This window comes from Brugia malayi, assembly GCF_000002995.4.
Source record: "Brugia malayi strain FR3 genome assembly, contig: Bm_v4_Chr3_scaffold_001, whole genome shotgun sequence".
Classification (NCBI taxonomy): domain Eukaryota; kingdom Metazoa; phylum Nematoda; class Chromadorea; order Rhabditida; family Onchocercidae; genus Brugia; species Brugia malayi.
Window position 1 is genome coordinate 12,723,654 of NW_025062477.1, and position 1,153,433 is coordinate 13,877,086.

General features: G+C 29.2%; 172 protein-coding genes, 3 non-coding genes and 4 further genes across 237 annotated transcripts in view; 83 read left to right on the top strand and 96 right to left on the bottom strand.

Moving 5' to 3' along the window:
- Positions 1–385: 385 nt before the first annotated feature.
- Positions 386–16,641, top strand: Bma-fhod-1 (Formin Homology 2 Domain containing protein; the record flags this gene model as incomplete). The annotated part of the gene is made up of 25 exons (XM_043080978.1): positions 386–2,211; positions 2,966–3,024; positions 3,195–3,262; positions 3,396–3,501; positions 4,240–4,334; positions 6,904–7,015; positions 7,295–7,413; positions 7,760–7,932; positions 8,467–8,607; positions 9,051–9,198; positions 9,351–9,473; positions 9,859–10,002; positions 10,327–10,479; positions 10,711–10,876; positions 11,207–11,329; positions 11,493–11,677; positions 12,619–12,738; positions 12,869–13,093; positions 13,413–13,532; positions 13,835–13,996; positions 14,201–14,391; positions 14,861–15,137; positions 15,741–15,861; positions 16,176–16,332; positions 16,596–16,641. 25 exons carry the CDS (start codon positions 386–388, stop codon positions 16,639–16,641), a joined length of 5,160 nt encoding a protein of 1,719 aa, XP_042936912.1.
- Positions 16,642–18,905: 2,264 nt separating this feature from the next.
- Positions 18,906–21,297, bottom strand: Bma-eaf-1 (testosterone regulated apoptosis inducer and tumor suppressor, putative; the record flags this gene model as incomplete). Its single annotated transcript, XM_043080979.1, has 6 exons — positions 18,906–19,069; positions 19,351–19,513; positions 19,755–19,854; positions 20,454–20,608; positions 20,868–20,941; positions 21,198–21,297. The coding sequence occupies 6 exons, from the start codon at positions 21,295–21,297 to the stop codon at positions 18,906–18,908; spliced, it is 756 nt and encodes a 251-aa protein (XP_042936913.1).
- Positions 21,298–22,703: 1,406 nt separating this feature from the next.
- Positions 22,704–28,336, top strand: Bma-sac-1 (Recessive suppressor of secretory defect, putative; the record flags this gene model as incomplete). The annotated part of the gene is made up of 16 exons (XM_043080980.1): positions 22,704–22,741; positions 23,080–23,189; positions 23,293–23,376; positions 23,560–23,687; positions 23,898–24,050; positions 24,363–24,532; positions 25,022–25,154; positions 25,319–25,462; positions 25,911–26,005; positions 26,164–26,262; positions 26,473–26,590; positions 26,929–27,022; positions 27,103–27,161; positions 27,398–27,505; positions 27,638–27,794; positions 28,227–28,336. The coding sequence occupies 16 exons, from the start codon at positions 22,704–22,706 to the stop codon at positions 28,334–28,336; spliced, it is 1,800 nt and encodes a 599-aa protein (XP_042936914.1).
- A 5,405-nt stretch (positions 28,337–33,741) lies between these two features.
- Bm17684 (Uncharacterized protein) lies at positions 33,742–35,341 on the bottom strand (the record flags this gene model as incomplete). The annotated part of the gene is made up of 6 exons (XM_043080981.1): positions 33,742–33,832; positions 33,948–34,140; positions 34,240–34,317; positions 34,574–34,705; positions 34,830–35,103; positions 35,243–35,341. 6 exons carry the CDS (start codon positions 35,339–35,341, stop codon positions 33,742–33,744), a joined length of 867 nt encoding a protein of 288 aa, XP_042936915.1.
- Positions 35,342–37,187: 1,846 nt separating this feature from the next.
- Bm9088 (Uncharacterized protein) lies at positions 37,188–38,090 on the bottom strand (the record flags this gene model as incomplete). Its single annotated transcript, XM_043080982.1, has 4 exons — positions 37,188–37,277; positions 37,385–37,622; positions 37,710–37,870; positions 38,073–38,090. The coding sequence occupies 4 exons, from the start codon at positions 38,088–38,090 to the stop codon at positions 37,188–37,190; spliced, it is 507 nt and encodes a 168-aa protein (XP_042936916.1).
- A 2,547-nt stretch (positions 38,091–40,637) lies between these two features.
- Bm293 (uncharacterized protein) lies at positions 40,638–41,449 on the bottom strand (the record flags this gene model as incomplete). Its single annotated transcript, XM_001896143.2, has 4 exons — positions 40,638–40,782; positions 40,914–41,000; positions 41,119–41,192; positions 41,375–41,449. 4 exons carry the CDS (start codon positions 41,447–41,449, stop codon positions 40,638–40,640), a joined length of 381 nt encoding a protein of 126 aa, XP_001896178.1.
- A 2,305-nt stretch (positions 41,450–43,754) lies between these two features.
- Bm1202 (uncharacterized protein) lies at positions 43,755–44,724 on the top strand (the record flags this gene model as incomplete). Its single annotated transcript, XM_001896144.2, has 4 exons — positions 43,755–43,829; positions 44,009–44,082; positions 44,191–44,277; positions 44,580–44,724. 4 exons carry the CDS (start codon positions 43,755–43,757, stop codon positions 44,722–44,724), a joined length of 381 nt encoding a protein of 126 aa, XP_001896179.2.
- Positions 44,725–46,950: 2,226 nt separating this feature from the next.
- Bm1201 (Uncharacterized protein) lies at positions 46,951–48,610 on the bottom strand (the record flags this gene model as incomplete). The annotated part of the gene is made up of 4 exons (XM_043080983.1): positions 46,951–47,065; positions 47,441–47,527; positions 47,946–48,019; positions 48,548–48,610. 4 exons carry the CDS (start codon positions 48,608–48,610, stop codon positions 46,951–46,953), a joined length of 339 nt encoding a protein of 112 aa, XP_042936917.1.
- Positions 48,611–55,600: 6,990 nt separating this feature from the next.
- Bma-copa-1 (coatomer alpha subunit, putative) lies at positions 55,601–65,363 on the bottom strand (the record flags this gene model as incomplete). Its single annotated transcript, XM_001892648.2, has 28 exons — positions 55,601–55,732; positions 56,063–56,137; positions 56,509–56,585; positions 56,682–56,781; positions 57,257–57,409; positions 57,594–57,837; positions 58,031–58,150; positions 58,364–58,485; positions 58,757–58,876; positions 59,016–59,156; positions 59,342–59,508; positions 59,623–59,683; positions 60,093–60,209; positions 60,388–60,474; positions 60,644–60,790; positions 60,951–61,032; positions 61,272–61,462; positions 61,662–61,748; positions 62,036–62,206; positions 62,306–62,422; positions 62,646–62,787; positions 63,013–63,195; positions 63,355–63,494; positions 63,604–63,707; positions 63,964–64,200; positions 64,363–64,531; positions 64,722–64,909; positions 65,318–65,363. 28 exons carry the CDS (start codon positions 65,361–65,363, stop codon positions 55,601–55,603), a joined length of 3,720 nt encoding a protein of 1,239 aa, XP_001892683.2.
- A 3,305-nt stretch (positions 65,364–68,668) lies between these two features.
- On the bottom strand, positions 68,669–70,840 carry Bm9087 (Uncharacterized protein; the record flags this gene model as incomplete). 2 transcript variants are annotated; one of them, XM_043080984.1, is made up of 4 exons in its annotated part: positions 68,669–69,094; positions 69,203–69,403; positions 69,605–69,709; positions 70,670–70,840. In XM_043080984.1, the coding sequence occupies 4 exons, from the start codon at positions 70,838–70,840 to the stop codon at positions 68,669–68,671; spliced, it is 903 nt and encodes a 300-aa protein (XP_042936918.1). The 2 variants fall into 2 exon arrangements, with proteins under 2 accessions (XP_042936918.1, XP_042936919.1); XM_043080985.1 differs by lacking the exon at positions 70,670–70,840 and adding an exon at positions 69,991–70,041.
- Positions 70,841–76,488: 5,648 nt separating this feature from the next.
- Positions 76,489–76,586, top strand: Bm15592. The gene has a single exon (XR_006227977.1). The product of XR_006227977.1 is annotated as a pre-microRNA Bm15592 (primary transcript).
- A 3,885-nt stretch (positions 76,587–80,471) lies between these two features.
- Bma-goa-1 (guanine nucleotide-binding protein G(o), alpha subunit, putative) lies at positions 80,472–87,367 on the bottom strand (the record flags this gene model as incomplete). The annotated part of the gene is made up of 8 exons (XM_043080986.1): positions 80,472–80,659; positions 81,052–81,205; positions 81,991–82,120; positions 82,721–82,849; positions 83,607–83,767; positions 86,016–86,157; positions 86,905–86,947; positions 87,250–87,367. 8 exons carry the CDS (start codon positions 87,365–87,367, stop codon positions 80,472–80,474), a joined length of 1,065 nt encoding a protein of 354 aa, XP_042936920.1.
- A 4,373-nt stretch (positions 87,368–91,740) lies between these two features.
- On the top strand, positions 91,741–91,877 carry Bm15615. Its single transcript, XR_006227997.1, has one exon. The product of XR_006227997.1 is annotated as a pre-microRNA Bm15615 (primary transcript).
- A 16,890-nt stretch (positions 91,878–108,767) lies between these two features.
- On the bottom strand, positions 108,768–110,202 carry Bm13375 (Uncharacterized protein; the record flags this gene model as incomplete). Its single annotated transcript, XM_043080987.1, has 4 exons — positions 108,768–108,980; positions 109,180–109,325; positions 109,480–109,597; positions 110,008–110,202. The coding sequence occupies 4 exons, from the start codon at positions 110,200–110,202 to the stop codon at positions 108,768–108,770; spliced, it is 672 nt and encodes a 223-aa protein (XP_042936921.1).
- A 1,278-nt stretch (positions 110,203–111,480) lies between these two features.
- On the top strand, positions 111,481–120,210 carry Bm3470 (Uncharacterized protein; the record flags this gene model as incomplete). Its single annotated transcript, XM_043080988.1, has 24 exons — positions 111,481–111,518; positions 111,812–111,921; positions 112,125–112,402; positions 112,541–112,673; positions 112,816–112,952; positions 113,680–113,751; positions 113,828–113,911; positions 114,196–114,328; positions 114,541–114,676; positions 115,186–115,321; positions 115,430–115,513; positions 115,620–115,838; positions 115,924–116,048; positions 116,372–116,438; positions 116,703–116,842; positions 116,938–117,114; positions 117,338–117,514; positions 117,592–117,701; positions 117,805–117,878; positions 118,075–118,197; positions 118,374–118,533; positions 119,154–119,249; positions 119,491–119,681; positions 120,079–120,210. The coding sequence occupies 24 exons, from the start codon at positions 111,481–111,483 to the stop codon at positions 120,208–120,210; spliced, it is 3,132 nt and encodes a 1,043-aa protein (XP_042936922.1).
- A 1,556-nt stretch (positions 120,211–121,766) lies between these two features.
- Bma-mir-5838.1 lies at positions 121,767–121,874 on the bottom strand. The gene has a single exon (XR_006228188.1). It is a non-coding gene; the product is annotated as a pre-microRNA Bma-mir-5838.1 (primary transcript).
- Positions 121,875–124,229: 2,355 nt separating this feature from the next.
- On the top strand, positions 124,230–125,475 carry Bm14130 (Uncharacterized protein; the record flags this gene model as incomplete). The annotated part of the gene is made up of 3 exons (XM_043080989.1): positions 124,230–124,254; positions 124,554–124,654; positions 125,383–125,475. 3 exons carry the CDS (start codon positions 124,230–124,232, stop codon positions 125,473–125,475), a joined length of 219 nt encoding a protein of 72 aa, XP_042936923.1.
- Positions 125,476–127,249: 1,774 nt separating this feature from the next.
- Positions 127,250–129,728, bottom strand: Bm8753 (Uncharacterized protein; the record flags this gene model as incomplete). The annotated part of the gene is made up of 4 exons (XM_043080990.1): positions 127,250–127,385; positions 127,784–128,076; positions 128,365–128,536; positions 129,661–129,728. The coding sequence occupies 4 exons, from the start codon at positions 129,726–129,728 to the stop codon at positions 127,250–127,252; spliced, it is 669 nt and encodes a 222-aa protein (XP_042936924.1).
- Positions 129,729–135,995: 6,267 nt separating this feature from the next.
- Bma-drag-1 (Uncharacterized protein) lies at positions 135,996–140,497 on the bottom strand (the record flags this gene model as incomplete). Its single annotated transcript, XM_043080991.1, has 7 exons — positions 135,996–136,336; positions 136,762–136,906; positions 137,475–137,738; positions 138,322–138,520; positions 138,885–139,045; positions 139,958–140,052; positions 140,428–140,497. The coding sequence occupies 7 exons, from the start codon at positions 140,495–140,497 to the stop codon at positions 135,996–135,998; spliced, it is 1,275 nt and encodes a 424-aa protein (XP_042936925.1).
- Positions 140,498–170,555: 30,058 nt separating this feature from the next.
- Positions 170,556–171,087, top strand: Bm13061 (Uncharacterized protein; the record flags this gene model as incomplete). The annotated part of the gene is made up of 2 exons (XM_043080992.1): positions 170,556–170,654; positions 171,067–171,087. The coding sequence occupies 2 exons, from the start codon at positions 170,556–170,558 to the stop codon at positions 171,085–171,087; spliced, it is 120 nt and encodes a 39-aa protein (XP_042936926.1).
- Positions 171,088–171,191: 104 nt separating this feature from the next.
- Positions 171,192–176,021, top strand: Bm7033 (zrfp1-pending-prov protein, putative; the record flags this gene model as incomplete). Its single annotated transcript, XM_001893754.2, has 7 exons — positions 171,192–171,227; positions 172,434–172,547; positions 173,246–173,346; positions 173,632–173,717; positions 174,964–175,071; positions 175,254–175,359; positions 175,961–176,021. The coding sequence occupies 7 exons, from the start codon at positions 171,192–171,194 to the stop codon at positions 176,019–176,021; spliced, it is 612 nt and encodes a 203-aa protein (XP_001893789.1).
- Positions 176,022–178,143: 2,122 nt separating this feature from the next.
- Bm7388 (putative 30.1 kDa protein ZC434.4 in chromosome I, putative) lies at positions 178,144–180,909 on the bottom strand (the record flags this gene model as incomplete). The annotated part of the gene is made up of 9 exons (XM_001893753.2): positions 178,144–178,229; positions 178,457–178,508; positions 178,670–178,749; positions 178,857–178,926; positions 179,051–179,148; positions 179,330–179,459; positions 179,552–179,647; positions 179,773–179,888; positions 180,708–180,909. 9 exons carry the CDS (start codon positions 180,907–180,909, stop codon positions 178,144–178,146), a joined length of 930 nt encoding a protein of 309 aa, XP_001893788.1.
- Positions 180,910–181,505: 596 nt separating this feature from the next.
- On the top strand, positions 181,506–185,998 carry Bma-adsl-1 (adenylosuccinate lyase, putative; the record flags this gene model as incomplete). The annotated part of the gene is made up of 12 exons (XM_043080993.1): positions 181,506–181,607; positions 181,856–181,921; positions 182,216–182,338; positions 182,478–182,587; positions 182,806–182,959; positions 183,373–183,471; positions 183,846–183,932; positions 184,196–184,273; positions 184,431–184,559; positions 184,886–185,005; positions 185,175–185,402; positions 185,843–185,998. The coding sequence occupies 12 exons, from the start codon at positions 181,506–181,508 to the stop codon at positions 185,996–185,998; spliced, it is 1,452 nt and encodes a 483-aa protein (XP_042936927.1).
- Positions 185,999–189,429: 3,431 nt separating this feature from the next.
- Bma-rad-8 lies at positions 189,430–192,530 on the bottom strand (the record flags this gene model as incomplete). Of its 2 annotated transcripts, none has more annotated exons than XM_001893750.2 (8): positions 189,430–189,543; positions 189,705–189,800; positions 190,129–190,189; positions 190,650–190,856; positions 191,379–191,518; positions 191,594–191,749; positions 192,024–192,215; positions 192,333–192,530. In XM_001893750.2, the coding sequence occupies 8 exons, from the start codon at positions 192,528–192,530 to the stop codon at positions 189,430–189,432; spliced, it is 1,164 nt and encodes a 387-aa protein (XP_001893785.2). The 2 variants fall into 2 exon arrangements, with proteins under 2 accessions (XP_001893785.2, XP_042936928.1); XM_043080994.1 differs by having other exon boundaries at positions 192,333–192,434.
- A 1,064-nt stretch (positions 192,531–193,594) lies between these two features.
- On the bottom strand, positions 193,595–194,569 carry Bma-frh-1 (Frataxin-like domain containing protein; the record flags this gene model as incomplete). Its single annotated transcript, XM_001893749.1, has 3 exons — positions 193,595–193,718; positions 194,105–194,351; positions 194,515–194,569. The coding sequence occupies 3 exons, from the start codon at positions 194,567–194,569 to the stop codon at positions 193,595–193,597; spliced, it is 426 nt and encodes a 141-aa protein (XP_001893784.1).
- A 742-nt stretch (positions 194,570–195,311) lies between these two features.
- Bm9448 (Uncharacterized protein) lies at positions 195,312–196,103 on the top strand (the record flags this gene model as incomplete). The annotated part of the gene is made up of 3 exons (XM_001893748.2): positions 195,312–195,329; positions 195,490–195,621; positions 195,933–196,103. 3 exons carry the CDS (start codon positions 195,312–195,314, stop codon positions 196,101–196,103), a joined length of 321 nt encoding a protein of 106 aa, XP_001893783.2.
- A 316-nt stretch (positions 196,104–196,419) lies between these two features.
- On the bottom strand, positions 196,420–198,374 carry Bma-mrpl-13 (39S ribosomal protein L13, mitochondrial, putative; the record flags this gene model as incomplete). The annotated part of the gene is made up of 4 exons (XM_001893747.2): positions 196,420–196,608; positions 196,831–197,019; positions 197,408–197,572; positions 198,294–198,374. 4 exons carry the CDS (start codon positions 198,372–198,374, stop codon positions 196,420–196,422), a joined length of 624 nt encoding a protein of 207 aa, XP_001893782.1.
- A 913-nt stretch (positions 198,375–199,287) lies between these two features.
- Bm3352 (Ribosomal protein L13 containing protein) lies at positions 199,288–202,305 on the bottom strand (the record flags this gene model as incomplete). Its single annotated transcript, XM_001893746.2, has 8 exons — positions 199,288–199,476; positions 199,748–199,866; positions 199,968–200,086; positions 200,639–200,762; positions 200,934–201,029; positions 201,312–201,438; positions 201,802–202,008; positions 202,276–202,305. The coding sequence occupies 8 exons, from the start codon at positions 202,303–202,305 to the stop codon at positions 199,288–199,290; spliced, it is 1,011 nt and encodes a 336-aa protein (XP_001893781.1).
- A 769-nt stretch (positions 202,306–203,074) lies between these two features.
- On the bottom strand, positions 203,075–206,604 carry Bma-rpt-5 (26S protease regulatory subunit 6A, putative; the record flags this gene model as incomplete). Its single annotated transcript, XM_001893745.2, has 9 exons — positions 203,075–203,185; positions 203,630–203,711; positions 204,231–204,376; positions 204,478–204,584; positions 204,925–205,110; positions 205,336–205,558; positions 205,685–205,900; positions 206,073–206,237; positions 206,521–206,604. 9 exons carry the CDS (start codon positions 206,602–206,604, stop codon positions 203,075–203,077), a joined length of 1,320 nt encoding a protein of 439 aa, XP_001893780.1.
- A 2,526-nt stretch (positions 206,605–209,130) lies between these two features.
- On the top strand, positions 209,131–212,485 carry Bm11292 (Uncharacterized protein; the record flags this gene model as incomplete). Its single annotated transcript, XM_001893744.2, has 6 exons — positions 209,131–209,406; positions 209,702–209,884; positions 210,418–210,525; positions 210,832–211,061; positions 211,608–211,786; positions 212,322–212,485. 6 exons carry the CDS (start codon positions 209,131–209,133, stop codon positions 212,483–212,485), a joined length of 1,140 nt encoding a protein of 379 aa, XP_001893779.2.
- Positions 212,486–214,485: 2,000 nt separating this feature from the next.
- Bma-mrpl-24 (KOW motif family protein) lies at positions 214,486–216,622 on the bottom strand (the record flags this gene model as incomplete). The annotated part of the gene is made up of 6 exons (XM_001893743.1): positions 214,486–214,625; positions 214,814–214,953; positions 215,186–215,298; positions 215,491–215,644; positions 216,259–216,384; positions 216,462–216,622. 6 exons carry the CDS (start codon positions 216,620–216,622, stop codon positions 214,486–214,488), a joined length of 834 nt encoding a protein of 277 aa, XP_001893778.1.
- A 1,390-nt stretch (positions 216,623–218,012) lies between these two features.
- Positions 218,013–218,838, bottom strand: Bm864 (Uncharacterized protein; the record flags this gene model as incomplete). The annotated part of the gene is made up of 2 exons (XM_001893742.2): positions 218,013–218,039; positions 218,611–218,838. The coding sequence occupies 2 exons, from the start codon at positions 218,836–218,838 to the stop codon at positions 218,013–218,015; spliced, it is 255 nt and encodes an 84-aa protein (XP_001893777.2).
- A 938-nt stretch (positions 218,839–219,776) lies between these two features.
- On the top strand, positions 219,777–221,066 carry Bm5108 (ubiquitin-conjugating enzyme E2-17 kDa, putative; the record flags this gene model as incomplete). The annotated part of the gene is made up of 3 exons (XM_001893741.2): positions 219,777–219,915; positions 220,271–220,529; positions 221,021–221,066. The coding sequence occupies 3 exons, from the start codon at positions 219,777–219,779 to the stop codon at positions 221,064–221,066; spliced, it is 444 nt and encodes a 147-aa protein (XP_001893776.1).
- Positions 221,067–224,107: 3,041 nt separating this feature from the next.
- Bma-zipt-11 (ZIP Zinc transporter family protein) lies at positions 224,108–227,679 on the bottom strand (the record flags this gene model as incomplete). Its single annotated transcript, XM_043080995.1, has 6 exons — positions 224,108–224,328; positions 224,800–224,958; positions 225,443–225,660; positions 226,496–226,642; positions 226,944–227,118; positions 227,559–227,679. 6 exons carry the CDS (start codon positions 227,677–227,679, stop codon positions 224,108–224,110), a joined length of 1,041 nt encoding a protein of 346 aa, XP_042936929.1.
- Positions 227,680–232,775: 5,096 nt separating this feature from the next.
- Positions 232,776–234,546, top strand: Bma-did-2 (the record flags this gene model as incomplete). 2 transcript variants are annotated; one of them, XM_043080996.1, is made up of 5 exons in its annotated part: positions 232,776–232,788; positions 233,037–233,152; positions 233,297–233,413; positions 233,686–233,927; positions 234,432–234,546. In XM_043080996.1, the coding sequence occupies 5 exons, from the start codon at positions 232,776–232,778 to the stop codon at positions 234,544–234,546; spliced, it is 603 nt and encodes a 200-aa protein (XP_042936930.1). The 2 variants fall into 2 exon arrangements, with proteins under 2 accessions (XP_042936930.1, XP_001896640.2); XM_001896605.2 differs by having other exon boundaries at positions 233,046–233,152.
- Positions 234,547–236,381: 1,835 nt separating this feature from the next.
- Positions 236,382–238,811, bottom strand: Bm1384 (Uncharacterized protein; the record flags this gene model as incomplete). Of its 2 annotated transcripts, none has more annotated exons than XM_043080997.1 (6): positions 236,382–236,465; positions 236,674–236,766; positions 236,975–237,049; positions 237,291–237,467; positions 238,184–238,279; positions 238,761–238,811. In XM_043080997.1, 6 exons carry the CDS (start codon positions 238,809–238,811, stop codon positions 236,382–236,384), a joined length of 576 nt encoding a protein of 191 aa, XP_042936931.1. The 2 variants fall into 2 exon arrangements, with proteins under 2 accessions (XP_042936931.1, XP_042936932.1); XM_043080998.1 differs by having other exon boundaries at positions 236,431–236,465; positions 236,691–236,766.
- A 6,611-nt stretch (positions 238,812–245,422) lies between these two features.
- Bma-ahr-1 (aryl hydrocarbon receptor AHR-1, putative) lies at positions 245,423–256,844 on the top strand (the record flags this gene model as incomplete). Its single annotated transcript, XM_043080999.1, has 19 exons — positions 245,423–245,469; positions 245,829–245,951; positions 246,338–246,402; positions 250,459–250,637; positions 250,884–250,973; positions 251,346–251,475; positions 251,567–251,640; positions 251,836–251,954; positions 252,109–252,216; positions 252,317–252,414; positions 252,970–253,114; positions 253,638–253,768; positions 253,997–254,096; positions 254,571–254,790; positions 254,993–255,142; positions 255,240–255,408; positions 255,798–255,908; positions 256,217–256,359; positions 256,698–256,844. 19 exons carry the CDS (start codon positions 245,423–245,425, stop codon positions 256,842–256,844), a joined length of 2,349 nt encoding a protein of 782 aa, XP_042936933.1.
- Positions 253,866–253,936, top strand: Bm14580. Its single transcript has one exon. It is a non-coding gene; the product is annotated as a tRNA-Gly (tRNA).
- Positions 256,845–259,802: 2,958 nt separating the features above from the next.
- Bma-gras-1 (Uncharacterized protein) lies at positions 259,803–262,524 on the bottom strand (the record flags this gene model as incomplete). The annotated part of the gene is made up of 6 exons (XM_043081000.1): positions 259,803–260,572; positions 260,804–261,028; positions 261,165–261,267; positions 261,432–261,551; positions 261,798–261,939; positions 262,472–262,524. The coding sequence occupies 6 exons, from the start codon at positions 262,522–262,524 to the stop codon at positions 259,803–259,805; spliced, it is 1,413 nt and encodes a 470-aa protein (XP_042936934.1).
- A 16,460-nt stretch (positions 262,525–278,984) lies between these two features.
- Bm9451 (Uncharacterized protein) lies at positions 278,985–280,271 on the top strand (the record flags this gene model as incomplete). The annotated part of the gene is made up of 4 exons (XM_043081001.1): positions 278,985–279,242; positions 279,409–279,554; positions 279,770–279,971; positions 280,143–280,271. The coding sequence occupies 4 exons, from the start codon at positions 278,985–278,987 to the stop codon at positions 280,269–280,271; spliced, it is 735 nt and encodes a 244-aa protein (XP_042936935.1).
- Positions 280,272–281,790: 1,519 nt separating this feature from the next.
- Bm6191 (Ras association) lies at positions 281,791–283,872 on the bottom strand (the record flags this gene model as incomplete). Its single annotated transcript, XM_001898553.2, has 4 exons — positions 281,791–282,003; positions 282,334–282,477; positions 282,905–283,087; positions 283,666–283,872. The coding sequence occupies 4 exons, from the start codon at positions 283,870–283,872 to the stop codon at positions 281,791–281,793; spliced, it is 747 nt and encodes a 248-aa protein (XP_001898588.2).
- Positions 283,873–291,392: 7,520 nt separating this feature from the next.
- Bm9452 (Uncharacterized protein) lies at positions 291,393–294,224 on the bottom strand (the record flags this gene model as incomplete). Of its 2 annotated transcripts, XM_043081002.1 has the most annotated exons (7): positions 291,393–291,455; positions 291,825–292,039; positions 292,448–292,623; positions 293,048–293,181; positions 293,338–293,448; positions 293,677–293,851; positions 294,109–294,224. In XM_043081002.1, 7 exons carry the CDS (start codon positions 294,222–294,224, stop codon positions 291,393–291,395), a joined length of 990 nt encoding a protein of 329 aa, XP_042936936.1. The 2 variants fall into 2 exon arrangements, with proteins under 2 accessions (XP_042936936.1, XP_042936937.1); XM_043081003.1 differs by lacking the exon at positions 294,109–294,224 and having other exon boundaries at positions 293,677–293,760.
- Positions 294,225–295,516: 1,292 nt separating this feature from the next.
- Positions 295,517–298,893, bottom strand: Bma-mfb-1 (Uncharacterized protein; the record flags this gene model as incomplete). Of its 2 annotated transcripts, none has more annotated exons than XM_043081004.1 (8): positions 295,517–295,603; positions 295,832–296,087; positions 296,501–296,732; positions 296,883–296,976; positions 297,119–297,211; positions 297,584–297,636; positions 297,866–297,989; positions 298,795–298,893. In XM_043081004.1, the coding sequence occupies 8 exons, from the start codon at positions 298,891–298,893 to the stop codon at positions 295,517–295,519; spliced, it is 1,038 nt and encodes a 345-aa protein (XP_042936938.1). The 2 variants fall into 2 exon arrangements, with proteins under 2 accessions (XP_042936938.1, XP_042936939.1); XM_043081005.1 differs by having other exon boundaries at positions 297,584–297,642.
- A 17-nt stretch (positions 298,894–298,910) lies between these two features.
- Positions 298,911–299,087, top strand: Bm14168 (Uncharacterized protein; the record flags this gene model as incomplete). The annotated part of the gene is made up of 1 exon (XM_043081006.1): positions 298,911–299,087. A coding segment is annotated over one exon (177 nt), but the record flags the coding sequence as incomplete, so codon positions are not given.
- Positions 299,088–301,557: 2,470 nt separating this feature from the next.
- Bm6285 (uncharacterized protein) lies at positions 301,558–317,980 on the bottom strand (the record flags this gene model as incomplete). Its single annotated transcript, XM_043081007.1, has 42 exons — positions 301,558–301,665; positions 301,777–301,857; positions 302,065–302,233; positions 302,416–302,561; positions 302,870–303,109; positions 303,315–303,468; positions 303,671–303,751; positions 303,857–303,923; positions 304,191–304,309; positions 304,753–305,038; positions 306,019–306,097; positions 306,346–306,537; positions 306,863–307,057; positions 307,293–307,500; positions 307,589–307,636; positions 308,317–308,499; positions 308,777–308,979; positions 309,199–309,322; positions 309,619–309,728; positions 309,839–310,025; positions 310,125–310,199; positions 310,288–310,430; positions 310,577–310,672; positions 310,938–311,141; positions 311,320–311,362; positions 311,470–311,576; positions 311,686–311,865; positions 312,168–312,308; positions 312,386–312,497; positions 312,591–312,714; positions 312,810–312,897; positions 313,148–313,228; positions 313,346–313,475; positions 313,548–313,648; positions 313,746–313,820; positions 313,922–314,122; positions 314,301–314,456; positions 314,567–314,688; positions 314,875–315,032; positions 317,192–317,302; positions 317,470–317,561; positions 317,780–317,980. The coding sequence occupies 42 exons, from the start codon at positions 317,978–317,980 to the stop codon at positions 301,558–301,560; spliced, it is 5,721 nt and encodes a 1,906-aa protein (XP_042936941.1).
- Positions 317,981–319,386: 1,406 nt separating this feature from the next.
- On the bottom strand, positions 319,387–325,175 carry Bma-dpf-3 (prolyl oligopeptidase family protein; the record flags this gene model as incomplete). Of its 2 annotated transcripts, XM_043081008.1 has the most annotated exons (16): positions 319,387–319,530; positions 319,810–319,921; positions 320,044–320,336; positions 320,502–320,613; positions 320,874–321,066; positions 321,257–321,456; positions 321,646–321,714; positions 321,831–321,972; positions 322,062–322,176; positions 322,312–322,453; positions 322,628–322,719; positions 322,851–323,127; positions 323,245–323,363; positions 323,506–323,646; positions 324,656–324,851; positions 325,084–325,175. In XM_043081008.1, the coding sequence occupies 16 exons, from the start codon at positions 325,173–325,175 to the stop codon at positions 319,387–319,389; spliced, it is 2,439 nt and encodes an 812-aa protein (XP_042936942.1). The 2 variants fall into 2 exon arrangements, with proteins under 2 accessions (XP_042936942.1, XP_042936943.1); XM_043081009.1 differs by lacking the exon at positions 325,084–325,175 and having other exon boundaries at positions 324,656–324,844.
- A 416-nt stretch (positions 325,176–325,591) lies between these two features.
- Positions 325,592–328,247, top strand: Bma-coq-1 (the record flags this gene model as incomplete). 2 transcript variants are annotated; one of them, XM_043081010.1, is made up of 8 exons in its annotated part: positions 325,592–325,681; positions 326,145–326,279; positions 326,378–326,571; positions 326,817–326,982; positions 327,296–327,539; positions 327,663–327,803; positions 327,869–328,050; positions 328,167–328,247. In XM_043081010.1, 8 exons carry the CDS (start codon positions 325,592–325,594, stop codon positions 328,245–328,247), a joined length of 1,233 nt encoding a protein of 410 aa, XP_042936944.1. The 2 variants fall into 2 exon arrangements, with proteins under 2 accessions (XP_042936944.1, XP_001898591.2); XM_001898556.2 differs by lacking the exons at positions 325,592–325,681; positions 326,145–326,279 and having other exon boundaries at positions 326,387–326,571.
- Positions 328,248–329,300: 1,053 nt separating this feature from the next.
- Positions 329,301–331,070, bottom strand: Bm9453 (Rlip, putative; the record flags this gene model as incomplete). Of its 2 annotated transcripts, XM_043081011.1 has the most annotated exons (4): positions 329,301–329,501; positions 329,993–330,175; positions 330,487–330,579; positions 330,909–331,070. In XM_043081011.1, the coding sequence occupies 4 exons, from the start codon at positions 331,068–331,070 to the stop codon at positions 329,301–329,303; spliced, it is 639 nt and encodes a 212-aa protein (XP_042936945.1). The 2 variants fall into 2 exon arrangements, with proteins under 2 accessions (XP_042936945.1, XP_042936946.1); XM_043081012.1 differs by lacking the exon at positions 330,909–331,070 and having other exon boundaries at positions 330,487–330,501.
- Positions 331,071–332,168: 1,098 nt separating this feature from the next.
- On the top strand, positions 332,169–336,345 carry Bma-lron-9 (Leucine Rich Repeat family protein; the record flags this gene model as incomplete). Its single annotated transcript, XM_043081013.1, has 12 exons — positions 332,169–332,444; positions 332,720–332,810; positions 332,927–333,135; positions 333,358–333,510; positions 333,679–333,828; positions 333,959–334,210; positions 334,363–334,470; positions 334,708–334,906; positions 335,129–335,388; positions 335,619–335,825; positions 336,027–336,079; positions 336,279–336,345. 12 exons carry the CDS (start codon positions 332,169–332,171, stop codon positions 336,343–336,345), a joined length of 2,025 nt encoding a protein of 674 aa, XP_042936947.1.
- Positions 336,346–336,357: 12 nt separating this feature from the next.
- Bma-rlbp-1.2 (RhoGAP domain containing protein) lies at positions 336,358–338,355 on the bottom strand (the record flags this gene model as incomplete). 2 transcript variants are annotated; one of them, XM_043081014.1, is made up of 7 exons in its annotated part: positions 336,358–336,396; positions 336,692–336,963; positions 337,070–337,270; positions 337,425–337,541; positions 337,767–337,879; positions 338,028–338,095; positions 338,299–338,355. In XM_043081014.1, the coding sequence occupies 7 exons, from the start codon at positions 338,353–338,355 to the stop codon at positions 336,358–336,360; spliced, it is 867 nt and encodes a 288-aa protein (XP_042936948.1). The 2 variants fall into 2 exon arrangements, with proteins under 2 accessions (XP_042936948.1, XP_042936949.1); XM_043081015.1 differs by lacking the exon at positions 338,299–338,355 and having other exon boundaries at positions 338,028–338,077.
- Positions 338,356–338,910: 555 nt separating this feature from the next.
- On the bottom strand, positions 338,911–340,732 carry Bm5969 (RhoGAP domain containing protein; the record flags this gene model as incomplete). 2 transcript variants are annotated; one of them, XM_043081016.1, is made up of 6 exons in its annotated part: positions 338,911–339,218; positions 339,363–339,468; positions 339,663–339,771; positions 340,193–340,320; positions 340,399–340,493; positions 340,618–340,732. In XM_043081016.1, 6 exons carry the CDS (start codon positions 340,730–340,732, stop codon positions 338,911–338,913), a joined length of 861 nt encoding a protein of 286 aa, XP_042936950.1. The 2 variants fall into 2 exon arrangements, with proteins under 2 accessions (XP_042936950.1, XP_001898594.2); XM_001898559.2 differs by lacking the exons at positions 338,911–339,218; positions 339,363–339,468; positions 339,663–339,771 and adding an exon at positions 339,819–339,906.
- Positions 340,733–341,421: 689 nt separating this feature from the next.
- Bma-rlbp-1.1 (Golgi autoantigen, golgin subfamily A member 5, putative) lies at positions 341,422–345,731 on the bottom strand (the record flags this gene model as incomplete). Of its 2 annotated transcripts, XM_001898560.2 has the most annotated exons (11): positions 341,422–341,548; positions 341,946–342,115; positions 342,386–342,628; positions 342,810–342,938; positions 343,164–343,295; positions 343,577–343,690; positions 343,788–344,090; positions 344,201–344,325; positions 344,561–344,712; positions 345,184–345,320; positions 345,651–345,731. In XM_001898560.2, 11 exons carry the CDS (start codon positions 345,729–345,731, stop codon positions 341,422–341,424), a joined length of 1,713 nt encoding a protein of 570 aa, XP_001898595.1. The 2 variants fall into 2 exon arrangements, with proteins under 2 accessions (XP_001898595.1, XP_042936951.1); XM_043081017.1 differs by lacking the exons at positions 341,422–341,548; positions 341,946–342,115 and having other exon boundaries at positions 342,597–342,628; positions 342,806–342,938.
- Positions 345,732–346,257: 526 nt separating this feature from the next.
- On the bottom strand, positions 346,258–348,620 carry Bma-cpn-1 (CPN-1, putative; the record flags this gene model as incomplete). The annotated part of the gene is made up of 6 exons (XM_043081018.1): positions 346,258–346,360; positions 346,531–346,582; positions 346,726–346,840; positions 347,188–347,249; positions 347,852–348,096; positions 348,433–348,620. 6 exons carry the CDS (start codon positions 348,618–348,620, stop codon positions 346,258–346,260), a joined length of 765 nt encoding a protein of 254 aa, XP_042936952.1.
- A 3,670-nt stretch (positions 348,621–352,290) lies between these two features.
- Positions 352,291–358,965, bottom strand: Bm4429 (Steroid receptor seven-up type 2, putative; the record flags this gene model as incomplete). The annotated part of the gene is made up of 9 exons (XM_043081019.1): positions 352,291–352,482; positions 352,574–352,671; positions 354,127–354,208; positions 354,515–354,682; positions 354,968–355,092; positions 356,665–356,823; positions 357,636–357,763; positions 358,473–358,675; positions 358,834–358,965. The coding sequence occupies 9 exons, from the start codon at positions 358,963–358,965 to the stop codon at positions 352,291–352,293; spliced, it is 1,287 nt and encodes a 428-aa protein (XP_042936953.1).
- Positions 358,966–368,672: 9,707 nt separating this feature from the next.
- Bma-mat-1.2 (MAT-1, putative) lies at positions 368,673–369,402 on the top strand (the record flags this gene model as incomplete). Its single annotated transcript, XM_001898563.1, has 2 exons — positions 368,673–368,822; positions 369,238–369,402. 2 exons carry the CDS (start codon positions 368,673–368,675, stop codon positions 369,400–369,402), a joined length of 315 nt encoding a protein of 104 aa, XP_001898598.1.
- Positions 369,403–372,553: 3,151 nt separating this feature from the next.
- On the top strand, positions 372,554–376,473 carry Bma-ztf-4 (hnrpc-prov protein, putative; the record flags this gene model as incomplete). The annotated part of the gene is made up of 8 exons (XM_001898564.2): positions 372,554–372,602; positions 372,807–372,858; positions 373,154–373,243; positions 374,563–374,759; positions 375,143–375,209; positions 375,651–375,802; positions 376,098–376,202; positions 376,343–376,473. The coding sequence occupies 8 exons, from the start codon at positions 372,554–372,556 to the stop codon at positions 376,471–376,473; spliced, it is 843 nt and encodes a 280-aa protein (XP_001898599.2).
- Positions 376,474–378,360: 1,887 nt separating this feature from the next.
- On the bottom strand, positions 378,361–384,981 carry Bma-mat-1.1 (TPR Domain containing protein; the record flags this gene model as incomplete). 2 transcript variants are annotated; one of them, XM_043081020.1, is made up of 14 exons in its annotated part: positions 378,361–378,525; positions 378,941–379,093; positions 379,676–379,862; positions 380,168–380,430; positions 380,773–381,005; positions 381,297–381,513; positions 382,124–382,355; positions 382,506–382,717; positions 382,814–382,934; positions 383,299–383,484; positions 383,647–383,760; positions 384,213–384,360; positions 384,664–384,739; positions 384,925–384,981. In XM_043081020.1, 14 exons carry the CDS (start codon positions 384,979–384,981, stop codon positions 378,361–378,363), a joined length of 2,364 nt encoding a protein of 787 aa, XP_042936954.1. The 2 variants fall into 2 exon arrangements, with proteins under 2 accessions (XP_042936954.1, XP_001898600.2); XM_001898565.2 differs by lacking the exons at positions 383,299–383,484; positions 383,647–383,760; positions 384,213–384,360; positions 384,664–384,739; positions 384,925–384,981 and having other exon boundaries at positions 380,123–380,430; positions 382,814–382,933.
- A 1,355-nt stretch (positions 384,982–386,336) lies between these two features.
- Positions 386,337–388,066, top strand: Bma-oaz-1 (Ornithine decarboxylase antizyme, putative; the record flags this gene model as incomplete). The annotated part of the gene is made up of 5 exons (XM_043081021.1): positions 386,337–386,361; positions 386,572–386,586; positions 387,148–387,249; positions 387,511–387,695; positions 387,962–388,066. The coding sequence occupies 5 exons, from the start codon at positions 386,337–386,339 to the stop codon at positions 388,064–388,066; spliced, it is 432 nt and encodes a 143-aa protein (XP_042936955.1).
- A 1,215-nt stretch (positions 388,067–389,281) lies between these two features.
- Positions 389,282–391,217, top strand: Bm7042 (putative 44.2 kDa protein in RME1-TFC4 intergenic region, putative; the record flags this gene model as incomplete). 2 transcript variants are annotated; one of them, XM_001898567.2, is made up of 6 exons in its annotated part: positions 389,282–389,587; positions 389,775–389,945; positions 390,096–390,314; positions 390,527–390,635; positions 390,717–390,836; positions 391,144–391,217. In XM_001898567.2, 6 exons carry the CDS (start codon positions 389,282–389,284, stop codon positions 391,215–391,217), a joined length of 999 nt encoding a protein of 332 aa, XP_001898602.2. The 2 variants fall into 2 exon arrangements, with proteins under 2 accessions (XP_001898602.2, XP_042936956.1); XM_043081022.1 differs by lacking the exon at positions 390,717–390,836.
- Positions 391,218–391,802: 585 nt separating this feature from the next.
- Bm4223 (C730027E14Rik protein, putative) lies at positions 391,803–393,769 on the bottom strand (the record flags this gene model as incomplete). Of its 2 annotated transcripts, XM_001898568.1 has the most annotated exons (4): positions 391,803–392,060; positions 392,339–392,428; positions 392,559–392,718; positions 393,636–393,769. In XM_001898568.1, 4 exons carry the CDS (start codon positions 393,767–393,769, stop codon positions 391,803–391,805), a joined length of 642 nt encoding a protein of 213 aa, XP_001898603.1. The 2 variants fall into 2 exon arrangements, with proteins under 2 accessions (XP_001898603.1, XP_042936957.1); XM_043081023.1 differs by lacking the exons at positions 392,339–392,428; positions 392,559–392,718; positions 393,636–393,769 and having other exon boundaries at positions 391,803–392,054.
- Positions 393,770–394,321: 552 nt separating this feature from the next.
- On the top strand, positions 394,322–398,423 carry Bm4224 (Uncharacterized protein; the record flags this gene model as incomplete). Its single annotated transcript, XM_001898569.2, has 12 exons — positions 394,322–394,404; positions 394,566–394,686; positions 394,879–395,001; positions 395,066–395,191; positions 395,330–395,517; positions 395,891–396,329; positions 396,491–396,631; positions 396,772–396,909; positions 397,059–397,193; positions 397,317–397,581; positions 397,788–397,912; positions 398,166–398,423. The coding sequence occupies 12 exons, from the start codon at positions 394,322–394,324 to the stop codon at positions 398,421–398,423; spliced, it is 2,142 nt and encodes a 713-aa protein (XP_001898604.1).
- A 3,785-nt stretch (positions 398,424–402,208) lies between these two features.
- On the bottom strand, positions 402,209–403,480 carry Bm13416 (Uncharacterized protein; the record flags this gene model as incomplete). Its single annotated transcript, XM_043081024.1, has 3 exons — positions 402,209–402,407; positions 402,742–402,888; positions 403,425–403,480. 3 exons carry the CDS (start codon positions 403,478–403,480, stop codon positions 402,209–402,211), a joined length of 402 nt encoding a protein of 133 aa, XP_042936958.1.
- Positions 403,481–413,970: 10,490 nt separating this feature from the next.
- On the bottom strand, positions 413,971–414,833 carry Bm9458 (Uncharacterized protein; the record flags this gene model as incomplete). The annotated part of the gene is made up of 4 exons (XM_043081025.1): positions 413,971–414,058; positions 414,161–414,384; positions 414,473–414,647; positions 414,760–414,833. 4 exons carry the CDS (start codon positions 414,831–414,833, stop codon positions 413,971–413,973), a joined length of 561 nt encoding a protein of 186 aa, XP_042936959.1.
- Positions 414,834–418,388: 3,555 nt separating this feature from the next.
- Positions 418,389–418,498, top strand: Bma-mir-5846.1. Its single transcript, XR_006228045.1, has one exon. It is a non-coding gene; the product is annotated as a pre-microRNA Bma-mir-5846.1 (primary transcript).
- Positions 418,499–420,673: 2,175 nt separating this feature from the next.
- On the top strand, positions 420,674–423,836 carry Bma-pqn-44 (Prion-like-, putative; the record flags this gene model as incomplete). Its single annotated transcript, XM_001898570.2, has 5 exons — positions 420,674–420,739; positions 421,186–421,440; positions 421,945–422,259; positions 422,962–423,201; positions 423,606–423,836. The coding sequence occupies 5 exons, from the start codon at positions 420,674–420,676 to the stop codon at positions 423,834–423,836; spliced, it is 1,107 nt and encodes a 368-aa protein (XP_001898605.1).
- Positions 423,837–428,590: 4,754 nt separating this feature from the next.
- Positions 428,591–431,478, bottom strand: Bma-bckd-1B (2-oxoisovalerate dehydrogenase beta subunit, mitochondrial precursor, putative; the record flags this gene model as incomplete). Its single annotated transcript, XM_043081026.1, has 8 exons — positions 428,591–428,737; positions 428,973–429,059; positions 429,193–429,338; positions 429,609–429,780; positions 430,043–430,198; positions 430,399–430,532; positions 431,068–431,214; positions 431,367–431,478. 8 exons carry the CDS (start codon positions 431,476–431,478, stop codon positions 428,591–428,593), a joined length of 1,101 nt encoding a protein of 366 aa, XP_042936960.1.
- A 4,352-nt stretch (positions 431,479–435,830) lies between these two features.
- Bma-ces-2 (Cell death specification protein 2, putative) lies at positions 435,831–438,170 on the bottom strand (the record flags this gene model as incomplete). Its single annotated transcript, XM_043081027.1, has 4 exons — positions 435,831–436,022; positions 436,112–436,225; positions 437,418–437,805; positions 438,100–438,170. 4 exons carry the CDS (start codon positions 438,168–438,170, stop codon positions 435,831–435,833), a joined length of 765 nt encoding a protein of 254 aa, XP_042936961.1.
- Positions 438,171–442,163: 3,993 nt separating this feature from the next.
- Positions 442,164–445,468, bottom strand: Bm17686 (Uncharacterized protein; the record flags this gene model as incomplete). Its single annotated transcript, XM_043081028.1, has 5 exons — positions 442,164–442,264; positions 442,636–442,733; positions 443,080–443,177; positions 443,775–443,864; positions 445,418–445,468. The coding sequence occupies 5 exons, from the start codon at positions 445,466–445,468 to the stop codon at positions 442,164–442,166; spliced, it is 438 nt and encodes a 145-aa protein (XP_042936962.1).
- Positions 445,469–447,253: 1,785 nt separating this feature from the next.
- Bma-gnrr-1 (GnHR receptor homolog, putative) lies at positions 447,254–451,183 on the top strand (the record flags this gene model as incomplete). Its single annotated transcript, XM_043081029.1, has 8 exons — positions 447,254–447,393; positions 447,475–447,610; positions 447,925–448,110; positions 448,371–448,496; positions 449,494–449,605; positions 449,967–450,135; positions 450,414–450,599; positions 451,054–451,183. 8 exons carry the CDS (start codon positions 447,254–447,256, stop codon positions 451,181–451,183), a joined length of 1,185 nt encoding a protein of 394 aa, XP_042936963.1.
- Positions 451,184–452,216: 1,033 nt separating this feature from the next.
- Positions 452,217–454,467, bottom strand: Bma-let-381 (Fork head domain containing protein; the record flags this gene model as incomplete). The annotated part of the gene is made up of 4 exons (XM_001898572.2): positions 452,217–452,624; positions 452,772–452,986; positions 453,285–453,481; positions 454,388–454,467. The coding sequence occupies 4 exons, from the start codon at positions 454,465–454,467 to the stop codon at positions 452,217–452,219; spliced, it is 900 nt and encodes a 299-aa protein (XP_001898607.2).
- A 4,262-nt stretch (positions 454,468–458,729) lies between these two features.
- Positions 458,730–467,967, top strand: Bm3646 (Doublecortin family protein; the record flags this gene model as incomplete). The annotated part of the gene is made up of 25 exons (XM_001898573.2): positions 458,730–458,768; positions 459,063–459,257; positions 459,448–459,608; positions 460,393–460,525; positions 460,649–460,714; positions 461,044–461,154; positions 461,371–461,575; positions 461,710–461,868; positions 461,964–462,254; positions 462,358–462,543; positions 462,780–462,901; positions 463,277–463,385; positions 463,503–463,682; positions 463,964–464,124; positions 464,347–464,572; positions 464,746–464,891; positions 465,051–465,129; positions 465,275–465,514; positions 465,613–465,803; positions 466,137–466,262; positions 466,369–466,489; positions 466,748–466,887; positions 467,034–467,108; positions 467,632–467,711; positions 467,904–467,967. 25 exons carry the CDS (start codon positions 458,730–458,732, stop codon positions 467,965–467,967), a joined length of 3,606 nt encoding a protein of 1,201 aa, XP_001898608.2.
- A 10,089-nt stretch (positions 467,968–478,056) lies between these two features.
- Positions 478,057–482,384, top strand: Bm5218 (Uncharacterized protein; the record flags this gene model as incomplete). 2 transcript variants are annotated; one of them, XM_043081030.1, is made up of 7 exons in its annotated part: positions 478,057–478,146; positions 480,363–480,464; positions 480,662–480,832; positions 480,909–481,062; positions 481,322–481,394; positions 481,707–481,841; positions 482,006–482,384. In XM_043081030.1, 7 exons carry the CDS (start codon positions 478,057–478,059, stop codon positions 482,382–482,384), a joined length of 1,104 nt encoding a protein of 367 aa, XP_042936964.1. The 2 variants fall into 2 exon arrangements, with proteins under 2 accessions (XP_042936964.1, XP_001898609.1); XM_001898574.2 differs by lacking the exon at positions 478,057–478,146 and having other exon boundaries at positions 480,426–480,464.
- A 1,573-nt stretch (positions 482,385–483,957) lies between these two features.
- On the bottom strand, positions 483,958–486,797 carry Bma-fkb-7 (the record flags this gene model as incomplete). 3 transcript variants are annotated; one of them, XM_043081031.1, is made up of 7 exons in its annotated part: positions 483,958–484,032; positions 484,151–484,328; positions 484,516–484,610; positions 484,863–484,996; positions 485,739–485,991; positions 486,286–486,461; positions 486,743–486,797. In XM_043081031.1, 7 exons carry the CDS (start codon positions 486,795–486,797, stop codon positions 483,958–483,960), a joined length of 966 nt encoding a protein of 321 aa, XP_042936965.1. The 3 variants fall into 3 exon arrangements, with proteins under 3 accessions (XP_042936965.1, XP_001898610.1, XP_042936966.1); XM_001898575.2 differs by lacking the exon at positions 486,743–486,797 and having other exon boundaries at positions 486,286–486,423; XM_043081032.1 differs by lacking the exons at positions 486,286–486,461; positions 486,743–486,797 and having other exon boundaries at positions 485,739–485,841.
- Positions 486,798–492,850: 6,053 nt separating this feature from the next.
- Positions 492,851–497,298, top strand: Bm2093 (putative transporter C09D4.1, putative; the record flags this gene model as incomplete). Its single annotated transcript, XM_001898576.2, has 12 exons — positions 492,851–493,107; positions 493,365–493,462; positions 493,669–493,814; positions 494,024–494,162; positions 494,492–494,629; positions 495,080–495,166; positions 495,281–495,365; positions 495,769–495,879; positions 496,481–496,586; positions 496,714–496,825; positions 496,963–497,024; positions 497,275–497,298. The coding sequence occupies 12 exons, from the start codon at positions 492,851–492,853 to the stop codon at positions 497,296–497,298; spliced, it is 1,365 nt and encodes a 454-aa protein (XP_001898611.2).
- Positions 497,299–498,833: 1,535 nt separating this feature from the next.
- Bma-hlh-15 (Helix-loop-helix protein 1, putative) lies at positions 498,834–499,306 on the top strand (the record flags this gene model as incomplete). Its single annotated transcript, XM_001898578.1, has 2 exons — positions 498,834–498,940; positions 499,159–499,306. The coding sequence occupies 2 exons, from the start codon at positions 498,834–498,836 to the stop codon at positions 499,304–499,306; spliced, it is 255 nt and encodes an 84-aa protein (XP_001898613.1).
- Positions 499,307–502,819: 3,513 nt separating this feature from the next.
- Positions 502,820–516,048, bottom strand: Bm9460 (Zinc finger, C2H2 type family protein; the record flags this gene model as incomplete). Of its 2 annotated transcripts, XM_043081033.1 has the most annotated exons (10): positions 502,820–503,135; positions 503,278–503,431; positions 503,624–503,819; positions 507,640–507,833; positions 508,003–508,119; positions 508,233–508,265; positions 508,557–508,717; positions 509,109–509,263; positions 515,366–515,587; positions 515,839–516,048. In XM_043081033.1, 10 exons carry the CDS (start codon positions 516,046–516,048, stop codon positions 502,820–502,822), a joined length of 1,758 nt encoding a protein of 585 aa, XP_042936967.1. The 2 variants fall into 2 exon arrangements, with proteins under 2 accessions (XP_042936967.1, XP_042936968.1); XM_043081034.1 differs by lacking the exon at positions 508,003–508,119.
- A 2,356-nt stretch (positions 516,049–518,404) lies between these two features.
- Bm5001 (uncharacterized protein) lies at positions 518,405–520,489 on the bottom strand (the record flags this gene model as incomplete). Its single annotated transcript, XM_001902815.2, has 6 exons — positions 518,405–518,656; positions 518,876–519,103; positions 519,253–519,445; positions 519,594–519,747; positions 519,948–520,236; positions 520,325–520,489. The coding sequence occupies 6 exons, from the start codon at positions 520,487–520,489 to the stop codon at positions 518,405–518,407; spliced, it is 1,281 nt and encodes a 426-aa protein (XP_001902850.1).
- Positions 520,490–522,150: 1,661 nt separating this feature from the next.
- Bma-unc-101 (Clathrin coat assembly protein AP47, putative) lies at positions 522,151–525,156 on the bottom strand (the record flags this gene model as incomplete). Its single annotated transcript, XM_043081035.1, has 9 exons — positions 522,151–522,249; positions 522,570–522,694; positions 522,813–522,972; positions 523,197–523,411; positions 523,564–523,690; positions 524,000–524,144; positions 524,229–524,427; positions 524,705–524,861; positions 525,115–525,156. 9 exons carry the CDS (start codon positions 525,154–525,156, stop codon positions 522,151–522,153), a joined length of 1,269 nt encoding a protein of 422 aa, XP_042936969.1.
- Positions 525,157–525,750: 594 nt separating this feature from the next.
- Positions 525,751–526,091, top strand: Bm1243 (Uncharacterized protein; the record flags this gene model as incomplete). Its single annotated transcript, XM_043081036.1, has 2 exons — positions 525,751–525,763; positions 525,964–526,091. The coding sequence occupies 2 exons, from the start codon at positions 525,751–525,753 to the stop codon at positions 526,089–526,091; spliced, it is 141 nt and encodes a 46-aa protein (XP_042936970.1).
- Positions 526,092–526,114: 23 nt separating this feature from the next.
- Positions 526,115–526,448, top strand: Bm13062 (Uncharacterized protein; the record flags this gene model as incomplete). Its single annotated transcript, XM_043081037.1, has 2 exons — positions 526,115–526,194; positions 526,265–526,448. 2 exons carry the CDS (start codon positions 526,115–526,117, stop codon positions 526,446–526,448), a joined length of 264 nt encoding a protein of 87 aa, XP_042936971.1.
- Positions 526,449–527,870: 1,422 nt separating this feature from the next.
- Bm17687 (Uncharacterized protein) lies at positions 527,871–530,641 on the top strand (the record flags this gene model as incomplete). Its single annotated transcript, XM_001898582.2, has 6 exons — positions 527,871–527,921; positions 528,291–528,497; positions 528,986–529,067; positions 529,565–529,869; positions 530,182–530,298; positions 530,537–530,641. 6 exons carry the CDS (start codon positions 527,871–527,873, stop codon positions 530,639–530,641), a joined length of 867 nt encoding a protein of 288 aa, XP_001898617.2.
- Positions 530,642–531,593: 952 nt separating this feature from the next.
- On the top strand, positions 531,594–532,609 carry Bm10219 (Uncharacterized protein; the record flags this gene model as incomplete). The annotated part of the gene is made up of 3 exons (XM_001898583.2): positions 531,594–531,675; positions 531,889–532,166; positions 532,361–532,609. The coding sequence occupies 3 exons, from the start codon at positions 531,594–531,596 to the stop codon at positions 532,607–532,609; spliced, it is 609 nt and encodes a 202-aa protein (XP_001898618.2).
- A 1,171-nt stretch (positions 532,610–533,780) lies between these two features.
- On the top strand, positions 533,781–538,870 carry Bm4805 (the record flags this gene model as incomplete). Of its 2 annotated transcripts, XM_001898584.2 has the most annotated exons (15): positions 533,781–533,839; positions 533,998–534,139; positions 534,267–534,370; positions 534,482–534,560; positions 534,715–534,849; positions 535,163–535,286; positions 535,628–535,867; positions 536,271–536,415; positions 536,728–536,846; positions 537,054–537,173; positions 537,400–537,495; positions 537,672–537,782; positions 537,951–538,050; positions 538,192–538,333; positions 538,775–538,870. In XM_001898584.2, 15 exons carry the CDS (start codon positions 533,781–533,783, stop codon positions 538,868–538,870), a joined length of 1,812 nt encoding a protein of 603 aa, XP_001898619.2. The 2 variants fall into 2 exon arrangements, with proteins under 2 accessions (XP_001898619.2, XP_042936972.1); XM_043081038.1 differs by lacking the exon at positions 537,400–537,495.
- A 745-nt stretch (positions 538,871–539,615) lies between these two features.
- Positions 539,616–541,938, top strand: Bm2694 (TGF-beta induced apoptosis protein 2, putative; the record flags this gene model as incomplete). The annotated part of the gene is made up of 7 exons (XM_001898585.2): positions 539,616–539,725; positions 540,116–540,213; positions 540,386–540,459; positions 540,686–540,961; positions 541,045–541,161; positions 541,352–541,471; positions 541,765–541,938. The coding sequence occupies 7 exons, from the start codon at positions 539,616–539,618 to the stop codon at positions 541,936–541,938; spliced, it is 969 nt and encodes a 322-aa protein (XP_001898620.2).
- Positions 541,939–544,712: 2,774 nt separating this feature from the next.
- Bma-pghm-1 (Copper type II ascorbate-dependent monooxygenase, C-terminal domain containing protein) lies at positions 544,713–548,406 on the top strand (the record flags this gene model as incomplete). Its single annotated transcript, XM_043081039.1, has 9 exons — positions 544,713–544,991; positions 545,703–545,760; positions 545,900–545,987; positions 546,115–546,233; positions 546,845–547,027; positions 547,189–547,277; positions 547,472–547,603; positions 547,859–547,950; positions 548,325–548,406. The coding sequence occupies 9 exons, from the start codon at positions 544,713–544,715 to the stop codon at positions 548,404–548,406; spliced, it is 1,122 nt and encodes a 373-aa protein (XP_042936973.1).
- Positions 548,407–550,397: 1,991 nt separating this feature from the next.
- Positions 550,398–557,937, bottom strand: Bma-rde-1 (Piwi domain containing protein; the record flags this gene model as incomplete). The annotated part of the gene is made up of 21 exons (XM_043081040.1): positions 550,398–550,494; positions 550,919–551,037; positions 551,266–551,334; positions 551,601–551,697; positions 552,030–552,191; positions 552,433–552,564; positions 552,706–552,837; positions 553,054–553,231; positions 553,316–553,539; positions 553,626–553,747; positions 554,028–554,213; positions 554,703–554,854; positions 555,006–555,076; positions 555,219–555,294; positions 555,642–555,806; positions 555,990–556,153; positions 556,320–556,459; positions 556,635–556,809; positions 557,152–557,324; positions 557,478–557,566; positions 557,868–557,937. The coding sequence occupies 21 exons, from the start codon at positions 557,935–557,937 to the stop codon at positions 550,398–550,400; spliced, it is 2,793 nt and encodes a 930-aa protein (XP_042936974.1).
- A 1,355-nt stretch (positions 557,938–559,292) lies between these two features.
- Positions 559,293–561,006, top strand: Bm7438 (the record flags this gene model as incomplete). 2 transcript variants are annotated; one of them, XM_001898589.2, is made up of 5 exons in its annotated part: positions 559,293–559,478; positions 559,685–559,975; positions 560,171–560,290; positions 560,381–560,587; positions 560,764–561,006. In XM_001898589.2, 5 exons carry the CDS (start codon positions 559,293–559,295, stop codon positions 561,004–561,006), a joined length of 1,047 nt encoding a protein of 348 aa, XP_001898624.1. The 2 variants fall into 2 exon arrangements, with proteins under 2 accessions (XP_001898624.1, XP_042936975.1); XM_043081041.1 differs by having other exon boundaries at positions 559,383–559,478.
- A 1,385-nt stretch (positions 561,007–562,391) lies between these two features.
- On the bottom strand, positions 562,392–567,238 carry Bma-unc-29 (nicotinic acetylcholine receptor beta-1 chain precursor, putative; the record flags this gene model as incomplete). The annotated part of the gene is made up of 11 exons (XM_043081042.1): positions 562,392–562,577; positions 562,868–563,030; positions 563,101–563,264; positions 563,699–563,934; positions 564,080–564,174; positions 564,546–564,694; positions 565,080–565,245; positions 565,491–565,600; positions 565,835–565,879; positions 566,127–566,275; positions 567,175–567,238. The coding sequence occupies 11 exons, from the start codon at positions 567,236–567,238 to the stop codon at positions 562,392–562,394; spliced, it is 1,527 nt and encodes a 508-aa protein (XP_042936976.1).
- A 6,368-nt stretch (positions 567,239–573,606) lies between these two features.
- Positions 573,607–578,026, bottom strand: Bma-pyk-2.2 (Pyruvate kinase, muscle isozyme, putative; the record flags this gene model as incomplete). Its single annotated transcript, XM_001898591.2, has 13 exons — positions 573,607–573,650; positions 573,849–573,974; positions 574,124–574,242; positions 574,414–574,580; positions 574,698–574,804; positions 574,996–575,192; positions 575,371–575,501; positions 575,572–575,711; positions 575,906–576,092; positions 576,389–576,508; positions 576,646–576,737; positions 576,973–577,070; positions 578,022–578,026. 13 exons carry the CDS (start codon positions 578,024–578,026, stop codon positions 573,607–573,609), a joined length of 1,533 nt encoding a protein of 510 aa, XP_001898626.2.
- A 266-nt stretch (positions 578,027–578,292) lies between these two features.
- Bm14809 (Uncharacterized protein) lies at positions 578,293–579,337 on the bottom strand (the record flags this gene model as incomplete). The annotated part of the gene is made up of 4 exons (XM_001898592.2): positions 578,293–578,452; positions 578,753–578,827; positions 579,136–579,254; positions 579,332–579,337. The coding sequence occupies 4 exons, from the start codon at positions 579,335–579,337 to the stop codon at positions 578,293–578,295; spliced, it is 360 nt and encodes a 119-aa protein (XP_001898627.2).
- Positions 579,338–585,924: 6,587 nt separating this feature from the next.
- On the top strand, positions 585,925–587,927 carry Bm8377 (Uncharacterized protein; the record flags this gene model as incomplete). Its single annotated transcript, XM_043081043.1, has 4 exons — positions 585,925–586,077; positions 586,330–586,575; positions 586,942–587,085; positions 587,298–587,927. 4 exons carry the CDS (start codon positions 585,925–585,927, stop codon positions 587,925–587,927), a joined length of 1,173 nt encoding a protein of 390 aa, XP_042936977.1.
- Positions 587,928–596,845: 8,918 nt separating this feature from the next.
- Bma-pyk-1 (Pyruvate kinase, M2 isozyme, putative) lies at positions 596,846–602,816 on the top strand (the record flags this gene model as incomplete). The annotated part of the gene is made up of 13 exons (XM_043081044.1): positions 596,846–596,970; positions 599,241–599,356; positions 599,438–599,529; positions 599,667–599,786; positions 599,884–600,070; positions 600,476–600,615; positions 600,808–600,938; positions 601,088–601,284; positions 601,449–601,555; positions 601,777–601,943; positions 602,205–602,323; positions 602,425–602,550; positions 602,773–602,816. 13 exons carry the CDS (start codon positions 596,846–596,848, stop codon positions 602,814–602,816), a joined length of 1,671 nt encoding a protein of 556 aa, XP_042936978.1.
- A 2,192-nt stretch (positions 602,817–605,008) lies between these two features.
- On the top strand, positions 605,009–605,609 carry Bma-pyk-2.3 (pyruvate kinase, putative; the record flags this gene model as incomplete). Its single annotated transcript, XM_001898595.1, has 2 exons — positions 605,009–605,130; positions 605,309–605,609. The coding sequence occupies 2 exons, from the start codon at positions 605,009–605,011 to the stop codon at positions 605,607–605,609; spliced, it is 423 nt and encodes a 140-aa protein (XP_001898630.1).
- A 1,393-nt stretch (positions 605,610–607,002) lies between these two features.
- On the bottom strand, positions 607,003–607,832 carry Bm10223 (Uncharacterized protein; the record flags this gene model as incomplete). The annotated part of the gene is made up of 3 exons (XM_001898596.2): positions 607,003–607,162; positions 607,380–607,445; positions 607,747–607,832. The coding sequence occupies 3 exons, from the start codon at positions 607,830–607,832 to the stop codon at positions 607,003–607,005; spliced, it is 312 nt and encodes a 103-aa protein (XP_001898631.1).
- Positions 607,833–608,112: 280 nt separating this feature from the next.
- On the top strand, positions 608,113–608,908 carry Bm10224 (RE55111p, putative; the record flags this gene model as incomplete). Its single annotated transcript, XM_001898597.2, has 3 exons — positions 608,113–608,220; positions 608,295–608,435; positions 608,810–608,908. The coding sequence occupies 3 exons, from the start codon at positions 608,113–608,115 to the stop codon at positions 608,906–608,908; spliced, it is 348 nt and encodes a 115-aa protein (XP_001898632.1).
- A 475-nt stretch (positions 608,909–609,383) lies between these two features.
- Bma-kel-20 lies at positions 609,384–612,779 on the bottom strand (the record flags this gene model as incomplete). Of its 2 annotated transcripts, XM_001898598.1 has the most annotated exons (10): positions 609,384–609,620; positions 609,999–610,200; positions 610,326–610,466; positions 610,612–610,755; positions 611,012–611,236; positions 611,343–611,512; positions 611,600–611,761; positions 611,907–612,038; positions 612,124–612,266; positions 612,467–612,779. In XM_001898598.1, the coding sequence occupies 10 exons, from the start codon at positions 612,777–612,779 to the stop codon at positions 609,384–609,386; spliced, it is 1,869 nt and encodes a 622-aa protein (XP_001898633.1). The 2 variants fall into 2 exon arrangements, with proteins under 2 accessions (XP_001898633.1, XP_042936979.1); XM_043081045.1 differs by lacking the exon at positions 612,467–612,779 and having other exon boundaries at positions 612,124–612,255.
- Positions 612,780–614,609: 1,830 nt separating this feature from the next.
- Positions 614,610–616,616, bottom strand: Bma-lron-5 (Leucine Rich Repeat family protein; the record flags this gene model as incomplete). The annotated part of the gene is made up of 1 exon (XM_001898599.2): positions 614,610–616,616. The coding sequence occupies one exon, from the start codon at positions 616,614–616,616 to the stop codon at positions 614,610–614,612; it is 2,007 nt and encodes a 668-aa protein (XP_001898634.2).
- A 2,057-nt stretch (positions 616,617–618,673) lies between these two features.
- On the bottom strand, positions 618,674–619,203 carry Bma-ddp-1 (Tim10/DDP family zinc finger containing protein; the record flags this gene model as incomplete). The annotated part of the gene is made up of 2 exons (XM_001898600.2): positions 618,674–618,847; positions 619,096–619,203. 2 exons carry the CDS (start codon positions 619,201–619,203, stop codon positions 618,674–618,676), a joined length of 282 nt encoding a protein of 93 aa, XP_001898635.1.
- A 2,314-nt stretch (positions 619,204–621,517) lies between these two features.
- On the top strand, positions 621,518–630,757 carry Bma-csnk-1 (Protein kinase domain containing protein; the record flags this gene model as incomplete). Of its 3 annotated transcripts, XM_043081046.1 has the most annotated exons (11): positions 621,518–621,582; positions 626,343–626,440; positions 626,835–626,956; positions 627,826–627,982; positions 628,294–628,442; positions 628,724–628,877; positions 629,116–629,367; positions 629,749–629,903; positions 630,172–630,315; positions 630,474–630,565; positions 630,709–630,757. In XM_043081046.1, 11 exons carry the CDS (start codon positions 621,518–621,520, stop codon positions 630,755–630,757), a joined length of 1,437 nt encoding a protein of 478 aa, XP_042936980.1. The 3 variants fall into 3 exon arrangements, with proteins under 3 accessions (XP_042936980.1, XP_042936981.1, XP_001898636.2); XM_043081047.1 differs by lacking the exons at positions 621,518–621,582; positions 626,343–626,440 and having other exon boundaries at positions 626,870–626,956; XM_001898601.2 differs by lacking the exons at positions 621,518–621,582; positions 626,343–626,440; positions 626,835–626,956; ... (1 more) ...; positions 628,294–628,442; positions 628,724–628,877 and having other exon boundaries at positions 629,169–629,367.
- A 1,598-nt stretch (positions 630,758–632,355) lies between these two features.
- On the top strand, positions 632,356–634,973 carry Bma-tufm-2 (Elongation factor Tu C-terminal domain containing protein; the record flags this gene model as incomplete). 3 transcript variants are annotated; one of them, XM_001898602.1, is made up of 8 exons in its annotated part: positions 632,356–632,566; positions 632,777–632,971; positions 633,220–633,396; positions 633,570–633,688; positions 633,892–634,074; positions 634,341–634,454; positions 634,558–634,653; positions 634,743–634,973. In XM_001898602.1, the coding sequence occupies 8 exons, from the start codon at positions 632,356–632,358 to the stop codon at positions 634,971–634,973; spliced, it is 1,326 nt and encodes a 441-aa protein (XP_001898637.1). The 3 variants fall into 3 exon arrangements, with proteins under 3 accessions (XP_001898637.1, XP_042936982.1, XP_042936983.1); XM_043081048.1 differs by lacking the exon at positions 632,356–632,566 and having other exon boundaries at positions 632,932–632,971; XM_043081049.1 differs by lacking the exons at positions 632,356–632,566; positions 632,777–632,971; positions 633,220–633,396; positions 633,570–633,688; positions 633,892–634,074 and having other exon boundaries at positions 634,407–634,454.
- A 756-nt stretch (positions 634,974–635,729) lies between these two features.
- Bma-cogc-5 (Conserved hypothetical protein, putative) lies at positions 635,730–638,832 on the top strand (the record flags this gene model as incomplete). The annotated part of the gene is made up of 8 exons (XM_001898603.2): positions 635,730–635,882; positions 635,991–636,205; positions 636,284–636,425; positions 636,544–636,675; positions 636,888–637,001; positions 637,162–637,452; positions 637,544–637,717; positions 638,092–638,832. 8 exons carry the CDS (start codon positions 635,730–635,732, stop codon positions 638,830–638,832), a joined length of 1,962 nt encoding a protein of 653 aa, XP_001898638.2.
- A 412-nt stretch (positions 638,833–639,244) lies between these two features.
- Positions 639,245–641,434, top strand: Bm16949 (the record flags this gene model as incomplete). 2 transcript variants are annotated; one of them, XM_043081050.1, is made up of 5 exons in its annotated part: positions 639,245–639,266; positions 639,405–639,714; positions 640,090–640,231; positions 641,018–641,111; positions 641,400–641,434. In XM_043081050.1, 5 exons carry the CDS (start codon positions 639,245–639,247, stop codon positions 641,432–641,434), a joined length of 603 nt encoding a protein of 200 aa, XP_042936984.1. The 2 variants fall into 2 exon arrangements, with proteins under 2 accessions (XP_042936984.1, XP_001898639.1); XM_001898604.1 differs by lacking the exons at positions 641,018–641,111; positions 641,400–641,434 and having other exon boundaries at positions 640,090–640,354.
- An 803-nt stretch (positions 641,435–642,237) lies between these two features.
- Positions 642,238–654,581, top strand: Bma-met-1 (SET domain containing protein; the record flags this gene model as incomplete). The annotated part of the gene is made up of 25 exons (XM_001898605.2): positions 642,238–642,309; positions 643,176–644,840; positions 645,008–645,154; positions 645,252–645,328; positions 645,524–645,592; positions 645,671–645,806; positions 646,640–646,737; positions 647,004–647,235; positions 647,324–647,489; positions 647,665–647,837; positions 647,910–648,077; positions 648,180–648,269; positions 648,385–648,517; positions 648,668–649,101; positions 649,232–649,381; positions 649,485–649,678; positions 649,982–650,162; positions 650,636–650,763; positions 652,143–652,348; positions 652,691–653,259; positions 653,368–653,445; positions 653,667–653,809; positions 653,891–654,016; positions 654,085–654,178; positions 654,306–654,581. The coding sequence occupies 25 exons, from the start codon at positions 642,238–642,240 to the stop codon at positions 654,579–654,581; spliced, it is 5,805 nt and encodes a 1,934-aa protein (XP_001898640.2).
- Positions 654,582–654,725: 144 nt separating this feature from the next.
- Bm2721 (60S ribosome subunit biogenesis protein NIP7, putative) lies at positions 654,726–655,789 on the bottom strand (the record flags this gene model as incomplete). The annotated part of the gene is made up of 4 exons (XM_001898607.2): positions 654,726–654,824; positions 655,125–655,286; positions 655,447–655,605; positions 655,667–655,789. 4 exons carry the CDS (start codon positions 655,787–655,789, stop codon positions 654,726–654,728), a joined length of 543 nt encoding a protein of 180 aa, XP_001898642.1.
- A 467-nt stretch (positions 655,790–656,256) lies between these two features.
- On the bottom strand, positions 656,257–658,887 carry Bma-cdc-6 (Cdc6-related protein, putative; the record flags this gene model as incomplete). Its single annotated transcript, XM_001898608.1, has 8 exons — positions 656,257–656,489; positions 656,948–657,120; positions 657,262–657,356; positions 657,468–657,589; positions 657,889–657,992; positions 658,164–658,319; positions 658,505–658,676; positions 658,773–658,887. 8 exons carry the CDS (start codon positions 658,885–658,887, stop codon positions 656,257–656,259), a joined length of 1,170 nt encoding a protein of 389 aa, XP_001898643.1.
- A 424-nt stretch (positions 658,888–659,311) lies between these two features.
- Positions 659,312–662,828, top strand: Bma-scpl-3 (NLI interacting factor-like phosphatase family protein; the record flags this gene model as incomplete). Of its 2 annotated transcripts, XM_043081051.1 has the most annotated exons (7): positions 659,312–659,383; positions 659,982–660,184; positions 660,686–660,797; positions 660,975–661,061; positions 661,789–661,899; positions 662,278–662,532; positions 662,745–662,828. In XM_043081051.1, 7 exons carry the CDS (start codon positions 659,312–659,314, stop codon positions 662,826–662,828), a joined length of 924 nt encoding a protein of 307 aa, XP_042936985.1. The 2 variants fall into 2 exon arrangements, with proteins under 2 accessions (XP_042936985.1, XP_042936986.1); XM_043081052.1 differs by lacking the exons at positions 659,312–659,383; positions 659,982–660,184 and having other exon boundaries at positions 660,726–660,797.
- A 1,477-nt stretch (positions 662,829–664,305) lies between these two features.
- Positions 664,306–669,025, top strand: Bma-mans-1 (the record flags this gene model as incomplete). 2 transcript variants are annotated; one of them, XM_043081053.1, is made up of 11 exons in its annotated part: positions 664,306–664,409; positions 664,747–664,903; positions 665,563–665,781; positions 666,374–666,454; positions 666,755–666,973; positions 667,274–667,367; positions 667,570–667,743; positions 667,966–668,133; positions 668,206–668,300; positions 668,392–668,501; positions 668,848–669,025. In XM_043081053.1, the coding sequence occupies 11 exons, from the start codon at positions 664,306–664,308 to the stop codon at positions 669,023–669,025; spliced, it is 1,599 nt and encodes a 532-aa protein (XP_042936987.1). The 2 variants fall into 2 exon arrangements, with proteins under 2 accessions (XP_042936987.1, XP_001898645.1); XM_001898610.2 differs by having other exon boundaries at positions 665,563–665,775.
- Positions 669,026–669,681: 656 nt separating this feature from the next.
- Bma-snx-1 lies at positions 669,682–672,239 on the bottom strand (the record flags this gene model as incomplete). 2 transcript variants are annotated; one of them, XM_001898611.1, is made up of 7 exons in its annotated part: positions 669,682–669,891; positions 670,135–670,278; positions 670,559–670,834; positions 670,991–671,243; positions 671,320–671,513; positions 671,603–671,812; positions 672,186–672,239. In XM_001898611.1, 7 exons carry the CDS (start codon positions 672,237–672,239, stop codon positions 669,682–669,684), a joined length of 1,341 nt encoding a protein of 446 aa, XP_001898646.1. The 2 variants fall into 2 exon arrangements, with proteins under 2 accessions (XP_001898646.1, XP_042936988.1); XM_043081054.1 differs by lacking the exon at positions 672,186–672,239 and having other exon boundaries at positions 671,603–671,800.
- A 388-nt stretch (positions 672,240–672,627) lies between these two features.
- Bm4341 (Protein dom-3, putative) lies at positions 672,628–674,488 on the top strand (the record flags this gene model as incomplete). Its single annotated transcript, XM_043081055.1, has 5 exons — positions 672,628–672,915; positions 673,249–673,488; positions 673,591–673,720; positions 673,999–674,136; positions 674,229–674,488. 5 exons carry the CDS (start codon positions 672,628–672,630, stop codon positions 674,486–674,488), a joined length of 1,056 nt encoding a protein of 351 aa, XP_042936989.1.
- Positions 674,489–675,152: 664 nt separating this feature from the next.
- Positions 675,153–681,182, bottom strand: Bm7705 (uncharacterized protein; the record flags this gene model as incomplete). 2 transcript variants are annotated; one of them, XM_043081057.1, is made up of 17 exons in its annotated part: positions 675,153–675,254; positions 675,378–675,494; positions 676,559–676,657; positions 676,867–676,954; positions 677,030–677,088; positions 677,192–677,317; positions 677,573–677,680; positions 677,783–677,851; positions 678,049–678,145; positions 678,527–678,630; positions 678,802–678,892; positions 679,038–679,120; positions 679,450–679,564; positions 679,651–679,826; positions 679,979–680,171; positions 680,591–680,728; positions 681,037–681,182. In XM_043081057.1, the coding sequence occupies 17 exons, from the start codon at positions 681,180–681,182 to the stop codon at positions 675,153–675,155; spliced, it is 1,911 nt and encodes a 636-aa protein (XP_042936991.1). The 2 variants fall into 2 exon arrangements, with proteins under 2 accessions (XP_042936991.1, XP_042936990.1); XM_043081056.1 differs by having other exon boundaries at positions 679,450–679,567.
- A 1,729-nt stretch (positions 681,183–682,911) lies between these two features.
- Bm17072 (Uncharacterized protein) lies at positions 682,912–687,329 on the bottom strand (the record flags this gene model as incomplete). The annotated part of the gene is made up of 16 exons (XM_043081058.1): positions 682,912–682,980; positions 683,074–683,149; positions 683,312–683,408; positions 683,499–683,643; positions 683,764–683,976; positions 684,124–684,267; positions 684,558–684,618; positions 684,891–684,989; positions 685,082–685,186; positions 685,397–685,611; positions 685,737–685,867; positions 686,067–686,238; positions 686,376–686,591; positions 686,676–686,837; positions 687,097–687,214; positions 687,277–687,329. The coding sequence occupies 16 exons, from the start codon at positions 687,327–687,329 to the stop codon at positions 682,912–682,914; spliced, it is 2,076 nt and encodes a 691-aa protein (XP_042936992.1).
- Positions 687,330–689,796: 2,467 nt separating this feature from the next.
- Positions 689,797–694,343, top strand: Bma-vacl-14 (SD04925p, putative; the record flags this gene model as incomplete). Its single annotated transcript, XM_043081059.1, has 15 exons — positions 689,797–689,897; positions 690,042–690,189; positions 690,316–690,405; positions 690,667–690,744; positions 690,845–690,907; positions 690,971–691,078; positions 691,243–691,413; positions 691,478–691,664; positions 692,080–692,246; positions 692,678–692,848; positions 692,985–693,088; positions 693,178–693,352; positions 693,531–693,729; positions 693,864–694,008; positions 694,211–694,343. 15 exons carry the CDS (start codon positions 689,797–689,799, stop codon positions 694,341–694,343), a joined length of 2,040 nt encoding a protein of 679 aa, XP_042936993.1.
- A 1,188-nt stretch (positions 694,344–695,531) lies between these two features.
- Bma-unc-57 (BAR domain containing protein, putative) lies at positions 695,532–698,758 on the bottom strand (the record flags this gene model as incomplete). Its single annotated transcript, XM_043081060.1, has 10 exons — positions 695,532–695,901; positions 696,248–696,325; positions 696,419–696,522; positions 696,664–696,749; positions 697,174–697,240; positions 697,329–697,456; positions 697,776–697,925; positions 698,036–698,108; positions 698,281–698,349; positions 698,714–698,758. The coding sequence occupies 10 exons, from the start codon at positions 698,756–698,758 to the stop codon at positions 695,532–695,534; spliced, it is 1,170 nt and encodes a 389-aa protein (XP_042936994.1).
- A 3,406-nt stretch (positions 698,759–702,164) lies between these two features.
- Positions 702,165–704,560, bottom strand: Bma-idha-1 (putative isocitrate dehydrogenase, putative; the record flags this gene model as incomplete). The annotated part of the gene is made up of 8 exons (XM_043081061.1): positions 702,165–702,278; positions 702,433–702,522; positions 702,665–702,844; positions 702,951–703,187; positions 703,574–703,703; positions 703,780–703,878; positions 704,109–704,241; positions 704,464–704,560. The coding sequence occupies 8 exons, from the start codon at positions 704,558–704,560 to the stop codon at positions 702,165–702,167; spliced, it is 1,080 nt and encodes a 359-aa protein (XP_042936995.1).
- A 794-nt stretch (positions 704,561–705,354) lies between these two features.
- Bma-lmd-1 (LysM domain containing protein) lies at positions 705,355–706,585 on the top strand (the record flags this gene model as incomplete). 2 transcript variants are annotated; one of them, XM_001894112.1, is made up of 5 exons in its annotated part: positions 705,355–705,477; positions 705,562–705,630; positions 705,744–705,919; positions 706,033–706,192; positions 706,463–706,585. In XM_001894112.1, the coding sequence occupies 5 exons, from the start codon at positions 705,355–705,357 to the stop codon at positions 706,583–706,585; spliced, it is 651 nt and encodes a 216-aa protein (XP_001894147.1). The 2 variants fall into 2 exon arrangements, with proteins under 2 accessions (XP_001894147.1, XP_042936996.1); XM_043081062.1 differs by lacking the exon at positions 706,463–706,585 and adding an exon at positions 706,298–706,414.
- A 1,152-nt stretch (positions 706,586–707,737) lies between these two features.
- Bma-src-1 (SRC-1, putative) lies at positions 707,738–711,004 on the top strand (the record flags this gene model as incomplete). Its single annotated transcript, XM_001898620.1, has 12 exons — positions 707,738–707,909; positions 708,011–708,119; positions 708,239–708,334; positions 708,527–708,703; positions 708,926–709,005; positions 709,163–709,251; positions 709,372–709,523; positions 709,686–709,866; positions 710,020–710,127; positions 710,212–710,404; positions 710,610–710,722; positions 710,906–711,004. 12 exons carry the CDS (start codon positions 707,738–707,740, stop codon positions 711,002–711,004), a joined length of 1,569 nt encoding a protein of 522 aa, XP_001898655.1.
- A 1,201-nt stretch (positions 711,005–712,205) lies between these two features.
- Positions 712,206–714,890, top strand: Bma-let-607 (bZIP transcription factor family protein; the record flags this gene model as incomplete). The annotated part of the gene is made up of 9 exons (XM_001898621.2): positions 712,206–712,479; positions 712,632–712,714; positions 712,834–712,912; positions 712,978–713,100; positions 713,282–713,460; positions 713,534–713,602; positions 713,786–714,029; positions 714,346–714,445; positions 714,539–714,890. 9 exons carry the CDS (start codon positions 712,206–712,208, stop codon positions 714,888–714,890), a joined length of 1,503 nt encoding a protein of 500 aa, XP_001898656.1.
- Positions 714,891–720,460: 5,570 nt separating this feature from the next.
- Bm526 (Uncharacterized protein) lies at positions 720,461–720,943 on the top strand (the record flags this gene model as incomplete). The annotated part of the gene is made up of 2 exons (XM_043081063.1): positions 720,461–720,585; positions 720,796–720,943. The coding sequence occupies 2 exons, from the start codon at positions 720,461–720,463 to the stop codon at positions 720,941–720,943; spliced, it is 273 nt and encodes a 90-aa protein (XP_042936997.1).
- Positions 720,944–721,947: 1,004 nt separating this feature from the next.
- Positions 721,948–722,935, bottom strand: Bm10232 (uncharacterized protein; the record flags this gene model as incomplete). Its single annotated transcript, XM_043081064.1, has 3 exons — positions 721,948–722,072; positions 722,255–722,510; positions 722,885–722,935. The coding sequence occupies 3 exons, from the start codon at positions 722,933–722,935 to the stop codon at positions 721,948–721,950; spliced, it is 432 nt and encodes a 143-aa protein (XP_042936998.1).
- A 1,281-nt stretch (positions 722,936–724,216) lies between these two features.
- On the bottom strand, positions 724,217–728,334 carry Bma-hxk-1.3 (uncharacterized protein; the record flags this gene model as incomplete). The annotated part of the gene is made up of 10 exons (XM_043081065.1): positions 724,217–724,306; positions 724,510–724,669; positions 724,955–725,074; positions 725,291–725,443; positions 725,570–725,682; positions 725,803–725,994; positions 726,129–726,347; positions 727,614–727,804; positions 728,002–728,104; positions 728,269–728,334. The coding sequence occupies 10 exons, from the start codon at positions 728,332–728,334 to the stop codon at positions 724,217–724,219; spliced, it is 1,407 nt and encodes a 468-aa protein (XP_042936999.1).
- A 1,686-nt stretch (positions 728,335–730,020) lies between these two features.
- Positions 730,021–732,581, bottom strand: Bma-rpn-8 (uncharacterized protein; the record flags this gene model as incomplete). The annotated part of the gene is made up of 9 exons (XM_001898624.2): positions 730,021–730,173; positions 730,276–730,419; positions 730,702–730,864; positions 730,940–731,031; positions 731,150–731,278; positions 731,638–731,694; positions 731,826–731,911; positions 732,024–732,168; positions 732,471–732,581. The coding sequence occupies 9 exons, from the start codon at positions 732,579–732,581 to the stop codon at positions 730,021–730,023; spliced, it is 1,080 nt and encodes a 359-aa protein (XP_001898659.2).
- Positions 732,280–732,350, bottom strand: Bm16845. Its single transcript, XR_006228118.1, has one exon. The product of XR_006228118.1 is annotated as a pre-microRNA Bm16845 (primary transcript).
- Positions 732,582–733,104: 523 nt separating the features above from the next.
- Positions 733,105–736,798, top strand: Bm10228 (the record flags this gene model as incomplete). The annotated part of the gene is made up of 12 exons (XM_043081066.1): positions 733,105–733,174; positions 733,308–733,410; positions 733,775–733,869; positions 733,987–734,133; positions 734,365–734,462; positions 734,893–734,986; positions 735,102–735,195; positions 735,383–735,472; positions 735,544–735,637; positions 736,050–736,184; positions 736,534–736,606; positions 736,701–736,798. The coding sequence occupies 12 exons, from the start codon at positions 733,105–733,107 to the stop codon at positions 736,796–736,798; spliced, it is 1,191 nt and encodes a 396-aa protein (XP_042937000.1).
- A 416-nt stretch (positions 736,799–737,214) lies between these two features.
- Positions 737,215–738,026, bottom strand: Bm3278 (D10Ertd718e protein, putative; the record flags this gene model as incomplete). The annotated part of the gene is made up of 3 exons (XM_001898626.2): positions 737,215–737,386; positions 737,625–737,799; positions 737,876–738,026. The coding sequence occupies 3 exons, from the start codon at positions 738,024–738,026 to the stop codon at positions 737,215–737,217; spliced, it is 498 nt and encodes a 165-aa protein (XP_001898661.1).
- A 325-nt stretch (positions 738,027–738,351) lies between these two features.
- On the bottom strand, positions 738,352–739,005 carry Bm18574 (Uncharacterized protein; the record flags this gene model as incomplete). The annotated part of the gene is made up of 2 exons (XM_001898627.2): positions 738,352–738,604; positions 738,920–739,005. 2 exons carry the CDS (start codon positions 739,003–739,005, stop codon positions 738,352–738,354), a joined length of 339 nt encoding a protein of 112 aa, XP_001898662.1.
- A 766-nt stretch (positions 739,006–739,771) lies between these two features.
- Bm10229 (Uncharacterized protein) lies at positions 739,772–745,962 on the top strand (the record flags this gene model as incomplete). Of its 6 annotated transcripts, XM_043081067.1 has the most annotated exons (17): positions 739,772–739,825; positions 739,909–739,987; positions 740,065–740,244; positions 740,332–740,454; positions 740,542–740,711; positions 740,789–740,915; positions 741,028–741,083; positions 741,194–741,316; positions 741,521–741,643; positions 742,061–742,315; positions 742,460–742,621; positions 743,782–743,952; positions 744,228–744,440; positions 744,534–744,689; positions 744,971–745,155; positions 745,375–745,555; positions 745,750–745,962. In XM_043081067.1, the coding sequence occupies 17 exons, from the start codon at positions 739,772–739,774 to the stop codon at positions 745,960–745,962; spliced, it is 2,571 nt and encodes an 856-aa protein (XP_042937001.1). The 6 variants fall into 6 exon arrangements, with proteins under 6 accessions (XP_042937001.1, XP_001898663.1, XP_042937002.1 ...); XM_001898628.2 differs by lacking the exon at positions 745,750–745,962 and having other exon boundaries at positions 745,375–745,570; XM_043081069.1 differs by lacking the exons at positions 739,772–739,825; positions 739,909–739,987; positions 740,065–740,244; positions 740,332–740,454; positions 740,542–740,711 and having other exon boundaries at positions 740,888–740,915.
- A 1,793-nt stretch (positions 745,963–747,755) lies between these two features.
- Positions 747,756–754,012, top strand: Bma-ppk-1 (uncharacterized protein; the record flags this gene model as incomplete). 2 transcript variants are annotated; one of them, XM_043081072.1, is made up of 15 exons in its annotated part: positions 747,756–747,858; positions 748,024–748,100; positions 748,385–748,530; positions 748,778–748,895; positions 749,059–749,211; positions 749,340–749,399; positions 749,490–749,729; positions 749,811–749,927; positions 750,071–750,141; positions 750,272–750,404; positions 750,490–750,574; positions 750,874–750,933; positions 751,712–751,826; positions 752,397–752,499; positions 754,001–754,012. In XM_043081072.1, the coding sequence occupies 15 exons, from the start codon at positions 747,756–747,758 to the stop codon at positions 754,010–754,012; spliced, it is 1,593 nt and encodes a 530-aa protein (XP_042937006.1). The 2 variants fall into 2 exon arrangements, with proteins under 2 accessions (XP_042937006.1, XP_042937007.1); XM_043081073.1 differs by lacking the exon at positions 754,001–754,012 and adding an exon at positions 752,955–752,966.
- Positions 754,013–756,963: 2,951 nt separating this feature from the next.
- Positions 756,964–759,855, top strand: Bma-snt-4 (C2 domain containing protein; the record flags this gene model as incomplete). Its single annotated transcript, XM_001896743.2, has 6 exons — positions 756,964–757,141; positions 757,792–758,156; positions 758,392–758,610; positions 758,800–759,052; positions 759,322–759,518; positions 759,754–759,855. The coding sequence occupies 6 exons, from the start codon at positions 756,964–756,966 to the stop codon at positions 759,853–759,855; spliced, it is 1,314 nt and encodes a 437-aa protein (XP_001896778.1).
- Positions 759,856–760,969: 1,114 nt separating this feature from the next.
- Bm13845 (Beta-ketoacyl synthase, N-terminal domain containing protein) lies at positions 760,970–763,127 on the bottom strand (the record flags this gene model as incomplete). Of its 4 annotated transcripts, XM_043081074.1 has the most annotated exons (6): positions 760,970–761,218; positions 761,437–761,642; positions 761,840–761,985; positions 762,243–762,413; positions 762,549–762,771; positions 762,920–763,127. In XM_043081074.1, the coding sequence occupies 6 exons, from the start codon at positions 763,125–763,127 to the stop codon at positions 760,970–760,972; spliced, it is 1,203 nt and encodes a 400-aa protein (XP_042937008.1). The 4 variants fall into 4 exon arrangements, with proteins under 4 accessions (XP_042937008.1, XP_042937009.1, XP_042937010.1 ...); XM_043081075.1 differs by lacking the exon at positions 762,920–763,127 and having other exon boundaries at positions 762,549–762,706; XM_043081076.1 differs by lacking the exons at positions 762,243–762,413; positions 762,549–762,771; positions 762,920–763,127 and having other exon boundaries at positions 761,840–761,975.
- A 491-nt stretch (positions 763,128–763,618) lies between these two features.
- Bma-nubp-1 (Mrp-family putative nucleotide-binding protein F10G8.6, putative) lies at positions 763,619–765,567 on the bottom strand (the record flags this gene model as incomplete). Its single annotated transcript, XM_001898633.1, has 5 exons — positions 763,619–763,900; positions 764,004–764,168; positions 764,540–764,755; positions 764,997–765,200; positions 765,502–765,567. The coding sequence occupies 5 exons, from the start codon at positions 765,565–765,567 to the stop codon at positions 763,619–763,621; spliced, it is 933 nt and encodes a 310-aa protein (XP_001898668.1).
- Positions 765,568–766,109: 542 nt separating this feature from the next.
- On the bottom strand, positions 766,110–767,443 carry Bma-ercc-1 (Helix-hairpin-helix motif family protein; the record flags this gene model as incomplete). Of its 2 annotated transcripts, XM_043081078.1 has the most annotated exons (5): positions 766,110–766,298; positions 766,554–766,787; positions 766,968–767,087; positions 767,164–767,267; positions 767,410–767,443. In XM_043081078.1, 5 exons carry the CDS (start codon positions 767,441–767,443, stop codon positions 766,110–766,112), a joined length of 681 nt encoding a protein of 226 aa, XP_042937012.1. The 2 variants fall into 2 exon arrangements, with proteins under 2 accessions (XP_042937012.1, XP_042937013.1); XM_043081079.1 differs by lacking the exons at positions 767,164–767,267; positions 767,410–767,443 and having other exon boundaries at positions 766,968–767,063.
- A 563-nt stretch (positions 767,444–768,006) lies between these two features.
- On the bottom strand, positions 768,007–770,379 carry Bma-mei-1 (ATPase, AAA family protein; the record flags this gene model as incomplete). The annotated part of the gene is made up of 7 exons (XM_001898635.2): positions 768,007–768,258; positions 768,425–768,615; positions 768,796–768,922; positions 768,998–769,177; positions 769,243–769,431; positions 769,581–769,949; positions 770,218–770,379. 7 exons carry the CDS (start codon positions 770,377–770,379, stop codon positions 768,007–768,009), a joined length of 1,470 nt encoding a protein of 489 aa, XP_001898670.1.
- A 1,739-nt stretch (positions 770,380–772,118) lies between these two features.
- Bma-ncs-2 (Neuronal calcium sensor 2, putative) lies at positions 772,119–775,396 on the top strand (the record flags this gene model as incomplete). Of its 2 annotated transcripts, XM_001898636.2 has the most annotated exons (4): positions 772,119–772,229; positions 773,386–773,658; positions 774,584–774,688; positions 775,313–775,396. In XM_001898636.2, 4 exons carry the CDS (start codon positions 772,119–772,121, stop codon positions 775,394–775,396), a joined length of 573 nt encoding a protein of 190 aa, XP_001898671.1. The 2 variants fall into 2 exon arrangements, with proteins under 2 accessions (XP_001898671.1, XP_042937014.1); XM_043081080.1 differs by lacking the exons at positions 772,119–772,229; positions 773,386–773,658 and having other exon boundaries at positions 774,596–774,688.
- Positions 775,397–779,555: 4,159 nt separating this feature from the next.
- Positions 779,556–782,729, bottom strand: Bma-rae-1 (putative 41.4 kDa Trp-Asp repeats containing protein F10G8.3 inchromosome I, putative; the record flags this gene model as incomplete). Of its 2 annotated transcripts, XM_001898637.2 has the most annotated exons (9): positions 779,556–779,645; positions 779,874–780,068; positions 780,417–780,596; positions 780,698–780,760; positions 780,932–781,058; positions 781,290–781,375; positions 781,477–781,563; positions 782,087–782,278; positions 782,634–782,729. In XM_001898637.2, the coding sequence occupies 9 exons, from the start codon at positions 782,727–782,729 to the stop codon at positions 779,556–779,558; spliced, it is 1,116 nt and encodes a 371-aa protein (XP_001898672.1). The 2 variants fall into 2 exon arrangements, with proteins under 2 accessions (XP_001898672.1, XP_042937015.1); XM_043081081.1 differs by lacking the exons at positions 779,556–779,645; positions 779,874–780,068; positions 780,417–780,596; ... (2 more) ...; positions 781,290–781,375; positions 781,477–781,563 and having other exon boundaries at positions 781,997–782,278.
- A 1,429-nt stretch (positions 782,730–784,158) lies between these two features.
- Positions 784,159–786,577, bottom strand: Bma-ptp-4 (Uncharacterized protein; the record flags this gene model as incomplete). Of its 4 annotated transcripts, XM_001898638.2 has the most annotated exons (8): positions 784,159–784,318; positions 784,585–784,955; positions 785,211–785,362; positions 785,458–785,672; positions 785,794–785,897; positions 785,972–786,081; positions 786,309–786,417; positions 786,506–786,577. In XM_001898638.2, 8 exons carry the CDS (start codon positions 786,575–786,577, stop codon positions 784,159–784,161), a joined length of 1,293 nt encoding a protein of 430 aa, XP_001898673.2. The 4 variants fall into 4 exon arrangements, with proteins under 4 accessions (XP_001898673.2, XP_042937016.1, XP_042937017.1 ...); XM_043081083.1 differs by lacking the exons at positions 784,159–784,318; positions 784,585–784,955; positions 785,211–785,362; positions 785,458–785,672 and having other exon boundaries at positions 785,878–785,897; positions 785,992–786,081; XM_043081084.1 differs by lacking the exons at positions 784,159–784,318; positions 784,585–784,955; positions 785,211–785,362; positions 785,458–785,672; positions 785,794–785,897 and having other exon boundaries at positions 785,954–786,081; positions 786,506–786,571.
- Positions 786,578–787,554: 977 nt separating this feature from the next.
- On the top strand, positions 787,555–789,398 carry Bm4332 (MGC82625 protein, putative; the record flags this gene model as incomplete). The annotated part of the gene is made up of 5 exons (XM_001898640.2): positions 787,555–787,748; positions 788,382–788,472; positions 788,725–788,850; positions 789,052–789,177; positions 789,306–789,398. The coding sequence occupies 5 exons, from the start codon at positions 787,555–787,557 to the stop codon at positions 789,396–789,398; spliced, it is 630 nt and encodes a 209-aa protein (XP_001898675.2).
- Positions 789,399–789,815: 417 nt separating this feature from the next.
- Positions 789,816–791,945, bottom strand: Bm6498 (WW domain containing protein; the record flags this gene model as incomplete). Its single annotated transcript, XM_001898641.1, has 4 exons — positions 789,816–790,080; positions 790,354–790,576; positions 791,411–791,609; positions 791,850–791,945. 4 exons carry the CDS (start codon positions 791,943–791,945, stop codon positions 789,816–789,818), a joined length of 783 nt encoding a protein of 260 aa, XP_001898676.1.
- Positions 791,946–794,732: 2,787 nt separating this feature from the next.
- Positions 794,733–795,788, bottom strand: Bm10234 (Uncharacterized protein; the record flags this gene model as incomplete). The annotated part of the gene is made up of 3 exons (XM_001898642.2): positions 794,733–794,833; positions 795,268–795,347; positions 795,655–795,788. The coding sequence occupies 3 exons, from the start codon at positions 795,786–795,788 to the stop codon at positions 794,733–794,735; spliced, it is 315 nt and encodes a 104-aa protein (XP_001898677.2).
- Bm180 (Uncharacterized protein) lies at positions 794,754–794,864 on the top strand (the record flags this gene model as incomplete). Its single annotated transcript, XM_043081085.1, has 1 exon — positions 794,754–794,864. A coding segment is annotated over one exon (111 nt), but the record flags the coding sequence as incomplete, so codon positions are not given.
- Positions 795,789–796,048: 260 nt separating the features above from the next.
- Positions 796,049–810,845, top strand: Bma-sym-2 (fusilli, putative; the record flags this gene model as incomplete). Its single annotated transcript, XM_043081086.1, has 11 exons — positions 796,049–796,279; positions 797,127–797,349; positions 799,951–800,011; positions 800,808–800,918; positions 804,172–804,347; positions 805,936–806,036; positions 806,373–806,557; positions 807,871–808,048; positions 809,360–809,543; positions 809,852–810,039; positions 810,681–810,845. The coding sequence occupies 11 exons, from the start codon at positions 796,049–796,051 to the stop codon at positions 810,843–810,845; spliced, it is 1,803 nt and encodes a 600-aa protein (XP_042937020.1).
- Positions 810,846–814,981: 4,136 nt separating this feature from the next.
- On the top strand, positions 814,982–824,201 carry Bma-noah-1 (PAN domain containing protein; the record flags this gene model as incomplete). Of its 3 annotated transcripts, XM_043081087.1 has the most annotated exons (22): positions 814,982–815,084; positions 816,670–816,803; positions 816,880–816,990; positions 817,319–817,393; positions 817,717–817,921; positions 818,196–818,329; positions 818,691–818,835; positions 819,011–819,134; positions 819,408–819,543; positions 819,784–819,944; positions 820,141–820,289; positions 820,777–820,915; positions 821,214–821,448; positions 821,579–821,791; positions 821,906–822,181; positions 822,333–822,487; positions 822,621–822,720; positions 822,831–822,973; positions 823,197–823,356; positions 823,504–823,582; positions 823,827–823,957; positions 824,037–824,201. In XM_043081087.1, 22 exons carry the CDS (start codon positions 814,982–814,984, stop codon positions 824,199–824,201), a joined length of 3,273 nt encoding a protein of 1,090 aa, XP_042937021.1. The 3 variants fall into 3 exon arrangements, with proteins under 3 accessions (XP_042937021.1, XP_001898680.2, XP_042937022.1); XM_001898645.2 differs by lacking the exons at positions 814,982–815,084; positions 816,670–816,803; positions 816,880–816,990; ... (1 more) ...; positions 817,717–817,921; positions 818,196–818,329 and having other exon boundaries at positions 818,718–818,835; XM_043081088.1 differs by lacking the exons at positions 814,982–815,084; positions 816,670–816,803; positions 816,880–816,990; ... (10 more) ...; positions 821,579–821,791; positions 821,906–822,181 and having other exon boundaries at positions 822,405–822,487.
- A 737-nt stretch (positions 824,202–824,938) lies between these two features.
- On the bottom strand, positions 824,939–829,139 carry Bm13748 (bop1-prov protein, putative; the record flags this gene model as incomplete). The annotated part of the gene is made up of 12 exons (XM_001898646.1): positions 824,939–825,161; positions 825,781–826,085; positions 826,192–826,302; positions 826,544–826,783; positions 827,123–827,251; positions 827,340–827,420; positions 827,623–827,769; positions 827,841–828,008; positions 828,098–828,165; positions 828,297–828,520; positions 828,786–828,937; positions 829,059–829,139. 12 exons carry the CDS (start codon positions 829,137–829,139, stop codon positions 824,939–824,941), a joined length of 1,929 nt encoding a protein of 642 aa, XP_001898681.1.
- Positions 829,140–829,546: 407 nt separating this feature from the next.
- On the top strand, positions 829,547–832,450 carry Bma-uba-5 (CG1749-PA, putative; the record flags this gene model as incomplete). The annotated part of the gene is made up of 11 exons (XM_001898647.2): positions 829,547–829,676; positions 829,936–830,135; positions 830,417–830,502; positions 830,600–830,686; positions 831,067–831,148; positions 831,240–831,344; positions 831,503–831,630; positions 831,697–831,832; positions 831,997–832,072; positions 832,143–832,243; positions 832,376–832,450. 11 exons carry the CDS (start codon positions 829,547–829,549, stop codon positions 832,448–832,450), a joined length of 1,206 nt encoding a protein of 401 aa, XP_001898682.1.
- A 362-nt stretch (positions 832,451–832,812) lies between these two features.
- Bm5512 (putative 23.7 kDa protein in CYR1-OST1 intergenic region, putative) lies at positions 832,813–833,835 on the bottom strand (the record flags this gene model as incomplete). The annotated part of the gene is made up of 2 exons (XM_001898648.2): positions 832,813–833,100; positions 833,680–833,835. The coding sequence occupies 2 exons, from the start codon at positions 833,833–833,835 to the stop codon at positions 832,813–832,815; spliced, it is 444 nt and encodes a 147-aa protein (XP_001898683.1).
- Positions 833,836–834,581: 746 nt separating this feature from the next.
- On the top strand, positions 834,582–837,790 carry Bm10236 (ring finger-H2 protein, putative; the record flags this gene model as incomplete). Of its 2 annotated transcripts, none has more annotated exons than XM_001898649.2 (10): positions 834,582–834,619; positions 834,998–835,109; positions 835,525–835,719; positions 835,941–836,178; positions 836,305–836,384; positions 836,497–836,702; positions 836,776–836,964; positions 837,082–837,295; positions 837,373–837,540; positions 837,626–837,790. In XM_001898649.2, 10 exons carry the CDS (start codon positions 834,582–834,584, stop codon positions 837,788–837,790), a joined length of 1,605 nt encoding a protein of 534 aa, XP_001898684.2. The 2 variants fall into 2 exon arrangements, with proteins under 2 accessions (XP_001898684.2, XP_042937023.1); XM_043081089.1 differs by having other exon boundaries at positions 835,561–835,719.
- A 6,639-nt stretch (positions 837,791–844,429) lies between these two features.
- Bm3638 (uncharacterized protein) lies at positions 844,430–849,006 on the top strand (the record flags this gene model as incomplete). Its single annotated transcript, XM_001898650.2, has 13 exons — positions 844,430–844,499; positions 844,838–844,907; positions 845,087–845,212; positions 845,664–845,764; positions 846,983–847,064; positions 847,166–847,362; positions 847,447–847,729; positions 847,813–847,991; positions 848,067–848,205; positions 848,294–848,414; positions 848,549–848,686; positions 848,778–848,854; positions 848,991–849,006. The coding sequence occupies 13 exons, from the start codon at positions 844,430–844,432 to the stop codon at positions 849,004–849,006; spliced, it is 1,599 nt and encodes a 532-aa protein (XP_001898685.2).
- Positions 849,007–849,046: 40 nt separating this feature from the next.
- Positions 849,047–849,488, top strand: Bm528 (Uncharacterized protein; the record flags this gene model as incomplete). The annotated part of the gene is made up of 2 exons (XM_043081090.1): positions 849,047–849,099; positions 849,272–849,488. The coding sequence occupies 2 exons, from the start codon at positions 849,047–849,049 to the stop codon at positions 849,486–849,488; spliced, it is 270 nt and encodes an 89-aa protein (XP_042937024.1).
- A 669-nt stretch (positions 849,489–850,157) lies between these two features.
- Positions 850,158–852,077, bottom strand: Bma-pfd-3 (Prefoldin subunit family protein; the record flags this gene model as incomplete). The annotated part of the gene is made up of 6 exons (XM_043081091.1): positions 850,158–850,279; positions 850,528–850,609; positions 850,703–850,783; positions 850,921–850,987; positions 851,537–851,661; positions 852,012–852,077. The coding sequence occupies 6 exons, from the start codon at positions 852,075–852,077 to the stop codon at positions 850,158–850,160; spliced, it is 543 nt and encodes a 180-aa protein (XP_042937025.1).
- Positions 852,078–853,501: 1,424 nt separating this feature from the next.
- Bm3639 (Cytidylyltransferase family protein) lies at positions 853,502–854,649 on the bottom strand (the record flags this gene model as incomplete). The annotated part of the gene is made up of 3 exons (XM_001898652.2): positions 853,502–853,758; positions 853,904–854,163; positions 854,453–854,649. 3 exons carry the CDS (start codon positions 854,647–854,649, stop codon positions 853,502–853,504), a joined length of 714 nt encoding a protein of 237 aa, XP_001898687.1.
- A 651-nt stretch (positions 854,650–855,300) lies between these two features.
- Bm10237 (Ubiquitin-conjugating enzyme family protein) lies at positions 855,301–856,810 on the bottom strand (the record flags this gene model as incomplete). The annotated part of the gene is made up of 5 exons (XM_001898653.1): positions 855,301–855,398; positions 855,637–855,784; positions 855,892–856,062; positions 856,146–856,250; positions 856,745–856,810. The coding sequence occupies 5 exons, from the start codon at positions 856,808–856,810 to the stop codon at positions 855,301–855,303; spliced, it is 588 nt and encodes a 195-aa protein (XP_001898688.1).
- Positions 856,811–858,166: 1,356 nt separating this feature from the next.
- Bma-rab-5.1 (Ras-related protein Rab-5B, putative) lies at positions 858,167–860,158 on the bottom strand (the record flags this gene model as incomplete). The annotated part of the gene is made up of 6 exons (XM_001898654.1): positions 858,167–858,288; positions 858,385–858,478; positions 858,779–858,901; positions 859,361–859,433; positions 859,776–859,923; positions 860,065–860,158. The coding sequence occupies 6 exons, from the start codon at positions 860,156–860,158 to the stop codon at positions 858,167–858,169; spliced, it is 654 nt and encodes a 217-aa protein (XP_001898689.1).
- A 4,755-nt stretch (positions 860,159–864,913) lies between these two features.
- On the top strand, positions 864,914–871,878 carry Bm9832 (Low-density lipoprotein receptor repeat class B containing protein; the record flags this gene model as incomplete). Its single annotated transcript, XM_043081092.1, has 13 exons — positions 864,914–864,994; positions 865,455–865,574; positions 865,824–867,837; positions 868,098–868,196; positions 868,588–868,725; positions 868,899–869,026; positions 869,165–869,301; positions 869,662–869,784; positions 870,154–870,324; positions 870,468–870,697; positions 870,843–871,008; positions 871,512–871,582; positions 871,724–871,878. 13 exons carry the CDS (start codon positions 864,914–864,916, stop codon positions 871,876–871,878), a joined length of 3,633 nt encoding a protein of 1,210 aa, XP_042937026.1.
- A 2,523-nt stretch (positions 871,879–874,401) lies between these two features.
- Bma-nars-1.8 (Uncharacterized protein) lies at positions 874,402–878,374 on the bottom strand (the record flags this gene model as incomplete). Its single annotated transcript, XM_043081093.1, has 11 exons — positions 874,402–874,605; positions 874,726–874,869; positions 875,133–875,294; positions 875,644–875,818; positions 876,268–876,401; positions 876,478–876,665; positions 877,146–877,296; positions 877,432–877,502; positions 877,641–877,821; positions 878,011–878,179; positions 878,307–878,374. The coding sequence occupies 11 exons, from the start codon at positions 878,372–878,374 to the stop codon at positions 874,402–874,404; spliced, it is 1,647 nt and encodes a 548-aa protein (XP_042937027.1).
- A 915-nt stretch (positions 878,375–879,289) lies between these two features.
- Bma-rab-5.2 (Ras-related protein Rab-5B, putative) lies at positions 879,290–881,281 on the bottom strand (the record flags this gene model as incomplete). Its single annotated transcript, XM_043081094.1, has 6 exons — positions 879,290–879,411; positions 879,508–879,601; positions 879,902–880,024; positions 880,484–880,556; positions 880,899–881,046; positions 881,188–881,281. The coding sequence occupies 6 exons, from the start codon at positions 881,279–881,281 to the stop codon at positions 879,290–879,292; spliced, it is 654 nt and encodes a 217-aa protein (XP_042937028.1).
- Positions 881,282–886,038: 4,757 nt separating this feature from the next.
- Bm17688 (Uncharacterized protein) lies at positions 886,039–891,995 on the top strand (the record flags this gene model as incomplete). The annotated part of the gene is made up of 13 exons (XM_043081095.1): positions 886,039–886,119; positions 886,583–886,702; positions 886,952–887,957; positions 888,218–888,316; positions 888,708–888,845; positions 889,018–889,145; positions 889,284–889,420; positions 889,781–889,903; positions 890,273–890,443; positions 890,587–890,816; positions 890,962–891,127; positions 891,629–891,699; positions 891,841–891,995. 13 exons carry the CDS (start codon positions 886,039–886,041, stop codon positions 891,993–891,995), a joined length of 2,625 nt encoding a protein of 874 aa, XP_042937029.1.
- A 3,974-nt stretch (positions 891,996–895,969) lies between these two features.
- Bma-nars-1.5 (Uncharacterized protein) lies at positions 895,970–899,931 on the bottom strand (the record flags this gene model as incomplete). Its single annotated transcript, XM_043081096.1, has 11 exons — positions 895,970–896,173; positions 896,293–896,436; positions 896,696–896,857; positions 897,207–897,381; positions 897,831–897,964; positions 898,041–898,228; positions 898,709–898,859; positions 898,995–899,065; positions 899,205–899,385; positions 899,568–899,736; positions 899,864–899,931. 11 exons carry the CDS (start codon positions 899,929–899,931, stop codon positions 895,970–895,972), a joined length of 1,647 nt encoding a protein of 548 aa, XP_042937030.1.
- Positions 899,932–903,281: 3,350 nt separating this feature from the next.
- On the bottom strand, positions 903,282–905,493 carry Bm9834 (Uncharacterized protein; the record flags this gene model as incomplete). Its single annotated transcript, XM_001898661.2, has 7 exons — positions 903,282–903,352; positions 903,446–903,534; positions 903,777–903,845; positions 903,906–904,017; positions 904,385–904,612; positions 905,116–905,234; positions 905,453–905,493. The coding sequence occupies 7 exons, from the start codon at positions 905,491–905,493 to the stop codon at positions 903,282–903,284; spliced, it is 729 nt and encodes a 242-aa protein (XP_001898696.2).
- A 4,556-nt stretch (positions 905,494–910,049) lies between these two features.
- Bm17690 (Uncharacterized protein) lies at positions 910,050–910,484 on the bottom strand (the record flags this gene model as incomplete). Its single annotated transcript, XM_001898662.1, has 2 exons — positions 910,050–910,277; positions 910,365–910,484. The coding sequence occupies 2 exons, from the start codon at positions 910,482–910,484 to the stop codon at positions 910,050–910,052; spliced, it is 348 nt and encodes a 115-aa protein (XP_001898697.1).
- A 2,002-nt stretch (positions 910,485–912,486) lies between these two features.
- On the bottom strand, positions 912,487–913,973 carry Bma-cpl-1.2 (fibroinase precursor, putative; the record flags this gene model as incomplete). Its single annotated transcript, XM_001898663.2, has 4 exons — positions 912,487–912,616; positions 912,855–912,972; positions 913,089–913,314; positions 913,917–913,973. 4 exons carry the CDS (start codon positions 913,971–913,973, stop codon positions 912,487–912,489), a joined length of 531 nt encoding a protein of 176 aa, XP_001898698.2.
- Positions 913,974–915,812: 1,839 nt separating this feature from the next.
- On the top strand, positions 915,813–916,860 carry Bma-moag-4 (EDRK rich factor, identical; the record flags this gene model as incomplete). Its single annotated transcript, XM_001898664.2, has 3 exons — positions 915,813–915,819; positions 916,288–916,367; positions 916,714–916,860. 3 exons carry the CDS (start codon positions 915,813–915,815, stop codon positions 916,858–916,860), a joined length of 234 nt encoding a protein of 77 aa, XP_001898699.1.
- Positions 916,861–917,703: 843 nt separating this feature from the next.
- On the bottom strand, positions 917,704–921,839 carry Bma-smn-1 (uncharacterized protein; the record flags this gene model as incomplete). 2 transcript variants are annotated; one of them, XM_001898665.2, is made up of 8 exons in its annotated part: positions 917,704–917,745; positions 918,149–918,274; positions 918,463–918,613; positions 919,120–919,440; positions 920,545–920,699; positions 921,088–921,159; positions 921,497–921,583; positions 921,795–921,839. In XM_001898665.2, the coding sequence occupies 8 exons, from the start codon at positions 921,837–921,839 to the stop codon at positions 917,704–917,706; spliced, it is 999 nt and encodes a 332-aa protein (XP_001898700.2). The 2 variants fall into 2 exon arrangements, with proteins under 2 accessions (XP_001898700.2, XP_042937031.1); XM_043081097.1 differs by lacking the exon at positions 919,120–919,440.
- Positions 921,840–922,706: 867 nt separating this feature from the next.
- On the bottom strand, positions 922,707–924,563 carry Bm2700 (TspO/MBR family protein; the record flags this gene model as incomplete). The annotated part of the gene is made up of 7 exons (XM_043081098.1): positions 922,707–922,746; positions 923,150–923,186; positions 923,255–923,270; positions 923,438–923,500; positions 923,656–923,759; positions 924,113–924,227; positions 924,423–924,563. 7 exons carry the CDS (start codon positions 924,561–924,563, stop codon positions 922,707–922,709), a joined length of 516 nt encoding a protein of 171 aa, XP_042937032.1.
- Positions 924,564–934,052: 9,489 nt separating this feature from the next.
- Positions 934,053–936,727, bottom strand: Bm9837 (Uncharacterized protein; the record flags this gene model as incomplete). The annotated part of the gene is made up of 6 exons (XM_043081099.1): positions 934,053–934,166; positions 934,673–934,735; positions 935,117–935,220; positions 935,718–935,832; positions 936,211–936,377; positions 936,682–936,727. The coding sequence occupies 6 exons, from the start codon at positions 936,725–936,727 to the stop codon at positions 934,053–934,055; spliced, it is 609 nt and encodes a 202-aa protein (XP_042937033.1).
- Positions 936,728–942,639: 5,912 nt separating this feature from the next.
- Positions 942,640–944,185, top strand: Bm17691 (Uncharacterized protein; the record flags this gene model as incomplete). The annotated part of the gene is made up of 6 exons (XM_043081100.1): positions 942,640–942,738; positions 942,878–943,185; positions 943,284–943,459; positions 943,688–943,765; positions 943,865–944,056; positions 944,178–944,185. The coding sequence occupies 6 exons, from the start codon at positions 942,640–942,642 to the stop codon at positions 944,183–944,185; spliced, it is 861 nt and encodes a 286-aa protein (XP_042937034.1).
- A 7,475-nt stretch (positions 944,186–951,660) lies between these two features.
- On the bottom strand, positions 951,661–958,172 carry Bm9838 (Uncharacterized protein; the record flags this gene model as incomplete). Its single annotated transcript, XM_043081101.1, has 13 exons — positions 951,661–951,751; positions 952,288–952,400; positions 953,035–953,190; positions 953,345–953,410; positions 953,542–953,698; positions 953,871–953,956; positions 954,283–954,362; positions 954,875–955,004; positions 955,209–955,325; positions 955,807–955,930; positions 956,550–956,668; positions 956,837–956,926; positions 957,873–958,172. 13 exons carry the CDS (start codon positions 958,170–958,172, stop codon positions 951,661–951,663), a joined length of 1,629 nt encoding a protein of 542 aa, XP_042937035.1.
- A 13,318-nt stretch (positions 958,173–971,490) lies between these two features.
- Positions 971,491–976,588, top strand: Bma-ada-2 (Uncharacterized protein; the record flags this gene model as incomplete). The annotated part of the gene is made up of 14 exons (XM_043081102.1): positions 971,491–971,619; positions 972,197–972,363; positions 972,768–972,884; positions 973,269–973,369; positions 973,446–973,678; positions 973,850–973,903; positions 973,987–974,131; positions 974,368–974,474; positions 974,772–974,960; positions 975,212–975,299; positions 975,668–975,780; positions 975,996–976,143; positions 976,318–976,389; positions 976,575–976,588. 14 exons carry the CDS (start codon positions 971,491–971,493, stop codon positions 976,586–976,588), a joined length of 1,677 nt encoding a protein of 558 aa, XP_042937036.1.
- A 9,468-nt stretch (positions 976,589–986,056) lies between these two features.
- Bma-lin-59 (SET domain containing protein) lies at positions 986,057–996,127 on the bottom strand (the record flags this gene model as incomplete). Of its 2 annotated transcripts, XM_001892429.2 has the most annotated exons (19): positions 986,057–986,275; positions 986,461–986,601; positions 986,846–986,965; positions 987,267–987,515; positions 987,685–987,867; positions 988,046–988,231; positions 988,420–988,871; positions 989,231–989,496; positions 989,752–989,945; positions 990,525–990,684; positions 990,801–990,891; positions 991,101–991,174; positions 991,520–991,636; positions 991,947–993,265; positions 993,490–993,651; positions 993,892–994,128; positions 994,609–994,743; positions 994,911–995,285; positions 995,999–996,127. In XM_001892429.2, the coding sequence occupies 19 exons, from the start codon at positions 996,125–996,127 to the stop codon at positions 986,057–986,059; spliced, it is 4,809 nt and encodes a 1,602-aa protein (XP_001892464.2). The 2 variants fall into 2 exon arrangements, with proteins under 2 accessions (XP_001892464.2, XP_042937037.1); XM_043081103.1 differs by lacking the exons at positions 994,911–995,285; positions 995,999–996,127 and having other exon boundaries at positions 994,609–994,731.
- A 2,417-nt stretch (positions 996,128–998,544) lies between these two features.
- On the top strand, positions 998,545–998,767 carry Bm16763. Its single transcript, XR_006228086.1, has one exon. The product of XR_006228086.1 is annotated as a pre-microRNA Bm16763 (primary transcript).
- Positions 998,768–1,019,513: 20,746 nt separating this feature from the next.
- On the top strand, positions 1,019,514–1,020,550 carry Bm8500 (Calsequestrin, skeletal muscle isoform precursor, putative; the record flags this gene model as incomplete). Its single annotated transcript, XM_043081104.1, has 4 exons — positions 1,019,514–1,019,595; positions 1,019,953–1,020,116; positions 1,020,212–1,020,317; positions 1,020,432–1,020,550. 4 exons carry the CDS (start codon positions 1,019,514–1,019,516, stop codon positions 1,020,548–1,020,550), a joined length of 471 nt encoding a protein of 156 aa, XP_042937038.1.
- Positions 1,020,551–1,021,426: 876 nt separating this feature from the next.
- Bma-hmp-1 (Vinculin family protein) lies at positions 1,021,427–1,029,053 on the bottom strand (the record flags this gene model as incomplete). Its single annotated transcript, XM_001892585.2, has 17 exons — positions 1,021,427–1,021,609; positions 1,023,092–1,023,232; positions 1,023,404–1,023,596; positions 1,023,823–1,023,938; positions 1,024,064–1,024,188; positions 1,024,260–1,024,478; positions 1,024,649–1,024,811; positions 1,024,903–1,025,004; positions 1,025,100–1,025,189; positions 1,025,761–1,025,853; positions 1,026,097–1,026,330; positions 1,026,474–1,026,677; positions 1,026,776–1,026,958; positions 1,027,179–1,027,388; positions 1,027,787–1,027,953; positions 1,028,421–1,028,619; positions 1,028,961–1,029,053. 17 exons carry the CDS (start codon positions 1,029,051–1,029,053, stop codon positions 1,021,427–1,021,429), a joined length of 2,715 nt encoding a protein of 904 aa, XP_001892620.2.
- Positions 1,029,054–1,032,526: 3,473 nt separating this feature from the next.
- Bma-hpo-27 (uncharacterized protein) lies at positions 1,032,527–1,048,384 on the bottom strand (the record flags this gene model as incomplete). Its single annotated transcript, XM_043081105.1, has 37 exons — positions 1,032,527–1,032,612; positions 1,033,142–1,033,310; positions 1,033,583–1,033,720; positions 1,033,963–1,034,112; positions 1,034,380–1,034,493; positions 1,034,644–1,034,766; positions 1,034,841–1,034,940; positions 1,035,069–1,035,211; positions 1,035,465–1,035,643; positions 1,035,763–1,035,880; positions 1,036,211–1,036,424; positions 1,036,689–1,036,846; positions 1,037,000–1,037,152; positions 1,037,337–1,037,461; positions 1,037,561–1,037,696; positions 1,037,959–1,038,072; positions 1,038,518–1,038,634; positions 1,039,003–1,039,105; positions 1,039,360–1,039,439; positions 1,039,600–1,039,725; positions 1,040,108–1,040,202; positions 1,040,312–1,040,384; positions 1,040,607–1,040,849; positions 1,041,208–1,041,416; positions 1,041,566–1,041,757; positions 1,041,955–1,042,099; positions 1,042,478–1,042,594; positions 1,043,175–1,043,386; positions 1,043,980–1,044,093; positions 1,045,203–1,045,380; positions 1,045,611–1,045,754; positions 1,045,975–1,046,088; positions 1,046,290–1,046,498; positions 1,046,682–1,046,853; positions 1,047,301–1,047,438; positions 1,047,794–1,047,945; positions 1,048,366–1,048,384. 37 exons carry the CDS (start codon positions 1,048,382–1,048,384, stop codon positions 1,032,527–1,032,529), a joined length of 5,172 nt encoding a protein of 1,723 aa, XP_042937039.1.
- Positions 1,048,385–1,052,171: 3,787 nt separating this feature from the next.
- Bm17692 (Uncharacterized protein) lies at positions 1,052,172–1,053,589 on the top strand (the record flags this gene model as incomplete). Its single annotated transcript, XM_043081106.1, has 3 exons — positions 1,052,172–1,052,342; positions 1,052,934–1,053,020; positions 1,053,389–1,053,589. 3 exons carry the CDS (start codon positions 1,052,172–1,052,174, stop codon positions 1,053,587–1,053,589), a joined length of 459 nt encoding a protein of 152 aa, XP_042937040.1.
- Positions 1,053,590–1,055,901: 2,312 nt separating this feature from the next.
- On the top strand, positions 1,055,902–1,057,646 carry Bm8327 (Uncharacterized protein; the record flags this gene model as incomplete). The annotated part of the gene is made up of 3 exons (XM_043081107.1): positions 1,055,902–1,055,982; positions 1,056,338–1,056,409; positions 1,056,741–1,057,646. The coding sequence occupies 3 exons, from the start codon at positions 1,055,902–1,055,904 to the stop codon at positions 1,057,644–1,057,646; spliced, it is 1,059 nt and encodes a 352-aa protein (XP_042937041.1).
- Positions 1,057,647–1,059,789: 2,143 nt separating this feature from the next.
- On the bottom strand, positions 1,059,790–1,064,177 carry Bm8328 (Uncharacterized protein; the record flags this gene model as incomplete). Its single annotated transcript, XM_043081108.1, has 9 exons — positions 1,059,790–1,060,002; positions 1,060,191–1,060,332; positions 1,060,959–1,061,151; positions 1,061,434–1,061,524; positions 1,061,823–1,061,974; positions 1,062,397–1,062,602; positions 1,062,789–1,062,920; positions 1,063,404–1,063,522; positions 1,064,046–1,064,177. 9 exons carry the CDS (start codon positions 1,064,175–1,064,177, stop codon positions 1,059,790–1,059,792), a joined length of 1,380 nt encoding a protein of 459 aa, XP_042937042.1.
- An 11,994-nt stretch (positions 1,064,178–1,076,171) lies between these two features.
- Positions 1,076,172–1,077,209, top strand: Bm8329 (Uncharacterized protein; the record flags this gene model as incomplete). Its single annotated transcript, XM_043081109.1, has 2 exons — positions 1,076,172–1,076,696; positions 1,077,180–1,077,209. 2 exons carry the CDS (start codon positions 1,076,172–1,076,174, stop codon positions 1,077,207–1,077,209), a joined length of 555 nt encoding a protein of 184 aa, XP_042937043.1.
- Positions 1,077,210–1,089,006: 11,797 nt separating this feature from the next.
- Bma-cle-1 (Uncharacterized protein) lies at positions 1,089,007–1,092,399 on the top strand (the record flags this gene model as incomplete). Its single annotated transcript, XM_043081110.1, has 8 exons — positions 1,089,007–1,089,187; positions 1,089,487–1,089,594; positions 1,090,162–1,090,324; positions 1,090,673–1,090,845; positions 1,090,936–1,091,082; positions 1,091,230–1,091,361; positions 1,091,827–1,091,948; positions 1,092,217–1,092,399. The coding sequence occupies 8 exons, from the start codon at positions 1,089,007–1,089,009 to the stop codon at positions 1,092,397–1,092,399; spliced, it is 1,209 nt and encodes a 402-aa protein (XP_042937044.1).
- Positions 1,092,400–1,103,905: 11,506 nt separating this feature from the next.
- Positions 1,103,906–1,114,791, top strand: Bm11680 (Uncharacterized protein; the record flags this gene model as incomplete). The annotated part of the gene is made up of 6 exons (XM_043081111.1): positions 1,103,906–1,104,005; positions 1,111,704–1,111,813; positions 1,112,228–1,112,399; positions 1,112,658–1,112,836; positions 1,113,575–1,113,664; positions 1,114,600–1,114,791. 6 exons carry the CDS (start codon positions 1,103,906–1,103,908, stop codon positions 1,114,789–1,114,791), a joined length of 843 nt encoding a protein of 280 aa, XP_042937045.1.
- A 14,160-nt stretch (positions 1,114,792–1,128,951) lies between these two features.
- On the top strand, positions 1,128,952–1,140,906 carry Bm8092 (Collagenase NC10 and Endostatin family protein; the record flags this gene model as incomplete). 2 transcript variants are annotated; one of them, XM_043081112.1, is made up of 16 exons in its annotated part: positions 1,128,952–1,130,223; positions 1,131,085–1,131,124; positions 1,131,567–1,131,638; positions 1,133,045–1,133,118; positions 1,133,210–1,133,411; positions 1,133,484–1,133,614; positions 1,133,738–1,133,849; positions 1,133,935–1,134,110; positions 1,134,545–1,134,673; positions 1,134,855–1,134,896; positions 1,137,169–1,137,831; positions 1,138,668–1,138,787; positions 1,138,938–1,139,075; positions 1,139,593–1,139,756; positions 1,139,968–1,140,157; positions 1,140,844–1,140,906. In XM_043081112.1, 16 exons carry the CDS (start codon positions 1,128,952–1,128,954, stop codon positions 1,140,904–1,140,906), a joined length of 3,588 nt encoding a protein of 1,195 aa, XP_042937046.1. The 2 variants fall into 2 exon arrangements, with proteins under 2 accessions (XP_042937046.1, XP_042937047.1); XM_043081113.1 differs by lacking the exon at positions 1,128,952–1,130,223 and adding an exon at positions 1,130,293–1,130,346.
- Positions 1,140,907–1,147,103: 6,197 nt separating this feature from the next.
- Positions 1,147,104–1,153,433, bottom strand: part of Bm7246 — a gene marked incomplete at both ends in the record, with an annotated part of 11,407 nt that continues 5,077 nt past the window's right edge. For 2 of the 6 annotated variants that reach the window (XM_043081116.1, XM_043081117.1), the window contains 5 exons: positions 1,148,013–1,148,095; positions 1,148,562–1,148,631; positions 1,148,903–1,149,041; positions 1,150,817–1,150,887; positions 1,152,230–1,152,347. In XM_043081116.1, the coding sequence (XP_042937050.1) occupies positions 1,148,013–1,148,095; positions 1,148,562–1,148,631; positions 1,148,903–1,149,041; positions 1,150,817–1,150,887; positions 1,152,230–1,152,347 (481 nt within the window). Of the gene's footprint in view, positions 1,147,187–1,148,012; positions 1,148,096–1,148,532; positions 1,148,632–1,148,902; positions 1,149,042–1,149,950; positions 1,150,126–1,150,816; positions 1,150,888–1,152,229; positions 1,152,348–1,153,433 lie in introns of those variants that run through there. The other 4 variants (XM_043081114.1, XM_043081115.1, XM_043081118.1 and 1 more) reach the window with 4 other exon arrangements.

Genomic DNA, 1,153,433 nt, shown 5'->3' on the forward strand with positions numbered 1-1,153,433 from the left:
AACCATTTAAATTTTTTTTTTTTAAAGTTTAACTTATATATAACTTTCAACGTATAAATCTCGTATAACTTATTTTGAGTAAAAATTTTAAAATGATTGAAAATTTTTGAAGTATTGAAATATTATTATTTACGTCAAATGTTTTTTTTTTTTTTTCCTTCCAAACGTTTCTTTTTTTACGTTTTATTTTTTTGTTTGTTTGTTTGTTTTTCAATGACTATTCTATATGTTTTTATTTTATTAATAGCTGGTGATATTAATTTCGAAAAAATATTCACTTCTAAACAGTCATACCTATATTTATTCAATTCAAATTTAAACGATTGCTGTTCTATTCATTCAAATAGCTATTAATGATTAATTGTCAACAACAACAACAACAATAATGACAAATAAATTAAATCACTATACTTCATCATATCCTAATCAACAATCAGTATTTAAAACTGAATTATCTGAAATTACCGATCAAAAAAGGCAAAATATTTTAAAGCCTTATGCTAATAGCAAATATCATCATTGTTTGACAAATTCATCATCGCATACTTTACGAAATTCTATTTTAAAAAATAAAAGTCAAAATATTGCAATTTCTGAAGCTGATGCATATCGTCCATGTGGTACTACTACTAATACTAATACTACTACTACCACTAATACTATTATCACTGATAATTTATCAACTATCAATACTACTCGATTACCATTAGCTGTGAAACCTTTACGTCAATATCAATTGAAAACGGAAAATTTGCATACTTCTGAAGAATATCAATGTAATAATACTGGTGCTACCATCTTATCATCATCATCATCATCACCATTATCATTATTATCATCACCATTATCAACACTATCATCATCATCATCATTACCACGAATAGCAAAAACTGTCCCATCATCATTATCAAAAAATCTATGCAAAACATTATCTGATAATTTTAGGCAAAATTCACAAACAATTTCCTCAAATGATATTATCAAGTCGAAATACAAATATGAAACACTGAATGATAATAATAACAATATTAATAGTAATAATGCACTGATGACGAAATTTTCACCTGAAATTAATTTCAATTCATTTAGCAATATGACAACATGTATAGCACGACCTATTTATTGTGATAATGAGATGATGAATGATAATGCAGGTGATAACACTGTATCATCATTACAAAAAGCAACAAATAATGTTCATCAAAGAACAATGAATGAAAATGAACCAAAATTAATGAAACATTTATTATCAAATGATCAATTCAATAATGATAATAATTCAATGATTGATATTAAATGGGAGAAAGGAAATTATGAAAATATAAAAAAAGAAATAAAAAATGATACAAATAAGAATTCAACTGTAAAATCAATTGTAAAAATTATTAAGCCAAGACGACGATTAACAATTGCATCTTCAACAATAAATGATTGGCCAATGATAAAAAATGTAGCATTTGAAAAAAATATTACAAATGGTTTAAATATAAATGAAAATAATCATTCATTCAAAAATAAAAATAGCCGAAGAGAATTACCAAAAAAACAGTGGTTTAGCTCATCAGTTGATGGACCACCAATTAAATCACAACAAATTAATGAAACTATAATTGATGATAATTTAACATGTAAACAACAATTTCATACAGCACATTTATCATCAGATAATAAGTTAGCAACAAATTCAATTCAAAAATCTATTATGTTAAAATATGATAGTAAACAAATTTCTAATAAACAAATGATTAAAACATCACCATCATCATCATCATCATCATTATCACAATTATCACAGCCATCACAGTTATCACAATTACCACCACCAAAACCCTCCAGAACTTATGAGGAAATGTTTACTAATTTATCACAAATGGAAAAATCAAAAGATAGCATAAAATTAGTTAAAAAATCAATGCGGAAAACTTGTCCAATTATTATGGGTAATACAAAAATGATTCCTCCCAAAATTTATCCTAGTAATTCAAGTAATGATGATAATGATAATGATAATCAGAATGATAATGATAATGATAATAGTAGTACTTTTGGTTTTGATGTTAATTTACATAAAAAAACGACTGATGCAGTAAAAAGTGATTCAAATGTTGAAACATCCGGTAAATGGCTTCAAACTCTTCATTTGCCGTGTGATTCATATTGTCCTCCGATAGATGAGGATGATTTGGCATTGTCAAACAATTATCACATAAGGTTTCTCTCTCTCTCTCTCTCTCTCTTTCTTTTTTGGCAATTTTTGAAATTTCACTTTATTTATTAATTTTTCTTTCTTTTTTTTTTATTTTAATTATTGTAATTGTTGTCTTTTTTATAATGCATATTATTTTATTAGCTGTTAATCTCTTAAATAGTCTTCCTAATCTGTATAAAGCAAGAAAAACGAAAAAATTTTTTATTTTCATATTTTAATTTGGTAGTAATGATTAATAGGGCATAAAATAAACAAATTTAAATATGTAAAGTAAAATGGAATACCTTCAAAGCATGTGATTTTTTTTTTCTTTTTTAATTTAACAGTTTTTTTTTTTTTTTTTTTTTTTTTGTATCGAATAAAATTAGCTAATAATTTATAATTTTATTAATAAATGGATTTTGTATAAATGTTATTGATAATACGATAAATTCGAATGATATGTAATAAATATTCTAGCATGTTTACTTGAAATAAGTTTAAAGAGTGGACAAATGAGGGGAGAAAAAAATGGAAGCAAAATAAGCATTTTAAGTTGAAACAATTTAAAATGTTTTAAAAACTTTTTCAAAGAAGTGAAAAATCTTTTTTTTTTTTTTTCTGAATAGAATTAAATGATTGATATTAATTGGATTAGATTTATTTTGTATTTAAAAATTTTAATCAGAAAAAAAATTATTTGAAATTTAATAAATAATTTACTTTATTTAAGAATTTTTATTTTTTCTTTTTTCTTTTCTTTCAAATACATTTCAGAAGGCGAAATAGTTTAGTGGTACGAACACAAACAGGTCTCAGAGTTAAAACAATAATTGGTATGAAGATTGATTTTGTTTTTTTTTTTTTTTTTCTTTTTCAATGTGAATTAATTTTAAAATTTTTTCAAATTTTTTAACCCAAATTTTTTGACCTAATAAATTTTTAAATTTTCTCAATTTATACAATGAAAAACAAAGAGCAAAGAAAAAGCAGTAATAATTTGCAGATAAATTGCTTAATTCAAATGGACGTGAACAACGAAGAGCTCTATTTTCATTGAAGCAAATTTTTCAAGTATTATTAAAATTTTCCTTTTTTTTTTCCAAAATTTGTAAATTTCTTTTTTTTGGAAAAGAAAAAAAATTTTTTTTTGAAAAATATTTTGTACTTTTATTTTTACTTAATATAATTAATAATTATTTTTAAGGATGATAAAGATTTGGTACATGAATTCGTACAAAATGGTGGTTTAGAATGTATGATTAAGCTTGGAAGGAAAGCTGATCAAAATCATCAAAATTACATCCTAAGAGGTAAAACTTATTTTGTATAAATATTTCAATCGCAGTAATTACTATTTGATATTAAATTTTAAATTAATATTTAACTAATTAATCGATAAGGATTTATTTATTATTATATTTAATAAATCATTATTGTTGTTATTATTAATTACTACTTATTATTATTGTTGTTATTATCACCATTATCAGTTATTGTCATTATCATTATCTAAATTAATTATCCAATGAATTATTAGTATTGCAATCTAATAAATCTAATATAATAAAATAAATTACCAATTAATATTTGAATTAATTAATACTATACTGTTTGTTGGAATTGAAAATACAGTAGCTTGCATTGTTCATTAAAGTTAGATTTTATTTTGTTTAAGGAATAATTAATTATAAATTTATTCTGAATATTAATCATGATGAAATCATAATTACAATTAAAATTATAATGCATGGACTTGTCAAATTCAAAAAAAAAAGAAATAAAAAAGGAAAATTTTCGAAAAGAAGCATAATTAATTGAAATAACTTTAAATTGATTTTTTTTTGATTAAACTTTTTTTCCTCTATCCTATTCTAATATATTTTGAATTTAACAGAATGGAATAAATTGAAGAAAAAAAAAAACGAAAAAGGAATTCTGGGAGAGAGTGAAAAAGATGAATAAATTTGACCTTTGAATTTTATGTTACTTTAATTTTACTTCAATGTCAAAGTTCAAGGATTCAAAGGTACACGTACGTTTAATTGTAGCATTAGGTCAAGTGATGTTGTACGTGGATGGTATGAATGGTATCATTGCTCATATTGAAACAATTCAATGGCTTTATGAATTACTTGATTCACCGGTTAGTCTCTCTAATACTTCAATTTTTTATTTTTTTTATTTTTTATCAAGAAAAAGTAAAAGTGAATTTTTTTTTTTAAGTTTTAAAAATAATCAATTAATTATTTCTAAATTTTATAAATTGCTAACTTTTTATGTAACAAATATTATTATAACAAATATTAGACGTATTTGTAAGATCAAAAATAAAAGAAACAAATAAAAAAAAATAAAAAATTATATTGCTTAAAATTTTTTTACAAAATCGTATTGTTAAAAATTTATTTTACCTAGGTAATGAATTCTGGGAGAGTGGAAAAGTTGAATAAATTTGACTTTTGAATTTTAAGATTTATTATAAAAAGCATTTAATTTTCTAAATTAATATTATTCTTTCCATTTATTCCTTCGAATAGCAAAATCAATATGACAAATAAATGAAAATTCTCTTTTTTCCATTATAAATAATAAATTAAAATGAATTAAAAAGAAAGTTGAAAAAAAATTTTGTTAATTTTTGCACTAACAAAATATTTGCACCTTTAACTTTTCACTAATTTTGATATTATTTTTTAAAATAAATAGTTGTGACTTATTGAAATAGATGAAGTTTAAATTTTTGATTAATAAGGGATTTAAAATCTTTTTCAAAATTTTCCTTTTGGTACTTTGATTAATATTTATTTATTCATCTTGCTTCAATAAATTTGACATGGTAAGGATTTGTTCAAAATTTTTTTTTTTTGAAAAATTTTTAAATCCTTTAAATATATGAAAATAAGTTATTATATGCTTAATTTCCTTCTTTTTTGATTTCTTTTGTCTATTCTATATTAATTTTAAAATTAATTCTAGTATAAGCGATGTTTAAATCGTTTTTAAATATTTTGTTTGCTCCTAAAAATCATTGTCCTTTTTTGTTTAGTTTGAAATAATTTTAGGAAAAATATTTGCTCGTCAAATATTTTTTAATAATTCGATTTGTATTTTTTAATTCATTAAAATTCGAAAATTCATGTTTTATATTTATAATTCTCTTCTAAATGTTGCTTGTTTGTTGATTTATAAATTGAATTTGTGAAAATTACAAAAGATAACATTTTATCATTAATGAAGATGAAAGAGAGATGCTAACAATCCCATTAATTATGTTAATGTTACAAATTTTAATAAATTAATAAATAAATTATATGACATATATAAGTGACAATAATTTATCACAAATGTATTTTCATAATAATTTATAAATTTTATTAATTTATTTCAAAAGAAACTTTGAATTATTTTATCTCTTTAAATCGTTGTTTTCTTCGTTATAATTTGTGTTGCTTCATTAATTAGCCAATTTATAATTCCATTTATTTGTAATTCATTTTAGTATGTCATAAACTGCTTAAAAATATAGAAATTCTGAAAATTTATTCTAAAAAAAAAAAAAACGAAAGTAAGTATTGAAATAAATATGGAGAAAAAAAAAGAATAAATAATGAATTAGAAACAAATTAATTATGCCTTTATTTTTATTCATTTTATTATCACATAATTTTGTTTTTTGTTTTTTTTTTTTTTTTTAAATTTATTTTTCTTTTAGGTTTTAAATTACTTTATTTTTTTGTTATTATAATTTTAAAAAAAAGAAAAAGAAAAATGAATGTTTGCAGAATATTATTATTAACCCATTTGTTATGCTCTGAAATGAATTTCATTTCGAGCCGATTGGGTAAGCAATATGTTCACATATGATGGCGCTTTTGTCAATTTTATTAAATTTTATTATTCTCTCTTTTCCTTTTCACCTTTCTCTCTACCTCTCTCTCTCTCTCTCTCCCTCTCTTCTTTATTTTCATGTTAAATTTTTTATTGTTTCCTGTTTTTTCTTGAATGAAATTATTGCATGTTCTTTTCATTCGTTTTTTTCCTTATTTTGTTTGTTTGATAAATATCAAAATTAAAATTATAAGTGACAAAATTATTAAAATAACCAAAAAATTGTTAACATTTTTTTTTCCTTTGCTTTCTTTAATAATTAATTTTAGTTTGAAAATGATTAAAAATGAAAAAGTAAGTTTTACAATTTCAAATGCAATTGTTTAAAAATTTGAAGATTTGAATTTTTTTCAAAATATACAAAAAACAATTATTATTTTTCATAATTAATAAATTATTATTTATTAATAATTTCCACATATTTCAATGCTAGCACTTAAATCTTTTAAATTCAGTGAAAAGTAACAAATATTACGAATAACAATTCTTTTTTTTACAAATCTTTAAATTTATTCTAATGCAATAAGAAAACGAAATACAATTCTCGCAAGCATTGCTTCCTTAATTACTTTTAGTCATTTTTTTAAAAAAAAAAAAAAAGACAGAAAGTTTAAAAATTCTTTTCTGATTTGATTTCTAAATAATAATAATATTTAATTAGATTTAAATAAAAATAAAAAGTTAGCATAAGTTGACTGATATAGTAAAAATGGAGTTTATTTGAAAATAATGCAGTGCTAATTTGTTTTTCTTTATTATTTTGCTTATCAGATATGATTATTTTGAATCATTTTTATCACTTTAATAATTCAAATTAATTTCAGTATCGATTGGTGGTGAAAACAGCATTAAAATTATTATTGGTATTTATTGAATATACTGATCATAATGCACTTCTGTTAATGACTGCTGTTACAAATATCGACAAAGCTAATAGTATTTTTATTTTTGTTAAAATTATTAACCATAAATTCTTAGAAATAAATTAATTTTTATTAATTTTTAGTCTAAATTAGTAGGATAAAAATAATCATAAATTAATTAATAACATAAATTTCTCTATTTTTTCTTACTTCCATTTGAAATTTTCTTTAATGATACTTCTTTTGTTTTCTTTTTTGAAAATTTAAATTTAATTAAGCCTTTTTCTTTTTCTTTTTTTTTTTTTTTTTTTTTTTTTTTGTTTCAAAAATTAACATTTTTATTTGAAATTAGATCGACCAGATTGGTATGCATTAATGAGAGTACTTAATGAAAAAGATGCTAATGATGTTGAAATGCTTACATATGGTATGACTGTTATTAATAAAACACTAAATGGTGTCGCTGATCAGGTAAATTAAATTACATATATAATTAAAATTGAAATTAAATTATATTTTTCTTTTGAAATTAGAAATTAAAAGTGAAATTTTTGTTGAATTGAAATGAGAAAGAAGAAAAAATAACATTGTATTCTAAATGAAATAAAAAAAAACAAACAAACAAACCGAACATAAAAGCAAATATTTGCGAAAACTTTCGTTTTTTTTTATTAAATTTTCTTAGTGCATTAAATCAAATTTAAAAAAATGAATCAAAAAATTGATCGTGATTAAATTGCATGAAATAATTAAAAGATATAATTAGAAAAAAAAAAAAAAGGGGTGGAAAATTATTAAAATATTGATTTAATTTTAGGATACATATTATGATCTCGTTGATTCGCTTGAATCACAAGGTTTAGAAGATTCAATGCGACATATGCTAAAATTTGATCATAAAGATCTCAAAGATCAATGTAAATTATATGAAAAAGTATTGAAGCAAGAAGATGAAGCAGAAAGTAGTGATGAAAGTATTGTTAAAATGAGGTATCAATTAAATTTTATCTTTTTTTTTTCAATTTATTTATTATAGTTCTAGTTTTTTATTTTTTTTTTTTTCTTTATGTGTTAATATAGTGAAATTTTATTTTATTGTATTATTTTTGCTGGAATTGAATAAATAAATTTGAATAAATTTTATTAGTTATATTCAACTTTTATTACTCAAATAATTTGATATAAGATTTAATTATTGTGAGAATTATGAGAATTTTTTCTTTTCTTTCCTTTTCCATATTACTAAGCAATTTTTTAGTGCATTAATTTGTCTGCTTTTTTTTTTTCTCTCCAATGTATAAGATATAATAATCGTAATAATATCTAAATAGTTGTATTAATTATTGTACCCTCATTATTATTACCATTATTATTTATTACCAATATTATTATTATTATGATTATTACCATTATTATTTATTACTATTATTATTATTATTTATTCTTGTTATTATTATTATTATTACTGCTGTTATTACTATATTATTATTATTATTAATTATTTGATAAAAATCGTTGTTTTAGGGCGCAAACAGCATCACCGATTGTTGTTGATCGTAGAACAGCAATGCGCCGTCGACATCAGGAATCATTAGCCCGGCAACAGGAACATTATAATTTTCATAAGATTAACTCTGTAAATAATAATGTTGAAAAATTTGAATTGTAAGTTTTTGAAAATAAGCTTTTTCTTAGGCAAAAAAAATTTTATCAAATTTCAAAAATAAAATTTTATCAAATTTCAAAAATAAAAAAAATAAAAAAAACAAAAAATAAAAAAAGTCAGGTTTTGTCGATAGTTTAGCTTATAATATAAATAAATGATGCTAAAATTACAATTTAATTTTCTAAAAATTAAACAATTATTTATTAAAGCTAGCACAAAGATAAATCATATTGAGTTTATGGTCCAATTTTTCATTGGTTTCCTTTTTTTATGTTTATATCTCAATGTTGTTTTCATTAATTCATTTTAACAATGTTTTTTCTTTTTCTTTTGTTTGTTTAATTTACTACTGGCGCAATTGTCCAAAAAAAAAAAAGCAGAAAAGGAAAAAAAAACTTGCCATGCATTTATAATAATTTCTTTTTTTTTTTTTTTTTTACAGATCTAAAACAAATACTACTGATAAAATTGTTAATGGTACTAATGGTACAACAAATGATATTATTAATATTGAAACATCAAAAGTAATACCACCATGGCGAAGGAAAGTTTATGAAGTTGAATCAAAGCTGAAAAATAATAATAATACAGTCAGTTACTGGTAAAACTTTCATCAAAAAAAAAAAAAAAAAATGGGCAAAATTAATGGGGAAAATTTTCCTTTTTTTATTTTTTTTTTTTCGTTTACAAATTTAAGTTTTATTCTATGTATAATTAATAGTAAACAATTTATCCTTTCTAGAATGTAACGGTAAATGAGATGAGCGAACAATTATCAATAAAACAATCTCCAATGGCATCAATAAATTTGATTGAAAAAAATTTAACGAATAATGATGAAAATGTAAAACCTGACGAGAAACCGGTTTGACATTTCCTTTTTTTTTTATCTTTTTTTTTTTTTTTCTTTTAATGAAAGAGTTATTAATAATAAAACTTTGCAATTCTCAGTAATTAAATATGATAAATTGCTATTAATGTACTATTTTTTTTTTTTTTTTTTTACATATATAATTAATTACCTTCAAGAAAAAAAATCAATTTTTCTAAAAATTGAAAATATTGGAGAATAATAATATTAGAAATACCATAATTGAGTTTAACTCAATATACGTGTAAAGAATTAAACGTACGTTAAAGCAGATAAGATGAAAAGTTTTGAAATGTTGAATAAATTTAAATATAAGTTTTTTAAATGAAAAAACTTAATAATATTACATAAATAATATAATTAGTTAGTTGTTTTTTAGGTTCGAGCACCTCCACCATCATTTCCTTCTACACTTTTCTCACCAACCGAAAATAAAACAATGGAATTTCCGGAACCAACTAAAAATGAACCAGAAAAAATATCAGAATCAAAAAGGATAGTATCGTCACCTACAAAAGCAAAAGTATGAAATTTTTTAATATCTATAAAAAAATTTTGAAATAAAATTTTTAAAACATCACACTTTGGAATTTTTTTCAAAAAGAAAAAAAAAAGGAATCTTTTCAAAATAATTTTTATTACAAAATATGTGAATAATTAATGATTTAAAATAAAACAGAAAAAAGGAAAAGAGAAACAAGAAAAAAAAGAAAAAATTATATTTTAACTTCATACAACTACTGTTAATTTTGTATAAAATTTTAAATTAAAACTACAAGAATTGTTATTATTCATCAATAAATTATACTTTACCTTAAATAATTATATATAAATTAATTAATTTTAGGTAATCAATGATAATGATGATGATGATAATGATGATGCTACAACTGGTGGTAATGTATTTGCGGCACAGTTACGTCGTCGTGCGCTTAAACGTGAACAAAACGCTGCATTATTTGAGCCAAAACAGGATGAAGCAGAAATACAATGGAAAAAAGTTTGCTTTTTTTAAATTAAATAAAATTTTAAATCAAAAAAAAAAAAAAAAGAAATCTCTTTGATAAGACATTTTTGAGTTAATAGTGATATGAATTTGTAAATATATTAATTAAAGGAAATTTAATTTTACAGTTAACTTTTTAAAATTTTAATTATGGTAAATTATTTAAAAGGTATAATGAATTGTTTTATTACTCTTATATTTCTCTCTTCCTTTCTTCTTTTCTAGGCTGCTGAAAATTTTAAATCGAAACCATTAATTATCAATGATTTGGATTTTTCGGAATTTCATAAAGATGAATTTGAGCAAGATCCATTAGTAATGGCTCGTTTAGCAGCAATAGCTCAGGAGAAAGGCCTAATTCCAGGTGCTAGCAGTAGTAGCATTCCACCAGGTAATAAATTATCATATCAATTTGAAATTTAATTTTTAACTTAACAATCCATTTTGTGATTAATGAAATTAAAAAAAAACCTTAAAATTTTATTCTTGTTAAGATGTTGAAGATACTTTATAGAAGATAACGGAATATATTTATATTGTAAGCCTTTATTTTAACCTAAATTTAATTTATAACATGCTAATCTTTAGACAATCATTCTAAGAAATAAAATTCTACTTCGAAATTCACAGTTTTTTTGTGCGAATTAACTTAATCTCTTCACTTTTTAAAAATTATGAGATTTTTTAATTTAATTTAGTTGTAATTCAATTTATTTTTTAGCACCTGAAAGAGGACCACCGCCAGCACCACCTTTATTACCTGGTGCACCAGGTGCACCTCCACCACCACCTTTTTTGTCACCAAATGGTGGTCTAAATCAAAAAGGTCGTGATCCAAGTCCAGGTGAATAATTTTTTTTTAATTTAAAATTTTTGAAATAATTTTAGTGTATAAATATTCACTTCAGATTAATGTAGTCAATAAACTCACAAATGGAAATTTTCAAAAAAAAAAAAAAAAATAATTTTTGAACTATCAAAATTAGTTCACATGAATGAATATTTAGTACCACCGGTATCAAAAACTGGTACACTAAAATTACATTGGAAACCTGCACAAGCTGAACTACCACCGGTACCATCATTGAGAAATAAGGGAACATTCTGGCATAAACTTGATTTACCACAAATTGATGCCAAAAAGTTGGTTCAATTATTCGAGCAAAAAACCAAGGAAATTCCTGCTGTTAAGGTAAACTTTATTTAAAATTTAACTCTTTAATTATTTCATTTTCTTATGTTCTCAAATACTTCTAATGGTAATTATATAACAAATAATAACAGTGAATGATTGCAAAAAAAAAAAAAAATCAAATGAAAATTTTTCTCCAAATATTTTATATAATTTAAAATTTTTCATTCATTTTCTTCAATGGATATATTTTTAAATTTTGTTCAATCCTTATAATATATCAAAAAATTTAATTACATTTAAATTTTGTCAGCTTTTTTTTCACTAACTTTTATTTCTTCCTTAATTTGTTTATGATGACTTTTTTTTCTTGCTTAGCTGATAGCATTCAAATTTTGTGATTTTTTCAAAAAAAGAAAAAAACCCTTAGGATGTCCTAGATTTTCGGCATTTATGATTGTATCTTCCGGTTCAATAACGAATATAGTTTGCGCAATATTATGGATCGAATAATGAATATAGGTGCGGAGTGTCACGATTGAATAGTAAATATAGTTACATGGAGTATTCCGCTTAAATAATGAATATAGTTCTGCGGAGTATTTCTGTTGTATAATAAATGTAATTAGTCGTGCGGAGTGTCACGGTAGAATAATAGCACTGTTGTGCGGAATATTACGTTGAATAATGAATATAATTAGTCGTGCGGAGTGTCACAGTTGAATAGTTGCACGATCGTGCGGAATATTACATTTAATAATGAACGTATTTCATATTTTTCCGTTCTTATTTTAAAGAAGAAGTTAGCAAATGTTGATACATTTTCCGCTTCCTCTCTACTTCTATTTATTACGTTTTATATTTCCTTCTTTCTCTCTACTATTTTGTTATGTTCTATAAATAATAACAAAAAAAAAATTTCATGAATTTTTACTACAATTTTAATAAGAAATAATTGGAAGAATGATTTTTAAATAATGTTTGTTTAAATTTTTTTTTAGCGGCTCAATGGTGAACATCGGGCGCAAATTCTTCAAGTGCTACCTTTAAAACGATCACAAGCAATCAATATTGGTTTAACTAAATTACCACCAATAAGTGTTATTCCAACTGCTATTATGGTAATAATACCAAACATTTATCATTTCTTATCTTACTTTTATCAACTTTTTTGTTTTTCCAAAAAATTAAAATAAAAGTTGAAAATAAATAAATAATAAAATGAGCATAAATATTAATGAAAACTTTTAGAAATTCGATTCACTGGTACTAAATAAAGAGGGTATTGAAAAAATTCTTACTACAATGATGCCAAATCCAGCGGAAATTGAGCAAATTGAGTTAAAAGTTGCGGAACATCCGGATATGCCGCTAGGTCAAGCGGAACAATTTCTTCTTAAACTTGCGCAAATACCATGCTTGTTGGAAAGGCTGAGACTTTGGATTTTTACATTGGACTATAAAAATTGTGAAAAAGTGCGAGAAATTTTGTGTTTCTTCTTTTTTTTGCTTTTCTTCATAAAATTTATTAGAAATTTGAAATTTTAGGAACTTAAATTTCTTTTGAAATTTAAAACTTTTTTACTTAATGACAAGTTAGCATAATGTTAATTAAATGATTCGTGATAATATTTATGTTTTATCCTTCTTTTTTTTTGGCAATTTTTAATCTAATTTACTTTTCCTTTCCTTTTTTTTTTGGCTTTTTTCATTCATTAATTATAAATTCAAGAATAATTTTGTATTATCAAAATGAAATTTCTCTGATATCTTTTTTTGATTTTTCTTTTTTAAGGATATCGCAGAACCATTAATGGATTTACAATTAGCAATGAAAGAAGTTGAAGAATCGAAAACATTTCGTACTGCTATGGGAATGTTATTAATAATTGGAAATACATTGAATGGAACTAATGTAATTTATTTTGAATGAAATAAATTAAAGTGAATTATGAAAATGGATTAAGTGGAAAACTTGAAAAGAAATAATTCAAATTTTCTAATCGTATTTTTATTTGTTTTAAAAATTTCTTTGCTAAAAAAAATTTTTTTAATTGAAAGTATTTACAATATTTTTATTTTATTTTTTATTTTTAAAGATATTTATTTCATAACTTTAGCATTATTCATATTCTTTTAAATTTCACATGTAAAAATATCAAATTTTTTTTTTTTAATTTTATTTGAAATTAAAACTTTGGTTATTTTTTTTTACAGATTAAAGGTTTTCAATTGGATTATTTAAGTAAAGCATCTGAAGTAAAGGATCCGGTTTATAAGCATACGTTAACATATCATTTAGCCGAATATATGATTGAGCATTGTTCAGATGGAACCGATTTATATTCCGAATTTGGTGCTGTTGCACGTACTGCTAGGGTGAAATTTTTATTTTTTTTTTGTCTCCCTCTCTCTCTCTCTGTCTCTCTCTATTTGTTTTAAAATTTTCAATTTGATCGAAAATTTAGTCAAATTAAAATTATTTATAATTTATAAAGAGTAATATAAATATATGCATGATATAATGTTTTAATTTAAATTGAAATCAAATTTAAACCTTTTTTTTTCCTTCTTTGTTTTTAGTTCGATTACGATGAATTGGAGTCAAATTTAAAGAAATTAGAGCATGATTGTAAAGCATCATGGGGTTATTTAGCTAAAATTAGCAAAAATGATAGCTCATCATCAATGAAACAAAAGATAAATGATTATTTAAATGATGTAGCACAACGAATTCATCAACTTAAAGCAATTTATCGAATTGCTTTTAACAGGTTAGTAATCAACGGAAATATTTTTTGTATTTTTTTTATTTTATAATTTAACATAATTGATATTTATTAATAATTTTTCTATGCATTTCTATCTTGCTTTTTATCTTATCATTGCATGCTAAAATGAATTTTGCAAGTTTTTTTTTTTTTTTTTACGATTTATTAAAATTTTTCGATGTCTTATCAAAGAAAAAAACGAAATTTTGGTATCTTATCGAAATTTCATTTATCATGTTAAATTATTAAAATAAAAGAATAAATTTTATAATTATCATCTTGTCAAAAATTTTTACAAATATTTTTAATTAAAAAAAAAATGTTATTTACAAAATTTTTGTAAATTATACAAATGATTTTCTTTTCTTTTTTTTTTTTTTTTGAAATTTTTTTTTAAGAAATTCTTTGTTTTATTTCTTTTTTTAATTAATTATTTAATTGATTAAAACAAAAAATTTCGCTAATTTTATAGATGGCATGCATTTTTGCTCTTTTTTGGCTATAGTATTCATGAAGTACCAACATTAAAGCCAATGAATGTTTTCAAAATGGTTAACGAATTTGCGCTAGAATATCGTACCACACGTGATAAAATTTTACAACAACGGAAACGATTAGCTGATAAACGTGAACGTAATAAAACACGTGGTAAGATATGGGCATTAGAAAATGGTCAAAATGATAATAAAGATGGCATGGAATTGAATGGTAACTTAAAGCGTACACCAATACAAATGAATGCTGAACAGGTTAGTTAGTAATAATTAAAAATTATTTTAATTATGTACTACATTTTTATGTTTTAAAAATTAAAATTAATCCAAAATTTATATGACATTTTTCTCTTTTTTTTTTTTTTTTTTATTTACAATTTATTTTGTGACAGATTAATAATGATTAAAAACATTTTACATATTGGAATTGTATGCTACATGCTGCATTTTTATGCTTGAAATAATCCAAAATTTTATTTTCCTTTCATAATTTACAATTTATCTTTATTAGACTTATTTCATTATTTAATGCAACTAATGGGATTTATATTAATTAGTACCAAATCATGCATTTATTTATTAATCAATTTATTCTATTAATTAGATCTAATCGATTAGGCATTAAATTTTTTTGCTACTAGTATGATAACTTTTAGTTTCTCTTTTACTTTTGTTTTTTTTAGAAAAAAAAAAAGATTTTTAACTTTATGTTTGTTAGCTATTTATGTAGGAATAAATTGCTCGATATCAAAAAGCATTTGATTTTCTTGCTATCAGTTTTTGCTACAGAATTTTAAAATATATGTGAAGTATTGATTGATTTAAATTATCAGTTAAGTTTTTTGTTTATAATTTAAGCGACATGAAGCAATGTCACGTATGCTAACTGGCGGAAACAATGATGATACATTAAAAAGGACACGAGGAAAGCCTACAGTTGAACGATCACCTGCTGATATCATTTCAAGTCAACGAGAAAGTATGCTTTTTTTTATGCTAATTTATTAATTTTAAAAATACGATACACATTGATAGTTGGAGAATTTTTTCATATCACTATTTAATCAGTAATAAATATCGATTAATTAAAAAGATAAATGAATTAAAAGTAATAATGTCTCTTATATTAATAATAAAATATTTTTATATTGATGGAATGTAAAAATAAGATATATTATTTATAAAATTAATAGTAAGAATTAGTAAAATAAAATACATTAATAGTAAAATAATAAAACAAAAAAAAAAAAAAAATAGGAAGTAAAATACGATTATAATTTCGAGTATTTATAGTGCTAAGATCAGTTGGACGTTTAACTGATTCCGGAAGTCCTGGCCAGGAATCACCGGATGATGAAATTCTTGATGGTCTTGTAAAAGCAGCAACAATTCAAACGGAACCACGTGATCATCGTCGTAGAGCTAGGCAATTTAATCGCAAATCTTGCAAGTTTTTTTTTTTTTCTTTCTAGAAAATAACTTCAAAGATTTTTAATTATTCTCAACAAATGTTATGAAATTTTCAAATATTTTATCATTAATAAATTTTACTGATTAAAAAAAAGAAAAACATTTTTAATTTAACTATATGAAACTATTCAATCATGATTATTTTATTTAATTTAATTGCAATTTAATTATAATTATTAAGTTTTAATTTTGATCGAATCATACACATATAATATATAATTATAAAATTTTAATTAATTGCAGATTTGATCATGAAACTTCTTATGCTTCATTTGCTAGGGTGAATTGAAAAATTAAAAGATACATATTATTATTTCAATTTTTTTATTTTTATTCAATTACTATTATTCAATTTTCGAATTATATTATATGAACTTACTTTATTCCAATGTGTAATTAAACAATGATATATAAAAATATATAATATATAAAATATAAGTATAAAGCTCTAATTAACCACAAATTTAAATTCCAATTAACTACAAATAATTAAACTATGAGTGTAAATCTTTTTTTCGTTCATTTTCAATTATCTATCCACTTATTTTCAGTGAGGCGTACTCGAACACTAAAACTTGTTGATGATCAATCTAGTAGCACAGTTACAACTGTCTAAAATTTGAAATGTTTAAATTTTATTTCACATTAAATCATTATTGCTCCCTATTTACAGATAATTTTTTTTTTCTTCTGCTCGAAAAAAAAAGTGATAATTCGAAAACGAAAATAATACTTGAAATTTGCTATTATCAATTATCACTGTTTGTATATCATCATCAATTAGAATCCAAATTTTAAACACTAGCAATATTGATTAGCAGTAAATAGTTGTCAGCAACAACTTTTTCATGTTTAAAAATTAGCACTGATTAATTTAAGCAAAGAATAAAAATTTAACTAATATATGTAAAAAGAAAATGATCATTTTCTAATTTTAAGAAAATATCTGTCTATTGCAATTATTTGCATTCTGTTAAAACTTACTTCTCCTCGTTGAATTAGTTTAAATGTAGAAACATAAGAGTAAAATTAAATTTAATGCCATTCCTTCTAACAGAGCAATTGCGCCTATCGTTTTTCTTTCCTTTTTTTTTTTTTTTCTTTTGAATGCTTTCTTTTCAACAAACAAATTAGAAAAAGAAAAAATTCCTGGAATAAATTCCCGAAGCAAACGGGTCTTTTCTCTTGCGCCTTCTCTTTTACTATAATTTTCCCGTATGTTTCTCGAAATTAAATACCAAATGACTTTTCCTCTTTTTTTTTGCATATGTTTTGCTGTATGTAAATTGCTATATATGTTGTAGCTGTTTTTGATATATAATATCGTTTAAATCTTTTTTTTTTTTTTTTTTTTTTTTTTTGTTGATATTTTTCAACTTAACTCATTATAAAATTATTTATGCATGTAATTGTGATAAAATGATAAATCCTTTCAATCAAATGATATGATATAGTAGTTCTGATTAAAAAAATATTACAATTACCATTTCTGAGATCAATATTTGCATTCTTGAAGACACGTACAGAAAAAAGTGAAAAAATAGAATCCATTTTTAGAAAAAAAAAAATGATTGAATATATTAAATAATTGAATGAAATTACAGAATGTTAGATTAGAATACATAATGTCATCTTGTTGACAATTAAGATTAACTATCAGATATTGGATATTATGAAGTCAACAGATGGATGATTCACATATTGTCCTCATTTCCTATTTTACCATTTATTTTAATTTGAAGTATAAAGTTAAGATATTGATAGAATAAATATATGTTATTATAATTTTATATAGTGTCATCCTATTACCTTCTTATCTTGTATATTCATTAAATTTAAATTATAACCATTAATGAAAATGAACGTACTGTGGCTCATTCATTCATTTTAGTTTGTGTATTTTGATATACATATGAATTCATGTGATAGATAAGTTTTTTGATCATAACTTTGCAATCTAAACAGCGATTCAGTCATCAATCAATGCTATAAAACAATAATATATAAGTATAAAGAACAAAAAAATGATCTGATTAACGAATTAAACAAGTTACTCAATAGCTTATTTCAACAATATACAAAACTTCAAATGTGAATATAAATATAAAATGTTTACCTTTGATATGCTGTATAAGTGATTCAAAGAATAAAGGCAAAATTCAAAAATGTTCGTAAAATTTACTGAAATATCGGAAAAAGAATACAAGTAATCAGATCTGCAATTTTTTTTCAGAGAATAAAATATTACAGTGATTCAAGATAAGCATATTTTATTGAAACTTCCAAGATAACTCAGTTATCAAGTACATTGTATCTGCTAACATTGGTACAATGTATATCTAATAGAACGATATAAGAAATTTCTAAAGCCGAAAATGCCAGTTGTCAAATTGTTCTTTTTCATTACTTAAATTTTTAATTGTGACAGTTAATCCAATCTCTTTCCATTTTCTCAAAAAATAATCTTAAAACATAAAATAAATCTAAAAGAACTTTTCACAGCAAATTTAAACGAAAGAAAAAAAGAACATCTAAAAGCATATAAAAAAATCATTAATCTTCATCCGAACTTTCACTTAGCTGTAAATCATCATGCAATAATTTCTTCGTATTACTATTAACCGGAAACGGTGGTGGAGGATAAGATTTGATTTGTTTTTGTTTTGTTTCTTCAATTGCTGGCATTGATTGTGAACGTAGTTGTTGTTCCAACGCTTCTGAAAATGCTCACACATATAAAAAGAAAGAGCAACAATTTGACGATTTTCTTAATTAGCATCATTTTATGAACTAAGGATAATAAGTAGCTTTATAATATATACATGTGATTGAATCATTTATCATACATGAAAATAAATTAGTATCTTGAGAAGTATGATTAAAATAGCTAATCATATATAATAATATAGAAAGGTAATTCTTATTTCCTTCTTCAATAGCTACTACCTTAGTTTATAGCTGCATCGGATTAAAAAACAAAAAATAAAGAGAAAACAACCTTGTAAATCGTCATCATCACCAGTATCACTACTCCTACTTCTAGAATCATCACTACTGCGCATACTTTTTGATACCACAGATGCTGATTTCCTATCTCCGTCGTCACATTCTGAATCTGAATCACCCGATTCAGATGATACGGCGGATGAACCACTTGAACTCTAAAAACACAAAACTAATAGTGCCAACAAACCGAAAAGAATGCAATAAAAAAAAACTAATCGTCGTGTTATTTCGTTAACCTTTGCTTGTTCTAATAATATTTTCTTTGGAAAGATTCGAAGAAAAAAAGCAAAAGTCATAAATTCAATAAAATGTGAACTTATTACAGGTATTTATTGAAGTTTAATATAACTATTAAGCAAGCTAACAAAATTATGAAAATGAAGTCAAGAAATAAACCTTAGTATCATCCATTTCATCATCTGACTTTTCGCCACTTTCTTTCCGTAATCGTTCAATTTCGGATCGTAATCTTACCGAAGCACTATCTTCGTTACCCCTGGAATATACTACTATAACTAGCCTGATATAAAACATCCTCAATCAAATTTATGTATTAATTAACGACACTGCTATGATAAATGATTAATTCCAAAAAAATTTCCATTTTTAATAATGTCCAGAAGCTCTGGAAGCTTTTTTTTTCGTATCAAAATGCTTTTGCAACCAATTTTATTTTAAACTGTTCCTTTAATAAGCTGTATTGAAGTAATTTTAAAAATAAAAAAAAAAAAAGCATTTTGATTCAACAATCACAGAAATGAGCATAGTTGATCATTCGATCTTTAAACAAAACAAAAAATGAGTCTCAATATTATAATTTCTCATTGAAATATCAATGCATGTAGTAGCAGCACGACAAATTATTGCGCAACGTTATTAGATTAATTCACTGATTAAACTTTTAGGCAATCTCGCTATCACTTCTAAACAAGTGATGAAATTTTCTTAAAATAACTGTAACTTCTAAAAAATATTTTAACTATCATAATTGCCTAAATATTACTATCTATTACAATTACTATGTAATATGGTAAAATATTTTGATTTTTAGGCAAATTTAAATTTGATCATTTTAACAACACAGGAAAATGATACCTTGTTTTCTTTACAGACATTATAGATGAAAGCTTTTCAATTCTCATCTCACCGGTCAAGTGATCAAAAAACAACAAACATTCTTTCTCCCCTTTCACTGGCTTTTGTGCTCCTTTAAATACCGTTAAAGCATCACCTTCACCTGGTACTGCTACCTGTAAATAGAAAAGAAAACAAGTGGCACATCAAATATATTCACAAAATTTTTTCCTTCAATTCCAAAAAAAAAGTGCGTTTGAGAGGTGAAAATCTCACAAGAAAATATAACTAGGAACATTGTTATTTAGTATTTGATACTGTTAAATTCATCGCAGTATTACTTTACTTCAAAATTTTGAAAAAAAAATTTTTTTTCTTCAAAAGATTTCAAAAGAAAAAAGTCACCAAAATAAAATGAGAAAAAAAAAAAACAACCTGTACATCACCATTTCCACCAAATACTATGAATGTTTCTTTTTCTCCGGCTAATGATTTTGGCTTGAAATCAACTGCAAACATATTTTTCTTTTTTTAATTATTCAAGAGAACAAGAAAAACTTTTTGATTTGGATATAAGTACAATCCATTCGTGTTCGATTATCCTATTTATTGTTTTAATTACATTAAAAAAATGTTATAGAATGTTACATATTCTTTGCTTTTTGACAATTAAATGTAAATTTTCCACTATATTTCATTGATTTTTACATTAATACTAATAAAATACTTGAATATACTAATTAATTAATAGTTGGAATAACTTACATTGAAGTGTATGATAGATAGGTTTTTCTCCTCGTTCATGGAATGATTCGCCAAATTTTAGATTATACGTTCCGGATGGTATTTCACGTACTTCTGTCATTCTGTAATAAAATTCTTTTTTCTCTATAAATTCCTTCGTGAATAAATCAGGAATTAGTTCAATTACACTACACTACTACCTGAAAATATCTTAATTTCATGACAATATTCCATACTATAAACCCTAACATCTCTTCTTTCACTCATCAGATTAGAAAAATGTTACGAGAGAATTTAGAGGAACATAAGCGAGCATTTAAATAAACGTATGACCTTTGAACTCAAATTAAAATATATCAATTAAATCTTCATTGCAATTTATAATTTTAACAATTACGTAAGTAAAACTTCAACATCCTTTAACATTTCTATTTATGAAATAAAAAAAAAGAAAAAAAAAATACTGCAATTTAATCGATAATATGATAAAAATATCAATGAAATAAATTTCTTTCAAACACTTTTCTTCTTGCTTTGTTGTTTTCATTTTATAATCAATTGTTATGCGAAAGAAATTAACACACGTACTAATATACGTAACCAATATGTAAACAGCGTAAAAATACATACGTAAAACAAATTTACGTAAAAATACGCATGTAAAAATACATACGTATTAGATATAAAATATATAAGAAATAGAATGTTAAAGAATGTTGAAAATTTTTTAACATTTGAGATTTTTTTAAATAGATAAAAAAAGAAAAGAAAGAAAATTTAATGATAAGAAAGAAAATAATTGATGATAAGAAATGATTCGTTCAGAAAAAAAGAGAAAAAAAGGATGCTGAAGCAATTTAATCAATAAACATAGGAATAAATTGCTTGTAAAATTGTCAACTGGTTAGGTTATTGACTAAATTGCGATTAAAAGCATTTATCAGTCTACGTTGTTGCGTGAAATTGCGCTACGCTTTAGTTAAATATTTAAGTAAATTGTTGAAATTATAAATGCAACGAAAATTTAAGTAATAATTGTATGAATTACTGAAATATTACTGATGAATTGTGCAGGGTTTTTTTTTTTTTTTTTTGTTTTATATATTGAGGAAAGATTTTTCCTCTTTTTTGAATGAGTAATTTCAAATTGTGACTTGATGGTATGAGGAAAAAAATTTTTTTTAGCTTATAAATTGTTTCTAACTTAATATTTATTGCAGGAAGAGAGAAAGAAAACAAATAAACAAAGGAAGAATAAAAAAATTTATGCTATAATTATGGTAAAGTTTATGGTATAATGTTAATAATAATTAATTTTTAATATCAGCAAATTTTTGCAAAAATTCGATGGATAGTAAATTTTTAATTTCTAATTATTATGTAATTTAAATAAATCTTTCATTATTGTTTATTGCTCATTCATATTTATAATATTTATTAATGATTAATGTAGAATAGTAAAGAATATTTATGAACATATTTTATTTTCCGGGACCAATTAAATCACGATTTGATCATTTGAAGCCTATGGATGGACCAACAGAGATTTATGAGCAGCTTAATTTGTAAGCTTTTTGGAAATATTTTTAGTTATTTTTCTTTCATTACTTAAGACTTCCTGAATCATTACATTATTACAGATATTTGTTAACGTTTATTTCATAGTTGTAAATGTATTTTCGATGTCAAACTGCAAATAACCACTATAATTGCAGTATAATTATGCTGTAATTATTGATAAATATCAGTGAAGGAATGATTATTCATGATAGCATAAAAAAAACTTATAGTAATTAATTTGAATGAACTGCTGTATTCATATTTTTTAATCAAACTTAATTTTTTTGATAAGTAAAAGTTTTCTTATTTAAACTTTTTTTTCATTTTACATATGTTCATTTAGATGTATATTTCCGGAGAGATTTTGTTTGGAACCAAGAGGACGAGACGGTGGATTAGTTTCAGATACGTATTTAGAAATTGATCGTAATACGGGAAAGCTTGGTTTGATAAGTCAGTTCGTTTTCATTCGTTATGTATAAAATTATTAACTTACTACATTCCCGGTGTTCTTTCTCTTCATATTCTTTGAAAATAAATCATCGTATTTATGTAGGAAATAACGATAAGCCAATACTTATACATGATGCTGAAGTAAAAGTTATTCATGGAATTGTTGGCATCATTAAGCTTGTATCAGGTTTGTTATGTATTTTGACTGTTACTGTTTTATTATTTTATGATTTATATGCACAAATGTGAAGTAACATATTTTGATTAGCTTTTGTGTTTATTTAAATATTTATTTTTTTTAGCGAAAAAATAGAGATTTTACTGTAGTTCTATCCTGAAATTACATTTTATGAAATATATTTTTTTTCAGGTAATGCTTTGATAACTATAACCAAAGCTAATCTTAAAGGTGTTTTAACTGGTCATGAAATATGGACGATAACTGAAACGGAAATTATACCGTATGAAAAGACAGCATTACATCTAACAGAAAAACAGGTTACTTATTTCCTTTAACTTTTCTTATTTCTAAATGCTTAAATATGATTAGAATTAATAATGAAAAAGTTGTATCACAAATATAAAAATGAAATTTCATAGATTTTAAAGTGACATAGTTCAAAAATAAATGATTTTTTTCCCTCATTGCATATGAGGGCACAAAAAAAGTTGAAGTAAGTAATTTTAAATAAAATAGTGGCATTGCAGATTTGGTATAATCGACATTTTACTGATATGATCCAACTTGTATTATCAACTGGTGGATTTTATTTCTCACGCACTTTTGATTTGTCACATTCAGCACAATGGTTAGCAGAAAATGCTACACCTCTATTCAAAAGACTTCCAATGATGGGCCGAGTTCGTTGTTTCTGCTTCTTTATTATTATTGTCTTGAACAGATATTCCCTGTTTTTAAATTTAATCATGAAATTTGCCTTTTTGTAGGGATTGTAATTTTTTTGCTATATTTGGTCTGAAGCATGTGCCGTATCGTGGTTGTGCTTCTTCGTAGCTGCACTACATCGAATATTTAGCGATTAAGTTCAATAGAAACTAAGGAAAAGTACTATTTGAATTTTGTTGTCTCCTAAAGTATGCATTACATAGAATAAATGGTGTTTTGTTTTTGAAATTTTGTTTTTTATCTTTTATTTTTTTATGCATTTTTAGTCGGATGAACGTTTTGTGTGGAATCGATATTTGTCAGCTCCTCTTACAGCTATTCCCGAATTATTTCGATACGTGCTTCCTATAATACATGGTTTTTTTGATATAAGTCGTTGTATTGTTAATGGTCATATTTTCCAACTTTGTCTTATTTCTCGGAGATCTATTTATAGGTTTGAATTATTTTCATTTAATGTTGATGTTCTTTTTGATATATTCATGACTGCAAAATAGGATTCGTAATTATTGCTGCTGTACTGTTGTCATACCTGAAAGTATTTTGCTTAAAGGAACACATAATTTGACAGTTACTTTCAAAAGGTCTTTCAGTGATTTGAATATAAATATGAAATAAATTTTTTTCTTCGAATCTTACAATTATATGAAATATCTAAATTTGAGCTGTTCATTCTAAGAAATTGCAATAGAATTTATCTCTCTCTCTCTCTCTCTCTCTCTCTCTCTCTCTCTCTCGAATGTCCCATTACAGCAAATGAATATTGAATTTCTCAACTTGTGCATAGGAAATCAAATTTTGTTAGATCTTGAAATGTTATTGAAAAAATGTTTAAAGCAGCACAAAATTTTATGTCCATTAAATGATTTGTTTGTGGATGTTAAAACAATGTTCTTAAATGTAATTGAAGATTAAAAAATTTTAGAGCAGGTACAAGATTTTATATGCGTGGCGTCAGTACTATTGGACATTCAGCAAACTATGTAGAAACTGAACAATTGGTGGAATATGATAAGGATAGTGATCCGAAACAACGTTGCTTAACATCATTTGTACAGGTTAGCATAGAAAATTTTACAAAAATTTTGTTAATTAAATTTGCTATTAGCAATGGGTACTTCTTTTCTTTTTTTTTCTTTAAAATTTCATTTTTTTTTTTTTTTTTTTTTTTTTTTTTTGGGAAGTCCTAATTTTTAGAATGTAAAATATATACAATTTATAGATAAGAGGATCAATACCATTATTTTGGTCCCAGAGACCAAATCTTCATTGGCAACCTGAACCGTTGCTAAATCCAATTGATGATCAAACGGAAGCTTTTAAACGACATATGATAATGCAACGGAATATTTATGGAGGAAAACATGCTAGTAGTTTCATGAATAATTTTTTTCAACTTCTTAATAGTAGTTTTGTTTGATAAAAGAGTTAATCTATTGATATTGCTTAAATTTGGATAGAGCAAAATAGTAATTATTTAAGTATTTATAGATTCGACAAGTATCGAGTAGATTGAGATTTTGTTTGTACTATTATATGCAGTTAAAACTGTAGTAATAACTTTTACCGAATAGCAAAAAAAAGAAAAAGGAAAAAGAAATTGGCGTTATGAATATGGGGCATTTCAAATTTGTATACATAATAGCATACGTGGAATTTAAACTGATCAATAGCATAAGCTATTTTTAATCTTATTGAAATGAATGTAAAAATATGAAAGCTAGGAAATTTTTCGATGACTTAAGAAAATACTGAATGTACCCGACTCGGAAAATTTATTTTGCCAAACTGTAAATTCACTACCCTTCTTTTAGGTAATTGTAAATTTGGTAAATCAGAAAGGACGTGAAAAACGTGTTGGTGGAGAGCTTGATCGAGTTGTTTTACGTACAAATCTAGACTTCGTCAGGTAAATCGATATAAGATGCACTTACAGAAGTAAAGAAAGGTAAATCAGAGAAAGAATTGAAGTGGAATGGTTTATTTCAGGTATTAATATTTGATGCTTTGATTTTATATTTAATAACATTATTATTATTATTTTTTTTTTTTCTTTTTTTTTTTTAGGCTCAACGCGTTTGATTTCCACAAAGAATGTCGCACATTAGATTGGGGTCGATTGGATATGCTCAAAAAACAACTTAGAAGCGAAATTACAGAATTTGGGTATGTCTGTCACTACTAATTAAAAATTATCATTCATGGCAATGCTATTTTGTAATTCATAGAAAGAGCATCATTTCACATTTCAGTGCATTAAGATTTTATATTCAAGAAGCTAGAAACTTAAACCAATGGATCAAAATAGTTGAAAGAAAGAAACAATTATCTATAAAAATTTCAACTTAACATAGTTTAAATAGTACTTCTTTGCAGATTTTTCTCATCATTTTTAAACTCTACAGAACACATGCACAAACAAAAAGGTTTTTTCCGTACAAATTGTATGGATTGTTTAGATAGAACTAATGTTGCTCAATCAATGTTGGCTAAGGTATTCTATGCTAAAATAATTTTTTATTCTTTTTAAACTTTCTTATTGGTTTAATTTTCTGGTCAAGTTGATGCCATTGATTGGTTCTTGTCCCTTGGAATATTATCCCATATATGATATGTTTCGAAACTATGATTACTGAACATATTTTCATATATATGTGAGAGGATGATTCATATTGCTGAGGTAATTATACTAACGTTAGCTTAGCTATCTCATTCTTATCTGAATGCAAGAATATTCATACAACGCTAGCAATTTTATTTTGAAAAGAATTGAAATGATAGTCGTTTTCAAGCATTTATCTTTTGATTGTAATCATCTCAAATGCATTTGAGGAATCACTAAAAGATCAATTATCTTATATGAAGATTATTGGTAATGGTTTTGAAGTGGACAGTTATCCAGAGTTATCTGCTACTTTTAAAAGGAGTAAGCGCTTTACTGGATGTTATGCATAAATATGTGACCTGATGTATTATCAACTGAAATTTATCAGTATTGTTTTATAGTTTGGGCTGATAATGGTGATGAATGCAGTCGTCAGTATGCAGGAACAGGTGCACTAAAGGTTTAATGGTTTATTTATTGAATGAAAGAAAAATTTGATGCAATCCTTTTGATGAATTTATCTTTGACATGTAGCAATTGAATATAATATAATGGTTGTAATATTAGTTTTTTATTCATTCTTATTTACATTAATAATGCAGTAAATCTTTTGTCAACTATGTTTTCATGTAATTAATGTGACTTGTTGATTTTTTTTTAAGTAGTTTATTACCTGATTTTTTTTCTTTTTTATAGGCTGATTATACACGTTTTGGTAAGCGAACTTTTTCGGGAGCATGGAATGATTGCATAAATGCTTTCACACGTTATTTTCGTAACAATTTTGCGGATGGTTACAGACAGGTTACTTTGAATATTTCTAGGCTTTGTGCTGTTTCCTAATTTATGTCATATGGATATCAAAAGTTTTGTACAGTAACAAAATGAGATTTCATTGCTATTTGTCGAAACATAATTTGGTAGGGAATATTTCAGGATGCAATCAATCTTTTTCTTGGTAATTTTCGGGTTGATCCAAGCAATTTGCCAGCCACTTTTGAAACTACAGTGCTCAGTTTTGATTATCATGGTGGTGCTATTGTCGGTGCAATTTTTGCAGCTGCAATGATTATTCTTTGTATATTAGTAGCAGGTAAGCATTTGCAAATATGATTATCGTCTATGAATTCTCAATTCGAATGATTCCAAAAAATAATAATCAAAATTGAACCTGTATGTATGGATTCCAAAAAAAATAATAATTAAAAAAATTGAAATTAATCTCTCCCATTAAAGTTAAAGGTTGAAAATTAAAGTTATAACTATTTTTTAAAGTGTGATTGAATTATCACTAGGTAATTCCTAATTCAGAAAGAAAAAGGAAAAAGAATAAGCTATTCTATATTGTGATTTATTCAAATTCAAATATTTTTGAATTGCTTATGTTGATTCAAATGTTACTTTATAGGTGTGTATGCTTAAGCGTTTATATATAAATGTATAATAGCAATGAAAAAAGAAGGTTTAAATCATGAATAGCTGTTGGAGGGTTACTGATTTTAAGCTTTGCAAATTTAAATTTCAGAAAATATGACAGCAACTATATTTTGGTTTGTAGTTTTTATGGCATTGATGTTATTCATATTTGTCAATGGTGAAGAATTTGTAAACAAACCTCGATTGAAAATGGACTAAAACTCTCGATTCAATCAGCTTTGATTTTAAAATTAGCAGAAATTGATTAGTGAATATTCGTTGTTAATTTTTCGTGTCGCATACCTCATAAATCCCTTTGAAATATTAAAGTTTTCTCTTTTTCATCTCAATTTCTGATATCTCCAACATTTGCTAAAACCTAGTGAATATAATTTTGTGATATTGCCACATATTATTGAACAATTGTTTAATAAGCAATGCAATATATTTTGGGATTCTAAAAAGTTTCCTTTGTTTCTGCAATTATCAATAAGTAAAAAATAAATAAGACAAAATGAAGTTAAACGTATCGTGAATACTAATAAATAATCATTATCAGAGAAGCCATTACTAAGTATTGCTTGATAAAAGTTTAAGTAATTTTTCAAACATTAGGTGTGAGAATTCAGAATTTGAAAGTTGAACGATCTGAAAATATATTTTATAATATCATTTATTTCTATATTTTTTTGTAGTATTAGATTTTCATATTTCAATTATAATTTAGTTTCATTCATTTAATTATAATGTCGCTCCAGCTTCTATAATTTCAGTATTTCTGGTAATATTGGAACTTTTTTTCATATCCCAGTCCAACTCCGAACTTGATTTCTTTATTGAAATACTTTAATCAATAAATAAATAAATCAATTTCATGAGATATTTATTTTAGCTAAAAGTATAACTCTCTAACATAGGCATTTGTTACCTATTCTGTGATAATATTCTCATTCGGTTAAATTCAGTGTTTTTTTCTCTTTTTCTGCTGATTTTTTTCTTACAGTGATATGCTCATTAATTTTTTTTTACCTTTGTAATTGATAATTACCAATTGCATTTTCAATTTCCACTTGCCATATTCCCTGAATGAACCTTAAAATTCTATTCGAACTTTCTTTTAAACAATTGACACTATTGCATATGTTAGCTGTTTAAACATAACATCTCGTCATATTCTCTTTCTAAAAGATAACTAAAGAATGAAAGGAAATTGTTTTAACTTTTATTTATTTGGATTGTTTTTCTCGGCTAGTCTTTTTTCATTTGTACTATTTCTGTTCTACAACCATACTTTTAGTTAATGAATGTGTATTATATTGAAATAATGATCAAAAGATATGAGATTTTTTTCTGCTATTTCTAAGTTTTTTTTTTTTTCTTGAGTATATTCTATTTCTCATTTTTCATTATAATCCGAGGTTAGGGATTGGAGATGTAATTGATTATTCACTGATCACATATAATGATTAGCAAAATTCATTATATATGTATATATTAAAATGAGCAGTTTGGGCATCATTTAGCAGTATATGTAGGAAGGCAAATTTTTTAAATAAAATTAATTAATTAATTAGTTGGATGGAAAAATTTATAGCAGTAATGATTATGTTATCAATAGATGTGTCAATTAATAAATATGCATTAGAAAAATCCATGCATAATATTTATGAAAGTATTTATGTTAAGTATTAAAAATAGTGAAAAGAAAATGTTCAATAATTTCAAATCTTACAAACAATAAAACAACTATTAACAACTGATAATAATTTTTTTAACTGATAAATTTGAAATGAGTTAAATGATTGCATTTTCAATTAGGAAAAAGTGCACTTAATTACAAACAAGCAACATGTTATTAAAACGAATTCTATTTTAAAGAGAACAAAAATTAAAAAAAAAGCTCATCTATTTCATTTGACATTTTTGCATAATCTCGCAATGTTGATATTAGAACTTATTTCCTAGTTTAATATACAAAAACTCTTATAAATTGTAGGATTTTCATAAAAATCAATATTTAAATCTGAAATAAAAATTAGTTTTTATTGTGAAAATGGATTAAAACCATGACTAATTAAAAATTTTTTTAATTTTATTACTGAACTATTATTCAAAACATAATTATTAAAGTTTATTATTTAAGCTGTCAAATGACTATACCGTGCATGACTATATCCAAGATATTTTAACATATAAAATAATCAATTAAATTGAAAATATCGATTGCTTTTAATGAAATGACATTTTTTAATAGTTTTAACACCTAATTATTTGATAATACTAAAATCTATTTCCTAGTTTAATATACAAAAAATCTTACAATTTGTAGGATTTTCATAAAAATCAACATTTAAATTTGAAAAAAAAAATTAGTTATAATTATGAAGATGAAATAAAGCCATGACTAATTAAAAATTTTATTAATTTCGCCACTGAATTATTATTCAAAACTTTAATAATTAAGTTTTTCTTAAAGTTCATTTTATTATTTTTCTGTGAAATGACCAAACCGCACATGACCGGTACCCAAGAAATGCATATAAAATAATTAATTAAGTTGTAAATATAAAATTTGATAATATTAGAACCTTTTTCCTTGTTTAATATACAAAAACTTTCACAAATTGTACGGTTTTCTATAAAAATCAATATCTAAATTTGAATTTAAAACTAATTTTAACTGTAAAAATGAATTAGTACCATAACTAATAAAAAATTTTATTAACTTCGCTACCCAAATTGTTAAAAACTTAATTATAAAAGTTTATTAATCTATCAAATGACCACACCGTTTGTGACCAGTGCCATGCAATGCATATAAAAAGATCAATTAAGTTGAAAATATTTTTTTTTTCTTTAATGAATTGATATTTTTTAATACTCCACATTATTCCAAGCGTCAGAAGAATTCTCCTCGCTGAATCTAAGATCGATGACAACACCAACTCACGACTATTCACCGAGATCTCAGTTATACTTGCAGCAAAAACGACCCCAAATTCAAAGATTTAAAAGAAGAAGAATTCATAAATAGAGCTTTTTTTGGTTTTTTATGATTGAAAATATGTCAAAAAAGCTTACCTTCTAATCATTTGATGCAATTTGTTTAAAAAATTTGACCTGCAAATTGAATGACATCAAAAGGTACTGAGTAGAAATAAAATTAAATTGCATGCAGAAAACAAATTAGCAAAGTGATACAACAAATTAATAACACTATTTAATAAAACACGATTATTTAATAAATAACAAAAAGGTATAAAACATGCAAAAATATGAAAAACTTTACTGTGGATTAAATGCAAGTCAGAAATGATAAGTTAAATAAAGATGCAGTAGTAAAAAACATGCAGTAAATATAAAAAAAAAAAGCATGCAATAAGTTAGAAATATTAGAAGAGATCACACAAAAAGTAAAATCAAAAACTGCACAGTTAATAAAATAAATACATCAATAGAACTAGTAGAAAAAATTTTGTATTAATTAAAATTAGCATAATATCAAGACAACAAGAAAAATTCGAAAATCCAAGTTATATAAAATATTATCTAATAATGTAAATAAGTGAAATGAATAAAAACGCCATGCAATTAGTAGAATTACAAAATAGGCATGCATCAGCAGAAAGAAGTAGTGCTATAAAAGCACGCAATAAGCTAGAAGCAACAAACGTAATAAATGCAAAACAATGCTAACAAAAAAGAGCTACCAATAGCAAGTGAAACCAACAAAAAAGGCGTGTAAGTAGACTACAAAAAACATGGATCAAAGAATCAAAAAAGGCATGCAATTAGTAAAGTTAACAATTAATAAAGAACATGCAGTAAATTAAAAGTAATCAAAAGTGAGTGAAAAAATGCTAACAAAAAGAAATTCGAAAACTAGAACTGATCGTAAATACGAATCAGAGTAACAAAAAAAGCATGCAGTTATTAAAGTTACAAACGACATGACTAATTAAAACATGCAGTAAATTAAGAGCAACCAAAAGTAATCTCCAATAATGAATGAGAATAATAAGAGAAATTGTTAACAAAAAAAGCATGCAATTGGTAAGGTTGTAAAAAAGATATTTGAACAATTAATAAAGGGCATGCAACAGTTTAAAAACAAACAAAAATGATTGTTATCAAAAAAGAAAGATTTGAAAACTACAATTAATTTCTAACAGCAAGTGAGAGTGATAATAAAAAAAAAAAAACATACAATTGTTGAACTAAAAAATGAAATCAAAAAAATTGAAAAATCAAAAAATTGTAAACTAAAAACTATATCAAAAATCGAATAAAAAAAGATCAAAGAAAAAAATGAAGTCTAAGGAATAGCATAAATAAAATAAGATTAAATTAAGAGATTAGTCAAAAAAAAAATTAATGAATGATAAATGAATTAATCTAATGAATGAAAAAAAAAAACGAATAATTCGAGAAGTTACCAAAAATTTTTTAGAGTCCCAATATTTTATTGATTTAAAAGAATATTTCAAATATTGAGAAAAATGATCATAGATTTGGAAATTTATTCTAGATTACAGAAAATTCTCTCTCAGAATTTTATGAGCACACATTTTACCCATAAATTATAAGCAAATATAATTCTGTACCTTTCTTCGATCTTCCCCACCAAAAACGTAATTAAAAAGCTGGGTACCAACTCGTGATCAGCGCAAAAAATATTAAAATAAAAAATTAAGACATTATTAAATTGACCAATAATATCATAAATTTCTCAACTCACTAACATTAAACCAAAAATCTGAACATAAGGAATAAGTTTTGAAAATTACTCAGTGCCTTAAAAAATATATTCAAATATGGAAATTTGCGCGTGTAACTATCTAACGGTTAAAAAACGAAAACATCTTATAACGGAGCATGAGTAAATGTAACTAATAAAACTAAAGAATCTACTGCAAGTTAAAAATACAAAATTAAATCGAAGCTGGTACCCAATACATATAGCATATAAGTTAAGCAATATTAAAGAAGCGAAAAAATCAGCAGTAAGAAAATAAATAATACAAACAATAGTTGTGAGAAAATTAAGAAGCAAAAAAGATGAAAGTTGTTAGTAAAAAGTACAAAACCATTAGAAACACTAAATTAAACACAAATTACTACAAAAGAAATAAATAAATTGCAACAATAAATATTTAGTAAAATTGAAAAGCAAAGCTAGTAAAAAAATTGAAAAAAAAAAAAAAAAATGAAAAAGAAAAACAACCGAATTCGAAGAGTTAAGCTAACAATATTCAATTTTGTGATAGCAAAAAAATCCCTTTTTTTGACAGTGCCGCTAAAAACTGTAAATGTTGTATAAAAATATAAAATGATTACAAAATCCCAAAATTTTCCATATTTTGAATTCAGTTGTTTTCACATCACAATTATTCTAACAGCAAATTTTTTTTTTTAAATTTTTTTAGTTTTTTATTTTTTTGTTTTTTCTCAATTCTTATTCTTTTTCCTTTTTTTAATTTTTTTTTTTTGATTTTTTTTATTTTTTTGTTTTTTTTAATTTTTTTTATTTTTTTTGATTTTTTTGATGTTTTTGTTTTTTTTTTTTTGTTTTTTAATTTTTTTTGCTTTTTATTTTTTTTTTTTATTAATTCAATTCCAATAACTCAACTTGCCGTATTTCGTGGAAGAGACTGGAGAGATGGGGCAGGCAGCGACAGGTTGGCCGCGTGGGAAAAGCCTGTTGTTATTATTGGCCTGAAAAAAAAGTTACTGATTAATGATTAGATAAACTATTTACCTTAGGAGTATTTTGTTTTTATAACATCTGGATCTTTTTCTCTTAAATTCTGCAATATTACTAATTTATTACCTGGAATGAACAAATGATCCTCTTCTCTTCCCACAAGATCCAATCTGCGCTTCACCTGTCTTTCGCCAATTACGGCCGCACAAGCCCTCGGGCACCCACCAATCAAGGGCATGAAGCTCCACCGCTGCCGTTCTCTGTGCGGCCGTAAATCCAGGTGGCAGCAAGAGGTTGTGCCCACAACGAGCACAAAAACCTGGAATATGCATATAAAATAATTTGTTGCTTCCTAGATGAATCAAATCCAGGTACATTTTTAAAAACTAAAATGAAAATTTCACTTCGAAATTCTTACCTTCTTGCCTGTGCATCCTAGAAGCGTGAATGCGCCACCCCTTCAGCGTATCGAACTGCCTACCGCAGAAGCCGCACACTGAAAATAGAAATGATTTAAAAAATATCGTTGCAATAAATTATTGTTAAAACATCGATATGGAAATTTTGCAACTATTTTGGTGTATTATAAATATTATAAAGGATGAAGTGATTTCATTCGCAAGCATGATTATACTAGGATGAGGTCAAAATATGATTATATCCTTTCATAAATAACAGGTATATAGTCATTCTCAGTGTTATTGAAACAATAAATCATTACCGATTTTGTTATTTCTTTCTCCTTGCGTCACCGTGTATGGTTCCGCCTGCGGCACTTGCAACTCCATTCGGAAGATCCCCTAAATCAGCGGGATTCTTCCGGTACTGCCGTAGCCATTTCTTCCTGCGTGGCAAGAACCGGGATGCGAATCGTCCTCGTGCGTCTGGAATAGGTTTAAAGTTGATGCAAATTACTTAAAAGATGATGCTAATAATTGTTCTATTGCTTTACTATATAGTTGCTTCAAAAATCATAACTTACAGGACGAGTTCTCGAACTGATTCAACCGATGCCACTCGTCTCCATTGGTGCCACCGGTGCCTCAGGTTCATTTTCTTCCTCTTCTTCATCATATGGCAGAGGCGTCCACTCTGCTTCGCATGGCCAATTCTCGGCCTCTTCACTACTTTCAGGCAGAGGAGTCCGCTCTGCTTCTTCTTCGTCAAATTCCGGCTCCTGAGGCACCGGATTCTCTTCCATTACTTCGTGGGCATTTTGCCCCACCAATCCCTCCAACCTCCGCCCTGCCTCCATCATACCTTCTATGAGCGAGCGCTCGAACTGAAAAGGCTGATTTTAACATTTCACGATTTAAATTTAAGCAATTAGAAGTTCTGCAGCTCTTACTTCATGCTGCCATCAATTCATAAAATAAACGAAAAAAAGAAAGAAGGGAAAAGAAAAACAAAATTAAAAATACCTGAAGCGTCTCGCTCACAAATCGTTGCAAAATTCGATACATTTCTGGCTCCCGTTTCAAGTACTCAAAAACTATTTTGATATCTTCCATGGAAGCCATAATTCTATAAAATTAGCAAATTTACCAAATATCCCGCAAGTATAAAATACGTGACGTAACCATTATTTACTTTTTATGAAAAAATACCAAGTTCCAATGTATGCACAGTCTAATACTAACTATGCTAATCATTAAACATCCCATACTTTCTTCTGTTATAATTCTGATTTAAGAAAGAAATGACAAGAAAAAAAAATGACGAAAATGAACATCCATGATAGTATTTCCGTGCATTCTCCCGCATTCATGAAGATATATACTTTTGAAGATATATACTTTTATTTCTGCGGAATTTTTTTCGATTACTTGTTTTGTTATTCGATCGAGATTGCTATCATATATTAAGTGATAGATGTAGTGATCTCCAGTGATGATTTCAGATTTACTGTATGATGGTTTCCTTTTTCATTGAAAATTTTATTTCATCAATTGCTGATTTGTTTCTAATTTGTAAGCAAACCGAATGTTGATTCAAAACTTGCAAATATTTTCTTCCTTGAATATTAAATATACATTTATACTTTTAATACTCATTCCTAATTAGTTCTTGCTGCTGAATTTTACTTTTAGTTTTCAATGTTTGTATACTGCTATCAAGTTCAAATTTTTATTATTTTTTGACTTCATACGTTTCTGTTACCAAATGAAATGAGTCTCACAGCAATTTGTTATCATTATTATGTTAAACTTTTCAAATATCCATTGTAATAAATCAACCGATGAAGAATTTACATTAAAGCGTGTTTTCATTTCACAATTTGTGATCTTTCGTAAGCTATTTGAAATGAATTTGCATTCATTCGTACTATCTCCATTAAACGCTTAGATACAATAAGTCGTCCTTGGTATTTATCTAAAAGTCATTATTTTTTGTTTTTATTGTTGGAAAAAAAAAGGTTAAAATCTTTTCAACATTTATCACATCCTAACTGCAAACACAATCTTATCTAATCTTATTAATGTATCACTGTATTGTATTTTGGTGTCTTCATGTAAGTTTTATCAGTTTTAGATTATTATCGTTTAAAAAATGAAGTCTAAGGAATAGAGGTCAACCAATAGATATCGCGTATTTACAGGAGGGAATAGAAGTCATTTATTAAAAATGAAGAAAAAAACAAATGCAATTTTGTTGATTGCTGTCCTTCCTCATTTAATAAATCTAATAAAAAAAATTATTTTAGAATGTGTATAACTATATTATATATATGTAATCATCTAACTAAAATATTTAAGAAAATAACTAAAGTAACTAAAACATATATTTTTCTAAAACCTTTTTAGAATAAATTTTTACTGTTTGAAAAAGACAATATAAAATTAATAGATTTTATATTGTCTTTTTCACAATGATGATAGCTTATAAATTATAAAAAAAAACTTAAAACTTAAATTATAACGATGTGACTACGAAGATGTAACTTCTGCTTTTAAATCATTAAATGATGTAGCAATCTCGAATTACTCGAACAAATAATAGATTATCTTATCTAATCTTATTAATGTATCACTGTATTGTATTTTGGTGTCTTCATGTAAGTTTTATCAATTTTAGATTATCATCGCTTACACAACGGTCGTAATTCAGCTATAGCATTGCATTACAAAAGAAAGTGTAAATTATATGAAATTTATTAAAATGTAATAATTCTGAATAAAATAAAATGTTCATTTAAAAATCAAACAAAACAACTTTGTATATTGCACAAAGCATAAAGTAACAAGTGGAGTGACCAATGAATTTTCAAAAATAACGTACAGATGCTCAATATGCACAAAATACTAGATAAGCAAATCAATATAAATATAGCATTTAATTTAATTATTATTTAAATACATTTCGTCCTCAACCTCGATGCATTCCCTCTCTTCCAGGCCTATACCTTGCTTCATGAATTGGTCCATTGCACAGGATGAAATCGGTTCCACTTTCGTCCTATAAAATTTATCAATGATCTGAACAATCTTCATTAATTAATTCAAGCTGTCACGGAAAATAACATTAAAAACTATTATATTTGAATATAATCAAATAATTCCTACCACATTTGGATCAGGAACAAAAGCATAAGTTGGTGAATGTGAATTGCAACACTCTTCATTGATAATTTCCTCAATCATCCGCAAAGCTTTGCGGATATTATGCTCATATCCGTTGATTGTGAACGTGGAACTCTGAAATCGGCGTGGTAACATGAATTCTGTTTCAGTTTGGAACGCTATTAGAAGCGCCCGTTGATCCTCCACTCCAAGCAATAAATCGATCAGTTCAGTGGGGATCCTAAATAATGGAAATAGATTCAAATGACTGAAATTTGATTTTGAAACACTGCAAAATAGATGAAATTAGACTAAAACTTTTATTCACCTGAAACTTACGGCAGCTAATGTTGAGCATTCTATTTCCTGCTGCCGTTTTTGTTCCTCATAGCGAATCCGTTCCGCTATAAGGCGTGTTACTAAACTGGAATCCTCCTCCGATTGGAGTATCATTTCAATTTGTTGCGGAGAAGACTCAGTTTTCTGCTGCTAGAAAGATTAATATTACATTTGAATTTCATTGCCCGAGAAAACCAATAATGTAGCATACAATGAAATCTAAGTTTTAAAAACATTTTCATTCCAGAAATTCCAATGCATATGGATTTGTATATTGGTTAAGAAATTAATTTAGATGATAACAGTGGAATAAGTCGAAGAGAGAAAAAAAAATTTAATTCTATAAACTTACTCGGAGATGCTCCTCCATACTTTTTTGAAATTTTGAAAAATTGAGTGAAATACTCATTGTTTCCAACGGACTGAAAAATAAAGTATATGATTCTTTTATGTTTTATTTCTAACTGAACAGAAAATAGTGATAAAAATAATTTGGGAAATAGGTCCTACAGATAATTTAAAGCGATCGCCATATTACTTCAGAGATTTCAAAAGAAAGCAATTTTTGGGCATAAATGGAGAGAGATTAAGACGATGTCGACTTTGTATGCAATCTTTTTGACAATGACAAGTTGAAGAGTGAAAGTGCGTTTATATACTTCTAAATAGGCTCTGATTGACCTCATCAACACTGTGTTCTTTGTTGACTTCATCAGTTTTATGGATTAACTGAGGTGTGGGCGGGTCTCTTTGAAGATACCTCTGCTTCGGTTACTTTCCTTCCCAAAAGTTTTTGTTTCGACAAAGAAAGAAAATCTAAACATTTTATAATTTGCGATTGCAAGAGATTGCACAAATTGATTGCAACTTAGAAGCAATCTTGTTGAGTCACTCAAAATTTACTACGCAAAAATTATTCAAAATTTTAACGAATTTATCTTACATACTTATTTCAATGTCGCATACTCTGCGAATATTGCACTGTTTTCGATTCGTACAGAAATAATTTATGATCCATCTATTGGCATATAATAAAAATTCCCCTGCACTCTTCATATATTTTTTTATAATTATCATCAGCATATAATGAAGCAAAATGACCACTATAAATAGTAAAAAGAAATAAGAATGATGCAATTAAGTGATAATAAGAATCATTTGAATTTAAAAATTATACTTCTTAACCATTTAAATAAACCAATATTTGGTAATATTCTGTTGTTTGCAACTTAATTGTTCTTTATAATTTCATACCACAAAAAATTTATCTTTTAAAGTATATGAAATGCCTTCAAAAGAATGTACCGAAGTGTTTCATTTTTTTCTTTCACAGTAAAAGCATTCAATTTTATGTATAATCGATCGAATTGGCGCTCAATCATTAATTTGCGGTTACAATTAAAACTGTTGAAATAGATTCCCACCACATATTTCGTAACTTCTATTTAAATTTAAATAGAATGAAGGGGTCAACCAACAACGTACTTTGTTATTCGGGGTCAATTACAACATATCTCTGAAGAGGTCAACCAATAGATATCGCGCATTTACAGGAGGGAATAGAAGTCATTTCATTTATTAAAAATGACAGAAAAAAACAAATGCAATTTTGTTGATTGCTGTCCTTCCTCATCTAATAAAAGTAAACAGATTATATTGATAGGAAAAGTATATAGTGGTATAGCTAATATTATACTGATAAACTTATCCACCATAACTAGCATATATTTATCATTATGTTTATCTGTTCAATATTTTCAAATTCAGCAGGCATTCATACTCGAACTTCAATATATTTAATGTATCCAATGATGGAAGCCATTCTGCATTCAAAAATTTTTAAACGAACTCTGATGGTCAATACATCTCACAATTGTATTGTTCGAAAGCATGACAAACAAAATTGGATTGATATTATCATCACAAAAGCTAATTAATTACAAGGATAATATTAGAAAGCAAACAAAGATTTCTACCAATCTGAAATTTTAATTTGAAAGAATTAATAAGCTTAATTTCGAATGATGCCAAAAAAGCGAAAATTTTATGAATAACTCTTTTGTTACATCTGGATTTCTTAAGCCTTAACAAGTGCTAATAAAACAGTTGGGATTAGCTCGGATTGCTTGAATAAAACAGTTCTTTCAAATGAAGAAATATTTTTGGATTATAATGACAAGGTTTAAAAAAGTTATGAAAAAAGACTGAAAGTTTAGAGCATTATAATGTGTAACCATGCAAGTTGGCAGTTAATTATTGTTAATTATTTTAAGAAGTGATTCAGTAGTAGGAAGACGGTGTAAGTGAGCCTTCACTACATGAAGAGAAGTGTGCTCAACAAATTAAAACTGAAGCGATTTAATGATAGCAAATCGACACCACATTAAAAAAATTCCCATTTAATCATTGTTTGTTTCGATGTGTTAATCAGTGTGTTTAAAAAAAAATTCCAGATGAAATCGAACTGATAATTAAAAGAGTAATTTTCACTGATAAAAAAATCAATAATCGTTTCACTTTGCTGTAAATTCTCTTGAAATAACGAATATTTAAGTAAAGAAACTACTCGCAGCAATTTTGTACGATAATAAACAATGATGAAAGTTAGTTTTTTTTGTGAACAATAATATGATCATCCTTTAATGGTATTTTATTAATGAAATTTAGTGATGTGTATATTTTAATTAGATTAGAAGCGATGACATTGGTACGTTACGTAAAGCAGACAACTTCGTTCTCATTTCCTGTTGAGATGGAAACATTACTGAAATTTACCATAAAGTATACCAAACTGCGACGTACAAAGCGCTATTCCATTTCACATTTATTAAAATCTCACTAACACTTACGCAAAAATTTCCGAACTTTTTAGCACTTAAATGATTCTTAGAAAAAAAAATAAATAGTTGGATGAAATTTATAGATATTGAAGAGGTGGACAATTCCAAAAAGCTCGCGGTGTACAGTATGCGTAGTTGCGGATTTTACTCGCTGGACCGAGATCAGTCATCCGCTCAATAATGCATGCTCTCAGAACTGAATCACAATAACAGCCCTTTTCTCTGAATATTATTTCATTAAATTTCACAGCTTCTTCTATAATTCTTATCAGGAATTGAAGAAAATTTTAAATTTAATCTGTTTCTAACTTGTTTTTCATTGACTTTGAACTATTTATATACAAACAACTAACGTCCAATGCTGATTTCTTTTCAAGCGACACCAATAAATAGGTTCCCGCATATCATAACAGTCAGCATGGGAGGTACACAGTTTCTGTCTAAAATGAATGCTCAAAAGTTTTCAGAAGTTTTGTCAAAGTTTCGAATAAAATGGAAAACTTTTACAATATATCTTAAATGAATAAATGATTTGGTAGTGACATGAAAAATGCTTACATCCCATCAGTGTTTATGAATGTTGCACCGTAATAATTTCTTGGCATTTTATTGTCAAGACTGTACGTATTGTCCTGAAAAACTTCATATAAATCGTTCAGGAAAAGGATCATTGATTGGAAATTTTATTCTTTCTGTCTCTAAAAGATAAATCTTAAACGGCAATATCATATCAATGAATTGTCAAACAAAAAATACTCCTTTGATAAATTGCAGTTATAAAAATCAATCAATATTGCTATATTTCAATACTCACCAAATTTAGTATTTGCAATTTTGTAACCTGAAAGGTTAAGCTGAACACAAGCAGAAGTTCGATTAAGATTTTCATAGAAACTGTAATTTAAGAATTCGTATTCGTATTAATTTTCTTTCTAATAAATAAGACGTTCACATAATTAGCTCCATAATAAAGATATGATCCATCGGAATACTTATCTATCTCATTTTTCACACTGCTGTGAAATGATGAACATTAAGAATTCTTTACCTTCAATTTTTCAATCTTAGTACTATTTTCACCAGATGGTACCAAAAATTGAATACATTATTTTGATACGACCAGTAAAATAAACCATTCAAACAATCATTTTTTCTAGTACCTCGAATAATCGATTCTAACACATACTGAAAACGTTTCTGATTGACAAACTGTATAAAATTTTAGCCGTTTTCACATTGCTATAATATTGCAAAATTTCTGTTTTATTACATTTTTTGAATTATTATTTCGTATTCAAACCATTTTCATTTGCATAATATTAGCTGTAACTGTTAAGAGACAAGGGAATTTCAAATTTTTGTAAAATCAACAAATTTTAAAATATATCAAACTATTTCTGAGTCACTTTTTTCAAGAAATTGTAATCTATTTAATAATATATCTTGTCACTGTCGTTAAAATAAGTTAAACCAGAACCAGAAATTATTGAATCAACTGCTTACGGTTTTTTCATTCTATCCTTAGTGCATAAGTTTATTGCTTCTTGTGTATGTTTACCTTTAAAAAACAAAATTTGATGAATTTAGATGAAATTCTGTTTAAGCTAACTTTTGACATATTCCGATATTAGTTTTCGGTCAATTCCTCAAGTCTTCAGCTTATAAATTTACATTAGTATTTGTCAGCAGATTTTCACGTTGAAAAAGCATTGGAATTCGAAATCAGAATTGAAGTTTACTTTTGCCCTTTTATTGTTGATTTTTCAATTTTTATTTATTACAGATCACTAGAGTGTAAAAACAAAAAAGGAAGAAAGCTTTCGAAGTTCAACGAAAAAGCCAACTTAATCAGTGTACATTTCAAGTCTTTTATCAGTCAGATATGACAATAACAATTTTATGAAATTAAGAAAGGTAATTTTTTCATGTCGTTGAAACGTTTAAGAAAATCCGAAAATATTAATTAAAATGATTGAAATCAAAAATATTAGCTATGTATCTGAAATAATGAAATATTTGAAAATTCATTGTGCCAAATATTCATCTTTGCTTAAAAGAATAGCAAATTTTGGGACAAATGTTAAAATGACTTATATATAGTTGATGAAGAAGATAACCAAGGATAGAAATATAGAAAGAAATCATTAGTAGGTTTATTTGATCCACCTCATTTTATTGGAAAGTAAAGAAATAAAAATAATGATATCAAATTTTTTAACAATCTCGAGATAAATATGAAAACGGTGAAATTTATTTTTTACATTCAGCATTTCGAAGATTTGTAACTTTGAATCAATTTATTCTTCAAAAACATAAAATTGAACATGCATGAATTTCAGTCTTTTCATTCTACATAAAATTTTTTTGTTTTATATGAATTTCAATTTGTTGATTTTACTTGCATGAAAGTTGTTGGTAAAATGATAAATAAGGATTGATAATTCATGCTTAAGACAAATTTAAAAAACTATCAATTTAAAAAGTTTTCAAAACGTAAATTTAGTTCTGGTTGATTTAGTTTTAGATGAATAATTTTCGTTGAAAAGATTTCAATCCATAAAAAGTCAGTAAAGTTTTTGAAACACAAATAATCGCACACGATACCTGCACACAATTAAAGTTTTTGTTTTGTAGATACTTTTGACAAAAATTCAGCAATGGATTCCAGTATCCAAAAGAAAGAGAGTCAGGAATAGTCTTATTTGGAGTAAAATTTGTCATCTTTTGAAAGGTTTTACAATTTATTTATTTATTTGCTTATCCTCAGTTATATGTATGGCACGTGAAGTTGACTGATATAATATAAAAGAATATTCCATAAATATAATAAAAGTGCTGCAATGTTATTGCAGTGTTGTTGTTGCATAAAAAAGATTTAAGGAGCCGTCAATCAGAAATGTTTTCAGTGACTGTTAGCAGAGATTGTCAAAGGTAAGTTATGTTACATTGATTGGTAAGCACAAATACCATTTATTCCGCTTTGTACTTAAAATAATTTATTCACAATTTCTGGTAATATAAGTTTTAAAGACTCGTCATTTCACAATCGTACAAAATAAAAAAAGATAAAAAGAAAAACAAATAGTTCAAATATTTCGAATGTACACTATTGCTACACGAACTAACTAATTATGTGAATGAATATTTTCGTTAACAGAAAGAAAATTAACATAAATTCTCAAATTATAGGTTCTATGAAAATTCTATTCCAATTTCTACTTGTCTTTAGCCTCTGTCTTCTCATTGCTGCATTGCGAAAAATCAATATGGTAAGTTACAATAGTTAATTTATCGATAAATATCATTAAAGAAGTATTGTTGGCTTGCTAATAAGTTTGAAACTTACATTTTAAAAGAAAAAGCGTAAAATTTTTAATTGATATTTCTCATTCTCTCTCTCCCTCTTTCCCTCTGATTCTTCATATCGAATGAGACAGAAGCATTGTAGGCTGTCACATTCAGTCCTGATAATGAGATGCCAGCAAATTATTACGGTGCAACATTCATAAACACCGATGGAATGTAAGCATTTTTCATGCCACTGCCAAACATTTATGCTTACAGTTAAAGTATATAATAAAAGTTTTTCAAATTTTTAACGCTTTAAAAAATTTCAAACATTTATTTTAGATTAGAGTCGTGCACTTCCAATGCTGATTGTTACAATATGCGAGAGCCAATTTTTTGGTGTCGCTTGGCCGAAATTCAAGACTGGACGTTAGTTATTGCAATATTCAAATTTAAACAAAAATCAAAAAAAAAAAATTTACTTTAATTCAATAGATAAGATTTTTCCCATTTAGAAAAGTTGTAACACACTTTTTATCCTTCTTTCTTGTGCTATCAAAAAACGAATAATTTGAAATGTCTTTTGGGCTCAAATTTCTTTAATAATTTTTCTTAACTGAATGTTTGATATGATTTGCCCATTTATCCATCTCAACAAATATTCCGTTTCCACTTCAAATTAAATAATAATTATGTCAAATCAAATGAAAAATTAGTTAAATTTTATTTAGTGACAAAGGGTGCTATTGTGATTCGGTCGTGAAAGCATGCATCATTGAACGGATAACTAAACTCGGTCCGATAACTGTGATCCGGAACTATGCACTCTGTACCTGGAAAGAATTGTGGGAATGTCCACCTTTTAAAAATACATAAATTTCATCCAACTATTTATTTTTTTTTTTTTTTTTTCTAAGAATCATTTAAGTGCTAAAAAGTTCGGAAATTTTTGCGTAAGTGTTAGTGAGATTTTAATAAATGTGAAATGGAATAGCGCTTTGTACGTCGCAGTTTGGTATACTTTATGGTAAATTTCAGTAATGTTTCCATCTCAACAGGAAATGAGAACGAAGTTGTCTGCTTTACGTAACGTACCAATGTCATCGCTTCTAATCTAATTAAAATATACACATAACTAAATTTCATTAATAAAATACCATTAAAGGATGATCATATTATTGTTCACAAAAAAAACTAACTTTCATCATTGTTTATTATCGTACAAAATTGCTGCGAGTAGTTTCTTTACTTAAATATTCGTTATTTCAAGAGAATTTACAGCAAAGTGAAACGATTATTGATTTTTTTATCAGTGAAAATTACTCTTTTAATTATCAGTTCGATTTCATCTGGAATTTTTTTTTTAAACACACTGATTAACACATCGAAACAAACAATGATTAAATGGGAATTTTTTTAATGTGGTGTCGATTTGCTATCATTAAATCGCTTCAGTTTTAATTTGTTGAGCACACTTCTCTTCATGTAGTGAAGGCTCACTTACACCGTCTTCCTACTACTGAATCACTTCTTAAAATAATTAACAATAATTAACTGCCAACTTGCATGGTTACACATTATAATGCTCTAAACTTTCAGTCTTTTTTCATAACTTTTTTAAACCTTGTCATTATAATCCAAAAATATTTCTTCATTTGAAAGAACTGTTTTATTCAAGCAATCCGAGCTAATCCCAACTGTTTTATTAGCACTTGTTAAGGCTTAAGAAATCCAGATGTAACAAAAGAGCTATTCATAAAATTTTCGCTTTTTTGGCATCATTCGAAATTAAGCTTGTTAATTCTTTCAAATTAAAATTTCAGATTGGTAGAAATCTTTGTTTGCTTTCTAATATTATCCTTGTAATTAATTAGCTTTTGTGATGATAATATCAATCCAATTTTGTTTGTCATGCTTTCGAACAATACATTTTATCCGGAATTATTAAATTGAATTTAGCATTTATATTAACCAATTTCATCCTATCTTCAACACTTATTTTTGCTTTTTAATTTTTTAAACATTTCAAAAAACATTTTAACTTTATTCCTGCTGAATGTATGCAAAACTCTAAAACATATTGAAATTTAATTGAAAATAATATTAATACAATCAAATCATTTCGATCTTACAAATTTGATCATCATTTGATCATCGTTGCATTATTGTTAAGCATCTCTTTTATTGATTTTACTAAATGATAATTTACTGATAATTTTTTCATTATTCGAGAAAAAAATCATTTTCATTTACTGATAAATAATCGCTGCTAAGTAAATCTAAGATGTATATGACTGGAAATTAAATTGGAATAAAGTGAACATAGGATTCATGAAATACAATTATATTACTTGCAGTTTAATAAACCTTTTTACAACTTTATAGGGTTGGTTTTTTTTTTTTTTTTTTTTTTGTCAATTCAAAGCAACTGAATGTTATAATTAAAGAAAATGCTGAAATAGAAAGCTTAAAATGATTTACTTAACCAGTTTAAAAAAAAAAAAGTTTCATATTAATGTGTTTGATTCAGTCAAATGAGAAATGGCAAAAAAAATCATACTTATATATTTATTTCAAATAAATTTCTGTTGTCATAATAAAAGTTCAAAGTATGCATGAATGAATAAAATTTGAATTTAATTGACTTATCAGTTGCAAAAAGTTCACACAATGCAACTACTATACTTCAATCTCGATATGAATGAATGTTCGATCTCGACTCAATCTCGATGTGAATGAATGAATGAATGAATCCTTCCTTGAATATTCAAAGGAAGGTGGAATGAATAATAGTGAAAACTTTGAATATTAAAAAAAAAAATGTTAAAATGTTTTTTTCTAGAAATTATGTTTAAATTTTAGAGAAATTATAAAATCTACATCAGAATTATGTCTTTGTTTGAAAGTATTTTTTCTCTATTTGCAAATTCATGAAATATTTATTACGAAATAAAGAAAGAAACAATGGAATAAATATTAAAATAATGGGAAATGGTATGAATAATTTGAATTTGAATACAATGACAATTGGAATAATTTAAAAAAGACTATTATTTGGCAGTATTTTTTGAGGTTTCATAGATGAAAAGATGAAATAATTTATTAAGGACAGTACCAATTGAACGCTGAACGACAATGAGTGTATTCCAAACGACCGTATGATTGACGATTAATTATGCATGAATGAAGTTTTAAATCACAATGACAACCATCTTTCCTGCAAACAAATTATTTATATAATTATTTGAATAATTATTAAATAACATAAATTCAAAAAAAAAAAAAAAAAAACAAAGTATATATATTATAATATTCAATTCAAATAACTGTTTGAATTAAAATATCACTTGATTATTTGTAAGCAAAAAAAAAAAAAACAAAATTTCAACTTTTAGAATAGAAAATTCTGAAATCTTTTAGAGCAATAGCTACTTTAAAGAATTATTTTGCTCATTATAATGCTTGCATACATTTTATATAAATGCTTACAAATAATCAAAGATTTTAAAACAATTATTTGTTGATTCACCGAAGTAACAAAAAAAAAATTTATTTGCGTCATAATTTCATTTGAGGATCTATAAAAATTCACATCCATTTTTGTTCAGGATTAGGTCGACACCAAAGTATTGGTTCCCGATAGTCATAGCAATCTTTATGCTCGATACATTGCTGTATTCTGGAACAATTTTTAGTCATACTGGAAGAAAACTCAATTCAAATGATTTTAAATTTCAATTTTTGTCCAGAAATGTAAAATACTCCCAATTTTTCCAAGAAAAAAAATTTTTAAAAACTTTAAAATTTTTCAAAATTCAAATTTTATAAGCAAAGACTTGAAGAAAAAAAAATATTAACTAAAATCTCAAATTTTTTTTCTATAAGCCTAAGCCAGCTAATGTGAACTATTGAAACCAAACAGTCTTGTCTATTTTATCAAGTCAGAATACATTCTAAAATTGATATATGATATATTATCGTTAATATTTGCACTGCTGTGTTAAGTTTTTATCAGAGAAAAGTCTAATTTCTTTACTTTATTTTCTTACAAATTTGAAATTTTTAATTCTTTTAGACAAAATTTGTTATGAACAGACTTTCCATCAGTTTGAACGAAATATGCTCCAATACAATCAGTGTTTGGATCATCACTTGATTTACAGTGTGATGTCTGAAAGTATTAAAATCTCATTTGCTCTTATCAAATGCCAATTCCTTTTGTTTTCATCATCCGATCAGTGTCATTTCAATGATTGATGTTGTTGATGGAAAAAACTTAGAAAAGATTTTGAAAATAATATTTTGAAACCTACAAATCCGTAAAAATGCCTTTTACCCTCTTCAATTAATTTATTAAAATATAGCATTAGCACAAAGGAAGAAAAAAAAAACAAAAAACAAAGTGTAGTAGTAAAAATTATCACACCATTTATATTCTTAAAATTTTAATATATTTTATTGAAAAGTTTCAGTTTGTTATTGGAAATAAAATAAGACTTTGAAGAGTTATTTTTTGAAAATAGAATTTTTAAAGAATATTCAGCAGATTAGCAGCAAAATATTTCCTTCTGTTTCTTTTTGGATAAAATAATGAATAAAATTTGTTTAAAATGCTTATGATAAAAAGAAAGAATGAAAAACGAAATCACCAAAAATAATAATTTGTTATATTTATCGTTAAAAAATTATAAAAACTAACTGAACTGCCAAATGAAGAATGTGTGAAACACAAAGTAACAACTAATATGAGCAATGACCACATGGAGAAAAGAAAGATAAATTAATTGCTTTTGTAACAATTCGTTCTAAGGTTTCCTGAAAAAAAAAAAAAAAAAAAAAAAAAAGAAATTTTGGATTTCAGTAGCAAACTGTAATTAATACCTGAAAAAATAAGGTTAAGTAGAAAAAAGTAACGTTACTCTCAGACCGGAAAAATTCGATCATATGATATTTATCCATGACAAAAATTGTCAGTACTTATTTCAAGTATTAGTATAATTAATTGTTAAATTAATTAGAGAGTGAAAAATTAAGTTTGTAAAATTTTGTGATTGTTTGATGTTAAGTAAAACAAACCAATGATTGAAGAATTTTTTCATTGTGACCTTCAAATGCAAAATTATATCATGCATTTTCTAATTTAAATAAATCTAATTTACAAGTAAACAACTGTAATCTTTCGATTTGTTCAAGTCAAACTTCAAAAATTATCTACTGTTAATCAGCAAAGTGAACGATTTAACTTTCTCAGTGGCTTATCAGAAATGCTAGTATCTTCCATAATAAATAGATTCGAATACAAATTTATTCGTGAAATTCATAAATGTGACTGTCTGTCCAATAATATGATATCATTCCTTTCCTATTTGCTTTCTTTAAATTTGCAAAAATTAATGTTAAATAAATTTGCATCTTTCTATTCTTTTTGCTATTCTTTTTTAGATTTAACAAAAATTTTCACATTGTTGAAACGATCTTAATTGAAAAAAATATATTTAAAAAAATAATTTTTTTGGGATTTTAATTTTCCAACAGAGTTTTTATTTTTTCAGTTTTTTTCTGAACCATTATTTGTTGGAACTTGCGATAAAAATTTAGCAAAAGAAAATGAGTAGAATTTTCTTGAATTTCAGAGTTTAATTCTTTGTTGAAAATTTGTTTGAAGAATAATATGCTTTGTGGTAATGATTGAACTGAAATGTTTACATTATAAATTGTAAAAATGATAGAATAGAGAAGGATTTGTTTTACTAAATATTCAATTTGTTAAATAATTTATTAGCATTAACTTTGCTAGTCCATTCACCAAAAATTTGCTATGCTAATATTTGCATAAATAAAGTTCTATCATAACTTTGAGCAAAATCGCTTAATTTAAAGTGAATAAACAAATTGAAGTGATTATTATTTCAGTCTAATATGATAAACTAGTTTGCACTTACTTAAACTTCAACATGCTAAGGTTATTAAATTGTCAGTGCTAAAAGTCTTGTTAAAATAGCACAATTCGAAAAAAAAAAAACTTTATAAACCATGGAACATAAAATAAAGTTTTAATGAATTCCAATTCATAAATGATAACAAAGAAAATTTATGATTAATCTTTCGAGTAGTTGTAATTTTTATTCCAAAGTTAATGCTTTTCTGTACGCTGCAAATTTTTAAATTTTAAAAACTTCTGAAACTGCTAATCAATGTACAAATGGTGATCATTCATTTTTCTTTCCGTCTCTAATGTGAACTAAATAGGTGCTAAACTTAGAAATAACTAAATAGGTGCTAAACTTAGAAATAATTAAAATGAGAGACTTCTAATGAACAAATGATTGATTGGTGTATTAATTTTGTAATTTGTAAAATTAAAAAAAAAAGTTTCTTATTTTTCTTTGATTTCAAAATCTGAAATTTCAAATTTACGTTTTGAAAAATGGTCTGATTTGTTGCATTTTTTTCTTCTTATAGACAATGCTTTTTGCAGCACAGCTGTTGATGAATTAAATTCAAATAATTCTGAAATAAAAGCCATCTTTGAGTAAAGAAATAGTCGTTAAACTACTTTAATAACTAATTTTAACTGAACGTATCATTAAGTTAAAAAATTTCTAATTCCTTTCTATTTGCAAAAATATATTTCTTTATAATTTGTATATCTGCGATCAATTATTAATGTAGAATTACATCCATAATTTCACATTTATAACTAATTTTTAACAATATAATATACTACTAGAAATAGAATTTAAGCAGAAATATTTGGATGAAAATTCATAAATCACAAATTTACAAAAGCAGTAATTTGTTCTCATTAATAAAAACAACGATCACAAGAAAGAAACGCCAAAACTGTCCATTTATATTTCTTTTTAAATTTTCTCCTCGAGAAATTTGAAATAGATGATATACACTTTGCTAGTGAAATGTGTTCTATGATTCTTTATTTCTTTCTTTTTTCACATTCACCTTGTTTTGCAAAAGTTGATTTTAAGTATTTGATGTGCTGAATAAAAAGGAAAAAATGAAATTAAGTATGCACAAAGGTCTAAGAAAAGTTAGTATAAGTTTTTATAAAAGCACAATAAAATGATAATTTATGAAGAAAAGTCATTTTATCAGTTTTCCTTTTTTTCTTGTTTTCAGATCTAATTCTAATCATATCAGTTGCATTTCTAAAAATGAATGGACAATATAATTATAATAAAAAATATTATTTCAATGTCATTTAAGCATTGCTTTTTTGTATCATCTTTTTTCAGCTTTATTCATTCTATCTGTGACTTAAATTGGACAGTTTGAAGTTCGATATTAGCAATTGTTACTTGAGAGGAACTGAACTTCATTACTCATTGTTATTTGATATAAATTGGACTTATTTCTTATACTTTTGTAAATTAATTCATCATCAAATCAAATTTTGAAAATGAAAAAGTCTCACTTTGCTTAAAATTTCAGTTATTTCTTTTTGATTTATTCATTTAAGGGATAATTTCAAGTCAAAACAAAATAAAAAAAAAAAAAAATTAAAGAAAATTAAGGGAGAAAGAATTTCTCTTTTATGCTTAAATAGCAATTTAAACAAAGCAAAGCAAAACTAATTTGTTATCAAATTTTCATTATTCTTATAAACCAAAACGAAATATTTCAAAACAGAAAATTTTCGTCTCTATCTTTCATATTTTTGCTTCGTTCATCTTTGTATTCTCTAATGGAAGAGAATTGCAAAATTCAAAACATAGAAATAAATGGAATGACGATGAATTGTTTTGGTAGTACTATAAATTGTTAAAGGTGGAATTTTCTGCGCCTTTTTTTAGCTGAAATTATTAGCATGAAAAATTGAATGAATGAATGAATGAATTTTTCACTGCTTATATTTTCTTTTTAAATGCTTAAAAGCATACTTTTTTATTTTTCTTTTTGCCAAATTAGAGGAAATTGAGAATTGAGAATTGGAATTCTCAAACATTTTGAAGAAAAAAAAAGTTATTCAACCACTTAGTATAAATCTCAAAATCATTCTTTGTTAATGTTATTTGCGATGAACATTTCTGGAAAAAGCAAATAATCATTCATTGAATATTTGATAGACTGGAACAATCTATCAATTTAAAATGAATTTTTTATTGATAATTGAAATTCCATTGTCCAGTGAGGATAGAAAATTCAATATTATGATAGCTGGGTTAATTTCAAGATCTAGAAAAGATGAGAAATAAGATTATAGAGCAGTTAGAACATTGAATATTGATTAGGCTTTGTTAATTCTTCTTTTTTATTGCTAGTAAAGACTATTATTAAAAATAAATCTCTAAAAATTTTCAAAATTTTTTAAAACATAAATCTGAGTAATATTTTTGATTTTTGCTTTCTTTCTTCTGAAATTCGACATTAATTTGAGCTTGAATTTTGATATTTTGAAATTCAGTGTCAGTTTCATTTTCTTTTGGGGATTTCAGTATTATTTTTATTCAATACAACTTCTTGAATTAATATCAGAAGTTTCAAACAAAATTCAATAAAAAAAACTCAAAAGTATATTCAGTGTTCAATAAAAAAATTTAACTCATGCTAACCAAAAGTTCTTTGATAGCAAAATAATTCTGCAAAAATGCATTTTCTAATTAAATAAAAATTCAAAATTTTGCTCAAACGAAAGAAAAAAAAAATGAAACCAATTTACAAAAGAATAACTATCAAAAATTGGTTTTCTTCATTTTTTTTCTATAATCAGAAAAAAGATAAACGAATGTAATTGAACTACTAAAACTTTTCAATAAAACGAAATTCTTTAAAAGAAAAATTACAGAGGAAAGATTAATATTCGGAGAAGCTATGAAAAATAAAGAGACTTCTGCTTAGAGACTATTAAAATTGTTATTGTTAAGACCTGAAATTTATTTTTAGAATTTTTAGCTATTCGAGGGCTCACGAAAAATAAATAGATAGATTTAAAAGATAAATAAGTTAATTTGCAAAAACAGTAAATGAAATTCATTAATTCACTGTATAATGAATATTTGTGTGAAACTTCAAATAAAGTTGAATATTTTTTGTACTGAAATTTAAAAAAGAGATAGCAAATAGAAATTAATTTAGAAGTTTTATAAGCTTTTTACAAAGTTTGAATTCGGCCAAGAAAAGATTATTTACAGTGATTCTTTTGTCTCGGCCAATTATCATTAAGTCTAATATGCTTATCAATGGCGATCTTATTCTAATCTGGATAAAATAGAAAATTCTCATTTGTAAAACGTTCTTATCGCATAAATTTTCCCAAAAATTTGGCAGGAAAAATAAATAAATAAATTGAGCAATTAATTAATAACGATGATAGTAATAATAGAAATAATAATAATAATAAATAATGATGGTAAATACTTATTTACTTTCTCATTTTTAAATAGTCATGCAAAATTAATAGAAATTTTTTTATTTTTCTCATCAAGACAAACTATTCTGCCGTTGTTCGCCAGTAGAGCTTACAATTTCTCGAAGTTCTCGAAACTTTAATTATCGCATTTTTTCTTAGCGTTATTTTCATTCTAGACTTACACTACACTCTTTCTGATAATTTCATTATTGCACTGAAACATTTAGTCTATTAATTATTGGAGTTCAATTTAATTTAATTTAATGCTTGTTCGTGCATAAATATTTTGTTTTCAAAATATTTTTAAAAAATTGAACAAATTATCGGCACCTGTGATAACAGTTAATCGAAAACATGAAATGTTTTGAGTATCAAAAAATACATATATACGACAATTAGCTAAGCAAATATTAGTTATATTAAATATTCTATTGCAATAATAATCGATTATTTGTCACATTATTGATCAGTTATTGTAATATTCCGAGCAAATAAGTAAACCGATCGATCCAATAATGATAACAATATCATAAATGATATAATATCCAAAAGTGCTCAAATATCTGATAACAATGCAAATTTCAAACAAGTTAAGATTTTTATAATTTTTAATAATCAATACCGTCAAAACTTCAAAACAAATTCCAGGCAAAATTCAGAAAATAATTCCAGGATTTGTAACAATTTGTAAAATTTTTTCATTCAGAAAAATATGCTAAATGGTGTTCAAATGAGATTAAATTTAAAGCAATATTGATTTTTTAATAATCATATTAAATTCAGTTATTAATTTTTAATACTGAATTTAGTGATTAATTTTCGTTTAGCAGTTTTTTTCTTATTAAATTATGCTAATCTTTCCTTTTGCTTTTGCCAAAAAAAAAAAACGCTCCAATACAAAAGGTAAAACATTACATTCGATTAAAAAAAAAGTCTTTTCAAAGTACACAAAGAAATGAGTTGAATGCAAATTATCGTATTTTTACATCAAAAAAAAAAAAAAAAAAGGAAGAAATAACATTTTGGATAGATTAAATTTTTCTATCACTTTAAATAGTAGTGGTAAAGGGGTGGGCGAGAAAAAACAAAAATCATAAGTACATCTAAACATTTTAGCTAATTGTGCTTATTGCGCATCTAACAATTTATGAATAATAAAATAGCATTATGATATGTTTGCATAAAATAAAGACGATCTTAAAAGTGATTTCTTCTTTCTGTATGGATACTATAATGTTGAATTTATATAGAATACCGAGTTCTGTTCTTAACTTATTGGAGTTACATGTTAAATGCTTATATTCAATCATAATTTAGGTAGTTTAAAAGAGAGTTCCGAATTCATCTTAACATGCAGCTCTAATTGGGTACAATTCATAATGGCTTAGTTTTGGAGTAAATGATTATATTCATTTATATCTCCACAATTTCAGTATGGTAATTTTTGAAAAAAAAAAAAAAAAGTAATTTGAAAAAAGAAAAAAGGTATAAACCATAGGTAATAATTCCAACATCTATCATTGCCAGATAATACTAGCAATTTGAAATGGTGGCTTTTAGTTCTACTCTTTACACAATCTATTATTAATCGAAAAGAAAAAGGATAAAAGGATAGGATTATAAAAATATTTGGTTTTTTCTTCATCGTTTTCTCTCGCTATTAAATTTAAAGATTTCCCCAGATGATAAAAGAAGCTTCTAAAAAAAATTTTGCTTAGATTTTTTTCGTGCTGCTTTCGCTAGATTTCAAAGATTTCCCTAGATGATAAAAAAAAAAAATTAAGAAAATAAGAATTAAATACCATATGTGAAATAAACAATCATTATCATTATCAGCATTATGTGCAACATTATTTGTTAATGCTAACATATTATGCTAATTCATAGTAAAAACTGTCACCGATATCACGGAAACCTCTGTGTTGCTTTACTAATGATTAGTTTGCACCCTGATTTCATGATACAAGTGATGATTATGTTAAAATTGTGATGTATAAAAAATTTATTTAAAAAAAAATGTTCAAAAGAGAGTGTTTATCACAGAATATAACAATTATAATATATTTATAACGAACGATTTAATAAACGAATAAATGCGGCTCAAAGAATCCATCACCAGTCATAAGAAACAATGGGAATGCACATGAAGTCTTTCTCAATTTCAAAATTTTTAATTTAAGAACTCCGAATGAAATGCAGTTCAAGTAAATCGACTATTTTACTGCTCCTTTTCTCATTTTACAAAGAAGAAGGAAGAAGATTTCGATCTTTTCTTTTATTCCTACTTCCTCAAAATCCTTCCATTAGCTTGTGATAGCAAAAACCTAAATATATGAAAGTATATTGTATTGCCTCAAAAGTCATAGATGAAAAATTGGGAAATTCTTATCGGCCACTTTGAATAGTGCAAATTTTCAAACCAGTTGCATCACGACCTACTTCAGCTACTTGACAAACATCACATATATCACCAGTAATATCAGGTGAGTATGATGCACCACAGAACGGACATTTTACCTGAAAGGATAGGTAAATGAAAAAATAAAGGTAGACTTGCACCGAAACTTAATGATTTGACTTTCACATCAGCAAATAACAATATCGTATATTCAATGTACACCAATTCCTGCCCGCAGTCTACTGCTTACCCAATCCGAATTAAATATCCATCTTCCAAGGATGCTTATTAAATAACCGTTACTTCAATTTACATTACGAATTATATAACCCATAAGATCTAAAATGTTGCACAGATAAAGTGTTGCATTACTATTTTTCTTTTACCATTTTCCCAAAAACTATTAAACGACTTCTACACAAAAAAAAAAAAAATTCCTAAAAGACAACCTGAGGCTTTCCACGATACAAAGGTTTGAATTTTCTCGAGCAAACAACAAATGGATTGTGTTCGTCGTATTGTAGCTGCAAACCATAAATGTATTAGGTATTAGTGCTTGTGAAAACATAATAATTATTTATATATATATGAGCATTAATTCTTGAAAAAACCTTAAATATATTGATCAAACATAAAATATCATTACCCAGTACTTGAAAGAAAAAAGAAAAAAAAAAAAACTGTCCAATCAATTACTATGTATGCGTTCCACATTACCTTAGTCACAAATTCCTTTACAAAAAGTCTTACCCGTAACAAACAGAAAATATAGTAAACTGAAACATAAATCACGTAACGTCAGCCGAGATGAAGCTCATATCAATTTTTGACAAAGCTTTTTCTATAGAATTTATTCAATTTTGTACAAGAAAATTTATTCCAAACAAAGAAAAACCTCATGCGTGTCATTTGGTTCTTTTTCAGCAACTGCCAATACCTTCCGTATTTGTGCAGCAACTTCTGCTTTCGGTCCTACAAACGACAAAAAAAAAATACTGGAACAAAGTAAAGCTGAAAGAAATGAAACAAAACTTTCGTCTTTTTTTTAAAAAACTTTTGACAACTTACCTAATTCCAACAAACGTTTACAGAAGGATGCACAAGTTTTCATTTGCTTCAGCTTAAAAAATAAATTCACCGCTGTTCGAAGCGTTAATATTTGATGTACCTGGAACAAAGCTGCATTCCACAAAGTTACAAAAAAAATCGCAATTTGAAAATAATCAAAAATTTACGTGAGATAACACTGAGTACAGTGACTAATTTATCATTTAATGCCCTTTTTAGTCATTGAATGCGGAAAGACTTGCCTTCTATTCTGAAGCATCCCCACTCAAGCAATTCAAACTAAATCTTTTTTTAACTAGAAAAAGTCGATATAGCCCACATCTTATTTACTTAGTCAAGGTGTTACTCAGTTTTTGCGTCCGGAAACGCAGCTCCCATTTTCCAATTTATTCTACTACCCTCCATTTCTCATTCAATAATATTTTGCTTCTGAATATTTATTTTGCGGTATTTGGGTCGTGAAAAAATTGAACACTAAAGATTGAAACACAATTTATTTCGCATATTCTTCACCCACTATCATTAAGCTAATGTTATTTAATGAACAAACTGATAGCCATTCGAAAAAAATATACCGGCTGAAGTTGACAGTGTGTAAAATATGCAGCCATTTCAGCATTTCGTTTTGCATTTTCAACTACTTTTGGTAAATCTTTTCGTGCGATTTCCATCAATAAACCCACCAAATATTCACGGCAAATATCAACTAGTTGCTGAGCTTCTGCCATCTGCAAAACTCCAGAAAGACTTTTTTCTAAAATATTTGGAACTAAAATAAAAAGAGAAAAAACTCTCTACAAACACTATATGATCTAAAATATTTTATTTGCAAGTTCTTCAAAAATGAATAATTAAATTGTTACAAACACAGATAAGATCATGTGAAGTGCAAAGAAAGGAATGGCAACCAACTTCTTGCTTTGAATCCACAACCAGTAACGGAACAGAGAGCAATAGCTGACGTAACTTCTCAACAGCTTCACTGAATTTACCACTGGTTGTAAGATGATAGCACGTTTGAAGACGTGTAGCTAAATCGCTAAGTTGTAAGTTAACAGCTGGTAATCCACTTCGACCACCACCATCTTGCCAGTTACGCAACCGATAAACAAAGTTTGGACCAGCACTTGGTAGACCTTCATATGTGGCGCGTGATCTGGAATAAAATTATCAACGCACATCATTCCTGAAAAGTTACTTTAACATTGCATATAATCGCCTCCATCATATTCGTTATTTGGAAATTAACTGCACCCTCTGACAAAATAAATTTATATATGTTAGACTGCACAAAATAAACTGAACTTCAATGACATTTCAACAGAATAACCATCATATTGCTAACTAACCTTGCATAAGCCGTTAAAAAAAGTTGTTTGAACGGTTCAATGTGGGTAATACCAAGCTGATCACGTAACAACCGTGCAGCACTATCAAAAGCACCTGACGCAACGTGATCTGCAACCAACCTAAAACGCATTTAATGAGTGAAAACCTATCTCATTGCAAATACCAATAAATAATTAAAATAATAGTGAACTGTAGAAAATGGATAAAGAAATGTGAAGCATTTAATGGTAAAAAGTGCCTGAGTCATGCAAATAGCAGATATTCATCATTCCACATATTACTGCAACTCTGAGACAAAACGAATCTGAGAGGAAAAGACTTATTCTTATCACCTGGAATTGTTTGGCCAATAAACTGACGGTGGCTGTCCACGTGATGGTGCCGTATAAAAATTGTCATTACCTCCTCCAGATTTTATGTCAACATCGGCCGGGAGAGCTAGATCATCATCTACCTAGAATTGCAATAACAAAAAACTTAAACGCATCATAAAAACATCTGCTGCATTGATAACGACAGTCTTATTGAAGCACTGCACAGCCTCAAGTCATCCCCTTTATGTCGGATTACCCGCTCCGACCAACTAATATAGTTAAATATATATTTAGATATGCATGACATAATAAACAATTTCTAATAAAAAACGAAAACACAGCTTGATAATTATATGTCCGTTCCAACCTTAATTTGAATGTACACTGAGGGAAAACAAAATCAGCACTTACATCCCAGCCACTTTCTTTATCGTCTTTCTCACTTGCAACGCTGTGCATTTCATCTTCATCGATATCCGGATTACCTTCCTCATCCAACATTATGTCATCACTGCCCCAAGCATCACCAGCCTGAAAACCCGATTAACTTTAAACATCAAGCAAAATTTGCCTTTTTTGAACAAAACAAAGAAAACTTCAGACCTATTTTAAAAAGTCACCTCCTCAATACAATTGGAAATTAAACCAGAATTTAGCAAATATTTCTCACCAAATCAACGTCATCATTGGCGTGTGCAAATGCAGCAGCTGCTCGAGATGCTTTATCACCAACACTTGCTAGATTTCCTGTGATAAGATGTGCATCAAACGGACCACGTAGCATCGTCAGCAACGGCCAGTTATCCTCCATCTCAAATAAGAATTATATTATGGTAAATGAAACATATATAACTAAAAAAAAACTAATTTCTCAAGTGGAAAAATGATACATTTAATATAGGAACAAGAAATTCTTTGAGAAATGAGTCAGATTAAACATGAAATATGATTTAAAAATTATCAGAAAACTCATAAACAAAAAAATCGGACACAAACCTGCTTGATTGGTGGTGGTGGAATCAACAAGCGAGCATTCGGATCAACTGGTGGTAAGTTTTGTCCTCTTGCTAAAAGTTCCTCTTCCAACTGTTTAGCTTCTTCGCTGAATCCATGTGTTGCCGCAGTCAGATATGCCAAAGAAATCTGTCCAACATCTTTCAAAACTAAAACCAGTCTTTGGAATTTAAAAATAATAATAGTTTTGGCTTTCGAAAAGTTCATGAAATTCCCAAATATTTTCCCAACTATTCACCACTGGTGGAAATAATGAACCATACTTTTAATACGCTCGCCAACATCACCAAGAAGAAGTGCGGTTTGATAATGTCCACTTATATCCTTAAAATATCATTTTCAATAAACTGGATGTGATAACAAGGTAAAAAAAGGTAATTAAAATCTCAGATGCTAACCAAACAGAACTTGTTCAGCACTTATGCAAGATATTTTCTTATTAGATAGTCTAATCTTTAGACTTGTTCAGATTTTAAATAGTCATATGAGACAGACCTACAGTTACGGTGATATTCAAATTATTTTTATAAATTATGTAAGGATGAGCAAAAATGACCGAGTAAAAATATCAATATGAAAAAACAATTATAACTATGCAGTTATATAAAGCATGCGCTCTTTAGAATTACGAAATTCTAAATGTTTCTATGATAAAACCCAATTCTTGATGGTTGATTAAATCCATGTAGGATCAATTTGCTTTCCATAATTTTATTTTGAAAATGATCCATACTTTGCGAATTTGCGCAATTTTCATCATTTTTTGCAGTTTCTCCATATTACCAGTGATTAAGTACAGAAATGAAAGTTTTTCGAAATCTTTTGTGCGCTGATATGCCATTTCGACAATCTGTAAAAAATCGGAAATAATGAAAATTGCAAGTTTCCACAAAATTTGAGATTTCCAAAGCAACCGCATAATTTCTAGTAATACGCATATCTAGTTCTTGACACAAAAACTGTACCCTTTCAGATAAATATTAGAAATCTTTGTATTCAAAAAGAGATAAATTTAAGCTTTCAGTTACCTGATGATTACCCTGTATTAAGGCAGCTTCAGCAAGAGCCTGCCAAACTGCCTTATCATCGAGTACTTTAGCTGATTCAAGAGCAACCTAAATTAGAAAATCATTAGGGCCAATCATTATCACAGCAATAGCTCACTTCTGTCTTATTTAACTTCATCTCCTCTTAATCTTTTTTAGTACTTTATTTCCTAATTTCTTCGTCTTCTGTATATTTTCTAGAGATTTTCGTTGAAAGTCACTCTATTTTAAAATGCACCTCAAGATTACCACATTCAAGCGCTAAGCCAAATCGAGTTTTTTCATCTTTCACAAAATGTAGGGCAACTTCCGGATAACCTTTCTTCTGCAAATATGCTATAATTGACTGACCAACTAGATTTGCCGAGCGCACCATATTTAATACCTGAAGTAAACATTTAGTGAAAAGCTCTAGTATAAATGTTATGTATAATTATAAAGCTTATTTCGTAAGTACGCATTTCTCAACAGCAGTACCAAATTTTAAAACAAATAACTTTTTTTAATTCTTGGTCATCATTAATATTTAATTGAATTCTAGTAACCTCATCATAACGACGATTTATCAACGCTAATTTAAATCGGTACTCTGTTGGATCAATAGGTACTTCGACTGGTGCAGCTTCGCTGAAAATATAAAAATTTCGAAATCTCCTGCATAAAATTTATGTAACATTTCTTGCTTTATCCTTCTCATTCCTTGTTCTGCTTTCAGCAAACCTTATATCTCTTAAACTAATTCAGTTTTTCCTTTCATCAACTTTTCCTTCAATCAAAATCTGCATTGACAACGCAAAAAAACTTTCATAAAAAAAAATGTCGAATATTTTTTGAAGATTTCTAAAAATAAAGAAACAAAGACCTACCGATTCAAGCAATACAAATTTTCACCACGAACTGCAAGCACATATACCGGTACATCCAACGTTCTAATTATGCCGTGATCACCTACTACTAATGCATATTTGATATGATTACTGGTAGTGTAGAGGAAAACACCTTCTTCTTCCCAAGCACCGCTTTTTAAACGAGTTGACTCTTGCACTGTGCATAAAATCTGAAAGTCATATTGCGATATACTGCATAATACACATCAATCTAACTAAAAATGCTTAGAGTTATCTTTCAGTAGTATTGAATTTTTAAAAATTCTTACGAGCTTCAAGATAATTGCAAATTAATATATGAAAAAAAATAAATATGAAAAATAATTGAAAATTAATATAAGTTTCAAGGTAAAAAACGTCAGTAATTACTTGTAATTTACGTGACACCAAAGTTAAAGTATGCTTGCTAAGTAAAGCTGCATATTCCAAATTCTTCGACCAAATCACATATTTCACCTATAATTTGAGTGTACATATACATTGCAAGCAATCAGAATCGAGCACTTCTAAATCGAGCAATAAATTCAGTTAATTGTAAAACATATGATTAGACTGAATTATTTATGATTAAAGAAACTGAGCTTACGACAAGACTTGCCTAATAATTTTTCATTAAAAAAACTTGAATAGTACTATCATTTTGCGACAGTCATTTCGGAATTAAGGAGGAATTTTTTCTTTGCAAATTTGAATTTCCCCATTGAATTGTGCAATTTCGTGCAGTTTTAGCAACCTTGACCAACCTTAGGAACCTTTGCTGAAGCCAGAGTGCGCTTTTGTTGGATATCAAATAGCTGAATACCTTCGCTATTTTTCAGAAGCAAAAGTCCAGTTCCAGCATAGAAAATATCATCAATTGGAACGCTCTGTTCAATCTTTCGATTTTCACGATTTGACAAATCTCTGATTGTAATCTGAAATGATAAACTTGATTCCAAAAATAGTAAATATATGAAAGAAACACCTTTTAACTTTAATACTACAGATTAAATATATTGGTCGTTTAGACAAACTTGCTGATTTTTGTCCAGGACAGCAAAACGATTGCGTGCTACCCAGATCGCAGCCACACCCGGAGAACGCTTACCTTCCGAAGCCTCACCACTACTATCGGATGCATCTTTTGATACCTGTAGTAGGTTATTTTAACTATTTTTTTTTTTTTTTTTGATTTTGCATGTCTGTAAAGATATAAGATGACATAAGGAAAAAAAATGCGTATAAGAAAGATTATGTTGTTGTATGTAATGGTGTTGAGTCCATGATAATAATATCACTAAAGATTTGATGCAAAAGCAATAATTACATTCAAGAAAGGAAGGGAAGAAAAATAAAGTTGATATTAACACTCACCTTATACATATCGTATGTACAATATTCAAGCATAGGCGAGCGTGTAATCAAAAGGAATGAATTTTCAGCCGGATTGTAATGCAATGAATAATACGGTTGCATAAGTTTACTGCCACGAAGTTGAACTAATGCTACATCTTTACTGAAAACTTCTCAGTATGAAACGAGTTATGGTCTCCAAAACTTTAGACTTTGAACACTCTATTTAATTTTAATTTTGAATAAATATTCCTCAAATATAATTCCCGTGCAAATCTCTCCGCATATGTTCTTATTGTCTCTTCTATATTTTACCAGACATAATATACGTACTACACATATGATATGTTTCCCACACATCTATGAAACTTTTTTTTTGAAAACCCACTTATTCGTTAAATCCAAACGTCTCAGCTGACGATCCTTTACATAAAACACTAAATTTTCATGTACAGAATATGCTGGACGTTCACGTTCAATTTTGAACACCATCATTCCACTATCATGACCTGCTGCGAACATATTCAGTGTTGGATGGGCAGCCAAAACCCAAAATCGATCGTTATCATGCCTGTAAATTATGCCATTAAAAATCAGTCACACTTTCAAAAACTGCTTCCTTTCAGAAATTTTCATAACTAGATTTCAATTCCCAGACCATGCATAAAATTATGCAAATTAAAGTTAATATAAGGCAAAACTGTTTTAAGCTTCATTTTTGAAAGTATACCTAAACGTATGTAAGCATGTGCGTTTTTGCATGTCCCAAACACGAATACTTTTGTCTTCGGAATTACTCAATATCAATTCTGCTTTTGCATGGAACAGTACTGATGATACGTTATTGTAATGCCCTCGGCATGAATCCACCTGTAGAAACATATCATGGATATAAAGATCAATTTTTTCCATCTTTGATAAGCTTTACAAACCTAAAAAACCAATCAACCTAAAACTTAAAATATGAGAATAAGCTAACCTCCCAAGCTTTGCTTTCATTATAACGCCATAATTTTACTTGACGATCGTCTGCACCGGATACCAAAAGTGGCATAGTTGGATGGAACGAAACCCAATTAACTCCTGAATCGATTTTTTTAAATTAAAAATGGTCAAACCTAGAAGCAAACATTCTGCTTGTTGGACAGTGTAAATTATCTGCGGTATTGATGGATAGAAAAAATAAAGAACTTATGTAATTTAGTAATAATTATCCCAGTCATAATATTGGTTGCGTGAGTAAAAAAGACTTCCACCAAATGTTTCATGCAAAAAGAGATTCTAAATAATGAAAATAAGAAATGAAAACGTTTAGCTGCAAGAAATCGTTCCAGCATACCTCTGTCATGCCCTTCCAAAACATGTTTGACCACGACATCGGGTTGTCCAAACAAATCGCCACTAGCTACGCCACTCATTGAACGTACACGTGATATGTCATTACCACTTCCTGGTGAAACATTCTTTTTTCGCAATCCAGATATGTCCCAAATTCGAACAGTTTGGTCTAGAGAAGCCGATGCCACTAGATCCTCCGTTGGATGAAACTGCGCACACATCACATAATGGTTATGACCTAGTAAAGTACGAATTTCGGTATAAAGGTACAAATGTTATCCATAGAAAAGAGATTGCAAATTGCTAATATAGTAAAATTACAATATGTCCCAATTTAATAACCAACTTTTTCTATTCTTATTACTTTAAACTGAGATCGAAATAGTAATATATACATTACCAGTCAAAATGGCAATACTGTGACGACTTTGCCAATTCCAAATTCGTACTGTTTGATCATCCGATGCACTAATAATCCATGGATAGTTGCTGTGAAAAAATGTGGTACGGATATAGTCAAGATGACCGAGTAAAGTGAATATACAACGACGCTGCTTGTAATTCCAAACCTAAAATTCTAATCTTCAAGTAAAATCCATATTACAATTAAAAACATATTCAAGATGCAAAAAAAAAGAAATTTGAAAAAAACTTCATTCCTAAATAAAGTCTGTCAAAAGAACAACGACTTCTGAAATTTCTGCTTCTCAAAAACAAAAAATATTAGTAACAAAAAATTATCACTTCTATAAAATCTACCTTAATTTTGTAATCATCACCGCCAGATACGAAAATCGGTTGCTGACTATGAAATGCAATACCACGTACAGGACCATCATGCTCGTCAAACTTATCCAACATAACACACATTCGATAATCCCATAACTGAATGATACCACTATGCAGTGATGCCAAAACCCATGGCCGAGTCGGATGGAATGAAATCCCTGAATAGATAAATTACAAACACACAATTCGGAATTACAAATTCACAGTTTAAAAAAGTTACGTGTCAAATACAAAAAAAAAAAAAAAAAAAGATGGGAGAAAGAAATTTAACTTTGATATATAACATTGAAAGGGCAAGTAATAAAAAATAAAACTTAATAATAATAGGGAAAAAAATGATCAATGTTATTTTACTTTAAAGTCCAAATAAAAATTCAAATATTATTTTTATTTTAAAGTTCAAATAAAAATGAGTAATTAAAATGGCTAAAATAGAATACATTCAGTAATGGTCATAATTTATTCATTTTAATTTAATACAAGAATGGGTAATAATTTTGTCCATCTTTCTTCCGCTATCGCTTTCATGCTTTCAGGCATGGAAAATATTTTCTACCAAAAACTACCTTTCACTCGTGCCGAACTCGACTCGAACTTTTTCAAAATTGTCATCGTTTGAGAATCTAAAATGAATTTTAACTTTAGCTCTTGAACCATGGAGTATGCATTAAAACTCCTGAAATAAGCAATGGGACGCTTACTCCAATAACACTAAAAACCTTCCACGCTTCAATTACGTGGAATTTGCGACTGACTGAGCAATCCATCAAACCAAATTCACATATGAAAAGAATGATCCCAGAACAGGAAGTAAGAAAAAACGATAAAAATTTTCCCGAATTTTTTGAACAGTCAACTTTTCCAGGTTTTCTTTTAAAAGATTCTGTGGAAATTTTTGTCCTTCGGATGGCTCTTCTCATCTCATATTTTTCCTTTTTAGAAAATTCAATAAAAAATTTTATTCTTCAGATAAGCAAATTTTCTGCATTCTGTCCTCCTTCAGAATATCTTTAAAGAAATTAGATTCTGCGAAACAATCAATTTTATGGGATTCACTTTTCTTTTCTGTTTCAGGAACTCAACTTGAGGTATCGATTTTTTCTGCTATTGTTTTATCTGATTTTGTCATCAAAAATTTTCCGATATTCATAGCACGATATTGCTACCTTTTCTCAGGTAAAGAAAAAAAATATTTCTAGGAAGTTTACTTCTATTTTTTTATTTTTTGCAAATGTCTTAGAGAAGTAAGAGGATGAACTTAAATTTTTGTTGCCCTTCTTGAGCAGGGAGAGGGAAAGAGAGAAGAGAAAAAAGAAAATACATTATTCGAATTTGTCACTTAAAGTATATTAGAATGCTTGGATACATTTCACCCATAGGTTAAACATTCCTAATGAATGAAATTATATTTCTTGGGCAGAGTCATTTATTAATTACTTGAAGTTTAAAAAAGTGAAATGCATCCGTTATATCTGTCTGTAAGAAGCAATTTCGCAAAATCAGATTTAAAAGGATAATTATGTATTCTGTTCAAGTTAAAGCAGATTTGCTTTATTTAATTTGGGCCAACCAAAATGATTCTAATTAATAATTTTTATTAAGTACCAAAGATGTGGTCGAGTGATATATCATAATTAATAATAATAATTGCAATTTATGACAGTCATGCACATTGCAGATGATAATTCAGTAGAAGTAATACTCACTATCGAATGAACTTGTCATATAGATTCAAAATAATAGCAATAGTTTGCCGCTCGTAATTATCATCCATATCACCAGACCTATCACAACTGCTATCCATATCACCAGACCTATCACAACTGCTATCCATATCACCAGACCTATCACAACTGCTATCCATATCACCAGACCTATCACAACTGCTATCCATATCACCAGACCTATCACAACTGCTATCCATATCACCAGACCTATCACAACTGCTATCCATATCACCAGACCTATCACAACTGCTATCCATATCACCAGACCTATCACAACTGCTATCCATATTACTAGGCCCATCACAACTGTTACCCATATCACTAGGCCTATCACAACTGTCATATCAATTGGCATCCATTATCATCTATGTAATTATCAATTAATAACAAGAATCGCAATTATCTATGCAAGCAACGTAATGCTATCAATATCCTATGGTATTGGAAATTAATTTCTTGATTCTTTAATATTTATTTCTTATAAGTTTATCTGAATATTTCTTTCAATGAATTATGAGACATACCTTCTTTTAGAAATGTATATATAGCCATATATGTATATTTCTTGTAAACAAAAGCGACAAAAAACATACTCTTGTAATTTCATACGTAAGGCGAAAATTAATTAGCAACACGAAAAAAATTGGAAAATAATTTAGCAGTAATTGTATGATGGAGATTACAATGACAATCATTGTAATAATAGAGATTACTATTCTTTTATTTTTCTTATTTTTTTAAGCGATATTTTATGATCTATAGTGAAAGAAAAAAAAATTCCAGGAAGTTAAGCTTTTTTTGTTTCTTTGAATTTCTAATTTTATAAACTGTAAAGCAGAGAGAATAAAATAGAATTAATACAGATAATTATGCTCTAATAATTCTTCGAATAATAAAAAAATTGAAAAATAACGATTGCAATGAACCAGTGATTCATAGAATTACTACAATAAGGTCAAGGAATCAAATGGTCATAGCGATAACAAATAAATTAGAGTATAATTTATCCATATAAACACTTGCTAACACTTCACTTTCATTTTTAAAAATGTCATGAAAGCTAACAATTATAAGTTTTATGGAATATCAAATGTAAAATAATTAACCTTATGCCTTCTTGTCTTGTCAAAATGATGATAATTTAACTGTTTCTTTTATACGGTCATTAATAACCCAAAAGCTTGAGTTAGTTAAACAATTGAAAATAAAATAAAACAGAAAAAATTCCTTTGGCTCTTCATCTGAATTTTTCCCTATAATAAAATTTGTGTACAAAATTCATTTGAAATTCGGAAAGAAGACGAAATGGAATTAGCAATTCTGATTTCTATCTCATTTTCATTGCCATTTTATTTCATCCAAAAGAACAGCATTTATCTATCATGAGATTCCAGGAAATGTCATAGAAAAAAATAAGCAACAATAATTCAAAAATTTAGCAAACAATAAAAATAATAAGCAATAATTCAAAAATTTAGCAAAAAAAAAAAAATAAATAAATAAGCAATTAATGTAAGTAAAATTTAAAATTGTAAGTAAAATTACTGTAAATTGTACAAGATAACGAGAAACAAAAGAGAAAAGAAAATAAATTCTGAATGAAAGAAGTGAATTTTATAAATGTAAAACGTGAAGACCATTTGATATACAAAGAAAACTTTCCTGAATACTTCTTTCTTCTGCAAAAAGGTAATTAATTGTTTTCATGGACAAAAATTTTTGCCAAATTTTATGAAATCAAAATATTGGAAATTCTTTCCTAAATTGCCGTTATTCTTGTAGCAAAGACAACAGCTTGCATTAACTAGAAATAGCAGCAAGCTATTGTTTTTCTTTAATAAATTACTCCAAAAAAAAAGAATTCATCTCTCTTTTTTCTAACAAAATTTGTTGTTAAGAAAAAAAGAATAAGAAAGTTTAATTTTGATGGAAAAAAAAAGTATATTCATATTAGAGAAATATACAATCAAATCAACAAATGATTTATAGTTTAGACAAACATGACTGCAATTGATACTTTCAAGGATAGCAAATGAAAAGAAGCAAATCAGATAAAAATATAGCAGTGAATACTTGATTTCGAACTTTATTACTACAAAAGATTATTTCCTCTCAATAATATATATTTCTTGTGATTACCACAATATTTGGTATAGCACTCTTTACATTCTTATATGTTCTAGCAATTACTTAAACAAATTCAATAAGTGGCTCTAGAACTGGTTGAAATTTCTTTGTTACTGAAGACTTCCTTCGAGAAATACGCGATTTTCGATTGGATATTAGCGAAGTACATAATCCGGTTGAGCTTCCGCTCGCTTCTTCAGCAACCGTATCAGTGATGCATTTAGCGCTTCCGGTGGTAATTGTCGCTGATCGATAAGTATTACTGTCTTGTTCATTGGTGAATTCATTATTGTTTCCATTAAGTAAAGACTGCTGTTGTAATGTTTCATTAAATTTTGACCCTTCCGTAATGCTTAACATATTAGCTTGCTGAAGTTGTAGATTCCTTTTACAACGTAAAAGATATTTCCGATAAACATCCGGCACCAAAATGGCTGGATTATTTTGATCTCGTACAATTTTTACCGAACTCATACGTTGCTTAACATCCTAAAAAAGTATTAATAGTAATAAATAAAGATTTAAAATTTCCAATTTTTCTTTTCTAATTTTTTTTTTTTTTTTTTTTTCAAAAAAACATTTAGTGTGATGTATTACCTGTTCAAATGAGATGAGCTGTCGCCAAAAACCAATATTTGGTTCCACTTTTGGTCGTACGGAAGCCAAATGCATGTAAGCATCACGCAATGTTTTAAATTTATATTTGGTAAGAAAAGCAAGGCAAATTGTTGCGCAACGTGATACGCCTTGTACCGAATGAATGAGAACTTTACCACCTCTGGCTATCACTTTTAGCATCTCAAAAAATTATGACATTTTTATATGCTGCCTAGTTGATGATTTTCATTTTTAATAATAAATGCTTGGGAAAATGCACAAAAAAATCCATTCATTTTCAACAATTTGAACTTCATATAAAATTTAGAATTGAATTTCTTAAAGGGAAGAAAAAAATTCTAAGTTCTGAAAATTCTTAGCAGTAATATATTAATAGCAAACCTTATCACATACAAAATCCAGATATGACAGAGCCCATGATTCTTGAGTATCTTCCAACCAAAGTTTGATTCTTGGCAATGTACCTAATGAAGCTGAATTTGGCACCTATAAAACAGCAAAATGTTTTCATCAATATCTCAATTTTATTCACTCATCTTTTTTAAGAGGAAAAATTCTTAATTCGTCCACCAAAGGTTGGGAGATGTTAGGTTTCCATACTGTTCAACCTCCACGTGATAAAATGAGCCTAGAAGGATAGGTGACCGGTAAACCAAACCCACAAAACAATTTGTTCCAATTTTCATTCAGTGTTTAGTTTTTTTTTTTTTTTTTTTTTTCTTTTTTCTTTTAAAAAAAAAAAAGATAAAAAAGCGAATTAAAAAAACCCTTTGGCCATGTGTAATTGTTCCTGTTTGAAAGTTGAATACTGGTACCATAAAATCAGGAACAAGAGGTGTGTTTCCATGAAATCAATCGTGTGGTACTCCTATTCGCAGAAGTAGCCATTATCAGGTGGGGGAAAGGCTCGTACGTGGAGAAATATACCACTGTAACCATTATCCTAATCAATTTATTAAATGAATTGAAACCAAAAAAGGAAAAGAAAGAGAGAGAGGGAGAGAGAGAGGGAGAGAAGGAGGGAGACAATCATAGTGAACAAGTCATTTTTTTTTTTTTTTCATTGTAAACCATATTAAGGGCAAAAAAGTAAGTGAAAAAAAAGCGAAAAAGTTAAAGTATACAAAAAAATTTTTTCTTTAGTCCAAATTTAAAAAAAAAAAAAAAAAAAATAAAATCAAACTTTGTTTGATTCATTTTCCATAATGTTTTCCCATGCGAAAACATAAAATAAACAAAGAAATTCTGAAAAGTTACCGCAGTATGGCTATTAAAAATTTCTTTCCTTTTTTCTTTTCATCTTATAATATTCCAAACTAAAAAAAAAAAAAAGAAATTTGTTTTTTTTTTTTTTTGGAAATCTAGATTTTGACAAATATGCCAATTTTAAATTATTGGAAATCCTTCCCCATACGTTTTTTTCTGTTTCCTTTTGCCATATCTTACCTCACTGGTAGCATTGACGATCATCGTAATGTTGTATTCCTGAATTGTTGATGCTTTCAGGGCGCAAACACCGCTGATATACAAACCCGGCAGAACTTCCGAAATTCCCGCATGATTGACGTTCAGGACACGGTAATATACTAAACGTCTGGATGATTCATTAGCGGCCATAATTTTTCGTTTTAAGGGAACGAATATAATTTAGTACGTCTCAATGTTTCCTGAAATTTTTGAAATATAAATAAATTTGATTTATTCCTATTTTTAGCAACTTATGTGACACGTAGATACGCATATATATACGTGGAACTTTGAAACAAAAAGCAGAAAACGAAAGACAAGTGATTTTGCAGAATGACAAGGAATGAGTATGAGAGTGAGTGATATGTACTACGGGTTGTCCTTTTGGGTACATTCCGCAAGATGTGACAGAGAAAGATTAGAGCCGCCCGTTCGGGGACACTTCACTAGTTGTCGCCCATTTGGGGACATCTCATGGTGGACACGCCTTCAACGAGCTATTATTGAGTATTGTTGGCATAACTAAAAGCAATAACAATTATGACCATCACTGCAGAATGCACACTTAAGATGCGATGTGAAGTAATGTCGTACAGAGGGAGAGAGAGAGAGAGAGAGGGAGAGAGAGAGACAGGAAAGAGAAAAGAGGAAGTTATTATTACTATTGAAATCATCGCTCAAATTTCCTCTTATTCCTCCAAATAATAATGCAAAGGAAAGGAGGGAATTTGATGAAGTTGACAAATGATAAAAAGTGTGACGTGTGATAATAATGCTGATAACTGATGACTGATAATATCAGCAGCTGATAAACGATATCAGTAACTATCAGGTATCATATTGGTGATATTTGAAAAAAACGAAGATTTGTTCATTCTTTCTAAAATTTGCAAGCCATTTTCTTATGTAAGACAAAATCGACAAAAGGCTCACACAAAGGTAAATTATTCAAAAAGGTATTTGATTAAATATAAAATTATTCCTTCCCTCAATAAAAATTTTATGTTAGATTCATAGTCCTATCAAAATTATAATACTTATTTTAATGAATTTAAAAACTAAAAATAAAAAATAAAAGGACCACATTTACATTTATGTATGTATGTATGCATACATATATACACTACATATATGCAAATTTGTGTGTGTGTGTGTATGTGTGTTATGTATGTGTATGTATTATTATGTCCGTATGCGTATGTGTATGTCTGCATATGTGCATGTGAGTATGTATGCATATGTGTATGTATGTATGCATGTGTGTATGTATGTATGTGTGCGTGTGTGTGTATGTGTATGTTTCCTGCAATTTTGAAAAAGATTGAATCTGTTAGTAAACAGAGAAGTAATAAAAGCAATAAAAAATTGAAAAGTGCTTTCCATTATATTTTAGCAGGAAGTAATCAGAGTTCATCAAGAAATTTAGAAAAAAAAAAAGTGCAATTTGAAATGATCCATTAAATGAAACCATTAGTTTTTTGATTTTCAAATCTTTTCAAAATTCTTTTTACATTCCAAATCAAAAATCAGAATTTTTTTTTCAATTTGTTTAAGATGAAAACCATATATATACATATGATAAACAAATGAAAAATTGATAATTGTATTAGAAATGAGAAAAAAGTAGGCCAATAAGCTAATAAGATGGATGATAATATTTAATGAACGAATTTGTTTAAAGAAAGGAATAAAAGTGACATCACTAGAACTGAACGAGAAATTATTTTTAACATTCAGATTTCAATGTTTATTCTTTTTCTTTTTTTTTTTCGCTAAAACAAAAACAAATAGAAAGGTAAAATCCAGAAGAAAAAAAAATTCTTTTTTAAATAATAACAAATGACTTTAGTTTTAGTAAGTATATAAGAAAAACAATGGTAACAAACAAAAATAATAATTTAGAATATTTTGCAAAAAAAAAAAAATCGAGAAAAAATTTGTATGATAAAGGAGTAATTAAAATTATTAACTCCGAACTGTAAGAAAGGAAAGAATTTTTTTTTTTCTATTTTTGAATTATTTCAATTGATCGATTATCGATTATATTTACACTATAATAGTTAACGAACGAACGATCGATCGATTGATTGATTGATTGAATTCAGTGGACTACGCTGACCACTGACCGTTTAGTTTAGTGGAATAATCTCATTTCAATAACTAATTTCACAACCACTTCTACAACTATTTCTCCCAATACTAATAGTTTCTATCCTTCGTTGCCCACTTTCTTTCCCGCTGCTTTCCCAACATTTCCCCGTCCCACCCCATCTCACTCCCCGCGATCTCTTATTAATGGGATGCACTAATATGCAAAATTTTCTCTCCTTTTTTATTACTCAATTTTTTTCAACAATTTTTTAAATTGCAAATTATGAAAAGAAAAATAAATGTAAGAAAAATCCAATAAATATTAATGAATAAAAATTCCACAAATTTACAAAAATTTATGCGAGAAAAAAAATCGTTTTTTGTGAATTTTTTGTGAATCAATTGGAAAAAATTTTTAACTACTCTTTTTATTTTTCCGCCAAGAGAAAAAAAAAAAAAAAAAACGCAAAAAAAAATTTTTGTTTTATGATTTGTGCACAAAATTTACAAAACTAAGATACAATTTGAAAATGGCTCAAATATGAAATATAAATTTCGTTTTTCTTTTTGACAACAGCTTTACAATGATTATAAATTGAGATGAAAGAATAGTAAGAGTTAAAATAGAGACAGAAATAGTTTTATATTTAAAGACGGTGAAAATATGCTTGAAAACCCCGCGATATATCAAAAAATTTTCATGGCACTTACTTTTTCAGGTAAAGTACATCTATTTATGCCTGTAAATTCTACGATATATTTACGTCTACGGGCAAAACTGGAAACTTTCCGGAAGAATTGAATACAATGGTCGAAGAAAAAGTAAAAAAGACATATTTTACTCATAAACATACATTTTTTTTTTTTTCTTTTTGGATAATTAAAAAATGGAAAAAAGGGACAAAAGTAATAATTATGGGTAATTTACTACTGCATTATTTGTAATTCAATTATTTCCAACAGATATAATAATTTTGTGGAAAAATTTAATTTCGAAGTTTGGAAAGATAAAAAAAAAAGATAATTATGAATTGAAGTGATGAGAAAAATGTGATTCGATAATAATTCTATGATATATTAAAAATGAATTCAACCGGAAAAAGCCGGAAAATGTTATTAAAGGCAAATGAATCGAATTGAGAATTTTTGAGAAAGATTAAATAATAAAAACAGTCGCAATTTATAAAATTTAAAAATCTGTTATTTTAGAAAATGATTTAAATACGGATACTAGAGAAAATCTAAATTCCTCGATATTAAATAAGATTTCATTACCGTTCTTACTACCTTAATTAATTAAATAATTTTTCTTATTATTACCTTTATTAATTATTATTATTGGCTGGCTAGGAAAAAATTTCACTAAGAAATTTTATTTCTTTTTTTAGCAGTAGCAATATGTATATACGATGACAAATATTATTATTATTATTATTATCATACAATTCCTGAATAAACTATGAATTAGTCAAAAATGCAGAAAAAATTAATAATCGAAATATTTTTTTGTTTTTTTTTTTTTTTTTTTTTTTCAGATATTTTGATAAAAAGAAAAAAATAAATAAATAGGAAATTATGAAAAAAGAGAAAACCGTTTGATAAGAATGAAATAAAATAAAATGAATCAAATGTAACTTTAACAGAAAGTTTTCCCTAATTGATTGAACAATAAAAGTGTGAAGGAGAGAAAGACAGAGAGAGACAGGGAAGGAAAGAGAGAGAGAGAGAGAGGGGGAGGGAAAGATGAAAGAAAAAAGGTAAAATTGAACAAATCTGATGTATTTGTGCATGTGAAATTCATACATTTTTTAGCAATAAAATGCAAAAAATTAAATGAAGAGAAACGATTCAAATTTTCTTTTATTTTATCATTTCTCTCTTTTTTTGCAGACTGACAATGATTTTTTCAATTTTTTAAATAATACGAAAACAAGAGGACAAAAAGAAAAAAAAAACAATGAGATGAAGACAAATAAAACTTTTTTCAAATAAATGAAATTTTTGTTTTTTTTTTTTTTTTTTTCTCTGAAAGAGGAATGAATTTAATTAAAAACAAATGTGATAGAATGGATGAAAACTGAAATAATGTGCAAAATAATGTTCAAAAAAAAAAAAAAAAAAGGAGAATAAAAGGAAATTCTCTTTTTTCAATTCGACAATGTATGATATTGGTTTTAAAAGAGTATAAATCTGCCATTTTAAAATAATATTTTTGATACATATTAACATAATTGAATTAATGCTTAATTTTCATCACTCATTGGTATCTTCAAAAATCCTTTGAAATTTACTAAACAACTTTACAATAGTTCAATTAGTCGTAAAATAATAGATAGCAATAAAGTTTAAAGCAGTAAATTTTCAAAGGATGCTAAAAAGTTTATCAAAGTCTTTTATGGAACGAAAAATAGTGAAAAAAAACTAAGACAAATGTTTAAAAATAAAATGAGTCACTCAAATAAAAATAAGAGAAGGTTTATTTTTATTTTTTTTTTTTTTTTTTTTTTTTTTTTTAAATTAACCAATTATGATTCATTCGCAACAAATAAATTTATGAAATATTACAAAAATTATTTTACATTTTAAATCAATAATTTGAGAAATTTTTTTAAACAGACAAATACAAAAGAGCAAAACGTATGCGAAATAACAAAAGAGAAAAAGAAAAGTTAACCAAACATTGCCAAATAAATTAAAAAGACTAGAAATCGTACTAAAAGTCTCAAACATTTCTATCAAAAATAATCAGTGCTATCAGTGCATTCATAACAATGAAAACAAACTTTTATTCATAAATTTAATTTTTATGCAAATTTCACTATGGCAATGACTCTATTGTGTGATTTAGATAATGAAATTGAATTTCAATCCAAATTTAAATATTAAATTTTGTAATTTAGATTAGAACTACATTCAATATATAATTAAATTGGATGTTTAGTAAAAATAACTTCTCTTTGTTTCTTTTTTTGTTAAAAAGTTTCAAAATTAAATTGGCAAAAATATGGTTAATCGCTTATTAGCAATAGCATTAATTTAATTAAACAATTATAGCACTTTTGAAATTTTCATCTCCAACCAAATATAATTAATTGTATCTCCACCAAATTTTTAGTCAGTGATAATGAAGGGATAATTTTGCAACTTTTTTCTTCTTCTTTGAATTATGATTCATTTTTTATGTTAAATTCAATTTCAGCAAAAGTTTCAAATGGAACTTCCTGTAAGCTTTCCCTCTACATTATTCTCTTTTTGTTGTTTACTGTAACGAAATATCTTACTTACTTCATTTACTTACTTACTTTACTTACTATTTACTCCCTTACTTTTTCCTTTTGTCTTTCAAATAAAAACTTCCATACTTAAAAAAAATATGAAAGAAACGAAGGAAAACAGTAAATAAAATGAGCGATTAGATGAACCAACGGAAAAACAATTGAAAAAATATTTGCCACCCACTTTTCCCTCTTTTTCTTTTCCCTCATTTCTCTGTCTCTCGCCCTTTTTCTCTTTTATCACCTTTTTTCCCTCTTTGTTCCTTTTTATATTGTGCTTAAAAACAAAACAAAATAAGGAGGACATTTTCAAAACTCTCCTTCTCACCTCTCTCTCTCTCTCTCTCTTTCTTTCTCTCACTCTCTTTAAAGATGAATTGAATAGGACATATCTAATCAATAGTTTGTCACAACAACAATCTTAACAGAATGTGAAGAAGAGAGAAAAAGGAAAGAGAAGAGAGGTAAGAAGAGAATTTTAGTTGTACTTTCTTTCTTTCCCCCTCTCTCTCCCACTCTTTCCATCCTTTCCTCTTTGTCTCTCCCTGGAAAGAGATAATAGAAATATTTTGTTCAATTTGTCGTCACCGACCGCAATACGATGAACGAATGCCCTTGCTGATAGAATTATTGATGTAAACATGTCATGAACAAAGGTACAGAGAGAGGGAGAGAGAGAGGAGACAAAGATGAATGATGTGAAATGTGAAGGTATTTTGAGAGGGACTGTGTCATCTGTCACCTGTCGATGAGATGCAAAATGATACGTTGAGGGGAAGAAATTTAGCATATATAAATTCTTTGTTGAATTACTGTATATGAAGACAGGGAGAAGAAAATTAGTAGTAAATAATTGGAAACATAGATTAACTAATAAGATATTATATTATTTACTTAGCATAATTATTTTTCTTACAAATACAATTACTTCTTAACATACTACTCATTGTCTTATTGTTTATTGTTTAGCCAACGAATTATTTAATTCTTTTTTATTCGTTTCCTTTTGAGCACTTAATTTGACTATAATTATTAAATAAAAAATTAATATTTTTTTTGTTAGTTGACAGATAAGTATAAACTATAATAATTTTCCTTTATTAAACCATCATTTAAACTATCATTATCTATCATTATCTTGCTATTCTTAATTATTATAATCCATTTCAAAGTAGCATTCATTAAGTTATCGTTATAATGAAAGTTGGTTGCTTTATTATAAAAATAAACGAAGCCTAATGATACGATGAAAATTAAATCAATTTCGTTTAGAAAATAATCTGCGAGAAATATTATCAATATTACCAATAATAATAATAATAATAATAATAATAATAAAAGTATAACAGTAATAATAATAAATATGAAAAATGAAAAGTAATCATATTGATAACAGAAATCTTTCGAAAAATTTGATACAATTTTGTAAAAATTTTGAGAGTGGGCAATCATACTTTTATCTTTTGTACATAATTTTAAGTTTTTATTTGGAAAAGCACATTTTTCACCGGTAATGTTTAACCTGTGGGTAAAATCTGTGGGTAAGCGTTCCAATATACTTTTTATAGTTTTTTACTAATATTTTTTATTGAATATGTTAGTTACAAATTAATTTATTCTCTTCCTTTACTTCTTCATTTTTTTTTCCCTCTCCTTCTCTCTCTCTCTCTCTCTCTCTCTCTCTGTTTTCAAATATGTTTTGATGATTTGAAAAATTGAATCATTAAAATGGTGAACTAAGTTAAACGAATTATTTGCTGCAGCATGCAAGAAATTTCAGAATTTAAACAATTCGGATTAGGTGACATTATCAGTATGTACCTGTGATACGAACCTTTTAAAACATTGGTATTTATGAACATTTATGGGAGTTACCCGGTAAGCAATGCGATATACCCGCAATATAATAAATTTGAAAATATAAATATTCACTAGCATTTATGAATAATCAATTTGATGGATGTATCTAGAACTAACGAATTGGATTAATGATTAAAATAACCACAAATTACTGAAAGTTGCTGAAATTACAGCATTTAAGGAAAATGAATCAAAGGTGATGGTAATTAATTTGTAATTTACAATAAATGGTCATCGCGGAATGCCATAAGAAAATTCGTAAGAGGAAATTTAACCAAGTATTTAATGTAATGTAATATGATAATTAATGTACATTAAAGTGATAACATATTATATATGTGATAAAAATTCGTTTTTATCAATAATTTGCAATAATTGAAATAATAAGTTGTAGTACCAATTTTATGAACGATTTGGAATATTTTCGTTATGAATAAAAAATATTTAAAAGGATTTCTTGAAAAATACTTATATAACTAAATGATTAAAAAATTTGAAAGGAAATGGAGAAATAGGAATACAAATTTTCTGCATGATTAGTAAGATAAACAGTTATTGTATTACGAGAAAATAAAAGGAAAAATGAGAGAAAATACATCCGTTAATGTTTAACGTGGAACATTCCTGATCAGGAAAAATTTTCCATTATTTTAATTGAAATGACTTATTGATGACTAACTGACATCAAGAATTGACTATATCAATACGACCTAATCAGTGACTTTCCGACTCATTTGCAATCATAACAGTTAGGCATTTAAATATTGTGTAGAAAGATATTTAAATGATAGACAGTAAATTTTGAAAAATAATGGAAAAACAATTATAACTAAATGGTCAAAATCCAAATTCATTTCACTACAATTTTTACTGTTCGCTTTTCAAAAATCATAGCTTATTATGCTTCCATTCAATTCCTGTTTTATTTAATTTGAAATTAAATTTTAATTAATTTTAATTAATCAAATCTAATTAACTCCGAATAAATAAATACAAAAAAAAAAAACAAATACATACACGTGTTATCTTTTATTATTTTATTACCTATACCTTTGCTAACTTCAATATCAATAATATTGTTATTATCGATATCATAATCATCAATCATCCTTAGCATCATTACCATAACTTTTATTACTATTATTATTATGATTATCATAATAATCACAGAAATTTAAATATCATAATAGAATATAGAAAGTAGTCATAAAAATTTATTATTACTATTGATAAAATGATGATAAATGAGAAATCATTTCAATACTAAAACAAACAACAATTATTTCATTAAAGAATTATCGTTTTCACAAGTTCTTCCATTTTTTTTTCCACGTTTTTCTTTTTTTGTGACAGAAAAGTACTTTATTTCACGTTAAACAGTATACGGAAAACGTTTCATACGTTAAACGTGAGCATCCTTTAAACTTTCATTTTCTTTTTTTTTTTTTCTTTTTTTTCTTGTTCATATTTGAACTCAACAAAAACGATTATAGCCAAAAAAATTACTGGAAGATAGCAGCGATACACAAAAGCACAATTGAAAGAACTTTCAATTATTTCCCGGAGAAAATTAAATTTAAAAAAAAAACATTCATTTCTTGTTTTCTTCCCTTTTTTCCATTCTACAGGAGAAACAAACTGTTACAAAAGCAATACTAAAATTAAATAAAACTAAAGTAATCATAATATTTGAATAATAAAAATTAGAAAAAAAAGGAAACTTTGAAACAATGGTTATGAATTGTGAATAGTTGAGGGAATAATAGTTAGCTGAAAGATTTAGCTGCAAATTTTACCGTCTTCTTTTGAAGAAAATTGAATTTTATATAGCCAAGAAATTATTGAAAAACTTTTTTATTTAAAAAAAAAAAATGTCACTTTATGGTAAATACAATTTAGATATTTGTAATTACGAAAAAGTTTTCTTGGAATCAATAAATTATATGATAAAGTTTGATTTTACAAATCAAATGACAATTCGATATTTGAAATTGGACAAGAATTGGCTAAACCGATTATTATGCTTCCGATCTGAGAATCATTCAGACTTAATACTTGGCGGGCAAGAATAATTCAAGTTTCATTTTAAATTTGAAAAACTTCAATCTATCAAAATCAAGCAATTCATAATAAAATCAATTATAAAAATGTGAAAATAAATTTTAAAACAAACTTTTTTTTTCTTCTTCAGATGTTTAAAATACAAATATTGAAGAAATTTTGTTTCCCTTCTTTTTTCTTCAAAAATATAAATAAACAATATTATAATAATATGTTGCTCACAGATTAAAAAAAAAAAAAAAACGAATAATCCAGAATTTGAAAAGCAGAGAATCGATAATTTGGAACTTGAAAAACAACGATAAACAATTAATTAATGCATGTAATGAAAAAAAAAAAAAAAAAATTAGAAATAAAACGAAAAACATTTAATACATATAGTGTAAAAATAAAAAAAAAAAAAAAAAAGGAAGAAAAATTGTACTTCAAATTAAAAATAAAAAAAAGGAAAAAGAGATGAAACAGAATTATTGTTGAATTCTTTCTTTTTTGTTTTAATAAAGACCACAACCCCTTAAATTATTGGCAATGATAACATCAGTGACAGCATCAAATACAAATTGAATATTGGTAGTATCGGTTGCACATGTCATGTGACAGTAAATTTCTTTGTTGGCCGATTTATTTTTTGCTTCAAACTGTGCTTGGATATATGCACTGGCTTCGTGATAATCTTGTCGACCTTGAAATATGCAAATCTGTACATATTTAAATTAAATTAATTGCATAAAGATTAGAAAATTAATTTAAAAATGAACATTTAATTTGAGGCATAGATTAAATAACAAAAAAAAAAAAAGAGTGTGATATTTACACATACATTTATATTAGCAATGGGAGATAATTATATCAATTTTAACAAATTGAAAGAAATAGTATTGAAGGTAGAATAGAATTTGATTAACTAAAATACTGGAATAGAATTTGCCGCATTTAAAAAAAAATCATCGTAATTTTTAAATTTGAATTTCCTTGCCTTATTATATTTTGTTCTCTACTAGCCCTAATATCCGATTTGCTCATTCATATCTCTAATATTACATTTACAAAACAATGAAAAGAAAAGAAAAGTACCCGAATATTCCGGAAAACATATTGTTAATGGTGATTTCTTAATTTTTTCCTCAAATAAATCTTTCTTATTCAAGAATAAAATGATTGATGTGTCGGTGAACCATTTATTATTGCAAATTGAATCGAATAATTTCAATGATTCATGCATTCGATTCTGTAAATGAATTATTGCAAATTGAAATGAAAGGAAATGATGTCATAAAAGAAACATGTAAATTTTGAAAAAAAAAAATAAAGTAATAAGCTTAAAATTTAAGAGGAAAGAAAAATTAAAAAGCTTGATAATTTATAAATTGAAGTATGTCATATTAAAGTAGAAATTTAACAAAATTTTGATTTGTTATCACAATTTTGCTATTTTATTTTTATTCATTCGCTTTGGTTTTTTTTTTTTTTTTTTTTCACCTCGTAACACTTCAAATTTCCTTGCGTTTTCACACTTTTTAAATTAAAAATTTGCCAAATAAAAATTCATTCATAGCTTCCCTTAATTTTTCAAATTATTGAAATTTCCGGTTTTTTTTTTTTTAAAAAGCATAGAAAAAAAAGAAGAGAAAAATAAAAGTAATTGCGGAAAAAATGTTCTAAAACTAAAATTATTCAAAATTAATGGTTTCCAAATGATTTCTGATTGAATGAATGCTAATTGTTTTATTTATGGGATTTATTTATCCATCAAATATTCATTTCAATAAATTTTTTTGCGATACATAACTCAATCATATTTTAATTTAAAATTTATTTGTCAAAATAATTATAATATTTCCTTTTTTCTCTGACATTTTTGCAAAAGTATATAATTTTCCACCATTTTGTATAATCACAAATATAGTTATATGCAACGATTAATTATGTTCCAAATCTCTGCAAAAGTAATTTCATAAAAATCTTTATGAAATTACTTTTGCATTTACTTTTGAAATTACTTTACTTAATTACCGTCGTTTCATCTTCATGCAATACTTGATCATACTCAGACATTGCAACACAAAATATAATTGCTGTGACATCCTCAAAGCAATGAATCCATTTCTTTCGCTCTGACCGCTGTCCACCAACATCAAATAATCTAAGAATAGGAAAATTTAGAGACATTATCACTGATCTTATCAATTTCGCCACATAAATACTATCACTTATCATTTATTATTTATTAAAATATTATTCATTCCTAGTTCTATCCTACGTAAATATTATTAACTTTTAGTTTTTTCATATAATATTATTACTTATCATCCTTATTACATAAATACTATTCATTAGATTTATCACATGAATATTATAAGTTATCAGTTTTTTTTTATCACATAAATGACGAAAAGAAGAAAAATTCAATTATATATCGACCTAATATAAATTAGCAATATATTAATAATTTGTTATTTTATAATATTAAATTATCAATATACTGATATTTAATACATTACTAAATAATTGTTGTAATTATTATAATCTACTATTTTATGCTAATTAGTATAATTTATTATTTTACACATTATGATTGAAAAATTTTCAGATATAATCTTTTATCAAAATTATCAAATTATAAAAAAACAATTTGCTGTGCTAATTCAAATCCTTGTCGTTCCCAAAATAATTTATTTCAGATGAGAAGATAAAAAAATGTGCAAAAATCAAATTAAATTGGAAGAAAAAAAGGTTAACTCACTTGAAATTGAGGTTTTTGAAAGTGAAATGCACCTCAACAATACCAGTGGTTTTGACCCGAGTTCGTAAAATATCCTGCTCGGTAGGTTGATAATTTGCTTGACCTAATCGATCCAAATCATCCAAAAAACTGAAAATATTAATATTCTTCTGCCTCTTTTCTCTATTTTTTGATTTTTAATTTAATTTCTTTTTAATTTCAGGTATTTCAAGTTTTAATATTCTTATTCTTATTTTCATTTAATATTCTTATTAATTTAAAAAGAAAAGAAGTATAAAACCAATATCATCAAGGCTCAATATTTACATCTAAGACTAATTATATTAATTTAACTGAAATTTAAAAATCAATAATTTTTCAAAAAACTGCTCCTCACTTTTATTTATTTCGTTTTTCATTAATGAAGTGAAATTATATTCAAATTTTCTTGTCCAAACAGAAAAATGTTTTCAATAAATCTTATGCATCTAATTTATGAGAGTTGCGTTGGATGACTTAATGTGTACTTTTGTATTCCACGTCTCTTTCACACCTCATTTCTCTCTTTTTTTTTCATTTTTCAAATTTTAACGGCTTCATTCGACTACTTTTGCAATTGCTAAAAGATAGTACTTTTGGCTCAAATACCCTAAAATTAATCAAAATCAAAGTTAAGTTGCAACGAAGTCTTGTCTTCTATTATCTACGTGTATATGGATATATATATGTGATGCATGGACGTGTGCACGCAGATGTACGTGTATGCCAGTGACACGTAGAGCTTTGCACACGCAGACGCAAGCGACACGTGAGATTGCGTGTCTGTGCAATCGTATACGTGCAGGTACAGCAGTGTTTCGGTGTATGTGGACGTAGGATCGTGTCGGTCTGTGTGTATGTGACTTACTATTTAGCAGAGTCATTAAGTTGATATTCGTTGGAACGGGCGAAACAATCGAGAACACCGCTATCGGCCCAAAGGCGCTTCATGGCGGACAATAAATCATCACTGAAAGGTTCGGTATCTTCCATCCTTGCTACGACATCCATTACTAACTTTGCATCGATCTGAGCAAAAATTTTATTTTAATTTTAAACTTTCTAACACTTAAATTTTAAATTCAATTGTTAAACATTTATTGATTTTATCACCACATCTGGCTCCTAATTTTGCAAAATATTTGAATTTTAAAATTCTAATAAAACTGAAATTCCAAATATCAATTTTTGTTCATTTCATATCTAAAGTATATACATTTCACCCTTATTTTTCTTCATTTTTATATTTGTTTTTATGTTATATTAATTCTTTATTAAATCTTCATTTATATATTAATTCCGTTTTCCTAACATTCTCACAGATTTAAAATTAAAACGCAGCTTAATTTAAGTTCGAAATGTACAAACTCTATAAATCATTCATTATAATAACATTAATGAATATATTTTTCATTTTTATACTAATTTTGCTTTCTGAAATGAGTTTTTCTAAGAAATGATATAATGTCTGATATGATATAACGTCCTAAATATTAAAGCAAATGAATTTCTTAACCAAAAACAGACAAATAAAGCATCGAAAAGGGAAAAACAAAGAAAAAATGATTATTTGAGAGAAAAAAGAAAATAAAGCAAGTAGGAAAACATATTATAAAATTTAAAATTTCCGCCCAAACTGTACAGATTTCACATTTAAACTTTTTTTTTTTAAAAAAAAAAATTAAACAAAAAGATTAAACTAAAGATTCCAATTTAATTCAAAATTCATTTAAACTTAACTAAAATTGTAGACTTATATTTCACTTTGGAAAAGAAAGAAAGATTAAATAATTAATCATATAATTTTTACAAAAAATGATGTATAAAAAAATTCGTTTAATAATTTAGAAACTTTTTATTTCTTTTCTTTTGCTTCATCTTTCATTCATTGTCGTTTCATTTTATTTCCTTGGTTAAAGTTTTTCTATCTTTCTGTTTACTCTTTTTTCTGGCTTATTGATTACTTTCAAGCTAAAAAAAAGAACAAAAAAAAAAAAAGGAAAGACAATCTAATTACTTGTCATCCTTATGCACATTCTGTGACTAAAAAAGAGGAAAAAAAAAATTTAATTTATGAATGTTTCCTATCGTTTGTTGTCTTTAAAAATTAATTAATTAATGGTTGATTTTAATTAACAAAAAAAAATGAAAAATGACAATAGTAAAGTGAAAAAATTGATTGAAAAAGCAAAAAAAGATTTACTTTTCATTACTTTGCTTGCATTTTAGAAATTTCATATAATTAATCTTTCTCTTTCTCTTTGTCCTTTTTTTTTCTTTTTTTTTTTCTTGTCAATTTATCATTTTTCATTCATTTCCACTTTTGATTCTTTTTTTTCTCTGTCCGATCCTCTCAAATCTTTTTTTTTTCCTTTTCCACGAAATGCAAACAAGGATCGAATTCTTTGAAGGAAAAATTAAAATTTTATTCATTCATTCAAGAAAAAATGAAATTATTCAAGAGTTAATTGACTGATTATACATCCTTTTTCATCTAATCTATCTTATTATTCCATTTTTAGGGAAAAGGAAAATATTGAAATTGCAAAAGGGAAATATTTATATATTATATCGAAAAAAAAAAAAAAGTCAAAAAAGAAAAAATTGATAAAAATGATATGATACGAAGAAAGAAATCGATGATAGCAACAATTACATACACAGTTTGAGTTCAGTTATTAAAAAAAAAAATCAAAAAAAAAAAGTGAAAAACTGACTCATTAATTAATTAATTGATTTATTTTGCATCACTCATGGAAATTAGCAAAATATTTATGTTTCTTTCCTGTTAATTATGTTTTTCACTTATTATAATTATAAAAAAGAATAGAAAAAAACAGATTTTTTTTTTTTTTTTTTTGAAAAAAAAAAGAAATATTATGTTAATGATAAAGAAAAGCAATCATTTGTCGATGATCAGTAGAATATTTAGTTTTGATGAAATAATTAATGAACAGCTAAGGATAAAATGAAATGCAAGCAAATTTAATTTAGTCAACAGAATAGCAAACTTTTTGCAACTTAAACATTACTATGAATTTAATTAAAAGATTTTGAAATCAAAAACAAAAAAAATTAATAAATTTTAGCAATATTATCCAGTTTTGTGCTACCATAATTGATAATGATAAATCGAATTAATAAAATAAGAAATTTCAATAATGACATTAACTTTGAAAAAAAGATATAACAGCCACATACTTTTCAATAAATAAACAGTTAAGATTTATTTATGTTAAATAAAATGAATGAAAGAAAAAAAAAAAAAAACTCATACCTCTCGACTACGATCACCGAATGGTACTAATAAATTACCCATGGCACGAAGTATTGCTACTAATGATTGTACCGTATTACTATATACCACCGGTTTATACTGTTTATAATCTTCGGCTGTGAAACCTGATTCATGAATAATCCTGCAAAATATTCAGCAAATTGTATGATGAATATATATTTTTATATTTGCTTATGTCTTATATTAATAACAATACATTATCAAATAAGTAATATTACAAGTAATATCAATGATTATCAAATATTATTTATATCAGTAATAATGCATCAATAAATATTACTTATATTAATAATAATAATAATAATAATAATACATCATTAAATATTATTTGCATTAATAATAACACATTATCCAACATAACTTATATTAATAATTACTTATTATTATTATTATCATCAATTATTACCATAACTTATCAACTTATTATCAATAATGATAATAATAATTTATTATCAAGTATTAGAATAATTTTGATAAATGATAATTTATTTCATACGACGATAATTTGCATTTTTAACAGTAAATAAAATAAGAATTGAAGCATACGCTTTTCTTTTAATATATATAAAAAATATTCGATAACCAAATTTAAATTAAACAAACTATCATTTAAAAATTTTTTGCTTTTCTCAAAAACGCAACTATTTATTTATGCAAGCATAAATGTTTTTCCTAATATGCAACTGATTAAATAACTGATAAGTTGAATTAGAGAAGCAAGAATTACTGATATAAAATATTTTGTAAAGGTCAAAGTTCAGAAAGGAAAATTTTTTTTTATTTTCAAGTAACAAGCTTCAACCAGTTAAAAAGTTAGTACATAAACTCTGTTAAATTAACAAAATGTCTATTCCGGAAAAGATCATACTTCATTTGCTTAACAATTGTTGATTTACCAGATTCACCAGCACCTAAAATAATATTTCTTTTTTTCTTTTCTCAAATAAAAACTAGCAAACAGAAATGCTAAGTAATATGCAAATTTTGTTTTTCAATTGTCCATAATTAATTCAATCGTAAATAACAAATATAATAACTGATCGAACTAATAATTAGTTAAAAATTGAAATAAACAAGTCAGAAGCAATCATTTTCAATAATAATTAGTGAAGCTAGTCATGATAAATTTTAATTAATTAAGTGAATAAAAATTAATAATTATAACAGATAAATGATATAATCAATTAAACAAACGCAGTAAAAAGCAACAAACCTAAAAGTAATAATTTGATATCTTTGGCAGCCTGTAAACCATCCTCTTTTAAATTTTTTTCAATCATTCGAGATCGTTCGAGAGCAGCCCGTTCCTCTTGGCTCATTGTGCAACCCATTGTTGCGTGTTGAAAGTTTTATTTATTCCAACAACAATTCCTTTCCTTTTCTTTTCGTTAAATCACTTCAAAATAAAAAAAAAAAAAAAAAGTTGGCACTTAAAGAAATTAATAAATTTTACATACATATCTATCAATGCATATTTAGCAAGAAAGAAAAGAAAGATGATAAGAAATTAAATTTAAAAGCAGAAAAAATTTTGTTTAAATTAATTAACTGATCAACTGATCAAAAAACATGTAAGCTTTATCAGATCACTGACTGTTTTTTAATATGCTTCTTCTTGCTAGTTTGAAGTAAAATTTGAAAAATGGATAAAATTTCGAGAACATATTTGAATATTTTACAACAAAAATGAAATGGTATATAAAAAAAAAAAAGATAGAAAATAAAATTTTGCTTTTTTTGAAAAAATTGCTAATAAAAATGTAATGAAAACTTTTAAAATATTACTAAATTTGAGGTGTTACTTGTGTTATAAGTTTGAATTGCTGAATACATTAAAAATGAGTTTCTTTTACATCTTATTTTTGCATTATTTATAATATAAAGAAATAGAAAAGTAAAGTAAACAACTTATTACAGGAGTTGTTGTTTACAGTGCTTACGATATTTATAAAAAAGCATTTTTTATTTTTTCAGCTTTATAATTTTTAAAAGTTTCGAAAAACACGTGAAATAACTGATTCAAAAGTAAAAATGCCTTAATTATATAAACTTTCAGGTAATTCACAAATGTCCAAGTGATTATTTTGGGTAATAGTGAAACTTTTAATTAAACACCATGAAAATCTCAGGTATATTTAACTTTCAATTTAATTGGACAGTTATGAATGTTTGAAAAGGTTAGGATAAATAATGTGGATTAGAATACATTTGTCAAAAAATTTTTCAAAAAAAGGACAATGAAATACTCTTTTAGAGTACTTTTTTTGGTAAATTTTATTTCTAAAATTAAATCCAATTTTCTTTTTTTTCAATTTACATAGAAATTATTATTTATATATATATATATATATATATATATATATATATATATATATATATATATATATATATATATATATCATATTTTCAGTAAATCTTTTTTTTTTTTTCACAAATAAGAAAAAAAACAGAAACAAAAAAAAGTGAAACTTTAATTTATTTTTCTCTACTTTTAATCAATTGAAATTGTCAAATATTTTATTGCAAAAAAAGTTATTATTTCGATCAATGATTATAATTTTTTTCTTTTCATTTTATAACAAAGAATAAAAGGATAAAAAGCAAACAAAACAAAATTCCATTTATATCACTCAGTGAGAAATTAAATCGAAAGTAAATCAACTAAAAATTATAAATCAGTCTAAGCACTAAGCACTAAGCATTAAGCATTAAGCATTAAGCATTAAGCATTAGACCGAAACATTGTTGATACCATTTTTGCATTTCTTTCACTTCGTACCAAAGCAAACAAATAAGAAATGTGTTGTGCTGGGGAAATTCCCCAGATATTCCCATTTATGCTTTGCACTTGTCTTTTCCATTAAAATTTTTTACATAAGAAAGTTTTCAATAAGCTTAGGCTGTTTTTAAAGTTAATAAAAGAAAAGCTCAAAAAATGAGTTAATGTAAAAGAAAACAAAAAGTGTAAGAAGGGAGTAATTATATAAAATGATAATTTATATAAATTAAATAATTTGATTTTATTTAGAAATGAAAAATATTGACAACCGGATTAATTGCTAGGAAAAATGAATGATAAATTTTTGAATTTTTAAAATAATTCGAGAATTATATAAATTTGAAGTATTTGATGGAAGATAATAATTTAATAAAGGTTGAAATTACAATGAACTGTATGTAGAAATAAATATTTTATTAAAAAATTCATCGAAAATAATTTTATATGGGAAATATCAAGAAATAAAATTAATGTATGATGAAAATTATTTATAGTTTGTTAATTTTCTATCCAATTTTAAATAAAATAATTATTGAAAATTTTTCTTAATTGCTAAGAAATTATTTTGAATACCTCATTAATTGAAAAGTAATTGTATTAGTTGAATGTATTATCTTAATTAACGTTAATAAATGTTCGAAATTTTAATATATATTTTATTTTCATGATTATTTAAAGAAAAGCTTACCAAACAAGTAAAACTGATATGTATAAATTATCGTTCCTCAATTCCACTCTTTCTTTCCTTCCGTCCCAAAAGATCGAATTTATTTGTCAACAACACAATAAAATAGGATGAAAGTACCAAATTTGTCAGGAATAAGCAGCTTTTTTTATTTTTTTTTTTTTTTTGTTTTGTATAATAGTATGAATATGAACGAATACAAATAGTAATTGTTACAGTATTTTCTTATTGTTATTGTTGTTGTTATTATAAGACAATTTCACTTTTAGTGTAAAATCTCGACAAAATTGTCGATGTTAGCTTCTGCAGTTGCAATAATTGTCCAAACAATAATATTATTTTTCCTCCCAGAATTGTGCTGAAATGAAAATTTAGTAAATATTAGAAAAAAATTTTTTTTTAAAAAAAAAAAAAAAAAAAAAACTCTTTCGAAGAATTGAAAATTCTATTTTTACATGTTAAACATGCAAAATTATTTTCAATTTCAGCAAAAATAATGAATGACATCAGTAAATAATCAATGTTTGGTTACGCAAATATGCAATAAATTTATAAAACAACTAATTTATTTCTAAATTAACAAATTAATTTATTTATGAACAAGACAAGAAAGATGGAAAAAAAATTAAGTGAAATGAAATTTTTATTGAAATGAAATTATCTGAGATGAATTTTTAGAAGCAAAAATTTTAGTGTAATCAAAAAATTTTTTTAATTGCAGTTAAAAGAGTAATGAAATCGAAATTTACGAATTATATAGGAGCATAATGTAGGAATAAATAAATTAAACAATTAACAAATTTAACGAAAAGATAAACGGAAGCAATCATAAGTTCAATTCGTTTAATTTATTACATAATGGAAGGAATAAATTAATGAAGTAAAATTCAAAATTTGAAAAAATGAAGAAACAAATAAAAAGTATGAAATTTTTATGTAAAAAAAAAAAAAGGAAAAAAGGAGGATAACGTAATAAAGAGTATAAAAACAAAAATTAAAAAAAAAAAGTGATAAAAGATAACAGTAAGATAAAGATGAAAGATAAAAAGATAAGAAATGAAATTAGAATTTACATTTTCCCAATCAGTGTGTGTATTAATAATACTTTTAATAACTTTTCATTTCCAAGGGATTAAGGAGAAAAAAATGGGGAAAAAGGAAAACAAAATAAATTTGACTTTTTCCGTTCCCGACATTTAGTAAATTTTTTCCGGATACAACGATTTAGTTACGTCTTAATATGCATTTAAGACAAAGTATGAGATAATGATACTTTAATCATTTTCATAAACAACATTGTCACACTTGTTGTGTCACTTATCAGTTCATTTCTTTTAACTAATCTCGCTTGCTGAATAATTATTTTTTTTTTTTTTAAATCGATTCAAATTTTGTTTATTTAAATATGATTAAATTAACATAACAACACGAAATGAAAAATCAAATCTAAAAAGAAAAATCGAATAATTATTTTAGAAATTAATATGTCACCTAAAATATAAGAAAAATCAGTGAAATTTCGTAAACAATATTTCTATCCTGAATATGCTGTAATATAAAATCAGTTATTGAAGTTTAACTTAATGAATGATTTGTGAAACAGGGGTAACATAGTGACAAGAAATGACAATTGATGATTGACTTGTTTAAATAGACCTATCTAGTAGCATCACAAATGTTTTGGGCATTTCTGGCATATATTCACGATAATAAAAATCAAAGAAAGGTAAATGAGGAAATTACTTCACTTACAAAAAACTCACTGCAATTACTGATAACTTCTCAGTTCAATCATCATCATTATCTCTATTATCAGCGTATGTGAATTTAACACATTTTTATGATTATGCATCAAAAGTTGGTAATCCAAAAAAATATCACTAATATTATCATTACCTTATCAAAGAACATCCCCAATGACTTCCTAGTTTAATCATTATCATTACTATTACTGCTATATTATTATTTTATCACTATTATCATTATTATTACTCCTATTCACCACTGTTATCATTATTACTATCATTATCATCGTCATTATCATCAGTATCTTATCAGGCATATATTTATGAGAATATATCAACATTCGACATACTACGGTAAAAGAAGAACTTAACATAATTATAGTTTTTATTATTGTTAATATTCTTGAATATTTCGCATTTATATATTTGTTATTTCTATCAAAAAGGGTGAGAATAAGAAATAGTCAATTTTATAATGAACAATAAATGCTTGGGAAAAGAAAGGAAAATGAATGAGAAGGAAGAAGAAGAAGAATGGATGAAGTGAAAAATTCATCTTTACAAATTGTTTTAGCCAACAATTCACTCTCGATCTCGTCTTCTTTTTCTCTCTCTCTCTCTCTCTTTCTTGGTTAAGCAATATGAATCAGTTAGATTAGTTTAAAATTGTATTACTTCATTTTATTATCAAAGAAGTATGTGCACACATATATATATATACATTTATCATTCCACTTAAAATTACATTATTAAGTAATCTTCTGTCATCCACACATATATTTTGCTATTTTAGATGAAATTATTTAAATAAATTTGATATGCTATGCGAAAAATAGAAATAATTAGCTAAAAAATTTCTAAATTATCTTAAAACATTCAATACATGACGATTTTTAATGATTGAAAGATAAGTTAAATTAGATTAAAATTTAATGATAAAGTCCAATTGAGCTGAATAATTTTAAGTGATAATAATTAATTATAAATTCTCATTGATATGTTATAATTGTTTAACAATATATACGGCAAATCTTTTTCCCTTTTCTTTTTTTTTTTGTTTGACTTCAAATTTTCAGCAATATATTCGCACTTGTAGATTGATATATTGTAGAACAACGGAAGATGAAATGATCAAGTGGATTAAGAGATTGAATTGAAATAAATTTTTCTCATAAAATGACGTTTCCTATCAATGAGAGGAAAAAGAGAGAAACGAAAATGAATGAAATGAAATGAAATGAAATGACGAAAGAGAAATAAAATAATTTACCTTTATTTTATTCCAATTTCATCATTTCCTTTATTTATTTATTTTTTTTTTTTTCTTTAAAGAAAAAGAAAAGAAATAGGAAAAGAGAATTTGAAGTATAAATTAATGAAGTTTATTTGTTTATGATAGGAAATGAAAAATAATTAAACAGAATGAGAAGTGCAAGAAATTCAATAAAAGATTAATGAAAAAGAAAAACAAAGAATTGTTACACGCTATGATGAATGCAATAGATTAAAAAGTGATGTGAATTTAAATTTTAGATGTAAATTAATTGCATTTTATTGATAAGTTTAATGCGAGAAACAAAGTTTTAACATTAAAATTTTGAAAATGTAAGCCAAAAGAGATAAAAACATATTGCATTGCGATAAAATTGCATTAATCTCTTGATAGTTTTAACGGAAACGGAATGAATGAATTCTAAAAGAAATACAATTATTTGATTACATATTATTACTGTCAACAGATTTTAATCATTTAAAATGATTCAAATTGAATTATTGATTTTTTTAAGGGAACATTTTAATTTCTTTCATATATTTAAGTTTTCTAATCTAACTAGAAAGCATTTTAAAAAAAAAAAATAAATAATTGCACAAGAAAAAAAGAACATTTTATAAAAGATTTCATTTGATTAAATGAAATTTATTCAGTAATTCTTTAGCAATTCCTTCAATTATAAATATTCTTCAGGAAAGATAACGGAAGAGTTGAGATGTCGCATTCTTTTATTAAAGCATTTGGCTATAACATAGGAAACAATTAGTTTAAGAGAACAGTGAAGGATTTGATGATGACGATGATTTCGGAATGAAACTAATCCGGAATGTTAAAATAAGTGAAACCGGGAAAGCATTTTTTTTTTTTTAAGAAATGATGTAAGTAAATCAATTTAATTGTATTGCTCAAACATTTTCAAACTTATCTTCTTTTTTTCATATTATTTGCAAACTTAATTCAAAAAAAAAGAAAACTAATGGAACTCTAAACCTTATTTACTTTAATTTTCCACAATAAATGATCAAAATGGATGAGCAAAAAATAATAGAAAAAAAAAAAATCGGAAAAAATTCGCATTTTCTTTTCAGAACAAAATCTGTTCATCAAATTGTGCATTTAGGTACAAACGAAATGAGGAAAATATAATAATGTATTTATTTCGTTTGCATGAAATATGAAAATGTCATTGAATATTTAACGTCAATTACGCTTCCAAGACATTATCATACGTAACGTAGACGATTACTTTATTTTTCATCGTATATACTTAAAATATTTGACAAATAATAAAGTTTGTTACATATTTTATATGGATTAATAAAATTAATAAAAATTCGCAAAAATTTTTTTATCTTAAAAAAGGGAAAAAAATTTTTGATTTCAAACAGAAAATTAAATAAAATTTCATTCAGTATAATAGGAAATTTAAAAAATGAAAAAAAAAAAAAAAGATTAACAGTAAAAACAATTTAAGATTTATTATATTATTCTTAGCATGTTAAACACACATACACATACACACACACATGCATTCATATTTATAAATAAATTTTATATTAATATAAGTTTTTCTGGTCCAACTGCTTTATCAATTATAATATAAAAATATGAGTAAACGCATATATACATATGAAATTTAAATATTTGTCTTTTAAATTTGATTATTATTACAAACTGTAATTTATTAATAATGGTAATTATAGCTAAAATGAATAAATTATTATTAATAAGGTAAAAATATTCTCTTAAGTATGAATTGTATTCAAATTTCAATAAAACAAATGTGAAATTTTTCATTTTTTAAAAATTTTTTTTATCGCTTTTTTTTGAAGTAATATAAGAAAATGAAAAGAAAAAGCTTTGCTAATAGCGATAAGAAACAAGAAAAAATTTTTTTTTTTTTTTTTTTTTTTTGTTTGGACAAAAATATTAAAAATTAAAAAAGAAATATTAATTAGAATATTTTGGAAAAATTTAAAGCAATCTGACAAATAAATATATGTAATTTTGTAATGATAACTAATATTGTGAAATGATAAATAATTTGAAAAAATTTTTTTAATATTAATAATAAAAATTCGAGCAAAAATTTTTTGTGTTTAAATATTGATGGAAATCAGAATTAAATAGTAAATGAAACAAAATATCTGATATTTAATTAGGAATAATTGAAAATATCTCACTTTTGTTAAGGAAATAATTTTGAATTTTATTGAAAATTCGAGCGGAGAGAAATATTGCAAAATTCATGCGAAATTCATCCTTTTTTTTTTTGAAAAAAATATATTTCTGTTATAATTTTAATTCTGTGATTCAAATCTCAAAATTTCGATTTTTTTTCCTAAAAAAAAAAATGGTATATCGATGAAAAAATTTTGCTACTTATTTGCATTAGTTAAAATTATGGCAAGCAGTATAATATTGAACAAATAAAATAATTAATATGTTTTTGTTAATTAGAGAGGTCAACCAATCAAGTTATTAATTAATATGTTTTATTTGAAATAGAATTTGCTCGATAAAAATCAAAGACTGAAAAAATATTCAAACAACTGTATTATAAATTCGTTATCATCTTATCACTACATCCAAATTTTAATTATCATTATCACTAAATTTTATAACTTAATTATCATTATCACTATTATTAATGTAAAAAGAAAGGAAAAAGCAAGTAAAAGTCCCATTTGGTTTCATTATTTACTTAGAAAATTTTGGTAATTTTTTTTAATAAATTTCTAAAAAAAAAAATTTCTTTTTGTGTTAAAACACTAATTTTTAGGAAATTTTCTTATTGATTTTTTGGAATAATATTAATGCTATAAATGAAGTTACCTTATATCAAAAATTTTCGAGAAAAAAGAAACGATTGAAATTAACAATTTTATTTTGTTTCGATAGAAATAGTATTAAATAATTAAGCAAATTAATAGAAAGAAAAAGACAAAATGCATGAAATTGATAACAAAAAAAAAAAGGAAAAGATTGAATTTCAGATTTTCGGAATGGACAAAGAAAAGAAAGTGACAACAATCTGAAATAACTAAATATTGTGACTAATGAAAAAAAGGAAAATGTAAAGATAAAGGTAACAAATGTAATTTTTTTTAAATATTTCATTTTGATTTGTCTCAGTTCTTTTTTTCATTTATTTATTTAATTAGCTATTTCGAAAGGTTAAAAAAAAATAAAAGGAAACATACATATGTATTATTAAATTTTTTATATCAAAGAAAAAAAAAAAAGAAGCAGTAAGAAGAGATATGTATTAAAAAAGGAAGCAAACTTTAAATTAAAGGAAAAAAATTAAATGCTGAAAATTTTGACGATTTTAAAATATTAATCTGTTATTATTACTTTTCCTTTTTTTTTTTTTTTTTTTTTTTTTTTTTTTTTACAATTTATGAAATATTTATATTAAATGATAAAACGATCGATTGATAAATTTTGCAATAAATGATCGATGCTGATAATGCATTTGTTATCATTTTGCCTTTTGTCGCTTTTTAACAATTATTACTTCAAATATTTTTATGAGTTCAATTTTCTCGAATACACAAATCATCACAGATTCAGATGTATAATAAATGCATCAGAGTTTGTCATTACTTTTTATCACTACAGACCATTCTTATCACTACTCTTATCATTATTGTTGTTTACATTTACTATTATTATTATTGTACATACAAACGATTTTTTTCTATTTACACCTACACACACACACACACGCACACACACACACAAATCCAAGTAGTCTTTTTTTGAAAACATCTCAGATATACGTACGCATAAACACGTACACTCATATACTTGTACGTAGCCACACAAATACAACATACACGCACGTATATAATACACACTCACATCATATGCTCATGTTAAACATAAATATACTTACAAATACAAATACGCTTACATGCTCACACTTACATACATATTCACATTCATGCACATATGTATAGCCATACACACATACACACATACACACATACACACATACATACATACATATGATATGAACGAATGGAATTCAGAACGGAAAACAGTCAGTCAGTCGGTTAATGCAAAAGACAGTGAGGCAAAAATAAGTAAATATTTGGGAAATACTGGATAGATAAAGAGTGAGTAAACATTGGAAGAATATCGAATAGGAATGAAAGGACTTGAAAGAATGACAGAGCAATTAGATTTCATTTAATATTGGAAGTCTGAATGGGACACATACACAATTCAGACCAGTAAAATCGATGTTTGTGAAGGAGGAAAATGAGTGAATTGACTGGACTTAACTAGGCCAGAACCTAGACTAGTCTCTTCTCTCCATTCTTTTTTTTGAATGAATGAATGAATGAATGGAGTAAGCATACACATACAAACTATTACAAATTTTCATTTTTTATTATCCAAAAAAAAATTATAATAATTTACTATCTTTCTTCTTTCTTGAAATTTTCCTTGAAAAAAAAAAAAAAAATTATCTTTTTGATATATACATTTTTAATTGAAATTTTTCCCACTTTAATTATGAAATATTTTTTGAAACTTTCTTAATTAATAATTTTTGCTCCTCTTTTTCTTTCTTTTCCCTTTTTATTATTTTGTAAAAATGAATGGAAATGAATAAATATAAAATGAAATGAATGAATGAATGAACAATGTAAAGGAAGTAGAAAATTCATGCACTCAATTAAAAATTTAAAGAATTTTTACAAATGTTGTCTCTTTCTCCTGTTTTTTTTTTTTTTTTTCTTTTTTTCGTTTTTTAAACTAATAAAGTATTTTATCCTTTATCATCGACACACGTAAAAACACGTGAAATGGTGAAAACATACGTGTAAAAAGCGAAGGTATGAGTAAAATAATAAAAGCTTTCAATGAAGAAAACGTATATGTAAATAAAAAAAGAAGTGTTTAAAATAATGATAATGATATAAAAAACACGTGCAGAGGAAAGGAAACACACGCGTAAGTAATGATAAGTTTTTGTAAGCAATCGAAATGCATTCATTAAGTCATATAAATAAATATTTATATGAGTAAACAAATGAAATGTAAACATATGTAAGCATAACAAGCATAGCAACAGATATATAAACGATGATAAGTAGAGACAATAAGAAAATATTTTTTTTTTTTTTTTAAATATAGATGTAAATAAAGAGTACAAGTTAAGGTAAATGTGGTAAAGTTGGAGGTTAAAGGTTAAAACTTTTGACACAACTTGCTTAGAAGAAAAAAAAATATGAAAATGACGAAACAATGACTTTTGTTTGGTATGATCATATTACATTATATTAACATGTAAATGTTTTTATTCATGAATGAGCAAATTGGATGTAGGTAAATAAATACTAAACAAATAAACATTGAACAAATTAGCACATAAAAAATTTTTAATTCAATTAATTGCTTAAAATGGAATAAGTTTTAACATAAGTTTGGCTTCTAGCAACTGCAATAAAATGTGCCAACCAAATAATTAACATTTTATTTCTTTTTTGTATAGCAAACTAAAAACATGCATAAATCTAATGTCATCAACAATTTAAATCGAAAAAAAAAAAAAAAAACTAATTCCAAGTGATCGATAAAATTAAGATATCACAAAATATTCAATTAATTATTGATGATCACAAAAACCGCTGCTAATCAGTTCCCATGTGCCATATATCAATTAATAACCTTTTAAAATATTTCATTAGTTTAAATAAGATGAAAAAAAAAAAAAAAAAACAAGCTAATTAAATATAATAAAGTTAATTTATAAGCGAAAAGAAAATGTCACAGAGTTGGATACGAATTTTCATTTTCTTTTTTTGAGAGGTTTTTTTAATACAAAAATTTGCACAGCTTTCAAAAGCAATGAATCATTCATATTGTGTTATACTATTCAAATTTATTGTAATATGTGAAAGTTAAAATAAACGAAAGAGAAAAAATGACGTCACTCTAATAATTTTTGCTAAAAATGATTAGAATAGAATTCAATTTAGCTAAATTTACTTCTTGAAAAGTATTTCCCAAGAGGTAAATGTATTTCAAAAATTTAGTCTTGCTGATAAACAAATTTAAAAGCATTGTATTATTATTATTGTTGCTACTATCATTATAATTGTTATTATTATTATCATTATTCTTATTGTCATTATCACTGTTATTATTATTATTACTTTATTATTACTATTATACTATTATTATTATTATTATTGGTAATATTGATAATATTGATAATATTTCTCGCAGATTATTTTCTAAACGAAATTGATTTAATTTTCATCGTATCATTAGGCTTCGTTTATTTTTATAATAAAGCAACCAACTTTCATTATAACGATAACTTAATGAATGCTACTTTGAAATGGATTATAATAATTAAGAATAGCAAGATAATGATAGATAATGATAGTTTAAATGATGGTTTAATAAAGGAAAATTATTATAGTTTATACTTATCTGTCAACTAACAAAAAAAATATTAATTTTTTATTTAATAATTATAGTCAAATTAAGTGCTCAAAAGGAAACGAATAAAAAAGAATTAAATAATTCGTTGGCTAAACAATAAACAATAAGACAATGAGTAGTATGTTAAGAAGTAATTGTATTTGTAAGAAAAATAATTATGCTAAGTAAATAATATAATATCTTATTAGTTAATCTATGTTTCCAATTATTTACTACTAATTTTCTTCTCCCTGTTTGAAATCTTTCATTAAATTTGATATGAATAAAAAATGTTAGAGTTAGCTCTGTGCAGGTGAAATTTGCTAATTAAGCGCGAAATATTTGATTAATTTTTTAGCTAACAATTAAATTCTAATCAGAAAAGAAAGGGAAAGAAAGAAAAGGAAAGAGAGAGAAAAAAAAGAAAAATGTCAATTGAAACCGCAGCTGTTGTTTTAGTTAGAGCTTTTGCTTTTTATAATTACAAAAAAAAAAAAAAAATAGAAAGAGAGAAGAAAGAGAGAGAGAGAGAGAGGGAGAGGGAGAGAGAGAGAAAGCCCTGCACTTATAATCCTTCATTAAAATCCATTATTCATAACAGCTTATGTGGATTGAGCGAACAATAAAACACTGATGACTAATATTGAGATTTTTTGATAATACAATGATATTTGATGTAGTTAAAATAGCAAAATGACTGATAAAAAGCGGCTAACATTTGAAAACTTTTCCAATTCTAATATTATCAATTTTGATTTACTGTTATTAGATATATTGTTTGAATGTTACTTTCAACTTAAATATTTTATTTAAATTTGATGCATGACGTTAGATATGTGCTGAATACCTTAAGAAATGTTTGACCGGAATTAGTCATCTCGTTACGTTCAGTATTATTTAATTAAATTAAATGTATTCTTATGCGTTGAATATCGCAATACAATGTTTGATTCAATTAAACATATTCCTACATGTTGAATGTCTCAGTAAAATATTTTATTAAATTAAACTGATGTTGATTGTGTATAAATTAAATTATATGTCTCGTAATATATAGAGAGGTATATAGATATATCTATATATTATTGTTAAGTCTTACTCTTTACTTAATAAACTTAAAATACACACAATTTGTAGTAAATATTTATCAGATAAGATTATAGATGAAACATTCGAACTACAGGATAATATAAAATTCTGATTTATATCAGTAATTAATTGTAAAATGATAATAAATAAATAATAATAATAAATGATAATAAAAAATAATATATGTAATATAGTATAATAAATAATAAAATAAATAAATAATAATTAATAGTAACAGTAACAATAATAAATAATAATAACAGTAATAATCATAATAAATATTAATAATAATGATAATAAATATTTGATAATTTCAATAATAATAGCAATAATAATAATAAATATATAGTAATAGTATAGGAAAAATTCGAGTAATACCTTATTTGATTGATTATCAGATATTAATAATAATGACTACTATTGCTGTTTTATTGTAATAGCAACAGTAACGGCAACAACAACAGCAAGCAATAAAAATGACGAGAAAAAAATATATATGACAATAAGAAAATATAAAACAATAGCAATAAGAAACAACAATAACTAGGCCAATTACTACTACTACTACAACAATAACAACAACGTCTAGTGATGAACCAAAAGTCACACTTAAGCATAGCACTCTTTCCACTATTTCCCACTTTCTCTATAACTGACATTATCATCTTACCTTTTCATTCCATTTCAACAGACGCTTTCGTTTCCCTTCCCTTTCACTATCTCAGTTTTACAAGCTATTAAGTTATGTCTAGCTAACACTTAGCCTAAGCCTCGAGTAGGCTCAACATTCGTCTTACTTACCTCTTTTCTATCCTTCTCTTTTCTCTCAATCCTATACAAACTGTCTTATCCCAAAATAGCATTACCAATGCTTAGCTTTGGCTTAGTCATTGCCTCACTAGGCTATACTCAATGATTGTCTCACTAGGCTATACTCAATCATTGCCTTACTAGGCTATACTCAATCATTGCCTTACTAGGCTATACCCCGTCATTTTCTCACTAGGCCATACTTCATCATTGCCTTACTAGGCTACAACTCTTCCTACTCATACATAAGCATATATATAAATATATGCCTAATCATTTTCCTTCTTCTTACACTTTGCATATAACTTTATTTGAAAAAAAAAGCAAAAAAATGGATGCTAAAATGCTAAAAACATGTTTATTAGCATTTTAGGCCATAGTGACACTCAACTAAATTTACACACAAATGCATATGAAGATAACTTAAAAAGGCTTTAACTCTAAGGCTTAAATATACACATATATAGATTTATTTAGCTCCAAAAGGCTTAATGTTTATTTTAAAGTTTAAAAACAAAAACACAAATGTAAGAAGCGCAAAGTGTCACTTTCCTTCTTTCTCTCATTTTATTTTTTATTATTTTTCTCATCATCTCAAATTCGATAACATAGAGACATTTTGTCGAGAATTTTTCAGTCCTTTAATTCATTCTCTTTTCATTCTAATATTTCTTCTTCATTTCCACTTTCATTTTTATCCATACACACACACACATACACATACATACACACATACACATACACACATACACACATACACATACACACATACATTTATGATGATTTAAACCTAACATTACTTAATCTTCTTTTCGTTTCTTCTCTTTCTCTTCTTTTTCCTTCTCTTCTTCCTCCTTCTTCTATCTTCTATCTTCCTGTTCCGAATATCTTTCCTCTCCAAATTCTTCTCTCCCTCTACTTTCACCTTCTTCTTTTCCACTTATCACTTATCCTATCACATCATGAAATAAAGAGATAATTTAAAGAGATAAATTGAAAGGAAGAAATTATATAAATTGATGGATATATTATCGATTAAGTTATTTGTTATTTTGTTATAATGGAATTTTGATTGTGAAATAACATTGAAAATAAAAATGAAAATTATTTAAAATTTTTTGGATATGACAATTGCAATATATCTTAAGAGCTTTTATTTTTTTAAAAGAAAAAGTGACAAAAAGTAACAGAAAATTTATTTGCATCATTTAAAATTTTATTTTAAAAAAAAAAAACTAAAAATTAAATGTTTAACTTAGCAATTGAAAAGTGAAACAAGCCTAACATTATTAAGCTGTACCAACAGCAGCAATAAGAATTGTTTTGAATTGATAAAACTGTAAATTTCTCTTTAACTTTTGAATTGATCAAAGAAAAGTTACTGATCATTTAGATCTTTTTTTAAAGTCTACTTCAATCAAATTATCAGTATGTGCGATGCATTCTAATCAGTAAGTATTTTCTGTTTCTTTCTTAGATATTATCATGCCTTAATTTCATGGAAACATTTAGTCACAAATATATTTCGATATAGTCCACTTATAGTCTTTCTTTTGGAATCTAAAAATTTCTAAGTATCCTCAATCCGTTTTATTTTACTTAAAGGTACTTAAGCCTTTTCTTCCTCTCTCTCTCTCTTTTCCTCCCTCTTTGTTTTCCCTTTTCTTCAAGATGTTTTCATAGAAATTCAAATTAAAGAAAAAAGAAACAAACATTTAAATAATTGTAATAAAGTTTTCAGGCTTAATTTTTTATTGCTTCTAAATTTTAATTAAATTAGCACAGACACATATTGGATTTTAAGGAACTGACAGATAATGGATTAAAATTATCACAATTAATTAATGTTAGAATTATTGTATTATGGAAAATATATAAATAATAAGTTGTAATAATATATTACTGTAAGTTTTATTTCAATTTGCATAGCTGATCAAAAGAATATATATTTCGATTGTCGTTAAAATTGATACATTCATCATAACTAATAAATTTAATACCGAGAAATAGACTGCACGCAAGAAAAAGCAAAGAAGAAGAAATTAGATAAATTATAGGAATAAATTTCTTTTATAAATTTATTTAGTATCAGAAATTTAACACAAAATAACAAATTAATCCGTTTAAAATGTAATAAAAAAGTATCATTAACTGTATGAAAAGTGTAACTTTTCCTAAAAAAGTTTTACATACATCATTGCAATATAATTTTGATAATAACATTTTGAGGAAAAATAGTATTTGAGATGAATAATGGCCTAGTAGTGGACAGGCCAATCAACTATTGGCATGTATGTGTATGTGTGTGTGTGTGTGTGTGTGTGTGTTTATGAATGCAATGAATGAATTGGAAATAGCACTGACAATTCAGTATTGACAATGTCTTCATTCTCAGACATTTCTCTTTTCTTCGCATGAAGATTATTAAGTTATTTATCATTTCCTATTCCATATCTCTTCTAAATCCCAGTTTTTTTCTTATTTTAATTCTACGAAAAAGTGTTCAAATACTGAAGCAAAAATTATTCGTTGAATAGTAATTCAGCAATGCTAATAATAAAAAATAGGAATGATAAATACAAGTAATAATAATAATAATAGCAACAATAATAATGAAAAAAATAATAGCAATAATAATAATAATAATAGCAACAATAATAATAATGATAAAAATAATAGCAATAATAATAATAATAATAATAATAGCAACAATAATAGTACTAATAATAATAAAAAATAATAATTAACATTAATAATGATAATAAATAATATTAATAAATAATATACACGTTATTTACCAATCACTGCTTTGTCCAGTTTTTTATTTTAATTCTAATAAAATCATTTTTTGTTATTTAGTTTATTTATGCATATCATATAATAGTATGATAGCTATCTTCTTCACACCGATCCTTTTATCTTATCCTGAAATAATCAGTTAATATTTTAAAATATTATTTGTTTGAATGTATCAATAAATATGAAAAAAAGTTGTTAAATATAATGTGATAAAATAGAAATGAAAATTTATGGTATTATCTTGTTAGTACTTTCAAGTATACATTGAAATAATAATAACTAATTATTGTTATTATCACTATTATTATTATTATTATTAAATATTTGACTCTGATTAAATGAAATGACAAAAGCTTGGCTTAGCTTAAAATATTTGATTTTAATATATATATATATGCACATAAATGTTGTTATGCATTTTAGATTAAATAAAAATATTTTCTTTTTTCTGCAAAGCAAGAAAGCCTTACGACTATTTTAAGCTACGATCTGAGAGAACTAAGAGTTGAACATGATGATGTGCTACTGTAAAATGATATATTTAAACTGCCATCAAGTAATTAAAAAATTTAAGCAAAAATAGAAAACATGGAATATACATATACTTTTTTCTTCTAATCTGAAGTCATAGACACTTGACATTTATTTGATAAATTATATCATATGACTTGATTATTACTTCATTAAAATGTTTCCGAACAGAAAACAAATATCAATTATCAATTAATTAAGCCGGAAAAAGTTTGTCAAACAAATCTGAATTTAGAAAATCAGTTTGTCTATATAAAAGAGAAAATTTCACCTATTTAAAAAAAAAAGAAAGGAAAAAATAGCACCAAAATAAAATTATATTAAAATGGGGAAAGATAAATAAAGAAAAACTTTTTCGGTTTAAGAAAAAAAATTGATAGAAAAATTGTACTTTATGAAAGGGATAACTGAAAAATAGAAAATAACTAATAGCATTTTAAAAAAAAAAATGATTTATTGTTCTAAACAAGATTTCTTTATAATTTGAAAATGGTTAACAAAAAAAAAAAAAAAATCTGTGTGTATTTTAAAGAAAAAATGGTTAAAAAGCGGTGATCAAATTATATTAAACCGAAATTTAAACATATGCTTTAAAAATAAATTTAAATATATGCTATGAAAAAAAATAATAAGCACATGTGTATAAAAACTTAGGTGTTGTTCATCACTTTATTTATCTGTTTATTTATTTATTTGTTTATCTGTTTATGTATTTATACATGCACGTAAAACGGTGCAAATAGTAAATATAATGTATTTTCAACAAATATATTGGTATATTATGGCTATTTGTCAGCAATGAATGTATTTTCATATTGAATAGATTTTATTTACTCAGTATGAAAACCTTTAAAGAAAAAAATTTTTTTTCAAAAAAAAAAAGAAATAAATGTTATTAGAACTTGGATTACACGATATAAGAATGTACTTAAAAGTGATAATTACTAGCAAAACAATTAATTAATGCACCATTTGCGCTTTGCGTGTTGTAATTTAAATGTAATCATAAGTTACTTAATCAATTGTATAAATATTATTATCATCTGATAAACTGAATTATCTAAGAAATTGAAAAATGAATTCAATTAATTGATTCAACTAATATTCAGATTAATATTTATTTCTGTACACAAAAATATGAACTAGAAATTTGTTATTAAATTGAAATTTAATGTTAATTTAGAAAAAGTGGAATTTTTTTTTAAAAAAAAAATGATATAATATTGATGATAAAATCAGAAGGAGGACAATAGCAGAATTATTTAATAATTTTCCATAATTAAGATTGAAAAATTAAATTAGTTTTAAAAAATAAGAGATGAGAAGAAAGAGAGAGAGAGAGAGAGAGAAATACAATTACAATTATTTTAATTAGCTGCTAGTACACGCACGTTTTGGCTCAATTTGATGACATTCATTCGTTAAAACTTGCTATTTTCATTTTTTCATCTCTTTTTTCCTTTCTACTTAAACAAGGAGAAATAAAGGGGAAAAAATTGCAAAAATAAAAAAATTAAAGCAAAGTGGTCGTTTCGATTAATAAAAGCTGAATTTTAGCTAAATAATTTTATGGAAGGAATATAAAACTTAGAAAGAAATCATTGTTTGCTTCATGAATTTCTTTTTTTAAAGTAAATATAAATTAAATTTCTAAATTTTAATATACAATTAATAATATTTAATTGCAAAACTTTAGAAAAAGCGACATTTATTTAATATGAATTCATTTCTTGCTTCATGAATGTAAATTAAATTTTAATTATTTATTATCCCTGTATAATTATACTCGTATCTCACCTTCGCATTATATAGACTTGTCATAATTTTTGCTTTCGTCTTGTCATAATAATTTTTACTTTTCTGTGCAATTTCGAGAAAAAAAAAACTCGCAAACTTTTTTTCTCTTGGAAATATAATTTTTTCAAATCAAAATTTTTTCTCGTATAAAAAGTAAATATTGTAATCTTCAATGTTACATAAAGTTATTCCTAACATATTCGCTTCTATTTGCATAATAATTTACTTCGTTTTGTATCATTTATCACTTTGCATCACCAAAAGTGCAAATTAAATTTCAATCCTTGCGCTTTTTTCAAGTGTCATTAAAAAAATGAGAAAGAGAGAGGAAACGAGAGAGAGAGAGAGAGAGAGAGAGAGAGAAAGAGTGAAGACAGTACCTATTTTAAAACATTAAAATTGAGTTTTTATTTAAACATACATGTCACTTCCGGCATAAATTTATGATATTTGAAGTAAAGAAAGCAAATTTGAATTATTTATGCTTTAATATTTCAATTCATTGACTTCTGATATAAATTTATAATAACATCAAACTAAATCTTTAAATTAATGCTTCGTTTGCGTTAAAGAAACAATACAGCATTGTAAAATTCGAAAAAAAAGTAACAAATACAAATTAAATTTTCAGTTCAACTAATATGTTTTTAATTCAATTTGATTCATAATTCAGTGACTGAGAAGTTTAAATTTTTAACCAAGTTCGAAATTTTTTATTTACACAATAATCTTTAACCAAACAAATATGATTAAATTAAGAAAACAAAATTTGATCCGTAATTTGTTAAATTCATTGGACTACGATTAATTAGCAATTTGTACTTTGATTAAAAGTAACATTTTCAGTGTATGAGCAAAAAGATTAAAATTGTAATAAAAATTATAATTAGCACTTATCACTTATTTCCTTTACTATCATTCTTCTAACAATTTCAAATAACCAAAGTTTATTTTTGTAGAATTCAACAAAAAAAGAAAAAAAAAATGAAAAATGAAAAAATTTGGAAAATTTCTTGGATGTTTTCCTATAACGTTATATCAATAATTTTTGCTTATTTTGCCTGCAATTCGAGTAAAATTTATTAAATGTATTTTTTGGATTACTTCCAGGGTAAGTCATAATGCATTTATTTATTCAATAAAATTATTTGAAATGTGTTTCATTTACTTTATTAATGTCAAATATTACGGAAAACTTTTTTTTTTTTTTTGTGGAAAACAATTCCTACAAAACACTTACCTTTATTTATGCTACCTTATAATTTTATTAAAAATTAAAATTATAGCGTTGCTATGTAATTCTAAATTCCTTTTGTAATGTAAGTAGCACGTAATGATATCATACTGATAATACTAAATAATAAGACATAACTTTTCATCGTTGATAATATTTATGTGAACATAAATAGTAAAACATACTAAAATGAAAAATGGAGATGGAAATTTTATTAAATTATATTCCGTACGTATGATTAAGTATAAAGTTTAAAATAGCCTTCAATAATTAATTTGAAAACATTTATCAACTACAATTAATTACTTCAACTATCAAATTAACAAAATACTTTGTCTTTTTCTCTTTTTTTCAACAGAAAAAAAATTCTACATATAATGCTTCAAAAAAACATTATATAATTTAAATTATCGCTACGTTAATCATGTAGCTTAATTAAAGAAATGATCCATAATTATTTTATTGTAAGAATCGATTTTATACAAAATTAATTAAGGAAAAATAATTTTTCAATTTTATAATTATTTTTAAAAATATAAAAAAAAATATATTTTATTTTTATTTATAAAATATATTTTTAATAAAATATATTTTATAAACATATGCTAATATTTCTTTTTCTTGTAAAATGTATCTTTTTTTGTTAGAATATAATCTTTATTTTGAATTGAAAAATAATACAAACATTCGTATACTTATATATGTATAAAGAATAAAAGCAAAACGAAGGATAACAAAATATATACTTGAGAAGAAAAAAAAAAGGAAAATTACTTTTTTTAAAAAAAAATCTGGAAGCATATATTTTAGATATTTACTTTGAAAACAAAGTGCATGAAAATAATGATAGCTTCAAGCATCATTAATATCATCTTATCTTAACAAATGCAAGAAACAACACAAATCCCTTTTATTCGTATTGATTTTTTCTTTTTTTTTATAAAAATAAAAAACTTATAAAAGAATTTCTGTATTTTACGATATCGTTATGCTTCTTTTTTCTTTTTACACAATATTTAATTCATATATTGAACCAAAACTGAATTAATGGATTATTATGAAAAGGAAAAATGTATGGAATTTTTTGATTTATAGATTTTTTTGATGAATTCTATATAATCATTTTATGCAATATATTTCCTTTTTTTTTGGATAATTTCTGGCTGAAATATATGAAAGAATTTTAAGCAAACATTGCGAATGATATAGCAATTATTAATAATAATAATTAATAATGGCAATAATAATATTAATAACAATAATGATAATAATGGTAATAACAAATTAATTAATAATTTCCATCACAGAAATAGAAGCAAAAAAATATGTATCTAAGTCTTCAAATTTCATTCGTACCTCCTTATCTTTCATAAATCTCTTAATCAAATTTTTTCAAAAAAAATGCTAAGAAATTTAAAACAATGAAATTGATTTGTTTAATTACTCAGAAAAGCAAGGACGATACATTGTATCTTTTATTATTATTTTAGGAGACTGTAAATTATATAAATTGCCTACATTTTTTTTTTCTTCTTTACTTTATTATCTAACAATTTTAGAAGTGTTAGAGAAAAATTTTCGAATAATAAAAACTTGTACAATCGCTGTGCATAGAATAATAATTGTTTGTATCAATGAAAACATATCAATATTATTGGCATTTTTAATTTGCAAGTGTATATCACGTGTTGATTTCAGTTGTTTTAATGCAAATGCAGATGAAGCTATCATTTCCCTCAAATTGCTTATCGATTCCTGCAATAATTTTTCATTTTAATTTTAAATTTAGAAGGAAAAAATTTTTAGTAACTTTCTATTTGACTATATTGTATGTATGACACTATATAATACTAAAGACCTTAATTATTTCTTTTCTTTCTTTTTTTTTTAATTATAAATATTACAAAATTTTCATTTTTTTTTTTTTCTTATTTTTAATGAATAAATATCTTACGTTCATTTTTTCTGTTGTTTCATGATGTTCTTTTTTAAGTTTGTTAGCTTTATTTTTTGTTCCTCGATGATGAGCATAGATAACCAACATTAAACGTACGTGTCGCGTACCTGTTACGTCTACTTTTGTACAAATTTCATACGTACCTTAAATGATTGCATTTTTTTTTTTTTTTTTTTTTTAAAAATAACAATATAAGATAAGAATGTCAAAATATACTTCTAATTCGATCATAATTTGCATTCTATAAACCGGAATGTTACTTCTATGATTCATCTCTCAAATTCTAAAATCATTGACCTCCTTCTCGTAGCATTCCACTGAATTCCGCTTGATCGATTCCTTCATACCATTTACTAATATTTTTGCTCGGTGATCTAATTCGCATATGTAACAATTGCGATTCAGTATCAACAACCTACAAATGCTTTTCTTTTTCTTGTTAATTCAAAAGTTAATTCAGAAAGGAAAATTTAACAATGATAAGAAAAATAACACTTTTTGTGTCAACTTTGCAAACAATTCAAAATTCTTCTTGTATTCTTTTACAGTACTGAATTTAAACTTTAAAAATTAATAAAAACTTTTATAATTTAAGAAAACAAAAAAAAAAAACTGAAATGGTAAAACAACAACTGCGTAGGCTAAGGTATCAATAAGATAGTTTTTGTCTATATCAGTTTCATTAATTATTATTATTGATATATTTGGAAAAGTAGTAAAAAAAAAAATAATATTACAAAACTTTTCACATTGATTCTTTAACCTAACTTTTTTGTGTTATTTGTATTGTATACTCGTTTTATTCATGCTTCAATTAAAATTTACCCGAGTAGAAATACTTATATCGCTGTATAATAGGAAATCTTCGTAGAAACAATGTAATTCTTTTGAGGAGAAAACATCAAAAAAAAGTTCTGTTATAAAACCATATGTTTGACCACCAGACATAATATATTGCGTGAAACTCGAGCATAACGTTAGTGAAATTGTAAACCATACAGTTGCTACTATCAAATGCATCTAAAAATATTTAAAGTATTAAATTTTCACTAAAAAGAAAATTTTCAAAATTTTTGAAACATATCTATTATACCGATGAATATTTTAAAATTAGTGATGCAAAAAAGTACTTTCATCAATTACTTTGTCACTTTTTTAGTCGTTAAATAAGACATTATCGTTTCAAGTTACACTACTCTGTCTTTTGTAATGACAATATAGATAAATTTATCTTATTTTTTCTTCTGTATTTTAAAAAAAAAAAAAAAAGTGGAAAATTAAAGGATCAATGATTTTTACTTCGCTTTGTTTTGTCAAAAATTTGTGGAAATTTCTGATAATGTCAAATTAGTTAGAAATAATTAATATAAAAAATGAATAAAAGTTTGCAGAATTTCATAAGCAAGAAAGGAAGAAAAAAAAAATGATAATAGGAAGTAAAGAAGCATTTCGGACAGTTCATTAATAGAAAATTCACCAAACTATTTGTATATTCAGGTGTAATAATGCTATATGGATCGATTGGGATGAAATAGCAAGCTGTGATAACAATTTATTAAAGCAGTGATGATAGTAGCAGCGGTAAATTTTATTTTATAATCCTGATAAAGGCTATTGATAAAAGTTCGTCAACAAAAATTATTCACTGATCAAGATTTATCAATGAAAGTAATAACTAAAAATAATTTCTCTTAACAAATTATTTTTAAATTAACTACAACTATCGATATTATTTATGACATATTTTTAAACATTACTGACATTATATCATGCATGCATACATGCATGCAACGTAACAACGCTGCATGCAAAAGGTAAACATGCCCATACAATTTTTCTTTTGCCAAAATTTGTCTCTTTAATATTGTGCAAATTTGACATCCCAACAGTTTGCGGTCATTCGTTGCATGACGTGAAAGTTGGTAACGTGAAACTTTGGTGCCTGTACTTTTACTTTTATGTATTTATTTTCTTTCTGTTTTTTGGTGCTCTTTTTGTAATGGACGTTTGGCGCTTTGCATGACATCTATACATCTCTTTTATTATTTTTATGTGAAATATGTATTGTTTATTCCATCTTTGTAAAATGACACTGCAATAAAATGCTGTAAATTGCAGTATTTATCGAATGGAATAAAATGTGATAATAAGTGATAGAATTTTGAATATACCAGTTTTTGTTATTTTCAGAAAAATAATCAAATTTTCGAGCTGTAATATTTCATACAATATATGCTAAAAGCAACGTGAATTTTGAGTAAAAGAAGTAAACGAAATTTCTTTGGTGAATGAGGAAAAATGTCTTCTGGATCATTTCCGTTTATAATTCCAGAAAGGTTAGAGTCACTAATTTTTATTATAACAATAGAAAGAAAGCTTAAGTAGTATAAATTAAATGTTGCAAAGTTGTAAAACTGTTACAAAAGCAGTTAGGTCTTTTGTTATCGTTAGCTTCAATCCCATTCTGATTTTTTGAAAACCGAAAAATAAATTGTCTATTTTTACCTGGTAATAAATTTGTTCCTAATTCCCCAAGCTTGGTAAGCGATTTTTTTTTTTCTCTTGAAGGAAGACTTAACTGCTTGTTATTAAATTTTATTATTCGGAAAAATATTATCACATATTCCAGTTTACGACCAAAAAAAGCATCAAACCCATCATCGAAATTGTCCGTTATCACACGGAAATCCTATACTCTACCAAGACGTAAAGGATACAACGATTTGGATGATCCACTTGGTTAATTACTAAATTCATTCGGTTTTAATTCATGTCTTTTTTCTTCCATTTTTAAAAAAGTGGTGCGAGCTATGACGCGATTCTAAAAAAAAATTTAGCATGGTATTTGTTAGTGAATGAGCTTAGATGACTGTGGAGCTAACCACTTAGTAATATCTTGGTTTTACCATTTTCCCCGTATTAACTTTTTGATTAAATTTGAGGTCCGTCTTCATCCTCAACATGTCCATCTTCACCATTCAAGCGTTCAGTCGATGTAAGGCTTGCAAGTGGCCGGAATTCCGTAGCACGTGCCGCACGTGTAGTCCGAAAGAGGATGTCATCAACACAACATGCCCAAAATATTTCACAAGATCTGCCTTCAGCAAGTGTAAAACCATCACTTTTTGGAAGTGTACAACTTGGGAAGCGTTTAAACGCATCACTTCGTGGTACCTTACACAGTGGTGTCGATAACAGATTCACTAGCGTAATGCGTACAGTATGTATTTCCGTCGTTTTTCTTTTTTTTTTTTTTTTTCTTTTCGTTATGAAAAGGTATTTTTTGAAGTAAATCTGGTTGCATATTTAATCGTGACAAGTTTCCAAAGCCCTAATTTAATTTTGTTCCATTTGTTAGGTTGAGCCATCAAGGCCGTGGGCACGTGAACCAGCTGTTAAGGAAGAAAATGTTCCAAAGTTGGAACGACATACTGATAATACAAAAGTAGAATCGGTGACTGAAAAAGTGTTGCTGCCAAAGGGCGCAGTCGGTAGATTTTTTAGAATTTATCTGATTAAGCGTGTGCAAAGAAATCACTTCTAAAATATACATTGTGTGATTGTTAATTCTTGTATACTTGCATATTTCATTAATTCTTTATGTTCACAATAATTAAAATTTAACTTCTTTAGCACGACAGTTGAAACGTATGATTGGACGAGTTTGTGAAACTGACTATGATAAATATCAGTTGCTAGACGAACGTGACCGTTTGATGCATAGAGGACGTTTGAAAAGTACCGATGTTGATAATGCAACTGTTATGCAGGTGAATAAATTCTTCAAGGGAGGATTAAGAGTTCTTTATGTTATTCGTTATCCTCATTGTTCAAAGAATAATTATAAAACTGTGATTATATAAATAGAGGGAAGTGCCTTATTTAAAGAGAAAAATGAAATTTTTAAAATTTTGAAGGTAAATTATTTTTTACTACAGTATCACTGAACGGCTACTGTTAGAATATTCAGAGCTCAGGTAGATAAACATTTCCTAAGAGTAAAAAGTAAATTTGATTTTGTGACAAATATAAGCCTATCAGTTATTTCCTATTTAATTTTGTGACAAATATAAGCCTGTCAGTTATTTCCTATTTAATTTTGTGACAAATATAAGCCTGTCAGTTATTTCCTATTTAATTTTGTGACAAATATAAGCCTGTCAGTTATTTCCTACATCTACGGTGATTCCTTTTCTTTCTACTTTCTTCAACGGTTGGTTGAGGATGAATGTTAAAAAAAATTATTTTGGGGTTCTTGCTGTGATATGTGCCCAGAAAAAGAACGCTACATGAGAGTAGTACAAAAGCGTCTCAGTGCTTATGAATGCCATGATGATGGAAGTATTGCACCCGAACTGACTGTGAAAGAATACAGTAGAAGTGCAGCTGATCAGGTAAAAATTATTTTGTTAAATTCTTGAAAATCTTCTGAAAAAATAATTTATTTAGAGTTTCAAGTACCTCTCAGATCATTGAATAAACATGACTGTTTTTTAGGAGGAGCCGCTGCCTCATGAGCTTAGACCGGCAGATGTCCTTCAGCGAACTATGAATTATCTTGTCGGAAAAGTAAGCTATGTTTTTTTTTCCTTAAAAATTTCCAGAAGCCTTCAGTTAAATATGCATTTATATTTAACAATTGCAGATTGCTAACCATGTTCCGGAAACAGATGAGGAATTAGCACAATGGTATGATTTTCTGTGGAATCGAACACGAGCTATCCGAAAGGTCTTTTATCCATTGTTTGAATTTGAAATATTGTTTATTGTTTGGTAGCTTTTTATGGTATTTGATTGATATAATATGAGTGTCATATGACTCGTAACTAATGGACTGACATTGTTAGGTTTTCTCAGTCCCTAAGAGATAAAAATTAGAAGTTTTGACAGCTAAGCATGGTAAAGTTGATGGTTTCAGAAATTTTTTTATGGGAATGAATCAAAAATTATTTGCTTCAAACAGTAGTACTTATTGTTGATGTATTGATGGCAAATAAAAAGAAACGATTTCAGGACATAACGCAGCAAATGATGGTTAACGAAACTGCTGTTACTCTAATCGAACAATGTGTCAGACTGCATATCTTTGCATCCCATCGTCTTTGTGAATTGAATTTCAATGAATTCGATCAAAAAATGAATACGGGTGTTTTCTCTTTCATCGATTTATTAGTTTTTTGGACCTGCAATAATCGTTATTCATTGATTTATCTGTTTACAATTCTATTTCTATATCTTTGAAAATAGAGAACTTTAACCTATAGAGAATAAATAGAAAGATTCACTTTTGTTATTCAGAGTTAAAATGTTCTTAATGTTAAAAACTTCTTATCAAGAAGTCAAATTTTTCAATTGTAGAGAATTTGTCTAAAAGCTTGCAAAGCTTACGTTATTTGTATGATGATTTGGCGAAGAAAGGAGTCCATTATTCCAGTGAAGCAGAATTTCGTGCTTACGAAATTATGCTTAATCTCTCGGATTCCAATGTATTTCGGTAAAAGGATTTGTTTAATTTCAGTATTTAATCATTTTATATTATTTTATTATTTTGATATTTTTGTGCAACTTTAGAAGTTCCAATTTTTTAGGTAATGTGAAATTCTAAAAACATTTGTTAGGAATGGTTTTCGTTCTACTGGCAATTTTCCTTGTCTTTTTATGTGTGAATGACGAACTTTTGATTGCGATAGCTTTTTCGCCTTTTAGTTTTCTTGGCACGTGTCAAATAGTGTCAAAATAAGACGAATATTTTTCCTATGTCTTAGATCACTTTATAAAGGACAAATACAAATTACTATCATCTCAGCCAATAGTGAAGTTAAAAGAAATAGTTTTTTTATGTAGTATGCTGCATTTGCAAAGTTACTTCCTAGGTGCAGTGCAGTTTCAATATCTCTAGGAGATACCTACGAATGCATTCGTCTATTTTTTTAAATTAATTTTTTTTATTAGCTTTACTTCAAGTCCTTGATTTGAAGTTTTAAAACTTAAATAAACTTCCAGACAAGCATTGACATATCGTAGAGAAATTCTAGAAGCAGGTTCAGTCCGATTAGCAATTCGTCTATTTACATGCTTACAGAACCAAAATTATGTTCGCTTTTTCCGATTGCTGAAGAATGATGCCACTTATTTGCAGGTTTAACTTTTAAGTAATAGTAATAATAATAGTTTATTTCTAATAGATAATATTTTATTTGCCACATTATAAGTGGATATGTTTCGATAAAGAATTGCTTTGTTGTAGTGTTGTCTTTGTCACCGATTTTTCAATCGTATGCGTCATCAGGCAATGTATGCTATATCACACTCAATATTCATAATGGGAAAGGTCGGTTTTTATTTTAAATTAATTTAAGTATTTTTAGATGGAAAGTTTTATGGAAAAAATTCTTTCACAAATTTATTAACTTTTTTTATTTTTTGTATTTTTGCAGTATCCAGTGAACAAATTTGTCCAGCTGTTGGGATTTGACGACCGTGACGCATCACTACAGTTTTTGGGTTGCTACAATGTTCGTCGCAATAATGATATGGATACTGGCGAAGAGTTGATGCATATGTCAAAAGCTCAATTAATTGAATCAATTGAAGAACCTCCATCGAAAATTCATTTATGGATTGAGGCGAAACGTGATGGATATTCAATTCCAGAAGTAAATTGTTGAATATCTCTTTGGTTTTCCTTTTTAGGTTCAACTACTTTATTTTCAAACTTAATAAAACAATCGTATCTAATAGGTATTAAGTGGTTGTCAAGATGTTGAAGTTGAAATTGTTACTCCATTGAATTCGTTCGACAGAAATGGTACGTACCTGTTTGATGTCGTTCTCGATAACTATATTAACGAGAATGGAGGGGAACAGTAAGTCTTTTAATTTTGTTTGATGCTATAAGAGTAACTTGTCATTTTGCCTTGTATTTTGATAAGCAGTTTTTTTTTTCTTTTTCACTGAAGTCGTCTTTCCTAATACTTAGTTTATGGTGAGTCTTCTAGACAAGCAATTTCGGAAAATATCATGATGCCAATAAAATCTTCAAAAGATTTGTATTATAGTTAAGCATATATGAAAACATTCATTCAAGGGACTTTCATAATTTTTAGGTCTTACAAGATTATATGTTTGTTGGATTTTTTTGAAACTTAGAATATTTTTTAAATATATATATATATATATATATTTGCAGATTAACGACGGATGAAGATGAGACTGTAACTTTCGCATTTACGTTGCCACAAAAAGAAAATAATGCAGTATGTCATCTTATTTTTTCTTTTATTTTGTAGTATTTTTATTTTGTGTTTACAAATTTCGTGAAGTTTTAACCACTAACATTCCAACGAGTGATATTTGGACAATTGATATAATAGCTTCTTCTGTTAGATTCATTTAAGACGTCTCCAATATATAATAGCCAAAGATGCGTCGTAACGAATGATCGTTTAGCTTGACGTTTTTCTGAGTCTTATCCTATTAATATACCAAATTTATGTTTGTTCTAAAATTGCTATTTCCAGATCAGTGTACTGGCGGAGAAGCTATCAGATGAGATCATAGAAGGAGAAGTTACGAGGTTATGCAAGCTAGTGTATAGTAAATCATTAGCTCATTTGCTGACTACTGTATTATACGATAGTATCTTGGAGGATTGTTTGAAGTTAGTTGACTTTGCAGTATTGGTATTTCAGAGTGGAATTAAATTTTTTTTGATCGAAACAACTATACCAGAAGTTCTAATTTGAGGATTTTTAGGCCATGCTGTCAGGAAGTTATGATCGTTGCTAAATTATTGCATCGTCGTAAATTAGCTGCTGATGTTGCGAAACAAAGAGAGGATGAAATTCGGTTATTGCTTGATTCCCTGAACAAATCAATCTTGGATGAAGTTATTGATACATTTATTCAGGATATCAGTAAGAAATGGATAATGTATGTTTTAACTATTTTATCCTATTAGGTGGAAACTCTGTTACAGATTCATTTTTTTTTTTTCTTTTTAAGAATCCCATCGGTTGATGAGCTGTGTAAATGCAGAAGAAATTTCACTTTTAGATTTTTGATTTTTAAGCAGCTTCCAACAATTCCATAAAATTTTTTCCAATTTTTGTTTTGCTTTTAACCGTTCGTATAATGTTATTAGTATATATTTCAGAAAGTGTCAGCGAGTACATAACGAAGAACTCATAGAGGATATTGGAAAAAGCTTCCTGAACGATTTGTTAGCAGGGGTGTTAATCAAAACAGTCAGGAAAATAGCAGAAAAAGAAATAGAAGAAGGTGTGAACTACGTCAAGCAACGTTTGAAGGATATAAATGAACGACTGGATAAGTAAGTTTTATTGGAAATAAAGTAGTAGGTCTGCATATGGAATTTCAACGTCACAGCATCATTTAAACTAATTTTAGATTATGGCTGAAGCAATTTGTAAATCGTTGGCGAGAACAAATAGCTTACAGAAAAGAACAGGAGCGGAAGAAGCTGGAATTATTAGGGTCATTCCCTGTCATATTACCAGGTAATTTGTATTTGATTTTTCAGAGTTTGAGAAATTATCAACTTATAAGGGATAAGTGCTAATAAATTTTATATTTAATCCTTATTTATCCAACATATTTCAGCTAAATCTGGGTTAATTTTTCGTCGAAGAGACGGCTATTCGTTAGATGAGGCATTACAGCTCGATTGCAGTTCTGTAAGAATTTTTTCATTTGCCTTTTTTCTTCAGTTGCTCAGTTTTTTACCAGATATATGTGATTTAGGTAGTATATTTTTAGGACACTGGAAATTTTTCTGTTCTCGTCTTACAAATACAGTAACAATTAAAAAGAAATTAATCATTTAGAATTAGATTAATAAATACTTTGCTTTTTAAGTAGATCCTATTTCAGCTGCTTTTTGAGCAGAAAATAAACGCTTTTATTAAAAAAAGACATGGAAGAATAGCACGAAAAGTACTAATGAAATGGCGTTTATGGACTCATTTACAAATTGAAAAGCGGGAGTTTTTCACTGTAAGTTTTAAACTAATAGGAAAATTTCCGCATCAAAACTATTACTGTCATATGTTAAATATGTTAAATTTTATCATAATTTTATCATAAAATCGAGCATTTTTAGTGAAATTTTCTAGTGGAAATGATTTTTTCTTATCAAGTCTTTGAATTTAGGAGGATTCACTTTTTTCCAGAGTACATACACAAGTTCACCATTGAAACGGAAAAGGCTGCATTCTAACAATAATAATATTATTGCAAAAGAAAATGATGACATTCGTTTAGCTGCAGCACTTGCTGATATGGAATGCGAACGATTGAAACCGTTTTGGGCAACGAATCAAATTCGCAATGGTTTTTATTTCACAAAAATATCTATTTGTTTCATAGAGTGTAAAAATGTTTTATTAAGTGCTTTAATTGATTGATTTCGAATACTTTTTATTAATTTAAACAAGAACAAATGACATTCATATTTGAATCGATTTCGCAAGAGCGATTTTCTAGAGACTTGTAATTTATATACTGAATCACAAATACTTGTAACGATCAAATATTAGTTACTACAGTAGAAAGTATTACACAAGTATTAATTATTACAGTAGTAAAAAATAACGTTACTTATAGCGGTAGCGATGATAATAATTAGTATTGACAACTATTTTAAAGTGAGAATGAAGTTTGTTCATGGAAGAGTAATCTTTCATAAATTATTTCGTAGTTTAAAAAATCAGATTCATACTTTTTCATGCACCTCATGTTTAATGATCAAGAATGTAAAAGAATTTAAAACATATTTAATTACAAAGCTTTCTCTTGTTATGATTTATGAAAGTGTGGGGTGTTTAAGTTATACAAGGGAAAAAAATAGTATTCTTTCAAAATTTTGTTCTTATTTTTTAATTATAAAATTATATGAAAATAGAGAATTGAAAAATGTGTAGTTTTTTTTTTTTTTGAAATTTAAATTTTAGATTTGGAGGATAAGCGCCAAGTATCTTGGTATGAATCATTAGCTCAACGTTCATCATTATTGCTGAATTTTTTCGATGAACAAACACTTGAAAAAGGTTGAATTTTAAAAGAACATTTGAGTGCTAGTTTTTTTTTTTTTTTTTTTTTTTTTTGGTTCTACATTCAAGTTTTCATGAAGTTCGAAGTGAAAAATAACTGCAACATATTCCCCTTTATCTTTCCCTCTTTCACCTTCTTATTTTGTCCTCATTTCTTAAAAATCAAGATTTTCCAGACCCATATAACTGTATGATGCAGACTTTCTCAGATATATATGGATTGTATTTTTTTTCTCAGGAGTAGAAATAGCGGAACGAAATATTCAACGTACTGATTGCACAGAGAGATGGATGACGAATAAGAACAATCTTGAATGCAATGAAAGTTTAAATAGTCTAACGTACAATCCAAGTCAACAACAGTATTATAAGAAGAATAACGAGTTCAGCGTGCAAAATGAGGGATATTATCTTCCAGCAAAAAGAGAAGTAAGTTTATACTCCGAAGCGTGGGATGTATCATGACATATATGCTTGCATTCTGAGTAACACTTTTCAGCCAATCCTCTCTGTTTGAATGCCATTTTCAGTTTGATGTCCTTATTACTGATTAAATTCCTTTTTTTCATTAGTTAAGAGTAGTTAAATGGATAATTTTTCACCAAAAATTCCATTAAAAAACGTATGTAAGATTTCTTGTGATTCTTGTTTTCTTTAATATTATGTTGATTTATTTATTTTTTTAAATCCGGACTTTCGAAATAGAGTTTCTTGGAAAATGTAGACATAGAAATAGAAATTTTTCGTTTTGAAACTTTCAATTTTGTTTTTTAATAAACTTTTTATCAGACTTTTTGGTTTCTGATTAATTCTAATGCAATTTCAGTGCAAAAATTTGGAAAACTTGGAGAAGCGACTGAAAGATTTCAATAATGATCTGGACGATGCATTCAGGGACATGGAAGAAAGAAATCGACGATACGATGAAATTCTTAAACGTTTAAGTGCCGATCAATAATTATTTAACTTCCTATGCTATATGACTTTTTGATTTTAGTTTTGAAAAAAAAGGAAATAGTTGTCCGATAATTATTGTGATCAATTTCTTAATTGTTAGCTTTTTTCTGTGTGATCTTTTCCCGGTCTGACTAATGAAAAAATCAATGCTGCAGCAGAACTTAATGTTTGTTAAATCTTTTGTACAAATTATTTACTTTTTCAGAGTATTAATTTTCTTGTTTATATTACTTTATTATATAGCGTTAGTATTTATAGTAGTTCTATAAGCTGTTCTCATGCAGTGATTGAAATATTCCGTGCGAAAATTTTTCGTTGTGTTTTTAGTGATTCACTTGTTTAATTATTTGATTATCAAAACTCATTACTTCATGTTTTCAATCTTACCACATGTTTTGATGTAGTCGAAAAATAGCTTTCGAAAAATAGCTTTGATCTGATTTTATCCTGTATTCATGTCACTTATTTTCTTAGACGAATTTTCCAATAATAATAATAATAATATTTCTGCTATATTATCGAATAAATTGACAATTTGAAATAGAAAAATAATTGGAATTACGAATTAATCCTTTGTCTTCTTATTGATTTATATTCTATTAGGTGTTTGTTCTACTTTTTTTTTTTTCTTATTAGTTGTTTATAATTTTTAGGCTGCAACGTGTAAGTAGTAATCAGTTGGACAATTCAATTAGCATAACTATTATAATGTCATGGGATATGTGTAGTACTTCTCGTTGTAATGCCTTAATAATAGATGATCCCAGGAAAAATACTGGATTAAAAGTACTTACAATGGATTTTTTTAATAGTTGGTATATGCATGATTAATTTAAATAATACTTGAATTTAATAATTATTTTTACAAAGTTATTTTTTAATTTCACAAAGTTTGTTATGAAGCTGAGATCATTTTATATAAAATTATCGAGATTCCATGTGTATTTAAGCAAACTAAAGTTAATGTTTTAGAATGTATTAACTTTTTATTAATTTCTAGAAAGTTCATCCATTTTATCTTAATGTAATATTCCATCATGTTTAAAACTTTATTTCTATTCGCTAATTACTCAAGTAGAATTGATTTCCTATCATGGTTTGTTCATGTTGACGATTTTTTTTTATAGACGGGTCCTAGGCATTATTAGTGTCATGCATTTCTTCACCTGTTTATCAAACTTTGCTTATCAATAAATTTTTTTTTTTGCATGAAATTAATTTTATCTTTCAGTGTTCGAAATTCGAAGTATTATTTCACAATTTAATGAAGAAAAGAAATCCAAATGAGAAATATTTATGAAGCTTTTTTTGTGAAGAATATCACCATGGTGGTAACAAGGGATGAGGTAGAGAAGATTCGATTCGGTATATTTTATAAAAGCTAATCAAATCTATGAGATAATGATTCTTGATTGAAATAACAACAACTCCATCAATCATTTGTTTTATTTCCGAACTGATCAATATTAACTTAAATATATCAATCATAAGCAAGGGAAAGGATTTGATTATGAATAATGCTAATTAATTTTCAGATACTATTGGAGGAGTTTGATTATCCGCCATTTGTTCCTGCTAGGATGCGAAACCGAAAATACTCATAGATTATTATTAAAAACATTAGGAGCATTTACGGTTTAGCAACGTAGCCGGACATTTGTTATTTCGGTTTCCATCAAGAAAAAAAAATCAAAACTTGAAGAAAACTTTTTAAAAACGAAGAATTAAACAATAAATACTATGACGAAAGACGGGAAATGAAATTGTAATGAAACGAAGATAGGAAACGTATAAATGAATAATTGTTGATTGAGAAATATTGGAAGAAAATAATTTTTCAGTTTCAAATTTAATTTCATACATAAAGTCAGTGCAAAAAAAAAAAAAATTTGATATGAAAGAACAGAATCGAAAATGATTATATATATTCATAATATTTTATTATACGATGGTTTTCACATTCATAAATTATATGAAATGGATAATCATTGATTAAGTTAGCAGGTTGCTTTGCTTAAAGTGAATGCAAGTAGGTAATGAAATACTTAAATTTAGTACCTAATTCTTGCACTGAATTTTGAAACAAATTTAGTACCTAATTCTTGCACTGAATTTTGAAACAAATTTAGTACCTAATTCTTGCACTGAATTTTGAAACAAATTTAGTACCTAATTCTTGCACTGAATTTTGAAACAAATTTAGTACCTAATTCTTGCACTGAATTTTGAAACAAATAATTAAAACTAAATCAGTGAAAAAAAAAAGAAACAAAATTACAAAACAATAAAGAATACTACTACTAATATTAATAATAATAATAATACAGTTGATTTGTTGAAATGTGACTGGGTTGAGATATATGTTGAAGTGAATAATTTCTTTCATTGCTTCATCGTAAATTTATATCATTTCAACAAATCAGCAAAATTTCCCTTTCTATATATATATATGTGTGTGTGTCTGTGGTGTGTGTATGTGTGTGTGTGTGTGTGTATGTGTGTGTGTATGTGTGTGTATGTGCTTGTAGATTACATTGAACTGTATAAAAGAGTGAAGGAGAGAAAGGTAAAGAGAGAGGATGAGAGAGAGGAAGAGAAAGGAAGGAAAAAGAGAACGATGAAATAACAAAAAAATGGTTTGAATTTATTTTATGCACATTTTTTTTTTTTTTTTTTTTCATATTAAATTCAAAATAACAGCAATTTAGAAAAATTATTATAATAATAGACTATTAATTAATTTTATGATGCATAACAAAAGAAACGAAATAAAAACAAATTTTTTATTTATCTGAAAAGTGTTTTTCTTCTTTCTTTTTATTCTTTTGATTTTTTAAAAAAATAAATTAAATTAAAAGGAAATTATAATAATTTTATTTTTACCTCCTCTCTCTTTCATTTTTTTGTTCAAATCTCTCGTGCTGCTTTTAATAAAATTATTAAAAAAATAAAATAAACAAGTAGGATAATATATGGAGAGAGAGAGAGAGAGAGAGAGAGAGAGAGAAGGAATGAAATGAAATATTTGATATTCTTCCAAGTGAGAAATGAGAACGAATAAAATTTAAATATTTTTTTTTTTTCTTTTTTGTTATATTTGCAGAATAAAGAGTTTAATATTAACAAATTCTCATAAAGATTCAGTTGTTTTTTCACTTTTTTTTTCTTCATTTTTTTTTAAAGTATAAAGTTGTGATTGTATCAGAAATGCATAATGCATATTTTTGCATATTAATTATTATTTATCTAAACTGATAATGAATCATCCATTTTCTATCCTTTTTACTCTCTTATATATCTATATATATATTTATACATCATAATTTCAACATATTATGCTTAATTAATGATGAAAAGCATTAATTTCAATCAAATATGAAATCAATTATTAGCCTTTTCTCGGTGTTTTTATTTAGACTGTAACATTTCTTTATAGATTCACGGCATATTCGTTACAATTGTAGCAAATATCTGAATTATCACTTTAAATTCACAAAATTATATACAATTAAATTTGCAATCATTTTTGTGCAATTTTCTGCTATTTCTTTCTTGATATTTGGAACTATTAATTAATCAAATTTTTCTTCTTCTGAATCGAAAAGTTGTATAAGTGATAATATTTTTTTTAGTTTTCTTTCTCATTTATATATTAAAAAATGAAATGATTAAAAATGATGAATGATATCAGATTATTCTACAATTTTGTCTTATTCAAAAAGCAAAAAAATGTGAATATTCTTTCTTTCTATTTCTTTTTTTTTTTTTTTTTTTTGTTTTTTCAAAAAGTGCAACTGCTGTAATATTTTAATATATCACATTTGTTCCCATATAAATTATCAAATTTCTAATAATACCTAAAATGATGTGAACAATTTGAATAATTTATTGAAAAATTAGGTTAGATAATAAAGGAAGATTGGAATTTATTGGCAAAATTTATTAGAAAATTTGAATCATATATAAAGGTATCTCTTCCTGTACTTAATATTTTCTGTTCATTTCATTTTCATTTTAGCTATGAAATTTTCGCTTTCATTCATTCGTAAGTTTTTCTTTTTTCTAAAAAAAATTGGAAAAATAGGTAAAATTGAATGCTACTAGTAGCTTATGTAATTAAATTTAAATCAATGATAGATATGGTTATCTAACTTTGGTATAAATATTAGTAAATGAATTACATTTTAAAATTTTAATTAGATTTTTACGATGCATTATGTTAGAGATATAACAATGCAAAATAGTGAAATTTTTTTAATTTACAAACTATCATTTTTGCTATATGTCAAATGTAATTTTCATTTTATTATTCTGATAAGTGTTTTAGTTTTCTAAAATTTTAAGTTTTTTTCTTGATGATTACAACATCAATGACATTACGTGGTGCGCTGTTTCGTTCACGTAAAGCTGCACTGGAAAGCATCATTCGAGCTAACACAGGCAGAGTGAGTTATTTTTGAATGAATTTGAAATTCATCTCTTACTTGAATTATAGACTGATAAAAATTACAGATATAACAAGAAAGGTGATTAATTACTGGGCAAAAGCAATGCTCTTAATTACTAATGTGTTTAAATTTAGCTGAATTTGAATTGCTAAAATATATGGTAAAGACAGATTCGAACAGAAACTTTTTTGATTTTCTTGTAACTTTGATTTAATGGAATAAATTGAAATATTAATTGTTGTCAGTTTTCTCTTAATTCATTGCTTATTTTCTAAATTCTGGAATTAAATTAATCCTGATTTTTTGAATTTAAATACAATTAATAGCAAACAGCTATATATACATTTGTTTGTTGCATATTTTCTCGTTTATTTCTTTATTCATTTATTTATATTTTTACTAACTTATTTTCCGTATTGTTATTATTTAACTGATAACATAGAATTTTCCAGAAACATAAACAATTTATATTTTATTGGAGAAAAGAAATTTAAGCAAGATTTTCTACTATTCGGCAGAACTATACCAAAAATTTGTTTAACTAAATTAAAGATATAAAAAAAAAGAAACCAATTTTCTCATATTCTGATTAATCAATTTATTATTTGTGTTTAGAAAAAAAACCACCTTTTTTTGAAATTTATTTTGAAAACAATATTATGTCATTTTTTTTTAAAATTTATTATTCATTAACAATCATTTCTTCTTTCTCTCACTTTTTTAAGCAAGATTTTCTACGATTTGGCAGAACTAATGAAAAGTACAACGATCGACATCTGATAGCATCTGCATTGCTTACTCCAGTCGACTTGAAATAATGTTAAAATTTTATTATTTTACTATTTTTTTCATTTTTTTTTTTTCATCAGTGTTATAAAACAATTATTTCTATGCTAATAGTTACTTAGTTCATTAATAAATTATTATTATATTATCATGTACCGATCGTATTATAAAAAATTATTTAAACTTAATACTAATTAGTAGATTTTGTAATTCACTCTTAAAATATTTGTACTTTCTCTCTCTTTCACTTCTCATATTTATCGCTACGCACTTGCAAATAACTATTAACATTTTTCTCATTTAATTAATAAGTTATTCACTTGATATATGTAGATTTTGTATTTGAAATTATAGCATTGTTTTGCACATGAAATTTGAGAATTTCAAAAATTTTTCTTACGTAATTCTTATTTTCTTAATTTTTATTCAAACTAAATTCAACTAATAATTCAATCAATAATACTGTTAATCATTACACTGTACAAAAAAAAAGAAAGAATTAATATGAAGGAATTGCACCACCTATACTAGTGAATTTTTTGAAATTTAATATCAATTAAATTTAAAATATTATTTAGTAATTTTTTATTCTGTAACAGAAAAACAAATAAACTAAAAAAGCAATGAAGATTTCTCGTCTTTTGTTTGTTAAAAGTAAGCAATTGACGATATTTGCATAGACTGATACGTAGTTTCTGAATTTTAAAACTTTGACGGATGTATTAATTTAAATTATGTTAAATTGAATTATGAAAAATTAATTTAAATCTAATTTTCATGCAAAAGAAAAAGTTAGAATAAACAATTTTAATTTAAAAAAATTATTCTTTATAACAATTTAGTTAATATTTAATGAAATTTGAAAAGATTATGCTTTAATGAGAAGTAATGTGATATGCATAGAGCCAATGAAAAATCGATGAATTATTTTCAAATTTATTTTTAAATCAAAATATTTCGATGAATTTTTTTCATGAAATTTACCTTTTCAAATCAACGATCAATAATTCATAAAAAGCAAAGAGATATAATATTTGAAATATTGAGACTTATAATGATGAAAAATATTATCAATACTGATAATTTTCTATTAATGTATCCAGTGATAATATGAGTGTTAAATAAAGAACGAATATCTATTATCAGTAATGGCAAATATCACTGATTGATATGTTACCGATAATTTATAATCAAGAAATAGTTATCAGTCTCAGTAACAATGATGAGATGGTCTATGAGAAAATAGAAAATACAACTAAATTACAAGAAATTATTTACAAAGTAAATACACAAACGAAAAGGAGCAAGGAAGTAATGCTATACTACTATAGTAATAAAAAAAATTTTTAATTTTGCATTATAAATTTCGACTATAAAAAAATTGCATAATTCTTATCAGTTCTGTAACTTTTGTAATAAATCTAAAAAATATACTTTGGAATTAAAATTTCATTTTCATTATAAAAAATGCCAAAAATTATACGAAAAAATAGGTTGCAAAAAAAAAAAGTCAATGTTTGATTTAAACGATTTTCTTTTTTTCTATAATACATTTCATCAAAGAATTCTTGATCAATTCAATAGTAAATGAATAATTTTGAAGTAATTGTAAAAAAGAAAAAAATTTTTAAAAAATTATGAAATATCACTGATGTTACTATGAACTGAGAGTATCCATTCAAAGAAAAGATGAATTATCAGCAAATGATAAGGTGCAATAGTAATGAATGAACGAGCAAATGATAAAAAAAGCAAAGGAAATTGTAAAATATATATATTTTTCCTCTTTTATTATAATCATATCTATCATTCATAAGTTGGATTAGTTGATGGTAATTGATAAAGGTATTTCTTTGGTATGCTTTCATCATTGGTACGATTAAATTGTAAGCCACGTGCGCGTAAAATTTTCCCAACAAATAGTTCAATTTCAATTTGTTTCCTGAAATAAATTTAATTAAAAATAGTAATGAAATAGCATGCACAATTTTTTTTTAATTTTTTTTGTCCTAATATACTATTATTAATGAATATGTATACGTATTATTTTTGTAAGTTTTGTTAGTGTAAAAAAAATTGTATGACAATACAGTTAATTTGTTGTTAACTAAAATTTATAAATAAATATAAATATTGATAAATTCTTTAAATTACTTTAATTCATGACACTTAAAAGATGTTGTAAATATCTTTTTTATCATTTGATGAAATTAAAATAGATTGAAAAAAAAGTGATATAAGTATTGTAATTTTGATATAAATATAATATGAAAATGATATAGGTCTATAAATATATAAGCATTATAATTTTACAATATTATAAATTAAGTGAAAACTTACGCATCACGGAATTTATCATTCGGTAGAGCGCCTACACGTGGTAAAGCGTTCTTTTTGACAGAAATTGTTAATGAATCACTGATTAGAGGAGAGGTAGAGGATGACGATGAGAAGTTAAAATTATTTGGTAACTTTTGCAATGAATGTGGTGAATAATACTGTAATGAAACAATAAATGGTTTCTGTTCCAAAGGACGAGAATGATTGCAAATGCTAAATTTTGACCAATATACTTCACGTGGGTCAACTATTGGTGGCATTAATATCGCATTGCTGTCAGGAATTGGTGGCAACTAAAGAAAAGAAAAAAGAGTAAAACAAAATGATTTATTTCAACAAATTATAAAAAAAAAAAGCTAAGAATTATATGGTGAATAAATTATAAAAAAGCAAAAGATTCCTTCTTTTTTAGTTTAAAAAAAAAAAAAAAAAAAGTTTTTCTCAGTTTTAACATTTCCTTCTTGTATAATTAAAGAATTCACTGAATGATTTTTTCTTGAAATATTTCTGAAATCTTTTTTAATTTTTAATCTAATTATTGATAAAAAATTCAATCATTTCAAAAATTTAAACTAACTGACAGAACAAATTGCTGATGTTAATGGTCCATGAAACATTGCTGGATGTAACCAATTTGGCCTTTTGTTAGCATTCAAAATTTCATCAACAGCAGTTGCCATACGTTGAAGTAACTGAGTTCGTTGATTTGTACGATTTAATGATGGTTGCCATGGATCAACCAATGAAAAATATCTTTAATACTTTTTTTTTTTTTTTGAGAAAATAAATGAAATTTAAAAATAATAAGAAAATCGAAAGATCTATTCTAATCTATTTCTTTTTTTTCTTAAATTATTTCATTTAAAATTTGTGTATCTGTTGATAATAACTGGAAATTTTTTGTATGTGATTTCGAACGAAGTTTAAAAAGATTTGTTCATTTTAAATTAATACACAAATTCGCAGGACGAATTCACTTGTGAGAAATAAAAATTTTTCTTAACAGAATAGAATTTAAATTTTGTTTTGAAAAAAAAAGTTTCATTTTTTTTTTTTTTTTTTTTTTTGCACATTTTTTGTTTGTTGGAAAATAATGAAAAATTTTAAAAAGAAGAAAAAAAAGAGACAAAAATTCAATGAATCATTTGATTTGATCAAACAATTGCCAAATGGTATTTGGATGAATTCGAACATTCATTCACCGTGGGAATCACTAATCTTATCAAAAGCGAAACACTTCTGATAAGATTCAGAATCAGCTGATATTTTAGGAAAACTATTCTAAGTTTAAGAAGCAACTCAACAGATATCAGAAATGAATAATGCGATCGAATTGTTTTAATGTCTCAGCAATCGAACAAAAATTGAGATTAAAAAGAGAGAAAGGTACTAATTTTACTCAAACATTTCGTTTTTTTGCACAGAAGATTTAGTAAATATATAAAACTTACAAGAAAAAATTCCATCTATCAACAAAAATTATAAAATTATAATTAAATATGTTTGAACAGTTGTTGAAATTAAGAAACTCTTTTTTGCATGAAATATATATATATGATTCAAAAAAATTAGCTGATCCAATTATGGCTAGCAAATTTAAACAACTTTTTGACTTTTCAATTACTATTAATTGTTAACACAAATTCAAATAATGAATTCAATTCAATTTCTTCAGCGATAAAATTAAGATAAAGCAAAAAGTAATTTATTTTTTAATTGTGAAACTTAAGATAGCTTTAATGCAAAAAGATTAGGATTTTTTTTTTTGAAATTTTTGAAATTCTTGAATTTCTTTGAAATTTTTGAAATTTTATTCCCAAAATTTTATTTTATTCTTTTTTTTCACACAAATTGATAAAAGTTTGCAGTTACCGTACTTCATATACAATACATGAAGGTCATGGATAGCGTCATCCACTTTTCGTTCTTCTTTTTCTTGCAACATTTCAATAAATAATAATAACCTAAGCAAATCAAAGGAAAAAAAAAGTTTATTTGTATTTGACAATCAAGAATTTTTCAAATAAAAAAGTTATTTACAGGTTAGGTTAATAAATTATAACTCAAGAAATTTAATTTAATCAGAAGTATTCCTAAAATTTAGTGACATAATTAAATTTTAATTTTATGAATTGTATTTCCGATAAAATAACAATTAAAAGGTGCAAATAATTATTTTCGTAAGGTAACGTTAAGACCTAAGATCAATCAATAAGAAAAATTATTGTTTAAGAAGGAATAAAACAGTATTATCTATCAAATTAAAAATAGTAAGAAAAGTTGGGTCAATAATAACCGATAGAAAGAGCAGAGTTATTTCTTTTGCTTTTCATATTTTTGCACAACATATTGGCGCCATACTTATATTCGTTTTCATTTCATAACTTTTATTCCAATTATTTAATTTTATCAATGTAATTTTAGGAACTAATTATATGGTAATTACCTGAAAATTAAGCAATACTTGAAATTCAATTAGCAAAGAGGAGAATATTTTAATCGAAAAGTATTAAATACTGTTTTAACGTTAGTTTTTTTATCTGTTAAATTTTAATTGATTATGTGGAATTATTTTCTCATAAATTGCCATTTTTATCCTAAACGCTTTCTTGTCATTACAAATGATTACAATGAAATTTCTATGATTTTTTTATATGATTGGAAATATCATTAAATATTTGCCAGTAATTGGCAAATATTGGGAATTTCATGAAGTGAAGCCTCTTTTTTCTTCCTTCAAAAATTCCATTTTATTTTCTTGACAACTGCAAAGTTTAAAGAAATTTGTATTTAACACATTTACAGTTATATGATGAAGTCAAATGATCGTATCGTTCTGACAATTCATTATGCAAAATAATAAGGTCAATTAGGTCATTATTATTGTCTATTATCACTGCTATTATCGTTATTATCAATGTTATTATTATTGCTACTATTATTATTTATGATTAATATCTATTATTACTATTATTATTATTAATCTTTTGTCTTCTCTTCTTCCGGCCTTCTTTTCTTTTGTTTTCTGTTTTTTAAATTGCAAAATTTTGTTCATTTCATTTCGTTTTCTTTTTTCTATTTCCCATCTTCTTTTATTTGTTTATTTATTCTAAAATTCACATTTTAATTCATATTTATATAAATTAAAGAAAAAAAATTTCTTTATTTTCATATCTTAAAACAAGAAGCTTTTTGAAAGTTGAGCAGTAAGAAATTTAGAATGTTGAGACGAGATAGTTATACAAAAAATGCGATGAAGATATCGGTGACGATGTCAACGATGATAAATACTAGATTGGATATATTTCAAAACATAAATAAAGCATTACTTAGTTTTATTGGTAATCTAAAGTTATTATTTTAGTGGCAATATACAAATTAGAAATAAATAATGTGAATAAAATTGTAACTTATTCAGAATCATTCATTAAAAGCATTTTTCTATATAGTAGCAAATAATTAAGATAATAATTAACTAATTAACTGAAGCATTGCTAATGATTAATTTTTGATCGCAAATAGTTCATTACTGTGATAATGAAAAGAAAATGATTGCATATGCCTTTAGTCACTTATAATTATTTAAAATAATTTAATCATTAATTATTTGACGTTTAAATCAGTGAAAATCGACAATTAACTCTTTTATTCACTTAATCCTTATCACTTTTTATCATTTACTATTCGATTAGCTCCATGAAAATTGAATTATTTTACAAATTGAAGAAAAATATAAAGTATTTCCCTTGTTACTTTAAGACTCTGATCTATAATTTTTTTTAATGATCCATTTATAATGTTTATGAAACAGAAATTTGAAATACAACTTTCTGTTTCCCTGAAGAATCCCAAAAATTATTTTTTGATAAAAAGCTTCCAGAATTGTAAAAAAAACTTGATCTATAAAATAATAATTCATTTTTATTTCATTTTTTTTATTTTCTTGTAATATCTGGAGAACTCTTGTCACGTTGAAAAAAAAAAAAGTGAATTTGAATGAATTAAGTTTAACATCTTTTGAGATTTTATGAATTTTTCATTTACTGTTAACTTATACAGATAAATTTGATTTTGAAGAAATGATCATGAAATTCTTTTCATTCTAATTATACTAAGTAAAAAAAAATTATTTATTAGATAAAAAGAATTAATAATCTCTGACTAATTGTATTTCATATCAATAACTCATTACGTATTTTCTATAAAGTTTAATAACTTATAGCAGATTATAGTAGAGCAAATAGAATATTGAAATTTGCCATAATAATATTCCAAGAAAATAACTCTTAGATTATTAGTCAGCAAAAAATGACATATTTTCGAAATTTTTTGAAAATAAATTTCCGTTTTAGATGTGATTTTATATTGAGATGACACCGTTGCCAGTAGTTTACATTTCTATCTAATGCTTTTATCTTTTAATATTAGCATTTCTCATAGTGTGAAAACTATTTAAAGTATTGTTAATCTTATTTTAATGTATTTCTAAAACAGAAATAGTCTTTCAATTCCACCATCTGATACTAAATTTTTAAGATCTTTTGATAATTTTTAAGTTGATATTATATTATGAGAGATTTTTATAGAAGAAGTACAAAATAGGTTAAAAACAGGAGGAGAAAGAGAGAGAGAGAGAGAGAGAGAAAAAAAAAAGAATTATAAAAAAATTTTTTCAATCTTTTTTTGTTTTTGTTTTCATCAATGAAATCAATTCACTGATAACATCCTATCTTTCTTTTCTACCGTACAAAAACGATAATACACCATTAGATTGCTTTGAAATATTTCATATATCAGAGATCCTTTAAAGAATTATATTCACATCCGATTAGAGTTAAAAAATTGCAATCAAAATTTGAAAAAAAAAAAAAAGAATAATTCGTGGGTTTTCGTGTTTCTGTTTAGTACGCTTACTTAAATAGATGAAAGTACAATTGTATTTTTCTTCCATCTCTGATATATTTACATTTCCTTCCTAAATATTATTACTTCTTTTGATGTTATCATAACTTAAATTATGATAAAGCTGTGATAATGAAATGTTGATGTTTATTGTTGATTTCTATTTGTATTATTTTGTGGTTTCAAAGAATTATCATATTTTTTAATTGCTATATTGTGATAATATTGTATACTTTTACTGTTAAAACTCCTTAATATTTTATTAATAGACAAGTCTTAAGATTACTTGTAGAAAATTTTAATATAATTGTAAACTTACAATTCACTACTTTACTATGTCAATCATTTCATTACTTGTAATTATTTTCATAGCACAAACTTCAAATCAGTATAATTTATATTACTATTTAACGCAAATGATAATTACATTACATTTTGCACTTTAATAGTATTATCTAAAATCTCCTAAAAATTTAAACAAATTAAACTGAGGAGAATAGAGTGATAAAGAATTACTTTCTTTTATATTTGTTCAAATATTTCACATATATTCATGAAATCTTTTCTTATTTACTCAAATATTTCACATTTGAGTAAATCAATAAATCATTACCTTTCTATTTTTTCAATTTAAGTTTTTCAATTGTTGGAACATCAGAATAAAATTTTCTAAATCTGCCTAATAAATTATATATATTAAAGCTTTTATTCCACTGAAAACACCTTTGATGCTAAGTATTTGATTTAAATGATATTATTCATTTCTGATATCTGTTGAATTGCTTCTTAAACTTAGAATAGTTTTCCTAAAATATCAGCTGATTCTGAATCTTATCAGAAGTGTTTCACTTTTGATAAGATTAGTGATTCCCACGGTGAATGAATGTTCGAATTCATCCAAATACCATTTGGCAATTGTTTGATCAAATCAAATGATTCATTGAATTTTTGTCTCTTTTTTCTTCTATTTAAAAATTTTTATTATTTTCCAAGAAACAAAAAATCTGCAAAATTTGGCGAATTGCTCAAAAAAAAAAATCAAAATTTTAGTTCCTTTTTGTTAAATTTCGAAAATTTTCAGTTCTCACAACTTTACGAGTGAGTTCGTCCTGTGAATTCGCATACAAACATTTTCTTCCTTCATAATTTTTTTTTATTAATTCGAAATAAACAAAACTTTTAAATTTCGTTCAAAATCACATTCAAATTTTTCACACACTTATAATACAACAGATAAACAAATAAATATTAAATAACTTGAAAGAAAACAAAAAAATTAAACAAAAGGGATAACTTTAAAAATTAACCCGCAAAAGAATAAGTTTTGTTCCTTTTTTCTACTTTTTTTTTTCTTTGAAGTTCATTTCTTTCTATAATAAAAAAAAGGACAATCAATAATCAATAACACGAAAATAAAATAGTGAAAATTGTTGAAAAAGGAAAAATATCACATTTGATGAGATCTCATTTCTAAGACGATCGATAAATTTTTTACAACATCGAGGAAAAAAGAAGGATGTGAGGAATGTTATTGAGGTAACTTTGTCATTTGTTTTGTTTTAGTAACAGTATTTTTTGTAAACTATTGATAATATATCAGTAAGGCAATGTTACTGCTTAAGTTAAAGTAAAAAAGTAGCATTATCATAAACTATAAAGAAGACTAACTGATAGTAATGATAAATAGTTAGTGATCAATCTTGTTATTACAAAAGAGCTGATTAAATGATCACTAAATTAATTGTTTTTGGTATTTTTGTGTTTTGACTACTTCTAAAAGAATAGTAAATTTATCGTCTTTCTGTTAATGAAATTTCACTGAAGAAGACAAATCACTGTAATTTTTTGATAATTTCATTATTTCACTATTTTTTTCACTAATTTCACTATTTGATAATTTCGTAATTAATTAAATATTTCTCATTTCTCGCAAAGGTTTTAATTATAACTGTAATTTAAATAAAATTCCCTCATTATCTAATTCTGTAAAAAATTAAAATTTCAAAGTTACCATTTCCAATAAAAGAAAGAAACAAAAAAGAAAGAAATGACATAAACAATATTTCTCATTTGTATCTCATTTGTTCATTAATTTTTCTATAATTCTCCTTTTAAAGTTTTTTATTTCGAGGTAGTTATCAAATTTGTAATGATATTATTTATCACTTATGCAGGATCTATCATCATTTATTACAACCAAAAATTTTTTAAGTTTACAAAAAAATTTAATTTCATTTGGTTTGATTTTCAAAAGAAAGGATGAATTAAACAGAAAAAATCCAGAAAGTTCATTTTTTTTGTAAGTATACTTTTAATTTGAAATAATTAAACCTTTCTTGAATCTTCAATATACAATAATACAAGAATAAATAACTGAATAAATATATAAAGTAAGTAAGTAAGTAAGATTTAAATATTGCTATCTTCCTATAAGTTATATTTTATTTATTATCAAAAAATAACAGTGATAATAATAATGATTAATAAATAAAATACATGATTGACTTATCATTTTTATTTTATCACTGTTTATTTGATTTTTAAAATAATTTTTGATTAATTTGGAAGCAAAATAAAAAAATGGAAAAAGGGTAAAGGATAAAATAATTATTTTTTACATTAATAAAATTTTAAATTAGCGGAAAAAATCAGTAAATAAAACATCGACTATTTTATTAAAAACCAATAAAACTGAAACTTCGTTGGTAGTAGAATATACCCTGAAATGATATTAACAAATAAATTAATTTGTTTATTGTTTGTTTGTTTCTTTTTTTTAACAACTTATGAATTATATTAAAAAGAATGGACAAACTGAAAGATTTCCTATTATTGTTTATAAAAAAAATCAGAAAAAAAATTTGAAGCTCAAGAGTAAAAAAAAAAAAAAATCTCTATTTTCTTTTTTGCTTCTATTTTCTATCTAATAATAAAAACTGTTCTCAACAATGAAATTAATTGAACTTAAAAAACAAAAAAAAAAAAAAAAAAAAGTAAAACCCAAGCTAACTTTTAGAAAAATTAACTGACTATATTTTATCTTAGTGCTAATCAATCAATTAGTAAATCAATCGATATGACTTTATCCCTATGGCATTAAACACTTAATCAAATATTCGATTAGTAATTGATAACTTTTACATTAAAAAAAATTATATAACAAAGTTACAAGTTACAAGCATTTTTTTTTCCTTACTTAAAAATAATAAGTAAATTATAATAAGATAATATTATCAATACTTAAAATTGAAGTAGAACGAGTAGGAGAGGAGGAGAGAGACTGTAAACAAACAAATAATAATTAAGAAATTTAGAAAATGTTAAATGTAAAAAGTACGATTAGCATAGGTATTACTAATTCATTGATACTACTGTATCGCTGCTGTAGCTTAATTGAACCGGATATTTGTTCGGAATGAATAACGGAAGATTGTCGAATACATTGTTTCCATTTATAGCCAGCTTTTGAATCATACAAAGTTAAATTCTGCCTACCCGTAAAATAATGATGCATATAGGGTGAAAATAAATCGATGATATCATCTTGTGCATCAATAATTTGCGCAATAAACATTTCATCGCCACTAATTAAAAAATCAAATACGCATGCATCAAAAAATGCATCTGTTACATTAGCATGTTTGCATCGTTCTGTAAATTAACTTTGTTTTTTTTTTTAAATGAAATTTGTCAGTGAAAATTAAAAAATTTTGCAATAATTCATTTTAATTAATTTTTTGTAAAGAAAAAAATATTTTAAAAATTTAAAAGATATGCAACAATTAAAAGTATGAATTATCGATTAGTTTTTTTTTTTTTTCCTTTTGTTTTGTTTAATTATATTCTAATGTAAATTATTTAATTATTCCAATGTAAATCAATATAGTTATTAAAAATGATGGTATGAATCATTAGATTTGAATGTTAAAAATTCAAATAATTTTATATTTAATTAGTTGGAAGTGTTAGAGTATCAGTTTTTGTTTAACTAATTGAGTTGAATTGTCACACCAGCGAAAATTTAATTAAAAAATTATTTTTTATTCGTTTATTTTTATAAAATCACAATTACTCACCAATTGCAATTTTAAGAGGTATTTTTATCCGAACTCCATGACATCTGGTAAATGAAATAGGATTTGCTAATGCTTCCTCAATTTTTACCGTTTCACTACGACTACAACCTGATGTACAAATATCAAATTCATTATCGGTTTGCTCCTGAAATAAGTAATTCCATCATTCAATTGTTTCAAAAAAAGAAAAACTTTTTATCTGTATGATTCTAAAAGATTTTTTAATATTTGGGATAAATAATGAATACGAATTTTCGAAGAATAAAGTTTTAAATTGATATAAAATTACATAAGTGGAATTATTGATTGCAAAAAGTTTCATAGTATAAAAAAGAGTGAAAAATGTTTATAATTAATTGAGTAAAGCTACAGGAGGGAAAGTTAAAAATGATTGAAAATCGAATTTGTGTAGCAAAAAAAAAAAAAAGGCAAACAGCTATTTTATTAGAAATTAATAAATCTGAAATGTCTACGTATATTAATATTGTCGACATTCATGTTTAATTATAAATAGATTTGTTTAATTTGCTGTTTGTTTCTCTTCAAAAAAGACGAAAATAATTTGTTTATTACTTCATGAAAATTAAAGATTTTTTAAAAAAATAAAGGAAAGTATTTATTAGAATGAATTATTTTTAGACGATTATAGGACGATAATTTGTGATTACTATGTAAAATGACTTTTCTTTTTTAAATTAAAAGTAAGTAAATACCTGCACTATTCGTTCTGGTATCCTTAAAGCAACCGATAAATATATGCCATGTCGTCGAATATAAATTATTGTTGCTAAATAACGTAATATAATTTCAACATGTGTTTGATTTGTGTTTGATTTAATTTCAACTGCTTTCCGTCCTGAATTACCAACAAATCTGCTACCATCCGTAAATGAATTAGGTAATTGCTCATCATCTGACCCTGCTTCATATTGTTTACGTGTTGTGCAACGGTTATTTTCTTTTATAATTACAGTAACCTGAAAAATGACTCTGAAATTTTGTCTCTTAATTGAATACTATTTTAATAAAAGTTTCACTAACATAATAACTTCAAAAAAAAAGGAACATATACTTTACTTTAATTATTTTAGTACCAATTTTAATTTCATATCTAACTATCTATATGTAAGCATTTCATACTTTATAACACATATTTATATGTCATATAGTATCAAATTGATTTTTTTTTTGACAAGTTTTTAGAAATTAATTAATTAATATAAGTATAGCAATTTTGTGCGTTATTTTTTTTTTCTTTTGTATAATATTTATTATATATATCGAAATATAACGATACACTTAAGTAATGTATTTTTATGGCTATGGAATAGTACTAATTATTTAAGTAAGGCAATACAATCACTATTTATACAGTATTTATAATATTGAAGTGTAATTAAATTTTCTTCAGTGTGTTATTTTAAATAAAAATTCATCCATAATTTCTTTTCTTTAAGGAAAAATCTAACTTTCTATTGTTTATTTTAATTATTGAATGATTAAAATGTGATAATTTTTTTTTTTAATTCGAATGAATTTTTTGAATTGTAAATTATATACCTTAGAAACAGCAGTGGTACCACTCGCGACAAACGAGTGAGTAATTTGTATTAATAAATGTTTGTTATTTATTAATGGATAAGCACCATTACGAGCACATGTTTCAAAATGACCATTTAGTGTGCGCAAATGTCGTGATCCAAAAAGTCCACAGTAACGTTGTATTACATGAGGAGCACTATCAGTCGGAAATGCACATCTTAAATCGTGAATGTTTAAGTGATTTGTATGATTTTTGCAAAACATTCAACTGTAAAATGAAGCGCAAATGTTACAATCCAATGAATTCTGCTTATCTATTGCAGCATTTACTCATCTTTTAATTTAGTTTTTAGATAATAGTAGCATTCAAGTCAGTTAATTAATCATTAATTGAACCAAAGAAAATAGTAATAAAATTTCAAAATATAAATTGAATAATTAAGTTGATTTAAATTAACGTACGAAACAGTTTAACATGTTAAAATTATTCTAGATTTATTGATTTGTTCGTTTTGCTTTTTGTTTTAATTTAAAATTTATAATATTTTCAATTTTTAAGAGTGCAGAAAAATGCTAATCACCCGATAGGTACATAATTACTGGGTTTCATCGCTTCCGGGAATGAATTACAGGAAAATTCACGACGTTGTCGATGAAGCAAAGTTTGCAATGTGTGATATTTGAGATTGCCGCGACATGTGCGATTTGTTTCGCTCAAGCAGTAAATATAATCAGTTATTATCTATAATCAAATAAAAAATGAAAAAAAAAAAGTGGTAGATAAATTAAAACAAATACGTTTTTCTTTTTTAAATAAACAATTTCGATCCTTCATCTTAGTATTTTTTTGAGTTTTTGTAAGCAATTAATTAATTAATCTTATGTTTGATGTTAGAATTTTTTGATTATTCTAATGGTAAGCTTACAGAATGTATTCCTACATGCTTACAAAATACAATAAACAATAACGAACGGAAAATAAAAAAGGGAGAGAAACAATGATATTATCTCTTATTTTCATAATATGATTTAAAAACAAATTAAAATCAAGAATTTTTAATTTAAAAACTGGAATTTCCTTTTTATCTTTTCCTTAATTTATGAAGAAAAATTGTAGATAATAATTAATTATACTTACAACTAACGTGAAATTTTTTTATAATTAATTATACTTACAACGTGAAATTTTTAAAGCATATAAAATTCAGTATCTAATATACCTAAAATGTGATAAAGCAACATTTACTAAATGAAACATTCAAAGCTAAAGGCTAAATATTATTAATGAACTGGAAGAAAAAAGGTTGAAAGAGGCGAAAGATTACACTAAAGTGAATAACATTCAAAAAATTCATATATTATTTTCAAGTTTATTATTTTTCTCCTACTTGTTGAATCTTTAATTTCTAAAATTTTAAATTTTATTTTTTCCAAAAAAAAAACTGTCATTTGGTGACTAAGTAAATTAATTTTATCATAAATAATCTTATTTCAATGAATATAGATTTGATTAATTTAAACTTGTTATCTTAGTCTGAAATTTATGAGGACAGTGTTATATTTCCTTAATTTCGTTTGATAATCAATAAAATATTCTCACCAAATAATCAAAAATGGAAAATAGCATATGAAAAAATTTTTTTAATTATATTACCTGACAATAAGGCGCATTCATACCAATAAGAATGCCACCTTCATCTAATCGTTCTGAATAGATATCAGCGCAATAATCAACCATACAACTGTTTCCTAAAATTTATTGAATTAATTAATTTGGAAATTAACAATTAATTGACTAATTAATTATACAGTTCCATTGACTAGAAGTATTTTATCAGCCAATTTCGAAAACAAAAATTTTTCATCATTCATCTCTGATAATATTGCAAATTTTCATTAAAATCATTTCGGTATTGCTCATATCCGATAAGTTTTCATAACTACAAGAAAATGATAACAAATTAGAAAATGTAAATATCAGTCATAACTTTTTCATTATTCATTATACAATTTTGTGAGAAAATTGTACTTGGATTGGATTTTCATAGCACATAGAATTATTATTATATATTTTCAATTTTAAATTTTGAAAACGAAAATAAAAGTTAAAAAAAAAAAAGATACCGTAACGAAATATAGCAGTTTGTAGTATAGCTATTATAAATGATAATAATTTATGGAAGTCAGTGTTCATGTCACATCATTGCAGCAAATTTGTTTACACTCCACCGACACATAATGCCAAGCAAATAATAATAGTTGGAATGAAAATTAAATTTCCAATTCGCTTATATTTTTTAACTCAAAAATTGTTTCAAATTGATAGGAAATTCCCATATGAAATGGTCACTTTGCTTGTTTCTTCAAAAATCGTATTTAAATTCTATTCAATTATATGCCTTTATGCAAGCAATCTGAAATATAACAAATATTCTATTTAGTTTAAGGAATCAAAAAATATACATATGCATATGTGGATAGTATTATTCATTAAATGGACGTTGTTTCTGAGCAAAAAAATTGTTTTCAAAAATTTCGAAAATTTTATAAAAACATTTGATGAATGAGAGAACATGCATATAAGAAAATGGATAAGCAAATAAATAAACAAATTAAATTGAATGATTAAATTTTTTTAATTAATATATTTGAATATTTGCAATGCGTAAAAATTGCAGAGAATTTGAATTACTCCAGAGAAAAATATAAATTTAATTTTAAAAGAAGAAAATAATTTTAAATTTTCATTAAAAAAAGTTTGTCAGAACTTATGGGAAGTAAATATGAAAGTTTTGCATTCTTCTATAGGAATTAAATGGATTAATGAGATATTTTTATTTTCTGATAAAAAATAAAAGAAAGGAAAAGATAGATAAAAAATAATCATAATTATATTTTGAAATTACGGGTTTAGTGGATTGGTAGCTTTTCTATGAATTTTCATCAGTTATTCAATAAATAAAAATTACATCTCATTAATTTACTATTTAGATTAAGCTATTACTTGAATTCAGAATCATTAAAGTAGGAAAGAGCAGAAGAAAAAAAGTAAATGTACAAAATATAATTGCGATTTTGTCCACATACCTTCCTTCTTTTCCTAATATTAGCAGTAATTTTAACAGAAAAAAAAACATTATAGCTGCTGATAATACTACAACAGTAATAAAGGTGGATCATATTTTGAAGAAAACACTACTGATATCTAAAATGTCTTCAATTTTAATGTGATATAATATTAATTCAGTTTTAATGTAATATCGATTTCATATATCATTAAAATAAAGTCTAATGATTTTCTTATGTGAAAAGCTAAACAAACTTTAGATATCACATAATGTTTACAAAGTCTTTTATTTTACTCAAAAAATTTTTGCCATTTGCCATGCAAAAAGTAAAATTGAAAAAAAAAAAAATAAAATGGAAAAGGAAATGAAAGAGCAAAAAAGAAAGGAAAAAAACTTTTACATTTCTATGCATTGATGCTAATGTACTAAGAATATTATTTTAATTATAAGAAATGATATTATATTATTACTTGGAATAGATAAAAATGATTGCAATACAATCATAGTTTTCTGAATGGAATGAAAAAATTGACATTTAAATATTTACTAAAATATAAATGAATGCATTATTGATTGCAATTATTATCAGCTGGTAAATTTTTGCTTTTTGTATATTTCTCGAGAAATAATAAAAATAGTAGTAATAATTAACAATAATAATAACAAATCATAATTGATAATAATAATAATAATAATAATAATATAGTGAGAATAATCATAAAAGAATCCAAGCTTTAGAATTATTCGGAAATTTATGTTCCATCAGAAAAGATGAAAAATGGTTAGAATCGATTGCAAAAAAAGGAAGTAAACATTCATTCCATTTCACCAAACTGACACTAAATCTCAGTTTAATTAATTAATTAATTAATTGACTAATAATTTCTTACAGTTCGGCACGAAAAAGAGATCCATATATAGTTTTACTCCTAGTATATAGTATATAGTATATATATATATATATATATATATATATATATATATATAACCGTTATTAGAATTTATATCCAACTTTATGTTTAATTAGTTTATTGTATTAAACTTTTGCGATAAGTTTGAATGTTAAATTTATGTCATTTTTCAAAAAATGTAAAAATATGAATGCAACCTTTATGAAAATTAAAAAAAGAAACCTTTTTCTCATTTCTTAAGAAGAAGAAAAAGACGGCGACATGAATGACAAAAGGGTTGATAATGAAATGAAGATGTAGAAATTATCATCAATTACGCTATGCAGTTTTATTGATCTGAGTGACAGTCGTCAAATAACAAAAAGAGAAAGAAAATTAGGCCATAGTCGTTATCATTATTATCAGTAGCAATAGTGATGATAAAATAATACTGAAAGTACCAGAGTTTCAGTTAAAATTGAAAAATGAATTAGAAAGTAGGAAATTGTTGAATTTAATGATAAATGATAAATCATTGCCTTCTTTTGTGAACTATTAGTGATATAAGAGAAAAAGAAGAATGAAGTAAAATAATGAAGAAAGAAGAAGTCATCTTTGTTTCAAATATTTGTCTTTCCTCTTTTTTCCTCTACAATAAAAATTCTTTCCTTTTCAGAAAATTTTTATGAACGAATAAAATATTTTTTGTTTTTTTGTAAACTTTTAAGCAAAAAAAAAAAAAAAAAAAAAAAAATATGCGCCATAAAATATCAAAAGAAAAAGAAAAGAAATGATAAATACCAACGAGAAAAAAGCAAACTAAAAATGGACTGTGAAAAAAAAATTTTTTTTTTTTGCTACATTACATTTATATTACACTGCTAAATTGATAATTACTGGTAATAAAAAATAATTAACACTAATTAATTACATCGATAATTCTATTCTTATTAATATACTACAATTTCATGTCTTTTTAAGTATATATATTATCTGTTTGTATAAATCAAACTTTTTTAGCGAATCAATTAAATTAAATACCTATAATAAATGAAATAAATTACATTCACTTAAAACATTTAATTTGATGATATTACCAATCAGTAAAGAAAATTAATAATTTTCGCTTTTTCTTTTGCTTTTGTTTATTAGCTTATTGTCGCCCAAGAAAAGAAGAAAAAGTAAAGAGAAAGAAAACAACAACAAAAAAAAAAAAAAAAAAAGAAAATATTTTTTAAAATTTGTGTTCAGAAGAAATTTTAGGAAAGAGAATGAAAAATTAATTTTTATTAAGCATCGAGCTAATTTCAAAAAAATGATCACTCCGGAATAGTTCAGGTAGTGAGAATTTCTGAATTAAAAAGACTAAAATAGCAAAATTAATTTCTCTCCCAGTGATATATAAATGTTAGTTAGATGTCGTGGCATTAGTGCAGCACCGATGTAAACATGAACTTATCAATCACTGCTATCAAATCAATAATATCAGTTGATTAATTTAAGAAGGACAAGCATTCCGATGCATTAGTAGTAATTAATTACAATACTAATTTTCTCTTCCTATCAAATTAATTCGTAAGCAAGAAATTTGAAGTTTTTTTGCATTTCAAAACTATCAATTTGAACTGTTTTCAAAATTAAAAAGCTTTTTTTTGTCCTTTTTTTCTGGATGAAAAAGTTAAATTGATTCTATCGTCCTGTCTACAGATAATATTCCATATGTTTCATACCTTTTGCCTAATCTTCAACATTTGATGACTTTATTCGGCTGAAACATTTCAACTGTCAACAAATTTTTTTCTTTAAAAGAAGAACATTCATATTTTTAAAAAATTATTTAACAAACTGTTAGATTCACCTTATAAAATTAAGTAGAATAATTAAGGCTCATATTTTTCTCGCACTGTGAACTATAAAATATTTTATTAATTTGTCAGATGACGACGAATCGCTTAAACTTATAATGTTGACAAGTTTGAATGCAATTGAGTGAAGTGAAAATTATTTTTTAGCCTTTTGATGAAATTTGGTAACGGAATGAAAAGATAAAAAATCAAGAAAAGTGGAAACTTTTACCTTGAAATGTATGACATTAATAAATACTGAAATAGAAAATGAATAAATAACAATTTTCTTTGCAGAAAAGAATTTAATTTATTAAATATTTTCAATTAAATTTTCTTTTTTATTTTCCTTCTTACAACTGAATGCATTTGATTTAACTTTTTTTTCTCATTCTTCCAATATTTACTGTTTTTTTTTTTTTTTTTTTTTTTTTAAATTAGGAAGTAAATGCTGACAATTTAAATTTTGATAACATATTTTGAAGATAAATATAATACTGAAAGAAAAAATGTAAAATTCATACAATGATGCTTGAATAAATAACATTTTATCTTTTTACATTTTAATTTTTTTACACTTTATCTTCCAACATCTTAATCCTTACATCTTTAATTTTACATTTCACATTAAATTTTAACTTAATAATCATCAAATAGTTTAATGTATGTTAAAGTTAGTTTGTTTATGAGCATTTTTAATTTATTCTCTTTTTTATCCCTGTTTATTTCATTTCAGAAAAGGGAAGAAAAAATGAAAATTTTGAAAAAACTCTTGTTGACTGCTTTTTTCCTCATTTAATATCAGGAAAGAAACAAAAAATAACTTCAAAATCTCTCATCAGCAATTAGAATAAGACAAAAGAGGAAAAAAACAAAAATTAATATTCTAAAAATCAATACTTAAAAAACAATATACAAAAATTAACATTATCAAAAATTAATATTTTAAATTATTACATTAGTTCCTTCACGGATAAAATACTAATTCGATAGAGTGAAAAAAAAAAAAAAAATATGAAAAATTCCTTTTGAAATTTCTGCAAATATTAAAATTAAAAAAATAGTAAAATTTATTGCTTCATTTTAAATATTTGAAATTATTTAATTATTTGCTTATTTTAAAAATTATTGTTTTATTATTTTAAATTATTTACTAAAATGATTTCAAATTCCATCATATAAGACCTTTAAACGTATATTTTTAGAATACTAAAGCTTGCATTTAAATTAAAATATTTGTGATTTTGGATAAAGTATAATTAAGAAAAATTAAATAAAATATTTTATATATGAAATATAAATTTTATTATTAGTTAGAAAGAAAAATTCTTAAGGAAATAACGTAGTATATATTACCACTAAATTGCTTAATTAAATTATGCCTAATGCATTCAATTATAATTGCTTTTAATTAATTAAATTATGAAATTTAAGTTTTTAAAAATTTTTCTCTTACGGAATAAATCAGTAGCAAAGTAAGATTTAAAGATGAAAAGAGAGGTAAAAGGGGATTGTGGTGGAAAAAGCATAAAAAGATGGTGAGAACGTGAAGAAACAGAGAGAGAGAGAGAGAGAGAGAGAGAGAGAGAAAATAAAATATTATAAAACTTCAAAAGGTAAAGAATTTTATAATCTGGGAAAGTAAGCAAAAATTGAAATAAACGATAAGTTTTATGATATTAAATTATTTGTAAAAAGATGGAAAAAAAAAAAAAGAAGAAAGAAGAAAATGACAAAAAAGAGAAATAAAAAGGAAAAATAGCAATATTAGCGAAAGAATTATAATTTAAGTTCCTAAATTTATTAATTCATTTATTACACTGACTGAGAAAAACTTCGATATAACTATTCACTTTATTTTTTAAGAAAAAACTCCTTTTTCAATGTTCATCCTAAATGCATTCAAATTGATAAGACCATCACTATATTAAGATTGAAAAAAGAAAGAGATTAGATAAATAAAGTGAAATTAATTATTCCTTAATCTGTTAAGAATAAAAATTTTGTAATAAAAAATCAAATTTAAAAAAAATTTGATGAGCTGTGCTTATGCAGAAATAATCACAGTGTTTTAATTAAATTGAAAATAATTCTATTCAAATGATAATTCTAATTGTATTTTGTAATTTTGTAAGAAATATAATTAGCTTAATTAATGCAAAATAATGCTGTAATTCATAATACTTTCAAAAATAATGAAAATAAAAGATGAATAGACCAAAATTACCGAAAAAAAAAAAAAACTCTGAAAAAAAATTTGAATATTTCGAAAGATTAGAATTGGAAAAAAAAAATTAGCTCAACGTATCTTCCATTAATTTACAAATTTCATAATTATTATCCACTTTTTTCTTATTGAAAAATTTTTTTTTTTTTTTGTAAACAAAATACAACTTTCTTCTTTCAATCATTTAATGATGGACAGTTGGTGAATGTTTAAGTACATTCATTTCAAATTTAGTAATAAGTTCTTTTTTCTACAAGAAAAAAAGAAAGAAATTTTTAAATGCTAATTAGCGAATTCGAGAAATGCTTTCCCAGAATTTCATTTTTTTTTTTTAAAGAGTAATAAACAAGAACAGATAGGAAAATGGTGAATGAAGAAATGATACAAAATATTGACATGCTTAAAATAATGATTAATTAGATGATTTCGGAGGGGGGGGGAAAAGATGAGAGAGAGAGAGAGAGAGAGAGAGAGAGAAAACGGATTTGTAACGACATATGCAATTTATTGGCTAATTCCTGAAAGATAACTATGAAAGTGTTTATTGCGATATCATATTGAAATTTAATAAACGAATTAAAATTAAAACACAACTTTCCATTCACTGTTTCAAATTTTCGTTTTCCCATTACAATAATTTCATTTCAATAAATTAAAAAAATGCACTTCTTCTAGAAATTCTCATAAAATACTAGAAATTAAAAAAAAAAGAGTATATATATAATGGAGAAATTAATTACGGCACTAATTATTTTACCAATAGTTTATTATGTGCCTAAAAATAAATTATATGGCAATTTTTGTAGTTATTTCTGCCGGAATATTTCAATTTACTATCGAAATATCCAAATGTAATTTTTTTTTTTGATATTTTGTAATTTTCATTTTCACTTTTTAATTGCATTAGTTTCAGAAAAATAAAAGAAAAGAAAAACCATAGCAATGCTCAATAAAATTTAGGAGGGAAAGAAGAAAAATGAGAAAATAATGTGCAATAGAATAGGTAGAAAATATACTAAAAGATTTGCAAATCGTTATCAGAAAATTATTTTATCACTTCGTTAAAAGCATTTTAAGCACAAAGTTCAAATGCTAATCTTTCATTAAAAAAGTGACAAATTTCAAATGTAAATTGTTACTGCTATTATTAGTTTCAGCTCAGATCGACTGTTGAATTTTGTAAACGGAACAAAAATATTTTTTTTTTTTTGTGACTTTAAAAATAAAAATTTGTAGATTTAAAAATTATTGACTAAACGATATTTAACTAACTTTAAGTAGGAATTTTCCTACTTTGGAATTTTTCCTAAAGTCCAATTTGAGAAATTATTCATTTCAAATTTTCAAATTTTTCCCATAAGTAAATATAAATTGCATTGATAATGATCAATTCAACGATCACAAAACTTTCTAAAGATGATAGTAGTGATGATAACAATGATTACAATGATAATAATAATGATGATGGTGATGACTATGATAATAACGATAATCTTATTATTTCTTCTTTGTGCTCGATTAATTTTTGTATTGTCTCTATGCTATCAACTTCCTTACAAGATAGTACTGATGATAACAATGATTACAATGATAATGATAATGATGATGGTGATGACTATGATAATAACGATAATCTTATTATTTCTTCTTTGTGCTCGATTAATTTTTGTATTGTCTCTATGCTATCAACTTCCTTACAACTCCTTCATTTTTAGATCGAATATTAGAATTTTCCATTCAAATTACTTCAAAGATTTAAAAATGGTTAGAACAAACTTTAATATTTATTATATTTTGTTGATAATCATTCTATTTTGGTAAAATATGATATGGTAATAGCATCTTTAGCGATAATAGAAAAGCGGCAGTAATGATAATGTTGTGATTATAGTGATAAACAAGGTGGTAATAGAGATAGAAATGATTATGATAGCAAACAAGAATTTGATAATCATGAGGACAGTGTCGTACTAGCAAAAAAATTTGATCAATTTATGAACCAAGATTTGAAGAATTTAAAAAATTCTTAGTTTGTTTCCCTAGCTAACAAAACAAATATTTTCACTTATCACATTTGCAAAAGATAACAATGTGAAAATAGATGATAAAAGTTGGAAATATAAATGTAAATTTTGAAGTTAAATTTTATTAGCAAATAGAATTATGTATGGAATAATGATCGGAAAGATATCATAAATTCATTTCTTTTTTTACTACAATTTAATTTGCTTATTTAATTTTTCGAAGCCATTTATTTTGAACTCAACCATTTTAGTTGTTCAAAATTAATTAGATCCAACTTGACAAGCAAAAAAAAAAAAAAAAAAGACAAAAGATGGATAAACAATAAATTGTAACGAAATCAAAAAATGTAAATTGATTAGTGAGGAACGGATGTGATAAATCAAAATTGCTTTCTTCTTTTCACTAATTATATCAATTGTAAAACATTTCTACTTAAAAGTATTATTAACAACAAAAAGAAAAGGAAAAACTTTTGGTACAAATCAATCACTTTAAAGAGAAAAAGAAAGAAAGAAAAAAGTTTTGTTTCCTTTTTTTTTCCTTCTTTTCGTTTAAAATTAATTAACAAATTTTTGACAAAGAAAAGGAAAAAAGAGAGGAAGAGAGAAAAACAGAATAGAAACAAAGAAAAAATGAAAAATTTTTTGTCATATTACGGATAATTTGAAATTACTTTCCAAAGAAAAGAAAGAATTTACATTTATTTAACTTCCATTCAACGAATCGATCATTTATTCATTGATCGAATAATGAAATATTTATCAACTTATACGGATTTGAAATTAAAAATTACTGATAATTTTAAATCGCTGAAATTTCAACATTTATAGCTTCCAAAATTGAAAGAGAAGAAAATGTAATATAATTTTAGACCAATTTATGATTATTACCAACATTAGAAAATCTCAAAATTTTTGCGATCACATAATTTGTTTAATTTTATTTCACCATAACATTATCTGTTCGATAAAATTCTAGTATCATTAAAATAAAATGTTAGCTAGTAATTCAAATTCTAATAGCATTATAATTTTATTTAATTTAATATAAATTAATACAAACTTTCCTAAATTAATCAAATATAAAGGAGTTTAATAAAAATAATGATGGATGTTTTAAACAGACAAAATTTTATAATAAATCATTTTCGCAAAAATTTTAAATTTCAATAAATGTGGAATAACTACAGATTATATTCTAACTACGGATTACAGGTATAAATAACAGATTGTCTTTTTAATTCATAAAAAAAAACAGGTTTATTTGATTTTGTCCACATTCAAAATTAACTTTGTCCATTTCTCTCTTCCCACATATATGTATTTTTTTGACTGAAAAATTAAACAGAAATTAAATTGTTTAATTATATATATTTTCAATTCTTTTTTTTTTTTTCTTTTTGTTTGTACAGCCAAAAATAATAAACAATGATTGTTTTCCATAGTTGTCGTAAATTTTCTATATATGTTATTGTAAAAGCTAGAGAAAGAGTTGTAAATAGGACAAATTACTAAACTGTAACATGTATGATAAACAAAACAAATGGTAAATTTGAGTAACAAATAATAATGCTAATAATGAATGCAATGATTACAATAATGAGGACGATGATGATGATGATGATGAGAACGACAATGATAACAATGATAATAACGATGAAACAGAGGAGAAAATAACATTTTCACATAATTTATAATCATTTATGACAGATACTATTACTATTAGCATCTTGCATTTGGTCATTATCATCCATCATCCATCATCAATTTCTTCCCTTTTCCCCTTCCCCCGTTACTTCCCCGCTTTTTCACTTCCCTCAGCGGGCAAACATTTATTTATTTATTTATAAATAAAACGAAAAGTAATCCCGAGGTACGAGATGTATTCATTCATGATAAGAATGAACTGATATAACGGAGAAAGGGAGATACGATGATTGCTTCTCACTGATACGAGTTGATGCTTTATCGGAATTAACAATCGCTGTTAGATTCCGATCGATTCAAAACGATTTCTTTTTTTTTTTTTTTTTTTTTTTTTTTTTAATAAGCAAAGAGAAAATCTAAAATAATAATTGTTTTATTGTGGGTTATAACAAGTTTATCATTAAATTACTTTTTGTGAAAGTTTCAACAATTTTTTTTTTAAATTCGAACCAAACTTTTTAAAAAATTTCTTTTTCTGGTACAAATTATTAATTGATTATTCGAACATAGAAGCGAAAACAAAGATAAATAACATATTTAATAATAATTTGCCATAAAATAAGCAATAATAAATTTAATAAATGTAATTTGAAAATATTTATTTAGTATTGAATTTTTGAATCATTGAATATTTATTTAGTATTGAATGTTGAATTGTTTTTTCATTTGTCCATTTATTTATTTTGCTTTTTGCTTCTCAAATTTGTTAACTTTTCTACGCACTTTTTTAAAACGATTGAAATTTCTAAAAATTTCACTAATTTACCTCTTTTTACTTCTTCTCAATGCTCTGATTTTTTGAAGTATTTATGTATGTAAAAAAAGTAATTATTTGTGAAAAATTACTAATTAAATATGAAAATAATCAGCTAATCACTGTGACACAAAAATATTTCTAATAATAAAACATATATGTATTGCACATGCACCTTAAGTATCACATCTTTATCATAATTATTATCATTGCATCGCTAAATTCTTTGCGTTTATCAATTTTATCATCAGCTTGACCATTGTAAATATTCAATATCACTTTACAGCATAAAATTTATATAAATATAAACTATATTATTTGCGAAAATTTTAAATTATTTCTTATTTTAAATCCAAGAAATAATTATTATAAATAAGGAAAAACTAATAATGAATTTGAGAAATTAAATATTTTAAAGCAATCGATGATTAGGCAAAATTTATAACTGATTAGTGATCAAATATGACGTTCATTTGACAGACAAATAAATTTTAAATGATCGATGAATAAGCCTAATTTTTAATTAATTTATAAATTAATAATGAACGCTATAAACTAAAATTACAGGTAAGGTGATCAATTAGTAGTTTTATATATGATTGACAAATTATGGACAATAAACAAATTATGGACAAATTAAAATTGTAGTTTTGGGATTAACGAAACAGAATGCAAATAAAGCCAGCAGGTAGAGCATATTATTCTTTCATAAGCATATAATTGATGAGGTAATTTAATGAAACAAATAAATGCTATGCAAATATGGCTTTCATAATTTGCTACATTAATTCGTCTCTCACTAAATAAATCTACGTAAATTTCTTAAGTAAAAGAATTCATGCTAAAAATTGATACGTGACACGTGTACACGTCAGGTTACGGATGCAAGTACAGAACGAACAGATGATAATCATAGAATATTGTAAAATCAAAAATTAATTTATAATATAGAAATAAAGACAATTAAGCTTTATTGATAGAATAAATTCATATGTTTAGTAATAAGTTAAAAAATCTATTACTAAAATTTAAAGATAACTGAGAAGGAATTAACTGTAAAAACAAAAATATCATTAATTATTTTTTTAAAAAAAAACATTGAAGAGTTTGGTGTCCTCTCATTGAATATTTTGGTTGGTAAAAAAGATTTAAGCAACAAATAAACAAAATAAAATAAATTTTATTAAAATTAAAAGATTAATTAATGAATTATTCAAAATTTCTTCCAAAAATTCCTACAAATATATTATCATATATAAAAAAATTATCCGCAAATAAGAAAACACAACAAATTAAGAAGTCAAAGGCTAAATTCCAAAAATTTTTAGAATGTGCGTAAAGAATAGAGTAAATAAATTAGTAAAATAATATTTTTAAAGTAAATATACATTTGCTATCAAAAAACTTAACTAATTAAATCATACAGAAAGAGGTAAAGCTAAAATTCCTTAAATAAATACAATTATATATTTGGAAAGGTTAAAAGTTAAATATTATACAATTCGCGAAAAATAAAATTATTTTTATATTATACAGCTTAAATTAAAAAATATGTATCCAAATAGTTTTTCCTTTTTAAATCTATAAATTAATAAAATTATAACAAAAAATGAAGTAATGATGATGAAAAAGAGAAAAAACTAAAACTAAGCTAAAACACATTCTTCATTCTTTAAAAATAAAAATAATATAAAAAACAGATTTCTAGATCAAATTTAAAACCCTTCGATAGCATTCAAATATTTTAGTTATGATATAGGCCAAGGTTAAATTTAAACCTATTTTTTCTTCGCCCAATTAAACGATTTTCCATTATTACACTGAAAAACTATATCCTTTTTTCTTCTAATTTCATCGTTTCACAAAAAAAAAAAAAAATTAAAGACAGAAAAAGGTTGAAACTTGTTTTAGGTTGGTTATGTGCCACAATGTCTATCGTATCATTTGCCTTCCTCTCTTACTCAATAAATAACCCTTTGTCTTCTCCGTTCTTGCACTTTGACCTTTTCATTATTTTCAACATCATTTGAATTTGCTAGTAATAAAAAATTATTTTGACCATAAGTTTGTGAAATTTTATGGATCAAATGTTTTGTTGTCAAATAACTTTATATAATCAGACTGTTCGGTGACAATGATTCAAGAAAACAAAAGCAAAATGTAACTATATTAAATGGCAATTTTTGTTGTTTCTTTTTAAAAGTTTGAAAAAAATAATAATAAAACAGAAAAAAAAAACGAAAAAAGTGTATTCAACAGCTCAGCAATTTCTCTTTTGCTATTTTCAAAAAGAAAAAAAAAGAAAAAAGAAGAAAAAAAAACGAAGAAATGTAAACTTTCCCAAAAATTTTCCAGTTCTATTCACAAGTATTTTTAAAAAGTTTTCCATTTCTCCCAAATAAATTTCATATTTTTCTAAATGTCATACTTTTTTCGTTTCTTTCAAGTATAAGCAAAAAAGGCAAAATAAGAAAGATACGAACAGAAATGTCAACTAACATTTCTATACGATTCAAATGAAATGAAGAAGGTAATTTGTTTGTATTAAACACAAAATATTTACTTTCTGACTATCAGTTAAAAGAGAACCAAAATCGGAAACAAAGTTTTTTTTCTTCATTTTGGTTTAAATTTGAAGTTTACAAATATTTTAAGAATTAATTAAGAAAGGAAAGAAATGAAAAGAACAAGCAAAGAGATGTAAAAAATAGACAGAGAAGAGAAGAAAAAAATGAGAGAGAATTTTCACTGGTAAAATTATATCATTTGATATGATGTGATACAACACTATGATACATACTTTAATTCAATTAACTGTAATAATCAGTTTTAATTTAATTTAATTAATCATAATAATCAGTTTTAAAATTAATTTGAAAACTTCGTATGATCTATATTATATTAATTATCTATAATAGATATTAATATATGCGTACCGTTATGAAAGTAAAATATGTTTTTTGATTAGTTTACTATAGCTGTATATGCTTTGTAAAACAAACTTAAATATCGATTTTTAAAAAAAAAAGAAGAAAAAACATAACTATCACTAAAGCAATAATGATTTTTTTTTTTTTTTTTTCTATTCATAATTGCTTTCTCTAACTGATTTAAATTAAAACAGATAGAAAAAAAGTAGCAAATTTAAAATTTAAATAATATAGTTGTTACTTGAGAGGGAAAAAATTTTATTAAACAGCTGTCGGTATGGTAATAATTTTTTTTTTAATTTTGTTTGTACAAATTTTTCACCACCCATTTTCGGCCAATTTCTTTTTTTTTATTCATGTGATATTACGTCAAATTCATTCATTTACTATTGCTATCCTGTAGTTATAACAGTAAAAGCTACTACAATAATAGCTGTTACTAGTACAATAGCAATTACTACTACTATAATAATAGTTACTTATACTACAATAATATCTATAAGTATTGCTGTAGTTATAATAGCTATTTTGTTAATATTTTTGACATTATTATAATTATCAATTTCATCAATTGTATTAATGATAATTGTTATCATTGATGATAAGCATATTGTGCTATTAATACTTATTACTCAGATCAGCTAATATTTATGTAAGAAAAAGAATGCAAAAGCCATCAGATCTATGCTGTATACGAATGAATAATTTCAATCATTAAATCTACTTCTCAGTTAGAAATGGTAATTTAACTGAAATAACTACAATAATTCATAGAATAATCAAATATATTTGATTAGTAATAATTTCAAAAAAAAAAAGAATAATATCATCACATATGTATTTAAATTCAATCTTTAAAAAAAATGAAAGAAAAACTTCGAGAAAATCATATTTTGTATTAATAAATTTGTTATTTAAAAAAAAAAAAAAAAAAAAAAAAGAAGAAAACAGATATGAAAAAAAATGCGGAAATATAAAAAGAGAAATGAGCATGCGAATAGATAAACAAACATAAGCTAACAATACAGTTAAACGACTGGCGAGTAAACAATTTATATTTGCGAAAAAAAAAGAAAGAAAAACGAAGTTAAAAAATACATATAAAAGAGAAAAGGGCTGAGAATGCATTACAAAAGTGCTTCTTCCACCGTCATTTTCGATCATTGCTTGACAACTGTTTAATAAATAATATTTGTATATTTACATTATTGATTTGAAATTATTAATTCAAATTGCAATTCATCCATTCATTCATTCATCCATTCATTCATTCATCCATTCATTCATTCATCCATTCATTCATTCATTCATTCATTCGTTCATTCATTCATTCATTCTCCAATGGTACAAATTGAAATGCCTTTTCTTCCATGTAAACAGTGAATCATAACTGAAGCATTCCAACCTTTCTATGATACCTACACACTCACACACACACGCATACACACACGCACACACACACATACACACGCTACTACATCCACAAATATACCAGTACACATGGATGCCTACATACTTACGTATTCACATCCACGTACGTACGCATATTATGTTTGTTTCAGCATATTTATCAATTTTAAATTTGAGCGAAATTTGTAAGTGTAAACAAAAATCACTGTTATACTTTTTAATATGTTTGTTTTTAAATGAACTGATTTACTTTTGTGTATTTACTTTTCTTGTCGATTCGCATGTATCAACAGCTTTTACATTTGTTTTTTTTTTTTTTTTTGATTTCTTTTTTAAATCATTGACCATTGTATTAATAATAAATTATTAAATATGTACAGTATAAATAGACGGAAAGGGAAGAGTAAATTTTTTTTAGAAAAGCAAGAAGAAAAGAACTCACTGCTTTCAATGAGATTGATCATAAACAAAAGCTCTAAAACAATTCAACCATATTACAACCGGTTATCCTTATCGTTTTCAAACATTTTCGGGAATTCCTCAAAATGAAAAGGAAAAATTTACAGGAAAAAGCCAAAAAATAATAATAATTTTTCGCAGAACATCAAAAAATGAAATTATTATTTTCAAAATGCTATGAGAAACTAATAAATATTAATAGTGCAACAAAAAGAAAGAAGTGGATCAATTTCTTTTTTCCTTTTTAAATTTTTAGGATATTTTACTTTTTTGGGAATATAAGTAAAGTAAAATTTTCTGGAATAAATTTCATGCCAAATAATGCAAACATGTCACTGCTCTGATTCAATTATTTTTCCAATCTTTTTTAAATCAGTGATTAATCAGATAAAATTTTTTTTTTAAAAAAAAAAAAAAAAACAAAAAAAGGAAACTAACTGAGGGAAGTTGAAAAAAAAAAAAAAAAAAAAAAACAGTAGAAAGCTTGAGAATTATATTGGCCTGCCTAAAATGTCTAGAATAAAATCTAAATTTTCTTTAATCATAAATTTAAATTAATTGATAAAAGAGTCAATTCTTCATAAAAAAAAAAAAAAAAATTATTTGAAGAAATCTTTATTTTTCATATGATGAATTTCTAAATTATAGCTAAATTTTGAATGAATAATTTGAAAGCTACAGATATAAGAGAGTTTAAATCAGTTTCTAAATATAATACTTCATCTTACAAATAATTTCAAAATTGTGAGGAAGGTCACAATACCTTATCAATACAAAAATAATTAACTCAAATATTCTGAAAAGAAAAAAGACAAACTAAAAGAAGCAAAACAATGCACAGAATTATTATTTCATATTTTTCAGTTAGCGGTGATATTTGAATGAAATATTTTTTTTTTTTTTTTGTTATTTAATTATTTCTATATTAACTACCATTATTTGAATATATATTATGTCTTCTTGGAAAAGCTATAAAATTATATCCTTACCCATTTTTAGTTTTTTTAAAATATGTTAGAATGTAATTAAAAATACTGATTTAATCAAAGCGAAATAATAATTACAACATTATTTCATTTTTTTTTTTATCAAAAATAGCAACGATAATTAAAATATTGTTGTGATTAAAAAATTAATGATATAACAACAATCTTTCGCTTTTCTTTATGGATAATTTTAGAATGATCTAAATTTCTAAAAAGATTGAAAAAAGATCTAAATCTAGTTGTGATCGAACTTTTTACCAAATGGTCATATTAAAGGTAACTCATTTATCGATGATAAAAACATATTTTCCTACCGTATGCATCCTCCTTAGTTTTCTAAGCAAACAAACATAAAACAAATGATGTTTGAGGTGTATATTGTTCTACGGAACAACAGAGAACAATATATTATATGTATCAATGTCAAAAGCCTATGCCGACATTTGCGCCTTCAACAACCTCCAACTTCTATCGCTTTCATTTCCATCATTTCCGGTTAGTTATCATAAAATAATACGATCTTTATGAGAGTGCATATTCATATCTTTCGTATTTCCGGTTCTTATTAGTCGTCATTTCGGAAGCTTTCTTAATGGAATTTATTAGGATTGATGAAAAGTTAATTAAAATAAATAATTGTAATATATACAGCATCACGATAAAATTGAACATTTTCAAGAAATTCTGAAAAAAAAAGCCCATTTGTAACATATTTCATGATGTTTAATCCATGATAAAATATGTAAAAATGTATTTTGAGATTTATTTATGTAATAATACTCTTATGAGAAAATTTGCTAAAATTAGTTTCAAAATTGACATGATCTAGCTAGCTGCTATCTAATCATTGATCTGAAACTTGAGAGAAACTAACTTTGTAATTGGAAAATGCTAATCTAAAATTAATATAATATTAGTTTACTATCATGGAAATTAATAATAAAATCATGCGTTACTATCAGTTATTTTCATCCAGATCTTCAATCACGTGAATTAAATACTTCTGAAATTTTATTTACATTCGTTCCAAATTAAATATTCTAATTTTGAATGTTTTATAAAGATGATTATCGGCAAACATCAAAGGTCGGTAGGATTAGTAACAGAAGAAGTGAGTGCTAATGGACTCCACTTCTTTTCAATTTTCTTCAAGTTTGTAGCAATCGTTTTCATGGCGACACGTGTGTTCGATGCTGGCGACACAAGTTAATTAGAGCCAGAAAAGAACAGTGATAATTAGCACACTCATCAAAAAGGATACCGATGGTTATTTTAAATGGTGAAATATTAAGGTCAGAGGTGAACTTGTTATAGATGAAATTGTGAAAAGTAATGACGGCATTAATTACTTATGTTGATGTCATTAAGTGAAAGAGTTTAAGAAACAAAAAAATGATTCCAATTGTTGCTTTGCATCAAACAAATATCAAAATTTTTCTAAGTTCCTTTCAAAATAATGACTGAAATTGTTATAAAAGATAAAAATTATAAATGGAAAATATATTTTTATTATTTCAAATTTAAATCCATCTTTTTTTGCCTTCCGCATCTCGTAATACTTTTGCATAAATTAGCAAATTGCTTTATACTTCAATGATGATGTCAATTTTGATTTCTAAATATTTTAGTTCCAAAATAATGTAGATGACGTGAATATACGTTCTCTACACACGTGTGCAAACAATATTAGTTTCAATGCTTATTATTTGGGAAAAGAAAAAAAAAAGAAATTTAAAAAAAGGGCAGTGATTCATGTAGTCATTATTATTTTAATATACAACTGTGTATACCATTTATTAAGTATTAGATTACCTATTATAGTAAAGTTTAAAGTTATAATACATACTTACTATAATTAACTGCTATTTAACTTATTATTATTAAACGCTACTTGACTTATTATTATTTGTAGAGTAATGAGATAGCTAAAAAGTAAGAAATAAATAGCAGATAAGATCTATTACTATTACTAAAACGATAAATCAGTGTAAACGACAAATAAGCAAAAGATTGTTCCAAGCTATCTTATGCTAAGTTGAAGAAACAGCTGTCTCAGTTGTTTCGTATTTCTTAACAAATTAGGCATTATTGATTTACTGCTACAAGTTACAAATGTCACCTGTTCGACAGTGCAGTTATTTCTTCGAATCGGAACAAAAATTAAATTTGATTTTTTTCGTTAAATTTTTCAGAAAAAATTTTTTTTTTTTTTTGTTCTTTAAGACTTTTAAATAATTAATCTAAGATCTTAAGTATTTAAACTTAAATTTAAGAAAAAAAAAAACCGATCAAAATAAGAGAAATACTATTTATACAAAAAAGAAGGATTATTTCTTGCTTAATCCAAAATTCCTAATATTTTAAAAACAGAAATTTGAGAAATTTAATTTCTTTTATTATCTTCCGTTATATCAAAAAAGAAAAAAAAATCACATTTAACTACATATTTTAGCATTATATTCCAATATATATATCATTCCCCCAAATACAAAAGAAAGAATAAAATTCATATTTATTTATAGTGGGAATAATTTTAGCGACAGAATCAGCATATTTTTTTCTCTTTTCTTCTTTTCCTTACATCTAAAATATTAATAATAATATTAAATTGTTATGTTACAAAAGCTTTCCTTTGTTTTTTCCTTGTCGATTTCATCTAATGTCCAATGTCCATTTATTGTCCAATATATGATTCATTTTTGCTTTACATTAACATTTTTTAATTGAAAGAAACAATTTATGTCGCTCACAACATTTGTTAGCGGCTTTGGAAGGCGGAGAATGGAAGTAAGCAGCGCAGAAAGGAACGAGATAAAGGGAATATTTTTATAACAAATATGAGAGTAAGCTATAGCTTAATTTGCATAGTAACAAAAATGATAGTAGTAGTAGTAGCAGTAGTAATAGCAGTAACAACAGCATAGTTTTGATTTTATTTAGAATAAAAAAAAAAAAGAAATGGATAATAGGAAGGAAAAGTAGAATATATGCGCAAATTTATGAAAAAAAAAATCAAATATTTTCATAAGTCTGGCGAAATTAAATCAGATTTTAATTTGAAACTATGATGATTACTTCAGTTATCGTACTATTTTGGACAAAAGATAGAACCGAAATGAGCTGAAATTTTAAACAAGAATTACAACATTTGAATTTTATGTTGTATTTTTATGAGGAGAAAAAGTTTGCTTCAAGATAACTTAATTATTTAAAGATTCATTTGCTAATTAATTTTAATTTAAATCTATTGGTTAATTTGTTGATTAGTCTTCTTCAGTAATCAATCATGCGCTCACTTAATCAATCAATTAATCGAATTATTAAGTAGAATGAATTTAGTGATCTGAAAAAGAAAATTCATAAGTGGATGTGATGATCTAAAAAAGACATCAAATTATTTTTTGTTTGAAATGTTGGTCAAAAAAAAAAAAAAACCAACTTATATTTTCGATATTTCATTATATCACTAATTATATAAGATTACTAAAAAATTCAATCAGAACTATGATTTGTAACAAAAAAAAGGAGTTGAAATAATTAAGTTTAATTAAGATTTTGAAACTCATAAAAAGTTATGAGCACGTCTGATTCCCTAATTATAAGTGCAATTTAAATATAAATTAAATTTTGACATGAAAACTCTAAATAAAACTTTATAATATGAGATAATCATAAACAAGAGATTCACTATTTTGTAAATAACATACACACACATACACACACATACATACATACATATATATATGTATATACGGAGACACATATGTGTATGTACACAGCAGGAATACTTGCAAACAATGAAATAATCTCTTAAGAGTCATCATATTGTAGGGGCGAGCCACCAGCAGCAGTGGGGTACTTCATGTAATAACTCTACTTGTGTGGTACTTACAGTATGGATAATGTCAGCAGAGAAGAAATCAGGAAAAGTTGGATCTGAAATATGAGATAACTGATCTAGTACCGTTTCAAAGTGATTGGAGTAATAGTCGGCTAATAACGGAATAAAATTATTCCAAAATTAATAAGTCGTATACTAAAGTATCAGTTCATCGTTATAGTAGTACTAGTATAAAATGGAATAAATGAATAAAACAAAAGGAATATAATAAACAATTTTGTTGAATAAATTCTGCTCAAAAATCGTTTTAAAATTTTATTAACATATAGTATATTGCATATCTGCTTACTATTATAAAACTAGCTATAAAATTCAATCAATCATTTTCATTTTCACAAAGCAAAAAGGATTCCTTCTTCTTATTTCTCCCATCTTTGTATCGTTTTACAAAAAGAAAAAATGAGAGAAAAAAAAAATGTAAAAATAAAGGGAAAATTCAAAAGAAAAAAAGCACTCATCGATTACATCGTTTTATTATGCAACGAAACATAGTGATAACTTAATATTTTAATAATAGGAAAGGAAAAGAATGAAAGTACAATAAACTTATTTATATTAAATGTAAGAAAGAGAAAAACCGATGAGAGAGAAAAGGAGAGAAGAGTAAATTCTCAGAATGTTTGATTTATTAAAATAAATCAAAGCCAACTGTTAACTCAGTTATGGAATGATAATGAGTAAGGAGAAAGAAGAGGGAATGCTTTTGATAACGATGAATTTAAAAAATAGTAAGATTATAGTCCTTTCTGGAAATAAATACAAAAGAAGTAGGAGAAATAGGTTATTTGGGTCGAAGAGGAAAAAACGATGGTATTAATGACGGTGATGATAATGATGATAATAGTGATGATAATAATGATGATTATGATGACGACGATATCTTGCTGTGAAATTGATGAGATTGGAACAAAGAAGCAGAGGCGGAAGAACAAAGAATTCATTCGTACCATAATTTCAAAACCGTCCGCAACTAAATATATTATAGTACATACGATGATTTTCAATTTTCAATAGGATATTTGGTCAGAAATAAATTGTGTTTAATTTCTGATATTATTATAATTATTATTATTATTTATCATTATTATTGTCATTATTACTTATTATTATTATTGTTGCTATTATTATTTTTACTAATTATTATTAAATAATAATAATAATAATAATAATATTTTTTATTATTATCATTATCAGTATTATTTTTATTGCTATTACCATTATTACTGGTTTTTAAAAACGAAGTTTTTTTTTTTTCAATTTAACTGGTGACAATTATTATATAACTAATTAATTATAATCTTTTTTTATTTTATTTTCCATTTTTTAGTTCTAATTTAGTCATTCCTTTCATCATTTTGATATTTATTATAAATAAATATTGAATTTTTCATATGACAAGATTTTCAAAGAATTTTTATTTCATAATTTGGATTTAAAAATTTGAAATGCAGCGCAATTTTTTTTTTCACTTCTAATTCTGATTAAATTCTAAAGTTAGAAAGAGTGGGAACTCAAATATATGTTTGTCAATATTTTTGTTGGTATAAAAAAAGAAAAAGAATCTTTTTATTATAATAAATAGAAAAAATGAAAAATAAAAAGAAAACCTTGCGACATATTTAATAGAAATTATTCAAAAATCATTGTCCTTAACGAAAATTGCTGGTGATCCAGAAATGATTATTAGTCAAATAATAAAGAAATGAATAAAACTGCTTTTTATGTTTTATATTTTAGTCGGTAAGTTGTACTTCAAGTTCAGATTATGTGTCATTGTCAATTAAATATATAAATATGATTTCCGGACAGCTATATACATTGTGAAACAATAAATGGGATGAAAGAGTAGTTGTAAACAAATGAAATAGAAAAATAAACCGAGGACCACATACGGCGAAGATGGACTCTCTTATAAATATCTAGTGTTATACGTTGACAGTTTAAGTGACAGCACACATATTGCTTGATATTTGCAAAGTAAAAATTTAAAAAATTTTAGGTCAGTTGACAAATTTTAATTTAGTTGAAATTTCCATTTGTTTAAGTAGTCAACTAATTAAATGCTGTAAAATTCATTGGAATGCTAGTAGTTAATGGTAGGGAAAATTAAAATTCAAGAAATTTTAAGGAAAGGGAAGGTAAATTCCTATTTAGTTGAAAACTTAATTTTAAGGAATCAATTGATGGTAATGATGATATTGTAATGTTAATTGTCGACTTGTACATACATTTTCTAAAGTTCATTAAAACAATGTTGAATAACAATTGAAATACTTTCGAGTCATTTTCATCGGAATTAGATTATTATGCTGTTATTATTCTGATACAATATCATTTTTATGCTATTACATTTTATCACTTTTTTGACTATAAGTGATTTAAAAAAATGCTGATTATAAATCATGACAAGTTAATATGATTGAAATCTGAGGTGTAACTGTTTTCAACTACTTTTAGTTCCAATTTTTCTAATTTTCATTTAATTGTTGTGAAGATTTTTGTTCTATCTAGATGGATTATTTTGCAAAAAATTGATATTTGCAATGATTAAAATTTTATTTTTATTATTTTATTACTCAGTAAAATTTTATTACTTTATTACAGGTAAAATTTATTTATTTTTATAAATGAATTTCATGATATTTCATGTTATACCATTAAAATTTCGTAGTGGTTAAGAAAAAGAAGAAAAAGTAAAAGTTCAAATGATGTTTAAGTCAATAATATTTGTTCTATTTAACGTTAGAATGACGCAAACGCATAATATTTTAACGACAACCGTAATTCAGTTGTTGCCAACCAATAATTAAAAATTAGCAATGATATATTAACAGAAATTAATTTGTATTCAATTCATATGAAAACATAATTGTGAGAAATTATTAAAAACAATCAGACATCGGTTTATCTAAAATGATGAAAATAGAAATAACGAAAAGGGTAAAAACACCTTAAATAACTGATTTATTAATTATAAGAGAAGGAAGAAAGAGAGAGGGAGAGGGCAAAGGAACTGAAAGAATGAAACGAAAAACAAGAAAAGTTGTGTCTGGCTAATTTATGTCATAAACTTTTAATTTTTATTATTACTTTTGTACCATCACATTTTAAACAAAATATGATATTTTATTCACTTCATTTCTTTTCAATTTACAAAAAAAAAAAAAAAAAAGTCGAATATTTCTGTCTTTTTTTTGCTAAAATTTCTATAGTGAAGTCAATTTCTTGACTTCACTATAACTGGAGACAATGAAAAAAAAAAAAAACATTTAAAATAAAATTTTGAAAGATAAAATAGAAAAAACAAAAAGAGAGAGAAAAGTGAAAAAAAAATTACATAAAAATTTCTGAATTCTCTTCATTTCATTATGTTATCAAATAAATTAAAAATATAATAATATCAGTGAAGAAAGACAAAATATTAGACAATGTTGCATAAAATTAATTAATTAATTAATTATCACACACATATATATATGCAATAAGAATATGGCAAAAAGTTTCGATAATGTCGAAAAAAGTTTGAATAGGAATAGAAAGAAATCAATGGTCCGTAAATCTTCAGCAATTAAATGATACTTATTAGGAACTGAGTGGCGGATAATGATAATAAGAATAATAATAATACTCACAACAGACAGTAAAGGCGCCATTGGTAGGTATGATTTCTAGATGCAATGGTTAAAAAAAAGTAATCAACAATGAAATCAAAAAAGAAAAGTTGTGAAGTTATTTAAAATTGAATTAGATTTTTAAATTGTAAACGAAGATTAAGTATACTATAAGATATCGATTTCAACTTGTTTGTTCAATAAATGGTAAGTAAAGAATGAATGGAAAATGTTTATATTTGAAAATTTATAGGATTGCTAAAATTTCTTGAAAAATTTTTCTCATTTAAAGTTGAAATTTTATGATATGTTTGGAAAAAAGTATTACAAATTAGATGTTAAAAAGTAACATTTGTTTATAAAATTTATATAGTTCCGTTAAAAAAAAAAACAGATTTCAAATTTTGCAAGCATTTAGGAAAGCTTTTTTTTTATTTTTTATATTATCGTAAATTCTCCTTCGTATTGTTTATCATAACTATTTCGGAGGAAAAAAATATCGCATTTTGAATTAATTTTAAGAAGCTTCATTGAAAATTTCATCGTTCTTTTTTCCTACTACTTTTCAAATTAGTTGAGAAAAAAAAAAAAAAAAAACTGCAAAATGAAAATTAAGTATACGGTAAAATATTTAAGGGAAAAAATAATTTTATTGGATGAGAAAGAGTAAAGAAATGAAGAGAAATTTTCCGGGAATTAGAAAGAGGCTGAGGTAAAAGAAATAAACATACAGGTGGATGACATGACGGCGCCAATCAAACGATCTTTTTAAAATGGATTCGAAAATGAGGTTGAAAAAAAAATGAAAAGAAAAAAACAAGGGGATAAGGGGAGCGAAACGATCGGAAAAGGGAAAAACATGAGAATGAAAATATATATTTGAATCATTTTGATAGAAATCACGATAATTAGCAATGAATAAGCTTATAATTTGATTTTCAGGTTGTAAAAAATGAACATAATGGATGATTTTATATTTTTCTTTTATTTCAACTAAATTTTCATTCATTCTGATTTGAATTAATCAAAATTTTAACATTAGTTACTGTTTGAATCAAATTTGAATTACTATTACTAACGAAATTTTGTTTTATTTATCTTGTTCGATATTAATTTGACTTTGTTAAAGCATTATTTGCATTATGTTTTAAATTTAAATCTTTTTTAAAACTGTGAAAGTTTTATTTTGATAGTTCAGTTTAGTTTGACTTAAATTCGGTGCATTTTAATTTAAATACTGCTACTTTTTTCTTGCGTCTTACACTGAGATAATTTTCATCCCAGTTCATTTGATATTTTAATTCATTTTGAACTAATATCCTGCTTAATTTAGTTTAACTTGATCATTTAATTATGCTTTTTTAAGCTCAGTTTTGATTTGATTTATTTTTCGAAGATTCCCATTTAACATGCACGCCATATGCCTTATCATCAGTATGATAATATTCATAATATATCCTTAAATCTGAAATGTTTAAATAAAATTTAATGGTTATTTCAAAAAATATAACTTATTAGGAAAGGAGGAGAAAGAATGGGAAGGGAAGAATAGAGTGAGAGAAAGGAAAAAGATTGGGAAGTTAAGCAAAGGTAAAACTTTTAAGAGCTTTTCATATATCTTCGTATTATGTTATTTCACAAGTTGCTCTTGAAGTAGGAAATATTATACAATTAATTGCAAATAGTTCTATCCTTTCAGTCTTACATTTTAAAAATGTCAAAAACAGAAACAAAAAAAAAAAAATCTCTTAAAGGTTAGAAAAATCCAAAGGAAGAGATATGAAAAAAGAAAAAGAATAATGGAGAAAAGGAATTTAAGATCGATTTATATTTCATACTTCAACAATTTTGCACTTCATTTCATTTTTTTTCACTATCTTTTATAACGCTAATTTATACATTAGCCTAATTTTTAATACATACTTTAATTTATAGTTCATTAATTTTCTTTTTAAATGATTTTTTTATTTTAATCATATTTTTATTACTAAAATTTCAATAATTTCATAACTTAATTTATATTCTAACAATTCATAATTTTCATACTTTTTCACTTAAGTAATTATGATATTTTGAATCTAATTAAAATTTTTAAATGAAATAGTGAGTATTTACGAACATATACAATTTGTAAGCAAAAAATAAGTGCATAAAAGTGCATGCATGTTTATAGGGAAGATAGATAGTACTGATGCTGGTGACATCAGTTAGTGATAGTTTAAGGAAGATGATAAAGATGTTGAGTTATAATTTTAGTTATAGGAAAAACTGTGGGCGGAGAGGTAGAGAAGAATATTGGTGACATTGCTTCTCCTTTTATGATTTTTTTCTTGGCCTTGTTGAAGGACAGCGACTGATTGGCGCCCCACAATCCAATGCCACCGTAATCACTTCTAATAATCTTTCAATTCAATATTAGCATCATAAATTCTACGGTAAACAATGCTGGTAGGTTAATAAATCATATAATATGGATTAACTTTTTTATTCTTATGTCAACACATCTTTTTAAGTGGCTGAATAAATTGAAGTGGTTTTCTTTTCTTTGAAACACTTTTTTTGTCAATCATTAATTTTGAAATAAACTGTCTAAATGATTGTAATTTTACCAGTGATTTGCTTATTTTTTCATATCATAACCATTCACATTTTGTTGGCATTTTGTCGGCAATTATTATCAATTAATAATTGAAAATGACAAAGTATGTACAAGATGATCAAAGTTAGAACTTTCCGACAATTGATGAAGTCATCTGGTTGTGCGCATATATTCTAAGCGGCACAATTTTCTCCTACTTATTCTTCATTTATCATTTCCTTATCTCTTCTACTTCTCTCTTATAATTCACCTTTTTACTTCCTTATCTGATATATAAAAAATTTTTTCGAATTGTTTAAGGCAAAGAAGGAAAAAGGAAAAACAAATGAATTACTGTAGGAAAAAAATTTTTTTATTGAATTAAATTTGATACAGGAGAAAAGAACGATAGCATTATTACCTTCTTTTTTCTTTTCCTTTTCTTTTTGTCATTTGCTGTATTCTTATCCAATAACAATAAGCAACAGTGATAGCAATAATAACGACAATAATAATAGCAATAACAACGACAGCAATAACAATTATTATTATTAATAAGAATAATATTAATAAAATAGGAACAAAAATAATGATAATATCAGCAACAAAGTATATAGAAGAAATCTAGCAAATTATGTTCTTTTTCTTTCAACCATTTTATGAGTTCATCAAATTTTCCATCATTTAAAAGAGGAATGAGAAAAGGGTAATTTACAACAATCGTTACATTAAGAGGAACAAATAGGCGGTAAAAATCGACATGTCATAAGAAAGGACATGGAAAGAGCGGCAAATTTTTGTAAAAAATGAAATTGTACAAATGAGATGAAATAAAGTGAAAAAGAAATAGAATGAAAAGAAATTTTCTTTGAAAATGAAAATTACCTTTAAGGCCAATATGTATTTTATATACGCACCTTGCTATTAACTTAAGTTTGAAGTTCAATACCCGTATAAAAAGAGGTAAATATATAAACGGGAGAAAAGCTGACTATCTGTAAAAATGATTTTTAACAAGGTGATAGAAGGATAATTTGAGAGATGATAGTAAAATTAAATGTAACAGAAATATTATGGATGAAATAACATTTAATGTATTATATTGTTAGAAATGATAGAAATCTTCAAGTATGAAATGAAAATTTGTTTAATTTTATGAAATTAAATCGACTTCCATCATTTATACCAAAATAAATTGACTTGTAATAAGTATTTATTTATAAAATCAAATTACAGGGTTTATAAAGAAACAAATCTGAACGCTAAATAGATGTTATACTTAATATAAACAATTAATTAATTAATTAACTAAAAATATCGAAGGTTAACTTAAGCTTTTTTATTTTTAGAAATTATGACTAATACTACTATCTATAAACTAACTTTGTTTGTTTGTTTTTTTTTTTTTTTTTTTTTAATTTACATATGAAAAATTGAAACAAAATTAGACGTAGACCACAAAAGTTAAATATTTCGAAAAGTCCTGAAAATCCTAGTTATTTGCAAGCAATCTATAATAGAATGATAGAAATATGGATAAAATTGCTTGTGAAAAAGTTTGCAAAATCCAACAATCTTTAATTATTATATTTAAAAATTTTTACTGTCAGTAACTTTTCATGACTGGATAAAATATTTGTGACAGAAACTTTGCAAGCTAATATTTGGTATCTTATTGCACCATGCATTTCTGTTGTTTATTTCATTTAAAAACGAAATTGATTTAAAAAATAAGTTAGTAATCTTTGACTAAAAAATTGTAAAATCGGTATCGATAGTTTCAGAGTCAATTGATCAAAGAAATCAAACAATAAAAATATGAACTACCTGAATGATTATATGGAAGCAAAATATTGCTACAAATAAGATTCCTATTCATCATGTAAAATAGCATCAAATCAAAAAAAAAAAAATCAAAAAATTAAAAGTAAGGCAGAAAAAAAGTTCAGTAAAGATGGAAAATAAACTGATGTATTGGAATTATTAAGCCACTTAGCAAATTCAATATATATTCGAAATTTTAATTTTTAATTATTAATACTAATTCATTTAAATAATAGCATAATAAAAAACAATTTAGCCAACTAATAAGTGAAATAGGATTGTTAGAAATTGATATCATTAGCTTCATCTATTTTTTTTTTTTTTTTTTTGAATTGATTTCTTTTTACAAATCTATTCAACAATCTTACAGATCAATTCAACATATGATACATGAAATTTGATAACCTCATTGATTGTCATGTGCGATCACATCATCAATTGCGATATATGATTACGTCATTACTAAAAATCAAGGTGAATGATGAAATAATGCATAGTGATTTGACTTCAATATCCTGTAGTGATTTGAATATGCTATCATCAATGTCATCAATAATGATACACTTTGAGATTACCATGATTTAAATTATGTTTATCAATACTGGGAATTAAAGCATAACTGCATCCAGATTAATATTATAAACTCAAATAGCTTTGTTGGTAGTAATTTAAAAGATATGAGTTGATAGATATCATACATATCCTATATCACGAGATTTTTGTTCATGTCAGTTAGTCAATACTTCACATCCTTCATCTTATAAGCGCGTGTATTTTCTAAAATTATTACAATATAGTCATTGTTTACGTTGTTCATAACTATTTGTATACTATTAAGAAAATAAGTTTTTCTTTTCTTTTTTTTAATTCAAAACTTATGTTGTTCTAATTTGTACCACTTAATGTATTGAGTTTTCATTATAGATGATGGTACCAATTGAAGAATCACTTCACAAAAAGAGTATTCCCTAAATTTAGAGTTTTTTGCGAACTTTAAAATATTTCAATAGTAATCAGTTTAATAAGAAAAATTTTCAAAAATCACGAAAATGACTTTTTGCTTTAAGTTCTCCCAAAAAATCGAATATTTTCTTAAAATTGAGGTTAAAAAGTTAGCGGTCCCTGACTAACTAAAAACAATGATTAACAGCACCTCTGCTTCTAATCAATCTCCCCTTTACGCTGCAAAATGCAAACTTGTCAATGTTTAAAAATAGTTACGGAATTATTTTGTATGTAACAGCGCAATATCCACAAAAATTAAAGGTGAGCTGTATTGTTGGTGCTTGCGTCTGTGTGTGTGTGTGTGTGTGTGTATATGTGTGTACGTATGTATGTATGTACGTACGTACGTGTGTTCGTGTGTATTTGCGTACTTATGCATGTTGTGAAGTTTTAGTCGTTGACATTTTTTTCACTTTCATTGCTTATCTACTATTCTTGAAATTTCTCTTCATCGGAACTTTGATTGCTGGACTGCTATCCGAAAGTTATATTGGAAAGTAGTTTTCAAGTCGGATAAGTGAATGTAATATAATTCGCTACAGTCAGCAACTAGAAAATAATGAATTGATTTTTATGTATTTGGAAGTATTCAGTTTTTCTTTTGATATACCTAACTTTATTTGTATACACTTATTTTTATTTTGTATACACTTATTTTTATTTCGATAAACTGTAAACACAAGGCGACAAACAGATATAGATGCGTGCACAAACGTACATATACCTAGAAAGGAATAACACGCACACACATAGTAGGGCCCAAGATGATAATATACAGAAGACAGAAAACCAAATGTTGTTGGATCTTATTTTAATTTTAATAGGAATTTTTTCTGTTGATTTCAAGACACAAAGAGTAGAATTTTGGGGAGGATTTTATCGGAAAGGAATAATTTCATTTTTTAAATTCGGACTTGAAGATGGTGATGATTGCATCAACAGTGAAATACGACGAAGCATATATGTTGAATGTGAGAAGAATCAACTTAGATTCAAGAAAATAGGGAGCCGAATCAACAAACTGATTGAATTGAATGGTTTACGAATGGTATCATTATCATCTCCTCCCCCTATACCTATTTGGCCACATAGATTTGTCGATCAAAATAAGAAACGAATGGTTACGCCTTCAAGTTTGTAATTTTGTTAATTTTCGAAAAAAAAAAAACGACTAAATTACTTCTCGGTATGGCATCATATTATGTTTTAGCTTTTACGTCTTGCTTGAAAGTGCTTTCCTTTGTTCCGTCATGTCAGACTTTCTCGTGTGGTTTGAAATTGATTTTCAGAAGTAACATCACTTATTCTTACTCCTTTGAAATTGCTTTTAAGAATTGGGAGAAGAATTACTTTCTGTTTTTGTACCACTTCTTATGTCTGATTAAAAATTTATTTGATATAACTTAATATATGTTACTTTTACATCAGATTTGGAATTATTCTCTAATAGAGTATTTTTATACGTCTGGTTTTGAAATTACATTCTGATGTTGCGTTATATTAAAATTTTATTTCTGTTTTACAATTCTATTTGTCTATTTGCAGATAAATTACAGCGGCGTGTAGGTACGTCGGGTTTGTATATATTCGGCTTGGTTTACTTCGGGTTTTCTTGGAAAGGAAATTGTATGTTTATGTATATGTGTCTTGATTGATTATCACTAGATCCAATGGGTGGACGCCAATCAGTTCAAACCGATTTACATGTTAGTTTTTGTGAATTTCATAGAAATAATTCGCAGATTAATTGGAACTTTGGATTTTTTCCTGTGTCCGGAAATAGATGCATATTAACACAAAGGACGAATCTTTGATAAAGCTCACAAGATATGTCCTTCCTTAAACAGTTGTTTACTAGATTCTTAAATAGTGACACAAAAATATACTGGAGACAAATATTGTTGATTCGTTTTTTTACGTCTCTCCTTCAATAATTTTCTCTTTTATCCTTTCAAGTTGACATTTTATAGATTTTATATTAAATTGACTCACTTCTATTAATTTGTGAAGCTTCTATTACACTAGAATAAGGTTATAGATTTCTAAATTCAAAGAACGTTGTTAATCATTCAATACATTCAGCGATCACTTAGGTCCGAAAAGTCGTGATTCATTCTCTGACGAATCACTGATACTGCCTCCTGTTCCACGTGCTTTCTTGTGAGATTAAACAAAGTGCGTTTCTATGGAGTGCGAAAATCATAATGTTGCTATTAGATAAGGGCATCACGTGCGTCAGTGTCCAGCTGTTGTTGATTTGGCTAGCAACAACAATATCTTTTCATCAAAAGCCTAATATTATCTATTTAAATTACTTTATACTGCAAAGATATTTTTCTCCAAAAATGCGTTATTTACAGTGAGTCACGTAATTTTTAAAAGTTTGCACACAAATTTTAGTGTTTTAAATACATATTGTAACTATATGCATAGGAGAGCAAATACCTTATTCTGAAGTTGACGAAATTTTGTTTCTCTTTTGAAGCTTTTTTTTCTGATAGCTTTCAAACGTCTATTTCGAAAACTTTCCTGACCGATCGTAGTAAAGATTAGCATAACTGTCCTGTGGCGGAAATAAATCATTTTCTTTTTTTTTTTTAATAGTTTTGTCATGAATAAGACCCATTAGTTTCAAGAGTAGAATAGAATAATTTTTGAATAATTTTTTAGTATCATCCTAGACTTAGTTGTTTATCTGTGTTTTACAGTTGAATTTGTTTTTACGATGCACGATTTGGTTTTCATTTTCAATTTATTAATTTTAAATTAAGTATGGTGGAATTGGGTCGTTTAATTACACTTTTAAATGAGTAATTGTTTTGTTTTTCTGTTTTCGTTCACATATAACAAGTGAAAACCTGTTTGTTTGTTTGTTGTTTGTTTTAATTTTGCACTCAAAAATTTTAATTTAGCGTCGACCTCGATCTAATTCAGTGGCCGATACAACAGCAGTGTCAGCTTCAGCTTCAGCTAATCATCGTAATCCGCATCTGATCACTGGCATTGGTAGTATCAGCAACCTTAGGGTACTACTAAAATTTTTATATGTTATGTGGAATGCGAAATGTAGACTTGCAACCAACACCATGCATGAGTGTATATGTTTGTGTATTGTGTCGTGAGGATTTTTTGTTCCTCTTTTAACCATTAACAAGTATAAATATTATTGGAATTTAAGATTAGCAATTGAAGTATGTGGAAACATATTACAAATTCCGAACAAGATAGAAAAACTATTAGTATATTTTGCTAGCTAAAACTTATCTGTGGAAGATGAAATCTTACTAAAGTGATTAGTGGTCCGCTTTTTTGTTCAAAATTCTTTAAACGATTGATATTAGTGTCTTCTCAGGAAATATAACATAACGCTGGTAAGTTTAACATATGCAATTTTACTAAAGTAGCTTTAAAATCACTAATATCGCATATTTCATTATTTTCATTTCATGATTCTTTGTTCTGAAAGACTTATCTTTTTGTAGAAAATTCTTAATTGCTATTGGGATACATCGTTATTATCTCAAGTAACATTGAATGTGTATTTTATTCCAAAAGTTTTATTTCTTAACCGGCATTACATTGTTTTTCGTCATGCATGAATTGTGAGTGTCCAATTAAGTTTTGCTACAAGAGGCATATTTTCTTTATATCAGAAACCAGGGAGATGTTTTTATTTTAATATTGAAATTGATGAAAGCATTAAGTAAATGTCAGCAGTTTGCAGGGACGGGTTGACAATGAAAGTACATCGGATTCTGATGAAGATGCACCAGGAACAAGTGTTGCATTACACTCTGGGTCTTCGGTTGATACACGACCAGTAGGGTTGGTGGTTTCTTGATTTTATATGTGGGGATTTGTCTGGGAGAAAAACCGATGGCTACAGTTTTTTTTATATGCACTTTCTATTTTTAATAATTAGAATTATTCTTTATAGTATCGAATCTATTACTTTATAAGTTTGTCATTTTCACAATTGCTGTTCATCCGTGAACCTTGAAATTAACTTATGAAAGATAAATGGATCCCATAACTAAGAATTTTTCGAATTAAAGAAATTATTCCTTTCCAATCATCTGTAAAATGTTAGTAAAAATTAAAAAATTTCAGATTCTCTGTTTCACATTTACGAACACATAGAGGCTTACGTGATGCTCCAACACGCCGGTCGATGCCGGTGCTGCAATTTTTGAGTCGTAAGTTTCAACACTTCTTTCTATGTCTGTCAGAATACAGATTATATTCTTTTTTCATTTTGTCAACTGACATTTAAACTTATATAAGGAAGAACAAGAGAGCAACAGAGGCTGGAAGAGTGAAGATTTTCCGTTTTCCTATTATCCAAGTATGGAAGTTCAATATATGAGTTTGAATTTATTATTTGAAAAGAAGGAAGGATAGCTATTATGCTTATTAATGAGGGGGCAAATGGAGTGTAATTATAGAATAATGGCTTACCGCAATTTTGTTTCCTTTTACTGGTACTACTGAATGCTTCATCCGTTAGTGTTGGTATAACTAACCTTTTACTTGGATGTGATAAAAAAAATTATAGGTTGTTTTCATTAAATTCTATTGCTGATTATGAGCTGAACTATTTTACTGTTTTCTGTTCCTGATGACTTTTGTCTTAAATATTAAGCGTCGTAAATGGCGTTAATATCTTTAACGTGAAATAAATAAAGTATTCATAATATATCTTATACATAGCACGAAAAGGAAAGATATTAATTGATAGGGTAAAATTTTGATGTTAAATGGGCGATTAAAAGTAATGATGAAGTGAGATGCCTAGAAGCGAAGCTGCATTTATCACTTAATTTCAGTGTTTATGCTGCAGGTCAAAAAATTTGAATATTTTCATCTTTTTTAGACATATTCCTGGAGACTAAAAATCACTACTTTAGTTCATTTGATGATTAAAGTAAAGCTTAAACTAATTGATGTCATAATCGATAAAGAAATAAGCAATTTTAAAGAAGTATGAAGTGAATTGAAAAACTGTTCAAAAGAATTATCATACGTGATAGCGCACTGTTTTTGAAAATGGAGTCATTATTTGGTAGTTTTTTTAAAAAAAAAGATTTTTTTTTTTCACTATACGTTTTGAGAGTTCTATTCTTTTTGAGGAACTAAAAGTTTAATTTAAAAATCCATTGATTTAATTGATTTCTGTGGGATTTATTCTTCATTTCTCTCTCTTTCTTTCTTAATCATTTAAATAGAAAAACGAAAATATTTGCAGATTTCAGCTACATTAGCATGTGCAACTTGGTTTTAGAAACCTTGCAACAAAATATCTACTTACAATTTGTCATATATTTAGCATTATTGATAATGGATTTATATGTCATAACAAATGAAACTTAAGGATTTCTGAGACTTGAGGATTAAGTGACTTTGTCATTGCAAAACTTATAAAATATTGTAATGTTCTTGCAGGTTTATCGCAGGATATCAAGTGCCCGATTTGCAAGAAAACGGTACCATCCGATGAAGCTGAAATTCATTTAGTTATGTGTTTAACACGCCCTAAAATAACATACAATGGTTTGTACTTGTTTACCAGTTTGGTTTCTTTGGTAGATAGGTCTGATTTGATGCTATAAATCTTTCCAAATTTAACAGTTTTGCATTTTATTTTAAAGTATCAGTCTTTCATCGATTAAGTGAGAAATTTTAATATTTTACGTTTCATACGGTGACAAAAGTAATTCGTTTTTGAACTCCAGAAGATGAATTAAGAGAGGACAAGGGAGAATGTTCGATATGTCTCGAAGAAATGTCCAGTGGTGATCGAATTGCGCGTCTCCCATGTTTATGTATCTATCATAAAAGGTAATATATTTATTCTTTTTATTTGAAATTAACCATCCTAACTAAGCAGTTGTTTCGCTGTTGGAAGCTGCTAAAAACACAATTAACCTATTACCATTAGTGGTAATGACGATATCAAGATGTCGAAAAGATAATAATGATATGATATAGTAGTGACATTCGATCCATTAACTTTATAAAGCATTTTACCCAATTTCGTAGTGTTATGGTTCACTCGTTTTAAAATGAAGCGATAACGTCCGAAATTATTTCATATTACTATTTGCGTTTATTCTTTTCTTTTATTATTAACTGTTGTTAGTGTCTCTAAGCTGTAGGTATTGTTTAGTTAATGTTTTTTATTTTTTGAAATCAAAATTATGAATGAATAAGCAGCTTACGATCCGTTTTTTTTTTTTTTTTTTCTGGGGGAGAGGAGGGAGGTGGAGGATGGGGTTAATTAGCAATCTGCCCTAAAATTATCGGAAGATGGTTTCTGCTCTTGATAATAAGATCATTTTTTACATTTTTTTTTCTACAATTGGCTTAGTTCCATGTTTACATCTGTTCGATTTCTTTTTTGTCTTTTTTTAAATGATGATTAGTACCATTTTTCTTTCAGCTGTATCGATGAATGGTTTACACGCAAGAATTGTTGTCCTGAGCATCCAGGTTATGACTAATACGGAATGTTTTTCTTTTTCATTACTCATCCATATTTTCTCTTTCATATCTTCAATTGAAAAGGAAGCGTAATTTTCAGATGGAAAAAATGAAAACCGACACAATTCGTAAGATAATTGTGTGTGTGTGTGTGTGTGTATGTATGTATGTCCGTGTATGTCTATGTGTATGTGTATGTGTATGTGTGTGTGTATATATATATATTTATGTATGTATATGTGCATCTGTGCAGATCTTTTATATGATTGGAATCTCATCTCCTTGGTTTTTTACAAAATTCTTTCCTTTTTTAAATCCCCTTTGGATGTTTTTGTTATTTTATTCAGTGCTTTATGAATTGAACACAAAATTTATTGAAGAGGAAGAGCTGTGGGCTATTTTTATATGTCCGTGCAGGGAATAAAATTTTACTAGAAAGCTATAATTGGTTTCAATTTGATTAATTAGTATTGGATTTGATGTAACATGTTCAGACGTATAGCTTTTCAATATATATAAGCCTGTATGTATGGATATGTGTTTAAAGCATAAAAACATTAGTTTCCTTTTCCAAAAATCAGAGCAGGGAAATTTAGAAACTTTTTTCTAAGCTACTATCGAACAAAATTGTTGGGTTGAAGTTTCCTACTGCTTGTTCATAATTCGGATTTTTCATCTAAGCTTTGCTTTCGAAACTAAGGAACCAATTAGAATTGATTAATTCAACTTTGTGGTGTGGTCATTTAATCCATCTGAAAATCCGATGCGAGTGATAAAATTTTAAGAACGATTGATTGGTAAAGATTTCACATTAAAAAATGTCAAATAAGGGTTGAACAAGTAAGCAGATTCTTTTTAGAGAAATATGCAAAATTGCCGAGAAATAAATTAGTGTTAACCTGTGTTTTCTGCTTAGGCTCAAATTTCATCCAATAAATCGTTTTCTTGCTTGTTGTATTATTCAGCATTTTTTTTTTTTTTTTTGTTATCCATTGACATCCTCTATTTTTATGATGATCTACGTAAAAAAAAAATTGTTTTTACACCCTTAACTGTTTTTAATCCATTTCCTCCACATTTTATGGTTTCAAGAAAATTTAATACCCACATCTACTTCAATCGTCAGATGTATACATCAACTCAAAAGGGAAACTGTCAACATTTTTATTGGTTTTTTATACGTCTTAGCTTTAATTTCACACCTTTAACATTTGCTCAATTCGAGTTTATACTTTAGTCCCGAGATTTTTTCAAGAAATTGATCCTGCTATTATTGTTATATTGAGCAAAGATTTGGCAAAAGAGGGTCGCCGTTTATATTTTTTTTTTTTTAACTAGTTGGCTGTTTTTTTGTCATGTAACAAAAATGTTCCTCTTTTCAATATTAGGTATTAATAAAGCAGCTATGGAGATCTTTTTCACTGCTGTTAAATTTTACAAAGTTGATAAGAACTTCTTTTCTAACTTTCTTACGCCTCATCATCAAAGCAAATAATTTGGTTTTACTTAAAGACAAAAATAGTAAAAATAAGAAAAAGTTACTGGATTAATTTGCTCGATAAATGCGATGTTTCTATTTATACTCCATTTACAACCATATAATATAATGCATATTGGCTTTATTTATTATTTCTTTCTCAGTGATTTAATTCATATGTGATCTTTTCTGAAGAATTTAACATGCATTCGATCATTAATACTGTTCTATCCGTTCATTGCAGCATGGATATACATGTACATATCATTCGTGGCGATTCATGCATATTGAATTCACCATTTATGATCACATTACGAGTATTTTACCGTCAGATAGCAACTTAAGCATTAATAACACTGCACCTGTATGCAGAGAAGATACGTTTACATGTTAAGAGAATTTCGCTTGATTAGGATTAGAATTACTCCCTTAAAGTAGATGAGAGTTACTATTACCATCGCTGCAATCATAATTTTTGACGTTACTTTTTTACACGTTCGAGAACATTTATTTGTATGAGAGTTGTGCATAATTTTAATTATAACGTTTATTCTCCACTGTAAGTCGTGGTATTTTTCAAACTGTTGTCTCGAACTATGTCGGTCAGCAGTTATATGAAATTGAAATTTTGTTAGCAAAAAAAGAATTACTGAGAACTGGAAACTTCACAATGGGCGGAATTTCCTTGCCGCTTTTGCAATTGCCAGCTTTTTCTTGTCTTCAGCAAATTTTCTTCTCAATTCTTCAAGATCTAAAAGAAATGTGGAGAATTAAGTACCCAATTTTCTAAAATGAAATGTTATTTCAAATCACATCCCCTTCACTTTTGTAAAATTTAGCTTAAAACTGATATCCTAATTTTCAGAGTCCTCTTTTTTCCTTCTTGTAGCTTCTGCTAGAAAAATGAGATGGAATAACTGATGTTTTCTGCACTGTTTAAAAAAGCGAAAATTTATAACAGAAAAAGGAAAGACTTACGTCTCAATTTTGACTGTTTCAATTGGAATGAATAGAAAGCGATGCTTTCTTCCTGAAACTTCAACTTATTCATCTAGGATAACAAAGGTTACCATAAGACTGATTTAATCAAAAATTTCCCCTACTCACCAATTCAGACTGACGTACAGAACAATACTGAATTGCTATCCTTATCAGAAATTGACAAATTTTCCAACAAAACATTAAACGAACCACGCGCTTTTTCTTCTTTGACAATTTAAGCAAATCCTCCTTGTTCTTCACAACAATAGCGCTCGGTACAGGCTTGTAATCTAAAAATCATTTTAGTAGACTTACTAAGCTATTTAAACTAGATTTCAGTAATCGAATTTTGGTAAAATAAATCCTGGAATCTCAACAAAATGTACAAGTAACATACGTGATTTTGTAACAGTTATCCATCCATCCTCATCTGGAACATTAGCCATCTTCTTCGCTTTCCGTTTTTCCTGAAACGTTACAAATGAGATGGACATTTCTTAACATAATACTTACATATGAAAAATTAAAAAAAACCTGAATGCATTAGAAAATTACGTTACATAAATGCTCAATTTTGTATATATGACATACTTCCAGAATCTTGGTGTCATGCTTTTCAATGTACGAATTCACACTTTCCTGTAATTGTGCCATTGTTCGGAAGGAATTGTGATATTCATCGCACGATTCTACAAACAAATAATAACAATGAAATATGAATTTAAACCTGTCATCCTTCATCGACGATAATTGGCATTAAACAATAAATAATCGTTGACATTGCATAATAGATTTGTGAACAAAAGTGAAATAATATGAAGTTGGTGGGCAACAAAAAAAGTGCTATGAAATTTCGCGAATTAAAATTACTTGTTGCTCCATTTTGTGTCAGTTTAATATCGATATTGCTTAAAGAAAGGAATGGAATATTATCACAATTCTGTAGCGCTTGTTCAACAGCAGTTTCCGTTTTCAAACGAGCAGATGCCGTGTAAAAACCCTGAACAATAAAAATACATAAAGTATACAGTAGGAAAATTAGTAATAAAAATTATAAAAGGATAAAATACACAGCAGGAAAAGAAAGAATACCTCCGTAATCTTATCACTGGCCGCTGTACCACGTTGTGCAATTATTTCTTCCGGTCTACCAGAACCGAGTTCAGCCAAAATTCGTCCTAATGCAATCTACAGTTCCATTATTTTTTGGAAAATCTTTTCTCATTGTCAACTTTTTCAATTCTATTTAAGAACAAAAATTTTCAGCATCTTTTGGAGCTCTTTTTCATCTTTTGGAAAATTTTTACACTTACCGGAGTGATATATGGAGGTATATTGGTAATAATTAATGAAAACTGGTTTGTAGGATCTTTCTTTAAAAACAGATGCCTTTCTGAATTGAATTTTTCATTGATTCCATAGCGCAACGCTATAAAAAGTACAGTCTATTGTATCCGTTATCAGCGAATGCCTAATTACTAATTTCAATAAAACAGACAAAGCATAAACTTATATAATATATATTATATATAGATAAATGCTTTGCTGAGAAGTTTGACCAATCTTTATTTTATCGAGATGAAGATTATCGTCGACCGGAGTTACTGAACAATATTAGAAAGTTTGAAAAAGTAGTTGTAGGAAGGCAGTGAATGCCAGATTGCCCAAAAAACCACTTGAACGCTCAGGTACTTTCTTTTCAACTTTTTTTTTAAATACTCAATATAGAGAAAAAACAAAAAGAATTTTATAAAACTTCTAAAATCAAAAAACATACCTTGGTGGAATGTGAAATAAAGTACAAATTACTTAAAAGACAACAGGGAAATCTACTTTTTTTCTAACTACGGGTACAAAACAAAATAGAAGAATGTCAGACGGAAATATCAAAAATTATCAAACAGTATTTTGGTAATTAATGCTACCGTAAATTAATTACGGTATATTTAATATGATCAATAATAATAAGTTCTGAGATGTTTTTGATTTTAGAAGTTCTTAATTATTTAAACATTCCAATAGCTTTATCTGGTAGATAATTCACACTTCTTCCCTCACTTACTTTCACTTCATTTCTTCCATTTTTTGGTAACGAATAAATGACAAGCCTTATTTAATCTTGTACAAAATTTTGCCCGATTTTAGAGTTTAAGTTACTTTTTATTAGGAATACCCATGGTATAGAAGAATTGTTCGAATACTGCATGTTCAATCGTAACTTTTGACTTTCTTCAAAAATGAAGCTAACTTTGCAAAGAGTTATAATAGGTGTTGCATAAAACCGGCACTTTGTCATTTGTGCTGGAACTCGTTGATGGAACTACATTCTTCACTTTTGTTGGTATTTTTCCGGAAATTTTCACTTTCCGGATTTTCTTTCCCTTATTCTTCTTTTCTTCCTTCGTCCTCACTGTTATCGTTTCTTCTCGCTCTTTGTTGGTCGCAACCATAACTACAAGGAAAATTAACTGCAATTTCCATATTATTTGAAAAAACATAATAATGGTTGCTAACCAGTCACATACAAATCATTGTTAACGATCAAATTAGTCACAAATGTTCACAATCAGCAAATAGTGATAATAACCGATGATAATAATGTTAATATTAATATTAATAATAACAGTTAATAAGACCTCATTATGCGTGCTACGTGGAAAACGTTACAGGGAAATATCACGACAATACGCGACAGTGTAAATGAAATGACTTTTCAGATTCAAAATTCAACGGCTGTTTGCAATTCGTCGCTGTGCCCACTGAAATTTTATTAGGCCAGAAGATGCCTCAGACATGTGACACCTGACATCTGTGACATTCTCATTGGTCTTTTTTGTTTTTTGAAGTGTTGGGGAGATCCCCAAAATTTGGTCATTTAAATGTTTATTGTAGGTCATAAACATGGTGGTATTATTATTCGTACTTTTAAATTTTTTTTTTATTGGATCGCTCGAATATTGTTATCAGTTCATTCCATAGTTTTTTTTTTTTTAAAAAAAAGAAAGAATTGATTAAAGATTTGGAGATTCCTCAGGAATTAATAACGATGATCTCTCATATTAACAGTGAAGATAAATTTGAAACGGTGCTTAAGTCACGGTATTGTGGCAAGAGTCCGTTGATGAATATATTGAGCGAAAGAAACAGGGTAAGTTTAGAAAAAGAAACAGTAATTTTGAAAAAAGCTAATTTGAATAAGTTAATTTTATGCTCTTTCATAATTATTAGTCCTCTCTAATTAAATTAAATTCGATAAATTCAATTTCGTTTTTTTAAATAGGTATTTTGAAGGAGACAGTCACTAGTTTTCGACATTTTCCGTCGTTCTAACATTATTTTTAACATAAAAATTTTTTTAACATAGTCTCAGGTTAAGGATGTCTAGTTTATCTTAAGGTTCTGATATGGCGACAAATGTGGATTTGGCTTGCAGAAGGAGAGATGCAACTCGGTTTAAAACAGGTTTTTTTTTTTTTTTTTTTTGGCATGGATCACTGATTTACGTCAAATAATTTATGGGTTTGGTTGTTTAAATTTTCTCTAAAGGAACGATTTTATTATATAATGAATGATGATGTAAAGTTTTCAAGTTTATATATATATATATATATATATATATATATAGGATCACATGGGTGATAAGTGATAAATGAATAGTTAAAGAAGTAATTGTTGTGATATGCTTGACTGCTATGGTATTCTTAGTATAATCAGGAATCAGTATTTCCCGAAAATTTGTTCATCTGTTGATTATAGGTTACTGAAGAGGCTATTGAAGAGATGAAGAAATCAAAGGAAGTGATTGACTGGGGTACAATTAGACGAGAGGAGAAACGTATCAAGCATGATGTCATGGCCCATACTTATGCATTTGGGAAGGTAAAAGTTGTTCTTTATCTGACTTATTTTAACAAAAATCATGTAAAATATGTCCAGAACGCATGCTATTACATTATATTATGTTAAGTAACATGATTTTAAGATTATTTGCAACCGCAGAAGGCTTTTTTTCTTTCAGATGTGTCCAAAAGCAAAAGGAATAATACATTTGGGTGCAACATCATGCTTCGTTCAAGATAATGCCGATTTAATTGTTCAGCGGCAAGCTACCGATTATATATTGAAGAAGTATATGTTCCTCGGAATTTTAGTTTAACTTAAAATATTTTGATATCTCGAGTTTTACTTGCTTAAAGTGCCTCGAATATGCCTTATTCATATGCCTGAATTGATGCCCTTTTGATTTTATTCTGTCCTTTATTTTGACAAGTTGATTATGTTATACAGACGCGTTATGAAGTATTTGGTTCACCGTCAAAATTTGTTGAAAATAGTGGAATTTATAGACTTGCGGTGTGTCTCAGCAGAATGGATGATTTCGCCGAGAAAACGAAGGATATCGTTACCGTTGGACGGACGCATTACCAAACTGCATCATTAGTTACTGTTGGTAAACGTGCCGCAATGTGGGCTCAGGAATTGTTGATGGTTTTTACGAAAGTAAATTAAATAATGCTATTAATTCTATTGTTTCTCTATTATCATTATGTCTCTTAAAACAGCAGGCTTTCTTTGTTCATTATAAGCTAAGGTCGAATAGAAAAACATTCGCCTTGTAACATTTCTAGCTTCTAAACTGACTTTGATATTTATATTCCTATAGAAATAATTTAAAATTTAATTGATTGAGAATATCTTTCAGGACACACATACACGCATACATTCATATGTAGATCATATATAATAATGATAGGAGTATAGCTACATTTGTGCTTGATTTTTTAAATAATTTATAAATGTCAAGTGTAAATTATCTTTATCATACACTACCGTTTTTTTTTTTTTTTTTTTCATATTTTTCCGTAATACTTATTAGTTGTAAATAACTTTAATTTATTTGTGATTAATTACAGCTGGAACATTTCCGAGAAAATATGCGATTTCGAGGAGTAAAAGGTGCAACGGGTACGCAAGATTCATTCATGGCACTATTTCATAACGATGAAGCAAAGGTAACTGTATTTTTAATTACCGGTTTTGAATGGAAGTTTCCAGCTGTTATTCAAGCTTTACTTCTGTAATAAGATCTGCAAATGAGTGGTTGTTGGTTGTCTATGTGTTAGCGAATGTCGTCTACTAGCTAAATTTGAAACTTGAGACGATATCTTTAGTATTGGATGGTTACACCACCATACCAAACAGCATCATTATAACGTTATAAACGTGCCGCTTTAGGCTTAGGAATTATTGGTTTTTGTAAACGTAAATGTCTTTATAAGTTTTGAGAAATTGTGTGAAAGAGGAAAATAGTTATTTTTAAACTAGTTTTTGTTCTGTTATTACTGCTGTCTTATTTCCTCTTGGTTTGTAGAAAATAATTTTTTAGGTAGATAAACTTGACGAATTAATAATGAAAAGTGCTGGTTTTGCTTCTCGCTTCTACATCAGTGGGCAGACATATTCTCGACAGCAGGTACTTTTGTTAAAAATTTTTTGTCAATTTAATTTGCTTGAAGAATAATATTTGATATCAGATTCTGGTAGTATAGTAATTAGAATAATTAAATTAGTTTATGCATTCTCTGTTCTTTTTAATGACTGATGTCTTTAATTAGCAGTTCATTTTTTCCTGTAAGGAAGTGTTAAAGTGGGTACATAAACAGTGGAATATAAAGTCTCATTGTTTACATCAAATCGTCAACAAATATTAATTATAGAACTAATCAGTCATTCTAGGATTGTGACCTTGTCAATATTTTTGCACTTTTGGGTGCTGCAACGAAGAAAATTTGCACAGATATACGAATTTTGCAGGTGTGTTTTCCCTGTTAGTAGATTTTAATCAGTCGTTCTATTTAGGATTTGTTGATCTTTTTGAGATTGAAAATAAGCAGTGCAAAATTTATTAGTTTAACTGTTGAAGTGGTACTATTTTTTAGTTTCATAATTATAAAATTAGAAATGATTTTAGGCTTTTGGTGAAGTATTTGAGCCATTTGAAAGTGAGCAGGTTGGCAGTTCAGCAATGCCTTATAAACGTAATCCAATAAAAAGTGAGCGTGTTAGTAGTCTGGCTCGAAAGCTGATGAGTGCACCTCAGGTGTGTAAATTTTATTCGTTCATTTGCCGGTAAGAGGATGAATCAGCATCAGTGAAAGGTTTTCAAACAATGAGTTACGAAATGCCCGTTAGGCGGTTTTGAAATCTTTTTTTTTTTTTTTTGAATTTGAATACACTTAACATTACACTATGATAAAATTCGGTCTTGCAATGACCGAAACTTTCAGTATGGATCTTTTTAATACAGCACGATAAGTTTGACCGTATAATACTTTAATAATCGTTAGTAATCGTAAATCCGAAATTGTGTCAGTTTCGCTTGGCCATTTTTCTGCTGATTTTATCTAATTTCTTTTTCTGCTACAGGATGCCTTGAATACACTTGGTGATCAAAGTCTTGAAAGAACCCTTGATGACTCCGCTATTCGTCGGATATTAATCCCAGATATGTTTCTACTTGCTGATGCTATTCTCACAATATTTCAAGTAAATAAGCATAATTTCTTATATTTTCAACTTCACTGTTGTTAGGCTTTTTTTTTTTTTATTTTTTGAAAAAATTCTCAAAGGAGATAAAAATGCATAAAGTTCTGCGCTGAAAAACTATGGAAGTAAATTACATATAAGTTGGAAATCATCGAATTTTTCTTTGCAGCACATTGTGGAGGGGTTGACCGTGGATAAAGAAAGAATTGAATACAATGTTCATGCTGATTTGCCATTTTTGGCACTGGAAAAGGCAATGATGTTGCTGACAGAGGAAGGCGCTGATCGACAGGATGCGTATGAGAAAATTCGGGAAGTAACGCTGGCCGCGAAAGAGACACAGAAGCGGGAGCGGGTTGATTTGGAAAGCATACTGGCTAATGTCTTTTTTGATAAGGTATCAAAATATTCTCAAGTTTTTAATATTCAGCAAGTGTCATGATTAACCCCAACGTTCGGTGCCAAAGATTGTAAGACGATGTATCTTCTTATGTTTAGTCACTTTCTCTCCCTTGGTCTTATTATAGCATTAATTTGCATTGATTTTAAGACGAAATTTAAAAAAAGGTATCGATAGAAAATTATATTAAGCTGGACAAGGCAAATTTCTTTTTGTTTTAAAACTTCTTTTGCATCTCTAGCAGCATATGAAGTAGATACTAGTGCTTTTTGGATTTTGTCTCCTTTCTGATCTTCTTTTGTTATTGTAATAATCAATATGACAGATTGGTGACAAAGAAAAACTGAATCTGTAGTGGTTATGGTGAATCTTCACTTCAGTACCATTCAAAGACGAAAAGTAGGGAAACTGATGTAGATAAAAACTTCTACTTTCAGGTTCGTGATCGAATACTACAATTGGCAAAATCACCTCTATGCTTCACAGGACGTTCATCTTCTCAAACCATTCATTTTTTGAATGAGGAATTACGTCCTGCTATAGCAAAATATTTGGATGATGATATGAAAACGAAAGTGCAATTGGACGTCTAAAGATTTGCGTTTTACCGTTTACTATCTCATCATAGTAAAGCTCTATAGTTTACTTATTAATATCAACTTTCCATATAAGGAAGTTTTCTCATCTTTTGTTTTCCTGATTGTGATTACTTTTTAACAGCACAGGTTATTTTCTCTTCTTAATGTAACTTTACTTTTTGTATGGGTTTCGAATCTATCAGATGTTTCACAACTTTAACCTAACGTGGTATATTTTCAAGTTTTAATCATAATTTCACTCATGTAGAGTCTTTTGCAATTTGTAACCGGTGTTCTGATATATGACAGGTGTTTTTCAATTATCACAACTTTAAATTTTTTTAATGTTTTTGTGAAACGAGGTATTAATTGAATTTTACTAAACTGTTGCGTATCGTTGGTTCCAAAATTCTGATTTATTCAATTTCTACCATATGAACACAGTTGAGAACAATTATTTCATCTTATTATTGATTTTAGAATAAAAGAAAGAAGAAAAAAGAAAAAAAGTGAAATTCGTTACTTCATGCTATCATTTCATTTATGAATTAAGTTTACTAAGTAGTTAAGGGCTTCAAAATATTATCGCTTATCTTTATTTACAAAATTTCCCATCTTCATTTACTTCTATTCAAATTCGATTAAACGCTGCAGTTAAAGCTTCCATTTTCGAAATTAATTACATAAATTGAAAGTATGCTTAGTTACTTGTGAGTTCCTCTTGTCCGGATCCGCTCATTATTGTAGTTCGGATATTGGAATGATTTGCAACATTTTTTTAGTTTCTCTTAGCTATCCCTGTTGTTTAATAATGGTAGATTTGCTGTAATTGCTCATTTCCGAAAGGAATAGAATTTTCTTATGTTGTTAAATTATCTATTCAGGAAAATTTGATGCTTATAGCGATTCCAGAATTCGTTTCATTCGCTTAGTTAAATTAAATAAACGTAGAAGAAACTGTGTCTCCGCCTGTGCTATCTATTATACTAATCAAGTTCTTTCGATTTTGATGCACACATACATCTTATGTTTTAATGTCAGCTAAGTCTGAAAAAGCTATACTTTCCGATAGAAATATATTACATGAAGAGGCTAGTAAAAGTCTTCTAGTAATCTTTCTTCTTTGAAGCTTAGTAGCTAGATTTTTTTACACCTAAGTGTTTAATTAATGCTGTTATTAATATAAGCCAGTTAATTGAATATTAGGTAGGAATACAAGATGGTACTGAAAAGTCGACACATACCGCGATTTTCCCTCCTGCCTCCTTTTTCGTAGGTTTCGAAGTGTTTTTCCTTATGTCCGAAAAATGATTAGAAGCTCTACCGAAAAAGCTATACTTTCCGATAGAAATATTGGGAAAATGATCCAATAATCGGTGTTATTAATTACGAAAAGTTCGATGAAGATAGTCTTCGACTTAATAGATCACAGCCACATTTGGTAGCGGTATCAGTTACGATTTTTGTTATTTCTAATTTTCAAGGAATCGATTATTTAGGGATTTCTCCCCCAGTGAACAGCTTCATTCGTGTTGAAAAAGACTTAAATCCGAAGCATTTTTCCTAAGTTTCAAAAGTTAGTTCTTCTAGGCTAATAGGCGAGAATATCGTTTAATTATCATTTTGGTGTTTATCGAATGACTGATTCCAAACCTGTAGGCTGTGGGTAATTTTAATTGTAAGTAGTTTTACTGTGCCACTTTCATTATAATCACCGCATCAATAATAATAATGCATAAAATTTCAAAATATATCTAAAACATTTGAAATATCAGAAAGCTATTTCAATTCAAATATTAAATAGTTTCATAACGGACAAGAAAGATATCATACTTTTAACGTAATATATTCATATGCATTTTTCTCAAATTAAAAGTAATCTCAAATTAAAAATATATAAGTTGAAAGCATAGCATCTTGTACGACTTATCCGGTAAGTTAAGCAAAGGTAGGTTTTTTTTCGGTACTTTTTCATTCTCTTTTTAAATGGCGTTGGTAGCAAACATATTGCTTTGATGTAATACGTTCTGGCTGTTGTATCTTTTGCAACAATTAACCTTTTTTTTTTTTGAATACAAATAACATATGATGTCGAGAAAACCGTACACTAATGGAAATAAACTGTTTCAAATTTGTACTTCATATAAGTAGTAACTCATTTCCCAACTGTAGCTGGAATGTTACACTGTTAATAAGGAATATGTATATTTTATATGTTTATTTATTTTCTTTGTTCTGAATCAAATCTATATAACTTTTTGTTGAAGCCTAGCTATCAGTACATAAAGAGTAAGAATAGTTCTTCCTCACGTTAACGCGCTCGTGCGACAACAGCTCTTAGTTCACATTAATGCGCTTGTTGCAAGTCAATATCTGCTATGTAATAACCTAAACCCCTTATCTGAGTCGGTTTTTTAGTATCAACAATGTTATTCGGCTCATTTATATCCTGAATTCCCTACCAATTTATCTTCCCCTTTATCAATTCATACTTGTAAATCTTGAAGTACTACGAAATTACCAATGTATTGTTGGTATAGATTAATACTTGTGGCGTTAGCAGATAGAGATATCACAACACGATTCTTAACAAATTGTTCTCAACTTCAAATTTCAATCAAAAAAAAATTACTTTGACAAATCCATACTAGTTCTCGACAGACCTGTTTTTGTATTCACTTCTAATCCCTTCGCCTGTTTCCTCTTATAACCGTTTTTCAAACCCTATTTTTCAAAAATAGTACTTTTTCATGAATTTAAATTCCTGATCGTTTTTTTCCGTTATCTTTTACGCCATCTACCAGCTTGTTTTCGTACTGCAGACGTAATAAATCTCTTCAATTCTAATCATTTTTTAATGAATGTTTTAGCGATATCATATATTCATAAAAGTCTACATATATTCGTGTCTGCTTAATTCCATAATAGTGCAGTCTTTCGGTTAAAACTTTAAAAATTTGTATTCCAAGTTTGGGAACCTAGAGTATTTTTCTGATACATCTTAATTAAAAGTACCTAAGTAAACTTGAGCACCACTGTATTTAATCTTGGTTCAGTTCAAATTAAGGTCTTTGAACCTTTTTAAAATTTTTAACTTTCAGGCTGATGTTTTACGTTAGTCGGTAATTAGTAGGTTTTCCAAAGTTCATGGTTTCCCAGAACTTCAAAAAACAACTGCAAAACTGATTTCTGTATTTTACTTGTTGACCAATCCCATTTCTGCTGATTTCGTTATTCTTTAATCTATCAAAGAAAAACCTCTTGAAGCATAACTATTATAAACTGTTATTAAAGGTGTATTAATTTCCGGCTAACGGTATCTAAATGACTGAATAAGCTATTTTATAATTTGAGTTATTTTAATTTATATCAGCGTTTTATAACAGAAATTATTTATAAGTTAAACATAAACAAAAAGGGAATTCTTCGATGGATATGGACAACGGCTAGCTTTCACTCAAATTGATAATCGTTTTGCCTCTTCCTTTTTTCTTCAGTACTTTCTCGTAAGCTATCGGGAGTTCATCATATTCAAAAATTTGATCAATCACTGGTTTCATCTGAAATTTCAAGAACAAATTTTGAAGGAAACAAAACTGAAAGATCAAATATTTTCAAATATGATTAAATTTTCAAAATGAAAACAATGATTGTTAATCTTGTTTTATTTTTTTTTTTCGACCATTGTTAAGAAAATCTTTCTTATTCGACCATTGTTAACCTTGCCGTCCTTTAGAAATTCCGAAATCTGCTGCATACATTCCGGATATGGGGCAAAAAATGCATACGAATACCACTGTCCACGTCGAATTGTTGGCTAAAATGAGGTTTACAAGAAAATTTGAAACAATGAGAAAAAGTGGTCCAGGAGAAGATAGAAATATATCTGGGAATCGGAAATATTGGCATGAGATTCTCAAATTTCACATCTTAATATAGAAGTAGGTCCAACTGAAATTCTAATATATAATTTTATCACAAGAAGTATGAACATCATGGCACAAGGACTTGCTAAGCTTACAAATAGTTTATTAACAAGCACATACATGCTTTTGTATGGCAAAAAAAAAATCATATGCACGCAAAGAAACTTTCATTCTATTAAAATAGAAAAGAAAGTGAATAATGTTATAAGCAAGACAAACCAGTGTTACTCTCAGGAAATACTTTACAGCAGCTGAAGCAATTCCAAATGGTATTCCATATCTGAAAAAAACTTGATCAACAAACAAAAAGGAATGAGAAAGAACCAAAAACCAACAGATTACATGCTTTCTTCCATGACAATCTGCGAGATTAAAACGTAAAGGCCTGATGGTTAACATTTTTGTATTTTGGAAAGTCCACGATAAGGCTCCGCTCAATGTTAGTGATATCACCAAGACGGATACTAACCGAATTATTGGGTAATACTTGAAGAAGTCAAAAGATAAGATGAGGAAATAAATTTGGATTCCTATGCCACAGATAAATAAATAAGCTAAAATTCAACTATAGTGCCAACAGAGGCAAAGTGATGTAATTTTTGCTGAAGCTACTCCATGTATTTTAAATTGACGTTGCTTTCAGTATAAGCTGTAACGAAATTAAAATAAGTTTTTTTTTTTTTTCATTTAAAATAAACCTTTTTTGAATTTTTGTTTTGTTAATTTGTTAATTATTATACCTATCAGTGTCACTGAGAAGTGGGCTCAAAAGAGAAACATGTACACTATTGCGCCATAATCCCATTACTTTACTGCTCCATCCTGCTAATTCCGATTGAACACAATCCAACACTACATCAAATGGTCCTTCACTGATTAACTTTTCCAAAACCCTTGGACTCTTGTAATCTATCGGTATCGCTCCAAGTTCTTGTATCATATTAAAACTAAAACAACATGGAAATAAAAAAAAAATACAAACAATAGAGCAAAGAAAGAACATAAAGAAAGTTCCGAACATAAGTCAGAATTTTGTGAAACTAATTTGCGCAATTTCTTTTTCATCTTAACGGAACTAATTCTCTAAAACTTTAGAAATTTCAAAATGAATTTATATGTTGGAATATTTATAAACCATTTCAACTACTAAATTTAACAATTACTACAAAATCTTGCTCTGATTCTTTTTCGAGATGAGCCGGGTTATCAGTAAAGATAAGGCAGTATAAATTTATGATAAAGTTTCAGTAAAAATGATAAGGTTTCATTTTAAACTTAAAATAATCCTTTATTAAAGTTACCCAGCAGATTAAATAAAGTGATTTGAGAGTCGTACACCGGAAAATTTCCTTATGAGAAATCGACATTAGTTGACGAAGTCTTCCTACATGTTGCTTTTCGTTTCATATATTTCTTTGTTTACTAATAAAAAGTTTTTAAAATCTAAAAATTACGATAAGTTAACTTACCAGTCATTCGAACATGTTACTACCACCTTGCTAATATTCCACGCTTTAAGCATTTGTATTGCTGTTGTTCCTATACCACCAGCACCACCGTGTATCAATACACGTTGTGATGCAGCATTGTATGGATTAATTCGAGCTACCTAAAATTCATGAAAAAATGATTTCTTCTCAAATTCGGAAGCACTTAAACTTCCTTAAAACATCTCTCTCATTACCGAAACTAGTGCTGACCAAGCGGTACAAGCTGTGTATGGGAATGCGGCACCATCAATATACGATATGTTAGTCGGCTTTAAGACACAATTTGATTCGTTTACCACTACAAATTCTGCATGTGTTCCTGAACTGAATGGATCAACAACAGCAATTACCTAAAACAAAATTGATAACATCAGAAGCAAAATGACTTAGAAGTACAGTTAATCAAAGGCGCATCGGTGTTCAATTTATCTTCTCATCAAATTACTGCAGCAAAGTGAATTTTTACAAATTCATGACGAAATTACAAATAAAACTTCAGCATTTATTACAGTTTGATTATTCAAAGAAATTAAAGAGAACTATAAATTAGATGAATTTAGATGATTTCCCTTGTCATCCTTCACTAGAATAATTTTAAAACCTTTAACAAAACTTTGCTTGTACTTCATCATATTTTTTGAATTTCTTCACGTTTCCACCAGTCTGTTCAACAACACCACTACAGTCACGTCCACCAATAAATGGTAATAGTATTGTGGAATCCATTGAACAATTTCGGAGATTTTTTACTGCTGAACACAATTGTCGTCCATATCCTTTTCGCATTACAGTGTCAATTAGATTTACGCTAGCTGCCTATAGTAAAAAGGAAGTGAAAATTTGTACATTACTTTACAGAAATTTTGAGACAAATTTATCGTGTAATCATTAATTTGGAAAAAAAGAAATGGATTTATCAAAAATTAAACAAACCTTAACTTTAAGAAGAAGCTGATTTGGTTTCTCAATAGTGGGGATTGACATTTCAACTTTCTCCATATTATCACCGAATTGTTTTGTAACCCACGTTGACATTCTTTTTCTCCTGCCATTGACTTCCCAGAGAAAATTTCTATTAGCAATGGCAAATCTTAATAACTGTTTCGTGTTATGCAGGGTCATTGTAAGCATGAAAGAAAATTTTCTTAAACATTTTATTTTCACCTGAAATATTAGATTTGGAGAAATGTAGATTGGATAAATGGCGAGTAATTCGTAGCAATCCTCAAAATTGTTAGGACTCGCCCCTGAGTCTAAAAAAAAGAAAAAAAGATTGAGGACTGGCAATAAAAGTACTACGGATACTTCTTATTGGTCATGTTGTTTTTAAAGTAAAGATGGATTACTAAATTCATGCTCCTCCAATTGAACAAACGAATAATTCAAGTTCATTAACTTTTCTCAATTAAGTAGTATGCGCTACAAGCGGTAAAGAAAGTCACTACAAATTACTATAGTAAAACGATAAGCAAATTATGCGACTAAGCTATCGTAATGAAGTAATTAATCCATCACTTATGAGCTACCATAATTAAGTAATAGTTAAGTAATAAGCCTAATTAAAGCAGCATATAGAAATACTGTTCTTAAATTAGTTCAAATTTCAAATTTCTACAACCAAAAATAATGCATTTAAATTCTTTTATTCAAAAAAAAAACAGAATGCACAAAAAGAAGAAAGAAATAGCAATTACTGAATCAATTTCAATCCTATTGCTTACTGTGTTACTAATTCAAAATTTAAACTATCCATCGATTTTAAAACCTGAAACAATTTACTGCTTTGTTCTCTTCTATTTCATTCTGCTACTTTCTGTTCTTACTACTCAAGCAAAATAAAACAAAATTAAAATGACTATTACTTATCATGTAATACAGAGATATACAATATCTGATTCAGTCCATAATTGAACAATCAATCCTCTAGCAAGCTTTTGTATCCCAGAATACCCTACTCAAATCCGTTCGGAATATTTTGTCGCAGTTTAGCTAATATCAGATGATGTCCAATGCACACCAAACTCATCTACAGAATTTCCAGTAAATTCGAGACAAAATGTCATTTATTGGTGAAATAAACTATAAATTTCAGCAGTGTTAGCTTATACAATAAATTGTAACTTATAAGAACATTCTACTGACCCTTTTTGGATGGAACTAGAAGATACACGTTATCCAACTAATCAGGATAGGAATTATAAACATATACTAAAATCAATCTTTTCTGTTTCAAAAATCTTTCGGAATTCATTATTCAGCAAGATATCCAGTGATATATTATCGCGTGTACATATCCATTTTTGATCAACCAGATCAAACCTAAAAATCCATTCAGCAATATTTAAGAACTGTTTGTAGTCATCTGAGCTACTTTGAAATGAGATATTCAGTAATATATCTGTTTTCAGTTTAATAAGATAATATTTAATTAATGTACAAAAATACCAAAACATGTCCTCTTTCATTTCCTAACTTTAAGCAAATCTTTGCAATCTCAACTCTCTGAAATCGATCAGCGTGTGTGTGTGTGTGTGTGTGTAGAAGAAAGAGAGAAGGAGAGAAAGAGAGAATTCAATATTTTTTTATTTGCATTTATTTGCCTTAATAAAATTTTGACTTATTTCAATATTCTCTTAGTTTTTGGTTCACAAAAATGCAACCTATGTCCCCTTCATTTGCAATTAAAAATCTTTTTAAAAATATACCGTTTTGGACCGGACAAAGGTGAAGATAACCAAATTTGTCGATTTGGTGTTTGTTTGTTGATAACATAAGTACCTGCCTTTCGACCTATTTTAGCCGTAACGACACCCATAGACGAGTTTACATCATAATCTCTGTCACAGCTAAATCTGTCGGGAAAAGAATCCAGATAATCTGCTAATTTGTTCAACGTTTCGTTAGCTAATTTTTCATATTCATCTTCTGATAATTCAGAACTCAGATGTCGTTCTAAAAACAAACAAATGAAAATCAAATGTCGAGGTGAAAGCATAAGTAGTGATATTATTAAAGCTAAAATATTTCCTAAAAGTGAAATACGTGATGATACAACATGATGATAAGTCTTGTAGAAAATTAATCAATTTTAGATTTCAAAAAAAAAAATTCCTACCTTTAAGAAAAGGTCGCATATTTACCAATGCCGTGAACAATCGTCGTCTTAACATTTCATTTACATTTGAATCTGACAATAAACACTTATAATGAGAACTTCATAAGCTATAGTCAAATTAAAAATTGGTAATTTAGCTCTACACCACAAAAAAGAGAAACTTTTCTTAAAGGAAGTAAGATCCTCTGTATAGGCGGCTTTTTAATCCACTTGCTGATTTACTTTAAAATTGTTCATTAGATACTAAAGCTAAAATTATTCGATGGAAGATTTCCCGATGACAAAAATAAAACAAAAAGTAAAATCAAATGAAAAACACATGAGCACGTGACAGGCAGAATAGCATAAAATCATGCCAAAGAATTCAAGAAATTTTATTTCGATTGATAAAATTGTTTTTTAAATAAATGAATATCAATTGTCAGACATAAACAAATTAAGGCAAGCAAATAAAAATCGCACCCAACACCTCGAATTGGTAAATCCAGCACCAAAAAACAAAAAAGCTAAATAAAACTTTCATATTACAATTAGACATTCATACTAAATTAAACATTCATACTACACTTTCATACCACAATTCAACAATGAAACAACAACAAATAAACATTTAAAAGAAAAGATCTAAGCAATTCTTGCCGTTTTTTTTTAAAAGAATATGATTCTATTCAATCAATATTCAGACTTAAATTGAGCGATGTTAACCTCAGTCCTAATTGGAAATAAATTTCAGATATTTTATCAATATGTGCATTTTTATTTACTGATATTGTACCGAGTGGTCCACTTTTGTAATAATGTCTTCGACAGGAACTGTACGTAACATTGTCATATTAGGTTGGAACTTCACTTGAAAAGGAAGGAAAATCACAAATTTTCGTAATTCTTTAAACAAATCTTCCAATTCTACTTTTTTCCTTACTTCATTTGATTTTCGTTATGTTCCTTATGCTCAATCTTAAAATCCAATTGCAGACATCAGCAAAAAGAGCCCAAGCGATTAGAATGCATAATGAAGCTACCGTACGCCTGAAAGAATTACGTCAAATTGTTCAGAGTGAAGTAATTGGTTCAGGTCAAGGTACCGATGAAATTATACAGTTACAGGTTAGAATGGAAAATGCTGTTTCATAATGCTACTTTGGAAGTTCCAACGAATGATTTTTGCAAAAAAAAAAAAAAAAGAGAAATATCAGTTAAAGTCATTAAATTTAAAAATGGAATAGAAATACCACAATGTAATCCCACCAATTAATGATAGCATCATGCCTATAAAAGAACATGCGGACATACTGGAAAAAAAAATATATGTCAGTCATCAAGATTAACTGGATTCATTTGTTAATTAAACTATAGCTTGCAACATTTGAATGAGAAAATAATTATCATTGGAAATAGCGTAAGCAATAATATTTCAGGGTGGTGGTGAATTACATTTTGTAAACACAAAAAATACACGTGCATATTACTTGAATCATGAAGAATCATGGCTATATCTAGAACGTGAAAATGATGGTACATCGGGAACATTATATATCGTACGACGACTTCAGGATGGACGACTCGTCACGAAAAGTATGCAAGACTGAGGATAAAATCGCATGCGCTGTTGATAGCAAAAATTGGACTTCCTATTTAGGATATACTGAATTTGAATTAAAACCATTACAAAATTAAAACATTTCAATTTTTAACGAAAATTAACATTCTTAAAATACTCCTAAAAGCTGTCTTTTAATAACAACGATTGTTTTTAAAAGTACATTTAAATCGGCTACGCATCTGACAGCACCTTTAAGGACCAGAAAAAGAATGATATGTCCGAAAAATCCGACCATCTAAAATGATTCAAAATTAGCATTGCATCAATTATCCCATTCTAAAATATTTCTTGATCAGTGAGCATCATGATTTGTTCTGATAATAAGGATTGAACGGAGATCTATCTTTTCCGGTCCACTGGCCAGGATCTTCTACTGGTCGTTCCCAATCAATGAAATGGTTCTCCCCAAATTTAAAGAGTCTTGGAAATTTCGCTCTTTCTTCCGCTGTATATTCATCGGATCGTTTCGCAACACGCTGCACTTGCTCCATCTGTAAACAACAATTAATAGAACGAAAACGAATTCTAAAATAATGAACGAGGGATTCTCATCTTAGTAGCACTTCGGATAATCACTGGATAAAAACAAAATATGCAAGGACTAATGAAGGGAAACAAGGAACCGAAGGTACAAAGTTTCGTCAGTTTTAAAATATGCCACACTGAAAGTTATAAAAATGCAAATACTGAAAAAAAAGAAAAAAAACATCTACCTGATTCCCGATGTTTTTTCGCACAAAAGTTGGGATCTGATCATCCGCAAACAGATGCAATCTTTCGATTAATCGTTTACGGAGTTGATTATGATCAAGACCTTTATACACCGTCATATGCATTATTCTGCACGGATCGAAATCCTGAATTTGCCAAGCTGGATATTCAACCTTTGATTTCGGCATTTCCTAAAAACATTCAAAAAATTCGCTGTACGATACTGATGAAAAAATAATTAGAATTTTTTTACAACTAAAAAAGCAAAAAAAAACTTTGAAGTATTTGTCTCCAACACAGCATCAGTAGTAGCTATTGAAGTATATTTCATGTATTTCTGTTCATATCCATTATGATATCTTCATAAACAAAAATTACTGATATGTTGTAATTGGATATGAAGTGAAACGAAACGATGAAACTGAGAGATGACTATTACCACAAGAATTTAGGCTAAACCTTTAATATGATGTTAATTATAAATGAACTAAGATTAATAGTAAATGAACTATTTGTTACTATTAACCACGTAATCAGTTCAAAACGCCATGCACAATAGCAACTGAAAGTGAAACACACTTTATCAAAGAAAAACCGTTGATTTTTCCAATTGAAACCATGCATTGCAACATTCTTACAATTTATAACCACAACATGATCACCACAATCGGTAAATGGATGGTAAATCGGTTTATGCTTACCAGCTAAAAAATTTGCAACCTTCTTGCCAAGTAACCAAACATCCTGAAATGACAAGCTAATTGAGAAAATTAACAACGAAAAGATTAGTAAAAATTAAGAACCAACTTAGAAGGGAAGCTGTAAAGTATTACGCATTTAAAAGAAGAGTAGCAAGATAAATGATATATAAATATGTCACTATCTCAAAACTATCGTCTAGTTTCTTTTTGAAAGAAAACTGGAAAGATAGAAAAGATACTTCCAAAAAAGAACTAACGTGTAATCTAAGATCAAAACAGTTTGATTAGCTGAATTGAAGCAAAGAATAGTAGGAAGAAAGGTGCAAAAAGTGGATAAACAACAACTAGATAAATGTATGAAAAAATAAAGAAAAAATGAGTTAGAAAGAGAAGTGAGCAAACAAAAAGTTAATCGTCCACTTATAAAAAATGTGTATAAGCAATAAATTGAACTAGCCAATCAGTCAAATGTTCATTTATCCAAAGTAATAAAAAACGATTATCAATAAGGAATGGAGCTAAGATGATAAAACGAACACTTAATTAAATGAAATAAAAGATCGTAATTCTGAGAGATAACGGCATCTTTTGTTAAAAAAGATACTAAATCAGTAGAAAACTTTTAAAATCAGTTCTCCTCAGATCTAAAGGAAACAGGAAATTTTTAATTTAATTAATCTAAAGGAACAAAATTTCAATTTAAAGAGGTATGGCTCAATAATTTCAATAATTTTTAGTTCGCATCAGATAAAAGTGGAAAAAACCTGGCCGGTAGCGTCTACAAGATGCCATTGGCGAGCAAACAATAACCATTGTTGCACTCGACGCATTCGACCAATACCCATCGGGAAATCCTCAAACTTTTTTTGAGCAGGCAGCAACTAATCAATTGCACATTCTACGAAATGAAATTTATATAACTAATAATTTGACAACATTTTGTGTGCAAATAAGCTCAAATATTAAATTTGGAACCTTTTGCCAAATACTTCGGGAAAAAACGAAATCATTTGTTGTTTATTTTTTGAATTTTTTAACCACTATGAAGTATAAAGCAAATGTAAACAAATACGGTACAAAAATGTAATGATATGACTTGCAAAATTAGAATGTGAAACAAAATACTAGTGAAATGAAAAAAAAAAAAAAAACTAAAATAGAACACCGAAGTTGACAAATCCAAACAACTTTTCAGCATCTATCTAAATAACACTAACCTGGAAGATAAGCACGAACTATCCGAAATAACAAAAAAAAAACGCCTATAAGCTGAAAATAGCTCCATGAAAACTCATTTGCATAAACTAACCCTACGTACGACCAGGTCTTAATGACATAAGCAATCCCAAAAGAAAAAGATGAACTATTTTGGATTACAGAAAATAGAGATAATTATGCGATAGAACGATCTCAATAAAATATATTTTCAAATTTATATTACAGCTTACATTATTTCAGAAAGATACATACCATACGTAAAAGATTTGAATTTTCAAAAGAGCATTATTTACGAAAAATTATTACTGTCTGCACAGTGAGGTATACAGACACTGTCTTAAATTAAATTTGATTGATAATGTCTTAAAAAACGAATGTGATGATAAATTATGCCATTAAAAAATAGTAGCTTAAATAATTTTATTGGATCTTCTTCAATACTATTTACAAATTATCTTTGGCTAAGTTCTTATTTCACTGGCAGCCACAATTTTCTATTTAATAGTATTTCGAAAAAAAGATAAACATATATAAAGAATATCACCAAATCACTCGGCCCTGATATTCCGGTAATACGCAAACTTTTTTCAAAGTTTCGTAAACCATCATCGTTGCCGTCGTGTATATACAGCTATTAATCATCCGTGGTAAAAGACCTTTTGTTATTATCCTGTATCTCTCATCGAACCACATCGTTTTAATAGTACCTGCATAGGATGCACGTTGAACCTATAAAAAATAGAATTTAATTATTTGAATTCATAAAATTGAATTTAAAAAACATGTTTGAATATGTTAAGAATTACATTGGAAAATATTTCAAAAATCAGACTCGAAATCAATATTTGGAGAAATTCAATATCGTAACAATCAGAAATTTTGAAACAATTTAGAATTGAAGAAAAATGATTCCCAATGCTGTTGAGGTCATATAATAACCTTTAGATGTACAATTTAGCACTATCAAAAGAAAAAAATAAAAATTTAATGATCCATCAACCTGTGCACGTAATCGCAATATTTCTAAGGGATTTGTTAGCGCTGTCGCTACTATAGAAGATGTCGCTGCAGCTACTCCTTGGTCCAATAAAAGATAAGGATGTCCGTCTTTGTCATATCCTTAATTTTTTTTTTTTTTTTTTTTTTTTTTTAATTCTTAATATTTTATATGCTTCTCTTAATGCTAATGACACAATAAAATGTAAATAATATATGCTCACCAAGTAAACTATGAAGAAATTTTCTCCTACACCATCGAATACTTTCCAGGCATGTATAATATACTGTCCAAAACAATGACCCAGCAGATATTCCCAATGCTGTTGAGGCTATGTAACCTCTAGAAATATCAAAACAAAAACAATAAGAAGTTAAAATGCACAGTTAGAATACAGTTAACCCACTAAACCCACCAACATAGTCTTTCCAATTACGAAAACGAAAACGTTGCCATTCTTCTTTCGGATTTTGAAGAACAGTAAAAAAAGATCTAAAAAAATGCATCAGCTATTTCACCAAAAAATCAATCGAACTTTCTATGTCACAGAACTGTTTACTAATTTTAGATGTATGAATCAATCATACTCGATTAAGTTGTACGCCCAAAAGGTCGTCTGCCAACTTTACAAGAGAAACTGCCAGCATGAACCTTTTGTTTAACTGATAAAGTACTGATGGTTTCAGTTAAGTATGCCTTCTATCATACTAGAACTTTCAAACTTTTAACGTGTTAAAGCATTAAAAGCAGTATAATACTATTAGCTATTAATTACAATTGCTGAAACAACGTTACAGTTGAGTCAATGTTAGTTATAGTTATGCTAGTTATAGTTGTTGCTGAGCTAGTGAGAACTATTATATTTCCTAAACCATTCTTATAATCTTATAATACCTGAAAAAACCACGACAACCATCAACATGATATAAAGCGTTGAGAATTTGAAAAGCAGGTCTCGACGATAATTTAGCCTTATTTCGATGAATGTAGTTCAAGACAGCAGCATGATGAGGTTCACCTGGAACACGTGTTATATATAAGTGAAATTACTGGACGAAATTGGGGTCACAGGATGTATGTACTATTTTCATGCACTGATTATGTATGGATGCAGAATGAAGCCACCTATAAAAGTTGTACATATAAATAGGTTTTTTGAAGTTTTTCTAAAGTTGATATTAAATCATACCAATAAAAGCAGAAGGGTTGTTGTAAATAATCATATATTGAGAAGTAATATCTGTTGGAACAAAGATTATTTGAGTTAAAAGCGATACAGTACCACCTTAAAGTATACTTCGCATATAAAGACATATAAAGATATTTTTATGCATGTTAATAACTGCTTTTCGACTTATGTGAAGAATGGATTTGCATTTAATTCAATATACAAACAAATTTGGGTTACTACTAAGTGAACTGAACAAATGATTTAGCTACGATCGATTCCATGTAAAAGTCATTAATTTATAAAACACCATAAAGATAAATGAACAATTTTGGAAGTTATCACTTATTATTCTTTTCTATATACTTCTCATCACTTTAAGAAATGAATAAAACAAACCGGCTAAGGAAGAAACCAATTTGTCAGATGATAAACCCAGATGAAATTTCAGCGACTCACGTGTTTTCTCGTAAGCATTACAATATATCAATGGCGCAACATTCTGTGGGACTGTCATTAAGTAACCCTTAAATTGGAAGATAATTGCTATTTTAACATTATAAACAATAAGTTTCAATCTATAAAAACCCCAAATTAACCACACTTTTTGCACATCTAAACAGTTGGATAAATAAAGAAAAAAATCGAGACTACTGTTGTGGGATATGTTAGCTAAATAATACCATACAGCGAACTCTTTACATGTGAGTGCAGAATTAGATAACAGGAGTATTGGTCGTGCATAAAATGATCTAAAGTGATTATGAATCATCATTTTGCTTAATTCATTTGTATGTAAGCAAAATAGATGATTAGACAAATCACAAGTGATACAAAAGTAAATCAAATCTTTAAAAGAATCAAAGCAAAGCAAGGAAAAAAAACATACCCTATACAAACCGCGCAAACCCTCATTTTGGATAATGTGCACTAATGCATGTCTCACTCCTCTGTAAACTGTATTTTGCTTTTGCAGTTGCAAACGTGATTTGACAAAATTAAATGGATATATCAAGAATCGTATGCTGCATGATGAGGTAAATATATATGTTGATAAGCTGTATTTATCTAAATGTCTCCACTCGATTATTTCCAACTGAAAATTTTAGGAAAAAACTGAGAATACTTAAAGTAACTGAAAATATTAAGAAAATTTCCGCTGTGGTAAAAATTCTTAAGGTCATATACCAATATTTGCATTCTGATTAATCAAAATCCAACTGGATTCCATACATTAGGATTATTATATAGAAAATATCAACAGTATTTGAATGCCGGAAATTCTATTAACTTAATTTTTAGGCTGAAAACTTCAACTTCCAAAAAACTCTCACATAACATACCCGAAAGAAAGGAAACATACCCCATAATTGGACTGAGCAGTTGGATTCATAAAAAATTAAATACAGCCAACTTGCAGGAGCATACAAAACGCAATGAAATGCAAAACCACACTGCAACAATATCAAAATAATAACGTTTAAAATCTCGACAATGTTAAGAAAACATTACAGCATTCATCCCTGGCACGTCAACTTCACGCTGCATTGCTTATGTATTACAGAAAGCACTCCATTTCTGCCATAACAACCATATTTGCATCCTCAAAATTTCATTTTAACATAACCTAAATGTGCCTTTCAGACACTAAGAGAGATGACTCGGATTCTCTCTACACATTTATCTCTCCATTTTAGTTCATAAGGACTATTTTTCAATTCGCATATACTAATTTAACAATAAGCAAAAATCTGCGATAGTCATAAAACTGCAGGTAAATGCAACAAAAAATGGAAAACGAAACTGCCGAATATGTAAATAGAAAATTCAAATCACCAATTCCTTTATTCAATTGTGTGATAAAAAATCATATACAAAGGATTACATCACGGTAAAATAGATAAAGATGAGGAAATAAAAAGGATCCAGATAATTAAAAACCATTTTGAAAGTACTTCATTCCTTATAGATTTGAACCATGAAACAAGGTTAATTTTACTAGTTAGTTACATTTTCTAGACATATTTAATTCAGCATATTAGTTTTTGGAGAAGGAACTCTTTTTGATTCCAAAATTTCCCTTTCACTTAATATGTTCGCAATCTTCCACAGCAAAAAAACAGGCTCCATAAATAATAGATTAGTATAATATAGAAACGATATTAAGCGTAGTAATACAAGGAAGCTTTCTTCTTTGCTTGGACTTCCAGGATAGCATCCATAAAATCCTCGTGCATCACTTCAACAGCATCACGTCGTAAGGCAATCATACCCTGCAATGCTGATATTAGTATAAGTGAGCAAAATAAGAAATCTACAGTATAAAGTTTTCCGAGAAAATTTTTTTCAAGAAAAAAAAAGTGGAAAATGAAATAAAGTGTAATTCTTAATATTCTTAAATCTTTGCAATACCTCAGATTAGAAAATCACTGTATCAAAATAACTTTGTATAAACAACAGATTCCTTTTGTATATAAAATATTAGTAAGTTAGGCGCTAGCTTCATCTATCAAACTGACTCAAAGTTGGAAAAATAATGTGGAAGAAAAAAATATTACAGATATTAAATACAGATATAATTATTATATATATGTTGTACATGTAGTATCATATCATATACCACTTGCATGTCACAAAATTTAAAATCAAAACAGATAAACATACTACCTTAGATCATTACCCCCCTTTGGCTTTTTAAATCATTAAAGTAAACATACCGCTTCGACGCAGACTGCCTTACACTGTGCTCCATTGAAATCATCTGTACACCGCGCCAATTCTTCAAAATTAACATCTTTGCTGAAAAAGGTGCTACTGTAAAATTTGCTTATTTGACAAAATTTAAGCTCCAATACCAAGCTTTAGCTAACAAATCACAATTATATTATATTAAAATTAGATTTACCTACTTGATACAATTATATTAAAAAAATTAGATTCACCTATTTGGAAATTTATCTTTTAATGTGCACATGAATCAACTGCATCATAAAATATCGAAGTTTGTCAAATCAATACTATTATCATTAAAAATATGTTTTACTTAAACTTCTACTTACAACGTTATAAAACTGTATATCAACAATTTACGATCAGTGTTGTAACTTCAAAAGCTTCATTAATACTTTAGTCTATTATATCACGTCTTTCAAAAATTATATCCATTCAAAAAACTAATTCAAGAACAATAACGATTCCCTTGCGTAAGACGCATAAACAAATAAATCATTATCTCTGTACTCTTTTTTTCGGTGGAAGAGACAAGTTGCAAAAATTCGGACTATTTTGAACAGTATCAGTACTAATTAAAACACTTACTGGACGTTCATTTTACGCGAATGAATTTGCATTATACGAGCACGAGCATCTTCGGTTGGACTTGGAAGTTCAATTTTACGATCCAACCGACCACTTCGTAAAAGAGCCGGATCCAAAACATCGACCCGATTCGTTGCAGCAATCACCTGAACAAGAAAATTCTCAGATTTCAATTCCTGAAAAATTGCCTCTATTTCATGCTTTTCTACAAAAAAAGGTCGAAGTATAAATAAATCATTATTTCTACCTTTATATCATCATTCGGCTGAAAACCATCTAGCTGATTCAATAGTTCTAACATTGTACGTTGGACTTCACGGTCACCAGCTTTTTCAGAATCAAAACGTTTTGTACCTGAAATAACTATGTACTATAGTGAAACATATGTGATACATATATGATGTCCCGAACAATATATGCAATCACTACGTAATACAATAAGTAAGAATTTCCGTTTTTCAACTTCGTTCGACATTACAAATAACTGAACATCATACAATTATCAGGAATACTTTTATATTTGACCTCCACCGAACTTAACTAAAATTAAGTATATGAAAAGCGGAAAAAATCTTCACGGATATATTTAAAGTATATTCTTAAATAGATACAACAAAAGACAATATTATAAGTTTCATTACTGCAGCGATATTATCTAAACTGCAACAAACTTATCACAATTAACAAACATTACCAATGGCATCCAATTCATCAATAAAAATAATTGCTGGAGCCTTTTCCTTCGCTAAAGCAAACGCATCACGGACAAGTTTTGCTCCATCACCGATAAACATTTGCACTAGCTGAGGTCCAGCTAGTTTTAGAAATGTTGATTTTGTTTGTGCAGCTACGGCGCGTGCCATCATTGTTTTACCAGTACCTAAGGTTAAAAAAAAAAACTATTTATAAAATACGATAACTTTCATTCAAGTCACCATTATACCCACATTTCAAAAAACGTAAAATATGATACAAATCTAACTGACTGAAACGAGCGAAACTGTAGGGGTTGTGTGCTAAGTTGGAGTACAAGAAAAGTTGCAAATTAAATGAAAAACCAAGAAACTAAAGGCGGCGGGAGGTAAACAGTTAATGAGAATTTTACCTGGTGGACCATAGAGCAAAACACCTTTTGGTGGATGTATTCCAAGATTTATAAATCGATCCTTATGTGTCATCGGTAAAACAACCGCTTCAATCAATTCCTGGATTTGCTTATCACAGCCACCAATATCGCTATATTGTTCGTTTGGTCTTTCATCAACTTCCATAGCTTTTACTCTCGAATCATATTCTGCGGGTAACTTTTCCAGAACCAAATAGGAATCCTGCAATCTCAGTTTGTCATCATATAAAATACATCAAGGATCAAAAAATATTGAAAGAATTAACTAAGCAATTTAGACAAACTTATCCGGATATGAAAACCTTTTGGGAAAAGTCTAGTAACGAACTTTATTTACTCCAACGAGGTCACCAGGCTTCAGTTCCGATGGATCTACTAAGCCAACCACTGGAAGAAAATATGTCGCACGAGTAGATGTTTTGATTACAGCACATTTCGTTTTATGCGCATCCAAATCGACATTTGCACCCTCGTCTTCCTGTAGCTCCTCCAAAAGTAATAATTCAACAACATTTGATACCAAATATGGCAGCGTTTTGTTCACCTGGAAACAGTAAACATAAAACGGAAATTAGATTTTTTAACTATTAAGTCAACAAACTCAAGAAAAGCATGAGATGTTTGATAACAATATATTTAGCATCCAAATAGACGTTTGCATTCTCATCTTATGCTTCATGCTATCTTTCGGCACAACACAATAAACGTATACCTACCTTGATACGCTCAGTATTTTCTTTGACATGAGATGTCAGTGTATCTATCGCATGACTGATTCGTTGTATTTCGGAACGCATGATGCGAATTTCATTTTCTACCAAATGTGTCCGACTCTTCAAATCATCCGCTGACATTCTTAAAATCTCTTCATCTAACGGTTCCTGTAATAATTAATGCACCAATTTTACCTTTATTAATTACTGTTCGTATGTTTGGGCATAACTAGAACATGATGTTGAACTTTCCCACTTGTCTTATGTATGTAAAATCAATTTTAAGTTTGGTAATAAAAATAATATTTTATATACTCATTACCTGGAGATAAAAAATTTAGTTGCCAAAACCAAAACAAATTTGCAGGAAAAAAACCTTGATAAGTCAACGTAAATGAAGGCAAAATGTGCCACTTCATTTAAGATTGAATAAGTGATAATATGAGCTTACATCTTCAACTTCCATTTGCTCTTTTTTTTCTGTTCCATCAGTCCCCGCTTTGGATGTTTGTTGTTCGCTTTGAGTGGATGACATTTTGTTCAGTCTAAAAATGTAAGATATTACCATTATATATGTCAAAATTTATTATCAGTTGCCAAAAATTAATCACCAAATTATGCAGTATATATACGTAAATGAATTAAACCAAAAGAAACAACTTGATTCAAAACTACCAAGAACTAATTATTACAATTAATATAACATAATGAACCACATGCACTTATAAAATCAACAGGAGGAAGAAAATCATAATACAACACTGCTTTTAGCAACTATCCTACTGTAAATGTCGCATATTCTTTTCGCTTCAACCGTAAATTGGTGCCGACCCGTAAAATATTGTAGCTGTTGCGGAATACGATGACTTCCATTTATTGTAAAAGGGGTTTTGAAAATATATTCGTTTGTGGAGACGTGCGAGACTTAGTAGGCTTAATTATTCGTTATGGGTAACAAACTAGTTGGAGTTTTCTATTGGACTGAATAACTAGGCCAGATAGCTTATCAGAGTCGAATAATTGAGCCAGATACCTTATTAATATTAAATAAATTTTTTTGTAAATTCGACTGAGTAATTTAAAATGTAAATTTGCAACACTGCAAGAGCCTACCATTTAAAAGAGCAGCAGAAGATTAATTATCTGAATTAAATGATTTAAATGGCCTAAACAGCTGAACTTATTGCTCACCAGCAATGGTCAATTGGCTATTGAAGATGAACATTTAATTAAAATTTGTTAGAACTTACAAATATAAATTAACTGCTGAAATGAAATTGTTTAAAATGTCCATTTGAATAGAACTGGTCAAACTAATGAACAAAACTTCATATTTCCAACATATGGTAGTAAATGAAAGAAATGGAAAGATATATACAAAGATTAAAGCTTAATTTTATCATGATAATTCCCTAAAATAGTCTGGAATAAGATAATGGTGTCGTATTTACTAAAAGTAAAGTTTAAGGTGAGACATATTTTTACTTTACATATTGCAAAGGAAAGTATTATTTTTCAAACAAATATAGATGGTCTATTTTGACAAAACAATATTTCAAAAATTTCAACTTAACGAATAAAAATGGGGATAATGCAAAAAGTTTCATGATAGAATCGATCCGTAACATTAATAAATCAGGTTAACAGGTTACTGTTTCACATATCTTCATAGAAGTGACATATCTTCTACGTATTGCTTTAGTTTAGCTATGACATTTTTCTACTTTATATCATGTTTTTTAAAAATTTATAAGATTTCTGAAATAATCGTCAGGATAAGTCAAAATACATTAGGATGAGTGTAAACACTTGATTTCGAAATTTGATATAAAAATATTTTAAAAAGCATCAACCTAAGTGGTTCTAAATGAAACGAACAGAGTGTTAAACTCAAGCAATTTATGGTACAAAGCTTTTTCTAAGAATTCTTACATAATTTCTTCTCTGTACATATCAGTTTCGGATAAGGATTCAATGATATATAAATACGGAAACGGTTATGCACCGGAAAATGTACATGATATGATATAGCTCAGAGAACAGTTTGTAGGATTGGGAATGTTAATCATCCATTATTTAGTATTCATATTCTGTTGTATGATGTAAAAATAGTACTTTCCGAATTAGTGCTCAGTAATTAATATGTTAAAATGCAAAATTCCGGTTGTTGTTAAATGCAAAACGTCTTCCGTTCTCTAACTTCTGAACGTATGTTGTTGATATCCGGTAAAGGATAGCGGTCTCTCACCTGATTTAATTAAAAAAAATTTTCTGAAGTTTATTACTATTTTTTTTTTAATATTTCAATACTCGTGACAGAGAAGATGAAACAGTATGTGAGGAAAAAATGCCACTGAAAGAAGTGGTATGTCAAAGGTCAAGTTAAGCGGTAAACAGAGATATGATTGAGAGTTTTGGTTCTATGATTTATTGCTCATTTTAGTAGTATTGGCACTAGTGAGAGGTTTGTTGGTTCGGTGAAATTATTAGGGATTTTCTTATCAGAGATCAACGATCAGTGTATAGATTTATATACAGATATTTAGTCTTTCGAAACGTTATTGCTACTGTAGAGGTTTGTCGATTTGTTGAAATTAATTCCTAAACTTCCATTTCTAATTTTTCTTCAATTCTTTTATCAATTTCAAATTCTTCTATAAATTTTCAAAAAAGAGAAATAACTTTTTTTTTTTTTATGAGTTATTACTTAATAAAATATATTTGTAATTAAAACTTCGCTTTTTCATTAATGATAAACAAATTTTTTATTCTTCTATGTTTAAAGATATTTTTTATTCTTTCTTAAAACTATGAAATTATTATAGTTATCATGACAAAATGACATAATATGAAATTATTCTATGCAATATTAGTTATTATTTTTGAAAAAAAAAAAAAAAAACAAAAACAAAAACAAGAAACATTCCAAAGTAAAATTAAAGAATTAAAAAAAGTCTTTTCAATATTTCCTAATTTTTGATAGCCTTTGATTTTGATAGTTTCCTTTTTTTCCATTTTTTTATTCTGTAAATTACTTTTATACTAATTAATATCATTTAGAATGGCTCAGGAATCACTAAGAAGTGATCAATTTACAGTTTGGGTAAGGGAGAAAAAAATTGGGTTTCTACGAGAAAGAGCACTGCTATGGCGAGTGAAACATGCAAAACGAATGGGTGAGGACCCTAAGCGACAGATTGCTACGGCGGGTCATCTGGTGGTTGTAAAGAGAAAGGATGCTTTAGGTACCTTAGGACCAGCTATACTTGAAGTTTTATTCAATGAGAATCCACTGGATGAATTAGTTACTGCTTTGAGAGAAGCTAGCACAGAAATGGTAAATATTGATTGAAAACAAAATCATCAATTGATTAACATTTATTAATTTTTCTCTTCCATTTTGTTTTTTTTTTTTTTTTTTTTTTTTTTGGTGCAATTTAAATACTTTTTGTTTTGTTTTTTTTTGAAGATAAAATAATTTTTCTTATGAAATATATCGAACTTTAAAATTTCTTGAAAATTTTTCTTTCCCTAAGTTATCTTATAATGTTTTTGATTTTAAATCCAATTTTTTTAGTGTTTTCAAAATATATATATATTCATAAAAATTTTTTCTATATTTTATATTTTAGGTTCGAGAATTTTTATCCGATTTACGTTATTTGCTTGTAAGTGAATCGGATGCGCAAATTTCAGACATAACATTTTTCTTATCAAATGCATCTCTGTTAACTGCATTTTCCTATAGAAGTCAACAGAAAGGTATTAGTGATGACGATTTTGAAGCTTTATTCCCAGCGTTATCAGATGCACAGGTTTTTTTTTTTTTTTTTTAGTTTTTCATATACTAAATAGATTAATTAAAGTTAGGGCAACATTATGAGTATTAGAAAAGGAATTTTGTTTGATGATGCGATGGCATAGCCAACCTATGATCATATCATGAATTACTCCAAATAATTTGATTAAAAATTTTAATTAATCCTTACATCATTATCATGTATTTGAAGTTTTTCGGAAAAATCTTCCATCATACTTTTATATGATTCAATCATTATTATTATCATCATCTATTGCTACGATTATGATAAGATTTCGAAATGGACTTTTATCAAGTGTCACAGATATTATACAACCATTGATAATTTAAATCATCGGATGGATTCAAAGATTGGTACGACTTTCTCCGGAAGGTTGATACACTGATACATACACAATTGTGCAGTCGTTGACTGATATATCATAATAGACTTTTTTTATTATAATTTGATTTTAAAATAACTGGATAAAATTATTGCTCATAAAAAAAAAAAAAAATCAAACATTGTTTTTTTTAAACGTATTTTAGATTCGATTGATTGATTTAAATGGAAGTTGTCCAACGAAGGAAATTCAACTGATTGTTAAAAATCTGAACGTAAGATTGGTTCGATTTCACAGATATCCTGGTGTAAATGTCAGTTTTATTTGTATGTATGTTAAGGCGTGTGAAAATGTGTGTGTGTGTGTCGTTATATATTTTTTTTCTCTCTGTTTTTAATAATTTACGAAAAAATTTCATGAAAGAGAAACTTTTTCTTAAATTTATTTTAAAAAATTGTTTACCATTAAGGATTTGAATAAGCTCGAAGGAAACTACATTATAAAATAGTTATTTTGTTTCTATTAATACTATTAATTTCTATTAATTTTGTTTCTATTAAATTTTTATAAAAATTATGTTTTCAAATTAATAAAAAGAAAAGTTTTCTTTATATTTCAGGTAGAAACATTCGAGAATACAAAACTGTTGAATTCTGCAGTTGAATTTATTGTTGCACAAGGACTACATCCTAGCATTGAAAATAGTGGAATGAGATTTTTGAGACATTTAAAAAATGTTTTCCCCGCAATAAAACAAATTTTTTGGGATTGGAGTATGATGATGCCAACCTTAACATGCATAGATGCTGAAGTTATGGCTTGTTTAAATGAATTGTTAAATTTGTACAAGTATGTTAATGTTAATAATTAATACATTACGAATATTTGTTGATCTCAAAATTTTTCATTTTCTTCATTTACATTTTTTTTCAAATTAATACATGAAGTAAAATAATAATAATAATATTTATTGTAATATGAATTATGTTATCATGAAAACAATGATTATCTTAGTAATCTATCAAATTACTAACTAAATCCTTGGATGTAATTCCATCAAGATTTATCGGGATCACATGATAAATCAATGGAACGTATTCATTTGATAGCAATAGTCAATATGAATGATTAAGTATCGATACTGTTGAGATCATAGTAATGTTTTTGTGAGCTTTCAATCATCTCTCCTAAAATTATATCTCCTTAAATTATTTGGTATTTTTTTTTTTTTTTTGACTTAGGAGTGATTTCATAGTTACTTTAAATTCTTATATATCACTTAAAAAGTAATAAAGCGAAAAATGGAGATAATTTTTTTCAAAAATTGAATATCTTAATTGTGAGAAAATAAAAACAGTAAAAATGAGAAAAAAATAAATGAAAAGATTAATTCAGAGAAATGGAAATGAATTTATTAGCAATTCTTTTCTTCATGTCAAGCGAAGGAAGTGAGGAATTAATGGAAGTAATTTGGAAACATTTAAAAACATTTCATCTGCCAAATGCGAAGATGAGAAAAGTAATGCGAGATGATAAACCATATTATTGTCCACCGTACATGTTCTTCATTGCTGGTATGATCATTTATGATTTTTCCAAAAAACAGGAAAAATTTTGAAATTGAGAAGCTTAAGTGAAATTCATGGTTATTTATTAGAAAAAGAAAGGATAGATGAACAAACTTAGCAAGGAATACATATCGTAGTCTTCCATGTTCCTAACTTATATCTTTACTACTGAAGTTAATTAGAGTCTTGTTTTCCAAAATAATACTGTTATATCCTTTATAAAAGTATCTGTTTTAAGTTTATGTATTACTTACAATGATAATGATAGTAGTTGACAGCTGACAGAATTTCATCTATTATGGAATTCATCTTGACAGAACCACTTTTTTTCTTTCTTCTCCTTTCTCTCTATTCTAGACACAAGGGAAACTTTTATTAACTGTAAGTTAAAATTTATATTTCGATTGCTTGTAACAGATAAAAATAAATGGAAATTAACAATTCTCACTCATTAAAATAACTGTATTTTAGTAGCTTATATAAATTAAAATGCCATCCTCTATTCTCTTTTTTACTCTTAATTTTTCTTTTCTTATCTCAGGAACATCCGAAAAGATTAGTCGTTTGGAAAAAATTGTTTGCACGGATCGAATTGTTGAACCAGACCTACGACATTTTCTGTATGTTCAAAATCGATCGATAAACATTTACAAAAATGACAACATTTATGAATTTATGGGATTTGATTATGAACGTGATGATTGAATGCATTATATATATATATATATATCATTTATGTGACTATTTTTAATCAGTTGATATTGATGATTTGTCCTTTCTTGTTTTTCCTTTTTTATGATCCTAACGATTTTACAGATATAAGAAAGAATGATATTCTCAAGTGATAGTATTAAACCATTCTGCAAATAGTTTACCAATGCTTAAAATGATTCAAAATTTTGACTAATGTTTGTTTTGCCTTTGTTAAAAATTCAAGAAGAATGAATATGATACTTGATATCGATATAGGATATTTAGAAAAATCAACTTTTTACATGCATGTTTATGAAAATTAAATGCAACAAATATTTCATTATATTCATGTTCATATTCTTTCATAAATTATACTGTTGATTAGAGAAAAAAATATGTGTTGGCATATTCTTGTAAGTTTCCTGAAAAGATAAAGAAAAAAGCAACAGCAAATTTGACTTGGAAGCATTAAAAATTTGAACGGATTGAATGAATGGTCAATCACTTGTAATGTCACAGATGCCAATCCACAACAATGGGATATTGTTTTGAAAATGTTGCAAAATCTTTAGAAAAACATTGATTTGGTGAGTTGTTAAAAGTGAATATAAGCATAATGGTCATCTCTAATCAAATTATTATCCGTATTTTCAAATTAAAGTTTTCATAGTTCCACCACAAAACATTATTGGTTTAAGATTTTTTTTTCGGTTGAAAAGAAAAAATTATGATATTGTACATGCCAAAACGGAAATGTGTCATATGCGTTGTAAGACTATTCGAAAAATACGTCGAAAAAAAAAAAAAAAAAAAAACGGTGTACGTATAGTTTCAGTGTATAATTTCAAACCAAACCAGTTAAGAAACATAATTAGGTAAAGAAATTTTTTATCATACATTTTAACATATTCAAAAAACAATTCCAAAAGACGTAGCTAAATTATTCGTCTAGCTAATCCCTTTTTCTTAACAATAAATTAGAAAAAATATCAAAACCGATTGTCCTAACCATAAATTTATAAGTAACAACAGCAAATACCATATCCATAACGCGAAAATCAAGCATAATTAAATGTTCACTGGCCGAAAGATCTAAGCAGGAAAATTAACCCGAAATTCTGCATAACGATACATTATATTTTAATCCTTCATCACTTAAAAAATGAAACGGTTATGCACAAATCATCATGTTACTCTCGCTTCTTAGTATTAATGATAAAAAAAAATAAACATTATGTGCAACAACCTCCTTAAATTCACATGTAATTACAAAAGTTTACTTCTATTACGTGAAAAGAGGGGAAATTAAAATTAAAAGGCCGATATATGAAATTTTACCTTAATTAATTATAAGGAGATTCTGCAAGCAATAGTAATGCATAGTTTACAATAAAAAAAAAACTATATATACCTACTATGGATAAGTCGAGGAAAATCCGAAATAATGATAGCAGTTTTTTCTTTTTTTTTTATTTGCTTTTTGCAAGATACTTCCACCTTGCTTAAAAATACAAAAATATACTTATTCTTTCGTTATATTGTCAAGTCTTTGTCATGTGATGACTCTATCGGATTCTATGTGGAAGTGAAGCCTATATGTGACAAAGTTTCTATCATTTTATCACTAATTTATACAAGGTATATTCAATCGATGTATATTATGATCGATAAAAACATGATAATAAGTAACCACCAAGTGATTAAGGAGAATATGATTTTCATCAAAATCAAGGAATTGAAAAGACAATTCCTAAATCTGAATGTTTTTCAAACATGAAACAAAAAATATGTCATCTACTGTGAACTAATGCGCAAAACCTTTTCTGTACTTTCAAATAACTGAACCTATAAGTGATAAGCATAATCCAATAAATTTATCGATTGATTTTATTCAGACTCAAATCTACTGCGCTTTTTTTAATTCTATGCGCTTGACCTCTTAATTTAATTTACTGCAATTCTAATCATCAAATATCACAAGTAAAACCTTGCTTTATGATATGCACACGAGATCAATACCAATATGATGGTTGCAATTTACGCTTATCTTGAATACCCATTGCATCTGCAATTTCTTCCTCAAATGATTTGAGTACAGGTTTGTAGGTTTTTTCCAGGACAATTTCTGCAGGTGTATCCTTACCTTCCACTTCTGTAATAGAATCTTGTGATAAACTACTTCAGTAAATATCTTTTCATCACGAGTGACTAGAAATCATCTCATAAGCTGATGTATGGATTCTAGTCTCATATTACAATGGAGCTAGCAGATAAATATTATTCATCTATAACTACATCTTTTCGAATACTTACAATCACTCCAAAACCTAACAAACATACCAACATATCGATCGGGACTCAGGTATTCTGAAGTAACTTGAGCCAATTGTGGCACTGGAATCTGGAATTTGGACTTCTTGCTGATCCTGATATACTCATTCCCTTCCTCATTTAACACCCAGGCTGCTTCGCAAGGTTCACTAAAATAGAAAAATGATGTCATGTCAACCGAATGAATGAATAGAGCAGTAGACAGTTGAATATGTGAATTTTCTTTAACAGCCAATGCAAGCTTATGCGTAACCTACAATAATGTTGAATAATCATATAAAGGAATAATTCCCCGACTAGACAAAAAAAGAGATATCGCATAGACAACTTTAATTAAAAAACAGCTGAACTGAATCACTTAAATTTCGATTGACAACATACTTATCACTTGGGTCGATTAGCTTCACTTGTCCCTTATGAACATATAAAGGTTGCTCAATTTGTCGATAAAGAGGATCCATGTCACTGAAGTTTTCGGAATCGTTGATAAGTTTCTATAAAAAATTTAAATTTATATATATAAAGAACGAAAATCATCGGATTACAGCTCCCCGACTAGACAAAAACAAAAATAAAAAATTACAGGTGAATTTGTAGTAATTATAAATAAAAAGATTAGTAACAGTAAGATTTTTTTTTTAATATTTTATCGATTATTAATGGTAAGAATAGTAATTAAAGCTCACGGTATGTCGTCCTTTCACAAATATAGCATTGGTTTCCTTATTAACACGTGATACAACTCCCGTTTTGCCTTTGTCCTTTCCAATCATCACCTGCACCAAATCACCCGGAAATATTGTCCATTCTTCCGCTGGAATGGCCACCTTTTTTTCATGTCTTAAAATACTGTCAATTATCAGTAGGAAAACAAAATTTTGAGAAAAGAAATAAGACTAATGCCGTCGATGGCATACTGTTTGCTTCTTTGACTAAAATAACGAAGATTTAAATCCAACCTATTATAACACATGTAGCTTATAAACGACAAATGAAAAACTAGATAGACCTTTTGCAAAAAAAATCAACATTTTAGTTGATAAATTATCATAAGCGAAGGCCAAGGTCATAATTACTTTTTTGACATTAATGAGCACTGATGACGACACCGGATAAGGTATATTGATGATTTATAAATCAATATAATCTGATACATCAAACGACATTTTATATCAAACCAAATTTCAAATTCCCAAAAGAAAAAACCCACAGACAATTCGACTAACGTAGTAGCACAGATATGGGAGCCGAAAAATTTTAAATCTCATTTTGAAAGGTTTTGAAAGCATGTTTATAGCAAGAAGGACTTACAGTATTTGCCATTTAACCAATAAAAAGTTCACTGATTAAGGCTCCTATTAGGACATATGTTATGAAAATTATTCAGCTAATTGAAAATAAAGGAAACTCAGTGCCTCTCACTGTTTTTTCGAAAGAAAATGGAAGAAATTTACCTTAGCTCAAAGAATTTATGCATTAATTTGTGTTGGTGATATTCACGTGCTCGTTGTACGTTTTTCTCAAATGTTTCTAATTCCCATGGGCGTCCATCGGATGGTACGTAATCATCGGGATGCAACCTGAAGATATTTTCGTCAAATTTTTGAAGATTTTAAATGTTCAAAAATTTAACTACTCTACATATAAAAAAGCTTACGTCCAACGCACAATATCAGGTGCACCGTATCGATTGGTATAAACTTTTTTAGGAACTGTACGCTTCACTTTTCCCACATATTCTTTTGGCACGTGTTTAGCAAAGTCTAATTCCATATATGTTCGACGTACACTACGCGATAATACGCGAGTTGGCCACATTTATAGTATGATTATCTAAAACATAAGATATGACAAATAAAAGTTACTCAAGTAGGGATTACGGCAATTATTAGTGATTAACATTAATAATAAGTTTAAATCTCAAACCAATGACAAATTACGGAAGAATTATGTTAAAAATCATGACAAACAATATAGATTCACGACAAAGCCAAAGGTAACTAATGAGAACTTTAGCAGTTGGAGAAAAATGAAACCATAACCGAAATAGTCACGATAAAAGTAAAATGCCTTTGAATTCGTCCGGAAAGGATGCCTGTAAGTACCGGAAAGGATGATCTGTTATGTTTCTCGATGTCACTACACTGTTCATCAACTTTGTTGGAGTATCGAAGTGTTTCGGTTCTAAAATGTTGTAATATTTTCTATTAATTCAGTTAGGTTAATTTAATATTTTGGAGGATAAAAACTTAAAATTAGTGTATTTGACAATTTGAATAGAAATATGTATGTTAACTTTTGTAATGTTGATGAGACAGTTAGGAGTTGCTAAGACAGTTAAATGCTTCATTGATATTATCATTATTTTAAATCAAGGTTGAACTAAATTAAAGTTTGCAAATGCTAAATATCAGAATACGAAACCAATTGTGAGAAATTGCAGGTTTTGTTGAAAAAAATTCACACTGATAAAAATTTCAATCGTATAACAAGAATTCGTTTCACTGTGCTAAAAGTTTGCTTTGTGATGGTGAACAAATGAACTGTCATGGAATGTAATCATTTCAAACACATTTTAAAATAAATTTCATTTGAAAATTTCATTAATTTCAAAATGAAGTTAACTTTCGAGACGAAAGCCTGCATGTGGTAATAGGAGAATGTAGATAGATGAATGATGAATGGTAGGAGCGTTTCATTGGTTCATGCGGTGGATTTTAGGTTGCAGTACAGGTTGCGTATCATTTCTTTACATCCGGTAATTCCTTGTTTGATCATTCGTTTTGCAATTGATATTACGGCAGAAAAATGAGGTAGTGGTAGTGGCGAAGTATTTGCACGATGCACTTGCTATTGCGATGAGAGGACTGCACTTTGTACACTTTTCCGGATTTAACATGATATCATGCAGCCTTTTTATTTAGATGATATCATAACCGGTCGGAGAAAGAAGTATTTTCAATTAACCCTGTAGTAATAGTGATTCATCATGTCATCGTATGGTGACGTCATCGTGTCTAGGTGTCCGGATTGTGTGCATAAGAGAAAAAAGAATGAAGAAGGCAGAGCAAGAAATAGTTGAGAATTGATTACTGAATAAGCAAAGGGAGCAACCGTATTTAAGTTTTAATTTCGTTTCCTGCTTTAGACATATTTTTTAATTATAAATTCCGGAACGAATTTTTTCCGTTGTTGGAAGCTTTCATGTCTATTTTCGGAATTTTTTCACTTTGTTCTGAAAATTTTCCATTTTTTGTGATGGGTTTCTCAAAATTTTGATCAAGAAATTTCCTCTTATTTTCTCTCCGACTTTTGTTTTGAAAAATTCTCTCTCAAAAAAAAAAAAAAAAAAAAAATCTCTTTCAGTGTTAACAGAAAGAAAAATGGAATTTTCCACTAAATACCAAATACTCTACAAATTTTTGTATTTTATTATCGCACATTAGCCCGTCACTTCCAACAAGTTATATAACATGGTTAGTAGAATAGAAATTTATGAAACTCTATGGGAACTGGTTTCGAAGCTTAAACCAAAGCTTAAACCAATTTCCCCAATGTTTGGGTTGGGGTTGACATAAGCTAGAAATGGATGTTATCTCCTCGACTTAGCTTCTTTGTAACTGATTTACAATTGTAACGTTAGTTACCTACAGTTCCATATATTTAATTGTTTTATAACTGTCATCAGATGTGCTAATTCTGACAATACTATATTTAGGTTTAGGTTATCCAGCTATATTAATAAATAGTAGTAATAGTATTAGTGCTGGGTAACAAGATTTGTGAGATACAACGGATTGCCATACTTTTCTATGCGTGTACATAGAAGTGGAACTTGTACTTGTACTTGCATTTGCACTTCTGGAAGTGATATAATGCAAACTTGTTCCCTTGATCAGTTCATTATTCCAAGCTAACATAGTCGTATCACTCCACTGTGGCGTTACTTTTAATGTTTTGTTTTTTTCTGCGTTCACTTTTTCCGTTTTTGCTGATTGACAATGATTTCGCTCATTTCGTCCATCTGTTTGCATTTTTGCAGCACATGATACATTTTATATTTACTAGTAGATGTTGATAGTTTAATGTAAGACAACTTGTGATGACATAATTAATGTCAAAAAAAGTGAAATATATTCTTCAATAGATGTTAAATACTAAAGTTTTGTCAAGTCACTCCTTTTAATCCATTAATTTAAGTCACAGTTTGAATTACTCGATCTGTTGAAGTATTTATTGATAGCTGTGGAGTTCCTTGAACCAACCATCTTTCCATCTCTGTCGTGGTAAGATGGTATCCTGATTGAATTTCATCTAAATTGACTCTTTATGATGGGAGCAGTTTATGTATAATATCTCAAGCTTAAAATTTGCATTTGTTGTGATTTCTTCCTAATGAGATGCCAATTTCCCTGTATTGTTTTATGGTTATTGGTTTAATCCAAAATGGAAGTCATTCTTTTTTTTTTCAAGTCCGAAACTAGAAACATATACTTTGAAATAGAGTTGTATGGTTCTTAGTGTTCAGTTTTACTTATCTACTTATTAATTATTTTACTTCACTTGTGCCTTCCCCTTTAAGGTTTAATTTCTCAAAAAATGTTCAAAATACTTGCATAACATTGTCTCAATGTGCTTTCTAGTATATGTCTTGAATTTCGATCTGCCGTTTCATGCTATTTTTGATTTCTATTCTTTAAGACACTTTTTATGTACAACGGATTTTCTGCTTGTTATCACGATTAAATATGTCATTTTAAGACTCATCAGATGTATAGGAGGAGTTGATATTTGCTTTAATTCTAAAAATAAGCCCTAAGAATTGGTAGGGTATCATATCTCATTTCAACTTATTCCTGATGTTGTGACGACTTTTCACTTGTCAACTTTTTTATAAAATAATCTTGAAATTAATTACTAACATTTTATATCTCAGTGTTGGGACCGGTCGAACACATTGCTTCAGTGTAAAATGGCACTTAAGCGAATCCAGAAAGAGCTTCAGGATTTAGGTCGTGATCCGCCAGCGCAATGCAGTGCAGGCCCTGTTGGTGACGACTTGTTTCATTGGCAAGCGACAATAATGGGTCCACCTGAATCACCTTATCAAGGTATATAAATTTTAGATTCATACAGTATACAGAGTGTAGTTTATCAAACTTCTTGTTTCAGATTTCTGTTTAAGCATATTAAACATTCTAAGTTTCTTAAATATTTCGAGTCGTGATATTTATATTAGCTTACGTCGCCATTACAATGCTTAGTTATGATAAGTTGGTCATATAAGTTTCATGCTTAATATATGATAAGTTAATTTGATGTGTGACAAGCTATTCAATCATTAAGTTTTCTAAGAAATAAAAAATCAAAGGATATTTCCTACCTAAAAAATGTCACAGCATTTTTTTTCCAATCAGTTGAAAGTTTGAAAGCTTTTTTGTTTATACTTTTTGAAAAAGAATTTAGGTGGTGTCTTCTTCTTAACAATTCATTTTCCAACGGATTATCCATTCAAACCGCCGAAGGTAGCATTTACAACGCGCATGTATCACCCAAATATCAACAGCAACGGCAGCATTTGCTTGGATATATTGCGTTCTCAATGGTCGCCAGCACTTACTATTTCCAAAGTACTTCTGTCGATTTGTTCGCTTCTTTGCGACCCAAATCCAGATGATCCGCTGGTACCGGAAATTGCTCGCGTTTACAAAACAGATCGTGATAGGTAGGTATTTTTTTTTTTAAGGAACACTATGTAAAAATACGTAAAAAAACTATGTAAACGAAATTTTTAATTATTTTATTCATAATTCTGTGAACATCTCACCCATAAAGATTTTCTCATACTAACGAAAAAAGTAGTAAGATCTGATGATGCCAAGGGGAATTGAAAGTTTTCGGAAAAACTTTAGCCATAATGTTGTTTATTAAATTTGAAGACGTAATATAACTTATATAACTATGGAATGACGACGTCAATTCTGGAATAATCGTATGCATATGCAATCAGCAAATTTAGACGGACTTTTTATATTCAAAGTTCGAGGTGCTGTCGCGGTCTGGTGTTTGGTGTTGTATGTATTATCTACGTTATCCGGATATCAGTTTTGTTAGAAACGAGTAAAATTTAGATTATATCACAGTGACTCTTTTTTTTTTTTATTCTGTTCCGTTAGGTCTATAATTTTGAGAGACTAAACAAGTTGGTCATTGCAGGTATAATCAATTAGCTCGTGAGTGGACTCAGAAATATGCAATGTGAGAAATCAAAAAGTAGCGGGTCACACGCGTTTAGGACACACGTGTACATCATTTGGAATTACCGAACGTGTACATGTTTAATTAGTTTTTTTGTTCAAGACGAAAAAAGTTCTCTCTGTTTGTCACTACAACATAATAACTGTCTTATTAATAGGCAAGCTTTTGACATCTTCATTCAACTATAAAGTTTTACTGTTATAAGTTTCTAATATATTTTATCTCAATCGGTTATTTTTCATATTTTGATGCCTAAAAGGAGGCTGTTTCAGCAATCAACATTCATTCAGTTTAAGCTTTTCCTCCTTAATCTCTCCAGTTCAGTTAGCTTCTGCGATAAAATCATTAAGCTTATTATTTTAATATCTCTAGAAAAGAGATCCTTATTTCTCTACTCTTAATAAACAGAAGAATTCTAAAGTTTTTCTCATGAAATGCAACTGAAATTCCAGTACTATAAATTAGTCTTCGATATCAGTCGTTTATTAATTTTGTTTCTCAATCAGTATGAACCTAATGGGACAAGTGAAACTGAATTGTTTTACAAATCACTATCAATTTTTTCTTTTTTTTCGAGTAAGAAAGCTTTCCACACTTTAAGATTCTTACTCGCCCATTGCACTTAAGGAGGTAGAAAAAAAATAATTTTATACCATATTTTTGCTTGATTTTTCTTCTGCATTTTTGACCGCCTAGTCAATTTTCTTGAAATTGTTATTGGAAAGATCTTGAACTAATTTGCTCATGAAATTTTTGAAATCCTTGATTAACAAATCAAATATTTTATGAATGTGCCACGTAACAGATACATTCAGTGATGACATCTTCAAAACAAATCTAACTATGTTAATAGCTTTACCGTAGATGTTAACAAATTAGTTATCTTCGTACTATTTATCTCAGTACTTTGACGAGACATATGCGCAGTCGGGTGAAAGAAATGAATTGATGGGCCTGTCGTTCCTTGAGTATCTGCTATATTTGCCTACTTTTGTGGACCAAGCAAACAACTGGTGACGTAATCTGTGCGAGAAAAAAATTCGACCCATGTACTTTTGCAAGGAATAGTTTGTATTGTACAGTAGTTGGAGTTACATTTTCAAAACTAAGTGCTGTTAACCTTCAAATACTACCTCTTAAAAAATTTCATGAAATTAAGATCGCTAGCAAGCTGCAATTGTTAAGTATGCTTTTAAATGCGTACGATTTGGTGTAGTCAGCGATTCCCAATTTACTACCTCAATGTTTTAAAAAGAAAAATTTCTTTGACACAAATTGTATGGAAGTACCATTCGCCTCGTTATAAACTGTATCAATTTTGATGCTTAACGCTTTAATCGGTAATAATGATAATCTCAAAGAAATGAAGCATTCAAGACAAAACATCGATTCCTGGAGGTATGGAGGTACAGTTAACGTATCAACCAACGTACGAGATACAAATCATGATTGCGTATTTAATTAAACTCTTCTAGTATATGACATTCTATATAAACTTCATTTATTTCCTATTTGACGGATGCATATATATGCTATAAGTAAAATGATGCGCAATACCTTATATGCAAAGTCATCAATTAGGAAATTGTAATAACGAAGATCAGTTAAGGAATGTTGGGATACTTCCCAAGAGATGTAAAGATTGAAGCATAGGATTTCACTTCATTTCTCAGAGATTTATTACAGCTCTTCTGAAGGCTAGCTCAGTGTCATAGTAGACGCAAAGAAAAAAGAATTCTCAAGTGCGGATGAGCCGTTAGTAATCTTCGTGAGATGTAAAACCTCAATTTCATCTCATGAAAAATATTCCACTAATGACCCAATAATAATGTCTGCAGTTAAACAATTTGATAGTCGGTATTTTACAATCTGCACAATTTAATCATTCTTCCAAAACAATATAAAAGCATCACTATGAAATAAAAGTACTTGTTACTGCCTTCCTTTACCATCAGTTACGCTATACTTTAGTTAGTGCAATTATCACCAACTATAAATACTTCCCTTCAGGCTCTAATATCCTGAATCGATTATATAACTTATACAAAAAAAGAACGAACAATAGGCGTGTAAACCGTATAGAAATGATTTTAAAGTGATAAGAAAAAGTTTTAAAGTAATCTTACTGCTTTAAAGTCACTTCTATACAGTTTGTACGTTCACTGCAAGTAATGAATAAATAAGGCTGATATGTAATAACACTTGACAATGATATATAAGTGAAATATTATGAAAGGAATAATGATAATAATTATTCGAACAACCAATCGAGCTTTAAAAGCGATCGACCTGTTAGTTTATGATAATGAATCGTTTGATTCATATTTTTGAATAAAGGAACATCCCGAGGAATATAAGTTAATACAATTCAGTTATAATAAATAATTAGAAACGTGGCTAATCCACGTCTTCATGTAATTAATACCAGAAATTGAAAACCTGGATAGTGTAACAATTTCAATCGTTTCGAAATACTAATAAGTAATACCATTCAGAAATATCAGAAAGGAGATGAAAAATAAGCAGAACTGAACTTCAAAAAAAAAGTAATTCTTGTAAGACAGTATTAAACACTGCATAAAACTAATGAAATTTCAAAAATAAAGCAATAAATACAACAAATCATTATTGGAGAGAGCCAAATTTCCTGAAATTTTGAACTCAGAAAGCATTGTAACATTTCAAAAATTTTTCTGGTAATTCTATAAAAACATTTCAAATTTTAACTATATTACTTGTTAAAAACATTAGTATCGTTTTTCTAAATTATAGTAACGAACCATGTCTTGATACCTCCTATCTTATTCTCTAAAATCTAATATTATCAGTCCACAATAATCTTATCTACCTTAAATCTTATCCAAAATGTTCGTAAACAGAATCACTACAAGGAAAAGACTAATATTTATAGTTTCTAAACAAAACAAGACTAAGTCACAATTTAAAAGCAAATAAAAAATATGTAAAAAAATGAAACTTTGACAAAATCAACAAAATTGGCAAAAGTAAATTAAGTGAGATTCAAGACTATTGCTAATATTATAATCAACCCAAACCGACATCCAATGCCATCATAATCAAGAAACCAATAACTGAACTTATAGATGCTAATCGACCATTACCATTTCGTTGTGCTTCCGGTATAATATCATCCAGAACAACATAAATCATTGCACCTGCAGCGAAACTTAGCGCATATGGCAAAACTGGCTCCATTAAGATCACGGCAGCTGAACCAGCTAATGCTCCCAATGGCTCTACCATACCTAAAGAAAAAAGCTTTTGAAGCCCTTGGCGAAAGAAAATCGCCCTGAGAAAGGATACTTACATTTTTATACGAATGGAGTAGATTATTTTTACATAATCTGCAGTCATTTAACTTATCTTACAAAAAATTCTACAAAAATCTCGAAAGAAATTAAAATTTCATTAAAAATTAAAAGAGAAATATTTGACTTTATTAGACACAGCCTTACTAAGACCGTTCAAGTATTACCTAGAGTAACTACTATATCGCACACTAAAACATCATCTTCCTGAAGCAGTTTTCGCCATTAAATTGTACCAATAAATCCAGCCGTTATTAAGCCATTATGAAAAATTTTGCCCAGTAAAAGAAGAAAAAAAGGATGATTTTTGATACCAAAACTTTCAAACTTTAATTTTGTTTGCATTTAAAGTTAAACTGCAACTTGAAAAAGAAAAGAAAAACATAGAAAAAGGTTTTAAAAACTAACCGGATAGTTGCCCGTAAAAGAAAGACTTCATTTTAGTATGGCCAAAAGCAGCAAGTGGAAGCGAAACGGCTAATCCTTCCGGGAAATTTTGCAAACCAATACCTAGTGCCAATGCAAAAGCCGATTCGAATGTTGCCTTAGATGTTTTCCCAATAGAACCTAAAATAAGTTTAAAAGTTGATTCTAATATAAGATGAATTGTGAACTGGAAAAAATCAATACATCGGTCATTCTCCCGATAGCATATAAACAAGTTTAATTTTTGTGACAAAATGAAGATTTCAATTGCCAGTTGGTAGAGAATTTGAAGGAATTAGTTTATTCAATATACTTAAACTTCAGTCCATACAAAAGTACAAGATTTTGTTGGATGAGTTCAAATCGGAGATAAGAGAGACAAGCCAAAGCAAACAAGTGAGGAAAAAAATTGTAGAAGAAAATTCCAATAAATAAACTTGGATGAATATTTGATTCTAAATACATAAAAGTAAATTTTTTCCTGAAAGTGTCATGTGGAATTTCCTAGAAATCTCTGGAAAAAAAATATATGAACGTAACACACATAACACGGAAGAATTCTGATTCAAATATAAGAAAGAAACAATGCATTTAAAGAAATGATTCGCATAAAACCAAAGCATACCAAATGCAACACCAACGGCTAAACCTTCCGGAATGTTATGCACCGTAACGGCAATAATTAACAAAAGGATGCGTCGCCACGAGATAGATGTGATAAAAGCTTGTTCCTTATCAACTGCTCGGTTGCCATTTTCCATCACTGCTACTGTTGCTGTCGCATCTGAGGTACTTCCATCCGTGTTGTTAGTAGTAGCTGTGGAATCATTCGTTTGATGAATTCTAAAATAGCAGCATTATTTCGCTCTAGATATAGACTGCAACTGTTCTGATCATTTGGACAAGCCAACCTACATGCAAAGGTTCATAGTAGAGAAATGCTGCGGAAAAATAAGCATCTGGAATAAAATATAATATGACGTCGGCATAAATGGTTAAGTACCAAATTATCAAAATGTGATTTACTGCCAAAACTATGTCAGTTCTCAATTATCCGTGTGTTTTAAGTAATAAAAATAGTAGCGCAGATTTTCCAGATCAAATTTATTCAAGCAATCGGTATCATTGTGGCCCGTTTAAATTTCCCGACATATGTATGTCATATTCCCCATATTCATATATTCTCTGTTAACCACAACAAGACGTAAATCTGAGCTTATTGTACTTTATCAACTATTCACATATAGGTTCAGTTAAACTTGCTTTACATCAGTAATTTTCCTGTCAACTTCAGATCTTGAAACCAAAGGAAGATTTCAACGAAATTCTCTTTTCTTGCCAGTAGCAAACTAAATGTAGCAATGAATAGGTTAATGATTTAAAAAGCAAAAAGAAAATATTCGGAAATGATCTTTTGCGCTAAAACCTGAGAAATACAATTTATTGTGTAATGAGGTTTAAAGAAAAAGAAGGAAAGAGTTGAAATTCTGCATAATTATTTCAGCGCTTTTTAATGCTCAGGAAAGATTTTTGCTATTAAAAAAAAAAATGAAAATTTGTATAAGCATGTTTCAAGCAAGGCCAACTCCATTACGGTAGAGCCAATGGACGCCCACACCTATTTCTGGCAGTTCGCCGACGAATTATTTGACCGGATGTTTTTGCAGTAGACCCATACCGTGCAATATTATCGTTTGTTTCCTTAAGCTTCACCATTGATATGTTTTCTTCAACAATTGCATCCAGCGATTTAACTTCTTTGGGATCGACTACCGTGACATCTTCCTTTAATAGATCCACCACTGATATTTCCGAAAGCACACAACTAAAATTGAATCAAAAAATAATAGCTTTTTTTGTGAAGTCCAAAATTTTTCCCATAAAAAAAAAAAAAAAAAAAAAAGTTTTTTTAAAAATGTTATGTCTCCATCAATCAAATTTTCATATTTCTATTTGAACGGCTAATCAAAAACATTTATGAAAAATATACAAAAATTTTTGAGCCATGAGAGTTTCGAGACTTCAAAAAATTTGATTTCTGAAAAAACTTTTTTGGTTTGATAAAATGAAATGCTGCTGAAATTGTGCACAAAATCATCATGTACAACATCAGTCGACCTACTTACCTTGGCATTATTCGATCAGCAATATATACAAAAGCGGCACCACCAGCAAAACCAACTGCTACTGGAAGAAATGCAAAGGATCCCATCTCTGTTTCTGATAATTCAATTGCCGGTGCCAACAGACTCCAAAATGATGCTGCTATCATAATTCCAGCAGCAAAACCCAAACTTATATCTATAAAACAGAAAAAAAAAAGCTTAATTCGAATCACAATTTTATTCACTTAGTTAGACCAAATAACAAGCAGTTAAACATCTTATTAATTTTAATAAATATTAAATTAAACCTTTGGTGAATCATAATTCCTTTGTCCGATCTCCTAACTTAATCTTTGTAACCAAATCTAAGTTCGTCACTTCACCTTATTAACTTAAATGGAAATAATAGTTGCTAGTGGTCATTCTTTATAGAACCTTAACTTCATTGTCTATACAAATTATTACCCTCATTATTTATTTCGCAAAAAAGAAAAATATTTGGAACTTGTAAAGAAAAGAAAATATTAAATGAAGCTTAACAATTAAGTTCTCTTCAATTCAGATTAAAAAATTTAGAAAATGAAAATTTTTCAATTTTGCAAATTTTTGAAAAAAAAATTGAAAATACACATTTACCAAGTAGCTTTTTACTCGATGGCGGAATAAAGAAAACAACGGCTGCACCAAGAGCAGTAACACCCCATGTAAACAATGAAGCAACAAATGCTTGAGGTATGGTATTCCAACCCCGAATCATTCTTGCAAAATGTACTGAAGAATTAATTATCTACCGTTTGGATTTCGCCCAGAATGCCGGAAATTTTATACCTTAATATGATTTGATTAAATCAATTTAAAAAATCAAACTAAAATTTCGATATTTTGTACACCCTAAATTGATGTAATTATGCCAAACATATGTTTTTCATGCGAACTGAATAGAACAATAGAACGAATTGAACTGTAAATTTTCACTGCTAAAATACGTGAATAAATATCAAAATTAGGCCACTAATATAAAATGAAATAAAGGATAGGATAGAAAACAGTACAAAAAACTCTTGGCGATGTGGAAAATGAATTTCTTTTTTTAACAAGAAAAAAAAATCAAGATATCAAGTCGAAAAAAAGCGAGAAACATGTATCGTCCCAAGTAGTCATTCGGGAATTCTGCATATACACCAATTGCCTTCTCCCCGAGATGTCTCAGAGGAACAAAGGAACTCAAAGAGCGGGAACAATGCGAAAAGCTAAGGAACGTTATGCAACACTCTTCCGTCTCGCCATTTCTGTCTAAACTGTTATGATTATGACAAGTCTGTTGGGAAATAAGTCATTAATTTATCTAAATTTGAAATTAAATTAATAAGTTGAGTGAGCAAAAGTGAAAAATTGTGGATAAAAAATGGTAGAAATTAAGAATGACAATAAAGAAAAATTAAACAAAATGAAGTTTCTTTTAAATCAGCTTAACTGAAGCTAACAAGGTTGATGTATTTCATCTGGATTCCAATCTCCGAGATGTCTTAAATGGATAAATAAATGAGAGGAAATGCAAAATAAGGGGATCGTAGTACAGGAGGTCATCAGAACATTATACTAATGATGACCTTCATTCGCCAAGCGATACGTCCAAATGACCTTCGCGCTCCTTCATATATGCGAAACTGATAAACAAGTGAGCAGAAGAGTTACTGAATGAATTCAAAACTTTCTTTCTGGTTAAAATCAAGGCCAAAGGTGGAATAATTAGTCTTATTACATCAATTTCTAATGTTCAAGATTTTTTTAAATTGAAATTAAACAAAGTATATTGGTTAATATTATTGGCAGACAAGCTAAGTATAAGTTCGATTATATGAATTAAGTAAACATTACAACTGTATTACGCGTAACTGATAATCTGCATTATGAGTCACAACTTGCTACATAAATCATAAGTATAATTTGAAATGATCATGGATAGGATGTTAAAGGAATAGTTAGTTAGACAGTATTCAAGAGTAATCTCACTCCTTCAAAAATACTGATTAAAAAAAAATCAACAGTAAAGAATTGCCATCCAAACTTGAAATCTTTGAATATCTCCGATGGACAAAACATACCAAAGTGGAAGTAAACAAAAGCCACAGCACAGATGGTCGTCACAACGTTACACTGACCTTCATTCTCCATACTTATATCAAAGTGACCTTTGCCCTCACTCATACACATTGCAAAATGACCTTCTCACTCCATCACAAATACTAAATGGACCCAATCTCTCTCAAAATGAACTATCGATTGAATTTAAAATTTTCCTCTAATTTAAAATCAAAAGAAAAGGACCAAACAACTTAAACACTAACAAAATATGTAAATAAATTAAGTTATAAATTAATTCTGGCTAAAATGAATTAATTAACATTTACTAAAAGAGAATGCTTGTCGAGAAACCGAAAGAATTTTATAACATCTTAAAATAATTTTGTATTAAATCTATAAAATAAAAATTTTAAACTGTTTGAATTTGATATCTCAGTTAAGCAATCATTTACCCAACACTCAACTTGCAATTGTAGCAAAGCTTATGTGCACTGTTTAAAATGTTACAATCTGTTGACAAAGAATATGACATTGCTTAACATTTTATAAATTGCGTCCACTTTACTGTCAGGATTTTCCAGTTTGACAGTCAAACTTATATCCGATGGTTAGAAGGTTGCAAGCTGCTTGTTCAATTAGCTTTCTCTCTCATAAACTTAATTACTTGCAATTCGAAATATTGTGAAAGTCGTTCAGTCTGACAGTCACTCTTATAAGCAGTTGACATAATACCATAAAACACTCCGACACTATGTAGGCAGTTAAAATCATCGCTTTAGCTCAGTTTTTTGCATATTGCAAGCTTCGATTCAGTTTGTCTCAATACTTACTCACTCACTCATTTACTTACTTAATTTACTTCCAACAAATGGCTTAGTACAACAGTAATAGTGGCGAGTGACAGTTATAAAGGGAAATTAGTGAACATGTTTGTTGGTATAGTAATATTCACTGTTCATTTCTTATTGTATAAGCCGGTATTGTACAACAACAATAAAGCTATTTCCAAACTGTGGAATTACGGAGAGACAGGAACACATAATGCTAAAACCATCCCCTAATTGCAAATATCAATCTTTTCGAGAGGCTCAGCGAATTCAAAAATAACAATCATCATACCGTTAACAGAATATGCACCATTCAACTGTAAGTGATTAACTTACAAGGGCGAATAAAGGAACTGAAAACAATCAAAGTAATTGATAATCATGTAAGATCTTTTAATAATCGTGCCGTTACATCTGAGGTTTTAACAATCATACCTTAATAAATAAGCCTCCGGGTCATATAATGAAAATTCGAAATTATTAAAAATTCTGAAAATCAAAATTTCCTGAATGATATAAACATTAATATGATTGTAGCAGAACTGCTTCGAGTATAAGAGAAGAAGAAAGGATGTGGAACAAATTTGAAAGCTTTGTTACTAGCAGTGAGACTGCCAAATGCATGTTGTCCCATTGTAGCACCATTGTTGACAAGCAATAACACCGCCACTGCTTTCCAACTATCGAAATGGTACACTCACAATGTCTGGAAAAAGTGTCATTTTCATTTCTAATCGATTTGTATTTTGAAATTATATGCAAAACAAATAACAAACTTAGTGAAATATCCAAATGTATTGAAATTCTTCATAATGCAGTACCGACCGTACAGAGAAAAAAAATTCTCTAACGTCCATTTTCAATTCTAAGGTCACTCAGGTCAGGAGACTTCAGTGCTTTGCGTCCATTTTTCAAATTTATCATGCATGAACATTAAAAACAGCGATGGGAAACAGAAATTCTTCAAACATTCCGCAGATCGATATCCATCGCTCATAGTTATTCCAGCTATAAATTATCTATTATTTCTATTCGCTTAACTAATTATTTTTAAATATTTATTACTGCTTTGTGATATTTATGTATTTCATTGCTCTTTAAAAGATAAATGGAATAAATAAACAACATACATACTTATTATAATAATAAACTTCATAATCTTCCTTCTTCACATAGTTCATTTTAAGGTTTCAAATTTTTACAATTACCTACTGTCTTCATTTTCCAACTGTCTTCCAGTCCTGATAAAGCTTTCCTTAATCCTGCTTTATTTTTATCTATCTATTTATTTATTATTTATTACTATTATTATTATTATTATTATTATTATTATTATTATTATTATTATTATTATTATTATTATTATTATTATTATTATTATTATTATTATTATTATTATTATTTTACTATATAATTATTATTGTTTTTTATTTTTATTGTTGCAAAATATATAAAATCATCGTTATTTTCTTCTGGTAATTACAAAAGTTAGTTGCCAATGAAAACTAAGGGTGATTGAATTATCTGAAATGAGAAATCATTTTAAGAGAATATCAAAGTGTCACACATAAACACTACTACTATCAACCTATGTAAAGTAAACGGAAAATGTAGACGAATGTCAGTTAGTATATTTATTCGTCAAATGCGGGAAAGCATTCTTCTCATTTTGGCAGTTTGGCTGAAGAAACTAATGAGGACAATCATTCATTCCTTTAAATTCATTCTCTTTGCAATTGTGTAATTATTGAAAAAGTATCAAATTTTGTTGCAATTTCTGCTCTTTTCTGTTTTCTTCTTTTTTACACCAAAATGTTTTGTGTTGTGTTCAAATTACAATAATTTGAAAGAAATGAAAGTGTTTTGTTGACTGAATTGAATAAAATTTAAATAAATTATATAAATGTAATGGCTAGCAAAAAATAAATAATCTGTGAAAGGAAAAATACGAAATGTTCGCTCATAAAAAAGAAAGAATAAAGTTGAATGGTGAAGAACAAAAAGAGAGGGAAGGAGGTTAGAAGAAAAGAGAAAAGAAAGGCAAAAAATTTTTAAATGAATTTATTAATAATAGTACGCAGCGACAGAATTATTAATTTAAATCTTAATGATAGCAGTAAACTTATATATATGTCTCATTTATAAAAATAAATATTTTAATCAGTTCCTTTTGGTGTCGAAAACTGACTTTTTGAAAATAAGCTTAAATTAATCAAATTATATTTATAAATTCGGATCAAATCTAGCAACCACTATCATGTGCAAGTTTATTACTATCACTATGGTTTATACAACAACGTATCGTTTAGTACTATTATTACGTGATAATAAATTTACTTAATTTTTTATCTTTTTTTTATGAATGGACTTCGTCAACAACGACATCTTTTCTTTCATAGAGTATATATATTCCTTTATAATAAGTCCATAAATATAAACATTTTCTCGCATACATATTTACAAACTTATCATTTTGGCATATGTTCAATATATTTATTACAAATATGCAAATTTAAACAAAAATAATGTACAAAAAAGATACATAAACATTGTTAAATTATTTCTACTCATTAGTTTTATATAAACAACTTATTTTATTTGTTCAATTGCAATGCATAATAAATGAAATGAAATAAACTAAACAAACAAATATCCATGACAAGCATTAGTTTGAGAAAAGGAATTGCATAGAGTTCCTTAGTGGTTGGCCATGATACATATTTATTGTAATTTTGATTAGTAATTTTGTATTTGTCGGGTCGTTTGCTCACGCAAAACAGTTTTGTATGAGACTTAAGAATAGTTCAAGTGTTTAACTTTTACTTTTTTTTGCTCTCATTTTTAGATTATTTTAAATTATTTATACAAAAATTAAACCAATGTACAAGTTTCAGGCTTCCACGTAACAAATTAGAAGTTTCATCTTATCAACAGTCATAGGATGTCGTTAGATAGTAAGGTTTTATCAGAGATTTTACTATGTCATTATATTTATTTTATTTTCTTGTGCATTTTTTCCCAATGTAAAAAGGAATGAATAAAGAAGAAACTAGAGAAAGTCTATTCTCTAGTTCTTGTAACATACCTTTTCTTTTTCTTATATACAGAAGTTATCGTTCAACTCTACTTATCTATTTAGTCAAACTGTTGGTAGTAGTGTTTATCTGCTTTTCTAATATTTTGTTTATTAAGTTTTGCGCAGAACTTTTAGATCATCTTTTCAATTTGAAGTTTGCTTCGAAAGAACTGCAGCGAAACTCAAAAAAATGTGAAAAAGAGGAAAGAGCAGAGAAGACGAAATTAACAAACGCAATAAAGGTTCTTTTTTTTTCACACGGCATTTCTTTCGATTCCAAGTTATGATATCAGTGAGTTTCACGCATGCACTGATTTTGCTTTTTCTGATTTTTTGTGATACTTTTATCTTCAAAGAATTTCTATTAAATTAACACGTTGTTGCAGAAAGGCAATATGGAAGTAGCGCAGGTACACGCTGAAAATGCAATACGCAAAAAGAATGAAGCCTTGAATTATTTAAGGATGTCGGCACGAATTGATGCAGTAGCAGCACGTGTACAAGTTTGTTTTGTCTTTGTATGCATTAATCAGTTTTTAACATTAAGAAATTAGCAGGCACTATTCGGTTATTTTGTAAAGTATATTTTCAAATACAGTAGTACATTAATATCGCGAAAGTTTTGTACATTATGGTTTTTCTCACTCTTTTATTCACTTCAATTCCCAATACATTTGATGGAAATGAAACATCGTACAGACTGCTTGTGCATTCCATATGAAAAAAAAAAAGGCTTAGGATTATTTGGCATGGTGTAAAATGTTCACTTTCACAGACGGCCGCTACACAAAAGCGTGTAACTCAAAGTATGTCTGGTGTTGTGAAAGCAATGGAATCGGCTTTACGCTCAATGAATTTGGAAAAAGTGCAAAATTTGATGGATCGTTTCGAGAAAGATTTCGAAAATTTAGATGTACAATCTGCTACAATGGAAGGTTCGATGACAGCCACGACAACGTTAAATACACCTCAAGCACAAGTTAATGCTTTAATCCAAGAAGCGGCAGATAAGGCTGGGTACGTTTTCCTTTCCTACTGGTTGTTGGACTTTATCCTTTTTTCACCTTACATGACCAGTTGAAGATTGTAAGATAACTTAACTTGGTATGATAACGTAACTTTTATTAGTATTACTAAATTGCATCTATATACCAAATATAACTTAGGTCATGTTAATCATCCTACCACACGCATCTATTTTTAACCCTAATTCATCGTTCCATCAGATATGTGCAGTATTATTGCTTTGATAGCATAATGGTGTCTTCTTTTTCTTTTCTAATTACTCCACCTTTCTCCTCGACTCTTTTTTTTTTCTTTTTTTTGCTTTTGTTTGTATTTGATATTTCAGCATATCTGATTATTGGTGGGTAAAAAGTTTTGGGGATGATATTCAAATAAAAAATGAAACAACATAATTTTCAAATATTTTTAATCTTTATGTAAACTTAACCGTGAAGAAAAACAAAGAATACTTTTCACGTCATATTTTTTCCTCGATGCAAAAATGTAAAATTACAGTTTGGAACTGAATATGGAAATGCCATCAACAGTATCAGTTGGTGGTAAAGTTTCAACATCGACAGCGGAGAATGATGAGCTAACACAACGTTTAGCAGCACTGAGACAAAATTGACATGAGAAATCTCCTATTATAATGGTTAATGAACTCATACGGTAGTATTGGATTGACGAGACATTTTCACATCTTGAATTATTGAATTATTTCACAAAGTCTGACCTCGTTTTCACTTAAAATCTAATCGATTTTGTAAATAGTCCATTCCAGGTAACAGTGCTTTCTGCTTTCATCTCCAAAAGTGACCTACCTAAAAATTTTTTCTTTTTTTTCATTTTCTTAGGGTAAGTGTAAAGTGAGCGTCCAGACAGTTTCAGCAAGTTGTATCGAATGCGATCAATTTTCAGTTCGTGGAAAAGATTCTGTATGATCGAAATAATGAAATTTGAATTATTGGGAATATTATTTCGAGATAGTTAGGGAGGTCCCTTTTTCGTCTTGTTTGATTTTGAAGATGTATCTCTTCGGTTTCTGTGAAGAGATGATCTTTAATGAAATATATTGATAGCATTTCGCTGTTACGTTCCTTTCAGATGTTGCTTTAGAAATGTATAACTCAATTAACTTGTAAATTATTCTTGTAAATTCCATGCTATTTAAGCTGAACCTAGTAAAATATTTTGCTCTTGATCTGAGTTTTATACGAAATAGTAAAATATTCCCTTAACTCAGCCTTAAATCACTATCGTATATTAAGAATCCAATCGAATTACGAGGAAAAGACTGAGATAGTTATTAAAATGTCGGTGCACGTCAATTTGTTTACATGGGGCTAAAGTCGTTATATTAGAGGACCGGAGATGATTAGCTTACGTTAAGGAATTTGATATGGAGATTCTGATTGTATTTTCGATTGAAATGACCGTCAGTCTAAAAATTCTGGTAATGCGCTTAATTTTTTCTTAAAATTAACTGCAGTTTGCTACTTTTGAAACTTTGAAGCTTCTCTGTATTCCGTAGAATTTTACAGTATGTTCACTAATTCATTCATCCGTCAAAGTTTATGCTTCCAAAACTAGCGTGTTGGCAGTCTGTGTCAGCCTTTTTTTTTTAAAGAAATTTAAAATGTAAAATAGACTAGTCATTTTACAATATCTTTATTTCGGAATTCATAATGGGAGAATGTATATAACATAATTTCTATAATCACTGTTGTTTGCTGTTCAAATCCGAAGTATTGATTATTCTGTGATCTGTAAGAATGAAGAAATACGAAGTAGCGGCAAATTTAGCTCTACTTCATAAAATTTACCACTGTAATAAATTACCTGTTGATGATGCTGTTTTGTCATTGCTGTCATTGCTAGCATGACTTCTTCTTGTTGTATTGAGATATTCAACATTCTCAAATAGAGAGCAATTGAACAAGGGAAAACTAAAAAAGGAAAATAATTTTTTAATTCAATTAAATTGATTACCATAATTTTTTGTTGAATATTATTACATATTGTTAATAACTTTCTTGCTTCATCTATTAAATTATTTTGATCAACATAATTGCCATCAGCAATACACGGTAATCGTTGAACATTTTGCACCGAGTTAGAAATTAGTTGTAATATTTCCATAAACTAAAATTATGAAATTTTTTTTTTTGTAACAAAAGAAATGAATATTATAATATAAATTGTTTCCCAACTTTCAGCACATTGGATAATGATAGTAATATTACTATTTTAATTATTAATTATTCCAACAAATTTCTTTATCTATTGCTAACTTCTAATTAAATCAGTTTTCCAATCCCTGTACATTTCTTGATTTAATCATTTCTCGAGTTTTAAGTCCAAATTGTTCAATCGTAAAAAGATTAATTAATAATTTCTAGTTACGTAAATATATCTAATTTTATCGATTTGGGTTTATAACAGAGATTTCTTTTTTTCAGTTTTCTAATGTACAGTTTCTTTCCATACAGGAGAAACATTGACCTTGTTATCATCAACCGATATTTCTGATGCAAATACGGATGGTACCTATAATTTGCTTTATCAATACATCAACATTATCAAAAAATAAACTCCATAAGTAGCCAACACAATAAAAATTTGTTCAACATTAAATTATTAACTTTTGGTAAATTACATTCCTTTTTTATAAGTTTCATTTCTAATTAAAATCGAAGCGAAAAGAATTGACAAATAAAAGTAGTATTTTCATTTTACGTATTTTAAACTTTTTTACCGGCGATAAAGTAATACCATATGCAATAGAAAGGTTATAATTATTGGCAACAATATTGTCAATTTGAGTAAGATTCTTTTTCGTTTTATGAAGCTACAAATATTTTAAGTGAAGAAGATTGGATAGTCTTAGCTGTGTTGTTAAAATTAATTTTGAAGTCATATTGTAATTTAACAGTGAATGATACTACAGCTTATCATAACGAAAAAAGGAAAGAATTTATTTTGTAAAATTTTTCTCAAAACTATTTTCTTTTGACGATGAATGCTATCTTACGCAGATTAATTAAGTTATAATTAACCGTCTGTTCAATATTATCAAAATAAATTTCCGATAAATAAGATGTCGATGCTTCAATAAGTGATCGTCCAACACACTGGGTGAAAATTTTTCACAGTTTAAAAAATAAAAAGAGACAGTTTCACCTTTTTTAAAAATTTTTAAGAACTTTTAAAGTTAAAATGTTGCTGGAATGGAGAAAATTTAAGTTTTATTCGAGGATATTCAACATTTTTTCTAACTTTCAAGATCTTTTTGAAGTTTAAGCTAGCTCTTTAATTTGTGGAAAAATTAAAAATTTGAAACATTCAATATCAAAAAAGAATTTTAAATCTTACTTGAAGAATAATTATATCCCACTCAAGTTTATTCAATTTCTGCCAAATTTCCATTTCATCAAATGCTAATTCATTCATTCGATGTGATAAGTTATTAGTGTAATGCTGACACATGCTTTTCAAAAATTCAATTCGATTCTTATAATCTCTCTTGATTTTGCAAATTCTATTATACAACTGAATTTGAAGAAAAAATGAAATTCCTATTTGGAAAAATAATGTATTTCAGTTGTGATTTGAATTGTAAAAGTTTATTATTAATTTCGATTGCTTATGCCTACGTTTGCTAATTTCAATGGATTAAACCTCTGAATAAATTTTATTTTAAGTTGTATAGTGTTAATGACCAAATTTTAATTGATCAAATTTTAATTAAATTTCTAATATAAATTTGTTAAAAAATCACATAATTCCATATACAATTGCTTGCTTACTTATGATTATCAGCATTACCTAAGATTGCCCGGTATACACTTACAATTACTCTTGATAATGAGACTTTACACCAGCATATAATTGTAAATCGATAAACGATTACTTATATTACTTAATTCTATTTTTTTAAATGAAATATTAAAATTGTACAAATGTTATAATATTTAAATGATTATAGTAAGAATAAATTATGATTACACACAATCATTTGCTTTGCATATACATCAAAAATTGCATTATTTTCGTATACAATTAAAATTCTAAATGGCTGCTAATTTGAACACTTTAATTATTCTCATATATATCTATTCGATGGTTATTAAATACTTAAATTAAAAATTTCTGTCTAAACTATCACATTTACTAAAATTACATGATTGCCCAAATATTAAAAATAACAGCAAATATATTCAGAATGGAAAGTAAATAAAATTTCTTCCTTCTACAATTAAACTAACTTTATTAAATTCTCGATTGATTTCACTGCTGAAATTTGAAAATTCAGCTTCGATCGCTATATTCACTTCATTTTGACGTTCCAATGACTTACGTGCCTTAATGTTAATGATTAAAAGTTACTTGCGAGCCTTGGTACAAATCATTGGTTAAACAAATTTGATCAAAATTCAAGAGCATCAATTGCTCGAGAAGATGTCAAATTCTTGCTGACAGCTAAATTAATATTCCATTCGTTATTAATTCAGTTAACATTTCAGTTCGCTATCAATTTATATTTATTTGAAAAATAAAATCATATCAGTGCAAGCAAGATTATCTTAAAGTTTTAATTGCTTAGTAAATTACAATATATGTTTAACGTTCTCTTTAGAATTTTTGGGAACTTCATTGTTGCCTAACTTAACGACAATTCTATTATAATGAATGATGAATCAAATTATAAATTTTTATTGAAATTTGTAATCAACAATCATTTATCCCAACAATCAAAAAAACTATCAAACAAAAAAGTGACAGAAATTTTTAGCTTTTATAAATTCCGCAGTTCTAAGGAACATTTTTATTCATATTTATTACTTTTTTAATAATTTCAATGGCATTCTTCAACAGAGCATTCATTTCCTTCATTTTGACTATCCTAAATGACAGCTTACTTAGACATATTAATATAAAAACAATTTAAAAAAAAATTAAATGAAACAACAAATGTCTCTTTTACGAATTAAATTTAAGCACTGTGAACTGTATTACTATCAACAATGAAATCAACCAACTAATTTAAAGAGAAAAGCAACAAAAAAAGAAAATATTTCAATTCTTAGCATCAATTTGTCAATTAGTTTGTCCGTGGTTTATTGTAATTTTAGGAAGTTTATTCACAATTGATTTTTGATATGCAATTCTATTACAATAAGATTTTTATGACAAAATTGATTTAAAACTGAATAAAATGAGTGAAACAGTATTAATTAGTAGCAAATTTATTTGAGTTGTTTTTTTATTTAACATAGGATATAAGTGAACTACTATCATTTAAAAACAAATATAAATTAAGGTATTATCAATAAAATGGGCATATTAAACAAAATATTACGAATGAATAATATTCAATAAATTATAAAAAAACTCCAAGAAATTCAAATGCAACAATGTTTTTTTTTTTTTTTTTTTTTTCTAATAGCTATTTAAAATGTTTTTAAATTAGCACTAGAAATGATTTCTTTGCTTATATTTTCCAAACTTTTATATCCTTAAATATGCAAATTTCTTTTGAATTCATTCTAGATTTATGCATTTTAAAACCATTTAGACAAAAGAATGTGAATGATAAGACATCACATTACAGTGATAAAAAATCAATTGATAGTTTCACAAAAACAGAAAAAAAGATTAAAGCTGTTCATTGAAACGCTTGTTGTTCTCGTTGGCAAAAGTTTTTGCTCATATCTTATACCATTACCATTACCATAATTTTTTCTTGTTTCCTCTTTCATACTATATTGTCTCTTTCTTAATTTTACAAAATACTTAATAAAAAAATGATAAGCAATTTTAAGTACCATTTGTTATGATATGAAAAGTAATAACAATAGTAATGATAAATAGCAATAATAATATGTTAACTAATACAGTTGATAGTTTTCTTTCTTCAATTTATCAATTTGGTAGAATAAAAAATAATTAAATATTATTGATTTACCAGAATAAGTTAGTTTCATGATGATGAATTGTTAACAAACATGCGCCACAATTTCAACCTTTTTGTTCAGTAGGTGAAGTAATACGGTAAGCGATGTCTCTCCGCCCTTTCTTCTGAGGTGATTGACAATGAATAATGAATGTCCTTGAGAAACGAATTGTGGTACCACCCGCCCTCAGTTGCTTTCTGTGTATGATTTAAGTATCATCGGCGCAATAGTCCTTTTTCCTCCTCCTTCAATCGTCCATTTTAGCCACGCCCGATAGAATGCAATATTAGCCACTTAAGGCAATCGTATCAAATGGTTTGCGTGCTGCAAGAAATTCTCTAAAAATTTTCCTCTTAGCATCCTAAAAATGACACGGTGACGTCAATAAAATTGTTTAATTTTATATCAGACTTTTTTCTTATTCACCCAAAAAGTGAAAAAAAAAAAAAAAAGAATAAAAGAAAAAGAAGTTAGTGTAGAGAGTAATAAGAAACAAAAATTAGTACCACTGTCAACTAGTTAATTAAAGCAATATTATCACAACAATAGTTAGCAATAAAACAAAATAATAAGATTAAGAGAAAGAATAGGTGGAACAATATTAAACATTTTTATCCTGAAACAATTATATCAGCAAATTTTCGTCTAATAAAGTAAGTTTATCTCATCATTCCGTTTTTATTTCCTTTTTATCATTTTAACTTTCACTTGGATTTATTATTATTTGGGCAATTAAATATCAACGATTTCTTGAATGAAGTGATAGATATGAAATATTTCAATAATAGCTTTTTTTAGAATGATAGCTTTATTTGCATGTGACACGCGACTGACATTCAACCATATTTATTATCTACAGTTCTTTTTTCTTCTTTGGCATGCAAATAATTTGCGTGTCCATATTATATTGGTAGTAAGAATAATAATGATAGTGAGAGTGATAATGATAATGATAATGATAGTAATAGTGGTAATGTTTAGTAACAAATAATAACACACAATTTTGTATTACGTTTTCACAGTAATTATTGAATATAAAAAACATTTATTATCATTTTAAATTGATCAGAATTACTGCGATCGCTTTGCTTGCAAATTAAGAAGTAGAACATAGCAATGATTTATTAACAGTAATAACGATAATATTTAAGAGGAATAATATAATTTATTTTGAAAATAAAATTAAAATTCAAAGATATCCATGAGGATTTATTAAGCTCAAAAATTAATTAGTAAAGACATTGCAAACGATTAGTATGAATAGTTAATCATAAATAAGAGAAAAGAAACGAATGAATAAAAAGTTGAAATTATTTTATTAACTAGAAAAACTTGAATTGATTAACAAAATGAAGTATTCTGTGGAAAAAAATGCTGCAAAATACCTAATTGATTTCTAACTTATTAAAATCATTGGAATTATTACTTATCTACTTACTCTGTTTTCAATTTTGGATTAATCATAGACAATCACTTTTTGTTCATTCCATTTGAACTAAATAAGTGTTTTGGTGTAAGTGGATCCACAGTAAATAAAGTTTTTACTTGATGAAATCAAATTTTTTGATTTATTCCGAAGAAAATTCCACATTAGTTTATTCATGCAATTATTAATAATCGTTGATGGTATTTGAAAGTATTTAAATTTATTGCATTTCTATTTCATTCATTATGTCTTTTTATCAAGATTAATTCAAATTGAAATTCGATATATTTTTAGATTTTGAACTGTTAATAATGATCAGCAAATATGTATGCCAATAAACGACGACAACGAAATTTTAAACGGTTTGCAGCATTGAATTTTTAATTTTTTCTATTTTTATTTTTTAATTATCATTAGGAAATGATAAACAATACGTAGCATTTTATTTAAATATGAAGCAAAACTGTGTCTTTTTATCTATTATTGATAACACTTATTCCAACCTATAATGCATTTACACGTAATATCTGTTGCAATCGTATAAAAAGTAGTTACTTTCTTTTTAACAATAATAAATTTCAACTCCAAACACTTGCTATAGGTCTGTAAGCATATGACAATAAATACTGTAGCTACCAAACACAATGAGTAATAACAAATACTGTAACTAGTAAATACGGTAGTTGATAACTATACCGTAGCTAGTAGCCATTAGTTTATGAAAATAATATTATGCAATTTTACCAATCAAATAACGAATTGACAAAAAGTTAAGCAAGAAAAAATGGGAAGGAATGAGTGCAATGAAAAATATGGGTAGAAATATTAAGCTTAGATGGTATGATGATTACGAATGGTATATGATAAGTTGTAGATCAGTTGAGAAGAAAGATAAGTAGAACAGTTTTATGATTCAGAGTTGATTATTTAAGAAATGTGACAGCAAAATCATTTTTTATCTTAATAAATAAAACTATGGAATGATATATATATATATATCCAACGAAATATATTACTAGATTTATATCGAATATTTTGTTGTCATTGCTATTGTTTCATTTATGATAATTAAAATGATTTGAAATTAAAAATGAAATCAAAGATGGCATTAGTGATCAAATATAGTAAATGATTATTGAGTGGATATTATTGGGGTGATGGTTAACCGAAGCTCTGAGAAAAAGCGCAAGAGAGTACGTATGACAAAATGATGATGATATGGCGTGCTCAAAATGCAAGAGGAGGTTGGAAAGAGACAGAATTTTTGAACATCACGAAATATTGCCTGACTGAAAAATCTCGAAACGCTCAAGGCAACATTAGTAATTGTAATGGTAGGTTGTTGTAGCAGTAATATTTCTTGTTGTAGCAATGTGCTATTACCAACAATAAAACAACAACATATTTATTAGTTGTTACTGCAATGGATATCATTGCAGTAATTGTTTTTTTTTTTTCTAGTTACTAGTAATAAGTGTTAATAAGTTGTAATTAGTATTAGTATAGTATTAAGTTTTGACGTTGATACAATCCTTACCACTAGTATTGAAGTTTTACACAATTTATGATTGTAGAAGAAATTATTTGACATATATTTTCATATTTTTTATTCTTAATAATGACAATTCAGAAATATTTCATTATTATGTGTTCATTTTTAAATTCTTTCACTATAATTAATCAACAAGTTTACACTGAAATTATAATTTTATTCTTTGCACAATTTACATAATACTGTTTTAAATTACGATTATTGTTTAAATACACCATATATTTGATAAAAATTAATGCAGTATTCAATTTTTGCATAAATTTGAAATTTTTGCTTTCTTAAAAACAAAAATTTAGCACTTTTGTTTCGAAAGCTTTATTGCAATAGATTTAATTGGTCTGAGGAACTTCAAATTCTTAAAAAAAAAAAAAACTCACTAAAATCTAATTCTAAAGTCAAACTTCAATAGATTAAAATTTTTCGATCTTTTGAATTAATTTCTTCATTAATCACAACTGATAGCTATTACTAGTCGTAAAAAATTCTATTTTCAGTAGTAAATTTTTGCAATATGGAAGTTTCTCCTTAAAACAAGCTTAATTAAAATTTGTAAATAATAGATACTAAGCAAATCATTTATCAGTAACATTTTATTCATACAGGTAGTGCATTTTTTAAAGCTGGTTTCACATCTTTATGTCACTTAATTCATTTTGTTTTACTGAAATAGAAACATTTTATTTCATTTTATTTCAAACAAAATTCCCATATATTATCTAAGGATTAAAAATTAATTTTTATTTAATGAGTACAGAAAAATTTGCTGCATAAGTGATTAGAAAAAAGTGATTAAATATTTTAAAATCTAAAGAAATTTACTGATGAATTTATAATTATTATTACAAAAAATCTAATAAATTAAAAAAAAAAAAAACTTAAATTGCATCAGTGTTGAATTCGCATTTTCATTTTTTATGGTTAAATAAAAATTTTTAATCCACATAAATTAAATAATAATAAATAAATAAATGATAATAATAACAATAATCATAATAACAGCAATAATAATGATAATAATAATAATAATGCACTAAATACATGAAAAAATAAAGATAATAATGAAAATATTGCCAATAAATTAATTATGATATTTCATTTGTGATATTGATATTATATAGTTTAAAATATTTCGATTTATTAAATAATTTCACGAAAGATTTTTATTATTTCACATATAATATGCAAAGATTGATGAAAGAAATTATAATAATTGCAACAATAATTACTTTCTCATTCAAGCAAACTAATTATCCAAAAGATTTTCTGCTGTAACTATAGAAGAAAGCTCTTTTAGAATGGTTCTATCATTTTGGTAGCATAATTTTCGGATACTTTCTAAAAAGAAAAAAGAAATTTTTTGTTCTTTCAGAAAAGAAACAAAAGAATCTCACATAATTGTTTACCGTCTGTTAGCTATTAGTACTTCAAATCTATAAAAATAGCAATAATCTATATAGTGATTGTTATTTTTTGCAAATTAATTTGTTAAAATCATTTAATACTTTCAGAAATGATTTCAAAAAAAGGAAATTACTTCGAAAGATAGAAAATAATTATTAAAACAAAAATTCATCCTGTCTTTTATTATTAAAATACTTTAAAAATTCTCAATCCAAAAAAATATTACATTCCTAAAATGTTTGCGATTCATAATTTTTATGAAAACATTAATTTTAATCTATTCGCCCCAATTACTATTTTAGTTAATATCGAAATTGACTATTTCACTAATTTTTTAAGCAGTACTGCTATATGCTTTTTTTCCTTTTTCTATTAGTAATCAAAAATCAATTGCTTAGCTAAAAAAAGTGTTTTTTTTTTTCTAAAAATATAAATTTAAATTGCTTGAAGTAAGATTACTGGAGAGAAATTTTTTCTTCTTCCTCTCTGTCATGAATTTATTTTACTTCTCTTATTTCTCATCATTTCAATTTCTTAACATAGTTAAAATATGTAAAAGAATGGATTTAATTAACTGACGACAATTAAAACAGAAAAAAAAAATATAAAAAGTCTGAAATTTAATTAATTTTATTACAAATTTTACTCATCTTATGCGGTCTTATGCAAGGACAATTTCAACTTACTGTAATTTATTTTATTATTATTTATTTTCATTCTTTTTGATAATTTCTTACGCTCTTTCTTAAGTCTGCAAAAAGAATGAATGGTAATATGTAAATTAATAAATAATCGATTCAGAGATTAATTTTTAATTAATTAATTTCAATTAATTAAAGAAAATTAACTTCATATCCGGAAAATATTTGTACAAATTTTCCGGAAATTCATTACCATTTATGGCGTACTGATTTCAATTTCCCATTCAATTTACGGTTAACACGCTATACTGCATGCATTTTATTACTGCATTTCATGCTTAATTTTCAGCATAAAAGAACGGATGAGAAAATGAAATGGGAATGAATGAGAGTTAAATAGTGGAAAAGAAAACGATATATTAATTAATAATTAATTAACTCAATGCTTGCCATCATCATTTGTACATTTTATTTTATTCATCATTAAAATGCTTCTTCCCTGCTTTTACAATGAAAAGCAGCTGTTGAAAATGTTAGCTACCGTATGCCAAGATAAGTCATCAAATGCCATGAAATAGTAATGATTTTGATGATGAAGACGAGTAAGACATATTTCATGATGATAAAATGTAAATTTAAAAAAAAAAAAAAAAAATGTTAGGGAACGAATCAAATATTCTATCATAAAATTTGCTACCAACAAAGTCATTTCATTTCATTTAACGAATTTTCAAAAAAAACTACTTTTGAAAATTCGTTAAATTTTTAATTTATCAAAATTAAAATAAAAAAAGAAAAAAACAAAGTTTGTCAACAAAAAAACGAAAAAGCAAACATTTATATGCAAAAAAAAAAAAAAAAACATTTTATAAAATTGTGTGCAAATTTTGAATATTAAAAAATTCAAATTTACAAGAACAATTATTTATATTTTAGTATACGTGAAGGAATAAAACCTGGACTTGCTACTAATCCAAGCAAACGACATCGAGAAAGACTGAATAGTGAATTGGAAATTGTTGCTGCATTATTACCGTACGAGCAAAATGTTATTTCAAGGTTAATTTAAGAATTTTAAATTTTATTTGCTGTCAGTAAAATTGTCAAAAAAATATTAAAATTATAAGAAAAAGAAGAGACAATTTTGTTTTAAAAAGATGACGCATAATTAATATTTTGTATCTAACTTATTGCTGTAGTTATTGATCGATTCACAGATGACAAAATTGGGAAATAAGTATTTCTTGATTATTCTGTTCTTCATTTTAAATAATAACATAAAAAAAAAGTATTACTCGAAACAAAATGTATAAAAAATTTTATTTTTTATTTGCTGTTAAGAAAATCATTAAAACTTTTATTATTGTTATTATCATTATTAACAAAGCTTATGCTTCATGTATGAATTAAAAATGTGATAAGAAGTAAATCAGCTAATATTTCAGGTTAGACAAACTTAGTGTATTACGATTAGCTGTGAGTTACCTGCAAATTAAAACACATTTTCAAGGTTAGTATGTTTTATTTCATATTTACCATCCAATCCTTCAAACATAAATAGTAATTTTTAAGAGACGTAAAAATGTAACGTGATAACCGCTGCATCAATGTGATGATACAAAAGTAAAGAATAAGTCATTTGAAATCTTAGCACAAAAAGGAAATTACTTCTTGCAGTGACGTAATTGATGACAACGTATGTTTGTGAGTTCTATTGCTCCTTCTTTTTATTTTGCTTAATTAAGTAAGTAAATACAGGAAAAAAAGTGTCAGTTAATTACTCAATTTCTTCCTTTTCTGTGTTTGCTTCATTACTTTCACTACGAAAACATAATAATACGTAATAATAGTAAGTGTAAATGATGCAATTATGTAAATGTAATATAAAACCATTGTTTACTTATTTTCGGTAGTCTTTTTTGTCAATTAAGTATATATACATATATATAATTCGTTATGTATGTGAGAACTAATTATATGAAAGAAGTCATCACAATGATAAGATAAAAGAAGTGATAATCATTTGCTATTAATTGCAACTTTAACTTATAAAATGATAAAATAATGATTGTTTATATTTTGAAAAATGATGTAATGATTTTATAAAATGAGCACATTTTGTTTGTTTATATTTTAGTTAATTTAAGATTTCTGCTTTAATTATTCAATTCTTTTTTAATCATTGTTGCTTTTTTTAATTTTTTAATTTGATCATCATTTTTTATATCTTATCATAATGATTTCTTCCATAAATTTTACTGTGACCTTTAGTAAAACTAAATTTCTTCCATTTAAATTTATAAATGAGAATGTGTGTATATGTTTACAATTAAAACGTACAACTGTTTTTAGTAATTACAATATAATTTCAAAAACGTAGGCGAAACTTTTGTTTAATGTTCTATAAAGAAAAAAACTCGACACTTATCTACATTATTTATTGTTAATAATAATAATAATAATAATAATAATAATAATAATAATAATAATAATAATAATAATAGTAATGGTTTTATTTTGATTTTATTTTATAATTTTTAGTATTAAAATTTGTTTGAATTCAAAGAATTGATCATTAATTAATAGATTAAAGTGGACAGTTGAACGGAAAATATCAAAGTGTGTATGTGTTTTCCTTAATCTATCAGCTAGAATTTATCCTCAGATCAAATTTTGGTATTTGATGGTAAACACCTGCTTCATAATTCGACTCCTTATAAGTGAGTTGCTCAGCGAAGCATAGGAAAGGTATGATGAGGCTTATATGATCATTTTAGGATATAATTAAGTATTTAATTACTAACTATTGCATAAATTAATCATCCATATTGGCAATTTTTACACATTAATCGTATGAAGCTTACAAAAAAATACAATAATATAAGCAAAAGATAAAATCACATAATCTTTTATTTGGATTTGAAAACATTTTCAAATTGAAATTATCCTTTTTACATATCTTACGACTTTGAGAAATAAATGATAATTGTATAATAGTATTCCACTTTATGCATAATTCAGCGCATCAATTTTTAATTGAAATTTAATAATTAATAAAATTCTGTAATAATAAACTTTTTATTTAGAGAGAAAAAACACAGATTTAAATAAACAAACAAATTTTGAAAATTTTCTTTGTTTTATTGAACAAATTTAATTACTTCCCAAAATTATTGAAAAGTCATAATTTTTTTTTTTCCTTTTCATTTTTTCTAGTCAATTTTGAATAAAAATTTATATGAAAAGAAAAGAGAAAAGGATGAATTTAATAATATATTCGTCTTTCGGTTTATACAAATGGTATATTGTCGAACATATTATTCATTCAATAACCCATTATTAAGTATTCCTTTTTTCAAAAAAATTTTTTTTTTGCAATCTTGTGATTTAATATGAATATATTAGATAGAAAATTTTTTAAAGTAAAAATTTATAAAGATTATAATAAAGTTTATCAGATATTTTACTTCAAATACTTCAAGATTTTTTAAATGCTTTCAATTTGGTTTTTTTTTTTTGAAATTTCTTTAACAATTTGTGGTCATAATAGTTTTTTGATACTAAAATTTTGTTATAAGTAATCATAAATTGAAAATATTTCATTCAGTCAACTTATAAGTGTTCGTTTAAATATTTTTCTCCCTTTGTTTGTTTTTTTTTTTTTTTTTTAAAAAAAACATTCTTAAATATTATTTAAATGTTTCTTTAAAAAAAAAATATTTCATTGTTATCTATACGATTATCAAAAGCTATAAAAAATTACACTTTTGAATTTGAAACAATTAATAAAGGCTATGAATTATTTTAATCCTTCAAATATATTGAAACTCAATCATTACCTGTTCTTTTTTTTTAATTAACCTTAAATAATCATTCTTTCTTAGTGATTCTAAATTGCTTATCTATCACTAATTATTGTTGTTGGTAATTACTTTTTTATCGACTTACTTTTTCCACTTATTGTTAATATTATTACGGTTCATCTCATCTTTAAAGACGAATAATTACTGTTACTTAATTCTTTCAAATCATTTCTACTATTTAATTTTTATTGTTATCTAATGAATTACTTACTATTCATTTCATTTATTTTTTTCAATGTAAAATGAAACAACAATGGATTTGTTTAATTTGTTTACAAAAAATTTCAGTTCTCATCAAATTGATATAAGCATTGCATGTGTGAAAAGTTTTTCATCACATGCGATATGATTTCTTATATGAAATACTGTGACAGATAGTTGACATTTGATTGATGATCAGGAGGAACCGGGAGAGAGCATAAGGTGAAATTTGAACTAAGTATTGTGTTTAACTGACTTAAGAATGGAAAATATCACTGTAGGATGATGATGATAAATCTGTCAATGTGTCAAATAAAAGTTGTCAAAATTGCTGTGATGAACAAACCTTACAATTAAAAATAACTTTGATGACATCCAATGACATTAACTTGGCAAGTATAAGATGATGACTATTTCAACAAATTAAAGCCATATTGCGGGAAAAGAAGAGAGTTTGCTTAATTTTTTGCCAACATTTATTTAAAAAAATGATAATTCATTCAAATTAGAAAAAAACTTTCTTCAATTTCTTTTTTTTTTTTTTTTTTTTTGTCTTTCTAAATTAATTTGGAATATTTGCCCTTCTAATGCTATCATTTCATCTCTTACTCCTTTTTGTCATTTTATGAAAAGTATTTTAAAAACAAAATTTGCAGAAATTATTTATAATGTTAAAAACTAAATTAAAAGCTTTTGAAAAAAAAAAGGTTAATATCTCTCTCTTTCCTTTTTGAATTTCACTGTTTTAAAAATAAAATATTAGTTAATCGATTGAACTGAACAAAAAAAAAAAAGGAAATTTTAATATCATATTATAAATGAAAAAAACTTTTTGTTTTGGCATTTCAATTTCAAAGTGAATTTAAGCATGCTGCTAATGATATTAGTATCGTATAATATAATGACAAATGTTTTTCAATAAATAAATAAAAAATTTTAATGAGTTTTTTTTCTGAAACTGTTGTTTACTACCGTAAAAAAGATTATTTTATAATCAAAATAAAATTTATATATTTAAAGCACGCAATGTGTGCTAGCAGAATTGATTTCTTCTTGAATAAAGTATTTAGAAAATTGAAGAAAGAAATTTCAAATTGTCTTGAAATTACTATTAGCAAGATATGTTTAATAAATATATTAAGGGGGTTGAAAAAATAATATTTTTTGTGAAATTTTGTTTCAAGTCTATTCAGGTTCTATTTAATTATATGTGAATTTTTCAACGTCCATTTGTTTGTAAATTTATAACTCAGATGAAATTCAGTTAATGTATTTTTAAAATAACTAAAATTTTTTAATTTGATAGAAAATTTCCGAAGAAATCAATGAAATATCGTTGAAATTTGCTATTTCTTGCAGTATCATTAGAATTAAATTGAAATTCTTATCAAATTTTTATTTAATATTCTTTAAGTTTACTGTATTTGTTGACTACAAATTATCACTAATTTTTGCAGTACTTTTTTATTTCATGCAAATCAATTAAAATACATAAACTTCAGCATGCTTACATCGATATATTTCAAATTTTCCATTTGCTTTCGCGCATAGTTACCCATTCATTCCAACCAGTGATGCGACAATTTCATACGGTGGCGGTATCCCAACAGCTATTCATCATTGCTCAGGACAATCTTTGATCGATCCAAATGAGTATGATTTCGAAAGTATGGCTCTAAAGGTTAAACTTTTGACATTTTAATTTCAATATTTCTAATGCTAAGATATGTGTTTATTTTTGCTTAACAAATTCTAACCTCATTTTGATAATTTCCTAATTTTAACTTCAATGTATCTAAATTATTCATCTATTGGCTGGTGATAAATTAAATCATTTTAGTTTCTTTTGTTAACTTTGTTATTGATTTTGTGGTGCTGAAATTTATTAAATTTCAAATAAACACTGTTTGACTTGATGGAATTTCAGGCACTTGGTGGTTTTATTTTGATATTGAATGAGAATGGTGATATTTACTATGTATCAGAAAATATTGAAACTTATCTCGGCTTTCATCAAGTAATTAGAAAAAAATTCATAATAGTAAAAAAAGACAAAAAAATTTTATTAAGTTTTAATACCTCATTTCATACTGTGAATGTAATAATTTCTAAATAAATTTTTAAATTAAAATAAAATTTGAACAAATATGAGTTGCATAACTGATAATGATTAATGAGAGTAGTGGAATCGCTATTGCTACTAATTAAGTAAAAGCATAAAATTATAGTGATACTTTATGACTGACCAGAAAAAACATTTTTTGTTATTTGATTAAGAATTATGCACAAGTATTTGATTTTCCTTTAAATTAAAAATAACCTTTTCATCAATTGTATTACTACATTTTCTAACAAAAAATAGATGATAAATTATCAGATGTCTTTTCAGTCAGATATCCTTCATCAATCTTTATTTGAAATGATACATTCGGAAGATCGGGAAGATATCAGATTGCAATTAGCCTGGAATTACAATGTACCACTTCATATAACCTGTTTACAGGATATTCTTACACCCAGTATGAACTAATTATCATTTTAATATCAATATTATATATATACAATAAAATAATTTATATCAATTTGATTACTTTTAAAATTTATTTTCAGATGGTATGCCTTATTTAGAACGAAATGTTAATGCTCGATTTCGTTGTTTATTGGATAACACTTGCGGATTTCTCGTTCGTTTTTTCGTGTTTTGTTGCAAATTTTAATTATCTCTTATTGTAAACATGAAACTAATTTAAATTTATGCAAATCCACAAATATATATAAAATAGTTTAAGCAATTATTTCACGTAAAATAAATTTATAATGTTTGCATTTAACATATCTGTGATAAGAAGTGTTAAGTTAAAATTTTTCATTTTTTATAGAGGATAGATGTACGTGGAAAGCTAATGAGTCTTCATGGTTTGCCGAATTCTTACGTACTGAACAGGATAGAAAATCATTCTTCCGGTAATATGGTTCTTGGCTTAGTTGCCGTTTGCAGGTATACATAATAGCATCCGATTTTATAATATCTGTCATCCGACAAACTTTTTCAATGTGCTGCGAATTTCTTTTCTTTTTATATAGCATTTTCAAATATATATTTTGAAGTTATCATCAAACATTATCAGTTATTTAAATTTCTTCATTTCTAGTCCGTTTGTTCCACCAAATGTTGCCGATCAGCAACAAATGGATGATCCAATCTTGAAAACGAAGCATTCGCTTGATTTTACGCTTGTTTCAACTGATAATCAAATGAAGTTTGCTTCTAATTTTTTTATAAAAATTTAAACAAAAAGAAATTTCATAAAATTTTTCTTTTGCTTTTTTTTCTGTCAATTAATTTGCTGAACATTTCAGAGCATTGTTAGAATTGGATGACAAAAATTTGCCATATAGCTTTTATAATTTAGTTCATGTTGACGATGCAACATGTATTGCTGAAGCACATAAAGAAGGTTTCTTTCATTAATTATCAACCATAATATGAATCAATAAACTGGACAGAATGACCAATGGTCAATTTTATTGACTCCTATGGTCAGTTTTAGATAGCAAGATTCAAAATTTATTAACATTACTAAAAATGTAACAGATGGAATTAATAATAGTTGTTGCTCTTTTTTCCAATTATTTTCTCTTTTTTTTGCTTTCAAAAATTTGTCTAAATGTATCCGTGAGTGAAGAAGAGGATAATTAATGAAAATATTAAAGAAAAGTTCTAATTATAAAGAATAAAATATTGCATAACCATTTAATATATTTCTGAAAATTTCAATTAGCAAAATTAATAAAATTCAGAAACTTTCTAACTCATACTTGAAAAAAATCAATAAAAAATTTGAACACAAAAAAAGAAGAAAGAAGTAATTAATGAAAAAGTATAATTTCAATGAAATATACAATAACAATAAATGTTCATATATATATCATTAAAGCACATTAAACAAATAAAAGGGAAAAAAAAACTGCCAGAAAAAAGTTATATTTTTAAAATTTTTCTAAAATTTCAGTAACAAAAAATAGTGCAAGTGGCATATTAATTTATCGTTTAATAAGTATACGTAGTCAACGTGTATACTGGATTCAAAGCAGTTGCCGAATGTTTTATAAAAATGGTAAACCTGAAACAATTGGTTTAACACATCGACTTTTAACGTAAGTTTATTTTCTATAAAATTATTATTTCTTCTTTTTTTAACTTTCCAAAATTAAAAATTTTAATCGATTTAGCAATCATTGTTATGCTATTATTTGATAAAAAAAATTATGAATGTTTTTTTATTTTCAAATGATCTTTTTTCTTGCTAATTTTTTTCGGATATATTTTACAAATATGTTTTATCAATAAAATAAAATTGAAAAAATTTTCAGATTAATTTTATATCTTTGTTACCATAGCAAAAAAGATATTTGAGTCCTTTTTTTCCGCTTCATATAATTTTTTTTTTTTTTTTGCACCTAATAATTCAAATAAATCCATGTATTTTCATAATAAAGCATTTTAAATATGATCAAAAATGGGAATGCATAAATGTAATTAATTAAATTTATATTAAAAATGCATTTCCTCCCATCATAATAATTTTTATTTTTGAAGTTTTTTTAATCTCCAAAAATTGATTATTTAATTATTAGTAAATTTTCGTTAAAAATGCTTTGCAATTTTGCTTGTTTTTAGTGAAGTTGAAGGGATGATGCTATTTGAAAAGCGCACATCATTAAGAGCTAAATTATTATCCTTTGATGATTCTCTGCTGCAGTCACCCAGCAATCTGCAGTCCACTGCAGCATTACCATCAACCTCCTGTGGTAAAGATAAGTACAATTATATTAATCACAAGAAATTGAAAAATTTTTAATCAAAATTGAGATTTGATTAAGTAACATTAACAGTAGATACGATAGGGCATCGGTGGTTCAGTGGTAGAATGCTCGCCTGCCACGCGGGCGGCCCGGGTTCGATTCCCGGCCGATGCAGCGTTTTTATTAATTTTGTGTCTGCTGAATTTATCTTAAATATGCTTCTTTCTTATACAGGAGATGTCACATCATTATCGCTTTGTATGATTGGTTCAGAGAAGAATCGTTGTTCCACTTCAAAACGACAGAATGCACAATTTGCTGCAATGCCAACAAGGTAAAAATCATTAGTCTTACTTCATTTATTTATCTATCTAATATACTGGAATACTATGGTATCAGAGTATTCTCTTCTTTTCTTTTGATATTTTCTTCATGTAAATATTTCATTTCATCTCACGTCACATATTTTATCAAATAGGTAAGAAAGATTATTTTGAAAAACGTAATTGTTTTTCGAATAAATTTTGCTCTCCTACGTAAATAGACGTTTTTCTTTCCACTTACGTGTGCTTAGTAATTACATTTAACGATCCATAATAAAAAGTATGTATTTAGATGTGCAGGAAATATACGATAATTGCGCATTGTTTACAACTCACAATTATCCGTAAAAAAAAAAATGAAACAACGTTCAATAACCAACTTCCAGTTTTTTTTTTTTTCTTTTTGCAAGAAAAAAAAATTTTTTTCCTTCGATAATTTGCAAGAAATTTCTAAGAAAGAAAAAAGAACTGTAAGAAGTTTTTAGATCGAAACATTCGTTATCAATACCAGTAAACCGGAATATACCAACACAAGTATCAGTGAGAGCAGCGGAAGTTCAGCAGGAGCAACATTTATCAATACGTGGACGTAAACGAAAGAAACAAACCAGTAGCATTAGTGCTAATCAGTCATCCATCTTATCAGTACCTCAGTATTCAACCTTCATGATGCCAACTACAAGTAATAATTTGAAAGAGACACAGGTAAGCTACAAATGTATTTTAAACTTTTTATTTCTTTTAAAACTTTTTTTTACGATTTTTAAAATATTTGAATTTTTGTGAAAATTTGTCATTCTTATTCTGTTGGCTTCAGTTCTGCTCCAAATCATTTTTCTTTCATGATTCCTAAAATATTTTTTCTGCTTTCTTTCTACCCTTTAAAAAAATTGTTGTGCACTTTCAGATGGAAAATGAAGGACAGCAACAAATTTTAGTTGCTACTACAGCAGCTGCCACTCAAAGTGAAAACTTTGCCACTACTGCTACAGTTATCTGCGGTGTATCGGGAACCAACAACCCATCGATGATTCCAGGATTGCTTCAATTACCTCAGGTTTCATCAAATTAATAATTCTCTTTCTTAATTACATTTTCAAACTATTTATGTTATAATTAATCACTTTTAATAGAATTGCACATATCCTTTTGAGGATTTAACCAGCTTTCCGGGATTAACAGCATATTTTTCATCGGATAATACTACCGGTACAACGCGACATGAACAAAGTTATCACTGGTCATCGGCAACAAAATCAAACTATTGGCCATCATCATCGTCCTCTGATTTGTACTACCAAAATTATATGACTAATAATGCCGGTTAGTTGATCGAGATTACGAGAAAAAGAATGCTATCATTTGAAATAATCTCTAATTAATAATTATGATAACGATTTTATCATTAAACTGATAGCATGAAGATCATCCTCATGAAACTTCCTTTTTTTTTTCTTTTCTCAAACAAGATTATAATGATGGAATGTTTTTCAAAACTGAATAATTCGTATTGAAATTTATATCGGATTCATTTTTTAATTTATAACACATTTAAAAGATATTATTTCAGCAAATTGTTATCAAATTATTGTATCCATCACCATATTTCTTATTTAATTACTAATCATTTTCTAGTTCAAAAAGCTAGGAAAAAAAAAATTGTAATTATTGTTTTTTTCTTTTTTTTCTTTTGCTCTTAGTTTATGCTACAGCAATTTCCAATGGATTTTATCAATCACAAATGGAACAAAATAATTTGATAGCTGCAAGGAATCGTATGGAATATCCAACATTCTTTACTTCCAACGATCTAACTTTTACAGGTGTTTCATTTATTAATTTAGTAATTATCTAAGATACAGAAACAGTCTTGTCCTATCTCGAAAAAGACATTTAGTCTTCAAAGAAGGAAGCTGATTTATCTTGAAATGACATTTAAATCATTGGTCTTATCATTAAGTACGTAAGCAAGCAGAATATTCTGAATAATTGAAAATAGCAGAACTCTTATGTCTTATCAATAAAATAATTGCATATTAAATTTGCTTTTATTTATTAAATATAATCAGTCCAATGATTGATAATTTAATCTTATGTGTTGAAAATTTTCAAATTTGAATTTAAAATTTAGGTTCCACTTATACACCAACACCTGCTCAATTGCTCTTATCATCATCTGAATTGTTGCAACCATCAACTGCTGTACAATCTACAAATACAAATTCAATATTCAGATCGACTGTATTTGATACATCGGGACATTCAACGATAGATGTAAGTCCCGCGATGATTTTTCTTCCTAACATAAAATAATCTTTCATTCATGTAAATTTGACCTTAAGTTAATATATTTAATTTGCTAACTTTCAAAACTTAATATTTCACTAAAATTTCTAACTGTGCGATTATTGCATAAATTTTTTTTTTGCGTCACTATCAGCGAAAAGAGAAGATTAAATTGTTGAGGGAATATTTCATTTAAAAAAAAAAAACAACAATGATTTTGTTGAATAAGAAATTCTTTCTCTAAAAATCAAATTAGTTTGAGAAATAAAAAAAAAAAATAGTTTGATGATTTTCTGATGATAACTTATCACTTTTTTCTTCTGCAGACTTTTAGTGCAGCTATCAGTGATTACACTCAATCAATGCAAATGATAACGGGTGATAACGGTGGAGAAGTGACAAATTGTAGCAATACATCAGGTTCGACGGGTTTTAATTTAATCTCAGAAGTAACAAATACACTCCTCGGATAATGCTTCATTTATTTATGATAGTCAATAAATATTTCAAGAAGTGTGTTTAATGCAAAAAAATTACCAAATACACTACCGGGCAAGTAGGACAAGTTTTTTTTTTTTTTTTTTTGCCGATATTACCTCTTGGATTCAGAATGTCTCAAATAAGGTAAGTTTTAAAAATTTGTAAAGTCAAGAAAAAAGTGAAAAAAAAAGGAAAAAAACTTCAACAAATTTAAAACAAAACTAAACTTAAAATGTAAATTTAAAATGAAATTAAAATCAAACGGATTTGAAGTCATGAAATCAATTTTATTTAATGGAAAAACAAAATTATTTTCCGCGAAAATGAAGTGAAATAAAATAAGAGGCATTAAATATATAAAATTTGATATGTTACAGAAAGGAAGAACAAAAAGTTTTCGTTTTCTTTAAAAAAATAGTTGAAAGCATTTTAAAAAAACATTTGTAACCATCGTAGAAATTAAATCTTTTTTTTTTTGTTGTAAAAAGGACTTTATTTCCAATCAAACAATTTATGTAATTGTACTTCCAGCTCAATTTTACTTACACAGAAATTATTAACTTCCTAAATGAGACTGATTTTATAAGTTCAGATAATATTCATTTGATTTCAGTTTCACATAGATATATTTTATATATATATATAAGGGAAGATAATCAAATCATATTTTGATAGTTTTCCCGTTTTTCATTTTTAGTAATTTTAATCGAAATTAGATTTTGCTTAAAATTTGCTAATTTTATCGAAATAAAAATTTTCTACTTCTGTGTCATTTTTTTATTTTTATTGGAAAATTTAAATTGGAATTTTTTCTTTTCCATTCTGACAGAAAACAACAAACTGAGATGCAAGATGAGCGGCGGAAAATGGTAAAGCAGAAAAACGGATTTGTCAGCCTTAACTAGTAAAACGGTCGGAAATGAAAAACGTTTCATGAATAATAAATATGAAATGGATTTCTTTCTCTATTTGTTCCTTCCAGCACATTCATACTTCATTCATCTGTATCGCTTATTATTGACCTTTGAACCCAGTCATTTTTCTTTCTTTCTTTGGTATGCAGCAAAAGACGAGCAACAACAATAACAATTACAATATTCATTTCTTAAATCACAGCATTTATTAAATTTAATGAAAATTAAAATCAAATATTTTTATATATTTATTTGAAATTTTGTTATTTACATAATACTTCGAAAACTTGCACTCATTTTAAATAATTGCTTTTATTGAAACAAGTAAAAAAATAATAAATATTAACTATTTTATGAATAATTGATCGATTAATAATGTTTTGTTATAGCATGTAATATGCAAAAAAAATTTTTTCAATGTTATGTTTAAGTTGTACCAGCATAAAGTGAGATACTATCAGAAATTGATAATGATAATCAGTAAGGACAGAAGTTGGGGCCAATAAAAGGCCCAATAAAATTTAAGGCAGCTAATTGATAACCATTTAAAAAGTGAACTTCACATAAAAGGAATTTAAACATGGATCTTACCCATTTTGTTCTAAATCCTTTAAATTGGAGATTAATTAAAGAACTAAATTTTCGAAGAGTACTTCAAAACGTCAAATTTTGGATTTGATTCATTCAAGAATTTGAATCACAAATTTCTATCAGTGTCTCACTAGCAATTAATTATAATGTGTAATGAGTTTAAAAACATGCAAAAAGAAAAAAAAAGGAAAAACGGAGAAAGAAAAAAAAAAGAATGAAAGAAAATTGAGGACAAATGCAAATTAATTTTAGGGTAAAAATAGGGTAAATTCTGAAAAAATTTGCTTTTCACCTGACATTACCATTATTATTAACGGTAAAATTAACGAATACACAAACTGAAATGATTATGAAGGACAGAAAATAAAACGCAAAATTTTTTAAGATCTGACTAAAATTATAATTCAGACACTAAATAACTATTATGAATACTTTTTCTGAATTGAAAAGAAATTTGTGAAATTATGACTTGAGAAAAAGAAAATTTATTGAGAAAAATTTATATCAAAAAAGAAAAGAATACTAGTCTAAAATTTCAATACTGAAAAACATTTTTAAACTGGGAAGTCCTTGGTAGATAACATTTTTAGGCAATATTCTGCTTTTTCCGGAATAAAATAAACAAACAAAGAAGTAATCTTAAACAACCAATTGTACCTTTTTCGGATTGTAAATGATCCATCTGTTTAGATAATTAGTATGGAGATAAGAAAGGAAGTATCATTCTCTTACATCATTATTTCCATATCTTTTTGGGAATCAAAACAAAGATTTTAAATTTATTTTGTAATTTTATTTCAGAAATAGTTTTCAAATTTTATCATTGATTTATATTATTTTCATTGTGGAAAATTTCGACAACAAAAAAATGTGTTATATATATATATATGGAAAACCGATATACAAAAAATATACTTACTCAAAATTCCTAGAAATTAATATTCTTTAAATTCTTGAAAATTTTCACAGTTTCTATTACAAAAAAAAAAAAATGATATACAAGGAATACATAATGCAAACATTAAAATTATCAGCATATATATATATATATATATAGGAAGGATATTTCGTGGTAAAAAATAGTTATATTTGACAAGTTGGTATGAAATCGTAGAGTAATTCTGAAATATTGAAATCTGGAAAATAATTAAAGTAATAAAGCTAGAAATTCCATAAATTTTACTAATTCTATCTCTTTAATTGGTATGAAAATTTTTTAAAGAATTTCGAGAAATTTAAATGTTGAAGGTAAATGCTAAAATGATTGAGATTTTATCAATTCATGGAAGATAAAAATAAAATGATATGGTTTTGTAATAAGGTATGATGAATAAATGATAACTGATATTTCAATTCGCTTTTATAATTTGCATAATTCCATAAATATTTGACGATTATATTGGAAAATCAACGATATTATTTTAACAGCTAAACCAAAAATTTCATTTATAACTTTAAAACCCTTATTTTATCATTATCATCGTCATCCTCATCGCTAATAACATCATTATCTAACATAATCACATGATTTAAGGCTACAGAATCGAACGTCGATTTTGATAACGGAATTGATATTGTTGCTGTTATTATATTATCCGATGACAAAGCAGGATTAACGATATTAATCCCATCGTTATCAATATCACTCCTGTCAACGTCAACGACAGCAGTAGTATCACGATCACAATCGTTATCACCATCATCACTCTCGATGGTAATGTAACTGCTGCTACCGATAACATTATCAGTATTATCACCACAACAATTATTAAAACAATCAAACGGATTAACAGCTTGTCCCGTATCACAAGACAAAGAACTAGCATGACCAACATTCAAATGAGACTTGCAACAACAAATTCGTTGAACTGCCAAAAATTCCATCCCGTTATTAATAACATTTGAGTCACTGGAATCCGATCGTAAATTATTTGTCAACCATTTAGAGTTGGAAATTTTTAATCGTTCCAGTGTTTGTCTTCTTAATGGATATCTGTTGATTTCAATTACTCCATCAGTTAATGATATAATCGTTGGGACTCGTATAATACTTCGTTTCGCATCATTTGAAATATTTAAAGGTACCGAGCAAACAGATGAAGCGGACGATATTCCAGCTGATGATGATGATGATGATAATGATGATGATAATGATAGCGAATTTGTTAATGAATACTTTGTATTTGTCATTGATGATAATGAACGTAAATAAGCCCCTGTAAAAGCTTAATATTATTAACTGAAAAGTAAATCAAATTAAGTATTCAATATTGTTGTACTTTACATGTATGAGAAGTAAAATATGTATAGTAATCTTCAGAATAATTAAATTAATTACAAGCAAATTTCAAAAGATTGTTACTTTTCCTTTACTTCAAAATACTTTAATTTCAAACTGATAGTTCAGGAGGGAGGAAAAACAAAAAAAAAGAAAACAAAAAACAAACTGTTCAAAATTTTCTGTTCTTCAATATCAATCAAATTTAACTGATACAATTTATCGTTTAAAATTTTCCGAAGTTTAATCGCTCGAGCAACTAATTCGATACGTTGTCGAATATTTTCAAAAATGACAATCATTCGCATCTGATGATATGAGCCAATTAATTCAATCAATTCTTCATGGCTCATTGCTGTCACAACATGTCCATTTATTGAGATGATTACATCACCTACAATTTAAATAAACAATAATATTATATTGTTACTGTACTGCTATTTACTTATTAACAAATTCTCATTTTTTCGAAACTTGACCAAAGATTTTTTCTAATTTAATCAAAATTAAAAAATGAAAAAAAAAAATACCTGCACGAACACCTGCATCAGCAGCTGGACTATCAAGTTGTACATAATCTACATAAGTTATTTTTGATGGCACATCATCACCTTTACGTTTTAATAAATATGTCTGTAAGAAAAACGAAAGTAAGAATTAATTTCAAAAAATTTTTATTTAAGTTTTAGGACAAAGGTTTAATAATTGTAAAGTAATCAACTTCTAATTTATTCGATCTTTACAATTTTCACTTTTTCATCTAACGTTTCTCATATTTATAGTCCTTTTTTTCTTACCTGTAACGTAAAACCAAATGGTTCTCCATTATTTCGAGTAACTATCACCGTACGTCGTCGTCGATTTGAATGTGGGTTTGTAATCACTTTCTGATCCACTGACACTGCATCTAATACTTTCTGAAATAATCCCTTCCATCAATTAATTTTATTGTCGTCCTTATCATAGTATATTAGAATTGTAGCCTATCATTGATGTAATGCATTATGTCGCAGGGCTGTAGCAAAGATACTAAAATATTAAAAGAATGTAAGAAAAAAAAATCGTTTTCTTATTACTAACTACTAAAATTCTTTTTTTGAAAAAAAAAAAAAAAAACATTTAAGAAAAAAAAAAATAAAGGAAACAAATAAATAAATAAATACTTGGACATTTTCCTCATCATCAACATAAAATTTACTCCATAATTTGGTTTTATCAAGTGATGTGAATGAATGATAGAATGGTGAACGAGTAATATTCTCGAGAAATGTTCGACTAAATGATGACGATGTTGACGATGACAATCTATAACTTGAAAAATTGTTACCTTTATAATTTATCTATACAGAAATACATTCCGTACGCACACATACAAAGATCCGCTTATTTCAAATATTTTTGATAATAATTTTGATTTTACACAGCAATAGTAATGACTTATGCAAATTTAAATAATTGAATTTCATGATGAATTTATCGTCTGTGTGCGCATCAATAAATACAATAATCATTGTATATTGTAATTAAGTAAGCTGTAATTAAGTAAACAATGCTATAACAATAACAATGATAGAAAAAATATTTTGTAACTATTTAAAATCTAATTGTATAAGAAAATAATGCACTTATTATTTGTGCATACCTCAGAACAATAAAAGTGATAATTTAGTAGTAATGATAACCAATAATAATACTTATTATTATTTAACAATGACAATAATTATTACTGTTAATAATAACAACAATATTATTATACTATGTAATTAAGCTAATTTTAATTTACAGTAAAACTGCTATTAATGTCATTGAAGAGAGAAAAAGAAAAACGAAAACTTACGATTTGACGGATTTCAAAGTTGTAGAAGAGATGGACAATGACCAGTTAAACATACTAATCCTTTGACCGCTTTTAAATTTATCCACCTATTGCTGAAGTCGTAGTAGCATACTGCCAAATGTGCCATATATAGTAAATGTTGTATATTTATTATATATGTATAGATATATATATATGATATGTCGACCGATGATAAAATATATCAACTGCTAAAGAAGCAATTCATGCTGTAAATTGAATGAAAATATTTAAATCAAAAAGGTCAACTGAAAAGACAAACAATATATTAACGATGACAATAAAGATAAGAAAAGATGATATTAATTAACAATAATTTGATAATAATGATAATAATAACGATGACAGTAATGACAACATACAATATAAATGTGCAATTTTCATTTTATGTTTTAAGAAAAAGAAAAGAATTCCCTTAAAATAACATTTTGAAGTAAAGAAAGAAGAAATTTCTTTGGCATATATATCTTATATACATTACATTACATTACAACTTATATTATCAAGGCAATAGCTAAGACTGATATCGTTTTCATTTCATTTCTTTCTTTTTTTAATTTATATTAATTGAAAAGTACTCTTATTGAAAAGAGAAAAAGAAAATTAATCCATTGATGGAATGATAAAAGGAAAAAAAAAAAAATCATTTCTACTTTCTCCCTTCATCAACTTATTTTTAACGAGATTTAAAAAATTCTATCTTATTCCATATTCGTCTCCTATTTGTCTATCTACTAATATCTGGTGATAAATGAATTACTGTCGTGAGTTAAACATTGATAACGATATTACCCAATGATAAAGTATGAAATGATAAGAGTAAAATAATAGATTTTAAGTAAAAACAGTGTAAAGGTGCCATTGTAGCACATTAAAAAAAAGAGAAATCTGGCAATATTAAATACATAAACTAAGTTATAATGCCACTAAAAAAAAATGAAGTTTTATTAAAATTCATTTTTTAAAAACTCAGAAGTTAAGGAAGAAAAAATTTTCATGTAAGAATTAAAGTGAGAATTTTATTTCCATGTCATGAATATACAACATTCATATTCTAGCATATATGTGTGTATATTGTGCATTTGTGTTTAAATTCTTTTTCAAAAACAGTAATTTGATTAAATTTTCAGTAATCGATAAGAAAACTGACCGACTAACCGACTAACTGATTGACTGACGTATTTACAAAGTAATTAAATTGTATTAAAATGAAACAAACGGTGTAAATGAATATTCGGTTACCAAAAGCATGAAAATTTAAATTTTGACAACTAAATGGCTGCGTATTTAAAAATTTCTTTAATGAATAACAAAAATTATTGCAACTGATTACTTCTAAAAAAAAAATGTTTGCACAAGAAAAGAAAGAAGCCGACCAGCAAAAAGAAAAAAAAAAAGAAAGATATCTCAAAATCGAAGAGAGAAATTTTTTTTTTTTAATTTCATTGGATAAACAATTAAAAACATTTAAAATGAAAATTATGCATAAATTACAAGAGAATAAAATCAGTCTGTGAGTCTAAAATTGAACTATGTCATACATTCAGTGGTAAATTAAAAAGATACGAAAGAAGCGTAATTTCATTTTATTGAAAAATCTGGAAAATAATCAATTAAAAAATTTCAACTGTTTCAGTTTTTTTTTTTTTAAAAAAAGTTTTCTTTTTAGAATTTCAAAAAACAACTTTCCTGGGAAGGAAAAATTCAGAATTCTTAAAATTTCGATGCATTCATAAAAAAAATTATGCTTACTTCAACATATTTCGTCAAGAAATTGAACGATGTTTCATTCTTCTATTTAGCTGAACCAAAAATTCCGGAACTATTTGAAATGCAACTAGACTAAATTAAAACAAAATAATGTTTTATTTTAATGTATCTGGAAATGAAAGAAAGAAAACTGGATAAAAATCCTTCTGGAAATTATCGTCTGCTTTTGAACTCTATTAAAAACGACTGAATGAATAACTAAATTTAGGTTAATAGGAAATATTCGTTTCTTGCAACCAAACGTAAATCAAATTAATTCAAATGTTACTACCTTCTGTTTGATAGTTTTTTTTTTTTTTTAATTGGAAACTGGAATTGCAACAGTCCGGTATGATCGTATCTTAACCGAAGCTATTAGAATGAATCCTAAAAAGCTAAATAAAGCAGCAACCCATACTAGAATATATTTATGAAAAGAACCGCATTAGCATATCCGGAATAAGATCTCAACAATGTCTTGAGGAAGAGCTACGATTTGAGTTACTATCTCAGTTACTATAGCAATGATTCGGTGATCGAAGACGCATCGCAAAGTTATTTCAACGATAAGAATAAAATATACAAAAGTTTAAGACAGGAATAAAATACAAAAGTTTAAATTAAACAACAAAAAGTTTACTTTGGATGTGCTTAATAAATATATTTTAGTTAAATAAAACGATGTTAATGAAGTATGAACAAGGAGTTTGATAACATTTCAAACAAATCGTACAGAAGGACACACACACACACACACACACATATATATATATATATACACACAGACACAGACACACACATAGACACATAATGAGCGATTGCTTAATGCATGTCCAAAACAGTTCTCCAGACGTCAATGGCTTAGTGCTAATGTTTCTGAATATTGGTGCCCTTCACTGATGTATGGATGTGTGTGTGTGTGTGTATGTATATGTGTGTGTGTATGTGTGTGTGTGTGTATGTGTGTGTGTATGTGTGTGTGTGTGTGTGTGTATGTATGTGTGTGTGTGTGTGTGTGTGTGTGTGTGTGTGTGTGTGTGTGTGTGTGTGTGTGTGTGTGTGTGTGTGTGTGTGTGTGTGTGTATTTGAATGGATTTCTAAAATTGGAAAATACAATGTGAGGCAGTGAAACATAAATTAAATGCAACAGATATTTTTTATACTAATATGAAAAACCATAAAAAATATTTATTTTTTCTGACTATTTGCTTATTATTTAATCGTTATTTTGGTTAAAAAAAAAAAAATTGAGACAATATTTAAATTACTGTGTAATTAATTATCATCAAAAATTCTTTCAGCAAACATTTGTGAATTAGTCTTATCTCTCCTTTTTTTTTTTTTCAATTTAATTGACATCATAATTAATCCTAAAGAGATAAATTAAGCATCTTGTTATTACCAATAAAATAGGAAATAATCAACTAAATCATATGATTTAAAAAGCAAGAGAAACTAGAAATTATTGAAAATATATAATAAATAAAGAAGTGAGTGAATTAATGGCGTACATTGAAATTTTTAAATGGTGTATGTTGTTGTTTATAAATATAAATGAAATAGAATGAAAAAAGAAAAAAAAAAATGATACATAACTGTGGATGGGAATTATATTTCATATGCAAAAGGATCAAAGATTGTATGTATTTTAGTATTATCAATTTGAATTAGTCTTTTTTTTTTTTTTATTATTTTACAAGTTTTCCTAAATGCACCACAAATTTTAATGACATTCGAAAGGAAGCTTTACGGAAAAAAACTAACAAAATAGTAAAGATTTTATTGTAATTTTAATTAAAATTTTAATCAAAGAAAAACCGAAATTAAAATAAAAATGCAAATCTCGGTTACAGTCAAGAAAATCTTCACTTAAAAGTGATTCAGAAGTGAATAAGTAAACATTTAGAATAGCTAATAATTTGAAATCAATAAAAAAAATGAAAAAAGGAAAGAAAGAAATATCAACAGCAAATGATTAGTGAATTTTTTTTTTTAAAAAAAAGGAAAAAAATGAACAAATATTGGTTAAAAAATATTTGAAATTTAAATGTTAAAGTTCAATTACATTACAAACCTAGTAAACAGTAAACTAGATTTAATAACTTTAGTAATTATACGACGACAAATGCTAACGTAAACTTTTCTATTTGCTGAATGTTTAATAAGTGACAAATAATAATATTAATAATTAGCAATAATAGTAATAAATAACGATAATAGTAATAAATAATGACAATAATAATAATAATAGTAATAAATAACGATAATAGTAATAAATAATGACAATAATAATAATAGTAAAATATAATAAATAATAACAATAAAAAAATATTATTAATAATAATAATATTGTAAATAAAATAAACGTTGTAAGATAATGTATGTAACACGTGACCCACCGGATAGAAAAGTGGAGGCTTTCACCGCCAAAATCTTTGAAGAACTGTGCATACGTAACCCATATAAAACCCGTACACGTACTTCTCACGCACATCCACTCTTCCTAATTGTAGCAGGTAGATGCCTTTTTGGCTGATTAGTCACGTCACATTACTTCATAACACGTGACCCTTAGTCTTTTACAACAACCTTAATTCATCTTATTTCGCATTCCTTACTTCATATACAGTGACACGTGTACTAAATAAATAAATAAACGTGTATGGATGGATAAGTACGTATATGGTACGTATGTATAGTAGATTCTTCAAAGACTTTGCATTATGAAAGCCTACCTTTCCCATCCAATGAATCATTACTGTATTTCCGTTTCCAAATAAGATGCTTGAAATGAAATGAAGATTATTGAGAAGTGAAACAATCAGTGAATGAATTAAAATAAAGTCTGCAGTTAAAATTAAATTAAATTAAATTGACATAGCTGCGAATCAAACAATCAATGCAATTAAAATGAAATAAATTGAGATCATTGGGAAGTGAAACAAACAATGAGTATAGTAAATTATATTGAAACATTGAAAAAATCTAAGTCAAACAATTTAATTTCTTATCATTTTATCAATGAAACAAATAAGTGTTCAATTTTTAGGAATGAAAATAAGGGAAAAAGCAGTATCGGATGAAAATGTAATGTATGAAATGAAACGTTGATAGCTATGACATTTTAATAAATTTAATGCTTAAAACAAATAAAACACAACTGATGGAAAAATTTTTTCAAAACAATTTTCTTTCAAACATTTTTTGGGGAATATTTTTTGGTAAAAATGTAAAAATGAGATATCAAATAGAAGCATTTATTTCCTTGCAATTTTAAGGAAATAAATTTGATGAAAAAGCAAAAAAAAACACATAAAAATGAATCATTTTTAGGATATTTGGGGAAATAACAAGAATGAGAAACAAATAAAAGATTTTACTGAATTGAAATAAATCTAAAAAGAAAAGGCTAACAGTACTTTAATGGAATTCAAATAAATCAGAAATTTTTCAAAATAATGAATTTACATCATGTCGAAAATAGAAAGAATTTGACAAAACAAAAAAGAAAACAAAAACAAACAGCTTTTTAGTTTTTTATTTATTTTTACATCATTGATAATCATTCCTTACCACTAATTATTAAAATAGAAAAATTCAAAAAAGGAATCATTAAAAGACAATTATTAAAATAAAATGTGTTAACACTTTTCAACAAAGTTGTAAATCACTAATTAACAATTAATCATTCCATCCTTTGTTCCTTTCGGTAAATTAACGCTTAATTTTATTAACAAATATGCTCGAAATCCCACACACACAAAAAAAAAAAAAAAAAAAGAAAAGAAAGCGTAAAACGAAAAGTATTAGACATTAGCGCCCAGTCAAGAATCAAATTTATTTGATGGAACGTTGTAAAACTCAAAAACTGCAACTTGAAAATGAAATAACAAATTACAATTGCAATAAGATGTGAAAACTAGCAGTTGAATTCTTTCCGCCTGAGGTAAAATGAAAAATGTGATGGACCGATATTTAGCAATAAAACATGTAATATCACGATTCTTTGTTAGTCTAAACCAACTCAGAATATAATAATGATTGATCAATAAAAATAAAAATATTTGTAATAATAATAATAATAACAAAATAATGGTGATAATTAATAATAGTAATAATAATAATTAATAATAGCAATAGTAATAATAGTAAAACGATATCATTACAAATGAAATCAAACATACAAATACGACATTTGTTGGCTACTGAAAAGCCATAAAGAAATGTTTGGAATAAAAAAAAAAAAAATTAATTAGAATAAATAAATAGTTCATTGAATGGTGAGGAAAAAGTGAAAAGATGTAATTCATTATGAATTCTAAGTTTTTACAAATGAGATAAAAACAGATTGGTGAGCCATGGTTGAAGAATAGTGCTTAGATTGCATTCTTAATAGTCTCCTATTAATTTCCTTATAATTTTCATTTATTCTTTTGTCCTTTGTTCCTTAAAATCAATTTTTTTTTTTTTTTTTTGTGTCTAAAAATATTTCACTGATGTTAACATTTCAAGTGAAGAAAGCAAAAAATGTTACACTTTGTACAAAATATGGAAAACAAATTCTTCATGCGCTGAAATAAATAATGAACAAATAAACAAATAAAGTAAAATTGATTTCACACCGTTTCATAATATCTATTTGTTGTAGAGATTTTTAGTAATGATCAGTGAAATAATCATTAAATAATTAAGTAATTATCACTTCTGTTTCTTTGAGATAATAAGGAATATTATTGTAAAGATAGTAACACTAATAATAATTGGTATCATTGACTACAATAATTCAAAACGTTTATAGCGATAAATGATATTTAAAATAATATCTAATCGTTAAAAAAAAAAAAAAGAAATTAACGTATGCAAAATTATAAAATTAACGCATAATTAATTAGAATTACTGTACTACGAGAACTTAGTTAACAACAATAACATTACTGCGTAATTATAATAATTTTGATGAAAAGGATGATAACTGATAGGGATAAAAGAATGGTGCAAAAAAAAATAAAAAATAAAAAAAAAATGGTTGACTGCTGTGTAAATTTAGACGTCAACTTAATTTATTATTGAATTGAATTAAAGAATTTAAATTAAAAATTAAACAAACAAATAAATCGTTCATTCTTCCCTTTCCATAATATTACAAAATAAACGAATGGAACTAATTAACAAATAACCCATCTCACTACATTACAATCATTTATTTCCTTTCTTTTTTCTTTTTATTTTTGTCCTTATGTCACAGCACGTCATCAATATTATATTATTTACATGTTTTAAGTAACTATAGCAACCAGTAATAAATAAAAATCTATAACATATAATCAAAGAAAATGAAAAGGAAAAATGAAGGAAGGAAAATGTAACTGAATGATAGTGTAATTTGGGACACAGAAAGGAGAGAGGAAGATGATAATTTAAAAAAAAAAAACCTTTTTCCTTAAATTTATGATTAAATATGGAGATTTCGTTTCATTAAATAATGAAAAAGATTGTGAAGAGAAGAGGAGGAAAAATTAGCACGAATTCCTAATGACATGGAAGGATAGCTGCAGTAGAAGAGAGGAGAAGACAATAATGTTTTAGGATGTCAACAAATCGGTTGACAATTGACATTTGATTAATGAAGAGACGGTTTAATTGTTTCATGATGGGAATGTTTGATCACCATATTTTATGCATCTCAATAAAATTGTTTAAAAGATAGAGCAGATAAGTTGTGGATATATAAAATTGTATCATTATCATTACTTATCGTTATGGAGAGATGATGTGACGGTAATAATGTGATTGAATTCTTGCAATTTCTTAAATGATAAATTCTCCAAAAAAAAAAAAAAAAAAAAAAAAGAAGAAAGAAATAAGTAAAAGAAAATTGATGAAATAATGGATCAATGAATAATTTTTCTTCCCTCCTTTTAATTAACTAATTAATTTAAAAGATGCGCAATTAGATTCATAAATTTTAGACAGCAAAATAAATTAAAATAAACGGAAAGAACTGAATGGCACAACATGAATTGGAAATTAATTTCAAATTAAATTACATATTAGTGGATGAAAAATTAATTAATTAATCAGAAAGTTGCTGACTAGTTAATACTTCAATAATTTTCGTTAAAAACATTTTTGCCATCATTTATATTTTGAAAGTATAATTTTTTTTCTGTCTCAATGAGAAAATTTTTTATTAATTATTTCAAATTGCTGAATATTATAAGTTGGTAATCATTATGGATTGTCTAATTTTTTCTTCAATTTTAATTCGTTTTTTTTTTTTTTTTTTTCAATCTCAAAAACAAATGTGAAATAGATTAAAACGGAGAAGAAAATTGAAAAGGTGAAAAAAATCTGAAATGCTTCTTCTACAGCAATGCTACCATTTTATCGGGATCGTTATCAGTATCATAATGTTTGATGATAAGAGGTGTGGGAAGACGTAAGACAAGAAGAAAAGGTTGAGGAAAGGATAAAAGTCGAAAAAATCAGAATTTGATAATAAAATAATTAACATGAGATGATAAATAAAACAAAAAAAGTTTGAAATTCAATGGTTGTAAGTATGTATAAATGAATCACTGAGTGAAAACAAGTAAGAAAAAAAATGATGCCAATAGGATTATGTGTATAAATTAATTTAACTATTTTTCTTTCCCATCAAAATTGGAACAAATTGTTTAGCAAATTTATCAATCAACGAATGAAAAAAAGATGGAACCCATTAAAAATTTATACCAATTTTTCGTCCTTTTTTTCTTTTATTTTTGTTTAGATTAGAAAACCTTTTTTCGGAATTAAAGAAAAAAGTTTCTTATAACAAAAAAAAAAAAAAAATTTCCATCAAATAGCGTACACATATAAAATACTGTTTAAAAAAAAAGTGAAATAGCAATTATTTGATGGGTTATCACTTTCAGAATAGATTTACTTGTCTTCGTCACTCATTAAATTAGCATCATTACTCCCAAAAAAGAAAAAAAAAAAATGAAATTAAACTAAACATCTAAAAAAAGATTAAAGTCAGTTCAAATTTTTAAATGATTTAGATTAAATTATTTTCTTTTCTTTTTGAATTAAACATTTGCTTACATTTAATTCATTTCACTGCTCGAAATTTAATATTTATAAATAATCGAAAAGGACAAAAATTACTGAATTCTGCTTTATCAGTCAAATGCCCAATGATTTTATCTTATCACAACATGCAATAAGGATGATTACAATGAATTAAGGTGATGATAATTTAGACTGCAACAAAGTAAACAAATGATAAGTTAAATTATAACGAAGAAAATAATTCAACGATTGAAACAGCAATACCAAAACAAAAAGTACATTCATTGAAGAATGACGCTGCTGAACAAATAGCGCCCGAACAACAGCGGCGTTGTGGTGATGAGAATTAGCGAAGTGTGTCTTTGTGTGTAGAATTGTGTATTCATATGTATGTGTGTGTCTGTGTGTGTATGTATGTGTGTATGTATGTGTGTATGTGTGTATGTGTGTATGTATGTGTGTATGTGTGTATGTGTGTATACAAATGGATGAAACGCCAAATAAAAAATTTGGCAATTTATACTTATTATTTATGCATCTGTTTTTATTTACACTTTTTTATTTGCATTTTTTATTTTTTTGTTATATCCTTTCAAACATAATTAATTTTAATTTCATTGAAAATCAAAGTTTTAGGAATATTTGGAATATCTTTTCAAATCTTGATCAAAGATTAATTAATAGTGAATTGAAATTAAAATAAATGATTGTTTATATAAGGATCTGAATAACATTGTAAGAAATGAAGTAAACTAAATGAAACAAGAAATTGAAATTAAAATAGTTAATTTTTTTTTCTTATCAAAGTCTTTTAAATTTTCAGTAATTTAGAGAAGAATGTTTCTGTTATTCATACCACAATTTAATAAAATGCAAACATGAAATGTACTAATTGATAATGATAAAATATTTGAATGACAATATGATATAAATGATATTCCAAGTATAACTAGTTAATTATCTTATCAAATATCAGTAATATATTGAAAATACTTAAGCATACCATACTTTCTTCCCTTAATTCTTTTGTTTCCTCAAATGCATACTTAAACTATCGTTAATCAGACTGTATCATAAGATATTAACCTCGAAATGATCAAAAATCAAATTTCATAAGTAAATAAATGTATGCAAGAACAATGCAATAAACGAACGGACGACACACACACACACACACACACACACACACACACACACACACACACACACACACACACACACACACACACACACACACACACACAAACACACACACATACACACACACACACACACACACACACACACACACACACACACACACACACACACACACACACACACACACACACACACACACACACACACATACATGAATACATACACATACACAAATGTATTCCCATCTTAACGTGAACATACACGCATGTATTTACATCCGTAAAACGCTTTCTTTCATACACAGAAGCTCTCATTCACTGATGTAAAAACTGGGAAACTGTTTGGTACGTACGTGTATGTGCAGTATGTATGTGTCTTTATAAATACTAGCTCAGCTCTGATAAAAGATGCTACTGATAATGAGCATTTTGATAATGATTGCAACTGATAACGATTGGATAATAGTTGATAATATCGATAAATTTTTTTGTCATTGATAAAAATGACAATTTGACCATGTCCAAAATAGTATATCACCGATATTATACTTCGACAAGCTAACTTATTCAATATATAAAAATTTATGAATATTGTAAAACAAAGAGAAACATTTTGTCTGTGAGAAAAATGTATGTGTAATGCAGCGTAATGAGGGTTAGCATGCAGAGTAATGCAAGGTGACATGCAGCGTAGCAATACATCGACTTACTCTTCAATAAATAAATAACTGACATTATTAAAGTGCAACCGATTTAATTCATCTGATTATACCACAATAATAAATTCAATTAGTTAATGAAACATTTAATGTTAGTTTCAACAAAAAAAATTAAAATGAAATAATTTCAATACGATGAAAACTAAAAGTAAAACATTTTTTTTTTTTTTTTTATTTTTATTCATCGGACTAAATTGAATTGAAAAGAACAAACTGGCAATAAATAAAAAGAAAGGCATTTTAATCTGAAGTTCAAAGGTTATATTTAAAAGTTGTAGAAAAAAATTGTTGAAATGGATGAAAAAATGAATTAAAATGGCTTATGTAATTCCTCATTCATTACTACAACTATGTGAAATTCTTTTTAAATTAAATTATATTGTTTTAACTCTCAGTGTGCATTACACAGTTATATCTTTCTACTGCACCTTAATCTTTAAAAATAAAAAATAAATTTAAAAATTAAAAAAAAAAAAGACTTCCTTCCCTTGATTGTATAGTTAATATTAAATTTAATAGCATCTAACTAACAATTTACGTCGATTTTATGCACGCGTACGTGATGCAACAACACTTTATCATCAATTCAACAAGGTAATCATAATATCCGGCAACCAAAATCACGATAAATATCAAGATATCAGCACTAACATATCTCTGCAAATCAGTTCTGATCCTACATCGTTTTTTTTTTCTGATTAAAGCGATAATACAAATAGCTAAAAATTTTAGAAAAATTGAAATAAACTTTTAAACTTGTTTTAAAAAAAAAATTACGAATTTTATGAGAATTATTGTGAAAATTACTTCATTATTTTCAGAGAAACAAACAAAAAAAGTAATAATTAGACAAATCATAATTTTATTTCAAAAAAAAAAAAAAAAGGGTACAGTATAATATAAGAGAATAAATAAGAAATAAAAAAATGACAAAGAAAAATTTGAGAATTTAATTGAAAACTGGTTCAATCATAATATCACTGCATGTATTTAAAATTCTTTTTTTTTGATAAACGAGACAATATTTGAGAGTATTTATTGCACATTCATCAATCTTTCGTTTCATTTTATATTCGTTGGAACACTTCCAATTAGTTTTAAAGCCTAAATATTAAGCTTACATATATTATTTTTTAAATTTCCAGCAAATTATTGATAATCCGAACAAACTCTTTCTTATGCCACTTTTTTTTTATGCATGAAAGTCTGAAGAATGGAACAGACTTTGTTTTTCAATTTCATTTATGATTGTTTATTATTAGATAAAAATTTAATTAGAAATTATTACTACAATATAATTTCGAGGCAAACAATAATTTATATTTTACAATGCATATATATTTCAAAGACAATTAGAAATAGCTCACTTATACTTAAAGTAAATATTCCAACCGTTTCAAAGTAATCAGCAATTTTCCATTACTTCCTGTTTTTATTTGCTTGATGGATCTATTACGGATGAAATCAATTCTTATTTTTTTTTTTTCCTTTTTTTGCATTGGAGAAATAAATGATAGTAATTTTAAGGGATAGTAATTAATTTAATTAACTGGCCAAAGATTATTCCGTAAGTTACTCTATCTGCTTCACCAAACAATGAAAATTTATGACTCATTTCTTTCTTTTCTTTTTTCTTTCTTATGCTTACTAAAAAGAAAAATAAAACTAAAAAAAAAAAAAAATTTCTAAACCTGTTTTTATCGTTCAAATTTATGAAATAACAGTTCTGTCCAATGTAATAGAAATTGAATTAAATTAAAATAACTTAATGCAACAATGGATTATTCTCAAGCAAAAACTAATATTTATATGCAAAAAGTATGCCAAAATTCAATTTATTCTACAATTTTTTTTTCTTTTTTCTTCTGCTAAGGAAAGCAATAAAATTTATTCGTCAGCTCATGTTTGAAATATTTGATAAAAGATACAAAAGTATTTCACTCATTCCTAATATTGCGAGAAAATATTGGCTAATATACAGAAAAAAAATAAAAAAAAAAGAATGGTAAATATATTTTAAAGAAAAAGAAATTTTAAATTGAACAAAATAACAAATCACTTTAAATTAAAATGACATGCAAGAAGAAAAGATTTTGGAAATAAAATATTCATTTTCATAGAAGAATGAAATTAATGATTGGTGCTATCATTATTAATTATAAACCGTGCGATATGATAAAACGAAGGATAGGAAATTTTTATAATCTATTTAAGAATACAGAAATCACTATAATATATTCGCTTTTATTCACAACCAATCGCTATAATGCATTAATGATGATTTTCTGTGATTTTTTTTTTATTCACTAATCCATTTTAACAAATTATTATTCCATTTTTGCATTCAAAGGGATTACAAATCTTAAAAACATATACGAAAATTTAATTACTATATCAATTAATGCAATAAAGTAATATAATTTTGTAGAGTATTTATCAATGTAATATTTCTAATTATTTTTATTCTGCTCCCATAATAGCTTAAAATTATCTAATCATTTATAACATTTACTTTTTATGAAACAATTCATTATCGTTATTCTTGGAATGATAAGTCTCACTATAATTTAATGCCTTTTACAAGATAAATACTATAGTTAAGGGAGTGATATTAGCTAAAATTACAATATGATAAAAAATATTGTTATAATTATGCTTATTGATAATGATATTAGTGTGATCTCAGTAACAGGCTTAAATTATTCAAATAAATTTCAATGAATATTGTTGTAAGTCTACTGTGCCTCTTGTAATAAGCTATACAAACGTTAATTAAATTTTTTGAATGAATCTTTCTGAAGGTAATAATAAATGAATGATTTGAATTGTTAAATTTAATATGCAAAGAAAAAAATTGGGTTAGTATCATACAGCAAATAATAATAATATCAAATTATACGTCATAAATGATTATGATAGTTGCATGAGATATAAATGGTTGTTACATAAATATTCCTAAGGAGATTCAAGTACTAAACATTTCAAAAGTTACAAAAATTAATTTTAAAAACATATGCTCACCAATATTGATAAATCTGAATCAAATCATATGCTCAAGTTTTTTTGTACGCTAAAAAAAATGAGAAGGTTTAGCAAAATATATAACTGGTATCTTTGGCAAATGAATAAAAAAGAACTAATTTAATTAAGATCAATTTTTTTTTTTTCTAAAGTGATTACTTTAATACATGAAATTAAGTATTTGATAAAAAAGAAAAGGCACCAATGACTTCAAAGAATTTGCTAAAGTAATAAAGTTGTAATACTAAATTAATTATTTTAAAAATACCATTTAGTGTTAACTAGTCACATATTATATATTTATCTACAGTTTTTTATTATTAAACATAATATCCGTATATATTTAAATGCTATTTAAAAATATTAGATTAAATCTTCAAAATTACATTCGCTTGTTTCTTAATGAATTTTTTGTTTTCCAAATGCATTAGTCATTCCTTTCAATCTAATGTTTTTTTGCTTTCTAGTGATTTTATCGGTACATAAAGGTATGAATAAATCAAGCTGAAATATTCAATGCAAATGTTTTGTTGACTAAATAATTTTCAAAAATTTAATTTTTATACTTAAAAAAAGCAAATTAATTTGTGTTTTTTATTTGTCGTATATCCGGAAAAAATTATCTAGTACTTAAATAATTTAAATCACTCATTGAGACAAAAAATGAAGCAATAAAGAATATTTACTGACTTAAGACTCTCAGACATTTATCTTCCAATAAATTTTGATCATATCCTTTCAATAATCATACCCTGTTGTTTTTATCAATAACTCAAAAATGGAAATGGCTAGCGAAGTTTAAAAAAGAATTAAAATGTTTACAACAGAAATTAATTTGTTAAGCATTTCATTGTTAAGCAAACTTTTTTTTTTTTAAGGACAAATAGAAGAATTGATAAAAGAACCGTAAATGTAACATAATTTACATATTTTCAATAATATTTTCAATAAATTGAGGGTTAGCAGTATAGGGTAATAATTTCACGACAATAATTAGTCATTGAAATAAACTTTTAAAATAGTTTGATACTGAAGAATGAAATATTTGAAAGTGAAAGACGTGAAGTATATGAAAGCATAATAAGTTGTAATAATGTTCATTCAGCAAGAATATTTGTCAAGAGTATTTCCTTGTCAGTTGAAAATTTCATTTGGTCACTCGTTAAAGTGTATCATTTTAAATTATCACAACAACTTTTTCGTTTACATCTTTCTAGAGGAACATTTTGCAATCCTTAGAATATTAGAAATTTAATAATAATAACCATAGTAATAATAATAGTAATAATCATAGCAATAATCATAATAATGATAACGATAATAATAATAATAATAATTATTATTATTATTATTATTATAAATAACGAATGATAATAATAAAGGCAATCAGCAATGTTTTAGAATGATAAAGGATTAATGTCATCTGCTAATTTCATTTGATGAGAGATTTTTCCTCTTACAAATAAATACTGAAGATGTTGTGAGTAATTTTTATTTGGACTAAAATTAATCGTTACTAATATCGATATTTCATAAATTAGCATTTATAACAAAAAAATTTTACGACTAAAACTTTTTGGTTTGTTAATTAAATAGAAATTAACCCAAATTTTTTAAATTTTCATAACTGAATGATGAAATAATATTCCATTATATAAAAAAGGCAAATAAATGCTAAAAGTCAAGTAAATAGCTGATTAATTAAATTATTGATGAATGAAAGGAGAATGATAGAGGACAAAGGGAAGAAAGGAGTGACAAAATTGGTATTGAAGAAATGATTGTTACACGAATAATTTAAAAAAAAAAAATAAATTTATAATATAAAATCAAACCAATCAATAATATCGTTAATGCGTGTACAATGAAGCATAGTTCATTTTTATGAGAAATTTATGGTTCAGTAGGTGTAATTAATATAATACTCTTTAACAGATGATATAAATTAAAGAGAATAATTTGATCGCTACTAATTTACATTCGTTCAGATTTAAAGCCAAACATTTATACTGTAATTTTCTCACTAAAATCTTTGTTTCTTTTTTAGAACAATTTAAGAACTAAAATTTATTGAAGAACAAATATCTGGGAATCATAAATCAGTAAATTATTCTTTATTTCTTCTTTTTCTGTCTCAATGATTGATTTAATTATTCAAGTAGCAGATAAATTTTTTTCGAATATTCGACAAATTAAAAAGAATAAATTAATTTATTTTCTTTAAGCATGAAAATTAAACTTTTGAAAATTATTTAGTCAACAAGACATTTGCATTGAATATTTCAGCCTGATTTATTCATACATTTACATATCAATAAAAAGCGAACGAACATTAGATTAACTTTTGGAAAAATTTAGTTTATTTTTAGCCCTGAATTTCGGATGTTGTAAAACTTAGACAGCAATCTGAAGATTGTACATTGCAAAGTAACTTTTTTCTATTCTTGCAAATATAATCATATAATCAAAATTTAATACAGTCACATGCTACCACTAATGGATTTGCAAAAACACTTTGTATTCATTAATAATCCGGAATTCCGGATGTTAGGAGACTTGTATAGGGATCTGAATGTTGCAGAGCGTCACAGTTTCTTGTGCTGGTTGGATAGCGCGAAAGTTAAGCAATGGAAGTGTGCTGGGAGCGAAGTGGTTGTTACCCTTTGACCTTTTCTCGTTGATTTTTTTTGTTGATTGGTAGTAAATTGTTATTTGTTTGCTTCATTATATATGATATAGCTGAAATTTTCAGGTGACCAGAAGTTTTCTGCAGTAATATTCACATTGTGAACAGTAGGCAACGTATGAATAATGAGTAATGGTTTCGTTACAAATAATACCCAGAAAGGGATAATTACCCAAACATTAGGCAATTTAATTACTGTCTGGCCACTTAATGTTTATCAGAAAAAGGAACTAGTTTTCCAAGATGTAGCACCAATATCATCACAATATTTGAAACCTGGTGATTGGATTCAAATGGAGGTAGAAGATGGTGACGTAGTTGTTTATCGTGAAAAAATCGAACCTGTACTACAAACAGTGGTTACAGTACGTGGAAATGTACAGGTAGTATTTTTTACCTGTAATTAATTGGATATAGTTATTGACAGAATAATGTTTGCTATTAATTGAATTTACTATTATGGTATGATCAGATGAACGTTCATCATACTTTGTATGAGTAAAAAAAAGTAGTATTTGGTATATGTAATACATGCTTTTAGTAATTTAGTTGAAGACGCGTATATATTTTCCAAATGGAATAAACAAAAACCATGAGCACGTGATCGGTTATTCGGACGATGTAGGAGAAGTGGGTATTTTTTTCCAATGCTCTGAATTGAAAGCTGATTTTTCATATGATGTTTGGGTATCGAGGTTAGTTGATTGGTACGATTTTTTCCATGTTTTATAAAATAAGTGAGATATGAAAAATCTGCAGTGAGAGGAAAATTGACCTGCGATAATAGAATTAAAAAGTAAAAATTTTTATTCATGAGAAAATGAGAATTGAGAACTAGTTTTAAAATCCTTTTTTTTGAAAGTGCAAAAAAAAAATGATTTAATCCTGATAAGCCGTTATTTTTTTTTAGACCTCCAAGAAAACTGGCATCATTAGAAAGGCGATATAATGTGCATTGGTGTCTTGCAAGACAAACAATGATTCCATTAATGAAGGATCATAATGCAGCAAAGTTTTTATGGAAGAATGAATCGCCTGACAGCAATTCCGAGTATTTTAACAATACGTTAACTGAAAGTGATATTAATTCACATGAAATTGATTTTCCTTATGTGAGTTATTTTATTTTCTCAGTTGTTATTTCATGATCAATGAACAAGATACAGTTTAAATCATTGGATTTCTAATAAATATCTTATTCTTATGCTTGTCGTATGTTTCTATTTTTGATGGGGTAAACAGTATTCAGAAATTCTTTCTGATTAATAATGATTTTTTATCAGGCACTAAGTTTTAATGATAATGCTCTAAGAAGATTATACAGTGATCCAAAAGTACGCCAAGCAGTTTACCAGTGCAGTAGCGATTTCGCGCGCTCAATTGAAACTTATCTGACCAGAACGTGTGATTGATTTCTATTGAGATGCTTTCCACTTTTTTCTTGTAAATTTGAAACTCATCATTTACAAAAGCTTTATTTGGAGTGCATTTTATACTTCTAGTATTTTGACATCATCCATAACCATTTATATCTGTTTCCACATGGGTTATTGTTGATAATTATGATGTATCTTTTTTCCACGTGCTGAAACAAATTTATGTCCAGATATCACTATACCGTAATTTGCAATAATTGTTTGCTTTCAATACTGTTTTTTACTGCTGTAGTTACGAAACATTTTATAAACAAAATATATCAAATTAAAAACTGTTTTTTTGAAATTTACAGTTCTTATACTAGGATTAGAATTGCAAAACTTGAACAAGAACACAACTTATCAATAGGAAAGTATATGTGTATGGTGTGATGATTGAAGCAGCTTGTTTAATGACAAAATTCGAGGGTCGACAAAAGATGTTATATATTTTGAATATTATTTTATATATTACCTGATGTGAAAGAAACTCTAGTTATTATTAATAATTAAATAAAAAAAACCTGATTACCGCAGTAAATTAATAATTTAACGGATGTGATAACGTCATATTTTCTTACTACACTTTGTTGTCCATCTTCATATTCGAAATAGTTTGCATGTATAATGTACTGAATTTCACATCGCATTTTGTTTTTAGCTGTGAACCACTCAAACTCGATGTTCTATGTTTCATTAACTCATCGAATGGAATCGTAATTTTTAGTTTAAAATTTTGATTAAGTTACCTTAATTTTAGCCCCTTAACTAATTTTACTTTCGATTTTTTTGCCATATGATTTCTTATGACAAATGATAATGTATACAAATGTTACCACTTCATAACCATTTAAACATACAAGAAATAAAGGAATACACACCAGTAATGTCTTTCGTTTTTATTTCTATCGATTTGTAATTTTAAACAATTTAATTTCCATTATATATTCTAGTCACAGTAATTGTCGAAATAAAATTAAGCAGACATTTTCAAACTGTGAACTTTGAGTAATTCTCGTATTTAATGTGATAAAAGATGTCAAGGAAAGACAAAAGTGTATCAGTTGCATACCAAATTAAAATTCCGGGAAATAGAAAATCTATTTTATTAATCGTTTATTATTTATTATTCATTTGCATTATTACTATCCATTATTGTTTATTGTTTAATTTATTTCGTTTATTTATTTGTTATTTGTTTGCTATTTACTGTTTATTATTTATTAGTTATTTATTTGTTATTATTAATCACTCTGTTGTAAGAAGCAAACTTATCAAGCTGAATTAGCATGTCATTGTGCATGATTTATCGCCAACGTTAAATAGACACCTGTATTATGTACCACCACATGTTCTCTAATCTTTTCTTTTGACATCATGTTGTAAATATATCAAGCAAAATTTTTAATCGTTTCCTAACATGTTCTTGTCGTACTACAACATCATATTTAATAATAGCGCAGATCGTGTCACTTGTGATAACAACGAATTATAAGAGAGACAAATATTTCTCGATTTAGGAGACAGATCTAATTATGATTTTTTGATCTTTAGGTAATACTAAGTACAGATCGGCCAAGGTATCGTTCATATTCAGATCGTTGCCTGTCTCCGATAGGTATAATCGAAAATCAGTTGGTGGTCCAGGCTGTTGGTTCATTGTAAGCAACATAACGATTGCTTCATAACAAGTTGTTCGTGGAGAGATAAACAACGATTTGTAGGTACTCTGTTCAATAATGTTATTTACTAATATACGATTAACTAGTCAGGGGTAATTAATTTAGCTCTATTGTGTCACAGTAATGATCATCTACTGTCGACTTCATAACATTAGCATAATGGCTAACGATTTATCAGGAAACCTATGGCAAGCTTATCAAGTTCGTGATATAGATAATTGTATTTAACAAATGAGATTAGAATTTTGCAAAATAGAATGGAAATTGAAACAAAGGCCATCCTTGTTCTACTTCTCCCTATAGAAAGGTTTTTTTTTTCTCTATTATGGAAGCAATTTAAGAACAAAAAAATTAGGAAGAAGAGATGGTACTGTTACCTCTGAAGAGAGTAAATAATCATATATCCGTACTAAGACACCATTTGTCGACATTGTTATCAGGAATCGTGACATGTGCACAGGATGGCAACGTTGCAGTTCGAGTGGTCGCGCTTCCTGAGGTAGCAGTAGCGGTGTTTTCACCTGAATCATATGATTATATTACTCTAAACTGAACTCAAGTATGAGGTCAAATTGCATATTTTCATAAGAATAATAGCTCCTAAATCTTATTTATCTCTTATTCTAGAAGAAGTTGTAATCGAAAGATGTACCAACATGTTAGAATCTCCTCTCGATGAAAAATGCGCAGATGGTCAGCGGATTGGGAATTTGAATGAATGCCGACAGATAAAAAACATTTAAATAGAACTTATTTGCAACAAATTAATCGTTGAGATATTTCCAACAAAATATTCTCTGATTTTCCCAAATCAAAGTTGAAGAGATACATAAATATCAGTTCTACCAGAACAAATTCGATAGATAAAATAAAAAATACTCTTTTCCACATGCTCTCTTTGATGCTCCAATATTTTAACATATTCACACAAATGAAAAGTATGCATACCTGTTCTCCATTATAGCGAGTCCAAACTTCCATTATAATTTCGAACAAATTCGGATCTTTGCATATTCGGAATTTCGTCAGAATAGTATCAACAATATTTTTCACTGTATGATTGGTTGAAATTTTTAATGTTTTATAATCAGTGCCCTCTTTGATATCGCCAGTATAAATGCGCAGTGTACCCTACAATTATAGCATCACGAAATTTAGATTTTTAAATTGTGTGGTGAAGCTTTTGCATAAAACTTGTCACCAAAATTTTGCCAGAAATTAGCAAGTTTCTAAAATGATTACCTTCATGGCAATCAATAATTCAACAGTTATCAATACCTCAGACCGCCTTAAATAAATTCAAATAAACAGCCATATTTTCAAAGAGGAAAATAAACCGGTTTAACGTATATTGCACATGATATCAGAATAAAGAAATGTCAATTCTTTCGACATCATTAATATTACCAGTTATTATGACGAGTACTTTGAAAATACTTCATCATGCAAAATTAGATTAGTATTCTCTATTCAGTTTTTCTATGAGGAATTTATTGGATATACGGATGCTTTGCTTTGAATTAATTCGAGCAGAAAAAATATAAAAGGATTAACTATCTATTATAAAAGCTTTAGAAGTAGCCAATCAATACAAACATTTCATTATTGAATGGTTTAAAGAAAATGCGAAAAAGATGAACTCCAGATTTTGAGAATGATCTAACTGAAAAAGTCCACAAAAAAGAAAAGAAAAAGGGAAATAAACAAACCCATTCGCTAGCATCACTGCTATCTACGGAACTTAGAGAACTCAAAGAGTTGGACCGATCGCAAATATGAATTGTCTCTTCTAATGATGATGATGATGACGATGGCTTATCAAAGGAATGCGATGAAGTACTGAGACTACTGCTTCGACTTGTTTTACCTTGATATTTGGTGTACACTTTTCTCGATCGTACTTGATACTTTAGCATCTTAAATGAAATAATATATATGTATATATTTATGAATAGAGAGTGAAACAAATCCGTTTGGGAAAAACAACATAATTCAAAATAAATCAAATAATTCTCAAAACGATCTTTTCTAAACTAAATAGAAGTCAAAAGAGCGTCTCGTTTAATCAACTATTCTATAACCAGTTTACTAAGCCATTTATATACATTTTCAGCTTTGTATTCTGTATGCTACACTTTTTCCAACAGATAAACTCGTCAGATCAATAAGTAAGCAATTAATCGAATCCATCAACTTAGTAATTTCAAGAAGATTCTTTTCAGGAAGAATTTCACTAATCGGTGAAAGGAAAGATGTTTTAGAGAAAGATAAAGGAAATAAGAGAATGATTAGATTATACCAAAAAGATAAGGAGTTAGCCTGAGGGAAAATAATATTATCGTGAAAATGCGTTAAGAAAAAGAGTGGATGGAAATGAATGCTGAAGCATTAAATACACTCATAACTAGTCGTTTATAGTACCGTAGTGAATTTGCACTGAAGTAGCCAACAATAACCGGAAAATAACTGCTCCTTGTACATTAGTGAATCAAAATGGAGGTCTAAAATTATGGGAGAGGTTAGTAAAACCAAAAAAATAGAAAATCTTAAAGACATTCATAACACCAGATAAGAGAAAGAAGTGTAAACTTCCCAGAACAAGTGAAAAATGAAAGCAATCGTAATTAGAGAAAGATATTTAACTTTAGCTAAAAATTTGATTGACATAGGCTATGTCAATTCTAGTGAAACATATAAATGTTGTAGTGGATGGATTAAAAAAAAAATAGCATAATTTCAAATTAATATGCTAAAGGGAATAAATCGACGAGATAAAGTGTAAGAATGATATGTGGAGATTTGAAATTGGTAATAAATTACGGAAGAAATATTTCAAATTTGATATAAACCAGAATGAACAACAACTTTGGATACTTCAATACTTTTAACGCATTAAGATTTAAATGAAATTTTTAAAGTTACATTTTTCATACGGTCAAAAAGTTCTAATTTCATATGACAATTAATAGAATTTTGCATAACGTGAAACAATTAATTGAAATTTTAATCTATTTACAATATTAATCTTCAGCTTCAACTAAAACATACAACACAATTTAATTAACATTATACATTTGACAAGCAGAACTTAATAGCAGACAAACTGATTAACCTTTAGCCAATCCATGCCCTCATTTTAAAGTATTTGCAGCACTAAAAGTGATCGTTGTTGGAAGGTTTAGTGCGACGAAGCATATGGTTTCACAAATAAATGAACAAAGAAACAACGAATAGCATTAAAGCATACAGAGTTTTAATGACTTTCAGTCTATCAAAAACAGTTACTTTGTGTAAGCTGAAAGGATGAAACAAGAAATAAAAATAAATGTTTCATTTACTGTACACAGAAACAAACAGTTCAATTTGCTAAAATGTAATTTCATTAATTTTCCCGGTGATCTTCAATTATCGACTATAAAAGAAGAATAAAACGTAACGATTTTCGGATAGTTTCTTATCATTTGTGCTCTTTTCTTTTCTAGCTAGTATACTGGAAATTTAAATAAGATTAAAATAAATAAAAGATTGAAATAAATTAAAATAAGCAAAAATATTTCTTAATGATTTGAAGTTTCTAACAATGATAGAAAAAACGGAAAAAAGTGCAAAAGTCAAATGACATAGAAGATATTGAGTCACTCTCATATTTGATATACAACTTTAGTAATAAAAATTAATAACGATTATTATCACTAATGTATCTTTAGGAATTATTTCATTCATTAAATAATTTTTAAAGTCTGCTAAATCTAAAGGATAATATGTAAAGTACGTAAAAATAAAGAAGCAATATTTGAGAGTACATTTAATATATGTATCGGATATTCGATCTGATGCTGCTTTCTTACGAAACAGAAAGGAGTGAAAAACACAAGCAATCAGCGTCCCACATCAACGACAAATCTTATAATCACTCAGCAAATTCATCTCTAATTTCCCGATCATTCAAAGTTTCAATTCTAAGTCATAAATAAAAATTATTCTGAGCATTGACCTTTCCAGACAATTCCTTTTTTGTTATGCTACAATAATTTTCATAAATAATCATCATCGTCATTTAAAACTTTTTCGTAGATTTTATAGACTCATTACATTTCAACATGAATATAACAGATCCCTAGAATCTTTCGGAAGGAAGAAAATATATTTCGACAAATTATTATTCAATTAGATGGCATACATATGATGAGGACAGTAATAGTAATTTATCGGATCAACATATGGCTCTAAGACCATAAGACAACTCGCCATTTCTCATTACGATAAATCACATTTCTATCCATTCAACTTCGAATATGGCCCATAAATCATTAGCGCAACAATAGTTCCAGTCATATCGGAAACGTTTACTTATAAGATGAGAACTTAATACGATATCTTGGACGTTGGTTCTTTATATCGGCCCACATTTATATTTTCACAAGCATACAATTTTTGAATACTTCAAGTTTTTAAGGGAAAGAAAGTATCATAATCATGATGAATCATGATGTATTTAAGAATTATTTTATCGCTGAAATTATTACAGTCAACAATCAAATGATCCTTCCAAGTGAATTCTCTCAAAATGTAATGAGTTAATATCGCGAAAACCTCACATAATAAAATGACCTATTAATTAAAACTAATTTTTTAGAAGAATAAAGAGAATTTAATAGTTGCAAGACAGTTTCAGATTCATTTCGATACATACGTTAAATCACTGACCAATGGCGGTAATCTAATTAGCCAATTAAATTAAAATAGATTAAAGAGATGCAGTAAACATGACAGCAATAACTTAACACGATTATCTTATAAACAGAAATAATGACAATTAGTTATTACAATTTTCGAAGAGAATAATGTTCAGCAAAAGATGACGAATGATGATTTCGTACTGAAATAACAAATTAGAAAGAAGAATTTTATGCAATTTTCGTTAAATTGTCAAATTTTATTGCTGCAAATAATATCGCCTGTGTGGATGTAAGCATAATGATATGCAGAAATGGGGAAAGGAATGAAATGAGAGGAGCAAGTGGATGAGTGGCTACTTTGTCACACGCCAGTTTGAAGAACCGAAAATGACAACAAATGGGAGACAGAGTGACAAATGTTTGGGGGAGGAATTGATACAACAGCTTTGTTTTGTTTGCGAGAAAGAAATCGGATGAAAAGAGAAACAAATTTTGATCAAAAAAGAAAGTAATAAGTGTATTTATTATCAGAGAGAGCAGTGAAAAAAACATCAAAATGGTCCTACATATTGTTACAAAAAAAAAAAGCGGAAATTGCTTCGTAAGGGAAACAGAGTGAATAATATACCTAGAATGACATTAATGAATATTTAAGGGAATTGATAAAGATTCACCGCAGTTGCATTCTACAGCAAAAGTTGTAATAAGTCTTGCCGATAATATCAACATCGAAAATTGATCCATAAATTGTAAGTACATCGAAGAAGGACATTTCAGTTAGACTGGTGGTATCAAAGATAATAACGATTCAGACGAATGGGATCTCTTCGGTCAAACTGCGGTATTTTTTAGGGATACAGTGAATTAGTAGATAGATGGATAAATTGAAAAGTGTGCAGATCTGCAAAAACCTGTTTTATTTTATCATTAAAGGATAATCCGACTTCTTTCTCTCCGTCTCTCTTTCTCTTTCTCTTTTTCTACCCATAAATCTCCATTTTCCTCTCCTCTAATTTAGATCCACATTACAACTTAACTTTAACACAGACGAACTAATTTAGTCAGTCGAAAAAACGGAGCTTTTTTATTTCTGAAGTGTTAAACAAAGCTTAATATCACTCTCAGACTTGCCATTTGAAAGCTAAAAAAGGAGTTGCAACTAACAAAAGAATCGCAAAGACAGGTTTGAATAAGCCTTGCAATTGAGAAAGTGGCATTATGATTATTATAGTATTATTCTAAGAGGAAATGAAAAATAAGCTAAGTGATAAAAGAAAAAAGTTAAAATGCAACTGTTCGAGTAGGAAAAAGATAAGCAAAGAGCAATGTTTGGTTGGAAAAATTGATGGAAATATGCTGACCAACGTAAAAAGAAATTTGTACATTTTCCAGCTAAACGAAAAAGCTACTAATACTGAAAAATTCATAAAACACAGTGATATTTCATCATATTAGCGATTAATTAAAATCGATCTGCCAATCAGGCAAGTACCAACAAAAACTGAAAAACACTTCAAGGAGATATTCTTGCGAATATCTATTTATTGATATCGATTCTGATTTCTCATCTCGATTACTTTTTCTGTTTATTGTGAGTCTAGAAAATAATTTGTGGTGTAGATAAATTGAGGATGAGACTGTCATCAAAAATGCTTGATGAAAAGCATTCGTCCACTTCAATAGCCATATGTTGAAGTGAAAGAGGATCTCGAAAGTGTAGCTGTAATTTGAGAGGGGAGAGTGATTAGACAGCGATATGAAAGCGAATTAAATAATTTTTCTTGGCTGAGAAGGAAGCGTCCTAAATGATTAAGAAGGAAGATAGGATAAAAATAATTGAGATCAGTAAAAAAGTAAATAAACAGAAAATTTATATGTGGCGTCATAATTAATTACTTCGTAATATGAATGGAGAAATAAATTTAGTTATACAAATTTGTTTCTAAAAATATTACCATAAAACTAATTAGAGGAAGTTAAATTTGCAATGGAAAAGTCAGAAGATAATCGAAGAAATTCTTAGTATTATTCTTTTTTACTGTTGGAAGTAAGTGAGTAATTTAATTAATTAGTGAGTATGCATAAGTTTCATATAAAAGAGACGCGAGGAAGAAGAGCATTCACTCCAGAAGTGGCATCAAACATTCATAAATGTCAGCACTTATTATTATAGATTAATAAAAATGTCTGTGACAACAGCACCAATCGTTTATTACCTTAAATGATTATCATTAATCTCGGAAAATTTGCCTTTGTTGCAATTTCGACAATTGTTTCTACACAACGCACTAATGATTTGTGCAAGAAGGACGAGGTATTTCGCTGACTACATAATAGATAGTAGTTGTATGCGAGAAATAAACAATGTCATGTAGGGATCCGAGATAAATTATTGCAGAAAGCAGTTTGTAGGATCAGTTAGCTACTACTATTACTACTTCTTTCTCCCTAGATTTTAATGATAGATGAAAAGAAAAAAGGAACAAATGGAAGTATCTATTACTTTCGCCATCCTTAATTCCTCTCTTTTTTCTTTTTCTTGGTCAAAATTCAAATATACCACAGCGTTATTTATTAGTTTATTTGCGGTACTATCAATTACATCTGAAACAAAGGAAGAAGAAAAAATTTAGTTTAAAATAATCAAATAGGTTTTTTCTTAGTGAAAATTTTCATTTGCACAGAAAATAAAATTCAGTATGCTGAAACTTACGACTAACATTTTTTATTAGTTATTTTGCGAAAAGAACGAAAAGAAGAAACAGCTTAGTTTTAAGACAAACAACTGAGTTTCAACTAATGGCAAAACTTCGACTGAATAACTAAAGTGATTTCAAAAGTTAAAAGATTTTTGGATTTTTTGATTCACGTTTTTAAACACTATTTACAGAGGTAATATTGATTGCCTCAAATGAAAATAATGAAGTATTATAATTGAAGAAAAAAGAAGTCAATGAAATGAATAAAGGACAAAATATTTCAAATTTCTCATCCTTTTGTCCATCTAATTGAAATGCCCTCGTAAGCATACTCCGCTGTTCTAAAAAGTAGTCGGTGGAGAAATTTCATTTATTTCTTCTTAAACCTCAAAAAAAAAAAAAAAAAAAAGGCAAGAAATGTAAAAGTTCTACCAATACAATTGTTGAAGAGGTATTGCAAATCTCGTCCATTATTGAAAACAAAAGGTATATGCTGTTCACTGATCTCCTATTATAGCTAAAAAAATCGTTATTCTATCTGTCGCCCTTATCACATGACTCTCGTTGATCGTAACAATCCCATCACTCAACTTTCTATCATTTTCCTAAAATTTTTTATCCAAATAAACATACTAAGTTGACACAAACATTCATAATTTCCCATCACTTCGCTTTTTACGTCCAACCTCGATCCTCCTTAGGGGACTGTCCACTCTTTATAGTTAATGCTAACATGATCCCACTGATAATTTTTTTTTTAGATATGAAGTCTTGAAACTGTATTCGAAACATATGAAAAGCTTGTTACTGCAAAAATATAATAAATTGATCATAATTAATATAACAAAGTGAAAATAATTAATTATTACATTAAACTTCAAATACTTTTGGCAGAAGAATGTGACAAGAATTTTAATGATAAAGAGAAAAAAGTGTGCTGTAACTGTTAGAGAAGGAAATACTCTTTCAATTTATCAGACCTTGGATGAGTAAAACAAGAATGCGACAAAGCGAATTAAAATTGAAAAGTTTTAGAAAAAATAAGGCCCAGAAGATGACGTAAACGTATTTCTATTCGTAATACCGAAACCATCCATCTAGATGCTTAAAATGAATTAGATTAGTCAAAGAAGTATAAATTTTGTAATCCAATTGATGAATCGTGTCTCTGGAAATATTTAAAATAAGATTAGCACATTAGAATAAATAAGTGATTTGATAAATGCGAAATAATTAAAGACATGGGCCAAATGTAGAAAACAAGCCTGTTTAAAAGTCTTTCATTTGGAAAGAATTTTCTCGGAGACGTGAGGTCTAATATAATTATGGAAATAGTTGTAAATATAAGCAAATAATCAGAAAGCTAAAAATAATTTTTATAGCTTCCGAATCAAGTTATTATTGTTATTTTTTTTTTTTTTTTTTTACTTAACTTTTCGTTCTCTGTTCAGTTAGTTCACTATAACAGTAATAGATATCACCAATTAACATATATGTTAGTCTGTAGCTAATTAACATACTTTGATTCGACAAAGCATTATGATTCTTCAAATTTCAATCTAATTCCACATTAAATAAACATTATTAGATCTGATAAACGCATTTTTCTTTGGCATATGTGTATCTTTCAATGAATTTAATGAAAAAAAAAAAAAAAAAAAAAAAAAACACTGATTTAACCTTATATATGACTAGTGTAAACAGAAAAGAAATAAAAGTTTAGTTCTTACTGAGATGATTAACTCTTTGAAAATTATTTTCACTTCTTCCTACCGATGATTGTACTAAATTGAAATGGAATAATTGGTTGATCAGAAAATGATTGCATAGTTTAGTTTCAAAAAGTTTCTTGATTAGCATTGCACTAAAAGCCAGGATTTGAGTTTAGTTAAGAAGAAATTCAGTACTTTCAGTGAAATCCAAAGAGAGAAGAAAAATTTATTTCTTTTTTATATATTTGATAATGTTGAGCATTATACTTAAACATTTGATGCTAAGCTTTTATTTAACAATGAAAAAGTAAAATAACTCAAAAAAAATGTACAATGATGCTTCACTTCAAGTTACCAGTTCTTGAAAATCATGAAAATTACGTCCTTGCTTCACCAATTTTTGATACTTCTAACAAATACATCACCAATTATTGTTCAATCATTGAAAAAAAAATTATAAAGGGAAATTTCGTGAGTCACTGTCTAATATACAAACATCCAAGTTTTTTTCTACTTAAAATATCTTTATTCCAGCCATTAAAACAAGTTAGGTTTAGAGAATGCGGATGCCTTCACTAGAAATGACTATAAGTGATCATTCATTATATTTCATAAACTATTAAAATACTTGTTTTTATGTTTTTCTTAATTTACAAAATGTTCCTCATTATTCATAGTTACATCTGTCCATAAAGTAGAAGAGATTTTTTAATTAAGATAAGTGTAGCTTATATAATATTAAAGTTAGATCGTCTCATAAGGATGAAAAATAACAAACTTTAACAATAGTTTGTGGAAATGGCGGCGGAAATGGCAAAATCCATGCGGGAAGTACGGCAGTAGCATCTTCGGCACCACAATCACCGATCATAGCATAACTTGTAGAAGCAATTTGTGAATATAACAAAGTAATGCACTGTATTATGAAATTAAAGACGGAAAAAGCAACAAGCAGAACGATGGACAATCTGCGTTTAACTTCACTGAAACAACCTGAAAACATGGACACTGAAAGAGGATGAAAAGTAATAAACTTTCCACAATCCTACAAAGATGGATGAAAATAGGATCAAATTTTATATAATAAATTCTTTAAAGTTGACGAATTTACTGCCAGGAACGGTGATAATTCAACGCTTCAATAATAAGTGAAATGTTTTAGAAATCATATTAAAGCTGTTGATTTTTTGGACATGAACTAACGACTAATGACGTTAAATTGAATTAGTAATAATTAGCCTGCAACAATTTACCGTTTACCCATCTATGAAATATGATAAGAGATGATACAATTCAACTGCACTTTCTGATGACTATCAGTAGTGTAAACATTATGTAATCACAGCAAATGAGAACTTAAAATATCATAAGTTGTAATATGAGCAGTTGATAAAATCTTACCTGTAAAATAAAACCATTCTTTGGCTGTGTGTTTACCGATTTCTTCGTTTTTTGTATAATTTTGTAGCAGAATTAGTGGAGAACACTTCAACTGACTCCTTACACAACATGAATGTGGCAAATAGCAGCCATTCCTCGTGCAATGAGACCACTGATTCCCATCGGTTATCAGTTGGCTGAAATTTGCAGTTGATTAATTTTAAAATTCGTAATTCTAGAAAGAAATGAAAATTAGATTTGGGTATAACTTGATGGAAATATATGGCAATGGCTGTAGAAAAGTATGTTTATAGGCATGTATTTCTGTTAAATGTTCAAATATAGACTGATTGAATATTTGACTACTGTTAGAATTCAATAAGTTGTCGAAATAAGTATTTGAAAAAATAGTTTTGTAATGTTAGATGTAAAAAAAAAGTTGGGATGAAGATTTTCCTGAAAGAAATTTGAATTAAATCATTGAAGACAATCAGCGGAAATTTGAAATGAATACTAAATAATAAGTATGTAAATGTAGAAAATAATTTAGAAATGAACAGTACAAATTGCTTCATATTAACGTCTCTCCATAAAGCGTTAAAAGAACCAAATCTAACTTACGATTCTAATAAATTATTGTTGGCTGTTAGAGGTAACCAGTCTTCATAACCAAAAACACCACAACATTCGAAAAACCCTTGCAACCAATTCATTTCATGACGATCTGTTGGTTTTGTACTAAAGCGGATCATACGCTAAAAATAGAATAACTTTGTTGATGAATGATATTACTCTTAAATTACTCAAAAAAGAAAAAAAAAAAATCAAAGTCAATATTTAATCCCAGGCTTACTTTCAAGAAGGATTGAAAATAATAATTCTTTACAATATTGCTGAAAAACTTGCTTCACCTTAGTTATCCCAATTTTTAAGAAAGTATCGAAGTTTCGATAATAAATGATGGTGACAACAGTGATGAATAAGGAGAAAATGAGTGAGATCATTAGAACCGATATTAACAGCTGAAATATAAAAGTTCCAATTAACATTTCAGCATTTTCTGTCAATTTCCATGATCTTTTACAAGATTTACAAGTTGCACTGATTCTGTCTGATTCTGTTTCATCAGATAACTTCAGTGAAATTTCATAAGGAGCCTCATAAGAAGAGATTTTGTCATTGAATTCAAAAGGATAATGAATCTTTGATGAAAAGGAAAAAAAATATTCAGCAGAATAAAACAGATTAACCTTAAGATGCTGCGAAGTCCATCTCGAATAAGCTTCTCGTTGTTCGGCAAAAGCAATTATCGAGTAAACATGGACTGCCAACATAAACAATTGCAGTACGGCAGTCACGAAAGGTATTAGGCCTACCAAATAACTAGCCAATTTATGGTGGATAACGAATTGTGTTACACTTTGTCTATAACTTCAAAGTTTTTTGATAATATGAAAACAAACGCAATCTTTCATTTCGGATATGTCTTCAAATCACGCCGATCACGTAAAATGTTAAAAATTACACGCCAATTCCTTGTAGTCAAGTCAAACGCACATTTGATGACGTGTCAGCAAAAAGTTTTATCAAGAAAGCTGTGCCTTCTTTCTGGAATCGAAAGGAAACATGAAAAACGTACAGTTATTATTACCAAACAAGAAATAACGTAAGGAAACACGTACGCCAGTATTGGCAGTACCAAGAAATGGTAGATTTCACTGACAAAAATGAGGAAAGCAGAGATAGCGTGCAAGAAGCATGCTACCAAGGCATATTTCCTGCGTCTTGCGTGATCCATACGCATCAACGGATATATCATTCTTGTCTAAATCATTTAGATATGCCATGAATCATGAGGTTATGGGTCATAAGGCTATCATAAGTTATGTGAGGTTTTCTTTACATTAAAGCATAATGAAATATGATTAATCTCATAAACTGACTCTAATTCAGTTTCATTTTCTAAATATAGTGATTGACATAAACTTCTGACTGACTCGTCCGTCAAACTTCTAAAGTGTTGAGAGTAGTTGAACTCATGTGTAACAGCATGCTAGAATAAGCATAAGCCATGCTTAAGACTATCAGTTCCACGTCTCATCCATACATTCAGTTCAAAGGAATTTCAAATCATTTCTTCGAACCTAATGATAAACTTATTAGCAGTCAGTAATTTGGTCTTTGACCCTTCCATTCTATCTATCAAATAGTTCAGGCACCTATGTTTATCTCTGAATGAATGGCAAGAACGACCATAAACGAATCTTTCGTACGGATACAATAACTGTTTCTGTTTGAATATCTTCCAATAATAACGACAACTGAAGTGCAGCGGCACAGACAAAAATTAGAAAAGTTTGGAAGAAGCAATATGCTGCGTATACTTCACTCACACCAAAAATACAAGGTGGTTTCCTTACCTATTGTTTATTACTGCTAAACATTAGATCCGTAAACTATCGTGTTTGGGACGGAACTGTGTCTGAAAGATGGTCATGAATTCTTCTTATAAAGATTTTCCTTCCTTTTCACACAAATATCATTTTTTAATATTGAAGATACACACAGGTGTTTGAATTACAAAATAATATTTGTATTAAAAGAAAGGAAATTCCCATAACAATTTATAAAAAACTTTTTCAAAATGACTGTGCTTACCTTTTTTACCAATTTCAGAATCTTGAGAAAATTTGCTGGACATGAATTGCTGATGAAAAGTTTTATGACTCGTTATGACGGAGAATTCAAAATACCCAAAAATCGACAAACTATACAAATGTAATGGTGAAAGTTACAAATACTTACAAATCACAAATATACAATGTAGTTTTTAAACCGATTCTCAACGACAGATTTGCGTAAATTGACAAAATTACCTCATATAAAAACCGTATGGTAACCTTTAAAAAACCCTAAAAATGAAATTTGCATTGTTTTTTATGCAGTAAATCTTCTTTTCTTTTAACTCGTAATCAGACTTTTGAATACACTGTAAATACAAATATTGTATAATAAGAAATCAAATAGTATCGCATCGCTGTATATCACAAATAAATTCACACCGATTAGAAAAACCAATCCAGCTTTTTTTTACAGAAGTAGTAACATGTCTACAAATTGTTGAGGAGTAACACGTACCGAAGGTGTATCTTTCGATATACATGGATGTCCATGATCCTGAAGATATACGCCCATGGTTTTTACAACGGGATTTACATTTCAGTATTGTGATTATGCAGTAAAATTAAAATAAAACACATCACGTCACATATCCTATGCTCAGCAAAAAATTTCATTTCTAATCCGAAATCCCCTAGTTAAGAAAAGGAAAATTACATTTTCACAACCGTAAACAAATGTAGAAAAACTTTATTTAAAAATTAACGCCAAAAGTAATAAAAATACCTTCCAAAATATCGCTTTACAGTGGCAACAGAGATGAATTAAATCAGCATAAAATTCTCGCAGTCCACAATGTTTTTTAAGTTCGAAGAACGCATGACGCCAGGAAATCGGGTCTTTCTTAATTTTCGCAGTTTGCTCTTGCGTAAAGTGAAAACTGCATAGAGATGCCCAAAGCTGTTCTTCTTTTTTGACAATGGCATCCAAAACTTCATGTGCTTTAGCAACTTCAAGCAGCGAAACATGATCGGGAAGTTTTCTGTACGAAAAAACATGTTTAATTAACGTAAACATTTAGAAATAGCTTGAAGAAGTGCAATGTGAGAATTCAGAAAAGTATTGAAATTGTAGACCTATTCACTATTAATCTGTTGTATTTGAATGCTTGACTTAACCAAGTAATAGATAACTATAAGAAACAAGAAAATAACTTGAACAGTCCTGTTAAAAACTGGAATAACTATTGCTCCTAAATGACTGTGATTTAAAAGAATCTATACCCCAATAAAGAAAAGAAACAACAATAAACTTTTATGAGTGATCCAAATATTTCGAGTGCTAAAAATTAATCGAAGAATTGATCGATGATATTTTAGTAACTCCACCGCTTTATACAAAATTAGTGATACTATTTCTTTATACCAAGGATTTCTACTTAAAACAAAAACATACCTTAAGATGATTGACAAAATCTCTCGTGGTAAATCCATGAATGTTACTGACTCTTCATCACTATCCGCTAATGTACGTGGTCGTTGTTCGGAAATAAGTTCCAACAAATCGCCAATCATATTTAGCTGCTTCGAAACTAATTGAGGTGAACCATATAAGTGACCCTCAAGACCCGTACCAAAATCACAGACAAGAGATCGTGCTATGGATATGTGGAGGTCCCTCTCGACACCTAAATATTCAAGCAAACGTAAGGATCTTAATATTCGAATGATATTTTCATGTTTTTATTTCTAACCTTTTTCAAATTATTGCAACAGAAGATTTGTACATGATGACCTCAGATTATAAGATACTTTCTTTAAATGAAAATAAAACTAACATATAAGTACAATTGCCTTAATAATGGAAAGAAGAGCTTTTCGAGCAGTAGCACTAAGATTTTGCAACTTCTCCTGAACGAGGATTTGCACAACCTGCAAATGAACTGCATGAGATCTTTAATATTTACACACATATGTATCTTAATATTCACACATATGTATCTTTAATATTTACACATTCCATTCAACGAACAAAAAAAAAAAGTCCTTTAAACCTTCAATATTTAAAACTTACTTTACAGATATAATTGAATCTCCGGACATCGCTCACAGCTCGTGCCAAGTCCAATCGATGAAATGCCTCACTCATACTTGTACATCCAACAAACTGAATAAGGTGAATTGTTGCAAACAAATCTCAACAAGTAAACATACCAAAGGTTCTCCGTTGAATTCCAAATTATTTCTCATTTCACGATATTTTATAACTCTGCATAGTTTTGCTAAACAAACTATTCAAAAAATTCAAGTAAGCACCGCTTTTTCATAATTGTACATGTTTTTAAAATAATTTTAAAATAAAGAATATCTAAAAAATCCAATCATTAGATTGTGAATTGCTGAGAGTGCTCAGAAAGATTTTTGAACACTTCGTATGTGAAATAAAATCAGTAATTTGACTACAAAAGAAACTGGTCTTTCAAAATGTAGCATCCAGTAAGTTACAACAGAAACATTTAAAAAATTCAGTAGTGCTAACTTCCTTGGATTTTCCAGTTTTGACGAAACAGTGTGGAATCCAATCATCACCTTCTGAAACTGGAAATTTCTTTTTGATTAATTTTTCTTTTCATTAAGAAGAAAACTAACAATAGTTAACTATCAGACGCCAACATCAGATCATTTTAATTTTTATCTTGATCATTCTCTCATTAAAGTACATTTAACATATGGTAGCATTGACTTAGCTTATTCAGCAGTCATCCATTAAAATGAATAGTTCAAATCTTAGCTGAAGAAGTAAAGAATAACAAGAAGTTACCGGAATCATCAGTATCCGATCGCTGACAATTTTCATCGTTACTTGATAGCGACATCGAAGAAATATTTTTCACTAGTGAACTAAAAACTGGTGATCGCGTTGTATCAACTGCTTCTTCTACCTGCTACAATTTAAAAATTCAGCATGCATTAAGTTGTTTTTTATTAGTAAGACAATAAAAACAAGTTCGACTTCATAGAGATAAAACCTCTCAGCTTTGTGGAATTCACCTTTCCGTGAAGTTTCGCTACAGTAGTGCTTGTCGGAAAGACATCATTGTACGGAATTTTTTCTCTTCAATATATATTTGCTGAAGAATGAAAATGAAAAAGACTTCTACTTTAAGATTAGGATTCCTTCCCTAAAGAGAATTGGAGTAAAAACAAAGTTGTTGGGATGAATATTCAAAAACAAGGATCATGAACTATCCATCATCTTCTGTTTGAAATATTTTTAAAAGGATGCCATTGATATTTGGAAGTTATATCGACTAATCGATAAAAAATATCCTGTACTTATATTTCCTAAAGTTTCTCATTATCTAACTGGGTCTCGATATAACTTCAAATTTTTCGCTGATGTTTGTTAAAGTGCGATGATTTATTGATACCGCCCGGTATGCACTTAACGCTACATAACAGAGACTGACATGTTTGTCAGTAAAAGAAATTATGCAAACAGTGATTGCTTCTTTCAAATGAAAAAATCAATCATTTTAAGAGTATGGTACTTATTCGACCTAAAATAAATCATCTTTCTAGAAATTTTTTCAGTTACATTTGTAAAGTGTGATACTGGGATCGCACTATTAAGAATACAATAACTTCATAAAGTTTATTTATGAATCACTTTTTCTCATAAAAACGACGGTCCTATTCTCTTCTTTCTATCTGAAAATTTGGACCAAAGGTGAATTCATTAACAATTACCTGAATTGGTCGTAGTTTCACTTGTTCCCATCCATCGGTATTGGAGCACCATACCCAAGTTTCACCGGGTGCTCGCCAGTCCTTCCCGATAAACGGCATTTTCCGTATTTTACAAGATTAAGATGAAGAGAACAGTTGGAAAGAAGGGTACCCCCCTGAGGGTACGTAATTACAAACTTCTTTCTTTCAAACGAGTTGACCCACTCTTCCGAAACGATAATAAAATGTACTGGTCGTTTGAACACGAAATGAATGGAGACGAATCGGAATGGCTTATGATGGCACAAAACTAACCCACCTTTCCTCTCCTATCTCTTCTTTTCTCTCCAACAAGACGAATCCACCTGAAACATAATTAATTGATTGAAAAGATCTTCTCGAACTTCACATTACTGACACTTCACGTTAAACTTTCACAAGATAACGTTGTGGATGGCACGAATAAATCGGCATTTCTTTGTGGTTCACTCTTCACTATCTCGAAACACATCATCTGATTAGCAGAAATGGCAAATAGAAGAAAGTACAAACATTTATCAGTCAGCTGCACATCTCAACAAAATAATGTGGAGAATAAAGCAGATGAACCTATACTGAAAAGGATAATGTGCCAAGAAATACTGCAATTCTCCCTCACTCTTCATCTGAAACCTACTCAATATCATACGACGACATATACATACATCTGTTAATATTAAATAGTGAAAGGATATGTGTGCCTGCATGCAGCATAGCTTAATTTACACGTAATTTAATGTCATGTTGACAGGAAAGCACCACTTAAAGCTTGTACGGATGTGAGAAATCCAGTACTGTTTCAAGGTTTGATATTACTATCTACTTGTTTCACTTCTTCGGCATTATCACAAAATGAAAAGGTTTGTCAGGAAGATTTCCATCAAAAAATGTAAAACTATCAACAAAAAAAAAAAAAAAAAATATAGCCTAATTAACATAGGATACTTACTACATATAAAATTTAATGCTATTTTACACCCTAATGTCCTCTACTAATTACTCTGCTCCTCATTACAGCTTGTATTGTCAAACTGTAGAGGTGCCTTATGACAACGTCCTGAAATGACTACATTCAATGAGAATGACATTTGTTCTATTTTATTTACCTGTATTTCTCTTACATAAATTGCTTTCTAAATGTTTTCCTTCTCTGCTAAAACTTCTATTCTCTGACGGTCTTATCTTTCACAAAATTCATTCATAGATTTATTTATATGATTGAATTTTCACAGGTGATCAGTGGCCGACTCTCAAAGATACCTATCAGAAAAGGAATCTACTCACTTTTCAATCTATAAGCATGTTTAGATTTTACCAACATTTGATCACTACTTGAACACAAGCATTACTTACACTATTTAATCATATGTTATCCTTCCTATTAGACATATTTAATTCAAGTTGTTTTGTCAATAAAGTAAAGGGAATGCAATTTCATGTACACTGCATACCGCGATGAGACGATGAAGAGAAAAGAAGCAATTGACTGCGAAATATATAAAAACAGTTTGCACTGATTTGATGTGTATGAGATGATGGATCTCTGCAGTTAAAATATTACCTACCATTAGCCTTCCTTATAAAGCATCATCGTACGTCGTATAAACAATGTCAAACAGCGCCGTAGCAACAACATCAAAATCAATATATGATCTAAAATTTAGAGAGACGGAGAGAGAGAGGAAAATGAACTACTTCGTTCTATAGTGATTTCTTAACTTAGACTAGTTGTTACGATAGTATTCAGTCTTATATCGTTCCAAACAGAGAAATGAATGATGAATGTTGCAACTTTAGAATTATTAGCTAACATTTGTTTAAATATAATGTGAGTGTCATCTTCACAATTACTGTTTAATAGTTAGTATAGATGTGTACACATAACATTTCACAACCTCAGCTCCTGTCCACCCTACTCGTTTATATCAGTCTTGCTTCCCTCATAACGAAAATAACATATTGGGCTGATAGTGAGAAGGAATCAATAACTTGGAACTAACCACTGAAATGAATTACAAAGTACTCAACAACACAACGAAATTTATTGATATTCTTGTCAATTTGCTATTCTGCTAAATTTGCTAAATATTCTATGCCCAAAGTCTTCGTATAATATTAAGCATATAGTAAGACCACGCCTCCACATACAAATCTGGCGCAAAATTACTAATAAACGGAATCGAAGGTTAAATTTCAGCCTTTGCTGGTGGAAGGATCTAGTTAATCAAATCTACAACAAACTTATGCAGAATCCCCATTCTAGAATCTCGAATACTTTCCAGAATACTCTCTTTCTCCGTTTAAAAAGTAATCAGCCTTCCTATCTGATTTGTCCTTGCACTTATCGAGCAACCAACCATCCGCAGAGTTGTTATATGTGAGATATGTTGTACAGCACACACAAATTTTATGTGCTGTTGAATGCTCAAAACAGACAATCGCTTTGAAAGAAATTTCAGAATGTTTATATCAAAAGTCAGCACTTTTCCAAAGCACTTGCATAGCAGTGGTTGAGTAATTCCTTTTCTATCAATACCAAATATAAGTAAGCGGAACTAGTATAACCAAGTTTATACATACACATGTTTTTATTTTAAAGTCTTCATTGATTTCAAAACATTTCAGCGACAAAATAGATCAGCCTTAACATCCTGCCTCAACAACGATACCGTATCATCTTTTCCTTTCTACATTCCATCTCATATCAAGTCAATGTTCCACTGTAAAAAGAAATATTCCTTCTGGTTATCGTGGTACTGGTTTAAGTCGAATCTTCTTTGTTTCCTGGTCATACACAGCACACAAACCTAATTCTCTCAACAAACCATCTCGTTCTATAATTGCTGATGGTTCCTGTAATGGAAAAAACGTTAGAAATTCAAAAATTTCTGTATAAAACAACACGAAATCAAAAGTTTACATTCTATAATATAGACATACACATAACAAATAGAGAAGTTCTACCTCTGAAAGTTGAGCAAGTCGTAACTGATTTGGTGAATAGCCTAAAACCAAATGTCGCAGAGCAGAAATTGCATAAAGTCTCTGAAACCACAAATCATGACTTTTTTATCCTTATATTTTGCAAATTTCATTTCTTACAGTTTGTTGTGGGTTTTCATTTTGTTAAGAAATAAATCAAGTGTAATAAAATATGAAGTGGATGCAATAGCTCAACCCATTCCCCTAAACAAAGAACTCAGGAAAAAAATTTTTCAAAGAAAAAAAAATAAATACCCAACAATCACAAACCCCAGTCGGATTATGGTCATCGCGTATGCACATGCAATTTAACAGCAATGAGATGCTATCATTTGCTCCAAAGTATTCACGTATCATATCATTTTCGTGACATAGAATGCCAATTAATTCCAGGCACGACAATTTCATGGTTTCAATCAGCTTTACATTACCAAATGTGCTGAATTATAACATCTTTCGTAATTTTAAAGCATTTCTTATGAAAAAAAAAGGACAATCTACATATACAATGCCAACCAGTGATACCGTAGGAACTATAACAAAGATTAATTTCATACTAATGTGATTAATGTTCAGTCGAAACGATCATCACGATATTTAGTAGATTAAAAGAAGAATAACCTTAAAGCTATAGCTAAATTATAGACATAGCCTATATTAGCTGCACTTCTTGGTAACAACTTAAATCCAGGTCGATCGCTGAATTTTTCTTGGGATTTCGAACTGCATGTTTCACTTTGGTATTTGATAAAATCATAGTGCAGTATCTGAAAAACTTAAAATACTTAAGTAATTAACTTAATAAATGCGTTATTTCCTTTTTTCATGTAATCCAAAATCGCTAGACGATTTAGCCGCATGACCAACAGTGATGCTTTTATTAGGAAGAACTGAAACTCAATTTTCGTTCTTACTGAAAGCCCGCCAGAGATTTTCTTAAAACTTTCATCCTTGCCGAAATTCTGATCTTTCATTCTTTGCTTGATCCAAACTCATGCATCCTTAATCCATTAAAGTAATTACTTCAATAAAATTAAAACCACACATAAAATCAGTTTAGAGATGATTAACAAACCCCCTCAATTATATGAAGAATTAATTTCGCAGTTGTTAAATCTGTTTTAAATATTGACTGATATTCTTTCACTGAAACCAATTCCAAAATCATTTCCAGCAAAACATGAATGCGGAAGATGCTATTAAAGTTGTTCATCCCTTTGTATTCTTCCATTTTACTATCTTTTTCAAACGTGCCAAATTTCCTTAGTGCCTTCTCCAAGAATATTAATACATATCTTACATTTCCAGCAGCAAGCTAAAATAAAAGTATAAAGTATGCATAATTGAATATCAATAAGATCTGCAAATATGACCACATTATTAAAACTGCAGGGTATGAAAGACACGCCTATTGATTTCATTTTGGTTGGAAGGGTCTTCAAAATTACCGTAAAAAATGTAAAATTTTGCGTGCAAATACATAATGGATAGAATATAAAAGAAATAAGGACAAAAATAACCTTGACATTACAACCGTTCTTACCAAATTCTATCACAGTATCGATAATGTCAATAAATGTATCAGCAGAAGATGGTTCAATGATTTCACCACACACAGTGAGAAAGTTATCATTAAATTCCAAATACTTGGCAAATACTGCTAATAACCAGGATCTGCATTTATAAATCTAACAATTCTAAGATGACAAAACACAACTGTTCTGCGATGAATTTCATAACTTGTTCTAAAAATCTATCAAATTTTTAGAAACTCTATTTTCAGTCAATAAATTATACACGGAACATCCCTATAATATAATTAAACTGTGTTATACATTAAACTCCCACCAATGCGAGTCAAATCACAATGATCAACCTTTTATCATAAGCTTTTGCCAGGGCATCACAATTTTGAGATTCACTACCATTCTCTGACACCATTTCGTTGTTCTCTAATCTAAAAAATCATGTAACATACAGTAATATGCAGAAATTAAATCATGAAATTAGAATTTTGAGCTTTACCGTAAACTCCTCAGACCTTTTTCTTTAACATACATACCTTTTTATGTCACTGCAAACTTGGTTCCATAAGATACTACATTCAAATGCGAGCTGGTAGTATATCTCTGCAAAAAAGTTTATTAAATTACAACGGATTTAAAATCCTTGAAACTTAACTGCAACCACATACAATGTACTCGATAATTTTGCAACGGAATGACATAACAGAAAGCATATGTAGTTCTTCAACTAATTTCTTAGACTTTTGATTTAATGAGCCTAATGCGAAGAAATACCATAAATATTAAAAGACAGTTTTTGATTTTAAAATGATTATAATTTTAATATAGAATGACGCCTGAGTGTATGGAGTAATTGTGATAAATTATTACCGCCATTTTCAGGCTTTGAAAAATTAATCATGGCAGCAAACGTTTCACTTTGTAACCAATCCAATTTTAGTAATCTTCGGAGACAGTCTTCTGAATACTCATCAGCACATGAACGAAGACTGAATTAAATTATATTAGGATTATTCAGAAAAAAATATATTCGTTGAAGAATTTTCTTTGTTGAGCAAGCTCGATTAACGATGCATGTTTGACGTCTAATTCTAATAATTTTTACCATTTTAATAGTTGCTGATCAAATAAAACAAATGTAACTAGAATTATAAAGTTTCGCTTGAAAAAAAACTAAATCTACTGCATTTCTGAGCCAAGACCAGAGAAGCAGTCATTAAACGACTACCAATTCAGCTTTTCTAACATCAAAGAATGAGAAAAAAGTATGCATTTTACGATTGCGACACAATGTGCAAAAGGCTTCATGTTCATCCTAATTTTGCAGAATGTGATGTCAAACTGATGTCAAACTTCAAATCCTGTCTACTACGCTACCTTTTCGATTAAACAGTGTAAACCGTTACTCCGAATACCAATAAAATATATTTACTTTTCCGAACAATTTCCAGCATTTACAAGGCACTGCATCAGCAACTTGCTCCGTTTCTTTTCCTCAGCACTTATTTCGAAGTCTGCATCGTCTTTATAATTTTTTAATATAGCTTCAAATATTGACCGCATGAATGAACGTAGCTGTTTCACTTCGAAACTATCCATATATGAACCAAAAGCACTCAACACAGTACATCGGCGAAACGACTCGAACCACTCAATATCCAGCTCCTTCGCCCTCTGATCAGTGATATCCAAAAATTTCGCCTCATACATGTAACAATCTGCAAGTTATTATAATAAACCAATAATAAACTCGTTGTCGTCTACCCGAAATGCAAGATAGAAGGAATAGTTTGTCTTAAACTCATTTAAAAACAAAACCGACATAAGACATCCATATTCAGATCGCAAATGCAAGTGCAGAAGAAAACACTTTCAATTATCAAAATTCTAGCACCAATCCAAAAAATTTTTTATTTGTCAAGTTCGCAAAGATTTTAATTTACAGAAATTTCGCATAGTTTTCATGACCCATTTTTTAGTTAGAAATGTGATTTTCACGAATACATCAATTTCCAATTTTTTTAAATCTAATATCGAACCAAAGCCCAAGTCCCAATAAAATCATAAATGACGATACCATTCATGCTGCCTCTTGTTCATAATCCATATCTGAATGTAAATTAGTTACCATCAATGTTTCAAAAAAATCAAATGACAACCTGTGCGACTATACACGAAAACATGACCATTTTAAGATAAGAAGTAAAAAAAAATAACAAAAGATTATGTAACATTAGTGTCATTATTGATTGGATTAAAGTAATACTGTACGACAACCAAACATGAAAAACATTCATTTTTCAATACATTCATTTCTTTTTTCTTTTTTTTTTTTGTTCTTAAATCAAAAATTGAATAGATTATGGAAAAAAAAAAAGAAACTGAATAAGCCGGATATACTGAAAGAGCAGTTTCTACAACGCAAAATAGAATTTGTTGCTGGTTTACTAACAAGTGTAAAATGATTGAAGAAAATGACTAAGCATAACACAAACATAACACAACATTAAATAAATTGGGTTCAATACAGAGCCGAAGGAAAGTAGCAAGTGCACAATATTCAGTAAACAAATTAGTTAAAAACATATTATATGCTAAAACTTTACATGCATCAATTTTTTCACCTGACAATTTGCAGCAATTCAATTTTCAGTACCCGATACGCTTTTATAAAATTTTTGCTACAACGTTTAACAACTTCTAAAATACTCTATTGCATCCGACCAAAACTTTCTTGGAAACCGTGCTGGTTCAGGGAATTGCTCATCCTGAGCAGCCTGAAATTTAATTGTCTTCAATAGCGCATAATGAGAAATTTCTCAGTTTCTCTAATGAATTTAAATTCATCCGTTATTCTGGAAGAAACGACTGACTCCATTCTTATATTCACGGTAAATGTGCTGGCACACGTATTAGTCTCACTGAAATTGAAGTATGTTGACCTACAGCTTTGAAATTATTCAGAAATAACCTGACGAATTCGTTCAAAAATGTAGTACTTTGCTATTCGAAACCGAAAACTAACTTCGAGATATACCGCAAAAGTTTCTGCACTGAGTGATGGTTTGATTAAATCGATCGCCATGGGATTTTGATAGCATATAGCAATAAGAGTTGGTATTAGTATTGCCATTAGTTCACGATTTGAAAAATATCCCAATGGTAGAGAAGCAAGCTGCATTAATAATGAACGCTGCCAGCCAAATACGCAAAACATCTGCAAAACATAGATGGATTTCGGACGCAACTGATTCTCATTTTTATCAGGCATTCTTGCAAATCTGGAAACTTAATGTAGACTACTGATTTCATAACACTAAACAAATATGTTTCATGACGAATTTTATTCCAAACCAAGAAATCATCAAAATGTTTTGTTTCAAATGCATCCAATAAAAGAAATAAACATGCCCTCGATACTATGACTATGAATAATTTTTTAAACAAATCTCTAGGGTGCATGATACCCTTTTTGATTGAACTGCGTTCAAATTTCCAAGACTGGTTCAAATATTTGGATCAAGCAGTCTGGGAAAACTCACTTTAGCACGTTCACTGGCAGTGGCAAAATAACCAATAACTTCAATGAGAAAATGAAGAAAATTTTTAATACGCTGATCCGTAGCTTTCGATTTTGACGAATCCGTATTTGCGAAAATAACTTTCTCAGTTTGAGCCACCATTGTCATAGTAATGTGCATTAATCGTAAACAAAGCTCACTGTCCTCGAGACATTTCTGCAGAGAAGAAACAAATTCACAGAAAACAAGGAAAAATGATATTTTTTGTCATTTCTATTATGAATTATGACTAACAAGATTTAGCGAACAAAACCACTTTAAAAGCGTTCAAAATCCTTATGGCAACAAAAATCTACAAAGTTTCATCTGCAATCTAAGTAAGGAGTAATAAAGCTACTGCGCTATAAAAAGTGCAAAATATTTTAGTATCAAAAATTAACAAAATACATACGATCGCTTCATACGGTTCTTTTTTTAAAAGAAAAAACCAGAGTTGGAATAGAGATGTTGTTAGCAATTGAGTAACGTCAATTTCTTCACGATGATTTCCTATCGATATAACAGATACTCTGGCTGTTGTAGCTGATGAATTGTAGTTTGACGATATTATCGAATAAATTCGAACTGCGAACTGCTGAATTGCCGCGGGAGCCAAACTACTGCAAAATAAAATAGCAGAAATTTCTGGCAGAATTTTATTAATCGCTAGCTCATTATAAAACTTCAAAGTACTTTCAGCAAACTTACGTTATTAGTGACGATTTTTCAGACAGTATTCCTTCTGCTTCATTCCTTCTAAAACATAGTAAGTGATAAGGTCTAGTCAGAAGAAACATTTGAGTTTACTGTAGACTGAAAGAGAAACTTATGAACTTATAAACGTTGCAGTAGTTGGGAATATCATTCGTATCAACACTGCAATGGTTGCAATGATAGGGAATAACAAATTGGTTAGCTCTAGTCCATCAAGACAACTAAAGACGATACCGTCTAAAGTGCTAGAAAAATTACAAACATTTGCACATCTACAACTCTTTAAAACATTGGAAATTCAATGAACTGAAAATAAAAGAACATCTTAAACTGGTTTTGATCTTAGAACTTCAAACGGAACTTCTTTCAAAACGAATATAATCAAAAGGAAACATTTTTAACTTGCATATCTAAGGTACAGTCGACTCAGTTACAAGTTTTTTCCTTTTTTATTCAGCGGTCGTAAGTAGTGATTTTAAAGACACTACATCATATAATCATAAAATGCATTGAATGAATATATACATAAGGAATCCTTCTAAATGCAATATAAGATGGAAATTCGTAAATACTTCCACTTTTTCGAGGTAAATATTTCCATTTTTGAAAAGTTTTCTAACCAAATAAGGTCATTAGGCAAATCCAAATAGCGCGAAATACTAAAACACATTCCAAAAAAGGAGTAATAAATCAAGTTTCCGAAAAAACGTTAACCAGCAAACCTTTTTTTACATCCTAGCAGATAAAGTATTTCACCAACTTCCAAAATTATATCAGTGTAAACCATGATAGGTATCGCAACTGCGTTAGAATCAAGTTGAACTGACCAAGGTAATGCATCGATCATGCCTGTCTGTTTGATCAGGAACAAAAGAGTATCTCCATAGCCATCCAAATTAATTAAGCTACAAAATTAAAGCATTAGTTAGTGCACAAGCTGTTTTTTTCGGGTATAAAAACTTAAAAACAATGAAGTAAACTGATGTTTGGTGTAGCTGAAGAAACTCTAAATTTGGCTACGTAACATAATGACCCTGTTTATTGTTTATTGTTATAATAAACAGGGTCATTATGTTCAGGTTGTTCAAATGATGTGGAAATCTACGTATATTGAAATATTTTTATGGAATGAAAATTACACAAACATAGAAATCAAAAAGTTGAAAGCTATAAAAACAAAACCTCAGTAGCTGTTTTACGTATATATCATCATCTGTGATGCCAAATACGACTGCACTACTTGAAATTTCCCCTTTGACTTTTGTATACAAAGAGTTCATGACACGTAAAAACGTCGAACACAACATAACACATTCAATTAAAAGTCGGTAAGATCCATCGTTAGTCGGCATGTGCGACTCTTTTAGAAATCGCCAAACCATTGACTGCAAAACAAAAATTATGTAAGTACTGAATACGAAATCTTATAATTAACTCAAAAACATTAGATAGTGACTCTGGGGTCGAGCTTAAAAATTACAAGAGCATTACTTTGATGATATATAGCATCAATGCAATGGTTGAAAGCAAATTTCTAATGCATATAAAGCATAATTATAGCCACCAATACGATTAAGAAAAACAATAATTTATAAACAACCTACTTTAGACTTGATGCAATATGCATCTAACAGTGCAAAGACGCGGTTGGAGAAAAAGAACTTTGAAGCAATAAATTTATCGATGGTAACAAGCTCTCCAAAGGTGGACAAAGCTTTACAATATGTTCTGTAAGTTACAAACACAATAAAAACAATAACGACACGAATCTACAGGACTTTCAACCTATGAAACACAACAATGCTGTAAAACTATTCCGAAATTCAGCAAAAAGAAAAATGACAAGCTACAACATCATGCATCCTCTCAAAAAGTAATGCAGTGAACGAATAAGCTAATAGAGATTTAGGAAAAAAACATTTACTCACTCCATTAAAACACTGTCTCTCTGAATCAATACATTACGCACTTCATTTAACGATAGTAAAAGCAAAACTTTGAGTCAAATGATTGTAAATTACAACCTGGAAGGTATAATTGTGTCACCATTAGTTGCACAAGATATCAATGCCGTCAAAATATCTATAAAATCATTCTGAACTACTGTTTTCAAAAGCATTTCACGTTTTTGCAGCTGAAATTAGAGAAGTCAGAATATAAAAAAGTTAAAATTTAATTTAGTTAGATCAAACCAAGAAAAACTTAATTTCTTTTTTGAGCCCAGAAAAAAATTAAGAAACATACGGTATCGGATGCTCGCAATGCTCGTAGAATTTCGGACAATGACCTCTCAAGGATATGTAAATCAGTGCTTGGATAAACTTTATTTTGAAATGACTCCTTCACCAATCCACTGCAGCGATCTTTAATTGCATCCTCCCCCAAAGTTGCTTTTAACACTTTTGCGATATCCCGAAGAGGCCGATCAATACTATAACAATTAAAATTCTATTTTTTACCGGAAATATATACAGTTTGGTTTAATTAACTTATTAGAAACTGTAATAAAAACCTCATTTAATTAGAATACCTCGTCTTTCCGGAAGAAGTTCGGTAAGCATCAGATAAATCACTCTGTCCAATTATCTTATCGTACTCTTTAGCCCTGCAAATTAGATGTAAAAATATCACTCGAAGTTTAGCTTGAAAAAAAAAAAAAAATTGAGCTAATTATAAATTATCTTTTTACCTACCTTGTCTGGATCTTCTGTCGAAGACGGGTCCGACGTTTCTTAGTACTTGTACTTTGTTTCGAAAGTTCACTTTCGCCTCCTAAAGAAAGCTGTCTGGTTGCCTCGACACAAACATCTTCAGCATTCTGATCAATTTGTGTTTTCTAGAAAATGGCCAAATAACTGAAGCTCAATTAGCTTCAGATTTACAAGTCTTGAGTTCGAAAATTTTTTTTCTTTTTTTTTTTTTAAGAGGCAGAACTAATCTTCTACAGATCACACTATAAAGAAATTTAAGAAATTTGCATACCAAACAATCATAATTTAGCTCTTTGATGTTAATGTTTGCCTTCGATAAGTGAGAAGCGCTTAGAAAATGTGATATGATGAAAAAGTCACTGTCAAGCTGAAATACTGAGTATAAGCGAGTTCAGCTTATTCACTATAGTGTAAATTTAAATAGAGAAATCAATAAGGACTGAAATACCACAAACTTTAGAAACAAACTAAGAAAGAATTTCTATTTGGAAATCTATGGAGAGCAGGAAGACATCGCAACTTTTATCCTTCTGAACATTGGAAGGACACAGCTAAATTCATTTCATATATCTGCCTCTGTTCAAATTTTCACGAAATATCAAAGTATTCTTCGAAAAACAGAAAAAACTAACCGGAGTGTCGCAAAGTTTGCATTTTTTCGAGCTCCCACCACCACTCATACCTTCGAGCATTGAAACATACAGAGTTTCTGAAGGTATCTGACTAAAGTCAGCCAAAGAAGCTACTGACTCCGTCGGTCTTGGACTACTTAGTTCAACAGCACGATGTTTCACTTGTGTCAGAGTATTTTCATAACGACGACGTGTTTCTTCCTGCTGAAAAATGAAGATCACAAATTTTTCTGTTATCCATTTCGTCCAATTTCGTCTCTATTCTGTAGTTAAATTATATATACATATGAGAATGTATTAAAATCCAGGATATGTCAATTATTTAAAATAAAAAAGTATTAATCTTTTTTTGGATCTTCTTCATTAACTTTGCACTTTCAACAGCATCCGTTGCTTTCTTTTCCGCGACCCGCTCATTCAACTGCCTAAAGCAATGATAAGAATTCCTGGTGTTATGAATTAGTGATTTAAAAAATATAAGTAAAAATCCAATCTAGGCAATATTTAAACATTTCTGTGTAAGAAACATTACTTATTCCTTTCTCGAACGGCTTCACTTCTTTCCCTTTCCTGTTCGTTACGTTGCGCTTCGAACAGCTCATGCTTCTCGAATTTTTCGCGCATTTTTTGTCTTCTTTGCTAAACGATTGAAATTACGCATGCATTCGATGATTCTCTATTCTGCATTCAATCTTTTTATCGCCTAAAGTGAATTTTAAAAAATTGATTACATTTGTAAAAATATTACATTTGCTGCGATTTTTCGCCGTTCTTCTGCTGCAGCTTCTTTAGCAGCTTTTTCCTCATTTTTTCTAGCGCGTTCGTTTGCAATCGTCTGTACTCTCTGTTCCCATTCCTGGCTACGAATCATAACATCATGTCGCATATTATCTGCTCCTATTGTATTGATGAACTGCACCTCCATAACCTACAAAACGCATTTCATCTTTTCATATTTTAATATCATTTAAAATTAAAGAATCTCTTTAAACATTTGGAAAATGAACATAACCAAATCCAAAAAGTAGAAGGAAAGATATAATTTCATAAAAGCCTTAAGTTTTCCAATCCCTTCCTTAGAACTTTTGCTTACAGTTAAAAATTCTGATATCACAACTTAGAAGAAATAATTATAATCTTTTAAGTTATAATCTTTAAAAAAGCAAGTAACATTCAATCATCTGAATTGTAAAAATATACGAAATTCTAAACTTTAAAACATTATCCAACCTTGACGTCATCGTCGCGTGCTTTTTTCACTTTTTCTTCAATATTTTTCTGACGATTTTCTTCAGCCTTCGCCATTCGCATCTGTAAGTGCTCAAGTTTTCGTTCACTCAGTTCAGCTCTTTTTCGTCTCACTTCTTCCACCTATAATTTTAATGGAGGAAAATTTCATTTGTAACTTTATAACAAATCACATCAACTTTATCAAAATATATACCAACCTTATTGGACAGTTCTTTCAGCCGCTCAGCTTTCTGCTTTTGCAACATTTGGCGTAATTCTTCAGCTCTTCTTTGCCGTTCCTTGTGTCGTTCTGTCGTATTTTCAGTGTTTCTTGAAACAAAACTATAAGGATCCAGAAGATAGAACTGAAAATTAAAAAGAAATATATTTCAGAAATTAATGATTTCAAAAACATTAATTCACCTTTTCCTGCTTGGTGAAGATAATTTTTCATGCCTTTCAACAAATTCTCCCGGCTTACGATAACGAGTGATTTCTTGTTCCACGATTTCGCCCCAACTTATAGATGCATATTCCTCCATTTCCCCTATGAATTGAGCAAATATCAGAGAAAAAAAAAAGAACTAACAAACGGAAAATAAGAAAAAATGCAAGAAGAAACTGAAGCAAATAAAAACAAACGTTTCCAGTTGTTGACGACATCTTGCCATGTCATTGGAGTTTTTTTGTTATTGCATGATTCTGCCTCAGCAGTTTCCTCACATTTATGCTAAAAACGTTGTCTACACAAAAATGAAATTTTTTTTTTCTACGCTCAGTATCTTTTTAGAAGTTTTACAGATCATAGCAAGGGAGCTTTGTTTTATTCATAATTTCAAAGCAATCCACAAGGACTCATTCGAGGAAGCAATTCAGCAAAGCGAGTTACACTACAACTATAATGTAGCAAGACTTAAACTGATTATAATATATTCAAAATAATTAGATAAATTCAAAATAAGATAATTAAATAAAACTACCTCGGTTTCCAATTGTTCCAATGCTGCAGCTTCAGCAGCTACTTGTCGTTCCAGCTCTTCATCAATAGAAATACTTTCTTCCTATACTAACTTTTAGTCCACTGGATTGAACAGTTTGCAAAATGGAACAAATTGTTTTGCGTAAAAAAGTGAAAATTGCCAATAAGAACACAATTCAATATTTCTTCGATTTCATACCTCTTCGATTTCTTTTTTCAAACTTTCTTCTTCTTGCACCAATGATTCCTCTTCTTCTGTCATCGCTCTCCATGCATCGTCTATGTCTATACCATCAGGCAACACCAATTCCGATAATGGTGGTTCAGATCTTGAATGAAACTCTTATTCGGATATTACGAACTTTTTAATGTAATATGAAGCTTTAGTTTTCTTCAGCTACCTGCTGTGAGTAAAATAATCTGAACTGGAGTGAATGACAATCGATCCCTCCAAACCAGCTGGGATATTTTCGCGATCTTCATCATTTTTCGATGGTAATTCCTAAAAAATCACAAAAATAGCTGATTTATTTAATATGACAGGACTGATCATGAATGTTATTAACAAAACAGCAACGAAAAAGAAATGCACCACCTACCTCTATGCGTTCAAAATTTGCCGGTGTACTTCGTTCCTTCACTATTCCAGCAGCACCATTCTTTTTCAATACTTTCTGAAATGATGATTTAAAAAAAAGAAGACATCCACAATAATGGTTTAATATTAAAAAAAGTAAAGCGTAAAACTACTAAGCCGGAAATAAAACAGAAATACCTTCCGATTTTTAAATGCTGTAGCACTACGTGAAACAGCATCTGGGTCAGCGAAATTAATTGCCGAAAGAGCAGGAACGGAACCAGTTTTGCGAGCGCTCTGCAAATCTTGGCGACGTCTACGCTCCATCTTTTCTGCTAAATCCAACTGATGTTTTTTCCACAATAACTGCCGACAATATGCTACTTTTGCCATAGACGCCTGAAACAATATATTCCTTATTATTCATTTAGAGAGCAAAAACTATGACTTTCAGCTTTTTACTTCGCTATTAGTAATAAATTTTGAACGAATTTCACGTATATCGTAGGACAGAAGAAATTATGACATTGACTGATGGAACTCTGACCGAAGAATTTGGTAAAAATTTATAACTAACTTTTGTTTGCGGTAGATCCATAGCACATCTAGGATACATTAAGCCTCGTCCACCTGATTCCGAAAGAAATGGCGTACGAGTCGACAAATTCGGAGGTCGAAGGATGCCAGTTGACAAACGCTCATAAACATTCATAAATGTTCTTTTCGAAGACGCCTGCGCGTTATGCATAATAATATCAACAGTTAAATTATAATTTTTATCAGCTGAAAATAACAGAATTTCCATTCAAATTTGAATCCGAACTTCAAATTCGAAATAAGTACCGTCATTGCAATACTGTGTTCCGTTTCTTTATTGTTAGTGGGGATAGAATCGGGTTCAATACTCTTCCGTCGCCTATGTCGTGTTGTCACTAAGCGCCATCCATCATCACCTTGATCTTCCTCTAGAAAAAAACGACTGCTGTAATGGAAGTAAGTTTCGATTTCTATGAATCATTTGCAAATTTAAAAATAAACTTTCATCATTGAAAAGTAGGTGCAATAAGAATGCAACGGCATGTATTACGACTTCGTGAATTTATTAGCAATGCACTGAAATAAAATGAAATAAACAAAAAAATAAAACTTACTTAATTCAACCCCTTTCTTATGATTGTCTTTATCTAATAGTTCGTTGTGCTGTAGTGTTGTTGTAGTTGAAGATAACACAGATTGCGCCGGTTGTGGTAAATTGGCTTTCAGTTTCTTTTCCGCACTCTGTACAGCCTCATGCGCAACAACTGGTGATCTGCAACGGACTCATTATATAACATATATACAAGAAATATTATTAAAAAATAGAGCTATATGTACATAACAATTCGTCGAGCTTCAAGAAATAAGTGATATAAATTTTATGAAAAGAAGAATACGAGATGGTGGAAAATGAAGATTTTTATAGATCTTCTCAAAGTATGAAATCCGAGAACATTAATGCACTACACAGCTACACTTTTTTTACTATACAGCATTACATACAACAGCACGTCATCAGTTGCTAAATGCCTTGACAAAAAAATGTTTAGTTTCATATTGCAAAATTAAACGATATCAAATGCGACTAAGTAACAGTATCATGACAAAAAAGACGCTTAAAATATCAATAACAAAATCAGCTATTTATAACATAATAAATATTAGAGATTTCAAGTTTTCAAAAAATTTCTGTTAGGTAGCAAAATTCAAAAAGAAAAAAAGGATGATGTACGAAAACAGAACGACATCAGTACCTTCACAAAAAAACGCGCATAATTATCCAAATATGAGAGAAGATGCTCAAAAGCAGTGTTTTACACTAACCTCTGCTGAAAAACACTCATGAAGATCTTTATGATTTTCATAGTATTAATATCCCATACAAAAGGAGTGGATTATTTTCAGCAAAGTAATAATCTCAATGAACTCACGGAATGTTAAGGTCGTATCACCGTTGTAAACGGACCCAAACTAGGGATAAACTTATTGCTTTAAAATATTCCTATAATATTAAAAAAAATTTTTTTTTCTTTATGTAATATTTTAAATTCCAAGCAATGAAATTACCAACCGAAGAAATCGTGGTAGGAACCAATCCAAAGTTATGCGTGAACTGTATCACACTCTAAGTAAGTTATGGGAATTTTGTTGTTCAAGATAACAGAAGAATTGCACGGAAAAAAAACCGATGAGTGGGATTCCCAAGAAAACAAACACGTTATTTTCAACCGCAAAAAAAGAAAGAGATAGCAAGGCAAAGACTGGGTCTGGACAATGATAATTACTATTGTATAAGAAATTGCTCTATGGTAAAGCATTTAAAGATGCTTAACTTCAAAGAGACAAACTTGTATTGAAATATTTCCCGATACTAAAGTAACATGTAACACGACAAAATCAATATTACCAAACAAAAAGCTTTTACTAAATTATTCGAATATCAAAAGAATGCAAAGACTTCAATATCAACTTCTTGCAAGCACCGTAACTAAGCCTACCAAAATGCAGTTCAATTTCCAATCTCAAAAGCAGGTATAAATTTCAATTCATAATTGCGTAGATGACGAAACATATGCTACTTCTACTTTATTTCTAAGTTGAACCTGCACTTATTCAAATAACTTGAATAAAAGCAGAGATTTAATTTCAAAACTTCTTAAGATTGTAAAAGCAAATTTACCAAACATTTAAGCTCATACTTTTTAGTTTGCACCCAAGTTTCTCATACGCCAAGATGTTACAGAAAGCCTTAATAACAAAAACTGTTCGCAAAATGTGATATACATAAAGCAATTTTTTGCATAATAAAAGTTCATTGAACAAGAATAATAAATATAACGAATACTTACGAGTGAAAAGATACCTATCCAACCACTTTCCGTTACTGGTGTATAATCGAAATCATATTACAAAATGAAACATGTTTTGAAGGTTTCAAACATGAACTAACTTCGGAATATTGGAGTAAAATGACGTCCAAAAGTTTCAAGAATTCGAAAAAAGATCACCAGCGGAGAATTAAAAAGAAAAAAGAAGTTCGTTATGATGATGTAAAAGACATAGTGATTGGTGTTAGACAACGAAAAGAGAACATAACACTCCAATTTCATATGAAACTTTTTTCAATTAAGATTTTTTCAGAGCTTACTTTCTTTCATAATTTACTTTACTTTTCCATCCCTGCTCTTTGCTAGCGTAATGAAGTTGTAAGGTATGATATCGCTACCTACCCAAATAGATCATTAGCTATTGGGAGAAATTCCATTCTTTGTTTTAACCTACCACACAAGCACAGATCAGAGAATATTGTATATATGGCTTGCACTTCTGATTTGAAACATATGTTGCGAATGTGAACAAAATCCTATAACTATAAACTTTTTCAGAGTAGAAGGTTATATAATTTTCAGCCAAAGAAAATCAAAGACTTACAGTTTAAGTATATTTATAAGGGTACCAGCACCCTTTTTATCTGGTCCTCCAACAATTGTCTTTCCGGGAGGTGATATTGCTTTTCGAATTTCCCAAGCGACTGCATGTCGTCTATATGACAAATAAAGAAATTAGAAGATTGAATAGTTATAAATTAATTTATAAAAATCAAATGGATTTCAAAAACAACATTGTTCGTACAAACCATACTTGTTGGTAGATTATTCAATGTAAAAAGTATTGGTGTACTAGAAATATAAGTTGGAAAAAGTACATACTTGCTTTTTTCATCCCAACCAACTTCCAGCTGAATTGTTTTGATGAGTGATTCAAAATCGCGAACAGAATTTGAAAGATACATCAACGCTTCCTAAGCAGAAAAAATGTAAAAAACCCAACAGTTTATTATTCGGGTTGTCCTCAAATAATATACAGTCCCTCTCAAATTCCACAGAAAGTTTGCAGAGTGCAGTTAAGGCTCCGACTGTGTATGACTCATTTTTCACTAAGTTTATCATTTATTGGAAATCTCTAAATCGCAATTAACAACTATATATTAATAAATTTGATTGACAGAAAATTAGAAACTTTGCATCCATTAACGGTTTGTTCCTTGTGACATATTTCATAGATGCAGTCAATTGTTCGGTTAAGTGTTTCAATATAATACGTCCATTGTTTGGCTTTTTCTCGACTTCTGCTGGCTTTTTTTTCAGACAATGACGAAGGTTCCTCATAAACTGCATTCGAGATCTGTTCAGGAGCTAAACACGATTTGTCCGTAGACATCTTAGTATGTTCAACAGACTTATCAAACTTCACCTGAAAACTTAACGTATCAATACTAACTGTAAACAAGCCATTACACTCAATGATTCAAATTTGATCAAAGGAAGAAATGACATATTATGTTTCAGATCCCTTAACAATTTTGATAACTTCCAGAAGTTTAAGTATTGAAATTGGATGCCTTAGTATCTACTCGCTGGCACTATTCTCTAAACATCAGGTTTACGGGCATACGAACTGCTGTGCATCTCTTCATAAGTCTCCTTTCATCATGCATACATTACGGAGGAATGCAAAGTGACCGGATTAAGGAATCAACTTCGTTTTATTGTGTGAGAGAAAAAACAGTGTACCCTCACAGTATATTCAAGAACTGAACCTATGCAATTTCCCTTAAATGTCAGAAGAAACCAAATCCAAATCTTTCTCCCCCTCTCCAATATATGACTTAATAACCCACCTCTTTACCACTACACTAAAGCAAACGTGAAACGCGACTCGACCAGCAATTCAGCTGGTCACTTTAGCACACTATGGGACTCGAAGCCATCAGAAATCGATGTGATTAGCATTCCTATATTGCAGGGCTTCTCAGATACATTTTTATCTCAACATTGTTGAATTTTACTATTTTGCCTCTCTATAAATATGTACGAAAAGTTCTACAACAGCCAGTGCTATTCACTTTCATATATTTCAGTAATATTGGATGATAATTCGTCACTGTTCCGAACTTTCAGTCAAATTAGTCACTTCTAGCAAGTTAAGGCGTAAAACGGGAACATTTCGGAAGAGGGAAGTTAATGCAAATTGCATCTGCAATGCAACGCCTAGTAAAAGCTGACTGACTATTATCGGGAAAGTTTACACACATTGTATTCATAACATCACAAACTTTTCGCATATAAGAAAGTGAGACGATATAAAACAAAAACTTAAAAAGGTCTTAAACATATTACCAAAAAAGAGACGAATGTAAAGCATAATGTTATAACAATACTTTGTTACTTATTTTATACATCCGATCTTTAACTGATTAGTTCGCTCAAAGCAAAGAGCAACAATTTTATAAATTATTGCAGTTCAATTCTCCAATTTGAAAACATTAGTCTGTAACTGCATACAGTAATAAATTAGTAAGACAAACAACTTAAACAACAGCTGCCTTTGAAATCGTGAAAAACATAAAGATGTCTGTCAAAACCATTTAAAAAAAACATTAAAAAGATACAAACAAACATAAAATGCACAAAGATCACATTCTCACAAGCTATCAACAACTAAAATTTCAGGATTAATTTTTTTCGAAGACTAATGTAATTAAAAGATCTATTTAACCCAAAAAAAAAAAAAAAACCAAAAATATACGTCTGGTTAACGAAAAAAGAGAATCACTTACAATTTCACTAGAATGACTTATCTGTATTTTTCGTAATATCTGAATGTATACGATCAACGGCAAGAGCACGACACAAAAAGGATAACATAGAAGCATCATGAAATTCGCCTGCCTCGACAGATCGTACACCGTGACGTTCCGATGGAAAAATCTGCAATGATAGAAAAACAAGGGAAACAAATTTTTAGTGGGAAAAACATGGTAATATAAAATTAGTGAACTAAAGTTTCAAATTTCCTCAAAATGTTCATGCTTTAATCACCAACTGCGTGAAACTTGTAACTGTAGTGCTGTTTTGTATTTAGCGTTTTCTTCAAATAAAAAATAAATAAACAAACTATTTAATAAAGCAAATATAATCCTATTGCCTATTTTCGCAGTAGTTTCTACGCGATTGACGACTTTCCATTAAAACACTTTTAAAAAATACCTGCAAGCGATGTGGCTTGCCAGCTGCTATTAAGGCCTCAATTAGACGCTCGGTATGAGAAAAGTGTACATTTTCATCGATTAAACCATGAACAATCAGCAAACGATCAACTCTAAAATAAAAATTTTCATTCACCATGTCGAGATTTAAAACGTGAACAGAAGTGATAAATAAAGATTATCAGCAATTGTAACGCTTACACTAACGTAGTGCAAACAAACAGGAAACACTTACTCATTCGGTAATTGGTTAACATAACTTAGTACTGAAGAATCTTTATAAATAGGATCAGATGGCAAGCCCAAGTAACGTTCTGTATAGGCAGTATCATAAAGCCTCCAACATGTAACTGCACCGCCAGCGATCGCTGCCCTGTATACATTCGGATTTTTAGCGAGGCAGAGCAGTGCCAAATAACCGCCGTAAGACCAACCCATTATCGCTACTCGAGTGAGGTCTAGTAAACCACCAGTTCGTTTCGCTACTTCTCTAAGACCTTCTACTTGATCTTCAATTTCCACAGTTCCCTAAACAAAAATAAGTCAGAAAAGAATGAATCCTTAAAAAAAAAGTGAGTTTCAAAGGAAAACTTCATTTCAACTATGAACTCTTCAAGCATTACACAAATTACAGCGTAAAAGATGAAGCTTGAGTTTCATATTATGAATCTTTACTAATCTCTTTTCACTCACCAGCTTATTTTTTAGAGCAGCCTCAAATGAAATACCACGATTCGATGAACCTCGTCCATCAACCATAAGCACTGCATAACCAAGACTAGCAAATTTTCGAAATCCAACCCATCTAAAAATTAACGACATTATAAATTCAATAAAAAGCAATTTGAAAACAAAAATAGAGAGATTAGATTCCTATCAAGTAATAAACCACTAATCTCGCAACCTTGTTTTGAAACAAAGCATTAGCATATTGCTTGAATACTACGAGAAGCTTCGGAAAGAGTTTGAAGTATAAACATTTCTTTATAATTTCGCCCTTTAGGTTTTAGTGTTTTATTATGAGCTTAAGTTTTAAGATGGCAACAAAAGAGAAACGAAACTGACGTGGACCAAGCATTACGAACAAGTTGCACCCCGGGTCCACCGTAAACAAGTTGAATAACCGGATATTGAAGTCCTCTAATTGCTCCAAATGGCTTCAGTAATAGCGCATAGTGTTTTCGTTTAGAATTTTCTGACTGGTATTCGATTAATTCAGGGTAATCCTTGACTGCAACTTTCGGCACACATATATTTTCTAAAATACTTTTTTTAGCAAGAATTTTTATATAAAAATTGTGAATTTAAATTCTTAAAACTAAGAAAATGCCTTGACTTATAAGTTCTTATACATTTAAATAAATAATTGCAATAGTCAAAAAATAAATAAATAAACTGTCAAAGACGAACCGGCAAAAAATAAACAGTCATAAAAGTGGAAAACAAACCAATCCTTTGGCTTAATTCATTAGCAAGACTTTGCTGAGGCAAATAAATAAAATGTTGTAATGTTGCTGTTGGCAACCGATCACCATTTAAGTGATGCAATCGATAGAATACACATCGTGGTGGCATTTGCAGTGAGCTTTCCCAACAAACAAATCCTATTTCCGGATTCAACTGCAATTCACATTCCATCCGCTCGTATCTGAATGGAATTTGAAATGCAATCTCTCAATTTACAAAACAATTTTCAGCCTACAGGCATGAAAATGGCTTTGAAGCTAGACAATTAGATATCACTAGATAATTTAGATAATATCATCTATTCAAAGGAAAGGGTTTAGAAACAGCTATTTTCACACAGCATTGTGAGAGTACGAAATCAGAAACATGCCTATATGAAAGGCCGATACCACTTAAAATCTTCGAGTCTGTCGATGAATCGCTGTAACACACTACACATCTGCAATTACAATATAACTACTAAAACCTTATTTTGAGAACTGTCAAAACATCATACATACTATGATGACTTAGAAATCTTAGTTATCACTTGTACAAGTTTCATTTGAAACATACAAATTGGAGTCAGACGGATGGTGTTTGTTGGCGACAAAGTAAACATGCTTTCTCTTTTCATCAACAAATAAACCGGGTTCTTTTAGAACCGACCAGTCTCCGGCAGTTACTGGTCGAGATGAGCATGTAGCTGTTACATGAGCTAGAATATGCATCAAAACATTTAAAAACACAAAGTATTTAGTAGATAAATTTTCGTTGATAAAATATCGGTTAAAAAAATAATCCTACCCTCATCAAGTTTAGCAGTATAGTGAAATAAATGAGTATAATCATCACGATCACTTGCATGAATAAACTGCAAAATTCCTCCAACTGGAGTTAGAAATCGAGTTAAATTATCCACCTCAAACAATGATACTGACATCAAATGAATAATCAAAATGATCAAATGAAAAATAAAGTAACAATATTTTTATTATCTTCAGAGTATTATACAAATTTATAATAAGTGCTAAGTAATTCCAAAAACTTTACTTACATTGAACCAAATTTCTGACTGTTCTTGCAATAAAGTCACTACTTGCGCACTACTTTGATTATCTCGTGATCCAAACAGATTCAGTGGTATCAAAACTAATGCATACCGATCTTGCAGTCGACTGAGCAGCAAAGCCCAAATTCTTAAAATAATTAAAAATGATTATTACAGAAAGTCTTATGCGCAATTCTGGCAAACAATCTGTTAAAAAACGTCTCTATATGAAAAAAAAAAAAAAAAAAATGAATTCAAAACACCGTGTGGAATGGTTCCAATATGTGGAAAAAAAAATATGCGAAGATAACCAAAAACATACGCGCTTCCATCAGATAACCAACCAACTCGTGCTAGGTACTCATACCAAGGATAAACTGTTTTAAGTTCTACAGCCAGTTTTTCATCAGTGATCTAAAAAAAAATGGGGTATTAGGTAACGAAATGTTAAGAAACTCATTGGAATTTAATGGTTTCATAAAGGAAAAGATTAAATCCCCTAACCAGTCTCAATAAAAAATGTAAATGAATAAACAATAAATTACTTTGTTTCCATCGATAACAATTAACCGCAATGTAGAAACAGCGTTAGCAGTCCCAGCAACGGGATACTTCATTGGTCGTGCAGGCGAGCAGCCTGGTATAGTAAATTGCAAACTAGTAACAGCTGTTTCGTCAACTTGTTCATATAGCAGCATTTTTCGTGGACCAGGTGACCACCACATTCCTGTAAATCGATCCAACTCCTCTTGGGCAATAAACGAAGAACATCCATTTATAATATTATCTCCAGTTGACGATGAATAAATCACTTCCCCTTTCCTTAAAAATTCGAGCATATGCGGATTTTCTAAACTTCTCATAAACTGATAAATTCTTGAACAAATGGAATGGAAAACTGAGGTTTCTGAACAAATGAAAAATATTTATGAAACATACCAATCAATATGCACGTTGGAATTTGCAACAAATGCTACCAGCGTGTTGTCCACCGGACATAATTGTGCGTGCAAAGGACAACCCTTTATACCATTTCCTATTACGCTTTTTTCTTCCTTCTGAAAATTGACTAACATGATATTAGAAAAATAACTAGGAAGCAAACGGTATAAAAGAAATTCAGATTTCATCAAATCCATTTGATTGTATTATTCGAGCACTACTAGGAACGGCAGAAAAGAAATAATCTGAGTACGATACCTGAATACGATACAAACTGGTAGAATCGGAATACAATAGTGTGAATGAAGTAGGATCAAAGTCATATGACGATATGCCAGATGAAACGGTTGTTCTTTGTCTTTCACATAATGCAGCCAATTCAGCAGGTGGTGGCCCACCCTGAAATTAAAAAGTAAAAAAACCTGACTAATAAAATGCTTGAGCTAAGCAAATAAACTGGAAATGTTAATTGATACATTATATTATTTCCAGAAACTAATTTTTGAAGATTTTTAAGTGCTTAAGATACCAATCAATAGCTAATACACTGCGAAGGTTTAAACTATGCATTCCGTTTTCCTTATAATATTTTGAAACAGCATTGTTTCATCATAAACAGTCAAACACTACTCACTAAACTAGATATTTTTGGATTTCCATATCTCAAAAGCTTCTTGTTTGAAATTTTATGATATCATGAATGTGTAACATAAAAATCTATGTCAAGTTAAACCAGAAAATATAAGTTTTTTGAAACTCTCCACTACTGCTGAAGTTTGAGCTCCTATACACAAAAATTGCTTAGACAAGCACAGAATAAAAAACAATGAATACAGAAGCCATATCATTCACAGAAATTATAAATCGCTAAAAGCATTAACATTCAAAGTTGGGAACCCAAAATAAAATTGCTGCACAAACAGGAACTGTGGAACTCACAGCTTTCTGCAATCCATGAGCTTAAAAAATAGTTGTTGCAAATGCATAAATGAGAGGTAATCTTAGGTTCCTTGATATACAAACTTCAAATTTTCGCACATTGAAAAATATACACTTGTTCGCTCTAATTTTACTTTACCCCCACTAATATCAAAATTAGGTGACAAAAAATTTTTACTATTCATAAGACAGAAAACATCTAGTGAAAAAATTTTTCATCTCAACTACGTTAGTTTTTTACTTTAGAAACATTTTAAAAAAAAAAAGCGAAAAAGGCAAAAAACTCCACAGCAGCCGTTAAGTGGAGAAATTCGGCACATAGTTATGCGAAGCATAAGTAATCTGATATCTAGGACTTTTGTATGATGCCTAATTTTAAGAAAGTCAACGTGTGAGGTACATATCTACAATATCTGCAAAAAGTTTCTATCATCGAAATGGACTACATAATTTAAGAATGAAAGCCAACCTTACTAGGTTTCGTGTCTAAATACGGACATAAAGTTAACTTGGCCACTGAGCTAACCAACGGTGAACGGGTTAATGGAGCAGTATAGATGGTTTCTTGAGGAGACTGCCCTGATCCACCTAGTGCGAGCATTCGTTCCGTACCCGAATGATCAATATACAGTGAAAAATGATGCAGCGTCATATTCATTCGTTTCCTGCAAAAATTCTACAGATTGTGCTCCATTCCTTATTGAATTTCAGTTTAAACTGTAAAACAATGCCTCCTTCAGAACTTTAACTTAATATTTCTTCAACATTTCCACAGAATAAACATTTAAATTCATTTGCTATTTTTGCCTTAGAATTGAAAACTTGAGAACTTATATCTACTTTCTTCACTGTTAACAAACTCCTAACTGATAATAAAAAAGAAATGGTAAATATAACTTTGAAATATTCCGCCATAATCGAGCATGTGAAAGCAATTCACTCCAACTCTTTTCTTCCACCAAATATTGTTCATCATGAGGTGGCATCATGCACTATCTATTAGTGTGTGTCCTGAAAGGAAGCAATTGACCTTTTAATTAAAGAATCGCTTAGTAATAAATGACAGAGAGAGAGAGAGAGAGGGAGAGGGAGAAGGAGAAAGAGTAGCAACGATTCCTCGGACATTTCCGGACGACTGCATGCTCACCCACTATCCCAATGAGTCGGAATCACAATGAGGCACGGTTTAAGAACCGCGGCCCGCCTTGTTAAAACTGAATGTTTGAAGTTCGGTTGTCAAGTGAGAAGCATTGGGTAGAGGTATTTTTAAGGTTATGAGGTAGAGCATAGATGCAGTAAGACACTTGCTGATAGGCTTAGACAGCAGTGAATTAGTCGTTCTACAGCCTTTAACTAAGTCGTAGTTACTGGTAATTGTTCAAGTTTTCAGCTTTCATTTCAATCGATGGACTATATGATATGGCGTGCTAAGAGTTTATATTGTATACATTCCATTTGGAACCGACAGCTTTCCTTTTCACTTCTGCCACAAAATGTAAAATTTTTTCTGATTTGTTTGCATCAAACTCTCAGTGAATTAAATGTTGTATATTGCTAGTGTTGATATGTGTGATGTCTTTAAATCGAATACAAGGGGGAGAAAGGAGGAGTACAGTTTACTAATATAATCCAGTTGTTTGGAACCTTTGTATAAAATTGTACTGAACTTAAAAAGTGTATTATCGTATGCTTTTTTCCTGACGAACTAGTTTTCGTAATTATGCTACTCAGAAAATGATATTACCCGCTTGTCTTGGTTTAAAAATTTCTGTGAAACTCTAGACTTTGTAAAATTTATTCCTTTCATAAATTTACACATCCAAAAGAAAGAGAAATTTTTGCAAAAATAAAAACGGTAAAATTACATTTAAATTGTTTGAAATGATTGTAATGGTACAGTACTATTTCACAGGTAGTCATGATTTTTTTAAATTATACCAAATAATGATTTTGTTTAGCTCATAGTTTTACATCAGACAACATCACCTCAAACCATAAGAACTCGCAAATTTTATCGCTCATATCTGGCTGCCGAAGAAGTCTCTAGTACACGGTTGCCCAGCTTTATCAGAGATAAGCTGAAAGCACTTCAGGTATTTTCGTACATCCATATGTTGATCCTCAGATCGAATAACTGAGCATCGAGTTTGAATTATGCTTCTTTTTACATCAAACTCTCAGTGAATTACAGTCTGAAATTATGGAAACCCTTGTGCGAAATGCAGAAAACAGCCCATCATTATTATCGACATGTTTTTCAAGTTCAGCATTCACGAAAACTTTCCAAGAAATGGCCAAATATTATTTTGATCAAGGCGGAAAACTGTTTCGGCCCACCATTTGTTTGTTGATGGCTAGAGCATGCAACCAGTTTGAGCCTAAATCGTTGGTTTTTTTCCATAACTTAACATAATGACAAGCACTGTCAATATTTTATGTTTTATAGCTCCCAACTTCTGATTTCAAATAACATCGTAGACGTTGTTAAGAACTATGTAGCTTTCAAGATCACGTATAGGACCACTTCATGTTCTTTCCTTTTCGTTCATCTTTGAAGTAATGGCCGTGCCATGCGAAACATCGATTTTAAATCTCAAGACTCAAGAGTACATTGATTGTGTTCTTTTCAGGATGTTAGTAGATTCGGGTCGTGATACAGTAACAAGAAATCAGTACAAAATAGCGGTTATATCAGAAATGATACACACTGCATCATTGGTTCATGATGACGTTATCGATAAGGCTGATATAAGGCGGGGAAGTCGAACTATAAATGCACTTTGGGGCAATAAAATGGTAATCAGTTTCTTCGCTGGACAAAACAAGATACCATCACCTTATTATACACGTCATTTTAATGCGAAAGACTTTAGGCTGGAAGAAATAATGTATTTGATATCTGTCGTTATCGCTAAATTGTTTGGGAATTTAAAATTTTGTAAGACGTAAGTATTTTTTGAGAGAAACTTTGATTGAACTCCTACTTAATTTAATATTTTAATATGGGACTCCATTAAAAACATCAATTTATTGTCTTAGGAATAGACTTCAAGCAAAAAAATTGTGGTGATTAGTTACAATTATTGTCGTTAGAATAAAAATATTTTAGGCTGTATTGGTGGGAGATTTCATTCTGGCTCGTGCAACACAGGTGTTATGCAGCATCGGAAGGCCGTCCGTTATTTCGGTGATGGCAACTATCATTGAAGATTTAGTGAAAGGCGAGTTCATGCAAATGAATGATGGGACAGATTTAAATGCTACACAAAGGTTCAATAAATATATGGCCAAGACTTATTCAAAAACAGCATCTCTTTTCGCGAATAGCTGCAAATCAGCTGCAATGCTTTCAGGTCAGTAATGAATCTCTTAAAACTTTGCACCTGAGTTGGCATTGGTTGTTCTGTTAAATTTACCTTATGCATTTGTATGTGACATGACACTGACTAGTACATAAATAATTTTTTAATTTTAAGATGTGTCAGAGGCAGACGAACTTTCCGCATACGAGTACGGGAAATCTTTAGGCATCGCCTTCCAAATGATTGATGACTTGTTGGATTATGTTTCTACATCATCTGTTACGGGAAAACCGACTGCAAATGATTTGAAGCTGGGTAATTCATTTATAATTCGATAATGATCTAGCTATCTAATTTCTCAGTCAAGTTTGTCATTCCAGGACTTGCAACAGCTCCTGTTCTCTTCGCTGCCGAAGAATACCCTGAGCTAAATAAACTGATAACAAGAAGTTTTTCCAAAGAAGGTGATATAGAATTGGCCTGGGAAATTGTTGGTAACAGCACTGGTCTGCAAAAAACACGAACTGCAGCTCGGGAACATGCTGAACATGCCGTTAAAATGGTATTAATAGCATTTTATAAACCTATTTCTCCATAATTTTCCTATCATGCATAACTAATAAAGAATATTTTAAGTAACCTTTATATCATAACCTAAAAAGTTCTTGATACTTTCAGGTCCGTAATTTCCCAAACGGTGATGGAGTGCGCGATCATTTGATACAAATAGCTTTATCACAAACCGAAAGAAATAGGTAGTCACGAAAATATTAGTGTTCATGTTTTCTTAACATAAGTTGCAAGGTTTTTGACAAATTTTTTTCGGTATCCTACTTAGTTTCTAAACAAGGTAGTAAATTTATCAGAGGAAACGTTTGCGATCTTTTTTAAAAATATGATGTAACACTGCCGTACGAACTAATCGTAAAATTCTTCGCTTATATTTAAGTTTGTTGTTTCCTATATGTTGTTTACATTGTCAGTCAAAGTTTCTTACCTTAATATTTATTTCGTAGATATCAAAATTTATCAAAGTTTGAAATTAGCAGTACTAAAATCCGAAATTTTATTGAAACATAAAATATGGAAAGCGCATCATTCGCATACAAAATGATGAGTTTTCCGAAAGTTTTTCAAGAATAGTACTGCGTGCCAGTTTTCTCAACGTTCTGCTCATTTAACTTTTTCACTTCATCTATCGTAGCTACAGTTTAATGTCTCTTAGGAATTATATAATTTTTCGAATTCAATTCTTAGTGCCTTTCAAGAGATTTGATCTGAAGGTAGAGTTTTTTGACGGCTTTATTTTTACTTTTTCCCTATGTTAAATTACGTTAAATTAGGTGGAATTCATATTGTTTTGTCAATAACAGTATAGAAATATTTTAATATACTCATTAACCACGATCTGCTGAAGGCACTGCATTTCAAATTTATGAAATATTATTTCGCTGTTTTGAAAGAGCATTGGGACTCCTTTGAATTTTTGACCTCTAATTTTATCATGGGAATCTCACTGGACTTTGAATTCCATAGTGAATGATGAGCTAAGGGTTAAAAAAAAAAAAGCATTAGACAGACTTTTCTCTAGTTTGTGCCGTCTTTATTCAATTTTTGGTTAGTATCAATTTTGTATGTTTCGAAATGGTTGTTTTTTCACATTTTGCTTACTTTAGATAACCTTTCGGTTTGTTTCCAGGAAGTCTTTCTCTGTTATATTGTTAATAACAGTAAGATGAAAAAAAAAAAAAGATATGAATGGTAACAAAACATTTCGTTTATACAGTATGTGGGGGGAAAATTTATTTACAGCTAAAATCTTGTAACTAGTAATGTGAGCCTTTTAACAGCATTTAGTTCAATCTGAGCTCGTAACTGGCAACAAGCATTTCGAAGTGAAACTATTTCGGACAACAAATTATCTCGTTCCTTTTCTTCTTTTAAGCATTCATCCCTCCAGTATTCCTCCCCATACTCGTCGTCGATGTTTTTTAAAGTTTCGAAACTTTTGTTCTTAAAATGAATTATTAAGAAAAAATACTAACATCATAATTGTAATAACTCTAATGTATTTAAAAATGTTCAACTCAATATGCTATCTATTATATATATATATTTCATTTAGGAAGAGGTTTTTTGCAAATCTTTTAATGTATGAATTTGGAAAGCATCAGTATAAGCTTTCATCAAACTACATTCTGAATTTGCGAATTCCAGTAAAAAAAAAAATTTCCGAATATTTGAAAGTACAGTTGCCTAGTGATAAGAAAAGAATTGCATATATTCCATATCACCACATATATGAAAGAGCATTACCAACGCTACCGGGAATTCAAACAGTTACATTCTCAACAAAAAATTATTTAAATACTCAGGTGAATTTTCAACTTATATAACTGCAGAATCTATCAAAATGAGCATACATTGTTTCTGACTGTTCGTGTTTCTTAACCAACAAGTGTCGAAGTAGAAATGACCTCGGGCTACCAAGAAAAAAATCTTACTTCCATGGCATTTAAACATTGGTCCAGCGCGATTATTTCTAATTTATGACGAGCGATGTCCTCGCGTAGAGCTGTACAAGCGGCTAGTAATTGCTTCTCTTCAAACATTTCCAATGTTGGAGTTGGACCATCATTTTTTCGTGTTTTGATTTTTCCCGAATTTTCCATACGTATACTTTTGAGCTGAAATGTTATAGGTGGGAAGTATATTTGTTAGATGCGACATTTAAAAATAATGGATAGCTAGTGATAGTTGCATAAGCTGATATGTTTGTTCGAAATAGCAAGGAACTCAAAAGCTCAGAATAACTTGCATATATATATGCAAGTTATTCTGCATATATGACCTCTGCAAGTTATTCTGCATATATGACCTGCTTCAATTCAAAACTTCGTGATAAAAGCATTTGACATGGTTAGACTGATTGCTGTAAAAAGAAAAGATTCTGAGGAAGCATATTTGAGTTTTTGGAGAAATAAAACAAAACATTTACTTTTCTGCTAAGCATTGTGATTGCAGTCTGTACATCCCACAACTCTTCTTCTGTTTGTTTCGTTGGTAAATTTAATTCTCGAAGCTCTTCTATCTGTAAGTTTTAAAAATACTACAATAAAGTGGGTGTCAAGAAAGTGATGAATTTCTGGCCAAAAAAGCAATGAGCTAAAAAAAGATATGAGCTTTTTGAAGTGTTGAAATAGTTTGATTATGATTAAACTTTTTGACTGTAAAATATGCAATCTAAAATTTTTTTACACAGGTTAAAACAAAAAAGAAAAGATACAAAAATTTAAAATATGCATATTGCTTAGGATGGAAAAACGTATCTGCATTTGATAGATGTAATTTTCATGAAAAATATTATCACGTATATTTCCAGTTTTTGTTAATAAAGAAATGTCGCTAATAAAAGCTTACTTGTAGATGAAGCTGCTGCAGACGACTTCGTTGCTTCCGTTCCTCACCACGAAGCCCTTCCTCGGAATCCGACAAATCTCCTTCGCATATAATCTTTGGTGATTTTGGTGCCACATATCTTAAAGTAATATTTTCTTGCAATGGACATGCCAATATGTACATTCAATTCTTAATTAACTTAAAAGCAGCACTCGCTTCATTTCCGAATGAATTTCTCTTCAATGAAAATAATATTCTCGACTTCATGCACACTGGAATTGAGAGGAAGAGCTCAGCAGTGTTATTTGAAAAAAGTACCGAGATAGCCAGAAATTTTTTAAACATGATTAATTGATCTGAATTTGAGAATTAAAGAATAGGACGTAGATCATTTTAAAACCGGCAAGCCATAAATAATAAGTCTCATTCAAATTTTAATATGGTACACATTTAGGACACTGAATTTTTTTAAGTTAAAAGAATAGTTAGGCATCTAAATCTAAAAAACGATAAATCTAAAAATACTAAAAACGATAAACATATCTTATAGGTCGTTATCATGTTGCAAAGTAACAAATCAATAATTACAATATGTTTAAATGAAATCGAATTATGCATAAATGGTGCATATTTTAGGATCATTATTCATAATTTTATCTCTTACTTACATAACAAATTACTTTTAATGTCTTATATGCTGTATAAAATTTAATGAACAAACTGCTGCATAGGATTGTGAAGATAAAAAAGAAACTCGAATCCTAAATTACGATGACGGGTAGAAAAATTAAATTGAAATTGACGAAAATATCGACATGTAGATCAGCGCAAGGAAAGGGGTGAAGGGGTATGACAAAGAAAACCAGAATAATGGTAGCAATGGCAGTACTAGTAGTAAGAACCTCCCTTATACGAGAAAATCTATTATATTTTCTTTAGAAAGATCACATTTTGGGTCGTTTGGTGACTGATACAATATACCATTATCATCTTCAATTTCATCACTATCAAACAACCTCTTCAACGATGACCATTCCACTGACATCAATAACCAGAAACGAAGTCAACAATCCCAAATCAACTTCAGAAACTACAAAAAGGATATCCTATGAATTATTTCCGGCCAACATACTTCACTATCACGAAAGATTCACAAAATTTCTACTTCAACTATTAATTTTTCCCTTTTTTGATACTCCATCTTTGAAATTATTTCTAAACATCACAAAAATTCAACCATGCAAAGCGAGAATTTATCGTTCGGTAGTTATCAAATTCCACATGAAACAAATGCAAATTCAAGATATCTTGATTTATTCGTACTTGCTGTTCACTTTGTTGCTAGTATTTGTAGTGGAAGCGCAGCAACCTGATTTACTCTCCGGCTGTCCTGCTCTTAGCGCAATAGCAAATGTTGATTCTTATAACGGAAGTTTTTGCTTCTGTAATGTTCGGGATAGTGGTCACGTACATATCAATTGTTTGTACAGTTCTACTCTGGAACAATTCAAAAAAGCACTTCTTGCTGTTAGTGCTGCAAAAAAAACCGTCCAACAGGTTCGTTTTTTCTTCAAATCGGAAAAACAAACAGGACTATCAGATAGTTCACCCTGAAAAAGTTTAAATTTTCTGAACCATATTTTTAATCATAACTATCATTTCCCAATTTTAAGACTATATAAGAACTGAAAACTATTGTCAGTTTATAAGTTTGGCAATTTAAAACAAAATTTGATAAGATTTATAGTTCCAATCCAACTATGCTGTAGTTATTTACAGATAATAATTCCTCCACTTCTTTCTATCATTCAACCAAATCATGAATTTTGAAGGTGACATTAAGCCGTGTTAAATTTGACGCTGGTGTACTACCTGGAAAAATTTTCGATAATCCTTATGCACCTATACAAATCATATCCATCGGTTAGCTTATAATTAACAAATTCATTACTTCCTCTATGATTTCCTTATCTGGCATCCAACTACTTTTAAATACACAAGTTTGAATCAATTTTCATATACTTTATTTTGAATTTCAGATAAATGTGCTGAACGCACTCCCTTGAACATTCATGAGGATTCATTCCACGGTCTAGCTGAGCACTTGCAAGAACTTTACATTACCAACTGTAACCTAGAGCAATTTCCACAAAAAGCAATTCAAAACTTAACGAAATTGAGAGTTTTATCATTGGCCTACAACAAGTTAACTAATCTGGTTAGAACGGATTTCCAAACATTACAACATGTGAGTCCTATTAGCAAATTTTTAAGCCTAAAGGTTGCTTTCCGAAATAAACTGCTCTTGAAGAATCTATCTTTTCATTTTAGAACCTTACGAAAATAAAAAATGTTGCCTTTTAATTTAAATTGTTTTTTAGTAGTGATTCTTAATTCATACAACTATTCCAAAGGCTTCAATGGAGATAAATTCAATCCTTTTTTCATCATGTTTAAACGTCATTTTTAGGTGGAAATCTTGAATCTCGAAGGAAATTTTATATCGTCCTTAGAAAATGGGACACTATCGGTACTTCGCAATTCCTTAAAACAGCTTAGTATCGGAAATCACAATTCTCTCAACGATATCTTCGACGAAATCTCACAGCTCAAAGAACTCGAAGTAGGAATTAAATCGTATGAAAATTTAAATGCTTTAGAAAATTTCAAGGGAACGTTTAAAAGAAATATGAAGAGAATTTATATTGCACGGCCTTTTTTTAACCTTAAAATGCGACCCAAAAAATCATCAGATAACAGGTGTGCTTACAAGCCGAAATCGATATACCAGGTTCTAGATATGGGTCGAGCCGATGGTATCACTAATATAACAGATGGAACATTTGGAGAACTGAACAAATTGGAAAAGCTATTACTACCCGAATGTAGTCTAACAGTTATCCACAAGAACACATTCCAAGGTCTTACGAAACTGACAGAGGTAAATGCAGTTTTGATTTGATGAAAGAAAGGTATGAAGAGATGAAGATACATGAAATTAAAGGAGTGAAAGAGAAGTGAATGAATGATTGACAATGATTTAATATACAAATGGTGATGAAAATTTATAGCTCGATTTACGAATCAATTTACTAAATGAAGTGGAATGTGGAAGTTTTGTTTGGACACCAAGTCTACAACGCTTATCACTTGCCGGAAACTATCTAAATGAAAGTTTAGCTTGCTGGTGGGATGGACTAGAACATTTGAAAGAACTCGATCTTGGATGGAATGAGTTTTCATTTCTGGAAAAAAATGCTTTCTACAAACTTGGTCCAACACTTAACTTCCTAAATCTTCGTCACAATAAGCGATTAATGCACGCAAGTTTTAAATCATGGAAGAAAATAAAGTCTAAGTTTTAGATAAACAAGTTTCACTTAATCAAGTGGTACTAATTTGAAAGCATTATTTTAAAAAAGCTGTATGATTTGCCTTCTTTAGTCAGTTTCCGCAAATAAATAGAATTTTGAAGATCGATGAAAATGCTTTCAACGGACTCAGTAATCTCCATCGCTTAAATATGAGTGAAATAAGCATCACAGAATTTAGTAAAATCCTCAAACACCTTTCTTCACTACAGGTAAGCGATCTGAAACTATTTCAGCTGAATTCAAATTATTCAGATTCTGAACAAAAATAAACGGTCTAATTTATTCAAACATTTTAGTTGAGCTTAGATATTCGAAAGGCTAGTGAAATCCAAATCTTGAGATGGTAAGTGAATAAAAGTTTTAAATGAAAGTTAAACCTAAATAAATCCAAGAGGATGAATTCCCTTAATTTTCGAATTTTTTCAAATATAAAGAAAAAATTAAAGGAACTGGACTTGAGCAACGGGAAACTGCAGCAGATCGATGAAAGCGATTTGGAAGCTCAAAATGAAAGGTTGGAAGGACTAATATTACGCAATAACCAACTGACAACATTACCACGAAGTGTACTAGAAAATATGAAAAATTTACGTTTGCTGGACTTATCAAACAACAATTGGCTGTGTGATGAAAATATGGAATCACGTATGCTCTTTTAAATTCTCAATTTCACAGAGCTAACAAAAATGATAAATTTGTTGAAACAGAATCAAAATAAATCAGGGTGAAATAAGTTCAATTTTTAATTAAATATATTTTGGTAGAACTGCTAAAGACGAAGAGTAACAAAAGCTAAAAAATTATAGAACGAACACTGTCAAGGAATTTCTTATAATCTTTTGTCTAACAAATAATACCTAATTTCAGTTGTAGAAGAGATCGAATTGAAGTACAAAGAAGCAGTTTTGCTAGACCAAAATTTCATATTACTGCACGCTAACGAAACAAACTGTAATCGTCCGAAAAGTTTACAAGGACAAGCAATAATGAATGTAATTAAAGATTCATTCAAGATGTATAATTCAAGCAATGATGCCATCTATTCAACGATATCAACAATGCCAACAGTGGATAACGATCTAAAACTAGAAGATATTAGTACAGGCCTTCTCAATAAATTTCTAGCCGTAAGTTGAGACATGCTTTAATTTTTCCGCAGTAGAAATTATTGTTGTTATAACAACCTATACAAACTAATAAAGTAGCGATTAAATAAAAAAATGACGCAGTTATTTCAAAAAAAATAAAGGATTCATTACAACTCTCGTTTGAATACTTCAAATCTATACTTCTCATCTTTCCTCAAAAAAGCTATAGATTTTGTATGACACACACATAAATCCTTAATTCATTCCAGAAAGATGGTTTAATTGGTGATGAAAATGCAAAATCCGAGCATCATCAAAATACATCCTCTATTGTACATGCCCTATACCACTTGGATATGAAAACTGAATTAGTCAGCGAACAAACCAAAACCAATCCCGCACCAATAATTGCTGTTGTTATTACGTTGACGATCATCTCCACTGCTATCATCGTTGCTGTCATCAGACATTTAAGGGTGAGTGTTTTTTTTTTTTTTTTTTATATCATAAAATATTAGAAACCCACATGTTTAGGAAGCACACAAAACTAGAATCAACTAGCGAATACCATTTACTTTCAAATTAAACTACTTATCAAGAGTGTCTCAATTCTTATTAACACAAGTAACGCGATTCTAACAGAAAGTTGTAACCCGAAATATAGAAAAGCTTTACAGAAACAGAAAAGTAGAATGGGGAAGCGAACTACTTTTGAAATGCGTGATAAAGTGTAAGTATTTATAATCCCATTAAAATTAAACCTCAAAAATCGAAAACTTTTTTAGGAATTAAGTTTTGGAATATTTGTGGTTTTGAAATATAAAACTTTTTTAGGAAGTAAAATTTTTGAAAGAAATATAAGAAATGAGTTGAAGATAAAAATTTTTACATCAGAAATCTGTCAGGTAACTGCTACATTTTTATTTCAGAGTAACAAATGATGCAAAACTGAAAGAGCATTCGAATTTGCATGAAGTGATCAAAGATAATGTCTGAAATCAAGAGAACTTACTGTTTAATTTGAACATCTTTGAATAGATATACCATCTGAAATGTAATGCAAGTAATATTATTATTCAAAGCAAAAAAAGTTTTATAAAAAAAAGGAAAACTTTGATCAATACACACACACAAGGAAAAGAGAATTGGTAATGGACTAAAGGTTATATATTTTGTACTATGTTGCTCTGTAGTGGTATATTTGTTCATAGTTTATAATACCACTTAAACAACCCCTCACACGTCAACCGGTGTAGAAAAATATAAATCAACGATTAATTGCAAATTTTGATACAGATGAAGCAATTTTAAGAAATGCAATTCCCTCCAAATGATAACTTACAGAAGGAGAATGATATTTCATTAGAATGACATCGGAAGCGTTAAGCAGGAATATTCGAACAACAGCTTGTGATACATTGAGCGTGGCTTGCAGGATCAAACCAAGTGCAGCCATACCCATTTTATTTTTGCCACTATTTTGCAGTATCATTTGAGAATGTATGAATATATATGCTAATAACATATAATTTTCTTCTGGTAGCGAAATCAGTTGTGCTTTCAACATATCTGCTACCAAACAGCGACATGGTGACAACGTTCCGCATGGACAATCTGAAATATATAAAATTTGAAGCTTAAATACAAAAGCAATAAAAGGAAAATTGTCGAAAAATAAAAAAGGAAAAAACTATAACGGTAGGTTGAAAGCATAACATACTTGAAGCAATTTTTTCAAATACTGGTCGTTTTTCATTAGTTAGGATATGCTCAGGAAGCTGTCGCAGAAATCTTTTCAGTAACCCCGAGGCATCGTGTACATCTTTTAGCTCAATGGAATGTCTCGAATTTACTGCTTCTTCAAGTTTATCCAAATTTGCTTTTGGCGCAGAAATCCGATGAATTCCTTCGACACACAGTCCTCAATAAGGTCTATGTATTTATAACCGCACAAAATTAGCTTACAGGACTTCACTTTTGTAGTTGTTAAAACTTACAAAAACCCTAAATAACTGTTTGCAATGTTGATATTTAATTATGCAATTAAAATGTCAAACGATGAAGAATAATGGTACCTTTTTCATTAATGTAATCGATGCACTGCCTTACAACAACTGGTAGTGGAATTCCATCATGAGAACCCATTCGTAAGACAGCCAAAGAAAGCGGTACAGCGAAAATTGCATGTTCTCCTAAATGTGAAAAAATGGAATCATTTCAAGCTTTCTGTAAACATCCTAAATAACGGGTAAAATTGAAGGTAACTCCGTTTTCAATAGCTGTTACAAATATGATTTTAAGGAATGAATTCGGAGAAAACCTGAAGCATTACTTAATCAAGTCAATCAAAAGTGTTTTTTAATGTAAACATCATTTTAAAGCTTTATTTCTAATAAATGAAACCATATAAACAATACCTGTAAACGGAGACACAAACGGGACCTCTTTCGTAACATGCTGTCCCTTTTTATTCTTTTTATTTTTTGACTTCCTGTTGAATACAATTCCTTTCTTAGACTGTTCCTTTGTTCTAAAAAGAAATCAGTAAACCCAGCACAAACCTAGAAATGTTAACCTCAATTCACCGAAAAAAAGAAATAAAATTTTACATAAAATGTTATGAAAGCTATTTTTCACTTGACGGATTTACAACCGGAATATGTAAATTAAAGATGTACTCTAATGGACGATAATCTTCACGCTTAGCTTTAGTCCTCTTTTTTTCCATATTCTCGCTGCTCGTTACCTGCAACAGGAACTTACAGATCAGATCAATAACATTCAACAGACAGATTTACACTTCCAGCATTAGGATCCTTAATCAAGTCTACATATGAAAAGTCACTCTTAACTACAAGATAATATATCCTAATTTGAGAGGACTAGTACTTACAGACTTCCTTAAAATTTGTTTTGAATTTGTTATATTCTCTTTAAAAGATTCTAAACTTTTTTTCTGAAGAATAGGGTGGTGAAAAATAATTTTAAATCACTCGAAATAATCATCAGCGTTGATTAAGAATTGGATCAAATTCGCATCGGCCACGATTTAACTACATACAACCAGTAATAGGGATGAATAAGGAGAATAAGCGTTTTCTGCATCAAAACTTCTATTAAAGTTAATTCTGAAAACTTTTATTAAAACACGTGAAAATTTGTATATGAATATACAGTAAATTATAAATTACGCTGAATAAAAATAGATCACAATTTAAAAATGATCATAAAAATTAAAGCAGAGACCGATATCCACCTAATGCATCTCACATCTCACACATTTATAGATAGATATCTTTCATAGCGCTGAAATTTTCAAAAAAAGAGTTTCAAAAATAAAATTTCAAAGATTGAAACTGAAAGATCATTTTCCAAACATATTTTAAATGACTGAAACCCATGAAACAAACAAGTCAAGTGACAATGATAACTATAAAAAATTGATAACATAAAATTCCTATCCAAACAAACTAAGCAGTGACAGAAACTAACTTAAGAGCAATGTTGAAAACAAAGAACAATAAAAATTGCAATTCATAAAGATAACATTCCTCAATAATTTCATTTTTTTAAGATTGCAAGTGCTTTCATTAAACTTTCGATAGCCGTCTTAGAATCTTCATAACTCAGTGCACTTACGGCATATTTTGCATACTTCTGAGCTTCCATGTAATCATCCAAGGTTAATCTCCCACTATTCTCACACATTTCTGGCGATGAGTCCTTGGCATCTGAGATGTGTAAGTTTTCACAAGTTTCCAGCACTGAGGCTGAGTCAGAAATTAAATGTGAAGAAGCGATAGGATTTAGCACACTGTTAGGCGGAACGGGTCCATCCATAGTTGACTGAGGCTCTTCTCTCGTTTCAGCTACAAGATATTAATTTCAAGAAAATTTGGACTATTCTACTAAATATTTAGAAAGTTGCTAGAAAAAAAAATAGGTTACATTAGTTTCATCAGAGTCTCAAAATATTGGTAGAAATAAGAGATCATGACGAAAATAAAGCATACTTCGAGGGATTCTCATATTAAAGTCGTTTAGGTCATCGTTATGACTGCCAGCTGATCCAGGTTTCGGAGTCTCTCCATTTTTCATACAACTGTGTATATATGTAGCCTGAAATATGCTCCTGACTTGAAAATTAAAATTTTTCCTGGAATAAAATTTTGAACGAAACTGCATAAGCCAGCTAATATTTAATAATATATGCAACAAAACTCAGAAATCGGACCAAGAGAATACACTGAATGAACATTAAGTGAAGTGGAGATAAAAACGTAGAATTAAAAAAAAAAAAACTGTACTACAACCTTCCACTTAGCGTACTTTCTCGTTGAAATAAGATTTTCATCCAATTCTCCAAAAAGGGACAAGACATCGATTAAGTGCCCAGCCGTATAGAAAGCCCTAATAACACCTCTGAAAATTATGGACAAAACAGAAATATTACAAAATACACAAGAAATCTATGAAATAAGATTTTCATCCAATTCTCCAAAAAGGGACAAGACATCGATTAAGTGCCCAGCCGTATAGAAAGCCCTAATAACACCTCTGAAAATTATGGACAAAACAGAAATATTACAAAATACACAAGAAATCTATTTGTTTTATAAAAGAAAAAAAATTAAATGTATGAAAAATTAAGTATACAAAACCTCTCGAGAGGTGAGAAAAAAAAAAAAAAAAAAAAGGAGAAACAGATAGAGTCTTTCTAACGTACTGATTTATGAAGGCTGCATCTTTTCGCAACTCAGATTCTTAACTAACCACTCTCAACCAAATAGAAAAAACTTCAAAATCGTTACATCGAGATCTGCGAAATTCTATACAAAATTACTTCGTAAAATTCGACTGGCGATCATTTTTGTCGGCATAATCGAACAGCTTCATTGCAAAATTTTCGATGTGAGCTTGGGCTACCAAATCTTGCGTGAGCGCTTCTTCTCCTCCCAATTTCTTCTTCATCTGTAGCTACTAGATTATTAAATTATCTCTTTAAAAATCCGTGTAAATTGAAAGCAAAACATTTCATAAAAAATTTACATCTTCCAATATTGAAAGTAATGACGTAAGATATTGCAGAGCTTCTGGAGACTTCTTGCCTATATCCATCCCACTTTGTACTGCATAAAACAGACCTAAATGGTGGAACTTTTCATTTATTAAATCCAAATCTTCACATAAGTAAAACATAATAATTACAAATCTAAGATTCCTGCAATAAAGTTCTTGTTCATATCCCCAAAAGGACATGAAACTTACACCAATAATGGACGATCGGATCACGATCTGCATTTTCCGCACCTATTTTTACATAATGTGCAATTGAACGTAAAGATTGCGGAATTTGCAACGCAGAAGTTATACTTTCCGACATGCGAACAACACGTTCGACACGCGAACAGTATTTTTACAGCAACCAATTTAGTTTTTGATTCGCACACCTAAAATTTATATAAAGTGAAGGTCGGATCTGTGGCTCTCAAAATAACGCAGCCTAAGAAATGCAATTATGTAAGCATCAACTACCTGAAAATCCAACCATGCTCGCTACTGATTACCTGACTTTCAAATAAAATTCTAATAATCTTCACAAAACCTTCCGTGGCATTTATCCATGTTTGAGTTGTAAAAATACATAATCAGATAACACAACTGCTCCAAAAATTACGCATTCCAATCATTTTATTAATAGATTCTCTATTTTGATAAATATCATAATTACAAAAAAGTATGGCTTCCAAAACCACAGATAAAAAGTCACACTTATTTGTATGATTTACTGAATAATGAAAGAGAAATATTTCAAGCATAAAGAACTGTCTAGACAACCTATGCAAAAATGAGATCAAAACAGTTCAAAGAAGGAAAGAAAGATTTCTTACAGAAGTTCTTTGCATATCACAGTTGATATTTAGGCACAGTATGAAAACGGGAAGCATGTTGCAAGCCAGTCTCAACTTAGTTAGATGTATAAAAATTTGCCTACGCACATAAATGATTTTCGCTATATTAATTCACATTTATGGATAAATTTGACAAACAAAGCCATGAATATCGACGATATCAGAGAGGATGTATTTCAGGTGTATAAGTGAATAGAATAAAGAATACCCATGAGTGTAACAGTAAACAGTATATGAAGAAAAAGAAACGGAACATAGGGCTGCGCATGAATACTGCTAGACGTAACCTGAAAAGAAATTTGTAAATCTCACTCGAATTAGTAAAACTAATGAAAATAATAAAAATAAATAAAAAATGAAAGGTTAGTTTATACTCAAATTTATGAATAAATTAAAATGAATTCATAAACTAAAGACCTCAGGTGTATTATAAATGAACTCAATGAGCAAGAAATACTCATGTGTACAATTTACAACGTGAAAAAAATAACTAAAATATGGAGGAGTACAAATCGAGGACCAAAACTAATCTATAAATTAAACTACTAGCAGGAACACTCCACACTATCAATGTACATAACTCACATACATTACCTTTCGATTAAATGGCAAATAAATAGGTTGGATATATTTCTAAATGCTCTGAAACTTGCTGGAAAGTTAGTAAACTAATAAAATTCTTACCCAATATGATCAAAAATGCAAACTGCAAGTTTAGCAATGCGAATAAGCAGGCTATCCGAATGTGAAACTTTAAATAACGAACAACTTTCAATGTTTGCATTGGCACCACTTCCACGCATTTCAATCGTAACTGCTTTAACTGCAGCTGTCTCAACGTTTCTGCATGCATACTGAAACAATGCAATATTAACAAAACAAAAAAATATCTCATAAATACATACATAGAAAGGAGCTCTATTTGCACAGAAATACTATTGCCCAACTAATTTAAATTTCAAATGGAACTATAAGAAATTCTAAAAAAAAAAAAAAAAAACCTTACAAATATTGACAATCCATTGAATATAGGGTAAAAACATACGTACTATCTAATGTCATTCGACTAAAGTTAGAACACGACATCAAATTAAAATTCAGAAATAGAACACGAGAAAAATAACTTCAGCACGTTCAAGCCGCAATTCGAGTGCTCTTTTTTCGCTTTCAATTCTTTCAATAGCTGTTTGCTTCGAAATCAACTTTTCACTTAAAAGCGAAATTTTTTGCTCCATTTCGCCAGCTCCATATCGTTTGCTCGTTTTTTTTTCCTCCATTAGTTTTGCTAATTCGATATCTTTTTCAGCAAGTTTTCTTTCAACCGCTTCCTCCTGCCTACGCATTTCCGCTTGTAAAAAATCGTATTCCTAAAAAGAAAATTTTGATTGTTGTACAGCCAAGCAGACAATGTGATTTTTGATTGCTGTATTATAAAGGTACACATAAACTATCAAGAAATAAAACCAAAGACTATATTAGTCAACCTATAAAACGTACTGCACAGGAGATTTTCATTAAATAAGTTGTTCAACAAAGGAGAGTACCAACTAGCTGAGTTCTTTCCATCTGCTCCCTGTATTGGTTTGCTTGTGATAAATGGTGATGTATCTGTTTTAAAAGGTTTTCTCTTTGCGCTCCAGAAGCTCGCTGTTCATCACGTAGTCTATTTTCCATTTCCTGAAAAAAATATCTGAGAGAAACATCTGTGTATTCGTTTCCACTGCACTGGGAGTATATGAAATTTACGAAAAAGACAAACTGCAAATCTCAAAAAAATCAAATGGTCTAAGAAAAACCAAAGACCGGGATTAGTATTCCGACATATATTGGACTAAGCAGCTACATTATATCTCCAGATTCAGTTCAAATAGAAATTAAAATGAAAATCAGAATTGCGACTACTTGTATATCTCCCTTAAGATTGTAGATGACAAATTGTGATTGTTGAAGATCATCTTTCAATAGACCAAGTTCACACCGCAATTCTTCCAGTTCGACACTGTTTACTACACCATCTGATCCAGTGGAAGAATTCTACAAATTCTGTCCTTTAAAATTAAAATAAATTTAAAAACTTGTAAAACAAGACTGCAAAACCTAAAACTATTTTTATTCATAATAAACAAATGTTTTTTAATACTGAAACAATTTCATACAAAATTAATAACAGTAGATATAGCAAAACATATAATCTTAATGTATACAAGCTTTAACCAATCATATGTGCTTGAAATCATTATTGCAATAAATAATGCCACTGCCACAATAAATATATAAACAAATGCGAATTATTTGAAGAAATATTTAGATAAAACCTCCTTCAAAGACGTTAAAAGATTTTCTTTTGCAGACAGAATCTTTTGGGCTCTTTGTTTGTATTCATCAAATTCATGTTTGTTCGCTTCTAGATTATACTTCGCAAGTCTTATCTGCAATTTCTTTGAGTGTAAAAAATTATGAAATCATAAACTATTACAAAATTAATCAAACAAATCCCAATTGAAAAAAATAACAAAATTTGCATACCTCTTCCGTCAAATTCTGTTCATTCACTTCCATTTTCAGGATTTTTGCCCTCAGTTCTTGCAGTTCCTTTTCGTTCTCCGAATTTTCATTATTGGCTGATTCCAAACGTTTCACATAACCTTGTTCTCGCTTCTCGAATTCTTCTTTTTTTCTGTTATGCTCACGTTGGAGTTTTTTCAAAGTGGATGAATGATCATTCGTCATGTCGCCATTTCCTGCTTCTAGTTCTTCCTTCATTAACTTCAGCTCTCTCCCGAGTTCCGCTATCTGGGCATCTTTTTTGATATTAGCTTCTTCTGCTTCCTGAAAATGAGTCTAAGAAACCGTTAAGATTATATGAACTAATTATATAGTAACTAATAGTAATAATTATATAGTAACTAATAGTAAATAATTTACGTGTTAAATTTTACCTGGAGTCGAACAGACATCACGGCTATCTGACTTTCTTTCATATGCATACATCTCAAAGTATCTGAATGTTGTATCTTTAGATATTCTTCAGGTGTATATGGTTCGGGTGTTGTTTGAATGGTATCTAAAATTTAAATATGCTTCCATTTGTTACTGCTGTATATTTGAAAAGAAAAAACTCGACTGCTAAAAATCGAAGCACCTCAAATCATCTGTAAAGAAAAAAACATAGAGATGAACAGCGAAAAACGAAGGTGGAAAGGACATGCTTTACATAAGAAGTAGAAAGTTCCCAGAAATTACGCTGAAACAAAAATTACAAATATTTGGAGTGAAGATGAAACATATCGAATTCTAACTTGCAATGTGAGGATTTGGTGCTGAAAAACAGCTTGCTACGGAAGAACAGCGGCTCGATGTCGGTTCATTTGAATTATTCAAATAAGCGATCAAGTCATCATCTTTTTTTTTGTTACGAATTCGGCCTGAGACCGAATATGTATGGCTTGTTCTGGAAAGTTTATTCATAATAAAAAATTTGTGAAATGATTCAAAATTAAAGCAATTATGACTAATACAACAGAGAAAATTGTTGCACTATGTGAACAAGCACTGCTAATAATATCTATCCGACTTCAACTGTTTTACTTTTTAGAAAACCTCAGCAATAAAGCGTCCCGATTTCGAGATATATCTGTTCCAGAAAGCCACATTAAGGATTTTATTCGGTTTGGAATAACGACGAAAACAATTGGCGGGTTAATAAACGAAATTCAGATAAATCACAGAAATTTCCTTGAAAAGACTAACGTCTTATGTGAACTCAAAACTTTGTCAAAGATTTCTCATTTGTAACGTATAAAATTTCTCGAGTTTATTAAGCGAATATTTTGACGCTAATAATTAATGAAAGTATAGCTTAATGACACTTAATGATCATCACTTAATGATCAAATGATACGTTTCTTATAAGCAAACACACCTTATGTGATGCTTAGCTGTTGTTTCCACAATTTCCGATTGAGGTTTTTCCAATTTCTTTGTCCTCTGCTCTTCAATATCAATCAAACCTATTGTTGAATTACACTTACCAGCACCTTTCTTTGTGTTTCTTAATGCCTACAATTATAACATCTCTCAATTCATGAATCTCTTAGATATTATCTCCAATAAATAAAGTAGAAATTTGGAAGAAATCATTCACTTCATAGTTTTGCCTAGCCACTTGTAAGAAACAATTTCTATTCTTAAGTAATGTTCAGTATATGATGATTATTTTCGCTTAACACTAAAAACACTAAGCACCCCCATTGATTAAAATAATTTACAATTGATGTCAATAGTGACTGCAATGTACTGTGTGTTCAGTTGCCTTGTAATTGTATAATATGACAGTTGATTTTCTATTGCTCTTACAAAGAAAAAAGTTGACAACTGAACAAATCTTACAATAGCAGCATTTTGATCAATTTGATTAAGCAAATCTTCGGCACGACCAGCAATATCTGACACTTTTGCAAGCCAAGACATGGAACACTATCACCTGCAATAAGTATCCTCGACAGTATTCATCATTCGCTCCACATACTGAAATAATTCCTTGCATGACCAACCCAGCACTACTCCAAATATAACTTATTTATCTCGTCAGTCTTCCAATCAATATTTTCCGGATATAAACAGCACTGTAATATTTAAAGTAACGAAATGCTACAAAAATCAATGGACTGTCTCGCCAGACGATAAACAAAAACTTCCCTAGCCATCACTATGTTACATTTCTGCTATCACTGCACTGCACCCTGCTACTAGTCTGCCTCGCCCCGACTACCTTTTATGTTCCTTCAAGAAAATTCCTTCAAACACCAAATAAGATAACGCGCACAGCAGCGTAACAATCACAATGCGTAACAGAACACTGTTTATTTGAACGATAAAATTTATTTCGACTGGAGATTCGTCATTAAAGTGAAACACTCAGAAGGACGGAATGCAACAAAAAGACAAACGTGCATTAGTTAGAGTTAACATGCATGTGAGCACCAGCAACAGTTAGTTACATCAGTGTTAAGCAAATCTCCTTTGGCACTTCACCAGGATCACTAGGTGACACTTTGATGCATAACTCAGTGAAAAGGAAGATTAATACTCGATCACATCTTTAAGCATGAATTCCCGTAAAATGCAATGTCTGCTTCTGTCAATGATATACTAATTTATAATAAAATAATACCGCCCCGAGGATATGTGTAAGCTAACTTCCTAATTTTCATAAGTAGAAGTGTCTGAGAAAAACGCTGATAAATTTTGAGATTTCTTTTTATAATACCGTTGCTTTACAACACTTCTTAACATTAAGCTATGCCCTTCAATCAGCCAACCTGAAGACAGTTTTTAAAAACTTTAATTTGAATTTTCCCTTTCTCTCGTTCTCTTCTTCCCTCTTCTCTACTCATTAATTTCTGATGGTGGTGCTCAAACAATATTTTTAGGATTTTACAGCTTTATATATGACGTGTGTTACCCATGTTGATACCGGATGCATTCGCACCTTTGTTTGAACCCATCTGAAGTCCAATAATTGTTTCGCCAGCTCGAAGCTTTTCTTCCGACCATTCACGTTTCTCCCCTTTTGCCTCCTAAAGAAACATCAATGAGTATGAAATTCTTAAATGTTAAGTCAAAAACTTCAATAGCTTAAATGATTGTCATCGCAGTAGTCCAAAATCAACACAGAAAAAATTATTTGATTATTTATAGAAAGTTTTGTTTTGTTAATATAATATTTATTTGTAGTAGTCACACATCACTAAAGCTTGTCCATAAAGTTCAGCTATGAAATACATTCAAGCTAACGGGATAAGTCCGAATTATCGATTAGCAACGCATTTAGGACTTTTTTGATCACATCTCTTTATGAAATATCACAAAATTGTGGGTGCATTTGTATTTTTGCTATCACAGAAAAAGAAATTTTTGAAAATACAGCTGATGAAACATTCAAGTTGAGTTTCATGTATGCTAAAACTGTCATTGATTGCACTCCATCTAAAAAAGAAGTGCTTAAATGCGATGAGTCTGCACTTGCATTTTGCATTATATAAAATCTGCAATTTCTGATTATCGTATATATGAATATTTCTGAAAACGTGACTTAAAATGGCTTGTATTAATGCTCCAAACGTTTTATTGTACTTACCTTTCGTTCTGGACTTCAATGATGTTTCAAACATATGCTTTTTTAATGTTCTGTGAATTTAATTCTCTTAAACAGTTAATCTACTTGCAAACTTATTTGCTAAAGTCAAATCATCAAGAGACAAACTAATATAAATTGGTAAATATATATGGCTCAATTCACATATTCAAGGCAACATGAAACGGCAGAGAGTAAACCGTTGCCAATTGACACTACAGCTTTCTTTAGTATATGTATATAAAAGATGGAGTAATAATGAATCGGAAACAATAAGCAATCTTTCAGAGGAAAGAAGGATATAAATTATGGAACTTGGATGGTCTACAAATAATAATTAGATATAAATACGACCTACTTTTCAGGATCACTAATTAATTTCTTTATTGATTATGCCTATTCTTTAATAGAGTTCACTATTCTTTATTGTCTTTATTTAGAATTAAAATTTCACTTAACTTTGGGCCTAATCCAGGCTTTCCAAACAGTTCCTCAGATTTTCTGGCCAATGATGAAAGGCAAACAACAACTGCATTTGGATCCTGACCTTCGAATAGATCAACTGTTTGGAAAAGTTCTGACTTAGCTATATGTTTCTCGGCGAACGATAAAAAGAATGAAATATTTTCCATTTGTTTGAAAGCCATTGCACTAGTGTTAATCTTCTTCACTGAACCTGGCTGTAAGGCATTTGCAAGGCTGAAACATTTCTTATTTTGTTCTCAAGAAACCAAGTAAACTTCCCAAAATAATGATTTCCTATTCTCTCATGTCCAATTCTCTCATGTCCAATTCTCTCATGAAATTGTGATGCTCCGGTGTTTTTCACTATTTAAAGAAGGTATTCTCGATATTTTCTTTTATTATTTAAGGCAACCGTTCAATTCTTTTTTGAAACAATTTAGACTTCTTAAACTTGACTATATATTTATGAATAAATGCAAACAGTGAATGATTAACTTTTTGATATTAATCTTTTTGGAAGACTAACTTTTTGATAGCTTGTAAACATCTCGAACGAGATTTTTAGTTTACCTGCACAATGCCGTGCCATCTTTGAAGACCCCCAAAAAATTTTTAACATCGCCATCGGTTGAAAAACTTTTTCCGGTGAGCTGGGCAACCCATTCAAGAAGTTGTCCAGCCAATTCACTATCATATTTTTCACGTATTTTACGCTGCGCTTCTAACGCCAAACCAGATTTCGTAGCACGTTCTGTCATTATATCTGAATAACTGAAACCACAAAAACTGCAAAAAAGGGAGAAGTTGAAAATTGACACTGCAACACATATGGTGATGAAAAATTAAATTGTTGGCATTAATTAACAACTTATGAGTTAGACAACATTATTGTTGCTTTAAGCATATGAAGAACAAAACAAAATGCGGTTCTATGGAATAGTATAGATACAAGCTAAATAGCTGTCTTAATTAACAAATTAATTACTAACATTTAATTTGTTTTTTAACACTTAATTCTATGAAAGATCGAAATAGACCCAACAAGAAAGAGAAGAACGGAAAAGAAGCTAGGACCTTGGACAGAAAACCACAAGGAAAAATATTAAAAAAGAAAAGAACAAATGGTATTGGTAAAGAAATACAGTAGTAGAATTAAAAATTAAGAAAACTTATATTAAAAAGAAGAAAAAGGACAGGAATTAATGTAAACGCTGTGCTGTACGATGATATAGCCAAGTTATTAAATATAAAAAGCTTTCGTCATCCGATAACGCCTACCCACTTTGAGATGAAGCGCAAAATGATATCAACATCTGCAACAATGAAAGAAAATCCCTTTCTAGTTGACAGGAAGCATATCATTTCGTCTTCTGCTTTCTAAACGATAGCAAATGAAATAGCTAAATGACAAGAGTCACAGTCCATCCACTTCGAATTTTTCACTATCTTGTAAAATTTGAAGTGTTCAGATCTCTTCTCCAATTGATTTGCTGCCTAAATTTTGGAGCATTGTTCGTTGCTTTGTCATGTCATTTTTTATGACAACAGTGTCCAAACGGCATATCGATTTAACAAATAAAAAGGAAGAGCACAAGCATGTGAATCCTATAATATTAGTTAGTTATCTTATGCTTTAGATTCGAGATTTTAAATAAGTTTTCAAAGGTTAAGAATCAATAAACTATGCTTGAAATATTAATAAAAATCATAGTATACTGTCACCTTTCCAAATATTTCGCAGCAAAACTGGTTGAAAACTAAAAAATGAGGGGAAGATACAGGCATTAAAGCTAAACATACAAAAAAACTATTATCTCTTTATATGCGATAATGTATTTTGAATGATTATGTATAGATACCCTTAGAAGACATTCTCCACTGTACGACACAAGTCAGTAATGCTTGATGTATCTCAAATGACGATTAAAGTTGTAAGTGAAATGAAACAAAACATGACTGAATTGGTATTCCTTGTTAATGGTACTAATGTTGAGAGAGATTAAGTAATAGAAGCGGATATGACGCAATGGATGTTTAATGACAATAGCACCAAGAATTTAAATGAAATGAGAGAAAGAGAGAGAGAGACAAGACCGATACCGCTCAGTTAAGTCAAGACACTCAGCAATCAAAGTGTTCCATACTAACTAACCTCATGCTAAGGTGAAACTTTACTTAGCGTACCAAAAACACTGGGAGGGTCACGTGATGTCACGTAATGCAAAGTTAGAGCAGCGGAATGAAATGGGATGAAATGAGAGTATCACGCATGATCATCACATAACAATCGGCATAAATCGATTCAACTTACAGACTGGGCTCACTTTCTTATTCTATTCCTGTTCTGCTTTCTATTCCATTCTTTTTCTATTCTGACGGAGTCAAACAATGAATGGACATGTCAGGTTGACACGTATGATAAGTTGCAACGCTTGCTGTATCGATTTCCGTAGAAAGACTTCCAATTTCCCATATCTTCTTGGAAATCTTGAGAAAAATAAATTAAACGAACACCCGTCTACTCCCATTTCTTTACTGTTTCGAACCTTGGAAGAACCAGATTAAGCGTAAGTGTTTACTGACACGTGCCGTAGGTTATTACGTGAATTATCAAGAATTACTGAGTTAAAAATATATTCTCTATTGTAACAACTATCGCTAGTTATTCTCAACTCTATATCAAATTATATCATATCTATACATTTCTCAGGAACTCAATCAAAATTAACTTGCTCTCAGAATTCCGTCAAATGGGAAACTTTCATTCCTTTCTACACCGCTTCACCCATCCCAATCTACTTCACTTCTATGAATGAAATTAGTAATATCTATAATAAATACCCATCTTACAGGAAAAATATTATCTGTTTACCCTGCCCTTCAAACATCCTTGGTAATTAGGAACCTTTCTTACTATTCGTTCTACTGTACTTCGCCCTCTCTCATACAAACTGAGAGAGACTTCATCAATCCTTTGCATGCTTCATGGTTTCAGTTTTCGATCTCAGAAATGTAATGACTTTACAACCTTTACTATTTCTAAACAAACAATTAAAAAGACATATTCAACATAAATATTACAAACAATACGAGGAGAAGACAATGAGCATCAAGCCTCCCTTGCATGCTTAAAGTTCAAACGTTGTCTTTTCAATGACTTTTTTATTAGAAAGCGATTAGCCGGGTAATTCAAGCCAAACATAAACTAGAAAAAATTATATGAACCAAAACAACGCATATCGGACCAGGCACGACAAATAATAAAAGTGGAACTGAAAACATGATCAAAGACTAGTGGATTCGCAAATACTAAGGTAGGTTTAAACAATCTATGATACATATGTCACCAAATAAAATTAATTTCCTTTTTTCGCTTTCCTCCCTTCTCAATAGTATATATGACGATAAGTATATATGAAATAATAACCATTTCCATAACCTAAGTATCCACATAAAATGTACAAGAGTAGCTTAAAAAATATTGCACATTCCAAAGCAAAATTACCGCTAAACATAAACGGAAGAAAAAAACCGGTCTGATATCGTATAGAGCAAACTTTGGCTATATTGAAATATAAACAGAAAAAATGACAAATATGAACCAAGAAAGAAATAAGCGAAATTTTTGTGGGACTACAGGAAACACAAAAAGAGTGAAAATGAGGAGTAAATGAGAAATATGCGAAAAAAAAGAAAATAAATTCACATGGAAATGTAAGTAAACCAAAGAAAAAAAAAGTAAAATAGACAAACAAAACACAATTTGGAATTCAAAAAAATTTTATACAAATGAGTTAGGAAAACAAATTTGACACAGAAACTTTGAACAATTGCTTGAATATAAAAGCTGCACGCACATAAAAGAACAACACTGCTTTTGATCGCTTGAGTGAATACCTAATTAATCTTAATAAATCTATTAATGCATACATTTTACTTTTTACAGAAAATAAATGAACTAAAAAGTTGAGTTTTAATCCTTTCAATTTTTTAAACTGAGATATTTCTAACTGCTTATCATTCTCTTCAAAAAAAGTGTCCTTTAGTATATTTTATAATTAAAGCCACTATGTGGAAGAAGTTGCAATATGTTAACTTCAATTTTTCAATCAAAAGTTAATAAGAATAGTGGCTTAGGTATCTCCGGCATTGAGAATCTTTAAACGATCTAACATTTGATTATGACGGAATATTCTTATTTTCGTCGAAGAATTTACAACCAGAAGGAAAAATAACTGTACCCGTCATAGTCTGAAAGACATTGATCTGAATTTACAGAAAATTAAGCAGTACTGAAACTTCATTAGATTTATAAACACTTCTCTCATCTCTACAAAATATTTTTACTGTAAAGTCCAATTATATGCCAGAAAAGTAAACAAAACCTAACAAGCAGGAACTCTTTATAATTATCTGGCGTAAAAAAGATCATGAACGAAGCTGACAAGGCCAAACAAATGGTTTGATAACATTCTCATTTTGTGTTCTAAGCATATCCCTGAGTAGAAATTCGATCGGTGTTTCTCCAACTAATTTCACGAAAAATAACTGTTCAATTACAGATGCACTGATCGATCTTAAACTCGGCAATCGTAACAACAAACGACCGAATCGTCCGACCTAAAATCAATTGAAAATTACAAAAAATAACTAGACAATACCTTATAAAATTCCTTCCTTTTCTTTTTTCCTCCAGCAATTAAAAACAGACTTGTAATTGCTTCTGTGTTCTGCAATATTCCTCCAATGCCGATTGAACCTTTTCTTGTATCGTTTCCACTCGTATAACATCATTCAACCCACAACAGTCTGCAAAAAATTTCGGTCTTGTAAACAACCTAAAAGCTTTAAACTATTAAATTACCTTCTTTTTCCATATTTTCCTATCACCACTTTTCGTCTTATCTGTTTAGATACACAAAAATATTAAGCTCTATATCGTAATAATAGCCTGCACAGAGCCACAGAAAATCCCTGACAGTGGTGTAACGAGTACACAAATAAATCATAAAATTACACACCATCCAATGAGTTCGAAGCGCAGCTGTTTCAAACAATGCTTTTCGAAACAGAAATCAAAACACGCAAATAAGAAAAAAACTGCAACGTATATCACAGTACCGCAGCACATAATGTTATTTTTCCCTGCCTCATTTTATGTGAAACATTAAAAAAGAATTTTGATAGTTTCCCTCCTTTCTCTTTCTTCACATCCTAAATATTTCCGGTGCTATTTCTTAAAAGTGAATTAAAAACAAATAATTCCAATATGCAAAAATGATGACTGATTCATCGAAAGGGAGAAGATACCATTTGTACCAACTGAAGGCTCTAATATTTCTATAGTCATCTACTGCAACTAAATTGAATATTGCAGAAAGCTTTAACAATTAAAACGGACCATCACTATACTACGTGTCATAGATACACGACTGTTGTGCTATGTCAAACGTGAACACAGTAATCAGAATCATACGATTTTCTCTTTTCAAAGATGCGTTATTTCACCCCGTCATTAACTGATAGTTTGTAGCCACAGAATCATTGCACGTACTGCTGAAACTGATACTGGCTAAATTGAAACTGACTAAAATTAGATTGGAAATCCTGTCTTTAAACTTGAAATTCATTTCTATGTGATCGGGTTTTCAATTAAAGTAGTTATGAGTCATTTTTGCAATTCAACTGATGTTGTCATTCCGTCGCAATGATCCATTTGTTTGTTCGCTTTGGTGAAAATATATCTCAATTGTATTGGGTGTAGAGAAATCAGCACTTTATTGACCTATTTACCTCTTTTTTCTAAGGCCTCCTTTCAACATCCTATTTTAAGGCCTTTCACCTTTTCCTTAACGCATTTTCTCAGCCCTTGACATTTTTCCATTGCCAATGTATTTAACACATTACATATAATATATCCCATATTTGAGACCATCAATCAAATTTTTAATAGCAATACATGTCGTTGAAGGCATATCAAATGTCTTCAGTATTCCTTTTTTTTTTAAATCGTATGAAAATGAATGAAGTACTTTTCAAACAAAAATACTGTTATTATCCACGGTGAGTAAAACGTCCAATATGAGAGAAATAATGATTGAAAAGAAAGTCTTTACCAGTGTAAAGTCCTTACATTATCTATGGTCATTCAAGAAAGATCTCTTCCATCGGAATTTCATTCTAAATTGCATGTCCTAAAAACTTAAGATATGAGCACAATTTAAATAAAAAATAGAAACAGAAATAAAACATCAAAATGCTAACCAACACTAAATAATATAACTGCTTTCAGACTACAAAATTCGGCTAGGTCCATCTGCAGTGCCTTTAAACGTTCGATCTGACCCTAAAATAAACCAAAAATCACGTACTATGTGTTTAAAAAACATTAGTTTCTTGATCTGACTGCATATCAATTTGACATCAAACCATAAATAAAGTCACAAAACGACTTTTGGAAGCGAGCAAAGAATTTGTTTTATTTTTCCTCTTTCTACTTCATCAAAATAGACTTATCTAACTCAAAATGATTACAGTGCAGTTTCTATGTGTCTAAAACCTAAACTGAAATAAGGGAACTCCTATATAATAAGTGATATTCACGACATTTGCTTGTTCGAAGTAATAACGACGAAAACAAAGATAAAATAACCTGGAAAACACGTATCCGATCCATGAATACAACTAGTTGATCGGTTGGTAAGGGAGGAGAAGAATGCAAACCAGAAGCAGCAAGTAAAGGTGCAACGTGTACTGGCATACCGAACTGCGCTGCATTTATCACGAACAGCTCAGCCCAACTTGCTCGAAGTAGTGTCAACTATAAAACATTGTTTTTGTAAGAAAAGGAAAAAAGCAAACAACTCAAGTAAAAGATTTGCTATTTCAATAAAAAGTTCTGTAAAATGTTTTAATGTCTTATAATAACTTACTTCCGCCTCTATTTTAACTGTAAATTAAGTATTATAACATAAGAAAATTTCTTTTTTTTTTTTGCAAGAAAAAGAATTGCAAGTGTTGTAACTAGATAGAATAAAAGCTAAGAGATATCTATGCTACTTGCGTTGATTTTGATTTCGATGTAATAAATGACAAAAGAGTGTACCTGATCAGTATCACTGAGCTCATTAAAGAATGGGATATTCTTAGCCCATTCAACGGCAGAAAACAATAACTTGGCACCGAACTCATAGATATTATCCATCCCAATTGAGCTAGACGATGAGCTACCTGGAATAGCTTTAAGAGAGTGTACGAGGAACCCATTCAATTTTGCCAATGAACAAAATCGTATTTTCTTTTAGTAGACTTTATTACACACTTAATATTCACAGTATTTAAAAATCTTGAAAAATAATTGATATTAAGAGAATTTTGTCCCAAAATTTCAACCAACTGTTATAACCATTTCTTTAAGTCTTAAAAATACTACCTACTGACTGGTATAAAAAATTTGATGAAAACAAACGATATCACTTAATACCAAATGATCATCTTCATTTAACATTAGATATACTATGATGTATATTCCACAATATTAACATAGGATTAAGTTCATTTATTGAATTTATTCATTAAGTCATAAGAGGGAATTAAACTAGGAAGTATTAAACGAGTGAATTATGCCTAAGAAACTGAAACTCCTTATATCCTTTAAAATATTAGAAACAAGTTATCTGTTTTATAAAAGTATGTTTCCTAACCATCATCCATTTTTGAGGTGCCCTACCACTATTCAGATTAACAACGATCACTAAGGGTCACCAGCGGCAAAGAATCGCCTCCTTTGAATCTCATATAGTCTCGTCAAATTCTTGCTAAATTTTAACTTCATGTAATTAGTATTTCAGAAAGCTCCTAGAATACTGTTTGTTTAAAATTTATGAGACGGACCATTCACTTTTTTTTTCAAAATCAAAAATGGCCGAGATGAATTGAACTACCTTATATGAATATATGGATTAATTTCAAAAACAAAATATTCAGCTAGGGAAGAAAAGTGTTTATAGAAACTTCTAACTTAACAAAATGTTGAATTTCCAGTATAAGAGAATTCTTTGTGAGAACGCTTTTGTGACACATAACTTTCTGCTGAAAGATTCAACTAAACAGAGTTAATATATAAGCCTTTCTAAACCTCATTTATGCAATTCTGGACTGTGCTTTCTCTTTCTTAATGTATTAATCACGATATTGATATGAGTCTGTTTTAGAAAGGAAAAAAAGGATGCTTCATTAAACAGATCACATAGTAAGAAAACAGCCTTATTTAATGTTAAAGCGATTATATTTGATCGCCCAAGCTAAACCAATATTTAGTAAAAATATTACAATCTTTAATTATTTGTAAATTCTGCATTTAAAACAACTTCTTCAGATTATCGCTGTAAATATATCATTTTTGGTTCAAAAGCTTGATTCTGAGAGTAACTCGACGGAGATCAGATGTTTTTCATTGCTTAGGATAAATTAACTAATAAACATTCAAACAAGTGTTACGTGAAATCATTGTTATGAAATAAGATTTAGTAGCAGATCAAATTCTTTAAGAATTTAATCCTGAGAATGACTTCAAGAACAAAGGAATGATGACATGGAAAACATTAGGCTAAGTAGTTATAAAAGCTTTATCTGAAATATTACGAACTTATACCTCAATAAAACATATCTCTATTAATCAAACAGTCACTGAAAACCTACAATTCTTCCCAAAGAACAGAAACACTAAGATTAAAATCTGAAATGACCTTTACTCTGTCATCATCTGATGAGAATTAATAAATAAATAGTAAAAGCATTTACAAGCGATGGGCGGATATGGTTCAGCGTGTATGAGATGCGTCACAATGGATGAAACATGGGAACCGACACTCTGATTTACTGTCAGCAATTGTTCGCCAAAAAGAACTGTGGAGGAATAAGCATGCTGCGCATTTGGTGGTATCCTTCCGCGTTGCACTGCTGAAAGATTTGTTCGTAAATAGTGCCTGCCTCATTTGACGAGTGTCATTTTTCAACAGGTGCCTCATTCGTTGAATTCCTTTCTGCCACATGAATAGCAAAAACAAAATGTTCAAATACCACATAGCAATCTGATAATATGAAGCTTCCATCTTAAACTGACAATCCTTTACCAAACAGTAGTTAAATATCATCATTTGCATTACACATGAATGATTTAATTAAATGAACAAAGTGAATGGTGACCAAGCAAATGAGGAATAACTTTAACAAAAGAAAAAGAAGTAGACACTGATAAACAGTTTAGGTTCTGAACTTAAGATGCAATTCTTCCTCGCACATATACATTCACTCCTTCAAACTCAAATCTGGTAGCTACCAGATCGCTTATTGTATATAAATGGGGCACAAATAGCGCACTGTTTGAATAAAATAATTTGTTGTGAATCTTTGAAGGTTTTACTTAAATTGAACTTTTAAAAATTAACCTAAAAAGGACATAAATGTTGCTGACAAAAAAATATTTAGAAAAACTTGCCAATTTTTGCTAAATAGGTAAGAAGGTTCCTTAATCACAAAAAATTTATTTGGAAAGCTAGCAAAGTTAAAAGATATTGTGCTGGGCGCAGGATGGCACTTGTGGTATAACAAATTTTCGCGCTGGTAGCTCGACAAGTGGATATTGAAAGTGGTTGACTAATTACTGAACATAAATACGATGTTTTCTTGTAGCAGTGAGGTTAGCGAAAGATTAACTAGACGAACAATTGTTAAATACCAAAAACAAATATTAAATATAAGGCAAGACGAACCCTCCTTGCGCATTCCCATTCTTTCACATTTCTTCAGACGGCAATACTGACACTGATTTCGATGATTCACATCCACTGGACAATTCTTGGAACCGCGACACGTATAATTAAGGCTTCGTCTTATTGATCTGAAGCATGAAACTCATTTTTTCCATGATTTCTAAACTCTTAGAATAACGAAATCATTAAATGAAATGATCAAAGTGCAACAAATGTTAAACATAATAGTGCAATGCACATGGAAAAGCACTTCTCAAAATAACCATTGATAATGGACCTTACTTTCTCATTTTTAATGAGAGCATAAAAGTTGAGTTTCCACTAATTCAAATCGAAAAATATAGGCTTCGCAAATTTTTAAAAATAACACGTACAGATAAGTAATAAGAAAAAAGACTGAACAATGTAAAAATGACATGCTCACGCACATATTATTAATTGCATGCTTAGATTTATTTTCATTTTTTATTTAAGAATAATGACTACATGTCACATCGATGACATGGTTTAACTAAATATTAATCAACTATGAATACGACTAGAAACGTACAAGAAAATCGGAAGTTTTGAATGAAAAGTAAATTTCAAAAATTTTCACCAAACGAAATGATATTAACCATTATTACCCATAAGTACACACTGATTTTTAAATTAGTGATTATATATATGTATATATGTATATCCTCCTTAAATGGAATAACTATATTTTAGTTACACAAGATTTGTTTTCTATCTTTCTCCTATAACGAAAATAAATTTGAAGAGCAAATTATGATACTACAAGCTCATTGTAACAAACATGACACAACTGAGATATTAAAATGGAGGTTGGGATACCTTTTAAAGAATGATTTACATCCTTCGCATGAAAACTGCCCATAATGCTTGCCACTCGATTTATCACCACAAACTACACATTCAGTACCAAGCAATAACTGTTTGTCAATTGGTGAATTGTCCGGATGGACAGCACCGCCGCTACCACTAGCAACACCGCTATTCGAGTCAGAGCTGCTTGCACCAGACGATGATCGTGATTCCTCCAAATTATTTTACACATAATTTCCAAAATTAATTCAAAAAATTTAAGTTGCAGCCAACTACAACACTATAATACTTACTCAATTATAATAAATAATATCAGCTATAATACTTACTACCAGCAACAAAAATACTTCTGGATATGCTAGTAAGTTACCTGGGCGTTAGCATCCGGATTGCTGGTACTTGGATTTTTGATACTGGAATCCATCCAAGAGGAACTGACTACGGGTACGGACATTTCCATGGGGGGAACACGGTGTTCCTCTTTCCATTGCTTTTTCTTCATGCACTTCTTATCGCTTCCTGCACGTTACACTTTTTTATTATGTTGCAAGTGGCGTCCTTCCCGCCAGGTAATCAGGAAACTCGGAAACAATGTTTTTATTTCTAAATTATTAGGTAAAGGTTAAACTGTAAAAACAGGAAGAGGAAGTGACAGCAGCAGAAAGAGCAACAGGGAACGGAAATGGAATGAGAGACAGAAGCTGAACAGATTGTTGGTTGCCGACTTTCTTCTCTTCTTATCTCTTTCTTGGACGACACTTTAGCCTCGGGGCGGGGCAAAGGTCGTGGATCAGAGCTTCTCGGCCTGGGATTCCTCCAATAGGCAACAGCAGTTGAAACGACTCGTAGCTGAACACTTCGAGCCACCACCAACACCACCACCACCAGCAGAACCAGCAGCACCAGCAGAACCACCAACACCACTACCAGCAGCACCAGCAGCAGTAGCAGCGATGAACACGTCGGTTGATCGTTCTCTTCCAGTTTCTTTCTTCGCCTTGCTTCCTGCAAGATCACATCTAATCTGACAATGGTATAGCAAAGTCTGAGTGCCGTATTGATCGAGAATGTAGACGCATCACAAAATACCGTACTCTCGGGAGTGATACTGGAAGCAGCCCACCTCATTTAACTCGGAAGCCAATATAATTATCTCTTCCCTTCCCGAAACCAAAGTATGGAGTAGTAGCTTAATGCATACAATGAAGAATTCCTATTTTTTGATTTACTTCAATTAATTTGAAATAAAATGAGTACTGCCATACCTACTTTTAAAGTATATCGCAATGTATTCAGGAAGATACGACCAAATAATAATATATTTATATTACATTTTAACACAGTCTAGGCTGTTTCTTTAGAGAAATTACAGCCATAGAAAGGAAACTTTTAATTCATAGCTTATAGAAATTGTTATTGAAGGATAGTGCTAATGCAGAGATCGAAGCCAAATTATTTAGTTAATTCAATTTGTTTGGAATTGATGCTCTTTATAATTTAAGAAAACATTTTGCTATAAAATGTATTTATATTCACTTTACATATATTCGTGGCTTTTTTTAAAATAGTTGACATATGTTAGTGAAAATATTACGCTAACTTAAAAATGCCATCATTTCATTCATTTTTTATGCTCTATAGCTTATCGAATTTTACAAAGAACAAAAAAAAAAAAAAAAAAAAACGAATCTGAGATGAGTAAAACGAAATGTGCAAACAATATACTATACATTAGGTTCAGAGAAGAAAATAAGTAAAGTCTCAATTTTGCATATGTCAACTTCAGAGTAGCAATTATCTTTATTTAACGACTACAACATCATATGAGAATTGACGCCATAATTGCATAAATACCACAGCCTGTAAATTTCTAATGTAATTTATCGAATTTTACAAGGAACAAAAAGTCCTGGGATAAGTAAAACGAAATATGCAAACGATATATGACTTCAGTCAACGATTAGAAGATTTCTCCATTTTGTTAGCATCTTTTAAGCTTTTGTTTTTTAAACTTAGCTTGCATAGCATCAATCAGTTACGTTAAATTTGTTTTGTTCCTTTAGGTAAATGTTTCTTTCTTTTCCCTTTCAAAACATGAATTATGAAGAAGCATCCACGAGATGCGTGCGGTATAAGTGCAAACATAAACCTATGCAAATATCCAGATGAAACAACTTTTTGCAACTGTTAAATTTTGATGAAAGAATAAATAAATGGCATTTACTATGCTGCTGGATTACAGGTAGACTGGAAGTTCAATTTTTAGAAAGATTTTAACATTTTGTTAAACCAAATCAATGAATGAATTATGATAAAAAAAAAATTAAAATACAATTAGCCACTGTTGATTTGGACGGATTAATATTTGAATGTTCAAATATTTTTAGTTCAAGCATGGTAACTTACATGATTATTTCATGCCAAATACTGTAAACTAAATTATGTAACACCTTATCTCATGTAAGATGTACTAAATTACATAAACTAAGCTTGTCGCTCTTTATGAGCATTTTCAGCAGGTAATCACAACTTTACACACTTTGTATTCAAATGAAACTTTCACTACACTACGAAATCAAACATAAAAGCTTATGAAAACATCGATAACAGTTACTAAATTTTTATTATTTATAAAGATAGGATACTTAGTTTTGTATTCACTTTAGACTAACTCATTCTAACTAAGAATTCTCATACAACACCTTTCTCATAAAGTAATATTTGGACAATCTTTGTCTAATCAATAGCATTCTTCCATGTTTGTTAAATATATTTTACGAAACTCAGCAAAATCCAAATATTTATAAAAAAGAAGCAATTTGCTTGATAGATTTTTTTTACATAGACTTGCTGGTGATAAATGTGGCCAAAGCTACTATCTCTGATAGTATTCTCGTTTATCATTCTACCTACTTATCTCACTGACATTATTTCATAACACCGAGACTTGATTTGGTGAGTAAATAAAAGCTGAAATTTTAGAATATTAGTTATCAACATGAATTCTAAAGCTTTCTTTTTAAAAAAACCAAAACCCCATCTGGATTAAATTTATGAAGTACTCATGATATTAGGAAATGAATATCTAAGCTTGCAATGGTGCCTCAATCTCAGTCACTGAGATACCGTAGCCTAGAAGCATCTTGCTTCACTCTATGTAGGACTACTCTAATCCTCAAATATAATCCTTTCTTTGATTATCTACTCCAAACATCCAAGCCTTTCGTCCCATTTTACTTTCTTCTGAAAAGCTATTTACATTTCAAATGACGACACAACAACGGTTGGCAATATGGCAAGAAGAAATGATAGCAATGCTGAAGATATCAACTAACAGAATTCTTAGTTATTATCCTTAAGTGCTTAGGACAAGATAGGAAGAACTTTCCGATCAGAGTAGTGCGAAGAAGTAATGAAGCCATATGAGAAGAGTTGATGATGAATGCTACGGTGAGATATAAGAATTAAATTTATGAAAGTTCCTCTCATCCAGGTTGTTCTTTTGGACACTCTCAACAAAATCGTTTCATTAATTGTAAAAAGCGATAGATAGATAGATAGATAGATAGATAGATAGATAGATAGATAGATAGATAGATAGATAGATAGATAGATAGATAGATAGATAGATAGATAGATAGATAGATAGATAGATAGATAGATAGATAGATAGATAGATAGATAGATAGATAAATAGATAGATAGATAGATAGATAGATAGATAGATAGATAGATAGATAGAAGATAGATAGATAGATAGATAGATAGATAGATAGATAGATAGATAGATAGATAGATAGATAGATAAAAGATAGATAGATAGATAGATAGATAGATAGATAGATAGATAGATAGATAGATAGATAGATAGATAGATAGATAGATAGATAGATAGATAGATAGATAGATAGATAGATAGATAATAGATAGATAGATAGATAGATAGATAGATAGATAGATAGATAGATAGATAGATAGATAGATAGATAGATAGATAGATAGATAGATAGATAGATAGATAGATAGATAGATAGATAGATAGATAGATAGATAGATAGATAGATAGATAGATAGATAGATAGATAGATAGATAGATAGATAGATAGATAGATAGATAGATAGATAGATAGATAGATAGATAGATAGATAGATAGATAGATAGATAGATAGATAGATAGATAGATAGATAGATAGATAGATAGATAGATAGATAGATAGATAGATAGATAGATAGATAGATAGAAAGATAGATAGATAGATAGGATAGATAGATAGATAGATAGATAGATAGATAGATAGATAGATAGATAGATTAGATAGATAGATAGATAGATAGATAGATAGATAGATAGATAGATAGATAGATAGATAGATAGATAGATAGATAGATAGATAGATAGATAGATAGATAGATAGATAGATAGATAGATAGATAGATAGATAGATAGATAGATAGATAGATAGATAGATAGATAGATAGATAGATAGATAGATAGATAGATAGATAGATAGATAGATAGATAGATAGATAGGATAGATAGATAGATAGATAGATAGATAGATAGATAGATAGATAGATAGATAGATAGATAGATAGATAGATAGATAGATAGATAGATAGATAGATAGATAGATAGATAGATAGATAGATATGATAGATAGATAGATAGATAGATAGATAGATAGATAGATAGATAGATAGATAGATAGATAGATAGATAGATAGATAGATAGATAGATAGATAGATAGATAGATAGATAGATAGATAGATAGATAGATAGATAGATAGATAGATAGATAGATAGATAGATAGATAGATAGATAGATAGATAGATAGATAGATAGATAGATAGATAGATAGATAGATAGATAGATAGATAGATAGATAGATAGATAGATAGATAGATAGATAGATAGATAGATAGATAGATAGATAGATAGATCATTGAAGCAAAAAACATCAACAGAACCTCAAAATGGCACCCATAAAAAGCCATTCCAACTGCTCGGTGCCCATCTTCAACCGAATAATTAAGTCTTCCGGCGATTACATTAAAGTTACTTCGTTTATATCTATTTCCTTTTTTATTTATTCCATTAATTTTATGCTTAAATTATATATATATATATATATATATATCACTAACGAAGAATAGTTTAATTTGATAAAAAGTGAATTATTTACATCAGTTTAATTTATAATAAATGATTTCACTATCATTTTGCATAAATGCCTGTTCAGTGAATGGAACCGTTAAGCAGGAGAAATCTTTTTTATCGACTCTAAATTAAAGTCTATTGGTTATTGCTAAAATACTGTACAATCTCATGATCCTCAACTAATTTGAGTGAGTTGGATAATCTGTTAAACACGGTTAAATGTGAAATGTAAATTGTTCGAAAATTCGAATCCTACAGGTTAGAAAAATATTAGAAGTAGAATAAAAGCATACGATGGAAAACTTTATGATAATGTCTATTAATGAATAACTTAATACTACTATATTAGTCAAAGGCTGCAAAATCAAAATTAGTGCTAATCAGAGTAAATCAATGAATTCCCTTAGTTCGGCAAAGCTATAATAAAAAATCACATTTGCTTCCCACATAAAAAAACAAGGAAATTAAATGCCACATTCATAATAGTAAAATTTAAATATTTCTATGGGAAGGGAGCGAAGGAGAAGTCTTCAAACGATCTGAATGTTTTCACCCATGCATAGCCACAGCTAGTTGCGCTATTTCATGCTTTCGAAAATCTGAAATTCATAAAATGGTGACCCCTACCGACGACCTAATTCTGAGGGTAACAAGGTAACGAGGAAATGGGGACTTTCGCCCGCATGCTCACCGTCTAAAGAGTTCAGGGTCAATTCAATTCTCTTCCTGCTGCTATTTTTGCTTGATTACCGTAGTCAAGGCACCTACGGTAGTAATACTTCTGTAATGTGATGGTAGCGGTAATAGTAATAGTATCTTTTTTTGAATTTTACTAATCAGTAAAATTTTCATCAAGTGTCTCTCATTACCTACGAAATGCATGAAGTAACTTAATGGCGGTATATTTTGAAACTTTAACATAAATAATTTTGCAAATTCAGCAAAAAGCAAAATTAATTGCAACGAAGTAGTTCACGAGTAATACACAACATTTCTTTGATCCTTTCAAACCTAGTTTTGTCATTAGAAATGCAGTTTATAAAATCGCATACATGTAATCCGCAAAGGTATGAAGGGAATACCGGAACTAGCACAGGATTATCCTCTTTTCATATCGCCATAAGTAATTTGTAATGAATTACAGCAATTCGTTATACTAATTTTAACAGTGTTTAGTGATGCAAATGTCGTATCTTTGACACAAAATATGACTGAAGGCTTTGTTCAGCAAGGGTTTGTCTTCCATCGAAATCTCTATTCCTTCCCCGAGATTCCATCGAAATCTCTATCCCTTCCCTCTAGAATTCTTTGACATGTCATTGACCTCACTCTAAATTCGCATTTAATAAAATAGTAGAATTACAGTTCTGATACTTTCAAAACACATTTTCTAGTTAAATGGCAATTTTAATTACAGTTACCGTAACAACTTGAATATTGCGAACTTTGAATGATATAACTATTGAGATGAGTTTATTCCTTTAAAAAAAATAAAATAATTTAGTAAATTATTAGTGTTTCTTCCTTGCTTGGCTCTAAAATCAATTGTTTGGTAAAAGGTGAAAAGAGATGGTGAAGGGAGGGCGATACTTGTGGATTGTTGCTGATGAATTATAGTGTCGAAGTTGCGGATGATAAATCACACAACAAACGGCATCCATCAACGAACACAAAAGCAAATATTTCTTGGCCAAGAACGCATTTTTGGAGGCTCCTGGAGAACAATAGAAAATGAGTGAAAATATAATGCAAAATTTACTACAGATTTTCGAATATAAATACATTTTCTTTCAACATTTCATTTTCAAAAAAATTAAAAATCACGTCAACGTGGTCAGTTATTCAATCAATAGCCATTTTCAAACAGTGGCCTACTAACCCTTTCTCACTTTCGTTCTACTTCAGTAATTTTTCAATTTTTTTAATCAAAAAAAAAGAAAGCAGAAAGAATAAATGCTAATTACTGATATTCTCCTAATGGTTGTTGAAGCTTATACAGATTAATATGTGAAAAATAGCAAAAATTTCAGTTGTATTTAAGAAATTCATATTGAACTGAAATCAACAGATATCCAGATGATCAAATCAGGCTATAAAGTAGTATAGCTTCTATTTTTAAAAATATACAGCCTGGTACAAGATGATGGTCCAATTGATGTAATATTCTTTTAACAATTATGTAAAGAACACTTTAGTAAATCCTTGACACTGCATTTTGAAGTGGAATTTGGCCTTCTTCAGGGGTATTTACTTCCGATCATCTGAATTACAAAGACAGAGAAGAAATACAATAGTGCTGTTCGAAATTGAAAGTATATTTTATTATAACGATTTGTTTGCCTTATTTATTCCTCCAGTTTTAATGAAAATTTATGCTAGCGTGAGTGACTAGTTTGTCGAATTATGTCCATCATAAAATGCTGACGAATGGTCAAACAATTACATTAATGAAATGTGGATGAATAATCCCAATGAAAGAAAAAGTTTGAAATTTTCTAGAAAAAGTAACTTTCGTGATTTCATTAAATTTGACGTTAACTTCTTTTTTTAGAAATATAGCTTCAAATTTCCTATTCACTTGATATTTTTTTTAGAAAGAAAATTTTAGAAAGTGAAAATGTTTAAAAACGCTGATTAAAATGAATATGGCAAGGCTTTTAGACTTCATTTAAGCGAAAAAATTCCCTCACAGCAGCTAAACAAACGCAAAAGGTAAGTATGTTTGATATATATCACTGATTAAACAGTATCAAATGGCTCTGAATATGAGATGATTCTCGAGATTGAACAAACTACTACTGTTGACGAATGTGTTATGGCTGAGGGCTCACTGAATGACAATGATTGGCTGAGCCTAATGTTGGACCAATCGAAACTTTGTATTGGTCTACTGAATTCATCAATTACACTATTCGTATATTTAGGAGGTGTTATCTTCGGGCAAGTTATAGACTAGAGATGAAGGTATCGTCGTCCTAGTTGTAGTTAGCAGACTGTATACAAGTGATGCCTAGAAAATAACAAACACATTATACGACAAGCAAAACGTATTTCACGAAAAAAAGTTGTGTGCCTTACATTACTGTTAATTGATTGATCAATTAAATTTCGAAGAAAGAATGTGAACAAAATTGGGTATAAAATGCCAGTTATCACCTTGACCTGTATCTTTTCATTGCTATCTGCCCATAAAGACGAATGGAGGGATTCGCCAGGGTAATACTTTCAAGATCTGCAAACTTCCAACAATTTGCAACCCATCTTCTTCAATTAAGATCAATCTATGGCTTTTTTTACACTCACCCTTAAAACAAATAAACTAGTAATTATAGGAAAAGCTTATTTAACAGACGAGAAACGTAATGAAGCATTAAAGATGGCAATTCATATTAATATTAAGGAACACACGTGTTCTGGTGCACACGTAGCATGCGTAGATGTCTCGCAATATGCGTTAAGTACGGGGAAAGATTAACTAGGAAAGATGAGACGTAATGCTCCAATTGCCGCACACTTATAGTTCGAGCAGGACAATCTCGAAATGTGACACCCACCTAGACCGTATATACACTTACAGACATCACCGACAGTTCATTTCAACGGCAACTAACATATATACCAACGAGTTGAATAACACACAGACAAACAAACCGACAACGCTATCTCATAAAATGTCGTGTGTATGTGTGTGTGTGTGTGTGTGTGTGTGTGTGTATGTGTGTGTGTGTGTGTGTGTGCTACGGGGCGTGACAAGGAAGAGGGGGACAGATGCACTTGACCGTGGTGGATGAGTGAAATGAAGGAGAATGAGAGGATACGACCGACCTCCAGCAGTGCCGGGCGGATTTCGAACATTCTTCCGATGCCGTCTCAAACTAACAATTAATCTTGCTGAAATTGTCAATCTGAAAGCCATCTGATGAGACTAAAATGGACGATGATTCACTCAAAAAAATCTCTTGAAGGAGCAGAAAATTATTCCTATAAGAAAGCGAGTAACGATCCATGGAGGACCGTATTTGTAGATTATCTATGTGGATTTGTATGTATGTATGTGTGTGTGTGTGTGTATGCAGGAGGATAGACTAGTTTAGAACATTTGAAATACTCGACAATTACAGTGGATTTCATAGGCAAAAGTACTCTTTCAGGATTTTCCGAATTGCATATTACTAGAAAGGCAGCACTGAATAGTCGTCCTATGATATCATTTACGTCATTAAATACGCACGTGTTCATCTTTGGTCATTAAATGCGTATAGTGACAAAGTATTCTTTCCTACTTTTTAGCATCGAGAATATTATTCTATTAGATAAATACTTAAAGAAATGAAATGATGTCAGAGAGATTTGGCTACGAGCAGCTGATATAATTCTCAGATTTATTCAGGGACAAAGAGAAATACCCATAAATCCCTCATGTATTTACAACTAGCTGTTTCCATGACTAAACCAGAAAAGATTTAGTCACTTAAACTGTATATGATTCAGCCAATCCCGAAATAATCAGATCTTTTCACAAAGTAAACAGATAAGGAAGAAAAGTTGAATTTCTCAGGGAGAGAGGGGGAGTGAAAGAATGAATGATCGCAATATTGTTGTTTCTCAAATGATTGTATGGTGGTCTCGATGTTTTCAATATTTTCTGATGATAATGATTGACGCAAATGACAAGAAAGATAAATACTTTTCATATCAGATAAAAATTTCTTGATTCACAACCAGCTGCTTGTTAGTAATTCAAAAATTTTTACAAAGTCAATATGTATAAGCTGAACAGTTCCTGAAAGTTTAGTTTAGAAAGAAATAGTTGAAAACAACAGCGAAGTTATAATTTGGAAAGATGTTATAGAAGTAATGATTTAATGTTATGCGACATTATTTGTGAAATTTTCCGGAAGGTATAGAAATGGAAAAGAAAGATGAAATCATTAGCATGAAAATATAACACTATTCAATGAATTTAAGGAATGTTATATTGTTGACCTGACGTGAAGTGTGTTACAAGCAGTTGAACTATTAACTTAACATGAAATGCATTACAGGCAATGGAACTATTACAGAATGCGTTAAAGATTTCACCAGACAACGCTGCTTGTAGATTCTATCGTGCTCGTTTGCTGTATGAAATGCATGATTATGCGCGGTGTCTGGAAGAATTAAATGATCTAAAACTTATTGCTCACGATGAAGCACAGGTATGTCATTTTCTTTTAGGATTTGTTTTCACATTTGAATTAAATAAATCATGCTATTTGACCTTTACTCTACTTCTCTGCTTTTAATTTTTTTGCATTCTCGAAAAAAAGTGTGTCGTAATATTAAGTGGATACTAATAACTTTAAACTGAAGTCATATTTTCTACTCCTCTTGTCGATTCTAATGACAGTGAGTTATCAAAACAAACTGTAAATGGTCAAAACAGTTAGTTCATGGCTAAGGCAGCATCATTAGTATTTCCAAATTGAAAATAAAATAGGTAAGACATTCTCTTTTGAGATTTCTACTAAAGGTTAATAATTTGAATATATGAATTCTTATTATTAAAATTATGGATACGGGGTTGCTTGAATTTAAATTCGATTGGTCTTAATTATGAAGAGGAATTTTCAGGTATTTTTCCTCTTGGGTCGCGTGCATAAGAAGCTTGGTGACACACATTTAGCGTTATTAAACTTTAGTTTGGCGGCAGAAATGGATCCTCGTGGAGAGCAGAGTCGCAATAACTTTACCGATGCTCCTTATGATGACGAACCTTCCTCTCCTCCATCTGAATGAAGTAAGATGCGTCTCAAATCAAAATTTCTGTTAACTTTGAAATATTTCATGAGTCGTACAGGATTCACAGTTGATACGGTTTTCTTTTTCCATTAGCATTTAGAAACCTAGTCATGTGTTATATCCTTAATCTGCCACCAGATTTTAGCCGAATTTATCATTTAGCTCATTGTTTAATAACATCTGAGAACCGATTCCAATTACCTAAATCAATTTTATCTTTGAATAATAGTTCCAAAAATTTTTGGGTTATTTCATCTCATCTCCTCGAAATCTTTGATAATTTTTGAACTGTAATTATCAGAATTGTCCTCTAGATAATTGAACCAATTCATTCATTTGTTCATATATTTGAATTTCTTTTTCTTCACTTTTTCCCCGATGTTTTGAAGTACTGAAATACAACTTGTCCTTACCGCTGCAGTCTTGCTTTATAGCTATTTAAAATCCACTAATTTTAATACCCTTAAACCATAGTTGCATCTTAGTGAAATACGAAACACTGCATTAACACATTTCAAACTTTTTATTCTATGCCAATCTTTTCTAGTCCTGGTACCACTATTTTTGGTTAAATGTTTGCAAGCAATCCGAAGAAAGTGTTCTGGACGGACTTTTGTAATCTTTCCGCCAATTTTAGCGACTCCCTTGTATTTCCTTTTGAAATAGATTTTGTTTTCTAAAAGTTGCAACTTGGAGGTGTTAATTCGGATCAATTTTAATTCTCTTTATTTGCTTAAAGAACTATTTCAACAATAGTCTCAATAACCATTCGACGATAGTCTTTCTATGCCGTTTCAATAAATGATTCACTTCCATCTCGTTTTCTGCATCGTTTCTGCTTAATTTTTATTATTCCTATTGTTTAGCACTTGTGATATTCTAACACCACCGTTGTTCATGGTTTCTTTACATTGCCATACTTGCTACTATTCACAAATTTATCTTCATTTTATCGGCTTAAATAAACTCGAGTTTTCTTCGGACTAACGTCTTGCCAGTTCATATTATTAATCGTAAATCTCAACTAAATCTATCTTACTCTCACACTGTTGGGTACTACTGCTAACACAGAAACAGCTGATTGGCACTTAGCTCTTAAAAAATTTACAACTTTGGTATTAAGATAAGCAAATGAGCCAGTCAGAATCCCATCAAGTGCAGGTTGTTTCCGCAGTACTCAAGACTGTCTTTTGCGTGGGAAGCTATAAATGAAATCCAAACTGCAGTATTTCGAGAGATAGTTTAAAATTCAGAGCATGCATGTTTAACGCCATGATTTGAGATCATCTGGAGAAAATACTTATCCAGAACTTTCTCACGAAACTAATAAAATGAACATGTACAATAAAACTGGGACATTTTATCAACCGAAATTTGAAAAACAAATACTAAATTATGGATTACTTAAAACAATCAATACAAAACGAATTATACGGACAACAGAAAAACATGAAAAAGTGAATGATAAACGAATGAAACACTGGAACAAAGAAACGAATGGAACAAATTTTTTAAGAAGCAGTTCAATCGGTGGATCGAACTGCTTTGCCAGGTAAGTTTGACCAGTCTGTCACAAATTTTCAAAAACGAAAAATGGAACATAATCGTGGATAGCTAATTATTTTTGTTTTCAGCAGCAACTTCTCTCCTTATGTTTTACAAAACCAAACTGACGTTACTTAGAAATTTATGCGACGTTATCCGATGGTATGTCGTAGTGTCGCTGGCGAAAAGCATTCTTTTACTGTTGGCCATCCCATATTGCTGGATCGCCGCCTGTAATAATTGTTGCAAGCAAATGAGAGGTCAGAGGATATACCAATGAAATAAACTGTATCATATTCACATCATAATCTACAATATATTTGTTATTGCTGTCCTTTCTAATGAGTTCGCAGAAATGTCGCAGAAGCAAAGAAAAAAAAAAAAAAAATCGAAATGGTTCTTAAAAAAGCCAATTTTAGCCTATGATTGCCTAAAACGAACTCTAATTGATTAAAGATAATAGTGGATGAGCTCTTCCTAATACACATATTTTACTGTTGATCGACTGAAAACTTTTGATATAAATTTCAGTTCCTACGAGATAAATGCATATTAATCACTCTGATTACCACACGATGGTCTCTTCTCAATTTGTTACATTTCTTCGTTAAATTAACAAAAATTTCAATTTTCTTGCTCAATTTGTTAAAATAATCCATCCATTATTAATTTTTAATTCTCTAAAAAAACGCATCTTACCTTTATCAATAAGACACATATTATGCCATACTAACATATTGAACTACTTCAGCTATTCTCTCTAATTACCAAAACTCTGACAACAGGTAAATCTCAGTCATTTAAGAATTACTGTATTTACCTCTCCTATAAAGCAAAGACAACTGTACATTATCATGTGAGTTAGACAGTTGTTTTCATTCCGCGACTATAAGTGTTAACGCGCACGTCGGTGAAGCGTTGCGTTCCGTGCTGGGATAGGGATGAGAGGAAGGAGACGTGGGGACGCTTGCGCGTGGATATCTTGCCATACTTTCGATTTGTTTTCACTGTCAGAACTGAGATGTCCGCTTTAAGTTACGAATTGGCGTTAGCATTTATATTTTCTAGTTACTGACAAAACTTACTTTTGCTTGAACACTTGTGTGTTTCACAAGCTAACATGTTTGCTTGCACTTCCTTAGTGATGATATCCCTCGAATTGAGTGGATAGAGAAGAAATGGGGATCTTGAAGTGTAACCTGCTATACGTCTAGGGTCATGTCTTTTAGTTCCTTACCTCTAGGGAACAGCGATCCTTGGGAGAGTACAGGTGAGCAACCAGTTAGGTAGGTAAGTGCCCACCGCGGGAGTTGGTCAGAAAGACAGATTATCTTGCTGTTGTGGGTTGATTGGCACACCATTCGGTTGGTCAGTTACTAGCTGTAAGGATGTGCGCCGCTACGGTAGCTTCCATATACGATGTTCATCAACTGGTCGATTTTTACAGATTGGCCTACAAAGCGGGTTGGTTGCTTGTCATTCGGTAGAAGTTTATAATTCCTCGCTATCAGTTTGATTTTCATTTTTCATTTCGATCGGAGCTGCTTTTTATTATCCCTTTCTCTATCTGACTGTCCTTTATCCCTTTATCTGTCTTTCTATTATGTTCTCATCGAGTCGATCATTGCGAGGTACTATTCCGCCAGTTACACGTGAGTGAGAATAATTGATTTCATTTCAACTTTTTTTATTTATTAGAAGAGGACGAAACGTCTTTTAGAAGAAAATCCAAGTCAACAGCTATTTGGGTGGATCAATATATTTAGCATAACCTTTCTCCTATTCTGGTAGTTGACTTTTAAAAATACTTAAAACATTTATTGAAATTTTCAAAGTGAATCGATTTGCTTTTGCAGGTTATGGATTTGGAGAAGCTACATCGGGGGCTTACCCACTGGTTAGCGGTGTGTGAGTATTCATTCATTTTCACCAACCTACAAACTTTCATAATTTATTTATTGTATGGCCTTGCACTGTTCAGCCAGCCATAGCGCAAGTGCAAATAACAATAATGACTAAGAAGCGGTCGAAAATAAGAAATTGAAGAGAAATCGAAATTAATGGATCCCTAACGAAATAAAGGGCCACTATATTTGTAATAGATCTTCATTTTGGTCTTATATCGGTTGTTCTTTTTTTTAATTAAACTTTTTTGTATGTCTTTGTTTTGGATTCTTTAGCTTCTTATTCGCTTACGTTTCAGACCTCCAGCAGGCGTTTTTGGTGGTAGTCCAACTTTAAAAGCACGAGATGTTAGTTTCGACACTAGCTCGAAGGAACCTCATCTTGTGAGGTAATTATCAGTTTCTTTTACCATCTCCGCAGATTTCTCAGAATTAGAAATCAGTGATCATGATAAAAGGAAAAAGAACAGCGAAAAAAAAAAATGCAAAACATGGTTATAACTGCTGTCTATTATACTGTAGCACCAGCTTTTGCTAACTCCTATAAAAGATCTTTGCTATAAAGACATGCAGTAAGTCGATGTAACTTACTTGGTTCCAGTGAAATTCCGGCAGTTTACATAACTAGCTCTACATTAAGGATTTGAGGCTTTTCAACTGAATTTCTGAATGCTATAATAAAGATCATACAAGGATGCACATCGTTTTCAGGGAAATGACTGCTGTGATAAAATTACTTAAACTTCTGGTTTAAGTCGTTGTCTACAATTTTTTTTCTTCCCAATAATCTATGTCTTTCCATGAAGCGTGCAATCAGATTCTCTTATGTTAAGAAATGCTGTAGTACTTAACCAACTCGGTTGTCTATATTTTCTGAACTTTAGTATTTAATATTTAACCCTCTGTTGTTTACAGCACAGAAGGGTGTTGTTGAATTCATTCCGTGGATTTTGAGAATATGATTATAATTCCCTAACATCATCTTTGCAGAGAAATTTTTCCATAGTTGAGAAATAATCGACATTTAAGAGATATGTTAAGCCTTTTTTGGTAGAAGAAATTGACTTGGAAATTATTAGTCTTGAGTTTGCTTCATTTTGTTTATAATATGCATGATTTTAAATTTCTCGGCTTTCCTCGTATTCCCTCATTTTCAAAAGTCTTGCATCACGGTATAAGTGGCCTTAAATCTCAATTATCTTTTTGCTTATAGAAGGAAAACCAATCATCTAGCTTGGTGTAAATGTCCTAGCAAAAGGTATAAATTATAAATGATGGTCGGAAATATTATCTGCTTTATAGTGTCTATTTAAATTAATGCAGTAGAAGGAAGTGTTGTTTTCAGTCATTTTTCTTAACCATGAAATTTCTTCCGCTCAGATATGGATACATGATTGATGGCCAGCATAGATTGGAAATTTTTTTATAGCTTAATCGAATACCTTTTGTTTTAAAAGTAGAAAGTTACGATCCTTTTTATTCTGCGACTTTCTTTTCTCATTCATTCATCTTTTTATCTTTTTAAAATTCTGCTAATTAACGTTCTAGTTACGCAGTTCTAATCACACATGATTACAACCCAAGTTAAAAAAAAAATCATTTACTTCACGAACACTGACATATGGCATGACCTTGCTAACAACGTGATATGTTTGGCATGGAATAGCCGAATGTATTTGGAAACTGTGCTCAAATAATCACTGTTTAGGGCTCGTGTGTTCGTTGGTAATATGAACACAAATGTTATCACACGCGACGACATCATCCGACTCTTTAGCGCTTATGGGACTCTTTTGGGTGTCACAGTTTTTAAGGGATATGCTTTCATACAGTATGGTACCTCAACAGAAGCGGATCTTGCAGTAAGCGCTCTTAATGGATACAGCTGGAATGGTTCCATACTTGGTAAGCTGGTGAAATCAGATTTGCTGCTTCTGTAATCATAAACATCGTGGCGCATGCCCTTCGTATCGTACTGCTTGTTTTTAGAGTCATTTATTGTTGCAGGTATACTTGGTTACAGAAAATTGCAACTTTGAAAATGTAACTTATTAATTTCTCCATAGATAGGACTGTTTTTTTCACGTTTTTTTTTCCTTTTTTTTTTTCTTTTTTTTTTTTCTTTTTTTTTTTCAATTTCTCAATTTTTTATCAAAGAGAACTCAGCCGCTTCCATCCATCCAGTTTTTCATTGGCCATATCTTTGTCTATTTTCCTACTTAGGTTACATCACACCGGGAAAATTTTTTTGCTTTTTTTTTTTTCATATTTTTTATAATTTTTCATAGATGTGAAGCTCGCCATTGCTGGAATGAAATCGCACAACGTTACATCGACTGTTTCAACCTCTAACGGGTATTTTTTCCAAAAATTTTTTTGTCGACCGAATAGAGCGGCATTTGTCCCTCACAATGCATTTTAGGCTTTTCTTGTTTTTGACTTTTTGCAGGGCGTTGTCTTCAGCTTCATTTAATGTTTTTATTATAAACCGAGAGGGACAGTTTGAAATCTGGATTGTTTTCTATTTAAGGCTTTTTATGAAATTTTCTGGTTCTGTTAAAGTAAGTCTTTGCTCGCAAATTTTACTTTCACTGAGAATGTGAAACTTCGACACTTAGCTGATAATTTACAAGACAGAGTTCCTTCTGAAGTTTGGTCGCAGTTCTTGGTTTTGCAATTTATTTCGGAATTTCAATAAAAACAGTGTAAAATCTTCTTTGAAAAAGTTCTGAAGGTAAGTTTGGTTTGGTTTTTCTTTTTAAAAAAATCTTGGACTAACTACTTATTTATCTTCAGGGTGAAACGTGGCGCTGAAAACTTTTCCGGTAGCAGTGCAAATGCAAAAAAAGAACGACTTGATGACTATGGGAAGGCGGCAGCGCAGAATAATCGAAATCGGCAAACTGCAGCAACGGATAGTACGGAAAGTCGGAATTTATATGAAACTGGTAAATATAATATCAACTATGAAAAGAAAAAACTAAGATAGTAAAAGGAAAAAGCTACCTGAAGCTTTTGAATATGAGGTGTCACCATTTTGGAAGTGGGATAGTTGTAGTTCTGAAACTGCTAAAAAATATTTTTTTTCTAGAACTCACACTTCTCCCTTTCTTTTTCACTTGAACTTTTAATTCTGCTACAAGTCGAAATTGAAATTGTTGGTACACACTGTTCTAATCTGACTGAAATTCCTGAAAGGATGCGTTCAGTGTTCTGATCTCATTTTGCACAATACATCTGCAGGTATGCCTGATACATTAATATGCGGTGGTTGTCGTTTTGTAACTACTGATTTTGAAGACTTCAGAGAACATCGTAAATCTGCATGCCCCATAAATCATGTCGACGGTTTGTTTTCATTCTATGATTTTTACAGATTTTTCAAAAATAATGGTGAAATGCTAAAGTTTATATGATTCATATTTAAATGGTAAATTGAATCATACCCAGTGGGGTAATCTCTTTGGTAAAGCATCAGATTTTTTCAGGTGAGGTGGAAAATGAAGAAATGAAATGGCAGTGTTCGATGTGTGATGAAGTTTGTGCAAGTGGAGGAGCACTTATTGATCATGCTCTAGACAGACACAATATTCGATTGCTGAAAAATGGCACAGAATAAAACACCCTCTCTTGTGTCTTTTGTGAATTTTAGTGTTTTATTCAAATTCAAGGAATCCATCCTGTTTGTTGTTCCGTACTTCTGACCGTCTTTTCAAGAGTTTTTTCTTTTCATATAAAAATAGGTGATTTATATGTGTACTATCTGTGCTTATGCTTCTGCTCTCAACATTAGGAAAAATCCGGTGTTAAGGAATTTGCACGAGGAAGCAGAAGACTGATACTGTAAAACATAAGGAGAGAAGTTGCTGCTGAAAACAAAAATAATTAGCTATCCACGATTATGTTCCATTTTTCGTTTTTGAAAATTTGTGACAGACTGGTCAAACTTACCTGGCAAAGCAGTTCGATCCACCGATTGAACTGCTTCTTAAAAAATTTGTTCCATTCGTTTCTTTGTTCCAGTGTTTCATTCGTTTATCATTCACTTTTTCATGTTTTTCTGTTGTCCGTATAATTCGTTTTGTATTGATTGTTTTAAGTAATCCATAATTTAGTATTTGTTTTTCAAATTTCGGTTGATAAAATGTCCCAGTTTTATTGTACATGTTCATTTTATTAGTTTCGTGAGAAAGTTCTGGATAAGTATTTTCTCCAGATGATCTCAAATCATGGCGTTAAACATGCATGCTCTGAATTTTAAACTATCTCTCGAAATACTGCAGTTTGGATTTCATTTATAGCTTCCCACGCAAAAGACAGTCTTGAGTACTGCGGAAACAACCTGCACTTGATGGGATTCTGACTGGCTCATTTGCTTATCTTAATACCAAAGTTGTAAATTTTTTAAGAGCTAAGTGCCAATCAGCTGTTTCTGTGTTAGCAGTAGTACCCAACAGTGTGAGAGTAAGATAGATTTAGTTGAGATTTACGATTAATAATATGAACTGGCAAGACGTTAGTCCGAAGAAAACTCGAGTTTATTTAAGCCGATAAAATGAAGATAAATTTGTGAATAGTAGCAAGTATGGCAATGTAAAGAAACCATGAACAACGGTGGTGTTAGAATATCACAAGTGCTAAACAATAGGAATAATAAAAATTAAGCAGAAACGATGCAGAAAACGAGATGGAAGTGAATCATTTATTGAAACGGCATAGAAAGACTATCGTCGAATGGTTATTGAGACTATTGTTGAAATAGTTCTTTAAGCAAATAAAGAGAATTAAAATTGATCCGAATTAACACCTCCAAGTTGCAACTTTTAGAAAACAAAATCTATTTCAAAAGGAAATACAAGGGAGTCGCTAAAATTGGCGGAAAGATTACAAAAGTCCGTCCAGAACACTTTCTTCGGATTGCTTGCAAACATTTAACCAAAAATAGTGGTACCAGGACTAGAAAAGATTGGCATAGAATAAAAAGTTTGAAATGTGTTAATGCAGTGTTTCGTATTTCACTAAGATGCAACTATGGTTTAAGGGTATTAAAATTAGTGGATTTTAAATAGCTATAAAGCAAGACTGCAGCGGTAAGGACAAGTTGTATTTCAGTACTTCAAAACATCGGGGAAAAAGTGAAGAAAAAGAAATTCAAATATATGAACAAATGAATGAATTGGTTCAATTATCTAGAGGACAATTCTGATAATTACAGTTCAAAAATTATCAAAGATTTCGAGGAGATGAGATGAAATAACCCAAAAATTTTTGGAACTATTATTCAAAGATAAAATTGATTTAGGTAATTGGAATCGGTTCTCAGATGTTATTAAACAATGAGCTAAATGATAAATTCGGCTAAAATCTGGTGGCAGATTAAGGATATAACACATGACTAGGTTTCTAAATGCTAATGGAAAAAGAAAACCGTATCAACTGTGAATCCTGTACGACTCATGAAATATTTCAAAGTTAACAGAAATTTTGATTTGAGACGCATCTTACTTCATTCAGATGGAGGAGAGGAAGGTTCGTCATCATAAGGAGCATCGGTAAAGTTATTGCGACTCTGCTCTCCACGAGGATCCATTTCTGCCGCCAAACTAAAGTTTAATAACGCTAAATGTGTGTCACCAAGCTTCTTATGCACGCGACCCAAGAGGAAAAATACCTGAAAATTCCTCTTCATAATTAAGACCAATCGAATTTAAATTCAAGCAACCCCGTATCCATAATTTTAATAATAAGAATTCATATATTCAAATTATTAACCTTTAGTAGAAATCTCAAAAGAGAATGTCTTACCTATTTTATTTTCAATTTGGAAATACTAATGATGCTGCCTTAGCCATGAACTAACTGTTTTGACCATTTACAGTTTGTTTTGATAACTCACTGTCATTAGAATCGACAAGAGGAGTAGAAAATATGACTTCAGTTTAAAGTTATTAGTATCCACTTAATATTACGACACACTTTTTTTCGAGAATGCAAAAAAATTAAAAGCAGAGAAGTAGAGTAAAGGTCAAATAGCATGATTTATTTAATTCAAATGTGAAAACAAATCCTAAAAGAAAATGACATACCTGTGCTTCATCGTGAGCAATAAGTTTTAGATCATTTAATTCTTCCAGACACCGCGCATAATCATGCATTTCATACAGCAAACGAGCACGATAGAATCTACAAGCAGCGTTGTCTGGTGAAATCTTTAACGCATTCTGTAATAGTTCCATTGCCTGTAATGCATTTCATGTTAAGTTAATAGTTCAACTGCTTGTAACACACTTCACGTCAGGTCAACAATATAACATTCCTTAAATTCATTGAATAGTGTTATATTTTCATGCTAATGATTTCATCTTTCTTTTCCATTTCTATACCTTCCGGAAAATTTCACAAATAATGTCGCATAACATTAAATCATTACTTCTATAACATCTTTCCAAATTATAACTTCGCGGTTGTTTTCAACTATTTCTTTCTAAACTAAACTTTCAGGAACTGTTCAGCTTATACATATTGACTTTGTAAAGTTAATAGTTCCACTGCATGTAACACACTCCACGTCAGGTCAACATCATAACATTCCCTAAATTCATACGCCTAACGCTTATTTACCATCACATCACCATGTATTAGCACATATATGCTGTTTGCTAATCATTTTGTTTGCTTTCTCACCTATTCTTATCCATCACTAAAGCAATCCTAAAAAAACTCTGTAAACATTTTATGTCAACAATCTCGCAAAAAAAAAATAATTTCAAATGTTTAAAGTGCGTTTTAGTAACGCCCTATTTATAACAAAATGTTTTTACCGTATCGTTATTATGTAGTGCTTGTTCAACAACTGATAATTGACACAGTAGTACGGAATTAAACGGATTGATTGCTACAGCTCGACTTAAGTGAACGCGAGCAAGGTTCACTTGTTCTTTCTTAAAATGCAATAAACCCAGCCCGAACCAAGCACGGTAATCCGTTGGGCAAAGCAAAAGTGCGCGCCTGCAAAACCGTGATTATTTATTCTCTCAGTCTTACTAATAAACAGTACTAAGCGCGCTCACTAGATTTATAAATGATCAAACAACACGGTAGTGAAATGCAAAATGGATGTTGTGAAATGAAACTGTATAACGATAAAATTTATGTCTACCACATCGAAATATTCATTCCATATCATACTATTTCTTCATATTTTCACCTGTTTAATAAGAAGATTTTATAGCATTTGTTGGTAAATCATATTAACTCGCTGTATAAACTTTCGTGTTGGTTTTGAAAAAGTACTGGAAATTAGAAAATCTTGCCTAAATGCTGCTGCAGCTTTACTCTGATGATCCGAATCCAGCAATTCATGTCCTAACAACGTATAAGCATAAGGAAAACGTGTATTGATAGTGACAGCACGTTCGAAGCATTCAATGGCTGTATCATGTTGCTTTTGTACGCTGAAGCAATTACCAGCTACACACCAACCCTCCGGACAAAACCGACATTCCTCTGTTATCTGCATGGCAAGTACTGACAGTCGACGAACATCTTGCGCATGCCACAATGCAGTTGAAAGAATCTGTAAATAAATCACAATAACTATTGCTTATACCAATATTCTTAAAGTTCAACTAAATTACACTGAAACTAAAAATGAAATAAATTAAGCAAGTTGTCACAAAATTTAATGAAGACTTATCATTGCAAAATAGAGAAACTTATTCAAACTGAGTGCATGAATGCTTCAATTAGAAAAAAATTAAGAAACATTGTCTTATATTGGCTCAAAGAGGATTAAAATCTATTAAAAGAGGATTAAAAAATTAAAAATATTATGAGGATGATCTACAATCACGCAGTTGTATTTAAATAATAAAAATTCACATCGAAAATATGAATTTTAGGTACAGCGATAACAAACCTCCATTCCTGCAACGCGGTGTGGAAATTCTCGACGAAGTTCTTCCAGGATTTCTGTTGCCCTTGTATAATCAAGCTTTTCCAAATACGCTCGAGCCAACAACTCTCTTGCCAAAGCAAATTTCTTACACTTTTCAGGCATCAGGTTATAGCGACCAATTACTGAGTTTGATCTGTATGTCGCCACAGCACATTGAAGCATAGCTAACCAACTAATGTGTTCTACCACTGTTGCTACAAATGTGGATTATGGACTCATATGTTTTTTTATTTAAAGTATGAGATTTGTAAAAAATGGAACAAATGAAAAGCACAAAACGCGTTTGAATGTAAGAAACAGCAAACAATATGACATCTTTGTAGAAAACCGTGAGCAGCTTAAAATTACTTCTTCAATTTCTTATTCTTTTCTCACATATTTTCCCCACGATTTCTTATTCTCTTCGCAATTTTTTCTCTATTGATTTAGTGCTTTTTAATTACACACATATTTTCCCCAAGTAATCCCTTCAAAAAAAAACTTACTGAACAGAGTACCCCAGTCAGCAATAGAGTTTTGAAGACGTTCAATTGATGGTGGTTTTGAAACGAAATTTTGTAAACGTTTCATTATACGCGTACATGTCTCCAATTGAAACTTTTCTCTGCTACGATGTCTGGGTGGTTGGGGTGAACAAGAAGATGTTAATGATACACTGGATGATGAACGCGAGAAAACAATCGAGACACCCAACGATTCCGGCTATAAGAATCAGCTTGTTGTTCTTTTCAAAGAGAAGTCTATTAAAACTTCCTAAATCCTAATATTGTTATTTATACTTCAATATTTTTGAATTCTTTGCTAGTTTCAATTGCGGCTAACTTCTCTAAAAATAAAAATTTTGGAAATAAAAACTGCGTTACTAATTCTAGACTATAAAAATAGCAGAATTTAATTAAGCACCAATTGGTGACCACCATTAAAAATACTATCACACAATGAACATAAAGAAAAGTGCTAATAAAATATGAAGACTACATAACAATAACAAAATGATAACCTAAAATGATAAGCATAGAGTGACAAACAAAGTAAAGTAAAAATTTGTTTTACTACTATGAGACTTATAATAATACCATTTTTTCGCAAAATAGAAGTCATCGACTGGGAAAGGGACTACGAAAAAGCTACGAAAAAGGGAAGGATTGAAAGAAGATGTTAAAACTGAAAATGAAAAGTGGGATTAGAAATGAGTAACTGGGTGGAAAGAAACACATCATGCAGGTTGAACAAAGGAAGAATTGCTTGCGAGAAGTAATATATTAGTTACTAGCTTTTAATATATTCATAATAAGAGAAGAAAAGTGCTAACCTCCTGTTTAAACTGTACAGTATTTTGATCATGTGAAGAAAGAGGAATAACACAAGGCTGAGAGCCTGAACGTGTACGACTTAATGAGCTTTTCTGTGCTTGATGAGCAGATTCATCTTTTAATTTAGGCGCTGTATCTGGAAGGTCATCATTTGATTCTATTAATTTATGAATTGAAGGTATTGGTGGAGGCGTTTTCGACAACTCCATTTCGTTGATACGATTCATTGAGCTGAAAGTTGACCGTTAATATTCATTTATTTGTTCACTTATATTTAGCTCACATGTGAAGTGAAACAAATTTAGCAATCAAAAGCAGTCTTTAGTAAAAATTAAAATAAGTAAGAAGTGTATTCTCATTAGGTCCAAAGTTTTTTTTTACCGCAACTGTTTGTCTTGCAAACTACGTGGTGTTCCACTTGCAGAAAGAACTGCAACACGAGAACGTGTACATGTCCTCACATCCTTTGCAACAGTTTGATTTTCACTATCCTGTGAGACTCCATATGAGCGGGCACTGCGTCGTGTTTCCATGCCTTCCTCGAGCCGTCTTCTGACTATACCTAGTTCCGTATTTCTTTTAGCTGCTATGCCCTGAAAATTTATATCATGAAAGGATTTCAATCAGGATTTCAACTTTATTAAAAAGGAACATCTATCCATGATTTGAATTTTGTAATAAAAATTTACCGTTTTACTTTTTTTTGGTGCAAAACAAGTCACTTTTTGCTCAACTTCTTTACTACCACTTGGCGTTCTTTTCTCGGTATTTTTTGTCAGTTTCTCAGCACTCCTCGTTGCTACGCCCATGCTAGAAGCTTGTAATCAATACTGTAACTTCATATTTTTGTATAAAATAATGAATTCTTATACGGTATGATACATTATTTCTATTCCTCAATGATTTGTAAATTACCATTAGGATACGTATTAAACAATACTTTGAACAGTAATTCAAATGAAAGTACGCACTCCTGAGCTCCGAAAAGAAGCACTTTAGTCATATAAATTCGACAAGGTTGGCAAATAAATTCAATACATTAAGCGTTTGTAGGATGGAATATGAGCCCTCTAATTCCATCTGTTTCTAGATATTTTTTTAGAGAGGAATAATCACCAACAATTCCAATACTACTGAAATGTATTTGACACTCATAACTCAACTTTAAAGATACCTTTTAGAGGTTTTTGGTTTGTCTGATGAACGTGCTTCATTTACACATGTCAACAAACTTGTGTAAATGTTTTCTGGATTACCGACGCCCAAATTACATAATGTTTTCAAACTCGTCCACGAAAATACATTTTGCTTTAGTGCCAACTTACCCTCATCAGCCGCTTCATCTGGTCGACCAGTCTCTCTGAAACAAACAGCTATGAAAATAAAAGCCGCTTTTTAAAAAAAAAAAAACTGTTATAAACAAGTTTTTTGTTTCCTCTTGACATTTAATGAAAAATATTTGTCGTGTAAGCATTTACAACCATTTTTTCTACTTTTTTAATGAAAAGTATTTGCAACCGACACAAAAACTCTGCTGAGCAGACTGTGAGCGAATGATTCCACAGAAGTATTCGTGAAACAGTCATCTAATTTGGGCTGATCGTGTATACGTAAAGCCATTTCAGCTTCTTGATATCTGAAGCAACTCTCATATTTCGAATTAGCTACACAACAAAAACTTATATGGAATAACTTTATACTCGAAACACATGCATAAATATTCTGAATACCTAACACTCTATTCTATTTACTTATAAAACAATACTATTCGGTATACAGAATGATTATGGAATAAAAGTTTGCCGAGAATAACAAGATCTTATTAGCATTTAGTATTCAAGTAGATCGTTTCAACAACATAAATTGCGCAAAAAAATTGTAAGATTATGGTTGCAATTTCTTCAAACTTTGAAACATATTTTTCAAGTGTATTAAATCACTACTGGATTAAATTTTTAACGTAAACAGAATTCTTCAATATGCTTTGCTGTGGGATTCCTTATATCACAGAAGCATTTCGCTTGTAGATATTTAAGAAAATGAATCAATTTCATTGCGGATTTAACAAAAATATAGCAGAATGCATACTTTTCCAGGTGATAACAGCAATGTGCAAACAGATAACGAATTTCCGGAGATGAAAGAAATTTGAGTTTCAATAAATTATATGCTGCCTCCAAACGTTCGGCTCGGGTTAAACAGTAAGCGTATAAATACAACGAATCACTGGTATTCACTGAAAGAACAGAATATTAATTATTAATATAAATTCCATTTTTTAGTAATGAGTTTCTTATGACATGTGTATTTGAGCGATAAGCAATATGTTTTACCAAATCCTTCAAGATTTGTTCAAAGATTTCTTAACATTTCGTGCGAGCATTGCAGTTTCCATCAGAGCAATTAGTTTTCACTATTAATAAAAATTCCATTCCTTAATAATGGCTTTCCTATACAATCTGCGTTTAAGCATTAAGTATTTCTTTATTTTTCAAAAGGAAAACTAATAGTATTGACAAGCAATCCAAAAAAAGGATACCTGTTTCATGATACACCTCAGCTAACATCACCGCATCATCGTATTCAAAATGTTGAAGAGAGCAATGTATAATATTCTAAAGGAAATAATAAACTCATTTAGAAACTGGTAGTATGGAGATCTAAACCATTACTTGAGCAATTCGAGCATAATTACTGGTTGCCTCATAAAGCTTAATTTTACAAACATACATGTAAAAATGTCACAACAAGGTAGAATGTGATTTTAATAGAAGAATAAGAATAAAATTGAAGAATCAACCTCAATTTCTTTACTGCGTGTAGGATCTACATTATCAGAAGGTGTAACTCCACGCATATTGGTACACAAGCACCAGCACTCATACAGCAACCAGTAGATCCGGTCTTGCTATTCTTTCCTACAATACATCTACCGAATTACTTGATCGTCTATTAAATTCCAAATCCAGTCGACGTGGCGGTTTCTGGTTTGATTGAGTGATTAGACAATATGGATTTTTTTGAATCAATAACATGCTTGTTACATAGGAAAGTTTTGTTATTTCATAGTTTTCAACTTACTATGATGAATAAACTCTATGATGAGATCTGTGATCGACCCAAAGTTTGTGGTGACTTGTACCTGAAAAATTAAGAAATAACAAACTATGATGAATAGTACACTACTAATGAAAATAAATGAGAAATAATAAAAAAAAACAAGCTAAGTATACAAAATGGAAAGTTCAAAATAATGTACAAGAGCTTCATTAACAATCTGATATTAGCAGATGTAACCTTATTATATATCTATTATATATTGTTAGGTATCATCTCAAATTTTGATGTGAATTTCAGTAGCCATGCTAAAGATAAGTAGCACACATTTAGTTTTCACTTTGTTATTCTAAAGATTCATCACATATTCACACTTCAACAGTGCTATCTCTTAAGCTTTATAATGCCATATGGAAACAACGAACATTTCCTGGAAAAAATAAAGGGCATGTAAGGGTAAGAAATCTCAATAAAAAGACAAAGAATCTCATCTGAGTATATCTTCCCATCCAAGTTAATTAGAAAAAGAAGTAAACTTTCACCTTTAATCTTTGAAGGATAAGGTCAACTAGTATCCACCGTGAGGCTTCGCAAATTATCTTACTTATCGACAAAAATTGCTATCAGAACAGTGTTACCTCAGCAGTTATCAGTCATATTATTCTGCAAAATGAGTAAATCAATAAATCTACCGTCTCAATCTTTTCTGATGACGAAAAAAGTTGCCATACATTTAGCACTGAAGAAACCAGTGCTTTAGGAAGAAAGGATAATTCCAAGTAAAATGAAATAGACACTATCATAAATGGACTGTAGAAAAGATGACACAGGTATACTTTTATCCTGTGCTTTTCTCTTTTGTCACAGGATTACACATAATGTAACGAAATTAACGCAAGGAACAACTCAAGGTCTGGTGACACAACTGAAGCTAGCTGATGTCACACTGTCTCTGTCACGCTTTTACCCAAACAGTGCTTAGCTAAATGCTAACTAGAAATTCTTCTTCAGTGACTACAATGACTACACTTCACCAGAAACTATGCACCATAAATTCTGAGTTTCAAATTAGCGGGCAAACTACGGTAGAGTCATTCCAAACTTTTATTTGTCGATGATGAGGTGAAGAAAGAAATTTCATTTTAGACTGTAAATATGGGAAGAGTCAGACATGCAGACGGTTGGAGATAGCTTGTGCTAGTGAAGCAGAGAGTTGACAGTGTTGTTATAAAAGTGCGCTAAGGTTGATTGTTCGTGGTGGGAAGGGTTGGTGGTGGTTGTGTGGTAGCGTGGAATACGTGGTGTGACGACGTGTTCTTGTCATTTCAGGTGTTGGCAATACGACAAGACGTGACAAGATGTCAGAGTTAGCTGTTAGCAATTGTTACAGTTTTCTTTGCGGAAAGTAAGTTTTAGCGTTGCTTGCTAAGTTAGAGAAATTTTATGACAGACTAAAGAAAATTTTCTTCAAGCTTTAATTAAACATTGCATTCAGATGAAAGCATTGGAAGTAACAAATGAAGAAATAATTCGCTGTTTAGCTGACATACTTCAATACTTTCTACTCTAACAGAAATTGCACTGTATTTCTTGCTCGAGATAGTTCCTCAGAAAATGAGCATTTAGTGAGGGAGGAATAAAGATGAAGCTAGTATAGTCTCTTTTTATGTTCATTTCTTTCGGAGATGTAAAATGATGCCCTTTTATGATTGTAGTTTTCCTCTCATCTGAATGATCATCCTGAACTCCTCTCTATCCTTATTGCAAACAGTAATGATGAAGCGTATTTTTAGCCTCAGATCTTTTAATGATTTAATTAAACTACTGAGTATTTAGAGGTTGTAAGTTTAGTTTTATTGTTTAGAATCAAAATGAAATCGAAATCTGCTTTTTTTATGAGTTTGTAAGTCTTCCCTTATTTCGTTTTATATTGGCCATAGATGGTTCTGGTAATCTATCTTTTCAGCTGTAAACGTGGCCACGTGGGCCTCGAGTGTTATTCCTGACGTCCCTACTGGTGGTTTATTTAATGACGAACATATTCACTCCTTGGAAAGTTTTGTTAATGGTAGCTCTTTACGCTCTTATTTATCATCAAACTTTTACCAGACTTTTTTCAACTTTAATCATCATCTTGCAACTTTTGCAATATTAATCGATGAAATTTCAAGTAACTAGTGCATGTTAACTTGTCCAGATTTGGAGATGAATAGAGTTAACAAAGAAACTTAGTGTGAGGCTTAAATTTAAAGGATGAGATCTTCGACAAATTCATGAGTGAAAACAAAAAACTCTCAAAGCTATTGCTTATTTATTGCATTATTTCCAGAAGTTTCATCCGATTGGTGTTGTCATTTGGTAGAGGGCAATACGTTAGCAATATTTCTACCTTTTGATCAGCGTACATGGAACTTATCAAAAGGTGCATTTGTTTCGTTATTTGAATTTTGTGAAGACAATTTACCAGTGAAACGTATTTTACTCTGCCTAAACAAAACCAGCGTCGATGAAACGGTACGTTACCCATATTATCTTTCTTCAGAATGTTTTGTTAATGTTCATAACAGATGAGTAGAAAATACCGTTTTAGAAATAGTAAAAAAAAAAAAGTAGAAAATAATGTAACGCAAAGACTTTGAAAAGTAATCTAACTTTTCATTTTTCATTTGATTATTTTGAATGTAATTTGGTCATTGATGGCTTTTTAAGCGCAACGTTTGCCTATTAGGTCAACTAACCTATTCCTCTTAATTCTTTGTATTTAATCAGAATCATTGCAGGTCGCATCTTGCTTCAAGTATCTGGGCTTCAATCCTCTTCATCCTCATTCTTATCCCTCTTGTATTGACCCTCAAGGAGTATTTGCAATGGTTTACAATATATAATTCATTTTTTATTTCTTACAGCTTACATCTGAACAGTTCTGAAGAATGTTACCTTACTTTAAGGAAACCTTTATATCCTGTCAGTAATTTGAAAATGTTTTAGTTTTTCGTGATGAGATATTTTTTACGTTTATTTGAATATTACAGTATATCCATAACTATTTTAATTGCCAAATGATGTTTTCGATTTGTACAATAATCTGCGAATTTTCGTTTTGATTTTGCGATCCGTTTTGTAATGTTACTTCAGAACTAATTTATATACCCATTGCGGTAAAAGGCTTGGAAGTTAAATGATTATATATTTATTTCCGTTCTGCCATTCATTGATGAAATGTATATTCTAAAAATAACCCTACAGACATAAACTAATAGTAGCATAGTTTTCTGGTTTAGTTCGTATTTTTTGTAAACCATTTTTGTAATTAATCATTTATTTAGGATTTAATCATTAACCATTTATGTGGTCCTATTTTGATTCCAATTACTAGACATTTTGATGTGGTTTCAATTTTTGACTTGGTTCAATTTGCTTTGATTTTCTGTCTACAAATAGATACCGATTCCATTTATTATGTTACTTTGAGCAGATCCATTTGGAATAATACTGTAGTTTTTAAGAGATATAAATAGTTTCATACAGAGATTTTGATACGTTTACATTTAAAATCAATATATATATATATATATATATATATATATATATATATATATATATGTATATATCCTCCATACTTTATTTGAAAGACGGACACAAGTAGTTAAACACAAGTATTAGTGCACTTCTAATAAAACCTTCAGTACAATTAATATAATAAGTGTAAAAAATGTAGCGGAAATTGAGATTTGGGATGAATTTTTATGAATTTTATTTCTCAGAATAAGCAGTGGAAAGGTCGCAAAAAAAGGACGGAAATTTTTAGGTTCCTTCTAACTTTGAGATTCTTCTAAATTGTAGAAAGAGATGAAATGCGTTCTCAAAGAAGAAATCTTTCCCTTAAAATTTTTGGAAACATGCTTTGCAGGATTCTTGTTATTCGTATAAATGGTTTGTGGTGGAAAATATTGGAGATATATGGGAATGTAATTCAGTGGAATTTATAGACTGGTCGTATCATTCGTAAAGCAGTGATTAATCTTGGAAGAATCGACAGTGGTTGGAGTTCTCGCAATTAAGACTCCTCGTTACCGGGATTGTCTCGTGACAGTTAGAAGATGGGAGAGTTTCATGAGGATTCGTTGGGTAATAGGAAGCATCTTCTGGACATTTTGCCACTGGATACCGTGGAGTATGCATGTGCCTATGGTTCGGGTGCGGTACCGCAGAAGATTGATGGTACACTCGGGGAAATGGTCGATTTCATTATTGCAACGCGAGATTCAAAACAGTTTCATAAACAGAACTTGAGTATGAATCCGACCCATTACTCTTTATTACGTTTTCTAGGGTGTCAAAAGATTGCGCAAGTTCAAAGGAACTATGCAGCTAGGGTTTATTGTAACACTCGAGTGTCATACCAGGTATGGTTTAAATTCCAACTATTTGAAATTATTTATAACGATTTATTCCACTGGTTTTGGATAGTGCGGTCTTTGGCATCTGATAACCAACCTTATAGCATCCGAATCTATTAGAAACTGGAAAATCGAAATCAAAGAATCTAAATTTCGAACATGTGGCAGTTAGTCAATTTAAAGCTGTTTTTAGGGTTATCTTATAAAGTATTCTGTAATTGATACCGATGATTTGTTACTGGATCTGATCGAGTGGAGGTGGATGTATTTAGCTGGGAGACTGCAAAAACATGTTGTGGACATCATCATTCCTTCACCGAGAATAACCCTGGCTATAGAAAAAAATCGTTATAGTGCTTTACAGGTAATGGAATCCTCGTTTCAAGATTTTAATTTTTTCGATAAAGAAAATTGTTCCACGAAGCCTGAGATTCCGTGTCGACTTTCGGTTTCAAAAAGTTTCCAGACATCATAATTTCTTTTGTTGAAGAATTTGTACTTCTACGTTTTTCAGGCAGCATTATTACTTTTACCGGACAAATTTTCACTTTCACAGTTTTACAACGAGCTAATATCGCTCTCATATCGAGGTGATTTTCGAATGTCATTTGGTGAAGACAAAAATAAGATAGAAAAAATTGCTGACGGAAGCAGGGCTCAACTTAATCAAATCTACGTACCACTCTTGAAAGCTGATGAAGATGTTTTTATCCAAGGACGCACCATCGAACAGGTAACCGTTTTTTTTTTTTTTTTTTTTTTTTTGAGAACAGTACTATATTAATGAACTTCATGCAATTCATGAAAGATTGTTAGCTACTACATTTTTCAGAAATGAATATTAGCTGATCCGAAAATCCAAAAAAAGACTATCCGAAAAAAAATTTTTCCGATTCCTTTTTTTCAGTAGGGTATCTCATTGCTGTACAGCATTCATTCCTTTAGGACAGATGTGATGCCGTATTTTTTAAACGAATTATGGGATTACCATTTAATGTACTATGGAATTTACAACGCATAATCAACAGCAGAAACGGAAAGCAGAATGATATAGGTATCACTTTTTTTTTAATCTCACCTAATAACTATAATAAAGTGACAAGAGACCTGGAAGTCCTAAGTATTATGGTTCAAGAAGAGATTGCTGCTTCGCTGGCACGAAGGTTGGATGGACCAAAACCTGTTGCTGCAGCTATCGAAGATATTGTTTGGAGATCTGCTTTGCAACAAACAGCAAAAAATGCATTTTCTGCAGGTATCATGCGATCAACTGCATATGCTTTTGCGAAAATCGCAAAAATGATGAAATCATTGAAGCATTTATAGCATTTAAATATGATGTAAAATATAGCTTTCCGTCTGCCTTTATAAATAAAAATACAAGAAAAAAATACGGTGTTGAAGGATATTAAGGATTTAAGAATGTTATTTTCTCACTCTCCAGATGTGAAGATTTTGTATTGCTGGAATTGACAAGTTTGCTGCTGATTTTGAGGAACGGTAAACAGTGAATATACTATCTTAGCATCCTAGTTTCATTTCTATCAGTCTCTCCTTTGCAGCTAAAGCAAATAACAGTTACATCACCATTCCAATTGTGCTAAGTCCTAAAATTCAGCACATGCTGATGTATTGAAAGCGAGGAGACGACGAGGCTTAAGTAAATTCTGCTCCATGGGTTTAATAAAGATATTATCGAAAAATCAAATTTTTGCTTTTCGCAAGTAGTATATAATGTCTCAAACAGATCAAGTTTATGAACAGAATTCGTCAAAAATTTTCTAAGTCTTTTTTCCAACCTTAAAGATTAGAAGTGCAGGATTTAACAACACGCAAACATCATTTTTTAATTTTCCTGAATTCTAAAATATTTCAGGAACAAAAAACGAATCGAAAAATTTGTGTGAATTGAATTCTGCCTCTTTTGAAGTGGAATTTAATTCATAAACTGAGTCCAAAAGAGGAAGTGTTGATAAAAGTTGTTTTAAACTGTTGAGATGAATCAACAAATCAAAAGGTTAAAGTGAATAATGAAAATCCATACAGGAACAAAATATTAGAATTATAAAAGCGATTAGTGAAATTTTGTAAGTTGTGGCTTAGATCCACAAAATTTACGAAAATGCACAAACAACAAAATTCACTTTGAAAATGATGAGAAAAGATAAAAGTTCTTAGTACTATGCAATTATTTCACTGTATCTTTTGAAATTGAAGCATTTCAAGGGAGATTCAAAATGTTTTTATCTTCATAAATTTTTTGCAAGCGATAAAAAACTTGTTCTGCAATACTAATAAACCTAGTAATTGCTTGCATGACTTCATATTCATGTCGTGAACTTCTCCCACTTATAATCGCATTCAACATGCAATCTCGAGAAGCAAGCAAATGGGCCGCTACGCCAACAAGTTTCCTAACAATCCAACTATGGTATTTCGATAACGTGCCATCATAGCTTGCCTGACATAACATCGAGATCTGAAATCAAAATGGGAATAATTCCACTTTAGGTTGTAAATAAGTTTCGATGAATTCGCCGTTTCTGTGAAAACATTCCTTTTTATTTTGTTAAAATTCAGAATTAGTGTGTAGTAGGACTGAAATTCATTGCAAATTTCGATACTTCTTTTAAATGAAAATATTAATTTTGGAAATATGCATTAAGGAAGTGGATGATTGCTATCTCCACAATAAGATTCGACATGTATATTGGTGGATTATCTCTAGGATCCTAATTTGAAAAACCCTGAACATACCTGATCTTCTTCACGGGAATCTTTCAAATTCTTCAAGAAGTCAACGATAAATAATAGGGCTCTATGCAGTCGCAGCAGTGTCCTTGAACCCTTCAAAATAGCAACAAAAAATTCAAATGAGATTATGAAATTCAAAATAGGGTTTAAATAAAAGGGTTAACATCTGCTCTGCGACATTTCCTTTATGTTTAATTTATATATAACCAACATAGTTAGTTACTTTTTCGAATGGTGCGCCCAAACGACATTCCCAAGATACCATGCTATTTACAGTATCATAATGAGCAGGGTCAGCTACATGTAACTCATGCAGGATTTTTTCTTTCTCCAGCAAATCTTTCTCAACAAAAGAAAATCCTTTATTGAGGAGTGAGAAAAATCTGGAATAAAACTGCTTTAAAAGATTGAAGTTTATTAATGCGAGAGTCAAAGCTACTAAATCCTGAAAATAACCATGTTTTGTCCTAAAGGAATCTCAATAGTCTAATAATTTGTTTAATTTGTTTACAAGCAAGTAATGAAGCCGCTTGCTGACTTATTAGATTCCTTTTATTAGCACTTATCTGCTCAATCCTCAAACATTGCCGGCTATACAAGAAACTTCCGGATGGGATGTTCTGCTTTTGCAGTTTAAAGGACATTATTGTATATTAAATAAAAGTCGTTGATGTCACTGACAAATAATAAACTGGAATGTCTAACTCATAAAGGTCATTCGAAATCAAGGGTTGACAGTCAAACAAGAAGACGTGTATTGTCAAACAAGAACAAAGATCGATTGACTTGTTTTGAAATTGGTAGAAAGAAATAAGGCCATTAGATTCACTGCTAACAGTTTTCGGTCAATTGAAGCAAGAAATTGAGTTTGACATCCAACTACGACAGTTTCTATCATGACTCCCATCAGCCTTACCTGACTACGCCTTTTGCAGCAAGATAAAAGCCCATACTTATAAGTCAACATTAGCCCCTTGTTTTAGTACAAAGTTTTTGAATATCAAATGGATTAATGCAGTTAGTTTTTTGAATTAATCGATTACAACAACTGTCCCTAAGCTCTCAGTTTTTATTCTCTTGTTTCAAATCCGTAAATCTGGAATATCTGTTCATGCATTATTTTTCGTATGCGGGCAATTTCGGCCAGTGAAGCACTAAATCTACATTTGACCTACATTTTTTTTTAAATGGAGATTTAGCCTAATTTTAAGTTGTTTCAAGCAAATTAAGCAATGAAACTTGTCATTCAAAAAAAGGAAAAAAATTTCTAATGAGAACAGGAAGAAAATTCATTATTTACTTGTTAATTTGTCGGTATGCGTCAATGTATAGCGGCAGACTGACGTCATTGTCACCAAAAAGTGACTTCTCGAATAGCTCAGTCACCAGATCGATATCAAACTCACTTTCTTCTGTCACAGTTCCCTCCGTCATTTCGTTTTTTGTCTGTTTAAGCATAAGGATGAATGATTTAAACAAAAAAAAAAAAAAAGGAAGGGAGGAAAAATGACTTCTCACACATTTGAATTTCAGCAAAAAAGGGATGGATGACAAAGAGGAAGAAAAGGAAAGAAGAAGAGAGAGAATATAAGACCACCTTCCCACTAACTATCTCTACATCATTAAACTGAATCGATCAGCTTAATCATCGAATTAAAAAAAAAAAGTATTCGGTACGTGTAGGTACTCTACGGTTGGGTACACGAGTCTTCTTTCCTTCCTCTTTCTCCTTTTTTTCTGGTCCTTTCTCTTGCGATTTTTGACGAGTATGAAAGTGTAAGTGATTTGCTGACGATTAAAAAGAAGATATTCACATCATCATTCAAGCATCGTAAACGTCACATCCTTTTATTGCGTACGTGAAATGTGCAAATATATGTATGTTAGATTAATATTCCATTAACAAAAGTTACGCAGTTTCGTTCCAAGAATTACATGAAGAATTATAATATATTTTACTGCAGAAATATTTTCCGTATTGATTAAATGGATTGGAACAGTTGGAAAGAATCCAGAAGAACTGGATTTGAAGTCGCTGAAGTCCCTGTAAAATTTAGTTCTGACAACAGGTAATGAGAAGTTGAGTTTTATTCCTGTAAAATATTTTATTTACAGTTTGGTAACCTTGTTTATCAATCAGGGAATGTAAAATATCGGTGATCACATTCAGTGTTATATGTCAGCAGCAACAACTTGTAGATATTATTTCTATAAATAATTTTCGTTACAGACAAGCATTCATTGTTTCCAATAACGATGTAATAGTTGTGGAAGTAAAAAGTGGCCATCGTATACAGCTTCTCACTCATCCTGCAAAGATTGTCACCCTTTACTATACATTTCCAAGCAAAGTAAGTTCTAAAGTTTGTAAAAGATCAAGACCGATCAGTGAAGTTTATTTATTGTGTACAAAATTGACGTCTTGAGTCACAGCATTAACGAAATGATCGCAACACGCTCATCAATTTCTTGTTTACATACTGGAATTATATTAGCAGTTGTGATAAATACAATTCTTATTACATAACATGTAAATGTTTTAGGCAGTAACTTATACCGCTGATGGTACAGAATACATCTGGAGCATTGACACGTGGACTGTTCTGCGCTGTCGTGAATTAAATTGTGCACCGCTTGATGTTTGGCATTCATGTGGAACCACTTTGGTTAGTTCTATTTAAAAATTTAGTCAGGATGCAAATTTATTTTTCACCTTTTGAACTGTTCCAGGTTGTAACTAAAAGTGAAGGTAAGGAATTGGTTATTACCAAGATTAACGGAAATGAAGTTCCGCAAAATGAGGAAATTCTACGAACTGGGCCGCATAATATTGGATGTTCTCAATTTGCTGTCACGGTAAGTAAACTTATTTGCGTTATTTTCGCAAGTATGATTTAACGATAATTTTTCACATATTTTTCATCCCCTAATAATTTCATAGACTTCATACAAAAATATTGAAAATTCGAAAAAACATGATCTTTGCTGTTTTAGGCCAATTACTTTGCTTGTTGTGAGAAGCTCTTTGTATATCTTTACGTTTTTGGCGAAAATGGAGTTAAACGATTCAAATATATTGGTAAAGCTGTTTTCATGGATTCGTCACTACTGGAATTTATAAGTATTACAGCCCTTGGGGACACAATGGCAGCTGCAATATCATTTGGCCGTGTTTTTATATGGTTCGTCAATTAGAAATTATGAAATATAGGAAATTGAAGCGAATGTATATTTTTCAGGATAGGAGAAAGGAATGGAGTAAGGAAGATTTGCTGATGATTTTGTTTTTAATTTTATTTAAAGACAAAAGCCTCAAGCATAGATCTTCGAAATGTGCATTATGTTTTCCCTTATCATTGTGCTTTGTACTTGACATTTTTACTTAGTTTGAACTTATTTCATAAAGATGAATAGAACTCATCTTTTCTTTTAAATATAGCAACAGGTGTTCTGGTATTCCTAATCATTTTGAGTGTTTCATAAAATTCTGTTATATTGAACTGGACTATTAGATTTTGAAACTTATATAAAAATACTTGTTGAATTATTTTTCAGGAATAACGTAAGTCGAAAAGGCATCAATACGTTCAGTCATTCAGTGCATTGGCATAAATGGGCTCCATGCTTAGCTTTATCCGAATCGAATACTTTATTTTCTGCTGGTGATGAAGGTGTTTTAGCGAAATTTTCTCTCTCAGAGTTAAAGTCGATATCTAAGCCACAACTATTACCAAGATTACAAGCACCAGTTCGAAGGCTTAACCTTTCTGAAGATGGTTCCGTTCTGGCTGTTGTACTAGCTGATAATTCGACTCATTTCATTCTCAATTCAACACTTAATGTTCTGTCTTCGATGGAATCAATTTTCTGTTCTCCGAAAAAATCGCTGTTTCCCCTCACTGAGGATCCTCTTTATACAAATTACGTTGTACACAGTGCACGTCCTGGTTTTATGCAGTGGATTGCACCATCTACAATGATCTCCATCGCAACGGTATTTAATTAATATTATATAACTTTCATCTAAACAACATGAATATCTAAGCAATCTTTTTTTTCTTATTGTTCATTTATAAGGAATATCATTGCTGTTGAAACAAAAGGTAATCAAAAAAAGATATAAGTGATGGAAATCACTACTGCTTTATTTTATAGGCTGACGTATCTAGAGAGAATCCAATAGAAGGAGAAAATATATTTTCTGATACTATGGGTTACACGGACGTTTGTGAAGTTGCATTATCACGGACAATGATAGTAACTGCTGATTGTGACATCGGTTTCGATATACCAAATGTAAATTTTTTGTGCTTCATTAGAATACTGTTTCGAATTGTTAATTTAAATGAGAAATTGTAACAAAGACCAGCTTGATTTAAAAATAAAGATTCGTTTTATTTCGTCTAAAGTTTGTTCCTAAAAAGGAAAATTTTCAGAATCGGTTGCAGTTTTGGCGTCGAAATGAAGATTTAGGCTCCTTTGCTTTAGAATACTGCGAGCTATATGTTGGCGGAGTTATAAAATTTATCCGAGCCTGTCTTGACTGTGATTTGTTCGTTACTGCTGATAATAAGGTTGATTGTTTCAAAAATTTTTTTTGGTGAATTAGTTTCAAGTGGATAAAAGATTGATCTATTGTTAAGGAAACACTTGCTTATAACGTCCTTTTTTTTCCAATTAATAATGTTACTATGTTAATTATTTACATATTAAATTATTTCAGGGAGTTCTGTGCACATGGGAAAGAATGAAAAATGATGAGAAAAAGTGGTGTAAGTCGAACGAAGTTCACTGGATGGATGTTCCTATTTTGCATGTTTCAAGGATACAAAAGTCACATTTTGCTGCGATTCATGATGTTTCTTTTTTTCTTCCTTTCAACTCAAAACATTCGAAAATTTGAAATAACTTCTGATGTTTTAACAAGTTCCACCACAAATTGCTTACTAGTTCTTAAATTTACTAATCAGTTCGTTTCCAGATCAGTCTGAAGACTGATGGAGTCGTTGCTCTGTGGTGTGCAGAACAGGAAAAATCTCCACGTGTTGTTTATGTCCATCAGGGTAATGGCAAACTTACAGCAGTAGAATGGGGTCCTCTGAATAATACCAACTTGCTTATAATATCATCTAAAAGTTGTATCTATGCTCTCAATATATGCACGCTTGCACCATTATGGATTGTTTGCGAACCGGATTTGAAACTCGCTGTAACATCGCAGTTTACGGTTGCATATAATAAAAACGGTTCATGTTTCTCTTGAAAAAAAAGATTTCTATTAATTTAGAATTGTTATTAAATTTATTGAAATTAAAATTATTACTAAAATTTGAAGTTATTATTACGGTTAAAAGATTTTAGTAGAACTTCGTATAACAATATAAGGAACTGTGAGAATGAATAATTACAATAAAAATTTGTATTACCGTAGTGATACACGAGGTTTTTGCAGTTGTTTCTGTGATCGATAGCTCTTCCGGTACTTTACTATGTCAAAGGAAATTAAATTCAACTCCAGAAAGTGTTATTGGTATTGGAAAGGACCGAACGTTTACAATAGTTGCTGCTTATGAAAAGGTTTGTATCATTTTTATAAAACATATTTAAGCCAACAAATGTATGTATCACATAGCTTAAGCTGTTATTCTCAAAGTTACCTAAGCTGTTTCTCAAAAAGTCAAAAGTTATCGATCATAAAATGTTTTTACGTTATACTCGGTGAATTAAGCGCAGTGTTGGAGATTTCTCTTCCCATAGTTCTTGTAATGACTTCATTCTATTTTGTAATAATTCCATCGCTTCCTTTTTCTTCCAAAAATAATCATTTCAGGGCTATGGAGTGATTGCAAGGTCGGAATTGCTAGAAGAAGCGCAAAAGCAATTGCATACGAGGAATATAGCATTGAAAAAGACTCCATTTTCAAATTTATTAACTGTTGGTAAAAAAGAAGTTGAAAGTAACGAAGTTCCAGTCGAAACATTGTCCAATTTGGAAATTTTCTCTGGACCATCATATTCACTTGCACCTATGCCATATTTGGCTCAAAAGTTTATTCGTTCCTGTTTTTTATTACCTCAGCAAGTATGATATTAGTGAGAATGTTAGATGTACAATAATTTATGCCGGATTGTTTTAGTTTATCCCATACCCATCCTTTTAAATTATTTATCTTCCTGGTATTTCCAAATTTTTAAGTTCTCTGTTCTTTCCATTCAAATGTATTAACAGTAAAGAAATATTTTTCGAGTACTTTAAATACAGCACTGCTGGAATTAATTGTCGTAATTACTATAACACCGATATTTTCGGCATTATAATAATCCCACAGTGTCACAGTATTGGAACTATTTTACAGTGCATAATGCTAATTCATGATTTCGATTTCTACTTGCATTTAGCAGTATGCATTGAAAACTTGTAAGTTCTATTTCTCATGTTTTTATGGGAGAGTTACGAGTAAATACTCGCAAGTTTATTTCAGAAATTATTCTAGTATGAAATTATTCTGAAAAGGTTTAAAAGAAAGAAAGTATCTGAAATAGTGTGTGTTATTATTTTCTATTTGTTGTGTTTGTTACTCTGTTGTTGATTTTAATGATAAACTGAATTATTCACTGATAATGAAAAAGCAGGGAATTTTATTTCATCGTGAGAGCTCAATATTTCCAAATTGGATACAAAAAATGTTTTGAGTGGTTGTCATGGTGTTTATATCACACCTGATATTGTTTCAACTTCAGTCTGCGTCACCTGGCATTTAATCAGATAACATGAATTGGACGATATGGGTAGAACAATCTTAGCACAATTTTTTCGTGCGAGAGCTCTGTACAATAGTTAGTATTGAGTAGAAGCGCAGCAGACGAAAATAATTGTATTAATGAGATTAGCTAAAATTGTTCTTTGGCAGTGATTAAAGATAAATTCGTTGGATAGCAAATGAACTATTTACAATCTTCTAAAAAAGCTTAAAAAATCATATGGGGAATTTCAACAACATACAAGGGGATAGTCAACTACCTTCCGTGCAAGTTGTTTGTCCAATAAATCAAGGTGATTATAAAACGTTTGGTAGTTTAAGATTTTATCTAAGTAGAGAAAACAATCAGTTTGATATAATGATATGAATGTTTCAATAAGTGGACTTAATTGAAATATGCGATCTCTTCTTTCCTAATTCATTTTGGTTTTTTAATTCACTTTTTTTCTCAGCCAAATATTCCCAGGCTTGTTGCATTGCAATTTAACTGTCAGACATTGATGATATGAAATTCAAAGAGATATATGTGTTTGATTTCAAATAGAATGATGTTACAAAGGACGATGTATGGTCATATTCGTTCCTTGTAGAGTAGCCACGATAAGATATTAACTTCAGTACTGCTCGAACCCTATGCGGTAAATGACTTACAGTCTTTTTGTTTCATATGCATAAAAAATTAATAGAAATGTTAATCTATTTATAAAGCATGCGTCAGGGTTTATTTTTTCTCATTCATGACTTCAGAACAGATCAAATATCCAGTTTACAAAAGGAGTAAAAATTACTATATCTTTTCCGCATTTTCTTTTTTATCAGTAAAAAAGGGATTTCACATTCGAAAATATTTAAATATAGGATCAATCAAATTGTTTCAATGCAGCATCATTTTCTTTTCTGCAGTAGCTTTTGAAGATAGTTATAAGAGAAAATGCTTGCATTTTTTTTCGGAAAATTTTTACTGCAATTGAATCTAATTAATAATTGCTGTAGTTAATTGTTTTCTTGAATTTAAACTTAATGAATGACGTTAAGTGTAGTAGAAATTGATTGCACAAAAGGACAGTTATATTTCAACAAACAGTCTGACATGTCTTTAGTCCATTTGGCAAATGAGTTTTGATTTTAAGTCCATTGTCGGGTTCTTTCAAAGTTTTTTAGTCTATGCAACTAATCAACTTGAAAATCTAAATCTTTTCAATCTTTATTGGTAAAATGGAGCGAACAATTTATATTTTTATAATTTTTAATTGCAAACTTTAATTGAAATTGTAGCAGCAAATATATAAAGAATAAAAAATATTAATTATTAAAATTATAATAGAAATATTGATTCCTCGCCTTGTTTATCAATTTTTTTTTTTTTAAACCGTAAAACAAGTTGGTGTCTATACGCATTCTATTCGCTTAAATTCTCAAAAGTAAATCATATTGTTCAAAATTTCCGGTTTTTTTCCAACCAACTGTTGCCAGTAAAAAAAGACAGTGGAATTCCACATGTTTCTTATTATAATAGAAAGGACAAAATCACAGTGAGTTAGTGAAAGAAATGAAATTTGTTGTAGTTTTTCGAAATTAATCTTTTGTTTTTCTTCGAAATTATTTTTTTCGGAACATTTTTCTCTATTCAAAAATTCTTCATTTAAAATTTGAAATTTGCATTTATTTCTGCTTTCACTGATTGCTCAAATTCTACAGTCATAATTGATAATATGAAATGCGAATGATTAGCGTTATATGAATTTATTTTTTCTTTCAGAGTTGGAAAACATAAATGTGTTGTGAGGGGACAGGTTGATTATAAACTTGCCTCATCATTAACATACATTCTTGTCCTGAAAACTTTTTAACACCTATTTCTGTTTCAGGGATGAGAAAAACTTTGCAAGAATAAATAAATGATTCCAGACCAGTTCTTCTATTTCATTATTTAATACCTTCTTTTATGATACTATGCGAATTCTTGTTCACTTATCTGGCTGACGAAAATTCGAAAATAACAAAAAGCGATTTTTCTTCCTTTCTATTGCTGCGAAACACAAACTATTTATTAAATATTTATATGATTTCGATCTGAATATCCTATTTTGGTATTTTAAAATAGTTACTGCTTAGCATTGACCGGCGGGTTTCACATCTGTAGAAAATGCCAATAAAAAAAAAAGCCTCATAACCTGTTCGACCATTCCTTACGGCCTTTGATGATAAGCAGTGAAGTTAACTAAATACTAGTAAGAATCCCATGTATAAAAATCGTCTGCTAGAAGAACGTCACTTCATTATCTCAGATTGTTGTAGGAAATTTAAATTCTAAGTCGTCTGCCATTTCAAGCGACTACCATCGTGATGGTTTAACATCACGTAAAAAGATTAAGAATGTTATCATTAACACTCTTATCACTAGTACAAATGATCAGTCTGAAAATTTTCTTAAATGAGAACATTTAAGAGAATTTTCAGTAATTTTTAATTTTAATTAAAAAAATAAAATTAATTTTGATTGAAAATAAAAATCTGTTAATATTGCTGGATTTTCTTCGATTGCTAAGTTTCTCAATATGGACTAGTAATGCTGTTAGGACCAACATTGGTCGGTCGTATGAAAGCAATAGGACGATGAATGATTTCATGACTATGATGGTCAAATGGTTAAATAAATGTCATCTTAACTTCTGCCTCTTATGAATTAATTTGAATTCGGATATTTTTAACAGTATAATATCATTGCAGTAAATTCTTTCGCTACTTCATAATGTCTAACATTTCTTAACTTTGATTTATGATTCAAATTCGGGTAACTTCAACCATTATTTTACTGAGTAAATAGTCATAATTGTCAGACGGTCAGTCGATGTTTACATTTATAATAAATACAATAAATAAATGATGACAGAACTGAAAGAAATAGTAGCGATCAGTATTTCAGCCTTACGAGTGAATTAGACTTTCAAATGAATCAGAGATCTGGCTGATATCTTAAAATAAATGTTTCACAATTCTAGAACCGTTTGCATGTGAAATAATTCTGCAAATTGTGATCGCTTTTAAACAAGCTTAATGGAATCAGTGAAGAGGCGGGTGATGCCTGCTCCGCTTCTTCCCTTTTTCTCATTTATTTTTTTTTCAGAAATTTTTTGTGAAAAACAAAAAGGTAACAAGAGAGAATTGTAAATGCATCATCAGCGGAACAGCTCCGATGCTGCGTTGCTATAGTGTACAGCGCTATAGCACCACTACCACAAGCGCCATTACCGCCACCCATCACCACAACTACAACCACAGCCATAACCATCCGTCTCTGCACCACGTCACTGCAAACTTTCAACAAAACATTTTAATTTTCTTTTTCCTTCAATTTCGGAAAATTTTATCCATCTCTGTACTGGTCTTCCCTCTTATAGTTTACCCTTTATTAATTACTGATATCTAAGCTGATTCTTAGTTAAGAAGAAAATGAGAAACTGCGAAGCTTCAGATTTCGCATGACATTGGGATAGGTTAATCATTTTTCCTTTGTATTTTTGGTTCTACGAGTTCTCAAAATTTCGCTTATTACTTATCAATTTGTTTAATTGAACAAGTGAAAACGAAAGTTGGTTGAGAGTAACAGTGAAATGTTTTTAGTGAAAAAAATGAAATTCTTACGCTCTGATATGTGGAAGATTGGGTTCTTTCCTCTTTGAAATGGCAGAAAAATGACATTGCTTGTGAATGGTAGACAGGAGCGCCAACAAAATGTGTTTCTTCAGATCATTAAATATACTTCCAACAAGCTTTTTAATTCCATCCGTACTGTAACATTTGCTTTCTCCTGCAGCTCCGTTGTTAGCACTCTTAAAGAAATTTGAAAGTTAAGTTGGAATTTGATTTTAGGTTTTGATTTGAACAGCTGTCTCTTAAAAGATGGAATGAAATCCTGTTTCTATTCATTTCCGTTACAGGACTGGCTGTTGCTAGACATCCTTGTCGTAGCCATTCCAAGCGTTAAAGAACTTTTTCTCTTTCTCAGTTCATTACGAAAGAAATGGTAAACAAGTAAAGAGAAAACACTATTCATCGTCTATGCACTCAATAGAAGATATTTCTCCCTGAAAAAAAGTCTATTAATTAATGAAGTGAAATTAATCGTGAAAATGAGAAACAACCAATTGTAGCGGTAATAGAATAGTAAATGTTAGTGTAGTAAACGGTGGAGGAAAAGGATGGATAGGAAAAGAGTGGCAGGTAGAAACAGGTAGGTTGGATAGTTCTGGGCCCTTTCGCTCATTCCATTTGATTTCTAAATTCTCCTCCATCTCTCCTCTTTCAAGAGGTATTACTATCATTACTTTGTTATTATTGTCGTTGCTGCTAGTGCTGTTACTGTTGTTGTTGCTGTTGCCATTGTTATTGTTATTACTACTATTGTTTGTTGTTGTTGTTCTTGTTGTTATTGTTTTTTGTTTTTGTTGTTACTTTTGTTTGATCATCATTCCTCGTCGTCTTTGTTCCACTTCTTATTTTTTTCTTCAAGTTTCGCTTCTTTTCCTTCCTGATATCCCTTATCCATCAAATCATGATATCACTTCTAGGCATCATCATCCAGAAACAGAAAAGACATAAATATCCTAACCGACTTTTCTGAACAAGCCATTCAATTGGTTTTGACGACATTTTACTATAAAAACAAATACTGATCTGCTTTATCCATCATTTATTCCTATCCCTGCTATAAGCTGAAACTATTTAAAATTTGCCAAGTGAGGTTTGTTGGTATTTGGTTGAATATCCAAGAATTATGGTTCACAGGAAGCAGTCTTCATGGAAAAAGGTTAGAGCAACTGAGATTTAAATCAAATTAATGATGATTTAAATTATCATTAAATTGGGTGCCCTCAATTTCCATTTACCAATTCAACTTTTCTATACTTCCAAAGGCAAATGTATTATACTGTTGCATACTTTTTGAAGAGTAAATTGCTAAAATTCTTAATCTTTTACATTATAAGTAGTTAGCTAATAAGATAAGAAATATAATTAATTGCTTTTTTTTCGTTCTAATTGGCTAAAAATGAACGAACAGCTTGTGCCTAATTATTATTCGTACCCCAAATATTTTTTGATAAAGAATTTTATGCAAAAAAATTTTCGATTCTTTGAAGAATGCAATCTCCATGATAAATTTGTTAGAAGATTAACTCTTCAATATGATTTTGTTAGCATAAAGTTAACAATTGACTGTTTATCGAAAAAATAATTTCCTGAAGTTTTATGCATATCTTTGATGAGTGGTAATTCACCGACAGAAGAAAACTTCGATTCTCGAGAAATTCCTGGACTCTGGAATCTTTTAACTGGTCTGAAATATTGATGTATTATCATTAACACATTTTATCACAGCCATCTCAAAGAAGAAATAACATTGATTTTGCCATTATGGATCTAATAATTGTGATGGAGAGAAAGAGAGGGTGAGAGAGAGAGGGAGAGGTAGAGCAATTTGGAAAAACTCATCCCAAAGAATTTTGAAAGGACATAAAAAAGGGTACATTTGACTTTGATTTAATCTTATGTCTGAAGTGTAGAAAATTAAATAATAAAATGTCGTTACCATTGTAGTTTTATCTCTAAATTTTAATCTTTTCAAAAGCTTTCTCATTAAATTTTAATCCTTTCAAAAATCCTTAGAAATTTGTCACCAAGATGACGAGAGTGTAGTTTTCATTTTTACTTCGATCTTTATCAGAAATATTGCAAGCAGAAAAAACTTTTACTCAATCTAATCTCCCAGTTATGAGAATATTTTAGCAGTAACTCCAAAAAGTTTAAAAAAAATAAGTGTAAGGCTTCCTTATAATCACGCAAGTTTTTTATAGAAATTAACTGGTTTGAACTGGAAAACTTTGGTCCAAATTTAAAGCATAAATTTCTCTAAATTGTGAATTTTCAAAATCTTTTTCTTATAGTTTTCTTCCTCACATTTATTAGTTTTATTTCAATCAAAATTCTAGATTCTGCGTAGTTTAGACGGAAGATACTTTGCTATGATTCATCTAAATAGTTAATTAATTAATATTTTTTAATTTACTTTTTCTATATTATTATTTGATTGTATTTTCTTCAGAAATTGTACATCGTCAATTGCACGAGAAATGAAGGTTGAATTGAATTACATCTGTACGTATGAGAACATATGTGTAACATCTGATCTCATCAGAATGATGTTTGGATCTAAAAAAAGAGAAATTATTGTGTTTGTCTTACCGGATATGGTGCAAAGTTTTATGATTTTTCAAAAAATCAACTGCGAACACGTTTTTCATTTTAAAGTAAAATAATGTGAATAACTCTTATTTTGAATTTTTTTAATGCTAGAATTTTTACATCCACTAACTAATTCCTATCTGCTGAAAGCGAAAACTGAATGATGAGAAGTTATTTATTATGTAAAAACAGCGTTTACTTCTATCCACTTATGTTCTTTCTTAAAAAATGAAAAATCCAAATTCCATTTTTTATTTTTATTGTTACAAACTTCAGAAATAAGACGGAATAAAAATTATTGAACGAAAAAGAAGATAAGAAAATCTGCGATAATACTATTATTATCAGATTGTCGTAGCATTTGTACCATCTCTGACTTTCGATTGTTCCAAAATCATTGTATTTTACGTTTTTCAATATTTATTTCTTCTTCCAATACTGTTGCGCATTGCTGCAAGTATCGTTTGTCTTAAAGTACTATCAGATTTTATCAATTTCAATTTATTGATAAAGTCGAGTATAAAGTACAACTGAATCTCATTCAATTGTTCAAAATGAAATTAATACGAAATTAAGCATACTTTAGAGAATGATTTATTCCATTCAAATTATTTAATTTGCTCGATTTATTCATCGAATTCATTTGCATAAATGCATACCTCTAAGGTAAGTTGTAGTCTATTATATGAGTGAATTTCGAAATTTTATATTGTAACGATATTTTCTGGAAAACTTTCCAAATTGATTTCGTTTTTTAAGCTATATATTATGTTTTTCCCATTGATGATTTTATCAGTTACTTATTGTAACAAAAACTCTTTCGTTGAGAAATTAATCAAAAATTTTGTAAGAATTTTTTCGTGCGAATAATATGATTAATAACTAGTTTCTCATGGAAATACATATGTTTGTTTAATAAATGAACAGACAAAATAACATTTAATCTGATCTAAGTGAAGTTTTGAATATCTGTTTTACCTGTAGAGAGAGAGAGAGAGAGAGAGAAAGAGGAAGGAAGAAAGAAACATCAATATATTTTATGGTTCATTGTGTTAATTTATGTTATGAAAGAGTGATCACAGCAATAATATCATCATGTTACTCATCTTTTCTGCTTTTTTCATCATTAATCATTAGTGATATAGTGATAATCACACGATCACTATACTCTTTTCACATTACTTACTTAACTGAATTTGCTTTCCCTTTTACTTTCTCAAATAATGAACAGAAATGCTTTTTAAATTGTTCACTTATCATTGTGAACACAGTAATTACACTTTTGCGGAGTATAATACATGAACTTAACTTTATTATCGATTTCTTAAAATCTGTAAAAAGAAAATTTCAGGAAAGAAATATTTAGAATACCCTTTTTTTTATATTTTCAAAATGCCAATACTTTGTTTTTTTTTTTTTTTTTTTTTTTTTTTTTTATGCACAATATTTCATAAAATTCGCTAAATAAGAGACTACTTTTTCTAAAAAGAAAAAAGAAATTGAATTTCACTTTATGAAGATAAGATAAAGTGAGCGAAAGAATTGAATTTACAAAATAACAAAATAAAACAAAACAAAAAAAAAAAAAAAAAAAAGGTGAAAACGATGAAAGGAACAATTAAAAATGTAATGTTAGAAGATAACATTTATTGATTTTTAATAAAGATTCTATAGAAAATCACATATCATAGTTTTTTATTACAAAAATGATTAAAGTGCGTCAATATGTAACGGATTTATACAACGAATAAACATTCTTATGCGTCTCGTCTATTAGAATGCTCTAAAATATTATGTCTTTTCATACTTTTCCATTTCATTTTTGCACAATTTTCAATATTCAGCTTTTTTTTTCTTTTTTCTTTTATTTGTACAAACGAAATATTTTATAGTTTTATAACTTTTGATGACCTTTATGAACAAATAATTAGTCTAAGAATTTGAAATAAAGCTTAAATGAAACAGAGTGAAATAAAAGTTAAAGAAATGTTTTTTTATTAGTCTTTTTTCTTCCTTAAAAAAACTGGTCGCATCATGCTGAACAATTAATTAGAGTAGAAAATAGGAAAACGTATGCTTTTTATTAGAAAAACTTCAAGAAAATTGATAAATATGTAAGAGAGTCAAGTGACACGAGAGAAACTATTTTTAAAGTATTTGAATGAATGTTTTAAAAATATTTCGTGTTGGATACACACCGACTAAGATGGACTGATAATAATGTAATAAAGTATCAATGTTTATTACATTGAAGTATGCTGTTTTATGCTAGAAGAAACTAGAATGTAAGCCAAACATATGAGAGTCCTCTAGAAGCTATCTGGAGAATATTTAAAGAATTTTTTTGATAGCTGAATTTAATATCCTGGAAATAACAATTGATAAGAATTATATTCATTTATTTCGATTTATTTCCATTGTTATTATGAATATTTGATGATATGTAAATGAATGTGCGAGCAAATGGTTGGTCGACTGATCCTTTATTCTTTCTTTTTTTTTTTTTTTCAATACGAAAATTCTCAAACTGTTTCTATTTGAATATTTTTATTTTATAAATTTATGCTCATCGTTGAGCAAAACTTTTCTCAAACTTTTATGTCATATCGTTTGCTTTTATAGCAAAACATATTCATTTTAAAACTACACTTATTAATGATGCAGTGAAGCTAACTGTTTTTTCACAGTTTCACTGAAATACTATCCATTAGGAAATACGAACTGATCTTTCACTTTTCTGCTTTTCTAACTCTTATGATTTTGCTTATTCATTTAATTCGTAGCTTTGTTGAATTTTTTTGTTAAAAGACAAACTAGAAAACTCCCAAAAAATTTGACATATAAGCCATATCAAAAGATATAGAGCTAATGTAATACGCGAAGAATAGATTATATGTCTTGAAACTTTCAGTAAGTTAAGAAATCATTACTGCAAATTCATTAGTCTAAATTGTTGATATCTTATCATAATGAAAAGTTTGTATTGTGAACCTTTCAGGAGAAAAAGAAAAAGAGAGAGAGAGAGAGACATTATGTCTGACCTTGATCTGATTGTTGAAAGAAATCCGATAGTTTTGCAATATAGGTGTACTGCACCCTAGTTGAAAAATTCTAACATTTACTGTCTTTACTTCATAGGCAATAATTACATTTGAAATAGATATAGTGAAAGTAAAATTCGATCCGATTAGTTGAACTTTTTAAAAGTACTGTGTGGAAGAGAAGGTTCTCTGTTGTGATACAAAGTGAAACCAGTTAGCGATGACTCATCTCGACTCATTCTTCTCTCGGAAAAAAAAAATTTCATATATTCTTTTGGAATAAGTGATTTATATGCCAGTTATTAATCGAGCCGTTCATATTTTATGCTGATAATTACGTGAAAAAAAAAAAAAACGGAAGCGAAATGAGAAGTTGCTATCCTTGAATTGTCCTTCCTAATTCAGGAAAAATCTTTTAAGTAAATCGTTTCAATCCATTTGAATTCATGATAATCAGTTGTACCGATCATTGCTGATTGCTAATTGTTAAAAATGACAAACAACAAAGATAACAAAAATGTTTGTCACCATGAACAAATTGAACCGAGGAACATTTTTCTGATTGGGAAAAACATTTTTGCCATTGATAATTTTGATCGACGTAGGATATACCAGTTAATTTGAAATGAAATTCGACTAACTTTATAGCACAGAAATGTCACCTTCGCTAAACAGATCACTGAATTGCTCAATTATCAGCGTGCAGTGAAATGAATCTGAAATTTATTCATAAAACATTCGAGCGCAGTTCTGTTCTGCTTCTATTATAATTCCAGAATGTGAACCTTTTTATGTAAGATTACACGGAAAGAAATACTTAAAACGAGGCGATAACGTTCTCTACTGCTAACAGTGATCTTTAAATTTCGAAAGCTATGCAGAAAAATAACATTTAAAGTTGTTATTGCTGCTAAGCTAAACTAAGCTACCAATCTTCAGTGATGAATTACAACACACACACACACACACACACACACACACACACACACACACACACACACACACACACACACACACACACACACACACACACACACACATATATATATATATATATAACTCACTCACTCACTCATTCAAGCGTTCCTTTCATTTCATTTCTAATTATAACAAATTAAGCGCTACCGTTGTAGCAGTAGCAGCTGCAATATCTTTTGTTTTACATCAATCAGTTTGTTTTTGTTATTTCTTCTTTCCTTCTTGCCTCGCCTCTGTGCTCTTTTTTTTCTTCCATTCAAACATTTTCCATTCTTATATATTTCTCTCTTAATTAAATTTCGTTTACACAGTGAAAATTGCAATCCACTTTTCCTTTTTTTTTTTTTGAGAGTTCAGTTGAAAAATAATTACGGATAGCTTCTATTTTTCACTCAAACAAATTGTCCATGTCATAAAACAGCGCCCTCATGCACATTCCAATTTGTATGGCATTTATGTCATTCAAATAATTATTCATTCATCTTATTGATTTGAAATAAAAGAAAGAATGCCTTCCTTTTATAATAAACAATCGACACTACTGTAGTTGACTAATGTTCCGTTGGTCATCACTGCCTCAATTTTGGTTCTAATTTCAATGGCTGGTTGTGTTTTTTTAAAACTTTATGTAATTTTAAACTAACCGATTATGTCTTGGATATTTTCAACGAAGAGATGAATGCACTGGAAAGTTTTCGTAGGAATTGTTGGTGAGAAAGATTATTTTGTTAATAAATTGAAATTTGTGCTAGAATTGAACTGATTAAGATGAGGGAATTTTAGGGTGAATTTTAATTAAATTAGAAATAATAATCGTAGTTGCCACTACGATTATTATTTCTTTGTGTGTGTGAAATTAAAAACGACTTGTCAAAGTTCGAAATGACCCAATTTATGGAATATTAACTTGAAATTATAACCTATGAATAAAAATTGATTACATATCAGTTATAATAGTCAATTCATTTTACCTCGAAAAATTTGGTTTTTCTCATTTCTGTATATTTAACTAGCTGAATTCCTCAATTATTTGCAAAGCTATTTGTTGAATTAAGTTGTCAAATCTAACTTTTATAACTTCAGTTTATTCGGATGCAATTCATAAATTTATCACATTACATTACAAAGTATTATACTTTGCTCCATTTGACAATTTGTTTGATTCGTATCTTTCGTAAATGAATTTCATTTTTCTCTGAAATGATTTTGAATTTTTGTATAAGAAGCAGTCAATTTGATTTTTAGAACTTTTCGCTGACTAAAAGGCTTGTTTATTCTTCTTAATATAATTTCTTTTTTTTTTTTTTTTTTTTCACTAGCTTATTCTTAATATATATTCTCTTCATTTTTTTAGTGATTATAGGTCCGGTTTTTGTGTGTTACACTCAAACCGTGTTATTTTATCTTTACAAAAACTATCCTGAAAACTACTCAACAATAATATTGAACTATCCATCAGCAACATAGGATGATACATTGATCAGAAATACAATAATGATTTTTTTGTTTGAATTAGTCTTTAGCTGATAAAAGGGGATGTTCTGTTTGATATTATAATTTTCAGTTCGAACTGTTTTTGAAGTATTTCTTCGATCGGTGAAAAGTAGCTTTCGTTTCGTCTGCATGCGTGGTTTTCAGTATTGTTGTAAACATTATTTGAATGTGGGAATGATATTAAGCCTTGTAGGTAAACATACCTGACTGATTTAATTTTGAAAATTCCTGAGATTTAAAGAAAAGATTGAATTTTATATATTATGCCACACGTTACGACGTCTTTTTAGATCAAAATTCACAAAAAAATTTCATTCTAACTTTCTTGTCAGTTTATTATATTTCTCTGCTCATTTTTATTTTCATTATCTTTCCATGCTCTTATTCTTCCGACAGAGTCGAAAATTTTCAGTGCCATTTAAAAGCTAAACTATCCACATCTCAATTCATTACAATGTTCTCTTTCATTTAAACTCATAGCAGTGATCAATCAATGATTTCTCTTCTCATCGGGAAATTATTTGTTTGAGTTTCATTAAAATTATCAAAACTGAGGGAAGTTAGAGAGAGAGAGAGAGAGGTATTGAGAGGACCGATGTGGATCATCATCAACTCCTGATAACCGGTTTATTTTTTTCACTTTTTTTACTTTTTGACACTGTTTGATACTTAATGCAACAAATGAGGTCAATTTGACAGAATCCTTTAACCGGAATTTCAATTTGATGTTAGTAAACTTGTTGTTTGTCACCATTGTTTGATGTTGTAATGGTAATGCCACTTACATTATAATATATGCGTTCGCTACTTAACTCGGAATTCTCTTAATTTCAAATCCATGATTTCAATTTCAGAATGGTAATCATGGATTGAGCCACTTTGTAAAATTTAAGTAAATTGTAAGCAAGAAAGATGTAATAGTCTTTCATATGATTAGCAGGTATACTAATCCATTAAGAATCATCCATTCCTAAAGTATGAAGTTAAGAAATCAATGTTTCAAATAGAATTAAAACAAACTCACATATATATATATTATATCATCGTCATTTATGACGCCATTAACATTATTCACAATGAGAGATATTATTATTTAGGGACTGGAAAGCAATTAGATGAAAAAAAAAAAAAAAAAGAAATAAAACTCAACGAAAATTAACGTTTTCGGGAGAATTGATCTTTGCATTGTTGGCCACAAACAAAAAAAAAAAAAGGGAATCAGCTGTGTAAAAAATAAATAAACTGGCATTGTCTTCATCATTATTATTATAACACCTGAAAATATTTTAACTGCAAACTTTTTTCAAAAATTTATGAGGAAAGCTGTTAATGTTTGTTTAGAAGCTTAGTCATAAAAAAAAACGTAAATAATAATCATAAATTATTACCTAAAAAAAAAAAAAAAAAACATCAATATTCATTTTACCTTCTAAATTGAATCCACAATTTATTTAAGTATGAAATTGAAAAAAAAATTTTTTTTCCGTCTTATCAATGTCACTTTCTTTTGTTCTTGGATGTACACTTTATATTTGTAAAAGGCTCTACCCATGTTTATTACAAACTTGTCGATGACTTAAAAAGCCAATTAAAGGTAGGCTAGTCCTGTTAGAAAGACCGCAAGAAAGTCTCGTGTAGTTCTAACGGACGCTGCTACACGTTGTATTTCCTCTACGTACTTTCTTAAAGATCCATTGAAGAGAGTTCTTATATTTCTGTCCTCTTTAGCTCCTTCTCAAGAAAGTGGTAATCCTCCATTCCTAAGAAATGATCTACCAGAGTAACTGTTTATGTTTCAATACCAGCAATTCCCTTACTCGAGGACAATAGCGCACCGATCATTCTGCAGGATGGATGATGCGGAAGCAACGCTGATGAGAAAGTAATGCTTAATGGATAAGTAAACCTGCTGAATTAACGAAAGCTTAGATGAGTGTAGTTATAGAGTGAAGTTGATAATCTGTCTGTGATGAGAGGTTGATACCGATGCAGTGCAGAACTGCAGCTTCTTAAAAGCATGAAGTTATGCGATGCAAATATTCTTCTGTGTTGGCAATGACGGCGGTAAAGAGCAAGGTACTGAAGGTTGTCTTGTTTCCTACAACTCACAATAAGCTCATGAGATTTAGCGTGAAGTGTTTGGCCTTTATGTCTTTAAATTTCAAATTTCAAGCCCAGGTGTTTTGCTAGATTGCATCTGCTGCATGGCCTTGAGAGTCTCTTCCAAAGAAATCCTAAAATTAATTCGATTAAAATAGCTTACAGCATCTCTTTGACCGATCCTCTTTTATAAGAAAAACAGCTTTTCGTTCTGCTTCCATAAGCTTCAACAGAAACTCCGAGACACCAAGAACAAGGGTGGATCAATCTAAAACAGTAGATTCAACCACGCAAAGACAGAGGACTCTACGAAGTCTTGAAAGTAGTGTTGGACTGATACACTAAGTCCACAGCTTCTTTCTGAGCTCAGATGGCTGCTTCCCTTCTCTTTCTAGGCTTTAGAGTAGTGCTTATGATCGTGAATTGCTCGTATGCACAAAATTCTAGCAAGAGATATCAATTTAAACCATATTTGCTAGTGCTCCTTTCCAGGCTCAGATTTTTTTCGTTTGATATTCAGGTCATCAATGATTATGGTTTTATCATCATTATCACCATCGTTGGAATGACGAAGATATAGATTTTAATTTTTTTTTTTGCCGGATCAGCTCGAAGATTTAGGACATATATACTGAACAAGGCAACATGTTGCTTGTTATTTAGTGGAAGGTGTGTGGAGATAATTTTATTGAAAACGATTAATTTCTTGATTATGAGGCTAACTCCAAGTTGGGTCTCGGGTTTGCCTGATTAGAAGTGTAGTCGGTAATATTCCTTTGAGGCTTCCTTCTTTATGAAGAGGAATTTCACTGAAGATAGCAATGTCGAAGTGGTGACAGCCTGTTGTAATTAAAAGAAAAACGACGTTCGAGAGATTCATTACCCACAATATCAGACATGATTCCTATGTTCTCACATGAAGGTTTTTGATCTTTGATCTTTGAAGGCAGATCTACATTTTGTCTCTTTGTGCAGTTACCTCAGCGGGTGAAACATGGATGACTGAAAAAGTTTCTGATCATCTAGGATGCTGCCTAGCAAGATTGTCATCACCTGGGTTAATCTCGAGTGACCAAAGACCTGAACTATCTGCATGTGGACCAGATCTGCGACTTTCTATCCATCTTTCCCTACTCTTTCATTTACAGGGTTTTTTAAAGGGAAATTTATATCCTTCCTTCACAATACTTTTTTTTTAGTTGAGATACATAATGTGCGGAATTAGACCCATCCTTTTCGTCAGACTGGACAATAAAAGAAGAATCACCAGGCCGCAGATGTGTTGAGGTTCTTTTCTTAGATGTAGAAATGGAGCTAAATGAGCTCCATCTACCCAGGTTTGTGAGTTAAGATCATCTGTCTCTACGATGGCTGCCCAAGTTTTGTCAAGGAGGTGCGACAGGAGAAAATCGAGAAGCATCATTCCATTATCCTACAAAGTTACAGCAGCATCTTACATCGTTTTATCAGACTTTTTCTACCTTCCATCAACAAAAGTAGCATAAAATACAAGGAATGACCATTTGCTTGCCTTCTCGGCTGAAAACTGTTTCGGAGACAATAGCGCCAATTATTCCTTCCCTCTCTATGCCCAGAGCTGTCATCCTTGCGATCGATACTTTTGAGTGAAGGCACTTGTGCGAGGTAGAGCGGAAAAGGCGCTCCAGAACATAAGGCTTCGCATGGACAGGTATTCTGAAAACATTCTCCTAAGAGAGTCTCTTTTCTCGTTTCTCTTCACAGAAAAGGTTTATCATGCTTTTCTAGGAGATGCAACGTTTAGGTGACATTCTGTGATTATCAGTACATCCTAAGTATAGTATCAGTAGGACAGCGTCTTTCCCGTCGTAGTACCCTCGGGGCCTCTTCCTCGCTGATCATTTGTTTTGCGCGATCTCGATGAAACCTTTCTAGAAATTTGAACCATTGTCGCTTGGGAAGAGGCGAGAGAAGGAGATAGAGAAGAGAAAGAGAGGAAGCGAAATAGAAACAAGTGGTAATATCTTAAATTTGTCATCAAATTTAGAATTATTCCTCGCTTTCTACTTTACGACTACTTGCCACTCCTTCTGTCATCCTCATCTCCTGTAGTACCATACAACTACATTTCGTCAAAAAACTTGATGATGAATCTTTGCAGATGTTATTAGCAATTAAGTTTAATTTTAGGACTTAGCAGACATTCAGTTGCCATGGTTGAATAGTCGTTGTCGCTCAAAAACCATAAAATTTCCATTTTTGATATTCTTTTTATCTTACATCTAATTTATGATATTTTAAATTGAGAAAACTATTCTTACATAGTTTATTATTTAAGAAAATAATAAAATTTAGAAGTTATAATGCTTGTTTTCCTTCTTATCTTTGTCCGTCAATTAAAAATTATTACTATCGAAAATAATAGAATTTTACAATAATGTTAAAGTTGGAAGTTTTCATGTTTTACTGTTTGTGAATAGATTACCTATCGCCAAGTTTTTTCACTTTTTCAGAAATTTGGTAAACTTTCCCCTCTACCCAATAAATTATATCTTTGCACATACACTTAGTTTCCTTGTCTGCGCTTTTTCCATTGTTCATATAAAGTATTTTTTTAATTCCTCCACGAGATCGGTTTTGTGCTTCATTTTGGCTTGCCCTCTTGATCGAAATTTGAATTTTTGTTTCTGAGCCATAAATGCTAAATAATAATTGCACAGCTGTCTAACTCTTATCTTCTTGTGATCTTATTTCCCATTCTCTTATATTTATATGTTTAATTGTCCTATTTATCTGTTTACCTGTTTGCACATTCACTGATATGTTACAAGCGTTATTTACTTTGCGTGGCAGTGAAATGGTTTAATTATGAGAGAAATGAAAATAGCAAGTTTCTTTTGCAAATATCTCAAAAATTATTCATTCATTTTTAATTCATTTCGAAAGTACTCATTTTTCCTCTTCTCATCTTTTACTCTAAAAAATTCAAATCGAAAAACATTTAATGAACTTTGACATTTCACTGAAATCAGCAATAGCATAACAAATAATTGGAGATGTATTTGGAATTCTTCATTTCTTTTAGGAGCATTGATTAAAAATGAATTTCCAGAATTTACTGAAAAAAAAGTTATAAATGCGAAAATTATAATTCAAGAGATTAACTTATGAGAAGTTTACTTCTTTTTCGTTCGTATTTAATATTCTGACAAATTAATCTTTTCATATAATTTGTCTAATAAACAAAACTCACGTGTTAGTAACCCAAGCCTTTTATCAGTTATTGTTTGGGCGAAGTTAAAATTGTTCAAATTTTCTGAATAACAAAATATTGCGGTATTGTAGGATTAGCCAAGCGGCATTACATTAAGCTTCTCAAAATGCCTACCATTATCAATTTTATACTGCGGCGAAATGTTAACTGCACTTATTTTAATTAAGAATTATGGATGGCACAGCATATGACAATTGTTTACTAGTTTGATCTTCGCTCTTACTGAAAGTCTAACATAGCAGTTGGCTTCCAATTTTTAAACCTGAAGTTCTGTAAGCAAGAGAAAAAAATAATTCTACTACTTGTACCTTGTTGCAGCTTATATTCCGGTTCAGTTATCAGCGGTTCTGCAGCTTCAACTTAATCCTAATTTCTACAAGTTATAAATATAGAATTGGAATATTCCTTACAATATAATTTTGTTTTTCATATTTTTGCAGGAATCATTTAACAAAGAACAAAACAATCGAAATTTTTTGATGCTAAGCATAATTTCTTTCTCTCTTTCATAAGCATACTTCTGCATAATATACTGATTTTAATATACGAGTTAAATTAATTTAATTGAAATTTAAACAAACTTAAAACTGTTCAAATCTTGCGGTAGTTGTTTGATTATTCAAGTAACATTATATTAAGCTTCGCAAAATGCTACCATTATGAATTTTATACTGCAGCGAAATGTTACTTTTTATGAAAACGGAAAATGAAAATTTCCTACTTCTCGTTTCTTTGTTCTCATCATCCTCCATCTTCGCCAACAACGGATGACAGCCTTGGCAGGGATGCATATCAGAGCGGTGATGATCATCTTAATGATAACAATGACAAAAGATGTAAAAGTGACAGTGATATATATATATATATATATCCTCTGATAGCAAAACTGGACGAGGTATTAAGGAGTGTAGCCTTCTCTGAGTCTTCTCGATGAAACGTTTCGACACATAATTTGAACAAAAAATTGATTTCTAATCATCAATGATTCTATCAGTTACCAGCATATATGATTTGCTGCTGATATTACTTTCTGAATACACAGTTACTTCCACTGATGCTGATATGAGTGATTCTTATAAGAGAAATAAGGTGTTGCTGTTTGTTTCTGCTCTTTCTACTTCTCCTTCACTGCTTACAGCAGTTGTAATTCAATTTGCTTGAGTGCTTTCTTTTCAGTGAACAAATCAAAGCGCCGATCATTGATCATTAAATTGCAATTAATTGTAATCTTATCGAATCAATCTTGTAAATTTGATCAAACCAAAAATTTGTCATCTTATCGAGTTGGAAAAAAGTCAGATGAGTGATGCAACAACTCCTCCACAGGATTAGAAATGTTTAAATTGTCTGCTTAGAATTGCTTATTCAATATTTATTCTTTAGTATAAAACAACATTTTAGAATTTAGTCAAAGCAGTTAAGTTAAATCAAATAGAATGATATCAAAGATATTGCAAAAGTCATTTCAATTCAATTTCTTCTAATATATGGATATGTCTTCTAGCAACCATCTAACATTGTGGACTTCAAAATAATGCCTACAAACATAGAGGGCGATAGAAGTGCATAAACAGAACGTTGATGACGTGATGAGACACGAATCTGATGACGCCATCGATGATGCGTTCTCGAAGCATTTCAAGGATGGCAGTTGTACAGCCTTTGAACCGAAACAGTACAGTGAGGACCGCTTGCCAATACTGCCTTTTGTTTTATTTTGAAATCCCAACTTAACACCAACTAATTTAATTGGTATATTTGTATAGACGAAAAGAAAAAGGGAAAAAGAAAGAGAGAGGGAGGGTTGCTGATAAAACTTGCCAGGTTTCCAAGAATCTTTTGAATAGTCGGCTTGAATTTAATTGACAGAAATATGTGTTTCGCTTTATTAATCTTTAAAATGAGAAAAGAAATATCCAATAAACTAGCAAAGAGAAAGAGAGAGAGAAAGAAAGAAAGAAAGAGAGAGATAGAAGGTGGGCAAATGGACTAAGAATGATATCATTTTGAGAAAGCTAAAAGGATAAAAATGTAGGCCATAGGGCAATCTGATGAAGTTAGTGCCTGTGGGCATTGTTGTTATTCTTCACTTTCTTATGTAAAGAGCAGAGAGGCCAAGCCTTTTCGGTCGACTCTTTAAACAGAAAGTGTTTTTCCATCCCACAAGCGAGCTCTTTGCATGAATTTGATATGAGATGGAAGTGGGTGGATTCTAGCTTATTGCTTAAGCTTGTAAATAGGCACAAAGTTATAGTCCACCCACTTACATCTCACTAATCTCGAAAAATGTGCCTCTGTAAATATGTTTTGATGTGGCAACTTCTTTAATTATTGACGTCATTAGCCTTTTAAGGTGAAAATATTTCAATTTAGTGACGTAATGCAAGAATATAGGCGGCGAAGTCATAGTGTTGATTTCAGCACCTGCAAAGATCGGTTCTGATTGGATCTGAGAAGTGAAATGGGACTTTAGAATGAAGATTCTCTTCCCTCCCCTGAAACTGGAAGCTTGCTATTACTGACATATGTAACTTTATTTGCCGATTTTTTTTTACAGAAAAATTTGCCGGATGAAAATATAAGGAACGGAATGTAGATATTTCATTTGAAAACCGATTTCTTTCAATTATTCGCATTTGTTTTTGCATTTTTAGTGATGAGCGCATCTTATTTGTGTGTTTAATGTATCACAGTAATAGGAGTGTGTCTATAATAGAAAGTCTTTGATCTTTGACAAAATTTCACTTTAATTCATACAATTTTAATCTAATTCTAAATGATATTCGCTGCTTTTTAGGCACATTTCATGAATAGGGAATATTTGTTGCTGACAGTTTTCATATTTGCTGATGGCTTAATACCGTTTATGCAGAAAAATTTTGATAAAAGATGAAATTCTTAATAATAACATTGAAAGTTAGGTATATGTGAGCTTGAATAAATTTCGTATTTTACCGCCCGATCCATTCATGCTTTAGGAAATCAGTGAGGCGTTTATTTTAGCGAATGGAGTTCCATAAGAGGAGGGTATGAAGGAGGAGAAAGGGAAGGTAAGCAAGCAAAAAAAGGTTATTGTCATCGTGTGTTATGTGCATCCCTCATCGGATACTTCGGATTGGCCTATTGGATATTTTTCATTTGAACTTTTCTGTTGTTAGTGCTCCTTATGTCATGAACTTGAAATGGAAATTGAAATTCAACGAGGTCATCCTGTCAAGTCATTTCTTTCTACCCATTCAGAAATAACATATTCAAATAGTGGCAACAGGCAGTAGATGGGTTAATTTCATGAAATGAAATCGTAAACTATCTACCACTATCGTTGGCAAACCTATCCAGAGTGCTGCTTAGCTTTCCCAATCCCGGCTTACAGAGCCAAGAAAAGAGGAGAACCTGTAATGCACCTATAGTTACCGCCTCTCCGACATAAATCAATCCTGAAGCCACCTTCATCTTCATCACATCATATCACACCACACCACACCACACCACATACCATCATACTATCCGTATTTCATCGTTTACATTATTGTATTGCCATTTCTCTTCTTCCTTTATTGCTCTAATAGCAGCAGCAACAGCAGCAGTAGGAGTAGTAGGATCGTGTGAAGGAACTAAGTAACAGTTACGTGGCTCAATTTGCACACAGCTATTGAACTGATCAGCTAAATGGCTTTTAGATTTAGCAATGCTGCTGTGATTATAGCTTGGACAAAGATTATTCAGCCATCACTGAAGCTAACAAAAGGCAAAGATCAGTGTCCGATTGTTTTCTTATCATTCATTCTACATCCTATGCAGCTTTTCTTACTATCACATCACTTTGCACACACACACACACACACTAAATTACAGTTTATTGAATCAGCTCTTTTTGCGCCTTTAAAATTTCGAGCTTCTATTATATAATTTTTTAAAATGAACTTAAGCTTCTACCAGAATATTATCTCTTTAATATTAGAGAATCAGCTATATGCCAAAAAGTAAACTGCAAATAAATAATATGAAATGTAACTCAATTCATTTACTCTTGTTCTTTTTTTTGCTTCATATATGCTTCTGAATGAATTAACACTTTCATATTTGTTTGCATATGTCATTCCTGACAGTATTATTTTTATCACTTCCAGCAGTACTGTATTCTTCATACACCATTGTCAATCTGATATATTGTGAGTGAAATGTATTTATTATAATTATATCTTCCTCAAAATGCCATTTATTTAATTATCATTTGTGATTTAAAATCCAAGACGATATAAATGCAAAATGCTAATCTCTGGTATGGAAATTTCTACTTTGTGCATTAAAAGGCAAAGAAAAATGCTCTATATTTTAATATTTCTGTTCTGATGATACTTTAAAATATGCGTCCGAGAAAATTTGCATAAAATTTCGTTGTTCATCTCTTAACTATGTTTTACATGCATTTCAGTACAGTCCATCGTCAAGTTTGGTTGCTTCAAAAATGACCTCGGAATGTAGCTCTCAAATTTATTCGTTATCAAGCACAACAGAGCTTAATTCAGCACAAGTAATATATTTCTTCTCTTTTCTTTCTTCTTTTTCCACATTTATGTTCCATCTAAAACCAAAGCGTTATTTTGCAAAATTTTGATATTGATTTGGAAAGTTCTGATTATATTATTTGGAGAAGAGCTATATTAAAATTCAAAAATCACTTAAAAATAGCCTTTTTTTTTAAAAAAAAAAAAGAATTATTTCCTTGGTAAGAGATTTTTATGTCATTTTTAACCCAATTTAGAGTCATTCTGAAATATGAAATTGCTTTTTGTGTGCCAGAAAATTATTTGCTGTTTATGATTTCTATAGTTTTCTCAAATCCCACTGTTAAATAAAGTTCGGAAACTTTTACAATAAGTAATTTATACTAAGTAATAAGTAATAATGCTTTTATTATTTTTGAATTTACACTTAGTCACAGTAAATTGTTTTGTTTTGGCATTAAGATTATTTCAGGTGGAACGATTACGCTCAGTGCTCAATGAACAGGTAGAAATTCACGGAAGAGGCAATTTTCCAACGCTCAGCGTACGTCTACATGATTTGATCATCTGTGTACGTGATAGTCTGCGTGCAGCAGGTATTGGTCCAAAAAATGTAAAAATGAACGGTGGTGCTGCATCATACGTCGTGGCAACGGAGGAATTCGCATACTCAGATCTCGACTTGATTTTTCCAATGAGTTTCGAAAGCGAACAAAGCTTCGATAGCGTTAGTCCCAATCTTTTTTTTTTTCCTCGGCTTAAAAATTATACTGTCAAACTTGAAATTGTCAACTGATAACATTAAAATTTTCGAGAATATAAAAATTTATTACTACGAATTCGTCGAATTTAAAAAGTTACTTCAAATATAGAACGAAGTTACGAAGTTTTCATACATCCATTTTCTGTCCTGCACAATCTCATTGAAAATATAAATTTGTTGAATTTTGCTTCTTCAGAAAGATTATTGTATGTGAAAGAAGTGTCGTAACTGATGTCATAACTATCATCTTCAAATAGATTATTGCGATTTATGAAGATTAATTGAAATTTAACATTGTTTACTTTTTGATTACTCTATTTGCTGGATTGCATTTAAGGCAGTAATGTCTATTTACTTTATTCGAGATGAGCAACGTTCCAAAATTTATCACTATTTTGACCTTTCAGATCACTTTCTGTCAGGTAAGTTAACAAATTGGTAAACCAATATGAAGACAGGTAATTTTAGGTAAGATCGGCTGTTTTTGATGCTATGGTGCAATTAATGCCAGAATCGACTAACAAAGAAAAGATATCGGCCAATACCTTGAAGGATATTTATATCCGAAAAATGGTTAAAGTTTCGGATGGTGATCGCTGGTCACTGTTCTCGCTTCACAATGATTTCGGACGGTGTATCGAGTTAAAATTCGTAGACCGAATGCGACGTCAATTCGAATTTAGTGTTGACAGTTTCCAAATTACCTTGGATGTTTTACTGGACCGACCCGACCATCCCAAACCAATCATCACCGCTGAAAGCATGTTTGGTGACATTAACAAGGTTACTTTCTTGTTTCTTTCAAAAGACTCTTTGATTTCATCAGAATTTTGTTATTCTATCGTGTGTTACAATATTATATGAGTATTAGGACTTTTTTTTATGATATCATTTTTTTTTTTTGGAAATGATATATCGAAAAAACGAAACTCAAACGACGGAAACTAGTGTGGCACTAAAGTTTAATTTGATTTAAGATTAAGATTACTTCAAGAATAGAGAAGTAAAGTAAGAGCGATACAAAAGTGATGATACATTATTATCTAACGAAATGCTTCATCATCCCTCCTTGATAACTTTTTTACAGTGCTTTTGAGAATTGCTTCCTTTTCATATCTTCATCCTATTTAAAAAAATAAGGAGAATTAATGTTTCAATTCAGAGGAATAGTAAAATAGACAGTAGCAATAAATAGTTTTCAAAAGGCCTTTTCATCAGGAAAGATGCAAATAAGAGAAATGGTTGGAACGTATAATGAAAGGATTTTATTAATTTCCGGTTTAATTCAATGAAGAACAAAGTTCTCGCATACAAATAAAGTGATTCACTGTAATAATAAAGAAGGCCTGTTACTAGGCGATGGAGTCAGATTATTATGACCTTACCTTAGGACATGAAACTTGATAGAAGAAGAATGTTGTATTTTAGATGGCTTATGACGTAGTATCAACAACTTGCATTCTTTAAAAGAATTTTATTTTTCAGGCATTGCAGCATCTGAACGAACGATTGATTGACACACGAAGGCCTGAGGAGATCCGTGGTGGAGGATTGTTAAAATACTGTCACTTGCTTACTCGCGGTTATAAAGCAGCTAGGCCAAACAAATGCCGTCAGCTCGAGCGGTATATGTGCTCCCGTTTTTTTATTGATTTTCCAGAAGTCAGTAGCCAGGAGGTTAAACTGCGCGCTTATCTTGACAATCATTTCGGTACTGAGGACCAGGTTACTGTTTTGTTAATCATTTTAGGCATTTTAAAAATTTTGACGCATCTTGAAAAAAAAATTAGGCTTTATTCTTTTTTACTGATTGTAAATTTATACCTTTTGTATTTTACGTAACGTTTTAATTCTTATAATATTTGTTATCAATAGATCTATCTCCAAATTTTTCCTTTTACTTTCCCTAAAATTATTCCTTCCATCAGAATGTGTCTTTCTAAAATTCTTCCTTCAAATCTTATGAATTCCACAAATATGCATGAAAAAGTCTCAACTTCTGCGGAAAGATAGGAGCATATTGAAAGATAAAAAGCTAGAAAATGAGCCACTAAAATTGTCTGCAACGGATATCCGGCTAGTGGCAGTTAAATTTAAGCCTTAATTTAAATTCAAAGTTTGTAGTTCAGGATAAGTATGATTACCTGCTGTTATTATATCGAGTAATCAGCGAGAGTACGGTTTGCCTAATGTCACATGAGCGACGACAGACATTATCAATGGTTGACAGGTTGGCTTATCAGTTATCCGTCAATATGTATTACCAACAAAGCTGTATGGGCGGTTTCTGTGGACATACACCTCGTCAGACACTACTGTACTTACCACCAAATGCTTCCTACTGGATACCGGTTGTATAGAAAACAATCGAAACGAAAGCAACGACCGCATCCTGAAATGCAAGTTTGTTTGCCGTGATGGAATGTAATATCTTTTACATAACTTTTCCTTTTGTTTTTTAGAGCGGAAAGGTTGAAAAACTTTTTTAACACAAAACAGCGAATTTAATAGTTATTTTGATCTTCTGCATGTTTTTATGAAGATATTTTCAAATGATCTTATATATTTATTGATAAAACATTCAAAAAAAAAGAAGTTTTGTTCAAGACCTCATTCACCGGTTTCAGTCTAAATCATTTTATTTACGGTTCATGTTGCTGTTTACCTTTTCTACTTGTATTTTTTGTAATTCATTAGAGCATGTTTTGATATATATGTATATTAAAGTCTTTATAAAGCAGCAAAACTGCAACTAGCTTTATTTTTTTTTTCGTTCTACATTATCTTTTATTTCTCCTTGAATGCAGAATTTTTCCACTTGAAAATTCTGCTTTACAAAGAATTGAAGTAGTTATGTAAAAAGATAAAATGTATGTTGTTCTTCTTTATATTAGATCTTTCCTTCAAATCTCTTCTTTTTAACAAATTGATACAACGAAACACTTTTCTTGTTTAAATTGGAAACCTTTCCTTTCCTACATTCTTCATATCATTCCCAAATCAGGTCTCTATAAACTTTAAAATAGCACAACTTATCGACTAAATGTCAGCTTTCAATTGCAATTCAGTAAATGATTTTAAAAAAAGTGAAGACTGAAAGAAATCCGAACTTGTGCTCTTTATGAACAAATCCTTTAAACAATACATATTTCTGTTCATTTAAAGGAATTACTCGGTTAGCAATTAAGCACTACTTTAAAACTTCACCTTCAAGAAGAATGTTTCAAATACTTTTGAACATGTAAAACATTAGCAACACAGTGGCTACTGTGATACAAATGACCTTTATTACGAGTTTTTCTATTTTCATTTGACTTCCTTCGCCTTCTTCCTCAACAAATCCACTTCTGTTTATTTTTTTCTCTACAAATATGAAAGCATGGATTCATTTAAAAAGTGCTAATATCGCCCCTTTAATCCTTACAACTTAAGACGAGCAAATTTAAATTCGTGCCTCTTTATTACTTGAGTAGTGTATTCTATTCAATACTCCATACTGTTCTATTTCTGGTACTCCTGGAATCAAATATTTTTTTCTTCATTTCTGAATTATTTTGAACTTTTGCTGTTTTTTTTCAAGTGCTATGCCGGTATTCTGTTCCTATAACTGTTTCTTGTTTCTAATTTTTTAAGGAACTGGTTGCCTTTGCTATCCACGGCTTTTAAGTGCCTACTTCCCATTCCCGTATCTTTTCTCATCTTTACCGCCATTATCACCAGTATATATCAATTTTAGGCAAAGGCTTATCCAATGAAATTTCCTTAAATCCATATTATCGAAGACAACCACTATGAAAAGTTGCCAGTACATGTGGAAGAATGGCCTCTAAAAAGGAGTTTATTCGTCTTTATTCCTTTAAATTGCTGACAGTCAATTTATGTACGTGCAGTAATCATATACTGATAATTAATCAGTACATGTATGTTTAGTCCAGTTAAGTTCTACTATTTGCTTCACAAAGATTCGACAGAAATTTGACATTGATCTTTTCATTTATTCTTTCTCTCCTTTTCTCTGTACTTTCTAAGTAACTTCAACTTGGGTCCTTACCTCCACCTTTGTCGTTTGCCTATTTTTAGTTCTTTGAAAAATTTCTGCATGAATTCCTGAAGTACAAATAATCCAATTCTCAATTGCACTATTCATGCTTCACAGAAAGCACTTTCCCTCGAACCTTCTTTATTTTTAACTTTTATTACTCGTACAATATGAATGCAAGCGAATCTGTCAATACCGTTCATACGTGATCTGTTTTCCTAATTTATTTCATTTCATTACGCTTAATGACTAATTATCACCAGTATGACAGTGATTTCATTTGAAATATAAATTGTGTTTGAACACAGAGAAATTCATGGAGTGAACATGTCTTGTTTAAATTTTTCCCTACAAATGTAAAATGTTCATTTAATTTATTAGAATGTTTGATTATTATACTATTACGTGGTGAGAAAAGTTTTTATGCGTATGTAGTAGTGGTCTTTTTAGCATCAATGGAAATTATATTTTATTGCTATCATTGACCGTCTGATGTAATTCTTAAGTTTTGCGATTTCTGATGTCAATATATAAAGAATGATGGAGTAAAATGGGCTGATTAGATGCTTATATTGTCAAAAGTTTTTCTTTTTTTTTAATTTAGCATCTGTCTGAAAAGGGAGATTAAAGGAGGATGTAAGGACTTCTCATGAACAGTTTGCGGAATGGAATGTTAGCTGTCGATTACTGATAAGATCAATTAACAGTAACAGGAAAGATGTCAGTGTAAACATAGATGAGAGAAAGAGGAGAGAGAGAGGGAAAGAGAAAATCAGTTTTTCATGAATCGCATTACATTCATATCCGTTGCACTCTATTGAGGAACTATCACACAGCAATGTTTTGATATTGTTCTTCTTCACTAAAAAACTTTGAATTTTTCTGGGAACTTTCCACCTTATTTGATAAAAAAGTAATAAAAAAATTGTAACATCGCTGGTTCACAGTTTATTATGTTGCAATACAATCCAATAAAATAGAGAGTCTGATGTTTGAGATTTATAGAATTGAAAAAAATTGAGAAGTTTTTATATGTTAGAGAAATCTGATTCAGTGTTGTGATAATTAAACTTCAAATCTTAAATTTGCAAAGAGCTCAGAATAATCTATACAAAAGGGAAGGACGTCTTATCACACTAATCGAAATAAGAAACACTCATTACATTTCTAGTCAGAAGGGGGACAGCAAATTTTGCTGATATCTTTATAAGAAAGTGAAATTAAGAGGCATTTGTTTATTTGCTTTCATTATATTTGCGTATTTCTATAAACTTTATCTCAATTGAGAATTGCATGTATCAAGTAAACACGTGGGCGTATTGAATATTCTGAATGAACGGAGAATGCTTGTCTATTTGTGCCCTTGAAGGACTTGGGGAGAGTAAAGAGTAAAATGCCTATTGCTAAGTCCAAGCCTAACATAATATTGGCCAATGACGTATGGCAAAGAGAGCTCTTTCATTAAAAAGTGATTTTTTTTTTTCCTCTTTTGAGAGCAGAAAAAATAAATATAAAAGCTTCATTGCATGAGAGCTTTTATTCACGGATGATTACATCTAGCAAGGGACGGGCGGGTAAGTAAGAGAATGATGTCAACAATTATCACTAACTACACACAGGCAAGAATAAGCTCTGTTTATTTAACCACTACCAAATTCGATCTCTCATTCTTTTTAAAAGAAATGGAAAACTTCCGATGTTTTTCATCTAGAAAGCTTTTCCTTTTTAAGCAACTTTTCATCATTACAAAATTTTAAAAAAAGCCGATGATGACATGTGTAAAATTGCTTGTCCGACTTCCCAAATCATTTCAGCTAAATTTTTGAAAATAAATAGGTGTAAACCTCGCTGGAATATTCCTATACGTTATATTTTTTCCACATGTTTGAATGAAAAATCCGGTCAAATAAGTTGCTTTCCTAGAACTTTCATAAATTTTTGATGAAAATAGAAGTGTGTAGAAATATGAAAGCAAAATTTATTATATATTTTAATTATAAAATGTTAATTCGAAATATTAAGATGAAGTACTGCACTAATAATACTTGAATACATGAACACTGAGTTAAAAATTAATTATTCCTCGGAACGTTCTTCGGAATTTTAAAAAGAATAAGATTGAAGTTTAGATTGGTTTCAATTCTAAAAAAAATGTGATGAATAGATTTTGAATCCTAAATACCGATGTGTTGATAAATAGTTGTGGATGGTTACCATCATTAGCTTACATTGTTACTCATTTTGTCTTATCTCATTATTTTTAAGTCTCATTAAGAACCAAAAAATTGAAATGAATGAAAATGGGTTGGAACAAAATTGAAAAGAAAAAATGCTTTCAACATCAAAACAACTTAAATGACATGTAGTTCTAGCTTATGTTCATTGCTGCGAAAGAAAGACAAATGAATAATACTGGAAGTTTTCTTTTTTTTTTTGAAATAAATGATGAAAAGGAAATGATTTTATGGGATGAATTTGAAGAACAATTAACGGTGATAGTTACAAATATGACAGAGTACTTCAAAAATGAATATAGTAAACAAAATTGAAAAATTACTTTCGAGAAAAATGTTGAAATTTAGCTGAAAAATTAGTTAATACTGAAGATTATCCTTCCTGTTAATTTTAAGTATTTAAACTTTATGTGCCTTTTTAAGCAGTGATTTTGTAGCGACTTTGCAAGACTTTAAATTCTAAAAAAATTAACAGGAAGAATGATGGATTAAATCATTACATCATACAAACAGAACGCAGATGTGATACAAAAAAAAAAGCTATTTCATTTATAACTGAAAGTTATAAATGAAATAGCTAATTCTTAGTGATTAAAATAACAAGAATACGTAGCAAAATATTACTCAAAATTTATCGAATTTAAATGAAAATTTAGACTATGTTTAAACATCAAATACCTCTGAAAAAAAACTTCGTCATCATCCACTCGAAAATCAAGTTCCAAATTAATTGGAACATTTAGAAGTGATTCTCCTTATTATCAATCTTGGATAAGTGAACATTTCAGTAGCAAACAAATCATCGAGATTAACAAAACTTCAATACCGTTGAAAAAAAAAATCAGTGTTGAAAATCGATTAATTTTTTAATTGCTTCTATTATACGCCATTTCGTCGGTAGATAAAAGGGTTCAAAAATATGCGGAAATGGTGTATCCCAGCCGCAAACACGACTAATTGGAGCTTCCAAGTGAAAGAAACATCGTTCCTGAATATTTCAGTGTTACCAGGATTAAAAGTGTTGTGAATCAATCAGCTATTTGCATGATTGATACAAATATGCTTGAAAATTATCTGAATACTCGTTTTCATAAAACTGGAAAAAAGTCCCCAATTATTTGCTAGGAATTTTTGAAATCAAATTTTCAAATGCAACTTTTCAAACAAAAAAGTAATCTGTAACAGATAGTTTGTACAAAAACCTTAACATATAATTTTCCCACCTGAACTTTCGTTGATATTTCGGCTGCGAATCCGGAAGTTATCGGTGCTTCGTGAGTTATTATTAAATGACCAGTTTTTTTAACACTCTAAAGTGAATACAGAGAGATATAAAACCGGCAGCCTATATTTTGAAAAAGGAAAATCAACTGCATTTCATATGCTCAACAACAGTGCAAATAATAAGTGAAACAGATCATAAATTTAAAAAATTCAACAAACCTTTGCAACCGTATCGATATCCCACGGTAAAATGGTTCTCAAATCAATCACCTCACAACTGACACCAATTTCTTCCTCAGCAACTTTCGCAGCATCAAGTGCAACGTGTAACTGAGTACCCCAGCTAACAACTGTTATATCTTTCCCTGAAAATTAAGATACCTTCAATGTATCGTGATATCATATCGTCACATTCGTCATACCTTGGAAAACATTAAATTAAAAAGCAATAAGCAATGTATGAGGTTGATAACCTATATGAAAACAAAAGCAGTTTTACATTTCTAAGAACTAAGTTTCATTTCATGAAGAATGAACAAAAGTTTGTAAAGCATAAAATCGTAACACCGTATAGTGAATAGATCGTTGAACATACTTTTTACGATAATGTATTTAAAAAAAATTTTTTTTCAAACCTTCTTTGACTACTTCAGCTTGTTCAAGTTCAGTCTCATAATCTCCGATCGGAACGTCTTCAACTGCTGCACGATACAGCAATTTTGGCTCAAAAAATATACATGGATTCTCATTTCGAATGCATGATAATAGTAAACCTTTCGCTTGAATCGGTCCACGTGGAACCACCACCTTAAACATAATATAACTCTTTATGTTCTCTCAGTCAAGAAGTTTCTGAAACAAACAAAGTGTAAACTGATACATTTATGCTTAGTAATTCAAATTATTGAAATGCAATACAATGAAGAGAAATGTGAAAATAATTGTTTTGCATTTAAATTATTTACAATATTGACTTTTGAAGTTTTACTTACATTGACAACATCTGAATTATGCTTAATATTAAAGAGAATCATTTTATCACAAAAATAAAGTGGGTGACAATTTATACCTTCAAACCTGGCGTATGCGTGAAATAAGCTTCAGGGCTTTGTGAATGATAGAGACCGCCATGACCTACAGCACCCCACGTTGCTCTTATTGTCAATTTCCCGCAGTTAAACAAATTTCCACTTCTATACCGATACTTGGCTGCTTCGTTCACAATCTAGAAACACAATAATGAAAGGATATCGCTAATTGATAAGTTATCTGCAATGCTTCATAAGTTGATTAATTCAAATTAAATGCGGGAATGAAGCTGCCATCATCATTAGCACAAAGCTTATTGTATCTCTCTCTGTCTTAACAACTTATACTTCTTGAAATGAAAAGAGATTAATTCAGAGTGGAATCAAGGTATATTACCTGGTCGAAAGCTGGGAATATGTAATCAGCAAATTGTATTTCTGCAATAGCTGTCGAACCACAAACTGCTAAACCGATGCCAAAACCAGCTATTCCTTGCTCACAAATAGGTGTATTAAAAACACGATCCTTGCCTGTAAAAGTTAATGTATGCCTTAGATTTGAATCATATGAAATGAAATGAAACACTTTTAAATAACGATTTTTGAAAATAATCATTTCAAAGACATTTTTAAACATTTGTTTTTTAAAAAAGCATTATAATTTTCTACCTAAATATTTCATTGATGCATTACCAACAGCAGAAATTTAAATATATGTATTTTAGAAGTGGTCATATAATCCTGGCAATGTTTTGTGACTTTGGTTTTATGGCAATGCTTTATCTCGGCGCAACGTTTTATTTAATCTTTCATAAAAGGATTAAATAAAAGTTTGCCTTCAATGAAATCAAATACTGTTTTAAAAATTCCTTCAATTTTGCTCCATTTAAATTAGATCTTTTGCATTATTAAAGATAAAATTCCGCTAGTGATCGAACTTTTTAATGCATTAAAAAGTATACAGAAATCCATTGAACTATGTGAAATAAGTTCACTTTCCAGTTCAATTAAGCACTAATCAATAAATAAGATAGTTTGCATTTAATAATAATGCAAACCAACAGACCGTATTTCTCCTGCAAGCCAACGGTACATCGGAAAACACCACCAAATGCAACGTCCTCGCCGAAAAGACATGTGGATGAATCACTTCCCATGGCGATATCTATTGCATTGTTGATCGCTTGGCATAGATTCATCTTGCTTATTTCACCTGAACTTTTGCGTTTACGGAAATAACCGGAATGAAATAACTCAGTGAATTATGGATAATTAAATCTCTTTTTACTACTAGATGAAATATGCATTTGCCAATATGTGAACTAATTCAATCATTTTTGTAAAAATGAGAGAAAGCGACAAAACCAAGTGAAGGATCTGCTTGGCTGGGGACAAATGTAATTCCTGATGCATATCGTATCGAACGGATTTTTATGAGATTTATCAATGATTTGATAACATATCCTGTTGTCGCCATCGTTTTCGATAGCTAAATGAAAAAGGATAATTGTCTTGTCATCTATTATTACACTACGCTACAGCAAAGCATACTCTCACAACATTACGTTTATTTACTATTAAATAAAACAAAAAAAACAAACAATTCAATTGCTCAATTTGGCTTTAAAAATATTAATTACAGTACTATCTGTTTGCAAAACATACTAAATAACCCAATGAAAGTATATGTTTTATTAATCGTTTTAATAAATATTGGCAAATATGTTTTGTTTCTGTTTTCTGAGCAACGTATGAAGCGTACTACAAAAACAGATCACGCAGTTTACGTGGTGAAAGGGATTACTGGGTGCCTATTTCCGATATCAGCTCATGACATTATTATTGCCAGAGAGTCACTGCTTTCAAATGACATAGTTGACATTGTTGTGTTGATAGAAGCGAAAAATCAGTTGACAAAATGAACGATAGACAGGTGAAGGATGCTTGAGAGTTCTACAGAGAAAGCGTCCTCCGAGTGTTTACATGAAAATCAGCGAGAGTAGTGCCATCACTGATTTGTACAGTTTCCGCTCTTTCATTCTTCCATTTGCTTACTCTGTGGGTAAAGAGACAATGCTTGCCCGATGTGCCATGTCGAATGTCATCTGAGGCAAAGCATTAGCATTCATTCGTTGACTTCATCGAACAGACACTGTTGCACGGTTAGACTTTCTATAAAATTACGGCAAAACGTTTCATTTCCCTGGCAACTTTCTGTTTCAATTAGAATTTGTAAAGAATATTACTGAAATGACTTTTTTGTATCTATAAGTGATGTAAGTGAGAAACGTAAGTGATAAGTTTTCCACGTATGACAGTAGCAATGATCTTCAAATAAATTGCTTTTTCATTTTATTAATAAAATATTAATTAGTTATGAAATCAAATGACCATGGATGGAAAACGAAAATTTGTCGAAAATTTTTAAAATGATTGCGGCATATTTACTTATCGTTCGTATTAAAGCGTTATCCCTTAAAGTCTCTGATCTTAGCATCCTTTGCTTCAACGGAATTATACATAATTTGCTGGAGAACTATAGAATATAATTTTTTTTTGTATTTAATTCATTGAATTGGATTGCTAAATTGAACCTACTGCTATGAGTCCAACTATGAAAGGGGTTGGAGGTCATCTATTTTTCCTTTGCTAACTAAATTGTAGAGAATGATGGGACGCTTATTTCCGATTATTTCCGTTCCGCAAATATAACAATGTCTATTGTAAGCAACTTTCCTGAAAATAATGGGAATGTTGCAAGAAAAATAAAATGGGAAGCAGAGAAGTTAATGCAGAAAAGTTAAAATAATGTCGATTCTCGCTAAATTTAAAATAATTGGCAGGATAAATGTCAAAATTTCTAAACGAAGAAAGACGAAAAAATTGTGTGGAAATCAGTAATCACTCAGTTCCAATCAAAAATATGTCTCAAAGTGCCAGTTCATTATTTTACAGTACAAAATATAAATATGGAAAATTCGTAGTACCATCCATTTTTCGAATAGGATAATTCATACAAATTCAATCCAAATGCAGGTGCCATAAAATTTACAAATCAAAGTTAATAATCTATCAAAATAATCATCGGGAGCTTGCTATCACTGAAGAATTAATGATGTAAAGAGTGTTAAGCTTATCACTCTCCTAAGTATGCCTTATCAAAGAAATGTTAATAAAGAACGAAGGAAATAATAGATCAGAACCAAAATGGATAACTTTGGGTCATATTATTCATAATACCACTAAGAGTACCATTAGTTTTAATGTTCTATCAATAAACTTATTTATAAATATTTCAATCACTTGTAATGCTAAATTCGATCCTAAGAACTCGAATACATTTTAATGAATAAAATTTAAAGACTCATATTTTCAAAGAGTTTACTAAGTTATAATGAAAAAATGATTAAAGTTGTTTTGCTTATGACAATAGTAGTGATTAGTGATATTAGCATGAAATGCGCATTTAACCAGTAACCCATAGGAAGATCACTGTTGTAAATTGTTAAATCAGTATGAAATTTTTAAAATGAAAACGCTAAACTTTTTCTAATACCATCAGCAGCCAATTTAATGTTATTTCTCCCCCGCTTTTAAGTCAATAAGTAGTTCTAGCAATTGTTACATCTCTCGGTGTATCTTTTGTTTATTGCAAAAGTTGCTTAAATGGATGGATGGATGATCCCGAAATTGTTTACACCTGTCTAGCAGTGCACTCAACGACTTCATTTGTTACAGCGATTATCCCAATTTCTTCAACACATTACCGATACGTACGACTTACAATTAATGAATCCTTTCTATCATCTTTCAGCAAAAGCTTAATTTACCATGTCAAAGCGCATCCTAAAACATAAAATTCAGTTTTGACCTTCGCAATATCAAAATGCTAAACTATGTTACGAATCAATTTATAGCCAAATAACCCACAACTTGAATAAGTGACAGCAATTTTAAGTTCGTGAACAGGTCATAACTCATCATAACAGATTGTTTACTTAAAAAAAGAGAAGCATTTAATTCTAAAAATTTTGATTTTGTTTTGATTTGCTCCTATTTTTATCCTATTTTGTTTTGATTTGTTAAACAAGAATAGTACTTATCTGTTACCAAGTTGAAATTCCGCATTATTTGTTCTAGCAAAACCAGTCTTTTGGTCTAATGTTTAGTCGAATGGAAGAATATAAAAATTCATCTAACTGCTCTGTTTTGATTTGTTAAGTAAGAAAGTTTATTTCTGATTACAGTGCTAAAATTTTAGAAGGAATCAATGAATGATATTATGATTGTAGTAGAATTTCCAAGAATTTTATTTTAAAGTGATCAAAAAGTTACTACTGGATATTACATCATAACATGATTACAATAACAAAAACAATGTAAAACAATTTTTTCATTTTTCTGTTAAGTTAAACTATGGCTATGAAGAGTTGAGTATGACAGAAGTATGACATTTTCAGGTATTAGAGAATAAGTTTACAAAATCACAATAACATCACAAATGGAAGAATCATTTCGAGTAGATTTGAAGCATATAAGTCTCCTTTAATCTTTTCATACTGAGCGTTGTGTACTTTTTAAATTTGGCAATAAATATAGGTAGCACACTTGTAACAATATGGACAATAAGGGAAGGGTATGAATAAAATACTTTAAGAATTGAAATTTCTAACAAAGAGTGAACTTAGCACTTTGCATCAAGAATTCTCGGAGATAGAACATGAAAATAATTGAAAACAGAGAACAAATAAAGCTATGAAAGGAATGTTGTAAAATTTGTTTGAGCTATACAAATATATGAAATAGCAAATAAAAAGAAATTTAAGAAAAAATATATACAATAAAAAAAAGTTTATAAAAAACAGGAAAGTTAATAACTGAATTTACAATACTGGGATCTTGGCTCATTTTTATACTTGTGCTGATACATTTTATGTTCTAGGTTAGTCTATCATTGGCTGTAAGTAAAAATACTATGGTTTTGCTGATAAATAGGAAACTTAGTATGTGACTAATTAACTTTACTTAAAAATGATTGCCTGAATTGTTAGTTACAAATAAATCAATCAACTTGTTATCAACCAACTAAAAAAAATTATCGATTAACTTAGCACTTTAAACGTAAACGCGTTTTGAAATTGTACGACTTTCAAGAGAACAAAGTGAAATTTTAAACTGACTGTCACCATCTCTTTTTTTTTTTCTTGCCCGTAAAATAATATTGGTAATACCACTGAGTAAGAACAATACGTCTATAAATTATAAAAAAAAAAACAGAAAAATAAATAGAAAAAGAAAGCATTTGTGAAATAAAAATATGATAAAGCATATCAGCACACTAAGCTTCTGAAATCTATTAGCAAAATTCAATCAAGTTGAATTCCCAAATGAATCGATGCATCTTAAAAGAGCATGAAAATCGCTAAAAAAGAAATTAATAAAATTGAAATGGATGGCGATGAAATGGCGATAGCTCACAACAAAGTATGAATTGAGAGTGAACTAAATATGGTAGAATTTGCATTTATTCCATTACCTTTTCTTTGATTTCAAGTTAATGTTCACTCTAGCTGCTACATTGATGCTACATTATCATCTCCTTTAATTGCTATTCAACTTTCAATTTTTCATTCGAAATAAAACAAATATAAATTGAAATCAATGAAGTGAGATGTTGCTAAATACTCAATGAACAGTAAATTCATATTCTAAAACCTAAAAAACCACAGGTAAAAGTGCAACGATTCCAATATTATCGTTTTTATATCAGAGTCTTATTACACCAATAATATGCAAATTTAGAAAAGATCATATACAATTTAATATGCTTCATATTTTTGACTTGCGCGTGGCCAATTCTGGCTGCTGCTGCTGCTGCTGCTCAGAAATGTTGGATTGTGGAGTCTGACTTGCTGATAACATTTTTGGATCCAATAATTCTGGCTTTGAGAAAAGCATTAGTTGTAGCTTTGCTGTTTCATTTTTCAACAAAACAACTTGGCTACGGAGCTGAATGTTTTCCTGAAATTATTATAGTCGAATTAGATGGCTAGAAGTGAAATGCAAAACTACTTTTAATGAGATCAAATAAAAAGATTAAAGTGCAGCACCTGCTCCAGAAATGCTGCTCTCGCTGCAACAGCTTCTTCTTTTTGTCGTCGCGCATCTCTTGATCTCTTTGCTGCATCGTTATTTTTTCGTCGCCGTTCATAGTAGGCTTCATCCTAGAGTAATATTTATAATCTACAAGTTCGATTACGTATTAATTAAAAAGAATTTCAAAATTTTCAAAAACAAATTTGAATTTTGGTCCAAATCCAAAAAAATTGATTTTATTTGTAACTATCAAATCATCTCCTTAATAAATAGTTCTTTATGGGATCCGAAAGCAACCGATCAGTGTTTTCAATATATCCAAGCGAATTCACTGAACCAGAAGAAATCTATAGTATGTTTCACTTTATTGTCCTTCCAATGAATAACAATGACAAAAAATGACAATAAATCTTCCAACCATTGCAAGTCATAGTAGCTATCTCCCGAGAATACCCAAATTAGACCGGCCACTCTCTCTCGCTCTCCCTCTCCCTCTCTCTCTCTCCCTCTCTATTTGTCACCATTTCTATGAAAGGAACTGTTATTCATAATGATGATGACCCCATCTGTTGCCTTTATGGAATTGATATTTTCGGTGAAAACAAAACGCTTGCGTCTCAAACTTTGCATGACTAGATAAATTCACTTGGCAATAAATAAAAGATGCATATATAGGCTTAAAATAGATCAGATCAGGTCAACTAGGTCAACAGTGAGCATACACCCACGTACTCTTTGACCGTTCTTGCAGGGTAGAGTATCACACTTGTTCAGTAGACACATCCGATATTCGGTAAATTGACATTTCGCTATAACTTCTGTTATTTCCGACTTCATAGCTTAATTTGAGTTGTAGCAACAGCAACAGCTGCTTTTCAGAGAGGATGATATGATGGCCTTAAGGGTAACTACTAGCACTGTTGCGCATAGTGTGCCGCATGTCTGCATAAATAATGAGAGCAGAGAACAGTTGCGAGTTGTGTCTCTGGTAGATAAATAAAAAGGACGTACAAAGGTCATCTGCGTAATGTTGCAGACATCTCAAGGGGTCATTACTTTAGCACAACAATAATGAGTATAACACCAGAGCCAATTTGATATCATCGGATAAATCATATTCAAACTATATTTTACTTGGATGTATGCCTCTTATGGGCTTCATAAGAGTAATACTGGCTTTGCAATAATCACTCATTATCTTATCTTTCTGGGAAAAAGTCCAATAACACTAGGAGAGAAGGGAACTCTGTTTGTAAAATGCTTGAATTTTAAACGACTTCATTAAAAAAATTACTCGTTGCAAAACTTTCAAAGACTAACCTTTTTATCGTCAGGTACTGGTGCTGCTTGTTTTCGATGTGGTGATTGCTGAGGACTGCATGATGAGGTTACCGATGAAGAGGAGCAGGATGGTGGACTAGATGCTGATTGCTGTTCTCGATTAGGCCGTTTGAGAGGAGATGGGCCAAGACTGGCAGAGGATATGGCACCTGTAGTTGTGGCAGTTGCAGACAAGAGAGGCGATATTATTGTCGCCGTTTGATAATTCGGCAAACTGGAACGGAGTTGTGAAAATGCAAATAGGGCAGATGGATCCGGAAAGGAAAATGGACCGAAGTGCGGGAATGTTGCTGGGAGAGTTGCTGCTGGCCTTGCTAACAGCGAAAGAGCTGTATTTAAATCCACCGGCAAAGGCGACTTCTCGTTACTGAAAATCTTGCAAAAAAATATGAATTTATTCGAAAAAAATGAAATTTAACTTGATTACCACAAAAAAGTAAGCAAGTGATATGCTACGAAACTAATCATTTAATTCAAACTTAATTAATGTGCAATACTAAGCGAAATTATTATATTGTCATTATAGTGTCATTACTAAAATTCGCTTCCATAACATTTCTTATTTAGAATTTCATTTCACGAATTACTTTTTCAAGAAGTATGTCTTGTTCTAAATGATAAAAAATTCTAAATGATAAAAAAAGAATAAAATTCGATATACTTCTGTATAAGTTGTGGACTGTGAACAGCGCTTAAAGCATTTCTTAAGTGAACAGAGGCTGAACTGTCCATTCCTTGATCGCTACTCACAGCAGTTGCGCCTAGGTAAGTTCAAGAGACTGATAAAATTCAAGGATAGATGGACTGAAGCTGCCGCCGGTGAACAAGAAGAGATTTGGACAACAACTGCAACTGCTGCGGTCACTATAATTCGAAAACAGTAACAGAATAGGACAGAAAAGAGCATAATAGAACTGGAGCTCGAGTCGGAACTTGACCCCGCCCCGAGTTGACCTTTCGAAAGGATCCGCCTCTGTGCAACAGCCTATATATCCCTTATGTCATTTGTTGAGGAAGAGGGATAATGCTCTCGAATTGATTTCTGTTGTCTCTTTTTCTTTGGTCATGAAAGGGCAACCTGTTACTCAACTCATGCGCAAAAGGTCGAAAGGTGGGGTGCAACGTCTATATGCAAATTGCATAACCTTTATTGAGTGACGAAGGAGATAAGATCGTCGTCTGAGCAATGGTCAAACCACTGAACATAAAACATCATACAGCGCTGAGGTCGTCGGGTGTTATCGCTAATGCGCATCATCACCTTTTTGCTGGCAAATTATCACTGAGGTCATTAGTGGTCTTCGGAAAACCATCTGCCGAGAATGAGGGTGTGTAAACATTTTATGTTATTAGTTGGTGAAGATGTTTCATTATGAAAGTGGAAATCAAGGCCGAACTCAGCAATAAAACTTATGACAGCTGATCGATTGGAAACGATCTATTTGTTTGAGATTACTTTATTTCAGTTCACCAATTTTACTTGTAATGAAAATGAATGTTAAACAGTGCAAATTGATTTTCGTTATGAAAAAGTCTGATAATAAAGTTAAAAGACTGAAAGGTTAAATGATTTGTATAGTATAGCTTAGAAGTTTCACTTTGCTCAAAGTTTGCTACTTTTCTATGAATAGTATAATAATTAATATATATTATTTTGTAGGTGCTTTTATAAATGACTCATTCAGTTGTTTTAACAGGAATTCCTGATTTTATTAATTAAAAAATAGAAGCTGAAGAGAGATAAAGAATTCATATCTTTAAAGCATCTTTGAATTTATCGTGTTGTTATTTCCAAGTTTATGCGGGAAATGATATTAATTTTAAACACACATAAAATACTTTTCTCGTCTATGCTTGACAGTCGATCATAAACTCTTTCAAATTATAGGAAATTTTCAGTTGATCTTTTGGTTCTTTTAAAAGAAATGCGCCTATTCGATCAATCAGAATGATTTTATCTTATTTCAATAATGAAACAAATTAAATGAAATTTGTCCACTCGAAAGTATATTTTGTCGTGGACGTTGTTATGCACTTCACATTGCATAGATATTAGGTGAAAATATGAAGGAAAAAAGAAAAGCCTAAGCGAATTATTTCGCTTATATGTCATTGCATTGTCATCACTATATCCTTAAGAAGTAGAGGTCATCCTTCTCTGATTGCAGCAATGGCATGAGGGAAATAAATGGAAGATAAATGAGATAGATGGCTTTTGTTGATAGCTTTGACCTTTCCTTGAAGAGGTCACAGTAATGCCGCTAAAGAGGCTTAAGAACTATCGAGATGCATAATAATGGTAATTCCAGGACATTTTGTGCTCTGTCTGTCAGTTCCACAATGTAATCGTCGCTTACCGCATCTTTTAATTAAAGTGCTACAGCATGGCGGTTTTGTTCCTACCGCCACATTCATTACTACACTTTAGTTTATCTAATGACAGATGTCAAACAGGATGGCGTGAAATTTCACTAAAAAAGAAGAGGTTCGTTTGGTAAGGGTTATTGCAATATTATGCTATCATGACAACATTTTTTGAATAATACTTTTTGGAGATGGATAGTGTAGAATGTTCACTAGAAGATTGACCTGTCCAGTTAATTTGGCGGTGTGCACAATATTGTTAGTACTATTTGCGCACACATAAACATACATATAGACACACAGACACGTACACACACGTGCAATAAGGCATGCAACTGATTCTTCTAATGTTTACATAAAGGACAGAAGAGTCAATAGTTTGTGTTTACACAATTTGTTTATTAATACTGAGACAGGTCACAACTTCGTTTTTACCCAATAATAACATCCTGTAATGTAACCTTCTTGTTCACATCAATTTGAAATCTGTTGGGGAATTCAAAGAAGATTAAATAGTATTGTCCCGAGGTTCAAAGGTCATGTATTTTAGAGGGAGTTTTAATACTGTTACTCTCATACTATGAAAGTATACCATAAATGATGCAAGATAACCCTACTTCCGTACATAGTCTCATTCATCATAATAATAACGAATGACTGTTCTTGCAATAACCATGAGTCAGAATTCCATTGACCTTGCAGCTCAAAGGTCATCCCTTACATCCTTTTTTTGCTTCATCATAAAACACACCTTTTGTGAATTTATTCAACTAATGTATGAACTGAATGTTACTCATATTAGTGAAACATTTCCGAACAATTCCGATCGTCGACTTCTCCACTTTCTTTTTGTTATCTAAGGGTCCTTCCTTTACATTAATCAATCATTTTAGCGCATAAATCATAATGATGGCTAGATAATTCATGGCATGTCAACAGTCCGAACTGTTAAGTGCAGCGGTAGAAGCTTTGATTCTCGTTTGTGACGATGTCTGACCTTCGACATTTCTTTTTTCATTCTTACTGAATTGAATACCGTAGATTCATTCCTAATGGCATACTATTACTATTGGCATAATTGAATTGACCTGCCGGACAACACTGACCAACAATAACAACTTTATCAGTGTTTTCGCCTACATTCACTCCTCAAAACTTGCCCTCCCGAGAACCTCATTACTGGATGTCGTGCTGAGCCTGCGCAGTTTGCATGACTTCGTTGTGCGCTCTTCTCGGTCTTCCAGTGTCACGGTAACACCATTTGAGTGGAAATGAAAAGAACTGGGAATGCTACAACAACATAAATAATAAAAAAAAAAAAGATAGCACAGAGATCAATACAAAAGTGGAAGCATCTGCAAGAAAACAGAAGTGAAACTCAGAACTGATTCACAACTTAAATAACTTCGATTAAATACAATTAAGATAAATTAAATTTTGAAAAAGGGACAATGTCAGCAGCAAAATGAAGAAAAACAAACTGATACATTTGATACATTCCCGACCCAATCTATTTTCATTCTACCAACTGAAACTGACGTGCAGCATTAGCAAGTTAACGTGCCTTGTTTAATTAACTTTACTCTAAATTACTTCTAATAATCACTCTGCATACATTATATAACAACATACATGCTGGTATATCATTTACTTCCTAGAAATACATGTAACACCTGTAACATCTGTTGCGGAATTTTCGAACATATGCCAACATTATTATAAAAAGGGAAATGAACTGTTATTCAAGAAAGTAGGAAGATGTTCTGCGATCGATCTTTTCCAAAATTAATAATATGATTCAAAATGCGATTCATGTTTCGGATAGCTTAGGAATTGATGTGTACGTCTTACGTAGATGCAGTTATATTCAATATGTGACTACATGTTTGCAAAGCTGTTATATAAAAAAGACTGTTGAAAAAGCGCCGCGAAGAAATAAAACGTATCTCTTATCAACTCAGTGAGTAGAATTGTTATCGTTATTTTTTGAGACGGATGGATACATATACTGGTGTTAACTCATCCTAGAATAACGATTTCATATTTTTTACTTCCTAAAATTTAGCTCTTCAATTGATATTTGCACTAAAAAAAATTACGATATGGACATTATATTATGAAGACATGTGCGCTGACCATAAGAACGAACGGTAAAGTAAATACAAAAGATAGCGTGTCAAGAATTAAATCGATCCAGCAGGTAAACCGTAAAAGTTTCGTTTAATAAGACATATCATTAAACTATAAAAGACTTATTAGTATATCGAAGTGTTCATCGACATTGCATGATTGTCGAATTTTATTATCAGTCTTTTCCTGAAGAATTAAGCACATTTTCAACGTACGTCTAAAAATTTGACGTTAAAGTGAACCACTTTTCCTGTCATTTGCACTCAAAGCCATTTGCAATTGCTGGTCACTCTTTCCAACGGCATTTTTCGCTGTTCCGAAATAGAATTTGTCTAAAAATTATTTGTTTGTTCAATCCAGCCAGCTATTTCCTTGTTTATGTTGCATTCGATTATCTATCTGTAGCACTGCTTATTTGTTTAAGGATCCTTCTACACACAAATATCTCATCTCCCCACCTGTTTGCTAACCTTACCTTATTTCATTATTATCGCTTTTCATTTAGGCTCATTTGTTCAAGCATTGTGGAAGACATGACAATTCCGCCCTCGAAAAAAGAAACTTACGGGTAAAATAATGCTTTATGATTGTATATTATACTTAAATGAAAAGAAAACCGAAAAATGATTGAGCAACCTAAATTTTGTTGGAAATATCACCCCAATTGGAATTTATTTAAAGATAAATTAACTAATTTTATTACCTAAAAATGATTGTTCTGTCGATTTGTCGTCGACTTTTGTGTCATCGATAAAATCATTACTTCCTGTTCTTGTTCCATGTCCGTTTCGAAAATTTTTTCTGAATTTTAAGGATAACTTACGTTATAAAAACGACGTACGCTTAAATAGACGGCAAAATCAAAGCTTACTTTTACCAATAATCGAAAGCCATAAACTATAGTAATAGTTTTAGCTATTTATGTGTTAGTTAAAGAACATCGGATATAAATTTTTTGAAGTTGTTTTTCCCTTCTACAATGCTCTAAATCACAATTTGAAAATGAACTTAGAAATTTGCCATTTTGGTTAAAAGCATCGATCTTTGGACGTTCTTCACAGAATTTTATGATTTTTTTACGCTTGATATTAAGTCTTTTTCATATAAAATAAAATTTGAAAATGACGAAAATGTTTTTGAAACGCACTTCTGATTAAAAGCTACTTGAAAGAATATTGAGCTCTCAGCAACTAACGATTCATATTTTAGTTGGATAGCTAACTGCGCCCAAGTAAATAGCACAACCTGCTATGATTTAGTGCTTTTCAAAAAATGCAAAATAACTTTTACCTAAAAATAGTAGTGTCGTCTTTTGATATTTTGATAAAAATAGAAATTTTAATGTTTCACGATCATATTTAATCGAAACAAAGCCAAATCAATTATGATGTCATTTTGGAAAATATAGAAAGCAAAATGGAATGCCATTATGACAAATAAATATATATATTATCATTCTAATATCTTTTCGCACATTACTTTTTTTTTTTTTTGCTACGTCTTTTTTTTTCCATGAAAATTCGTGCTGCATTCGATAATTGAAGCCTATTGAATAGTTATTTATTGTTTACCTAAGTATGTCTCTTTTTTTAATTCATATAAGATATATTGATATATTCATATATTGATTGAAATATTAAAAAAATGCTTTAGTGCAGTTCATGTATATAAAACAATGATCTGTTTTCATAAAATAAAAGAATCAGATAAACTCTCAGCAAACTGGTTTATATTCAGAGGAGAAAAGGGAAGCAAAATGACAATGAAATTATGGATGCATTTGAAATATTTTTGATTGTAACCGATAAATTCGTATAATTTTTAGCTGAATTTGTTGATTACCTCTATGGACATTAGCAATAGATCCGATTGTCTCAATAATTGTAAGTATGTTTTGTATGGAAGACACTCTTTCAGTTTCCATTTGAATGACTTAAAAGCTCATTAAATATTCATTTTAGGTAAATAAATAATTTTTAATCAAAATTAACCTTGACAATCTTCCGTAAGTTTTTTCATTTAATTTTATGAGCTGATTTATAAGCATTGCAACATGAAACAAAATACCACTTCTTAATTTCATACTGCTATTACAATTCAGTTCATTTCAATTCTTTATATTATTCTAAAACTATGAAGCCACCAATACTATGCATATAAATTGACAAATACAAAGTAATTTTCTACAATTTAAGTTGAAAATAAATAACTGATTTATAATCATTTCTTTTATTTTTTGAATATCAAAAAAGAGAATTTAATATGACAGAAAAACATTAAAAGCAGAAATATACTGTTTTCGATGAATAATGATAAATTTGCATTTTACGGAACGCTAGCACGACAATGAATTAATTCACTATCATACATTTCTCATTCAGTACAAGCTTAGTTATTTCAATTAACAAACCTTTCATTTCACAATTCAGTCTTTCAAATAAACAAAATAGATTTCTTTATTTAATCCGAGTATCATCAGACTATAGCACAGATGAACTGGTCAGAACTTAATTTTCTTCCACTCTTATATTTCTTCTTTTCTGTAACTCTCCTACTTCTGCATTTTAATTAGCAAAAAAGAAATGAAATGACTTAACAATGCATCCAGTCCATTTCAAATAATCATTACCGCTACGCTTTTACTCCCATAATTAATTTAGGTAGTAATGAGAACCGAGTTTTTGCATGAGTCTTTTGTGTTTTATAAGCTTCAAAGAAGCTTAAAATCTTTCCGGGCTACTAATAGGAATCTGTCATGAATTGAAAATGCTTTAAATGCTAAATGACAAGAAGATAACGTCTTCTGAAATGATTTTTAGAAGACTTTCGTAGGCTTAAAATGGTTAAATTTTGCTGGCCAGTATTTTCTTCATTCTTTTTTTTTTTTTTTTGTTTTGTCATTTAGATATAATAAGTAGAAGATTAAGGACAAAAAATGTTACCATTTTTATCACATCCAACTATTGCTATTTTTCTCCTATTAAAATCATATTTACAAATAATTTTTGAATCTGTAATTTATGATTAGTGTGTTCGTCTGAAACAAAGATAAAAAAAGGTTTGTATCGAAGTTCTGTAAACAAAAATTTTGTCGAAGCAATGTATGATGATTTTGCTCATAAGCTTCTAAATAAAAAATCAAAAAAATTCTTTCAGTTCAAACTTTTAGCTCCTGATATTGTCGGTATTTCGACGGTTCATGAAGTATTTATCAATAATTCTAATCATTAAACTTTCATAAAATATTAAAGTCATCCATATCCTAGAAATGCATATGAATCATTAAGTATTAAAAATTCAAACAGAACCTTTTCCGGGCTAATGATATGGATGGATGACTTTGTATTAGTTCTATATTTTGCACATTTATTCATCTATTCTCCTATTCATTTACATATTTAAAATTTGTTAGATTTAATTTACACAGTGGTAATGAAAAGCAAACTTCATCTTAGCCTTACTTTGATAATTTCATAAAATTTAACCTTAGATGGCCTCACAGTAATATCGATAAGTTTTGGTCCATGCTGTTCCATTGCGTGATAAGAAATCAAATTGTTGATTATCTATCTTCAAATTCATGCAATGGTAATGAATCATGTAAAGGTCAAAAAAGTCTTACAACTTATTCTTAGACTTTCAATTTTATTTTTTGAAGTCAGGAATGATTGATATATGCTAATTAGAAAGACTGCCAGGGAAATGTGTGTTGTACAAATGAATCCTTTCTTCATTATTGGCTTCGATTTATTTCCTTTTTCAAATGGCACAAAGTGTGCATTAATAGGTGATAATATTAACTTCGACATTTTAATCTTTTTTAGTTCATATCGCTTGCTTAAAGTTGATATTTTTAAAGAAGCATTCGACCAGTTTAACCTGCTAGTATATTACTTTTAATTTAATTTATTTGTTTCTATAAATAAAAGCACCTTACAATTAGCTGAGCTTTCGCATGTCATTGTCTAAGTAGAAAAAATTACTTTAAAATATATATGTACGCATATCCTTGAGATTCTATAAGGTATTTTAAATTTTCATTAAAATCTTTCGCAAATATGTTTAAATAGAAGAAGAAAACCAAAAATTTATATGGCAGCGAAATTGCTTTTTCTGTCTGGTTGCATAGGATTTACGACTTTCATTAAACATGAGAAGAAAGAAATTCAGATGACGTGATCATCAATCAATTCATTCATCGATCTGTTTGACGATTTACCAGTGAAAAGAACCTACCAAATATTTTCTAAGCTTTTCCTTAAAAAAAAAATCGATAATGATATCTACAATTTTTATGCCTTTTATATTATATTTAAGCTCATTTAATAGACCTCAATTTGTATGATTATGCTTTTCCATTTCGAAAACATTTTTAGATAATTTTTTTATGCAAATGGAATGAAGTTAATTAACATCTGCCACAGAAGATGATATGAAGGGATTGTTATGAATGGAAGATAATAGTAATACGACAGGTAGAAAGGACTCGGCATTTTTCCATGTTCAGTTTAAGAAAAGTACTCGCTGAAATGAAAACATATGAAAAGAATACAATGACATTGACAGCAAAAAATACATAAACATGAGAAAACTCTGAAAATACGACAATAGAAATCGTCTCGTTTTCATTTGAAATTTCGGATTGATTCCGAAACTCTGGCTTATCTTATTTTTGTTATTTGCATATGCGATAAAGTTTTACCAGAAATTACCATTTATGCTTCATAAAAGCAGATCATATCTTTGATTGTGAAACAAACGAAAGGAAAAAATCGATAATCAACAAATGACGGTGAAATGGTTGAAAGTAATAAAATGATATTCTGAGAGTACACAGTTTTGTTTTGCTCCCAAATGCAATATGCTAATAAATTCCTATCTTCCTAAGAAGAATCAGTTAAAAAATGCACCTCCAAAATGAAGCATGAAATGAAATGACAAATGAATGCGAATTGGGAAAATGGTGCAATAAACATAACAAATGGAATCGCTCTCTCATCTCATTCTTCTTCCCATTTTTTGGTTACTTGTTGTGAATTCCTGTCAACATTTATTTTAAATAAAATTTTATCTGCAAAAAAGTAATACAAAATTACTTCTACATCATTTTCCTCTCGTTACTTTCTAGATTTCAACAAGAATTTTTTGTGATTTTCTGCCATAATTCTTACTAATTGAGCTATGAATTAGAGCGATACATAACATGACTTGTCAAGATTATTTCGAATTGACAAAATTACTTCTACATCATTTTTTCTCTTGTTACTTCAGAAATTCAAATCACATATCTAGGTAAATAAACGACAAACAACTTGGAAGAGATGACACTGAACTGCTCAGATCCTCGGTCGCATCCGCGGGCAATATTAACCTCCATGCATTATTTTACATTCATTTGTTATTCCATTTGTTTCTGCATCGCATTCATCGGTAATGGCACAATGTTCCTTATTTTGATCAGGTACGTCAGTGTGTCCCACGTTGCAGGTTAAATTAATTGTCACCGTTCTCGAACAACCATTTTAATATAGATACTTTTTAGGAATCAGCGTGTCAAAGTTCGCCGAGTACATACGTTATTATTACATATGAATATTGCACATCTTATTGTTACATTAATTTATATGCCGAAAGAAGTAATACATAGCATAACAGTTGCATGGTGGGGCAGTGATTTCGTTAGTTTTTTGGTTTTAAAGTTTCAAAATCTGATAAGAACTGAAAATGACGTACTTGTGTTGCCGTGAATACCGCTCTTGCCAATAACGCCACCAAAATCAGCAAGCGCTTTTTGTTGTACAGAGGAACAAATAGTACTGCATAATTAACCACTCTCAGAGAATGACAAACGAATATTATTTATTTAGCCTTGGATCAAATTAAGCGTTAAAAGTTACGTTAAAAACTTTACCAAATGAAATGATAAAAAGTAAGTAATGAATACCATCTTTATACTTCGCAAAAATATAAAGCAGCAATTACAACGTTGCAGTTATGCAGAATATGCAAATTTTTTGATAACTTTGGCAACAGTTTAGCGGCTAATATGTTGATATGTATAAGTCTTGATCGATTTTATTCAATATTTTCACCGCTGTATACATTAAATGCTAAAAAATCGATACAAAGGATGATTGCTGTCGCCTGGATTATCAGTTTCGTGATAAGTATTCCAGCGGTATGGTCTTACTTACAAGTAAATCTAAACTGAATTAGCTGAACCTTTAAAATGATATTGTTTTTGCTTATACCATAGCTATTCGATTTTATTTTGCTCAATTAAAGCAATACTATAACATTTTTTGAAAAAGGTGAAATTACTTTTCACAATTTCCTAACGCAAACAAAATTTGGTTAAAATACTTGTTCTTTTAATTTTCTTTAATTAAATTAAAGTAACCAATTTTACAAAAGAATGTTCTGCTTCCTCTATTTTAGGCTGCCTTATTCCGTACGTCATCTCATCCATGCGCAAAATGGTTTATACAATGTGTGTCAGGTGATTTCGTTGGCGCTGTATCACATGATGTTGTTTTTGCTTATACCATAGCCAATCTTACACAGGTTTGCGGTAGGGAAACCACATAACGTTTCAAATTTTATGATTGAGAATTGTACAACTCTTCCTTCCCTACAATGAATCTTTTCAAATTGCAAAAAAAAAAAAAACTAAATAGCAATCAAAGAATACTTCTCCTTCACAGGTTGACATTAAATAAATATTACACTATTGTTCGGCAAGTTATTCAATAATAATTACTTCAGTTCATTACAATTCAGATGTTCTGGTCTAATGCTGTTTGATTGATTGATTCAAATGCACTTCAATTTTGAGCATTGATACTGAATTTAACTGAATTTAAATGCATCTGAAATTGACAAAGACACTTAGCTTGTCTCACTAGACATTCTCATAATTAATACACGAACATATACCAAAAAATGAAGTGTTCTTGTGATAAAAAAAGAAATGAGATATTGAAAGGAAGAAATTTTCACTTAAAATTCAGAATAAGTTAAGTTATTTAAGGTAAGCTTAGTAAAAGTAATAACTTGAAATCGGACTATTTTTATTTTTTTTAAATTAACGTTAAAAGTGTTCGATCATTTGTCTCATTGTTCCAATACGTAAACGAATATAATTTCAATTCATGAATGATTCATTCATATCACTGCTAATTTTTAGGCATTATATGACTTATTGCTGAAGAAAAGCTTCCTAAAAAAAGAAAAATACCATTTATAAATATCATTAGAGAAGGAAGATTCTTCACTGAGAAAAAATGCAAAAAAGAAATCTCTGCTATTTGAGTGACAATAAAAATTTTTCAGCACTAATAATTAACACGCAGTTTATGAGGTTGCATCTGAATTTTAATTAATCATCCAATTAATATTTTTGCATTTTGATTTGTTTAATTCATTTATTTTGTCTTCAGTATTTTATAAATATACTAGTATTATATTTATCACTTCAGCTTATTTGAACTCATTTCAGCTTAATCTAAATTGGCTGACCCATTCAAATTATTTCCCTTTAATTCTAATTCTTTATTTTCAGGTTTCTCTATTGCCGCTTATAATAACGGTTATTTGTTACTCGTTCATACTATATAAAATCTCTTCTAAAAGTGAAACTAAAGTGCTGAGTACCCGACAAGTGAATTCGACAAGTGAATTGTGATTTGAAAATTTATGAAAACGAATATATAATACTGCAAAATGTTGTTAAATGTGACTTCCATGTGGTCACTTCTGATTAATGTATCATCAATCAAACATATAGTTTGTAATTAGTCAATCAAGAAAGGTTGATTGCAATTTCCCTGGTTGAGAATAGTTTGTGATCTTTTTATTTTATAGAGAAATTGAACTACTACATCCTTTCAGCAACTCATCTCACCATCTATAGTGTTTTTAGCCTTCACATAAAAATCAAATAAAAATAATATTCGGTAGGTTTTAGTTGTTTAGTTGTTATCAATCTCATTATTTTTCTTTTTTCCTTTAAATTTCTAAGAAAAAGAATTATAGAATTAAATTTTATTGGTATCTCAACAACGAAGCTGCGAACTTCTGGTGAGACTTATACACGTGCCAAAAGTAAAACGTTGAAGATGACATTTGTCGTGGTATTTGCATTTCTGTTGTGTTGGACACCTTATGCAGTTGCTTCATTGGTTCATTTCACTATAAAACCAAGGTTAACTATCAGTTTCTTTAATTAGATGCTAAAAGCGAACTCTTCTACCTGAAGTATCACATAAAGTTAAACCATGAATCAGCTATATTGCAGTATTTATAATCTCTCGAAAAAAAAAAAAAAGATTTCAATTAAGCCTTCAATGTTTACTATAGGACATTTTAAAAATTCTTTTTTAGGAATTTTCCTTAAAATTTTTTTTGGTTATTTGAAAAAACCCATTAGCTAATAGTTATACAAAAAATAAATTAAAGAAATATAAACAAATGACATTTCAGTCCCATACCGGCTATTATTCGGAAATTGCTATACACATTCGCCGTATTTAATTCTGCAATTTCGCCATACCTTTATGGTTATTTTTCATTTGATCTGAAGAGAGAATTATTATTGCTGGTTAAATGTTCCAATACGGATGCATTCGAGAGAGTACCAGTTATCATTCCTAATTCTGCAGTACCCAAGTATGATTATTCCACAGATTCAAATGTATCAGTTACTCCTTTACTACTCTGACAATGATGCTTGAGTGAAGTAGAGCAGATAGCCTTATTGAAAAAGCAATAATCGATGAAATCGGATAGTTGATGCGCGTAATTTTGCGCAATAATAAGATGTGTGGAAGTTTGAAGAGATTTTCATTGCATTGACCTCTTTCTAGCATTAACAAATTATTATTAACATTTCTACAATCTGATATACTTTCTTGATGATATGTTTGGCTGGTTTTTAAAAAAATTTTTTGAATGGAACTTTTGAGAGGACCGTGTTTTTTTTTTTTTTTTTTTTTAACAGACCAATCTTTTTCGTACATCTGTTAGATTGGTCAGTTTTTTTGTGATTTTTTCATATAAAGTAGTTCGAAGAAATCTGATAATTTGTTGAATTTGATAATATTTTCAACAAATTGAATTTCAGGAGAAGATTGCTGACGCAAGCAACTAATTCATTTCGGCCTTCATCTGATGATCAACCACTTTTAGTTTCAAAAATAAAAGAAGAAAGGTTTACTACAAGCAAAAGAACTTCAACCGTAAAGAATCGTTGAGGATTTGAAATCCGTTCTGAATCCTGAATTGCTGCTTCAATATAGCAATATGATGTCAATAATTTTGCTTCACTGCTTACTTTGTAAACACTCTCTTTCACAGAAAAAATTTCATTTGACTCTAAAAGATACATAGCGAAAATAATTACCTGAATTCAGCGGTTCTATTATGTGTCATTAATAAGTTGATTGAGTTACCTGTTCATCTCCAGGTAAACTGCATGTTTTGCAAGAGCAGTTAGGATATCCTATAAATAAATGCACTGATTCTACGATTTCATACTTTTCGTGCAACTTGACACTGTTGAGCAATGTTACTTTCAGTTGGGCCTATTGTACTTTCACTTCCTTTTCCCTTAAGTTATGAAAATTCAATTTTCTAGGAATAATTTTCTGGTCACTTAATTTTAATCATTTCTTGATATACATAGAAGCAAGAAATACAGCTGCATGATAGTAAGAAATAAAATTTAAAATAATAATGATAATAGACTTGATAATTTCGAACTTTGGATGCATTAAAAAAAAAAGTTTTTTTGTTAATGAATAAAGATAAAGGAAGGAACTATGCGTGAATTTCGTTTTGGTATCAGAAGAAGTTACGATATAATTTCTATCATTACAAAAATAAAGACTGAAATTACTGAAGTAGTGTTGAAGAAAACTTCGTTAATTCAGTTTATAGAGGAATTATCATTCAATAATGACACTGTCATATGTTGTATTAATATTTGAGTTATTAAACTTTTACTGAAATAGGAAAAGGATTTCAGCAGGTTGCATCACGGCTCTTAGTGAGATATTCCACTAAAATAAAGGGAAACCCTTCACTATTGCTACCTTTTGTATTTCATTTCTGAAATTTCTTCGTATAATAAAATGACTTATTGCTGGAAGAATAGCATCCCAAAGCTTTCGATAACATTGGCATACAATTTTATTTCATATGATTGAATATATCACACGGAACGCTCCAAGCTTAAGTGATTATCGACACAATCAATAGTTTCCCATAGTTTAAAAAAAAATAAAATCATGAGTTTTGATGTGGTGATGGTAAATTTGCATACTGATTATAGAGCTGGGAAGAAGTGTCGAACTGTGACAAGTTAACATGCTGTTGTTGTTCGTTGACAAACATATCTGGATCACCAGATAAATCACTTGGTATCATAACCATTGGACAACCTTCCGTATAATCAGTTTGTTGCTGTTGTGCAATTGTTTGCATGTTATCATAGGCAGCATAGCTGTTCACTGTTGATGAAGCTAGTCCATAACTATTTGGCCATTGATTTGCATATTCATAATGAGGCCAGAATGCATTGGCCGTATATTGAGGCAGATAGTTCTGTTGCTGTGTAACGAAATGTGTCCCATCAACGGCGATCATATTGTTGCTAATAGGCACGGTACTGGTTTCGACAAAAATTGGTTCTAACTGAAATACTGGACTGATGCGGAAAATCCAACTTCGCTAAATATTTGGCTGTACCAGCAGTTTGAAAATAAAGTTTGGGACTAGAAAAAGATTCTTTGATCTTTCGACTTGTAGAGAGTCTAAGTAACGATAAATTAATTGGCATACCTGTCCATTTGGATAATCGCAATTTCGTACACGAGCTTTATAACCTCGTGGTCGCCTTCGATACGAGCCTTCTTCAAAGAGAAATTCGCAATTCTGATCGATCGTCCACTGATGTCCTTTACCACTTCGGCCGCCCGAACTTTTTGGTAATTTTATAAAACACTCATTGAGTGATAAGTTATGTCTAATAGAATTCTTCCAACCATTATATTCTCCTGAAAATTTGATGAATAAGTACCACCAACGAGCGATGTCATTGAATGAGTAAAAAATGCTTGATTAAAACATTGGATAATGAATTAGGAAAATAAATGATATTAAAGATTTTTAATCTAATTTAGATTTTTCGGGCAAATCTTTTTTTCGATGTTGTTCAATAAAATTTAGTAAATGAAGGATTAAGATTTCTAAGCAGAATATCCAACTTCTTCTAGCAAGATAATTAAGTGATCGAGATCATTGCGTTAGATTAACTCAAATGATGAAATACACCTCTGAAAAAGTCGAAATTACTCTGAAGGAAAGCGTAAATCTCAGTAAGTGTTGCTTTCCGGTCCGGTTTTGCGTGTATTGCCATAGCGATGAGAGCAATGTAAGAATACGGCGGTTTCTCCTGCCGTTTACCGCTTCGCCGTCGACAGACCACACTTTTCTCATCTTCATCTTCACTTTTAAATTGTAAAGGACCAAGTGAATTGGAGATTGGCTCGCTATAAATATATACGTATAAATAATCAGTGATGGATACACCTATTTTATAAGAAATAATTCTAAAAGTGACAATTTTTTTTTTGAGATCTGCTAATTTACCACTTCTGATTTTGATAAAACTTGAATTTCGAATGCAGAAATTCGAATTTTAGAACAGTTAATTAAAATGCAATGGATATGTTTGATACAGGAATAATTTCATGCAACAACTTTATGATTTCTTATCATCCAAAATCTCTGCTTTCTATTTAAACAATTTAAGTTTCGGAATAATAAATATATTTATTTTTTTTATATTATATTTATTTATATAATAAATATATTTATAAATAGAAAGCAGAGATTTTGGATGATAAGAAATCTGAATTAAAATAAAATAGCGTTTGGCTATGGACAAATTAAGTGATAGTTTCAAATTCAAAAAGACTAGTTGAAATTGTTGAAATATAAAATGTAATTTCGGAATCGTTGTTCTTTGAGGAAAGTGTCAGTAATAAATTCCGATAAATAAATATATTTATTATTCCGAAACTTAAATTGTTTAAATAGAATTTCGACTCAAAAATAGCGATTTAAAGTTCATATCATCAGATCCATTAAAATATTTGATTAAGCTTTTAAGAAGAGTTGAAAGTTGCATTACTTGCAAATTTTTCAAGAAAGTGAAAATTCAAGAAAGTCGAAATTTCAAGAAAGTGAAAATAACTTAAAAAGTGCTTTTGTGGAAATGAGAATGACACTGTTAGGGAACCTAAACAGTTTATCACAAATTGGGAAATAAACACAATTTGAGTTAGAGACTTATATACAAACATAGCTCAAAGGACCACCCATAGTATGCAATCAGCACAGAAGACCTAAACAATATGCGCTTCTGTGTAAATAAATACATACTTTTATCTTACCTCGTGGAAGAGTGTTGCTGAAGATTGGATGAAAGTTTCAATTCTGTTTTTAGTAGGAAAGTTTGTGATTGTTGAGCCATAGAAAAGATAGAAATGAGTTGAGCTGATGCAAAGAATGATCCAAAGAGTTGAATGATTGGAAGTGGCTGGTGATAGTTTAGTTTATGTGAATGTTAGCATGCTGTAACTGAAAACTAATCTCACTGGTATTATGGTAGCTTATGGAGAAGTATTGCAGAGAGAGAAATAAATTGGGAGAGAAATGAAGTGTGAATGGTTTAGAAGTGAACGAGACAAGAGAGAGAGAGAGAGAGAGACATTTCGTAGGGTCTGCCGAAATTTCTTCTTCTGCTTTTACCATCCACCGTATCGCTTCGCTTTCTTGCTAATGTTCTTCATATAAATCCTACTTTGGATTACGGTCTTTCAAAATTTACTTTCAATTAATCCAGAAACTCTTTTATTCAATTTCTACTCAGTCCATGGTCCTTTCCAGAATCACATATAATTTGATATCCAAAAATCCCGTAGTCGAGTGTGAAAAGCGCTGTATGATGCTTCGGAGCATGCGGTAATTCGAAACCATACGACAAAGGTGCTGCTATCTGTTGCCAAATAATGCTGAAAGATTAAATGTCATTGATGGTCATCAGCATAGTTAGACCTCTCTGGTGGTGTGCTAACTTACGTTAAGCTTCCATTGCCCAGAAATATATTACTATTCTATCAGAAATGACCATCTCGAGACATATGTTAATGAGGAGCAATGGAAAGAAATATCATACTTCCTTCTAGCTTAAAAAGTTATTCATAGATTTGACATTTTCCAAAATAGTAAGTATCTATTATGCTCAAACTAAATTTATGAATACTGTGAAAGTAATGTCCTGCATAATTCTTGGCTAATGAACTTTTTGAATGTTAGAACCCAATGAAGAAAATTTGACTAAATTATTGTAGACCAGAAATAATTTTAATTTTCATCTTCTTCTAATATCGTAATCGTAAATCTAAAAAGAAATTACTTTCTTTGATCAACGACTTTCATACTTCTATCGATGATGCAATTAAATGGTAAGAGAAAAGCATAAGAAAGCAAATTCTACCATATTTATGAAAGATCACTTGTTTATCTATCACTTTTAAAGATTAAGCCGGTGACTGAACGATAAGAATATAATATGTTAGAATTTAATTTTTTAATTAAATACTTTCTTTCCTTCTTTAATTTTACTACTGAATATTTTTTATCTTACTTCAAAATTTTCTTTTATGACCAATTCCTAACAGAAGTTTAATATCAATTTGAAATTTATGCTTGAAATTAGTAGTATTAATTTTTTGTCGTACTATTGGCAGTAACAAAAGATTATAGTTCAGTACAAAAATTCTGAATATTTCTGTGTAAAATAGTGATAGTTATAATAGCGATAGTGATGACAAATGATAGTAACAATGATTTACGATTTCAATTTGCATCTCATCGAAGCATACTCTGATTACTTCATATACCGCAGACCAAATGTAACATTAAAATGCCATATTTGATACTGTTAGTTGCAAAAAATGATTTTTAAATCAAATTTCATGTAAAATTTAAATTCTCGAAGCATCATTCTTACACTGATGCTACCTTACTTTATTCACATTAATTTTACATTAACTCTTAATTCGCTTAACAGACTTTTGCATCATTTAGTTTATTCGCAAATAACTGTGACATCGTAAGCAAAGCAATTGGTAATAATTGCATGATTGTATGCTTGACAGGTGACAGCAAATCATTTCAATTATAGAAACTTGACAGCTCGAAGACATTATTTGTAGAGGAAATAAACATTTCATCTTTATTAACAAATATCTAATCAAAATATGTAATTAAATTTAGTTGCTCATAAGTATTATCTCATAAATTACACACCTTTTAATTATCCTTGGGTAATTATTATGGTCTATAATTTAGTACTTTCATTGCGGTAAGCTTTCAGTGATTTTTTTTTTTTTTTTTTTTATAGCTAAGACTTGTCCAAATGATAGTATGAATATGGAACTGTATTGATAATATATTTTACTTGCTAGTAGAACCAATTCAACTGAAGTAAAACAGTGGTATAATGATGTAAACATAAAGTGATCAAGGGATTATCGCATTGACATTCAAAGTTTGATATTATGTAACTTTTTTACATTTCAAGCCACATTTCACAGATTGAGCTTAACTCTGCTACAAAAATCATAGTACGTAGCACATTGTATTCTTTGAAGTGCACCCTTCATTTCATAAATTTTAATTCAAGAAAAAAATGTATTCTTATTTATTTATTATTTTAATTTGCAAGTATAATAATATCTAGACAAGTTTTCAACGGAGTCTAACTAGTTAGTATGTTACAAAGTGCGCTCATTCGCTTCTATCGCGTAAAATGGCGCATATTGCCAAGCTTCATGGAATCATTCATTATCCACTGCAATGAGCAATAATGTCAGAATTTAACATTTAATCTGTGGTATGAAATTTTTATCTCTTAGCTGTTGGATGTTGAAAACATTTGTTTCCATAGGAACGTTAATGAGCAATAAAGACGTATATATGTTTATATGCGTGCCTATATATATAAGTTAGCTTACTCTTGCGTCCAGTAATAGGGAATTTTTAGCTTCAATCCGGAAGGATGTGACGCTGAAATTTAGCAAATGATTAAAGTAGAAGGTTCTCGCCATTTAACTTTCAGAAAACCTCCGATTTTTCAAGCTCATTTAGCACTTTCGTTTCAAGAGAAGATTAATTTACAATTCATTTTTTTTTTTTTTTGCTATATATATGTCAATGATGACATGTAAGTTCAAACCTAAAAGATTAATAGTTTTGCTGTAAAAAACGTGAAATAATAATAAGTTTTCTAATTGCTAACATTTCCTTTTTCTACTGTGTTTTTATTGTAATTTTCTTTTTTTTTGCAGCTATTTTAATAACAATAAGCATTGCTAAGAAAGCCATTAATTTGTTGCAATCGTAATTGTCGCTTTGATTATTTTTATACGTAAAATAAATAAAAATGTGTCGATTGATTAGGATGAAGTATTTCATTGAAAGAGAGAATAAATATAAAAGAATAGATCACAAATAGTTTTAACAACAGTTGACATAAAAATAAAATAAAGTTTTAATTGTACTTCCAACGACCGCTGAAAATGAAATGATTTTGAATGAAAGAAATAACTGAATAATATGAATTGAATAAGCAAACAAGAAGTGATCAGCATATTTCAGCAATGGAATCAGCAGAACGAAATTAATTAACAAATAATAAATTAAATAATGGAAATATACAGACAGAGAAACAATGACATGAAATATTTCAAAGGTAGAATATGTTAGATTGATCAGCCTAACACACTCATTTTATACATGTATTTTCATTTATGTAAATAGAGAATTTATGTTATCAACAACGGAGACTGTAATTTTATTTCTAATTATTTACAATTCTCAATCCATAAACTTTTCGAAATATGCGGGCAATTACTCTTTCTCTATCATTATCATACTCCAGTAAATTTGATGATTGCTTTCTTGTCAGTTTAATCGTGAAAAGATTATTTGTGACAAGCATCACATTGGACAAGTTCCGTTGACACATCTGTTTTTGTGTTATCGAGCGCAAAAAGTATGGTCATCGCTTTTTTTAAAGATTTAGAATTCATATTAGATAATTAATGAGTAAATGAACTTACGGTGAGTTCGTTTAGAGGTTTATATGATGCGAATAATTTGTTGATTAGTCTAATATCACTGCTTTCTGACTTCATGTAACTGTTCCGAGTTAATTTCAGTGCTTTCAATTCTGAATTTCTTATTTCAATAGATCTTTTTCTTTGTGCAAATTCATGATCTGTACTCGTTTTTTTTATTTGTTCTGCTATCAATCTTTAAACAAATTTTTCAAACAATCAATTCTTTAAACTTTATTGTTCAACAAATTAACTCGAATTACATCTCAAAACATAAGTGCAAAATTTGTTTTCGTTTTTTTCTACTAATTTATTTCATTTGTTATTTGTTTATTTGCGTCCTACCGAATTCATTTCATGTTAATTTTCTTTAAATGATATTTCGAATCATTCATTAATTGTTTCTCACTCAAAGATTTTCTCATTTCAAAAATTTCATATAGAATTTTTGCTTATATTTAATTCTTATCCCTTCTCCTTTATTATTCCTCGCGTTTCTAAGCAATATAATTTTTCCAAATTATGCAAATTTCAGAATATCCAGACAAATATGCGTGCAATGATTGGTAAAGCTATTATAATTACTTTAAACTAAGCAAGGGAAAAGAAAATGAGTGATCCAGACAACGGCGATACAACGCTACTTTGGGTCGGTAGTCTTTCATGATTAAAAAAAGTTCAACATTCAAAAACAAATGAGAGCGGGGAGAAATTTATTTGTTTTCCCTTGATATACACCGATGCATTATAACTTAAACTTTTTATTTATTTATTTTTTTTTTTTTGCCAAAAATATTTAATCATCTGAAAATCAGTAAAGCTTGTAAGCTTATCTTCTTAACGAATACAAGGAAATGATAAGATTCAGAATTTGAACTTTAATGTTTGAAAAGTAAATTATCTCTTTGGTCACAGATGATAACAATTTACTACTCAACTTTAGTCTTCATCTCGTTCCACGCTTGATCATCATTCCACTCCTGATATTGGTAATCTTCATGCGTCACCTGCACCATCTAATATACCCAGTCTGGCAAACAGACAAATTCAAAATTATCGCAATTCAAATCGATCCTTCACTCGACCATATTCTACAAAAACAGTATTCTTTTACAAGGAAGGCGACATTTATTTTGCGGTAAGTTACTCGTATTGTATCATAAAAACGGTAATGAACAAAACCGAAGCTTTCAAAAAAAAAAAAAAAAAAGAAAAAAGGATCAAAACATTTGACTTCTTGATTTCTCTAAAATTCAGTGAATTATAAATGAGTTTTTGGATTTTGCTGAAAATGAAGATTTTAATTCATTTTGCTTATTGTTTTGAAGGGACTTCGTGTACCAGTATCAAAAGCTCGATATCGTACTATTGAATCATTATTGGATGATTTGAATAGCAACATTTCGATGCCGTTTGGCGTCCGTCATTTAACTACGCCGCGTGGAAAAACGATTATCAAAAATATTGATCAACTACAGCACCATGGACGGTTAGCTATATTAGTGATGATAAACAATTACATTATCTCCTGGCTCAACAGCTAAACCGGTTTTGTAAGTTATAGAACTGAAACGGAATGTGTCAACGTTGACTGGATGGAAATAAAAAGAGTAATGAACTCACTGATCATATCATATTGTTTATGTAATTTATCAGTTCATATGCAAATATATGAGTATAATTATTAGAATTGACAGCCGTGATAAATAAAAATGATAAGCTTAAGATGAGTGATGTGCTTAACTGATTCAAATATGAGAATGGAAAAGTGCGCTTAACTAAGGATTAGCATTTGATTCTGTAAAAATGTCAGTAAAAATTTTCAGTAAAAATTTTAATTTTAAAAGATGTCAGTAAAAATTTTAATTTCAAATAGGCGGAAAAACATGGAGTGGAATTATTTTAAGTGCCTGCTACATGGTAGTTTGTAATATGGATGGGAATTAATTAACCAAAGCACGCAGAAAGATAAGAGACTAGCAAGTCTACTACTTACTAGTAAACAAAAGGGTGACATTTCAAGTTAGTAGGTATCAAATACATGACACATCACTTAGGTACTACAAAGAAGTATGTATTAAGAAAATGAATTAAAAAGTGTGTCCATCCAATCAGTTACGTTATGTCACGCTACTCAATCTCGTTTATCTTATCATCGAAACTATTAAAAAATATTACGTGTGTATTACAAAAAAATTATGCATATATTGTCATCAAATTCTTATCAAATCAATTGATTATTTTTATCGGTGAATTTAAAACATGCGTTTCAGATATATAGCATCTTCCTTCAAAACACCACGACCGTTGAATTTATTGATGGTTGAGAAAATTCAGAGAATTCGCCAAGCTAATCGAACACATTTGCCTCACTATTATCGAAATAATTGGTTTAATTATCGGAAAGTTAGAATTTCATAAAATGTCTGACACCTCTGATGCACTGCAACTAAAATTTTATCAATTGATATTTCATTAGTTAATTCCTTTTTCTCAGAAAAAAAAGAAAATTTAGGAATTAGTTTGCAGCAAAACAAAAATGGACGTGCAAAGATACCGCTGAAATTATCGTCTGATCCTGCAACATCCAAACAGGTTCATTTCTTTCTTCATTATTCTTTTATAATCAATACTAGTTTTTAATATTTTATAATTTAAATTTCACTAAGATTCGTCTTTTGAAATTTTCATTTTCCTAAAGTATTATTATTTGAAAGCCTTTAATTTGAAGAGTGATGGATAAAATATTTATTCATATAGTTAGTTAGCTATTAGTGTTCTAATTCATTTTATCACCCTGACAACTTTACATCGATCATTTTTTCCCTTAATCATATGGCAAGAAAAAATAATGAATGTACTAAATTTAATCATTCATTCTCACTAAAATAAAATTGTTTATTAAAATTTAATCTTGTGTTTAGCTATTTTTTGTCTTAAATGGCAAACCTTCGCGGATTTATCGAACGCTGCTCAATCCTCTTCGTCAAAGGACCATCGAATCGCTGCTGGAAGAAGTTTCGGAAGGTTTACAGGTGAAACAAAGACTTCTCATTACGATGAAAATTGCTTGATATTATATTATGCAATAGTTAATGAAACATAGGCTTAAGGCACAAGGTGCATCTTAATCCAAATTAAATTATCGTATCTATTAGCTGTGACATTGTTGTTAATTTAAGATTGGAAAACTTAATAAAGCTTTCTGCAGCATCAAATCTTTTGGAACTCCTAAATCAATCGGATTTTAGATGGCAATTTTCAAACTGTATACTTATTCCGGTAAGAGGATTATAAGTATTGATGAAATTTTTTTGTTAAATGAAACTCGACTACTTGCTGTACCAAGGAATGAGCGACCTATGTTTCGGGAAAGTATGTTTCCAATAAGTATACCACAACTACCGCCGATTTCAAAGATGACGTCACCGAGTCTTTTAGGACAGCCTACTATCGGTAACTTTATATTAAATTAAGTTTGTATGTCATATGAAAATAAGATTTCGTTCTTTGATATTACGTAAAATGCATTTCGCATTAAGTACTTTCCCCCGTACGAATGAATTTGTTCAAAGTAAATTATGTTCTAGCTAAGCAAACAGTCCAGTCCGCCTACCGGGAGAACTCAATTGAGAGACCTCAACGGGTGGTAAGCAGTAAAATGATGCCCTTAACTTCGATGTCTCGTTTGAGTAAACGAAATAGCAACGAATCAAAGAATACACCATCGGGAAATAAAATAAACAAATGTTCGTATTTTTCAAAATTACCAAAATTCTTTAAGTGTGAAATTTTGTGATATGCAAATTAGTAATTATCATTAATTTTTCCTCAGAAATTTCAGCTTCCCTGGAAGCTACGCAGCACCTACCAGCTTTGTCACTCTCACAAAAGCCGCCACAAATATATGAGGAAGAGACAATGCTTGAAAATGTGGAAGATTGTAGTGATCAAGTGAACAAGCTTACAGCAAATGATAATCGAAGAGAAGTGTCACGTGGAAGTAAACTGACAGAACCGGACAATGAGAAGGAGACCGAAGACGTAAAAGAAGACAAAGGAAGTGAAGAAGAAAATGAAGCCAATGAGAAGAAAGAGGAAGAGGAAGAAGAGTTGGTACAAAATAATGAAAAAAGTCAGATTTCGGAAAGATTATTTGATTGAATTTTCTTCATTCTGCAGCAATTATAATTGGTTGAGCTTTCATTTTGAGACAAACATAATTGAATGAATTGAAGCGATTGTAATTGAAGATCACGAAAGAGAAGAAAGAAAGGCGAGCGATACAGCCGATACCGGACAGTCCGATTCGGCAAAGGAAGAAGTACCGGAACTGATGCTTGCAACATCTAATGATCAGGCATTTGATAACGATGAAACATTTTCTCCTGAAGCTAATTTTTCACCTAGCACAAAAGAAGATGGTTTGTTTGATATGAATTTAACATACAGCGGTTTGATTTGTTGGACTAAAAAATTTTCATCATTAATGACTTTATCCTGGAATCAGTTAATGCTGTTATCGTTGCACATTCCATCATTCTTAAATTAATTTAATTAATTTACAAATAAGTTTATAGTAATAAATTGGTTTATATTAATTAGTTTGTAATACTATCTAGTATTACTTTATCACGGTTACTAAAAAGATACCTTTCAGGTATGACTTATACAGTATCGGTAATTACTGGAAATCGTTGGGCGGCTGATACAGATCTCGACTTGTTCATTATTTTATATGGTGACTTAAATACAAGCGAGAAACATCTATTGCGACAAGATGTGAGCTGTTTCGTATATCTACGATAGATCAGATCAAGACAGTGCTTGATGGACATTCTAAAGTATTAGCTACAGCCGGTTAATCTACTTATCGGTGTTAACCAAAACAAATTATGAACGAAAACCAATCAGTAGACGGTTTTTTAAACATTATATCTCAATATCATAATAGCAAAATTTATATTGGAAACAAATATATCATTGTCATAAGTCGGAAAAATCAATTGCTAACAAATTCAATCATTTGGTTTTGAAAAATCAATCGATATTGCGATTTTCTAATATTTGATCAATAAGGAAACGAGGAGAGAGTGGGCATTTTTCCAACAATTCTCAATTAAAATGTCATGTTTTCAGTATATAAATTGGTTACAGACAAATGAACCAAAATTTCAACAGAACAGAATGGATTCCTTTCATATTGAGACGACGAAACTTGGATTACTTCAAAAAATTATTATCGGGCATGATCGTACTGGTTACGGTAAGTTCTATTCATACTGCTGTAAGTAAGCATATTTTTTTCTTCGATTTAAAAAGAAATTCGCAAATTTCAATTTGAACTTTTAAAATGTTTTAAAAATTTCCTAATAAAGTTCAGGAGTCGGAGTATATATTGAACGAGTTCTGGTTACCGAAAATATTGCTGATGGACGGCAGTATCTTTTCCAATGTGCCAAATGGTTGGACAGTGGTCAAGTGGATGGGAAAATTGAACGATCACTGAAGACAACGGCTTTTTGCTACCTTACTACTATCTTACACGATTCTAGATCTACAAGTAGGATTCACGATAAAGAATTTAAATCTAAGTTTGCAAACTTACAGATAGATAGTTTAACATTTTTTTTCTTAGATTAACATTTTCTCAAAAATAATCAAATTTTTGTTACGAGCGGCAGTTTGTACAAGTATAAATGCAACAAGTATTGAAAGGCTTTTGATATGCAAATATATTTGACTATGATTACGTGAAGTGACAGGATGACAGTCATCGTAATAAGTTCAAATAATTGCATGAAACATTTGCACAAAGCAAGAATTAGCATCACTTTTTTGTAGGTGGTCGTTGGGAGCTTATCTTGCATTCTGGCAAAGATGATGGTAGCGGTGCAACTACATCAAATCTGAATATAGTGGGTTATGGTAGCCAAAGTAGTTCAATGACAACAAAAATTTATGACAGTCGCATGGCAAAGGTGCCATCTTCTTCACTTGTGCAGGTGAATTTTAATACTTTTTTTCTAATTTCTATTGTGGCGGCGATTTTGGAGATCTTCGAGACAGCGAAAAGTTTTCAAGTAATTATTTTTACTCTTTTCTTACCAAAATTTTCCTCTGAACTTTGAAACCTGCTTTTTATTTCAAAAGAAGTCCTTCGGACAGGACAGTATTTCGAATAACTTCATTTTGATTATTTCAAATAAAAAAAGCACAATTTATAGGTGGATTTCGGTGAAATTGGAGATCTACTAAAAGTGAGAATTGAAATTGATGGAAATGGTGAAATGCCGAATTATTATTTGAATTATGTTGAACTCAGAGATCTGGATACTGAAGAACGCATGGTATCATATGTGAGAAAATGGTTGAAAATAGGTTGTGATGAGAAGAATTCGCAACCATTTCGAGAATTTCCAGTTTTCCGAGCAGCTTTTGAACCTTTAAATGGTAATTTTTAATTTTCTATACCAACATCAATATATTCGAAAAACAATGTATTAGGCTATTACAATGCTGTCATAGAAATTTAAATAGAAATAAAAAAATCGGTGTTCAAAATCATCTTCCATCAAAAAAGTTCTTTTAATTTTGACATATCCCCTTATGTTCTTATTTTGCAGTATTGTCTTACGAAGGGAAAATTAAGTTAAGTTCACGCAAACAGCGATTTCTGGAGAAACCTATCATATATGCAAGAATACTTGGTGAAATTGGTGAAACAGGTTGTTTTCCTGTTGATTTCAGATGTGTTTCGGATTTGAAGCAAGTGAGTTTATTTTATTCTTCTAGGTAAACCTTTATGCTAAATAAAATGTTGTACGATTGATCAGAAAGATTTACTGTATTTTACTTTTTCTTATAAGTTATGATTATTATTCATTATTTTCATAATATTTTTTGTCAACACCTGTAACATATTATTTAGGAACTTTCATTCAAAGCTGAAGCTGTTTCAGTTGGACGTATACAAAGTACGCGATTGTACGTCAAAATGAATGACATTGGTAAATTTATGGTCTCATTTTTGTTTTTGAAAAATTCCTGTAAAAAAATTTCATATTTGAAAGGATAAAATGATGCTAGAAAAAATTGATAAATGCTAGTTATGCTAGTTTTCAATGAAAATATCTTCTTGGATACTTTTTAAAGGAAACGAAATATATGAGGGTATACAAATGTTACAAGATATCTACGATCGACGACATATAAAGGTCTCAATGGCAAATGATTGGATCGCTGAGAAAGTAACCGTTCGTGAATCACATCACGCACCGTATCGTTACGTAATGGCAGTTAACCGCGTGAAAAGTATGGAAGAGGAGAATGAGAAAGTTAAAGAGGATACGTGTGACGATATTGGAGATCTTTTCGTTGAGCTTCTACTTTCTGGTTTCTATTTTTCTGAAGATTTTCTGAAGAAGCATCGTTTTATGGTATATTTTCGATGGAATATCCTAGATTTAGAAATTAATCAAATTTAACAATAGAAATGGAAGGCCTTTCAACCAAAATCAGTAAGAAAAAAGCTTTGTCGAGAAAGCAACCTCAATGGATTCTATCAATGACAATTGGTGAAGGCAGTACTTTAGTCCCAAAAGTAACACTTTGTGCAGAAAATACAAGTGCAGAGATGAATATCGTCGCTACTACTCCCATCGATATGATTATTACTTTTCAGGTACATGGATTTTTGCTTTTTTCGTATTTGTAGTAAGCTTTAAAGTAAAGCTTCATTATTAGATTGAAATTAAATTTAAAAAAGTTCGGATGATAGGGAACAGATTAGAACTTATTGCTCTCGAAGCTGGTAATTGACAGGATTCAGTTATGATCAGGTTTCATGCTAAAATATTGTTTCAATATGCGCTTCAAATTATTTTGAGCATAGTGATCCTCTGACTTGCTTATTTCCTTCCGGCTAAACTATTTCTATACTTATTTGAAGTATACCTAATCAACTTCATTACTTCCAAAAGTTATCCCATATTTATAAAATCAAAGTTTTGTACAGCAGAAAGCAGTAGACATTTCAACGATAATCAAAGTTAGAGTTGGTATCGATGATTCACAATATCTCAACTGTACTTCATCAAATGACGCTCAATTTAATGATGAAAATATCATTGAAATACAGAAGGTTCATGATTAATAATTATCTCTCTACATTTGTAACCTTTCAGTACTTCAAACTTTCAGCTACAACCCAGTACATGTTCTGTTCGGAAAATATTAGTTTATTTCAGATGAAGCTTTACGACTCTGAGAATGGTGATGAACTTCGATTTCCTGCTGTGAATACCATCCTTACATTGGAATCGGTTTATGAATTCCCAGCTGTCTGGCCGGATATCCCACCTATTTCAAGTAAGTTCCAAATAAAGCTCGAGCCAACTCAAAAGTATGTTGCTTGAATGCACGCAAAAAAAAAAAAATTCTTTTTTTGGTTGAATTTTCTGTCTTCAGAAAATTTCCGAAGTTTATGAACTTTGGGATTTAATTTTTTGTTGTATTTCGTTCCACTAATTAGCGAACTTTTTAAACTTTTCTGTCTAACAAAATATTTATGCCTAGTTTTTTGCTTTAAATCATCAAAATAAATTTTTGTTGTTGTTGTTGTTGTAGACGTTGTCTATATAATTACTGTAAATTCTGGTGAATCAAGTGCGGATTTTGATGTTTATCTAACATTAAATGGAACAAAAGGCGATACAGGTTTGAGAAAGCTAATCAATGATGACATCGATCCGTTTCAAGAGAAAAAAGTTCGTTAAATTTAACTTTTAAAATTTCCCACTTATTACCCTTCTTTTTTTTTGTTTATTTATTTCTCTTTTCTTTACTTAATTAATTAATTAACATTAGAAGCTTATCTATTTTCAAAGTTACTGACTTATTTTGTAATTTACAGATGAGTAAATTTGAAGTTGAAGCTGTTTCTATTGGCGAGCTTCTGACTACCTCAATCGTAATAAAGAATGAAAACGTAAGTTTCACATTTTCATCATTTTCATCAAATTTATGCTTAATCGTCATGTTTCGATATGCTAACATGATGCGAATACACGTAGTCTAACGTAAAGAACACACTTCTATTTTCCATTTGCATACGTTTTGTCCTTAGAGATTTCTATCTGCAAAGTGCATATGTCTTCTCTTTCTGATTACTTAGAGACTAAATCAAATCGTTCATTTATATCCTTTCTTTGCTTTTTGTAGATTAGATTATCTTTGTTTTTACTAGTCATTCTTGGCTTGATTACCTGTCTCTATTTCCAAACATTTTTATTTTCAAAAATCGATAAATGCAATCAAATAGATCGACCATTGTTAGTGATCTGATAATTATGTGTCGATCCAAAGCTAAATGCGGCCAAATTCTGTTTTTGTTAGATTATAGCAAAGGGCACTGCTAACTAAACATAGCAATTGAAAAATGTAAGATTTAAATCATACAGTCATACAATTTTTTAGAACCTCATTAATATTGTAAAATTAATATACTTCAGCACAGTTTCAAATGGAAATGCGAACAAGTGCATATTCTTGACAGCGAGACAAATCTCTTTTATATATTCCAATTTAGCAAGTCAGTTCTGTTCATTTCTATTACTTTTAAAAAATGAAAATACTTTACTTGTAATGTAATGGAAACTGACCAGTAATGTGGTAATTCGGAATGCTTTTATATGAGAGGGAGCGAAAAAAGTTTGGAATGAAAAAGACTGAGCTAGATGCTCTGCTTCCTTCTAAATTCATCTACAATGAACTTCATTTTCAGGATGTTTACGGAAGAATTAAAGAGTCAACAGGTAAGCGCTTCTCGATCAACAGACGCCTTATGAAAAAGACACGCGTATTTCTCTGCTCAGCATAATGTAACACAGCTCAAAACTTATTGTGACAATCTTAAAATAACCAATGTGCCTCAATTTTTATTTTATTCTTATTGGTTCAGAAAGTTTGTCAGTTTGTCATTTTCACATCTTTTTTTTTTACTAAACATATCACTTTATTGTTGTAAAAAGAGATTAATACAAAAGGAAGCAATCACTGTTGTTTTAGTATTTAGCTAGAAGGTAGGTGGTAATGATACTACGCTAATTTAAGAAATAATATCTATGTTATTACTTAGTGCATTTAACCATTCTATCTTGAAAGATGCGAATGAAATTAAATTCCTAAATTCTAAATTAATTAAAACTGTAAATGAATCTTAATAGTTCAATTTCAAGTTATTTCATTACTGACCTTGAAAATAAGGTTTCAATAGTGTAATTATATAGACTTTTTGAATTTATATTGAAATCTTAAATTTTAGTTAATATATATATATATATATATATATATAATACAAAACTTTGATTTATATGAAAAAAAATGAGAAAAAATTGGGAATCCCGGAATAATTGATTTTTTTTAAACTAGTGCAGGAAGAATCAGTCACTTACGAAAAAAGCATCTCATAAGAAATGTTAGCAAAATTGATCGAGTGACAGTAAATCAGTGGCCTATTTTTCTCCATGAAAAGTGCAAAGTATTTTGTTATTTCCGCTTCTGAAAAAGATTTGCTGCTATTATTTCAACCACTTCAATCAACATTTAAATGCAACGAAAAATTAACACGTTGCTTCAATAAAGTTCAAATAAAGCTTGTCACAAGAGTGATGAATTTTTATTGATTCGAATATATTAGAAAAAAAGAAAAAAGGACAGTTGTTTATAAAATCCAATGTGAAAGACGATTTTTGTATTGAAAAAAAAACTCATCGTCTTTGAGAATAACTATGAAATATTTTTAACGATAGGTTATTGATTGATCGTATAAGATAAAAATTTTAGTTGACATTTTTGAAAATGATGAAATAGAAATGAGAGGAGAGAATATGACACAGAGAATAAAATTGATTGTGAGAAACGTGCATGGCCTCAAATTCTTCCGTTATTACTTCTGATCGTGGTTTCGTCTTATGTTTTGAATTCAAATATTTTAAAAAATGTTAGCAATGACTGAAGTCAATGTAATACTCTGGATGAGTAGATGAGCGTCTCCAGAGAAGACATACCTGATCATGAAGAGCAAGATATTTTCTTTTGAGAGATTTCTGGATATTTGTGTAGGGATTTCAAGTAAACAAGAGCAAAAACCTAAGATCAAATTTTAAATAAGTTCAAGATATAATAGGTATAGTAGGTAATATCTGTGATAAGTATGATAAGGTAGATAATTGGATGAAAGGTAATGCGGAGTTTGTACAAGGAGAATTAGGGGTTTAGATTTATAACTTTCGAAAACAATTTTCTAGACAATACTTTGGTAGTTTTCCACTCGAACATCATTAACTATGGAAAGAATTTTAACTAATAGTAAAAGTTAAAAGTAATTATAGAAATCTAATCTCATCTCGGTTCAATTCTGCAGTTATTTCCAATGTGCTACTACAATAATACAGTATAATAACACAATCGTATAGTGTATTAAATTATGTGGTTACAGTTTTTATTTCTTTTTCTTCTTCTTATTATTATTATTATTGACATGTTTATTATTATTGTTGTTATTATTATTCTTAAATTATTATTCTTATTATGCTCAAAAATATTTATTATTATTAATTGTTGTTATCACACAAAAAATAAAATTTTTTTTTTATAATACGAGATTATAGTAATGATTATATGGAGTATCAGTGTAATTAGTTATTTACGATAATCAATAATTATAATCATGAAAAAAGAGTAAGAAATCAACAACTCTTAATTTATCGCTTTTCATGTCTCACACAAATTAATATATTGGTGAACAATGAGCTCTACCCACCTTTTTGCTTATAACTTATTGATCGGTTCATTGAAATTGATGTATACCTGAGGAACTGATCGGGTACAGATGAATGACTTGTTGTAGACTCGCTTTTACCTCATTATGTGATGTGTGCATATGGCAATATAAGAGCACGAATTATAAATGGTCCTGTTTTCTCTTGTTCTGTTTAAAAGGTATAACGGTTTTTGCTTGAAAAATGACTGCAAGTGGTCGTTTGATCCAATATGAATGCAAATAACAAATAGATAGACAAGAAGCAGTTGAAGAAAAGGGGAAAAAGTGCTACCAAAGAAGCATTCTAGAATTCCAGGCTCTTTTTCAGTTTGAAAGTGTTATGTTATGAGGACAGCTAAGATAAAAGGACAGAGGAGATAGAAAAACAAAAAGCCTATTCGTAACTTTAAATGCGTATTGGCAGTAAGCACTCATCTATTCCTTTTGGCTCAAGGCTTTCATTTTCACTGAGATTTATAAAGTACTGAAGCTATGCTTGAAATTATGATGTTATGTGAGAGTGTAAGCGTCTTATTGACATCTGATTACAACGTGATTGGTATAACTTATAACGCTTTACTCAATAATAACTTGTTCAATCATTGACTTGTTTTATTTGTGTTTGGAAAGGATTTTATTATTATTTCATTTCTATCTTATTTAATTATTTTCTAGCTGTTTGTAGTATGACTAATAGGTACAATTTGAAAAGTAAAATGAGTTAGTTTCACAGAAGGAATAAAGTCATTGCTTCATTTCTACATATTAGTTGCACTAATTTTGACTTAAACGATCTCTCGGACTTTTCCAGGATCTCAATTTTTGAATTTCTGATTGGAAGATGACTTCATTCAATTATTAGACTTTTATGCTTGTAGTGTTTATCTTTTACTATCTGTTTGCTTCTGTCTATATAAAATGATGTATGTCGTTTTTCTGTATATTATATCTGTAATAACACATCTATCGTTCTTACAGCTATATATTAATTTATCTATTTAATCGTATGATTTAGTAAAGTAATAATATCTAATACTTTTTGATAATAATGATACATTTGCGGTGGACTATCAGATTTTGTTGATGAGAGTCACAGACATATACTTTCATTAATTTAATGCAGCTGAAGAGGTCTAGTACTGATTGATCAGCAGATCGATCACTGAAATGGTCGATAGATGAAGTGCTCAAATATAAATACAATCAAAGCTAAACTACTTTTACAATCTTAAATGGAATAGTGAGAAGTGTGACACTGATGAGAGAAGTGAAATAAAGAATGAAGTAGCCGGTCGAGGAATGTGACACGTCGTGCAATGCAAATTAGCTTCTTATTTATTTCTGTCTATACATTGCACGTCTCTTTTATCGGGAGTTATGCATAGGTGTCTGTGACTGTGTATGCATGTATGTATGTGTATGTTATGTGCGTGTGTGTGTGTGTGTGTGTGTGTATGTGTGTGTGTATGTGTGTGTGTGTGTGTGTGTGTGTGTGTGTGTGTGTGTGTGTGTGTGTGTGTGTGTGTGTGTATGTGTGTGTATGAGCATTTTGCTAAACTGTGCCCGGTTCATTTGATAAACTGGGCTCAATGGAATAGGGTTTCTGGCTAGAATAATGGACTCAGAGAGTGTCTCTAACCATCCGTTACACATCCATAGACATGTCACCTTATAAATTCAAAATTCAGCTTTACCAAGCCTTACTATATATTTTTCTCTGGACTTGTCTAAATGCCACTCCTTATTGCCTTGCCTTACACACTTTTCTACATCCTATGACCATTCATTCAGGCCTTTCTCTCTTATTTGTCATACGGCTTGAAGCAATGTGATACTACCGTGAAGTTGCATCATTCAATTTAATTTTATTTCCCTGTAAATATTTATAATCTGCTCTATAAGTTTCTGTCTGTCTCTATCTGCCTGCTCTAATAGTTCAATTCACAGGAGAATTTCTATGCAGAAATATCTTCTTTGATGTATGAATGGATGATTCAGGATTTTATCAATGATCTCTTCGAGATCTATCTGATCTCCGATCCCAATCCACAAATTATTATATCAATTTTGCAACTATCGAACTGTTTACAAAATTACAACCAGTTTAGCTCTTTTAAAAGACCATTTTTTACGATGAAAATCTCTTCTTCCAGAAAATTTATGATATATCTTTAGCCAACTCCGAGAACAATAATACTTTACTGTGGATTTTAAGGATAATTGTTCCATTGGAGACATCTTTCTGAACAATTAAATGAAAGTACAGAAGAATTCGTTTTTATTCTTCAAAAGAATTAGGACATATACTTAATTTGCTTCTACATCTTAAATTTAAATCTGAAACGATCTTCTTGATAGAGCTATGTGCAACTTTTATTAATGCATTAATACCTCAATGATCACCTCTTCTTTAAATTATTCCCAATTCGTTGATGGTACAATATTCTTAGCAATTTTTTGCTGACTACAAGATTCTCAGGTAAGAAATGAGAAAGTTCACTTTTATATCATTTGCATACACAATGTGTTGCTAGTAGTGGAAAATGTTTGTAGTTTGTTGCTTTTATTATCTTTTTGCTTGAGCAATCACAAAAGAACAGAAAAAAAAAGAAAAAAAAAAGTTGGCATTTTAATTAAAAGAAAATTTTTATTATTAAATAGTTCAAAGATGAATATTGTGTCTTAAATACTCCTATCCTATTAAGAAATAACTTCTAAAATGGAATAAAGATTAAAATATACACGAGATGCCAGAATATGGATTATCAAAGAAAGCTTGCGTGATAATGAAAGTATCACTAATGACAACTGGCACGACTGCTAGTTTAGACAGCATAATTGGGCCACTAATTTTTGGCTCATTGAATTCATTTCTTAATAAAAAAAATTTTTTAGCACAAGAAAAAATGAAATTTTGAAAAGTAATCATTTGATAAATGTTATTAGACGTTTATTTATTTATTTATTTTTTTTTTTGCAAGTATTTGTTAATAGCAATGTTAATGAAGAAAAGATTAAGAAGTGAGCTTTACGTACTTTCCTATTCTCAGCATCCTCCTAAATAAATATTTAATTGCTCTTTCACTTATATCTCACAAAAAGTAAAAAAAAAAAGTTCCATCACATAATACATTACCCTGAATATATATATATACTTACCCTGAATAACTACTGCTTTCCCATTCCTTTCCGTTGCATATGTCAAATGTTACGCTGTTCGATGTATTATTATTATTCATTTATACCAGACAAATACCTGCCTATTCAGCCTTTGATTGAAAAATTAAATCCCTATATTTATATATTTAAATGAGCAGTAATATGTTTTCATTTTGATTGATCTTTTAATATGATTGACCTGATGAACATGTATGCCTTGATCGTTTCAAGTTTTAAATATTCTCCTGAAAAGTTCCTAAAAATAGACGGAATTATAGCTTCAATTTTAAAAATTTTTTCAAAAATATGGAACTGTGTAAAAATACGGATTTCTGTTATCTTGATTTATTTATAGCTTAGTGACTAAACATGCATTTTAGCTACACAGGAGTTAATCTTGTTATTAAGGAAATCTTCAAAGAGTTAATCTATTTGTCAAGGAGATCCTTAAACTGGTGCCGTAGTATCATTATGCTCCATCCTCCACTGCTTCATATGAGTCTTTTGTTTTACGTGTTTACTTCACGTTTGAATAGATAATAAACGGAAACTACTGGATGATTTCTGGCAACCCAAAGCGGCTAACCGGAAGCAATCAATTCTACAGGACACATTATTATTCGTTTGACCGACATACAGTTATTTTTTTATGATACAATGGTTTTTTCCTCTGCACCTTGAATTTGTATTAGTGCTTTAACATGACACCGTGACTCTCAATTCTGATATTGCAGAACAACATTACATGAAGGCTTTAAATATATATAAGTGACAAAGTAAATGTTGCTAAAAGATTTCATAAAGATGTTTTACAGCTTGAAATAATCGTGCTTTACAACTTTTGCTAGTACAGATGCGACCGTCGGTCTAACCAATCTGAAATTTAATTTTACTAGTTTATCAAATGACTGCAACTAATTTACGCTAGTGAGAGAACTGTTAACATTAAAGAAAATCATATCATAAAATTAAATCTGCTTCCTTATCTTTTATCCTGTTCTTATTTCCTCCCATGTAAATACGTAGCATATTTTGAGCACATGACGGACTGCAATAACCTATATGTCAAGCATATCACTTGTAAAATATTTTTAGGATCAGTTACATGCTTCATGACTGAATTTATTACTTAAAACTATATTATTGAACCTATTACGGTTGCATGGTCATATGGAGAAATCAAGGAGTCTACTAAGAAACAACTACTTAAAATGGGATAACCTTTCCATATTTAGCTGCGAAATTCTCTACTCTGAATTCCGGCTACTGGAAAAGCTCTGCAGAGATAATCCACCACAAGGAATATCTGAAATCCACTCTACTTGAAGCTGAAATCTATCATTTTACCCTAGACTGCAAATGTTGGGTACTGCTCGTGGTGTCTCATTAGGTTTGGGGAAAATAAATCTATCAGCCTTGGACACCGGTTTACAAAGTCGGGATGGTTACTTGAGGGCCAGACGAAAACGAGAAAAAGGACGACGCAAAATTACAACCAAGAAGCATGTTCATATTGAGGTAAAACTGCTCAAAATTAATTTGATTTCATTTTAAAAAATTAACTTGATTTTTGTCCAATTCCACAATATGTTATTAATGAAATCAATGTAGTTCTTTGATTTCATTCGCAGTTCGTAGTATTTTCAATAGAATGATCACCTACTGCTCAGCTCCAACTATCTCGTGACAGTGCTATTATCCATCATCTAAGGAAAAATAGGAATCACACATCCTATTTGCCTTTCCCGTCGGTTAAAGTGAACTGCCCAACCCCTACCCAAACTGATACCTACAGTTCATACATCACATATAGCCCTTCTAAATCGATTTAGACACTGTTTCGAACATGTTTGGATCACTCTGAGTCACTATGAAAACTAAGTCCGATGAGTCCGACTATGCAGCGGTGACGGTCTCGAGATGAAAGCCATCTCTTGCATTTCATGAGTTTCAAGAATGTCATGCCAAAGCAGTCCCTTCCGGTCCGGTCTAGTAACTGATCCATTTCACATATGATGTTGCTTCAATTATTCTCAACTGTTCTTGCCTAATTTGAACCGCTTATTCTCTTCACGTCTCTTCACTATACTATCTCTCAGCTAAATAGCTGTACTTATTTGGTTTCTGAGTCATCACTTTCTTGTAAATTGCTCTAATTTCAAGATATAAATTTCACTGATGTTAAAGAGTTCTAAAAACCTCAGTTCAGGAAGGACATCCGGATCACAAAAAGAGGGTAAAAGAATAAGCAGATGCTTTTCTTTCATGAGGAAATCATCCATTTGCTTTCTATCAGTTTCCCTTCAATTCAACTTAAAAGCAATCTTTCATAACTATCTATCCAAAACTATAATCAGATATTGCTTCTATATGAGTGAGTCATTTCCCTTTTTAATTACATTAAAATTATGTGACATCTATTTTCCTCCATTATCTATTTTCCAATCATTAGACGAAGGAAATAGATAGAACTACAGTGAAACAGTAGATGCGAAGAAATGTTTACATGAAATCCTAGGCCTTACTTCCTCTACTTAACATTCATCTGTTCATATTTATTTACTAGTCTAAATGTTCCCTAACATCTGTTCTTCATTTTCATCAAACTTTCGCTAACCATTACTGAACACTGTTAATTCTTCGCAATCCTCTTTACTCATCATTTCTTGTCTACGATCAGCAAATTCTATTAACATCTCACTTATATATATACATAAATACACATCGAGTGAAAATTTAATTTCATCCCATCAAATATGTTTCTCTTTCCTCTCTTTCTTCTCTTTATTCTGTCTGTAGCTGATATCCTACTTAACAGACTTTTTTGTTATCCGGATTAAGTGCCTCCGAATTGTGTCATATTCTTCGAATTTCAGAAATTTCAGAAATCTCATCTCTTTACCTGGCCGCGGATCTCAAACTTGGCTGCTAATAATGTAAAAGTTCTTTTTTTTTTTGGAAGGAATTGAAAATTTTTACTTGTTAATCAACTAAACAATAATTTGTGAAGTGACAAAATTAGCAACAAAATAAAAAGAAATTCAGCTATTTGCTGAAATTTTTGAACAATATCGGTTTCCGAGCGCGATAGTTTTCTTGTTTTTCTCAAAGAACTTAATCAGATCAGTCGTAATAAATAAATTTTGAAGAAATATATGTCTTTTGTTTATATATGTCGTTTAAGGCTTGTAATTTAAAATTTCACTTTTAAAGTTTTTAACTTAAATATCTCATTTTGGCCTGGACCCATTTAATCCGTATTTCCTTCAGTATTCATATTCTCCTTATAAATTAATTAAAAAGGTAAGATAAAGGAATCGTCACATTTTCGAGTGATTTTTTGCGTAATTTCCAAATCTTTCGTTTAACAAAATTAATATATTAATGTGTAGAAATGTTTATGATTATCAGCTGCAAATGCAATTCAGCCTACTTTTAAACTAGTCACAAAGATCCGTTCCTATAGACCGTCTTTCTCATCCATCCAATCCTTTTGATTTCTTCTTCTTCCTTCACCAGCTCTTTCTTCTATTATCATTCCAACACATTCATTGTGAATTCAACTAATCGTTTTGCATGAGATTATTTAAACACTGCCATCTCAAACTACAATAAATTAATTCACTGATGTCCATCTAATGGTCATTATGTCAGTAGTAGTATCGATGACCAAAAAAGATTGACCGCTGGCAATTCTTACTATTACAAGCAATGAAATGAAATATGGCAGCAAACAATTTAACCTTTTTTTGTTGCTGAGAAGAGGACAAGAAGCCAAAGTCTTCAATTTTTCCAACTTTTTCTTATTGCACTATCACCTCCCCATCCATATTCTCATTTCCATTATTTACACTATTTCAATAATGTGTGAATGATGCGTCCATGGGATAGCTACCATTAGCTATTTTAGTATGTAAACTTTTTCCTTCAATACTGAGGAATGAATTGTTGTACTTCTGTTTCATTTTAACACTCTCAATTTAAATGGAAAAAGTGATTTTTAAAATGAAACAAGTAGCTTGAAATTGTCAAATTACAGGGCTACTAGAAGTGAGAGTGTGTATTTTATTTATAATAGTTAATTAAACTTGTTCGTTTATCGGCCTACCATGAGTCCATTGTAAAAATATTATTTTTCGAGACGAGAGATCATGAGAGACATAGTTAAAGAATTTGTTTCGTTGACGCTTGGGATCACACCTGAAAAGAAGCTTAAATCGCTTAAGACATCATGATTTATATATTTTTCTTTCAAAATAATTCATAGGAAGCAGTGGAAAAACTAAGAGTTTAAAGAACGTTTGGGTACGACGAATTCGCCGTTCGATTCATTTCTTTACTTGTTTATTTTGTTATCTTTCTTCAACAATTCTTGTTAATATCTGTTTATCTATCCAGTAATAACTATTCCCTCAATCTCCACATTCACTCTCTTCGCAGTCTTTTTCCCTGTCTGAAGTCCAAAGCCTATACTTTTGTCCCATCCCTTCGAGTAGTTACTACGGTTTCCGCCTTTCAAATTCATTAAAGTAATTAAATTGATCGAAATTACACCAGTTTAACTTCTTTGTACTTTGATAGGGAATTATTTTCGAGTCTATTGCTTTCGTAGTCACATCCATTTTTATCTATTTTGTCTCCTAATATTTTCATTTCTCTGTCATCCTACTTTTCTTTCAACCTCCATTCGACGATATATCGAGTAATTTTATTCTTTTTTGCTTTACCAACAAAATCGAGTTTTCTGATAAGATTCAAATGTTTTTAAAACCTAGACAAACAAATAAATGGTGATCGTTTGCTGATGTCGCTTACTTGATAATCCAATCTATTCTGCTATTTTCGTCAAAAGTCCCAACAACGGAAAAGTGTTTTGTCGAAAACAATTTTTGTCAGAAAATTCTGGGATTTTCTGACATTTTAAAACCAAAGCGACAGCGCAATAGGAGGGCTGATGATCCATCATCCAACCGCCACTGTCATACGACGAAATTTTTATGACAGAAACTACAAATATCATCAAATTAATAAGTCGAAACTTTCGGTATACTTTTTGTTGTTTTCGAAAAAAGGTTAAAGTTATTCTGATAAGGATAAAATGTATGAAATTATAATTAAGATAAAGTCTTCTTATTTACTACATAAAGCTCTGACTTCAGCTCGCCATAGGTATAGTTTGGTAGGTTACTGAATTTACTCTTCGGTTAATCAACATGCAACCTTACACTTTAAATGAGCAATAATGAGAGATAATGTTTAAATATAAGCTAGGGACAAGAAAATTAATGAAAAAATTAGCGGATGTGGGTTTCTTCGATTGAACTACTCATTTAGAAGTTATGTTTTTTAAACTTTATCTAAACTTTTCTAGACTGAACAAGTTATTCATCAGATGATTATGAAAAGAAGACAGCATATAAGTAAAGTAGCAGTCTGAAAAAAATGAAAGAGAAGGAATTGAGGATTCAATTATATTGTCCAGGTTATAGGATAGAGTTAGTTTTAGTTTTATCAGACTATCCTCTGAATTTTTTCTTTTTTTTTTGACGCGACTGTGGATTTGTCATTACTCAGACCTGAAAAACGATCACTTAATGTGCACTTAAAATATGTAGGCAAAAGAATTAGGATAACTATTTGTTTCTCTAAGGGAACTCAGAACAAAGAATTTTAAGTGACTGGCATGACCTGATGGCATTTGAAATAAAGGACTAATTCCTGTCCTATTGTCGATTTCCTTTCTGTGTGACTATTCCAATTTGTTTATTTTCTTATAAAGTTAAAAATTCTTATTTAACGAAATAGTAATCAGTTTTAGTCAGCTTTACCTGTGAAATGTTCATACCCATTGACACTTAATCCTATTCCTTTCTTTTTCCTCTTTTTATTCCACTGCCTTTCACCAATAATTTATATTTATGGAAGTACATTGCTTTGTTTCTAATGCAACTCATTAGCTTATTTTTATAATCGTAATTTGAATTCTGATTAATTTTAATAATTCTTCATATTTTTGAAACCATAATTTAAAGCTATCTACCTTTCTGTTCTTTTTTTTTCAAAATTTTCAAATAAGTCACATGAAGGAACAAAATAATTTATCTAATTTAATTAATTAAAAAATTAAGAATTCAGTAACACAGATGCACTGTTGCATTTATCAACATTCTAACCGAAATATAATTACACCGAAAGATTCAGTGTAACCATGTTTAAAACACGGTGAAAATAGTTTAGTCTAAATTTAAGAGGTAGTGTAAGGAGCACTCACACTTATGTCAAATTAATGGATTGTTGATAGTTGCATGATTTACAGTGAGAGGCGACGACATAATCTTTAGCATTATCCGAAAAGGTATTCATCTCTAACTTACTTTCTTCTCTCTCTCTCTCTCTTCAATACTTTTCTTTCCTGAAAGTTAATCGATTTCAATACTTTTTTCATTTATGCTTGGGAACAGTGTAAATATTAGTTTTATTGAATTGCTCATTGCATTAACTACCCATTCATCGTTCTATATTTTCCCTTGTCAAATTAATGGATTGTCGATAAATGCATGATTTACAGTTGTTTTTTTTTTCTTCTTTTTTATATCTTTTGTGGAAACTGAACTTTAGAACTGAAACGAACACCTGAAGATAATGAAGTGGTAACATCAAATAAGTCATCATTCCATCAAACCAAGATAACTACTTGTTTCTTACATATTTTTTTCTTATGAATACTTTTTAAAAGTTGTATTTAAAAGTTTAAAATTTGTGTGAGTCACTATATTTTTTCGGAATCTTGATGGAAATACCGGTGTTTCACTGCAAGCAATAAATAATAATTATATAATACGTTAGTTAACGAGTAAGATTTAATGAAACACTGTAAACAGTAAGAGATTCAATTGCTTTCACTATATTTATCTTACAATGAAATTTAAATAATTGCTAACACTAATAATCTCATACCATTAAGATCAACCCCCAATCACTTACTACTAAATTTGTTTGACTGCTATGGTTGCCTTTTGAAGTTGCATTAATCTGGTAATGAACCAAATAAGATTTTAAAATAATTCACTTTCACTTTGTTTAGGGAAGAAATGAATGTGTTTGGTAAAAATTCTGAGACTCAGTTAAAATTTTATCACCAGAATTTTACAGATAATTGATCTTTTTTTTAAAAAAAAAAAAAAATCGTCTACCAAATTAATCATAATTATTTGAAAATAGAAAAATTGTAACTTGTTTGAAACAGTTTACTTACTTCAGACGTTGTGGATAGCATGCAGAGCGATTGTTTTTGGTGGTGTTATTATCCTTTTTGGCATTTTGATGACTATTCTTGGTTATTTTGATGTTTATTTATCTCAGGTTTGTACATTTTTATCTACTTTTAGTACATGCTAGTATTTATGCAAATTTATGTCGTTTGTTATTTTATGCAATTTTTAATAACAGTTTCATAAGTATTTTAATAACTCAATAAAATCATCCTTTTTGGTTATTTCAAAATGTTATAAGAATTACTCCTATAATTAATTATTTTTAATTCAAGTGAAACTTTGCAGGAAATCGTACACAGAGGAAATGATGGTACCGATAAATTGTCCACCAACTGGACCAAGCGGTATTTGTTTAAAAGTTTGCAGTATTTCGGACCAGTTGCAATGGGAATTGGTTCATTTATCCTTATCGTAGCCTGTGTTATTACTCTTGAAAGCAGGGATAAGAATACGCAGGTTATCCTTTCCATCCATTAATCGCATACGTCATTTTTTTTGAGTAAAGAGCTCAGTTTTTCGATGATTGTTGCAGGTGCTTCATAACATAGAAGTTAATCCGTGTAAGAAAACATCCTTGTTGCAAAGAGATGTGATACAGCGACATTTGCCAATGACTGACCAAGAGATACGTGAGTGGACACCGTTATACAAAGCTGTCCCATTGTCAAGATGTGATTTCACTCCAAGTAAGTTTCGTTTATTCTTTTTAGCGAAGAAATAACGCTGTCACAATTAATGACTTACTTCATAACACCATTACAACACTACTGATATACAGATACTTGTGTCAATATTTGTTCATAAAAGTGCTCAGCTTTATCACTAATTTTAATAAACAATTCTATTCATCCACTCGTTCATTTTTTCTTTATTTATTTGTTTGTTTATTCATTTACTTATTGATTTGTTTATTAACATTATACTTGCCAATATTTTTATTTTCAGTAATGGATAAACAACGGAAATATCGTTCCACACCATGTATACCTCAAATGCTTCTCGATGATGTTGATAATAGGTTAAGTTTTTTTTTCGAATATTGATGAGATAGTTTTGTGGTAAATGAGAACACATTGAATTCCATCCAATATTAACATTGCTATGGGGGAAAAGGTTGAAATTATTTCAAATCTGCATGTCGGAAATTTTATTCATAATCTTTTGAAATTTTGTCAAATTCTGATTCAAATTTCAATACAATTTCATAAGTTTTTTATATAGTATGGCTTTGCTTAGACCAGCTAAAAGTACTAAGAAATTGCTAGGAATTTGTAATTTTGAAGTAATCTTGGGCAATATTACTGTCATTTTTCTGTAAGTTTAATTACAGGAAATTGTATGGGCGATACCTTGATAGTTATTATTGTGGTATCTTTGACATCGAAAATGATTTAGTATTTGACACACACGATCACAGCCGCGCTTGTACGTCCACAAGTGAACACTGCGATCATGCCTCCCATTGGTATGCTTTTCATAAAAAGCGACTTTGATTTATTTGGCTTTTATGAGGATGCATGACTTTAACTACTGACTACGACTTACCCTCAGTTTTCTCAGTATTCTACCTTATCAGGCTTTTTGAGCTTAAACATTATATGTGCAATAGGGCATTGAAGTAATTTGCAGGCAAGATGTGACTGTTGAAATGCATAGTCCGCCTTCGATGTTAAGTACAGTGAGGTCACCGCCGTCGCAAATTTCTCCAGTCAATTCGCCACAGCAAAATCAGTATGCGTTTGCCGTATGCTGCAGTACCTCCAGGAGAACTAACGATCTCGCTTATATTGAACACAATAGTAGTAATATTGTTGTTACTATTGACCCTTCAGCAACTGCTGATACCGCCGTCGATGTCAGGCCATCCGCTCAGGATAGCGGCAGAAATCCGGACGGATTCGAAAAGCATGCTCCACTCGCATCATTAGATATTGAATTTGGAACTTCGAGCAGCTCTTCCTCATCCAATATGAAAGCTCTGAATGTGGACAGCTCCTTTAATATATGACATCATCCACTCAATATTTCGTCTACGGGTTGGGTCTTTTTTTCTATGTTGCCTTGTCATCTTGTGAGGACAATAGACTTCATCAAATATTTGTATGAAATGTATGAAAAATCTAGTTGTTGTGACAAAGGTACTGATCAAACACTGAAAGCAATCAAATGAATTTTTTGGCTCTATCAGAAATTTTGATTTATTTTATAAAAATAAATAACTCCAAGAAATACATTCCGACGCTAAACAATGCACTGGGGAATTTTACCTGTACTCTGTAATTTTATAAATAGTAAGAGATAAAAACAAAATATTTTGTTTAATTTTTTTAATCGAAATTGGGAACATAGTTTAATTAGTTAATACATTCATCACAGAAGAAATTGAAATTCCCTGTTATAGATGACAGATTTTTTCGTGTTATTTTGAAATATAGTAATACTGTATCAGTGATATAATTATTGGAGCGCCTATTAAAATTAATGCAATAAAATGATAACTTTCCTAATTTTAAAATTGCATTATAGCTTTTTTCAAAGCATTAGAATTGTTTGTATAAAAGGATTAATAAGGCAAATTTGAAATGAATAGCAACTTTTCATTTAAAAGAATTGCGAATTTTTCAAATATAACAGAATTATGATGAATTGCTAAGCACACTGTCCTAAATAAGGAATATTTTATAAAATAATTGTGGCACGTTTCAAATTTTCTTTAAACCTACTGTACAAACAATTCCTATAGTTTATTAATAAATATCGCTTTCAGAAATTTTTTGCAAATTCGGATGAAATTAATACAGTCAGTTGATGTCAAAGGAGATAGATAGTATTTTGAAATAGATAATAACACATTTTAATTGTGAAGCGTTACTGTTAGTATAATCTATATCTAGCATCAAAAACTTAATTCCTAAGTTTATGCTGCAACTTACTTTGCATTCTATTAAATTGACTTCTGACTAATCCAGTAAGCCATTTTATTTAAATATAGATCTAACACGAGCATTTAATCGATCAATTTCCCGCAAATTTAAAACATCTGTAGGAAATGCAAGAAAAAGTTTCACATGTTCTGTTGATGACACATCAATATGATTTGATGCCATCATTGTCTTTTATGATTCCTTTGCTATTGTTTTGATATGATTGTTGGTTGTTGAATTAATTTTTAATGTGCCCATTGCAGTTTGAATAAATGAGAATACTGCTGGAAGTTGACACTGATGAATTACTTCTAATATTGATGAGAGGGAGAAAAGACAATTAAGTTATAAGTTTTTTATATTTCTGGAAAAATTCTGTTGAAAACGCAATCATTTCTATTACATAAATATTCAACAAGTTTCCAAAACTAATTTTAAAACAAATGAAATTCAAGTGAAATCAAATATCACTTCAATTATTTCAGACTTGAATAATATCTAGAAATGGCAAAGATTGAGTAATGTTAAAACATGATAGGGCATAAGTGCATTTCAGAATCTCAAACATATTCGAAAGATTATGTCACTCTCTTCCTGATTTACAAAATCTATTCATATCACGGTAGTAAATCACTTATTTATTTAATGAACCAAATCCTAAAGCTCATCTTTGGCAAATATTGGTAGAACGGCTGGTTCTCCTTGCAATATTTCGTCAGCTCGGTCAATTTCCTGCAATAAAAATTAAAGAAATACTTACAATCGATCGCATCAACTTATTAATTCACAGCTATAATGAAGGCTTTGATTTGTTTAAGATAACTATGAAATAATATTAAGAATAACGTACCGACACAGAAACAATGCCATCATTATTAAAATCTAGAATCCAAGCAATCGATGGATCGCGTTTCCGACCTTCTAGCTTTTTATCACTCGCTACTGCAGCCATTACCGCCATATCTCGTTCCATCACCTGGCGAAATTCCATCGAATCTATCCGTCCGTTTCTATCGACATCGAAATATCTGGAAAAAATTTTCCGTTTTGTTTTTATGAGTTTAGTTCTTGTGACTAATATCATTCGATATTTTTAATTAGATGTGTTTCTTTAGTACAGCTGCATGCAATGGACAGCAGTTGGATGAAATAGCTAACATCTGGATTGTTTAAGGTTTTGTTCAGGGATGAATTTTAAACGTCTGAAACAGCTACCTGATATAATATCTAGCGGCATTCACATAATCAATATTTTCATTTCTCCATGTTTTGCCAAAATTTTTCTTCAGGTTTTCTTGAAATTTAACCAACTAAAACATTATTATAAGACACGTGGTTCAAAAATAAAATTTCTGGAAATAGGACTGATTATTTCCGGTTCTATTCACATCGACAAGAACTTTTAACCATACAGCAAGGCAGTTCTTTAATCAACGCAAATGCAGTTATGAAAAAGTTATCGATTTCATAAATAGTGATTTTTTGTGAAGTAATGAACTGAAATAGATGAAGTAGAAATGATAATTTTTAACATTGATTTACAATAATAATTTAGTTAAAACCTCATTTTCAGTAAGTACTGTATCGTTATTGATATCTAGAAAGTTGAATTGCAAATCGAGTGACCACGGCTCAACAGTAAGCATTTCAATGTTAAAAATAAGCCAGTGCTCATCGTTAGGAATATTTTTCCATACTGAAAAATTAATTTCCAAATATGAGTGGGGACAGAATATTCGTTTGTTGTTAAATACTGGCATAGTCAAGAATATATTTTAATATTTTACACCTTCCGCCGACTCAGTTATCCTTTCTTTGTGCAACTAATGAAAGTTGTTTAATCAGATAATTTCCAGCTGATGAGATTTAAAAACTTTTCGAAAATGAAACACAACAGAATGGCAGGATAATTTTTTCAAAGATTGTAACAATTTGGGAATAATTGCGCATAATGAATAGAGTATTAGGCAGAGGTAACTAAGTAACTATTGAAATGTTCATTATTAAAGTGAATACATCACTTGTCACTTCATATAATATTTGTTTGCACGCAGTAGAAATAGCGCTTGAACGCTTATTTGCCCATAAATTAATAAAGTGATAGAGTAAAGCCTTCTCCATCAACGCGGGTAAACGATGGGAGTAACTATAACGCTTAGGGTAGCCAAATGCCTCCTCGTTTAATTCATGATGCACATGAAGGGATTGACGAGATTCCCACGGTTTCTACTTAATACTTGGCAAAAGCACACCCAAGAAAACGGGCTTGGCAAATACAGTGGGGAGAGAAGACCTTGTTGAGCTCAATAAAGAATTATCTCAACAAGAAGTTCATATATTCAGTTGAATTTAACAAGCACAGATTAAGACAATAAAATTGAATAAACTTCACTAAATTCAAAATCAACTACCCTATTAATAACCGTTATTAAGCTTACCTTTGCTTTTCTTTTTCCTGCTTAACCGATATGGTACATGAATTTTCCTTAATTCAGTGTCGCACATCCCACGCATACCTTTGTCTAATCCAGGTATTATCATGCCTACGCCAAGCTGTATTCGAATCGGTTCATGTCCATATGACTGGTCACACTTTTTATTAGCTTCAGTGAATGCTTTATAGTGGAATGTTATGAAATCTTTACGTTTTGCAGCACGTGGACAGTTCACTGGTCGCCATGTTTTCTCCACCTGAAATTTATGGTAAATTCATCTAGATAAGCAAATTTATAACTTTTAAGTATATAGACTAATATAAATAGAATAGGCAAAAATAGAAAGACTATGCTTTCTTATCATTCATCTGATAATCGACGAATTAAAACAAAGACAAAGGGTTTTCAACAAGAATTCCTTAAAGAGAGGGTGGCATCAACAGAAAAGCAGTAGTGTGAAATGTGAAGAATACGTTAATTTCATATTCGGACATCCTAAACTAAATGAGAATATGCATTTTTCATCTCAAAAAGATTGATCAACTTTGACCTTGATATCAAGTGGGCCACCATTCGCCATTTCTTCAAGCTGTCTTATTTGCGCTGCGGTCATCGGTTGGCCTTCACCACGTATTTCAATTACTGGTATACTGTCTTCAAGTTTTCGTTTCTTTCCGACGTCATACATAATCGGTGTTTCCGTCTCAACAACATCTGAACATAGACCTGAAATTTGAGCATTTTAAAAAAATAAAAGATGAAATAATAAATTCTTTTCCGAGGATGGTCTTCAGTTTCTACAGCAAGAGTGATTTGCAATAATTAGTGGATTGGTAAATACGACATAATGAAACTATCTTTACATTCATCAAAAAGCTCGATAATCTCACTTTGAGTATCATCTCTTCCATTTTCCCTATTTCTTCTAACCTATAATCCATTACACTATAATGGAAACAGACTATGGTATTTTTCTCGCATCATAAATTGCGTGAAAATTGGTTTACCTGGTAAAAATATGAAGGTTATGAGGAAGGCTTGAACAAGTAGAGTCTGGAACATCACATTCGATTGGTGTCCACACAAGGGATGACAGCCGAATGGAGTAACAATAGCGCGAGAGATGAGTGACCTTGATGCGCCAGTAATGAGATCGAATGTGTATGTATGTCATGAAGAAGTGATACGTAACCTCAAAAAGTAAGAGACGGCACATCTTATTTTATTATGCACAAAACTTATCCTTTTCAATTATTCTCGACATCGTGGTCTCCCTCATTGCGATCTTTTCGAGATCGAATAGTCTGAAGTTTTAGAAGACAGATTTCCATCGGAATTTTTTCAAGTTTTCATGGAAAAATACAAAGAAGCATTCTTTCCATTTTTGTAACTTAAATTGTTAGACTTGTGGTAAAGAGCTTATTAAATTTCCATCGATATCTTATCAAGCACTTAAGATTGAAACTGCAATAGTTGTGATCCTAATTGAGTACAGAAGTATTCAAATTTCTACAACCTTTTGTTTTGTTATAACTTTTTAATTTTATGCGTTAATTTTTGTTTGCTTTCTTCAATATTGTTTTGGTTTTTTATCTCATAAATATTTTCATAATAAACCAAAATAAATTTGAATCTCAATAGTGAAAAAACCTTTCAAAAACTCTTCAGAATAGAAAAATGGACGAACAAATTGAAATTCCCTTGGTAATTTGAGAATAGGAAGAATTGAAAAACTAATTCTAGTACATGAGACGAAGTGCCCATAACATTTCCATTAAAAATTTGTCTTTTCACCTTATACCCTTCAAATATATAAGTAAATGCAATACTTCAGAGGTACTCTAACTTCACATACCTAACTGTAATTGCATTAGTTTAACAAAAACAATGCAAACCTCGATAAGCAAATAAAAACTTCAATTTTTCAAGAGTATGTGTGGTCCGATTGACAAAGAACAAATACAGATGATGAATGACACTCTTTTTAAAACTTCGATTTCATAACTTTGGTCCCAGATTTTTTTCGTTAAACATTTATTGCATACCAAAGCAGGTTCTCTCACTGTAATTTCTCGTAATTTTTGGTCGCTATTACCTTGCTTTTCAAGACTAAGTGATAAGTAAGAATTTTAAAATTTGGCTTCTGCAAAAAGGATGCAAAAATTTATGGTCTAACATTTCTGTTAGAAATTGGAAATGTTAAAGCTTGCGGGATAATATCATTGTTCTAAATCTTTGACGAAATTAATTAGCTTTAATTGATATTATCAGTGGTTTACACTGAAAATAATACCCATGTCTTTATCACATCCTACAGTCTTTGCTCTAATTATTGACTATTACTGTTTAAAATAAAAATAAGACTATTAGATAACGAAATATAATAGCTAATTTGAATAGGAATTGTTGACTTAAAAGCCTTGTCAATATTTATGTTGGAATTGAAAACAAAATAGAAATGTTTAGTTTTTGATTTCTCACAATCACCATTGTTTGCTTGTTTATCACATTGTTGCATTACTGGTAACTGTTTAGCGAAGGCTAATTAATTCACTAATTTAACTAATTCTTATCCCTCGAAAAAAGATAAAACATTCGATAATGATCAGCAAATTTTTAAAAAGCGCCGCTAATTTAGTTGTCATTAATAATTAATCAATAATAGAAATATTAACATTAAAATATGTATTATAACTTATTTCTTTTGGCTTGAATTCTGCTTTCATTATACATATGCTTATGTATTAAAAATAATAGGAATTTATTTTACTTTGAACAAATATTTAGAAGCTTTTACAATTGTTACTAACATTTCGTTTCATACTTCTCCGGCATATCATTCCCGATATACTGATTTTCCTTATTTATATTATTAAAGACACGATTGGTTATATACTTTTTTGATATTACAAATTGTAAGTCTATAAGTGCTACATCAAAAAATATTCCTCTTTTCCATTTAAATTTTGAGAAGCAAAAATTGAATGATAAAGAGAATAATGCAAATACCGATGAATATACATGAATACGCTTGAAAATAAAGCATCGAATGAAAAGCGAAAAATGATTTCAATAGAAATGATTGTCTGCTGCTGGCAGTTGTTTTAATAGACATTTTTTTTTAGAACTGAAAAGAATACATAAAATGTGCCAAACGCTTCAACTCGGATATCGATCATAAATAGTTTTATTGGAAATGCAAATAAAACTGCATGGAAAGCTGCGACAATTACAACAAGACAATTACAACAACAACAAGCATTTGATCCAACAAGACTCGATTGAATTAATCAAAGTGTAAGGTGACTAATACATCATTTTTATAACTTTCTTATTTAAAAGCGTAAAAATCGAGCATTTATGAATGGCATAAGATTCGTAACACAGCCATTGTCGTAGCTTGCTGTGTAGTTTTATCTACATTTTCAATTTTCATTACGATAATTGACGATGAATATCCGAACTAAAACATTGGACAAATTGACTGCTACATTTATTAAAATCATTTTTAGCTTTTCCATTCATTCATTCTGACATTCAAATCATTTTATCCAATTGATCTTTTGATCTTCGCACGTTCATTTATTTAAATAAATAAATAAAGGAAATTTCCTTTTATATATTTCTCTAACAACGTTGGAAATTTTCATTTGTTCTGTTTGAGGAAGAAGAATAACTTCAAAAAAAAAAGAAAAAAGGAAAAAAAAAAAAAAAGGAAACCGGAACTGTTTCTCCCGCATAAGAATTGGACGCATTTGTAACACGCATTGTTAACGAATGGCAAATGCGACAGGTGCTTTTCCCCTTTTTTTTCTTGTCAATATTTTGAAATTGAACTTTAATTTTTTTTTTTTTTTTTTTTTTTTTGGGTTTGTTTCAAATTCTTATCTAAGGTGAATGAAATGCTACAGAAAGTAGTGATCAAAGCAAATAAACACTGCTGCATTGAAATGTCATTTCATTTTTCAGCAACTACAATAGCCGTGACATATACCAGATTCCAATTACTCAACCCATTCGTCATTCTCTCCTTTCTTAGAGAAAAAATGAAACGCTCACAGCAGCAAGTGATAGCAAAATTCTGAGTTATTCCTTTGTAACAAAGGTCATGCGACATGCACCGTTCAGTAACGTATCGACTAAGCGTCTACTACTAATCATTTGATGAATTAATTCCCTAATTTCAGAAATAATCAAAATTTCGAAACGTTCCAGATTAATTAGTTGCGTAGTTTCTCTGCTAGTTTATTGCTTTTCTACAAAATTTTCTCATAGCATAGTAGTAGAATATGTATGCATGATCTTCTATTCATGCAGGTATGCAGAAGGTAGGATGTCATTTTATCTGTGTTGTCAACACTAATACTTGCTTTATTGATTTGGTAAGTTAAAAGATGGTGTTTTGCTTAGCAGCAGTAGAATGAATATAGCTATCGACACTCTCTGAATTATGATTTCAGCAGGTAATGATTTTCTCCCTGTCAACACTAGCAGTGCTTTGACATCATTAATTATCACACTTGACACTAAATCTTTTGAAAACATCACGTGACTTCAGTGGTTGAAATAATTTGCCATGCCTCTTAGTCACTACCATTCGTGGTATTAAGAAAAAACTAGTAATGAAGATCCGATTTTACATACCTCCGTTCCAGTGCAAATATTACAGGCCGATCGGTGAATATATTTAACACACATTGCTGCTAATGGTTATTCTTGTCAGTATTTGCCCTCTTAAATGGGAACTGATTTGAAAAAAGAAAAAAAAAAAGTCTTTTTAAATATTAACAATCTCCAAATATTTTCTAAGATTAATATGAGTCTATTAATGTGAGCAACTTTATTTTTTTTACAAAGAAATTTCAAAAAGGTGATCTGATAAGAGAAATAAGTGATAAGTTTAGAATAAGTTACTTCTTATTTGATCTTTACTGTTAACGTATATAAGTTGAAACAATTACTTTTTTTAATAACTTTTTTGCTTTTTTACTTATAATTAAGTTTGTTATTGAATTTATTGATTCTCTCATCTTTTGTCTTACAAACATTCCACAAAATTCGCTGATGGTTTTAAGCTTTATTCGCCCTTTTGCCAATTTCTACGAATTTCTGACATTCTAAGAGAAAGAGGAGAGAGGAAGAGAGTGAAGCACGATGATGAGAGATACACATGAAGTGGAGCAAAGAAGGGTCAGGCAACAGTGTCTCCAACATGACATCATCAGCTTTTGGAATAGATGACAAATGTGTACACACCACCCAGTACCTTCGCTTCAGAAAGCTATCGCAATTCCTTTTCATCCATCCATCCATTCATCCATCCAACCCACCAGCCATCCAACATGTATATTCTTCTCATTATAGCACTGTTGTAGGACAGGTAAAGTGACAGGTACTCTCCAATACTCACTCATTCACGTGGCTCCAATTTTCCTTTGTTTGCATAACTTCATGTTTAAACTTTACTATTATCATTGCAAGGTATCTTCCAACGAAATGCTGTCAACGACATTTAGTATTCTTGTGTACATTGTACTCTTCTTTTACGTCACTAATTAGATTTGAAATTGTCTTACCAATCTTAACAACATTATACAACCATGTGCATATTTTGATTTAAAAAAGAAAGCCTATTATGTAGATAATGAAGCGCAATTTGTCCATCTTTTTAGTCAAAAAATAATTGAAAAATGCTTTTAGAAAGAATCTTAGAATGATAACAGAATATAAAAGGAACATCACTGGGGTTGAACTTTGTTCTTATTTTTTGGATGGCAAATGTCTTTCATGTTTTTGAAATTCTAGATTTCTTCTTCCTAAAGTTGAAGTTATTCAGTTCCTACTACCATTCAAATTGGATGATATTTGTAAAACCCTGACAAATTTTTTTAGAGTTGTGGCTATTAACACAATTGACGTATGAATTCAATTTCAAATTCCTTCAATGATAGCAGATCGAATACATAATTTTAGGACTTTGAGGTCCTAAAGAAAATAACTTAAGGAATTGATTTCCGTGTTGATTCTGTGATTGTTAGGCAACAGAAATCAGTTCGCTTTGAAAGCACTCAGAATTACATTTAACTATTTGCAGCGTAAAGTCTTATTAAAACATTTTAAGATAACAGATAGAGTGCTAGTGCTTTCCATGCAAAAAAACACTTCGCTTCCTGATGATTCAGTATAACAACTGTTGAGGACTTTATAAATGCGTGGAAAGCATTCACCCACAAAATATATGTTATTCTCACAATCCACACTAAAGATGAATAGAAAATTTAGTATGGTTGTTTATTTCTGTGATGATTTAATTTGATGTTCATATCGTTCTGACACATTGTATCAAGTTGTAAAATATTAATGAAGAGAGGAAGTGTTTGAATTAGTTGACACATGTTGACATATTTGAAGAAGATGGAAAAGAGCCATCTTGAATGAAGTAATAAAGATTCTTTTCATATAAACATAATTAATTCCACTTTACTTTCTTCCCTAACATTCATACTGATTTCGATAATATTTTCAAATAGAAAATCCTTCTCTGTTATGTTGACTCATCACCACACATATCTCAAATAAAGTTCATATTATTTGAAGACTTGTTATTCTGTTATTTTTCATTTCCAGTTTGAAATATGATTAGATTTTAGCATTTTTCTTTTTTTTTTTTTTTTTTTTTGGAATCGGTACTAATTTTGGGGGTGATTTGTTTTTTGAGTAAAACAGAAAAGCATGCATGAAAATAGTGAGAGATAGGAAATAAAATTTATGCAAAGTGCCGTATGGTATGATTTGAAATGATAAACAGTCTAATTTCTCATTTCATTCTGTGTGTATGTGTATATGTACAATTCAAGTTTTTTTTTTTCTTGCACCGAAGTGATGAATGTTTGTAAAAAAAAAGTAAAATGATAGCTAAACAAATACGAGATAAGAAGCTTGAGAATATATTTTGATACCTTTTGACTATCTTCGTACTTGACAAATCTTTGAACTACAGTAATATTTCAGTCTTTGTCACATTAGTTATTGTTAACTAGTCTGATAATTTGATGATATACTTTAATCACTTATAGACATTTCCAAACATTCCCAGTTTTTCAGGAAAAAACGAGATGGAGACAGAAGTATCTACAATACAGGGAAGTGGACCGGAGAGTGCATCGAAATCCGAAGAGATTCAGCTGTATAAAAGACGTTATTACATATTATTAGTGTTTGCCTTGCTGTCAGCTTCCAATTCCATGCAATGGATTGAATATTCCGTTATTGCCCATATCGTTGTCGAATTCTACTCGGTGTCTTACGTTGCTGTTAATTGGACTTCAATGATTTACATGCTTACTTATATCATTTTTGTGCTTCCCGCAAGGTTTGGCAGATTTTTCGAGAAATCAGTTTGTCTATTTGTGAAGGAGAAAGAACTTATTCTAACAGTTGCCGAATGAAATTCATAGAGCTATGGATGCCTCAAAGATGATACCTCTATTATTGATAACTGTAACTGTTCTTATTTGTGTTTTCCTATACATACAGATTTCAAAAAAAAAAAATCAAATAATTCATTTATATGATCAACATTAGGTTAAACTAATGCAATTTTGCATTCAAGTGACAATCAGTTTTTAGTTGGGTTCTTGACAAATATGGTTTACGAATATCAATAATACTTGGTTCCAGTGGTAACTGCATTGGAGCATGTATCAAGATGTTTTCAGCAAACCCTGGTTGGTTCTATTTAAATCTCGAAATTAATTATATTATAATTAGACCATAATAATAATTGAAAACAAGAAGACGTGACTAGCTGCTATATAACACAAAACTACGTAAAGTGACTCTTAAAAAAGTGTTCCTCACAAATCTCAGCAAAATAAAATATTATAGGGATTCAAAATTCCTGACAAAAAGAGGATAATTTGTTGTAGTTAAGACGCATTTTGGATCACATTCCTGGGACAAACCATCGTGGGCTTTTCGCAAATGTTTATCTTGGGTATACCGCCGAGGTTAGCTGCTGTATGGTTCGGTCCAGAACAAGTTTCCACAGCATGCGCTATTGGTGTCTTCGGCAATCAAGTATGTTAGTTTATAAGTTATGATCAGATTCAATTTAAAATATAGAAAAAGCAATTTAAAGTAGAAAAGACGGCAAACTTAATAAGACGCTGAGAGGTTAAAAGGACGAATTATTCTCAGTGCAAATAATATAATTTGAAAGATGTGCGAATAGACTTCTATAATTGTTAATTTTTCGAACTATTTTAAAACTTTCAAATTTCTTTCAGTTAGGCATTGCAATTGGATTTGTGCTTCCCCCTTTTCTGGTTCATATGGGTACTACGGATTTTATTGCCTCTGATTTAAACCGATTATTTCTCATTTCAGTCGTTGCTAATACTATCGTTTTCTTGCTAATCATATTTTGTTAGTTTCTACTTTTTTTAAAGTATAAATCAGCCTAGCGATATTCATGATTGCAATTTATATTAGTAATATACGACCGTTTTGTGGCCTCAAAATTATTTTATCAATTTCGGTATTAAGTCATTGATGCCTAATGGTCGGTATTAAGTAACTGATGGCTAATTATCAGTTGATGTCTTGTATATTACTCTCTGCACGATCACTTTAAAATTTAATCATTTGTAAATTCTAGATTTTTCGACTCACTTTTCTTTCCTGATTACTCCATTTTATAATCAAAATCACCTAAGTTAACTTTTTTTTTTTTTTTTTTTTTGTTGCTGTTTTAGCATTTCCAGAGAAACCACCCTTACCACCAAGTTTGGCACAACTACGAGTGCTAGAGGATACCAGCGAGAAAAATTATTACCATTCATTGAAACAACTTATGACAAACCCAAATTTTACACTTCTTTTCATTACTTATGGTATGCATGTCACTATTTTAGTTTGCAAGTTCACATTTTGCAGATTCACATTTAGCAAGATGGAAGATGCACTGCAAGTTGCCCATTGCTACTCATTAAAAATCTGCTTCACTTGCAGGATTCAAATACATAAGTGTTGAAAATTTAAAAAAAAAATAGGCATTTCCAGAGAAACTACCCTTGCCACTAAGTCTGGCACAATTACAAGTGCTAATGCAAAGCATATTCGTTTTAAGCGCGGCTGGTTTTAAGCTAATATTTTAAGTATAATTTTTGTATAACTAATTGTTGATTAGTGGGTTTAAGAATTCTTAATGTTGTAGGATAATTTTAAAGTTTGTGAGATTCATATTTTCGAGGTTTTAAAAAGTTCACTGCGTAACCTTTTTCTCTATCCTTTTAGAGCTTTTCCAAAATGAAATATGTTAGAGTATTATATAAAATTTTAAGGAGTTAATGTTGGTGTATTTTATGCCGTATCAACAGTGCTCAGTCAAATGATACTGATATTTCACCCAAATGAACAAGAAAGTGCAGGTAAATGACAGAGTTAATCAGTAAAATATTATATTTATTAAATGAAAAGTAAGGGCTGTTTTTTGAAATAATTTTTTGATTGATTCGAATGCTATTTCGGTCATAAAATTATAGGAATGATTGGTCTATTACTGGTTCTAGCAGGAATGATTGGTTCAGTGCTATGTGGCTTCATCCTAGACCGTTTCCATCACTTTAAGTAGGTGTTCATTTCTATTCATCAATTAAAGTTTTGTAACTTTGTTCCGTTCTGTCATATCACAACATTTATCTTGTGGATGTCAGCACTGTCAAATATGGCAGCTGGGAAAGAGCTGCCAATGAATATTGTTTTAAATGGTGATTAGTCGATTATCATTTCATTTCCGTTCTCCATTTTAGTATTTTCACACAAAAACTTACCCGTGCTTAATGTGATTTACTACTATAGTTATTCATCAGGCGAATAAATAAGTGAAAGAATGAATGAATGAGTGAATGAAAAAAGTGTTATATGTTAAATCAGAATTTGCCATTTAAAAAAGGAAAAAGTTGGTAAGAACCATAAAGTATTGAGTTTCTTATAAATTATAATTTATTATAAATCACTTTTTTTTTTAAAGATTGACTACACTTGTTGTATATATATTCTGTGCAATGGGCATGCTTTTGTTTACTTTTTTGGTGAATGTCGAACAGATGTGGTACATTTATGCAAGCTCCATACTTCTCGGGTATGATTTGCAAAAGAATTTTGAATGTAGTCAGAAATTTAATCAATACTAGATGAACAAGCTATGGCAAAAATAAAATTAAACTCAACAGGAAAATCGAAGTTGCTGAAAATTCAGATGTAATAAAATGTAGTGATTTAACCACACGTCGAATCTGTCTATCAAAGAAACTTACCTAGTGAATGATTCATTTTGGTCCACTTCTAATAATGAAATTCGGAAGTGAAACCTCTTTGGCCTGGAAATTCAGATGTAATAAAATGTAGTGATTTAACCACACGTCGAAGACATAAAAAATAAATTGAACAACCACTAAGGAGAAATAAATTTGCTTTTTGAAAAGGATTCGCAGTTCTGTTAGAAATTCACACATGTGCAAAATTTGTATGTAGTGATAAAACAAAACAAAGAATTTACACATTATTCCCAGTCTGTTGAAGCTCAAAAATCCTATGAAATTTATTGATTTTTTTGTGCCATAGGACGAAAATGGGCTATAATTTAAGCTTGAAATTTATAAGCGAAAGAAAGGAGACGTAGAAATAACCTGCATTAGTCCTGCAATATCATGCTGAAAAAACTCGTTACCATTTTTTTGCAGCTTTTTCATGACAGGATATTTACCGATTGGTTTCGAATTTGCATCCGAATTAACCTTTCCAGTAGCTGAAGGAACTGCGTCAGGTCTTCTAAATGCTTCTGCTCAGGTTTTTTTTTATTTCCTGGAGATTATTCTTTTTATGTGGTTGAAAAACTTTCACTGCTTCTCAACATTATTCTTTGATGAAAGTAATTCGTTTAGGTAATTTTGATTTACATAATTTTTACTTTCAGATATTTGGTATAGCACTTACTTTATGTGTTGGTTTTATTCTTCAATATGGTAGTGTTTTAGCCAGCAATTTAACACTTACGGGATTTCTAATTTTTGGGACTTTTCTTACTGGTTAGTTTTTATACTCCCATATCTTAATTTATTAAGAATCATAATTCTTAAGAGTCGTGTATAATGCAAAGTAGATATCTTTCTTGCCAATTAGGATTGTTTTATGATAAATGTTTATAATTTTATGGGTTTTCAAGCTCTTATCAAATCTGATTTACGAAGACAAAGAGCTCACGAAAGTATTCCATGCATATTACCGGTGAGTTTTCAGCATTATTCGATGTTGTCGCTTTAAAGTAATCATTTATTTTTATTTTCAAACGATAGAAGAAAACAGCTAATTTACTTTCGGAAGCATGAAGATAGACTGCGTAAAAAAAATAGACTTTTGAAAGAACAATTTAACTCATGACTGGAAGTAATTTCTACGCAAACGCTTATTAGAATATTTCTCTTTCTATTTTTTCATACCGACTTGTCAACATACCTAACGAAATCTTTTCTTGCAGCAGTTGCAGTCCGAATCAGTATAGTTTGCTGAGTCGCTAAGGAACATACTGAATAGCGTCAAGATCACTATTTCACTTACCTATTTTCTTTTTTCCCGTGGGCTTTATTGTGCCAACTGTAATGTGATGTTTTCTTCCGGTTATCTCTATCTCATTGCTTTTTCCATTACCTGTGATTCCCAACTAGCTCTATCTTATTTTTTAGTCAGAATTTTGAAAGAATTCATCACTTTATAACTTGCGTTTATCTTTCAACTATTTAAATTCTACTTTTACCAGCTATTTTAATTTATGCTTCATGCCGTATAAATATCTATATTAAATTTATTGTTCAGCTCATCTATTTTATTAATATATCATTGCTAAAGATTACTTATAGTCCCATATTTACTGTTTGTATGTTAATCAGTCGAATTGTGCAAAGATTTTTGAAATAGACACCTATTCTCACGTAATATTATTACAATGACTTAGATAAGCAATTATGAAATTTCAGTTTTTTGAGTAAGAATTGTATTCTTATTTGGAACCTGCAGATGCCATTCATTATTTCTTACCAAATGCTCTGTTGGAGAGACAAAAGGTCAAGCATGCAAAAGGTGCTGTCAATATTATAGAAATGTTTCTATCCTTTTTAATCCTTTTTCCATTGCATACCCTCCAAACAATATGGTTTTCAAATTTAAAGGAAGGATAAATTAAAAGAAATGCTAGAGAAGCGAAAATTGCGGAATTTGTAAAAAGAAAAAAGAAAAAAAAAAAAAAAGACGTTCCTGTACAGATGTTTTTGCAACAGCCTTCAGAGAACATGATACCAGATTCATTTGAACTACTGAGGATTTTTGAAAGCGTTTGATTTTTCGAGATGTTTTGAATAAATTCATTCTTGGAATGATTAAGTAGCCGAATTGATAACATAACTTTCTACAGAATCACTCAAATGTGGAAAGATCTTGCAATCAATGTTTAAAAATGTATTGTAGCAATCAAAGTCCAACAATCAGTGCAACGCAGATTATCGAATGCGAAAATGTTATCGGAAACAATATCATCCTATGTGATGCATTTAAATAGCATCATATATTGAAATCCGATAGCAATAAGACAATAATTTTATAAAAGTAAATGTGATGATCTTTCTCTTCTCTTACATTAATTAATTAACTCTAGTGAGAAATCAGAGGTGACTTAATTAAATTAATGAAGAAATAAGTGATTATTAAAGTATTTTTTACACATAGCAAAAATTCCGAAAACCTTTGAAAATTTTTAAGTCTGCTAGTAGTAAATAGCCAGTAAGCTTAGCTTATAGACAGCATGTGGTTACTAATTACTTCTATTCCTGCATCCAGACAAAATTAATGAAATTTCCTACCTAGTATACACAGAGAATCGCCAATGAAACAATGGTATAGAAGGGTATGCTGTTGGTGAATGATTCAATTAATCCAAAATCGTCTCTCTTCTTTCCATCCATCCCCTGTTAGTAATAAAATTGACATGCCACCTCCTGGATCCCCCGTCTTGCATTCATTCTTTGCATTCATACATTTCCTGTAATGCATCAGTTATCAGCTATTGAGTTAAAAAAATTGAGCAAAGCGGAACGACGGAAACGACGCCGCGCTACGCCAAAATATCGCAATCTTCATGCCAGTCGAGAGCGGTAATTTTTGGCATTTCTAATTTATCTTTTTACAACCAATTATAATATTAATATCATTAAACTTTTTCCAAATAAACTATTGCAATCAACTATCGTAGAAGTTTGAGAATGAACTAAGCTTCCTAACTCATAAGCAGAATCATAGTTCAAATAATTTAATCTCATTCCTTTTGTCGATTTTTAAGAATGCATTATTCATAGCTATTCACAAGTTACAGCATTCGGGTCGAGTCATTCAATAGTGCATTCGCAAAACTACGAGCGCTACTACCTACACTACCACTTAATAAAAAATTATCGAAAATTGAGATACTACGTCTGTCCATTTCGTATATTTCATATTTGGATAATCTGTTACATTTTTGAATAGTGAAACATGTGTCCAGGTAGAAAAGAATGAAATGAAATGAAATAAATGATGAAGCAGCGATACATTTGATTCCATTCCAGCAGTACATTGTGATTCACAAATTTACCAACTTTATCAATGCAATTTATTTTTTGCACATGATGAACATTTATAATACAATATGAAGAAATGAAGCAACAAAAAGTCCATACCAATATTATCATATCATTGCTTACTTTCACTATTCCGAACTAAGCTTATACGAATTTTGGGAAGCAATCAAGATAATTGAAACAGGTCAAGGAGACATTACTCACGCAACCAACCTAAAAGCAGTTCATCAGTTTACCGATATTTGTGAAGGTTCTACTCACCAAACAGGTTGTCTACTTCAATAAATTCTTTATTATAAACCATTTTATTTCGACCATTTTGCAACCATACAGAACAATTATTTATTCTGGTAATACCCTAACCATACAGACTTGAATGAGTCTAGCATCCAACAATCATTAGCCAATAGCACAACAGTTCAAGGATAATTTAGGTTGAGCCCTGAAATTTTCAACCGGCTACCCGCATATGACCAATAATCGTTTTATGAACCTATAAACATCATTCCAGTTTGCAACGAACTGATGACTGCAGTACAAGTCCAGTCAAACTAAACCATCATTTAGTCATAGTAATCTCTTCAAGTCTACCTGACATAAAATCTTGGTAGTTTGATGTCTTTCAGATTAATATTTCCTAGTTTACCAGGGACATTCGATACGTGTAAACACAAATGTATTTAAGATAAAACGAAAATATCAGCATCCAAACAGTTAAAAATAATTGAAGAACCGAAAACCCAATGACGATACAAAGTGTATTTATTCAACAATATACAAAGTACCCAATTTATTTATTTTCCAGCTGTAGCAGAAGCACAAAAAACTCAAAGAATACATAAACTTATCGTCAACTATTTGAAAGCTAAACAGGACAAGAGAACGGGATGAAATGCGGGGTGAAGGATTGGGGCAGCATATATAAACGAAGTGGTGGACACTTGCGAAGTGCATCCATTTAAATCAGATCTGAAATAACCACAAACTGTACCAAGAATACGTATAATTCATAATGGAAAACATTAAATCTAAGTATTTTAGCCCTTAATTTAACTTTATTTTAAAACGAAAAAATGATGGGTACAACACGTAAAACTATACAGATTTTGAAAAAAAAAAAAAAAAAAAAAAAGAAAAATCCATCTCCACATCTCATTCACAAATAACTGCACTGAAAGGGCAGAAAGGATGAATCACTATTCAGCTCGCATTCTCGCATAGGAAAGTTTGACAAATCGAAAAGGTATTGTAGACTGAAAATCACGGCTTAAACTGTCATTAGAAAAAAGAAAATACGAATTAACATAGAAACACCCATTCGCTCACGTAATGTCGAGTAGTTGAATTTGTGCAATTTATGCGGCAGTCTCAATGCCTCGAAGTGGTGGAAGACCTGTGAATATTGGTGCAAACAGCATATCATCTCGAGAAAGAATACTGAAATCATGGTACACTGTTGCAGAAAAAAGCTTATATCTTTCAGGCTCCAACAAATGATGGATTTGAAACTAGAGAATATCGTGCGCCTTAAATTAGATTTTCTATATTTAATAAGGCTCGAAAGAATAAGGAAAAAGACAGAAATACTTCCAACTTTACAATTTAAAAAATTACAGGACCCGAATGGCAACCGTAATAAAATGTAAGAAAATAAACCGACAAAAACGAACAGACAACAAATTCAATAAAAAAGAACAAAGCTCGGTGAGAATACAATAATTAGGAAATGTGGCAATTATTTAAACCAATGATTGTCTTCTTAGACTAATGTTAAGAATAAATCCAATAATAAACTGAAAAAATCTCGAAGGAGGAATCATCCATAAACAATAACAATAATAGTAATTACGACAATATCAGTGAAAACGGTAATCCGACCCGCAATACCACCAATGTTTCGGAAGAATAAAGTTTCGTTCAATCATTTTACAAGTGCATCGTTTAATAGCAATTATAACAAATATTTAAAAGTATAATTTAATTGAAACACAAATGCACCGAATATCAAATGAACGGATTTTGATTATAAAGTCCAATTAAAATTCTATAAAGTGTAAAATGGAATTCTCGCTTCGATGTGTTGCAGTCGCAATATCGAGAACTGCAATCATAACCATTACAATGTAAAATTTGCTAGGCAAGCTGGTCATTACCCACATAAATCACAACTGTACTCACTTTTGCTTAAAATCTATATTTGATCCTGTCTGATTACAGACCTGGAATGCCTGAGTTAAGAGAATCGGAAAGGCGAAAGAGAGACCTCTCAACACTTATCTTTCAAGAAAAGAAAAAATTCGACGCATATGTGGTAATTGCCAAGGAAAATTCCAAGAAAAAGCAGCTGGAATAGATTTTGAAAACATGAAATAAATGAAACTATCAGGTAAACTAGCAAGAGCAAGGCAAGTATGGAGAAAGTAAAAAAGAGCCAAATAATTTACTGGCCGAGAAAGAGAAAACGAAACGGTATAGGGAAATATATCAAGAAACGGTACTGAATAAAGAGAAGACATAAACACACATGTACACACATGACACACGCATGATAAATACACCGAAGATCTCAAGCTTAATCGTTGGTATTAATTTTCAAGTAGCAAGTATATGTCAAAATATCCAACATTTTGTAAAGAAGCGAGGTTTGCAGATTCATCCAAACTAATTTTAATATCTAATGTGAAAGTAGTTACCTCTGAGTTATAAAAAAAAGATCTATTTAAAAAAAATAAACTGCAGGTCTAGAGAGCCACAAAATATCTGATTCTTCATGGAAATATTCCGTATTAAGGGATCGACAAGCAACTTGTCTTTCCTCAATACTAAGCGGGATTCACTGCATGTTTGAAAACTGATCAATAATCTATAAGTTATTAATAAAATCTCTCCACTGCAACCAACTATATCTGGGATGTAAACTTCCTTTTAAAATATAACCCGAAAAAAAGCAAAAATGAATGAAAGTAATGCTTATGTACCAATAAAATAAATGATTTGTTCAAAATTTTCGAAGTTTGAAAGCTCAATCTCGAACTGCAAAACCCAATAAGACTTATAAACTGCCTCCCAATAATTATGCAACGATATAAACGGGAAACATGGCGTAAAAGAGTATGGTACGAAAAAGCTCAATTTAAAGGACAGAAAAAACATAGAAGGGACACCGATCTAAAAGGATGGATTTTGGCAGTCAATAACATAATAATTCGTCTGAACCAAATAAAAAAATGCTACGATCAAGTTAAACAAGCAAGCGATTATCCACTTGAAAAGACAATTTGAGCGGCGCTACAAAACAAGACATACAGCTCATCGAATCGAGAATACAGCAGTGTGCCCTGGAAAAGCATAGTACATGAAGATAAGATGAAAGTATTGCAAAATGATGCAAAAATGAGGGTCACATTGAGCTTCCGTTCACACTGCACTATTCCTTGCACCGATAGCATCGGCAATAGTCTGCTGAGTACTTTGTGACATCGCCATTCCTTGAGTCTGCTGCTGCTGACTTAATGCTAACAGTGAACTGACTGCACTATGTGCCAATCCAGTACCATTCGGTGACATCAAACTCAAGGTACTGCTCCCCGAACTGTTTAAGCGGTCCTGTTGTGCTGCTACTGCAACCGCTGCTGCGGTAGCTACCGCTGTTACCGCTTGCTGCTGTACAGCTGCACTTCTTTCAACACTGCTGGCATCCCCAGCTGCTGTTTGGCTGCATCCTTGATCGGCACTGCAATCACATGGTATGTCACTTGCTTGTAGCCATAGGTAAAAAGAATTTCATCATATTAAACAATGCATGCATTACCTGCCATGAATTGATACTTGATTCACTCCACAAAATTAATTACAAGGGATAAAACAGAACAAACTTTGCATTTTCAAATTTGATATGATGAGAGCTTGCATGCGGTAAATGCGCACTCATCGAAAGGGGTCCACTGGCATGGGTTGATTCATGTCCAAGCTGTTGAGAACGCTGTCGAAACGCGCGACCACAAAATTGACAAGAAAATGGTTTGGCACCTGAGATACAGTTTCCTTTTTGGATATGAAAAAAGAAGGCATATATACTCAAGAACATTAACACGCCACAATTTTCATCTCTCGACCTCATTCCACTTTACTACACTGTACAAATCTAGGTTTCATCTTCATATAAGAGAAAATGCTCAGGAATCCTACCACCGGCCTGTGTAATCGTAAGGAAATATCAACCAGTATGGATCCTTTCATGCTGATCGACATGTGACTTTTGAGTGAAACGCTTCGGACAAAAACGGCATTGATACGGACGATCGTTCGAATGTATGCGTAAATGCTGCTGCAAACCACCGCGTGCTTTGAAACGTTTACCACATTGTTGACATTCATGCATTCGTAACAATCGACATTCTTCCATATGAACTCGCAGCTAAAAAATTGATTATGCTCACTATCCTTTTTCAACAAGTAAAAAGCAGACCTGAACAAAACTAGTAAAAAATTTAAATTTCCGACGAATTCATCTCATTACCGACAAGAAATATAAAATATAAAGATTTTAATTTTTATTCCTATTTAAAATTACCAATTAATTAGTTTAAACTCCACATTCCTTGTTTTTTACAGCACTAATAGTAAAAATTAGTAGCATTAATTTTCATTATTACCATGATGAGTAGACTAAATTCCGGATATCTGCACTACAGAAAGCATTTATCATGGAACTAAGAAGAAAGTAACATAAAACATCTATGTATTTTCTTTTTAATTGTTAAACTGTGGATTTCGAAATAAAAAAGTGAATCAGCAATCTACTCTATACCCTGCCATTAAGCTCGCTTGCCCAAACAGGCAAAAATTATTCTCTCTACTCATTTTCCCGGTGTCATAGTTCAAAGAATTGGACGAAAAAGAAAGTTTACTGAATGATTTAATTTTAAAAGAAATTTTTTGCATCTATAACGAAGCAAACTGTGAAAGACCAAGATGAATGCAAGTATCACTCCGATAATAAAAATGATATTTCTAACTCATGATAGTCCAACAGAGTGGAAATTAATAAAAAAAGATGTCTCCCAACATGCTGAAATCGATGATAACCATTGGTTGTGGATTCAAAATAACAAGCGGTATTCCGAAAATTTGATTTATATAACCCGACTTTTTTATCTTGTCTACAATTAGGTTGTTTTACTTCAAAATTTATATTTCAAAATCAATATTCTCAGTGCATTATTTTTTTCCATTCAAATCTCACTGAACGAATTTCGGATAGATACAAATATATCTGCATGATATATAAAAATTTAAGCGAGCTGATGGAGATTCTAAAAATCTAAAAATGGCATTGATACAACGCAGGAAATGAAATCATCTAGATGTCATAGATTCAAGCAATACGTATTACTCACTTCAGTATAGAATGTCCCTGCTCTTACCCTTTTAGCATAATTGAACAGCACTGTACTAGTGATATACCGCTTGATCTAGTGATAATTGCACAAACAAAATCCCGGACTACGAGCTTCTGATTTAAAAAGTTTTCAATTTATAAATGACGAAATAATGATAGACCCATAACTTTGAAATGTTCTTGTTATGATGTTGACCCAAATTTCAGGATATAATAGGAATATTCAGTTTAACAAACAATCCTCAAAAATTTAACGCTTCATCAAAACTACCACAAAGCAACGTCGTTTCTAGTAGATTTGATGCACACTAACGATACCAAATGTTTATTGAATCCAAAATATTTCTTTTGTATATCACTATTTTGATGTAGATGATCATTACGTTATATCCATCATATAAGATTCCATTTATACAATATGCTACCAGCATTCTCATGTTTTTTGTCCTCATCTACTATATAAGCTCTAATATTTTAAGATTTCATAGCTATAGTTTCCTCCCAACAATGGATCTTATTAGTGAAATACTCATTCCGTAGAAAATATAACTTATGTAATAATTCAACAGTCACAATACTCAATTACTCCTATTGAGAAAAAAAGAAATTAGTTCTTATAGGTAATTAAAAAACGTTAGAGAACACCAGTTCCTCCTTCAGGATGTCCTGAGATATGAAACGAATTGGCAGAGACTTTGAAATAACGCAAGCAGACAAGCCTTGGATTACATGTTTAGAAGAAATCAATCGCATAAAATATCTATAATCCAAATTTCATATGAAGAAATAATTTACTGATCAAAATGAATGTTTTTGCTGGTCAATACTAAAGCACCAAATGTTCACTGACATAATATTAAATAAAACATTGCTTTACTTCGAGTGACTCAAAAATCTTTTGTCTTTTAGTTTTCAGAATTATTCCATTGGTGAAAACAACAAAAAATTAGTAAGTTTTGTGAATAGAAGAAAAAACTAGGATGGATATCTTAGAAATATATCAGGTACTGGCCGCAAACTTAAAACTGATATCTACATTATATGAGATACAGATAACACTTCGTTCACAACATATGGAAGCAGTGAGTCAAATTTTATTGTAAAAAATTTTTAAGTGGTTTCTATAAAGAATGCATTCTAAATTATAATATACAGTCAACATTTCAAATAACTTTTCAATTGTATCTTTGCTCTAGGGTAGGCGAATATTTTGTATGCAATATAGCAATTGCAGCAAATTAAATTTTGGGTAAGCTTATGTACGTTGAATGTAAAAGTAAAGTTTTCTTTATTTAAACAAAGCAGAACTACCGACTTCAGCTTTTAGAACATTCCCCCCTGACCAACATCATTTCAATGTATATATCATTCATTATAAGGGTATTTTGAACATACAGGAAATGTGTTGCATCTATGGACTAATCTTTCCCATAAACTAAATTGGAAGCATATTATGTTATTTTATCCCTTGATCTCTAAATCTTAACCAAGTTCTTAGTATCAAAGATATCCAAAAAATTAACTCTTCAAGAAGCGAAAATGTTCTACATGAAACTCGAATTATGCTTTAAAAGATTTATATGATTGAGAATTATCATAATAAATCTGAATGATATGACTCGGTCTTTGCAAACAAGAAAAAACATGAGGCAGCGCATCAAAACTATGTAACAATCAGCTTGTAAGTCATAGTTTCATGAAGAACCGTTGTAGAAGTGAAGTTAAAATCACATTAGAGAATGATTACAAGTTCCTTGCAAATCGAAGATCAATAGCAATATTCTCAGCATCATTTTACTGTTGTTTTTTGACGGTGCAACAGCGATAATCAATTATATGCTATGTCAATTCCATATCCGATGACTCAAGAATCATGGCTGATCAAGAAAAACATCCAGTTGTAATACAACCATCAATTACATAAACAATCCCACCGCAGCCTATACTGTGTGTTCTGAGAAAGGATAATAGAGAATATTAAAGACTTAAGTTGGTTTGTTTAACCCACATAGCCATCATTCTGTATGACAACTAAAACTAAAATAATCTGTTCTTTTGCTACACAATGTTAAAAATTTAGTTTAGCAGATGGTGTGAAGCGCACAAAAAGCAATATAAACACAAAAGTAAGACATCATCATCAATAGCTGATAACAATAAAAAAAGCACTAAGAAAATTTGAAGACGATTTTGTATGGAATTGAAAATCCCTGAGAAACCAATAATTTCATATTTTAATGTTTAACATCATTAATGATCAGTCAGTAATCGCGAATAAATTATATTATATTTCTTAGGGTTCTTATTATTCAACAATTACTACTGTTATTCATTTATTGAAATATTTGAAAAAATAAAAAATAAAACAGAATTATAGAAGCTGTAAATATCATCAGAGAACAGTGTAGTGGTAAATAGAGAACTGAACAAAAGCATTGAAAATGCAAGCAGAGAAAGAAAACGAATTCAGAAGAATGAAATAAAGTCACTGCTTTCCGTATAAAAAAATTATTTTCGATTTTTAATTGCTCATATTAAATTGGCCAGTTTGATATTAATTTCTTAGATATGTAGTAAAAATTCAAAAAAGATAACAGCCAGCACATAAATTACATTTTTACGAACGATGAATACTATTCAAAAGCCAAAGAAGGAGAAGGAACTTTACCGTTGCAAGACGTATTTTAAAATATTTGCAATGTCACGAATACCGACTGAAGCCTAGGCTATCCGCCAAACAACATATTTAAAAAAAAAAATCAAAAATCTCACTGATCTCGTATTCCATCATTTTTGAATTACCCATTTATTACCAACTTTTTGTCCAAAAACAAACCACAGCTTGGTCGGCCCACTTTTTAGGGCAATAATGACATTTGATAAGGCCATCGTGATGGCTCGAGCGATGCCTAGAACGAAGCGTTGTAGTACCGCTCTGAATATTGCTTTCTCGTGAATTGCTTGCTTGCTGCTGTTGAGAACTATTACTTGGTCCTAGGCTATGCTGCTGATAAGCAAGACTGAATGAGCCTGAAATTCGTTCGTTCGCACCTCACTGTTTACAATTCGTTACCCTAGTTCGCCAAGAGAGCAATTAAAATATATTTCCTTATATACATTCTTCATTACTTTGATCAATAAAAATCATCAAGGACATCATCGTCTTAGAAAATTCAAAAGAAATAGACGATGTGTTTACCTACTGCAGAGGCCGATGGTGTTAGTTGATTGACAGAAATAAACGGCATTAGATCTCTGTTGCCTAAATTTCCGTTCAAGTGGCTTACAACGAAATAGCCCACATCCATTTCATTTTCTACAACGCTTGTATTTTTTAACATAAATTCATGTCACCCCCTCAGTACATACGATACTAAATGAATATGAATCAGAATACTACGTAAAAATTTAAAAGGAAAAAGGAAATACCTTTCATGAGACTCGTCACATCAACAGGTGATTCTGAAAATGGCAAGTCACTGAGTCTTGATAGATGGTGTACGTTTTTGATAAAAATACTTAATATAAAAGAAAATATTCTCAAATGTTGCACCTCAACTGCTTATTCAAGAGATTGGAGTCTATCAATTCACTGTTTCTATTTCCACACAACTTGACAAGAAAATTTTTTGGAAAACAAATATTTTAACAGAAGTTGCAAGTCGTAAGTATTCTAGGGATTATTAGTTTCATTCATATCTTTTAAAAACAGTACACGAAATTGTTGTGAAAACAATAAATGTTTGCACTAACCATTCCCACTTTTGGGCGCAGTGTCTTCCGGGCCGGGATGTTCGTTATGTGCATGAATTGCAGTACTGGTCCCCCCTTGGGTGCTTTGCAATGTGTCGGATGATGATGGAGAGCATGAAGTTGGTGACATTTCACTTGGTGATGACATATTCTCTCGTGCTCTGCAATTAAACCTATTTTGTTAGTATTTTCAAAAGGAGAGAGACAGATAAATGCAACATTTAAGATATTAAGTGCATGCATACAGATAGATAGTCAAAAACTAGAAAGTCTACGAATAATTGAATAAATACGAGTTTTATTCAATATGTGGGAAATGTCCAGAAAAAGCCTTTAGGGTTTCAAGCTATTTCCCGCACACTGAATGCAAGTTCATACCATATCTCAAAAAAAAAAAATTCTAAGAACTTAAAATTTTACTCGGAAAGAAAATTAATTGAATCTTCAACCAGACGTGGAAATTGTAAAAAATAAAGCAAAAGCAATCTCGCATAATTCGTTATTTTCATAAGGATTACGATAGGCAAAAAATATCGTATTCACGATACATACCCGTTAACTATAACCTGAGTATGTGCGCGACTCGGTATAGCAAAGCCTGCCAAACGACCATGTTCTGCAGTGCTTGATGCTGCGGCTGCTGTATTCATCTTCAGTAGTGCTTGTTCCTTAGCCACTATACTTGCTATCATATCCAAATCTTGAAACTGAAAATATCCCAAAACCTAATTCTGATCTTCATTTTTGATCAAATTATGGAGAAAAAATCCATCAGACACGGCAACCTACCCTGTTTCAGCCCGCCTGTCCGCGTCAACCCATTCTTTCTAGTAAAAACCTTCTGAGTACAGCAGATTCTCCTTTAATGCATAGTACCAGCACCATCCCATTACAGCGTGTCGTTTTGTTACGCTGCACGTCCGATGGTACCACATTACCACATCAACTAATCTTCCGAGGGTTCTGGTCAACATCCCATTTCACACTATCTTAACAACTATCAGCTGGTTAGACTGTTGTCAAGACAATACCCTCTTATTCTGAAAGTTCGTGAAGAATCAAAAGAATAATCAAAAGACATCATCCGAACGAAGTATTTCGAATCGATGAAAGACACCCCTAATGAAGGGAAGAGTTGCAAAACTGAGACTAAGTAAGACCTGCCCAAGAGCTTTTATAGCAAATTTGCATAAAATTTTTAAAAAGAAAATTGTTATTTGTAGGAATAGCAGAAATGGAGTAAGATGTGCAACAGAAGTAGAGAGTGAAGAAAAGATAGGAAAAAGGAAGAGAAGGGGAGAGAAAAAATCTGGAAAAGCTTGCTTTTGTATTGGGGAGCTTTTTGTAGGAGAATGAGGAGAGGGGAGAAAAGGACGAGAAGGGTAAAAAGTGCTATCTCTCGTGCTTGTTTCTCTTTTTTTCTTTTTTTTTGAAAGCAAGCAAAGGAATGAGGAGAGCTGTGGATAGAACAGATGAAACCAGCATGAATGAATTGTGGAAATGAATGGAAAATTTTCCAGCTGTACTGTGGACCGTTATAACATGGAGTCAGTCAGTCTTTTTTGAAACATTTTCAATTGTAAGGAAAAACTTCTCTTCTGATAAGATGGATCAGGCCCTGTTCCATTTACGGTAATAAAAAAAGAAATTTTAAAAAAATATGCCACTAACTACGCCAAGAAGCAAAAACCAGTGACAACAACAACAACAACCATAACAATAGCTTCCAAAATATGAATGAAAAAATTGCAATGACGTTTTTTTTTTAAAAAAACTTTTCCCCACTTTTTCTGAAAAAAAACCCTAACAATCTTTCTATCACTAAAAGCTCAAATTTCAAACAAAATTAAAATTTGTTGCAAAACAAAACCGAGAAAATTCTCATTTCTAAAAATGAATAGGGGAATAAGAAAGAGATCAAAAATTCAAATAAATAATAGATAGATTTTCTATAATAATGTAAGAAAAAAATCTTTCGTGCTTCACAAAGCGTATCAGCAAGCAAACAATATTGATAAACTGAGACAGAAGCCACTTCACAAAATATCGTGGATAAAAGTGAAAAGCACTATCTATACTCCTCTTTTATAAATAAAGTATTCATTCATGGAAGCAAATCGAGATAACGTGACTGCTTGTTCACCACTGTACCGTAAAATTGGTACTTCTGAACTAAAAAAAAATGTAACTAATAAAAAATAAATCAAACATAAGTAACCACTGAGCACAAACTGAGGACAATTGCGAAGTCTTCCGGATTTCACGACACATATTTAAGTGAGGAGAAAAACCCTGCTAGTCCAAATCCATTCAAATATTATTTCAAAAGGTTTTAAATTAAGCATCCCATTTTTACATAAATCAAAAATCATTTTTCCTACAAAACAGTATACAGTCGGAAGCAAGAAATAAAAAAACACATCAGTCATAAGCAGGATGAAGAAACACGCTGAGTTGTACAACAACGGACTACCAGCTATACGAAAACGTACCATTCGGAAATGACCAGTAACTCGGCATAATTATACACCTGGTATCCGTTAGCGTTTACTAATATCAATTGCAATGTATTGAAATCAAGCTGTTCTCGTGACAAATATGACGAGAGGAACATGAAGCAGGCCACATGATGTAGGCAAACAAATAAATTGATTAAAATATTATTTATGTTGTTCTGCAACAATACAGCACAAATCTGATAAATCAGAACAAAGTGTAATCGTTTACATTCTCACCACAGAGTCTCTTAGACGAAGCGCTGCCTTAATTTATACATATGCTAACAATAAAAGAAAAAGGAAACAAAACAAGATGAATAACCCAATCACTCAAAACTAAACTTCAAATTTTTATTTCAGATCATTTTAGCGGTTACACTGGTAGAAAAAAAGTTGAAACGGCTAAGGAATATGAGAAACAGCACATCGTCTGCCATTTATTATACATGGAGACAGTGACCAAATTCTGATAAATTTCGTGCACATATTAATTATACTTTGGAAACTATCTTTCTATAAGCAGCATTAAGAAAATACTTTGCTTTATGACTGACTCATTCCGCCATTTTGAATCAAACTTGGGAGAAAAAGAAATTTTTTAGTAATTTCCAATAATTTAGCGTACTTAGAATTTGAGGAAAAAGAGACTTCAAGAAAAACTGTAGATATAATTGTGAAAAAAGTGCAGGTAAACCATTGATAGTTTTGATTAAGTGCGTATTTAGAATAAAGATAATGAAGCAACAAATATTAATCAAAAGAACATAAAAGGATGTGATAATTTATGAAGCGTAAAACCATATTTCGTCCTTAAAAAATTGACACTGCCTTTATTGAAATTTAAAACAAGGTAATTTTTGCACACTCCGCACAGAAGAAAAAAGCCAACACTTCGTTCCTCTAACTTATGGATCAATAAATCTTTATCTTTTGTTTCCAGCTAATTAAGCATTGGCTGTAGAAGGATAGAAAAGCATAACCACGATTATTTCTTTAAAATCTTCTCGATCCGAAATTTACATGATTTTTACCTAATGCCTCTCTACCAACCTAACCTTTAATAGAGCATATTTAATATGCGAGTATAATAATACAACCGATGAAAATTATGCGGAGCATTCAAAACAAAATAGCAGGAAACTTACTAAAAAATGCTTCCTTGCTTGTACAAAATCTTCAGCAGTTGTTCCCCATTTTTCAGCAACATAGACTCTCTAGCTACATATTCATGATAAATCCTGACTCTTGAAACTATCCGAGAAGTACAACAAATGTTAACAGCTATTGTTGTACTTTATTCTGGACATGAATCCTTTTTTAACAACTCGTTCAAGAAATTTGATTCCAGTGCACTTCCTTGCTACTGTTGTAAACAAACCACCCTCTTTCTTCCTGCGAAAATCAGCAAACTATTGAAACTGCTGATCGGCCAATCGAACTTCTTTCAAACTTTCGCAGTGATAGTTTTTTTTTTACTTCTCCTCCTTTCTCAGCACAAAAAATGGATATTTTCACATAGCGGAGTACAACAGCTAAGAGAAAGAGAAAGACAGAAAGAAGAAAAGAAGAGGGGGAAAAAGAGGAACCTACAACGCTTACATCTTTTATAACCTGTCACAAAACCAACCACATGACAACTATCATTTACTCAGTTCCATCAGACCAAATGATGCATTCTACTTCTATTACTTCTTTTGATCTGCAAAAAAAACAATACAATCAGCAAATTACTTGCGAAGAGTAGGCTGGAAAGGGTACGACCGACCATCTAATCAGCTATTCATACTCAACCCGAAACTGCAGTCCTTATTACATGAAATATATGGAAACGTAATTTGATATAACTAATACGCAAAATACTGAAACAAACATTTTTCTTCAAGTTTAGAAGATATATTAATATCTCAGAAAGGATTAAAATATCCAACAAAAAGTGACAGAGAAATTAAGGATGGGAAAGCCTATTATCATAGGAATCATGAAGATCACAATCGTAAATGTTATAATTGGAGTACACATAAAGTGCACAGTGAAAAGAATGAGATGAAGATAGACGGAAGCTTGAATGTACTCAGACGACAATCTCTCCGAAGAATGCCTAACTGGTTTTCATCATAGTTCTTAACCTACTAAAAAGCGCTGCTTATGCGACCTTCGTTATTATCTATCTACTTATTGATGCAATTTTATGGAGAAAATGTGTATATATCACCAAGCACACTATAAAAAGTAAACGTTGCTTGACATTTCCCTATATCAGCATTTAATGTAGAAAAAAAAATTGGCGAAAAAAGAAAATAAATGGTTGAAAAAAAAAAACAAAAAATGGAAGGCGAACAAAAACTGAATGTTTTGTTCCAATCGCTGTCGCGAAAAAAACGAAGTGGAAGAATGGGTAAAAATATGGGTGTTTCATTTCTTTCGAATATGTGGGATAATGAGTGAAAAAGAGAAACAAAATGTGAATAGAGAGAGCTCGAATAATGAGCATACGCGATATTGCGGATATACACACATTCGAAAACTACGACACTTTTTTCCATTACATTCAACGGTTTCCTTTCATTAGATAATTAGGCCAAAACCGAATCAACTGAAAATATCCCACAACAAAAGTCTGACTGAAAAACGAAAGATCCAATAAAAAGAAAGTAAATAAAAAATCAGAGGACGAAGTAAGGAAATTCTGCCTAGTAACAACAATAATTTTCACATCTTCACTTCTTTTTCTAAATTTCCCGCACAAAAAAAGTATAAATCACGGTGTACTAAAATGCGATGTTAAGACTACTTTCACTCTTATTAAATGCCAAAGAGAACTACAAATTAATAACATGACTCGAACAGCTTAAAAAAATAATTAAGAGAACTACAAATCAGTAACATGACTTAGCTTAAATTGTATTCATGAGAGCATCCCTGTCCCCTATCCACCACTGTGTAAATTCTTAGTCCGGTGGAATAAGAACTGAAAAATCCAGCTATAACAATTTCCAAATTCTTAGAATTTTTGCAGGCGCATTCCTCTTCCATGTTTCTTTTGTTGAAAAATCCGGTTTAAAAAAGTAGTCATAAATTTTTGCACTGGCAGTAACATTCATAGAACTACCTGACGAGTTTTATCAGTAAGATTCAGAATCATGGAATCAAAAATATGTGAGAGAAACGATAACAATGCAGATAATCAAAGACTCATTTTATCAATATTTTCATAGCAATAAAATGGATGTCTTAAACCGAGATCGTATTTTCACTAAAAGAAATCTAAAACTGATTATAGTATTCACCAAAAGAAGCCAACTACAGAAATGGAAAATAATTCTGCCGAAGAAAAATCCTTTCCATTGATAGACAATCACACTTTGATGTCTAATATTTGATTCAATCTTTTTTTTTTGTTGATAATTGCCGTTATTAAGCTATAATGAAAGAACTTCAATTATTTTACAAGCATCAATATTGAAGAATTATCCGAAATAACAGACCAAGAAGATTGACAAATTAAAAATAGTAATCGCGGCACCTAATGACGTGGAATAAATGCTCGTATAGCAGTTCCACTGCATTGATATTATTTAGTAATATGCATGCTGCAGCAGCACGTGGCGTGCCAAATATTCCTTCATAATGTTGGCGAAAGTACAGCGAAAAATGTAGGGATAAGTCTTGTAAAAATTGGAATGTGAACAGGAAAGGCTACGAAGATGTAGCAGTATTTTTTTGAATTTAAATTTAAAATTGCAATTACAATATTCGTAGTAAACCAGCACTCAGGTTTGCGTAACCAAGAAAATATGGAACCTGCTCCCCACTCAAAAGAAAGGAAAATATTTATAACAATTAATCATCCTTCTTTATAAAATTCGAAAACCTTCAGTGTTTTTTATCATCTATTGCAGCAATGATTATGCATCTTTACAGGTATGTTCTCTATAAAAATGCGGGGATAATACAGTTCTGAATAGCTTACGTATTTTGTTATAACCGGTAATCATAACAGACGATGTGTCTAATTGGCATCAGCTAAGGATAATAGAAACTAAGAATATAATGGGCTAACACACTTTTATCCAGCAATGAAAACACCTTTGTACTTAATATATTTCAGAGTTTTTGTAATTTTTTTTCGGAAATATTCCCGATAATCATAAATTACATATAATTATAATAATAATATAATATCGCCTCTCACATAATCTAACTCACGGAATCTGGAAGCCACGGTCATCGCCATACCATGTCCATTCTTTAACTTCGATTCATCATAGCATAAACGTATAAGTATTTGAACACATTAGGGAAAATACTAACTTGATAAAGAGGTGCATTCATCGGATTCATAGGATCCTTCGCAGCAGCAGCAGCAGCAGCAGCAGTTCCATCAAAACTTGAATAACGCATCGCTAATGGATGATTTGTACCTCCAACAACTTCTCGTGTGACGCCTCCCTGCTGCTGGGCTAAATTATGTGGCGGAAGAATAGCCATTGATGCCCAAGGGGGGGTATGAAACAGACTTGCCATGCAACCAGCCTAAAATTTTCTTGAATTGGCATATATTCCGGTAGAAATTCATCAGAATAAATAATTTCTTTTTTAATTTCAGGACTTTTCTAGTGCCACTTTTGCAATAAAATCTTTTAGCATTTAATCATCACTAAATTCAGTGTTGAATAAGTCAAGACTACCGGGTTTTAACAATACTTAAATTCAGTATCGAAGCAAAGCAACACAAACACATTAACTAGAAAAACAGCATTAGGAAATTTGATTTTAAAAACAACCTCATCATGAGTGCTCATGTTAGGTGTATCATTAGTGACTGCACAAACACTGGTAGCAGCAACAATTGACTCCTCCTGCTTCAACTGTCTAGAACCAGTACCACCGCTAAGAAGACGCTGCTGCGAAGCTGCCGTAGTATTACATTCGCTAATCTCGCCACAAACATCAATATAATTTTTAGTGGAAGAAGACGACGACTGATTCAACATTACACCCAAGCTTGATCTATAAGAAAAAAAGTCATGATGCTTCAATTATTTAATATAAAAAGGTGCAACACTTGAGAAACCCATATCAGAATTTTTTAGAAATTCAGAAAACGATTTTTGTCTAATTTATCAGTTGATCTACCTCTTTCCGTATCAATCGCAACTTCCATATTTCAATAAAACAATGTTTTTTTTTTTTTTTTATGTAACAATAAGACTTCCAGACAAATCAAATTATCAATTATGTATTATATCTAAGCTCCGTAAAGCATAAAAAATGCATTTTTCCGGCTGTCACTTTTGCTATGAAGTCATTACGTGGAAACAATGTCCTTAATTCGACTCATCATAATTTCGCGAAATTATAGTATTACATATCCTCCTGTTATCATATGTAAGCTTGCTTCGAAAAATAAACCTTGAACTCTTTTCGCAAGGATTATTTACTTATAATTTAAAGTTTTTTGAAATGATTATTTTAATTTCTATAGCATGCGTAGTGCAAAAAGTCGAAATTTATAGTTCAGTAAGAAATTACCAATAGAAATAATGTGCCAAAAAAATCTTATCCGAAGGACGTAGTTATTCACATACTTAATGCGATTAATTATTCGCTTTTTCCATCAAAAATGCTCATATTGGCCTTACACAAATCGCCAAGTAAAGACAATCCAAATTATTTATCAAAATTGGGAATGGTGAACATACTTCAAATTGAATAGAAAAGAGTGTTGCAAAGGAACGAAAGGTTCCACTTGATAATACTATAATGCTATCCAGTAATACGTTTGATGAAATTCTCCACCCAATTTACCACTAAGTATTCAGTGATTACATCCCTGAAAATTGGGAAAATTGAAGAATTAGGCCCGCAATGATAACTACATATTACAGAACGTTAATCTGCAATTTTTTCTTGAAGCGAAAAGATTACTGCCTTTGCAGTAATCTTTTTGCTTCAAGCTTCCAATGAAATTGAATGGTATACCACATGAATTAATTTAAGCAAATAATTCTGATGAGTCGAGAAATAAAAGAAAGTATAACAACGAATTTATAAAAGAAAGTCATAGGCTTATGTGCCGAGTTAGAATCAAAATTCGCTACTATTTTGGGTACCACTAAATCCTATTTCATCAGTACATTAATAATCTCCAAGTTCCTGAAAAAAAAAGCTTATCCTGCTTTCGCAATTGTTATAATTATCTTTGAAGTTAATATGAAACCATGGAATAATTAGACATTTAGTTAAGAAAATAAACATAAAACGAAATTAATAGAGACTTGAAAAGTTAAATATTAAAGCACTGATTTCTTGTACCCCGTTGGATAATTAGGGACCAAAGTACCCACCTTAATAAATAAAGAGAAAGTTCCAAACGCAACTGGGAGACACTTCAAACCAACTTCGCAAACCGTATCCACACCGAACGACATCGCTAGGAAATCAAATGTAAGGACAACATGATTGAGCGAGGCATCTTCTGCAGATAGAGGTGAAGAAAGTCAGCGAGATGTGCAAGAGAAAAAGTTTAATAGCTGCTGTATGTACGTTAACCCTATACCTCCTTACCACACACATTTCACGACATTATTCCTCCTGCTCAGGAGCTCGAGATAACGGATTTCCTCAATTTACTTACATACATATTAAGACTGTTCCCTTTTAATAGACTTAGAATATCTCAAATGACCTACGCTGTCTCAGAATCCCACAAGATCTTGGTGACAGCCGCTGGTAATAACTGCTTAATGTTTAAATGAATGAACTCCGGTGATAATGGTCTCCCACTCAATCCAGAAAGACTGGAAAGGGAAATTACCCATCCAGCACACCGTCACAGCACCCCGCCAGCCCCACACGTCAAGAAAAACTCGCCTATGTGAAGAATTAGTTCGCCTGAAAGGATAGACCATACAATCGTAAACAGTGACTCCTTTCAAGACTCACTCTACTTGCAGTAGCTTTAAATCCATATCTTACACGACATTTGTTGACTCGAGATATATTCACTGAAATATAAACGATCCTTTCTTTCTTTCTTTCCGGAAATATGTTAGTTGTTTGATAATACTGTTATATAATTAGTGATAATTCTCTACTTGATTTTCGGCATGACACGGATCTCTTATCCTTTTTGTCTTGTTTCGATAGCAGTCTGTGTTTGTTCTTTTGGAAGGAAAGAAAATCTCCTCCTACATAGACTAACTCATGTTGAGAAATCTTATGATTCTGACTCGAAACATCAGACAGTTTACAAAGTGTATCACTCTGGTTTTTGTCCCAGTGACTGATAAAAACAAACCATTTCGGAAGAAAAATAATATGTAAAAGCCCGAGTTAGAATATCTTTTATTAATACCTTTCATTATATAAATCAAACGTTCCAGAATCATTTGGTAGCGCTGATTTCTTCTTGCGTTCTGATTGTTTCCTCATTGATGGCTTGATCCGTTCAAACGGATGCATCTTTCCCTCAGATTCTAACACCCGTCGTTTGTTTTGTAACTCCCTGAATAGGTGCCATTCCTCTAGGGACACAAAACCTACTTTTTTTGCAAATTGTTCCGCACCACTATTCACAATCTTTTTTAGTTTCGGATTTTTCTGAAAACATAGTTTATAGATCAGATAATTAAGACTGATACTTATAAGAAATGAAGTACCATCTAGAGATGTTATGTGTACATAATCAAAATCCACGACGAGTAGTTAGTATGGAACAAATCACGGCATACCCCAAAAATGGTAAGACGTGAGTTGGTAAATCTCCAATATGGAATTATTAAATCTGAAGTCTTCAGTTCAAATTCTGTATAAACAAACCATTTTTAACTGTGGTCTTTTTAGATCTGGAGTTTTATAAGTGCCTGTTTTTAGCAAGAATTCATGTCGATCTATTAATTCCTCCAGTGATATTTGTGCGAGATTCGAGCAGCTTGAAAAATCTTCGCCTTCCATGAGCATATGGCAATAAATATATTCAATTTTATCCTCCGTCTCGTCAGTACTGCCCAGCAAGATCTCTGGACAAGACTTTAACAACGAATAAAACTGAAACAGAGTAGTCGTAAATATCGCTTATTCAGTATTTTTGGGATGAAGCTAGGGTGGTCTAGACAGTTTCCTTATTCCCCCTGAAGGAACAGGGACATCACGCTTATTATATGATACTGATCAATATGTGATCAATAGTCGCAGACCTGATTTTTACTGAAATGAGAAAATAAATTCTCAGCGTTCTGGGCTAGTCTGTTGGATTTATGGGCAAAAAGTAATGCAGGACAGGAACAAATCGCTTTTCCTAATTCTTCATCTTGAAATCCATATGAATCAAGTACATCCATGCATTTTTGAATTTCTTCAGGTCCTGCTGATAGCAGCTCTTCATTATATCTATAAAAGATAATGGATCTTAATTTTCTCAAACAATATTCAAAATGACTGGCTTAACTAACGAGAATAAGCAATGATCAAAATGAATAAGTTAATGAAATATCGAACCAATCTAAAACAACCAGTGGATAAACAACATGAGACCTACGTTGCGAAAATGCGAATGGAATCTTCGTAAGTAAGCCGGCAGAAATCCACAATAAGTTCTATTATCTGAATGCTTGTTTCGCCTTTTTGAGTTAGTGATACAAACAACTGAGGCACAGAAACGCAGGAATCAATAATGAACTCCCGTTGAATCCCTAGTATTTAATAATAGATATCGGATTTAAAAACCGAAAAAACTTGAGAAAATGTTATAATTTCATCAGTTTCGAAGAAAACCAATAGTTTTTGGTGCTACAACTTCCTGCTACACTACAAGTTCCTTCATTATTAAAACTTTATTTTCAACACTCCAAATATTATAAGATTAGGAACAAAAAACTGATATTCACCTTACCGATATCGACAAGAAGTCTGAAAGCTTTTGTGAGGGCTTTCATAGCAGTTACATCATTCATAGGAAGTATAAAGAACTTTCCATTTCTTCGCAGTTCGGCCGTAACCAATTCTACTATTTCCAAACCAGAAACTGATTCTTCAGGCATTACTTTCGGAGTTGTTTGTGCAATTTCTAAGTCCATTCTGTATTTCATTTCAATACATTCAGTCTTTTCTTGATCTTTTTGGATGCTATATTCTGTTCCTTCTACCAGCCACTTGCGCTGCTCGAATTTAAACAGTGAATCCTGAAACTGAAACTTCCAAAGCATTTCAGGAATAAAACGAAGCAGTGAACATACTGGAAAAAATCATTTAAAAAAAAAAAAAACATACATTTAACGAAGACAACAGCAAATGCGAATGTCTTCTATATATATGCCGTTGACCTAAACACCTAGAAATGGGTTGAAGAAATTCACGCCTGAAGCAAGCAATCTCTGATGGAAACATACCAAAACAGCGAAGTGAACTGGCCAAAACCATTTTCCTCAGAATCATTGCTGTAACATAAAAAAACAAGCATCTTCCAACATAAGACTTTAAAATTCACTCTCTCTCCTTCCCTTAATCATAGCGAAACCCAAACTTAATCTCGTGTTCTAATACTTATAGAAAAGTTTGCAGTACCAAAAACTAAAAATGATGAATTAAACATTGACTAAGTCAATAAAGATTATATCAGCTGTCGAAGCATCAAGAAGCTGATATTACAATAGAGCTTCGTATACACTGCATAACTGCATTAAGGCTCATACTGAATTTCTCGATTAACTTGGTAAAAAAGCCTTCATAAGTTATGATATGATAATAATTATAAATAATGAAAAAATGGAATCATTCCCTCCATTTAAAAAAGACTGAACTTTTAAGAAAAATATTACATAACTACTTGATATAAAATATGTACCCTAAACGTAACCACTTTGTCCTAAACAAATTCGGAAAAATATTCGTCTAAATACAAAAAGGCTTTTAATACTTTCGTGAGGAAATTAAGAAATAATTTATTGCAAATAAAAGCAAGAAAATTTTCACAATAGTTGATCTACACTACAGATTCAGACTGCACAAAAAACATTAAAGATTTTCCTGTAATCCCATCGTCCATTGTAATAAGAGTAAAGACGAGATGATCAATACAAAGAACTGTTAAGCAGAAGATTCTTAAAAACCATTACTCTTTGCAACTTAAATAAATCCTATTTTTGGTAATCAAGACCATTCATCCACACTCACTCAATTTCACTTATTTGCAATATTATTTCGCATTTAAGTTATATCTCTGTTATAAACTTAAATATCCACAAACAAAATTAATTATTAACAGCAAAAAAACTTGAGTAATGCATTATGCAACAAGAAATTTAGAAGACAAACTGAAACCATCATTGCAATAGCATGAAAGTAGTAAATACATTTTGGTCATAAGAGATCCATTGTGAATGATGATAAAGTGTATGAAGTCTAAAGAGAGCCATCTACAGTATCATCACCCCAATATAGAAACCCAAATCGAACAAAGCACATAAGAATGACCTAAAATTCAGCAATGATTCCAAACTGTCAAATATATACATGCTCAATGTCTAGACATTTTGAAATTCTTATTTTCAGTATTCCCAGTAAAAAAAAGAAGAGAATAACATAATAATAATAATAACAGATTCCAAAAGAAAAACTAATCATTATAGGAACTAGTAATTTCATTGGGAACAAAATGCAAAGTCGATAAAAATGGAATAATGAAAACGAGATGATCAATTATGATTAATTATATAAAGGAACAAGCATATGAATCATTTTATAAAACTTTGAAAAGTTCAACAAACAAAACCACAATACTAAGAGAATAAGCATAAACATAACTAAAATTGAAAAAAAAAAAAAAACAGCATAACAAAGTATCAAAACGCAAAGCTGCTTTTCAAAAGTAATTCTACATAAAGAAAATCCAAATCAGCAAGAAATAATGATTAAAAATCATATCAATAAAGCTAACTCATGAATAATTCCAATTATGCAGTGAACAACAAAGCAAAGTTAGGAAAGATAAAAACTTTGAAACATTTACATCAAAATATTATGATTCCAAAAAATGGACATAAAGCTCTAATCTACTACTCTGCATAAAATTTCATTAAACCTGCATGTGAGAAAAATCACATCATGCGCAGTTGGTAGTCACCATTTTGCGTAATGTAGCGCACCCACGGTAAAGCTTGATAACCACTTTTTTCAATGATTTTAAGATAACGTACCTGCAAAATAAATTTATAAAGACAAAACCTTTTAATCTCCTGTCCTAGAAATAAGACTAATAAGGCTTTGTGAGCATAATGTGATATTTAAATTTAAATCAAGACCAAAAAGAAAAATGGAAAAATATAGATAATTTTGACTGGGAACGAAAGTGAGTCTGGGACAACTGAGACAGACGATATACCCATTGATTGAAAATAATCTACAGAAAGACGAACAGAACTTATCATTAAAAAATAAAATGAATAAACTGCTACAATGAATACGGTTGAAATACGGTTAGATAAAACACCAAAAATTATCACTCAAAGAAATGAACCTGTATTCCGGAAGTTGTGAAATACGGGATTTCAAATTTTACTTTCATTGGTGGACGACCCTCACGGTCTTCACACTGAACCGATGGTAAGTTGAAATGTGCTCGCATCAAATATTCTTTCCCACCTGCAAATCCATTTAATTAATAAGATTGTTAAAACATCTTTAATCTTTTCGAAATCGAAATTTGACTCAATATAAATTCTTTATCTTTCATGAAATCTTGCTTAGGAATCTCCACAACCTGGAAAACTTTTAATTGTCCAAACAAATGAATTTTGTTCTGGTGTGTATTTTACTGTCCCGATGGAGGTCTTGAATTTGGGCGAATCGGCATCACTTGGCACAGGGATGATAATCTCTACATTATTTGCTGTAGAGCGTCGTTTGAATTGCGATTTCGCCTAAAAGAATGATAAATTTTACTCCTATAATTTTTGAAAAATATAAATCACACTTGTCCGCTGAAACTAAATTAAATAGAAAAAGAACTGAAAGATGGGATATGCAGGAGCCAAAACTGCCAATAATGGTTTCTTAATTGTGGCTTCAAAATCCATGCTGACTGGTTGGTAAAGATATTATAAACAAATTCTAAAAACAAAAAAATTCTGTGGTAACCATTTGCCTTTATCATATATTCGACTCTTGAATGAGTATGTCTTTCAACGACTGCTTCCATCCAAATAAGTGGCTTAACAACAGTCATTAATCTGTAACTCATCAATTCGAATTCACCATCTGGTGGTATAAAACTGATTGTCCGATCATTTTCAAAACGAGAGAGACGAACACACTGATGAAATTTTACATCTTCCAATTCTACTGATCTGTTTTTACCCCCTGAAAAGAAATAAGGGAAATTCCTTCCATAAACTAAAGGCCGAAAGAAATTTCAATACCATTTAATCATGCAGTTTGTTGTCAGAAAGGCTGAAGATATACTCAAAAATAAAGAAGTTCTGTCTGCATGGAAAAAAGTAAAAAAAACTTACTACCACTACTTTCGAACAAAACTTTGTCATTAAGACCCAATCGTAGTTCCGGCATACCTGTTAAATAGACACGCATCTTAACCGAACCAACTATTTCACTCTGTAGAACTACACCATTTGCATTTGCCTATAATGTTTTATACAACTTTACAACTTACAATACAGAAAAAAAAAAGCAAACTTATACAAGTTACAATACAAAAAAAATACACATAAAAACTTCGACACTACGACAAGCTCGAATGAACAATAAAATATATACATATATAATAATTTTATTGTTCAGGTAGATAGAAAAAAAAAAAGAAACTATTACAAAAACTATTATATTTTTATATTTTGGAAATATACTTCCTTATATGAAGAAACATAGTAAAATTAAAATTTTCTGAAAATATATTTTTTCATTTTTGAATTTTCAATAACTTGGACTCACCAGTAAATTAACAGATTCTATGACATCTAAAAATACTTCATTCTTGCGATATTTGAGACCTTCTGAACGCCACGAAACGGCGTTCGTGACAGCCATTGGTGGTCGAGGTGCAGCTTCCAATTTATGTCCTTCTTGTGTAATGAACCTAAATATAACAGTTAGCTACCTATTTAATATTTATGAACAACATCAAGAGATCTCCATAGGTTAAAAATAGGATAAATCTTACTCTTGCAAAATTTTCCCTTCAGTAGTTTGCGGATATCCAAAATCCATCATTTCATCCAGCAATTCATAGATGACTACAAAATTATCACGAATCGATTCTTCCTCGACATCTTTCAAATATTCTCCAAGGACTTCCACTATCTTGTATAGAAATGTAAGCACTAGTGCTACATTTACATTTTTACGTGATGTTGAAACAACTGAAAAGATGTGAATAAACCGTGTAACTAAAGCCAAAAATAACGGCAGAATTTGAAAATAGTTGCCATATCAAAATATAAAATTGTCGCTTCTAAGCCTTGAAAATGAATTCGTTCTGCACCAATACCTTCTATATTAATATTGAATTATTCCAATGAACAATATTTAGATTTTTATGGTAACTCTAAGTACAGCACACCAATATGCAAGAAATTTATGTAAGACCTGAAAAACTAACTCGGCAACAAACAAAATTAAAAGAATCAGAAGACTTGCAATAAAGGTTTGAATGTCTGAAGTAAATGAAGGTAGCTTCAGGATGCTCGAGAGCTGGACTCTGACGACCCTCTTCTTCGCGTTCCAACAGTAAAGGCATAAACTTATCGATGACCGCCATGTCTATATCACCTCGGTAATTCCTTGATATTATCGCCTGTTATAAAAAATAAAAACAGAATCTGTCTAAATATGTATGTAATATCCTAAATAATCTTAGCACTACATCTTCATCTAACTTACTCACTTAACGTGCAACAGTAACTTCTTAAGCGTAAATTATTGTAATCTTGTCAGATTGCCTATTTCAGAACGATTCAACTTCCGAATATTCTACCAATGTCTTACATCTAAACGACTGTACCAAAAAAAGAACACAAAAGAACGTGAGAATTACACTGTTCACTTACTTTGCCTTTAAGATCAAGTATATAGATAGCGGAAGAAGACATCCTTTCCAGCCCTGAAAAGCTATCAGCTGTACGAACTCATCGGAACATCTCTCACGAACCATCAAACTACAAACCAACGCAGTCGCGAATACTATCTGAAGTAGTAGTCCCCCTTCGACACACTTTTGTCTCAAAACATTAACACTGTCAGGCTGAAATGTTTCATGTTACAGTCCCTCTATTTCAGCACAACCTCTTTTGTTGGTTTAAGCTTCTCTAACTCAAGATCGGCTACTCGGGAATCGCACATTTTCCTAAAACGACAGATTTTGCACGTCGTTCTGAATTTGGAGTAAAAAAAAAAAATTGCTTTAGACGGTTCATAAAATTTGATAGCATGGAGTGTTGATTGATTTGATTAGGATCTTTCGGTTACATTTTTTTGCTTTGTGTTTTTCGAATGAAAAGCTATTCTTACTCCTTAATGCATCACAACAGTCCTCATATTATAGCAATAAACTGGGCTTCCGTCCACTTTTTCCTTTTATTCTGTTGCTGAATGATGCAATTGGTACACTCTTGTTTAAGTTTCGATATTATTCAAAGTTGGTAAGCTTAAGGAAAGCTTTATCAGGACTGGAAGACAGTTGGAAAATGAAGACAGTAGGTAATTGTAAAAATTTGAAACCTTAAAATGAACTATGTGAAGAAGGAAGATTATGAAGTTTATTATTATAATAAGTATGTATGTTGTTTATTTATTCTATTTATCTTTTAAAGAGCAATGAAATACATAAATATCACAAAGCAGTAATAAATATTTAAAAATAATTAGTTAAGCGAATAGAAATAATAGATAATTTATAGCTGGAATAACTATGAGCGATGGATATCGATCTGCGGAATGTTTGAAGAATTTCTGTTTCCCATCGCTGTTTTTAATGTTCATGCATGATAAATTTGAAAAATGGACGCAAAGCACTGAAGTCTCCTGACCTGAGTGACCTTAGAATTGAAAATGGACGTTAGAGAATTTTTTTCTCTGTACGGTCGGTACTGCATTATGAAGAATTTCAATACATTTGGATATTTCACTAAGTTTGTTATTTGTTTTGCATATAATTTCAAAATACAAATCGATTAGAAATGAAAATGACACTTTTTCCAGACATTGTGAGTGTACCATTTCGATAGTTGAAAAGCAGTGGCGGTGTTATTGCTTGTCAACAATGATGCTACAATGGGACAACATGCATTTGGCAGTCTCACTGCTAGTAACAAAGCTTTCAAATTTGTTCCACATCCTTTCTTCTTCTCTTATACTCGAAGCAGTTCTGCTACAATCATATTAATGTTTATATCATTCAGGAAATTTTGATTTTCAGAATTTTTAATAATTTCGAATTTTCATTATATGACCCGGAGGCTTATTTATTAAGGTATGATTGTTAAAACCTCAGATGTAACGGCACGATTATTAAAAGATCTTATATGATTATCAATTACTTTGATTGTTTTCAGTTCCTTTATTCGCCCTTGTAAGTTAATCACTTACAGTTGAATGGTGCATATTCTGTTAACGGTATGATTGTTATTTTTGAATTCGCTGAGCCTCTCGAAAAGATTGATATTTGCAATTAGGAGATGGTTTTAGCATTATGTGTTCCTGTCTCTCCGTAATTCCACAGTTTGGAAATAGCTTTATTGTTGTTGTACAATACCGGCTTATACAATAAGAAATGAACAGTGAATATTACTATACCAACAAACATGTTCACTAATTTCCCTTTATAACTGTCACTCGCCACTATTACTGTTGTACTAAGCCATTTGTTGGAAGTAAATTAAGTAAGTAAATGAGTAAGTGAGTGAGTAAGTATTGAGACAAACTGAATCGAAGCTTGCAATATGCAAAAAACTGAGCTAAAGCGATGATTTTAACTGCCTACATAGTGTCGGAGTGTTTTATGGTATTATGTCAACTGCTTATAAGAGTGACTGTCAGACTGAACGACTTTCACAATATTTCGAATTGCAAGTAATTAAGTTTATGAGAGAGAAAGCTAATTGAACAAACAGCTTGCAACCTTCTAACCATCGGATATAAGTTTGACTGTCAGACTGGAAAATCCTGACAGTAAAGTGGACGCAATTTATAAAATGTTAAGCAATGTCATATTCTTTGTCAACAGATTGTAACATTTTAAACAGTGCACATAAGCTTTGCTACAATTGCAAGTTGAGTGTTGGGTAAATGATTTCTTAACTGAGATATCAAATTCAAACAGTTTAAGACGTTGTGTTTTTCTATTCAAATAAGACAGTATTCATATACAAATTTTCATCTTATGGATTTAATATAAAATTATTTTGATTTTTCCAACAAGTCTGTTAATGTATCACCTATTTGTATCACTTCTATAATATTTTTCCTTACAGTCACTGTTCTTTTGTTTTTGTGTCTTGATAACTGAATAAAGTACGAGTAATTTGGAATGAAATATCTGGTATTTTCGTGGTGCTTTTAATATAGTCAATGCTGTAGGAATTTAGATGCATTAAAAAAGTGAAAAATAAAATAAAATTGCAATTCAATATCAGTACAGGTTATATTGAAGGAATCGAATTTGTCGAAGATTAATAAATGGAGCAACACGCAAAATTAAATAAGAAATTTTTATTACTGTGAAATAAATGATGAAAAGGTTAGTCCGGTGAATTGTTCGAAAGCTTTTAGTTTTTCGCATATTTCCATGCGGTTGTTTTATATTTTGATGACAGTCTACTTCGCTGATTCCCATCATCAACTTGGGGTGCAAATAGCGGTGAGTCTTTTGATCATGACCCAAAAGAATCCAATCACTGAAGTGGAGTAAACTTTGCATTTTAAAGCACTATAATAACGAGTCTTATAAATAAACAACACTTTTACATTTAATCGCATTTCCGCAAGGCAATTCGTTGTTGTTCCGAATTACTTCAACAAATCAATATTTTGCGGGACAGGTACTTGTAAAGTATTTACATAAATATTTACAGCAAGAATTATATATTTACAAGTTTATAACTCTTTTTATACTTCAAATAAAAGAGAAAGGTCAGAAGAGAAAAACAAGTCTTAATTTCAGGAGTTTAAAATTCAACAAGTCTTAACGAGAAGTATGAGCCGTCTAAAGATTTCCTGATGTTTGCAGACATTCAGTGGAAAAGAAGTTGAGCAGTGCATATCAAACGAAGGTTATTTCCATAGGAAGAATAACCAATTAACAATTTTGAGTGTAAATGCAGAATGCAATAATCAGTTGATACAAGTTATCCAATACGCTAAAACAGTGCCAGAAGATCTACGTGTACGTGTTATTAATGTTGCTGAAAATTACAAAGAAGCAATGCTTCAACGGGTATGCAAAATGCTTGTTGAATGTTAGATTCCTGAAATTAAGGCTTATGTTTTCCTCCTCTGAGCTTTCTTTTCTATTTGAAGTATAAAAAGGTATAAATTTGTAAATATATAATTCTTGCCATAAATATTTATATAAATACTTTACAAGTACCTGTCCTACAAAATATTGACTTGTTGAAGTAATTCGGGACAACAACGAATTGCCTTGCGGAAATGCGATTAAATGTAAAAGTGTTGTTTATTTATGCTTATAGAAAATTCATTATTATAGTACTTTAAGTGTAAAGTTCACTCCACTTCAATGATTGAATTCTTTTGGGTCATGATCAAAAGACTCACCGCTATTTGCATCCCAAGCTGATGATGGGAATCAGCGAAATATCATCGAAAAGTCATCAAAATATAAAACGACCGCATGGAAACTGGAGATTATAAGAAAAATTTGAAATTGGAGATTGTTAGAAGATTTGACTGATACAATTGCAGCCATATCAACTATGTGATGTAAGTATCGCTAATGATGTAAATGAGGACACTATGAAGTGGCTGTTATTCGACTGTAATGAAAGTAATTATTTTCGATATATTAAATATTCAGGAATATGTACTTTTTTCACCCAAATGTACTCTTCATTTTCCTTGCGAATATTAGCTCTGTTCAGTAATGTGATGTAGTCGTCTATCTGATCTTTAATACCAAATGCGCATGTTGGCAACTTATGCTAGGTAATCCTTTTATCAATCGTTTCATTTAAACGTTATCTATCTTTCGGAAATTCTAGACAGCCATTACTACAACTCATTTGTCATTGATGTAACTTTGGATAAATGATATGATATAATTTTACGTTTGGCATCCTAATTTCCTGAATCCATATTCTTTCTGGAAATGTTAGAAGTGAAACAGTGATCGTTTCATTACCTTAGTACTTCTTTATTAACCAATCATAAAATTACTTCAAACTTCTATTGAGCCATATTCTTTTTTCATTTAAAGCTTGTAAAGATCTTACAGGAAGGATTATTTTATTTCATCGGCTTATTACTTAACTACTATTACTACAGGTAAAAAGAAGGGTAGTACGAAGTCAAAGATCAAATGGCTAATTATATCAATCATCACAGCGGTCACTGTTATCATAGTGGTCGCAATCGCAGCATACTACTATTGCATAAAAGGAAAAAGGCAAAAAAACCGGAAGCAAGAAGAACAAGAGCATGAACAACGACAACAACAAAATCAACAGACATCTTTAAAAACATCTTCCGGAAAATTATATGAAGTGACAGATCGTACAACTCAAGCAAGTGCATCAACCACTCAAATAACAGATTCATCCGATTCCAAGTTGATCCGAAATATCTATCAAGTTTGGTTTTAATCTTTCAATTAACTACAAATCTAAAAGCAAAAAACTAAAACACTCACATTACCCTCACTTTGTAACTTATCAACGGTTAGATAGCATGGGAAATAGTCAATAGGTTAATTTTAATCGTAATATGCTGGGTATAATCACAGGTACAACTCATAAGTGAAGTTTAATTGAAATTGTAGTATTTTGCTCGCATAAGAAGTTCTTGACAAAAGCAAGCGTTTGGTGACTCATTGGATAAATTAGTAGATTTTATTTGTCTTGGCAATTGAGAAATTTTTCAATATTGGTTTTTAATGCATACAGACAAAGGGAAAGGTACGAACAAAACAAAATAAGTTGCAAGACATTAATGAACGGATCAATCGACAAGCTGACGAAGAATTTAAACAAGTAAAGAAGGAATTAATAGCATTTTATAAAGTTAGTTTGCACGAGTTTGTCCCGTAATGTACAGAAAAGAAATATAGAGCGCATGTATGCTTCTCAAATATAACTTAGCAGTATTTCTTCTCAATCTCTTCAATTTTTCCTAGTATTTCTAGAATTTTCAAATGAGCAATTACTTCTATCACTAAATTTAGTTCTTTCTTTAATCAGTTTTGTAAGGTAATTGTCAAATCGAGAAAGATCACTTGACCAGCTATTCCTGCTTTTGTAGCAAGTCAGACAATGCTTCCCAGAGAAAACGGAAAAAACACAACAACAATCCGAAAAGAATCTGGCTTCTGAAGAGGACAACTCAAGTTCATTAAGTAGAAGCTGAAGACCAGTGAAAATGGCCGTTTCATTGTATCACTTAAATTGCCATCTTAATTATGTTATTACTATTTACTGCATTGTAATTTCAAAAATGAATTTATATTTTTCCGTTCTTTGCATTCGAAAAGGTCAATTACGTTCGATTTTTAAAATAATCGATTTTTAAATCACTCTGAGCCTAGACTCTTAATTAATATTCAATATATACTGTAATATCAAATGTAAAATAAGTTCAGAAAATTTCGAAATATTTTGGTCGAGAAATATAATTTAGACTAATTGGAAGATTATTTTTAAAGCGGTGAGAAGAAAGGAATTTTCCGTCCTTTTTCTCCTTTTTTCTCTCTCTTTTTCGTATTGTCGTATTTCTTCTGTTTTTGTCTGATGAGTCGCATTGATAATCAATCAGTTAATGATAGAGCACTTTAACTTGAATGGCTGTCTTGAAACATTTCCCTGTTCCTCTTCTCCATTCCATGCTTATCAACCTCAATCTATTCGTTATTTTTTTATCACATTTCTCATCAATAAAATCGATAAGATCATCTATTTTCAATATTTGTTTCTCTTCCGACACTACACAGTCTTTTTTCTAACTCATGATGAATAATATGTTGTCATACATGGGAAGTGATTCACCATTCCTGCTTCTCCTTCTTGTTTATTTACATGAGAAGTCTTAGCTTGAAAAGGACGGTGACTTACTTAATTTGCATCAATGATGAAATTTCCCTCCTGCATCACTTTTTGTTGAGTGAACAACTATGGCTATGGCTCTCAACATATGATATTTGGTTGCTTTGTTTTGCTTTGTAATTAAAAAGTTTGAATATAATACAGCTGCAGTTTGAGTAATGATTATTGTGTTAATTGATACAGTAACAGTTTATCTTATATGATATGTGCAACTCTGATTGTATTCATCAATCTCTCTCTTTCAGTGAAGTGGGAACTCTATGTTATTTATACTATTCATTTTGTTGCCCAATTTATTTTCGGTTTTATTTGGACGATTTATTGATCGTAATGAAGCCAATGGTTAGCATTTTTCCTTCCTCCTTCATTTGAATCTATTTTTACTTAAACAAAATCTTAGGCAATTTCTTTTCTTATATTGCTATATTAGAGAAATTTTCGGATCAAGTAATTAGTGATTTATTTTTAAAAAAAATGTTGTGAGCATTTTAAATGATATTATACGATAATATAAATGTATAATATAAAATATTATATTTTAATGATACATTACAGATTATGAAAAGAATTGGATAAAGAAATCGAATGGAAATATATTCCCGACTGAAGCACTGTATCGCTCACCGGAACTCGAATATATTAAATATGAAAAAGAACAGAATGTGAAAAGTAGAGATTATGATATCTTACGTCGGATGATACCCGGTATAATGCTAGGAAATTGGATTGAGCCACTAGTCTTAACGATTACTGATCCAGATGAACAGGCCGTTTATTTGCCAATGACGGTGTGGGACAAAAATGAAAATGATAACGACATTCAACAAAATGAAGTAAATTTTCGTATCTTTTCAAAATTTGGAAGATTTCCCATTTTGGAGTGTTTTTGAACTTTCTGTTATTTCGTGCTTATGATCGTAGTCGAGATTTTGTGGAAAATAAAAGTGGTTGGTCTAGAAAAGCATGAGAAATCCCTTAACAAAATTAATTTAAATCGAAATAATTCGAAATAATTTTTAAAATTTAGTCAATGTTCGAAAGGGACATCGTATCGACGACTACTAAGTCTACGATTCAGTTATTCGAACACGCAGCTACAACAAAAAATGATTTGCCAAACGACGGAGAACTGGAAAAAGCTCCAAAATTGAGTAATGAATTAGAACAGCAATCTAGCATGAGCAGGATGTTCGAAGAACTGAATATAACGGAAGTTTATGAAGAACCTTTTGTCCGAGTTTATGTGAAGCCGCTCTGCGAAGGATCTATCTGCTAAAATCAGCTGAATTTAACACTGAATGACAAGTTTAATTGCACCAAGACTTACGATTGAATTTTCTCACACCTTGTTTTATTCTTTTTTAATCAAGAAACCCGAAATTGATATTTGTGTTTTAATATTCATTTTCTAGAAGGAAATTTGGCTGCAAGATAACTTAAATCTGACGTTGTGGCTTAATCAATATTTCGTGTCTCTTTAAAACAATCGTACTGAATAGAACTAGTTATAAGATTGTTCTGTTTTCATCTACGCAATGATCAAGGAATCAAGGAAGGCTCAATTTTGACCTTCAGAAGGTCATAGCGATGTAATCAAGAAGAAAGCTTCACCACATCTGCATTTTGCAGTATTGGTAAGAAAAAGATTTAATCCGATCAAATAGTCTCTTCAGCTGCTGGTATCAGATGTTATTGCACATTGCTGTCGTGAAAAAAGTGATAAATTTCGTTGACCTCTGTGCTATATCTAGAAAGGTTAAATACAATGTTGCCTGGTAAGTTATTATGTTTGAAAAGAATGCACAAACGGAATGTGAATTGTTTTACTGGCAGAAAGTAAAATAAAGGCTATGCGCAGATAGTAACAGCAACCAGTTGAGCTTGTGATAAACAATCGAAAAAACTAAAAATTAGGCAGTTATGAAAAAGAACAGTCAATTCAAGTTGCGACTGCATGAGGGTGTCCATGGCAACATGTCACAAGCTTGCGACACATTTAACTTTCACTACACCATATACTTTTAACTTCGCTCATTTTCCAACAAACATCTAAATAATGCTTCTTTTTTCATTTTACCACCGTTTTTGACATTCATTGGTTGTGCACGGTACAATGATGGGATTTAGATATGTCTTAGAAGCAAATTAGTTAAGCTAATTTGTTGTTAAGCAATGTGTTATCTGCTTCTATCATCTGCTATTGAAAAATCAAGGCCTTTTCTGCAAAAAAATAATAAAAGCTGGAAATTGGGTTTCCAGAAAGAGTTAAAACTAAAACTTTTGCATGGATTAGCTCTTCAACTAGCAAAAGAGAATCCTGATAAATTCTAATCACCTATAATTTAGATTGAAAGATCAAAGTCAATCTCCCGATCATTCTAATGAGATAGTCTGTGGTGTCCGTGAAGACAGTTCTTTTTCATTTCATAGAACGATCTAGAACAAAGATGTCTAAAAGTATGAGTACGAAGAAGCACTTGTCTGACTGCAATGGATCAGGCGAAGCGTACGTATGAAAGTTGACTTTTCATTATAGTTAGTTCTCTTTTAGCAAATTATGATAACAAAACTTAGGTTTAATGGTTGAACTGTGATTGAAGAAGATGAGATGACAATTACGATGACTGAAGGTAGTCTTACGTGTTTTTCACGATTCAATTTAAGATGTGCTTTTGCGATTCCAGAGCTCCCGCGAGGTGAGCTCTTTCGATTCATCCTGTGCAGTTCGTGGGATGATGCCCACTTCATTGGTCTCAACGCTATCGAACTATTTAATACGGCTGGTGAGAGACCACAGATCGACGAAGTAAGGAAATTTCTTCTTTTGATTTCTTTTTCTCAAGACAATCCATTACTCTCGAATGTTCGAATTGACTGATATACTTTGAATAACTCTCAGCAATACTATAAAAAAACGAAAAATGAAGTTGCAGATGAAAACAAATGCGACTATAACGCGTGGTTCTTTGGATAATGTATTCAAGAATGGAGAAGTGAATTTATCTACTAATGATCCATGTAAAATGTGGTCTGCCAGGTATATATACTTTCTTAAAGAAACACAGAAACTCCATGAAAAATGAGAAGCGGAAGTATAGTATGACATAGATCAGAATGCAAAAGTAATATTTTGAGGTAACGGTTTTAGGTACGATAATCTGGCAGAATTACTTCACATTGAAATCCGCCTCAAAAAACAGGAAAGTATTGCGATGATCCGAATTTGGGTATATATTTTTTATTAATCTAGATTAAACGAAATAAACAGCTTATATAATCGAAATAAGTAAGCAAATAATTGCAAAAAACAAGCAAACAAACAAAAAGAACCGTTAAGTTTTCAAATTAAAATTATGAAAAAGCAACGAAGGAATTTTACAGAATTATAACGAATCGCGTGTTCACGCACTGTGCGGTGTGCATGATCTTCGGATCGAATTGGATGGTGTAACAATATTTCAGGGCGAGATATCATGTGCATTTACTTTTGAAAATGAAGAAGAATCCATGGGTGATGTTAGTATTTCCGATACATTTTCTGAAAGGTCTAATTGTCAACACCGGATTTTCAGTAGATACGGAACATACATACTTTCAATATTATTTGCCGTTAGAATTTTACTAATAACGATACATTGTGTAGAACTTGCTTTTAATTTGATTTCACGGTTATAGGCATTTATTGAAATATTTTTGAAATTATAAAGAATGAGGCAAAAAAACATGGCCGAACATGACGAAATCATTGCATGCATGATGAGCATACGGATGATTTCATTTGTATAGTTAGAAGGAGAGATGATTCTGTATTAATCTCAGTATGATTCAGACGATTCTATTTACAACAAATGATGCCATATTGGAACTAATCGCTGAAAACGACAAGTGTTTACGAAGAGATGAAATAATGCGGAGTGCTTTGGATCTTCAAGAACTGGGGAACGACCTTGAAGGTTTTGTTTAAAATAAATATTCTACAAATCTTTGCTTCGATACAATGGTACATGTATAATTTTGATTAAAATAATAACATTGGATGATTTTTTATGGAATTTTTACTTCATTATTTCAAATTACTATTACAGTTGAACGAATGTAGTCATTTTAAATCTTTGTTATTAGATCCGTAAAAATTTTGAATTTGAGATAACTTTAGTATAGTGAAGATAACATCACCAAATGATTGGTAATTACCTTAATGAAAGTTAAATTGACTGTTTATCAGATGTGTTACTTTTTTCAAAAATAATGAAGATAGCAGAGAATAGCAGAGAGATTTCTTTTATAATTGAAGCGCCGTCAAGAACAGAAACAATAAGTGCGCCAAATGCTCTCAGACCATCTACTGGTGATCGACGACCTCGAGTTCGAAGTACAATTCGATCCACTGATCAAAAATCAACAAATATTGATGTCGCTGAAGAAAATATTTCAAAACTATCTGTTCATAGCTGCATTACAGAAAAAGATGATGGAATAGAAAATGATGAGATGAAAGCAGAACAAGAAGATATTGGTCTTTTTTTACTTAAAGGTATTGCAGATTTATGGAGAACTATATAACAACTAGTTAAGTTCTTACATTTAGAAAATGCTTGTTTCAGTGGAAATGACTAAAGTTAATAAATGCTGCTAAAACCAGCTGTAACTATGTTTTCTTGTAGATGAATAATAATAATGATAGTAGTAGCGAATCTTAATGTGACTCGTATCTATTCTCATATATAAATCAGCACTTTAGCATGAAAGATCAAATAAATAGTCCTACTGCATGATCTATTATAAACATGTTTGAGACAATGAAGGAGTGAATTTCTACAATTTTCTTTGCTAACTGTATGACATCTTATTTAATGAAAGAATGGCAACAGCTTTTTTAAAACTTTGATGTCGCTGAAGAAAATATTCCAAATCCTACTTCAGAAATATATTTTTAGTATTTCACATAGAACTTCTGGAAAACTGGGGTGCACCGGATTGCATTGGCTTAACGGGTTTACAATTTCTCGGCCCGCATGGTATCGTTTTGGATCCTTCAGACTGCAGTATAACAACTTCTACTGCCACACAAACTTCTCACAGGTTTTTATCATATTGCTATAAGTGTTAGTAAATATTTATTGAACAAATGTTAAGGATGGTAATGATTGCATGTAATCCTCCGGAAAATCCTCCAATATTTTCAACTATACCGAGAGTAATTGAATGAAGTACTCAGCATAACAGTACTGATTGTTCACTATTTCAAATTAATTATTTCACTTGAAAACTCTTTTGTATCAGAGTTTTGAAATTCGCGAATATTGCATTTTTTCTGTTTGTCCAAATTTATGAATTGCATCTGCGATAATCTGTTTAATGCTAATATTTGTAAGTAAACAAGATTGAATTTAGGTTATTGAATGGGAGAAATTTAACAAGAAACAGGGAAGATATGTGGCTTTCATCGTATTCACGTAATTCACCACCAGTGCGAGTAACGGTGACGTTCGCGGAACCTATTATAGCTTCAGGTGTATTAATTAGTATAAGCATAGCATGGTCTCTGGAACTTCTATAACTACATGCAAACGAATAATCAGACTATGATTATGGCGTTTTATTAAAATCTGAATTTTGAATTTGCAGTCTTTTTTTGAAATGAAAAAAGAATTACAAAGTTATGGAAGAGTAAGTTACCAATGACTTCCATAGATAAATATCAATTTTTTATCCTTTAGGTATCTGCGTATGGAATTACAATGCTTCACCGGAAATGTCATATGCTGGAGTACGTTGCATCCAAATATATGTAAATAGTAAACTGCTTCAAGGTCCCATACTGCTAAGGAAAGCTCCAGGTTTCTCATAATTTTGTTGACAAAGTAACACTTCCTATTGCTACGACTGTTTGAAGTTCTGTCGTAAATTCGTTGAAAATGTCTAAATTATCCTTTTTCTAATAATTGAGCTATTCTCTTTTCACGTCTTATATTATTATGGTTTCAAATTCCTTTAAGTTGGAACTGTCTTTAAACCTTTAAGCTTAGGCATTTGAAAGTTTCTCTTTGCTAATGGAAATTTCAGGATATATTCATTTTGATTACGTACAAGATATCATTTTCAACAAATGCATCCTTTATAAGCCTATATCTAGGCCACAGACACAGTCTATTAACGGATGTTAGTAATAGCGTTCTCAAAATTGTCATTTCAGTAATATTCTCGAATTCTCGAAATTGTTGTTAGTTAATCTTTCTTTCTAAATCATTTATCACCTAAAACGTTGAAGTTTCATAAAATAACATCCTCTGTCATAAATGTTATCTCTTACCTGGAGAACACATTATGTTTTGCAGTTACATATCAGTTACGGTTGCATTGCAGTTGGGGTGATGAATACTACATCGGTCTAAACGGGATCGAATTTTACGATCATCGCGAGGAACTTATCAAACTTCTCCCACAAAGTTTGCTCATACATTACTATTCCAGATTTTTTTTATTCTAAGATATTTTTTTTGATCTAACTTACATGAATGACAGTATGAAAATTTCGTTCTAATCATACCGAAGTAGTCACTTATTCCATGAGCTATTACATTACCACAATTTATAAAAATACAGCGATTTTACAGACTTGGCAGCATATCCGGAGAGTGTGAATGTATTACCGAATGTTAACGATGATCCACGAACAAGCGACAAACTGATTGATGGTTTCAATGATACCGAGAAGTCCGCTTTTCATTTTATCAGATCATACGATTTTATGGCAGTTTAAAAAGCTTAGAATATTTGGACATTAATTTGTGGCATATTTCTGAAGGTTATAAAAGTGTCTTCTTTTACATAAATTAAATCTATTGAGAATTCCAGTCCATCACATATGTGGTTAACACCAATATTGCCTAATCGTTGTGCAAGAGTATTTGTTGTGTTCGACTTTCCAACGTACGTATCACGTATCAATATATATAACTATCGGAAGACAACAGAACGGGGAGCGCGGCTTGTTACTGTTCGTTTCATAGATAATTTTATGAAGAAATAAGGAATTCATTATTATTTAGTCTCTTCTTTGAGAATTTATGAGATCAAGTAGAGAAATAATATTCATGTCCTTATCTTTTAATTTGAAATCTATCCATGTATTTATGATGAAATCCTATTATATATATATATATTTCAAACGTATTTAAACTTTATCTGAAAGTGTATTTGAAATATCTGAAATTTTATTTTATTATTTTTAGTTTAAATATCTGAAAGTACCTATCTGAATATCGATTTTCCAAAAATTTAGATACTTCGATTTACACATTTATATATATATATTTAGATAATAAATATATCTTTGTCCATATATTTTTTTATTTTATTACTACATGACTCTCTTAAAATATATATATATATATATATAATAATAATAATAAAAATTAAAGGCGTTAAATTTTATTAGATATCGGTTGACGATCTGATCGTGTTCAGTGGTGAGGTACCACAAAGTACGTCATACAAAACCGGTGTTTTGTCAATCTCGCTCCGAGAAGAATGACTTACTTGATACATGCTAACCTTTAGTATTCTTTCCTTGTTGATTAAGCATTTAATAAATATGTATGAATTCGTCTTGTTATATAAAACACAGAGCTTGTTGATAAATTTCATTTCGTAAAAGTTCTATATATGTCCTCATTATAAATTGACACTCTTTTAATAGTTGATAAATGAATGTTTTGATTCAGATTTTAGTCCGAATACGAGGAAATGTTAAATAGACAATCTAGAGGGTAAACAAGAGTTGGGTGGGTAAATCGCTATATCATCGAGATTTCCTGTTGCAGCATGCGACTGACTGTGAGCCGTCTAATGCTTCTAGAAAATGGGTAGGGACTTGTAGAGCGGAGAGAGATTCTAGGATGAAGAAGTCAATATTTCTTCAGCCGGAACGTTAATATATTCCTCAGCTAATATTAGAATTGATAACCGAAGTTCTCCCCGAGCATCAGGAAAACCGGAAAGATAGCACAGCTGATGGATAAGCAGTCATTATTACATCGCAAAGAGCATAAGGAAGGGCTTAACTCGAGTCGCAATTGTGGATGGTGCTAGTTTGCAGGAAAATTTTAGCATCGTTGGTTTGGGAAGTTTTCGTGTCGAATTGCCTCCGAATAATCTTTCTGAATCAGATTATATTCTTGGAGAAGTTTTGAATAGGAATTAACATTCTTTTTTGTTGGGTTTCAAGTTCTTTGTTTTGTTTGGTTTTGAGTTTTTCAGCAAGAAAATAACAAATTGGAATGAATGCACAGTATTCACTTTGCAGTGGTCACTCAAATTCCAGTGATAACTCAAACAACACGTCCGGAGATAATAACATAAATAATAGCAGTGCAAATAATAATGGAAGGTGAAATTCTTTTAAATTCCATGATGAAACAAAAAGTTTTGCACTTGTTATGTTTGAAGGGAGATTCTGCGCAAAAGTGGTACTTTTTGTAATAAATAAAATGCGTGTAAATTAACTAAAGTAATTGTTAAACATTGTTTCATTCCAAATAGGTTTTTCTTTCCTCTGTATTATGTCTGATTTAGAGTTCATATTAAATTTCGTTAGATTGTGTGAAGCGGAAATAACGATGAATGGATTGTTTCATCCGAATGATCTGAAAGCATTACAAAATCTCAAAAAAAAAAAAAAAAAAATGCTGCAGTGTGCATAGTTTTCAGTGATCTTCAATGCTTGCATTACGCTATCTTAAGGAAGTTTGTGTCGCAGTGAGAAGGAGATTATTTATAGGCATAAGAAAGGAGTGCGATTTGAAAATGTGAAAATCTACCTTTTCGAGAGAACACAGGGATTTGATGTTGTTCCGTCGTCTGGTGGCTTTGCACTTGGTTTGCTTTTAACTTTTGTGTAACCTTTTTGGATCACCTGAAAATTATCAATGTTTGATCTCGATAATGCGCATGTATGCTCCATGTTTATTTTTATTAGCGGATATCCTTCAATAATTTTCTTGATGGAATTTAATTCCATTTGCTTCATTTTTGTAAATGTTGATTGTAGGAATGCAAAAGAAGCATTTTGATATACGTGAAGTTGCACTCCACAGTAAAATGGCCAGTAATAACATAACTAAGGTTTTTTTTTTGTCGTGTTTTCTTGTTATTGAAGATTACTTCTTCTGATCATTTATTTTCAGACTTTTGATAATGATCCGTCATTTTAGTGTGTCCGATATAAGGACCGTTTAAAGTACAAAAAGTTCTTTATCTGTATATTAACATTAGTTGTTGCTCATTAATGTTTTATTGATTCAGACTTGGGTCTTTGGGTCTTAAAATTTTCTTATCTTATTTCTTTAAGTCTCAAGATAACAAATTGCCTACAAAAAATTTGGTTGAGCAAGTATGCACGGTGTCAGCTAGACGTAAACGAAAGTATTGTAATGCTTTGGACGAAAACTCTGTAGTGACAAAGCGGCTAAGAATTAGTGATGGATCAATGGATCAAACGAAGGCGATTACAAACGACTACAAATTATCGAAAGAAAAAGCGATTGCGAATGAAGATAACGAAGAGTCAAAGATATCTGAAAGGACATCTTCAACAGATATGCCAAAATGTGTGACAAAATATAACGTATGCTTTTTAACGTTAGGGAGAAAATTTGATCGGTAACGGTAATTTTTTTCTTTGCCAATGTGTAAATTTTTTAATTTCAGGCAGAAGAAGAAGGCGAAAAAGATAATATTTACATAGTAAAGAAATATTTTCGTCCACTTAGTCGAAGAATTAGATTACTCAAATTGAGACGTGCAGGGTTTAAAAAATTTGTGAAGGTCAGTCTCTTTTTAAATTCTTATACTGTTTCAATCTTTCTACTTTTTCATGTATTTGATCGCTTTCTAAGTGGACAACAGTTACGAACAAATAATATGTAAAAAGAGTAAAATATCTTTCAGTTATTCGACAAGATTTTTCGGTAAGTTTTTCTAAAAATTTGGTGAAGTAGTCCAAATTTGTTTCAAGGATGACCAAACTATCTGTAATGTTATACGGGAAAGTCGAAAACAATGTGGTTGTTCATGTGGTACCTTACCGTGTTCACCCGAGACTTGCGAGTGTTCTAGAAATGGTATCGAATGCTTGGTAAGGGTTTTTGTTGTTCTACTGTATTGCCATTTGCCCTTTCTATACTGACTTATTAGTTTTGGTCGTATTGAATTGATTAAAACGAAATTGGGAAGAATTGACTTTTATTTCCCTCGATGTTTTTTTTTTTTTTAAATAGCCTATTGTTCATAGTTGTTAATTTTATTCCTTTTACGAACTTTACATTATATTAAACTTTTAAAAAAGTTATCACTGATTGAAGAAAAAAGTTATCACTGAATTAGTACGTGCTGCTAACTGTTGTTTTACTTGTTACAATCGTATTCCAGGTGGATCGACCTTCATTCCCCTGTGCTTGTACAGCTGCAAGTTGCAATAATCCTTTTGGTCGTCGAGAATTCGACGAAACACTTGTTCACGCACATTTCCATTCAACTATTATGCGTACACAAGCAGCTCAAAAACTTATGCATACCAAGCAACCAAATACAGTTGATATATAAGAAGTTAATGGCAGTTGCGAATTATTGGCTTAAGAAGTTTTGGCATCAATTACATTCTCCGTTTTTATGGATGATTGAAATCTCCATTGTTAATAAGCTAATCTGTAAAACTATAAAACTTTAATGTTATTTAGATTTGAAATGTTCAGAAGTATTTCAGAAGTAATTAAGTTTCCAGTGTTATGTGAAATGGGTTTTTGTGGCTTATGTTTTGTCATAATTATAGAAGTGCTAATGGCCTGGTTTTTTGAAATTTTAGCATTATTTAACTTTCTCGATGTTGTTGATGAGAAATGGATTATTGTCGTTTTTCATTTTTTGTCGTAATTGGATTGAGTTGGTATTAGTATTCAGTGTAGTGATTGATATTGTTGTTTCAGTTGTAGAATACAGATTCTTGCTTCGGCCCACAGAAGTGTTCCTACTAATGAAAAAAGCGTTGGGTATTATTGATTTTTATTAGTACTGGAGATATGAAGTTGGTTTGATACTTTGCTTAAACATAGTTTGTCTTTTTGTTGTATAGATTTCCAAAGATGACGGCATGCTGGAAACATTGATAGATGCTGCAAATTGTGTGCAGTATCGATTCATGTTGCATGCAATTTACGAACTCACACAGCCTCGTGGGTTGAAATGTTGAGGAAGTGTTTGTGTAAGACATATCGCTGTACCTCAGTTAAGGTGTGTTGATTTCCAAAAACTCTTGAATTTAATTGGTCAAATTGCACCATTTTCATGTGATGAGGACGACATTTGTTCTTTGAACTTAGCGATTTGATGGAGGATTCGTGATACGTTGGCGTGTTGTAATTTTGGTCATTTCACTATGACACTTTCCAAGAATAATTAGAGCTAGCTAACATACGTACATTTCTCGATGCCGAGAAATGACGTTCTCAACGTGACCAGGAAGCGCAAACGTGTCTGGTACTTCATTATTTATGGTGCAGAGATCAGTGTTTGGTCTTATTAATTTAATTGTGTGATGAGGCCGTAGCGGAAAATGTCTTTTATTAGTGGTATATATTCTTTATGTGAATACTGATATGAAATCTGAAGGAATAGGTTAGTTTGCACTTACCTTTAATTCATCGATATTCTTATTTTCTTTCTGTTATTTAACAAAAGTTCATAAACATGTGTGGCATTCCTATCAGTTATTTTTGATTTGTGCCTAATCTTGTCATTCAGAAATATTGGAAAGTAAATCTGAAAATTCACAATGCAAAAATCTTCAATTTAGATTTAGATAAAAGGAGAAAAGACAGCATGGCTCTGAACCTTCATTTTTTATTCAAAAGTATATATTGTTGATATGTCTGTCATTCAACAAGGGAAGATAAAAAGAATACAAAACGATTTGTAGAGAAATCCCTATTTGTGTATAAATTTATTCTTTTACTATTTGCACAGATAAAGTAACAGGAAAAGAATTGAAATTTTAAGAGAAATATGACCGCTAGCTAATATGACAAAGTTGCATGAAACTGAATGTGAATTTGTGCTTCAGATGAACTATAAGTGAACTTAACTTGAGAATTCAGTCATAATTGTTTCTTGAAATTCAAGATAGGAATATTTTAGAAAGAAAAATAAAGTGTCATTCATTACTCCTTGATAATTCTCAATTTTCATGATAGTTAATGAACTTCAACGGTAGATAATGACTGCTAAGATTAGATGGTTGTCAAAATTACTTGAGAGGTTTATAACTTTAAAAAACTGTAATGCTTTTGAAAAATTCCTGGTTTACAAAAGTTTTAAAAACTCTATTTTTAAAATTTCAAAGAGTTTGAAAAAAAAATAGCATTATATGAGACTTTTGGTCCATAAATAGTCATTAAACAGGAAAGCAAATGATTTGTAAATAATTGCACTAGCCAAGAACGCACTCAAAAAATTTTGAAACTAAAACTTTGTGAGAAGACAATTAATAAAGTCTGATAATTAAGAAGAAAGGGAATGAAATTCAAATTCCTTAGCGAATTAGAAAATGAAAATGTGGATGTAACAAACAAGAAGTTACTTTCCTCTTTCTTCCGTTGGTATACCATCAAATCTAATGGCAATGTTTTTATTTTAATGAGTAAAGCAATAAAATAATACCCAATAAGTTTCCATTATTCTGTAATACTACTTTCATTTTTAAGGAAATATATTTGCTTGCATTTACTGGGCCACCTTACACAACTCTATTGCTGGCCTTTGCCAAAGCTACATACCTTTCCATTTTACTCCCACAATTCACGAACACTTTTGAATTTGTACTCATTTTATTGATAAGGCATATGCAGATCTCAAGAATGTTGGTATTGATATAATATTTGATTATCCAAAATTATCCAAAATGCATGCATTCATTTGAAAATTTTATCAATCTACCATTGCAAGACAGCAAAATTGAAGCTCATTGCAGCAATTAATTCAATCCTTTTGCTTAGATTATTCATTAAGTTTTTTAAAGCACAGCATAAGATAGATACAAGATGGAGAATTTCTGTCTTATTTATTGATTGATGAATCATTCTGAATTTATTTTTCATTTTAGGCATAAAAAATGTAAAGTGATTTTTACAACTCTGGGTGGATAGAATAGAAATTTAAAAGCAATCCAGAAAGATGTAAACTTCATAATCAACAAGGATCATTCCGAAAGTCATTCCAAGGTATTATATTGAGGACAATAACAAAGTGATAAAACATGCAATAAAAGTTTCGCTAATAATAAAGTCTTTCTCGATCAATCATATCCATCCAATCCTTGAAACAATATGGCAGAATTAAGGCTCAGCCTGTACAAATCAATAGTCAAAAGCCCAGCAACAGCAGCAGCAACACCAATAGCCATTGAAGTTATGGTAAATACGCCTCCCCCTCCCTGGCCAACCACAATATTGATCGTTAGGAATTCAGTGGTAAGCAAAATGTTGGCCTTAGGCTGCAAGAAACTCTCATTTTTGTTTCTTTCATTATTATCATTAAATATTTATCAAATAACGAAAGCTAATGAAGTCACCGAGCTACGAATGTCAGGGGCTGAACCAGTTATGGTAAGTAAAATTTGTTTTATACAGTAATCGACAAATGCTATGTATTTTTGACTTGATCTCATCTTGAATGTATTGTTTTGAAACTGAACAACGACTCTTCAATTGTTATCACTCTTCATTTTCTAATTATTATGTTATTCTTATTTGTATTTCAAAAATTGGCCTTAAAAAATCGATTAAAAAAATTTTTTTTTTCCCAACTATTTAATTCATATTTATTTTATTTGCTAAGATACTTCTTGATGTAAAAGCGAATTCTATAACGGCATTTTTTGCAAGAAGTTTTATTTCATAAGATGTCAGTGGTAATTTTATCGGTCAACTTAATATATTTGAAAGTGCTTGAGAAACTTTTTAATTAAATTGAGATTCTCTTTTGATGTCAGAAAATTGTTAAGGGAGAAAGAAGCAAAACATACTAGCCGTTTCTACTAATAAAAGAGTTCCAAGTGAATCTTGAACAGGGAAATTCTTTATAATGTTTGTGTTTTTAAGTGAATCTATGGAACAATGAAAATAAAGAGTTAAGATGCATCAATGGAACTGACCAAGAAATTAGGGCTTACAGAGAGCTAAAAAATGTACAGATGTGAGTATGTGAGAAATATTGAGAGACAGTCAAAGCAATATTTTCCCGATATACACTAGAGCTAACCATTTACCAATTGAGAATTTATGAATCATTTAACTTAACTATTTTTTTTTTTTCAGAATGATTCTTACTTATGTACAGCTATGCCACTCGATTCTAATACGGAACATTACATTGGTCAGTACATTTTATATGTATAAATTCATTGAGTTTTAAATCTTATGCGGGAAACTTGAATTAATCAAAATTTTGATACACTTTTATGTAAATAGCCTTTTAAAAGTAAATGAAATCAATCTAACCACATTATTTTCAGTTGGATATAAACCTTTTGCAACGATGCAAAAAGCTCATCATATGTTACTGTTTGGATGCAGTGGGCCAGGAAGTGACCAGGTCATTTGGTCAGTTTTTTTAATAGTAACTCTATGGCCACAGCATACATCCTTGAAACAAATCATCGAAACAAACCATACCTTATCATTTTGCATGACCAATTTGGATTCCTAATGAAATATGACAACATTTCAGGGATTGTGGAGATATGACAGTGGCTGGCCCACACTTTGAACGAGCACCAATATGTAACGATCAACCGAGCATACTGTATGCGTGGGGTAGGAACGCACCTGAATTGCACCTTCCGGAAGGTTTAACTCATAAACTCAAACTCATCCATTTGCTTATGTGAAAAATTAAGTTAAATTCTGGTATGACTGCATACTGACACTGAGATATACGTTACTGGAGAGGAAATTAATTGGATAAAAGTTTGACTCGTAGAACAAAATTAATTTAGATATTATATGAATAACCTTGTACGATTTGACAATAATGTTTTCACCTGAGCTAAACGAGCTACGATAGCTTCCACCAAGAATTAATGACAATAAAACTGAGGGAGATCTGTTATGGAAGTCAATAATTTGATATCTGTTAGAATGCTTTTTGGGAACACTTTCTGTGCAGAGAAGTTCTGAACTAAAAAGTACTGTCAGTAATGGCTTATTGATTAGATTACCTGGATAGAACATAGTTACTTTTTGGATGTTCCATCAGATAAGAGGGATTCAGGAAGTGGTCAAAAACAATTTTGAATTTTAGTTAGAACTTAATTCCTTGTGAAGAATATTTGGCTTTGCAGCTAAATAAGAATACAGTGGCTTTTATTTGAGAAAAACTAGTATGACAGTCTTTGGTGCAAAGTTTTTAAATACAATAGCAATTGGTTGAAGTGAAGCAGAAAATGACTAATTTGCAGGTGTCGGGTTCAAGGTTGGTGGACAAACGAATATTCAGTATCTTGTACTTCAAGTACACTATAAGGGACAACTCGGACCTGATTATTCTGGTTTAAGTATCGAGTCGACAGTCGAACCATTGACCAAAAGAGCATCCACCTTGCTGATGGTCACTGGCGGAAAGTTACCTCCGAACAAGAGAGGTATCAGGATTGATAAACTTCATATTTCGTCATCCGTTTCCTTTCGAATATAAAAGAAAACGATAGAGTACTGCTAAATTCCGGGAACATTTCTCACAACTCTACATTTGAGTTCGATCTTTGTCTTATCATTGCATATTTATGTACTCACTCAAATTTAGAAACATTTGAAACGGCATGCATAGTCGATGAAGACATTGAAATACATCCCTTTGCATTCCGCACACATACCCATCGACATGGCGAAATGGTTAATTTATTAACTAATTCGTAAGATTTGCACAATTTTGTCCTGTTTCAGTAATAACACTAATAATGGAAGCAAAATTTCACGTTCCCTGGATCTTTTTTAAACTAAATTTCTTTTCTCTCAATTTTTGGATTCGAAATATTCATTTATGCATTTGTCTTCCCGTAGAGGTGAAAAATTAATTATTACCACAGGTTAGCGGATGGGTAGTACGCGAGAATGAGTTTGGTCAGAATGTATGGGAGTTAATTGGCGAACGAAGTCCGCTACTTCCGCAAATGTTTCAATCGGTTAACAAGAACATTACAATTCGGCAAGGTGATGTGGTTAGTTTTCTAAAATTTTTTAATAACTCTGTGAAAAGTGTCTTTGCTTTTCAAATTTCTTAATTTTGATTTCAATGAATAAATAAAGTAATAGGAAATCAGTGAATGTACGGAAAAAACTGTAAGTATGGAAATAAAGATGGAATAAAACTTTTTCATTCATTAACAAAAATACGGAAAAACTATAAAATTCTTTACAGCTTAACAAAATTACAATTCACTCATTATATGAGTAGTAGTTGGGTATTTTTTCAGGTAGCAGCTCGCTGTGTACTAAACAACAAGGAAGATAAGGAATTTACGATGGGCAATACAAGTGACGATGAAATGTGCAACTACTACTTGATGTATTGGGTCTTAGGAGATCGTATTCTCAGGCAAGAAACCTTTTATGTTTTGATTTCAAATTCATATTTGCAACTATCATTTTCGTTGTATTCTAAATTATTCTTTTTCATATTTCAATTTTGCTCTAACAGTGACCTAGTAAATTAAGCAGGAAGAGAGTTATAGATAACTTAATTGACCCATAAGTAAAATATCTTGTCGGAGAGGGTAAGTGGATCGTTTAGCTGCACATTTAGCTGCAGGAAAATATCATGCAGCTAAACTTAATGGCACAAGCAGTTCGACAAGGAAAGCTTCGGATGGTGTCTTCGATACGAGGCGAGGGTTGTCTCATTCCGGTATATCCTTTGCAAATGTAATGTTTCTTCTTTAGAGACAACACATGCTATTCACCTGGGCCACCAGAATATCATTGGACGAGTGAAGCAGAGTTGAATAACATCCCAAAAGTGTGATAAGAAGGAATATGACAGAATCGATTTTTCTAAATTTTCTCTTCTATTATCTGAAACGAGGAACTTCAACAGGACTCTCTGTATCCTTATCGTCTCTTCTGCATCCGTTAAATAAAAATGCTTCATGCAAAATCTGTAAAGAACAATGTGTTCTTACTTCGAACAGGAATTTTTTCTTCCACGCTTTTATAACAGAAGGGTTTTAACCCCTACTTTACAATTCATTGCTTTTATCAACCCGACCATCGGGAAGAACTTTAAAAGAATCGTAAATAGAAGTGTCTCATTTTAATTTAACATCAATATTCTTCGCATAACGATATATTTGTTGTTATTGCTCACTAAGGTTCACAGACTGCACTCGTTAAGAGACAGCACCAAAAGTTTAAGTCGCGCACAAAACAGGAAAATATCCGGAACGTTGAGTTACATTTCCTCCAACTAAAACTTTTTACCGACTGATATCGAACTAGGAACGAAAGAAATGAAAAAGTCAATTACTTCGTGTACCGGTAATATGCTAGTATGCAAAGTATAGTTAATTAGAGAAAGAAAAGTGAACAAGACGTTGCCGAGAACCTACAAAGTATAATTCCAATTTCATTGATAATTTGACTAAATAAATACAAATATTCAATGCTGTGGGCTTGGAAAGTTATTTTCCCCTAACCTTTTATAGCAACTCATTGTTAGACTTCTCCTTATGCTTCTAGAATGGAATTTCTGCTAACGCTACTGACTTAATCCGAAGTTTGACATGCGTGAATTTCGGATGACTTGTCAACCTTGCCATTCTTGCTCATCCGTTAGAAAGAACATCATGATATGATCTATGGCACTTCCTCGATCATGGGAAACTTGAAAGTTTGGCAAATGAATGTCATGGGAACTTTTGATTTGAGCAGTTTGATGCTTCGTAGACCAAAACTGTTGTAACTGTTTGCCGTTTATGGATCAGCAGAAGCAAAAATGAGAAAAGGACTTGGCAATCCCTTATATATAGAGTAATTTACAAAGACGTAAATAATATAATCCTATTGATTACCAAGCAATGTGAACAGAAAAGGAAACTGCGTAGAGAAAGAGCTGGTCATTGCTTAACCCTCGAATATTGGCCATCAGAATGAAAATGCTTACATGTGAATTGGTTTACCATTGAAAATAAGTCTAGTAGTGGGAAACACAGATGAGGATTTGATACATGAACCATTACATTAGACATCGCAACATTCATTTATATTTATTTTATGTGATCAATCAATCATTTGAGAAATATTTCTATTGATATAATTGATTATTTGGACGTATTATAAATTATTTCAGTCTCTCGATAAGAACACCGCATAAGTTGCTGCAAAATAAAGATCATGCACGGGATTTCAAAAATATTTCTCAAAAAAAGCTCACTGAAGGTTAAGTCAGCTTTCTACCAACTTATTTAATAAATTCATTAAGGTAGTTGAGATCAGTGACCATTTACGAAAAGCAAAATCTCCTACTTTTAAACAATAAGAACTAAATGTTTATAAAAAATTTCTTTTATTGAAATAAACAATAAATAAAATAATAAAACATATCAGAATATCGATATACATTCTTGTGTCCAATTTATAATACACTGACGCATTCTGACTTTAAAACAAATTTATTTTGAACAAAATCATACCAGGAATTTATAAACAGAAAAATATATCTTAATTTGTCTGATATTTTTATAGTCACATATCTTATTCAATGTACAATAAACTACTGCAGATGAACTTATTTGTAAAAAACATTTCTTGGAACTCTAAATCAATCCCTGTTCGCAGTTAACTACCTATTATAGAATTTTTTGAATTCTTACTGCACACCCCACCCATCACAACGGATTCAAACAAAAAATTTCTGGTCCTTGGAACATGGAGCACAGAGGGCTAAAACGGGAAATAACTACTTAGCAATTCATTTCAAATTCTTAAAAACACGACACTGATTAAATAAGTACAGCGTTATATAAAGTACATATTCGGAGTATCTGGATTAAGCGCAAAACTTTGTTCAAGGATATGAATATTGGACTCACTTCTTAATGGTTCACTTATTCGTCTGAAATGCGGAAATAATTAAAACCGAAATCTTTTCAGCTCACAGTGTAAATCCTAAGAAATATAGTGTTATATGAAATACCATGAGAGAATGGATTCCAAATGCAAGAATCTTAAATTCAGCATGCAAAACTTTTTGAATTTCCGAAAATTTGCATTTGTTTTATCGTCACAGCGATAAAGGACTTCATTAGTTAACACTGTTATGAAGTCAAAGAGTAATTTTTGACTTCAACTTTTATCTACAATATTTAACATTTGAATCTGCTTCTAGTGAACCTCTTTCCAATGTACAGAAGCAATCGCACACTACGTAAAAAAGGTATATAGGTTTCTTGAAACACTGCAACAGCTTGAACGAACTCTTGTTCATTAAAAATCATCAAAAAAAAAAAAGATTTGCTCTTTTGAATCGGGAAACTTACGTATATTTCAAAAGACGCCTGGCTCGATCGCAAGCTAAGTGGGCATAATAAACAGGGGCTGGTATTGAAACTGACTTGTTGCATCGGGCATATATGTGACATAAAGCATAAATCATTTGCTGCAAAAAAAAAAAAAAAAAAAACATTGATCATCATGCTGACAGATGAATGCAATAAATCATTAATGGAATCCACAAATTTTTTATAAGCATATTAAGAAGGTACAGACTATACAGATTTATCTTCGTTTTTTAAATTGAAGCTTTAGAAATCTCATGAAGACGATGTAAATGTAGTTAGCATAAGATGTAATTTCAAATGTAATTATCAAAAAATTAAGAACGAACTTGCCACTCATCTGCAGATAAAAGCCATGAATCATAGAGAACAGTGTAGTGAGATGGCCTTGATGTTCCCTGAAATACCTATGATTAATGCATTATTGAATTAGTATACTTTTTATGTTATACAGTTTATTAACTAAAATGCACAGTGCCTCTTAGAGGAATACCAATAACTTTTAGAAAACAAAAATCTAAGCATTGCCTTAAAATATTCAATAAATTTGCTAAATCGCATTAGCAGATAATAAAGTGTTGCAATTACTTGAACAATACTTCCAGCTCTTTGATGGCAAGTTAGAAAGGAACATAAACGGTTAATGAAGAAATCAGAAACATACAATAGCACCACGATGTGAGCAAAGGTAGAAGTCAAACCGCAATGGATTTGTTATCGTGCTATCAACGACTGTTCCTGGTGGTATATTTCCTTTGTCTCTGAAGGATAAAAAGAACTTAAAAGGCGTAAAATTAGCTAAACAAAATCATTTTTTGACAAAACTGTTCGATTCAGAAAACATTAAATTTATAAAAGCACTACTATGACATCCGTTTCCATTACGTTTGCAAAAGGACATATGACAACCCAACTACGACTTCAAAGCTTTAAGAAGAAAATTAAGCAAAGGAATAAATAATTATGGATGATTTCATCCCATACTATTAATTCACACAGCTATAACCTTAGCATCTAAATTTGCTCTGGAAACTTATAGCACAAATCCTAAAATCGCTTTGCACCTTTCACTGCATCATAAAATATTTCCCACCTTCTCAACGTTGGTTCAATAAAACGAGTATGATGCCTTTTTTGTACTACAACATAAGAAACTGTTGGACAATAACATCGATCGAGTTGATAAATTGCTGTTTTCAAACATAATAACTCATCGTTCATGACATCTAAGAACTGAGAATCCGAAACACCATCACTAAAGTGCGAAAATAATAAAACAACAGAAATTTCTAAGCGATGTAAAAAAAAAAAAAAAACAGTCGCAATATTTCATATATTTATATATAAGTCATTAATTGTTAAAAGGAAAAATAGAACACAAGGAACTAAAAGAAAAGTTAAAGATTATAAAAGTATTACATTATTAAACCCTTTTATTCTGAGATGAGAAAACCAAAATTTATACTAAAATAGACCAAAATATTCGAACAGCTTACCGAAATAGTACTATATGCTGCGGTTTGCAACCTGCTTGTTCCCCAAACTTTATAATACATGTTCGGAAAGCATCTACAGCATACGTCATTACTTCCACTCCTGGTTGTTGAATTTTCAAAGATGCTGCATATCTAAAAAATAATTATGAAGAAAAAAACAGTACAAAGCAACCGGCTTCCTTAAAAAATATATTAATAAACAAACTACTATATACTAAAAAAATTTTATCCTAACTACCTAAAAGCAAACAATCATAATTTAAATAAACATACTTTGTCGCACTAATATTTAATGATCCAATAATAGAAGCAATTGACGGTGCAGACGTATCACCTGAAGGCGGATGCGTGACGTCGATACCCATGAACAGAGTTGGAGATTCTTTATCAGTAAATTTTTTCCAGCTAAAAAAACGCGTAATGATTCTCAAAATACTTTTCATACATGAAAAATGAAACGGTGTGAACTCCTGTGATTCTCAACTCTTCGAGATAATATAACATCTTAAATTGTTTTTCAGAATAACTTTCACATGAATTAAAATATCCCTATAAATCGCACCAGTATTTAACCTGTATTCAACCTTCATAGTTAAATGCCAAAGTAAGGAATACTATTACTAGTTCTGATTTCTCGCCACTTCGTTGTTAATGCCATCCAATTTAACGTTTATTTTCAAACAAATATTGTGAGACACGGCATTACGCTCTGGATTTCCAAGCATTTTGAGAAATGTTTCGACAAGAATTACTTGACACGCTACACCTTCTTCCTTATCACATGTCACTTTTATTCGCCCTGCAAAGAAGTTAAATGTTGCACCAATACACCAATATCAAAATGTGTTATTACTATGCTATTTAATCAAAACCATCAACATACCATATATGTCATCATTCTTTTCCGGAGTAATAAAGATCATCAGCGGCTTGAGCGCTTCTTCCCTCATTTCATCACACACTTTTTTGAAACTACGTACATAAATGTCAGCTTCTTCCCTACGCGTATCCCATTTATATACTTCAACAGTATCAGCTCCAAAATTTTCCCTCACAAATTTCATACCGAAGAGTTTGCATGCACCGATTAAAGTATTGAATGGTTCTCTGCAATTTTTAATTGTCATGGATATCCAGAATTATTTGTTTATTGAATAAACAATCTAGTTTTGATTGAAAGGTGAAATAAATACCGAAAATTTCGCATATTAATTGCTTGATCAACAAATACAACTGCGAAATGCACATTGCTAGCAGTTTGAAAAAAATCGCCTTTTAAATGCCAAGAACCATTCATCGATGGTAATTCAATTGTCTGCAATTTTCTGTCAAAAGCTTTATAAGAATAAAGAATACTTATATAAATGATAGGTCATCTCATTTTCATTAACTTTGGTAAAACACTATTTTTTTGGAAAAAATTTCAGTTGGTTTCTAACATGCCTCTTCTGCTCGTTCAAACTTACAAATTCGAACAGAAAAAGAATCTCTCACAAGCGATTATCCATAAGGAAGCATAAAGAAAAACTGTAAACAGCTATACGTATCCTCAACATCAAGAATAATTAAGGATAAAAATACCCAAATTAACACACCTTAAATTTGATTACAGGTGAAGGCAAAATTCGACCAAGGATCTGCACCGATTCAGGAACTCCGCTACTATCTGATGAGAAAACGACTCCGAACTGCCGAATGAACTCATCATCGGTAGATATCCTCATTCCCTTTAGAAACCAATCAATTTTTTTGAATCTCTCCAAAGGACTCAATGCCGTACCCTTAAACAAAGAACAAAAAAATATACAATGTACATTGTATATTTTAGTGAATTTTCTTATTTTTTATTTATATATCAGGAAATTTTATTCACTAAGGAAATAACTAATGAATAAAAAAGTCCACAAAACATTTTAAGTTTACTTTTTATGATGAGTAATTTTCATAATAGTGAAGAAGTGAAGAAATACATCTTAGACTGAAGAACCCAACTACATTACTCTATCCGAATTCTCCTCTCTTGCTAATAATAATCTCTGAATTTAATGCGACATTGTTATCATTAACTGTTCAATTAAGTTAGCCTCCCTCTACTACAGTACTTTCGCTATACTATATATTAAGAGATCTAGCTAAATATATTTTCTAAAATAGTTCATTTCCTTCAAACACAAAGTGTTTCCAACATCAAATTTACTCGGATGGATCATGTTTGAAAAAAGAAAAAACGGTATCCATACTGGACATACAGATCATTTCTCTATACTTACTCTGATCAGTTTTGCGATTTGAAATGGTGTCAAACGTCTTTTCACACGTTGCACTTTGTCAGATAATCGCAATAGCTCCATCGGAAAGTAGTCTTTCCTTTTAAGTGTGCCACAGTGTACTACCGGAAGGTTGGGAAATTTCAAACGTATATCTAAACTGCAGAATTTGAGACAATTAATGAAGAAATAAGAAAAGCACCACTACGACTGAGTAATGTAAAATAACTTCAAAAATTAATCTAGATATAAAGTTATCCCACCTAGATCTTACCAAAATATGAAGTTTTAAAAAACATAAGCTACTTTTATAGCGATTGAAATATTCTTCGACAGTCAATTCCTCTACAAAATCTTCACTCCGCTTCATTCGAAATCTGAAATGAAGTAGTCCTCCCTCTTCACAAAAAAAAAACTAAAAAAAATGCAAAAATGCAAAATCCTGAATTATTTCTTTACGAACATATATGAAAGGATGGATGAGGAATAAAATGCATAACAAAACTGAGATAAATCAACCTTTGTGTTCGTGCAGGTAACCCAACATCAATAAACTTGACATGTCTGTTATCATACGTCAGTTTCAGCGTTAAACCTAAAAATTTTTTTGTTCTCACAAAGCCTAGAGACATCAGTTACAATAAAACAATTGGTAATTCAAACATTTAGCAAAGTAGGAATCTTTAATTCATTCATCATGAAGCTAAGTGCAACACCAAGACAACATCACAGCTAATTTCCAAAAAATCGTTTAACACGAATTAAACCTCCACCTATTATACCCTATGTTATAGGAAAAAACGGCTATAAATTGATGGTAATGATGGCTTGAAGTTAACCGCAACTAACGAGGAAAACCTAGTGAACACGTGACTCTAAATTTTCCCTGAAAAAAAAAAAATGTTTGAAAAGTAAACACATCCAAATAAAGTCAAAATTTACCTTTCATTGCATCACTCAACTGCTGCCTTTGATTGGCAGAAAGTGCAAACGTCTCACTTATTGTATCGATGTCGTATGGTCTTCTTCGTCCCACAAATTCATTTAAGACATCCAAATAGAAATCAATTAACCAAATGTCGATTTTATAAAATACTTTTGTGGACACTGAAATGATCAATACATAATTATAAATGCATCTGCAAATCAAAATTTATCTTTAATTTATTATAAATGCATCTGCAAATCAAAATTTATCCAGTAAGCACTCTTTATTATTACAAACAATTCAATACCACTATAATGCTTGTGTTCATTGAATTGTCTAAAAAAGATCAAATACTCACTGACCATCTACATTTAACATGAGTCCTTTTTCACAGCGTTTTACAGCACCGTATAATCCAGTCCATGCTTCCATCCCAGGACCCATATTTAGAACTTGATATGGAATACTTTCACATGGCTTCATATACATACATTGATTAAATGGATAAAAACTTGAAGCCATACTCCTGAATTTATATAAAACAAATCACAACCAATATAGAAGTTGTAGCTTCTATTGCAAGACAAGTTGCACACCAAAAATGCAACAGATGAAGTAGAAATTTAATAGTTGAAATTTTAAAGAGACATCTACTGTGTATAAGTAAATATAACAAACAGGGGAAGACTCACATACAAGGACAGCGCACTTGTTGACTGACCAAACAATCTAAAAACTGCATACTTGCCCGGAAATTCGGTAACTGCTCATCGATAGTGACAGTAAAATAATTAGTGGCCGATATAGAGAGCAAAAATGATACAGAAGGTGGCTGGAAAGCATCAAATTTTTAAATCAGCGGATGATATAAAAAAAAAAGAAATGCACGTACAGCAGCAAAAAAATAAAGTCAAGGTACGAACGTCTTACATTTTACATGTCTATAGTTAAAGAATACAAATAGTTCTGCAACTTTCAGACTTCCAAAATTAATACGAAGTGCATACTTTCAAACAAGGTACTGGTTCTACGAATAATTGAAGTTCCAACGTTGGCTTTTCAGTCTTCAGCTTCTTAAGCGAGTAGAGTGTGTGACAATCATCATATACCAGAGAGTACCCAGTGCCAAATATTTCCTCATTATTTGAAATGACTTTCCAAAATATTTCACGACAAATATCCCTATAACATTCAAGATTTTCTACTTTGTAAGAAATGATAAGATGTGAAAAAGGCACCTTCCATCAATTTACATTATGTTCTGCCTAATACTTTCATTTTCAAATGATTTATAAAAGTTAATTCGATGAAGACAGCAAAGATGTCCAATATTAATCTTCAAATTTTCGAACGAAGAGCAAATATAGGTGGTGCATTCTAACAAAAGTGATTTTGCTGCTGAATGTGAAACATTAACTGAAACAATTTTTTAATGTAGTGCTACAACGTAAGTCAGGAAAGAAAATTATATAACGAACAATTCCGTTAAATGAAAATCAATTAAAAAAAAATTAACTTAAATACCTGTTTTCCACCACAAGTCTGCCATTCTTAGTTATTTTCAAAACATCCACATGGTAGCAATAAATTTGCAGAGAAGGAGGTACTTGCATCAACTTGAAATTAGCCATTAGTTGAATAGACTCACCCAATTTCCCATGGTTTGGTCTAAGCGCCAACTCTTTGATTCGTTCGTGCTAAACTTTCAACTATCTTTACACCCAAACAAATTAAGACGACCAGCAACAATTTCTCCTGTTCTCCTTCATGTATCTTTATATAATGAAAAAAAGAAAAAAAAAACTTTCATTGCAATCTAAATCTCATTAAAAAGTAAAATTAAAGAATACCTGTTCGCCATGTTTCTGCCCAACTTTAACGGATCCACTACTAAAAGTAGCAAATTCCAGTTTTTTGCCGCGTCCATATCCTTTTCCCACTAGAAAACACACCGTTCAATCTACTAGTAAATGTTGCAAATGCACTGACCGACATAATAATGAATAATAAACAAATAAAATAGAATATGTACACGATTTCTACTGCACTGTGGCGTGAAATTATATAACTACCCGAAATGGCTTATTTTTATGGCTGATATTCATTTTAAGATGTTGTCAGTTAGAGATTATGCTGATAATGAATATATAACCTCATAATGTGATTAACATAGTTATCATCCAGTAGACATAAGAGACGTGTAAAATTTACCTTAAAAAGGATAAGAAATAGATGTAAACCTGTGGTGCTAGCGGTGGCTTCGCTTTCAGGTGAGCTTTCTTTCCTTCTTCCTCTTCCTCTTCCTTTCATAACAGTATTATCTATCAGAAAAATCAAATAATACTGGAAAACAGAAGTACACACAGTGAGGAAAGTTCGAAGAAATTCTTCCCATAATGAAAGAGATCGACATTCTTCCCTTAATAAAACACCTACCTTTCTACCCAGTCAAAGCCGAGTCTCAAACTTCCCCTCCTCTTCCCATCTACCAAAACTACCTCCTCTGGTGTTATTGAGACTACCAATTCATGCTACATGGATTGTTTCCCTTTCCCCTCTCTGCTCTGGTCCTGTTTCTATCTCTCCATCTCTCTCTTTCTCTCGAGATATCTTCTGAAGCCATAACGCCTCCACTCTGGCCATTCTTCTTATCTGACATATTTTCTTGCTTCTTCAATAAATGACCTGAAGGAATGAATTAAAGGTTCACCATGAAGTACCAGCCTTACTAGGCCTGGCTATATCCATTCCTGAATGCAACCATTATTCTATATTGATGTTTGCTGTGGAACATTTGCACCGGAAAGCTTTCAGGAAACTTCAAATATTTCTCAAGAGCTTACTTATCTTTACAGTTTCAGGGTAGTATTCAGTTGAATTAGATATTAGTGTTCCAACAAGTAGTGTTCCCATGGTCTGAGATATAGAAGATTTCTTCGTGCTATTTTTTGGACCTCTTTTTCAGTAAGCATTTTAAATTGAAATTTTATTTTCTAGATGGAATGAGAATTTGAATTACACAATTTCAAAAGAATTAAAAAACTATAATTTTATTTCGAAACTGAAACTAATGTACGGTTACACATAATTATATAAGTGAAAAGGAACGAGTTTGTCTCTAATTTTATTCTCGTTGACACATCTTCGCTACCGAATATTTCTACGTACCTTCTTGAAAGCTACTATGAAAATATTTGCAATAAGAAAAGTAATTTATTATAAGGATTATATTATTATTAAATAAATCAGTCTGTGTTGTTGGACAAACTTCTATTTCTCTTACGTTTCCCGTCAGAATACAGTGATTGTCTGAAAACTTAATTAAGAAATTGTGAAACTGTAATTTTTGGAAATCAATCATCTTTTTAGGAGGATTGGAAAAAAATGGTAAAAAAAAGAAAATGAGGGACAGAGAGATTAAAGAAATCACATGGCGCTACTTGATTTTCAGCATTTCAGCAATATTGTAAGGATGACACCGTAATCCATAAGTCATGTTTGATATTCAAATCTATCCATTTTCTTATTTTCTTTACAAAAAATGCTAATGGAAGGAATGCAAGTTAATTCATCTATAAAAGCAAAAAGTGCTGCATTGATATTCATTGTTTGCATCAGATTACTCGTCTACGGTTTAAACTGTGTTCGATCGTTTTCCTGAAGAGATGACAAGGGAATTTGAGGATACTTGGGCGTATAATACAATTGGTTCACCATTTCCAGATAATCCTGTTAGAGTCAAAGGTCAACAGAATATGTATGTTGCATTGTGGTACAAATTTGGAAAACCGATTCATGGACGAGCTTGGAACAATAATGGAAATGTGGAATGTTCATTCCCGTATAGTAAGGTTTGCGTATTTTATGATTAATCCCTAGGAAGCAGAAGAATTGAAATGATATTCAATAGGATTTAGCTTGGACTTCTTTGAATTTTTCGCAGAACTGACTAATTATAAAGGAACTGATTAATTTTCAAAAGCCATATGAAGAAACTTGCAGGGGTATTAAGTTTTTTTCCGCAAGAGAATGTCCAAATTGAAATTGAATTTGGCAGGTGGAATTAACGGGTGCTCGTGATTTGGGTGGGCAAATTCAAATCCTGACATGTAGTGAACAAGATCCTGTGGAACAATTCAAAAAAAGTGGTTTTTGGTATGAATGGCGCCCATACAAAGATCGTGAGAACGATCAGTTGCTGCAATTAGTACGATGCGGTCAGTCAACTCCAGTTTTGATGCCTACGAAGGACGGGAATACTTTTCTTGGATATATCGACATGGGCAAAGATGTCGCAAATGTTGGTTACAAGGGTAAGAATGAAACACTTGCAGGCGGCGAAATCCAGGTAACATCATAAACATATGAAAAATTCATATCATCACATTGTGCAAATTATAGTTAGGTGTATCCAGTCCCAATGACCTTTTATTATAAGGGACAAAAAAGACAGCAATTTGCGTTGTCGTAAATTATTTCATCAGATCCTGGTTTTTCCGATGACCTTTATTGATAGTATATGCTTGTTGGTCCTATTTTGCAGAATTTGTTGGTCCTATTTCGAAATATTAAAGCTCCGCCAACTGGTATTAAGATTTATGAAGACACTTGGATTGATCTCAAGTACCGTGATCCATTTCCGACAGCGAAGAATCCGATTCCTGTAAGTTAAATGAAGCGACTCCTTATTGCTCGTTCTTTTTCCCAGTCTTCTGTTAATTTTTATAACAAAAATTCAATTATTATCGTTCAGGGTGGCGGTCGTAAATTGAAAAACGATGATGGCTCAGAGACATATAGCTATGTAGCGCTGTGGTACAAGCATGGTGAACCGGTGTTCGGACGAGCTTATCCGGATCCTGCCGGGAAAACATTGGCGAGTTTTGGTTGGAATGGCCAAGAAAATGCAGGCGCAGAACTCGGGTCTATGCAAATGATCGTTATCCCGCAGCCCGAAAATGTTAGAGCTGTGAATATCCAAAAAAGAACTCAAATTAGATAATCAATGTTGAATCTTACCGGGAACATGCCTAATTTCATTTTAATTTTCGACACGATTGTACAGAAAAATAAAATTAATTTCAAAAGTTATGGATTAGGCGGTTGATGATATATACCGGAGTAACTTAATTACAGCTTGGTTTCGAATACAAATGGATGTCATACAAAGAAGTCAAGGGTGGCGCTGGTGCCTTTAAACCCTTGCATGTTGGTGATTGCGTACCGTGTGTGCTGAAAACGGCAAAGGGCGCTGAACTACTCGGAAATTTGCATATGAAGATGGAAAAAGCAACAGCTGGCTTCGGTGGCAAGGATTCAGCGGTAGTTGGACCAGCTGTTATGAATTTCCTTGTACTTTGTCGAAACGGGCACAAATGAAGGGAAGTCCTTTCAAAAGAGATTTAGTACTATTACTAGGCTGTGAAATGATAAAGTGATATCTTGATCTTCGGACTGAAAACACCCTTTGTCATTTATCACTCTTACTGCTAATTCTGGGCACAATAAATTAACTGGATGATGCTAACAAAAACCTTACTCAGATTATAGCTTTCATCAAAGTAACATCGAAATTAGTATCTGTCATAATCGAACTGACACTGATAATATGTCCAAATGGATCTTCCTAGTTTGATGTTGAAATGCTCCATTTTTGATGTGAAAAGCATTCTTTAAAAACTTTATTTACATGAAATGAGGCAATAAAATTTCCATATGAACTATTTTAAAAATAACAAGTTTTCTCCCAAATTAAAAAACTGTTATCTTCCGAATTTTGATAAAAACGATACAAAAGAAATTTTATTTTAAAGGATTAATTCCTATAATTTGGACAGATGTTTAATTTTTTATGAGTATCAAAGCTGATCGGCCTCTCCGTATTTTTCTTATCCTTCTGCTATGGAAGAGATCCTTTGTCAATGATCTTTGCCTATCAGTACGATCACATTTCAAACTTATTTCTGAACAGTTTAGGCTAAGATTCTTTTTTATTTTGCGGGTAAAGAATTTTTTTTGTAGATTTTTTTAGACGAGTTAAATAATTTCAACATTTTAAACCACATTTTTTTGCATTCACTGATGGCGATTAATGTTTTAACCCTAAACGAATAGTCATGCCATATCAGTCTAAGGTTTCCAAAATTTACATAGATGTTCAGTGATTATTTCCAATTTTTTAAATACATTTTATTACTGACACTCGACAGCCAAATATAAAATAGAATGGTCTCTAAAGTATCTTTCACTTATCATTTCTGTAATTCAAACTACAAACGCTAGCTTCTGAAATCTTTAAATTTCCTTAGCTAATTATTGATCTCTTATTTAACTAATATTCTAGTCATTAAATTTCCTAAAAAAAATGGGTAAAATAGCATCGATGTTTATCTTTCTTTTTCCCTCCTTTCATATTCAGTTATTTTTCCTCAAGTAATTATTCTTGCAGAAGACTAAAATTATCCTTTAGGGAAAAGAATGGCAGCCCTGAAAACTAACCAAACTCGAATCAATCACTGTGTAAAAAGAATTTTTATAAATTTTATATAATGCGAAGAAAGGAACAATATTAAGAAAACAGCAAAAATCTGCTTCGGGCGCTGCTTACGAGAAATTTTAATTCATATTATTCGTTTTGATTAATACTAATGGCCCGAGAACATATAAAATTACTTCTGCCGACTTCTGGAAGTATTTTTCTGAGGCAATAACTTTTTGTTAAACGTAGCGATTAGTACTGCGGTTTATAACAAGTCTAGACACTTTCAAATTTCGCCACCATTTTTGTACAAATGAATAAGACGTTGTAGTTCAGCTCGTTGATCAACGCCTTGAAAGACATAAGGTGCAGAAAACAATATACCGCAGGTACCACCAACTGTAATACCGAAGAATACGTATAGCAATAGTCTGTCGATGATCATTGCCACATATTTCCAGTCATCGCGATACTATAATTGTTTTTAATCTGTATTACCATGTTAATCAGAAAGAGGCCATGTTTTTATTGCTAATAGAAAGATACTTTTATCTTTCTGTAAACAGCATTACCGCTGTGCTAGATGAATAGATTAGAGGTCAGCAGAAAATTTCATTAAGATCAGAAGTGTGTGGTCATTGTGTATTCCATAATGCCACAGTGACTCCTTGTGCTGGTGATTCTTCTAATCAGACTGCTTTCTCTACCTGCCGGTGATGATATGAATGTCTATCTGCCAAATTAACAAACAATTAATCTGACCATTTTATATTCCTCATCCTGCTTCAAATGATTTGTTATATATTCGATGGCATCAATGGCACGTAAAGCGTCTGGACTGAGTGGATAGTAAGCACTTGTAGATGGGTCTCTTTCCAACTGCTCTATACTGTCAACATGAGTTAATTCTATTGCTGGCGGCTGTCTGAATGAGATAAAACATTTTAAGCGCAAATGACAAATAAGAGCATAAATAATAAGTCATTAATGCGTACCTAATATCAGTATCAGCAGATGGACATAATGGATGATGTATGGATGGATTCAGTTTCAATTCACTGATATCAGGAAATGCGGCGGTAATTGGATGTCCATTCTTTTGAGTAAAGTTACGCAATAACGGTTTTGGTCTTTGCATACACAGCAATTTAGGCATTATCTAAAGAGAGTAATAAATTATAATCACTCAATAATTAGCTGATTTTGTGCGCTATACCGACAAATCAATTCTTTTCCTTTCAAGTAATTTACGTAAAGCTTAATTTAACTCACTTTAGAGCACTTAAAACTTTAATTTATATAAAATAAACCCTATAAAACTTTAATTTTAATAAAATCTATTATTCTGCAGACAAAAAAGAAAACAACTTTTCAACTGCTAAAATTATAGTAACCAAACAAATAATTGCATAAATCGTCTTTTTTTTTTTATTTAAAATTATTCAGACAATAATTTTTATATGTTTAATGGAAATTCCGACATGCTTTATAATATCTTCGACAATAAATTATAAACTAAAAAAATTCTGAAAATGATCAAAGGGATTAGACTGAATTGAAAAATTAATATAATGAATAGTGCAAAGTGTTTACCTGCAAAAAAACAGTTCGTACCCATTTAGGCATCCGATGAGTGGTTGGACCACGAAAATAAACGTTAATTATAATAACAGTGACAAGTATAGTAATAACATTGAGCACGAAAGTGAGCAGTAAATACTTGGCCATTAGTGGGATTGTGGATGAGGTCGGCGGTAAAATTTTGGAGACAAGCAATAGAAAAACAACTATTGAAAGTAATACTGATATAGTAAGTGTCATTTTCTCGCCTAAAATTGTACTTTTTGGGGATATTTGCAAAAGATGATATAATAGGCTTTATAAAGAAATATGTGCCAAACAAATTACTACCTGTTGTGTTTTTAATTAGAATCGCTTTTTACTTTTTAAGCAGAAATAAATAAGTGAGAAAACCTGAGTCAGTTGGAAGAAAGAACACAGCCATACTTAAAAATGCCATTAATACAGTTGGAATGATCAGCACAACAGTATAAAATAGAGTCTTCCTCCTGGAAAACACGTACACCAAAAACTCTACAAATTTGTGGTGGTATAAAATTTTGCCAAAACTTTTTTAGCTTCTTAAATCTAAAAAATATTGAGACAGCTTCAAAGTTATTGTTTCACTTCATCTAATAATTGCTTGTTTCTTTTTTATTTTGATCAAAAATCAAATCAAACAAATTTGCTCATCAGCTGGAAATAATTTATATAAAAATACTTTTTAGAAGTTTGGTAAAACAATACAACAATATGATAAAAATGATAATAAATAACGGAACAAATAACATGAACAGCATATTTAATGAGTAGTAAACAAAAGGAAAAAAGACTAAATTACCATAATTTAAGCTATTTTATATTTTAACTTATATTTTACCTTATCCTAACTTGAAATTCGATGCGTGAACGCTTATTGACTAAAACGGCAGGCGCATCCATAACATCCCAAATTGAACTTGGCGCATATTCAGATAAGTCGACCCATTCCGCTTGCTCGAATTCAAGCTTTATCTCATTTTCATTGTACTACAGATTGTTTACATATAAATCGAAAGTCTCCAGCCAGAAAGATTAGGCTAATCCTAATCTTTTCATTTTTATCAAATATATTTTTAAAATGTTTTATCTTATTTTTTTGTTGACTATCATTCTATAGAAAGCAGTAAGGTTTAAGGCCTAGGAATTAGCTTTTTTACGCTTAAAAATTTAAAAAATTGCTGATATTCTACTTAAACGATAAGCCATGTGAAAAGTAAAGCCTTCGGTGGCTAATATGTTATTAAATGTTTATCAACTATCAGTCAAAGTCTTAAAAAGTCCTTAAAGCTTCAGGAGAGGTCAATTCGATAAAATTTGAATTCTGAATAAGGTAAAAATGAAAATGAAATATTAAAAGTGTATAAAAGCTTACCGTCCATGATCCAAAAATCAAATGACATGTTTGCTCATCGAACGGGAAGAATTCAACATCAATGATACAAGAACTTTTGTAGATGGCTGGTGGTACCCATAGCATTTCACCTTTGTAATTGATCACAACATTACACATAAATGATACTTCATAATTTCCATCAGCGCTGCAATATCACTGCCATATTTTTCATTAAGTATCGAAATATTATCTTTTTGTATAAAAGGTTAGAACAGAAAGGAATTAACAGTCTTATTTAGGGTTCTTTCAGGTCTTATTTTTTTTTTTTTTTGTCTTGAGAGTAACTTTGTACATCTAATAATTCAGAAGAAAAAACATTTTAAATTTTTTAAGATTTATTAAATAACTACATCTATACGGTGTAGCTTTCTTATTCACCATATAACTTACTTATTGAATAAAACGATATCTGGCAGCCAAACTTTGTCCGGTGCAACTCGAATATTTTGAATTTCACCGTAGTCTACCGGATTCCAACGCATTTGAAAATCGTGCCACTTCTAAAATTTCTGATTATATGAAACTTTATTATTACGTACCATTTGCCTGCTACTATGCATTCGCTCTTAAGTAATCTAAATCTATCATCTTTAGGTTTTAGAATAGTTGTTTATTCGATTAAATATTTTTTTTTTTTTTAAAAGAGAATTATTGTCAACTTGAATCAAAAAATTTACAATTAAATGCTTAACTAACTTGAAAGATAACTGAAAATGATGCATTTAATAACTAACCAAAGTAAGCCAAACATTTGTGTGCATAATCTGATCTTTTTCATCCTGAATAAGGAATGTTATGGAATTTGAAAAGATAAAACATTCATTACTAATGAAATATAATTGGATCTATCTTACATGACAATATGACAGGTAGACAAGAGTATAAATAATGTTATTTTTTTTTTTGAGGAACCTTCCATCACATTGCATCATTTGTACTCTCTATAAATAGTTCTAATTTCGTTTTAAAAAATTCGCAAAAAAAATGGAACGTTGATTAAGAAATTTTCAAATCACAGAAACGAACAACATTAATCAGTAGAGCAAGCTGTAAAGCAATTTTAACAATGATCGGAGTTTCGTTCAAATTTCGAACTGGTTGAATGAGTGAATTATACCCTCGGAACACATCCACCATCAAACGTTCTTCTTCATCCGAACATATCACTACCAATCCTCAAATTAGCAATTAAATTGTTGTTTGTTTACACCAGAAAAACTATGATTTCCTTAGAGGTGGGAAATTAGTCATTGTCGTCTGACAAGATGACATTATCAAATCTTATCTAAATCAGCAATACGCAGACAGCGATCTTCAATAGGTAACATTTTTGGACTGCTTTACTTAGCCAAATACATGTAATTTCTTTGCTCGAGCTATTTAGGACTACAGATCTCGTTGATTTTTGCGCTCTTATCACAAGTAACATTTTATAGTCTAGGAAATTGTACTGATCAAGAGATAAGAGTCAAATAATACAGACGATTAAAGAAAACTGTATGCAGTCTTGATACTTACGTCATTTACGTGTTCCGCCTAATTTTCTTTAATGCTTTACTTGATACATGATTGCGTTGCATTCCTTTGCATTTAATACAGATTAGTATTGATTTGATTTCTGCATTACCTACTGGTTTCTTACAATGATAAGTTGGAATTCTCTATTTTGAAACAAGTATTAAATTTATTGGGTAAAACTGTCATCTCGCACTACACATCAAATTATCTCTGATTACTAATTATTATATTACCAGTGCATTTGTAGCGAGTTGCATAAGTAAAATCGGTGAGGAGATTCATTAAAAAATCAATGCCGGGAATTTGAAAACTTCCCAAAATAGCCAGGAATCAAAATATTTTAAACTCCGAAAGTTACGCTAAAGGTAAAGTTACAAGTAAGAAATTGTAAGTGAATTTTTTAAAAAATAGATAATGAAGAGTAATTTTACATAATATATTTATTTATTATTAAATATTTAATTATTACATGAATCGTCCTTAAAAATTATCAAATCTCCTGAACTCCTCTTGTCTCCTACTTGAATCATATCCGAAAATAATATAAGTAACAAACTTTGTTGAGTGATGAATAGTAGTACAATGTAGTAAGTGAGAAAATAAACAGTTGATGAATTCATTGCTTAATTGCATAATAGAATTGGGAATACCGTAACGGCATACTATTATTTGATAGTTTTTGATTGAACTCGATCATACAGCTTTACTGTCAGATATGCATTGCTACAACAGCAAGTATCTTCCAGCATTCTTATCAGAGAGGTATCATAGTCCTGCAACAGGAACTGAAATGCATTTTAATGGAAGTCAAATACTATACGATTTATGTAAGGTTAAGTTATAGCTGTAAACTGAACTGCCATTATTTTCTGATTTTCCCTTTCACATTATTAAATGATATCAAATGTATTTGTTATTGGAATCTTCCATATCATAAGGTTTAAGCAATGAGAAAAAGTTTACGCATCGGAATGTAAAATGGCAAAAGATAGTTGCATCTTCTGTCTTCCAAGAATGCTAAGTTAAATCTTAGCTGTTTCGAAGAAGCAACCGAACAATAAGCAAAAATTTTGGGTTGAACTATTGTTGAAGTGTAAATAAAGATTTTCTATAAAAACCAAAAACGCTTATTCATAATTGCTAAATTTTTTCATCCAACACCGCCCGCAATGTTTGTCATAATCGATACTCAATTATTTGCATCAACTGGGGAACGTTTCACTCAAAGTCACTAGTACTGTAAATCAGAAATTGTCCTTTCTGATCCGGAAAGTCAATAACCTATTTGTATTTGATTATATTTTGGTATTGACATAATGCGAGGAGAAAACTATATATAAATGCAACGTCTAAAAATTCAACAGCTTATTTTATTTCAATTTAAATAACTAATTCTGAACTTTAATTATCATTTTTTTTTTTTCAATATTTGCTTTTATTTATAATTTAAACACACTTCTAATGTTGCTTACTGATTCAAACTCAAATTCAAGGATAAATTTCTCTCTTTATTAAATTATTAAATGTGAAACAATTCTGTCTTTTGGAATATTAGCATTTGCATTGAGCGCATTTTGAATACCACTATTTTCAATATAATACATTTTGTCATGCTTCTTTATTATATCATTCGCTATGTTTATTAAATTTTGAAAGATTATTTTTGTGTCTAAATTAGTAAACTCTTTTAAATGAATGGACACTTTTTCATTTAAAATATTTAGCAAAAAAAAAAAAAGAAGAGCTTTGCAAATTGTTTTCCTACATTTCTTACAAAGTATGACATAAGAATTACAGAATGTATTGAATCAAGAAGAGAGACTTAAGCTTATTTTACTAATAATATCACTGGATTTTTAGACATTCAAAATTTGAATTTGAATCCATTCATAAGAAATGGAAGAAGTGTTCAAATAAGAACAAAGGATTTCACTTGTAATTGTAGATATATTTTGGCAAGCTGATAACAGACATCGAACTATTTTTTGACGTTGCGTCAGATAATATTTCAAGATAATTCAGAAATGAAAAGTAGATTTAGAATTAACTGAGAAAGTCCAATAGCAATTAATTAATGCGATTCATCTATAGAAGCAATATTTTATGATATAAAATATACATAAAATATTATACTCTAAACTCAAAAGAAGGAAAAAATGTTTCACTGAAACGAACTGCTACTCCTTTTTGTCCTAGGCTATATTAATTATAAACAGGCCAAATAAACTCGAGAAAAAAGTATTCTTATGTCTATGCAAAACAATTTGAGCCAAATTTTCTATTATGTAAGTAGAAGAAGGTTTGCAAGGAGAAATTGAAATGAATTCGTATGGAAAGATCTTATTTAGCCGAGCAATGAATGAATGCGAGATGAAAAAAGAATATCGAGAAAGATGGAAAAAAAATGAAATATTTTTCCGATTTATTCCATCTCAACTATAAACGATAATTTTCAGCTTTAGAGAACGTGCTATTCTGATCATTTAATCCTATCATCAATCAAATTTAGGATTTTATTTTATTTCAGTCAGAGACTTATGCATATGATAAAGTTCTATTAGTCCTAGTAGCTCGAAATCAAGTTAATCCGAAAATAAATGATAGCTAAAGTAATATTTGAAGATTTCTGAACTTTAACTAGAATGATTGTCTTCTTTAGAACATACAACAAATAATGTATTTCTTATCACAATTAGAAGCTAATATCAAATTTGTTCACTACTGATTCAGAAATCCTTTTTATTTATTTATTTTTTTGTTTAGCTAATGCAGAAGTGAATAAACTTTGAAAATAAAAGCAACCCAAGCAATATTGACAGAATATTAGGGCGGTAGTGGAATTTGTGAGAGAATAATTAGTGGAAGGATAGAATGACATGTGCCAAAATAGATTTCTGCCTGAGGAGATGGAAGGTCTGAACCATTGCAAAAAGCACAGAGAGAGAATCTGTTGTAAAAAGGGTTGTATTCATCCACTAAGCATTTATTTTCAATAAACAACACTTCGCAATTTTATTTTTCATTCTCGACAAAAAGACGAGAAAAAAAGAAATGAAAAAGAAGAAAGAGTAAATTAAAAGTGTCTGAATGCTTTATTCTGTATAGCATATTTGTCTTTTGTTAATTTACCAGCATTTTAAGCCTGCATTGCACATTTCGAAGAATTTCTCTAACTGTAATACAGACGTAATCTGACAGAACCGAAAATATCGTGAACTGTCCAAGATGAAATCAAATTTTAGTACCACTTTCTGTTTTGAAAAATGGTTTATACTGCAAGCTGCTAAAAGGATATTTATTTCAAAGGTAACTTGTGGCTCACCTGCTTATAATTTAATCAGTTTAAAAGGAGATAAAACCTGCAGAACATTTATGAGAATTTCAAGAAGAATTTTTTTTTTTTAAATCAAAAATAATAGTTTAATAACTTTTATCATTCTTGCGCCATTCTGCTCAAAATTTTTAAAATATAAAAAGGATATAAAAATGATTGAAAAGTAACGAGTAGTAAAGAAGAAAGTTGAATTCGATCTTATCTCCTCTATCCATCCTATCTCTCTCTCCCTCCCCCTCTCTCTTTCTTTCTCTTTTTTTCACATATAAAGAGACTAAGATATTTCAGAAATACCTTAAACATTTAACGTCACATCAACAACTGTTCCTTACTGCTTGATTTATCGGAACATTGCTGAAAGGCCACAACAAGCATCGAATGATAGATATCTAATAAACACAAAACTATCATTAAATGGTTAATTGATTGATTGGTTCATTCGCTCATTCATAAAAACTTCCGTTTTACCAAAAAGAAAAGCTGCAAAGTCTGAAATTCTGAAGTAAATAGGTCAAAATCTATTGAGCACATGACAAAGGACACATTTTCAATTTTCGTTTTCCGGAGTTGCACGCACTTTTTTTCCGATTTTTTGAAAGTACTGAGATGAATAACAATGTTCTTGAAAAAATGTCCTTGAATATCTAAACTTATGATTGTGCAATCAATCTAAACCTCCATTTTTCATTCCTTTACTCTATTCTAAGTGATCATAACGCTTAGTCAAGAACGTTAAACAATGACGTAAAATAGTAAGGAAGAAGTATTTTAAAAATGGTCAACAGGAAATATCTAATCTACATCATAACTAATCAAAAAAAAAAAAAAGGATTTCATTATGATCAGCGTAGTTTGTTTGCCTTTTTCACAGTATTATAACTCACAGAGCATTCGAAATACGACTAATTTTATTTAACATTGAAATCAGTTTTCCATCTTCTTTCTCACTTAAAATTGCTTCAAATTTAAAAGCTTTTCATTTGAAAACTTTTAAAGCATGCATTCTATTTCAAAATGTTTTGGACTAAAATTTATAAAGAATTGAAGTTTATTTCTTAATATTTTATATGGATACAAAACTAATAAAAATTTATTTGAAATAGCTATAAGTGCTTGTGGAAATGGAAGCATTTAGTGATATTTCAAGCTTTCAGGTTGTTGTAAGGAAAGATTAGTGATCTGATCCGGACGGATTAGAGAGAAACTTTCTCTTCTGCAAATAAAACAAAGCGAATATATATATATCAGTATGTACTGCAATACCGATTATTATCATTTTTCTAAAATCCGCCTTATTTCTTCCCTGTATTTCGTCGAAGATTTTGCAAAAACTCTTTAACTTTAAGCTCTTTAACTGAATATCATAATGATAAAAACTTATTACAATTGCATAATATTAAATGTTGTAACTATTATTCATCAAACAATTCATTTTGCATTAATTTTTAAAACATTAATTTTATATCGTTTATTTAACAAAAAGCAATTAACAGAAAATGCAAAATTTTTGATGCGCTGTTAAGCAAAACATTTTTCGAAAAATTTTTTTCTAAATTTTGCAATAATATTTACTATCTCTGCTAACGGAATAGAGCAAAGATTACTGGGTGATTTCTTCTGTAGTTGTAATAAAGAATATAATTGAAACAAAATATTACCCAAAGACGGACTCAAATATCATTCCGTCTTGTCTTAGTGCTGATTTAAAAAAAAAAAAAAGCAATGATAGAAATCTATAGTTAAGCGACAACAAAGTGCTAACAACATAAGAATTAGCTTTCTGGAGAGACAAAACTTATAAGCTTACATCAAAAGACATTCGGAAGAAGGAAAAAAAAAAAAAAAAACATTTCTGGAAACTTTCAGTTTGGGAAGTAACTTAGCACTTTTATAACTTTATTCAACTTTATTTTTAGAAAGCTTGATACACTAACATGAAACTAGCAGAATTAAACCTATAAATTTAGCTGTTCAATACAAAGAAGTGCGGAACTCTACTGATTGGATAGAATGAAAAAAGCATAAAAAACGATAACTTCATTTTATTATATTGTGTAATATTTCAACAATAGTAAAAATCTCACAGATATTCTAGTAATCAAATGTTACAACAAATATTGGATATCATCGAAGGCATTGAATTCATTGCTAAGTATATCGCCAAGAATGAAAATCAATTCATGAAAAAGTGCTCAGTTTTAGCGAATTTACAAACGACTGATAGTGACAATATTTATTCTTTCTTAATATCAAATTTTAATCCATCATTTTCTATTCCAATCACTTTATCAGTAGAGAACGAATGAAAATATGTTTCAGTTCTAATCTGTCAAATCCTTTTTGCTTTAAGTTTTTTTTTTCTTTCCTTTTTTTTTTGCCTAACTGATGATGGAACATTTGAAATTTAAGTCTCTGTACCAAAAGACAGCAGTGAAACTAAAATTATGGAAAGGATTAAATTATTGAGCAGTGATAGCTTTATGCAAGTATTGCAGAAATTAGCAAAAACGTAATATGTATTTTCAATTCAATCAACTGATGTAATTTCTACACATATGGCAAAAGTCTTCCGGTGAAAGAGCGAAATTTTCCGCTTAATGTTATGCATATAAGCAATTGTGGAATGTGGACATTGATTAGAAAACAGTAAAAATGGAAGTAAAAAAAAATTAAGTAAAGGTCTGAAGACTGAATCTATTTTGAAGAACTTAGAAACATCCTTCATTAATTCGATGAAATTTAAATAGAAATAAAAAAAGATCACAAAATTATATGTCCAAATAACAGAACTTATTTGGAGGCATAAATGTTAATTGGAAATATCTCAGAACAAAAAAGCATAAAAATTTCACAGTGTTTTAGGTGCAGTTTTTATTTATATCAATAGTTTAAAAATGGCTGATAATAAAATTCATGCAAGAAATTGAGGAAATTTTGAATGCGAGATTACTACAAGCATGAAAAAATTATTTATTTCTATTCGGTAATATTCGATATATGATCTCTAAAATCTAAGATTATCTTCTGGCATTACTGTGATATGATATGAAGTAAGCGATAAACACCACTTTCCTACATACAAACTTCCCATTATCATCACTAAGATCTAATTGATATCAAACATTAACAATTTAGAAAGTGATTTGTTAAGATTTCATCTATTACATATCTTTAAGCCTTTTACCTATAACTAAATTTTTTGAGAAATGGAGATGGGAAATCTGAGAGTTATCATTTTTAAACTTTTTCTATCACAGAATATGAAATTTACTTTGTTTATCAAAGGTCTAGAAGAATATTCTTTACTATCACTACGCTATTTATTCATTTTCACTTCTTATTTGAAGCATATCACACTAGAAGCAATTCATTCATTATTAGTCTTTGATAAATTGATAGATAACTGATTGAAATCAGTATAAGAAAGTTATCAGTTGTTATAGTCATATCACTTCACATCCTTATAACTGTTTTACTACTTGAAGTGATATCTTTAGATTATGAATCTTTTTCCACTTATTTTCAATCCCATAAATTTAGCAAATTCAATTTAAAAGCAAAAAGCTTCAATAGATCCCTGTTTAATAAGAGAGTTTATTGCTATCATTTGTTTTTAATGACAAATGCCGAAAACATTAGTCAGCTTAGGTCAATTCATGGCACTCTAATAATACGCATTGTGTTCGTATGTCCGGATCCTATAATTTTTCATTAAAAGTATAAGAATTATCAATTGTTTCTCTAAAGATGAAATTTTTCTATTTGAGAAAAAATGAAAACATTTTCTTCTGCCTTTCCACTGATATATATCATTTTCAAATATTACAGATTACTGCATCGGTTGTGATTTAAGATTTTTTCTCATATTTCGAAGTAGCAATAGCAGTCATAAATACCTTTGGACCATCCTGTGATAATGATGATTAAATCATTTGATTTAATAAAACCACAAGCTTTCCCTTCTTTCATACCATGAGCCACTCGCAGATCAATATCAGCCTTCCAATCCTCATTTTTTGGCTCTGCAACAAATACATTCTTCGACTAAAGATCCAATTTTATAAAATTACTTACTTAGCAACATCAAAAATTATTTATAAAAACTCTTTGTTTACCTAATGAAACTAATTACTTGACTAATTAAGCCCCTACATAATGCATGTTAGCAAACCGGTGTAAAGTGTTGGATGGACACCACGAAACAGATGCATTTGTCGGGCGGCTTGCTCTTCTCGAGTTATTGCAATAATTGGTGCCATGGGACGATAACGACTCACCAAACTGGCGGAGCTAAATTTATCATTTAAAAGTTTAATATATGCAAAGCATAATAAAGTTGCTTATTCCTAAAAAAAAAAAGACCACGTTTTTACGTTGAAGTTGCACGTATTTAAGTTGTACTTCCTTTTATCTATGTCTTTTTCAATGTTACAGGGAATTTGAACTTCTGAAAATACTTACTGCCCTGTGGCAGTTAGCACTATGATAGCGCTTGCATTGCATGAAATTGCTGCAGAAGCGGCTGCAATCGCAATCGTGTGTGTGACATCTGGAGGTTTCTTCATGCACAGAAGAGCTTCACGGAATACTTCTTGGTAGTTCACGGTCGATTCGGCTTCCAAGCATAACTGAAGCGCCATTAACTCTTAGAATTTGTTCAGTTTTAATAAGCGCTTGTTATCTTGATGTCATTACCAAGCGCATTTATTTGTCAACGCTTTCCTTTTGGTCCTCTTTCCGCTTACCTTACTCATAGTTAATAGTGTTAATACAGGATAGTCTCCCTTTGCTGTCTCACCGCTTAACATAACACAATCGCTACCATCGAGTACTGCATTTGCTACATCACTACCTGAAGTATTCATTTGTTATATCATTGCTTAAATCACTAATTAATATGCAAAATGTAAAATAAATGAAACACTTCTTGAATATGTAATTAATAATGTAACAAATTGCTACTATTTTTAGCAAAATCCTTAGGCAACAAAAATCTCGCAAAGTATAGCCATTGGATTATGCTATCCCTAATGGTTAACTGACCCTCAGCTCGGGTAGGTCTTGGCTTCTTGGTCATTGATTCAAGCATTTGAGTAGCACATACTACGGGCTTTCCCATTAAGTTACATCGTGCGATTAGCATTTTTTGCGCTGCGAATACTTTCTCAGTGGGAATTTCGATACCCAAATCACCGCGTGCTATCATCAGCCCATCTGCCTCTCTGATTATTTCATCTGCGCTGAAAGCCATAACGACATTTTCTCCTTCATTTATCAACAAAACAATAAACCACATCTTACTGCATTTCAGAATAAACTTGCAACGATAGCTTGCTACTCCGAAGCAACTTATTTTCACTTTTGCAAATTCGATTATCATCTACTACTTATCATTAACTTGCAATAATTAGTTCTCACTTTTCAATGCCTTCCTGATTTTCAATTTTCGCTATAATTTTAATAAATCTTCCTTTCTCGCCAAGAATACGTCGTATTGTACGTACACCTTCAGCGTTTCGAATAAATGATGCAAATATCATATCAACACCCTATGAAAACAAAAATACATTAAAGCTATCTCCTCCAATTTACAGCTGACAACTTTAGAAAAACTGGTACCTGTTCGACACCGAATTTCAGATCTTTAGTGTCTTTGTCTGAAACAGCAGGCAAGTCGCATTTGGTACCAGGAAGGTTGACTCCTTTTTTGCTACCTAATTTGCCCCCATTCTCAATTGTACACATTATGTCCTTGCCCTCTAAAATGATAGAATTATTTGGTCAATGAAACATAAACAAATTAAATTCTTGATCAACGATGACTCAATTTGATATAGTCGACAGGAATTTGAATTTAAAGTTTCAGTCAAATTATGTGCTTTAACCGATCGAACTTTGCAATCTGAAGGCTTTTCAGCTAATCATTATTGAATAACAGAATAAATATCCATACGGATGCTATCCACCACCACTGAAATGAGTCCATCATCGATAAATACGTGTGCTCCAGGATTCAGAATTTTTGGCATGTTCTCATAATCGACGTATAATATATTAGCATTGCATTTTGAAGCCATTGCTTTATCTATCGTGAGCTTGATTTTTGCTCCTTTTTTTAGTTCTATCTCCGCAGTAGCGGACTTGAAAATATCACAGATTTTAAAGTCTAAGTTTTCTTATTTATTTTTATATAGTTGTCTTAGTAATTAGTTTCTATTTAAGCTAATTTTATGATCGATATTATCCATTTTAAAGTTTTCAAATCTAAAATTTAAGAATTTCGATTATTTTGAAAGACTTTAACATTTCTTTAGTCTTCCTAATGCTTTTTTAGCACTACCGCAAGACAAACTTATGTTGTTAATAGAAAACAAAATTATCTGTATTAAGCGATTTTAATTGCTCTTTCATAGTTTTTCCAAGAATTTAACTCTACTCCGTCTATAAGTCCAGTACGAATCTCAGGTCCTTTAGTGTCTAGAGCAATTCCAACTATCGGTTTTTGATGAAAACTTTGCACTGCTTCACGTATGTTTTTGATTGTTGTTGCATGATACTGCCAAAGAAAATTAATTTTAGTTTGGGAATTTTTACAATGGCAATCAAATTAATCATATTGAGAGATAATTGTACGATTAAATTTAAGGCAGAAATTTTTAAATTGTAAGAGATTTTATAATTATTAATACAGACTTCATGAGATCCATGACTAAAATTCAAACGAGCAATATTCATTCCGGATGAAATCATTTCCTTCAGGTTATCCACACTTCCACATGCCGGTCCTGTAATTCTTGCATGAAGTGAAAGATTAAATCGATTGAAAATATCACTTTCTGGTGAACAAACTGATAAGGTGGAAATAGTACTTAATCATACATCAATTAGCGAATTTTGACGTTGAGGTGACAGTCATCTGAATTGATACATTAGAAATATTCGATTTGTTGAGAAGTGGCCAAGCAGTTGGGAAAAGTGAATTAGTTGAAGTTTCAGGTTTAAGAGAGAATTATTTCATACCAATGGTACATATAATTGCCGTTTTTCTTTCGATATGTGGCTGACTTTGAATGTTTATTTTGCTCTTATGCATGAGATTTGTGAATACTTCCTGGCCACTAAATTTGAATTACTTTATTAGACATTGTTAATAAATATATATTTAAAATTAAATCTGCATGCCACTTTATGACTAATTCATTTGCTAACTGGGACTAATTCATTTATGGAACTATTTTGTCCCACAAGTTGTCTTTAAAGTAACAGATTTCCAGATCTTCAGAAATTTTGGTAGGACATCTTCGCATTCATACTTTTCTTCATTCCGATCATTTCAAAATTCTTAAACGTAATTCAGGTAAAAGTACTTTGTTTTGAGTGGATTCCATTTGTATATCATTTAAGCAGAAAATATTAAAAAAAAAAAACTCAATTCACGGACTTTTGTCTTCCTATCATGGCAAGGACTTTTTTTTCAAAAATTTTGGAACTCGATTTAGGCTAGGGAATATGGAAAATACTTTTTCGTTGAAAATTTGTGATCACTTTTTTTAGAACTGAAAAGTAGTCGAATAATTTTGTTCGTATCATATTTTATTGCCCAACACAATTTCAATTATTTCTTGAGACAGAAGTAAAAAGCACTTGTAACACGTCACTTACCTTTTTAATTTCTTCATGAAAGAATAAATTGATTTTCAAATCTAAGTTTTCATTAATATAATGTGATAGCTTAGATTAAATCATTTTAGTCAATTATGTTTGATTTTCTTATCAATTTTCCCTATTAAAAGTCATAAAAGTACTATTTAGATTCTCAATTTGGCTCGATTGTTAGTAAATGTAATTTGTTTCATGACACTCTTCAATAATTTGATAAATTATTATAGCAGTTAGTAATTAGCCACACTTTCTCGTTGTTTTCCTCACCTGTGCTTTTGCTCTATTTGATGACAATATTTCTGTTTCACATTCGAATTTAAGTAATTATAAATGAGTCCATTGATTTTTTGGTCATAAACATTCTGAGAGCACAAAAACCATTCATAATTATGTTAAGTAAAACATACATCATCTTTAGAGTCAGTTGCACACTTTTCCGCACTACCAAAGCTTAGCAAGACACCTCCGCTTGACAGCAGCTATACGGAATAGAAGAATGAAATAAGCTAACATCTTTATTTAAAATAGAAATGATAATTTAAAGTAAAATTTGCATCTTATACCAAATCATTTAAATGTAGAATCTTATGAAATCTAAACTTTTTTAAATTTATATATCAGTGAGCTTTTATATGAGCAAACTTTGTATGGATAACAAGTTACTGAGACACAACTAATTTACAATTGATCTGAGTGATGTGTCGAATCATCTGACTTCTTAATAGGACCATCTAATGGTTTCATCCGTTCAATATATTCATTAATGACTTCTGGCGAATAATATCTGTCAATATAGTCATGCAAGTGATGTTCCACAATTGCCCGTGCTGAGCAATTCCTGAATTAGAAATATCTTTGGGCATCAGAAATAAACATTTCAGTTGATTTAGCTCATTTTCAAATATGTTGGCTTGTCTTTTTTAACTTATATAGATGAACACGTGAAATTTTCATCTACCAGACAAACTGTTTTCAAATAAGCATGAATTCTTTGAAGGAACATTTTTTAGAACAAAAAGGAAATGGAGAACAAAGCATTATAAAATTACAGGCTATTAGTTGCATTTCAAATGCGGAAATATCAATTTTAAAGAGTTCTCTTAACGTTTAAAAACAAAAGAATAGTAAGTAAACTAACGAGATGATATCATCATTGAAGAAAAGAATATAAAGTGATTTCATCTGTTCGTCAAAATACTTTTTAAGAGTAGTCCTATAATTAAAATAATAAGCAGGGAGAAGCCTCTTCCATTCTGATTTGAGCCTAAGACTCAAATTTTTCTACCTTTTGTTTGTGAAGGAAGCACAAGACTCAAAACTAGAGCCATGAAGTGAGATTAAAAAGTAGCCTATTCATTTGTAATCAGCATAGTAATAATTAAATATTCATTTCATTGGTTAAAATCATTCAAAACTGACAAAAAAAATATTAATAATTCCTAAAGCACTGCAAACACAAGCCTAATATAACTTTTCGAGCTTTCCCAGCTTTGGTACAGATTAATGAATTATCAGACATACCGAAAGATGAAATGTGCAGCACTTAGTACTATAATGAAGCCAAGAGCCCAGCGCAGAGAAGTAGTATAGTCTAAGGATGAAGCCATATAGTTTTGTTGTTGTTGGTATTCAGCAGAAGCCTAAAGTAAACAAGTATTTACAGCAAACTTTCAAGAAGCAAAAAAAGAAGTAATTTATGAGAAGTAAACAACCGCACCATCATTTGCAGAAAATAGATTGGACCAAAAATTAAGATAAGAACAATGATATTAATTTTTTCACGAGAAAAATGGAATATTAAGTAATCTTTGACATTTCAATTTGTATGAAAGAAGAAAATGTGCAGAATTGAGGATGTCAGAGGAGAAGAAAGAAAAAAAAAAGTAAAAAGTTATTACTAAGTGGCGCTGTTGGTGAGGAAAATTAGAAAAAAGAACAAAAATGTTTGGATGCTATATTTAAAGCTTTTTATCAGTAACAAACATAAAGGATTTGTACTGATAAAATGTAACAGATTAGGAAATTTGAGAAGAAATTAAGTTAATTAAAGTGAAAATCCGAAAGGGACATATAGTGGAGTTCTATATAATAAGTAAATTTTAGGAATTCAAACCGAAATACTGATGAAATGGCATTGATTCTTCCTTCTCAAGAATAGAAATGAATAAGTTATTACTTTTGATTTTTAATTTCCTTGCGATATTTTAATACAAGCAAAGTAAAGCTACTTTAGATACCTTAAGATTGACAGGTTCGAATATTCTTTCTTATTAAAGAACTTTCATAATATTACATTCGTCGTTGCAATTCTTTTTGTTTTCCTTATCACTTATCAATTAATGACTGCAAACAACTGTGCATGTCTTACATTTGTTGGTATAATCATTTCTAAATTCATTCCAGGTGCTTTTTGTAGGAAGAATGAAAGTGTGACTTTAGAATGACCTCGTGGATCGAAGTCATAATGCCACTCTTTTGAATCAAAAGTGCTTACCCACAAATGATAAGTTCAATGAAATATAATGGAAAGCTCCTTACACAGAACTCGGAGGACTGTCATTTTATTTTGATAGAATTATCTCGGTGATTCTGATACTGTTAGAACGATCATTCATTTCTCATTATGATGTCAAATCTATCGCTTCCTCATTCGTTCAGCGAATATAATTTTTTTTATTAAAATTATATGTATTATTTATTTATTTGTTTATTTAATTATTTGATCTAATGATACGAAAACAATGATAGAAAGATCAAACTAATGTAATTTGGCATAAAAATGCTTCACGTTATCCTATATTATTTCTTGGAAATGTTTCAACGATCTGAATTTTTCCCATGGTTTGGTGAATTTCAGTAATCATAGAGCTTTTTGAAAGTTTATATTAATGGAGCAGAAAAATCTTTTGATAAGCGACAGTTTTAAAAGTTTTTCGCGAATTTCTTTTAATAATTTTGTTTTAATAACTTTTTTTTTTTTTTTTGATTTTTACTGCTTACCGCAGCAAAAATCAAATTTCGCTGATTTTGTCAACAACCAAGCAATTATATAATAATAGAACAAAGTTCAACACTTAGCAGCTTTTCCTTCTGATTTGCACTTTTTTCAGCCTTATTGAATGTCACTTATTTGAAGTTATTTTCTATCAAAATTTCAAATTTTGATGTTTTTTTTACTACAATCATTGAATGATTGAATATAGCAGTTGAAAGTTCCATGTATTACAAACAATGAATTTTTGTAAGATAAATGTTGTTTACGTCAATAACTTTGAACTATTTAGACATGAAATACTATAATCAATAATTCTGAACTATTTATAGCAAAATAGATGTGAAATACTATAAAAGATACCAGGTAAAATAAACTTAAATGATCAAGCATTAAAGAATATTATCGAGATCAAGAAGTTGTTATTGATAAATCTCATGGTAATCAGTTGAGAAGTGATTGTAGTAAGCTTCACTCTGTACATATGGAGAAGCAATATACCATAATACAACTTCATTTTAAAATCAATTATAGCTTGTTTTAAATGACTTATTATCACTAATTACTATACATAATTCATCCTTACTTCAGAGGAAGAAAGAGAGAAGAGAGAGAAAGAAGTCGCTAAGCTCAGCCATTTTCATTTTTCATTCATCAAGCAATATTTTCAGCCTACTTGTTAAATCAAGTTGTCAATGGCAAAAGAATGGCACTCTGGACGAACATTTTTTTTCTTTACAATTATTATTTTTAACTTTTGAACGGAATGACTTCATGCTCTCTTCGAAAGATAAATGAAAGCTATTTTGATTTTATATATTTAGAAGATCAATAAAATTCAAATGGATTTAATTAATCAATCTAATTGAATATATTCTGATATAATTAATATATGTACTACTGTTTACTCTACTACTTCAGCATGAAGGCATGCGTACATGTTTTACTTTATTTTCTGATACATTGTCAGCGATTTATGTTTAGATAATCTCATTGATAACAGTTTCATTCGAAAAGTGATGTCATTATTATCATAATAACCGGAAACCGTACTACATACACAGATAAAGAATGGAAAGGAAAAAGTAAAGATTTTCGTATTGTTTACTTCTTCGGCGGTTTAAACTGTTTATTAGCGACTCGTTGATTGAATTTCTTGTTCAATCCATTTGAAAGATAGAATTTGATGATGAATTATTGGGACACTGGGACTTTCAAACATCTGAAACATACAGAACAGAGTGTTAATCCTAGTGGTGATAGACATTATAGAACTGAGACAAAAGCGCGCAATTGACCAGAAAGCGATGGTTTGGGTTTCAAATTTATCTCACTATATCTTGTGTTTAGTAATCAAGTACTTATATTTCATTGCATTCTTTTTTATTGCCTTCTTATTTACTAAGCAAAATTTTTGTCTTTATAAAAAGTATTTTAGTTATTGATTTCAGTTGTTTCAATATGAACAATTTAGTATATACATAGTGAGTGATATATTAAACTTCTACTGGCTAAAAAAGGATCGAGAATGTCAATCACTTTACTAGTGACGTAATCAAGATTTGTCTAAAATGCAAAAATGAATTTAACGTTTCCAAAACTTCATCTCGAATAATTGAATTCTATCTTAAAACTATTCACAAAACCATTTCTTTGCTATTATTTCTAATAATTATAGCTAAATACTGTCATAACACATTACAGTAATATCGATCTATTTATAAACAAGCAAAGGCTTTTTCAATTTATTTAATTCCGATAATTCATTTAATTTTATTTTTGTTCCATTTTCAGCAATAAATACTTACATTTGGACTGTTTATTTACAAAATCTTAGAAAAACGGCAACATTCCAATGTATATTTGTTCCTAAACAATTATTCCTATAAACAAAATTTTTTTGTCACAACGGAACAATCACTTAAACTTAGGTTTAATGATAACCGAATTCTGAAGAAATTGTCTAAATGTGAATTTCTGATAAACAGTTTATCGTTTTGTTCCACTGTAATCAGAAAAAAAAAAAAAAAAAAAAAAACGTAGTAAAAAAATGTTCAAAAATTGACATCAGTTGTGATTTTTAGGAGACTTACAGTTTTGAGAAAAATGGATTGATTTATTGGAAAAGAAGAAACGAAACTTTTTTGATATGAAAATATCGATGTACGCTAAATTTTACGATATAAAAAAGTATTTCTGATATTGTTTTCAAAACTTCGCAAATATCTAAACATTCAGAAAAATGAAAAATTCGTAGATGAATCAAAAATTGCTACAATATTATATTGTTTTAATTTCATTTATTTCATTTCACTGCAAAAATTTTAATTTTGAAAATACTTTCGTTTCTTTTTATAATAATTTTTGTAGAAATACATAACGTTATGGTAATTTTTGTATAATGTTTTATTACAATTTCAAATAAAAATACAATTTTGTAATGTTTATAAATGAGCCTTTTTGTTTTTTAATTTTGATTTTTGAGTTTATTCTGAATGAGAAAAGAGCTATTGATAAATGTTAAAAATAATAAATCTTAAACTATTTCTGAGTCCAATAATCAAATGACCTTACTGTAAGCTTTATTAATTTTATTGAGCAGTGACAATCATACTTAACAACATACTTCCTTATTAGAAATATATAAATTTGATAAGTATGGTAAAAATAGATGCATCAGTCAGCAACTACTGCATAATATATACTTCGGATTAAATCTGAGTAATTTGTGTCTTTCATTCACTTTTTAGTTCTAATTTTAGTTTCTTCGCTTAATTAGCAATGTGGAATATTAGGAAATCTCAACTATTCGAGTATGAAATGAAACTGTTCCGTTGTTTTTTGTCGATTCTTTACAAATCACAATTTTAATTAATTAAATTAATTGACGAATCCGTTATTTGTTTATTTATTTAATGTTTAATATAAAAATTTGAAGATACTTTTGAATTTGACTATTATTGGAAAGTCATTTCCATATTTTTCCAATTGTAGAATGTATGACCATTATAAAAAGTAAGTAATTATTGATTACTGAATACTTAGCTGATTAGGTATAATAATGACCTACCAGTTTGCAGACATCTTATGTTAGCCTTTGGCCTAGGTATTCTGTAAACTCAAAACTGTAGTGCTTTTTGAATGAGATATTGTTATAATCTTCAAATTGTCTAGCATTTCTACCTTTCTATTGCACAATTTTTTAGTTTAAATTAGAGAGGTGATGTAGTCCTTCATTTGAAATCTTCTTTTCAAACTATGAGTAAATAGCCAAGTGCTGCATGTCGAGGTCGTTTTTTTCTCTCAATTTTCAAATAAATGCTAATGTTTTGGGACTAGTCCATTCTCGTTTATTCCTCAGAGCATATACATCTTTTGCTTGTTAAAAAACACACATCTAAAAGTTGCACTGTTCATTTATTCATGCATTTTATAAATGTTTCAGTTTCCAACTTCACACTTAAAAATTTTTTGATGTAAACGGCATTAGTTAAATAACTGTTCATCATTAATTTCAATTTAATATCAACAATTTAATGCTAATTAAATTGAAAACTGCCTTTTAATTATAGTACTATAATTAAAAAGCAGCCTTAAAAAATTGAAAGTTCTTCTTAGATAATAATAATAAGTTTAATTTTGAAGTTTTAAAATCATATTCATTCGCTTACAGTTATATAATGAAATCAGTGAAAACTATTTTAGCGAATATAAGATGAGCGTGGCTTAGTTTCTTTGCTCTTAAAGTGAGCCAAAACATTCTTGATATAGTAGTATCTTTAACTTACAAATCTTTTAAAGTATATTAGTTATAGGTCAAAAAGCAGTTATCTCTACGTACTAGCAAAAGTACCAAAGTTTATGAATTCAAGTTCTCTGTTAAGAACTCTTCAATTCAAAATCTTTGAAATGAAAGAAATTGTATATAACTTTGTACTGATTCGTAATAGTCTGTAAAAACAGATTGTATAACAAGCATGCTAATGCTTAATTTATTAGTATGCAAGTAAACTTTTGGCTAATGCCCCAAAAAAGGCTAAAAAAAAATTTTTGCTTTGGACCATTAAACATAATACCTCTGAACCACCAATTAGCAGGTGATATCTTATCACGTCAGTCTTGATCTCACTGATATCATCGTGATGGATGAAGATAGAGAACGATTTTAATTATATGATAACTGATCCCTTTCATCTAATTCAATTCCAAAATCTTCCTACTTCGTTTATTTTTTATTGATTGGAATGTATTAGCCTTATTTGATGTATCAATGTAATTCGCATCATTTCATCGTTAATTAATACCAATAAATAAAGTCAAAGTTAATGAACGTCTAGATTAACTTGAAAATGTAATTTATTCCTTAGAAATTTTATTTTAACCAATGTCTTTTTGATAATTTCTAATTCATTCATTTTTTTAGTTTCAAAATCTTTGAATGAATTAATTTGAACAAAATGTTTATTAGTGAATGAACATATTGCATTGTTTTATAATTTAAAAAGACTTTCCTTTGACTTTGACTTGTGTTGATAACTAAGAGAAGAGAAATTTTTTAATCCATTTGAAAATTCGTATCTTCTGACACTTTTCGACATTTTTTTTCTTTGTTTTTGAATGGCACATTTCAGCAGAAATGAATTCCTGTTATCTTTTTACTAAAGCAGCTTGATAATTTTGCTTTCAACACAACTCTGCCAATTAGTTCTAACGACAAGTTTTAGTTTTTTCCAATATATCAATATTTTTTAGATTTCAACTTTTCATGAAGTATTGCCATAGTTCAAAGGTCGAACTAGATACGGTGGTGAAGGTTGAAAAGACACAAAGTAAAATAGAAATGCATCAAAATTGTTAAAAAATCAACCTTTTATGTGCCAATAAAATATGCCCCCAAAATTGTGGGCTATCTTATTCGTAATGAAGAGTTTGGCACTTAACTCATTTATTTACATTTGTTTCCAAGTTGTGTTCGCATTTTTCCTATCCTTGTAATTTCCTGCACCTTGGCGCTACTTTGTTATAATGCGCCACTAATGCTATATCCTATTATTACCTGTTGCTTAGCACCATTGTTAATAAAAACCAGAAAAGTCATCAGCGAGCATAAATTAGTCTAATCGAATTATTGTCGGAAGTGGTAAAGGGTTAAGAAATGTTTAAATAAACCAAGAGCTTGATCAGAATATAAAGATATGAATTGTTTTGATTGCTTTTAACCATTCAGCTATACATGCCACATGTGATGAAGTGAAAGGTGACCTCAACCTGACCTGAAATTACAGGAAAGAATGCAAGATGCAAGCTGATAGCTGCTAATGAAGTTACTGGTGATCCACGATGAAAGTTCCAAAATTTTGGGACATCGCTATCTTAATTCACAAATTTCACTTTATCTCGGTCTACTACAACTTACCATTTGCATTTGGGCTATGGCACAACATTTCTTTTCACTTTTCCGTTACAATCAGGTATCCACGATAGTGCGCAAAGCCATCAAAAATACGTGTACTTATAAGAAAGATAAGAAGCAAGTAAATACGGAATTTTTTATATTCAAACTGAAAATTGAAGACGAAAAGTGAATTAATGTGAAGAAATAAATTTCTTTTTGCTCTAGCCTCTAACACAATGGAACTAATAGTTTCACTGAACTTTGGTGCGAGACAATATCTCTACTGATAGAGTGCAAACTTTCAAAGTTTAATTTAAATCAATTTCAGATACTGTTCTGTGATTTCATCAACGGAACAGAACCCGTTTTACTGGTCGGTGTAGACATCATCATTTTTGACATCGGCTTGTTTCACTCATTATGGGGTATTGACAGTTGCGTAGCACAGCATCTGGATGGTGGATATGGAAGGTTCATGTGGTGTGTTTGTCACATTCTTGCCTTTGCCATATGCCTGCCATTTGCATTCGTATCAAGACCAAGGCCTTACTCATTATGGCCTCTTCTTATCCAGGTAATATTATGCTGGTATACCGAAGAAGTGATCATACCAAATTATTTGCATACGATCTTCGGTCTGGGCCTGTATATAACAGAACTTGTCTTTTTTGAATAAAAAGGTTTTGTATGTGACATCTAAACAATAAACACTTTGAATTGGATTGGGATGTTAAAATATCGATTAAGTTAAAAAAAATAAGAATAGTATAGAGATGACAAGTTCAATGGCCTTAAACTCTTCCTATTATATTTCCCTTTTGGGACACAGTTTCTTCAGCACAACAGTTCATATCATTTTCCTTTTTCCTTTATGCTCTAACAACGCTTAGTTGAAAAATGTCACAAATGCACAATACAAAGGATTCTCATTACTTTTTAGCAAAGTGCCTATGGGGTCGGGTTGCTGATTTTAAGTTTGGCTGCTCTACCGAGGGTCTTGCCGACATTTACCGGTGATCAAAACAGTGCTTCACTTTTATCGGTGTCTATTTATGCTACTGGCGCATCACTGAACTTCTTCCTGGTATTACTTCCCATTATTGCAAGCAGTTCTTTACAACTTGACATTATTAAATTTGGAAAATGAAAAGATAACGCACGTAGAAGTAATTAATTCATTACAAATAAAGCAAATAAAATAGATAAATGTCAAAGTTCAACTCTTCTTCAGTTAGAAATTTTATGAAATTCTTTGGTTTTGGATGACTTTGGTGACTTTTCTAAATTTATTTTCAGTTGTATATCTATTGGCATTGGTACTGGCACGTAGAAGCGATGTGGAATTCAGCACGAAAGCTACGCCTCAATCGCATCAATTCAGTAAGGAAGCGACGCACACGTGGGACATCGCTCGAATGTGTCAACGTTACCGATGACACTGCTCTACAGCACATTCAGCCACAAAACTCACTCTTCCATGTTCAACGTGTCACTTCACGGAAACCTCTAACCGAGTCCTATCAAGAATGCGTTGCTGCCGTTATGTCCGAAAATTTGTTTAAAACAGAGAATTTTGTGAATCACGATAGTAACGAGTATCACGGCTTGCATTCAACAAATAAGTGCCCGAAATCATGTGATAAGCGTAATGACGCACACGTGACAGATTGTGATGACGCAGAAGAGTTGCGCCAAGCTGTTAGTCACAATAGAACAAATTGTTACAAAAAGTTAACAAGCCAGCGTAACCCGTGCAACCATAGGGTTAGAAGCCAAGTAAGGACTTCTGGCCTACAATCACTTTATTTGCTCTCCCACTACACGCCTCTTATGACTGTCCCGTGGCGTCCTTGTCATCCCTCCGTTCAAAATACCAAATTTATACGACATTTCAATGTTTCACAGCGAAGTTCTTTGATAGGTTAGTCCCCGTACCACCTGACGACATTGAGCAGCGCCTTATAAACGCATTCACTGCTTTGTGCTCATCGAAAATTCTTGAAAGTGCACAGTTAATGATGAATGATAGCATTTTAAAGGTGCTATATTTATGGCAATTAATATTTAAATAAAATTGGAAGAGCAATAAATCGGGGAAAATATTAGGAAGAAGAAAAACAAAACATGTTAAAGAATTAAAGTGAAAAATTTTGGTTTAAAAGAATAAACTACTGATTTATTGTTGAAAGTATTAACATTTTCAAGAATCAATACTCAGTGTTTTTTGAATAGGAAGAACTGAAGGAAAATTAGCATTTAAATAATTTTATTCCAAATTTTATTTTGAATGAGCTTTCGCAAGAATTCTAGAATGACTCATCCATTAGTTTAGAAATCCATTAGTTTCTGTTTATTTTTATTTTCATGGGCTCATAAATTGCATATTATTTGAATTATCTATGAAACAGTGTATGTAAATATTTATGTAAAAAGAGTTGGAAGGTCTTCCCGTATTAATTTTCTTGAAGTGAATGGTACCAAAACAAAGTAAACTTTATCTAGACTAAAATGTTATGTTGAGTCAAAGGTCATGAGAGCAATAGTTCGGAAGATTTTTATTTTGAAAAGCACAAAAATATAAGTTGAAAAATGACAGCAACATAACTTTTTTTGAATCTTCTGCCCGAAAACAAAAATGATTAATCAGCTAAATATTCTTCAACCAATAAGTTTCTGCCATGGAACATTTATGTTAGCATTTATGTACTAACTGATTAAGAAATTCTGTTTTTTAAAAAAAATAAAAAACTAAATTATTTTAACTAGAACTATCAAGCAATTTTAAGAACGACACTATATAATATAGGTTAGAAATGTGCGGTAGAATGCAATTTTGTAGCAGTACAATGCGCAGTTGTCATTCACATAGTTTAGCATATATAGTAAAAAAGATGAATTAGAATTGAACAAAAGGGAGAACTATTTTTTATTGCTTTTCAAGTTTTAGCAGTTTATTTATTAATTTGCAGAACTTTAGAAATATAAGCACTACGACTTGTTTAAGTGTAGAACTTTCTAAGATAATAAATAATTTAATAATTAGCCATGTTTACCAAATTTCAAATTCGTGTCAAACTTTACAAACTTTTGAAAATAAGAAAACAAATCGTAAAATATTAATTTTAGAAGGAAAAATTCCCTTTTTCTGTCTAATTCAATGCATTAGTTATTCATGCAACAATGATCAAATGATGAGGCGAATAATTTATTTTTATCGAAAAATTTGTCAAATTTATCTTATTATAACTATCCCAGCGTTCCACAACTTAGCAAATTTCAATACAGTAAATGACTAAGTAACTATCTTTAACTACGAATTATAATCTCGGCCTTAACTCCTTTCTTCTGGCTCACTGCGAATTACAATCTCGGCCTTAACTCCTTTCTTCTGGCTCACTGCGAATTACAATCTCGGCCTTAACTCCTTTCTTCTGGCTCACTGCGAATTACAATCTCGGCCTTAACTCCTTTCTTGTGGCTCACTGCGAATTACAATCTCGGCCTTAACTCCTTTCTTCTGGCTCACTGCGAATTACAATCTCGGCCTTAACTCCTTTCTTCTAGCTTATCAATTGTATTTAATTCACTAAATTGCATAAAGCTGCAAAACAAACGGAAAACTTTTCACCACTTAATAACAAAATGTAAGAGATAAGAAAAGGTTTCGAAACGTTTCTGAAATGTCATATGGAAACGCAATAAAAGTTCTGTTATGTCAATTTTTCATTTTATAATGTTAGCAATAATCTACTGTGGTGCACTTTGACATAATGTAAATTTGCGTGAATTATGGAAAATATAAAATGGAAGTGTAAAAATTTAATTTGGTATTGGAATTCTTGAAGCAATGGTTATAACTGGTGGTTCCTATAATTAACTGAAATGAACTCTTTGTTAACTATCAGCAACGCTGTGCACTTCCGATGATGTCTTATCCTTACGTGGAGCAGTTCCTCGTTTCACTTTATGATGATGAGATACGATCATCTGTGAATTTGTAGATCTTTGAGTTAGGTTAGATATGCTCCAGCAATTCCATCTGCTTCGAATTTGGATTAGTAGACTTGTTTGATGAAAGGCAACGAATTATTTCCTTTTGGCAATTTTTTGGAACTCAGTTCTGTTTTGAAACAAAAATGAATGAAAGTCAGTTAATTCTCATTAAGTCATACAACCAACATTCCAACTGAATTATTTTGTCCTGAACAAAACTATATAGAATTCATAAAAAAGTGATCTCTTGTCCATCACATCCATTCGATAGAGCTCCTAATTTACACGAATAAAAATTACAACGGTTAATTTAATAAGTCGATCTTGATGTTCTCAAAAACCTACAATCTGGCATTTCCTCGATTGTTTAGGATTTCTTTACTATTAGTAAGAAACATTTTATATAAACAGTGCACAGGAACTCTACAATACTGAAATTCGAATTTCAATTTTCATTAACCGATGGCGTTGAAGTATTTATTTGTTCAGTGTTATTCTGATCACTGGGAGACAGAAACGCTCATCAGAAGCTAGCAGCACTTTTCAGAAAATTTAATTCAGTATGAAGCTTTGCAGTAAATTTAATTCAGCATGAGTCTCAGACAATACTTCTGGACTGCTTATTAAGAGTAAAAAGAAGCCTAGCAAGTGACATGTGCTTACTGCTTCCACATTTCAAAATACACCGAGATACTTCCATGTCGTCAAGATCAATCCGGGATACAAGTCAACCACCCAATCAACCAGCATGCATCACCACCCCGTCATCACACCACTACGTTCATATTGATTGCACTGTGCTCACTATGCGTCGAATGCGCCTATTGACTACAGGCGCACATAGTACTACACGACTGCCTGTTTTCGCTTTCCTTTTTGCCTGCCACCTTTTGCTTTCTTACTGTCAAGCAATTTCCATCTATGCGAAGTCACTTCAATCAATAAAGCTTTGATGTTGAAGCATAAAGTGGAATTGAATGAACTGATTTCATTGAGGCGAAATTGGATGCTTGCATAAACAAAGTTAGCCTCATCTTGGCTTGTGGTAAATCGATAGCAATGAGTGAATCCTGTACACTTTGGCTTCAGCTTAGTGCTTTATCCTTTATGATAATTGTTGAGATGTAGTCAAGCAAATATTTTTGTTATTGCTATTGAAATGAGTCGCTTTTTTCTTCCTTGATGGCAAATAAACAATGATGAATTTCAAAAAAGAAAAAAGCCTATGATTAGCTGAAAAATATACAAACAATACTTACATGTGATACGTACGAATAAATAAGCCTAGGGACTGAGAAATATCGAATCATACAATTTTTAATTTACTAATAAGACATATTGTGCTGTTTGACTTTTTCTAAGGGAAATCGATGGTTAGTATATTTACTTAAATGATGAAGTACTAAGTTTACATATGGTTGCCATAAAATTGAAAGCAATCTCAAGAAAAAAATTGCGTACTACTATAACTTTAAGTCATATTAGCAAGTTTATAAAATTCAATAAATTACTAAATTTTTGTTTCAGTTGGCAATATTGTTCATACCTTCTTCTAGTGATAAGTTTTTATCAGTCATACATTTGACACATCATATGAAATTTCTTAAAAAGTTTTTCATGTTTTGATTCTTTAGTAAGATAGAATTAGATGGCACTGAATCATAAAAAAACGTATATTTGTTGAATTGAATTTCTTTCTTGTGTGACATTTATTTCCATCAATTCCATATATTCAGCAGGAATTAAATATTGCAGTTGTTTTAGCACAATAAATCATTTTCAAGATTGCGGAGCTTTGATTAAAATTGGACTTTTTGAACTAAACAAACAAAAAGACAACAATGTCTGATGTACGTCGTTTGTTCACTTTAATTTGAACGGTGGAAGAAGTTAAATTATCTCTAATCATCATTCTCCTATAATAGGTAACTATCGGAAATCTCCAGAGTACATATATGAATATGTAGTTACTATGACAAGGTCATGATCTAAAAGAGGAATTTAATCGTCCGAGATTTTTAATCAATCAGTTCAGCTCCTTGTTAAAACAATTATATCAATACATGACTCAGTGATATGGTTTATTTTGGAAAACGCTTTAAAACTATTTTTTGTTATGTCAAATGAATCCAAAAATGAGTAAGAAACAAGGAACTAAATGCCTTTATGCTTTGTCCTAGCTTTCTCGTAAATTTTACAAAAGCAATGTCACATCTTTTTTGCCAAATCTTTCACATTAAACAAAAATCCAGTTGAATGTTTTAGTTTTTTGACGAAAATCGAAAAAAAAAAATATGATTATATCTAAAAAGTAGCCTAAAACATTTTTAACTTAATTTTAACAATAGAATTACTTTTGTGATTGTCCTAATTCGCATTGTATGCAATATTCACTAGGTTAAAACTGAGCTAACTTAAACATTGATATTTCTAAGGAAGAACAGATGAGATGAAAAATGATACCTTCTTCGGAATCGGTATGATATCTTTCTGATCTCTCATCCTTTCGAGCCACTATATTCCTTGAAAAAATAACTTTTGGAAAATTATTTTTCATCTCCCATCATTCATCGATTAATAATTTTCCATCATGATGTACAACACCAGCTTCAAGTCTCTTTTCATATTTATATTTCCTGTACAGTTATTCGATTTTCATCCAAAGTTCACGCTACTTAGTTCAATTTCTTTACAACTACCACATTTGTTTGCAATTTGTTTCAACTGTTGTGGATCTTAAAAGTTTTAAAGTATTAAATTTTCTAAAATTGAATTTTTTTATTATCCCTTTTCATCGTATTGTTTAGAAGTAGAATTAGCAAAGTTATAAAGTTGGGACTGTCAATCAGTAAATTTTCTTAAAAATCATTAGAAAGTACTAACCAGTAACCAATCTATTAGCCAAGAAAATGAGAACTGCTTGAGAAGGCTTCATTCAAGGTCTAAAATGCATGGAATTTAAATTCAATTATAATCAAAATAGCTTACCTCACTCAAGTTACCCAATTGAAGTTGCATGCGATCAATTTAAAGACTGCTTTTTTTTTCCCTCTTCTAGTGCTCATATCCAATGAAAATATTACAGTTTAATTCATTTCTTTCAATCTGTGTAACACTCCGTCACCAGTCGAAAGTTACTAATTTGTCTCAGTTTTTTCCTTTCTAAACATTAAAACATTAAAAATTGCTGGCATTATATTTTTTATATTTTAATTAATTTATTTCATTGCTTTCTTTTGTTTTTAGCTTTTTGATAAAATGACGCAACGTTTAGAGAAGACCGTCCTTTAGGCTACTTGTGCTCTTCAACTCGATGAACCATCTAACACTTTCGTTAGTTTCTTGGCCTTCATTTTTTTGTTTATATGAGCATTTAGCAATCAAAAACAGCGTTAAATATAAGCCAAATAAATGTTTGAAACCAAAGAAACATTTAACATTTATAAGTAAGTAAGTAGAGCATACTTAGTTGAATTTAATTACTATATAAAAAAAAAAAAAACAAACAAAACAAAAAAAGACATGCATGGCTCATTCGCTTACGAAGCTTTAGGAGAGAATTCGAGAGCTGGGATAGTAAATTATCCCATTTTTATATCAGTAAAAAAGTGTTATATTTTTTTGATCTGTATTTCTACAATTCAAGCAATACTCTTGACAACATTGACCATTTCACTGCTAAAAATAGACAAGTAAATTTTGTTCTTTTCATTAATTAATCTATTATTGGACTCTGTTTTTGTCCAATATTTTCGCTAAATTTTTGATTTATGAAGCTTAGTTCGTTCATCAAACATTTCAGTTGGGTCATCAATTCAATTCATCTATTAGTAAGTTGACAACACTTTATTAATGCTCTGTGAATATATGCAGCTCTCTTAACTCTCAGAAATCCATTTTCCTGCATATATGTACCCCAAATCTATTTTTGCTTATTTGTCAACTAGGATAAAACTTCGTTACTGGTATGCTTCATAGGCAATAGCTATCTAACATATTGTAATCATCGTCTGAAGCAGAAATTCAATAATAGTAGTTGTGATCGATATAATGTTAGTGTTTGGATTTCTTAATTTTGAAATATTAAGTACTCTCTCTATCATCTAATTAAAATTTTACTTCTGATTTTAATAGCTTAAATATGTAATGAATGAATTATTTGGAAATCAATAATTTTAACTGAAATCTTCCTCTAATATCTTTCTTTCTTTTGCAATTTCCCGAATAATATGTTCATATTCTCATCATTTACTGAATTACAATCCTTCATATAGCATTAAAACTTTTCGACAGAAATAAATTTCTGTAGTTCCCTCCTGGAAACTGATTAATCCTCCAATTTTAGCCGATTACTTGAGCCTAGTCCACTGCTTATGCTCAAGTAACCGTTATTTTTGGACAGGAAATTGTTAGTGAAAAAAAGAACCGTTGAATAAGCGAATTTGTTTTGTCATGCAGATGGATTATATTACTAGTGGAGCAGTTGTCATCTGTGTATTTATCCAGGCTTCATTGACTCATCATATGATATTTTAACTTGACCCCCCAGTAATAGTTAAGCAGTAAACATTCACTGCGTTTTACTGCATTTTTTATATTAAACTTTTAAAATGATGCGTAAATTTTCAACTTCCTTTGCTCCTCGAATATAAATAATAAAAAATTTTGCAAATGTTCAAAGTTATTGAAATATAGAAATTTTATTATGTTGAAAAAAGGAAGTAACGAGAAATGCTGCTACATCTCTAGACTTATTCCCCTTCCTTTCTGCTTATTATTACTTCTTTCCAAGCACTTCCATCTCATTTTTTCACGCAAACTTAGTGAAATTTTAGATTGTTTCTTCTTATTTTCCAGCTACCGAAAATTACGTCAGTTTTCGAATTAGAACTCACAATTTTTGTCAAATCATCCACATATTGAGGTTTTTATTGAAATTCAAATTATTTAAGTATGAACTTTGCAAAGTTTTCCTTTCGCTTAAAGTAGTTAAAGAGAGATTCTCTCAGTGTAAGTAGTCTAAAAGGAAATTCTGACATAGAAAATATTGGTTTTCATATTTGGTTCAATAAGAAAATCGTTAAGTTATTGTGAAGTGATTGACATTCCTCGTTCATATCAAAATTTTGAGTAATTGCCTGCCTCTTTTTAGGCGACAAATCGAATGAGCATTTTAGAAAGTAAAGTTAAGTTGATTTTATGGCAGAAATAGTCAAGTGATGCTTATGGAACTGTTCGACTTCACAAACAGTTCCGAAAGAGATCTATCTCCGACCTCTTTCGCTGAAATATTTTTTTTTTCCACCGCAAATTATTTACTTTATTTGGTATATGGACAGACAAAGAGAGATACACACACACACACACACACAAACACACAATGTGTATATGAAAAGGATAGGAGCGCTCCTTATACACTCATTCAGGCGCTCTTTCCCATCATTGTTTACAGCAATAGTGCTGCTTACTTCTGCGACTGCGCTGAATCAAAGGTCTTTGTGTCCTAGTGACACAGTTATTGTCTGAACTATGCTGATGTACGTACTTTAATTGTGCTAGCACACATCGTCTCATCTCATTACTTAGCAATGTTATCTTACCTTGCACTCCAGTTCAGATAAGCAATCTGTTTATTGATTTGTTATGTGCAGAATATGTGAAAATTTGGGAGACAGTTATGCTCTTCCCGCAATGATAGATGAATGTAGAGGAACAGTGACAACAAATGACGATGACCTTTGGAGGAAGAGATGAGTGTAGATATGTTGCGAGAATATTGAGAAGGAATGCAAGTGTGAACTTTCGTTGGAACGGAGAGGGAAACTGGGCGGAGAGTGTATCTCAACGGGTTACGGGCAAAACAGGAAGCAAGTGCATCATCATCCTCAGGTGCTCTCAGTAAATGTATTGATGGGTAAGGAAGTACACCTGTTCGCTCTTCTTTCTCTCTTCCTCTTTCCCTTCATTTATACATTTCCATTGTTTCAATGAAAAATTAGATTGAAAACTGAACAGTGCACTTTGAAAATAACGAATTTCGGCACAACATTTACTTATGTGAGGCACATTTCAATTTCAAACTTTCTGAAGTGGGTATGTGGATTAGGTAGGAGATAGTGTATGAAGTGCTAAGGATTGAAATAATGAAATCCTGAAATTCATAGGTTTATTGTTCCCACGTCATCTTTTGTTTAAACGAAAACGTAAAAAAATATTTCTCTTCTTTCCTGTCTTTTTTTTTTTTATGAAAAGAAGAAAAACTAATTCACATTTAAAGCTTTGTTTGAAAGCAAGAATCGTTTTGCTTCTTGTCATCCTTACAGTTAAACGTATTTTGTTGTGTTAGGAATATTTATTCATTTATTTAGGAATTATTATTAGTTATTTGAAAGTTTTACGACGAGTTTTGTCTTTTGATTTCTCTCTCCAATTTATAGGAATATGAAAGTGTAAAAAAAAAAAAAAATCTTCCAATATAGTATCAGCTGATTCATTTTAATTTGAACTCTTTTCTTTGCAATATGGTACACAAGTTACCATTGAGATAAGACCGATTTTATCATTTTTGCTAGCTTTATTGGGGAATTGTTTCTCTAGGTTATCTTAAAAATGATAAACTGATTATAATTTCTTGATTGCCTGAAAATTATGTGAAAGGCATTTTCCTAGTAATCAATAGTATTATTATTATAAAATTTAATTTTATTAAATTAAGAGATTAGTTACAAAAAAAGTGAGTGAGATCGATATGTTGATAAGGGTCAGAAACATCGACTCGAGAATATTCCTTCGAAAATAAAAAAAGAAAATTGATTACTAATAAAATTTCCCAGGAACAACATTGTAAGAGAATGAAGGAAGAAGACGACGAAGTACACAGCATCAATTTCAAGCAGCCAAAAGGGTTAAGTGTCACTGATGACCAATTGTGGCGTCGAATGACCATCGAAGAAGAACAAAGCGGAGAATATTTCCGGTTCGTTATGATTACACTAATGCTTTTGCTCTCACTGTCCTGTGTTAACAATAGTCTTATTTGATTTCAATTTCTTTTTGAGATTATAACTGGAAGAAATTCAATTGGACTAGCAGTAATTGTATTATAGTTATTTACTTCACTTGTCTTTCATGTTTGTATTAGAGGATGCAAAAGGTTTCTTTTTTTCAAAACATCTAAATTACTAGTTTCTTTAAAGAATGTACTCTCGAAAAATATTGAGGAACTGTGGAATTTCTTTTTATTCCTCAAACATTAGAAGTTTATTAATGCAAGAAGTGAAGTTGACTAATAGTACAGACTGAGAAGTTTAAGATTAGCAACCACAGTACATTTATAAATCATCGTTTTGTTGTTAATGGCATTAAGGGCAAGGAAGAGGAAAACAGAAAAGATGAGAGAAGGAATATTTTATCTTCCAAAGCAATAAGATACTGATGTTAAAAGGTCCTGCAAGCATTTCATTCACATCCTCTTTCTTCAAAAACAGCTATACAGCTATGACTCATATCTTCCAAAGCAATAAGATACAAAAACTTTATAAGTTTTGATTTTAAAAAAAAGAAATATTGCAAAGTTGAAGATCAGCAATAGCAGCAATAAAAGTAACAATTGATATTTACTTTTCTGTTTGACAAACACAAAATTTCGGTTTAATTTCTCATCTCATCTTATCAGAGTTCTGTAAAATGCTAAGGGATAACACTGGTAGGACCACTGAGATTGATAGGAGCTATTAAAGTGACACAAAAATTTGCTATAGTAAGAATAAAGGTATCTCCATTTGATGTAACTTTAATTAGCTGCAGCTTGAAGGGTAAATTAAAATTTTAATAAGATCTAGTTATCAGAGGTATGTCGGTCAGGCATTCAAAAAATAACTAACCAATAAGGAACCGATGGAATTAGTCTAAGGATTAGAGAGCAAAGATCGAAAGAGAACTCAGTTCAAATAAATTCAGATGAGATGGATGGATGATATCAAATTCATTCGTACTATGACTAATGCGTGTATGCGTGACACTCTTCTCCACAGAGTGTGGTAGGTGGGAGGGTTGGAACTGTTTGAATAATTGCAATGATTTGGACATAAAAAAGGGTCTCGCTAGAGTTGCTGGCTCTTCAGAGCAGCTCTTCTTCTTATGGCTTTCAGTGTGTGCTGTGTGACGTGTCAAGTGGAGGAGGAAGAAGGGAGTGTGTTGATTTGTCTTCAAAGGTGCTGTAGATATTTGTGATGGTAGATATTTCAAAGTGTTCCTACTCTGATTCATTCTATTTGTAGCTTCCCCTGTAAGAAAGTTAAGATATGAGACCACCGCAACATAACAATGACGATAAAGAACTCATGTTAAAATATCGCAGTGGTTATGATCGCTTAATTTCGTTAGTTTTTTTTCCTACTGCTTATTTACAGACCGTAACCATCCTGTTGGTCTCCTCTTAATGTTCTTGTTGACAACATTTTGTTGCGTTAAGTTATAATAAAAATCGTAGGTGAAGTGGTCATTTCAACAACTGACAGAACTGTAGAATTCTACAAAATTCTTCAACTGGTGCTAGATATGATTTTGTAGTGCTATTTCGGACTATTTCATCTTTTAACTTCTGTTAGGAACAATCCGTTTTTAACTCAAATAAAGTCTATCTCATTTTGCAAATGATGATAGCATCATGCACTGTTGAGTTGTTTACTTTGTCTCAGATTTGGATGAAAGGAGCTAGCATAGGTGATGTTTCCGTTTTTTGCTTTTCATGTCCATCTAATGCTGGAAAAATGGTTAAATTTAAAATTAACAAAGGTTAGTATATGTCTGGATTAGTACCATCTTATTTATAAGATTTAATAAATAGAATTTCCCGAGAACTGTGTGATGGACTTGCACTGCCAGATGTTACTAAAAGTTTTCTAATTTTCCAACTTTTTGATTTTTTTTCATTTGTTAAATCATTGTTCTTTAAAAAAAATATTTTCTCTGTAAATATACATATTTCATCAACGCAGGTTTTTGATGACTAAGTTAACAAATTTGTTAACTAAACCATTGAATGAACTCAAAACTAATTTTTTATTTGATCCAAACTGATTTCGAGTAATCGATTAATTGGGTTATATTAGCATATCACTAAATTCATGAGTTTGTCACGCCTGTTTTTAAAAAGATGCTTTTGATGTTAATTGTAAAGAAGATTTTATATGATCAGTGATCAATCTTATCGTTACTTATAATAAACTTTAACGTACTTTACAGGCAAGAACAAAAATTGGCACCATTGCCTGAAAGTACAAACTTGGAACATTTATGCAAATTAAATATTCGTGAACAGCCATGTGTGGTTCGAAAAACTGGAATAATTTGTACTATTGGTGAGTATAGATCATCATTTGGCAATCAAATTGTGATATAAAGAAATGTGATATAAGAAGTTAACTTTTAAATGATTGTAGGACCAGCATGCCGAAGCGTGGAGAAATTGCAGGAAATGATTATCAACGGAATGAATATTGCCCGCATGAATTTCAGCCATGGATCATATGAAGTAAGGAGTATGGCCAAAGTCTAATTCTTAACCTCTGCATGTGCAATTTTAAATATTGTAGATGGGAATTCGAATTTTAATAAAAATATTGAGTCAAAAATCAGTTCTGTCCATTTTTTTTTAATTTTTAATTTCAGTACCACGCGGAAACAATAGCAAATGTTCGCTCAGCAGCACACAGTTTCAGCGAGCCACGGTTGGTTGCAATTGCCCTCGATACGAAAGGTCCAGAAATACGTACCGGTCTGCTGAAGGGAGTCCGTCCTTTTTTTTTTTACTAAGTATAAGAATAGCAGTTAATAGCCATGCATCAAAATTAAAGAAATGAAAACTCTCGAAGTCCTTATTATTTAGGGTGCTACTGCAGAAGTAGAACTGGTGAAAGGAAATCGGATCCGATTAACTACTGATCCATCCATGGAAAATGCAGGAACTGCTCAGAACATTTTCGTTGATTATAAGAACATCACTAAAGTTCTGAGTGTTGGCTCACGAGTCTTTATTGATGACGGTCTTATTTCATTAATCGTCAATTCCATCGGTAAATTGTCATTTTCTAATCACACAAAGAAATTGAAATGCTTATAATTTATTGAGCATGAACATATTTAGCGCTGATGGGAATTTTGAGTTTTTGTAAATGAATTTACCATACACATTTTCATGGAAATCACTGTTAAAAAAATCCTTCATAATTTTTGTTGACTTAGATGACATTCCTATACTATGCTATAATGAGAAAAATACAAGTTCAACTGCAAATTCGTATTTTTTTTAACCTGAATTTTTATGTTGCGTTGTTATTTTAGAAGCTTTTGTGTTCGATTCTTCCTTAATCACTCATTATATGAGGTTATTGCACACTTAGTTTTATTAACTGAGTTTATACCTATCTTGAAATGTGAATTCTATTGCATATTCCTTTGAAGATTTATGAGTCTTTTAGAAGATGAAGGTATATTGTGCACCGTTGAAAATGGGGGTATGTTAGGAAGCAGAAAGGGTGTCAATTTGCCCGGTACACCTGTCGATTTACCAGCTGTGTCTGAAAAAGACATCAAGGATTTGCAGTTTGGTGTGGAGCAGGTATTCTTTGTAAATTATCAGGCCAAAAATCAAACGATAGCAGCAAAGAAGTTTACTTTTTTACACAGTAATGGCGCTGAAAATAAAGCATGTGCCATAATTATGTAAGTCCACAAGAAATTTGTTAGCTTATTTGTTTCACGTTATTAACCAGGACTGAGTGAATGAAGCAATTCATTATTAATGTTTCAGAAAGTAGATATTGTTTTTGCTTCATTTATACGCAATGGTAAAGGTGTTAGCACGATAAGGAAGGTGCTTGGTGAAAAAGGAAAATACATAAAAATCATAGCAAAGATTGAAAATCAAGAAGGCGTTGATAAGTAAGTGATTTCTTATCCAACAAGATTATGGAGTGGGAATTTGGAAATTGTATTATTAGTGCCGTAATGTGGAAATAATACAATTTCATGTGTATGAGTCCTTAAAGGTTGTCAGCAAAATTTAGGAGACAGAATGACAATTTTTCTAGAGCCGATGAAATTATTGAAGAAGCAGATGGTGTTATGGTTGCCCGCGGAGATTTGGGTATTGAAATTCCACCTGAAAAAGTATTTTTGGCCCAAAAAATGTTGATTGCTAAATGTAACAAAGCGGGAAAACCGGTCATCTGTGCTACCCAAATGCTTGAATCGATGATAAAAAAGCCGAGACCAACTCGTGCTGAAGGTTACTGGTCTTACATTGCTTTATGAGTTGAAAAAATATATAGGACAGATTTTTAGTAGCACTGATCATTTTTATGCAGTAATAGGTGCATTACTATAAGCATAGTCTTAAAAGTAGTGATATATTTGCGAAGGAATAATTTCAGTTGTTTGAAATCATTTCAGGCAGTGACGTTGCAAACGCAGTTCTGGACGGAGCTGACTGTGTAATGCTTAGTGGTGAAACTGCTAAAGGTGAATACCCATTAGAAGCTCTCAAAATCATGCACGAGGTTAGTTATTCTAGTTATAAACAGTAAATAAATACTCCATCATACCCACTTAGGATTATGATTGTGATAGGATTTTTTTTTATTTTGGGTGACAATAAATATATGTGCATACTTTGTTATGCATCTGCTTTGTTACATCTGATAATTTGTTAGTTTAAATAACATGATCATAAGTTCAAGAATAATGTCAAATGCATTACTTCTAGACAATTCATTTGCAGATCTGCAAAGAAGCGGAAGCAGCGGTGTATCATACGCGATTTTTCGAGGAACTTCTCCACGCAACCCCAAAACCGACGGATATCGCACATACTGTTGCCATTGCAGCAACATCAGCTGCGGCGTCTTGTCATGCCAGTGCAATGATTCTAGTTACTACTACCGGACGGTTCGCTCTAACTGGAAGTCTAAATACATGTTCAGACGATGAGTCCAACAACCTTAAGAACTTTTTTATTTCTTGACTTTAAATCTTACTTCAAATCATAAATCTGACCAAAAACTTTGATATTATTCACGTCCCATACATGCTGTGTTGAAATATTAAAGGTTATATGAGAACATTGTAAGTTAAGCTTGAATAATTACTAATATTTAGTTCTGAATTTCCAATAAAATTCTGCAAAATATAACTGTTTACTTTTATCAGGTCTGCTGATTTGGTATCTCGTTATCGGCCGATGATGCCTGTCTTTGCAATATGCCGGGATGAGCATGTCGCTCGACAGCTTCATCTTTGGCGTGGTATATTTCCGCTTCATTACGGAGGTAAAATTGTTTGCTTCTTTTCCCAAACTATTTCTATTTCTACAGCAAGACATACACTAAAACGTAAATTGGATGAGCCGAAAGATGACTGAATTGTTTAGCAAATCGAGAAAGTGACTGGTCGAGCGATGTCGATGCCCGAATTAATTATGGTATTTCGGTTGGTAAGGACCGTGGTTTTATCAAAAAGAACGACCTGGTGGTTGTCATCACTGGATGGAGACAAGGTTCCTTTGTTCTTATTTTTATAAGCTCAGATGTTTTCATGTCTCGTGTCTTGTGAGCTCTCTTCATCTAAAAATTTTAAAGTCATTTATGTTCGAATACCGAGTTTGAAGCAGTTATGTTTACAACTTAAAAGCAGCTCTAATGAGATGAAATTCAAAATTTCAAATAAATGAATTAATTTTGTGAGGTTATACTATTTGAATAGAAAAGCATTTTTCTAGGCGCTGGACACACGAACACATTACGTATCATCAAGGTACCTTAAAAAATGGTCTGATAGTCGCAGTTCATTTCCAGCTTAGCCTGCTTATTCGCTTAGAAGTCCAGTTCATTTCCAATGTCGATCAATATTATCTCCTATCAACAGCAATCTCTATCCGAATCTCTTCAGATATACTATTTCTAAAAATAAAATTTCTTTTTAGGTAAAATTTTGTAAGCAGATTGTGACTTACCAGATTAATGAATCTGTTTTACGCAGCATTCTTAAATAGGATTATTTACCACGATTTTTTCTAAGTGTGAAGAAGTATTTCTGCTCACAGTCAATGCTATGTTTGCTTAGTATTTAGCTAAATTTTAATAAAACTTGATAAACTTATTAATAGCAATCTTTATGCCTAATAATATTCTTTGTTTTTCCGAAATTTCATACCAGTTTAGGCTTGAGCTCATTAGTTGTTTTCCTTTTACTTTAGTTACTGGAACCGAGATTTATACTGTCACTGAACTTTAATAAAATATGATTACAGTTATTACCGTGTAAAACTTTAATTACAAAAAATCATTTCATGTAAGGAATTCCTTGACTCTTTGACAAGGATTCAGCAATTGGAAAATGCTCTGCTTCGATCTATATTTTTTTTAGAGGATTTTCAGTCAGCAGTAATAAAATGTTCCTGGCAATTCTAATTTCATATGAATTTTGTTTCACTTTTCTAAGCATGTTGTTTCATTTTAGAAATATTGGCATGTGTGCTCAGCAATTTTAAATGTAGGTTGAGTCGGACTACTGTTAACACAATGATTTTGTTTTCTGAGCTTTAAATGTTTGTTTGAATATACATTATGTATTAAGCAGCTCTTGCACACATTTCATATCTTCCACTCTATTTCTCATTCTATTAGAAGTTTTTCAGTAAGTGTTTTTTAATAATTCTGAATGTTATTCTAATGTGGGGCTTAGACTGTTTTTTCTGTTTCCGCTATTTAGGATTAATTAGAGAGTCTTTGCATCCCTTCTTTATATTAAAATGGAATAAGGAGTTCTTCAGTTTGGATTGAGTAGAGTTTTAATAAAGAATTTAATAGCATGTCTTCATTGTAACTAGATACTAAAGAATGAAGATATATTGAAAAAATGCACACGAGATTCACTTCATAGCGATGAAGATCGATCGACGAAGCATTTCAAAAAAGATTCATTGGCGATGAAATGAAGTGCTCAACTGAGTAAAATTGCCAATTACTTCAACCTTCATGACTGCTTTTTTCACATGGTTTAGTCTCAATTTAAGCACAGAGTTCTAGATTTATGTTGGGATTAGCATTGAGATTAACAATGTTATTAATATGAGGGAAGGGTACGTAGTGGGTTTCTAGAAAGTACAAAATCATTTATGCATCTGACCAAAGTTAGGTGCATTTTGTAAAACTTCATATGCTTATGTTTCGTGACTTTCACATACTGAATGAGAGAGTTTCATATTCATATTTTAAAAGATTCGAAAAGAGACAAAAGGTAGTTGTTTCTTTACTTTATAATGTCGAATCTGCTCTGCTGGAATGTAGAAATACTGACAAATCTCGAAAGAATTCACTTAGCAAGTGTTGTTTCAGTTTTTTGTTTAGAGTTGTTAACTTTGAAGGCAAACTTTTAAAGTTTACAGCTACACTTAGGGCATTAGATTAATATTAGAGAGATTACGAAAGGCCGGATGTTAAACACAAAAGTACGATTAGCAACAGTCCTGATGTTCCAGATTTTGGTGTTGGGAATTGCTTTGTCGCGGATTTTTAATATTGCGATACTCTAAAATATATAAAAAGAAATGATTGAGAGTAGAAAATAAGAGTAGGGAATAATGTGTAAATGGTTTACAGCATAAGCATTAGAAAGAGTTTAAGATATACTGTTTTGCGAAGGTTCATGGAATATCCTATCTCTTATTTTCTACTCTCACTCATTTTCTAATATACATGCAATATTTTATAAAAAATAGTTTGCAATATAAAAATACTTCCGACACGGAAGTTCAATAGGGAATTTCGGATGGAGAATTTGAGTTGTTCCTTTCCATTGAAATTTGTTTTAGCCTCGCAGCACTCCTAGTTCGTTGAGCTATGGGTTTCTCTTGTTTATTTATGAGTTTCAACAGGTACCAGTTTTTCTAAAGTTGTCAGCTGTAAATTGGAGGAGATAGCTTTAATGTATTTTTGTTTTCATAGGGTGTTGATATGATATTTGCATCATTTATTCGAAACGCTGAAGGTGTACGTACAATACGACGTATTCTTGGCGAGAAAGGAAGATTTATTAAAATTATAGCGAAAATTGAAAATCAAGAAGGCATTGAAAAGTGAGAACTAATTATTGCAAGTTAATGATAAGTAGTAGATGATAATCGAATTTGCAAAAGTGAAAATAAGTTGCTTCGGACTAGCAAGCTATCGTTGCAAGTTTATTCTGAAATGCAGTAAGATGTGGCTTATTGTTTTGTTGATAAATGAAGGAGAAAATGTCGTTATGGCTTTCAGCGCAGATGAAATAATCAGAGAGGCAGATGGGCTGATGATAGCACGCGGTGATTTGGGTATCGAAATTCCCACTGAGAAAGTATTCGCAGCGCAAAAAATGCTAATCGCACGATGTAACTTAATGGGAAAGCCCGTAGTATGTGCTACTCAAATGCTTGAATCAATGACCAAGAAGCCAAGACCTACCCGAGCTGAGGGTCAGTTAACCATTAGGGATAGCATAATCCAATGGCTATACTTTGCGAGATTTTTGTTGCCTAAGGATTTTGCTAAAAATAGTAGCAATTTGTTACATTATTAATTACATATTCAAGAAGTGTTTCATTTATCAAGCCATACCTGTCATTGTCACTGTAAGAATATCTCAACTGTAGCTTATTGTAAGGAAAGAGCCAATCAATAAAAACACAATTTTTTTATAATTGAATTCGAAATAAAACAAACAATGCACTTTCTTTTTACATTACTATAAGATTTAAAAAAATCAATAAAAACACCCCGAACAGCGAATTTTCTTCTCACAAATTGAAAATTTCAACTGTGCTCTTCTGACAAGAAAAGATCGTCCGACAGGGCTAATTATAACGATTGGTAGTGAAAAGCAGTCCACATGATGATTGCATCTATCGCTAGATACACTACCAATTTTGCGTACATATGAGGCTGCACCCACTTATTATTTCTGTTAAGAAATGGTAGTGCAGCAAAGTATTATTTTTTTTTGTTAATTTGATCATCCGAAGTTCTAACGGTTGGACCTGAACTACAAGAATATAATGGCTTATAGGATTTCCTCCTAACTTATCGAGGAGGAAGCATAAAAGTAGTGGAATAATTATCTTATTCTAACAAATCTTAATTTACGCGTTCAGTGAAGTAGTTTTTCAAACTAGCTTTGAAGTAAACTTTTATTAAAATTAAAAAAAAAATTATTATTACAATTTATTGTCATAGAGCATAATATGTCAAAATCCCAATCAGCAGGGTTGTGATATGTTTTCAGGATCTGTATAAATGGATACGATGAAACTAATGAGAGTTCCTTGCTTCTAAGTCAATTAACACAGTTCATTCCTGAGAAGAAATGAATTACTTTGGTTACTTTGGTATATAAAAATAATTTGCTGACTCAAACTGCTGATCAATTAAGTGAAATAGACATAAAATAGTGATATGCAATGAACATTCATTACATGACAAACAAATACTTTAAAACAAGAAGAGAAAACTGAAATTATTAATGTAGAGAATTAAATATTCACAAATTACCGAAACAAGTTCGCAAACAGCTTATTGTGGATATCGTCAACAAATCAGTAGTGCTAAAATGAAATTTAGAAAAAGGACGAGTTAATTCATTTATATCAATAAAAACTATAAACAAAAACTTTGATGCAAAACAACTGAAGCGCTGGTGATAAAAAACCAATATCGAAAAACAAAGCTGCAACTACATATTTGTCGCTTAATACCGCACTGAACAGAAGAAAAGTAAATAAAGAAAAGGAATTAATAAAAGAAATTTAACAGAAACATGAACATAAATTCATTACTAGACAAATGAATGACTAAAGTAAAGAAAATGGGAAAAGACCAATAATTCATCAGAGGACGATCACAATTTGTGATAAAATATGTATAAAAATACGTATAAATATGTATAAAAATAAAAATACGTACTACTCAAAAATACCTTACTGGAGTATGTTCGCTGGTATAAGATGTCTAATGGAATCACTTCGTACTGGAACAAATAAATCATCATCGCTGTCTTCAGAACCATTATGCTCCGGAACAAGTTGTTTTGCTGACAAAATATCATACCGTCGAGTACGGATTTCGTTTTTCCTAAATCTGCAATGATAAAGGATATAAATATACATCATCAACACTTCTAATTTGTAGTTTCTTTAGTATTTTTCAGTTCGTTTTAGTATTTTCTCATCTAGAAATATGCTTTATTTATAAGCTGCAATAATGTCGCCTTAGAATTTTCATGACAAACGAAACCTCAATAATCACTACAAGACCTATCACCAACAATAATCCGTAATAAATCAACGATAGTTACCTTAGAATTTTCATGACAATCCAAACCCCGATAATCGCTACAAGAAGACCTATCACCAGTAGCGATCTGTAATAAATCAACTGTGAAATCATTTAGCCAACGGACTTACTGCATAACTTTCTTCTATATTTCTAATTACCACCATATAGAAAGGATGAAATTATGCAGTGTGAACTGTCTATCCCACACCAATAATAGTTGCTAATGAATCCTCATATGCAAATAACTGATTAAAACTATATCAGACTGATTGGAATATTCTACAGCCACCACAATGTTTTACTGTTATGTCTGATATGTTAATATCGCTAACAATTGCATTAATAATGGCGGTGTTACAGATCTGATAATGGCTGGTATATAATACCTGTAAATGGCATTACTATCCATATCAAAGGCTCCTTGTTTGTGCAAAGCTGTCGATGTGGATGTATTCACACGTGTTACGTTCATAGCACAAGTATACACTTCACAATCTGAACATCACTTTAGTTCCCACGTCACGTCACGCCATCTACGCCCAGTAAATGCTGCTTCATGTTGACAATGGACATATTCGTGCCACTTTATTAAAAAGTGGTTCTCAACAGCAAATTCATTTGTTGGTGGCTCTGTGTTACATGAAGGGTTTCCCGTTTTGGTTACGAGGATGGTTTAGGGATTATTTTCTGGAAGGGGAGGGGGAAGGGAGGGTTGTCATTGATTACTGACTGATTAATAAAGTGGTTGTAGGATGAGAGAGAGAGAAAAGGATGAGCAAAATGGGGTCGAAGGTCAAACGGATCGAATGCCCAAAGATACATCAAAGAGTAAGGATTGGGCTGCGGCTGATCTTGAAAAGGTTTACTCATGCATTAGTTATTGGTAGAAAATCATTAAATTATAAAAATAATTATAAGAATCATGATTCTACAGGTCACTGATTTCAATGAAGACAGCGACATCGGTCGAGAGGTGTCCAATGAGAAACTTGACAGCTTAATCAGTGGACCTAGCGGACCACTGAGAGAAAGCGGGAAAGTTGTCAATGTAAAGAAAGAGGACGTGCTGCTTATCGTAAGTTATGATACTGATAAATCAATTATACATTTGTGCAAAGGTGCTGGCGCTAGCTGCAGTCATTAATGAGTTGATAACAGCTGATCATTTGCAACTAATGCATGGGCTCGTTTTTCCTATATTTTACTGATGTTGTGTACAGGAAGGGATAAATTTGTAGTGTCCTAAAATATGCAGCACAGTGTGGTGAACCTCAGTCTGGTTGTTCGTTATCGGATAGTTGTATGCATTCTAGCTGTTAAATCAAAGACTGATTTAAAAAAAATTATGCGTTGCAGAAATGGCAAAGACTGTCATAGTCGCGGCTTGATATTTTTTCATTTTCCTTTTTGTTTAGAATCTTCAGTATGCAAAACCTAACAATCTTTAAGATGGATGAATTAGAATTGCCAAGAATTCGAGCGGAGAAAAAGCTGATTGAACATAATGGTGACATCATAGCCGCAACAAAGGATCTCCTAGGCTTTTGATGTTGCCGGATATTTAAGGAAAAACGATGTGGAATAGCTCATTACCTCATCTCGACTGGAATTGATTAAGCTGCAACCAGTTTTGTTCGAATATTTTGGAATGAATCCGTAATTTACATCATATACCACTTTTTAGTAGTGATTATTAGTCTTTTCTCACATCCCAAAAAATCCAATTTATTTGCCCAAGTAGAAGCTTATAAAAACAACTTTCCAATTTTGGTGATGAGTACCTTCTTGGAATTCTCCCAGAAAATCTTAATAAAACGGTCGGATTTACTCCGAAAAATGCATTTTATTACTTCATCTACTTTATGTTCAGCTTTACTTATGTCTTATACGATGAAATACTAATGTAATTTATTATAAGTACACAAAATAACAGCAATGTGACACGAATAGATTACATACACAGCACAGAATCACAGTTCTTGAATCTTCGACTGACTATCAGCTGTGGAAAAATCCCGAAAATTCACATCAAAGGAGGATCATCGAAAGGTGTCAAATCAGGATCCAGACTGAATGGCACATATTGGTCGTGGTCTAGTCGGACCACTCCAACACCGCCACCAAGCCGTCGGTATGTCATACATCCCGACTGACGCCATTGATTTGTTTCTCGATCATAAACTTCTACGGTCTTTAGGTATGTGGTACCATCAAAACCGCCGACTGCATACAACTGATCATTAACTACAGCCAAACCCACCTAAACTTAAATCAGTCAAGAAATTGCTCCTTAAAAATATAGAAAAGATGTCGGGTTTCCAGTGTTTTCTTAATGAAAAATATTAATTTCTTAGTGCGAGTATTATATGCTGATTACCATTCAAAACATAACAGCAAAAAGCATGATTCAAGCTTGTTTACTGTAGTCATATACTGTACATCAGGATGCCCACGTAGTCGCTGATAAAAAATGACAAATAAACTTTAAACTACGAATGTGCATTCCCGCAAATGAACTTACAAACTCGTCATGAATTTCCCCAGATATACAAGGATGCCGAGATAATATGAAAAATATGGGAATGTAGAAGTACCACAATTAAATATCAGTTATCTGAAATGCGATTAAAAAGAATACCCCAGATCTGCGATTGTTCATTGCAACAACATTGACCCATTCATTCGTGTTCGGATCATATTTCTCTGCCGATGATAGTTCACAAGCATTATCTCGACCACCTACGGCATATAAACATCCATCATGCACAGCAGTTCCCAAATGCTTTCGTCTCGTATTCATTGGTTTTACTGTCATCCATTTGTTAATTCTCGAATCATAACTATAACAGTTTTTCACCATTAAGATTCAGTAATTTCAATGTTTGGATCTGTACTAATATTTCCTTTAGACTCAACTGAAGTAACCGGAAAATAAATGGGAAACCCAACAGAAGCAGCAACACACCGTTCAACAGTATTCAGTGGATTCTGTCCATCAGAACCACCCACAGCATACAAACAACCATTTAAAACCGACACCGATACGCCTAATCTGCGTGTACTCATTGGAGCTACTTCAGCCCATTCATTTCGGTGCGCATCATATCTATAACAAAATTTGTTAAAAGCGATACTATCCGTATTACTTCTAAAAATGTAAGAACGTTTTAACTTTAACATGTTGAATCAAAATAATTAACACCTAATTTCTCAGTGTCTTTCCTATCAAACTTGTAAAAGCAAACATGAACCTTTCCACGACATTCAAGCAACAAACTCCATCCTGACCACCAATTGCATAAAGCAAACCACCAAGAACAGCTACGCCAACTGATGTCCTGCAAGTGGATGTCGGTGCAATATCACTACTCCATTGATTTGTTGCTGGGTCATATCTAAATCATATCTAAAATTTATGTGTAATAATCTTTATATCATATTTATGATGAATAACTCTTCTTAAAATTTCTCCTTCCCTACTGGCCCATGAGAAGCATTAAAAACGAGTAACACAAACATATTTTTTATTACAGTTGCCCATAACAGTAAACATGTAGCAACAGTTATCGACTCGTTACTATAAAACCTAACTTTTTAGCATTGAGCTAACATTAACAGCAAGATAAAAAGCAGTATTATATACATGACCACCTTTCAACAGAATTGAGATAACTTTGTCCGTCATGCCCTCCCACAGCATATAATAAATTATCAAGCACGGCTACACCAACACCACATCGTCGTTTGCTCATAGGAGCAACACAACGCCATTCGCCAGTCCGACCATCCATGCGTTCCACCGAAGCAATAGCATCACCGCTACACCAACCGCCTACAGCGTATAGAACTTCACCATAACGTAGTGGTTTCCTACTCCTGAACATTACCAGTTACTGGAACGAAGTCACTGGAATGAAAATAACAGAATTTATTGCAAAATAACAGAAATTTAGAAGAATGTTTTAGAAGGTCTCAAAGATACCTTGTTCTCGGTCCTTGCATGTTCGGTCTTTCCAGAGGCAAGAGAAGATAATTCTTAGCTTCGTCAACCAAATCTCGACACTGTGCATCAATTTTAATTAATGGATCCTCACTTACTACACTAACCAGGAATTTCGCAGGACAAAGAGGTAATCGAATATGCTCCAAAACCTAAAGACACTATAGCTAAGAAAAAAATTTTTCTAACTATGCTTGGATTTAACAGCAAACATATACAAGGAAATGGAAAAAAGAGACCTTCGGCAAAAACTGACGTCGATTGGAAAGATCATGACGGATCCACGCCATTGCAGCTCGGAAAACAACTTCTTCTGACCGAACGTTTAGTTCTTCACTTGATATAATGTTGATTAACTGATCTGCAGGCAGTGATATGAATTCTTCACTTTTCGCAACATCCTGTAGTTTTATCTCTTACTCGAAATTAAAACTTGTAAATTGTCACAAGTTTTTCAATGCTTAGGGTGAATAACTCTAAAATTTAAGACTTTAATGTTAAATGTTAATGTTTTAATATGAAGACATTAATTTCTAAAGGAAAGACCTGAAAATTGTGATGAGTAAATTTATCGGCAATCCTCATCAAATCTCGACAAGCGTGAGTGTCAGCAAATGCCCTTATACCTAAACAATTCGTTGCATCCAACTGCTTTTTCAGAAATTCACAACAAACTTCCTGCAAATACCATGCGTTAACTCTAGACTATCCATTTTAGTTACCGGACAAATAAGCAAAATCAGAATGATACAAATGTAGTGACCTGCACTTCGCCGAGTTGCAATAAGCATGCAGCTGGTAGGATGGATTGGACGTTGAAATCAGCAATCGTTATTTCGCCCGTGTAACAAAAATTAATTAGCCCTTGCAATGTGCGAGGTTCAATATCCACCATCTGAATTTCTTCTAAAAATTGAATATTTCATTGTTTAGCAGGTTTTCCAATCGAAAAAAAGAAAGGAAACGTCAAACACCATTTTTGCTTTCATGAGGAAAATGGCAATAGCAATATGTTTTCCAACGATAAATTGAAAATTCATAACTAAATAATTATATAAATCTTTCTTTTCTGATATTAATAAGGATGAAATGAAAAATAAGCTAACGTTGCCGACTTTCAGCCATTTCTGAGGTGAACATAGCACGAAAGTAGCTGGAACATGAAGCAAGCAGTAGTCGATGAGCATTGATACGGACGGTTCCAACGATCAGGGTCACGTCACACAGAGAACCATCTGACCGCATTTCATTCATCTGCTCAAGTGCCAAACGGGAATGTTTCTGACTTCGATACATCATTGGAGGACACAGTAAAGTTGAACTCGAGCATGGTACTACTCTCTGGTGATGCCGGTGGTGATGATCCTGAGATATGGTACTTTCTGGAGACACATTCCCAATAAAGAAGTTCTCATCCATAAGTATTCTGTACCTGTAATCTTATTATATCAACAGTCCGGATACGATTCATTATCTATACATCATATGATGTGATCTCATCATGAAATCATTTAAAAAGTGGACCCAAAAGAGGTCAAGATATTGCTGAAGTGCAACCAGCAGCATCAGAATAGTTGAAAAAGAAATAGAAGGTCAAAGGGGTCACCAACAACATTGCCAGTCATTAATCTCAATTTCAACAATGCAATGAAGGAGGAGTGGACGGACCCTCGATTATGTCTCTAAATAAAATAAATGATATGCTGGCACGTTGCCAACTCTTTCCAATTTTAATTCTTTGTTCTCTTCGATGGTTCTGCCGGATACGTGAGGACCATTTTATTCGGCCTCCGGCCTGAATGAGTGACTGGCATTATACTCTGTCTACCATCTTACTTTGCCAGAATATCTTCCTCGGATGAGCAAAGAGCAAGGAAGGTCAGAAGGAAAGTGAGGCGAAGCTTCTTATCACAGGTGTGTCACCGTTGACCCTCACTGATTCTCGTCTCTTGCTGGTGACGTAGTTCTGCAATGACATTGCATTGCTGTGACAGCGGTGATGCTCAGAAAAATTTTGTCAAAAGTGATGATTGAAAAGAAGTCGAAAAAAATTTTCCATAGGGAATTAATTGTATTTCATCGCTTTATCCATCACATATCACACAGCAATGGTCCAAAAGCCATTTCAAACATATTTGCAAATTTCTTCTGTTTAATAAAGTGATAGATAGCATGGAAAAGTCACTAATAATGATTTATACTTCTTGATACATCAATTTCGATTATTATGCAGTTTTTCCAAAAAAGTTTTGTTGATATCTATCACTCTTTCAAATTTGCCATATGAATTTAGATTTCAGTAATTGTGTTTGTTTCGGAATACAAAACATACTCAAGGAGGTTGGTGGAGAAAGAGCTTCCTTGAGGAGAAAGTACTTCTTTATGACACCACTAATGGATGAATTAAACAGAAGACTTAATAGCTTGTATTCTGTGCTTCCTCCATAGATTCCATTATTTGATTTCTGTTGTACAGTACCATTATTCTGGGTTTCCTAATATAGCATTATCGCTATAAGGAAATCATTTTGAAAAGAGTAGTGGTAATTATGGTAGAGGAATTCCTTTTCATATAAATAATTCATGTAGAAATGCAATTTGTTTCAAAGCTCATTCTACAGTGATAAGAGTTAGTCCCACCATAACAGGTCAGATGTCAATGTGATGTCATCGATAGTAATGAATCTATTATTGCAAACTTAGTTGAATTTAACCACATTTTTATCTTATTGTCTTTTTTAAGTTGCCATCTATGAATGAAGTGCTTTGTTTGTAGATAAACACATTTTGTTCTATACCTAAGTCTCAATGTATATATTTCGTGCGCTCTGATTACAATCGCGAAGTAAACTTTATTGTACAGTTGTCGGATTTGTTGATAGTACAAAGATCTCAAAACAGAAAATCTGAAATCGAGAATTGTAATGTATTTCCTTACCATCTGAAACAAAATTCTCGCACTGCATAATATCCATTCCATACAATTTTATATGTATTTTCAATTAAGAAATGAAGTCCAACATCCTTTATTAATTTTGCACTTCATAAAAACAATTTACTGGACAATAAAAGCTTTGAAAAAAGCATTAATAGTGTTGCCATTTGGTAATTTGGTAATGATGTACTGTTGAAATAAGAAAAGATATAACATAAAAACATGCTTTTCTATTTTACAATAAATTTCATATAGATTGTCAAAGCAGACAACTGCAGATTGTCGAACATTTTAGATATATCAATTACAATAAATCAAATCTGAACGGCAAATGATGTATCACTTGTACGGAGTGGTTTATAAGCAAATAATAAGCATTCACCACAATGTGACATTCTGTTGCTGTTTGCAACGAAGATGAAAACTGCAAGGATGATGGTGATAGCAAGGATACAGCAAATTATTGTAAATAATGCTGAGAACCAAACAGATCTAGTCGAAAGACATGCAGTTGCACTATCTAAATAGTTTCGCAGAGGATATTGCCAACTCCCGGAAAAGCAGTAATATAAATAATCATTAGTTGAGGTGGAATATGTGTCATTTGGGATCCACTGGATGATTTGCAACAATGTGCAATGACAAATAAGTGGATTTCGTGATATATCCATTTCACGAAGTTCACTGTTCTTCATACAGGTATCATTGAATAAATAATGGATAAGATTTTCACTTACATCCAAGAAGTATAGATTACGAGGTAATAAGGCTCCGTCTAGAGATGATAATCGATTTCTAGATAAATCAAGTTTACGCATTGCTTGAAAACTAGAAAGATCTGGCTGCCATTCTAGATTACAATCTGAAATGTCTAAATCGATAAGATTTCCAAGCTGATTTAGGGACATTATCCAGCACTGAGATATTCCACTACACTTCGAAAATAAACCAACATTTGATTTTAGATAGAAATGTTGGAGGAGAGGAAGTCCTGCTAACAAATAAGAGTCTAAACCTTCAAGAGCATTATTAGAGAGGTCAAGAAGAAGTAGTGACGGTAATATCGGGTGCACGAATCGAGAGAGTTTGTTGTGGGACATGTTGATGGAGCGAATTTGCATTCCAATTATTGGAAATGATTGAGTAGACAAGTTTGCCAAAACATTTTGAGAAATATCGAGGTGCTGAAGTTGTGGATAATAAGCCAAAGCATTTTTGGGTAAATAAGGTATTCTATTGAAGGACAAGGAAAGTGTCAACATATGAGTAAAGGTAGTACCAGGTGGAGGTACAATCCAAGAAGACAAATTGTTCCGTTCTAAAAATAAGGTTTCCAACGAATTAGCACGAATGAAAACCTTATCCAAATGATTATCGTTCGCTTTTAAATAACGAATCTTGCAATGTCTTGGAATAATAAGAGTGCGTAAATTAAGGTGAGATATGTCAAGCCATTCCAGATACTGACTACACCATTCCCAAGAATAATTTGCATTTGGAAGGACGGTAAATGGTATACTTAGATGTCGGACACGACTAGAAATCTGAAGCCAATCAGGAAAAGAGTCAGGAAGTTTGGTTGTGCTGAGATTTAGCACGCTAACATTACTGATAACTGGAAGGAGCGATGGGTGAATTGAAAGCTCTTCCTGAGATGATAAATCTAACGAACGCAGAATGAACCATTGCTGGTTCGAAATGTGCATACTGCGACAAAGTGTCTCTGATACATTGCATCCGATACTGGGCAGAAAAGTTATGGTAGAATCGTTAATTGTTTCCATATTTGTATCCGAAAGATGCAACTGTCGAGCTAAAGGAAACTGAGTACTAACAGAACTAATTTGTATTGGATTACCATCTATACTAAATTGCTCCAGAATATGACTTCTTGGAAGCATTTCACTGATTAGATCTAGGTTACGAATCAGATTTCTTGCCAGATTTATGATCCGCAACTTGGTAAGTTCAAAGAAACATTCCGAAGGTAAATCCGTTAACCGATTATCAGAAAGGTGCAGAGTTTCCAGATTTGGCAGTGAGGTAAGCGACAGCGAATGAATATGTGTCAAACCACAGAAATTAATCCGAAGAATTTTGATATTTTCATTATGAGCAAAATGAGGCAAATGTCGCATAGACATATGGTGGAAATAGAGAATCTTGGCCCAGTGCGGTGCAATTACCGATCGTAACAAAATGTTATATCCCGTACAACTGACAGTACTAGAATATCGATCACAGCGGCAATAATGACATATGTCGACACATGCCAAGAACGGCACTTGTAGAATGAAATACAGTAGTGGTAACTTCGTCATATTACTGTAAATTACACTAATTTCTTGGCCTGGGACGGAAATAAGGTAGTTGAGAGCAGTGAAAATGATTAGGTTAAAAAACTTTCTCCGTCTAATGAGATAGGCTAATTCACAATTTACTGGAATTTCAAGTTTCCTGTAATCGAATGAATGACTAGGAAATGAAATGGAATGGAAAGATGTGACGAACAAGGAAGCCTAACGAATCCAAGTGCATAAGCAAATCACAACAAAAGAAATAACAGCAGTATCAGGACTTTGTTTAGTGGCAGATAATCGCCTTAATCGACTTGGTCCATTAAACAGATGATGATATATTGCTTATGATCAAGGTACCAGAAAAATAATGTTCCGAAAAATGAATAAAATATTCGTCAAGATTCGGAAGAGTCAAAAAAGTGGAAGGAAGAAATCTTGCGTTCCTATCTTGTATCAAAAGAAATGAAGGAAGACTCCGGATCCTGCACATTTCGTCATCCACATTCAAAACAAAATCAGCAGTCCTTGCCCTCTCCAGTCTCAATCCCGTTGGCCAAGATTAATTGGACCCTAACACTGATGGGGATTCTTTTTCTCCAATTCAACTTTAACTAATGCAAAGCTGAAGTTTAAACACGCCACGCCTCGATTTTCCTACTCCGTTCGTGGAACACTTTCAACGCCACAATCTTTTTTATATGGGATGAACAATGTCTTCCGACGAACTTTTGATCAAAAACTTTCAACATATTTTCTGTCACGTTGAAGCATTTCTATAGAACGCCAATAACACTGTCATGGAAATTTAAAGCCTTGATGATTAACTCAAAATTGAATTCAATCTCATCTAAAATTCCTCTCCTAACAATTTCTTCAGACCACATCACATTGACATCACATCAGTCATAGGATCATTACGCTTGGTAATAGTAGTAGTAGCATAGTCAAGAATGGATTAGAGTCTACAAATGAATTATTTAGTATTGTTTAATATGAATTAAACAGTTATTTGTTAGATGAATAAAGTTCAATGCTGATTTCAAAAAACATTTAAGCTTTCCTCTTTAATTATTCAGCACTCATCATTTAAAACAATGTTCCTTTTCGAAAATAACAAGCTAGTGATCAACCATCCACTGACTTTTAAAAAACCAATTATTAAGCAAAGAAATAAAAAGTAACGAAGGTATGCATCCATCTCTATACCAAAGAGCATTGAGTATCATAATATACCAATTCCACTTTTTCCTTTCTTGATTAGCAAGCTTCGATTTCTGTAATCAGCTAAACCGACCAGTAAAATAAACCTTTGAGGAGAGCTAATGTTAACGCTACAGTACATCAGATGATCCACATTTCTACAAAATATACATGTAATATACACATACAATGTTTGCATTCCTGGTTTTTCATAACCTGGGTGACAGTTTTGTGGTGATATACAAGAAGACGGTGAAGGTTACGTCTTCTAGAGAATAGATCATAAGGAATTATGTGTTTAGTGTCTCATATAAAAAGATGAATGGATATCCAAAGATATATTAGATTATGTCAGATTACATCCTTGTTCGTAACAGTCAACTAAAGCCATAAATTTTAAAATTTACTCAAACTTATACTTCTCTATTCGATAGTGAGGACGACGAATACTTGAACTAGACACAAACTAGAACTGAAAAATTCAACTCCAAGAAATCTGCAAAATTCTTACAGATGTGTCTTAGCATTACAACATTTCTTTCTGCACGAAGTATTGTATCAGTAAATATCATTCTTCTTTAAAGCAAAACATAGAAATAAACCCACAATCAAATTCATATGTGTGACCTTATTTATATAAAATGTTCAATGTATCATAACAGTGAATAAGAATTATAGTATAGCAGTATAAGTGTAACGAAAAAAACAGTACGATATTTTGCATCATATGATGAGCCAAGAATATAAGGCGATAGATTTACAGATATCCAGAACAAGCACTTCCGTTAGAAGCAGCAATAAAGAAACATACCAAAATACTTTTAAAGTATTTCAAAAATTTATAGTTCACAGATAATAATAACTGGAATTCGGCCACTTCACCTCATTTCAGTAGCACTCATTTTCTGTAAATGTTCCACCATGAAATTACTGGCGTCGATCATCCTATTCACGCAGTTGTTGATACAATTCTGTGTTTTGCCGTCTAACTTACTTGGTGGTCGATAATCCGAGAAACACACATCCCAACAACGACCTGTCAACGTTTGCACCTGCAAAGCTTCAATGAATAAATTTAAAGATCAAATTTCTTGACAGCTGAATATGACTGACAACTACCAAATCTCAATTCCACTTGTCTAATTAATGGGATCAGCTACTCCACGCAGTTGTTACCTCAGTAAGCGCGCAATCATACATGTCATCCTCTTCATGAGTATCAAAATGTTAAACTTGAATGGATAAAGTTCACATATTATACAAATCATATGCATCTCAGATGCATGAAATCAATGTTCACCTGTTCTGTGAATTTCTGACGTTGATTTTCAGCTTGTAATTGGTGCAAGAAAAGATTCCAATTTGGGTCCGTTGAATTAATGTTTGGGTTCGTTGAACTGATATCCATCCTGTCACTACAATCTTGATAAATTATCATAGCTTATCAAAACAAAACGAACGCATACACAAGAAATATCTATACGAGTTCAAAGACAATTACATAAATGATTCGAAATCCAGATCAGACCAAGTGATATCCATTCCTTTAACCTGCATATCTATTCATCCTTTTCTTGATATTCGCGAACGTTTATCAACCTAAGCAATCCTGACTTCTCGGAAACAAAGGTCTAAACAGATAGAAACAGACGGACCACCTGTTGGTAAACGAAGCATCTGACAGCAACGCGAAGCCAGCCACGAACAAACCAATCAAAGTAGCATACATTGGTTAGGATGCGGAAGCATATCTGATTTCCCTCCTCGTATCAACAGAGACAATTCCGAATTACGGCAGAGTGTGGTGTCGGAATGGATATGTCCGGCAGTGTCCTCACTTTTCTTCGTTTTAACTTTATTCTTATCATACCCCAATTTCTGATAATTTAAAACACAAAATTTAGAAATTACATCTTCAGTAATTCATTCACCCAACTATTCATTGGTCGCGACAAACTCAACTAACTACCCTTACCGCATTCCATTCAGACGCCTCAGTACCTATCGCATTCCATTCAGACGCCTCAGTACCTATCGAGTGCATTACTACGACTAAACTGCAGCATCTTGGACTTGCTCGGAATTCTCTAGTTATCTCGAAAATTCTTTCTTCCTCTCTGATCATCAAATAATTTCCCGTGTCTTTCTGTCCTGACCCAAAGCATACCCATATCTCCCTATTTATTAGTGTATATCTAGTCGGAGCATGTCTAATAGCAACGTACTGGTTGAAAGCTTAATTAGTTTTTTTCTTTTTTCAGGTTAGAACTTTTTACTTTTGTCCCTGGATTGAGAAACATCATTTGACCATTGCACTGGCGATAACATAGCTTGAGCTAGATTAGCTGTTATTTGCTTCCATTTTATATCAGATGGTTTTGGTGGAATATCCCAGATATTTCAGCGGAATTGTTTATTATAATGGATGTGTTGTTGATAAGAAGCCGACGAAAGTAAAGCTCAGTAAGATAGTATTGAAATGAGCCTGAGAGAAGAATGTAGGTGTGAGGGGAAATGGAGAGCGCTGGCTCGAAGAAATCGATTCAATCCAATTCCTTTTCACTCAATTCTAGCTTTCTTTACCTCCATTTATTATTATGGCTCCAGTGTCGCTTTCACGGCAGTTGCAGTGAGAACTACAACTAAGTGCGCTTGTTTTCTCTTTTTTTTTGCTCGAAATCACCAGACTCTGTTGTCTGCATTTCCAGAAACTTAACTGGAATTTACTCACCTGACCATCTACGTTTTTGATTCTTGAAAACTTTGACTCATCATCGTCTACATATGTGTTATGTCATAAATGACTTGAAACAAATAATCAGATTTTTAATTCTACTCAAAAATAAGTAATATTTGTACTTTTTACTGAGTTGCATACTCTCGATATAGTTCTGGATCATTGCGAATCCTCTATTAACACATCATTTGCACTCCACCGGATGTTTTGAGTCGAAATCTAGGAATTATACTGCTTGGGTTTTGAAGGTTACTGGTGTTATGTATGTGACGCGTAAAATCAGTGAGAGAAGAAAGGCGGGTCTTTAACAGTGTTAGAGTAGGGAATATGATTTTTCTATTTATTGCTGCATATCAGTCCTTTGTATATAAATAACATTAAAAGTTATGCTAGATTTTCTGTTGAAAATTTTCAAAAACAGTATATAATTGATAGATCATTTCGTTAGAATTACTTTAAATTGACGTATGGTGAAAACGATATCAATCATTTCTATGTTGATGGTATATTTCAACCTTTCCTAGAAAAGTTAGATTATTTAACAATTAGAACGTAATTCTTTATCTTCTTTAATCCTGTTATTTATAACAGAATTTTGAGGAATTCTGATCTATAAAGTATTTTCTAGTGATATCCATGTCTATAGAAATCACTGATAATACACTGAAGGAAAAAGATTATCAGAATTATTTAGTTTTAAACAGTTTTTTTAATGAATCTATAACATCAGCCAGTAGGTTATATAAGAGTTGAACAGTACTTTACATTCAAAAACTTTTTTCCATAAAACATCCTGAAATAATACGTCAACTCTTTACTGTTTGAGATTCATGTGAGGACTAATGAGACATTTTTACATGGTCTTCGTTGTTTAAGTTTTCGAAAAATTGTTTCTAGTATCATTCGTTGCATTATTTATTTTCAGGTTTTTATCTAATAGTTTCGTTTTGGAAAAATTGTCTGGGAAAGAATTTAGCGAATCAACATGCTACTGCTGCGTATGCAAGACAGGAATGGACGACCAGAACGGGAGTCACAAAACATGGATCGGTACTAGTACCCATATTAGTGTCATCGTTGTCGTTAGATGCTGTCAGTTTGCTGATAATGAATCCTTTACACGGTGTTGTTGATGCTGCTGCTGCTACTGCTTCATATCTTCAAAAAATGGATTCATTCAGTTGTTCATGACGAACCATAAGTAACAATAAAATCTCCATCTTTTCCTTTTAATGGTGGTTTCCTCTATCATTTTATTATTAGGTAAGTTCCATCGTCATCAGAGCCACCCTCATCATAATTTTATCCAGATAGATCTTACTGAATTAGAAGAAAAAAAAAAAAAGCAAAAAGTATTGTTATTAGGCAAAGATAGATTGCAATCAAGTTTTCCATTACTAAAATAGTAATATTAATATTCTTTTATTAAAGCCGTCTTCATCATAGCGATAATGCTAGCACTTAAATGATGGCCTTATTCATTAAGCTGTTAAAAAGGCAAATGCTTTTCCGACATTTCTCTAAAAAAAAAAGGAACAGTGTTAAAATTCAGTACAACTTCTGCTGAAAAACGTGATAGGAATAGTTAAATGATAGTTCCTATATTGTAATTAAATTTATGTGCATCAATCATTTATTTTTTATGGACTTATAAAAAACTGCTAATTGGAAGTCTCCGATTAGCGTTATTTTTCCTTTTCTTATTTTTCGCGAAATAGAGAGTATTTCATATCTAGACTAATAGTTTACTGAAAAAGTTACGACTACCAGATTATTTAGGTATTTATTTATAGTTGAAAAAAAAAAAAAGGAATGTAGTCAAAAGGAATCTGTTCCAGTAGTACAGGTTGTTTTGCTTTTTATATGGTTCACTTTGCAATGCAACGATAATTTGCTTTTTGGTAGTTTCATAAGATTGCTGGAAAAGCAAGTAAGATGGTTTTTATATTAAAAACAAATCTACACAGTAAAACATACAGATTTGTAAAAAATCTGTTAGGACTGAAAGAAATATGGTGTAACATCGCCCTAAATGGTTGATGGGAAGCACTTATAAGAAAGATCTTCCATAAATAGTCTTGGAAGAGCTTACTGTGGTCCTCAGAAAAAGACTAACGAGTTTTACATATGCAAAAAGATTGTCCAAACTTCATTACAGCATAAGACACATCCCTAATATGGCACTAATATTTTGAAAAATAATTTCGAATTTTACTGAAAATTTCTTGATTTGAATTCCTAAGCGACAAATAAGTCTAATTTCTTAATATCATAAAATTGTTTTATACAGAGGAAACAGTTACTTGAAATATGTCTTTGTAGTTCGACCACTCCGTATTATAATTCAATGATTTTCCGATTACAAATACCTAATAGGAAGGCTATTTAATAAGCATCTTTAGTTGCTTTTTTTTCCTGTTATTAAGAAGTTTCCTAAGAATCACACGAAGCTCTTCCAAGACTATATAGTATCTGTCTCATCTTTCTTACAAATGCTTCCCATCAGCCATTTAGGGCGATGTTACCGTATTTTTTTCAGTCTTAACAGATTTTTTGAAATCTTTATGTTTTACTGTATAGATTCTCTTTTTTAATCGTAAACTGGTGAAGAAAAAAGATTTATCAACTTTGGTACTGGATAAGCTTGCAGCAGGATTATCAGCTTTCGGAGATAGTAATTTTATTAACTTTCATCTTGTTTTTTGCGTATCGAGTTTTTCAAGTTTTCTAGCTGCTTGAACTTGAGTTTCAAAAGCACTGAGGTACTGAAACATCTTTTGTCCTTCATCACATTGTCAGAGGTAACTGTAAATAAGAAGTGGAGAGAGTAACATTCCAGCATTTGATTAAGATTATTACGAGACAACTGAATTGTGGCGTGGTATTCATATATATATATATAATAGAATTCTACCGAATAGAAGAATGAGCAAGAAATGCATTCATCCTTTTGTCTTTTTCCACAACCTTAATCGGACCTTATAGCTCTTCCAGATATGCCTCCTTCATTTTTTTACTAACAGGTCATCGTTCCTTCCCGTTAGAGGCTTTATCCCTCTTGATTTGCAAAGCTACTTACTGTACTGTTTGGGATCTATAAGAATGTGTAATTGTAGGGACATGTTGTTTCACATTGTCCTGTGTGGTTGCTGTTCAGTAAGATATATTTGTAATAGTTTATGGGATCGATCGTGAACAGGATTTCGTCGTTGTCGTCATGGAAGTGGTTGATGTTTTGTTTTATTCGCAGTGTTTTACTTCTATCGTAAAGATGTCAAATATGCTTGAATCTACATTTTTTGTTGATGATACATCCTATTATCTACATAACTGTGGTTCGTTCGGTGTGCTGTTGTGTGTGATTTTCAAAATATACCTATCATAACGATCGATTGTGGTGATAATTTCATCGACAGTTGTCAAATGCACTTTCGCCTCTAATGAATGAGCAGTCATTATGGACAGTGAAATTAATGTTGCTTTCTATCACATGACAGTTCTGAGCCTCAGCAGGAGTGTGACAAGCGCACTGCCTACAAACATATAATGATACTAGAATCCTATATTAAATCCTACTTCAAAATGAAAGTATTGTAATATTGCTAAAATGAAGTGGTCAGTTGAGTAAGCAAAACATTATATCAGTAAAGTGCTATGTCGTATTTGCGATTATTATACTTGTTGTAGTGCGAATCTTTAGTATTAAATGAGTGACGTAGAATTATCCTTGTAACTGTCTTCTTTTTTTTTCCAGTACTGAATTACGGTGCGCGGGATATTTTGCTTCGTCATGGTTCCAATAATTTTTAGCGATTGTGGAAGAAAGCCGTTTTGATATTTTTGACAGTTTTTACTAATTGACACATCTGTTTTGAGAACATAAATAATAGGTCCAATGGTATGCTTTTTTGTATTTAAAGCTTTTTGCGATTTGGAAGTGTACGAATACAAATATTCCTTCTATCTCTCACTTATATTCGAATTATGTATTGGAAATGGTGTAGCTTCAGTTTTCAATCGATTACTCAATTTAAGTTGGAACGATGACGTCTCTGTGTCTGTTGTCCTCATTATTGATGTCTATCCAGAAGTCATGCATCGAAATTTAGATTCAGTTCAGTAACTGTAGAAATTATCGATTGATAAATAATCCAAGTAATTTTCAGTTTATAGTGAAGTGCAGAAACACAAAAGTACGAATTTATATTGATAAAGACCTCGATGAACGTCTTTGAGACAGCTCCCAAGAAATATGCATGATATCATGTAATCATTCTTATAAGTGAAAGAGGTTGTATATATATAACTAGAATCCCGAATAAAATCTTGATCATTTCAGCTTTTCAGTTTAGTCCATCTGTCATCTTCTTACTTCACCATCTTCGATATCGAAACGTATTTGTCAAGCACAAAACAAGTGTTGTGTGTATGTCTCTTCATGTCATAAATACATCTCCGTGTCGTCCTGGTATGCTGATTTCTGCGGATAGCGGTAATGAGATGGCTTACTGAGTGGTCGCGCCATCACTACGGTATTAAGGAACGTTCACTTTGCTGCGGAATTTATTGGTTTTTTTGCTGTGATTCAAAAAATTTAATCTTTATAAAATCTATTTTTGACAGTAGATTGAGAGCAAAATTTCTCGGAAGTCAACGTTTAATAACACACTTTTCAGATAGTAGTGGTATTTGAAGCAGTGGTCTTGAAATTATCTAGGTAATATTAGTTTTTAAATTATCAATAGATGTAACTACAAAGTCGACACACAGTTTCCTAATGTTGTTTGGATATTATAAAAGGGATCTGGATTAGATAATAGTTGTCCCAATAATATTGAGCATAGAAAGATATTAATGATTGGTTTGAGCAAAATCTTCTTTTATTTTATGGTGCATTCGCTCACACATTCATCTGATTTATTTTATGTCGAAACATTAAGACAATTAATGGCATTGAGTGAAAAGTGAAAGGTGTCACTTCTGCTGTAACAATTTTCTTTGTATTTCTCAATTTAGCTTACAATTAAAGTTAAAAATATCCGAGAGGAGCAGAAATTCTACAGTGCAATAATGTTGTGGAATTCACTCTCAGGTCAGCGTCCAAACCAGTGACAAGTATCCTGCAGTTTCAAGCAGTGACATTTCTATAATTGACTTGTTTTAGATTGGCTGACTTCTTGAAATTGTTTAGTAATAAAGTGATGTTGCTTCCAATCTTTACTTTCATCCGCAAAAGGAATGTGCTGGAACTTATGCATTCGTTGATGCCTTAATGAAAACGGACTGCATTTTTTTTCTTTGTTTTTTATAGTAGTAAAACACCTAAAATTTATTTCAATAGATATTAACAGTAACGTCTTATACTATCTTGTCTTTCATCTCATTTATTTCGTAGCTAATCCCATTGCTTCTTCCACACCTGAATGCAATTATTCATCACTGCGACTGGAAGAATCGTCCACCAGTTAGGTCATGATGTAAATATTGATTGTATTAAGTGAGATTAGTTTCTAGAATTTTTTCAAAAAAATTATCAAAGGTTGGCAAGCAAAAGCAGAAGTAAGCAAGCAATCTTCTATGGCGGCCGTTTAAGAAAGTTGTGTTTTGTATTTTGCAGACGGTCTAATGAGCTTGATGCAGTACTGAAGTCGTTGTTGTTTTGCATATATGTATGTAGTGTTGCTTGCTTTGCAATTCATTGCTTGATTTATTATTTTTGCCGTACACAATAATGCTTTTCGCTGCGTGCGTCATAAGAATGAAACAGTTTCGTAAGGCATATGTATATCTTATACTTCTATTTCTTTTAGACGGGTGCCAGCACAGCGTCCATCAAAATTATCTGGAGCCGCAGGGCTATCTCCAGGCGGCGGCCAACATTTCGCTCATATTTTGCAGACTTTAGAGGGTTTGTTAATCCTTTCAGTATTTTAACACCGAATTTCTTGAAAATATACTGAATCTCTTTCATCTGTTGTAACGACATTCCTTTTGATTATTTATGCTGTCTCCCACAGAATCTGAGTTCGATTTCTTGTCACGGAGAAGAAATAGCGACGATCTGTCATTATCGAAAACAGCCGAAACAACAGAAAGGTAATTGTAGGACTCGAATATGTTAGGCCATCTAACGCTGAAAGGTCGAAATCATCATTAGCTATTTGGGATAAATTTAGAACGACTAAAACTAATACCCAACTTTTTCTGAAAAAAGTAACGTTTTATACAGAGTATTTGAGCAACCATGTAAAATTTTTGAGACAGCTGTCATTTTCTCAAATGTCTCGTCTTGTGTATTTCAGGTAATAGCTCACAAGTAGCAGCGCAGTCATTTGGTATGACGAACGCGCGAGGGCCAAACTCTTCTGCAACTCCATCCGCAACTGCGTCATCAGGAGTTTTGATGGTCGGACCTAATTTCAAGGTGTGATTGCGCATCATGTTGACTTAATATATTAATATTTTAGTAATTAATTGTATGAACTATGATATCGTTAGCGTCTTGCCAAAGGCTTAGTTTACTTTATTTGAGTAATGTTACTTTTCCTGGTCGTTTAATGGAAAGCTGAAAAATATCTAAACCGCGAACTAAACTTTCTAGATTTAGGATTTTGTACATTTTCACCATATATGACATGTTAAATTAATAAAAGTAATTCTTTTAAAAAAACTGAAAAGTTATAGGGAACTTGACGTTTATCCTTTTCGTTCCTAATTACAGCTCTTTATCTTGCTGATTCTGATTTTGGAAGAGAGATTTTGAAGCAGAATTTTAATAGACATTTAATATTTTAATTTATCCCTACTGATATCAGCAATAGAAAGTTGCGGTCAAACTTGCTATCTTACATAGTGCAGTTCAGCCTTGTGGAACGTGAGTTGAAGAGAAAGATCTGCATCGCTTTGAGATTTTCAAACAGTCATCTTCCCTGTGATTTGTGAGCTGTTGCCATTACCATTCCTTTTAATTCCAGTATAATTAGTGAAGCATTAGATTTAAAAAATATATTTTTTTTTCTTTGTTTGGTGTTTCCTGAACATTTTTAATTCACAATGTAGCGTAGCATTAAAATTTAGATGGACAGGATATTGTTGGGATACATTTCATGATACACAACCGGAAATCTTAAAAAGTTCTGCCGAATGGGTATTATGAAAATGAAAAATGGCATCTGTATGGTTATTTCGCAGGAAATGTTGTCTGGTATTGCAGTAAAAGAGTGCACGCAAAATGCATAGGATAATGCTTATTTAATACTACTTCTGAATGTAAGGATTTAAAGTTCATTTCAGGTAGGAAAAAAAATTGGATGCGGTAATTTTGGAGAACTACGTTTAGGAAAGAATTTATACAATAACGAACATGTGGCTATCAAGTTAGAACCCTTGAAGAGCAAAGCGCCTCAGCTTCATCTCGAATATCGTTTTTACAAACTGCTTGGCCAGCACGGTTTATTTATGTCATTAGCTTCTTTTTCTTTATCTTTTGAATTCCTTTGAACGTTATGGTTAGCATGTTTGTCATATTTATCTTAGAAATCTTAAAAGCATTTACCTTCGCTGTCGACGGATTTCATTTCTGATGAGAAAATTTGAAAAAGATGGAATTCTTCATTGGTTTGCATCTTGCTTTCTCTCCATGTCTTAGATGTTTTGAGATTTATAACTTGGATTTCATTATCCATTTTTAGGTTTAAATTTGTAGGAACCTATTTTTCGTTTTTGTTTAAAGTTTTTTATTTATAGTAGGTGTTTTTACAGAAGGACTGCCGCAAGTGCATTATTTTGGACCATGTGGGAAATACAATGCTTTGGTAATGGAATTATTAGGACATTCTTTAGAAGATCTCTTTGATTTGTGCGATCGGAAATTCTCATTGAAAACTGTTGCAATGATTGCAATGCAGCTGGTATAGTCTGTTTCAAGCTTACTTTTATTATAGTGCAATGCTATTAAGCACAGTTGCGACTTTACCCAACAGTTTATTTGAATAATTCGGGATTCTCTGTGATGAACAATGCTAAGTTTTAGACTACGGACTTTATAATAGGCTATAAGAAGTACTTAATAATGACTATTATAGCAATATGGAAAGCAAAATAGTTCAGCACAATAACTCGATAACCTTGTAAAAACTTAACTTCCCCATATATAATTTATAGCTGAAATATTCTACTTTTTATTTTATAGATGAGGCGCATTGAATATGTACATATGAAGCATCTGATTTATCGAGATGTAAAACCGGAAAATTTCCTAATAGGACGGCATTCTACTAGGAAGCAGCACTTACTTCATATTATCGACTTTGGTCTTGCAAAAGAATACATTGATTGTGATACTGGTAACTTCATTCTGTGTAACGGCGGTATTGATTTTCATGATTTCGGCTATTGGTATGCTGGTTATGTTCAGTCTTTGTACCATTATCCGAACAGTTGCAAGCTGTGCTTTAACTCTATCAATAATTTGATGGTCAAGTAGGAGCAGAGTTGATGGGTAGAAGAAATTCGTTTCGATTTTTTTACAACTTCTGAATGCATTTGAAACAAATGAAATGAAAAAGTCCAAGTCAATTACAGGTAAGCACATTGCATACAGGGAACATAAGTCACTGACAGGCACGGCGAGGTACATGTCAATAAACACACATCTGGGTAAAGAACAGAGTAGAAGGGACGACTTGGAAGCACTTGGGCATATGTTCATGTACTTCTTGCGTGGATCATTGCCTTGGCAAGGTCTTAAGGCGGATACTCTCAAAGAACGGTATCAAAAGATTGGTGATACCAAACGAGCAACTCCAATTGAAGTACTTTGCGAGGGCTTTCCTGGTACGATTTTTCACTACACCTACTTAATTATTAACGCTGTATACCACTACTGAGATTGTATCAGTGACGGTATTTAGAATCAAAGCTAGGCGCCCTGCGTCCTACACAGTTGTCTCTTTATTTCCTATATAATTATCTCTTTTTGAAATCATTCTGAAAAAGTAGATAATACTGTTTGCTGTTTTAGTTCACTATATTGTTTGAGAATTTAAAATAGCTTTAGATGCAAAATCAAGCTGATGAAGCAATATAAATTGTAATTATAACTATAGCTGATTCCCCTGCAAAAAAGAGTTTAGTGTGTTGAATGTTGAGTAATTGGAGCTCGTTATAAATATCTAGAGTAATTATTTGTTGTTATGTATTAGGGTGCAATTACAGAGGAATTTGCTCAGTATTTACGATATGCACGTCGATTAGACTTCTTCGAAGCGCCAGACTACGAATATTGTTATAATCTGTTTAAGTCAGTGCTTGATAGACTTGGTTATACATACGATTACGAGTTTGATTGGACTCCAAAGCTCAATCAAGCGGTATATGAATTTCCTTTTAATTGTTAAGTATGTAAAGACAAAACTTTTTGGATTATATTCTTTGGAACAACTTGCAACTTGATTTCCTTGTCGAAATTTGCAGTGCAGAATTTGGACTAGAATTGGTAGCGATAGAAACTTTATTATGATCAGTTTTGTAGATGCATGTGATGTCTGTGAATCTCACTCTTCCTGCTAATTTAGTAATGTGAAATGGTTTTAATTTGGATGATTTAATAGGCACTATTTTTAACACTTTATACTACAGTCAACTCCTTCGGGTTCTCTTCATGCCGGTGAAGCACACAAAGGAGAGGGAAAACGGGCTGGTATTACGAAAGGACGACAAAATGAAACCCTCAAACCGTCCAATCAAGGCGCTGTACAACAGGGTGGTTTTGGCTCTACCCAAGTAGGTATTTCAAGTAGTATTTTCATGTTGCCGAAGAGTCTGCATAAATGAAATGTTTCTAGCAAGAAAAAAACGCAGTTTAACATCTAATTATTACATTGAAGGACTACTATCTCTATTGTCAAATATGTAGTTATGAAGGAAAGTATGTTTTTGAGGTAATCAATTCAAATGTGGGCGAAGTGATGGAAGACAATGGTGGACGGTCACAACAACCCGTCACACACCTAGAAGATAATAGTGAAGTGAAGTAAATTGATTTTTTCACATTTATTGACACTGTCTATGTAAAGTTTACAAATTTTATTTGTACAAGAACTCTTTCTTGGATTTGATCAGCCAGTGGAAGTTAGCAGCAAGAAACAACGGTACTTCTTTTAAATAATTTTTTAGGTGTTGTTGCTTCCGACGACGAAGACGAAAGACTCCACAGCAAAAATGATGATGCAGTTCCAGTCATTTGTTGGCTTAAAAGGATGCTAAAAAACGAGGTGTTATAAGCATATTTTAACAGTTATTGCATCATACTTTGAAACTCGGCTCGCCTTTTATCGCCTAGTGTCATTTTTTAGTCTTTACCTTGGTTTTTTTTTTTACACTTACTATTGTGATTATTTGTATTTCTAATCTTCTCTCTTGGGGTTTGTTTTTTTTTCACTGCCTTCGCCCCATTTCAGTTATTTTCCATTTAGCAACATTGACATTTTTATAACAAAATCTGAATATTTCGAAATGTTAGTGCTATCAGGTTTTGCTATACCGATTACTTTGTGTGGAATTCAAGAATGCTTTGCAGTGGGACGAGGCAATATTCAAATTCCATGTTATCGGGTGTAGTGAATATAAGGCGTCCTTTGTGTATGTGTTCTTTTGTTTTTGTACATGTTGTTTTTTGGCTTCAAATTTTAAGGTTTATGTTCACTTCAAAGCTTGTACATTTAAAATTTTTATTTGTTATTGCGTTTCACCTTTGTCGATGTTCGTCCATTATGTTTTGCCTGTATTTTTGATTGTCCTGAATTCCATAATCAATTAAGAAAAAATTCGGTTACATCACACATTGCTGTCTGATGACCTCTTTTCGATGCTTTTCCGTTTAAAATTCTAAAAACTTAAACTCTGGAGATAAATTCACCATCGGATATATTATTTACACTGTTCATACTGAGGAAGCAATATAAACAAGATTATTCTCTTAGTTAAAGTTTGTCTGATTTTGAGTTAAAAAGGAAATCTATGGAAGATATTAGACAGTATTTGGGGTAGAAATGTGAGAATGTGTTATGAATGCTTCGGCGGTTTTAAATAGGTTTCTTAAAAATATAGTAAATACTATGTTCTTGAATTAACTATCGGGAAATTACTGTAGCGAGAATTTACAATGACGAATTAATTTTTCTTGTTTGGAAGTGTGTGAAGTACAAACAGTAATGCACTTTTGAAATGTGTAATGATGGTAATGTAATAGGAGGTTAAAGTTTAGGCAATGTATTCTGCCATTCCTCAGTCAGCTGTGTTAGCACCTTGTAAGTCATTTTTGAACTACGAGCAAATACATGTTCGTTATGTTCTAGTGATCCCATCTACTGATGCTACACATTATAAACACGGAAGTAATTATAGTTGACCCCGAAGTAAGGCATAGCTCCCGTGAAGGGGAGCCTTTTACAGCATGAGACACCTCACACCCCAGCTTCACCGGAGACTGGGAATTTAAATGGTATGTGATACAAAGTGGCCTGTGAAACAAACCAGTTCCACAAGTGGTTGTTTTGCAAGAGACAGATCAAAGCTGCAGTGGGAAGGGGTGGGGGGAGGAGGTGAGTATTCTGGATTTTGATTGCTTGGTTAATTTATAATGGTCATGATGCGAATATAAGAAATGAGTAAGACAGTGACTCAGATAGAGTTTTGAAAATTTTGGAACAGGTTCATCTTTTCAAGACAATAAGCAGATATGTGAATTTGAAAAAAGTCAGTGTTATGAAATGGTATTTTTCCTGTTATATGATTTAATATTGATAATTTCTGGGACGCTTTATGACTGTTATGTACTGCCAACTTGAACGATTTTCTGTATTCCGCTCTTCAACATTTTCACTACTTTTCTCGGGTATCACAAGGAATGCAACAAATGCTTCGAATACTGTCAAAATTGTGAAGGAAAATTTGAATGTTGGTACCATAGGTCACGTAGATCACGGAAAGACCACGTTAACTGCCGCTATCACCAAAATTCTGTCCACCAGAGGTAAATTGCCTCCTCAAGTTTTCAATTTGTTGTCGACTAGTTACTGGTTGAACTGATGTGTTGATAATCTCGGGGGCAGGTCACGGAATCCTGTTGACCTTTAAGTTCCAGAAATGGTTTGATCTCAAAACTTCTCAAACGAAAGAGAAGTTTTTTTTCCTTTTTTTAAGAAGGGTGTCAACTAGTTGATAGGGAATACCGTGTGTTTAGGAAAAACAAGATTTGTCAAATTCGAGGAAATTGATAAGGCAAAAGAAGAACAAAGACGGGGCATAACGATAAATATCGCACATATTGGTTATGAAAGTGATATACGGCGGTATGCTCATATTGATTGTCCCGGGCACAGTGATTTTATCAAAAATATGATTTGTGGTGCTACACAGATGGATGTCGCTATTTTAGGTGAATTTCAAAATATTCATAAAGACATTACTAACATCACTTTCTGTTCCATAAAAAATTATGTTTTTTGAGTCATTAAGCTTCACCTCAGCCTGTATATTACGTTAATTGGCAAAAGTTTCGCTTAAATCAGATTTGAAGTGTTTTAAAATTAGCTGATCGACAATGCTTAGCAGAGAAATCATAAAAACATTTGTAGTAGTCCGATTTTAGATTTCTAAAATTTAAAGAAAAATTCTGATATTCAGTGATTGCTGCAACGGATGGTGTTATGACACAAACAAAGGAGCATCTCTTATTAGCTAAACAAGTTGGTGTTTCTAGCATAATTGTATTTATAAATAAGGTGGATTTGGTCGACAGTGACGTCGTTACACTAGTAGAGATTGAGTCACGAGAATTACTAGAGCATCACGGTTACACAGGTGTGTTTTGTATCACTTTTCTTTGTAGTACTGGAGATGTAGTACTGCTTATAAATTGAATTGAATTTATACAGATTTCGGCATTTGTATTTTGCTGTGATGTTGAATGCATTGGAAAGTTAATAAAATTGCAAACCAGTTATTTCAAAAAACTTCTTATTATATTTTTGTAGATGAATCAGTTGTTGTGTTGAAGGGATCAGCATTGCAAGCTTTAGAAGGAAGTGATGGAGAATGCATTGAAAAGTTAATTTCGGCTTTGGATAACATTCCTCTCCCGATGAGGCTGCAAGTTGTTCATTTCTGCTAATAGCTAATTGATTTTTTTATTAATTTCAATGTATTCTGTGGATGGGATTATAAACTAGAACATATTTAGTGCAATCATGTAAAATGTTATCAAAGGGTCGAAAATTTTACTGTTTAACAATTTTTGTTTTTTTGTGAAACAGGTAATTTCTTCTGTTTTCCTTTTATATCATTATTCTTTTACAGGATGGGCCATTTCTGATGCCTATTTCATCGCGAGTATCAATTACTGGGAGGGGAACTGTTGTTGTTGGAACGGTTGAACAAGGAAAAGTCAGGAAAGGTGATAAAGTGGAAATCAAGGGAGAAGATCAATGCCTTCATTCCGTTGTTTCAGATATACAAGTTTTTAAAAAAAGTGTTCTTGAAGTGAGCAAATTTGTATAAATTTTATTATATCTAAAATAAAGTTTACCGAGAGAGATAGAGGGTAAGATCCTTTATATTGGAGATGTCTTCTACAAATTTTTTGTAGGTCTCAATTTTGAAGTTTCTCTTTTAAAGTAAGTATAGAATTGTATATATAATCATATCATGATGTACTCAACTACAGAGATTATCAACTTTTTTAAGTTCACTATAAATTTCTATAAAACTAAATACATACTGCAGTATTAAAAAATTTGATAATTGAGGTTTTTGCTGGAGATCACTGTGGTATTTTATGCCGTGGTGTCAAAGCGAATATAGTGAACAGAGGTATGTGGCTTGGAGCCGTGGATGCGGTTACTACATCAAACTTCTTTAAGGTGTTTTATTCGATTTAAATATCTTTGGTACTTGTGTGATCAAAATAGCCTTCAGAATTTCTTAGAAAAAGGAATTTAGTGCTAGTTATTTCTTAATTTTTAGATTGAGTTGTATTTGTTATCTGAAAAGGAAGGTGGAAGACGTTTGGCGGTGCATTCTGGTTATACTGAAAAGATATTCTGTAGTACATGGGATCAGGTTTGCTTATCTTTTTTTATGATTCATACTTTTGCTTTGTCCCAATAATTGCACTTTAAACTTCTAAATACAGCTAGACTGATTTTCAGGCTGGACGTCTACATCTGGAATCTGATATACTAATGCCTGGGGAACATTGCACGGCTTACTTGGTTCTGCTCAAAAGAATGCCTGTGAAGCAATCACTGCCTTTTACAATCCGAGAAAGCAGCAAAAAAACGATTGCTCGTGGTATAATTCGGGAAGTTTTCCCTCCAATTAATTTGGATTCCTTTAAGGATATCAAGGACAAAGGGTTTGAAAATTTTATCAGACAGTAGCAGTGATGCTCTTTGTATGCTATCATTAAAATTATTATGTATAATTAAAAATTAAATGGTAAGATTTGTGTAGTCTTCGAAGGTTCTGAAATTTTATCACATCATATCAAAGTTCCTTGAATTCATGCAACTGAAATATCAGATTTTATTTTTTGCTCGGATAATCTTAGATAAACATTAATTTGATATTGTGCAGTTAGCACTTCGAAAGTGGTTCTGTATGTCTAAGCATCAGTAACTGTTCGAAAATAGGAATGAATTGCATGAAAAGTTATGTTTTGAGCATATTGTTTCTTGATTTTTATTTAGTCGGTTAAGAGCTAATTATAATTTAAAATTGAAATGATCTTGAAATTTTTTATTGTCGCTACTATTCGGACATAAGATGTTGTATAATCTGATTAAAATTTATGACGTTTGTATTATATTGAATTATATTGAATGAATATTTGTTGAATTGATTTTGAAATGAAGGTGGTTATACAAAACCAGTTATTTTATACTAGGCTAAGTAAGGAAAAGAGAAAAAAGTCTGTTGTGAATTTCTGTCCTATCCTTCAAGCATATAGTAATTGTATATTTTTTTATTGTTTTTAATAATTTTAAAGTTTCATTCAGAATGCTTCATTCAGTTTGTAAATAAGAAATCTAATTAAAGTTGAAAAATTCCGAGAACTAGCTTCTTTAATTTTAGTTATTATATATTAAGTTATCATTGTGATCTTTTAGTTATAATTTTTGATTTTTTTGATGAAAATGGAAGATAGCTTGGAGGATTGCATTTGGGGTAAGTCCGATTGGAATGCATATATTGAGAAACTGGTTCGAGCAGTTAAAATTGATGAAGAAGCTCTTTTGGGGAAAATTGATGTTGTTAAAGAAAATATTGGTCGACAGATCCGGGAAGCTGTAAGTTTTACACTATTTAATGGTATAGATTTGTTTCCCTTTCGAAATGAAGTATTATAGCTCAAATGAAGCGACATTTTTCTATATTTTTCAGTTATAATTTCTCAGGTTGAGCAACATCATCCTCGTTTGGTGGAACAGGCAAGCGCTCTGCAAAATTTGGATCGTGTACAAACAACTATAAACCATGGGATGTCTCATCTTTACAAAAAATGTAAAGAACTGGGTGAAAGATTCCAATTTGAATATGAAAAGTTATGTCATACATCAAGTAGACTTGAACAGCTGTATGCATTAAGGCGGACTTTGGCATCAGCTAACAGGTACGTATAATTAAGTGTCTTGATCTTTATCAGGTGTGGGTGAATATACCAGTCATTAATTTAAAACATCCTTTTAAGATGCCAACAGTTAGTTGGGAAACTTGGAAATACAAACGAATTGGTAAAACGCTCCGAAATAATTTGCCAATTAGAAGCAATTACAACTGAGATGCCATCTTTGAAAGATTTGAGCAGTACGCGTGAAATGGTCTTAGTTTTGGTATGAGTCAGTGCTATGGTTTTCATATTCCATCAGATCTTTAAAATTAAAAAAAAAATTCAATTATAATTGTTTTAATTTATATTTTACAAAAAAAAAAAAAAAAAATCCTTTGCAGATACCAAAACTAATTGCTGAAGCCAGACAAAACACAGCCAGTCATCTAAGATCTTCGCTTGAAAGTCTCAGTGCACCACTTGTTTCTTCTTGCATTCAAGCACTGAATAATCTATCTTTATATGAATCTGAAGTAAGCATTCTATACTGGCTAACTTGGTAGCTCATTAATCAGAATTTGTATATATTTCGTATATGATTTGTATATATTCTAAAATTTGTATATAATTTGAAATTTGTACATAATTTGTATATATTCTAAAAGAATGTAGAAATCTCTTTTTCTATTTGCAAGTGTGGTTCAGTAATTTTGCGAATGAAAATATTGCTTGTTTGGATTTTCAGATCAGTCGCCTTTTAGATGATAATATCAAAAGCCTAGATAATCAGCTTTTACAGCTTAATAGTAGCACTGTAATGGCAGCAAAACTTCTTCCTCAGATAGCAAATCAGATTCAGGTATGCTTTTGTTCACTGTGGTTATGTAAATACTTGTAATCAGTTTGTATTAATTTGTACATTATGGAACTCTTTATAGATTAAGCAGCTAAAAATTGTGTTCTTTTAGTTCAAAGAATTTTAGAATTAGTGTCATATATCAAATGTTTCCATTTTTCAGATGTTACTGGAGCAATATTCTTTGTTAAGCGCGGAAATTATTGTAGAATTCTGTGAAAGGCTTGCAAAAGTCATTTCAAGACGTGTTTCTGAAAACGCTTCATATGCTACTCGTTTTGTACATCATCTGTCCAAAATCGTATCTATGTATCCCGCTAGAACTATGCAACCATTGGATCAAAGTCTTCGGCCTCTACGCAGAGCTATATTGTCTCATTCTCTTAATAGAATGTTTAAAGCAGTTGACAACGCTTTTGAAGAAAATAATCTAGTGAATTTTTCTGTGGAGAGAGTATGTTTAATATATCCATTTTATTACGCTTTTGATCAGTGATGAGATTGGTTAATCTGACTTTTTGCATATCAGAAAAAATTTTCTTAAGATTGATTCCGCTATTAAAGAGGAACTGGGAGGTGTGGAATGGGATGTGCAGCTGAACAAAGAAATGGAGACGAATGTGGCGAAAGTGCTGCAGTATGTTGCACAAAAGATTGAGCAGCATCTTATCTTGGATTTGTCTACGCTTCAAATGAGTGAGCGACTTAGCACTGCGCAGGTGAAAATGAATAGTAGATTATTTATGGAATGGACTTACTTGATCGATTGATCGATACAAACATATCTTTAGTTTGTAAAATATTGTTAAATATCTCAATATATTAGAAAAAAGGATTGTATTTTCTGAATTTTTATACTGAACAGAGTGAATAGTGATTTGGGAGCATTAAGCAGGCATGAAATAAAAGAGTAAATAATATCGGTTTATGCATGTCTTAGTGGCTCTGTATCGACTAGTTTCTGATACAGTAAATTTTTCTGTGAATACAGTATCTCAGCGTAATGATATCCATCCTTTATAATAAGTTCTTTTTTCCCCTTCTGAAAACAAAGTGCAGATAAAAAGAATACTAACCTTACAATTGTTTTTAGGTGCAAAATTATGCTTTAGTCTCTGTGGCCCACATATTAAGTTTATCTTGGCCGGAGCACAACGAATCTCTAATACGAATCTCTCAACAAGTTCGAGAAGCGCTAATGGATGTGGCACGTTCATCTGTTTTCACGATCTTGTTATCAATGCACTACGAAAAGTTAGGTGACCCTTCTCCATATGTGAAGGAACTTTGCAACTATCTTCGGATTTTGCAGTCGCACTCATCTTTTTTGAAGTTTGCTGGTTTTGAAGAAGTTTTCAGTTCGTTTTTGGACTATGTGATTGAGTTATTTTTGATGAATTCATCGCTTCTGCGACCTCTTTGTTCAGATCAGCTTTCACGTTTATCTTTTGATTTGCAATATATTGCCGATCATGGACTTTCGTTATACAGTGTTCCGTCTTCTCTTATGCCTGCTATACCCCAATTTGTTGACGCTTTCAAGCTGTCCGCAGAGCAGCTAGCGCAATCGGAATCATTGCCTTTTTGGTTTGTTGTACAGTTGTTGATAAGTATGAGTGAGGAATCGCTATTGTCGCCGCATATATCAGCCGATTGGTCATTGGAAGAATATTTAAAATGGTGTTTGGGTCACGGTGCAGCAGATCGTTTGGATTTCTTGTCATCTCTTATGCGTTCCTATATTTCATCTGTTATCTCATCTAGCCGTACCGAGTATGTCACCAATTATCCTTTAATTATGAACGTTCTGCAAAAGATTGCCTCCAGGAGCTGATTTTATTGATTTTGAATATTGTTATTCACTGTAAAATAAATGTGGTACAGTGTCTGTCCCAACTGTTGAACTTTTGTGGAGAAATAAACTGTCACTCATGCTCAGACCATTCCTTCATCGTTTGGTAGGTAATTTGGATCAGTATGTGCCATCGACTATTTCAATAATGCATATTTTCAGCGAATGATACATTGCAGATGCTTTAATTCTTTTGTTGAACTGTAGCAGATTATTCCAGTTAATTTTTTTGGTTTCAGTAGGTTTCTCAACAAGGATTTCAAGTTTGTGACCAGTAATCTTAGGAATCAGTCATACCAGCAAAAAGTAATTAATGAACTCAAGAATAAATGTAATTTCAGTAACGTTGGTCAGGAAAGGGACAAGATTTCAGTTGGCAAAAACGCTTACCAACATGTCAGAGATTCGTGGAGAGGGTATTTTTTGGACGAATTCTTTATTGCGTAAAAGAAGATAACTGGTGTACTGGTGTATTGATATACCATAGCGATATTTAATGTGTTTTTTGTAATATGAATTTAGTTCTGATAAAATTTACTACTCGAATCTTTCAGATAAAGACGATAATAAGGCCATAGAACAAGATGAAGAATGGGAATCAAAAACACTGATATTGGAGATTGGTGGTATAATGGATGTAAGCACAGCACGACAGGCTTTGAACCGAAGTGATAGTGCTATACGTCGATGTAACACGGAAAATCCCATACTACAAATTTCAAATTCTCTCTTTACAGCTGAATGGAATTCTACTATAGGCACTGACATGATTTTCAAATTAGAAGAAAAGCAGCTTCGTTTTGTTGAGTGCTCGGATGTTAGATTGAAAGCTGAAAAAGCTTTAATCATTGATAATGATGACAAGTAATAAATGATGTTTTTTCCATATAACTGTTGATGTGTCTGCTGCATCTGGTTTCTTTGCACCTGTATTTCAAGTTTAAAATCTAGATTTATAGAGAACTTTTATTCCAGTTCGATATTCCCGAAAACTTTAAAATATTAGCTGGACGAATGAAATGACCTGAAGATTAGTTCACCTGTTGGGTTAAGAAGGCTTCCAAAAGGTGATGGTAAAATTATAAATGATGAACTTGAATTTTTGAAAAAAAAATTTTTTTTTCTAATGTTGAGTAAATAGATAGCTGTTTCAAGTTATGCTGTTGTGATGTTTTGTGTCTCTGCATCCTCCAAGCATGAATAAGAACAATCTGAATCTCGAGAAATTCTTCCTTTCAGAAGTTTCTCAGTATTTTGTTCTGAAATGAATGTGACAACGTATGGTTGTGGTGACACATATTTCCACGTACACACTTATTGGCTGCCATTAAAAAGTTTACGAAAATACCCAAAACTGAAGCAGCGACAACAGCTTTTCATTGTGCGTCTCTTTCGGAGGAAGGCTTATGTCGTTGGCCTATGTCCGACGTACAATCGATTCGTCTTCAATGAGAGCGTGACAATGGATGATCCATCGGTGCTGGCAACTGGTTATTCTAATTGACGCAGCGGTGAGTTAGTTAGTATCTGTCTTATTAGGAAGTGTTTTTAGTAGGGAAAAGTTAGTATCCTTTTTTTTTATAAGGGACTGTACAGTACCATATAGAAATAAAGTATTTGTTTCATCAGGTTTGATATCATTATACATGACGACGAGCGATCCCTTACCTTTCCAAGACTTATGGCATAATAGCGCACATTTGAGAGAATAGACATTCTCTGCATCTTCGATATTCATGCTAAATGCAACAAGATTCATCTGAGTTTCTTGTTATAGACAACATCCTTGTGTTGGCAACCAAAAAATATGGAATTATAGGGATGACACATACTTGACGACGTGTTTTTTATAAAAGATTCGATTTTAAGTCTTAGGAAATATTTTCATAACAAATAGGTTTGCGAATATAATGACTTTTTAAAAGTGTTTACGAATATGCTTTGAATACCACAATATTGTAGTGTTATTATTAATAAGCATTTATTAATAAGTCAAACTATGCCTTAAATTCATTACTTGGAAAAATCCGAAATTTTACACTACAAGCTATACTATATAAGAATTATCACAGCCTAATATCTGACGAAATAGTTGGATATGTGAATATGTACGGTGCATCTAGTTTGTTGTTCTCTACAGATATAAAACAGAGTGCTGAAATTACAGGATCCTGATAGTCCTGTTGTTAATCGATGTAGTAGAGATCTGAGATTCGCATTTTTCAGACGTCGTGGAATGCATACTGCTAAGTCTGCGAAGGGTTCGTGTTTTTCTTATTTCGTTGAATTTTAAAGAGTTTAAATTCGACATTCGTGAATTTGGAACTTTTCGACCACAAGTCAATCTCTAATTACTCCGAATAATATATTTTGAATAAAAAATGATTTTGACTCTTAATTAGCGGCTTTTGAGATTAAAAATTGAAGTATAATCTCGTACTTCTTGTTGTCAACAAGCAGACGAGTTTTAAACATAATTTCGCTTACTACTTTGTGATATGTACGATACTATCTGCAGTTTACTCTGAATTCACGAGATGTTATTTCAGGAGATATCTGGAGAGAAAAGGGATTAGCTGTATGATGGGATTCGAGTGCAGCTGAAAGGCAACGTAACGCTTAGAGATGGCCGTCGGAGGAGAGATGGAGAGAGAAGAGCAATCGATATGTGCTGTTGATTGGAAGTTGCCCACTTACACTACTGTTTCTGCCTCTCCTGCATCTTCACTTCATGTCTTGTGCAAACACAAAAGGAACAGGAGTACCCTTTCAGCCGACATTAATTTCAGTCGTAAAAGATCCTAAATATTCAGGAAGCCTCTAGGACATTTTTTTCATTCAGGTTTCGCGATGGGAGAGTATTTCTTTGTTTACTTGCTACACCTCTTTCTGGATAACAGTGTTGTAGAGTATTTACTCTGATTTGAAAAATAGATTAAAATTTTTTGAGTTGCAGGAACTGGTGGAAATTCTGCATATTTTTCATATTTTTTTACCTGTAATCCCCTAGAAGAGACCTATCTCTACAAATAGAAATCGTGATTTGGCATCCATATATGTATATATAATAGTCGTGGTTTCAAAGCGGTTGCTCCTTCGGCTTCATTTCTTAGTCCACGTTTTTTCTTTTCTTTTTTTTTCTATATATCTGAATTAATCGCAGTCGTTTGTAACTAGAGCAATATAATAATATACACTAAGAGCCCTGATACCGTTTCACTTTTCTGGATTTGGCGACACCAAATAAGATATACTACTGAAACGATACTGCGTGTGATTACTTATTTTACAAACGAGTTCAAACAGAAAAGTTTATATTTCAGGATCTTGCTGATTTATTGGAAATGTCCCTATAATTTATTATTTTATTGCTGTCGGGAACAAGACATGAGTATCAAATTAATGAAACAACGTTGGCTAGTGAAAGAAGTGGATGACAAAAAAGATTCAACTGAAATAGTAAGTAATTTCAACTTATTTGGAGTAACAGGTTTTTACAGATCATGTTGATAGTTGCTGTAAAAAGGATAGGAGAGCATAGTTTTATATGCAAATTTTTGGGGAAACTTGTTTCTTTACGAAGCAAAAAATTGTTAAGAGTAGAAATTGTTTATCGTCCACTCAATTATGTTGATCAATATTTTGTGTATTTCACATTGATGAGATTACCTTGTGTTTCGGGAGTTTTCTATCGTTTCGTGGACTGATGTATATACACTTTAAATCTTCTTGAAAGTTTGTAATGCAGTTTAAACACGAAGCTAGTTTTTTTAAAAGACTTGTTGAAGTGTTGTATTTTTATTATGAGTTTTGATAAATTGCATGTGGTGAGTTTTTTCATCTTAAATTATGCATGTTTTATGGAAGCACTGCGAAAAATGTTTTTGCTACTACTATTCAGAATAATAACAAAGAAAAAGGGCTGTTAGAGTGGGTTGTAGTTTGTTTATTGCAGTAGAAATCTGTGTCCAATATTTAAGTCAATGATGGTTTTTTTTTTTCTTTTGCTATGTAACCAGTCAACTAGAAATGTGCGAGCGTAGCGCTTCTTGCAGATTTTGTCCGGTATGTGTACAAGTAAATATTACATAGTTAAAAATAATTGACACATGGTTCCTTATTAAAACTAAAAGTTAAGATGGTAGAAATATAAAGGGTTTTTTTTTGGTTTCAATATGAACTTTGTTTGAGATCGACGAAGTACGAAGAATGTCTTAGCAGCAACCCTATGCAAATATAATTAGGAATGGTCAGTTAGTTGCTCTGTTATACTGAGGTTTTTTGTTAAGTTTTTTTATAAATTTTTATTTCAAATCTCTTTCTAGGTCGATATGGATGTCGATGAAAAGGACGAGTATGAAATTATTTCTGAGATGGAAAAACCCTCAAATTTTCTCACGCAAAGAGATGTGGAGAATGAAGAGCCGGAGGCGATTGGAATCAGTATGCATACTCAGGGAAATGTCGCGAGTTTAGAGGTGAAGAGGCCTTCGAGATGGGATGTCGGAGCACCATTCTGTATTCAGTTAAATGATGCTTTGGCGCCAAATACAAGTGACACCATTATGGACAAATGTACTACTAGTTTGGATGAGGCGTTCAATGGATATAATAAAACCACTGGTGAAAATGAAAGAAAAGAGATGTTAACAAATGAGACGACTGCATTCAAAACTTCCAGTACGATAATGGAGAAGTATACTGAGAGTAATGAGATATCCATTGCAACGGAACATGGATATCACCAAGATAGTAGCCTTGTTGATTTGTCGCTGGACAAAATAGCGCTTCCATGTGATCCTTGTGATATAGCTTTGCCGCCTGAACCATCTGAACTTTATGGTAATATTAGTTGTGCACTTCTACCTCGCATTACGGATGATAAGCTTGCTTCCGAAGCAACATTGGACAAGGGGAAAGTAATAATTAAATGGAAGTTCACAAAAACACCAAAAGAACTTTCTACTGGACATGTGAAAATTTGGGAACCGGAGGTTGAAACACGTGAATTACCGAAATTATGTCCTGAAGAAGAGTCAAGATCACAGAGATGTGTAGAAGCTTCATTGAATTCAAGAACTGTTGCTGAACGTTTAGATTCTTATGGAGGCGAAAGTTTGTTGCACACCAAATCTTTACTTCAATATTCCGCAGATGTTGAAGGAGCAGCTCTTTCACCGTGCTCATCAAAGCCGAAGTCAAATGTTCAATTACAAGATAACACTACTTTGTCATCTGAACAGGACCAATCAAATTATGCAATGCATGAAATGGAAATTTTGGAAAATCAATGTGTACAGATGACGGCACTGCAGAAAGCAAGTGAAGAGCAATCAACGTCAAATAAAGATTTAGGATCGATCTACGATAATGTTTCAGAAATTGTATTGTCCTCTTCAAAGCTTCATTACGATCACAATTTGAACACGGATTCGAGAACTCTGTGTGGTAATGAAACTGAGAGAACTGCAGAAACCAGCGTACAAAAACCAGTCACATCGTGGTTTGCGAAGCATTTTCCGCAGGAACCTCACTTAAAAGAAACGAAATTACCATCAGAATCGTTATCTTTTCTTCAACAGCAATGGATAATGAATGTTTCTAAAATTGAAACAAGTGGAGAAGGTGAAAAAGAATCTTCAATATCCTCTGTTTCATCAGCAACATCAGTTTCCATGTATTCCTTCGATTCTACCCCCAAAACACTTCCTTCATCAGATCTTGGCATTTTACGAACTACTGAAGGACGGAAACAGATATCAGAAACCGCTGGTACTGTAAATGTACCTGCTGATTCAACTGGTTCGTCAAATAATGAATCTTTGTTACCGGAACCTGCGTTAGATCTTAATGAGGATGAAGGAGAACTTGATCCATCAACGCTAGAAATTTCCCCTATGATGTTAAAGTCAGCCGGTGAACCTGTGCAGTATGAATATTTGGATGAAAATATTATATTGTGTGATGAAAGTTTAATTAAAGAGGCGAAGGTAGGTAGAATTTTCTTCAGTTTTATCCAGAGTTTGCTTCCAAACTTGCTCAAGTAGGATACCCCAATATTCTGTTCATGGATTAATTCAGTACTTGAAGTTAGATTGTGTTTTTTTCTATTTCGGGAAAAGATAGTTGTAAGAAAACACTTACTTATTTGCTACAGGTTGTGCGTTGTTTTTGTGAACCGACGTCGGTTGAAATAGCAGAAGGTCGTGGTTGCAGTTCCGGTTGCATTAATCGAGAGCTCTATACCGAATGTGGGTCACGATGTCCAAGTGGGGCGGGATGCGCCAATAGGCGGTTTCATAATGTAAGTTATTTAATGTACCATATTCTTTGGTAGTTAAACTTTCTGGTCCAGGATGAAAATTTAAAGTAAGATGAAATCTTTCATGTCTGGTTTCCAGAAACAATATGCGAAAGTGGAAGTATTCAATGCAGGTATAAAAGGTTGGGGATTGAGAGCTGCAGAACCACTTGAGCCGTATGTTTTAACAAATTGTTTTAGTGAGCATTGTTTTTGCCATGTCTGCAATGTTGAAGGTTTATTTCTTGTTAGATCAGAATTTCCTGTTTTACGTTTTGCAAAATATAATCTCTTTCTGATTAGAGTTTTTCAGGCAGGATGGTTGTATTTATTTTGTTTTTGTTAGACTTTCTTAGTTTTGGAAATTTTCAGTGGACGTTTTATCATTGAATATGTTGGTGAGGTTATTGATGCTGAGGAAATGATACGTCGTGGAAGAAGGTTATTTGTTTTCGAATTATAATCATTGGGAACAAAGAGTACTTCCGAAATTAGAGAAAAAAAATTTTGGATTTCCAGGTATGGTAAAGACCCAAAACATGTGCATCACTATCTTATGGCGCTAAAGAATGGTGCTGTGATAGATGCAACTGCGAAAGGGAATGTTTCACGATTCATAAATCATTCTTGTGATCCCAATTGTGAAAGTCAGAAGGTACGTGTTGTTTTTTGTGGTGGTTTATTGGTAGTTGCGACCCATTCAATTTGAGTTTTTTTAGCTTCCATTTCTCTTTCATTTATCTTAAAAGAACTGATTTCAAAGAGATTAAAATTTGTTAATCCCAACTTAAACGTCTTTTTTTCTCTGAAATACCTGTTTAGAAAAGTTTTGGTAGTATTAGAAAATTTCGCATTGTCTTTTTAAATTACAGTTGTCGAATACCGAAGTGCAATGCCAAAGTTGGTGAGTTTTCCTGAAATGCGCTTGCTATGGATTTTGCGAAAAGGCGATCGAAATAGTATGCTGAAATGCACAAGAGTACCGAGACAACTGTAATTTATCAAGATGACTTTTGAAATAAGTAGTTCTAGCTTAATCATAGTGGGTTCAGTTAGTTTCATTATTTGAGTTTTTTGTAAGTTCGCTATTTTCTTTTATCCTGCAAATCTATTTCATCTTTCAACATATTTTTCCTACAAATCCATTTCATCTTTCAACATGATATTAACTTAGCCGTTAGCTTTATATCATAGTTTCACCAATTTGAATTTAATAATTTTCATATATTGTTGCTCATGTGTTGGTTTGGTCTTATCAAAACTTTTTTTCTACTTGTTTATATCTTTATAAAGAAAAAATAAGAGTTTTAGTGTAAACCTACACAGTGTCAAGGTTCTCTAATAAGCTATAACTACATTTTTTTTTTAAATTTATTTTTACATTTCAATAGATTAGACGAATATGTTGAACTGGTAGTATTAATATTTATAAATGTGCTTTGATGAGTAATAGTTATGGAAATTTATTTTTTTTAAAAATGATTGCAGTGGACAGTTAACCGTCAGTTGAGAGTTGGTTTCTTCGTGATCAAGCCAATTGCGTTGGGAGAGGAAATCGTTTTCGACTATCAACTTGAGCGTTACGGGTAATTTTTTATTTCATGTCTAACTCCGTTGGTGTATGGAGTATCTTTTGATGAAGACTGTTGCAAGTTGTGCTAGAATGCTAGATCTCAGTTTCATGCTTCTGCTACTATCCTAGAAAGTTCTTTTGACTGTAATGAAATGAATTGTGTGTGGGTAAATAATCTAATGGGCACTCCATACACCAACGGAATTTGGAATTAAAATGTAATTTGCCAGATTGTACTGATTAAAATGTGGATATTATTTCAAAATTGAATGAATCTAGGCGAAAAGCACAACGATGCTTCTGTGGTGCTGCAAATTGTCGAGGCCGAATAGGTGATGATAGTGAAAGCGAAGAAGAAGACAAAATCAGTGATGAAGCCGAAGTTGAGGGAAGTGGAACGGATGATGAAGTTTTATTGACGAAGCGCAAATTAAAATCAGAAAAAAAGGAAAAAAGTTTGCGCACTGCGAAAAAGCGAAAGAGACAACCATCAGCTCAGCGTTGCAATAAGGTATTTTTTAGCATTTTTTTTTTTTTTAAGATCATATATCTTTTTTTTTCAACAAATTTATTTTGAGTATGTAGTTGCATATGCTTAGGCAATAGTGAATGCTTTGTCACGAGGACCCCCTCGAAATCGCACTCAAGTTCGTGATCTCGTTAGATTAATGGTACAAGTAGAACAAGCACCACAGCGTTCCTCCCTAATACAGTGTGTCCGATTTGCACATCCTGATGTACTACGGCTATTCATTCAAGAAAGTGGTTCGTTTTGTTGACCGTATTTTTTTTAAAGTTTTTCTTAAACCTTTTTTTCAATTAAGTTCTTTGGATTAAACTTTTTTTAAAATATGAAGTTGCGTTTATAAAGTTTTGTTATGTGATGTTTTTTACTCATTATTTGGATCTAGAAAACACTCTAAAAGCTTGATACTTGCAGGTCTGAGGCTTTTATACGTTTTCTTAGCTACCGATTACCCGATTGATGATGAGCAGTCTGTTCTTCAGTTGCAAATCAAATCACTTGATCTGTTGAACGTTATGCCTATTGTGAATAAGAATCAAGTGATAGATAGTCATCTAGCTTCAACTGTGGAAAAAATTACTAGTAAAGTGAGTTTTTGATTGCTCATTTTTCTTCTCTGATTTTTTTTTTTTTTTCATTCAATTTTACTCATTTTGTAGAGAGGTCCAGTAGATGAAATTGTGGAAGATATCGTAAGGAAATTAGAAGATGCGGTGTGTTGTGATATACCTTCAACTTCAAAACATTCGCTTTTAAAAGATCCAGATCCTATAATAGAACGTTTACACTACGAAATGGTTACAAAAGCTGCGAAACTGATGGAAAAGGTTGATGTTATCAAATATATTTTTTTAAAAAAATGAAATATGTTTATCTGTCCTCTTCCTCAAGTTTCTCTTCAAATTGTTAATTTTTATTAAAAATTTAAGTGGAGAAATTTGCGTGAGGAATATCGAATCCCACGTCGGGAACGCACTGATCCTGTTCCAACTCAACATGATATTAGTCGTTATGTACGGGTAAGTTCTGTCTTTTCCATTTTTCAAGTTTGTTGTTTTTACTTTAACTGAGTTTTGAAATGCATTATGTTTTTGCGCATACTGTAAAGTCGCATATGTTTTGCTTCCAATTTAGAAGACTGATGAGGATGAAAGGAACAAACGAGTTATAGTAGATAAGAAGGATGATGGCAGTACACTGTGGAGATTAAGTGGATTTGGACCACCCTCCAAAAAGCGCTGCTTCGACCGACGTCGCCTCCCCAAAAGTAATCTTTTCTGAATCATAGGACATGATATTTTCATACATTTCATATTTTACCTTTTTTCACATTATTCTCATTTGTTTTAAGCAAACTAATTTTAAGAAGGTTTTTTTTCTCTTTTTTAGCGTAGTGAGGAGGTTTGATATATTTTAGCCGATTTGCCAATTTTCGTCAAAGATTTGACGCATCTCGAAAATGAAGATTTCAAGCAATCACCGATAACTGTAACTGATTCACTACGCATTAATGAAGATGATGAAGGAGAAAACAAACCAAAGAAACGTCGTTCGCGGTTTGATATCGTTGGTGAAAGAAATCCGAGTTCAATGTATGAATTGTATGCTGCAGATTGTGATTTCTACGCTCCTCCACCACCAAAGCTTCTTCCGGAAGCATTATTTGCTGCCGGTTTACCAGATTCAGTAAATTTCACATACAATGAGCATTCGTTTCCGGAATTTTTCGATTGGAACACCGTATATGCAAAATATGATCCATCATCCGCTGCCTACCAACAGTTTATTAACTATTATCAGCAGCAACAGTATCCTATGATGGGATTACTACCATGTCCACTAACTCCGCAGGTGATTCGTATTGGCCTCTGAAAGATAATTTCAGTCTACTTTGATGACAAGCGCATTTTTTTTTTTAATTTATTGAAGTAATTTTTTTTTCAACTCTTTTAAATTTGTATAATCAGTTGATTCCTTGCAGAATACCACAGAAATAACAAATATCTTAGAAGCACCTTCTCCGCCACCGCCTAAACGACCCAAAACTCCAGAAGAAAGGCCAAATATGCTTATAATTGGTCCAATCGATGCAGAAAATCCGACAGACGAAGATATTGAAATGCTCGAGAAAGTTAGTCTTTTTTTTAAATTATGCTAATGCTCAGTTTTTCTCCAACTTAGGTAAACTTTCAGTATATGCAAATCCAAACTATCAGATAATAAAACTATTTCAGCATTTGGTAACGCTCAAGGCAAAACGAGCAGAAATCAGAAAACGTTTGCAAGAGGCACAAAGGAAGATTGCACAAGAATCAAATGAAATGAGTGATGTGCCGCCGCCTCCTCCACCTTCACAAACTAAGCAGTCGTTGTGGATACAGGCTACAACAGAGGAAGGAGCTGTTTATTATTACAATAAAGAAACCAGGTGCAGTGGGCATTAGTGTTAACTATTACTTTATTATATCGTGCTCACATTTACAGCTCTATTTTTTTACCATGTCTAGAAATGTTTTCAATCTTTACAAATCACTGCTTGTAAAGAGTGATTTTGAAATTCATAGTTGACAGATATTTAAATGCTCTTGTTTTTCATTTTTCTGTACTATATACTACAAATTTAATGCTTACTAGCAATGAATATAGCTATGAGAAATAGCACATGCAGAGATCGGAGCTCTCAAATTTCTTAAAACTGTGGATTATATCTTTATATATATAATGTTTTTAGGGAATCCGTTTGGACTTTGCCCGATGAATCTGAAGGTGGAAATGCCTCAGCTGACACTACGACTATTGATACGCGTGCAACATTCAAAGCTGAGATAGTGAAGTATGTTGGTGGCATGTTGGAACCAATTCGAAAGCTGAAGTTTGCATCTGCTGATGATTATAAATATGTTTTACGGAAAGTAAGACTCTTTTAGATTTTTAGATAAAGGTTTTAGAACTAAATCTTCTATCCAAACCTCTCTCAGATATACATGTTTTACAATCTTATGTATTGTTTATCGAATGAGCTGTTAACTTTTATGTACGATGGGAAAAATATCATTTGTAAAGAAATGTTCACATATTAAAGAGAATGCAACATCATTGGTAGTTTACACTATTTAAAATCCTGGTCTGTTTTTGTCCTGTTATTTCAGGATAGCTTGATGTAACGGTGCATTTCACTTTTTCTTTTAGTAACGAATGACTGTCTGCTCTGTTGATACTTCAGCAGTGTTTCGTTAATTTTGTAGAAGCATGAATTAATTTTATGCTTTTTCTTCTGCGAAATGCTGTAAACAAATCATATGAGGTGCTGAATAATTTCTCACCAGTATTGATAGTTCATGAAAAATGGTGACACTAATGTTTTCAAAGTGTTTTGGTTTTGTAGCTGACACACACGATATTGGAGAAAGAATTGAAACGGGTCGGTGAGACGGAGCTTAAAGTCACAGAATCAGTGCGAGATAAGGCGCGGAAGTTTGTAGCTGAATATTTGGCGAGGCTTGGAGATGGCCAGTACTCGCGAAAAAATAAAGTTCACAATTCCTACTGATAACTTAAGGTTTGTTATGTAGTGATCGCTGAATTATATTAAGGATGAGTGTAAATTCGTTTATGCAAGAGTCACTGTGCCATCTTTTACGTCCATCTCATAAGTTCCTGAAGAAAGTGTAATCTTCACAGACTTCTTGGAATTCATTTTTCTTTCAATGGTAGTTCATAACTTCCTTATGACTGAAACAGATTCAACAGTAGTTCTGTTTTTGTTCATTAGCTGTTAGACCCGTTTTTAACACTGCTATTTACATGCAAATATTTTGCCACTCTGGGTGTGTGTATGTATGTATGTTGAAGATGTAAAACCCGGTGTGGTCAGTCAATTATACCTCTGTCAATCGGTTCATTGTTTATTTTTGAACCATTTCCTGTTTCGTTTTTCATTCATTTTTATTTTGTGCTGTTTTCCAGCATTTTTTTATCCAAACTGCCTAACAATCTTCAGATTTTTTTCTTTTTCCTTCAGATTTAAAGTTCCTCTTGGTGTTTGCAAAGACCGATAGTATACTCTCACGATTTTCAAAGAACTGTTTCAACTCATGATTACCATTATTCAATTTCTCATTTGATGCTTATTGTTAGAAGACATTTGCACATTGGGTTAAACTGCCAAAGGCTTTCTGCACTTTTATGCAAATCAACATATAACATTTCTATAAAATAATTTGTTAGGGGAATTTAGCAACAAAAAAGAGAGAAAGTATATTGAAAATAACAAATATATAGCGAAGAATTTCGAGATTGCTTCATTTCCACTTCATTTAGAAACTTTACTCGAGTTTATGTATTTTTTCACTTTGTTCAAGTTAAGTTTCCATATGTGCACACAATAATAAACACAACATTAGGTGAGGTGTTCGAATTTTCAGTGCCGCTTGTCATTGTTTCATTCGGTTACGTCTGTTGTTTTCCATTTCTTGTACAGTGACGAGGTAATACAGTGATCTTGCATTTTTCTTCATTGTTGGATTCTTTTAAATAAAATGTTGATTTTTTTTCGGTTCATTTGCATGGAAAGACAAATTTTTGTCGGGATTTTACCCACCAATAGTTCTCAGTTTCTTTAATTTACTTTTGCAGACATCAAAAGTAATGGTGACCCCACTTTTTGTTCTGCCAAAGAAAAATCTGACAGACGCTGTGAACAATGAGTTTCTTCAACCATATGCTTGTTCGAGATGTCCACTAATTCAAATCCAGGGATTTCTTTGTGTATTACAACATATATATTGACTCATGCTGAAAAAAAAAAGGCTTATTTTGTTGAATAATGTTAAAATGCTTCATTGCCAAGGGTTTTTGTGTATTATTGGGTATTGCATCTGCGTGGATTTCAGGCACTTATATAGTGACGAAGCATCTATGAATCGGGTGAAAATACATCGTATTTTTCCACGAAACAGATTTTATGTAGGAATATTATTGGACTGGAAGGAGAGCGTGGACGATCGTAATTTTCGTTCTGTTTTATGCCGAGCATTGATCAGTTTGAGAGCATATCCTTTAGAAATTGCTACATTTACAGATCTCAAAAATATCCGAGGTAATCTGCTTTTTCTTCTTTGTGATATCATGCTCTTTTTTGATTACTGCTGTTGGTTACAAGTCGAAAAAGATAGGCATTAATAGAAGCAGCCGCACAACTGCAATAATAATACATCGTTTTGATCGGTGTAGCCATATATATTCATAGAAAATAAGTCTTTTCAAAAACAGAGAAGATGAAACTGTAGTTAAAATTCGACCAGTTCTTTGATATTCACTGGCATGGTGATATACAAAATAAACGTTGCTGTGTTATGGATCATGTTTTTGCCATTAACTCATAAATTAATGATTATTCAAATGGATTCATTAGTGGTTGTTTGATGTTCGACTATTCCAGGTATTGGTGATCAAATAGCTCGAAAACTTGAAGAAGCGTGGAATGTATTTTGCTCACGAAATTTGACTACACCAAGTTTGAAGCAGATTAATCAGATGAAAAAGGGAGAATTCTTACAATTTTTAAACCATTCAAATCTTCTAGAAAAAAAATCTAGGCTCCCTCGAACTATGGAAACATTATCCGCGGACTGTGTTGATCTTCTCAAATCAAAGGCTGTGGAACATTTGCTTCAACATGTGGATGCTGCGAATGTGAAGCAGAGTCGTAATCACATACGTAAACGTGTTATGAGAACAGTTCAGCCATTACAGTTATCGAAGAAAGTAGCACTGGAAAACGAAGGTACTAGTAATTCATCAGTAACCATAAATGAATCGTACTGTGGTGAAGTACAAGTTATTCGAAGACCTAGTGCGCTGAATGTTAAGATGGTAAACTACGTAACTGATGACGTTGAACTAATTGGTTCTGTTGCCGATGATGATAAAAATGATCATGTTTATACAGTATCACAGGAATATGCTGATAGCATTATCTACCATCCTTCTGCATTTACTAATACTCAAGTATGATTTTACTTTCCAATCCTATTAATGTGAGGATGATAAGTGGGCTGTCTTTAAAATCATGCAGAATTATATAGCATTCTTTGACTACAGTTCGATTTCTTTCAGATAATATTAATTATTGACAATCGAGAAAGTGCTAATACGAGAAAATTTCAGCAAATGTGCAGTTTGTTCCAGAAAAAGGTCAGTAGTAAGCTCCGATTGAGAGGTGTTTGAATTTCTAGCGTTAATGTAAATGGATCCGTAAATTTCTTTTTGAACCACCATTACTATCCACGCCTTCAGCTCAAAAATTTTCAGTTATGAGTCTAGCATGAGCTATTCGGTGAATAAATTCTAATATAAAATTCCTGTAATTGTATAATTTGAGCCGGGAATGTACTAGAAAAATCATCCAATTTTAGGGAATTTTTTACGAGATGCGTTCGTTATCTGTTGGTGATTACTTGTGGGTAATGCGTATGTGTGATGGTACAGAGATGGTGCTTGACACTATTGTTGAACGTAAAACACTTGACGATCTGTGGTCTAGTATAGTACAAAAAAGGTTGTTTTTAGATGATTTCCTAAACATGAAGATATCTTGCGAGAAAAACCACGTCCGTTCTATCAAACTGCTTAATTCCAGGTACGAGGAACAGAAACAACGCTTAATATCAGTTGGTATTCCAAACATAGTTTATATCTTGGAAGGACCCTTAATTTCTGTGCCTTCTCTTGAACAAGCGCTTGTTACTACTCATATAGAAAATCGGTACTTAATTATAAATTTAAATGACTGTTTTCATGCTGCTATGTATATTCATTAAAGGTGAATTGCAGATTTCTGGTTTATCGTACCAGTAGTATGGAGCACACTTCACTTGTTTTATCTAAAATTGGAAAACGACTAGCAAGAAAAGCAATTTCTCAGGAGGTTAGTTGTACTCATCAGGTGTCGTTAGCGTCCTCTTCACAAACCAAATGCTATATAAAGATAGCACAAATACAAGGCGCGGATCAGTGAGACGTCTCAAGAAAGCTAATTCTTCTTTTTGTTTCAGCTAACAGGAATGAGCTTTGAAAAATTCCAAAAAATGTCGAAAAAAACCCAGCGTCGTAGCGTTAAAGATGTCTTCTTGCGGCAACTTGTCGTATGCCCACAGATCAGCATCCAGAAAGCAGCACATATCGTTGATCGGTTTCCATCCTTTGCAGCACTCACAGTTTTTTACTCTTCACTCCCAAAGAATCAACGAGCAACAGCCCTGTCCGAAAATTTTTTGGGTATAACCAAAAGTGTCAGCGCACATATAGCAAAATTTTATTCCGAAGTTTGATTTTTGAATAGGTCGAATCCAATTTAAATGCATCACTGTCAAATTTGCCTGAACTCCATGTCTTTGTATTATCTTTTTAAACGAATTTTTTTTTCAACTTTTCCAAAATAAAAACAAGACAGACATTATTACAGTGGAAATATATTAAGTTAACATAGCTTCATTACGAATATACTCTCCAAGATCCGCCTGATGTAATACAACAATAGATGTTAGATCAGCGCGTCTGCATTCCGCAGTACCCTAAATAAACATCGTTTTCAAATAAAACTATTAGCAGTGGAATTCACTGTCTAATTCTAATTTTCTGTTTTAGAACATCTGACAAACGAACTGTAATTGCAGTCCAACCTCAAAATTTCCAAAAATTGCAAGATAGAAGTAGAGAAAACATTAACATAACGCATCTGGAATTATGAAACGCTTACTTCAGCTCCTCAAGTCATTTATCACAAGCTAATACATATTTAATAAGAGCTAACAAATTATGCTAGGAAATTCGCTTCGGTTTCGAAAAAGAAATTTAAGAAAAATCCATTATACCTTAGCTGTAACTCCAAATCCGAGTGGTAAATCGTTCATGTTATACACAACAGCTCCTTGGTGCGATCCGGCACCCTCTGTCATTCGATTCATTCCCGACTTCAATACATTATTACCATACAAGAACTGTTGCTCTGCACTCGGTTTTACCCAAACTTTACACTAAATAAAGCATTACATTTCTACGGAAAAATCTCTCTAAATTACGCTAAGGTTCGTCTAGTCTTAAAAAAACAAGCAAAGAAATACAAAAAATTTTTTTTCTACACATGTCAGCTCTTTCATGATTATTGGTCTTCATTTAGTTTTTTGTAAAATGTACTTTAGCATAAGGTGCTATATAGTCAAGCGCAGTGATATGCAGTCGAAATTTCTTTGTTTTCGTGAACTTGCCAAGACATGTACCAAAGCTGAGTAATGGTTCTCGCGACACACAAGCTGCTTTCCGCATCAGCGTTTCAGTGCAATAATATACCCGGTCCTTCAAAAATCCACGATTATTTTGCAACCGGAAATTTAGCTTCTCTAGTTTAAAACACCACCTTGTGTAACCTGAAACAGTAAGCGGTATCTCCTCGTTCAACCAGTGATCTCACATTGTCACCAATATAATGCGCCAACTTCCTAAAAACAATTTCTGTTTCTTCATCCGATAATGGTCGCATCTGAAATTTATTATAACTTACATAATCAAGACATTTGTAGGCTGATATGCATTACTTGTTATTGTTATTCTCCTCGAGGTTAAGTGTACTGAAATCTTTGTCAGTTTAATCCGACAAAAAAGATATAAGTACTACTGAACGCGGCCAATTATATATTTCACTCGGAGCCATCATATGCAATCAATTTATTCAGAGAACCGACATGGCAATTCAAAACAAAAAAAAAAAGAAATGGAAAATGCAATAAGGGAAATACAAAGTGGAAAATGAGCGGGCGAAAAAAGATCTGAAAGATTTTTTTGATTGAATGTAATATGGCGAAGATATATCAAAAATTTGCCAGTTTGCACAATATAGACTGTCAACAAATTAAGGAGATTAGACCATGTAAGCCGTATACATGCGCATTATTGCTCCAGTAACAACAAAAAAACAAAAGATGAAAGCATGCTAAATCATAAATACCATTAATTTATGCTATTCTCATCTAAACAAATTGTATTAATCTGTGATAGCAGTGAAGAATCGGCAATTATTTTTCCGGCTACTGTTTTATCAACGAGCAACTGACATGAGGAAGGTTTCAACTTCAAAATCGACTGAGACTCGAGTAATGATAATGCTTCGTGTATTTCATCCATTTCAAGCGATGGTAGTAATAAGAGTTTACATAGTTTCTTGTAAGCCGACAGCAGAGAACCTTTAAAGAGAGGAAAATTTTTAATATACTTTGAAAACAATAATTTGACGGAAGACTATGAAAATACGATCATGCAATACCCTCTCGAAAACCGCGAAATTAAACCATAAGTAATCCGACCTAATTATATTACTACGACTATGAAGAAAAAAAAAAAGCTGCACATGGGATACACTGCCTTATAGAGTGTAGTCTATCGCATCCAAACATTGAGGATCGAAATACCTAATTTTCAACATATTTCAATTATACCGAGAACAACTCACTGTGAACCGAAGAATTTAGGTTTGTATGTAGGTCTCAATAGAGTTATATTAACCAATTTAATATCTCTTAACGATTCTAAAGTATTTAACTAAAGTATATAAACACATTTTATCATTTCATTTAAATCCACTGTTAACTATGTAAATAGTAAATATATCATATACCAGAAAAAAACTCAAAATTTCACGAACCCTTCTCAACTGTTGTGGACGAATTATTACCAGCGAGACGAAGCATCGCTGCCAGAAGTATCTTTTGCTGTAGTGGTATTTTCACTTGCAGCAACGGAGAACCATAAACACTACCTAGCGTTCCAAAGACATTGCGACAAGTATTTCCATTTGCTAAATCTATCGATAGGGAACTAAAATTGGAAAAATAGCTTATCAAAATTGAAAACTAAAATTGAAAAAAAATAGCAGCTTATCATTAAAAGACTAAAATAAGTAAACGAGTAATCAAAACCGCTGATATTTTGCAAAGAATTTATTGAAAAAAAAAATACCGTCGCGCAACCTGCACTGCTTTTCGTGCATCTCCTGTTATCGCAGCTACTTTTCGAGCGCAAAGTTCGATCGCATCCCCATCGTTCTTGGATTTCTAAAATTAAACGAGTTTTAAATGTAAAAAGAAAACATCCTAGAAGACAAGTGCCTTATAATTTTTACGATATGATCAAAATCGTCGTTATGTTTATTATCAAGAACTTACCAATTTCTTTGACAATATAACCTGTAGTTGGACTTCAGTGTACGGAGCAAAAATAATCAGTTCTGGTACAGATTTCAATTTTTGCTTCAATAATTCCATCGTATCTAATGTATTAGCAATACCTGAAATGAACTTTATTCCAGTTTATATTTTAGATTAAAAGTGATAACGAATATGCAAAAATATCGAAACCCCTCACGAGCAAACAGCATATGTTCAGCACTTTGAATTATATAAATTTTCAAAATTATTTTAATAACGAATTTACTAAACAAAAGAAGATGGCTTTTACAAAAAATTACGGACTAATTAAAAAAAAAGGTGTGGAGCCGTCTCCATATCTTTTTTTTTGAATTTATATATAAATATATATATAATTTCATCCATCAATTCGGAGCAAGATTGTCATTCGGACGCTTACCGATAAGTGAAACATTCTCATAAATGAGAGGCCACTGAAACATCGAACAAACAAAATCACGATCTTTCAGTCTTATGCAATCTACTTCATCGAGTACAACAATACTGAAAATTAGTCACGGTGGGTGATTTGATATTTAACATACTGGAAAGTTTTTAATTATGCTAAAATAATTTTTATAACAGAAACAATGTATTCTTTTCCCAAAAAATTAAAATCATATGCTTATGACAAAAAAAAAAAAATAATACGCTACAAGATCGTAAAATACTCACCTATGTTTGTTTATTTTCGCAAGCAACTTGTGAAATTCCATAAGCAATTTTTTCATGGGAAGCCTTTTGCTGCATTTACTATAACCGTTTAACATAGCGGTTAGTATATCCCGTTCAGTATTTTCCGAAGCACAGTTAATATATGTGAAATAAACACTGAAAAAGTTCACGGTAGCATAAATTTTTTCAATCTAGGCGATTTTAAAACTGAGTAACCTAGCAGTTACTAATCTTGTGATTAATGCCTCTCCATATAATAGTCATTGCGGGATAAAAACTTGATGAACATTACACGACACATATCGAAAAAAACATAATGACAAAATCGTAATACTACTTACTGATACTGTGACGACATATGCTGCAGGAGTGTTTTGACAGCCAAAGTTTTACCAGTACCTGGTGGTCCAGAAACAAAGATTGATGCAGGACACCGATTAATTATGCCTTTATGTAAAAACTTTTCTAGCAAAGCCACTTCCTTTTCTCGGCCATATATGGTCTCCAAAACATCTTTAAATTTCAAATCAAGAAATAGCTTTCAAAATTTAGAGATTTATTGGATTTTTTTGAAATATAACTAGAAATTTATTGGAATATAACTCTTACTATTCTTAGGGAGTGAATTCTCGACATCACCTTGATGCAACACCAGTTCACTCTTGAAGCGCTTACTACTGCTCGCAAATTGCTCCGATTCATATCTTTTTCTTCTTTTCACCATCTTTAAACAGTTTCAGCAATAAAAAAGTGAAGAAATGGGCAATCACAACAGAATGATGTAGTTCCTCTCATCTTGCTTCTAGAGCTATAGTTTGAGTTAAAGGACACTAAAGTTCATCGCTACGCCAGAAATTAAACTCCTCACGACTTACACTGACAAAAATGCTAAACTGATGCCGGTAAGAAACACATCAAGACGTCCTAGTATGATCACCCTTGGAAATTAACATTAAACAGTATTGCGTTCTCACAAATTGTCAGTAGTACTGTTGATATCACACGTCAATTCTCGACGCTTTAATGCTCTCATTGGTGCTAACATGGTTCAACGAAAGTTAGAAGTGAATGAAATTAATATGGTTTTCGGTAAATTACCCAGGAGGCGTAAACATTCGTTCAGCCTTACCAGCTTCTTTCTAGTGAGAATGTCAATAAAGGCGGTAAAAGAGCATATCAATTCAGGAGTGGCACTGACGAAACGACATGGAAGTGATGAAGTGTGAACGAGATGAAGGAATACCGATTAGAGTGATATTGCCAGTTGTCAAACATGCAGGCAAGTAAGCATGCAGGCCGGTAAACAGAAATGTCTATATATATATACGTATACATTCGGTAAACATGAAAGAGATGTGTATACTGCTGTGATGGCTGCCACACGGATGCAGGCAGTCATCATGTGTTTCATGTTGATCGATCGATCGATCAACATTTGGTGGATAGCGGAGGCAGCAATATAGCACGGTATGTATACATCGATCGACCGGTGGCTGGGAGAGACTAGTTAAATGATGCGGTTGCAAGAGCCAGCTGACTGCAGCAATCTTTCTCTCTAGAGTGTATGCAAGTCCTTCGAACTTGCAATAATATTACGTCGTTGTGGCTGCTCGAAGTTGCTAGTTGTCGCTCTCTTCTGATGTGTTCCTCTCCCACAACTTAGGCAGGAAAGTGCGGAACAGAACAGAACATGACATATGGTCTCGTTGTCATCCTCTTTTGCGTAATTCGTTATATCATCATCATCATCATCGTCATCATTAATCCCACTCACGGTTGTAATGTCAACGTTGATCATTCATTATTCTGTCATTTCAGATAGCTAAGATAGGAGCTTTGCTGAATTTGAAAGAAGGACGGAAGAGGAGAGGTCCCTCCTCGGAGGGGCTGCACCGAGATTACTCCACTATTAGTATAGGTGAACAACAACAACAGGATGAGGCTACTGATACACCAATTATTTGCACCGCTTCCCAAACTGAGGCATTTCGGCATGTTTATCCAGTCATTGATGCCGATTCGTAAGTTTTTTCTTACCATCTTGTTTATCAAGGTAATCCCACTGTGTAAAAGTTAAAGGAGCGACAATATGGAGTTCAATGACTGTTATTCATCATGCATAATAGAAGACTAATTTAGTCTTGCTATTTCCTTCGCCCATATTCACCACCAGCTCTTATTCTTTTTCACGCACAAACCAAATTCTTGAAGAAAAATCCTTTTTTAATGCAGTCGTAAATGAAATGGTCTATAATCAAGTTATATATAAATTACCGCAACAAACGTTTATGTTACTACCTTTAACATAGTCTCATATTTTTGATATGATTCTGGTCCTCTTTGAGAAGAATCGGGAAGAGGGAGAGATAATACGGAGCTATATTCTTTATTGGGCCAGTTTAAAATTCTCAGCTTACAGACATATTATGGGAAGTCTTATTTTCAGTGATTGTGAAGAAAAGTTCAAGTCAAATGAACTTGCGCTTTTCTCGACTTTTAATATTAAAACTGCTATATTGCAGAATATTCCTGTTACGACACCTACCGCCGCTTAGTGACGAAATGCGTTACCGATGTCCAGCGTTGCCACTCCGCACGCGTTCAACACCAGAATTTTCCCTCGTCCTTGATTTGGTCAGTTTCCCTGTAAATTCTTTTATTCAATAAACTTCGTAGTGGTCACTAACAAATTTGCGTAATATCTCCAAAGCACTACTTTTGACTAAAGTTTCTTAAAATAACGATTAGACAACAATAGATTTAAAGGAACGAATAAACAGTCCTGATTTACGAGAAAAAGATATCTTGCAGGACGAGACATTGGTACACTGCAGTTTAACCGAATTACCTGATGCTTCTTTAACGTTTCCGGTACATTTTCAGGAAAATACCTATCAAGTAAGTAAAATTATTATTGCTCACTAAATCTAAACATTCCGAAAGACAACATTTTTGCACTTTTCAAATTTTTTGCTGCTTTTTGGACAAATATTTACAACTATATTAAAATCTATAATCCTTGCTTCAGAAAAAAATTAGCCTCAAATTTTGCATCAAAATATTTACAAAAATATTGGTTGAGAAAATCTTATTCATTTCTTAAAAGAGAAAAACATGCGTTATTGTTGAGCTTTATCCAGTGGGAAGGATATGAATACTGATTTAAATTTTTCCTGAATGAATATTGGTTAAAATTTCTAACAAATGCAAAGTATGACAGTGAATTAATTCGCTGCTGAATAATTTATCAGCCGTGGCACTTGTGAAACATATCACCATAGAACATTATCACTGTGCTACTATTCTGAATATTGAAACCGCGTGTATCGTTGATATTATCCGCACAAAGGACTATAACGTTTTGTTACTCCTCGTTTTTTTATTTGTTTAGTCGATTCATATCCACATATTGAAAAATACCATACTTTTTAATTGCTAGAGATACATCGCTCTGGAGACTAAATGCATCATCAAAAGTAGTGCAAAATGGTTATCATCAATAATAACAAATACTGATACACTAATAACAAATCGTTAAAATAGGAGTTCTCGAAAAGAAGCTTGGTTTTACGTAGGTCCTGAGAATTGGTTATATCTAAACTTCAGGATTCATAAAACTTTGAAGGTTTACGTTCGTGTACGGCCACATTTGCAAGAATTTTTGGAACGGTTGTCGCGCTCATTTGAAATCATCTTATTCACAGCAAGTAAACGTGTTTATGCTGATAAACTTTTGGTAAGCTGCTTGAGATCCTAAAACAATGTATAAACATTCCAAGATTCTCAGTTTTTTTTTTTTTGTTCGGGCTTTATTGTTCGGGTCATAAAATAGCAAACCTTAAGTATTTGGAAGCATATAAAAGCTCTTGGTATTCTTACATTAGTTGTTAAAATGCAAATGTTTGCATGAAGTTTGATATAAAGAGAAACAAAAGAAAAATGTTTTTAGGTTTGACATCCTATTGGTGATTTGCGTAATAAAATAGTAAGAACATAAAACGAGTCACCATTAAAAAAAAAAATTATATAAATAACAAATATAAAATGAGCTGTTTAGATTATATTTTGTGAAACTTTATAATTGCACCTAAACTCATTCCTAATATTTTTACAGAATCTGCTCGATCCTGGGAAGAGATTAATACGTCATCGACTTTTTCGAGAGCACTGTGTATTCGTGTATGGGAATTACATCAAAGATTTAACCATTTTGGGTAGGGATCTGTCAAAAACAATAATTATCGACAATTCCTTGCAATCATTTGCATATCAAATCGATAACGGTATACCCATCGAAAGCTGGTTTTTCCAACAGGACGATCAAGAATTACTGAAACTAATCCCATTTTTAGAACAGATTACCAATCAGGTAGCAAACTTAGATATATCCTGACAAATTACTACTAACCTTAGATATAGAATGCTTTGAATGAAAATCTTAGATGGTTTTTGCGACACGTTACGTAAAAATAAGCACATTTTTTATTTTATTTCTGAAGAAATATGGTTAAATGCTACCATAATAAAGCGCATCGACCCCTTCTATAATGACTGTGGTTAAAAAAAATTAAAGTCTTTCAGAAAAACGATGTACGTCACATACTACGAGCAAGGTATCGAATACGTGACCTACTGCCTCCTCTTCCATACTGTGATATAACGTGATAAACATGGTAGGATACGATTGTATATAACTGTTTATATGGAATTACTTATCTGGATAGATTTTTGTAGAATTTTGTACAAACTTCGAAAATACCGTTTCTTATAAACATTTCATAGTGCACTTCCTTGTAGAAATTAATACAGTAGTTTGTTCAAAAAATCTCACTAAGACCGGTACTGTTAACGGCATATGCACTACTTATTCTTTTTTGGAACTAAATATTTCAGCAGTTGTTTATTTATCACGAAACACACAACGATCTTTTCACACACTTCAAATACGATGAATTTAAGAGCGTCTAACAAATAAATAAAGTATTAGCTGGGTTAATCTCTAAAAGTCCACGAAAAACGACAAAATTCGATGTGATCTTGAATAGGCATCGAGAAAAAGATCGGAATAACCACAAACCGAATTAGCCCGAAAACAACAATTCAGGTAATTGTAGCAGCTAATACTTTACTTATTTGTTTACATCACAATCTTCCACCAATATACCATATACACAAACACGTCAACTCATTCGAAGACCTAATCATTCTCAAATGCGTTGGAAACGCGGCCCCACCTCATACGCAAAGACCATGATGCTCTTGAACGGATCAGACAATATTCACCATTTGCCAAGATTTTTCTGGGCAATGTGGTAGTCTGTTGGTAAAAATCGTACATACTATGGCCTTTCGTGAGAAGCAGTTTTAAGTATGGTAAGGTCAAAGATTGGTTAGTTCCATAAATTAATTCTAATAACATAATATTCAAGCAACTCGGGAAGTAAAGTAAATGTGGAGCTGATTACAATAGTTAATATACGTGACGTTGTCTTTCAAGTGGGACTTGTTTATCCATCACAAATATTCAGCTGTATTGCTTCTGACTAGATAAAGTAAGCTGTGGATAGTTGACATCTAATAACATAAATCTCTAGTGGACATATTAAAATAGAGATAATTTGCTTTCCCTTTATAATTGTACTACTGTTCACATCTCTTCAGACAAAAGCTGAATAAGGAGTTGAAATCTTGTTCATATGGCATGTATGCAAAATAGTCGCAGGTATGAAAGAAATGCTTCAACTCATGATGGTTAGGAATTAGCGAAAAATTACCAAACGTTCACTGTCACAACAAATTTCATTCTGATTTATCGGGGCAATGGTGACATGACGAAATTTCCAAATTTTTGCAGTGACGCAGTAAAGGAAAGAGAGGAAACTTATGCCACCTGCGTAAATACCAAAAGCCATCCTTTTCGGACTATGTATTTTAGCTTTTAGCCATGTACTGCATGTGGAAAAAATTGGGTATGAAGCCCAGAAGTAAGCTGAATATCTAGCCCAGTTATGTGTTAATGTGATAAACTGCCTGAATACCGTTCTTTCAGACCGACTCGTGATGATAGCTTTCCTGCCACTTTATTTCAATCCACTTGGTTGTTGCTTCAGCAAAATTTTTTGATTTTCAGGACTGATGGAGTATGGTTGTCCGTTACTGGAGAAAATCAGTCCTTATCTCTGTAATCGTATTTTCATTTCTTTTTTCACTCTATTATTTACCATCCAGTGACGACAGCTTCTTCAGGTCATTACTGTGTTTTCTATCCTCATTTTGAGACTCTGGTTGTTTTACCACTCAGCTTATAATACCTTAATGAAATGGAGTGGACATGTCCAGTTTCATATAAATATATTGGAAATGCGTAAAGACGCTGTGCCATATTTTAACTTAATAATTTTGGGCGGGACGAAGTGCTTTATGCTTCATAAATTCGAAAGCAAATATTCAAAGTGCAGCATGGATGATTGTAAGTGAATTGAGCTTCTTGTATTGAGGCCGAATGGCTTAGTAACTCAGTATTTGTTAACTTCAGAAGTCTTTATATTTTTAAGGGCTCAAAGAACACCTCAGTTTTCTTCAGATCCGGACGATTATTTCAAAGTGATAGAAGTCGTTTTTTGGCTCAAGTCCGGCAGCAGAGATTTGAATTAGAGGAACGTCAGTTCGATGAGGAACCGAGGAAGGTGGAAGATGAATCTGACGCCATATCTGTTGAGCGTTGTCAATTCATAATTAATGTATAAATTTTAGAATTTTTTGGGTTCTGAGACGATTATTGGAAACTATAGCAAACAACTTAAAAACAAAAAAATACAATAAAGTGCAAATTTCTGTAATCATTAAGATTCTTCTATACATGAACTTAGCAAATGACTTACCAACCTTTCGATGAATTCATTTGTGGTGTGAGGGCTGTCGTATTTTTGCCTAAGCCCGTGGGCTATGGGCTTAGAACTCGGGATCGTCAGCTTTTTGGCTTTTCCGGTGCTTGTTTCCGGAAACATTTCTCAGAAACACTGGGATTTTTAAGCATTATTACTCCTACTTATTTTAAATTTGCGAAAATTAGTTCTTTGATAAAATCTATGTAATTTATTACTGAATATGATAAAATCTATGTAATTTATTACTGAATATGCATACTTTGCCCAGAAATTTTTTTTGGGTAATTTTTTTGATTTTTTTTTTTTTACTCATTGGTTGTATAGAATGGTACTATAAGGTAGCTAGATGATCCCAGCTTTCAAATTTTTAATATAAATTAGAAAATGGAAAGAGTAGTCAGGATTAGGTATATTTATCCTTTACCCTTTAAGTTAGTCATTCTGTAGTGAATTTGAAGATTTAATTTTTTTTGGTCTAATTTTTTCCCAATTTTTCACATTTCCTATTGCAGATGACCAAATTTGCTTGGGAGAATTATCGGAAATATGCATGGGGTTTCAACGAATTAAAACCTTTATCACGCTCTGAGCATAGTGCATCAGTATTTGGTAACGGAAAACTGGGTGCAACCATTGTGGATGCACTTGATACTTTGTATATTATGGGGCTAAAAGAAGAGTATGAGGAGGGCCGAAACTGGGTGAAAAACTTTTTCGATCTGAAGGTTTCCGTGAGTTTTTTAATGAGTTCTATGATACATCTAAGACATGTATGTTAAGGAATGCAGCATATAATTTATAAAAACGTAGAGGATAAGAAATAAAAGCGTTTAATTTAATAAGCTTTTCTGTCGACCTTCCGTTTCAAGGCAATATGTTGCGACTAAAGAAAACAAATATTTCAAGACGAGATTCTCACAGTTAGTGCTTGAAAATGTAACTTCCTAAAAATAAACTAAACTGGTAAACGTGAAGTAGTGGAAAAATAACGTGAGGAAATAACCTGAAAACAATTCTAAAAACTCAAGGACAGGATTGGATATTTCTCACAATTCTTTGGACTAATGGTCTATCTGAGGAGATTTGTTCACGATCATTGCTATTGCAAAGCCAAGTTGTACTGCGCTTATGATTATGGTGCTATTGTTTTGATTCTGTTAGGCATCTCAATTCTTCATGCAATTTAGAATTAGGAAAAAGACGTTACTGATAATAGCATCTTTCTAAAATAAACTGTCATCATACTGTAACAAATTAAGAGAGAAAGCATCATTATATACTTGATTTATTAATTATTTGTTTTAGATTTTTTTTTATTTTCAGACTGCTGATATATCTGTTTTCGAGACAAATATCCGTTTCATTGGGGGCTTGTTGGCTGCTTATGCGTTAACTGAAGATAAGGTAATTGTTTCATTTCATCACTGATCTAGTTATTTTCGTTATCTGGATCAAAGAACGTAGCAGTGCGATGATAAGTTTTTTCTTTTAAAATAAGCATATTTACAAAAAAAAAGTAGATGGTCATATTTTCTTATATAGTTTTATCATCAGTATTATTAACGTTTTGTCCATGATAATGTAGCTTGAAAGTTGCTATGTGCATTTTAAAGCACGAAGATTTCATTTTTTCTTTATCCACAGTAGATATGATATTCAAAATCTACGGAGTCAGTGAAATTCAAAAAAGCTAAGTTTTTACAGATGTACATACAAAAGGCAACTAATGTCGCAAACATATTGTTACCAGCTTTTGAGACACCAACTGGTATACCTCACGCGCTAGTTAATCCTGTTTCGGGTCGTTCACATAATTGGGCTTGGGCTAATGGCGGTTTTTCAATATTATCGGAATTTGGTTCTTTACAGCTAGAATTAGATTATTTATCTCAGCTCACTCAAAATTCCATATACTCTACCAAGGTTCGTTTTTAAGTTCTTTCACTTTGGTTTTATAAACTGATTTGTTGATTGGATATCATGACTTCGAATTCAGTAAATGGTTGGGGTTGCATACTGAATGTACTTTGCATTACGTTCATTATGCTTAAGTGTATATTGCTTGCATTACTTTCTAGAAAAGATTGGGAAAGACTTAAACAATTACGATTCGGTATTTTTCTTTTAGTGTTCATTGTAAAGATAGAAGTCAGTTTACTAACCTTTCTTTCAGTTACACTATTTGTCTTGACCACGTTTTGGTTTTTTGACTGCGATTTTCAGGTTGCACGTATACGAGAAATAGTGCTTTCTGTAAGGACGGAAGATGGTCTTTATCCGAATTATTTGCATCCAAAATCTGGAAAGTGGGGTCCCAGTAAGTTTTTCTCGTAAAATTCAAATTATTTTCCGCTGTCCTTTTCAATGTTATAGGTCTATAACTCATTATCTTCTGTAACAGTCAGTTAGATGCATACGCTCAGCGCAGTAAAGAAATGACAGTTTAATTGTATTAATCCTTTTGGACTATACTGTAATATGCTACTATAATTCAAAATTTCAATTGCGGCTTCGTTCAGAGCATGTCTCAGTTGGTGCATTGGGTGATAGTTTCTACGAATATCTTTTGAAATCATGGCTTAGATCAAGTAAAAATGATACAGTTTACAAAGAAATGTATGATGCAGCATTAGCAGCAATAAAAAAATATTTGTTACGTTATTCGAGTCAGAATCACCTTGCATATTTTATTGGTTTGTACTTTTGTTTTTTGTTTTTTTATTTGAAAAGAATTAGAGTCTTCGAATTTTAACAGTAACATACATATCCATATCTGATTTCCGTATCCACTTTATCAAAAGTAATCATTTGCGTCGGAAAATCGACTAAAAGTAGTTATGGTTCTCACTGTTGCTGTTTTTACACATTATACAACATTTTACATTTCATGGTGAAAATAGAAGAATATACTTCAGAACTAAAGGGGAAACGTGAAGTGCACAAAATGGATCATTTGGCATGCTTTATTGTTGGTCTGCTTGCTCTGGAAGCTTTAAACGAAAATGATATAAAGAGACGCAATGATGCGTTGAAACTTGCAGAAGAAATTGCCAATACATGTCATGAGTCATACATTAGGACTGGTAATACTTTTGCTTTTCTTTGATGTGTTTAAGACAAACTGTGTTTCATATATAAATATAGTTAGTTTACAGCTACGGGTATTGGTCCTGAGTCGTTTCGATTCACAAAGGAAGTGGAGGTGATGGCGATAAAGGATAGTGAGAAATACTATATTCTTCGACCTGAGGTTAGAATTATTCTTTTCTGTTTTTTCTATTTTCATTAAAATGCACATTCGGGATACTTTAGAAGAATCTTGTTAATTGATTCAGTTTTAGGTGATTGAGGGGTGGTTTTATTTGTGGCGTGTGACGCGAAAAAATAAATACAGAGAGTGGTGTTGGATGGCCGCTAAAAATATTGAGAAATACTGTAGGACAACAGGAGGGTGAGTTCTAATTTTTTGATTGTTGATAGCAACAGGGAAACATTGCGACATATGTTTATATAAAGTTTTTTTACTACCCCTCTATTTCATTCTGCATCTCTGCATTTGAAATGCTTTATGAAATAAATTATAAAGGAACCTGTCCTTTCAGTATACAACATAAATTTCAGTGTTGTGTTCAAAATTATTTATGCAATTTTTACCATTTGCTTGTTTTCTAGAGTATTCAAGAATTGAAATGGAAAGTCAAAATTTAAAGTGTATAAGTGCCTTAAATATATTATAACAGTTTAAGTAACATCAGCTTTCTAAACTTAGGAAAATTACTGTCTCGAATTTTTTTCAGGTACTCTGGCATAAAAAATGTGTACAGTTCAGAAGTAGTACACGATGATGTACAGCAGAGCTTTGTATTTGCAGAAACATTCAAGTATTTATACCTCACTTTTTCGAACGACAGTATCATGCCTTTGAATAAATGGGTATTTAATACTGAAGCTCATGCCTTTCCAATAGTCACATAAATTATGCTTCGATCTTTTTGAATCATAAGTACAACTCACGAGATCCTTCTTTGTTCTTTATCTGAAAACATTGTTACTGGTAAAACTTTCACGTTTTTTCCTTAAATTCTAGTGAAAAAGCTCTCGATTTTTTAGGAAATTATTGATCTTAATAGTTTCTGCTGCACCTTTCCTTTCCTACTTCATACATACTAATTTACTAGGGAAATAGTCAAATCTTACATGTCTGTGTTTTAAGAACTTTTTGCTCAATCATATTAGTTGGGTTTTCGGCTATTTAATAAAAAATAAAGAGTTTTAACACAGGCTCCTATGAGAGGGAATGGATGTAAAACCCATTTGAATGGAGACATTCGGCATGGATTTTATTGCAGAGCATACATTTCTTATACATATGCATATTCATCATAGCACTAACGCAGTCTATGTCAATCACCAAATATGTATTGAAATTATTCAAGAGAAAATCCTTTTATCCACAGAGCTGTTAAATCACAATTACCTCCACTTCGGTATTTTGTTCACAATTGAAATTAACCCTTCTGTTTGTTCTTATTTTTTATTGAAGTTCACGGTTCATGCTTTATTTATAACAAGGAGTACATTAGCAAGCATAAGGACATCACAGCTTGGATAGGGCCCATATGTCCTAAAAATTAGGTCGCTTCGATAGATTGTGTTTCTGGCGCAAATATTTCCCAGCATTTGAGGAATTGTTTCTGCGTTTCAAGCAGTTCTTGAAGATATTGCTTAAACGTATCGTTCATGTCATTTTTACGCTCCACTAAGAATGTTTCATACTCACCACGAATGACTTTGCTTACTTCAGAAAATTCTTTTTCCACTTCATCCACTGCTTTCTCTGCCTGAATATGATAATGAGGTAAATAGGGGAAAATAAAGAGTTAATTATTAGATCACCTGAATGTTTCGATACACAAGCCACACAGGGTTCTCATTTCACTTTGGATATAACGTGGACAAATGTCTAAGAACACTCATTAATTCATTCATCAATGCGCCTATCTGCATTTAGTGTTTTAACACAAGGCTATAAAAATGGAAATAGTGATGCTCAAAAAATGATTATCATAAAAAAAAAAGCATACGCTGTTGAGTTCCGCTATAATTTGATTAGTCCTATCGGTTCGGCCAGAAAGTTCATGACGAGCTTTCATTTCTCGTTTTCTTGTAAGATTTTGTTGTGCAGCTTGCCAATTCTGCCAAATTTTAACACGCTCGAAAAAAAGTTCCTGAAAAGCTGTCTATGACATATGTAATGACTATTTGTGAAGTGGTAGACATGAAATGTGATATGTTTAAACAAATGTCGGCAAGTTTAAACAAGCAATGGTTAGATATTTGAACGACAGCAAATGGGCTACAATAGTCATGAACGAAGACCAAGGAAAGAAACTAAAAGAGATTCGAAATTAATCATTTTTATGCTTGGACGCTACAAAGTTTTGTTTATCAGATTCAATTTAATACTTAAGTTCTAATCACGCTGCTGACATCTGGTACACAACATACTTTTAGCGTGTAGATAATCTGCAACTGTTCACTGATCCCTTCAGCGAGCAGTGCACAATCTTTATCTGACTGCACACCATGCAACTGATCAATATTTTCATATGTTTCGGTTAAATGCGACAAACATCGTGCAAGAGTTGTATTTTCCTCACATGAAGAAAGCATTGAAAGTGCTTTGGAGAACGAATCTGTCCCAGAAATTAATTCACGTCGGTATGAACTCAATGATTCGACTGCTCGGAGTAGTTTGCTTAAGTTCTGTTCCATATCTTCCATCTAAAATGGTTGCATAAATGAAAAAAACAAACATAAAGGAAAAAAAATTAAAATGAAATCATCAAGAATGTGAAGAAATCCACTAAATAAACAAAAGAAAAAGTAAACGATTTAAAGCAACCCTAATCTTCCTTAAAATGTAATAAAAAAATTCACTTGTTGTTGTGCAGCTTCAAACCAACGATCATTTTCATCCATATGGAAAGCCATTTTCGAAAAAACGTCACTAACAGTTTTGAATATTCGCTTAACTCCTGCACCACTTAGAGCCACAGTAGAATTAGCTTTAGGTAATGAAGCAGTCATTGTTAAAAAATCGCGAAAATCACAATCAAGAACTAATTTCGGATGACGTGCTATGCGCCTGCAGAATCTCTGAAGACCTCTAGCGCGACGTTCAGCGAATTCACTGAAAAAGCCTCAGAAAGCAAAATTTAAGGTCTCCATCCCATATTTCATGCATTTTATTCCAAAAATAAACTAACTTGTTGGTATTATCGTCCACGGATGTATTCATTTTTGTTCGTGTAAGAGCGGCGATACTTTTCTCAGGTGCTGCCGGCACTAAATAACCCTTGTAAAAATATTTGTCCACTAATTTTTCATGAAGACCAAGAAAATCACTGAATCGCCTCCAGACAACGTATTCCCGATCTATATAACCTTGCATGTTCTGTGTCTGCAAGCAGCAAGTCTATCAGCCAAATTAAATACAAGTATTTCAAACCAGCTAACTTTCAGTTCTAAACAAGACAAGTTTGTACTTACTGCTGTCACAACTTTATAAACAATATAAGCGCCCATCCCTTCTCCTTTCTTCTCGAACTGTTTAATAACAATTTCAATCTGCGAATCTGAAGAATATGATGAAGGCTCATTTGTATCTGGATTTTCCGTAAACGAAAGCTTAGCAGGTATACTGGGCTGGGGCAAATCGTCTTCCAGATGCAAATCGACTGACGTCATGCCATCCGTGTCCTGAATAACTAGGTATCTTCTGAAGGATTTCACAAGGGCGACAGATGCTAGGAAGTAAAGATAAGAATAAAAGTTTCAAACGAAAAAATTATTATTGAATTCGGATTAGTATTATTAAATTCTCCACTAGTCTTGCTGAATTAGAAGAGAATTCTCGAGTGTTTTATGTATTTGTATTTGGAAGCACACGTAAAATGAAGAATCTTAGAAACAACTTAAAATAGAGGTTCACTTCTGCAATTCTAACAAGATCAAAAATAACAAAAAGATTTATTTAATGTTTTTTGCTGCTATCTGAACAGGAGAACAGTGAAAGTATTTAATCTTAATGATGCATTTTGAATAGATTAGAAAGCTCTGCAAACTAAATTACCTTTACAGAAGTGATATCTTCCGAGTCGTTAAGAGTATCGTCCCCAGCGATCATTCTTCTAGGCTCTAACTGCAAAAGTCTGCATTAACATAAAGCCAATAAATCTAGGACGACCTTTAACCCCTATAACGAAAAAACGCCCCTCAGTTCCCAATTCATTGAGTCCTGTGAGCATACTAATCACATACTTCTCACCGTTAAATCGAAACTAGCAATGCATTTCTTGTCGGTTAGATTTTGTCAGGAATTAGACTGCGACAGGAACACACACACACACACACACAGACACATACATGCAAAGAGAGAGACAGACATGCACATACACATACACATACGTATACAGAGACAGACTATATGAGGAGTATAGAGGTGTGTTTGGTATTTTATAACATCATCTATTGTGGTGAATAATTAGAGGTGATGTTGTGGATTGATTTTCAGAATGGAATCACTGTTGAAAACGGATCCATCACTGTATGAGGGTGCATTTCCATCATTCCATAAACCATCGGTGATTGGAGAAATGTGTCTTACCAAGCAGCATGATGTATTGCCGGGTAGATGTCGGGCAAAATATCTTTACGAGAAAGCTATTGGGCAGCGATGTAATTTTGACTTAAATATTGGTTATTATCAGTTTGAAGGCAAAGACATTTTACACAACGAAAAACTGGACGTATTGTTGAAATGGATACTTATACACAGCGAACCTGGATCTTCTCTGGATAAGGTATTTCTCATTGCTGCTTCCACTTTTTTTTTGCTGTCACTCTGATTCCTCTCTTTTTTTTAATTGCAAAAGTGTAAAATGAGAAAATACATTCATAGAATCATTGCTGTATTATTCGGTGATCAGGCAACAGCTAGAATAAGATTTTACTGTGTATCATCTGCATAATTGACTGAACTAAATTAACTGCTATTTTCAATTAACCTATAGCTTAGAAAATCCCAACTAATGCAGGAATTTATTTGATCATGATAAGGTAATTCCTATTTAAAATGATGCCACTTATTCAACTTTTTTTGAAGTACGTGTAAATTAGATCTGCGTCATTTTAAGGTTTGCCATAGCGCTGATTTTATTTGTTGGCGTGGCACTCTGACACGGATCGCATGCTCACCGTATGAATATCGAGATGGTTGGCGGTTAGCTGCTGTTCGGTATAAATCTGTAATTTTCATATGTGAGTTCCCGACCAATGAAAAAATCCTTCAGTTGAAATCAATGTCTGATCGCGACAAACGAATGACATATTGGGGCTTTAAGTTTGAACAATATATGACAAGTGACTCTTTATCGGTGATCTTTTCTCATGAATTCCTTGAGGTTTCTCAAGTTTATTTTGAAAATTTTGGAGAATTAAATAGAATGTTTAAATGTTACGGTTTAGAATTTTTCCAGAAGGAACCAAATATAAATGAACCAGTGACGAATTTAGAGGAATTTGATGTTGTCGTTAAGGCACGCTTGGGTGGACGAAAGGAAGGATTCCGTATTCTGTATTCTGGCGAGACTGACTGCATTGATGCCGGTAGCTTGTTTTTTCTGATTTTGAAATCTCGAAAATGCATATTAAGAAGGCGACAGATAGAACTAAAAGCTGTTTATGGGTTGTCTATATATTTTGAGACGTAATATTATGATTCTTTAGGTTTACAAGTAGACATATAGAGGTTATAGTAACTGTGCTCAACAGATCAGTAGCTAATTATGAATTCTGCTAAAACTAGTATAAGAAGGGTCAGGAGCACTTTATTGTTACCTGTCTTATCTCAATTCACATTGATTTTATGACGGTTTTATCAATAGACGGCGAATACGTGGAATTGAAGACGCAGTGTAAAGAACTAACAAATAACTTTTGGAAACACAAAGCGATGAAATGGTGGGTGCAATCCTTTCTGATTGGAATAGAAAATATAGTTGTCGGCTATAGAGATAACGATGGTACGTTACAATTCATATTTGACTTTCACAGGATATTTTAGTAGTATTTTTCCATCCCATTGCAGATTTTATGGTCGCAAAGTTTGTTCCAGGTATGGTAACACACACTGAAAGGCTCAAGGTATCACAACTCACAAAAAAAGCTCATCAGTGGTCCGCGAGTGTTACCTTCAACTTCCTTTATGCAACGTTGAGTCGTTTGAAAAAAATGCTGGAAGTTTCTCCAGACCTTATCTACTATGTTTTAGAATTTGATCCTTCCAAACGATGCATAACATATCAGAAATCCCCACCAGCCAGTGCATTCAGTTTCCTTCCGGACTGGTTTCTAGTGCATTTTGATAAGTCCTGAGCTGGGCATTGTCGAAATTATGACAAAAGAAACTGCATTGGGCAACTTCATTCATAAGCGAAGTCTAAGAAAAGTTTTCTCTGCTTTGTTGTTATGAATGTAGACTGAAAATGAATCAGTCTTTAATTCTTTTAGAATCGTTACAAAAAATGCAATTCTATAAATTCATGTCAAAGGCCACTGATTTTTACTGGAATGTTTCACACTGCTTAAGATTAAAAAACCGCAGCGTTTTAGATGAAAAATTCTAAACAGATGCAAACTTACGACTATGAAATTCATATAGGTCAAATGTCACGATTCAATAAACCAAAATAATGGAATGAACTGATAGATTCAATGTATTTTGAGGACATTTTTTGTTAGACAGTTATTTTCAGTTGCCACAGCATACCCCATGAGTCCTAATTAACATGGATGGATGGCATATAGCAACTGACATAATATGGTAATTCGGAGAGACAGCACTCATACAATCTAGATCTCTAGTAACAAGATGGACGCATAATACATTCAGACTTCTCCCAAAATAAAACTGAATCATACATAATGAAAGGGGAAGGTTACACTGACGCAGACTAAGCGCGGTCAAATATATTATTTTAAAAAGTTAGTAATCAAGGGATGCAACATGACAACAATATGATTTATATAGCTGTATGATTCACAGAAGAGTCTTCGCTAAGGATGGAAAATCGTCCGGATTGCTCCACAGCCGACGGCAGTGGGGGCATGTACTGTTTTGTTTGAGCCATTTGATCCCACACTGCAATGAATTCATGAGTAGTCTCCAATATTTTGATGCCGAGGCACATATTACACTCTCTCGAAGTAGCACAAGAATGTTTGGTGCAGAATACTATGTTTAAAACCGAATAAAAGAAATCACCTCATAGTGATAGGAATCGAAACAGGAAGGGCATTGTATTAGTTTATCACCATGTGCCAATGACTGTAAGCAAATTTTACAGTCCTGATTTTCCAAATCCACGGAACGGCGAACGGTCTGAAAGACAAAGTTCAGAGTATCTGCTTCAAACAGGCATTATAAAAGAAACCGGAAACATATAAAAGACAATCACATGGGATGCACATTGGCATATCAACTACCAATAAAAAGTAACAAATTTTTATGGCTTTTATGAAGACAAAAATAATTCTGTCGGAAGCATGAACCTTGAAAAAATTTAAAGAAGCAATTTTTCAGCATAACAAAGTGGAAGTACCTATTTCATTTCATTAAGATACGTCTTTTTCAAAAAAAGACCTCTTACTAAAAGAGTTTTATGACAAGTTTCGTAAGTCGGTCATAAAATTTTTTAAATAGTTCTTTTAATTTTACATTTCGCATGTACATCAACTCAGGAAGGTAAATTTATTAAATGTCTCCCAGCGATGATGAAATCCCTTCTTATTCCGCTTTTTGACATCATTTTCTCATATTAAACCCAAAAGAAAGGTCATGATGACTCATGAATGTACGATGCTAATTTTTTTTTTGCTGCAGTCACAACACAAAACGACCAATACACATCAACAACATGCATATAGCTTGAAGATGATACATCCAACGCCAGTACCCTAATATCAGCTATCTAAAAACAAGGCTAATAAAATTACAGGAAACAAACCGGGATAAAAGAATTATTACGTCGAAAGAAAAAGAATAAAACATTATGCTACACATAAAAAAAACGACACAAAAGGTGTCATTATTTAAAATCGAAATGTAGTTAAAGCTCTAAATAACAGAAAACTACCGAAGAAAAGGTAATGTTTGATAGAGTATCACCCCACATACTATAAATTACCTCAAAGTATGAATGATATGACAAAGTGATGAACGGTGCCTAAAAGAATTTTCACTTTAGGCTTGAGCAACATAAAGTGCTAAAACGTATTTGCCAGAGATCATAACAATCCTTAAATTATAATTCTAAAAGTGAATTAATGGCAGATTAATCATGTTGTATTAAATTTAAGAAAAATGTTATTTGAAGTACTATGATCAAATTAGCACAATAACTGTTCCTCTATATCGATCTTAGTGAAAGGATATGAAAAGGTTACAGATGACTCAGATGATAACGATGTCCAGCATGGTGTGCCTGGTTGACTGCTATTTTTTCCATCACTCGTACCACTTACTTCCATAACTCGTTTTATTACCTGTAACTTCTTACTACAGTAAAGATTAAAAAAAAAAAAAATTATACTCACAATATATGGCAAAGGGACTTATAATTTCAACATATATATAATAAACACACAAAGGCTTAATTTCGAGTTTTTCCAATTACTTTTGTTTCATTATAGCATTTTCTTTTTTTCAAGGAAGAAAAAACCCGAGATGAAAAAATATGACAATAGGGACTTACATGAGAAAGAACAGAAGAAAGAGTTGCATCGGATGCAAACACTAAAGGACGTCGTTCGAGGTCGTTCAATATATTTCTGATCTCTTCCCTGGAAAAAGATTCATAAAAAACATGAAAATTTGAAATCAACTTTAGAACAAGTTGCAGACAACTTAAAACATACGCGCTTAAGTTTGAAGAACTTCCGTAAGTATCCTGGAAATGTTTCAGCGTTTTCTCAACCTATAAACAGTTATGAAATATAATAAAAATGAAAAAGTTCAAGTGAGGTAAACAAATCCTGATATATAATGAATAAAGAAGGTAAAAAAAAAAACGTGCAAACCAATTTATTTATTTGTGCTTCCGTGAATATCTTCCTCTGTGGCGGAGGGGCAGGTTGTCCAATTGCACCAAATCGACCACCTGTTACAGCTTCTTTTTCAAAACCGATCGGAGGACCAATTACTCGCTAAATGATTATTAATAACAGTAATTTTACATGCGAAGAAAGAATAAAATATACTTCAGCTACAATAATAAAATTTTCTGCTATAAGATGGCAGTTAGCCATTCGCACCTCCCGTGTGCCTTAATCATTTGGAAATGATTGAATGACAACATTACTCCGTCCAGCAGCAGAATATCATAAACAAAGTGTCAGAAGAGATTTGCTGCATCATTCACAAACATTTTTTTTCAAATACAAATTTATCTTTTAGCATACAAGCAGTTCCGACGAGGGGTCACTCGAGCTGCACTCGAATTCAAGTTGTTGAAAATACTTCAAAGCATTAGGAGGTAACTGTGGAGCACATGGAATATTATCCGGTGGCTGAAATATATTTTAAAGAATATAGAATAGAATTGCTGGAATAGAACTTCATAAATTTAACAGAATTAAATCATATACGGTAAAAAATGATATAAAACTAACCGACAGAAGGGCCAACTCATCAAAACGATAATTTGAATCTACTTGTGCCTTTTGACCATCTACTATTCTCTAAAATTTTTATTGATTATTATTTGGTTATTGATATATTATTGATATAAGAAGTTCACGAGACATAAAATTTTACAATTTCATAGAAAAAACACAATGTGCTGAAATATGAAATGGACTGATTACTTTAAACTATAGCAGTGTCCATCAGTAAAAAACACAAAACACTGTAATGATATGCTTAACAATATACAAACATCTAAATTAGCATGCCAAGCCTTATAATCCCTGAGGATTTGTTCCCATTGCCTTATCATTTGTTTTATATCTGATTTAACCGTTTCGTCTGCAATCCTGAAAAAATATTGCACAAGTAAAATGCTAAATAAAACATGAAGTCCTGGACGAGATGCATTCCAATGAAGAATGTTTTTCCTTCAAAATCCTTAAATTTTAATTCGTTCAGTCTGAAATAATGGCAGTCCAAAAATATTACCTACATATTAGTTAAAAAAGTTCAGGCTTGCAAGGTATTTTTCCAAATTAAACTTGTGACGAGCAACTCTTAAGTCCAAGAATATTTATCTGCATATTACAATTAATGCAGCATTAACTTTTCCTTACACTCCATTTGTCATTTGCTTGCAGCATCTAATTTAATTACAACTTCCACATGACAAATTATGCAACAGTGAAACAAATGAACTCCTGCAAAAATTTAAAAAAATAATTGACCTGCTATGTATTGCATTAGCGTGTTTTAATGCAAGTTCCGCCTGCCCCATTCTTTTATTTGCTAATGCTTTTGCTTTTCCCAATCGTAAATCTAATATTTCTTTCTGAAAATTATTGGAATGAAAGCATTTAATACCAAATTCAAGTATTATAGATGCAAAAAATAGATGAAACAATGCTTGTATGAACAAGTGAAATTTAAATAATTATTAACGAACTTTAATAAAACCAGTGTCTCCACCGAACAACGGATTAGAAAATGAAAGATTACTTACGTAAGCTTTTTTTAACATTAAAGAAGCGTTAGATAATCTCTCCTCGTATCTTTTTTCCACATCTTTCAATCTCTGTTCTATAAATCTTCTTCTGAAATTTCGGTTATGTAGTTATTTTCACATTTTTGAGCATTAGTACTCCAGTTGAAAATGATAATATATATAGCAAAAACTTCGTACAACTTTTATTGAAAATTAATATGAGAGGAGTAAAAGAAAACTAAAAATGATCTCACTCCAAATGAAACCTCGCATCCTGCAAAAACATCCTCTGATCCACCAGTTCAGTGTTTTGGTCATAAAAAATATCCCCGTTTTGCTGAAAAAGTAACTCATCCTAAATTCAAAAAATAGAAAAACAAAAAATAAAAAACTAAAACTGAAATCCGAAGCAGTCAATAAAAAACGCCCAATTCATAGCAGCTTTATGAAAAAGATTATAAAAATGTAGATGACAAAATATTTCTTTGCTAAAGAGTTAAACTTTAAGAAATGATATTCCTTTTAAACCCCTACGGCCCATCGGAAATTTTTTTCTTCTTTATTCATGATTTGAACCTGACCCCACTCCACAGTCAAGAACATCCAATTGAAAAGTTATCACCGCAGTTTGAGTTTATATAAATAGTAAATTTGAAAAGGATTTACCGCAGATAAACGCTTATGGACCACCGTACTTCCAATAATTTTTTGATGCGAATTAATTATACTGTTAAGTTCTGTTCCCATTGTTCCTGTTCCATTTAAATACCTCTGCGGTAATCTACTAAGAAAATTGAATAAAACGGATATTATCATATTGATTGCTGAATTTCAATTTAATGAACTGAAACGATAATAACCCAGTACTTTGTGAAATCATTTGTAATCGAAGAGAGAGGTTTAGCAGTAGAAGCGTCCGAAGTACTATTCAAAGCACCCTTCATTAGTGTCAATAACTGGTTACTATTATTAACATTAGATAAGGATGAGACAGCTGGTGACAAAGCAGTATCAGAATTAGATAGGTGAAATGGTTCATCAATCTGAAAATACTGATAGTTTTCACTGAACATTTGTTGCAGTTACGACTGAAAATTATGAGATGATTCTGTTTTTTATTGTCCCATCAGCTTTCCTGCCAAAAATTCTGTCCAAACCTATTAAAACATTAAAATATGAGTAAAACTAAACTTGCCATTTGAAGAATCATCTTTGAGCCTTCATATGATATATGAAATATATTCAACTTTTCGAAAAGCTTATATAATTGCGCGTTATTTAAGGAATTAAGCAACTGTTTATATTGCAGTGCAATGTCTGATATTTTCAAGAAATTGATGACTTCTTCTATTTCACAAGCACGACTGCCAACATCATATAAAAATTCCCTAAAATACGAGTTCTTAAATATGACCCTGGTTTTATATTGAAATTATCAATACAGATATAAGATCTGCCTCAAAATTCTATATGTCGTATACATATAAAGCACAAATTTCCGAGTAAAAACAAGTTTTCTTCTTCCTTCTATGTTATAGTAAGAATCAATGTAATATGGTTTTGACGAATAAGGAAATAGCATGTCATCCACCAGAAACTTCGCTCTATTCCAAATTCCATGATCCTCATATTTTTCTTCGTATTGTTACATAATATATTTCAAGCATAAAAGGTTTTTATGACTAGGGAAACTCCTCGCTCTTGTGTCTCATCCTGTATCCTCTAATTTTTACTATTTCTTATCCGGTCGACAACAAAGCCAAAAAGTGTCATTAGAATCCCAAACAAGTAAAAAAATGATGCTTACTGCACAGCATCTCGGATAGTTGGCAAAAGCTGATTAATTACATCAGAACAATCATTCCCCACCGCAGCAGTGTCAGTCGGATATGCGGGAACAAGTTGATGATTGTTTGCGCCATAGCAAATGCTAGATTCATATGATCTGAAATAAGTTCATTTTACTTCCACAGGAAATCTACTTGGACGGTTTTGATTAATCCTTATAAAAAATGGAAAATTCGAAATAAGCTATTAAATAAACAAAACCAACAACGGAAAATGTTACTCTTCGAGCAACAAATTTAAAGTAACAAAATTCAGGCCAGGCGTATTATCGTCCCACAGTTATGGAAGTAAGGAAGACGCAAAAATCACAGAATACCAATGTTTTTTTTTTGACTATTAAAGTTTTTTTTTTTCAAATGAAAAAAAATTTCAGTCTCCAAATATATCAAGACTACAGCAACCCACTGCATTAGCCCACTCGAATGAAGTGGGAAGTCGATTTCCAATGCTCTTCCCTTCGATTTTTTCCGTTTCTTCTTGTCAGCTGATTCACTATCATTCTGATTCATCACTCCATATTTCACATCCAAATCATCTGTCATCAGTGACATTCTCGAACTTAAAGAAAAAAGTGAATACATAAGAGCAGAGCATCTTCACGATGTTTGACTATATTATCTAGCGAATATGGTAAGGGTGCTAAATAATTATATCGTTAGCAATATCTCCTTGAGTTGCTTTTGAGTAAGTAAAAAAAAAAAACCAAAGGTATGATGCCAAGACGACCCCTTCCTTATACCCAACCAATTACAACTACACACATACTCACTTCTCGAATGTCATTCAACTGAGCGGTGTGAAACGCCGGATCTCAGGCTGCTGCTGTTACGATATTGTTCGAATATCTTTTAGCTTTGGCAGACTCCTCAAGTCATCTAAAAATCATCAAAATTAATAAAAAGCAATTCAAGGAACCCGATCTCTAACGAGCTTTCATCCAATAGCGAAGATATAGTGTTTCTTTTGAGTTCAAGCCCATCCTATACCATCTTCAATTTTCCTTCATGATAATACATCGATTGATCATTCTTCCACAAATTCTTCCATGTACTTACCATTAATTTAGTAAATAGCAATCGAAGTTGTGAATTAAATTCGCAAAGTTTAAAAAAACAAAAGGTAAAGCATTTAAGAGGATGCAATATTCAAGATGTATTTCAGCTCCAGCACTATAATGAAAATTAATTTCTCGCAAACGAATATTTATACCGAGAAAGTTTACCGATATTTGCATTGAAAAAAGTAAAACTAATTCGAAAGTTCAATGTATATTAATAGTACACATATTTAGGGTATGATTATAATGATAGCATTTCTTTAACAAGCATGGGAATCCTTTATCCTTAACAGCTGCATGTACGCCGATCAACTGTACACATCCCTTCTTTTACTTTCTCTTTCTTTTTCACACACCATGGCGCTCTTCAATAAATTCAACGTATGTACATAGCATGGGAATTCAATTTGTCTCATGTTTTAAGCAAAACTTGCAGTGTTTGATGTATTATCATATTGTTCAGCATATCAGATCATTGTTTCGTATCATGTTTTCGGCAGTAGCTATTGCTACTTCAGATCAGTTGCTGTAATCTCGCAGCTAGAAGTTTACTCGAGCAAAATATAATTACATGTACCAGTAATATATAGGCATAAAATTGTACTTTGTTACTGAGTTAAAAATAAAGCAATAATATTTCACAAAGACAAACCTTTAATTTTAATAGGATTACAAAATTTTGTCTAGAATGAAGTGTAAAAAAATACATTGGTCAACAGTATATAAGATTGCAAGGGCAGCGTTTCTGAAGTGACACAGACTGAATAACAAATAGCATATACGGCGGCAAAATAAGGCAGTAAATTTCAAAGACTCTAACTATTCATTAAAATTAAAATAACAAGGACCACGGAGAAAATGCTTCTCTTCAAAGCGGAGTAAAATTTTTACAAACCAAAAAATTCTGAATATTTTGAAACAACCACTCAAAGACCTGGATTCATTTCTCATAAAATACAAATTGGAATATCATATATTGGTCTATAAAGATAAGTAATAATAATAATAATAATAAACTATGCAGACGTATAACAATGCGAAAAAATGTACAGTGTATCTAGGTAAGAAATATAAAGATTGAAAACTAAAGTGAATTATGTAAAGTTAGAAGCAGATCATATGAAGCAACCAGCGCTAGAATTGTAACAACCATTCTAATCAAAAACCAAAAAACAATGCAATAATAAATTTAATATGAAGAAATCAAATTTAAACAGATAATCTTAATCCAAATTAAATTCAATCTGGCTTGGAGCAGATTCTACTTCACCCTCATTGATACAACTTGTTTCCTAAAAAGATGAGCTTTTATACCTTCATATAAAAATTGCAAAAAACAATGCACGCTGAAATGTTTATTTTGAGAAACAAAAAAAATGGCAAACCTGCTTATGCGAAGGAATCACTAGGCATTCGGAGATATCTCCACTAAACTCATTGAAGACACATTGCATTCTTATACTGAAAATTTGACTCAGTTTAACTAAGCAACAATCATGAAGAGTAAGACTGATAACGGTGGTCAGTTATGAGCAGAAATACAATATAGACTAGAAAATCTGATTAAACTACTTATACAGATTAAACACAATAGAGACTAGAAAATCTGATTAAACTACTTACACAGATTCCTTTGTTGGATCTAAATCCGTAACAAGAACTTTTTTATGAAGGCCTCTGACTGTTCCACACGGATTACCGTTCACAGTTATCAAATACCCTTAAATAAGTGTTCTCTTGAACTTGGCTTGTTTCGAACTCATTTTGAAATTGAAAGTAAACATTGAAATAGTATAAACACAATACAGACTTGTCGGTTTTTGCGGACGTTGATGATTCTGCCACTGCAGCAATACCTCAGTGTCAGATTTCCGAATGTACTGTAATTCATCGGGAACCGGCAACAGCTTATTCATGAATTGCTTCTGGCGCTCATTACATGTTTCAGAAATTTTCTGCGAAAAAAATATCCAGTCAAAAGAAGATCCCAAATACCCAATCGTAATATACATGAGAATATTACTAAAATTAATTCTGAAACTTCATCATAGCTTAAATAGAATTTTGGAACCTACTGCTAAGCACTGTTCCATCTTCGCAATCTTCATAGCTTGCTCCTCGTTTACAGCTACAATTGTTTCAATATTATACTCCAAATTAGCAAGTTGATTTTTCAGTTTCAATATCATATTTGACTTTTCCCTGAGCAACGTTTCAAAGCGCTGGATACGCTTTTGAAGGAAAGGTACCCGATATAATCGCCGAATCTTCATACCTCTCCACCACGACTAAAATTTGGACTTAGTGATCGAGCAGTAAAAATTATTTAAAAATGACCAAATGCAGAAGTTATAACGAATTGAACTAACAATGTCGAGCTCATACCTTTGCTATTTAAGCACTTTTCTGCATAACTATCTAAAAACAAAACTAACTTGAATAAGTAAAGCAGCTTTCTTCTCTTTTTCGCTATAATTTCGAACTTTGCGAGCACTCACAAATGAAATCTCGATAGAATTTTCTGTAGAACTAAAGCGATAACGTGGATTCTGTGTAACTGATTTGGAAACACCAAAAGCCTGAAACGATGAAATTATTTACCATAATTTGATATGCAACTAACTGATGATATGGACCAATTTTAACATTAAAATTAAATAACTAAAATTAATAATATTGATTAATTAGCAGAAGGAAAATTTAAGTGCTGCTGAGAAGAAATTACATCATAATCCTTAAGTCAGACAATTCTTCGATTATTTTGTGCAACAACTGAGACTTATGTAACACATGTATCATCGTGTTTTGAAGCCAGTATTTTGCTCAGATTGGCAACATTAAAAGATGCATACACATACTAAATTATAACCTTTGGCCAATTAGGTGGAGCTTTGACAATGTTCCTCATCAACGATTTCTGGTGTTTCGCACTAGAAATATAATCACTTTCACGCAATATTTTTTCAGTGATAAGAATCTCACTGCACATGTTTTGAATGAGAAATGAACAGAAATTTTTGATTTTTACGATTATTTTGAAAAAGTGTACAACTGTATTTGTCCATTAATTCTGATCTAAATTAGATTAGATAGTTATGAAACACTCAGTGATGGCATTTCCAAAAAGCGTTTAGTGCAAATAGAAATTTCAACAGAAAATGATAAAAGAAAGTATAAAGAAACAAAAGATATTATTTCAAACCTCCAATTAGAATGATCAACAGTATTGCTCTTTTTTGGTGTGTTATTTGTTGTGAATGAGATTTTGCGAACTTGAACTGGTTTACTTTGCAGTCTTCTTCTACAACTTGTCATCAATGCGAATAGGAAAAAACACCAAGCAAAATAATAAACTGTAAGATAAATTCTGAAGAACTGAAATGTATAACTAACTGAATACGAGATCTCACTGGAGTGGAAGATGACACTGATGGAGCTGATAAAGTAACCGTTGAAGAAGAAGCATTGGAATTTGCAGAAGTTGGAGGTGTGCTGATTCTAGAACATAAACTATGAAGTATTGAACAATTCTTTGAAAATAGTAAAAGAAGCATTTAAAAGGAAATATCTATCAGAATTAAATTATACTGCTTAGGTTATCTATAATCAAAGAAAGATATTTTGGGAAATTTAATGCACAACTTTCTGAAAAAAACTGGAAAACACGAAATGCATACAGGCCATCATAAAATGCAGCGAAGCACATACCGTGCTGACAAGGATGATAAATTATTAAGATCAACCAGAGGAACACAGTTTTCTTTCTGTTGCGTCGTATAACTGTTATATTCAAGACGACTTGGAATAGAGGACACTGATTTAGAAAGCCATTCCCTGTATGGCGAAATGGCTGTTACTGTTGATTCCTCACTTGTCATATCATCCTTAAGTCGTGATGCATGTTCACGTCTTTTTTTCAAAATCTACAAAAAAATGAGTACGTAAAAGATAATCTCTTCAGAAATCTTGCAAAAAAAAAAAAATCATATTCCGAAGTCTTGTAGAGTTTGAAACATTTGATACTGTTGAAGTATTTTAAAATAGTTACCTTCATTAGACGATTGTCATCTGGTGAAAATGTATGATGGCAATCTTCTGGACATTCCTTTTCAAGGTATGCACACAACTGAGCATGTGTTTCCATACGTCGTATTTTTGCATGGGTATGTAATTCTTCACCTTCAACAACTATTCACGAATTAATAGTTATGGCTTTTTTATGCTTTCTACTATATTTAGAATTTTTTTGACATCCATATACCTAATAAAGGCATATCGAATGCCATAAATTTTATTCCAATCATTTGGATGAATGTTTTGTAAATGATACTACGAAACTTTTCCAATTTCTGATAACAAATAATAATAACCAGCATACCTTTAATGATTTCAGTCTCACTAAGTTCTTTTCCGTCAACAATTTGAAGCTGTTCAAGACAACAACAATAAAGATATGGACGATAGCAAAAGGTACGACCTTCCAAACGAACACAAGGATTTCCCGCAAATACTAAAGATCGTATGTTCTTTAAACACGACAAGTGCTGAGCCTAAAAAATTAATCATTACTAAAATTAAAACAAATAATCACTAATGATACATGACTACTTACTTCATTTATATCTGTATAACCATTATATAATCATTACAGTATAAAACACCAATTTATTCTAGTGATAACTATAACCTCTCGTAAATCTGTGATCACATTAGCACCGATATCGAGATCTTGCAGACATTGCGGCATTGTTCGATGAAGATCGTCTAGTGTGCTAATTCCATTGTCATTTAAAATAAGAATTTTTAAAACAGGCAATTTGCTCAAATTCGGTAAAACACTCAGTCGATTACTTGAGACATTCAAATAAGTTAAGTGCGCAAGTCGATCCAGCAATGGAAGAACCTATAAAGATGTTATTTACACCAGATAATCTAATCAAATAGTTCTTTGAGAAATAATCTGTCAAAAGAAAAGAAAAATAAGAACCTGGATATGATTATAAGCTGCATCAAGCCAGACTAGTTGTGTAAGTGCTGCCAAATTATCACAATTACTCAAAGCATTATGTGAAATGTCGAGACGTTTTAAAGCATCAGCAAGAGGTAGAAAGCTCGAAAATCGCTCCAACGCATTAAAGCTAACATTTATCTATAAGAAGAGATTATGGAACGCATACTTCTTATCAAACAACACAGATTTCTAGTTCTCTAGTAAAACAGTTTATTACACCATATAAAGCAATGAAGTAAATGAAATTGGAAAGACTTCTATATATACTGTACCCTTATATATGTTTAAAAAACGTATGGAATAAATAAAACTGACAAAAAAAACCCGCCTCACGACATGCACTGAATTTCGATAAATTATTAATAAACTTGAACTGATTGTGTGATAAGTTTATCACTTCCACCTTTGGATAACTTTGGCGCAAATTTGGCAATTTCTCCAAATGTTTGTTGGATAGATCAATAGAAGTTTGGGTGAACAACTTGTCATAATCGTCTGCACCTCCCGTTGACGAACTGCAATTACGAAGTATAAGTTACAAAAATGTCCAAGTAAATCAAAACAAACGAAGAACAACCTTGTAGCGGTCATACTCTGTACAATTGTGTAATCACTTTCGTCACCATCCATAATGCAGTAAGCATCCAAATTATTTAAATCTGAAAGTCAGCCAAAAATAATTAAGACCTATAAAAATTAAAATGCGCATCTCTTACTCTTCTTTTGTTAAAACGTAATCGGTGAAGTACTCAACTTAAAATAATTAAGGATGTAAACAAAAAGTTTATCAAACACAACCCAAATTACCACCGGATAGTAAATATTTGATGGGAGATGAACAAGAATAATTGTTGACAACCTGAAGTAACCCTCTCCTTTTCAAATGAAGAAACATAACCCTAATAAATATAAACGAAACCCATTGATGCAACACTATCAAAACATTATTCATTCCACCAAGCAATCGCCTAGCATTAAAACGCGGTCGCAAACATACAAGCCGGCTCGGGCGCTCTACTTCCCTTTCTAAGATGGCGATAGTTTGTCCTCATATTTTTTAAGTTTAGTAATCCAGGATGTGTGTGTAGTAGTTCAGCCTGTCACAGATTATGAAGAAAGTCTTTCGTTTCAGTTTCTGTCCCTTCATATCACTACTGCTTGTGATGTGACGTGAACCAGTTTAAACTTCAGCAGGATTGTGTGTTTCGAAATAACTTCCTTGAAATCGTTGCTTTTACAATGGACTGAAAGTGCAGAAACATTAATCCAGTATTTTCCGCACTCTTATTAATTTAGAGTACTCATGTGGGCATGGCAGGCATCTGTTTCTCAAGTGTTCTCATTTTTATATTGACAGCAGTTTGTATTTGCTGTTCTCTTTCTGTGGAAATATCATAAATTATAATCATTTAAATAGATATAATTTAGAAATAATTGATAGTGCATAGCTAATGCTGTGTTCGATTGAAGTATTTTTTATTTTTCGAAGAAATGGATGGAATAAAGTAGTTGAGCAGACAGTTAAAAAATCTGGAAACTATAAAAGAAAACCAAGTGGTCTATTTGATCAAGTTAGAAGAAAAAGCATTTTTAAAAAAAAGTTCCGAGTTGTTTTGCAGAGTTATTTTACCACTAAATTCAATTTTAATTTGCAAGTTATTCATCCATTTTTGCTGGAGGTTTCCTGAATTTTGTTCGCTCGCGAGATAGCTTGCCTAATTTACCCGAACTTGCATTAAGGTCGAATGATAATTATTATGGCTTCGTGGAATTATGACAATTTATTGAGATGATTGAACGTCGGATTTGTACTCATGAGGTGGATTGGTTTGTATATTTTTTTTAATGTTTACTAGCAGGTTTTTCATCATAATTAAATTTGCTATATTCTAATAACAGTGCTTACAAAATAAATCCTACTCATCATGCCGCATTTATTCCCTGAAAATGACGTAAGAATCAGTTGCTACAATTTTTGCAGATTCAGTGCGATGCGCAACATCTTGCCACCTTCATATTACATTATTGTGATTGAACAGATTGAGTACGTTCCTCCACTTTTTCGTATAGAACCGATGTTGAAATTTTGGATCTTCCACTTACTTCCACTGAATAGTCTCCTAAAATACTATTTCAGCTCCATTAATTTCAGTGTGCAGAGCATCGTGGTCTCAGCAGCGCTTTTTATTGCATTTAAATGCACTCATGAAACTGGATACTTTGGATGAATAGGATTCTTTGTATTTTTTTTTTTCTTTAAGATTCTTTCTCAATATTTTGTATCACTTGCATGACGTATTAACATGTTCAAGTTATCGCTAGAATGTGAACTGAAATGATTTCTTGCTACAAAAAGTTAGGTTTTTTTTTTTTTAAACTTGCTTAAAACGAACATTGAGCGAAAAGGAATTATATGACTTCTAAAGATTTTTAATCTTAAGCTGAAGTTGAGATCTTCGGCTTTGCCTAGTCTTGGATTTGCAGAACTTTTTTCTCGAAACTATTTTAGTTTTCATTCTTGATTCTTTATTTCCAAATTTTGCACTTTTCCTATTAAGTTAATCTATGTTCAGTGACATTTTATGAGTTTCACTTCATTTTTCCATGCACATCGTCGGCAATCTCTTATTCATAAAATTCCAGCTCTTTCATTTGTCAGCATTCCGATCTCTGTTTTTTGTTTGGTGCCACTTTAGTCATTGTTTTTTCTAGTTTTTCGATCTTAATTTAGAATGAAATTTGTTATGCAGTTGTTTGTTGTTAAAGTAATTGGTCATCCCAGTTAATAGTATGAATTACAAAGTGGATTACAGTTAATAATATGGATTACAAAAATTAGTTGTTCTATGATGTAGACACACGAAAAAGTATTAGAAGGAAAGGTTCATTCTGTTATTGACTGGTAAAGCTGTGTGGATGGACGTTAAACCGTTTGTCGTTATGCCATAAATCAGTATGATATTACTCATCAGGTGGAAAAATGTAAATTGATTACTCATATGTATAGATTTAGTAATAAAATATTATGACCGACTTACTAGTATCTCGCAGTAGAAAGTAGAAAGTTAAGTAAGCATTGGTCTCCATGAATTTGCAGATGGTTGATGCACAGTATGCACCACTTACTGCGACTTTGGTGAGAACGCTTACTGATAAACTGTACGAGAAGAGGAAAGCTGCTGCGCTTGATATAGAGAAGTTCGATTTATTTCGTCACATCATCTCTTTATATGTAATGATTGTGATTATGGGTTGATGACTGATTCAAGGTTCTTGAAATATATTTTTGTAGTTTGTCCGTCATTTCTTTTGCAACCTTTTACTGTTTATTTATTCGTTCAGACAAGTGCGGGATTTGCTGCAAGCAAACCATTTGGCAGAGCTGAAGAAGTTGCTCACTGTACTAAAGGGATTGACAGCAGCACAAAATGCGCATGCACGAAAGGGTGGTCTAATTGGTCTAGCAGCTGCGGCAATTGCTTTGGGAAAGGTGAGACATAAATGAATTCAAATCAGATGGAATTAAATTTTTTTGATTTTTTTTGATGTCTTCTCTATGGTAATTGTTGATTTTTGTGTTAATTAAAAATGTTATTTTGTGTGAGATATACTACAGAACACTGCTGATTATACTTCGCAGTTGATCGAACCAGTTCTGACTTGTTTTAGTGATCCCGACTCCCGAGTACGATACTATGCTTGTGAAGTAAGCGAAATATTATTTAATCAGTACTCAATATTCAATATTCAAAAGCTGTTTGTGAGGAATTTTTATCTCTTATAGATGTTACAAAGCAAAATAAGCAATTAGATTAACCAGTCATTAATCGGTACATTTATTGATTATGATTTTTATAGAAGTAAAAGGGATTTTAATTCTAAGTTTCTGTTCGTGCATCTAGAGATACTAAAAATTTTTATTTTATATTTGGATTTTCCGATCTACTGAGGAGAAATTTATTTGCAGTCATTGTACAATATTGTGAAAATATGTCGTTCATCTGCGTTATCTCATTTTGACGAACTTTTTGACACTCTTTGGCGAGTAAGTTTATGCGTAACTTTCAAGGACTATCATAGTTTTTAATTTTCTTTGATTCTCACGTTTGCTAGCATGCTGCTGTAAGAATTGGCTGGATTTTCAGTTGTCTGCTGATACAGACTTAAATGTGCGCAGCGGAGCAGAATTATTGGATCGGCTGCTAAAGGTATGAGACTTCTTGTTTCTGAAGGCTTTCAACTTTTCAAAATACTTCGTTTTGCATTTGTAGGATATTGTACTTGCCACAAATTCATTCGAGATCTCGATTTTAATGTCATTGGTCCGTGATAGAATATATTCTCAAAATAGCTCAAATCGAAGATTTGTTGTCTCTTGGGTTTGTTTTCATTAATGTTTGGGATTATTCTTAGTGTGATTGTTTTCTTGACTTTTTAGTTTCGTTTTTTTTATTCTTTTTTTTTATCTTGTAGTTTTTCTTGTAGCATAAAGTAATGTTTTGCTGTTTTTGTTTTTAAATGTTGAATTATTAGAATTTTCCAGCTATCAGCTGTATTGACAGCACCAGAACTTTCCATTTCTGTGTATCTTCCCGAAGTTCTGGATGGCTTATTCCAAATGCTGGGCGATAGTCAGCCGGGAGTCCGAGATGCCACGGAAGCAGTTCTTGGGCAGTTTCTTGAACGATTGCACGAGCAGAAGGATGGTGACAGGGTAATTTTGCTTTGAATTCTCTGGGGACCAATAGAAAAAAAAAAAATCGTTTTGGTTCTTTTAGGCTGAACTAAGTGACATGATCAATGTCCTCATAGTCCATGCTTGTGCTGAAGAAAGTGCTCTCACTCGGATGATTGCTCTTATTTGGCTGAATTGTTTTTTGAAAATGCATTCTGCTGGCCTCCTTCAGTATCTTTCATCTTTTTTGACAGCCGTGCTTCCATGTTTAAATGATTCACAGCTTAAAGGTTTTGATTTATTTTGCATATAAACAATAACGGATTGTTTAGAATAATATGTCTATGTCTTTATTAAAAAGTTATTTGAAATTGAAAAAAACACGTAAGTTATTCGAAACATTCGAATAGCAGTGCTTCCTTGCCCATTTGACCATATCGAAACATTTTGATATAATTAGATATAGTTAGTACTAAAGGCTTATATTTTGTTATTATACTCACGCGAAAGATATTCATGGGATAGTTTGAAAGTTGCATTAAAAATAAATGAAAAGTCCGAAATAAATAGTTTTTTGATAGATATTTGTAAATTTAATCACTTTATTTTAAAGAATTAATTTTACATGTTGTGAAATGAAAAAGTCCCTTTTTGGATCTCTTTAAAATACAGGATTTATTAAATCGTACAGTCGCTTTTTTTCAGCTAAAGAAATCAATACACATTTAATGGAACTGCTATCAGAGAATGCCGATATCGAGTATGATGCTGTTATTAAAGTACTTTTAAAGCATATCAAACACGAATTTCGGGATACAAGGATGGCTGTCTTGAATTGGATTAGTAGAATGCACGTTACTGCACCCGCAAAAGTAGCTTCTTTGGCTTTGTGAATATGTTTTTTGGCGGAATACTGTTTTTTCTTTTTATTGGCTACGATATGTCCGGTTGTAAAAGTTTTTAAAATATATTTTGAATTCTGATGTGTCTTCAAAATTTTTTAGTGTTTTAGCAGTAATTTACGATTTTTTTTATTTTATTCGTGTATTTGAAACGTTTAAAATTCTTACGGTTATATTGTTTATTCACAAGCGAACTTTTTTGGATACTGGATAATTTGCCCTCATGACATTACTACTAACCGTTTAGAATTAGGAGTTTGTCTATAGATTCTTATATACCGTAAATGCGGTAAAGTTATGTTTTTTCTGAAATTAATTAAGAAAAAGCTATGAAATTCATTGAATTTGTGGTAAAAATAATATTCTTCGTACTTTCTAATTAAAAACGAATTCATTTTCAGTTGTTTTCGTACATGGACCGTGTATTCCCAGTACTGCTTTCTCTACTATCCGATACATGTGATGATGTGTTATTGCTGGATTTGCAATTACTTTCCGATATATGCGAAGGCAAAAATACTAGTGGTGTTGAGCTTCAGGAGCTTAATCTTAACGAAAATATCTTGAAACAGGTCTTTGCTTTTGCATTGTAGTTTTATGACTGACTTTTTTTCCTTTTACTAGTCGAATTAGAACTAAGGGAAGGAATCATAAGGGAAATGTTTTCCTTTTGTTTGTATTTTTTAAAAAACTATTTTAATGTTTTAGCTTTCAGGCATATCGCCATATTTAGTGAAATTCACATCAAGCTTATTAGCAATGTTTCGAAGTGATAAGGCCTTGCTCAATGATAGAGGTGTCTTGATCGTCAGGTAACTTTGGGGTTTTTTGGTATATTTCCATTTTGAAGATGGTAAGTTTCATAAGACAATGCTTTTAGAGTTTAAGAATATTTTTGTAGGCAGTTATGTATTCTACTCGGATCCGGATCCATCTATCGCTGTTTGTCAGTTCTTTTACTAAATGATAGTGATACGGGATTCATATCTCAAATGGTTGCTTTACTAAATGGGATACTGCTCACTTCTAGTGAGCTATTCGAGTTAAGGAAGCAATTAAGAACACTGGAATCTGAAGCAAGTCTTTTTTCCTAATCTCTAATTTGATTTTTTTTTTTTTTTTCATAGGTTCCCATATACATCTATGCTACAATTAAGAATAGATCTCACGAAACTTCTCAGGGCAACATGATCATGATCATCGATCATTTAAATGCAAACTTCCTCAAGAGAGCAATAACTTAGAGTTTTAAAGACTTGCATAAATCTCTTCGAATCTTTATATCGTACATGGGCTTTCCAACCTATCGCATTACTTGGCTTGTGTGTGTTATCGCAAAACTACGAACATGCAAGTATACTGGTACGGCATCTATGGAAAGTCGATGTTACGGTTGATGTGCTTATTGAAATTGATCGACTTGTACAGCTTATCGAAAGTCCCATACTTTCATGTATGTTTCGGATCGAAATTTGAAAGTTTTTGTATTATAAAAATTCTGAAAAGCTATTTAAATAAAGTTATTAACTTTAAGCTTGAAGTCTAAATTTTGCTTGAAATTAGGATTAACACGTGAAAGTCCTTCAGATGTACGGCTCGATTTATTGGATGCTAGACACCAACGACCTCTTACAGCCGTTCTTTCAGCTCTTCTAATGATATTGCCTCAAACCGATGCTTTCAATACATTACATAAGCGCATACAGTGCATTCCATCTATCGTTGTTCATGAGTAAGTAGCTATTCTTGTTCGTGATTAGCACATAACATTTACTAGCACAAGTCCGTTAGAAAGCGAGGAGTTGAACCTTTAAAAAGATTGTCAACAGCAGTACTTCAGTAAAGTTTGCTTCAGTTTTTTTTTTTTTTTTTTTGAGTGAGTTATCTTCCCTAAAACAGTTTTTGGCAGTTTATCATAAACTTTTCTACTTGAGGGAAAACGAACAAAATCAGTTGGATGCAAAAGTGGATTTTAAACCTTTGTTGCAACATTTCTTGAGGATCCTTGAAGAACAACAGGAAGTTCTTAGAAGGAAACATCGACAAATGCTGAGTTCAATTGAGTAATAAAGATGAAATCTGTCAAAATTTCATGCCATTTTTAACCTGTTTGACGTTCTATAAAGTCTACTGCATATGTACTTATCATTCACTACATTATTTTAGCATGATTTAAATTCTTACCCACAGAATTGGTCTATCTTTGGATTCTATATATCAATAAAAAGTATTGAAGAAAAAAGCTGGATAAGGATATTTGATCCAAATATGCAGTAAACAACTTTGATGTTGCAAGTTCTGGAATAAATGTGCTACATCTGTATTGGTTTTAATGTATTTAATGTAGAACTCATTGAAGTTAGATCAGTTTAGTCTCCATGCAAAATCAAGAAAATAAAAATTGCAGTCTTTAGCATGGACTTATCGACCGAGCTCAGCAAAAGTACAGTGAAAGGATGTTAGACAAAATACAATTATTTTTGTGCGGAGCTCGCTAGTACTATCTATTCTGCTTTTTACTTAAGCTCTTCTCAGCAAATTCCGAGCGTGTGATTCTTTTTAGCAAACTTTAAAGTGGAGTATCAAGAAGCAGTGCATTTCTCGATATAATTGGACACCATGAACTATTCACAAATATTAGAGGAAAGTAATCTAATAATGGGTCTAGGTACGGCATCGGAAATTTAAGTGAAGCAGTCAATAAATGACAGCCCAGTTGCCAATCTTTTGATATCAAAACTGAAAAAGAACCGAAATGATTGAAGTGCAAACAGATTTGAGGACTACATCCAATAGCTACCAGTACTAAATAACATTAGTGAATACCGAATGTAAATAATTACATTGGTCATTGGTTATAATATGTGCAAAAGATCGCGCATGTAATTAGTACTAATAAAACGCAATGAAATGAAGACGGACAATAATTGAAAAGGGGCAAAAGTGGAAGTATCAAAACATCAAATTATATTCGATAAATTAATGGTGTTGAAGTGATGCTGTGTAACCAGTGTCTTTTTATAACTACATATGATCTTACGCTAGTTATAAAATCCCCTACATGTAAAAAGTTCGTTTTCATTACATAATAAACATTATGAAAATTTCACTTTACAATACTAGCGACGCTTTTTTTGCCATTAAGTTTAAATCGGTACATTAAGTTCCATACTCCCTCACGGTATTCAAATATAAGATATCATTGTAAAGAGAGCTAAATTAAAATCATGAAATGAAAAGCATGAACAAGAAGAATTACAATGGTACAAGTACGTGCACATAAGAGATCGGGAAGTAACCGGTTTTTCCTAGAAGTGAACCTTCATACCAGTTTTCGTCAATTTGTGAAATCAAATTAATAACGTCACCTTCCTTAAAATCCAGTTCAGTTTCATTTTGTGCTTCGAAATCATATAAGGCTCGACAAGACGGCTTAACAGGTTGGGCAGAAGAGGATGGCGCATTCGGACCACCAAAACTAGCCGGTGAGCTGTGAACTTTTGCATTCAAACTCCAATCACCACTATCTGCTACCTGTTTTTGTGGATACATAGGAGGCGATACTGAAGGTGCTTGAAAGTTGGCGTTGTTGACTGATGTCGAATTTTCCGCATGCACTGGCGATCTGTAATACAACTCCGTCAATTAAAACGTCCTTTTACAGAAATTGATGTGACGAAAAGTTTTTTAATTTAGAAATTTATCATGTGCAAAATATTTCACAATCAACTCAATATTATATCCTTATATCATCCACTGATGATTTTTAATAAGTCTCAGCTACTCTGCTCTCACACTACAATGAACTAAATGCAAGATACAACAGAAAACGTTACCAAGTACTCGTCACATTTTTCGAGTATTCATGTCTTTTACCCAAAAATTCAAACATTTGAAAATTCAAACGTATAAAAAAAATTCAAACGAAAATTCAAAAAATTCAAACGAAAATTCAAACGTATAAAACTTGCCGAGAATTAGGTAGTCTATCTGCTAAAACGGGCTTGATGACATGCTCCACACGTAGCCGAGTGCCTGCTTCTGCGACACTAAAATGTGTCATATTTTATGTCAACAATAATTTAATTGGAATAATTTATTGAACGAAATATCCATGCCGAAGTTGTGATATGAAGAAATACCGTTCATTTAGCTGTGTTTTCAAATGTTCCAACACTTGCGTAGTTTGTCGATGAAAATCCAATTGTGCATCTATTAAAGCGCAAAGCTGAGTCACCTGTTCAACCTAAATCTGAGTACATACCACATTTGGTCAAAAAACTATAAACAAATATATCTGTGATAGATTTTTTCCTTTCTTTACAATGAAAATTTCAAGAAGTAGAATCTCATAAAAATGAATTCTGCTGAAAATGTTTCCACATACATCATTGCTTAAAAGATTATACATTGCTTGTTCTGCTAACTGCTTCGACTCTTCTAATTTGTCTTCTGCTTGAATCAATTCCTCATCTGAAAAATCAAAGATCTTAGTTGACAACCGTATTAAGTTGCTCACAGCAAATAATAACATGAAACGGTAGGACGCATCATATAGGCAGTACAAATACGCATTTATATAAGGTGTGTAGCTGGGCTGTTAAGAAAGATCTTATTAGTACCAAGCGGTGCCCTTTAGTTTTTTTCTTTAGTGTCTTTTTATCTTCATACGCCTTCCCATACTGTTGAATGTCACATCACAAAGTATGCAGATCAGAAGTAGAATCCTTGTATACATTTCGCATTAATGCTACTTTTATCATGTGAAGACATAATTACTTGTTCTTCTTTTAATTTCTAATATCAGTAGCAAATAATTCCCATTTAAATATTCGTTTCTACTAATATTCATTAAATTTGAGTTGAGTATTTTTTAGCAAATAATTAAATAATTAACCCCGTGTTTGTTTCCGCTTTTTGCAGTCGTAATCTAGGCGTCGACCCTTAAGTTTTGTTCGATGATGCTGGAACGATAATCTGATAAGAAGCGAGTGACTGAAAACTGCATTTTAAATTAGAATGAAAAACATCCCAAAAAACCAACAAACATACATTAACTTCTTTTAAGTCAGTCTGTTGTAGATGTGCTAATGGATCCAAAAAGTTATGCTTCACATTATCCTCCATTTGATATTTAATATCGGCTAGCTGACGATAAGCTTCCGAAGCATCGATCAAAGCTGAAATAACCATTACATCTACATCCAATGCTGTTCCATATTTTTGAATATCTGCTAGGAGGCCTTCGGTTGCGGATATGCTAGGCTTTCGATATTGCGCGCATTTTTGACAAAGCTCCCACTGTGGCTACTTGTTTGCTAACAACAAATTTTAAATGAAGAATAAAATTATGAATTTAAGGACGAATGGAATTAAAATCCAATAATGGATGAAAAGTTGAGTATTACAAAAAATTTTTTCCTTTACCTGGATTGGGCTGCAATAGCAAACAGAAACTAACAAAATAAAACCATAAAGTGGAATAAGCTCAATTCAAACCTTTTCCAAGATCCGAATCTACACCTAGTGCCGTTCCATATTTTTGCATAGTATCTGCTAGAAGGCCTTCGGTCTGAGGATATGGTTGGGCTTTTGATGTTCCGCGCACTTTTGACAAAGCTCCCATTGTGGCCATTTTTGCCCGGGTTGCTAACAACAAATTTTTAAATAAGAAATAAAATTATGACTATAAGGACCGATGAAATTAAAATTCAATGATGAGTGAAAAGTTGTGCATTACGAAAACTTTTTCCTTTTACCTGGATTGGGCTGCAATAGTTCGTGGGTTCCGGCAATTAACGCACTAATTAGTTCATATGTCAGATCCACTTTCTTAAAAAATGAAGCACCCAAATATTACGATTAACAATTAACAGCTAAATTAATAACTAAAATAAATAATAACTACCATAATAAAAGGTCAAAATTCAAAATAATTTTGCTGCTAAAATAATGCTCGTTAATCATTATCAAGTCAAGATTCAAAAGGATATCTATAACAAACCCGTTCCATTTCATTGTATTGCTCATCGAACTTCGTCGCTTCGGCAGCACCCATGGTTTCACTGAGGTACTATACAAACAACAAATATACAAATGTATAACATTTAGTAATTACTATCAGGTTAAGGAATTTGCACAAAACCTTCATATAGTATCACGCTTGGCATCTTTATATAGTATCATGCTCGAGATTTATGAAAAAACCCCTAGAAATTACTGCCATTATTGTTACAACTGACATAGTTATGCAATTAATTATATTTGTAGTAAACATTATCGATAATATCAAATATACGGAAAATAACTTTTTTTTTTTCTTTTGCAGATCTATGTCTCATGCTAAGTGCTGCATACGGATAAGAAAAAAATTCAACTACAGCAAGCTGAATATGTACTGTTAAAAGGTTGAAAATATATTTTATTAAAAAATGTACCTGATTCGCTTTGTTTAATTGCTTTTTCAAACCAGAGAAAGACATGTTGATTGCAGATTGTCGTTAATTTCAGGAACCGACAGTTTAAACCTAAATCATACAGAATGCCCGTTAATGAACATCATTTGCTATATAATACCTTTGCTTAGATGATCTAATATATTTCGTTACCGATAATACAAGTTAAAAAACAACCATTAAAAAAAATTAAAAAAGTAGCAATCGAAATTAAGAAAAACAAGAAGGTATAGGTGAATTTTGCCACTGATGCAATAAAACATAACTAGTGATAAACATCACAGTTCGGTCCCATATTCCTGAACACATTATCAAGAATGCAACAATTTTTAATGATAAAAAGATTCTTCTTTAAATCTTACGCCTAACATTCACAAATTCTAGTTTTTTTCTGTTGTCAAGAAAATGAGTGTTTAGCTTGATAATGTTTTTAAAGTTTCCTACAATGACATATAAATCTGCTACTATATGAACTTTGGCTTTTCACTGAAGGTGAGATTTTTAAAATACTGAAGAAAAGCTTAGCAAATATTTATATCTGCTATTATTCATTGTCGGTGAAAAATGAAATCTTGAATTTTTATAACACACCATGAAACAATCATTAATTCCACCAATTTCTTGTCAAATGAATGTGCTATATTTAGAAAGCAGCTACTCGATTATATTGAGTGTATGGTTGTGGTACTGAAGCCGAAGCATCTTACTGGTAAGGCTGGTCTAGGAATGAAATCGAGATAAGCATATCTGGAGCAGAGCTAACATAGAAAGCTTTAGCAGATAAATATGGGTGTCAAGGTTAACTGTGTACTTGCACATTAATTCTAAATGTAAGCAAGTTCTATGTCTAGGTTCATGACAGTGTATATAATCTAGTCATGAGCGCCATAAGATCTCTCCAACTAGTTAGTTACCATGTAGTAAAAGATTATCGCAATGAGAGATACGTATATCCGATCAACATATGAATAAATATAGCGGAGAATTTGTCGATCTGTTGCAAATTGCAGCAGCGCTTCTCTCAGCGAATATCAGCCAGCTTCATAGCATGGCGAGAAATCCTAAAGATGAATGAAATGAAAGAAGTGAACAGAAGAGAATGCTTGTAAGTATTACTAAAGATAATAGACAATATGAACAGAAATCAGTGGCATGTTTAATTCTTTTGAATGATTTCTACTGTTTATTTTAAACGGAGAGTTTATGCTCGAAAGGTTCACCATTTATGAGAGGACATTATAACGCAAAAAAAGAGAAAATAATAATGTAATGAATAAAGAAAAAAATTGATGTAAGATACGATGCAAAGTTGTCTCAATAGTAAAAATGATCTCCAAATTTAAATTAATCACATTTACTAATTATTTCACCGAAAGTAGAGTCCAAGTCCAGGAGTACGAAGAATCTAAAGAGTGTAAAAATATCTAGAATAAAATGAGAACTGAGCTGCATTGCCTTTGCAATACTATCTGTACTTCAAAATGGGAAATACAAATTCAGAAAATATAACTTGATAACTTTGATTCTTGACAATTCTTCAAAGATTTCTAATGAATTCCTCATACTTTAGCTTACAATTAATTAACTTATTTTTCTGACTAAATATGCATGATTTGCTGAACCACTAATAAATGTCTCTCATCTTCTTGCCATTAAAATGATCCCTTAATCTATCATACTGTACTTTCTTTATTGGAAGGTTCCTTGATGATACACAAACACAAACACAAACACACACACACACAATAAATTTAATAAAACTCTTATTATAAATATGTAAAGATCAAACTGTCGTCTAAATACACATAGGATAATCAATTAAAGAAATGAAACAGTGTGATTATGCATGACGACATATAAATACGACTGAAATCATGACAAACAGGCCTAAGCCATTTTAGAAAAAGCAATGAACGGCCTAGAGTTCGAGGAGTAATCTATAAGCTGAGCCTTCCTCTATCTATCTCTGCCACTCACATGTGTGTTTGTGCACTAGGCACGGAGAAAATCTATATCCCACTTTCATCAGGAACTAACTCATTGATCGAATTCCTTACCACTTCAAAAATGCATCGAGTGCATTGTAACGAACTGATATCTCATCAAAGCTCATCAGTTATCGCAATCACGGAAATCAAAGTTTCAAAGTTACCCTCAAGTTATTATATCATGCAAAAAGCATCTTAATAAGACGTAGGTTCCGCTAAATTCATCCTAAAATGCCTCATATAGCAGCTACTTTTAAAGCTCAAAAAAAAATGAATGATGGGAATTCATCCACGTCCTCCCATCTATCAAAAATTTTTGTAACAAGATGAAATCATGGCACCATTAATCGTCATATTAAAGCAAAAAAAATTATTCACTCCAGAAATATGCAATTCCAAAAGTAGTGACGCAATTTTAGGAAATATCCAACAAAGGATGATCATTCCAGTAACAATTTCACAACCGTCACACTTTCAAGACATGATCAGAATAAAACTATATGAAATCATCAAAGCGCTCAGTCGAATCCAATTGCATGACCAATTTAAATCCTTATAATCAGAAAACTTCATATAAACAAATCCCTAATATGTTCTGTTATGAAATTTTATGAGAAAAACAGGAAATAAATAGTGACCACGGGGAAATGACGAAGGTATCTACTCAATAATTTTTAGCAATAAAACTTAATGGATAAACCAGAACCAAAAAATTGAGACATTTAGAATATAATAAACGAAATTTAAAAATTGCAAATAAAACCACAAAATTCTAAATTTTGAAACACCTTCTACATTTTCCCAAAGTTCATTATTTAAGAAACATTATTTAACATAGGTTAAATAATAAGTTAAAACATGAATTGTTCCTTGAAGAATGACAGGACAAAATTACTAACGAGCAATTATTAACAGATACAATTCATCGCTTTGGATGATATCTAATGATTCCAGTTTTCTTTTCTTCCGAAAACAATAACTACCAAACAAAAAAAAAAGTGGAATTAAAAATACCAATCCCAGAACAAAGCAAAAATACTGAAATAAATAAAATTTCATGTAGTTACTGCACCAAGCTGTTCGTTTAAAGTTACATAACATCATAAAAATTTTAAGGAAACATACTGCACAAAGTCTTTAAATTACAATGACCGTTTCATATAGCAAGCTTAATGGTGAGATATGGCACGTTTAGACATGTAAATTATGAGAATTTGTAATCATTAATTCATTAGCTATATTTTTTAACAAAATTTGTGTGTATGTAAAAAATAGCTTACAAACAAGACCAAACTAAAAAGAGGTAATGAAACTTTACACTAAAAAACCCTACGTCTAGTGGCTTTGAAAAACTACAAACTTAAATCTTACATTCTTGATATTGAAAACCTTTCTGAGAAAAAAATTTTCTGAAATTCAGTTCATGGACTGGCAATTTCATAAGATCAATCCATGTCTCTTATACGTCTGCAAATTTCATCGGTAAACGAAGAACACGTGCCGTGTCCGCCTAAATCGCCAGTCTTCTCATTGCCTTCTCTAATCGCATCAAAACAGGCCTGGAGAAAAAAGTAATTTCCAAGAAAACCATAATCAAAAAAGTACAATTGTCATTAAGAATAGAGCAATATATCAAATAATTTATTACAGACAGACCACGTGTAATTGCGATATAATATAGTCAAAGTAAGAAAAGAAAAATAATAAATTTACTTTTTCTATCTTATCTGCATATGATATTAATCCCATATAACGTAGCATCATCACTGCTGAAAGAAGTAATGCCGTAGGATTTGCTTTGTTCTGCAATAATTACAAAATAAGAAAAACTTGATTCTTGACTTTTAAAAACATGTTCGCATTCATTTGTTGTCTTCAATAATTTAAAATGTTAATTTTAAATTGTTGGAAATAATGATAATATTAAAATACTGGAAATTATTACCTGTCCAGCTATATCTGGTGCAGTACCGTGAACAGATTCGAAAACGGCAACGTTCTCACCAATATTTCCTGAGGGAGTCACACCAAGACCTCCAATCAAACCTGCGCATAAGTCAGATAATATATCACCATACAGATTTGGCATTACTAACACATCATATTGATTTGGATCTTGAACCATCTAAAATACAAGTTACAAAAATTTTTGTCATCCAGAATCCATATAAATAACTAAATGGTAAATGCTGTAAAAAGAAAGCAGTTGAAAAAAGAATCAAGCAATTCACATTTAAACAAACAGTGTCCAAATAAGCCTCATTGAATTTTATGTCCAAATAGTTTGCGGCTTGTTCACGGCACATATTCAGGAATAGACCATCTGACATACGCATTATATTTGCTTTGTGGACAGCAGTTACTACTTTTCGACCATTTGCTCGTGCATATTCAAATGCGTATTTAGCGATGCGTCTTGATGCATCTTCAGTTATCAGCTTAATGCTCTGGACAACACCATTTACAATCTGAAATAATTAAAATGATTTAAAATAACTTTCAATTTGACAATTTAATGAAGTCAAAGTGATATAATATGGAAAACCACTTGACATGCAAAATAAAATCCTTTATATAGCAAGCATATCGCCTTCAACAAGAAATTCAATAAGAAACACAAGCTCAAATTTGCAGCAATTAAACTGGAAAGATATGAAAAAAAAGAACTGCTGTGTATAAGTAATAGTCTTGCTTATTGAAGACTTAATTTATAAATACAAATGTTCAGATCATTCACAACCTGTACTGCAAACATCGAAATCGTATGGACAATAAATGAAAAATAAAAAAAAAAAAAAAAAAAAAAAGAAAAAGAAAGCGAAATTTAGTTCAGTTCAGATATAAAATATAATACCTCGTGTTCGATTCCAGAATATTCGCCTTCAGTATTTTCTCTAATTGTTACAATATCGACATTATCATAAAGTGTTTTATGACCTGCCAAGGATCTGCAAGGTCGCACATTGGCATAGAGATTGAATTCTCTGCAATTTATGCCATTATCATTCCTTACAATGTCCATTTGATTTATCCAAAGCAAATTCATCTCAAATAACTCACTTCCGGACAGCAAGATTAAGCGAACGATGTCCTTTGCCAATTGGGGTTGCAAGGGGACCTTTCAAGCCAATTTTGTTTATCCTCATTAGCTCAATACATCTGTAACAAAGCCGTAGTAAATTATAAACAGACATGATCATAAACTACTCTTTGTTGATTTTTCGATTTTTTTTATTACGGTTCATCTAGCATGACATTGCTCTGTAAACTCATTCATTCTTCTGATCAACAAGAATAATTTATGACCATAAATGTAAATCTTTGCAAATTTGTGCCAAAGTTCAGAAAAAAATTTGTTCAACAGATCTATCGACAAAATTAAAATGAACTTCGAAGGTATTCGGAAAATTCCGTCGTCTCCTTTGACAGGCGTAACATCCACTGGATCCCACTCGATTGGTGCATTTGCAGCTTCGAATATCTTTTGCACTGAAGAAGATATTTCGGGTCCGATGCCATCTCCTAAAATTTTTGACAAAAAACATACATAATTTCAGCTAATAATTTCAATATCACCAATTTATAGATAATTTATAAGGAAAGGATTTAGATGTTAGTTCACATTCTAAGTTAAATAATGTAACAAAACAACACAAAATGAGTTGCACAAGATAAGCAAAATTATTCAGCTTAAGTTCACGTTGCACCGTATTCAAAAACAGAACAGGAAATACAATGTAATACCTGGAATTAGCGTGACTCTACGGAAGCTATTTGTACTAGCTTTAGCAATATTGGGTGCTAACGCTGTAGCCACTTTTATGCAATGCCGTGCTATCATACTGAAAATGATCAATTCAGTCTCTGATCGGAAGGTACATCACTGATAAGAATTAACAAATCCCTTTAGTAATTAGTCAGTCAGCTAAGCATCCCAGCACCACCACAAAGCATTCAACTGATCACTAAACACACATATGCACACATATGCACACATACACACACATACACATACACACACATACACACACATACACATACACACACATACACATACACACAACAAATCGATCCGCCCCCTCACAGAGTTGTAATTGCATTGCGTGCATTGTCACAGAAACACGTCACGTGTCACGCACGGCATGTTCGCGATATTTTTTATTTCTATTAATGGTTTGAGTAAGTATGTCATAAATGTTCTTCATTGTAGCTTCTAAAAAAATTTACCGATGGTGAAAGATTTTATACGACCTTCCAGTTGTTGTATACTCTTCCCGAGCACAATCAGACTGCCCCTCATTGTTGTAGATTCATGAGAGTCATGAAAGGACTGTTAATATTTTCAGGTCTTATCAAAATGAATAAAAATTACTTAAAGAAATAAAACTAAATTCGAATAAGTGGTACTAATTGTATTATGATAGAAAATGTCCGTATTTCGTCTGTTGTAGTGGATAGATTTGTTCACTGACCTTTTTATTGTCGCATGAACAAGAGTAACTGAACTGTGAAGGTAAATTGTTTACTTATACTGAGTGACTGTTAGACTTAAAAATTAAAAGACTCGTAAATAATAGTTCTTTGAAAATTTCGACGTTTTTGATGTCATCTATTTTTCAATTGTTTTCAGGTGGAATGATCAGTCCACGTGCTGTTGAAGGCAGCAGTACGGAGACGATAGAATTACGGTCGAGGAATGCTAATAAGAACAATGGAGAAAATCGAAATCGATGGGACAAGACAATGAATGGCAATAAAGTTAATTTTGACGACTCTTTTTTTATTTTTTGATTTCATTCATTTTGAACTGTGTATTGCATCAGCAACTTATTTTGGTTACAGATTATTATCGAGAAGAAATTAAGGCCAGGTGATAATTTAAACAAAATTGCCGTGCAGTATTCCGTTTCGGTATGTATTCATTGTCTTGTAAGCAAATATGTTCATCTCTTAACACTGAACAATTTCATTTTGCTTAACTGTCTTACTGATCAACCAAATGAAATGGAATAATTCGCTTGTAGCTGTCGGACTTGAAAAGGGTCAACAACATCGTTTCTGAACAGGATATTTATGCTATGCCATTTGTCAAAATCCCAGTGAGCAAATTCCGAAAGGAACTGGATTTGGAACATGGAAGTCATTTATTAGGTAACAATAGCCGTGGCGAACTGATGGCGGAGGAAATGGCTGATGATAGGTTATTAAAAGCTGCTTTTTAAATATCTTTCTGAAAAAACTGCATATTGAGAAGACATAAGTTTATATATACTCTTCTATTTTTTGTTCATTCTTATTTTTTCCATTTTGCAGGCCTCTTTTGAGTAGAAATGATTTATCTGATAAAAGGGTCGAGGAGTTGTTTGAGAAAACAGATGCTTATGTTGCACAAATACGGGATAATTTGTCAGTTGAAAATACGGATGGTGCTGTTCATTTCGTAGATGCAAGATCTCCTGACACTACTTTTAAGGTGGTTATGACCATTTTTACATTTTTATGTGAGTGGTTTTTTTGGCAGTTGAATTCTGATAGTTATTTTGAAGCCATTTTTATATACTGACCAATAGGTTCACAGATTCCATGGCGGATCGCTTGCAAATTGTCTCATGTGTGTATCATACTTTCAACTGCAACCTGCAACAATCTTTCGTCGTTAATGTATTTTCTTTTTTCTTTAAATGTGTTAAAATAAAGGTCTTAATGTAACATACTTTATGTAAAATCTATCAATTCGTTACAGGGACTTTGGTTCATTGTGGTATTCGTCATTTTCATATTCATCTTTGTACCGCTAATACTGACATTTGTGGAAGAAGAACGAAAGACTTCTCATGTTGCCAAGAAAAATTTTATCAAAAATTGATGACTGCAAGAGATCTTTCTGTGCGCTTTAGGTCTCTCATTTATCACTTTCCAGTTATTCAAATGTGTCATTTCCGGTAAGATTAGGGATCTTTTTTCGTCATTATGGATGTAATATGGAGGACGGTTAATTATATACGTATTATATATATATATCATGGCATCAGTTGAAAAGTTTTAGTTACAGTTTAAATCATATTAATTAATGTATCTGTGAATTTAGGGGTTTCTTTTCAAGGAATTTTCTTGTTTAAAATGTTTTTGTTATGTATAAGAATATTATTTCTGCTTAATGATTTTGATTTTGTATCGAATGTTTTCTCTGATACTATACAAATGATTCCATTTGTAAGACGTGATGTGTTTTTCCGAGCGTTTTATATTCAGCACTATTTGATTTGACTACTTTTTTGATAAAAATTAAAATATTAGTTTGTTAGTCATGTTATCAGGTTGCTTCAGGTGCAGAGTTTGAATTATCTGTTCTATCCTGTATTATATTGTTTATTTATGATGCAAATTTTACATGCAGTAGAAGGCGAAATTTTGATGATAGGAACTGCCATTTAACAAAGAGGGAACAACGACTGGGAGTACTTGATTTTACTTTAGTAGGAATAGCTGTTTAAAAGTTCACTTATTTTTCAAATTTTTCTTGAATTTTATTAAAACACTTTAATTTTCTAGAGAATTATCATACCAGTATATTGAATTCGTCTCAAACGGAGTGATATTTTATTGGGGTAGAATATTGCGGACGAGCTCAGCGAAGGATCAGGCCTATAGTTCGTTTTATAATTTGTAATTTTCCCGAAAAATTTCCTTCACTTTTTTTCCTAAGGATTGTTATTCAACTGACATTTTCATGGCAAAATAATATCAAAATAGCAAACAACAGTTATTATTTTTACTATGGAATAAGTTGTCTATGAGATAATCTCGTGTTGTCACTGCTGTTATAGCTTGGGATGTTTAGTGATTAAAATCTGATTATAGTAAATAAAACATTTAGCTGTGAATCGTTGTCCCTCCTGTTTGAAAAATCTATGTTTTATGTTTTATTATGACATATCTCAGTGAGCTTTCCTTTGCGGAAGTAGCAGTTGCGATGCTCTCTGTTGATATGCTGATATAATGTAAACATTATAGAGATATGGGTAATTGCTTCTCTGGATCACCGCGTCAGTCATCTCCTTCTTCGGATATTCGTAGTGAACGTAATTCTCCGAAATTTTCTGTTGATCGCGGCAGTATCGAGCCATTGAAAGAAGCGAACTGTAGTGATGCACTGACTCCTCGAAGACAAGAAAGTCGTTGCCTGCAAGGTTTTCAAGAGTTTTGGGTTTTAAGATGAACTAAATGAAGTTAAAAAAATATTTAGCGAATAAACAGTGAAAAAAGTATATTTTGCAACTTTGGTTTCCAGATCCAACTTCTGGCAAAGAGGTCTTGGTTGCTTTGTATGCTTATGAATCACGAGCAGATGGCGATCTTAGTTTCAGAAAAGGCGATGTCATGTATTTGTTAGATCACAGGTCTTTTTTCTTTTTTTCACTGCGCAGTAATTAAGTCTTGTTGTTTTCAGTAGGCTTAATTGATTTCATTTCTCTAAGACATTACAAAAGTAGCACTTTCATCCAAATAATAATTTCAGCAACTCAGATTGGTGGTATGTGAGACATTCGAAAGGTGGTACGGGGTACGTTCCGCGGAATTTCGTCGCAAAACAGCAAACAGTAGAGAGTGAAGAGTAAGCTTGTTCTTTACTATCCGACTTTTTTCACTTGCTGTTAGTGATTGTAACCTCCTTTCCACTACAAAATTTTGCGACTTTCAATGTACAGGATTTGTCACATATTTTAACATGTAATAGTCATACTCTATATTTGGAAACTTTTTTATCTCTCATATCAAAATTTTTATCTCAAAAGTTTTATTTCAGATGGTTCGCCGGTCGAATCGCACGCAATCGAGCAGAAAGATTAGTTTTGGCAAGTAATCTTCCGAAAGGGACGTTTCTTATACGTGAACGAGAAGCAGATACACGGGAATATGCACTTACGATTAGGGATTCAGATGATCAGCGTGGAGGTACTGTGAAACATTACAAAATCAAACGGTTCGTATTCTTGCTTAAATTGTTTGTCTCGTTAGAATAAATTTAGTTGATGTAATTCTTTACGGTTTTATAAGCCTTTTCATAAATTATTTCCATTTTTTTTTATTGTTCACTACTAAGTAATGATGAGTAACGATGAATATTGAGTGGAAGTTGCAAAGAAATCGATTTAAAGATTCGAGTGCCACATGTTTATTCTGTTAGCTTCTCTCTTTCGTTTAGACTGGACGGCGATGCTGGTTTCTTTATTACAACTAGAAGGACTTTTGCAACTCTCAGGGATCTCGTTAGCTATTATTCAGGTAAATTAATTTAGTATGTTTTCTTATATAATTTTTTTTATAAGCAGTGGCATTTACTCATGACACTTCATGTCGCTTAATATTCTTAATATTTTGGCGTTAATTCTTTCTAACTGTTTTTTTTTTTTTTTTTTTTTGAGCGATGTTTTTATTACAGAAGTAGCTGATGGCCTTTGTTGTCAGTTATCGTTTCCTGCACCACGTATTGCTCCCACTCGTCCCGATCTTTCCCATGATACACAGCAGGTTGATGTTTTTACTAATTTGCTGTAAGGTGTTTTTTTCGTAACAAAGATTATTGTCAGAAAAGAATGAGTTCATTCTTACTTTTTTCTTGGTGTTAGATGGAAAAATTTACTTTTTCAGAATTGGGAAATCCCACGAAATCAGCTTCAGCTAAAGCGTAAGTTAGGGGATGGAAATTTCGGTGATGTGTGGTACGGTAAATGGCGTGGTATGGTAGAAGTGGCTATCAAAACAATGAAACCTGGGACGATGTCACCAGAAGCATTTCTAGGGTGATTATGCATAACTGTGAATGAAACTCATAGCGTTTAATCAGATTTGAAGCAGCTGCATACTACAAACGAGTGATCCATAAATATAATTATCAAATAAGCAGCAGGAGTTTTCTGTTGTTGTAATATTTTATATTTAAGAAGAAAATTTTGTCATTTCAGCGAGGCCCAAATCATGAAACAGTGTGACCATCCCAACCTTGTTAAATTATATGCTGTTTGCACTAAAGAAGAACCATTTTACATCATAACTGAATATATGGTGAATGGAGCATTGCTTCATTATTTGAGGAGCGAGGGTAGCAGTCTTACTTTACAAGCGCTTGTGGATATGTGTGCACAGGTTGGACTTTATGCACTACTTTTTACAATAATTCTGCTGGAATCTTTTTATGTTTCGTCATTCTTTGCAGGTTTTTATTACCAGTACTGCTTTCCTCGGCTGATGCCAATTTTACTAAAGGTAATAAACTTAATATTATATTGACTTTTTAAGATAGCAAATGGTATGATGTACTTGGAGGAGCGAAAATTAGTACACCGAGATCTTGCTGCAAGAAATGTGTTGGTTGGTGACAAGATTTCTGGTGTCCCTGTTGTTAAAGTATGCAAATTTTATCTTGTTTTCTACTTCCTAGGTATGCTGAGCTGGGTAGCAGTAATGTATTAAACGCTACTTGATTTTTAGGTTGCTGATTTTGGGTTAGCACGAAAGTTAATGGAAGAAGATATCTATGAAGCAAGAACAGGAGCAAAGTTCCCGATAAAATGGACTGCACCAGAGGCAGCAACTTGCGGCAATTTTACCGTGAAGTCTGATGTTTGGTCGTATGGAATTCTGTTGTATGAGATCATTACCAAGGGTCAGGTACCTTATCCAGGTAAGTTAAAACAACGATGGTTACTGTATATTAAGGCGTGACCTACTTTTTTTGATTACTTAATATTTTCCATAGGTACTGTGATTAAGAATTTTATTTTTACTTATTCGTTTTAATCATATGAAAGTGATATATGCTGCACTTTTTAGGCGATAACATAATAGCTTGAATCATGTTAATTTTTATTTTTCTGAAAAATTTTCAGGAATGCATAATCGAGAGGTAATAGAACAAGTGGAATTAGGCTATCGTATGCCAATGCCACGTGGATGCCCCGAGCAAATATACACTGAAGTCATGTTGAAGTGCTGGGATAAGGTACCATACTTGATTGTTAATTGTTATTTATTTGCACTTTCCCAAAAAAAAAATGTTTCAAGTTCTTAAAAATTTGGTGTTTAACATCAATTCTTGAAAATTGATTTGATAACGTTTAACATTTCCGATGTTTTACTTCTTGTTAACATTTTTGTTTTGACATGTTAAGTATTATGATTTCAGGTACCTGATCGAAGACCAACTTTCGATTATCTTTTCCACTTTTTCGACGATTATTTTGTGAGTTCGCAGCCGAGTTATGTACCACCGTCGCAAAATTAATTTTCTAGTGGCATCCGGTTTCATATTGATAATTTCGTTCTTTCACTTCCTGCATTAAGAGCTTTAAATTATTGCTGTCATTTTCAAGACAACACTTTGATTTGTTGTCGCTGGTTCTTTTTCTCAAATTTCGCAGTGGAGGACAGCATTTCTCAAAGAATCAGTCAGATATAAACAGCGAAGAGTTTCTAAGAGTTTGTTTTTAGATCATTTCCATAAAATGTTCCAAATTATACTTTTTTTGTTCCTGTTTACAAAGCGCACTTTAGTTTATTTTTGATTTAATTTTTCTTTTATTGGGAATGTTTTACTTGTCTTTTGTGCTGACCTTTTTTTCTTAAATAGTTTTCTCCTTGCCTCCACGTAGTGTTAAAGTTTTAAATTTGAAATTAAAAAAATGCTGTGAATGCAATTTTTTGAATTTGGAGAAATCTTTCTTCCCCTTCTCTCTTCCTCTTTCTCCCTCTCTCTCTCTCTCCCTCTCTCTCTATGTGTATATATACATATTTGTATACCTCACAAAATCTTGCATGTTCAAGTCATGAAATCTAATTTGTTGTTCCTTGCTTTGATTTTTTGCATTGTTATAATTTCTTTTCCATTATTCTTATTTGATAAATATGTGATCTTGTTAGTTTCTTTTATTCAGTCTGTTAGGAAAGAAAATTGGCAAGTTGAAACTTTGAGATCATCCATTTATATATATTTATTTTTTAATACCATAGTATTACTTATTAATTGCATTTACGAGAGTGTCTCTGCCAGTTTATTTTCTCACTTTGTTTAATTTTCTTATGCCACTTTCATCCATATTGATTTTTTTCATTATACGTTAATACCTAAATTTGATCTATAAACTAAATGAACTGAATTGTCAGAATTTGCTACAATTATCAATCACATTCTCTGTGTTTTTGATGCAAATTGTTCCATTACCAGTAGCCTTTTATATACTGCTAGTTGTTTTTGTATACATTAATCAGTTTTTTGTCCGTTTAGCAAGAAACATTCACATATCAGTATATCAGTAAAATCTCGATGTTTTGCATTTAGAAAAAAGACGGTATCGTTCGTACATACGTGATATTTTAGTGGACTGCCAACTTTTAAATTTCACTTTTCAAAAATATTCGGATGTCTGGAATTGCAGAAAAAGAAAATTTTTAATGCATAAATGTGCAGTATTCTTATTTCAGGTGGGATGGAGAGTACACCATTCGATCTCGATTTGGATAAAATATTAACGGACCCACATACAGACTTGATGTTATCCGGTGGCAACTCCTCAGATGTTTATAATCCATTTTTATCGAATGATGATCCTAATCTTGTCGAAAATAATTCGGAATCTAACGGGTCATACATATCGCCAGTGCCATATTTAGATGGTTCGAACTGTTTGCTGGATAGTTTATGTTTACAGTTAGACGCGCATGAGAATGTTGAAGAGGAACATTCCTATGCGTCCGTACGAAGTAAGTTTTTGTGAGGATGAGTGGGTGAGTTTCACGAGATTTCGTGACTTGTCACTGTCTAATCGTCTTTATGCATGCATCCAGTTGCTGTTGGCTTCCTGAATTATAAAATGAATTTTTGAAATTTGAGACTTACTGTAATTCGTTTTTAGCAGAATCGGCCACATCCTCGATATATGGAGGAAGCAGTTCCATGGCTTCGTTTCTACAGAGTACAGAGTTTGATGTGCTTCAAGTATTTTACTTTTATTCTACTGATTTAGATTTCGTCTTTATTTCCTTACTTTTTTAATAATACTTAACCGGCAATGAAGTGCACGAAACTTACTTCATCCATTTAATTTCGGTATTTAGGAAGCAAGTAGAGAAATCCTTGAAGATTGGAACAGTGAACAAAACTTTTTACCACCACCACAAAGGGAAAATAAAACAGGTATGTTTCCTCTAATGTGTGAATTGAGTATCTTGATAATTGTCAGTGTTCATATATATCTTTAGAGCATACTTTAAAAGCGGTCTGCTCTACTCCTTCGATTGTTTCTACGCATAAAGCGAATCGGTTCAATATAATTGAGATTAACAAGAAGACAAGAACGCCATTTACTCGAGTTGGCTCAGGAGGTATTTTTTTTTGTTGACACTTTCATCTCTTATCATATTAGGACCGTTTATATTCTTTGTTCTTATTGTTTTTTACTATATCCTATATATTGATTATTTGGTATTTTTTAGCACTAAAACAGAGGTTTAAGACAAATAGCGGATCAATGATAATTCAAAGTATAGTTTTAAATATCTTTAGGCAAACGGAAATACTCACCACTTATATTGACCGATGAGGAAAAGAAATTATGTAAAAAGGAAGGGATTCGGTTGCCAGAATATTACCCGTTGACAAAAGCAGAAGAAAGAGAACTGAAGCGTATACGTCGGAAAATTAGAAATAAACATTCAGCTCAAACAAGTCGCAAAAAAAAACAAGTAACTTATTATTGGATCTCTACTTTCTTTCTTCAAGCTTGTTTATATTTTGAATTCATTACGAAGCTTCCAGGACTATATTGAAGCACTAGAGGACCGCGTGGAGAATTGCACTCAGGAGAATGAGGAACTGAAGAAACAGGTATCTTTTTTAACTGTTCCATTTTTCGATTTTTCGTCGCTTATGATCTTGTTAAGTTGTGCTCAAATGAGAAAACGGGAGTTGTACATGCTAAGGATTTCACATATCGACCTTATTCTTTTTTCTTACTTTATAAATGCTTCATTCATTAGAATAACAAAAATGAAGAACAAGCAGTTGCAGGTGGAACATCTGAAAATATTAAATTCAACATATTTATCGCAGTTGCGAAAACTACAAAGCATGGTTGCTAATGGATCGAAACGAAAGGTACATGCTGGTACTTGCCTTGCGGTGTTGATGCTTTCAGTATGCTTACTTGCTGCACCGAACTTGTCACCTTTGTCGAAAAAACGTAGTGAAGAAGAAGCGGAACAGACTATAGCGTCTTCGATTCAGCTATCGAAACGAACTCCTCCACTTGCAGGTCAGTTGTTTATAGTCAATTTGTTTAAGAGAAACAACAGTTGTACAAACGGGAACATTTATTTATTCATTTATTGAAGTGATCAAGAAAAATATTTAATGGAAAATAAAATGATTTGTTATTATTGTTAGGAATGATTATATATATATATGCTAGAAAAAGTGGTAGTTGCCGGTCCGAAGACTATTTTGAGGAATGATGATGTAATTCTTTATTTCATTCAGAGCCATACGAATCAGTGAGCACTTTCTAAGAAGAATTTTCATTACTGAATCGAATTAAAATCGTTGATAATAATAACTAAAAATGTTTTAAGGACGTTCGAGATCGCTTCTGCAGTTTGTGAACTCTGTTACTGACAAATTTGATATTGATTTTTGTGGTGAAGAAGAATATGAAGATGTTTCTGTTGCCAAGTTTGTATTCTTTTTCTTTTGCTAAAATATAGAAGGACAGAAACATCCTATGTTCTATTAAACATCGGATCTCTTTCTAACAATGACATTTAGTTTGGAGGATCAGCGAATGTCATTCAAGAATAATTCACTAAGACGCAGAGAGAAGCGCATTACGTTTTGGAATGATAATGTAACAGTGAGAGCACAGCAACATCCTGTTGAGATGGAAAGCAGAACTCTCCCAAATTATGAATGCGTTAGAATTGGAAGCTACACACGAAAACGAAAAGTCTTACCTCAAGGAAGATTAAATCCAACTTCACCAGACAATAATAAACCATGGATACAGGCAATGAACAGTGAGGAATATAAACATGCAAAACTATCTAATGGCTCTACGCTTCGTGTTTATACAAATCCTGGCAGTTATGTTTCAATGAATTCAAAACGTTTCAAAATATAGCACTATAACTAGATTTTAAACTTTATTAACGAATTGAACGAAAAGAATGAATTTTGAAAGGCTAGAGCTATCAAAGCATAGTCTAATATTAGAATGAATATCTTCCACTAGTGAAACAAAATTTCTCTTGAATGTCCTCAAGAATATTGAGTAAATGGAATAAAAAAATTGTTTATAGTTTTCACTTTTTGAGATCTATATATACGGCACTTCCAATATGACATTTTTAAATAAAATGCGAAAACTTTCCTTAACTTTCATAAATCAGTGAAGATCCATTGGCCATTTGGCCATTTTCCTTTCCAAACTCGTATCAAAGCGACGGTTTTGGAATTTATTTCACATCAAACTTTTGGATGATTACGGACTTCATATTTTGTATTAATTTTGACCAACTCTTCGGTTAATTTTTTCCCTTCATTTTTATTAGTTATATTAAGTAACTCTTCTGGTTTTGTTTAGAATTTTCACTTTTTTTAATATAATATTTTGTTCTCTCATCTGTTTACACTATGTGATATCTTTTCTTTCCCTATGTGAAAACACAAAATGTTTTTTGGGTGATATTTTGGAGTTTTTTTTAATAAAACAATTTTATAAATTTCATTCTATCGCGATTTGTTTCAATTTTGCAAATATGTAAATCGAGGATTGGATGATTTTAGAATTTTTATTACCAATTAGTTGGTAATAAAATTAGTTGTTAGTGGGGGTTTATATGCATGAGTAGGAATATTCGAGACTGTACGTTTATAAGGATTCTTTAACACTTTTGATGCCTTCTGATTTTGGTGTTACTCAGGCTTTCAGATATTAGCTACGTTCTCTGGTCTCAAATAATCAATCTCGATGTGAGTTCACGCTGCATCATCAATTTAATATTGTTGATTATACATCCACTCCAGTTTCCATCCTCAACCTGTCCTATTTTTTATCACTATGCAGGGGAAATGCCCTATAGCGTACCAAACGCTGTTTACAACACAAAAGTATTGTAAACCAAAAATTCAATTTTTTTTTTTTTTTTTTGAGTTATACGTTTAGTCTCCTTTTTTGTCAAATTATTGCAATGAATATTATATAAAACTGGAGATAAAAACTCAGTCTGTTTCACTTCTCCGATGTGACGTAAACATAAACCTCTAAATATTTTGCTAGCGGTAATGTCGGATGTTTCTTGTTTTCCAGTTCGTATAATAATTAAGAAGCAAGTTAAGCGATGTAGTCGAACTAATCTCAGTTATGTTTACTAAAAGATAGGATGTTTCATATCAAATACGATTGAAGTTGACATTTTGATATGGCTTTGATGAATGCTAATCAAACATGAAAGAGTTGCACATGTACTTTAAATGAGATGGGAAAATGCAGCACTTACGTAGTTGTTGCAAATATTTTGTGTTTCTCGAGATACTTTACTGAGAGTTTTCATCTTTTCTAATTTTTGTAGATAAAGCTGGGAATTAGATTGTTTCCCGAGTAAAATGTTTTGAAGAAAAGTCCGCAATTTTTTCAGAAAGTTACTACTCACTGTAGAGGAACATTTTTCTACTGTTTTCAAAGCAAATCCAAATTATTACTCGGTTAAATTTCCGATTATCAAATTCTATGTTTGGAGTCTGTCTATCAATGAATTAATACTGCGGTGCCTTTCATATTTGGTGTCTCTATCTTTTTGTTTGTAAAACTGAATGTCTTTGTCTCTTCAGTAAACGATTTATCATAAACATTAAATAATATCGATGGTAATGGTTGTCTTCTGTAGTAAACTGCAAAATCATTTTCATATGTAAGTGCTGCCTTGTCATCTCAGACCAGGTAATTAAATTCTTTATGAAGTTTGCGGTTGTGCTGCACTGTTGCATCCGCTTAAGACTTTTATGAGAAGCCTTTCTTGCGTTAAAATTTCAAAATAAATTCATTGAACAAATTGATTATTTCTAACATAACATAACATAACATAACAATAGATGTGAGTTTTGTTTGATACGCTTATGAATGTAAACAGAAGGGCAAAAGATGGGATCCATTTACTAAATATATAACAAAAATATAAAAAAAGAATTGCTTACCTAATACATATATCGAAAAATGCTTACATCTACTTAAAGTACTTAAATCGTGGCGTGCTTAAAATTGATTTCGTATATTTTCAAACATATTAATAATGGATATTTTCTTTATTTTTGGACTAATTATAATAATTAAGTGGGATTATTTAAACTAATAACCATTATTACTACTAACTAAATTTATATGTTAAATTTATAGTAATAATAATAATAGAAATTGCGTTAATAATAATAAATTATTATTATTGTAATTTATTATTATTATATATTATTATTATTGTAATTTATTATCATAATAAATTATTATTATTATCGTTATTATTTTATTTTAATATATTACCATCGTTATTATCAATTATTAGTTATCAGTTATTAATTATTACTGATTAAAAAATAAAGAAAAGTGGGTGATGGGGAATGCACTGAGAAAATTAAATGCAGTAATGAATGCTTTCAACGTTTGATTGTCGATCAGTCGAATCGATATGAATCAGTACTGTGGCTTATAAGGAAATGCTTTCACCTTTCAGATACAGCAAGGGTTCCTTTATTACAAAGTGCCCTTCATTGCTTTAATTAAAATATCCCACTTGTCTGCTTAAAATGTTTATTTGTATTTCCACGCCGAATACAAACATCCGTTTGGTTGATTGGCTTCTTTCTTCTCCATACTTTATGATATAATTGAACCATTTCCCAAAATTGATTTCGTTCTGGGTCACGTTTTATTATTGGAAAAAACTATTTGCTTATTAATTAGTGAATTATTCATTCGTTACGTATTTTTTTAGAAATAATCTTACATTTGAGTGAAATGCAGCTGTATCAATTAAGAAGTATAAGGTGGAGATTGCAAGCGGAAAAGACAGTTGTAGCCACTAATTTCAGTACTTATATTTATACGTCTTTTTTTGAGATCTTTTCAAAAATATGATTCATTGTCTTTGAAGTTCCGACTTAGAAGAATGTGAATGAGTTAAAAAAGGAGAATGGGTTTATCAGAATTATTATTATTGATTACAGACATCATGCATATATGTTGCAATGCTGGCATTGATGATTTAAAGTAATTTATAAGAACATATTTGCAGAGAAATATAGCGATACCTTGTGATATGTGGATGATGGGTTGATTATTCTTGCTGATGCAATACCCCTGGAACATCGTTAACGTTGACTGATATCGCAGCGATAACCTAGATCTGCTTTTCTAGGTACACTAGTAGTGATCGCTGTACTCATTCATTCATCGTTATCCTCTTCAAGGAATGGTCCACATTTCATTGCACTAATTTCTCTCTTATTATTTTTTCTCTTAACATTTTTAATTGTTAATATTATTTATTATATATCTCTGATGTTATTAGCAGTGTCTTTTGATTCTGCAGTGATATTTTCCTGATAGAATAGTAATAAAATCTGAAAAAGACTAATGAATAATTTTTGATCAGAAAAAAACGAAAAGACTATTTATAAGTAATTTCAAGGTATGAAATTAAGACAAACCGGCCTTTCCAGATTTCCTTATAATAATTTTGAGACTTTTAGCGAATCTTTAGCGAAGATAATTTGTATTATTGTCAGATAAGATTGGCGCATCATGGAACATTACGGAAGCTCAGAAAAGTTTATCCTTCATCAGCTTCTGACCCTCAATCCATTAGCAGATGGTTAGAAGCCGATAATGGTCAGAGATTTCCATTCTTGAAAAGCGAATGAATAGTTGATTCAAACGAAACAGGGTAGTGCGTAAAGTCGCACAAAAACACATTTTAGCATTGTGTTTGGCTTTTTACTTTCATTCGATACTTAAAATTTTAATCTAGAATTTTTTTCTACTCTTTAAGGTTGGAGAAAATTCCAATTCTAAAGCTAATCAAATTCATCAGGAAAAAACTCATCATTTGCAATCTTTTCCCTTTCTGAAGGTCTGAATCAGTATGCTTTCCATTCCATATTTGTTGTAGTCAAAAGTTCATTTCTTATTTACTTAGCATTCCTCCAAGAAATAGTAATAAATGCTATGGCGTGACATGATATAAACGAATGAGACCATATCCAATATGTCGTCGATACAATCAGGTGAGAAAGACAGTTGATATCTTCGAGTATTAATTTGATAAGTCTGAGCCTTTTCCGTGATACTGTTTTTTTAATAGGTTATGAAAACATATAACATAATGCTGAGAGAACTTGTTCATCTGGAATGTAGTAATAGTTAATAGTATTGATAAATGAATTTCAAAAATTTCGAAAATAGTTTGATTTCTTCAAATTTGACCAGATCAATTACTCTTAAATAGTCAAATTTCATTGTTGTATGTATTATGCACTTTCGATTTTCGTAATAAAGATCAGTTTTTCTTAATCATTTTCTATCCTTTCCTTCTGATGTTTACTTGTTAAATGCTATCATTCATTGTTCAACATGAATTTTGATAGGCTTTTACAACCAAATGTCTCACTTCAAAGCTAATGTGATTTTAAAAATGTCAAACCTGAAATGCGAACTGTTTTGATACTATAAAAGCAATGATCATCTGAATGATAGTTATGTAAGGTAAGGGATTTCTCGCTAATTAGCAATTAATTACCATCATACAGAATAGCAATTTATCAATTTATTTCAATTTTTAAATATCTGTTTCGGCTTCTTAACTTATGTTAGTCGGATTTTCTGAGAATGGACATTTGCAATATTTTAATAATTATTTCTTTCTCCTCGAATTCAAACACTTCTGGGCCATCACTGTTATTATTATATTGCTATTTTTTATTATTTGACGAGTGATATGGTTTCTTCATTTTTTATTATTTGGAAAAAGACAAATTTCTTCTAAAAGTACACTTAAAATCGATCACTTAGCCTGCCGTTTTTCTTGGCTTTTTCTTGGCTGCAAAGAAAGATAAAATATTATTTTACACAAACGAATTTTCCCGATTTATAGAAATGCATCAATGGTTTGCTTCCATCGATAATTGTTGCAAGATGTCTGCGACATGACGCATTAATTTCATTTTGTTGTAGATTCCTACTATTCTGATAACTTCAGATCAATTTTTCTCTGTGTAAATATCTCTCATGCAGTGCAGATCGTTCTGCTAGAATATTTTTTTTTTCTAAGCAATCGGAAAATCCTTCTAGTTCAGTTCAGCCACTCATCCAGGTTAGAAGCAAGTCATAGTTGAATAGTTTGCAATTGAAGCTATTGTGCTGTTCATCGAATTGCTTGGAATTTCACTCAATTTAAATGAATGAAATCGCATTATCTCTCTTCTTTACTTCACGGATATAAAACAAACTTCTTTTTTAATCCAGTGAATAATTAATTTGTTCCTTAATCTTTGTGCCTTGTAAATCAACCTTTTTAGTTCTGACCTTCATTTATAAAAAATTCAACAAGAATTTTAGTAGCCTCAATTCCTTTTTTTGACATGCATTTGTCAATTTTGGAAAATTGTTGAGTGAACAGTAGAAAGCATTGAGGAACACCGTTAATGGAATATGAGGAATTGAAACAATATCTCATCATCGCTGGCACTATTCTACTTCTGTTTACTGTGTTTATTATAATTTATTGTATTTTCAAGAAAACGAGAACATTCTCTATTGTATTCCCCGTGTAAGTTCAATTATTTTTTGTTTTATTTATTGCAGAGTAGCATTGCAATCTCGTTTTGATCCTTTGAGTAAGTAAAAAGCTGGACAAAGATGGAGAAATCTGGAACTAGCGATCATTATAATCTGTTCATCCGATCAGTTCTAATCATTTTCATTAGCTTTTTTTTTTTTTTTTTTTTGAGAACGAGGACAACTGCAATCAAAGTTTTAGGTCAAAGCCGAACAATGGTAAATCTACGTTGCCAGGTATCGATGATAATGCAATGGGTGATGGAAGAAGTATATATATAGAATTGAAAAAGAAAACTATTGGAAATTTAAACGTAGTCACCTTGGAGAATGAAAGCGGACTCATCTGATTCAGTGCATAATTTTCTAATTTGTATTTATATTTTTGAAGAAACGATGATGTAATTAAAGATTTTCAAGTTATGCTAAGATTAAAATATTCAAATGTAGCTTCAGTGATATGGTTTTGATTTTAAGCCAACATAAAATTATATATATACTTCGATTTTAATAGTAATATAAATGTTCACAATGATTAACTGTTCCTCGTGAAATATTTGAAAAGTGACAAGCAGCTTAAGATATTTTGAAAGACGTTTTCATCGTCTATGTGTGTATATGTGTGTGTGTGTGGTAAAATTGCTGAATTCATACTGCATAATTTTATTTTTTAGCGCAAAGAATTGAATCCTTTCTTCCATTTCTCTCTTTGCTCTCTTTCTGAAATTTGAGTAATAATTGCTTTCTATATTATTTTAACTTAACTGTTTCAGCGCCATCAGTAAGAAAATCAAATCATCTGAATAGAATTTTTTCATTTAAACTAAATTTTTCGTGGTTTAAGCAGACTTTGGATTTTCAGGTAAATTTAGGAAATTTCCATTATTTATGATGAACTTAATGACAAAATAATCGGATTATATTCGACTTCATCTACACCTAGCTATTATGAAAAGTTACATGATGTATTCTCAAGTAATTAGGCTGAGAAAGTTAGATGAGCTCACCATAAAGCTTTCAAAGACCACTAACACTTCGAGATGAAAAAGTAGATCGTCTCATGATAATCATTATCTACCAATTAGTTTTTCATTGATAATGAACTCTTATCTTTCTTATGAGATGTTTCTTTCAGTTTATCAAGGAGTATTATTTGTTTTTATCATTGTCAAAGCTTCTTTAATCAACAATTTCACTTAAATATTTTACTTCAAATGAACTTCTATGGCGTAGTTAATAACTTTTATGCATAAAATAAATTAAATTCATTATTTTAACCAATTTCTGTATGAGTATAGTAATATCAATCCGGCATCATTTTTGCCATCGTTGGATTTCTCCATTATCACTTAGATTACTCTTCCTCAGCGTCGTTGGAACTTCGCAGTATCACTCTGGTTGCAGACAGAAGAAAGAATACCAGCGCAAGTGAACACGCAAATAGTGCACCCACTGCTATTCCCACTAATACCGGTTTTTCTTAAAAGAATATCTTCGACTAATTAGTTCTAGTTTGAGTTCTGTAAATTTTAGAAATTGTCAAATATTTCGAAGAGTTAGTTGAAGATCTAACAATCAACTGGGAATTATTTCTTGTAGATTTTCTCAGAAGAAATCTAAAGAAAAAAAAAAATCACTCAAAACATGTAGGAAAAGCTTACCAAAGTTCCTTCTATCTTTACGCTTTGGACCAGGAGGGCCTGGTGGACCAGGTGGACCTTGTTCACCGGGTGGCCCTCTTTCTCCTTGCAGTCCTGGAGGACCTGTGGGACCCGGTGGACCCCGTGGTCCTTTCTTACCTTGTGGACCTTCTACAATATTGTTTGCAAGTTCACGCTTTAATCGTCGAATTCTTTGGCTATCATACGAAGTACTCAGATCAGATGGCTTGATATCTCTCTGACACAGGACACAATGCTAAAAAGTTTTCACATAATTTGCATAGTTTATTATTAATTAAGACTGATTTTAATGCTGGAATTTGGTGGTTCAACAATAATAATGGCTTAAAAAATAATCACTAGGTTATTGAAAATAGCACTGGGTTTTTTGCAAAAACTCAGAAATTTCTACTAAAATATGAATATATTCCCATATAGGAATATGCGAGTCAAATTTAAAAACATTCCCAAATTATTATTTTTTCCTGGATTTTTTAATCGAAGAAAACATAAGCAACCTAAATATAAAACATCAAGAATTGTATAATTTCAATGATTGTTGATGGAAGTTTCTTAAACGCATTTTTAATTATTTCACAGACTTATTGTAATAAACGAGTAAAAACTTACTAATTTAATGAAATAAATTATCAAAATAAGTGAAATAGTTTCCAGTTGCATAAATTTCTTATTGCTGAAAATAATTCATGATAAAATTTGTTTCGTTTCATATAAAATTATGTTATTGATTTTATAAGTCATACAGATAAAATGATACTTATTCCGCTCGATGCTTTAAATATCTTTGAGTAAAACATCGGAACCTTAAAATAACTGCTTATCAGAAGCACAGTAGCACTAAACGTCTTGCAAATTCTATTATGTATAAATGAACCAACCATTGGTTAGAGAATACGATAGCTTTGCATGATAAAAAAACAATGAAAATTTGCATAGCCGAAAGTGAATTTCATGCAGAAAAGTAATATTTTGTTAATGTTATCTTGTAAGTGTATTCCTTGTCTCTCTTGCAATTAATTATAATAGAAGTAAAAGTGTTAATTGCTAACAGTTGCTTCACATAACTAGACTAAGCCAAAGTAAAGTTTGACCATTATTACTGAATATTTCTCTTACTGTTTAGTTCCTCTCTTCACTTTTCTCATTGCTTATATATCTTAAATTGTAAAACGCATCTGATGAAGTGTAGATGAAATGGATATTTTTTTACAAGTTTGCAAAAAAAAAATTGCAAATTGACATGTCTACATGAAAGCATTTCTTGGTGATTAGAGATTTTCATCCCAATTTCTTCATTTCTTATTTCGTTAATCGATTTCACTTTATCTTAATAATTTTAATTTAAATTAATAATTTTAATTATTAAGCTGTACCTTAATAATTTTAATGAGTCTCATCATGTTTCTTTTTTCTTTTTTTTGAATTCATTATATTTTTTTTGTTACATAAAATTGTAAATTTGATGGCAAAGGAAATAAGGGAAATGAGAAGAACAGCTGAGATTAAAGTTTTGTTTTAGTGAGTAATCACTATTATGCTCAAATAATAATATACTGTTAACATTCGTTGTTAATTTAAATTGTTCTTTTTTTTTTTTCAAACATTAATTCACATTAATATTTGTCCATTTGTACATGATGTAAATTCATCGAAGGAGATGAATTTGAATTGTCCTGTGTGAGAGGTATTGTGAAGAGATATAATAAATGAAGTGACCGATGTTCATAGACTAAGATACGAATTAATCAAACAAAAGTATGAAATAATTTGCTGGTTGCAAGAAATCATCAACCAATGAAGAGGTCGCAATCTTATTGATAAAATGTAAGAGTTTATTGGTAGGTCAAAAATTAGTTGTATATTATAAAATATGCTATCAATGTTATCAGTAATCTCGGTGACTGTATTGACAGTATTTTGTTTTAGCAATTATCCGTTGGTTTATTCATGTTCCTTCCTGATCCGATCAGCAACAGCAGCGACAAGTGCTGCTCCACGACCGCTTCCATCTTCCGACAGCATAAGTTGGTACTGGAAAACTTTATTCGGTCAAATTTTTGACAAAATGTAGACTTTAATGGTCATATAACAGAGATGTTCACCACTGCTGCCCCCTTGACTTAATTATTTTGAAAGGCGCTATTTATTATCTAAAAGGAGTCTAAATTGAACTGGGAATTTTATTAAATAAGTTCAGGTTATTAAAACAAAATTTAGCAGAAAATTTGACATACATCAAGATTTTTTGGCAATAAGTCATTGATTTTCGCATCAAGAATTTTGTCGAATTTCGGGTGAAACCGATACACCGATCCATCTACTCCCACTGTTACAAATTTCTTTTGCATACGGGTCAAAATACATGATATGCCAGCTGCAGTGAGATATGCAGCCCTAAAAATGCTTACTCTGTTAAAAGTAATTAATGTGCTAGTAATGAAAACTCAATTTAATTTATCATAAATTTGATTTAACTGATCAACATTTACCAAATTATCAATAATCTCTAGTTTTACTTATTACCAATTTATTCGTTAAAGAGGTATTATCTTTGAATAGAGAATAAAGTTAAAAGAAATGTTAATAAAATGCCACTTAAGATTATATTTTTTTCCTGAAAGGAACCAAAGATAAAACAAGGATGGAAAGATGGCTTCCTAGAACCAAAAATGAAAGTACCGAGTGCTGACCACTTCGCAAACATATGCAACATGAAAGCAATCGCTATCACTTATTTTATTAATTCCGATTTGTTGAAGGATTTGAAGTGTTCTTCGTAAATCGCCGAGACCCTTTTGTCTGAATTAGTCATAAAATAACTGTAGAAAGCATTTTTAAAAATAACTAAGATATTACTAAGAAATTAAGAGTAACAATATAAGAAATCAAGTTTTTGCTAATATTTATTATCCCTATGTTTTACTTTTACCGTCTCTTTTTTGAAAAGCTTGATTCGAATGACATAAAAAACCATTTGACAATTCATAAATGATATCGAAAAGGAAAAAATTGAACTCCTCAATATCGGAGACAAATTTGGTTGGAAAACAATTTGGCTTTGAAATAGCTTCATAATCACCATCGAAGAGCATTTTCTCCTTTGCAAGTTTTACAAGAACAAGGCGCACAATCTCTCCCAAGTACATCCCAGAAATCATCTTTTCAAATCTTCAAATATACCTTATGACTTCTAAATAGTAGTCATATTTTAATAAAATAAATGGAAAATAAACTCTCAATCTTATTTTACTTTATAAGTTTGAACATTCAAGTCTATCAGAAGAGCTAACTTACAGATGTTTACCCGGATTGATAGATCCACCATCGACGTCTCTGTCAAATTCTGTGCGAAGAAAATCTATGCAGCCATTATCACCAAAGGCTCCCCATTCTATGTTTATAATCATCTAAATGTATTTTGATCTATAAACCAGAAAGCAATACATAAGTGTCGGAATTATCTTCAATTGAAATCTAATAAAATGATTAGTTTTCGTTAAATTATTAAATTATATTATCAAACTAACTTCTTTTGGATATTTGTCTCTGTCAAATCCATATTTTTTGAATTTTGGGCAATTGGATAGCTTTTCCATGTAGCAGGCATTTGTGCCAGTTCCAAGGATAACACCGATTTGACAAGTATTGTCTTTAAAGGCACATGCCATCAAAGTGCCAACTGTATCATTAAGTAATGCTACTACATCAATACTTATATCCTAAAATTTCAACTATTTAATACCTGAATTATGCATTAATTTCAGTGAAATAGAAGGTTTAATGAAATGCAGAAAAGCGTTCAGCGATTGAGCAAAGAATAAAATATCACATAGGAAAATGGACAATGTTATACCTTACGTCGATTACACGCATCTCGAAGGAATTGAACGACGTCTTGGCCTTCCACTCCTTTCGCATTGAAACCTTTCGTCCAATTAATTAGTTTGCCAGCGGTAAGGTTTTCTTGTTCCACGGGGAATGAGAATGTGAAACCGAGAGGCAACTCTTTGGATTCTTTTAAATTATGTTCTTCTAGGAAATCCGCTAAGCATTGGCCAATATGATCAAATAGCTATAAATCATAGATGGCCAATCCAATTTATAAATAATTTTTTCTATACACAACTAGACTTGTCTGCTCGTTGCTGGTTTACTTGAAGTTCTTAAAGTAAATATTCCTTCTCTTATAAAGCAAATGCGGAAATGACTGCTTTAGCTTTTACAGCATTAATTAAATTAGTAGGCAATTATTAATCAAATTAGTTTCTTAAATATTTTATGATTCTGGCTAATAATCTAAGGATTTCTCCAAGCCGAATAGTACTGTAAAGAGGAATAGTGTCATCCCGTGACTGTTGCTTAACTTCGTAGTCATATTTCAAAGATGAAGCAATGAAAGAAGAAAACTAGTCAAATCTGGTTAATTTTTCATTGAAATCGTAAATTTAAAGTGCTTCAAATCTATTCAATCATGAAATGGAAGACCATCAATTCACCAAAGCAGGTTATGATTAAATTTTTAGAAATGGCTTTTATATTTGAATTCGTTATAAGCAAAAAAAAAAAAGACAAAATTCTGCTTCCAATACGAATTAAGCAATTATGATTTTGGATAGTTTAAAAGTAAGCTTCACTTGTTCAGTCTGATGAAAATACGATCAGTTATTGAGCGTATTGAAGATAATGAAAATAAAGACTATATGTCTAATTTATCTGACTCTACCGTTAGTAGAAAACAGAACATTTCCGGAATTTACAACTAAAGAAATGTCACCACGAAGTTAATCTGTTGCCACTTTTTTTTGCTTTTCGCAGAATCAAGTTGTTTTTTCGTGATAATATTTTGAATTATTAAGTTATTAATATAATATGGTGACAAAAACTAAGAAATTGAGAGTTCTGATTGTAAGCAACAATACAAGGAGCATAGAATTTGGAAATAAACCGCCAACTTTTATCAAAATTTTATATTTAACTTCTGGATGAAGTATGGTTGTTGTTGAAGTTAGAAAATTTTGGCTATTAAGAAAATAGAAGATATTGTTTTCCTGAAAAACCGAAATCCGTGGAATTTATTAAGTTTCAGTGCCCTCTTTAATTAATAAATCTCTAATTATCTTGGTCTATAAATAAGCAAATTGTTCAGTCTAGTAATCAGTTATTCAGTAGGTTGAAGAATCAGATAATTAGATCAAATAATTTTATGCATCCTAGAAGGGATTAGCAAAAACGTAACTGCAGTATGCAAGCAAGTTCTGCAATTTGTTTGTTTCTGTTTGATTTGAATGCAAGTAAATTGCAAGTATTTCGGAATACTTAAAAAGAATATAAGATATACCGCAGTGCCAACACCTCTCATAATTTCCTCAGGTATACGATATACTTTACCAGTCATCTCAGCTACATCACCCTTCAGTTTAATCAGCAACACTCGAAAATTGGTACCGCCAAGATCAAGTGCCAGGAAATCGCCTCGTTCCGTACCGTTCGGAACTGCCCGAACGAACGATGGCAACATTTTCAGGCAACCTGTAGTAGAGAAATTCGTACGATACCTATTCTTTTCTTGCATTCATAATTTTAAGTTTGAAAATGTTATAAAAAGATTTTTGAGACTTTTGTGTCACATTTCATTTATCTTTTGAGTAGAAATCATCCTGCAACTTTACGCTTTAAATTATTAGCATTACAATCAATACACATTATCATTTATATCAGTGTCTTACTGGACTCGCCCCGCAAGCCCCGGTTCATTTCGTCATCCATGATTTTTGACACTTTCATAAGATTATCATCGGACAACATGAACTTCTCGCATGCTTTTTTGATCTGAAACTCAAACATCAACCAACGAATTTCCATTTATTGTATTACTGATATCTATAGCAATTTCTATGCCTGTAATATTTCAACAAAAAAAGCATGAAATTGATCATCTAGATCATTTTTTTAAAATAAGTTTCTTGTACTACTAAAGTAAGTCATAAATTTACCTCTAAACGAACTTTGTCTGCATCCGGGTTTTTTAAGTCGGGAATACTAAACTGGTTTCTCGGCATTTAATTTCTGAAGGTTACTACCAGGTTAATTTTAGAAATAACAGTGACTGCCACAATTTTTAATTTTTCAGTTCGTCAATGAGCTTTCGAATGCAAACAATTTATTATAACCCTCCCACATTCTAATCCAATCTCAATAATATTTAATATTAAAGTTTCAGCAAATAGGCAACGAACAGTATAAAACTCAGCTAACAACTGCACACCAATATAAAATGAATTACTGCCAATTAACAGAAAATCATCAATTTATAGCTTTTTTTTCAAGCTCATTTAAATAAAAATTCCTTGTGCATTACATTTAGAAAGTGACAAATTAGCTATGAGCTGTACCTGTACTGTATTCTGCTGTATACCCTGCAATAAAATCTTGCATTTCGTCCCAGTTTTCTTTCATTTGCACAAAAATCATTGAGAGCTGAGATTGCAGAGACTAAACATAGTGGTGTGGGAAGACGTAAAATAATTCATTAAAATCTAACAAAATATTTAATACGATTATGACGATGCACTCCACTTCCTTTTGATCTCCGCTATGTAAATTGTTTGAAGCCACAATTTTTGAGATGGAAGGAAATCACATGTGGAAATACTAGCATTTTTAAAAATTGATATTTCTTTTCACAAATTATCTAGATGTAAAATATTGTTAATGGCTCATGTAAAATTTAAAGAACTTATTGTCCTAACTTCAATCAATTATTTGTGGATATGTGGGCAAAATTTTTCAGTACCGCAACCATACGTAGGCTCATTTTTCTCGAATCCTCAAATTGTTTCATTTCTCGTGACTACAAAGTTAATCAAGTAATAAAATTCTGAACACAACAGCTTATTCGACAAATATTTAAAAGTGAATCCACTGAGCTTAACAATGACAGCGACAATGATCTTTATATTTTTGAATGTGAAAGGTAAGCATGATCTCTATCAGTTCCTTTATGATCATTTCTATTTCTCAACGCAACTTGCGTTTTAAATGATAGAAATTAGTATACCGCATTACAGTATGTTCTCCGTACATTGATTATCTCATCGAATATCGAAGCAATATCGCACAAATCGAATAAAATGAAAACTTTAAGATCAACAGGCATCGTTCTTAAGCTAATAATTGCAAAGAATAGCTGAACAACTGGTAATTCGATAATTCCAGCTCTTTAAATCTGGCAATCAAATAGAAAAATCTTTTTTAATACAATCATAACATAGAAGAATATAATTAAGTGATGTGATATCCGGCAAAGTGCAATCACTAAACTCTATAATTCAAACGAACTAACTGTTGTAATAAAAATAAACGAACTGGAGTTGAGAAAAATATCTTGAGTTAACTTTTTTAATTTAAGATGAAATTTGAATGATGAACATTTCGGAAATATTTATCACTCTTCACATTAAATAATAAAGATTAAATTTGATCAGTAATGACAATCAGGATACTCAAAAACAGTGCATGCATTTTCTCAGAATGACAAAGGCACCATACAAAAGTCAATATTGAAAAAAAGACTTGAAGGGATTTCTAACTTCACGAACTTACTAGATGTGATCCTTCAATCACTTATTTCCATCTTTTTCTGCCAATTGCTTTTCATCCTTTTTGGAAAAATTCATAGTACCATAAAAGAACAATCGAGTGATAAATGAAGTCAGCAAAAGAAATGATCATAAAGACTAAAGTAATCACTTTCTAGTTGCTTTCTCTTTATCCTTTTCTTTATCGCCTTCTTTGTCGTCTTTTATCTCCTTATTTTCTTTTTTTTCTTCTTTACTTTCATCTTTCTTTTCTATTCCTTCACCTTTATCTTTATCTTTTTCATTCTTCTGTAGTGAAAGCTGAAAAAAAAAAAAATCATTAAATGAATTCAACGCTTTGAACGTTTGAAAATATGTTTTCAGAAACTTTCTTTATCTATTTATAAAAACTTCAGGAATTACCTTATTATCAATGAGATTATGTAGAGCAATCACAGTTCGTACCAGAGATCCCATATAAACGCACATCAACTGGTCATTTGTCTGCACATTATGTGCTTCAACAAATTGAGGTGATGTGACATCCGGTAAAAGATTCAATACTTCCTCAATACAGAAAAAGACTGTTTGACTGAAGCAATTTTCAAATTGTAAAAGTTAATATAATCAAGTAAAACATGACATATTCTATTCATATTTTTTCCTCCTTATTATTCCATCATAAGATCTTGAATCTCTAATTTTTTGGTCGGATCAACTAAGGGCAGGTGCAGTCATTTGCATCTACGATTGAAAAAAAAAATGGAATTACGATGAAAAACCAAAAGTTTCGATATCAAAATATTCAATAGTATAATGGACTTCACTGCACAGAAATAATAAAAGTACCTGTATATAATAGATAACAGCATGATTGATTGGCAATTTACCCTCGGCTACCTCATGCAAATAAGACTGCAAATCAAGCAACTGCCCATGTAAACCTCTCAATCCCATTAATTGATCAGTGATTCTTTGAGAAAGAGTTCCTGCGGTCTGGTCTTTGATATCCCTGTAAAGTCAGAAATTTAAGTGAAAAGCTATTCCACTTCTTGGGAACTAATACAATCGAAGAGAAAAAACTAACCTCAAAAGATGCTCAACTCCAACTTCTTCGGCTTCTTCGGCACCGATTTCACTTGGAACATGCTCGAAAGTTTTGATTGGTGGTGTACCATCCTAGAAGATAGTCTTAATACAAAAAAAAAAAAAAATGCAGAACGAGTTAAAAATATACCAGTTCAGAGATCATAACTCCTATAAATAATTCTTGTCAAATTACGAAAAATAAACATACATCATGGACTTCTTGCACTTCCACATAAGCTTCCGTTGGTAACCCTAAATCTTTTGGTTCAGCCTGTATAACAACAAGAACAGGGTTACATGTGAAGCGTTTCAATTGCTCGTTGATCACAATGTCATTCTAGAAGTTCATAAAAATAACAAATAAACCGAAGAATATATTAGCCAAAAACTTAATTTCTGGAAAAGGCATAAGCAGAATCAGACCGGGTTTCTTCATTCATCCTATTCAGAGCCCAGTGCTACCCGTTATGATCATCACATTCTGCAAACACGATACAACGAAAGGAATCGAACCACGTCCAATTATTGCAAACCAAAATCGCAACTGCTGCACTATTTCCCATTTTCATTGCCAAGTATTAAATACCCTTCCCCTTTTCGTTTCTATCCAGAATTTAGGTACAATAATGGTAAATTCAGTAATCAGAGAAATTTACGGACATATTACACACATAAATGAATCGAAACTCTGCTAACCTGACAGAGTTTTGGACCAGTATGGTACCATCCAACGATTTTTTCGCGTGCAGCAACCTTAACAGTAGTTCATAAATCATAGGTAAAAAGGAAGACAATATAAAAGCGTCCATATGTAAAAAAAAAAAAAAAAGCCTAACACACCCCCAATAATCTGTTTATTTATTGACAAAAAAAAAAATACTTACTTTGTGGAACATACCATACATGCTCTCTAAATAATCCATGTCGAGGAACCAAGTTTTCTTGTCTCGTTCATCCTCATCAAACGGAACTCAAAACAAATAACTCCAGCAACTAGTGAGAGAGTCAATAATAAAATGTAAATGTAAGAAGGAAAAAGGAAAAAAAAAAATAGATGGAAAACGAAGCAAAAAGGAATCTACCAGCAAAGCTATTAGCAATATCTAGCGTCCTATTCGGTTTCATGCTTCCTAACAAAACGCCAACCACACGTTTCACATTTTGAGTTTTACTCACGCGATTGAAATGATCAACCACAGACAGTAACACAAGCGGATGAACCACAACCTGAGTAATGTCAAACTCTCCATTATTTTACTCTTGCATGAATCTTAACATAGTTTTCTTAGCATAAATATAACATAACTCACTATTTTTAGATGACGAAGCATTTTTATTTCCCTCAGGAAGAAAAGTAAAAAATGTAAGTCAACATTTGACTTACATTTTTTACTTTTTTTACTGAAATATCTATCCAACATTTGGAGAAATATTTCATCCACAACCGCTTGTTAGTCTGGTTTTGATTTTTAACATTTCCTACCCCGAAAAGCAGATAAAAGCGCACTAAAACTTCATAAGCAGCAAACCTTGGAGACATATAAATTAACATGAACATTACTGGCACAGTGGGGTTTGACAGTGTCAACAATCTTTACCACATTATTCACTTCCACTTCATCTTCCTTGTACGGTGCCATTCTGGAAGAAATTATTCAATTTAGAAGAATACGGAAGAAAAATTAACTGGAAAGAAAATACATTCGTTTAAAAATGCATTCAGCACTTCAAAATTTGGTGTCCAAAAATGAACTTGAATTTGAGGAATAAAATATTTCAGCATCGATCAGTTTAAAACTAGTAAGCATGTGAAAGCATCGAACAAGATAAGATTTCCTAGGTTAAAAGGAAAGAGAAAACTAGCAGGCTGAAAAAATGTATAGATAACAACCGAAGGTAATTTTGTTGAAATTAAGAACATTTTAGCCAAAATAATAAATTGGTACACTATTAGCTATTCTTGAAAAGACTATCAGAGATGTAAGGTTTAAATTTATATCGAATGATGAGTGGTAAACAATTAATCAAATGAGACGAGACAGTCCACTCCACTCGCATGCAAAGGAGAATAAACACATTCAGGCTATTTGATGCTGGAGGACGAACCAAAATGCAGTGAAGAACGGTTCGGGCACTGTAAGCCTTAAACGTGTGAATACGTCAATGACAGTTCTAAGTGAGGAAACACCGAGCAGGGAGGAGTGTTTCGTGACCCTTAAAAAGATCCCAAAAGGTTCGTTTTGTCTTTTTAGCATTTGTATGTAAAATACCATCACTCATTTAAAAATTAACAAATATCATATAAAGTGAGTTGTTCTGTTCAAATTTCAGTAGTTTCCACTGATTGATAACTATTTGATTTGTAGTTCATGGACGTGCAATCATCGGTGTATCTTACATACAGGATCCTTATTCATTGGAAGACTACTTAATTACATGCGCACATGATTCCTTGAAAGTATGGCATGTGTGAGTTCCCTTTTCTTATTCTTTTTACAAGTTACAGACCAGTATTTAACTTTTTCATATTTCTAGTCCTTAGATCTGTTTTTTGATAACATAGTTTGAAATATTAAGCTGCACTTATAATTTTTAGCATTACTATAACCGAAATCGTAACAAAGTAATTAAATAAAACAAAACGAGAACTTCATTAGAAGAAAACAATAAATTGAAAAATAGCTATGAAGGGAATATGGCTTAATTTAATAAAAAAACACTTTTTTTTTTTCATAAATCTTTAAATACAGATGTGGATTATAGCATGTTCCTTTGGCGTAATTCTTAAAAGGAAATATGGAAATTTGAAGATAGTGAAAAGCTCATACTTTAGGGATAAAAGTGACCCAGGTTCATTAACTGAGAAGCAAGAAATCAAAGGATGGAGGAGCGGAGCGCAGGATTTTGATGTTACACCTGATGGCGCAAGTACAATTTTTTCTCTTTCGAAACATTTTGAAGCTAAAGTTGGACTTTGTTTTTTTACAAATCAACATGTTTAGTCATCTTTTCATCCTAATTTAAGAATTCCAATATTTGCTTTAGTGATAGCAGTTGTTGGTATCGATTCTTTATTGCATGTGTTTAATTTATCCTTATCTGACTTCACATATAATGGCGATATTTTCAATATGGGATTCATGGAACAGTGGTATGTCAGAATATCACCTTGCCGAACTCGTTATCTTACAGGTTAAATATGTTAATTTTTTTCAATTTCAGAAGTTTGCTTGATACAATGCTTTACTATATTTATTTATTGGCATAAAAGCAGGTAAAGGAGGAAGGATGTTAATTTTAGCTTGGCATTAAAGATCCTGACTACAGTATAGGAAGATTACTTTCTAGATTTGTGAAAGTCTTTCATTGTTTTTGAACTCGCTTACATAGTGTAAATTATTTATGAATTTCTCTGTGCTTTAGTAAGTTTTTCTGGATTTCTGTCGCGGTTATCTCTGAAAGGTGCTGCTGATAATAACCTCAGTTTTCCCGGAGCACGACAGGTTTCTTCGTTATCGTATGTTAGTGTTTTCATTTTTTTTCCTTCTGAATTAAATCGAAGAGATTTTGAGTTTTTACAACTGATTTCAAAAGACAAAATTTGAGTTAGTATAACTGATTCTACTTTTATTAATCAAAACAGTATCATGTCAATCTCTATTAATCAAAAGAGTTTATTTCTTTGTATAGCACAGAAATCCTTGCTCTGGAATTTGAATCAGATTTTGGAAGTATTTCCTATGCCCCGCTGATTGTGAAAGTCTTTTTCATTCGGAAAATTACAGAATGTAACGATTTTTTTTGATTGTCGCTTAGCTCATGCGATATCCAAGGCCAAATTTTTATCTCTTTTAGTTTAAGCTATTAAGAAGTTATGTTTCAGTTCATTTTTTGATTCATTTAAATACTTATGTTGGGACACTTCAAACTGCTATTTTCACTGCATTTTAGAGCCCAGACAATAAAATGATTGCTGTAGCTAACAATGAAGGCATTGTCACGATACTCAATGCACCAAAACTTGAAATTCGGTTTTTTTTTGAAGGTTTGTTGCTAGAATACGAATTTGTATGATCTTTCTTTCCCTGCAGAATGCCAGAAAAGTTCATTTATTGCTGAGTTTATCTATAATTAAATCTATAATTAACTAACATTTCTAGCACATGCAATTAAAGTGAGGGCAACATGTTTTTCTCCTTCATCGGATAGTTTGTTGACTGGCTCAGATGATAAGATCGTCAAACTTTATACGATGTGAGTTTTTCAAGGACTTATCCTCAGTTGAATTTTTGAAAGAATTTCCTTTTTTTTTTAGTTTTTATTCAAATTCCAACTCTGATTAAGATTCACAAAGAGCCAGTTGACCTTTTGTGGAGAGCATAAAAAGTGATTATAATGATTATAATCACTTTTCGTCGTACTCAATAAAAATCTATTTTAGCCGTATAGACAAGGCACAACTGGTTAAAAGTTTTTGTGGTCATCGAAGTTGTATTACGGCAGTCAAATATAACTCTCGAGATCCGCAAATGTATGGACTTTGTTTATTTTTACTTCCTTAATCCGTATATTGTATTTGTATTAAAATCTGATTAGTTAAAGGTTTGCAAGTTCATCGAACGATGGATCTGTAATTCTGTGGAGTACTACACAAGACTCTGCACTTCACGTTTTTCAAGGAGCTCATGAAGGAGTAGTTAGTTTCTGGTCATCCATTTACTTAGCATAATGTGAATTGTTTGTTATAAACCAGGATTAAAAGAGTTTCAGGAAATGACAAAATCTCTTTTTCCCCGAAGTGATAGTTACAAATTACTTTGAAATTATTATGGTTCTGGAAGCTATCTGTAGTAGATTTTGATTCTCAAGTCTTGAGTTTTTTTTTTCTCTTAAAGAAAAGAGAAAGCGAGCATTCCTGGTGCTTTTTTTTTTAATGAGATGGTTACATTGGAACATTTTTTAATTAAAAAAAATTAAATTGTCCTTCCAAATTCACCGTTTCGTATGTTTCCGTAGCCTATCAATTCCGCTCAAATTTTGTATCTTAATTTGTATCTAAGATAACAATAAGAGCTTCAGAAAAACGGTAACAGTGAATGCAATTTAAGGTGAAAAGTCTTTCATTTTCGATAGATGGAACGCATATAGCCAGTGTTGGTGAAGATCGTGCAATTTGTTTACATCGCTTAGGTAACCAAAAATCTGTAGCAGAACTTGCTGAAAGCAGCTGGTCAACCAGTCAGGTGACAAATTGTAATTTCTGTATTTTCATAAGCTTCATTTGAAACTAGCAGTTATAACAAATAGTCACTAAAAGTCTGTAATGACGAATTTCTGGTCGTCTGACGACTAATTTTGTCTGAAAGCTCAGACTCCGACCGTAAAACATTTACGGTAACATATTACGAGATTTACTAGGGCAATTCATGCATGTAGTTTTCTGTCCATTTTTGATTTCTGTGTTTCAAATGAAGTTTTGACGACAACAAGAATTTGCTTGATTTACAATTTTGCTTTCACTTAACTTTTTCCTTTTTCGTTACCGGTTGCCACTATACATAATTTTTGTTAGAAATCTTACTTATTTATTAGGAACTTCAAAATGAATGCAGCCAGCAAAAGGACTATAATGCAACAATTGTAAGCGGGAATTCCATTTTAAGAGGTAAATTCTTTCCAAAAAATTGGTGCTCCTTTTTTCATTCCTTTTATTGTTAAATTTACCGTCATGTGAACTAGGAAAATTTTTCATCTTTTAGCTCCCGAAAATAGGAAAAATGGTGAGGAAGAAGACGAAATTTTAGTAAGAGCGAGGAGAGATTTGGAAGGAATAAGTGACGAAGCATCACCTGAATGATAAAGCATCTTGATGCATAGCAAGTTGAACTTTGTCGTTAATGTTTAATATATTTTTATTAGATCGATAATTAGTTTCTTGGCTGCAAAAAGAATGTACAGTTCTGTGCTCGCTAGATATCTTTTGTTACCGTATCAAGTATTTGGCAAAAAATTGATTCAAGTATTTCACTACTGATTGCAGATTTAAAATTATCCGAAGTGGAGGGCATAGTTCTGAGATACATTTAGACTTATGCGTTCCGAAAAAGTTGACTTGTAAATATCATTATTCTACAATTCATGGAGAAATTAAATTTGAAAATATTAAGAACTAAAGAGGCTGTTGTTGTTGTTATTTCTTTGCTAAATCTTTCAATTATTAAATAAACAAAAAATAAAGTACAATAATTCACAGAGAAGGATCTTGCAAATACATTAATCGCTGCTAGGATGGACTTCTTTACTCTGTACTTGTTGCTGTTGCCCTTCAATTCCTATTTGATGTTGATTTTGTTCATTCCGAGAGAGATATGTACTGTTTCTTGCGAAACGCTTTTTAGCCCCACAGCTAAGGCATGTCCTTATCATCTGCTTCTTTCTGTTGAGTCTGATCAAAATTTTTATTAAAAGTGATAGAACTCTTTCTTGTTATTTTCCATAACAATTTATAAGCGTCTTTTCCAGAATTTTTTAAGACAAAATTTTCTAAATTTAGAGGCCTGCTACATATCCTACATTTATACACATTGGTTTTTTGCTATACTTTATACTAATTGGATCATAAATTTGTTTGAAAAAGCGAAGAACTCAGGTAGACCGATGTCAATTTGAAGTTTAATGATTACCTTACGGTAATCGACTGGGTGCCATCGGGGCGAGCAATAAAAATATTCTTGCATCGCTTACAGATAGTACGACCAAAATCTTTTTCCAGTCGTATCATTTCAACCGAGCATAGTTCTTTCATTTCACGAAGGTAAAGTTTGCTAAGCATTTCTAGACCACTGTTGCCAGAAGATTCTAAAATAATAGTATTCCCATACATTCAGAACTTTTTTGGAGGTCGGAACTGAAATCGAACATACAGGAAACTCACGTGAACAGAGTAGACTTGCTGCCATGTAAAGGTGATTACATCGATAATGGAACTCGTTTGGTTTAGGTGGTCGCGTCTTTCCATCTGTCATGAAGCCATCAATTTTGCCCCTAGAGTGTTCCTGAACAGATCTGAGTTTGTCCAAAGTCATAAACTGAAATTTGCAAGGTACATTTGACTACTGCATTCCTACAGTCAAGAACTGTCTGTAAAATTTAACTGCACGAAATCAAGTGACTGCTTGGTTCATTGTTCATACAAATACTATCAAAACAGTGTACTCTTTAATGCCATCAAAATATGAAAATAAGAGTTGGTTCTACTATTTGCACTATGCAACGAACTTGGAGGATCATTTTTTGAATATTTATTTGAATACTGAACAAAAATCAATCAACAAAAGCAAACAACAATTAATAGAGTAAGATATGAAAACGGAAATGTCTCGGATATAATTTATTGACGGTAAGAGATGATTATGACTTTTGCATCCGTTTTTCAATCTTTTCCAACAAAACTTCTATTTGAGCGTTGAGATTTGGCTGTCCCCGTTTGTTCTTTTTTAATAATGCTTTATTCATCCTTTGTTTAATTGAAGTGTATTCTTCCAAAACTTTTTGCCTCTTCTCTCTTTCCAGTTGACGTTTTTCTTTTTCAGCTTTCCGTTCTGCTGCAATTTTTTGGTAGGTAAGTTGTGCACGTTGATCAGCGTGCAAACGTCTCTTCTTCCTAAAGCATAGTATCATATATAAGAACGCTCTTATTGCAAACTGTGCTTTAAATTTCCAATGTTACTGTAAAATGCTTGTCTACTTGCGCTATAAATCCTGTCGTAATTCTATCGTTAAAGCCTAAATGTTTGCGAAAAGAATAAAATTTGTGCATGGCTTACTTCAGTTGCTATATTACGTTAAATTTTTCATTTCTTTCCCTTTCGTGTTTGCAGCAGATTGCAAAGACAGTATAACACCAGCATTATTGCTATAGAATTAAAAACTATACTAAGGAAGATTGCACTCTAAGGAATTCAAGAAAAAGCTGAACCTTTGAAGAGAACTCGAATGGCATTGATCCATAGTTGGGGAAATCTCGGATGATGGCCCAGCTTCCATACTGCTTCTTGCCATCATATCGTATCTGAAAATAGGAATTGGAATTCTACTGAACAATGTGGACATAGACAGACGTTAAAAAAGGAAGTGATTTCAATGAGTAAGCAGCAGTTCGACAACATGAGATGTTACAGAAAGAAAATATGATATAGACAAGGTCACGCAACATCCGAATTATGTAAGCATCCAACAATTCATCCCATGCAGTTTTCATGTTTGGTCGTATGGTTCTATGCGGCAAGTCCATCTTTTTATGAGCTGCAGAAGGAGTTAGTGAGGAAATGGAGATGTTTTTGTTCTCTCTGATAGGATCACTGATGGCATTCACTTTTGGTTGAAGTAATACGCTAATACAGTAAAAGTCATAAAATACGCATCATTTAGCTATCATAACCGTCATTCCATACTCCATTCCCTTTGCCATACACGCCTTCTCCAAAATCATTGCTCATTTCATTCCCAAATAATTGCCGACTTTTATTATTTCCCTCCCGTCTCCAATCATCGAAATTTCGCTCCTTACTCTTAATCAGAGTTTTCTTACTGCATATCGTAGTTATATGTTAGCTCTCTCACTGCAAGTTCACTTCTATATCCTTGGCAGCACATTATTTTGTTTTCATAGCACGCGTTACTTTCTTCCTGCATGATTATTTCTTTAAGTTTTGTGTATATTAGTTCTCTCACTGCAAGTCTCAATCACGTTATTTTGGAAATGTGAGAGAAGTTATTTTCTTAGAATTCTAGGTACGGCATTACTTTAAGATATTCGAACTATCGCTAAATGGTACTGAAACCGTTTTTGAAGAAACGCAGCGGTATTTCAGGGCGACTTATGGTAAGTTCTCGTACTACTAAACTAATTCTGGATTAAATTATTACCAGCTTATAGCACTGAACTTCTGATCTGACTTATTACAGGAAAAAATACATTATCCAATAAGCATAAATACTGCAGAACAACGGTCAACTTCATCAAATATTTCAAACGATAATGCGAGTAAGTTCAAAAACAGTAGAAATTAGAACGTTTCATTGTGCACAATTGTATGATAAACTTCTGTCACACTTTTTAAGGTAGCAATGAAGCTCAAGATTCAAATCGACCTTACACAGCTGGCACAGCCGACAGCGGTTGTCCGGAAGACGCTTGTTCAGTGGTGCTTAGTCCAAATAGTAACAGAAAAGATGACGGCGTTGAATCAGTGATTATAGACGTTACTGACTGCAGTAACAGGAATTCAGCAGTTTCATCAGGTTCATTATTTTTACTTTTCGGTGATATTGGTGAAATTGCTAGTGATATTTGTTTTTTTTTTGTTTTTTTTTGATGTATTATTTTAGAAGTTCGGGGCAACAGCGGTACGCCATCAGTAATTCATGATTTGAGCAGTTTTTCAACGAACGAAACTAACAATGCATCTGCAACATCGGATAATTTTAATGATGACCACAATGTACAAAAAAGTATTGAATTTTTCAACTGCTGTAAAGTTGTGTTAGTTTCTACCTCCATATTATTTATATTTGTCTAATCAGACAGCTTGATTTCAGTATCTACCAATACAGCAGTAGGAAGTTCGGTTAGAGGGTGTCTTGAGCCTCAAGTGCACGAGGTAATTTCGCCAGGAACCTCCGAAAATTCTCAGGACACTGATGGTACAAGATCGCGCCATTGGCGACAAGTTATCCGAGAGTTTGCATCAGAAGCAAAACAGAAGGCGGTAATTAGATTGAATTGCTGCTAATTCAACTCCTCTATTGACCCGTGATTTAATTAATTGATTTTTCGTTTTACTAGGAGTTACTTCCTTTGGAATCGATCTCTGCAAATGAAGGATCTTTATCAACTGTAAGCTCAAATAAATCGGAACAGATTTCACAAGAAATTCCACATTTCATGGATTGGCACAGGACATCCGAAAAAAGTAACTGCATATTACCTTTATTATTAATTTCGAAATATTTCAAATTCGAAAATTCAGATATACTTATCAGCTGCTATTTTTCTCTCTTAATTAGTAACAAATATCGTTTTAGAAGCACAACGAAAGTCACATACCGCACAAAAAATATTGCCAGCCATTTTTAATGAGGTTAGATTTATTTATTGCTGTAATTTTTTCTTGGTTGTATTTTTTATGAAGTTATTCATTAATAGTTTATGAAACACGAAGCTTTAAAGATTATGTTGAATTATTTGTAGAAAACACAAGATGGTATTTATGCTCATGTAAAGAAGGTTGGAAATAATGTAGAAAAAATAAACACTGTATTATTAGAAACATCTTTGGAAAATCAGCCTTCGGGACATATTCCTGGAAGAAAGGTAACATTAGCATACTAAAAAAAATTATTCTTTTTGATAGGTACTACTTTATAAACAAAACGAAGAAGTTTTTATCTCGCTTCTAAGCGAAATTCTATTATATGTTAGTAAAGATTCTTCATATTAATATGTTTGTTTGTTGGAGTGTTTTGGAGAAATAGATCTTGAAATAAAACCTAATTTTCTCAGTTCAGCTAATTACAGAAAATGCAGCAAAATGAAGCTGTCGAAAGTAGCGTGACGGAACGGAATCTTGCAAAGCAGTTGAGAGATCTCATTGTTCATGTAGACCTTGCAAAAGAATATCGCCACCATGAATATAAAAGAGTATGTACTTACCTTTTAAAACAAAAAAGTGAGGAAGGTATGTTTATTCAGCCTTGCTCAGTGTGAAGTTTTTTAGGTCTTACTATTTTCCTTCTCATACTATTTATCAGTATACATTGATTTTTATACAAGCAATAAGTATTCATTACTTATTTCAGAATGGACATGAATTCATCTGAAAAGTCTATTCCATTGTTGGTGTTTCTTTTTTCCGTTTTATATTGTATTACTGCATTGCTGTGATTCTTTCGATTATAGCACTCTGTGCTTAATTTATGGAAATGGATTATGGTAGAATCTAGCATGAATTTGGATGTTGTCATATTTCTTATGTTATGCATGAAGTGTGTTCTCTGTCAAAATATTTGTCCGTGTAGTAAGCTTTTCAGTTTAGTCTTAAAAGCAGTTAAATTTCAGTTAGAGGAAATTTTCGATCAAGCATTAGAAGAAAAAGAATATTTTCGTCAACAAGTGAATGAATTGAAAAAATATATTGCGCAGTTGGAGGAAGATAAGCAGGCACGGCAAGAAAATCTTGCTGTAAGAAAAGAGACAGAAAAAATATGTAATGCTGATATTGAACGTCTGAGACGAGAAAATGTTGTTTTGAATCGAAAGCAAAAGCAAAACGATGGCAGTGATAGTGCTTTAGTAAATACGCTTAAGGAACAGGTTAGTATATCGATTTATATTAAAATGGAGTTGAGTAAAGTTTGTTTTAACTGCCTATAAGAATAAAAGCATTTTGAAAATATGTATTCGGACAATATTATATAGAATGTTTACTGAATAAAAAAGGCTAAAGCAGTTTTTTAGATAAGCGACCTTCGTATAATGGTGAGGGATTTTGATCGGCAACGCAGTGAGTTAAAGATGCAAATCAGAAAAAGCAATACAGCTTTAAAAGAAAAGAATGAGATTATTGAGCAGTTGAAAGGTGAAAAAACACGCTTGGAAAAACGAATTGCAATCATTACGGTTTGTTACACTACATTAAGTGTTTTAGCATTCTTATTCCTGCAAACTATTTTTTAGAAGCTTAAAAATATATTTCCTTTAATATTTACAAATATTAGATTAATGCAAAAATTATACGACTTCGGACTACAAATTTTGGATTACTCACTATATTTTGGTATTCAATATTAGAAAGCTTTTTATATATCCTACTAATTATGAAAGCGTTTTTCACTCGAGAAATTATTGAAATATTGTGAATTGGTAGACGATGTGGTCGTCTTGAAACCATCCAATTTCTGAAACAATGCTTGCTTGAAATATGGTCAGATGTTGTTGTTAGAGAATTGAACTCTTTCTATTGACTGGAATTTAATCAAAATTTAACTCCTCCCTTCTTCGCCCTCACCCTTTCCATTATTGTTGGTGTATCTGGTGATCTCAGATATAAGATGGAGATTATAATCTTTGGATGATTATCATCGTTTCACTCTTGTTGGATTTTCGTTGATACTCGCCTCTGGATCATACGCAATCCACTTCTCAGATCTCAGTTTAAGAAACAATTCACTATTACATAGAATAAGAAATCACATGAATTAAAACGGTGACTTTCTTAATAATCGGTCATTATGTGCGCACCAAACTTTTAACTCCTTTCCTTGTGTTTTAGATACTGAACAACTACAGAATGATTAGCACTTATTTTAGTAACTTCTCTTGTGGTTCTAAAAAGATGACAATGGTCAACTTTGATAACCGGTCATTATGCTATCCTTTTTTAAGGATAGTACTTCGCAATTTATGACTAATTTTGAACTTATAGAAGAAGCGATTTTGTGTAACTTCATTTGTTTAATCTGAAATAAATGTGAAGTGAGCAATATGTAATAACTCATTATAAAAAAATAAAATAAGGAATAAGCATAAAATGATACGCAGTATACCACATTCGTTTAATATGCCCATTCTTGAACAGCAAGATTAAATAATTTAAAAGTCATTGCTTTTCCAACTTAAAAAAGACTTAAGACACTTGGAAAAGTGTTTCTAGTGATTTGTCTGAAGTGTGTTCAAGAAAACGATAGTTCTCTTGAATTGGTGGCTGAAATAACGAAATGAACACGTTTCTTTCGAACATTTTCTGCAAGCAAGGATTACTTTAAAAATGCCTTTTTCAGAAAAATAAAGCGGCTCTTCGAGGTCGTGTAGCTGAAAATTTTCTTTCTGCTCAGGCAGTTGCTCGAGCATCAAAGAATGCAACTGTTACGACATCCACAAAAGACTTAACTCCTCAGAATAACGAATTTTGCATAATGAATGCAGTAGATAGAGGGCGACATATCAGTCAGGTATCAAGAACAAAAGATTTTCTACTTTTTGTTCTGCTCAATGTTTTACATGTTTCAGCGAGATGAAAAATAAACTTTATAGGGCTTACTTATAGAGCAAGAATTGAAATATTGCATAGCTTAAAATTTAATCTTAGTATAGTGATTATTGGTATTGGAATTTGATATCGGAATTGAGAAAACACAAATACCATGTGTTAAATACCATATGAAAAAAATTTTAATACCATGTGTTGAAAGGATTATCTAACACAAATAAACTTAATGGACTTCAGATTAATAACGCCCCAAATGTGCAGAATACTGTAGATATTGTCGAAAATACGGACACACTAAGCGATAATGAAGATGTCGTAGCTGTTGAAAAAGAAATAACACCGGCACGTTTCGGAAAGAATGTCCGATGGAATGAACCTCTTACAACAATGACTTCTATTTCTCCATCACTTTCAGCGCGCTCTCCTCTCGACTATGCGAATCCTGACATGGTTTATTATTTATTTGCTATTTTTTAGGCGAGGAATATGTTCGCTCAAATATTATTTAAATGAAATGCCTAAAAATAACTTTTCTTTTTATAGAAGTTAATTCTAACTGAAAATAATATGGTTGGAAGAGCATCATTGTATCGCAGTGAGAAAGATTTTACTGTCTATACTCTAACTCATTGTGGTTGTCATTTTTATGAATATAGCAACACAGATACTCGTTGGATACATTCAAGCAAGCTTTATCAGGTCATTTCAGAATGATTTTTATGTGATCTCGTGTTGCGAGTATTCGCAATTTTGTAGTAGAGGCTATTTGTTAAATCTTGCCCTCTAATAACACAGGAATTGAATTAAATCAGCAAGTTTTATGCATTTAAATTTATAGTAATAATGGAAATGCTTCAACGATGAAGATTAATTTTAACTTTGGTTGTTAAAAAAAAATAAAAAATTAACTTCGGTTGTTGAATGACTTCTTAGAATTTTCTTTTCATTATATTATTATTTTAGTTCTATCTCGCTTGCAGGTAAATTATTACGGACAAGCAGGTGCAACCACTGTTGAAATGTGTGAAGGGAAATTGCTTGTTCGACACTTTTTAACTGGTCAGTTGGAAATTTATCGCGGAGGTGGTGAAACCACTTTAATGACACCCGATGGACGACGTATAGAGGTTATCAGAGATAAATCAGGATCAGTGCGAGTTGAAATGTATGTTTTTAGATTCTTAGTAAAACAGTCTTTCGGATTTATATTCGGAAATAGGACAAATGTTTCATGGAAACTTCCTACTCAAGAATTTTCTTTTCATTAATTTTAGTTCTGTTTCGCTGTATTGGAAAAGAACGGGAAGCTTGGTTTGTTTTTTCGATTTTATCTTAGGATCGGTTCATTTTACCCCACTGTTTTTTCTTAAAATCATTGTTTTAGTTATGAACTAGATGGAAGAGTTCGCATTAGAGGACGTGATGAAGCAGAAACAGAACATCGAGCAACGCAAACTTCATGCCACCGCATGGATGGTTCCTACGCTAGTCATATTATTAGTGATGATTCGATGGAATGGCGTTCACCCGATTATACGGCAAGACTGCTAACTTTTTTTGGCTTAGTTTATAGCCTTTGATGATGTTGAATTTGGACCAGGAGTTGTTACTTTGATAAATACTTTTCATTGTATTGTCGATCTTATTGATATTTCTTCTTCCATTGCCTTGCATCTTGATATATACAACAAGTTTTAAAATAATACCCAATTTCAATAACAACTGCCTATGTAATTCTCTTATTATAGGAAATTTTCAGGTGCATCGATTTAAAAATGGTGATACAAAAGTGCGTCTAAATTTAACTGATACGAGCATTACGATGCTCGTCATGGATGTTGGTACAGTGAAGCATTTATCAAATTCTTTGGATCGACGACTGCCGAAATATTGTGTCGAATGGGGTACTGTTGCTAGAAAAAGATCCCGAGTTATTGCTGCCACCCATTCTCGTGTACTTAACCAGTTGTAAATGATTTAACTTCTTTATATAATGTAATTTTCGGTTTAAAAAAAAAAAAAAAAAAAACCTTGAGTTAATTTTCTGTTATGCAAAGAAAATTGGCAACACATTAACGATGTTGATTTTTGTATAAGTTGAATAAAATTCTTTCCTGGTTGCAACTTAATTCTGGGAAAATTCGTATTTATTTTTGAACATTATGGACATAAGGTAGTACTTTTATTAGTAACTCAACAAGTTCTGGAACTTCACTGATTTCATTTCATAATGTGTATTTCTATTTTACTATGAAATAAATTTCAAATTATCATTGGTAGCAGTTGATTTGCTTTTGTTAAAAAATTATTTCATGACATGCTGATCAGCAGACACTTTTGCAACAGATTGGTAAGATGTGTGGAAGTAATAATAACGTGAATTCAATTTTGATGTGAAACTTCAACATATCTGTTTGTAATTTATGTGTGCGCGTGTATGCGAGAGTTGGCTCGCATTTTAATATGGAGGGGATGTCTTTCGGTAGAACAGACAATGCTGTTTGTTGTTGAAATTCTTCAAATGTAGTCTCATTGGGATCGTTTTGTTTGTCAAGATGCATTCATTATGATTTGGATGCCTTCTTTCTTTATCACAGATCTCATGGAGGACATCTCACATTGTTCCAACAGATAGGGGATGCTTGTGTCACCGTGGTGCAACTGCGATACCATCAGGATTCATCACTGGAGTTTGGTTTATGTCGTTCGTTTTGTCACCGGATTGGTTCCGGTATATGTTCGGATGTGGCAGTATGAGTATGAGTCATACGTACTGTGGTGTCGCATATTTCCTGTTTACACTGTTGCGGTCTCGCTGACATGTCTCACCCAAAAGGCCATCATTTCTTCGTTTTCTTCATAGCTAACAAGAAAAACCCTAACACCGGCCTTATCATCTGACTTATCTTTTGTTGAGAATCGCTATAAACACTTTGCAACACTTCTTATTATTAAACACAAGTGCGTTACACTTATCTGTCGGTTGGATAACATAAATTTCAGTTGCCGCAATACATCAAAATATTTAGAAGCGAAAGCTAGTAGCATTATTACCTATCATTTCACCAGATTCATCAATGATCAAATCACCTTTATTTATTAAAATTTAATAAAATATTATGTAAGCTCATTACAAATTAGTTTTAGTGAAAATATGGTTCATTTTTGCAGGTATTCTGACCTGAAATATTAAGGTATTACGGTTTGTTGTTTGGAGTTGTCGATATATTGCGTCCTATTATCAAAGGTATTAAAAATTTGTTTCTTTTAATTTTTTTTCTTTCTTTTGTTTCCCTTAACATGTTTTACAAAAATCATATGCGGACAAGTCTTCGTGCCTATGCATATATTTCTTCGATCTTGAGCGGCTGGAGTTGAAGATAATACGATGAATTCGTATATTTTTTATGCAATAAAATCGTGAAAAATGTTTAGCTTTATGGAATGAAGAGATAAATTTTTATTATTAAAATCCGTTTACTTACTAAAAGTTTTTCTAGTAATTTCCGTGCTACTAGTAAAGACTTTTTGTCAGATCTGAGATATAGGTTTATTTTTTAATGCTGCTTATGAATATCAGAACTGTAAAAAACCATTTTCCTAGACTGATGAAGTCAATGTTTATTAATCCAAAGAATTGACATAAGATTTGTAAGGAAAAAGTTTCAGTAATGTAATTTTAGTGCTAATTTTCTTCAGCAAATCACTGAATTAGTGTGCATCGATCAGCCACGGGCTGAGCTTGTAAAGTGCTAACAGCAGAAAATGGGTTCCAAAAAGGATGAAGTTTCTCCATCTGATATAACTTTGAATATAGATTCCGCAAAACAAATTAATGCCAGGTCATTACGTGCTAACGCTTTTTCTGGTGAGTAAATGATTATGTTGTGATGATGATAATGATAATAATGATAACAGTATTCAACAGTCTTGATTTCTCTTGTTGAGGTTGTTGGAATAAATGTAGAAGTTGAAGTCTGATATATCTTTAATCGAAGAAAAATATAGAAGTTGAAATCTGATATATCTTTAGTCGAAGAAGAGATGCGTAATCAGGAAGAGCACGAAAAGCAGAAAATTGGTCATCGACGCATAGATCGCCAGGGCGAGGTTGTTGCATTTTTAATAATAAAAGTATAAACTTTTGTTTTGGTGTACCATGTGACTATGACCACTCTATTCCATTAGATAGTGCCATCATTTTTAGCAAATATACCATTTATCCAAATCACTACCATAAACAGAGAATGCAACAAATATACATAAAACATACCGTATCGTTTTAAAGCTGTTGATTGTAGTAATAACAACACATATCGTTTTCGTCATCTGTGTCTTTAACCCTGATGAACTTGATTTTATTGATTTTATTACGACATACGAGTCATTTTAAGGTGAGCTACAAACGTGTTCCAAGCAATGCGTTGATGGGAGCAATACAACTGGGTATCGCGAATTCAATAGGTTCACTAGCTTCTATACCAAAGAGAGATCTCCTACTGCAAGATTTTGATGTCGTCCATACTGTTTCTTTTCCATCGTATGTTTTTATATAAATTTTGGCTCTGAAAGAATAATTTTGGGATGGACAGAATTTATTGACTTTATAATTAATTGTGATTTGTTATTTCATTCTTTTGCGCCATGTAATGTAATCGGACATATGTAAACTCATCAGAATTTAGGAAGAGATCTCATCTTATTGTCTGTTTAACATTGTTTAATAATGCAAATACGAACATTTCTCTTGGTGCATTAAATTTTTTGAGTAATAATTTATATTTCAGAAATGGATCACAGTCAACACCGTCTCACAGTTATGGGGATTTTCGATTTCAGACTTATGCGCCGATCGCATTTCGGACTTTTCGTGATCTTTTTGCAATCAAAACTGCTGATTTCTTGGTGAGAAGTCATTAAACAGTTTACAAAATTATTTAAGATTTTTAACTTAGTTTGTTTTGTAGTATTTATCTTTTTGAATAAAATTTTTGACAAACTTTTTGCACTTTTTTCGCATATTTCTCGATTGCACATATTCTCGCTTCATTTCACTTAGTTGTTTCAGCGTTCTGTATGTATGTTTCCATTAAAAGAGCTATCGAATGCAGGAGCATCTGGATCCATATTCTATGTCTCTCATGATGATCAGTTTATAATCAAAACGGTGCAATCTAAAGAAGCTGAATTTCTGAAGAAATTGCTTCCGGGTTATTATATGGTTAGCATATCTTGTGCTTCTAATGCTTTTTTCGCCACACTTTTTTTCTTTCGAAATCTGATGAACACAAATTATTTACGTTTTCATTTGTTAAATTTTCAAACAAACCGCAATGAGAGGTATTTCAGAATTTTAATCAAAATCCGCATACATTGTTGCCAAAATTCTTTGGACTATTTTGTTATCAGGTAACTTATTCTATATTTGGGGTTAGTTTTGAAAATGAAATTCTATAATTACATCGCATAAGATATAATTTTGTCTTTGCTGTGCTTCAGAGTCTGGGCAAAAATATCCGACTGTTACTGATGAATAACCTGTTACCTCAAACAATTATGATGCATGAAAAGTATGATTTAAAAGGATCCACCTATAAAAGGTTGGCATCGAAACACGAACGCGCAAAGGCTTCACCTACACTGAAAGATTTGGATTTCATTTCTGTGCATCCCGATGGACTACTACTTGATGTTGGCGTGCATGATGCCATTATGAAAACTATTAGCCGGGACTGCTTGGTATTTTTTCCAAATAAATGAAATTTAAAAAACACTTTTTTTCCATGATTTCCCAGAGATTAATTCCTGTTCATACTGCAGGTACTTGAAAGTTTCAAAATAATGGATTACAGCCTTCTTGTCGGTATTCACAATAAAAGCACGGCAAAAAATGCAGTTGATGCAGTTGATGGTAACGAACCATCGACTTCAAATCAGGTTTATTTTGCAACTACTTCATTTCATTTATACATTTTATTCATCTCTATGATTCCAGCATCTCTATAATTCCAGTTTCACTCTTTTTGTTTTCAATGGTAACTGAAAATTTCGTCAAGTCTTACAGCTATAAATAATTGCAGAAAACAAAAACTAAAACCGTTCGAGTGAAAAGTGAAAAATTACTCGATTCAGATTATTATAAGCCATATGAGTATGTTTCTCACATTATTTGTTTCAAACAGTTTTATTTTTTGTTGTGATTTATATTACATAAATGAAATGGGATATGTTTCAAAAAGCAAAGCAAGCATGTTTATGTTTTTATTTAAACATTGTTGCAGACAAATATCATTCCCAGCAAGAAATCAACGAGGAGATGACTTATTATTATTTCTTGGTATAATCGATATTCTTCAGAATTATAGGTTATTGAAAAAACTGGAACATACTTGGAAAAGTGTGCTTCACGATGGTGTACGTTTTCCTTTCAAAAATTTGAAGTTTCTCAGCTGATTACACAAACAGTGATGGAATATTTCCACACATTCATAAATTTCAGGATACTATTTCTGTCCATAATCCGACATTTTACGCTCAGCGTTTTATCACTTTTCTCAAATCGCATGTATTTCACATGACAGCAGGTGAGGATCGTTAATTAAACATCATTTACTTCATACTGATTATTTACGTCACATTTTCCAATTTGAATTCATTTTGTTGATGTATGCATGTGGGGAAATCTGGTGAAAGGTTCGTTGATTATTATTTTTTTATTTTCCATTTCAATAAGTATAATTCAGAAAGTAAAAAGGGTGGTTTAATTTTCTGAGGGAACAAATTTTTTGTTTCCCCTTATCGACATTTTCCAAAAAAAAAAACGTCTGATGTATAATTCTTAGCTGAAATCCAAATCACCGTATGTAGTGCATGTTTTTTGCAGCTGAGTTGGTACCCAAAGGCGGTCACACAAAGTTCAAATCGGTCGTTACATCTTATTTGGGTATTTTTAGTATCATTCTTATAGAGGACTTTTGAAAAAAACGAGAAATATTGAAATTTATATAACAACTAGATTGCATTCATAAAGTTAATTTATGAAAAAAAAAAAAAAAATTTTGTATTAACAGTTGTTAAAGTGTTGATATTATTTCTGTTTCAAGAAAACTCGAGTTTGTAGATCTTAAGTTCAAATTCTGACATCTTTTGGCTTTTTCAACACATTATTCCCCATGTGTAGTTTTTAGTTCCCTTGTAACCTCGCCAGCATAAATTTTGTTTTCTTATATAGATGGAAAGTTTTTTTCAAGTGTTGTCTTCAGCTCTGTATTTGATTTAGTTCATTTTATTTTATTTCCACGTGTGCTTGTGATTATTTGTAGTGTTAGTGATCGACACATTTTTTAGTGTTTATACTAGCAGTTAAAGACTAAAGAATGTGAACTGTAACTTTTAATTAATCCATAGTAACATGATTTTGAAACTGATAAAATGCAGTTCATAATTGATTTCTTGAGACTTATCTGACAAATAAACATGCATTTTTATGCTCTGTCATCGATTCTTAAAGGTTATTCGTAGCATGTAGGATAATATATGGGAAGAATTCATCTTACCAAATTTAGGTTGCATTTTCAAAAGTCAGGTGGATGTAGTGCCTATAAAATGGTTACTTTTGATTCAAACTTTGTATAGAAGATCCAAAATCACATACTTAGCACTAGTAAATTTCACGTTATATTGAAAGGCATGCTTTGTATTGATTATTATCCAAATTTCAGCACTTCGACACAGTCCTTCCAAGCGGTACCTCCCTAGGCGAAGTTTAACGGAAAAAGACGAAGGCGAACCAATTACAATAGTGGATACTTCACGACGACTTTTCAATAATCTGCAGTGAGTTTATTTTTTATGTATGCTCTTTTAAAGAGTGTTCATCAACGTTGAGGAAATATCTTCATTGTAAGACCCGAAGTTTTTCTTTTAATTTCGTGCAGACTCATGAAATCATTTTTTAATAATAGCTAGGTTTTTGTGAAAACAATTCTCGTCTTAAAATTTTGTATGGTTAAGAATTAAGAAACATGGAGTATGTTTCTGTTGAACAAACTTCATTGTTATTACAACTTTCAGTATGGCACTAAACTTATATATTGATTCAAATTTAAAATATCCTTTGGATAAACCGTTGTTTTATGCGCTTGATTGAGGATGAAGTAACATAATAAAGAATACTTGTTTGTCTGCCATATCATTTTTAAGTTTGTTTCAATCTAAACTAAAGTTTTAATTACTTTTTTCTAAAGTTTCTAATTACTGTTTCAACAAAAGTGTTTTAACATATATTTCAGTATCTGATGGCTGACGTTCCAGGAGGAGCAGTCGTAATTGAAAAAAGATAGTACATTTTGGGACCATTATGGATCCTTTCATTAATTTTCTTAATTCCCTTTTCAAAAACTTCAGGAAGCCGCGAGAGAAGAAAGTTGAACGTTTATTTGCTCCTGATCCCAACCCTGCGGAACTATCGGAAACCACCAAATTACATTCCTCAGAAGAAGATATTATGGTAAGCTTTTTTGAAAAGATTCGGCAATTTATAATTTTTGGATTTTAGCATAGTTGGAGACACCTTATATCATATTTTTTTTCACGCATGCTTGCTGCAGTTACTTATGTTATCTTTTTTTTTTCTTTTTTTGCTATAATCTATCGCTTTTTTTTTTTTCGAAAAGAATTTATATATCGGGTCAATGAGAAATTGAAGAAAAAAACTGTTTTATAAGCCTTGGGTTTTTCCTAATCAGGCTTTTGGTAGCTTTAATCGTGGTGCATAGACAAATTTTGTCAAATGTCATTGTAAGACACTTAAATGAGCAAGTACCTTATTGTATTTAAAAGTAGCCAGTGTTTTGAGTACAAAGCAGAATTTGCTTCCATTTGAACCAAAATTCAATCTAATATTTTAAATTTAGAGGGAGCGCTCAAGTGAACTTATTTAAAGCTTATTGTAATTATTTTCAGACACACTTTTAAACCAAGGAAACTCTGCGTTAATCTGTCGCTTGCTTCATCTATCAGTGTGTTTATGGTTTATTTTATAATAAGTGGAGGAGAGTTGAAGTATATCATTGTTAAGTGGGGAAATGTGACGGCGCTTTTGGACTATACACCGATTTCACTTTGCTGATTCACTTTTGGGAAGCTATGACTTTCTTTTTATCATCTGCTGAATTTTTTTTACAAAATTCAGATTTCAGTATGCTTATGCACACTAGATAACAGTGCTTTTTTGATTTCAGAGCACTGCAGGAAAATGAAGCTGAATAATAAGAATGTTATAGTTTATACCTATTAAATATCGCTTATTTGCTTTTTTAATAAGATCTGCTAGTAGTATTCGTTTAGCATATAATTATTTTTGAAAACTTGCATGGACCACATTGGCACATTTTTGAACTATGCTTGATTCGTTGTACTTGTTTCTAAATTAATTCATTTCCCAGTTTTCATTATTTTTCTACGTTTCTTGATTAGTGCACTTTGACTTTTTGTACACAACTTCCATCGACTTTATTGTAGTTGGGTCTTATAATTAACAATGCCATAAAGGATAAGTGCAACATGTGGTTGCTATTTATAATGCTTCCTCTTGTTCTCAATGTACATTAATCTTTTTTGTTTTATGAATGGAAAGTTTATGAATTAGCTTGACTAAATTTTATATTTTGTGTTACATTCCAATACTTTTTATAGCAAGCAAAGTCTGTTTTCACAGATATGAAACTGTTTCCTCATATCACTACATGAACTTGTGTTGCTTTTTTACATTTTAAATCTCTTTCACCTTTTTTTCTTTCACCATTTATGCATAATCAGTCGTAGTACTTTCTTTCTTTATTGCGTAGGTTGAATATAGTTTGCAAGGTAAAAGTTTTTAAGAAGTGATTTCGGAGTTTTTTTTTAAGAGGCATTCCAAATATATTTCAAGTAAAGCTTTTGGAGGACAGCGAAGACACTATTTATGAATAGTCTTTTATATTTTTTTTTCAGTTACTTTTTTTTTACAGATGAAATCTTGATGGATAAAGTTGATGGAACAACAATGAATTAATCAATTTCAGCTCCTATGCACATGAAATTCATCGTTACCTTCTCTAGCAAGATATCTTTGTTGAGTACTCCTCAACGAAAGGTTTGTTAAGAAATATAGTTTCATTCAATAGGAAATTTTGAAGAAAAAAACTACTTTAAGTCAGATGTGTCGACATTTTAAATTAAATCTCAAACTCCAGCTTATTTGTGTCTTTTTGCGGATTTATGATTGCTATTGTTTTATATATTATAAGGAGTGAGAGAGAATGTGCTTGAGGTACAGACTGAAAGGTCTGTGAGAAAAGTCTGAGGTGATCTTGTTACCGTTTTAAAGATTGCTATGTTTTAAAAATACATGCTAATTAGTCACTGCTAACTAATGTGTAGTTTGAAAAAACTGAAATTTATGCATATATTCTTGTTGAATAGTTACAGTTTTGTCAAGTGTCTTCCTTGCAATTATTAAATTATTGTTGTCCTGTAATGTATTGTAGATTTGAACACAGTTTGTCCATTCAAATAATGCAGTGTGGTTGTTTTCATGTTTGGTACAATTGATTACTTTTTATTAGTGTATCTCTGTTTATTTATATTAGCTGATTGAGAATTGTTTTGTCATGCAACAATTCGCGACTCTGTTATCTACGAGGTCTACAGGATAAATAGGGCAGACACAGTCGTAGAACTGATAGCTTTTAGGTTTTTTTTTTCGATGTTTTTTCGTTTTTTTCGATCTTAGTGACTGTAAAGTTGAGACTTTTTAAGTGGATGAAGATGAATGATTGACTATAATGTTAACTTTATGAACTCCAAAAACCAATGTAAAAACTAACCGTTTTTCTCCGAATAAGGTTTTTAAAATTTTCAAAATTAATTGATGATGTATTTTCTTCGTCTTATTTATCACTAGCGCACGTATATGATGTCGAGAGGTATTGTGAGATTTTAAGAAGTGTAGTGCATAATGTAATATTAACTACAGGAAGTTATGCTGAATAGGCTTTTTTTACAGATGAAGATATTTCAGTTATTGATCAACAGATCTGATCAAATTATTTCTATACCAAGCCAGTTATTGCTCGGTATGGAATAATAGCAGTACTGAATAACGGTGAAGATAGGATAATATCCATGATCCATTGAAATATAAATTTTAATACTGTAACAGCGTCTTAACGTTATTGGTGGAATTTGATTTCAGATTTGCTACAAGTTTTAATTCAAGAAACGAAGTATGCATTTAAACTGCTCACGCTGCACTGCCTTACCATTTGTTCTTTGCTGCAATTTTCTAAATTTAGGGTTTGGAAATTTGATCCTGCAGCTATTAGAAAAACCATTTTTGTAGAATAATCCTTCCATTTTTGTTTTAACATATTGTTGTGTTGATTGGATTATTGATAAACGTACATAGATATCTGATGATTCATTTGAAATACATTTCACAAATATTTCCATCTAAATTGAGATGAATTTGCTGGATAAAAATTGATACAAAGAATCATGTCTTTAAAGCTATAGAACACTACTCTTTAATGTATCCTCGCTGAATCACCACAAAAGAATACCAGCAAAATGTATGGAGGATTTGAAGTTGCACTGGCAAATGAAATATCTTTTTTGGTCATCCTCCAAAAAACATTTCAAACTGTATGAGCAACTTTGGTTGGACAATGAGCAAAATTTATGCTGCTTTCGCTTGAAGATATTCGATAGAAATAAAGAAAAAATTTTAAAATTGAAATCAATCGGCAAGAGGAGTATTTAATGTCAGAGCCTTTTTTCATTGTCTCAAAATTATTTGTTTGATCATTTGAAATATGAGTAGATAGTTTAGAAGTGGTTTTGCGAAAGCGTAACTCACAACTCACTCATTAACCTTTTTACTACTTTTTGTCAAACATTCAATCACAGTTTTGATTAACTCATTGGTTAACAATTAAAGGAGAAGAGTGATCTTGATGCAAGTCTTTGTTAGTGAGAACAGTGTAGAAATCTAGTTTTCTCCCTCTCTCATATATTTCCATTTCTACTGCTGAGTTTTGCCATGAAAGTTTACAAAAGGACAAAGACGGAGATAATTCATACCAATTATTCAACTTAGAAATTGATAATTCATACCAATTATTCAACTTAGAAATTGATAATTCATACCAATTATTCAACTTAGAAATTGATAATTCATACCAATTATTCAACTTAGAAATTGATAATTCATACCAATTATTCAACTTAGAAATTGATAATTCATACCAATTATTCAACTTAGAAATTGATAATTCATACCAATTATTCAACTTAGAAATTGATAATTCATACCAATTATTCAACTTAGAAATTGATAATTCATACCAATTATTCAACTTAGAAATTGATAATTCATACCAATTATTCAACTTAGAAATTGATAATTCATACCAATTATTCAACTTAGAAATTGATAATTCATACCAATTATTCAACTTAGAAATTGATAATTCATACCAATTATTCAACTTAGAAATTGATAATTCATACCAATTATTCAACTTAGAAATTGATAATTCATACCAATTATTCAACTTAGAAATTGATAATTCATACCAATTATTCAACTTAGAAATTGATAATTCATACCAATTATTCAACTTAGAAATTGATAATTCATACCAATTATTCAACTTAGAAATTAACATTTCAAGCAGTTTACATTTCAACTTAGCAGGCTTTTTTGCTTTCACCGACAGCTCGTAACAAATCAAATAAAAAAAAAAAAAAAAAATCAAAATTAGTAGTGTTTGAAGTTCTATATTAGAAACTGTAAAGGTTTCATTTATGTGTTATGGAGGTGACATTTAGATAAGTAGTTTTTAATTTTAAATGTACTTTCGATTTGCAGCATACTGTTACCTTGGGAATTTGTGAAGGTAAAACTGGATGGGTGTGTGGACTTTTTAAAATGACGTCATTTCAGGCTAGGGAATGCACAGGATTGATTGCAAAATCAATACAGCCTCTGGGCCTAGCAGAGAGGATTCAAGAGGATGAAACAAAGGCCTCTTCTGTCTTGTTGGGCCTCTCTTGTGGTTGTGGGATGGTCGTAGTCAAGCCGTCAACTGCTTTCTACTTTTCTTCCAGTAAGTTACTTTTTTGAAAAGGAAAGAATACTTAACAAATCAGGTATTTAAAAATACAAAACATGGAAACATATTCTGTTATACTAATATCATTTTGATATTAGTATAAAATTACAATTTATAATTTCTACTCAACAGTTGAAAGATACAAACAACTCTCTCATTATCTATCATTCAATCATATGTCACAGAAGTGTTTTAAGATTACAGTAACTAATGAACATGTAAGAGACAGGGATGTTTGAACCCGTCTAACTTATCATGAATTTTATGCACTTCCAAGAAAAATATTCATCTAAATCTCAATTAAGACTTCACAAAGTGGAAAGAATATTCTCTTTTGGCAATTTTCAATTTTGTTTGCTTTATCGAATTTACAAATTTGGGTAAAGAAAATGGATAAGAACAGACAAAGAAAAGACAATTCTTTTTCGTCTTACTGAATAAAGATTACGAACGCTATCAAAAACTATGAATAATATGATAAAAGATGAATAAAAAATTATAAATAACATATTAAATAGTGAAAAAAGTGATTAATTTCCATTCATATTTAATTGCACAACGCTTATTGATTTATCCATCAAATTGTTAAGCTTAATATAACAATAGTGATCTCTCATTTTTCTTCACCAATATACTTATTATAGATGTGATTCTGTATTTAATAATCGGTGGAGCTGGCTTTGTATACTTAGCAATTTTGTCGGTATGCATCCTTCGACGGCAACGATACGCAAGTTTTAAGAGACGTAATGTTTTAATTGAACAGCGCATTGCTGTTGCCTTAAAATATGAGAGTGAAAAGAGTCCGAGAGGTCTGAAAAACTCGCCGTCATCGCTCTCGTCACCGTTTTCCTCTGATAGCTCGATATCTAGTCCTGTCATACCAACAACTCAATCATCCATTATTCCATCACAGCCGTTGAGTCGTTTGTCTTCTTCTGAACTGGGACCAGATCGAGGATTTATCAACTTCACCCTTCATTATACCATTGAGAATTCAACATTACAGGTAAATAGCTGAGACTAGTATGATTTATGGCCTAGTGCAGGACAAACATATTGACTGGCCATTTGTTCTCAGTTATAGAGAACTGAAGATCACTAGGCGTCAAACATAAATAAATGTCTTTAAACTTCATTAATGAGATGATGCACTTGAGAAAATATTGGTTGAAGAATGTCTCTATATTTTCCAATATATTCTATTAAATGAGTCTTATTCAAGTAATTCAAGCTGCTTACAGGTTAATATAATATGTTGTCGGGATTTACCAGAATTAGTAGTGGCATCCGGTGGTCAGTGTCTTCTAGAACCATATGTCAAACTTCAGTTATTACCCGAGAAAGAACATCATGTTAAGACTCGTCTTGTTCGTGCATCCAGAAATCCGCAGTATGATGAAACATTTTCCATGTATGGGTTGGATGCATTACAACTCGCTACAACCAGTATACATTTTGCGGTAAGGAAGACTTTCATTAATTTAAAAACATTAAGGTTAGTGTTACGAAACAATCAGTAGGCTTTACTTTTTCTTGGAATTGATCATTTTTCATGAATAGCTGTTTTACTGGCTTGCTTTGATTTACTTGCCATCTTTATGACAAACACTTTTCCTCCATACTTTTTCCAAATTTATGACACATTTTAGGTGATTGCATTTGATCGTTACAGTCGAGATACACTGTTAGGTGAAGCAGTATATTCACTAAAAGATGCAAATTTGTTGAACAGTGAGATTATCACCGTAGAATTGAAACTAGAAGGTCGTGGAAAAGACGCAAATAATGATAATCGGGGACAAGTACTGTTGTCATTGTGCTATCAGCCAACTACACATAGAATTACGGTTGTATTGCTTAAAGTAAAAGGTTTGCCAAAATTGGATGTCAGTGGAATGGCTGGTAAGCTCAGTTCTTAAACAATTTTTTTGATAGTTTATTTATTCAGGTTACTTTTTACTTATTCATATATCCACTTATTTCTTGACTATTATCAATTTTTGAAGACTGGCAATATTCCTTCTTCTAACATATTGCATATTATACCATAAATTTACGTAATTCGAAATATTCCTTACTATTTCTTAATCCTCGAATCATTTGCTATCTAGTTCACTTTTAGCTTCATAACATTTATTTAAAATTTCTTACCTTCTTTATTTAAATTTCAGACCCATACGTTAAAATTTATTTACTGTATAAAGAGCAGCGAATTTCTAAGAGGAAAAGTCATGTAAAAAAATGTACGCTATCACCGGTTTACAATGAATCGTTTGTTTTCGAGTTCCCGTCTAGCGAAGAACAAGATTTGGATAATATTAAATTTGAAATTGTGGTTATGGACTGGGATCGTCTGACAAAAAACGAGGTATCTTAAACTCTGTTTCGACAGTGTGACTCAAATTACTGATGAAAGAATGCATAATTTCAAGGTGTAGATTGTTGATAGCTTTGGATTCTTCTACTTTTTAATATCAGATTACAGTGTATATTATTTATAAATCAATAAATCCTGCATATGAAACAAACATGTCTTTAATCTTTTTCTTTTTGTAATTGAAGTTAGATCAAACTACATGTTTGATTTGAGACTTTCTTTTCAGGTGATGGGTAAATGTTTTATTGGACCCAATGATAAGCACTGGCTTCAGGTACGGAGTAATCCACGACGACAGATTGCTGAATGGCATCAGTTGTCGGTATGAAATGCAAACTGGGAAATTTAGGAAAAAATGTGTATTATATTTCCGTGATTATTATTACTCCTAACATTTCAAATGAAACAAATATATTCAACGACCGCTGCTGTATTTGATGGAAAAACAATCAATGGTCACTGTAATTTAATGTGATTCCAAAATCTCCGAGCATATATGCACCTGCTGTTAATAAATATGGTAAGAGCACAGCGGCTATTATGGCAATTTTAAAATCTGCAATTCATTTTTAAATCCAAAGCAAACATAAGAAAATAACGAAATATCTTAAAAGGAAATTGTTCTTAAGGCATATGATACTATAAATGATTTTTAATACTTGGGTAGGACTGTTAACACGAATTGGATGGTGAACATTAAACTAATATTGGGTCAATGATAAACTGTTTTAAACATAACCTACTGTTCGTATAAATTTATATCCTTAATCTTATCTGAGTATATATGCACGTACATTTATGGTTTCATGAATCATGACAACGAGTTGTCTGTAATCAAAATGAGGAGTCACTCTTATTATTTATCGAACTACTGGTAAATCTTTTTATCAGAATGATTGATTTAAAAATTAAATAATGAAAATATTTTCCATAAAAATTTTCAAAGTCATTTTAAAGCTAGGAAATTAAACCGTTTCTGACACTAATTTTTTTCAGAACCAAATTCCAAAAATAAAGGTGACCATGTTTGCCATCAGTCCGCATCTTTTTCTCTGTGTACAAAGAGTCATCACAGTTACATCAATAGTAGGGAAGCTATAATTTTCTTTCCTTATTTCGCAGCTTAAATTGTTCGGTTTAAATGCTGTAATAGATAAGAAAACGCTCAATTATCTTCACTAATGGATTACCTAGAAGCTACTTATCTACAGTGTTTTGCTTCGAATGAATTTCTTTCGAAAAATGCAATGCAAAGTGAAAAACTGCTTTAGTTTGGTCCCCTGAGACCGGACACTCTGACACATTATGTAAGGCAAAAAAATATTACTTTTCTACTCGGTCAAACTGCAGGACCATTAAATCGCAAGTCAGAATGAATTTCGAAATAATAAAACGCAACATTTCAATGCACTAATTTCAAAACTTCTTAATACTCATAATTACTAGTAAGAATTTTCCACTGATGATAGGCACAAAGTAGCATGTGACCCACCAAAACCAAAAGAGTTCACCAAGGCCACTCGTTCCTTATCCCACCTTTCTGATTTTTTAAGGAAGTGTAAATTTTCTTTGATATCGCTTTCTTCCAGTTTAGCATTTCCCACTAATTTTCCTTCTTCAATACACATTGCTGTGATAGCGGTTTCAATAGCACCAGCTGCGGCGAGAGTGTGACCTATATGACCTGTAATGTGCAAATTCAGTCGACAGAACAGTGAAATTTACCACTATAAAACTCTTTAAAATTCATTTCAGAGATAATGGAAATGTTTATGAAATACATTTACGAAATTTGTTTCCATCTTGTCTTGATATTTTAAAGTAACATTTAAAGGTTTCATATCTGCAGTAAATCTATGCATATAAATTCAGTGAAGTTCAATAATAAGAAGTGTAACCAATCTTTAATTGACGAAACTGAAACGCCAGGTAAAAGACGAGCAATAGCTCGTGATTCGGAATGATCACCAAGTACTGTTGAAGTTGCGTGGGCATTCACGTAAGTAACTTGCTCTGAATTGATACATGAGTCAGCCAAGCATCGTTCCATACTTAGGAAAGCTCCGATCCCATCTTCTGATGGGGTCGTTAGATGATAAGCATCGCTCGCGACACCTTGAACGTTAAAAAATCAGCAGGTCTCATATCTTCTCACATGTTGGTCAACATATGACGTTTTTCCAGATGAATCTCATTTTGATTATGAATGATTTCAAGAGGTTCATTATCATAGCAAAATGTAAATCACGGTTGTTCAAAAGGTTGTTGCAATGCAATTTAATCCTTAATTTATTAACTAAAAAATAGCTCACCGTATCCTATAATTTCAGCATAGATATTCGCTTTCCGTTTAAATGCTTCTTCCATTTCTTCCAAAACCAAAATTGCAGCACCTTCACTCAACACGAATCCATCACGCCGTTTGTCAAATGGCCGTGAACAAGTCATAGTTAATGCTCTAAATTTTAGCAAAAACACCAAAATCCACTTAACAAATTTATTTCGAAACAGGAAAGAAAGCAGTACTGCTATAAGACCACAATTAAAGATCTCAGTAAAGAAAAAACAGCACGAAAATATGAAAAAAGATGACATGTTTTCAAGCACTTGCATATGAGTATATATATGCACTACTATATATATGCAACAAACATCGGCGCAAGGGGAGAATTTGAATAGGTTAATCAGATATAGTCAATAGAGTAAAATGGAAACCTCATCTGACTGAATCCTGTTATTGCTATATTATTGATGCATGCTTCGGTAGAACCTGCAAGCATGCGTTTTGCTCGACCCATCCTAATGAATGTGGCTGAATCACCAACACTATGCAAACCTGTTGCGCACGCAGTACAGGAGCTTAATTGCGGTCCACGCATACCAAATCTGTAAATGAATGTTATGAATGTTTTTTTGCACAAGGTAAAATAATGAGCCATTTCCACGAGAGTTATAAGTTACTGAAGTCAAAGAATCAAATTTAATAGTATTGTTTTAGAAAAAACAATTTCATGAACCTACTTGATACTTACATGCCCTGCTGGCATGTTGGTCAGTATACGTGGTATAAAAAAAGGTGTTACTCGACGTCCTTTATCTTCTGCAATTTGTTTACCAACTTCATAAATTACCTCCAGATCAGCTATCCCCATCCCAATATTAACACCAGTTTCTTCCATGTGATATCCCTTTAAACCAGCATCTTTCACCGCCTCTTCTGCTGCAACTATCGCTATCACACTACCTAGAATAAAGTAAATCGTTTGTAAAATTAACATAAAGCAGATAAGAAATTCTAAGCCACAACCGGCTAAAAATGAGTTCTAACCAACAATTTTTGAAAATGCATGACCTCACTATACGGACCAGTGGGAAATACCAATAAGAATTACCTCTGCTCATTTGTTTCAACTCTCGAGGAGTCCACAGACTCAAGTCAAGACCATATTTCCCACATTCCGGAATTCGTCCCACAATTATTCTAAGCTTTTCATCACTTCGAAGTGCAACATTGTTAGCTAATAAATTGTCAAAGAGAAGTCTTTTACCAACACCAAATGGACTTACAATACCTATACCTGTTATCACAACTCGTTTCATCAAATCTGAAAGTATTGTGAGAGTACAACTCAAGTATTTCAATCCCAATCCAAGCGTAATGATGCTTACAAAAATACGTCCACAAAATGTATTAATGAGTACTAACATTATAAAAACCGTAATATGCAATAGTAAACTACATCATGTGCAGTGCACATTTTATAATTCAAGTTCAAAGTATTTCCCAAATAGATTCCTTAAATTTTAAACTCTTTGATTCGTTTCGGTTTAAAATAAACCCATGAAATTCAAGTAAAGCTAACCTATATTTGAATTAAGCACTTTGTCTGCTCATAAAAATTAGAAATGAACAGAATGAAAATTTTATGCCACATCTTACAACATCGCAAAAATAAAAAACAAATTAAACGCGACAGACAACATGTCCCTGATCAGAATCGGAAACGCAGTTCCCTAACTTTTCTTTCAATAACGACTTTTAATGAAAAATTCATATTCATTTCCAGTGTTTGCGTAAAATATCTTAATCGTCATTTAGAGATGAGTTGCGCAAGTTTTTCAAATTCTTTAGCTAGAGCAGAATTGTGATATTTTTCAAAGTAATCCTCTCCTGAATCAGCACACTTAGCCATGTGGCTATCGAAAGGTAATAAAGCAAGTAAAGGGACTGATAATTCATTGCACATCATTTCTGCACCACCAGTTGTGCGTGGAAAAAGTTGTGAAACGTTCGAACAACAGGGACAAATGAATGAAGACATGTTTTCGACTATTCCCAATATATTAATTTTTGTTCTCCGACAGAAATTAATCTAAAAAATGAAAAAATATGGTTTCAAATAATCGCAAACATACAAACATGTCGAATAAATTTTGTGCAGAAAATATAATATCAAAGATAAGGAAAACACAAACTTCTTTGCGGACATCAAGTAATGATATTTCTTGAGGTGTGGTTACTATAATCGCACCATCTACAGAACCTGCTTGTAGAAGAAATTGAACAATGGAGATATGCTCGTCCGAGGTGCCGGGAGGTGTATCGATCAACAAGTAATCCAAAGTTCCCCAGTCTACATCCTAAATTTAAATATCATGACACGGCGGTACTCGTTTCCTGTCCAGTGAAAGAAAATATTTTGTTCTGAATATAAACTTTTCACGAAGGAATGAACATACTTCATGATCAGATTAATTACATTTGAAAAAAAAAAGCCTTATTGTTTTTGGAATCATACATCATTAACTCCAGAAAAAATCACGACAAGACTGACTTTTCATTGTCCTAAAATTCTGAAAAATCAAAACTAGATATGCAAACCTAAGGTACACATTTCTCTTCTATGCTGAATTGACTTTTTTCTAAACTGAAGTTTCCTAAATCTGAATTGAGTGATGATACTGCACCATAAAGAATAATTTTTAGATGAAGACATGAACAAGAAGTTAACCTTTAAAAATTGCTTTATCAAAGCATTTTTCCGCGCTCCTCGCCAAATAACTGCTTCGGATCTATTTTGCAATAAGAATGCAATGCTCATTACTATAAGATTATCTTTTACAACAATAGGACACCAACCATCACCACTCTCATGAACGCTTTCTTGTTCAACGCCCAGCATCCGCGCTTGTGATGGTCCGCAAATGTCTATATCCAAAAGTCCAACCTTGAGAGATTTGAAGTTTAAATTATTGAAAGTATAAAAATATAAACCACATGCGATGTTCTACAACGATTACGTTTGATTTTTTGAACTTCCTCTACAGACAAAAATAAGTGCAAACATCAAGACCTACTTATTAAAGTACTTTGATAACAACAACTGTCTGCATCGGCACAAACCAACATCAAAAAAAAAAAAAAAAAAAGAAAAAAAAGTTGATTTCATTTTAAGATTACACTGCTACCTGTATTTTATCGTTCACTGCCAGAGCTCTAGCCAAATTAGCAGCTACAGCACTTTTTCCAACACCACCCTTTCCAGAAAGTATTAGGATCTTGTGTCTAACATTTTTTAAACGATCTGTAACTGCCAAAAGATCACTATCTGGTCTTCTTATTTCACCAGACGCACACAGTGTCTGGTTCGGACAGCCAGTACAAGAAAAAGCCTGCAACTCTCACAAATAATTGCAAATAAATTATTAGAAATTTCAAAATTATGTTCCATATGAGACTGCTAAGCAGCGAAAATTTATTTATAGAAATTAGGCTTATTATCTGAAAAAAAAGTTCAATTGGTCGAAATTTGGAGAATTTTCATCAAATTAACTGGAGAAAAGAAACGAGTAATGAAATAATGTGAATATAAGAATGTCAACATGCTAACATTAAAAAAAAAAAAAAGTGAAGCAAGGAAGTCACTGTGTATCCTATTGAAAAGCTAAAGAATGAAGCAAAACCATGAATCACCTTCCCTGCATCTGCGGATGTTGCGCCGGGGCAATCTTCGTTCGCATTTTCAGGGACATCATTCATCGTTTTTGGTAGTCAAAATAGCTTATGCAACACTTTTAAAAAAGCGGAAGCTAGAAAAAAATGATCTCCATAGCAGTCAAGAACAATTTTCAAATAAAAGTAAAGCCATATATATAATCTTCCAAAAGGAGTTAGAAATAAAAACAAATTAAGTAAGATGAAAATTTTATATAGTTATCTGTTACATTTCAAACAAAGTTTTTTTTAAAATTATCTGAAAAAGAAACCGTTGCTAAACGGATTAAAAAAGTAGCACAAAAAGCCATTATCGAAATTCATTTGACACTTTGACATTTAATAACAATTACATAAATCTTAATTGTCCTAGCACGAAGCAGAAAACAAAATCGAATGTGAAATTTCTACTGTACTACATTTTCAAACTTCCTCTATAAATACAATACACATTATCTGATTGTAATGCATGAAAGAAATAGTACCCTTTTCAGCTATAAATGCTACACTGTAACATACTAAATTATAAGTTCAACTTTTATATAATTTAATTCAATAATTTACATAACAAGTGAAAAAGCTCGGCTTTAAGCCTTCTGAAAAGATGACCGAAAGAATGCATGTATATTTCCTGCTTTTGTAGGACCTAAGCCAGGACATAACAGTAGCCTATCAATATCCGCATTCGCTATTTTCCGGATACTACCAAACGTAGCAATCAAACGCTGAGCATCAGATACTGTCAATGACCGAATAACAGTAAGGAATTTGACCGCCTAAAAAGTGAGACAATGATCTTCAAAAAAGTTCAGAAAGCAGGTAGATCCTCATTTTCAATACCGAAGCTTTGAGCAATATGATATTTTAAGTGCTATATAATTAAAGCAGAGCGTTTACTCGAAACATGTAGGACACTATGCAAGTACAAAGAAGAAAGATAAAAAACTAGTTTGTTGACATGGTTCGTACTGTTGCTAAACTCTACAACAATTTTACAGCAGCAACATCTTAAATATAGATTGATGAATTACCTGATGAAATTCATTGTCTTCATCTGGCAAGCAAAGCCGTTTTTTTTTTCGTTCTTGCATTGCATTAATAGCGCTTTGTTCATTCCTGTTCCTCGAAATATGTAAATTTTCCAAGTATTCTGCAGCTTCTTCAGCGGAATAACAGAGCATAAGCGTCCAACCGGTTCGATAACAAAAGAGATTTAGTTCGCGTAAAATATGACGTGGTTCCACATTCACAAGCACTAATAAGATCTGAAAAAACTCATGTCCTAAATTATATAGTCACGAACTTCGTGAAAATTGATTGATCACTTGCAATTCCAGTTTGTATTGAAGGTTTAATTTAAATAAAAGATGAATATCTTGTAATATCCTCGTAACAAAAAATAGCAAAAAAATAATACTGCTAATCAATGTTCCTTTGGATCATACCTTTATTGCATACCCAGCACCATCACTGTTTATGCGAGTTTCTATATAATTCGGGTGAAGCTTATGCCATTTTAAACTGAGGTACAAAATGCCCATTTCTTTACCAGCTTCAAAATCAGCCTGGAATTTGAACTTTTGATTAAAACAGTCAAAAAGTCTATACTTCACTCATTAGCAAAACAACAGAAAAAGAAACTTTTATTTCAGCCCATTCGAACGGCACATTGCGTATATACTTCAGAACTGGATTTCCTTCTTGACGTTTCCGGTTGATAATCAATCTTGAATTTAGTAACGCTCCTATAAGATATCCGTATCTGTACAACGTTGGTAATTCCAGAGCGAAATTAATTCATGTATTCCTAACTTTAGAGCTGGAGATATACGAGTTAGACAAAAATTGTTCCAGAGGAAATACAACGAAACCAGTATCAAAGCAAACCTGACTGACTGGAGCTAGGAATTTCCATTTCCATACACCAGCACTATGAGTAAAAAGTAAAATTATGCTGAAAAAGAAAAAGTCCACAGAGAGCTTACAAAAGCAGTTCACACCATCAGACCGAAAGCTTACAAAAAGAGCAGACAGAAGACGAATATAATCTGCATAATTTGAAATTAATAAAACGTCCATGATAAAGTTTATTGTCATTTATTGCCAAACACTGAGTGCGCCAATGACAATCAAAAAAATGACGAAAATAAGTAACCTAAGAACACTTTATCGCAGTACCAAACATAAAACGTGAAAAGACATTCCCAAATCTTAATGAGCATTATTTTCTGGAGAAATAACATACATTTCAACAACATTTATACAAGTTACAACACTAGTACTTATTTCCAAAAATGAGAAAATCAAAAATGAATCAAAAATGGCACAAAACATATAGTACAAAAAGATATAAAAACAGAAACGATACAGTTAGAACTAGAAGCATTTAATTCATTACAGTTTTTTTTTCTTTTTTTTTTTAAATAAGTTAAATATTTTCATGTTCCGATAACAAGCTTCACTTTAATCTACTATATGAAGCTTTCATGCCGCACCAAAATCATGTATCCATTTCTCATACTTCTGCACATCAGAGTAGGAAACCGATGGTGATGTATTTTGTATTGCTTGAGAAAAATCATTTGCAGTAATTGGCAAATCAACCTCTTCTTGCGTTAATGCTTTAATCTCTTCAGCTGTCAGATTGGCAATACGTACACGCATACTCATCATTGCTGCTTCACGACAAACATTTGTTATGTCCGCTCCCGAATAACCATCAAGCGAATCAGCCACCTAAAACAAGTGCTTTGCTTAACTCCTTCAGAAAATTTGAGAGAAAAGCAATTGAGTGAAGCCTTCAGAGAGCTTATGGTTGAGTCATGCAATGTTTTCGAGGTCAGGCTACCCCATTTTTCGCTTTATTAAAATATTCATTCAATAACTTTAAACAAAAACTTACAATTTCTAAATTAACTTCTTCATCGATTGAAACTTCAGCTAGAGCCAACTTTAACAGTTGAAATCTATTAGTTTTATCTGGTAGTGGAATATATATTCGTTTCTCAAGACGTCTTCTTAGAGCTTCATCCAGGTCCCAAGGAAAATTTGTAGCAGCCAGCACAAGAACTCGTGAAACATCTGGTGAACAACCTAAGAAGGGAGTTTCTATAGCACCTAACTAGTAACAAGCAAAATTACCAGGTATTTTTAAATCGATTTGGTAAATATATGACCATGGGTCACAAATCAGAAAACAACATAATTGGATTACATGAGGAATGAATGTGTCATGCAGGAATGAATGCTTTTTTTTTGAAAAAAATACATTACCATCCATCTGTGTTAACAGTTCTGACTTAACTCGGCGTGATGCCTCGTGTTCGCTATCAGCACCTCGTCTGCTACACAAACTGTCTATTTCATCGATGAATATCGTTGATGGGGCATAAAAACGAGCCTGGAAATGAAAATAATTTAAAAAAATGAAATAATCATGTCCAAATTGATAATGTAGATCAACAACAGGACTTACCATTTTGAAAAGAAGCTGCACAAGCTTTTCAGAATCTCCACGATATTTTGAAGTTAATGTTGCAGATGACACACAGAAAAATGTCGTTTGACTTTCTGTTGCAACAGCTTTTGCGAGCATAGTTTTACCTGTTCCTGGCGGACCAACCATACAAACACCTCGCCAGGGACGCCGAATACCCTAAAAACAGATTTCTGAACTTGAATTTCTTTTCAAGCAGTGTTACTGAAGGAACAAAATAAAACCTTGAAGAAATTCGGCATAACTGACGGTAAGATGACTGCCTCTTTCAAAAGTTTCTTGGCTTCATCGAGACCAGCAATATCATCCCAGTGAACATCAGGACGTTTCTGCATAATATCACGTTCAATAATTTCTACCAATTCCTTGTCGAATCCTCTGTCATCAAACACTTTCTCACTTCCTCCCTTTTCCTAAAAACATAAGGGAAACAATTTCCACAGAAATGCACTTAGTTCCTGAATAAAGCCACGATTTTAAAATCAAATCATCAATAAGATTACGGGAGTCACACAGATTGAATTAAGTCATTAATTATTAATTAGTGAAATATAGTTCTTACGTTGCTATTACTCTCTCCTTCTTCCTTCGAGGTTATTTCTGATAGTTCATTCACAGATGCACGTCCTAATGAGTTAGCTCTTTTGGTGATGTTGCGACCTCCTGAGTTGATAAAGGGAGATTTCCCTACTAAACCTTTCTTGGTTTTATTATCAACACGAGTATAAGCCTGCTTTTTAGCGCTATTTTTTGGACTCGGAATGGCCGATATCTTCTTCGTTAAAGGCGGCAGTGGCCATACATCAGGATCGCTCGGTGGTGCGTCAACGGGCGATGACGATGTTATCACACCGGCCATTTGTCTCATCTGCGAAACGACATCCGCAATACCACTCATTCGCTCCACATTCAATTTCAAGATCGATTTTACCTGAAAGAATGTTATATGAAGACCAACCATACTAATCGTTAAAAGATGAAAGGTAGTAGTAATCTTATATATTTTAACATTTTATTAATTTAATAAAAGATAAGACTAACTGTTCGCAATAATTAAGCACAAAATAATGGCCACAACATGATCATCGATAATCGGCATCAAACATTCGAAACCTAAGTGCAATACTGCGATGTATAGGTACATTTTCTGTCATAAGTCCACGAACTTTCCTCTTTCCCTTGAAAAAATGATCCCTTACTTTAATAAGTTGGTCTCTATGTGGATCATCAGTTGATATATCATTCAGACGACGTTCAACTAGCGAAAGAGCGGTACGTAAAAACAGCGCTGACTGGTCATACTTGCGGCGTACTGCAGCTTCCTTGGCGGCCCGGTAACTTTCAGAGATCTCCCATTCCATTTTTATGGCTGAAATTGAGTAAAAAATAGGGATGAGTCATCATGACTATTTATTTAACACGTTACTATTTGTTTGGACCATCGACAATCCAGCTGATGTTCAAGGTAGTCACACCATGCCCATCAAACAGAAACAGTTATGAGGGAACCGAAGATAGGAAGTAGACTGGAGAGTTGAATAAGAAATTCACGAGTGAAAATTGACATCCCATTCTGCACAGTTTTGTTAATGTTTATTCTGCACAGATCTGTTTTTTAAAAGTTCTCGGGAGAGAGAGATAAGTGTGGCTACTTAGTTCCCAATTCAAATTCAAGGAAGACTAAAGGAAGGCTGCAACAATTAATCGGACCTGAAGTCGCATTTTAATTTTTCGATATTATGTATATATCATGTAATTTTCCGATATAGGTTTATTTTTTTTTGTGTTGGAAAAGCCTTACTTAAATGTATTTTAATCATACGGCAATTAAGCTTTTTTGATGAAATTGTAAGGTTCGAGTTGGGGAAAAGTAAAGTTCACAAATGAGTATATTACATGAGTGCCGGAATGGGAATGATTTGTAGGTGAGGGAGACCGACTCAAATTTGAATCATTGAAATATGTGGAAGAGTGGAAGTTCTTGCTATTTTCAGTAATGGTCACTGTTTGTTTGTTGAAGATATTTATAATGATAGATTAGAAATTTCAGTAGAGATAGAATTGAGCATGAGATAGTAAATTCAATTCTTGGAAATACCCCTGAGACATAAAACGGGGGAGTGGAATGTATGTATTAGATGAGCCATAACATCCCCTGACATGCCATTTCTTCTCAGTCTGATTTGTTGACATGTTTTTCTGTTCCTGGCGTATTCCCATTCATGGTGGGTCTCTAAGAGACAAGTGTCCCGTCATCACTCTCTTCATCTATACATCACTGCTTATCGTCCCTAATGTGACACATACCTGCATATTGCTGCATACTATACGTGCATGCAAGCAGAGGATCGGTTGTATGTCGAGGAATTAGCCCCTCATTCCATCGTCGAGCAAAAAGCCAATCAGCAATGCCATCTCCTCCCATTTCACCGCAGGCTGGGCCAGTCTATTCCAGCTGACTGCCATCTGTCACCCATCGATCCATCCGTGTATGTGCCTGCCGAGAAGCATGTAACTGCAAGTTAAAGTCAGGAAGCTACGACAGTAGGCAGTGGCGAAACATAATGCCTCATCAGGTTTCCCTTCCGCATTTCTGTCCTCATCTGTAACATCATCATTCATTTCTTTATCTCTTCTCTCTTCTTTTTCTCCCTTACGTACGTTTGCTGGTTTACGTCGTCCGTAGTACGACACAGTGATATAGTAAATGAATCAGTGCTACTTATCTCACGCTTACCTCAGCACGCTGCAGCACTCTCTAATAAAAGCATTATCAGTTTATGGGTCATTTTATCAAGTGCAGCACGCACATCAGTGAAGGCGATTGCTCTAGCCAGCAGTATTCATCCATCCATCCATCCATCTATCCCTTCGTCCATTTGAAACGCGGAAACCCCTAAGGATTTCTCGTTGGCGTTACGGACTACATTTCAGTGATGTCCATTGTAGGTGCTAATGAAGCATTTCTTTTTCGCCTAGATCTTGTGAACGGTGCTGGGAGTGTTGCTGTGATTTGGTCTGTCTTCTTTTTGCCGCATTATCGCGACTAATTGGTCGATTAATTATTGTTCTTCCACTGATTCTACCACTTCCCTCCAAAATGGGTATAAAAAGCTCAAAGCCGAAGCTCTCGAAAGAAGATCTTGACTTCCTGAAAAAGAACACGAGTTTCACCGAAGAGCAAATCAAGGAGTGGTATAAAGGCTTCGTGGTTAGTTTTTCTTTTTCTTCCTTCTTCGAAATTCTGCCACACTGTTTGCAGTGGAGTATTACTTTACTTTTATCAGATGACAAATGGGATCATTGAAGGAATGGTGAATGAACTCACATATGGAAATGCATCATTGCACAGGGTTCCAGTCTTCTACTAGATCTTTTTTAGCATCTCTGATGCTCATATTAATCTATTATTTACTAAATCTATTATGAATGAATTGCTAATTCTGAGTTATCTAATAAAGATTTTCTGCTTGAGATCTTTGAAGTTGCTATTATACAGGAAGGAGAAAATGTAATTTTCACCGCTTTCTCATTGAAATTAATAAATCCTTTAAATGCATGAATCTTTTCAAATAAAGGTATAGATCAGTGATTTTAGGACTTAGTTATCAATTTATAAGAGCTTGGAAATCAAGATTAATTTGTACTTTCCTATGGTGCCTTTTTCACGGAAATTGTGTTTTTAAATATTTTCCCGTCAAAATAGGGAAAGTTTCTTCCTAAATCAGGTTTCATTCTGATATTTGTGAACTGGTAACCTGGGAATTTAGTATATGGGAGAGCGATAAAAGAAAATTTTGTTCCTAAAATAACGAGTACATGCAAGATATTTCAAAGCTGGGAAGAGACATTCCACTGATTGATAAGCATATATATGTTCCCTACAACAATATTCGTCTCTCATTGTGGGTTTAATGAATTGTAACAACAACCGTGGAAGGCCAGTGTTTTTTCTTTCCTAGTTGCCCTTAGGAATCTATTATTCACTGTTATAGCTACTCCGATTGCTTAATTTTTATAACAACATGATGTATGATTTTATAAACTTGATTTCTAGAGTTTTATCGTTTGTCTGTAATCAGTAAATATACCTGCAAGATTTAATAACGAAATTATATTTTCAAATGAGATAATCTAAGAGCTGTTATCACCAGCAATTTTCTTCCTCGCATTAAGGGTTATTTCCAATGAATTTTTGCCTGTCATCGGTTATCTCTAGCGAATCTGCATTCTTAACATATCGTTACCTCTAAGCTTTTCATCATAAATTCTAATACGAAAGATCAAAAATTATGCAAAATATGAGTACTTTCTTCTATATGACTTGCAAATTAAATCATTATTGGTTTGCCAAAGAATTATTTCAGCAAGATTGTCCTAAAGGTCATTTGACGAAGGATCAGTTTATCAAAGTTTACAAGGATTTCTTCCCATCTGGAAGTGCGGAAGGATTTTGTGAGCATGTCTTCCGAACATTTGATACTGATAACAGTGGTTTTATTGATTTCAAAGAATTTTTATTAGCAATAAATGTTACGAGTTCGGGTACACCAGAACAAAAGCTTGAATGGGCGTTCAGGATGTATGATATTGATGGTAATGGTACTATTGATGAGAAAGAAATGATAAAAATTATAGAGGTTCGTTTCTTTGTTTTAAAGATTATTTATGCATGATAACTAAGAATCAGGTGGTGTTAAATCTGCCTCACATGTATTATTTGACTTTATTATACAGTATGGAATTAATTTATGTTTCCTCTCTTGCAAGTGGAATTCTTGTCTGTCACGCACACTTTCAACAGGATTGCATATCAGAAAGGAACGAAGTCATTGTCGAATTTATTAAATCGCTTCTGATTTTTACTTAAATGTTTTTATTGTTAGTTATTCAGAATACGTGGGACTTATTTTTTTTTACTATGGGACAGAAATATAGGATTCCACAATTTATCTTTTGATGTAGTATTTATTACAATGCGTTTCTTTTCGCAAAAAATTTGCTAAAGGCGTAAAATTTGTATATTTTCCCCATATTAATATGATTGAAGGAGGTGATGAGTCACGAAAATTCCTGTGAAATTTATTTTAGTCTTGAAACATGACAAAATGTTCACAGCATCGGTCATTGTTCACTAAAACTGTGTAATATTTTGTACGCTATAAGGTTAGTACAGAGAGTCTAAAAAGGATTTTCCCTAAAAAGGATTTTCTGTTGGAAACTTAATTTACAGTACGAATTATGTCGGGTCTTTAAGATTTTTACTTAATTATTCATGTTTCTCATCTTTTCATATGTGTTATATATATATATATCATTGAACATTACGTTTATTTGATGCTTTATAGTTTTTTCTTTTGCTTTTCCTTCCACTCGTTAGCTTCAAGATTGTTGTTAAATTTGGTGAACACTTAATCAGGGATCAACAACTTCAGTACAATAATTTAAGAATTGTTAGCCCATCAACTAATTTACAGAGGAAATTGCTGCGTTTGAAGCACTGAACATATTTTATTTCAATTTTTATTGAACTGCAGTAGTCTGTCAATTAAATTATCTCTTCAGGCAATCTACGAAATGTTAGGACCAGAAGTCACAAAGTCTGCTGATGATTCACCTCGGAAACGGGCTAAAATGATTTTCGAGAAAATGGATGTCAATAACGATAAGGTAGTTTGTTTTGAAAATTTTAACTTCCTCTTCTCTCCTTTTTCGCCCCTCGTTAAACGATCTTTCCTCACTGTTTTATATTCATTGATGATTTCGTTTTTTATGTGTACTGCATCGTATAGCAATTATATCCTTCAGAAATACAAACTCTTTTGATCATATCTGATTCAGCTAAGACATAAATTCTTGATGTGTATAATTTTCTTTTCCAACTTCTTTGGAGTACTGTGACTCCTCTGAAATATGGAATGATATTAATAGATTACTGTTATCCTAGCTTAGGTCACTTAGGTCTGCGAAAGCAGACTGAAGTCTAGAATTAATTCCCTTCAGATCGAGAATTAATTTTTCTGTTTATTTCCACATATGGTTAAAAATGGGCTTTAGTTTTTTCTTTTTATTTTTTCAAACTGATTTGTAAAGTTTAGATATGAGGACAGGTCAACAGATTAATCAGTACTTATTTTTTATTGTCTAAAGTCTAAAATAGCATTTATTGATACGGCTGCATATCCTTATGTTTCCGTTTTCGGTTGTATTAGGCCAAACTAACTAATTAAATAATTTTATTAAATTAAATTTGCACTTAACATTTGATTATTTAGAAATTAAATTTGATTTTAGGAATTGACGCTAAAAGAGTTTGTGGACGGTTGTTTGGCTGATAAAGAGCTCTTCCAGATTCTAACAAATGAAGTAAAGAAGTGACAGCACAAATGAAGTTTGGCTTGGCTGTTAAGGTATAAAATACTCATGATTTTGTCATCGACATTTTTGCTGATTTACTGTAAAGGAAAATTCGTCGACACTGCCTTGTTGAAATTTTGATGGGAATGGAATCACTGAGTGTATATGAAACGATCACCACACTATCTGTGGTCATTCCATCTTTATTTCGAGGTTTGCCTGTGCGTGTCGCTTTTTGTTTATTTATGGACAGTGATCTTCTAACTTCATTACTCACTGTTGTCACATTATTATAAGTTTTAATTGTAATATTTTTTGCACTGTGTGAGAAAAATATATGCATTTTCGAGGTATATTTATTTTTAAACCTTGTTTTTCTTTCTTTAAATTTTTTATGAGCATGTACTATTGGTCACTTTTGAATGTTCGTGGTTTGTAGCTCACGTTGTTTTAAGACTGTCGAAAGGGATGCTCATTTAGGCAAAGAAAAATTTTTATAGCAGGAATCGAATTTTCTTGCTTAAAGAACTAACAATCTTGAACAAAATGCCAATTTATATTGTGTTATATGAGCAATCCTTTTAAACCCTTTACATTTTTGTATATTTTTACGTGATGATGACAATGATAATGTTCCGTATTTTTAATGGCCTACTCATTACTCCTTCGGGATTCTAAATTCTGACCTCTGCTTGATTTTCACTTGTCAGCAGTGCTGCTTTATAAGCTTCAACAGTAAAAAATACCCTTTAACCTTTAGTCAAATTATAAGGCCACCGTTTTGTTTAATATAATGGATACATTTTCTGGTCTTTGCAGCTTGGACGTTGATGTTGCTTGCATTCAAGATTTGATAATTATGATTAGGCAGATTTAATTCTTTACGAAAACTCGATCCCCAGAATTGTTACAATTGTTTTTTGAATTTAGTTGAAAAATAGTAGAAAATTAATAGGCATGGTATGAAATATGTTACAAGTCGAATGTTGCAAGCTTCCATCAATTAGATGTTGGTAACGCGGAATTGCTAGGATAATTCAAGGATTCAGAGTTTTATTTCAAATCAAAAAAATCAAAACTGCAAATGGGTTATATTCAGACGATATTCAGATAATAATGCTCCAAGTTTATTTGTGGGTTGTTAAACAGGGGACATTATGATCACATTCAATTTATATCCCTGTGACATTCAGAATGGTGGACACAGAGAGAAGAATGAAGTGTATAGTGCCTAATTCTATAGATGTGTCATTTTGGGCTATTTCACTTCACATTAAGGGAGAGCAATGCTGTGAATTTCATCTCCATACCAATTTTAGTTCACGGTTGAATCACTCACTGATCATTTCCCATGAGTATTCAGGATTACTGCATTATAACTGGATGACTAGTATATCTAACCGGAAACCTGTTATTGCTTTCCTCCCCTCACTGAAGCGAAACTGACCACACCTCTGTCTAATCGATGTAGTTGTGTTCCTCCTTTCCCCTGATATTTCAGAAAAAAATTCAAGAAAGGGTGTCCATACATAAATATGCAGAAGAGGTGATATGAAACATATCGACCATAAAATAAAGCTCCCCTATGCATAATTAGCATAATATGTAGGGAAATATCCATTTTACCTCCAACTTTTCTCCAATTCGTCATATCATGGCAGAAAATCTTGGAACTTGCTAAGAAAGTAATTGAAGCCTAATCTAATAAAAACCAGAGAAAATAATGCTTCCCTTGTTATATACTTTAAATAGGTCTTACATCTAAGATTATGAAGATAGGTTCACAGATTCACAAAAAAAAAAAACAATAAATAAAATCATCTATTCATTTCAGTTTTCATCCTAGTATTATTGTCCGCTTTGTTTGTCATCCTGGATAATATCCTCCATATTTGCACTTCATACTTCAATCTAATTAATTTGATTTTCTTAATTTAACCAATCGATCCAATTTTAATTAGTTTCGAATCTATGATAAAGTCGTAATAAGTTTTGTGCTGTAGTACTACGTTTCATTGGGAACGCGAAGTAGAATTTCATTATCTATCCAGAGAAATGGCTGATTAAGAAACTTTTAGCAATTAATTGCTTTATAAAGATATCTTTACAACTTATATAACTATTTGCAACTAAAAGAAACCAATCATTTTTTATAAGTTAATTTAATTTGGAATTCAGAAGTTGGCTTAAAATTACATTTATATTGCTTATTCATACCAAATATTCAAGCAGACTGTAAGAATTTTATCACTAATTGTTCGGAAGAAATTTAAGACCAAATTTATTCCAGCGGTGTTATGCAAGTCTTATGAATTGAAGTAGTAGCTGATGAAAACTGATGAAGGATCGATAACAAGTAATTCTTTCTCTGCAGTGGAAATATTAGAAAATCTAGTACTCTAAACTAAAATATACTCTTCTAGGAACATCAAAACCACTTTTCCTTTTTCCTGCTTGATGGAAATTGAAATATTTCAGAAAAATTCAGTTCTCGAAAATTCGACGGCCTGAACAAGTTCACAAAAAGTGAATAGAAAAATTGGATTCTCCTCAATTTTCCCTCTTAAGATGAGACATGTTATCAAAATGAGTTGTTTGCTCTGCACAAGCACAAAGAAAGCACTTTATTGAAATCGTCAGAACTCATTATTTTGTGCAAAAACTTATTTTGAATTATGATACAAAAAACGTTTTTTCAACTTACTTGTAATTTTTTTTATGACTAACCTGGCAGACCATCACACATGTTCCGAATTTTGGCATTCTGTTAATTTATGGTATTTAACTACTATCTTTAACAATTTCTTGCTGTTTTGTACCTTGACAAAATTTACGTTGTTTTCAAAGATCAAAAATTTGGTATATCCATATCTTTTTAAGATCCAAATTCTTTAAGAACTGAAATTCTAGGTTTGTGTCATAAATCACACTCAAGAACTTTTTTCTTGAAATCAGACCCAAATCAAAATGAATTTCAAAAAGGCAAAACTTTTTCGAAGTTTTCAATTAGAATTCTTGTTATCAACTAGCGTATGTGCAAAATCTCCGTGCCAATTAGCATATCACCAGATTTCAGCGTCACAACTCTCCGGAGTAAGTTTTTATGAAATTCAACAAATTGATATTTCCGAGGTCAAATAGTTAATTTGCAAGCAATTTACAAAGGAAGGCACAGTAACGAAGTTCACGAAGATGAATCAACGCCAGGACCAGTAAATAAATTTCTCCAATAGATTTGACAAAGGAGTGGCGACAAATCGAACATAGAGAATTTGTTGATTGCAAATTAACATCCGCAACTTAAAATCTTATTAAATCAAGTGCGCACATCTTTTCAACACGTTGTTTTTCCTGACAGTTGAAAATGTTCTTAATGCAATACATTTCACCCTCATATTTAGATTTCGAAAGGCAGTCACATATGATACATAGAGGTACAGAATGAACCCAACATCAATCCGAAGCAGTTGAAAAATATTATGATGAAATAATAGAAAGTTACGTAGTATTTCAGAGAAAGATGTGAAAGTAACGCAATTTTTCGAAAACAATTCACAGTTCCTATGCTTTTTATACGATCTTTTATATATAAATGAAATCAAAATTGTTCTTCATGCATTGCTTTTCCGGTAGTCTTCACATCCAAAAATTTTTAGTAGAAAGAGTGAAGAAATGGAGATCATTAATGTTTACAAATATGGAAATAAAAGTATACTGCAATTCACGTAGAAAAATAGCAATTCAATTCCTACAGAAAAAAAAGCGCAGTAGTTTAAAAACAGTCTAACTATCCCATTTTTATTGCCTTAAAGACAGTATTCCAATTTCATTACCAGTCAGCAATTTTTAGCAGTTAAATTAGACCTGCAGCTTGGAACATGAAAATTTATGGAATAGATCAGTTACTATTAGCAACATAAAATTGCACTGTCATTAAAAAATTTATACTTCTTTTTTATTTTGTCACTAATTAAGACTAACTCCTTCTCGATGCTGCTTACTGTTTGCAAAAAAATCTGGAAAGTTTTAAAATAAACGATTTTACGTCTCACTGAAAAACCTGCCAATAATCAATTCCTTCCACTCAGTTATATTACGCAATAGTAAAAGAAAACAAAATAAAATTTTACTTAAAAAACTAACAAGTTTATGAGAAATAATATTAAAGAGTGTTTGAGCATTACTTCTTCTGTTTAGGTTTCATGTCTTCATCACATGCATGCAAAAAGATTTTACTTCCGACAGTTTGAGGATTATATCCCTCATGGCCCTGAAAGAATATCTTTATTTTGGTTTAATGACTAATGACCGTAATTCACGAATAGTTTTTATTACATAAATTTCTATTATATTATTTTGATTCTTAAGCTGTTTTCTTCCCGAAAATTTGGTTAAAATCCTATCTTATTAACAGTAATAGCTAAAGTTATTATAAAACCCATATTCGATATGGATTTAGCAAAAGAGTCTCGGCTTATGAAAAGAATGTAAGTCATACCTTACTCCAATCGTAACCGATAGCATAGGCCATCATCTGTCCTGAAGCATGTATAACACACCGCGTTACAGGTGCTGGTAGTGGATCTGATGTTTTCAATTTTGTTCTTGCATCTTTATCCCAAAATGAAATCCGACCATCAGAACCAACAGTTGCCAGTGTCCCATAACTCGGATGAAATGCGATATCATTCACCTGAAAAACTATATATACAACAAACCCAATCTATTAAAACGTAGGATTACTGAAATTTTGGAATACACGTCATTAACATTTTTTGCAATTCTTCCACCAATTTTCATAATTTTGATTTCTTATTTCTGAGACTGTCTTATTTAACTTTCTCCCTCTATTACTGGGAGAGGAAACAAAACAGCTAAACTTGAAAAGATGCAACCAGCAAAATAAATACGTTAATAAGACTGTCAATGGAAGCATTAAATATTAGAAATTAAAATAAGGGAGATTTAAGTTAATCTGTTACTTTAGATTATCAAAAAGTTCCATATTAAAACATATCAGCATGATGAACTTAAAAAATACGGCATAGATTTCCTGGAATCCATTGATCAATTCTGGAGAGCGATGGCATTTAAATGTGAAATTATCTTTTGGGTTAGCAGCTTCAACGTATTGTATTGCAACTCGACCTTCAATAGATCCAAGAGCATATCCAGTGGGAAGTCCAGTTGTTTTGTCTTTGAAAATTGAAGCACAGCGGCTCTGAAATAAGTTAGGTTCAGAAACTTGATTAGTTAATGCCTTAATATGCATAAAATAATAAAAAAAAATATTTGCTTTTTGTATTATATATTCCAGCTCACCTGATACTTCAACGGAGTCTCGATATCTTTCACTTCGGATGGTTCGTTGTCCAATCTGTAAATCTGCAACAATTCATACAATCCAAGATTTTTATTTAAAATAATTCCTTTTGGACATGAAGATGGATCCTTGCTGTAATAATTATGTATAGTTGAAGAATCACATCGCAACAGATCATTTTATAATACTGCATATGCATACTAAGATAAAATAATTACAAATGATACGCTAACCTTCATACGCCGATTAGCGAGACCAACAATACTCATGGGAAATAACACATCACTACAATAAACACGTTCTCCAAGCTGAACTGTTGCTAAAGATGTTTGCGTAGGCAACTGCCTCATGTCCCAAAACCTACAGTAAATCAAAATTCTTAAAGTTTAAGAAACTATAATAAAAGTATATAATAAAAGTATGAACTATAATAAAAGATCCACAAATCTAAGAGATGCAACTGTATGATTAAGGAATGACTTATGAGCAAAGAATTTATCTGTACATAAAGTTTATGAATGACTCATTTTCCAATCATATGAAAATTTCATAGAACTAAGCGAAAAACAATTACTAGAACAACGAATTAACCGTAAAGTTTTATCCCATGACCCGGTCATTAAACAGCTGTAATTGGGAGCTTTGATCCAGTGACACTTCCTGACAGGTTCATCGTGCTGGAAATAAACAGAAAGAGAAGTACGGTTCCAATACCAGATGAGAGAGAAGTTCACTATAACTTTAGATATTTACAGAGCATATGAGAAAGAAAGCTCACTGTTCCCACGACGACCATCTGATTTGAAGCGAGATCCCAAACTCGTACTTGCTTATCTGCACTTGCAATAAAGATTTTGGTGCCATCCTACAATAGTGCAGACATATATAATCTGTAATACCATCGAATATCGCTCTTAATTTAATAAATTATCCATCTATACTTTGCCATCGTATACTTCGTTTTATTTTATTTAACCAGTGATCCATCATATCAAACAGTGACCGTCGAAGACATTAGTCACTTGACTTAGTTAAAACATCTCAAATTAGCAGCATGCAACACGATTCCTAACATTTCTTTCTTCTTCAGTGAACCCTCTATCAAGTAGCGAGACGCAATACGATGGACTATGTATATTGTTGATTTAAAAGTTATCATCATAATAAAGAATCCCTCAAAAAATCAGAGAAAGCCAGCATAAATGTACCATATTCGAACGAATAATTGTGTTTATAATTCTGTACGTTAGAAGTTTTGGCAGAGAAAAAATATATAAACTCGATCCCTTCTAATTTTCTTAACAAGGCTTCGTATTATAAATTATAAAGCAAGCCAATAACAAGTATGGATCAAGATCTCTGTTGCCTAAAATGATAATCGAACTTACATCAAGCCAGTCAAGATCTAAAACTGGTCCTGTAACATTTTGTTGAGCTTTTGCTTCACACTGACCGCTTTCACTGATCTGCCATACACGAATCACTGAATCCCAACTACCCGAAACAAGCAAAACTGGCTGGCCAGCAATCTGCGGATTGAATTTCAGCGCTTCAACTGTGTCATCGGGTGGTGATGGTACCTAAAAACAAATACATCATCTAAAGGGCTTGCCTTCTAAAAACTTAAAATCTTAAATCCTTCTATTAAATTTACGTAGACAATACTTCATATTAATCACAGAGTAAAGTAAATAATAGTAAATAAGCTACATTACCTAAAATTCTTTTATCGTCACCTTAAAAGACACCAAAAAAAAAATATCTGTAGAAAATCACTCTAAATCGAAAAACCAAGAACACATAGAATTCTGGTATTAAGAAAAGCTGTTAAAATTAATCCGAAGTTGAGAACATCAAATCATTCCTTCCTAAACTGCTTAAGCATCCATGAGAAATGAGATCAATGAAAAGTATGTCCGAAATGGTACAACCTACTTCAATATCGTTCAGTGGATTCTGACTTGTATTGGCTGTGCCGGATGAAAATATGCTGTTCGGTCGTGAGCCAAACGCATTAGTAGTACCAAACATTAAGACAAACCAAAACCAGCAAGAACCTTCGAAACAGTCTTCTCTTCCCACAAAATTGTAGTATTACTAGAATAAAAAAACGAGATTCCATATGCTGTGATAAAAATTTATCCAACTTCACGTTTTTCAAATCAGTCAAACGAAATAGGAAGGCAGATGGTGCGTAGCCGTGAAGTGAACACTTCAACAGTTTTTGGAGACAACTACATTTAAAGAATACTTTTACCCAAATGTATCAGCAAACACGGAAATAACTGAAAATCTTAAATGAGCATCTATTTGACAGTGTTCGATTATAAATTAAGAAAACACTACAGTCGTTGCGCAAAAATTTGGAATCTACATATCTAATGGAGATCCATCTATTACTACTGAAACAATCAAAAAGGCATTGTATATAAGTAGGTGAATAATAGATGTTGAGCAGAGAAAGAAAATGGTATGGAATGATTCAATTAAATTTAAAACATAACATCACTTAAAGATACAACAATAACGCACATTATAAATGGAAAGGTGGAAAAATAAAAAGGAGAGGCACATGAAAAAAAAAAATTCAAAACACTGTTGTTTTTGTTACAGAGCGCAAAATCATAGTTACTAAAAGAAAAAAGTGATTTCAGTGTTACATGTGCCACAGTAAGAAATGATCACAATCCAACAAAGTTCTTATGTGCAGAATCAAGAATTTCCGTCAGCCTGTATTCGCGTTATGTAAAGTTGATGTCTTTGCATTTCCTAAACAAATAAAAGAATATAATCGTGCTATCCCATCAGGGTACTAGAATGAGTGATATTCGAGCAGTACTGACAATACTGCTCGAATTTGCGGATTTATGAATGCCATGAATAAAGGTAAATGATCGTGAACAAAACAATATAAGAAAGCCATTTAACACTCATTCGAAAATTTCTGATAGTAGTTGATTGAAGTTAATCATCTTGCAACTTGAAATCCTCATTCTATAAGTGAAATAGCTGGAAAAAAATCGGAGTGATTCAAATTCATTAACTGATCAAATTATGACAACAAAATGCATAAATTACAAAGAAAAAAATATGATGCTTAGAATATGCCTGACAGAGAAAAAAATCCAATAAAAAAATACAGAACATAAAATACGAAATTGACTTATCGTATGGAGCAGTGACGTGCACACAACGTATAAAAAATATAAAAAACAACAAAAATGCCAATCTTTAAGCACAGTAAAAAATAAACGCGTCCGATATGTATTATTGTTGCCATAAGATCAAAATAAGCCGTCTTAGATTTCGTGAGATTCCAAAATATTCTCCAATACAAAACAATTACAGACCGTTCTCAATGTGTAATGAACAGCCCATTTTTACGAATTTTGCTAATAAGTTTGTCCATTGTACTACATTACCATTGAAATTAAGTCGGAAACAAATGATATCAACGATATCATGAGGTTAAACGATAAATACAATATACAGCAAAGGCAACTGCAACTGCTGCACACGTGCATCCAATACCAGTACGACCCACTACCATACGATGCCATTTTTTATGAGCATCTTCACATTTTAAGAGGCGCGCACGCATCTCTTCTATACGTTTTTTCCTGAATCACTATAATAAATCAATCAAAATAAACGCGAACCGAGAAATCTACAAACGTAAAAAGAACTTTTCCTTTCGATTTTTTTATTTTTTCTTCCCTGATACTCAAGGGACATACTTCTCAATAATTTCAATAGGTTTTCAATTTTTTAAAGACATGTAGTAGCTTTATTACTTTGTATAATAGTCATTACTTACTTCCTTGAGAATTTGAAGTCTAAGATTTCACTGCACTACATCAACCAAAAGAATAAGAATTCAGAATACCTTTTCGAGTGTTTTGTTTCCTTATCTGTTTCGCAAGAGTCCGTGGAAGCTCTTTTTCGAAGAGATGAAAAATCACTACAAGATTTGGAGTGTAAATCAGTAGTCATCTGGTTTGCCTGAGACCTTTCCAAATGTGGCATTTCATCTACTTCGCCATTAATGTGATTGTTGGGTACGGTCAAAAGATCTCTCCCAAATTTATCATTAACAAAATTTTCCTCGTTTTTAGTAATAACTCCCTGTCGTAATGCATCAGCGATGGTCTTCCAGCAAAACTGTAACTGTTGTGGAGTTTGAATCAATCCCATCCTTGACCTTCTCATTTCTACAACCAAACTTGTTACATCTATCTCCTTTACATTTTGTTCAACCTGCAAATTGTTACTAGCTAAAATTCGTGTATGGAAAAGAGAAATTTTGAATTATCAAAAAAAAAAAAAAAAAGAAAGATGAGGGAATAAAAAAGATACATAAAGGAGCAAACCACCAAATTAAAAAAATAAGCAAACAGATAAATAAAAGGACGGAAAAAAATGCCAGTAAAACTTTGGAATTCAATTTATTACTTATTCGGAATTCAATTTTATCAATTTTTTATTCAATTTATTATCTTGTCCATGGAATACCATTGACAAGACTGAGTCTGCTACCACAAACGTTCCACTACGACCAATACCAGCTGAACAATGCACTACAGTAGGTTCCTTGCCGCATAAAAGTCCAGTGCCACGTACTTTTTGCAAGAATCCAATAAACACAGCAGTTGAATGAGGGACACCTAAACAACAACTTAAGTAAAGTACTGTACCAAGAAAGGATTAATGACTCAATTAATTTACCTTTCTGAGAGAAAAGAAAAAAACAACGAATTACCAAAATCTGGCCAACTTGTGAAATGAAAATGTTTGACTATGCGTGAAGGTGGTCTATTAGGATCATCTTTTTCCGATAAAACATCTCCATTTTTCTTCAAGAGCTCCAAATCTCGAATCACATAGTCACCAAAATCTTGCTCGTCTTTCAGAATCACATTAAAAGAATCGAACTTGCGCGTGGGACTGTCCAAAGATGGAAAATAATCATGACATCTAAAAGTATTCGTAACTCCCAAAAATGTAGATAAAACAACTCCGGAAGGTCTTCGGAAAATTACCTCAACTTTTGGGACCAAAGATTTAAAGAATCGTAGTTAAAGAAAGTACAACGTACTTCGGTAATCCTTTCTCTACCAGCTTGTTTAACATAATTATAAGAGTACTATTCTGCTCCCATACCATCTGCCAAAAATCGTTACTAGTCGTTGAAAGTGGTCCCTGAAACAATAAAGGTATTGCTTGAAATAAGCATTCCCATTATGAAACTGCAAGTTCTATAAATTCACAATAACCTGTGTTAAAATATAATTACGTTTGGCAGTTGGAACGATTAGTGGCGAAGCATTAATATAATCAGATCGCTCAGTATTTTCCCGCTTTAATACAACACGACTTGTATCATCTGGAAATTAAAATTACGAAAGGGATACAGTTATAATATAATACGAGAACTGCATTCGTGATATGAATTCTTTATGTATGATACACAAACGACACTTCATAATCCACAACATCATTACTGCTCGACAACTTTAATGGTTCAAAAAATTTTCAAAGTCTAGGAGAAAGCATCCTAAAACATTAAGTAACTCAAGCATAACTTTGGAAGAGAACAAAAGGTAAACTAACATGCTAAGACGTTCCGATAACGGTTCCTTTCCGCATTCTCCCATGAATGCGCAATTTTTGTTGTCAGTTTCAATTTCCTCTCTTGTTTGCAAGATTGCTTATCTATTTCCTAAAACTTATTCATAAATACTACAAGGAGTTGATTCTAAATGGATCATTAAATACAGGTTATGTGAGAGAGGAATAAAATACGATACTTGATAAACAGAATTCCATGAGTGGTTATCTTCGATTTCATTATACATTTCCAGGAGCTGTTCCATTGCCATTTCTCGATCCCACCTTAACTAAAACGCTTAGACATCATTCAGATTTTGTATTTATCCATGCATAGTCAAAATAAGGGCACTAACATGAAATTAATTTATGATTAAGCTACTGCTGACTATGAATTCTCAAAACGCGCATCCTATTTCAGTAGTCAAAATCGTAAAAATGATATATAAAATTTTCCTCTTGATTAATTGGGATTTTGAGGAAGAGAATTTGAAAAAATGAACTGAATGGAAGTATCATAAATAACATAAATAGAAATGTATATGCATAAATTATTGCACAGCTTTAATGGTATTAACAGCAAAAAAGTCGATTTTAGCTATGTCTACTATTTGGCTGGAAATGGAAGTTGTGAAATATTCAGTTGTTGGATTTAAACTTGAAAAGTCTTAAATTTGCCAAAAAATCAGATAATTAGAAGTGTACAGTATATGACATATGAATACAATTTCTGCTGGCTGGCGTATATGCAGAACAGGTCACACACCTGTAGTCAAGCTTCAATAATTCTTCATAGAGCCGTATCTCAGACCAGGTGCACTTGCACTGCGAAGTAACGAAGTACTATACAAACCCAACTGCACCTTACTCCAACCCAATTTAGCAATATCACCCAGACATCGACACGGAAACACACTCCAACAAATCTCTGATTGTCCCGCAATAAATCCGTCTCTCGGCCAGCAAGTATTTCACGGCTAGCACTTGCCTGCACGCGAATGCATGTCTGCTTGAAATCATCAATGAGGAATGTCAGTCATGGGTTTGAATTGAAACGTGTGGAAGTAAAGTTTTACGTGGAATTAGTTCTCAAATATTTCTTATTCTCGAAGTGGCGGCTATCAGTGATATCAGGGGAGCATTTCAGTTGTTGTGCAACGTTTATATTTTAATGGGAGATGTATCATATTTTAAGGAAATGTATCAGTGGAGATATATTTTAACCAAGTGTTACAGATATATATAAGAAATGGGGAAGAAATCGGAAGACGAGCTTAGTGAAACTTTCGATCGATGTCTGGCAGATACAGCAGTGAAGATTGTAAGTGCTGGGAGTGTTGGTTTAATAGCTGCTGCAATATTTAAAAGGCAGTTTCCACTTTGGTTAGGTACTGGCATGGGTTTCGGTATGGGTATTGCTAACTGCCGTCACGATATGAGAAAGTCATTCGGGCACTCTGAACAAGATTCGGAACAGAGATCGAGTCTTAAAATAATCGAAGAATCTGGAAATGTCGAAATTCAGCCTCAATAACTATTGTTTCCGAGATTTCGTTCTGTTAGTGTCGTTTGCTGTGATTATCGAATTGAGAGTTGTATTAATATAAACATTATGGAATTTTTTCTTTTTTTTTTAATAGTCTAGGAGAAAGGATTTATCAGACTTAAAGACGACTCATTATTTCCACATTTCTTATTGCTATTGATAGGTATTAGTTACTTTCTAAATTGGAAATCTTTCGTTCGCTACATACTTTCTGGTTGATTTGCATTGTTTTTGATGTAAAATTCAATAAAACCTTTAAAAAATTTGTTGCAAGAGATGTGTCATTGATACCAACAACGCTTTTTCTTGAAAGCTGTGCTTATACTTTAAAGATTTCGCAGTCCTTTGATATGAAAGTTGTGGATGATCATCTGTTCAGCCGCTTAAACCTTTATTCTTTTTCCAGCTACTTCATAACTGGAGATGATTAAATTGGGTCATTTGAATGTTAAATACTAAGTTTTGACGTCAGTGCGTTGTGAGATTTGTGATGACGGCTCTTTTCTATAATATAGACTTGATGTTTTCAGGTTGATTCTTAGATTTGCTCCTGGAAGCTTGCTTAGCATTGCTTCCATGGATGAGAAACGGGTCGATTGCCTTGATTTGTTAACATTTCAGGTAAGTTTCAGCACTATTGTTTTAATCAAAAAACCGCTTTACGTTTGTGATTTTTCGTGTGCTGACAAAAAAGCATGTGCGAAGTAAATACTGTTGGTGGTTTAAATTATTGAATTATAGTGTAATGAAAAATGATCAAGGATATAACTTATGAGAGATTAAAATTGAGGCATAGTACAGTTCCCTCCAAATTTTTTTAGAATTACGAGCTGATCTACACGTATTCCTCAGCTACAATCGATTGTGTTTCAGGATATGTTGGATAAATTGCGAAAGATCGATGATAAAATATTGTTTGAACTAAACACTGCTCTGCCTAGCGAATCATTTTCTTCCAATATGGACAAAGGCGAAAAATGTCGTTCCATTTATAAGGAGGTGACATATGTCTTAACAGCAGATCTGTATGTTCAAAAAAGTATTTTATATTCTTTATACAGTATGGTAATTTGAGAAAGCTTCATCCAAAAAAAACCTGCTTGCTGATGGTCTCTTTTATTCCTAAATATATTTATTATGTCATCCTAAAATTTCTCTCTCTTTACCTCATTAGTAAAGTTACAAGAAGTACATTTCCAGTTATTAACTATGAGAGTTAAAAGGATGAATTTGATACAACACTGTGTTGATGAAAATCAAACAAACATTTCCCGTTTGCGAAAGGAAAAATCCCCAATAGCAGATATTCGTAGTGCTCAAAATACTGTTAGTTTTCTGTTTGCTTTATTTTCTCTTTACTGAAATTTACATGAAAATCATTACCGATTTTCTTCCACTGTCATGGGATAACTATTACAGTATGATGCTATGCTTGTTAAGCTCAGTTTTTGTAGCTCCGAGTAATCCGATCAGAAATGGATGTAGAAAGCATTGTCAATGACCGGAGTGAAAAAGCTGTGCACGATCGTTGTAGGACCTTCCTATGAGTTTTACTTTTTATTAGTTTTTTTCTTACTTTGGAATCATTGCCATATGTTGCGACGTATTATATTTCCAGTTTGTTTACATATGCTCACTAAAAATTAAATATTTTATAAATTAGATTTATCAAAGGAGAATTATGAACCGTTAAGATATACATATAAATCACCGATGTAAGCCTAATTTCACTGTTCTACTGCCATCATCCACTTACATATCTGCATGAAGTGTATAAAAAAGTGCAAGAAAAGGCAAATATTTACCCATTAGTTATTGCTGTAATTGAAACTCAAGAAATTTAACATATATAATACATGATTTCCTAAATGAACCCATAAAACGCTGTCAAAGATCCATGAGGAAATTCGGGGTAATTCATTAATGTAAAGCTGTAATCTCTCATTACATCTAAAACATGCAAATCATTGATAACTATTCAAAGAAGGAAGTGAAGGAAGTGCAAAACTTGCTTCCAGCTGTCGTTGATGATCTGCGATAAACTGCAACTTTTGTGCTAATAAGGAAGAACGCATTTCAGCAGTTTTTACAAGCGATCCAGCACTTTTTAAATCGCAAGATACATAAATAATTTGCAAGGTAAGACTGTGTGCGGCTGCATCAGCTTTCATTGCACTTTGTTCCCAATCTTCTGTCGGCCACCGACGAGTGGATGTTTGTGCATCTGCTCTGCAATTTTAAAATACAAAATTACCCGTAGTATGTACTAACGGTTCGATTTTCACCACATGCTTGTTTTTAGTAACGTATGTCATAAACTATGATTTATGACATGCTACTTTATTTTTGATGTAGTACTCATCGGTTCACGCAATGTTACTAATAAAGCTGTTAAATGTAAAAAAAAAAAAAAAAAAAAAAAACGAATGATAATTCGTTTTTTTTTATAACCTGATTAATGGAAACACTCCGATCAAGACATATTTTGCCAAAAAAAAAGACCTTAGAAATCGCCGATGCTGTTCTTCAGAAAAAACCACGGGACCAATTGCATCCTCTTCTTTCACTTCAACTTTTGGACGCCTGCCTCTCAAGACTGGCTGGGATGTATCATGCATTTTCATTTTATTCTTCACATCACCATTATTACCAGATGCAGCAGAATCTGCTGAACTGGCCAAATACATTCCTGCAGCATTACTGCTTGGAGCAATACGAGCTCCAGCTGAATTTATTTTTGTTAAAAATATATACTAATTAGCATTTTTGTTAATTCAACATAAGTCGTAAAAAAAACTATGGCATTCAATGTTTTCTAACTATTCAAACTGAACTGTTCTAGATCTGAACTTTCTTATACTTCAACTCGTTACGATCCTGGCCATCAGTATGATGGTGAAACAAGTTTAGTAGCTAGTCCTTTTTTTTTCCTGAGCAGTTAACTCGAATTAGCTCAAGAACAGGTAAGTATGACTACATAAATATTTTAACATAATTAAAGCAGTCGATTAATAATGCTTTAACACTGCTTTTCGACTTATCCTCTCATAGAAAATGAAATATTAAGTAAATGAACACAAAAAAGGCTGAATTTAACCTAAAACTGAAGTTAGAGATAAAACAGCTAGTTATTTAATATATAATTCAAGGGATGGAAACATAACATCAGTTTCACAACTTACTGCGCCATAGAAAATTACTGCTAAGCTGAACACTACTGCTGATCAATCACAGATAAATTTTACAAAAGCAATTATACGAGCCAAAACCGTAGTAGTAGGGATTATTAAGTACGAGTTACAGCTTTTCTTTAAAGATTGATAAATACGACTAAGAGGCATACAACTAGATATAATTTATGGTAGTCGATACAACAAATTTTTATAATTCTCATCGCAGGTGAGAGTATAATTTTCTTTCTAAAGCTAAAAATGGATTTTCGACAACACGACACTTCGATCGCCGAAAATCCAGTAAGTAAATCTATTATTTCGATAATTTCTGGCTATAGTCATATATATTTCTAGAAGAATAACACAACGAGGAATAAAAAACTCACAAGCAGATGAAATAGGACTTTGATTCGCAGCGTTTTCAGACAAAAACTTTTCATATTCTCGCCATTCAGGAGGTTTTTCCCATTGTGACACCTCAGTTTCTCGATTATAAAAGTAGCGCTTCCCCGCTGAACTATATTGCTCTGTCCACGGACCAAATTCTTTCAGCCGTGCATTCGATGACGTTGTCGATTGGCGATCCTCAATTACATACTCTTAAGTTTTTCAGTACAAATAATAACTACTGAATCTTAAATCTTAATGTAAAACCGATTGGTGGAATGCATAACATTCTCGCACCCTTACGAATGCTTCACCTTCCGACACAAGTCAATTCTAATTTTTGGTAACAAAGTTCAGACTCAAGATTTTGAATAAACCTCAAGCTAAATTATTGATTTCACACAAAGCATCAATGAAAGGCAAACAATTAAATCCTACCATCAATGGATATCGGATGACTTTCAGGCAAACATAGAGCACAGAGTAGAAATCACCCACTGAAAACGAAAAAGCCCCAAGCCAGTCAGGATGCATATTGGACTACACAAGAGGCTGCAGTGAAAACGCTGATCCCAGAGGTGCGTTGCGTGGATGGCTTTTATGTCAATATTAGTGAAAGATAGGAATAATCTTCCAAAATTTGAGCTAAAAATTAAATTACTGTTGTAGTATTGTAATAGACACAAATTAAAGTTTGCAGTTACTTTCATCCTCTTTTTTTTGGTAGTAACTACTCACCTATTCTACCTGACATCCCCGGTGACCATTGTCCATTCCATCTTTTAATCGTTGTCAAATAGTTTTCAGTTTTTCTTAGCAGTCTTTCAGTCTTCAGATGATTACATTCCTTTCTGTTCAGGACATCGAAATTCAATTTCTGTATTCTAATATTTTCTAGTCATTCCCGCACGACTATGTAATTATCTGCAATCTGATTCCAGTAATGCTTGCAATTTCATTCTGGAAATTTCCATAACATTTCTTACTTACCCGCATTTTGCTTTTATTGCTATCAGCAAAATCCCAGTATGTGGTCACTTTAATCTGACATCCGGTAATTTTCAATATATAAAGGGGTAGATTCTATAATTGACTATCATAAATTTATGCTTGAAGGTCATAGTTTGGTGTGAATGTTAATATCATTAGCATTAATATCATTAATATTCACTGAAAATACTCAACAGAAGCAATGCAGACCAATAGATAAGTCATCGCTCAATTTAGTGCATGCTGGATTAAACATCAAGTAACCAAAGGAGACAATTGCACTTCGCTTCAGTCTAAAATCTCTTAAGCATGAAGTTTTATATTTCAATTCTAGAATGTCATGATGCTGTTAACCTCATGAATTTGGCAATTTAAACTACGAATGCTTACGTTTGGTTTATGTTTATCAATATTGGCCAGCAATATCGTATCATCGTTGCTAATATCTAATAAAGAATTTTTAAAGGAAACTACTTAAAAAGAACTGGTGACTTTGCAAACATATGATGACAACAATGAAAATAACGATTATAAGTGATCTGCTCACACAACAATAATTAACAGTAATGATATTTAAGATGACAGTAACTAAGTCGAATATGGATTGTCGATTATCGAATACGGATGGGTTCTTCTGTCAAAATGCATCAAATATTTGTAATGTCTTTATTGAAGGATTATTAGCAATTACTTGCTTCAAAATATCCATGAAATTTTCTCTCTTTTTTTTAGTATAATAGCTTATTAAACAAGAACAATTTATGTACACATCTATGGTTTATGCACAATTATTATGTTTTTAGAACTAATTATTTAGTTGTAATTGTAGTCGATTTTCCATGCCAATGACTTTTGTTGTGTTTATTAGTCTACTAGTAGAAATGGATTTGTAAGGAATGCTTGTTGAGGAATGAAACCAGTTCTCCAAGAGTAATGAATTTTATGCAGAAAAACAGGTTTTTTTTTTTTTTTTTTTTTTTTTTTTTTGTATTGAAAATTTTCGCATATTCTGAATTCTAAGTGTTATGGTACTAACATTATTTTCCCTTTGCATCTTTCTCAATGTCCTCTTGTTCGTTCTTTTATGAAGTTCATTTTCTGAACGGAATGGAAAAGATTTTTCAATCCTGGAAATTGATTAAGAGGCGTCACCGCAAAAACTGTTTTATTGATTTACTGACTTTCTTTAAATTTTGAAATTCCAAAAACAGTTTGAAGCTGGAGATTTTAAAACTGACTGATTTGCTAATCAGTCACATTATATGCATATTTATGTTCTTCAAAGTATGAATTCTTCTTTCTGCTCATCATCGACCATCTTGCAAAAGAGAAAACAATGATGGAAGAATCGCTCAGTTATTATTTTGATGTAAAAAATCAACTGTTCGTGATTCATTTTGAGTCACTAATTAAATATGTTTAAACTTAAACGAATTAAAATTTATGAATCTTGTTCTCTTTAGTTTGGAAATTACTTTATCCATTTTCTTCTTTTGTAACAGTTCTGGTAACTCATAAAGAGAACAAACAAGTTATTGAAATTCTTAAAACCATAAAATGTAAAAAAAAATTATGCGTTTTTCCATACATATACATATATCCAAAAACAGAGCTAATTGAAAATGATATCAACGCGGAAAAGGATAGCTCCAAGAGAAATCATGAAAATTGTATTTTTTCTAAAATCTATAAAAAAAATAAATAGAATCTATAAAAAATAAATATTTTTTTTTCTAAAATCTATAAAAATAAATAGAGTCTTTCAAAAAAAATGCTACTCATTTTCTTTCCTATCGCAAGAAGCATAAAATGGAAACAAAATGATGTACGACTTGATCAGCATAAATTAAATGAAAAAAAACCAAAGAAAAAAACAGCATAGCAATTATGTTTCAGGTTTTATTTTTAAGGCAGTGCACTCCTTCCTGTATTATTCATTTCAATTTAAACAGAAAATTTTATAATATAATTTGTACTTTTTCTATAAATGTAATTAGCTCAATCTAACGTCTTTTGTCAGATCTCTCTTAAAATCTTTCCAATTTTATTGTTCTATTACACTGCGTATGATTGCATTTCTTGAAAATGAATCACTTTAGATAAAATTATCGAACAGATCATTGCATCTAATATTGCATGTTGGCCAAAAATATAATTTTAATTATGTTGTGATATTGCTGTAAATCCATGTTTACACTACATGTATATTTATTGTTCACTTGACGATACTATTCCCATTAAATTCAATCTCGAGAAAATGACCATAAGCGAATATTTGGGAATAAAATGAAATGAACACATTTGATTCGATATTTGTTGCAATTGAGAGCATTAGAAAAATGAAATGACAGTATATTGAATAGAGAGAGAGAGAGGGAGAAGGAGAAAAACAGAGAGAGAGAGAGAGAGAGAGAGAGAGAGAGAGAAAAGTCATCTCATCAAAATACTTACTTGTTCAAATAACGACTAACTTTTCATTTAACAAGAAGCAATTGAGTTTAATGGGAGTAGAAAAAATTTTTTTTTTTGTAAGATATAATTAATAATTCTTTTTCTCTTTTATCCCTTATCTTTCTAACATTTCCTTCCATTGAAAAAAAGTGCTAAACAAAAGATCGTTCTTAAAGGTTAGAAAAATTCTGCAATACCTGATAGTTAAGTTCTTGCAACTTCTGATGGTTATATATAATTATAGGTAGTGGCAGATTCGACCATAAACTCAGTGACAACGCATAGTACTGCTAAAGCTATCAGTTTGTTATCAGTACAAAAGTGAATTTGGATACGAGAAAAAAGGGAATTGATAGTTTTTGAGTAGTCATTAACTTATTACTAATATTTTTATTGTGATAAGCTGCAGAAATAACAACCGCAGTAACTAGATGACAGCGAAGCTGGACAAAGAGGCCAATGACGAGAAGTGATCCGCATACACGTTCAAGGACACTGCGTCACGACGTGTTAATGTTGTGGAAAACATCCGAAATGTGATATCGAGAATCGTAAAACCCTCTCTTCATTTCTTGCTGTCCTCTCTTCTCAATGTCACCACTTTACACGATCGTCATATCATCGGTCAACCTTCCTTTGCACGGTCTCTTTTCAGACACGCATATGTAAACTGCCACTATTTGACCTGCCATATTCTTCTCTTTCTTTCTTTCTCTCTCTCTCTCTCTATCTCTCTCCATGTTAAACTTGTCAACTAGTCTTGTTTGTCTAAAAGTTTCATCTTCGGACGCACGAAACATACATTTTGAAAAAGTATTTCGAAAAGATTCGTCGATTCGTTTGCAACCGTTCTCGCGGCTGTCCCTGCCGGCCCTCTTTACGCGGCAATTGCTCGAATTCTTTCTCCACACCTGGCTCTCCCAACCACATTGACATATTTCCGATGCTCACTCCTCTTCACTTCGCCATCCCGATCCATCTGTCCATTCAACCCCGCAACACTTTCCCCTTTCCATATCCCATACCCCAGGGGCAGTACTTTTATCTTTTTACGTATCAATCACCTCAGTACTAACAGTAAGAAATTTTGGTAACTTTGCCGGAGCCATCCCCTGTTCCTTCCTACCTCCGCTTGGTTCTTTTATTATACCCGCCCTGTTCGTATTGAGAAGACACCGACTTAGAAAGCCAATTATATGGCACCCTGTCCACAAGCAAGTTCGGCAGTAACACCGACTTCTCTGATTCCGTTTGCTCTGAGGACATCCGGCTGCAATGCCACTAAGGAACAAGGGTCTGATTCGGCACCTGTACAAACCATTGCCTTTACTATTATTAATCAGCGATACACTAATACCCACAACAAAATCACTACTATCGAAGAATTGGATGTCACTTCTTTAGGACTAGAGGCTGCTCTCCAGAAGGTGAACTTTTTAAAATACATTTTGATCAGAGACAGTTCATCTATATCTTATATAGATTGATAAATAATACGTAACACGTTTTCGCATTACTCCTCTAGTTATCTTCTAAGAATAGTCTGATGAATGGCTTAATGGTACTTATTAGCGAAGTAAAACAAATTTGAAATTCTGCTATGACTTCTATGACCTTGAACAATTCGTCATCCTGTTCTTTAAGTTTCTTAATAGCGTTTTGATAGTACAAAGTTCCATCATTATTATCATTATAGGCATTATATTACATCATACACGACTTCTATCACATATGTTCTTTAATTTTAACAGACATGATTTAAACGAGGATCGCTTATTGCTTTGTTCATGTTTTTTTCTTGTCCCGAAACTTTTGTATGTTATCAAATTAATTCCTAATTTGCACTAAATTGTACGTATCAAGTAAGCTTCGAACTTATAAACTTGAAACAATCGGTAAAAATATTTCTTGTCCTCACCAAAATAATTTAAAACTAAAATTGGAAATATTTATCATTGTAGTTAGGTTCTCGTGCAAATATTTAAAACTTCTAACGATAGATTTATTTGGAAGCAATAGAAATTTTTATATCGAAGTGTTTACGTAATGAGTTTTAAATACGTTACTGAAATACATTACTTACTGGGAACTCTCTTTCCTCGTAATACCTCCTAAGGATAATAATATTTTAACAGTTCTGATTGTTCAGAGTGAATGTTTACTGTTAAATTAGTGATCGTATTAAATCATATCATACATATCATGCTATTAATGAATTATATCAGCTAGTAAAACTCTACTTTTTGTGTTGTCGTAAATTAGATATGATTACAGGTTGAAAATACGGTACCAGATGGTTCAGTGTTAGTAACAAATGGTATTAGTGCTATTAGACAGGTATTACATCCCCTTGCATTACGGTTATCTTTCACACTTTCTCCGCTTTTCCACAAGTTTATCGATATCTCGAGATTCGAAGCTTTACCAGTTGACGGGCAGTGTTCATTAGAGGATGAATTGGGCCTGATATGTAACGGAATTCATTATTTGTGTGAAGGTAAGTGAAGATTTTTTAGTTAAGCTTGTTTTTTATCGATAACCTTTCATCAAGTTGTGTCAACTTTTCTCTGTTGTTCTTTAGTTTTAACCTAATTGAAGCATTTTTTTTCGGTTTAGTGCATTACAAAAGATACATGTTTCTATGATTTTAAATTCTAGCTTAGCGCAACAGCAAAAGCGTTCTAAGATTTAATCTTTCGGTTTCTAAAAGTTTATTTTTAAAAGTTTAAAAAAAACGACCGGTATTTCTTTATTAGCTTTAACAATTTCTTTTCTAAGAAATTGTTGAAGCTGATTCCTCATGCTAATTTGAATGTGTATATGCTTTCATAGTGTAAAAACTGTAATATAAAAGGATTATATTTTACTTTGAACTATTTTAATTCAGTAGTTTTAGCATTCTGTTTTTCATGGGTTTTCTAAAATTTTCTCACTTTAATTAAAAGAGTTCTGGATTTGCAATATTTTATCTAAGCTTCCAATCAAAATTCCAACAATATTCACTTGTCTTAAACTTCGTTTTGTAAATAATACTGTCAACTAAAACTGCGTAAAACAAAGACAAAATTTTTAATTTAGAACAAATGTTCAAATGTTCTACTTCCTCCTCCCGAGAATTGAGGCGAAGTTTGAAATCTGAAGCTAAACTTTGACTCAGATGGTCACTATTATCATCAAGTGACATTGGTCATCGTCCTTCATTAAAAACGAGCTTAGATTAAGAAATCAGTTTTTCTCACATATCCTTGCAGCGAAGTCGACTCGATTTGATAGAATATCACGGAAGGCACTCATTAAACAAAATTTAATTACTTTCATCAAAAATAAGTAAATCAATTGCTTCAAATGAGTAAAAACAGAAATCATTTTAAAGAAAAAACGAAAATTTTGAAAGTAATTAATGATATTTGATCAATTTTAAGACAAAAAAACTAGAGAAATTTAGTGGCTTGAATTCATTTATTTACAGTTTACATGATGGAATACGAATTTAAAGTGATACTACTATAAGGAATTATGAGGAGAGGGAAGTTTGAATTTTCTTCAGATTTATTCCGCATTACGAATTGAAGAAGGTCACCCACTTTTAGAATAACTAAATAGTTTCATTCACGCTCTTATCATAGTTTCACGAAGCCAATGATGCTTCCAAAGGATGACAGTTGTCAAGAAGTTTGCTAAAGCAGAAAGCAGTACAGTATGCTGCAAATTAATGTTTATTCACTTTTATTAACAAACAGGACGAAAAAATCGAATTGTTTCTTAGAGTTTTTCAAAGTGATTACTGTTAAAACAATTCTATTCTCCAATAGCAATGTACCCTCGATACCGTAAATATCCCCGATACCTCGGTACCGGTACCGCACATATACACTCTCCTCGCAGTAGTTCGTCCCGCTATTGCTTATATCACGCTGCCTACAACATGTTTATGGAATCAAAGAATCGTAAATAGTTGTTTCATTCCTGCTAAAAAAATAGACCACTTGCGCACGCTACCTGCTTACCGCTGTGAACAATATAAGTGCGCAATTTTGTCAATATAATATTACCTTAAGATCAAGCAACAGCTCTCTTGTTATTATCGTTGCCTTTTCTTGTATTATTCTCTCAAAAGAGCAGTCTTATGTTCTTTTAAAGAATAACTTAAACCTTACATCTTTTATTTTTTACTTCACTCATCTAGCATCCCAATACCTCTTCAATGTTCATTTGTTCAGGAATTTAAACTAAATCTTATACTAACACATAAATTATAGACACATTAAAAATCAGAGAAATTTCTGATCAGAAGTTTTTTTTTCAAAAACTTCGAAGAAGAAAATTTTCGAATTTAAAGGGTTGATTTTGAGATGCGAATTATGGCAAAATTTTCTAAGAAACTCGGTTGCTGTGATAATCTGATTCAACTTATCAAATTTTCAGAATATATTAAGCAATTTCAATTAGTAAGAACATTTTCTGCACAATCTGCACGACATTTATGAATCAAAATAAAGCAGATTGTCGTAAAAAGTATCCTCAAAGCAGTGTAACTGTTTTGATGGTGTGATCAGTGTACTGTTAAACAGTTGATAACATTAAGCTAATACCATTCCACTGTTAACAAAGCACGTTGCACGAGCTCACCACGAAGCAATAAAAGAAGGAACAAAGAAGAGGAAAATTTAATTTCGTTGTTATCATTCTAATCAGAGAATGTTTCATTTTCTCGTTGAAATAGATTCAATGCAATGTGAGGAGAGAATGGAGAGTGAAAGGAAGATTATGTTTAAGAGGTCTGCGACAAATATCCATATGCCAAGATTTCGGCAACGCTTCTTAAAATGATTTATGATTATCTAGATATCAATAAGAGCAACTAAAAATATTGTGAATTATAGAACTTATATCAAATTAAAGTTTTATGAGATTTATGGTACTTTTATTATGGCAAACAGGACGAATGAATATTTTGGAATTAATCCAATTTTAAAGATTTTTTGTTACTCATTCTGTGGCTAACAAAAAAAATTGAATGTAAATATTAGAAAAGGAAGTCTCGATAAGCTTGAATTTGAAAGCACTTTTATCAATTTCTTTAAAATAATTCTTACAGGAACCAACAATTTAATGGGATCTGTAGAGGACGTAAAAACCGAACTACGCAATGGGATATGGTTCGTTTACTACGAAATGTTTCAATTCTCTCATTTTATAGCATGCTTATTTTGATTAATATTTTTGTAGCTATTGCACTCATTCATTTACTAATGCTAACCACTGAGTGTTTCAAATTTTACAAACACTTAAAAATGTATTCGTTGATTTTCGCTGTAATTCTATTACAGTATTTCTACCGATTTAACCTTTCAGTAGGAACTCGAATCATTCTCGAACTTTTATTCTTGTCTTCACGAACTTTGACTTCTCACATTTTTACAGAAACATATGCTGGCTCAAATTATTTTACCCCTAAAAAATAAGTGGGTGAAAGCTTTTTCTGTATCCAATGCTTTTTGGCCATCGTATTTAAAATGAAAATTGAATAATTGGCAGCTTACTGTTTTTAAATGCATTGTGGCAATAAATACCAACAAGTGCAAACATTTGTAATTGTTTTTAAAATTCGATTTTGTCCTGCCGTCTATTGAAATATCAAAATATTTTCAATCTATAGTCAAAAAGATAAATCATTGGAAAAGGGAAACTAAATTTAAGTTTTGAAAGTGCATCGCTTCAATTTTCATTTTCTTCTAAATTAATCAGCGTAATTGCGTTTCACAACTCTAATTTGGAAGTTTTTATTCAGATTTATTCAGAAAATCAAAAGTTTTTGTAAAATGTCATTGTTTCTTGATATCAACAACTATCGTCTAGATATCAACAGCTACAAAGTGTTAAATTCAGAATTAGAATTAGTCTGCAAAAGATTACACATTTGAAGTTTGCTAATATAGACTTGTCCTACTTCAGTTTACCGGAAACATCGCTGGTCTCAGAAGTGATCGTTCGTACTCGAGGTCTTCCCTGGCAAGCAACCGATCATGATATAGCACAATTTTTCATCGGTTTGAATATTGCCGCGTGAGCATTTTTTTTTTTTTTTTTTTAGTACAGTTGCATTTGAAAATCTTGTCAAACAGCAGAAATCCAAACTAATTATCAATAATTCTCAAAATCAGTTTCTTAATGTTGTTTAAAACTAAAAGAGATTCTTTACTTTAAAGATAGAATAATGAATAGTTTAATGGAGGAATATAAACGAACTTATAAAGGGAATGTAAATCAGAAACTGAAATTGTGAAAAAAAAAAATTAAATTCTAATCAAAACCTTTTGATATCGTATCACTATTAAACAACTCTTTTAAATTTGATTTTTTGATAACATAAGTAATTTAATTACTTTACAAATAGTAGGTGAAAAGAATGACAGAATCTGGAACCTTAAATTAAGGAGCGTACTAAGTAGGCTTGAAGATTACAGCTAACAAATTTGTAAAAAAATATTAAATTCTAGACATCTTTATACTCTTTTTTCTTTAGACTAAGCTTTAAAGAAACAACGCTTACTAAGCGCTAACCAAAATATATAATATATGACATAAAATATATAACTGAAGTGTGTGATTTATTGAAATTATTTTAAAACAAGATTCATCTCAGAAAGTATTATTTTTTCGAAATTTTATTTTTATGAAGATTTGTAAACTCGGCAGTGCTATTTCAAGAATAAGGAAATATTTTATTGACTTAAAAAAAACAAAAGAATTTGTAACAATTCCTTTTTTTGTATTTATGTAAACTGACTTTCTTAATAGAATAGTTTTTCCAAATGACAATGTTTCGAAATAGTATGTACAAAATTTCTTTATTACTTTATATTGCAACAAAAATTCATTGACATATTAGTAACATTGAAAAGTTTGATGTAACTGTCAACGTATTATTAGCAACTAAAAAAGCACACATTGCTGAGATGAAATCAAATAAAATGATGCCAATGCCAAATATGCTAATGAGCCTTACAACATTGCATATGGCATCTTCTCCTTATTATTAACGATCCATTAATGCTAATGTTAATTATTTTTGAATAGTTGCACTTTTAAGATAAGAAATTGCTTATCAATAAAATTTATTTATTTTATTGATAAAATATTTGGTACCAAGTTATAGCCAGATGTATTATTTCCCGGATGTTTTTGTACATTGGCATGATTACAGTAGTCACAGAAGCTGAAGTGTGAAGATTACCTCCTATATTTCTTAGCTAAATAGCTCATTTTTTTTTTTTTTTGAGCTATATCAGCTGTAAGTCATTAATTGAGAGATAATGATAATAATAGTGATAATATCGAGCAACTTATTTCATTTGGCTAACAGAGAGGTTTGTCCGCTAGTGTGAATAGATCTTGCATAGAGCAACGGAAAAAAAATATTTTTTTTTTTCATTTATCATCGGATACTAATCGATAATTATGGTGAAAAAAATTCATTTCATTTATTTTCAAATTTTTGTTTAAACTAGAAAAGTCTTAGATTCTCAAAAAAGAAAAAAAAAAACTTATTCGATACGTCAAGCTTTGCTCTAATGAAAAGGATATTGAATTTCTTATCAGTTGGTCAAGAAAACAAAATATTCCAACAAAAAATATTAGAAGGACTGATAGAAAGGAAAAGACAGATGAACGAAGCGACAATAAACATTGAGCACAAAATTTTCAGTTATATGACACATAAGGTAGATGTATTTTTTTGACGAAAGTGAAGTTTGACTTCTTGCGTGTTTCTTTTAAAGTAATTTACGTACGTAGCTATTTCATTCTCACTTTATCAGCTCTCTTTGATAAATAGTTACTGATTATTAGGAGCAAATTTTGTTGATTTTCTGCAATTAAATTGAAACATTTTAATCGTTACAAAAATAATCACTTTTTCCTGTGTTTATGTACAACGACACAAAACGACAAATGCTCACTTCTGTAATAATATGTTTGTCTTTCTTTTGAGGACATTATTCATATCTTCAAGTTAGGTTTTTGTTTTAAATGATATGCGTTTCATATGCATATATAAAAAGCAAGATAAGGTTAGTCTGAACAAATTCGACATAGCGTATACTTCTATCTAAGCATTTGCAATTTTAATATGCTTGATTTTAGAAGGAATGAGTCTAACTTCTTAGAATCTAATTCAACATCCTTATCACATTAATTAATCAAGTTTTATCAGCAAAAGTTTAAAATGTGATAGAAAAAGTGAGATGAAAAATAGTTAATGAAGTAATTGTGTAATAGTTTTATTTCTAACTAAGTTCACTTGAAAAAAAAAAAAAAAAAGAGAATGAGATAAAGAAGGGAAAATGATGGTTACAATGTGAGGGAGTGACTCGATAGTTTTCATTTCAGTTCTTTAAAATTGAATCATGTTTGAAGCTTAATCGTTTGCGTTTTTTGTCCAACTTTTTGCATAACCAGACGTCTAGATTAGCATTAAAAACAAATATTTAAGAGAATGCTCATTTCATCACTTTCAGTTTATTAAATTATTTCATTGTTTTGGTCTTTCAATTTTCCTTGACAGTCAGATCAGGTGGTTGTGTCGTTCGATAGTAGATGACACCATTGATAACATCTACGAGATGCATCTTTCCTCTTACCCATCTCACTCATATATACGAGCCATAAATGCATAGACACTAGGCTTGACACATCAGAAGCACAAGGGGTTCGGTTCTTGTTATACAGGTATATTATTAATTGTTCTCTAGAAGCAATCCACGGATCTATTGGTTTGAACTTTGTTATTGTCGCATCACTCTAGGCAGCCCATATCTGTTTTTTGTCAAAAAAATTCTGAAATATTAGTGACAGAAATAATAATAAGATTAATAATGAAGATAAAGACAACTAATATAGTTAATAGTGGCAGTATTAATAGTAATAGTTAACAACTAATAATAATAATAATAATAATAATGAGTAATAACAATAACAATGATAACAATAATTAATAGTCAATAACAATACAATAATAATAGTAATAATAAAACAATAATAATAATTTACTTTTTTTAAAAAAAGCTTTTTTTTTTTTCTTCTAACTAAAAAGTAAAAAAAGGTAGTAATAGTTATAAAAAAGCTAGATTCTTTAATTAAGGTTAAATTACGATGTAATAAAGCCTTTTTTTCTTTCCGTAAAGACCATAACATGTTTATTAACCACTGATTGACCACTGATCTGCTATATATTGTTAAAGCCTTGCAATGTCAGAATTTCAGGTATTTGTAAGGGGAGGAAATGAAAGGATTTCATCAATTCATGTTGATTTTGCAGTGGCGGAGTAGCACTTTGCCTCAGTCCGGAAGGTCGACGCAACGGTGAGGCTCTTGTAAGATTTGAAGATTCCGAGCAACGTGAATTAGCCCTCAAAAGGCATCGGCATTTCCTACACAATCGTTACATTGAAGTGTACCGCGCTACAGGAAGCGATTTCCTACAAGTTGCTGCAGGTTAGTAATTCTTGCGGTGATGCCAGGTTCTTCTAGATAAGGTTAAATTAAAGCTGATTACACCGGTGATTACAATTTTTTTTCTTCCCGTAATGATCATTATATGTTTATTGACTACTGATCTTCGTACTGCTGGAACTGGGCCAAGAAATATTCTATAAAACTTTGAAATAGCTTATTCAGACTCTAAAATTTTAGGAACATTTTGAAACGTTTAAAAGGAATTTTATTTTTTTGAAATGGGTGTTATGAAGGGTAGAAGTAATAAATGTATTCTCTTTAGTGCCGCATTGCTGTTTGTGATGTTCTTTAAGTCTCCCATTATTTATTCAAACAGTTATGTGTCGATGTATTGTTTGCATGTGTTTAAGCTCGGCAGATGGGTGTGTTTGTGTGTGTTTCCTTGTTGTGTTTGCTTTTCAAAAATTGTCGATGTTATATACGGCAGTCATAAACAGAAGAGCTAGTACCGATGAAGGAGACTCTTTTTATTTTAGTGTTTGGGAATGTAGCACATTGTTTCATTTCTGAAGATTTCTCCTCAGAGGAGGTCAAGTCGCAGAAACAATCTTTGAATCTTGTAGTATCTCGTATTCACGTAATTTTAAATCAACATTTACTTATCTGCGTTTCCCAGATTGTAAAATTAGCGCACATAAAACTAAAATGATGACCATGTAAGGATAGTTAAGACAAAAGACTAACTTTGAAGTACTACTATTACTTCAGTGGTCACTCATTTCATTTTCTTTATGTTATCACAGTTTGTTATTTAAAATGAGTAAATGTATTATTAGTAAGTAATAGATATTAACAAATAATATTAGTGATTAGCACATGGTATAATAAAATCCGGCCAATTTAAGGATAAGCCTGAGGGTAAGAGCCATAAATCAACCGCCAGTGTACAAGATTACACTTTCGATAACATGCAGTTTGGAAGTACAGTCGTTTGCTAATTTGTTGTGAATTGCTGGAGATGCAATGAATGAATTATAAAATCCCTTTTGAAGGTGTTGTATTAGCAGAAGGAAGGAGTAAGTAGGGAGGCAGAAATCAGAACCATCGTCATAACAGCTATTCAAATTTCATGCAGCATGCATTTATGAAAAATATCATTTTCCCATCCGTCCAGCTGTTATGGCAGTTGGACACCTGAATAAGCTCGACACTCTTCCTATATAATATTATTTGAAAATGATATAGCTAACCGAAGAGAAATAAGTGTGGAAGGGTTACTTACTGGAATAGATGCATTAAAATCAAGCATTTCAGAAGTGCTGGTGGTGCTAATGTTATGACCAGGTTTTTGATTCCTATTGTATTCACCATCCCTTTCTGGTACCTTTCTCCGATCAAGCCCGCATTTCCCTGCAGGTAGATAGGTAGGTAGGTATCCATTCTCATATCTGTCCCTGCCTAACCCGCCAGCGTCAGTGCTCACCCCTATTCCCACCCCTTTCGCATAAATTCACAATTTCATTGAATTTCCCGACTGGCTTCTCCCCTATCCTACCCCACCTGATCTCGCTTTTCGCTTCCATCACTACTACCATCATTTGCATTGCCCTTACCATATACATTGCAGGCTCCAACTCAGAAGCAGTGCGTTTTGTAAGCCGCGGTAGCACAGGTGCCATGATTGTTCGTATGCGGGGTCTTCCTTATGATTGCACCGAAGCGCAAATTGTTAGTTTTCCATCCGCAGTTTTTAAAATCCATTTTGAGGATTGAAAATCTCTTTTCATTTAAATTTAATAGTAAGCCTGATAGCATATTTAAAGTCTGAATAATTACTTCTACAAGACAAATTATAATACCCCTGTATTCTGGCTACATTTCAGAATCTTGCATGAATGAGGTTGATATTGGTAAAATTGGTTACGACTCGGTCTTAATACTGTTTCTATTCGTTCTTTTAATCTAATAATTCCTAAGCGAAGAACTTGCAATCAAAATTGGAAGTGAAAATTTAGGTTGTTCAAGTTTTGCAAGTTTGATGGTCACTATTATCTGATCTTTTAGCTTGAATTTTTCGCGGAAGGTGAAAATGGTTGTAAAGTAACAGATGGCGGTATATTATTTGTGAATAAGAGCGATGGTCGGCCAACCGGTGATGCTTTTGTAATGTTTGATAATGAGGAAGCTGGTCAAAAGGCGCTTACCAAGCATAAACGTACTATTGGCACTCGATATATTGAACTTTTCAGGCAAGTTATTCAATACTTGATTTTTTTTTTTTTTTTTTCAAAAATATGAATTGAAATTTGAGTGAGTGATTAAAAGGTATGAAAACGTGAGTCATCATCTGAATTATGCAACAGTATATTTTATCTGAAAAGTATTATTCTCTCTATTGAAATTATAAATGAATCTTCCGTGAATTTCTCGTAAGCTCAATATAGTAATCATGACAACTGTTATTTTTCCTTGTTTAAACAGTTTTAGAAGTTCAGGAATAAATAGCAGGAGGTAAAGATTGTAATCATAAAATGTAAATTTTCCGTTTTACGCTATTTCGTCTCAGATAACTTTATGTTATATTAATTTTCGCATAGTATAAATTTGAGCTACAATTTACAAAAATGTGAAAGATTGTTAGTGTTGGGTACTATACCATCAGAAAATCTCTTGTTTCTTAGAAGCTGTTTATTAGTTTTTTTTTTTTTTCGTTTGAGAAGCAGTTTTAACATTTCATAAATGTTAAAAACATATTAATGATATGCCAAGTTTTTAAATGAAATCCGAATATTCATTAAAAAGGACCATTGAAAATATATTTATTATAGAGGATGAGGAGCATTTCTTGATTAATATTCTAGAATATTTATAGTCCCACGATTTAGGATCCTATAACTTTAAGAACTTCAGTGTATTTTGTATAACAGGATTCTACACTGAAATGCTACCGCAGAATTCTATCATTAATTGTAGTGAAATTTAGTAGTTTTGATTTTTGTTCAACAACTCACAATGGACACTATTAGCAGCATATTTTCATCTTTCTTTTATTTAAATATGCTTTCCATAAATTTGAATTTCTTAACTTGACCATATTTTCATTTATTGGATGTGTAAGGCCTACATGGTAATATAATGTCATCGAGTTGATTCAACAACTGATAACAGTTCACAGACACCATAGTTCACAATATATGTCATCTGTTAAATGACACTAATAGACGGTTCCATGAGAATTGTGACATATATAAAGTTTCCACTTTCATACCCTTTTATTAAAAAATGTGCAAATTTAATAGATTTCTTTTATAATGTTAGTCAACATTTTTTATTATTATAATTATCTGACCGGACAATTTTCTGCTAAATTGGAAGAAAATTTCTGTCTCCTCTTATCTGATTTTATCCAATTTCTTGATTATTTCCAGCTAAGGTTTTCTTTGAAGTTATGTTATCCGCAATTATTTTTTCAAAAGTTCTTCTTTGTCAGTTTTACATGAAATTCATTCATTGTTTCCTGATATAAACTTGTTGCATGAATTTAAAATCAGCTCAATTATAGATCAACTCAAGCAGAAGTGCAACAAGTGGTTAATCGAAATTTGGAAAGTGATCAACGTATGATGGTTCATGGAAGTAGTAGGAAGGACTGCATCAGATTAAGGGGCCTTCCCTACGAAGCTCATGTAGAAAATATTGTCGAATTTCTGGGCGAAACCGCACGACACATCATGTTTCAGGTAAACAGAACTTGTATTCATTATAGTTAAGTCTGCTTGCTTTCAAGATAACTATTATATTTAGTAAGTAATTGGCTCTTAGTTATTTCAGTTAATTCTGTCATCCAGTTGAAATTAAAAGTGACTTATGCTGTAAATTTGATGTTATCAATAAAAGTTAGAGAATTTTAATTTCGCTGCAGTTTGAAATGATAGATTTCCAATAGAGCTGATAGTTTTTCACGAAATGAATCTTGAATATTGATAATTTTAAGTAAACACTTAAAATTATTAATATTCGCTAATATACTTCACGAATTATTTTAGCTTACAGTATCTTAAATGATGAAAAAATATACATTGAAATTGGTAAGTCTTATTACATTTACCAGCCATTTTTTTAGAATAAAAATGATTCCTTGAGGAATGAAATCTTTGACCCTTACATGTGATGAAATTTTAGAAAATCATAATTTATTAATCTAAAATTAAAATTGTGTATCAGAGAAGAAGATACAATTTGGTGACATATAATCCTCTGATTTGGTTTGCTTTATAGCAAACATAAACACTAATTATCGGTAGTATATCTTTCATGAATCATTCATGAAATGAATTTAAGTATGAATAATATGAAATATAAACTTTCTCTAAGAACATTAATTACAAATAAATGTGTTAAATAAAAGAAAGAATAGATGTGTGCAGTAAAAGAAGAAGGAAGTTGGATTTATTATAATATAATAATTATATTAGATTTTTCAACTTACTTTTTTATCAATGGATTGTTTCCTGGTATAAGCAATATCATATGTAAGCGGTCTTGTCTTTCCTCTTTTATCTTCATATCCTTCCACATTTTATTATCAGTCTTGCTTCTACATCTGTTTGCAAAAACTCTATTCTGTCTGCCAGATATTCCAAACTCATACCCAGGAAGAAAAGTTTAATCGTCGGATTCTTGAACAAATATTACTGTGATAATATTAATTAGCACTTTTCCCTCATCTATTTTGATTTATTCTTTCTATATCTGATTTTGTTTTCTTTATTATATGCCATTTTCCCGCGACTGAATAAAAATATCTCATAAAGAAACGTTTCATATCTTGTTCAAGTATCCGAGTGCTAAACAAGAATTTTGATAAAAGAAACAGTGTGTTTACTTTTTAACTGGTCATAGTAGCAAACAGTGATAATGAGAGTGATAATAATAACAATAATAATAATAATAGGATGACATTAATGATAAATATTATGATGATAATGTTTCATGGAGTGCACATGGTGTACAATGCACAAGGTCATCCAAGCGGAGAGGCGTTCATACAGATGGATTCGGAGATGAGTGCAGCAACCGCTGCTGCATTAGCTCATAACAAGTATATGCAAATAGGGAAGAAACAGCGCTACATTGAAGTGTTCCAGTGCAGTCCGGAAGATATAAATTTGGTTCTGACAAACCCACCATTACCACCGCAATTCATTCTGCAGCCAAGACCGCTCTTCCCACAACGCAAGTCATTTAGACTTGAACTTGAACTAAAACTTACAACATGCACTACTAGTAGTACTTTTGACATTTTAACTTATACGAAATATTTAGGCCTGTTATGATATAAGAATGGAATTTGGATAACAGATAAGACTAGTTTTGATATTATTCATGTAGAGCTAATCTGAGTCGTCTATATGGAAGAGAACAAAGTTAATTCTTTATAGTATTCAAATTTCCTTAAAGTTGTTTTAGAATTATGTGGAGTACCATTGAAGTAATGCTATTTTCAATAGCATTATAATTAAAAACTTAATGCATTATTTCAGAAACTGTTCAAAGTTTGGTACCAGCAATAGTACCACCATTTACACCGTTGTACTGGCCATGTCTTAGTCCACCGGCGTCACCATGTATTTACCCGTTGCAGTCGCAACCTGGTCTAGTTTTGGTTACCGGACTTTGTCCAAATATTACACCACAAGATATTTTGGCATATTTTCAAACCAATCCAGAGGTTGCTCCTTTAGTTTATTATTCCAATTATTTCTGTAGAATTTGAATGAGAATTTAAATGGAAAGGGAAAAACCTTCTTATGAATTGAAGAAAAGAAGTCAATCCCTGTTAATAAAGTAAAATATTGTTGCTAGAGTTAATTCAATAATATATGGGACAAAAATAATAATACGTAAAGGGAGAGTGCAATGATAATTCTGCGCAAGAAGTTATAAGATGATAGAAGCAAAGCAAACGAACTTCCAATTTATTTTGAAGAAGTAACCTTATACTCTTTCAGTAAGGTGGCTTAGTACTTATTATCTTAGAATAAGGTAATCTGGCCTTGATTTGTTAACATAGAATGCCATTATGTTAAGACAAGATACTATGTTTAGTAAAAAATAAGATGCCATGATATATTCGCGGTAGTTTCCCACGAAAGATTCCAAATGATTCGAATGCTCAAATTTAATTTTTTTTTTCTTTTTTTTTTTTTTTTTTTTTTGATGAATAATTTTGACACTATTCTGAAGTATATTAAAATGATATAATGGTTAAAAACTTAGAAGATATAATACTGTGGAAGTCAACTAGAAGTCAAAATTACATTTTGACTTATCTTTTACCATTGTTTCAGAAATCGGAAAGTTGATTTTCAGATAGCTATTGAAAGTGTTCAAATGTTGCGATGGGGAACGACACAATATTCCGGTGAAGCACTGGTGCGCTTCCGCTCACGAATGGATGCGGAGCGAGCGTTGGCAGAACATGTTGGAGCTCCACTTGGTACCATACCACTGAATCTTTCACTTATACATACCTGATTTGATTTAAATTTCTAGTCCACAGTACAAACATTGCTTCATCTTTGCTTGTCATTCATCTAAAGTTTACAATGTTTGCATGTTTATGCAAATTTTTGCCACTTTGGAATTTCTACAATTTAACATTGACATTATTGTTATAAATTTAATCATAACCTATGCATTAGATCATTCATTTTCCTGATTTTCTTTGTGCTATCATTTGGTTTCTTAGATTAAACTAATGTAAGTGATATTACGTTATCTAGCAATATCTGTTAAGCGGAATGAAATTTGCTAATTTTATTTCTATTTAAAATATTACAACTTATATAAAACTTTACATGAGTTTGTTTTGCTCACAAGTTAAATTATTATCTAAATAGTGGCATTACCTTACTTTGTACCTTACTTCTTTTTCCATTAACTTTCCGCCTAATTCATTTGTATTTCAAGTTTTTGAACACCTGTGATTCACAAATGTTCCTTTATTATTAGTCTCTTTTAACTTTGTGATATTATTTACTTATCTTTCTTATGTTTAATTTATTCGTCTAATGACACTTATCTTAGTCACAACTTTTAATGTTTCGATATGCTTCTAAGTGCCAAAAATCATTGTTTCATTGTTTAATATGCTTTTATCATTCAGAAATGTTATACATATATAATATCTTTTTAATTTTTTAGTTTTAAGAGATTACTTCTAGTAAATTATACGGAGAGCAAATCCAGAGATTCAACTGAAAAAGAAAGTTTAACTAAAAACTCTAGAAGCTATGTAAAATATGCTAACATGAGCCTATTTGCTGATAACGCTGTTCATCAGCTTGAATTTGTGATGCGAACTTGTTTCAGTTTATAATGATTACCATTATTTCGCCTTATTATCGCGAGATTTTTTATTCATTAATAGCTGTGATAATTGTGAAAAGTTGAATATTGCCTTGTTGTTCATTTTTGCGATAATTGTACTTCCTCATTTTGTCTGTTTTTTTTAAACACTGGAAAGTTTACTGATATATTGTTATCAGCAAACTTTTGTTTTCATGCAGTAATTAGCAAAAAATTTAACTTTCAAAGAGACTGTCTATAATAAGAGCGAAGAAGTCTACCGCACCAACAATTTAACTTGCAGGAAAAGGAAAATGATAAAGGATGATTTACTTTCGCAGCTGCTCTCGACCAATCCCAAAGTCGTTAGCATAATGTCAGTTTGTGATAATAAGTATTAGTTTATTATACAAGGAGAATTTTTATGAGAGATAGAACTGCTATTTAAATTTGCAATGATAACTTTTTTTTCTTTCAAAGTTTTTGTAAGTTTTATCGAGGCATTGATTTATTATTCATTTATGCTTTTAGAAGCATATTTGCATAACTTGATTCACCTAATAAAGAAGAATACTAATTTGAATTAAATTAATCGCTCAGACTGTTCCGGCAAACTTCGCGGGTAATTTTATTTATACTGTGATGCATTTAGCAATGGAAATAACATTTAAATAGCTGTCAATCTTAAACCGATTAAAAATATTTATGGAAGTTGCTTTATACTTCCAGGTTCCGTTTGTGAACACACAAAAAGGATTTAAGAGAAAGAAAATCAAAGCAGATGATAGTAACCAGTCTATTGATATTACAACGAATAATTCGGAATTCTATGTGAGACAGTTGTAACGTTCGGTTAATGACCGGCAATCATAATGATGTCCTTGATTAATGTCTTAGATGGTAAATTGATCCGCTGGTTCCGTAATTAGTTTTGTACAATTTTAATTCAAATTATATTTCATCTGAAAAGCAAAAGAATGAAGTGAGCTCATTAATTCACTAATTAATTCAGTTTGGAATAATTTGTTTAGTTATATTAAAGAAGAATCAGAATAAGGTTTTCAAGTATGTTAAGGATGACAAAAAATGACATTCAAGTTACTTCAAAGTGAAGTGAGAGGGAACTATTAATAAAACGACAGCATTAAAAGTGTTTATTATTTAGAAGAATTAGCTAATTAAGTTTCAAGTATTCAAAGTTGTTGTAAATACTACACATGTGACGCATTCAAAGAAAAATTCGTCCCTAATTCGAACTTGGAGTTTTTAATTTTTTGAAGAAAAAATGAAATGGTAAAAAAGAATAAATATAACATATATTAAATACGAGCATGTCCGTAGAACTACTATACAATTCATATTTTAAATTAATCAGCAAGAAATTTAACTTTAATCCATAAGTGCCAGATTTTTAAAAATAACTACTTTTATAATTTTGGAAGAATGGAATATGCAATTTTTCATTTCGAAAACATATCCTGTGGACTTGTTAAACTTGTTTTCAATTTTGCTTCGTCTTTGAATCTTCTCTGGATTCTTTCTTCTCTCTCTCTCTCTCTCTCTCTCTCTCTCTCCCTCTTTCAAAAAAAAAAAAAAAAGAAAAACACCCAAAGCAGATTATACGCTTAGTTTGTTTCATAGGTCAACAATACTTGTCAGTAAGTTTAATTCCTCAGAATCCTCAATTCGTCACTCTTTTGTGCTATTTCAGTTAATGCAACACTGAAATGGTACGATAGATGGATGATGATTTGACACATTTGATTATGTGCTCAGTTTTTAAGAGACACAGAAAAAAAGGCAGAATTTTTGATAGGGTAGGGCAATACATTTCCCTTTTAGCTTTGATCCCAATTATATGGGACAAAGAAGCAACAGAAGGGAAACTTATCTTTGTAAGTTTAAAACAACTCAAAATTTTCATTCTCAAACTTACAAAAAAATCAGCAAAAATGATAAAGCAAGAAAAAAAAAAAAAAAAAAGATATAAAAGGACACTGAGAGTGACCTAAATATATATTCACTGTAAGAAAATGTCACCAAATGTGTTTGTCTTCTCCTCATCAAAAAGATCTCTTATATCATGCATCAATATGCTACACATTCTTGTAACCCTTCACGCCTTTATTTCATCTCCTAATTTCAAATTTTTTCCTTGCAAAAATTTGATTGACCTATTTAATGAAAATTAAGCATATATAGTAGTAAAATGATGAAATTTAGGGTGGAATTTGTACTCTGCAAAGGAAATGAGAGAAAATAGCAATTGCAATACAATAATGTTATAAAGAGTAATCAAAATGATATGATATGTGTTTGTGGTGACATAAGAGGAAGTTGAATTAAGGATGGAACGTGAATTGTCGAAGAGTAGTTAATTGTTTCAATTGATAGCTAATGTCATGTCATGTCATGTCATGTATGAAATTCTGCCAACAATTCACTTATGATTTTAGGTTCAATGTATTCGTCCAAGTTATGCATATCATGCCAATTTGCTGAGTTGGCATTTTGTTTTCTGAACTTGTCGAATTTTTTTTTTTTAAGAAATATTAATTGGAAGAATAATAGAAGGTTTCTGTTATCATTTGTATCATTGTGTTAAAGAATCCCGGCACCGGCAATTTAATTCAACCGTCTCAGCAATCGCTTCCGGAAGTGAGTGGATTGAATTTAAACAGAAGCAATGACAGATGCAAAATCACTTTGTGGTTTTAAAAAAATTTCATTTCATTAGAGAAAAACTTAAATAAATCATCCTTAAAGAAGCGCAAAAGTCATAGGTGAGAAATTTTAGTGCCGTTATTTGCCCTGAATTTTTAAGATGCTGTTTAAGTGATGAGAGGGGAGGAGGAGGGGTTCTTATTACAGGATATTTAGGGTAAACGGAGGATCCATAAAACAGTAGAGTGTTACTGTTGTTAATGTAAATGCACAGTTATGTTGATTGATTGAAAGGAAGTAGAAGTGCGGATGAGATAGTGAATTAGAGTTAAACCTTTCGTAACCCTTCATTGCCTAAAATCTTTAAAGAGGTTAAGAAGATGGCCGAAGGGGTAACTGTCATTGACCTCCAAAATGAGATTTGCGCCCTTTCTGATCATCACCATCACAGCCTCTCTCCTACATTAATAGCAGTAACACCAATAATCTGCCTCCTCCTACTTCACCTATCGTTGGATTCCCTGAAAGTAACGGCATTTCTGTTGTTCATTTCTTATCAGACTGTCCCATTCATCATCGTGACCACTACCAGTATTACTTCAGGACAGTAATATTCGGGTAAATTTCGGCTGCTCAATCGGTAGGACCAAACTTCTAATATGCATCTTTCCAACCATGCCTCATCACTTCTGCATTACTATTCACATCTCATCATAATTGCATACTTTTCTGTATTTGCTTCAATCGAAATACAAGAAATTCGTAAGTCTTTTTACCTTAATTTATAAACGTTCTGCTCTACCAATTTTATAATGAATTCTTAAATTATCATAAAATAGTGCAGTACCACAGTCTCCGGAAATTGTTCCATAAAAGAGTATATTAATGATCAAAAATAGTCCGAACAAATTTGTTGATTAATGGGCCACATTTTTTAAACGTTCTAATTAATCTCAACCTTTTATTCCCGATTTTAATTTTAATAAGACTTTAAAAGCAATTAAATAAGGAAAAAGTAACTTAGAACATGAATTTTACCTGCATTAGCGGTAAAAGTTGTGTAGGTAAGTTAAAAAAATTACTTCTGATTTCTGTTTTGATCTTTTTCTTCATCGTCCTGAATTCCGAACTATGGTTGAAAAGCAATGTAGTAATCTTCTCCATCGGATTTGCCAACTTTCTGTATTCATGCATTATCTAAGACATATAAATACTTGGTTACACGATCATTTTAAATCAATTGTTGAGAAATTTAATTTCAAATTTTCTTTTTGAATCTAAAACATGAATCAGTCCTTTACATCTTTTTACCTATTCCAAAAATCATTCATAATAAAATTCAAAATGAGAACTTTTTGAAGCTATTTCAACTATTTCGTTCAAACTTCTTGAAAAATATTTTTTTTTAAGTTTAAGTCATTTCACGGAAGAACAAAAAAAAAAAAAAAAAAATTAAGATTATCAAGATTGTTTCAAAAGGCAAATTCTTTTCTTTCAAATTGATATGAGAATTTTTGTTCATATTGGTGACCTTACCCATATAAATAACAACTTCTGCTGAAAACGAAAGTGAGGACAATATAATAAGTAAATATTTCTGTTTAAAATTGAGATGAAAATATTTCTTTGATTTGCTTCTTCATATGAAATTCCAAATTGTTTTTTAAAAAATTACAATATTTAATGTCGTCATATGAAGTGATTTTTAATTATTTTTCAACATCGTTGAATTGAACCAAAAAAAGATATTCACGAGCTTACTGTCATTTCTGCTGATGTTTGAGTTAAATTAAAATTATCATATTCAGTTTCTTATAAAATTGTCACTTTATGAAGACAACAATGTTTAATCATTTTGCATTAAAGCATTTCTGGAATTCTGATGACACAGTTTCTGCAGAAAAAGTGAAGTGAATTGTCTTATTTTTGAAATTTGACCCGCATTGACGGCACTGATACGTACGGCCTTTTCTTAGAATGATTGTGTCGAGAAAATGAGCGGTGAATAAGCCGTTTCTTACATTTGTAAAAATTGGGTTATTTTTTTAATGTGGAAATTCTTTGCTAATCTTGATCAGAAAAATGAATTTCTCAACTATTGTCGAAAAGTAAGGATTAAAAAATTAAAGAATGCTTCCATTTGTACAGTTTCTTAATTTTGATCGTAGCACTGGAATGCATAATAATGACCTCTGCTTCATGGCTTTATTATCGACTTAATTTTCCTAGAAGTCTATTAATATTATTTGATTACTTTGCAAAGCAATTTTGAAAGAAAAATTTTCTAAAAATTTAAAAATAAAATTTTTTTTTGAAAGTTTTAACAGAAGAGATATTTAAATTACAGCATCATATCCAGCATGTAGCAATGGCGAATCACCTGTCTTTTTACTCCAACACAATGCTACAGCAGGTAATGTTCTGAAGCGAGCTTCAACTTCACATCTGGTCGACTGCACTGACCTTTGTTCAGCTAACGATGTTAGTTCAATTTTCAAAAAACTTTTTTTTTGTTATTTAGACTGTTGCATGGAAGATGATATTAAGCAGATTTCAGGAATGTTTGGCGATAACCTATGAAGATAAAGAATGCAAAATGTTGTCAAGCATTGGAGAATCGACAGGACATTTAAATGATTATGTATTGCTGAGTAAAAATTGTGCTAAAGTAATTTAATGTTTCGTAAATCTAGTAACAACTTTCATAAATAACTTATCAAGTTATGATTAGATGTAATTGAATCTATGAGAGAAACATCCATATTTGCTTATGGAGTGTTTCTCTGATTATTATGATTGAGTGATATATCACAGATAAGTGAAGTTGCGCCGCAGCATTTATATTTCTCTTCTAGTTTTTTTTTATGGAAAAAAGTGAATGATGAAAAGAGAAAAAGGTAACACTTAAAAATAAAAAAAATGCAAATTCATTTTACATTGATGAAATTTCTACTTCTTATTTTATCTTATCATGATTTAATGAATCTAATTGATAGAGTGCGCGGATCTGCTCATCGCCATTTCAATTCGATGTACACAGACAAAAAATTTTGGTTGGGTTTGCTCGCGAGGTTAGTTTTGTATTAAACGTCTTTTGAGATTAGAAAGTTTAGCCAGATGATGATAATCTTAGGGAGGTGTAGGAGAATTCTACACCTCCTTCTTTTATTACAGCGAATTATAATATTAACGAGTCTAGAGATGTTTTAAAATGTTTAACTTCCAAATTCTCAAGTATTTATCGTTTTGAATTAATCTTTTATATAATTGGAGAAAAGTATGCATTTGCTTGGAACTGCTATTTAGCAACTAAAATTTTATGGATTAATTTAAATTCGAGAATTTTTTTTGCATACATTTCCATTCTTCTGTTTTGTGACATTGTCTCTTATAGGTTGTGTCAGCTGATTCATTATCGTTATGTCTATCAGCTTGCTTGAATGCATTTGATTCTTTCGGTTTTGAATGTGAGTCGGTAATGTACTATCCAGTTGATTCAGAATGCATCCTAAACACCGAAGATCGTCTGGATCGACCTGACTTGTTTGTGGATGAATTAGATGATAACGTCATTTATCTGGATAACAACTGTGCTGGATGTATATTACTTTATATCTAATCATTAACATTCTAAGTGAATGCTTTCTATTAAAGCTTAGCACTCAAATGTTTATCACTTTTGAATCGAAATTTCTTACCCGCATTCTCTTTAGTCTTAAAAAGAGCATTTATAAACAGTGAGTTAATTACAAATAGTATTTTCATCAGTGACTCATTGAAGTGAACCTAATGGACAGAACGAAAGGTTATTTCTTTGAGGCCATTGGTTTAACAGCTAATTTATGATTTATGATGAACTGGCATAGATTTCAGCACAGTGTTATGCTCCATACATAACACAATACATTGCCGTCGCAAATCGTCAGCTAGCTAACGAGTTGGACAGACAACTGATCGCTGATCGTGAATCATGCGAGTCGTTATGTACTCAGCGACTGTCTACAACGGTAAACTGAGTAATAACAAGATAAAATAATGATTGATCGAGTTTAAGAGCTAAATTTAAATTCGGAAAATTTAAAAAGTTTCCTACCTGTACACTACCTAATGTAACTTTAAGAAATTTTAGTCTCTTTTCACTTGTTCAGTGTGCTTCTAAATGAAATGATCAATGCAGCTGTAGTTTTAAACAATTCATTTTGGGTGAATTATTCATCGATATTTGCTCATCACCAATATCTTAGTAGAAATATAAGCGTACTGGTATAATTCATTTGATATTTTCGAGAATACGAGAACTCTTCCTTTTTCAAAATGTAAATATAGGCAAACATGTTCAGTCAAACACTGAAGGTAATAATTGTTCAGACAAACGATTTCAACTGTAAATCATTTATGCATAATCCGGAAACTAACGTTTGCATACTTTCTGATGAACGTTCTAAACCACTTGGTCGAGGCAATCTAGTGAAAGCTGACGGTTTCACATATTATGAGAAGAAATGTTTTGCATGTATGTTTTCAAGACAATGAAATTATTTAATGCTTACTCCTATTATTTATAAGATGGATAGAAGTAGCGTTTGATTTTATATCCAAATGAAAATCTCAAATTCAGCTAATCAATTAATATGTGAAATTAAACTTGAAATACCTTCTTTTTCAAAACATATTTTAACAAATTTCAGCACCACGAACATGTCGCAATGTACCGTCGTTTGAGCGCATACCTCAGATGATACTTGTTGGTTTTGCTGCATTTGTTATGGAAAATGTACCTTCAGTAACGATGTGCCTCGATCAGTGCACAAAGTAAGTTAGTGATCTGTTAGTACTGATATCAATGCTTTTATCATTAATGGAACTCCATGTGTGCCCATTATAGATTGACCTTTAACAGAAAAATTCCTGCGATATTTCAAAGTATGTATGTGCATGAACGTGAAACAAAAAATGAAAATGATATTGCAGTTCATTTTTCGAAATAATTTTAATTCCATTACAAAAAACTAAGTTAATTGCTTTAAACGCTTTAAATGACTACGAAAATAGTTTGATAAGAAATAACAAATTTTTCGTTTTCAGTCCTCCACCGGAAACTGGAGAAAATTTCGAATGCAAATCTGTGATGTATTATTATAACGAACAGGAATGTATTTTAAACGCTGAAACACGAGAAAATAAATCGGAATTGTTTATACCGGAGGGAGAAGAATTCCAAGTTCGGATTGCAAAACTAATTCGAGATTATTTACTTCAATACCTAATATTTATACCCGATCCTTCTACCATATTTGTTGCTTATTTTCTTAAAAATTAGAAAACTTCTTATAGCCTGTGATTAAATTTATCATTTGTATTCCTCTTCCATCAGTTTTTTTTTTTTTTATTTCATAAGTACAAAAGAGAAACAATTCAAATCTTTGAGTTCACTGAAAACTGATTAAATTCTTCACTTTAGGTCGATTATTTTGATATCACTTGTCATCTGCGCCCTGAAACATGTCCAAATGGCACAACATTACATACTGTACGTACGGTTAATGCAGCACTCCCTGAAGGCGAAGGATCGATCCATATTTTGCAGTCAGCCGGGAATTCGGTTGCTGATTGCATGACAAAGTTTGTTTTTAGGAAATTAAACTGACCTTTGTCTATCAGCACAAGTTATTAATAAATATTGAATTGTGCTGGTGCTGCATTGATAATAAATGTAGTTGAAATTGTAATGATACCGTTGCATATGCGAGAAAAGAAGAGTATAGCAATGCAGTGATACTTTCAATGAAAATACGGTCGTTGTTGTTGTCGACTTCAGATGTTACGAGATGGCTCCCGAGAAATGTCGCGCATTCAATTTTGATAAGCAGACATCTGACTGTGACCTGCTGTACGTTGATGGGAAGACAACCTTACGACCAGCAGTCCACTCGGGCATTGATCTCTACGACCTTCATTGCCTAGAGCGTAAGAAGCATTCTGGAAATTCTCTTCGTCTATTTGCACCTGTACATTTGTCGAGAGGCATTCACTCACATTCATCACTGAAAAGCATAATACTAGAGGGAGAAGAGAGATAGATGATCAGAACAACAGTAGCGACACTCTATTACAATTTGCTGAATTGGCTTAAGATAAAATTGCTGCATCAGAATTAGCTTTCTAAAGAAGAGAAGCATGTTTTTCGCTACATTTTAATCATCCCAATACTTAATTTCCAAGAAATAGATTATTTGGACAAATCATAAATTTTGATGTTTAGAAATTTTTGACTAAAAAAAATTAAAATTTTGACTTTCGGGAAGTTTTCTAAAAATAATAAAAAAAGTTACAAAAAGTAATGAACGAAAATCATTTTCGAAGCATTTGTTAAGCTATTCAGATGTTATAAATTTAAAAATAATCAGTATCTAAGAATGGCAATACGATCATGACATTGCGATCTGTTTTCCAGAGACAAAAGTTTGCGCTCAGAAAAACAACGTAACACGATTTTCGAGATATTTGTACAGTATATATGATGCAGTGCCATCGCAATTCTACGAAGCAACTGCCCTCACAAATTGTCTTAATCTTTGCGCATATACCGAGCGGTTCATTTTATATTTGTTAATTTCATTCACTTCAATTGCTCATATCTCTTCCGATCTGTTCCATTTCAAAAGAGCCTCATTTTAAATTCAATTGCAGTCCACAACCTTACTACATTTGATTGTTTATTTAGTTATTTATATACAGTGCGTTTAGTTGTGTTCCCTCATATAGTATTCACTACATGCAGTGTACAGCTGACAAGATCCAATGATGCAGTTAAAATTTGGTTTTTATTCTGAAATTCGATTTTGGGAATAATTTTCATCAAGGAATGACTGCAAATTTGATTTGTTTTAGTTGCGAAGGTGTAAATTACAACAGAAGGAATGGTCGTTGTGAATTATTTGATAAGGTCGAAGGAAATGGAAAGCCAAGTGATTTCACGGATTTTTACAAAAATCTTTGTCTGGTGGAAGAAGTAGAATCAGAATATAGCGCCGCAGCTAATGTTCCCAAACATCTCCTTCCGAATGTTTCACATTCTGCAGTTACTCAGAAACAAGAAGCTAAATTACACATTATCTCAGCAAAAGTAAGCTTTTGCAATTACGGATTCTTTATTTGTAATTCTTCATTATTTATAATTAAGAGTGCCTAAGTATTTTCAGCTAATCGATTGAATTAATTAATTAGCTTGGAAATAACTAATAAAGCTCTTTTAGACAAAGCCTTTCCTACGCGAACAGGAAGCACAGCGACGAGCTCCAGAAACAATAACAGCGAAGTCGTCTTCAGCTTCCGGAAAAGTAAGTGGTGAAGCAGGATCATCAACTACATTCAGCATTTCTTCATCCGGAAGGCTTCCAGGGCCAGTAGTACAAATTGCTCCAGATGCAGTGCAAACAGTTTGCAATTATGAAGGCATCAAAGTGCAGGTAATCCTTAATTAAACTGGTAGTATATTTGGGGCAGTAGTACTAGCTTACCATGCAGCTTATTGATTACCTATGCTGTAGTGCATTGAATATACTGAACTCGTGAAATTGCAGGTGAGAAACACAGAAGCATTTTCGGGAGTGATATTTGTTAAAAATAGGTATGAAACCTGTCGAGTAGAGGTTACGGATAGTGAAAGTGCAACACTAGTAATTGGTTTACCACCGAATTTTGGTTCAAAAATGGTAGCTGATGAAAAGGTTGCCGCAAGCGAAGCAAATATTCAACCAGAAATATCCGGAGGCGACAAACTGGATAAACCCGCTGATGAACTGCGCATAAGACGACAAGCTTTAGAGCTACACAGAGATTGCGGAATCCAGGATATGGTGCGTTAGGGCATAAATTCTTTTGTAAGATCTACCATGTCTCTTCAAATTAGGCTGATATTCGTAAATGCATAAACTTGCTAAGTAGTTCTAAATTCGGAAATGGAAGAGATTGTCGAAAAGTTTTCGTTATTAATGATATTGCTTTCAGAACAATGGTACTTATAAATCAACGGTGGTTGTACAAACAAATAACTTGGGTATACCTGGACTGGTAACTTCCATGGATCAGATTTTTGAAGTGAGCTGTGATTATAGTTCAATGCTTGGTGGAAAAGTTACTGCTGGTGCCAATCTCACAATTGAGTAAGTAATCTCTATGGCTTATAATTCAATGTTACTTCAAAAAGCTGAAAAGGTCATCTCTTTTTATATATGGAAAAAAATAAATAAATTCATAGTGTTTTAAGATAACGCCTTAATGATGAAAAAATTTCAGTGGTCCCGAAGCATCTCTTATTCAACCCCGAGGAAAAATCGAACTTGGTAACCCGGTGCTTATGCAGATGTTGAGTGGACAAGGAGAACCTGTCCTACAAGTGCTCGTTTATAAATTTACTTTATAACTAACTTAGAAAACTCATACTCAATAAAATTAATTCTATTAGAAACATCTAAGAAAACATCACAAATTTGTCACTCTTTTCAGGCAAAACTAGGTGACATTCTGCAGCTACGATGGGAAATAATGAGTATGGATGAAGAACTTGACTTCTTCGTTCGAGATTGTTTCGCTGAGCCCGGGACTGCTACTCTGAATGCGGAAGAAAATTTACAGCTCATTGCGAATGGGTGACTTCTTCATTTGTAAAAAAATGTTTAAATTTTTAGTAATATATAATTAGCAAAGAAATGGTAAACTAATCTGTGTTGCGTATGCATTATAATAATGCTATTCCTTTCTTTTTGTTTGAAATTCATTAATTGAAGTTAGTTATTTGAAACATCCATTTTAACGTTGCTGTTTCCTTATCACTCATTAATTACTGCTTTTGTCTAAAAGAATACATTTCAGTTGTCCAACGCCAGCTGTATCACAGAAAATAATGCCTGATCCGATAGAAGTGATGTCCTCTTCAGTAAAGATAGCACATTTGCAAGCATTTCGATTCGATTCTTCCAGTGTAGTCAGAATAACATGTCATTTGGATATCTGTGTAAAGAGTTGTAAAGAGGTAATATTATGTTATAAACTTGTAAGTTCTAGTTAGAATAAATAAATTGGGTGTAAGTTTTTATATTGAACTTTATTTTTTATGGTTCATGAACTTTGTTTTTTGAAAAAATGTGAAATTAAAACTCAACTGGATTTGTTCTTTAAGGTGATGTGTCAACTAGGCAAAGAACAAAAACAATCATGGGGACGAAAGAAGCGCAGTACAGCTAATTCAGTTGCTGACTGTAAGTAAAGACGTTAAAGGAATGATGTTACTGGGAGGCTTAATTCTAGCTTCTCGATATTTTTGAGAACTACACGGTCAAAGGTTTAATGCGAGCACATAATGTAGTTCTGACATACATGAAATGTCACATATTACTACGTTTTGCAAATTAGTACTGCATCAAATGCTTTGTAAATCTACTTCTTCGTCATGTAAAAATCTTTTTTTTTCCACACTTGAACTTTCTATCCTTAATTTTTCAGATGAAACGGAAAGGTATAGAATTCCGAAACGGGCTCAAGCCACAACATCCGTGGTCGTGATAGATCCTCTTCAACAAGTTGTTGAACCAGCAGCCCTTGCACGATCACAAACTTTTGACCTTGTGCAAGAAGTCTGATTTTTTTATTTTTCAATTTCCCAACAAAACTGCATAATACATTTGAAAATTATCGATTGAAAAAGATTTCCAGGAACCGGAGATGACGATAACCACCTCATCAGGACAACTATGCATGGCTAAAATATCATTATTTGGTATATTTGGTCTTCTTTTTATTATCACAGCTGTACAGGCTGTTGTTGTTGCTCATTATGTATTTCAAAGGTTAACAGGAAACTACAAAAAAAAATACTAGAAGTTAAATACTACTCACTTCGCTACTCCTCAAAGTAATTAATCTGAAGCTTTAACTTCACAATAACTGAATAGAGCTATGAACCCGAAGTCACATTAAATCATGACGCAATCTTTCTTATGTAGATAACATTCGTGAGAAAGTGACACAGTACAAACTCATGGCCACAAAATTCCACTTGAATGAAAAATTCATTCAATTTAAATACAGAGATGCCTCAATCAATGCATTTCAAAATTCTTCAGTCGGATTTGACCAGATATAGAAATATTTTGTTAATAGTTTTTTTACCGATTAGTTGTTTCTGTTAAAACATTATTTTTTAGTTCCAGTGTTGTTCATAATGAAATTTATGTTTCTTTTACGACAAAATATTAAACGTCGAAACGTTGATAATTGAGAGTTTGTAACACTTGCATAAAACATAAAAATTAAAAAAAAAAACTTTTAACAATCTTCGATGACGCACGTTATTTTATAATTATTTTAATAGTCTTCCTTTCAAAACTTTATCTTCAAGAACACAACTACGAAGTTAATGGAACTTTAGTTTAAAAAAAAAAAAAAAACATGCCTTCTCAACGAACAAGCTTTCACGGCAGCTACATGCATATTAATCAGTAAAATGACACAACAAATAAATGTCTGCGATACATCATTAAAAAGTGTCACTGGAGCAGAACTTGACAATTAATGATAGGGAAATTAAACTTCCAAAAGTGTACCGTTCAATTAGTTTAAGTGAATAAAGCAATCGAGCCATCAACATGTGCAGTTATCAACCACGGTTGCGAAGGATGAAATATTGCAGCTAGAATTGAAAGACCATTTTTCTGAGCTGTTTGGGTGCGCAACCTTCTTACTGGTACGAATTCATTCTCTTTAAGTGAATCACTGCTGATTCGAGCATAATACACAATTGCAGTTGAATCATCCGATACAGTTGCTATTAATGGACATCTGAAAAATCAGGCAACTTCGCGACGAGCTATCAAAAAATTTGTCCCCAGAATGTCGGAATTGTAAAATTATTACTCATATAACTAAAGAAATTTTTACTTTCTTCTAATGCAACAAATAATTCTTAAAAAAAAAAAAAAGAAAATTAAATATGGGCTTTAGCAAAACCTAACAAATTCAAAATGTTTTGCATAAAGAAAATGACGAGAGGAGAGTTTTTTTTTATATGCTTTAGTTCTATAAATAATTTTTATGAAATAATAATTTTTAGTTTTATGAATAATAATTCGTTTAATGACATTACATCATTCCCACTTCATGGCAAGGGGAACAGATTTTCAAGCCTTTAATATTCCCAGATATAAAACACTGAATTCACGGAGATCCTCCTCATTTCAGTCGACCACCAGGTTAATAAGATAAAGTAGTTTGAAGTACTGAAATATTTCAATAGATGATAAGTACATTCAAGACGCATCAGTAGTAAATAGCAGAATATTTTGAGCATTTTAAGCAATGAACCCAAAAATCTATAAATTAATGAGAATAAGATAGTTATGTCTCAATACATGCATTTGTTATTATTAAAAATAAAAAGTGAGAACAGTCAAGGACAAACCTTGCATGCTGTGTGACTCCTCGAATAGCAGCCGTATGATGTTTGACGCTTTTCCATGGTTTACTAGAAAGTTGTAGGTCGATCCATGAAAAAACTCTATCATGACCACCAACAAACACATTATCTCCTCGAAAATCAACGTGCATGCAGCTCATCCATTGCGAACCGGTTATGATTTTCTTTTTCAACTGACACTTTGCCAGATCATAAATTCGTATATATCTTTGCGTCCCAACAAACAGAAACGGTTCAGATGGATGAAATGATAAAACCGTCATAAGGCCTTTTAAACGAGAAAAAGGTCTCTGAAATCAATAAGGCTATTTCGAAAAATCATTAAGGTGAAACTCAGGAATTTTAAAACTTCAGACGATTAATTTTTATCTTACTCATTGTAAGATCATCGCTCACCTGAGATTTACATTTCGAAAGCTGATGTATATATATAAGTTTCGGTGACTTTGAATTGGCAAACGTCGCAAAGTAATCACCTTTGTGATGCCATACTACTTGACGTGCAATCTAGAGAAGCAAAATGCAATACCGTCTTAATGTAATTGCAAACTGTAATATAAATGTGATTACAATACGAAATATATCGCATCCAATAATTAAGTGTTGTAGCCCTTAATGCTAACCTGAACAACATGGAAATATTCCGAACTTTGCAGAAGGAATAAGAAGACTTTTTATAAAAGTATTCCTTATCCTAAACAAAAATACAGAAACTTACAATTAGAGAAAAATTTTAAGTAAAACTCACATATCCAAGATCAACTGACAATGTGCCCTTTCCTTCATACTTCCATTTTAAAACATCACTTTCTGAAGATTCACACCGAAGTTTTGATAAATATTCTGTAGTAGTTGTAATACGATGGCGATCTCCACAGTACGAATTTGTCAGAATCATTTTATTCGATTCCATTGTAACAGCCAAAAGTGTCCACTTAGCAAGAGGGCAATAAGCCACACTTGTTATCGAACCATCCAAACTTGTCGTCTATAATAATTGCGTTTCCATTATAAAAATGAAAAGTTGAATTTAGTGAAATAGAGACTAGATTATTCAAAATTTATAAAAACAATTTTCATCGTTTTTTATTGCAAATTTTGATGGATTATCACGAAGTGTGTCAGCAATATGGAAACAATTTAAGCAATAATAACAGCAAGAACTCTAGAACAGAACACTAGAACAACTGAAATTTAAAAATCAGTCTACTTATTTCGGGGTTTTGAACTCATTTTTAAATTATTAAACTTGTAAGAAAAATTTGGACCACTTCCTATCAGGATCGCAAAATTAATTTAAAAAATAAAAAAGTACAAAAATCAGTACTTTAAGGCATCTCCCATCACATATGGACCACAGTCGAAGAGTTCCATCCTCACCACCTGACGCGAAGATTTCTGTAGATTCAGGTTCAAATGACAAACTTCTCACTTGCCCGGAATGACCAAGCATAAGCTTTAAATAAATAGAATTAATTCAATAGATTTGAAAACCTATCCCTACTAATACTCTCGATTTCACAAAATAAAAGAATGAAACCTACGAAGCTCTGTGTCGTCGGAAAAGGACGCATATCTGTCAGGTTAGGAAGTTCAGGAAGCAACTCCGTGTGATCAATATTCAACTGAAAAAGAATACATACATATATGAATAAATAAATAGACAAATAAACAAATAAAAATAAATTAATTAACTAATTAAAACAAATGACTGGACAAACAAACAAATTACAAATGAAATAAATAAGTATATATAATTAATAGATAATAATAAATAATTCCTGATAATGGATTAAGTAACTAATGATATAGAACGACTTGAAATACCTTCATTTTTCGTTGTCGTGGTGCCAAATATAAATCAAGACAGCGTTGATAACGATCGTTATAAAAGCGATCATATGCCGGGACTTTTCTCAAACAATCATATTTTTTGGGGATGAAGTCCAATCGTCGATCTTCTGGATCAGTTTCCTAAGAATTATTTATTAGATTAAAAGTTGTGAAGCTGAGTCGGCAAAATACAGATTTTACTAAGAACTAACCTCCCATTTCTTTAGCTCTTCCTCATCACATAAATATTCTGCTGGTGGATTGTAACTTTCAGCATGTCCAGGTAAAGGAACTTTTGGTGCAGGAAAATGCATTCGTATCCTGGCTAATTCAGTTTTCGTTTTTTCGCTGCAGGGATTATCAGCCCATAAGTCATAAACCTGTAACAAATTCAGGAAGATGAAAAAATATTCCAGATCAGTAACAACATCCGTAAAAATTACTAGATGAACAGCTCTTTGAACCATACTCTTTTTTCAATCTGCTTTGGTCGAGATGGTCGCACCCAACCCATTTTGATGGCATGCACCATCTTTCCTGAAAAAGAAGAAATGTTTATAAAAGGCACATGAAACGACAAGTCAAAACAGATTTTGGAATATTCAATTTTAACTTGAGATGACAATCAGTTTGAAGCTATCTTACAATTTCCTAAAAACAAAACTGACCAACAAGACGCTTTTCATCCAATGAAGGAATAAATGAACGTTTGGAATCTGGACGATTGGATATTGGATGAATTTCTGTTTGTGATGAGAAGATGTCCAAGAATGGTTGGTATGGATTATAACCAACCAATGGATATTTTGAAGCATCCAGTGCATTTAACTTCTTTACTTCTTCATCATTTAAAGTAACAAAACCACCACTTTGCCGGTCGTAAACTCTTCTCCTTCAACACAGAGATCACTATACATTAGTTAAGGACAACAAAATTAAAAACTCCGCAAAGGTATTGGAAAGTAAAAATCAGCAGTGCAAACAAGATTTTTTAACTTTTTGCCTTTATTATTCACAAACGATAAACAAGCAATCTATATGGAAGAAGTAGTTTTAAACGCATTCAAAATTAAACATTTTTTATGAAGGATCAGACAGTTATTAATTAGAGTTATTGCTTTCATTGGAATGAGAAAAAGAAAATAAACATAATTAACCAGTAATTGGAGTCATCCATTCGATCCAGAAATTCTTCCATATCATCATTTTTTTTAGCTGATTCGATCTGATTTCCGTCTTTATCATAACCAACATGGCTGAAGTCGTCATACCACGAAATCGGAATGTTACCTATCGTATTTCTGAGATCCTGTAATCAGTCATAATTATTTCGACTACTTTCTTTTATCACTTCTTATAAGACAATAATCTTACGACAAAGAACTGGCAAGAAAACTAAAAAAGTGGAAGGTAAAACCATAACACCGAACCTCTTCATCACTTGAATCATAATCGTCGATCTTCTTGCTTGTTCTTTCCAGCTCAGTTGAATTCATTCTTTTATGAATCATCTGTCGTATCTGAAAAAATCATTGTTGTGGAATGGAAAAGTGTCCACACCACATTCAAGCCTGACAACCTCGGCTTGATAATTAACTCGAACATACTCTCAGCCAGAAAGACCGATTGGCAAAAGCCGACTCGGGTTAAACTCATTGACAAAGCTTTGTTGTGCGAGGGTCTTTCTCATATCTGTTTCATCTTCATATTATTATAAGCTTGCAATAACACATTTGTTCACTGATAACAGATAAAAATTTAGTGAGTTAACTTTTCGTTGTTTTAGAAATAATTAAATTAAAATTTGTTACAGTCTACTCATCACTCATTTAATGTTTGATTATCTAGTGGGTGTTGTATATGCCATTCTCTTCCGTTATCATAAATCCTCTCTCAGCTCTGTTATATTGAAAGGTCGATGTCGAAGAATTTGTCGGAACAGTTGGATGCATTGCACGCTAAACTGTTAGCGATAGGAACTGACTTGATATGTGTGAAGAGAAGTAATGTGCTAGATACGAATGCATCTGTTAAACGACCCAAAATTGGTTAGTTATTATTTCCTGACTTTTTGGTTGTTGCATTTCATTTCAATAAGTATACTACAAAATTGTTTTAATTTTAAGACTTTCCACTGCTCAGAAAACTTTATGCTTTTGTCATTTGTTTTGAGATGTATTTTTACCACTATTTTTTTCCACCGTCATAACTGTCATATTATTAGATGCTGTCCAACAACACTAATAATAAATCGTTTTGTTTTGCATGGTCATTTCATCTCTGATCACTTTATGCTGTATAATACAGATGTAATGAGTGCTGAAGTGAATGATTCTAATCCGTATAGTCGATTGATGGCTTTGAAGAAAATGGGTATTGTGAAAAATTATGATGAAATTCGAAAAAAAACAGTGCTGATAGTAGGTGTTGGTGGTGTGGGAAGTGTTGTTGCCGAAATGTTGACGAGATGTGGTATTGGAAAACTTATTTTGTTTGATTATGATAAGGTATGTATTCCCACTTCTGGTAGTGAAAATCATTTGTTCTCCTTTGAAACAGGAAAGAAATCATTTTTATTTTATGGAATACTTAATTATCTTGATAGCTTTAAATATTTTACGTCATTATTAGGACAAAAATGAGAATCTTTTCCGTCGGCTCTTCATGTAGTCTTCTACAATGCAGAAGTAATGTGATCCAGTAATATTTTTGTTAAACTGCTTTTTTATTATGAAGACCAATACTGTGTATGATGTAGATCTCGAAGGACAAAGTATGCAAATTTTAGGTTGAGCTTGCTAATATGAATCGTTTGTTTTATCAACCACAACATTCTGGTATGAGTAAAGTTGACGCAGCACGGAACACTCTCAGGTGAGTTTACTACTATGCAGTTAACTAGCATGAAGTATGCTATTAGTTATTTATGCAGATATCACCATTTTATCATCTTTTTTGCTTCTGTTTTCAGAGAAATCAATCCCGATGTAGATTTCGAGACGTATAATACGAATATAACGACTGTAGAGAACTATTCTCTATTTGTTGACCGAATTAGGTATTTTCGTTTCTTGTTCAAAGGGATCCAATCATTTGAAAATTGTCCTTTTTTGTATTGAATATTATCATTGGAAATGCTCTTTTAAGTCAAAAAGAGACATATATAATTAGTGAACTTGTTAATGAGAAATCCAGTTACTGATATTGACATCGATTATATGGAACATTCCATTTTTTACGTAGTAAAAATTATTCTCCGGAGACTTTTCAAGCAGAAAATGATGCTTTGTTTTATATCTTCAGGTGTTCTATTTCTTATAACTATATAGTGTCTGGTAATTTACGTACTGAATCATATCTATGATATAGATGTAATTGTAAATTTTCCTTACAAAACATGACTTTCAGTTTTGCTAAAATTTTGCAGATTATTTGTAGGAAAGGAAATCTTACCGGTGAGAAGGTTGAACTCGTCCTCAGTTGTGTGGATAATTTCGAAGCTAGAATGACTATTAACACTGTACGTATAATTACTTTAATTTTCTCAGTATTATAGTTCATCTTTTTCCATTTTTTGGCCATGTTTCTCATTTACACTACTTTTTTTTCAGGCTTGTAACGAAGAGAATCAGATATGGATGGAGTCTGGTGTCAGCGAGAATGCAGTATCTGGTCATGTGCAGTGTATGCGTCCTGGATATAGTGCATGCTTTGCTGTAATATTTTTTACTTTGTTATCAAAAATATTCCAGAGAATATTTTCGGATGAATGTTTGGTATATTTCAATCCACAAACTTTTTTTAAAAATTTATTCATGATCCTTATAGTCTTTCAAGTTATACTTCTCAAATGCTTCATTTGATGTTTTTGCAGTGTGTGCCTCCTTTGGTAGTTGCTTCAAATATTAGTGAACGAACCCTGAAACGTGAAGGGGTTTGTGCTGCGTCATTACCCACCACTATGGCGGTCATTGCCGGTTTTCTAGTACAAAATGCCTTGAAGTATGTAACACTTTTTGGATTTTGCTTCTAAATTTGTTTCAGGCACATGTTAATAGGTTATTTCAGGTTTCTTTTAAATTTTGGTGAAATATCTTACTGCCTGGGGTATAATGCTCTTTGTGATTTCTTTCCTCGACATCAAATGTTACCGAATCCTAGTTGTGAAGATCGTTTCTGTCAACAAAGACAGGAAGAGTGTAAGGTATAAACTTTCGATTTCTTATCGTGTTAATCAACGAAGCAACCTTTTGAAAGCCAAAATACTTCATATTTTTTTTTCACTCATATTTCTAAAAACCTTATAGAAAAGTTTCTCTATAAGATTTCTTTGATGCAATCACTTACCATTATTTTGTATCATTGCAGCAATTTGTAAATGAAAATGAAACTAAAGGCAATGAAAAGACAGAAGACGAGATCACACATGAGGACAACAACTGGGGTAATATTAGTTTCTAGAAAATTCGTGCAAGTGAATCATAATAAACGCCTATTCATGTTCATTCTTGCAGGAATTGAAGTGTTGGATGAATCACTGATTGGCCCTACTAATGGTTGTTGTAGTGGGCCTGGCGAAGGGATACAATTTGCATATGAAGCTCCTATTAAAGAGGTATTTTCTAACATTAACCAGGGGCAAATTTACTAATATCTTAATTGTAAAGACCAATATTTTTATATAATTCACTGTTTTTGACAAAACATATGATTTTAGTAGGCTTAATTTATTAAAGGAAATTTTTAGGATACGGAGAGTAAGGAACAAATATCCGAGATGAAGAACTTGTCAGCACTCATGGCAGAATTAAAAAGCTTATAATGAATGGCTGTGCTAATAAATTATTAATAGAGACGGGAACAAGGGATGTTATTTATAACTAGTTCATATTTATTGTTCCACAGCACTTACCAGAATACATAAAATAAAATATACAAGCCTTGAAATTTTATTTGTCCCATGCATGAGAAGCACTACAATTATACAAATAAAAATGTATGGAACTATTGACTGGAAATACTCCTCATGCAAACATATGACAAAGTTCAATGCATACTCGTAAGTCGGAACTAAATTTACAAAGTCCAAATTCAAGGTGCTAAAACCAGTGAAGTCACTGCATCATCGTAAAAAAATGCTTATGATATAATCAGTAACACTGGAGTATGAAAGAGGCAAGAATGCTATACTTCATATCTTAAAGTGGTTGACAAATGAATATCCCTAGACTCAAGTTGCAAACAAAAATATTCACCCAGTACTGTGCATAAAACAATACTCAAAAGCTGTAATAGCCACCAAAAAACATGCATAGGAATTGATTTATAATACAAAGTAACAGCGATTAAGTGCCAAAAATGTAAAGTACATGTAAAATCCAAACACTGTTTCGAACGTCCAATAACTTTACTCATGATAAGAGAGCATGCTGCAGCTGACAGTAACTGAATGACTGTTCCGTGGAATGAAGCCTGGAATTCAGCATTTATATTACACTTGCTATTGCAATATCCTGTGATGAAGGATTTATAAAAATTCATATGAGAAAACAAATTCCTCGTATATTATTCAGTTGATTTTATATAGAGAATACAAATTTTTGTAGACAGGGATTAAAGCAACAGCTGTTGCTTTCGTTTCATGTTTTTTTCTTTTTTCAAAAAGACATTTCCTTTTAGTGTGGTGTTATATTTATTTTTTTGATCCTTCAAATCATCGTGACAGGACACCAGTACTGATAACTCCACTAAATCATGCATAACCATATAGCATCAAATCCCCATAGTGCATAATAATTTTAAGCTTAAGTATGTAATCAACTGAAATAAGACTAATTCGAGAAGCTCTTTTCGCGGTATAACAAATTTTATTTGATGTTCTTGAAGTTCTTCGAAGGAATTGATGAGGACAGCGATTTTACATAAAGGAAGAAGTGGAGGTAGGGAATACAACATTCTGTCAAAGCCATTAAAAGCACTTCCGAAGGAAGTTATTTGAACAGGAGTGATATAGAAGTTTAAGGAGACAAGAGTGGAAAAAAATCGACAAACCGCTGCTGTAAACACTTGTTCCAACGAAGGATAATAGCTTCCAACGGAGAACATCACTAAAAGAGCACACCAGGCGGTGTAGAACGCTGCTTGCATACATATAATCTGCAAAATAATCAAACCGGGATCCCAGATATATGATCGAAACGAATTCATTTTACCTAGTCAACATCACTGACTGATGACATTTGCTGAGATCAACCTGAAAGATATTCATAACTATTAGTCCTTGCCTTCAAACATTCTTCCGCTTTTAAAGCCTGAATCTGAATCTATCCACTTGTCAGATATTCTTTTTATCGTTGTTCCAAAAATTAATTTTCACTGCTTCAATGATGCACCTGACTGTTTTGAAAACTATGAAGCAACTTTCTGCTTAAAAATATGTGATTGTTACCATCATGTCAGTCTAAGGCAATAAATCAAATAAATATCTTGTGCAGACTTAAGTCTACAAAACTTTAATCCATTACTTTTATTAAGATGATTTTAACGACTCTGGATAAGACAAAGCAGAATATCCGTCACGTAACATGTCCCTTTTGTCAAGCAACCTTTTATGTGTCAAAATATCACTCAAATTATTCATCAAGAATATGATAATATATAGCTCAGTTCAATAAAAAACTCAACTAATCTCATAAGACCAAATAAGTGCTCACAATATTGTTCTAAATTTGAGGCGCTGACGAATATTGCTGAGTGCCCTCGTCTTCCGAATTAGGTCCATGTATTGTTGTTATTCGCGGTATTGGATAATTAGTAGTGTGTGGTGGGATGGGATCGATAATGATCGGTGTGAGATAAGATAAGTGGGGAGTCCTTGAAGGTGGGACTAGAGGTAGTGTGAGTAGTGACAAGGGATGTCTAGGATTGATAAGCCTAGCAAGGTTTGGAGGAAGATGTTAATTGGAGAGGGAAAGAATAGCGAACAGTTATGGTCTGTAGTTGTAAGTGGTGGAGAGTGAGAGATTACTGAAAAGATGAAGAGTTTTCGATCAGAACTACGAAAGTGGATAGTGGTTCAGAGCAGGCCTGTATTTCATTTCTCTGTCAGTCAGTGTAGCTTGTGAATTGCTCAATTTGTAACATCTGAGATCGAAGGTTCAATTACTTGTTACTCAGTTTATACATGCCTGTATAATACCGTGATGCATGAACAGAAAGAGGAAGTCACTCACGGGAATATCATCAAGCTGCTAGAAAATGGAAACATTAAGGAATATTGTTAAGCTACTAGCAAATGCAAATTTTAATTCATTCCATTCGTTGCCCATTCTAGTGTTATTATCTCGCTGATTTATTTATAATTTTGTAGGGTGGTTGCTTCTTTTCGATCTGCTGCCTTGGAAATGTCCCAGACAAAGCAGACAACATCTTCGAGTGGAACGGCACAACGTGTAAACGGATTATCTAGCGAGTTATTAATGGTGAGGGTTCGTTTGACTGAACACTGAGCAATTTATGGAAAGACAAATGTTTATAAGTGTAGAGTTTATTATGGGGATTTATGCTGTGGTAAAAATGAACAAAGTATATCCTGTTTGCTAGGGAAATGGGAAGCTAATAAATATTTGCTTAAAGTATACTTATTATTCCTTTGGGATGAATTGTTCACTAAGTAGAAAGCATTTCTGAGTTAATAGAGTTACCAGTAAGTAACGATCTTTTACCACTGCGCGGTTGCAGATAGTGATATTGGGGCATTGAATCATGCCAGCGCTACGCAGTGTTAACCCAGAGAGATTCCTATGCATTCCTTCTTATGCATCTGTTCAGACAGATTTTACTGCTAGAAATAGAGGGCATTTAAGGATGAAGAAAATTTTCATAATGACACTGCAGGAAGAAAACATCCAGAATCCAAATGGCGTTTTGCAGACGAATGTTATGAATGGTGTGACAAATAGGATTCGAGAGTCTAGTGAAACATCATCACATAACACAGCTCTTTCCTTTGTTTCTGGACCAACCTTTACTGCTGGTTCAGTACCTTCAATGACTTTACAAGGCAGTCCTGCAACATATATTCCAATACAGGTCAGTTCCTCTTTATCAGAATTAAGTCGATGCTGAAATTTTTATACGTCTTCTCAGATTATGATAATGAATTATCTATCATTTTGGTCATTACAAAATTGGAATATCACATTGAAAACACTTCAGACAAACGTTCTAGTATATTACACTGTGACGTGTATTACTTGATTACTTAAAACTTTTATCATTCAACAATTTTAGTTGTATAACAAAAATTTTAGGTTCCTGGTGTGATCGAAACGGCTTTTACTCAAACTCCAGCCTTTGCTACTCCTCCTATTTATCCATCCGCATTAACAGCTGCATATATCGCTGGTCCTACAGCTGCACCTGCTTCACCTTGTACATTCCTATCAGCCGCTACTCCAATAACAGCAGTCTGCCACTGCATCTATGCTCAACCATGTGCACTTCATCATCGTCCAATCACTTATGCTTCACATTCGCTTTCATCTTTGGGTTGGTTCTGTCACAGAAAGTTACATAAGGGGTAGTAGTATTTAATTTATTCATTTATGTTATTCTAGTACTTTAAAATATTCCTTATCCTTCTTCTATGTTTATTACCACATTTCTGTATTTTAGGTGCAGTCCCTGCTACATTGTCGCAAAGCCACTCCCATACTTTACCAGCAACAATAACAAGCAATGTTGCATCTGCTCGCGTGGGTTCAATTAATTTTTTATTTCAGATTTACTGGTGACAGCTTTGACATCATTCAACATCCCAAAAACCTTCTGTATGTGTATGTGTAAAGTATGCACGTTTTTTTATAGGTATCATCTTTGCCGCCTACCTTAGCCTTACCTTCTCTTCGATCCTCAGTGATGCGTCTAAAGCGATCCGGTGAACAGCTTCCTACCAATCATCCTCCGGTAACAAATCCGAATGCTGCAGCGAATATTCGTTTGCAGAAAATACGTCGTGTTGAACCTAATACAGAAGCAACCACTTCATATCTGACTTCTCAACGACATGTCGAGTAAGCACGCACATCTTTATTGTACGATGCGATTAATTCTTTGTTTTCGCTACATTGCATGCTTTATTTCCAGAGCCCGAGGTGACGAGAGAAATGCAATAGATAGTAGGCCAGGTTTAAATTCGGCATTTTGTTGCGATTGCCGCAGTCGTTCTACCTATCAGTGTCCTTATCAGTCCTGTCCATATCACAATCATCATCATATCTGCCCGCGTCATCCGATGTGTTTTTGCCAACGCAACGAATCAGGCAGTAGTTACAGGTAGCTTTTGTATAACAGTTAAATATAATATAGATGGTTTCTTCTTCAGTGCGCAAACCTGTGTGAGATTTTAGTTTATCTTTTTTCCAATAATTTTTATTTATTTTATTTTTTAAGACGTGAAACTGACATGAATCCAGTACATGATTTGTTACTATCATCGCGTGTGGCACAAATCGAACGTCAACAGCAGGCCAACAATTTGTGGTTTCAGCGACACTCTTTAGCATCAAATAGTCTGATTGGTGTTGATATTGTCCCAAGACGTTTAACGTCTCAACCAGTAGTTTTCTTACCGCGTCACCACCAACCCATTATGGAGCTTGCTATGGTATGATTTCTTATTTCATTTTTTAAAACTATTTTTTGGTTTTCTTTTTTATCCATTTGTAAGGAAATTTATTTCAGGTTCTGTTGCAGCCACATGATCCAACGGTTATTTTGGGTGGCAATGTGCCTACTTCTAATGATCCTGTACCAGTCGGCGCAACTGTTGAACAAATCAATCGTTTTTCGACTACCTACAAATATATCAAAGAGAATGATATTCCCGAAAACGAACAAGAACGTTGCACGGTTAGTTTGAACTTTTTATCCTCCATTTATATCAATGCATTTGTTATCACTGATCTTTTCAAAGCCACTTCACAGAATTGTTCAGGTATGCTTGAATGATTTCGAAATGGACGAAGAAGTTCGAGCTCTTCGCTGCAATCATGTATTCCATGTCGTTTGTATCGATCGTTGGTTGGTGTACAATAAAAAATGCCCGGTCTGTCGTTTAGATGTGGATAAAACAAACGTAGTATCAGTGGTATCCCTGTGATTCGTATTAGTAAATGGTCGATGAATTTTTAATATCTTTCAATCTTTCATTATAGGTTAATTTTCTGTTCTTCCAAACTACTTTTTTTTTATTTTCGTATTTCTCATGAATCTGTATATTCCTTTTCAAGTAAGGTCTTCAAAATAAATTGATATTGTGAATGTACTGGTGGGCTAGAAATAGCTAGAAAATTTTTGTCGGTGTTTTGATATTTTTCTCTGAATATTCATTTTCATTTAGTATGAAAGGAAACAAACTCTAATTTCGATTTCTTATATTTGTTATTTCCTGTGCTTTCATTTATTCTTATTCAAATATCGCGGTGATGAAATTTTATACCGTCAACATTTTACACTTCCATTTTCTTTTTTGATTCCTTATCTTTCATTTTTGGTGATACCAAACTAGATATTTTCTTGTTCTCTCACATAGTGTTTGAAACAATTTTAACAGTTCTTTCAATAAATGAAAATTTTTAGATGTGTTTTCTGATAAAGTTTTTTTATGAAATGATAAATCTAGTAGTGTGTGGTACACTGTCAAAAATTTCCAGCATGTCAGCGTCTCTGGTCTTCTTAGAGCTTATCATAAAGATTGATGACTACTTTCTCAAAATACTGCCCCCGATTTTTTAAGAAAATTACTGCTGTGCACGTAGTTTAGCCGCAGTAATCATGGAAAGGAAGTGGCTATTTGTTTTCCGTTATTGTCTGGTCTGATAAAAGTTGTAACTGCGTGTGCTTACAAATGTGGGAGAAAGAGGAATATTAAGTTTGCATAATATAAGCGTGTTTCAGATGTGCTTCAGGTTGATATATTGTTTATTAACTATTTTACCAATTGTACCGTTACCGGTCATCTTTATGCTAAGGTGATCCAGTGGCTATGTGAAATTATGTAGGCTATGGATGCAGAAACTCAGAAGTGATGGGTTGTGGATTTTCCAGTATTGCTTTACTATAACCGAGCGAAACGTTGTTGGTTATAGTTCTTGCACCCGTCAAGGTCTGGAACCGGCCTTATTTCAAAATTATTGTTTATTAGTGTAGTAATAGCTTTGTCAAATTTTTTCCACTTGTATTAGGATTTTATCCTTAGGCTTGTTTAAAGTGTCTATAAGATTTGTTCCAACGTGCTTTGACTTCTCTCTCGGTGTCAGTCAGTACCGTGAGCATGAATTTTATGAAATTCTCTGTTCTGTACATTGCTTTTTTGCCCAAATTTCTGGGTACTTCTGGAGCGATTGAATTATGTCAGCCAGGACAGATCATTTATTTGTTCGTTTTGGACGCTTAGTAGGAAAAGCAATGGTACAAGAGAGACGACAAGCGGGCAACGCTTATACTAAGTACATTTCACCATCATCATGCGAGAATTGCCACAAAACTATTTTTCTGGTGCTTAAAATAAGCCAGCCGTCATACCTTGATATGTGTGCACGTCATAACAGCGCAGGTAATGTGCCACTTCCTTTTCGAGCAACAGCTTCTCTTAACCTTTACCCTCTCTCTCTAAATTTAATTTTCATCCTGTTACTTTATGCAGGCTTTTTTATTCGTTCAGATCTCATTTCCGTACTTATCCGTCACTCATTCCTGCTGTAACTTCCTTTGTCAAATGCTTATCGAACCTTTAGTCGATTCTCTCTCTCCTTTCCTTCAGTGATTAACATTTTCCGCTTCACTTTTATGCATCGCATCTACTGGAATTTGTTGTTCACTTCATTTCATCGCAATAGTGCAAAGAAAAAAAAAAACCAAACAGTGATTTCTTAAAGATTACAATTTCTATTGTTTGCTTGACGATTTCCTGAAGTCCTGAAGCAGATCAGGAATAAGAGAACTGTAAAGCACATAAGGGTTCTGCAGGAAATGTTCTTCCCTAAAAATAATATTATAATTGCAGAAAACAGAATAATTCATAGCAATAAACCAGTGAATCGGTTTCTGTGAGAGATATAAAACATTTAGAGAGAAAATTGATTTAGAGAGATATAAAACATCGATTTTTCTGTTACTGTTATCCTTAAATTTTAGCGATTAGGAAATTCGCTAGTCTTAACTTTGGATTTATTAGTTGGGATTAATAAAGCTTCTTGCTACATGTCCTAATAATATCGGCATTTAGGCTAAACTATTATTTACCATTCACCGAAATTGTTTAACGAATATTGAAATTATATATGAAATTATAAATAAATTATAAATAACGGATATCGAAATTATTCAGGATATTATAAATAATCGAAATCTACATTGCTCTAAACGTTTTAAACAAATATCGGTTTTTCTAATGATATATTTTATACATAATTAAAATATGAAAATAGAAGCCTACTTCATGTTTACAAATATTTGTTTTGCTTCATTTTGAGAGCTATTCTAGGGAGGATATAGCACTGTCAATTTTTGTACACATGTTTAATACAGAGATTTGGGACTTGACTATTTGCTAATCATGTATGATTTAAGGCTTGTATAATTTATCAGATATTGAGGAGTAATGTATAAGGATGTTATTGATTTGACTTAGATTTCAATATAAGTTCTTTAAATCAATTAACTTCATTAAAAATGAATGCGAATTGTTACTATAGCTCTGTGGATTTTCGAGGTATGAATTGTCATCTTGAAAGATGATGTCTCTTTTTAGATTTTTCCTTTCTTCAGAGAACAGTCGAAAATAGAAGAAATAACATAATTAGGAATGGCGAAGTAGCAGAAATTGGGAATGTATTAAAGTGTGGGTTTGCGAAACAATGTGCTATATAGTAGTGTCGACAGGTGCAGGTGTCAACAGATTAGCAAATACTTTTGCAATGTTTTGCTGGATCTTCGTTATCCTAAACATATGTACAGAAATTGACAGTGCTGTAAAACTTAGCTCTCAAAATGAAGTAAAACGATTATTTGTAAACATGAGAAGTCTAGGCATTTTTTTTTTTTTCATATTTTTTTTAAGCTTTATTTTTTTCATATTTCTAAGTTAATTATGTATATTTATCGCTCATTACTCTAGTAAACATTATTTTTCTTTCAATGTTTTCCAATATGGTAATCTCGGGATTTATGATATGATGCAGTATATAAAGCCAGATATTTCAACTCTTTAAATTATATCTGTGGGTTTTATATTACTTCAGCTCCATTCATTTATCAGAGTCGTTGCTAGGAAAATCAGTCATCTCTTTCATCCAAGCACTAAAATTAGAAATTTTGTTAAATAGAATAACAAATAGTAAGACTAGCTATATATAAACGATTGCATATATCCACTTGACCAAGAACACATGGACAAATTAAACCTCTTCCAATACTTTAGGAAAAGTTACATCTTTGCCACACACTTGGAACGATGAAGATAAATTAATTTCGAGTCTGAAAAATGACAGGATATAATAATGTAATATTTATTAATTCTGATGAATGGATAGAATTTAACCTTGAATCATTTTTCTGAAATTTAGTAGAGTTTCATTTATAAAAAATCAGTGAACCTCTCTAAAAATCTCATTGATAACATATCTCGGAAAGAAAGTTAAACAAGTTTATTATTTAGTATAGTTAATAAACATTCCATTTAGAGCTATAGAATCAGTTATGAAAAATAAACATTGCAGTACGAGATGCTATGTTGAGTTTAATTCTCAAGTTACCATCCCTTTTTGCTTTTGATTTTAAATAAATACCTTGGGTGGTTTTCTTGAGCTAAATTTTGAAATAACCTCAAAAGATAATTTTATTGATTCTTCGCAGTCTCTTCTAGTGAATGCTTAATTCTTAAATTTTTAAAGCCAGTTTTTAGTTTGGACAGCAATTTACTCATTAAAAAGTACCAAAAGTAGCAGTTCGAATCAAGCTATCATCTTTTGTTTTTCTTTTTTAAATATGTACAGTTGAACATCAAATCTGGCCGGAAAAAGTTAATAGTAATATAATTTAATAATAACTACTGTTTTAGAAATAACTTCACTTAATAATGATAACTATTGTGTTTTTATTTTTCTGAGAATTCCTTCAAGCTTTTCAGTCCACTTACATGACTCAACTGTGTGAATTGCCTTTCAGATTTTTTAACTGCAATAGAATAATTCATGAACTTTTTTCGGAGATCGAAAGGTATAAATTTGATCAATGATAATCTTCTTTAGTATTGCACAATCCTTTTTGGTACCCGTTTCAATGATACTGCTCTGTTTCTTTTACCGTTCACCGCTTCTTTCATTGTACTGGTAAATTGTTAAAGTAAAATAGCAAAAAAAAGAACAAAGTCTTCTGAATTAGGTGCCGTGTAATTTGCTAATTAGCTGCTTATTTTCTCCTTTTTTTTCAGTAAAAAAGAATCAAATAATTAATTTATTCATTACAGAGAATATTCATTCCATTCAAAAATTTACATACATATTTGATATGAAAAAGAAGACATACACTTGAGCAAATAAATAAAATGAAATTTTCTTTTAAGAAAGTTGTTTCATCGAAATGCTGCAAAACTTTACAACAATCTAAAAATTGATCGATTTTAGAAGTAAGAATAATGGTGAATGGATGAATCAGGTCTTTTCATAAGAACCAGGTATCTTAAGGTATCATCACTAAAAGATGAGAAGTGATTATAGGCAGAAGTGTTGTGCATCAGGGAAGGTTCATATTGCCGAGAAATGGGACATCTGTCATTTAACGATGACAGCGCTCCTTGCAAGTTACAAACACATGATGTTTCATTGTCCCTCTCTCTCCCTTCATTTCTGCTTGCATCCATTTGCGGTTACTAAGTTAAGCCATTAGGGAGATTCATTCATCTTTGTCAGGTTTAATAGTTATGATGGCGCTTGTTGTTTCATCCAGAAATGTTGAAATAGGTGAAACATCTTTGTGTCTTTTAAACTGATCTAAACTATAGTCACCGCATTGCTTAATGAAAGAGCTGAATATCTCATCAAGTATTCCTTTGACAATTTCACAAAAATTTCGCCTTTTCTATCCAAGCAAGCAAATCCGAAATTTCACTTTAGAAGTGGAGGATAATGACAGAATTATCGATTTAATAATTGTATTAACTATTTAAGCACTTGAGGAAATGCCACTGTTTGATGAGATACTGAACAGAAATTGAAATTTTGAAAGCACTTCAAGAAATTTAAAAATTTCATCTTTTTCCTATTTCAAAGATTTTTTTTCTCCAGTAAAAGCTCATTGTTTGGTGAACCAACTTCATAAGAATCCTCTCTAATGATACAGAAAAATGCTTTTCAAAGATTTATTGATTTACGATCAGTTGATTAATTAACGTCAATAACTTCGCTATCAAAATATGCTAAGTAGCACAAAATGTGCCAAAAATAATGAACTGTGGATGAAATGGAGGAGAAGATGATCGTTATTAATGGAAGCTATTATTACTGTTAAATAAATTTTTGTATCTCTCATGATACCTTTCATACTTGATCCTTTCGCTTCATAAAGAATTATTGCTGCAATGATTCAATTTGTTTTTGTTACCTGTTCTTTCGGTGACACTCATATATTTTAAATCAAATTTTGTTAAACCTTTCAGAATTAATTTTGCCAAAACGAAAAGTTTTACTTCATTCTGCCATCTGCAATCATATTTTGATCACTTTTTCTCACTCATAATTTGTTATTCAGGAAAGCAAACAAAGCTAAATTAACCGGTTTAACTGAATAGACAGAAATATTCAGCCTTATTAAACAGGTGAAGGGAATTAAGTTTAGGACTATTAATTGATTATATCAGTACCACTCCAATTGTCATCTGATGACATCAAAATACCTGATAGCACAGGAGAAAAGGACAGAAGGAAGAGCAAAAGGGTCGAAAGTGACAAAATTGATTTTATGGTTAAACAGATCGAATAAGTGATGATAAGATATCATTTGAATATGTGACAAACAGAAAGGGACAATTCCACTTGGTAATTCTCATCGTAGATACCTTTGTGATTTGGAAAATGAATAATCATTGTTATAGAAACTAACCAATGCATATTCGTCGCATGAGCCTGGTAACTACGGTAGTATTTGTGGCATAGTGATTCAGCCTGGGGTGACAGGTTTTGTTGATATCTGGTATGACGGATGAGTGGTGGTGATAAGTCAGAATGGTTGCTTGATAAACGCGTTCATTTAGGCAGTTGTTGGTTAGATTTATACTTTGTCCTTCTTGAAGTCCAATCCAATCATATTAACCTTGTTTACATTATCTTCATGCACACACTTATTATCTTTTGGTTTTTAATCCCATTTCTCGTTTTTATTTCAGAAAATTGATTGTAAGCGTATTATTTATTTTCATTATATTTGAAAATAGCTCAAAGTCGAAACCAGATAATTCTCACTATCTTTTAAGGCCATTCGTCCATTTCCTTTTGAAGTTTATTACTGTGATTTAAAGAAATATGCACATTAAAACTAAAATAGGCCAGGAATTTTTTCTCATTCAATGTATTGTAAATATTTTTTAAGCCGTGGTCAAATTAACCGATGTCTACAAGGAGAATAAAGATATGGACTTTTGTCCCATCATTGTCATATTATTATTATAATTAGTCCTCATTATATTTGTATTTTCAGGCCATTTGCAATTTCAACACATTCAAGAAACAAAGTTTATAATGTTATGTTAAAATCTCAACTTGAAACGAAAGCTGATATAAAGAAGGAAACGACTGAATCAAAAAATATAGAAGGTTATATCTATTGAATACAATTAAAGAATTTCCAAATAACAAAACATTTTAAAGCTATCCATCTTGAAAGTGAAATGAACTGTGACTAAATTTTCTAATTCTCCAGTGCTTGATTTATTCACGAAAATTGTTTCATTCATCTGTATTTTCTAACCTCTAATCCGTTTTATAAGGAGTACAAAATTCCATTTATACAGCAATAAATTGTTTGGCTTTCATGAATCTTAAATACTTATGTTTCCAAAAATCTGTCTTTTCAGACATAATGAGTTTTGGTGACTTCATTTTATTCATCTCTGGCCTTTAAATTTTGCATAAACCGCCTAAACTAATTTCAGTTTTTGAGGAGACAAGTGGGATAGTCACAACTGCTAATGTGGAATTTAGTTCCGACAGAACTACTGAAAAGTAGGTGAAAACTTTTCCTTAGCAAAGTGATTCTCTGGAGTAGTCCGTTTTCTATTATTTCAAAGGGTTGCATTTTATAAGAATAGTTTCATGAAAAAAAGAATATAGATGAGTAACAAATTAAAGTTCCTTTGATATTTTTTTTTTCGAAGTTCATAAGCAGAACAATGATTTTTCAGGTCACGATACAGTCGTAGGAGGCACTCTTATCATGTGTTTGGCAATTCGTTAAAATCAGGCAAATTTTGGTTACGCCTTTTTCGGCCATGGAAGTGGCGAAAACGACATCAGAGAGAACGACTACGGTTAATTCATATTTTTAAATTTGTGTGTGAGATTTTGTGTTGCTTTCAAACCAAGATATAGAAATAGCTTTAATATTAGCAGAAGTACACTGAAATGCTGTGTACTTGTCATACATCTACACAACTTAAAAGTCCTGTTTCCTTGAGTTTTTTTTACTTAATAGGTGTTATTGTTAACACTGCAAAACTATCATTTTTTGCAGTAAGGTTTATATATTGCGGTAAGATTAGAACGCATATACTTAAATATTAATTTCTTGTGAACATATAACATGTGTGTTCGTTTGATTGATGTAATTAAGTTATGGAAACTTTGTCAAGTTTAGCAGCCATACATAAAGAGACGAAGCATTTAATTCTAATATTTATTCATAAAAGTAGCTTTCTGAAATCTACCACTATAACTATGAATACTTAGAAGTTGGATTATACAGCTGCAATTGCTTTTTAGACGAGTTACAAGTGATCATAGGCAAGAAAATTCACCACCCGCTATCATACGTTCATCTTTCAGCACTTTGGAATCACTCTTCTCTGTTCCAGATGTTGATGGTTGGTTTTCTTAATTTTGGAAAACAAATATTCGCTTAACTATTCAAAATATTTTTTCTGATGCCTCCATTTTGTAGGTGAGCAGTAAATTTTAATCGACTGTGAAGATAGTTTTGAATCGTTCCTATGGTTTGTTTCTCTGTTTTTTTGTCAAAATATGCTTTTTTTTTTTCAGTATTTTGCTCTCATATATTTGCTCTTCATATATATCTTCATATATTTATTTTGCTCTACAGTTATAGCTCTCACTTCTGATAAGTTATTTATTCTTCAAAAACATTACTAGGAATATAGTTATAAGTACTTGAAATTTCTTTTAGGGCTTCAATTAATGATCAGCTTACACTTAATGCATAGAGTCAGTAACATTATTATGTTTTTATGGATGAATCGTATTTTGTTATCTGTGCTGAAATTAAATGATTTATGCAGTTTACCGCTGTATGAGTACTAGTAAAACTTGGTTTAAATTCCTTTTGTGAAAAGATTGAGGAGTTCATTCCTATTTTGAAGGGCTTTTATAGGTATTTTTCACTACTTTGTTAGATAGGTAGTGTTAGAACATCAGTGATAGTTTCAAATCACATGATATCCATTTGCAGTTTGGAAACATTCATTCTTTTAGTATTGTTTACCAGGTCTCTTTATAACCACCGTTGAAGTAATTAATTGAACTGTTGAATTTTATAAATTTAAACTCAATTTAACGTCAGTTTTTATTCCCCTCCATTTGGTACTCTGATCTATAGTTCGAAAGTTGTGAAATTATTGAATAACTAGAAATTTTTGTTTGCAATAAGTGCGTTCTCCACGCATATATATATATATATATAGAGAGAGAGAGAGAGAAGGAAAGAAAGAAAGAAGTTGAGGAAGTGCATCTCTACCCTTATAATCTTTGATGTTCATTAGTCGATCAATTATTATAGCTGTAAAGAAAATTTTATGGCTTGCTGAAGACGAAGAAGTCAGGCTGCTTGCTGGCAGGAAATTTTATATCTATATTTCAGATTTGTCTCTTTTTGTGTCTTACTTTATTTATTCAGTTATCAGTAATCCACATGATCTTTGAACATTTAGCTTTTTTTTCCAAACAATTTCCATTGCGGTCGTCAGGCGGATCTGTTTTCTTAGGGTTTAAATCATCATTTTCGGTTACAGAAACTTTCAACGTTAAATACACTATTAATTTATTAATTTTCTTTAAACCTTTTGCAGAGACATACAGGCCAACACAGTGGAACTGTTTAAATTCGTCGACCCAAGCGCCCGTTCGAATAAACTTGGATTCATTAAAGGGGTAAAACAATTCTCATGAGAACACTTTTTTGCTGTAATTTCTTATCGTAATTGTTTAGCAGAGTTATATCAACTGAAAAAGTTTTATCGTCTAGGTTTCAGAGGAAGCTCTGGTGGAAATATTCTCCGCTTGACTACTGAAGAAGTAGTAGTATCACCGGTTCAAAAAGTTGTAATTGTTGAGCACAGAGATGCACTTAATGCGGGTAATTTAGCAAGTGTCAAGGATGTGGAAATAGATGCTGGTTATCTTACGGCGGGAAATTTGGAAGATTTTGAGGCTGCTTCCATTGCTCAAAGTAATTTTTAGAAATTTTGTGGAGAACTAGTGTATTTTGTACAAATTTCTGTTGTGATTTTTTCTAAAACTGTTATTTTTGCAGCCGAAAAGCTTAATCAAGAGAGGGAGAGCATAAATGGTGGTCAGCTTACCGATCAGGAATGCATAACTTTCCAGTTGGATCCCAGAGAAATGAAAACTGCGGTTGTTGAAGAAGTCGTTGCAAAAGAGCCTGATCTGTCAGCACGACCAAATAAGCCAGTGCTAAAGAAGCCTGGTGCACCTAGTAGATTCAGACTTGTGAAACGAACACCGAGTCGAAAAATGCGCCTGAGCGAAAGGATTTCGGGAGCAGTAGATACTGATCGTCCTGATCAACTATTAAGGTGATTTTTTTTTTTTAATTTCGAGTATTGCTAGTTAAAAAAGTTAATTTCTAGAGAAATTTGTCGAATATAATATGTTTTAGCTGTAATGGACCGAGGTTGCCATCCAGACTGACTGATGATAGCGATAGTGATACAGACATCCAGTATCGCGATGATAAATTAAGCAAATGTGGTATTGGTTATAGTACGAATCCAGCCATTGCAAGTCGTATCGTACCGTATCATTTATCTAGTGAAGATGATGAAGATGTTCCATTGAGTATGTTGTGTATATTAAAAGAGTGAAGCAAGTTTTGACTAGTGATATTTCACTATATTTTACGTGTATTTTTAGCAAGTTTTGCATTACGGGTAACCAGAAAGGACACATTTGCGAAAATGTTGAATGTGCCTGATCCTGTCGATGACATTCCGAATCAAACATCCGATGAAAGACGGCGACTGATGCACAAAGCAAGTATTAAGTTGGAAAGGTTCCTTTTTATTAAATATACTTTCACTGAACACTAGTAATTTCAGTCTTTTAATAATAAATTCCCAACAAGCATATCAAATTTGTAGGAAGTTGAGTGAACGACCTTCTGTTGAAGAAATGGAGCAGCGTAATATTTTGAGAGCCAAAGATGCTTCGATTTCTTCCAAAATAGCCATGGACGAAACACGTAGAGTCCTCTTGCGTAAGGTAAATATATGTTTCAGTTGTTGTATTCATTTGGTGCATATAATTTATTAATGTTATTTGTTGTATATATTTGTTGTTTGGAATTTATAGTGCAGGCCGATCTGATTGAAATCAAGAGTGTTTGTTACTTTCAGCTCAGTTTCCGTCCAACAGTACAAGAGCTAAAGGATAAGCAGATAATCAAATTTAATGATTATGTGGAAGTAACAGAAGCGGAAGCATATGATCGAAAAGCAGATAAACCTTGGACAAGATTGACACCAGTTGATAAGGTTTAACAGTTTTCATTGCACTGACAGAACTGACTACATTTTCAGCAATCTATTGATTTGGAAAAATAATTGAAATATTTTGTCATTACAGGCACTGATCAGGAAGGAACTTAATGATTTCAAGGCAACAGAAATGGATGTGCATGAAGAAAGCCGTATATTTACACGGTATTTCTTTCAATTTTGTTCTTTAGTTTGCATAAACGAAAAAAGATTTCTACCTTGAAATGACTTTTTCAATATGTGATAATAATGATGACAAGAAACTTCTTAACTACTTGCATCAGATGATAAGTGTTTTCAGGTTTCATCGCCCATGAAGTTGTAATCTATGCATTTTCTATTCCAGATGCTGAGATCATGACACCTCGTTTTATTACTTTTTTCCCATTGTTCTGCCACCATTCATTATTGTAAGAATCCTTTATGCTCTGATATTTAAATTAAGAATTATAAACTTTATTTCCAATGATTCGAGTCCATAAACAAGCCTTCCTTCTTGCACCACTGATAAAGATCATGACATTGTTTTTAAAAATTTGTGCTCTATTTCTTATGCGATTTTGTAACGTTTATTTTTTCCAGTTCTTTATGTCATTCCTTTGAAACATACCGAGCAAATGTCACGACAGTAACGGCCCCCAATGTGGGGGTTTGGCCTATATGTGGTAATAGTCAAAGAAACATGTATTCTTGTAAAATTTATCTCAACATTCAAACTGTGATGGACTTCTCCATATGTGGAAACCGAGAAATATATGTATATGAGTTGATAATAACTCTTCTGAATCAAAGGTGTTAAGTAAAACACTTCTTATTTCTTATTCCGTTTCTTCACTGTTCTCGAAACGTTCTTTCTTGTGTATAAGTGTTTTTTAAATGGCAATTATGAGATGTTTTAGTCATAAAGTGATACACAAAGCATCTCATGATGTTGTATTTCTAAACTCGCTCTGGAGACCAAGATTAGTACTACAGTTACTCCAAGACTTCCCCATTAACACTTTTTGTGAAAGCTGTAATTTCTCTTTTCACTCCCATTTGCATTATTGGTATCACATGATATGGATAAACTTCTCCCCCTTTAGTATATATATGTCCTGTAATTGATTTAGAACTAGCACCGGCAATGATAACTAATTAGTTGTGAAGTGATAGACAAAGTGATGATCTAAGGAAAATTAGCCATATATAAATAACGAATTCACTCCAAAAGAGTTAGTACATAAGAGATTTTTTCTCAGCAATTACTACAGTGATGAAGTTAATATATAGTCCTTAACACATGACAACTCTATTATTTTGGAAAAAGTTTATACGAGTAGAAGCATGATTTAAAATCGTAAAAATTAATGATAAGACACTGAAACGTCTACAACTCGAATTGGCCATGGTTATTCTGCAGATACTCGCAAAAAACTTAAATTCAAGACGTAATATTTGATTGAAATGCATAAAAAATGTAAAGACGTCATCGATCTGCTCTCTGTCGAATACCATAGTTGTAAACATGAGCCATGTTGACTTCTGTTGTCGTTATCTGATCCTTGAGGAATGCCAACTCTTTTTCATATTTCGTCACTCCATCCTTTGCTAAAAAAAGAATTTAACGGCACTAATTAAATTATGCATTAAACACAAGAAATAATTCATTTTTTATGAGAAACAAATATATTGCAAATTCAATCACTCAGTCACTGATCGATCAATCAAGTAATACCGACATATATAATAAAATAATTCAACAGTAGAAAAAGATTAACTAGGATAAGAATAACAAACAGTTACAGACATTACCAAATAACGAATTTGTCAAATAACGGAGAGCTAAGACTTGCCACTTTTATAATTATCTTCAAGTATGCATCGCGCCTCGTTTAGGCTGAATTCAACCATAACATTAGAACCAAGCCATAGAAGCACCTGAATAAATTCCTCGAGTGAAAATGCTTAAATTCAACTAATGAGTGGATATATAATTTACTGAAGCAAATGAATTAAATCATATTTGGTTACCTTATCAGGTGAATCTGTTTTCACCCGCTGATAAACATGTTCGCTAAGCAAATGCGTCACTTCAACAATTTCTTTTTTTTTCTGAAAAATTAGTAAAAGATTTAAAAAAAGAAAAACTTTAAGATTCGGAATCAAATTCAACAAGACTAATAACGGTAAAGAAAAACCATAGCTTGAAAGATCACTTTCGAAGAGAGTGAAGATAAAAATCAACAAACCGATTTTTCTTCTAAATGATTAATAACTCTGACTGACTTTTCCAAATCTGGAAGCTTCGAAACTAATCTGTAAGAGAGACTGTTGAAGGTATATGTGAACAAAATTAAATTGGCGGATCATAAGGAACATCCCCATTCACTTCAAAAAACAAAGGCCGCTATAGGATTCTAAAACACAACTAAAATGTCCTTATTTTTGCGATCAAAACCTAACATTGTGCTATAACACGACCAGATCGAAATGAGTACTACTCTGAGCGGATAAAAAAGCACATATATGAGTACAGGGAACAATGGAAAGGAACTGGATCGCTGAGTCTTCACTCCGAAATCAATTGCTCCAAATACTCATCCTTCGCCTACACTCATTAGCATCCCATGATTTAGGAGGATAGTGAAAAAAATATAATTTCAAATGATAAGAATGAAGTTGATTTAATAAACCAAGGTATGTATGTATTTTCAGTTCTCATTTATCACGATCTGTTTATCTGTCCTTATTAAATAAAATATATATATATCACATACTTCCTCTAAACATTTTCAAAACTGTAAAAAATGATGCTTTGTTTCTGAGTGTTAGGAAGAAATCCTATATATCCAAACAAAACAGTACCGTGATTTCTGTTCAGTTAGTTGCTGTTCAACCTGCTTATACTTTCTATAAATTGCTTCTAAACGTCTGATGCCTTCCTCTATGCCGATATTGCCTTCTTTTTTTAAATAAGCTTCCACATTCTCCTGAAAATAATAATTTGAACAGGACTTACCTTCAAAAATGTGTATTTTTCTACTATAGCTTTCTTATCCAGCTTAAAGAAATCGTGCTGCAGCATTTCTGCTACTTTTCCTACTTTAATTTTTGTATTATCATTTCAAACAAAAAAGAAAAAAAAAAAACTTCCAATCATCTTACACCTTGCAACAACTGCATTTAAATGATCTATAACTGAACTTTAAGTTACAGCTTAAATATTACGTGAAAAGCAAGACTACTTAATGACAAGCTAATACCCATTATATATGCATAAAAATGGAATTATCTGTTTCACTGAACATCAAAATACAATATAGTTTCACTGATTACTAACCATCACTTCAGCTGTAGGGACACCTTGTTCTATAAGGTCCGAGACAAATTCTTTCTCCTCCTGCATCGAGCTAATTCCACATAAATAGTGACTCTCGTATTATATAATCAAAATCCAGGCGTTAGCCGCTTAAAAAATTTGAATTCAACCAATGCATTTCTTGTACAGTGATAGCCTTATTCATTCAATACTCATTTTCTAAGCAAAAAGTCAGTAACAAGTGGCAGCTCTCTCCAAGGTCTCCAAGATTTTAGTAGCTCCCAGACCTGACACTAATATTAGCTGAAAACAACTTCCGTGATGCAAATAATATGCCAGTCTGCTATCACAACGAAAACAACTTCCGTTGAAGTCATCAATACAAACCTCATAAATATTCTGGCAAATGCACTTACTAGCAATAAAAGAAATGAAACTGACGAAACAGAAGAGCCAGAAGAAAGCCGAGGGAATCAATATGCTCTAAACAACATAAAACATTTATTGCCATTAAAAAGTAATTAAAGGAATCTAGTCATAAATTATGAATAATATGGGCACACAAATAATCTTTACGTTCTAATTGCCAGTTAAAGTTAAAGAAAAACTGAAACAAAATTAAACAGCGCTTAAGAAATTTCATTCAAACATAAAACAACTTCATGAAAATTAAAAAAGAAGATATATTAGAGCACTTTAAAAATGCTTGCAGAAAATGAAGTAGTGAGCACTGTGGCAAAGTGAAACAGTAAAACTTTTTGAATGTACTAAAAAAGACAAGAACCCGTATTTTTTGAGAAACAGGTACAATACAAAAAAAACTTAGAAAATCTGCCTGCGTTTTTATTTGAACAATAAAACATATCAATGTAGAAATTATCAATTAAAAAAGATTCCTGAAACAATGTCAATCCACTTGGTGGCATAAATTGGCCATTAAATAAAGAAAATGTTAAAATAAGCATTCTGCTATCAATTTCCCTGAAAACGACCCTAACAATTAATGTTATATAAAGAAGTGAGAAGGATCTAGATGCCAAATTTTTAATTGAGAAAAGAACTTTTACTGACAAGCTGTCATTAAATGCTTCAAGAAGATAGAAAAATTCTTAAATCCAATAATCTCAAAGAAATAGAACTGAAAGACATGAGACTTGGTCATACTACACAACCTGACAAGAATAAGAACGATCATATATTAGTCAAAAACTGATGACGTTATTAAAAATTCAAAATGGGCAAACTGTCTCATCAGTAATTACTTCTTCTGAAATAATACTGAATAAATGAATAATGATGTGCACAGCACTTGTCATAAGAATACCAAGTGTTGGTTCTAATAGTTCAGTAAATAGAAAAAGATACTAATGCAGCGAAAACTGAATAAATTAAATCATTAAATGTATTTCTCCGACTAACACTTTCTCTCTACGCACTCTAAAAACATCACCTGTACAAAACAGTAAAATAAAAAGGCATGACGTACACAGACAACTTGCTAATAGAAGTTACTAAGAACAGTTTGTAACTTGATTATTCTTAATACGATAAAGTTGGTGTTTTCTAATGTAATCCACTACCGAATCCATCGTACAATATTTTATCGATTCACCACGTCGAACCGCAGCCCGTAAACGTGTAGAGCTTATATCATTAGGTAAAGCTGTATCTTCAAAAATAAACACATTCGCTAATGATTGACCATTATAGCCAAGTTGACTCAAAGTTTTCATTGGTTCTGCATTTTGTCTTGCCAGTACTACCAAACCTGAAGTACAACATCATATTTCAACATCGAAAGCGGAATAGCAGTATTTGTTGAAAGAGGTAAATCACTGGGCACAACATTAGACGTAACAAAGTTTCAATGTATGCATTTTAAAATAAAATACAATTTTAATCCTATCATTTACCGAAATCTCGTATAATTGCACCAATATCTGAGGGATCCCAAAGATAATCTCCCGAAGGTGTTATTCGCTTGAATGAATCCACAACGTCACCACCGCATAACAACATCAAACGCAACCGTTTATCATTATATTTCCGATCTAACATCTGCTTAAAGTGTATCAAAACTAAAAGTGTTCTGGTCCACTGCTTTTGAGTGCACTCCCATTGGTCAGCTCGAATCCACGTTGAACTCTTCACTGCTAATTCTGACATCTTATACCTAAAATATCTTGAGAAATGTTGACATTTCTCAACAAATTTTTTTGTTATTGACAGTTAAGAAATCCGGTATGCAACAGAAAGAAGATCTCTTTTGATTTCCTCAAACAGTTATGATTCAGAATCTTGTCAAACACCATCGCATATAGAAATGTAGTAGTTCCACAATAGTCAGTAACCGATTTTGTGGACCAAAAAAAAAAAAAAAGAAAATACAATTTCCCACAAGCAAACTGATAAAACCTAAAAGCATTATTATCATCAAAAGCTAAAAAAGCATTATTATTTACCTGTGTGTTGCAGGCAACAAGTCAGGTTTGCCAAAATAATCAGCAACTGGACTTAAAATTCCTTCAACCACCTCGCATCCATAGCGAACTTCCAAGAAATCACGAGCGCTCTCGAACATCCTAAGGTGCATAATTGTTGGCGGGTTATAACAACCACATGCCAACAGAGCTACTCGTGCTCCTTCCAGACTGTTCATTCGCTATTCCTCTGATGTTTCACAGTTTTATTGGAACTAATGAAATAATTGTTTATATAAATATCTGAAATCCCTAAGTCAAAATGAATACATATTTAGTGACCAAAAAGAATCAGCAATTGAAGTACCGGCAAATAATATCCGTCCGCACATGAAGATGCTACTTTCTCATTATAAAAGAAGTAATGATCAGATGAAAGCAAGACATTAGGCTGAGAGTACATCCCACATTTTTCATATGAAACACTTCATTCATGAAATATTCAAATACCGCAAAGAAAGACAACAAACCGGAACATATCCTGACTGTAAAACAAATTTATTATAATTTGTTAATGCCAAATCACGTGATGCACAACAGAGGCAAGCTATCACCTACTATGTAAAATGAAAATTATGACAAAGTACATCTCATATGAATACTCCTATTAATTCTTAAAGAACTCAGGATGTATTCTATGATTACAGCATTTAAGTGAATTTTACCGCTGAATAAATATCTTGCACTGTCGCCTTTGTGCAACTTTCGATCTAGATTTAGAAGCAGAGAAAAGTAAGCAAATAAAACAAGTCAAATATCTATTTAACACAGTAAAAGAAAAGCGAACAATTTCACCGTTCGATCAGATTTGAAATAAAAAACATCAGAAATCAGTGAGCAAATCGTAGTGTCCAAACTCGTGCTATAGCATCAAATGCCTTTCGATTGTTCACATACTGTTCCGCAACATTTTCAAGCAGAGCATTTTCTAGAAATAATTTTATGACTTACAAGCTCGTTGATTGTTCAAGTGTCAGTTCGAACTTTGAACTTAAATAGCAACTACAATATGTGAAACGAAAATAAAGAAAAATATCAACATTTAGTTATCTAGATGAAGTGTCCTATCTGGGAATCGAAAAAAATGCCGCACTAACAATATGATATCAGTGACTATTACTTAATATTCCAAAACAAATTAGAAATTGGAAAGAAATGAAACGCACCGGGTTTGCAATCATATAGAAGACCAACTATTTCTTGCAAAATTCTTGCAATTGTCATTGAGGAACTCCATCGATCACGTAAAATACCAATATTAACAACACCGTGTCGATTGATATTGCAGTGATATATCCTTGTTAAGAATTGCACCTGAAGTATGCAGAAAACCTTTCACTATAAGGTTTTTTATTTACAACACTGAAAAAAAAAAATGCCTTCTAAAAATATCCGTTCTCGTTATAATGTTATAAAAATACCTTAGGTGAATTGAAAGGGTATGTTGGCGGCACAAACATCTGCACGAAAAACGTACCACCTTCATAAACGGTATTTTCGGGCCCATTGATCACTGCAGTCCATTCATGAATGTTATCGGCTCTCGGTGCCGCTCTACAGTATTTCACTGGGTTTCTTTTAAGCTCTTTCATCTATAAAACAGACAAAACATAAAATCATGACTACCCAAGATGTTATGCATATAAAAATTGTAAAGATCAACATATAAACATACTTCTTTAATTAGTCTTAAAACACTTCGTGCAGTCGTTGGCGTGGCATCGATTGACAAGCCAACCGTACGTGGATCCCAACACCCCTGTTTCCATTCGAACTCACCCTAAAACAATGAATTAAAGTCGTTTTGATAAATCTCCATAAGAAATATTACATTTTTATAGACATTCTCTATTTTTTTATAAATTTCTTATATAACAAGCAGTCTACCCATCAATCCATCAATAAATAAAGTAGAAATGACAAACAAACATTAACGTATACAACTCTTCTAATGTGAATGCTCAGAAAGATATGAAATTCTACACATCTAATGTGTATGTAATTTCCAACAGTTATATATTGTAATGGCATACTACAGAATTGAACCCCTTCGTTAGCTTAATAGGGTCGTCGGATTGGCATAATCAGGTGAGAGAAATCGAGTCACCCGAAATATATCAAAAAAGAAAATGATTAAACTAAAAAAATTTAGCAATTGAAAAATCGAAAGAGTTTCTGAAATGAATACAGAAAACAGAGAAATCCATCTTAGAACTATCGCTGACCGAAATCTTTTCTACACTATGAATAATGAACGGCGTATAGAAGACATACAGCAGCTTCGAATGGAGGGCGTTCATCTCGTAGAATGTACACGCGCTCTGCGTTCTGAATAGCCATCATAACACGTTTCTCGCTAGATGCTCTCGTAAATATTACACAAAATTTCTCAAAAGTACTGAAACAAAAGAAAAACCGAAAAAAAATTTACGGCAACCACTATGTTAATTTCAGTAATTCAATGATAAAGGAAAAAATTCTTTAATACTTGCTCCACTTTCTGAAATCCGCTAAAAAAAAATATTTTTGAGCTAACTCTGTGATTTTAATCTTAAACAAGTTTAAGACCAAAAATCCTAGAATAAATTTCCTATAAGCACTATTTATAAAAAACAAGTAGTAACAGGTTATAACAACCACAATTGGTAAAAAGACAAACAAAATTCAGAGCACTTTTTATCTCAGTCCAGAATATATAATGTCTCATAAACGATGATCACAACATCAGTTGGAATAAACAAAGCAAACTTCAAAAGTATGCATATTTTTTACGTCAAGAAATCCTTTTATTAAATTCTCATCTCTTATAACACACCCAAAAATATTATTTCAATAAACCTGTGCGATCCTACAGTAACTTTCCTATAAGGACTATACATCATATTCATAAAATTTTGAAGAAAATTATGTTAATTATGTTAATAAAAACAAAAATAAATAAAAAGGGATTTAAAAAGTGCAATTTTTTGAATTTTTCAAAAGTTACCTAAACCTTAGATTTATAATAATAGTCTTAAATTTATAATAATAATATTCACTGGAAAATATTCACTGGAATATTCCAGCATAATGGCTGAAATAAAAAAATAAAAATATTCAAAAATAAATTGAGTTAAAAGAAATGAAACCTGTTAATATGTTTGGCAAACTTATCAACTTCAAAAACTATCAATAATGATTAGTCATGACGTAGACGCCATTCCAAAAATACTTGGTCACTCTGTGAGGACTATACTTTTGTTTGATATCATTAAAGAATATTCGTTATTAGTTACGGATTTTTCTGGAAAAACAGAAAAAATAAAATAAAACATACAGAAATATTTTATACGAAATTGAGAGAATGCCAAGTTATGGACATAACCTTCATAAGACCTATCCGAACAAAAAAATAGTTGCAAAATTTTTGCATCGGAGATTACCAATAATAACCTAGAAGGAAGGTATAGTTTTTCGAATTTGTAATATTAGAAATAGAAAATTTCAGAGCACCAACAATGAAATAATGCTTTTTCTCACTGCTCTGAAAAGTACAATTGAAAAGAACGTAGAATTTTCAAATGTGTTAGATTTTTTGGATCAATAGTAATAAAAGGCTGATGTTTGTTGAGGCCAGCAAATTCTGCTCATTCTCCGCAAAGAATCGAACAAAATGCGCTTTTGTTGTTGTTTTTAGTTCTGGATATTCTGGCTGCATTATTTACAGCATAAACCAGAACTTACACTTTGACCTTGACCCTCTTGGCCGATATCTATTCCTTCATGACCACGTCCTGATGGACCACCACCAGTCCCATCACCTTTTGGTAGTTTCTTAGCTGCAATTTAGTTCTTCCTAAACTTATTTTTAGAATCACAGAAGTTTACAACTTCATTAGATAAATTTATCCTAAGCGATGAACTGCAGGTCTAACCAATCGCAAGGAAGATGTCATTTACATTCATTGCAGTTTTTGCTGAGGTTTCCATGAATAACAACGCATTATCTTCTGCATAAGCCTGAGCTTCCTGTAATTAAATTTACAAACGTTATGCATTAACAACGATAACGGAAAACCATGGAGGATTAACGTGTCTTACAACTCTGAGATTAATGCTCAATTATTTCAACAAAGAAAATTTCACTTCCATAATTGTTTGCATGATATGAACTGTCCCCCATAAACAAGCTATTGTGAAACCAAAGATTCAAAAATAAACTAGCGAAATGAATCAGAAAAAAGTTAAAAAAGGAAATACCACGATGAAATTATATTACTTCTATAATAAAAGAAGAATATGAGCTCAAGAACGGAAATAACAAATAACCTCATATTCAACAACTCGTTTGTTTGCAAGATCAGCTTTATTTCCTGATAAAGCAATTACAATGTTCGGACTGGCTTGCCGCTGCAACTCTTTTACCCAATTTTTCGCCTTCGCAAATGATTCCTGTAAGTAGCTAGTTAAATATGTATTGTATCACCACTGAAACATTAAGATCATATAAACATACATCAGAGAAATTAATGAATGCTTATTCTTTCTTACTGTTTTAAATCCCTTCTACTATTTTAAAATCTACGCAAAATTTTTGGCATATTTTAAGGCACCTCGATGCATCGTCGATCCACTTCATGTCGTTATGAGGTACAAAGGAATTAAAGCACCCTCAACTTTAACAGCTACATAAACATTGGATACAGATCTACTACAGTACTTAATTGTCATTAATTTCCATGATAGTTAAACACTAACAAAATTAGTATTAAAACTCACAATATTTGTTAGATTTAGCTTCACTACAAATATTCTCAAACAGCAGATAAGGGAATAGCTAAGGGAACTTTTCCTTGTTTATCCAAGTAGAATGAAAAAATTTGTATTTCTATTGGAATATTAAAAAGGCACCTGGTTTGTAATATCATAAACAACTATTGCCGCCTGTGCTCCGCGGTAGTACATCGGTGCTAATGAATGGTATCTGTAAAGGAAATTAGACAGCAACATTTAAAGATGAAAAATGTAAAAACTGCAATCCTAGCATTCATCAGCACCAAACATACTATCATGCACCCTTTATATAGAAATTGCTAGGTCATACCATCCAGCTAAGGAAACCGCTAAAAATTGATGTTATAATTGATGCAAGCATCGAAGCTTCTATTTAAAGGATTAATAGCAAAATGCAGCTAAACTGTTAGCCGAACTAAGCATTTTTAAAAAACTAAGAAAAGTACTTCCAAATTTCAAAATACACTAAAACGTATAAAGTAGCTTCCATAAAAAGTTCTTTTAATAAAAAACGTGTTTAAAAACTGGGTACCTTTCCTGTCCTGCAGTATCCCATATTTCAAATTTCACTGTGGTATCGTCCAAACAAACAGTTTGAGTGAGGAATGCAGCACCAATTGTTGATTCCTGGTACTCATGGAACTGTCCCTTTACAAATCTTAGGACCAATGATGACTTCCCTGAAAATATGATGCTCCTTGTCTGAAAAACATCGAAAACAGCAGTATCATGTTATCACAGTATTGGTCCAGTAATGAAATAGAAGAAGGCCTTCCTTTTTGGCTCTGTAGCAATAGAGGATTAAATATAAAAATACTTACCAACTGCACTTTCACCCAACAAAACCAATTTAAACTGGCAAGTTTTGCTTGGACCGCCTGTATTTCCGGAACGCATCACTGTTCGCCCAGCCATGGACTGTTTTCCTTAAGTTAATTGAAATCATTATAAATACAAAACTTTTCTACTAAGAGGAATGTAACGAATGACTGGTAACACAGAGCAAAATTTGTTTGTTAGTTAATCAATTTCTACAGAGTGAGAAAAAATTTGATGGAAAAACTTTACATAGTTCCCCACCGAACAAACAACGAATTAATTCTTTGTGATAATCATAATTGTGATGAAGTAGTCGATATCACTGATCATGCATGAGATTTCTATTTCTTACAACAATGATAAAGTAATGACAGTACTATACAGCTAAAAAGTGCAACTTTAAATGCGACGCTCATTTTAAAATTCCATTAATGGCAATGAGTTCAACAGTGATTTTGTTTTAAAAAAATTCAATACACAGAATGTTGGGCATTAAAATAGAAAAGCATACATCTAGAATTACAGGTATTTTTTTCCTTTAAAGCAAAGGGAAACAGAGGTTGAATATTACAACCTTCAGGGAAGCAGTGAGGCAAGAACTGTTATTTACACCGTTGAAGATGCAAAGAACGACTTTAATGTGATAGAAGAACAGATGAACTCTAAAGAAGTCGAACCTGACCTCACTTCCGTCCGTTCAGTAGCATACAGATAAGACACGGGTAAGTACGTCACCAAAGTTTTCTCGCTAGTCGTCTCTCAACCGGAATGATGCCACTGTGAGATTAATATAGTAAGGTAACTAACACAAGTGAGGGTAATACGTAATGGGCGTGTAATGCTGCGTGTAAAGAGGAGTTGGAAGTTACGTAAACGTAGAAGATGTGGACTGTACAGAGTGAGAGAATAATCAGTGGATAGAAACAGAAATGATATTAGAGATTACTGTTGGTGATATTAGAGCAGATTTGGAAGTTGGTCTTTAGAAGGGACTACATGAAGTGTGTCTAAACATGTTATGCTCCATCTTTTCCCTTTGCTGTTCTTTTCGTCTTCCCTCCATTACCTAAGGGTAATCAAAATCACTGAGGTTGTTCAATGGAACAGCTAAATTCAATAAACAAACAAACAAACAAACAAAAATATTTGTTAGCAAAGTGCTGCATGAAGAGCCAAAGAGTAAAATATGACAAAAAAAGCAAAATATAATATGATCTGCTGAAAATGATACTGTTTTAAGCGCTGTTTTCTATCACAGTCAAATTTATTATTCAGAGTTTTTAAACCGATCTTCTTGAATTAGTTGTAAATCTAAGTTTTGAAGAATCCATCAAAGAGAAAAAAAAAATAATGGAAAACCATTCTTGTTTTGACTTATCGGTTGGAGCTGATATTGTGTACTTCACGAATAATAAAGAAAATACAATTCCAAAATACTATATTCCATAACATTGGCGAGAAATGAGAATTACAAGAATAAAGTAAGAAAATCGAACCTTTTTTGAATTATTGTTGAAAATAAGATAAAGTGTATCTAGCGCTTAATTGTGAAGCACATCGAGTTTCTCTCCAGTGGTCACAAAAATGATAACCAAAAACTGGATATCCATGAAAAATATTTGTTACATGAGCGGAAACATGTGATTTTCATAATGAAGGAATCGTCATTTTCCATCATTTCATTAATTTCCAAAACGAGCAGTGCATGAGACAATGAATATAAGCGTATCACACCACGACGATAAGAGTGGACAGCATTCATTCTGAAGTCTCCGTTCAAAAATCCATGGATTAAGTTCGTAATAACAATCTAAAACACTTTTTCTCATTAAATATTCTTTTCATAAAGCACTTGATGCCACTCACGATTTGACCTTAGGTCCATACTGTGAACCATCGAGGTTATATGTCATAATCTGATGCGTCAAGGTGACAATATTTTGTTTTGTCAGAATCAAATCCATCCTTCATTAACCCTAGATCTTTTTCCACTAAAGATATCCTCGATCATTCACAGTGTATATTCTCCAAATTTGGTGTTTGCGATTTATAGTTTTGTAACTAACTATGCTGGGTATCATTTTCTTGCTTCTCGTACCTAATATTTTAACTTATAATGGTAAGATTCCTTTTTTCCATCTCTTTTTCTAAATCAAAGATTTAATTAAGTATTGTGGTACCATTAATTTTTTTTTTTTTTTTTTTTGATTTTTTTGTTGGCAGAAAAAAAAAACAATTATAAATAGTTTATTTTCATGAACTATCAAGACAATTTCTTCAAGCCAATGAAACTTTTTTTCACATTTAAACGCATTACAGAAAGAAATAAGTCACATTGCGATTTCGTAGCAGAACAATGGATTGTTGAGAAATGTCTGATTCCATTATTGGACAAATTTTATTTCGAGCCACTTTTTTTTGAGAAATCATTTGCTGATGCACAATCGATACTTTGTAAATTATATAGCGAATATAAGAACTGTACCAGTGATTATGATTGCAGGTCGCTTTTCCCTTTTTAAAATAAAGTAAGGTGTTTGTCTGAATATCATCAAGCTTCATAATTTGCTTTTTCTGCTTTCTAGAGAATTCTGGATCCGGTTCTAGAAATGGAACCGGAGTTTGTTAATTTAGAAATTCACTGCAACAGTAAACGAAACGAATAAACGATGTTCTTGCACAAATTATAAATTTCAGAACATTAAAGGATCATTTTCTCACTGAGATATGCTCTGATAGTTTACAAAAACAGTTGCGTGAACATTACGCTTGCTTCAATAGCTTTAGAAATTACTTTATATTTTCTCCGGAATGCTTCGATAATAGCTCCCTTCATTCCAATCAAGAAACAACTCTTTTCCAAAGTGTTAGTTTTGAAGTTATTATCAGACAGTTTTTAATTTTTTTAAGAATGTTTTCTTTTCCCTATTAATTTGTTTTTATCTCAGAAGGCACTATTAAGCAGCATTTATTTCTATTTTGAATCAACAATTCCTCTCATAATAACTTTGAACAGAAAAAGTATAATTATTCGTTTCGTTATCCTCATTCATATTCTGCATGGAACGCTTTAATCGTCTTAGTACCAAAGACATCAAAAGGCGAATAATTATTCCTTCGTATTGCAAAAAAACAATTTAGAGAAGTCGTGATCATGAACATTTGGAAATTATTTCATTTATTTCTCTGCAAGGAAATAAATTAAAAAAATCTGAGATTAGTGAAACAGCAACGCGAAATCCTTTCAAGATTGATCATTTATCAGACTTCTTGTTTTTTATGCGAATTAAAAAGTTTGATAGGAAAAAATCCATCAACAGGGGTATGACGTCATCTAAGCTAATGATCTTGCTCTGGTTTCCAACGATAAACAATTTCTACTTCAGGGTCAAGATACATTCTAGTGAGATGACCCTGTAATTCCTAATATCAAATAATTTCAAATTTATTTCTCTAAGGTCTTACTATAAACTCAATTGCTCTCTTTATGAAAAGCAGCTTTTGTGGCATAATTTTCCAAAACATGGAAAAATGCTACATTTATGTCCAATTAAGTTTATTTTGATTCGTTTTTGAATATACAGAATGCCATTTGAATGCGAAATTAGAGCAATTAATATTTGTAAATAACGTACATAAATTCATTCAAGATCTAAGTGAAATAATCTTTTGCAGTTGTGTCAAAGTAGTCCTTTCTACTCACCTAATTGATGAAAGTTAGGAATTTCAATATTTTTAAATGCTTTCAAATAGTTTTAAGTGAGATCATATTATTACTATTTAATGATGACGGTTTTCTCAAATAATGAAGTTTCAAATCTTTAGGAATACGAACACAACAAAGTCGAAGGGCGCAAATGTCGCATTGTGCAGTGGTATCTTAATTGTAATCTCACCAATGCTTACAACAAAACATGTTCTGCTGTTGCTCAGGTTTTTCATTACATAATCATTAATTACCAAGTAGTAATTACTTAGCAATTACTAATTCATTTGTCTCCGGTCGTATCATCTTCCATCCAAAGATTTCTGGCAATAAACAATTTCAGTTGATAAGTTAACATCAGATTCTTGTACATTCTGTACTGAAATCATGCAGAATTTGGTTAAATCTTTTGGAATGTAAACTTTTAGCTTCTTAAAATTTTTCCAATGTCTTATTTGTGATGTAGATACTAGCTTTGACTATTTTTTCGATTACATTTCTTTAAATATTATTTCCAGATTATGCGAAGCTACTATGAATTGCTTCTAAATTCCAATCAAAATTCATGCGATTTGCGGAAGTTCAATTTTAATTTATCAAGTTTAAATCTTACCGATCCAGAAAATATTACTCAGTTGAGCGGAAACTCCAGTAAAATTAATAGCTCGTTAGGAGGTATATTGCATTTTTCATTGTATTATTAAATAATTCGTTTTTACACATTTGGAAGGTAATATATATACTCACTGCAATTATTTTTACTTCAGAAATAATTTTTATCCAATTTAAACTTCAAGCAGTGAGAACACTGTTTTTTTTTTTTTTTTTTTAAACAAACTTTTTAACGAACAAACGAAATCTCGGAATATGTCATTTTAAATTAATTAGATTATTAGAAATTGAATTTTTCAACTTTGCGCGTTATTTATATCAATTCTTTCAGATTTATTAAATCCAAAAAATAAAAATAACGAACGATGCGATATATTCAGTGAACGATACATATTGGAAGCAACAAGAGAGTTGAGAAAATATGAATATCTCCCGTACCGATTGTTCCGGATTCCTTTCAATCAATTAATCGAGAGAACTCCTTGTTTAGATTACAAAATTTACAAGAAAAATGTTCAGGGTATTAGTTCCCAATGCAGGTTTGCATTTCTGTTTTGGCAGCATATAACCATGTGTTCCGTATGGTACTAAAACTGGCACAGATTCAAATCTGTGTAAGCTCATTCAGTCTTACATTTTTGTATTAATCAGGAAGTATCAATATTTCAGCTACTTTTCAGGAAAATGAATACACATCTGGAAAAGATTTATGATTATTACTGTAGCAATAGCTTCATTAATTCATTATTAAATCAAGAAAGCTGCATAGAAAAGCTTCATTCAATTTGTAATCAAAGTGATTGCTCAAATGTTGATCTTTTCTCAGATGCATATAATTCTCTTTTGAAAACGGTTCTTTATTTTGCTTCATACTTAAAATATTAAAATATCAGTATTAAAGCCTTTCAATTTAATTTACCTTAAGGTTACCAGCTGACTGGTATAATCATTGTTTGATTTCACAACTGCTCTTGCAAATACTTTACAACTAATGATGTCTTGAAATACAAAGATTGGATGATTATCGTTTAATTTCATTTTTTTTTTTTAATTTAAGACATTTTTTAAACTTAGGAAAGAATTTTAAATAAGAAAACATCTGATTTCTCATCTGAATGGTGTAACTTTGCCAAACGATACCTTGGCTGTGGAATCACTGAATCTTTTTACGAAGTATGTCCAAAAACTGCAGAGGTTTGTTATTTTTATTGAGTAATCCAACTGCTTGAAATTTTACCATTTCGAATCTCTTTTAGTATTTTGACACTTTTTTTGTAACAATTTTGAAAGAAGGGGAATTTTTTTGAAAAAAAGATTTTGTAATGACAGGTGCAGAATTTATTGAACTCAATAAAATTAGAAATGTATGATTCAAATGTTTTATGGCTGTCTCTAATAAATTCTTAAATGATTGTCGTAAACAGTTTATTTCTTTTTTTATAGGCTTTGCAAAACTACTTTGAGATACTGATTAATCCGAATAATAGCAACTGTTATTTGCGGCAACCAACGGCTAACCATAATGAAATTGTTTTTGGTCGGTTAATTCGGCAACTAACAGCTGATCTGAATGAAACCGTTCCTGATTGGTCAGATCGACAACCAACAGCTGATCTGAATGAAACCGTTCCTGATTGGTCAGATCGACAACCAACAGCTGATCTGAATGAAACCGTTCCTGATTGGTCAGATCGACAACCAACAACTGATATGAATGAAACCGTTCCTGATTGGTCAGATCGACAACCAACAGCTGATCTGAATGAAACCGTTCCTGATTGGTCAGATCGACAACCAACAGCTGATCTGAATGAAACCGTTCCTGATTGGTCAGATCGACAACCAACAACTGATATGAATGAAACCGTTCCTGATTGGTCAGATCGACAACCAACAGCTGATCTGAATGAAACCGTTCCTGATTGGTCAGATCGACAACCAACAGCTGATATGAATGAAACCGTTCCTGATTGGTCAGATCGACAACCAACAGCTGATCTGAATGAAACCGTTCCTGATTGGTCAGATCGACAACCAACAGCTGATCTGAATGAAACCGTTCCTGATTGGTCAGATCGACAACCAACAGCTGATCTGAATGAAACCGTTCCTGATTGGTCAGATCGACAACCAACAGCTGATCTGAATGAAACCGTTCCTGATTGGTCAGATCGACAACCAACAGCTGATCTCAATGAAACCGTTCCTGATTGGTCAGATCGACAACCAACAGCTGGTCTGAATGAAACCGTTCCTGATTGGTCAGATCGACAACCAAAAGCTAATCTGAATGAAACCGTTCCTGATTGGTCAGATCGACAACCAACAGCTGATCTCAATGAAACCGTTCCTGATTGGTCAGATCGACAACCAACAGCTGATATGAATGAAACCGTTCCTGATTGGTCAGATCGACAACCAACAGCTGATCTGAATGAAACCGTTCCTGATTGGTCAGATCGACAACCAACAGCTGATCTGAATGAAACCGTTCCTGATTGGTCAGATCGACAACCAACAGCTGATCTGAATGAAACCGTTCCTGATTGGTCAGATCGACAACCAACAGCTGATCTCAATGAAACCGTTCCTGATCGGTCAGATCGACAACCAACAGCTGATCTGAATGAAACCGTTCCTGATTGGTCAGATCGACAACCAACAGCTGATCTCAATGAAACCGTTCCTGATTGGTCAGATCGACAACCAACAGCTGATCTGAATGAAACCGTTCCTGATTGCTCAGATCGACAACCAACAGCTGATATGAATGAAACCGTTCCTGATTGGTCAGATCGACAACCAACAGCTGATCTGAATGAAACCGTTCCTGATTGGTCAGATCGACAACCAACAGCTGGTCTGAATGAAACCGTTCCTGATTGGTCAGATCGACAACCAAAAGCTAATCTGAATGAAACCGTTCCTGATTGGTCAGATCGACAACCAACAGCTGATCTCAATGAAACCGTTCCTGATTGGTCAGATCGACAACCAACAGCTGATATGAATGAAACCGTTCCTGATTGGTCAGATCGACAACCAACAGCTGATCTGAATGAAACCGTTCCTGATTGGTCAGATCGACAACCAACAGCTGATCTGAATGAAACCGTTCCTGATTGGTCAGATCGACAACCAACAGCTGATCTGAATGAAACCGTTCCTGATTGGTCAGATCGACAACCAACAGCTGATCTCAATGAAACCGTTCCTGATCGGTCAGATCGACAACCAACAGCTGATCTGAATGAAACCGTTCCTGATTGGTCAGATCGACAACCAACAGCTGATCTCAATGAAACCGTTCCTGATTGGTCAGATCGACAACCAACAGCTGATCTGAATGAAACCGTTCCTGATTGGTCAGATCGACATCCAAAAGCTAATCTGAATGAAACCGTTCCTGATTGGTCAGATCGACAACCAACAGCTGATCTCAATGAAAACATTGCTAGTTGGTGCTTATTTGTAATTCAACTCTTACATACTAAAATGTTTATTTTTTTATCAATCATAATAGATAATATCACCGGTACAATTCAGAATATCAATGATCATCAGGCTTAACAAAGGAAGAATACTTTTAAGAGGAAGAATTTTAAATTCCTAATAATTAATGATCAACAGTAATTTTTGATTAATGGTAAGTTGTGGAAATAAATAAATATTTCATTCATGCAAAAGTTGACTCCGGAAATATTATAAATGTTATAGATGCTAGCAGTAATTCTGATCTCCAGACATGTAATAATTGCAAAGTAATCAAATGTCCAGAGGGTTTCTATTATAACAAACATTTGGCAAAATGTGTTGGTAAGTACGATAGCTCACTTTTATCCGCGGAATCATCACGAACCGATATCTTTTGCATATTTTTAGAGAAGAATTTCATAGTTCAATTTAGTGATTTGATATTAGTTTTAAGTAATTTAGGAACATTTGAATGATTATTCAGCTTTAAGATAATCTTGAGATTTGAGACTTTTTCTTACTTTTAATTCTTTAATCAACAGTCATTTTAGAAAGTTCACTTCAAGTTTTAAATTGCGAGTCGTGGCAATTTCACTTAAATGTGGAAAATATTATTATGATGTTGAATGATTTGATAAAAATAGTGATAGAAACAAAGTAAAAATGAAAAAATTCGACCATACTTATACCTTATAGATCATACTTATCATAATTATATCTTATTGAGATTTAGATGTAGATGAATGCGCATCCAATAAACATTTTTGTTCGCAGAAGTGTATCAATAAGCAAGGTAGCTATGATTGTGAGTGTTTTGGCCCTTTGTATAGACTGGCTCGAAATAATCGTCGGTGCTATCGAACTGATAATGGTTATTCGTTATATTTATTACTTTAATTTTTTTCAGTAATGCTTGTTTATAGAATGGCTTAGTAATATTTTTTTGAACAAGAGCAAATTCATTAAGTGAGGTATTTCAATTTCAAAAAATATTATAAGCGATAAGGGAGTAATAGACATGTAAACCTGATGATATACTTCCAGAATCCGTCGTGTTTTTCTTGGCTCATTCTCATAGTGTATGGAATATAACATATAATGCAAAATCTCAGCTTAAGTTGGTACCTAGCAATAGAGCTGAAAAAGTGGCCATGTTCGACTACGACTTGAAGGTAGATCATTTCATAAAAAAGATTCACTATTGTTTTTTAACCGCTTTGAAAATTTTGAATCTTTTCAGAATTTCTTCATTGTTTTCATTTGTATACACACAAAAAAAAAAAGAGTTATAGCATTAAATTGTGTTCCAGGAAAAGAAATTATACTATGTGGATCTAACGAGAAATTCAATTCAGTATGTAAATTTGCTTGATAGAAACAGAGTACATATCATACAAAACCATGATATTGAAGGTACAGAAGGAATCGCTATTGATTGGATACATAGGTTACTAACTTACTTTAATCGTCATAGCATTATTAAACTAAAATATAATAAGGTTTTTTTTTTTCATGTAAAACTATTTAGAAACAATTCTAACTCTCTTAATAGCAACGGCAATGATGATAGTATAGTGAAAATGCAATAGCTTCAAAAATCTATCAGATCTTATGGATTACAATTGAAAGCATAGGGCATTTCATCAAATTATCAATTCGATCATTGATTTAATAATTTACATGAAGTAGATTTTAATAATTTACATTCTTTCAAAGGCACAGTCATGTCTGCTTCTGAAAGAAAGTGAAAAAAATTAAGCATAGATTTGAAATAATGTTAAAAAAAACGAGATCAGGTACCATTCAGGAATTTGTATACTCTACGTTACAAGCAATTACATGTGCAACGTCTTGATGGTCTTTATAGAGCATTACTTTATGATGGATTTTTTCAATTGCCTCGAGCTTTGGTCGCTTATCCTTCGATACGGTTCTTTTTTCTTTCCTGGAAAACATTTCATAGTTTTGAAGTTACTTTGTAACTAATATTGAACTAACATTTCCTATCTGCAATAATCAAGCAGCGTAACTAATACTAAAAAAAAACTGACACTATTCATCCGGCATTCATTGCAGTATCAGATTGTAAATGGTGGGACCTTCATGTTTTCTTCTATATAATGTGACAATTGTCAAGCAAAATTTGGCTAAATTAGATGATATCTTGCTTAAGTAGCATAAGATTCAACTTTTTCCTTGTGCTTTGTCTACTCTCGAAACACTCTCCTCGAAAATAGGATATAAAATTGTTAGAAATTCTTGTGATTCATGGTTCTCCATGCAAATACATTCTTTACAGTGAACTGTTTGCAAGCGACTGGGGAGTGAAACCATTTATAGTCCGTCTTGCTATGGACGGTACTCAAGCAAAAAAGATCGTCACTGAAAGTTTAGTTTGGCCAAATGCACTAGCTATCGATTATTTCGCAGAACGTCTTTACTGGGCCGATGCTTTCCGCGACGTTATTGAGTTCATTAATTTTTTTAAATGTTTTCTGGTTAAGGCGAAGATTATATTATATAAATTTCCGATTAGTATCATAATTTGAATGTAGCAGGAAGAACTCCTCATTTAAAATTTTCTCATGATTTTTATTCTAACCTTTAATCTAGAATGGCAAATTTGGATGGAACGGGTCGACGAACTGTAATCAGTGACGATAAGTTGGTGCCGCATGTTTTCGGATTAACGATATTTGACGATACGATCTTTTGGAGCGACTGGACTCGTCGTGGAATTCTTTTTGCTAATAAACTTACCGGTCAAAACTCAACAAGGCTGATGGAGACTGTATTGCCACCGTATTCCCTCAAGGCATATCATCCTTTTATGCAAATGGAAGGTATGCCATAATCTTTTTTGTAATACTTACGTGAATAAATAAAAAAAGCTTCTAGATCTAAAAAACAAGCTTCAAAATTTACTAGAATCCTACCAGTTTGCTGTGAAATGTTTTTTCATTCAATTACAACTTAATTATACTTCAGCTCCTAATATTTGTGAAGTGACAACATGCCAACATATCTGTGTACCGAAGCTTGATGGTTCAGGACAGCAATGTCTATGCGCCGAAGGATTTATCATGCATGAAAGCGGTCTTTGTGAACCAAACTGTACGAAACATCAGTTACTGTGCTCACGGCCGGATCACAAGTATCATTTTCGAATTAAATAATTTTTTTTTTTTGAATTAATAATTAAGGAATCAGAGAAAATTTGTTATAAGAATTCTTCCTGCTAGAAACAGATCTAAATTCAATTCCTGTTTTATAGACATTCAGTCTTATTGCGATCAACTTTGAGCAAAAATTTTCAGAATAGTAATATTTTTCTATCGCAAATGATTTGAAATTTTACGGATCATTGGTTTCATCTCATTGATTTTAGATTTATAAAATCACATAAAAAAGTTCGCTACTGTTGCAAGCACTAAATATTCACGTTATAGTAATACAGTAGAAACTTACCATTTACGAAATATAATTAATTAATCTTCTGACATATTATCAATCCAAAAGAGTTCACTTCCGCCCTTCTCGTTTGTTCTTTTGGTCTCTTCTATTTATCGGAAATATCATTTTTCTTCTCTTTTTTTTAGGGATAAGTCTATTTACATCGTAAATTAAATGTCAAATTTTTCAAGATAAGTATTTCAGATGTCTCAATTTAATATATCGGTGTGATGAATCGTACAATTGTAGAAATGGAGATGATGAAATGGAATGTCGTAAGTGTTTCTTCATTCCCTTCTTTATGAAAACTATTTCTTTGTATCAGTGTTAAAAAATAAGTGTTCGAAATGTTTTTGCTTTTGAATTCTTTGGCTTTCTTGAATTTGTTTAAAGTTTATTAATACAAATTGTTGCAGCTGTATCGATTTGCATGCATGATGAGCGCATGTTCCCTTGTCGTGATAATCGTAAATGTATTTTGCGATCGCAACGATGCGATGGTTTCGTAGATTGCTATGATGAATCGGATGAATTTTATTGTGCTGATTTAGCTATAGCTTGGAGCCATTAACTGCTCCATAATTGTTGGCTAAGATATGATAAAAACATCATTTCCAATTGCTACTATCATCGTAATACTAATTGCAAACAAGTCTGAAACCAAAATTAGGATTGTATACGACACATCCTCACACCAAAAAGAAGGACAGAGTCTGAATGATATATTTATACCCGAGGACCCATAATTCTTCTCGATTTAGTAGAAGTACAATGATGGAAATTGTGATGGCCTTTTTGCATTTCTGCAATTGCAGTTACTGTCGGTAAATCGAAAAATTCTTATTACACACTAAATGGTTTAGAATAATGCTAATGATTCATCACTATAAACCAATTCGTTATTCCTTTGTTATATCCCATTTTTTTGAAACGGTGAATCCTTTATCTAAACCCCAAATAGTAAATGTACATCTGTCTTCTTTGTTCTTCATTGTAAATGTTAGCCAAGCCCACTTCCTACACCCTTAAAAATCTTCTCTAATCGGTTAATAACAAAGAAACAATCGATGGCAGTCTTCTCGTCCTCCTTGATATCTGGGTTGATCTTGCTCGTAGACAAGAAACAAAAGGTTCAGTTCAACTTCTACAAACCTAAAGTAAATCAAGTAAATTTAACTAACCTAAATCATCTACTCCTCTGACCAAAAAGTTAATTCAAATTCATCACAGCTGTAGCTTTTTTACGATTTGTCACGTTTATCTAAAAAAAAAAAAAAAAAAAAAGTATTCTTCATTTTTTATATGAATTCTTGTAATAGCAATAAGTTCTATTATGAAAGAAAATCTCTATGGGTAACATAGTTTTCCTATTTTTTTTAATTACTGTATACATTTTGAACAGTAATACTTTGCATTTCAATTTAATAAAATTGAAATACTTTTTATATATTAAGAAATCCTTCCATTACTTCAATAGTTTATTTTTTACGAACATTTTTGATTTAAATGCAATTGATAAGTAGTTTAAATGATAAATGATAAAATACAAACTTCAAACTAAATGATAAAATACAAACTTCATTAAGCGAAAAATCGATGAAATTAAACATATTTCTGGCAAAGAAATGAATTTGATCATTAATTTTAGCTTTCCAGTACTTTTAAATTCTCGCTTGATGTCATTTTCGATTAGTTTGCATAATGAATTTGATATTTTTTTCTATTTCTGCATCACTTAAGTATTAGACTTTCGTTTCCAGGAAAAATTTTATTGCTTATTAATAACAAAGAATTTTATTAGCCTGGAAATTTCAATAATGAAAATTCAAATTTTTCTTCTGTTGATGAATGATTACATCGTTGAAGCATTCAAAGGAGTGTTGCAGTACGAAGAATGTCAATCTGTTGACAGCCAGCTGGAAATTTTGCAATGAATAATGTATTTGTTGATCATATCCTTTAATGCTGATATAAATTTTACTGTAGTATTGAAGATTTCCATTGTCTCTGCAATTATCTTTGACTTTTGAACACGTATATAAGTGAATCTACGTGATATTACGTAAGAGTGCAGTTTAAGTAAATACATAGATAGGATTGAAATGTTTACTGTGTAGTACTACTACAATGTAACATTTCTAACATGGATAAATCTACCAACGGACTTTACCATTGCATTTACAACATACAGCAAAGTAAACATCATTGAAAAATTCTTGGTCTTTTGATCGAGGAGGAATGTTGTAGCTCCAAAATTATAAAATGATGCGAAAAAATAGACGGAGAGATCTTCAAATGTGTTCCACATATATTTCCGGATTAGATTTCATTTTTTCACCGTAAACGGAAATTTGTGTTTTGTAAGTGGGAGTGAGGAGTAAAGGAGTGGAAGATAGGTTAGAAAGCAATTTCTCTTGCTGATTTCCTTCCTGAAATTTTAAGTCCGAAAGGAGAATTGTTTACAATTCTTTTTTTTTTTTTATTCTGGCTGTTCAGGAAAAAGATTCTTAATTGAATATCAACAACGACTATGCTGAACTTCTTGCTGCTTTCACAGTATTCATTGTGACATCAAGAGTACTTAAGGTAAATTGTATAAATGACATCTCAACAATTATTAGATCAGCTTAACGATTATTACTTGTAAAAATGACATCAGAATGGAAGCACTAAGTTGCACATTTTTACCTTAAATATTTTTTTAAATGTAACTAAGCGTATCGTTACATTTTGTTGTATGAATTAAATATTCTCATACATACATATAACAGCGTAAGCAGAAGTTAAGGGTTCTTTTTTTTGTACTTCTGCAACATCCATCATTTCTTATATATATGCTGAAATAGAAGCATATAATGTAATATGTTTACTGCATTATAAAAAGCAAGAGAAACAAAAGTTAAGCAAAAAACTTCGCGATAACAACAAAAGCAACTCCTGCAATAACTTATATAATTTATATAAAATATTTTTCAACAACACAGCTTATCACAATCAGTGAGAAGCAGAAAATGATACACAGACCATAACAATTAAACGATGTCATTCCCTTTTCTTTCACTTGATCACGAAAAAGTAAGTTTCCAAATGATATTTATGGGACACATCGACCAACAAAGCGTGGGTAAAGACACACATCGCGAATATGATTGGTGTTTGTTAACCAACAAATAAAACGTTCCAAGCCAAGTCCATAGCCACCATGAGGACAGGTGCCATATAAACGTTGATCCAAGTACCAGTAATACGGTTTCGGGTCAATTTCCACATTTTTAAAAGCTTTCGATAGTTCATCGAACTAAAATATACAAAGAAATTGTAAAGAGAAAAAAAAAAAAAAACGAAAAAAATGAATAAGAAAACTCTAGAAAATTCCTTTTTTGAAATATCTATTAGTGAAGTTTTGAGAGTAATATACCTTCCAAATTCTCATACTGCCACCAACAATTTCGCCAACGCCAGGCATAAGAAGATCAACAGATTCTGTTAAGGTATTATCCTTTGCATCCCTCTGCATATAAAATGCCTTAATTTCGCTCGGGAAACGATTCAGTAGAATAGGCTATAAAATAATTCACAAATATAAACAAAAAGAGGAGTAAAAATTATTTCTGTTAATTCGAATCTCTGGAACTATCAAATTCTGTTCAAAATATATACCTTTCCTATTATATTCTTGCTATAGTCAAAAAAATGAATAAATCATTTTTCACATTGGACGTGAACAAGCATTAAAGTCAATTTCTTAAAACTAGTTACAAATTCTAACTCCAAACGGCAGCGCCTAATTTAAATGTACCCAAAAATAATTCCGCAAATACTCACCTTATTGATGGTATCAGTCATGAAACGTTCCGCTGCTTCAGCAATATCTTCCCCATAAGTAAAAGTATTACCAAATTCATTCTCAACATTGTGTTCTTGCAACCATTTAATAGCATCCTTGTATTCCATTCTTAAAAATGGTCTTTCTGGCGGTTGAAATTTCTGCAAAAAGAGGATAAAAGGCAATTATCATTGATAAACAAAGGAAAACGTAAAGTATCAGTGAAAGAAAACTCCTCGTATATATATTATAACTCTTATAATAACTCTAATAAAGAACAACCTTATTAACTATATGTTTTTTAGAATAATTACTGATCTTTGAGAAAAAATTAATCTTGTGAAGTAAGAATATATCGAAACAAAAGACAGAAGTTTATACTCATCGAATGTTTTAAACTTTTTTCCTATTATAACTGACTTTTTTAAAGCATAGAAACAAGTACTGAAAATATACGCTAAAAATGTAGCATATCATCTAAAAAAAATCAAAAACGAGAGAAAAAATAACCGGATTAATGTGTTCCAATAATTTTTTTGCCTCCTCGTCAGCTAAAAGTCGATCCACTGTGTCGCAAACGAGTTCTTCAATTTTCTCCATCAAATCATCCAGCGTTATGAAAGGACACTCGGCTTCAACATGTGCATATTCCGCCAAGTGTCGACGAGTGCGAGATTTTTCCGCCCTTAAAAAAGCATTCTCAATAATAAGAATGATTAAAAATATTGATAAAAACCGAATAACATTCACATAAAGTCTGCAATTTCTTCTAATTTATCAACTAGTGTTTTCCATTCATAAAATAAATCTCATCTTTCTCTCTCTCTTCCTTACTAGTAGTCTTAACGAGCAGTTTAAGTAGCAATAAAACTACTACTTAAAACAACATTAACACAATATATTATTATATTTCAGTTACAATAAAGCATTATTATTAAGCTTTTAATTATTAGATGGCAATATCACTCTAAAATTTTGCTAATCGTTAACGCCAAAAAATTTCACAATGATTATGATTATTGGAAACCAACTGGCGCCGCCGCATTATGGTGACACATAAAAAATGTATGTTCGCTAAAAATGTTGCCTTTTTGAAATCATTCCTGTATAAAAATGAGAATAATGCATACAAACCTGTAAGACTGAGCAATGCAGAAGACATCACCAAGAGTGGGAATGCAAGTTTCTAGATAGAGCTGTGATGACTGCGTAAGAAAAGATTGCTCACCAAAATAGTCCAGATTAAATAACGTTGATCCACCTTCTACCTAGAAAAAGATAATTTTCAATTATTTTATTGATATACATATATTGTCCTAAACAACATTTCATCAAATATGTAACCTGCGTTTGCACTAAAGTCGGTGGTGCAACTTCCACATAGCCAGCATTATAGAAATGTTCCCGCATTGCTCGAGTAGCAGCTGCTCTCAAACGTAGCAATGCAGCAGCATTTTCACCTCGAATAACCAAATGTCTATTGTCCAACATTTTGTCGACACTTGCTTCTTCGTTTAACACATTATCAATGCCTACAATGAATATAAACTATCGAAATTAGAATTTTCTTATCTATTTTTATTAGTGTATAACAATGTAACTTAATAGTACGGTGAAATAAGCTAACTATACATCAGTATATGATGAAATATATCATGACCAGACGTAGCAAGTTTCATATTCTTTATGCTCGATTAAATCTAACAGTACGCAATATGGATGGCTCTCATGATAACTGTCAACTTTTCCCCATAAACACATTCTCTAAGTCCTTTCAGATATTCACCAAGAATTTCTACTTCTTTTCTGAAAAGTTCTATGATTATCTAAAAAAAATATTTCAAAATATCACCAACGTAAGCATATATATTGTTTAAAGTACTTCATATGCAGTCTCAATTATTCTATTTTAAAAATTAATTTACGGCACATGGATTATAATTACAAAAAATAAAAATACAATACCATAGGATAAAATAAATAAAAAAATGAACGAAATAATTGAACATTACCTCCAGAAGGTGCATTTCCTATTATTTTCCAAAAATCAGCTATTAACTCGTGCCCGTTCGGTGCCTCTTTACCTTCCGGAACTTCCTTTATTGCGCCGTATATCTCAACCGTGCATTCAGTATTCACAGTGAGAGCGTCATACGTCTGGCACTAAAAAAAGTTTAATTAATAAACTCTTTGTTCTACAGGGAATGGTATCATCTATATAATCAATAGCTCATTATTATTTTCTGGTTGTTATCAAAAATTTTCTATCAATCCTAGATCGCATAAAAAATAACTAACCAATTTATCCATGAGTAGTACTTGAAGGAAACCAGTCCCATCTCGAAGGATGAAAAACATCAGTGACTTTCCTAAATACACAAAAACGAACATATTATGAATGTATATGTAATCTTTACAAAAAAAAAAAAAAAAGAAATATCTCAAACAATAATCTATTTCACTGAACAACCAGTTGTGATAATCAACGAATAATAATTGCAAAATACCTTGTCGACGCATTCTATGAATCCATCCTTTGATGCAAACACGTTCATTACGGTGCTTAACGAGATCACGAATCTTCACACCAGTGATATATGACAGACTCGTGTCCAGTTCTATTTGCACTTTTTTGGCTTCTTCAAGGGCTGCTTTTACTCCCACTTCTGTCGCATCCTTCTCTAACATCTAAAAAATACGAACAACTTATTCAACGCTACTCATTAAATATTTGTTATACGAAGCTATTTTTTAATTCATTTTTCGCTAATAAATTAAAGTAACACCTCGCCTCACCATCTTTTCTAACAAGCAAACTACTCAATTCATATTTTCAAAAAAAAAAAAAAAAAAAAAAAAAAAAAAAACAAATCTCACCTTTGCAGCAACTTTTTCATTCTTCAACATTTCTTGCTCGTAACGTTTCCAACTTTTCTTCAATGCCGTCTTTGAAGCAGCTTCCCATACTTGTTTTCCATCTTTCTTTGTCCTTATTAAGAAGTCACCTTTGGAAGACTTAGTAATTATCATCGCCTGATAAAGCGTCCTGCAGTCAATTATCGAAATTTAATTTAACGCAAAAAACTCCAGAAGTTTATACCAATTTAACATAGCCTTCTTAATCTTGCTTCTTCGAAACTTTTTATCTACGAAGACAAAAGTACCAAAATTACCTTAAAGGTTTCAGCTCGCTACCATCATTACCATCATCTCCAGTTTCTGGACAAATATAAACAGTCATTACAACAACCTTCTTCAATTAATTATCTTAAAAAATAGCATATTTAAATAACTAATCATTCAAAAGCAATAAAAACAAATGTTTACAGTGTTACGCAATAATTCGAGAAGAAGTGCACATTTCAATGAACTGCCTTAATCATTACAAATCATTTATCAACAGCTCATTCCTCCTTTCTAACAGCTCAGACCGACTTAATTTCCAGCTACCAAAATGTCACATGTAGGTCACATGTACATATCTTCCCTACACAGACCAACCAACATCGATGTCACTTTTATTGCGGAAAACCACGTTGCATGCTACGCAAATTGCAATCTCTTCAGTACAGGTTGTAACAGTAGTATTGAGTTAGAACAAAATGGTATCAGTTGAATTGTACCAAGAACATACCCTGTAATTAATAATTCATATAAATAATTAATATTATTGATAATATTTCTCTCCACAATAAAGTAATAAGGAGAAAGTCATTCTAGCAAAGTTCGTTATTATTTACTATATCTTTATGAAAAGGATCGGGTAGTGGACATGGATTGTTGTTGTAAACATAACCTTCATAAGACCTATCCGAAGACATAACCTTCATAAGACCTATCCGAACAAAAAAATAGTTGCAAAATTTTTGCATCGGAGATTACCAATAATAACCTAGAAGGAAGGTATAGTTTTTCGAATTTGTAATATTAGAAATAGAAAATTTCAGAGCACCAACAATGAAATAATGCTTTTTCTCACTGCTCTGAAAAGTACAATTGAAAAGAACGTAGAATTTTCAAATGTGTTAGATTTTTTGGATCAATAGTAATAAAAGGCTGATGTTTGTTGAGGCCAGCAAATTCTGCTCATTCTCCGCAAAGAATCGAACAAAATGCGCTTTTGTTGTTGTTTTTAGTTCTGGATATTCTGGCTGCATTATTTACAGCATAAACCAGAACTTACACTTTGACCTTGACCCTCTTGGCCGATATCTATTCCTTCATGACCACGTCCTGATGGACCACCACCAGTCCCATCACCTTTTGGTAGTTTCTTAGCTGCAATTTAGTTCTTCCTAAACTTATTTTTAGAATCACAGAAGTTTACAACTTCATTAGATAAATTTATCCTAAGCGATGAACTGCAGGTCTAACCAATCGCAAGGAAGATGTCATTTACATTCATTGCAGTTTTTGCTGAGGTTTCCATGAATAACAACGCATTATCTTCTGCATAAGCCTGAGCTTCCTGTAATTAAATTTACAAACGTTATGCATTAACAACGATAACGGAAAACCATGGAGGATTAACGTGTCTTACAACTCTGAGATTAATGCTCAATTATTTCAACAAAGAAAATTTCACTTCCATAATTGTTTGCATGATATGAACTGTCCCCCATAAACAAGCTATTGTGAAACCAAAGATTCAAAAATAAACTAGCGAAATGAATCAGAAAAAAGTTAAAAAAGGAAATACCACGATGAAATTATATTACTTCTATAATAAAAGAAGAATATGAGCTCAAGAACGGAAATAACAAATAACCTCATATTCAACAACTCGTTTGTTTGCAAGATCAGCTTTATTTCCTGATAAAGCAATTACAATGTTCGGACTGGCTTGCCGCTGCAACTCTTTTACCCAATTTTTCGCCTTCGCAAATGATTCCTGTAAGTAGCTAGTTAAATATGTATTGTATCACCACTGAAACATTAAGATCATATAAACATACATCAGAGAAATTAATGAATGCTTATTCTTTCTTACTGTTTTAAATCCCTTCTACTATTTTAAAATCTACGCAAAATTTTTGGCATATTTTAAGGCACCTCGATGCATCGTCGATCCACTTCATGTCGTTATGAGGTACAAAGGAATTAAAGCACCCTCAACTTTAACAGCTACATAAACATTGGATACAGATCTACTACAGTACTTAATTGTCATTAATTTCCATGATAGTTAAACACTAACAAAATTAGTATTAAAACTCACAATATTTGTTAGATTTAGCTTCACTACAAATATTCTCAAACAGCAGATAAGGGAATAGCTAAGGGAACTTTTCCTTGTTTATCCAAGTAGAATGAAAAAATTTGTATTTCTATTGGAATATTAAAAAGGCACCTGGTTTGTAATATCATAAACAACTATTGCCGCCTGTGCTCCGCGGTAGTACATCGGTGCTAATGAATGGTATCTGTAAAGGAAATTAGACAGCAACATTTAAAGATGAAAAATGTAAAAACTGCAATCCTAGCATTCATCAGCACCAAACATACTATCATGCACCCTTTATATAGAAATTGCTAGGTCATACCATCCAGCTAAGGAAACCGCTAAAAATTGATGTTATAATTGATGCAAGCATCGAAGCTTCTATTTAAAGGATTAATAGCAAAATGCAGCTAAACTGTTAGCCGAACTAAGCATTTTTAAAAAACTAAGAAAAGTACTTCCAAATTTCAAAATACACTAAAACGTATAAAGTAGCTTCCATAAAAAGTTCTTTTAATAAAAAACGTGTTTAAAAACTGGGTACCTTTCCTGTCCTGCAGTATCCCATATTTCAAATTTCACTGTGGTATCGTCCAAACAAACAGTTTGAGTGAGGAATGCAGCACCAATTGTTGATTCCTGGTACTCATGGAACTGTCCCTTTACAAATCTTAGGACCAATGATGACTTCCCTGAAAATATGATGCTCCTTGTCTGAAAAACATCGAAAACAGCAGTATCATGTTATCACAGTATTGGTCCAGTAATGAAATAGAAGAAGGCCTTCCTTTTTGGCTCTGTAGCAATAGAGGATTAAATATAAAAATACTTACCAACTGCACTTTCACCCAACAAAACCAATTTAAACTGGCAAGTTTTGCTTGGACCGCCTGTATTTCCGGAACGCATCACTGTTCGCCCAGCCATGGACTGTTTTCCTTAAGTTAATTGAAATCATTATAAATACAAAACTTTTCTACTAAGAGGAATGTAACGAATGACTGGTAACACAGAGCAAAATTTGTTTGTTAGTTAATCAATTTCTACAGAGTGAGAAAAAATTTGATGGAAAAACTTTACATAGTTCCCCACCGAACAAACAACGAATTAATTCTTTGTGATAATCATAATTGTGATGAAGTAGTCGATATCACTGATCATGCATGAGATTTCTATTTCTTACAACAATGATAAAGTAATGACAGTACTATACAGCTAAAAAGTGCAACTTTAAATGCGACGCTCATTTTAAAATTCCATTAATGGCAATGAGTTCAACAGTGATTTTGTTTTAAAAAAATTCAATACACAGAATGTTGGGCATTAAAATAGAAAAGCATACATCTAGAATTACAGGTATTTTTTTCCTTTAAAGCAAAGGGAAACAGAGGTTGAATATTACAACCTTCAGGGAAGCAGTGAGGCAAGAACTGTTATTTACACCGTTGAAGATGCAAAGAACGACTTTAATGTGATAGAAGAACAGATGAACTCTAAAGAAGTCGAACCTGACCTCACTTCCGTCCGTTCAGTAGCATACAGATAAGACACGGGTAAGTACGTCACCAAAGTTTTCTCGCTAGTCGTCTCTCAACCGGAATGATGCCACTGTGAGATTAATATAGTAAGGTAACTAACACAAGTGAGGGTAATACGTAATGGGCGTGTAATGCTGCGTGTAAAGAGGAGTTGGAAGTTACGTAAACGTAGAAGATGTGGACTGTACAGAGTGAGAGAATAATCAGTGGATAGAAACAGAAATGATATTAGAGATTACTGTTGGTGATATTAGAGCAGATTTGGAAGTTGGTCTTTAGAAGGGACTACATGAAGTGTGTCTAAACATGTTATGCTCCATCTTTTCCCTTTGCTGTTCTTTTCGTCTTCCCTCCATTACCTAAGGGTAATCAAAATCACTGAGGTTGTTCAATGGAACAGCTAAATTCAATAAACAAACAAACAAACAAACAAAAATATTTGTTAGCAAAGTGCTGCATGAAGAGCCAAAGAGTAAAATATGACAAAAAAAGCAAAATATAATATGATCTGCTGAAAATGATACTGTTTTAAGCGCTGTTTTCTATCACAGTCAAATTTATTATTCAGAGTTTTTAAACCGATCTTCTTGAATTAGTTGTAAATCTAAGTTTTGAAGAATCCATCAAAGAGAAAAAAAAAATAATGGAAAACCATTCTTGTTTTGACTTATCGGTTGGAGCTGATATTGTGTACTTCACGAATAATAAAGAAAATACAATTCCAAAATACTATATTCCATAACATTGGCGAGAAATGAGAATTACAAGAATAAAGTAAGAAAATCGAACCTTTTTTGAATTATTGTTGAAAATAAGATAAAGTGTATCTAGCGCTTAATTGTGAAGCACATCGAGTTTCTCTCCAGTGGTCACAAAAATGATAACCAAAAACTGGATATCCATGAAAAATATTTGTTACATGAGCGGAAACATGTGATTTTCATAATGAAGGAATCGTCATTTTCCATCATTTCATTAATTTCCAAAACGAGCAGTGCATGAGACAATGAATATAAGCGTATCACACCACGACGATAAGAGTGGACAGCATTCATTCTGAAGTCTCCGTTCAAAAATCCATGGATTAAGTTCGTAATAACAATCTAAAACACTTTTTCTCATTAAATATTCTTTTCATAAAGCACTTGATGCCACTCACGATTTGACCTTAGGTCCATACTGTGAACCATCGAGGTTATATGTCATAATCTGATGCGTCAAGGTGACAATATTTTGTTTTGTCAGAATCAAATCCATCCTTCATTAACCCTAGATCTTTTTCCACTAAAGATATCCTCGATCATTCACAGTGTATATTCTCCAAATTTGGTGTTTGCGATTTATAGTTTTGTAACTAACTATGCTGGGTATCATTTTCTTGCTTCTCGTACCTAATATTTTAACTTATAATGGTAAGATTCCTTTTTTCCATCCCTTTTTCTAAATCAAAGATTTAATTAAGTATTGTGGTACCATTAATTTTTTTTTTTTTTTTTTTTGATTTTTTTATTGGCAGAAAAAAAAAACAATTATAAATAGTTTATTTTCATGAACTATCAAGACAATTTCTTCAAGCCAATGAAACTTTTTTTCACATTTAAACGCATTACAGAAAGAAATAAGTCACATTGCGATTTCGTAGCAGAACAATGGATTGTTGAGAAATGTCTGATTCCATTATTGGACAAATTTTATTTCGAGCCACTTTTTTTTGAGAAATCATTTGCTGATGCACAATCGATACTTTGTAAATTATATAGCGAATATAAGAACTGTACCAGTGATTATGATTGCAGGTCGCTTTTCCCTTTTTAAAATAAAGTAAGGTGTTTGTCTGAATATCATCAAGCTTCATAATTTGCTTTTTCTGCTTTTTAGAGAATTCTGGATCCGGTTCTAGAAATGGAACCGGAGTCTGTTAATTTAGAAATTCACTGCAACAGTAAACGAAACGAATAAACGATGTTCTTGCACAAATTATAAATTTCAGAACATTAAATGATCAATCGGATCATTTTCTCACTGAGATATGCTCTGATAGTTTACAAAAACAGTTGCGTGAACATTACGCTTGCTTCAATAGCTTTAGAAATTACTTTATATTTTCTCCGGAATGCTTCGATAATAGCTCCCTTCATTCCAATCAAGAAACAACTCTTTTCCAAAGTGTTAGTTTTGAAGTTATTATCAGACAGTTTTTAATTTTTTTAAGAATGTTTTCTTTTCCCTATTAATTTGTTTTTATCTCAGAAGGCACTATTAAGCAGCATTTATTTCTATTTTGAATCAACAATTCCTCTCATAATAACTTTGAACAGAAAAAGTATAATTATTCGTTTCGTTATCCTCATTCATATTCTGCATGGAACGCTTTAATCGTCTTAGTACCAAAGACATCAAAAGGCGAATAATTATTCCTTCGTATTGCAAAAAAACAATTTAGAGAAGTCGTGATCATGAACATTTGGAAATTATTTCATTTATTTCTCTGCAAGGAAATAAATTAAAAAAATCTGAGATTAGTGAAACAGCAACGCGAAATCCTTTCAAGATTGATCATTTATCAGACTTCTTGTTTTTTATGCGAATTAAAAAGTTTGATAGGAAAAAATCCATCAACAGGGGTATGACGTCATCTAAGCTAATGATCTTGCTCTGGTTTCCAACGATAAACAATTTCTACTTCAGGGTCAAGATACATTCTAGTGAGATGACCCTGTAATTCCTAATATCAAATAATTTCAAATTTATTTCTCTAAGGTCTTACTATAAACTCAATTGCTCTCTTTATGAAAAGCAGCTTTTGTGGCATAATTTTCCAAAACATGGAAAAATGCTACATTTATGTCCAATTAAGTTTATTTTGATTCGTTTTTGAATATACAGAACGCCATTTGAATGCGAAATTAGAGCAATTAATATTTGTAAATAACGTACATAAATTCATTCAAGATCTAAGTGAAATAATCTTTTGCAGTTGTGTCAAAGTAGTCCTTTCTACTCACCTAATTGATGAAAGTTAGGAATTTCAATATTTTTAAATGCTTTCAAATAGTTTTAAGTGAGATCATATTATTACTATTTAATGATGACGGTTTTCTCAAATAATGAAGTTTCAAATCTTTAGGAATACGAACACAACAAAGTCGAAGGGCGCAAATGTCGCATTGTGCAGTGGTATCTTAATTGTAATCTCACCAATGCTTACAACAAAACATGTTCTGCTGTTGCTCAGGTTTTTCATTACATAATCATTAATTACCAAGTAGTAATTACTTAGCAATTACTAATTCATTTGTCTCCGGTGATATCATCTTCCATCCAAAGATTTCTGGCAATAAACAATTTCAGTTGATAAGTTAACATCAGATTCTTGTACATTCTGTACTGAAATCATGCAGAATTTGGTTAAATCTTTTGGAATGTAAACTTTTAGCTTCTTAAAATTTTTCCCAATGTCTTATTTGTGATGTAGATACTAGCTTTGACTATTTTTTCGATTACATTTCTTTAAATATTATTTCCAGATTATGCGAAGCTACTATGAATTGCTTCTAAATTCCAATCAAAATTCATGCGATTTGCGGAAGTTCAATTTTAATTTATCAAGTTTAAATCTTACCGATCCAGAAAATATTACTCAGTTGAGCGGAAACTCCAGTAAAATTAATAGCTCGTTAGGAGGTATATTGCATTTTTCATTGTATTATTAAATAATTCGTTTTTACACATTTGGAAGGTAATATATATACTCACTGCAATTATTTTTACTTCAGAAATAATTTTTATCCAATTTAAACTTCAAGCAGTGAGAACACTGTTTTTTTTTTTAAACAAACTTTTTAACAAACAAACGAAATCTCGGAATATGTCATTTTAAATTAATTAGATTATTAGAAATTGAATTTTTCAACTTTGCGCGTTATTTATATCAATTCTTTCAGATTTATTAAATCCAAAAAATAAAAATAACGAACGATGCGATATATTCAGTGAACGATACATATTGGAAGCAGCAAGAGAGTTGAGAAAATATGAATATCTCCTGTACCGATTGTTCCGGATTCCTTTCAATCAATTAATCGAGAGAACTCCTTGTTTAGATTACAAAATTTACAAGAAAAATGTTCAGGGTATTAGTTCCCAATGCAGGTTTGCATTTCTGTTTTGGCAGCATATAACCATGTGTTCCGTATGGTACTAAAACTGGCACAGATTCAAATCTGTGTAAGCTCATTCAGTCTTACATTTTTGTATTAATCAGGAAGTATCAATATTTCAGCTACTTTTCAGGAAAATGAATACACATCTGGAAAAGATTTATGATTATTACTGTAGCAATAGCTTCATTAATTCATTATTAAATCAAGAAAGCTGCATAGAAAAGCTTCATTCAATTTGTAATCAAAGTGATTGCTCAAATGTTGATCTTTTCTCAGATGCATATAATTCTCTTTTGAAAACGGTTCTTTATTTTGCTTCATACTTAAAATATTAAAATATCAGTATTAAAGCCTTTCAATTTAATTTACCTTAAGGTTACCAGCTGACTGGTATAATCATTATTTGATTTCACAACTGCTCTTGCAAATACTTTACAACTAATGATGTCTTGAAATATAAAGATTGGATGATTATCGTTTCATTTCATTTTTTTTTTTTTTTAATTCAAGACATTTTTTAAACTTAGGAAAGAATTTTAAATAAGAAAACATCTGATTTCTCATCTGAATGGTGTAACTTTGCCAAACGATACCTTGGCTGTGGAATCACTGAATCTTTTTACGAAGTATGTCCAAAAACTGCAGAGGTTTGTTATTTTTATTGAGTAATCCAACTGCTTGAAATTTTACCATTTCGAATCTCTTTTAGTATTTTGACACTTTTTTTGTAACAATTTTGAAAGAAGGGGAATTTTTTTGAAAAAAAGATTTTGTAATGACAGGTGCAGAATTTATTGAACTCAATAAAATTAGAAATGTATGATTCAAATGTTTTATGGCTGTCTCTAATAAATTCTTAAATGATTGTCGTAAACAGTTTATTTCTTTTTTTATAGGCTTTGCAAAACTACTTTGAGATACTGATTAATCCGAATAATAGCAACTGTTATTTGCGGCAACCAACGGCTAACCATAATGAAATTGTTTTTGGTCGGTTAATTCGGCAACTAACAGCTGATCTGAATGAAACCGTTCCTGATTGGTCAGATCGACAACCAACAGCTGATCTGAATGAAACCGTTCCTGATTGGTCAGATCGACAACCAACAGCTGATCTGAATGAAACCGTTCCTGATTGGTCAGATCGACAACCAACAGCTGATCTGAATGAAACCGTTCCTGATTGGTCAGATCGACAACCAACAGCTGATCTGAATGAAACCGTTCCTGATTGGTCAGATCGACAACCAACAGCTGATCTGAATGAAACCGTTCCTGATTGGTCAGATCGACAACCAACAGCTGATCTGAATGAAACCGTTCCTGATTGGTCAGATCGACAACCAACAGCTGATCTGAATGAAACCGTTCCTGATTGGTCAGATCGACAACCAACAGCTGATCTGAATGAAACCGTTCCTGATTGGTCAGATCGACAACCAACAGCTGATCTGAATGAAACCGTTCCTGATTGGTCAGATCGACAACCAACAGCTGATCTGAATGAAACCGTTCCTGATTGGTCAGATCGACAACCAACAGCTGATCTGAATGAAACCGTTCCTGATTGGTCAGATCGACAACCAACAGCTGATCTGAATGAAACCGTTCCTGATTGGTCAGATCGACAACCAACAGCTGATCTGAATGAAACCGTTCCTGATTGGTCAGATCGACAACCAACAACTGATATGAATGAAACCGTTCCTGATTGGTCAGATCGACAACCAACAGCTGATCTGAATGAAACCGTTCCTGATTGGTCAGATCGACAACCAACAGCTGATATGAATGAAACCGTTCCTGATTGGTCAGATCGACAACCAACAGCTGATCTGAATGAAACCGTTCCTGATTGGTCAGATCGACAACCAACAGCTGATCTCAATGAAAACATTGCTAGTTGGTGCTTATTTGTAATTCAACTCTTACATACTAAAATGTTTATTTTTTTATCAATCATAATAGATAATATCACCGGTACAATTCAGAATATCAATGATCATCAGGCTTAACAAAGGAAGAATACTTTTAAGAGGAAGAATTTTAAATTCCTAATAATTAATGATCAACAGTAATTTTTGATTAATGGTAAGTTGTGGAAATAAATAAATATTTCATTCATGCAAAAGTTGACTCCGGAAATATTATAAATGTTATAGATGCTAGCAGTAATTCTGATCTCCAGACATGTAATAATTGCAAAGTAATCAAATGTCCAGAGGGTTTCTATTATAACAAACATTTGGCAAAATGTGTTGGTAAGTACGATAGCTCACTTTTATCCGCGGAATCATCACGAACCGATATCTTTTGCATATTTTTAGAGAAGAATTTCATAGTTCAATTTAGTGATTTGATATTAGTTTTAAGTAATTTAGGAACATTTGAATGATTATTCAGCTTTAAGATAATCTTGAGATTTGAGACTTTTTCTTACTTTTAATTCTTTAATCAACAGTCATTTTAGAAAGTTCACTTCAAGTTTTAAATTGCGAGTCGTGGCAATTTCACTTAAATGTGGAAAATATTATTATGATGTTGAATGATTTGATAAAAATAGTGATAGAAACAAAGTAAAAATGAAAAAATTCGACCATACTTATACCTTATAGATCATACTTATCATAATTATATCTTATTGAGATTTAGATGTAGATGAATGCGCATCCAATAAACATTTTTGTTCGCAGAAGTGTATCAATAAGCAAGGTAGCTATGATTGTGAGTGTTTTGGCCCTTTGTATAGACTGGCTCGAAATAATCGTCGGTGCTATCGAACTGATAATGGTTATTCGTTATATTTATTACTTTAATTTTTTTCAGTAATGCTTGTTTATAGAATGGCTTAGTAATATTTTTTTGAACAAGAGCAAATTCATTAAGTGAGGTATTTCAATTTCAAAAATATTATAAGCGATAAGGGAGTAATAGACATGTAAACCTGATGATATACTTCCAGAATCCGTCGTGTTTTTCTTGGCTCATTCTCATAGTGTATGGAATATAACATATAATGCAAAATCTCAGCTTAAGTTGGTACCTAGCAATAGAGCTGAAAAAGTGGCCATGTTCGACTACGACTTGAAGGTAGATCATTTCATAAAAAAGATTCACTATTGTTTTTTAACCGCTTTGAAAATTTTGAATCTTTTCAGAATTTCTTCATTGTTTTCATTTGTATACACACAAAAAAAAAAAGAGTTATAGCATTAAATTGTGTTCCAGGAAAAGAAATTATACTATGTGGATCTAACGAGAAATTCAATTCAGTATGTAAATTTGCTTGATAGAAACAGAGTACATATCATACAAAACCATGATATTGAAGGTACAGAAGGAATCGCTATTGATTGGATACATAGGTTACTAACTTACTTTAATCGTCATAGCATTATTAAACTAAAATATAATAAGGTTTTTTTTTTTCATGTAAAACTATTTAGAAACAATTCTAACTCTCTTAATAGCAACGGCAATGATGATAGTATAGTGAAAATGCAATAGCTTCAAAAATCTATCAGATCTTATGGATTACAATTGAAAGCATAGGGCATTTCATCAAATTATCAATTCGATCATTGATTTAATAATTTACATGAAGTAGATTTTAATAATTTACATTCTTTCAAAGGCACAGTCATGTCTGCTTCTGAAAGAAAGTGAAAAAAATTAAGCATAGATTTGAAATAATGTTAAAAAAAACGAGATCAGGTACCATTCAGGAATTTGTATACTCTACGTTACAAGCAATTACATGTGCAACGTCTTGATGGTCTTTATAGAGCATTACTTTATGATGGATTTTTTCAATTGCCTCGAGCTTTGGTCGCTTATCCTTCGATACGGTTCTTTTTTCTTTCCTGGAAAACATTTCATAGTTTTGAAGTTACTTTGTAACTAATATTGAACTAACATTTCCTATCTGCAATAATCAAGCAGCGTAACTAATACTAAAAAAAAACTGACACTATTCATCCGGCATTCATTGCAGTATCAGATTGTAAATGGTGGGACCTTCATGTTTTCTTCTATATAATGTGACAATTGTCAAGCAAAATTTGGCTAAATTAGATGATATCTTGCTTAAGTAGCATAAGATTCAACTTTTTCCTTGTGCTTTGTCTACTCTCGAAACACTCTCCTCGAAAATAGGATATAAAATTGTTAGAAATTCTTGTGATTCATGGTTCTCCATGCAAATACATTCTTTACAGTGAACTGTTTGCAAGCGACTGGGGAGTGAAACCATTTATAGTCCGTCTTGCTATGGACGGTACTCAAGCAAAAAAGATCGTCACTGAAAGTTTAGTTTGGCCAAATGCACTAGCTATCGATTATTTCGCAGAACGTCTTTACTGGGCCGATGCTTTCCGCGACGTTATTGAGTTCATTAATTTTTTTAAATGTTTTCTGGTTAAGGCGAAGATTATATTATATAAATTTCCGATTAGTATCATAATTTGAATGTAGCAGGAAGAACTCCTCATTTAAAATTTTCTTATGATTTTTATTCTAACCTTTAATCTAGAATGGCAAATTTGGATGGAACGGGTCGACGAACTGTAATCAGTGACGATAAGTTGGTGCCGCATGTTTTCGGATTAACGATATTTGACGATACGATCTTTTGGAGCGACTGGACTCGTCGTGGAATTCTTTTTGCTAATAAACTTACCGGTCAAAACTCAACAAGGCTGATGGAGACTGTATTGCCACCGTATTCCCTCAAGGCATATCATCCTTTTATGCAAATGGAAGGTATGCCATAATCTTTTTTGTAATACTTACGTGAATAAATAAAAAAAGCTTCTAGATCTAAAAAACAAGCTTCAAAATTTACTAGAATCCTACCAGTTTGCTGTGAAATGTTTTTTCATTCAATTACAACTTAATTATACTTCAGCTCCTAATATTTGTGAAGTGACAACATGCCAACATATCTGTGTACCGAAGCTTGACGGTTCAGGACAGCAATGTCTATGCGCCGAAGGATTTATCATGCATGAAAGCGGTCTTTGTGAACCAAACTGTACGAAACATCAGTTACTGTGCTCACGGCCGGATCACAAGTATCATTTTCGAATTAAATAATTTTTTTCTTTTTTTGAATTAATAATTAAGGAATCAGAGAAAATTTGTTATAAGAATTCTTCCTGCTAGAAACAGATCTAAATTCAATTCCTGTTTTATAGACATTCAGTCTTATTGCGATCAACTTTGAGCAAAAATTTTCAGAATAGTAATATTTTTCTATCGCAAATGATTTGAAATTTTACGGATCATTGGTTTCATCTCATTGATTTTAGATTTGGCACATAAAAAAGTTCGCTACTGTTGCAAGCACTAAATATTCACGTTATAGTAATACAGTAGAAACTTACCATTTACGAAATATAATTAATTAATCTTCTGACATATTATCAATCCAAAAGAGTTCACTTCCGCCCTTCTCGTTTGTTCTTTTGGTCTCTTCTATTTATCGGAAATATCATTTTTCTTCTCTTTTTTTTAGGGATAAGTCTATTTACATCGTAAATTAAATGTCAAATTTTTCAAGATAAGTATTTCAGATGTCTCAATTTAATATATCGGTGTGATGAATCGTACAATTGTAGAAATGGAGATGATGAAATGGAATGTCGTAAGTGTTTCTTCATTCCCTTCTTTATGAAAACTATTTCTTTGTATCAGTGTTAAAAAATAAGTGTTCGAAATGTTTTTGCTTTTGAATTCTTTGGCTTTCTTGAATTTGTTTAAAGTTTATTAATACAAATTGTTGCAGCTGTATCGATTTGCATGCATGATGAGCGCATGTTCCCTTGTCGTGATAATCGTAAATGTATTTTGCGATCGCAACGATGCGATGGTTTCGTAGATTGCTATGATGAATCGGATGAATTTTATTGTGCTGATTTAGCTATAGCTTGGAGCCATTAACTGCTCCATAATTGTTGGCTAAGATATGATAAAAACATCATTTCCAATTGCTACTATCATCGTAATACTAATTGCAAACAAGTCTGAAACCAAAATTAGGATTGTATACGACACATCCTCACACCAAAAAGAAGGACAGAGTCTGAATGATATATTTATACCCGAGGACCCATAATTCTTCTCGATTTAGTAGAAGTATAATGATGGAAATTGTGATGGCCTTTTTGCATTTCTGCAATTGCAGTTACTGTCGGTAAATCGAAAAATTCTTATTACACACTAAATGGTTTAGAATAATGCTAATGATTCATCACTATAAACCAATTCGTTATTCCTTTGTTATATCCCATTTTTTTGAAACGGTGAATCCTTTATCTAAACCCCAAATAGTAAATGTACATCTGTCTTCTTTGTTCTTCATTGTAAATGTTAGCCAAGCCCACTTCCTACACCCTTAAAAATCTTCTCTAATCAGTTAATAACAAAGAAACAATCGATGGCAGTCTTCTCGTCCTCCTTGATATCTGGGTTGATCTTGCTCGTAGACAAGAAACAAAAGGTTCAGTTCAACTTCTACAAACCTAAAGTAAATCAAGTAAATTTAACTAACCTAAATCATCTACTCCTCTGACCAAAAAGTTAATTCAAATTCATCACAGCTGTAGCTTTTTTACGATTTGTCACGTTTATCTAAAAAAAAAAAAAAAAGTATTCTTCATTTTTTATATGAATTCTTGTAATAGCAATAAGTTCTATTATGAAAGAAAATCTCTATGGGTAACATAGTTTTCCTATTTTTTTTAATTACTGTATACATTTTGAACAGTAATACTTTGCATTTCAATTTAATAAAATTGAAATACTTTTTATATATTAAGAAATCCTTCCATTACTTCAATAGTTTATTTTTTACGAACATTTTTGACTTAAATACAATTGATAAGTAGTTTAAATGATATTAACCTGTTTTCAACGAGTGTAATTTTGGTTATTTACAACGTTTAAAGAAATTGATGCTTTGGCACAACGAAATGATGCTTATAATTACAAAAATGTATGGATTGGAACTGCTGTTTAAATATCTGTAAATATGAAGTCACGAAAAATTAGTAACAAAAAGCAAAAATAAATCGTCCATAAAAAGAAGGTGAAACAGGAAGAAAAAAATCTCGGTTCAGAAATGCCTAAATTTAGAACGAAAAATATGAAAAATACAAGTAACTTGACTTGGTTGACTCCACATGGAGCAAAAAAAAAAGTAAAGAAAACCAAAAATAAAACAGGTAAAAATTTAAAGTATTTCTGGTTCATAATTTCCGTACAAATTGGCCAAGAATAAAAATTTAGCCAAATATTTCTTTAACACAGAATTATCAGCCCGACATTCATATATATCACATGCCAATGAATCAGGCAGGTCTGACAATTGAACTGCAATTTCTTTTCATCGAATTTGAAAAATAAATTTACAAAGTTTTACAAAAACAAAAAATTGCATTGATTGGTGCATAAATAATTTTTCAATTTTAAATTTGAGCTTTTTATCGTTTAACTGTTATATTATTAATACCTTTTTCGAAAGTTTACAGCAAAATGATAAATCACAAATTTTTAAATCTTATATGAAGCGATAAGTCGATGTAAGTAAATATATTTCAAATAAAAAAGCGAATTTGTTTATTCATATCAGTTTTTTTTCGATCTAAAATTAATGTATTTGGAAAGTTCAATGAGAATTATAAATATTTAAATTTATCTGGGATTTTGCTTGACAGTCGATAAGCAATAATGCTATAAATTACTTGAAATATCGATTATAAATTATAAAATGTTAACGAAATGATGCAGTACGATTTTTTTTACATCTAAGTCAAGCAATAATCTATGTAATTAAAAATATTTTTAACACAAAAATGAATTTGCTTATTAATTTTAGCTTTTAGTTTAAGGTGCTTAAATAGTAGCAAAATCGAAATTTGATTGAATTATAGAAAAATATTGAATTCTCTAACCATTTTTTAATTTCTGGCAAGGATTTTACCACAATATAGTCATAAATACATCAAATATTAATCATAAATGATTAAACAGTAACTAAATGATAAAATACAAACTTCATTAAGCGAAAAATCGATGAAATTAAACATATTTCTGGCAAAAAAATGAATTTGATCACTAATTTTAGCTTTCCAGTACTTTTAAATTCTCGCTTGATGTGATTTTCGATTAGTTTGCATAATGAATTTGATAATTTTAGGGCGCTTAAATGGTAGTAAAACCGAATCATCATTAAATTACAAAAGTATTTTGAATTTTTTGAGCATTTTATTTGATAATCGATATGATCTTCAAATTTCCGGCAAGAATTTTGCCACAATATTATTATAAATTACGTTGAATATCAATTGCAAATGATAACGAAGTGATAAAATAAAAGTATTATCAACCTAAATCAAGCTATAAATCCATGTAATTAAAAATATTTGTAGTACAAAAAGTGAATTTACTTATTAATTAGCTTTCCAATGTCTAAAGTTTTTGGTTGATATAATTTTCAATTAGACTGCATAATGAATTTGATAATTTTTTCAATTTCTGCATCACTTGAGTATTGAACTTTCGTTTCCAGGAAAAATTTTCTTGCTTATTAATAACAAAGAATTTTATTAGCCTGGAAATTTCAATAATGAAAATTCAAATTTTTCTTCTGTTGATGAATGATTACATCGTTGAAGCATTCAAAGGAGTGTTGCAGTACGAAGAATGTCAATCTGTTGACAGCCAGCTGGAAATTTTGCAATGAATAATGTATTTGTTGATCATATCCTTTAATGCTGATATAAATTTTACTGTAGTATTGAAGATTTCCATTGTCTCTGCAATTATCTTTGACTTTTAAACACGTATATAAGTGAATCTACGTGATATTACGGAAGAGTGCAGTTTGAGTAAGTACATAGATAGGATAGAAATGTTTACTGTGTAGTACTACTACAATGTAACATTTCTAACATGGATAAATCTACCAACGGACTTTACCATTGCATTTACAACATACAGCAAAGTAAACATCATTGAAAAATTCTTGGTCTTTTGATCGAGGAGGAATGTTGTAGCTCCAAAATTATAAAATGATGCGAAAAAATAGACGAAGAGATCTTCAAATGTGTTCCACATATATTTCCGGATTAGATTTCATTTTTTCACCGTAAACGGAAATTTGTGTTTTGTAAGTGGGAGTGAGGAGTAAAGGAGTGGAAGATAGGTTAGAAAGCAATTTCTCTTGCTGATTTCCTTCCTGAAATTTTAAGTCCGAAAGGAGAATTGTTTACAATTCGTTTTTTTTTTTTTTTAATCTGGCTGTTCAGGAAAAAGATTCTTGATTGAATATCAACAACGACTATGCTGAACTTCTTGTTGGTTTCATAGTATTCATTGTGTTCGGAACGAGACATCAAGAGTACTTAAGCTAAATTGTATAAATGACATCTCAACAATTATTAGATCAGCTTAACGATTATTACTTATAAAAATGACATCAGAATGGAAGCACTAAGTTGCACATTTTTACCTTAAATATGGTTTATATAACTAAGCGTATCGTTGCATTTTGTTGTATGAATTAAATATTCTCATACATACATATAACAGCGTAAGCAGAAGTTAAGGGTTCTTTTTTTTGTACTTCTGCAACATCCATCATTTCTTATATATATGCTGAAATAGAAGCATATAATGTAATATGTTTACTGCATTATAAAAAGCAAGAGAAACAAAAGTTAAGCAAAAAACTTCGCGATAACAACAAAAGCAACTCCTGCAATAACTTATATAATTTATATAAAATATTTTTCAACAACACAGCTTATCACAATCAGTGAGAAGCAGAAAATGATACACAGACCATAACAATTAAACGATGTCATTCCCTTTTCTTTCACTTGATCACGAAAAAGTAAGTTTCCAAATGATATTTATGGGACACATCGACCAACAAAGCGTGGGTAAAGACACACATCGCGAATATGATTGGTGTTTGTTAACCAACAAATAAAACGTTCCAAGCCAAGTCCATAGCCACCATGAGGACAGGTGCCATATAAACGTTGATCCAAGTACCAGTAATACGGTTTCGGGTCAATTTCCACATTTTTAAAAGCTTTCGATAGTTCATCGAACTAAAATATACAAAGAAATTGTAAAGAGAAAAAAAAAAAAAACGAAAAAAATGAATAAGAAAACTCTAGAAAATTCCTTTTTTGAAATATCTATTAGTGAAGTTTTGAGAGTAATATACCTTCCAAATTCTCATACTGCCACCAACAATTTCGCCAACGCCAGGCATAAGAAGATCAACAGATTCTGTTAAGGTATTATCCTTTGCATCCCTCTGCATATAAAATGCCTTAATTTCGCTCGGGAAACGATTCAGTAGAATAGGCTATAAAATAATTCACAAATATAAACAAAAAGAGGAGTAAAAATTATTTCTGTTAATTCGAATCTCTGGAACTATCAAATTCTGTTCAAAATATATACCTTTCCTATTATATTCTTGCTATAGTCAAAAAAATGAATAAATCATTTTTCACATTGGACACAAGCATTAAAGTCAATTTCTTAAAACTAGTTACAAATTCTAACTCCAAACAGCAGCGCCTAATTTAAATGTACCCAAAAATAATTCCGCAAATACTCACCTTATTGATGGTATCAGTCATGAAACGTTCCGCTGCTTCAGCAATATCTTCCCCATAAGTAAAAGTATTACCAAATTCATTCTCAACATTGTGTTCTTGCAACCATTTAATAGCATCCTTGTATTCCATTCTTAAAAATGGTCTTTCTGGCGGTTGAAATTTCTGCAAAAAGAGGATAAAAGGCAATTATCATTGATAAACAAAGGAAAACGTAAAGTATCAGTGAAAGAAAACTCCTCGTATATATATTATAACTCTTATAATAACTCTAATAAAGAACAACCTTATTAACTATATGTTTTTTAGAATAATTACTGATCTTTGAGAAAAAATTAATCTTGTGAAGTAAGAATATATCGAAACAAAAGACAGAAGTTTATACTCATCGAATGTTTTAAACTTTTTTCCTATTATAACTGACTTTTTTAAAGCATAGAAACAAGTACTGAAAATATACGCTAAAAATGTAGCATATCATCTAAAAAAAATCAAAAACGAGAGAAAAAATAACCGGATTAATGTGTTCCAATAATTTTTTTGCCTCCTCGTCAGCTAAAAGTCGATCCACTGTGTCGCAAACGAGTTCTTCAATTTTCTCCATCAAATCATCCAGCGTTATGAAAGGACACTCGGCTTCAACATGTGCATATTCCGCCAAGTGTCGACGAGTGCGAGATTTTTCCGCCCTTAAAAAAGCATTCTCAATAATAAGAATGATTAAAAATATTGATAAAAACCGAATAACATTCACATAAAGTCTGCAATTTCTTCTAATTTATCAACTAGTGTTTTCCATTCATAAAATAAATCTCATCTTTCTCTCTCTCTTCCTTACTAGTAGTCTTAACGAGCAGTTTAAGTAGCAATAAAACTACTACTTAAAACAACATTAACACAATATATTATCATATTTCAGTTACAATAAAGCATTATTATTAAGCTTTTAATTATTAGATGGCAATATCACTCTAAAATTTTGCTAATCGTTAACGCCAAAAAATTTCACAATGATTATGATTATTGGAAACCAACTGGCGCCGCCGCATTATGGTGACACATAAAAAATGTATGTTCGCTAAAAATGTTGCCTTTTTGAAATCATTCCTGTATAAAAATGAGAATAATGCATACAAACCTGTAAGACTGAGCAATGCAGAAGACATCACCAAGAGTGGGAATGCAAGTTTCTAGATAGAGCTGTGATGACTGCGTAAGAAAAGATTGCTCACCAAAATAATCCAGATTAAATAACGTTGATCCACCTTCTACCTAGAAAAAGATAATCTTCAATTATTTTATCGATATACATATATTGTCCTAAACAACATTTCATCAAATATGTAACCTGCGTTTGCACTAAAGTCGGTGGTGCAACTTCCACATAGCCAGCATTATAGAAATGTTCCCGCATTGCTCGAGTAGCAGCTGCTCTCAAACGTAGCAATGCAGCAGCATTTTCACCTCGAATAACCAAATGTCTATTGTCCAACATTTTGTCGACACTTGCTTCTTCGTTTAACACATTATCAATGCCTACAATGAATATAAACTATCGAAATTAGAATTTTCTTATCTATTTCTATTAGTGTATAACAATGTAACTTAATAGTACGGTGAAATAAGCTAACTATACATCAGTATATGATGAAATATATCATGACCAGACGTAGCAAGTTTCATATTCTTTATGCTCGATTAAATCTAACAGTACGCAATATGGATGGCTCTCATGATAACTGTCAACTTTTCCCCATAAACACATTCTCTAAGTCCTTTCAGATATTCACCAAGAATTTCTACTTCTTTTCTGAAAAGTTCTATGATTATCTAAAAAAAATATTTCAAAATATCACCAACGTAAGCATATATATTGTTTAAAGTACTTCATATGCAGTCTCAATTATTCTATTTTAAAAATTAATTTACGGCACATGGATTACAATTACAAAAAATAAAAATACAATACCATAGGATAAAATAAATAAAAAAATGAACGAAATAATTGAACATTACCTCCAGAAGGTGCATTTCCTATTATTTTCCAAAAATCAGCTATTAACTCGTGCCCGTTCGGTGCCTCTTTACCTTCCGGAACTTCCTTTATTGCGCCGTATATCTCAACCGTGCATTCAGTATTCACAGTGAGAGCGTCATACGTCTGGCACTAAAAAAAGTTTAATTAATAAACTCTTTGTTCTACAGGGAATGGTATCATCTATATAATCAATAGCTCATTATTATTTTCTGGTTGTTATCAAAAATTTTCTATCAATCCTAGATCGCATAAAAAATAACTAACCAATTTATCCATGAGTAGTACTTGAAGGAAACCAGTCCCATCTCGAAGGATGAAAAACATCAGTGACTTTCCTAAATACACAAAAACGAATATATTATGAATGTATATGTAATCTTTACAAAAAAAAAAAAAAAAAGAAATATCTCAAACAATAATCTATTTCACTGAACAACCAGTTGTGATAATCAACGAATAATAATTGCAAAATACCTTGTCGACGCATTCTATGAATCCATCCTTTGATGCAAACACGTTCATTACGGTGCTTAACGAGATCACGAATCTTCACACCAGTGATATATGACAGACTCGTGTCCAGTTCTATTTGCACTTTTTTGGCTTCTTCAAGGGCTGCTTTTACTCCCACTTCTGTCGCATCCTTCTCTAACATCTAAAAAATACGAACAACTTATTCAACGCTACTCATTAAATATTTGTTATACGAAGCTATTTTTTAATTCATTTTTCGCTAATAAATTAAAGTAACACCTCGCCTCACCATCTTTTCTAACAAGCAAACTACTCAATTCATATTTTCAAAAAAAAAAAAAAAAAAAAAAAAACAAATCTCACCTTTGCAGCAACTTTTTCATTCTTCAACATTTCTTGCTCGTAACGTTTCCAACTTTTCTTCAATGCCGTCTTTGAAGCAGCTTCCCATACTTGTTTTCCATCTTTCTTTGTCCTTATTAAGAAGTCACCTTTGGAAGACTTAGTAATTATCATCGCCTGATAAAGCGTCCTGCAGTCAATTATCGAAATTTAATTTAACGCAAAAAACTCCAGAAGTTTATACCAATTTAACATAGCCTTCTTAATCTTGCTTCTTCGAAACTTTTTATCTACGAAGACAAAAGTACCAAAATTACCTTAAAGGTTTCAGCTCGCTACCATCATTACCATCATCTCCAGTTTCTGGACAAATGTAAACAGTCATTACAACAACCTTCTTCAATTAATTATCTTAAAAAATAGCATATTTAAATAACTAATCATTCAAAAGCAATAAAAACAAATGTTTACAGTGTTACGCAATAATTCGAGAAGAAGTGCACATTTCAATGAACTGCCTTAATCATTACAAATCATTTATCAACAGCTCATTCCTCCTTTCTAACAGCTCAGACCGACTTAATTTCCAGCTACCAAAATGTCACATGTAGGTCACATGTACATATCTTCCCTACACAGACCAACCAACATCGATGTCACTTTTATTGCGGAAAACCACGTTGCATGCTACGCAAATTGCAATCTCTTCAGTACAGGTTGTAACAGTAGTATTGAGTTAGAACAAAATGGTATCAGTTGAATTGTACCAAGAACATACCCTGTAATTAATAATTCATATAAATAATTAATATTATTGATAATATTTCTCTCCACAATAAAGTAATAAGGAGAAAGTCATTCTAGCAAAGTTCGTTATTATTTACTATATCTTTATGAAAAGGATCGGGTAGTGGACATGGATTGTTGTTGTAAAACTTGGCGAAGGCGGTTTTGGATCAGTTTATAAGGTTTATGAAAATTCATTGACATTTTTTCTTGTGATTATTTACTTCACAATTCCTCAAATTACAGCAATTTTACTTTGAAGGAATCAAGGGGAAACGAAATTTATGAAAGCATTAAAAACAGAAAGCTTAAAGGAGAAAGTTAAAGTAAGCTTGTTAGCTTTAAAGAAAGATAAGATAAATTTCTGCTAATATATATTTGTGTGAACGGAATTGTAGTTTTCTACATTTCTAAGCTTTCAGCACACCATCATATTCAGATTATGTTTGCAAATAATGGAATTATTCACAATGTACATTATTTTTGATAGGATAATATACTTTGACTTCTCTCTCTTTCTTTCTCTTGCTTGTTAATATAAATTATTATAGCTAAAAATGGAAATTTATGTGGTTAAATTAGCGAATGAACGAAAAAGGACGCATTTCTGTACATATGAAGATAAAGACATCTATAAAAAATGCTTATATTTGGTGGTGACACTACTTGGACCTTGTTTGCAGGTATGTTTATAAAACTACAAGAGATAGCTTTCTGGTTTCCGAGGTATCGGAGATAACAGATATTGATAAAACTTGACTGCAATCTTTCACTGGCAATCATTTCAAAACTATATCTGATTTATAAGTGATTTTAAAGTTAATCAGCTAGACTAGCAATGTACTGACAACTATTGTCGAAAAACCGAAAAAGTATTGCACACTAAGAATAATTCTAATGATTCTATAAACCAATTCGTTATTCCTTTGTTATATTCCATTTTTTTGAAACGGTGAATCCTTTATCTAAACCCCAAATAGTAAATGTATCTGTCTTCATTGTTCTTCACGGCAAATGTTAATCTGCTAAGCCAAGTCCACTTCATACATTTTTAAAATTCTTCTCTATTCAAATCAACCGATAACAAAGAAACGATCGGTGACAGTCTTCTCGTCCTCCTACTCAACAGTACCATTTATTCCTTCGCTGTTTCAATTATTGAACTGTATATTGTATCGATTCACATTTATAAAGAAAATAAACGATATCTGGGTTGATCTTGCTCGTAGACAAGAAACAAAAGGTTTAGTTCAAGTTCTACAAATTTAAAGTAAGTCAAGTGAACTTAACTAATCTAAATCATCTACTTTTCTGACCAAAAAATTCTTCAAAATCACGACAAAATTTTTGGTGCCACGAATCGGACGAAGAGTAGAATTACAATGGCTTTTACTATTATTGAAAGTATCAAACCTCTAAAGGACCGTCTAGAAAGATTATTGAGTGAGGTAAAAACTATGGATATCCAATCTCCAGATCCAACCTTACCTACTAACCACGAACGACTCGAAATTAGCGAAACCAAAGATCGACTCATAGATGAAAAAATTCTTCGACTGCAAATGTGCATTGACTCTATCGAAGTTTTAAATAAGCAGTAGATAGAATGTGCCCAAAAATCCAAAACGAAAAAGAAAGATGAGGAAAATATGTACAAAAGAGAAATTAATAATGAAATCAAACAAATAACTTCTAAACCGCCAATAACGGAGCCAACAACGCCAACATCCTATTGCAACATCAACCTCCCTCAGATATCTCTATCCACTTTCGACGGAGAACCCTAGCAGTGGACAGATTTTGGAATGGGTTCAATGCGTTTCCATCAAGTAAACTCAAAAACTATCAATCGTGGTGGAAAGGACCGCAGTGGCTAGAAGAGGAAAAAAGTAAATAGCCAAAATGGGAATTCAAATATCAAGACGACGAATTTAAAAGAGCAATTATGACAATTATTCAAAAAGTAAAGAAAACTTTTAAATCAGTAAAATTTCAATGTATAGTTGCGAAGCGTTTTAGTAATTGGATACCTTGCACGATTGCATGTTAAGAGTGTGGGCACTTCGGTTGATCAAATTAAGCTTCAAAAGCGAATTACCGTGGTTGAAATTAATATCCACTTATAAAAATTACACGAAGAGGACTATGAGATAGCTGAAAAAATATTAATTCGACAAGCCAGTCTGATGGATTGAAGAAAAAATTAGAATATGGAATTTATATTGTGATGAAACCGATAAATTATGGAAACCAACAAACCGTTTACAGAATGCCGAATTAACAAATGAAAGTAATCTCCAATTTTCAATCTATTTACTAAGTCGTAATCACATTACTGAATCTATTATCAAAAAGAAAACATGACGAAGTATATCATGCTGGAATTGCTCATACTCTCATGAATTAAAGCAAAATTTTCGGATACCAAGGGGAAAATCAACAGTTAAACGGGTTACCAACGGATGCTTTGCTTATCGAAGAGAGAACTAAGCCGTACAAATCACCTCAAAGTTGCCTTTATTATATGGGTTCAATTACTGTCAAAGATAATAATGGAAAGATCAAAAGATGGGTAGCACTTTTCACATCTTTTGCCACTAGAGACACTTTTCACATGTTTCAAATAGAGACAAATAAATGTTTTTCACTATACCACCATATCCATCGAAAATGTCTTAATTTTCCTCCATCGAAAATGTCAAAATAATCAAAATCTTTCACAATATAAAATAATGTTGTTTTCGTATTATAAAAATACTTCTACATGACTAAAACAAATTTATAATACATATATACATATATACTTAAAGTAATAAACCACTAATTCAACTTCCAATCTGACACTAATACTTTTTTTTTGTAGAAACTTCACGATCTGATGAGTCACATTTGCAACTGTAAAAAATATTATAAACAATTACATTACATAGTCAATTATTCACTTTTGTCTTAATTTCGTTCTCCCGATTCACAACAACAATACGCTTCAACAAAATTTTTGCCGAACGACAGTGGAATCTCTTAAACAATAAGTGTACACAAAAAGTAGCAATGAAGCAATTTCTTGAAAGCAAGTTTGTTGAAATCTTGAAAAACTGACTATGACTACTCACTTGCCATTTCCGCGTCTTGTTCTTCCGCAAAAGTACTTGTCATCCTGCTTTCTTTGTTTACATCATTTGCACGGAAAGACATATCATATCTATAATGCTCTGCCATTAAAATAAACTAGACATTGGGTTTCAAATATATAATTCATTTCATGGAAAATATCAACTTGTCATTTTCAATTTTGGAAACTGACTCGCAGACCTCAAAATCAGGATTTATATCTTGAAAAAATTATTTTCTTTGGATTCACACAGAATAGTCACAATGACTCAGTAGCGAATGCTCTGACTTAAGCATTTTATAATACAAGTTCCATAAATTAGCAAAACTTACAGAAAACGATGCAGCTTGTCAAGTTTCCGGAAAAGCAAATCATACTCTTCATCAAGTTGACCATCAGCACTAAAAGAGAAATTTTGAACGATTTTTACCGTGACGAAAAGTGAATTCAAAAAGAGCAACCTGAAAGTAGAGAAATCCGGAGCCTGCATTTTGTGCAATTTGACATGGAATGCAGTCAAATCTTCCATTTCCGATCTTGCTTTCCGCATCATTTTCAACTTCTCCTCGCTCACTAGAAAAAAGGTACTAAAAAGCAGCCCAAGAACTTCCATAATTGCAAAAAACCATTTGACTTCCAAGCTACTTTCAACTTATTAACAGCCTACACAATTCCAGATTTGACGAAGAAATTGGTGAGCATGACAGACTATCTCCATCGCTATCTTTTGGTCAATTAATAAGTATAAGACTGAAGCTTCAACATTCTGCATTTCTGTACAAAAAAACTACTTCCTTATAACAAACTATAGTGTAATGATTAAATTTATATCCTTAAATCGTCACACTTGAGTTTTAGTTCAACTAGAATCTCTCAAATAATAACATCCGTGCCTGACTTATTTTTCAAACAGCGGTAAGTATAAATAAATTAAACTTACAGGCACACATTCTTCCTGATCGGAAGTCATCCACCAATGCAGTAAGTGACTGTTCTAGAGCTTCAATTTCAGCCGCACCGTCTGGCTCTAGATCCATTTGATCCAGACCATTGATAACAATACCAGTTTTTCTAAGCGTATCATTGGTTTCATTGTTCATTTTCTGATCAATTTCACCTATTCCATCCATAGGTGGCGTAACAGCAGTCACCATTTCGTACCATTCATCTTAAATTAAACAATGTAATAATTACTGGTTTAGGCAATTCTGGCCCAAATAAATGGAACAATGACAAGTATTCCATAACCCATGAAGCAATCGTATATCTTAAAGAGTTTAAGTTTTGCTAATCTAGTAATGAAATAGCAATTAAACATCAAATCTACGACATTTGCTCCGCGATAACATCCATTCTGCTGCAAACAATACGAAGATATTGGCGAAAAAGAATCAAAGAAGTGTTAAACTGTTAAAAAGATAAAGATAAACAAAGCTACTGAACTGACTATGAGGATAATACGGGATGAAAAACAATCAACCATGTGATCCTAAGTCATATGACATTAATGAATGGTGCGAATATGGTATAAAATACAATTTACCAAAGCATCAGTGAATAAGTCCGTAGCCCCGACTAGAACATATTGTAGGTATAGCATATAAGTATCTTCACTAAATTTTCCAAATGAAAAAAATCATCGACTATAACTGACAGAAATAAGGGGCTTACCACATTTACCGTTCTCGTTGATACCATCTGTATTTTCTTCATATGAAAACTGTAATATATTTGGACGAGAAAAACGTTTGCCTATTTTGTCAGCGCTACCATCAATACAATCATTTTTTCTAGAAATTATTTCTTCTGTCAAAAATACGACGAATGTGTAATGAGGCAAAGGGTGAGTTGAAAATTATTTACCCCTTAAATCAAATGACTTATACGGAATGTAATCCAATTACTCTATCATATAATATGACAGTGAAGAAAAAAATGGATAAACACAATTCCACAAAATTGAGTGGTTTGAAAAATGACGCAAACTAAAATTAGATCAGTGCAATACTTCGAAGCGAAAGAGGCAGAAATTTTTGACAATCGATGCATTCTTCCATGAGTTAATTGAATTTGCAAAACTTTGCTTTGATTCGCTGTTTGAACGATGTTAAATATAACTTAACGCAACCGTTGAAAGAATATCGTATGACTGATTACACATGAATAATACAGAAATGGTTCGTCCTTCAAACAGAAAATTTCTGTAGAGCAAATGATACGTTTATTACAATTAATTTACATATTTATCGTAATTTCAATAATTTTGCAAGGTATTTGTTACAGTTTTCGTTTTTTCGCGCTAAACAATTTCTGATATATTTAAAATATATTTAAAATAAGTTCTGATATTAAAGCAACACCCCTCAACTCAAGTATTTACTTAAGAATTTCATTTAACTACTATCTATATAAGAATGTGTTACACTTATATAATAAACGTCACTCGTTGTATCTGACTGTATCATAAAAGTGCTAAACTGAATTTAATTTGAAAAAAAAAAAAAATTTCTAACTGAAGTTGAAATAAGAAAGGAGAAAATTTCTAATTTTTAATATTTTATTTTATTTAAAAAGAAGCATATAAAATAGAAAAAACATTCTCCATAAAATTTGACTATGTTTGCGTTGAAATTACAAATAATAATTTATTATTTCCCGTCCGCTAATTTATCGTATTTCTATGACTGTTCATTTCTCATTATTAAGAATTTTGAAAAACCTTCAACAATAACTAATAAAATATTCATAAAAGGAGCAATATTCTAATTCCAAACTGTTCAGTGTTAATAAAGTAACAATTTCTCACTGAAAAATTTTTTAACCTTAAATACAAATTAAACACATTATAATCTTTTAAAATTACATCTCATCTATTTATAATATTTACCACCGCCTTCAATAATATTTGTTCAATTTTAAACTGAGAATGACATATATCTAAACAGACCATATTACTTATACAAATTTCGGTGGAATTTTCACAAATATTTAAGTACTTCTCATAGATTCATTAAAACAAGTTGCTATAAAACTGAGTACAAGAGATAAAGGAAAAGTTACTAATTGTATAAATGACGTATTGCTCGCATTTCACGTGTCAAATCTATCACGATCTTACATTAAAGCATCCAGATAAGGTAACATAAACGCATCGTACTAAACAAAAACTAAATGTTTGGCAAATTGTCTATCAATGATAGCAATGCAAAATACACTCACTCTCTAACCAATGATATTTTCTGCGTTACAATCTCTGCATGCCATGGCTTACCTTAGATTTGATTAACTTTCGTAGAGATTTGTGAGAGATGTCAAATCAGAGAGAGATTTGTTGTGATTGCTTACTTTTTTTTTGCTTTGTTTTACCGAACAAATGCGTTTCTTTAAGGAATGGAAAGTTTTACGTTACGCTGTGATGTGAAATGAAATGTTTTACGTTACGCTGTGATATGAAATGGAATGTTTTACGTTACGCTGTGATATGAAATGGAATGTTTCACGTTATGCTGTGATGTGAAATGGAATGTTTCACGTTACGCTGTGATGTGAAATGAAATGTTTTACGTTACGCTGTGATATGAAATGGAATGTTTTACGTTACGCTGTGATATGAAATGGAATGTTTTACGTTACGCTGTGATATGAAATGGAATGTTTTACGTTACGCTGTGATATGAAATGGAATGTTTTACGTTACGCTGTGATATGAAATGGGATGTTTTACGTTACGCTATGATATGAAATGGAATGTTTTACGTTACGCTATGATGTGAAATGGAATGTTTCACGTTATGCTGTGATGTGAAATGGAATGTTTTACGTTACGCTGTGATATGAAATGGAATGTTTTACGTTACGCTGTGATATGAAATGGAATGTTTTACGTTACGCTATGATGTGAAATGGAATGTTTCACGTTATGCTGTGATGTGAAATGGAATGTTTTACGTTACGCTGTGATGTGAAATGGAATGTTTTACGTTACGCTATGATATGAAATGGAATGTTTTACGTTACGCTATGATGTGAAATGGAATGTTTCACGTTATGCTGTGATGTGAAATGGAATGTTTTACGTTACGCTATGATATGAAATGGAATGTTTTACGTTACGCTATGATGTGAAATGGAATGTTTCACGTTATGCTGTGATGTGAAATGGAATGTTTTACGTTACGCTGTGATGTGAAATGGAATGTTTTACGTTACGCTATGATATGAAATGGAATGTTTTACGTTACGCTATGATGTGAAATGGAATGTTTCACGTTATGCTGTGATGTGAAATGGAATGTTTCACGTTATGCTGTGATGTGAAATGGAATGTTTTACGTTACGCTGTGATATGAAATGGAATGTTTTACGTTACGCTATGATATGAAATGGAATGTTTTACGTTACGCTATGATGTGAAATGGAATGTTTCACGTTATGCTGTGATGTGAAATGGAATGTTTTACGTTACGCTATGATGTGAAATGGAATGTTTCACGTTATGCTGTGATGTGAAATGGAATGTTTCACGTTATGCTGTGATGTGAAATGGAATGTTTCACGTTATGCTGTGATGTGAAATGGAATGTTTTACGTTACGCTATGATATGAAATGGAATGTTTTACGTTACGCTATGATGTGAAATGGAATGTTTCACGTTATGCTGTGATGTGAAATGGAATGTTTCACGTTATGCTGTGATGTGAAATGGAATGTTTTACGTTACGCTGTGATATGAAATGGAATGTTTTACGTTACGCTGTGATATGAAATGGAATGTTTTACGTTACGCTATGATGTGAAATGGAATGTTTCACGTTATGCTGTGATGTGAAATGGAATGTTTTACGTTACGCTATGATGTGAAATGGAATGTTTCACGTTATGCTGTGATGTGAAATGGAATGTTTTACGTTACGCTGTGATGTGAAATGGAATGTTTTACGTTACGCTATGATATGAAATGGAATGTTTTACGTTACGCTATGATATGAAATGGAATGTTTTACGTTACGCTATGATGTGAAATGGAATGTTTCACGTTATGCTGTGATGTGAAATGGAATGTTTTACGTTACGCTGTGATATGAAATGGAATGTTTTACGTTACGCTATGATATGAAATGGAATGTTTTACGTTACGCTATGATGTGAAATGGAATGTTTCACGTTATGCTGTGATGTGAAATGGAATGTTTCACGTTATGCTGTGATGTGAAATGGAATGTTTTACGTTACGCTGTGATATGAAATATTGTTAAATTCTTCGCAAATGATTTGCATTAAAAAGAACTTTTTTAATCAGAAATAAAAGCAAAAAATTAGGTGTGCTGCTAAAAAATTGATATGAATCTGCACGAGATGACCTTTTCTTCACTAGAAAGGTTACATTCATCGCTCTTTTATTCATAACCTATGTATAGGGTAGGGTAACACAGGAATATAAGTCTTTGTTAATGGAAGCAACATAATTTTTCTTATAAATTGTGTAATAAATCTTATAAAAAAAAAAAGAAAAAATACTACAATAAATTTTATAAATTGGAGTAGTGGAAATACTCTTATAAATTGAACTCTGTCGTGTATTTCCATATATAAAGTGGGAATGGTTAAGATGAATCCTTTATTAGGCAAAAGGTCATCACAGTGATATATAAGTAAAAAAGGAACAAACAACGAGGGAACGTCAGATTGAAATGATGTACAAAAGATTTGAGGTGTAAACATTACTTTGTGAAAGACCTCCCTCTTTTTTTAAAATATTTTATAGGCAATATTAGAAATTCGTAACATCCAAATCTTTAAGTTCTTTTACAACATAGTTTAATATTATTTCAATTCAAGATTATTAGTTTTAATAAAAAGCCATAAAAAAGAGAAATAAATTTTCTGCTAGAATAAATAAAACCTATAATAAGTTTAATACCGTAGAAAAGATAAGTCCTTCGTTAGAGTAAATAAAACCTGCAATAATTTTAATTAACTTTAATCTATACTTTTTTCGGATTCTTCGTTGAATCATTTATTAAATCACATTATCATATTTTAAATAACAAATAACTCCATGAATTACAACATCTGCTATGGTTTTCTTCGAGATATCATCGTGTTATTGCATATTAAATTAATCAACAACTGATTAGCGAATCCAAATTAACCACTAATAAGAATGGCAAAGTTTTTTAAAAAAAAAAACGGAAAGTTTTTTAGTAACTTTGTGATATTCCGTTCACCAACAGTTTCTTTTTTCTTTTTTTTTTTTTATAGAGATAAAGAAAATAAGCCAAATTATTTTCCATTTATGTAGAATAGTTGGTGAATGAAAATTTAATAAAAGAACATTTAATTTAAATTCATATAATCATTATTATTCATAATTTTCTATTCATTATTCATTAAAATCAAATAATCACTATTCAAAAATTTTTTCCTATTTATTATCACATTATCCCTATCACTATTGTTATAAAAAGCTTCGAACGATTTGTTTTTCATGTAATAAATTTTGTTATTGTTTTTTTAAAAAAATTTCCTTAACAATTATTGTTGAAAATTACTGTTGAAAAAGATGAAAATAATAATTTATATTAACAGCAAACTTGGGTACATTTTATACAACAGCATTTAGTGCAGCATCAAAAGCAGTTAATCCTCTACTACTAACACTTATACCTGCTTCATCGTCTGGCAAAGGGGCCCAGTCCGTTCCTGACGGCCACTGCTCGGCTTCATCATCGCTTTCTGGCAGAGGAGCCCACTCTGCCTCTTTCACGTTAAATTCCGGTTTCTGAGGTACCGGTCCCTCTTCCATTTCATTTTGAGCATTTTGCCCTTTCAGCTCTTCCAACCCCCCTCTTCACCTCTTCCAAACGGGTTAAGAGCGAGCTTTTATTCTTATCGAAATTAAAAAAAAGGAAACAATTACCTGCTCCTTTTCAGTTATATATTTCTGTAATATGCGCAGCATTGCAGGATCTATTTTCAAATAATCCAGAACATCGGAAATGCCCGGATGTCCTGGAATTTGTCCGCCAAGCGCACTCATCCTACAAAATTAGCAAATTTATCAAACATTTACAAAACACAAAAAACACATGATAAAACTATTATTTATGGATGATAAAATAACGACTAATTTTATAAGCTATTTAAAATTGGTTATAATATTGCTTTGTCTACTACATGCGCCAGTCATCAAGTACTTCACATTTTCTTTTTCCAATCTCATTTATACTCCAAACAACAAGCTTAATTCAGCAAATCAATTTAAACGAAAAGAATAATATGAATCAATATTCATAAGAAAATCATATTGTAAATGAAGCGTTCCGCTCTCACGAAGATATGCAAATAACTTACTTACTTACTTTATATAAGAGTTGGCTCACTCTGTTATTCTTTGTTCTTTGTTCTTACAGAAAATATTTGCTCTCTTGTGCTCTCTAATTATATCTTGATTTCTTTTTATATCATACATTTTGTCACTTTCTTTCTATATGAAAAAAAGAAATGATTTCTTTTCTCAACCTTGTCTTTTAGTTAATATAAATATCTGTTAATTTTTTTTTAAATTTAACAAATAGCTAATCGACCAAATAAACATTACTTATAATTTAGCACTTAAGTATGTGTCATTTTTGTATTAATAAGTGTGATCTTTTCAGCAATTTTTCTTTCCGTATTTTAATTTTCACTCATTCAGTTAATATCATTATGAAAGCAATCAGAAAACCCAATGCAATAATGAAATTATAGGATTGGTAGTGATTTTGATGATATTAAATGACTTCTGAATTAAAACTCTAACGGACAGAATTCTTGACATCTTCATATCTCATAACAGGAACTATCCATTTGCTAGATAATGCTCAAAGTAATTAAAATTAACTAATTAAAATTAAGCTTACATGAAACTTCTTTAAATAGTCTTTGATTTTGCCCATGATAATTATAATCAACTAAGTAGTCGAAGTGATTATGAAGTGATCGTAAAATATTATGATGAGACATATATCCAATATTAAATATTAATCCAATTTTTGTGTATCAATTAAATAATGTAATTTTTGCATATCTGATATATTCTGTAAATGACTGTAGTTTCGAAACTACTCCAGAATCCTCTCCACAATTCTGGATTTCCACTGAAGGTTGTGCAAAATTAAAAAGAAGATAAACAAATTTTTTTTTGTTGATTCTTGCTGATAAATTAATTTCTTTTTCTTTGATTTAGACGTTGGATTATCAATTCAGAGTTATTTTTGTACATGAAATAATAAATAATGAGATATTTTTGTTAATGTAAAAAATTCTAATACTCGTTTAATTTAATTAATGTCTGCAACGAATTGAAAAGGCTTCTGTAAATGATTGATGTATAAAAATTATCGATGAAATAGTTTTTAATAGTCCTCCCATCTTTTTCTAAACATAAGCAAATCTGACAACATATATTAGCTAAAGTAGTATTAGCTAATTGCCATTACATACACAAGTGAAAAGCGCTATTGTCCATTAAGTTGAGGAAACAACTTTATAAGGCAAGAAAAATTAAGAATCTTGTTTATATGTTAAATGAAAAGGATATTTCAAGTCGAAAACAAAATCAGTAATTCGAGTATCTCATTTTGAACTGTGTCATGCTTTTTTGTTGGCTTTTAACACAAATAATGAACTTTTTTTTTCAAACTTTGTATGTTTGTTATGCATGCATTCAAATTAGCATCGCTTCTCTTCCATATTATACATTGTAATGCTTAAAAGATAGAAAATGAAAAATTGAAAATATTCGTATAAATGAAAAGATTTATTGAAATATTCCAGTGCATAGAACAAAAATTAACATTTTTGCTTTATGATTTATTTTCTTGCATAAATTATTCTAATTAATAAACAGCACATTCAATTGGATTAATTAACTTTGCTAAATTTAACTAACATAATGCAAAAAAGTATGAAAATGGTAAATTTTAATGGAATATTTTAGGAAATTGTTATTATTTTCCTTTTTTTTATGAACGGAAATATTTCAGAATATTTCGTTCTAATTAATCCATTAATGACATTATTAATTCTTTCGGTACAATCGGATAACTCGCTGCACTTGCTATGCCGCACATATTCTTTTTATTTCTTGTTAACCGGAAATAACCGTTCTCACCCCAATCTTTACCCCAGCTAAAATATGAACCGTAATTAGCAATTAGTAATTAATGATTTATATAGTCTTTAATAATGATTACTTTTTTACTTACATAAAGTTTCTACTTATTTATAGTTAAGATTTTCCCTTGCAAACTTTAATTATTCCAACTTTTTCAAAATAGAAGCAATTGAGGATTGTAATCATCCGAACTTCATTTTTAAGAAGCATTGAATTTGAGAATACTACGTTTATGAAGGACTAATTTCATACCTATTTTTAACAATCCAATAATCGAGATTTTTTCCTCGTACTTCTTCAGTTCCGTAACCTACCACTAGAACACCATGATCTAATTCTTCGGATGAGCAATTAGCACGTGTGAAAATACCTAAATTCTTTGCTATCTAATGAAAAGATGGTATGAGTAACATGAAACTTTGATATGAAAGGAATATGTCTCGAAAAATGGTAGTAAAATTTGTTGTAAATTTGATTGTGATTAACCTTCGTCATATAAGCTTAAATATCTCGCATTAATTGCAACTGATATTGTTCCAATATTTGCTACTGCTTCTTGAAGCTGCATTTCGTCACCTTCCGGCAAGTCAACTTTACCGCTATCAGTTGACAGTCGAGTTCGATTTGAGTAACGACATGGACCTTCTTTTGCTTCATATGGATATGATGATTCCGAATCGATTCCACCATTTTCTTTTATATAATCAAATGCCTACAATAAATTCTAATAAATTTGAATTATTTTGTTGACACTTAATTAAATGAGCAATTAGTTAGAATTTTTTTTTTTGTGTGTGTTTGTTGTATCTTTTAATTTTTAAAATAAAATTTTTTAAATCATAAGTTCTAACAGTGTTAAATTTTGTTTTCATTCAATGCTAATACTATTTAAAAGTATAACTTCATTTAAAAAAAAAAAATAGATATTTTCAACTTTATTGATTATTTTATATGCATTTTTTGGGTGCTGGTCATGTTCGATTTGATCATTTCACAGCAATAATAATAAAATAAGCTTTAAAAAAAAACTTAATTATTGAAGTGGCTGCCTCCTATCAATAGTAGCAAATTATCATGACTATCATTTTTCAGCAGAAAATCAACCTGAATGTATCCTTGTTCTCAACATAAGTTCACTACATTTTAATGCGTTAAAAAATCATAATTATGATTCATCATCATATCTGAGTGCAGAAGGTCAAACACTTTGTATGATGCAAACTCAATCTCCACTTTAAAGCCAAACTGAGCAGAGAAGGTACTCCAAGAAAAAGAATCAAAGTCAAAAAGCTAAAAGACCATTTACAGGATAACCTTCAAGCCAAATTTACAGACCGCATAGATCCCTCTCTTAAAGTACTTTGCTAACATTAAAAATGCCATTCTTCAATCTTCCATTGAAAGCCTAAAATGGTCCATCAAAGAAAACCGAAGATTTGATGAAAACAACTTAAAAACTCAGAAACTGTTGTCACAGAAGAGAATTACTCACCAAGCAAACTACAACAAAAGCAATCTTTCATTTTGCATGCAGTAAGTTTGAACAGAAACTTCGATACATTTAGAGAACAAATAGGACCAATCAAGCAGAAAAGAATCAGTCATTCATGAATTTCAGTAATCACAGAAGACACTTTGAAGCTCCAAAAACAGTGGCCAAGTGCTTCTCATCTTTCAATTTAAACCGATAATCCGAACATTTCCAATCTTTCTTCAATAACAGTTTTACAATTAATGACACAGCAGTTCAACACATCACTTAAAAACTAGTGAAAATTAAATTGAATGTAACTTTCACTTCGGAAGAGACTCTGAAGGCTGTACAGCAGATGAAATCTGCTAAGAACCTAGGCTTGAAAGCATTCCCATACGAATGTTTTCAAAATAGAAGCCAAGCATTTACTCTAAAATTCACTAACTCGTTATGAGTTATAATTATCGGATTACCACAGTTATTTACTATCGCCTTTTATAAGCAAAAGAGGAGAAAAGTCCAACTGGTCGAACTACTGAACTGTCAATTTGCTCTTTGCTACCAGTAAAATCATTGCACGAATACTTTTAAATACATTGCTAACCACTGCCATAAAATTGAATTAATGTTTAAAAGCAACCGAATTGAAGTTTACTGATACTTAAGAACTGACTCAAACAATGGATGTAATTCCCATATAGTAAACATTGGCTTGGCTTATAACAAAAAGGATGGTTACATTGGCTACTCCAAAAGAAATGTCCCCGAGATACGAGGACAATCCTTCAGCCTTGGATATCATCGACGCTTACCTTCAAAATTGGGAAATGTACTATCCACAGCGTTACTGAATCTTTGTATCATCCAAAGAGATATTTTGCATTTTTTCTGCAACAGGATCTGACCATTACACATTGGTCATTCCAATTTTTTTTTTTGCAGCAGGAATGAATAGACAGATCCTTTCATAAATTACTATTTCCTAAATTAAGTCGTTCCGATCATATTTGAATAAAATTTTTTAAAATAAGAATAATTCAAAGGGAAGTTTAAATTTAATAATTCTAAGAATAATTCAAAGGGAAGTTTAAATTTAATAATTCTTTATTGCTAGTTATAATAGTTATAAATCCAACAATAACTGTTTTTCTCATTTAAATTTTGTTTCGAATTTAAATTAAGCATCCATTTTTCTTTTTAAGCGAATTTCATTCCCACTTATTTTATTAACAACAATTGGTCGGTTGTTTAAATTTCGATTCATATTGTTCATTAATTTGTTGTGTATATTTTATCTTTCATTCTAATAACTGTCATATCTAAGCCTAGATCATACTAATCAAATAATTTCATTTATTCTCATAATTTCCTCAACAACAAAATTCATTTGACTGATTAAAATTTCACTGCGAGTCATTTGTTTGGTCAATTAACTTCCCGCTGACTTCTAGTATCCGCGTATGTTCTTGTGTGCGTGTATGTGTATGTGTGTATGTGTGTATGTGTATGTAAGTGTATGCATGTATGTGTGTGTAGGTGAAGGAACAGCATTTTAACGGAATTGCAAGGGTTGTAATGATCGACGTTTGTTCCAGTGAATCGTTTGGTGCTGTTAGTGGTGGCGCTTTCGACAAAAGACACATTGTGGTGTCGTTGATCGCTAATTCATTCATTCATTCTTTCATCTATTTCTCTGTACATAACATAAATTATTTCTCGTCTACTAATTATATAAAATGACACGTAAGTTTTTATTTGAATATTTTAATTTTAGTACTAATTTGTTTTTCTTTTTTTTTAGATATGCATATATGTTGTTTTCTTTTTTTTTTTTTTCCTTCCTTTCTTTAGATATAAGTAATATTTTGAATTTATTACAATGAGTTATTTAAGTTTATCCCATATTTTGCTATGCTATCATTATGTATATACTATTATTGTATTTCATGCGATATTTCCATTATTACGAAACATTATTACTTATATTGCCAGTACTTCTTATGTAGCATTTTCTACTGCAATGAAAAAAAAAAAAAAAAATGTGATACTGAGAATGAATGGAAAAAAAGGAGAAGAATACATTTTGGACAAATATTTGGATTGTATTCAGCTCATTTTTTCTTTTTTGCTTGTGAAGTATAGTTTTATGAAAAAGATATCGCATATATTCATTTATGTATGAACTAAAAGAAATTGCAATTATATTTTCAGGTGGTAATCAACGTGAACTAGCCCGTGAAAGAAATTTGAAAAAGCAGCAACAGCAAAAGAAATCACAGCCTCATCAAGATGTTAGTGAATTATTATTACTATTATTTTGAGAAGAGAAAATTTTCATGTTTTAACATTTTGCTCATTTTTTTCCATGGTATTTATTTGAATTATATGATTTATGAAATTCCACTGATAATTTTTAATCAAAGAATGTCATAGAAATTCCGTCAGTATTTGCTAACCTATCGTATTATTCCCAGTGTAATAGAATTAAGAGAATGATATTTCGATATCTTAAACTGTATGGTATATCAAAAGTTATACTAAAGTAATGTTCTAGATTTATATCAAAGTTTTGGAATTAACATTCACATATGTTAACAATCACTTCCTGTTTTATATAATACTGAAGATTAATTTCAGGGTGTAAAATTAGATAATAGGATGGAACGAGATGCAGATATTATGCGTAAGAAGCAAGAAGCAGCAGCAGCAAAAAAAGCAGCGGAAGAAGCAGCTGCACGTGCCGAGAAAAATAAAAAATTGCAAGTATTCGATCCGTTGAAATGAAATTTTTTAATTACCAATAATGGAAAAGCTTGTATATCAAATGATCGCCTTCTGCTTTATATAATTTTTCCCTTTGTCTCCTGTCGGAGTGAACTTTTGTTTTTTTTTTTTTTCATAATTGATAACCTTTCAGAATGTATTCAGTACATGACAAATCTTGCTTTTATCTAAGAAAAATCTCTTTCTTGATGCTCTAGCCAAATTGGGAATCATATCATTCATTTCACATATTTCTGTATTATTTCTTTCTATCCTTTCCAAAGAGAAGTGTAAATTATACGTAACCAAACGGTTATTTGCAAACAAATTTTAATGGATTTTCAACAATTAAATCCATTTATCATAAAGTTTCTCATCTGCAACAGTCATCTAACTAATCACCGGCATTGTTTATAGATAACCAAATGGATTATGCAAAAATATCACTTTGACTAAGAGTAGAAATTTCTTGATGGAAATAGAAGAAAACTTAAGAATTCCCCTTATATTACCACCAATAAGTAGATATAATTTTGATTTCAGACTTCTCCATAACGGAATGCGACATTTGGAACAGAGTTTGATTTCTAGTTGTAGATGTTGATATTCTCAGAGAAATCACTATCTAGCCATCTTATGTTTAGTAAACTTCCAAACGTTTCTTCAGCGACTTGAAAAAAAAAAGTAGCATGAATGAACAAATATTTGTGAAATGAAAAGGAACAGAAGGATCGTCCAAATTTTATTTATTAAAAATAGGGTCACAACTGAGAGACCAAACAGTGTGAAAATTGAAATGTAAGAAAGAATCAGCATAAACAAACAATACAAGTTAATAAATTTTCATAGTACTGATAATTACTGCTAAACTTTCTTTCCTGCTTTCTTCTTTTTATCTTGGATGGCCTGTAAATATTGTTGTTACTTTATTCATTTCACTGTTAATCAAATCAATATCGTCGAATAAGGATATACTAAATCAGAGGCTAATCCGTTCACTGAACAATCATTGCTTAAAAGTTTACTTCGCATTACGTTTAACCTGATTTCCAGAGAATTTGCCTTGGTAGAGTCACAACAACTTACTTTATGTAAATAAGGGGGCATTAGTGGAAAGATTCAAGTACAATCTGCTTAGCAGCATGCCGTACTAAGTGAGTCTTACATCTACGTCGTACACTACGTGTATAAATTGGTAGTAGTTGTAGTAATTTCTTACCACAAAAACAAAGTATCGAATCTCACGGTTACTATGGTATGACAATGGCAATGATAAGGTAATGATAAAATTGCAGAAATAATGCTTTACTTGATAATAACCGGTATGATATCCGGTCATGTACCATGACATCAGCATACTTGCCAATGCTTCGTCATCATCCGGTGGTGGCAAATTGGTAAAAGCTATCGGCGGAGGTGGAACTAACGATGGAATCTGAAAGATGAATTTTATAAATCATATTTGAATATAAATGAGGATATATTATTGATGCATAGGCAATTCTCCAGTCCTATTTATTAGGTTTGAATTATGCGATACTAATGTTACCATCAGGTTATAAGAACTGACATAGTACTATTGATTTCCTCTGCGATTAGAAAAAATACGGAAAAAAAATTTACGGAAGTATGATCTGTCGATGATGATTGCATATAATTGAAATGCTTCGTCGGCGTCTGCGTATGATTTGTCGGTAGAACTTTTTCCTCTGTCTCAAATGTTTCCTGAGTGGTATTTCCTTCAGACGTACCTTCCTCGTCATTTTCCACTGGCCTGTTCAATTCGAAACGTTCAAAAAAAAAGCGATATAAAAATGCAAAAATCAAAAAGAATGAAGCATACAGAATTTTTCATGTTGACAGATAAATTAGAACCAAGAAAATTGGAAATTTTCATGTATATCTAACTGACAAATAATATCCCTTTTGAAAGCTTTTTGATCTCAATATACTAGCACCATTTAGAAGCCAGAAAGTAGTACCAGTCGAGTCACCTAAAAATCTTGCATAACTAATGCAGTATTTGCCGTAGTGATAATTAACTGGAGACGAAACATACTATCAATTGTCTATTTATCAAATTAGGTTTGATGACATAGAGTAGCCAGTGTTAACAAAGTTTCTCACTAAAATCGATCAGTATCATGGATACGTCCATGTTTAGTTTATGTTCAATATAAACGCATATCATCGAGACAGTCTTCTCAGGTAATTTCAGTGAAATGGGTAATAACCATTACATATTATCAGTGTAAGATGAATGACCTTATAAAAGCTCACTTCTGATATCTGAGACTATCCAATACACGCGTCACGTAGACATTTCGCGATAAATCAAACATAACGTTTCTTTGGAGGGCAGAAGTATTCGAAAATAGGGTAAATGTCTGCTGATTCTTTCTCCGTATCTTCTTTCCATGCTCCATTTGCAGATCATTTGCCCAGTTCGGGTAATAATTCTTAGTTTTACGCTTACGACATTGTTGCGGCTGTTTTTTTTGTCGGTCATTACCAAAATTTGTCGGCATGGTAAAACGTGAAAAACTAAGCCAACCATATCGGCGTCTCCTATGTGGCACTGATGGCCTCGTACGCAACCTCCTGCGATTATGAAAACGCTTTAAAACGTTTTACAAATTAACATTTTCTATGATAAGTTATCTGATACTTCTGATCTTCAACAATCACTAGGAATCAGACATGTGCTTATTTCAATTTCACTCGATGTTTCGATGACAACAAACACAATGAAATAACGAAAAGAAATTGAGATGACTAAAAAGAATTCACCTTACACAAATTTGCTACATCTTTAAGTAATAAATATGCAAAATGATGTCCCCATACTTATCAGTCTTTTTTTCTTCCTCTTCTTCACTCTCTCTCTCTCTAACAAAGCTTCAAGCAAAATGCATCTTAATGTTGAGCAACATATTTATATCTTTCCTTCCCTTACACTTCTCAACAAACATTACTGAGACAATCGACCCGAAATTCATCTAAAATACGTCACAAAAAAAAACAGAATTTATAGTGTTCAAATATATATAAACACTATAAATTCTAAATATGAGTTACAACGTAATCAGTCACCTTGGTGATCATCAAAAGACTGGAAATATAGCTTTGCACAGCAGCGACAATGTTGTTTTCAGAGAACGAAAAGCGCTTATTGCAGTTTGAAACAATCCAAATCTTCATGATTATTAGCTCTATCAACAAAATTAGTCGCTTTCAAAAACACTCTTCTCTTCGACCTCGAAAACACTACTTTTCAAAATCAGTTTTTTTATTCAGTTTTATTTCACTCAATTTATTTTTTATTTATATATGCTTGATTATTATATACTTCATTAAGACTGATCTTCATGTCTTGCTGTCAACTAATACTTTTCATCATAACAAAATGTAAAGAAATTATTTCTGCCCAAAAATATTCCATTGTGATAATATGCAGAGCAATTTTCAGGTTTCTTAATCATCTGTCAACATGAAAACATATGCAGTACAAAATAAGCAAAATCTTTTCAAGTTACCAAAACCTCGTCGCTAGAAACGTCTTGTCAGTCAAACAACAGCGTTAATTAAAATTAAAAGCAGGTGAAAAATTTAAGTGGAAAATATTCTATCCTTCTGATCATATAAGAATTCTTTACATATACTCCTAGAGGTTAAAATAATTCAAAAAAAAAAAAAAATGCTCACTTTGTAAGATCCGCAATACTGACACGTGCCAGTTCATCATAAACATCGTAAAGCACGTCACATTTACCGTCGTCCAAATCAAGTTTTTTCACAACTGCTGGATACCATAGCTGATCATTATAATAAGGTGCCATACAATGGTCACCTACATGCCACTAAAAACAATAAAACTGCTTCATACATTACATAAACTTCGCTGTATGAAATTTTATTTAAACACCCAACACAAACAAATTTCCTCAAACAACCTTCTTTTTTGATAAAAACTTCAACATCCTTTCTCCAAATTATCTTTGATTCAGACTATATGATGCAGAACTATAAAATATAAAAATGAGGATATACAAAAAATCTAGATGTTTTTTTTCTCTCTCATGACCCTACCTTTTCAATCTTGACCACGATACAGTGCACATGTCACTTTCTATTAAAAAAAAAAAAAAAAAGCAATCGAAATTTATTGCATTGATCCAAACTATCTTTTATGTAAAAAGAAAAAAATGAAACAGAAATAAGCAGCAAACAGTAGTGAAACAAATGAACCTTTATTTTAGAAGTCTTGCGAAATTTCTTCTTTTTCTTTGTTACTGAAGTACACTGTGCACCAAGAGAATCCTGAAATTTGCTCCCTTATTGTTTTTGGCAGTTCTGGAAGGCAACAACATGCAGATATAACTTTATTGTTCACGAATCAACCACTTACATGGAAACAATTTTTGGGATTTCATAATGAGATAAGTGAGAAATATGTTTTTGTCAATAATGACAGAATGCTTATTTAAAACATACTTCTGCTATGAGTTTACATTCAACACACATATACGCTAGGGTTGTAGCAAGTATATAACATGCTATTATGAAGTATATACATGTTTTTAAACCTTTTTTGAAACAAATCAAGTGTATGAGTACCACAAAAAATTTAAGAAAAAAAAAAAGACTGAAAACTAACATAAGTTCGGTTGATCATTTCATCATACATTTTAATCAGTGCACTATCATCCCAAACATCTTCATTTTCTGTATCGTCAAGATCAGCCTATAAAACGACATAGGTAACATTTCTATAAAAAAATAACAATTTCCTGTCATATTTGTATAACCATTGTAACAGAAATGCAAATAGATTTTAATTGAACAACTTAAATTTTGTATTTGAAAAAACCAAATTGATGGCTTCTCATATTTTAAGTTGAGATAAAAAAAGAAGTGTTTATCTTATGCATGTTAAAACTTAAGCATATAAATACCTTTCTATAAACTACACTCCCCTTATTTGGTCCATCGAAACCCATCCTGAATCCAGCAATCCACGCAATAAACACTTTCGGTATCGAAATTGATCTCTGTAAAAAATGAACTGACTTTGTATCAGCATCTGAATAAACTCCACTAACATATCATGTCATAAAACGCTTCACCTGGTAAAGAAATCAGCTCTGTAACAAAACAGACACTAAGAAACTTCATCGTGACACTGCAATTCTGCACAACAGTCGATGCGGTAGTTGTTAATTTTAACTTAATTCTTGTATGTTCATTAAAAGAATTAACTTAATATTAGGAGATTTCATTTAAAAATATTTCAAGCTATTTGTCCACCACATATATTCTTCAGTCGTTATGGCGAAGAATTATCTTCATTAAAACTATAATCATTATATACAGACTGAGTCATCAAAAAAAAAGTAGAAATAAAGGTAGTAAGATACACTGGACATCATCATTCGTTTTCTTGAAGAAAAAAGTTAGGACTACAAACTTTATCAATGAATATCAGATGAAAAAAAGCATATGATTTTACCAAATTTACAACATTTTAATCAATATTAACTAATTAATAATAGCAATGGTATCTAACATCTTCCAAATAATAAAGCAGTAAACAGTGCAAGTAGTAGTATAAAAATAATGAATGAATAAAGACTGGAATCAGACAAAGATGACAAATTTCAATGCCGTAAAAAAAATATCCATTTATTTTTATTATTTAAAAGATTTCCAAAGCATGGATTATCTTAAATTTCCGAATAACTATTTCACGTAATTACTCATTGATAAACCATAATTATAATTATTCTAGAACTGATCTAGAATATTCCACAGCATTCTCGACCACCGACAATACTAACAAACGATTAAAAGAACTCAATTTCGTACCACTATAATTTCGATTTTTTTGACGCACAGAGGAAACCGAATCTGAAATACAATTATTTTCATCAATAACAGTTGAATAATATTTCATGATGGTGATACATATGTTTCAGAAGTTCTATACAATATGACTACTTTAAACAAATTATAGTAAGAGAAAGCAAATGACGTGAAGCAAAAACACAAGATGACTCGGAAGCGCCTCATCTCGCAACATATTGCACTATGAGAAATCACAAGATGAAGCTACTAATAAAAGACCAAAAAAAATGGAGACCAAAGAAAAAAAAAATACAGTATAGAAATCTTTCATCAAAAACTTCTCTAAAGATTGTAGAAAAGAACTGCAGTAGAAAGAACAAGTATAGTTTATTTTAGAAAATGAAAATGTAAGCTTTATTACTTTTTTAAATTAAGAATTGTTGCTGGGAATAATTTAACATTTTACCTATGTTTAAGCAAAGTTAATGTTCTGATACATTCTCCTTACTCATCGAATAAGTAAGAAGAGCATAAAATCCAGTCCAAATAGCGTATGGGAGCAAAAGTTGACCAGCTGTTTTGTCGATCTGAAATTTAAGTAAAATAGAAAGTTAATGATGAGCATTGACAATTGCCGAACAATTAGAAAAGTGCATAAATTATCTGCAAGTAAACATGAAGTAAAACTGAAAAATCAAAGTTGATAACTAATCAACGATTTCGAAATAAGTAAACAAAGCAACCAAAAATGAACCTTGTAAAATGCGAATGCTGCACCAATTGCTGTTGCATTCAAAAGCACAGTGTTTCGAAACAACTAAACGAAAGATTAAATTTAACTGCACCAAAGAAAAATTAATCTAAAATCAGCTCTAACTTTAGAAAAAAAGGAACAAAAATGGGGCTCATCCTTTAAGGAACAACTGAGAAGCATTTAAGGAGCTAAGAAGCTCTAAAGTACAAATCACTTACGGAAGTAAAATTCCTCTTCTTGATTAAAGGAATTGTTGTGAGAGCAAAGATCGTGTTTAACCCATATAATCCAAGAGCTACCTTCGTATCGGTGTAATGCAAACCTATAAGAATTTGCAATAACAATAGAATCAATACTCATACTGTCATCTTTTTCTCTATTGCGTTTGAAATTGTTTACAACATTTTACGCCTATGTAAAAAAATATCGAACAAGAAATAAAATGACCAAGAATGTACTAATATAAAATGACCAAAAATGTACTAAGATAAGAGGTAAGCAAAAAACTTTTGATTTAAATTTTAGATAACCAAAAAACTTTTTTATCATAATTTTCGCTATTGCAAAAGTTACTTCGTTTCAAGACTTAGCCAGAAAAAAAAAAAAGAGAATAACGCTTCCTAATAAGTAGCGAATCATAAGAAATTAAAACATAAGGATCTATGGTACACTTACCACCTCCGTTCTTGTAAACAAGATAGGATGCATATCCCAACGGGCTAAGTGTCACAATATCAAAAAGAGAATATACCACTGGATCCTTTGGAGCCCAGTTTGGCTTCTTTGCATGCTAAAAATCATTTTAATGACGAAGTATATTACTTACTGCAACAGTGACCAAAAATCAAAACATAAGTAAGTTCACTGAAACAAGAGCAAAACGAAACAAAAAATACAAAAAATATCAAATATCTAATGGAAATGATTTGTTAAACAAACACCGGAAAAATATAAACCGGAAAAACAAAATACATGCGATACTTACTGTCCACCAATCTACAACGTTGCGATCATTTGCAAATACAGCAAATGCTGTAAAAGCAGTGGCACCAGGTATCAGGCTAGCCAGGATAGCATTCCTCGTATCTTCCGATGTCCATATTGGCTCGATCCCGAAGCGTCTCATTTTCAATCAAACAATATTTACTTCAATAAACATTAAAATATGATGAGCAAACAAATGAACAATATAAGAACTAATTAAGCGAATAAATACACTTCAGCAAATATAATCAACCTTATGCATGAAAAATTTCAGGAAGGGAACATTTTACAGCCTAAGATCTGTTTTTAATACAGTATAAAATAGATATTTTTCAGCAATAAATCACTGGAATTATATGAAAAATCTACTTGCATTCCAGTGATCATCGACAAAAAGTGGTGTGTTCGTTTCAGCAAATAAAATCAATTATTTCGTCGATTATCTGATTATTGGAATACTATTTTACCTCCTACAATTGGCACTTTTATTTTCTTCCCAGCTTCTCAAAATATTTGCATCATTAATCTTCCATTTTTTATCTCACTATTTCTCTTTTTCTTTCATCCGCTATCCTCTCTCTCTGTTCCTCCTCCTCCTCCCCTCTTTTTAAATTTTATTCTTTGGTCTCATATCACCCTCTTTGCATCAACAAATTTCCTATAAAATTCCAAATTATCAATCTTACTAAGGTAAGAATATGATTCTCGTATATGGCGCAAATACTTTTCACTTAAAACATAAATGGAAATAGATATGCGTGAAAACTGCACGCAAATAGCATGTTTTCAAATTTCCACATCTAGATTTATGTTAGCCATAATAGAAAGCGTGAAAGTTGGAAGTGTATATGGCAATAATCATTACTATATATATAATAAATGAATTAATTAATATTATCACTAAAAATTATTTAATATTACTAATTTTGAGGTAACTGTTGGTTAAAAGATAAAATAACACAGAAAATTAAAATGAAGTAACGAGATAAAAAAGATTAAGAAAAATGATAAACTAATGAAAAAAAGGAGCAACAATAGCGCCCATAACAAATATATTAGTGACTATGTAAGCAATACTACAGTTAGTAGACAAGAGGAAGACAAAAGCTATATGTGAGCAAGTTAGTAAACAAGAGCCTTTGTCTAATCTTTGTCTAAAAGCTATTACCAGAATCACTTTTTTAATTAATTCCACATAAATGGGAAAGAGAATTTCGCTACGACCCTAGCGCGTGGCCATGTACCACGATAAATTTTTGGCGGTTATTGAGCGAGCACGTGACGTAGGAATATTTTAACGGAGTCGATCTGCAAACTACATTCTCCCGCAGAAACAGGTTGTTTAGTTTTACTTGACTCAGTCGATTTTTGTTGTGTTGTGTGGTTTTTTGAATCGATTGCTGGTTACATGGACGGTATCTTTGGATTAACATTTGATAATTCTCATAATTTTAGTTGAAAGAGTGTTAATACATTAAAATATTTACATCCGGTATCGAAGACAAAATGTTCAAAAAACAAAATTTACGTTTAAATGATTTGTTTTATTAGGAGTTCGCAAAATTTTTGGAAATCTCCTTTGTAAATTAAATTTCAATAATTGTTACATAGAAAGAAAAATGAAGTGCAGTATTTGAAAGATATGATATCACTTTAGTTCTTATCATTCATGTTTCGTCGTTGTTATTTCATTACATATGCAAGTAATATTTAATATCCAATCCACAAAACGTGTGGTTCATAAGTTTTGTTATCAATCTGAAAGAAGTGCCATACTCTACCGGATGACTAATGAAAATAACTGATTAACCGGAACTGTTGTTTGTTTTTTATAACACGTTTTATAGCATTATAGTAAGTTTTTTTTTCCTTATAATTACGTGACTAGTTGACAAATTTCTTGTCTACCAATTAGATAAACTTTAATCGATTAAAATTATTAAAGTCTTATTCTTAACTTTTTTTTTTACTTGAAATTTTCCAAAAAAAAAAAGAATTTGTTAACAAATTGAATCGCTGCAATAATGAATTTGTTGATATTATTTTCGTAGTTATTTGCTTTTAAGAAGCATTACCAAGAGGTTAAAATATCCAGAAATGAATGTTTTGGTGCCCATAATGGTAATGATATTATCTAAATTTCAATTTTCATTCGTTTTTTGTTTTTTACCAAACGATTAAACATTTACATGAAAATTTTTGAAATTTAAAATAATTTGATTTTTGAATTTATTGAATTGATATTTTTTAGATTTTATGTTCAAACCAATCTTTTTTTTGATAAAAAATCGTTTAATTCATTTCATCACTGTAAATTAAAAAGGAAAATTTTTAATTTTATTGATTCAAAATAATAATTTTATCATTTACTTTTCAATTTTTTGTTAAGTTTTCGTTATTTGAAGTAGATAAGAATGAATTTAATGATATGGCAGATGATATTAATGAACAGACTGTAGAATATATTTCGTATCATTTGTTGTCCAAATTACTTCCGAGTCTAAACATTTTACACGAAATCTGTAATTTATTAAATTAACAATTATATTATTATTGTTGTTATTTATTTATTTGTTTACTATTATTATTGTTATTACTATTATGCTATTATTATTATATCGTTAGATCATTGTTATCTTTCACTTATCGATTTTTCGTTTTTTTTCGTTTTTTTTTGAAAAAGTATTAAAATGAAAATCAATTTAGTTTGAAGAAGAATTTAATTGGAATAAATTAAAAAAAAAAAAAAAAAATGAAAGCAATATAATAAGGATTGATGGTGAAGAAAAAGTGTACAAAAACTGAAACAAATATAAATATTTTACATAAGTAATAAATAATAAATTTTGTTTCAAATAATTTTTCAACTTTTCACTGTAAATAATTTTCAATTTTTAATCGTTTCAGCAATATGAAGAAGGAGGAGAAAAAAAACAGTAGAAAAATGTACCATAATGTGTATACATTTCTGAGATAGAAGAAAATTATGGAATAATTCAATTCATCTTAACTTTAAAAATAAAACAAAAAACAAAAACAAAAACAAAAAACAAAAGACGACAGAAATGCAATATTAAAAAGAATTCAGAAAAAAAAAAAGAAGTTTCACATAATCTAAAATTAATTTTAAAAAACAAGAAAAAAAATCAAAATTTTATCTATAAATAAAACTAATGTCATATTTTAAAGAATTTTTTTTTCCAAAAAATATTATAAAATTAGTTGGGGAACTAATGAGTGAGTGCATTCCTTTTAATTTTTTTTTTAATTTTTATTTTTAAATATCTGACTGATTGTATTGAATTTTTGATCAAATAATCCAAGTGTTTTATTTGTAAATTTTTACTTTTTTTTTTTTTACTTTTATTTTATTTTTATTTTTATTTTGTTTGCAAAAGCATAAACATATGATAGCATATAAAACTTACAGTGGTTAGAAATTTCAAAAAATAAACGATTCAAATTTACAATTATTAGAATTTCAATTATTGATATAAATTAACCAAAAAATTTGATTGAAACCTATAATTTAGATTAAAATTAATTAACAGTGATAATAATATAAAACAAAATGAATGGCATAAGTGTTACTATTAATTTTAAATTTCTGAATTCAAACTTTTCATCGTATGCAATATAAACGTAGGAAAACCAGTCTATAATACGTATGGTACCATTAGTAGGCCAGCGCAACGATGAATCTTAAAAAAATTAAATCTATAAAAATTAAAATTTTAATTGATAACTACTAAAATATTATTTGCACATAACAAATAAACAATTTTGATAGCTCATTAATGTAATTACAAACTATAAAATATATATATGTATATATCTAAAGAATAATTATGTCTTCTAGATTATGTTTTATGGCAACAAAATGAATAGAAATAAACAAATAAACAGGTAAACAAATAAGCAAGCAGACAAAACCAAAACAAACAAACAGGTAGACAAAAAAAAAAAAACAAATAAACAGGTTAGCAAATAAACAAATTAAAAAACCTTATAGGCGATAAGAGCTGATCCAGTTGCTGTTATGTGAACACCAATCGAGAAGTAATATACCTAAAATAATTTATAATAAAAGATCAATAAATGCACTATTAGGAAAATTTATTTTTTTTTTTGATCTGAATTCTTTGTACTTATATCTTTAAAGTTTAGAAATATTTATTTATTTTTGAATTCGTTTTCTTTCTTTTTTTTTTTTTTTTAAATCAAAAATTTTGGAATTTTTTTTTCTCTTTTTTTGAAAAAAATTTGCAAAAATATATATTATTATTAAAAATAAAATTAACAACATTTACTTACAGCATTTATATCTTTCTTTTTCATCGATGATAAAGATGTAAAGCATAGCATTAAATTGGTACCATATAAACCAATTGATAATACTGTTAATGCATTACTCAAACCTACAAATATTCCGCGTTATTCCCGCCTTATCTCGAGATTTTTGTAGAAGTATTATAATTATTTAATTATTTTATGTATTTATTTACTTATCTATTTATTTGTTCATTTATTTATCTGTTTATTTATTTATCTATCCATTAATTTATGCACTTATTTATTTGTTTATTTATTTTATTCAATTTATTTTATTTTTGTTAGAAAATAAAAATAAAAAAATTAAACTGACAAATTTAAACAACAACAAAAAAAAAAAAAGATAAAGCTAACAAATTTATTTATTTATTTTATGTATTTATTTACTTATCTATTTATTTGTTCATTAATTTATCTGTTTATTTATTGATTTATTTATTTATCTATCCATTAATTTATGCACTTATTTATTTGTTTATTTATTTAATTCAATTTATCTTATTTTTATTAGAAAATAAAAATAAAAAAATTAAACTGACAAATTTAAACAACAACAAAAAAAAAAAAAGATTATGCTAACAAATTGTAATTTAAAATATATACAGCAAAATGATTTAAATTAAATTGTAATCATAATGCTGCTGTTAAATTAAAATGTATTTTGTGGAAAACAAAATTAACCTAATGTAAATTTAAGCAAATTAACAATTAACTAAATTAATTGCGATATGATTAATTATTTTAATTAGTTTTTAAAATTTTAATATTTCAAATAAAATTTTTTTTTTTTAAATTAATTAAAATAAAACAAATAACATACCATTAGCATATTTATAAATGAAATAACTTGCAAAACCAATTGGTATAATTGTTAAAAGATCGATGCATGCATATGCATGCAATGATTTTGGTGCCCATTGTGGTTTTTTGCAAGACTGCAATATAATTTTATAAAATTATATTATAATTAAATAATTTCATTTCATATTATATTTCTACAAAGAGGGAAAAAGAAAGAGAGAGAGAGAGAGAGAAAGAGAGGGAAAAGAAAAAAGTGTGGAAAAAAAAAATTAAGCATTAAAAAATTTTCCATAATATTCTTAAACAAAAAAGAAAAATGCACATGGCTAATTTTTTTGATTAATTTTTAAAATTTCAATATTTCAAATTTTAAATTTCAAATTTCAAAAAAAAAAAAAAAAAAAAAAAAAAAAAAAAAAAAATTTTTTTTTTTACATTCCACCATTCAATTGGATTATTTGATTTATAATATGGTAGACAACTAATTAATCCAACAGCGCCTGGTATCATTGCTGTAAGAATGGCATCTTTCGTATCATTTAGTGTCCATGACAAATCTAAATTTTACAATGTTATCATAATCAATAATTATATATATATAAATACTTAAATAATTAAATTTTACTAAGTTAAGAAAAAAAAATTTTTGAAAAATTTATCAGGCAGTAATAATTTAGTATTATTAATTAATTAAATAAAATTAAATATTAATTAAACATTAATGATTTTTGAAACAACATCATCACCACAATATTATAATTGTATATTTATTTAAATAATCAATTTTTACTAGGTTAAGAATATTATAATATCAAAATTATATGTATTTAAATAATTAATTTTTATCAAATTAGGAAAAGAAAAATTAGAATAGTTTATTATGTAATAAAAATTCACTATTATTAATATTAAATAAAATTTAATATTAATCAAACATTAATGATTACCATAAAAATTTTCAAGTGCTATTTTCCCATTTTATAATTTAATTAAAAAATACTTTTTTTTTTTTTAACAAGACCGTTTTATTTTATTTCATCAAACAAACAAACATATTAAAAAAGATATTTTCAACAATTACCATAATTGATTATACAATATAATAATTCTGAACGGATTATGGAAAATTATTAATTGACTAAAGGTTAAATGATAATTGTTACTTTTATGAATAGTTCGTTTAATTTATTTTTATTAAATGTTTAAAATTTATTAAATTTTAGTATTAATTGTGTTCAGCAATTTATTTATTTATTTAATTTATCATTTTGTAATCTCGAATTATTATCATTTCTCATTTTACAATCTTGAATTGTTATTGCCTTGTAATTTATCATTTTATAAACTGGAATTATTATTATCTTTTAATTTATCATTTACAAACTCGAATTATTATCTTTTCTCAATTTGTAATCTCGAATTGTTATTGCCTTTTAATTTATCATTTTATAAACTGGAATTATTACTATTATCAACTAATTCATCATTTTAAAAAAAGTGCGAATAATTTTTAAATCTTACCATGATAATTATTGTTGTGATAATTATTATCATACAATTTGTTTAAATCCATTTTAAAATTTATTGAAATAATTTGATTTGAAGAATATCGTCCACAATACACCCAACAAAAATATAATATTGCAAAGGAAGAAGGATGAGAAAAGAAATGGGAAAAAAGCATAACAATTGTGATAGTTTTTATTTGTAAACATTATTGATTGAAAGAAATATAACATTTTTTTTTTTTTATTTAGTTTTAATAAATTTTTTAAAATAAATAAAATTTTTCGTTTCTTTTTTTTCTTACTTTTCTTTGATAATTAAAAAAAAAAAAATTTCACAAAAAATATTTTTTCTTAATATTTTTTTCTCTAAATAGCTTATATCTAATTTAATCAAACTTTTTAAATTATTATTCCTATGCTATCAATTACCTATTTCTTCATTTGTTTGTAGTAATAACATGGGTAACATGCGGGCAGCAACAATTTGGGTAACTGTGGGCAGCAATAATTTGAGTAAATTATGAATAGATAATAGCAATAATACCACACAATTTAGGGATGCATAAATTAAAATTACAAAAATAAAATACAAAAAAAAAAAATTAAATGAAATGAAAAATTTTTATATTAAAATAGTTTAATTTCTGTAAATGAAAGAAATTACTAAATTATTTGTACTTATTAAAATTAAATTAGTAAATAATTATTTGTATTTATTATAATTAAAAAAATTTTGTTTTCTTTTCAAGAATATTATATATCAAATTAAAAAAGCTAGAAAAATACTATCTAGTATAAATGAAATGAATGCTAATTAAAATAAATATAATAATTAATAATATTATTGGTTATTATTTGATATATTTAGTCTATTTCTAAAATATGCAAATTTATTTTAGAAATTTTAGAATTTTTAATTTTAAATATTTTTTTTTTGGAAATATGCAAAATGTATCAAAGAATTTCCAAGATATTTACATTTATTTACAGTGTTTATTTTAATTATTTATATACTCTATTAGAAAAATTTGAATATTTCATTTATTGCACTAACAAAATTACCAAATCATTCGTTAGTATGCATAATTAATTTTAACAGAAAAAAAAAAAAAAACTAACATATTAAATTAAATTATTCATTTAAAAAAAAAAAAATTAAAAAAGGCAATTTTTTAAAAATATTTTCATCAAGAAAACTTTTTTTTTTTTTTTTTTTGGAAATTTAATTGTTAAACTTCAGTACACAACATTAATGCATAAAATGTTAGAAACGATTGCAAAAAAAAAGAAAAAGGAAAAAAAAAACAAATTATGTAAAAGTTTATTTAAAAGTGTTTTTTGGAAATTTAATTAATTTAATATTTCTCTCAATTTTATCAATTAAAAATAAAATTTAATTTAGCGAATAATTTATTGCTAATTATAATTCGGGAAGATATTTTGTTTTACTTTCTTGTTATTTAGTCGATTAAAAATTTCTTCGTTACTAAATGAAAAACGAAAAGAAAGTAAGATAAAAGATATCCAAATGAAAAGTAGTGTTGATAATAAATCATAAAATTGAATTACTATTATTCATGTTTAAAAAAATCACGATTAATTCCGTAATCACTTTGAAATCACGATTAATTCCGTAACCGCGTTGAAATCACGATTAATTCCGTAATCACGTTGAAATCACAATTAATTCCGTAATCACGTTGAAATCACGATTAATTCCGCAATTACGTTGAAATCACAATTAATTCCGTAATCACGTTGAAACCACGATTAGTTTCGTGATTACGTAAAAAAAAAATCGAAATAACAACAAAAATCAGAAAAGGCAATTTGAAATACTATTATACTCTTTTTATTTTGCACCTTACAAAAAAAAGTGAAATAGAATTTCGGATAAAAAAAAAGAAATTAAAAACTTGAAATTGATGAATTTTCAAAATATCCTCTAATTAAATAACTACATACCTGAAGTATTAAAAATTAATTACAAACGAATAAAAACGAAAAAATAGTAAACAAAAATTTTCAAAATTCCAAAAAATTAGTCTAAAATTTAAATTCGCCTCAATACTGCACATTTATAATTAATCAAGATTATTTATGAGTTGAATAATCATGATTAATTAATTGTATGTATTCGTTGATGATTGTTTACATTTCATAAATTGTTTGTTTGTTTGTTTATTTATTCCATTTCAATGAGATATTCATAAATATTTCATTTAAGCTTTATTACGTTTAATAAAAGAAAAAAAAAATCTACAAAAATAATTACAACATGAAAATAAAATGGATAGAAAAAGAAATAATGTGAATAAAAAATAAAATAAAATAAAAATTACAGAAAAAAGCAAATTGAATTCAAAAAAAAAAAGAAAATATCACTTTTCACCAATTTTTTTTTTTTTGAAAAAATTGAAATTTGGCGTTAAAATTCGTTTCGATTTTCCTTTTGAAGTAATAATGAAATTTTATTTAAAAAAAAAAATTGTTAAGCAAAGACACTCAACATTAAATGAATTGATAAAAAAATTAAAAAGAAAATAAATCAATTCATTTTACAACGAATAAAATAAATTGTTAAATCAATAAATGATTCCAAAATATAAAATATACAATTCCAAAAAATGAAATATACAAAACTAATTATGAATATACATGCATGTATATAATAGATGCTGCAATGATATTTTTTTAAGAAATTTTAAATTTTATTTTAAAAAAAAATTTTGAAGAAAAAAAAACTTTCAGAAAATGAAATGAAATGGAATATTAATTATTTAAAATACACTTTGAAAAAAAAAATCCTTTTTTTTAATGAAAAAAAAAGCAAAATTGTTACATCGAATAAGTAATTATAAACAATATAATAAAAAGCATTTGCAAAGAAAAGGAGAGAGAGGGGGAGAGAGAGAGAGAGAGAGAGGGAAAAAGAAATTGAAAAGGAGGTAGAAAAAGAAGAAATTAAGAAATTGTTAAGTTCAGTAAGTTTAACGTTCTTTTGTTTCAGATTTGTTCGTTTTATTCATAGCGTACGTCAAGTACGTATAGAAACCTGTCCACAAAACGTATGGTACTAGCAATAAACCAGCTTTGTAGTCAATCTGGAAAGAAATATTTTTTAAAAATTTTTAAACAATTTAAAAAAGGAAAAAATTTTTATTGAAAAATTTAAATTTTTTTTTTGAAAAAAAAAAAAATTAAGCAAATTTTTTTTTGTAAAAATATATAATTTTTCGTTTTTTTTTTTTTTAAAAAAAAAAAAAAAAAATCGACTTTAATAAAAAAACTAAAATTAATTACTATAAATACTAAATTAAATAAATAATTTATGGAAATATTAAATAAATTTTATTAAATGGATATAGCATTAAAACTGTAGCTTTAACTCCTAACCTTTTTTTTTAATTTATTTTTTTAATCCTATATAACTTTTAATTAATTTAAACATTCTAATATCTGACAATTATACAAATCATGTATGTTTAATTGATAATTTAATTGATATATTAATTTAAAAATTCAAAAAACATATAATTTAACTGGTATACTGAATTAAAAAACAATTATTTTCCTATTCAATTTTATTTATTTTTATAACAAAATATACCTTTAGAAATGCAATCGCTGCTCCAGCTGCAGTCAAATGCATTATGAGCGTGTTACGAAATAACTGAAAGTATGAAAATAAATTTAAATTGAAAATTGAAAATATACTTAAAATTAAATATACAACATTCAATTAAATACACAACATAAAAAAAAAGAAAAAAAAAACATTCAAAAAATGAAGAAAAAAGAGCAAAGATCATACTGTATCATAAACAACAAATAAAAAATTACAAGTTTAAAAAAAAAAAAAAAATGGTGGAATTATATTTTTCTAGCAATATATATATATATATAATTTATATCACATAATTTCATGTTTATTTATAAATATTAATTGAAATTAGAAATGAAAAATGAAAAGAAATATTTGATAAAACAATTTAATGAATAGTAAAAAAAAAAAAAAAAATGTTGAATAAATATTTTAAAAATTAACACTTACACTATGAGAACTCTTTTTTTTCACCAATGGCATTGTAAGAAATGCACAAATCATACTGCCACCATATAATGTCAAAGCAAGTTTTGTGTCATTATGTGCCAAACCTTTAAAATTAAAAAAAAAAAAAGTAACGAAGAATAAAAAATTCTGAATTTCATTTTATATTTCATATTTCAATTTTTTTTTTCATTTTTTTTTACTATCCTTTTTTTCAATATACATATATGAATTTATTTACTTACTTGTTTCTAGGTTGCCCAATTAACAATCTGATTTTGTAATAGAAATAAGAAAATTTTCACTTTTTTTTTTAATGCCAAGAAATTTTAACTTTGTTTTTTTAATTATATATTGTGTATGCATATATGTATGTGCATGTGTAATTGTTGTGATTAAAAGAAATATCTTGATCTATATTTGTTGATCTAATTCTATTTGAAGTTTAATAGTTCGAAAAAATGTTACTTTAAAGCCATCAGTAATGAATAATTTATTTTGCAATTATTCATATTAGTATGAAGAAAAAATTATTCAACAAACTTTTTTTTTAAGGTAAATCTTTATTTGTGAATGAGTAAAGGAGGAAAAAAAAAAAACAAACCTCCACCATATTTATATGCCATATATGATGCCAAACCAAGAGGCGCAATTGTCACACCATCAATAAATCCGTAAATTGCTGGATTTTCCGGTGCCCAATTTGGCTTATTTATTGCCTATAAAAATATAAAATTGTTAGATACGTTTACTATTTCCATTTTTTTTTCTTTTACTTATAAAAAGAAAAAAAAATTATTTGTTTTATTTAATTTATTATATTAAATAATAGAATTAAGAAGGAAATAATAATGAAGAAAAATAAAAATGTGAAATTAAAATTAGGAAAAATTATCGAAAGAAAAAATTTTTATTTCCTTTTCATATCATTGTCATATGGTTTCTCTCTTTATAAGAATATATGATGTATTATTTATTTATTGGAATAAGCATAATTATTTCATCAATTTTCTTTTTCTTTTTTTTTTTTTTTTTTATTTTTTTATTTTCTTTACAATAATATTTTATAATAATAAATGAAAAATAAAAAAACTTACAAATGACCAACCACCGGACAAATTTTCTTCCTTCCTAAATGACACATTAGCATATAATGATAATGCACCTGGTACTAATGAAAATAAAATGGCACGTTTCGTATCTTCTGATGTCCAAATTGAATTCATGCTAGTATGTTTTATACCATATCCATAAGTTGGAATACCTGTTGAAAAAAAAAAACAATTAAATTTTTTAAAACGTAAATGTAAATGAAGTGGAAATGAAATTTGTGCAAAAAAGAAAACACTTGAAATATTTTTCCAAAAATATGAAATGATTACTGATTCATTCTGTACAATAATAATTAATCAAATGATTATCATTAAATTTTAAAATTAATAATCATATTGCAATGAAAAATAAACGAAAAAAAAAACGCAATTTGAGATTTAAATTAATAATTTTAAATCATAACTTAAATTTTCATACATTTTATAACAAATATTTTATGATAATTAGCTGCTCACCATGTATACTATCGTCATAGCGATACATGAACAATGTTTTGATCATTTGTTATAATCAGATATAAGAATTAAAACACTGAAATAAGCGTTTCGCGTTTTTTCACGCCTAAAATAAAAGTTAATTTTTTTTTTTAAAAAAAAGGACCGAAAAGCCATTATTGTCGTGTAAAGTTCAGTTGTTACTACTTACTACTACGACAAATGACTAAATGTGACATACACATAATAATAAATAAGAATAATTATGGTGATAATAATGATAACAATAATAATAAGAATATTCACTAATTAGCGTAAACTACTCTTTCTACTACTACCACTACTACTACTAGTAATAATAGTAATAATATTCACTAATTAGGTTTCAACAGTTCACTATTATCATCATTATTGTTGCCAATAATAAAAAATAATAATAACAATAACAACAATAATAATAATGAATAACAATAATAAATAATAATAGTAATAATAATAGCTAATAACAACAATAATCATAATCATAATAAAAAATAATAATTATGGCAATGATAATAATAAATAATAATAATAATAATAATAATAATAATAATAATAATAATAATAATAATAATAATAATAATAATAATAATAATAATAATAATAATAAATAATAACAATAACAATAATAATAATAATAATGGTGATAATGATAATAGTAGTGGCGATGACACTGATAATAATATGAATAATACCTATGATAATAATAATAATGATGGTAATAGTAATAAGTAAGGGAAACAGTAATTCGATAATGTCAAATGTTTATTATAAGGACTAAGAATATGAATGAATACGTGCGTTGTTACTACTACGACAAATGACAAAATGTGACATACACATACACGCATACATCACATACACACACATACACACACACATGAGAGAAAGCTAGGAAAGAGCTTCTGGATAATTAGTATAGAAGAAGATAGATTGTTAAGGCACCAATCGATCAAAGAATTGTGGGCAGAGTATAGAAATCAATGATATTTTGGTAAACATCCCCATATTGTTGGATGGGTTGGGTAAAATGTTTATATATAAACAGACACACACATACATACACATACAACACAGACACATACACAGATACACGCACACGCACATGAACATGCACACATACGCACAGCATATGATTGCTGTTGTTCGTTACAATTATTGAAAATGACTTAAATCATTTTAAAAATTTTGTTAATTTAAATTTTGGTATTTTAAATTTTAAAATGCATACAAATATTCTCATCACACTAATTGCTACATTTTACAGCTTCAATTTCTCTCTCTAAAAAATTTAACTTTTTAAGCAGTGCCTCTTAAAATTCATTTATATATTCTCTAACTTCACTTAGCTATTCTACAACAGCACTTTTCTCAATACATTTCTCAATTTTTATCTTTCAATTCTCAGTTTTCATCATTTTCCACAACAACTGACAATTAATTCAATCATTCAACAATAAATGAAACTATTTAAGAGATGAAAAAAAAAAAAAAAAGAAAAACATTTGTTATTCATTGAATGCGAACTAAAATTTGTAAAGGGATCTACCTCAGTTTGTTGTAAATACATTACTAACTAAAAAAGACCAATATGAAATGGTAAGTAAATTCTATTCTATTATCATAACATATAATGAAAGGTTAAACATCATTTTTGATACGTTATCTTTCCTTTACGTGACCTATCTTACGTTCTTACGTGAATAGTTTTGTCACCATGTTTCTCGATTTGAAGCTAAAATGGACCACTGCAATAGTTGAATTGTTTTAGAGAGAATTCTTATATCTTTTTTTTTTTTTTTCTGTGATAGTAAAGAGCTTACCATAAAAAGTAAAATCGTAGAGAAATGATCATAATCTTTCATTTTAAAGATATGACCTTTAACATATCTAACAAAGTTAAATTCTAAGTAATATAACCTGTCAATACCTTTATATTTGGATGATCTATATTTGTTCGAGAACAGTAATATTAGTCTGAATTATTCAAGGAGTCACACATAATGATGACAGATGGTGGTCGATAATTTTAATTCATACAGAAGAGTTGATAATTGTTTCATACTTTTTTCTTTAATGGAATATCTTTGCTGGTCTATTGTCAACCTCTCTCTCTCTCTCTCTCTCTCTCTCTCTTTCCCCCTTTCCGTTAATGTTGAGAAGCGAAGAAATGATACTTCCTAAAATAGATAAAATTACTCGATTGATGTAAGCTTAGATGGATAGAGTGATAATTGGCCTGTATAACTGATAAAGGATTTAATATCTTCTTTTAAACTGATATTCTGAATTCAAAAAAATTTTTCGGTTTCTACAAAGCAAAAAGTTATGCAAAGGAAAAAAAAAACAAATTCTCGAATAAAGTAATATAGAGTTTTAGTTTGCATTTGCAATCGCTTAAAGATTGAATAGGCTCAAAATCATTGCTACAATATAAATTTTTTTTCATTGATAATTGTTGTAATTCGTTGGTGCAAGAATGCCCATTAATTATTGTGGAAAACTTAAAATTTCAATTTTCATATCTGATTTGTCTGTGTTGATTCTCGTCCAATAGGTATGATCATCTTGATGAACTTAAAGGGACATTTTAATCACTGTAACATCTATCACAACCCTTTTCTGTTTACGTTATCAAATGTTCTGATAAGGTCAACAAAGGTCATATGACGTTTCTTACAGTTTTTTTGCACTTCTCTTACTGAGTATATCTTCTCATTATCTCTAAAACCATAATGATTTTTAGATGGAAATTCCTTTACAATAATAGTTATTAATCTATTTCAAAGTACTTTTAGCACAGAGAAAAATTTAGAAGAACTGAGATTAAAAAGGAAAAAATAAAAAAATGGTAAGTTTTTAATTTCCAACGAAATGCTTTTTTGTTTTTTGTTTTTATTTAACTAATAATAATTTTTTAATTTTCAAAAATACATACAAATGCTAAACGTACACGTATAAGCACGCGTAAAAGAAATATGTACATGCATATTTACTTGTATGTAAAATACACTTAATAAATTTACTTTGTTTTTTCATTAAATATTGCAGGGAAGATTTCAATGAAATAATTTTTGTGGATTATTTTGAATTTTATTCAAATTTTAATTCTTCTTATCAATAGAACGTGAAAATGAAAATCAAAATGTTTTAGAAAAAAAAAAAAATCATAATTAAATGAGTGATATGATACATTAATTTATAGATATTGGAATGTTGATGGTCATTTGAATTGTTTTGGACAACAATCACTGAATAATCCATATTACATGTTTGGTATACTATCAAACTTTAAATTCAAACGTAATAAAATAATAAATGATAATAACGACAGCTGATAATGATGATAATGACAAAAATATAGAATAATAATAATAATAACAAGAATTCGGATTCGATTTATTGCTCGCAATTTCTATAAGTAATTTAATATTAATCTCAAAAAAAAAAAAAAATTTAATACATTTTCAATATTTTATGAAACATAGTTTATGTTTAATATTCTAAAAACAACCTGACTCCGAATCAGAATTCAGTTTAATTATCGATAATCATCGATTTCTTTGCCAGTTCTAAATTAATAGAGACTTGATTTTTGCTTTCTTACAATACAAAAACGAATTAAAAATGTTGCAAAAAGCATCAAATCAATTCACTATCAATTATCGGCACATTTCAGAAAGTTTCTAAATTTATGATAAATTCAAATGGAATCTAGAAAATTGAAAAATGCCATTTTTTACGAATATTCCTTAAATGAATCAGAAAGATTTGTTGAGTATTAAAGTTCAACAGTGATCTTCTGGGCAATTTTATTTGCATAATTTATTTTCTTTAATATAGATTAACACGCATAGTATATGAATGTCAAATTGGGATGTATTAGAGATCAGAAAAGAAAGTAAATGATAATTGATGTAAAGACGAAAAGGGTTGAACAGTAAGTAACAAAGAAAACAAAACGTTTGCATATTGTGATGAGTGCGAGAGAATACTATCACAGATATTTTTGTTCTCTCTCAACTTATTGCTAAATAAATCTTAGTATTTTCATATATTATAGCTTATAACATATCAAAAAAGAAAAAAAAAAAATGTCTTTTGTTATTTCCTCCATCATTCTTCTATAAAAATATCAGAATTTGAATTTTTCCCTCTGCCAGATTTTTTTTAAATTTTAGTCCCGAGATGATAGTGATGAATGGGCGCCAATTCGGTTTTTGCGCAAAAAGCATAATTTGAATGAAAGAGCTGGGAATTTCATATTGCTCAAATACGATTTCAGGGCTGGATTCTGCTCAAATTACAATGAAAATTTGATTTTGCCTGGGTAAATTGCTGAATATCAAAATCAAAAGTACTCAACAATAATAATTTTCATGCTTGGTCGTGTAGAGATTTTGTTACCAATAAAGTGCGCGAATTGCTATAAGCATATAAGTCATTCAAAATGTGCTTCCACTTATCATACCAACAAAAACTGCTACAAGGGTAACAGAAGAATCGATCGATTTATAAGGGTAACAGAAGAATCGACCCAACTTTTAATTTTAGAAAAATTTTGTGTTTGCAGTTAGGATGTGATAAATGTTGAAAAGATTTTAACCTTTTTTTTTCCAACAATAAAAACAAAAAGTAATGGCTTTTAGATAAATACCAATGACGACTTATTGTATCTAAGCGTTTAATGGAGATAGTAATGCAAATTCATTTCAAATAGCTTACTAAAGGTCACAAATTGTGAAATGAAAACACGCTTTAATGTAAATTCTTCATCGATTGATTTATTACAATGGATATTTGAAAAGTTTAACATAATAATGATAACAAATTGTTGTGAGACTCATTTCATTTGGTAACAGAAACGTATGAAGTCAAAAAATAATAAAAATTTGAACTTGATAGCAGTATACAAACATTGAAAACTAAAAGTAAAATTCAGCAGCAAGAACTAATTAGGAATGAGTATTAAAAGTATAAATGTATATTTAATATTCAAGAAAGAAAATATTTGCAAGTTTTGAATCAACATTCGATTTGCTTACAAATTAGAAACAAATCAACAATTGATAAAATAAAATTTTCAATGAAAAAGGAAACCATCACACAGTAAATCTGAAATCATCACTGGCGAACACTACATCTATCACTAAATATATGGTAGCAATCTCGACTGAATTACAAAACAAGTAATCGAAAAAAATTCTGCAGAAATAAAATTAAAAGTCATTGGTATTTTCAGAATAATAACTAATTAAAAAGATGAAAAGTTATACCTAGTTTAGACAGTAATTCTAAGCAATTTTTTGTAAGCAAATACCATGATTACTTGTTCCTGGTTGATATAACACTTTTTGTTGGTTTCTATAATAGCACAAAAATGTTAGAATGCGGTGGAATAGAATATGAATGAAGGAATTGCTGAAGAAATATTACTGAATTATCAAAAATTAGAAGTGGTAATTTAGTAATGTTTATTTGGTTACTATTTTAGGAAATGACAGTACAACAGAAATTTGTATCAATTAAAAGAAACATTTCAGAAAAGGAAGATCGCTTCTGTAAAAGAATGATAGTGAACATGCATAATATAAGAATGTCAAATTGAGATGTATATTAGAGGTCAGAAACGAGCAAATGAGCAAATGGTATTCAATGCAAAAGACAAAAGGATTAAACAGTCATAGTCAAAAGTATATATCTTCATGAATGCGGGAGAATGCACGGAAATACTATCATGGATGTTCATTTTCGTCATTTTTTTTTCTTATATCAGAATTATAACAGAAGAAAGTATGGGATGTTTAATGATTAGCATAGTTAGTATTATACTGTGCATGCATTGGAACTTGGTATTTTTTCATAAAAAGTAAATAATGGTTAAGTCACGTATTTTATACTTGCTGGATATTTGGTAAAATTTGCTAATTTTATAGAATTATGGCTTCCATGGAAGATATCAAAATAGTTTTTGAGTACTTGAAACGGGAGCCAGAAATGTATCGAATTTTGCAACGATTTGTGAGCGAGACGCTTCAGGTATTTTTAATTTTGTTTTTCTTTTCCCTTCTTTCTTTTTTTCGTTTATTTTATGAATTGATGGCAGCATGAAGTAAGAGCTGCAGAACTTCTAATTGCTTAAATTTAAATCGTGAAATGTTAAAATTAGCCTTTTCAGTTCGAGCGCTCGCTCATAGAAGGTATGATGGAGGCAGGGCGGAGGTTGGAGGGATTGGTGGGGCAAAATGCCCACGAAGTAATGGAAGAGAATCCGGTGCCTCAGGAGCCGGAATTTGACGAAGAAGAAGCAGAGCGGACTCCTCTGCCTGAAAGTAGTGAAGAGGCCGAGAATTGGCCATGCGAAGCAGAGTGGACGCCTCTGCCATATGATGAAGAAGAGGAAGAAAATGAACCTGAGGCACCGGTGGCACCAATGGAGGCGAGTGGCATCGTAGAACCGGTTGAATCAGTTCGAGAACTCGTCCTGTAAGTTTTGATTTTTAAAGCAACTGTATAGTAAAGTAATAGAACAATTATTAACATCATCTTTCAAGTAATTTGCATCAACTTTAAACCTATTTCAGACGAACGAGGACGATTCGCATCCCGGTTCTTGCCACGCAGGAAGAAATGGCTGCGGCAGTACCGGAAGAATTTCATCCCGCTGATTTGGGGGATCTTCCGGAGCAACTCCGAATGGAGTTGCAAGTGCCGCAGGCGGAACCATACACGGTGACGCAAGAAGAAGGAAATAAAATCGGTAATAATTTATTATTTTAATAACACCGAGAACGACTATATCCTGTTATTTATGAATGAATATAATCATATTTTGACCTCATCCTAGTATAATCATGCTTGAGAATGAAATCACTTTACCCTTCATAATATTTATAAAACACCAAAATAATTACAAAAAAATTTCCATATCGATGTTTTAACAATAATTTATGCAACGATATTTTTTTTAAATCATTTCTATTTTCAGTGTGTGGTTTTTGCGGTAGGCAGTTCGACACACTAAAAGGGTGGCGCATCCACGCTTCTAGGATGCATAAGCAAGAAGGTAAGAATTTCGAAGTGAAATTTTCATTTTAGTTTTTAAAAATGTATCTGGATTTGATTCATCTAGGAAGCAACAAATTATTTTGTATGCATATTCCAGGTTTTTGTGCTCGTTGTGGGCACAACCTCTTGCTGCCACCTGGATATACGGCCGCACAGAAAGCGGCAGCGGTGGAAATTCATGCCCTCGATTGGTGCCCGAGGGCTTGTGCGGCCGTAATTGGCGAAAGACAGGTGAAGCGCCGCAGATTGGATCTTGTGGGAAGAGAAGAGGATCATTTGTTCATTCCAGGTAATAAATTAGTAATATTGCAGAACTGAGATTTAACAGAAAAAGATCCAAATGTCATAAAAACAAAATACTCCTAAGGTAAATAGTTTATCTAATCATTAATCAGTAACTTTTTTTTCAGGCCAATAATAACAACAGGCCTTTCCCACGCGGCCAACCTGTCGCTGTCTGCCCCATCTCTCCAGTCTCTTCCACGAAATACGGCAAGCTGGGTTAGTGGAATTGAATTAATAAAAAAAAATAAAAAGCAAAAAAAATTAAAAAACAAAAAAAAAAATAAAAAAATAAAAACATCAAAAAAATCAAAAAAAAATAAAAAAAATTGAAAAAACAAAAAAATCAAAAAAAAAAAAAAAAAAAAAAAAGGAAAAAGAATAAAAATTAAGAAAAAACAAAAAAATAAAAAACCAAAAAAAATTAAAAAAAAATTTTGCTGTTAGAATAATTGTGATGTGAAAACAACTGAATTCAAAATATGGAGAATATTGGGATTTTGTAATCATTTTACATTTTTGTGCACCGTTTATAGTTTGTAGTGGCGTAATCAAAAAGGAAATTTTTTTATCACCATAAAATTGAATATTGTTAAGTTAACTTTTCGAATTCAGTTGTTTTTCTTTTTCAGTTTTTTTTTTGTTTATTTTTTTACTAGTTGTCTTCTTAAATTTTACTAAATGTTTATTGTTGCAATTTATTTGTTTCTTATTCAAGTAATTTGTGTTTAATTTAGTGTTTCTAATGGTTTTGTAATTTTTACCAATAACTTTCATATTTTTTGTTCCTTAATTTTCTCACAACTATTGTTTGTATTAACATTTTATATTATTTTATTCGTTATTTTTTACTGAAAATTTTTTTGCTTTTTAAATGTTCCTTATATGCTATATTTATCGGGTACCAGCTTCGAATATATTTAATTTTGTGTTTTTAACTGTTTTTAACAATAGATTTCTTAGTTTTATTGAGTTACATTTACTTATTTACCGTTATAAGATGTTTCCTTTTTTAACCATTAGATAGTTACAGACGCAAATTTCCATATTTAAACATATTGTTTAAGGCACTGAGTAATTTTTAAAACTTACTCCTCACGCTCAGATTTTTGATTTAATGTTATCTAGTTTAGTGAGTTAAGAAATTTATGATATTATTGATCAGTTTAATAATGCCTTAGTTTTTTATTTTAACATTTTTTGAGCTGATCACGAGTTGGTACCCAGTTTTGTAATTATCTTTGTAGTGGGGAAGATTGAAAAAAGGTATAGAATTATATTTGCTAATAATTTATGAGTAAAATTTGTAGCTCATAAAATTTTGAGAGAGAATTTTCTGTAACCTGGAATAGATTTCCAAAGATTTTTTTTTCCAAATCTATGATCATTCCTTTCAATTTTTGGAACATTTTTTTGAATCACTAGAATATTGGGACTTTAAAAAATTTTTGAAACTTCTCGAATTTTCCAATTTTCATTTTTTTTTCATTCATTAATTCTTTTTTTTTTTTTTTTTGATTAATTTTTTATTTTTTTTTAATTTTATTTTTGTTATCCCATAAACTTCATTTTTTTCTTTGATGTTTTTTTTTTGTTCGACTTTTGGTTTAGTTTTTAGTTTACAATTTTTTGATTTCATTTTTTAGTTCTTTTTTATTAATTACATGCTTTTTTTTTATTATTCTTACTTATTGTTAGAAATTATTTGCAGTTTTCAAATTTTTCCTTTTTGTTTGTTTTTGAACTACTGCATGCTCTTTGCTAATTGTTTAAGCATATCTTTTTTACAACCTTACCGATGGCATGCTTTTTCTTGTTAACAATTTCATGATTTTTGTTATTTGTAACTTTAATAATTGCATGCTTTTTTTTATTAACTCCACCTATTGTTATTGTTTATTAATTTAATTTAATTGTGCATGCTTTTAATTAGTCATTTCGTTTGTAACTTTAATAATTGCATGCTTTTTTTATTAACTCCATTTATTATTATTGTATATTAATTTAATCTAATTGTCATTTTCGAAACACTTTTGATTAACTTTTTTTTGCATGTATTTTTGATTAATTCCAACTTACCGCATGGTTTTTTTTTTTTTTTTTTGTTGACATCACTTACTTTCGCATTTGTTACATTTGTTGCTTCTAACTTATTGCATGCCTTTTTGGATTCGTTTATGCATGTTGTTTTTGTAATTTCATTACTTGCATGCTTTTTTTTATTAATCCCACTCATATTTACGATTAGTTCTAGTTTAGGAATCTCTTTTTGTTAATATTGTTTTTCACTCACTTTTGGTTACTTTTAATTTATTGCATGTTTTTTTATTAATTGTTAACCTTACTAATTGCATGCTTTTTTTGTTTATTTTGTTTTTAATTTTTTATGTTAACCTATTATTATTGTATATGCGTCCGAAATAACTCCAGTTTTGCATGCGTTTTGGACTAATTCTGACTTACAGCATGTTTTTGTAAACTTTGCCCACCCAGTTGCTGTTCACTCATGCGTTTTTTGTAATTTATTAAATGCAGATGCATGCACTGTTTTGGATTTTACTAGTTGCATGTTTTTCCGTTATCACTACTTGCATGGTTTTTTTGCTGACCTCACTTGCTATTTGCATGCTTTTTCGTTGTCAGTACTTGCATGCCTTTTTTTGATTCATTCATACATGTTATTTTTGTAATTTCACTAATTGCATGCTTTTTTGTTTAGCTCATTTGTTTTATACTTTGTAATATTTTGGATTATTTATCCTTTTCAAATCTTTTGTTGCAATGTTTTTTACATGCACTTTTATTACTTCCAACTTACTCAATGCATGTTTTTTGTAGTTCACTACTTGCATGCTTTTTTTGTTACTCTGATTCGTATTTACGATTAGTTCTAGTTTTCGAATCTCTTTTTGTTAGTATTTTTTCACTCACTTTTGATTACTTTTAATTTACTGCATGTTCTTTATTAATTGTTGACTTTACTAATTGCATGCCTTTTTTGATTCTTTGATCCATGTTTTTCCAGTTCACTATTTGCACGCTTTTTTTGTTGACTTCACTTGCTATTGATTACTCTTTTTTGCTAGCATTATTTTTGCATTTATTACATCTGTTGCTTCTAACTTATTGCATGCTTTTTTTTTTTATATTTATGCATGCTTTTTTGTTAATTTTATTTATTGCATGTTTTTTACTACTGCATCTTTATTTAACTTATCATTTCTGACATGTATTTAATTCACAATAAAATTTTTCATATTTTTGCATATTTCATACCTTTTTGTTATTTATTAAATAATCGGGTTTTATTAAACAATGTTATTAATTTTTTGTATCACTTTACTAATTTGTTTTCTGCATGCAATTTAATTTTAGTTCTACTCAATACATTTTGATGCCATTCAATTTGCAGGTCAAAATTTTTAAACAAATTCTATCAAATGCTTAGAAGGTAAGCTTTTTTGACCATATTTTCAATCATATAAAAAACCAAAAAAAGCTCTGTTGATGAATTCTTCTTCTTTTAAATCTTTGAATTTAAGGTCGATTTTGCTGCAAGTGTGACGGAGATCTCGGTGAGTAGTCGTGAGTTGTGGTGTCATCGATCTTAAATTCAGTGAACAGAATTCTTCTGACGCTTGGAATGGTGTCGAGCATTTCAAGGTTTGTCGACTTTTAGATTTTCCAACTTTCAGTGTTTCATTTTTTACGAAAAATTGGTTCTCTTTTATATCGTAACGCTTCTAAATTATTTGTAATGGAAAACAACATTTTGGGTTCTACTCATCATTTTGGAAGAACTGGTCAAGCTGTCTCATTTCTGTTCAGCTTGAATAATTGAGTTAAAACAATTAATTATATCTTTTTGTAGCTTTAAATTATCGCTATAAAGTGACTGAATTGGAAAGAGGTGATTATAGCACTTGAAAAGTATGTAACTGATTTAAAAAATTGTAAATAGTTGATGATTTCCCAGCTTATTCCCAAAAAGTAAAGCTAGCAGTTTGTACTTTGTTTAGCAAGCTAGCACTTTAAGTGTATGTTACTTAACAAGTATATGCGTATGCATATTTCTTTTACGCGTGTTTATGCATATACGTTTAGCATTTGTATATATTTCTGATCTGCAAAAATTAGTTAAATAAAAACAAAAGACAAAAACGCATTTCGTTGGAAACTAAAAATTTGCTATTTTTTTTTTCCCCCCTTTTAATTTCAGTTCTTTTAAAATTTTCACTGTGTTTTGGAAATTACATATTGTCCGTCAATTGCAGCAATCGATTCTTTACAATTTCAAACATTTATACTTCAATTTGTTGTTTCTTTAAGCAATTTGTAATGCAAAGATTGGTCTTTGCGTTTTTTTCTTTTTTTTTTTATTTTTAACAAAATATTTTGCTTTTTTGCTTTTTATCTGTATAATTCACTTATGGCTAATATTGTTTAAAATTTAAATTTATCAATGATGCACTTATTTGGAAACAATGAACATTTTATTTTTTGAATGCCATAGATAAAATACAAAAGATAGGAAGTAAAAAAAAAAAATGATTGAAAGAACTAATTCATTCTATGTGACAGTTTCAGTTATGCCGGAAGAACCATATTACTTTTTTTTTTTAGCGCACTAACAAATTTCAAATTGAAAATTATGATTTTAATCTCATTTAATGTTCATAACTTTTGCATTTATTCAATAGAGTTAAGTAACTGTTTTTTCTTTCGATTCATTAATTCTTGCTATTAACTAATATTTGTCAAACTGAAACTTTGTTTTTTAAAGGATAAATAAAATTTCTGGTGGTATTAGTTAAAATAAATTTTTTTAAATATTGACAAGAACAAAATTTTCTTTTCGAACTTTTTTTTGAATTTTTACTGGTCTCATTTCCAGCAAAAATTAAGTGATTGTGATATATAATATAATGTAATCATAGCCATTGGTGGATAATTTGAAATGAATTTTGACAAATTCGAATATTTTAACAAGTGTTAGACACATGATATAAAACAATAAAAAATTTTTGCAATGATTTAAAATTAGTCATTTTTTTAAATCAATGAAAACCAAAAATAATTAATTGTTCTTTCTTTCTTAATAAAGAAAAATTGTTATCAGTTAAAAATTAAAAACAGTCAATTCTTCAGCTGTATGCAATAAATTATTGAAAAGTGTGTGGTAAAATCAAAATTAACTATTTTACAGTTTATTAATCAAAGAAAAAATCTTCATCAGCAATTTCGTTTTTTTTTTTTTTTCTAAACTTGAGGAAAAGAAGAAGAAATGAAAATCCGATTGTCAGATCTTTGCGATTTATTAGCATATGATATACATGCGTATCCTAAACTAATAATTTTCTTTTAACGAAATATTTGGCTAAATTTTTGTATTACAAAAATTCTTGGCTAATTTTCTTGCAAGGAATTGTAGACCGGAAATATTTCAATCTTTATATTTCAAATATTTCAATCTTATTTTTATTTTTTTTTTTTTTTTTTAGTTTTTTAGCTTGCTCTATGCTGTCCAGGTTGGGTTGTTTGGATTTTTCAATTTCTTCCTTCTAAATTTCTGATTTTTGAATTTAATTATCAGTTTAGATTTTTCTTTTGTTTTTTTGTTTTTTTTTTATTTTTTATGGACGAATAGTTTTCTTCCTTTTAATTTTCACTTTTTTCTGCTAATTTTTCTTGATTTGATGTTCGATTCGAACTAATTTTTAACAGTCCAGTTTAATCATTTACTGCAATTTAAGTATAAGCATTATTTCATGGTGCCAAAGCATCAATTTCTTGAAATGCTGTAAAAATCAAAATTACAAACGATTAATTCACTGTAAACAGGTTAGTATCATTAAAAAAAAATGTTGCTCATACAAAAGGCTAGCATTTATCAACTGTAATTTAAATTATAATTATGAAAAATAAATAAAATTAGAGAAGAAAAGAATTTCTCGAAAATTTGAATTATGCTAAATTCAAACGCAACTATTACTATTCAAAATATATATAACAGCAAAAAAGGATAGAACTATTTTACCTCACGGAATTTTTTTTTTTTTAATGTTATTAGAAGAGTTCACATAAAAATTTCAAAATATTTGAAATATAATTTAAAAAAAAAAAAAAAAAAAAAAAAAAAAAAAAACGTGACAATTCTCAAAAAGCTATAGCACTTCTCTTTTTTTTTTTTTGGAAGATAAATTTGATTTTAGTGAGATAGATTATATGTTATTTCTAATTCCATCTTAAATCATTTCAAAAAAAAAAAACAAAGTTCATCTTTCATATCTTCTAGTTTAATGTTCAAATTTTTTGACGATAAAACATTGAAATTTGAAAATGCAGCATGATTGATTTTCCAAAAAAAGAATGCTTCGAGACATTCCTTTGCTTTTTTTTATTCGCTTTTATTCTTTTTGAGAGAAATAAAAATTTGAAACTCGTTTGTGGCGAAGTAATTTCTATTAATTAATAGCACTGATCATAGATGACGGATTTTTTTTTTTTTTTTTAAATTTATCAGCGATATTAATAATTTAATCAAAACTTGAATTTTGCACATTTTCTTCAGTTTGCATTAAAATTTTAATTTTTCAATCCAACTATCACAAACTTTTTTGAAGTATATTCTAGCACTTATAATTTCGATAATTATTTTTTAACAGTTTTAATTATATCCTTAAATTCTAATTATCAGCACCATTGACTCTTCCAGTAAATTATTGCATGATATTCAATGAAAATAAAAATTTTAATATTCAAATTTCTATGCTTTGTTCTCGGCGCCGCACATTTTTTTCGTTTTTAAAAATATAAAAGAAAAAAAAAAAGAGAAAAATAATGCATTTCCTATAGATGATAAAAATGAACTGAATGGAATTTAAAACATTTTTTAATACAATCATCTTTTCATGAAAGATTAATAATTTTGATATAAATATTTATTCTGAAAAAAATTCCTAAACTTTATAAATTAAAATTATAATATAAAATTAAAATATATTCAAAATTGCACTCAGAAATCATTTATTTCTCTTTGAACGATAAGGGAAAATGGAAGTAAAAGAAGTAAAAAAAAAGGGAAGATGGAGAGAGAGAGAGAGAGAGAGAGAGAGAGAGAGAGAGACAGAGAAAGAGAAGACGAAGAGATATTATATTATCTTTCTCAATTCAAATCAACAATTCCTTTTTTTAAACAAACACATTTAGCAAAAATTATGACATAAAAAAATTTGTACGAAACAAACAAATAATTTTGTGTAATCTAAAAATTTTAATCTAATGAGGTAGATAGACTTTGGAATAATTCAAATGAAAGAAGATAAAAATTGTAAAAATTTACAATTTGTAATAGATTTATAGAAGATGGAGGAAAATTTATAATTCTAATTTATAATAAATTATTGTTGAGGAAAAAAGAAGAGAAAAAATACTGAAATAAAAAACATTACACTTAAAAAAAAAAAATAGCAATTTTTCTCTTTCACATGAAAAATGAAAATAATTAAAATTTACTATTGAAATAATTGAAACATTAATATGTAAAATATTTCGATTAATTATTTTCAAATTATGAGAAATATCTTATTTCATAAAATGTTGACCGATATTTTAAGAATATTCTTTCATAAATTTATTATGAAATTTATTGAATCGTTCCAACATATCATGTAGTACATCTCCTTGCGGTAGTATTGTTGTCCTGAAATTGATATCAAAATTAAAAAAAAAAAAAAACTGAAATTAAATTAGTTGAGACAGAAATCTCAAAACAAAAAAAAAAAATAATTTTTTCTAGTTAAAACTAAAAATTAAATAATTTGAAATATACATATGTTAATCAAACGAACAATTAATTTCATACATACGATTGTAAAACATAATCAGATCGATGAGTGAAAACAATTGAAATAAAATTTTGGTATAAAATATTACAAAAATACAATTAAGAGATTTAAAAAATAACTAGGGCAAATAACTTCATTCAAATATTAAAATTAAAAAATAATAATTAAATCGATTGGAATATAATGAGTTGGAAATATCTGATCAGTATTTAAAAATGTAACCTTTGAACTCTTTATAAATGCAATGTACTATGCAAATTAAATATTGCAATAAATTATATTATTATATTAGCTATGAAATTTCTTTTTAAGTAAAAAATAAAATAAATTGTTAATATTGTGAAGAAAAAAAAAAAAAACAAAACAAAACAAAAACAAAAAATAAACGAACCGAAAATGATATGTTCCAGGTTTTTGTCCAAAACCACTTCCAGGTACCACACAAATACCACTATTTTCAAGTAATTCCATCGCATAGAAGAAATCGGCTTCCTGATTTAATGACTGCAAAATATCAAAGTACTAAATTAGTAAAATAATAAAGTAGTAAATTAGTAAGTAGATTTAAATCAAAATTTATGTATTACTTTGAAAGAAATAATTTTTTAGTGTCTTTTTTTTTTTTTTAGATATGCGAATTAGTAAATTAAACTAAGTAAATTTAAATCAAAATTTATCCATTACTTTGAAAGAAATAATATTTCAGTGTTTTTTTTAGATACTTAATATGTTTTTTAGATATGATAATTTAGAAAACAAATTATTAATTTTTAGGTATAAAGAGAAAAGGAGAAAAAAATTTTTTTTTCTAGTTTTTCTAATTTACTAATAATTGCATTCATTCATTCAATTCAATGCAATATTTCATTTTATTTTATGAGAATTAAAAATTATAATAAATAAACTTCATCCAATTGGTGATAGTGTGATGGAAAAGCAATGATAAGAAAAAAACAAAAACAAAATTATCCCAAAAAACTTTAAAAAGTTGAAATTAAAATAAATTTCATTCAATTGGTGATAGTGTGGTGGAAAAGCAATGATAAGAAAAAAACAAAAACAAAATTATCCCAAAAAACTTTAATAAGTTGAAATTAAAAATTTTTTTAGAGCAAAATATTAATTCTTCATTGCTAACCTTAGCTTTATCAATTGCCTTCTGAGGCATTTCAATACGTGGAAATGCATACATTGACCCTTGAACTGGATTACATTCAATACCATCAATTGAATTATACGCTTCATACACTGCTCTTGCACGATCTTTTAATGAATCTAATATTGCTGTCTTCTCCTATAAAATTTCTTTTAAATATTTAAATTAAAAAAAAAAAAAAAAAAAAAAAAAAAAAAAAAAAAAAAAAAAAAAAAAAAAAAGGTAATTCATTAATGTTACCAATATTACATCTTTTTTTTTTTTTTTTTTAATTTAATTAAAAATTTTTTACCTCTAACCATTGATCATATGATGGTTCACCTGGTTGTGGTGGTTTTACTACACAATCCATTGCACACTGAAAATTGAAAAAAAAGAAAAAAAACAAATTAAAAAGGAAAAAAAAAAAGAAGTTTAATAAAATTTAAAATAATACAAAATTATGAAAAATAAAATGGTTTATAATTTCATTATATAATAATATTATACTTGTCCAAGTACAGTTGAACAAAGTTTTGCTGAAGTCATTTTTTGTAAATGATTGAAAACTTCCGGATCAACGTTTACCACCTCAACGTAACCACCACGTATACCACATTCACCCATATAACCTTTCGAGCATGAATGAAATGAGCACAATTCAATCCTAAAAAAAAAAAAAAAAAAAAAAAAAAAAAAAAAAACAACAACAACAACAACAACAACAAATAAACAAACAAGAAGAAAGAAAAAAGTTTAAATCGATTTTTTTTTTTTAATTATTATTACAGGTTATTTAATTTAATACCTTAAACTATTAAATTTGTAAATAATCTTACTGCGAATATGGTTCACCCATTGATTTCATTACTGATTTGAAACTATGAAATTTGAGATCCGTTTCATAAATATTATCTTGATATACCTGAAGAAGATATATAAACAAAAAATGATTAATTTAAAAAATTCAAACTTTAACAATCATGCGTTTTCTCCTAAGAGAAAAAGAAGAAAGAAACTATTTTATAAAAAAATTTAGGAAACTGAGAAAGTACAAAAGAAATATGTTAGTTAATTTAAAAATAGAATAAATAATGACTAAAAAAAGACAAAAAAAAAAAAAAAAAAAAGAAAAAACAAAATATTTTAATTTTCAATTTAAACATCAACTTGCTTCAACAATTTTTAAATATAGTATGCGATTTTTTTTTCCGTATATTTTATAAGAAAGAAATATTAGAATATACTCACTTCATCAGCTAATAGGAATAATTTATTCTTATAAGCAAATTTGATAATTTCTTCCACATTATCTCTGGATAAAACTTGACCTGAAATTTAATTTCAACAAAAAATTTCAATCAAAAAGTGTTGGTATTTTCCTTTCCTAAACTAGAAGTCTTTTCAAAATTTTTATTAAAAAAAATATCAAGTTAAAATGAAAAAAGTATTATATTTTGAGAAAACTCTTGAAAAAAAATGTTCATCATCTATTTGTTTACTTAATTTCATTATTTTATCGTTTTGTTTTGATTTATGCAAATTTAAACTTTTCATTTAATTTATTCTTATAAGCAAATTTGATAATTTCTTTTTTTTTTTTTTTTTAATAAAATAATGAAAATCTTTTTTTTTTAAATAAGAAGAATATTAATTTTTGATTATTTGTTTGCTTCTTCTTTATTTAACTGTGAATTATTAATTTACACATTCTTTTTTTCATATCTCCTCTTCCATATTAACAAAAGAAGGAAAAAAAAAAACTTTTTTTGAATTTACTAAGCAATTAATGAAAATTAGAAGTTTACTTTTAAAGATGAAAACAAAAATAAATTATGCATACCTGTTGGATTACCTGGATTAATAACACAAAGCACTCGAGTGTTAAATTCATTCAATGATTTCTTATAGGCATGCTCAAGTTCATCAATATTCAATGCCCAATTATTACTTTCATCCAAATAATAGCCTACCTTAGCATATTATATTTAAGATAAATCATTTCAATATAAATATTTAATAAATTAAAAAGAAAAAAAAAATTTTTTTTTTTCAATAATATTTAACTAAAATAATATTAATAAAATAAAATTAAAATAATATAATTTATGCAAATATTGATTATCTAATTATTTCATTCATTTATAATTTAAAATTTCTCACAAAACTAAACTAACCATTCCAAGACCAAATTCAACAATTGTTGCAGAATAGAGAGGATATTGTGGAATTGGTATCATTACAGCATTTTTTTTATTTCTACCATCTTTATCAATAAATAATTTTAAAATATTCTAAAATAAAATTTCAACAGTGGAAAAACAAAAAAGAAAAAGAAAAATTGGAAAGAAATAAAAAAAAAAAAAGAAAATTAGATAAAAATTTAATTTTTAATTATTTTGCAATTATATGATTGAGGTACTAATTTATTCAAATAGCACAGTAAAAAATATGCAAAAATTATTAAAAAAAAAAAAAAAATGAGATAATTAAAAATGATAAATATTATTTTGATTTAGTTTAAAAAGAAAAAAAATTTGTGTTTTTTTTTTCCTAAATTTATAAATTTTTAATAAAAAAAATGATCGTTTTTTTTTTTTTTTCCTTTTTGTTTGCAAACATGTTAATAAAATTATTTTTACTTTTATTTTTCCAATATAGTAAAATAGATTAATTATCAGAAATTACATATATATTTTCATCTGAGAAATGAAATTTTTATAATATTACTGCTTTTTTTTTTTAAATTTTATAAAAATTGAAATTCATACATACACGTATACTCTCTGAAGCACCAGCAGATAAAAGTATATGTTGAGGATCAGATGGAATACCATCATCTCGACGAGCAATATATTCTGCTACATGTTTTCTAATAATTTCAATACCACTACTATGGCTAAATATTTTTGAAAAATTAATTTAAAATTTTTCCAATAATTTTAAATTAGAAAATTTAAAAAAAAAAGAAAAAAGAAAAAAAAAGATGCACATTAAAAATTATGAAAAATGGAAATAAAAATAATATTAAATAAAATTATAAATACAATAAACAATAAAAAGAATACATAATAAAAATTATAAATGAACAAAAAATGGATTAAATAAAGAATTTAACTTTTAGCTATTACAATAATTCGATTAAGAAATACTTAAGAAATTAAGAAATACTTATTTAAGTAGCATAATGAAAAAAAAAAAAAAAAGAAAAAAAAATTAATCACATTTCAATGTTTATTCGAACATTCTAAATGATAATTAATAATTTGTTTAACAAATATTACACAAATTTTTTTTTTATCTATTACTAAAACATATTTTTGATCATTTTAAATTGATCATTTAAATTTTAATATCTCATTAAAGCAAATTATTTGATTATTTTAAATAATAATAATAATATAATTTGTGAAATATTTTTAATGCATTAAATTTGCATTCATCTCATAAATATAATTAAACAACTTTTTTAATTTAAAAGAATTTAACAAAAAATTTAAATTTAAAATTAAATTTACCTGTAAGAGCCAACACTATGTCCACCACAACCACTAAGTAATAATTCTGCTCGTTGCCTAACATCTGATGGATATTTTACGGAATTTATTAATGATGGATCACTTATACATGCCAAAACCTATATTTTAATTATTATTTAAAATGTTTAATATCAAAGTTTTTTTTTTTTTTTTTTTCTTGAAACATTTAAATAATAAATACTATATTTACTTTTAATTTATTTAGTCTTTTTTTTTTTTTTTCAAAATTATCAAAAATTATCTATCAATAAATAAAATTTTTATACCTGTCGAATAAAACTAATTGGTTTTTGACCCATTGCATGAGCATCACCAATATTTGCTTTGATAACATTATTAAATGATTTCTTTATTCCCTAAAATTAAATAATAGTTTTGATATTTTATATTGTATATAAAATAATTTGTTAAAAAATTTCATTGAAATAAATGAAAATTTTCGTTTTTTTTTTTTTTTATAAAAATTAAAATTTCTTCTAACAAAATCATTTGCTCATTATTTTACATTGAAAAAGAAAAAAAAAAAAGCTAGGAAATGCCATCGAAATAACAATATAATTAATGGAAATAAATTGATTAGAAAAAAAAAAGAAAAGAAAAGAAAAGAATGTAATGTCATTAATTTTAATGAAAAATAAGATTTAGAACTATGCTATGTAATTTGAAACATGTTAAATTGAATGAAAAAAAAAAAACAAAAAACAAAAAAACAAAACAAATTTTCATTTCTCTATTTTATATTAAATAAATAATTTTTTTTTATTCAAATAGTATTCAATTTCTCGATCTATTTAAGAAAGATAATGTAATTATTAAAAGATATTATCAAACTTATTAAAAGATTAAATCATTAAAAAAATGAAACTACTAAAAAATTATTAAAAGATATATTTAACTCAAATTTGTTTAATATAAATTAATGAATGCAAAGAAATGAGTTTTTTTTTTTTCTTTTTTTTTTAAATTAAATCAATCAATAAATGAATGCAAAAAAAAACATTAAAATATGAAAAAATAAAAGGGAAATTCTCAAACTGCAAGATAGTTAAGATGAATTATTTGAATGTAAACATCTTCTATTATAAACTTTACAAATATTTGTTAACAATGAAGTAAAACTAAAATTAAACTTTTGATTTAATTTGTGCGTTTACTTTTTTAAAAAAAAAAATATTTAAAAAATCACATACACACACACACATACAAAGGAAAAAAAAATTAATTTAATTAAATTTGTCTTTTCTATCGATTAATTTTAAAAGTTAATTTTAAATTAGCATTTAATTAATTTAAAAATTTTACCTTATTCAATTCTTTTTCAATAGCCAAAGCACGAATAACCAATGGACCACGTACAGCATATTCCATCGCAATAACATTTGGATTTAAATTTTCCAATGTAAGAATATGATTTGATGATGTCATTCGATGAATTTGTTGATGATAATGATGACGATGACAATATTGTTGTAAGGGAAATGTTACAGATTGTAATAATAATGATGATAATGATGGTGATAATAATAATGATGATGATGATGATGATGATGTAATAATACAATTTGTTACATCAAATATTTTTCGAGTAAAAATAGTACTCATTCTAAAATATATTAATTTAAAAAAAAAGAAAAATTTATACTTTCATATGCATATATAATTTTGATCGCATATTTATTTATTTATATTTAAATATTAGAAAGAATTAATATAATAAAATAAATTTATTAATAAAAGAAAAAAATTAATATTTAAAAGTAATTTTATAATTAATAAATAATAGTAAATAATATATATTTAATCATCTTAATAAAAGATTAATATAAATATAAATTTAATTCCTAGTTTTCCTGTTTTTTTCTGTTGATAATTTACTATCTATTATTAGCATATTTATATTATTTACAAAATTTACATTTATTTTATTTTAACAAATAATACACAAATAATTTAACAAAATTACTCCAACAATAATTTCTATGCTACGTTCAATTACTCCAACAATAATTTCTATGCTACGTTCAATTACTCCAACAATAATTTCTATGCTACGTTCAATTACTCCAACAATAATTTCTATGCTACGTTCAATTACTCCAACAATAATTTCTATGCTACGTTCAATTACTCCAACAATAATTTCTATGCTACGTTCAATTACTCCAACAATAATTTCCATGCTACGTTCAATTACTCCAACAATAATTTCTATGCTACGTTCAATTACTCCAACAATAATTTCTATGCTACGTTCAATTACTCCAACAATAATTTCTATGCTACGTTCAATTGTTTAACAATCAACAATAAATAATGTTATTAGTAAAATGAATATTTTAAACAAAAAAATTTCTTTTTAGTATATAAATATTTACATATGTATGTTTAAAGTTACAAATAATACAAATAAAAATTGCGTAACAAAAGTGTAAATTTAACAAAAGTTTTTGACAAGAAAAAAACACAAACAAATACACAAAGAAAGGTAATCAATCAATCTTTAGGATTAAAAATCGACTGATAAATTTGTTAAATTTAAATTATTGACAATCATTTTTTTTAGCAATATTATTATACATTTTATTGAACTGAAAAAGTAGTGAAAAAAAGAAAGAAGCATAACCGGATTTATACCCATGAAAAAAAAGAAAAGCATAACCGGATTTATATCCATAAAAAAAAAGAAAAGCATAACCGGATTTATATCCATGAAAAAAAAAGAAAAGCATAATCGGATTTATATCCATGAAAAAAAAAGAAAAGCATAACCGGATTTATATCCATGAAAAAAAAAGAAAAGCATAACCGGATTTATATCCGTAAAAAAAAAAAAAAACGGAATAACTAATTTGCCAAATTAAAATTATTAATAGTAATTTAAGAAATGCTATATTTTACATTTTCATTAGAATATCAAAAATTTAAAAAAAGTTAAGAAAAAAAAAAAAGAAATTAAGAGAGAAAAGTAAAAAGAGAAAGAGAAAGAGAGAGAGAAAGACAGAGAGAGAGAGAGAAATGTCAATGACAAAATTAATGGAAATGGCCATTTATCGATCGGTGACAACCAACCTACACGGAAATGATTCTAATCACATAAACATTGCAATTGCCTATGTGTATATCTATCTGCTTGCTGTACAGCTGTGACAATATGCATTATTTATTTGCACAGTAATTCATTTACTCCAACAATAATACATCTCTCTCTGTGTCTTTATAGTATGTATGTACATGTTTACTATATGCGTAAAATAGCTATAACAATAAGGGTAATTTGTACTAATTAATTTATTCCAACAGAGAAGATATCTGTGTGCTTATGTATGTATATATATGTCTGTGTAACTGTACATTTATTTATTGTACACGAAAAACAATAAGAATTATCTGCACTAGTTGACTTGTTCTAGTAATAATGTCTTTATGTATGTGTATGTCTATGCACATGTGTATGTGATGTATGTGTATGTGTTTATTGTATGCGTATAATAACTGGTAATTCAATAAAGATCGTCTACTATAAGTTAGGTAAACAAGGAATATTTGTGTGTGCTTATTGTATATGTAAAACAACTACAACAATAAGGAATATATATACTATATCATAATTAAATTATGAAAACTCCTTGGAATAATTAAAAAAAAAAAACGCTAATTGTTTTCTTTTCTTTTTTTTTTGTTTCTGAAAGAGAAAAGAAAAGAAACTTTTGATAAGAAATTGATTAAAAGCTTTCCTAAATAAATGTAATATATAAACTAGAATGTATGAAATTTAACTTAAAAAGAAAGGACCAATCATATTCGAATGGAAAAATATTTTTCACTTCTTTATTCCATGAGAAAAAGAAATAAAGAAGAAATTGCATCGAAAAACAAGAAGAAAGATGATGAGAGGAAAGGAGAGGAAGGTAACATACATCAGAAATTGAAGAGCAGAAAAGGAAAGAATATATTGGAAATCGAGAATGGAAAAAAGAACATCATATTGGAAATTGAGAACGGGAAAAGGAACATCATATTGGAAATCGAGAATGAGAAAAAGAACATCATATTGGAAATCGAGAACGGGAAAAAAACATCATATTGGAAATCGAGAACGGGAAAAGGAACATCATATTGGAAATCGAGAACGGGAAAAGAACATCATATTGGAAATCGAAAATGGGAAAAAGAACATAATATTGGAAATCGAGAACGGGAAAAGAACATCATATTGGAAATCGAAAATGGGAAAAAGAACATCATATTGGAAATCGAGAACGGGAAAAGAACATCATATTGGAAATCGAAAATGGGAAAAAGAACATCATATTGGAAATCGAGAACGGGAAAAAAACATCATATTGGAACATATTGGAAATCGAAAATGGGAAAAAGAGCATAATATTGGAAATCGAGAATGAGAAAAAGAACATCATATTGGAAATCGAGAACGGGAAAAGGAACATCATATTAGAAATCGAAAATGGAAAAAGAACATCATATTAGAAATCGAAAATGGGAAAAAGAACATCATATTGGAAATCGAGAATGGGAAAAGGAACATCATATTGGAAATCGAGAATGAGAAAAAGAACATCATATTGGAAATCGAAAATGGGAAAAAGAACATCATATTAGAAATCGAAAATGGGAAAAAGAACATCATATTGAAAATCGAGAATGGGAAAAGAGGGAGAGAAGGAGAGAAAGATTGCATTAGGTATAATGAAAATTGAAGAAAATAGAGGAGAAGGGAGCCTTATATTGGAAATCGAAAAAAAAGAAAAAGAATGAATATATTGGAAATCGAAAAAAAAGAAAAGGAAGGAATATATTGGAAATTGAAAAAAGAAAGAGCGAGAAAGAAAGAATATATTAAAAATTGAAAGAAAAAGGAAGGAAAAAGTAATATCGAAAATCGAAGTCAATTACTGCAAAATGTTTTCCCATTATGTATCAACAAAAAAAGAAAGAAGAAAGCCATTCTTCTGCTGAATGCTTATAAAAATAAAGTAAAGTAATTTTTTTTTTCTTTTCATCTTCAAATTTTAATTTTTAATAATATTATAAAATGTTCAATTTAAAAAATATTAGAGTTAAATAAGTTAAATAGAAATTTCCTTTTTTTTTTTTGTGAGCAATAATTTTAAATAGAAAATATTAAAGCAAAACTAAGTGAAAAAGAAAGCTGATAATGACGATGAAATTTGAGATTTAGCATTCAATCAATATTGCTTAACAGATCGATCTTTGACCTTAAGCAATTTCACTTCTTTCTATCAAATCGTTAACAACAAAATATGATGCAAAACAAGAAGCTCACGTATTCACGTAATATTTAGACATACGATAAGCTCACGTATTCACGTGATATTTAGACATACGTGTTTAATAGTTATTCAGATTTTTAATTATTCAAACTATTATTTTAAATTTTCATTTGAATTATATCAATTCTTTTTTTTTCTTATTTTATTTTGATAGTATTAGTTCTAATGGTTATCATTTCAAAAGCATAATGAATTAGCAATAAATGAATGAAGTAAAAAAAAAAAATATTTTTTCGATTTTAATAAAAATTTTTTCATTTTTTCTTCTAGAATTTTGACATTAAAAAAAAAAAAAGAAAAAGAAAATGAATAGCAATTTAAATTTTATATTAAAAGCAATACGACAAAAAATCGATTCAGATATGTTGGAAATGAATTATAATTAAAATATACATCAAATCAGATTTATTTATTACTATTTTATAATTTCTCATCTTATTTAATGCTTATTTTATTTAATCCAAGTTTTTCCGTTTTTCCGTTTTTTTTTTTTTTTTTTTTTAAGTAATCATTTCATTTTCCGCTTGAGAATTTTTTTTTTTCTCATAGAATAATTATTAAAATATTTTTTGTATTATTTTATTTTTAATAATTTTATTTTTTTTTCCAAGCAGTAATTATGTTTTTTTTTTTTTAATTTCTTTAAAAAATAAAATAAAATAAAAGATAATTTCAATAATTACATAATTCGTTTAATTATTTACACTTATTTATTTCTTCAGAAATGATTTATAATTATTGCCTTTTTAATTTTTTCTTTTTCTTCAATTAGCATCATATTTCGATTAATTGTGTAAATTTAAGTTTTCATGTAAGTACAAAAATTATATTTCAATGATTCAAATAATTGATTCGATTTCATTTGATTTGCATATATTTATTTAATAAAATTACAGTATTTATTATTAATGTGCTAAAATATTATTGTAAATTAGAATTGTAAATTAAAATTAAAATATTATTGTAAATTAGAAATTATAATTAGAATTAATTAACTGAAATTCATGTTTCATTACATTGAAAACTTTGAAATCACCGAATTTTTTCCTTCATTTTTTGCCCTTTCTAAATTTGCATTTATTTTTTCTTTTCCTATTAATTATTAATCATTCAGGTAAACCATTACTAATCATTTAGATTTGAAATAAAGCAAAGAATGAAATCATAAAATTGGATTTATGAAAGTTTGAAAATATTTGAATTTATTAAATTATATAATCAATAATTATTGAAAGAATTATGTCTCATAGAAAGCAAAAAAAAAAAAAAGAAAGAAAAAGAAAAGGAAAACAGAAACAGAAAAGTTAAAAAAATAAAATAATCATAAATTGTTTAATAAGATGGAAAACATTTTAACCACTCAATATCGTTGATAAACTTACGTGAGACTGTGTGACGTAACGTACGTCAGTTAGGTTTGATAAGTCATTTATATATGATAGGCATTTTTTGACATAATATTTTACTGATATATGTATTTATTATGCATTGATTATCTATGTTAAATTTTTTTTTCTTAGCATTCAACATTAAAATTTAATGAAATTGTTAAAAATATGAACAATGCTAATTAATGAAATAAAATTGTAGATGATTTAGAAATTCAGAATTGATTAATTTTTGAAATTTTTAAATTGATTTTTTCAAATTTCAACTTTTGGTCATATTTTGATAATATTATTATAGGTTTTAACAGTTATTAGTTATTTATTATAGGCTATTATGGGTTTTAAAATCTTTTATGAAGTAAAATCATTTTCAAACAATTAATTGCTAATCAAATTAAAAATATTCAACTCTCATTAAATGAGGGTTGGAAAATTACAAAACGAAGAAAATTGTTAATAAATTAATTTTTATTTCATAAATTTTCCTCAAAGCAATTGGAATTAAAATTTTGCAAATGGAATTTTAAATTATTTCACTTCAAACAAATTTGTTATATAACAAATGAAATATTTATATCAATGTTTTTGCAAAAAAAAAAATGATTAAAAATTGCTTTTAACAAATATTCAAATAATTCTGCAAAACAAAAACAAAAAAAAAAAAAAATTGTTTTTAAAAAACTATTACAGATTTCTTAAATTATAATATTGGATGAGGAAATTTATTTTTTTTTTAAAAACAAATGTAAATAAAAAAAACTAGAAAACATACCAACAAAGGTTAAAGGTTAAATAAATAATTGTATGATTTGTAATCCAATCACTTCTTCTCATAAACGATTGATCATGAAGTTTTAAAATGAACTAAAATAAAATAAAAATTTGCCAAAATCTTCGTTACAATTTTTAATCGTTCTCGAATTTCAATTGTATTGTATAGAACAATTAAATTTTAAACTTATTTAAAAGCAATCAATATAAAGTAATATCACAAATAATTTTTCTTTTCGTTTTTAAAGCAAAAATGTTATGAATGATTAATTTAAAAAAAAGAAAAAATAATTAAAAAACGAACCAACAATGATGCAAATAACGAATAAAAAAAGTAATAATAAAGTTAGACATGAAATAATTAAAATTATTTTTTTTGTTATGAAAAACTTTGAGTTAATAATAAAATAAATTGATTTTACATAAAAAATATTAATTTTTCACTTTTAGTCTTAGTGATAAGTTTCAATTCTTGAAATGATTAAATTTACACATTTATAATTTATTAAAACATTAACACTTTTTGATAGCTAATGTAATATTAACTGTTAATTACTAAAATTTACTTCTAGATTATCAATGATAAATAATTAATTATTATAATAGCTTTACTTTCCTGAAATTCAACAATATTTTCTTTTATACGTTAATACTAACGTAGGTCTTATCACTTTCATCTTATCATAAAATATCAAATCAAATTTTTGTTACAAATAATCCATTAAAATAGTAAAAGTAATCAAAAATTTTCTTTCATTTTTGAATTTGAATCAATTTTTAATTGCTTTAAATTCATTTTTAAAATTTTTTTAAAAATTTTCCTGGTTTTAAATATGTATTTTTCTTAATTTAAAATATTTCAAGCATAATATCTCAGTGTAAAATAATTGCAAAATTAGAGACGGTTGATAATTTTTGATTAATTTATCAATTAATGCAAAATTGATTAAACATTAAAAGAAATTTAGTCTTTCCCCTACTTTATATTTAATTATTCTAAAAAAATTAATCATTTAATTAATATATTTTTTTAAAAAAAAAAGAATCGCAAATTATTGTGATAATATTTAAATTATTAACCAATGTGCTATCTTATATGAATAAATTATTAAACATCATTAAAAAACAAAAGTATCTTAAAAAAAAAAACTTAAAAATCAAAACTAATTTATAAATACTAATTATTTATAGCAATTTTAAATTCAAATTATCACTTTGTGCTACTTTTTTTTTTTTTTTTTTTTTTTGGTATTATTTTCTAATGAAACAAATATCATTATTTGTAAGCTAAAATATGTTAAAGAAAAAAAAAACACAAAAACTCACAAATATTTAAAAAAAAAAATTCCTTTAAATAATGAAAAATTATTAATAATTTATAGAATTTTCTAAACAAACTTTTAAAAAAAGGGAAGAGGAAAGGAAATGAGATAAAAGCAATGACTGATTAAAGAATTTTTTTTTTTTTTCGTTTTATAAAATTAATTTTTTGATCGAAGATTATTGTACAATTTAGTTTTTTTTTTTGTTAGTTTTATGCTAACCATATTGCTGGCCGAATAATTTGTTTTATTTAAACTGATCGATCATCTGTTTTATTTGAATATTTGAAATAAAAAAAAAAAATCTTTATCTGCTACAGCTGATAACAAATAATCATGAAACTGATTTTTTTTTCCTTTTCAATGAGATCAATTGAATGATTACAATTAATTACACTTTAGTATTATATTTATTAGAATTAGATTATATTATTAAAATTAGATTTTGTAGTAATATTTGTTATATTAGTACTAATTTTTAAAAATTTTTTTAATTTTTATGATTAGAATTATATTTAAAATTACATTAAATTAATCAAAACGAGAAAGGATATTTTCACATTAATTAGTTATTTGTTTTTTATCAATTCTATAATTTATATGATGTTTTTTTTTTTTTTTTTTTTTTTAATGAACAAATTTAAATTATAATTAAATAAATGCAAAGGTAAAAAAGGAGGGAAAAAATGCAAAATGTTGCAATTATTTCAATAAAAATCGATTTGTTTTTTTTTTTTTTGTTTATTTAATTTTGTAATTGGAATAATATTTAAAAATACAAAAAATTATTTAATTTTATAATTGGAATAATATTTAAAATTACAAAAAAAAAAACTAATCTAAATTAGTCAAATTAATTATAAATAACTCTTTTTTTTTCACTTATTATTACGTATTTACGTGAAAAATTTTATTTTATTATATAATTGTATACGCTTACGTCGCTTTCATTTATGCAAAAAAAAAAGTGTTTGTAACTTTGTTAATTTCATTTTTAAATGTGATGAATGTGAGAAATTTTAAATTTTATCAATTCGATCTTTGATTAAAAAAAATAATTCTTTGCTCTTTTTTTTTTGTTTAAGATATTACAGTGAATTATTATTACTTTTTTTTTTTAAAAAAATTGTTTTTATAATTTTATTTAAATAATTATCTTTTTATAATCTGCAAAAAAAAAAAAAAAAAAAAAAAAAAAAAAAAAAAAACAAGAAAAAAAAAGTGGAATAAATAGAACAAATGAGAAAAAATAATAAAATTGAGAAAAAAAAAAAAACAATTTTTTTCTGTTTTTTTCTTCAAAAATTAAATTACTTCTAAAGTTAATTTTATTCTTTCAATTATTTTAAAATAATCGAAAATTAAAGTATTTTATTTTTTCAAAGAAAAAAAAAATACAACTTATAATTTTACTATAACTTCCAATTGTTTAGATTTTTTCCAGCATAATCTAATACAAATGACTAAATGTAAGATTTAGTTAATAATTAAAAACTGAAATTAAAATTTAAAAAATTAAAATATAAGTGTAATAATTATTCAAATAAATGAAAATGATAAATACAGTATGATTATCGCTAATGGAATTAATGGAATGTTTATGACATGCAATTCAATGCAAGAATAAATGATTAAATAAGTCATGTAATAAAGTAAATTTATTATTTATAACTGCAAAAAAAGGAAAAAAATATTTGAAAAATTCTAAAAAAATAAAAAAAAAATAAAAAAAAAACTGTTAAAATTAAATTTTTTATTATAAGCAATAGTATTTTTATCAATTTAATAAAGTTTTAAAAAAATAATAATAATAATTTCTATTCTAATTGTTCGAACTGTAATAAGAAAAATAAAAAATTTCAACAAAAAAAAAAAAAAAAAAAAAAAAAAATTTCTCAACAATATTAACTAATTAAAAATAATAAATAATCAAGTTTTAGTTTAAAATAATAATATTTTAAAAATAAAATAATAATAGTAATGACAATATTAACTAATTAAAAATAATAAATAATTAAGTTTTAATAATTTTTTTTTTTTGAAAAATAATTCTTATTCTAATTGTTCTAACTGTAATAGAAACAGTATAATAGATAAAAAATTTCTCAACAATATTGGATAATTAAAAATAATAAATAATTAAATTTTATTTCACTTTTTTTTTTTAAAAAAAAAAAAATGTTTAAAAGGAAGAGACGAAGATGCCATGATAATATTGATTTTGAGTAAAACTATTCAAAAAAAAAAACTTGAGACAACAATTCTTTTGGACTTTTCTTCTCAATCTCTACTCCACTTTCACTTTCATATACTTGCTCAATCTAGGCTTTCATAGAGAGTAAATTGAGCCTAGGCTCTGCTACTAGTAAGAGCTATATTAGCCATATACTCATCCATTTGCTTGCTTCATCGATCAAAATGACAAGAAAAACATGTTTGAAAAAAAATTTTTTTTTCTTACTTAGCTTCTTTTTTTTTTTTTTTTTTTGTCAATTTAATTTGACTATATTGAGAATTATATTAGAAAATAAGCAAAAAATATCCAAATACAAACACAAGCCATATTTTGAGATGGATTCAAGTTTAAATTTAAATCTAAACTCTAAACTCAAAACATTAAACATTAAATTTAAAATGTAAACCTAAAATTAAATTTAATTCTAAATTTTTTGTATTTTAAAATTGCCAAAATTATAAATATACCTGTCAACTCTTATCAGAATTTCTATTTTTTTTTTCTTTTTTTAAAAAAATAAGGTTAAGAAGAATCAAGAATCAAGGCGAAAAAACCTTTTGGTATAAAAAATTTTTTTAATTTCTTCTTAACTTTTTAAAAGTTTTCGATTACCTTCATATAATATGAAATATGAGAACTTGCATTTGAAAAAAAAAAAAAAAAAAAGAAACAAAAAATAGAAACAAAACAAAATTGAAAATATCCATCTCTATGTCATTAATTAATTGCAGGAAAATGATAAAATCAAATGTTAAGAAAAAAAAAAGTCTCATAATTTTTGATATACTGAAGAATTTCTAATTCCTCTAGAAGTGAACAATTTTTGTTTACATTGTTAAAATTAGGCACAAATAAAATAAATAAATAATAACAAAAAGAGAAAAGACAATGAATTGCTAGAAATGAAAAAATTTTTTCTTCTGCATATTTTTATAATTCTATTATATCATCTAATTTAGTTTTTAATTTCATGCGAATTATTTTTATTTTTAAAAAATTTAATTTTTAATTTTTATTTTTTAATATAATTGTTTGACAAAAATAATGCATATATAACCTTTATTCGTAAATTTGCTCGATTAACACCTAATTTTTATCCAATATTTTTATTGGTTTTAAATGGCGCAAATGGAATGTTTCATTGATATTAAATGATCATTCACATTGATCAGATGGCGCAAATAGAATATCTTATTGATACTAAATAATAATTCACATTGATCAAATGGCGCAAATGGAATGTTTCATTGGTATTAAATGACAATTCACATTGGCCAAATGGCGCAAATGGAAGACCTCACTGATATTAAATGATAATTCAAATGAAATATCACGAATTGATAATGGATGAATTTAATAAATCAAATTATAGGAATAAAAAGTGATATGTATATATAATGAAGTTTTAATTGTTTTCCATTTGAAAAGATTTATCCATTCTGTTACATTTATTACTTGAAAAAAATAAATGAACAAAAAAGAAAAATTTTTTGTAAAAGATAGAAAACATTGAGAGTATTTCATTAAAAATGCTATTTTGCATAATTTTATCACTTCAATTAACATATCATTTTCATAACTGAACATAGAAGTAAACAGGAAAATTTTTTAAAAGTAAATTTTATACATTTAGGAAAAGAATAGATGAAGATGAAACTTAATCCTTCTTTTCCTGATTCATTAGCTTGACAAATATTTGATAGTTAACTTTGCTTTGCTTGTATAGTTATACTTGAAAACTTGGATTAGCAATTAAATTACAGAATTCTGCTTCATGCATTAGATGATTAAGCTTCGAAGACATTTTTTTTTTTTTTTTTCGAAGACAAAAAGAATTTTAATTAATCTGATCGGCTAGAAAGCTTAATCTGATGCTAACTAGTACTAACTTAATGCAAAGAAAAAAGAAAGGTTTCCGAAATAGATATGATTTCAAATTTGATAAGATGATTCCGTCAGATAATTAATTAATTATTACGTGAAACGTGTATCTCAGTGATGAACTGAAGAGAAATTGTTGGATGTTACTTCGAGAATAAGCATCGAAAAAGTCAAATGTTGATAGCTACTATCGGAGTGAGTGTATGTAATAGCATCACTCAATAATCAATTAATCCGGATGAAAAAGAAAAACGGCAAACCCTGAAACCGGAGAAAGAAAGAGAGAGATATAGAGAAAGAATTTATATGCTCTTCTTGCAATCGATGCTCTACTGTATAAGTCAAGTTATAACATAATAAATCTTTATCTGGAAACATTTCAAACTTTACACTTAAAAATAGCATTTCTCGAGTTATTCACGTGAAAATGATAGCCCCAAAGTTTTACGCATAATAAGGACAATTCTTCAATTCACGTTACAGTTCTTGAACATCTCACGTTAATATGACGTAATGATGACAGCAGTCCTTGAACAGCTCACGTTAATATGACGTAATGATGACAACAGTTCTTGAACATCTCACGTTAATATGACGTAACGATGACAACAGTTCTTGAACAGCTCACGTTAATATGACGTAATGATGACAACAGTTCTTGAACATCTCACGTTAATATGACGTAATGATGACAACAGTTCTTGAACATCTCACGTTAATATGACGTAATGATGACAGCAGTTCTTGAACAGCTCGCGTTAATATGACGTAATGATGACAGCAGTTCTTGAACATCTCACGTTAATATGACGTAATGATGACAACAGTTCTTGAACAGCTCACGTTAATATGACGTAATGATGACAACAGTTCTTGAACATCTCACGTTAATATGGCGTAATGATGACAACAGTTCTTGAACATCTCACGTTAATATGACGTAATGATGACAACAGTTCTTGAACATCTCACGTTAATATGACGTAATGATGACAACAGTTCTTGAACAGCTCACGTTAATATGACGTAATGATGACAACACTTCTTGAACATCTCACGTTAATATGGCGTAATGATGACAACAGTTCTTGAACATCTCACGTTAATATGACGTAATGATGACAACAGTTCTTGAACAGCTCTCGTTAATATGACGTAATGATGACAGCAGTTCTTGAACATCTCACGTTAATATGACGTAATGATGACAGCAGTTCTTGAACAGCTCGCGTTAATATGACGTAATGATGACAGCAGTTCTTGAACAGCTCACGTTAATATGACGTAATGATGACAACAGTTCTTGAACATCTCACGTTAATATGACGTAATGATGACAACAGTTCTTGAACATCTCACGTTAATATGACGTAATGATGACAGCAGTTCTTGAACAGCTCGCGTTAATATGACGTAATGATGACAGCAGTTCTTGAATTGCCCACGTAATGAGGACAATTTCCACGTCAGTGACTCAAAGAAATCAATAACCACACACGATGTCATCTGAATATGCCACATGCAAACACATATTCACCCGCCTAACATTGCGTGGTTCTACAAACGATTGTTTGCACTGAGAAACGATAACAGCAGAAATTCATTGATGTCAATTTGGCATATTTAATTTGATATTGAGTTAATTCGTAAATTATGTGTTTGTTTAGATGTTTTTCCCATTTTTTTAAAAATCGTTTAATTATTTAATTTCTATCAAATATTTTTGATAGGATGAAAAATTAAATAAGTTCTGGATAATGTGAAGAATTAAACAATTTGTGTTAACATGAAATAGTTCGTAAGGACGTGAAAATTTAGTTAATTCATGATGATAACTTGAAAAATTAAATAGTTTTTGATAAATGTGAAAAAAAAAAAATGGATTAGTTTCTAATAACTGATAGTTCTTGATAATGTGCAAAAGTGGATTCAAATTAGAAAGTATCAAATAACGATGACAAAGTGACATTCAGTGAATTCAGTTTATATTATAATTTTTTTTTTTTTCAGATGAATGAAATGGCTACAAATAAGATTATATGCTGTAATTGTGAAATTTCATTAGTGCCAACGAAATATATTTATATTCAATGTGATATTTGTCAAAAGAAAGGATTTGATGTGAAACTATGCACTTCTGTATGTGTTATACTTTTTCTTCCCAATTTTTTTTTTTTTTTTCATTCTTTATTTTCAGATTAAAATTAAGCTTTGAAAGAGAGATTAGTTGTGTGATTAAACTTGTTAGCTAATTAAATTTATTAGTTTCATTCTTTTCTGCTAACTATTGAGCAAGAAATCCGCGTTACATTAATGAAATTACTACTACAATTGCTGTTAAGTATAGAGTAAAATTGAAAGATTTAAAAGTGAAATGTAAGAAGATTTAGGCATGATCAAATACTGTTGGATCCAAATTGATTATTATCACTAGGAATTGATATTGTGCAATAATTAATGTGAAAGTTTATTTTACCTATTTGATATAGGTAAAATAAATTTTTACTTTTAAAATATAAAACATAAAATTAAATATGTATGTGTAGCTGATATGAAAGAAATGGTTAGTTTGAGTGATAAAACAAATTATCATACAAACATATTTTATTCTACTGTGAAATGTAAGATATTAAGAAGATGATTATTTGTTGTTTTACATTCCTTTTTTTTTTTCTTAAATGATAGTAATAATAATAACTTTAATATTTTTTTACAGTGTTTTCGAATGGGTGCAGAATGTGGTCCACATAAACGTGGACATGCATACACAGTTATAGATCGTAAAGGACCTTCATTATTTCAAACAACATCTGATAAGCAGTGGGGTTGGAAAGAAGACCTGAAATTGATTGAAGCAGCACATAAGCACAAATTGGGCAATTGGTGTGTTTTGATAGAAAAATCTTTGTGAGAAAAATATCTTTGATAGTACATAATCATAGGTATCCATTAGTCGCATTCAACTTTTATTTATCTGTCGTTTTTTATTTAACAGTACAATAATCTTCCAAAAAAGAAAAAAAAAATTTTTCATAGTGTGATATGAAGATGATTTGTGCTAATGTTTTAGTATTCGCAACAACAAACATATCAAATTTTAGACAATTTCGATGACTGTTATTGGGATTACAACATAATAATAATAGGACTTATCTTTTTGAACTATTTGAAATTAAAAAATAAATACTATTGGTTGGATAATTTTAAAAAGATCTGCGATGATAGTTCTTTATTTATTTATTTGTTGCTGATAGATATATATTTATTCGTCATCATTTATCGTTCAGGGATGAAATTGCATCAGAGTTGGATACTGATAAAACTGCCGATGATGCTAGGAAACGTTTTGATCAATTTTTTATACGTGGTCCCTTTGGTCGATATGCAGCCGGTGCTATTTCAGGGTGATTTCTTCTCTAATTATTATTTTATGTTTAATTTACTTAACAGGTAAATTAAGCTGTAATAAATATATGGATTAAAAAATTTTGATATATTTTGAAATTGAATGGTGTAGTACTCTTCCAGTTTATTTATTTATTTGCTGTGTTACCTTATTATTACTGAGGTACTATCAGTTGTAGAAAAATAAGCTCGTGCAAATCGAATTCATTATTACTGATCTCTTCTTGCTGAATTATAGAAAAGGGTTTTTTTTTCCCTACAAAGTTTTAGGAGCAGCTTGCTTTACCATTATTTAACTATCATATTTTGAAAAGAGAAAAGGAAATTGTCAAATCATAACTAGAAAGGAAATAACAATAAATTTTATTATTACTATTTTTCAGGCCATATGTTGGTAATCATAAAGATGAAGAAAGCAGTTCATCACATCCTGAATCAAGTATGGTTGGTCAAGGACAAGTAGTAGATAGTTCAGATTGGCAATGTATGTTTTTTGTTTATTTTCTTCTTCTGTCACATTTGAGAAAATATAAATCTTGTAAAAATAATCTATTTTCTAGATATAACCGAATTTTTTCGTAATTACGATCAAGCCGTAGATTTGGACGATCCAAACTGGTTTGACCAATTCAAAGAGCCTTTGATGAAATTTAAGAGTGAATTTTATGCTCAACATGTACAAAGCCCAGCAAAAAAGAATGATGATGATGAGCAGCAACAAACTTTTGAAAATAATAATGATTCACAGCTGATAACTCCACCTTCATCACCACTTTCTGTGGAATTTTTGAGAGTGAGTTTTCTTCTCATTCATCTCATTATCAAAGGATTTTCCTATTATATTTGGAGAACATATTAGATAAAATGGAATAATTCATGTTTAATCTGTAAATTTTATAATTTATCCAGATGACAGATAATATAACATTTTTTATTCTTATATATGTTTTTATTTTTCTTTCAGACAGATGACGATGGCAAAAGAAAACGATTATTGTCTGTGAGTGATTTTGATGAAGTAAGTTTTATTTTAGTTGCAATTTCTTCATAGCGTAGCTAATATTTTATGTCGAACTGGGTTTTTTTTTATTTCATTTTTAGAGCGATGGTGAAGAAATAACGAACTCAGAGAGCAGTAATTCATCTGATTATGAGACTGAGTTAACACCACATTGTTCAAAAAAAAGAAACACTGGTCGTAGTGCTCATATTTATCGTAGCTCATTAGGTGCGGATGAAGGAAATGGTTGGTTATTTCATTATTACATTTTGTTTTTTCGATTACATTAGTTATTTATCTTATTCTTTGTTTGATCAGAAAAAAAAAAAGACAGCAAAAATTTTCGTAGCTTATAAGATAGTGTGTGTATTCGATGAAGTTGAAAGGTCATAAGAAGAGTATTTTGTGATAAAATGTTAATAAAAAAAAAAAAAATGTTGATGACTCATGTGTTATTGATGATTTATACCAATGAATTTTAGAGCCAGAATCGGAACAAAAATATGAAAGAAAGAAACCAGTATTGCAATTGAAGCGTGTTGGAAAGAAGAGACAAAAAAAAGATCGTAGGAAAAAATTATTTTTAGAGGTAATTATTTTATTTTATTAGCATTCTGTTTTCATTTTTTCAGGTTTACAAAATTTTTCTTATCATAATGATAACAGCTAAAGTAATGTCAGTTATCATTTCGTAAGTAATTATTTAATTTAGAATATTTGTTCTCATTTCATTGTAGTTTAGTTTTCGAACCTCAACATTTTCTTTCTTTTTTACAACAATATTCCGAAATTTGTAATGTTGGTCATGTTATTATTAGATAACAGAACTTATATTTTTGGTTATTTGGAAATCAACAAAAATATGTTTAAATTATACCTTATTCAGGAAGCATACAAAGGAAAACTTGTGGTAAAAATAAGTGAAGATGCAAAGAAGCAGTTGCGAGAATTTCATCCGGAACAATTTTATGCAAATGTACCATTATTACCTTTCGAAGCAGAAGAACGTTTAAAATTGAAGGATACCGATCTTCAATTATTGGGATATATGCCAGAAAGAGAGGATTTTGAATGGGTCAGTCATTGGAATAATATACTGCTGCATTTTTTATCCTTTTAATTTTTTTTTTCTATTTTCTAAATGTAAAACAAGGATTTCTTTACTGTTCATAACCGAAATATCCCTTTCAAATCTTCCATTCCATTTTTTTTTTTCTTGCCCTATCCACTTTATCTGCTATTTTTGTCCCCTAATTTTCTGTATATTTTATTTTCCAACCTAAAATTTATACTGCATGCAGCACTATGTAATGATACATATTTCAGGAATTCATGAATGATGCAGAAAAATTAATTAGCCGTTTAATGTTGCAGCCAGGTCCTGATACAGATGAAGACAGTGCTTTTGAAAGCGGTGGTTTTTTTTTTTTTTTTTTTTTTTTAATGGTTTAGAGGGTTTTTTTTTTCGATGTATCAATCACTGACAATGAAAACTGTCGCTTAATGTTCATTTCACGTATACACGTATCACGTACTGCATATGATGTTCTGTGGAGTATTTTTTGACTTCTAGAAGGGAGATATCTATAACTGCAGGTATAGCTAGCACTAAAGTGGTACAATTTTAAAAAGGACAAAAAAGCAGTAAAAGAAAGAGACTGATTTATTTTTGTAGAATTCAAATAACAAATGTTATTGAATCAGCATTTCGCATTGCTATCAAATTATATTCCCATTAGTATGTACATGATATGTTTATATATATATATATATTTTGTTTAGCTGTAAAATTAGCAAAGGTGCAGAAATATAATCGAATCTTGAAGCAGAGAAGAGCAAAAAAAGCAGCTGTTAGAGAATATGAACTTGTGAACAAGTTTTTTGACAAAATCAAGGTAATTTTTTTTTTTTAATAGTTTTTAGTAATTATAAACATCACTTCATTTTATTTTTTTTTTAGTTGCATTTTGGAACAAATTAGGGATCAGTGATATCGATCAGAAGTTTAGAACTTTATGTATTATTAAAATGCCTTTTTTCTCCTGTCATTGAACTCAATTAATTGAGTATGAAAACAAAATTGTTAATTGAAGTGGTGTGCAATTTTCAGAAAATAGAAGAAACTCGTCGGAGTATGACACACAGTCAGCATTATTCATCTTCAACACGCCAATATGAATTACTTCATTCATTTATGAAAAGAACTTGTCAAGTAGTGAGACAATCGGAGTTAAATCAATTATTTGATGCAATCATAGGTAATAATTTAGTAATTTTTCTAATCCTAAAAAAAAGAACAAAGGAAATATATTTTTCCTTTTTTCATTGTCTTATTTTGAAATTATAATTTTTGTGTTACTGCAAGAATAGATTTGAATTTTTGATTTGATTGTGTATTTTAATGAGAATTATTTAAAGTGTTACTTTTTCAGGTTACACGAACTTGAATGAAAGGATTTTGAAATTGGAAAATCTTAAAGCAGATATTGTTAAGGATCCGAAAGGTTTTTCATAATTTGGATAATTTGGTATTCCCATTAGTAGAGAGTCTACCTTACCTGTATTTTAACTTTAACTTAATACACAAAATTATTTTTAGAGTAGGTTATTTGCAGTAAGTTAGAAAAGTAATCGCAAGTATCCATCTCCACTCCAGTAAATATATTACAAAAGTATATGTATTTTTTAGGTAAGAAGAGATAACCCCGAAGAGACAGCCCAAGCAATGAGTATGAAACAAATTTGAGGCTTTATATACATGCCTATTTCCGATATGCATTTGCTTGCAATACTACCGGATGACTTTATTGGAAATGTTGGAAAAGGATCAGTAAATGCATCCAAAATTGCCCAAATATTCCAGGATCTCAGGGCATATTAGGACTAAATATGAACTAGAATATGATATGATGCAAATAGTCCATCCATTAAACATGATACATCCTATAGGTCAGATCCAAAACAAAGCTCAATTTTTCATCAAAGCCAGAATAATATCTAGATGCTAATTAAATTTCAAACCTCATTAATATCATCTTTCAATCATTTTTATAATTGTTTCGAAACTGTTGCAATGTGATAAAGTAACACTTCTTAATATTTAGCATTATATTTAAATGTAAAGATTAGTTAATACTTCATCTTTGGAATCAATCTAATTTTATGCTAAGACTGCTACTATTCTCATAAAGCGATAGTGACATACGAAAAAGGAACTGTTGTATTTTGATTGGTGACACACGCAGGAATATGTAGTGAAACATAGAAATTGATTGGTTTCTTTTTTTTTTTTTTTTCAGAATCAACTTTTGCTGGAAGCGTTTCAAACTCTGAGCTGTTTAGCAAGCCATTGAAAAAGGATCAGTGAAATTCGATATGTTAATTACAGAATACAGAAATTGACTATGTTGCTATGATTTGATAAGAGAATTTCAGTAGAGAATGATGGTATTTTCAAATGCTAGGAAAGATACTCTAAAAAATTCCAGTGAAATTATTGATTTTTCAGGGATAAAAATCGATAGGTACAATTTATTTTTGTAAAGTGTTGTTTTTGAATTTCTCATTTAAGTGTATTCGAGTGGACTAAATAATGGTAGTATCAAAGTTTTTGAGATTTTATTCAGTATGAAATAATTTTTATATTTCTCATATAACTTATATTGTGAGTCGTTGGTAATTTTTCTGCGATATTTGCAATACTTATTTCAATCCTCAAATTTCTGGTGTTTTTTCTAGTTTTCGTACTTTTTTTGCCATTAACATTGTTATTCTTTATTGCATATATATATATTAATCATTATAATGTTTTTGTATTTAATTACGGAATAAATTTTTCTTAGTAAGTCCATAGTAACATCTAAAAACGCATGCTGCATAGTATAGCTTTTTTCAGAATTTTTCCTGTTATTTCTATCGTATGAAATCGAGCGGTTATCTTTTATTTCGATTTAATTGTAAAATAAAAAACAAAAATATAATGTGATTATTGTTTGTATCAATTATATCCGAGAATTCGTAATAATCCCAAAGAATTTATACTTTTATAAAATTGTAAATACACAATTATCATTGTTTAATATCCCTTATAAAACGATAAATTTATTACCCAAGATGAAATTTGTTTACACTTAAATTACTTATTAGAATCATAAGTGTTTGAAAATTTGTCAATTTAAAGTTTTTTTTATCATGGTTAAGCTTATTATATATATCTGTGTTTTTGATTTCATTTTTCACTTCCTTACTTTTTATTTTGCCTAGGTTTTCTCCTCCTTTTTTCTTTTAATGTTTTCAAGGCATACGATGAAACTATATTAATAACAAGTAACAAAAAAGATAAACATTTTTTTAATTTCATCTTAAAATATTTTTATGACTTTAAATAGGAAAAAAAAATTCAAAAAAATTTGTTTTCAAAAAATTAGAATCGATGATAATCCATTCTTTCTTCATAATTTAGAGAGACTTAAATGTTAATTAATAAAAATTATACGTTTTGATATTCAAGAAAAAGATGATCATTTAACTTTTTAATTATTTTCACTTCTAACTATTTGCTTGTAATATAATGGAATAAAGTGAAAAGTTTATACCAGCTAAAACCGTTTCAAATTGAACAGCTGCAGTTTTCTGATTATAACAAATTTTAAATTTCATTTCTTTATCATATTATTATTCGTTTTCTTAGTTTCATCATCAAATTTTCTAATCAACTGTATTTACATTTCAATTGCTAAAAAAATCATCGATTAATATGAATCATTTTATTCTAGATACATCCTTTAATTTGCTAGAATACTTAACTTAAAATTTAATTCGCATTTTTCGTTTTGGATTGCAAATATTAGAGCGTTTTTCTTTTGTTTTTTGTTTTTTAACAATAAAATAGTGTAATTTAAATCCAATAAATAAATAAGAGTAAAATCAAAAAAAAAAAAAACCCCGAATATGTCGAAATAAATTTGTATTAAATCCATGAGACCAAAGATTGTCGTATTTGACTAATTCTTAGATAAATTTCTCAATTGAGAAATTCGTTATTCAATACTCATTTGCATTTCTTGGAATTTCACAGTTTGTTAACAAAGAATATTTGCATTACTTCAACACAGAGTTGAAAATTGCTCTCAATTTTATTATCAAAGTCTTCCTGACACGTTGTCAGCTCTTTGTTTCATTCTTTGTTCTAAGAATTGTAAAGCTTTTCCAATATGGTATTTGCTCTTGTAAGTAATTGATGTAGTATTAAAATTTAACTCTTACTTTATAAAAACTAAAGATCATCATCTATTAGGGTATAACTCTTTACTTGCAGGTAATCATAATCTATTAATTTTGCCAATATTGTTGTCCAGCAATTTTAATTTCAGTAAAGCACAGATCAATCAATTTCAAACAAAAATCATTGCTGCAAAAGAAATTGTTATAATAAATATTCTTATAAAAATTTTTTGACTCTATAAATTATAAAAATTATTTGTCTCTATAAATTTTAATTAATAAATAACTGAATCATTTTCATTTCAATTCAATTTTTAATTCCAGTATAATTTCCTGCATGAAATTTTTTTATTATTCATAAAAATAGTGAATGTGTGAATTAATTTATTTTTCTGTTATAATAATTGCCACAAACAATAAATTATAAAAAATTACGTAAATGAGATCATATTTCACAGCAAATAAAATATTTTTTCATTGCTAAAATAACATTTATGAAGAATGAAATTGGAAATTGTTACAGAATCAGAAAATTCTTATAAATTTTCTACCAATATTAAATTTTTTTTTTAACATGATTTTTTTTTTTTATTTCATTTCATTTCTTTCAAAATAACGCATACTTTTATCATTTATTTATTCATTTAATTCCAATATAATTTAAAATAATAATAATAAATAATAATAATAGTAAAACATCTAAAGATAAAAACAGAAATTAAAAAAAAAAAAACAATTTCTTATCAGATTTTTGGCAATATTATTATGCAAGCTATCACATAACCATCAATTAATCAATCAATTAGTCAACCAATAGTTCAATTAATCAACATAATTATAAATTTTCATTCCAATGATGTAAAAAGTATCTTATGCAAATTTTAATTAATAAATAACTGAATCATTTCCATTTCAATTCAATTTTTAATTCCTGCATGAAATTTTTTTTCATTCATAAAAATAGTGAATGTGTGAATTCATTTATTTTATAATTGCCACAGACAATAAATTATAAATTATATTTCAAAATATTCAAATATAGTCTAAATGTTAATGTTAAATATTAATTTTAGAGATTTTTTAAAAAATATATTATATATTATTATAATGAAATTATTATAGAAGTTTTAATTCATTTGTTAATGAGTTTAATTTGCTGAGTTCTTTTTTTTCGTGTTACATTCCAATTTCACATCATCTATATTTTAGTTAATTCAATCATTTCAATTTAAATTATAATTAACTTTTTTATACACTTTCCTGATGATTCAATAGCTAGCAATGCAGATCTTTTTTTTTTTTTAATTATTAAAAAAAACAACAATCCATTGATTAAATAATTTTTTATGCTTATTAATTATCAGTGAAATAAATTTCATAATATGTAATACTTCACTTTTTAGTATCATAATTTTTAATCAATTTTATTTTAATTTTATTCATTTGAAGAAAAAGAACATTTCAATATCTCTAACTTTTCCCTTCCTTTGCATCTTCTATCTGTCATCTATTTTGTAGCAAAAATGCAGAAGAGCTTATTTTGTTATATTTATCAATTAAATTTGAATTTAATTTTGAAAAAGAGAAAAACAAAGTGACAAAAGTTAATATTCAATTTAATCCCAACGCCATAGTCTTTCTCTCTATCTCTCTTTTTATAAATCTGAAATGTACTTATTACAAAATTAAATATTCTAGCCTAATATACCATACTTCTTTCCTACATTACAAAAAACTAAAAACTTTTCCAAAAGAGTAATTGATAAGTAGGCTATATACACATTAAGCTGTAAATTAATTAAACAAAAAGTGGGAAAAAAGAAATTTTGAATTTTTTTAAAATATTCACAACTTTTTATTTGAAGGAAAAAAAGAGCAAAACCCTTTTTTTTTTCCTTGTGATCGTTAATTTCTTCAGTACAATTTTCGAAATTTTATGATGCATAACGATAGTTCTATTTTCCTTTCCATTTTTCTTTCTTCTTTCCTTTTTTATACTTTTATTTTATAAGTTCAACTGAAAATAAAAAACGAAGCATGCTTTTTTTTTATTTTGTCAATTATTGCCAATACAAACAAATATATTCAAATATTTCACATTAAATAATCAATATACAATATGAAATTATATAAACTACAAATAAAAGTTTAATTTTAATTTTCTCTTTCCAATTATTTTAATAGTAACTATTCAAAAAAAAAAAAAAAAAAAAAAGCTTTTCTCGTTAGTTAAATGTTATTAGTAATTATTATTATTATTACTTATTATTATTATTTAATATTATTATTATTATTACTATTGTTATTATTATTATTATTATTTAATACTATTATTATAGTTTACTATTATGGTAAACTATAATTATAGTAAAATTACTATTAATTCTATTATTAGTTATAGATATATGGTGTTGAATATCATCGTAGTGATTTAATAGGCGACAAAAGAAAGTTTATTGAGGGCGCTTATCAGGTACTATTCAGTTTTTACAGTGAAAAATGAAGTTTCAGCTCAATTTGAACTATTTAGTAGGAGTTTTGTTTTATTTTAGATTAGAACGATTCACTATGAAATTCGATAAATGGAGTGGAGCATACGATCGTTTTTGAACATCCTCACCTCATGTTGATGTTGTGATATTGCTAGCACCTGTTGTGCGTATACCATAAACTGTAACCGTAAATACCTAATGATAAACCTAAGCATAAGTGTAGCGATGAAGACCTAGGAAGATGGCGAGTTTCCTTTGCTAGAACTGACTTGAAGATATAACTTCACTCGTGATGTTATATCTTCAAATAATAAACATCAGTATGAGAATGTTCAAAAACGATCATATGCTCACTTCACTTATCGCATTTCATAGTGAATCGGTCCAATCTAAAATAAAACAAAACTCCTACTAAATAGTTCAAATTGAGCTGAAACTTTATTTTTCATTAAAAAATTGAATAGTCATCTGATAAGCGCCATCAATAATCTTTCTTTCGTCGGCTATTAAATCACTACGATGATATGCAACACCACGAGTGAAGCTCAGTTCTACCAAAGCAAACTCGCCATCTTCCTAGGTTTTCACCGTTAAACTTATGCTTAGGTTTATCATTTGGTATTTACGGTTACAGTTTATGGTATACACACAACAGGTGCTAGCAATATCACAACATCAACATGAGGTGAGGATGTTCAAAAACGATCCTATGCTTCACTCCATTTATCGAATTTCATAGTAAATCGCTCCAATCCTGCAATACATAACTATCATCATACATTATGCGGACGTTTCACAACACAAATTAAATACCAGTAATGATGAAACAACACCCCAAGATCCATTTTAATATCTGTTAATCAAAGTACGAATTGGCAATCATCAGAACACGTGATAGGTATCAGGAATGATACTGGTGCGATGTGAGAATTTACAAACAATTTTGCTAAACTCTGCCATAAAATGTTAAATTTTAAAAGCGCAAATAGTTAGTAACTAATCTTCCCACTCTCGATAGTACTCGCCAACTAGCATGATCATCGAGAATCTTCTAATATCATAATTTCCAGCAGCTTCAATTTTGGCAATTGAACCTGCTGATGGTTCCTATTTTGAATAAATTAATAATCAAAGCTTTCAAAAACTGTTATTTTTCATCTCTTAACTTATGATTTTTTTAATAAAAAATCGCATTGCTTTGATATCGGCCGGCATTATAAAGTTGTCGAACCTAACATAGAAGAATGAGAGGTCTTTGTTCTGTTTGCTGTTTAAAATTGAAAAGGAATGAATGATAAAATGAAATATCTCGAACAACACTAAATAAGTTATTGATGAAATATAACACCAACAAATTTCCCAACAAATGATTTCTCCATGATAATGATAAGTTGCTGCAATACAATAAAACACAGAAATTCGCCACAAATCGTTCCAAGAAGCATTCAGTTAGCTAATGAATGATTAGACAAGAAGTGAAACCGAATTTAAGATATATCAAAAGATGCACACATATGCCTAGTATTACTTGCGGAAGATATAACATTAATGTCGTACTGGTGGTTCACTATATTGTACTTCGATGTTTTTCTTTCTACTCACTACGCTTTTAACAATTAATAAAGTGTAAGTAAGTAATTGATAACTTATAAAAGAAAAAATTTTTGCTCCTACAAAACGATTTGAAAAAAAAAAAACTGAAAGGCACTAAAAATGTTTCAATCGTTTGATTGCTATACATATATGTGATATGGCTATATCTGTTTGTGTACGCATCCGCATCTGTGCCTTTGTCTATTTGCGCACATGCACAAAGACAGTGTTTCTCTTTGTTTCACTTTATTTTTCAAAAAGACAGTATAAACGCTAAGAAAGAATAATGCTAATCAACACAGTGATGATTGAGTCTAAATTGGAGTTTAGCATGGGAGTGGAGTATCATTACGATGATATGAAACATCATATATGTGTATGTATATAACTAATAATGGAATTAATAGTTTACTACAGTTACTTTAACAAGAATACTTTAATTAATGTTATAAAATGATTGACAATATATAAAATAAAACTATTATACTGCGTATTTTCAATATCTATTATTTAAATATTATCTATTATCACTTTTCCAAAACATTCTTTCTGAATTATGATTAGATACATCTAAATACATGTTAAATATCAAAAAAATGTTACTTTATCACATTCAAACAAATTTTGCAACAATTATAAAAATAATTGCAAGATGTTAATATTAATAAAGTTCAAAATCAAATTAAAATATTTAGGTATTACTGTAGTGAAAAGTAAATTAACTTTCTTCTTAAAGTCTAACATCTATAATATGCATTAAATTTAAATAGACCATCTATACAATTCTAATTTATTACATATTTTTCCAAGATTTTCCCAAAGTTTGGGCATTTGTAAATCTTTGGGTAAATATGTGTAAATTTATCAATCTTTTTTATTTGCACTTTAATAAAGTCATTTATTTGATTGTGTTATTGTTTATTAGAAATGCATGTATATAAATAATATATTATACATGCGCCTAAATAATATTATACTTGCCAAAAAAGCCTTCAGAAGATAAATTTTGTTTGATACGCATTGCTTTAACAATCTTCAACAAGAACCCTTTAAAAATATGTTCACTTCCTGCATATTTTTTACATTTTTAATGACGGTGAAAATTACAAAAAAAAAAAAAAAAAAAAAAAACAAAGTGAGAAATACGGACAAGTTCAAGACAGATCAAATTAATCATTTAAGCGGAAAAAAGAACCAAATTCACCAGAAAAATCAATTTTTTGTATATTTAAGAAATCCGTATTACATAAAGGTAGATGCATTTTAAAATGCACTTTTATTGCGAAAAGCACAGGTGTAAAACAAACAATAAGCATGACATTTAATAAAGTGATTTTTAATTATAAATGCTGGGTGAGGAATATGAAATTTCGAAGTGGAATTAATAAGTATTTTTCACTTTTTTTTTTTGTAGTTTTCACCGTCATCCCCGATCATTGCTGTATTCTGAATTAGATCATATAGTGAATTTAAATTGTATTAATATCAAACCTGATATTATAATTTCGGTTTCAACAGTATTATTTATCAATCGTGATATCATGAAGAGTGTAAAAAACATAAATGATACCATTTATATATATATATATATATATAATTCATCACATTAATGTATAATTCATTAATTGTAGAAAAAAAAAACATTAAAAATGATGGAACTCAGGGAAAAAAAAACTGCATAACAAAACCGTAATCAATTAATTAATTAGACACGACAAAAACATAATGGTTTGCCTTGTTGATAATTTAACGTCAATAAATGACACTGATAAGAACATACAATCCTTTCCTTTTTTTTCTTTTCTTAATATATTATATAAAGGGTTAAAAACTAAGCGAATACTGTAACAACAAGTAATATGCAAATCAAAAGCCTTATTGTATGAGCATTCTCGTAATATTTCTAGCAAGTAAAATGATACAAGAAGAAAAAAACAATAAATAAGAAATAAAAAACGACAAGAAATGAAGCTGCTGTTAGTAGTGAAGAAAAAAAAAAAGAAAAACATACAATATTGTAATAACAGCAAGAAAATAATATATCACAACTGTTTGGTGACAAAAGAAAAAGAAAATTCTGTACAACATTGTGAAATATTATACTATTTACAAACATTCAATTAATCCAAATTTGATGACCATATAAGAGAGGGAGAGAAAAAAAAAAGGAAAAATACTGGGTATTTTAGAGAGAGAAAAAACACTCGATAAATCGAAGAAAAAAAAAAATTTATTGCATATAATGCAACTAATTTATATTATATATAATATTAAAAAGAATACAATAAATAATATCCACATTCACTAAAAATTCGCTATAAACAATATTATTATCTAAGCACTTATTCTCTTCATCACAGTAGTTCTACAACAACTGCCCTGAAATTAAGAATGAAACGATTATAATGTATCGTAAAAGTATTATTTTACAATTGCTAAATCCCGCAATCATCTTACAATAAATCATGAATCATCGATGCCTGTTTTAAAAATTAAATGGAAAATTAGAACTGGGAAAGTGCACAAATTACATAAAATATACATATATATATATAAACCAAAGCAGATGCATCCCGATATGGATAATAGAGCATGACCATATATCACCTAAAATCGACTATAAACTTTAAAGAACTATACGGCCAAGTGTCAAGCTATCTCGTCTAAGTCACTTCGTAATTCCAATCAATATTTTACATTTCAGGAAAAAATTTTCATTAGCACGAAACTTTTTATTACTCGATATATAAGCAACATTATTCAAATACATCTATTACTGTTTCTACTGATATAAATATTATATGAACTACGTCAATTTCTACCAATACCATCATTCCATGATCTAAAGTTTTCTCAAAAATTATCAGTTACACAACTGGCGTAATCGCTTCTGCCTTGATAATTTATCAGATGAACAACTTATAGCTTTTAGTGGTTCTCGATTTTTGCCCGCTATCGGCAAATGTTGTAGAACTACTTCTAAATTAGCTATTCGTTGCCGTCTTTTATCGACTGCAGAATTATTATGTCCTGCAGCATTAAAACGGGAAAAATTCTTCATATCTTGTTCCATTACAAAGGGCTGAAATTAAAAATATATCATGTATAACATATATATGGACTCCTCAAAGCTCCAAAACTTATAAAACTGTATTTAAAAAAAAAATATATATATATATATATATATAATGAAAAAAGAAAAAAAAAGATAGCAGGTATATGAAAAATTAAACCTGATCAAAATATCTAAAATATTTTAATCATTACCGTAAATGTTCTGGAAATGGTCAATTTTTGTTTGAAGTATGAAAAAATGAGTGGATCGGTATTAATATAGTATTGATTTTTCGCAGGAATTTTCTCGAATTTCGAATTTTTACCTGTTTGGTATTCTACAAAATACACATCCTGAAAAAATAACAAATGCTTCAAATGTAACAGCACGCAACTGTACTTAATAAACCACATTAAGACTCAATTCTTAACATCACTTTTAAACACCCTATCGATATTTAAGGATAAATCAAATTAGCTAACTTAGTGCTCAATCCCTAAGCCCATCAACAAACAATACCTGCAAAATATATTTCAATCCGAAACCGATTCTCTTCTTAAGTTATCTTAACGCTAAAACAAATCTGTTGAAACAAACCACTTCTTCATAATAAGGTAATTTTGGCCTTCCAAGACAATAAATATTTGATTCCAGAGCTAAACAACGTCCAACAACAGCATCAAGTGGAAGTGTATCATACATACTGGTGGCAAAAAGCTGAAATGAAATTTTACCAAAAATTATTTATAAAACTTAGTACACTAACATTTGGTACAAGTATCAGTTACACATAAATAAATACATGAATTTTTTTTTAATTCAAATTACTAGCAAAAGAAGCAAACAACTCCTACTAAATAGTCATTTTAACCTCATCTTCAGACTTATCAGCGCATGAAAATTAGAATTATCTGTTTATGTTTATAGAATTATCTGAAAATTACAATAGTGCCAAAGATATGATAACATCAAGCAATCATAATGATCACACCAAAATCAAACACATAGAGAAATTCACCTCTTTTTCGTGAAATAATTTTCCCGGTTCACAATAGACCTCATGTGGCCGTGCGTAATAGAAACCAAAAACGAATTTATGCCCTTCGAATGAAAAAAGACGCTCAATCCGGAAGCATCTAACATTTTCACGATGAAATGATACTGGACAGAATTTTTTATCAGTATCTTCTAGTTCAGCAGGAATTAAAGCTGTCACGGGAATACTCTGTTTCGTGCATTCAACAAGTCGACGCAGTATCAATTTATGCTAAAATTACGAAATGAAACCGATGAATTGGGAAAGACATTATTTTTAAATCATATGAAAAACTGCTTGAGTTTTTCTTTTTCATTTTTTTTATTTCAATTTACTTTACAGAACAATAATGAATAAAAATAGAAACTTAATATTTCTCAAAACAATTAAATTGTCTTACATTGTCGTTTTCAAGTTTTTGTACATACACCGTTTCGCTGAGACGCACTTGCAAATGCCGTGAATTCACCAATGTCCGATAATAAGTACAGTTCTTGAAATTATAATCAGGCTGAATACGTAACGGAATTGATGCCGTTGAAGTGCGTTGAGCATTTCGGACGCAAATGATACAAATGAAATCCTAAACAAATTTAGTTATATTTCGAAATGAAAGATTAGATTTCAGAAAAAGACATGAGATCCAAAATATGACTTAAATTCTAAAAATTGATTTTTTGGCTAAGCAAGACTTAGGATTGTTTAAAATCCTAAAATCGTTTAAAATCCCATTTAGTATATATAACATAGCAAAACATTACTTTAACTTCATCAAGAGGTTTTTCATCGAAAACACATTCTTCGTGAAGCCAAAAATTACACTTTTCACACTGTATCATAGGTCCATCATCATCCGTAGTACCACATATGCAACGCACACAATCGGTATTAGCATCAGCTACGCCAAGGTACGAAAAACTATCATGATCGTAAGAACCAACCGGAATCTATAACCGAAAATAGTACATTCAAGATTACTCAAGAAATACTGATATTCAAGACTACAAAACATTTTCAAGATATTCCCACAAATCCGAAAATTTTCTAAGGAAACCTAAAATTTCCAAAAAAAAAATTTTAGTTTAAGCACCATAATCAAAATGAAACTATGAATGAGAGGAACACAAGCATATACCGGAGAATCGAGGTATCTGTAATCAATTGCTGCTGTCAAGGTTCGATGAGGTCCAGTTTTAGATTTTTTTGGGCTTTGATGATGCTGTTGATCATTTTTGCTAAATTTTCTCACTTGACGCGAATGTTTTGCTTTTATCGAAGCAAAGTTTGCGCGCCAAATATCTAGCTTCCGCCGATCCAAAGATCTGCCAGATATACCAAGCAAACTATTAATTTTTATTTCGATGGATTCCAGCATTTCTAAGGCTGTCCTTGTAGAAGCATGCTTCTCACGAAGTTCAGTGATAAAGCTCGACAATTTCTTGAGTTCTTTTTTGGATGCTAATTTAGAATCATTAAACTTCATGACTACTTCTTGACAAAGCTGTTCCAGCTGTTCATCGCTGTTACTCGTTGCAGGAATAGTCAAAGATGTTTTTGAGGCCCTGCTTCGGCTTCGGGATCGAGATTCTACAAAACAAAAACAGAAGTGTTTTCCGCTTAACATAGCTAAAAAAAATATTCTAGATTGCTGCACTTCTTTTTGAATTAGTCGTAACAGTATAAGTCAGTCATCTATTTAAAATTATTACAAACTACTACAATATTCAATGGTTATGAAGATCAAGTTATTTTGCTAACATTACTGTTTAGATTAGTCTTTTTATACTATCTCAACAGAAATAATCAGTCTGTCTCACTGGAATATATTCCATCATATTTTGAATGTCACATTCATTCACATTACCTTGTGACGAGAATTTTTAAATAACAGATAAGGATTTAAAAAAAAAAAAAAAAAAAAAAAATCTGATAATATTAATAATAACCTTTTCTAAATTTTTTCAGTTTAAATGCTGCCGATTTTCGTACATTTCGCAGTAGAAGCAAACGTGCTTTACGTACTAATTCCTTCTCTCGATTATTCATTATAACATTTTTATTGAGAAAATGTCGACAATTTGGTGCACCACAACAACAAATCGTTACATCATCAAACTCAAACGCATCCCAGTTATAATCATACGTAAGCTCTTCACCTTCATGAATACCACGCAAAGCAAATAAGCCGATTCGATAATGGCCATTAACAGACCTACAAATTACGCCACTTCAATAAATCTTTATAATTACCAAATAAAAAAGACTTCGAAAAATTTAGCTTCCTACAATGTAAACAATGTGAATTTTAACTTCACTATTTACTGAATCGTCTAGAATTTCAGTACTGTAATTAAACTCAATCTGAACCCTGAAAGAACAGAACAACATTAACTTTTAATAGAGTATCACTAACATTTTTAATAGCTTTTAACTTTTAATGGAGCATCACTAACAATATATAACTTACCAACGCTGCATTTCACAGTTTGGAGCACATGAATGATTAATGAATCGTGCAATATTTCCTTTATGATAGGCATCAACAACAAAACCAGGACAAAGGTTTAATGCGTAATGATTCCTTTGATAACGATAATCAGTACGACTTCGAATATTAAACGTTTCCATTGAAACAACTTCACCGATATATTCACATATGAACTGTAAAATTTTCAACAATCAATAGCATGGATAATATAGGCAAGATATAAGATTAAAACATTGTTTTAGATGCATCATAGAATAAATAATGATGTAATGTATAGAGGGGCTAATATAGATGTTGAAAAAATTGCCCCATCAATTTAAACTGATAAAGAATAGTAATATCGATGGAGAAGGAATGCGGTGGAATGTAATTCGATTAGTTAATTGTGAAAACGAAATACGAAAGTCCTAACTCAAAGGGGTTCATAAATCTATTTCATTTAGTTAGAAATGCTTTCAACATAAAACTAGAAGAATGCAATCTTTTTGAACGTTATTACAAAAGTATAAAAAAAACTTTTAAGAAACATTAAAAGAAAATCTCTGTGTAACAAATTGACTTTTCGTAATACATCATATCAGTATTTCCCTTCACAGTCCTTTCATAATGTTTAAATGAGTGGTAAACAATCAATACTGATGTGTTAACTAATCATTTAACAAAATGTCAAATGAGATTTGTCACCATAACTGTGTCACAGATGCCTATCAACGACGAACAAGAAGGTCAGATAAGACTGAACGAGTACTTACTTGTCCTTTATCAATATTAACATCCGTTTTCACACCAATACCACAGCCATTCATCGTTTGAAAAGTTCGCAAACGTTCAACACATTCACGCCGAAATAATCGTTTATTAGTACAGAGGGCATTACGTGGACAGCTATTACCACATTCCATCAGTACTACCCTGGAATAAAAGCAAAATAGTAAAGATAAGATACCTAATAAAATGGAAAATCTATATTCATGTATTAAGTATAGGAATAAGAAAACTTTTAAAAATAAATACACTCAAAAATTTACCTATTCAAACATTCATCACTTTCACCGCAACATCCAGAGGAACAAGAGCATTGCATCTGTTCAATTTTTGGATAAGCATCAACGATCACATCTTCAACCACATCAAATAATTCGATCCAATTCAAGGAAAGCAAACAATTTTTGGGATTATAACAAAAGTTATACTAGAATGAATAACTGCCGCTTTGTTGTCATTATGTAATAATACACTAACGAATAAACCAAAGTAAAAAGAAAATGTAAGTCATAAATCACAGTCCAATTGAGCTGCAAAAATGTGAGATGAAAGAAATAACTAACTTTGCTTCAACTTGATGTAATCACCAGATGAACGACGACTTCTTTCACATACTTTTGAAGATGATGGAGTAGCACTAAAAAATGAAATGACTAAAATACACTCAAAGCTTGAAAACGATGGATTGAAATAGCACTTAAGTTAAAAAACAATGCATTGAAATAGCACTTAAGTTGGAAAACAATGTATTGAAATAGCACTTAAGTTGGAAAACATCAATTTGCAAAAATGCAAGATTTCTTTCATCATTCAAGTGTGGGTATACATCAAACTTATACATCAATTGCTGCTAGAACATAAAGACCGCAATGATCAACAGCTGACATCGTCATTGCAATATCAAAAAATTAGATTTCAAAAATAGATTCATGAATTTAAATAGATTAAACAAATATTTTTGGTTCAAAAAGATCATTCTCACCTCGTAGCAAAAGAATCACTCTTTCGTGATTTCGGTAACTTTTTATCTCCAATCCGGTAAGTTTTCGAAGAGTTTTTTTCTCGTTTTGATTTCTCAAGTCGATTTCTTTCAATTAGCCTAAAAAAAGCGGAGCAAATGCAAATGACGAAGAATAGTAAAATCATAAATAATTTCCCTAGTTTCCTTGCAAATGAAGAGAACTTTTCTGCGTCTATTTAAGTTCATTTTAATCATGAAAATATGCTGAGCCAATAAATTATTATGTTAGCAGCTTATAAATGCTGCTTTCTTGATATATAATTTCTTTAAAAGTTTCAAAACACCAAATATTTTTTTTTTTTTTCACGACAAATGTATATAGTGCAAATGCCTTACATAACTTTAGTATCTTAATTCTAATCTGAATTTTAATTCCAGAACAGCAAACCTTCGAGTAACTTCCTTCCAATTCAAACGATACCACGGCAAATCCCAGTGCTTTCTATCACCTAGATTCAGTTCCAAATTGGCAAATTGTCTGCTAATTTGTTCAATGACGATTTTCAGTTGTTCATTTATTTTACGCTTCATATCCAAACGAAACTCTTTAATCTGATCCACCATATTCTCATTCGAGCATTCTAAATGCGTATTCGGCTCTCCAGTAGTGACATTCCCAGTAAATTCCTGACATCCTTCACGAACTTTTTCATCAATTACTTTTTTCTCTAATTTCCTAGTAGGAAACTTCTTTTCAGCTACAAACTTCTTTCTCCCTTCCTGTTTCTTTCGCCCTTTGCACTTCCTTTCTTCTGTTTGCAGTTCAGCTTCCAAATTTTTGGGTGATAAAGGTATTTGCATTCGTCTTTTCAAACTATTTATATTTGTCTTTTCACCGGAAACTAATTCAGTAACATTCGAACACCCTATGACAATATTATTTGATCTCTGCCTCACTTCTCGCCGTTTCATCTTCCGTGCTGGCTTTTCGGAAACCGATTCTCTACACTCTTCTACTTTACGTTTTCGAGTCTTTCGCTTTCTCTCTGGGAACCCGCTTCTATGTTCTGGAATTTTATCTTCAATACTCTCATTCTCACATAGTCGTGCTTTTGATACGTCAACAAATTCGGTTTGCACTGCAACTTCATTTTCCGACTCTTTAATTTCCATTAATTCATTGTCACCGGTAGGAGCAACATTAATAGTAGTGGTAATCTTTGTAGTAGGAACTACTGTGACAGAAGTAACAGTATCTGCAGTTGTGATCACTGCACTACTGTTATCAAGGTTATTAGTAATAGTAGCAGTAGTGCTAACAGTACTACTGTCAACTACAGTGCTATCATCAGTAGCAACTTTTGATTGGATGGCACTAGCAAATTGCTTGCGTTGTTGCGCATCCATATGTGACATTAGCTGTTCCACCAAATCTGTAACATTCATAGCTGGAGTAATTGCTATTTTCGTGATGTCATCACCTGATTCTTTCTTTATCTTTTCCTGAGACTCAGCCTTAGCTTCATGATTCTGCTCGGAATTCTTTTCCATATCTTCCAGTAATGCATCCACTTCAGTAGTCTTCTGGATATCACTGTCAGATGGTGGTGTTTTTGTCATAAATAGCGGTGGCTCTTCTGTTAATGGTGAGCTACTTTCCGCTTCCATTTGATGGAATGGTATTAAACGTGGCATGTCGGAATAATCATCGGAATAATTCGTTGAATCTGTTGTTGATTCCTTACTTTTATTCACTACAGCAGTTATCTGAAAATTGCAGAAATTTTAACATACCAATATTATGGTAATAAAGATGATGCTGCCGGACTAGTTCCTTCATTCAGGCTTCATCTTTCGTACAGATTCCGGATGATCTTTACGTCAATTTCTTAAACAGCTATCAATCGCAAAAACTCTAGAATGCGTGATAAGAATGCTCCCGTATAAAAGTTTTTTCATAAACTTCTACAGAAATGTTTTTTAACGGATACCGGAGGAGGAGGAGGAATGTACGGCGTAGGTGGAGTAAACGGATCGGCTGGTGGTGAATCGGCAATACTTTGAATTCCACTATCCGCCGTAGGAGAACAATCCGCGACAACATTGTAACTATGCTGATAATGACAAGATGACATTCCACCATTTAAATCAACCTAGAAACAAGCACTGTTATGAATCTTTGAGTTTTTTTAAAATACATGCTAAGATAAATCAAAATACGAATAAAATAGGAGACCGCTCAAGTAGCAGATATAAAAGAAAAATTTTATTTACAGCATAACCAACCAATGCAATATACTAACTTAAGGCACAAATAACAAAACACATCAAGTGATAAACAACGAATATGATCCGGCAAAATCTTAGTCTAAATATGATGGTAAACAGCAAACCTGCATATGTGTTTGAAAGTTAGACTGCACCGGTGTACATGTCGAAGAATCTTGAATGTGCATCATCGCCGGAGAACTATTATGATATTGATGCTGCTGTGGTGGTGGAGGAGGTGTCATGTTATGCTGCTGTGCATAATGATTAGAAGTTATCATTACTGTTTTATCAGTTATAAGCTGTGATTGCTGTTGATGCATAATTGGAGGATTCAAATCAACATGATGATGTGCCATTTCCTATAAGTATTTAGTTGAAAACACAACGCAGAAAAAGAGACTAAGCACAAGAGACCATGAAACAAATTATTTAGCGAAAGAAAAGCCGAAGAAAATGTCAACATTTGAAAATAAATACTACAAAACCTATAAAAATATATCTATTCAGTTTCAACTCTGTTTAATAGACAATATCTAACTTTGAATACTACTTTTTAGTGTTTTATAGCTGGAAATTTCATGAATGCACTCCCTTACTGATTAGAATTAAGTTCACCGACACAGTGCCAACTTAACCAATGAGTGAATTAAGCAAAATGATCTGATTCGTTGGAATTATTCATTTTTATTAAGAGTTCCTCATACAGTTGTGTTCTGTGTGCAAACCGTAAGATTAATTGGAACATATGCTCTATTGAGCAACCAAATAATTTTAAACAGACAGAAATACAAAACAGATTTTAAAAAAAAAAAAAAAAAGTGAGAAGAATCAGCAACTACCTGAAGCAAATCAATATCCGATTTGCCGGATGAAAAGCTTTGTGTTATGGAAGAAATGGGTGGAAAAAACGAAGTAGTGCTTGTACACGGCATTTGACAATCATATGATTCATTTACGTTCATTTGTGGTACAACCTGAAATTACCAAAATAATTTTATTTCTTTCATTTTATAAAGAAACTGCGAAATATAAAAGTAATAAATGAAGTATATGTGACTGGAGCAGATATGAATAAAATCACGGATTTTTTTGGTTTTTGCAAACGCGATAATATGCTATAAACTGACATTCAAAACATAACCTGTGAAGGCGATGGTGACTCGAAGGAACCGCTACTAACATTCGAGCGTGGTGCCGCGTGTAACCAGCCATCAGTACCACAATGCTGCGGTTGCTGTTGCTGTGGTTGAAGATGATGATGTTGTATAGGTGGTGGTGGTGGTGGTTTTGGAGGTGCTGGATGATGCACTGATTGCGGAGCTGGTGGTGCCAAATGTGCCGAGGTACAAGGTGTCGGCTGTATTCGTAGAACGCTTGGAACTACCAGTTTTGGTGCGGCTGTTGAAAGAGTAGCTGATTGCTTCTGAATAGTTGCAGGTACCACATGCAAGGATTTTGGAATACTACCTGATGGTACTGCTACTGAAGCTGTACTACTTACTGATGCATTTGAAATCTAAATTGATAATATTTAGATATTGCATTTAAGAATTATCCGACAGCAACATCGTCGGTTCAAGTTTTAGTCAAAAAATTTCAAAGCATTTCGTTTCTATAATACTAACCAATTGTCTTTCTATTTCTCACACTAATGAAAATAAGACCTAAACCTTCACGTAACGTTAACATATAAGTATGTTTCTAAAAAAAAGTAAAAAGACATGAAGCATTACATGCATAATGGTAATGTTTACAATTAAGATATACAAACATCCAATAATCTTCGTCACGCACTATTAAATGACGTGTTTACTCAGTTTAAAATCATTTCTTAATCCTTAGTCTTCAAAGATTTAGTAAACATTTTCTTTATAAAAACGTGCCACTATTTTGTTCATTTTCCAAACTAAAAAAAAAAAAGCTTTGCTCTTTTCTTGTCTTTTTTTTTTTTAATTTTAAATCAACAAACTAACAAATATTTCTTTTACATATCATTGCCTATGTAATTAAAATAGCTTCAATTGACCAATATATTATATGACTTTTCATAATAATTTCTATATGAAATATCTTATTCCATAATTATTTCTATACTAAATGCTTTATGTAATAATGTGTATAAAAAGATAAAAAATGTTCAGATATCTTTTGTTTTGTCCTTTTTTTCTTTTAATTCTAAAAAATTAAAAATTTTCGAAAAAAAAAAAAAAAAAACTACGATAAACAAACCGTTTGACCGGTAGCATTACCGGTTGATGAGGTTGATGGTCGAATAAGAAAGCCAATAGTACAATAAGACGAACTATTGCCACCATTGGTTGCACTACGAAGTACACACGGTACAGCTTCCAGTCCCATTCTATTGTTGTCGTAAGATAAACATCAACTTTTACATATCGTTGTTTACTGCAACTGATCAATATATCATATAAAATTATATTTTCAAATTTTCAAGAATCGGATCAATTTCAACATTTTGCGCTCAATTTGATATAATAAATATACTAATATGTTAAAATTATATAAAGAATACATACATTACTTCATGGAAAAAATATGACGAAAATAAAATACAAAAAAAAAAAAAAAAAAGAAAAAACACACAAAAAAAAATTCACATCGATCAAAATCTTTAAAAAAAAAGAAAGAAAAAAAATAAACTGTACACATTTTATTAAAATTTAATCAAATCAGATAAAACAAAAAAGTGTGATATAGATGAGAAAATTTATATTAAAAAAGAATTCTACCTAACAAAAAATGGCTTTTATCATAAACACATTTTCCTAATTACTACTTTTCTTTTTAACAATAATCATTTTTTGTTTATAAAATAACGAAAAAAGAAAAAGAAAATATTTATTTATCATTATCAAATAATAAAATGATAAGTCATGAATATCTAGAAAAAGTGTAAAAATTTCTTTTTCTTCATTTATTTTGGAATATATATTGAATAAACATAAAAATTATGAAAATTTTCTTTATCCATATTTTTTAGAAACATTCAATTTCAATATTTATATATTTAATACATCCAATTATTTATTAAAATCTATGCATATAAATCATGAAATGGTAAGTATGAGATGAATATAAGTAAAAAGATAAAAAATGAACAAATTTCAGGAAAGAGAAAAAACTAAAACAAATTTTGCACTGATAAATTATGATGGAATTATTATAATTACTTTCATTGTTAACATTAAATTATTTTACATTGTTGCAAAAATTATCTGTCTGAATTTATTATCATTGCTATCATTACCTGCAATTCATTCATCTATGCATCATTACAAATTATCGTTATCAGTTGTTATCACTGCTGTTAAACATGCTTATTTCGATAGTATTCTATAATCACTCATTAATATTATTAGTATTATCGTTTAATGCGACCAATCGTGCTAATCAATCACATTTTGGAAAAATAAATTTATTATTTCTGTTATTGTTAAATTCACTTTTAAAAAATAACTCAACTCATAAGGTTTATATTATACTTTAATTTAACGCTTTAACATTGTTAACAGAGGAAAATAGATTATTAAGCGTAAACGAAGCGTTCATCAATGAGTAAACAAGCGGAAAAAAAAACCTATAACATTCTTTTTTTTTTTTTTTTCTCAGTGAAAAGGTAATAAGTTGACAGTGTTGTAGACAAATAAAGCTGAGTAAACAAGTGAAAAAGTAAACAAAACTATGTGTTTATTTAATTTGTGAACAATGAAAGCTAATCACAAATTTGATAAAATTTGATGCATTAGCTTATTCATTCACTTCATTTGCACTTCTTTGTAAACATGATATTTAACAAAAAATTGATTATCACAAATACATTTTGCTTGATCAAATAGCCTCACTGATAAGCTTCATTTGCTTATCATTGGTTTAACAATTATCATTCGTAAAAAAAACATATGAAAAAAATGCATAATTTACGAACGAATAAAAATAAGTGCATCTTATTTAAAATAATAATAATTTCAACCAATTATTTAGTGATTGCAAATTTATGAGGAATTCTTAAGTAACACTATGCCGTAATAATTTACCTTTATAATTTCTCAGTCAACTACATGCAACAATACATATTAATAGTAATGACAAATAACAATGAAACTAACTAGTTAGTTTAGAATAACAACAATTATAATAAACTGACATTATTAATCGGGTTATACGATAATTAAAGATTAAATGTTGGATAAATATGACCAATCAAAAAATAAAAAAAAAAAAAAAAATCTCTGTGATAAACATCATTGCTGTTTCTGTCTTACATAATTATCATAATGATAACAGCAACAAAAAAGAAAAAAATACTGATAACGTAAATAAAATCTAACTGATTAATAATTAATGCTAACATTGATACTCATGAATGTACTGATTAAGCTGATAAAAACAATGCCATTAATGAATAGATAATAAAGATCAATACTAATTACAATCATTGAAATGATAATAACTTAATAAGATGCTGCTATCTAGTAAACGCAAATAATTGCAAAAATGCAACGATAAACAATTATAATATTAAAACTAATAATAGTAATCTAATAATAATAGTATTTATAATAATAACAATAATAATAGTAATACTTCTATTAGTAATAATAATAATGATAATAATAATAATAATAGTGGTAATAACAATGAATGAATAAACAAATGGTAATAATATTTAGATTGTATATTTGCGAGAGGTGCTGAGGTGCTAAGTGGACATTATTGGTTAAAAAGAAAAGGATGACAAAGAGGAGAGGAGGTAGAAAGGTACAAGAGAGAGAGAGAGAGAGAGAGGGAGAGGGAAAGAGAGAGAGATTTGATGAAGAAGGGACGCGCGAGTCGCTCTCAAATATAATACATATCTATCCATCGTTGTCGTCCAACGACCTCATCAATAAAATAGGTCCATTACTATCAATCTAACATATGTGAATGAGTACTCACTCTCTCTCTCTCCCCTCCCTCCCTCTTTCTCTTTCTCTCTCTCAACAATTTCTAAGGCAAAAATAGCAAATAGATTTCTCACTATTCCTTAGAGATTTAAGTAAAAGAAAGAAAGAAAAAGCAAGAGAGAGAAGAAGAAAAGAAAGAAAGAAAGAAGGAAAGAATGAAAAATGATACAATGAAGAAGAAAGAATTGAATGTATTGTTAAATGTTGATTATACAACTAAGAATTCCTTTTTTTTTCGTAGATGAGAAAGAGAAAAAGAGATAGAGATAAAGAGAGAGGGGAGAGAGAGAGAGGGAGGGAGGGTGAGGTAATAGAAGAGAAGATTGTTATTTTCTCCCTCTTATAGAGAAAAGATTATAAATGGATGAAATTTTTGAAAGAAAAGAAAATGTAAATTCATCCCACATATTATACCTCTCTTTTTCTTCTAAATACACACACACACATGCACACATACATATATAAATACATACATACATACCCTAGTGAGGTTGACATCGTTGACAAGGATGATGATTGCACCTTCTCTACTATCATCCTACTTCCATTCATTCATCCTTCCTTCCTCATCTCGTCCTATTCATTCCTCCTTATATATATATTTTTTTCCTCTCTCTTCTTTCTTTTCAAATAAAAATTATATTTTTCTAAAGAGTATTGTCTTTTCATTCAATGTATGTCTCTCATCGTTTTTCTTCTTCTTCCTCTCCCTCCCTCTCTCTCTCTCTCTCTCTTTTCCACCTTTCATAAAACTAAGCCAACAATTCAATTCAATTCCATCCATTTCATTTCATTCCGCTCGTTATAACAATTCCACATTCTATCAGATGTGACACCCTCGCCTATCCCACCACCCTCTTTATTTACTTATATGCATTTCACTCATCTTACATGGATTACTTTGCAGGAGAGGCTATCATCAATAACTATTATCGCTTTACCACACACACACATACACACACATACACATACACACACACACATACACATACACATACACACATACACGCGCACATAGCTAATCCACTTCACTTTTTCGCCTTTTAATACATTAACTTGTTATTATTAACTCTATGAATAATAATACTTAATTATTATTCATTGCATAATTTAATTTAAGAAAATTTTCCCACACGTCCCCACTCGTCATCTATAATTACGCATAAAAACAAATCACGTGAATTATATGATCAATACGTTACGTGAACTGACAAACGCACACATGTTATGGTGAGTGAGTGATGATGATGTACAGATCAATTGATAACAGAATGATGGATGCATGCCAACAGAGGTTGACATTGTTTTCTCCTTTAGCTTGTCCTATTTACACAAACAAACAACTCTAGTAGACATGTGACATACAAAAAAAAGAAAAAGAAAAAAACCGAATGAAACCACAAATAATAACAATCTAAAACAAATAATTGCACTAAAAATGCAACAAAAAAAGAGACGTAAGACTACACGTAATGGTACAGAGATTACACGTATACAAAATAGTGATCACACGTAACGATAAAGAGATTACACGTATACAAAATAGTTTTAACTATTTGAGAAATAGAAAAAAGTATGCTTTATCAGAAAAGAAAAGAAAAAAAAAATCGTTCAATATGGGCAAAATGCCATCAATTGGTTGAACTATTTTGATAAATTTTTTTTAAAAAAAAAAGGAAAAGAAAAAAGAACGATGAAATATGTTTAACAAAAAAAAAAATAATTTAACAATGATTATTATTTTGAATTTTACGATAATCTTTCGAACAAAAAAAGAAAAAATGGCGGCCTTTTTTTGTAGGAAAAAAAATTTTTTTTTTTTTTTTGTTAAAAATTTGTATAAAAGATAGGATTAATGCGAAATTAAATGGAGGTGAAAATTGAATGGAAACTACATCGTATCAATTTTTATTTTAGAAGAAAAAAAAATGATTTCTCAGCTATCATTTAATAGATATTTCTATCTCAATCAATTATATTTAAAAAAAAAATGAATTGAAATATTTTAAAATTTAAAAAAAGAAAACAAAAACATTTTACAATATAAATTACCTTTCTTTTTTCTTTTCTCATTGCAAACTTTATCTAATTAAACCTAATATTACAATTTTTTGTACAATGGAAATAATTATGTTATATCACAACATGTATAATTCTAAATTTAATTAAATTACTAAATGCAAATTAGAAATCATTTTCATTCAAAAAAATAAAAATAAACTTTTTTCATCTCATTTCTTTTGCTAATTTTTGCACAATTTCTAAAAAAAAAAAAAAAAAAAAATTATATGCAAAAGAAAAAATAAAATAAAAGAGAAAGAAGACGAAAAAAAGAAGAAATCGAACTGCAAATTTAACTCAATTTTAGAAAAGTAAAATAACAAAAAGAGAAAGAAAAGAAAACGAGGAATATTATAGTTGTTTATAATAGAAAGGACAAAAAAAAAAAAAAGGAAAAGGAAAAAATTTTTTCAATTATTTCTTATAGAATTGAAATGAAATTTTTTCCAAGATTTCAAGACAATATGCTAAAACAAAAATGATAAAAAAAAAGAGAAAAGAGTGTAAATAGAAAGAGAATTGAAAAAAAGTTAAAAATGTTGATTGAATTGATGATAGAGTAGACTGTTGTGACAAAAAATTTCTCAACAAAATTCTTTTCATCATTTTGCAAAAAAAAAAAGAAAAGAAAAAAAGAAAAAGAAAAAGCTATAATCCTTTATCGCATCTTAATTGGCATATTTAAATAAGAGTTACTGCTAATATTGGAAAAAAAAAAAAAAAAACATAGGAAAAAATGCAAAAATAAAGTAAATAAATAGAAGAGAGAAAGAGAAGAAAAGAATGAGAAAAATAGTGCTAATTAAAAAAGCCTTCTTAAATTCATTAACAAAAAATTATTAAATTTAATAATCGAAAAAGAAGCAAAGAATAATTTGAAAAAAAAAAAGAAAAAAAGAAAAACACATATTATATATATTTTTTTTTTAAAAAAAATAATTTTAAAGTTGGAAATGTGAAAAAAACCCTCTCTCTCTCTCTCTCCCTCTCCCTCTCTCTGTTTTAAACTTTTTAAAGTAATCATTGTTCGAGTAAATAACTCAAAAAGGAAATTATCATTTTTCTTCCTCTCTTTCTCTCCTTTTTTTAAATTAGCTATCATTTACGTATAATCTTTGATCAAATCAAATCAAATAAACAAATAAATGATAAAATGTTACACACATTTCATTTAAATCAATCTAATATAAACAACAAATTAATTTACTCTTTTTTTTTTATTGTTTTCATTAATTTAAATGAAAACAAATTTGAAAAAAAAAAAAAAAAGGCAAATGAAAGAGAAAATTTTTTATCACTCATTCACTAATTCTCTTATCATTTCTTATCATTTTCTCATACACTCTTTCATACATTTATTTCTCTTCCTCTTATCACTCATTTTATTTCATTCTTTCTCTTTTTCTTTTCTTTACTCATTCATTTCAATCATTTTTTTTTTCATTTCTTACAAATCATTCTTAATTTACAATGTACATATGTACGTATACATCCGCATGTGTGCGTGTGTGTACGTACCTGTACGTACGTGTATGTGTGTATGTACATGTATGTATATATGTATGTGTGTATGTATATATATATATGTGTGTGTGTGTGTGTGTGTATGTGTACATGCATGTATATGTATGTGTGACTAAACATTACACCTGTTCTTGTTGTTATTATTATTATTGTTGTTATTGACATTATCAATTGGACTCATTCTAAACTTCGATAACGACCTTTTAATGTTTCAATTATTAACTATTTCAGCATCAGATGTAATGTTTTCAAAAGGGAAAATTCCCTCCTGTCACTTTTCAAATCGATTTCTTATTCGTTTAACCAATGAAATAGAAAAAAAAGACAAGATGAGAGAGAGAGAGAGAGAGAGAGAGAGAGAGAGAGCGAAATGATATAATGAAGAAAAAAAAAACGAAAATTCTGCAAAACTTTGTTTTTACTTCATACATTTTCTTTGCCATACAAATACATACATCAACATACACACATACACACATACATACATACATGCATACATACATACATACACATACACATACATCAAGAAGCCAACAAACAATTTCTCGGTGATTCTTTGGCATACGTTCATTCCTCGGCCACCACCTCCCCCTCCTCCCTCCATCGTCTCTTGAAACAACTCAATGTTAATAATTGAATAATATTGACATCCTTATATAACGCAATACCATTACACACACTCTCTCTCTCTCTTTCTCTCTCCCTCTCTCTTCCTTTCTCTCTCCCTCTCTCTTCCTTTCTCTCTCCCTCTCTCTTCCGATAAACTTTTTAAAACAATTTTGACAACATAGTTGCTTCACTTATATGTTTCATTCAAAATGGCAATTAAATAATATAATAGATTGACAAAAGGGGGGGGGGGGTGGGCATACAGGTATCACTATATAACGACAGATTACAAAAGGTCAAATGGACATTGACCTTTAATGCTATTAATTATGAAATGAATAGATGTGCAATTGAAGTGTATTTAAAATATTAATTATATGCAATAAATTGTATTATTTTCTCAGTAATTCATTTTTTCATTTTTTTAATTATACACAATAAATATGCTTAAAATCATTAAAATTATAACATTAATGTGCAATTGAAGTATATTTAAATTAAATGAAATTTGTTTAATTTAATATATCAAAAAATATATGTTTGATTAATTATATACAAAACTAAAATACTGAAAAAACAAATTTAGCTTTTTAAAAATCTTTTTTTAAAATATTGCCGTGCACAGAAAAAAAAAAAAAAAAAAAAGGAACGAACCGACAAATTAAAGAAATGGAGACATTTTTCAATGAATTTGTAATGTTTTTGGTAGATAGCGGGGAGGAGTGGGTATTGGGAAGGGTAGGGTAGGGATGGACGGGTAGTTGGAAGAGGGAGAGAAGAGGAAGATGGGCAAGGTATAGTGACACGGATACATCATTTCAATTTTCTTCTCTCAGCCCTCTCTCTACCCGCAGATGGTTGCAATGTCCCCGTACGTACCCGGGGGTTGGCATGATAATAATGCCTTTCACCTTCTTCTTCATTTCCATTCTTATTTCAAAATTCATCTCATTCCCTATTTCACATTTTCATCTTTGCAAAAAAAAAAAAAAACGGAAAACTAAAAATCGTAAGAGACATACATACATACACGCATACATACATAAATACGTGTATACATACATGCATCACATACAAACATACATACACATACGTACATGCATGCATGCATTTATTTTACATTATAAAATATTACGTAACGTAATCAACTTGTGTATATTTTTCACGCAATACGTTTCAGTCATTCACGCATACAACGAAAAACTGTACGAGACATACATGTACAAGCATGCATGCATGCACGCGTGCATGCCTTTTTTTTGACATTATAAAACATTACGTGAACGTGACGTATTCAATTTATATATGTTTTTTACGCAATATACTTTCAATCATATAAGCATAAATCTTTTCTTCTAATAATCATCATTATCACTGATAATTTGGATGATCTAAAAATTAATTTTTTTTTTTAAAATTTATTTAAAAATGTTTAAAATTAATTTTTATCTAAAAAAAAAAAAAAGGAAAAAGAAAAAAGAAAAAACAAGAAAAGACAAAATGAAACAAATTAACAACAACTAAGAGAATTTATTTCATTCATCAATTAAAAAAAAAAAAAAAAACTAAAGATCTATGACAATTTTTTTCTTTCTTTTTTCTGTTTAAAAAATTTTTAAGATCAATGATATCATTCATCTTATAAAATTTGTCAATTATTTAGCATTTACTTATCATTAATATCAATTATAGAAAAAAAAAAGAAGAAACGTCGATTCTAATCATTTATTTATCAATTTTTTATTATCACTATTATCATTTCTTAATCAATTTTAATTTAAAAAAAAAAAAAACTTGACTGAATGAGTTATTATCAATTTATCTTTTATCATCAACCGCTACTCGCTTATCACTATTATCATCAATGGCCCTATCATTGATATTAATCTATTACATCCTCCTTTTTTTCCTCTCTCTCTCTCTCTCTCTCTCTTCCTCTTCTTGTCTCAATAATTTAGTTTAAAAATAAATTTCATGTGACAATTTAATGAGGGATATTTTAATACTTTCACTTAGATTGAAAGATGAAAAATGACAATTGAAATTACAAGAAAAATGAAAAGTAAATTATTATAAATTTGCATTTATTTTCTATAAATATAAATAAGTTTGATAAGTTGCTTAATATATTATTTAAAAAACTAGTCAATGATATAAAAAAGTGTAATATAAAGTTGTAATTTGTTAATAAATAATTGTTTTCATATCTTATTACACTCAATAATCATTATTAATTATTACTGATTAATATAAATATAATCTGATATGCTTAATCGATTACAGTAAATAAATAAATAAACAGATATAATATAGTAATTTAATTACTTAGCTAGGTAATAAAAAGTAAACAATTTGAAAAGATATTTTATATATTAAAAATAAGCAATGATAATTTATCATAAAAGCACGCGGTAATTTAAAAACATCAACAAGATCTCTGATCTTTTTCATTTCCCAAACAACTGTTAGTAGTTTTCCTTAACCTATTAAAATGTTTATCAAACATAAAAAGGATAGAGGAATGATGATAATAAGAGAGAGAGAGAGAGAGGAAAGGGATATTATTTAAAGAATGAAGGAAGGGACATTTTGTAATGACATGTTGTTATGAGGAAAATCGGATGAATAATAAATATTTTTTCCTAACTAAAAATAAAATGTTAACTTTTTTTTTTTTGCAAAATTTATTTTTAAAATTTAAAATTTTGGTAAGAAAAAAAAATTAATAATAATGAATTAATAAATACGAAATTAATTTAAAATATTAGTTTTTAAAAAAAAAGAAAAACAATAAACAAAAATTTCACACCAAATTTAATCATTTTCTTCGCTATTACACATTCATAATAGCTATTTCTTTTTCAATTATGAATTTCGATAAAAAAAAAAATTGCAGCTTAACAATATGTAAAATGAAAAAATTATTGAAAAAAATAAACAAATAAATAAATGAAATGAGCAAAAATCAAAAATCGAAATTCAGAGAACGATTAGTAAATAATGTGAAAATTTAATTGTTACAATTTATTATTTGTTATTATTTATCATTTATTATTGTTTATTATTATCATTAATTATTATTATTATTTAAAACAACTTTTTTTTTTAGTTAGAAAATTTTATAAAAAAAAAACCTCTGCTTTTTTTTTTTTTTTTTTTTTTTTGGAATTTTTAATCGTTGATGATTAAATTTTTAAAAGAGCAAACAAAATTGCAAAATCCGTTGGGAGAGAAGAAAATATCACTTGTTGTCACGAGTGATTAATTAACATACCAGTACAGTGTTAATAATTTTATATCAGTGCACACAAACGGGTGATAATTAGCAATTAGCAATTTTTCATTTTGGCCAAATTTTAGAAATGACAGAAAAAAAAAAACAAGTCGAAATGTCCTTTTTGTTTGGTTTTATTTTTCCTTTGTTTTTTGTTTTTTTGTTTTTTTTTTTGTTATATAACAAAATTGGTACAGAAAACATTATTTATCATTTTAAAAATTAGGTTAATTTGGAACAAAAAAAAAAAAAGAAGAATGCAACTTAATTTCAAAATTAAATTTTTCAAAATTTATCTGATATTATAATTTTAATTATAAATTTTCAAAGATTACTCTTTTATATTTCTCCTCTCCTCTCACTCTCTTTCCCTCTCTCTCTCTCTGCCTCCCTCTCACCCTGTCTTTCTCTTATTTTTTTATTTTGTAATAAAAAAAATAATATAATTGATAGATTTTTTTTTCTGTTGTTAAAATTGCGATGAATTCATAAAATCATTTTCGTTTATTAAAATTTAATTTCGGATAATTAACTTTGATATGGGAAAGAAATAAAATACTAAAAATAATTTTAGAAAATTCAATTTATGTTTGTTTTCAAAAGGTCATCGTCGTTTAATATGATCGGTCATTCCATTGAAACACTCAAAATCTCATCATAATCTCTTCTAATAATTACTTTCATATATTCTCAAATGCATTCTCATTTCTTCCTAATATTAACTATATTTAATATTATTTCTTTTTTTTTCTTTCCAGGAAAAAAACAAAGCAAACAAGTAAACAAACAAACAAACAAACAAACAAACAAGCAAACACATTCATTTTCTGCAATCAATACGGAGAAAAAAAATAATTCAATATTTCGAGGTGAATTTGAAAAAAAAAAAAATTAAATTAAAACTTACTGAAAAAATATTATTTTAATAATATCTACATTAATAGCAACAGTAATAATAATAGTAATAATAATAATAATAATAATAATAATAATAATAATAATAATAATAATAATAATAATAATAATAATATTAATATGAAAATACGTATAAGGAATAAAATAAGAAAAATTATTGTTTTGTGCATTTTTGATAATTTCAAAAGAAAAAAAACAAATAAATAAATATATAATGAATAAAAAAAAAAAAAAGAAAAAAGGAACTAAACATATATCATATTTATTTGATATCATTAAAAAAAAAAAATGATTATATTTATGAGCATTCAAATGATATTTTTCTGTCCTTGACAATTTTAAAAAAAAAAAAATTTTTTTCTCTAATTTTTTTTAAAAAAAAAAAAAGGAAAGAAAGGAAGAAAAAAGGAGGGCAATAGAAATATTATATGTTATTTATCAAGGCTATTCACCCTTTTTTTTTTTTTTTTTTAATTTTAGTTTTTTTTTTTTTGTTAAAAATATACATAGATAGAAACTAAATACGGGAAATGAATGAATGAATGAATGATGCAAATGGCGCAAAATGCTCTCTCAATTCAATTTTTAAATTATTTCTAAATGGGCCAATTTTTGAAAATTTTCAAAAAAAAAATTTTTTTTGAAGTATTTGCAATTTTAATTTTCTTTTTTTTTTTTTTTTTTACATATGAATGTTAACAAAACTATTGAAAATGATTAATTAATTAATTAATTAAGATTGTTAATCTTAAATGATTAATTAAAATTATCCTAAATGATTGAAAAAAAAAAAAGAAAACACAGCAAAAAATGAAAATAATCTCGATTAAAATTTTAATTAAAAATAGCAATCATTATTAGGAAACTAAGATTATTAAGAAATATGATCAATAAGAAAAAATAAATAAATAAATAAAAAGCTCTTAAATAATTTTTAAAAACTTTAAAAAATTGTTCGTTTTTTTTTTTTCTCTATTAGTTATAATAGTTAAAATAATAAGATTTTTTTAGTCTTTTTTGAAAATGTATTATAGTAATAATAATAAATCATTAAAATTACTACTTTGAAATATTCATAAAAAACAAATAGAGGGAGACAGAGAGAGAGAGAGAGAGAGAAAGAGAAAAAAGAGAGCATTAGAATTAAGTATCAAATAATAATGGAATAATTATTGGACGATGTGATAATTAATTTTGAAAATTTTTATAAATTTTTTTTAAAAAAAAAAAAATAGTCATTATAAAATGAAATAATTATATGTTTATTAATTGAATGAATAAAATTATTCATTGCATCAATTTGATTCGAACTAAATAATATAAATTTTATGCTTATTATATGACCAATATAATAAGTTAACCTTTGATGTTTATTGTCTAATTTAAATTCAAATAATTCATTGTTAACTATCAGACAACAATGACCTTTTCAGTCAGTCAATCAGTCAATTCATATTAAAAAGCTTTCAGAAGAATTGGAATTAAATTATCCCATTTCAAATTCAATGAAAATGAAATAAATGAATTATACACATTCACATCAATTTTTAGTAATCTGGAAGAAGAAAAAAAAGTATCTATGATATGTAAAATTTAACAATAAAAAAAAAAAAAAATGAAAAGAGGAAAGAAACAAAGAGAGAGAGAGAGAGAGAGAGAAAGTATAAATGGTTTAATTTTTGTTAATTATAAATCAAAAAAATAACACTATCAAAGTTTTTTTTGAAAAATTTTCAATCAGTATTTAGATAGCCATTCATTTGAAACCATTTCAATTCCTAATTAATTAACTTTTTAAAATCATTTTATGTGTTAATTTTATTATGTTATAAAAACATTGTAATTAAATATATATAAATAAAATTAAGATATATATATATATATATATCTATATAATTTAGCATATTTTTAATTTTTTTTTTTTTTTAAAAAACATTTTTACACATTTTAATTATGTCTTTACATTAAATTTTAATGCATAATTTAATTCGGCTAGAGATACAAAATTATTAATCTAATTTATATGAATAAAAAAAAATATATGAATAGCATATACAATAAGATGAACATATTCCAGATTTGATTAATTTTTTGATTTTAAATCTTGATTTAAATTATCTTACTTGTTGCACTGACAATTGTCAGTAAATGAAATAATTAAATAAATTATTTGATTAATTCATTCATTCAAGCGTTAATTTTTTTTTTTTTAAAAAAAAAAAATCTATGAATAATGAAATTATGTCAGTCTTTCTTTCTTCCTTTTTTCGTTTTTTTTTTTTTTGAACAAGTAAAAGTTCAAAAGAAATGAAAATTTGGAGTGAAAACTTTTTAAAAAAAAGTAAAAAAATAATTATTTTTATAATTAATGAATAGAAAATTTTCAATAATTTTGTTTAAATACTATTCAATTTATTTCAACATTTCTAATATTTAGAAAAAAAAAATCAAAAAAATAAGACATTAGTCATACATAAAACAACTGATGAACTTAATATCTTAATTAAAATTATTTTATTCATTATTTTCCTCCATCTTTTATGCATTTACAATAATATTTTAAAAGTGAACAAACACAAACTTTTAATAAAGCAAAATTAAAATTCAAGCAGAAAATAATGTCAGACAATTTCCTCTCAACATATTAATAATTTATATTAAAATCAATTTCACTTTATGCATCAATTATTCTGCTTTTTGTATTACCAATTATAATGCTTTTATTCTCATTTTAGCATTTACAATATTACTTACTTTTATTACTTATTACACATCACTTACTTTGATTACTTATTACACATCACTTACTTTTATTACTTATTAGCATCACTTACTTTTATTACTTATTAGCATCACTTATTATGTTTTTTTTTTCTTTTTTAATTTTAGTCTTATCAAATGTAATGAATATTACTTTTTATATTATGTTCCAATAATAGATAATTGCCATTATTATTATTATTTTTTCCTTTTGCATAATTAGCTATCATTTTCATACCGTAAACCATATGAATAGTTGATTAAAATCTTCAATTTCATTATTTAATTTGCAATTTTTAAAATTGATTTAACATCTGCTTGTTATCATAACTTTTTATCTCTTAAATTTCTTTAAATCTTATATTTTTTCCATGATTTTTTCCTCCCTCTCCTCCTCCTCTTCCTGCTATTTCGTTTACATTCTCTGCTAAATTTCATTTTCTAAAAAAAAGGTAAATTATTATCATTTATTATTATTATTATTAATAATAATTATTATTATTTTTACTATTATCATTATTATTTATTATTAATATTACTAATCGTCGTAATCATCATCATTACCATCGTCAACAACAAATATCAATCAGTTTGAAGTCGTCTTAAAAGTAATTAGTTGAATGAGTAAAGCTATTAAACTTCCATTGAAAATCCATTCATTCTGCAAAGCTCATTTGTCTTTAATCCCAATTGGATTCCTTCTTATCCATCCATAACATATTTAGCTATTGCAGTAATTTTAGGATTCAATTCAATTCAGCTAAATTCATATAAACGCAATTATTCAAACACACATACACACATACATACATACATACATACAGACACACACACACACACACACACACATACACACAATGGCAAAATGCAATCAAATTAGGAAGATAACTTGGAAAAGTCTATTGGCTTATTTAATCTTTTAAATTAACAAAACCATTAATACTTCTTCATTATTCAAAATGGCTAAGAAATTAATGCATTAATTCTGAGTTACTCTAATTTCATCAACACATCATTATCATCATTACTAATATTATTAATTTCATCAACACATCATTATCATCATTACTAATATTATTAATTTCATCAACACATCATTATCATCATTACTAATATTATTAATTTCATCAACACATCATTATCATCATTACTAATATTATTAATTTCATCAACACATCATTATCATCATTACTAATATTATTAATTTCATCAACACATCATTATCATCATTACTAATATTATTAATTTCATCAACACATCATTATCATCATTACTAATATTATTAATTTCATCAACACATCATTATCATCATTACTAATATTATTAATTTCATCAACACATCATTTCATTTCTGTAAAATCAAAGATTATATTATAATTTCATCCTTCCTTCTCTTTCATTCTATTCTCACTAATTCATTTATAAATCAATGGTTGTCTCCTTTATCTGCAAATATTTGATAGTTAATTAAATAGTAAAAAAAAAAAAAAATGTACATCAAATGGTCGAAATTTTCATTAAGTATAAATTTAGCATTTTTATTTATAATATAATTAAAGATGTTTAATTATAAATTATAATGTCACTTAAACATATATAAAGATAAGAAATGATTGATGAATGATTGAAGAAATGAAATTAATCTTTCTTTCAACACATGTAAACATAAATATCAATCATAGCTTATTAATCATAGAAATTAATAATTAATTGATTACTTACACAGTGGAACATAAAAGCAGTGCTAATAATAAATTTAATAGGGAATGTGATAAGACTACTATTTATTATTATCATGATTATTATTATTTATTATTATTATTGTTATTGTTATTATTATTACTATTACTACTATTATTATTATATAGCACATACCAATAAACAATACTAATTATTGATAAATTTTATTAACCAATGATTAAACTTTTTTTACTGCATTGATCAATTGAATACAACTATAATATTTATGAAAATAAAATTAAATATCTAATTTGTCATTTGCATATTCCATTGTCATTTCAATTCTTTATACAATCATTTAACAATTTAAGCAAAATTATTTCATTAAAAAATTTTTAAAAATTCTTTCTTTTGAACTTTACAAAGAAAATTTTGGCACTTTGGAAATTTCAAATAATTAAAGTCATTATATGAATTATGATTCATAATTTTCTTCCTTTTCGTTGGAAAGAAATGTTGGATAAAGACACACATACACGTGTATACGTACACAGACACATATACACGTACGTAAGTACATAATACACATACATACCGTACATCATATGTACAGACAAGACATACATGTGCACACACATACATGCATGCATATAGACATGCATACACTCATATACACATACACATACACACATACATATGTAGGTATAGAGCGAAGCATGCACTTACGTACGCGCAAAAGACGCGCGCAAAGGCGCATACATACATTGGGGACACGCTTCATCAATATATACATTATCTTATAGGATGATGGAAGAAAAGAGGGGTAAGTAGGACAACCTTTGATTTTATGATTTAATGAAGAGAAGAAGAAGGAGAGGGAAAGAGAGAGAGAGCGAGAGAGAAAGAAAGATAAGGAGGTCTTATTTTTTTTTAGTTTTAATTTTATTTCGTTCAAATTGAAGAAAATATTAGAAGATGAAGAGCCATATAGAAAGACCATAAAAGAGCATATGAAATGTTTTAAGGGAAAAGAGAAAAAAAAAATTTGTCTTGAAAAAAAAAAAAAACTAACAAAATGACAAATAAATATAACAAAAAGTAGAAAGAAGAATAGCAAATGAAGGGAAAATTATGAAAGATTTAAAAAGAATTAAAAAGATTTAGTAATATTAAAATTTGTAAAACAAATTTTATTATATAAAAGAAAACAGATGTATTCTTTTACTGTAACAAAAATCACTTTTTTTTTTTTTTTTCCATTCTTTTCTTTTTTTCTTTTTCCATTCCCTTTCTCTCGCTTTTTTTTTTTCCTCTCCCTCCTCAGTTATTATTCATTTCAACTCGTTTATTCGAGAACTGATCTGATTTTCATTTTTTTACAATCAAAAAATGACAGCACACTTTCTTTTTTTTTATTTCTCCTTCATGGAAAAAATATATTTTTGGAATGCTCAGAAAAAAAAAAAAAATTGCTTTAAATTGAAAATTGAAAATGCTTTTCAAAAGTAAAATATAAACGTTCTATTAAAAAAAAAAAAAGAAAAGAAAAAAAAATGCATCAATGATTGCATTTGTGTAAAATGAAGTATAAAATTTGTAAATAAGCTTTATTTTAATATTTTGCAGATGAAAAAAAGGAAAAAAAAAGATTTTTTTTTTTGTTGCATAAAACTAGCTATATTTTTTATTCTAGTAATTAATTAATTAGTTAATTAATTAGCTAATTAATTAACTGAATGATATTTACAAATAAATTCATAAAATTGACTTTTATCTATTTATATATAAATCAAAAAAAAAAGAATCTATTTGTTAGAAATGAGATAGAATTTAATTTATTCTAAAAAAAAAAAAACCGGTTGATCTAATGCACACAAACATATTTCATTCATATCATTCATTCCTTACTATATCATAAATATAAACACATTTGATGAATAATTTTAGAATTAAAAAAGAAAAAAAAAAAAAAAAAACATTTTGAAAGCATTTAGAATGAAACAAATAAATGTTTTTGTTACAATCAAAAATAAAAAAAAGGAAATTACGTCTCTCTCCAAAATATCATACATTTTCTATTTATTTGTTAATTAATTTAAATTTGATAAAGTGAAAAGTGAAAAAGTAACGTTAAAAATTTGCTCATTTTGCGGTTCATTTCATTTCATCATTTGCTGTCTGTGTATGTATGTATGTATGTGTATGTATGTATGTATGTACGTACATGTATGTATATATATATATGCATGTGTGTATGTGTGTATGTTTATAAGATATTTTGTAAAGACTTGCATTATTCCAACACATACATTTCTCTTCTTTTTTTTTTTTTTGAAAAAAAGGGAACACATTTTAATTTCTTTCCATCGTTAATAAATCAATTTGAAAATCGCTTAGACAACTATAAATGTATGACACATACATACATACATACATACACACACATATATATATATACATACAAAGCTGCATCCACATGCACATACATATGCACACACATATATGCATACAGACATACATGCACACACATACACATACACACGCATACATGTATATGTTGATTTTTTGAGAGAAATTTTGAATGAAATTTGAACGCAATGAAATTTTCTCTATTATTATTTGAAAAAAAAAAAGGCATATTAAAAATATAAATTTAATGCAATTTTTTATTTTGCATTAATTTACCAAATTAATTGTTTTACTTTTATTTACTTATTAAACTAACTCATTAAAATATTAAGTAATACTTATATGTATAGCAATATTTTAGCAATAATTAAGCGGAAAAATAAGTAATATGCTAACAATATTAATCCATTAAACTTATATTTGGAATTGATAATGGCAACTGATTATTGGTTTATGATAATTTATGATATTTAGAAATATAAAAATGATAGGAGAAAAATTTAACAATAAAAATTTTTTTATTATATTGAAAAATTTTTTCCTTTTTGCGAATTTATTTTCTATAATAATTTAAGGTGTAAAAATAAAGAAAAAATGCGATAATAGTTTCTTTTTTTTTTTTTTTTTTTTGCTTTTTTACTATTTTGTTAAAATTTCTTTTAAAAGTATATTTTATTATAAAATATATGAAATTTTATATGTATCAATTATTTTTGAACAGATTTAATAATAAAATGAAATCAGTTATTATAAACTAATTAATTTAGCAGCTACAATAATATTGAATTAATGTATACTTTAAATGGAATATAGAAATGAAATTATTTTATATCAAATATGAGATATACTTAACTAATTAATTAATTAATCAAATTAAGTGAAAGAAATAAACATTAAATTAATGTTACATATTGAAATAAAAAATTTAGAAATTTTTCTTTTTTATTTCTTTGAAAATGCTAATTAAATTACAGATCTAATACATCACACTAATTGTCACTTAGTGAACACAAATTGACAAGGAACGATAAATAATAATCAAACTGATAAATTTTACTTTCACTTCTCTCTCCTTCTCCCTCTCTCTCTCTCTCTCCCTCTCTCTCTCTCTGTATCATTCTTTCTCTCATATTATTTTGTTAAATGATTAAAAATGCATTTACTTTAAACATACAAAAATAAAAACATTTTATTTACTTTAAACATACAAAAATAAAAAATAATTATTATTACAGTTATTTTTATTTTTTTTTATTTTTTGAAATTTCTATTTTAAATACAATTTTTAATTTTATTGCGAAAATTCAATTTTTTTTTCCTTTTTTCTTTTTATTTTTTAAAAAATGAAAAATTTAAGAAATTGTCAATATTAAACGAAAAAGGAAATTGCAAACATACAAAAAAAAAATTGCTAATAAAAATTACTGAACAACAAAAAAAAAAAAAAAAAAAAAAATCAAATTATCAACAAATCTTAACTTTTACAATAAAAAAAAGAGGGTGCAATTACTAATATTTAAAATTCATGTAAGGTAATAAATTAATTATAAACAAATATAGGACGGATTTAATTTAAAAAAAAATTAAAAATTCATACAGTTGTAAAAATTAATAATTTGATAAAGATTTAGTAAAAAAAATTAAAAGTACATTTTAATTGCTTCAAATACATTTTAATAATTTCAACTAAATTTATTTAAAATGAATTAGAAATTAAAAAAAAAAAAAATTTGCAAGAATTTTATATGGAATAACTTATGCTTCTTATATAAGTTTAAAATCTATCAAATGATATGCATAAAAATTTTATCAAATTATTTGAAAATGAAAAAGAAAGACAAAAAGTTGAAAAAAATTTTTATTTTATCATTAAAAAAAAAAAAAAAAAAAGGAAATAATAAATTGAAAGATGAAACTTTTTAAAAACTGTTTAATTCATATAGCAAAAGGAAATAAAAAAGAAAAAAAAGAAACGAAAGTACTACTTTGATTTTTGTTTTTGCTTTTTTTTTTTTTTTTTTTTTTACTTATTTTGCAAATAAAACTTTATTTTGTATTAAATATGAAAATTTTAATTTTTCCTTTTTTCCACTTTTTTAACAGATTATTTTTCACTGATTCATTTTAAAAGTTTTTTTCTTTTTTGTTAAAATAAAAATAATGGAGAAGAAAAAAAAAGACAGAGAATTAGTAAAAATGTGAAAAAAAAAAAGAGCAAAAGAAAAAGTAAGGAAAAGGAAATTAAAAGAATTATTTTATTTCATTTTTCTTTTTTTTTTTTCTGAAAACATTATTGAAGTGTGATAAAAGTATTCGTTTTCTTTTTTTTCAATTCTATAATATGAAATGATGCGAATGAAAAATGTATGAATATACTTTTATTTTATCTTATTTTGTTAAGATAAAATAAAAAATATAAATTTATATTTTTCCCCTCAAAAAAAAAAAATAAAAAAAAAGATGTAATATAATTTTCATTTTTGTTTTTTTTTTTTTCCTTTACTGCAAAAAAAAAATACTATTTATATGAATATTTATTCATATTTTATAAAAAAAAACAAATGAGAAAGAAATTGTTTTGCATTTTAAAACGATGAAAAATTTTTTTGATTGTAAACAAAAAAAAAAAAAAAAAAAAAAGTGAGGAAAAGTTCAATTTTTAAATTTCTATTTAATTATTAAAAAAAAAAAATTCTGCATGCTAAATATGCATGCAGATGTTGCAAAATCTGATGCAAACAAAAGCAAAAGAAAAAAGAAAAAAAAAAAAACCAAATCTATTTTTATTTTAATTTATTTTTATTCAGTTTAATAAAACAATCAAATACAATCAGTAAAAAATTAATTTCACATATTAATAAAAAGAAATTACTGAAAATCATACAGCTAATATCAATTTTTGTTATTTATACAATACATTTAATTAAAATATGATTGTTTGTTTAATAAACTCATAAAATTAAATTTCATTAATATCATAAGTTTATTTTGAATTTATTTGACATTTTTGATTATATTACACCTTCATAAAGTATGACATATTTACATGTTGGAAACGCAATTTTAATAAATAAGATTTAAAAAATTTGTAAAAAATTCTGTAATATATAAAATGATTAAAATTCACAAAAAATTCTACAAAAAAATTAAAATGTATTTTAAAAAACTGCTAAAAAAAAAAAAGAAATCTATAAAAAGATTAGAATTCATGAAAAAAAAATCTATAAAAGGACTTTTTAACAACAATAAAATGATAATATTATTCAAAAATAAATGATAATAATTACTTTCACTGACAAATAATTTTGTTTCCTAAATTGAATTTCTTTCAAATTTAATTTTTTTTTTTCGAATTTTTTTTTCAAATTTCGAAGGAATAAATAAGCAAAAAAAAAAAAACAAAAAAGAAAAAACTGTTAATTGATGAAGGAAAATGAATTTTTATTGAAAAAAAAAAAAAAAAAAGAATGTATTTTTCCGTGAAATGTTTTTTAAATAAAAATTTTTATCTCATGAGAAAAATAGAAGAAAAGAAAAGAAAAAATGAAAAGCGAAAACTTGCACAACTTGTTTATTTGCTCAAAAAGTATGCAATTAATATGATAATTAAAAAACAAATTTAAATATTATAAAAGTAATGAGAGAAAATAACACACAATATACATGCGGTACATACATTTATATTTTTTTATAAAAAATGTTCAATCTTTAAAATATCTTTCTTTTTTCTCATTAAACTTCAAGTTTTTGGATTTTTTTTTTTACGAAACAAGAAAAAAAGGAAAAAAAGAAAACAAAAAATTTTAATAAATCTTTTAACAGTAAAATTAAAATTAACCAAATGGAGAGAAGTCACGAGGAAAAAAAAAAAGGATGATAAAATAGTATCACAAAGAATGGACGAAACAAAAGCAAAATTTTCATCAGAAAAATAAAAAACTCGAAAAACTGAAATTTTCCCATAATTTTTTCTCAGTTCGATTAGTTACAATGATTAAATTTCACGAAATAATAATTCAAATTTAAATTGTAATATACTGTAACATATTTAAAAAAGAGAAAGCAAAAAAAAAAAAAAAAAAAAAAGCAAATCATTGACAAATTCAATTTTTTTTCTTGTTTGTTAAAATCTTTTTTAACTTCTTATACATCTTTCCAATCATTTATCAATTTTTGTTATTTTATTTACATTTAAGATATGTAAAAATTTTGTTCCTTCTTTTTTAAATAATTATTTTAAATTTTATATTAATTTATGAAAACAAATGTATGTGTGATATTTGGTATTTATATATGTAATGCATATTACCCGTATGCTATTACCTGCATACTGTTATACAAACATAATTTGTCACCAGTTTGTCAACTAACGAAGAAGATATGAGACGAGGAACAAGAAATAATGATATAAGTACACAAAGATGAGGCAAATCTTAAAAAGTATTGCACGATACATTTTCATCATCATCATCATCATCGTTACTATCATTATCATCGTCATCATCGTTACTATCATTATCATCGTCATCATCATCATCATTACTATCATTATCATCACCATCATCAACATCATCGTCATCATTATTATTATCATCATTACTGTCATCATCATTATCACCATCCTATCATCACTATCATTACCATCGTTATTATCAACACCATCACCATTATCATTACGATTACTAACATCATCATAATAATAATTATTATTTTAATAGTTGCTATCCCCTATTACTAAATACTAAATTAAGAATCAATTATATCTAGCTAACCGCATATGTGTGTGTGTGTGTTTGTCAATGTGTGTACGTACGTACGTGTGTGTGCGTGTCAGTGTGTATCGGTATGTACATATATGTGTATATACCTGTATGTGTGTACTTAAGAGACAATCTCTATTCTTACTAATAAATAATGGGTAATGTTTACAAACAAAGATACAACGATACATTGTAAAGTAATTAAACATCACGAAAGGATAATATTGAAATGAATTGAAATGGTCGATCATTCTGACATTTTATTCATTCATTTCCTCAATGATTGCTATTTCCTCGTTTATTGTTATTAGTAATCATAGTTATATCGTTGTAATAGTAGTAATAATGTGTAAAATTGTTAGAAATAGATTAATTTATTTCAATCTAATTACTTTACATTATTATCATTTATTCTTCCTCAATTATATTTACATATTATAAATGATTTAAAAAAAAAAATAATCAAAATAAATTAGTAATTAAAAGTATAGTTTTGGTCTTAAATTTTTTTTTTTTAAAATACGAAAAGAAAGTTTTTATATAAAAAAAAAAAAATATAAAAATTTCAAATTTAATATTGTAATTAATAATGAAAAATGTATTTTTAATGTTTTAAAAAAAATGCTTAAAAAAATTTTTAATTTGAATAATGTCCTATTTTTTCCTTTGATTATATTTTATCATTATTATTTTAAAATAATAATAATAATAATATAATAATCAATAATTGAGATTAGCTATTATAGAAATTTGAATCATTTTATAGCATTTACAGTTATGGTTCCAGGATGTTCTTACAATGGTTGATGTTATGGTATACACTTGCATTTGCAGTTTGCGCCACCGAATTTGGCCATCTAAGGAGAAGTGGTAAAAAAAATTTCTTGTGCATGACATAAAATTCAGTATAAAAATTAATTTGAATTAATAATCAAAGCATTACTATAAATAATTATTAAAAATTCTTTAAACATCAATTATTAATATTATTAAATATGATCATTGACGTATGCATTATTCATTTTTTAAAAGATGATATATATCAAAAATACTTAAAATAATATCTTCAGCAGTGATTATTGATATCACTAATGTATGTATTATCATTTTCCAAAAGATGATAAGATACCAGATGATAAAGAAAAAGTTTTTTTCAAAAGATAATACCAAAAAATCATAATATTTAGTGACTATCATATTATAATTCAATTATAATAATTTTATGAGGTAAAATACCATGGTATTTATCAACATCAGTTTCTTCCAATTCTGGAATTTTAACAAATTATGATAGTAGTAATTGGAATCCATATCAAACAATAGATCGTACAGTGATACCACAACATCGACAAATAGCAACATCTGATCAAAATAGCGCCACTCAATTATTGGTAATTTTAAAATTTGTTACAAATGATGAACAAAAAAGAAAAGTGTATGAATAAATGGAAAAACTTTTTATTTATTTATTTATTTTTTAAAATAGGAAAATAATGGAGAATTATTATGGAACATTCGAAATGCACTTCAAAAAATCACTTCACAAATAAACGTAAATGACTTACGTCCAATATGGAATAGTATTCAAAATGGTAAGTTATTTATGATAGAAATGTTATACTGTAAATTATTTCCTAAAAAACGAAGATTTTTTTTTTTTTTAAATATGTTATTTTAAGTAATAAATATGTATTATTTTACTTTAGGTGCATTGGGTGAAAAAATTGAAATGTTTTTGCAACAGCAACAACGAGAAAAACAATTCCAGAGGAATGGTTATGATACAATTTGGAAGCAATCAAGACAATCGATTCCTTTTCCATAAAATTTAGTAACAAACAGCGGGCTTATTTTCTTCTAATTTTTAATTCAAAATGTAAAATTAATGATACAATAATGTGGCATCAAGAAAATAATAATAATAATAATAATAATGAGCATGAAAGTAACAAATAAAAGTTAGTTGTTTTTTTTTTTTTTTTTTTTAAGTATAATTATCTTACACTTATACTATAATCATTAGTATGACTTATTTACAATTCCCCAATTAAAATATAAAGTGATAAAGTATAATAAAAAAAAAAAAAGAAAAAAGTTTCCCATGTAAGCTAAATTTTTATAAAATACGCAAATTTTATTTCAAAAAGCTCTGATATGATAAATACGATAGTAATTTTAATTTGACTATCAATAATTTAAACAATATATCAAATAATTTATAATTTCACTATAACAATATATGATTGTTTTCTTCTTCTTCTTCTCAAAAATGGATCAATCATAAACAATTAACACAATAATCATTACATAAAACTGTGATAAAATCAAAGATGAAATAAAATACAATTTTCTTTTGAAGTGTTAAAGGAAAACGAAAAATACTGATATTTTTTGATCAATTAAATTCATTCATTTATAATTTTTACCTCTTTTTTTTTTTTTTTTCATTTTAAAATATCTTTGTCGGTTGTTTCTAGAAAATGTTCGAAAGATAGAAAAAATTTTCCCTTGAGCAATAATCTTTTAATACTTCAATGCATAGTAATCATAGAAAGGGTGGAAATATGGCAAGATGGATAAATCATGATCATAAATGAAATGAGCATTATCAATAAATGCTTGAATTATAAATTTAACAATTAATAAAATAATATATACAATGATTGTGCATAAAAAAAAAAAGAGATAAACTATGGTAATTTTAATCATTAGTATTAGTCGTTCGAAATTGTGCTAATGCTTTCATTGGTGGCATCGGACGTTTCTCCGAAGCTCTACGTACAATTCCATGAGATTTATTATAAACTCTAACAAGTGGTTGTTTTTGCGGTGGTGCCATTTTCCATTCAACTAATGATGGTGCTGCCGTATTCTTGCGTCGATACTAAAATTTAAAAACTCATAAAATTCCTTTACTATGATTAAATGTTTATATTTCATAATATTACAAATAAATGATAACAACAAATTGATGATATGATAAAGAAAAAGTAAAAGTGAAATAGTAATTTCATAAAAATAATACAAAAGTATATAAAATGTTGTAAACTAGCAAATACTAATATATTCCTTAATAAATGATATTTTCATAAACTGTTAAAACGTACGTAAAAATATCACTTGATTTTGCTAAGCATAAATATTCAGACCTTTTCTTCTCTGTCAGCATAATTTTCAATAGTTTTCTCTTCTCATACATTATTTAATTGCTTTTCACTTTCATACAATACATCAAAAAAAATACTAAACTATTAAGTATCACTATTTTTTTTTCCCAAACTGCATTTTAAAGCTATTCATAAGAAAATTAGCAAATTTTAGATTAGCAAAAGATATGTTTCGGCTATATTATATTCTCAACTTGTTGCACCACCCGAAATGATATATAGTAAACATTTATTCTCATTCTTTTTTTAGCAGTCTATCAAGAAAATTGAATTTCACTCCAAAGTTTCTGGAAAAAGTTAATTTAATTTACAATCATATGTTATACATTTATATTTTCCAATTTTTCTCATTTAAATTGTTCAACTTTTATCACTTATAGCACTGCAAATGTTATTATTTTACATTCGTAATTTGCAGAACATTTTTCGAGAGCAAAACTAATTTCTAATCACTATTAACTATTCATGGCATACAAAGCTATATCGTTTACCGGTTCGGATACTTTAAATATGGTGCAGTTACACGCAATCACTTTACGGCAATCACGGAATCACGAAATCACTTGTTTCTGGCATTTTTTTTTCTCATACTAAGTAAATCATGAATGCCAAAATTCATTTCTTAAACATGCACTAAAGCTTTCTATCACATATTTTGATAAATTAAAATCAAACATAAACTGAAGATATTAACTATAGCAAACCTAAATCTAGCAGTAATAAGTTAAAGTATATGAAAACATCTTATCAGCAAAATGATGCATAAATAGTTGTTAAACAGGACAAAAAAAAAAAAAAAAAAAAATAATTTTAATAGGACCAAAAACGGATTCAGAAGATATTATTCTATTTATTAAAATCCAGCAAAACAACACTCTGCAAAAAAAAAAAAAAAAAAAAAAAAAAAAAAAAAAAAGAAAAAAAAAAAAAAAAAAAAAAAAAAAAAAAAAAAAAAACATTGGAACTAGAGGACCATCTTACACAGCATGACCATCCTTTTGTAGATCTAATTATTTTTTTTTTGTTATTAAAACCATAAAATGACATATTTTATTCAAATTTCCTCCAACAATTTGGCTTCATAATCTAATCTAATCTAATTAAAACAGAAAAATATACAATTAACTAGAGTCCATTTTTTGAAGTCTAATCTAATTAAACAGTGCCCATTGAGAAAAAAAACTGTATAAAGAAAATACCTTGGTACTAGCAATATATGCAGCTTTGACCGTCAACACAACAGCATTCAATAGATTTCTGGCAGTTTGAATTAGAGACATTGCTGATTCAAGACCACTAACTATCAATTCGTTACCAACTTGTTGCACATCTGCCTTTACCTGTAAAACTTTTCTATAAGTTTTTTTGGACTGAATTTTTCAACTCATTTATCGTTAAGTTCAAGTTAAAGGATAAATTTTACACTATAATCTCGCAATACAATATTTATTACAGCATCAAACTACAATATCATTTGCAACTTTAGTAGTAATTTAATGAGTAAGACATACTCTGCTTGTTATATTTAACTGTTGACAATATAAAGTTATTCTTTGTAGATAAGCAAAAAGATCCTTTTTTGTTTCACTTTCTACACTTTCACTGCCAATTTGTTTAGCCAAAGAATTCAGTTTTGCACCCGCATCAGAAATTTCTTGTGCAGCTTTGATAACATCCATTGTAGTCTTTAAAGGTCCACGACCTCTGTAAATCATATTATCTCAAATTAAAAAAAAAGAAGCTACCATTCCTAATTTATTCTGATCTTTGGAGCTAATTATATGCGCAATATTATTTCACTTTTTTTTCTTTTTATTATCTTAAACATTTTCTGAACTAATCATATGTATCATTTAAATTTAACTGAAATAATTCGCAAGCAAAACATGTTTTAGGGAAAAAAAAATTTTCTATTCCTAAAAGAACAAACCTGGTAAAATCAGTCATATTCATCATAATCATACACATATGTTTTGCAAGCACGATAATGTCATTTCCAGTTTCATCCCATTTTGCCACTTCTCTTTCAAATTTGCTTTGTGCTATCTAAACTACGTCTTATTATACTTTCAATATTTGAAGGATTTGAAAATAAGCAAAAATTCATTATCTGAAGCTCGTCTCAGCATTATTTAATGTAACTTAAAGTAAATATGAATAAAAACTCAAACCTTGAAAACATCAATTTGTTCCTGAATTTTTCGTTTTTCTTCCTCTGGTAATCGTCGCATTATTTTTTGTTCATTTTCAACATCAACTGTTTGACTTCTTGAATCCGGATAGTTTGTTCCAGCATCTATAACAAGTAAACGATAAAAAAAGACAGAGTTGTTGTTCGCTTACTTTATATAGTGTCAAGTCTCATACCTTCCTCATATTCGTTGTCTGAATCAACATCTTCCGGATTTCGATTCATCAATAATGCATTCCGTATTTCTTTCACCGCATTGTGAACTAATTCACTAGCTTCAATGAATTCATCCACATCATTGGTATAATCTCTGTTATCACAACTAATACCTTCTACTGCTTCCTTCTCCAATTTATTTACCACTTTTTCCGCTCGATCAGCAAAACGATCAATCACTGAATAAACATGCATTTATATTACTATTATTCCATTTATTATTATCACTGATAATAGTAATAACGAAAGTGATATTACTACTATTATTTACTCATAATATCTCTCACATCGTCATAAACACGTCAAACAAAATTTATCATATGCGACTCGCTTTAACTTTAAAATTTACCATCATCTCTGAGTAATTTAGTTGCCATTCGAACACGATCTCTGTACGAACTAGCCGCTACCAAATCCATTTCAGAATCAACCACATTGCAAACACGCAAAGAACGGCCACGAATGCCACCTGCGGATCGATCAAGTAGGTAACCATCTCCATTAATCACAGCCTGTAATTTATATCAGATTAATTGTTACATCCACTTCTTCATCACATTATCATTAATCAAGCTTATCAACAATTTCAAAAAAAAAAAATACCTGAATGCCGCTTTTAACATCCTCAATAATATGTGCCTCACTAACAGCCAGAAAGTCATCTACTGTTATCATAGCATCGACGGCCATCGTTAACAGTTTCACCTAAACAAATAATTTCAGTTTTACTATCATAACAGTAAACACATATCACAAAATAATAGAAGGAAAAATTGTAGGAAGAATAGTGCAACATTTACCTTCTCAATCCAAGCATTTTTAAAAGTGTCCATATTATTTCTTGCCACTTGACTATCTCTTACACTTAGCAAATATGCGGCGTTAACTACCTGCAAAAAAAGAACATTGCCTATTGCTATATAAAAATATAATTAAAACTTTTCCATCACAATATGACGAATATTCAGAACAAATAACCAAATTCCTTTCGGCTCACAATTCAGAAAAAGTGGAATAATCACCACTTTGAATAATTAAAACTCACTCATAATGATCAATAAGTAAATAAATAAATAATTAAAAAAAAATTAATAAAGTTAAATTAATGAATAAAATTAAAGAAACAAATAAGATAAATAAGTAAACAAGTCATATAAATTAAATTAATTAATGAATCAAATAAATGAATAAATTAGCTGACTGAATAAATAAATAGATAAATCAATTAACTGATTAAATAAACAAACAATAAGTAGATAAATAAATAAAACAAATTATATGAAATATATCAGTAAACTTAGCAGCAAAGAAAGAAAATCATAGTAAAGTGTACCCATTTTGTAACTGCATGTCAGATAAATTCTACTTCTCATAAATAAATGTTCCAGAAACACTAATAAATTGTTGCGTACTAGATTTAAAAATTGATAATAAGAAGTGTAATAAAAAGGGCAATACTACCTGTGGTGCAAGTTTATCAATAATTACGGCCGCATATCGAATAACACGAATACCATCTTCATTGCTACTCATCACGCATACCAGTTCTGCTGCCTAAAATATACGAATTACCTATTCAAAGAAAACCTGGCAGTCACTTATACTAATACCAATAAAACGTTACCAAACTGTAAGCATATTTAATATCTTACTATACTAGAAATATGCAAAGAGGAAGTTGCAACATTTAATTAAAAAAAAAAGGTTGGTATCAAGTTTAATAAATTAAATGACTTATTAACTATTATAAGAGAAATACCTCAATCAAAAATACTAAGTTCAAATAGTAAAACATACCTGCAAAAGCTTATTCGCATGCTCCTGAAAGATTTTTCCGTTCTCAACTGTGGCTCTTTCATCATGTCTTTGAGCACTTTCAATAAGCACCATTAGCGGAGTAATAGTATCCAGGAAAGCATCGCTTACATGATCCACGATAGCACGTCGCAAATGTCGACGCAAATCCTTCGCTTTATGTCCCAAATGAACCATCGCTAAGTCCAAATCTTCTGAAGGCTCGGTACGTCCACACTGAAGAAATGTCAATGTTTTTCAATTCATTTTTTATTCCCTTTTTCTTTATTAAATAAATAAATAATTCTTTGTTAAATAAATATATATACATATATATGCAATAGAAGTATTATAATTGAAGAATTAAGCTAAGCGTAAACATTTTTCTCATATTCAGCGAGCAAATCCTGCAATGCTTGTCGCAAATTATTGCATTCATCAACAATTCTTTTTTTCCTTTCATCTCTTGTGTTTTCTGAATCTGCAATAGCGGCTACACCGCTAACGATCTTTTCTAAGAGACCCTCAAGCTCTGGTCGATGCAAATGATCCTTATACGAGCTTGGTTCCATATATGCTCGAGCCTGGAAAATTATTTTAAAAAAAAATACAAAATCAAAATAACTTTAGTAATAAACATGGAACCTCACTTGATTATAACAATTTTCTATACAAAATGAACCTGAAAATGATCAAGTTGTCGCATAAGATCACCAACACAGCCATAATGAGAAAGACAGATATTTCTGTTAGTTGCACAACCTTGCAAAATATCAGCTATAGCTTGTAAGGCTAATGACATTTCCGCGTGAGCAAAATCACGATTTATGCGCACCTCATCCACTTCCGGATGGCGTATATATGCCTGAAAATAGCTAACATGTTATAATAATATATATTAAAATTAACTAAGAAAATAAGTAATTTAGCTAACAAAATCCAATTTTTTGTAACAAATTCTTTAATTTTGCTCTTACGTTGAGATGTGTGATCTTCACGATAATCACAAACTGTCATTGTCTAATTTTAAGATACAAATGATCTGTATCATCAGCTAAAACTAAAATTATCAAAGTATTAATTACCGTGGAGGAAGTATACATGATTATACTATTCAGTTTAAGCCATGCTCGAGCTGCTTGTAAATCATCTTGCTCAGCTGGATTTCGTAGCTCTAAGATACGTCTTCTAACGCTTTCATCTAATTGCTCCAAACAAGAATTTAAAGATTCAAATAATTCTGATAGCTCCTGTTTTGATTCAGCTGCAACCATAAGATCCATTATTTCTTGAGCCTGAAAGTTGATTTAAAGAATATTCTATAACAAAAATAAAAGTTCATAAGCCAAACAACAGAATCCATTCCTAATTCACATACTTACAAATGCAGTAATTAATTTTTGTCTATGAAAGTTCTTATTTACTATATTTGTTAGATTCAGAAATGAACCTCTGTATAATGTCAGTATTCAAAAATTTTTTAATGAGTGAAACTTATTAATTCCATATATTTTTATTTTTCTATAGTCTAGTATGTTAACATGTTGTCATATTCTCTTTGTTTGCTAGAATATAAAAAAAAGGGATCACCGAGACAGAAAAACTGAAAACCATCAGGAGCTGGAGATGGAAGTGTCAATTTTATATGGGAAAACTTTAATTTACTAAATAAACTGATAAATCAAATTCACACCTTAGCAATTTGAAGAAGCATTACGCGTACATCTACCATATCAGCCATAATAAGCATTCGTGCTACTACATTTAATAGATTTCGAGCTGCTCTTATTGCATGTGCACGCCGATCGGTATTACTCGTCTCTTCCACAAAATTATGCCCAGTATTGACCATTTCGACACCTAGATAGAAAAAAGTAAAATTTGATCGTATATATTACTTTAGAATTTAATGATTAGTTCAATCGATGTTGAATAATTAACAATTAATTAAGTTAATCGATAAGAGTAACTAGGTCAGATGCTGATTTTCTCACAAATTAAGCTCAAAAAAAGAAAATCTTAATTTAACATCTTTCATGTTTAATTTCGAAATGTTAAGATGTACATCCTGGAAGAGTTTTAGTTGTATCTTCTTTTTTTTTTTTTGACAAATTACGATAAAATCAGGAGAGTATTCATCAAGGTGTCTTCCCCTTCATTAAAACACACGAAAATTTGATAGCATAATGCAAAAGGAATTTTTTAAAGCTTTATGAGCGTTTGAAATCTTTTATCTCTTAAATTTCCTACATAATTTTTTGTAATCTTACTACTTTATCTATTATTTCAAAAACTTTTAATAAATCAAAGGTAATTGTTACACTTACCAGCAAGTTCTACATCGTGTAAAGTCTCGTTCAATTGCTCTAAAGCATTCCCAACAGCAACTGGACATTCAGCAATAGCTGAACGTCCTATTTCCACAAAATTACGTACAGTTCGTTCAATAGCAGCCACCAATACAACCCCGCTCTTTCCACTACGTTTCAATGAATGCATATCATTTGGACTCGTTAAACTTGTCACCTGCAAAAAGTGATTAATCATTACTAAGATATTTCAGTTCTGCATTATACATTTTGTAAATGTGATATATCACACCTATAATTTATCATCTTTCCAACAAAATTTAAAGATATCCCTAGATGTAGCATATCTATAATAAGCTAAAAGATCGAATAATTTCAACGATAGAAAAAATCACCAAAAAAGTCAAATATGGTGGAATTTAGCAGCCACTGCTATGATTAATTAAACTAATTCAAATATAATCGAAAAATTCGATCTTGAATCAATATATACATGCATCATCCATTAATATAAATTATAAATTTAATTATAAAAAGAAAAAAAAAAAGAAAAATTACTTGTTGTATTAATGGTGCAATCAATTGCTCAACAGTTCTCGTTTTCACTCTATCAATATTCATCTCTGCTTGTATACTTCCCACTGATACCATTATACTTCTATCGTTCTTTTTCTTTTAGTACTATAATTTTGTTGTCTGAAATTAAATTATGTTTCAAATTATGCAAATGTTGTGATTATACACCAAAAATGATAATAATAATAAATGAATAGACGTAACATAACACGCATAGCAAGAAAAAACTCATTATCAATGTTTAAACATAGTTCAAAGTTCAGCCTATTCTTAATTCTAATTTCAGTGATACTCTGACAAAAACTGATAAGTTTATAAATCACTACACTGTTACTAGTGACCAATTAGGTGGACACAACAAAAGTAATCGGTCAACTGTGAAATATCAACCGATCTAATTTACGTCGTTGAGTGTCTCATTGCAACGTGAATTAACCATTATGCATGATGTACAGTATATATAGCAATTCTTATTCAATTCATATCTTTACTATAAACGTGTAAAAATACGTGTCTGTTCACGCATGACAAAACTTACAATAGCATTCACAATACAATACTACGTCTACAAAAGGTGTAAATATATTCTCGATATGTGACATTATTGTAGCAGTAGAATTTGCAACCATTCAAAATGAAGTATACTCCATGTTTGTACTGTAATTTTGGACACGTAACTTACATTAGAAGTGAAAGGTTACTTTACGTGTAAATATGAACATTAACTTTATAAGCAAATGAAATTATAACATATGAATTAATAATTAATTACTAACAAATATTATTACAAAAACAAATATTACAAAAATTAATACACTGATAAAAAATATTAGTATATGCATTTGAATATAGTGTGATAATTTCATTTGCTCCCAGTCTGATATATAAAAACTCTTACAATTTATAGGATTTTCACAAAAATCAACTTTTAAATTTAAAATAAAGCTTAAGCCTAAGCCTAAGCCTAAGTTTAACCCTAAGCCTAAGCCTAAGTTTACCCTAAGCCTAAGCCTAAGCTGTTTCATACCGTATATGACTAATTCCCGTGCAATGCATATAAAATAATCAATTAATTTGAAAATATATACGAATCGCTATTTTTTTAATAGTTTTTGCATTTAATTGAAATGAAATTTAGTAGTACTACAATTTATTTTCTAGTTTAATCTAAAAAAATTTCACAAATTGTATGATTCTCAGAAAAATTAATATTTAAATTTGAAATAAAAATTAATTTTGATCGTAAAAATGAATTGGAACCATAACAAATTAAAAATTTTATTAATTTCGCTACTGGAATATTGTTCAAAACTTAATTATTAAGGTTGACCATATTTAAATTGTCAAATGGTTACACCGTATATGACGAAATAATCGATTAATTTGAAATAATCATGCGAAATAATCGATTGCGAAATAATAATCGATTGCGAAACATGCGAAATAATCGATTAATTTAAAAATATTTATTTTTGTAACGACTGATATTTTTTTAGTAGTTTTAGCACTTAATTAAAATGAAATTTGAAAATACTAGGATTCATTTCCTAGTTTAATATAAAAAAAACTTTTACGAATTGTGAGATTTTAATAAAAATCAATACTTAAATTTGAGATAAAATTTATTTGTATTTGCAAAAATGAATTACCGTCATGATTGTGCAAATAAAATTGTCAATTAAGTTCAAAATATATTTATTTTTAAACTAATTAAGTTTCTTCCAACATTGTTTTCGTTTAATTAAAATAGAATCTAGCGTATTTAAAAATTGTTTCAGCATGAAATTAACAAAAACTCTTAGAAATTATCGAATTTTTCTATTGATCCATGTTTGTTTAAATCTGTAAATTTGTTTAGATCTGTAATTAAACTCAATTTCAATGCCAAAAAAGAATTGAAATCACTACTAACTGCAATTTTTTTAATTTTAACGATAAATGATTACTTCAAAGTGAATTTTATAAACTTTCTTTTTTGCATATATTGTTAAATATCCCCAACAGAATGTATGCAGATCAGGGGAAATGCAAACAAAATAGTCAATTAAGTTCAAAACATATTTATTTTTAAACTAATTCCATTTATTCTAGCATTGTTTTCATTCAATTAAAACAGAATTTAGCAGATTTAAGAACTCTTTCAGCATGAAATTAAAAAAAGTTTTTAGAAATTATCGAATTTTCCTATTGGTCCATACTTAAATCTGTAATTAAAATTAATTTCAATGTCAAAAAATTTTGATATCACTATTAATTGCCAATTTTTTTAATCATATTGCGCCAAAATTCTTTCCAGAAATTAGAAGATCATGTCGTTTTTTAAGCAAAATGCTCAAAAAATCTATAGCTCTTCCATAATTCAATGAAATTTTGATTTTGCTACTATTCAAGAACCTTAAAATTATTAAATTCATTATGCAAACTATTCGAAAATGACATAAACCAAGATAATTTCAAAGGCAAAATCAAAGAAATTCAAAGCATTTCAAAGACAAAATTAATAGTTAAATTCATTTTTTAGCTAGAAATATGCTTAATTTCAACAATTTTTCGTTTGATTTAGGTTAATAAAGTTTGTAATTTATGATTTATTCACCGTTTTATCATTTATAATTGATATTTAATGGTATTTGTAATTATAGAGACAGTTAACAAAAATGATTATATACTTTAATGCAAAGTGAAATTCGTTTCTTCTTAATTACACCTTTAGCTAATTCCTGATTTTTTCTTTTTCTTTTTTTTATAGAGTGCTTAAGTACAAATTATGAATTAGCACTGATGTCAAAAATAACAATTTTTGTTCAATTAATACTGGAAAAGGGCTATAAATATGGATATATTATTTTCATTAACATTTTGTAACTTTAACAAATTTTAAGCTAATTTCAAATAGTTTTATTCATCATTACACTATTGCTTTTTGTTAGCTTCCGTAACAGCTAACAATTCAAGAGTTGTTAATAAAAATCAGTTAAATGCTTTATCCAAGAATATTTACAGTGAAAATATACCAATTAAAAATTAACCACTAGCTTTTTTTTCCTTTTTTTTTTTAAAAAAAAAAATAATAGTGGCATTGAAAAAGCAAAGGCGTAGACGTAAAAATGAATTAGAGCTTTTGAAAGAATAGTAGTAAATGAGTTGTTCTAAAAAAATTACTGCAAGAAGTTCGCAATTTGTTAGATTTTTAACTTTCGAATATAACAGAGATAGTAAAAACCAAGTATATTGCGGAATCCATACAAAATTCCAAAACTGATAAAAATTACGAAAGGAATACATCATCAAACTGTTCGGTCATTTAGTTCAGTTCACAACAAATGAAAGCAGAACTGCACTCTTGGCAAAATAACTAAGTGAACGAAGAAATTCTTGGGAAATTGACAGTGTTTTAACTAAACCTTTTTAAATTCAATTTAAAAAAAAATTCAATTTAAACGAAGAAATCCAAATATATGACTTAACAAATGACAAATAACTCAAGCGGTGGGAATGTATAGAGTATATTATATATATAATTGATAGCTCTTGCTTTAACATTATGATTATGTATAACGATGTAAACAAGATATGGCTCGAGCAGTTGATAAGCGCACAGCAATATCATGATCTTTTAGTAGCAACATTAATCCTGAAAAATCAATTGTCTAATGCAAAAAGAATTTTGTCAGATTGAGAATTGATTAGAGACAAGTATGGAAGAAAATTAGAATAAAATTTCTTCATTACAAAAAATTTAAAGTTTGAATAATCATCGAATAATTTATTCTGCATTACTGTAATTATTCCATCTAGTGCATTAATACTGTTATAAAATTAATTTTTCTCGAAATACTAACAAGTTGTAAATTATTCAATATGTTGCAAAATTAAAGTTTGTTTCATCTATTTTTCAATTTAGCAAAGAAGAAATTCGAGTACTTGCTTAAGATCAACAAATATTAAAAGTTTTAAATAACTAATCTAATAATCCATCAACTGTAATAAGTAGTATGGAACAAAAGAAAAAATTACTACTTATCTAAACTTACCTACTGACTGAAAATGTAAAACAGCATTTTCACTGGTTCTATGAAATTTCACAAAATCTTATAAAAATCAAATTCATAAGCAGAAACAGTCCATCCTATTGCCTAAAATGTATAAAAATAAAAAATCACCTGCAAATATTAATTCTTTTGAAACAGTACTCCGTAATTCTGGTGTTAATTCACCCAACAAATAACCCGTCATATGTGCTGCATTGGAACGAATACGAGATGATGTGCTTTTGAAATAATTATTACAATTCAAAGCATAATAGTTGATACGATCAGGAAATGAAAAAGCCTAAAAATAATTGCTTAATAAGATTTGCTAACTATGAAATATTTAATGGCACAAAAGATTCTAATCTAATCAGCAAACAAATACTCCATATTCCTAATACAAATTTTTCATTCAATAAACTTAATATAATTATTATTTAACAAGCTATTACATTTCAATTATAATTAAATAATAATGAGGAAGTTGACTTCTAATATCTTTCTCATTTTTTTGTGTGAATGAGATATTTATTTAAAGAAAGGCATTATAAATGATAAGAAATAATAACTTACTAATAATACACTAAATTCTTTCAAAAATTGACCATAATTATAGCATTGCTCATCGATTTTCAAGTCGCGTTCAACCAACATTGTCAAACGACTGGAATTTAACAACGAACTCACCGATACAAGGCAACGTGCACACATCTAAAAAGAAAATTTTCTTGAGAAAGGAAAAAATTTTTTAATTTAAATATTTTCACGATGATGTCAGAATATTTGCACTTATTTGTTTGAAAATCATTCAAACAAATATGCTGACAATGTTAATAAATATTAACTGGCAAATACAAAAAAAATATTCAAGCTTATATTACTAACAATTTTGCACAGCTTCTAATAAATTTTACGGACTTAAAATTTTTCAGAACAAAAACTGAAATTGCTACCTGCTTAACTTGATCCTCTTCATCATTCAAATGCAAAACAATTGAAACAATATTTATAAGTAATTGTTCCCGATATGCATCACAACTACCCACACGTTGACCTAATTCACCAAATAAACTGAATGATACAGCTCGTAACGCACTGCTTTCCTAAAATTAATATAAGATTAATAAGATTAATATAAGATATAATATAAGATTAATATAGATAAATGATATAATTAATTTTAAACAAAAGTAAAAACTTGACAAAGACATTCAAAATTTAGTCTGCTGCATATTCATATGTTAACGATAATATGATCTATTATTATTATGCAAAACCGTATATCCTAAATAGATCTCACAAAAATTATTTGAAACTAAGCAATATTAATTCTTACAACTTTAGGAGATGTAGTAATGAAATTTGCATACTTTTTCAAAACATGGTCGTAATTTCAATAACACATTCGGCAGTATATTCTCCAGATGTGTATTCGGCACACGTGTTGAAAGTTTATTCAGTGCGTTAACTGCTTCCATTGCAATCTTAAATAACATGTTTTGATAAAAGTATAACAATATACTGGTAAACGTTTTACCATTCACAAATGATCATGCATAAAAATGATTTACCAAAAAGAAAAAAATCAATTCCTAATTTTAAAAAAAAAATCTTGTAATAAAACAACAACCAACTTCATCACGACGATCACCACTATCATCTAACCCGGCCATTGCAGCTTGTATCGCATCTGATGAATATTTGTTTAAAATTGAATCACTGCAGCAAGCCAAATCACCAAGTCCACGCACAGCTAACTTCAAATTAATATAAAATAAGCATGCATACATTAATACTATCCATTATTCTTACGAAATGTTCCATAACTTACTTTTCGAATCTTTAAATTACGATCTTCCAATGCTTTCATCAAATTTATAATTAGTGCCTCAAGAAGCTTATTATCATCTTCGCCTTCTTCATCTGGACATCTAAAAATAAAAGCAAATCACACCTTAATGAGATATTAATAATTAAAAAGCAATATAAGCTTAACAAAAAGCAAAACAACTAGTTACTGAGAGAAAACAATCCACTAATGCGCAATATTAATACGCACCGTTTAGTTAAAGCAGACAAAACAGCAGCAGCAGCAATACGATATGCATCATTTGCAGATTGCATACGAGGTATCATCAATGTTACAAGTGGTCGTATCCATTCAGGACGATGGTCACTTAATGAACGAGCTAGAACTGCTATCTGTAAAAACAGATAAGTTGAAAAAAAAAAAGATGCTATCACATGGCATTATATAAGAAACAATACTAATAAAACATAAATGGATTATTATACAAAAAAAAAAAAAAAGCACACTTTGTTAGAGCAGTAAGATTATTATATTTGAAAGAATAACAATAACATAAAAAAAAAGAGGAAATAACATATAAGAAAAAATAAGTGCTAATTTATGATATATATTACAGGAATTATGGAATCAAACTTAAAAACTAACCCCATTTGTAAAGTGCAACGTATCGACACAATCACTCCATGCACGTTCTGAATTCATCTTTTCAACAATAGCATCATCAAGTGTTCGAAGGAATAAACTACGCAAAGCCTGAGATGCTAAAGCAGCTGGTGTAGATGATAAACGACGTAATTCCGGAGTGATAATCAATGATTTTACACCTAAATATATTTTTATAGTAAAATTGTCCAATCAAAAGAAAAGAGTAAGAATAGTATGAAAGAAATAATAAACTTATACAGGAACAGTTGAAGATAATATATTAATTCGGAAATTATACCATCTTTTTCTTTCATCAATACTGGATATTGAGTATCAACAACAGCTGCAAGAAACTGCAAAAGTGCTGCTAAAATATTTGGAATTCGCTTGCATAACTCTATTTCTGGCTCACCAGCCTAAAATATATGAATGAGAATTGATCAAATCGTATAGCTTTTCCATGTTTCTAGAAAAAAAGAACCAATAAAAATCAAATAACTGAGAAATTTAATTATGGACTAATATGAGACAATTGAATGCAAAATCTCGTAAGATTTGTGCATTGAATTGTCTCATTAAAAAACTAATAAGAAAAAAAAAACTTTCCATTGCTGACGGAAAAAATACTGTCATATAATCAGATGCAGAATAAAATTAATCAACACGACAATATAGTCTTATTTCATGAGACAACAATTTGAAACATGATGAAACTTTTGAAAAGAGAAATGAAACGATAATATTACCCTAATAATTTCTGTAATAGCTGCTGCTAATGTACAAACTTCAGGTTTTACAATCTTCACTGATGATCCGGCACCGGTATCCAGAATTTCGAATGGTACTTCTGGTGTTTCCGATGAACCACATCCAGTCGTTATCAACTCCAATAAATAATCAGCAATCAATGGGAAGAGAGAATGATCATGCGACATTGTATGCCATGCATCAATCATCGATCTAAATGATCAAAATAAATGAGTAAAAAGTTTTTGCTGTAAAAAGTTTCGATATATCGTGAAGAAAAAATTAATTCTTAATTTTCTTGTACCTACAATCATTTAGTTCCAATGAATAATTACAAGTTACACAATATAAGCAAAAGTATCTTAAGTTTTTTTTTTTTTTTTTAAATCTAAAGCTAGAAGGACTTAACTAACCCGTCTAAATCTAACTACCTTTTTCATATAATATACGTTCGGGATCAAAGTTTTGAATACTAACACAGAGTAGGGTAATGGCCTAGCCAGCATAACATCAATACAAGCATAAAGTTGATGATGCGCAAATGCTATTAAAGCAGCTAATAAGTCGGTGTATGTTTGAACGCATGCATGTATATCGGGCAATTTATTTAATAATGTTGTGACCAGCGTATCAGCCTACAAAAGTAAATTCATCCTTTTACTTCACTTTCAACAATTAGAATTTCGATTTAGTTTCAGAAATTAGTAAAAATTAACCTTAACATCTTCAAAAGTATATAGAAAATATATTGGATAAAAAATATATAAATAAGTAAAAAAAGAAGTTACCTCAGCTGACAAAGTATCACCTCGATGTGTAAGCATACTGGTAAGTAATTGAGCAGCTGCTGAACTGACCTGACTTTGGCGATCACTTAGCATGCTAAACAAACCCGACACGTATGTCTGTATTTGGGATTGTGGTAGACGACTGTCAGTAATCTGCAAAGATTATTTTAAAATAATTACCAAATAAACAAAAGTCATAAATTATGTAGAATTAAGCCAGGATTGTTGTGTCAAACTATAATGTAAAACATTTTCAAATTAAATCAGGTGAATTGGAGATTATTTTATATCAATATAAAATGAAAAAAGAATTCAAAAAAATCTACAAATTACTTACATCAGCCATAACTTTAACAGCTTTCCGTGAAAGCATTCCTTCAAGTTTGCCCTCATCACCAAGATATTCATTGATGAATGCAGTTGGATCAAATAAAGTACCATCGACGCTATCTCGGGCAAGACCTAACACATTAACTATAATATTGGAAGATTCTCTATAATTGATAGATAAATTACGTCGTTTTCTAAATTAAAACATGCCAAAATAACTTTTGAAAAAACCTTTATAAACATGAGCTAATCGAAATGTCCAATAAACAGTGCGCAATGCAGCATGACGAACAGCACATAATGAATCAGCAATTCGTGGAACTAATCGAGCTAACAATGATGACATCGGACCAAACTCACTTGCACGCTAAACAATTAAATTACAGGAAATTGAAAAACGATTAAACAGAATAGGATTAGCACAAGATTTGTGTATCACAGAGCAGTGAATGAAGTAACGCAACATGCAAACTATATCCATCTTTATTACACAGTTATTAATAATGATACTAAGAGAAATAAAAACCAAATTTTTGTCATTTCCATATATCATAAATGTTTCCATTAAGTGTCTTCAATAGCAAAATAATTGAGCTACTATCTGCAATTGCATTTTATAAAATACTTACACCCAGTGCAAAATCTGTAGCATGTTCGAAATAAACCGTAAGTACACGTAATGTAGCATCCACTGCCCGCAAGCGTTCATGACCAGCGGTAGAAGCATAATATGGTTGGAAAAGCTGTAAAAATACAAAATTACTCAAGTTCTTAAATATTTTTATTTGAAATGATGAAAATACTAAGTGATGAAAATGGAATTTCGTATTTAATAGAGATCAAAAAATGCTACAATTTTTTAATTCCCCCAAAAGTTTTCGTTTATTTTAATTAGGAATAAGAATTTTAAAGTACATATTTATCATTCATTTATCTTTCATCTCATATTTCGTTTGTTGTCACTCCGAAACAAAGTTGCAGCATATTTTCCTCACTATAAGAAGTGATTTTCTGTTAAGAATCATAAAATTATTCAATTAGATTAGAAAATTCTTTTCTCACTCAACTAGTCAACAATCTAGTTTATAACTACCTAAAACAATAATTTGTTATTCTCATTAAGTCGAATTCCTATTATAATGCTCATACGTAAATCATTTGAATAAAAAAAAGCACCATCAAACATACTTTTAACAAATGTGTAACGGTTCCAACGACAGCTTTTTTCTTAATTATTTGCTCAACTGCAGCATGGTATTGATTTACTGTAGCCTCCATCATTGTTGAACTTTCATCATCGTCAATCTATAAGCTAGCTTGTTATGTGCAAGCAATTTTTTATGCCGCAACTTAATGCAGAATTAGATCCAATTAAAAACTTGAAGACAACAGACAAAAATTTTGCAAACAAAAATTTACACCCAAGCATTTGACATGAAATAGATTAACAATATTTTGAAATTTTTCTGAAAATAAAATTACTAGAGGAACTAATGAAATTTCTACTAGTAATATCAAGTTTTTCTCAATTTTAATTTAATCCAGTAATTAAGACAGCTTTATTTCTATAATTTGTAAGATACACTTGCATCGCTTAAAAAAAAAAAAAGTTGTATTTTTAACAAAATATAGGCTTAAGTTTTTAATAAATCCTTAATGTCAAAAAAGCTAACAGTTTTTAAGCCACTTCGTTCACGGCACAAAGGTAACGTATGATTTGTTAATACATAACCAATCTGCCAGATGTCATCATCAGATATAGCTGGTTCCAACGAGCTAGAAAAAATATTATTCTTCATATCCCATTTCAGAAAGACCTTACGCAATGTTCAGCATTTTTTTATGTTATTCTAATTTTCATTACTGGACATTATACTATTTTTGTTATCAGAATTTAATGAAATACAGCAATGATAAGAGCAAAATCATCTCCTGTGAGTAATAACTGCCGCAAATATAAAAAATATACGCTAAAATCATTAATCAGAAAAATTATTAGAAATTATTAAGAAAAAGAGATTGCAACTAACACCAAAGCAGCAACTGCTTTACCCGCAAGTAACCTTATTGAATTCGATAAAGTTTCTGGTGATTCAGACTCAATGTAGTCCTGAAATTAAACAATTATTATAAGAAATTATTATTTAACAAAAAAGAAATTTTTGATAAGAACACTTATTGAAATAATTCTAACCGAACAACTATTAAATAGAAACAGTAATGATAAAAAATTTCAAAGACAAAAAAAGTCGTAAAAGTAAGCCACTAACTTTAATATGATTCAATAGCTCTGTACGACATTCCAAATGATATTCGGTTATGAGATGAGTCGAACTCACCGAAACCGCAATCAAATATATCGTTTCCAATAACGCTTCTCGAACAACTACTTCTTGCTAAAAAGTTATCACCTGCGCATTATTCTACTTTACTAATTCAAATTTTAATCCTTCATTCCTCATTATTTCCCTTTTTTTTTAAAAAATCATACTTTATCTTGATTATCTCTGGTCAATAAATTTAACATTAATATAAGGTGATAAAATTGAGGGGTTAACTACTCTTATCACAGTTCAGCAAATTACTTCGAAAGAGAACTCAATGTTCGTCAAAATGACAAAAGATTTTTTGTACACATTAATTATTAGATCATCAATAGTAACATCCTTATAAAATACTGCTAATCTGGACCTAAGACAGTTCCTGAAGAAAATAATTATAAAAAAAAAATCCCTGCCTAATCAAAGTTATATTAGATAAACAAAGTAAAATTCTAACCTTTGGATTTTCCAAATATCGTCGTAAAAATACAAGTACAGTTTGCTCCAGTCTTTGTGTGACTACATCTGTTGGACAATAATAAACTACGTAACCTAAAAAATTTCAAATATTTTCACACAAAAAGCACACCGTAACATAATAATTATATCTCGTTTTTTTTTTTTTAACTTTTTCAGAAAAAAAAAGAAAAAAAAGTCACACCGTAGCTAAGCATAATGGTAGCACGTAAATTAACCATTTCTTGATCACTGTATTGTTTGTACGGCATAGCATCCTGAATTTAAGCAAAATTCAGTACTCCAAATAACAAAAGAGAAAAAGATCAAAAAAAAAAAAAATAAATAACATTCTAACGTAAAACGTAAAAGATATGCATAACCAATATGAAAAAAACTGCAGCTTTCAAAAGATATTCAAACAAAAAAAAAAAAAGTGTGGATTTCAACCATTTTTCCAATCAGCACATTATTTATAAAGTATCTGGAAAACCGGTTACCTTAATAAATCCAAATAATCCGGAACTTTTTTTTAAATTCTCCCATTTGGCAATATTTTCCAATTCTGTAAGCACCAAATCGGTATGTGTAGTTGCACAGTAACCAATCGCTTGAGCGCAACCTGTGCGTTCAGCTTGCTGTCCATGCACTGTTGAACGGAATAGCAAAATAAGATGATCAACAACAAAACTGGTATTTGTTGACAATGCCAAAGCACCACCGAGACAACGCATTAGAAATGCCTAACAACTGATAATGAATTCAAAAATTAATCAAAAAAAATTCAAAAAAAAAAAGTTAAGAGATTCATCATTTACTGATTTATTATATAATTACTCATCATTCAAACTATATGTTCAGAAAAATACCCGTAGTACAATGATAGCTACTTTGACCACAAATTATTAAGTCTAAATTAAATTAAATTAATCCAATACAACTTACTCGAATAATCAACAAAGGGTAGTTACCCCTTGATAAAGTAATATTTATGAAAGAAGAGAAGACATATAAATGTAAAGGATGAGAAACCTAATATCTTTTAAAGGGTTTTCTAAGCCATATGATTCTAATTAATCGCACAAATATAGAAATAATAACTTTTTCTTCAGGTGCATCACTATATAAATTGAATTGTTTTCCCATAGCAGCTGCAAATGCACATCGCCATTCACCATCGTTCACATTTCTCACACACAGATCTAATAAATCAAGTATATGTGCATGCCATCGTGCAATACGTGCAAGACGAAGCTCGCAAACTGCGCTATTACCACCTTCCATTGTACTATTCAGCGGTGGTGATAAACCTAAAATTAACAAAACAAAATTAGAAAATGAACAGATGGAACAAATATGAATTTAATCATAAATTTTTTAGTTTTGGAAAATATTTCTCAAATCCCTTTTGGATTGATTCTTATTACAAAATGAAATTGAAATACACAAAATATCTCACTTTTTAATGTAACAAGCAGTTCACCGCAACGCTTTGGTAAAACATTACGCAATGAATTATGAAACCATGGTGTCAGAACACTTAATAATCGTAAAGCTTCTGTTGCTCGTTTTGAAAGTAACAAATTAAGTGGTGCATTATTCGTACACGTTATAAGTCGTGAAAATACTTGAAGATTCCCGGCAACATGCGCTGGAAGAATTGTTAGCTACTACAGCAATAATGATTAAAATAATATATACGCAAATAACTGAAATTTTTCCTCATAAATTTCTTATTTCTTATCATATCGATTCGGATTTCTCAGTTGCAAAGTATTCCTTCTGTTCTCTTTAATTTTAACACTTGCTTCTTTTTATCGGAAATGAAATATATTATTTATTACTTACGGCTATCAAAACCTTTCTCGAAATCCAATTTTTCCTCTGCTTTCATTGTCCGTTCAGCAAGAATCCTAATACACTTAAAGATATCCGTCAATGCTATATTATATTCTTGAGCACAAATGAATTCGAATAGATATGGCCAAAGCAACTACAATAAAACATCAGTTTTTTTGATATTAAAAATTGAATTGTGGAAAAAAATTACATGAAAAAGATAAGATGATTTTTCTAAAATAACTCATCGCATGCAATCACCGTAAATACTACAAGAATGTCGTTGCAAATACAGAAAAAATCTTATCGATTCATTAAAAATATGAGCAAGTATATAAATTGAAAAATTGCCTTACTTATTATTATTTCAGGTATAAAAATATTCATTGTCCTCATAGAATGCACACCGCAAAGTATTTGAAATATTATTTAATTGCACTTTAAAATCTATTATCGTTCAGTATTTCCTGATGATACTCTAATCTAATCTAATCTAATCCAGTTCAACTAAAATTTAGTCTAATCAACTAACACTATGCGCAGTTGAAGATGTTTTTGCTATTGTTTGCAAAGCTTGTCCACACTGTGCACGCAAATGTGCTGCACTATCTGCTGCATCTATTTCTGACGAGAAGAATGCTTTCTTTGCCTGAAAATTTTTAATTATTAATATTAATCCGAAAATTATTGTTTATTAATATTAATTACTATTATTTTTATCAAATATCATTTAAGATATTATTTCTATAAATCACTGATACATCTTTTATGATATAATGTGGGAATATCCTAACATATTTAGCATCATTTTTTCCTTTTTTTCACAGATAAAACGATTCTTAAGCCTTCATCCTTTTCACTTTCGTATGTTTTGATTCTTATTCTAATGAAGTAATACTGCCTGAATAAAATTTAAAACACAAGCACCTGCAGACTGTCAAATTAGTCTATCCACATGTAACTTAAAAACTAAGTTCTGTTAGTTCTGAGAGGAAAATATGGGATTTCTTCATCTGGACGATACTTATAGCTTCATTGCAATATTTAAAAAATATAAAGACACCAATTTTTTTTTTATCCTCACATATTTCCCAATTTTCAGATAATCGTCCAAAAAATCAATCATTTTTTGTGACAGTGATAAAAAAATTTGAAGCTAGAATTATATAAGTTTAAAAAAAAAAAAAAAAAAAAAAAAAAAAAAAACAAAAAGAAAATGAAAACTTTACCGTTTCACCCTCTTGAACGATAAGATTTTTCACCAAGAATATAATTACATTATTACCACCTTCCACATCTATATATTCATGATCAGCTAATGCCACACATAATTGGCACATTGCTTTTTTGACTCGAATAGTTAACAGTCCTTCACTACCAGCAAGTAACATTGGTTTTAAACCAAGAATTACCAATGAACGTTTGTCTTCCACATATGGTCCTTAATCTCATTTCAGTTTTATTTAACAAAATGTAAAAATATTGTGCTGAAATTTCATAAATATAATCTATCAAATAAAAATCAATGTTGTGAAACTAATTCTAAAATGAATTTTACTGACTAACTGCTTTAGTTTTGTGTAAAATATCTCTTTCTATAGCCAATTAAATAGGTAAATTGTGTCAGTATCAGAAGATGCAATAAATATATCTACGAACCATTCTTTTAGTTTTAGTAGAACAAGTACATATTACATGGTTAAAAAATTATTTCATATCTCTAAAGTAATAATTTCCGTACGTAAATGTCCTATCTATAAAAGTAAATAAAAGTAAAAATAATCATTACACAACTATAAAACGCAGAAAGGATACTGCTCACAAACAATTCATTTCTTCATCCTTTCACTATACTTAAGAGATCTATTCAGTAATAATTAAGCCATTTGTGGTTTACTTTCTCTTAAGTAATTCTCTCTTGTCATTCACTAGAAAAAACATGAAGCGTTGAAATATCTCAAATTATTTTAATTTATGAAATGACCATCGAAAATATCAATAGGTTAAAGTCATTTAAATAATAATTAAAATTACCAGCTGAATTGAGAAGATGCCTTAGAACATTGATAGCACCCAATTTTGAACTATCTTGTACATTTTGCATTTTATGCAATAAATAATACACTATTTTATCGGCAAAACGTGTTGCTGAAATATATAAAACAAATATATGGAAATTGAAAATATCTATAATTAAGCCAAGCAAAAGATATGCATGCAATCTAAATTTAAAAAAAAAAAAAGATGAAAATTGCTAAGTATTTTTGATAGAAATCTTTATCTTCCTAATATATAATTAAATTTTCTTATTTTACATATGCAAATGAAGAATTTATAAGGTTAAATTCTGGAGAAAAAAAACGAAGCGCTAAATAAATATTCCTTAACATTAGGAATAAAAATCAAAGAAATGAAAAGGAAATAAGATGCAAAAAAGGAATGAATGTAAAGAGATGAAACTCTTCAAAGGGGGTGACTACTTACAGAATAATAATGGAATAATCTGGAATAGGAAGCGCCCATTCACAAGCGATTCTAGAAATGAACTATCAGAGTAAGGTTACCATATATGCTGACATGTAACATACTAAATAAATAAGAAAAACAAAAATAACAACGAAGGAATTTCACTAAACATATTTAAATGATGAATGCAGGCATATCAAATGAATATGAATTGCATTTTTGTGATAAATCATTCGGGATATGATTGTTTACCTTCAAGCTGATTTGTTTCAATTGCTTCAGTGATAACTTTTAGTCAAAATTACTTGAACGCTTAATTAATAAAGCTGTTGGAAAATTTAAAATGCACATTATAGCGTTATTTATGAAAGAAAAGTCTATTTGATGTTAAATTAAAATTCAAAGCAAAAAGTTAGAAAGCAGGCGAACAACTAAAAAAAAGTGTAATGAAACTCTGATATAGTTTAGAAAGTCCATTAGAAGTTCGCCTTCAGATACTATGGGTATGATAAACAATTTCATCGTTACAGATTGTGTGACATTCAGTAAATGTGAACAGATGGATAAGACGCTAGTTATCACAAATTTAAAAAAACTGCTCAAAAAAAAAAAAAGATAAGTACTTTAATGTTGAAAAATTATAATGAGTACTCAATGAAAGGTTATTAAAATTAGAGAAAGCAGAAAATTAGTTGGAATTAAAAAATTAGTTGTAAATAAATTAAAATCAAACCATAACAAAATATGATGGCAATAATATTAAAATAAAATTAGACATAACAATTTCTAACCAGCAACATGAAAGCAACGAAATGCTTCGCTTTGATTACGCATTGAAATGTTTGAAGCGACAGTTTGCTCAGCAACAGAATATACCAACGGGAATAACGCATTCAAAATATCTTCCAAATATGCATCTAACGGACAATTTTCATCAGCGCATGCCGATTCCAGAAAACGACACAAACCCTGTAGCAAGGTAGGAAGAGATATGTCATAAATGAGGCAAAGCAGGAGGAGACAGTAAGTGATATATGAGAATTTTAGCAAAACAAATGGAATTTGACAAATTTGAAAGATATGAGTTACTACATAATCAAGCAAGCGTGTAAGTAAGGAAAAAACAGGTAATTCATTATATTACTCAATCAGGTTATAACATTTAATTTACGAAAAAAAAATGTAAATAAATAAAATACCTGTGTTACAAGATGCTGATCAGTATTAATCTTTCGATGTAGGTTCAGTAATATTGGTATTAGCCTTCTCATTTCATCTACTAAACGTTTTGGCGAAATCATAAGGCATAATTCTCCTATGCAATTAGCAGCTTCCGCTCGAACCTAAGTTTGAAAGTTTACAGAGTGTAATAAATATTTCTTCGTTAGAAATTGTAAAAATTTTGAAGGACAATACCATTCACAAACATTAATTTAATTATTTAATAATCGAACACACCTAGCTATCGAATTATTAAGCATGAAGTACATAAATTATATCCAAAAATTATGCAGACTTTTTTATTTCCAGTGAAAAAAAATTTATTCCTCGAAAATAAAGCACCTTAACGTCTTTAGCACTTAACCAACTAAATACTGGTTCATAAGCCAGTTCCATTTGATCAACATAATTTTTCTGTACAATTTTTGGCTCACCACAAGTTTGACTTCTAGTTGTCTGAAAAATAAGAAAATCAATTGATAAGCAAAGCATAATAAATTATTTAACACGTGGGAACATAATATTCCCACTTGATGCAATACTAACATTTATCTTATTGATTTAAAATATCAAAATGGTAATTAAATGGGTCTGAAAATTGAAGATACGGCAGATGCCTTTCCAAGTTTATATTTCGAAATGGCTGTAGGACTTTACCCGCTCATTTTTAACATAATCACCATTGCAACCGTTAACGTCACATTCAGTTTTTGTAACAGTTGAAGCAGAAATATATTCACGAACTGATTCACAAAATGATCGCAAAGCATGTGCCCAAGCGTATCGGTAGATATCCGTTTTTATGTGAGGTAAAACCGAAATCACACGTGATAGAATATCCGTCAGAAATGGCACAAATCCGATTGCTGTAAAAGTTTTTCAAATCCACTACTAACATATGATTTAACTGATTAAAGTATTCACTTAAATTTTCTGAAAAGAATGAATGAAAATTAGAAACAAAAGTTTAGATAGACTAATATGAATAATAGCTAAATAAAAATAGAAAAAAAAAAAAGAATTTTTCATATTTCATGATGCACAAATACCATTATGTTCAGCAACATTTGCTAATGTCAAAATGATGTATCGATGAGGCGAAGAAGTTTGGCCTGGTGGGAATTTCTGAAGTAATGCCTCCATTACGTGCCCAACGAATTGACTTCGCTTTGCCAGAGTAACCAAAACATTGCAAGCAGCTTGTGGCCAATCGTCACTTTCCTGTATAATTGAAATTTGAACAGATTAGCTTATAAAAAACTACGGAATAAAAGATACCGGAAAAGGTATTTGATAAGTGATAGTATAAAAGATAATTTAACTTGATGAGTTAAAAATAAACCTTACAACACTTTTCAAGATATTACAATGCAGTATCAAGGAGATCTACATACAATTTCAGTATGTAGTAAAGTAAGCACAAAACTCTCAGAAGCAAGCTAACATTACGAAAACCATGAAACTAAAGCATACAAACAACATGTCTATAAGAAATATTATAAGAAATGAATAGCATTACTCTATTATGTAATAAAAGCTCCATACATTATGTAAGATAATTAAAATAATGTTAAACAAAAATTAAGTTATAATTCCACTAATTATGAGAATAAATATTCCAAATAATTAACAATAAGTTGTTAGAAAACAATTTCGAAGTATACCTACCTTAGAAAGCGTCATTTCTTGTGTGGCAAGATTTATTATCAGTAACGCTTGCTGCTCATCTAAATCTTGTGGTGCTTGATTGTGCTCAAGAACTCGATTTACTGTTGATAATACAAAAGCTCGATTCTGTCCCGTGAGCTGGAAATTACAAAATAGAAAATAAATTCAAGTTTTGGATTTAAGAATGAATTAAAAATCAAAAATTCGAGGGTAGATCAAAATCAGGATAAACAAATATTAATTAAAAGCAAATAAGCAGGCAGTGTTTTTTACATTGATTTAAAAACGTTTACTAACGAATGTAACGACTTAACAGAACTTATAAGCATCATAAATTTATCGAAATATTGAAAGATTTTCAAAAGAAACTAATGGCATGGAAAACTAAGCGAATGTGATAACGTACACAAGTGCACAAGCAATTGTTAAAAAAAAAAAAAAAATCGAGAAAGTGAATGAAGTCAAACAAAAATTAAAATAATATTCTGCATACCTTACTATGTTGCATCAAGAAAGTATATGCAGCGGAAAGAAAAATCGTAGATTGTTCAATTCCAATTTTGCTCAGCGAGTCTGCAACATTTTCCCGAGGTTCTTCTCCACTATTCAGTGTCACCGCACAATCAAACATCGCTATTATTAAATCTATAAAATATATACAATTAGATTTTCGACTGCTATGCCAAATAAATCGTCAAGTAAATAATAATAAAGAATAAGTACCAAAAAATTAGTCAGTTATAAGATATAAGTAACAAACAGTGGTAAAAAAGTGATGAACAAATAATAATGCATACATAATTAAATAAATGAGTGATGAATAAATAACTAATTTAGAAAGAAATAACAGTAGCAAATAAATAATGCAGGTTAATTAAATGAAATAGAAAATAGTGATAAATGATTATAATTGGCTAGTGGGGATGGAATGAGCAAATAAACCATAAGTAAATGAATCATGAAAATTGCAACAAATTTGATCATTTACTTATGGCAAAAATGATAAAATACATAAAATGAACTTAACAAATTTCATTATTATAATAAAATATTCAAAAAAATTACCTTCCAAACTTTGAACCATTCTAAATCCTTTGCCAAGTATTTCTTTCTGTACAAAAATATCTGAAATAGCAAGGAAAAATGCTTTCCACTTATTTAAAATTTAATACACAACTGCTAACATACTCTTCAAGCATATGAAAGAGTTAGAATTCATTTTCGAAAATTTGCTATTTTTTTTTCTTCGAGCTAATTATATTAAGCTAATTTCTTCAAGAAGGTCTTTTTTTAATTTTTTCAATTCTATTATTTCAATAGATATATGATATTAATACGAAGTTGGTAACATCAGGAAAAAAGAATCTCGAATACTGGATTAAGTGAAAATTATTTTCGCTGTGATTTTTGGTGAATTATAAATGAAAGTTTCAAAAAAAAAATCCATTAAAGATTTGATAAATACAGCAGAATAAATCTATCATTTAGCAAAAAGAAATCAATCAATGGAAAAGACTTTCTTATATTCTAATTGTACTAATATTCATAATACATTTAATTTGATCAACATAAAAGTTCTCTTTGTTGTATAATCTAATTGTTATTTAAATTATAAATCTCTTTAATTCATACTAAAGCAATAAATTATTACTCTTTTGTAAAGATTAAATTTCAAAAATTTAATTCAAATTTCTTTCTTTCTTCAAAAAAAAAGGAAAATTCATTTACCTTCAAATCATATTACTAATACAAATCATTTTAATTCCTCTATATCTTTGTCAATCTCTCAATCTCTGGCACAACAATAAACTATAGTTATCTCATCACTCCCTCAACCCCTCTCATAGTTGTGTCTCTAGCAGATATAATCTTTTTTTCTTTTCCATTACATCTCTCAACTATTCTTTCGCCATTTTTTCTCAATCTCTAATATATTTACTGCACATCTAACCATCCTCATTAATCCCCCTCTCTCTCTCCAATTTTCACACAATCTCATGTTATCTTACACGTCTAACCGTCACTCTCTTCAACTCCTAACGATCTCTAACAGCGCCACACGGAAGAGAAAAAGAGGGAGGAGAAAAACAAAAAAAGCTTATCACTGAGTAATTTTTATCTATCAAATCCATATCAAAAGAAGCAATCAGAGGAGCATACCATAAACGAGCGAGCAAATCATGAAAATGTTAATCTCAGCATAAAAATTTTTAAATAAAACAAATCATTCAACATTTTATTTTTCTTTTTATTATATGTTTCACATAGTGTTATATATGTGAGTAATTTATTATCATTAGGAATCATAAATAATTACATACCATAGAGAAAAAAAAAGAATAAATACACGGTATGCTATATAAATATAAAATTTTAAGAAATCTAATGTACACATTGTTGTATTGTTTACAAAATTATTCATAAATGATTTTAATAAATTCATTGATATTATATGAGAAAGTTAAAAAAATTTTTTAATGTATTAAATTTGATTTAGAAAAAGATTACATGCATTATCTAGAAATTATCTTGTAGAATTCATTTTCCATTTATAAATCTTTTTGTTCAAAATATACAATAAATTTAATAATGATAAAGCTACTGATAAAATTTTTTGTTTTTTTTTTTTTTTTCAAAGAAAGAAAGAATTTATAATTCTGATTGTATCAGACGTACATACTGATAACATTAATCAGACATCATGATAACATAAATTAACGTAATTTCTTTTAATTTCAGCTTTGCATCTTTGTTTATTTATTTGTCTGTTTTAATTCTTTTGATCAAATTAACCTTCAGCAAATTTCTTGAAAATTATTTTAATATATCATAATGTGCTGTGGTTTGGTTACAGAACTGAAATTAAGAAATAAATAATTATTTTGCAAAAGTCAAACTATTTAGCAATTAAAAATTATCAGTGTTAATTGATTTATCCCATTTTTTTATAAAAAAAAATTATAGTTTTAAAATTTTTGAAAAAAAAAAAGAAATTTACTTTTCAAATTATTACATCAAAAAATTTTTCAAAATGTCAAAATAAACTTTACTTTTTCTGCTTACCCTTTTTCATCCATCTTATTATTTATTAAAAGCAACAAAAAAAAAAATACAAAACACAAAATAAAATAAAATAAAATAAAAAAGAAGAAAGAAAGAACAAAAAATAATAGAAAAAAGACGAAATGATATTTATTGCTGTTAAACGTTGGTTGTCGATTTTCTTATATTCATATTTTCATCATTTCATTATAAGTTCTTCCTAAGTCTTTAAATTCCTTAAAATTTTCTATTCAAGAAATCAATTTTATTAAAAAGAAAAGACGAAAAAAAAAAAAGAAATTACTGTCATTTGTCACCAAAAAAAAAAAAAATCTAATAATTATGAGCTATTTTAAATAAAATTATTTTAATTTATTTAAATGCAACAAAATAGATAAAAATTAAGCAAATTTTTGCATCAATTTACATTTTGTTATATTATATTTTTTTTTATTTTTATTTTTTTTGTTTCAAAAGAGAATTAAAAGAATTGTTAAAAAATTCTTACTAAATTTCGAGCTAAATTAGATTAAAATCAAATTGTGAATGAAAAAAAAAAAGAGCAATTGAATGAGAATTTGAATATTTTGGAAAATTTGTTCTTTTAACATTCTTCATTAGCTTTTTTTAAATAAAAGTTTGGTTTGAAGCAAACTTTTATGATTGACATTTTTTCTTAGTTTTTTTTTTTTTTTTAATTCTTTCATTTTTTATATGACACACAAATTTTTTTAAAGAAAATGTTATTTTATTAAAATGCCTAACATTATTTGCTAATTGTAGATAGCATATTGATCAACAATTTGTTTCATAAAATGATTTGAGTTATTCATAATTTGTGATTACTTTATTATATCAATGATTTGAGTTATTCATAATTTGTGATTACTTTATTATATCAATGATTTGAGTTATTCATAATTTGTGATTACTTTATTATATCAATGATTTGAGTTATTCATAATTTGTAATTACTTTATTATACCAATGATTTGAGTTATTCATAATTTGTAATTACTTTGTTATACCAATGATTTAAGTTATTCATAATTTTTAATTACTTTAATATATCAACTGATTATAACTATTATTGCTTTATTAATTATGATTATTTAGTTTTAACTTAAATGTATAGAAATAAGTAATTGCTATAAATTTATTTGTTATGCATTTTAAATTAATTAATATTATATTCTCATTAATTGTTAATAGTTAACATTTTATTAATTGTTAGTGATTTATATATTTTGACGGTTTATAAGTCTTATGAATAATAAATTCATTTTGATTAACATAAATTACGGGAAAAGATATCTAATCAGCATAGGAAATAGGAAGGAATGAATGGAAGCCAATAATGATTGATCAATTGATTGATTGATCGATTAGATAGATTATTGATTGGAACGAGTTCTTCATATTCTATACCAAACAATCAAATAATTATTTGATTAATAATTTATTGACATCATTAATTCTAATTAGTGTGTCATTTACATTTAATTCTAAGATCAGCATTCATTGATTGCCAAAAATAATATTCTAATTCTAGCTGTTTTCAATTTTAAAATTTTTTCAAATATAACAGTATTTTCATTTATTAGCTAAATACAATTTGGAAGTAATTAAATGGTTATTTAATTTCTATTATATTAAGAAAAAAGTGTAAAATACTTTTTATTAATTACAGGTCAAAGTAAGCAATAAAATTTTTAATATTTTTTGTTTTTTTTTTTTTTTTAAATCCATGATCTGTTCATATTGAAATAATTAAAAAATTTTCTTATTCTGCATTTTCAAAATTTTTAATTATTTAGTTTGGTTAAATAATGATTTGCATAGTTTTGGTGACACTTTTGACATTATACATATTTGGAATTGAAATGGTTCCAGCAACGAATTGCCATTTTTCTCGACCTAATCAAATTAGCCCATCGGGTTGGGTTGATCTGATTGATAAATGTAAGGAAGAATCAAACGATACGATTTGTTTTTCAGGCGTAAGTATATATATATATATATATATATATATAATAATCTAAAAAATTTATGAAAGAAATTAATAAATTTAAAACGAAAAATTATGTAAATTTAAATGCAAATATAAATTTCCCATTTTTTATTTTTCTTTTTTTTTAATATAAAGATTTATGGAAAATTTTTTTATTTAAAATTTAGCTTAGATAATATAAAGTTCAAAAAAAAAAAAAAAAGAAAAAATTGTAAAATTCATTAATCATAAGAAATTGAATAAAATTTATCCATTTGTTTATGTATTATTTTTATTAAAGCTCAATTTATTATGTCATATTTTTATAGATATTTGCTTATTTGTTATCAAAATTATTTGCTCAAATTATTGATTAAAAATTTTATTTAAAAAAAAAAAATTGCAAAATTTATTTTTATAAATTAATTAAAATTTATAAGGAACTGAATAAAATTTATTCATTTGTTTATGTATTTTTTTTTTTTTTTACTTTTTGTTTAAGTTAAATTTATTCTTTCATACTTTTTGCAAATATTTTTCTAATTGTTATTAAAATTATTCTCTAAATTTTTGATTAAAAATTTAAATTTTTAATTTTTAGTATAATCCACGTGTCGCATATTATCACGAAGCAGTTGGTTGGTGGCGAGTACTGCACAGTGAGAATGAATGCTTTACCAAACAATATGTCAGTGCTTTTTTTTTTATAAATTTTAGTTTAAAATTACACAATTCATTATTGATCATATTTTATAATTAAATGAAAATTTAGATAATTAATTTAGTTATATAATTTAACATAATTCAAACTTATTCAATAATTTTTCACTAATTTAACTATATATTTTAACATAATTCAAATTTATTCAATAATTTTTCACTAATTTAACTATATATTTTAACATAATTCAAATTTATTCAACAATTTTTTACTAATTTAATTTATTAAAATATATAATTCAAATTTATTCAATAATTTTTACTAATTTAATTTATTAAAATATATAATTCAAATTTATTCAATAATTTTTTACAAATTTATTCAATAATTTTCAGTTGCGTAAAAAATTGGCTTGTAAAAGTGATCAAGAAACACCAGAAGAAGGTTGTTATCGAGATAAAACACATCACAAGAATTTTTTCCTTTGTTGGTGTACGGGGTCAAAGTGCAATACGAGGCAAAAGATAACAGAAATTTACAAGAAAAATAATACATTATTTGTTATTGGTGGTGATTGCAAACCATTTGAATTTTGATTGAAATTTTCAAATCTGAAACAAAATTTATTAAATTATTTATTTGAATGAAAAAAATTTGTAATTTAAAATTATTCAATTAAAAATTTAAATTAAATCTGTTTGCTAGTTGAAATATTTTAATGTATAAACATTGAAACTGTGTATAAAATTGTAAATTTTTTGTAATACCTAAAAAAATTCTTTGTTTAACACAATGTGCAATTTGAATGAATTTTAATTCATTTCTAAATTAGTATTTATTAATTCATTAAAAAATTGAACAAAACTTTCTTTTCTCAAAATGAAATATATTTTATTTAATTAACAAATTTTTTAATAAAAATCAAAATTTTTTGATTTTTCTTTTTTAATGTTTTTTGATCAAATTTTCGATATATAATGGAATTAAAAAAAAAAAAAAAAGTATGTATATATAATTCTTTACTTTCAATCTTTTTTTTTTAATATTTTAGTTTGTGAATTTTTTAAATAATAAATAACTTTTTGGACAATTTGCTTTCCCAAATTTAAATTTACCAAATTATTTATTAATTTAATCAAATATTTTCATTTCTCCTTTTTACCTTTTATTAACCACTTCTTTCGTTCACCGTTTCACAGGACGTAGCATTAATTTATATTTTAAAGAAGGCAAACAAAAAATACATAAAATCAATTATTTGCTTTTTTAATTAATATTTTAAATAATGCCTTTTTATTTTACATTAATTTATCTTTTAGACGAGACAAACATAAATTAAATAATAATTAGAATTATGATGCTTCAATAATCGTTAATAGTTAAATTAATTCAATAATTCATTCATTTAATTAAATTTATATTTGAAATTGAATAGAAAAAAAAAAAAGAAATTTTAATGTAACTTTTTTCTTTTATTGCAAAAAAAAGAGCAAAAAAATGAATAAAATTGTAAGACAAAACATTTTCAATCGAAATAGAAATGAAATGATTCATCGCTTCAAATTTTATTTTTTTATTTTTTTTTCATAGAATATTTTTTAATTTTAATCATAAATATATATATTTTATACTATCTATAATGCTTAGTTTTATTCATCATTAAATTCAACAAAAAAATAAATTTTAAAAAGTAAAAAAGAAAAAAAAAAATAAAACGAATGAATCAATGCGAACTGAATGATTTTAACAGAAAGTTTTTCGTTGATTTCTGATAGCACTATGAGAAAAATATTTAAAAATATTTAATTTTTCTCATTGTCATATTTCAATTCTTACATTCATTCATTTTTGCTTTTCATTTTCATTTTTTTTTTGTGTTTTTTTTGTGTTTTTTTTTAGCCTAAAATTTTTATTTTTTTTTTTGTTTTTGTCTGAACTTTATTTAAGAAATTTATGTTTTTAACATAGTCTTTAACAAGCAGTAAATGCTTATTGCTTTGTCATTTTTTTTTTCTTTTTAATAAAATGAGAGAAATTAGCAAAAAGGAATTTATTTGTTTGTATTTTTTTTCAAAACGAAAAAAAAAATTATTTTCTTTTTCTTTCTCATTTTTTTGTTTTATTTTGGTGGTGAAGAAAAAAAAGTTGAAATTGCTTAGGTATTAAATGAATTAATGATATAATTAAATTTTAAATTTTTGTTTTAATCAATTAATCAATTTTTTTTAATCAGCTAATTTTGTGTTTATTTTACAATGATGCATTAAATGATTTTGTCTTTTTCTTCTTTTTTTAATGATTGGATAATATTATGAATTTTATTTATTAAATTTAAATTAAATTAAATTTATTTTATTAGCATTATGAATTATTATTGTTACAATTTATTTCAATCGCTTTTTTCAATATGACTAAGCTTAATTTGAGCTAAATATTCAAATTATTTGTCATCATATAGTAACTTATTTTTTTAAAAAAAAAGCAAAAAAACAAAAAAGCCTTTTCGATGTTCAATTTTTTCTTTTAATAAAATTATTTTAAACAAATATTTTACATAGAAATAAATTATCGTTATTTTCTATGTGTTAATGAATTAATCAATTTCGTTTTTTTATAGTATATTAAATTAGTTTTATAGTATTTAATAATTTAATTTCTAATATATTTCATATATTAATCGATCGACCGTAACTAAAAAACGAAATTGTTGATAATAATAAATTGCTAATAAGTCTAAATATTATTAGACTTATTATAGGACATAGTATTGTGATATTTAAATGGAAATATAAATTTTAATTAAATTATTGAATTTAGGTGAAATATGGGAATAATGAATAATTCAATTATTTATATGATACTATTACTATTTATTAGTATCACTTATACTCTATCATTATACTGTTATATGGTACATTGGGATGCATATTCATCATTTACGGAAAAAGTTTATAAATGCAATGATAACGAAGAATTTTGTGCATCTTTGGTACTTTTATTTCTTTTTATAATTTTAATTTTAGTAATCAAACTTAACAATTAAAAATTAAGTAAGCATTATATATGGAATTAATATTTAATAAATTTTATTATTATTAAATTTAGATTAACATTAATACAATTAATTTGTTAAATTTTTTTTAGAAGTATATTTAAATTTTTTGTATTTAAAGATTAATGGAAAATGAATAAATAAATAAATTTGAAAAAAAAAAAAAAAGAAACAGATAGATCAATGTTACATATATAATTTATGTAAATTATAAAAAATTGATTTGAAAAAAAGTTTTTACTTACTTATTTTTTTCTCTTCTTTTTTAAATAAAGAATTATATTCTTTGTAGTATGATCGAGGTGCTGAAACTTGGTATCTTCGAGCAATACCATTGGATAAGAAATGTTATTCTACCGCTGAGGTATAATTAATCATATTCATTATTTAAATTTAAATTATTATACGTATCACAAAACTTTTATATTACAACATTAGAAATGAATTGATTGATTAAAAAGTAAAAGAAATAGATCAACAATATTCGAAAAAAAAAAAAAAAAAAACATTGATCAAAGATATTTGAGTATCACATATTTTATGCAAATTACATAAAATTAACATTATTTTCCATAGAATTATCATATTTTTATAAAATTAAAAATTACTATAATTATTTTTTACAATATTAATTAAATAAAAATTTGATTTTACAAACAAATAAAAAAAAGAAAAAAAAAATGATATATTTTCAGTTGAAAAGTCGAATAAACTGTAGCATAGATACATTCAATGAAGGTTGTTTCATGGATCCACGTTATAATACCTACGAACGTAGTACGTCAAAATTACCGGTTTGCATTTGCAAAGGTGATTATTGTAATACGCAGGAAAAAATTGAAAATATTTGGTTGGAACAAAATATTTACAAATTTCATGATCCTGAAAATTGTGATGAGAAATCGAGCAGAAAAGATTCAATTATGGAAGCTTTAACATCTGATAGTAGTATAGCATTAACTAAAATTATTACCACAACCAAATTATCAAAATCGAATCAGGAAAAAACAACAAGAGCTACCAAAAAGATGAAATTAACAACAACAACAACAACAACAACAACAACAACAACAACAACTACTACTACTACAGAAATGTCGGAATCAAGTTCAGAAGCAATAACAACTGAAGAAAAGTTAGAATTATACGTTGAAACAACAAAAAATGCTGCAGAAATGTTGGGATCAAGCACTGAAGCAACAATAATCACTACAGAATCAGAATCAACCATAGAATCAACAACAACTGGTACAGAATCAGAATCAGAATCAACCATAGAATCAACTACGACTGCTACAGAATTGGAATCAGAATCAACCACAGAATCAGCAACAACTGGTACACAATCAGGATCAATCACAGAATCAACAACAACTGGTACAGAATTGGAATCAGAATCAACCACAGAATCAACTACGACTGCTACAGAATCAGAATCAACTACGACTGCTACAGAATCAGAATCAGATACAACTATAACAGCAACAACTGCAAGAAATTTATCAGAAACAAGTGGGATGAGAACACTAACTACTAATGATGGTCATGATGCAACAATAAATGGTACAGAAATTACAGAACTTATTTTCAAAAAAGCATAACCTACCTGAAAATGTTAATTGGAATGAGATTAGAAAAGTATTCCAAACTGTTTCGTTTTCTTTTTTTCTCTCGCTCCCTCTCTCTCTCTCTCCCAAATATCATCTTGATTATAATAAATCTTAGCTACAATTATTATTGGTAAAAAAATAAAAAAGCTTAAAGTAAGATTAAAAATAATTTCAAAATCATTTTCAGTTTGGAAAATAAAAAAAAAAAAAAAATGCAAACTTACTATGTTGTTGAAAAGTTTAATATTGTCTTTATAATCACTTTTTTTTTTTTTTTTTTTTAAAAAAAAGCAAATAAAGAAATAAATAATCTGTGAATTTTTTTGATATACATTGTATTCAAATCAAGAAATGACTAATTGATCAATAAAAATTAAAATCTTTGAAATATATTAAAATGTGAATTTAATTCATTTGAATTCACTCAACACAGTTCATCAACTTTATTAACTTTACTAATGATATTTGTGCAAAGAAAAGAAAAGTAAATATAATGAAAAGTATAAATTAAGAAGAAAAAGTTTTATCAAAAAAAAAAAGTTTTAAGCTTTTAATTTAATACTTTTTATGCTTTAGCATCGATTACACTGATAATTATGACTAATTTTTTTTTTTGCATACAAATTGATTTTCTCCTTGTTTATTATCAGCTGATATGTTATCATTAATATCTTTAATATCTTTCTTTTTCTAACAAATAATTTAGTCATTTTGGGAGTGGAAAAGTTAAAATTAATTAATGAATTTTTCAATCTACCATTGTCATTTTGATAAATTTACAGGAAAAACAATTTTTAACAAATAGCATTTCATGTTTGATTAATTAATATAGAATATTAATTCCATTAATATTACTATTCCTAGTTTTAATCATTTCAAATAACAATAATAATTAGCATAATTAGATCTGTAATTACCATTAATGCAACTATATAATAAATATTGATAGTTAATCCTTATCAGCATTCCTTATCAGTAATTTTAATACAACAATTGGATTGATCAAATTCATTAATTGCTAAACAAATAAACAATAAACATAACCAATTTAGAATGTATTAAAGAAAAATAACTTTTGACAAGAAATATTTAATCAATGATAAAATTTGATAAATTTGATAATGATTTATTACATTCTTACTCACAAAACCCAAGTAATTTACGCAAAAATAAAAATTAGAACAAAATTAATTTCACTTTTTTTAATCAATAATTTAAATTAAAAGATTTAAGAACGATTTTTGTTGATAAATTGAGAAATGTGGGAAAAGAGAAATTTACAAATGAATAAAACACAGTGCAAAAAATGTTTACGAATATTTGATATTAACAAAAGTATTTGAAACTGTTTTTCTTATTCAAAGTTTTTTTTTTTTTTTTATTTACAAACTTTTTGAAATGTTTGTTAATTGCTATGTAGCGTATAAATGCTTGGAAAAAAAATAGGCATTGTTAATATCTTTTATTATTATCATTATTATTAAATTATTATTATCATTGTTGTTATTATTATTAATATTATTTTATTTTTATTATCGCTATTATTAATCACTGTTAATCATTTAGTATTGCTTAAACTTAAATATATCTCAAAAAAAACATTTGCTTACATTAAAGGAAAAAATAAGAGAAAAGGAGAAAAAGCAAGCAATTTAATAATTTCAATTTTTCAAAAGATTATTATCAGTACGCATATATTTTTATTATTATTAAATTTTACAATCAATAATTTTTTTTTATAGTACTCAGAAAAAACACGTTTATAATTTAAATCAGAAAAAAAGGTACCACTTTTAGTTTGTTAAATGTTTATTTTTTTTAACTATAAATTTTTTAACTAAAAATTCAACTATAAAAATTGACCATTTTAATTTTTTAACCTATAAATGTTTGAAAAAATTATGAAAAAACAAAATATTTTGCTTAATTATAATGATAATAATAGGAAAATGATTTGCTAAATATTAATTAATTATACATATATATCAAAAATTGCCAAAATACGAAAAACTTTAATGTAACAATTAAAAAGTCTTACTGCAAATCTCCAAAATCGAAATTGATCTTCATCATTCATTATCAGTTATCAGTAATATTAACACTGTTATCAACATTATCATCAATGTGTTCGTCCTCATCGATATGAAATACATTGGAGAAATACAGGATTTGAATTAGTAACAACTGGTTGACCGAGCTTTTCAAGCAGTTGTTCTTGGTTCATAGTATTTGGAGTGAAAGAATGTATTGCGGTGAATCGATGGCGCAAATGGTTCGTTAAATTGCGTGCAATTGAACAGAGGAAAATAAGTGCAATTACTGCATGACAGGTACCATACACCAAAAACTAAAATTGTAAACTTACAAATTAATTATAGTATCACAATTAATTATTATATGCAAAATATGCGAGATAAAAAGTAAACAAAATTAAAAAAATTAATTTAAAAAAAAAAAAACATTAAATTGGAATAACATAATTAATAATAATACTAATACTAATTTTTTAATAAACAATTCAATAAATAAAGTAACCTGTGACCTAACAGTCATGCCAAAGCCACGTTTATCAACAACGATGGCAGTTAAAAATGCTTGCAAGATAAGTGCCACAAATGAATTGAGACCAAATATTAAGCCATAACTTTCACAAACCATTTTTTTAGCCAAATTCCATCTGTATTAATAATCACTAATTTATAGCTATTCACAATATCATAAATAAATAAATAATCACAATTAGATCTCACAGTTAGTCATCAATTCGATGAATCATTCAGCACATAAACAGAAGCCTTTTCCCATTTCACATTTCAGTGCTAAAACGTGAGGCAATTTATGAGAACCATTGTGACACGTGACCATGATTACAAGTTATACGTGACTGAATTACGGCTATGATACGTGATCATGATTACAAGTTATACGTGACTGAATTAGGGCTATGACACGTGATCATGATTACAAGTTATACGTGACTGAATTAGGGCTATGACACGTGATCATGATTACAAGTTATACGTGACTGAATTAGGGCTATGACACGTGATCATGATTACAAGTTATACGTGACTGAATTACGACACGTAATCATGACTACCAGATGTACGTGGCTGAATTACGATTAGGACACGTAATCATGATTATAAGATATACGTGGCTGAATTACGTAATCATAAGATATGTTGTCGTGACTGATTTATGATTGTCGAAAGTTTCCTCACATCGAATTCTAAAAGGGAAACAACTTTTGCGCCCACGCATTTAACTTATCTTCCTGAAAAACAGAAGAAAGAAACGTACTGCGCAATTGTTATCATTACTTGATAGAGTGTGCGGTAGCAAATGTAACAGATATACATTACGTAAATCGTTTTGGCTTTACTGAAAAGTAGTAGTAAAGCGCAATCAACGCTTGAAATTAGTACCAAAGCCGCCTCGCCCCATTTGTCCCAATCAATCGATATCATATTCATCAACATTATTGCGATCGCAGCTGCAACAAAATAAATCTACACGAAATCTCAATTATCCGAGTATTGCAACTTCATTCATCTGTGACATTCCATTTGCGCCCTTTTTGGAACTACTAAATTCATTAATTAGTGAGAGCACATAGAGAAAACAATAAAATGTACGAATCAAAAAGTTATCAGTTAGAAATACCCAAAATTGGTAATGGGCAAAGATAAGCTATAAAAGTTGTATTAAAAAGAAAAAAAAAAAAACTACTTGGCTTATTTCAATAATTCTTTGATTAAAAATTTTAAATGCTTACCGCAAGCTGTGTAAGTTGCTTCAGCGAAGCCATTAAATGTTGTCTCCTCATTTTGCACTTCGCCCCATAATGTTTGTGAATAAGCACTTATCTAAATTTGAATATAAATTGATAAAGTAAATATTGGACTAAATAATTAAGAAATAAAAATATAAAATATACAAATTTTGTTTGTTATTTTAAGAAATTATTTTGAATATCAATGGCATAAACATTAACTTAATAAGGCATAATAATAGATTTTATTAATTTATTTATTTATATACTAAATTTGCTTATTTTAAAGTAATTGAATTTATGTTCTCTTTATAGGACAAATTGAGCTTTGATATCTGTCGAAGAGACAATATTCCAAAGTAAATGTCAAAGGTCAAAATGATATATTTTACCTGTAAGGACATACATGTTGTCATTGCCCACCAAAGTGACCATTTTCTTACAAACCCAACCCCATAAATTTGTTTTGTATTGTACCATAACTTTCCAACTCGAAATTTTACATACTCTGTATAGGTTGTTGGCTCATTCAGTGTTTCAATATCTTAAAATTCAATTTTAAATTTTAAATAAAATATCTAACATTTATATATAATTTCAACACCAATTTTTTTTCTTTTGAATCATTGATTACTAACTAAGTAATTAATGAGATTGCGCTAAATAGAGCATTTTTTTTTTTTTATAAATTAAATTAGATATCATTTGATATTTTCTATGTGCAACTATTTCTAGAATGATCGAAGAAAAATTATTATTATTAATTATTATTATTGTTGTTATTATTGTTATCAATATTTTTCTTTTATTATTAATATTACTAAAATGAATATAATGTTTGTCAAATTTTTAGATATTATCAAAACATTTTGTTTTGTTTCAAAAATTTAAAAAAAAAAAAAAAAAAAAAAAAAAACAAATAAATAAATAATTTGAAATGAAAAAGTTGAAAAAGAGTAAAACTACCTGTTGTAATTTTAATTCGTTCAATTAATGATTTCCATTGTATTCGTGGAAAGCATAAACCAAAAATAAATACTAAAATAGGTGATATAAGTGAAATTTGATTAACAGTTAAATAAGTACCAATACCAGTTATTACGATTGTTTGACTTAGCAAATAGCCAAATGTACGGCCAGCCATTGTTGATGCTCGTGTCCATGATGTTAAACTTAAATGTAATTAATTCAAATAGAACATTTAATTAAAATAATTTTTGAAAAAAGAAAATTTAAAAAATTAGAATTTGAATTAACAAAAAAAAAAAATTTGTTAAAATCTTTTTTTTTTTCTTTGTTTTTTGTAGGAAAAAAAAAGGTTAGAAATGAAATAATGAAATAATTAAATAAATATTAACCGTTTATATTCATTTTTTCTAACTTTAGCATAAATATATGAGTAAAATGCAATTTCAGCTGCAGATGCAATTCCATAAAAAGACATTCCGATTTGTTGTAGGAATATTCCGGAACCAAATACCAATGTAATTCTGCAATATTTTCCTTTTTATCACTATTGCAATGATAATTTGATTACAATATTTTGCAATTAAATTTATCATTTTAATTAAATTTTAGGAGAAAAAAAAAGTCAGAAAAATATTGTTTTTGTTTTAAATTTAGTAATATTTCAGTTGCTATGAATGTTAAATGCAAACAGGGAATTTAATTATAATATTTTGTAAATAATTTATTGCTATAATTAAGTTTCAATTAAAAAAATTTTTTTAAAACATATCTTAACTGAAATCAAATTTTTTTTTTTTTTTTTTGGAGTTTTTTTAATTGCATTTATAATTTATTTATAATATTCTAACTGAGATAAATATTAGATAAGTTTTAAATTGTTTAAATTTTTTTTTTTACCAAAAAATAATGTTTAAATTTACAAGAAAAAAAGAATGCATCGATACAAGGATATGTTACAATAATTTTTTGATTATATTATTTAGTAAAAAAAAAAAAAAAAATACCTGAAAACCATATAACCAATACTTTCTAAAATTAAAATAGGTTTGTAAAGGAGTAAATCAGTTAATAAAAATATTGGAATAAGAGTAAGCAAATAACTGTATGTCCAATATGGATAAATCTAAAATTAATTTTGTAATGCACTTAATTATATTTGTATAAAATGGTTAATTGAATTAAGCCAATAAATATAAATTAATTAATTAATGAGTAAACAAGTTTAATCTTTTAAACTAATTTTGTAATCTAAACGAGTAATTATGAATCAGGTTAGTGTTATTATTATTATTATTATTTAAACTTTTTTTCTTTGGTAATTGTTAAATTTGAAATTAATCTTTCAAATTTGTTTACCTGATTTTATTTTTACTCTTTTTGCACTTTCCAATTGTACATTACATAATTGAACGATGATGAAAAAAAAAATGTCACATCATTTCAAAAAATATTATTTAAAAAACATCCTTTGAACTTTATTTAATGGAAACGATCATTTATTACTGATCAATGAAACAATTAGTTATTTCTGATCAAATAATATCCATTACTTAATTACTTACAAAAATTCTATCATTACATATTTTATTGTACTAGAAAAAAAAAAAAAAAAAAACAAAGAAATGAAAAAATCAATAATGACATACTTCACCATTGAGTTGTTTTTCGGTTAGATTTAAAAAATCAGTTTGATATTTGAATAAAAATGGTTCACCAGGTTTGAAATCCTTAAAAAATCCATATAATACTAATAATATAGGAACTATACTCCACGTCATCCTTCCTTGCAATGTTATTTTAATTCCTGAAAGTTTTTCTTTATTAATTTTAAACGAAAAAAAAAAAAGAAAAAAATTTATGAGCAATGCACTTACGTATATTTTACTACGTATATTATTCACGTAACACATGTTATACTAGACGTACTACGTAGATTTATGATATATTAATATGTTTCTACGTGGATTTATGATATATTTATACGTTTCTACGTGGATTTATGATATATTTATACGTTTCTACGTGGATTTATGATATATTTATACGTTTCTACGTGGATTTATGATATATTTATACGTTTCTACGTGGATTTATGATATATTTATACGTTTCTACGTGGATTTATGATATATTTATACGTTTCTACGTGGATTTATGATATATTTATACGTTTCTACGTGGATTTATGATATATTTATACGTTTCTACGTGGATTTATGATATATTTATACGTTTCTACGTGGATTTATGATATATTTATACGTTTCTACGTGGATTTATGATATATTTATATGTTTCTACGTGGATTTATGATATATTTATACGTTTCTACGTGGATTTATGATATATTTATATGTTTCTAAAGTAATATTACTACAACTGAAAACTATTAAATGATAAATAATCAATAAATGAATCATTGAAAGAAAACATAAAATAGGTTAAAGAATTTTCGAAACGATAGTAATAAAAATTTATTTAAAAATTGTATACATTCCAAAATTAACACCAAATAAAGAAGAATGAATTAATATTTCAAAAAAAAAAAAATTTTTTTTTTTTAAATTATAAAATTACATCTAATTTATCGTCGTATATATATTTATGTATTATAAGCAAACATTTTTCATTTCAATAAATAAACATTATACAAGCATAAATTTAAATAATTTTTTTAGATAAAAATAAATGAATTTATTTAGGCAAATTATTCACACGCTTTAATGGATAGGAATGAAAGATAGAATTAATTAAAATTAATCAAATATTTGTTAAACACATGTGAAAATCATTTATGATTCATCATCATAGGTGAAATAATTGAAAAGCATATAATTTAATATATAAAATAAAAAGAAAAATATTTATCAAAAAAAAAAAAAACTAATAAATAAATAATAGCATTGATTTTTGTTTACTTGTTTATTTGTTTGTTATTATTATAAAAGTTAAATAATATTTCTTGAAGAGTATACCAACAAAAATAAAATGGAATTAATAAAAAATGATTGATACACAATTTACATTCCTTTTTTTTTTCTTTTTTTTTGTTTTATTCAAAAAAAATTTGATGTTTGAATTTTAAAATTTTTAATTAATTTACCTGGAAAAGAAAAAGTATTTTGTAATAAATTACCATTCATTTATTTATTAAATTATTTTTAAATTTGAATTAATAAAAAAAAAAAAAAAAAGAAAGGAAGATGAAAGTCTTACAATCAGAAGAATGAATGAAGCAAATTGTTCACAAATATTTATTTTGTACAAAACAAGTTACTAGAAATTGATTACTTTGCAACATTTTGTAAATTAATCAATTTCAAGCTCTCAATAGTTTAAAATTAAACAAATCAGTGATGTAACGAACATTTTAAAATTAAAAAAAAAAAAAAAATTTTTCAAAATTTAAATGAATAAAATTAAAGAAGCAAAGCAATGTGTTAATAATTATAAATTTAATATTACAGAAGAAAAAATTACTTAATTATAGTCAATGATAAATTAATCATTAAAAAGTGTTATCAATTTCTTATGATAATGTAACAATCTAATCAGAGCAAAATAAATTTCATAAAATATTTTTTTTTTTTTGTAAAATAAATTTTGCAATTTCAAAGTTAGTAAATTTCCTTTTTTCTACTAATAAAAAATAATAATAAGTAATATTTATTATTCATAATAATAATAATAAATGCTATAATATACTTTGGCATATTTATGCTTTCAAAAAAAAACTTTGAATTTTTAGCTTATCAAAAAAAGAAAAAAAAAAATAAAAGTATAAGTAAGGAAAAGTAAATGAAGAAAATAAAATAGCAAATGATAACAATGAGAAAAAAAAAAAAGAAAAAAGGTGAGAATTGAAAAGATAATTTAAAGAAATATTTTACTTTTCACCTCTTTATCAATCAATCGTACTATTTGCAAAGTAATAAATAGTTCGAACAAAAAAGAAAAGAAAAGTCAATAATAACAAATTTCAAAAAATTTTTTGAAGTCATAAGAAAGGAACTCAAAAAAAGAAAAAAAAAAAAGTTTAGAAAAGCAAAAAAAAAAAAAAAAAAAAAAGGAAAATGAAATATTTTACGATAAAGCAAAATTATATATTTTTTAGTTTCTTATTCAAATACTTTTCTTTTTTTTTTTACCTTTCTTTTTTCATTTCTTTTTTTCAATATTTGATTTCTTATATAAATTTTTATTTGCTATTAGTAATATAATGATAGCAGTAATAACAATTGCTAACAATGTATTTTATATCTTTTTCATTTGTAATTTTATAATTTAATATTACTTTTTTTTTTTTTTTGATATGTAATCAAATCATTGATTTGTACAATTTTTGATCTAAAATTTATTGCTTTTCGTCTTTTTTCTTTTCTTTACTTTTACAAATTGATTTATTGCTGCACAGTTCATTTCGAGTAATTTTGAACAAATTAATTTCTAATTTAAAAAGAAAAAGAAAAAAAAAAACAGAATGTAGGCTTTAAACTAAAAACATTAGTTAAACTCTCGTACGAGTAATTAATTCATAGTTAATTAATTTGTTCAATCTTTTAATGAAAAAAAATTTTTTCAAATTTCACTTCTTTAATTTTACTTTCTTTCTTTTTTTTTTTTCTTCCTCTACAATTTATGCGTAATTTTGATTTAAATTTTGATTATTTCGCTAATATTACAATAGTAAAGTTAATTAAAACGTTTTGATTCCATTTTATGCTAATTAAATAAATAAAAATTTTAATGTTCTAAATAATATATATTTTTTTGAGGATTCATTTTTAAATGATAAAAATAGAATTTATAAATTGATTTATAAGAAAAAAAAAAAAACTTGAAATTATTCTAAAAAGTTATACAGAAATAAGTAAACTTAGAGTTTAAAGTACATAAATCTTCAAAAAATGTGTAAAAATCATTTGCCACAATTTTTATTAAACAAAGAAAAAAATCAAATAAATATTTTATTTAATGAATTATTTAAATATTTAATTGATTGGTACTATGTTAATGGTACCTAATGGTACTTAATGATACCATTTTTTCCTTTTTTTTTCGAATTAAAGATTTAAAATTTCATGTTAAATTTTAATGAACCATTTATATTGAATTTATACTGAAAGTTTCAACAAATTTAAGGTTTCAAATTTTTTGCAGCAATTTGAAAATGAAAAAGTTTGTTCCAATAACACATTTTTTAATTTACACTGTTTATATGCTCAAAAAGATGTATTTCTTTCAAATTCATATAAATAATAGCTAATAAATATTGTGAATAAAAAGAAAACAAAACGAACAATTGCATAGCAATAATAATAATTTTTAAAGTTTGTAAAATAACAATAAGAAATTAATAAGAAACAAAAAAAGTTTTAAAACTTTTTTCTTTTCTTAATTCAGAAATTCATTTTCAAAATTAAAAACTGAAAAGATAGTGACGACATTTCGATAACAAACCGAAGAGGAATGATTAATTTATCAGTGTGTCTGCAACAGAAAAATTTTTTGAAAAAAAAAAAAAAAAAACATATCAGTGTTATCATTATCATGATTATTCTTATCATCACTCTCATTGCACTATTATAATCACTTGCAATTGGTAAGTGAAATAAAATGATTGTTTCTGCACATATACAATTATTGTTATCATCATTATCATTATCATTATTATCGCTAAATCGTTAAGATTATAATCATTGCTGTTATCATTATCGTTATCATCGTTTGCGAATAAAAAATTAGGTAAGGCAATCATTTTAACATTGCTAATATCAGATTATCATTCTTATCAGGTTTGATTATCTAAAACTACTTACTTCGCAGTGTCATCCATATTTCCATCCATAAAATTGACTTTTTTGGAAGGTTTATTTTTTTTTTAAAACAGTATCAGCAGTTTAATCAACAAAATGTGTGATACTGAATCGATGATTCATTCAATTGTGTGCAATTGAACAGAGCAAAATAAAAGTAATTACTGCATGACAGATGCCAAAAACTGAAATTGTAAACTTTGTTTGAATGACAGTTTAAAATTAATTATAGTATAACAATTAAAAAAATTAATTTAAAAAAAAAACATTAAATTGGAATAACATAATTAATAATAATACTAATACTAATTTTTTAATAAACAATTCAATAAATAAAGTAACCTGTGACCTAACAGTCATGCCAAAGCCACGTTTATCAACAACGATGGCAGTTAAAAATGCTTGCAAGATAAGTGCCACAAATGAATTGAGACCAAATATTAAGCCATAACTTTCACAAACCATTTTTTTAGCCAAATTCCATCTGTATTAATAATCACTAATTTATAGCTATTCACAATATCATAAATAAATAAATAATCACAATTAGATCTCACAGTTAGTCATCAATTCGATGAATCATTCAGCACATAAACAGAAGCCTTTTCCCATTTCACATTTCAGTGCTAAAACGTGAGGCAATTTATGAGAACCATTGTGACACGTGACCATGATTACAAGTTATATGTGACTGAATTACGGCTATGATACGTGATCATGATTACAAGTTATACGTGGCTGAATTACGGCTATGACACGTGATCATGATTACAAGTTATACGTGACTGAATTACGACACGTAATCATGACTACCAGATGTACGTGGCTGAATTACGATTAGGACACGTAATCATGATTATAAGATATACGTGGCTGAATTACGTAATCATAAGATATGTTGTCGTGACTGATTTATGATTGTCGAAAGTTTCCTCACATCGAATTCTAAAAGGGAAATAACTTTTGCGCCCACGCATTTAACTTATCTTCCTGAAAAACAGAAGAAAAAAACGTACTGCGCAATTGTTATCATTACTTGATAGAGTGTGCGGTAGCAAATGTAACAGATATACATTACGTAAATCGTTTTGGCTTTACTGAAAAGTAGTAGTAAAGCGCAATCAACGCTTGAAATTAGTACCAAAGCCGCCTCGCCCCATTTGTCCCAATCAATCGATATCATATTCATCAACATTATTGCGATCGCAGCTGCAACAAAATAAATCTACACGAAATCTCAATTATCCGAGTATTGCAACTTCATTCATCTGTGACATTCCATTTGCGCCCTTTTTGGAACTATTGGATTCATTAATTAGTGAGAGCACATAGAGAAAACAATAAAATAAAATGTACGAATCACAAAGTTATCAATTGGAAATCCCAAAATGTGAGATTGGGCAGTTTATCATAAAATAAACTAAAAAAGTTTGATAAGTATCATTTGGCTTATTTCAAATTCTTTTAAAAAAAAAAAAAAAAAAAGTTAAAAATGCTTTCTGCAAGGTATGCAAGTCATTATCTGCTGCATTGTATTGTGCAAGTAATAATGAATATCAAATATGTCCGAAGGTATTATAGCAGTAAAATTTAATTTATCAAATATTTAGAAAGTATTTAGAAAAAAAAAAAAAATTGAAATAGCGCAATATAAAAAGCTTAGAAGCGGTTGGCTTAATTCTAATTCAATTATAAATAAGAATACATTAGCCAAAATAAAGATTATTTAATATTAGTTACCCAAATTATTTCTGCTAATAATTCAAATCTATTATAATAAACATACATCGGCCAAAGTAAAAATTATTTAATATTATTTACCTAAATTATTCTCCAAGAAAATTGTGCTAATAATTTAGTATATGGATGATTTGCATAATTTATTTGATCATCGTCGAGAATTATAATTCCTAATGGCTCTAAAATTGATCATCATGAACTAAATGATCTGATCTGATCTGTATTGGCATTCTTGTTTACAAAAGTTAGAGTATATATTTTTTTTTTTTTTAGTCTCTCTGTGAATTTTTGATTTTCTTTTTACACTGCTTACTACTTTACAAATTACTTTTTTCTCAGTTTCTTTTTTTATGTTTACTCAATTTCAAATTAGTTTAATCTAGAATTTTAGACAAATTTTTTTTTTTCCAAAAATTAGTGTTACTGAATTGCACTTTGCATATTTTATCTTATTCCAAAATTTTTTTTAAAAAAAAAATTTTGGAAAAAAAAATTGATCGTAGTAAGAAATATAGAAAAAGAGTGAAAATAAGAGTAATAAACAAAAATTTACCGGAAACATCATTTTTCAGGTATTTTTCTATAGAAAATAGAGAAAATGCAACAAGTTAGGATCAATACATTTCGATTAGATATGATTTAGATATTTTGATTGGATCGATTTGATCAACAACTAATATTTTAGTAATTTTAAAAATTATTTCCATGTTTTTTTAAACTAAAAATCATCTTATTTAAATTTAAATTGATGAATGATTCATTTTTTAATTTATTCAATATCGCTAACAATGATTTAGATACAAATGATAATCAAAATAGATATGAAAATGAGTATAAATTTAATTATAACAACATAAAATATAAACAATTCATTCATTCATGTTCAATTAATATAAATCAATTCAAGAATTTTAAATTTCAAAGATAAATAAACTTTTTGTGCTGCTCGTTTTTCTCATTATTTCATTAAACTTTTTAACATTTAAAACTACAAACTGTCAATAACAAAATTCAACAAAATTAGAGTGCAATTTAAAATTTTTTTTTTTTTCAAAAGTATTCTATTTAAAAATGAACGAATATTTTAACATTTTTGTAACAATGATAACTGAGTTTTTTTTTTTTTTTTTAAAAATTTTAATGTTTGAATTCATTTTAATGATACTACAAACTATCTATGCAAATTTACTCATTAGCTATACTAACTTATTTCTTTCAAATTTAAATGAGTAATTTCTTCTGCTAACAAATCCAATCTGATTTGTTGATATTTTCAATGATTGATATTTATTTTTTTATTTTTTGAAATGTTAAATTAATTCAGTGCCAAATAAATTTGTCCTTTTTCTCTTTTCTCTTTTCTGCCATTTATTTATTATTAATCATTTCAGTTGTGTATCTTTTCAACTTCATTTATAACTATGATCGATTATTTGTAAACATATTATTAATTTATATTGTTTAATTATATACCTGTAAGCATGAGACAATGATATGTCATTTCTCTCCCATTCCTAATTCTTCCTTTCTGTTTTCATTCATTTTATCACCATATCATTTTTATCACTATTGTTATCACTACTACTTGTATTTTATTTATAAAATACAAATTATAGTGACAGAGTTGTCCTTTTTCTTCAATGATTAAATCAATTTGTTTGTTTTATTCAATATCGAAATCTCTCTCTCTCTCCCTTTCTCTCTCTTATTTATTTAGTTCTAATGTTGTCTTTTCAATTTGATGATTAAATCAATTTGTTTGTTTTATTCAACATCAAAATCTCTCCCCCTTTCTCTCTCTCTTTCCCTCTCTCTCTCTCTCTTTCTGCCTTATTTATTATTTATTTTATCGAATATATTTCATGAAATAATACTTCAGATCATTGAAACTTATCAAACTTATCAATCTGATAATGTCAAATGATTATTTGTCAACCTTTGTGATATACTACACTGATAAGTTCAATTTCTCGTACTGATAAAAGATAATTATTTCATAGAATTGAATGCTTCTTTAAAATATTCTCAACTACAATCAAAATGAAATTTCATTAATTTTATTTTCCAATTTATATTTAAAATTTTTGAACCATTTGAATAAATCAATAAATTTTTTATTTTTATTTATTTTATTTATTGTATATTTATTTATTTACCCTTAAATTTGAAACAAAAGAAATAACTGAGAAATAGATCAAAAAACAAAAAAGATAACACAAAATATCGGAAGATAATCAATCAAATAAACAAATAAAGAAGAAAAAAAATGCAAATTATGAAAGAAATGAAAAATGGAAAATAAATTTTAAAATGAAAAATGTTGATTTAAATTAAAAAATTCATAGAATTAATTATTCTACTTTTATTGGATAAACCCAAATTCACTTACACAAACAAATTTAAGGGTAAATTCGAGGGTAAATTTAAGTGTTCTTTCTGACTTCATCGCTATATTTGTTAGCTTTCCTTATGACATTTCTATCAGAGACAATAATAAATAAATAATGCAAACTTAGTAAAAAAAGGAAAAAAGTACTTATCTGGTAGTAATTAGAAGATATTTGCATCAAAACACATTGAATTTATTATTTCCTTCCCTATAATTTTAGAAATTTGCATGAAAAATGTTTTATGCTATATTTGTCATCAAAATGTATTTCTCGATTATTCCGAACAAATATTTCTCGACTTCTCGATTATTCCGAATAAATATTTCTCGATTTCCCGATTATTCCGAATAAATATTTCTTGATTTCTCGATTATCCCGAATATTAATATTTTTCGATTTCCCGATTATTCCGAACAAATATTTCTCGACTTCTCGATTATTCCAAATAAATATTTCTCGATTATTCCGAATAAATATTTCTCGATTATTCCGAATAAATATTTCTCGACTATTCCGAACATTAATATTTCTCGATTTCTCGATTATTCCAAATAACTTTTTATTGACTTTGAATTTGAGCTTCTTATGCTAATCTCTTTTGATGATAAGAAGTGAAATTTCTTTTCTTTTTCTTGCAAATTTCCCCATTTCTTTTTCCACACATCAATTTAGCATCATTTACACGCATTGTCTTCCTAAAATTACTTCAACACCTGAAATTATTTCAGTACTATTCCAGTACTTTGCTTATTTATTATAGAGGTGTACTTTTTTACTTTATTTTATCAACAATTATCAACAAAAACACATCAAAAACATAAACAATAGCAAACAAATAATTGATCAATACAAAAAAAAAAAAAAGAAAAAAGTAAAAATGAATTGGAGAAAATGGAGTGAAAAAAAATTTTTTAATGATTAAAACTCTATCAATTCTAAATCGAAAAAGTTAACAATGAAATGAAAAAACTTTGATTTAAAAGGAACAAAAAAAATTTAATTCATGAAAATAAAAGCAATTACAATCTATCATTGACAATTTTTTTTTTCTTTTCTTTGAAATTTAACAATCTTAAAGTTTGCTATTAAACACAGAGAAAATAAACAAGATATAATGAAGATTAGATCAGATAATTCCATCCTAATGAAATTCTGCGCCAAACAACTGCGACAAGATAAGAAGTATGACTCTAAGTAATGTCAATGTCAAACTAAGTTGTGACACTTTAGCTTTACATTGACATGATATATTCAACCAACTTTTCCAGGTAGCAATTCGAGAATTTAGTGATATGAGATTAAAACTATGAAATTCCTATTGTTTAAAGTATTTTAATAATTTAAGTAAATGAGTAACTCCTAAATTTAAGATTAGATGAATTTTTTTCTCAGGAAAAAAAAAAAAAAAAAACCAAAAAATGTTCTGAATTACAGTTAGAGACAGAAATACTTTTCTGAAGAAAACATCAAATCAGACTACTAAGTGGAATTTTCTGTGATAATTTATTCTTTTGAAAAAAGACAAACTAAATTCAAATTTAAAAAGTATGAAACATAAATATGCATCAAAAATCATAAAAAATATTAGAATAAAAGAGAAAGCATTAAGTAATTTATAATTGCATATAATTTTCTTTTATAATTATAGTATAATTACTGGAAACATACCATAAACATTGGAAAAATAATGTAATCACATAAACATAAACATAAACAATGAAGAAAGTAACAAAAAACATCAAAAAATTATTAGATTGAATAAATCGATAAAACATTTTGATCACTTAATTTTGCTAGAATAAACTAATCGATCTGTATTCCGGCAAACTATTCCGGTAAAATATACAATCAGTTGTAGAATAATTGAAAATTGAGAGTGCTGGAGGTAGAGATGACAAATTGCTGCAAATTATGTATGTTAATAATCCGTAAACAGTTAACAAAACAAACATCAAACAATTTTTGAAGGAAATCAGGAATTCAGGAAATTTCATATCATTTTTTTTTTTTTTTTTGATATCAGTAAGAAATTTACATTAGCTGAATAAAAATTTAATTAATTTAAAATTAAATGATAGAGATACATTCTATGCATTCAATATAAACACATTACTAAAATGAAATAAAAAGTAAATGATACATCGATAGATGTGATTATTTTTTTTTTTTTAAATAAAATTGAAATCTCCTAAAGATAGACTTATATATCTCTGATAATTAACTCTAATAATTAACAGTTTCAAAAAAAAAAGTTACAATTTACTCACAATAAAATTAACTAATATTAAACATCAAAAAGTCATTCCATTTGAGTTTATCTATAAGAATTATACAAAAAAAATATTATCTAACAAATTTCAAATACATTATTGATTAAATGCATATTCAAGTAGGGAAAATCCAATATTAATTGCAAAAGAAAAAAAAAAAAGAATCCCAAATTAGTCCCAAAAAAAAAAAAAAAATCTCACATCTGCGCATATTAATAGGATGGGCGGTTTTGACATTCACAGAAGAGATATGCGGCGCTCATTGTATTTCTCTTTTTCCATGGTGATGGATCTACAATTTTTTTTTTTTTTTTTTTGTTACAGTTACAATTTCATCAATTATGATTGATAGTTTTGCTTATTTTCTTTAGAAATTTTCAGAATTGTTTTCAATTTGGCATTTCTTTCCTTTTTTGCAAATTAATATTGAAATATTATCTTTTTCACAAATTTTTATAATTTATGTTTCTTTAAGCTCAATAAGTTTCTCATTCCTTAAAGTATAGATTAATTTAGAATATTTTATGTTTTTAATCAAATATGTAGTTTATTTGAGTCATGATGCAAACACCAATGATCATTAGAAGTACTCGAGAAATTGCAGCTATTTACAAATTAATATTTATCAAAAAAAACTAAAACGATTTTTTCTTTCTTTTTTCTTTATAAAGTTATTTTTAAGATTCAATTGTAGTAAATGCAAAAATCGAATTACTTTATATCAAATCCTCATTAAACCTTTATAAACGATTAATTTAAATTATATTAAAAAAAAAAAAGAATATTTGTAGACAATATATTAATGTCGAGATTTATTGTCTAATATCGAATATACATATTCTAATTTAAGATTTATTATCTAATATCAAATATACATATTCTAATTTAATATCCTAACCTAATCTATACGTCAGGGATGAGAAATTATTAAATTTACTTTTACAAATTTACGGAAAAGACGGAATTAAGATTAACCTAATATTGAAAAAATGCATTTTTAATTAGAGAACGTTCAACATTAATTCTCAAAGAAGAGAAAAACCCAAATTGAAAACAAAAATTCCAACAATAATATTACCAAGAAGATAAGTAAACTATCAATCAATTATCCATTGCCATGGAAGAAGAGAAATGCAATGAGCGCCGCATAATCTCTTCTATGAATACCAAAACCGCTTATCCTTGTAGTATGCGCAAATATCCAAAGGAGTTTTTTTCTCCTTTCTGATTATATTACAATGACATTTCATCTTGTTTTTGTGCGCCAGAGGGAATTTGCCTTCTATTCTAGCAAATTAACTGTTTCAATGTCACATACAATAAACTCTCTCACACTAAATTTGCATAACGATAGGATTAAGTAGTACGTAACACATAGTAATTCGTCACATCATCCTAATGCGCCTCTACCATTTGACAATGTAACAAGACCGCCCAATTGAGATTGCATGTGCAAATTTCACCACAATGAAAGACAGATTTATCACTTTAACGACTTGTTGAGGAGAAAAAAAAGAATTCCTTGGTATATCTGCGCATATTAATTGCGCGCATCAATGATTTCACTATGTGCAGGGAGTGAGGCGCTTACTGTAATTATCTTTTTTGAAAGGGAAAGAAGGCGCTCATTGCAATTGTCTTTACCCTGGGCGATAGATCTACGATTTTATCTTTTTTTTGCCAGAACTTCGTTAGTTGCGATTGATTGTTTGCTTATCATCGGAGTTTGCTCATCATCGGGGTTTGTTTATCATCGGGGTTTGCTTATCATCGGGGTTTGCTCATCATCGGGGTTTGCTTATCATCGGGGTTTGCTCATCATCGGGGTTTGCTTATCATCGGGGTTTGCTTATCATCGGGGTTTGCTCATCATCGGGGTTTGCTTATCATCGGGGTTTGCTCATCATCGGGGTTTGCTCATCATCGGGTTTGCTTATCATCGTGGTTTGCATATCATCGGGGTTTGCATATCATCGGGGTTTGCTCATCATCGGGGTTTGCATATCATCGGGGTTTGCTCATCATCGGGGTTTGCTCATCATCGGGGCTTGCTTATCATTGGGGTTTTGTTTATCATCGGGGTGATATTATTGTTGAAAAGTTCGGGGATTATTTCCAATTTGGGATTTTCTTTTATTTTGCAATTAATATTGGAGTTTCCCCATTTGAATATTCATTTAATCAATATGTGCTATGTTATACTGAAAATTGTTTGGTAATAATACTTTGTGTATAATATCTTAGCTTCTTATAGGTCAAATGGGATGACTTTTTGATGCTTTATGTGGGTTATTGTTTTGCTTTTTTAATCTCTCTGAAATATGCAGAATTAAAATTCTCAATCCACTTAACATCAATTTCATATCAATGTAGAAGGAAGTGCATAAAGTTTTCCGAGAAGATTGGTTTTTTCCAAAATTTGTTTTAGTGTTTGTTTTATTTACTAGTTGTACATTGTCTTTTTCAATAATTCACTTATTAGCAGCAGCACAAAACATTGAGATAAATAAATACTAGCTGATGTGCTACATTTAGTACCTATAATTAGTTTTATCAATTTACAGGTGTTTTGGTTTTTATTGGTTGAAAATTGATTTATTATTAAAAATAACTCTCTAATATTCAAAAAAAAAATAACTCTCTAATATTAAAAATAAAAAATAACTCTCTAATATTCACTTCGCTGATTTTTTTTGAAATTCTCTGAAATTATTTCAAATATTTTCAGTTAGATCCTTTATCAATTAGTTTTTCCAGTATTCCAAAAACGGAGTTTTTCTGTTTTTCTCGAGACATTAGAATAGCAACTTCAGATTGGAACAAAGAGTTGACAACAAATCATTGTGACAGAATATCATTAGTATCAGTTATACCTTAATTTGATAAAATCACATTACTGATTCATTTCCATTCGATTTAGGTAAAAAAAAAAATTGCATAATTACTTTATAATTAAGGAAAAATTTTTTTGGTTCAAGTCAATTTTGCAAGAAATATTAAGAAAAACAAGTAAGGCAAATAGAATAAGTATCAAAAATATCAAAAAATTGATCAAATGATATGTAAAATTGATCAAATCACAATTGATCTTTCTAGGAATGCAAAATTATATGTCTATAAAAACTAAATTTCCCGAGATATGCTGCTGATTTATGAATTAACTTAGAAATTTATCATTTAATACTTTGATATTCTCATGAACGTTTGCATTCTCCTCGAGAGCTATTTGAATTATTTCACTTCTGAGCATTCGATTTATCAATTTTCATTGTTCATTTGAAATTGTTTAATTAAGACGAGTTTTTTGATAACAATATGGTATTTAATACATCCAAAAAATAGCGATCATAGCTTTGCACTCAAAAATTCTTCTTAAGCTGTGACTGTGACAAATCAAAGTGACAGCTAATTTCACTTCGAATTTCAATTATTTCATTTTTTTTAAAGTTACATTGAAAACGAAATTTCCAAGTTGTAGATAATATAGCAGTTTTGAATTTTATTTGTTACAAAAAAAATTCAATTTACTATTTTGAAAATGATTCTGTTTTTTTTTTTTTTTTCCCGTTTTAACATTTCATTTAATTAGATGAAAAATTATAGCAAGCATATATTGCATTTGATTCATCCAACAAAGTTTTTGAATGCTTAGCTTTAATTTATTGATCGTAATTTCTTTTTTTTGAATTGGATTTTTAGGTTGTGATTTATAATTTTAATTCATTTAATACCTGGTTGTCTTCTATTTAGTTAATTGTCCTTTGTTTAGATAAAAAATTTGTTTAAATAAAAAAACAAAAATGCAAACGTAGGAATTACAGCGCAATTTTCTTTCACTGCCACTTTCAATCTTTTCTTATCAATTGAGAATATAAGGAATTTATAAAGAATGTGTGCTGTTAAGTTACTGTATTCTTTCTCTTTTTTTTTTTTTTCGAATATAGTAGAATAGGAGAATGTGTACGAGAAAGATTTCTATTAATGAGGAATTATCATTAAATATTATCAGTGATAAAATTCAGCTAATTCTTTCTTATTTTAATTATTAATTGTTTCTTGATTAGCTTTTAAAACCAACAGTAAGAATCCAAAATAAATTGATGAAAATGCTTGTGAGATCAGTGATTATAATAATTCGAAACAATCAGTGATTATTTATTTATTTTTTTTTCATTTTCAATTATTTCTATTTTGCGAATATATTAATTTACCATTTGTTTGTTCACACTTTTCTTATCAATTATTTGAATAATTGATATCAAAGTACAATCTTATTTCTTTTCTTTTCCATCACTGTGACAAAATTTTTGTAATTTATTTTGAGGAAAATATAAAAATGCGAAATATTAAGGTATTAGGAAAGAGCTGATAAGAAATAAATAAGCTTATCAAATTGATTATATGTTAATTAATTAATTTGTCATTTATTGATTGCTTATAGATTATTGTTAATTTATTGATTTGTCGCTTGTTTATTGATAAGCAATAAAGTTTGTGTACGTGTTTACAAGTAGAACACGTTTCCGTCAATATTTGCAACACGTTGAAATTTGTAGTATAGTGAATATAAAGTGTGTTTCAAATTGAACGGTTGCGGGTTCTACTCAAACAAATATTACAAGTTTTACAAACAAAAATAATTCTACAAAAAAAAGAAAAAAGAAAAAATCGCAAATTTAGATCTATGTATTGTAGTTAACGTGTGATTTCACTTCACGTAAAACGTGAAAAAAATTGGACCATTTTTTTTTAATTTTATTAAAATTTCAAAAAAAAAAAAATGATGTAAGGAGAACAATAATAATTTAGTAGTACTGTTATATCAAATGGTAACAATTCTCTACAATCAATTCAAAATTAAAAATTTTTAAAAGTTTTGAAAATATGAAAGAAAAAAAAAAAAAAAAAACGAAACAAAATACCTTGGGAAAATGCATGGTAAGTAATAAAAGTGTCGGAAAGTACTTTGACTTTTTGCTTTTTTTAGACTTTTTCTCTTTGCACAGCTAATTAAAACAAACTAAATAGCTAATCGAATGCAACAACAATAAGTAGTTGAACTAAGCAAATAAAAATATGTAATTAGTAAGCTAAACAATGCAATAACAATAATTTTTCATAATTCAATCTAAAACTATAATATCTGAATTTGTCATCGCAAATGTCATTTGCTTAATTTCCATTTGAAATCAAACAAAATTATACTTTGCACCAACTTTTCTGCTTACTCTCCCTGTTGCTTTGTCGTCATAAATCTTTGTGATTGCTCAGCAATTAAAGAAATATTTACCAATAAATTGCTCTTTAAAGTTTTGCAACTACATTTAATCACAAAAGTGAAATTCTTTTTTTCTTGCAGAATGAGTGGATTAGTGAAATGGCTAGAAGTTGATAAAATTTTTATCAAATCCTCAAAAAAAACTTAAATTCATGCAAAGCGCAAAAGTCTTAATCGCCCAGTAACTATTCGTAAATTTCAGGATAGATACTGAGAAACATTATCATATCACAAACAAATACCAATCAGTTCATTCTAAAAGTTTGCACAAAAAAAAAAAAAAAAACAAACAAATGAATAAAAGTTGCCTCTAATTAACTTTAAATTAACTACCTCAAGGTAAATTGTCAAAGTAAACAAGTAAACTAATTGCCGAAGAATATTTGAAACAACAACGAATAGTTAAGTATAAAAATTTTCTCTACTGATTTGCTAATTTATAAATGATCAGTGTAAGCTTAAGCTATAAATAAAACATATCGTTGATAAAAAAAAAAAAAAAAAAAAATCAAAAGTATAGACAAAACAAACATACCTTAAGAAAAAAGAAAACAAATATGTAAACATATTTGCGAAGCAAAAAAAAAAAAGTCCATAACGGAAGAGAAATTTGTTGTCATTGAAAAACATAATAAGATGGGAAACATTTTAATCATAATGCCGAAAAAGTTTCCTTTTTATGCTTAATTGTTGTTGAATTATACATATGAATAATTTCTAACCGGATAACCGGATTCGGTTTGCTTTTTTTTTTTGTTGTTGTTTTCTTCTTGTTCATTCTTTTTACAATGCTCATCGTTTTTTCTGTAAATTTTACCACATTTTTATTTTTACGTCGTCATTTTTTTTTTTTTGTCATCATAATTTATCATTTTTGTTAAACATTAAACTTTTCTTTTTTTTTTATCGTCCTCTACCATCCCTTTTTTTTATTTTTAATCTTTTTTTTTCAAATATTTTCCATCATCTTTTCATCACTTCTATCTCGCTTTTTTCTTTTATCTCTCTTTCTCTCAATTTCACATCTTTGTTTTTAATTTATCATTTTTGTTAAACATTAAACTTTTTTTTTTTTTTTTTTATCGTCCTCTACCATCCCTTTTTTTTATTTTTAATCTTTTTTTTTTTTCAAATATTTTCCATCATCTTTTCATCACTTCTATCTCGCTTTTTTCTTTTATCTCTCTTTCTCTCAATTTCACATCTTTGTTTTTTTTTTTTTAAATTCATCATTTGTCACCTTTTCATCCTTTTCTATCATTTTGTATAATTCATTTCATTATTAGATATTTATTGTGCATAGATAATAATTACACAATAAAATATATTTGATAAATGATTATGAATAATTTTATTTTTTCATTTCAAATTTGATTATTTCAATCAGATGACAAATAAATTGGGGACATTTTTTCATCCTTCTTTTCATCTATGCAAAATGCAAAATGTTTAATCAAAAATTATTTTCATCTTTGGACTATGCTTCCTCTTTCCGACTGCGAAAGCGATTTTTTATAATTTCTCCCTCAAAAAAAAAAAAAAAAAAAATAATATTTACTATCTTTTACAATATTTACTGATCATTTAAAATTTTCATTTTTTTTTTTTTTTTTATAAGTTAAAAGCAATAAAATTATAGCACTAATTTTTTTTTTTTTTTGATAACTGTGTCAAATGTTTGTTTAACATTTATTGAAGTGATTGATTGAAAGAGTTTGCCATATTTTTGTATTAATCAATCGATCAATCAATCAATAATTTTTATTTTCAGTATTTAACAGATTTATTCTTTATGAAGATTTGATTTTAAATTATGTTAGGAATTAAAAGAAAATTTGATCGGTTAGTGAAAATAAAACGATGAAAGCGCAAAAAGAAGAAGAAATTATGGAATAATTTCAGTTATGGAATTTTTATGCAAATATATTTTTTAGACAAAGAACGAATAGAAAGAAGGAAGTGGTGAGCGATCAAATAATTAAAATTTAAAATATTCAATTAATCACTTTGGACTATAATTTAATGTATTCAGCAGTTAGTTCAAACTGTTATACAAATCGTTGTAAATTTACTTACATAATTATTCAATTTCCTTATTTAGCTTTCAATTTCTTACTATTCATTAATTAATTAGTTTGAATTGTACTGCTAATTAAACTGATCCAACTAATGCCAAGTATTTCTTTAGTGCTATTTAGTATTCCAAGAAATTTAGACAAATATATTTTTTGAAAATTTTATTTAAATGCTCAAACAAAGCATACAAAAAATGAACATAAACAAAAGAATATATAAGAAAATGAAATTATATAACGCTGAAATAAAATCTCCCAAAAGACTTTTTCACATTAAAATTTCTCTTTTCATCGGTATTTCAAATTTTCATCGATTTTTCCCGTAAAAAAAAACAAAAATGGAGGAGAAAAAGTAAATAAAATGTTGAAAAAAAAAAAAAAAAACAAAAACAAAAACAATGAGAAATAATTTTAATAATTAAAAAATAATTTTTTTAATTAATATAATTATTTTGTACAAATAAAAATTACATCAATATTTTAATCATTCATAACAATTTCAAAAAATTCAAAACGAAAAATGACCTCACTTATGAACTGTTTCTCAACTATTTATACATACTATTTTTGTTGCATATACAATCATAAATCAATAAATTCTAAATTTATTTCAATAAATTTTAAATCATTTTTTTTTCTGTTTCCAAAAATAACTAATAGTATATTTAAAAAGAAAAAAAAAAAAACATTTTGCTAATTAAAAGAAAATTCAGTTTTTGTTTTCCTTTAATAATAGTTCAATCCTCAGGTAATGTTTACCTGATTGTTAGCATGAAATAAGAATTGTCACCTGTTTATAAAGAGTAATTGTTAATTGAATTTTTGAAATTAGTTCTCTTCCACTTTTCTATGTGACACTTTCATATAAATCTTACCAGAAAACTTTATGACACTGTTGATAGCTTATGTGAGCTTTTGATTAGCTTACATTTGATATTTATCATCGATTTGTTAATTAATCTTTTATTGCAAAAATTTTTTGTAACAAATAATCAATAATCATTGTTGATAATAATTGTTTTTGTGATCAGAAATTGCTAATACAGTTTAGCTAATAATTAAAAATTGCTTAAGCTTTTTTTAAGCTTACAAATATTAATGTAAAGTTTTTCTTTTTTTATATATGAAAAATTATTGCGCACAAGAATCTTTGTTGTAAGATATAAATTTTTCTTTTATTCGTTTTCTCTTTTTTTTTTTTTTTTTTTTTGAACTTTTCAGTTTTTCAGTTTTTTTTTCATTTTTATTATGATTTCTTTGTCGTAATAAGAAAAATTTCTTTTGATTGATAATTAAATTTTGAAAAAAAAAGGAAAGATTGGCATTTTAGGTTTGTTGAGTATTCCATCATTTAATTATCATTTAAGAATTTTGAATGGCTAATTTAGGTTATTCTTATGACAAATATAAAATGCTACTCTGATTAGAGATGTCTAGACGATTAAGATGAATTTTGCTAGGCGAAAAGTTAGAAGAAATTTATGAGAGTAAATTCTGATAGTAATTTAAGTTTATTGTAAAATTATTCGTTACCGTAATATCTATCATTTCAGCTATTTTAAGAAAGATGAATACAGTTAAAAGATTGGATGATTACTAGTATGAGAATTTGACAAAAAGTAAGAAAGTAAGTTGGAATTAATGAAGATAGAATATGAAATTTGACAAATTGCGTAACAGTAAGTTGGAATTGAGATAATTCCAGAAAAAAAAAAAAAAAAAATAATAATTCCGGAAACGATAAAAGTTGTAAGTTACCTAAAATACATGTATTTAAGTTTTGGAATTAAATAAATGAATTTTTTTTCAAATGGCTAATACAAACAAAAAATTGAAAATGATAATTTAAATGTTAGATAAAAATATGATTTTATCATAGTTGATAATAATTATCAAAAAATAATAATTTTAAAAACTTATAAAAAAATAACTTTTTTGTTTTCCTTTTTTTGTAAAAGCAATAAAATAAGTTGAAAAGATAAATTTTGGCTTATTCAAAAAAAAATTGTTATATTTGCTGAAATCAATAAGGAAGTGAAGAAAATTGGCACCAAAAGATTTGAAAAGGAGAAGCGAAGAAAAAAGAAAAAAAAAAACAAAGAATGTATTGGATGGGTTTTTTTGTCGTCCTTTTCAACATTTGAAATTATCATTCCATTTTGATTTTTTGAAATTTATTTTCAAAAAAAAAAAAGAAAAAATTATTTTTTTCTTTTCTCTCTCTCTCTCTCTCTCTTTTTTCTCTTGTATTAATTAATATTTATGTTTTAGCAAATTTCATATATTTAGGAGAGAGAAATGAATGCTAATATTTGCATAAGATACCTTTAACTTGTTGTAAACATAGCTTAACTAGCATATAGTTAGCTTAATAATCCTTATCTAGCTTTATTCAACTTATCAAAAACTATCCTCGTTGTTATCATTATTATCATCATCATCATTATCATCGTCATTGTCCTACTCGTTGAAGCATCATTCAAGATTTTCACTCTTCGAGAAAAATTTAATTACATCAGCAACAACAACAACAACAATTACTACTACTCTTACTACGACGACAAAGTAAATCGATGAAATATGTAAATTTGACGGAAAAATGATGAAATTACGTGTTAGCATTATTATTATTATTGGTTTTTAATAAAAAATTATAATATTGATTTATTTTCTTTATTTAATTACTTTATAGTATAATAGCATTTATTATTATTATTAAAATAATTGAACGAAAAAAAAAAAAACGAATTTTACGACATTTTTTGATTTTTAAATCTTTTTGTAGGATATAATAATATATACTTGCATGTATTTTTTTTTTTTTTTCATCTTTTCTAAAATTATTCCTAACTAAAAAATTTTCACATTATTTTAAACATTTTGAAATTCCTTTTTCCATTTAAAAGAATTTCCTTCTTTTTTTTTTTTTTTTTTTCAACAAATTTTGATTAACAATCATTTTTTTCCATTACTGCTCTCAATATTATTTCCTTTATTTTTATCTTAAATATGAATATATTATCAGTTTACTTAATGTTTTCTCTCTAAAAGGAAATTAAATACTGATAAATATATAAATTATTTAAGTGACAAAAATAAGTTTATCATTTCATATCATATTTATCGACTGAAACACATCATTAATTTATTAATTACTATTATTTCATTATTAATAGCTCATTTGAGAGCAGCAATTTGTAATACTTATCACAAAAGTGATAAGAAATATTTGCTCTCTGTGTTAGTAATTAATTTAGCATTATATTATCTTCCAATAATCAATCATATATTTAAGTATTTATCAATTACTTACCGTAAATTTATATTTAAATGATTACTGATATTAAAAATTATTATACACAAACAATTATTAATGTTGGAAATTGTTATTGTCACTGATAATTTACCGTATAGTTGGAATGATTTCTGATTAACAAATAAATGATTATTTTAATAGATAAAAAAATAATTAAAAAAATTTTACCACATTTTAGAAGATCATTTATAAGCAATTATTTAATTAAATAAATAAACAAACCGAATGCTTTTCTTCATTAAATTATCACAAATATATTAGCAAATAGCAAAGTAAATAAATGAATAAAACAGAAATTTTTGTTTGCTATTAAAAAAAAAAAAAAAAAAAAAAGAATGAATCTTTGACTAAAATGAAAAAAATTATACGTACGTGAAAAACAGTACTGTAAGCTAATATTTGACGTTATGTTAGGTAAAATATACGTATAAAAGTTTCACGTTAGTGTTCGCTTATACTTAATATTTATATATGTTTGATAAAGTAATCACCTTATCATATCTTTGTGATATATAAATTAATATGGAAAAAATAAAACATAACAATTGGCTAATGTATACTATGTACCAATTAATTAATAATTAATTAATTTTTACTTGATATATATATATATAATATTTAATAGTTATGAGAAAAAATTCTATTAAAAAAATATAATATTACAAATATAATTTATTAGAAAATATTTTTACTCATCAATTTTATTCATATTTTTTCATGAAAAATTTTCTAATAAATAAATTGAATTTTATATATTTGTTATGATTGTTAATTATAATTAATTTTTTGTTATTTAAATTATTAATTGCACTGTTTATTTGCAAATAATAAATCTATTAACAGATATTTGTATATATTTATAAAAACTATTAGTTTAAATATTTTAGATTATTTCATTTTTTTTTTTTTTTTTGTAAATTTTGTTATGGTCATAATTTGTTTAATGTTTTATTTGATGCAAAATATTAATTTATTATAAATTAATTAATTTAAATATCTATATTAGAAGCTATTTTTAATACTTTAAGTTAAAAGCATTTTGTTGTTATAAGGCTTATCCCAAGTTGTATTAACTTTAAAAATGACGACGAAATAATTCTAGCAAATTCTTTAAACAAATGATGAAGATAAAAATCAAATTTAAATCAAATTTCACAAATTCTATGTTTTGTTTTCTTCATCTATCAAAAAGAAAAAAGGCCACATTTTAGTATTACTAAAGCCTAAGGCTAAAACAGAAGACATCTTTTTTGCACAATTTTCAAACTTTTTTTCCTTCACAAATCAATTTTTCTATTTTTCATAAATCAATTTCTTCAAAAAAATTCAGACTTTTCCTTCAACAAACAGTTTTTCATTTTTTTTTTTCTTTTTTTAACTAAAAAAAAAAAAAAAAAAATATTCCCAAGAAAATTAATGAAACAATTTGCATTTAAAATAAATGTTTGGCAAAATTTGTCGTACAGTTTTTCATTTTTTCTTTTTTAATTAAAAGGAAAAATATTCCTAAGAAAATTGATGAAACAATTTGCATTTAAACTAAATGTTTGATAAAATTTATCTTATCATTATCTTATCATTATCATTGTCAATTAAACATTTAAAATATTCGAGCATATTAGGTTTGACATATATAAATTTTTAATGAAAATTTAGGCTATTTCTTTATTTCTTCATATTTTCTGGTGTTAAAATCATTTGTCAAAGCTGTTTATTATGGAAGACCAAAAGGTGAGTGTATTGTCTAATTAAATATGTCACAGGTTAATGAAGCCGAAAAAGAAGGAAATGATTAAGATTGGTAAGAATGAATGGATGGATAAAGGTGACAATCATAGTAGTACTTATTGTTGTTGTCAACGTTGACATTTACTTATTTATTTTTCTCATTTACAATTATTATCCTAGCAATAATAAATGTATTATTTACAGAATATAATTTTTTAAATGTATTCAAACTATTTTGCAAAATTTAATTTCAAATAAAAAAATTTTTTTTTAAAAATTAAACGATAAGATAAATTATGAAAAATGAAAAATTTTCAACTAAAAACTTCTCACTGGAAAAAAAAATAATAAATTCATTTTTCTTTTTTTGATAGATTAATTATAATTAATTACTTTTATTATATTATACTTAAAAAAAAAAATCAACGAAAGTTAAAAGAAATCATGAAAAATCATTCAAACTATAATTAATAATATAATAAAGTGTTTTCTTTTTTTAATAATTAAACTACGAAAAAATTTTTAGTAATAAAAATTTTGCTAATTTTTTGTTTTTTTAAAAAAAAGATCATTGCATATAAACAATATTGTTGCTTGCAAAAAAGAAAGCTCAATTAGGTTATTTTGGTACCAATGGTACCATCCAGTAAGTTGGAACATTTTATTTGAGAATTTTATAAATGATCAATTTGATTATTTTATTTCATTTTATCATTACAGAATGTTTTGGTTGTTGAAATACGCCGCAAAAGTCAAAAATGAATGAAAAAAGAAAAAGAAAAGAAAATTTTAAAATAATTCGATAAAAAAAAAAAAAAAATTTTGCTTTGCTTTTTCCGTTTTATCCTTTTGCTTCAATTTTTCAAATTCATTTTTTGTTGCTTTATTCAACTAACTGTTAAAACTGTTATTTTTTTTTTTTTTTTTAATAGACAAATATTTAATTTTTAAAAAAATTTATAATTTAACATATGTTAATTTTTTTCAAATTTAAATTTTGTTATATGAAAATTATATGTATTTTTTTAATGATAATAGTTTTTTGGATTTTAAGCAAAAAGTTTTGTGAATTTTAGCCTTTAAAATATATGCTAATTTTATTTGCGCTGTTGAAAATTTGATCAGTTCATTACATTTTTAATTTTTAAAAATTTTTTCATCTTTTTTACGATTGACATAATTGATAATTTAATTGTTGGGTTTATATGTTTAACATAGTGAAAATTTCAGAACTATTATTGCCTTTTAAAATTGTGACTTTTAAAGTTTAACTTTTAAAATTTTAATTTTTCAAAAATTTATTTTACGATTCAAATTATTTATCCTAACTTTTAAAACAATGCTAATTTTTACATGGCAAATTTGTTCATAATAATTAGACGAATTAATTTAGTTGCTCAATTACCAGCAAGTTTTGATTTCATTTTTTTTTTTTTTATAAGTTTTATTCAATAATTAATTAAATGAAAGAAAAATATCTTAGTTAAGCTGAAAAGTTTGTTTGTATTTCAGAAAAATTGGCAGCAATAAAATGCGATGAGACAAAATTTTAACAATTTTATTGCAATTCTTTTTTCCTTACTCAATGCATTTCATTGGCTGTCACAAACTGTCGCACAAGAAGGTTTTTATTCATTTTTCGTTTTTTTCGTTTTTTATCATCGATTAATTCTTTTTTACAATTTTTCTTACTTTTCCCACTTTTAAACTTCTCAACAAATTCGTTTTAAATTTTTTTTTTTTCCACAAAACTATTTCGATTAGTAAGTATAGTTAACCATTTGCAGTAATTTTGAATATTCAGAAAAGATTTCATGAGATATAATTTGAAATTGTAAAAATTATAAAGCAAAAAATTGTAGAAGCATAATTGATTTAGAAAAATTATTCAATGAAAGAAAAAAAAAAGAAAATTTAGAAAAGATAAATCTTTTTTTTTTTTTTTTTTTTGAAGAGAAAGAAATTGTTTTTATTAAGAATGGCGTGTTCCGGATATGCCGGAAAATGTACATTGGAAAACGGATGATAATAGCATAACATTATGGTGGGATCCACCAGCAACAGCTGATGAAATATTGGTGCGTGGTTATACGATATCATACGGAATTGGTACACCAAATCGACGTGTAATTATTGAAGGAGCTAATACCAATGCTTTTACAATTAATAAACTTAGTTAGCAAATTTAAATTTGTTAAATTTTCTTTTTTTTTTAGCAGTTAACATAAATTTTATTTATTTTGAAATAACAAAAATATATGCATAAACTTTCAATTATTAATTAAATAAACTTAATGAAAATGAAAATTGCTTCATAATTAATGTGCTCAAAAATCAAGATTTTCATTCAAATATATTTTTAATCAAGTTTTGAATTTGAATTTTGGATTTAAATTTAATAAATTCAAAAATTTTGTTTAAATTTTGCAATCAATGCATGAAATTTAAATTTTTCTAATTTTGCTTTTTTTCAGAATCTAACACAACATATGTTTTTGCATTAACTGCATATAATGAAGCAGATGGTGAAGATTCAGAAAAGGTTCTTTTCACCGCTACTACCGAAATTGGAAAAAATTCAGGTAATAGATTCATGAACGTGAGGTCCGTGAAATCCGTGAAATCCGTGAGTAAGAAAATAATTTCAAAATTTATTGATTATTTTTAAAAAAAGACATACATATTCAAAATTTTAATCTTAAGTGTAAAAATCATAGTAAATAAATATTATGTTATTTAATTATGCTATAAAAATAAAAATAAAAAATATAAAATAAAAGTATTATAGAAATATAAAAATAATATAATTATGTTATAGAAATTATATAATTGTAGATAATATTCAACTAATAATAAACGCATAAAATAATCTGAGAGTTAATAAGCTAAATATTAATTTTTTAATCTATTTATTTGCAAAATTGACACTTTACCTATAAATTATACTAACAGAAATGATTATTTAATTCAATTCTTTATTTTTTAATAATATAACAAAAAAATTTTTTGCTTTTTTGTTCGACAAAAATATAACAAAAAATATGCTTAGAAAAGTTAAAATTTTGTTATCAAAATTTTATTTTATTTATTAAATTCGAACAAACTAAAATTTTAAAGTGACAATTTTTTTCTTAAAAGAAGAAATTTAGATGAACAATTGATTAATTTACAAAGACCAACAAATGTCAAAGCAAATGCTATTTCACCCACTGAAATTTCAATACAATGGACGGATCCAAATGTTGATATTTACTATGATCATCAATCTGAAAGCATCAGATCATTATTTCGAAAACGAAAATATGTGATACAGTATGTAAACAATAAATTTTTTTCAAAAATTTTAATTCAAAAAGTTTTATCAATTTTATATTATTTACAAAATTTTACAAAAATTTCAATCTTATTGAATTTTTTGTAAAATTATTTGACAAAATTATAAGTTAATCATAAGCATTAAAACGATATTTATAAAATAAAATTTATTCATAAATTTTTTTCCTATTTTATTCTTTTCGATCTATTATTGGGTACTGTATATATGATACAGTATCCGTATCATCATACAGTATTTTTTATTTCAGATACGGTAAATATCTTTGATGAAGTATATGATACAGTATCCGTATCATCGTACTGTAAACTTTTTTGCTATTTCAGATACGGTGAATATCAATCATTGAATTTAGAAACGGTAACATCAACAGTACCATATGTACTTCTTAGTAATTTGCAACCAGCAACAGACTACGAAATTATCATTAAAATAATTTTGCCAAATGGAATCGAATCAGCATGGACTATTCGAGAAGTTATCCAAACATTACCAAATGGTAGACAATTGAAGAAATTTTAAATTTTTCAAATTTTAAGCAATTTTTGGAGTATTTTATATTTCTAATAAAATTTAATAATAATTTAAGTAGCATTAATGGGTGGATCAAAGCTGATTGAACTTCGATTCAATTTTGAGCAATCAGAAAAATGTTTCTTCTATTCTGATTCAACAGCTCCACTTCAATGGAAAATGATTGAAGCTAAAAGCTATAATGAATTAAGAGATCGATCAGGTATGTATTTTATTACATTTATAATTAAAATGATTGAAATTTAGAATTAAATTAAAAATGCATTTATGATTTATGTTTAACATCGTTAAAAATTATTGTAATTACAAAGTGATAAATTTAAAATTTATTATTAGCAATTTTTTACAGCAAAACATTTTGTAAGCATACAATCAACAATATTTGATAAGAATTATGGTCATTTGATATCAACACCAATCATTCTTACTGATAATAATTATTGTCTAAGTACATGGATTTATGTTAAACAATTCAGCAAAGGTTGGCATTATGAAATATTCAAAAAAATTATTCAAATATTTCAAATTATTTCAGAAAGAAGTCAAATTAATTTCAAATTTTCATCTATCAAATAATATAAGATTTATTCTTAATATAAATATTAAAAAAATTTTTTTTTTCGTACTTCTAAGAAATTTTTCAGAAAGAAAAATTATAATTATAATTGAATAAATCTCAATTTTATTTTATTTTTTTTTTTTTTAAATAATTTTATAAATCTTAATTTTATGCATTGATATGCTAATCTTAGTAATGTTTTTTTTTTTTTTTCAATGTTTTAAAATTTTGAGAAGACAATTAATTTTTAAATAAAATCAAAATTATTGAAAGTTTAAAAATTTTAAACAAATATTTTTTTTTACAAATTAAAAATTTAAATGATTTAATATTAAGAATATAATATAATTGTATATTAATTTAAATTGCTATTTTTGATATTTTTAGGTACACTCACTGTTTCATTGCTACCTAATAATTTATTGATAGAAGGAAGATTAGAAGAAATGCCAAAAGAGCAATGGCATCATTTAATTTTAGATTTTACTAATTCGCATCATATATTTCAGGTTTTTCTTCATTATCAAAATCATTTTTTAAATTTCAATTTATCATTTAATTTGAAAAAAAAAATTATAATTTATTGTTATTAAAATTTCCATCTATTTTGCAGTGAATTTTTCACTTAAAGGATGCAAAATTTTGAGCTTTAAACTTTGAGCTATGCAAATTTTATAAAATTAATATACTTTAAGGAAGGATTAAATTTTGTAAAATTTAAATGTTTGCAAACAATTAATGAGTAATTTTAAATTATTTTTGCAACGATTTCTTCAGATATCATTCAAAGTGAGAAAAGAAGATGGTAATCAATTTTGGTTAGCTTTAGACGACATTGCCCTACATTCCGGAAAGTGTAACAGTGATCCGGATGCACCTTTACGGGATAATGGACAATTTCAACGTTGGTTTAAAATCATTAAAAATTACACTTTTTTTCTTTTTTTTTCTTTCAATTAATTCTTTTTTATCAATTTATTCTAAAATAAAAAAATGATCCTTAAAAATATTTTCTTTTTTTATCTTTTTTTTTGTTTCAATTGTAAATAAAATAAAACATAAACAATTCAAAGATTTTATTGAATTAAATTAATAGAATATAAAAAATGACTAAATTTGATTTTCACTATAAAACATTTAAAAAATAGACACAATTTTTTCAATTTTGTTATTTCTGTTATTTTAATTAGCGTTTTTTTTTTTTGAATTTTGTTTGCTATTTAAATTAAAAATTAAAAAGGATAAATAACATTGTTAGTTATTTTTATATAAATTTCGAGCAATGAAAATAAGTTTACTAATTTAGTGTTTTGCATAAATCAATAAAGTACTTAATTTTATAATTAAATTATTTTCTGTTATCTCAGTAATAAATTGGGAGAGAAAATAATTTTTTATATTTTGTTTTCATTAAAGATTGCACTAATTGTCTTTTTGGCTTAAAAAAAAAATTATAAAACATTTTAAAAGATTTTTATTTTAGAAAATAATTGCTTTTTTTTAGATTTAAAAAAATAAAAAAAAACAGCCAAATATTTTACAAAATATGCATATTTACTAATTACTATTCAATTGATAAGTCAAAATGACAAAATTTAGCTGATTAAATTAATTAATTGAGTAATTAAGTTTTTGATACTTTCATGCTTAAGCAAAGCAAAAATTTGAATATTTAAATTTAGTTAACTTTTTTAATATAATAAAATTGAGTATTTTTATAATATAACAAACATTTAATAATCTCAGTTGCATTCTTTTTTTTTTTTTTTTTTTAATTTAAACTTTTATTTGATTAATTGAATATTATTTTAATGTTAAGTTTAGTAATTTAATATTTTGTTATGTTATATATAAAAAATAGGTAAGTAATTTAATTTAAAATTAATCTACTAATTCAGGTCACAATTTTATATCACACCCTCAAGGCATTTAATATATTTTACTTAAAATTTTTTGTTAAATAATTGAAGTATGAAAATTTCTAATTTCTATAGTAATTTCTAAATTCAAATTTTTATAATTAGTCACTCTAAATTTAATATTTTTTCATTTATTATTTGATAATTTTTTATTTTAAAAATAATTTAAGTGTAAAAATTTTGATATTATGCGCAAAATCTTTTTTTATGAAAAATTATCGTAAAATTTTTAGTATTTCATGCTTATTAATAATTATTAATGGGTAACCAATGAATTAATTTTTTTTAAAAAAAAATTTTATAAAAAATATTTGAAAAATTTTTAACATTTCATATTTATTTTTAATATCTAAAAAATTAAATGCTAAATTAAATTCTTTTTTCACTTTTCAAATATTTTAATTCGTTTTTTTTTTTTTTTTCATCTATTTTGTATGTTATTTCTTTTTAACATGCAGAAAAAAAAATGCATGCATGAATGAATTGCATGCATATTTATGCATGCTTTTTATGCATTACATACTGGGAAAGTATAACTGCAACATTTCTTTTCTTTTTTTTTTTTTTCATTTTTTCCCGTTTTTTTTTTTAATACAACAAAAAGAGAGGGAGAGAGAGAGAGAGGGAGGGAGAGAGAAAAAAAGAAGGAAACGTTATGATTCATTGATTCTTTTTTTATAGATTACAAATCTTTAAATTTGCATCATTTTTTTTTGATATGATTAATTATTGATAAGAAAAGCTATCAAATTATCAAATAATCTCAATTTAATTTCTTTCTTTCATTTCAATTTTTTCTCTTTACTTTATTTTTTAATTAAAATTTGGTTCGTTTTTTCGTTTTTTTTTTTCGAATTAATCAAAAAAGAAAAAAAAAAAATAAGCAAAATGATAATATTAAAAATTCAATCAAAAATTTCAATTTTTTTTTTTCTAAGAATTCTGTTTTCTGTTAGATTAATTATGTCTGAATGGATATTCAAAGAAATAAAAATAAAAAAATTTTTTTTCTTTCTTTTTTGAAATTTTATTCATAATAAGAAATCAAATAATTATTGTAATTTTGTTGAGTTATTTGTTTATTATTACAATTTCCTCTCAAATAATTAATTAATTAATTTTTTATTTTTAAATTAAAATATTAAATTTATCTTTGCTTTCCCCCCTTTTTTTTGAAAAAGTGGGAAATTTTATGAATTAATAATAAAAATAAATTCACATTTTAAGTTATAATTTTAATAGAATAAAATTTTTTTTCCACAAATAAACAAAAATTAATTATAATAAATATTAGAATAATTAATTACATTAAGTTACAATAATATACAAACAATAAGTTTAAGTATTACTAATTAAAATACATTATCAATTTACAATAAGTTTAAATATTATTATTATTAATTAAAATACATTATCAATTTACAATATGTTTAAATATTATTATTATTATTAATTAATAATTACAATAAGTTTAGATATTATTATATTAATTAAATACATTATCAATTTACAATATGTTTAAATATTATTATTATTATTAATCAAAATACATTATCAATTTACAATAAGTTTAAATATTATTATTATTAATTAAAATACATTATCAATTTAATATACAACAAATTTAAATAAAATTAGTTATCACATAAAACAGCAATAGACAACTCTGATTACTGCATGAAATAAAATTAAATGAAATTAATTGGAAATGCTTACTTAAAAATTTTATGGTAATATTTTATATATTAAAGTTATTTCATTTATAAATTTTCACAATTAAAATAGAACTGTAGTTAAATACAAAATCAGATTATAAAAAAAAAGAAAAGGAAAAAAGTGATTGGATAGGAATAAATGTGTAATAAAGAATCTCAAAAAAAAAAGAAAAAATTTTTTTTAAAATATTTCTAAAAAAAAATTTAATAGCACAGAAAATAAATGAAAATCAAATTTAATCAAATTTCTATTTTGAAATTTTATGATTAAAATTAAAATTTTTGGATTTTTTTGCTATTTTTTTTGAAAGATTTCTTCATTTTTTTTCCCTTTTTTTAATGATTGTTTAACAAATGCTAATGCTTTTTTTTTTTTTCAAATATCTTTTTTAAACACAAATATTTTTCAGTGAAATTTGACAAATAACCTTTGACATGAGATAGAAATTCATACATTCTCAATCATTCACAATTTCATTTCTTAAATTGCTCAAAAAGTTGACAAATAACCTTTGACACGAGACAGAAATTCATACATTCTCAATTATTCACAATTTCATTTCTTAAATTGCTCAAAAAGTTGACAAATAACCTTTGACACGAGACAGAAATTCATACATTCTCAATTATTCACAATTTCATTTCTTAAATTGCTCAAAGGGTTTCATTTTTGATTAATTAATTGCTCACTAATTAATGATCACAATGCGTTAAAATGCAAATTATACGATTAAAAATGGAAATGTAATTTTTTTTTTTGGAGAGAAATTTGTTAATGAATTGCGTTAACTGTCTGAGTGTAATTATTTTCATTTATCAAATTAGTATTCGTCGTTTTGATGTGACCGCAATTTGTTGTACATTTAACAAAAATTTCAAACATAATTTAAACATTAAAATTATAGCAAATTATAAATGGAAAACAAAAAAGACGAATTAAAACAGAGAACAGATTGAAAAGAAATATATTAATTGGTACTTTTAAAAATAATAAAAAATTATTTAAACAAATAATTTAACAGCCATAAAAAGATGACAGTTAAAAATGATTAAATAACAAATTAAAACAAACAATTAATTTAAAAAAAAAACAAACAATATAAAGCAAAAAAAAAGAATAATAATGATAAATAATTAAAATTAGAAAATAAAAACTAGAAATTTTATCAAAAAGGAAGAAATTAAAAAATATTGGAATAAAATAAATTTTTAATTTGTTCGTAAATTTGAACAATTTTTTTTTTTGAAAAAAAGAGGTAAGAATTAAAAGAACAAAATATTGTGAATTTCTAACTGTTTTTGTTCTTTGTTTTTTGTTTAATAAATTTTTTTAATTCTGTTTTATTTAATTATTTGTTTAAAAATCTTAATTTTGTTTAATAAATGTTTAAATAAAAAATTGTTTTTTATTCAATAAATAATTAAATATTTATTAAAATTCACAAAGATTAATTTTATCAATTATTTTAATAACTTAGCAATTTTTCCTTTTTTTTTACTAAAAATATCAAAAATTTTTCTTTTCCTTTTTTTTTTTTTTATTAAATAATTTTACTGATACAATGAGAAAAGGAAAAAAGATTGGAACGATTATTTGCAATTGATAAATTAATTTTTTGGAAATTTTCATGAGAATTTGCATATGAAAAGATGCATAATTCACATGAAAATTGCAATTATATTAATTTTTTTTTTCCTACTTTTTATTGTTATAATAAATTGATCATTCAATAAGAATAGCAATAACAATAAGAGAAAAGAAAAAGAAAAATCAATTATATGCGGTCAATGAAATGCCGTGTGAAATGATTGAATAAATTTTGTGAAAAATTTTTGTCAATTATTTTTATAAAAAGAAAAAAAAAACATGTAAGAGAGAGGGACAAGAGAGAGAGAGAGAGAGAGAGAGAGAAAAACAATTTGTTAATAAAAAGTAAACAAATAATTCAATTATTAAAGTAAATAAACAATTTAAAATGTAATTAATCATATCACATGATATGTCAATGTCTCTTTATCATAATCAATTCAATTTTATATTTTATGAAATTAATTTTTTGCGATTAGATGAAATAAAATTTTAAATTCTACTGCTTAAATATATTATATAGTAAAATTATACAAAAAATATATGTAAAAGTATTTTATAAAAAATATTTTATTGAATTATTTGTTTGAATAATTTCATTGGAATAAATATTATAATTTATCTGATATGTTATTAGCTCATTATAGTTTAATTTAAAGTTTATCTTTTGAATTCTCAGAAAAATATTTAAAAAATATATTTTCATTCATATATAATCCATTAGTAATACTTAATGATCAAGTAAAAAGCATTTTTTTTTAATATAATAAACTTAAAAAATGTAAAATAATTAGGATAATATTTTATTTGTTGTAGTATTTATTTTATTTCTTATTGGTTTTATAAGTAATAATTTAATACATTTATGGTTAGAATACTATAAATATTCAACCGAATTATTAATACTATTATTATTATTATTTAATATTATTATTATTATTATTATTTAATATTATTATTATTATTATTATTAATTAATATTATTGTTATTATCGTCATTAATTGTTATTATCATTTACTTTTATAGTATAACTTGACATTATAATTGAAATACTTCTCCATTTTCTAAAATATGATTACTCGCTTAATCTTACTTTCTACTTTCGTTTTTTTTTTCTTTTTCTTTTTAAAAATATAATTTTATGAGAGATTTAATTAAATAAGAAAATGTTAGATATGTTATCATAATTCGATAAATTTTTACCATATTCTATTTCATTTTTTTTTTTTTTTTTTTTCAATATTAAAAATTTTTGATTATGAAAAAATGTCTTTTTTCTTGAAACCAAATATTTTTCATTTTTAAAATTCCTCTTTGTCTAAAAAAAAAATGACAAATTTTGAGCATGTAATTATTATTTTTAAACATTTTATTAATATTGGACTTAAAAATTATTGATGTGATATTTTCAATGTATTTTATTTTATTTATGTTAGTATAATTATTGAAATAAGCAAATAAGAAGCAAAAAAAAAATGTAAAAAAATTAAGTAAAATATAGAATAAAATAAAATTAATTGTAAAAAAAAATTTAATATTTGTAAAATTAAAATGATTTTATAAAATGAATTAGCCCAAGTTAATTTATGAAACAAAAACAATATAAAATGAAATGGTCAATTGATTTGTAAAATGAAATGGTCAATTGATTTATTAAACAAAATTGATGACTAATTTATAAAAAAAAAAAAATAATTTGTAAAATGAAATAAAACAAAACGATCAAATAATTTATAAAATTAAATAGTTAATTAATTTATAAAGAAACGATGAGTGTATATAAATTTATATACAAATTCACCTGTTTACAGGTATGAAAAAATTTGGAATTTGTAAGGTTTGATTAGTATTTGGTTTATTTTGGGTTGTCGAATGGCATAAATTGAAACGATCCTTTTTCCTTTTTCCTTTTTCTTTCTTACCCTTTCGGGTGGGTTCGATTCGTCCTTCGTTTTAACAACCTTTTTTATAATACAATTCCGTAATCTCGTCATTATCATCACACTAACCTTTCATTCTTTTATCTTTTTTTTTCTTGCAACTTTAGTTGCGTCATTTACGTAATAGAATATGTATTTATATTTTTACTATTATTATTGAACGTGGCATTACTATTATTACACGTGATCTCATTTATTATCATACGTGATCTCCTTTATTATTACACCTGATCTTCTTTATTATTACACCTGATCTTCTTTATTATCATACGTGATCTTCTTTATTATTATACGTGATCTTCTTTATTATTATACGTGATCTTCTTTATTATTATACGTGATCTTCTTTATTATCATACGTGATCTTCTTTATTATTACACCTGATCTTCTTTATTATTACACGTGATCTTCTTTATTATTATACCTGATCTTCTTTATTATCATACGTGATCTTCTTTATCATCATACGTGATCTTCTTTATTATTATACGTGATAATTTTTTTTTACTTTTATTATCAAACGTAATAATCAACATATATTTACTATTATTGTCATATGTAATATTATTATACGTGATCTTTTTATTCATTCCAAATACTCAATATGTTATCTAAAATGAAAATAGATAATCAAATTAATAAATAAAAATAAGAATACTGAAAATAATATATGAAATAACATAAAAATGTCTTTTTTTTTTTGTTTTATTTTCAAATTTATTTTTGAAAAAAATTTTTTTTCATCTTTTTTTGTATATAATTTATTCCTCTTATACTTTCTCTTTATTATTTTTATAAATTATTTCATTTTTTACTAAATGAAAAGAGAAAGCGAAAAAAAAAAGCAAATAAAAATTTTATGCCAAAAAAAGAAAATTAATTTGAATTTGACAAAAATATTTTAAAATGAAATCAAATAAAATTTATCGTTTTTTTTTTGATATTTTATAATTGAAAAATTATGCATAATGCCTTTTTACAATTTATTTTAGAACTAAAAAGTTAAAATGTTAGTATGAAAAAAGATATTTGCGAATAAAAAAATTTTTATATTTGCAAATTTTTCAAAATTAAATTTTTGCACACGGAAATAGAAAAGAAAGAAAATAAGACAAGTTAATGAACAAAATAAGTAATAGAAATTGAAAAAGGAAATAGAAAAAGAGAAAATAAATTTTTAAAAAAAAAAAAAAAAAGAAAAAAGTAAGAAATGGATTAAATGTGTAACAATCTTTACGGAATTACCAATTTCCATTTTAAAATTTATGCATTTAAAGCTTATATCGATTTAAATGTAAAATTTTGGGCAGCTAATATTAGCAGTACGTGGTGTGTGTGTAAGCATGCATCAATCATTTTATAAGTCAAAAATATGTCACACAGAAATTAGACAATTTAAATGTGACATATGAAATATTTATTCTCGAATAGAATATTTTCAAAAGTTTTAAAAGATTTTTCCTTCTCGAATTATCTTCATTTCTTATCTTATTGCTGCTATTCCCACTTTTATAAATTTAATTTTAAATTTTTACAAATTTTAATTTCAAATTTCTAAAATATGCATATCAAATTTTTAGCAATTTAAAAAAAAAAAAGAATCATTCTGATTTATTCATCTTTTCAAATTTTTTTTCCATCAAATTTATCAAAAAAAAAAATTTTTTTTTTTTTAAATGATGTTTAAAAATTTTTTTGAATATTCTAATAGCATTCATTATTTTTAATAAGAAATTTTTTTTTTTTCCTTCCTTTTGAAATGAACAAATATATTTTTATATATTTTTTGATGGAAAAAAAATTTTTTGTCTAATAAAAAAAAATAATTTTAATTAAAATAAAATTTTTTTTTCTTTCATTTTTGTTTGAAAAATTTAATTTCAACGAATATTATTTGCATATTTTGGTTGTTCTTTTTTTTTCTTATTCATTACTTTTATTATTAGTAATTTCTGTTTTTTTTATCAGTTTAAAAAAAAAAAAAAAAAAAAAAAAAATTATTCGGAATTTTTTAATTTTCTCTTTTCAAAATTCACATTCATTTATTATTTAATTTGAAATGAATATTGAAAAATTTTAAGTTTTTTTTTTTGTTAACAGTACTAATTTTAAAAAGCAAAAATTTAAAAAGGAAAGAAATTAAAAATTTTAATGTCATTTTGCAATGGAGCAAATAAATAATATTTTGAAAAGATAATCAACATATTATTTATTATTATTTTTTAAATATAATAAAAAATTTAACTAATTTTTTTTTTTTGTAAGTTATTTAAATATGATAATAAATAACATAAATTTGAGTTAAATAATAGTTTTTTTGTTTACAAAATCAAATTTGACCTTTCTTATTTCTTTTGTTTTTCTTTTTCTGAAAAAAATAAAACAAATTAAAAGGTCAAAATGAAAAATGAAAAAGCAATAATTTATAATTATATTTAATTGTTTAAAATTATATTTAATAAATAAAGTAAAAGATTTTTTTTTAAAGAAAAAACTATTAATTTATAAATTTAATCAAAAATAAATTAAACTTTTGTGTATGTGTAATTTGATGCATTCATTAAATTAAACTTTTCTTTTTAATTTTAATAAAAAAAAAAAAAATAAAAAAATTTATTTTTTGTTTTCTAATATTTTTATATATTATTATTATTGATTTAAAGGTGCTATAAAGGTCAAATTTTAAACTAAAAATTTTAAAAAAATTGCACAGAATTTCTTTAGTGAAAGTTTTGGTAAGAAAAGCTTATAAATTTTCTATATTAATAAATACTTTATATTTTATTATTATTTCCACGTACGTCATTCCACGTATTAAATTACGCATAAATAATGCATTATTGAATATAACAGTTATTATTAAGTGATAATTATAAAAAATTGCTTAAATAATTGAAATTTCATTTCAAATATAAAAAAGGAAAGCTAAAAAAAGAAAAAATTTAGTTTTTTTTTTTTTTTCATAAATATTCTTTTTAACTTAAATTTTAAATTTAAATTTGTTATTTTATTTTTTTCATTTCTTTGATATGCTATTGTTAATTAAAGTAGTATAATGTTAAATTCATTTTATCAACAATAATTTCATTTCCTGTTCCCTTCTTTTCCTTTTTTCATTTCATTTCCGGTTTAATACTTTTTCAATATTAAATTATCATTTCTATTAGGTGTGAATTAATTTTTTTTTTCTGCAAAAAATTTAATTTAATTTTTTGTTTTGCTATATTACTTTTATAAATCTTTGCTAGTAATAATAATAATAATAAGAAAAAGAAGAATTTTATTTTTTGAATAATTAATTTTTTTTTCTTTTAAATCTTTTACATTAATAGCAAATTGGCATAGAATTTTTGTTTTTTTTTTTTTTTTCAAATTTTAATTGAATTATCGAATTATTTAAAGTCTTAAAAGGTAATAAAAGTATTAAAAATCTAAACGAAAGTAAAAATTAGAAAAAAAAATTAAAAGAGAAAAATTTTAGATTGAAATTATTTAATTTTGAAATTATACTTAATCAAATTTAAATAGTTAAATAATTTAAATCATTTTTTTATTGTTTATTTTAAATAATTTGAATATTTTTTTTTTTTAATTTTTCATTAAATAAAAAATTTATAGTATATAAAATGTTTTAAAATATTATTTATAAATTTAAGAAAGCATTTTGCTATGTTCATATAAACTTTTTTTTCTCTTTTTTTTTTTTTTTTCATTATTTGACATTTTAATAATAAAATTTAGTATTGCAATTTATTCAATTAATTTTATATAAAATTTTAATTTTAATTTCTTTATGCACTTTGAAAGATATTTGAAAAAATTTCCATTTTAGCACTTTATTAAATTATCATTTTATTTGCTTTTTTATATTACTATTAGTATTTTTTTCCATTTTTTTTTTTTTTAACATTTCAAATTTTTAAAATTTGCTTCTTTTTTTATAAAATTTAAAATTATATTAAATTAATTTTTTCTTTTCATTTCATTTTCGTATTTTTTTCTTTTACCTTTACACAAATATACATTTTATATTGTATCTTTCATTTTAGGTAATTCGAGGTAAAAGAAGTGAAAAAGAAGGAGAAAATCTCGGGAAGAATAAAAAAAAAAAAGTGAAATTCTAATAATATTATTGAAATTTTAAAATTTATTATATTCTCTCATTAAAACTAAATTTTTTTATAAATAAAATTTCAAGAAAAAAAAAAAAAAAAAATTGCATAAAAAGTAAAGAAACTTTAACAATTTAAAAGAGAAAAAAAAAAAAGAAAAAACGGAAATAATATTTCGTTTTTTTTTTTTTTTTTAAAAAAAGAAAAAAGTGAAAGTACCGCCTTCTTCTTCATCTTCTTCACTTCCTCATTTTTGCCTTAATTTTACAATCGGATATTTGCTCTATTGGCTATTCTTGGCTCTAATTATTTGGCTACTAAGCCTAAGCCTAGCAAATGGAACATTTGTTGGCCAAGAAAAAAAATGCTATCTATCATAGCAAATGATTGAAATTTAATCAATCATTTGAAATTGTTCAGTGATAATAATTATTTCATCGATGAAAAATTTTTGGAAAAAAAAAAAATAATTAAAATTTTTATTAGTAATTCAATTCTTTCATTGATATTATTGCAAATTTGTAAAATATTAATTAAAATAATTCGATATTTACATTACAATAATACGAAATTATTATTTATTTGCAATTGCAATTATTAAAAAAATTTCAAATTTTCTAAATATTTGAAATCTTTCAAAAAAAGAAAAAAGTTTTTCTTTTTATTTTTTTTCTAAATAAAAACATAAAAATTATTAAACAAACTATTTTTTTTAAAATATTTTTGGCTGATTAATTGTATGAATATTTTGCATAAATTCCAACTAACTAATTATTTCTCATCGATATTATCACTGTTTCATTCGAATGAATTCGAAATTTTTGATTGCTTCGAATTTGACAAATATTACGACGAAGTGTTATTACATTTGAAAAAGTGAACTAAATTGAAAATTGTTGATTTCAAATTGAAATCAAATTAATTCTAATCTAATCAAAACTGATCTATTTAAACTGATCTATATTCTACTACTTTTTTTGACTGAATTGAATTGAATTGAACTGAATTGAAGTGTGTACATTTCAAATTCGAATTGAACTGAGAAAAAAAAAAAAAAAAAAACTAATATTTTGTGATAATTTTCTGGACGAAATGCTAAACGATACTATTAGCAAATATTTGAATTATTAATCTGAATTTTTTCAAAAAAGAAAAAAACAAAATTATAATTTATTACAAATTGGAATTGAATGCATACAATGACGAAAATTATTCGATTATATTTACTTTTTTTGCTACTGTATATTACAATTTGCAATGTTTTAAGCATTGATTTAAATGCACCTGGAGGTCAGTCAATAAATTTAAATTTAATAATTAATATTAAATTATTATATCTTTTATAAATTAGAAATTAAGTTAAATTAATAAATATATTTATTAGTATTATTATTATTTGTAAAAATTAAGTGTAAAATGTTAATTAATTTTTTTAGTCGTTTTTTTTTTTTATTAATTTTTGAGCAAATTTAGTTAAAATTAATTAATTGTTGTAATTATAATTAATTGCCATAATTATTATAAAAAATTTTTAAACGCAAAAAAAAAAATTTTGTAATTATATTATCATTTTTTTTTTTTTTAAATAAAAATAATTGAAATGATATTTTGTTTCGTTTTTTATCAAGCATAAATTCTTTTTTTTTTCGTATGTGTATTATTTATTATTTAGATTAATAATCTTTAAGCATAATCAATCGTTGGCTATTTATTTAAATTTAAATTTGAAATTAAATTATAATTTTTTATGAGTAATTGAATTTTTTTTAACAAAAAAATTTTGCATTTCAATTTATTTCTTCCAATTTGAAATCTTTCAGATTAATTTCTTTTTTTTTTTTTTTTTGTATACTTTTTTACTCTTTAAGAAAAAAATGAGAAACTGTGTTTGTTCTTTTTTTTTTTTAAATTTGTCATTGAAATAAAATGAAATCAAACTGATATAATAAATAGAAGAGGGAGAGAGAGAGAGAGAGAGAGAGGGAAAGAAAGAAAAGGAAAGAATGATTAAAGAATTTTTGCTAATTTTTTGATAATTTAAAGCTAAAACAATAAGTTTTAGCTTGTATAAAATTTTTTTTTTAAAAAAAAGAAAGCATACAGTGTGGAATATTTTAAATGATAATTAATGATAAATGATTAGATAACATTTACGTGAAAAACGTGAAAAACGCTGATATTTTGCGTAGTTTTTACGTGAAATGTGTTTATATTTTTTTAATAAATTAGCAATATTACATTTTATTATAAAATATTGTTGTAACAAAAACATAAACAAATAATTATTTTACAATTTTCTTTCTTCTTTTAGATAAAAATTTCTACGAAGAATTTATTTTAAATTTAAGAATTAAATTTAATTTTTAAATTTAAAATATTATTGGATGAAAAAAATTTCCAGCAAACTAAGGTAAAATTAAAGAGAAAGAATGAAAAATGATTAGTGGAAATGAAAAAAAAAAAAAAAAAAGTACTACTTTACTCTTTTATTAAATGATTTTACTTTTTATTTTTCGAAAAAAAAATTTTTTTTTCCAATCAATAAATTTTGTTGGAAAGAAAAAAAATAAAACAAAAAATTTTTTCTTTTACTTTTTTTTTTTCCTCAACAAATTCATCTTTATTTTTTTATTTTTTTTATAAAAAAAAACTAGCAATTTTCTTTTTTTTTCTTTGTTACTTCGTTTTTTTGTTTTTTTTAAATTTGTTTAAATAAAATTTTCTTTTCTTTTCGTTTTTATTAAATATAAAATATTTTAATATTAATACATTTAAAATTATAAGAAATAATGCATTTGTACTATTTTCTTTTTTTTTTGAAGAAAAAAAAAAGTGAAAAAGTTTTTTATCAATTAATAATCTAACTGAAACAATTTTAAAAATATTTCTAACTATTTTTTCTTTTTTTTTTTTTTTTTAAATTTATTTTTCTTTTCTAACCTCTCTGAAACACAAATACATTTCGTTTTTTTTTCTTTAGAAAAAGAACATAAATTAATGAAAAGTGAAGATGGAGGAAAAAAAAGTAATAAAAGTTTTTCTAAAGTAATAAATTATTTTAATCTTTTGAGAGAGAAAAAGATGGAAGTGAAAATTGTAGAGAGAAAAATATAAATGAATGAATTAAATAAATAAAGAAATTTAAAAAAAACAAAAAACAAAAAACAAAAACAAAGAATTGAATTTAAAAAAATCAAATGAAATAGACATCTTTTTTTTTTTATAAAATTTAAAAAAAAATTTAATTAATCATAAAATGATAAATAATTTGATTAAAATAAACAAACAAAAAAATTACTTATGTAAATGAGAAAACAAAAAATTTTATTGAATGATAATTTTTTGTGATAAGAATGAAATTTTTGTTATTCATTGTTTTTTGTTTTTAATTTAAATTTTTTATGTGTAAAAGTGATTTTGATAATTTTTGAAATTTTTGATTATTATCAATGATAACATTGCCAAGCATTGTTTCATAGAAATTATTATATCGTTGTAATTTTGATTATTTCTCTCATATTTATTTAACTCTTTTTTTTCTCTTTTGAATTTATCAATAGCAAAAAAATTTTGTTACTGATAAACTTTCACAAAAATTATTTTAGTGATAAAATTATTTGACAAATAATTTTATCACATAAATGACATATCACTTTCGTTATTAAATTGGTATGATCAGTATATCTGTAGTAATTCCCAATTTATTTACCCACTGCTTCCCAGTTTATTTACCCATTTTTCCCCTATTCATTTACCCATTAATTATATATTGTTTTTACATTCATTAAATAGGATAATATTGATAAATTATAAACAATATGCTAATTAAAATATCACTTATCACTGATAAATAATCCATCGAGTAATTGCAGCACTTTTTTTTTTCCAATCCAATTTGAATAAATTAGTTTTATTTAATTTTTCATTTTTTTATTAATGTAATTTAAATAAAAGTTAACTTTTAATGAATTTTTTTTTGTTTGAGAAAGTTTTTTTGTTTTTTTGGTAAAAGATAAATTACTTTGATTTGTTTGTTCTTTTTTTTGTTTTTTTTCGTGGAATTGAAATGAAAAGAAAAAAAAAATAAGGTAAACAATAAGATCAAAAGATTAAGAAGGGGCAAAAATTTTTTCACTTAAACTTAAACGATTTGCCAATTTTTTTTTTTGTTTTTGTTTTTTTTTTTTTTTTGAAAAATTTAGTGAAAAATTAAAAATAGATTTTTTCATTATTTCATTTATGAAAAAAAGCATTGAAATAAATTTAGAAATTTTTTTAATAAAATAAAAATTATTCTATTCTAAAAGTAAACTAAATTATTTGCATTTTTTTTAAATCCAAAAAATCAATTTTGAAACCATTTTTTTTTTTTTTTTTTTAGAGCAAAAAAACAATTTAAAGTATTTAAATGTTTCAGTATGGAATTTTGAATAGTGATATTAATTAATGATAAATGATAATATCTTGAACAAATATTTCATATCTTATTTTACACAAATTTTAAATTAGTTTACAAATTAATTATATCAATCAATTACTTTACTTATTGCTGCACTAATTAATCGTTCAATTATTAATTTATTTCAATTTATTAATTCAATTATTAATTTGTAATCTAACAAAAAAATAATTTTATTAATGTTTTTTTGCGAAATATTTCAAATTTAGCTTTTAAAATTTTTTAAACCCTCAATATATTATAAAATTCTCTTACAGTAAAATTGATTGTAGACGGTGAAGCAAATTTTAAAAAAATTGAAAAAATATAAATTTAAAATTGAAAATTAATATTTGACCAAATCAATTATGTAATTATAGGGAATTAGTTGCTAAGAGAAATTATTGATAAATGCTAATAATTTTTAGTTGGTTGATTACAAATCAATTACTGATAAATTGATAAAATTTTATGTCAACGATAAATTAGTGATCAGTGCTGATAAGCACTGATAATTACTGATAAAGGTAAAAATAAAAGCACAAATTGGCTATATTAATTGATTTTTTTTTTTTTAATAAACTCTTTCGTTTTTGCTTCATCTCATTTTCCTTTATCATCATTATCATTCTTTTATCATTGACCTTTAACCTATCTAAAGTACTGTCTAGCTAAATTAGCAAAAAAAAAAGAAATGAAATGGCATATGCAAATTGTATGAATGCAAAAACGAGAAAAAATAATTGAAAAATGAAAATAAAAAAAATTGAAATACCATTTTTTTATAAGAATAATTGTTATTTTCCTCTTCCTTCAATTCTTTTCTTCTTTTTTTTAATTTTTTCAAAATATTTTTTAAATCATTAAACGATATGAGCTTTTTTTTTCTGCTATTAAAGATAATATTTTGGTTTTTAAATTAATAAAATGATTGATTAGAGAGAAAAAAGTAGATTAATGATATGATTAGATAAGAAATTGAATTAGCAAATGAATTGAATTGAATATTAGCGAATGAAATTGATAAAATTGAAAAATTAATGAAAAAAAAAAAGAAAATAAATTATGAAATTACATTAAAATTAGAATAAAAATAGAATTTCAGAAAGATGAAATGAATTTATAATTTAATTATAATCACAAATATAAAATGATTTGGTGATAAAACAAAATGCAATTAAAAGATGGAATAACTGATTGATTGATTGATCGATCGATTGATCGATTGATCGATTGAGTGAGTGATTAGTGATAGATTAATTAGCTGCAAAATTAATATTTATATATGTATAACTTTAATATTTTTTATATGTATTTTAATAATTTTTATGCTTTTTTTATATTCTTTTTTTAATATTTCTTTTCTTAATAATATTTTTTTAATATTTTTAATATTTAATATTTTTTTATTACTTCTTTTTATAAGTATAACTTATCCAGAAAGAGTAAAATAAAAGAAAGTAAAAAAAAAAAATAACGGATTAATTTGAAATATTCACAAAACATTTATTCTGCCAATAATTCGTTTTTTTTGTTTTTTTCCTTATTTTATAATAATTCAAAATGAAATTTGTTTAAAAAAAAAAATTTGCGAATTAATTTTTTTCAACTATTTATGAGTTATTATTTTAATTTAATCTTTCATTATGTATATATACATATTCTATGTTATAAGTTCTTAGCTCAATTTTTTATTTTTATTTTTTCAATTTTTAATTTTAACTTAAATATTTTATTTTATAATAATTTATGCTTTATCATAATTTTGTTAATTTTTATATTATAATAGTTTTTTTTTTTTTCATTCTAATTTTCCTCCATTTTTTTTTAAAATATTTAACAAATAATAACTAATGATTAAAATAAATTCATAGACAAATAATATTTTGTCATTTCTGCCATTTTTTTTTTTTTTTTAATTTCTTAGATTTAATTTAAATTTTTTATTCAATCTAATCTATCATAAATTATTTTCATAAAAAAAAGAAATGGTTTCTACATGAAAGAAAATTGTTTTTTGATTTATTATTTGAAATTTGTTTTTTTTTTTTGGAACCAATTTCAAATAATCAAAAATAAAATGGTTGAAATCAAATTAAATTTAAACAAAAAGAATGAAAAATTTAAAAAGCTATCATTTCAATTTTTTCTTTTTTACAATTTAAATACACACATTATTTCAAATAATTTCACTATTTTCTTCATTTTTCTTTTCTCAAAATTTTTTTCTTTTTTTTTTTTGAATAAATAACATTCGATTGTAAAATTTATCCCCTGGGATTATTTCAAATTTAACATTTATGTAAATTTCAATCATAGAAATATCCATTTTTCTTCTTTTTCTAATTTTTTTTTTTTTTTTTTAACTTTCTCTAAAAAGCTAATACAATAACAAATATATGCATATTAGCTGTCATTGTGTAATTGCAGATATAAAATTACTAATACAATAAGTCATTACTAATACAATAAGTCAAATAGTAAGTGAATAACCTATTGTTAAAATAACAAAAAGACAAATAATTCATTAAAATTGAATAAAAAAAAATCATACATACAGGTGATAAGTTATCATTTCAAAAATTGATTTTTATTTTCATATAAAATTTAAAAAATTTCATATTGATGTAATTATTGATATAAATTTGAAATTAATATATTTCATCTAGTTGTTTGCTACATTGTTTGTGATTAGCAAAGAAATGATTGATCTACTGATTGATTTATTGATTGATTTATTGATTTTTTTTTTGCTTTGCTCATCAGAAATTTGCATTTTTTTTTTTTTTTTACTACAAATAAATCCCAATGGGCATTTTTTACGCGAAATGCCAAACATTTTATAGTCAAAAAATTTTTTAAATGCCATAAAAAGATGAATTGCATATGGCATATGGGAGAGATTATTTGTTTGAGCATAAAATAATCTATGAAAAATTATTGAAATAGCAATAAAATTGCTATTTTATGAGGGAAATGCTAAAATTTTTGATGATAATTTGATAATATCAAAAATATCAATTTTTATTGAATTTTAAATTTAATATATAAATTTATAGAATTATTTTTTTTTTTTTTTTTATTTTAAATGAAAAAAAAAAAAAAATAAATAAAAAAATTATTTTTTTTTTTAATAATATTTGAATTTTTAATTTATTTTTTTTTGTTTGTTTATTTTAAATGAAAAAAAATCACTAAAAAATAAGAATAAACAAAAATTACTTTTTTTTTTTAATAATATTTATTTGTAATTAATAATATTTTTTTTTGTTTATTTTAAATGAAAAAAATCATAAAAAATAAGAATAAACAAAAATTACTCTTTTTTTTTTAATAAAATATTTGAATTTTGTAAATTAAAAATAATAATAATTCCATTGATACTATCATTTTTATCTTTCATTTTTGTTTTCTTTAACTCTAAAATTTTTCGTTTCAATAAAAATAGTTTTTTTTTTTTTTTTTTTAATTCATATTCTTTCATATATCCTTGTAGTAATATAAACAAAAATTCATTTTTTTTGTGTTTGTTTACAGTAAAATTCATTTTTTCTTTTTTTTTTTTTTTTTTTTGAAATTATTTGTGTTAAAAATTGTTTATTATGGTATTAAATTATGTTTTTCAGAAATAAAAAATAAAAATTGAAATCAGAATTGTCCTAAAAATATCAAATTATTGTCCTAAGAATCATAATTAATCAAAAATTTTAATTTCAATTCCAAATAAATCATTTCTTGAAGCACGTTTAATAAATACAGTAAAAAATAAAAAAGTAAATATTGAGAGGTTAAATTCAATCAGTTATTTCAAATAATTCATTACTAAGCTAAATAATTTAAATTTTAATATATTTCAAAAATTATTTAAATTCTAATTCGACTAGTTTTCATGCACTTGAATTCTTAATTTCTATTTCATTTTTTTTTTTTTTGATAACTTTAATTATATTTAACTGATAAGATGAGTAATTAATTGTTTAATTTATTTTTTACGATAAGAATTAATGAATTCATTCAAATAGCATTGTTATAATGCTATTTCTTCTAAACCTTTTGATATTTTAATAAAAAAAAATTTTTTTTTACATTTAAACAATAGTTTAATTTTTTCAATTTTTTATTTAAAAACTGTTATAATATAAATTAATGCTTTCTTCTAACTTTTTACTTAAAGCATTTACAAATGAAATTTGTTTAATTATAATATTTGAATTATAAACTTTCAAAATTTTAACTTTAAACAAATTATACTTTCAAAATTTTCAATATATTTCATTTTATTGTTGCTAATCATATTTAATTTATATTAGCAAATAATATCAAATTAATAGCGAATAAAAATGAATAAAATGCTTAGCAAATAACATTTAAAATTCTATAAATTACAATTTATTTTGAAAAATTTTAGTACAAATTAATAAATAATTCAAAGATTTTAGAAGCTAATAGATTTTTCTTTAAACTAAAATGGTTAATTTAAAAAAAAAAATTAAAAAAAGACATTGTAAAAGTCTAATGTAAATTTTATTTATGTTTTTTATAATTTTGAGATTCTGAATCTGATATCGATCTTTTGGTGCCAGTAAAAAGTTTATTAAATGAACGTGTTGAGCTTTACAAAGCTAAAGGTCTCGATGGTTTTCCTGCCGTTGGAATTAAGGTTAGTTTTTTTAAAAAAAAAAATTGTAGATTTTTATGTTTGTATGAATAAACATTGTTTGTTTGTTTGTTTATTTTTTTGTAATTAAAAAGGTTTAAAAATTCTTGCAATGATAAATGAAAAAAAAAAAGAAAAAAAAATTGTATTTGTTGCAAATGAAACAAAATGTACGTTTGAAATACTTTAAAAAGAAGCAACAAACAAACAAACAAACAAACAAAAACAATAAAATAAAACGAAAATGAAACAAACAAACAAACAAAAACAATAAAATAAAACAAAAAAGATTCTTTCATACTTTAATTAATTAATTAATGATAAGATTAATTGATAGAAAAAAAAAATTAATATTACAAAATAGGAAAAATAAATTTTGTTTATCATATCTCATTTTAATAAAAAAAATTTTTGCAGCGTGGTGTTGAAATTGTTGTACCATATCGACAATATCTACCACGAAAATTTTTCCGGAATTTTGCATTTACAGCAGTAATTCGACCGGATGATCGTCAAGGAGGATATTTATTTGCTGTTGTTAATCCGCTTGATACGGTTGTTGATCTCGGTGTTTTGGTTGAATCAGCCGGTTTGAACATTTTAAATTTTATTTTTCAATTGAAAATTTTTATCAACAAAGAAAAATTCTTAGCAATAATTTGAAATATTTATTTTTTTTAGTACAAATAAATTAGTAATATAATTTTTGTTAAAATAAATATTATTCGAGTTGATTTTGATTTTTTTTTTTTTTAATTTGAATAATTATTAATTTTATTTTTTTTATTTTTTAATAAAATTATTTTGCTTTTAAAAAAAAACTAAATTTTTTTTTCAATTTTTTAAGGTGACAATCAAACAAATATTACATTACTTTACACGGATTCAAGCAAAGAAACCGATACCAAAGCGTTAGCATCATTTTTGGTACCTGAATTTACCAAAGATTGGGTGAAATTTGCATTGGAAATTCAGGAAGATAATGTCGTATTGTATTTTCGATGTATACGGTTTGCAACCAGACAAGTAATTCCGTTTTTCTTCTTTTTTTCCGGTTCAAAATTTATTGATTTTCCGGTTTTATATATGTCATTGGTGTTAATTTATTCATTTCAATATTATATTATTAAGATTTTAGTCTTTTTCTTTGAAACTTATACTATTAGTATTATTATTAAAATACAATTTGTTTGTATTTTTACGTAATTAAATAATTGAAATTAATTAAACAAAAATTTTATTCATCGTATTTAAATCAAAAACAAAAAACTTTAATTTAATTTATTCCCAAAATTCATTTCATTAATTTTCATTAATCAAAAATTTTTTGTGAAAAATAAATTATTAAAATAAGTTTTATCTCAAAAAAAAAAAAAAAAAATAAAATAAATTACAAATAACTAAATAATTGAAATTAATAAAACAAAAATTTTTTTCATCGTATTTAAATCAAAAACAAAAAACTTTAATTTAATTTATTCCCAAAATTCATTTCATTAATTTTCATTAATCAAAAATTTTTTGTGAAAAATAAATTATTAAAACAAGTTTTATCTCAAAAAAAGAAAATAAACTAAATTATAAATAAATATCAAATTTACAATATGTTACTTTTATAAAAAAAAAAAAAATAATACTAAATAAATAAAAAGAAATAAATAGAAAAAAAGTTGTTAAAAATGACAATTGTAGGAAATTTAAAATTTAAAACTTTTTAATTTTTATTTTCTTTTTTTTAAAAAAAATGTTTTTTCTTTTTTCTAGGTTAAACGAAAACCAGTTCAGCTTGTAATGGACGATGCTCATAAATTATATATTGCAAGCGCTGGGCCAATTCTACGAAAAGAATTTGAGGTATGTTTAATTTTTGAAGTATTCAAAAATCATTATTTATTATATATGGTGGTAATTTTTCATTATCATGATTCGTTTTCATTTTGTTATCGTAATTCTTTGATCTATTCTCTCTCCTCTCTCTCTCTCTCTCTCCCATTCCCTCTCTCTTTGCTATTTTTTATCAAAATTTTTTAATCTTTTTTTTTCAAATTATCACTTTTTTTCATTTCCTTTTTTATCATACTTTTTCATCTGTTTCTGTTCTTTTTTTTTTTTTTTGTTGTTGTTAAATAATTTTTGATTAGTATTTTTTGTTTTCTTTTTACAACGATTTTTCCTTTTTTGTTTGTTTCATCCATTTTTATTTTAATTTTTTTTCCCATCATTTTTCGCTTTTTTTCCGTTTTTTTTTTTTCCGTTTTTTTCCGTTTTTTTTTTTTTTTTTTTTTGTGAAAATGCATCAAATATAATGCATAATAATTGCTAATAATGCAATTTGCTATCTCAAAAATTCCATTCTATTTTGTATTTGAAAAATAAAAAAATTGAAAAGTAAAAATTTATTCTAAAACATTTCTTCAAAAAGTGTTTTTTAATGTTATTTTAACTTTTATCATTTCTAGCTGATATCATTTCGATTATCGAAATTAACAAGTTGACAAATATTTTTAATGAAATCCGGAAATTATTTCTGGTGTTACCTTAACAATTTGGCAAATATTTTTGATTAAATCCGGAAATTATTTCTGGTGTTATCTTAACAATTTGGCAAATATTTTTAATGATATCCGGAAATTAGTTCTAGTGTTATCCTAACAGTTTAACAAATATTTTAAATGAAATCCGGAAATTATTTGTAAAATTGTAAAGGTTGAAAATTAGCTTTGCAAATTTTTCGGTTTTTTGTCATTCATCAAATGAAAATGTAAGGAATTTGTTCTTTTTTTTTTCAGATGAACAAGAACGAACTAGCCGAAGTAGCTTTTTTGAAAAAAATAAAAAAAAAAAATAAAAAAAAGAAAAACCGTGGAAACAAAATATTTCCCTATGGAATAACAATTTTGACATTTGACAAAAGTATTGATCAAATTTTGTTTTTTCTTTTTTTTTTTCTGTGCAAAGAAAAAATTTCTTTATGGCTTTAGATTTTTTTTTAAATTCTGATTTTACCATGCAAAAAAAAATAAACCAAACAAAAAATTGAATTATTGGTAAAATTAAATTAAATTAAATTAAGAGAAAAATGAAAGTGAGAAATGATTTGTAGTATTTGTTAGTTAGTGTGAGTCAAATGATTGCTTAATTTAAATTTGTATTCAATTTCAATAAATTATAAAATTTAGTTATTTATAGTATTTTAATTTAATTCGTAATTTTTGAAGACAATAATTTTAATTTAATATATAAGCAAACTTTTAGCGGCAAATTGAAACAAAAAAGGCAAAAGAAAAAAGAGAAAAAAAAAATTTCAAATTCTGTTTAATTTTTGTAATTCTTGAAAAATTAGCTGCTTTAAACTAGCTTACATTGTCAAACAAAGACAAATGATCACCGATTGAAAAATGTTTCCAATGAACTTTTAACAAAAATTTGCTAAAGAAAACAAAATTTAGTCACTACTTGAAAATTTGAAAATTTCAACTTTTCGTTTATTTTCATTTTTAACCTTCATTTTTAAGCTTAAGTTTTACTTTTCTAAATTTAATTCCGTTCATTTAAGATAATAACAATTAATATTAGTAAGAATAAATTCTATTTTAGTCGTACTGATTTCAGATTTTGCTCAATTTTGCTTAGCTATCTGAAATAATTCTTTTTTTTTTAAAAAAATTGAAGAGTCCCAGTACTTTAATTATCTCAAAATTTTTTAATTAAAAAATTAGCAAAAAAAAAAACAGAAAAAAAAAAGAAATTACTTGAAGTGCTTTTTTTTCATTTTCATTGTTCAAATTAAAATGGATTAATTTAGGAATAATTTTAGTTTGATTTTAAACAAATTTTAATTAATTCTCATAAATAAATTATATCCTATTAATGAATAATGCAAACAAAAGTACCAATAATAAGAAATGAATTAAAATTTAAATTAAAATTTATGTTGAAAAATCATCTCTTACTATAAATAAAAGATAAACAAAAATTGGCTAATTAAAAATTTTCAAATTTCAATTATTAATTTTTTTAGCTGGCAATTATTAACCAATCTTCCTGTGTTGGCTTTTTTGTTGTTTGCTTTCTTAGATTTTTCAAATTTTAAATTTTCACTTTCAAATTAGCAATAATTTTTATTTTCCTTTTTCTCGCATAAAGAAAAAATAAAATTACAAATTAACTTATTTTCTTGTCTGATAAAATTTTACAGTAACATTTTTTGCTTTTTGTACACAACAAATGTATACAAAAGTAGAAAAAAATAAATAAATAAACAAAAATTTTTTATTTCTTTGTTTCTTCACCGTAATACTATTAATACAAATTAATTTTTTAATAGAAAGAAACAAAAAAAAAAAAAGGCGAAAATGAAATAATTTATGCTATTACTTTCGTTTTTCATTTTTTTTTCACTTTTTTTGTTTCTCTCTCTTCCTCTCTCTCTCTCTCTCTTTCTCTTTCTTTCTCATCATTACCTTCTTTTTTACCTTTGTTTTTTTTTTTTTTCAACTGAATAGATAAAATTCATTTTCTCTCTGTCTTTTTCTCTTTCTCTTTCTTTCTCATTTCTTTGTTACTCCAAATGTTTATCATTTACTACTACCATTATCATTTATTACTATCATTATCATTTACTACTATTATTATCACTTACTACCATTATTATCATTTATTACTATCATTATCATTGTTACTATCATTATCATTTACTACTACCATTACCATCGTTACTATCATTATCATTTACTACTATCATTATCATTGTTACTATCATTATCATTTACTACTATTATTATCACTTACTACTATCATTGTCATTGTTACTATCATTATCATTTACTACTATTATCATCACTTACTACTATTATTATCATTTATTACTATCATTATCATTTACTACTATTATTATCACTTAATACCATTATTATCATTTATTACTATCATTATCATTTACTACTATTATTATCACTTAATACCATTATTATCATTTATTACTATCATTATCATTTACTACTATTATTATCACTTAATACCATTATTATCATTTATTACTATCATTATCATTTACTACTATTATTATCACTTAATACCATTATTATCATTTATTACTATCATTATCATTTACTACTATTATTATCACTTAATACCATTATTATCATTTATTACTATCATTATCATTTACTACTATTATTATCACTTAATACCATTATTATCATTTATTACTATCATTATCATTTACTACTATTATTATCACTTAATACCATTATTATCATTTATTACTATCATTATCATTTACTACTATTATTATCACTTAATACCATTATTATCATTTATTACTATCATTATCATTTACTACTATTATTATCACTTAATACCATTATTATCATTTATTACTATCATTATCATTTACTACTATTATTATCACTTAATACCATTATTATCATTTATTACTATCATTATCATTTACTACTATTATTATCACTTAATACCATTATTATCATTTATTACTATTATTATTGTCACTAAATCTTATTATCATTAGAGCTATAATTTATAAAAAAAGAAGGAAACACCTGCAAATATTAATTTTTTTTCTCTTTTCGAGAAATTTTTTTTTATATTATTTCCATTTTACAAATAGTCTCACTGCTATTATTTGCTTGTTAATATATTTTTATAATCAAAAAAATATGCAAATTTCCTTTTAATTATCTTATCCTTTTCTCCCTCTCTCTCCCTCTCTCTCTCACTCTCTCTCTCTCTGCACTTTTATCTCTTTCTCAATTTTTCTCTTTCTTTTTTTTTAAAAAAAGGAACAGTATATATACATATGAAAAATTCATTCCAACATTTCAATATTTCTTTTTAGCATATAGTATTATTATTAAAATTGAGTATTAGTAACAATTTTATTTAATAATTTTTTCCAAATTTTAATTTTCGGAAATAAATTAAATAAATATTTTTTTTTTGCTTTGTTATATTTTTCAAATTTTAATTTTAGAAAAACTTTTGTTTATTACCTTTTTTAGAAAAAAACTTCAATTTTAATAAGTTTATTACTTATTATATTTTTAATTTCTCACCATTTTTCAATTTTCAAATGATTGTAAAATTTATTCATTAAATTTTTCACATTAGAAAGGAATTTTATTTACATTTTTATTTAGTTAATATTTTAATTTGAATAATTTCATTTTAATTTTAAATTTAAAATGAATTTAGCATTTGAATGTAGTTTAGAATAACTTCGAAATTTTTCAAATTCTATTTCACAAAATCATTATATCATTATCCACTTTTTTTTTTGTAACATTTTTATGATTTTTTTTTCTTTCATTAAAATTTGAATATTTGAATTTTCAAATATTCTCTCACTAACAGAGGGAGAGAGAGAGAGGGGGAGAGAAAAAAGAAAGAGAGTTTAATCTTTTGATGTTATTGTCTTACAGCGAGTTTTAAAAAATTTGTGAAAAGAACGAAAATCCTAAAAAGAAATTTATTTCATCTATTCTTCTACTCCGAAATGCTTTCGGCTAAATTACGGATTTAAAATTCCTCGAAAATTTCTTTTTCCGTATCCTTTTTTTTCTATTTTCCGTATACGACTAAAAGTGTTTGCTTCGTTCCGGAAAATTTTGTTTTTATTTGTTTATTTTTTTTTTTTTCATTTCAATTATTACTGTTTATAGCTAAAAAATTTTTCATATTTAGTCATATCTTATCAATTTGAATTCAGAAAAAGAGAGAGAGAGGTAATAAGAAAGAGAGAAAGAGAAAGAGAGAGAGAGAGAGAGAGAGAGAGAAATGCATTTATCGAATTTGTAATCATTTAAATCGGTCATTGATATTTTGTTTAGTAATTAAACTGAGAACTAATTACAAGTAATTATTTAAAATTTTAATATGATTTAAAAGCTTAATTCACTACAATTTAGTATTGTTTATTTATTAGTAATTATTCATTATTATTATTATTATCATTATTATTATTACTATTATTATTAGCCTACATTACAGTCTATTAATAATAACAATTTGAAATCATTAATCAGAACTTAAGTCTAATTTATTTTAAGTTAATATTTTCTAATAATAAATGACAGTTTAATTATCTGCTAATTAATTAATTAAATTTGATAACACTAATAAATTAGGTTTAAAACTGGGTCAAATCATCAATAAACTTTAATTAGAACTTAAATTAAATGTTAAATTGAAAGATTAATTTGCTGTAAACACGGATATGCACATGCGTATACATGCATCACATACACATACATCACATACACATACATCACATACACATGCATACACATACACACATACATATGTATATTTAAAATTTTGTAATTTTTTTATAATTTTAACGAAAAAGTGGCTAAATGATTTTAGCGGTAATCGTTAATCAACCAATTGTCAATTCTTTTTTCTACATACAAATGTATGTATTTGTGTATGTATGTATGTGTGTGTACATACATACATACATATAAATGTCTGTGCACTGACATGTTATCCATTGTTCGGATCTTTTTAAAGTTTTTTTTTTCTTTTTTTTTTTTCATTTAAAATTTCAAAAAAAAAAAAAAATCCAACCCATTATTTAAAGGAAAAAATTGATAAAAATTTTTCAATTTTTTTTTTTTAATTTTTTATTTTTGCAAATTATTAGCAATTAGAATTTACTGTATTTTTTTTTTTTGTCGTTTTTATTGCATATACAATGAAATTTTTAAATTTGTTTGAAATTTAATTTGTTGCAAATTTTAAGAAAAATTTTTTCTTGAAATTTGCTTTAGAAAAAAAAAAGTTTGATTAAATTATTCTACCATAATTTTTTAAGAAATTATTTTATGCATCAAAAAAAAAAAAAAAATAAATAAATAAATATTAGTATTATTTAAAAAAATAAAATAAAAATTTGTGATTTTTTTTTTAATTCTTAGCAATTAGAATTTGTCGTATATAAAATATTTATTGAAAAGAATGAAGTGAAATATTTGCTGATGTTAAATTTTTATAAAACTTCGATCATATCGAGAATGACAATTTAACATTTCTTTTTTTAGACATTTTCCTTTTATGCAATTTATTTTTGCAATGAAAAATTACAATATTTAAATTAAATGCATAAGTTTGGATTAAATTGAAATAATATCAAAAAAATTTATTCAATGAATGAATTTAACTAAGCAAAATATTTGCTAAATATTTTTTCGAAAAGATTAGCAAGAAAATATTTTAATAAATAATGCTGGAATAAAATTTTGGCATAATTATTATTTTGTTTTAATTAAGAAAATTAAAATTTATTAAATCAATTGTGGAAAATTTTCTTTTTCATTCAATTATTTAACAAATAGCAATGATAGCAATTTTCATCTGAAAAAATAAAAATAAAAAAGAAAAGCCATTATCTAAACTTCAAAATTATGAAAGCGCTTTTTAAAAATTAATTGAAAACAAAAATGACAATATATTATGTTTTTATTTCAATACAGAATAATTCATTCTGTCTCAAATTTGTTCCAAAAATATTTGATATACTTTTTTTTTTTTTAAAATTCAATCAGTATATAACTGAAGTTTTTTAATTATTTACAATTGTTATCGTTCTTCCAGAACTTTTTCTTTTAGTATTTTATATAAATATAATTAAAAATAATAAAGTAATAATAAATAATAATAATAAAATAATTAATTTTGGTTTAAAATGCTATCAAATTATTTAACTAAAAATGCTTATTTATAATTTTATTCACGAATAGATTTAGTGTAAATATAATAAAGTAATAATAAATAATAATAATAATAATAATAATAATAATAATAATAATAATAATAATAATAAATAATTAATTTTGGTTTAAAATGCTATCAAATTATTTAACTAAAAATGCTTATTTATAATTTTATTCACGAATAGATTTAGTGTAAATATAATAAAGTAATAATAAATAATAATAATAATAATAATAATAATAATAATAATAATAATAATAATAATAATAATAATAAAATAATTAATTTTGGTTTAAAATGCTATCAAATTATTTAACTAAAAATGCTTATTTATAATTTTATTCACGAATAGATTTAGTGTAAATATAATAAAGTAATAATAAATAATAATAATAATAATAATAATAATAATAATAATAATAATAATAATAATAATAAAATAATTAATTTTGGTTTAAAATGCTATCAAATTATTTAACTAAAAATGCTTATTTATAATTTTATTCACGAATAGATTTAGTGTAAATATCATTGCATAATTTTACAATGCAATCAAAATTATTCAATTATAATTATAATTATGAAAAAATATTTATTAAGAAGTAATTAGCTTATTAAAAAGATTGTCAATTGATTTATCAAAATTTTTCATTTATATTTTTCTCATTTTTTCCAGTTAACATATTTCTTCAATTTATTATTTACAATTGACATTGTCAACATGAGTAACTGTCAGCAGATAAGGCTTAATCGTACATTAATCTTAGCAACATAAAGCTTATCACATCTTATCATATGATATCAGTTCATTCATTTTAATCACTCTAATCTTTAAAGAATAAACATCAACAAAAGATATTAGTAAACAAGAGAATTTAAAAAAAAAAAAAACAACGAAAAAAAATAAAAAAAGAAATGTTTAAAGTTCGAAAATAAAAAGATTAATTTAAAAACAACAACTTATGCTTATTTTGCTTAGCTTATAATTATGATATATTTAATAATTTATTCACTCTTCTTTTCAACATTTTATTATTATTACTTTTGTAATAATTTGATTAATTTTTTGTTGGAAACAGATTTTTTCCTATTTCATTAGCAAAATTACCAATATAATAGCTTGAAAAATATGTTATTTCTTCTAAAATATGTGTCTGTCTCAATGTGATAATTTAAATATGCAAATATATGTTAAAATTAATGAAAAAATGATGTTATTTTTTAAAAATTAAAGAATGATATAATATTTTTTACATAATTAAAAATATACAAAATAAAAAACGAAATGAATATTCACCAATATTTAGTTATATTAAAGTTTTTCTCCATTTTTTTATAAAATTTCCTAAGTTTTTCCTTTTCCCATTTTTTTTTTTTTTTTTTGTTTGTACAAAAATTTTTCCTTTGTTTTAATTTTTATGAAAGATTAAATTATTATTTTCGACAGTGAATTTTTGAACTTTTAATTTTTCTATGAATTACTCTTTTATATTCTTTTTTAATTTATCAAACTATGATGGCCTAATCAAGTTATTCATATAATTTCAGTTTATTTTATGCATATTAACTTATAAATATTGAATTTGATGAAATAAACATAATAATTTTAATTTTGGATTGCAAAAAAATTTTTCAATCAAAAAATTTTTAACTGAAAAATAAAAATGAAATAAAAAAAAAAAGAAATAAATAAATAAAAACAAAGAAAAGAAAAAGAGGAAAAAAAAGTGTGCGAAAATTTTGAAAGAAAGAAAAAAAGATTCGATAACACCATGAGCATAGTCCGCTATGCAACGGTCTCTTCCCATTCCTTTATTATATATTTTTTTAATTAATTTTTTTTTGAATTTATAAAAAAACAAAATGAAATGAAATGAAAAAAAAAGCGAAAGAAAGAAAAAACATATACGATTGAAATATTCGCTTTTTTAATTTCAGTTTTTTTTCTTTTTTGCATTTTTTTTGGGTCTTTTACATTACTCATTGATTGTTATCTAACTTAGAATCTGTCACTGTCATCACAAAAACTCGTTAATATTTCAAATTTTTAAATTTTAGAAAAAAAACGAAAGAGTGAGAGAGAGAGAAAAAAGAGGAAATATATAAATTTTGGTATCTAAATTTTTTCTTTTTTAAAAAGTTTAAAAGTTGCTTTTTTTTTTTTTTGTGCTGAAGAAATTTACCTTTTGATGATACATAACATAAGGAACTGTATTAATCAAAATATGGAAAGATATTTAATTTTTCATTTTTTTGATATTACTAATTTTTCCTTATCAAATTTTGAACAATGTAAGGAAATCTTTATTTTTTCTCCTTTTTTTTTCTCTCTCTCCCTTTCTCTCTCTCTCTCTCTCTCTTTCATTTTAGTTATTATCTTAGCATTTATCAGTTAAAAATGAAAAATTTTTGTTCACAAATAGATTAAATTTATTTTGGAAAAGTAAAATTTTGTAAGATGAAACTTTCAATTTGTTTGCGCTGATAATTTCTTCTTTCTTTTTTTTTTTCTCTTCGTTTTCGTCGTAATTTTAGAAATTTAAACTGATAGTATTAAGTATGTTGGATTTATCTTTAAATTTTGTTTACATACAAATGTAAAAATGTTTACTCTAATCTTTAAAAATGCTAAAATGTTTATATTAGCTGCAAAAATATTAAAAAAAAAAAAGAAAAAAATATTAACACCTGAGGAAATACATTTCAAAAGCATTTTAACACCTAAAAAAATTGAAATGAGTAGCATCTGTTTAAAAAATTGTAATAGCTATTGAAAGTTTCATAATTTATTTTCAGCCAAAATGAATGTAATATTTCTCGCAATTTTTTTTTTTTTTTTATAATTTTTTTTTTTTAAATTAAGTTCAAATTTCCATGCTAATTCTAAATAATTTTTATAATTGGTAGCAATTAAATTCATTTTTTCCTTCCTTTGGAAATTTTAAATAATGAAAGTTATAAAGTATTAATCTATTATTTGCTATATAATTAATTGTTGTTTAAGTCTTTTTAATTTTATAAAAAAAAAAAAAAAAAAAACTTTCTAATTTTTTTGTGAATGTTATAAAAATATTTCAATTTTATTTATTAATAATTTTTATTTTTGTTTGTATAAGATCGATTATCTAATATATAAATTGGCAATAAATTAATTCTTTGTTAAAATCTAAATTTAAATTTTTTCTCTCTCAAATTTTATTTAATAATATTATATTATATAAAACAAAAGTAACCACTGTGTAATTTTTACAAGTTTTAAGCAAAAATTTTATCAGAGAAATTTTTCTAATAGTACAAATAAACTTTTTAATATTAATAAATTTAATTCTATTTGAAAAGTACTTTTTATTTTTATTTTAATCACAAATTTTATTAGTTTTTTTTTTTTTTATTTATTTTGATGAAAAAGTGAAATAGAATAAAAATGGGAAAAAAAAATGAAAATTTCGAACTGCAAACTGAAAAAAAAAATGAAAAAAATTACTTAAAAAAATAAGTTTGAGTCTTTTTAAATTAAAAACTTAAATACTAATAATGGGCAAGATAATACAAAAATGAAATAACAATTTTTACAAATTAAAATATTAATTACAAATTTATTGTAATTTCGAATTGTTTTAAATTTAAAATATAATTCCAAAATTATATATGTGCATTCATATAAGTATTACAGCCGAAGATGCAATTTTTTATTGTAAAATTTATTAATCTTTAACTCTTTTCCTTTTAATTCGAATTAACAAAATTTGAAATCCAATTTATCTAATTTTAGCTCCCTTTTTTCTTCTCTTTTCTTTTTTACTTAATATTTTAAAGAAGTAAAAAAATCAAAAATTTCTATGGCAAATTTAATTCCTAAAATATTCATATAGCATATTTTTTTTTCAAATTTGTGCTATTTTCATTTGCTTTTTAGGCAATAAATATTCATTTGAACTATCAGCAATGTATTTTAGTGAAAAATTAAATTTGCTAACAATTTTTTAGCCAATGAATTGAGCGAGAAAAAAAAGACAATTAAATTAGTTGAGCCTAGCTAGGCTTCTTTGTTTTAACTAGGCTTTTTTGTTTCTTATTTTTAATTTATTTATTACTTATTCTAATGCCATCTATTAATTAACTACTTTTTACTCATTAAAATTTCTTCTTATCTAATTGTTTTAGCTTTATTTGGCACTTTTTAAAAGAATATTTAGTTTTAATGAAAAATTTTGATAGGAATGAGCCCTTTTTTTTTTAATTTGATTTTATAAAAAATTTCAAAATTATTGTTGAATAAAAGAGAATTGATTATTGATTTCATTTTTTTTTTCACAAATTCTGATTTAAGATTTAAAAAAAAAACTACTACTACTACCACTAATTTTTTGATTTTTCCAAGAAATTAAATTGCTAAATTGGAATTCCTTACTGTTCCTATTTTCTAAATAATACTTGAAGCTAATCTTACAATAAATTATTGAAACAAATGTCACATTCTCAAATTTAGAGTAATAAAATATTTTGAATGAAATATGAATTGGAAAAATAATAAAATGAAAGTTTAAGATTTGAAGATTTATTTGAAAATATATTTTATCCTTTTCTTCATTTTATCATTCTAATTGCTTCCATTAAGCAAATTTTCCTATACTTTCAATTATTTTTCAAACAATATTTGGCAGCTTTCTTTTAACAAAAGAAAGAAAAAAAAAACGATTAAAATATTTAAGTTTAACAAATAATTTCAAAGTATTAATTCAATTCAATTTTTCTATTATTATAAATTGAAATATTGATCAAATTAAAATATGATCAAAATTTTTAAGAAATTTTAGAACAAATTGCAAAATGCAAAATGAAATAATTTATGATTTTTCTTTTTTTTCAAAAAAAAAAAAAAAAAAAGAACAATTGTAGAATTCAAAATCAAACGATTTATGGATTTATTAAATTTGAATTATGATTATTTGATATTTTGGAAAAGTCGTATTGTAATCCGGAAAAGTTAATATCGGATGTTTAATGATTATATTAATCGATTATAGATCAATTAATTCTGTGCAACGAATTATATTTTTACATTTAAATGATAGCATTTAAAAGTTTATAGAAATATATTTTGTATAATTTATGGCATTTGAATTGTTTTCTATTTTAGAGAATTTTCATAAATATTTGGTAAATAATAATAAATAACAAAGGAATTTCATTTTTTTATTGACAATAATGGGTTTTATGTAAATTTTATGATATTTGAATATATCATTCATAGATAATAATTTGTATCATTTGAATGAATGTTGAGAGAAATTTATTATTTACAAGAAATTCCGATAAACAAAATGCAAAATAAACAAAGTGATCAAAAACAAACAAACAATTACTAATTAAGTGATAAAATAGCAAATTAATTAATTAAGTATATATGTATTTTTTTGAAAAATATATTGTGAAAGAGGTAAAAACTATTTCTAATTATATTCTATATTTTTAAAAAATTTTTTGAAATGTATTAAATTTTTTTGATCAAATATACTTCTTATATGTTTAAATTTAAAATCACTTATAAACATAAACATTTTTTCTGATTTATTATTATAATTTCTGTTTTGTTCAAAAAATAGAAAATAATAATAAATGAAAAAATGCAAGAATTTATGCTTATTTCAGTTAAAAATTCTTTAAATAATTTTAGATAATATTTGAGTTAGAATTTAAAAATTTTTTTGAATACTTTGTTTTAAATAAGAAAAACGACCGATTTGAGCTGAAACTAAACAAAAAATATTTTTCTCCTCCAAAACTTTTTTTTTTATCATAGTTTTATTTCATTACAAATCTGTTTTAAGTTCATTTTAAGAAAATTTTTGGTCGATAAGAAATTCTTCAAAGGTGGAAAATTTTTATTTAATATATTTGGTTAAAGATCAAATTATATTGCGTATTTTTTCTATTTGCCTTTTTTGAAATTAACTTTTCTTTTTCCTTCAAAATTTTTAATTAGTATCTGACTAATTAATACAATTAAGTAATTAATTAATTCATCGTTCAATCAACAAAGAAAATTATACTTTAATTTCCAACTTATTTTTTTAATTGGTTCAAAAATGTGGAAAATGGAAGAAATGCAAAAGCAAAAGCAAAAAGCAAAAAGAAAAAAAAAAAAAAAGGAAAACGGATAATTAATTTAAATTAATTTTATTGCCTAAAATAATGTATCGTTTGATCTATAAAACTGAAACATATTGCTTCAATTTTTGGTGTTTATAATAGCAAACAGAAAAAAAAACAAAAACAAAAAAAAAAAATGATTGCTTAAATGTTTAATGCTACAAATAAGTAACATAAAAGTTTTAAATTTTAATTTTTACTAATTATTTTTTCACATTTTCTCTTTCCTTCTTTCTCTCCCTCTCTCTCTCTCTCTCTCTCTTTCTCTCTCTCTTTTTTTTTGGTTCTTTTCTGAAACAATAAATTGAAATAATGATGTCGTTAAAAGTTGTTTCAAATGCTTCAAATTAAACCTATATCATCGATCTTATTCATTCAGGATATCTTAAACTTTTCTCCAAAACATTTCTAAAAATATCAAACAAAAAAAAGGAGAGAGAGAGAGAGAGAGAGAGAAAGAGAAAGAGAAAAAAAACACAGTTTTTGTAATTAAACGAAGATAACATCTTAACATCATCGTAGTTTCATTTTTTTTTTTTAAAAAAAAGAAAATCCCATATGTTTAAATTTTTTTTTTAATGGTATAAGTATTATATACATATGTGTATGTGTATAAATGTATATAAAGGTTAAAATTTCCTTCTAATTATCATTTGCATTTAGTATTTTTACAATTTCAAAAATTCTTTTTTTGGATATAAATTTTGTTTAGTTATTTTAATGTAAAAATATTTTTTGAACATTTGATAAAATGATATAATTGATAAAAAAATTTCTATTTTTTACTTAACTAATAGATAATCTATTGATCTAATTTCTTCATAACCATCTGATAAATTTTATCACTAATTATTTTAAATTTTCCATTATCTTTTTCAATATGATATAATTGATAAAAAATTATATTTAATTTTTATTTTTTTTAAAAAAAAATTTTTTTTTTAAAAAAATCATATTTAAAAATTATATTCAATCTTTGTCTTTTTTAATATGATACAATTAATGAAATTTATATTTAGTTTAAATTTTCCTTTATCTTCTTTTACTTTTTCACATTTCTCACTTTTCTTTCCTATTATTATTCCCTTATTTTACTTCAATGATTTTTCTTTTCCTTTTTTTTTTAACTCATTTATTATTTTGTTTTTAAAATTTTGTTATTATGAAAATTTTTTGTTTATTCATTTAATTAATAATATTTGAATTTTATCATCACATAATTGATTTTATAGATTGGATTAAATAAAAAACTTTTTTTCTCTTTATTTATTGATATTTTATTCATTTTGTTGCTTTATAATTTTCCTTTTATTTTATTAGTTCAGGTAATCATATTTTGTAATTTTTATTAATTAAAAAGTTTATTAGTTATTTAATTAATGATATTTTATTAATTTTATTCTTATCATAAATAACTATTAGATTATTTTTATTCGTTACCCATCTGATAAATTTTATCACTAATATAACTTAATAAATTATAAAATTTTTTGCGAAGCTCTAAAATTTTGATATATTTTAATTTTTATTTATTTGAAAATTAACAAAGTTTTTTTTTTCTTTTTTACAAGAAATATTATCCATTTTTATAATTATAAAAGAAAAGAAGAAAAGAGCAAAAATATGCAAATAAAGAGGTGAAATATTTAAAAAATATTCTAAAAATGTTAGATTGTCTTATTTTTTTCCTTCATTTCATATCATTTAGGTTTAAATTTTGAACGATTAATTTTCTCGCCGAATTTTGCAAATATTTAATTAAATTTTTGTAAAAAAACTTTATCATTCATTTAAAAGTTTTTTTCATTTCTTTTAAAATGATAATAACTTTTAATTAAAATTTAAGTTAAAATTAATTTAATTGATCTTACAAATTATATTCAAAAATTTATTACTTGACTGTGCCATCTATTTTCTTTCCACTTTAGAATATATTTGAACAAAATTAGATGCATTTTTTTATTTTTTATTTTTCCTTTTTTTGTTAATTCAATTGAACTTGCAAACTTTTTTTTTTTTTTTTTTGCTTTTTTAAACAATTTAAATATTTAAGAATGTCTTTTAAATAGTTTAATTTACTCATTACTTTTCCATTCGTTATCTTAACAATTTAAACTTGTTGATAAAGACAAAATGTTATGAGTACCATTAATTTTTTGATTTATTCCCAATTCGTTTTCTTTTTCCAGGCAGGAAAAAAAAGATTAAAATTTAAAAATTGATTGAATGAATTTGTTCAAAAAAAATTATTATCAATGAAGTCTTATCAATTACTATTATTGTCTAATCATATTTTACGAATATTTTTTCTATTCTCTGCACTAATTATAACAATTAATACAAAACAAGCGGAAGATATTCATCATTCATCTGTTGTTGATTTTAAAATTCATATTGATAAGTTCAAAAATCAAAATTCAAAGAATCATGATACTGGCAATTATCATCAATTAGTCAGTACAATAGCAAAAAGTGGACTATCAAAAAAATTTGAAGATTTAGTCACTGATGAAGGCTTCATTTTAACTGCACTTAAACAACAACAACGACAACAACGACAACGACAACGACAACAACAACAACAGCAAGGACAACAACAAAACGAAAATGAAAAAGGAGTAAATAATGAAGGAAACTCTGCTGTTGCTACTACTACTGCTACTACTATTATTATTGAAAGTGCAAATAGCACTATCACTGATAAACAGAATTTATCAATTGTTGGGACAAATTTTATAGATTTCTCATATCCAACAAATAATCCTGTAAATAAAGAAATTTCATTAGCTATTCATTCAATATCAAATAATTCTAATCTTTTCCAATCATTAATTAATCAATCAATTCGTAATGATAACAATGGTGATAGTAGTAGTAGTAGTAATAGTAAAGATAGTAGCAGCAATATTAAATGGAAATTTTTGAATCAACGAATGATTAATTTAAACGATGGTGACAGTAATCATCGAAGAAAACGTTGGGCAACAGATGATACAAGTGATAAGGATGAAATGAATAAGATATTTGATACATTATCATCAACAAATTATGATTCACCAACAAGTGCTTCCGATGAAATGTTAACATCATCAGATTATCATATTCATGATAATGGTGATGATGATGATGTTGATAAAAGTGATAACACTGATGATAGTCGATTTCGAATACCAGTGGAAAATATTGTTATTATGGGTAGTGATGCAGATGCAGATGTTGATGATAGTAGTAGTGATAATAATGGAATGTTCAAAGGTACAACATTTGATGAGATCGAAACAACGGATAGTTATGAGCAGATGAATTCCGTTGAAGAAACTGAAAAAGATGATGAAAATATGGAAATGGGAATTGTTCGAATTGCACCGGAAATATTACCAAAAGATAGCATTGAAAATTTAATGGAACCAACGATGCATCAATTTGGATTGGAAGCAAAAACAGATGAAATAATGGATGAAAAATTACTAAAAAGTGATATAATTGGAAGAAAAAATCATATGGGAAAAGAAGATGAAATAGATTGGGTGAGAATTTTTCAAATAGTTTAGATTTATTTGAAATTTCATCAAAAATTCTAGGGAACAATTCAAGAAATGAGAATTTCGGATGATCCTAATGATGCTGCAATTGCATGCGATGATGAAACTGTAAGTTATTTTTTTCATTTTCATTTTTTTTTTTTTATAAATAATTATCAATCATTTCAGGTTTTTAAATAATTTTTTAAAAAAAAATTAAAATTTTTGAAAAAATTTTAATAAATTTGTCAAATTTTTCAAAAATCTATTCTTTTTTATGGAATTTTTTGTGTAAAATTCTGTCAAAAAAAAAAGTGAAAAAAATGGAAAAGTATTAAAATTTAAATAATTACATGAAAAAAAAGAAAATAATGTAAAAAAATAGTTTAATTAATTAATTAATTAAACGACTATTTACATTTGCTTTAGTGGAAAAGACGAAAAATGAAGTCGCTAAAGGTAAAAATTAATTTGTTTTATTATTCGGTTGCTTCATTTCTGTGATTGATATTTTTTTGTAAAAATGTTGTTTGCTTTTTATGTATTTTTCTTATGTTTTTAATTTTAATTAGCAAATTAATTTGCTTTTTTCTTTAATGAAATAAACATTTTCCCCCGCATGTTGTGAAAAATCCGGAAAATTTTACTGAGAAAAAAAAAGATTATTACTTATTTCAGAAGCAATGTTCGCCAACTTTTGCAATTATTGTTCTAATTAATTAGTTCAAAATAGTAACAGCAAACAATAAAATGCTGTAACACTTATATAATATTTGCACAATATGTTAATTTATTTTAATTTTATCCCTTTTTTCTTCTCAAAATTGTAAACTTTTTAAATTTTTTCATTCAGGATTTCATTTTCAGGAAGGTAGCGGTGTGCAAGATGAAGAACTTCAAGAATATGGTTAGTTTTATCATTTTTGTTTTGTAACAGTTTGTTAAAAAATTTTCAAAAAAAAAAAGAATTAAAAAACTGTCAAAATTTCGTTTATGCAAAAAAAAAAAAAAAAACTAACATAATAAATTGGGAAAAACTATACTTATCATATTGAATTTTCCATGAAAATTTTCATGAAATTTTTGAAATTTTGACTTACCGAATAGTTTCAAACATAAATTTATGAATGAGTAAAAATTTTGAAATTAAATTTATAATAATTTTTACATGCATTTAATATTTTTTGGAAAAAATTTGTTTTCTTGAATATTCCTCACTTTTTATTTATTTTCATTTGTATCAATTATTCAATTATTTGTAACTATTATTATATTTTGTGACCTTTTGACCTTTGAACTTTTTGACATTGCCATTCTTTTTTCTAATTTATGATGTAAAATTTTTGTAGAAAAGACGGGCAAGACAACAATTGCAGTACCAGAGCAATCTTCCATACATACATCATCAGATTATCCACGTGGTATGTTAAAAAAAATTTTTTACTTTATTTAATCTTTCTTTTCAGATATATTAAGTTTTTTTTTTTTTTTTTTTTTTTAAATTAATTATAATCTATTTAATTTTCATATCTTAAATTTTCGTTTTTTCTTTTAAATTGTATGCACATAAATTTTCAATTGAAAATGATTTATGCTTTAAACTAAACAAAAAAACGATAAAGTGGAATTAAGCTTTTATCGCTAACTCTTTTTTCCCTTTTTTTTTTTTTGTGTATGTGTTTGTTAAATTTATAATAAATTTTGAACTTTTCTATTTGTTAAAATATGAATTACGCATAAATTAAATTAAAAATTATAGAATAAACCTTCTTGCATCAATTTTTTTTTTTTCAAAATTAAAAATTCACAATAAATTTAATGTTATGAATTCGAGAAATTTCATAGTGCATAAAATTCGTTTTTCCTTTTCTTTCTGTTGCCGTAGTAAATAATTTTCAGATGATCAAAATTCTTCTTCTTCTTCCTCTTCCTGTTCCTCTTCCTCACCATCTTCTCACTCTTCATACATCACTGATTCCAATGATCAGTTGATTGTTGGCAAACATACAGATAGTTTAATTTTACCCTCTCATCAAACTACTATTACGGAACGTCTAATTTCAATTATTCCAATATTGGAACAAATTCAATCATTGGAAGCAATATCAGAAATTCACGAATTTTGGAATAACCGCGGTCATCGTACCGATGGTTTGACATTTTATAGAAGGGTCATGCAGTAGAACTGATAATTTGATAATAGATGCGAATGCATGCTCGCTGTATCATTTTAATGTATTTAGTTGTTTGCTTATTGTGATTGATAATTGAAAAATTTTTTATATCAGAAATTTTTCTTTTAAATGATAAATTAATTTAATAAATTGATTAAATTCTTTATTTATTTATACATATATAATTTCTTTTTGTTTTTATCCTTTTTTTTTTTATTTTATTTATTACATAACATATATAAGAAAAATAAAAATAATTTATTAAATATTAATGTATATGTAATTCTTTAATTCACAATATTTTTATAAAAAAAAAAAAAATTATAAAAATAAACGTAGTCGAAATGGAATAACTTTAATTTCTAGTACAATTAAATTTGAATTGTATAATATTTCAATTCTTCATCGTGTATTATCATATAACTTCAGTGATATCAGTAGAACTGATGCTAGGTACCAAGGTTACACCCAATAATGCTTTTTTCTCCTCTGTTTAATTTCTTCGCAATATTGAAATGTTGTTTGGATGAGGCGAAGTCTTAGGTGCTTATGAATTTTGCTCTGTCATTTTTTCTCTTTTTTCTTTTTTCTTTTTCCTTTTTTTTTGTTTTGCACTGTCGTTTACAAAATTTGCTGAATGAAATTTTTTTCAGTTAAGCCAGAAAAGGGTGAAAAAGGTGATAAAGGTGATCGAGGTGAACCGGGACCACCAGGGGAACCTGGAACGGTTAGTAAATTTTTGTTTCTTAGATTTGATTAAAGAAGAAAACTAGTGTTACATTTTAATAAATAGGGATTTTTCTATGTAATAACTTTAGTGTCCTATCGAATGTCAGCCAGGACGTGATGGACGTGACGGCATACCTGGAATGCCGGGAGAAATGGGACCAATGGGACCAATAGGACCACCTGGCCCAGCAGGACCACCTGGGCTATCAACGCAGATAGTACAAGAGGGACCACAAGGAGTTCGAACAGTAGCTGGTCCCACAGGACCACAAGGACCACCTGGACCAATGGGTTAGTTCTTACTTCTTAATTCTATATCAGTCATTTTGGGAATTTATCATTAGTGATGAATACAACTTTTAGGACCAAGAGGACCACCAGGGCCACGGGGCGTCGGAGAACCAGGATTTCCAGGAGCTCCAGGAGTTCCAGGTCGTTGTGAAAGATTACATCCTGAAGATATCGAACGTATCGTTAGCGATCCTCGAATTAAGGTTTGAGACTATACTTTTTGTTTCAGTTCTTTTTTTAAAGGTAATTAATTGAAAATTTTTAAATTAACCAGAAATGGAAGTAAAATCAAGTTAATTAAAATCTATGTTCGATAGTAATTACAGGGTGAAAAAGGCGACTGTCTCCCAGGAATACCAATTCGCCATCCAGGTGAAAGTAAAGAATTACCACCATATGATTCTTATCAGCGTCATTATGCCATGAAAGGCGAAAGAGGTTAATCATTAATAGTATTAATTTACCTGTAGAAATCGTTATATTAAAATTCGAATTTGTCATCAATTTATAGTTTCTTTTACAGGTGAACGTGGTGAGATAGGACGAATGGGTCCAATGGGTCCAATTGGACACCCTGGACCACCTGGACCTCCTGGACCACCTGGACCACCTGGACCTCCTGGACCACCTGGACATCCTGGACCGGCTGGACCACCATTAGCTGCTTATCCACAACCAACGCACATTGCACCTGGAGGAGTAAAAATATTAAAAAAAAAATAAAATAAAAAAATGAAAATAAAATTCAAATTATCAATTAACTATAATAATAATTGATACTTTACTAAGCAATAAGTAAAGTCATTAATGCAATGAAAAAAATTAAATGTTTAATCAAGTTTGAATAAGCAAAGTGGACTATTTTTGTTTAATTAAAATATGACAAAGAATTTTAAACTAATTTCAAAAATTAGAAGTTTTTCTAAAGAATTTTTTAACACATTTTCTACAGATTTTTTTTTCTATTTTATATATATATATATTTTCCTTATAGTTCATTAGAATACAATTTTTTTTTTTTTCAAAAAAAAATCTAAAAATCTAATAAAATACATAAAATTACAGTAAAATTGGAATTCTTTCTTACTGGAATTAAAATAATGTTAATTATTTAATTATCGTATTTTTTATAGGTTCAAGTATATCCAACTACAATTGAATTATTTACTGCATCACATGGTATGCCAATAGGTTCGCTTACTTTTTGTATATCAAGTCAACAATTATATATACGTGTTAATGGTGGCTTCAAAGATATTAAAGTTTGTTTTTTCTCTCTTTTTTTTCTCTCCTAAATTCAATTATAAAATTTGCCATTTGAGAAAAATTTAACTTTAAAATAAAGAAACTTTCAATTTAATTCTTAAGCATAAAAAGAATTACAAATGAAAAAACATCGAAAAATTTTCAAGAAGAAAAAAAAAAAATTTTTTTTTTTTTCAGCTCGAAGGTTTTCATCCAATTATGGAACGTCGTCCAACAGTTGTAAGTCATTTTGATGGTATTTTTTTCTTTAATCATTTTTATCATTATGATAACAATTATCAGTTCCTTATTGTCTCTTTTGACAATGAAAACAAAAAATATTTTTAATGCTATTTTCATGCTAAAAGAAAAATTTTGTGATATAATTGAAAAATTATCACAATAAAAGAGAAAAAAACAGTAATATCACAATTTCAGGAAATTTTTAATCAATATTACAAATTAATTTGTAATTTTCTTTTTTTCATTTTAGATGACAACTAAATATTGCAAAATGTTTTTATATAAACGGTTCATTTACTTATTTATTTTATTTACTTATTTATCTATCTATTTATTTATGTTAATTTTGAAAATATAAAAATATAATTTTAATGTTAAAACTGAAACAATTGCGCGATTTTGGAGAGAGAGAGAGAGAGGAAAAAAGAATTAAGCTAAAAATTGATTTAACAATTTAGGAAATTGAATTTGAACCACCGAATGAAAATTTCATGCATTATTTGGTAAGTTATAATTGCTTACCATTAGATGTTGTTAATGAAGGTGTTTGTAAGCTACCTGTATGACATATTGTGATGCTGGCGTTTAGTAATATCGTTAATAATTTTTGTCCTCTTTTTTTTAAAAAAAAACCAAAAAAAAAAATTTTTTTTTTATTTCCCAATTGATATTTTGTCATTTTTTTTTCCTGGAATAAATTTCAAAATTTTAAAATTTTTTAAAAAATCTTTCAAAAATTTTATTGTCATTTTCTTTTCTTTTTTTTTTTCTTCCGTTATAGCTCGATGCTGAAAGAATCGTAAGTATGCATGGATCATGTATCAAGTAACCTATAATTGTAAAAGAGTAATTACTTAAAAATTACTATCATTTATCGTTTATTGTAGTTTATTGTAGCAATATGATTGATTGTTATATTTCCGGAATAGACCATCCAATATTTCCGATTTGATAGATATGCAAAACAGTTAATCAATTAACATATATTATTTTATTTTATTTAAAAAGTTTTATTTTTGTGGAAAAAAAAAGAGCGATTTACTAAAGTTAATGAAGTATGCTATCTTTTGTAATTATGGAGAAGCAAAAATTAAACTAAGAATTATTTCAGTGACATTTGGAATAAAATTTTGTTCAAATAATATCTGAGAAGAAATGATTTTGGATTATTAAGCATATTTATCAAATTTAACTAAACTAATTGATTAAAAAAAAAAATGCTTTTGAAAAAAAATATTTTAATCGTTGACTTTATCACAAATTTTTCGCAAAAGTTTTCTTTCCCAGAAAAAAAAATAGCAAAATTTAATTTAATCTGAAAATGTTCAATGACAATTAATTAAATGATAGAAAGATAATTAATTTTAAGAATATTAGAAAATATTAATGGTTTAAAATTTTTCAAATTTTAGTGTTTATGTGTCCTCATAAAACGATGAATGAATGAAATTAAAATTTTATGATGACAAAACGAAATAATCTTTTTCCCATATATTTGTTAAAAGTATTCATTGATAGTTTGTTGTCAAAGTGATTGTAAAATAGAAAAGAAAATATTTTTTATTTTATTTATAGTAAAAAATTTTATTTTATTTATACCAATAAATTATTAATATGAAATTAGTATATCAATTATTTTCCAATAATTTTATGTTAAAATTAGTTCAACTGAGTTATAATGAATGAATTTTTCTTGATTAATTTCATTGAAATTATTGTTTATTAAATAATTAATAAATTATTCAATTTAATTGGTTTATAATAATTTACTTCATCATGCCTTTTATCTTTTTTCCATCTTATCACCTTATCAGTATGCAAACTTTACCATAATTACTTTTAAAGCAAATAAATCCATTAATGAGAATTTTGGTAAAATTAAATTGCTGAATTTTTTGCAATTTAACAGAAATATAATTTGAAAGTTTTTATTTTTTAAAAAAAAAGAAACATAAGATATTGTAATATTTTCAAAAAATTTTTAATTTGATATTAATTGAAAATGTAATATGAAATTTATCAAATTTTCAAGTTAAAATTAATGTATTTTTAAAAGCTTATTAATATTTAATTATCACGCTATATTCATATTCAGCTCACTTTTTAAAAATAACTTACACATTCAAATTTTAACACTTTTTTTTTTTTTTTTTGTAAAGCACTTTTATGAATAATATAATTACAATACGCAGGGCGGAAATGCTTCATAATCATTGTTTTTTTTTTTGTTGTTCCGTCAAATTACCATTTTTTCCTAGCAAATTTTTAGGATGAATCATCAAAATCTGAGGTACAATATCAAATTCCTTTGATGTCCAATGATGACTCATTGATACCATCACAAGTATCATTATCACATCATAGAATATCACCAAAATTAAATATTCCCCAAAAAAATCAACATTTAATTTCTGATACATATGATAAACAATCAAGAACTGCTGATATCATTCATCGACCACAGATATTCGATGCATCACAATCTATCAAATCTTATCAGCAACATCATAAATCATTATTATCATCAGAAATCACTCCATCAACATTTTCCAATCAACAATCATGGCAAACATTTGAATCAAAACATCACTTATCATATCCACGTACAGAATATCGGCCACCAGCAGGTCAACTTTATCCAAGGTATCGTTTACCATCCGGTTCATCCGGATCATCAGGATTATCACGATTATCACCAAATGAACGATTACATAAATCTCATCATTTATCGCAAAGATTAGATCACACTCCTTCAACACTACAATCTTTTCCATCATCTCAACATATATCAGTGCAACATCAACGAATAGAGCATCAAAATCCGTCAGTTAAACCGGATTACCATTCCGAACATATTGCACTTGCAACCGTTGCAACAACATTTAGTCCGGAATGGTCTAAACAGCAAGCGACAATTTCATTACCGGATGAGGTGATCCATTCAAATAAACCAAACCAAACCAATTTGGATCTTTCCAGCGCTTTTTCCATCTCTTTTTTTTTTCTTAAAGAAACAATTAGCAGAAAAATTTTTAGAGAAAAAAAATTGGATTTTTTTTTTTTGATAAAATTGAAATTATATTTTTTATGATAAGTATGATCTTACAAATGCATAAAGTTAAGAGATAGCAATTATCGATTGATCAATAATAGTAGAAAAAGCAAATTAGAATTGATTGAACTTTCATTTTGGAAATTTTTTAGACTTAGTTTTTATATAAATAAACAAAAATTAGGCCTAGTTTTTTACAAAAATAAGCTATTAGCCTAGATATTATGGCCAAGTGCGGCTGAATAGGAATGAAATGATAACAATTGGTAAGACTGATAATCAAATGTGAAGATTCCATTGGTATTACATGATGATTTAATTAACTGATTAATTATTAATCATTTTTTTTATTAAAAATCAGAAATCATTCCAATCATAGCATTGATCTGCTAATAATTGATCCATGCAAATCAGCTAGAAGTGCTTGCTTTCATGCATGCATGCACTGCAGTTTACATAGTGCAAATATTGTTGATAATATTTTTGCACAGCACTTTTGCACATTTTTTATTTTTTTTGCAATTAATCTTTGCTGATTTGCACAATTTTTTTTTTTTGTTGTTGTTGCATTTGCACTAAAATTTGATAATTGCACTTTTTTAGTTTTGAACTTTTTTTTTCCTAAATTTATTGAAAATTTTTATAATTTAATGAATAGCCCAAACGATGTTTATTTTGATATCATTGCATAACAGCGCAATTTTATTATAATTAAGCAAGAAGCTCATCGTTCACGTTATCCGGATCATGAACGATTGCGTTATCGTGAACGACCAGGACCGGATCGAACGCATTCCGCTCTGTTGCCGCATAGTCTTCAAGCTAAAGATCTTGTCGTAAGTTTTTGTTTTTGTTTTTTTTTTTAAAGTTTTTTTTTTTCTTCTATTGTTGCAAATTATATATTTTTGAATATTGGAATTTGAAATCAATTAAGTATTTTGCTGAATTTTAATACAAAATTTGAGGGATATTATTATTTGGTTTAGCTTCATCTCATAGCATTAAATACACCAATGAGTGGTAATATGCGTGGCGTACGTGGAGCTGACTTAGCATGCTATCAGCAAGCTCGACAAGCTAATTTCCGTACTACTTTTCGAGCATTCCTGTCATCACATGTTCAGGTATAATTAACATTTTTACCAAAAATGTTACTAAAATTTTAAAATTTAAATTTAAAACAATTATTGAATAAAAGATGAAATTTCTTGCAATAATTTTTTTTTATAGATAATTAGAAATGGATAATAGCATTGTATCACTTATTTCTTATCAATTCTAATTAGTACTTTCACTAATTATTGCTATAGACTGACCTTAATTTGTTTATTTACATCTTTTTAATTTCATATATTAATTAAAATTTTAAAATGAACAACATTATAGCTAAATGTATATTTATTTTTCTCCCTTTCTTTCTCTCTTTCCTTCTGTTTTTCAAGTGTTGAAATCTAAAAACTCAACATTTAGAAATATTTTAAATTCATATGGAAAATTTTAAACCTAAAATCGAATTACATTTTAATTTTTATAGATGAAATTAATAAAATCTAATTTTTCAATGCTTTTCTTTCTTTTTTCTCATAAATAACATATAACAAAAAAAAAAAAAGAAAAAAAATGAGAAATAATTTTTCTTAGGATTTAAACAAAGTGGTACATAGCGGTGATCGCGATACCCCGGTAGTAAATCTTCGCGGTGAACGGTTGTTTGATTCTTGGAGTGATATTTTCCAGCAAAGACAAATGGCTGACTTACCCATTTATTCATTCAATCGTCGAAATGTTTTTGCTGATTCTATATGGTCTGTTATTGAATATTTTATGAGATTATGTCATTTCAACGAGAAATACCGGAAGAGAATATATTGAAATACTGGAAGAATTTCCGGAATGATTTCTATTCAATTCTGATAATCAATTAGATTAATTATTAGCAATGGATGAATCTAAGATTGGAAAACTACTTGTTAGAAATAATTGCTGAGGGAAGAAAAAAGAATCATTTATTTTAAGGCCTGAAAAACGTATATGGCATGGTTCCGATTTATCCGGTATGCGTAGTGAATCCGGTTACTGTAGTGCATGGAGATCAGCGTCAACAACACAAGTAGGACGAGCATCATTCATTGGACGTGGTTTACCGTTATTACGTGATAGTCGAGATTCTGAATGTTCACGTGAATTAGTCGTACTTTGCATTGAGGTACTATTTTTTGCCTCCTTTTCTCAATTTTTTCTTAAATTTTTTAACAACAAATTTCTGAATATGCAAAAATAAATTATTCATTTCATTATCTAATGTCCCAGTGGTTGAAATAAATGGCCTGAAAAGTCCACGTAATTATATAGCCAAGACTTACCTGTTCATCTAATTAGCTAAGAAATTATTATTAATGATTGCTTCAATCATTTCCTTTCTTTTTTAAACTAATAAACCAAGAAGTTAAAAAAAAATATCATATATATGCTCAGATTTTATTATTATTTGCATTATTGTTATTATTATCATTATTATTATTATTATTATTATTATTATTATTAATATTATTATTATTATTATTATCATTATCATTATTATTATTATTATTATTTATATTAGAACAAATAAAAATATTATACATAGACTAACTTTTTTTACTTTTTATTTTTTCAGTGTGAATATTAACAAATTGCTGCTGTTTCTTTTTTCCAATCAATAAATTAATTTAAATTTTCAAAAAGGAAAAAAATTCGATTTCTTTTATTGAAATTTATTAAATTTTCAAATTTTAAGCCAATTCATCTGCGATAGTTTAAATTAAAAAGTTTAACAAAATTTTTTAAAGATTCTTTTTAGCAAACTTCTGCATTTCATAAATTTTCATTTTTTTTTTTTTTTTTTTTTTTCAGAATATGAGTAAATACAATGCCGACAAACGTTTGGGTAAGAAGAGAGCATATTTTAGTGAATAAAAAATAAAAATGAAAAAGAGTGAAATTAAAATTTTGCTTTTATTTTCATTAATGAATGTTCGCACTTTCTTTTTTTTATTGTTTTATCCTACAAATTTGCATAATGTATAATGCATAATGTTAATAATTTAATCGAATTTAATAAGATTTACTTAATTTTTTAATATTTTTTAAACACATATATGTAATAATAATAATTTACATTGCATATTAAATAATTAAAATTTAAATTTCTATTGCTTTTTTCTCATAATTTTCTCACTGCGTTTAATTATAATTACTGCCAAATTGCTGCTTAAAATTTTGTTTTGTTTTTTTTTTTTTGTTTTCTTTTTCTCTATTATTTTTATTTTAGTTTTGTATTTTAATCATTTGTCATAATCATTTTATGCTTTCATTCAATAAATAATCAAATTAAATCATTAATAATTTTAAATTGATTCATCTTATAAAATTCCATTATATTATGAATATTTTTGAAATTAGAAAATTTTTCAATCATAAGCAATTTTCTTTTTTTGTACAATCAATTGTAAAAATATGAGAGAGAAAATTGTTAAATATAATGGAATTTTTGAAAAATGTAAATTGAAATAATGAAAATAAAAAATTCAATTTTTCGTATTCCATTATTGAATTAAATTTTTTTTAAATTTCAAAAAAAAAAAAATAATAATCAGCTAAATTTATTTTAAAATTTTGCTATTTCTTGCTTCGCCTATTCTTATGTTTATTGATTTGATACTCTCATTTCTTTGTATCTTTCATTAAATGATAATAAATTATATATTATATTGTAAAACTAAATGATAATGATAACAGTAATGATAACAATGATTTTGATAAGGCTCTCATATTTTTTAATTCCAAAGATTTTGATATCATTTTATCATTTATACTACTACTATTTTGTTCATATGCAAAAATTATTACTGTCTTTTTTTTTTTTCATCTTTTAATTGTCTATTATAATTTTTTTTTTTTAATTTTGCACTGCTTATGCTTTTACAATAAATTGTCATCTTATGCTATGCTAATTTTTGTATTTTAATTTGATTACATTTAAATTTATTAAAGATAACAAAGCTTAAATGATGAATTTATGCATTTGAAACAACAAAGTACAATTTGTTATATTGATTTAATCAGGAAAAAAAATCAGGAATATTCCGGAATGCTACTTGTATATATCGAGGAATGCACAGTATTTGATAATGTCAATTAAACGTGATGCAAAATTTGTAAAAATTTTATGAATTATTCACTTAAAAAAAAAAAAAAAAAAAAAAAAAAAAAACATGAAATTTTGATAGCAAAAATATTTTCTTCTTAATTTTCTTTCATTGAAAAATTGAAATTTGATGAAAAAAAAAAACAAAAAAAAAGAAAAAATAAATAAACAGTTTTTCAAAAAAAAAAAAAAAAAGAAAACAGTGACTAATTTGCTTGACTAATTTAAAACTAAATCATATTATACAGTTTATTCTAGAAAGTTTTGTTATCAAACTTTAATAATTGAAAAAAAAAAATGAATGAATTCATTACACGTAGTGATAGAATTAAAAAGTAAAATAAATTATAAAAGTAAATTGATTGATTAAAAAATAAAAAAGTTGGATTATCGATTGATTAAAAAATTAAATTCATTTAATCAATTTTTCCTCTTTTTTTCAATAAATATTATATTTTATTTATATTTTACTTAACTATTTCATCTCATTCATCTTATTTTAATCCATTTATTCGCAATAACTTTTCTCATAACTTTTAATTATTACTAATAATTTTATTAATTATATATATTAAAGTAGCTAAGCATTCTTTAATTCCTTAATTTGATAATTTTTTAATTAAATTTGAATAGATTCATTATTATAAAGTGTTACCATATGAATAGCATCAAATTTGTTAATAAATTATTTGTTTATATTTAAATGATTTAGTCAAAATGAATGAGAATAAATTATTCAATTTCGCATTAATTTAAACTAAAAATAAATTAAACAGTGATATTGCATTATAAATTTCAATCATAAATTAATTAAAAATACCATTTCATCAATTCTATCATAAATGTATGTTGAATTTTTCATAATTTAATTATTAATTTTATTTCTAATAAATGTAAATGTCATTTTTCCTTCCATTCTTTTTGCATAAAAACAAAATTGCTATAATTTAAATAGTTAAATATTTGAATTTCCAATTTAATCGGTTGATTATTACTTAATGATTTAAAATCAGAAACAAAATTTATATTTAAATGTAAATCATCATTAATCATTCATTTTTGAGCTGAAATTATCACCTAATTCAGCATTCATTTCTCTTCTCTCTTTTCTTTTGTTGTATAACTTCCATAATACTATGGTGAATTTTTAATTAAATTCAATTTTAATTTAATTTTCCACTCTTCATCACCTTACTATCTTAAATAATAAAATGTAAAATTTCATTTCTAATATATTAATCATCGCTTTAATTGTTTATGGGTAATTATTTGGGCAAATTTATGCATTTCACTTCGTTCCCATTCATTCCATTTGCAATTTCATTTCTCTTTCAATTTGTTCCGCTTTTTTAATTATTCATTAAATGGCATTGCTCTATGTAATAATGGGAAAAATAAAATTTCAATTTATTACGATAGTCTCTTTCCTCTTTTTTTTTTGCGCTTCCTTTTGTTATCTCTTAAAATGACAATTGCAAAATGATAAATGCAATTTGCAAATGTAATACGTCCATTGTTAATTTTGATTTAAAAAAAAAGAAAATAGTTTGTAACAGGTAATGTAATGCATAATTTGCATATTATCAGTGATTTACATCAGCTGATAACAATGGATCTGATGTTATCATATAATAACATGATAAATGCAATTTGTTGGTTGAATTTTCAATCCTTCAATGTTATTTACAAAAAAAAAAAAAAAAAAAAAAAAAAGAAAAACGGAATTTTTGTTTCTTTTATTTTATCCGACGAAATTATCCAAGAATTTACGGATACAGAAGAAGGAAGACAGGAAAGAAAAATACAATGTAAAAAAAAAATACTACAATTATAGGATACGAATAGCCTAGGAGTAAAATAGAGTAAAGCTTTTCTAATTTGTAGTAGAAAAGAAGAAACAAAATTAGTAATTAGCAATAAAAGAAGTAAATATTAATTAAAAAAAAAAGAGAGAGAGAATCTAAACATTGAGGAAGAGAAAAATGTTTCGCTTTTTTTTTGTTGTTTTTTTGTCTTGTTTTGTTTATTTTTGCTTTTACTCTTTTTTTTTTTTGTTTTCTTGTTTTTTGTTTTTGTTTTGAATTGTTAGTAACAGAATATTAAATGATTAATGGATTTGTTTTTTTGTTTTTTTTTTTAGTTTTTGATTAAAAATGAATTTCTTTTTTCTAATTTCAGAAAGTTTTTTTTTTTTTTTTTTTAAAAAAAACACTTCGACGGTTAGAAAATTTTTCAACAAATTTTTCGGCAAATATTTTAGCTCTTTTTTGATTGTATTTTAGAAAAAAAAAAATAAAGTAAATAAATATTGTTATTGATGATTTGATGATAGATTTGTTGCATATATAAAAAAATATTTTGTAACATTTTTGGATGAAATTTTGAAACAAACTCTAAAATATGTTTGAAAGGAAAAAAAAAAAGAACACATTATTTTAAGGAGAAAAAATGAAATGAAATGAAATGAAATGTATTCGCATTTTGTTAGTAAAATGAATATTGCATTTAAGAAATTTTTAAGTTTTAATTTTTTGCTTCTCTCAATATCCAGAAAGTTCTTGGAAAGTTTGATCCAATTCCTCGGAAATATTTTTGTATCGTTCCTTCTCATGCACCAATTCATCTGTAAAATACAATAATAATATTTTCGTTTTTTTTTTTTTTTTTTTTTCACTTTTCTTTTCTTTCCATTTTTTTTCAAATAAATTTTTTAAAAAAAAAGTTTGGAAAAATTATGTGTAAAAAATATTTGGTAGGTAAAGAAAGCATGCGAAGTGGAAAAGATAAATTTTTAGAAATATTCATTATTGTATAGTAATTATTTCATAACTTTATTTATATTATTTATTTCGAATTAATCATTGATTAGAAATGAAATATTACTTTGAATTAGCTAACAGTTAAAATTATTAGCTAATTGAAATGAATAATCATTTGATCAAATTGATCAAATTTTATGACTATTATTTTAAAAATTCTATTTTTAAATGATAAAATATATAATTAGAAAGGAAAGAATGATTACATTCACATTTTTTTTTAGTCCTTTTTTTAAAGCAATATTTTGTATTACTTTTTTTTTTTTTTTTTTTATAAAAAATTAATTTTACTTTGTTTCATTGAAAAGGATGCAAAAATTACCCGATATTTGCTTATTCGAATATCGTATAAAAATTTTATATAATTATTAACAAATAACATCCGTAATTAGATCAAAATACTATCCATCCATTAGAGAGAAAAAGAAAGAGGAAGAGAAAAAAAGAACAGAAACATTTATTAGTATTAAAAAAACAATCACACAAGGGAAAATGACAAGCATGCCAGTAATTCTCTTCTTTCTATTCATATAAACCATAAGTTGTTGACATTTTCTTTTTCTCTTTTGTTTATCTTTGGGAATTTGGAACTTGCATATATGCAAAAATTTGTTTATTGTAAAAATTAAATTTGAAATTTTCATTCATTTAAATTAAAAAACGATGAGAAAGTGAAAGAAGGAAATGAAACAAAAAAAAAAAAAAAAAAACCCTCATCTAATTTAATAAAAATATTTGTTGTAATTGTGCAAATTTAGATATAATTATTTCTAGTGATTGATTGCAAAGTAAGATATTAAAATTATACAAAAATGCATAGCTTCTAAAATCAAAAAATAAAAGAAAAAAAAAATAATCTTATTGTTTAAATTAAGGAAGAAGCAGCTGTAAAAGCAAAAATAAATGTTGCAGAAACTTAAAAAAAAAAAAAAAAGGAAAGTTCAAAATTTAATTTTTTTTAGGAACAATTTCAGTGTCCTCTAAATATTGCAATCAATTTCAGTATAAATGTAAAAAGTAAAAAATTTTTTAATATCGTTAAGCAACTGTAAAAGATTGAATTATATATTTAATGTGATCTATTTGCTCATAAAATTATTTCCCATAATGCTTTTCTCGTAGACAGTGTTCGAGAGAGAGAGAGAGAGAGAGAGAGAGGGAGAGAGAGAAAAAAAAAACCACCAATCGATGATATTCATTTAATCCTTCATTCTCATTTCAAAAAATGAAATGTAAAATTCGTTATTCATTCATTTACGATATAATACACACTAAAGGTATCAGAAAAGATAATTGCAATTTAAAATTCTGAGAGGCAATTTTGTTAGGAGAAAAATGAAGAAAGAAACAGGAATGTTTTATAAATTTCAAAATCTTTTAAGCGATATTATACATTAAGAGAGAATAAATAAAACATAAGCACATGAAATAGGTAGGAAGCATTAAGTAAATGACCAGGTATCATCAACCTTACACTTCATACAAAATGAAATTTGTTAACTTTTTGTTAAAATTTTTCAAACAAAATTTAATTTGTTATCATCAAATACTTTATATGAAGAGGAAAAGCTGAAAAAAAAAAAATAAAATAAAGAGGAAGAAGTAAGGCTTCGTAACAATAACCGGTTAATAAATCATAAATTACAGGAAAAAAAAAAAGAAGCATGCACATCATAAAACTGCACAAGTTGATGAGCATTTAAAACTTGGAAAAAAAAAAAAAAAATTTTACAGTTTGCAATAAATGCGTAAGAAAAAAAAATTTGATCATCGGTAGGGCAGCATTCCGAAATGAATTAAGAAAAGAATAAAATTATTTTGTTAATGAAATTAATTATAATTAATTTGAAGAAAAAGAAATTGCAATTTTTAAAGTGAATTTTTTGCCTCATTATAAGAAATGTTTTGAAAGAAAAGAAAGAAATTTAAATCTTCTGTTTCATTTCCTTTTTTTTTTTTTTTTTTTTTTTGCAATAAAAAATTTTGAAAGAAACGATCAACAAGATACTCAGATAATGTGAATTCAAGAAAAAGAAAAGTTAAATTATTTAAAACTAAAAAGATAAAGTTCCAAATTCCGCAACAATCTATATCAATGCTTTAGGTTAAAGATGAAAAAACAAAAAAGTATGTTAGAGTATTTCTGATCAAACAGTATTCAGCTCGCTTAACAAACGATCGAGTTCCTCCTGTAGTTGCTTCACTTTATTGTCCGAAAGTTCCTTGGCTTCTGAAAAATGATTAGCACACTGATTAATTTATCACTCTGATATAAAAAAGTAGGATTAAGAAAAAAAAAAAAAAAAAGAAAAAAAAGCCAGAAAATTGATTAAAATTTCTGAGAGCACACAGTGTAAGAATAAATTAGATTCTATTGATAATCTTTCGCTATAGATCATATTAATATAGGAATACCTTCTCGAAGTTATCGCAATAAATTTATTAGCAAAAAAATAAAATAACTCGATTGAGATTGATAAAAAAAAAAAAAAATAAATAAATAAAAGATGGTAATTTGCAAGGCAATATTATCAAACTATGATAATTAAGTAATCAATATTGTTTGTTAATATTTTTCATCGAATTGAAAAAAAGATTTTAGACTAAAATTCAAAAAGTTATGCAATAAATTCAAATAATTCATTCCAGCAAAATTAAAAAAAAAAAAATCATGAAAAAATAAGATAATGCAAACATTTATCACAACAATATAAAAATTTAAAAATTTTGTAAGTTTGTTTAGTGGATGGAAAAGATTTTATTTATTCAAAAGGAATGAAACGATATATGAATGGAACAAAACAGCAAGCTTATTAATTTGGACTAATTTAAAAACGAAAACTTTTTGCTGCATTCTTATCCATATAAACATCACGTATGGGTAAATAACGAAAATACACGTAAGAAAGCACACGTAAGAAACACACGTAAGAAACACACTAGAAACACACGCAAATACACCATACATGCATATACGTTCAAAAAAAAAAGAAAAAAAAAATGACGAACAAAACGTTAAACAAATGATGTTGATACGGCATTTAGATGAACATATTTCAGGAGGTCTGAATCTCCTGAACAGTTTGCTCGATTTCTTCCGTCAAATTACGCACACGTTCCTTCTCGATTAATAACTCATCTGTAGCTCTCATTAATTTACATTCCATTTATCACAAAAACATTAAACAATAAACAATAACAACAACATTAACAATAAACATACAAAAACAAAAAAAGGAGTATAATATATGAAGAAGCTATAGAAATAAGATGAGAAATTTTAAATTATCTCAATTTATTTCAATTATTATTACCCACTTTTTTTTCTTAGTAGATAGATCCTTAGATCCTTTACATTAAATCTTTTATTCCAAACCTTAACTATTCCATTTCATTTCATTATTTGCTTGGTATTTAGATCCATGGCAATAGAATAGATATATTTCAATTAAGTGTTAAAAAAAAAAAAAAAAAATTCAATTAAATAATTATTACAGATCAACATTTTTTTTTTATTTACTTCTTTTCCCATAAAATAAAGAAAAAAACCGAAAATAATGATACTATCAAACTTATTCAAAAAAAAAAAAACTTTTGAAACAAACCTTCAAGTCTATCAACTTCCTTTTGTAATTTTTGAACTGATCGTTCAGCAAATTCTGCTCGTGTTTCTGCCTAAAATAATTAATAAAAGTAACATTTACTACATGCATTCAATAAGAAAAGTATATGCATATCATCATGCAAAAAAAAAGGATGAATAAACTAAAAAAGTGCAATAAATTTGAAATTTGTGCATTCCAAGCTCAATATAAAACTTTCACAACATAAACAAAGCAAGCTTAACTCAAGAATATTTTTTAAAAGAAATTTTTTTACCACAAACTTTTTAATATTTATTCACTAATAATATTCAAATAATAATTATTCCATATCAATTATATACCTCCTTCAAACGTGCTGAAACTGTACGAATTTGTTCCTCGTACGAATCTTCACGTTGTAAAGCTTTTTCCTCAGATACTTCCAAAGATTTTAAATTATTGCCAACAACACGAAGCTCTTCTTCCAATTCCACAATTTTGCTGCACAAATAACAAAAGGAATATGCAAAATAAGAAAGAACTAATAAAAAAAAAAAAAAAAAAAAGAAATTCATAATGCCAAAAATTTTTTTTGACATAATAAATTAATTTTTTTTTTTTTTTAAAAAACCGATGTATATGTATAAAGCTTAATTTCTTATTAGCTTAGCATTTTTCATAGCATACAACATTTACCATTCACCAATAACTTACATTTTTACAACACATAACAACAACACATCAAATTTTTCCCACAGACACAAAATAGCCATCCATCATAGAGCATTTCGTTATCAATGAGATCAGCGGTATATATTTTATTTATTCCTTACTAACATTTACTTTACTTAATCATTTTAACTTGACTGCTTAATCGTATTTCTACTTATTTTCTCATACTAAAATTTCATTTTATTTACTTAGGGAGAACTTTTTTATTATCAAAAAAAGATTTTAGCTCTTGATTGGCAGTCACCTCTGCACTATTTGTATTATTAAATCGTTGTTTTGTTCTCAAATACAAAAACTTTACATTACTATCATTTTAGCAATATAAATTTGAATTAAATATTTATTATAGCATTCAAGATTTTTTGCTAAGCAAAATTCAATTGTAAGTCCGACTGATCTTTTTCTCACATTTATTTTATCGATTCTTGAAGCCTTTAAAAAAAAAAAAAAAAAAAAAGAAACTATGAAAGATACATCAAAAAATCATTTTTTTTTTTTTTTTCATTAATTCTAAATCACATAAAAATATACAGCATATTTTTGCCATGAAAAATTGATGACATTTGATAAGAAAATTAACTGATATTTGATAAAAACATTAATTGATGTAACTAATATTTTTAACTTTAAAAACTATAGCTAATTCATTTAACTAAAGTTTATGTAAATTTATCATGCTTAATACGCTGATCCCAATATTTTCACCATTTTCACCTCTTTGATCCGATTTTGTAAGCTTTGTATATGATCGGAGAAAGAATTTTCACGTTGTAGAGCACGTTCTTCATGAACTTCCAATGTTTTCAAGTTCATTCCCACAGCAACCAATTCCCGTTCCATTTCACGTGTTTTTCTATTGTTTCATTCAAATCAACACATTATTCCAAAAAAATTTTTTCTTTTTTTTTTTTTTTTTTTCAAAAAAGAAAAACTCCAAATGCTCGTAAAATTAATCTAATGTGTGCGATAAATATCGTATGATGTAATTGATAATTTATAATTTGATGTTAAATTCTCATTCACCATTCACACATTTATGTTTTTTTTCTTTTTTTTTAATGAAATTCAATACATGTCGAGAATTGATTGATAAGCAGCTATTTCTGCTCAAATCAAATCAAAAATGAAATTGCATACTATTAGTTATAAATAAAATCCAGCATAATACAAAATGCTCCCTTCTGATACAAGAATCTCTCACTACAAGCTTTACAAAGTAGTCAACCTATCATATTTTTAGGTCTTGTCGATATGTAATGTTATCGCAAATTTCCGGAATAAATTATTCTCACTCAGTTTGCTTAATATCTTTGAGTTTTCTCAACTTTCCAAAAATTAAAATTAAAGGATTACTTCAAATGAAGTTAACAGGCCTTACTACTTCGATATAAAATAAAATACAACAGAGGAAAATTGTAGATACACTCATAACAATAGCTCAAATCCTTAAAAATTGTATCTAAAATTCTTTTGCAAATTTAATAAATGACTATTTGCCATTTGATGAAACTTTTTATATTTGATGAATTTTATTGAAAACTAACTTTTCACCGGCTTCAGCACGCTCTTCAGCTCGTTCCAAATCGGCTTCAACCATAGCTAATTTACGAGCTACCTGGAAATGAAATGAAATATTTAAAAAGGATTGATTAATAGTTCTTTTGCACAGCAAAATCAAGAATTGGTAAGTGAAAAACAACACATTATGATAACGAAATCTCGTAAAAGACGTAACATTAGAGAAAGAGGACGAACAAGACAGATACTTCTATGTTACTTTACTTAAAGTCAATAGATCAGTAAACAAAAGTATGAGATATTCTAAATAAGATTAAATCCAAAACAAATTTCATTATTCATCAAACTATCCCCATATGCACTCTCCTAAATTGATTATAGTCTTTCGAAAGATCAAATCGCCTGATATTTTTCTATCAGATTAGATCAGCTTACTTTCTTATCTTTTTTTATACTATCTGAATTATCAGCTTTTTTCACATTAACGAATCGTTAGCTCCCGTAGAAGTAGACGTATTCAAGTAACATATTACGGGACACAAACAAAATGAATAAAAATTCGGAATGAGAAAGTTAGATGAATGCAATAAAAATTCTTCAGTACATCAAACGATTCCAAGTTAAACTTAACATTGATTTCAAAAATAAAAAAACCAACAACAACGATTAGTAAACAAAAACAATATCTGAAGTTGACAATAAATCAAATCGTCAGATAAAAGTAATTTTTTAAACATACTCCTTTAAAAAAAAAAAAAATTAGTACAATTCATACAATTAAAAAGTATAAATTATTGAGTTAAATTCCCTGGATAGTAAAATATAAAGAATAATTAATTACATACATAATTTTCCTTTCTAGGATGAAATATTAATAGAAAATCAAACAATCTATTTTCAGAAAGAAAGAGACACTAAAACTATTTAATAGCATTTAAATATTCAAAATTACTCAATTTAATCCATTTCATTAATTAAATCCACATCAATAACTAATTAACAAATCATCTTACTCATTTAAATCAGTAAGATTTATTTGAAACTTTAGCAGTAAAATGTATTCTATTAGTGCATTAATATGCTTTGAACATTCCCATAAACTGCTATCATATTAATAGCTATAGACATTTTTTTAACAATTGTAAAAAAAATTTTTTAATTAAAATAAATGAAAAGAAAAAAGGCATATATGTAAATAAAGAAATAAAAGAGAGAAGAAATATTATATAAAATCTATGCATGCAAACCCTTTAATGTTAATTTGAAAAAAAAAAAAAAAGAAAATAAAGTTATTATTATTATTATTTAAAAAGAACATTTATTTGAATGAATAAATTTCAACAAAAATTTACATAAATTAATAATAACACAACATATTTCATTCTCTCTCTCTCTTTCTCTCTCTCTCTCTCTCTCTCTCTTATTCCACTCATCGTCACCTCATCGTATTTTCGATCCGCTTCTTCGGCTAATAACTGCGCTTCCTTCAATTGTGATTCGACCGTATTGGCACGTTCTTCATCTTGGAATGAACGATTTTCCATGACTTTTCGAACACTAAATCCCCAATATTACATCAATATTTTCTTCTTCTTTTCTACTATTTTATCTTTAATATCTAAATTTTATAAAATATTTTCATCCTATTTTTTGTAAGAAAATTAAATTTTGTCATTTTCTTCGAATTTTTTTTTTCCTTTAAAAGAAAAAAATAGAAATAAAGAAATGTAATGAAAATTATTTCTTAATTCTTTCAAATATCTATTTGTAGCTTTCAAAATAAACGAATTTTATACGAATTTTAATTTAATTTCATACCAAATTTTTAAAACATTGACAAATTCTTTCTTCTTCTTTTTTTTTTTTTTTTAAACTATAGAATTAGCTGTTATTATCGTTAATTATAATATGAAATGAAAGAAAAACCAACCGCCAGAAGCCTTCTTTCATCTACTGTACAAAATGATAGAGAAATTGGAAGATGGAAAGATCTAAAAGAATGACAGGAAGAAGCATAGGAATAATTTTAGAAAAAAAAAAAAAAAATGATAGTTTAAATTCATTTCTTAAAATTTAATAAAAAAAACTTTGATAAGAAATGAAAATAAAAGATTAGGAGATAACACACAAAACACATACATACATACACACATATTAAATAATAAATATTAAGAAACAGAAATAATTTGAAAGGAAAATGTATCAGTAACTGTAGTAAGGCAAACAAAATGCAAACGACTACGCACAGCAGTGATTTTATAAATTTTACAAAATTCATAACTAAAATTTAGACATGAAAATGCTTGAATAACTTTTCATTTCTCTTTACTTCCATCATTTTTATCTCATTCACTAAGTTTCAAGATAAAATATAGCTATTAATTTCCCGAATGAATTATAACTGTTAAGGAATAAAATGATATATCTAAAATAAGTGAAAATTAAATTATTTAACCATTTTTATTCCTAATGAACCAAAAAAAAAAAAAAGACTAATTTAAATAACACACTAAAATTCACATCATATAAATAGACGAATTAATTTTCAATATAATTCGTTTCCGTTTTTTTTTTTTTTTTCAAAAAAAAAAAAAAGACAGATAAGTAAGTAGGCAAATGAATTAATAAGGCAAACTGTTAGTT